General features: G+C 24.5%; 60 protein-coding genes, 1 long non-coding RNA gene and 1 other non-coding gene across 112 annotated transcripts; 32 read left to right on the top strand and 30 right to left on the bottom strand.

Annotated features, from left to right (window-relative positions):
- Positions 1-3,772: 3,772 nt before the first annotated feature.
- LOC122511334 lies at positions 3,773-4,312 on the bottom strand. The gene is made up of 2 exons (XR_006302504.1): positions 4,174-4,312; positions 3,773-3,901 (listed from the first exon to the last, which is right to left on the bottom strand). It is a non-coding gene; the product is annotated as an uncharacterized LOC122511334 (long non-coding RNA).
- A 258-nt stretch (positions 4,313-4,570) lies between these two features.
- On the top strand, positions 4,571-9,061 carry LOC122511332 (calcium release-activated calcium channel protein 1-like). The gene is made up of 2 exons (XM_043626491.1): positions 4,571-5,715; positions 8,491-9,061. The coding sequence occupies exons 1-2, from the start codon at positions 5,149-5,151 to the stop codon at positions 8,980-8,982; spliced, it is 1,059 nt and encodes a 352-aa protein (XP_043482426.1). The 5' UTR covers positions 4,571-5,148; the 3' UTR covers positions 8,983-9,061.
- A 2,099-nt stretch (positions 9,062-11,160) lies between these two features.
- On the bottom strand, positions 11,161-20,151 carry LOC122511336 (signal peptide peptidase-like 3). 3 transcript variants are annotated; one of them, XM_043626493.1, is made up of 7 exons: positions 19,760-20,151; positions 18,700-18,756; positions 18,099-18,241; positions 17,441-17,745; positions 16,757-17,100; positions 14,326-14,751; positions 11,161-12,042 (listed from the first exon to the last, which is right to left on the bottom strand). In XM_043626493.1, the coding sequence occupies exons 3-7, from the start codon at positions 18,125-18,127 to the stop codon at positions 11,974-11,976; spliced, it is 1,173 nt and encodes a 390-aa protein (XP_043482428.1). In that variant the 5' UTR covers positions 18,128-18,241; positions 18,700-18,756; positions 19,760-20,151; the 3' UTR covers positions 11,161-11,973. The 3 variants fall into 3 exon arrangements, with proteins under 3 accessions (XP_043482428.1, XP_043482429.1, XP_043482431.1); XM_043626494.1 differs by lacking the exon at positions 19,760-20,151 and adding an exon at positions 19,175-19,675; XM_043626496.1 differs by lacking the exon at positions 18,700-18,756.
- Positions 20,152-20,758: 607 nt separating this feature from the next.
- Trnak-cuu lies at positions 20,759-20,831 on the top strand. Its single transcript has one exon. It is a non-coding gene; the product is annotated as a tRNA-Lys (tRNA).
- A 429-nt stretch (positions 20,832-21,260) lies between these two features.
- LOC122511338 (14-3-3 protein epsilon) lies at positions 21,261-26,866 on the top strand. Of its 2 annotated transcripts, none has more exons than XM_043626498.1 (4): positions 21,261-21,450; positions 24,376-24,682; positions 24,763-25,106; positions 25,391-26,866. In XM_043626498.1, exons 1-4 carry the CDS (start codon positions 21,387-21,389, stop codon positions 25,471-25,473), a joined length of 798 nt encoding a protein of 265 aa, XP_043482433.1. In that variant the 5' UTR covers positions 21,261-21,386; the 3' UTR covers positions 25,474-26,866. The 2 variants fall into 2 exon arrangements, with proteins under 2 accessions (XP_043482433.1, XP_043482434.1); XM_043626499.1 differs by having other exon boundaries at positions 21,263-21,450; positions 25,418-26,866.
- A 1,256-nt stretch (positions 26,867-28,122) lies between these two features.
- On the bottom strand, positions 28,123-31,071 carry LOC122511335 (arp2/3 complex-activating protein rickA-like). The gene is made up of 5 exons (XM_043626492.1): positions 30,470-31,071; positions 30,067-30,335; positions 29,452-29,802; positions 28,837-29,289; positions 28,123-28,627 (listed from the first exon to the last, which is right to left on the bottom strand). Exons 1-5 carry the CDS (start codon positions 30,840-30,842, stop codon positions 28,355-28,357), a joined length of 1,719 nt encoding a protein of 572 aa, XP_043482427.1. The 5' UTR covers positions 30,843-31,071; the 3' UTR covers positions 28,123-28,354.
- A 275-nt stretch (positions 31,072-31,346) lies between these two features.
- LOC122511337 (malate dehydrogenase, mitochondrial) lies at positions 31,347-35,677 on the bottom strand. Its single transcript, XM_043626497.1, has 5 exons — positions 35,354-35,677; positions 34,616-34,831; positions 34,163-34,435; positions 31,774-32,103; positions 31,347-31,670 (listed from the first exon to the last, which is right to left on the bottom strand). The coding sequence occupies exons 1-5, from the start codon at positions 35,426-35,428 to the stop codon at positions 31,542-31,544; spliced, it is 1,023 nt and encodes a 340-aa protein (XP_043482432.1). The 5' UTR covers positions 35,429-35,677; the 3' UTR covers positions 31,347-31,541.
- A 266-nt stretch (positions 35,678-35,943) lies between these two features.
- On the top strand, positions 35,944-36,941 carry LOC122511339 (serine palmitoyltransferase small subunit A). Its single transcript, XM_043626500.1, has 2 exons — positions 35,944-36,200; positions 36,607-36,941. Exons 1-2 carry the CDS (start codon positions 36,092-36,094, stop codon positions 36,702-36,704), a joined length of 207 nt encoding a protein of 68 aa, XP_043482435.1. The 5' UTR covers positions 35,944-36,091; the 3' UTR covers positions 36,705-36,941.
- Positions 36,942-38,410: 1,469 nt separating this feature from the next.
- Positions 38,411-39,203, top strand: LOC122511292 (tubulin polymerization-promoting protein homolog). The gene is made up of 2 exons (XM_043626443.1): positions 38,411-38,444; positions 38,584-39,203. The coding sequence occupies exons 1-2, from the start codon at positions 38,435-38,437 to the stop codon at positions 38,889-38,891; spliced, it is 318 nt and encodes a 105-aa protein (XP_043482378.1). The 5' UTR covers positions 38,411-38,434; the 3' UTR covers positions 38,892-39,203.
- Positions 38,895-45,876, bottom strand: LOC122511291 (serine/threonine-protein kinase Pink1, mitochondrial). Its single transcript, XM_043626442.1, has 7 exons — positions 45,491-45,876; positions 43,682-43,956; positions 43,033-43,568; positions 40,698-40,820; positions 40,048-40,465; positions 39,856-39,954; positions 38,895-39,749 (listed from the first exon to the last, which is right to left on the bottom strand). The coding sequence occupies exons 1-7, from the start codon at positions 45,624-45,626 to the stop codon at positions 39,498-39,500; spliced, it is 1,839 nt and encodes a 612-aa protein (XP_043482377.1). The 5' UTR covers positions 45,627-45,876; the 3' UTR covers positions 38,895-39,497.
- A 2,684-nt stretch (positions 45,877-48,560) lies between these two features.
- LOC122511261 (ubiquitin thioesterase otubain-like) lies at positions 48,561-53,545 on the bottom strand. The gene is made up of 5 exons (XM_043626403.1): positions 53,410-53,545; positions 53,286-53,338; positions 52,692-52,991; positions 52,244-52,444; positions 48,561-49,123 (listed from the first exon to the last, which is right to left on the bottom strand). The coding sequence occupies exons 1-5, from the start codon at positions 53,450-53,452 to the stop codon at positions 48,926-48,928; spliced, it is 795 nt and encodes a 264-aa protein (XP_043482338.1). The 5' UTR covers positions 53,453-53,545; the 3' UTR covers positions 48,561-48,925.
- Positions 53,546-53,934: 389 nt separating this feature from the next.
- Positions 53,935-55,449, bottom strand: LOC122511264 (60S ribosomal protein L32). The gene is made up of 4 exons (XM_043626407.1): positions 55,317-55,449; positions 54,968-55,082; positions 54,481-54,633; positions 53,935-54,146 (listed from the first exon to the last, which is right to left on the bottom strand). Exons 2-4 carry the CDS (start codon positions 55,058-55,060, stop codon positions 53,988-53,990), a joined length of 405 nt encoding a protein of 134 aa, XP_043482342.1. The 5' UTR covers positions 55,061-55,082; positions 55,317-55,449; the 3' UTR covers positions 53,935-53,987.
- Positions 55,450-55,593: 144 nt separating this feature from the next.
- On the top strand, positions 55,594-58,520 carry LOC122511262 (tRNA pseudouridine(38/39) synthase). The gene is made up of 6 exons (XM_043626404.1): positions 55,594-55,779; positions 55,852-55,985; positions 56,051-56,616; positions 56,691-56,982; positions 58,122-58,249; positions 58,327-58,520. The coding sequence occupies exons 1-6, from the start codon at positions 55,705-55,707 to the stop codon at positions 58,395-58,397; spliced, it is 1,266 nt and encodes a 421-aa protein (XP_043482339.1). The 5' UTR covers positions 55,594-55,704; the 3' UTR covers positions 58,398-58,520.
- On the bottom strand, positions 58,370-59,273 carry LOC122511263 (nuclear receptor 2C2-associated protein). The gene is made up of 3 exons (XM_043626406.1): positions 59,088-59,273; positions 58,912-59,002; positions 58,370-58,790 (listed from the first exon to the last, which is right to left on the bottom strand). Exons 1-3 carry the CDS (start codon positions 59,120-59,122, stop codon positions 58,506-58,508), a joined length of 411 nt encoding a protein of 136 aa, XP_043482341.1. The 5' UTR covers positions 59,123-59,273; the 3' UTR covers positions 58,370-58,505.
- A 158-nt stretch (positions 59,274-59,431) lies between these two features.
- On the top strand, positions 59,432-63,196 carry LOC122511266 (TELO2-interacting protein 2-like). Of its 2 annotated transcripts, none has more exons than XM_043626412.1 (2): positions 59,432-59,493; positions 61,912-63,196. In XM_043626412.1, exon 2 carries the CDS (start codon positions 61,917-61,919, stop codon positions 63,165-63,167), a length of 1,251 nt encoding a protein of 416 aa, XP_043482347.1. In that variant the 5' UTR covers positions 59,432-59,493; positions 61,912-61,916; the 3' UTR covers positions 63,168-63,196. The 2 variants fall into 2 exon arrangements, with proteins under 2 accessions (XP_043482347.1, XP_043482346.1); XM_043626411.1 differs by having other exon boundaries at positions 59,483-59,588.
- A 2,681-nt stretch (positions 63,197-65,877) lies between these two features.
- Positions 65,878-74,978, bottom strand: LOC122511265 (TOM1-like protein 2). Of its 3 annotated transcripts, none has more exons than XM_043626410.1 (8): positions 74,701-74,978; positions 73,554-73,723; positions 73,113-73,394; positions 72,524-72,778; positions 70,166-70,536; positions 69,907-69,937; positions 67,562-67,612; positions 65,878-67,359 (listed from the first exon to the last, which is right to left on the bottom strand). In XM_043626410.1, the coding sequence occupies exons 1-8, from the start codon at positions 74,756-74,758 to the stop codon at positions 67,168-67,170; spliced, it is 1,410 nt and encodes a 469-aa protein (XP_043482345.1). In that variant the 5' UTR covers positions 74,759-74,978; the 3' UTR covers positions 65,878-67,167. The 3 variants fall into 3 exon arrangements, with proteins under 3 accessions (XP_043482345.1, XP_043482343.1, XP_043482344.1); XM_043626408.1 differs by having other exon boundaries at positions 69,793-69,937; positions 74,701-74,977; XM_043626409.1 differs by lacking the exon at positions 67,562-67,612 and having other exon boundaries at positions 69,793-69,937; positions 74,701-74,977.
- A 517-nt stretch (positions 74,979-75,495) lies between these two features.
- On the top strand, positions 75,496-77,481 carry LOC122511170 (ran-specific GTPase-activating protein-like). The gene is made up of 4 exons (XM_043626262.1): positions 75,496-75,638; positions 75,993-76,153; positions 76,238-76,524; positions 76,731-77,481. The coding sequence occupies exons 1-4, from the start codon at positions 75,624-75,626 to the stop codon at positions 77,039-77,041; spliced, it is 774 nt and encodes a 257-aa protein (XP_043482197.1). The 5' UTR covers positions 75,496-75,623; the 3' UTR covers positions 77,042-77,481.
- On the bottom strand, positions 77,304-80,024 carry LOC122511171 (endoplasmic reticulum resident protein 29). Its single transcript, XM_043626263.1, has 3 exons — positions 79,286-80,024; positions 78,216-78,614; positions 77,304-78,054 (listed from the first exon to the last, which is right to left on the bottom strand). The coding sequence occupies exons 1-3, from the start codon at positions 79,397-79,399 to the stop codon at positions 77,818-77,820; spliced, it is 750 nt and encodes a 249-aa protein (XP_043482198.1). The 5' UTR covers positions 79,400-80,024; the 3' UTR covers positions 77,304-77,817.
- A 1,081-nt stretch (positions 80,025-81,105) lies between these two features.
- Positions 81,106-99,012, bottom strand: LOC122511168 (alpha-tocopherol transfer protein-like). Of its 8 annotated transcripts, none has more exons than XM_043626256.1 (5): positions 98,936-99,012; positions 85,247-85,539; positions 84,245-84,608; positions 83,573-83,678; positions 81,106-81,607 (listed from the first exon to the last, which is right to left on the bottom strand). In XM_043626256.1, exons 2-5 carry the CDS (start codon positions 85,528-85,530, stop codon positions 81,423-81,425), a joined length of 939 nt encoding a protein of 312 aa, XP_043482191.1. In that variant the 5' UTR covers positions 85,531-85,539; positions 98,936-99,012; the 3' UTR covers positions 81,106-81,422. The 8 variants fall into 8 exon arrangements, with proteins under 8 accessions (XP_043482191.1, XP_043482195.1, XP_043482192.1 ...); XM_043626260.1 differs by lacking the exon at positions 98,936-99,012 and adding an exon at positions 98,756-98,873; XM_043626257.1 differs by lacking the exon at positions 98,936-99,012 and adding an exon at positions 97,908-98,042.
- LOC122511167 (RIMS-binding protein 2) lies at positions 84,480-146,056 on the top strand. Of its 8 annotated transcripts, XM_043626250.1 has the most exons (18): positions 84,489-84,610; positions 92,752-93,233; positions 97,591-97,663; positions 110,669-110,979; positions 112,152-112,335; positions 113,170-113,622; positions 116,091-116,391; positions 118,910-119,487; positions 119,588-119,714; positions 124,065-124,273; positions 126,689-127,093; positions 130,043-130,547; positions 133,447-133,647; positions 133,764-133,972; positions 136,344-136,595; positions 136,788-137,046; positions 141,665-141,909; positions 145,292-146,056. In XM_043626250.1, the coding sequence occupies exons 4-18, from the start codon at positions 110,672-110,674 to the stop codon at positions 145,805-145,807; spliced, it is 4,752 nt and encodes a 1,583-aa protein (XP_043482185.1). In that variant the 5' UTR covers positions 84,489-84,610; positions 92,752-93,233; positions 97,591-97,663; positions 110,669-110,671; the 3' UTR covers positions 145,808-146,056. The 8 variants fall into 8 exon arrangements, with proteins under 8 accessions (XP_043482186.1, XP_043482185.1, XP_043482181.1 ...); XM_043626251.1 differs by lacking the exon at positions 92,752-93,233 and having other exon boundaries at positions 84,480-84,610; XM_043626246.1 differs by lacking the exons at positions 84,489-84,610; positions 92,752-93,233; positions 97,591-97,663 and adding exons at positions 98,039-98,536; positions 105,925-106,067 and having other exon boundaries at positions 116,094-116,391.
- Positions 146,057-154,069: 8,013 nt separating this feature from the next.
- Positions 154,070-161,747, bottom strand: LOC122511150. The gene is made up of 6 exons (XM_043626216.1): positions 161,611-161,747; positions 160,483-160,790; positions 155,855-156,158; positions 155,498-155,659; positions 154,771-155,176; positions 154,070-154,342 (listed from the first exon to the last, which is right to left on the bottom strand). Exons 2-6 carry the CDS (start codon positions 160,596-160,598, stop codon positions 154,242-154,244), a joined length of 1,089 nt encoding a protein of 362 aa, XP_043482151.1. The 5' UTR covers positions 160,599-160,790; positions 161,611-161,747; the 3' UTR covers positions 154,070-154,241.
- Positions 161,748-162,328: 581 nt separating this feature from the next.
- Positions 162,329-171,859, top strand: LOC122511148 (short-chain specific acyl-CoA dehydrogenase, mitochondrial). The gene is made up of 5 exons (XM_043626215.1): positions 162,329-162,583; positions 162,672-162,762; positions 164,802-165,469; positions 170,042-170,265; positions 170,502-171,859. Exons 1-5 carry the CDS (start codon positions 162,562-162,564, stop codon positions 170,712-170,714), a joined length of 1,218 nt encoding a protein of 405 aa, XP_043482150.1. The 5' UTR covers positions 162,329-162,561; the 3' UTR covers positions 170,715-171,859.
- LOC122511151 (phosphatidylinositol transfer protein alpha isoform) lies at positions 171,535-177,519 on the bottom strand. The gene is made up of 6 exons (XM_043626217.1): positions 177,362-177,519; positions 176,876-176,906; positions 175,917-176,180; positions 175,475-175,552; positions 174,526-174,906; positions 171,535-172,572 (listed from the first exon to the last, which is right to left on the bottom strand). Exons 1-6 carry the CDS (start codon positions 177,376-177,378, stop codon positions 172,528-172,530), a joined length of 816 nt encoding a protein of 271 aa, XP_043482152.1. The 5' UTR covers positions 177,379-177,519; the 3' UTR covers positions 171,535-172,527.
- Positions 177,520-178,799: 1,280 nt separating this feature from the next.
- Positions 178,800-193,792, top strand: LOC122511152 (E3 ubiquitin-protein ligase SH3RF3). 2 transcript variants are annotated; one of them, XM_043626218.1, is made up of 13 exons: positions 178,800-179,254; positions 180,196-180,310; positions 182,113-182,211; positions 182,291-182,427; positions 182,698-182,824; positions 182,926-183,246; positions 183,460-183,743; positions 186,355-186,677; positions 187,212-187,372; positions 188,593-188,744; positions 189,658-189,819; positions 191,280-191,396; positions 192,951-193,792. In XM_043626218.1, the coding sequence occupies exons 1-13, from the start codon at positions 178,800-178,802 to the stop codon at positions 193,132-193,134; spliced, it is 2,637 nt and encodes an 878-aa protein (XP_043482153.1). In that variant the 3' UTR covers positions 193,135-193,792. The 2 variants fall into 2 exon arrangements, with proteins under 2 accessions (XP_043482153.1, XP_043482155.1); XM_043626220.1 differs by lacking the exon at positions 189,658-189,819.
- Positions 193,793-198,142: 4,350 nt separating this feature from the next.
- LOC122511272 (transmembrane protein 53) lies at positions 198,143-212,174 on the top strand. 4 transcript variants are annotated; one of them, XM_043626422.1, is made up of 8 exons: positions 203,052-203,205; positions 204,189-204,241; positions 204,442-204,457; positions 205,014-205,153; positions 205,277-205,552; positions 205,932-206,200; positions 208,746-208,923; positions 211,155-212,174. In XM_043626422.1, the coding sequence occupies exons 4-8, from the start codon at positions 205,064-205,066 to the stop codon at positions 211,293-211,295; spliced, it is 954 nt and encodes a 317-aa protein (XP_043482357.1). In that variant the 5' UTR covers positions 203,052-203,205; positions 204,189-204,241; positions 204,442-204,457; positions 205,014-205,063; the 3' UTR covers positions 211,296-212,174. The 4 variants fall into 4 exon arrangements, with proteins under 4 accessions (XP_043482356.1, XP_043482357.1, XP_043482354.1 ...); XM_043626419.1 differs by lacking the exon at positions 204,442-204,457; XM_043626421.1 differs by lacking the exons at positions 203,052-203,205; positions 204,189-204,241; positions 204,442-204,457 and adding an exon at positions 198,143-198,309.
- On the bottom strand, positions 201,626-202,538 carry LOC122511273 (bromodomain-containing protein 2-like). The gene is made up of 2 exons (XM_043626423.1): positions 202,427-202,538; positions 201,626-202,194 (listed from the first exon to the last, which is right to left on the bottom strand). The coding sequence occupies exon 2, from the start codon at positions 202,191-202,193 to the stop codon at positions 201,645-201,647; it is 549 nt and encodes a 182-aa protein (XP_043482358.1). The 5' UTR covers position 202,194; positions 202,427-202,538; the 3' UTR covers positions 201,626-201,644.
- A 19-nt stretch (positions 212,175-212,193) lies between the features above and the next one.
- LOC122511271 (probable ATP-dependent RNA helicase DDX49) lies at positions 212,194-217,018 on the bottom strand. The gene is made up of 5 exons (XM_043626418.1): positions 216,672-217,018; positions 215,826-216,170; positions 213,557-213,732; positions 213,081-213,436; positions 212,194-212,875 (listed from the first exon to the last, which is right to left on the bottom strand). The coding sequence occupies exons 1-5, from the start codon at positions 216,984-216,986 to the stop codon at positions 212,319-212,321; spliced, it is 1,749 nt and encodes a 582-aa protein (XP_043482353.1). The 5' UTR covers positions 216,987-217,018; the 3' UTR covers positions 212,194-212,318.
- A 327-nt stretch (positions 217,019-217,345) lies between these two features.
- LOC122511232 (serine/threonine-protein phosphatase 6 regulatory subunit 3) lies at positions 217,346-228,210 on the top strand. Of its 3 annotated transcripts, none has more exons than XM_043626363.1 (18): positions 217,346-217,476; positions 217,577-217,750; positions 218,250-218,329; positions 218,579-218,730; positions 221,572-221,693; positions 221,783-221,953; positions 222,097-222,275; positions 222,511-222,624; positions 222,749-222,881; positions 223,000-223,290; positions 223,561-223,625; positions 223,740-223,938; positions 224,138-224,221; positions 224,303-224,397; positions 224,491-224,575; positions 224,751-224,937; positions 225,057-225,462; positions 227,111-228,210. In XM_043626363.1, the coding sequence occupies exons 2-18, from the start codon at positions 217,691-217,693 to the stop codon at positions 227,244-227,246; spliced, it is 2,559 nt and encodes an 852-aa protein (XP_043482298.1). In that variant the 5' UTR covers positions 217,346-217,476; positions 217,577-217,690; the 3' UTR covers positions 227,247-228,210. The 3 variants fall into 3 exon arrangements, with proteins under 3 accessions (XP_043482298.1, XP_043482300.1, XP_043482299.1); XM_043626365.1 differs by having other exon boundaries at positions 224,321-224,397; XM_043626364.1 differs by having other exon boundaries at positions 217,368-217,476; positions 217,552-217,750.
- Positions 228,211-228,720: 510 nt separating this feature from the next.
- Positions 228,721-231,797, top strand: LOC122511233 (dynein regulatory complex subunit 3-like). The gene is made up of 9 exons (XM_043626366.1): positions 228,721-229,025; positions 229,112-229,395; positions 229,564-229,736; positions 229,837-229,994; positions 230,209-230,401; positions 230,507-230,711; positions 230,809-231,054; positions 231,203-231,279; positions 231,416-231,797. Exons 1-9 carry the CDS (start codon positions 228,845-228,847, stop codon positions 231,768-231,770), a joined length of 1,872 nt encoding a protein of 623 aa, XP_043482301.1. The 5' UTR covers positions 228,721-228,844; the 3' UTR covers positions 231,771-231,797.
- A 315-nt stretch (positions 231,798-232,112) lies between these two features.
- On the bottom strand, positions 232,113-234,852 carry LOC122511235 (enoyl-CoA delta isomerase 1, mitochondrial-like). The gene is made up of 6 exons (XM_043626367.1): positions 234,510-234,852; positions 233,742-233,882; positions 233,396-233,667; positions 232,759-232,937; positions 232,530-232,651; positions 232,113-232,346 (listed from the first exon to the last, which is right to left on the bottom strand). Exons 2-6 carry the CDS (start codon positions 233,842-233,844, stop codon positions 232,186-232,188), a joined length of 837 nt encoding a protein of 278 aa, XP_043482302.1. The 5' UTR covers positions 233,845-233,882; positions 234,510-234,852; the 3' UTR covers positions 232,113-232,185.
- Positions 234,853-235,014: 162 nt separating this feature from the next.
- Positions 235,015-240,495, top strand: LOC122511378 (methionine aminopeptidase 1). The gene is made up of 6 exons (XM_043626571.1): positions 235,015-235,217; positions 235,528-235,579; positions 235,666-235,901; positions 237,592-237,814; positions 239,188-239,463; positions 239,680-240,495. The coding sequence occupies exons 1-6, from the start codon at positions 235,107-235,109 to the stop codon at positions 239,913-239,915; spliced, it is 1,134 nt and encodes a 377-aa protein (XP_043482506.1). The 5' UTR covers positions 235,015-235,106; the 3' UTR covers positions 239,916-240,495.
- A 144-nt stretch (positions 240,496-240,639) lies between these two features.
- Positions 240,640-265,606, bottom strand: LOC122511373 (probable serine/threonine-protein kinase fhkB). Its single transcript, XM_043626563.1, has 6 exons — positions 265,404-265,606; positions 246,173-246,393; positions 245,609-245,970; positions 244,264-245,105; positions 243,136-243,477; positions 240,640-241,148 (listed from the first exon to the last, which is right to left on the bottom strand). The coding sequence occupies exons 1-6, from the start codon at positions 265,407-265,409 to the stop codon at positions 240,837-240,839; spliced, it is 2,085 nt and encodes a 694-aa protein (XP_043482498.1). The 5' UTR covers positions 265,410-265,606; the 3' UTR covers positions 240,640-240,836.
- Positions 243,571-443,463, top strand: LOC122511377 (RYamide receptor). 2 transcript variants are annotated; one of them, XM_043626570.1, is made up of 7 exons: positions 243,571-243,987; positions 416,400-416,817; positions 426,107-426,357; positions 429,484-429,643; positions 436,327-436,395; positions 441,902-442,139; positions 443,118-443,463. In XM_043626570.1, exons 2-7 carry the CDS (start codon positions 416,404-416,406, stop codon positions 443,318-443,320), a joined length of 1,335 nt encoding a protein of 444 aa, XP_043482505.1. In that variant the 5' UTR covers positions 243,571-243,987; positions 416,400-416,403; the 3' UTR covers positions 443,321-443,463. The 2 variants fall into 2 exon arrangements, with proteins under 2 accessions (XP_043482505.1, XP_043482503.1); XM_043626568.1 differs by lacking the exon at positions 243,571-243,987 and adding an exon at positions 369,702-369,939.
- Positions 273,527-296,549, bottom strand: LOC122511374. The gene is made up of 6 exons (XM_043626564.1): positions 296,290-296,549; positions 290,324-290,893; positions 286,948-287,230; positions 285,538-285,645; positions 280,638-281,534; positions 273,527-274,008 (listed from the first exon to the last, which is right to left on the bottom strand). The coding sequence occupies exons 1-5, from the start codon at positions 296,305-296,307 to the stop codon at positions 280,666-280,668; spliced, it is 1,848 nt and encodes a 615-aa protein (XP_043482499.1). The 5' UTR covers positions 296,308-296,549; the 3' UTR covers positions 273,527-274,008; positions 280,638-280,665.
- On the top strand, positions 314,458-330,487 carry LOC122511379 (protein spaetzle). 2 transcript variants are annotated; one of them, XM_043626572.1, is made up of 8 exons: positions 314,458-315,018; positions 321,268-321,430; positions 322,018-322,194; positions 324,061-324,266; positions 325,226-325,285; positions 325,378-325,481; positions 326,187-326,429; positions 329,319-330,487. In XM_043626572.1, the coding sequence occupies exons 1-8, from the start codon at positions 314,956-314,958 to the stop codon at positions 329,326-329,328; spliced, it is 1,026 nt and encodes a 341-aa protein (XP_043482507.1). In that variant the 5' UTR covers positions 314,458-314,955; the 3' UTR covers positions 329,329-330,487. The 2 variants fall into 2 exon arrangements, with proteins under 2 accessions (XP_043482507.1, XP_043482508.1); XM_043626573.1 differs by lacking the exon at positions 322,018-322,194.
- On the bottom strand, positions 384,662-441,965 carry LOC122511376 (arylsulfatase B). Of its 3 annotated transcripts, none has more exons than XM_043626566.1 (9): positions 441,879-441,965; positions 409,020-409,325; positions 408,158-408,331; positions 404,817-405,029; positions 397,359-397,611; positions 396,424-396,603; positions 390,060-390,341; positions 387,953-388,229; positions 384,662-384,911 (listed from the first exon to the last, which is right to left on the bottom strand). In XM_043626566.1, the coding sequence occupies exons 2-9, from the start codon at positions 409,116-409,118 to the stop codon at positions 384,758-384,760; spliced, it is 1,632 nt and encodes a 543-aa protein (XP_043482501.1). In that variant the 5' UTR covers positions 409,119-409,325; positions 441,879-441,965; the 3' UTR covers positions 384,662-384,757. The 3 variants fall into 3 exon arrangements, with proteins under 3 accessions (XP_043482501.1, XP_043482500.1, XP_043482502.1); XM_043626565.1 differs by lacking the exon at positions 441,879-441,965 and adding an exon at positions 410,439-410,637; XM_043626567.1 differs by lacking the exon at positions 441,879-441,965 and adding an exon at positions 410,500-410,518.
- A 5,020-nt stretch (positions 443,464-448,483) lies between the features above and the next one.
- On the bottom strand, positions 448,484-453,209 carry LOC122511215 (inositol polyphosphate 1-phosphatase). Its single transcript, XM_043626343.1, has 4 exons — positions 452,644-453,209; positions 452,187-452,460; positions 451,875-452,043; positions 448,484-449,071 (listed from the first exon to the last, which is right to left on the bottom strand). Exons 1-4 carry the CDS (start codon positions 452,854-452,856, stop codon positions 448,597-448,599), a joined length of 1,131 nt encoding a protein of 376 aa, XP_043482278.1. The 5' UTR covers positions 452,857-453,209; the 3' UTR covers positions 448,484-448,596.
- Positions 453,210-453,830: 621 nt separating this feature from the next.
- LOC122511290 (zinc finger protein 2 homolog) lies at positions 453,831-459,411 on the top strand. Its single transcript, XM_043626441.1, has 7 exons — positions 453,831-454,392; positions 454,476-454,723; positions 454,795-454,967; positions 455,073-455,231; positions 455,309-455,557; positions 457,676-458,878; positions 458,951-459,411. Exons 1-7 carry the CDS (start codon positions 454,154-454,156, stop codon positions 459,278-459,280), a joined length of 2,601 nt encoding a protein of 866 aa, XP_043482376.1. The 5' UTR covers positions 453,831-454,153; the 3' UTR covers positions 459,281-459,411.
- Positions 459,412-461,433: 2,022 nt separating this feature from the next.
- On the top strand, positions 461,434-466,432 carry LOC122511217 (cell division cycle-associated protein 3-like). Its single transcript, XM_043626345.1, has 5 exons — positions 461,434-461,594; positions 461,797-462,019; positions 462,105-462,278; positions 464,930-465,799; positions 465,879-466,432. Exons 2-5 carry the CDS (start codon positions 461,843-461,845, stop codon positions 466,080-466,082), a joined length of 1,425 nt encoding a protein of 474 aa, XP_043482280.1. The 5' UTR covers positions 461,434-461,594; positions 461,797-461,842; the 3' UTR covers positions 466,083-466,432.
- LOC122511218 (RNA-binding protein 48) lies at positions 466,203-469,743 on the bottom strand. 3 transcript variants are annotated; one of them, XM_043626347.1, is made up of 6 exons: positions 469,584-469,743; positions 469,147-469,294; positions 468,702-468,892; positions 466,971-467,159; positions 466,434-466,871; positions 466,203-466,351 (listed from the first exon to the last, which is right to left on the bottom strand). In XM_043626347.1, the coding sequence occupies exons 2-6, from the start codon at positions 469,249-469,251 to the stop codon at positions 466,258-466,260; spliced, it is 1,017 nt and encodes a 338-aa protein (XP_043482282.1). In that variant the 5' UTR covers positions 469,252-469,294; positions 469,584-469,743; the 3' UTR covers positions 466,203-466,257. The 3 variants fall into 3 exon arrangements, with proteins under 3 accessions (XP_043482282.1, XP_043482284.1, XP_043482283.1); XM_043626349.1 differs by having other exon boundaries at positions 469,459-469,596; XM_043626348.1 differs by lacking the exon at positions 469,584-469,743 and adding an exon at positions 469,392-469,533.
- Positions 469,744-469,950: 207 nt separating this feature from the next.
- On the top strand, positions 469,951-482,362 carry LOC122511216 (pre-mRNA 3' end processing protein WDR33). Its single transcript, XM_043626344.1, has 9 exons — positions 469,951-470,191; positions 470,493-470,969; positions 471,050-471,319; positions 473,476-473,627; positions 475,229-475,326; positions 475,630-475,990; positions 477,865-478,076; positions 478,154-478,489; positions 480,595-482,362. Exons 2-9 carry the CDS (start codon positions 470,646-470,648, stop codon positions 481,866-481,868), a joined length of 3,027 nt encoding a protein of 1,008 aa, XP_043482279.1. The 5' UTR covers positions 469,951-470,191; positions 470,493-470,645; the 3' UTR covers positions 481,869-482,362.
- A 1,025-nt stretch (positions 482,363-483,387) lies between these two features.
- LOC122511154 (FACT complex subunit Ssrp1) lies at positions 483,388-491,365 on the top strand. The gene is made up of 13 exons (XM_043626221.1): positions 483,388-483,572; positions 484,044-484,229; positions 484,306-484,521; positions 484,737-484,912; positions 485,033-485,168; positions 485,242-485,345; positions 485,466-485,594; positions 487,860-488,151; positions 488,344-488,637; positions 488,803-488,994; positions 489,141-489,386; positions 489,519-489,581; positions 491,083-491,365. The coding sequence occupies exons 1-13, from the start codon at positions 483,522-483,524 to the stop codon at positions 491,188-491,190; spliced, it is 2,193 nt and encodes a 730-aa protein (XP_043482156.1). The 5' UTR covers positions 483,388-483,521; the 3' UTR covers positions 491,191-491,365.
- Positions 491,366-491,597: 232 nt separating this feature from the next.
- On the top strand, positions 491,598-496,880 carry LOC122511155 (large subunit GTPase 1 homolog). The gene is made up of 4 exons (XM_043626222.1): positions 491,598-491,783; positions 491,972-493,325; positions 495,932-496,262; positions 496,479-496,880. Exons 1-4 carry the CDS (start codon positions 491,694-491,696, stop codon positions 496,591-496,593), a joined length of 1,890 nt encoding a protein of 629 aa, XP_043482157.1. The 5' UTR covers positions 491,598-491,693; the 3' UTR covers positions 496,594-496,880.
- Positions 496,881-497,344: 464 nt separating this feature from the next.
- LOC122511157 (RNA polymerase II subunit A C-terminal domain phosphatase SSU72) lies at positions 497,345-501,135 on the bottom strand. Its single transcript, XM_043626224.1, has 4 exons — positions 500,555-501,135; positions 500,266-500,409; positions 497,549-497,807; positions 497,345-497,467 (listed from the first exon to the last, which is right to left on the bottom strand). Exons 1-4 carry the CDS (start codon positions 500,635-500,637, stop codon positions 497,366-497,368), a joined length of 588 nt encoding a protein of 195 aa, XP_043482159.1. The 5' UTR covers positions 500,638-501,135; the 3' UTR covers positions 497,345-497,365.
- A 4,006-nt stretch (positions 501,136-505,141) lies between these two features.
- On the bottom strand, positions 505,142-507,041 carry LOC122511156. The gene has a single exon (XM_043626223.1). The coding sequence runs from the start codon at positions 506,741-506,743 to the stop codon at positions 505,148-505,150; it is 1,596 nt and encodes a 531-aa protein (XP_043482158.1). The 5' UTR covers positions 506,744-507,041; the 3' UTR covers positions 505,142-505,147.
- A 3,252-nt stretch (positions 507,042-510,293) lies between these two features.
- On the top strand, positions 510,294-576,102 carry LOC122511359. Of its 4 annotated transcripts, XM_043626543.1 has the most exons (5): positions 537,346-538,331; positions 564,892-565,141; positions 565,232-566,007; positions 569,531-569,925; positions 572,839-576,102. In XM_043626543.1, the coding sequence occupies exons 2-5, from the start codon at positions 564,904-564,906 to the stop codon at positions 573,170-573,172; spliced, it is 1,743 nt and encodes a 580-aa protein (XP_043482478.1). In that variant the 5' UTR covers positions 537,346-538,331; positions 564,892-564,903; the 3' UTR covers positions 573,173-576,102. The 4 variants fall into 4 exon arrangements, with proteins under 4 accessions (XP_043482476.1, XP_043482478.1, XP_043482475.1 ...); XM_043626541.1 differs by lacking the exon at positions 537,346-538,331 and adding an exon at positions 510,294-510,962 and having other exon boundaries at positions 564,892-566,007; XM_043626540.1 differs by having other exon boundaries at positions 537,348-538,331; positions 564,892-566,007.
- Positions 574,431-618,954, bottom strand: LOC122511360 (MAP kinase-interacting serine/threonine-protein kinase 1-like). Of its 3 annotated transcripts, XM_043626545.1 has the most exons (7): positions 618,788-618,954; positions 618,529-618,583; positions 598,769-598,847; positions 587,759-587,881; positions 583,539-583,895; positions 580,844-581,414; positions 574,431-578,111 (listed from the first exon to the last, which is right to left on the bottom strand). In XM_043626545.1, exons 2-7 carry the CDS (start codon positions 618,544-618,546, stop codon positions 577,652-577,654), a joined length of 1,608 nt encoding a protein of 535 aa, XP_043482480.1. In that variant the 5' UTR covers positions 618,547-618,583; positions 618,788-618,954; the 3' UTR covers positions 574,431-577,651. The 3 variants fall into 3 exon arrangements, with proteins under 3 accessions (XP_043482480.1, XP_043482479.1, XP_043482481.1); XM_043626544.1 differs by lacking the exons at positions 618,529-618,583; positions 618,788-618,954 and adding an exon at positions 615,838-615,879; XM_043626546.1 differs by lacking the exons at positions 598,769-598,847; positions 618,529-618,583; positions 618,788-618,954 and adding an exon at positions 594,962-595,873.
- A 427-nt stretch (positions 618,955-619,381) lies between these two features.
- Positions 619,382-621,988, top strand: LOC122511351 (programmed cell death protein 6). 2 transcript variants are annotated; one of them, XM_043626524.1, is made up of 4 exons: positions 619,382-619,674; positions 620,076-620,182; positions 621,368-621,717; positions 621,844-621,988. In XM_043626524.1, exons 1-4 carry the CDS (start codon positions 619,619-619,621, stop codon positions 621,943-621,945), a joined length of 615 nt encoding a protein of 204 aa, XP_043482459.1. In that variant the 5' UTR covers positions 619,382-619,618; the 3' UTR covers positions 621,946-621,988. The 2 variants fall into 2 exon arrangements, with proteins under 2 accessions (XP_043482459.1, XP_043482460.1); XM_043626525.1 differs by having other exon boundaries at positions 619,386-619,674; positions 621,449-621,717.
- A 2,027-nt stretch (positions 621,989-624,015) lies between these two features.
- Positions 624,016-641,559, top strand: LOC122511352. The gene is made up of 13 exons (XM_043626526.1): positions 624,016-624,312; positions 624,495-625,426; positions 625,539-625,649; positions 625,724-625,861; positions 628,957-629,232; positions 629,323-629,591; positions 629,717-629,866; positions 630,861-631,046; positions 633,998-634,927; positions 635,028-635,219; positions 637,120-637,400; positions 637,500-638,993; positions 641,014-641,559. Exons 1-13 carry the CDS (start codon positions 624,146-624,148, stop codon positions 641,045-641,047), a joined length of 5,160 nt encoding a protein of 1,719 aa, XP_043482461.1. The 5' UTR covers positions 624,016-624,145; the 3' UTR covers positions 641,048-641,559.
- Positions 641,560-644,538: 2,979 nt separating this feature from the next.
- LOC122511354 lies at positions 644,539-647,911 on the bottom strand. Of its 3 annotated transcripts, XM_043626528.1 has the most exons (6): positions 647,651-647,911; positions 647,432-647,479; positions 645,977-646,134; positions 645,700-645,896; positions 645,295-645,550; positions 644,539-645,097 (listed from the first exon to the last, which is right to left on the bottom strand). In XM_043626528.1, exons 1-6 carry the CDS (start codon positions 647,754-647,756, stop codon positions 644,960-644,962), a joined length of 903 nt encoding a protein of 300 aa, XP_043482463.1. In that variant the 5' UTR covers positions 647,757-647,911; the 3' UTR covers positions 644,539-644,959. The 3 variants fall into 3 exon arrangements, with proteins under 3 accessions (XP_043482463.1, XP_043482464.1, XP_043482465.1); XM_043626529.1 differs by lacking the exon at positions 647,651-647,911 and having other exon boundaries at positions 644,540-645,097; positions 645,977-646,129; positions 647,307-647,436; XM_043626530.1 differs by lacking the exons at positions 647,432-647,479; positions 647,651-647,911 and adding an exon at positions 647,225-647,254 and having other exon boundaries at positions 644,540-645,097; positions 645,977-646,129.
- A 555-nt stretch (positions 647,912-648,466) lies between these two features.
- On the top strand, positions 648,467-654,102 carry LOC122511353 (general transcription factor IIH subunit 1). Its single transcript, XM_043626527.1, has 8 exons — positions 648,467-648,618; positions 649,636-649,818; positions 650,032-650,233; positions 650,315-650,471; positions 650,549-651,091; positions 652,766-653,093; positions 653,265-653,440; positions 653,519-654,102. The coding sequence occupies exons 2-8, from the start codon at positions 649,665-649,667 to the stop codon at positions 653,639-653,641; spliced, it is 1,683 nt and encodes a 560-aa protein (XP_043482462.1). The 5' UTR covers positions 648,467-648,618; positions 649,636-649,664; the 3' UTR covers positions 653,642-654,102.
- A 527-nt stretch (positions 654,103-654,629) lies between these two features.
- LOC122511355 lies at positions 654,630-669,893 on the top strand. Of its 3 annotated transcripts, none has more exons than XM_043626531.1 (10): positions 654,630-654,937; positions 655,379-658,499; positions 660,456-660,865; positions 665,133-665,159; positions 665,301-665,438; positions 665,536-665,657; positions 665,771-665,895; positions 666,081-666,364; positions 666,496-666,678; positions 669,092-669,893. In XM_043626531.1, exons 2-10 carry the CDS (start codon positions 655,460-655,462, stop codon positions 669,314-669,316), a joined length of 4,554 nt encoding a protein of 1,517 aa, XP_043482466.1. In that variant the 5' UTR covers positions 654,630-654,937; positions 655,379-655,459; the 3' UTR covers positions 669,317-669,893. The 3 variants fall into 3 exon arrangements, with proteins under 3 accessions (XP_043482466.1, XP_043482467.1, XP_043482468.1); XM_043626532.1 differs by having other exon boundaries at positions 655,382-658,499; XM_043626533.1 differs by lacking the exon at positions 665,133-665,159.
- Positions 669,894-672,401: 2,508 nt separating this feature from the next.
- On the top strand, positions 672,402-676,930 carry LOC122511303 (uncharacterized protein C1orf198 homolog). Of its 2 annotated transcripts, none has more exons than XM_043626455.1 (3): positions 672,402-672,591; positions 672,655-672,993; positions 675,517-676,930. In XM_043626455.1, exons 2-3 carry the CDS (start codon positions 672,706-672,708, stop codon positions 676,144-676,146), a joined length of 918 nt encoding a protein of 305 aa, XP_043482390.1. In that variant the 5' UTR covers positions 672,402-672,591; positions 672,655-672,705; the 3' UTR covers positions 676,147-676,930. The 2 variants fall into 2 exon arrangements, with proteins under 2 accessions (XP_043482390.1, XP_043482389.1); XM_043626454.1 differs by having other exon boundaries at positions 672,678-672,993.
- Positions 676,931-679,247: 2,317 nt separating this feature from the next.
- LOC122511166 (cadherin-related tumor suppressor) lies at positions 679,248-831,798 on the bottom strand. Of its 2 annotated transcripts, none has more exons than XM_043626242.1 (20): positions 831,153-831,797; positions 825,187-831,066; positions 736,160-736,513; positions 725,547-725,783; positions 721,159-721,548; positions 718,276-718,689; positions 717,414-717,746; positions 715,387-715,564; positions 694,718-694,898; positions 694,367-694,620; positions 693,756-694,186; positions 693,259-693,603; positions 692,823-693,152; positions 690,448-692,679; positions 687,941-688,217; positions 687,049-687,635; positions 686,617-686,882; positions 683,696-684,506; positions 683,389-683,604; positions 679,248-682,080 (listed from the first exon to the last, which is right to left on the bottom strand). In XM_043626242.1, exons 2-20 carry the CDS (start codon positions 830,512-830,514, stop codon positions 680,056-680,058), a joined length of 15,189 nt encoding a protein of 5,062 aa, XP_043482177.1. In that variant the 5' UTR covers positions 830,515-831,066; positions 831,153-831,797; the 3' UTR covers positions 679,248-680,055. The 2 variants fall into 2 exon arrangements, with proteins under 2 accessions (XP_043482177.1, XP_043482178.1); XM_043626243.1 differs by having other exon boundaries at positions 680,165-680,419; positions 680,502-682,080; positions 825,187-831,798.
- Positions 831,799-843,008: 11,210 nt separating this feature from the next.
- On the bottom strand, positions 843,009-851,036 carry LOC122511289 (rRNA-processing protein FCF1 homolog). Its single transcript, XM_043626440.1, has 5 exons — positions 850,878-851,036; positions 850,630-850,712; positions 850,447-850,512; positions 850,061-850,370; positions 843,009-843,263 (listed from the first exon to the last, which is right to left on the bottom strand). The coding sequence occupies exons 1-5, from the start codon at positions 850,878-850,880 to the stop codon at positions 843,120-843,122; spliced, it is 606 nt and encodes a 201-aa protein (XP_043482375.1). The 5' UTR covers positions 850,881-851,036; the 3' UTR covers positions 843,009-843,119.
- Positions 851,037-851,327: 291 nt separating this feature from the next.
- Positions 851,328-856,632, top strand: LOC122511288 (N-acetylgalactosaminyltransferase 7). Its single transcript, XM_043626438.1, has 11 exons — positions 851,328-851,506; positions 851,962-852,130; positions 852,224-852,429; positions 852,505-852,671; positions 852,749-852,956; positions 853,038-853,214; positions 853,288-853,531; positions 855,154-855,375; positions 855,589-855,687; positions 855,769-855,894; positions 855,974-856,632. Exons 2-11 carry the CDS (start codon positions 851,981-851,983, stop codon positions 856,112-856,114), a joined length of 1,740 nt encoding a protein of 579 aa, XP_043482373.1. The 5' UTR covers positions 851,328-851,506; positions 851,962-851,980; the 3' UTR covers positions 856,115-856,632.
- A 1,794-nt stretch (positions 856,633-858,426) lies between these two features.
- On the bottom strand, positions 858,427-861,580 carry LOC122511297 (T-complex protein 1 subunit delta). The gene is made up of 9 exons (XM_043626447.1): positions 861,289-861,580; positions 860,658-860,710; positions 860,480-860,569; positions 860,121-860,372; positions 859,918-860,013; positions 859,648-859,809; positions 859,215-859,559; positions 858,882-859,133; positions 858,427-858,782 (listed from the first exon to the last, which is right to left on the bottom strand). Exons 1-9 carry the CDS (start codon positions 861,380-861,382, stop codon positions 858,537-858,539), a joined length of 1,590 nt encoding a protein of 529 aa, XP_043482382.1. The 5' UTR covers positions 861,383-861,580; the 3' UTR covers positions 858,427-858,536.
- Positions 861,581-861,885: 305 nt separating this feature from the next.
- On the top strand, positions 861,886-939,330 carry LOC122511205 (rhophilin-2). 4 transcript variants are annotated; one of them, XM_043626319.1, is made up of 14 exons: positions 861,886-862,199; positions 862,295-862,442; positions 862,861-863,627; positions 916,543-916,658; positions 916,835-916,966; positions 926,071-926,146; positions 932,371-932,448; positions 933,003-933,386; positions 935,595-935,693; positions 935,928-936,198; positions 936,509-936,703; positions 936,835-937,064; positions 937,524-937,676; positions 937,832-939,330. In XM_043626319.1, the coding sequence occupies exons 3-14, from the start codon at positions 863,565-863,567 to the stop codon at positions 938,030-938,032; spliced, it is 1,998 nt and encodes a 665-aa protein (XP_043482254.1). In that variant the 5' UTR covers positions 861,886-862,199; positions 862,295-862,442; positions 862,861-863,564; the 3' UTR covers positions 938,033-939,330. The 4 variants fall into 4 exon arrangements, with proteins under 4 accessions (XP_043482254.1, XP_043482255.1, XP_043482256.1 ...); XM_043626320.1 differs by having other exon boundaries at positions 861,886-862,442; XM_043626318.1 differs by lacking the exons at positions 861,886-862,199; positions 862,295-862,442; positions 862,861-863,627 and adding exons at positions 898,811-899,093; positions 909,476-909,775.
- LOC122511207 (protein tilB) lies at positions 928,399-932,001 on the bottom strand. Its single transcript, XM_043626322.1, has 4 exons — positions 931,568-932,001; positions 929,449-929,734; positions 929,098-929,369; positions 928,399-928,944 (listed from the first exon to the last, which is right to left on the bottom strand). The coding sequence occupies exons 1-4, from the start codon at positions 931,894-931,896 to the stop codon at positions 928,518-928,520; spliced, it is 1,314 nt and encodes a 437-aa protein (XP_043482257.1). The 5' UTR covers positions 931,897-932,001; the 3' UTR covers positions 928,399-928,517.
- A 1,948-nt stretch (positions 939,331-941,278) lies between the features above and the next one.
- Positions 941,279-954,415, top strand: LOC122511253 (clavesin-2). Of its 2 annotated transcripts, XM_043626388.1 has the most exons (5): positions 941,279-941,376; positions 951,291-951,686; positions 951,766-952,076; positions 953,444-953,537; positions 953,647-954,413. In XM_043626388.1, the coding sequence occupies exons 2-5, from the start codon at positions 951,296-951,298 to the stop codon at positions 953,796-953,798; spliced, it is 948 nt and encodes a 315-aa protein (XP_043482323.1). In that variant the 5' UTR covers positions 941,279-941,376; positions 951,291-951,295; the 3' UTR covers positions 953,799-954,413. The 2 variants fall into 2 exon arrangements, with proteins under 2 accessions (XP_043482323.1, XP_043482324.1); XM_043626389.1 differs by lacking the exon at positions 941,279-941,376 and having other exon boundaries at positions 951,293-951,686; positions 953,647-954,415.
- LOC122511251 (diphthine--ammonia ligase) lies at positions 946,710-955,815 on the bottom strand. 2 transcript variants are annotated; one of them, XM_043626385.1, is made up of 2 exons: positions 955,695-955,815; positions 946,710-948,971 (listed from the first exon to the last, which is right to left on the bottom strand). In XM_043626385.1, exon 2 carries the CDS (start codon positions 948,843-948,845, stop codon positions 946,821-946,823), a length of 2,025 nt encoding a protein of 674 aa, XP_043482320.1. In that variant the 5' UTR covers positions 948,846-948,971; positions 955,695-955,815; the 3' UTR covers positions 946,710-946,820. The 2 variants fall into 2 exon arrangements, with proteins under 2 accessions (XP_043482320.1, XP_043482321.1); XM_043626386.1 differs by lacking the exon at positions 955,695-955,815 and adding an exon at positions 954,610-954,785.
- A 2-nt stretch (positions 955,816-955,817) lies between these two features.
- LOC122511254 (cobalamin trafficking protein CblD) lies at positions 955,818-959,674 on the top strand. Of its 2 annotated transcripts, none has more exons than XM_043626390.1 (5): positions 955,818-955,941; positions 956,087-956,228; positions 956,381-956,790; positions 956,873-957,089; positions 959,230-959,674. In XM_043626390.1, exons 1-5 carry the CDS (start codon positions 955,939-955,941, stop codon positions 959,295-959,297), a joined length of 840 nt encoding a protein of 279 aa, XP_043482325.1. In that variant the 5' UTR covers positions 955,818-955,938; the 3' UTR covers positions 959,298-959,674. The 2 variants fall into 2 exon arrangements, with proteins under 2 accessions (XP_043482325.1, XP_043482326.1); XM_043626391.1 differs by having other exon boundaries at positions 955,854-955,989.
- Positions 959,675-963,391: the final 3,717 nt, after the last annotated feature.

Below are 963,391 nucleotides of genomic sequence, written 5' to 3' on the forward strand. Positions count from 1 at the left end.
ACATAAATAATTGCGACATTGGCAGTGAAAAAAAGAAACAAAGACATTTCAAATATTTCCAATTTCAAAAATTCTTCTTCTTCTTTTCCCATTGTTTTCCTAAATTGAAAAATGAAAATTTATTGTTTCTTTAAAAAAAAAAATTGTTAATTACCCAAAAGTCGAGTTTTAATTTGAGATTATGTTATTGACTATTATTTAGTACCTATTGTTCATTAAAAAAGTAGTATTTATTACCTCGCTCTTTCGTCGAGTAAAAACTATTAATTTATTAACTGTTATTTATTATACATATTATGTATATCTATATTTGATAAATAATTACTTATATTTATTATTTTGCTAGGAAGCTAGTGTTTTGTAAAAATAATAAAAATTGAAAAAATAAAAATGGAAAAATAATTTTAAAAAATGAAATAAAAATTAAAAAAAAGAAATTTCTTAAGCTTTTTGAGAAATAAATAGAGAAAAGAAGTTCCTGCGAATCTAGAAAAGAAATTTTATTCATTTATGCATAAAATAAATCAAAATAAATTGGACTTTAAAAGACAAACTGCATATAGAATCTTTTATAGTAAGAATTGCACAATATGTTATTCCAGCAATCACCTCGAGCACTCTACCATAAATAATTTTATTACGATTGTCTCATATAATTTTTTAACGCTCAAAAGTGTCGGAAACAATGTCAATTTAAAAAAAGACTAAAAATCAAAGGTTGAAACAATGGAAAAAGATAATCCATTATTCCTGTACTTTTACAAAATTACAACAATTGTGGATAATAGCCAAAAAAAACAATTTTTTTTTCAAGTTAATTATTAACCATAAATAATTAGTGAAAAATAATTAATTAAAATTATTTAACAATCAATAATCATTATAACTTATCATAATAATGAATAATAATTTTTTAAAATTATTTATCATTAATAATCATTTATCTATAATTTATTCGTAATCAATTATTTAGAATTTAATAATAATAATAATTTAATATAATAAATAATATAATAAATTTAATAATAAATAATAATAATTAACCAATAATAAATTAATTTATATTTATCTACATTTACTACTATAATTTTCAAGTAAAAAAAAAATATTCTTGGAATTAAATTTATTAGCTAGTGTCGCATTTTAAATAATTTTCTTAATGATAATAAATTTATTTTCTCGACTGGTTCGCTTATTGTGAGTTAATATGAAAGTCATATAGATTTTAAATTTGCAAATTTAACTGTGCGAATTTAATATTCCGATTATGAAACGTTATATGTTAATTACTTTGACATATTTTTAATGCTATGTCATCAAATTTTTTTCCGAATGTCTATAGCAATTTTTGAAAAAAAAATCTCTTCAAAATATTCGCATTTATCGCAAAACTGTCAAATATTTATGCATTTTAATATTTAATAAAATTTTAAGCAAAATCAAATAAAATTAAGTAAAATAATTAAATATAATAATTTTAAACATATGATAATTGAAAAAAATTATTATTTATCATAATATTTTCTTATAATTTTTTATTATATTATTTATTGAAAAATATAATAATTAGTTTTCCAAATGAACGAAATATTTTTCTGTGCTCCAATATTTTTTCAAAATTACTAGAGTTAATATAAATAATTGCAGAAATTCAATTATTTTCAAGAGTGATAAAATTCTTCTCATAAAATTCAATTATCTTTGAAATTGAAAAAAAATTCTCGTCAAAATCCCATAATTATCTTTATAAATACATACAAAAATTTTTCCCCATAGTTCAATTATTTTCAAATCAATTTCAAATTCATAAAAATAGTACGCAAACATTTAATTATTTTTATAAATAATAAAAATTTCTCAGGAATTTAATTATTTACAAATTTTTTATAAATTCCTTCGCAATAATTCAATTATTTTTATAAATAATAAACTTTTTTTAAGGAATTCAATTATTTTTATAAAAATAATTAAAAATTGTAGAAAATAATAATTGATTTGAAATGATGAAAATAATTTTGAAAAAGTTACTGTAATATTTTTAAATTCTTAATTCCTATGGAAAACTAATATTGATTAAATATTTATTTTAAAAAAAGTTATTGATGTTTTCGAATAATTTTACAATTAAAGAAATTCGTAAATAAATGTAACAGAACATTTTTTTGAGTAAAATTTTTTTCTTTATTTTCTAAAAATTTAAAAAGTTTCAATTTCATCAATTAAAATTTGTAATTTGTAATAAAAGAGAAGAATGAGTTTCTGAACAATATTGTTATTGAGAAATATAAATTATGCATAAAATGGGTATATTTCCTATTTCTTAATTATAATTTTTTAACAATTAACAATTTTCTCATATTTTTTATAAATAAAAGGGAAAAATTTTGCATAATTTGGATCAGTTAAACGAAATTGGTTATACAGGGTGGCCACATGCCAGTAAAGTCAGGGAAATGTCAGTGAAACAAAATTTTTGTCAGTAAAGTCAAGGAAATGTCAGCGAAAAAATTTTTTGTCAGTAAAGTCAGGGAAATTAAGAAAATTGAGAATTTTTTCAAATTATTTTTTAAAATTGTGACTTTTTCGACTTTTCTTCCAAACATTTCAAGTATTTATTTACAATTTTTAAAAATCAATTTTTGAAGAATTTTAATTGCTAATTTTGAAAATAATTGAAATATAAAAAATTTTAATATGAAAAATCTTTAAAGATAAATTTAAAAATGAAAATTAATGTACATTAGCTTCTAATTTTTTAAAATTCAATATTTTTAGTATTTTCAATTACATATTTCCAAAAATTCAAATACATACAAAAATAATAACATTTTAGTATTATTTTTAACATTTTGGAGCATACAATCAAGTTCAAAATTTTTAATTAAAATTGAAAAAAAATTAATTATTTTTTTTAAATTATACAAATTTTTTTTTAAGAAATCCAATTATTTTTGAAAAATTACATTAAAATATTTTTAAAAACTAATTGTTTTATAATAATTTTTTAAGATTCAATTATCTTCGAACAATGTAAATAAAAATTTATGAAAATTTACTTTTCGGACTTATTAAAATTTTTGAGAAATCATGGTCCTGTTTATAATTAAAATTCTTCAACAATTTGATCATTTTTATTTATATTTTTCAAAAATTCAATTATTTTTAAAAGATTTTACCAAATTTTATTATAATTGTTTGTAAATTATTCAAAATTGAAAAACTAAATTACCGTCAACTGCGGGGCTATTTTGTGCATCCGGGGGCTATTTTGTGCACGCGAGTTTTTTAATGAAAAAAATTATTAAAATGAATTATTTTAATCTGCTATTTTGTTAAATGAAAGTTGGATTACATGACAATAGAGAGCACTAAATGTTATTATTTAATTCTTTGTCAATTAAGAGAAAAAATTTCCTAAAAACGGAAAATTTGTTTAAAAAATTTTGAAAGTTCGGAAAAATTATACCATATCTTCTAGAGTTTTAATGTGTCTCATAAACTGAGTTAGATATTTGTTGTCAATTGTGTTGTGATGATACATACGTAATGCGCTAACTTTTTATTCATTATTTTAAGAGAAAAGTGGAAAAAATCAAATATTTTTCAGAAATGTTTTATTTAGTAAGTAAAGAAGATTCTGTATATCATTTTTATACATTTTTGTCTTACTTTTCTGCCAAACAATATTTTAAAAAAAAAAAAAACAAAAGCATACACAAAAACTAACTTCAAAGTGTGGACAGACAGAATAAAATAATGAAATACGAAGAAGTTCATTTCTTTTTCTTTTTCTATTTTTATTGTTATATTATAATTATCACATTAATAATTTTCACTTTTTGTTCTTAAATAATTGTTTTTTATAATCTAATCATTGATCAGTGTGTGCGGTACATTTTTTCTGCAAAATAACAAAGATAAATCACTATAAATTGTCATATTAAATTGAATTGAAATTTTTTTTTTTTTTTTAAATACCTAGTAACACTTTCTAACTGATAATGAGTAATTCTGAGATTGTTGAGGATGGGAACAAAAGATGATTAGATTAAGTCAGCATCAGGGCGCAATGATAGAGATAAAATTATACCTGTATATAATTTTTCTCTAGGACAACTTTCTGAGTGCATCATATGTATATACTAAAATATTATGCACATCTAATATACTTACACGTTTATTAACTTGTGTGCATATAGACAGTTATTATGTGGCCGATATGGCTTGAAGGCAATTAGTACTATTGTTATGATTCGAATAGGAATGGATACACTTTGCTTTAAAGTCTCAGTTACTATCAAGAGTTCAGAGTCACCAGTTGACTTTTCTACTTCACAAGTTTTGTGTATTTTTTTTCCCTTACTTTCGCATCCTGTAAATAAATTACATAAATAAATATTAATTTCAAATATCACTTCAAGTGTTTATTCGTATAATTTTTTTTTCTTTCTTCTTAAATATTTTGCGAAAAGACAACGTAATGTTTAAACAAATGGATTATTGTTGTGTGATATTTTCTTAAGTATCTGAAATTTCGAAAAAATGTTTTATTCTAAAGAAGGAAAATAATTTCTTTCAAATTTGAATTTTTATTAAATAAAAATTGAATTATTAAAAGAAGAAAAGTGAGTGATAATTATATTTAAATAATTGTACATTATTAATTTTTCATAATTGGAAAAATCAAGTGATGACGAAAAAATGAACCTTTCGGTTGAGAAAATAAAAATTTAGTGATAATTTTTCGCACGTTCGGTGAACAATGTAAAGGACCTGAATTCAAGAAAAAAAATTCTTTTTTCATTGAAAACGGATCAGTTGCATCATGTTTCAGCATTCTCAAGAGGAGTCATTAGCTAACGGAAGAAGAGTATTAGTCTTAAAAATGTCGAGGCAGTGAATCTGGATTGTGTAAAAAAAATATCTTACAAGAGGTGGAATGAAAAAATTGTGTTTTCTTATTGGAGAAAAATGCTTAAATATCTGCGTGTGAATAAAACTAAAGTCATTAAGAATTTAAATACTCACATACTGAAGTAAAAAACTATATTTTATATCTAATTTTCTATCGAGAAAAAAGAAGAAACAAAAAAAGAGGAGAAACAAACAAAGAAGAAAGAACAAGAATAAATATTAAAACAGAAAAAAATGATTAACGATAATTTAGAATTGGGCAAAACAAATTTATTATTTCTAAAAGAGGAAAAATCCTCAATTGAAAGAGATGAGACGAGAACTAATTTGAATTTAGGAGCCTCGGATGATCCACCAGGTAAATCGAGTAAGTCGACGCAAATAGATATTTCTCAATCGGGTTGGAAGACGAGTTATGGCCAGAGATCAAGACCATTGTCAATGGGTCATTTATCGAGACAAAGTCAATATGTTGAGTCAAATTATTCGGGAATGTCATCTGCTCAAAGTGAAGTGATAATATCGCCTAGAAATCGTTATCAAAATAGATATATCGCCGTTGATATGATGAAATTAATGCCAAATCAACAACAATCCGTTAATCATTTGCCGATGAATAATCAAAATTGCAATTGCTGTTGTATGTGCAATGGCTCACAACAAAAACCAAATGGATTGGGTCCCGATGCATTGGAGGATCAGAATGGACCGGAGGGTCTCTCATGGCGAAGACTGCATATGAGTAGAGCAAAACTTAAAGCCACTGCAACCACATCTGAACTTTTAAGTGGTTTTGCAATGGTGAGAATATTTTATCTGAAAAAAATAGAAATAATAGTTAATTTCTTGTGAGATTTAATTGAAAAATATTAGTTTCGAATTCATTCGATTCGTTGGGCAATTGATTCAATTCAAAATTAAATATAGATTTATCAGGTTTTTAGACCATTTTTTTCAAATACTAATAGAAATCTTATTTTGAGAAATTTTCTCTTTTTCTATAAAGAACTATAAAGAACGAATTTTACTACTTTTATAGCAAAAACTATAAACTGACAGAAATTTCCAACTAATTTTTACTTCGGGAAAGTAAATTCTACTTTTTCTAAAGTAAATTTTTGGGAAATTTAGTAAAATATACTTAGCAAAAATTACTCTAAATTAATTTACTCTTAATTTACACAAAATAGTTAAAGTTGACAAAAATACACAAAAGTTCCAGACAATTTAGAATTTAGGTTTTTAAATAGGAAAAGTTAATTATGTTCAATTTTTGAAAGCTGAAATGAACAAAATATTTTCATGATTTACTGATTTTAATAGAAATTAGAAAACTTTATTTTACAATAAGAAACTTCATAGCTAATTAATTTTTTTTTGATACGTAACGCAAAATTATTGTCACCATTTCTTCTAAGGATATCAAATTGAAACAAAAAACGAATCAAAACGTTGCTTCGTAATTCTTTTGATTCGTTTTTTGTCTGAATTTGATATCCTTAGAAAAATTGTGGTAATAATATTTGAACACAAATTTTATTACACAAAATATCCTAATTTTGTGTTAAAATTTTGATAAATAAAATTCAAATAAAATTTGAACAAAAATTTTAAACGTTGAAATGAACAACATATTTCTCATTAAAAATATTAATTTACTGATTGTAATAAAAATTAAAAATCTAAATTTTACATTTAGAAACTTTATTTATTATTATTATTTTTTTTTTATAAGTGACACAAAATGATTGTAATTAAATTTTTATTTGAAGAAGAAATAAATAAATTTTGTTCATTTGAACGTTCAGAACTTCTGATCCACAATTTTTGAACGTTGAAATAAAGAAAATATTTTCCAATAAAAATATTAATTTACTGATTGTAATAAAAATTAAAAACCTAAATTTTACAATTAGAAACTTTATAATTAATTTTTTTTTATACGTGACGCAAAATTATTGTAACAAAATTTTAATTAAAAGTAGAAATAAATAAATTTCGTAATTTGAACGTTCTAAATTTTTATCCACAATTTTTGAACGTTGAAACGAAATATTTTCATAAATAGTAATTTATGGAAATATTTCGTTCGTAATAAAATTTGAAAACCAAAATTTTACATTTATAAATTTTATAATTAATTTTTTTTGAATACGTGACGCAAAATTATTGTCATAAATTTTAATTGGAAGAAGAAATAAATAAAATTCGTTCATTTGAACTTTCAGGACTTTAGGAACATAAAAGTTAGTCTATTATTTTTTCTTGTTAAAAAAAATTTTGAAAACTGAAAATTTTCAATTTTTAGTTTTTATTTTTTAAATTAAAATTAAAATTATTTTTATTTTTTTTTAGTTTGGATCTTCATTTTTTGAATTTTTTATTCATGAAAAAAATATTTCCATCATTTTATTAAATATTTCAGTATTAAATTTAAATACTCTTTTTGCTTCGATTGATTCATATTTAAATTTATATTTACACTTTTTGCCGCACTTTATTTGCGTTTTAAAAAGAATTATTGAAAACTCATCATTCTCAAAAATTATTTTCACAAAGTAAATTTTGAAATAATTGATTTATTGACATTGCAATTTTTTTTTTTTTTTTAATTATTTTTGCTGCAAGCTCATCATCATTAAAGTCGGGATTTTTTTTTTCATTAAAATTTCTTATAATAAACAAGAATCGAAATATAATATAGTGATAATAAATAATTTATAGCAATATTTCGAAATGAATTATATCAGAAATAGTATTTCTTTTTTTTCAAAAGAAATTTCTTTGCGGAAATATTTTTTTCTGAATTTTCATTCATTCTTGAAAAGATTTATTTTTGAAAAAAAGAAATAAAAATATTTTCTGAAAATTTATGTAAGTTTCTTTAAAGAAAATTTAAATTTGATTTTTATAGAGGTTTAATATGTATATCTAAAAGTCTATTATAATCAATTGGCCATGTAGTCAACAAAAGGCAATTAAAAGATTATTACAATTTTCAGAAGTAGTTTTATGATTCAGTAAATAAACGGCGATAAGAAATGCGGTAATTCTATTTAAAAAAAGAGATTTCCTCAGATTTAAGTTCTTTAGTACTTCAAAAAAAATTTTTTGTTTAAAAAAGAGAGATTTTTAATCGTTTTCAATTTATAAAAGAAGGGAAAAATTGTCTTCTTGAGATTTTTTTGTGAATTTTTCTACATTGTAAAGAAAATTGTCGAATTAATACGTTGCTGAAGTTTACAACGTTTATAATCAACGATTTAGAAGAAATAATATTTTCTATTCAAATTTTTAGATATTTTTGCACAAAAACAGTTTTATAAATTTTCAATTGAAAATTGAAAATAGATATAAGTATTTCAAAATAAACTATTTGAACTAGAAAGACTATTTGAAAATAGTTTTTCTTTTTCTCACCATTTTCAATTGAAAATTAAAAATCAAAAATTAAAAATTGCAAATTGAAATAGAAAAATTTGTAAACAAAACTTTTTGTTTTCGTCAAGAAAAATATTTTTTTCTTGCAAAAAAAACTGAAATGAATTTTGATTTTCGTTATTAATTTTTGTTTAGGTGGCTATGGTTGAGTTGCAAATAAACGAGCCAACAGAAGTTCCTGAATGGCTATTCGTAATGTTTGCCGTTTGTACAACTGTACTAGTTTCTGTTCATATATTCGCCTTAATGATAAGCACATATCTTCTGCCAAATGTAGAGGCCATTAGTAAACTTCAAGTAGCCAGTCTCGTTACGGAATCACCACACGAACGAATGAGAGGTTTCATTGAATTGGCCTGGGCATTTTCAACAGTATTAGGACTCTTTCTTTTTTTAGTTGAAGTTGGAATTCTCTGTTGGGTGAAATTTTGGGATTATTCATTCACCGCTGCTACAGCAAGTACTGTCATTGTGATACCAGTGCTCATTGTTTTCGTTGCATTTGCCGTTCATTTCTATCATTCTCTGGTCGTTTATAAGTGCGAGACTTCTGTAACTGACATGAATGAATTAGAAAACATAAAAAGGAAGTTAGACAATGTGACGATCAATCAAAGTAGTGTATAAATAAATTCAATGTCAATTCTAATATTTCTCCTTTTGTTTCAATTTTAAGACTCAAAAAATAAAATAATGATAAAGACAACTTAAATTGTTTTTTATTGCATTTTTAGTTATAATTTTCAAACTATAAAACAAAATCAGAATATTCTATTCTAATTTTAATTTAAGTAAATTAAAATAAAGGTTGTCCTAAATGACTGTAAACTGTGATAAATTAATTTTTTTCTTTATTTGTATTTTTTAATTAAGCTTAAATAACACACACATACACACGAGATGAAAAAATGTTCGAAAGCCTTCACGCAGTCAATAAAAAAAAAGATAAGATAACATTCAGAAAAGAATTTTTTTGTGTTTGTATAAAAAATGAAACAATAGTTTTGCATATTAAAAATTCTTTTCAACAATAATATTAAGGGGAAGGTAATTTTTTTTTGTTGAGATTTATGTTCTATGATAAAAAAAGTCTACTAAATAAAATATGAAATTTACGCATCGTGAGGAATCATCGTTTATTGTACAATGTTTTTTTTCAGTTCTACTATATTTTAATCTGCAATCTAGATATAGATTTGTATTACAGAACTCTATGTTATTTCGTTAATTATAATGAAATGTCGGTTTTTATTTTTTGTTTGTAAGATACAAACTTCTTGTACAAAAGTTAAATTTCACTTCTAACTGTGAATGTACAAAAAAAAATGTTATTTGTATCGAACAGTCTTTTCCCAATAAATCTATTAAAAAAATAATAGTACAAAACAATATATCCTTTAACTAATATTGTAAAATTACTTTATAATAAATTATTATTAGTAATAGTTCAATTTTTTTTCACACATTAACTTATTGAATAGTTAAGAAAAAAAAATTTTTTTTTAGTGAAAATAAAACATTTTTTTTTTAATTACAATTTTTCAATTAAATTTAATTTAATTAAAAGAATTTAAATATTTTTCTCTTTTTTATAAGTTTTTTCTCTCTTTTTTTTTTAGAATAAGATAATTTTTCAATTCTTCGATAAAAATAAAAGAATAATTAAAATAGAGGGTGAGGGGAGAAATCGCTTGTGCTATGGACGGGTGAACAAGTATCGGGAAGAAACTTATCGAAAATCAGTAAATTATCTCTATACAATTAAGAGATATACTTAAAATCTAATCTTATATTTTAATATTGAAATATCTTTTTCACACAAACGTTTTGGATTTAAATGACATAATTTTTGTTCCTTTCTATTACGTATTTTTCTTTTACGTTCTTTTTAATAACAACAAAAATTCGCTTGCAAGTCTAGTGCAGACAATGATTACTCGTGAATAAATTTTTAAGTTTCCGGTACATTGGAAATGTTATCGATCATGTTTAATATATAAAGTGATTAAATTCGCTGATCGAACACTTATAACTTACTATTTATATAATTTGTCCGTGAAAATCGGTTTTTATTTTCAAAAAATTATTCGAAAAAGTTGAACATATTCAATATTCAAATAAATATGAGAGCAGTGAGAAAATTAAACTAAATATAATCATATTTAAATGAATCTTTCGTCCAACAAAAATATCTATCAAATTGGCATTTTTTTAAAAATATTTTCAGTCTTAGAATAATAAAAGCAATTACATAAATTAAATTGTCAAAAAAATATCCCATCCATAGCATGAAAGTTTCAATTTTTTTTTACTTTATGCAAAATGATTCCCCGATTTTTGTGACTATTTTTAAACCGCAAGAATTAAACTCTTTTTGAGTTTCATTCTTTCAAGATAGTAAAGACTTATTTTTTAACGTAGAGCTTAAATTCTTTATCTTTTAAGTTAAAAATTAACTCTACTTTGTAACTCTTTTTCTTTTTTTAATCGAGAAATAAAGAGAAGCTTGACCTTTAGTAACTCTGCCTGCAGAAAACTGCAACTCCAAAACCCAAAAAAATTTTTTTTCATATGTAGAAATTATAATGAATATATTTACACAAATATTACTTCGTATCAAACTAAAGCAACTTTAAAATACGATCACAACCTAAATTTGCATTTACTGGATTTATCGTGTATTCCTTCGAGTAACATTTTTACAATCTTTTTTTTTTTTGTTACTTGAAGAGTAACTCTACGTATTACGTACAATTGGGAGTGTGACAATTTGTTAATAATAAATTAAATAAAAAATCTCCTGTATTTATATCAATATATATAATATATAATATACTAATAACAACGTTTAGAGTGGAGTTTTTTTTGAAAATAAAAGGATTTCAAAAATTAAATACAGTTCATATTCACATATGGAAACATAATTTTTCAAATTGGTAATATATCCACAAAATTTCCTTCATGGTATTTAGTGAATCCATATTTAGTGAATACTTTTGTACACACTTAGTTCTTTTTTTTTGTTCTAAAAACTTTTTTTTCATGATCACATAAAACTGTAAATATTCAACAAGATTTTAAATCCGAAAATTGTTTTTTTTATCTTTTCTCTACAACTAGAATAAAAGGAATTAACAAGCATCAAAAATTTTCCACTAATCGTATATCATAAAATTCGTATTTAAGAACACGATATGACTCTCATATCGTATATATTTTAATATGAAATAATTCCTTATGTCTGATTACAATACCTATTAATAATAATTTCGTTCAATTTTTCTTTTTTCTTTTTGTTCGATTTTCTTATTTGTTCGCTTTTCTTTAAATGACAACACTTTCTTTTTTGTTACTCCACTCTCTTTTTTAACAGGCTATGTAAAATTAAATAAATCACTGAATAATAATAATATATATACCTATAGTTACATACAGTCCTTGTTCATTTTTTTCTGTTGATGTAAATTACGTTAACATCTTAATGACGAGAATAAAAAAATGTCTCATCTAGGATGAAACGAGAGGATTACTTACGTAGAAATGATACTGATGTAAAAAATGAATGAGATGCTTATAAGAACATGTCCAATAGAAATTGCGAGAATGCATAGAGAGCTGTCAAACCTCCATGTGTTTTGTTGGTACTTGAGATATGAAAGGTTCACTCCACATTCGACGTAAATCCCCCTGAAATTTATTTTTTTATTTTAATAATAATATCAGAGTAAATTGTGAATTTAATTTAATTAATGTAATTAAATTAACAGGGCTCGAACCAGTGAAAGTATTTAAAAAATACAGACTTTACGGAATTACTGAAAAAAAATATAACCAGTCAGAGTCAAATAAGAGAACATTTTACTTAAAACCATATAAATTAATTTTTTTCATAACCATAAAACATGAAGATATCGATCACTCCGAGTCTTCGACTCGGACTGATCGATTTCTTCATGTTTTATAATAATTGAAGATAACCGAGTAATAAAATCATTATTTTATATTATAAGAATATTGTACTTCTTCAAAATTATTTTCATCATTTCAATTCAATTATTATTTTCAAGAATTTTTAACTAAAATTCTTCTTTAAATCAATTAATTTTCGAAAAAAGTTGTCTGACAATTTTCAAATCCATTTGTTTACAATATTCAATTTTACGAATTTCAATTATTCGTAAATTCTTCAATTAAATATATAATTTAGAAAATAAAAACTTCTATTAATAAAAAAAAAATTCAATTAAACTTTTTTAACAAACTTAATTTCAAAATTTAATTTATTATTTAAAATTTTAAATAAAATTTTTAATAATAATTACATTTTCCGAGAAATTCGATTAAAATTGTTTTAAAAATAATTGAAATTCTGCGATGAGTTTTATGATCTATGAAAATAAGTCTCTTGAAAACAGTCGATTTTCTGCAATAATTTGTAAATTCTTCAAAATTAATTTTTTTTTTTTATTGTTTTAACTAAGAATTTTTTATAAATCCATTATTTTTAATAATTTTTAAAAAATTTTCTTGAGAATTTTCAAATTTATTTCCTTTTAACTGAAATTTATTTTTAAATTAATTTTTATCAGAAAATTATACTAGAATTCAATTATTTAAGTAGAAATAATATTGAAGATTTAATTTAATTCTTGAAGATAATTAAATTTTTGCGAAGAATTTTATTACATATAAAAATAATTGAATTTTTGTGAAGAATTTTATTAAAATTCTTGAAGATAATTCAATTTTTGCAAAGAATTTTATTATTTACAATAAAAATTGAATTTTTGTGAAGAATCTTATTCTTTATAGAAGTGATTACATTTTTTGTGAATAATTTTATTAAAAATCTTGAAAATAATTGAATTTTTGTGAAAATTTTGATTAAAAGTGTTGAAAGTAATTGAGTTCATAAAAAGAATTTTATTATGTTCGAAAATAATTAAATCCTTGTAAAAAATTTATTATTTTTGAAAATAATTGAATTATTTCGAAGAAATTTATAAAAAAAATTTGTAAATAATTGAATTCCTGTCAAAATTTATTTATTTTATGAAAATAATTAAATCTTTGCGCAGAATTTTATTAAATTTTTTATAAATAATTGAATTCTCTTGGAATATTTTATTAAAATAGAAGATATTAAAAATCATTGAATTGAGGAAAATTTTTGAAAATAATTGAAATTTTGCCAAGAATTTTATTAAAATTTTTGAAAATAATTGAATTTCGGAGAAGAATTTTATTATTTCTAAAGATAATTGAATTTTTGCGAAGAATTTTATTATTTATAAAAATAATTGAATTTTTGTGAAGAATTTTATTAAAATTCTTGAAAATAGTTGAATTTTTGCTAAAAATTTTATTTTTTATAAAAGTGATTAAATTTTTTGTGAATAATTTTATTTAAAATCTTGAAAATAATTGAATTTTTGTGAAAATTTTGATTAAAATTCTTGATAGTAATTGAGTTCATAAAAAGAATTTTATTATTTACAAAAATAATTGAATCCCCGTAAAAATTTTATTATTTATGAAAATAATTCCTGTGAAATTTTTATTATTTTATGAAAATACTTAAACGTTTGCGTAGAATTTTATCAAATTGAATTGAGGAAAATTTTTGAAAATAATTGAATTTTTTCCAAGAATGTTATTAAATTTTTTGAAAATAATTGAATTTCGGAGAAGAATTTTATGATTTCTAAAGATAATTGCAATTTTGACGAGAATTTAAATTTTTTATTTTAATTTATAAACATAATTAAATTTCCGCGAAGAATTTTTTTACTTTTAAAAATAATTGAATTTCTTCAATTATTTGTAATTTTTCTAAATTTCTCCAAATTATATCGTAGAATTTACGAACTTTTCGTCCTTTTCCATTCAAATTATGGACTTTACGGACTTAGTTCGAGCCCTGAATTAATTAAATATAATTAAAATATAAAATGATTGATAAAAAGTCACCTTTAAATATGCCATTGTGAGCAATGGCAATAATGTAAAGGGCACGAGGTACAATAAGGCAGGCTGTGCAGCTTTGAACACCTCGGAGCTGACTGTGGCAGTAAGTAGACCAAGAAAATAACCAATGAGAGAGCAATGGAAGTAGCTGATGCGACTGAGATGTCGAGGTGGAGGTACGCCCGCCTCACAACCACCGGGCATTAATTGAGTCTTTTTATATGCATCGTATCTTAATACAAAGCAAAGTAAAAGTCCTGGCATCACAACATCGCCAAGACCCAACATTGAAAAATGTCCCGACTGATGCATCGATGGGAATACTAATTTTCCAGGTAATGATAATTTTGGCGCTTCTCTTGCAACACTTCCCAAGTGAAATCTCCTAGCAACCAAACCCACTGGATTATCCGCAGGACGTGTAGCTACCTGTTAAAATCAAATTTACACTAGAGAGACCATTTTGAATTTCAAATAAGGAAGCGGATCTGATTTTCACGAATTTTAATGAAGCTTGCAATTTTAGACCAAGATTTAACTAAAGATTTAACTTTGTTATATTCAAATGAAAATATGGTTGGAAATTAAAATACTGTTTTTTTTTAATGTTAGGGATCACATTTAGTCCCACTTTTATCTAATTCGTTTCTTTTTCCACTTTTTTTATTCCCTTAAATTAGTAAAATCCCCTAAAACAACTAAAATCATACATTTTCTCCCCCTTTTTTTCCTTATTTTTCAGAAAAACATAAAAATTGTAATTTTTGTTTATTAGAATTATAGATACTATTTCCAGAATAAATTTTACTAAATTCAAAGTATATTTTACTAACAATTTCCAATAAAATTTACAACTGATATAAAATTTATTCTGGAAATGATTTTTAATAACATAATTTACTAGGTATTTACAATTTAATTTCCTCTTTCTTTAAAATTTACTCTCTTTTTGAAAATTGAACCCCTTCCTTAAATAATATTTCATAAAAAAATCACTGTGATTTCTATTTTCCTAAAGTTTCGAACGTTCATATGAACTTATTACTTTAATAATAATATAAGAAGTTTATCACTTTCAATTTGACGTTTATTTACAAAATACTGTTCTTATAATTAAAAACTTAATTTTTGACTAAATAATAGTTCAGTTAAAATATTATTATGCAAATTAACAAAAATTGTTATTTTCAAATATTAATTTCAATTTTCGAATAATTCCAGATTCCAAATTTTTAAAAAGTCAATTACTAACTAATTTACTAATTAATTATAATTATTTAATTGTTTTTAAAAAGTTTACTTATTTTCAATATTTTTCAATCTTATTCAATTATTTTTAGTACAATCTCTATAAAATTTCTCGAAAAAATTCAATTATTTTTAAAAATTTGATAAAATTCTTCGCAAAAATTCAATTATTTAAAAAAATTTTTAAATTCTTTATGAAAATTAATATTTTTAATGCAATTTTAATTAAATTTCTCGAAAAAATTCAGTTATTTTCGAGAATTTTAATAAAATTCTTAGCAAGATTTCAATTATTTTCATAATTCATAAATTTTTTCGTAGGAATTGATTTATTTTAAAGAATTTTAATAAAATTCTTCGCAGAAATGTTATTATTTTGAAAAAATTTTGGTAAAATTTTTTAGAAGAATTCACTTATTTTTAATTTAATTTTCATAAAATTCTTACCAAGATTTCAATTATTTTAATAATTAATAACATTTTTCGAAAGAATTCAATTATTTAAAAAAAAATTGTAAGTAATAACATTTCTTGAAAGAATTTAATTTTTTCAAAAAATTGTTAATTTAACATTTTCGCAGAAATTCAATTTTATTTTCTAAAATTTTGAAAAAACTCTTTATAAGAATTTAAATATTTTCAATGTTATTTGAAATATATTTCTCGTAAGAATTAACTTATTTTGAAAGATTTTAATTAAATTTTTCGTTGAAAATTTAGTTATTTTGAAAAATTTGGATAAATTTTTTCTTTATAAGAATACAATTATTTCGTATTTAAAATTATAAAATAGAAATAATCTAAATGAAATATGTTTAATTGAAAACAATTTGATTTAATTAGGTTTTGTTATTTTTTAATCTTCAAAGTATTAAATTAGAATTTCATTAATTTTAAAATTCAAATCATTAAAAAGAAAAATTATCAAAAATATTAGAAAAAGAAAACAACTAACTTCTAATTGCGAACAGTTTACTGGAATACAACAAAGATAAATATTGGAGGAAAAAAAAATTTATTTCGTTCAATTTAACGTTCAAAGCTTTAAGAAAATGTGATCCCTGAAATATCTATTAGTGAAGAAATATTGAATATTGAATAATAAATCAAATCCTTCCTCTAAGAGGAAGAAAAATAAATCTTTTTTATTTGAATATTAAAGAGGATGATGATGAGGATTCATTACCTTAACCATAACATTTGTGCTGAATATGTAAGATGAAAAAAAGACCCAAAAGACATCGTAGATTAAAAGTCCTGTGAGAAGCAACGTGGAAACCTTGAGACTAGGGAGTCGGACGAAAGCTATAAATGCAACGCACAGACCCATTCCCATAGCATCCATGAGTAACCAATGACCAGTCAGTACCCATATACAAACTATGCTGACACTCAATGAAAATGATAATAATTCTGCTCCCGTGAACCTTCCACAGACGCCAAATGATATTTTATTACCGTCTGAACAGGGACGAATTATATACTGACACATTGGTAACAGAAGAAATGCCAGTGCAACAGTGGCTATAACTGAAAAAAAATTCAATATTACTCTTTCTGCTTTCCATTTTCCCAAAGCTGGACAATTTTTTTTTAACTTTCAAATGAGCGAAATATTTTCTTTTTAATATTTTAATACATATTTTTCTTTTAACTATTTTTATTACATTCACATTTTTTATGTAATTTTTTGACTTTATCACTCGGTAGTCTTTTAATTATAAATAAAATTTAAATTCAACTTTCTAATTAATTTTTTTTCGACATGTGAGACATTATTCAAATAAAATTTTAATTTAAAGAAGAAATAAATATTTTGGATCATTTGAAGTTTCAGAATTTTAAACAATGAAATTGAAAAATAACTTACTCGCTGTGCAAATTGCAAACAGCATCTGCATACTGTCAAAAAAGAAAAACATGACGAGCAGCGATATGGAAGCACCAAGAGGTAGACAAAGAGCATGCATTGTATCTAATGTCTGCACACTTCCCCCTGAATTTTCTCCATTTCCAGTGTTTGGAATACCAGATAAAAGATTATTTCTCTCCTTCTCTTTTTCCCGTTCTCTTGCTTCTTGCTCCATATTCAGAGATCGAAAACTGCCATAAACAATCAGCAGTATCGATATTAAAAAAGTGGATACCCTGGACGAGTCCATTATAGAATAAGCCCTAAAAAGAAAGAAAAAAAAGAAATGTTTAATTATTAACTACTTTTCGTTTAATCAATCATAAAGTTTGCGATAAGAATATGAAAGGGAAATCGTTCAAAGGAAGTATTGGATTTCAAGTTATCTCATTATCGGTCAATGAAAGGAGTTCAATTAAAATTTCAATTAAATTTCGAATGTTCTTTCAAAAATATTTTTTAAATCAAAAGCATTAGTTTGAATAAAAAACATTTTCTTTTGAATCAAAACCATTTTCTTTTGAATCAAAAGCATTTTTGAAATTTGACCAAAAAAATTGAAATTTAATCAAAATTTTGAAAAGCTATTTAAAAATAATTTTTCGTATCTTTTTACCACTGGTAATCCACTTGATTGGTGGCCATGATTAGATAACTCCTGGCCGTTGCAGGTGATGCTATACTAGGATGCGGAGCGACATTTAGATGCCTTTTATTGCGCCCCTGATAACCAGCATTTGAGATCACCTGCAGTCACAACTGTAAATTAGAAAATAATTAATTCAATTAATTTTTTCCCTTTTTTTCATCATAATTAATGTTATTTTTATTTGTTAACCATTTTTTCTATGTTTAAAAATTGTAATATTTTAAAAGTGGAATTTACAGATTACATTATGTTTTGGTAAAAAAAAGTACTATATAAAATATTTGAATCACATCTCGCGATACTGGATACGTTACGTAAATCTATTTTCATATTGTGAGAAAATAACTTCTAACACGCCTTAATATAATAAACGATGAGAATTATTTGCATGCTGCAAACACTCGCCTCTTGCAATTTATTGGAAACATTTTTTAAAGTAAAAAAGAGAAATGATAAAAATTTCACACAGGAAAAATATTAAAATAATTTCTTAAAATATCGATAAATCTTAAATGATTAAATTTAAAAATTAGAAATTTACAGGAAAAAATTAAAATTTAGTAAATACCTTTTTGTAGTGAATAACATATCAATTGGAAGGTAATTGGACAACTTCGGTCACCATCTGAATTTAAGATAAAATTAACGATTAACGAGTGTTTAGAAATTTTCGTTCCTAGCACATTTACTTCTCGTTTCTTATTTGAGAATTGTGTTGGTATTTATTGTGTTAGTCATAATTGTATGCAAGTTTTAATTCTCTCTCTTTAAATACTATCTTTAACAATGCCTTGAGAAGTAAGAGTGCCTATGCAACTTGAACTGAAATGTCTAATTTTTTACATAACACTATTTTTAAAATCTCAAGAGCAACTTAATCAAATCCTGACCTGCACACTATATACGCAATATTCACACATTTTATTTCCCAAAGAGAGAAAAAAAAACAATTAGAAAGTGAACTAGACCACTTTCATTCACTGCACAATTAAGAATATTAACTTAATTTCATTTTTTTTGAAATTTTCTTCTTTTTTTATTACCTCAATTTCAAGTGAGATTTTTTTTCCATTCGTGTCAATATTATTAGGTCGTAATTTTTTTTCCCCACAAATTCTAGTCATATCCAAGCCTCGAATGTTTTTTTTTCTTCATTAGAAATAGAATCTTGAAATTGATTTGTATCCTGCGATGATAATAATCGGTCGTTGATGAAAAACAACTTTAACCGCACTGACGAACATCAATGAATTCCGCTTGTTTCATAATTTTTGACTTTTATAAGTATAAACAATGAGAAAAAGATAGGAAATCAAAGAGAAACAATGCAGATTACACTCTATAAGGAGAGATTCCAGAGTGCATTCATGCGTAACATTTGGCTTCTTTAAAATTATGGTTAAACCTATCAAATAAATTTTGAAATTTCACTGACGAAAATAAATTTTTTTAGTGCTGAAAATTTTACGGGAGGTGGCTAAATTAGTTAAAAATCGTTTGAAAAAGAGAGGATCACCATTTTGGTAAACAGAGAGGTCACGTGACTGGCCTCTAGCTCGAGAGACTGAAACTACCGTATTCTCTAATAATGAATTCTCTTTCAATTTTATTGTCGTTTAAGAACTTACCTGGTTCCTCCGAAGTTTATAATCCCTCTTAGTTCTCTCATTATCTCATGAATCCATTAACCTCCTTTGTAATGATGATAATATGACAGGAATAGCAGAAAAAAAGATGGATTATTTCTTAACGTGAGATCGGTCAACTAACTGGTCAGGTCGTGTGGTGCTTGACAGAAACTGCGTCTGCGAAGTCTCCCAGACAAAATTAATGTACTCGGTGTTCCATTAAAAATAATCCTATTAAGTAATTATATCCAAAAAAATCTACAAATTTGCTTATAACGTTGATTACTTTTAATTTGAAAAACTATTTTTTCTATTCTCAAACAGAGTGAAATGATTATTTTGTTTTGAGATATTGTCTGGAAACAATAGAGCTCAGGAGCGTAACTATCGAGAATAATTTCCCGGTCATTAAAATCAACAAAAGCATGGTGTAAAAAAAATTTTCCTTTCAAATAAATTTTAAATAGAATACATTTCTTTAAGGAATTTTTTGAAAGAATACTTTTCTGCATTTAGAAAAATAATTTTCTTTAAAAATATTTATTTAATTTTTTTTTTCTTTGTTCACTTTGTTCTTTCAAAATGGTTTTATTTTATAAACAGGGTTCTCTAGGTATAAATTGAGGGGTTCGGGACGAACGGGAGACTTGGAAGGGATACTACCGGTCAGGTAGCAGTGACAAGCCTTGGGTCGCCCACTGCTACCTGACTGGGATTATCCCTTTCAAGCACGCGTTCGTCCCTTTATTCTATGGAGCCCCTCAATTTTGAAAAGGTACGTACGGCATTGTTCTGGGACATTCATTCTACTACAGGGTGTGTTAAAACTAAATCAAGTACGGAAGTCTTTTTCTAGACTTTTTTTCGAGTTCAATAATGATTTTTAGTTCGTTTAGGGACATTTTTGATGAAAACTGTCCCAATTTATAAATTATTTATTTAAAAAAATAATTATAAAAATTTATGAATGTCTAAAAAATTTTAAAAATTGTCTTCCAAGCCCGGCTAGCTCAGTCGGTAGAGCATGAGACTCTTAATCTCAGGGTCGTGGGTTCGAGCCCCACGTTGGGCGTTTCTTTTTGAAATTTTAAGCAGAAAAAAAAAAAATTTTTTTTTAAAATTTTTTAATGAAAAATATTTTTTCATTTTCTTTTTTTTATTAATTCGAAAATAATAGAAGAAAAATTTATTATACATGTACAAGTTAATTAGTCCTGTAATAATTTTCTTATAATGAAAGTTTTTAATTATGTAAACTAAATAATTAGTAAACAATTTTTACAGAAGCAATTAATAACGTAAATGTTTATTATAAGAGAAATAATATTCATTTATTGTAAATTTTAACGGGTTGAAATTGAGAAAAAACAGTATTGATTATCCTTGTGGACAAAGATTGATTTTTATAAATTTGAAATTGCGCGCGCTTTATTTTCGTGACGTCACGCGCATTAATACGAAGAATGGAGCGTTTGCGCGAGGGACTGCTTTCGGCGGGCGCCGCCATCTTTGGCAGTTTGCTAGCGGCGATCTGACGAGGTGTCTGTGTTTCGGATATACGCGTAACTGGTGTGAATTCTCATATCTCATCCGTTTTTATCCTTAAAAAAATCCGTGTGCATCCAGGATGTCGGAACGGGACGACAATGTTTACAAAGCAAAACTTGCTGAACAGGCTGAACGCTACGATGGTGAGTTGATATTTTTTGGAAAAAGTTGGTTCCTATCGCTCCTTGAAAAATCTGAAGTCGGTGGGGTATTCACTTGGCTGTAAAAGTGTCTCATTGAACGCTTCATTCTAATCGTTGAGGTCAATTTTTTTTCCGCGTCACATTTCTTAAGTTTTTCTAATGATTGAATTGTGTTATCTGTCAAAAATTACAATGAAACGTCAAAATTGACTGATGAGATGCCGGTCGGTGTTTCGTCTTTGGAAGCGACCCTCCCTTTTTCCAAGCTTGCCCGGAGAATTTCCATTCATCCGGATATTTCTCACTTCTATCTTAAACATTCATCTTTTTGTCTTGCTTATTAATTGGATTCTTAATTTTTGAATGTTATAAGGATGGGCGCATCTTAAAATCAGTGTTGCTAAGCGTTTTGAACCGGATCCCAATGAACCTTTTAAGTCAGTCTTCGCATTGAAATGACGCATAGACACGACACCCACCGATCGCCAGCATACTACGTACCTACCTACGTAGTAACGTGCTCTCTTGCAGCCCCTGGCCTTGAATGCGTTAAAGAAATCGGCTTCATGAAAAAAAATCATCTTTCAGCAATTTTCGCTTCTTACTTTCTCGCTAAAAGGACGCGCATCCAAAAACCTACTTTTTCATCCAAATTAATCCATAAAGTTCATTTTTTTTTCTTATTTCAATGTACATTCCTAAATAGTAACACCGATTTCTAATGTATTTTACTGCGTCACGTGACTGACACATAATTTTTAAACGACTGTCATATTATCTACGCTGTAAGACACTGCAAAAAAAATTCACGCTCACATTCCTCTTTTACACTAGTTTCCACTCCTTTTCTTCTTTTGCGTCATCTGAATATCCAAATTGTTTTGCAATTTTACGTTTTAGAAAAAATTTTATTCAAAACACAAAGAAAAATTTTTCAAGCCATTAAAAATTTGTTACATGATTTTTCTAACTTTTTAAATAAATCAAAAATATTTTGAAATCTTTTTCTAATTTTTTTTGTACTTAAAATTTTTACTCGAAAAAAAAATTACCTTACATTTCAAGTTTTGTAGTTTAATGTAGAAAATATAAAAAATGATTTCCCAGGTAGGAGTTACTTTATTTAATATTGATAAATTAAATAAATGAATGTGAACGGATTGATAAAAGTGGTGATGTAAAAGAGAATTGATATTTCTAAAATTGTTTTACATCTCTTTTATGATTGGAAAGAATGAAAAATGATTTGATAGAAATGTCATAAATTGAGAAGAGTACATAAAAAATGATGATTTTTTTGAAGGGGGGTACTTATTAATAGAGAAAACAAGTGTATTTAGTCAGACAATTGTTACTATTTGTATAATTGTGGTGGTAGGTGTTAAAAGTAGGGGTTTAAATTTGAGGGTTGCAAAAGCAGGCGAAGGGTGAGCTCGGTTAGAGGGTGAGAGAAGGAAGGGAGGTCATAGCTGAAGGAAAGTATTGATCTGCGTCCGCTATCCTCTGTTCCTGTACACTTAAGCTTCTATACTCGATTTACACTAATTTTCAGTGACATTATTTAAATTTCATATATAAATTGTTGTTCACTCACTTTTTCGTTGTACAACAATTTTTACTTAAATTAAAGATGCAAAATGTCAATAAAGAAACTTTGGGTTGAAAAGTAAATTTCGTGTTGATTTTGTTTATTTATTATTATTATAGCAAATTTATTAATAGTATAATATAATTTTTACATTACAATTATTAATTTTTAATCATTATTTTAACTTCGTTTGTTTAATGATTAACGTATTCTGATATTGAACGTAAATAAATTTTACTGCAAAAGTCACTGAAGAAGTTAAATGAAAGAAGTCAAATTATTAACAGGAAGAAATTCATTTGTTTAATACGCTTGATAATTCAGTGAAATAATTTAACATTTTTATCTTGTATTCACTTTTATTAAATTTTAATTATGTAATTTTGCGACTGAATAAAGTTTAACTTTGAAAATTATCGTACATTTTCATCAGGACAAATTATTTTTTTTCTTTCTTTAAAACGCGATTTTCGCCCGAGTATTTTTCAAGAGGGATTTTAAAATTAAATATTAAATACAAGCGTTAATTAGCACAAGTAAATATGAATCTTGTCTAAACATGATAGCTATTGTTCACTGAAATTTTGTTTCACAAATAACAAAGAATACATTTTTTAATTTCTTTTATTAAAGTTTAAAAAAAAAATCCAATAGGAAAGATATTTTTCTGACTCAAAATTACCAAAAGTTTTAATTATTTTGGTTTGGATTATTATCAGCGAGGAAAATTATTTTAAATAATAATTAGAATGAAAAATATTAATATTTTATTTTCTTTAATTTAATTTAGAATATTATTAATTTCCCATGTTTTGGAATTATTTTCTAATTGAGAAAAATTGATTTGATAACTTCGTTTTTCAAACATTAAAAAAGTGAATGTAGGGAAATTAAAATGACGAGATTTATTGACTAATAATGGCAGGATTTTACTCCAAACATAACATTTTCATGGCTATTTTTATTCCCCGATGAGAGGGAGGGTTGCAAGATATTGTCACCACACTTTCGCCTTTGCACTTTCTAGTATGCAAATAATTTTTATATTCATTTAAGTGAAATAATTTAAAGGTGAGTAATTTCACATTAGAAATCAATAAAAGTCCCAAATAGACGATATAAATATGACAAAGATATTTTATCAAAAAAGTTAAGTAAATTTTTTAAATGCAAGCAAAATATTTTCATGTGAAAAAAGAGAAAAAAAATTTCAAAATAAAATATAGTAAAAATTTGGATAGTTTTTAAATATTTTTTCACATGAAAATAAGTGATTTTTTTTTTTTTTTTTTGAATTTATTGATTTGAAGAATTAAGTTTTTTTTCTTGTTTTTCAGAAATGGTGGAGGCGATGAAGAAAGTAGCATCACTAAATGTTGAGCTCACTGTTGAGGAGAGGAATTTATTATCAGTCGCGTACAAAAATGTAATTGGTGCGAGGAGAGCATCATGGCGAATAATTTCGAGTATCGAACAGAAAGAGGAGAACAAAGGTGCAGAGGAGAAATTGGAAATGATTCGGCAGTACCGATCCCAGGTAGAAAAGGAGCTTAGAGATATCTGTGCTGATATTCTTGGAGTTTTGGAGAAGCACTTAATTCCATGTGCGACAACGGGTGAATCCAAAGTTTTCTATTATAAAATGTAAGTATTTGTTCAAAATACGAGAGAAGGGAAAGAATATTTTCTTATTTCTTTTTTTTTTTTTTTTGTTTCTGTAACAGGAAGGGAGACTATCATCGTTATCTGGCTGAGTTTGCGATTGGCAACGATAGGAAGGACGCAGCGGAAAATTCTCTTGTAGCTTACAAGGCAGCAAGTGATATCGCGATGACGGATTTGCCACCGACTCATCCAATTCGTTTAGGACTAGCACTCAATTTCTCCGTGTTCTACTATGAAATCCTGAATAGTCCCGATAGAGCGTGTCGCTTAGCGAAGGCTGCTTTTGACGACGCGATCGCCGAACTCGACACCCTTTCCGAAGAGAGTTATAAAGATTCCACCCTTATCATGCAATTGCTCAGGGACAATCTTACCTTATGGACCTCGGATATGCAGTTGGATGGTTAGTTTCCTTGACTCTATCGATTTTACTTTTCCTTTAATCTTTTCAAATTCGCCAACTTTTTTCTTTAAAATATTTTTTTCGATTTAGAATCCTTACCTGAAGTTCCAACCACAGATGCAAATCATGGCGTTGCCGTGATTACTGTTGGCCTTTAAAAATTAGTAAGACTCCTCATCCTTAATCCTATCTATCCTTTGAAAAAATTCAAAAGTACCTAAGAACTTCTTTTTCACCACAAAAATATAATTTTTTTTTCTTCTTTTTTTTTGTTAACAATGTAGAGATTGACTTGAATGATTCATCAACAGGTGAAGGAGAACAGAAAGAACAGTTGCAGGACGTGGAAGATCCGGATGTATCGTAACTTTAGCTACAGTGAGTGTTATTTGCGTATACAAATGAAACACAAGAAAAACAAACTCTTAATAACGTTTAAGCAAAAGAAAACAATTGAGCAGGTGGGAGGTCGGGGTGGGGAGGGAAGGTTTTTAGCAATTGCGTGACCCTATGTACGCACGTACGGTTACTCCAAAAACAAAAAAAAAACAATTAAAAGTTAATAATAAATCATCCAATCACATGTTGAGTTATGGAGCACGCAACAAGAAAATAAAAATCAAGTAATAAAAAAAAACGACACGCACCCTGCGAAATAGTGAGATTGCAAGCATTTAGTGAGGCGATTTTTTATAATTGCCGATAAAAAAAAAACGCATCGGAGGATTTGCATCGCGTATGTCCGAATTAAAATTCTTGAACGGCTGCATTTCTTATTTATGAGACATAAAAAAAAAACTTCGGATAATTCTCTAATCTTAAAACTGAATCAGTGGGAGTTGTCGAACGTTAAATGACATCATCGATTCAACGTTTTTTTTCTCCTTAGGGTAAATTCCTTTTATGTATTTTTAGAACTTTTATGAGCTACATAAAAAAATTAGAGCAAGTATTTTGCTGCGGTGAAAACGATGTCATGTCGTCGAATTCGCATTCTCTTTTTTCTTTTTTTTATATATATACAATGTGCATAGATTGTCAGTACTTTATCACCACAGTATTTCTTAAGTCGCGAAATAAACAAATAAAAAAAAAAGAAGAAAAAAAATAAGCGTATCACATCTACGATCGATATCCTATATGTAATTTCTTTTCACTTAAATTAAACTGATCTTATGATTGGTTCAACGACACAGTTTTCAGAAAAAAAAACAAAAAAAATTTTCCCCCCCTTCGAAATAGTCTTCCTGCTGCTTGATTACAGGTTATTGTATTCTGCTTCACATATATATTTATATGTAAATGTTTTTCATTATCTTTCGAATTTTATCGGGTTTTTGCCGCTGACGCATGTTTGTACGAGACCAAGATAGAATGGGAAAAAAAATATAACTTTGACAGGACTGACTTTTAGATAATCGATTTATAGAAAAAATACCCTTTTTTTGATTTGTGAAAGATAGTACAGTAATCTGAGGAAAAATTTAGAAGCTAAAGGAAGATGATAAAAATGAAAATTGCTTCGTAAGATTTTTATGCTTCACAAAATTTTTTTTTGGAAGCGGTGATGTTCGAATCGATTTTAGATTGTCAAAGGAAATCCTTTCGTCGTTGAAAATCAACTTCTGTAGAATTGTATTGATACCAAAACTTAGCATGTTAGTTGACCTGTAACGAGAATGTACGTTTGCATACGTCTTTTATGTAAACTGTATCGGTAGTTGTGGTACGAGAAATGACAGAATAAATGGCTCTCTGTACTCTGCTTTGTTCTCTCTTCTATATAATCATTACTGAAATTTACGAATCCTCCTTTTTTTTCTAATTTTTCCGCAAACTTTTATTTTTCCGGTAACTATAAAAATTGAAAATGTAATAATTTTTCAATCGTAATTGAAAATAAATTCTTGACAATTTTGCCACATTGAGCGAGAGACTCGTATTTGAATTTTAACTCTGGTTTACGCGTGCAAAACTTTTATGAATTGCCTCCTGCGCATGCTCAATATTATTATGGAAAAAGTAATCAAATTACAAGAAATTTATACTTATTCAACATTTTTATTGATATTTGTTTTTTTGTTAATTAAAAACTTGAAAGAAAACCTATTTATTATTTATAGTGCTTAAAACTTGAACCTTAGTTAAATGAAAATGACAATCTGAAAATGATCATTTACTCGAATTTGTTAATAAGCTTTATTGAATCACTAAAATTTATTAACAAATTTCTACATTTTTGTAATTCTTCTTATAAATACATCATTCGTTATTAAATTATGAAAACCTAAATCGTCTTTATTTTATATTTGAAAATTTGAAATTTGAACTCCGAATCCTTTTTTACAAGAAAAAACTTGACCCTTCTCATCCAGATCGAACGCGTGATTTTCATCGGCAAATTTGAAAATTTTGAGACTGAGATCAAATGCGAGATAATAAGAAAAAAAAAAATAATCAGGCGAGTGCGAAGCGTGAAAAAAAAATTAAAAAGTGTCGCGTGCCCCTGCATTTAAGTATTATATCAGTAATATCGATAATTACATTTTAAAAAAAAGTATCTATTACAAAAAGATAAAATAATTGAAATAATAATATTATGAGTAAGAAAAATATTCATAATTTTAACTGCATAAGACGTCAAAGCGAGATTAATTAAGCTATATAAAAAAACAAATCTTTTGCATTAGGTGAAAAACTGATGATTGTACAATTACATAAAAAATGAAATTAATCGCGAATGTGGAGTGTATGGGCAATGAGAATATAAATTTCAACAAAAAACAAATTCATAGAGCGAGAGTGTGAGAAAACGCCGCAGATAGAACGAAAGATAGATATTCTCTTGATTATGTGTTTTAGCACAAAAAAAAAAAAAATGAAAATTTTTGCGAATCTCTTATAGTCGGAGACAAATCGTAATCGAAATTTGAGATATTAGGTTTGTATTAGAGTCAATACACCGAAAAAAAATTTATTGTAAAAGGCACACGTGGAGGAATAAAATGAATACAACTGTCTGTCAAATATTTTACTTTATTGAATGTGTTTATTTCACATTTTTTGAAGAAACAAAAAATTAGTCCTCGTGAAGATAAACGATTTTTAATCGTATTCTCAAGAGTGAAAATTTTTTTTGAAAAAACTATTTTTTAAATCGTCGATATTTTTTTAGAAATCTAGGTTTTTAACCAGAGTCAATAATACTGTGTGTGTGCGCGCTCTTTTTCTGTAAATTAAATCAATTTTTAACAAAGAAATGATTTTCTCCTCTGAGGTATGTTTAGATCAACATTCTTTAGTATTCTATTTAGAGGATTTTCTGATTTCGACGATGTGGGTGACATTTTTGGACTTGATTTTGATTGATTATTTAGAGCCACCGATCGATTGCGGGGAGAAGATTTCGTCTTTAAATCACTGGGTCTATTTCTAGATGATCGTAGTTTGACGTTTTGCAACATATCTAGGGAAACGAGTGGTCCCTTTTGAATCGGAAATGAATTTCTTCTTGTATTCTCCTGAAAATTAAATTTTATTTCGATTTTATTTTTTAATTTTAATTAAAAGTTTATTAATTAATATTTGAGTAAAATTTTACTTTTTTCAATTAAAGGAGAAATCTTTTGACTTTAAAAGTCAACAAGTGAAAGAAAAATATACTTTTCTTTGCATAAATTTTAAATTGTGATCTAAATATTTTTTTCTTTTTGCAGAAAAATAAACAAACCTTTGAGTTGTTTGGAGCTTTTTTCAAAGTGACTTTCAGTAAATCTTCGACTGTAATACTGGGTCTGGTTGAAGAAGTTGATGAGCTTTTCTTTGCAGGTGTTTTCTTTTTGTGTTTTTTGCTGCTTTTAGGAGTTGGCGTATTTTGTCGGGAAAAAGGAGATTTGGGAAGAGGAGGAGGTGGAGGAGGAATAAAGGGAATCGAAGAAGTTGGAAATGGAGGTGGTGGTGGTGGAGGAGGAGGTATCGAGGAAGAAACATTTTGAGTTAATGATGAAGGAGGCAGCGGTAAAGAAGACTTGAAAGTCATTTGCATATTTTTTAGAGTTTCGTGTAAATTTTTTAATTCTTCGACTAGAACTGAACTATTTTGTACTAGTTTTTCGTTGGCATCGCGAAGAATCGTTACTTCTTTCGTCAGAGTTTTTATCGAAATTTCACTGGATATTTGCACCTGAAAAGAAAAGACTTACAATTTACTGTTATTTAGAACAATTTCTTTTTGTAAACAATTTAATTTTGTTATTTAATTCAAATTTTTTTGAAGTTTTTTGCGATTATCAAAATAATTTTTTAAAAAATCAAACAAGCAGACGAAAAATTGAAACATTTATACCTGATTTAGTCTTTCGGAGAAATTTGTCACTGTCGCGGAAAAAACCATTAAATTTTTATCATTTTCACATTTAATGACAGAAAGAATTTGATTGAAATTTTTGTTCTCCACAGACGCTGTACAATTTGATTGCGAAACAATTCGAGAAATTAAATTCTTTGGTCCTTGTATGAAAATCTGCTTCAAGAAATCACAAAATTTGATTGAAATCCACGAACAAATCTCGGTTACCTTTGGGAAAGGTATTGTTAATTTTCTAATGATTAACATTGATTGTCTAAACAATATAAATCGTGAATTTTGTTCAAAGATATTGTAATAATATTTTTTCGGTGTCAGTGAGACGATTTTCTGAAATGAGAAAATTTTTTTTGAGGACTATTTTTTGATAGATAATTTTATATACTAATTAATAACAACTCACGGTTTAATGAATTAATTGTTAATTTTATAACAACTAATAGTTTAATTAATTAATTGTTTGTAGTTTAATAACAATTAATTGTTAATAATAGTTGGTTAAAAAAATTATTCAATAAGAAAATAATTTAATATTAACTAATTAATATTTTATATACTAATTAATATCAAGAAGTAATTTAATAAGATTAGCACCTCTGATAATTTTTCTCGGCAGTCTGGTACAATTAAAAAATCAGTCTGAGATTTAATTGCACATGAAATTCGATTCTCGTGATTGTTATTAACCTCTAGTTTTTGCACCATGGAAAACTTTTCTTCGTCAAAAAATGTAGATAAATTTTTATTTGTTGGAGAATTACTGTCGTAACCGCTCTCATATTCATTTATTTTAATTTTTGACTCTTCGTTCAATTCACTTGTTCTATTTTCAAGTCGAGTGGAGATCACATTATTACACTCTTCTAAAACAGAACGTAAATATCAAAATTCAACAACTAAAGCTTCAGTATTTATTATCAAAATAAATTCAACTAATAATTAAATTACTTAATTATCAACTGATAGCTTGTAACAAAAAACAAAAATTGCCTTTTACCTGATAATTGTTTCACAATAGGTTCACTAATTGTAGTTGCAAAATCCTCTTTATCAGAATCATTTTCTGGCATATCGAAATCTAATTTCAATTTTGGAATTTTTGGCACTGGTCTAGGACTAAAGAGATTATCGAGATCGTCCATTTTAAAAGGTGTGTGAAATAAATCATTTGATGGTGTTTGTTGATTTTTTCTCCTCGACTCGGAATAAAAACTATTTGGTGTTTTTACTGGAGTTCTTCCTGCGGAATTGAGAAGAAATTTTTGTCTTTCAGCGTCAGGCGAGAGTAAAGAAAAAGGTGATTGATCATTTTTCTTAGACCCATTATTTCTCTGTTGATGAAATCGTTTAGGATTTTTCTTTCGAGTCATTTTATTCTTTTTTTTTTATATTCCCCGGCAAGTTTCTCGTTTTCAACTTTCACTTTATTTATTCTTGTTATAAAAAATAGTTTTAAAAAAATTGCACACGTTCAAAAATCGACGATTTAATAGAAGATTTAATTTTAATTCATTTCCGATAGAAAACCAGTTTCCGCAGTCATAATCACTATACTATCATTTTATTTATTTACAATCTGTACTTTCAAATCGAAAGATACGTTATTATTGGAAAGAAAAAGATTTGAAGGTTGGATTTTATTCAAAGTTGTAATCTTTAATAATTGTAAACAGCCTATTTTGTTTTGAACTAAGGAATTTGTATAATTTAATTTACGATTAATTATAGTAATTAAAATATTTTCATTTTTAATTTAAAAACATTATTTTTTGATCTAAATTTGTACTTTTAGTTTATTAGTTAAATGTTTAATGTAAACAAAAAATTGAAAATTGTTTTTTGATTGTTGAGGGCTTGAAGTAAAAGCGAGTAAATTAATTAACGTATGTCTCCGGAGGAAACTTTAATCGTATTTTACAAGAAATTACATGATTGAGGTGCAGTATTGATATTAAATGCTGCGAATTATTGTTGACAGTCGACTGAGGGTTATCGGGAATACATTATTGGTATCTTTTTTTACAATTTTCGTGTATAACTTTTGTTTTACAATTCTTCTATTTTTTTGTTTACTTCTTGTTGATGAAATCTTCTCCTTTTTGGATATTTTTCTTCAACTCTGGAATAGCATTTTTCAAGAGTTGCTCTTCAAACGAGCTCAATTTTCCTAAACCGTGATTTTTCTCTACGCCATTTTTCTGAAAAAATTATTACTAATTATTGTAATATTGTGTATTTTTAAGCAGAATTTATAGAGAGAATTTGTGTTGAAAGTATACTGCTTGGAAATAATAGACTTACGCCTAAAAGAATTGGGGTTGAAAAGTATTTGGCATCTGTGACATTTGACCTGACGTATGAGCATTCGACGACATTTTTCTCGCCATTGAGTGCTCTGATGAGGGAGAATCCAAATCGAGCTCCAGCGTACGCCATTGAGAGGGTAGCGGAACCAGTTCCGGCTTTTGCTTTAACAACTTCCGTTCCTGCCTCCTGAATTCTCTCCGTGAGCGCTTTTAGTTGATCCGCAGGGAATGAAACTGATGGATTGCATTGAGAAATTAGGGGAATGATTGTGATTCCACTGTGACCTCCAATAACCGGAACATTCACCTTCTGGGGATTGTGACCCTGAAAAAAGATTTTTAGTTTTCATTTCAAAGAGAATTTTTTCTGCGAAAAATTAATTTTTCATATGAAATCATTTTTTTGTAATCATACAAAAAGTAAATTCACACTGGAAAAATGATTTTATTTAATTACAGGGTTGCTACACAACCTGGAAACCAGGAAAATCAAACATTTCATTATTTTCGCAAATAATGAAAATTTCACAAGAATTTAATTATTTACAAATTATTTCCATATATTATTTAATTATTTTCATACATAATAACATTTTTCACAGGGATTCAATTATTTTCGTAAAAAATAAAACTCAATGCTGAATTTCAATTATTTTTAATACAATTTTAATGGAATTCCTCGAAAAAAGTTATTATTCTTAAAAATTTTATTATTTATCAAAGAAGTTTAATTATTTTAATAACCTTTGCTACTATTTACTTATTAGAATTTAAGTATTATTTTCAATATATTTTTAATTAAATGTTTTTAAAAAATAAAATTATTTTCAAACATTTTAATGAAATTCTTTGCGTAACAATAAAATTCAATTTTTTTCAAAATAATTTTAATAAAATTCTTCGCAGAGATCCAATTATGTTTAAAAATTTACAAAAATTCTCATCAAACTTTCAATTATCTTTATAAATATAATAAAATTTTTTTCCGAAATTCAATTAAATTCAAAAATTTTAATGAAATTCTTCTCCGAAATTCAATTATTTAAAAAAGCTTTAGTAAAAATTTTAGCGAAATTTCAATCATTTTCAAAAAGTTTAACAAAATTCTCGGCATAATTTAAATTATCTTTATAAATAATAAAATTCTTCTCTAAATTTCAATTATTTTCAAAAAGTTTAACAAAATTCTTGTCAAAATTTTAATTACCTTTATAAATAATAAAATTATTCTAAAGTTCAATTATTTTCAAAAATTTTAATAAAATTCTTCTCCGAAATTCAGTTATTTTTAAAAAGTTTAATAAAATTATCGTTAAAATTTCAATTACCTTTATAAATAATAAAAAATTTTTCAATTCAATTATTTTCAATAAGTTTAATAAAATTCTCTTTAAAATTTCAATTAACTTTATAAATAATAAAATTACCATCCAAAATTCAAGTACTTTTAAAAATTTTAATAAAATTTTTGACTAAATTTCAATTATTTTAAAAAAGTTTTATAAAATTTTCATCAAAATTTCAATTAATTTTATAAATAATAAAATTCTCCGAAATTCAATTATTTTCAAAAAGTTTAATAAAATTCTCGTCAAAATTTCAATTTTCTTTATAAATAAATTCAAAAACTTGTTCATAAAATTCTTTATGAAAATTCAATTGTTTAATAAAATATTTATTTTTATAGTTAAATAATTGAATTCTCGTAGAATTTTCTAATAAATATTGATTTAAAAATGAATTTCAAATTAAAATATTTGAATATTTGAACTTTTCATACTTTTAATTAAGAATTCTATAGATTTAATTTTTCTCAATAAATTTAATCGAATTTTTTTTAATTATTTGAAGTTTTTAATTTCTCATATATTTAATTGAAGAATCTTAGATTAATAAAAATTTCGTAAAATTAAATTGTAAACAAAATAATTTGAAAATTCACAAAGAATTTTTTCAAAAATTATTTTAAAAAATTGACTTAAAGAAGAATTTTATTTGAAAATTCTAGAAATGAATAATCGTAATAATGGAAATAATTTTTGAAGAAGTTACAGTAACAAAGTAGCAAGTTTTAATTATTTTAAAACATGAAGATATCAATTACTCCGAGTCTTCGACTCGGAGTGATTGCTTTCTTCATGTTTTATAATAATATTCTTATATGTTACTGAATCTCAAATTTTTGAATATCTTAATTTCTATAAAAAAATTATTAAATATTCATTTAAAAATGAAGTTATTGATGTTTTCGAATAATTTTCGTTTTAAAAACCTGGAAAAATTCCGTTTTTTAACCTGTAAAAGTCAGGGAATGTTAAAAGAGCAAAAGCGTGGCAACCCTGATATTATTTGAAATTAATGAATTAATTTTAATAAATTAACACCTTGGCCTCTCCGATGAAGGTATTTGCTCTAACAATATCAAGAGTGGTTACTCCAAATATCCTATTTGGATCGTAGACTCCAGCTTTTTGCAAAACTTCGCTTGCAATTGGCACGGTGCTATTTACAGGATTGGAAATAATCGCCACGAATGCCTTGGGTGCCACTTCGGCCACCGCTTGGGCAAGATCGCGGACAATTGATGCATTGGTGTTGAAGAGGTCATCTCGGGTCATTCCTGGCTTGCGAGGTACTCCCGCAGGAATGATGACGACCTGGAAATATTTCGATGACGATATTTACATGACGATCTAAATATTTAAAATCCCTCGTGTGGAAAATAATTTCCAACGTATTTTTTCATTTTTATTTCTTTCATTATTATTTTTATTTTGTTATTTTTCTTTCTTTTATTATTATACCTATTTATTTTGTTATTTTTCTTTCACAATTACCTGTGCTCCCTTGAGAGAATCTCTCAGCTGATCGGGACCATTGTAGGCCTTGACTTTCGCCGCAGTGTTGATGTGAGACAAATCAGCAGCGACTCCAGGAGTATTGACAATGTCGTAGAGAGACAATTCCGTCACTAAGGGCGATTCCTTCAATAAAAGTGACAGTGGCTGGCCAATGCCTCCACTTGCTCCCATGACAGCAACCTTCGCATTGTGCTAAAATTTTTCACAATTTTTAACTTAAAAATATCCCTAAATCGTCACAAAAAGAAAAATTGATTGCAACGAACAAATTTAATTTTCTTTTCGAAAACAATTGAATGAATCGATTTATTTCTTGATCGTCAATTGTTTCCATCATTGTTTATAGTAAAGTCAGTAAAGTGTTTAAAAGTATTTAGTAAATTAGTAATTATATTTATTACAACTGCTAAATTTTATTTTGTGATACAAAAAAGGCATATTACAAAATTAAGCAACAGTTGCATAACATTTTCATTTGCACTCGAATCTATTAGTATCGTTTTTGAAAAGAGTTGGGAATTCCTGATTAATTAATAAATTAATCTTGAATCTATTTTCATAGTAACATTTTAGAATTTTCTATTAGGAAATTAAGAGAATTAATTGAAAAAAAACACGTGTTGGAAAGTAGAAATTGGAGCTACTTGACTGGGAAAATATTGGAGTTCGTAGTTTTTAAAAGAAAAATATTAAAATAGGCGTGATTTCACAAACCCTGGCACTGGTTGACAATTGTTGGGCTCCTTTTTGAGCAATCGAGATTGTAGGTTTTATAAAACGGGGCAACATTTTGTATAATTTTATCTATAAATTAAAATACTGTGAAACTCAAGTTTCAAGCAAAGTAAATTGTCGATAACCTCTCAATGACACCGTAAAATCCACAGCAACTCCACGTCCTTGCCAAGATAAAAGTCACTTTCAAAAGTGACTCGAGAAAATTCTCTAGATTCTCTACAATTCTCTAGTGCGAGAATTTTCCCAAAAAAGTTAATTTGAACTTGTTTTTTGAAAAGGGGATTTTTTATCTAGTATAAAAATATGATTAAAAGAAGAAAGTTTAGATTATTGAATTTTTCCTGTAATATACTTGCTGAAAGTAATAATAAAGTTAGATTGGACCTATTTTTAATTGAAGAAACTAAATCAATTGAATGCAGATAAGTTCACAAAGTGGTAATTTACATAATATAAAGGCGATTACATAAGTTTCTATTATTCTATTCTACGACCTACGTGATACGTCAATATTTTCGTAAAGAATCGTTCACTTTACTTTACTTGCTGTTCTAAAGACAACTTCAGACAGCTTTATATTTATTCATAGTTTGTTCATATTCCTCATTGTTTTTCAAGGTTTTCATTTTCAAGTGTCAAAAATTGTTAAACCTCTTAAAACAATTGAGATATTTAATAATTACTCATTGTTTCAAGTGTAAATAAAAAAAGAAAATGGTTCAAATAATCGACAAAATATCTACCTTTTTTCATTATTGGTACTTCAGATATTTACTTGTGACAGAATTGTACATGGTAGAAAAATGGGAAAGACACTTTATTAGTATCCTTTTGACATTATTTTACTTATTTATTATAATTACTATGAAAATTATTGAAAATTTGACAGGCAGACTTTAAAAAAAAAATTTTATTTAGTAATTTTAAAGTTGTAATAGAAGATAGTTGTGACTAATGGAATAGACATAACCTCAAAAATATTTGAATTCATTAAAGTAAATCGCAAGTAAATGAAGTAAATGAACTAAATCAAGTAAATTAATTACAATAATAAGAATTTAAGATATTCAATAGAAATCAATCTATTCTAAGAAAATATTTGACCTTGTAAAATGGAAACATTTTGAATTTTAAAATAAAAAGAGAAACGTTAACGATTGAATGAAAGTTAGTCAAATATTTTAATATTTTGAAAAGAACATTAACAATTTTCCTTAATATATTCGTAGACATCTTTCTAATATCAATGTTCTGTTTATTCTTCTTCTTCAACTACAAAGCAGTATTACCAACGACTTCTTATCTTCTTGCTATAAATGAATCATAATTATGCACGAAAAAAAATCAGTTTTTTAGGAATAAAATAATGCATTTAAAAACATTTTAATCATTGGCACAGAAGTTTCCAAATGAATGACACAAACCGTATTTATTTTTGTAAATAGACAAAAGACACGCCTCTATCTTTAACAGATTTGTTTATATTTAATGATGACGAGAATATTGTCTCAACCTTGTAAATATATATCCTGTTGAAAAATAAAAACTTGCATAAAAATGGAAATAAATTCTTATTGATTTGTTGGAGAAATTCAAAACAAAATTTTAGTTAGTAAAATAAAATCGAACGTTAGATAAATTTCAGGGTGTCTACTAACCGGGAAATTAATTTGACCGGGAATAAGCCAGGAATTTCTTCTTAAACAGGGAATTTTTTCACCGAATTAAAAAAAGTTTTATTATCTTAATTTGTTTTTAAAAAATCGCTTTTTATTTCAATTTTTACAGATAATTATACTGGTCTCTCTCTAAATCAGTCACTGATTCAAATATAGTTAGTAAATAAATTTTAAAAAAATTAACGAATTAATAGAAATTTTGTAAAATTCATCTGAAAATAATTAAATTTGTTAAAGAATTTCATTAAAAACGGAGATTAATAATTAAAATTTTTATTAATTAATTTAAAAAAAGATACACACAAAATTTTTTAATAAAATTGAATTTTCGACAAGTTTTTTTGAAAATTCTGAAAAATAAGATTTTTGAAATCTTTTAATTCTACTGTTTCCATATAATTGAATATTTATAAACAAATAATTGAAAATTTTTGAAATAATTGAAATTTGTTTCCATTCAATTAAAAATCATTAAATTCATTATCATTTAGAGAATTTTATTTTAATTTTTCGAAAATGATCAAGGGAAGTTTGTCACCGTAATTAAAACTTTATTTTTAAATATTTCATCGCAATATATTGAATTATTTTCATAAATAGTAAACTCATTCTAAGAAAAATTCAATTATTTTCAAAAGTAATAAAATTCTTCGCTGAAATTCAATTATGTTTAAAAATTTATTTAAATTCTTCTCAAAATTTTAATTATCTTTATAAATAATTAAATTGTTCTCCACAATTCAATTATTTTCAAAAATTTAAATAAAATTCTACGCAAACATTTAATTATTTTCATAAATAATAACATTCTTTAGAAGGATTGAATTACTTTTATAAATAGTAAAATTCTTTGCAGAAATTCAATTAGTTTCAATACATTTTAATAAAATTGAATTAATCAAATTTTTAATTAGAATTATAAACAGACAAAATTATTTTAAAAAATTTTAAAAATTCTTTGTTTTAAAGAATTTTTTAAAAATATTATTTTCAAAACATTTTAAAAAACTCGTCAAAAGAATTTAATTATTCATAAAAATTCTAATAAAAATTTTTGAAGCCATTTGTAGATTCATTTATGTTTGAAATCAAATAAATTTAGATTTGATGAGAAAAAAAACCGGGAAAAATTAGGATAAAGTCGGGAAAAAACCGGAAATTTTGTTGAACGAAAATAGTAGACACCCTGATAATTTATAAGAAAGACTCTTTCGTTTGAAACTGTAGGAAAACAATGAATTTTAAAGTACATGCGCAAACTTGGTATATCGAATTAACAAATGCTAATCCATACTGTCAATTATTTTCATATTTTGAAAAGAGTTATTAAAAAATGCAGAATATTTTGAAAAAAGATGAAATTATACCTTTGGACGAGATGTTTGAAGGTGATATTCAAGAAATTTTACAGAAAAGTATTAACAGTATTCTAGAAATATTTTGAATTTGAAATAATTTAGAATACAATTTTTTTTATTTTGTAATGAATGACAGAAATTTAAAATCAATTTTAAAATTAATCGCAAGCTTACTGTGAAATGGATCCTCTTTCAAATTCAATGGGAAAAAATCTACTGCCATTATCACAAAGTGACAAGTGGTTATCGAAAGCAAGAATTCTGGATATGAATAAATTAACCACAACTGACACTGGTTTGTGTTTCTTTAAATTTCGAAAAAGAGCATTAAATTTTGAAGAATATCTTTCATATTTAGAAGATTTGGCTAATACGAAAACTCTCGATTTAGAAGATATGAAATATAAGATGCAAACTGTCAGGGAACCATTAATACTTGAAAAGAGAAGAAAAGGCGAAAAGAATAAGGCAAACTAATAATTTTTAAATTCTATATACAATTTTATTTTCATTTTATTTTCAATAGAATAATTTTTAAAAGACACTCTTGAATTTTCTTTTTACAAATTTCACTTTCGTTTTTATCCCACTATCTTTAAATTTGTCGTGAATAAATAATTTAATAAACAATCACGATTTAATTTTTAAAAACAAATATTTAAATTTTTAAATATTGTTAGAAACAAAAACATCCAAATTAAATAACTATTGAAGTTTCATACAATGCTTATTTGATATCACGAAAATATTCGCGGGTAACAATAAATATACAATTATCACAAAAAAAAATTAATTTTCTCTTCTCGAAAATAAATATTTTCTTTAATTTTTTAAGGCTCTTGAATCACAAAAGAGCATAAATTTTAGTTTTCTTCTTTTGTGATTCTTTAAGTATCAAAAATAAAGCTGATAACAAAATTTATGAATAAATCACTTTCGATGAAGCGCAATAAATTTGATTAGATTTCTGGAAAAAGCTTCATTCTCGATGCACTATGAAAGTTAAAATATATTTCTTTCCCTTTATTTTGAAGTACTATTAATTTTCTCTTTAGTACTATTATTTTCTCGAATTCGTAGAAATTATACGTTCTTTTGTATCCACTTTAAACCATCTCTGACATTTCCAAGACTGACTCTACTGAGAAAACTTGCGATTAGTTGATATTCAGGCATTGTTCTACGACCACAAGATTGAGTCGAGAGACTTCTTTGAAAATTATTTCGTCTCTCGAAATAAAGTTCATTTTCATCTGAATTTTCTTGATTATCTTCCGACATTCTCCGACCTTCACAAAGTACTTTTGTCGTCAAGCACAAAAGCCACTGAAGAATCTGATTAAAATTAAATTTACATTTTTAAATGAATTTTGGAACTTTAAATAAAAATTAAAAACTACAAATGAAATTAGTAAAATATATTAGAATATAAATTCAATACCTCATTACTGGATGGAATTTTGCCTTCGTTTTGTAACCAAGCACTCGGTGACCAGAGGTACAATTGCATAATTGTTGCTGCCATCTCCGTACTCAGTCGCTAAAAAAAGAAAATTTATTAACAATCGGAAAAATGTGTGAAAAATCATAATATCATTTTTGTAATTTTTGTTTTTTTTATTTGTCAGCATACTTTGTATAGACTTCGTGACAGCATATTTTTCACCAAAGCAGAAATAATAACCGGAACATCTTCTGGAAGCGGTGGAAGAGCTTCTTCTTGATAATTGTAATTTCTCAAATTCTCCGTTTCATTTCTATCGAAATAGAAGGGATTTCGAGTACCAAAAATCTCATAGGCAATTGTCCCTGCAGTCCAAAGATCGGCTTTGGAATAATTTATATTTGTGAAAGGCCCTGGAACTGCATTGACAACTTCCGGTGCCATTAATGCAGCATTTCCTCCTTTATCAATATCGAGAGAATTATAAGGAAGATATAATCCATGAATTTTGTCAGCCAAACAACATCCAAAGTCTGTAATCACCAGTGATGGACAATTGTCCGATTCTTCCGATAAATCGAGTAAAATGTTATCACTCTTCAAATCTCTGCCAAGAAAAAAAATATTGACATTATAAATAATATTTATCTTTGTAAAAAATTGGAATTTATATTGTAAATAATATTTCTTATCTTTGTAAAAAATTGTAATTTATTTTGTAAATAATATTTATCTTTTTAAATAATTATAATCTATTTCGTAAAAAAAAATTCTTATCTTTTTAAAATCAATCAATTATGATTAATTACATTTTGGAAAAATGATTTAAAAAACAATACCTGTGTGCAATACCGTGAGCATTCATATGAGCAATCCCCTCCAATAACTGCGCGAATAATAAAATCGATTCTCTCGTTCGTATATTTCGATCGACGAAATATTCTTTCAATGTTGTATCGTATCTGGAATTTAATTAAATTAAAAAATTTCGATTAGTGGAAAAGTAATTTTATTATTAAATTAGATAAATATATTCCGGATTGACACAGATTAGGGAATTCAGGGAAAAGTCAGAAAAAGTAGAATTGTTCAGGGAAATCAGGGAAAAGTCAGGCATTTTTATTAAAAGTATATACTGAAAAAAATTAAATTTTTAGAATTCATAAGAAAATTTTGAATTTTTTGTTTGCCTCACAAATCTTTATAAGTAATAAAATTCTTCTCCAAAATTCAATTATTCTCGAAAATTTTAATTATTTTCAAAAATTTTCCTTAAGGTCATGTTATTCAGTGGTCACGTGCCCCATATACTTGACTATGGAAAAACTTTACACTGAATAACATGACCTTAAGTCAATAACTTTCAATATCTACTATTTTAATAAAGTTTTTAAAAAGAATTAAATTATTTAAAAACAAATTTTAATAAAATTCTACGCAAACATTTGATTATTTTCCTAAACAATCAAAATTTCATAGGAATTCAATTATTTTTATTAAATTCCTTTCAAGCATTTAATATTCAACAATTTCAATAAAATTCTTTACAAAAATTCAATTATTTTCATAAGCAATAAAATTCTGCACAGAAATTCAATTATTTTTAAAAGTTTTAATATAATTCTTTACAAGCATTCAATTATTTCCAAAAAGACTAAAATTCTTAGCATGATTCAATTATTTTCAAGATTTTAAATAGAATTCTTGGCAAAAATTCAATTATTTTCAAGAATTTTAATAAAGTTCTTCACAAAAATTTAATTATTTTTATAAAGAATTAAATTCTTGGCAAAAATTCAATTATTTTCAAGAATCTAAATAAAATTCTTGGCAAAAATTCAAATTCAATTATTTTCTAGAATTTAAATAAAATTTTTCGTAAAAATTCAATTATTTTCAAAATTTTAAATAAAATTCTTGGCAAAAATTCAATTATTTTCAACAATTTTCATAAAATTCTTTACAAGAATTCAATTATTTTCAAGAATATAAATAAAATTAATAACAAAAATTGAATTATTTTTATAAAGAATTAATTTCTTAGCAAAAATTCTATTATTTTTAAGAATTTAAATAAAATCCTTCGCAGAAATTCAATTATTTTTAAGATTTTAAATAAAATTCTTCGCAAAAATTCAATTATTTTCAATTTTAATAAAATTCTTCACAAAAATTTAATTATTTTTAAGAATTTTAATAAAGTTCTTCGTCGAAATTCAATTATATTCAAGAATTTTTATAAAATTCATTGCAGAATTCAATTATTATTTTTGTAAATAACTATAATCTATAGAAAAATTCAATTATTTTCCAAAATAATTGAATTCTTAGCAGAAATTCAATTATTTTTACAAATTTTAGTAAAAATCGTCGAAAGAATTCAATTATTTAAAAATTTGTTGATAAAATTCTTCATGAGAATTCAATTTTAAGAAACATTCAATTATTTAATAATTCATTGATTTTTGTACTCAACTAATTGAATTCCCATAGAATTTCCTAATAAAAATTGATTTAAAAATGAATTTCAGTTAAAATTTTAAAGTATAATTGAATATTAAATGAGTTATGGCATGAATTTTTAGAAATAATTAAAGTTTGAAAAGGTTTCAAATTAAATTTATTCTGTGAATTAATTTTTTTGAAAAGGTTTAATTTAATTTTTTTAAAATTATTAGAAGTTTTTATTTTCTAATATATATTTAATTGGAGAATTTCCGAATATAATCGAAATTTTGTTATAAATTTCGTAAAATTAAATTGTAAACAAATAGATTTACAAATTCTCAAGGAACTTTTTCAAAAATTATTAAAAATAATAATTGATCAGAATTTTAGTTAGAAATTGTAGAAAATAATAATTGAATTGAAATGATGAAAATAATTTTCAAGTAGTTACAGGAACAATATTCTTATAATATAAAATAATGATTTTATCACACGGTCATCTTTAATTATTATAGAACATAAAACATGAAGAAATTGATTACTCCGAGTCGAAGACTCGGAGTTATTGATTTCTTCATGTTTTATAATAATATTCTTAGAAATTGTTGAATTTCAAAATGGTTTCAATTTGAATCTTTTGGAGAATTTTAATTCCTATGGAAAATTAATAATGATCAGGGAAAAACACAATTAAATTTTTGTGACAACCCTGGTATAAACAAATACCTCTTCATGAGAAGAAAAAGACTCATATTTCTTCCTGAACCGTCCGGATGGATTCTCGAGGGCAAAGCGTCCGGGTACGCTTTCAAGGAACCTGGTAATTTAGGCACTCGGTCTGCAAATACTAAATACATTGCAACGATATTGGGATGAGGTGGAAGTACTCGTTTGTTGTCAATCATTAATTGCTCCCAATTAGCCAACTCTTCGTTTTGATAATGTTTTCTTGCGGGCACAGTTTCTCGATACATTGCCCTCAATATTGAAATTGCATTCGATTCGGCGTCGTAGTTGAACATCATTTTTAATGCGAAGGGAAAAAGGGAAATTTCACTGTTATTGTCAATGACAAGCTGTTTGTTCTCTTCTTTTTCGGCAACAGTTTGTAAACGTGCCGAATGAACAACAGCTGAACATCCTTTCGCAATCAACGGACCAATAACGAAATCCTGTAAATTTGTCGTCCTATCGTCAATTAATGTGGTTTCGTAATTCTTATCATTCTCAGGTTTATTCCATTGTAATTTTGATACGGCTTCCTGAAACAATATTAATTTCTACAATAATAATAGTTACATAATTATTTTCTATAATTCTACTTTTTTTTATTTTTTTTTCTTTCTATTTTTTTAAAGTGTAAAACGGAATTTACCCTAATTTCCCAACAGACACCTTCCAATTCATCTTCTTTTGTTAAAATCCCCGTTCCGGATGCTAGGGAAACACCGACTAGAGCGAAAAATGGTCTCGAATCACCAAAAAGTAATCGACTTGCTGCTCGACGACGTAAATTTGCGGCTAAACTATTTGTCACTCTCTTTAATATATTATCAACGAATAATTGTCGAGCTTGAGTCCCCAGAAAGCCGAGACGCCAACCAGTAGTTGGAGTACTGGTACCCGGAGGTACATGGCCCTGGGATTTTCCTAAAAAACAATTTTTCTTTTTAAATACAAAATACTTTGGACAAAATTCGTTATTTAACACTTTTATTTACTTTAGCTTCTTTAAGAGTGGCCTGTTGGACAGGGAAACCGCGAAATGACAGTGTCTTGACCGGGATTTTGAAATTTGTTTTAAAAACACTGATTATTTTGTGAGAAAAATAGAAATATTTATTTTAAGACTTATTAATTATATTTCATTAAAAAAGATTAAATTATCTTCTATAAAATCGTTTTATTTTGTCTGGGAATTTAAAAAAAAAGCCATATAAAAATATTCAATTTCTAGAATTTATAAGAAAATTATGAAAAAGAAAATATTAAATTTAATTTCAAATTCTTTCTATTTCTAACAATAATTAAACAAAATATAATTTTAATTAAATTCGTCGAAAAAATTTGAAAGAGAAAAAATTCCACATCCCATAAAATAATGAAAAATAAATCAATTTAAAAATTTTTTTTGCAATAATATTATAACTAAGCAAATTTGAATTGGTAAAAATTTAAACTAATTACAACAAAAATAATACGAAATTTATAAAAATTAATTTTTAAATAATAAATAAAGTAAATAAAAAATAAAAATAAATAAAATTTCGTTTCTTAGAAAATAAATTTTTAAAAAAACGTATTTTGCATTAATATATATCAATTCGTTTTTTTACAATTATTCATAAGCAAATTTTTCTATATTTTAGAATGTTAAATTAATATTAGCAATATTAATAGAGATTGAATTTTTAAAAGTTTCAAATTGAAGTTTTAGAAAAGTTGAATTGTAAAAGATTTTAATTAAAAATTCTGAATAAGTTAGTTTTTTGAAACTTTTGTATTCACATTTTTTTCAAATTAATTATATTTTTAAATATATAATATTTAATTGAAAAACTTTCAAATTATTCAAAATTTTATGAAATTCTCTTGTAAACAAGTTTTGAAATATTTTAGTTAAAATTTTAATTTTTTTTGAAATCTTAATACCTATGGAAAAATAATAGATAGTAATTAAATATTTATTTCAAAAAATCTATTTAACTTCCAAATGATTTTGCAGTTAAAGATACTCAAAAAAATGTATTATAAACATATTTTGGAGTTTTAATTATTTTTAGAGTAAACTAAAATATTTTTAGGGTTTGGCCAAAAATCAAGGTTTTGTCTAAATTCAGGGAATTCTTTTAATCTTTCATGGAATTATTTATTTTCAGAGTTATTCTTTATGACCGGGAAATGACCGTGAATTCTTTTTTATGAAAAAAGTGGCCACCCTGTTCTTTGTTATTCTATAATTCTAACCTCGTGTTGTACACTACTTTTAACAGTGTTAACGAAGTAAGAATTGTTTCGCAAATTTGACATTGAATTCGATCTACATATATTTATAATGATGATTTTTGACAATGTTTACAAAAAGACTACGTTGCAAAAATAAAACTCATGACCTTCGAAAATGGATAAAAATCAAAAAGGACAATATAAACTCAAAAGACAATAATAAGCTCCATAAACTCACCTATTTGTGAGACGTGTATCTTGTTAAGCTGTCCTCGATAGTAGCAGCTATTAACGCGGTGTTCCGGATTTCTAAGGGTTCGCAAAACAATCCGACCATTTTGTATAAAACGATATGCTGCAGCCCGCAAAGACATCTCCTCCTGGGCCGAGACGGCCCAACGGGCAAGTCCCGGACCCAAAAACCAGGCCTTCACTGCGGAAGGCAAATTTGCCAAAATCACCTCAATTTTTCAAAGATAATTCTCCCTTTAAATTTAATTGTTTAAATCTTTTTTTTACACTACGCGCATTAAAAATAAACCTATTACCAGCTATTACGACTGAATTTTTGACATGAAGACGAAACGAAACGAAGACGTTCTCGTGCCCTGCTATATGAAGTTAGCTCCTCCTCTCAAAGTAATAATTTTCCTTAAGTTGGTATACAAGTCGATTTTTTCAAATTTTCGCGCGAATAATCGGCCAATAAGCGCGTTTGAACTTTGGAAATGCGCCTTTAAGCTTGAACAGGGTTACCACGCAACCTGGAAAACTTGGAAATGTCAGGGAATTTTGATTGAAATCATCGAAATCCTGATTGTTGTATTCTAAAGTTATTGTGTTTATTCTTGAAATCTAATTGAAGCAATTACAAATGATTGCAGAAGAACAATTATTTTCAAAAGTATTAAAATTTTTCTCGAAAATTCAATTATTTTCAAAAATTTTAATAAAATTCTTGATAAAATTTTAATTATTTCCAAAAACTATCTCCAATTCAATTATTTTTAATATCTACTACTTTGATGAAATTTGCGAAATTTGCTAAAAGAATTCCAATAATTAAAAAAAAATTTAATAAAATTCTACGCAATCATTACATTATTTTCATAAATAATGAAACGCATCGCAAACTTTAAATTATTTTCAATACAATTTTAATGAAATTCCTCGAAAAATGTAATATTATTCTTAAAAATATTAATAAAATTTATCAAAGAAATTCAATTATTTTAAAAATCTTTGCCTATATTTTTAATACATTTGTAATTAAATTTATTGAAAGAATTAAATTATTTTCAAAACTTTTAATGAAATTCTTTGTAACAATTTCATTTCTTTCAAAATAATTTTAATAAAATTCTTCACAGAAATTCAATTATTTTCAAAAAGAATGAACTTCTTAGCAAAAATTTAATTATTTTTAAGAATTTTAATAAAATTCTTCTCAAAAACTTAATTATTTTTTATAAAGAATGAATTTCTTAGTAAAAATCCAATTATTTTCAAAGAATTTAAATAAAATTCTTCATAAAAATTTAATTATTTTTATAAATAATAAAATTCTTTACAAAATTACAATTATTTTTATAAATAATAAAATTCTTCACAAAATTTCAACTATTTTCAAGAATTTAAATAAAATTCTTCTTAAGAATTCAATTATTTTTAAGAATTTTAATAAAATTCTTTACATAAATTCAATTATTTTCATAAATATTCAAAATTTCATAGGAATCTAATTATTTTTATTAAATTCCTTCCAAGAATTTAATATTCAACAATTTGAAAAAAATTCTTCACAAAAATTCAATTATTTTCATAAGCAATAAAATGCTGCGCAGAAATTCAATATATTATTAAAAGTTTAATAAAATTCTTCACAGAAATTCAATTATTTTCAAAAAGAATGAACTTTTTTAGCGAAAATTCAATTATTTCTAGGAATTTTAATAAATTTCTCCACAAAAATTAAATTATTTTTATAAATAATAAAATTCTTTGCAAACATTCAATTATTTTCAAGAACTTAAATAAAATTCCATTATTTTCTTAAATAATACAATTATTTTTACAAATTTTAGTAAAATTCGTCGAAAATATTCAATTATTTGAAAATTTGTTGAGAAAATTATTAATGAGAATTCAATTTTAAGAAACATTCAATTATTTAATAAAATATTTATTTTTGTATTTAAATTATTGAATTCTAGTAGAATTTTCTAATAAATATTGATTTAAAAATGAATTTCAGTCAAAATTTTAGATAATAATTGAATATTAATAGCATTCTCGAATAAATGTTTAGAAATAATTAAATTTTGAAAAGGTTTCAAATTAAAATATTGAAAATTTTAACTTTTCATACATTTAATTAAGAATTCTGTAAAATGAATTTTTTTAAAGTTTAATTAATTTTTTTTTAATTATTTGAAGTTTTTAATTTCTAATATATTTAATTGAAAAATATCACAATAATCGAAATTTCATAAAATTAAATTGTTAACAAAAGGATTTGAAAATTCTCAAAGAACTTTTTTAAAAATTATTATAAAAGAATTGACTTACAGAAGAATTTTAGTTAAAAATTCTAGAAATGAGTAATAGAAATAATGAAAATAATTTTTGAAGAAGTTACGTTACAGTAACAGAGTAGCAAGTTTTAATTATTATAAAACATGAAGAAAGCGATTACTCCGAGTCAAAGATTCGGAGTAATCGATATCTTCATTTTTTATAATAAAAAAAATATTCTTAAATATATGTTATTGAAAATCTTAATTTAATAAAAAAAAGCGAATATTTTAACATGTTTTTATGTATTATTATCGTTTAGTTTAGAAGTATTTCTACCTTAAAAAAAAAAAAAAATTATTAAACCTAAGTTATGGAAGAAAATACGACAGAAGTAAAATTTGCAAATTTTATTTATAATTTGCTATTTATTGACGTTAGTTAATGCATTATTTATATTTCATTTACATGATGTGTTATTAATTTTTCAATTCTTAATTTAAAAAAGAATTCTAATAAAATATTTGTAATTAATTGAGAAATATTAATTAATATAAAACTTTAATTTCATTATATTTTAGTTGCAGAGAAAAATACTTTTTGAATTATCCGCGTGAGAAGTTAAATTTTTTTTCCATAATAAAAATTGACTTTTATATTTTGTTTTATTAAAAGAATTCTTTTTACTATTAAAGACAGTTTACGCTAATTTTATTTTATCACACGACACAATTTGTTTCAAAAATACCATTATTAAAATTATGAATTTAGAATTAAACTTCTCACAAGCGAAATACAAATGTAGTAAGTAATTTTTACTCTTAATTGTAACTGTAAGATTATATTTATGCAAAAATGGAGTCACAAGCAAAAAAAAAATTTTCCAAAAAAAAAAAAATAGTCTCGTGATTTCTTCATAATATGAAGAGAAAAAAAAAAGAAACTTCGAGCAATAGTAATATGCCGGAAGTACAGCACTTTGGGATCCATACACCTTTTCTATTCATTAAAATTTCAAAAATTCCTATATTCATTGAATTCATTACTCTTTACGTATCAGAAGTTGAAACACGTTTGAGGTATTTTTTTGTATATAATTAAAAACAGGAGATACACAATTTTTCAATTGATAATAAAATAATAAGTAGGCCATGAATCATCAGGGATAGAGAATATCGTAATGACCTGGACGATAAAGTAAATGAACTGATGGTGTGGCATTTTCGGGAAAATCATGAGCTATTACCTCCTTCTCTGCACCTCTGTCCATATATTTTACTCGCACACCCGTACCAAGTGCCGTACTCATTGCAATTATATGAATATGATCTGATTCTTTGAACATTGGTTCCACTTCCTGAAAATTTAATAATTCTCTTAATATTAATTATTCAAGGAAAAAACAAACATTGGGGTCATTCACAAACTACGTCACGCTTTTTCGGACTGATTTTTACCCCCTCCCCCTTCGTCACATTTTTTACACACAAAAAAAATTTTTTCCACAGTTAGTCACACACAGCTTGACACCCCCCCTCCCCCCACCCCTAGGAGTGTGACGTAGTTTATGAACTACCCCATTCGGCGTCAAAAACTATTTTTTTGGTTTCGCAAACAAAAAATAATTCTGACGCTAAATTCATTTGTAATAAAATAAAATTGAACTATTTTTCTCAGAGTTGCCACAAAAAATTAATTTTATTTTTCCCTGACTTTTCCCTGATTACCAGACAAGTAATACAATTTTTCACATTAGTTCAATTATTTTAAAAAATATAGTAAAATTCGTCGTAAAAATTAAATTATTTTCATAAATAATAAAATTTTTCATAGGATTTCAATTATTTTTAATATACCATTTTAAATGAATTCCTCGAAAAATGTAATTATCTTTAAAATTTTTTGCAATAATTCAATAATTACATTTTTAACAAATAATGAAAATCTTTGTTGAAATTAAAATATTTTCAAAATCTACTATTTTAAAAAATTTGTTCAAAAGAATTCAATTATTTAAAAAAAATGTAATAAAATGCGTTTCAAGAATTCAATTATTTTCATAAATAATAAAATTCGTCACAGGATGTCAATTATTTAAAAGAAATGTAATAAAATTCGTTGCAGGAATACAATTATTTTCATAAATAATAATATTCTACATTAGATTTCAATTATTTAAAAAAAAATGTTTTAAAAAATCGTTGCAAGACTAGAATTATTTTTCTAAATAATAAAATTCTTTACAGAATTTCAATTATTTTTAATACAATTTTAAGTAAATTCTCCGATAAATGCAATTAATTTGCAGAATGTTATTAAAATTCTTCCAAATAAATAAATTAACAATTATCAATTATTTATAATAATATTTGGAAAAGTTCCTAGAGAATTTTCAAATCTACTTGTTTACAATTTAATTTTACGAAATTTTGATTATTCGGAAATTCTTCAATTTAATATTTAGAAAATAAAAACTTGAAATAATAATTTCAAAAAAAAATTCAATTGAATAAATAAAAGTTTCTCAAAATTTAATTTTCATAAAGAATTTTTCCAACATTTTAAATAATTAAATTTTTTCGACTAATTTTAATAAAATTTTCAAGAATAATTACATTTTTTGAGGAATTCGGTTGAAATTGTATTAAATATATAATTGAAATTCTATTATGAGTTTTATTATTTATGAAAATAATTGAATCTCTGTAAAAATTGTTATTATTTATGAAAATAATTGAATTTTGGAAAAGAATTTTATTATTTTTAAAGATACATAAAATTGAAATTTTGATCAGAATTTAAAAAAATTTTTAACATAATTGAATTTTTGCAAAAATTTGTAACTTTTTTAAAATTTAATTGTTTGTGTTTTAACTAAAATTCTTCTATAAATCCATGATTTTTAATAATTAATTAAATATATATTACAAAAATTAAATAAAACTAATTTCAGAAGAATGTGGATTATTAAAATTCATATTTCAAAAATATAAGTTCTTTTAATTTGTTTTATTAAATTCATTCAAAATTGAAGTTTTATAAAATGTCAAATTAAAACCTTTTGAAGTTCATTTATTTATGAAAATTTAAAACGCAACTCTTTAAAAATTCAATTAATTTTGAAATATTTAAGTAAAATTATCTGTATTAATAATCGTTGCATTCGGGTAATCTGTTCGTAGTTTAAAGTTAGTTTATTGTTGTTTGCTTCTTTGTTTCCTAATTTTTTTTTCTTTTTTCTTTTTGAATATTTTCAATTTTAAAATTTATGTTTTAAAAATCATTGAATTCTTGCAAACAATTTTATCAAAAAATTTGATAATAATATAGAATTCTTTCGAAGAATTTTATTACTTCGAATAATAATTGAATTCTCACGAAGAATTTTGTTAAAATTTTTGAAAATTCTAATTAAATTTTTTTTGAAGAATTTCTTTTAATTTTTTTTTTTAATAATTGAATTTCATTAATAATTTTCATTAAAGATTTTGAAAATAATTGAATTTTACGAATAATTTCTTCGAAGTTTTTAAAATAATCGTGTTTATTAATAATTGAAGTTGAACATTTAAGTTTATTAAATTCATTCGTGACATTTTTTTGAAAATAATTGAATTTTTGCAATGAATTTTACTATTTATAAATATAATTGAATTGTTTCGAAGGATTTATTAAAATTTTAGAAAAAAATTATTAAAAATTAAAAAAAATTGAATTCTTTTATGAAATGTTATTGAAATTGTATTAAAAATAATTAATTTATTAAAATTTTAAAAAATAATTGAATTCTATTTAAATTTTTTATAACGAATTAAAAAAAATTGAATTCTTTTGTGAAATTTTTTTAAAATAATTGAATTTTTGCAAAGAAATTTTATTAACAATTTTAAATATAATTGAATGTCTGCGTAGAATTTTATTATTTGTGAAAATAATTTAATTTTTTTAAAGAATTATTTAAAATCTTTGATATAATTAATTTTCGCGAAGAATGTTATTGTTTATTTAAATATTTGAATTCTTGCAAAAACTTTATTAAAATTTTTGAAATTAATAAACAAGATAAATTTTTTAAAAGTTTGAATCTGAAATTATTCAAAAATTAATATTTGAAAATAAAAAATTTTGTAATTTGCATAATAATAATATATTGAATGTCACATTCTGCGTGTTAGCGCGCAAAACGTTTTCTAGTTCATTAAATAATTAACAAGTAATAATTTTATGATAGTTTTTCAAGAATTAAATTACTTAAAAATTAATTTTTGTCAGAAATAGAAAGAATTGAAGGTTTTGTATTAGAATTCGTGGTAATTTAATAATTTGAGGCAAACAAAAAAGACTAAAATTCAGAATTTTCTTATGAATCCTACAAATTTAATTTCTTCCAGTACTTTAATGAAAGTCCCTGACTTTTCCCTGATTTCCCTGATCTGTAGGAATCCTGTTTCTAGTATTTAGAATTAAAAATTGTCACCTGATGGCAAAAATCCTTGACAGTTCGATCGCCCTCGATGAAATTTTGAAAAAATTCACTCTCTCGTTGTAAATGACCAGATGTTATTAACCTAAGATAGACGACGACGTAATCTGAATAACCTTGTTCATTGAATAGTTTATGCAATTCCTCGTAACTTGCTTCTGTACCTCCTCCAACTCTGTCAATTACCTCCATAAACTGTAACAACATTTTTTATTTATTTTTTATTTTATTTATTTCATTAAAATTTTATTTATATTACTTTTATTTTCTTATTTTAAAAATAGTCGTTTTTTTTGTGGAATTAATGCTAAATTTGCATAATAGACGAGTTTTTTCTCACATGATAAGAAAGGTCAAACACGTAAAATTATGTATTTCCAGGAAAATAGATTTTAATTTCCCGTTACTTTCAAAGAAGAAAAAGAATAATAATTCTACTCACTGTATCGTGAAAATCTTCAACTGTAAATTGAGGAAATCCTAAAGATACTAAATTATCTTTACTGTTTAATGCGAGTTCTCTAAATTTTTCATACTCCTCTTTATTGCTGATCAACCTCTCAAGATAAGCGTAACTAAACGCCCGAAAGAAACAATTTCCATCTGGTCTCGTTCTTCGAAAATATGAATATTTTTCACCCAAAATCTTTGCTTTTGACAGATAAACTTCATCTTCAGCGTATTCGCTCTCAAGGGCCTTTAAAGATTCTTTCTCACCGACAAGCGCTATTGTTTCCGAAATCTATAAAAAAAAAAGAAATTTTCTTAAGTATAATCTATATATTCAAATTATACTAATAAAATAATACTTTTTTTCTACATACAAAATAAAAATTATTATACAAAATAATTTTAAAAAAAATCAAAAGATAGAAGTATTTCTAAACGATTAAAAATTCCTGACAAACAGAATAAATTTTAATCTATAATTTTTTTTTTTATTAACATATTTTATCTACGAAACATTTGTTTTGTGCGATTAAAAATTGTAGGAAAAAAACTATTAATTTTTTTTACCCAAAAAAAAGCCACTAACCTCTTTTTCGATACGTCTCTGTTGCTGCAAAATGAGTTCATCTTGATTGATTTCTGTAATAAAATAATGATTACTAATTGTCTTGAGAAAAATGTAAATTGCTATATTAAGAGACAATAGGAACCTGAATTTTCCGTTGATCGTTGATTAAGTGGTTTTTCATCCATATTTTTATTGAATTTTTAGTAAATTTTAAAGTCACGTCAAATAACCAACTGAACTGAAAACAAAAACTCCGAAAATCAGATTGACATTTGAGATTGGTAACTATGATTTCTGTCAGTTGGGTTGGTATCTCTGATCTTTAAAGAACAGAATCGGCGGGTAATTCAAATTATTGCAATTTTTTTTCAATAATTTATAATTAAATAAAAATATTTAGTACTATAAATGTTTTTTATAATAAAATAGTTAATATTTAATTTACTATAAATGTTTTTATAATAAAAAAAAAGTTTAAATGAAAAAATGTACGGACTGTGCAAAATGTTATAAAATGAAATACAAATGAAATTTTACTTCAAATTATTGATAATCGTAAACATATTTTAAATTAAATATTTAATTTTATACTTAACGTATTAAATAATTTACTGTTTTTTTTAAAGAAAATAAACAACGCACAATGTGAAGGTGTTTTTTTTATAAAAGAAAACATTGTATTTTTTTTTATTACAATTATATTTGTAAAATAGCAAATATTTATTCGTTCTCCTCGGAACGCAAACGTGCGTTGGGGTTCGTAACGCGAATTGAAAGTTGTTGAGCGCGTTCTACAATAATCTTTCGTTTCTTACTGCTAACTGCATGAGCGATTTCAGCGCAGAATTTTCTGTTCTGCATCATCAAAACTTCCAATTCCTTAAAAAAAGAAAAATGGTTAAAAACAATTAAAAGAATGATAAAATAATAAATTATCTCTTCTTCAAAAAATTTTTAACAATAATCCAAATATATTTATATCTAGAATATATATTTTATATCTAGAAAGAAAAATGGTTAAACCAAAATTAAAATAATGATAAAATAATAAATTATTTCCTTTTGAAAAAATATTTAACAATAATCTAAAAATATTTATTGTCTAGAAAAGATTCAATTTAATTCAATAGAAAAAATTCATACACAAAAGGTGGAAAATTGCAAATTTTGCAGAAAAGACAAAAGGAACTTTTAAGAATATTATTTCACTTACTTTGACGTTATGAACGAGAACTTTCTTGAATCCAGTGGGAAGCATATGACGGGTTTTCTTGTTGCTTCCATAACCGATATTGGGCATCAAATATTGTCCCTTGAAACGCCTTCTGACTCTGTTATCAATACCCTTAGGCTTACGCCAGTTCCTCTAAAAAAAAATATAAATCATTGGCATACATTCTTTAGTTTTACAAATTCGAATCATATTTTTAACATTTTTGACATGATGAAAAAAGTATGAATTTAATTAAACACAAGTATGAATAAAATTCTGTTTTCTCTAGTAAATTTAATTTTGATTCTAATAGATTGAAATCTAGATGTCAAACTATTCTTTCAGAAATTTTACTTTGCATACATTACGTATTCATTATTTCGCTTATATTTTAATGGAAAGAGAAATCTTTCTATTAAAATATAAGCGAAATAATGAATGTGTCGAAAAGTGAGGTTATGTGGTGTTAATGATAAAATGTTTTTACCTTCAATTTATCATAGCGATCACTTTGGTGGCGAATGAACTTTTTCGTTCGCTTTTTGACGATTTTCGGTCTGTATATCGGTCGGATGGACATGGTTCTTCGAATTTATAAGCAACTAAAACATAAACAGTAAAAAATATAAGTAACACTTGTCAGCACACGGTCATTGTTTTTCACTGAATCACAAGTGAAAGTTTTATTAAAGATTTCAAGTAAAATTGACTCAATTATCAATAACTATAACACTTAATCAATAAAGAGAGACATTTTTTTTAAGTAAATGTAAATAATTATTATAATTTATTTACGATTGTTATAAAAAATATGGATTTTCAAAAGTCATACGTACTTCGAAGAAAAATATATATCGGAAAAGGCTTCCTTTCAACCCAACCTTTTTGACGAGAAAGTTAGAAGGCGGATTCACAAACATCTTTTTAATTCTGTTTTAAACACAAGTATCTGATTGGTCAATCATTTGTCCACGTTTCCTCTCGACCAATCACAGTGAAATGTCAATGTGGACGATGTTATTTAAAAATATAACCTAGAAATTAGTGACAGATGTTATAACAATAACAAATAAATAAACAATAGTCACGATAGTAAAATAAAAATTAGTGAAACAATTGCTATGAATTGCTTTTTGTAAAAATACTTTATTTTTATGAAAAATTTTATGAATAAATCAAATAAATATACGAATTATTAAAAAAATTTCTTTTTAATAAATAAAAATGAACGTTGTTAAGATAAAAAGAAGTAAAATCTCTAATTCGACTCGTGAAGAATTGGAAATTCTTGATAAATCAGTAAGTGGAAAAAAATCCTTTGTTTTTGTTACGTAATTTAAATCTTGCCCTTCCTAATTTTTATTATTGCAGATTTTGATTGATAAAATCCTACAACTAGAAGCTCATAATTTTCAACTAAAATCTATAATCTCTAAAACTCTAAACAGTTCGGATAAAAAATCGACAAAAATAAATAATACGAAGAGAAAATTTGATTTTTCGAAGTAAGTGAAAAGATTAGAAATTATAAACAAGGAAAAAAAATGATATTTTAATCTTGTTTTTTCAGACATCAGAAAAGACATATTTTTTTGAAATTTTATTATCTCGGTTGGGACTATCATGGATTTATGGAACAAGAGAATACGATTGAAACGATTGAACACCATGTATTTGCAGCGTTGAAAAAAAGTTGTCTCATTGAAAGTAGAGAGACATCGAATTATCACAGATGTGGCCGAACTGACAAGGGTGTCAGTGCTTTTTCTCAAGTTATTTCCATAGACGTTCGCAGTCAACTTGATGGAGACAATCAAAATAATCTCGATCAAGAACTTCTTTACTGTAAAATGTTAAATAGACTTTTACCGAAAAATATTCGCTGTATCGCCTGGTGTCCCGTGTCAGAAAATATTTCCGCAAGATTCGATTGTAAACGAAGAACATACAAATACTTTTTTCCAAGGGGAAATTTGAATTTAGATCTTATGAATCAAGGGCTGGATTTCATGATTGGAAGTCACGATTTTAGAAATATTTGCAAAATGGATGTGGCAAATGGTGTTGTGAACTTTAATCGTACGATATTAAAGGCTTCGGTGCGTTGTATTGAAGAAAATCTTGAGACAATATCAGGTATTTTGTGTTATTTATAAAAGGAATGCTTCTCTAATTGTGAAATTTAAAATACCTGAATTTATTTTTATCAGGTTATGATATGTGCGAATTGACAATAATTAGTCAAGCTTTCTTGTGGCATCAGATTAGATGCATAATGGGAATTTTATTATTAGTTGGATGTGGAAATGAGAAACCTGAGGTAATTCAGGAATTATTGAATATTGAACAGTGTCCTAAGAAACCACAATATAATTTGGCTCACGAAGTGCCGCTGAATTTGTTTCATTGTGAATTTGAAACGAACGATTGGTTTATTGACAAAACGGAACTGGAGGAAGTTGTAAAAAATTTACAGGAAGAATGGACGTTTCATAGCATCAAGTAAGAGTCACTTTAAATATTCTTTCAGGGTGGCCACATGTCAGTAAAGTCAGGGAAATGTCAGGGAAAAAAATTTGTTGTCAGGAAAATTTAGAAAATTGAAATTTTTTTCGACTTATTTTCAAAAATTGCGATTTTTTTCCAAATATTGTAACAAAATATCATATTTTTTAGTATTAAATGTAACTCATTTCGATTTTTATAGTGCGAAACATAACTACAAACAAATCTTTCAAAAATTATTTTTGAACCATTTTTTCCATTTAAATTTACGGAAATATACATTTAAAAAGATTTTGAATTGTTAAAATTTTGTAAAATTTAATTGAAAATAATTAACTTTTTTTCAAGTATTTTGTTAGAATTTTTTAAAATCAACTTTTGAAGAATTTGAATTGCAAATTTTCAAAATAATTGAATTATCAAAAATTTTAATGAAAAATCTTTAAACGTAAAATATTTCATTAAAATTCATCAACAAATTAATTACTTTTTTTTAATAATACAAAAACTCTTTTAAGAATTTCAATTGTTTTCGAAAAATTACATTAAAATATTATTAAAAACTACTTAATTCATTAGAATTTTTTATCGTAATTTTTTCAAATTAAATTAGCTTCGAATAAACCAAATAAAAATTTACTTTTTTGGACTTGTTAAAATTTCGGAGAAATCATGGTCATATTTATAATTAAAATTCTTCAAAAATTTGATTATTTTTATTTTTTGAAAATATTAATAAACTTAAGAAAAAAACCTGGACAGTTACAATTTTTATAAAAAATTGAATTTTTGTATTTAAATAATTTAATTCTCAAAGAACTTTCGGAAAATTATTTTAAATAATTGATTTGGTTTATAGTTTATAGTTGAAAATTGTAGAAAATAATTGAATTCAGGAAGAGTTATAATTGTAATTTTTTATAAATTATTGAATTTCATAAATTTTACTCATTTTCCGTAAACTTTCATATTTTCCTGTGAAAAGAATTTTGTCAGGGAAAATAATTTTAATATCAGTAAATTGTCAGGGAAACTGATAAACTGAAACTTGTGACCCCCCTTTCCCCTGTCTTTGAATAAAATGGAAATTTAGAAAAAAATATTTGTTTAAAGAAGGAAAATTTTCAATTTTTCAGAACGACTATGATTAAAACAATGCTGTTAAATTTGCCACAAACAGAAAATACAAATTTTCAAAGCGATTGTCTACTTCGTGGGGTGGAATCGAAAATTTACACTCCATTAATGAAAAGATTGACTTGCGGTTAGTGGCACAATTTTCCTAATTTAATAATTATTGAAAATTGAAAATTATTTAACCAATTTCCATTTACTTTACAGAGAGTTTAGAGGAGAAAATAAAGCATTTCACAAAAAAACAAAAGATTGAAGTAAAAGTGACGAATCTTTAAGAAGATTTTTAAATTGGTGAATTAGGAATAAATTCATTTTTTATAAATAAAAAATGATATATTTTACATAGTGCGGTAAAAAAAATGGTTTTTTAACTAAATTTGTTATCAGGAATGAAATAAAAGTTTATAGACAACAATTCTTCCGAAAAAATCAGTACTACTGTGAAAAATTATTTTAAATACTTTAGATCTTGTACTCTTTGTTAAGGGAAATCGTTGCCTGGTATTTGTATCTTCAGGAAAAAAATCGTTGATAATTGATAAATCTTTAGAATCTTCTCCAGATTCAATGGAACATTTCTTACCGGCAAATCCACCTTGAAATTCTATTTCTATTTCCGATAAATCTACAGGTTCTTCGAAATTTACTAAAATCCACTGTGGAGTTCCCTAGAAGAAAAAGACAATCATTAATTTTTGTTTTAATGATAAATATTGTTTTTATAAAATTTTTGTATATAAGTATGTTTATTTTTTTTATTTGTTTCTATAAAAAAAATTTGACACTTACAGAATCAGAATTCCAACAAGTTTCATTTGACTCGTCAAACATATATTGTTTACCGAATTCTTTCACATTTTTGTTCAATACGGAACTAACCCTAAAAATTTCAAAAAAACAGGTTTTTAAATAAATGGAAAATTATTAACTAATTGAACTGAAATAATAATTAAAAGTCCACTTACCTGCAGGTAAACTTTTTCTCCTTTAATAAACTCATATTGTTTTATATAACAATATTGATAGAATAGATAGAAAACATAAAAGAATTTTAATAATCTTAATAATTTATGTTATTTTGACAGATAAACACATTTTTCCATACTTTTTTTTTATAGAAAGCGTGGTCACTCTTAAAAAATTTATGTCGAGTTCACATGTTTGCACGATTTTGTCCAGATTGAAATGTAAATACGCCTTAAGGTTTTCTGATTTGGATGCGCATCGCACTAATGCGCAGTTTGTGTTTGTCCTTCGTCAAAACAAAACATTTTTAAAAACGTGTTGAAAAGGAAGAATAAAGTGAATTATTTTTAGTATCCAAGGTTAAAAACTATGTTTATAAATGAAATTTTGACAAGAAAATCTTAGGTAATTATCATGGAAAGTTATTAAGTTGTAATTTAAATGTATATTGACAGTTTGTAGATCATAACCTCAAATTTTGCTCTATTGTTGTAAACACGGTAAACACTTTAAATATAACTTTTAATTATAGTGTTTTTTAATAGATAGAACATTTATATTTTTAATACTCACATTGTTTAGATTACGTTTATATATTTTTTTATTTACGTTTATGTATTATTTACATTTATAACTGAAGTTCATCGATTTTGTCTATTCATTTATTTTCGTGGTGGCCACATGTCAGGGAAATGTTAGGGAAACAAAATTTTTTGTCAGGGAAATTAAGAAAATTGACACTTTTTTCGACTTATTTTTAAAAATTGAGACTTTTAATTTTCTTTCCAAACATTGCAACAAAATACAACGACTTTTAGTAAAAAAAAAGTGCAACTTTTTTTGATTTTTATAATGCAAAAAATAACTATAAACAAATCTTTCAAAAATTGTTTTTGAATCATTTTTTAACATAATTATTAAATTTTTCAAATATTTCTATAATAAAAAACTTTTTTAATTGTTGAAATTTTGTAAAATTTAATTGAAAATAATTTATTTATTTAAAGTATTTTGTTAAAATTTTTCAAAATCAACTTTTGAAGAATTTTATTTGCAAATTTTGAAAATAATTGAATTAGGTATCAAAAATTTTAATGAAAAATCTTTAAAGGTAATTTTAAAAATGAAAATTATCTTCTAATTTTTTAAAATTCAATATTTCCAGTATTTTCAATAAAATTATTATTCTATTTTATAAGAACATTCTACTCTTCAAAATTATTTTTATCATTTCAATTCAATTATTATTTTTAAGAATTTTTAACTAAAATTCTTCTTTAAAGCAATAATTAATTTTCGAAAAAGTTCTTTGACAATTTTCAAATCCATTTATTTACAATATTCAATTTTACGAATTTCAATTATTCGTAAATTCTTCAATTAAATATACATTAGAAAATAAAAACTTCAAATAATATAAAAAAAATTCAATTAAACTTTTTCAAAAAAATTAATTTCAAAATTTAATTATTTCTAAAAATTCATGCTATGTTGCTTTTAATATTCAAATTATTATCTAAAATTTTAACTGAAATTCATTTTTAAATCAATTTTTATTAGAAAATTCTACTGGAATTCAATTATTTAAATATATAAAAATAAATAATTTAATAATTGAATGTTTCTTAAAATTGAATAAAAATAATTACATTTTTCAAGAAATTTGTTTAAAATTGTATTAAGAATAATTAAAATTCGGCGAAAAGTTTTATTATTTGTGAAAATAATTGAACCCCTAAGAAGAATTTTATTATTTTTGAACATAATTAAATTTCTGCAATAATTTGTAATACAAAAAAATATTTTTTCGAATAATTGAATGTTTCTTAAAATTCAAATCTCATAAATAATTTTATCAACATATTTTTAAATAATTGAATTTTTTCGACGAATTTTAATAAAATTTTTAAGAATAATTACATTTTTCGGGAAATTTGTTCAAAATTGTATATTAAAAATAATTGAAATTCTGCAATGAGTTTTATTATTCATGAAAATAATTGAATTCCTAAAAAGCATTTTATTATTTACGAAAATAATTGAATCTCTGTAAAAATTTTATTATTTATGAATTAGAAAATTTGTAAATAATTGAATTCCTGTGAAATTTTTATTATTTTAAATTATATAAACATTCTTTTAAGAAATTCAATCATTTTCGAAAAATTACATTAAAATATTTTTGAAAACTAATTATTAGAATTGTTTTATAATAATTTTTTAACATTCAACTATCTTCGAACAATGTAAATAACAATTTATGAAAATTTACTTCTTGGACTTATTAAAATTTTTGAGAAATCATTGTCATGTTTATAATTAAAATTCTTCAAAAATTTGATCATTTTTATTTAGATTTTTCAAAAATTCAAAATTATAAAGAATTTCTTTATAATTTTTTGAATATATTATACCTTAATAACTTAAGAAAAAAATATTGAGAGTTACAATTATTATAAAAAATTGAGTTTTTGTATTTAAATAATTAAATTCTAGAAGAACTTTTGGAAAATTATTTAAATTAATTGATTCAGCGATGAAATTTAGTTGAAAATTGTAGAAAATAATTGAATTCAGGAAGAGTTATAATTGTAATTTTTGATTATTAATTTTGATTACTTTGTGATTAAAATTAATAAGTTTTACTTATTTTCCGTAAACATTTATATTTTCCTGTAAAAATAATTTTGTCAGGGAAAGTAATTTTAATATCAGTAAATTGTCAGGGAAATTGATAAACTGAAACTTGTGACCACCTTGATTTTACAATCTATTGTCAAAAAAACTTTACGTTACTCATAAAATTAAACACTTTCTTTACAGTTAAAATGGATTTCGATTCAAATGATAGTTACTGGAGTAGTTGTATTCGTCTCATTGAAAAAACATTCGTCCCAAGAATACAGGAAGGAAAAAATCGTCCTTGCACTGAAGACGATTTCAAGAATCATCGTTCCACAGTCAATCAAAATTGTCAGGATATTTTGTCGATTCTACAGCACATTTTGGATGAGCGCAATGAAACAAGTATGTCATTAAATTCTTCAAAAGTTAAAATTTTTAAAAGTTACTGTATAATAATGATCGGTGAAAATAGTCAGAAAAATCTTTGGACTACAATTGAGTCTCAAGAAATTTGTAAACAAATCTCTGAAATTCTCTGTGATTTATATTCTTGTGAAAATCTCTCACAACTCATTGAACAAAATCAAGATGACGTTAGTCGAATTCTCACCACATTGAGGCCAAAATTATTAAAAGACACATGGAAAACTTATCCAGCTTCGATTATTTGCTACAAATGGTTCGTCACTCTATTGAAAAAGTCACAAGTCATTAATCATTTTAATGACATAATTCCCACGGCATTAATAATTCTCGATGACTTTGAAGTGGAGAATAAAGTTTTGGGTTTGGAATGTATTTCCGAAATAGTGCAACACTGTCACACGGAAAAGCAATTTGTTGAATCGGGATTCGCTGAAATGATACTCTTCAATCTGAAGAAATTTATTTATGAAAGAGAAATGAATTGTACATTAGTGTTGTACAATTGTATTGAGAAAATTTTAAAATCTCTAGAATTAGGAAAGGAAAATTTCAATAAATTCGAATGGAGTGAAAGGGATAAAATTCTTGAGGAACTATTAGACAAAATGGCATGTGAAGATAATGGAAAAATTCGTGAAAACTACATGAGTGTCTTGGTGGAATTGTTAAATTCATTGGGTAGTTTTAAATGGTGCGGTAGAGTGATAAGAATTATTGATCGTTACTGTGAACATTACGGTGATTTAAATAGTTTGAAAATTACTTTAGACAGTACGAAAATTATTCTGGGTCGATTTGAAAAGCGAATTTCGGCTCATAGCGAAAGTTTGTTTACAATTTTTCTGAAACTCTATATTAATTTGAATGAAATACAAGCGAGTGAAGAGATTTTTCAGAGTTTGGAAGATTGTCTGTATTTAGTGTGTCAATCGTCGCCGGAAATGATCAAAGAATTGATGCAAGACGATCGAATAGAATTGAAATTTCGAACTGACTTTGTTAAAAGAATATTTGAACTTGACAGTTGATTACAATATATAATTATCAATACTTTTAATTCGCTCTACATTTTTTGTTTATTGATTTTTGCAAAAAGTTCTTTTGCCACTGTTGGTAATTTTAAGAAAATCAAATTGCGACAAAAACAGGGTTGCCACAAAAATTTTATTTTTCCCTGATTTACAGACAGAACTTTGAGTTTTTCCCTGACACTAAAAAAAATTTTTGATTCACTTTAAAAATAATTAAATACTCAAAAAAAAATGTTTGTAATATAGGATTTATTTTTAAATATCTTTAATTAAGTAAAAAATTATTCGGAATATCAATAGATTATTCAAATTTCAAATCCCTTTGAAATTCAATAATTTATTTTTTCTAGAAATTTTAACTATAAAATTCTTCTCTAATTTAATTTATTTTTCATTTTTTTGAGAAATTTCCGTAAAAAATCAATTATTTAAAAAAAAATTAACCAAATGTCAGTAAAACAAAATTCAGTGAAACAAAATTTTTGTCAGTAAAGTCAGGGAAATGTCAGGGAAACAAATTTTTTGTCAGTAAAGTCAGGGAAATGTCAGGAAAAAATTGTTTGTCAGGGAAATTAAGAAAATTGAGAATTTTGTCGACTTATTTTCAAAAATTGCGACTTTTTCGAATTTTCTTCCACACATTTCAAGTATTTATTTACAATTTTTAAAAATCAATTTTTGAAGAATTTTAATTGCAAATTTTGAAAATAATTGAAATATCAAAAATTTTAATGAAAAATCTTTAAATGTAAATTTAAAATTGAAAATTAATGAAAATTAGCTTTTAATTTTTTAAAATTCAATGTTTTCAGTATTTTCAATTACATATTTCCAAAAATTCAAATACATACAAAAATAATAACATTTTAGAATTCTTTTTAACATTTTAGAGAATATAATCAAGTTCAAAATTTTTAAATAAAATTATAAAAAAATTAATTAGTTTTTTAAATTATACAATATTTTTTTATGAAATTCCATTATTTTCGAAAAATTTCATTAAAATATTTTTAAAAACTAATTGTTAGAATTGTTTTATAATAATTTTTTAAGATTCAATTATCTTCGAACAATGTAAATAAAAATTTATAAAAATTTGGTTTTTGGAGTTATTAAAATTTTTGAGAAATCATGGCCCTGTTTGTAATTAAAATTCTTCAAAAATTTGATCATTTTTATTTATATTTTTCAAAAATTAAATTATTTTTAAAAGATTTTACCAAATTTTAATTGTTTGAAAATTATTCAAAATTGAAAAACTACCTATTATCTTTAAAAAATTATTTAAAAATATTTTTAAAAAATGATTTATAAGAATTTCTTTTTTATAAGCTTTTGAAAATATTAATACCTTAATAACTTAAGAAAAAACTAGGGAGAGTTACAATTATTATAAATAATCGAGTTTTTGTATTGAAATAATTGAATTCTATAAGAACATATGGAAAATTATTTAAATTAATTGATTCATAAATGAAGTTTAGTTGAAATTTGTAAAAAACAATTGAATTCAAGAAGGGTTATAATTGTAATTTTTAGAAATTATTAAATTTCACAAATTTTACTCATTTTCCGTAAACATTCATATTTTCCTGTAAAAAGAATTTTGTCAGGGAAATGTCAGAGAAATTGATAAACTGAAACTTGTGGCCACCCTGAATATATTTAAATATATAATGAATTTCAAAAAAATGTGAATAAAAATATTTCAAATTTTTATAACTTTTTATAATTTTCAAATCTGAAATAATAAATTTAATTTTTGCGTAGAATTTTATTCAAATTTTTGAAAATAATTTAATTGTTTTGAAGAATTTGAATAGAAATTTTATGAAAATAATTAAATATTTTGAGGAATCGAATTAAAATTTTATTCAAAATAATTAAGTTCTTTTGAGAAATTTTATTAAAAGTATATTGAAAATAATTGAATTCCTACGAAGAATTTAATTATTTTCCATTATATTTGAATTGTTTCGAAGAATTTTATTTAAACTTTTAAAAAATAGTTAATTTTTTTCGCGGGAAATTTATTAAAAAGTTGAATTGAAAATGATAATTAAATTATTTCCAAGAATTTTATTAAAATTGTTTTGAAAATTATTTAATTTTAGCAACAAGTATTAAAATTTTGAATAACAATTCTGTTCTTTCGAGAAATTTTATTAAAATTGTATTGAAAATAATTAAATTCCTGTGGAGTTTTAAAAAATTTTTTTTTTTAGAAAATAATTGAATTGTCTTTGAAAAATTTTTTCAAAATTTTTGAAATTGGTAAATTAATTTGTTTTGAGGAATTTAATTAAAATTGTATTGAAAATAATTGAATCTCGTCCGAAGTATTTTATTAATGTTGAATTTTTTTAAATTTTGTATTTAAAATTATTTAAAAATTGAAGTTGATTTTCGAAAATAAAATATTTTGTAGGTATGTAATTTACATAATTATAATAAATTAAATATGTAGCTATATTTTTCCTAGTTATTCATATATTATTTATATAAATTAAAAACGCAACTTTTATTAAATTAAATTATTTTTTGAATTTTTAAATAAAAGTATTTGCAAAATTATTTAAATTCTAATTATATTCACATAGTGAATCGCATTTTAATTATATTTCACACGAAATTTTCGTAAAACAAACTTTTTCGAAATGTAAAAAGATTAGTTTAAAGGCAATGTGAAAGAAAAAGAGAATCGAAATTTGTAAACAAAATTGATTATTCAAAACAAAGAAATTCTACAATTGTGACAGGTAACTTGTATAGTGTGCCACTGACTTGAAACACTAAATGCACGTTTAGCGTTCGACGAACGTACTTATATTCGATTTAAAATCTAATAAAAATAGTCAATTGATTCATTATTTTTTGAACAACATTCTCATAGATTATTTTTGACTTGAAAATGTTTTTTTTCTCTTTTTTTTGGTACGTTCACTGTTATATTAATACTGTTCAGCGTAACGTAATACACATTTTTTTCTATAGATTAAAAGAATTATTCAAGTAGAACATTAAATACTCTTGGATCATAAAGTTAAAAAGAGCCTACTTTACAAGCCAGTGACTTTAAAAAGCAATCGAATGAATATCTACTGACCATTACCACAGGAATATTGCATGATATATAACATAATTCGAGTGCACAATAGACGATAAAAATATAAATACTATACAATTTATCCAAAGTAAAATATAATAATAGATCTTGTATCATACGTCTTATAAATAGTATTCGATATTATAGAATTCCACATATTAACGTAGATCAGGGTCTTTTTTTTTAATAATAGACATAAAATAAATTATAAAATGTCTATAAGTTATTATCTTATCACTTTGAATTGAATGCAAGGAAAACATGATTTTTTTTTTCATTTTATGTATATATATAAATATTTATATATTTTATCTTTTTTTTCGTAATGTGACTTTAACGTCAATCAAACGTGTATAATTAGCAACTTTTTTTTCTTTATATACAAATAACATAAACTAGTGTCTTAGATTGGTTGTAATTTTTTTTTTTTTTTTTTTTTTTTTTTTTGAAGAATAACTTTATATCTTCAATTTTTCATAAGACGTAATTTAAGAGAATAAATAACGACGATGAATTGCGACGTAATCGTAAGACTCGTTAATTTGCACATAAGTACATGAAAGCGAGAAGCAATTTTTATATTATATGTATATGTATGGGACAGATTTCTGTCTTTTACGTCTTTTTAAAATTTACACAACTTGATTTAGCATTCTCGCTAAATAATCTGCACTGTTAATTAACTGAAAGCAGAATTTACAATTAATACTTCTTTTGTCTAGAATGACAAACAGTTTTTAATTTCTGAACGTCGTGGTTTACTAAATTCTGAAAATCTTGAATGATATACTTGAATTTCTTCTTTTTTTTCTTCTTTTTGTATTACGAATGTCTTGAAATGACATGCTTCATTTTCGTTGGAAATAAATTCGACGTGTAGTTTGTTACATTTTACAGGGCGAACAAAGATTTATCTTCGTCCTTATTGATTTGTCTTTGAATGTTAGTACCACTTCCGGTGGTTGTACTGGTTGCAGTGGTCGTTGCCGGAACTGTTGGCAGAGCTTCGGCTGCTGCTGCTCGCTCTGCTAAAAATCTGTCAAACTCGGAAGATGTTAGTGACTGGTCCCCTTGAGCTCCAGGCTGTCGGAACAAAAAATTCGGTTAATACAAATTTTTTCTTGATCGTATTTTTAATATTTATATTTAAATATTTGTATTTAAATATTTGTATTTAAATATTTGTACTTAAATATTCGTACACATAATTTTTACATAATAATTTAAAACACATAAACATTGATAGGCGTTGAGAAAAAAAAAGTTGAAAATTAATTTCTCTTACCGTATGATCTAACCAAGCTGCCATCTCACTGAATTCAGACTCTTGATTGTGCTAAGCAACAAAGACAACAAAATAATAAAAACTAAGGACATTCATGACATAAACATTGAATTAACGGAACAATAGAAAAAAAATATTGTAACTTATTTTTTAAAAAAAAGGAAATATCACATTTTTTGTTACATACTTGTTGCTTTCCGTGTAATTTGAGAACTTGTGGTTTTTCATGAAAGCTGCTATATGAGTAGAAATATTAAACGTGCAACTTGATAGTAGAAAAAAAATAAAGCTACAAAGCGTTGCAATTCTAGTGAAAGAGCAATGTTACTCTACAGAAATTGCAAATTAATTTAAATGAAATTAAAACTTATCACAAGTTTAGGTGGTCACAAGTTTATCAACTTCCCTGACATTTATCTGACAATTTACTGACATTAAAATTATTTTCCCTGACAAAATTTCTTTTACGGGAAAATATGAAAGTTTACGAAAAATGAGTAAAATTTATGAAATTTAATAATTTCTAAAAATTACAACTATAACCCTTCCTGAATTTAATTACTTTCTATAATTTTCAACTAAACTTCATCTCTAAAGTAATTATTTTAAATAATTTTCGAAAAGTTCTTCTAGAATTCAATCCTTTAAATACAAAAACTCAATTTTTTAATAATTGTAACTCTCCATAGTTTTTTCTTAAGTTATTAAGGTATAATATTTTCAAAAAATAATCAAATTTTTAAAGAATTTTAATTGTAAATATGACCACGATTTCTACCAAATTTTAATAAGTCCCAAAAAGTAAATTTTTATTTGCTTTATTCGAAGATAATTAAATTTTAAAAAATTATAAAAATTAAGTAGTTCTTAAAAATATTTTAATGTAATTTTTCGAAAACAATTGAATTTCTTAAAAGAGATTTTGTATTATTAAAAAAAAACTAATTAATTTTTTGATGAATTTTAATGAAATATTTTATAGGTACCTACATGATTTTTTTCTTCAAAATGTTAAAAATAATTCTAAAATGTTATTTTTTGTATGTATTTGAATTTTTGGAAATATGTAATTGAAAGTACTGAAAATACTAAATTTAAAAAAATTAGAAGCTAATTTTCATTTTTAAATTTACGTAAAAAGAGTTTTCACTAAAATTTTTGATATGTATTTGGAAAATTTGCAATTAAAATTCTTCAAAAGTTGATTTTCAAAAATTTTAACAAAATACTTGAAAAAAATTCATTATTTTCAATTAAATTTTACAAAATTCCAATTATTCAAAATCTTTTTAATTGTATATTTTGAAAATTTAAACAGAAATATGATTCAAAAATAATTTTTAAAAATTTTGTTTAGTTATTTTTTGCACTATAAAAATCGAAATGAACTACATTTAATACTAAAAAATATATTTTGTCGCAATATGTGGATAAAAAGTCGAGAAAGTCGCAATTTTTGAAAATAAGTCGAAAAAAATCTCAATTTTCCAAATTTCCCTGACAACAAAATTTTTTCCTGACATTTCCCTGACTTTACTGACATGTGGCCACCCTGTTTATTATCTCTAAAAATTTGACGCTATTTTACTGATTTCGTGATTATTTTGCAAAATTTGTCAAAAGCGTGGAAAATAGAAATTAATTTCAATAGAAAAAATATAAAAATAAAATTTTGGAAAGAACAAAAAACGTGGTATTTGATTTTTAATGATCCACAAGTTTTGGTCGTTCAATGAACAGAATTTTTTTTCATTTACGAAATTTCATAAATTTAATACTTTTCATAATTTAAAAACAAAGTTTTCAAATTATAAACTGTAATAAAATATAAAAATTGAAATTCTACTTTTAGAAACAATGATTTTTTTTCTAGTTACGCAAAATTGTAATAAAAATTTCATTTCAAGAAGATAATTCGGTTCATTTGGACGAAATTCAAAACTTTAGGATCAAGTGATCTAAAAAGTTACTAAAGCTAAATTTTCAAAAAAAAAAAAAAAAACAAGCGAAAAAAAATAACAAAAGTGATAAATGCTAGTTTGCAAGCTGAAATTCTACTAAAGAGAAAGTTTCGTAGTGACGATTTTTGGATTACTATGAGACTATACAACAGAGTATGAAACAACGAGACAAAGGCAATTTCCATCTCTAGAAGGGAGATAAAATTCTTTTGACATTAAATTTACGATCCATACTCTACTGTTTGAAATGAAATCAAGCGAGTTACGCACAGTGGAACTAGATGTGGTAGTGGTAGCAGCATCAGGAACAGTAGAAGCAGTCTGTTGTGAATGTTTAGGGTTATTGCGATTCAAAATCGCCGTGCTTAATCCATCTCCGCTCACCTGCTCCAAATTGTCTTCATACTTGCTGCCACTGAAATAAATCATCAAATTTAGTACAATTTCTCAAATTTTCTCTCTTTTCTTTTCAACTCTCGTACTCAAATTTTCAGCACCAGAGAAAAATCTTTGGAAAGAATAATATTAGAGACGAGTAATTATGCAAGAGAGAAATTAATTAAAATTGAAATATTCACTTAAAAATGAAATATTAATTTTAAAATGAAAAAAATTTTGTTCCTGTGTGACAAGAATGATCAACCTGCTCTTAGACGTTTCGTAATTAGTGTTTCGCGACTGGGCAAACATATCGAACTCATCACTGTCGCCTTCCTTCTTCGGACAAATTTGAATAGCGTCGACTCGCTTTTCGAGTGGTTCCACTCCGTCTGATAAATCAATTAAAGAATCGCCCTCCTGTTTATTAGACTCGGCATTTGGTGGGCGACCTATCGCCTGCGCCAGTAAAGCACTCGGTGCCACTTTATTCTTTGTGTATCGAGAATAGCGTAGAAAAAGATTATTCAATTCATCATTGACGCGTAACAATTCCGCCGTCATTTCATCATTCGCCAATTTTCCAATTAGATCCACAACACGTTGTTGCATTGCTTTACAAGTGTTATAAAGTTCCTGTGTGAAAAAAACAATTTTTATCAGTTTGTATTCCCAATATTGCAAAATTTCAAAAAAATATTAATAATTCCTAATATTATTTAAAAAAAGAAATTAATTACTTATTAATATTATTAATTATTAATTACTAACAAATGATATGCGCGATACGCAGTACTGAATTTATTATCATTATTCAAATTTACAAACATTTTTTATTTTTGAATATCAACTTCAATTTTAGAATATTTGCAGATTCAAAATTGAAAAAATTATCATATTAACATAAATAACGCTAATTTACTATTTTCAAAAATATTAATTAAATTACATTTATAAATAGCAAAGTACTTCAGAGGAATTCAATTATTTTCAATACAATTTAAATAAAGAAAAAATTCAATTATTTTGAAAGAATTTAATAAAATTCCTCGAAGAAATTCAATTATTTTCAATATTCTTTTAAAGAATTTGATAATTTATTTAAAAAATTTAATACAATTCTTTAGAGAAATTCAATTAATTGCAAAACATGAAATAAAATTTCTTGAAAAAAATAAATTATTTTCATAAATTATAAAATTGTTCAAAATAATTCAATTATTTTCAATACAATTTTAATTAAATTCCTCAAATAAGTTTATATTTAATAAGAATCTTCCAATTAATTCAAATGATTTCAAAACATTACAATAAAAATTTATGCAAAGAATTCAATTATTTTTGTAAAAAAATAAAATTCATTCCAGGAATTAAATTATTGTCAACGATTTTAGAAAAATATTCGAAACAATTTAATTATTTTCATAAATAACAAAATTTTTTTCAGGAATCAAATTATATTTTTCAATGATAAAATTCTTCACTAAAATTTGATTACTTTTACAAAATAATAAAATTTCTCAAAAGAATTCAATTTTTCAATATAATTTCAGAATCAAAATAGAAAAGATACACTTGTTAACGAATTATATATATAGTTATTATATTAAAAAATGTTAATAAAATTCTTTGTAAAATTTCAATTATTTTTAAAAAAATTAAATATTCTTTGAAGAAATTCAATTATTTTCATCAATTTTGATAAAATTCTTTATAAAAATTTAATATTCTTTGAAGGAATTCAATTATTTTCATAAATTTTGATAAAATTTATTATAAAAATTAAAGTAATTTGAATACAATAATTTTAATTAAATTCATTGAAAGAATTCAATTGTTTTCTAAAAAAATTTATTAAAATTCTTAAAAATAGTTCAATTATTTTAATAATTTTAAAAAATAATAAAATTCTTCAAAATAATATACAATATAGGTATTTTGAGTACAATCTTAATTAGATTTTGGAAATGAATTTAATTATTTTTGAAAATTTTAATAAAATTCTTTTAAAGAATTCAGATAATTTGAATAATTATAATAAAATTTATCTTTAGAATTCAATTATTTTCGAAAAAAATAAAATTCTTCTTAGGAATCCAAATGTTGTCAAAAATTTTAGTACAAATCTTCAATATAATTCAATTATTTTCATTATAATAAAATTCTTTCTGGAAATTCAATTATTTTATAAAAATTTCAATAAAATTCTTCTAAAGAATTTAATTATTTTAAATTTTAATTAAATTCCTTGAAAGAATTGAATTAGTTTAAAAATCTTTTTATAAAATTCTTCAAATAATCCAATTAATTTGAAAAATTCTATGTAATTGTTTATTTTGAAAATTTTGCTTTTTGATATTAAAAAAAATTATGTTTAATTAATTGTTATTATTTAATGTTGAGAACAATAAATTAGCGTTTTGTTAATTTTAAAAGTCAAAACATTTAGAAAGAGAGATTATCAAAAAAATTAAGAAACATAAAAAGCAAACAATACAATTAACTTCAAATTGAGAGCAGATGATCGAAATACAACGATTATTTATATTCACAATTTCAAAATTTTCTGCTTTAAATAAATGGCTTAGAAATTTACTAAAATTGGTAAATTTTCAAGGCTCACTGTTAGAAGTTCAAGATCAGCGGCATCTGGCTGTTGATTTGCTGCTTGTTCGGGACTTGTGAGATAAGCGAGCATTTCCGAAAGGACACGCATATTTCCTTGAACAACGTCCAATTCACTTTGGAGTTTGACAAGTTGTTGATCGCTCAGCTGAATTAACTGATTGGCTGCTTGCATTTGTGGTGGGCCCGCTATTATTGAGGCTTGGTCCTCTGTTGGATTAGTGGTTAAATTTTGTTCTGATTCCGGAACACTCTGAAATTGTGAATATTGTTTTAGTTCTCTTCTTTTACTATCTTTATCAGAATATTTATTTATTTAACTACATCATCACTATCCAAGAAGGATCATAAATTTTTAACAAAATACAATAAAAATATAAAGCAAAATTTAAGCGAAAAAATTAAAAAAAAGGAAAAGTAGTAAAAAAAAATAAACAAAACCTAATCGAAAATGCAAAATTTAAGAGAAAAAATAAACAAAAGGAAAAGAAGTAAAAAAATGAAATGAAACATAATTGAAAGAAGAACAAAAAATGAAACGGAAATAAAAGAGAGTAAGAAAGTGGAAAGAGAAAAGTGTTGATTACCCTTTCAGGTGTTATTATAGGTGCCATTGCATCTAAATCAGTCATTGGAAATTGTATGCCTTTGGCTTTAAGCTCTTGATAAACTTGAATCACTCCTTGCGTGTGGGGCAGACTACGAAAAGTGTCTGCCCAAGTTTGAATAAGATTCAATACTTTCTCTTGAACGGCAGTAGGTGGTTCATTTTTTGGTCCAATTAACTTCACTAACTCTTGTACAAATTCTCGTGAGCATGACAGTGCGTGAAATCGTTTTCCACAGTTTTTCACACAAGTCTCTAAAACCTATAATTAAAAAAAAGAAATTCAATTATTTCCATTTGTTACAATTTTAATAAATAATATATACAATAATACAATAAATTTAAATCTACAGTGAATCAATATTGATATTTTTGTCTTATAGTCGACTTCTGTTATTAATATAAATATATATATACTAACAGTGAGGGTATACATGACGATGGTGTAATTTTTTCCAGCAGCCTGGTTGAGTCTGCGCTTTATGGCTTTAATTGCATCTCTTGGACCTTCTTCTGTCTCGTTAATTATATCGCAGATTTCCATATTCAGGGCCCAATTTTCACTGGAGAGACTGCCATCTGTGGCTTGCTCTGAAAAAAAGAAAATGTTGTTCAATTCAAAAAGAAAAAATTTTATATTCAAATGATTTTAATTTTTAAATTCAGATTATTATTTACTATATTTAGTTATTAGCTACTATAATTAAATCATAATCTCGACACAATTGTTTCAAGGACAAAACGAGAAAGCAGAATAAAAAAGACTACGTCACTGTAAGGTGATAACTTTTTAATATTATCCATAAAAATCAAAGACAAATGTTTATTTTTCTTCCTTGAAACAATTTTTTCTATCAATAAATAAAAAAAAATATCAAATATATACTTGTATCTAATATCTAAAAATTGATAAAACTGTCATTGTTCTTTATTCGTGGGCGGGAATTAATGAGGGAAGAATAAAATTATGACAATAATAAATGTTTAATGAAATGAATGAAATAAATAAATAATAAATTAAATCTAAAAAATATTTCTAAAAATTAAAACTTAAAAAATAAAAAAAAAAGTTTTCCAAAAAGTTTAAAAATAGATTATCTTAAAAATTTGATTGTACATATATTTCGCTGGCTATCTTTAAAATAAAGTCTTCAATTTGTTTTGATAACTCTAATGAATGACTCATAAAACATAATGCGTAGGTATATCTTGACTTATGCGGTATGCGGCGACTTATCTATATACCTGCATGTCAGAAATTTTCCATAGAGAATAATAAATGTATATTATTCTCTCCAATTATAATATTAAGAGTTATGTTTCGCATTAATTTCCATTCATACATTTTTTTTGAACATTAAAGAAAAAGATGAAAAAAATTATTTAAATCAATTATTTAATCAAACGGTTTAACGATTTTTAATGAAACAGAACTCAACTGTAACAATATGAACTCGTCTGTGTAAAAGTAGATCACAAACAATGTTGTCAATGCAAAAATAAGATGCAATTGAAGTTAAATTAATTTTAGTTTATCGGAAAAAGAGATAGTTTAGAATGAAACTTACCTATTCTTTGGCCTACTGGTGTGGAAAACGGATTAACATTAACACCGAAAAACGACATACTGAAAGTTGTGTTGTTACTGCGATTAACTTGCAGCAATTTTCTTATTCACTGTGTCATAGGTGAAATTTACAGTTATTCACAATAAACACTTGGTTATTGAAATAATTATTAAATTACAATCAATGCAAACAACTAAATCATATCAAATTATTGATGGGCTAGTGTCAGTAACTGTGACGTTCTTCTGTCAAAGCAGGTGACAGTTCTGACAGCTGTCAAAAGTTTGTTATTGTTCGATTGGTTGGTAATAGAACTCTCGACCAATTGGAATTTAGCGAACTTTTCACATCTGCAAGGCGCGAAACTTACGTAAAGTTTCTTGCGTTCGTTGCGTATTATACTTAACCAATTGTCAGTTTTGCCAACTTTGGATATTTAAAAGTAAATTAGTTTATAGAATTTCTTTTTTTTATTATTTTATTATTTTTAACTTTATTATTATAAGCATTAAGTAATATAATTAATGTACAGTTTAAGTGGTAATTAAATTGAAAAAGGTTTTATGAAATTTTGGCGGGAAAAAAAATTGTCCACTAATCACAACACTGCGATTTCTTGTATTAAAATAAATCAAATAAATTGAAAGAAAAATTGAAACTAAAGTATATTTATTGAGAATAATTTAATTCTGCATTATGATACAAAAGAATAAAAATGATTATATTTAAAAAATACTACTTTTTTTGAAAAGATATACAGCTTTCTGATTGGTTGCTAGCTGGCAAAAAATACAACCAATGAAATTAAACCTTCAACGCCCGTTTTCATTAGTTTTCTGACGCGGTTACAAAATTATACGACTTATCTTTGTTTTGTCCCTTATAAATTATTTATCTGTTTTTGTCGTTAAAATAATAGAAAAATGCCTGAAAACGTGGTAAGTATTGCTAATTGATAATAAAATTGCTTTTTAAATTCATGTTTTTCGGGTAAAATTTATTAACGAATGAAAGCATTTTTTTTGCAAGTGAAGAGGTTATGTCTACTTTAACAATTTGCAATTTTTCTTTTTTGAATAGTTTTCTTAAAGAAAAATTGCAAATTGAAACGTTTTCATAGAAAATTACTCTTTAATTTTAAGTAAAAATTTTCCTTCTCAGGTTTTAAGACATTGTTTATTTCAAAAAAGATTTATTTATCGATTCTTTACGGCGTCGAATTTATATTAGCAAATGAAGGAAATTATATTTTCTTGCTACTTTTCTAATAGTTCTTTTTTTCTATTTTTCAGCTAAATGCGGACAATGCAACTGAAGTAAATGGCGGTAGTGGTGAACCTCATGAAACTGACGAGGAACCTGGAGAAGATGATTTACACTTTGAACCAATAGTATCATTACCTTTGATTGAAGTGTCAAATAATGAGGAGGATGAAGTAGAAATGATTAAATTGTACTTGCTTTTAATTTCAGTTGACTTCAACTGTCAGTTTATTGTTTCAATAGTAAAATAAAATGTCAACTTTTATAATTTTAGGAGAGCGAAACTTTATCGTTACGATTCGTCGAATAATCCCGCAGAATGGAAAGAACGTGGAACTGGAGAAGTAAAACTTTTGAGGCATCAAACAAAAAATACAGTTCGAGTTGTAATGCGTCGTGATAAAACGCTGAAAATCTGTGCGAATCATTTTATAACACCTTGGATGGAATTAAAACCAAATTGTGGTAGCGATCGTGCATGGGTTTGGAGTGTCCTCGCAGATTTTGCCGATGAACAAATAAAACCGGAGCTTCTCGCCATAAGATTTGCGAATGCTGAGAGTGAGTCTTTTTTTATTTACTAATTTATAAACTTTGATTTACGAAATTCTGTTTTTTTTTCGATATTTGAAATAATTAAAAATTTGTGTTAATTAGAGTTAGAATTAGCTTTAGAGAAAAATAATTTTTATAATACAAACGCATTTGCGTTTTTGAAAAAAAAAAATTGGAAACACTTTGAAAATAATTTAAACCATCTTTTAAAGATGCAACTCTTTGGAAGGAAACTTTTGAAAAAGCAAAAAAAATAGTAGGCTCAGAATGTGAAATTTATTCTGGCAAATCGAATCCAGATGATTATAAAAGTGATGACGATGATAGCGATAGTGATAGCTGTAGCGAAGTAAGCTATGAAGAAAGTGACAATGATGAAGGAAAAGAAAAACTTACAATTACGGAGATTAATGACACCAGTAAGGAGGTAACGAAAGAAGAAACAAAATCCAAAGAAGACGATGTTAAAAAAACAGAGGAAGTGACTACGGAGCTGGATAAGCTCACGGTAAAAAGTGAATAGTAAAATTAATTTTGTAATAGTAAATTATGAAAAATTTATATTTGGAACAAGCATTCCATACTAGCACGCACAACAACAAACAAAAAAAATGTACGTCATACACACACTCTCATCCCCCCAAAAAAAATGACAAAACATTTTTTTTTTTTATACGAATAATTAGTAATAATCATTATGAATTAATGAAAAATCATAAGATTCGTACATTTCAATTTTATCATCAATGATATAAAGAAAGAAAATTGTTAATAACGACAGACAATTTTTAATAAATCTTCAATTTTTTTATTAATAAGATGATACTTATATACTGATATTATACATGGAATCTGTGATTTTTTTTACGAACAAGAAGCGACAAAGTATATTAGAACAAGTGAATATATTACTAGTGAGATCTGTCATTAAAGAAAAGTAATAAATAGGTTCTTAAGTAAAAATTTTCTCAGCTGTACAAAATTTCCAATATCTTCAATATTTTTAATATTTTCAATATTTTTAATATTTTTAGTATTTTTAGTATTTTCAAAAAACTTGAGAATCCTTTTTATAAAAATTGATATCACAAATGCTTCAGCCTTTTTTCCAAGACTAAAAAATCATATCACTATATTAAGTTTTATACTATATTAGGATAAATATAATTTTTTTTTTTTTTGTGCAAAAGTACTTTTTACTTTTGAATGGATTTTTTTAATTTTCGTACACTTAGAAAAAAATGTGAATGTTCTATATGTCGCAATAGTTGCATTTTTTTTCTCTTAATATAAAGTTGCTTATAATTCGTCTTTATGGGAAAATGATTGTAATATATTCTTTCTCTCCTCCATTGAACGTTTCTTTTCCTTGGATAGTTTTCCTTTTAAAAGTCCGTCAATTCTTGTTTGTTCAGTTTGTACAAATACATTACCGCGATCCATTATTCTTTCCATTGTTTTTATATAAACTTTTGCTGCCGTTCTTTGTGCCTCTGACAATGTCTCCTCGTAGATTTTCGCCTTACTCAAAATTTCCTGGACAAGAAAAATTTTCTTTATGGGAACATTTTCTTTTGGAAAAATTTTTAAAAAATTATTTTAAATTATTTAAAATAATTGAAATATTATTTGAAATATTATAAAATCGTCTAATTTTTGAATTTACATTTTGAGAAAAAGAAATTAAAAAATCAAACCTGTCTATTTTTCTCATTTGATGACTTGAACTCCTCTGCAAGTTTGTCCAATTTTTCTATACAACCTGGTAGGCCGATATAAACGCCGGATTTTGCTTTAATGAATCGTTTGATATTTTCCGATGTAAATTGATCGTCAGTTTCGGTGACGAATTTAAATGGTTCCTTTCTTCCATTTACGAATAGTAATATTGCTGGATATTCGTCTTTTTTTACATTAAAACGATCGGCAAGATCCGTATTGTCCTTATTGCCAAAATCTTTTATTCCTACCTCGGCTATTAAAATATCGGGCGAATTTCTCGTTGCTTCGGCAACTTTTCCATATTCCTCGTGTTTCTCTCCGTAGGGAAAGGCGACATCGAATTTAACAGCAGCAACTTTAAATTTTCCAATTATCTGAAAGAATTGTTAAATACATTTTTTTCCTTTATTAAAATTCTAGAATTATTTTAAAGTCGATTCTCAAGGGACATGGAAAAGAATCAAATTTTCGATTATTTTATTTATCGAATGTTTTGAGTATTTTTTTTCAAAGGACTAGGAAATAAATTCAATTTATTGAGAAATTTCATTTATCGAAAATTGATTTTATTTTATTAGAATTTTTACAAGTAAATCAATTTTTTGTGAATATTAAATAGAAATATAGGCTTTTTGATCTTTAACAATAGAAACATAATTTTTGAAATAGTAAAAATTAAAATTCGTTAATTTAAAAATAAAAATTTTCACCTAGAAAAATTTCTGTTATTTTATCTATAATTTCAAAAGAAAGAAATTAATTTTTAAGATTGATTTTAATTTAATTTTTTGGGCAAATATTTGTAATATAAAAGTGATGTATCGAATAAACGTCTCAAACATTATTGATCTGCTTTAATAGAACTTCAATTATTAAGTTATATATTTTTCTTTTTAGTCCTTTATTAATTTCTCAAGTATTAGAAATTGGAAATTAGAGATTAATAAAATTAACAATAATATTGTATTAGAATTTTTCTGTCAATTGTTTCAGTTTATTTGAAATATTCTTTCATTTAAATTACAAGCGGACAATTATAAATTACCTTATCGAATGAACTTGAATCTAATGGAACACATCCTTTACAGTCTTCAGCGGTCGTAAATTGTAAACCAACAACAATTAATATTGTAAAAATGGAATGTAATACATTTTGCATTTTGTGGAGTGAAAATAGAAATTTGAAAATATGAAAACTGCAAAATTTAATACTGAATTCTTTTTTTCGCAATGTGGAATGTTCACTTAGCACGTTTTTTTACTGGTCAACCTTCACACTTTTATGATAAGAAATCTTCTTTTTTTTTATCTCTGTGTACATAAATGTCCTTCCAAAAAACCAGTTTTTGTAATTTTTAAACTACAGTAATTTTTTTTTGATAATAGAATCTATTTTTGTTGGATTTGTTTAATTTTTCCAAAATCGTCTTCTTTTGTAATTCTTTTTTTTTATTTGTTTATTATTTATTATATTTGGAAATGTTTATTTTTTTATAACCTTCGGAACCCGGTTTAGCGAGAGTATCTAGTATACTCAATTTTTTTTTATTATTATGATTATATATTTTCTGGCGAATGCTCAGTCAACTTCCAGCTGCTGCGTCGAATCAGAATAAGCCACGAAACAGCAGCTGGAAGACGCGCGATTATTCAATGGTCACTATAATGTAACCATGGTATTTTTTCGGAGCAGATTTTCCCTTTTTCTTTTATTTTTATATCATTGAATGATGTATTTTTCAGAAATGTACGAATTTTATGTGAATTTTCCTAATTTACAATTTATTTTTATTTTGGAAAGTTAGAAATGTTTTTTTTAAAGAGAGTGAATTTTAATTCACTACTAAATGTATTTTATATATTTTCTATTGAAAACAAATTATTTTAATACAAATATAAAAAAAAATTTAAAAGAACAGAGTGTTTAGAGAAAAAGAAAAATTTAACAGAAAAAGAATATTTTTATAAAAAAAAAAATTAAAAAAAAATGTTGTATCTATTTTTCTTAGAAATGAAAATTTTTCTTTATTTCACGTATTATTTTATAATATAGTGATATTATTTTCAATAAAAAAATACAATTTATGTTCAAAATAGAATTTTTTTTCGTATGGAAGATTATTTTTTTTTATAAGAAAAATCCGAATGGAAAATATTTTCTTTTTTCAAAATCTTGATATTTTTCTATTACTAATATTATGGATCAATTATTTACTTCTATAGTCTATCAATAATTGTGCTTGACTGTTTAGAGAAAGTATGTCAATTGCCTTTGTTTATTTTCTATTTCTGTGATTTTAAATTATTTCTAATTTTCTATCTTCTATTTTTGTTTTTTTACAACTTTTTTATTCTTTTGCTATTTTTTTCTAGTCTTTTATGTACTTTTTCACAATTTTTTTTCGTTTACAAATTTTTTTCTAGTCTTTTAAAATTTTTCCCTATTCTTTTACTATTTTTTATTCGTTTACTACTTTCCCTATTCTTCTACTACTTTTTTCTTTTTTACATGGTCCTTAAGTTTAGAACGAAATTTATTTATTTGTTATTCAAATAAAATTTTTTATTATATAATAATTTTGAGTCAATTTCAAAGCTAATTTTTTTAATTATTTACATTAATTATTTTTAAAGTTTTTAAACGTAAAATTTAAGTTTTCAATATTTATTGCAATCAGTAATTAATGAAAATATTTTCATGAAAAAATATTTTGTTCACTTTTACGTTCAAAACTTGTGGATTATTCTTTTACCCCTTTTTCTATTCTTCTAGCTTTTTAAACTATTTTTAATAATATTTTCTTCTATTTTTGACTATATTTTTTTATTTGTTATTTTATTATTTATATGTAATTTTTTTATAATAATTTCTATTCTTCTATTATTATCTACAATTTCTATTATTTTTTCTCCATTTTCAATTTTTCTCAATTTCTTTTTCCATTTTTCCAAATAGATTTAAATAATTAATTATTTGAATTGATTGATTGGACTAAATTGTCTCCTATTCGATAATAAAATATTTTCCAATCACTCTATTGATCGTAGTAAAATTTGTAAATGCGAAATTAATTATAATTATAAATAAATTTGTTGTTTTAGATTCCTCGTTCCTCTTGAGCAAGTTCATGGATGATTTTATAATGGACACACACGAGATTTGCAAAGCAAGGTCGAGGACATCAAGTGCAGTCGATTTTTCCACTTTCAGTTTTCTGAATTGTGCTATCATCACCTTCCGCTTCTTGGCAATTAGATAAAGTGGAAGAAGAAAGCTTATCCCTTGGAGTATTACGCCATCCACGATAAAGATTCTCCTCATCCCGAAAGTAATCACGCAACTGATCGAGCTTTATACAGTGTGCTTCTATACATACAAGAGAGAGAGAGAGAGAGACAGAGAGAACAAAAGTTATACATATTGAAAATCTGAGAACATATAAGGTTTGACTTTGAACTTTAAAACTATCTTTTGACAAAGCAAAAATAGCACGCGACACTAACTTATTCTCATTTCCATTGTCTATTAAATTAAACAAAATAATTTCAAACACTATATTTAGAATATTAGTTTTTAAATTTTAATATTCTATTTAATATTCGTTTTTTGAAAGAAAATTATTTTTTATTTACTCTAGTCTCGTGAAAAGTCATCCACTAAATTAAATTAGTCAAATTTTCTACTAATTTTTACTTCTTCATTTAGTAGTTTCAATTTTTTGACTCAAATTTTGGTGAAAATTTACTAAGAATTAGTAGAAATATTTATTAAATTTAAACTAGTGGATTTTTCACTAATTTAAATTCTAAAAGTGATAATTTGAATTTATTGGGAAGTAATAACAAAGATTAAATTTTAATTATTTTGAAATCGGAGAAATCGAAATTTTGAAAAATTGCTTTCGCTTCGGATAATTTTTGACATTTAAAGTTATACAGGGTTGCCACAGGTCAGGGAAATCAGGGAAAAGTAAGAGATTTTTATTAAAAGTACTGGAAAAAATTAAATTTTTAGAATTTATTAGAAAATTCTGAATTTTTATGTTTTTTTTTGTCTCATAAACTATGAAATTACCACGAATTCTAATAAAAAAAACCTTCAATTTTTTCTATTTCTGACAATAGTTTATTTTGAATAACTTAATTCCATTGGAAAAATGCCATAAAGTTAGTACTTATAAATCATTTATTGAAGTATTTTTTTAAAAAATTTTAATTTCAGTTCTGTTGAAATTAGTTTTAATTTTGAACATTTTAACGCAATTTTTTTATAGAATTCAACTATCTTAACAAATATTAAAGTTCTTTCCAGAAATTCAACTATTTTAAAAAAAAATTTTTTAAATTCACGTAAACATTTCAATTATCTTTATAAATAGCAAAATTCTTCGCCGAATTTCAATTATTTTCAGGAATTTTAATAAAATTCATTTCAAAGTTAATTAATTTCAATAATTTTCAAAAATTTTTCTTAATTCAATGATTTTCAATATTTTAATATTTTACTATTTTTAATAAAGTTTTCCACAAGAATTCAATTATTAAACAAAAATTTTGATAAACTTGTATACGAACATTAAACTATTTAAAATAGTATTTGCATAAATTTTTTCGGAAAAATCAAACGTTTTAAAATTTGGCATTAAGTTCTTCGCAGCGATTGAATTATTTTCATAAATTTTAAAATTCCTTTCAAGGATTTAATTATTTTTATAAAAATAATAAAATCATTCGGAGGAAATCAATTCCTTTCATAAATATAAATATTCTTCACAAGAATTCAATTATTTTAAAAAATAATAATTTATTTTCAAAAATTTTAATAAAATTCATGGAAAAAGTTCAATTATTTTCAAAAAATTTTCTTAATTCAATAATTTGTATAATTATTTTTATAAAATTTACCAAAAGAATTCAATTATATAGAAACAATTTTGACAAAATTCTACACGGATATTCAATTATTTTCTAAAATAATGAAAATTTCACTGGAATTCAATTATTAAAAATAGAATTTGCATAAATTTTTTCGAAAAAAATCAATTGTTTGAAACTTTTCTATATTCATCGCAATAATTCAATTATTTTCATAAATAATAAAACTCATTGCAGAATTTCAATTATTTTAATACAATTTTAATTGAATTCCTGGAAAAATGTAATTATTCTTAAAATTTTTTATTAAAATTCACCGTAATAATTCATTTATTTAAAAATTTCAGTTAAAGTTTTAGAAAAAATTGTTTTCTATGTATATTGCAGTAAAATTGATATATACTCCTTTTTTTTGTATTAAAATTGATATAGATTATTATTCGATATTATACAATACCATGAAGAGTCTCCAGATTGTCGAGTTTTCCTCCAAAGTCCTCCGGTAGACATTCTGGAGGAATATATTCATAGATTTCCGAGACTTCTCCGGAATAAAGATGAAGCTGAAAAAGCGATACCAGATGCACGCATGACTTACTTGCTTTTATGAAAATATTGTTTATCCCTTCAAGCAAAAATACGATAGAACAATACAAAATTTATAACTTAAAGTAGTTCTGACATTTCTAATCTCAAAGAATAGTTTATTTTCTGCAAATATATAAAGTAGAAGAAATATCGATCATAAAGAGTAAATGTCAAAAAAAAAAAAAAAAATAGAAAAGTAACAAAAGTAAAAAAAGTAAAAAATAACAAAATAACAAAATAACAAAAGTAAAAAATAACAAAAGTGAAAAACTAAAACAGTAACAAAAGTAAAAAAAGTAAAAGAAAAGGAAAAATATTAGAAGAAAGTAAAAAAAAATTAAAGAATTAAATAAATAAAAAGGAAACATTAGTTTTTCAAAATAGATAAATATTGTCAAAAATAAACATTAAAAATGATCGTTTTAGAATATTAGTGTCAATGGTGAACCATTTAGAAGGAGGATTTTTCGTCTATTTTTTTAAAGCAAAAATTTTGTTTATTGTAGAGTATTTTTATAATATTGTGAAAAATTTCAGGTACCATTTCGAAGAGCTCCCGCTTCATGAAGGGCTTGAGGAGGGAAAGAATTTTATCCATGAACCAAACGGTATTCAGAACATGGATCCCTTGAAGTCGAATGGGCATTCCTTCCTGGAGATATTCAAAAAATTTGCGAATACTGTTGACTGACAATCGGGCCAAATGGGCTAATTTCACGCCACGCATATCGAAGAGAAATACATAGCCAGGAGTGCATCCCTCAAAATAAAGACTTGCATCAAGAGTCATTCCAAGCAGTTTGATACCATCATTGAACATGTATGCCGTTGGTGCTGTATTTGCCAGTCTGTGGAAAATTATTTTTCGCCCCTCTCTGTCTGGTAATGGCAAAGCGACGAATTGTCTGTAAGTGGAAATCATTTAATCTTTAAAAAAAGGCAATTAATTTTTCCAAATTTATAAATGAAATATAAATCGAGTTTTAATATCTTAGTCCCCTATATATAAAGTTCATAGAACTCGGGTAGTTCCGAAGTTGGACCAATAAATTGCCCCGATAAAATATATTGAATCTTTTCTGTACTAAGTACAAAATGTTATTGGCAGTTTTACAAATTGCACGAAAAAAAGAAGCTATTGTCCCGAGCAAATTATCTTAGGAAAATTCTTTAATTGTCTCTTCAAGACATTTTTTATGAAAATAATTGAATAGAAATGATATAGAACTAAAATAACAAAAAAGGAAAAAATTAAATAAAAATTCCGTCTATTCATTTCAAATTTTTTAGAATTAAAATCAATCGATTTTTTTTAAAAATAAATTTCTAGAAGTGGAAAATAAATTCCTAATGATTAATTGAAAAATAAATAAATTTAAAAAGAGAAAAATTATAAATAACACAAAACGAAAACAAATTTCTAATAATTAATTTAAGGTGAATAAATTTAGAAAGAGAAAAATTATAAATACACAAAACGAAAATAAATTTCTAATAATTAATTTAAAGTGAATAAATTTGAAGCTGGAGAAAAATAACGTACAATGCCTTTAGGGAATGTTGAAGAATTTCTGTTTTAGGATCTCGGTCTTTAAAAAATTCAGGTGTTGTTGCTCGCAGTCTGTAATAAACTTCCATACATCGAATACTGTCTTTTTTATTATAATAGCAACTATGTGCAAATAATGCAAGTTGTTCATCGGGAATGTTTGGCAGGCCATGATCCTCTCCCCATTCTCTTAATTCATCTAAAATTTCATTTGTTAATTCAGGATATTTGTCTCTCGACTCTTCTACATTGTGCCCCAGTTTCATTCTTTGGTCCATGTTTCTGTACTGGAAAAAATCAGAGAAAAGAAATTAGAAATTTTTTTAATATTTTGAAATAAGAAAAAATATCGAAATTCCAGTTTGAAAAACAAAGTAAATTAATAATAGGATTCATTTCTGAGAAAATAAATATTATTTCAATATAAGTATATAATTATATTAGATTGAATAATATTAATTAACTGAATTAATTCATACCATCAATATGATAAATTAATTATTAATTAACATTAATTAAAAACAATATTGTTAATTAGTAAATAGATAATAATACTAATTAAATTTAGAGGTCAATTTAGAAAATATTAATATATTTCTGTAAGAATTGTCAGACTTTAAAGTTTTTAATATATAATCGATGAGATCACTGATTTCCAATCAGTGAGTTTATAATGCCATGACTCGTGCAGTCAAAGACTTCCCTTGGGGTAATTGATTAGGTTTATCTGTTCGTTAACAGTCTACACAAACTAATCAACAGGCCACAAGAATAAACCATATTGTTCATCAATTTATATTTTCCCCTGATTTCAATATATTTATTTTAAATATTTCATCTTCTGACAATTATTTATCTTTTAATTTCTCCCTTATTTTTATTGACAATAAACTATTTATCTAGTTAAACTAATTTTAAACTAAATTTTAACTAATTTACTAATTTACTAATTTTTCTCAAATTTTCGTTCAAAAGAACGAGAAAATTTTTTTCTAGAATATTTTTAAGAATTATTTTTACTTTAATTAATATTTAACGTTAATTAATTTTCGATTAATTCTTCAGAAAAGACAATTAATTAAAATTAAACATTTACTTTGTTAAGAATTAATTTTTTAATGTGCAAAATAAATTTTTAGAATACAATTTACAAAATTAAAAGAAGTAAAAAATATCGTTTCTCTATAAAGTTTTCAACGTTTAAATGAAAGAAATTTTTCTTTTTAAATATTTTTAAAAATTACTATCGACAAAGGACAATTAATTAAAATTGAATATTTACTTTAGTTGGGAATTATTTTTTTTATTATAGAAAATAATTTTTTTTGCAAAAAAATACAAAGTGAGAGAAGTAAGAAAATTGTTTAAAACTTAAGGAACATGTTTCTGTACGAAAGTAAAAAAAGTAAACAAATGAAAGTAGACTTTAATATTTACCAATCTTGAAAATCAAACGCTATAGTTGCACCTTTTTGCTATTAATTATTTTTTATTTGTAAATAATATTTATTCATTATATTTATTTATATTTATTTAGATCTATTTGTTAATTATTTATACTTATTTGTTATTTATTTATATTTATTTCTTATTTATTTATACTTATTTGTTATTTATTAATATTTATTTGTTAATTATTTATTATTTGTTTTCTATTTATCTACTATTTTCGTACTATTTGTTTATTATTTTTACTATGTTTTTCCTATTTATTTACTATTTATTTATTTATTATATCTATTTACAATTTTTCAATTTATCGTTAAAGTATTCATCTCGTCCTTGTTCTCTTTATCTCTCTTTATATTAATTTATTTTCTATTTTTTATGGTTTAAAAATAAATTCAAAAAGTTTTGTGTATACACATACTGTCGTGTGCGATTATTATTTAGAATATGTCTTTTTGTTTCAGAAAGTTTTATCAATTGGAATAATTTCTACTTTGTATATATAGAAACATATTTTTTATTTCAGTTTTCAGTGGAAATAATTTTTATAAAATGAAAATTTTTCATTTCCATTAAAATTAAGTGATTATAAAGAGGGATGACACTTTTGAAAATTCGTTAAATTTTTTAACACACAAAAAATTCTGCATGCAAAATGTCACGATATAACCGGTGAAGCAGTTACGAAAGACTGACCTGAGGTTTCTTTCAAGAAAAAGCAAAACGTTCTTAAAGTGAATGTCGAGTGTTATATCTATATATACATATAGAAATGTATTTGTAGAACAAAGAATGCACTAACTTAATTCCTTTTTAGTTTACGAATTCTATTTTAATTAATTGTTTGTTTATTATTTTTTTTATTGTCTATTTATTTATCATTTACTTCATTCATTTATCATTTATTTCTTTTTTTATTATTTATTTTATTTCTTTTTCATTTATTTTCCATTATTTATTTATTATTATTGTCAGAAATTGAAAATTTTTTTGTTTGCGGAAAGAATATTTTAAATTGAATATTATTTTTCCTTATAATGACAAGTATATGCAAAAATTTATGTGAGTTGAAAATTTTTTTTAGTAAACTTTATTCTTTTCAAAGTAATTTATTTTTGATAAAAAAAACTTTATGAATGTGGTAATAGAAATACGGTAAATGAGCAATTTTTTTTTTTTGTTAATTTTTTGTAAACTTCTATTAATGCAAAGAGCATTGTTCGAAAATATTGTTTTGTCCGCACCAGTTTATTTTCATTTCTTTTAATTACCGAAATGTTTGTATTTTTCAACTTCCAGGAATGGAAATTTTTTAAAGATTCTATTTCGATTCATTATTTTATTTTCAGAAACTTAAAAAGTCGACTTAAAAATTTATTTATTTAAACTTTTACAAAAAAAAAAATATAAGTTGACAATTATAATAATTTTAAATAAAAATAAATGATAAATAATTAATAATTAATAATTAATCATTAATAATTAATAATTAACAATTAACATTTAATAATATTATTTTTTAATTCAACATAAAAGTAATAAATATTTTTTGCTTTTTCAACTTAAAACGAGACATATTATAATTGTAGAAAAATCGTTTACGTCACAGTCTGCTCATTTTGTGTCTATATTTGAATTGATAAAAATTGTCATTTGTTATGTCATCGACTTATGAATTTCCAATCGTCTACTAATAATAATAATAATAACAATTGCGGTCATACATGTATGTTAATGGTAAAATTAACAAAAAGGTTTAAAGTTCATATTTGTGCGACTATGAAATTTTCAAGAATTTTCAATATTTACCAGACTCGAAAAAGAACGTTTCTACAGTTCGCAGTGTGAAGAGATTTTTACGAGAAAAAAAGAATAAAGAAAAACTATAAAACGATAAAAGTTGCAGAATAGTGAAAACTTTTGATAAAAAGTTAGAATTTTAAAGCGAGGATTGAATAAAAAAGAGGAGAAAATAATTTTTATATTTTTTTTATCGAAAAAAATGATTTTTAAGAATAAAAATAGAAAAAAAAACAAAAAATGGAAAATTTAAAAATGACAATAGTAACAATAATATATTTTTTAATGACTTCGAAGGGGGAAAAAACTTTAACTGTAGGAACACGAAAAATTTGTTTTCTTGTGATTTAAATTTTTTGGAATGTTTACATTTTGTTGGGAAATGAATTTTTTTAAATAATAAGCAAAAAAGGAGAAAAAAAGATTATTTTCTGGAAATAATTGAGTTGCAATGTTTTTCATTGTCGTATGTTTCGCATATTTACATAATATATAGAAACTGAGAGTATAGATCAGGAAATGCAAAATGGAAAAAGTAAAGGGGAAAGTTTGTAAAGCTTCATTAGCGTTTGATCTTCATCTCGGAGAATGATACTTGGAATTTTATTTTAAAAACACTGTTGAGCAATAAATATGTCAATTTTTGATTAATGACAGCGAATACTACATGTGGATTCGATTTTTTTCAGTTTGACAAGTTCTTTTCTCTTGATATTAATTCGTCTAAAAATTATTTTGTATTTTAACTGTAAAACTAGAAAATAATTTTTTTTGTACTATTTTTTGTTGTAAATACTTAGAAAATAAATATTTACACAAAAATTAGTTTAAAATTTTGTTAAAATAATTAAAATATTGTGGAAATTAATTATTAATTAGTAGATAATAAAATTATCACTCAGTCGTCATTAAAAATAAAAATATTGTTAATGTTTTTAATTTTTATTTATTTTATTTATTTGTTAATTTTTTTTTAACGAGACAAACCCTTACGTAGAAATAGTATGAATTGTTTAAACAAACTTGTTTATTGTTTACAAAAAAATTTTTTATTTTATTTATATTTATTTATTGCATTTTAATTTCTTACGAGAATTAATCTTCTTTCTTTCTTTTCGCTTATTGTTAAATTTAGTTTTTTTGCCTACAAAATGTAGAAACTGTAAAATAAATAAATTATAAAAAATAATTTATTTGTTCACTTACATGGAAAAAACTAATTTTATTTTATTTAAAATTTTTATTTTTATTTAGTGAAAATAAACCGGAGGAATAAAGTAAATGGAAAAAAATGGAAAAATTTTTTTAAAGACTCCTTTGGTCTGTGAAATTAATTCCGTGTTTTTTTGCGGCAAATAATTACGTAATTATTACTTGAAACACGAAATTTGGAAATTTAAATAAATATTTTGTATAGACTTTGTATCTATAGCATCTCTCATGTTTACAACATTAACGAAAATGTCACGCAAATGTAAATTGCTTTCGTGTCCTTAAATTTCTGAAAACCCCCTCAAGCGATGTATTATCTTCAGTTGTCCTTGCCTATGTATTAGAGATTTATTGTTTACCTTCTTCTTGGAAAAATATTATTCCCTTATAGAAAAACTAATTTTTTTTTTTGAAGGAATCATTTCTTTATATTTTTATAATAAAATATTTAAATCAATTTTTCTCATCAAATATGACAAATGTTTGGCAATTTCCTTCGTGTATAATATAATTTTAAGTAGAAATAACAGTTATGGTCAGACGGAATGAATTTTTCTAAAGAGGAGAATATAAATTTTTTTTTGACAAGATTGCTTTAACTTTCTTAAAAATGAAAAACTGTTTTCTTCAAAAGGTTTTAATTTAAAAATTTTATAAAATTTCATTAGAAATTTTAAATTCAATCGTATTATTAATAACTATAGCAAATGATACACGCGCCAGCGCACGGAACGCGGTATTCCATTTCTTATTATTTTGTAAATTGAAACATTTCATATTTTCAAAAATAAACCTCAATTTTTGAATGATTACAGATTTAAAATTTTAAAAATTCACTCATTAAGTACATAATATTAAATATTCTTGTTTATTATTTTAATTTTAAATTTTAGTAAAATTTCTCGAAAGAATACAATTATTTTAAAAAATATTAATTAAATTCGACTCTTTTCAAGAATTTCAATATAAATTTAATTATTTTCAACAATTTTGGTGAAATTCTTTTAAAAAAATCATTATTTTCCAAATTTTTAATAAAATTTTTTCAAAAAATTCAACCTATTTTCAAAAATTCAGATAAAATCCTTTGAAACAATTCAATTATTTTAATGAATTGTAAAATCATTCCCAGGAATTTAATTATTTTCATAAATAATAAAATTTATAAGTGAATTTTTAAGAAGAATTTTCAGGGTTACCACAGGTTAGGGAAATCAGGGAATTCAGGGAAAAGTAAGGGAAAGTAGAATTGGTTAGAGATATCAGGGAAAAGTCATGAATTTTTATTAAAAGTACTGGAAAAAATTAAATTTGAAGAATTCATAAGAAATGAAAATTTTTTACTAATTCGGACCAGAATGAATTTTTTTAAATTAATTAATTTTTCAAAAGTCTTAATGCAATTATCTTGATAAATAACAAAATTCTTTACAAAAATTCAATTATTTTTAGGAATTTAAAAAAAATTCTTTGTAAAATTCAATTATTTTCATAAATAACAATATTCATTACAAGAATTCAATTATTTTCAAAAGTAATAAAATTCTTCGAAGAAATTCAATTATTTTAGAAAATTTGAACGAATATCTCGTGAAGAATTTAATTATCTTTATAAATAGCAAATTTTTTTGTCAAAAATTCAATTATTTTCAAAAGTTTTTTGCAGTTCAATGATTTTGAATATTTACTATTTCCACAAAATTGATCAAACATTCAATTATTTTCATAAATGATAAAATTTTATTTAGGAATTCAATTATTTTCATCGCAGAATTTCCAATATTTTTATTACATTTTTAAATAAATTTAAGATTTAAATTTAAGCAACATTTCATTACTCAATAAAATAATAAAATTCGTTGCAATAATTCAACTATTTTCATAAATAACTTTTCATTCGTCGCAGAAAATTAATTATTTTCAAAATTTTTTAAGTAATTCTTCAAAAGAATTCAATTATCTGGAAAAACAACAAAGTTTTCCTCATAAAATCAATTATTTTAAGGAATTTTAATAAAATTCTTTTCCAAAATTCAATTATTTCGATAAATATCAAAATTCATCATAAGAATTCAATTCATTTGAAAACTAATAAAATACTTTCCGAAAATTAAATTATTTTCAAAATTTTTCAAAAATTCCCGTTAAGAATTAAATTACCTTTTTTATAAATAGATAGCGAAAATCTTCTCAAGAATTAAATTATTGTCATAAATTTTAATAATATTTTTGGCGAAATTTCAATATTATTTAAACGAAATTCAATCAAAATTCTTCGCAAGAATTTAATTATTTTCATAAATTAATATTTAAATTTTTCTCAGGAATTCAATTATTTAAAAAAAATTTTACTAAAATTCTTCAAAAAGTTTTCAATTATTTTAAAAAATTCTTTAATATAATAAATTTCAGTAAAATTTTAATTAACTTCCTTAAAAGAAATTAATTATTTTCAAAAGTTGTTAATAAAATTCTTTGTAAAAATTAAATTCTAAGAAACATTCAATTATTTAATAAATTATTTATTTTTGTATTTAAATAATTGATTTCTGCGTAGAATTAATTTTATTTTATTATTAATTCACCGGATTATCTTTAATTATTATAAAAACTTGAAGAAATCGATTCGGAGTGATCGCTTTCTTCATGTCAGGGAAAAACGAAATTAAATTTTTGTGGCAACCATGATCTTATTAAAATTGTATTTAAAATAATTGAATTCCAGCGAACAATAATTTACTATTTATTGATATTATTGAATTCTTTTGATTTTTTGAAAATAATTGTATTCTTCATAAAATTCAATTATTTTCAAATTGTTTTATAAATACTTTACAATAGGTCAATGATTTTCAGTACATTAATTTCAAATTCTTAAAGATTTAAAAATAAACATTATTTAAAAAGTTAGGAAACAAAAAAGCGAACAGCAACTAACTTGAAACTGCGAACAGATAACCGGAATATACAACGATTATTAATATAGATTTTCTTATTATTTACAATTTTTCTTTATTTTTTAATTTTCTATTTGTAAGGAAAACTCACTTGAAATTGGCAAACTTGATCTTCGATAGTCGAAAGAAATTGAGTGGAGAAGAAGAAGAAGAAAAAGAAAAAGAAATTTGTACTTGAATGATCATAAAAAAGGAATAAAGGAAATTGTTAATCGGCTCATTGTCGTCTTGGGCCGAATTGAAAAGATGCACATCGAAATCGATTGCAGAGATGAGAAACAATCTTTTTCAGCCCTATTATGTGTGTGTATATATGAAACTGAAAAACGAAGGGTGTACTCCAATCAGCCTTGAGCAATGCCGGGACTGAGAGAGAGTGGGCGCGCAGGAGGGTGTTCTCCGTTGGAGAATAGATTCGCGCCAGAAGCGTCGTACGTTCATTGATAAGCGTACGACCTACGGCTAAAATACATGACGTCATCTCGTCCTCCAGAAACATTACAGCGACTGCGCTGCGCTATATTTTCGCACTCAATATACATGTATATAGGTATAGAACTTTGGTAAGTGTTACCCCCAAACGAAATATAATATCACACACGAGTTCAAATTTTTACCTTTGCAAAATTTTAAATACATATATTCCTCTACTTCACTTGCATTGGTGCTCTCTAGCTTTTGAGAATAATTTCACTATGCCCACTCATTTTCTAAATGTCAGAGGGAGTCTTGTTTTGTAGATTTTAAACGCCCCCGAAAACGTATGAAAATTATTATTAAATATCATTAGAGAGACTTTTTAATTATCGCTGATGATAAAACGTAAAAACGTATATGGGCAATTCTACGTGAGATTTCAGTCGACCTCTTAAAATCGGCCAAAAATATTTTTTTTCTATTCTGTATTGAAAAAAAACAGATACGTATTTTTTTTTTATTTTTTTGGAGGCCAAATTTTTGAGTTATGAATTTTCAAAATTTTCGCTTTTTAAATGTAGGTATATTTTTAATGTCAGATAACTAAAAAAATATTGCTTCTTTTCATTTTTTGACAAGAGAAAAAAAGTTTTGTTTTTCTCTCTACTTTTGAATAATCATAACAAAAAAATTTTTTTTTCATTTTTTATTAAAAAAATAAAAAAATTTTATAAACAAATTAATTTTTTTTAACTTTGGGTATGATAAATTTTTAATTTTCTTTTTTTAAAACATACCTGGAAATGATAAGAAGGTTTTGCAAAAAGTTTCAGAGTGGGCCTGACAAGTTTGATGGGTCCAAAAAAATAATTAAGCTCTCCGTGCAGGTCTCACGCACGTGGCACAATGGGATTTTTTTACAATTTATTATTAAAAATTGTTTAGAGCCTAAAAATTCAATAATAATCAAAATCCGATAAAATTTGTAGGCTCTAGACAATTTTTAATAATAAATTGTAAAAAAATCCCATTGTGCCACGTGCGTGCGACCTGCACGGACAGCTTAATTATTTTTTTGGACCCATCAAACTTGTCAGGCCCACTCTGAAACTTTTTGCAAAACCTTCTTATCATTTCCAGGTATGTTTTAAAAAAAGAAAATTAAAAATTTATCATACCCAAAGTTAAAAAAAATTAATTTGTTTATAAAATTATTTTATTTTTTTAATAAAAAATGAAAAAAAAAATTTTTGTTATGATTATTCAAAAGTAGAGAGAAAAACAAAACTTTTTTTTTCTTGTCAAAAAATGAAAAGAAGCAATATTTTTTGAGTTATCTGACATTAAAAATATACCTACATTTAAAAAGCGAAAATTTTGAAAATTCATAACTCAAAAATTTGGCCTCCAAAAAAATAATAAAAAAATACGTATCTGTTTTTTTTCAATACAGAATAGAAAAAAAATATTTTTGGCCGATTTTAAGAGGTCGACTGAAATCTCACGTGGAATTGCCCATATATTATAGTTTATTTTATCTACAAAATATAGAAGAAAAACATCAATTTATTTGATTCAAAGAACCGATTACTTGCGTCTATTATCAAATAAATATCTATTCTTGAATCAATAATTTTTATTTAAATCATATAAATTGTAATTGAACCAATAATTTCAGCATTTGAAGCAAATATCATTTAATTCACTTAAATAAAAATTATTAATTCAAATATAATTTAATTGGCTTAAATAAAAATTATTTTATGCAAATATAATTTAATTGACATAAATTAAATAAAAATTATATGAGGCAAATAATTGTTTATTTTAGGGGAGACTGGGGCGAAAAGTTAAATTTTGCATAAATGATTTTTATTATTAATCATGATTTTTTATGATTTTTTTTATTCTATTTTTAGCCTACTAAAACTATTTTCTGATAGGTGATAAGTAGTAGATAAGTTAAAGTATACGTAAACAAATAATTTAGTAAATAAAAGATCTTTGTTTATTTGACAAAAGCTTTAGAATAGTTGTAAAGTTAAAAAATTGAAATTTCAAAAAAAAAAAAATATTTAGTTTATTTCACGTTAACCGGCTTATTTTTTAACAGAGTACTTGCCCAATGTCAAATAAATAATGTTTAAACAAATAAACCCAAAAAAACGAAAAATAAAAAAAAATTTTTTAGCAACATGTAAAAATACATTTAACTTTTCGCCCCAGGGTGCGTTTTTGGCTTTAACAACAAATATAAAAAAATCTGACTAAAGATATTTAGCAAATACCTTTAGGTATCTCTTCAGGGGACCCAAATAAGGATCTAAAAAAATCGCGATGAGAATAAATTCAAAAAATATACTTAAAAGTTGATATATTCTTTTTCGGAAAAATTTTTAAAAGTAGGTTGAAAAAAAACTTTCAATATCGACACCACAAAAATAAACAGAATTGCGCACAACTCCGGACATTTATTTAGGGTGATAACACCCTTCTATAATTAAAATTGAAATGCTCTAACTATTTTCGTTCGAAAGATAATGAATTTTAACGGTTTTGTCAGTTTAACTTTTCGCCCCAGTCTCCCCTACAATAGAGAAATAAATATTTATTTCATAATAAACAAATAATTGTTTATTTGGCAATCGATAAATTAATAATAATAATCGTTGAATTCCGGTAAACTGTTCTCAGTTTGAAGTTAGTTCTTATTGGTTTTTCTGTTTCCTAACTTTTTTAATAAAGTTTTCTTTTAAAATGTTGCAGATTTTAAAATTAATGTATTGAAAATCATTGAATTCTTGCGAAGAATCAAAATTTTTGAAAAAAATTGAATTCTATCGAGAAATTTTATTAAAATTGCATTGAAAATAATTGTTGTCTCGCGAAAAATTTTATTTAAATTTTTTAAAATAATTACATAGTTTTAAAGAATTTCTTAAAAATTTTTTTACAAAAATAATGGAGTTTTTTTTTAATAATTTTAGTTGAAAAATTTGAAAGTAATTAAATTTTGTAAAGAATTTAATTCAAATTTTTAAAATAATCCTGAAGATTAAATTCCATTGAATCATGATATTAGAATTTTTGTAAATAATTAAATTCTTTTGAAGAATTTATTTAAGTTGTTGGAAAATAATAGTTTTTTTTAAAATAATTTTCAATGAATTTTTTGAAAATTTTTTGAAATAATTGAATTCTTTTTAGAATTTTATTTCAATTTTTGAAAATAATTGAATTCTTTGAAGAAATTAAAAAAAAAATTCTACTAAAAATAAATTGAATTCATACGAAGAAATTTATTGATTTATTTTATTTATGAAAATAATTGCGAAATCTTACAAAAAATTTTATTAACACTTTTGAGGATTGGTAATTGAATTCTTTAGAAAAATTGTATTACAAGTTTATAAAAATAATAATTGAATCCTTTCAAAAAATTTTATTAAAATTCTATTGAAAATAATTGAATTCCTGAGAAAAATTTCATTACTTTAAAAATATGTAATTTAATTGTTGCGAAGAATTTTATTGAAATAATAAATAAATAATAAATAAAATAATTGAATTCTGTCGGAAATTTTTTTTAACAATTTTTAACAAATTTGTTTAAAAATAATTGAATCCTTTCGTCAAATTTTATTAAAATTGCATTGAAAACAATTAAAAGCAATAAGTGAATTTTTTAAATTTTGAATCTGAAATTTTATTCAAAAATTAAGGTTGATATTTGAAAATAAGAAATTTTTTTCCACTGATTTGAACTACTTTGAATTAGGGAAAAGTTTACAACTTATTCAAATTAGTGAAATTTTCCACTAATTCTTAGTCAAATTTTATGTTTCTAAAGTTCTGAACGTTCAAATGAAGGAAATTGATTTATTTCATCAACAAAATTAATTGACAAGCTGATGAAAAATATTTCGTTCGTTTGCACGTTAAAAACTCGTGGATCATAAAATTATTATTACATTTAGGTAGTAGATTTTTAAATTTTTACTGAAAAGTTTTAGTCTAAAATTGCTAAGAATTAGAAATTTTTACTAATTTCAATTAGTGAACGACTTTTTACTAATTTGGATTTCGAGAGTAGAATTAAAAATGTACTAAATTAGAAGAAAATAAAAAAATTTTAAAAAATAAATTAAATTAAATTAAAATAGCAAACAAATAAATATATTAATTTGTGCAAGAGTTCCGAAAAAATTTTACTCGTAAGCAATGGACATTAAATACACATTTAATAGGTATTTAATAAACAATTTTTTTTTATTTTAAAAATTCAAACATTTCTGGCAGAAAATTGATTTGATTCTGACAAAATAAATTAATTTTCTTGACTTATTTAAAATTACATATACATCAATCTTGATATATTTGATTAATTTTCACATTGTCCACAAATATTGATCAATCAAAAATTTGCAGTTTATAAAAAATTTGTACTTTTTCAAATACTGGAAAATACTAAAAAATGGAAACTAATATTTATGATTATTTCAGGTCGAACGGAATGGATTTTTAAAGACAAGTGAAAATCAGAACAGTAAGATGGAGGCAGGATTAAAAAAAAAGGGTAACAATATTCATCAATATTTATTCTAAAATATTTTTTTACTTTACAAAAAAGTAACTTCAAACTACAAAGGGTAGGAAAAATAGACGGAAAGGAGCGTAAATTGTAAAAGGTTTTTACCAACCATAATTAGTAGCTGTAGACAGTTTTTTTCGTTAAAAATTTCAAGGACTGTGAAAGAAGAAGAAGAAGAAGAAGAAGAAGAAGAGAAAAAAATTGCTCCGCTTGCATCTTACACTCTCACCTAGATGATATCTGCCCTGCGGGTATTTCGGCCGCATTCCTTTCTAGTTTCTAGCAAGAGTTAAAAAGCGTCTAACACCCAGACTAGACTCGCAAATTATATATACGAAAAATGATAATGATAAGAGACACCCTGAGAGGAAAGTTAAAAGAATAAAAAAAAGGAGGAGGAAGAAGAAGAAGAAGAAGAAAAGTCCAGAATCAGCTTGGGGGCTTGGGTGCGAGATATCGGAGATTGCCTCCTCGCTTATTGATTGGTCTTTTGTGAGGGAGAGAGAGGAGAGAGCTACACCCCCGCGAGAAGCGAACCAAGCGTCATCGATCCAAGAGTGACCCATATCTGGCACCACGAAGGTAGCCCCACTTCTAGGCTTCTGCGCTTCGTGCAGGGTGGTTTTTATCCCCACCATTATCCTCGGGTCGACACCGCCACCAGAACCAGCGCCACCAACCCCTTGCAACCCCTCCCCGTGACACGAGAAGCAGCAGCAGCAGCAGCCTCGACTGTCCTCCACGTCCGAGCAGATCTCGGGGCGTTCGGGATGACAGCCCAGTGAAAATAATTTCAATTCGAGAAAAGTACCAGCAGTTGCAATCCTGGCCTGCCACAATCCCTTCGATTCGGCCATCGTAAGTCTATGGATTGATAAATAAAAAAGGATATACAGTTCTTTTTCAAAGTGTAATCACCGTTTCGCATCGACCGACTCTACTTCGCACTTTCTTCCACACTAACATTCGACTACTTTTACTTCTACTTCAACTACTTCAATTACTTCAAATACTTCAAATACTTCAAATACTTCAGTTACTGTTACTGCTACTGTATTACTGTATTACTTTAGTTACTGTTCAGTTACTGTTGCTTCAATTTTTGCTTGAGCTAAAAATGAGTAATAGAAGAGGAGACGAGGACGACGACGAGGACGAGGACGATTTTGGTGACTGAAAAAATTCCATTTCTTTCGAAAGTCGCGCGGGCAGAGGAAGTAAAGTTGCTCGGTGCAGTGGTGAAAAAGGCACACTCACAATAAGTCGGTACCAGTGACGATGACAGTGGCGGATGACACGAGTGTTGATTGTGCAGTGGTGGTGGTTACAATGCTACACGACTCGCGTAAAGTGGTGCTACGTCGGGGTGTATATGTATACTCACGTACCTTTGGTGGTGAGGATCAATAAGCAGTGCTGTACAAGTAAAATCCAAACTCCCTTTTTCAACCACTTTTTTTCGATGTCCTCCCCTAGGGCGGTCTTCAAAACTCTTCAATACCAAATTCTTCTAAAAATTCGCATTTTTCGATTTATAGAATCGATTTTCCACTTGATTTTCTACTGTATTCTCCACTGGATTTTCCTCTGGATTTTCTACTGTATTCTCCACTAGATTTTCTACTGAATTCTCCACTGGAATTTCTACTGTATTCTCCCCTGGAATTTCCACTGAATTTTCTCCTGGATTTTCCACTGGATTTTCAATTGCATTTTCTACAATAAGAGTATTTTCATTTAGAAAAAGAAGATGATGATCTTCTTTTTCATCTTCTTCGCCCACACAGTGTATGTGTTGGAGCGCACCAATTTTCGGATGGTTTTAACCCATTGAACAAACCCTATCGACTTTTCCAGAGTATTACCCTTTCGAAATAAATTGGCGAGCAGGTTTCAAATTGTCATTAAATCCCCCGATATTTTTTTTTTCTCTTCTTTATTCGGAAAAATGGTTGCTAATCTTTAAAACCCCTCCCACTGCCTGCCCGCCCCTCTCAATGAAAGATGAGAAATCAAATGAAAACTTTTTTGATATGAAATTCATTTCCTGATGTATGTAACTTTTCGCCTTTGATACATCAGTCCTTGGATTTTATAATTGAATTCTTATGATTTATAAAAAGATTATATATCAAACGTTTGAGCTTTTAATTCGAGAATCGAGACAGTCTTTCGTTTTTTTTTCGACTTTAATTATTTTGCGATTGCGAATTTTCCAATTGTGAACAATAAATTTATCGTCAATTTGATTAATTTTACAGTTGATTAGTTTTTGATTATTTTTCTATTTGATTATTTTCACACTTGATTATTTCTCTATTTGATTATTTTCACATTTGATAATTTCTCTATTTGACTATTTTCACATTTGATTATTTTTTCTAAATTGAATTATTATTGAATTTTAATTATTGTAAATATTTTAATTAGATTGCGATTTTAAATTATTTCAAAAAGTTCGGATTTTTGAATTGATACTGAAATTGAATTATTGTAAAAATTTTAATTAAATTGCGATTTTAAATTATTTTTAAAAATTCAGGTCTCTGAATTATTACTGAAAATTATTACCAAATAATTGTAAAAATTTTAATTAGATTGCGGTTTTAAATTGCATTTTTTTTTAAAGTTCGGGGTTTTAATTTAATAATTTATTTCTCTTCCTTTCTATTCTAGTAAAATGCGATAATTAAGGAAGTAAATTATTTTTAATCAACTGCATTAAATTTGCTTATTTTCTGCAATCAATTTTAATTTTCCTAAAGTTTTTGAAATAAGTTTTTTTTGGTGCTTAAATATTTTTTGAATTTACTACACGAAAGAAAAGAAAAATTTAAATCGTACATTTACTTTGTTAGAAATTAATTTTTTTGGTATAGAAAATAATTTTTTGTGTAACACAATACAAATTGAATGAAATGAAATTTTCCGCTTAGATATTTGTAAAAATTACTATTCGAATTCAAAAAGTTTGAACAAAGATAGAAAATCAATGCTTATTGCAAAAAAGTCTCTAAATTAATAAAATAAGAAAATGATTAAATTTACAAAAAATCAAATTGAAAATTACAATTTGAAACTGTTTTCAATTTTTTAAGTAATTGAGAGAAAATAAATAATTAAATTTGAAAATAACCGAATTACAAAATAATTAGTAATAATAATTGAATAATAATTGCATTTTACCATTTAAATAATATTTAAAATTCTGTTGAGTTTGATTTTCAATTTTAAAAATAATTTCATTTTATTATCACTAAATTTGTTGAATATTTAAATTTTAGAATTTTAGAAAACAAATATTCCAATATTTTTCAACGTTCGAATAAGTGAAATATTTACTTAATATTATAAATATTTTCAAAAACAACTGACTGCAATAAAAATCAAGAAATGTAATACAAAAAATAGACAAAAAAAACTATAAGTAAAAACGAAAAAAGTAAATTCAAAATTTTGAATTTTAATAAATTATTTTCTAATGGGCGATACAATTTATTAATAATTATTAATTATAAATATCAATAATATTAGTAAAAATAAAATTAGAATTTTAAAGAAAAATAAATTAATTTTGTTCATTTGAACGTTCAAAAAATTTTAGGAATGTGAGAAAAAATGATAAAATTCTAAAAATATGTTTTCAATTTAAATGAATAGAAAAATTATTTTCGATTTTTATTCCTTTAATTTACCTTAAGATGTGATTTGTTAAAGTGGAACGAAAAATACTCGAATTGGAAATAGCTTTTATAACGTTTACAGAACGGAAATGTATAAACGGATATTACGTTTAACCCGCATTATCTTCTTGTATTATTACTGAAAGAAAATCTACTAATATTACCAGTAAAATAGTGAAATACAAATATTACAAATAAAAATTAATTTCTTTAGAAAAATTTTAAATTAAATAAAATATTTTCATATTTTGAAGCTAAATTTATAACAATTGATTTAAAGTTTCAACATAAGAATAAATTTAACTTAAATCCAAAAAAAGACAGAAATACAATATTTATTTTTCGAATGAATAAATAAGTAAATTTGAACATTTCCGTGAATTTACTATTTTTCGTTTAAACTTGTCATGAATTGAAAATTTAGGTATTGAAAAAATTGCTTTTTTGTATACGGTTTTGATTTTTTAAAGTTAAAGCTAATTTTTTAACACAATCGAAAAAATAATTTTATGAAATTTGATTTTTTTGAAGTTAAAAATAATTTTTGATAATAAAATCGAAAAAACTAATTTTTCAAATAGTTTTTTATGTTTTTGAGGAAAAAGCTCATTTTTTATAACAAAATCTTCACTAATTTTTCGAATAGTTTTGATTTTTTTGAAGTAAAAGCTCATTTTTAATAATGAAATCGAGAGATAAATCTAGAATGAGGAAAAGTTTTATAATTTGAATTTTCCTTTCTTTTCTTTTTTAATTTAAACTTTTTTCACACATTACCCGTTAAGTTGTGTAATATATATGCCCCAAATTCGACAGTGAAATTATGTTACGGTCTTATAGGTATATATATTTTAAAAGCTTCCCGTCTAAAAATATCCCCTTCGATTATCGAGATTCATCCAAGAGTATTTTATCAGAAAATAATCTAGGAATATTATCAAAAATCATCTAGTTCACTGAGTAGAAAATTAATTCTCGTGCCCTTGTCAACGTAGAGAATTATTCTACGGGAATCAAAAAACATTTATTAAAAGTCAAACTGAGAATTATGTCTTTAATAATTAATAGAAAATCGTTTAAACATTAATATAAATAGAAAAAAAAATTGTAAAAAAAAAAAAATGAAAAAATGAGGACCTTTGAATTTTTTTGCTAAATTGAATGAAAATTGAAATAGGAAAAAAGAAAAAACTTAGGGAAAAGGATTAATTTTTTTGGAGAGGGAAAAGTTTTTTGTAAGTTGAAAAATTCTTTTTGTTGAGTTAAACAACCCGAACTTCGTGTTAAAATACGAGTCTTAAAAGTGGGATCAATGTTTGATATTTCTCAAGATTAGAACTAGAGCAAGATTTGCATGATGGTGCCTCAACTTCCCTTGGGTTCAGACATGTTAAGTGTCCAATTTCAAGTAAATCTATTTAAAATTATGATGGATTAGCATTTCTTTCTTATACATAGTAATTTTTATATCCATTTTAAATCTTTATTATATAATAATAATAATATAAAATTTGCAAAAAATTTCAAACGGTAAAAATAAGTTTTTATTCTTGAAATAAAAATCGTTATTTTATCTTGGATAATTTTATAAATTGTCGGTTCACTAACCGCAAGGAAGAGACTTATAATATTTTATTTCTACTGTTTTTTTTCTTTATTTCGATCAAAAGTTTTCAAAAATTAATTTTCTTTATTAATCAATAAAAATAAATTTTATTTATCAAGTTTCAATCAATTTAGTAATTTATTATTTATTAATTTAATAATTTTTACTAATTTATTAATTCTATTTTGAAAACGAAAATAACCTTAATTTCTTCTATTTAAATTTGACGAATTTTAATTTATTGTCTAAACAGATATTTTTTGATATTTTTCTCACTTTTTTTTTTTTTTTTTTTTTTTTTTGAAGACAAAAATTCGAGTGAAACATTTTGGTGAATCAAGAATAGGAAAACAAAAGGAAAATGAATTGACAAAGACGGGAAGATTAAATCCGCTTGTATTACTCTCTTGATAGTATAGATTCTTTGTGAAATCGCTTGAAATTGGAATTCATCCTCTTCCTCAATCTTTATACCTATATTGGTGGCAGTAACAATTGCAAAATAATCTCCAAACGTATAATTTGAAATTAAAAATAGTTTTTTTTCTCTAATGCTAAATAAACCACGATTTTGAAATACTTTCTTCCATTTTCGATTTTATTTGCTTAATTAAAAATTACAATTTCTTAGCTGTGATTAAACTCGAAAACGAGGGTTGGATTGAGTGAAAAATTCACGAAAAGGTCTTCATTGAAAAAATAAACAAAATTCGGAAATTTTGACCAAATTTTGCGTTGGAATAGAAAAAATTCCTTCGTAAATAATTTTTCTATTAAATTTCTTTTAAACTTCTGTTTTTTAAATTTACTGTAAATTTTTAGCAATTTTTAGAAATTTTCTCTATTCTTAGTCTTCAGCAAAATTTTGTTAAGATTTCTAGAATTCTCTATCTTTTTGTTTAGATATTTTTTATTATTGAAATTGTTTGCTGAGAACTTAATACAATTGTTTGTTGAATATTTAATACAATTAAAATTTGACGCCGAATTAATTTAATACAGAAATTTAATTTTAATAAAAAAAAAACTCAATTTATTGGAACATTTCTTGTTGGCACGAGAATTCTATTTGTCTCTCAAAACCGATGTTGAAAGTTGTATCTTTTTTCTCAAATCAAGATTGATTTTGTTGTTTTCGAAAGCCGACTTCTCACAATAAGGAATTCGATTTATTTTACCCCAAAAAACTATAATAAAAATTTTTTCGTTTCCTTCTAGAATCCACTTTAATTTTTTTACAATCATATAGGTCTCGATTATTACTAATTACGACGATATTCAAATTTCGTATGAAAAATTGTTAAATATGAAATTAATTAAATTTAATTTGAATTTATGTTTAACAAAGAAAAACATATTGTCTTCTATTTTCTTTTGGCAATTATACGAATTACTTTTTGTTTCTTTTCTTACAATTTGACGTTCTTTTCTAGATTTCTTATTTATTTTTTTAATTAAAGTAGTTGTAAATAGATAATATTAATTTTAATACATTTTGATAAAATGATCATATATTTTTATTGAAATAAGTCAAAGTTTAATAATTTACTATTTTAATTTAAATAATTAAATTTTCAATAATTTAATAAATAATTGTAATTAAAAATTTTTATATTTTTAAACATATTTAATATAATAATTAAAATAGTATTACAGAGAAGTAAAGCAGATAATATTATATATTTAAGAAGATAAATTATTCATCTAATAAAACCTCCATGATAAAATTGAACATTGACTTTTCTCAATGTCTACATTCAAAATTCTATACTTTATCGAAATTGCATTACGTTATTATTATTTTTTGAAATTTAAATAAAGCAAATTGTTTTAATAACGTCAAATTTTCAAAAAGAAGTAAAATTTTCTTGTTTATTATTCTTGGTTCTAAAATTGAATTTTTTTTTTCAGAATAAAAATTACTTTTTATTCGGAAAAAAATTCTAATAATCAATAACAATAGTTATGAATATTTTTTCAGAAAACATAAATATTAATTTTCTCTCTAAAGAAAAAAGAAGACAAAATCGATTGTAAAAAATTCAAATTCAACAATCAAAAAAATTTTTGTTTCGATTCAATTTTGAATTTAAAAAAATTGAAGTTAATAATCGATAAAAGCAGTTATTTTTAATATGCATAAATAATAAAATGTAAAAAGTATATAAAAAAAGCCTAGGGTATACATATACACACATAATGTAAAGAGCTCTTGTAAATTGTTACGTCACTACCGAAGAAATATTGCACCCACATCGTCACTGCGTCCGACTTTAGTTGCAATTTCAAATGGAGAAAGAGTTTTTTTCTACATAAATACGATTATAATATTTTTTTAATTTTTCGATAAGTCTATATTATTTGAATATAATTCGATATTATAATCGTATTTGTGTTAAATTCAATTAATTTACAAAGCTGAAAAATAAAAAAATGAGAAAGTAAAATTTTTTCTTTTACTTTGAAAAATTATTTTATTTTAAAAATTTGTAAATTAATTGAAATTAATTAAATAAATGAATAATTATTTTATTTTGCACTTCGACTGCTAATAAATAATTATCTTATTTATTTTAATTACTATTTTTAATATAAATAAGCAAATGTGATTTCTATTCGAAAAAGTGAATATAAACGAGAAAAAATCGATTGATCTTGAGGGGAAATTGCTTTTTTTCAATTATTTAATAGATTTTCAGTGGACAAGGTAAAATTTGGATAATTATTAAAAAGAAAAATTGTTTTAATAATTCTGCGCGGGAGAAGAAAGTCGACGATATTGTGTATATAGATATATAAAAGAGATCATCGAGTACAGTGTGGCCTCGACTCTCTCTCTCTCTCTCGCAACACGGCAAGCCCGTGGGAACCTCAAATTAATTAAGATAGCTCGTAGATATGAACTAGATCGATAGAATTGACGATAGCGATAACGAGAGGCGATACTCAGAACTCAGGGATGTTGCAGTGCTGTGGCGTTGGAGGTGGCGCTTCCACGGCACCTCAGGCTCGACTGCTGGGTACTGGTCTTGCTGTCGGAGCCACCACCTCCTCCAGGACCACTACTATGCAGGACCCCGTTCTCGAAAACATCCTCGAGGTGAGTTTTTTCCACTATTTTTTTTATTTTCAAAATACTATTTTCTTCTGTAAAATCAATTTTATTTCTCTCTTTTTTTTATTTATGTTACAAATATTAAATTTCGTATTGAACGAATTTTCAATAACGTACAATAAATAATAATTTGTTGATTAATTTTTCAAACCGTTTGGCAAATGTTGAGAGAAAAAAAAATTAATTTCACTATAGAAATTAATTTTCCGTTTGACAATAATTTTGCGATAATAATTGAAAAAACAATTGCTACAAAATATTTTTCGAAATAGAAAAAATAGAAAAAAAAGAGGGATTAGTAGAAATTAAAACTTACGTTCTGATCGAATTCGAAAATAATAATTGGCGCGTTTTATTACAAAGTATTTTTTGGGAAATATTTTTTTTTGTATTTTTGAAAAAAAATGCCTGAAACTTTATATAATATATTTTTTTTTTTTGCTCTTTTGTAATAGTATAGTTTTGCTTTTTATTGAAAGTTATGTCAGTGATTCAAACATCCTTGTAATTAAAATATCGACATAAAAGTTCCATATACTCGTATTTCTGAATTGCCAAGCGAATTAATTTCGCACACGTCAATATGGATTTTTTTTTTTAAATATGAATTTAAAATGTATTTTCTTAATTGAAATGATTTATGGGTCCAGGGCTCTCTATAAAATGCGCTCCCTCAGTCAGAGGATTAATATTCACAAAAAAAAAAATACAAAAATTCCATTTTATCTCTTTGCATGAAAAAAAAACTTTGTGTACATAAATCGTTCTTTTATTCGAAAACATTTCTATGTACAATTAAAATTAACAAAAAGTAAATATAAAAAAAAATTACAGAATTTTTTATATTATTATTTATTCTACATAGTTTTGAACGAGTTTAAATTATGTAATTAATTTTTTTTACATTTTAATACAATTAATAAATATTTGATTTAGGATTATCCGATTTCATGCCTTTGTATAAAATTAATTTTTATACTTTAATAATTTTATTAATAAACAATTAATCTTTGATTTAGGATAATCTGAGAATTAATTATTAACTAATGGTGCAATTAGTTGTGATTAATTGCAAAGAAAAACTAAATAAGAATTTGCAGATGGAATTTAATTTGGAAAAAAGAGAATATACATATTGTGAATGTTTTATTGCCGAGTTGCGGAAAAAGAAGAAAAATCAAAAAAAGAGTTGAAAATTTCCTCTAAAAAATGTAAAAAGCGTTGGGTCAAGGTCTTGGTCTACAGAATCACCATGCATCGATGAAGGTGAAAACTTCTCTTTGTATGAGCATTTATTGGCTCCAGCTACTGATGTACAGAGACTGTGTTTGAAGAGGACACGCAAGATTATTAGCATAACGATTACCATAATGCCCGCCAAGTACAGAGATAGAGAGAGCTAGAATTCTAGCTAAAAGAAAAGCTAAAAAAAAGAGCTGAAATATAAAGTAGACAAAAAACAATTCTAATAAAAAAACTTTTCACTCAAGAGAAAATTGTTACTTTTTCAAGGATTATTTACTGAGAATTGGCACAATTTCTTCCGGAAATTTTGGAAATATGAATATTTGTTAATATTCAGAAAATAAAAAATATGATTACCAAAGCCAACGAATCTCAATTTTCGATTTGAAGAATGTGGAGAAAAAACAGAAAATTGGAAACAGAAAATAATTTAGAGGAAGAAAAAATATTTAATTAAAGGAAAAATCTCTCGTTTCTTAAAAAGAATACAGGCTTTGCACTCATCTACTAAAACTACTATTTACCAATTTTTTAACGATTTGAATTTGATAATTTTTTTTAGATTTGTGACTCTAAAAGCTACTTTTTTCTTTTTTTTTGAAAATTTGCACTAATTAAAATCCGCTAATAGTTATAATATACAAATTATTCTGAACAAGAACCAAGAGTTCAATTATTTTCGTAAATATTCAAATTCTTCGCAAGAATTCAAATATTTCTTTAAAAAATGAAATTCTTGTCAATAATTCAATTACTTTCATAAATAATTAAACTCTTAGCAAGAGTTCAATTATTTTCGTAAATAATAAAATTCATTGCAAGAATTCAATTGTTTTTAAAAATAATGAAATTGTGCACAAGAATTCAATTATTTAACAAAATAATGAAATTGTGCACAAGAATTCAATTATTTTAGAAAATAATATAATTCTTCACAACAATTGAATTATTTTCAAAAATAATAAAGTTCTTTGGAGAAATTGAATTATTTTCAAATATTTTACTAAAACTATTCACAAAAATTCAATTATTTTTATAAATAATAAAATTCTTAGCAAAAGTTCAAATTATTTTCAAAAATATTAAAATTTTTAGCAAGAATTCAATTATTTTCAAGAATTTGAATAAATTTTTCCACAAAAATTTAATTAATTTCATAAATAATTAAATTCTTAGCAAAAATTAAATTATTTTCAAGTATATCAACAAAATTCTTCACAAAAATTCAATTATTTTCATAAATAATAAAATTATCCCCAGAAATTCAATTATTTTCAAAAATTTGAATAAAATTCTTCACAAGAATTCAATTATTTCTTAAAAAAATGAAATTTTTGGTAATAGTTCAACTACTTTCATAAATAATTAAACTCTTAGCAAAAGTTCAATTATTTTCAAGTATTATAACAAAATTCTTCACAAAAATCCATTTATTTTCATTAATAATAAAATTCTCCGCCAAAATTCAAATATTTAAAAAAGTTTGAATAAAATTCTTCAGAAGAATTCAATTATTTTCAAAAATAATGAAATTCTTAGCAAGAGTTCAATTATTTTCGTAAATAATAAAATTCATTGCAAGAATTCAATTGTTTTTAAAAATAATGAAATTCTTAGCTAGAATTAAATTATTTTAGAAAATAATAACATTCTTCACAAGAATTGAATTATTTTCAAAAATAATAAAGTTCTTAGCAAAAGTTTTAACTTTTAAATAATTTAATTTAGAAATTGTAGAAAAAATTAGTCTTTTAAAAAATTGTAATTAAAATTTTTTTTGCAAAATAGTTAAATTCTTGTAAATAATTTAAAAAGTTTAAATGAAATTTTTAATTAATTTGCAATTTTGTCAAATTTAATTGAAATAAATTTTATATTTGAAACAATTTTATTTTATAACTTACAAAAACTATTTATAAACATAATGGAATAAATTCTTCAAAACAATTTTATTAGTTTTTCGTAAATAATCAAATTGTTTTGAAGAATTTTCTTAAAACTTCTTGATTATAATGTAATTTCTTTTAATAATTTTATTTGAAAATTTTTGAAAATAATTGAAATTCACAAATAACTTTATAAAAAATGCAAGAATTTGTTATAAAGTTATTTGTGAATTTCAATTATTTTCAAGAAGTTTTAAGAAAATTCTTACTTGATAAAAAATTTTGAGAATAATTAAATTCTTCCAAAAAATGTTACTATTTACAAAAATAATTTAATTCTTCCGAAGAATTTTATAACTTATAAAAATAATCGAATTCTTGCTAAGAATTTAGTTATTTTTGAAAATAATTGAATTCTTGCAATGAATGTTAACAAAAAATTTGAAAATAATTAAATTTTATAAAAATTTAGAATTGAAGTTAATAACAGGATAAGAAAAAAAGTGAATAGTTTTTGGGAATCAGGAAAAAGTCAGAAAGTGGAGAATAAAATTTTTGTGATTTTTGTGAATCAACTAAAACGATTTTTTAGTCGTCGAATTTAATTTTTTGACAACTACTTTTTTTACTACTTTTTTCAGTCTTAAAGCTACTTTTTTCTACTGTTTAAAAAATTAATTATCGAGTGCGAAGCCTGAAATAATGTGAAGGAAGAAAAAAAAAATAATAAAGACATTATACGTATATTTCCATGTAATTTAATTATAAAGAGCTTAAATGTGTCTTTGACGTGACGCAAAAAATTTAAGTCGTTGAGAATTATAAGAGGATGATATAGTAACAAATCAATGTTAAACTGTTATATAGATTTTCAATGTCAGGTGATGAAAATATGCTAGAAAAAAAGGAAAAATAGGTGTTTAATTAAAAGAGTTCAAAAAATTTTCTAAGTGGAAAAAAAGCCTCTGGTCATGTTTCAGCCACAAGATTACATCGAAAATATATAAGTTCAGTCTCTCTGACTACCTTCCAGGCATCTATTCCACAAAGACTTCTTCTTCTTCTTCTCCTCTTTCATTATTAATAGTAGAGAAATGATTTCAGTCGCGATTTTCCGTTTCCCAGAAATATTCTCGCTTCAGGTTATTAAAGAAGGTTTTTCATACTTTATTTACAGTGAAAACCAAGGCAGACGTGCTGCTAGTGCCACGAAAAACATTTAAACGAACAAGAGTTTCACATCGGGAAGTTCTTCTTTCTTTTATTATTCATATATCGTATTTTTATTTCATGTTCATTCTCATTTCTCTAGTCTACTTTTTCTCTATAGATTATTTCTGTAAGAAATTAAAAATTAAAATAAGGAAGAATTCTGTAAACAAATTTTTGGTAAATTAACAATTATTATTAACAATAATTTTCTTTTCTAATAATGAATTTTTGATTTTAATGCAGCAAATGCGAGAGGCTGAAGCTCGCAGGGCCGATTTGGAGAGACAGCATGCGGAGGCACAAAATCAGTTGCGGGAAAAGCTAGCAGGACGTTATCAGGGCCCAGAATCAGTGGAGGCACTGCAGTCGAAAATTAGAGAACTAGAGAAAAAAACTGAATTGCAAATGGTGAAACATGAAGAATTATCTCTAGAATTAACAAGTCTGAGGCGAGCTCGAAGTAGAGGACCAACTGCTGGCCAGTCAATACCCACCTCGTGGCCACCTGCCGGATCCGAAATTGATAGAATCATGGCGAGAATAGAACAAGACAGGTGGAATAATTTTATTAATTTCGATTTGATTTCAAATTTTATTTACAATTTTTATTTACAGTTTTTATTTCTAACTTAATTTTCAATTTTTATTTCCAATTTTTATTTCTAATTTTATTTTCAATTTTATGTATCCAGTTTCGTTTCTAATTTCATTTCCAATTTTATATTTCCAGTTTCATTCCTAATTTCATTTCCAGTTTCATTTCTAATTTTAAATTTCTAATTTCATTTACAATTAAAATAAAACAACATAACATAAAATAAAAATTTAATTTATGTTTAGGCCTCGGATCGACTTTAAGGTGCAAAAAAAGTCGCTTTAGACGATTTAAAGTAGAAAAAAATTTGAAAAAGTCGTTTATTTAATTCAGTGTCATCACAAAAATTTTATTTTTTATTCCTCTGATCTCTCACTAATTTCTAAATTTAATTATTTAAAACTTGAATAATTTCGTTAAATAAATATTTAAATATAGGTACTTCTTGTTTGTTTTTATACGGGAATAAAATTTAAAAAATTTCTATTTAAAACCTTCTGAAATTTAATAACTTTTAAAAATTACAACTTTAATTCTCTTAAAATTCAATTATTATTTTCTACAATTTTTAATCAAACTTCTTCTTGAAATCAATTATTTTTAATAATTTTACAAAAGTTCTTAGAGAATTCAATTATTTAAATACATACATTAAATTAATTTTCAAAAAATTATAATAAAGAAATTCTTAAAATTAATTTTTCAAAAATATTTTAAAAATAATTTATGAAAGATAATAGTTTTTCAATTGTATAGAATTGAAAAATTTCCAAACAATTGAAATTTGATAAATTCTATTAAAAAAATAATTGAATCTTATTTAAAGAATTTTAATTACTAATATAAACGCGATTTCTCAAAAATTTTAATAAATCTAAAAAAGTCATATGTTGTTCAAATGTTAAAAATAATTGTAAAATATTTTAATGTTATTATTTTTTGTATGTTATATTATTTTGTTTCGGTAAAAAAATAACATAAAATGAAAATTTATTTGATGTTATTTTATTTTGTATTAAAATTATTATTTTTTAAATTATTTAAGGAATTATTTTACCTTGAATAATTCGATATCGAAAGTACCTTGATTTTGAATAATTAATAGTATCTGCTTTTCTATTTTCGATGCAGTAGTGGCAGAATTCTTCACGATCTCGATCATATGAGAGGCGTGACTACGCAACAACCATCGGTCTCTCAAAGTTTACTTCGATCCAGCGCAGAAAATCTTTCAAATCTCGGTCAACAACATCAACATCCACCTCATCCACATGCACTTAGTCTCGGTATTCCTTCTCATTCACAAGTTACTCACGTAAGTTCAATTTTATGCTAATTTGAATGAGAAAAAAAATTCAATTTTCGATATTGCAATTAGCAAAAAATTAATTAGCAGTAGACTGTAATTTTACTACTGTGGCGACAAAATTTTACAGACTAAAAACAAACTTGTGACAAATTTGTGACTACAATCATAAAGATTCACTTTTTTTTAAAACAAATAATCATATTTATTAATAATTGTAATTAATTATTTTTCTAATTAAATTCTATTAAAATTATTTGATGGAAAATTAAATTCTTTTAAACATTTTTGTTCGAGTTTTTGTAAATAATTTAATTCTCATGAAGAATTTCTTAAAATTTATTTTAAAAAATTGAATCAAAGAAAGAATATTTTTCAACTTTCTAAAATAATCGTGTCTGTTATTAATTATAAAAAAAATTGCATTTTGAATTTTATTAAAATTGTATTGAAAATAATTGAATTCTTGTGAAGAATTTCATTATTTTTTAAAATAATTGAATTCTTGCGAAGAATTTTATTAAAACTTTTTAATTAATTTAATTTTTGCGGAAAATTTTATTATTTTTGAAAATATATTCGAATTTTGTGAAGAATTTAATGAAAATTTATGAAAATAATTGAATGTTTCAAAGAATTTTATTAAAATTATTGGAAAATGATAATTAACTACTTAATAAGTGGATTTTTGTAAATTTTGCTAATACAATAAAAGTTTCATTTTTTATTAAATCAACTAATTGAGTAATTAAAACTTCAATTATAATTAAATTTGTTGAAAGAATAATTTTTGAAGAAAAAGCAGATATTTAATTTTGTAATTTTGTGATATTTGTTTTTCAGTACGCAGGTTCACCAATGCCATTAACCCCCATGATGCCCGGATGTCCGCCATTAACACCAAATGGACCTCCATATCATTATAGTGAACCAATTCCACCGGCACCATCATTATCGACAAGTCAATCGCAACCAGCCTTTCATCAAAAGATGACACAATATCAACAGCATCCGCAACATGTTGACATGCCAAGTTCTCATTCTCAAACAGCTCTGCCATCGCAAAAGCAACAACAAACGCACACACATTTTTCGAGTAATCAATATCAAGAGAGTTATCCCCATACGCAAACTTATCAACAGCCACATCAACAACAACAACAGCAGCAACAGCCTCAACAACATCAACTTCCGGCTTCGACGACTTATCTGTCGTCCGGCAGAGATACTGTCTTACCCCATTACACACAGCCTAGTCAAAGTACACAGAATTATCAATTAAACGGGACTCAACAGGTAAGTTTTCTTCCCTCCATTAGTTGGAAAAATAGATCGAGTCATTACAATTACTTGATCACCACAATGACTAATAATAGATCATTAAATATTGAAAACCAAGTTCGTTTCTGGGCCAATGGGTTGGAATAAAGATTAATATTAATTATTAATTAATATTAGAAGCATAAATGTAGTTGACATTTGATTTTGGTACATTTTTATGCCGGAGAGAATATTTTTGAGTCATTAGATATTTTCAATTTTTATCTATTATTTAAAGAATTTCCTCCTTACAGTTAATTTTCACATAGAAAAATGTATAAAAATGTAATAAAAATTTATTTTGGTACATTTTTATATTTTGATTGATTGACTGATTTTAATTACTAAAAAGTTGTCACTCTCAATTTAGATGAAATATTTTCCAAATTAAAAATTTGTAAGGAAGAAAAAGTTTTATTTTCAAAAGTTCATTTATAATTAAAGAGGAAGAAATATTTTTAATTCACAAAATACATACCTAATTGGAGAATTTTCACATAAATTATTGAAGATATTTGTAAAAATCCTTGTATATTTAAAAGAAATTTAAGAGATTAGATAATTAAATAAGTAGAAAAGATTAAAAATTTTTGAAATATATAATCAAAAATTTTTTAAATGATCGAAATGTTTGTGAAATTTTGTTGAAAATAATTTTTTTTTATGTGTTTCATTAAAATTTTAGGAAATCAAATTTTGAATAATTTTAATTTCAAATTTTGCAATTAATTAAATTCTCACAAAATTCAACATGTTTTCAATAATTTACATTAATAATTTTTTCCAAAAAAAAGTCCGGAAACAGTTTCAATAATTAGGTATTTTTTTCAATATTTCACTAAAATTTTTAAAATTCAAATTTTAAAGAATTGTAATTGCAAATTTTTTAAATAATTCAATTCTCACAAATTTTAATAAAAAAATCTTCAAATAAAAATTTCAAAATGAAAATTAAAGAAAATTAGCATTAAAAAATTATATTAAACTATTTTTGAGAAGAGTAATTCTTAGGAATTTAACATTATAATTACAATTTTTTTTTGAATTATTATTAAAACATTGAAGCAAAAAAAATTGCTTCAAAATTTTTAATTGAAATTCTTCAAAAAATTAATTAGTTTTATAAATTTAAACCATTCTTTTTAGAAATTCAGTTATTTTAAAAATATTTCATTACAAAATGTCTAAAAAGTTATTTTTTACAAATTTCTTATTATCATTTTTAAAATTCTATTATCTTCACAAAACGTTATTTAAACTTTTTAAAAATCTATTTTATTTAAAAATAAAAGCGCGAAGAGTTTCAATAATTAGGTATTTTTTCAGTATTTCACTAAAATTTTTAATTAAAATTCTTTCTAATTAAAATCTACTTTTGCATTAAAATTTTAGAAAAAACAATATGTTTTCAAATTTGTAATTAAAATTCTTTAAAAACTTGATTATTTATTTATTTATATTTTTGTGAACAATTTTATTTTTGTTTGTAAATAATTGAATTCTTGTGAAGAATTTTAATATTTACGAAAGAAATTGAACTCTTGCTAAGAATTAAATTATTTTCGAAAATAATTTAATTCTTGCTAAGAATTTTATTTTTTTTGGAAAATATTTGAATTTTTATGAAAAATTGTAATAAAATTCTTGAAAGTAATTGAATTATTGCTAAGAATTTTATTATTTTTGAAAAAAATTGAATTCTTGACAAGAATTTTATTATTTTCCAAAACAATTTAATTCTTGCGAAGAATTTAATTATTTTTTAAAGTAATTGAATTCTTGGGAAGAATTTTATTAAAACTTTTTTAAATAATTGAATTTTTGCGGAAAATTTTATTATTTTTGAAAATATGTATTCGAATTTTGTAAAGAATTTAATGAAAATTTATGAAAATAATTGAATGGTTCAAAGAATTTTATTAAAATTGTTGGACGAGTTACATTTGCAATTATTATAAAAAATTGAATTTTTGTATTTAAATAATTGAATTCGCAAAGAACTTTCAGAAAATTATTGGAAATAATAGATTTAGAAAGGAAGTTGAATTTAAAAGAGTAAAAAATAATTAAAGGGAAGACTCACAGTTGTAATTTTTTTGAAACAGTTAAATTTCAGAAGGTTTGAGATTGAAATTTTAATTTAAAAATCTTAATTCTTGTTGAAAAATAAATAACAGGCTTTTAAATATTTATTCAATTTATTATTTATTTATTTATTTTTGTTCAAGTTTTGAAGAATTGAATTTAAAAATCGATATGTAAAAGGTAAAGAAAGTACAAATATGAAATGTTTGTTTCTACGCGTTAAAATAGATCCGAGATCTGTAATTAAACAAGAATATTAAATTTCTAATATTCTCATATTTTGTGGAAAATTATCTAGTCTTATCCGAATTGGCTAATTTCCATTATAATTATAAAGATAATATGTGTAATATTTTCAGCAGACAACGACTTATCCGAATTTACCAATGGGAGCCCATCCAAATGGAACTTACAGTTCTGTTGCAACCAACTATGGAACTCAATTAGGACATCATAACTATTCAGTACCTCCTACGACGTTGCCATCTTTACAATCAACTTATCATCCTACAACATCTTATCACTCGACACTGGGTGTTCTCACTAGTGCTCCACAAACGGTACTTCCTTACACTACCGTTCAAAGCACCTATTCAATGACAGGATCCACATACTCCACTGTTGGGACCAACGCTTACGGTGCGTCAGGAGTTAGTTCAGGTTAATAGAAAACTTTCTTCCTCAATTGATTCATTAATTTACATTCATGTTGAATTAAACCCTATTGAAAATAGGACACCCAGGAAAAACTTTTTGTTAATGTAAAGAAATCTTTTTTTTCAACTTGATTCTTCGATTGAAAGTTAATTTAAAGAAGAGAAAAGAAAATGAAATCATTCAAAATAAGAAATAAAGAAAAAATAAAGAAAGAATAAACAAAGTAAAAAAATTTATTTGATTCAAGAAAATTTGATTCAAAAACTATTTGTTTCAGAGAATATTAGTTTTTCTAATTAAAGAATTATTTCTCTGACCCTATGTCAATGATAGTATTCCCTTTATTTAAAGAACAAATTTCTTAGTTTCAAACAAAATTTGTGTTTGAACCTAAGAAAATTTGCTTAAATCAATAAAATGTTTTCAAGATTAAATAATTTTGAAAATTTTTCGAAAATTAAAAAATAAACTTTTAAAAATCAAATCCTGAGAAGAATTTTATTTTTACGAAAATAACTGAATTCTATGCATACATTTTTATTATAATGTTTGAAATCATTTAAATTAATTGGAAGATTTTTTATATAATTTAAATTCATTCAACGAATTTTATTCAAATTTTATTCAAATTTTATTCAAAATAATTAAATTAGGTATTTTAAAGAATTTTACTATTTATTAAAATAATTTATTTGTTTCAAGAAATTTTGTTAACATTTTTGCAATTAATTGAATTTTTGAGAAGAATTTTATTAACATTTTTAAATATTGTCAAATTTTTTCAAAAAATGTTATTATTTATAAAAAGAATTGAATTTTTGTGAAGAATTTTATGAAATTCTTGAAAATAATTAAATTTTTACAAAGAAATTTAGTATTTATGAAAATAATTAAACTTTTGCTAAGAATTTAATTATTTATTGAAATAATTGAATTTTTGCAAAGAATTTCATTATTTTTTAGAATAATTGAATTCTTGTAAAGAATTATATTATTACAACTTTTTAAAATAATTTAATTTCTGAGCAGAATTTTATTACATCAAAAAATAATTGAATTATTGTTAAGAATTCTGAAAATAATTGAATTTTTGAAAATAATTAAACTTTAGCTAAGAACTTAATTGTTTATAAAAATAATTGAATTTTTTTGAAGAATTTAAAAAAAATTTTTGAAAATAATTGAATTGTTTCAATAAATATTTGTAATTATTATGAAAATAATTCAATTCTTGTGAACAATTTCATTAAAATTTTTGAAAATAATTGAATTGTTTCGAAGAATTTTGTTATTTTCGAAAATAATTGAATTTTTGCTAAGAATTTTATTATTTTTAAAAATAATTGAATTCTTGCTAAGAATTTAAATATTTTTGAAAATAATTAAGTTTTGAGAAGAATTAAATTATTTATTAAAATAATTGAATTGTTTTGAAGAATTTTATTTAATTTTCTTAAAAGTATTTGAATTCTTGCGAAGAATGTTATTATTTATGAAAATAATTGAATTCTTGCGAAGAATTTAATAAAATTTGTAAATAATTGAATTCTTGCTAAGAATTTAATTATTTATGAAAATAATTGAATTGTTTTAAAGAATTTCATTAAAATTCTTTAAAATATTGAATCCTTGCTAAGAATTAAATTATTTTTGAAAAAAATTTAATTATTGCTAAGAATTTCATTATTTTTAAAAATAAATTTAATTTCTATTAAGAATTTTATTATTTATGAAGATAATTAAGTTTTTGAGAAGAATTAAATTATTTATCAAAATAATTGTATTGTTTTGAAGAATTTTATTAAATTTCTTAAAAGTATTTGAATTCTTGGGAAGAATATTATTTATGAAAATAATTGAATTTTATTATAATTCTTTAAAATAATTAAATTCTTGATAAGAAATTCATTATGTTTAAAAATAATTGAATTCTTACGAAGAATTTTATTATTTACTAAAATTATTTAATTCTTTTGCTAAGAATTTCAATATTTTTAAAAATAATTGAATTCTTGTGAAGAAGTTTATTAAAACTTTTTTAAAATAATTTAATTTATGCAGAGAATTGTACTACTTATAAAAATATTTCAATTTTTGTAAAGTATTTTGTTGAAATTGTTAAAAATTAAATTTTTTCTAGAAATTTCATAAAAATAATTGTATTCTTGAGATGGAGTTTAATAATTTTTTTGAAAATGTTTGAATTTTTTCAAAGAATTTAATGAAAATTTTTGAAAATAGTAAATTAGAATTAATGAGTTAGTTAGTTTGTTAATACATACGTTAATTTTTTCAATTTTGAATCTTAAATTATTAAAAATGTGATGTTGATATTAAAGAATAAAAAAATTTTATGCTGGTAAGTCTAATAAACTGATTTCTTTACATTCAAACTGATTTCTTCTTTTCTTTTTCCAATTGAAAAATAATTAAATTAAATATTTCCAATATGAATTGAAAATTAATACAAATTATTATTTCCATTATCTGTTTAATACTTAATAGTAATTTCCTAATTTAGGATCATCATCCGGCGGCTTATTGCAAGCTATCGGCGATCCGCTTCACGCAATGCAACAACTTTCTGCTCAATCACAAGCAAATCAACTTCAACAGCAAGCAATAATTCATCAAATTAAACAGAGTTTACGATCAACATCACCGACAGTTGCTGGAACAGCGAGTCATCATTATCTTGGCCAAAGGCAAATGCCCAAAATTCCAACCAGCATTCTCACGAATCCTCTCGATAGATTGGCAAATGAGCCAATTGTAGCCGAGGGACAAGTCGATATGTTGGATATACCGGGAAAAGGGAGATGCTACGTTTACATTGCGAGGTTTACTTACGAGCCATTTCAGCATTCACCCAATGAAAATCCAGAAGCTGAACTTCCAGTTCAAGGTGGTGATTATCTTTTGGTTTGGAGTCAACCAGATGACGATGGTTTCCTCGACGCTGAAACTTTAGACGGCCGAAGGGGTCTTGTGCCGGCAAATTTTGTACAGAAACTTGTCGGCGATGATTTACTTGAATTTCATCAGGCTGTTCTTGGATTGAGGGACGTTGATGATTCAGTTTCCACTAATATTCCACAGGTATGGTTAATTTTTCAAATTAATCAATTTCAAGTTTTTTTAAGTTAATTTAAAAAATTTCCTGAGTGATTAAAAATTAATTATCGAATTTGTTTCTCAGTGTTATTTGCAGGATATTGATCTCGAATTAGCAGCTCTTGAGGAAGGCAACCGCAGTCGTCAAGCTGAACTATCGGCTTACGCTGAACTTGACAATATTGCCGAGGAAGATGAACAAGAACCTCCAGGTCAGTTGAATAATATGTCAAGTTTTTTTTCTAAGCTTTTACTTTACATGCCACAAGGTCTCCTATGGAATTTATATTTCTGCTTATTTAATCACAAAAAGAAAATATCAGATAAAAAATATCTTCTTTTAACACCAATTTCAATAATTGCATGATAAAGGAAAAGAAAAATCATCAATAATTTGCAGTTTCAAGTAGAATTCGCATGCTTCCCTTGTTCAAGAAAGCTTTCCTTTTGCAAATTCGCTTTCCTTTATTGGCTTCTCGGGAGGGAATAGAAATTGCTATTAGATGTTAAAAACTCCAAATTTAGTTTGAATTTAGTCCAAAAAGAATAGAAATTAAAAATTATTAAAGAATAGAAATCAAAAATTATTTTTATAGAAGAGACAAACTTTAGAATTTAGTGAGTTAGAAATTTGACATTTTTTTTTAAATAGAAATTTAGAATTTTCAGTTAAACAAATTTAGGAAAGAGAGAAGTAATGTGACAGGGTTGCCACGCAACCCAGAAACATGGAAAACCTGGAAATTTTTAGGGAATTTTATAAACCTTGAAAAAACCTGAAAATGTCGGGGAATTTTTATTGAAATCCTGGAAAATTGTTTTGTTGCAAAAATTCAATTATTTTCGAAAGAAGTAAAATTCTTCTCAGAAATTCAATTATTTTTAAAAATTTTAATAAAATTCTTGGCAAAATTTCAATTATTTCCAAAAATATTCCTCAATTCAATGATTTTCAATATCTACTATTTTAATAAAAATTTTTAGAAAAAAATTCAGTTATTTAAAATTTTTTTATAAATTTCTTCGCAATAATTAAGCTATTTTCATAAATAATAAAATTCTTTTTTTGGAATTCAATTTTTTCAAAATATTTTTAATCAAATTCTTCGTAGAAATTTAATTACTTTCAATGTTTACTATTTCAATAAAATTTCATAAGTTGTAATAAACAAGTTGTTCATTTCATGATCATTAAGCTTCCTCAATATAATATATACCAATTGTTTAATTTTTTATTTTAGAATAATTATTTTAAAGTGTTAAGATAAAATGTCAAAAAATACAAAATTTCAATTTTTTGTGAAAATTTAAAATATTTATTAATTCTATAAATTTTGATAAAATATATACTTTATATACATGAATCGATTCGTTTTTATGTCAGGAATGCAATTTTGACAAGAATTAATAAAAATTTTAATATAGAAAAAAGTTATTTCAAAAATTCCAAAAATAAATTTTTTCAAAAATTAAAAAATTGTTGAAAAAAAATTTTTTTTTTAGATATTTTTGAAAATCCTTTTGTCTGATTTTTGGTATTCGTGACCGTAATACACCTACAAAATTTTATCAAAATCCGTCAAGACGTGTAAGAGAAAATTTGTCCACAAGAATCGGTGACATACACACACACACACACACACACACACATACATCCGGACATTTGTTCCTCTCGACGAATTATATATACTACACTTGAAAATTTGTAAAAATAATTGGTTCTAAAAAATTCGGAAATCGACATCACTATAAGGCTTCCTTTATGAGGAAGCAAAATAATTGAATCTCTTTAAAAAATGTTATTATTTATTAATATAATTGAATTTCGGAATAGAAATAGAAATTTCGGAATAAAATTCATCTTAAGGATTCAATTATTGTCAAAAGTATTAAAATTCTTCGCAGAAATTCTATTATGTTCAACAATTTACAAAAATTCTCGTCAATATTTCAATTATCTCTTTATAAATAATAAAATTCTATTCCGAAATTCAATTATATTAATAAATAATAACATTTTTTGAAGAGATTCAATTATTTTTATTACAACTTTAAACAAATTCCTCGAAAAATGAAATTCTTAAAATTTTGTCAAGAGGATTCAATTATTTAAAACTTTTGTTGATAAAATTCTTTATGAGAATTTAATTTTATGAAACATTCAATTATGTAGTGAAATATTTATTTTTGTATTTAAATAATTAAATTTGCGTAGAATTTTCTAGTAAATATTCATTTAAAATTGAATTTCAGTTGAAATTTTAGATTATCATTGAATATTAAAAGCATTGTAAGATGAATTTTTAGAAATAATTGAAATTTGAAAAGGTTTCAAATTAAATATTTAAAAAATTTAAATTTTTTATACTTTACTAACAATTAGGTAGAATTAATTTTTTTGATAAAGTTTAAGTATAAATTTAATTGTAAAATGTCAAATAAACTCAAAATTTCGTAAAATTTATTTTATGATTTTATTAATAAAATTCTTGCCAAAATTTCAATTATTTTTGTAAATAATATAATTCTTCACAAAAATTGAATTCACTGGGTTACAAAAAAATGGTCATATCGTGTTTATTCAAAGTTTCCTGTGTTTATTCAAAGTTTAGGTGTCACTGAATAAGAATATACCAGTAAAACATTTTTTCATTCGGTCATTCCCTTAAAAAACGAGTTTAAATTGTCAAAAAACCGTATTTTAGCACTTTTTGAGGCAGCGTAACAAGAAAACGCAACATGATAAAAATCTCTACAAGAGCTTAAATAAAAGCTTAAACCTTCAACTTTAAGGCTCAGAACTGAAAAGTACTTAAATAATCAATGAAAACCTCCTTAATCAAGCAGTCGCTACCTGAAATTGTCAAAAAAGCTAGAACAGGAAGCAATTGGTAAAAATCGATTTCCCTAACCGGATTCGGTTGCAACTTGTTACTTGAGGTTTTTTGAGATTTCTAATGACGAATTGGAACTTAGATTTAAAAATTTCAAAATGGCGGACTAAAAATAATGAATTCACTCAATTTTTCAAAATTTGCGTTGATAATTTTAAAAAATTAAATCCGCCATTTTGAAATTTTTAAATCTAAGTTCCAATTCGTCATTAGAAACCTCAAAAAACCTAAAGTAACAATTTTCAACCGAATCCGGTTAGGGAAATCGATTTTTACCAAGTGCTACCTAACCCAGCTTTTTTGATAATTTCAGATAGTGACTGCAGGTTTTCAGTGCTTATTTAAGTACTTTTCAGTTCTGAGCCTTAAAGTTGAAGGTTTAAGCTTTTATTTAAGCTTTTGTAGAGATTTTTATCATGTTGCGTTTTCTTGTTACGCTGCCTCAAAAAGTGCTAAAAATACGGTTTTTTGAAACTTTAAACTCGTTTTTTAAGGGAATGACCGAATGAAAAAAAGTTTTTCTGGTATATTCTTATTCTGTGACACCTAAACTTTCAATAAACACAGTAAATTTTAAATAAACACGACATGACCATTTTTTTGTAACCCAGTGTTTTATTTATATAAATAATACAATTTTTGACAAGAATTCAATTATTTTTATAAATTTGAATGAATAATAAAATTATTCGCAGGAATTCAATTATTTAAAAAATATTGTTAAAATTCTTTACAAGAATTTAATTATTTTCGTAAATAATAGCACTTTTAACAAGAATTTCGTAAAATTGTATTGTAAACAAAAGAGTTTAAAAATTCTCGATGAACTTTTTCAAAAATTATTAAAAGAATTTGATTTAAAGAAGATTTTTAGTTAAAAATTCTTGAAATTAATAATTGAATCGAAATGATGAAAATAATTGTTAAAGAAGTTACACAGTAACAATAATTTTATAATATAAAATAATGATTTTATCAATTTTTTCATGTTTTATAATAATATTCTTCTAAATTGTTAAATTTAAAAAAGGATTGAATTGGAATCTTTTGAAGAATTTTAATTTCTATGGAAAATTAATAATGATTAAATATTTATTTAAAAATGTAATTATTAATGTTTTCGAATAATTTAACAGTTAAGGAAATTCGTAAACATAAATAAATGTACTAATAGAACATTTTATCTAATCATTTTGTGAGTAAATCAGAATATTCTTCAGGATTAAGATAAAAGTCGAAATTTTGTCTTGAAAATCAGGGAAAAGTCACGGAAAAACAAAATTCAATTTTTATGGCAACTCTGAGTAATAGATAAATTGCAGAATACAGTATATTATATATAAAAGTCGCATTTATTTGTAAAAATTGATTAGTTATTTAATTTGTGTAAAATATAAAGGTATTTTGAAAAACCTGGAAAAATTGCGTTTTTTAATATTTATTTAATAGTCAGGGAATTTGAAATGAGCAAAAGCGTGGCAACCCTGTGTGAAAAGTAAATTAATATTGGCAAATATCAGTAAGTATATCGTCGGGGCGTTTCGTGTCGGATAATAAAAGCGGAGAATTTTTTAATTCAATGGAATTAGGCTCGCTTTAGAGAGAAATAGATACCCTAGTGCAATTTTTAGCTACAGCTAGGCTTGTCTTGTCTTTTTCCTCCTGAAGAAGTCTACCTGTTTTCGGACCTAGTTCCGGCGCCTCAACATCTCACACTCGAGCGTCAACTAAACAAGAGTGTTCTAATTGGCTGGACGGCACCGGAAAATCCACATCAATTGGAATCGTACCATGTCTACGTGGATGGTGTACTCAAAGTCACGGTGAAGGCCACTGAGAGGACCAGGGCACTCGTTGAAGGAGTCGACTCAACCAGGGTTCGTAGATACGAACCATCACTTCTATTTCAAATACTCTATATATTTTTATTAAAAAAAAATTTTTTTTAAGAATTTATTTACCTAAATTCCTAAATTTGCACTTTATATGCAAAGTACACTTGAGTTTTCACTCACTTTGTAATTTCTTTTTAATTTCTCATTCTCCTAAATTTTCTGCATGAAAAAAGATCAAAATATCAGGCATCACAAATAATTAAAATATTATTATTAATAGTTTTTTCTAAAAAAACAAACAAAAATTCCAATACAAAACCTTCAATTTTTTCCATTTCTGACAATAATTTCTTTTTAAATAACTTAATTCTTGAAGAACTATCATAAAATTATAACTTAGAAATTATTTAATGAATAACAAATAAAATTTTATTTCTACATTTCAAAATTAATTGAATTTTAAAATAGTTGTGTTTACAATTTTCATAAATAAATGAACTTCAAAAGATTTTAATTTCAAAATTTAAAAAATTTGGAATTTGGAATGAATTTAATTAGAAATTCTAAAGAACTTGAATTTCTGCAAAAATTTAAAAATTTAAATTATTCTAAAATTAGTTACATTTTTTAATATAGATATATATTTATATAATTATTAAAAATAAAAAAATTAACGAGGAATTTTAGTTAAAAACACTAACTAACAAAAAATTTTAATTTTGGAGAAGTTTCAAATAATTGCAAAAATTCAATTATTTTCAAAAGTAATAAAATTCTTCGCAGAAATTCAATTATATTAAAAAATTTTTTTAAATTCTCGTCAAAATTTCAATTCTTTTTATAAACAATAAAATTCTTTTTCGAAATTCAATTATTTTCAAAAATTTTAATAAAATTCTTGGCAAAAATTCAATTATTTGCAAAAAATTTTCCTAAATTCAATAATATTCAATATCTACTATTTTAATAAAATTTTCCATAAGAATACAATTTTTAAAAAAAAATTTTATTAAATTTCTTCTCAAAAATTAAATTATATTAAAAAATTTAAAGAAATTCTCGTCAAAATTTCAATTCTCTTTATAAATAATAAAATTCTTTTTCGAAATTCAATTATTTTCAAAAATTTTAATAATTTGCAAAAAATTTTCCTAAATTCAATGATATGTAGTATCTACTATTTTAATTAAATTTTCCAAAAGAATTCAATTATTTAAAAAAATTTTTTATTAAATTTCTACGCAAACGTTCAATTATTTAAATAATTAATAAAATAATTTCACAGGAATTCTATTTACACATTTTTTAAAATTTCTTCGCAATAATTCAATTATTTTCATAAATAAAAAACTCATCGCAGAAACATTCAATTATTTATTCAATATAAATTATTTATTTTTATATTTAAATAATTGAATCCTCGTAGAATTTTCTAATAGAAATTTATTTAAATGAATTTCAGTTAAAATGTTACATAATAATTGAATATTAAATGCATTATAGCGTTGATTTTTAGAAATAATTGAATTTTGAAAAAGTTTCAAATTGAAATATTTGAAAATCTGAAATTTTCATATTTTTAACTAATAATTCTGTAGAATTAATTTTTTTCAAAAAGTTTAATTGAAATTATTCGAAGTTTTTGTTTTCAAATATATATTTAATTGAAGAATTTTTGAATAATCGATAAAATTTTGTAAAATTGAATTGTAAAAAAAATTGTCAGAATTTTTTTTTAATTAATGTAAATAATTGATTTAAAGAAGAATTTTAGTTAAAAATTCTAGAAAATAATAATTGAATTAAAATAGTGAAAATAATTTTGAAGAAGTTACAGTAAAAATATTTCTTATAGTAGAAAATAATGATCTTATCACTCGGTCATCTTTAATTATTATAAACTGTTGAATTTCGAAAAAGATTTGAATTTGAATGTTTTGAAAATCTTAATTTCTATGGAAAAATGATAATGATCAAATATTTAAAAAAAAATGAAGTTATAGCTGTTTTCATATAATTTTACAGTTAAAGAAATTCGTAAATAAATGTAATAGAACATTTTTTTGAGTATCTAATCATTTTTAGAGTGAATCGCAGAATATTCTTTAGGGAAAAAGTAAAAAATTTGTCTGGAAATCAGGAAAAAGTCAGGGAAAAACAATTAAATTTTTGTGGCAACTCTGATTAAAATCGAATCATTTTTAAAAAATTGTATAAACAAATAAATTTTTGTTCCCTTTTTGAGGAAAAAAATTCTCCAACTTTCTTGCGGAAAAAAGGTACTGTGATGCCTGAAATATTGTACAGAAAGAAAAGTTCAATAAAAAATTAATAAATTGCTTCCTGATAAAATTTTCTATATTTGTTAATATATTTTTGATTTATTAGGTTTTTATTGTACTCGATTTATTGTGAGTGAAATTAATAATTTTGATTTGAATTTATTTTGGTGAATAGCCTCATAGAATAAGTGTTCGCTCGGTGACACATTCACGAAGAACATCTAGGGATGCTGCGTGCACAATGGTGATTGGAAAGGATGTGGCAATGGGTCCGACTGCTGTGAAGGCATCGAATGTGACAGCAACGAGTGCTGTGATTTCATGGCTGCCGAGTAACAGTAATCATCAACATGTCGTTTGCGTTAATAATGTTGAGGTGAGAACCGTGAAACCGGGAGTTTATCGTCACACCATCACTGGTTTAGCGCCATCGACAATTTATCGAGTCACCGTCAAAGCAAAGAATCTCAGAGCCACACATTTTGAGGATCAAAACGCTCAGCATGCCAATAATCAGGCCTGCCACGTTCATTTTAAAACTTTGCCCAAAGGACTTCCGGATCCTCCGGTCGATATCCAGGTTAGAAGCAATGCTTGCATAATATAAATTTATATTTTTATTATCAATGCAAATTTCTATTAAATTACATTTAAATTATTTAAAGCACAAGAAATTTGGATTTGAGCAATTCTACGTAAACTTATTTAACATTCTTCACAAAAATTCAAATATTTTCAAAAATAATAAAATTCGTATCAAGAGTTCAATTATTTTCAAGCTATACTGACATTCTTAGCAAGAATTCAATTATTTTCAAGAATTTTAAGAAAATTCTTCAAAAAAAGTTAAAATATTTTTAAAAATTATTAAATTCTTCGCAAAAATTCAATTACTTTCAAAAATAATTAAATTCTCAGCAAAATTTCAATTATTTTAATAAATAATAAATTTTTTACAGGAATTCAATTATTTTCGTAAATAATAAAATTTATCACATAAATTCAATTATTTTTAAAAATAATTCAATTTTTCGCAACAGTTGAATCATTATCAAGTATTTTAACAAAATTGTTTATAAAGATTCAATTTTTTTTCAGATAATAAAATACTTTGCAAAAATTCTATTATTTTCATAAATAATTAAATTCTTTGCAAAAATTTTAATATTTTCAAAAAATTAATAAAATTCTTAGCAAGAATTCAATTATTTTCGAAAATTTTTTACAGGAATTCAATTATTTTCGTAAATAATAAAATTTATCACATAAATTCAATTATTTTTATAAATAATTCAATTTTTCGCAGCAGTTGAATCATTATCAAGTATTTTAACAAAATTGTTTATAAAGATTCAATTATTTTCTGAGATAATAAAATTCTTCACAAAAATTCAATTATTTTCATAAATAATTAAATTCTTCGCAAAAATATAATTATTTTTATGAATAATTCAAATAGTGAAAGTTGAATTATTTTTAAATATTTAAATATTTTAATTTATAAAAAATCAATCATTTTCTTAAATAATAAAATTATTTGCAAAAATTCAATTATTTTCATAAACAATAAAATTCTTTGCAAGAATTTAAATATTTTTGAAAATTTAATCAAATTCTGAGCAAGAATTCAATTATTTTCATATATAATAAAATTCTTTGCAAAAATTTAATTATTTTTATAAATAATTCAAATTTTAGTGGAAGTTGAATTATTTTCAAATATTTTATCAAAATTATTTTTAAAAATTCAATGATTTTCATAAACTCTTGGAAAGAATTTAATTATTTTTACATATAAATAATAAAGTTCTCCACAGAAATTCAATTATATTAAATTCTTCGCAAAAATGAAATTATCTTTATAAATAATTAAATTCTTTACAAGAATTAAATTTTTTAAAATAATTTTAATGAAGTTCTTCACAAAAATTCAATTATTGTTAATAATTTAAATGAAATTCTTATCAAGAATTCGATTATTTCCATAAATAAAATATTCTTCCAAACAATTCAATTATTTTCAATAATTTTTTAAAAATTCTTAGAAGAAATTTAATTATTTTCAAAAATTTTAATAAACTCTTTACAAGAATTCAATTAGTTTAATAAATAATTAAATTCTTAGCAAAAGTTCTATTATTTTCAAAAAAATTTCTTGTGTTCAATATTTTTCAAAGATATTTGTAGAATGTTAGCATGAGTTTAATTTTTTTTTAGTTTTAAGAATATTTTTATCAAGAATTCAATTTTTTCAAAAATAATGAAATTCTTTGCAGAAATTTATTGACATATTTTAAATAGAGTTTGATTTAAATTCCTGGAAAGAATTTAATTTTCAAATTTTCAAAAGTGTAAATTAAATGCTTTTAACATTTATTTTTATTTTTAATTTTTGTAAAATTTTTCAAAACATGTCAGTTATTTTCATAAATAATAAAATTCTCTGCAAGAGTTCAATTTTTTTTAAATAAATTTAATTTTATTTCAATAAATTTTTTTCAAAGTACCTAAATCTAAATTATAACATTTGCAAAAATTGTAATATTATTTTAATAAAAACGTTAGCTACCTTTTAAAGTTTTTTTTTAAGTTAACTTGTTGTTGCAAAATTATGGAAAATAAAATAATTTCCAAATACTGTTCTTGCAAAAGTAGCATCACAAAATTTCTTCTCTGGCTCCGAATTTGTAAAATTTTGAAGTAATTAAAACAAAACGTGATATCAAATTTTTAGAATTAGTTTTTTAACTCTAAGTAGAACAAAATATGAAAAGAAAGAAAATCCATTTTTTTCTTTTAAAATAAAATTTTAAAAAACCTGCTTATTTAACTTTAATAAAAATTAGTCACTTTAAAAGAACTTTGTAAATATGTAACTCTTTTTATGTTTTAAAAGGTAAACTTAATTTAGAAATTAATTTATGATTGTTAATTCAAAACAATTTCGTTTTATTAATTTTGGTTGTTATTCAATCTTAAAAAAAACGAGAATTTAATTAATTTTGAAATTCAAAACATTTAAAAAGAAAAAATACGAAAAATATTTAAAAAAGAAAAATAATTAACTTTTTATTGAGAGCAAACATCCGGAATAGAAAGACTATTGAATACAGATTGGAAAAAATTCTGCTTTCCAGTCAAAATGATAAAAAATTGAAAAAAGTAGTTTTTGCAAAAATTGAAAAATAAATCCTAACTGCAATCCGCATAATATTAGACAATTAATTTTTGAAAAGAGTTAATATTCTTGAATTTTATTACTTAAATAAATAACTACAATTTACCGGAATTTCAAGCCAATCCCGCAAATAATAAAAATTTTTACTAGATCGTTTCACTTGGAATTGCTCATTTATGATACATTTAGAAAATATCCCCACACGCACCTAAAAATATTGCACATTTTAGAAAAAAGTAATTAAAATCTAATTAAAAAGTAATTAAAAAGACAAATTATTTTGAACACATTTGAATTGCACTTGCACTGACTATCCGGTCTAATTAATTTATTGTTTATCACGTGTTGCAGGTGGAGGCTGGACCGCAGGACGGCACTTTGCTAGTGACCTGGCAGCCTGTTGCCCTAAACGGTTCGGCCGTCACCGGTTACGCGGTTTACGCCGACGGGAAGAAGGTCACTGATGTTGACAGTCCTACTGGTGACCACGCTCTCGTTGACATTCACAAATTAATGGGCTTAAATCCAAAACACATTACGGTCAGAACCAAAAGTCGAGAGAGCCAGTCGGGCGATAGTTGCGCAACTGCAATTCCATGCAGTGTATTGCGTGGTGGGCCTGCTCATCTTCAGCATGCACCTCATATGATGGATCAAACGCAACAGCAACCGGGAGTCACAATAGACGATCCGCATAGAATGGTGGGAATCGCTCAACGTTATCCAAATTCACAAATTCCACCCCACATGAGAAGGCACAACACGAGGGTGGACGCTCATGGACAGGTCATCATTGAAACTGATGAAAATCTCTCCGACAAGGAAATTTATCCTGGACAAAGTATTTCACAAATGGGTGAGAATTTATTGGTGTTTATTTCTTTTCTTTTTTTCTGTCAGGGTCCGATGCTGCGAAACGAAAACTAATTAGTTTCGTATCAATCCAAAACTGAATTTACTTTCGTGTCGATTCGTAAGAAAAGAAAATTATTTTTGACTCGTACGAAAATAAATATAGTTTTGCTTTTTCAAATTCACTTTTTTTTATTTAGTTTCCAAGTCGACACGAAACTAAAAATGTTGATTAAATTCATAAAAACTACTCAATTATTTTCTAAAAATAATTAAAAAAAAACTCCACAGGAATTTAATTACTTTCAATACAATTTTAAAAGAATTTTTCGATAGAATACAATTATTTTTAAAAATTTTATTAATTTTTCCTGATATTCAATTATTTTCAATACAATTTTTAATAAATTCCTGAAAAGAGTTTTACTATTTATGAAGAGTTCAAATAAAATTTTTGGAAACAATTCAAATATTTTGGAATTTAATTATTATCAATAGGTACAATTTTAATTGAGTTTCATCGAAAGAACATAATTTTTAAGTTTTCAAAACTTTAAATTAACTATTTTTAAATTAACTTTAAATTTCTATAAATCAATTCAATTTCTTTAAAAAATAATCAAATGCTTTCCAAGAATTCAATTATTTTCAAAAATATTTAAATTCTTAGCAAGAATTCAATTGTTTTTAAAAATAATGAAATTTTTATCAATAATTCAATTATTTTCTTAAATAATTAAACTCTTAGCAAAAGTTTAATTATTTTCAAGTATTTTAACAAAATTCAATTACTTTCACAAAAAATAATAAAATTAATCACAAAAATTCAATTATTTTAAATAATATTAAAATTGCTAGTATAAAAATTCAATTATTTTCAAGAAATTCAGCTAACATTACCCACAAAAATTCAATTATTTTCCAGAATTTTAAATAAAATTACCCACAAAAATACAATTATTTTCATAAATAATAATATTTTTTCTAAAAATTCAATTATTTTCAAATTTAATTAAATTCTTATCAAGAATTCAATTTTTTTAAAGAATTTAAAATAAAATTACCCACAAAAATACAATTATTTTCATAAATAATAATATTCTTTCCAAAAATTCAATTATTTTCAAAACTTTTCATTAAATTCTTCACAAAAATTCAAATATATGTAAAAAAAATTGATTAAAGTCCAGCTCAAGAATTTAATTATTTTTATTAAATTCCTGGAAAGAATTTATTATACAAAAAATTTCAAAAAAAATCTCATTATTTTCGTAATTAATACAATCCTCTGCAGAAATTCAATTATTTTCCAAACTTTTAATAAAATTCTTGGAAACAATTCAATTACCTACTTTAAAAATAATTTAATTTTTTACAAGAATTCAATTATTTTTTAAAACAATAAAATTGTTAACAAAAATTCCAATATTTTCGTAAATAATAAGATTCTCCGAATGAATTCAATTATTTTTTAAAATTATAATAAAATTCTTCACAAGAATACAATTATTTTCAAAAATAATGAAATTCTTCGCATTACATAGTTCAATAATTTTCGAAAATAATAAAATTCTTCACAAGAATTCAATTACATTTGAAAATAATGAAATTCTTAGCAAGAATTAAATTATTTTCGTAAAATATAAAATTCTTCGCAAGAATTCAATTATTTTAAAGAATTTGAATAAAATTCTTCACAATAATTCAATTATTTTAATAAATAGCAAAATTCTTCATAAAAATCCAATTATTTCTATAAATAATTAAATTCTCAGCAGAAGTTCAATTATTTTCGTAAATAATAAAATTCTTTGCAAGAATTCAATTATTTTCGTAAATAATAAAATTCTTTGCAAGAATTCAACTATTGTAATAAATAACAAAATTCTTTCCAAAAATTCAATAATTTTCAAAACTTTTCATTAAATTCTTCACAAAAATTCAAATATTTTTAAAAAAATTGATTAAAGTCTATCTCAAGAATTCAATTATTTTTATTAAATTTCTGGAAAAAATTTAATATAGATACAAAAATATTTCAAAAAAAATTCCATTATTTTTGTAATTAATACAATTCTCCGAAGAAAATATATTATTTTTTTAATTTTTAATAAAATTCTTGGAAACAATTCAATTACCTACTTTAAAAAATAATAAAATTTTTCACAAGAATTCAAATATTTTCAAAAATAATAAAATTGTTAACAAAAATTCCATTATTTTCGTAAATAATAATATTCTCTAAAGAAATTCAATTATTTTTTAAAATTATAATAAAATTCTTTACAGGAATACAATTATTTTCATACGTAATAAAATTCTTAGAAAAAATTTAATTATTTTCCGTAAATAAAAACATTTTTAGCAAGAATTCAATTATTTTCAAAATTTATTTAAAAAATTCATCACATTAATTCAGTTTATTTTTATAAATATAATAAAATTCTTTACAAGAATTCAAAGATTTTCTAAAATAATAAAAAATCCGTCGGAATTTAATTATTTTCATAATACAATTTCAATAATTATCTTCAATGCAATTTTAATTAAATTCCTCGAAAAAATTGTAATATTTTTGAAAATGGGATTATAATTCTTCGAAGCAATTAAATTATATTCATAAATTTTTAGGCAAGAATTATAATTACTTCTGATTCCAAATTTACGTTCAATTTAGTTTCGTATCGATCCGAAACTAAATTATTTTTGCTTTGAATCTTACTAACTAAAACGATCTAAACTTTCGTTTCGGTCCCTGTTTTGAATACTAAACAATTGTTTAAAGAAAGTAAAGCAAAAGAAAATAGGAGGAATGTAAATAGAGGAGAGAAAAGAAATAAAAAAAACATTATTTTAAAAAAATAATAAATTCGTTTTTTAAACATTTTTGCCGTGTTTTTTAGGAATTCCGGAAATTACAAAAGACTCGGCTAGTGAGAATTATAGTGAAGAGGACGATCCAACAAGAAGGGGTAGAGGAATGGTGCAAGGACAACGCTACGGTTATCGCGGCGATCCTTATGCACCGAGAACACCAGAAGTTCATCGATCAACTAAAACAGCTTCAACAATGAGATCGCAAGATCCATATTACGATCAGACAGGTAAATTATATTTCGCTACTTAAATTTTACTTCATTTCAAGATCAAACAGGTAAATTAGATTTCATTATTTAAAAGTCGATCGAGTTCGGTGTAACAGTGAAGAGATAATTTTCAGTTGCGAGTCAAAGGGGAAGAGGACAGATGCATCGGGGAAGAGGAGCACAAGCTCAAGGTGTGTCTCATCATCAACCTGGTGGCGCTCAACAAGCCAATATGAGGACAAGATGGTTTATTGCTCTCTACGATTATGATCCAACTACCATGTCACCCAATCCTGACGCTTGCGAAGAGGAATTGCGATTTAATGAGGGCGATAGTATTAAGGTTCGTCCATCAAAAATATTTTCCTATTTTTTTAATTTTTCCTTATTTCAGTCTTTTATTTTTTTTCTTTTCCTTTTTCTTTCCTTTTTCTCATTAGATTTTCATTTCCCTTTTTTGGTTTCCTTCTATTTTTTCCTCTACTCTTAATTAAGATTTTTGAAAATTTTTAGTTCAAACTTTTTTGAAATTAAGTAACTTTTAAGAATATTTCTTCATGTTTTATAATAATTTAAAGACCACCGTGTGATAAAATCATTATTTTATATTATAAGAATATTTTTACAGTAACTCCTTCAAAATTATTTTCATCATTTCAATTCAATTATTATTTTCTAGAAATGTTAACTAAAATTATTCTTTAAATCAATTATTTTTAATAAATCTATTTGTTTACAATTCAATTTTACAAAATATAATAAAATTCCGATTATAATCTAAAATTTTAACTGGTATTCAATTTTAAATCAATTTTTATTAGAAAATTCTACGAGAATTCAATTATTTAAATACAAAAATTGAATAATTTATTGAGTCAATAAATGTTTCTTAAAATAAAGAATAATTACATTTTTCAAGAGGAATTCAATTAAAATTATATTAAACATTTTTAAATAATTGAATTTTTGCAAAGAATTTTATTATTTTCAAATGTAATTGAATTCTTGTGAAAAATTTTATTATTTACGAAAATTATTGACCTGATGCTAAGAATTTCATTATTTTTTGAAATAATTGAATTCTTGGAAAGCATTTGATTATTTTTGAAAGAAATTGAATTGTTTAAAAGAAATTAATTAAAAGTTTAAAAAAATTTTAAACTATTAAAATTCTGCCATGAGTTTTATTAGTTTTGAAAATAATTGAATTTCTAAATAGAATTTTACTATTTATAAAAATAATTGAATTTCTGTGAAAAATTTGATTAAATAACATAATTGTTCTTTTGCTAAGAATTGAATTATTGCAAAAAATATTATTATTTATGAAAATAATTGAATTCTTGCGAAGAAATTTATTATTTTTGAAAAGAATGAAATTACTGTGAAGAATTTTGTTAAAACTTTTAAAAATAATTGAATTACTGCGCAGAATTCGATTACTAAGAATTTAATTAAATTTGAATTTTTGGAAAGAATATTATTATTTATGAAAATAATTGTATTTTTGTGGGTAATTTTATTTGAAATTCTGGAAAATAATTGAATTTTTGTGGGTAATGTTAGCTGAATTTCTTGAAAATAATTGAATTTTTATATTAGCAATTTTAATATTATTTAAAATAATGGAATTTTTGTGATTAATTTTATTATTTGAGAAAGTAATTGAATTTTTGTAAAGAATTTTTTTTTAAATACTTGAAAACAATTGAACTTTTGCTAAGAGTTTAATTATTTAAGAAAATAATTGAATTATTGATAAGAATTTTATTATTTTTAAAAATAATTGAATTCTTGCTAAGAATTTAAATATTTTTGAAAATAATTGAATTCTTGGGAAGCATTTGATTATTTTTCAATGAAATTAAGTTGTTTAAAAGAAATTAATTAATAGTTATGAAAATTTCAAAATTATTGAAATTCTGACATAAGTTTTATTATCCATGAAAATAATTGAATTTCTGTGAAAAATTTTATTAAATAACATAATTTTTCTTTTGCTAAGAATTTAATTATTTTTTTAAAAAATTGAATTTTTTGAGAAGAATTTTATTATTTATTAGAATAATTGAATTGTTGGTTAGAATTTGATTAAAATTCGTAAAAATGATTGAATTTTTGCTAAGAATTTCATTATTCTTGAAAATGATTGAATTCTTGCGAAGTAATTTATTATTTTTGAAAAGAATTAAATTGCTGTGAAGAATTTTGTTAAAACTTTCAAAAATAATTGAATTACTGCGCAGAATTTTGTTACTATTGAAAATATTTGCATTTTCTTAACCAATTCTGTTGAAATTGTCGAAAATTGATCACAATAATTGAATTCCTGTGATAATTTGATTATTTATGAGAATTATTTTTTAAAATAATGAAATGTTTACGTCGAGTTTTATCAAAATATCGTTGAAATAATTGAATTCTTTTGGAAAATTTTATTAAAACAGTAAATATTGAAAATCATTGAATTAAAGAGAATTTTTGAAAATAATTGCTAGATTTAATTTTTCCTTAATCTGTCGTTTTCTATTTCTTTCTCTACCTTTTCTTTTTTCTATTTTAATAAATTTAATTTAATTTATTACAATAATATTCTAACTAATTTATGAAAAGAAATTAAATTAAAATAAAATAAATTTGAGTGTATATTTAATTATTTAGGAATCCGTATAATAATTTTCGATTTACGAAGTAAAAATAGAAAAAATTGATAGGTTATTGGCGAGAAGGATCCAGACGGTTTCTACTGGGGCGAGTGTCGCGGAAGACGAGGATTTGTACCGCACAATATGGTCGAGGAAATGAAGGATCAAAATCAAGGTGGACAGGTTCAAGGTCAGCAAGGAAGAAGAGGACAAGTACCCGGCGACAGATGGGGCGACATTTATTCGAATGTGACGTCCAAGAGAATGATCGCTCTTTACGATTACGATCCTCAGGAGTTGTCGCCCAATGTCGACGCCGAAGTAAGTAAATTCTATTTTTTCAGTATATTATTAATTTTTCTCATATAAATATATATTTTCTTTTTTTTTTTTACTTTTTTTTTATTTCTCTTTAATAAATATAAATATATAATCTCATATAAAACATGTCTATATTTTTAATAAATGAAATGAAAAATAATAATAATAAATAATTGAAATGAAAAATTGCAGCAAGTAGAACTGTCATTTCAAACTGGAAATGAAATTATTGTTTATGGAGACATGGATCCCGATGGTTTTTACATGGGTGAATTGAATGGAGTTCGTGGTCTTGTACCAAGTAACTTTTTGACAGAGGCTTGTAATCAAACTCCAGGGCCGCAAGGCCAAGGGAGCAGAAGACCTCCAGGCCAAGGCCAAGGGCCTGGTGCAAGAGGTCCTCCTCCTCCCCCACGAGAACCCCCACCTCCAGGTCATCGACGTAATAAAGGTAGAGAATTTTTTTTTTCAATAATCCTCTTCAATTATTTCTGTCTCTTAACGCCGGATGCCGCGGCGTTGTTTTTAAAACTTTACTCGCACTGATATTTGCAAAAATCACAAAATAAACTAAAAAATACAAAATTTTAAATATTAAATTCAATAAATAATAAATTATTATTAATTAATAAATCAAAGATATATTAATATTTTTGATTTATAAATTACTATATTTTTTACTTATTATTAATTAATATGCTTTTAATTTATTAATTAGTTATTAAATTATCAGTGCGACTAAAGGTTATAAAAAGTAGACGGCAAGCAATACAAGACACGAGACTCGATGTGCCAGACGACAGGCAGATGGGTCACAGGAAAACGTACAAAAGTACTTGTATATTATAATCACGAATATTTACACAAAAATTTACATCACTTGAGTAAAAAAAGAAAGGAAAAATAAAAACCTTGCCAACATTATTGAATTCCCGGGACGAGACATTGCTTCGCGATTTTTTGCATTGCACTGTGTGTGTGTGTGACAAATTTTTTACTAGAGTGTCTGCACCTTTGATAAAAATTTTTTTACTACTTCAAATAATGACGAATTTCAAACAATTTTAAACAACGTTCTCAAATATGTTAAAATTTAAATGAATGATATAAAATGAACGATTTAAAATTAATTATTAAGTAGATAAAAGAATTATTTAAATAAACATTGTTGAGTGGATAACAAAATTATTAAATGTAAAGAAAATAAATTAAATAGCCAAAGAATGAAAGTAAACTAAAAATTTTCCCAACACAAAGAAATAATATTTACATGTACGCACGAGTTCGACTCATTAATAAAATTCAGTATAGGGATTTAGGTGAACAAAAAAAAATTGAAATGTTGGCAAAGGGCAAGAGCCTGGCATATAGGAACACACGACAAAATGCAATGAACACCAAGCTGCTTTCAATGTATTCTATTAAGTATATACATATATTTGTTCTCTCTCTCTCCGAGCACTTACTGGCTCCATTACTTCTCTACATCTGTCCTATTTTCTCTGTCTATATATATATATATATACATAAAAATTTATTTTATATAAATATATATAATATATATTATAAACATTAACGCTCGGAATTGTACGGAAACTCCTTTTTAATTCTCTGTCTTTTTCCAATTTCACTAAAATTAATTTTATATTTCAAAGAATTTTATTTTCTCACTTTAAAAAATTATTCTTAAATATTATTGTATTTTTTCAAGAATTGTAACTAAAAATTTGGTAAATAATTAAATTTTACAAAAATTTTTCTATTAACATAATTTAATTATCGTTGAATTCAAATGAGAATTAATTTAAAAAAGAATTAAAATTTTCGAAAATAATTCAATATTAGAAGCGTTATAACTGGATTTTTAAGAAATAATTGAATTTATTCGAATAACTAGCAAATGTTACGCGCGCTAGAGCGCGGGACGTGATATTCAATTTATTATTGTTATGCAAATTAAAAAAATTTTTATTTCCAAATATATATTTGAATTCAATTATTTTTATAATTAGCAAAACTATTTGCAGGAATTCAATTATTTTCAAAACAATTTTAATTGAAGTCCTCGTAAGAATTCAATTCATTAAAAAAAAATTTCAATACATTTCGAATAAATTCAATTATTTTCTAAAATCTTTAATAAATCTTTCGAAACAATTCAATTATTTTTATAAGTAGTACAATTCTTCGGAAGAATTCAATTATTTTTAATAGTAAAATTATTTGCAAGAATTCAATTATTTTCAAAACAATTCAAATAAAAAATATTTTTCTATAAAATTCAATTATTTTTAAAAATTTTAATAAATTCTTCGAAATAATTCAACTATTTTTAAAAATACTAAAATTCTTTGTAGGAATTAAATTATTTTTAATCTAATTTAAATAAAATTACACGAAAGAATTTAATTATTTAAAAAAATTTCTCTAAAATTTCTATGCAATTTTTAAATATATTCGTTTAAAAAATTGAAAGAATTCAATTATTTTAAAAAACGAATAAATTTCTTCTAATGAATTCAATTATTTTGAATATACTTAATTTTTATAAAATTCTTTACAGAAATTCAATTATTTTCGAAACAACTTCAATTGAATTTCGCGAAAGAATTTAATTATTTTCAAATATTTCTATAAAATTCTTCAAAACAATTCAATTATTTCCTAAAATTTTAATAAATTCTTCGAAACATTTTAATTATTTTTATAAATAGTAAAATTCTTCGCAAGAATTAAATTATTTTTATAAATAGTAAAATTATTTGCAGGAATTCAATTATTTTCTAAAATTGTAATAAATTCTTCGAAATAATTTAACTATTTTTAAAAATATTAAAATTCTTTGCAGAAATTCAATTGTTTTCAAAACAATTTTAATAGAATTCTTAGAAAGAATTTAATTATTTTCAAATATTTACATACAATTCATTTATTTCCTAAAATTTTAATACATTCTTTGAAACAAATTCAATTATTTTTAGAAATAGTAAAATTCTTTGCAAGAATTAAATAATTATTTTTATTAATATTAAAATTCTTCTCATTAATTCAATTATTTTCAATACAATTTTGATAAAATTCAATTGCTTTCAAAATTTTTAATTAAACTGATTAAAGAAACTTCATTATTTTGAAAAAATTTTAAGAAATTCTTCAAAAGAATTTAATTACGATTAGTAAAAATTTTAATAAAATTCTTCGCAAGAATTCAATTATTTTCGAAAAAAGTAAAATTCTTCGAAGAATTCAATTATTCTCTTCAAATTTTTTGATAAAATTCTTTGCAAGAATTCAATGATTTTCAATACACTAATTTTAAAATTGAAAATATTTCAAAACAAAAGTTTTTAAAAAGTTAAACACAAAAGCAAACAACTAACTTCAAACTGCGAACAGATTACCGGAATACAACGATTATTAATATAGATTTTATTAAATAATTTAAAAAAATAATAGAATTTCTGCGAGAAATTTCACTGCTTATAAAAACAATTAAATTCTTCCAAAGAATATTTAAGAATTTATTATTTATGTTTTGAATTTTTTTGAAGAATTTTATGAAATACTTGAAAATAATTAAAAATTTTGCGAACAATTTAATTATTTATGAAGCTAATTGAATTTTTGTTATGAATTTTATTTAAAATTCTTGCTAAATAATTTTAATATTTTTGAAAATAATTTAATTTTTGGGAAGAATATTATTATTTATGAAAATAATTGAATTTTTGTGGTGAATTTTATTTGAAATTCTTAAAAGTAATTGAATTCTTGTGTAGAATTTTATTAAAACTTTTTTAAATAATTGAATTTCAGAGGAGAATTTTATTATTTAAGAAAATAATTGAATTTTTGTGAAGAATTTTGTTAAAATACTGGAAAATAATTGAACTTTTGCTAAGAATTTAATTATTTAAAAAAATAATTGAATTATTGCTAAGAATTTCATTATTTTTAAAAATAATTGAATTTTTAATTACCTACTTGAAAAAGAGGAGTTTTGTATAATTTCCGACAATAATGTATTATACACTATATTATATCATATACAATATATATTATAAATTATACATACTCATTATATTTCTTTATCGACTGATTATATACTACGATCACGTTGCTGTATAATAATGACAATGTGTATATTCTCTCTCTTTCTCTTATTTCTATATATTCCGACAATATTTGTCTCTGTGTGCCTGAACTGGTCGATGGTCGTCGTGTCACATGATTGTCGTTCGTGTCGTGTTGTCATGCTGGCCATTTACAATAATAACAATGATAATAATAATTATTCACATTTTTATACTTTTTCAATCGTCAAAAATTTGCAAAACAAAAAAAAATTACACGCGATTCTTTTTTTAACAATAAGAATTTTTTCTAATGCGCAAATAGCTTCGACCGTACTGATTATAAATTCCTTCACAACCAATTTCTTTTTTTTTCAAAAATTGTTTGTTTTTTGCGAATTAAATTAAACGAAATGACTAAAAGTAAATTTAGTTTATTCAAAGAAATTGATTTCTGTTTTCGATAATTTCAATTTCAATTTCAATTTCAAATTCAAACTTAAATTCAAATTTAAATTCAAATTCAATTTTAATTCTAATTTTCAAATTGGATTTTCATAGTTTTTCTGAGGATATCAAATTGAGACAAGAAACGAATCAAAAATGTTGCTTCGCAACACTTTTGACACGTTTTTTGCCTCAATTTGATATCCCCAGGAAAACTGGGTTGATAAATTTTTTACTGAAATTGAAACAAGAAATTGATGATTAAAAATTGTGGAAACTTTTTTTCCGGAGAAATTAATTGATGATGATTAAAAATTTTCGGAAATTATTTTTTTGTGGGAGAAATTAATTAATGATGAGTAAAAAAAAAGAATTTTTCGGTAATTCTATTTTTCGGGGAGAAATTAATTGACGAAAATTAAAGAAAAAAATATTTTTGGAAATAATTTTGTTTTCGGGAGAAATTTTTCAAGTACGGTAGAAGCAAATTGCGCGGGAGAAAATGAGCCATGAATGACAACACGGTTCTGTTCTCTTCTCTGTTGCTAGATGCCTGCATTGTGCCTGTGTCTGTCCCTGTCTGTCACTTAGACTCTAGACAACTACAACAACAACCACTAATGAACAACCAACAACATCAACTACAATATCAACAAAACAATCCACCGCATCTAGCGTACCAACAAGCGAATCACCACAGCTACACGACTGTAACCACGTCAAATCAACATGGACCCATGGGTGTACATAATGCCCATCAGCAAGGTACCATGCCACCCCATCTTCAACAACAGGTGAGTGCACTTGTCCCAAAAAAGAAAAAAAGAAAGGAAAAAATATTAAACCAAACGGACCGACATACAGAAATTTGCATTTTTTTTATCATCGATTTTCCGGTCTTTCGAAAAAGAATTAAAGAATTTACCAAGTTTATTAATAGGGTGTAGATATTATTTTTATTATTTATAATAGAATTTTCACCACTTTTTTGTATTAATTATTTATTTATTTTTTTTTTTTTGGTAAAGTTGAAGATTTTTTTTAGATATTTGTCATTTTAGTATAGTACTGCTACTTTTTAGTTGATAAATTTTTGCTAATTATAGCTCTAGGGAATTTTTAACAAGTAACGAATTTATTAATAAAAAACAGTAAACCGAAGAACTCTTTCGTAGTCAAAATGATGTTTTAGGACCGCATGTTGCATAATCTCTGGCTGCTTTGTGACTTTTCGACGCTTTTTTTCAATGCCTACAATTTTTTTTTTCGCTACGCAATCATTTTGACTATCTAAGAGTTCATAGAAATTAGAAAGCATTCGTTCTATTCTAGACAAATTTAGTATTTTTGGTATTTAATTTTTTTATCAATTTTTTTTTGTATTTAATTTCTAAAAATCGTTTTTGTATTTTTTTAGTATTTATTTTCCTGTATTTTTTTAGTATTTACTTTCCGTATTTGTTTAGTATTTACTTTTTTCAATATAAATTTTCGGTACTGAATCGGATTATAATTTAATCGCAGGCGAAATTAGAATTTCCCAAAAATGATTGGAAATTAATTTTTGAACTTTGAAAAGTTTTTAAGGCTTCTCTTCACTTTTGTTACATTCTCACATATATTCGCTTTTCGCTTTGAAAATGTCTGTTTTTTTGTGGATAATCTCACTGCCGTATGTCACGCAAACACTAACATATTATTTTTGTAAAAATAGAAAAAATAATTATTAATGAAAAACTGTAGTTTCCGTAACTAGAAAATAAACCGATCGATAGGCGCAAAAAAAAGACTACATCGATATTAGTAAATAAGTTCCCGGAAAAAAATATTTCTGAAAAATAATTATTTTTCTTTATATGGAAAACAATTGGAAAATATTCCATTCGTTACTTTTTTTTCTTTAGTTTGTACAATAATAGGCAAATTGATAATTTGAAATATTTAGACGATAAACGCTATATTTTTGATTAATTTTTTTTCTCTGCATGTTGAGTCTGCATTTTCAAAAAAATGTTTATAAACTGGAGTTTCGAGTAACGACCGAAAAATTATTTTATTTTTATTTTTGAGAAAAAAGTACCTAACTTTCTCTTGCAAGAAGTAATTTTTTTTTGTAAACTTTCTTTTTAGATTCGCATCACACGAGAAAATGCAAATATTTTTGTTAATAAAAATTTCGAAAAGATATTTCTACATTTGCAAATGGAGAAAAATGTTTTTTCGACGAATAAAACGAATTTGTATATAAAAATTAGTCGAAAAATTTTTTTAAGTAGAAATTGAAAATAATAAGACTAATAAAAATCCCAATGGGTGAACATTAATTTAATTCGGAATAAAATTTTATTCGACGGGAAAATCGAAAGTAAAGAAATACGTATTTTAATTCTTAGTGGACAAATAAATATAAATATCAATAAATATTTAGATATTTATTCAACAAAAATTAATGAAATTTGAAAAATAATAAAATTTTACAAACAATTTTTTATTATGTAACAAGAATTGATTTAAAAAAGAATTTCAGTTAAAATTTTTAAAAATAATTGAATTTTTTCGAATAATTTTAATAAAATTTTTTTAAAATAACAGAATTCCTGCAAAGAATCTTACTAATTATAAGAATAATTAAATTCTTCCAAAGAATATTTAAGAATTTATTATTTATGAAAATAATTAAATTTTTGGGAACAATTTTATTTATTTATTTTAAGAAACATAACGGGACATATTTTGTTGAAATATTTCAAATAATTTGAATTGTTTCGAAGAATTTAATTATTTTTGAAAATAATTGGATTTTTGCCAAAAATTTTATTATTTATGAAAATAATTGAATTTTTGAAAATGAATTTTATTTGAAATATTTGAAATATTTATTCTGAAAAATAATTCAATTCTTGCTAGGAATTTTAATATTTTTAAAAATAATTGAATTTTTGCTAAGAATTTCATTATTCTTGAAAATAATTGAATTTTTGCTAAGAATTTCATTATTTTTGAAAATAATTGAATTCCTGTCAAGAATTTTGTTAAAACTTTTTAAAATAATTGAATTTTTGCAAAGCATTTTATTATTTTTGAAAAGTAATTGAATTTTTGTAATGAATTTTATTATTTGTCAAAAATAAGTGAATTTCGGTCAAGAATTTTGTTAAAACTTTTAAAAAAAATTTAATTTTTGCGAAGAATTTTATTATTAATGAAAATAATTAAATTTTTTTAATGAATTTTATTGGAAATTCTGGAAAATAATTGCATACTAGCTAGGAATTTTAATATTTTTGAAAATAATTGAACTTTTCCTAAGTACTTAATTGTTTTTGAAAATAATTAAATTCTTTCGAAGAATTTTATTATTTATAAAAATAATTGAATTTTGGTCAAGAATTTTATTATAATTCTTAAAAATAATTGAATTTTTTCTAAGAATTTCATTATTTTTGAAAAGTAATTGAATTTTATTATTTGTCAAAATAATTGAATTCCTGTCAAGAATTTTTGTTAAAACTTTTTAAAATAATTGAATTTTTGCAACAAATTTTATTATTTTTCGAAATAATTTAATTTTTGTAATGAATTTTATTTGAAATTCTGGAAAATTATTGAAATCTTGCTGGGAATTTTAATATTTTTGAAAATAATGGAATTTTTGGGAAGAATTTTATTTTATTTTATTATTTGTTTTTTTTCTCTGCATGTTGAGTCTGTATTTTCAAAAAAAATGTTTACAAACTAGAGTTTTGAGTAACGATCGAAAAAGTATTTTATTTTTGAGTAAAAATTAATTTTCTCTTGAGGAAATAATTTTTTTTCTAAACTGTCTTTTTAGATTCGCATCACATGAGAAAGTGCAAATATTTTTGTTAATAAAAATTTCGAAAAGATATTTCAACATTTGCAAATGGAGAAAAATTTATTTTTCGACGAGTAAAACGAATTTGTGGATAAAAATAAGTCGAAAAATTTATTTAAGTAGAAATTGAAAATAATAAGAATTAAATTGCAAATTGAATTAAAAATTAAGGAAGTTTAATAAAAATTAATTTAATCCGGAATAAAATTCGATTCATCGGGAAATTCGAAAGTAAATAAATGTAAACTATCGAACCTGACGAATGAATAAAAATGGTTTTTAATTAAAAGAAGAAACTAAGAGAACTTGATATTTTTCAGGGGAGGGGGAGAGGCGTGGGCAATCGGGTCGTTGGTAGTAACATGCCGGGTGGTCTTCAGGGTTCGCCGCATCTCCAGCAACAACAGGTTCAGCCGGGAAATCAACCCTATCAACAGCAAATGCAACAGAATCAACAGAATCAGGGCTATCAGCAACAGCAACCGCAAGGCTACCAGCAGCAAGGCTTTGGTCAACAGAATCCACAATTTCAACAACAGCAACAGCAGCAGCAACAAAAACAGCAACAATACCAACAAAATCAAGGCCCATCGTTACAGGGTCCTCAGGGTCAAAATAAACCAATTCGTGGAATTCCCGCTGTTATACCAACTGCGCAATCGACGCAACAATTGCCACAGCAACAACAATCGCAACAACAACAACAGCAACAACAACAAGCCGCCGGACCGAATCTCATGCAAAAATTCACCGAAATGGCAGGAGCAAGCGCTGGCGGTGATATTCTCTCGAAAGGAAAAGAACTCATCTTTATGAAATTCGGTTTAGGCAAGTGAGTCTTTGTCTGGATTTTATTTCCAAAAAATGTGTTGTCTCTCTGTTTCTTGAGTTTGGAGTAAGAGAAAAAAAAAATTATTACCAAAAAAAATAATCGTTTTCGAAGGTCCATCGGTATGTGACCGAAAAACGAATTTCACATATCTCGTTCCTGGACAATGTATAGACGAAGAGAGGAGACTGTATAGACTATAAAAAAATAAAATTATTATACATATATAAATATATATTATAAAAAAAGAAAATTATTCACAATGATGAATTTTTTTCCGCCACAATGTTGTTGCTGCTGCTGCTACTGCCGCCGACGCTGCTGTTTTGATAATAATGTATGTACAGGGTTGCCACTGGTCAGGGAGTTCAGAGAAAAGTCAGGAATTTTTATTAAAAGGAAGGGAAGAAATTTAATTTTTATAATTCATAAGAAAATTCTGAATTTTTTGTTTGACACATAAACTATGAAATTTCCACGAATTTTAATACAAAACCTTCAAATCTTTCTATTTCTGACAATAATTTCTTTTCAAATAATTTAATTCTTGAAGTCAAAAAAGTTATTACTTATAAATCATTTAATGAATAATTTTACTTAAATATTTCAAAATTAATTGAATTTTAAAAGAGTTGCGTTCACAATTTTCATAAATAGATGAACTTTAAAAGGTTTTAATTTAAAATTTTATAAAATTTCAATTTTCAATTTATTTAATTGGAAATTATAAAAAATTTAGATTTTTGAGAAATTTCAATAATTCAAATTCTTCTGAAATTATAGTTAAATTTTTTATTATATATTTGATTAATTATTAAAAATAATGGAATTATAAAAGAATTTTAGTTAAAGACACTAAAAAATTGAATTTTTGAAAACTTACAAATTGCTCGCAGAAATTCAATTATTTTCAAAAGTAATAAAATTATTCTTTACAGATATTCAAATATAATAAAAATTTTTTTTATAAAATTCTACACAAACATTTAATTACATATATTCATAAATAATCAAAATTACACAGAAATTAAATTATTTTTATTAAATTTATCGAAAGAATTTAATTTTTAACAATTTCAACAGAATTCTTTATAAAAATTCAATTATTTTCATAAGTAATAAAACTCTGCACAGAAATTCAATTCTTGTTAACAACTTCATTAAAATTTTTGAAAATAATTAAATTGTTTTGAAGAATTTAATTATTTTTTCAAAATAATTGAACTTTTGCTAAGAAATTAATTGTTTATAAAAATAATTGAATTTCTTCGAAGAATTTTTTTATTTATAAAAATAATAGAATTTTTGTAAAGAATTTTATTAAAATTCTTGAAAATAATTGAATTTTTGCTAAGAATTTCATTATTTTTGAAAATAATTTAATTTTTGCTAAGAAATTAATTGTTTATGAAAATAATTGAATTTTTTCGAAGGATTTTATAAAAATTCTTGAAAATAATTAAATTTTTGCAAAGAATTTTACTATTTACAAAAATAATTTAATTCTTCCGAAGAATTTTATAACTTATAAAAATAATCGAATTTTTGCGAAGAATTTTGTTATTTCTGAAAATAATTGAATTCTTGCTAAGAATTTTATTAAATTTTCGAAAATATTTAAATTCTTGCAAAGAATTTTATTATTCATGAAAATAATTGAATTTTTGAAAATAATTTTATTATTTACGAAAATAATTGAAATTTTGCTAAGAATTTAATTATTTATAGAAATAATTGAATTTTTGCGAAGAATTTCATTATTTTTTAGAATAATTGAATTCTTGTAAAGAATTATATTATTACAACTTTTTAAAATAATTTAATTTCTGAGCAGAATTTTATTACATCAAAAAATAATTGAATTATTGTTAAGAATTCTGAAAATAATTGAATTTTTAAAAATAATTAAACTTTAGCTAAGAACTTAATTGTTTATGAAAATAATTGAATTTTTTTTGAAGAATTTAAAAAAAAATTTTGAAAATAATTGTATTGTTTCAATAAATATTTGTAATTATTATGAAAATAATTCAATTCTTGTGAACAATTTTATTAAAATTTTTGAAAATAATTGAATTGTTTCGAAGAATTTTGTTATTTTCGAAAATAATTGAATTTTTACTAACAATTTCATTATTTTTGAAAATAATTGAATTTTTGCTAAGAATTTCATTATTTTTGAAAATACTTAAATTCCCATCATGAATTTTATTAAAACGTTTAAAAATAATGAATTTCTTTGCAACATTTTATTACTTATGATAATGTTTAAATGTTTGTAAAAAAATGCTGCTCAGAAATTAAATTATTTTTAAAAGTTGTAATATAATTATTTTCAGGAATTAAATTATTTTCAATAATTATGAAATTCTTAGTAAAAATCCAATTATTTTCATAAACAACTAAGTTCTTAGCAAAAGTTCAATCATTTTCAAAAATTTTAGTTAAAAATTGTAGAAAATAATAATTGAATTGAAATTATGAAAATAATTTTGAACAAGTTACAGTAAAAATTTTCTTATAATATAAAATAATGATTTTATCACACGGTCATTTATAATAATATTTTTATTAGTTATTGAATTTCAAAAAGGTTTAAAATTGAAATTTTTGGAAATCTTAATTCCTATGAAAGAATAATAATGATTAATTATTTATTTTAAACAGAAATTATTGACATTTTCGAATAATTTTACAATTAAAGAAATTCGTAAATAAAAGTAATAGAACATTTTTTTGAGTATTTAATCATTTTTAGAATGAATCAGAATATTTTTTAAGAATCAGGAATAAAGTCAAAATTTTGTCTGGAAATCAGGGAAATACAAAATTAAATTTTTGTGGCAACCCTGAATTATAAAAATATATACATATTATCCATTCGGCACGATGTTCATTCTGATAAAAATGATCATCTTCACGAACGAACGAACGAAATACGAAACAATTGTCGTCCTAAATGACTGACGTCGTCCGAGTCTGTCGATGATGCCCGTTAGTCCGCAGAGGTTTAAGAAAATGAAGAGTGAAAATGAAAGGCTTTTTTTTAAACAAAAAAAAAATATTAGGTCTACGCCTAATATAAATAATATTAATATACATAAATTAGTCCAAAATGAACAATAAGTATAGAACCTCGTTTTTTTCTTCCAAATCGATTCCTCGCATGAATGGAAAACACGTTTTGAAGGAACTTGTTAGAAAAAAAATTTCGTACTCGATGTCAAGAGAAAAAAAAACCCTCCCTTCTCTCTCGAAAAAAAATTTACCAAAAATAAGACTTTCAATTAAACAAGACTTCTATAAAATTATATATAAATCTAGACAGTTTAAACTCTCTTTCCTGCAAAATAGGCTTAATGTTGAGATTATTAATTCCTACGAAAAAAAAAATTTCTTATTGTACAAGCAAAAAAAAAATTGTTTTCATTTGGAAAATTGTGAAATTAGGAAACTGCGGACGTGATAGGATGAAAAATACCATCAAATGTAGTTATCGAATAGTACGATAGTATTAATGATAAAAAAAGAAGAAGAAAAAGAAGATGATGATGGTGATGATGATGAACAGGAAGCGGGCGTGCCTTGAGATGCCTCACCCTGACACAAACAATAATCATATCTATTAAAATTTAATGAAGCTAATTGTTAATTTGTCGAGTATGTTTCTGAATGAAGAATGATTGCCTAGTTCTCCTAGTTCGACAATTGAAACGATTATCAAAAATTTGTCGTTCTTCGAGGGAAAAAAAATTTTATTGAATACGGCGTTTTCTTTTTTTCCCCTCAAGCTTTTTTTGAATTTTACCAGCAAGTCTAAGGACCTTGAATCCTAATCAATTTGTCGGTAATCTTTCTCTCTCTTTGAAGAAAAAAAAAATTATGAGTCGTATTTACGCAAAGCTCTGAAAGTTAAGACAGATTGTTCATGTCCAAAGACAACTGTCAACCACCACGAAATTCAAATTTCTTTTAATCAAATTATTTGTACAGAAAACATTTATAAAAAATAAGATTTTTAAAAATTTATTAGAAAATTTCAATCTACTTTTTATTCACAATTCTTTCAGAATTAATGAAATTTCATTTTCCCTAGCAATATTGTTAAAGAAGAAAATATTTTATGCACGAGATGAAAGATTGATAAATAATTAAAGATAAAATATTGTCTTCTTAAAAAAAAAATTACCTTTTCTAAGTTCAATACGAGTGTAAATAAATATTTAATTTTTAAGTATAACAGCTGTTATTATCAATATTTGCAAAAAAAAATATTGATAAATACGAATTTATTATATACCTGTTATCATTAATAATATTAGCAATTTGATAGAAAATCTTCTTAAATTATAACCAATGATAAATATAATAGCTTTGAAAAAAACGAAATGATGAATGAAATTGTCATCAAAAAACGAATATTGTTGAGAACAGTTTTTAATTTAAATAGTTTAAAAAACAAAGAATATAATGTAATTAAAAAAAACTGTTAAATACGTTTCAATTTACAGAAATTCAAATTTTATTAGTAACAATTAAATGTTTTCAAATATATTGAAAACAAGAGGAAAATAAATTTTTTTTTGTTTTGATTATTTCGTGGTGGTGTACATATTGAAATATTATTCGCTAAAAACCTAAATAAAAATAAGGAAAAAAAAAATGTTAAGAAAATCCACTCGACTATCACTTTTCAGATTTTTGAAAATTGTAAGTTGCAAACTATTCTGTCGCATTTCAAACAAAACTAAATAAATAAGTAAACAAAAAAAAAGTCTTTAGCTTGCTATCGCATATACGTATATGACGATGCGCCGAAATACACCCGCCAAAATCTGTCGCAGCTGTTTACCATTAATCGTGTAAAATTTAGAAAAAAAAATTTATTATTAATAATATTGTTTAACACTATTATTAATAGTAAACAAAAAAATTAATATTTGATTATGAAAAATATATGCATTACCGTTAGAAATTATTTGAGAAATAACTTTCAACTTTTTTTATTTTTAAGAAAAAGAATATTTTTTTCAAATTCTAAATAGTTATAATTATAATTATTCTAAAACTAATTCGAAATTAATAAAATTAATGAAATTAATGAAATTCATAAAATCCATAAAATTCATGAAATTAATAAAATTCATGAACTTAATAAAATTTACAAAAGAATACAAATTCTAATCATAATTGTAATTATTAACCATAAATCTTTATAATTATTATTAATGACGAATTAAATTAGTTTTTAAAATTCATTTACAATGAAGAAAAAAAAATTGTAAAGTGTTAAGAGTAAATTTATAATAGTTTTAAAAAAAATCTAATAGAATTTATTACATTTTTTAACTCGTACTTGTAATTAGCTAAAAGTGAATTTAATTTTTAAAAAAGTTAATATTTCCGTTATTAGTTTGTATATTTTTTAAATATTATATATATAAATAAATATAAATAATCTAAGAATTTTTCATTATTGTGAGAAAGATCTTGTAAAAAGTCGTTATCCTATAATTTTTTTTGGTAATGAATATATAAATATATATAAAAAAAAAACATAGGAAGTATGTAAAGTCGATCGTCAATCACCGATAAATTTATACATATAATTTGTGAATAATATTTTACAATTTATATGTGTAGATAAATAAAAAAAAAATCAAGTCAAGTGACAGTTGGTGCAATATTTGCACACGTGTGTACGCATAATAGCATAATAATGATTTATAAATAATATACATATATAAATATTTGTATAAATAATAGAATATATAATATATTTAAATATTATAGTTTAAAAATAATTAAATATATTGTATAAATATTATATATACGGATATAAACATATACATACGTATACATATATTTAATTATTGCAAATCGTTGTTACATCGCTACTTATATCGTATTTTGTACAAAGTAATCTATATACCTTTAGTTTTATTTCGCCAGAGATTTACGAGAATAATAGGAGATAAGAAAACAAAAAAAAAAAATAATAAAGTTGGTACATTAATGCTGGAATGAAATTATATCTATGGCGTTTAATCAAGTTATGGGGAGAGATTTTAAGAGAATATTGAATTGAGTAAAGACAGGAGAGTGTAAGAAAAAAAAATTGTTGAGGAAAAATTCTTAAAGAATTTATTTATAATGAAGATGCGGATAAAAAGCTGATGCGCCGTTGCGCAAGAAAAAAAATTAATCGATACGATATTGCAGAGTTATGGAACATTGTACTATATCGATTTTTAGAAGATAATAAATAAATAGGTCCTCGATATTCGAAAGGCGAAACGTCGAATGAACTTGTGAAAAAATAAAAAAAAAAAAAATTAAAGGGAAAGAAAAATGAGGGTGGTGGGTCGGCGCCTCGTCAGTTTCATAAAGACGTTCGATCTTTGCTTTTCTTAAAAAAAAAAAATAAGTAAAAAGAAAATAAAAAATTCGGCTTTAAATAATCAGTGTGATTCGAAAACTCTTAGGATAAGTGCAAAGACTGCCGTATGATAATCGAGGAACTGCGAGGAATTTTTATTTCGATATTTACCTGACCGATGTACAAAGTTCAGTTTGTCTTTTAGTTTTACCTCCGATCCAATGTTCGACGGTTTTCTAGAGAATTGTAATGCGCCAAATAAATATACGTACACTCTTCAAACTCTTATTTTTTTTAGTCATTCGTTTACCTGCTTTTTTAGGAGTAGTGCATTTTTTTTTGCATTTTCGACTCTAGCACACTTTGGACTTTTTAGAATAATTTTCAAAAAAAAGCGATTTACTCGACTTATTTTAAAAAAAATGAGACTAAACTTTTTATTTTTATACACTTTCTATACTCAAAATAATTGAATTTAAAAGTGTTTCATTAAAATTTCTCGAGAATCAACTTTTGAAGAATCATAATTACAAATTTTGAAAATGATTCAATTTTCAAAGATTTTAATAAACCCTTTTCAAATGAAAATCTAAAAATAAAAAAATAATTAAAATTTGTTACTAGAAAATTAAAAAATTATATTAAAATTGTTTTAAAAAAAGATTAGAATTAATTTATAATAATTTTTTTAAAATTCAATTATTCGCAGTATTTTCAATCATAGGGTTTTCAAACATTCAAATATTTACGAAAAATAATCATAATTTTTAAAAAATCTAATTTTTTGAAATTTTTTTTAAAGTTTTAGAAGAAATAATCATTTTTATAATTTTCGATTGCAAAATTTAAAAGTACCTGCATTCTCCAAAATTTTCATAAAAAATCTTCAAATGAAAATAAAATAACTAAAATTAGCTTCCAAAAATTATATTAAAATATTTTTAAATAAAGCAATTCTCAGAATTATTTTATTATAATTTTTTAAAATTCAATTATTTTCAATATTTTCAATTCTATATTTCCGAAAATTTTAATTCATAATTTTTAAAATTTTTTTATTAAAATTATAAAGAAAACAATCGATTTAAAAATTTTTGACTGCAAATTTTGTAAGTAATCGATTTCTAAAAAATTATAGAAAAAATCTTCAAATAAAAGTTTGAAAATGAAAATTGATGGAAATTAACCTCAAGAAATTATTTTAAAATTAACTTTCAAAATTTAATTCTAAGAATATTTTTATTTTTAATTACAAATTTACAAAATTTAAATATTTACGAAAAATAATTAAAATTTCTTGAAAATACTATTTTTTAAGGATTGTTATTAAAATTTTAGAAAAAAGAATCATTTTTAAAATTTCGAAATGCAAATTTTGAAAGTAATTGAATTCTCAAAAATAATAAAAATTTATCAAACGAAAATTTGAAAATAAAAATATTGGAAATTTGCTTCACGAAATTATTAGCTTTTAAAAATTAATTCTTAGAATTCTGTCATTATAATTTTTTCAAATTCAAATTATTTTCAATATTTTCAATAAAAATTTTTTTAGAAAAATTTAAATATCTACAAAAAATTATGAAATATGTTTTTAAAGTCAAATTGTTTAGTTTAGAATTTGGTTTATTTACTTTAGAATTGTCATCAAAATTTTAGAAAAAACTATGATTGTTATCACATTTTTTTCAAATTTTGAAAAATAATTGAATTTTGAATAATTTTAAATAAACAATAATAAGTAAATAAATAAATACTTGTAATAGATTCATAAATCGCGAATAATCATTGATTCACAGAAAATCAGTAAATTTGTATTTTTCAAAAACTTCTAAAAAAAAAAAAAAAGAATTGCAGTTTTTTTAATAATGATAAAAAGATTGTTAATAATTCATTTAAAAAATCATTTTATTAATGAATTATAGTTAATAAAATGCGTATATATATAATTTTTCTTTTACCTTTTTACCGTGAGCAAACATTTTTAGTTTGTAATATATGGAAGTTTCACGGGCTACATCAAGAAGTTAAAAGTGATTAATAAATATTTTTCTTATAAATTTCATGAGTCTTCTTCCCAAACTGTTTCTGTGAGAATTGCTATATTATCCAAACCTCTCATTGGCGCGTATTCCAGATTCCACATTAAATTTGTGAAAATTACTAAAACAAAAAAAGGATTAATAGTAATATTAAAAAAATTGTCTATTATTAAAATCCTATTTTATTAGTAATCGCATATTATTATTAAAATAATCGTATCGATAATTATTTTTACAAAAAAATACAAAAAAATTACGAAACAAAATTGATTATTGTAAAATAATTTCATTATTTTTTAAAATTAATAATTTAATTACTGCAATTATTAATTTGATTTAATTTAAATAAATTGGAGCCTTATAAAATATAATTATTATAAAGTAATTTGAATACTATTTTATTGATTTATAATAATTTTACTAATAATAAAAAATTATTGATTAGGAAAAGGATTTATTTTTTAATTTTTTGAAATATAAACGTGTAAAATATTTTTTTGTTTATGAATGAGTAAAATTTTCTTTCTCTACTATAGAGGCAATACTTACACATTTCGCCTTGATGTAAATCGGCAATGAGTTCGGGACATGAACTATTACAGGGATTAATTGGCGTTAGCCTAAGCTGTGTTGCTCCTCTTAATTGAGCGAGGGCAATTAATCCCGAGTCAAGTTCAACTTTTTTGTAATTGGGACTATTGTAATCTGATGACATGAGGACCCAATTGAAGTGCGCTGGAGAGACGGTACTCGATAGAAAGTACGGTCGTTGATAATACTTCCGGAGAACTTTAACTGCATTTATGTCACAATTTTGCCAATGAACGAACCATTTTGCAACGCCTGGTGAATGAACTCTTCGTAGAAATGCTGCCAAATCTGATGAGCCTGTTCTCAGATTCGATGTCAATGAACATGGCACTGTCTCCATTAAACGTTCATTTTCCAGGTAGAGCTTCGGAAAATTTAAAGAATATAAACAATTAACATAAAAACAAAATGTAGAAAAAATTTTTCTTTTTTGGAATTTTAATTCTTTTCTCTTTTAGAATTTCAATGCTTTTCTTTTTTTTAGGATTTTAATTCTTTTCTTTTTTTAAGATTTTAATTTTTTTTATGCTTTGTTTTTATAAATTTTAATGATTTATTTCTGAATTTTCTCTTCGTAGAACGTTTGGAATAAATTTCAATAACTAAAAATTGATCATTAAAATTTAATTGTGAGATGGACTATTTTCAGAAATCGAATATTGTTTGAAATAAAATTTATAATTACGTTTGTAATATTGTCGAACCAAAAATAATCCGTATTCATGACATGCCAGGAACTCATGGCATCTGTTATGATTGCAGGTGCATCACGATTTAAATAATTGTCAACTAAATTACGATATCTCACGTCTGATAAACGATCAATGTTCTCCAATGCTTCGCAGGTCTAAAAAAAAAGAAAAATTATCTATTAACTAATTAATTAAATTATTTATTAAAATTCTATTAATAATATTTTAATATTAATTAAAAAAATATTTAACGAAATAAAATAATTACAAAGAAATAATAAATAGGAAGAATAAATTATACTATCAAGAAATTTTTAACTTAATTTAAAATAGAAAGAAACAATATTTACCACGCAATCTTCTTCAGTTACTGTATAATCGTTGTAAAATGGATTATTGATCATGCAATTTTCGTAATAAAGCGGCTGCCAATTCCAAATTGGTAAAACTTTGATTAAAAGGAGTCTGCTGACTGCGGTAAAATGCGTTCCAAGAAAATCCATTTGCGCAATTAAACAAGCCAGTGTACCAATAATAACTAAAAGTACAGTTGCCCGGAAAAATAATTGCAACCAAGATTTTCTCATTGCCGCCACCAATGGTTGACAAATAATGTCCATTTCATCTTCAGTGAAACCGGCCTGTTGACAATATCTGCAAATTTGAATAAAAAATCAAACAATTACATTTTCCCTCTAAAAGAAAAATTTTCCTTCAAATTTTACATTTCTATTAAAACTTATTTTTTTCTGCAATTAAAATTCTGGAGAAACTTCTGAAACTGATTACATTTCCTTCTTGAACAATTGACGTGACGAAAATCGAATTTTTAAAAATAAATATTACTAGTTGTTAAATGAATAAAATTACAATGATAAAGAACTAGCAAATTTTCACTTAGTGAATTAAATTATTTTCAGTAAAATTTTAATAAACTTTCAAGAAAGGATTAAATTATTTAAAAAAAATTTATTAGAAAACTTTTCGAAAGAATTTAATTATTTTCTAAAATTCTTCGTAACAATTCAATTACTTTCATAAATAGTAAAATTATTCTTCACAAAAATTAAATTCTTTTTTTAAATAAACTTCTTCTCAGAAATTCAATTATTTTCAATACAATTTTACAGGGTTGTCACAAAAAATTAATTTTCTTTTTCCCTGACTTTTCCCTGATTTCCAGACCAAATTTTGACTTTTTCCCTGACCCAAAAGAATATTCTGATTCTCTAATTGAAACCTTTTGAAATTCAATAACTTTTAAGAACAGGGCCGGCGGAACCTATATGGAGACTATGGAGCACTCCATACTCTGCCGTGGATAGAGTATGGAATTCCATAGACTAAAATCATGACACATTTTATTAATAAATATATTTTTCCAAGAAAAATTATTGAAAATAAGTTGTAGGATTCACAAATAAAGATAAATTGTTTTTGTAATGTAATATTGAATAAATTATATCAGTCAACTAAATAATTTAAGTTTTTAATTTTACCTTCCCCCCCCCCCCCGGTCATCAGTTATAAGAGCCATTGAACTCCATAGTCTAAAAAATTTAGTTCCGCCGGCCCTGTTTAAGAATCTCTATCTTCATGTTTTATAATAATTTAAATTTCTAAAAAAGTTTCAAAAAAAAGAATTAAATTATTTACAAAATTTTTAATAAAATCCTTCGTAAGAATTCAATTATTTTTATAAGTATAATACAATTTTTTACATCAATTCAATTATTTATAAAGATGTAATAAAATTCATTGTAAGAATTCAATTATTATCATAAATAATAAAATTTTTTATAGTATTTAAATTATTTTTATTACAATTTCAAATAAATTCCTCAAAAAATGGAATTATTTTCAAAAATTTTTTGCAAGAATTCAATTACATTTCACAAATAATGAAATTCTTCGCTGAAATTCAAATATTTTCAAAATCTACTATTTTAATAGAATTTCTCAAAAGAATTCAATTAATTTCATAAATAATAAAATTCTTCACTGGATTTCAATTATTTAAAAGAAATGTAATAAATATCGTTGCAAGAATTCAATTGTTTTCCTAAATAATAAAATTCTTCACAGGATTTCAATTATTTAAAAAAAATCTTATAAAATTCGTTGCAAGACTTCAATTCTTTTCCTAAATAATAAAATTCTTCTCAGGATTTCAATTAATTAATTTAATTAATTTAAAAAATTTTATTAAAATTCTTCGAAAAAAAGAAATGAACAATTATCAATTATTTTAAATTTTTTATCTGAAATTCATTTTTAAAAGAATTTCTATTAGAGAATTCAATTATTTAAATACAAAAATAAAAAAATTATGGAATAAATAAATTTTTTTCAAAATTGAATTCTCATAAAGAATTTTATCAACAAATTTTTAAATAATCGAATTTTTTCGACAATTTTTAATAAAATTTACCAGAAGAATTACATTTTTCGAGGAATTCGGTTAAAATTGTATTAAAAATAATTGAAATTTCTACTATGAGTTTTATTATTCAAAAAAATAATTGAATCTTTGTAAAATAGTTGAATTCCTGTGAAATGTTTATTATTTATAAAAATAATTAAATTTTGGAGAAGACTTTTATTATTTCTAAAGATAATTGAAATTTTGAAAAATTTTTGATCAAAATTGAATTTTTGCAAACATTTGTAACTTCTCTCAAATACAATTTTTTTAAAGTGTTTTTAACTAAAATTCTTCTATAAACCCATGATTTTTAATAATTAATTAAATATATATTAAAAAATAAAATAAAACTATTTATGAATCCTGCAAATTTAATTTTTTCCAGTACTTGAATAAAAATCCCTGACTTCTCCCTGATTTCCCTGACATGTGGCAACTCTGTTTTAGTAAAATTTCTCGAAAGGATGAAATTATTATTTTTATAAATAATAAATTTCTTCGTAAGAATTATTTTCATAAGAATTTTTATAAAATTTCTCCAAAGAATTTAATTTTTTTTAACTGTAATAAAATTCTGTAAAAAAAATCAATTATTTCCAAAAAATTTGCGTAAAATTCAATAATCAAATTTTTAATTACAATTATATTAACATACACGATTATTTAAAAAAGTTGAAAGAAATTCTTTGTAAAATTTATTGATTTTCATCATTTTTAATTTAAATTATTAAAAAGACTAGATTATTTTCAAAGAACTTGAAAGAAATTCTTCAACAGAATTTAATTATTGACGAAAAATCTATTAAAATAGTTTAAAAGAATTTAATTTTCTCTCAATAATTTTAATAAAATTTAATAATTAACCCCTTAACAGTCCATGGCCCATATATGGCCACGAAAAGTCGTGCCACCTTTGCGTCTGTGGCCATATATGGCCATCTCAAAAAAAAAATACTAAACATGATTTGATTTTAGTAGCGAAGTACATACTACTGTTTTTGGGGTCGCTGAATCCGAATCTGAAGTCAGATTTAAAAAATTCAAAATGGCGGACCCAAAATGTTGACTTCGAAAAATAAAAAAATTTCAAATTCGCTTTAAACTCGTTACTTGGGGGGTTTTCGGGGTCTCTGATTACAAATATGATGTCAGATTTTTAAAATTCAAAATGGCGGATCCAATATGGCGGATAATTTCAAGATTGATGCGATTCGATTAAAATTCGTTTCTCGGGGGTTTTTGGGGTCGCTGAATTTGAATTTGATGTTCGTTTTACAAAATTCAAAATGTTGGATCCAATATGGCGGATAATTTCAAAATTTATGCGTTTTGATCGAAATTCCGTTCCCGGGGTTTTTTGGGGTCGCTGAATTCGAATTTGATGTTCGTTTTTCTAAATGCTAAATTTTGGATTCAATATGTCGATCAAATTTTTTGAATGTTGACAAATTTGTCTAAAATGTTTACTCAGGGGTTTTTGAGGTAACTTCATATTTTTTTCGCATCAATCTTGAAATCATCCGCCATATTGGATCCGCCATTTTGAATTTTGAAAATCTGACATCATATTTGTAATTAGAGACCCCGAAAACCCCCGAGTAACGAGTTTTAAGGGAATCTGAAAAAAAATTTTTTTTTGAAGTCGACATTTTGGGTCCGCCATTTTGAATTTTTTAAATCTGACTTCAGATTTGGATTCAGCGACCTCGAAAACCCCCGAGAAATGAATTTCCCTTAAAACGCTTTAATTTTAAAATTATCCACCATATTTGGTCGCCATATTGGATCCGCCATTTTGAATTTTCAAAAATTAACCTCAAATTCGAATTCAGCGACCCCAAAAACCTTATATATGATTAAATCATATTTTTTTGTAAACTTTTTTTTCGGACCGTTTTTGGACCACAAGCGATTTTCAACTAGACTGCGAAGGGGTTAAATTATTAATTACAATTATTAAGCAACACGATTATTTTAAAAGCTTGAAAGAAATTTTTAATAAAATTCAATTACTTTCATCATTTTCAGTATTATAATTATTAAAAAAAATTCCATTATTTTCAAAAACTGCAAAGAAATTCTTGAAGCAAATTAAATTTTTTTCAAAGAGTAAATTTAAATTTAAAATAAAAGTCGTTGCAAGAATTCAATTATTTTTAATACAATTTTAATAAAATTTCTCGAAAGAATTTAATTATCTTCAATACAATTTTAATGAAATTTTTTGAAAGAATTCAATTATTTTCAATAAATTAATTTTAAAATTCAAAACATTTGAAAAGAAAAATTGTTTTAAAAATTAGGAAACAAAGAATTATTAAACAAAAAAAAAAGTAAAAAAGAAAATAAAAAAGAAATGAAAAATGCAATAAAAAATAATGAATAATAAAGGGAAAATAAAATAAAAAATAAATAAATAATTAAAAAAAAGTAAAAAATGATAGAATTGATTTATGAAAAAAAAAATGAATTGAGTTAAAGAAATGAAGAGAATTAAATTAAAAATTTCATTTGTTTTGGAAAATTTTAAGAGCTGGTAGAAAATAGAAATACCTATAAAAAGAATTAAGCTCATCATCAATAAGTTTCAACTTCTCCGAGTGAGTCATCTCGTGTGGTTCTTTCACATAGGCTTTCCGGGGGGGCTTGACACACTTATTTCCAGACATTCTGAAGGGGCTCTATTTCCCTTCTTGTAAATATTGTTGGATTTCAGTCAGATTTTTTTTATCAATCGCTCCTACAGACTAATAATGATACAAGTACTCCAACAGCTGCCTCGTTTATTTTTGTACATGCGTATATGGGGGTGGTTTTCTCCTGCGATATTGATTCATCTTCATCATCCCCATCCGCGGGACCTTTAAAATATAAAATATAAATATTTATATTAAATTTAATTATATTTATTTATATTTTTAAAATATAAATTCCATTTAATTATCGAACTAAAAAATCAATATTAATAGTAATAATAAAAATAATAATTTTAATAATAATAATAACAGCAATCTTGTTAATATTTTAATTAAAAGAAAATGAAATAAATAATACTAAAAAGAATAATAATATTAACAATAATAACCATGTAACAGTTGAGAAATCTAAAAATACAAAAAAATCGTTTCCAACAATAAAAAAAATTAAAGTAGTAACAATAATAACGATAATAATAATATTAAAAATAATAAATAATAAAATGGTAACAATGATAATAATAATAATAATAATAATAATAATAATAATAATAATAATAATAATAATAATAATAATAATAATAATAATAATAATAATAATAATAATAAATAAAAAATAGTAACGATAATTAATAGAAAGAAAAAAATTACTCATGTTCTATTTCAACACTTAATTGATAATAAAACAATTTTCGCGAATTTTAATTTCTTAATCTAACTTTTTGAAATTTTTAATAATAATTTTAAATAATAATATTTACTCTAATCTTTACTATTATTTTTTTGTTTGTTGTAATTTTTACTCGCAAGAGAAAATAAAGATAATAAATGAATGAAAAAAAAACAAGAAACAAATAAGAGAAATAAATAAAAAAAATATATTAATAAAGAATAATTTTTTTCAACGAAATAAATAATATTAAACACGGAAATTATGAGGAAATAATTTGATGACGTAAGATACTGGATTTTATTTTTTACTCACGTGTATATTAATATCTTTAAATACGTTTTCGTCATATTTGACCCAGTTTCTTTAAACACTTGCGGTAATTAATTCACACTTATAAATATCATTTAAGACGAGAAAGGGGTCCATTAATATTTTTCCATTAAATTCCAAACAGGGAACCTGCGAAAAGAAAAGAATAATAAATTAAAATTTACAAAGAGAAAAAATTTTCTGAAAAAAATATAGAAAAAAAATTTTCCTTTTATAATTTTTGCAAATATTTAAATAGAGTAAAAATTAAAAAATTTATTAGAAAAAAATATGTTGGGAAATATAATGTAGATGGAAAAAAATGGTTTAAACAGAATATACGTTCCCGCTTCTCGAAAGTGATACAAACCGGTTGAAAGTAAGTTCCCTATAGTTAAAGACTTTTTACAACAAGAGATTGGTCTTTCGTTTTTAGTCATCGACTTAAATTCCAATCCATTTTACTTTTCAGAATTATCTTGAACCAATTGTAAATTGTCAAAATCAGTTATACTGCTTACAATTGGTTGACTATTATTATTATCCCACGTACACTATAGTTAAATAAAAAAAAATATTTCAGGAAAATTTGTTTAAAAACTTATGCCAAAGTATTTTTGTTAATTTTATTTATTATGGAACACCTAATTAAAATTTTCCAAAAATTCAAATTTTCGAAAAGAAAAGAAAATTAGGAGAATTATTTTTTGTAAGGGAGAAAATAAGAAAAAAATGTTTTTACGATTTAATTCCGTCTACTGTACTTTAATGAAAGAGAAATTATACTACAGTTTGTGTGCAAGTGTTTTTATGTGTGAATGGTAGTAGTGTTGTAAAAAATAGATTATTCTCCTTATTTATTATTAAATCGGTCAAAGTCAATTAGGTCTTATCTTCCACATATTTTACTTTTACGTAAATTTCTATTAAAAAATAAGTTAAATAAAAATCATTATGCAGAGTTTAAAAGTATTGGGTAAACATATTTTTCGTTTTTTATCAATAAATAATATTATTTTAATAATAATATTATTTAAAAAAAATTTTTTTAAATTAATTTTTAGGAGTCTGTAAGGCGGCCCTTAAATTTCAACGTGGAATCGCTTCTATTAGTTCTCTACCAGAAACACATCAAATTCTTCAAAAAACATGCAGGTATTTTTATTGTACTTAATTTTTTTGAAAAACATTTTTTTATTCCATTTCTTCTTTCTGAGAGATTTAATTCACTACTTTAAATATATTATGTAATTAATATTGCCATGTATTTTTATGCAACTTTTTTTGGGTAATTTTTATGTTTTAATTTTACTTTTTTTTAACTATTTTTATTTTTTATTTTATATTTACTCTATTTTTTATTTTACCATTTTTATTTTTTATTCTATTCTATTTTATTTCATTTTATTTTGTTTTACTAGTAGGGTAGAGTGGGGTAAAAAAGCCATGGTGTAAAAAAGCCATTTGAGTTTTATTTAAAAACTATTAAGCCGATTTATCAGCTGTTTAGAATATAAATACTATTAGGTAATACGCAACTTTTGAATCTAATTTGAATGTTGTACTTAGATTAATATTGTTTTTATTGTAATTTTAATTTTTTGTTGCTTTTTTGAAAACATTTTGGTGAACTTTTAAAACATATTACAATCTGATTAAGTGAACGAATAATAAAAGTAAATGTTTGTACATAAGGAGAAAAGTATACCGAAAACGTATACAATGTTAATTTTTGGAAATTGAACTGAATTAACAATTTATTTTTGCTTTTTTTAATAACTGGTCTTGGGTGTAAAAAAGCCAGGGCAAAAAATCCATTGAATATTTTGTGAAATTCACTTGTTTTCTATTTAAACTAACCTTCTTATTTTACAAAATTTCTCGTGTTTATTTAATGAAATAAATTAAACACGGCAAAAAAGTAGTTCAAAGTGCATTTAAAAAAAAAACAACGAATAAACGGTTGCAACGAAATATGTTATCTGTGGTGAAACTTAAAGAGAACTTCTAAAAAAGGTACGAAAAATTGGCAGTGCAAATCGAAAACAGGTAAACATAATATAATTTTCAATTTTGCATGCCAAAAACTCTTTCATAATTATTAAAATATTTTTCAAATAAGAATATTTATCATATAAATAAAGGAAAACTATAAAAATACCTAAATTGATAACATGTTTTGCTAAAATCGTAGGGTGGCTTTTTCACCCCACCAGGTGGTGCAAAAAAGCCACTTACAGTGCTTTCGTAAAACTCTTATAACTTAGTCCTTTCATGAGATAAAAAATATTTCCGTCAAGAATTTTCAAGCTTAATAACTAAACTTTCAATAACAATTGGAAATTTGAGAAAAAAATTTTAAATACAGATTTTACAGCATCAAAAGTAAAAATGTGGCTTTTTTACCCCACTCTACCCTACTTCTTTTATTTATGAAAAATAAAAGAAACTTTTACTTTTTTTTATGAAAAATAGTAGAAATCGTAGAAATAGAAAATAGAAAATAATAAAATAGTAAAATACAAAATAATAATATGGTAAAATAATAAAAAATAAAATAAAAAATAGTAATTTATTTATTTATAAATTCCCAGGCTTGAATGAGAATTGGAAAAATTTAAATGACTATTTAGCTGAAAACTTTTTTGTGAATATCACTTTTCTTGTTCTTCGAAAAAATTACCTTTATTTCTTTTGAAGAATTTAAAATTAGCAGTCTGTGGTAGATTCAAAGGTTGAATATTTACATACTCGTCATTGATAATTTTAATAAAAGTTTATATTAAACACCTAGCGACGACCCTGTGTCCAAAAGAACTTTTCTCTGCGAAGGAAAAAAAATTGTTTTTCCAACTTTAATAAATATTTAATAATTTATTAGCAGAAGAGACTATATTCTTGCCAGCAACCTAAAAAAAGACACATATTTATTTAATTACCTAATTATTACTTTTCTGTACTCATTAGATAATAGAATTTATTCCGAATAGTAAATTTACTTATTACGATTAGTTTATTTTTCTCATCTAGTTTTTTTAAATATTTTTTTTTAGTTTTCTACTTATTTTTTATTTTTCGCTTTATTTTTTTCCTTAGTTTTTATTTTTCTCTGTAATTTTTTTTCTCTTGGTTTTTATTTTTTCCTTAGTTTTTATTTTTTTCTTTAATTTTTATTTTTCTCCCTTGATTTTCAGGAGTTTCGCGGAGGAAGAATTGAAGCCAATCGCGGCGAAAATCGACAAAGAGCACAAATTTCCAGCGGAGCAAATAAATCAAATGATAGATCTCGGCTTTATAGGAGTGAGTCAACCTGAATCACTCGGTGGAAGTGGATTGGATTATTTGGCTTATGCAATTGTTATGGAGGAAATAGCGAGAGGCTGTGCGAGTACAGCAGTTATAATGAGTGTAATGAATACACTTTTTATGGGACCAATAGAAAAATTTGGTACCAAAGAGCAAAAGGAAAAGTATATTGCCGGATTTTTGAAAGAGAAAAAACTCGGTTGCTTTGCATTGAGTGAACCGGGTAATGGTTCGGATGCTGGTGCAGCGTCAACTGTGGCGAAATTAGAGGGAAAAAATTATATTATCAATGGAACAAAGGCATGGATTACGAATGGTTATGAGGCGAATGGTGTTGTTCTATTTGCAACGACTGATAAAACAATGAAACACAAAGGTATCAGTGCATTTATTGCCGATAAGCCGACGAAGGGTTTGTCTCTAGGTAAAAAAGAAGATAAACTGGGAATTCGTGGAAGTAGTACGTGTTCGTTGATTTTTGAAGATTGTCCCGTTCCGGTTGAGAATATGCTCGGTGAACCTGGTATGGGATTCAAAATTGCGATGATGACTTTAGGTAAGAGAACCAAAACAAAAAAAAATTCTTCTTTTAACAAAAAAAAAAATTTTTATCAAAAAAATTCTTCTTTTAAAAAAATTCAATTTTTACCAAAGAAAAAAAATTCCTTTTTTGCCAAACAACAAAAATTCTCCTAAGAAATTCTTTTTTTACCAAACAACAAAAATTCTCCTAAAAAAATTCTTTCTTTACCAAACAAAAAAAATAGCTTTTTCTAAAAACCTTTTTTAAAATTATTTTACAATAAAAAAAGGTGGTAATTTGCTAACTATACAAAATATGAAACCAAATTAACAAAAATTAGGCTGTTTATCACAAAATCAGGCCTCCGAAGGACTTTAAGGTGCAAAAAAATGCGCTGTAGTCGATTAAAGATACAAAAAAGTTAAAAAAGTAAATTTTTATATTCAATTTTGTCACAAGAGTTAAATTTCATATTTCTCTGACGTTTTGATTTCTAAATTCAATTATTCAAAACTTGGATAATTTTCTTAAATACCAATTTTTATTATTTTCTCCTTTTTTTTAAAAAAAAACTTTTTTTCTAAATCAATTATTATTATTTTCAGTAATTTTCTAAATGTTCTTCGAGAATTTAATTATTTAAATACAAAAATTCGATTTTTTACAATAATTGTAACTAAAGATTTGCAATTCTTCACTTTTGTTTACAAAAAAGTTATGCAAGTGAATTATTGAAAATATATTGCGGAAAATATTGAAAATAATTGATTTTTAAAAAACTATAATATAAAGAAATGATTAAATTAATTTTTTAAAAATATTTGCAAATAATTTTGGAGAGAAAATAGATTTTTCAAAATTATATATATATGTTACGGTCAATGTCCGGAATCGGGCAATGTCGACAATGCCCGGGCATTGTCGACATTGCCCAAAATCACTGGGCATTGTCGACAATGCCCATACATTTTCAATAATATTCAGCAAAGTGTGTTAATGCCCGGGCAATGACGACAGTGCCCGGGCATTGTTGACATTGCCCATTCATTTTTGGGCAATGTTGTTTACATTAAGGATTAAATTAATTATACTATTAAAATCAGACTTTTAAAGTATTAAATCATTGGTAAAAATGGCCAGTGACAACGTGAGTGATATTTTTTTGTTAATAGAGCATTAATATTGGGGTTATTTATTAGTTCTAAGTTTTATAATTTATTTAAAAAAATTCAAAACATTACATTTTATAACCATATAGTTAATAATTTAACGATTTAAAATTTATAACATTAAATTATTGGAATAAATTAATAAATTGACTGAAATATTTGAAACTGCAATAATTGGTACATGTCTTTTCACAAAATGGGACAATTAGAGTAAGCGTTTACAAATTGGTACTCTAACATTTTTCCATAAAAACACAATATTTTACTATATTTTGACAATAAAACTTCATTTAAAGTTATATTTGCTTTAAAAATTGATAATGGTAATTATAAACAAATTATTGTAAACAAATAAAAACTATTCTCTATATTTATATTATTATTCGTGAGAGCAATTATTACAAAATGTGAGACTCAATCTATTGTAAACGAAATAATATTACAATTTACGAGACATTTTATTTATAACTAGTCGGTACATTTCGATTAAAATGAATTTAAATTAAATTAAAAAATTAATTATTGACATTGCCCAAACTGGACCGGGCATTGTCGACATTGCCCGAAAAAACTTCATAATATAAATTATTTCGGACATTGACCGAAATTGATGGTCATTGTCGACAATGCCCAGTGGTTGTGGGCAATGTCGATAATGCCCGGGCATTGTCAGACATTGCCCGATTCCGGACATTGACCGTAACAATTTTGTTAAATAAATATTCAAATGCTTCTTATTTATTTTTCTGCAGGAGTTAAAATTTTTTAAATTTCCAATTTAAACCTAAAATTTAATTCTTTTTTAAAAATTTTAATTGTAAACCTTCTAAAATTTAATTATTTTCAACATTTTTTTAACTAAATTTCTATTCTAAATAATTCTGTATAATAATAATAATTCTAAATAAATTATTTTTTATAATATTCTGAAAATTCTTCTAGAATTCAATTGTTTAAAAAACAAAAATCCAATATTTTATAATTGTAACTGTAACTCTTCACGATTTTGTTTTTGACAAAAATCGTTAAGTTGAATTATTGAAAATATGTTTAATTTTCTGAGAATTTAATTATTTGCTAAATTTGTATTAAAAATCGTCAAAATTTGATTTTCGAAAATTTTACTGAATCAGGGTGGCCACTTTTTTTGTAAAAAAAAATTCACGGTCATTTCCCGGTCCATTCCCGGTCATAAATTATTTTTCCCGGTCATAAATAATAACTCTGAAAATAAATTATTCAATGAAAGATTGAAAAAATTTCCTGATTTTTAGACAAAACTTTGACTTTTTCCTAAAACCTAAAAATATTTTAGTTTACTCTAAAAATAATTTTGAACTTAAATAGATTTTTTGAAATAAATATTTAATTATTATCCATTATTTTTCCATATAGTAGGTACTCAAATTTCAAAAAAAAATTCAAATTTCAAATCCTTTAAATTTGAATAATTTTTAAGAATTGCTACTGTAACTTATTAAAAATTATTTTCAAAATTTCAATTCAATTATATTCTAGAAATAACTAAAATATTTCTAAAATCCACTTGTTTACAAGACAATTTCATGAAATTTTGAATAATTTGAAAATTTTTCAATTAAATATTACATATTTTAAAAACATACACTACCGTCGGGAATTATCGGTACGGCTGCACACGCTCGGCCCAAAAACATACCAATCTTTAAGGCACGATTTTTTTGTAAATACAAATGTCAGAAAATTAAAAAATATACCATTCGAAAGATTATTAAATTCTACGATTAATGGTACATAACTGAAAATTTTAATAATTTATACAAAGATTGCAGCAATTGACAAATTTGACAAAAAAATTTTAAAAATACAATTTTTTTGGAAATTTTTTCAACCCCTGCACATTTTTCAAAAATTGCAGAAAAAATTTGAAACTTGTATAGGTGTGATCATTCAAGTCGCATCTTTAATTTAAGACCAAAAGAATTCAAAAATCTTAATCGGTTAGTGAGATATCATTATAAATGGACGAGCATTTTCAGCCAAAAACCGTTCAAAATCGACTAATTAAATTAAATCGTGATTTAAAGATTGGTATGTTTTTGGGCCGTGCGTGTGCAGCCGTACCGATAATTCCCGACGGTAGTGTAACTAATTTGAAAAAATGTGAATAAAAATATTTTAAAGACTAAATTATTCAGAATTATTAATTAAAATCTTTTAAAATTCAACTTTTCTAAAACTTCAATTTGAAATTTTTTAAAATTCAATCTATAATAATATTAGTAATATTAATTTAACATTCTAAAAAATCGAAAAATTTGCTTATGAATAATTGTAAAAAAACTAATTGATATTAATGAAAAATACGGGTTTTTAAAATTTATTTTCTAAGAAAAGAAATTTTATTTATTTTTATTTACTTTATTTATTATTCAAAAATTCTTTTTTATAAATTTCGTATCACTTTTGTTCTAATTAGTTCAAATTTTTAATAATTCTTATTTGTTTTGTTATAATATTAATTGCAAAAAAATTTTTAAATTGATTTATTTTTCATTATTTTATAGGATGTGAAATTTTTTCTCTTTGAATTTTTTTTGACAAATTTAATTAAAATTATATTATGTTTAATTATTGTTAGAAATAGAAAGAATTTAAAATTAAATTTAATATTTTCTTTTTCTAAGTCTGTTATGTTGGACAACAAAATTCATAATTTTCTTATAAATTCTAGAAATTGAATATTTTTATAGTACTTTTTATAAAATTCTCTGACAAAATATAAATAGATTTTATAGAAGATCATTCAATCTTTTTTAATGAATAAATATTTCTATTTTTTCTCACAAAGTAATGTGTGTTTTTAAAAAAAAATTCCAAAATCCCGGTCAAGATCAAAATTCACTGTCATTTCCCGGTTTTTCCCTGTCCAAAAAAATTCACTGTCATTTCCCGGTTTTCCCGGTTTCCCGGTCCAGCGGCCACCCTGTGAATACTTACAAATTTATTTATTATAAAAAAAATTATTCAACAATAATTTTTAAAAGATTTGACTAATTATTAAAATTAAAATAAAAAGTTAATATTAAAATCATTATAAAAATCGAAATAAGTTGCATTATCTATAAAGTGTCAATTTATTGCAATACTTAGAAGAAAATAAGAAAAAGTCGCATTTTTTGAAAATAAGCCGAAAAAGTCGGCTTTTTTTGAAAATAGTGGGAAAAAATCCCAAAAATTATCCGAGGCTTGCAAAATAATTAAAAGAAAAAAACTATTTTCATCGTTCTGATTTTTTTCTAATCTGTTGAAAATGAACTAAACTGATAATTAAATTACAGCCAATTTTTAGTTTCCAATTAAAAACAAAAATTGTTTAATTCTCCTCAAGTAAAAATAAAATAGAGAAAACATTACCGAAATTGAAAATTCTTTTTCCAAATTTTTTTTCTCTCAGACGCGGGAAGAATTGGAATTGCCGGCCAGGCATTGGGAGTAGCTCAAGCTTCTTTGGACTGTGCAATGGAATATGCATCAAAGCGAATGGCCTTTGGAAAACCAATTATGAAACTTCAAGTGATTCAACAGAAATTGGCGGACATGGCTTTGAAACTTGAGAGTGCGAGACTTCTTACATGGAGAGCGGCCTATCTGAAAGACAATAATCAATCATTCACCAAGGTTATTTCCAGAATTACATTTATAATTACCTTACATTGTTTTTAAAAAAAAATTTTTTCTTAATTTCTATCTTCTTCTTCTTCTACTTCTACTTCTAATTCTTCCAATTCTTCCAATTCTAATCTTCTTGCAAATTTTCGAATTCTTCACTACTTCTTCTAAATTTAATTCTAATTCAAAAAAATCTTCGAATTTCTTCTAAAATTGGAAAAAACTTCTTTTTCTTCATTCGACAGGAAGCGGCAATGGCTAAACTCGCAGCCTCCGAGGCAGCAACATTCTGCTCACATCAATGCATTCAAGTTCTTGGAGGAATGGGCTACGTGAGTGATATGCCCGCTGAACGTCACTATCGAGATGCGAGAATAACAGAAATCTATGAAGGAACTTCTGAAATACAGAGACTTGTTATCGCTGCAAACCTAATGAAAGAATACAATTTAAGTTAATTTTTTTAAATATAAATCAAAGATAAAGATAATTTTAATTCGTAAGATCGGAATATTTTAAAAATCTACTGAAAAGAATATTTTTCTACATTTAAATCGGACTATTTTTTATATATATAAAGAGACAAAGAAATAAATTTTATATGTTATTATCTTAGAGTTTTATTAGCTTCATCACCTCGAAAATCTTAATATATATGTATATCTATTATCATATATATACATATACAATTTTTTTTTACACATATATATATTTACATATATATATATACGTGAATATTGTGGGAAATTCACTATTCAGCCCTTTGGCAGCGCTACAGGATAGCGACATCATTTTTTAGCCATCCTGTTCAATATGAGGAACAACTAATCGTAATTTCTATTTTTTTTCCATAATTTTAAAACATAGTTTCATAGTTTGTTATACAATGAAATTCATTTGGCTAGTTTTTTTTTTAAATCTAAAAATTGTAGTTTAGGAAACTTTAAGAATTTTGAACTATATAAAGCAGATTTATTTTTTTTGAAATTTATGTAAAGAACGCGCACGTCTTCACTTTGTGCAATTGAAGAAGTTAATTAGACAAAAATGAATTTGAAAAATTGGATTTCATTGTATGACTCAATTATATACAGTAGTGCATTATTTTTAAGTCATTCACTCATTAAAAAAAAAAAAATTGAAATCGCATTCTTTTTACTTTACAACGAGTAATCAAAATCGTAAATCAGAATTTCAAGATTTTTTTAACTTTTTATTTATTAGAATAAGTAGATTGAAAATCTATGACAAGATTCTTTTGTTATTGAAAACACACTATTTAAGGTAACTTCAACTTCTATCTTTATTTGACAAGTTTCAAATGCAAAAGAAATTGTTTTTTTGGGCGAAATAAATTAAAATGTAAAAATAAGGCTGCGCTAAAAAAAACTGTTATAAGTTTTTCCTAGTAAACATATAATCACAAGGACCACAAGGATCGCAAGGGCACTGTATTTCTCTTAAAATTGATATTAATTAAACCCTCTAAATGTCTGTAAACACAATTGCACAAACGGTGTTTTTTTTATACTTCAAGCAGATAAATAATTTTTTTTTCCATTTTCTCCTATGAGATAAAAATAAGTGCATCATTGACTGCTTGGTTTTCATTAATTTTATAACCTACAATTATTATTTAATTATTATTATAATTACTATTATTATACCTTAAACACTTCCAGAATTGAAACAGTAGCTTGTTTTCATTAAATTTAAAATCACAACTATTTCATAAAACTTCTTTCTGAATTTGCCATTTGAAAACATTCATTCGTTTAAATCACTTATGCGTCTTGCAGCGCGAGCATGTTTCATCTGCTTGTTTAACAAACGTTAATAGATATATTATTATCATTCAACTACTAGACTATCAATAAATTATTAATAATCAAATATCTATACTGAATTTTTTTTTTTTAAAATGTCGAAGAGACTTTGCTTTATCGTTTAAGAGCTAAAGCCATTCGGCGCCTCATTATTTTTTTTTTTCATTTCGTGTTAATGTTTTGTTAACGTTACTATTTGACTTTTACGTACATTTATCTAAAAAACGTTTGACAAGGTAAATAAATTAAAATTGTAAGTAATACAGCAGATACTGAATCTAGACAGATATAGTCTGAAAAAATTTGTTTCCAATCGAAGTGGATTAGAAATAGCATTGAATTTATGTACGTGTGTATTATTATTATTTTCTTTTTTTATTATTTGTGTTTTTCTTTTTTTAGAACGAAATTGGTTTAACCTTATTAAGCAAGACCTATCAAAGGCTCAATCGTCGGCGCGCATACCTCGAACTTCCCCTTGATGTCGTTGCTGTAAATAAATTTCGAATAATTAGATATATTTTTCTCTTATTTTTACGACTTCAGACGACAGTCTCTGTTCTTTTCAATTTAATGCTTTCAATTTAAAAAAAAAGAATGATAAAAAAAGACGAATATATTGTTCCTTTTCTCGTAAAGAAAGTGTTGTATTTTATTGCCGATGGTCATGAGTGATAGACGATACTTTTTCTAAAGAAAACCATTTAAGATTACTTTTTTATTATTTGAGAAAATTTTCTAGGGCTCGTCTTCCAGGCGCGCTTTAGAATAGAATAATTTTTTAAACCAATAAAAAATTTTACTATGGACATAAATTTAGAAAAATTCAAAATTAAACAGAAAATTGAAATAATAAACTAATTTTATTATTTTTTCAAATTAATTAATAAATAATTAAACCAAAATTGTTTTCAATTAAAAATATTTCTTTTATAATTCTAAAATAATTAAATTCTTGTAAAGAAATTTATCCAAATTTTTAAAATTAATTAAATTACTTGCGAAAAATTTAATTAAAATCTTTAAAATCATGTTAATGTTTAAAAGAAATTAAATTAAAATGATATTACAAATAAGTCAATTCATATATTTTTTACCAAAATTTTTCAAAATAATTGAATTTCTGCGAAGAATTTGATTATTTAGAAAAAGAATTAAATTTTTACAAAATGAAATTTTTTTCTTATATATGAATTTTATTTAAATTCTTTAAAATAATAGAATTTTAGCAAAGAATTTTATTAAAATTCCTGCAAAGAATTACATTAATTATGAGAATAATTCAATTCTCATAAGTAATTTTATAAAAATTTTTCAAAATAATTGAATTTTTGCGAAGAATTTTATTAAAATGCTTTAAAAAAATTAAATTCCTGTGAAAAATTTTCTAATAAAATCTTGCTAAGAATTTTCGAGGAACTTAATTAAAATTGTATTGAAAATACTATAATTTTCATGAAGAAATAAATTATTTCAAAGTATTTAATTTAATTATTTTCTCAGAAAGAATTCTAATAAAACTTTTTGAAATAATAAAATTTTTGTAAAGAATTTTAATAAAATTCTTTCAAATAATTAAATTGCTGCAAAGAATTATATTAATCATGAAAATAATTCAATTCTCGTTAATAATTTTATCAAAATTTTTCAAGAAATAAGAAAAATTGCAATTAAATTTTGAAAAATGAAAATTTCCATAGCAATTTATTTTCTGCGAAGAATTTTATTAAAAATCCTGTAAAAAATTTTATAAATCTAGAAAATAATTAAAATCTTGCTAAGAATTTTATTAAAAATTTTCGAAAATAATTGAATTTTTTTGAGGAATTTAATTAAAATTGTATTAAAAATATTTCAAATTTTTTTAATTCTTTATGAAAATTGAAATATTTTTAATACAAAAAAACCGAGAGATAAAATCATTATTATATTATTATTTTTAATACTAATTTTAATTAAATTTCTTAAAAATATTTAATTACTTATTTTCAAAAATTTTAATAAAATTATATTGAAAATATTTCAATTTTCATGAAAAATTAAAAAAAATTTTCTGAAAAATAATTGAATTTTTGCTAAGAATTTTATCAAATTTCTTAAAAAATAATTGAATTCCTTAAAAAAATTAAAGTTTGTGGAAACAATAAATAATTACAATTAATCACTAAATTAGTTAATAATTGAATTTTAAAAATTTTTGAATCTGAAATTATTCAAAAATTGAAATTAATATTTGAAAGTGGATTTTTTTCAGATGTTTTTCAGAGACTGTCACTTGATTAAATTTTTTTCAAATAGCTTTTAATACGTAATAATTGTTTTAAATTCTCTTTGCTTCCTCGTAGAGGAAGAATTTTATTAATGTTTGTTTTAAATTCTTTAAAATATTCTTTTAAAATATAAAATTACGGAAAAAGTGAATATAATTAAAAAAAATGTTTACCCTGTCTAATTCCTCTTTAGTTTTATCTTCAATTGATCTAATATCCTCCATTGTGAGACCGTGCCAGCGATCTATCCAACAAAATACCTGCCTATGGAAATTGGTAAATAAGCGCCTTTCCGATTTTTGAATGAAATTTTCAACTCTCGTCTGAAAACCGAACCATTTAAATTCACACGTGACGAGTTTGTAACACGTCATCACTGGCGTTACATTATTTTTCCATTCCTTAGTATTAAGAGGCCCTCGTCCCGTTTTTTGTGATTTGAATTTCGTTGGATCCTCATCCTCCTTATAATCTGCACTGGCAACTGTGTCGTGCGCTATATCTATATACACTATTTCTCTAACCTTGAGTTTATCGGGAGGTAGTTCGTGTACCTGTTTTTTTACAACAAAAGAAAAGAGCATTTTAACATTAGAGAAAATATTTCGTCAATCTTTATTATCGACAAAATTCAATTATTATTTATTAATTTGAAAATAATGACAATTTATTGAAAATATTGAAAAATTGTGTAAAAATTCGTCTTGATTTATTTATTTATAAAAATGGAGTAAATATGAATTTATATTATCAAAACTTTTTCTTTGGGAAAATGGGAAATTTATTGGAAAGCATATAGAATACTGGAGGCATTGTAGCTTTTGTGTTCAGATGCAAATCGTTCAAGGTTGACTAACTTCAATGCCTTTAACTTTTTTTTTTCTAAATAAATCTAAACATTCAATAAAATTAAAATGATTCAATTTGCATTAAAAAACTGACTTTATTTTATTATCTTAATTATAACCAAAGTCAGACAAAAAAGTTTAAATATTAAATATTTGAAAGCGAATAATAACTTTTATTTAAATACGAAATGCAACAACTTTTACGAGATTAAGCGAAATTAAACATAATTTTCTCAATTGCTCCTAATTAATATTCTTTATATTTGTAACTTACATTTTGTTGGTTTCCAGTGTCGGCAATGTGGAATGATTCAATCATAATGACAAAATTATCTTTCATATAACCTGGATTCTGAAAAGAGAGACAGTTTCCTTCAGTTTAAATTTAATACATAATATAATAGAAATTTATTATTAATTTAAAATATACTAAATTAAAATTGAAGTAGAATTAAATGAAAATTGAAATGGAATTAAATAAAAATTGCAGTAGAATTAAACTATGAATAAATTAGAATTCAACAGTGATTAAATTAAAATTAGGTTATAATTAAATTAAAATTAAGTTAAAGTTAAATTATAATCAAGTTAAAATGTATTTTAATTAAAATTAAATGAAATAGTATTTTTGTATTTGTATTTCTATTCAATTTCAAAAATTAAGAAATAAGTTTACTTTGTCGATATTCTAAAAATAAATCTTACGAATTACTTACTGTAATAACAGTTTTACAATATGGATAGGCATTCCATGCTTCCTCGTGTATTTCGAAAGAATTTTTCGGAAGTAGGAGTCGAATAAAGGCAGGCACTTTGCTCGCTAAATGATAAATCTTGTAAGTATATTGACCTGATGAATATTTTCCCCCTAATAAAGGATAATCCGTAAATGGTTCATTTTTAAGGACTTCAATTCCTTCTCCACCGCCTGTATTATTTTTACTAGCTTCCGCTACAGAATATAACTGAGCAACTTGATACTGCAACATAAGGATAAAAATATTAACACACTATTGATTTTTATATATAATTACAAATTTCAAATCTAATTATATTCGAATCATCGAACAGAATTAAAATTGAAGAATCTTTCTCGAATTTGATTTCTTGCAAATTTTTACACTTTTTAAGGAAAATTTAAATTTCACATTGACCCTATTGATTTTAATTGGCATCGAAATGCAAGTCCTTTCATCCTGGAACATCAATTATTTGATACATCCATAAATAGAATCTCCAAACACTTCTAAAATTGAATTACAATTTTGAAAGGAGCTGCATTCAAAGCTACCTCTACTATTATCAATTGAAAATTGTCTTTATAATTTGTATTTGCGTCACGTGTTCCTTGACTTATTTGATATCAAACATGACTCATGCAGGCTATGCTAATTTTTGAAAAAAGACGAAAAGATTTTTTCTTGATAAGATACACAATGAAAATAGATTATATTTTTTTTTTGTCCAAGGAAATTATTTTCAAATGATGCATTTAAAGGAAACTAAAGTGACAATTAATAGACCAGAGTTTAGAGTTAACTTAGTATTTAGATGAATTGCATCTCCCAAGAATCGTGTGATATCAAATAAATTGTCAAGAATATTTTTTGCATGATAAGTCAATTCGAATGATGAGGAATTAAAAAATAATTATAATGCCATTTGGACAACTCACCTCTTCAACGGTAAGGGGCAGGGTGACACGGCTGAAACAGAGAATTGAGAAAAAAATAAGTGTGCCAAATAGTCAATAGGTAAAACATAATTTCAATAGGGTAATTGCGTGACCTTGAATCAGATTCCTTTTTTAATAAAATTGCACCAAAATTCAAAGTGTAAAGGAAATTTATGACAAACTCCAAGATAGTGTGTTAAAGAATGGGACACGTATACGCATTGATTGGAGGAAACTAACAAGGAAATTTAATCTTTTCTTTTTTTAGGGAAAAAGCAAAATTGAGTTTCTTTTAATGCTGAAATCCCCCTCTTTTTGTGATGGACGAGGGTTGAGGCCAACCCCCTCCCCTCACTACTAACACCACCCATCGTTAAAGATTAGTTATACTATACACTTCTTTGATTTAGCCTTAAAATTTCGACAAACTATCGTTTATTGACTAATTGAAAGGTGATTAATAATTGTGCTTAATGAATAACTTACAATTCTTTGATGAGCATCTTAATCAGAGGAGCACATGGACTGGCGTGTTTTAAGTTCGTTAGGGATATACCACCCTCACTTTCGCAAAACTCTTCACTATCTACACACTCTCGTCCGACACGAACTGTAGTGCCACGGCTGCTTGCTTTGCTGCTTCAAACGTACATCATCTCCCCTCTCTTTTTAGCGCATGACATTCTCCCTACTGAACAGGCTGAAAAGCTAAAAATCTCTAGGGATTTTGGAAATTCCATTGCCTACTACCTACTATATACTATTTTTGTACTTTTTTAAAAGAAAAACCAATTTTCTCAATTTTCTGTAGTTCTGAAAATTTATCAATAAATTTGAATTTAAATTAAAACTATACATAAGATCGATTTACCGATCGTAAATTCTTAGAGCAAAAAAAACAATCAATAATGATTTTATAGGTTAGATAACGTTATCCATAATTATGAATAATCGATTATTATTGACTTTCAAGATTCTTTAATTTGATTAAATATGCCTTTGTTTGTATCGTTTGTATCGTTTGTATTTCCTGCAATGATTAATTTTTTTAATTTCTACATTAAATAACAATCATAGATATATTTATATACTAAGATATTTATGGGGTATTTAAATAAACCGACGGCGACACTATTGCGCATGATCGATAATAATGCAGTTACAACCGATTGGTTAAAAATAGCGGGCTATTTGAAATCTATAAATATTTATTCACTTACATTGATTTGAATCTCTCCTCTCATATTTTTTTTACTATAGAGAATTAAAAATAATAGACTAAAATCTATATTATTTTTGTGATAGATGAAAAGAAAGAGGAAATAATTGTTAGAGTAATAAATTCCAAATGACGTAATCATATAGTTATATTTATGTTATTGCCCATCTATATGTTTAACTTGCTCGATGCTTTACCGACGTCGGACTTTTAAAAAACCGGAAATGGCGGAGAGTGATTGATTCCATAAATTTTTGTGTGTTTCTATATTCATGTGTCTAAATTAACAAGTGCAATAATGTGTTCAGTTCATAGGAGATTATCAATAAAAATAATTGAAAACTGCCATTATAAATGTTTAGTTGAACGAAAGAACTTTTTAAAAAATGCTTAAGAAAATGGCACTGATCGACGACGACAATCGCGTTGTCTACGACACGTTGAATCAAGGCGTTTTCCCATTGCATCAAATAATACTCGTGAAATTAATTACATTAATCAGAAACTCGAAGGAATTATATTCATTTTTAAAGAAGAGCACAGCTGATTGTGACTACCTAGATAACCAAGAGAAAAGGAAAGGAAAAAGCAGATAAATAAACTTCTATTGCAAGCAAAAAGTAAGAGGGAGTGAGACAAAAGTTTGCAGCTGACGAGGGAATATCGATAAAAACAAAAAAAAAAAAAAAGAGTATTCAAGGCACAATGGATGAGTGTATGCTGAATGACCTTTTAGAGTGTTCCGTATGTTTAGAACGTTTAGATACATCAAGTAAAGTGTTGCCATGCCAGCATACATTTTGTAAAAAATGTTTAGAAGAAATAGTCAGTACACATCGTGAATTACGATGTCCAGAATGTCGTGTTCTTGTTGATGCTAAAATAGATGACTTACCACCAAATGTTTTATTAATGAGAATTTTGGAGGGAATGCGTAATGCAACTCCAAAAGGAATTAAAACACCGTCAAAAAGTAATAATGGGCCCCAACGCCTATTTGGTGGTCATCAAGTCGCCCCTGCTTTAACAATTAATACCAATCAACCAGTTGTTCTTGCTGTTGATCCTTCTCGACATACTAATGTTGCTGCAAAGCAAGTTCATCTTCATAATCAACCTTACGGGCGTGCCATTTATGATTATGTATCAAAAGTCCCAGGGTACGTTCTTTTATTCATTAAAAAAATGACCCCGATGTACGAAAATTTCTGTTAATTACCAAATAATTATAAAACTTAATTACAACCTAAAAAATAAAGAATTCGCCAAATTTTTAAACTCAACTTTAGTTTCCTAACTTTCTTTGTAATTTGAAAATTTTTTATTAGTCTGATTCATGGACTTAAAAATATTAACAAAGAAACGTTTGAATGTAAACAATTTGTCTTAAATACTCTTCATACTAAATATTAGATTTCAATATTGAATAATATTTATTACCCCAAGTGTTATTTTTAGAAAAATTGCAATTTTAATCTTATTTCATAATATAAGAAAAGGAAATCTCTTTGAGGTTATAATTAAAATTAAAACTTTCAGTTCTCTAAGTTTTCTATGCAGTCGAATTGAAACGATTTTCATTTTCTAAACTAAAATTTGAGTTTCTTGATTTTGCTTTATCTACCTTTGACTTGGAAATTTTTCTACCTATTCCTTTTTGAAAAGGTATTTTAAAACTATTGAATGACTCGCCAAAATTAGTATACACATTCAAACTGTGAAAAATGATCTCTGTCTCAATATTACGGAGATCTGAATGATTACAAGTTATTAAATTTGATGTTTACGAATAATAAGCGAGTTGAAAAATTTACCGTATAATTTGAATGACATGTGAAATTTGTCAAATAATTCTTTATGTAACATTATTGTTTCAAGGCAATGCAGATTTTGAACAAAGAAATAATACAGTTAACTGTATAAATAATAACTGTTTATTTATAAAATATTAATAGGTATTACTTTTTAACAGAAAAGCTTAATATTACTTAATAATATTAATATTATTTTTTAATAAAAAGAAAAGATTAATATTGTTACAATATTAATATTAAAAGTCATTAACATATTAATATTGCTAATTTTTTTTTTTTCAATTTAGGGACTTGAGTTTCAAAAAAGGAGATATTGTTGTTTTGCGAAAGAAGATCGATAACAACTGGTATTTCGGTGAATGTGGAACTAATCATGGAGTTTTTCCGCTTTCTTACATACAGGTACTTTCTTTTTTCATATAATAATATAAATTAATGACATTTTAGATTTTATTATCTATTGTTTGTATAATAGAAATGAATGAATATTTATGATTCAATTTCTATTTTCTATTTATAAACATAAAATATGTAGAATTATAAAGTATAAATATGAAATTAAAACATATAATTAATTAGATGACTTGAAAAGTATTACTTTAAATAAATCACAGGTCAGGGAAATCAGAAAATTCAGGGAAATCAGGGAAAAGTCAGGGATTTTTATTAAAGTACTGAAAAAAATTGAATTTTGGAGAAATAACAAATGATTACAGAAATTCAATTATTTTCCAAAATTTTCCTCAGTTCAATGATTACCAATATCGACTATTTTAATAAAGTTTTTCAAAATAATTCAATTATTTAGAAAAAAAGGTTGATAAAATTATAACCAAACATTAAATTATTTTCATAAATAATAAAAATTTCACATGAATTCAACAATTAACAAATTTTTTATACATTTCTTCGCAATAATTCAATTATTTTCATTAATAATCAAATTTTTTTTAGGAATTGAATTATTTTTAATACAATGTTAATCGAATTCCTCGAAAAATGTAATTCTTTCTGAAAATTTTATTAAAATTCGTTGAAAAATGCAATTATGTTGATAAAATTCTTTATGAGAATTCAATTTTCACAAACATCTATTTATTCAATAAATTATTATTTTATTTTTGTATTTAAATAATTGAATAATTCTCGTAGAATTTTTTAATAAAAATTGATTTAAAAATGAATTTCAGTTAAAATTTTAGATAATAACAGAATATTAAAAGCATTATAGCATGAATTTTGAAAAATAATTGATAATTAAATTCTTTGGAAGAATTTTAATAAAATTTTTGAAATTAATAACATTTTTCGAAGAATTTACTTAAAATTATATTAAAAAAATTATTGAAATCCTGTGAAGAATTGTATTATTTATGAAAATAATTGAATTTCTACAACGAATTTTATTACATTTTTTTAAATAATTGAATTCTTTTGAGAAGTTTTATAAAATATAGCAGATTTTGAAAATATTTGAATTTCAGCGAAGAATATCATTATTTGTGAAATGTAATTGAATTCTTGCAAAAAATTCAAGAAAATAATTACATTTTTCGAGGAATTCATTTATAATCGTATTAAAAATAATTGAAATCCTGTGAAGAATTTTATTATTTATGATGAAAATAATTTAATTTTTACAACGAATTTTATTACATTTTTTTTAAATAATTGAATTCATGTAAAAAATGTTATTACTTGTAAAAATAATTAAATTCCTACAGTGAATTTTATTACATTTTTTTAAATTAAATTGAATTCTTAAATTCTTTAATTTCATTGAATTCTTTTGAGAAATTTTATTAAAATATAGTGTATTTTGAAAATATTTGAATTTCAGCGAAGAATTTCATTATTTTGTAAAATGTAATTGAATTCTTGCAAAAAATTCAAGAAAATAATTGTATATTAAAAATAATTAAAATTCTGTGAAGAATTTTTATTGATGTTTTCGAATAATTTTACAATAATTAAAGAAATTTTTAAGTAAATGTATAATAGAACATTTTTTTGAGTATCCAGTCATTTTTAGAGTGAATCAGAATATTCTTTAAGGTTAGGGAGAAAGTCAAAATTTTGTCTGGAAATCAGGAAAAAGTAAGGGAAAAATAAAATTAATTTTTTATCTCAACCCTGTAAATAAACTGAAACTTGTAGAAAAGTTTTCTAATTTATAAATTATGTTTATTTTCGAAAATTTCCAGGTGATGACACCTTTACCACCTCATGTTCCACAATGTAAGGCATTGTACGATTTTCGAATGTCGAATGACGATGAGGACGGTTGTTTAACATTTAATAAGGTAAAATTAAGAAAAATTTAATTGTAAAAAGAGGCGGAAAATTAAATTTTTTATTACTGTTACTTTTTTTCTTTTACAGGGAGAGGTGATAAGTGTGATTCGTAGAGTGGACGAAAATTGGGCAGAAGGCAAACTTTTAGACCGTATCGGCATATTTCCATTGGCTTTTGTCGAACTAAACAGCGTTGCTAGGGCTTTAATGAAATTATCCACAAAGTAAGTTATGCAACTGACAATTAGTTAAAGTTTCCCATTTGCATAGTTTTTATTGATTTGTTTCTCAGATATTATTATGAAAACCATATTAAAATCACAAATAAAAATTTAATTGAAAAAGTTCTAAAATTGACTGGTAAAAACCGTTAAAGATGATAAGGGCAATTAAATAAAAGAATCACAATTAGAATTTAACAATTACGATTACAATTTGCAATCATTTTTCATTTTGAGCGTAAAATTTTATTAATTATTAACGTACTTGAACAGTGTTCAACCAGGACCATCGAGAGTAGCACCTCCAACACCAACAAACGAAGAAACAACTCCATTAATTCCCACTGATCATTCACGAAATGTACAAACGACGAGTCAGCCAAGACCTCAAACTAATCCGGTAAAATAGAAAAATTTTATTTTAATTTTTGTTTTTATTTTTAATTTTTGTTTTCATTTTGTGAATATTATTGCAATTTTGGCTGACATGACGCTTTGCAGACTGCGGCACTGCCAGTATCTGATTCAAGTTCCACGGTCTCATCTGGCAGTTCAACAACAACCACGCCAAATACTCCAAATAGCTCAAGTACATCGAGTAGTTCTAGCACTGCACCTAGTAGTCCAAGTAGTCCTGCGATATCGCCTCCAGCTGTTGGCAGTAGACAAAATGTTAAACGGCACAGTTTCACTGCAATGAATACAGGTCATCATCCTCATCCACATCATAGACACAGTGCTGAGATTCTCAGTCCACCAATTGATTCGTCTAGTGGCAGCAATAATGGCGCAAGTGGCGATCTCACATTTTCTCCATCTCAAGTAATTTTCAATCAATTTTTCTTTTACCGAAAACCAATTTTTCTTTTACTTTTACCAAAAGTCAATTTTTCTTTTACTTGGAAAATTTAATGAGGAACATTCCGTTTTTTAATTGATACTTTCTAAAGTCAGGAAGCTTTTATGATTTATTTTACATTTGGTAAAATACGATTTTTGGAATTTATTTTGAATGACTAATGAAATGCTTTTCAGGTTGGAGGAAACGGAGATCTGAGACACAAACGTAGGGGAAGTAGTGATTTAATTCTCTCGCAGCCTACATCGAATCTTCCTGTGAATGCAATAAACACGGCGAATCTTCCAGCTGCGTATATTGCTTTATATCCGTATAAACCGCAAAAAGGCGATGAACTTGAATTGAGAAAAGGCGCCGTTTATATGGTGACTGAAAGATGTCAGGATGGCTGGTTCAAGGGCACATCGAATCGAACACAAAAGTGTGGCGTCTTTCCGGGAAATTACGTAGCTCCTGCCAAGTGAGTCTCGAAAAATTTAAATTTCAAAAATCCTTCTCGCTGGAGAAATCAAATTCAGGATTGCCACGCAACCTAGAAAACTTAGAAATGTCAGGGAATTTTGATCGGAATCCTGGAAAATTATATGTTTTCTAAAGTTATTATGCTTATTCGTGAAATCTAGTTTTTCCTAAATATTTCAAAATTAATTCATTTTTAAAAGAGTTGCGTTTACAATTTTCATAAATAGATAAACTTCAGAAGGTTTTAATTTTCAATTTTTAATGAATTAAATAAATAATAAAAATTTCACAGGAATTCTGTTATTTACAAATTCTTTAAAAATTTCTTCGTAAAAATTCAATTATTTTCATAAATAATCAAATTTTTTACAGAGACTCGATTATTTTCGTAAATAATAAAAAAAACTTTATAGGTTTACAATAATTTTCATAAATAATAAAACTCTTCGCAGAATTTCAATTATTGTTAATACAATTTTAATCGAATTTCTCGAAAAATGGAATTATTCTTCAAAATTTTATTAAAATTCATCAAAGAAATTCAATTATTTTAAAAAGCCTTCCTATAATTTATTTATTAGAATTTAAGAATTATTGTCAATACATTTTTAATTAAATTTCTTGAAAGAATTAAAATATTTTCAAAAATTTTAATGAAATTCTTTTTAACAATTCAATTTTTTTTCAAAATAATTTGAATAAAATTCTACGTAGAAATTTAATTAATTTCAATAATTTATGAAAATTCAATTATTTTCAATATCTACTATTTCAATAAAATTTCACAAGAGAATTTAATTCTTTAAAAATAAATATGAAAATTCGTCTCAATACGAATTCAATTATTTTCAAAAATAATAAAATTCTTCGTAGAAATTCAATTATGATCAAAAGTTTAAAAAAATTATCTTTAAAATTTCAATTATCTTTATAAATAATAAAATTTTTCTCCAAAATTCAATTATTTTCAAAAATTTTAATAAAATTCTTGGTAAAATTTCAATTATTTTCAAAAACTTTTCTCAATTCAATAAAATTTTTTACAGAGATTCAATTATTTTGAATACAATATTTATCTAATTTCTCGAAAAATTAAATTATTCTTAAAAATTTTATTAAAATTCGTCAAAAGAATTTTAATTACATACCTATTTAAAAATTTGTTGATAAAATTCTTTTAATGAGAGTTCAATTTTAAAAAACATTCAATTCAATTCTTCAATAAATTATTTATTTTTGTATTTAATTTAATTGAATTCTAGTAGAATTTTCTAATAAAAATTGATTTAAATATGAATTTCAGTAAAAATTTTAGATAATAATTGAATATTAAACTCCTTAAATTTGAATCAGTAAAAATGTTTTCTAATTTGAATTAGTGACTGACTTTTTGCTTTTAAATTAGCAGATTTTACTAATAAATAGTCGTTTCTACTAATTAATATTAAAATTTATTAATAAGCAAAAAGTCATAAACTAATTCCACTTAGTAAACGTTTTTACTAATTCAAATTTAGAGATAAAGTATTATAGCGTGAATTTTTAAAAATAATTGAATTTTGAAAAGGTTTCAAATTATAATCTTTGAATGTTTGAATTTTTCATACTTTTGACTGAAAATTGTGTCCATTTAATTTTTCTGAAAAAGTTTAATTAAATTTTTTTTAAGTTATTTGAAGTTTTTATTTTCTAATATATTCATTTGATTGAAGAATTTACGAACAATTGAAATATTGTAAAACTGAATTGTAAACAAATGAATTCAAAAATTCTCAAAGAACTTCTTCAAAAATTATTAAAAATAATGGATTTATAGAAGAATTTTAGTTAAAAACGCAACAAAAAATATAATTTTGGAAAAGTTACAAATTATTGCAGAAATTCAATTATTTTTAAGAGTAATAATATTCTTTGCAAAAATTAAATGTTGTTCAAAAATAATAAAATTCTTCTTAAGGATTCAATTATTTTCAGAAATAATAAAATTCATCGCAGAATTTCAATTATTTTTAATACAATTTTAATCGAATTTCTCGAAAAATGTAATTCTTAAAAATTTTATTAAAATTCGTTGATAGAATTCAATTTAATGAAATATTCAATTATTCAATAAATTATTTATTTTTGCATTTAAATAATAATTCTAGAAAACAATAATTGAATTGAAGTGATGAAAATAATTTTGAATAAGTTACAGTAACAATATTCTTATCTTATAATATAAAATAATGATTTTATCAGTCGGTAATTTTTAATTATTATAAAACATGAAGATATCGATTGCTCCGAGTCGAAGACTCAGAGTGATCGATTTCTTCATGTTTTATAACAATTTTTCATAAGTTGTTTAGGTTTAAATTTGTAATTTTTGAAAATCTTAATTCTTATGGAAAAATTATAATGACTAATTATTTAATTTTGTAAAATATAAATATGTAGTTTTAAAAATCTGGAAAAATTCCGTTTTTTAACTTGGAAAAGTCAGGGAATTTGAAATGAGCAAAAGCGTGACAACCCTGCAAATTCTATTTTATAATTTATAAATTTAAATAAGTTCGAAACTCCGATGGAAAATCGTTAACCATTTTTTTTTTTTTTTAATAATTCAGATGTCAGAGAACTGTTTGTCGAAGTTCACCGAGTGCAGTGCCTCAACAGAGCTCAACGACAATGACTTCTCAATCGAACAGCGAAGCGAGACCAACTGTGACTTACACGAAAAGCAAAAGTCCCGCTCCACAGCCATCTTATAATATACGATCACTGCCTCCGCCTGAATTGCCACCAAGAGCATTGAGTCCAATGCCAACTGTCTCCTCGTCCTGGCATGGACAGCGTCAAACACAAGGACAAAGTCCTCCACGACAGGGTGAGCAAACAACGATTACTCCCATTGGAAGAAGTCACAGTGCCGTAATGCCTGCTAATGTTGGTAAGAATACTTGAGAAATTTTATTCAATTCATTTCTATTCATTCAAACTTGACTTTTAATCGAACTTACGTCTAAATATATCTAATAAAAAATATATCTAAAAATTATTTACATCTAAAGAAATATTCAATGAATAGAAAATTAGTTAATTTTTAAATATATTTGCAAAAAGGCGCAAAGTTTGGAAAATTGGAAAATTTTATCAAAAGTACTAGAAAAATATCAAATTTATAGAATTACAACAAATATTCAAGTTTTTGGTGTTTAAAAATCGAATTTTTAAATAATTTTATTTCAACAATTGGTAAATTATTGAGTTTTACATTAAAGGGTCCTAATTGTGTAGAATTTAATTTTTTAAAGAATTATAATTAAAACTTTTGTTAATTATTTAATTTTAAAAATATTTAAATTTATAATTTTTTTGAAGAATTAAAATTTTGAAAAATATGCAAAATTCATAAAAATTAGGTTTTTAATTTAATTCTTTTTAATTATTCACAAGTAATTTGAACAATTTTTTTACCTCGCAGCGTCACCGGGTAAATTACCACCTCCAATAATAGCTGGTGCTTCCGCTTCACTTCCAAACACTGCAGTAAATAATGATTTAAATAGAAGTCCGAATAATACAGCTCATGCTGCAGCAACAGCTGCAAACGCAACCGCAACGCCTGTAAAAACTTCTGAAAAGGTAATTAGTTAATATTTATTTTACTTTTTGAAAAGAAATTCTATTTTATCCAAAGATTTCAATTAAAATTTGTCTAAAATTTAACAAAATTGAATACAAAAATTTTGTCCAAAAGTTAATAAAATTCAATTAAAATTTATCTAAAAACATTAACAAAATTCAATTTTAGTTGAAAAATTTAAAAAAAATCAATTTACATTTGTCTAAATAAGTCAAAATTAATAAATTCCAATTAAAATTGAATTTTTTGTCTAAAAATCTGTTAAATTTTTTAAAAAGGTAATTCATTAATATTAATTTTACTTTTTGAAAAGAAATTCAAAGATTTCAATTAAAATTTGTCTAAAATTTAACAAAATTCCAGAAAAATTTGTCTAAAAATTAATAATATTCAATTAAAATTTATCTAAAAATTAACAAAATTCAATTTACATTTGTCTAAAAATTAATAAATTGCAATTCAAATTTGTCTAAAATTTAACAAAGTTCAATTACAATTTATCTAAAAATTAACAAAATTCAATTTACATTTATCTAAAAATTAACAAGTTTTAATTTAAATTTGTCCAAAAATTTAAAAAAATTCGATTGACATTTGTCTAAACATAAAAATTAATAAATTCCTATTAAAATTTGTCTAAAAATCTGTAAAATTTTCCAAAAATGTAATTCATTAATATTTGTTTTACTTTTTAAAAAGAAATTCTATTTTATCCAAAGATTTCAATTCAAATTTGTCTAAAATTTAACAAAGTTCAATTAAAATTTATCCAAAAATTAATAAAATACAATTTAAATTTATCTAAAAATTAATAAATTCCAATCAAAAATTTGTCCAATAATCAATAAAATTAAATTAAAATTTATCTAAAAATGAACAAATTCCAATTTTAATTTGTCCAAAAATAATTAAATTCCAATTAAAATTTGTCCAAAAAATTAATAAAATTCAATTAAAATTTATCTAAAATTTAACAAAATTCCAGAAAAATTTGTCTAAAAATTAATAATATTCAATTAAAATTTATCTAAAAATTAACAAATTAATTTTAATTTGTCCAAAAATTAATAAAATTCAATTAACATTTATCTAAAAATTAAAAAATTTCAATTTTAATTTGTCCAAAAATTAACAGAATTCAATTTTAATTTATGTAAAAATTAATAAATTCCAATTAAAATTTGTCTAAAATTAATGAAAATTTCCTAATTAATTGCAGAAGGAGAAAAAAGAGAAAGGAGTCTCACTAATGCGTCGTTTAACAAATATAAAAAAATCTAAGTCACCTCCGCCGGCAACATATTCAATGGATAATCCCGTTTTCGATGATGGCAATACCAGCCAATCTTCAGTTAGTGCCGTACATGTTCGGTAAGAAAAAAAACTTTCATTACTTTCTTTCTTTTAAAAAAAAAAAACAAATAATAAACATTTGTTAACACGCGACATGTCACAGCTTTTTTACTCACACTTTTGTTTGTTGCATAAAATTTTTTTATATTTGCAATTTACGATTGGCATTGTGAACAAAAAAAATGTTTCTTGGACGTTTACATCCAGTTATGTGCATGTAATTAGTAATGAAAATGTTTTTAACTCACATAAACACAAAAAAACACACACACACACACAAAAAGTACATGCTTTCATCTGTGAATGTGCTTGTTTTCGTTGCAGTGCAGTGTTTGCTTTTTTTTAAATTCATATTCATTAAATTTTTCGTCTGGGATTTAAATTTTCTTTTGTTATATAATTTAAATTATTTTATACGTATACACTATTATTATTATTATTATTATTATTACATAAACAATTCAAATTTGAATTTATTCGTATTTTTAATTATTTAAATTATTTTACTCCCTAACATGAATTTAATTTATTTTTAATTAAATTAAAATAGAAAAAAGTAATCAATTGACGTAATTAAATTCATTCGTTTAATTATAATTACCATTATTCTATCGAAATGGATTCAATTTTTTATTTTATTAATTAATTAATTTTCATTTTGAATTAAAATAGAAATTTTTAATTTTAAAATAGAAAAAGTAATCAATGAACGTAATTCACAGTATTTTTTCAGTATTTTGAAATATGCACTGTTAATAGGAAACAAATATTAGGCTCGACAATGAAACAATATTACAAAAACCTTTTGTTCATTTAATTTTCTTTTTTTTTTTATTTAATTTCCTTTTTTCTTGGAAAAATATTTTTTTTTCTTGAAAATATTTGTTGCCTTTGCTTTAATATTACGAGGGATTGGGTGGGAAAAAATTAGCTCGGGTTCTTGCCCCAGCCAATTGCTACAGGTGGGACCCACGCAGGATATTAATCCAACAAACAGCCATCATCGTATGTGCCCAGGAACTGGACACACATCAACGTCTCAGAGATTAAAACATAAAGAGCGACCTTCCTTGCCTGTGACATCCCTTCAGAGGTTAGTCATCGTTTGAATCAACTTTAAAAAGAGGAAAAAAAAATTTTTTTTCTCTATAAATTAATTAATTGCCGCATATATCTACAAACGATTACACAAATGATTGTTTTATACGCTTTTCACACCCAACTATACATTTATCGCTTTTATTGCACCAATAATTTGCATCACACTTATTTTCATTCACATGATTGCTGATAGATTGTTTAATATTGTGATATTATTAGATATAGATTATTAAAAAAAATTATCCACTGGCTTCCAAGTGTAAAAACATTGTCTATTTATATTTTCTTGGTTTTTCTGAAAAAAATATGGATTTTTTATTTATTTATATTATCGTTCTTTTTCTATTTTAATATTTTGTTAAAATGTGGAAAATTAATTTTTATACAAAAATAAGTAAGGATTACTTTAATCGTTACTTTTATTAACTTAATCGTTATTTTAATATTTAAAAATATAATAAAATTTTAATATTAAAATACTAAAATATCAAAATTTATTAAAATACTTATTGAAATATTAAAATATTTTTAAACTTTTGGTGAAAATTTGAAAATGTTTTTATACAATGTTGATGAATTTACTGACAATTTTTGATAAGATAATTTAGATTTAATTAAAAAACTAGTACTAATTAACATTTAGTGTTGTATATTAACTGATATTGCTTTTAATTTGTCAATAACTTACACTTTGTATCAGTCGCTTATTAAGAAAATATTTTTAGATTTCATCAAGGTAAGATGTCTATTATAATTATCTATAAATAATATAATACAATCATTCATATTTAAGTAAATAAAAAAATATTAATTTTACTTTATATTCTTTTTTATCATCATCTGCGGATAAGAAATTAATTTAAAAAGAAAGTCAATATTTAAAATTAATCAACGAAGAAGACTAGTATGAATATAAATTATTTTTATTAATACAATTTTTACTAAATAAATAAGTAAATAAATAAATTAGTAAATGAATAAATAAGTAAGCAAATAAATTAGTAATGTTGAAAAATTAAAATAAGTAGAAATAGATAGCAAAATCATAGAATACTAAAAAATAGAAACATTAATTAATCTCCAATATTCTCTTTGTTTGTAAATAAGAAAAATATTTTATAGAAAAAAAACATAGAATACTAAAAAATTGAAAAATTAATTAATATCCAGTATTTGCTTTGTTTGTGAATAAGAAAAATTTCTATAGAGAAAAAATATTTTCTAGATAATTTAGAATTTCGTAAAAGAATAGTATAGGGTTTATAAAAAGTAGAAGTAAAAAGTACAGTAAAATAGTAATTAAGGAATAAATAGCAAAAAGTTTTAATATTGTAGTCATTTCTCTACAAATAGATGAAAAAGTCATTTTGTTCTTAGTTATAATTCAGATAATTAACATCTGCTTTTGTAGGCAAATTTATGTTGAAATAAATTTATGATTATTTTTAATAGATCGAACGAAGCTGGTGGTGCTGTGAGTAATTCACTCAGTAATCATCACCGCAAAAGTAATTCCTTGGATGCTGGAATGGGCAAACAAGTTAAACAACAATCTGCATCAAGAGAAAGGTAATTGTTATTTTTTTACAACAATTAACATTTTTTTCCACTTTTTTTTAGGGGGAAAATTAATGAAAATTTATTATTTAAAAAAAAAATATTTGTTTCAAAATATAATTCTTCCAAAGTACGATTAGGATTGCAAAACAATTTTTAAAAGTAGGTAATAAAATTAAATTCTTTCAAATATAAAATTTATTTCAATGAAATTGAAGAAAACTTTTAATTGTTTCTTTTTTTACATTCTCATCAAAAATGAGAAAGTCTTGGATTTGTGCGATTTTGAGCATTGTTTTTAATCATTTTCAGGAATTCAACTATTTTTAAAAAATTTTAATTACGATTTTTGAAAAAATCTAATTTTTTCAGAATTTCTAAATTCAATTTTTCAAATTCACAATTTTTTTTAAATAAAATTCTTTGAAAAAATTCAATTCTTTACAAAAATTCAAATATTTTCATACAATTTATTAAAATTCATCTAAACAATTTAATTATTATCGAAAGTAATTAAATTCTTCACAAGAATTCAATTCTTCGCAGAAATTTAATTATTTTTTTAAATTTTTAATAAAAGTATACGAAAGAATTCAATTATTTCTTAAAATTCTTGTTGTAACGCTTCAAATAAATTCAATTATTTTTGAAAATTTGAACTGAAATTCTTTTCTAAATCAATTCTTACTAAAATTCAACGATAATTGAATTTAAATATAAAACTGTTTATAAAATTTAATTATTTCCCAAATTTTTAGTTACAATTCTTCAAAAAATACAATAATATTTAAAAAATAATTTTTTAAAGAAAGAAAATAAAATTTTTTAAAATACAAAATTTATTTTATTGAAATTTGAGTAAATTCCTATTTTTTCAAGTCTTTAAAATTATTTTCGGGAATACAACTGTTTTGAAAAAATTTTAATTATACGATTTATTAAAAACCTCATTTTTTAGAATTTCTAAATGAAATTTATCAAATTTCATTAATTTTTTATTTAATTTCAATATAAAGTCTTTTGAAATTTAATTATTTCCAAAAATTAGAATTGCAATTCTTTCAAGTCTTGAAAATTTTTCTTAAAATAACTTAAATTTTAAATTAATATTTAATTTAAAATAACTTAAATTCTTTTTCAAATCAATTTGATTAATGTGATTAATTTTTCATTTAATTTTAATATAAAATCTTTTAAAATTTAATTATTTCCAAAAATTAAAATTGCAATTTCCAATTCTTGAAATATGGATTTTTTTTAATTTGAGAAAGAAAATTCATAGACTATTAAAGGTTTTGAATAATTTGATATTTTTTAATACTATTATTGTAAAAATTCTAGGGGAATTAATTTCACTAAAAAACTAATCACTCTATTTACAAATTAATTGTCAAATTTTTGACATGACAATTTGAGCTGTAAAACAATTTTGAATCAAAAACTCACAACTTCACGTGAGAAGAGAATATCTCGAATTATATAATTGTATTTTTTTCGAAAGCAAAAGGGATTAATTTGTCAATAAATATTTAATTTTAATATAATAATAATAAATTTTTTTTTCAGAGAACGTGTTTACAGATTTCGTTGTATTGTACCATATCCTCCGAATAGTGAATTTGAACTGGAACTGAAAGTAGGTGACATTATTTACGTTCATAAAAAGCGTGACGATGGTTGGTACAAAGGAACCCAACAACGCACAGGTCGCACTGGACTTTTTCCTGCAAGTTTTGTCGAAGCTTTCTGAGACACAACACGTAGCAGTCTCGTTCTCGAGACTTGTATATAATAAAATTCGTGTAATTGCGAATTTTTCATTAATATAAAAAATGATCACACAATTGATTTTGCGAATTATCTAATTTAAAGGCGCGCGCTATGAAAAAAAAAATCTCAGAAAGTAAACAAAATTACAGAATTTCTATTATGTGATATATACTTTGAATTCGGGGAAATGTCTGAAATTCATACATACTGCCATGAGTCAAATGAATATTGTGACGTATACGTTACAATTTTTCAATTTTGTGCAATTCTGGCACAAAAATTTTCAAATTATATTAAATACGTGCATTATTAATTATTGGAAGGAGAAAAGATTTATTAGTGAAAATGGAAAATTTTTTAGATTATCCTTTTTTTTAGTTTTTTAAAATTATTTTCAAAATACTTTGAAAAAATTATTGTTGCTGTTCTTTGAAGTGTTTAAATTTCGACAGGCGTCAAAAAATCCAATTTTTTTTATTTTGTATAAATTAGCAAAAGACATTAAAAGTCTCTTTGCCACTGGCTAATTATTGAATGCTAAGCAAATCGAAATTCAGCCAGATTTATAAATTTTAGGTACATTTTTAAAAATAGAATTTTGTAAATAGAAAAATAGAACGTTTTAAATCAATTGGGAAGTTGATTTGACTTTCTGAATTTTTTTTCTGAATTATTTTTTTTTAATGAGTAATGCCAAAGTTCGTCCACGTTAAACTTTTATGTAGTTTAACAAATATTCTCTTATATTCTGAGATTTGTTCTTTTTTTCCTTGGGAAATTGTGCACGAAAATCGTTAAGGTGCCATTCTTTTTATAGAAAAGCTTTTTTAACCATCTCTGTTAGTTATCAATATTTTTGTTTTGCATTTAACGCACACACGTTTTTTTTTAAATTTTTTACACCGTTTGTGTTCTTTTTAAGTGCTAAACATTTTTCACACTCAATAGTTTTTAATAATTTAAATATGCCGCTTTAGAGAATTATTTGTTTTATTAATTAATTTCAAGTATTTATTAATTAACGCCCAATTAAATAAGTGCTTCCAGTATTCTGGATCTGAGGCAATATATTTTGTTTCAAAAATTTATTTCTACGACGCATTTAATTTATAATAATATTGCTATCTCTAACACGCATTTATAAAATCAATTTCACAAGGATAAATATTGTAAATATAGATAGATAGTATAATTATAAATATTTAAATAATAATTTAAAAAAATAATTATAATACATATATATTTGTACACAAAAAATTTACTTTGCCATAAATGTACGGACAATTTTGTTTTTCTCAAAAAAAAGTACTGTATTAATGTGCACAAAAATTTTATCTCAAAAGTACCTAAAAATATCTTCAAATACAGGAAATGAAACTTAACGAACCAGTTAAGATACCGATTGATAGTTAAGAATTAATAGAATTTCAATATATCTAAGAAGAATAATTATGATAATAATAATAATTCAATAGTAAGTGCGAATATTAAACACTGATAATGCATAATGCGTAGAATAAATACTCCTTAATCATAATAAAACCGACCATGCTTTGTTAAATTAAACGAGAAAATATTTTACATAAAAATGTCGGGAAATGTATTTTATTCAACACAAGTCGAATCGAAAATTAACCGAATTCTATATCGAAATTTTGTTCGAATATTTCCGTTTATAAATAAAAATAATAAAGAAATAAAAGAGGAATAACAGAAATAATAAGATTAAGAAGAAATAAAAGAAAATAAAAAGAAATAAAAAAAGAAAAGTCGATTAAAAAATACAAAATTGTAAAATAGGTAAAATTAGATTCTCATAAAAAAACTGTTTTTAATTTGAATATTTAAAATATTTTCTCGTTGATTTTACATTCGATGAGTTGTAAAAAGTGTAATGTATGGTGTATACAATTGTAAATTTAATTTTAACTATTTAGATTTAAATTGTTTATATGATTTCTTTTTGTAAAGTGGCTAGACCAATGAATGAATATTAATTTTAACGAAAGGACTGAAAGTGAACAAATATTCTTAGAATATATTTTTTAATACAAATTTTTTTTTTATATTTAAGATTGAGATTAAAGTCTAAAAGAAAAAAATGTGAGACTAGTATTATTTATTCAGTATTTTTATAGTTGTGGCTCATTAGAATAAAAAAAATTCTTTTCAAGCGAATTGAAAAAAAAATTCAAATTGAATTTCAAATTCATTCGTTGGACAGGTCACTAAAAAAAAAAAAAATTTTGTATCGTAGAGAGAATTTTAAATAGCTACAAATGTTTAGTAAAATTTTTTCAATATTTTTCTGCATCTATATGTTTCAATTTTTTGTCTAATGTCACTATTTTGTAAATAATGTCGAATAGATCTAAGTGAGAGTACAAAAAAAAACTGTCTATCGACATTTGGATATTTTAATTTTGAAAAATACCAAGAGTGTTAATTTTTTTCATTCTTCTCTCTATACTTGTCTATATAAAATCAATTTTGCACATATCTTTGATGTTCGCACTTAGATCTCTTTCTTTTAATTATACATATTTATATATGATAATAATATAGAGAGGAAACAAAAATAAAATTGATTCATAATATCAAAAAAAATGATTGCAATTTTTATGAAAAAACTAAAAAATTAAATAAATAGTGAATTGTCTGATATTTAAATGTTAAAAATGTTTAAATTTAAATTTCTCAAATTGTGATTGGCTATTTTTTAAAGAAAGGGCAGAAAAAAGAGCTTGTTTATAATACCGAATATTATAGAAAAAAAATGTACGAGCGCTAGATTAATTAAACTGTATTAAGAGAATAGAAGTAAATCTAAATTCCGGATAAAGCGGAATTTTTTTTTTCTAATTTTCACTTAAACCGTAATTACACGTTTTACTTTTGTTTTTCGTTCTAACAACAATAATAATAGTGATAAATGAAATAATTGTAATAATAATAATTATTATAATAATATTATAAATAATAATAGTAATAACTATTAATAAATAACTTATAAATATATATAAGTAAATTATGAATAATAATTATTATTATTATAATAGTATTATACGACTATATTATTATATTATTCATTATAATTATTATATAATATATTATAATTATAACAGGAATAATATTATTATCATTATAAAAATAATAATAATGGTAATTATAATTTAAGTTTCAACTAGAAAAAAATGTAGCTAAAATTATATATAAAAAAATATTTATACACATATGATGCGTGTTTTGTATGACAATAGGATATAAGTGAAAGATACGATAATATTAATTAGTTTTGAAAAAAATGTAGTTAATATTGTGTAGAATTTACACGAAAAACACCATAGCAACTTATTATATTATGATATGACCAAATAGGTATTCACTTTGTAATATATTTAAGCAATCTGGTAACGCAACATTTAAAATAGTTTAATTACTTCCAAAAGTGACACGACTTTTTCTATAGTGACACGTGAAGAAAAAAAAAATGTAAACGAGCAACTCTTTATAATATATCGCACAAAAATTAGAGAAAAAACGAAATTTAATAATTTATTTCTTTAATTATAAAGTAAATTTTTTTCCTGCACAAATGTTTAATAAATTAAAAAAATAAAAATATAAAATAAACAGTGATGTGAAGTAACAGAAATCTGAAATTATTTTTAAATTATTTATTGAATTAAAGATGAATTGTTTCTTTATTATTTAGATTAAATCCAAGAAAATAAATTTTATTTTATTTTCATGAAATAAATTTTAGTGTTAACTTTTTTACATTAAATGAATTTTAAAGAAATGAATGTGATTTTTTTTTAATATGGACATTTTTCTATTCTGTAAATTCTTTTTTGGAATTTTTTTTACCTTTCGCCTAGCCAAAATCGTACAGTTCAGAGTGCTCAAAAAAAAAACAATCTTAGGTAGTATTAAATTGCCTCAAATGCCGTGTATACATTGCAATTGAAAAATGTTGCATATTGTAAATCACTCGTCTTTGTTGTGCCCATTGTAATATTCAGAAAATAGGTTTACATAATGTCCGAATCGTCGATAAACTATAATAAAGTACTGTAAACAATTAAAAAGTAATTCTCTTTGTTTTACAACTTTTCCAAGCAACAAAAAAGTATATCATTGCAAAAAAAAGGAGGATTCTCTGTTTGAAACAAAAATTTTTTTTTTTAACCAAAAATGTTTTAATTTGTTTTCCCACATTGGCAATGAAAGAATTTACTTCTATAATTTATGTGCAATGATAGACTATTTAAAATTACAAAAAAATTGCAATACTATTGTATTCGAAATTTTGAATTTCTGATGTTTTTTTGATTTATATAACAGTAAAAATCGATGTTTTTATAAGTGATTTTTAATATTTTCTAAAATTTACTATTCAAAAGTTCATATTGAAAATTTTATTTCATTTATCATAAACAATATCATACCGGAAAATCGTAATTTGATTACTTTGCCTATTAATTTTAATGAGCTTACGTAAACATTGTTAAAGAAAAAAGAAAACCCTATTTTCAAATTCGCGATTTGTGCAAAAAAAAAAACACTTTTTAAAATTTATACAGAAACGAGACAAAAATTTCCACTAAACTCTTCTCTTGTATAAATTCAATTTAAATTCATATTAATTTCATATTTATACATACTTTACAAATTAAAATTAATTATTTATATTAATTTATATTTATACATTTCTACATTAATTTTACAAATTCTACTAAATTACTTTTAATAAAATATAATTAGTTGTCAAAAAATATTTTTCCATTCTAGAGTTAATATATGAACTGTGATTGTTTATTTATTTACGTTTGAAAATTAAATTTGTATCTAATTAATGATTTCTTCCGGTTGCAGAAGAAGGGAGACAGGAGGAAAGAGAATAGGGGATCCTCATAAAAATTCATGAAAGAAAAAGAGAGGGGCTTCAGAATACATCTTCCGTTTGAGTTTTATCTCAGCCACTCAAACGACAGTAACGACAGTAATTGAAGTATATTGAATAGTGAGTGCTTTTTTTTAAACATACGTTCCTTCTTTTTTAATCATCACAATTTTTTTCACAGCAATAAATTAATTATAGTTCATTTTTTTCCATATCATGCTGATTTACATTTAGTTCCGCTTTTTATCGGTAAGTATTTAATAATTTAATAATATACAAAGTAATAATAAAAATAATAAAAATAATATTAATAAAATAAAATCAATAAAATAATAATAGTAATGATAATAACAATAATGTAATAATTAATAATTATTTTTTTTTACCAAAACCTTGACTCAAAGTGATCGTTAATTTCAACTTTTAATTAAATCAGTAAAAATAATTTTATTATTATTATTATTATATTATTATTGATTTTAAATTTAAAAATTGTTTCAAAAATTATTTTCTTTTCCTTTTTTTCCAAAGCGGATGCAATTCTAAGTTTTGATATTAAACCATTTTTTTTTTCTAAATTACTAATGAAGAAAATTATGCAATTAGAAATTGAATTTCCTTCATTATGCTTGATGGAAGCTTGCATAAATTATTACGCAATGAATAACTTCATTTCATGTGCAGTATTTAGAATTACTTCAAATTAATGATTTTATGAATCACAATTGAAATTAGAAAAAAATATATATAAATATATATATATTCTCATTGAAGAATATAATAAAAAGGAGGTCAAACCTCGCGTGACAGACGTTGTGGTAATTTATAATTTTTTATTTTCTAAAAAATTGTAACCTGTAATTTCTGGAACTCGAGAGAGAAAAATGTTTCTATCTATACTAATTTCTTGATTTTAAGTGTTTACTTTGGAAAAAAAATTGGTTAAGACAAAAAAAAAGTTGGCTACCTAATGAAATTAAAGATAGAAATAAAGAAAATAAAGTGAAACAAAAATTAAGACAAAAAAAAGTTGCCGGTAAAAAATAAAGAAAATAAAAAAAAATAAAGTGGAATATAAAAAAAATTGATTTAGACAAAAAAAAGTTGCCAGTAAAAATAAAGACGAAAATAAAGAAAATAAAGTGAATTTAAAGACAAATTACAAAAATTGTAATATTATTAATAATAATAATAATAATAATAATAATAATAATAATAATAATAATAATAATAGTAATAATAATAATAAATTACTGTAAGCGCGTTAATTGAGTTTAAAAAGTAAATATTGTCAAATTTATCACCACAAGTAAATTGAAGAATTATTTCGACACATTTACTAATTTTTTTTTTTTTTTTTATTGAATTCTGTCATTCGTGACCATACATGACACGCAGACGATCTACGATCAATTATTTGTCATTAGTGATTCTTTGCTGTTCTTCTGTCTGTTGCAGAATTATAAATGAATAGCCTACAACTTCACTTTGCTTACTTATGTCTAATTTCTACAGGGTTGCCACAAATATTTAATTTTATTTTTCCCTGACTTTTCCCTGATTTCCAGACAAAATTCTCACTTTTTCCCTGACCCTAAAAAATATTCTGATTCACTCTAAAAATTATTAGATACTCAAAAAAATGTTCTATTATTTTTCAATCAATTTTTATTAGAAAATTCTAGAAGAATTCAATAATTTATTGAATAATTGAATTCTCATAAAGAATTTTATCAACAAATTTTTAAATATGTAATTCAATTATTTTGACAAATTTTAATGAAATTTTTAAGAATAATTACATTTTTCGAGGAATTTAATTAAAATATTGTATCAAAAATTAATTAAAATCCTGCGATGAATTTTATGAATTATTATTTATGAAAATAATTAAAAAATTTCCCAAAAATGTTATTAAAATTTTTCTAAAATAATTGAATTTTGATGAAGAATTTTATTATGTATAAAAATAATTGAATTCCTGAAAAGAATTTTATAATAACTTTAATAATTGAATTCATGCGACGAATTTTATAAAAATCTTTTTAAATAATTGATTTTTTTATTTTTATTTTTTATATTTTATAACAATAATTGAAATTTTGACGAGAATTTTTAAAAAAATTTTAAAATAATTGAATATTGAAGAATTTTATTATTTATAAAGATAATTGAAATTTTGACAAGAATTTTTAAAAAATTTTTGAACATAATTGAATTTCTGCGAGGATTTTTATTACTTCTGAAAATAATTTAATTCTTCCAACGAATTTCATTTAAGTTTATAAAAATAATTGAATTTCGGTGAAGAATTTTACTATTTCTAAAAATAATTGAATTCTTGAAAAAAAACTTTGTTAAATTTTTTTTAAATAATTGAATTCTTGCGACGAATTTTATACAATTCTTTTTAAATAATTGATATTTTTCGAAAAAAATTTTGAATTTTTTTATATTGAATAATTGAATTTCTGTGAAAATTTTATTATTTATGAAAATAATTGATTTATTTCGAAGAAATTTATTAAAAATTTTGTAAATTATTGAATTCCTGTGAAATTTTGCCAAGAATTTTATTAAAGTTTTTAAAAATAATTGAATTTTGAAAAAGAATTGTATTATTCATAAAGATAATTGAAATTTTGACAAGAATTTTTAAAAAATTTTTGAACATAATTGAATTTTGTAAAAGAATTTTATTATTTTTAAAGATATAATTGAAGTGACCAGAATTTTTTTTTAAATTTTTGAATATAATTGAATTTCTGCGAAAAATTTTATTACTTTTAAAAATAATTGAATTTCTGGAATTATTTGTAACTTTTCCAAAATTCAATTTTTTAGTATTTTTAACTAAAATTTGTTTTATCAATCTAGTATTTATGAAAATTTTAAAAATTATTCATTAAATAATTTATAAGTCATAATTTTATGATAGTTCTTGTAAAGTTAAGTAATTTAAGAAGAAATTATTGTCTGAAATAGAAAAAATTCAAGGTTTTGTATTAAAATTCGTGGTAATTTCATAGTTTACGAGACAAACAAAAAAAACATCAAAATTCAGTTTTTTCATGAATTTTTAAAATTCAATTTTTTCCGAGTACTTTTACTAAAAATCCCTGACTTTTCCCTGAATTCCCTGACCTGTGCCAACCCTGTTCTGCATATCCACATTATTTTTAATTTCTTTAAAATAATTACTTTCTTTTCAAGCCGGATTAATTTATTCCCATATTTATTTAAAATATAAATTCTTTTTATTGTCTCGAAGAAAATTTCCAAGTAAGAAATTTTCAAATTTTTTAGCAAAGAAAAGTTTTCAAATTAATTTATAATGGTGAAAATCTTTTTTATTGAAACGCACGATAATTAAAAATTGTAATACACAAATTGAAAAATATATACTATTCGTTTTTGTTAATATGTACTATCATTGATAAAATATTTTCTTACTATACTTACATTAATGTAAAAATTATTTTTTTACAATTTAAGTAAAATTGTATTTTATTTTTAATTTAAACTTGTAAGTTTCGTTGTGGTTTCGTTGGTAAAAACTACAAAATTTTAAATTTAACAATTTATTAGTCAATTTCTAAATTTTCACATGAACTATCAGAATCTGAATCACTGTCAACTGATTTATTTTGAAATAAACAATTATCGCAACAAACTGTTGGTTCAAATTCATTCTCATTGAAAGAACAGGCAATAACTGCATTATTACTCATGACAATTAAATTGCCAATTTGTTGGGCCAACTTTCTACTTGATTCGTCAATTATATTTCTATACAAAGTCTCAAAAACTTGATGTAATTTTTTTGATATAACAACTAGTGACGGTAGAAATTCCATATTTGAACAATTTTTACACATTAAACGAACATCGGTGGCAAATTCATGAGCTACTTTATATTCATGATTATCCATTTTTGATTTTATAATTTGAAAATTCATTGGAGTTTCAATTGTACCTTGATTCTTGTGAATTATATCCGTGAGTTCTTTACTAAATTCTTGATAGAAAGGCCAGGCATAATCAACATGTTTCTCGGAAAGAAGTTCTTCTAGTATTTCTTTACAAGCCTTTAGAGCATTTGATTGCTCTCGTTGATTTAAATTCTGATTCATTCTATAAAAGAAATTTTATTTTTAAATTCATTTGTAAAAATTTTATGCGCAATTTTCCATATCGAAAAAACATAGATTTCGAAATTTAAATAATTTACAATTTTTAGGTTAGAATTACAGTTTGCAAATTTTTAATCAATTTTCCAAGATAAGTATACACAATGCTAATAGCTAATTTATTTTAATTAATACAAAGAAACGTAAATTTGATATTTATGCCTTAAAATAATTACCTTAACTAGTTATTTTCATAAAATATTATGAAAAATGTCAACAAATTGAAACACTTATTTTGACAGCTTTAAAAGTAAACATTAACCCAAGCGGGAAGAATTGGAACTAAATCTTAACGGCATTTAAATATTTAAAAACCACTAATCCAATTGGTTAATTGGTTATTTATTTCTTCAATTTCTGATTGGTGGATCAGAAATGTTTATAAAAAAAAGTTTTTTTTATAATTTAAACTCTTTCTTCAATAATTAATTTTTCATTCAGTAAATTTTTTTCGATTTTCTTAAAAATGGTTTAGTAGGAAAACGTTTATTTAAAAATTTAAATAATTATTTTTCTTTTAAAAAAACACTTTCTGAAGAATATTTATTGAAATTTAATATCTTTTTTTATGTTTATAAATATTCATAGTCGGTTTTTCACAAGTTATTTTAAAATTATCAAAATATTATTTGTAAATTCTTTTTATTTTTTCAGAATTTTTTATTTCCAATTATTTTAATTCTCAATTTTTAAATCAATTGAAAAAAATTTGTCTTGTAGCTTTGTACATGCTTTGTACATATATCTATATACATATGTTACATATACATTTTAATGCGTACTCATACATACATTTGTATGCATGGCGCTTAAGCGCCATGATCTGTCAATTCAGTCTTGAGTTTTGACTCGAGCCAACATAAACTCTTTATAGTGCAGAAATAATTTTTTGCTGACAAAGTATAATATAATTTTTTTTCAATTACAATTATCTGCATTCAGTTGCATATTAACGGTAAATATGAAAATTATCTCAATGCAATTATGTTGATTATCAAATTCTTTTGCAAGTTGATTTCAATGTCATTGTGTGTAGGTATTTATAAAAAAAGGAAAATATAGTTGTTTTCTGCATGTTTTATTGTTATGTTAAGCAGCAACATAAGTCAGTGATTTTACTTTCTAAATACTTAACAAAAGTGTATTTTCTTACATCACGGGTGAAATATTGTTATGAGTAAAAGTGTTTTTCTTTTATTTATTAGAAATATATGCATAAATGTATCATAGTTTATTGTTTACAAAATGAAATACCGTCGCTGCAAATCGAGAAAGTCGCAAAATATTCGTGTGATTAGAAAATAATTCATTGAATATTTAAATTGCTTTATAAACACTGCAAACTAATAATTTTCTTGGATTTTAATGATTTTTCTCACGCACAAAAAAACATAACCAAACTTTTATTATAATTGTTTATAATTTTGATATTTTTGTTTAAAACTTCAATTAATATTGTAATGAATGATAAAAGCATTTTTTGTTAACACTCTTGTTTTTTTCATGTTTAATATAAAATATTTAGAGAGGAAAAATTTTAATATATATTTAATAAATTAATTAGCATAGATAATAAATGTTCATGGATAATATTAAATTAAAAATTTGCAAAAATAAACATTTGAATATTTTAATTATCAATTGTTGGTTGAAAATAATTTCCAATAATATATAGTCTTAGAGTCGAAACGTTAATAAGGAGAAAACTTTAATTAAAACTAATAATTAAATTATTAATTAAATTAATTTCTTTTTGTTCAGACACAGAATGATCTTTGGAATTAAGATCACGTGATCAGTGAATGTTAGGACTTGAGGCTTCGGGACATGGAATATAATTTAATGAAGCTTCATTTTTCAATTTTGTTAAAATTGCAAATTAATTTTTTCTCATTTGAAAAAATAAACATTTCAATCGAAAATTTTTCATTTTTGTAGTTAGTGGGATTTTTATGGACTAAATGCCCTCGAGAAGCCACAAGAAATAAAAAGTAATAATTTAAAAATTATTTTAAATAAATTTAAATGTGACAATGAATTTTTGTAATTTGTATTATTTAATTTTTAATTTCAATTTTTAATTTTTAATTTTTAAGTTTTAATTTTAACTACTGTGTTACATTTTTTAACTTCATTGTGAATAGTACTTATTTTTTTTTACTCCTATTTTATATTTTTGTTATCATTTAAGATTACTTCAACAGCAGGTAATAATAAAAACTGATAAAATATTTCTAATTTAAAATGTTCCCGTTGAACCTGAAATATGAATATACGATATTTTAATTAATATCAAAATAAATATACTTTGTAATAAAATGAACTGAGTACAAAGTAAGCAAATATTTTGAGAAATTATTCCAAAAGAAAAGTCGTATAAAATATATTAATAAAAATATTTAATCACATTTTCTTTTAATTTTGGATTAGTAATTGAAGGGCTACATAAAATAAGGGGACGAACGCGTGGTTGAAAGGGATAATATCAGTCAGGTAGCAGTGAGCGGCTCAAGGCTTGTCACTGCTACCCGACTGGTAATATCCCTTCCAAGCCTCGCGTTCGTCCCCTTATTTTATGTAGCCCTTCAATTATCATTTATGACTGAGGAATATTTTTCTCTCTAAATTCGAATTATAGAAATAATTAATTTGTTTTCAAAATAAATATATTGATATTGAAAATTATTAAATATTATCAGAATATTAAAATTAGGATTTAATTGTAAGAATAAAATTATTTACTGAAAATTTACTCTTTTTCAGATTTTAGATCGTTTTGTGCCCAGAAGTAAAAGGAAAGCAAAATAGTAAAAATGGCACTGACCAGAATGGCTCTCTCTAGATTATCGACAAATAGGCTCTCTCAATATACAGTAGCAATTTCTAAGCATCAGCAAAATACGGTAATTATTTAATTTAATTTTTCCAACTTTTGTTAATTAATACTTTTATTAAAATTTTAGTGTAATTTTTATTGGAATTTTCAGAAAATTCGTATTAAAATTAATTACTTATATCACTTTTAGATGCTGAGACTAATGGCCTGTAGATTCGTGTCAACTCATCGAATTACAAAAAATATTGAACTTATAACTCAAGAAACTCCAATTCAAACTGACAAGTTCAATAGTCAAGGTTCTATTGTTTCCGAAGATCGACCACTTTTAGTTTTACTCTGTTGGCTTTTAGCTCAACGTAAACACGTTATGAAATATGCGGCTTTTTACATGGAACAAGGCTTTGACGTTGTCACTGTCACTGTCAGTCCTTGGCAACTAATGTGGCCTGCCAACGGAACAAGAGTAAAAAATTTTCCCCTATTTAATGATTTTTCTCAATTTTCCAACGCTCAATATCAATTGAACGAACTTCTTCTATTTAACAATTTTTCAAAATTACTACATAAGGATAACAATTAAAATTAAATATTTACTTAGTTGTGAATCAATTTTTTAATATAAAAAATACGTTTTTTATAAAAGAAATATTTCTTTTAGTTCTTTTACTATTTTTTATTTTGTTTCGTGTGATTAGTTGAAGTAAAAAAAATATCGAAAATTCTAATGTTTAGGAACATTTTTAATGGAAAAAAGATAATTAGTAATTCGAGAATTAGAAGAAATAATTGATTTTTTAATTTATAAAACAAAATAAATTCAAAAATGAAAAATCACTTTTCAGAAAGTAGCTGCTGAACTTTTGGAATTTATGGATCAGAATAAAAACTATCAACAAATAATGTTGCATGGCTTTTCAATTGGCGGTTATATGTGGGGTGAGGTGTGCGACTACATTCACAAAGATCGGAAACGATATAATCATATTATAGAAAAAATTGTAGGACAAGTTTGGGACAGTGCTGTAGATATTACTGAAATTACAATAGGAGTGCCGCCTGCAGTTTTTCCAAATAATGTCGTACTCCAAAATATGTTTAAAAAATACATGGAGTAAGTTTCTAATTACAGAAATTCTCTTTTAAATCGTACTTTCATAAATATAAAATTATCAACTCAATAATAACACAAGTCAACATGAAATTTGCGCCTGACATTTAAGATATTTTTTATGATAGATTTATCGACAGATATGAGGAAAAAAATTTTATTTTATAAAAAAGTTTGCTTTTGTAGATAGGAGAACGTTTTTACCATATTTTTGATAATTTAGGATTTTCTGAATGAAATGGTCAATCAAAAATCTGTAAAGTACGTAATAAAACGTACAGATTTTTGATTTACCATTTCATGAGTATTGCATGAGTATAGATGTGCAAAATAAATATATTTTGGGTAAAACCATTTTATTTCGCCTAATGTATTTTTGAACTTTATAAAAAATTTCAATACTCAGGGAAAATATTCTTACATGTTCTGGGATGACGAAATGAACAATGATTTGTAAAAAATAATTACATTTCGTATAAAAAAAGATGTTATAAATTGAGAGTACATGAAAAAAGGTTACATTGCCAGACATTACAAAATATTTAAAAAAGGAGTAATCACTTTAAGAAATATAAAAAAAAGCGATTGATATTTATTTTTAAAGACTGAATTTGTGTTTTGAACTTGATAAAAGTATCAAATAATTTATAATAAACTGTAAAATATGTTATTTAAGTTTCTGTATGAAATGTCAAATATCGATCATATTTAACAATTTTTTTTGGCAAAGTAATTTAATTTTAGTAAATCAGAATTATTTAAATAATAAGTATTTTAAATACACTTTAATATTATTTAAATACTTTTTTGATTATCAACTGAGAAATATAACAAAATTTACCTTAAAAATTAACCATTCTTCATTTTCTCGGGATTTTGAATGTTTGTAACTTCGTTGGAGAAAAACCGATTTATGTCAAATTTTTGGAGCATGTAGATTGAAGCAATATCTTCCTACTGCTAAAATTTCGCGATGGGTTTTGCACTAGTCTTCAAAAGAAATTGATTTAAAAAAATTGTTTACTTTGAAGGTTACAGACAAGTATTATAGCTGACTTGAAGTTGGTTTGTTTTAAACTGACTTTAAAAAAATCGTTTTATTTTGAATTTGACTTTTATCGCAAGTAGCAAACCAACTTCAAGTTAGTTATAATACTTGTCTGTAACCTTCAAAGTAAACAATTTTTTTAAATCAATTTCTTTTGAAGACTAGTGCAAAACCCATCGCGAAATTTTAGCAGTAGGAAGATATTGCTTCAATCTACATGCTCCAAAAATTTCACATAAATCGGTTTTTCTCCAACGAAGTTACAAACATTCAAAATCCCGAGAAAATGAAGAATAGTTAATTTTTAAGGTAAATTTTGTTATATTTCTCAGTTGATAATCAAAAAAGTATTTAAATAATATTAAAGTGTATTTAAAATACTTATTATTTAAATAATTCTGATTTACTAAAATTAAATTACTTTGCCAAAAAAAATTGTTAAACATGATCGATATTTGACATTTCATACAGAAACTTAAATAACATATTTTACAGTTTATTATAAATTATTTGATACTTTTATCAAGTTCAAAACACAAATTCAGTCTTTAAAAATAAATATCAATCGCTTTTTTTATATTTCTTAAAGTGATTCCTCCTTTTTTAAATATTTTGTAATGTCTGGCAATGTAACCTTTTTTCATGTACTCTCAATTTATAACATCTTTTTTTATACGAAATGTAATTATTTTTTACAAATCATTGTTCATTTCGTCATCCCAGAACATGTAAGAATATTTTCCCTGAGTATTGAAATTTTTTATAAAGGTCAAAAATACATTAGGCGAAATAAAATGGTTTTACCCATACATCAACAGCTATCGACACACGAAGGTTTTTTTATATTACTTACTTTTATTTTTATCAACAATTTTTAGAATTTCTTTTTTGAAAATTGTCATTTTTTTGTTCAATTACGCACCATTTTGTAAAAAATCAAAATATCGAAAAAATCCTACGTGTGTCGATAGCTGTTGATGTATAGAAAATTACAACATTTTGGTTTTTTTAAAATTAAAAAGTGAGGACGTTAGTTGTCCGGCCATGGAACCCTAAGATACAGACGCCTTCCAATAAAATGCTACATCGCAGCCATTTTGCAATGACATTTTTTTAAAAAAATATAGTTTGCATATCAATACTCATGGAATAAAACGTAATTTACAGATTTTTAATTGATCATTTTATTGAGCCAAAAAAAATTCCTAAAATATGCCTAATTTTCGTGATTTCCCCCCTTAACATGTCTGCAACTACTACAAAAGCAAACTTTAAAAAGAATACGTATATTTTTCCTTTATTTTAGTGAATAATAAATAGAAAAATCGTTATATAAACCCAGGCGCAAATTTTTTTCGTTTTTTTGTTGAGCTGTGTAATTGTATTGATACATTAATTATTTATAAAGTTTATAAATTTAAATTTGCAACAAAGTGTAATTGTAACATTAATATTCAAATATTTAAATTAATCTCAAGAGAAAAAAAAATTTCTTTGCAGATATCATTTAACTGCTTTTCATAAGCAAGCTACGCAATATTACATTCGATCTAGTCAACTTTTTCATACAAATATTGTACATTCGCCAGCTTTATTTCTTCTGAGTAAAACAGATACAATAGGAGCAGTTTCAAGTAATATGAGGGTGCGAGATAGTTGGGAATCTCTTGGAACAAAGGTTTGTTAATTCAATATTCACTTTTCGAATAAATAAATTATATGTAAATGTGTTACTTTCCAATAATTACTTTTTTAAATTACTAAAACAGGGCTCGAAGCAGTGAAAGAATTTAAAAATACGAACTTTACGGACCAAAAATTAAAAATTATGGACTAACTGACAAAAATAGAATCAGGCCGAATCAAATAAGAGAACATTTTTACTTAAAACTAGAAATTCAATTTTTCATAACTATAAAACATGAAGAAATCGATAACTCCGAGTCTTCGACTCCAAGTCATCGCTTTCTTCATGTTTTATAATAAATAATAATAATTATTAATAAAAATAATTTATAATAATTAAAATCATTATCAATTCAATTATTTTATTTTTTTTTTATTTATTTGGTTTATACACCCGTCTTAAGCTTATCTAGCTATACAAGTGTGTTTACATTTTCTCTTACATAATATTTCTTATATACAGTTTCCTAATACTAAGTTTTGCGCCTACAGAGCGACTTGAAAATTAGGAGTACTCGCATTTGCCTGGACCACCCACCCGTCTAATGGGTTTTCTCGCCGGACAATAATCGACGGTGCACATCATTATACCTCGACGTCAAACCTCCCGCTCAGATTGTCTCACGTCCGGAAAAATACCAAGCCAAATGGGCGCGGAACCAAGGGTACTATACCCTTGGTCCTTAAACGACCGCCAAGCGAGGCATCTATCCGACTGAGCCAATCTGTCGGTCAATTATTATATTTAAGAATTTTTATCTAAAATTCTTCTTTACATCGATTATTTTTCATAATTTTCGAAAAAGTTCTTGACAATTTTCAAATTCATTTCTTTACAATATTCAATTTTACGAAATTTCAATTATTCGTAAATTCTTTAATTCAATAAATACTAGAAAATAGAAACTAAAAATAGTATTAAAAAAACTCAATTAAACTTTAAAAAAAAAAAATTTTGTAAATTCCATTATTTCCAAAAATTTACGCTATATTGCTTTAAATATTCAATTATTATCTAAAATTTTAACTGAAATTCATTTTTAAATATATTTTTATTTGAAAATTCTACTAGAATTCAATTATTTAAATACAAATAAAATGCAAATAAATAATTTATTGAATAATTGAACTTTTCTTAAAATTCAATTCTTATAAGAAATCATTATCAACAAATTTTCCAACAATTGAATTCTATCAACGAATTTTAATAAAATTTTTAAGAATAATTACATTTTTCGAGAAATTCGATTAAAATTGTATTAAAAATAATTGAAATTCTGCATTGAATTTTATTATTTATGAAAATAATTAAATTCTTGCGAAGAATTTTATTAAAATTTTCAAAAATAATTAAATTCATTGTAAAAAATTAACAGGAATTCAATTATTTTTAAAAATTTTAATAAAATTCTTGGCATAAATTAAAAATAACAAAATTCTTAGCAGATCTTCAATTACTTTCAGAAATGTTAATAAAATTTTTCGCAAAAATTTAAATATTTTTGTAAAATAATAAAAATCTTTTCAGAGATTCAATTATTTTCAAAAGTCTTAATAAAATTTTTTGCAAGATTTCAATTATTTTCAAAAATATCAGAATTTTAGCAGAAATTTAAACATTTTAAAAAGTTGTGATAAAACTGTTTTTGGTAGAAATTCAATTATTTTTAAGACAATTTTAAAAAAATGTCTCGATAAAATTCAATTATTTTTAAAATTTTAATGAAATTCTTCGAAAGAATTCAATTATTATAATCTAATATATTTTAACTGAAATCTATTTTTAAATAGATTCTATTGAAAATAATTGAATTCCTAAAAAGGATTTTAATACTTTTGAAAATAATAAATTGAAATTTTGAAATGGATTTTATTAAAATTTTTGAAAATAATTGAATTTTGTCGAAGAATTTTGCTATTTATTTATAAAGATAATTGAGATGTTGACCATTTATTTTAGATTTTTTGAAAATAATTGAATTTCGGAGAAGAATTTTAATATTTCTAAAGATAATTGAAATTTTTACGAGAATTGTTAAAAAATTTTGAACATAATTGAATTCCAAAAAAGTTAAGGACTTTTTCAGGATCTAAGGACCTACTTCGAGCCCTGCTAAAATTATTAACAGTAATTTCTTTAATTACTAAAATTGTTAATAGTAATTTTCTTAATTACTAAAAATTATTAGTAATAAAACTAATGTAAATTTAATTCTTTTTTAGACGTACGTGAAAATATTCGAAAATTCACCACACGTCGGACATTTTCGTAAATATCCAAAAGAATACATTGCCGAATTGTACGCATTCATGAATATGCTGCAAATGATACAAGATGAAGAAAAAGTTAAAACGCGACTTTAATTTAAGAATCACGGTATAAAAATCAGTTATTTTTTTTTTTTTTTGTAAAATCATCATGAGACCATCCACCTTATATACATATATATACATTATACACTAGTACAAAATCTGTGACCTAAAAGCATCAAGATGAAATTTTACCAGTCAACTGTTTTAAAAAACGAATTTTGAAAAAAGATTTACAAAAAGCCTTAAAGTATCGAAAAAAAATTATCGAATTTGCCAAGAAAAATTTTTTGCTTTTAAGCCACAGAATTATCAGCCTATTGATTTTATATCACAAAAAAGGCTGCATATAAAAACAGCAATTTTATATTGCAATGTTCTCTCTAGTTAACCACTTTTTTTTTTGTTTTTTGAAAAATTGTGGAAAATTTGCCTTCATATTGTATATCGTCTCGAAGCCTTTAAAGTATTAGAAATTTGGAAAAATTTGGCATTTCTTAATTTTATACATTTAATAGTAAAGAAAAAATTTTATTACTGCCAATTTCAGTTGTCAATTTTGTCAATTAAATTAAATTGTTGATATTGAATTATATAATTGTTTTTCCAAATTTTCAAACTAAAATTCTTAATTAAATTAAGAAATTAATACTAAGATATAAAAGTGGTTTTTAACCTTTTAATTTGAATTGATTCCTTTTCACAAAATGTTGAGGTAAATTTTTATAATATATATGTATAAAATACATAGTGTTTATCGTAAATTTTTATACGCTAAAAAGAATAGTAAACTATTGAGTAGAAAAGTTATATATATATTAGTTTTTAAAAGAAATTTTTTAGAAATTGAATTAAAAAAACTTAAAATTTTATGTAAACATTGACGATAATATTGTCGAAAAGAGCAATAAAATAGAAACTGTTTTTTCTAAATTATTATTTATTAATTAAATTACACTAATTGATTTATAATCATATAAATCCTTATATTTATAAAAGTTTATCGTTATTTATTGTCGTTATTAAAGAAATTTTCAATTATTTTTTATATACAATAATTTAAGAATAGTTTCTTTTCTAACTAGACTTCTTCTTTCGTTTTTTAAGTAAATTTTTAATATCGGAATCTTTTTTGCCTTTACTTGATTTCTTCTTTAAAAGTATAGATTTACTTTCAATTTTTCTTAAATTGTTTTTTTTCTTCATTTCCCTCGGAATAACGGATTTGCCTTTGATTCGATTCTTTTCGGTTAAATTTGTTCCTAAGGTATTTTTTTTCGTTTTTATATTACTTTGTTGTTTCTTTTCTTCTTTTTCTTCCTCTTCTTCTTTTTCTTCAATTTTTCTATCTTTTACAAATTTTTCCCCTTCTTTATTGTCAGGAACAATTTTTTTAGCTTTTACAAATTTTTCCAATTCTTTATTGTCAGAATCAATTTTTTTCTTTTTAAATTTCTTGGGTTTGAATCGATTCTGAAGAAATTCTTCCACTTCATCTGGATCCATTCCGGCCATTATTAATTTTTTTCTCTTATTTATCATTTTCTTTTCAAAGAAATCGGTTTCGTCGAGTTTCATTTCCGCTTCTCGTTTAGTTACCGAAATCTGAGTGAAGATCGTTACGATTTCCTTATCTGTAATTAAAAAATAAAAATTCAAAATAAGAGGAATTATCTATAATTAAAAAATAAATTCGGAAATATTGTTCAGGAAGACAGTAAAAAAGGAAAACAGTTTCAAGTAAGAAAAGAAAGAATCAATAATAAGTAAAATTTAAAATTAAAATTAAAATTAAAATTAAAATAGTTAAAAAAAAGTATTAACTAGAAAAGAAGTTACCATCTATTTCGTATTCTGTTAATTTTGTTCCTATCGTTTCTTCAATTGCCTGAAGTAATTTCAAATCGTGAGGTGTTACTAAACTAATTGCCATTCCGTCGCGACCGGCTCTTGCCGTTCTACCAACTCGATGAACATATTCCTTGGGAACATTGGGAATCGTGTGATTTAAAACCAATTGCACGAGGGGAATGTCCAATCCTCTGGCTGCAACGTCAGTGGCTATTAAAATTTTCACTTGATCTGCTTTGAATTTATGCAGGGCCTCAAGTCGATCTTTCTGTTTTATCATTGCATGCAGAGCAACATTTTCGAATCCAACTTCGTTTAAAGTCATCGAGAGCAGCTGACAATTTCTTTAAGGAAATTAAATCGATTATTTACAAACAAAATTAGCCATTAATATTAATTAATATTAATATTTACTAAAATAATTAAAATTTCGTTTCCAAATTTGAAATAAAAAAAGCACCTACTTGCAAGTGTCGGCAAAAATCATGATGGATCCACTTTTACAAGTTTCTCTATAAGTTCTGATGGCTTCGACTAAAAATGCATCTCTCACGTTTACGGGACAAAGAACATAGTGTTGTTTTAGTTCCTTTACGGTTGCTATTTTACTATCATCGTCTTGAGACTCGAACAAAAAAACCTTAAGAGGAAAAAATATTTGAGTACAAAATTATTATTATTATTATTATTATTATCTTCTATATTAATAATCGTTGTATTCCGGTAATCTTAGGTAAATCTGTTCGCAGTTTGAAGTTAGGTGTTGTTTGCTTTTTTGTTTCTTAACTTTTTAAAATAATTTTTCTTTTTAAATAGGTACTTATTTTCAATTTTAAAATTAAAATATTAAAAATCATCAAATTGTTGCAAAGAATTTTATCAAAAAATTTGATAATAATAGAATTCCTCCGAAGAATTTTATTAGTTAGGATAATAATTGAACTCTCGTGAAGAATTTTTTTCAAATTTTTGAAAATTTCAATTAAATTCTTTTTGAAGAATTTTTTTGAATTTTTTTTTTAAATAATAGATTTTTTTTACAAATTTTAATTAAAAACTTTAAAAATAATTGACTTTTATGAACAATTTCTTTTAAGTCTTTAAAATAATCGTGTTTATTAATAATTGAAACTAAACATTTAATTATTGAATTTTATTAAAATTTTAGAAAATAATTGAATAAATTAATTTATTAAAAATTGATTTCTTTCATAAAATGTTATTAAAATTGTATTAAAAATAATTTCATTTTTGCAAAGACATATAATAATAAATATAATTAAATTTTTTTGAAGAATTTATTAAAAGTTTAGTAAAAAATTTAACTTTTTCGGAAAATATTATTAAAATTATTTAAAAAATTTAATTCTTTCGTAAAATGTTATTAAAATTGTATGAAAAATAATTTGATTTCTGCAAAGAATTTTACTATTTATAAATATACATAATGGAATTTTTTCGAAGAATTTATTAAAATTTCTAAAAATAATTGAATTTTTTTGAAAAATATTTTTAAAAATTAAAAAAAAAAATTAATTTCTTTCATGAAATGTTATTAAAATTCTATTAAAAATAATTTAATTTTTGCAAAGAATTTTACTATTCATAAATATAATTGAATTTTTTCGAAGAATTTTATTATTTAGGAAAATAATTGAATTTTCGTGAAGAATTATGTTAAAATTTTTTATAATTCTAATTCTTTTTGAAGAATTTCTTTAAATTTTTTTTAAAATAATGAAGCTTTTTTAAAAATTTTAATTAAAAATTTTTTAAATAATTTAATTTTATGAACAATTTCATTCAAGTTTTTAAAATAATCGTGTTTGTTAATAATTAAAAGTAAACATTTAATTATTGAATTTTATTAAAATTTTAGAAAATAATTGAATTCTTTTGAAATATTGTATAACGATGAATTAAGAAAAAGATTTAATTCTTTGGTGAAATTTTTTTGAAAATAATTGAATTTTTGCAAAGATTTTACTATTTAAAAAAATAATTGAATTGTTTCGAAGGATTTATTAAAATTTTTGAAAGAATTGTATTCGTTCGTAAAATGTTATTAAAATTTTGTTTAAAAATAATTGAATTTTTGCAAATAATTTTACTATTTATAAATAAAATTGAATTGTTTCGAAGAATTAATTAAAATTTTAGAAAATAATTGAATTCTTTTGTAATTTTTTAGAACGAATTAAGAAAACAATTAAATTCTTTCGTGAAATTGTTTTGAATATAATTGAATTTTTGCAAAGAATCGTACTATTTATAAATAAAATAATTTAATTATTTTGAAATATTGTATAACGATGAATTTAGAAAAAGATTGAATTCTTTAGAATTCTTATATTAGAAAAGAATTGTATTCGTTCATGAAATGTTATTAAAATTTTGTTTAAAAATAATTGAATTTTTGCAAAAATTTTTACTATTTATAAAAATAATTGAATGCTTACCAAGAATTATTATTTATGAAAATAATTGAATTCTCGCAAAGAATTTAATTAAAATTTTTGAAATTAATAAACAAGAATAGTTAATTAGTAAAGTAGTTAATAATTGAATTATTTTAAAGTTTGAATCTGAAATTATTCAAAAATTCATATTTGAAAATAAAAAATTTTGTAATTTGCATAATAATAATAAATTGACTATCAAGTTCCCCGCGCGTAACATTTGCTAGTAAAATAATAAACTAAGTAAGATATAAAATACTGAAATATAACTTACGTCGTTCGCTGTCATTTGCTTGACTTTCTCAAGACTATCAGTCATGGTGGCACTAAAAAGAAGATTCTGCCTCTTTTTTGGTAAGGCACTGAAAATTGTTTGCAGTTGCTCATCAAAGTGACCGCCGAGAAGTCTGTCAGCTTCATCGATAACGACAAATTTTACTTTCTGCAAGGAAAATGTATCACAACTTTCCAAATGATCGGCTAGACGTCCTGGCGTCGAAACGACAATATGAGGTCGTTTCGATAATTCCAGACCCTGAACAACCATATCCATTCCACCGACGATAACACATTTTCTCAAATTAATTGGCTTTCCAATCACTGCAAATTGATCCGCGATCTAAAATGATTTTTCACTCCAATTATAAAGAAGTGTCAAAATAATTCATCACTTGATTCTATTACCAAGTTGAAGTCCACAACGTTGATCAACGAAAAAAATTGTTCACTTAGTAAATTAGTTCAAAATGACGCAGCAATATTGATACAAAAATATTTAGAAATAAAAGATTAATATTTATATTTTGATAATAATTATTTTACAATTCAATATTAAATTAAAAATAATACTTGAATGCATTAAATAAATTTATTTCGTTGATAAACGTTGTGGACTTCAACTTCGTTTCTATTTATCATTTTGTATTTAAATAAAATTTATCTATACAAAAATTACTTAAGTTTCATAATTTGGAAAGAGGGTGATAATAATAATAATTCATAAAAAGGTACAGTAAAAAAAGATAAAAGGAGATACAGTAAAAAATATAAATAAAGACATAAACAGAATGGTTTGTACATAAATAACACTGTAAGTAATAAGTAAACTAAAAATAATTACCTGAAAAGCTAATTCTCTTGTAGGTGTTAAAATAAGCGCAAAAATTCCATAGGGATCTTCGCATAATTTTTGTAAAATTGGAAGTGCAAATGCAAGAGTTTTTCCACTGCCAGTTTTTGCACAACCTATACAATCCTTTCCGGATAATATTTCAGGAATGCAGTTTGCTTGAATAGGTGTAGGTTTCTTGACACCTATCGTTTTACACTGATCAGCTAGCCATTGATTTAGTTTTAAATCTTGAAATGTTACTTCAGTTTTATCCATCGTTAATTTATTTTTTAATTCCAAAAAAGCACGTGCACCACATGACATTTGAAACACTTTCGAAAATTGAGGTTATGTTCACTTCAACAATATGGCGTCGCAAAATCAGAATTGCCAAAATTGTAGAAATTCATTACCACCGGCCCGCCGATTTTCGAAAAGCAAAGAGCAAACATTGTACTTACACAATACATTTTTAATTTATTTGATTATTTATCCATATGTATTTACTGTAACTATATACAAACAGTTACGAACTGTTTGATAACTGTTACAGTAAACATATAAACAAGTATATCAACAGCTAAATAATTTTCTTCTCCAAAAAATTATATTTTCCCAAGATTCGCCATCTATTGAAACTGAAGAGTAAACATAAAATCGATTAAATTTTCAAATGTTGGTATCAAAATCGTCCTGAAGTTATTCAATTGGAACAAGCATCAGACCGTCAGAGGACGTTTTATTTTTTCTTGTCATATATATTATAACTTGTGTAAAAAAAGTGACGTTTTGGAGTGGAGAATTCATAAATGGAGTAAATATTTTTTTAATATTATTACTTTCGATAAATTGGAGTTATTGTTTTGCATAATTATTTATTAACTAACAGCTGTATTGTAACATTTTCATTATAGTGCGTTTCAAACTCCAATTCTGTGACCCTTTGAAGTGCAACTCACATCCTTGTTACAAAACAACAAAAGGTTTCAAACGTTAATGTAGTTATATTATAAATACACAAATTCAATATGTTTTGGGCGAGTGCATATGTGTCATCTCCTCAAGTTGAGGCTTTATTAAGTAAACAGGTAATTAAAAAAAAAAAAAAAATTTCCCATAACCCCACTTTCTCTTCCGGCGAAAAAAATTGTTATTATAGTTTCTTTCACATAATATATACGTAAGCTTTTGTTACTTATTCTAATGATAAAGATTATGAAACATAATTCTATTTTTTTTAATTTTTACTACTTTTTGTCTATTAGCAATTTTTTTTGCATAATTGTAAGCGTTGCAAACATTGCAATTTTACTGAAATATGATTGAAATTTAAGAATTATCCATTAACGCTTACGGATTTTAAAATCTTTTGTTTCTGTAAAAAAATTTTTTGTATATATTTATTTTTTTAAGAGATGGATGTAAAGTTATTTAAAAAAGAACTTGTGAATAGAAATGGTAAAACAATAACTATGTATTCTAGAAATTTAAAGTAAACTTTACAAATGTATTTGAAGTAGGTTAGGTACTTTTATTTACATGCATAATTAAAAAATGGATTATTATTCAATTTATTCTTCTCTTTAGGATTTTACCTTGTATGAATTAATGGATATCGACGATATTCTACAAGAATGCAAAAGTCAAAATAAGAAGCTAATTGAATTGTAAGTAATTTTTATTTACAGTACACAGACAACTTTTCTTTTATCTATTTTAACAAATTTGTCATTATATAAACAACTTTTTTTCTTATCTATTTCATCCAAATTGTTTCTTTATTTATTTTTATTAATTTTTTATATTATTATTATTATTATTATTATTATTATTATTATTACTATATTTTTTTATTTTATTTATTTTATTTTTTATTATTATTTATATTTATATTATTAATTTCTCTTTTTTTACAGTATAACGAGACCAGATATAATGAAAGAATTGGTTACGTTAACAACAAAGGAGCCTCCACTTGAATTAGAAGAACGTAGACGTTATAAATATCCAAACGTTGCGTGTGAACTTCTCACTTGTGATTTGCCAACAGTAAATGAGAAATTAGCAGGTAATTCTATTAATTTTTAAAATTTTTAACAAAATCCTATAACAGGGTTGCCACGCAACCTGTAAAACCTGGAAATGTCAGGGAATTTTATAAACCTTGAAAAAACCTGGAAAAGTCAGAGAATGTTGATCGAAATCCTGAAAAATTATTGTTTTCTAAAGTTATTGTGCTTATTCTTATAATATATTTTTTTTAAATATTTCAAAATTAATTCAATTTTAAGAGTTATGTTTACAATTATAATAAAAAAATAGATAAGCTTTAAAAGGTTTTAATTTGAAATTTTGAAACATTTTAATTTTGAATGAATTAATTAAATAATAAAAATTTCACAGGAATTCTATTATTTATAAATTCTTTATAAATTTCTTCGCAATAATTCAATTATTTTCATAAATAATATAAAACTCTATAGGTTTTCAATTATTTTCATAAATAATGAAACTCATCGCAGAATTTCAATTTATTATTTTTAATACAATTTTAATGGAATTTCTCAAAAAATGTAAATATTCCTAAAAATTTCATTAAAATGCATCAAAGAAATTGAATTATTTTAAAAAGACTTTCTATAATATATTTATTAGAATTTAAGTATTATTGTGAATACATTTTTAATTAAGTTTCTTAAAAGAATTAAATTATTTTCAAAAAATTTAATGAAATTCTTATTAAGAATTCAATTTTTTTTAAAAATAATTTTAGTAAAATTCTTTGTAGAAATTTAATTAATTTCAATAATTTGTCAAAATTCAATTATTTTCAATATCTATTATTTTAATAAGATTTTACAAAAGAATTCAATTATTTAAAAATAAATATAAAAATTCGTCTTAAGAATTCAATTATTTTCAAAAGTAATAAAATTCTTCGCAGAAATTCACTTATGGTCAAAAGTTTAAAAAAATTTTCTTTAAAATTTCAATTATCTTTATAAATAATAATTTTTTTTTCAAAATTCAATTATTTTCAAAAATAATAAAATTCTTCGCAAAAATTCAATTATTTTCAAGAATTTTAATAAAATTCGTTTTAGGAATTCAATTATTTTCATAAATAATAAAATGCTTTTTAAGAATTCAATTATATTCCAAAATAATTAAATTCTTCGCAAAAATTCAATTATTTTTAAAAATTTTAATAAAATTCATTTTATGGATTCAATTTATTTTCATAAATATTAAAACTCATCGCAGAAATTCAATTATTTTCATAAATAATAAAACTCATCACATTATTTTTAATTATTTTTAATACAATTTTAATCGAATTCCTCAAAAAATGTAATTATTCTTAAAAATATTATTAAAATTCGCGGAAAGAATTCAGTTAATTAAAAATTTGTTGATAAAATTCTTTATTTGAATTCAATTATAAGAAACATTTAATTCTTTGTAGAAATTTAATTAATTTCAATAATTTATCAAAATTCAATTATTTTCAATATCTACTATTTCAATAAGATTTCGCACAAAAGAATTCTATTATTTAAAAAGGAATATTAAAATTCGTCTCAAGAATGCAATTATTTTCAAAAGTAATAAAATTCTTCGCGCAGAAATTCAATTATGGTCGAAAGTTTAAAAAAATTCTCTTTAAAATTTCAATTATCTTTATAAATAATAAAATTTTTTTTCAAAATTCAATTATTTTAAAAAATTTAAATAAAATTCTTGTCAAAATTTCAATTATTTTCAAAAACTTTTCTCAATTCAATCAAATTTTTTACAGAGATTCAATTTTTTTTAATACAATATTTATCTAATTTCTCGAAAAATGAAATTATTCTTAAAAATTTTATTAAAATTCGTCAAAAGAATTTTAATTACATACCTATTTAGAAATTTGTTGATAAAATTCTTTATGAGAGTTCAATTTTAAAAAACATTCAATTTTTCAATAAATTATTTATTTTTAAAGTATTTAAAAAATTGAATGCTAGTAGAATTTTCTAACAAAAATTTATTTAAATATGAATTTCAGTTAAAATTTTAGATAATTGAATATTAAATTCTTTAAATTTATATTAGTAAAAATGTTTTCTAATTTTAATTAGTGACTGATATTTTGCTTTTGAATTTGCAGATTTTACTGATAAATAGTCATTTCTACTAATTTAATAGTAAAATTTATTAATTTAAAAGCAAAAAGTCATTAACTAATTCCACTTAGTAAACATTTTTACTAATTCAAATTTAGAGAGAAAGTATTATAGCGTGAATTTTTAGAAATAATTGAATTTTGAAAAGGTTTCAAATTATAATTTTTGAATGTTTGAATTTTTCATACTTTTAACTAAAAATTGTATCGATTTAATTTTTTTTAAAAAGTTTAATTGAATTTTTTTAAAATCTATTTCAAGTTTTTATTTTATATATATTTGATTGAAGAATTTCCGAATAATCGATAAAATTTCGTAAAATTGAATTGTAAACAAAAGGATTTAAAAATTTTCAAAGAAATTGAATTGATGTGATTAAAGTAATTTTGAATAAGTTACAGTAACAATATTCTTATAATAGAAAATAATGATTTTATCATAAGTTGTTTAGGTTTAAATTTGTAATTTTTGAAAATCTTAATTCTTATGGAAAAATTATAATGACTAATTATTTAATTTTGTAAAATATAAATGTAGTTTTAAAAACCTGGAAAAATTCCGTTTTTTAACCTGGAAAACCTGGAAAAGTCAGGGAATTTGAAATGAGCAAAAGTGTGGCAACCCTGTGTAATTTTTGGTTGGAAATATTAAAATTTGCAATTTTTTAACAAGAAAAAAATTATATAATAACATAAATTATTATTTTGAGTGATTTATTGATTGTATTTTCTTAATTACAGGTGATGAGGATCTTTTATCGAAACTGTATTCATTTATAGACACGGAAGAGCCTTTAAATCCTCTGCTAGCCTCATTTTTCAGTAGAACCATCGGTGTGTTAGTATCAAGAGCGACTGATCAGGTAGAAAATTATTAATTTTTCTTTTTTACAATCTCTCTTATTTTCAACTCTTATTAATCCTCTTTACGTCTCTCTCTCTCCTTTTTCAGAATTGGTATTCCTATCAGTTCACTTGCCTACAATTCTTAGAATTTTTGAAAAGTCGTCAACGTTGCGTAGAATTACTTTTACACCATTTAGAAACATCAGCAATTATGGACTTACTATTGAAACTCGTCACTCAAGTGGAAGGAAGTGACATGCGACAAAATATATTAACCGTAAGTTTCCCACTATTTTTTAAGACAAGTTTTTATATTTTTTTAATTTTATTTTATTATCACTTGTGGAAAAAAAAGTAAAGTTGTGAATAATTAATGGAGAGGGGAAGGAATAGAATATTAAGACATTTTTTTTGTTGCAGTGGTTGGATGGCCAACAATTGGTACAACGGTTGATTGGAATTCTCTCACCTGAATCAGGTTCAAAAAAGCATTCAAACGCATCTCAATTAATCTGTGATATGATTACAGAAGGACGGGAATACAAACATAATTTAACTGAACGCGCCGAACCAGATCCCATTCTTCAAAGATTAGAGTCGTAAGCATTTTTTATTTTTTTCCTAATATTTGAAAATATTAACATTAAAAATGCCCGAATTTTTAGTTTACTGTGAGCAAAAATGTTATATATTAAAATAATAAATATTCTTAACTATTGTAACTGAAAATTCGCACGTTTTTAAATAAATTCGTAGTTTTATAAAAAAAAAAATTAATTTAATTAAATAAATGAATTAAAATTTATTAAAAGTGTGTAATTTTTTATTTTACAGAGTAGAAACAGTTGAACTAATTTTGAAAACTATTTTAACTGGTGAAAAAGTGGAAAGCAGCATTATAGGCGGAATTCAAATACTTATGACTCTTTTGACACAGAAGACAAAATGGTATTTACAGAAATATTCTTCTGAACTTATTTTAAAATTAAATAGGAGTTTAAGATAATAGTTTTATTTATTTACAAAAATATTTATAATTTTGTAATTTAATTTTTGTCTTTTTTTCTAAAAGTAATTCTTCAGAAGCTGAACGTGGTGGAAATGGTTCTGATGATCTTGTTAGCAATGAACAGTGCCAAGCAATTATAAATGCCACAATACCGTTTCTAGAAGAGCTCAATAAACTTTTATTAGAACCTCCTTACGTGAGTAAAACAAATTTTTGCCAATAAAGATGTCTTTTTAACTATTTTTTTTAACGTAAAAGTATTTTACTCTAAAATAATATTAAAAGAATAATTAAATAAAATTTTCAAATTTTAGAAACCACCTGTAAACACAACTGTCGGAGTATTGGAAGTTCCATTAGGAAATACTCGTATTCATGTCATAAAATTATTTGTTGCTCTTTTATCAACGGAAAAATCAATTGACAAATCAATCAGCACATCGCCAACAATTGAAAGATTAATTGATCTTGGAACATTCCAAATACTTCTCGATCTTTTCTTTAAATATTCATTCAATAATTTTCTTCACACACAAGTACAACAATTTTATCAAGTTGCAATCGATTGGAATAGTCCCGATATTAATGAGCATATTTTGGAGAATGTAAGTAATTTTTTAATAATTATCAAGAAAAATATTAAACAAAAATTAGTTAAAATATCTTGTTTTGAATAGTAAAATGAACAGGAAAAATTATTTAAAACATCGTCTTTGAATAAGCAAATAAATACAAAAGTTATTTAAAATATTACCTTTGAATATTTATTTATTTTTAAATATTTATATATATATTTATTATAGTTTATTATGTTTTTATGTAACTGTATAATTATATATAATTTGTATGTAATTATTATTATTTTTATGTTTCAGATATTTATAAAATGTAAACTATTAGAACGAATAATGGAATGTTGTAAGAAAAATGAAGAGAAAAAGTGAGTTTCAAATTAGAAATAATAATTACAGTGGGGACTGAACTATTTAGATGATTTTAATTTAAAAAAATATAATTATTACAACTATTCTAATCTACGTATTTTTCATTTTAGAAGTGAAAAACCCAGTGTCAAAGAGGCGTACATGGGTCATTTAATTGAACTCGCAAATCATGTGGTGGAACAGTGTGAGAAAAATAGGGCTTTCAATGACTTTTTCTTGTACAAATTGCCCGAAGAAACGTTAGATCAATGGGTGAATTTTGTCGCTGAACATTTGGGCGAAATAAACAAAATTCAACAAATAATGTTGGTAAGTTGAATAAGTTTATTATTTTTCGTACTTTTTTCAATATTTTATTTTCTACATTTTGATTTTCTATTTACTATTAATTAATTATTGTATTTATAATTATTTATGTGTAATAAAAAAAAATAATAATAAAAACAATAATAATCAAATTGTAATAAAAATTATAAAATTGATTAAATTATTTATTTTTAATTTGCAGGGAGGTCCTGCTCAGGTATACATGTCGAAATCAGCAGAAAAATCTGACGTATACGCTTATTCGCAAGAAGTTTATGCACAACAGGTTAGTATTTTTATCTTCATTATTTTTTTCTCAAATTGTTAAATAATTTTTTCAAATGTAAGAGTATTTTTTACATCTCAGGTATATTCTAATTATCAGGAACAACTATTAGGATCTCACTATGTTTCATACGCCGTTCATGATGAGAAATTCATTGATGGCGACGAAGATTTACAGTAAGTTGATAATTTTTTGAAATTTGATGATTTTTCGGTAAAATTTGGATTTTTTGATTTATTATTATTATTATTATTATTATTATTTTACAGTAGTAATACGGTCGGTCAACTTGGTACAATAGATTTTATTCTCAATGATGATGACCTCAGCAAAGGAGAAGAAATGTTCAGCAAGGTAAGTGAAACTTGATAAAAATTGATAATAAACAAATTCAAAGAATTTTAAACTTTATTGTTGAAACTTAATGAAAAGTAATAAATCAATATGGAGAGTTTTAATTTTTAGATATTACTAGAATAAATTTAAAGAATTTTTATTTTTTGTAATTAAAAATATTTCTTGTTTACAGCTTTGCTTTGAGAAACGCATAAACTTTGGCGAAGATAATGAGGAAGTAAATTGGAGTTATGGAAACGATTTAACTTTTCAAACAGTATTAGACAAGGACGATGCAAGCTCTCCTAAGAAAAGTCATGACTCCAGTTCGTCAGAAGAAGATGAAGGTCCCTGTGACATGGAAATCGATTCAAATGATGGTAGGATAATTTTTAATTATAAGATGACTTCTTTTTAATTTTTATTTTCTTGGTATTTTTTTTAATATTACATAATTGTTTTAACTTTTGTAATTTAGAAGCTTGAAATTTAATTTTAGCTTCAGCTTTACCACCAGTCAACCCTTGGGACGTGCCATCATCCGAACCAGTCGAAGAGACAGGCTGGGCAAATTTTGATAATTTCGATTTGAAATTGAGTATTGATAGTGAAACAAATGCGGAGCCATTTGTGGCAACGTTTCCGGACATTGTTCCAACACCAATAACAAATTTAGAAGAGGAAACGGTTTATGTACAGAAAATTAGTTTAGAAGGAAATTTCAATGATTCCAATGCGAGTGGAGATGAAATGACAAATTCAACGGAAACTAATTTATTACAAAAGGAAAATCTCATTGAAAAGAAGGCACCAATCACAACAACAACAACAACAACTTGTCTTGATTCTGTAAATACTCCAGATAGTAATGCTAATCCGATCACCAATCCTGTCACAATCAACACGTAAGAAAATTTTATATACATTTTTAAAATTTAATTCTAAAAGAACATTTAAAAAATTATTACTTGTAAATTATTTAAATGAATAATTTTACTTAAAAATTTCAAAAACAATAGTTGCGTTTACAATGATCATTAATAATTGAATTTCATAAGGTTTCAATTTGATATTTTGGAAAATTAAAATTTTTAATCAATTTAATTAGAAATTTTGAAGAACTTAGTTTTCTGAAAAATTTCAATAATTCAAATTCTTCTGAAATTAAAATATTTTAATATATATAAATTTAATTAATCTTTTAAAACTAATTGATTTATAGAAGAATTTTAGTTAAAAACTCTTGTAAAAAATTGAATTTTTTTATAAATATAACAATAATCATCACAAGAATTTAATTATTTTCAAAAGTAATAAAATTCTTCGCATAAATTCAATAATTTTCAAAAACAATGAAATCCTAAATAAAAATTCCATTATTTTTGTAACTACCTAATAAAATTTTCCGCAGAAACTCAATTATTTTCAAAAATTTTAATAAAATTCTTCATAAGGACTCAATTATTTTAAAAAATAATGCAATTCTTAGCAAGAATTAAATTATTTTCCAAAACAATTTAATTATTTACAAAAAATTTTGATAAAATTATCAATTATCAATTATCTTTAAATACCTAAATAGCAAAATTCTTTGTCAAAATTTAATTAGTTTCAAAAATTTTATTAAAATTCTTGGCAAAATTTAGTTATTTTCAAAAATTTTTCTCAATTCAATGATTTTCAATATCAATGATTTTAATAAATTTTTCCAAAAGAAATTAATTATTTACAAAAAATTTTGATAAAATTCTACGCAAACATTCAATTATTTTCATCACAGAATTTCAATTATTTTGAAAAGTAAAAAAATTTTTCGCACAAATTCAATTATTTTCAAAAAATTAAAATCAGGATTTCAATTATCTTTAAATAAATAGCAAAATTCTTTGTCAAAATTCAATTGTTTCCAAAAATTTTATTAACATTCTTGACAAAATTCAATTGTTTCTAAAAATTTTATTAAAATTCTTGGAAAAATTTAGTTATTTTCAAAAATTTTTCTCAATTCAATGATTTTCAATATCTAAGATTTTAATAAATTTTTCCAAAATTAATTTAATTATTTACAAAAAATTTTGATAAAATTCTACGCAAAAATTCAATTATTTTTAATGCAATATTAATTGAATTCTTTGTAAAGTGCATTTATTCTTAAAAATTTGATTAACATTCGTCGAATAATTCAATTATTATTCAATGAATTATTTATTTCTATATTTAAATAATTTAATTCTTATAAGTTGTTTAGTTTCAAAATGGTTTGAATTGGAAATTTTTGAAAATCTTAAATTATTGATGTTTTTGAATAATTTTACAATTGAAGAAATTCGCAAATAAATGTATTAGAATATTTTTTTGAGTATCAAATAATTTTTAGAGTGAATCAGAATATTTTTTAGGATCAGGGAAAAAGTCAAAATTCTGTCTGGAAATTAGGGAAGAGTCAGGGAAATACAAAATTAAATTTTATGTGACAACCCTGGTTTATTTTCTTTTTATTATTATCATTTGTTAAACATTTTTCATTAAAAACATTATTAAAATAAATCGTAGGCTGTCCACAACTACGGATGTGAAGAAGGACACAAATGATGTTATACAAAATACAATAGAGAATGTAAAACCATTGGAGGAGCAAAGCACCACAGACGTTGTTGAAAACTCACCAGCTGATGATTTGGTTTTATAAAGAATAAGAAATGGGAGAAAGAATCAATTAAGTTTCAAGGAGAATCTTACAAGATTGAAGATAGCAAATAGGACAAATCATATCAGATCGGTCTTACTATTATCATAGCACTCTATTCTCCCAAATAATGGTGATGGCGCAATTGTATTCTAAATTTAAATAGTAGAGAGAATATCGAGTTGTTATTAGTTCATCGCGCTCAATTCTTTATAATCGTAAAATAATTTTATTCCTTTCCCTTCAAATTTTCTTTTTCTATCATAAATTTTTTTCTTCTTGTAAGTACAAATAATTTTTCTTTCTTTCTTTTAATTTTCTTCTTCTTCCAATTTTTTTTTAGTTCTTGTGTCACATTTTGATTGTTGAGATATATCTTAAAAATTTTTAACTTGTATGTAAGAATGTATGTAATTTTTGACATGAGAAATGAATTTTTTAAATAGAATGTTTTTTAAGGAGATAATTCCTCTCATATGTGGGAACATTAATTTTTTTATATATTTAGAGGGGTAAAATTGTAATGAACTTTCGTTAAATAAGCATTTATCAATAGGCAATGGTAAATAATTGCAAATTTTATATATTGAAATGTTCTTGCAATTAGGGAATGAAAGATTTTTTTTTTCAATTTTGTTCTAACATATGGGAGAGTTCTTCACAATTTGTACTAAGGTGCACCCAAAAAAATGATAGCTTTATTTCAAATTTGCCTCTATTTTTAATTGATTTATTAGTGAGAAAAAAATAATCGTTTATTCGACGAAATATATTTATATATGTAAACATATTTTAACTATATTTAAGAATTGTAAATTATAAATTGTGTGAGACGTTTGCGCTTCATTAGAAGTTTTTTTCTATTTACAAAGTATTTTATTTTTCTGTTAAATTGGGCTTTCAATGTTTGTTCTCGTTTTTATAGTATTTTCTACGCAAAAAGAAACTGTAAACAAATTTTTTTAGACTCCGGCTTTAATTTTATTTGGGTCGCCTTAAATTTGTACGTATTGAATATATGATGTGGCATTAGATCATTAAAGAGAAAAAAAAACTATAGCTAAAGTATAAGACATAAAAGTGAAGCTCAGAAAAAACATTGATCATCCCTAATCTGAATTTAAAACAATTGATGGTATTTAATTTTACACGATAAGAAAAAGGCGTTGTAAACAGCAACGAGAGATGGTAAAAAAAAATGAATGCGAGGCTATTTTAAAAATCATCACTATAGTCCGATATTTCACAATGAATTTAGTGCTTTTGCTTTTTCGAAAGATTAAACAGAAGTACTTAGGTACAGTGCCTACAAATCGCTTGAACATATTCCTATGCCAAGGCATGATTGTATAAAAAAAAACACGTATTTTTATTATGTTATAGATTAATGAGTTAAAATTGTCAAAGTACTTGTAAGCGAATCTATAAAATATGCCTTTTGTTTGCATTCCAATAAAAAGTGTAAAAAAAAAACTACAAATAATTATTTTACCCTGAATATAACTAAATGGTTGCTTGGCAACTGAAAGTGTTTCTTGAATTTGGTTAAGTAACAAACGATATGACAATAATTAAATTATTTTCTTTCAAAGTAAAAAAAAATGTCACATAAAACGGAAGAGACGCTAATTTTTCCAAATTCATCCGTATCTTCCGTAATAAATCACGATTTATTGGTTAATTTAGTCATCGATCAGGGTCCCAAGGAGGAGGCCGGTAAATTATTCGCTGAAGATGATATTAATTTGAGCGAAGTAAAGGAAATAAGAATTGAACATCTAAGTGAGTAAATTCACTTGTAATTTTTCCATTCTTGTTCTATTGAATTATTTCTGATTATAAAAAAAAAATTTTGGCTTTTGTTGCAGATATTTTGAACATCAGTCATCTTTGGATAATGAGCAATTTGGTGATTCTGAAATTATCCAGTAATATAATAGAAAAAATCGAAAATTTGGAGAATCTTGTTAAATTAAAGGAATTGGATTTATCTTTCAATCGAATAAAAATAATGGAGAATTTAAATCATCTTGTCGATTTGGAAATTTTGCTACTTTACAACAATAATATTGAAGTTGTCGATGGGATCGACAATTTAGAAAAACTTCAGATTATAAGTCTTGGGAGAAATGAAATTAAATGTCGAAATCATGTAAGTTATCACTGTCATTTAATTTACTACTTATTTTTATTTAATTTTTTTAAATTAAAATTTTAAATTTATAAATAAAATTACAAAAATTAAAATAAACAAATTTTAATGAATTGAAAGGAGAAAATTTTCAATAATTAAAATTGAATGGAAAATATTTCTTTTAAGGTGATGTATTTACGCAGATTCAACAATTTAAGAACTTTAAATATGGAGGGAAATCCATGTACAGAAGATGAGGAATATTTGGATTATTTAATTGCGTACATTCCTCAAATTGTTTATTTACAATACAAAATGATAACTGAAGAGCAGCGGAGAAAAGCCATTGATAAGCATTTGTAATTTTATTCAGAAATTTCAAATTTTTTTTGAGTATACAAATTAAAAATTTATAGATTTGTAATATTTTTTATGATAAAATTGTACTTTTTCTTTCAGTCGAGAAATATGTAATCTCCAGGAAAAAGAAGACGAGGAAAAGGAGGCAATGATTGCAAAGAAAAATTACGAAGATCACTTTATTCAAATTTCCGCCTGCTATGTTGAATATTTAGAAGATGATCATTTATTCAATCAAATGTTTAATAATGACAAAGGTGAGATTATTCAAAAATGTTAAACTGAATTTTTTGGTTGAAAAAACAACACAAATTTTTTTTTTTTTTTTTGATTAATTTTTTATTTTTATTTTTAATTATTGAATTAAAATTAAATTCTAATTCTTAATTATAGAATAAAAATTTAGTATTTTAATAATTTAATAAATAATTAGAATTAATAAAATTTTAAATATTCTTTTTCTTTGTTCAGAGGGAAAAGCATTGATGAAAATAAATCGCGAAACGGAAAGTGCACACGAGCAGTACAAAATAGCTTTCTCATCATTTTGTCACGAATTGTTTGATTATGGAATTAAAGAACAGAAACGAAGAATGGAAGAATTTGAACTTTTTCAAAAAACAGTCGATAATGGTAAAGATGATGCGCAACAAGAAGCACATCAGTAAGTACAACAATAATTTACAAAATTAATAAATAAATAATAATAAGTGGAAAATTTGTTTCACTTTTATGATCATTAAAAAATTAAGTAAATTTTATTTTCTAGATTAATAGAAGAAATTTTGGAAAATAAATCGAAAACTTTCTTTCAAGTCACTAATTTAATAAAAAGCATCAGTGGAGAAAATTTAGAGGAATCGAAGAAAAACATTTCCAAAGTGAAATTAATTTCTGAAGAATTTGATGATTTATTGCATAAAACATGGAAGAGTCTAATGAATAGGGAAATTATTTTACATGAACAATTGGAGGCAATTATTTTACTTAATTCAATTATTATAATTCTACTTAATTATTTTGATTAATTTAAAAAAAAAATTCGCCGTTTAAAAAAAAAATTTTTTACAGGATTTAAATGAAATTTTTAAAATAAACATGACGGATATGGTTGGCTCCTGCTTGGAAACTGCACAAGGATTTTTCACAATGATGAGAAATGCCGAAAGGGAATATGACGATAATTTAAAATCGCTTGTGACATTATTTATAAATAGTTTCGGTGATAATACATTGCCACTTGAATATCAAGAGATTTGTGGTTCCAAAGATATAATGATTAATAATTTTGGTGCCTCGCACGATATGCATTTACATGTAAGTATAAATTTAGTTTAAAAATTTTCAGAATATATAGAAAATTGTACACGAATTGACCGTTAATAGCTAATTTAAGAATAGTTCAATTTCGATTAATTAAAATAAAAAAAAACAACTAAAAGTTGTATTTCTTTCTAAAAACTAGGTGATCGATGATCGAGAGGACATTTTTGTGAATCGATTAAAAAACTGGTTGGATGAATTGACCGATAAACAAAGAGAGTAAGCGAAAAATATTTTTTACATAAATTACAGTAATTTTGAAAATTGAATATTTTTATTTAATTTAATCAAATATTTTCATCAAATTTTATTAAATATTTAAATTTAATTGAATTGGATATTTTTCTTTCATTAGAGAGGAAAAGAAAAGACATCGCAATCAAATTTTGGAAATTTCCCATTTCTTCGATTTTCAACGCGAGGAATTTCATAAACTTCAACAACGACAGGAATTAATTTTAACGAGACTTAATGAAGATGAGAATGAAGCTGACGAGGAAAATGATAAAACAATTCAGGACAGCACAAAAGATGTAAGCAGAGAGGAAATTAACGAAGACGAAGTTCAAGAATACGATTCTAGTGTAGATATTAAAAAATATTCCGACAATGAAAGTATCAAAGAAGATGTCGGTGAATTTGACAATGAGAATACTGCTTATATTTATCCAGATTCTATATCGAATGAATTAAATCTAACGGACCACTAAATGAAAAAAGTAAATATTTTATCATTTTACTTCAAATATTCAATTTTATTTTAAAAAATAATTCTATAACAATGTGTATAAAAATATTATATCAAAAATTGATTTTTAGATTTTTCCTAGGTATTTATATAATACTATATAAAAGTTTGTAAAAAAAATTAATTTCACTATTAAAATCAATTAGAAATTAATTTCTTTATAGAAAAATTCGTTCGATTAAAAATTTTTAAAAGTTTTATATCTCTCAATGGAGGTAACAATTAATATACTTATGTGAATCAGTCTTTTTTCTACTGTTTCAATATTCATTAAAGAAAAAATATAAAATTACTGAAAGAAAAATTTTGTAGAAAAGGAAAAAATCAGTTTATATTTTCAATATTTCTTTCTGGTAGAAATATATAGAGAATATAAATTATTTCTTTTTCAATGATTGAAGATACATTTCAAGACCTGCTTGAACTTTTGGAGATGTTACAAAATTAACAAAGATCTCCGTGTCTTTCTGGCGATTATTCTTTAGCCAGGATATCAAGTTATTTCTTAATTGAAGTTTCGTTACACCTACAGCTTCGGCTATAATATAAATATATTTAATTCGTATCAATAAATAAATAAATTATAAATGGTTTTGTATTTTTAATAAAGAAATAATTAAAGTAAAGAATTAAATAAAAATAAAGAAAGAAAAAACACTAGAAATAAAGAAAGAAATAAATAATTAAAAGAAAGATTTTTATATTCAGTATTTTTACTCACCGGGAATTTTATCGAAACTATTGATATACTTTTCGCATTTTGCGATAGCATCGTCTTTATTGGACGCTAATTCATCGACAAGATTTATGTTGAGTGCTTCCTCGGGTGTAAAGAGAGTTCCTCTAAAAATTTGTTTAGAAAATTATGTAACTTTAATGAAGAGCATAAAAAAATACAATATTTTGTTTAAGTAATAGTGATTTATTATTAATAATTTTAGTAAATTTACCTAAGAAGAGCAAGTTCTGCTTTTCGATAGCCAATGGTCGAAATATAATTCTCCTTAAACCATTGAGGAGCGACAATTCCTAATTTCGTCTCATTTAATCCAATCATATTTTTCCCACCGACTATGACTCGATATTCGCAAGCAATCGCTGTAAGACATCCACCAGCTGGACTTGCTCCCTTTTTTTAAATTCAAAAATATAAATAATTAGATTTCAAATCGAATTGTTAAAATGAAAAATTTTGTGACTGTAAAAGAAAATTGACAAAAGGAAACTACGAAGTAATTATTTTTACATTTATAGCGTCAGAAAAAAAGAAAACTACTAAGTAATTTATTTTACATTTATAGTGGCAGAAAAAAATAAAACTACCATGTAATTAATTTTTTTACATTTGTAGTAGCAGCAAAAAAAGAAACTACCGAGTAATTATTTTTTTTACATTTATGGCAGCAAAAAAAATGAAACTACGAAGTAAATAATACTTTTTACATTTATATAGCAGCAGCATAAAAGAAAACTGCCTACTAATTAATTTTTTTACGTTTATAGCAGCAAAAAAAAACTACCAATTAAGTTTCTTTTGCATTTATAGCAGTAAAAAAGAAAAATACCAAATAATTAATTTCTTTTTACATTTATAGCAGCGGCAGTTCGTATTTCCAAGCCATAAAGTGTCATCCAATAATCCTGCAAGGCATTCCAAAATTTCGTGCAACGATCCACGTTGGTTTTGTACATTTCCATAATATCGAGTCCTGCCGAAAAGACAGTCGCTAGAGACGAAGTTATAATAATTCCCTTGGCCTTTTGTTTCTTAACATCGTTCAAAGTTGTCGTCAATTCAGTCAAAAGCTCCAAATTTAAACTATTTACTGGAGCTCTATTCATAGACACCACTGCAATACCTGTGAAAAAAAACATTTCTCATAAATATTTCACTTTATTTTAAGAACTAATTCGTTTCTTAATTATAACACACCTGAATCTCTTTGCTCAACTTCCACAAGTTTCGTTTGTGACGATAGATTTCTCAAGTAGAAATTGACTTGAGGTCTTATCAATTTTCGCATAACAATAGCCATGTTAAAAGATTGTGTATTCCAAACTTTTAATAACGCCTCTGAAAAATAATATTAACATATATTAACGCTCGACAAGAATCATTACAATGATATTTAAAAAAAAGTTTATTTACATAATTTTATAAGAAAATATTGTTTCACTTTAATATTGTTAATATTGCATATTGTTTACTTTAATAATTTTATTCCACACACTTGAAGATTAATTGCTTTAAATGGAAAATTTACTAGTTCGAATTCAATTTGTTCTAAATAAAATATTTATTTATTATCACAAAGTTAATAATCATTAGTTTTTAATAGTTTTCTTATAATATAGTACAAATAAATATTTTATAAATAATAAAAATAGCAAAAGTAGTTTATAAATAATTCATTAAATAATTAATTAATTAATACGAATTATTTATTACGTCTTTTATTTTCGTTGTATATTTAAAAAAATATACACATTAACAGATTACCATAATAAAATATACAAAAACCATAAAAACTTTCACTCATCATGACTAGTCAAAATTTTTAAAAGTATAAAAATAAAACAAACTTTTATTTATATCAAATTAAATTGAATTACAACAAGTAAACCGAATCGTTTTCTTCGTTGATTTCCACTTGAATTAAATTAGTAGAAATAGAATAAATTATTGAAACTTTTTTCTTACCTTTCTACTGAAAGAAATTCAGTTTTTATTCAGTAATAGTCTGTGGGTATACTGTGCAACCCATGTAATAAGAAGACTAGAGACCTTCTTGCCATGTAATATAACAAACTGTTATAAACTTATGAACTTCTGTGGACTTTGGACCTTTCAAAGGTTACGTTTGCGCAGAATAGTTTATTTTTCTTTTGAGAAATTTATTTTTAATATAAATTATGATTTGACAGTATTTGAATATTAAATTGCTTCTGCATAAGTTTCTCTATAAGACAAGTTTCGTAATTATTAAAAAAACTATTCTGTATAAACAATAATACAACAATTACTACTGTATTTTTTACCGGTAGTTCCAAATTTCTCCGCTCGAAAATATGTCACTGGGTTAAATTTTTTTTTCAAAAATTATTGATTTTCATTGGCTTTTATTCCCGCGCAAACTTTAAGTGACCAATGAGAGCAATCGTTCGTTCACTATCGCCATCTTTACATTTCGACAATATGCCAACTTCATTCTACTAGACACTACTATAGAGAATTCTGTGAATTCTGTTTATAGAACATATATTGAAAAAAAAGTTTTTGTTTAAAATCGTTTAAATAATGGCACTCGCATTCGGACAGTGTAATTCAATAAACTGCACTCAAATTGGGACATTGCAATGTCCAACTTGTTTAAAAATTGGAATAAAGGATTCATATTTTTGTAGTCAGGTAAATATTGGAAAAATTTGAGGTTAGATAACATGTTTAAATTCTCTTTTTCAGGAAAGAAAAATATTTATTTAGTTCTTCTTTCTTCTTTCAAGTAATTTATTATATGACGTAATTATCAAAAAATCGACTATTATTAGATTTTTACTTTTTTTGATAAAAAAAAAATAGTTTTTCTATAATAGTTCCGAGCAGTAGTCATGTCTTGTACCTAAAAATATCTTTCTCGGAAGGATTCTATCATGATTAGAATTAAAAGAGAGAAAAAAAGATGAATCTAGAAAGATTAATCTTTTCCATTTTGTTGTAGGATTGTTTCAAGGGAAACTGGAAAGAACACAAAATATTGCATAAACTCGCAAGTAAGTTTGCAATGTAAATTATACTTTTTTTTATTTTGGAGAAGAAGATAGAATTTTGGTAATTTTTTTTTCGTTTGTCATTCCAGAGGGAGAAGGAACAAATAAGTCTGGCGAATACAATCCTTGGCCTCATTATCATTACAGTGGGAAATTACGCCCTTACAAAAAGGAATCACGTCGTTTAGTTCCCCCAGCTATAGCCCGTCCAGATTACGCCGTACATCCCGAAGGAATTCCCCTTGGAGAACAAGAAGTCAGAGGTTCATCTTTAATTAAAGTTCTAGATGATGAGGAAATTGAGGGGATGCGTGTTTCTTGCAAGGTATTTTAAAAGATAAATACTTCAGTTTTTTGAAAATTCTAGAAACTTATTGTTTTCTAAATTTAAATTTCTAAATCTAATTCTAATTTTAATTCTAAATAAATAATGTAGTCTAAAAAAATATTTCAACAACTGGCGATTTGATACTATTTGGATACTTTTTCTAAATTTGTGACACTATAAAAGCTACTTTATTCTTTTTTTAGAATTTACACTACTTTAAATTCGCTGATAATTGAAATAAAATAATTATACTGAACAATTTTAATAAAATTCTTAGAAACAATTCAAAAAAAAATTTAATAAAATTCTTAGAAATAATTAAAAAAATTTTTTTTTTAAATTCTTCGAAACGATTCAATTATTTTCAAAAATTGTAAGAAATTTTTTCTTCCCAAGAATTCAATTACTTTTAATATCTACTATGTATTTTAATAAAATTTTTCGCGAAAAAAGAATTATTTTAATAAATAATAAAATTTTCAGAGAAATTCAATTATTTGAAGTACTATTTTAAAAAAATGTATTGACAGAAATTAATTATTTGAAAAAATTTTTAATAAACAATTCTTCAAAAAAATTCAATTTTAAAAAAAAAAATGTTAATAAAATTCGTTGTAAGAATTCAATTATTTTCATGAATAATAAAATTCTTTGCAGGATTTCAATTAAATTAAATTTAACTTTAAATTCTTAATTTGAATATAATTTAAAATGAATTCTTTGGAAAAATGCAATTATTTCTTTAAAATTTTATTAAAATATTTGAAAAAGTTCAATTATTTAAAAAATTTTTGATAAAATACTTTGCAAGAATTCAATTTTAAAAAATAATCAATTATTTGCTTTTGTGTTTACCTAAATAATAGAATTCTCATGGATCTTTCAAACAAAAATTGATTTAAAAATAAATTTCAGATAATAATTGAAAATTATTAAATGTTAATAATAATTTTAATTCTCGTAAACACTTTCTAACAATAATTGAATTAAAAATAAATTTCAGATAAAATTTTAGATAATAATTCAACGTTTTAGAAGCGTTATAGTATGGATGTTTAGAATTAATTAAATTTCAAAAGATTTTAAATTCTCTGTCTTTGAAAGTTTTAATTGCGTTGTAAAACAGTAATAATATTTAAATACATTTAATTATAAAAATTCTTAATTTATTTTTTCCCTAAAAGATGATTAAAGTTTTGAATAATTTTATTTAAAAATTCAAAAAAAAAAACATTGAATTTTGAAAGAATTACAGATGTAATTTTTAGAAATAATTAAATTTCAAAAATGTTTTACATTGAAATTATTTAAGATATTAATTTTTGTGGAAAAAAAGTATTTAATTATTTGTTTGAAAGAGTTTATTCAAGTGTCGAAATTTGGAAATAATGAAAAAGAATTTGTCGTTTGAAAAATTTTAATTAAAATTTTTTGATATTGTTAAATTCTTGTAAATAAATTAAAAAGATTGAATTAAATTTCTAGTTAATTTTTTAGTCATCAAATTTAATTTTTCGATAGATACTTTTTACTACTTTGTGCAGTCTTAAAGCTACTTTTTGCTACTTTTTTTCGATTTATTATCGAGTGTGAATTCTGCAACAGTACAATTTTTTTAATGATGATAAATTTCTTTTTATTAATAAGAAATGATCTTTTAAATAATAAATCTTGAATTTTTATATAGCTTGGTCGGGAAGTTCTCGATGAAGCGGCTAAAGCTATTGAAGTTGGAGTGACAACGGCTGAGATTGATAGGATTGTACATGAAGCGTGCCTCGAAAGAGACTGCTACCCTTCGCCTCTAAATTATTATGAATTTCCAGCTAGTTGTTGCACTTCTGTAAACGAGGTGATTTGTCACGGAATTCCCGATAAGAGGCCATTACAAGATGGTGACATTTGCAATGGTATGTTTCTAATATTTCTTTCATTTAAAAAAATAATGCGAATGAAAAAGAATATTGTATAAGTGATTTTTTGTTTCCTAACTTTTTAAATAATTTTTCTTTTTAAATATTTTCAATTTTAAAATTAATGTATTGAAAATCATTGAATTCTTGAAAAGAATAATGTTTAAAAAAATTTGAAAATAATTGAATTCCTTCGAAGAATTTTATTAGTTATGAAAATAATTGAATTCTCGCGAAGAATATTATTAAAATTTTTAGAAAATAATTAAATTCTTCTCAGAATATTATTACAATTTTCTAAAATATTTTAATTCATTTAAGGAATTTTATTAAAATGTAAAAAATATTTTAATTAAATTCTTTCAAAAAATATTAGATAATTGAATTCTTTAAAAAAATTTCTTTAATTTATTTAATATACCTAATCGATTTTGTTTTTAATTGTAATTAATAATTTTACTATTAAAATTTTATTAAAATTATTAACTCTTTTAAACAATTTTATTATTTTATTATAGTTTTTGTAAATAATTAAATTATTTTGAATAATTTTAATTGGAAATTTTGAAAATAATTGAATTTAGCAAAGAATTTTTTCAATTTTTAAAAATAATAGTGTCTGTTAATAATTATACTTGAATATTTGATTATTGAAGTTATTAACATTGAAGAATTTTATTATTTATAAAAAAATAATTTAATTTTTGCGATGAATTTTACTACTCATAAAAAAATTGAATTGTTTTTTGAAATTTTATTAAAAATAATTGAATTTTTGCAAATTATTTAAAAAAATAATTAAATTGTTTCCATGGATTTATTAAAATTTTAGAAAATAATTGAATTTTTGCGAAAAATTTTACCATTTATAAAAATAATTGAATTGTTTCGAAGAATGTATAAAAAGTTTAGAAAATAATTGAATCTTTTTGAAAAATTTTATAACGAATTAAGAAATAATAATTGAATTCTTCCGAGGAATATTATTGTTTATGAAAATAATTGAATTCTTGCGAAGAATTTTAGTAAATTTTTTTGAAATAATTGAATTCCGGAGAAGAATTTTACAGTTTATAAAAAATAATTGAATTTTTCCAAAGAATATTATTTACGAAAATAATTGAATTCTTGCGAAGAATTACATTACAATCTTAGGAAAATGTAAATAATAATAATTAATTATGTACTTAATAAGTGAATTTTTCAAATTTTAATTATAAAATTATTCAAAAATTTGAATTTGAAAACAAAAAATTTTTTAATTTGTATAATAATAATAATAATAATAATAATAATAATAATAAATTGAACATCACGTTTCGCGCGTAAAATTAATATTTTATGTTAAGCAAAAATGTTTTCAATTTCAGTGGATGTGACAGTTTATCACAACGGGTTCCATGGCGATTTAAATGAAACCTTCTTCGTTGGCAACGTGAAGCCAGAGGTGAAAAAACTCGTCGAAGTCACACACGAGTGTCTGTCAAAAGCAATCGATATTGTTCGACCTGGTGAAAAATATAGAGAAATTGGCAATGTTATTCAAAAACATGCCCAGGCGCATGGATTTAGTGTAGTTAGAAGTTACTGCGGACATGGAATTCATCGTCTCTTTCACACTGCTCCAAATGTTCCTCATTACGCAAGTAAGTGAAAAAATTAATTAATTACGTAGAAATTAAATTATTATGGATGGGAAAAATTAAAATTAAGAGAAAAAAAGATTGAATCTAGAAAGATTAATGTTTTCCATTTCCAAGAAAGTAAGAAAGAACGAAAAAAAGAAAGAAAGAAAAAAAGACGTAGAATTTTCAAGTAAAAATCAAGTCTCAAAACGATAAAAAGGTGTCGTTTTATTTTAGAAAATAAGGCGGTTGGCGTAATGAAAGCGGGACATTGTTTCACGATTGAGCCGATGATTTCTCAAGGAACGTGGAAAAGTGATACGTGGCCTGATAATTGGACGGCTGTGACGACCGATGGATTGTGGTCAGCACAATTTGAGCAAACTTTATTGGTCACAGAAACAGGATGTGATATTCTGACAAAGCGACGAACCACCGATGGAAAACCATGGTTCATGGATAATAAAGCTTAATAATCGATTCAATTCAAAAACAAAAAAGTGATGAATTAAATTTTTAACAATTTCCTAATTAAATAATTGTCCCAGTAACAAGACTCGAATAGGAGTAAAATTATAAAAGAATACTTAATTTCATTAATTTCATTCAATTCCGGAAATTGAATTTTTTTAATTCCCTAAAATAAGTAGAAAATAAATTTAAACTTACATTACTAAAATTCTATTTTACAATTTAGAATTATTCTATACTATTCTAATATTATTCTATACTATAATAGAATACTCGCTTCTTGAAATAGAAAACAATTTTTCGTATTTCAATTTTCGAAAATAAGAGAATTTCCTGAATTAAACGAAATATCGTCGATTAAATATGATAATTCTTTTTTTCTTGAGAATAAGAAAATTTTAATTCTTTAAAATTCAAGTCTTCTTACCGGGTGGTCTTTGGATTTATTTATCCTTCAGAGGCACTAATTGTCGTGTAAATAAAAGCACAATATTATATATCGTTAACTGAAAAAAGGTTAACAAAATTGCGAGCAAAATTGTTAACAAAAGGTAACGTGAAATAAAAGAAAAAGAAAAAACATATTTTTTTTCAATGAAAACACTTCATTAGAAATACGTATCGAAAATAAATAAATTAAATCTAATATAGTTTAATAAATAAGTGGAATTATACCATTCTCTTTTTTTTAACAGTCTTTCGGTAATATACGAAAAATAAAAAATAATCGAATTCGATTATTATAAAAAAGAAGATAAATTCTGCTAAGTTTAAGAATATTTTGTTATAGAATTTTAGCGAAGATTAGGCGCTAATTTCTCTGATAATATAATATTTTTTATCTTATTAAATATATGCTTTAAATAGTAAAGTAACCTTATGAACTGTATTTACAATTAATGAATGTTGAGAATCTTAGGAAATTATTTGCCATTTTTCTTTAATCGTGAACCAAATTCAGATTTTCCGGTTTGACCATAGGAAACGTCGTCATTATTAGTTTGACTGGAATTATTTTCCGTACTCTCTGGTTCATCATTTTCGTATTCATATTCTTCGCTAAATGTCTCTTTTACCGAGTCCAATTGCTCCTTGTTTTCCTTTTGACTATCAGCATCGGGAACAAATATTCTCAGTGAATGTTTATTACTCTCATTTTCCTGTTGATTATTGTTTTGTCGTTGTTTTTTGTAACGCTGCTGCTGTCTGTATCTCTGTTCGTATTGCTCATTTTCCTAGTGGATTAAAAATTAAAAAATTTAATTAATTATAAAAAATTATTTTCAAAAAATATTTAAAATTTCACAGGAATTTCATTATTTATAAATTTCTTCGCAATCATTTAATTATTTTCATAAAAAATAAAATTTTTACAGGGATTCAATTATTTTCGTAAATAATAAAATTCTTTTTAGGAATTCAATTATTTTCGTTAATAATAAAACTCATTGCAGAATTTCAATTATTTTTAATACGATTTTAAATGAATTCCTCGAAAAATGTAATTATTTAAAAACATTTTTTGTAAGAATTCAATTATATTTTACAAATATAATGAAATTCATCCCTGAAATTCAAATATTTTTAAAATCTACTATATTTTAAAAAAAGTTCTCAAAAGAATTCAATTATTTAAAAAAATGTAATAAAATTTGTTGTAGGAATTCAATTATTTTCATAACTAATAAAATTTTTTACAGTATTTCAATTATTTAAAAAAAATTTAATAGAATTCATTGCAATAATTCAATTATATTTTCATAAATAATACAATTCTTCACAGGATTTCAATTATTTTTAATACAATTTCAAGTAAATTCTTCGAAAAATGTATTTAATTTCAAAAAATTTATTAAAATTCTTCGAAAGAATTTAATTATCAATTATTTTTCAAAATTCATGCTATAATGCTTTTAATATTCTGTTATTATCTAAAATCTTAACTGAAATTCATTTTTAAATCAATTTTAATTAGAAAATTCTACGAGAATTATTCAATTATTCAAATACAAAAATAAATAATTTATCGTATGAATGAATGTTTCTGAAAATTGAATTTTCATAAAGAATTTTATCAACATAATTGAATTTTTTCAACGAATTTTAATAAAATTTGCAAGAATAATTTCCTTTTTTCGAGGAATTCGATTAAAATTGTAATAAAAATAATTGGATTTCTAAAAAGAATTTTATTATTTTATGAAAATAATTGAATAATTACATCAAAATTCAATTATTTTCAATATCTATACTATTTCAATAAAATTTCACAAAAAAATTCAATTCTTTAAAAAAAATTAAAATTCGTGTCAATAAGAATTCAATTATTTTCAAAAGTAATAAAATTTCTCGCAGAAATTCAATTATTGTCAAAAGTTTAAAAAAATTGTCTTCAAAATTTCAATTATTTTCAAAAACTTTTCTCAATTCAATCAAATTTTTTTTTACACAGATTCAATTAATTTTAATACAATTTTAATTTAATTTCTCGAAAAATGAAATTATTCTTAAAAATTTTATTAAAATTCGTCAAAAAAATTCAATTATTTAAAAATTTGTTGATAAAGTCTTTATGGGAATTAAATTTTAAGAAACATTCAATTGTTTAGTAAATTATTTACTTATTTTAATTTATTAATTTAAATAATTGAATTCTCGTAGAATTTTCTAATAAAAATTGATTTAAAAATGAATTAGAGTTAAAATTTCAGATAATAAGTGAATATTAAAAGCAATATAGCGTGAATTTTTAAAAATAATTGAATTTTGAAATTAATTTTTTTGAAAAAGTTTAATTGAATTTTTTTTAATATTGTTTTAAGTTTTATTTTCTAATATTTATTTAATTGAAGAATTTACGAAAAATTGAAATTTTGTAAAATTTAATATTATAAACAAATGAATTTGAAAATTGTCAAAGAACTTTTTCGAAAATTATTAAAAATAATTGATTTAAAGAAGAATTTTTGTTAAAATTTTACTATTTTTATTAGTAGAATTCTACTAATTCAGATTTAGAGAGCAGGTTTTAATTAATTTTAATTTCGATTGTTAATTAAAATTATAGAAAAATTTTAGATTTATCGTGCATCGGAATTTTTTGTCTTGAGTTTACTCTCTAGGTTATGGTCGGTATGGCAGTTATCTGTACGAGAGCAGAAGCAATTTTTTGTTTTGTTGCAGAAGAAAATCGGGATGGATCGAAAGATAAAGAATAATTACCTTCTCCTTTTTTATTTGTTGTTCCCTAAACCTCTGCTGTTGGTAGATTTGCTTTCGTTTTTCACTGAAACGTTGTTTTTGATTAATCTCCTCTTCTACCTGTTGTTGCTGCTGTTGTTGTTGTTGTTGTTGTTGTTGTTGAATTGCTTTTTGAAAATCATCATCGTCTTTATGATTTTCGGGTAGAGCTTCGTCTTGTTGGATTTCTTGTTGCTTTTTTAATTGATCTATTAGATGACTATTGACATTGCCGGCTGCAGCGAGAGCGGCAAGTTTTTCTGCAGCCTCTCGATTAGGAAGTGTTGTGTAGAATTGAGTGGATAGACTGCCGGGACTTTTTACCTTTTAAAAAAAGAGAAAGTTGATTAATTTCGATCAAAACAAGAATAAACAATAAACGAATAAAAAAGAAAACAACGGCTTTTCTTCAATTCGAGAAAATATTCAGCGAATAGTGGCGACATCTGTGTGGAGAAATTTGTAACTGTTTGTAACAAATTGCAAATGGCGAACAATGGCGGATTTACACTGTTCTTGGCAGTTCCGTGTCGGTTTTTTTTTGCAGTTTAATTCGAGTGTCGCAAAGTGTCGGGGTGGTTTTACTTTCGTTATTTGTAAAGATTTCTCGCGACATGAAACGTGAATCGCAATACTTTTCTCTTCGGTGCACTAGTTTTTTCAATACAAGATGCCGAGGAAGAAGAAGAAAGAAAATGTGCGTCTCAATTTTTTCACCGTAGTGGAAGTTTCTGCAGATCGCTCAATTGTCAATTGGTAATTAGTAATTACACATCGCACAGTACTTCATACTTGTTCTTTCATCGAAAAAAACGGATTATCATCCAACGAAAGGTATTTTTGAACATTACGTTTTAATTACTTATGCTTTCCTATTTGAAGTTATATTATGTTTTCCGCCTTTTCGAACGACGCGATTTTTCTTACAAATAAAATAACGTCCTAGCCCCAAAAGTAACTACATTGTAGTTACAAATTTTACAATCGCATAAATTTAGCTAATATTGTCATAATATTTACCCTAATTTTGTAATATTGACGAGAATATTGCTGCAATTTTCGAACATAATTTTATTTTAATTTACAATATTTCTGATATATCTTAGTTACCTTTTGAAAATGCGTTGCCTGTCCCTTTTGATTAGTCGTCTGTTCAAATTCGATATTATTCTCCTGTTGCTCCGAGACTTCCGGTGGATAATTCAACTCCTCATTTGTTCTCAAACCATTATTCTCACCAGTACCAGCTGATTCCGGTTCTAAATTATAATCAGCTGTAACTTTTCCCGAACCATAATTTTGCCCAATGAGAATTTGTTGTTGTTGTTGTGAATTCTGCTGAAGATTTTTATTCGCCTGCTCGTCATAATTAAACGAATGCATTTGCGGTTGTTGGAAACGTGTCACGCCATTTGCGTCGGTTTGAAAGAATTGTCCCAATTGTTGTTGCAAAAGATGTTGTTGAAGTTGCGGTTGCTGGCCATTTGTATATTGTTCGGATATTTGTTGAGGCAGGGAATTCAATAAATCGTATAATTGCGGCGCTGACAATGGTGGACCAACTGGTGCCGGATGACCCACATGAAGATCAGGCAATTGACCACCAACGGATGTTGCTTGACTTGCTGTACCCGGGAAACCAACTGCAAGTGAACTGTGTAAATTCGTTTGCATTGGAATATTTGCTTGTTCAAAGGGGATATTATTCGTTCCAATGAGACCAGTGTTGGAAACTGGAGCATGACTCAGGTAAATTTCATTGGCTTGAACTTCAGGATTTATCACAGAGGGGGAAATTCTTGACGATTCAAATTCGGGTGTGAAATAATTCGGTGATATTGTGTGATAGTCTTTTATGTTAATATCGTTTGATTCTGTCACTTCGTATTGGTGCTGTTGTTGTTGCGTTGGTGTTGCACTTGTTGCTGTTCTCTGTGGTGTCACGCTCGTCCCTAAATTTAATTAAAATAATCAATTAGATTAGAGTCAAAATTATTATTAGCCAAATTTTTTAGGTTGTGTTTATCTTTTCACTTTGACTAGAGGATATTTTTCTAATTTTTAAAAATGAAAAATAATTTGTATTGAAATTGAATATTTTACAGATTTTACACAACTAACATAACCTATAAAATTTTGCTTTTTCGGTCTCTTCCTTCGACGCGTTACAGATAAATATTAATATTAAATAAATAAATAAATTACTATTAATATTATTAGTATTTTATTAATATTTATATTATTATTATTTTTAGTGAATTGTTAATTGTTAACTATTATTATTATTAGCATTATTAATAGATTATTGTTATTTTAAATTTATTTGTATTTCAATTTCATTTTTTTTTCGTTTCTTTTTTTAACTCTTCCTGGTGGAAAAAGTATTTTAATTGAAATTTTTGGGAAATTGAATATAAAAAAAGCGTTCGCGATGAATTTAAAAATAATTGTTTACCTGGAAAATTGATATTGTATTTAGTGTCAAAGTGATGTCGATGCATTGATTCATCATGTACTTTTTCAGCTGCCTTTGCTTTGATTAAATTGTAGGGTTTATCGGCGAGACTTAAATTTGGAGCGGGAATTGTGTGAATTGGTCCTTTATCATCGTCAATGGCACCACGATGGGCGGATGGAATTATAACATTTTCTGGCCGATATTCGGGACTGTATTCTGGTGCTTTATTCAATGAATGAAATTCTTTTATCGATGGTCGTTGTGGCAGTACTGCATGATTATTCAGAACGCTAATTACCGGAATCTGATGAGACTTCCATCCGTTTGGTACAACGTTGAAAACAGGAGGTCGTCTGATCCTGAGAGGTGATGAAAAAATATTTGGGATCATTTTTTTTTAATAATATAATAAAAATAGAAAAGTAATTTTTAAAAGTAATAAAAGTAGTAAAAATTAAAATTAAAATTAGAAAATAATGAAAGTAGTAAAAATACTAATAAAAATTAAAAAATAATAATAATACATAATTTAATTAATAATAATAATAACGTAAAACGTACCTGTAATTATTAGGTTTATATGGAGGCGGCGGTGGCGGTGATCTTTTAGGAGGGAAATTGGAATTTATGTGAATTGTGTTTCCCATTGAAATTCTCGATCCAATTGGCCATGATTTTTTGTAAATTTGAGGAGGCGGTTGCGGTAATGGTCTTCGAATTTTGTATCTCGCTTCCGACAGGCAAACGCACAGTGCAACTATACAGCCAATCCATCTAATTACCTATTGGGAAAAAATAATTTTCAAAAACCAATAATAAAGGGGAAAATAAGAAAGGAAAGGACAATTAAAAAGGAAAAATTAGAAAGGAAGACAATAAAAAAGATATGAAAGGAAAGGACAATAAGAATGGGAAAAATAAGAAAGGTAAGAAGAATAAGAAAGGTAAGAAGAATAAGAAAGGGAAAAATAATAAGAAAGGAAAGACAGGGTGTCTACTAACCGGGAAATAGCCGGGAAAAACCGGGAATAAGCCAGGAATTTTATGCCGAACTGGGAATTTATTCACCAAATTAAAAAAGTTTTATTATTAATAAAATATTTAAATATTTAAATAAATATTTTATTATAATAAAAATAATTAAATTTGTTGAACAATTTCATTAAAAACTTTTTAACAAATCAAATTTCCAAAGTATTTTAATTTACTAATTGATAAATAATTGAATTTTATAAAGAGTCACATTCTAATGTATTCATGATTCTTTGTGCAAAGATTAATAATTAAATTTTTTATTGGTTAATTTAAAAAAAGATACACACTTAAATTTTTGAAATAAAATTGAATTTTTGCAAAGTTTTTTTTTGAAAATTCTGAAAAATAAGATTTTTGAAAGTTTCCAATTCTTTTGTTTCAAGATAATATAATTTTTATAAACAAATAATTGAAAATTTTTGAAATAATTGAAATTTCTTTACATTCAACTATTAAAAATAATTAACTTCTTTTAAAGAATTTTATTTAAATTTTTCGAAAATAATCAAGGGAAGTTAGTCACCGTAATTATAATTTTATTTTTAAAAATTTCTTCGCAATATATTCAATTATTTTCATAAATAGTAAAGCTCATTGCAGAATTTCAATTATTTTTAATACAATTTTACAGGAATTATATTCAAAAAATGTAATTATTCTTAAAAGTTTTAATTCAATTTCTCGAAAGAATTTAATTATTTCTAGAAACTGTAAAAAAATTCTTCTCAAGAATTCAATTATTCCCATAAATAGCAAAATTCTCCAGATTTACTAAATTCTTTTGAATATTATTTTTAAAAAATATTCTTCACAAGAATTCAATTATTTTCATGAATTTCCATAAAATTCCAAAAAAACAATTAAATTATTTTCAAAAGTAATAAAATTCTTCGCAGAAATTTAATTATGTATAAAATTTTTTTTAAATTCTCCTCAAAATTTCAATTATCTTTATAAGTATTTAAATTGTTCTCCACAATTCAATTATTTTTAAAAATTTTAATAAAATTCTACTAATAAAATGGAATTAATCAAATTTTCAATTATAATTATGAACAGACAAGATTATTTTAAAAAATTGAAAAAATTCTATGTTTAATTCAATTATTTTCTAAATTTTTAATTAAAATTATTAAAAAAAAACCTTATTTTCAAAAAATTTAAAGAAACTTGTAAAAAGAATTTAATTGTTCATAAAAGCTCTAATAAAAAATTTGGAAGCCATTTGTAGATTTATGTTCGAAATCAAATAAATTTAAATTTGATAAGAAAAAAAAACCGGGAAAAATTAGGACAAAGCCGGGAAATAACCGGTAATTTGGTTGAACAAAAATAGTAGACAAGATAAGAAAAGGAAAATTAACATGGATTGGAAAAATAATAAGCAAGAAAAGAACAATAAAGGAAAAAATTTAATTGAGAAATGTATTTTAAAGTATATGTTTCAATATAATATACATGCCAAAAATTTAATTCTCGAAATGAGACTCTTGTAGTATAAATTTCCTATTTAGAGAGAAAGAAAATGATGATAAATGATGATAAAATTCAGGTCAATTTTACACTTTAAATTAAAAATCTCTTACAGCCGGCGTGTGCTCTCTTTATATTTATAATCCTTATTATTATAATATATATCCGTACGCATTATTATGTTGCGTTTCATTATTATGAACCAATGATTTCATAGAAAGTGGAACGAAATTAAAATTCCGTCGATCAAAATGCATATTTATTATCCATGACTGTCAAATTAGACGTTTCTCATGGTGACGTGGAAAAGTCAGAAATCTCATTGTGAAAGCAAATTGATTGTCTCCACATGTTTGATTGACTTTAGTTCAGAGATACAATAAAGTTTTCAGAAACTTGACAATAGAAATTTTCAAATATTTTTTTATTCACCGTTAAAAAGGTCAATAAATAATAAGATATCAATAGATACAATGGGAAATTATTAAATTTAACGGATATAATGAATAAAATTTACATTTGTACTATTTTGAAAATTAAAAATATTAATAATAACAATAAAAATAATAATAATAATAATAATAATAATATTAATAATAATAATAATAATAATAATAATTATTTGATTTTATCTCTCGGACGTATTAGTTATTTTATGAACATTGAGAAGAACGTTCACTCCGAGTAAAGTACTCAAAGCGACTGTTCATCTCAATTTTTATAAATTAATAATAATAGTGAAAATAATAGTAAGAAAAAAAAATAATAATAACAGTCAAAATAAATAGTAAAATAATACAAAAAAAAATAATACAAAAAATAATAATAATAGTATCTAATAATAATTATTAGTTAACAATTAGTTTTGATAAAAAATATTTTTCTTTTTAACACATTGATTATTTTTGGTAGGACCAATAAATTAAAGGATTGCCAATACCTGTTATACACATCAATAAAAATTCATAGTTGCAATAATACATAATTTACAAGAATACTATAGTCAGATTAATATTTGACGATGTACTATCATTGAATTATTCGCACTCAATATTTTGTTTACGGCCCGAAAGCAATTTAAATGAGATTCGACTAAAAATACGTTACCTCGTTTATCACTAGAACAGAGAAAAATATTGTCTTTTTCATTAGTCAAAGTGATAGAAAAGGGATGCACCGAAAAATAATGAAAACGACATAAAAAAAACTCTCAATTATTGAAAACCCCCTTGGGCAATAATTTCTCCATAACAAATGTAAATGAATTAAAGTTCACGCTTTTCTGAAGCAATACCTAATCAATATAAGCTACTACTACTAGTACAAGAATTTGATTTTTAAAATTGGTATCTTTGTCATTTGAAAATCAATTATCTACTGCTGTTACTGCCTACTGTGGTACTATTTTTTTTTCCTTTTTCATTCTTTCGATAATCGATATGTTGTTAAAAAATTGAGACCTAAATTCAAATTAAAAATTAAATTAAAATAAACAATAATAATATAAAATTAAATAATGAAGTTTTTGATAAATAAACTATATAGTATTTGTTAAAATTTATAATCATCTTTGTTTGGTTCAGAAAATAATGATAAGTATAAAAAGTTATCGAGAATATTTAACAGTTAATCCTATGCATTTATAGGAATCATTATTTTGAAATTATATAATAATAATTATTATTGTTATTGTAGTTGAACCGTCATTATTTAAATAATTAAACAATTATTATTATTATTGTTCAAGTATTATTATTTATATTATTATTATAAATTAGTGGAAAGAAATCCACAAGCATTATTATTATTATTATTATTATTTATTATTATTATTTTTTATAACAAAACCGATTAGGAATTAAATTTGGTATCAAAGATTTTAGCTAATCGAAAATGAATCTTTAAAAAGGTATAAATTTTGAATAAAAATAAAAAAAAAGTTCATTCATCTTCTCGACGACGATTTCTTTTTGCTCTTGATATCCTATTCATGTTTTATCTCTTTTGTCGCGCAAATCAACAATAAAGTGCGTTTTGAATGTTGAAACCGGTATTAAAACTTTTGAGATTTTTTCCTACTACAATTTTTTTCTTCTTTATTTTTATGTGAAAATAAAAACAAAAAAAATTTAAATGAACAAAAATTTCCTTAATTTGGAAATTTACTGAATGGGATTTTTTTGGTGACAAAGATTAAAAAAAAAAAATATTCTTTGGTAAAAATTTTTTTCAAAGTAAAGGATTTATTAATAATCTTATTATTGAATTAAAAAATATTAAGTCTTAATCTTAATAAAAATTAATTAATTATTTATTTATCGAATGAAAAATAATGTGAATTCAGTTAAAAATAGAAATTTTACATTTTTTATATTAAATAAGAAACAGGAATTTGTATATTATTTCCTGTTTTGTAAAAAAATAATTTCGTCTATTTATTATATGCTTGAAATATAAGCTTTTATTCAAAATGAAAAGAAAGACAAGAGATTATATAAACTTTTTTTTACCAAATAAAAGAAGAAACAAAATATTAAATTATAATATGCCGTCGGTACAATATTTCGTTACGGCTAATTTAATTTTTTAGAAATTTAATAACAAATCTTACGTGTATATATATAAATATACGAGTTTCTCTCAAAAATTGATAAATTCCCACGATTCTATAAATTTTCGAAAGTACAAATGAACGAAATTTTTCTTTTATTCTTTAAATTAAATTTTTATTGCGATAATTTTGCGTCACTATGAACAAAAATTAATTATAAAGTTTCTAAATGAGTAAAATTTAAGGTTTCTAAAGTTTTTTAACATTCAAGTGAAAGACGATATTTTTATTACTCTGTAAATTTGGATTAGTAAAAATGTTTAGTAATTTGAATCAGTGACTGATTTTTTGCTTTTGAATTAGTAAATTTTACTAATTAATAGTAATTTCTACTAAATTATTATTAAAATTCTATAAATAAATATAACTATAAATTTATTAGTATAAATAAGTAACTGCAAAGTTATTAGTAAAAATTATATTGGTAAAATTTTACTAATAAATAATGTATTTTACTATTTTATTAGTAAAATTCAGTAATTTACAAGCAAAAAGTCAGTTTTTAATTCAAAATACTCTCTAAATTTGAATTACTAAAAATGTTTACTAATTTGAATTATTCAGTGACATTTTGAATTTAAATTAGTAAATTTTACTAACAAATAGTATTTTTTTTACTAATTTATTTGCAAACTATTATTTTTTAAAATTAAAAAAATATAACTTATTTGTAGATAAATATTCAAATACAATATTTTTCATTTTAATCTAGTAATTTTTATAATGAAATTTTGGAGCAAAAAAATATATTTCGTTCACTTGAACGTCCAAAACAAAAATAGAAATTAATTTTTCGATTTTTATTAATTGTTATATGAATTATTTAAAATTAATCGGTAATTTATGAAAATATTAAAAAATTATATTTTGTTCATTTGAACGACCAAAACTTGAGGAAAATAAAATTTAACTTTTCGATTTTTATTAATTGGCATGAATTAATAAATTACTTTCTAAATAAATAAATTAATTTCTAAATAAATAATTTAAATTAATCAGCAATTTATGAAAATATTTTTACAATAAAAAATATTTCTCGTTTATTTGAACATTATATTCAAACATTGTGGATTATAAACTAGCAGGACGAGAATTTTTTTTTCTCCTTTTTCTTTTTTTTCCCCCATCAAAAGCATTAGTCAAATAAAATGTACCCTCCTGAATAATTGTTCACAAGTGAAATTAAATTTACACTATAACTTCATTAGGTTTTATTTAATTAAATTGCGTTAATTAGATTCATCAGAAACTTGACAGAGTGGAATACAGTGCGCATGAAAATGTAAATATAATAGAAGTTATTACGTAAGTTTGAATCAAAATTTTTAGGAAATTTAGGTTTAAATAATATATGAAAAGCAAATATACAGTAAACTTTCTCTGTAGAAAAGAAACAAAAGGGAAAAAAATTTTAGAGAGTGAAAATAAATATTTGTATTTAATGCACTGTTTTCGAGATTTTTTTTTTACTTTTCTTTAAAATAAAAAAATTTGTGTAGGTGGACATTACGGTATCGCATATTCTCACGTGTAGAATTTTTTTTCTCTTGAGCTCGTTTATCTTTACGGTTAAACACTTAGAGTATATATATATATTTTTTTTTATGGATGTGCATATGTATATATTTTTATGCGTATATTTTTCTATGTATATGTAGGGAATATATCGGTAGAATTGTAATGTGTTACAAGTTAACCACGTGGTAATGCCAAACAACTGGTCAAGTGTTGCTTGCAAAGAAGCATGTGGCTATTAAAGTGGGACATTGTGCCACATCGTCATGGGAAAAGCGAGAATAACCCGCCAATAGTGTATATGTATAGAAATGGGCATTATGCTCATAGGAAGTCCTAAGAAATTATCTCTCCTCATTAAAACGGATTAGAAAACCTTGACCGATCTTTAGAGGACGTGTGAGATCGAAATTAACGCATTAAACACGGCAACACGCCTTTTGTTAAACCTTTTTAACGTACACTATATAAATCATCAGTATTTACCCATTATATACCCTTTCTAAAATAAACCGTTCTTATTAATTACTGTATATATATGCAGGCCTCGGATATAATGAATTTTTCGATTTTTTTCGACTATTTTTAAAAAATGCGACTTTTTTCGACTTATTTTCAAAAATTACGACTTTTCCTCCAATAATGTCAATAATTTTTACTATAAAATGCAACTTATTTCGAATTTTATAAAGTGTGGAAAATAACTATAAACAAATTTTCAAAAATTATTTTTTAATAATTTTTCTAATTAAATTTTCAAAATTTACAATAAAACAGATTTTTAATAATTAAAATTTTGTAAAATTTAATTGATAATAATTGATTTTTTTAGTGTTTTATAAAATTTTTTTTAAATTAACTTTTGAAGAATTTAAATTGCAAATTTTCAAAACAATTTTAATAAAATTTTTGGAAAAATTAAAATATTTTCAAATATTTCCATAAAATTCAATTATTTCCTAAAGTTTTTAAAATTTCTTCGAAACTATTTAATTATTTTTATAAATAGGTACTAAATAAATTTTCAAAATTTACAATATAAAAAAGAGTTTCAATAATTTAAATTTTGTAAAATTTAATTGATAATAATTAATTTTTTTCGGAGTGTTTTATAAAAATTTTTGAAAATATCAACTTTTAAAGAATTTTCATTGCAAATTTTGAAAATAATTGATTTCTCAAAAATTATAATGAAAAATCTTCAAGTGTAAATTTAAAAATGGTAGGTAATTAATGAAAATTAGCTTCTAAAAATTCTATTAAAATATTTTTGAACAAAAAAGATTTTTAGAATTTTTTAAAATTCAAATATTTCCAAATATTTTCAAATACAAGTTTCCAAAAATTCAAATAAATACAAAAAATAATAACATTAAAATTTTTTACAATTATTTTTAACATTTTAACAGCATATTACAATCATGTTAAAAGTTTTTAATCAAAATTCTTCAAAATATTAGTTTTTTTTTAAATTATACAAAAATTCTTTTAAAAAATTCAATTCTGTTCGAAAAATTATATTACAATATTTAAAAAAAACTTTTTCTTGTCATTTAATTGTTTTAAAAATATTTTTAAAAAGTTAATTTTAAGAATTTCTTTATTATAATTTTTTTAAAAATTAATTAATAACTTGAAAAACATGGTCAGTTACAATTATTATAAAAAAACTGAATTTTTTCATTTAAATAATTGAATTCTCTAAGAATTTTCGGAAAATTATTAAAAATAATTGATTTTGAGAAGTTTGATTAAAAAATTGTAGAAAATAATTGAATTTTAAGAGAATTACAGTCGTAATTTTTAGAAGTTATTAAATTTTAGATTAAGGTTTTAAATAGAAGTTTTTTAAATTTTATTCCCGTATAAAAACAAGCAAGGAGTATTTAAATATTTATTTAACGAAATTATTAAAGTTTTGAATAATTGAATTTATAAATCAGTGAAAGATCAGAAAAATAGATTAATTTTCCATTTAATTATTTTATTTTATTTATTTTATTATTTTACTATTAAATGTTACGCTCGCTAGCGCCCAGAACGTGATATTAAATTTATTATATGTGACGCGACACGAGAAAAGGGACCTATCGTTAAAAAAATCGATTTTGAGATTATGGTGCTATTCGACAGATTATTCTTTGCTCTTTCACGTGAAAAAATCAAAAGTTGAAAAACTTAAATAGTGTTAATAATATAAAGCCCGAAAGTTAAGCATGTACTCGTAAATACACGGGTTTTCTGCGCATGGCGTCGCTTTAAACGCTCTCCCTGTAAGGGTCGTTCCAGAATGAGCTAAAACGCAACGAAGACGCGACGCGTCCCAATGCTAATCAAATGGAGACGCGTCGCGTCTTCGTTGCGTTTTGGCTCATTCTGGAACGACCCTAAAATTCTCTTTTGCGGCGATAGGTCCCTTTTCTCGTGTCGCGTCACATATTATGCAAATTACAAAATTTTCAAATTTAAATTTTTGAATAATTTCATAATCAAAATTGACAAAAATTACTTATTACATTCAATTTTGGAGAAATTGCAAATAATTATTGTAAAAATTCAATTATTTTCAAAGGAAATAAAATTCAATTATGTTCAAAATTTAAAAAAAATTCTCATCAAAATCCGAATTTTCTTTATAAATATATAACAAAATTCTTCCCCAAAGTACAATTATTTTCAAAAATGTGAATAAAATTCTTGTTTTAATTTCAATTATTTTCAAAAATTTTTCTCATTGCAATGATTTTCAGTATCTACTATTTAAATAAAATTTCTAAAAGAAAATTCGATTATTTAAAAAAAATTTTAATAAAATTGTAAGCAAACATTTAATTATTTTCATAAATAATTAAAATTTCACAGGAATTCAATTATTTACAAAATTTTTTCATAAATTCCTTCGCAATAATTGAATTATTTTCATAAAAAATGACAAAATTTTTTTTCAGGAATTCTTAATTCCTAAGGAAAAATAATAATAATTAAATATTTATTTAAAAAAGAATGTTATTGATGTTTTCGAATAATTTTGCAATTAAAGAAATTCGTAAATAAATGTAACAGAACATTTTTTTGAGTAAAATTTTTTCCGTTATTTTCTAAAAATTTAAAAAATTTAAATTTCATTTTCAATTAAAATTTGTAATTCACACATATAGAATTTATAAACATTTTTTCCCTTTATTTTTAAAAAACTTTACTATATTTTAATAAAATTTTCCAAAAAAATTAATTTTCAATTAAATTCTTTCCAACTTTTAATAAAATTTTTCGAAAGAATTCAATTATTTTCTAAACTTCTATAATAAATTCTTGTAGACAATTAAATTATTTTAAAAAATAGTAAAATTCTTCGCCAGAATTCAATCCTTTTCAAAAATTATATGAATAATGTTTTCAAAAGAATTCAATTATTTTTATAAATTGTGAAATTTTTCGCAAGAATTTAATGATTTTCATGACATTAATTTTAAAATTCAAAATATTTTATTATAAAAAATAAAACGTTACGTATTTTTTGTACAATCCCTGCAGTATTATTTTTTTATTGACATTCTTTTATTTATTTATTTATCCATGAACGGGCTTTGAAATATAAACAAAAATATATTTACCTAAATGATTTTTTTTCATTCGCAAAAGAGAAAATAATTTTTTTTTTGTAAAATATAAGGTAAAAGCACCAGTACCAATAGTTGGACATTATAAGAAAATACGCATGATATTTATTTACATACAATGTTTGAATTTGTATATTAATTAATATTGTCAGCTATTAAATTTATTAGTTAGTCATTTTATGTTAATTAATTCATTATTTAATTAGATTAAAGCCTGTTAAGTTTTTGTCCAACTACTGGTGCTGCTGGTTTTTGAGGTTATGAAGCAGAAGGTGAACTTGGACACTCATTTTGAGTAGTTCGAGACTTATAATTTTTTTTTTGATAAATTTTGAGCTTAGAAATTAAAAAATTGAATTATAACCAACAGAGATCCAAAAGCTAATATTAAAAAACGGCATATATTATTTTTTCATTTACATTGAAAGCAGTTTTAATTCTTTTTGTTACTGTCCATCTATTGGTTCCATTTTTTGCAATGTCCAGGTACTGGTGCTTTTACCTTATTTCTTTGTCTGTGAGTATAAATATTTCAGAGATAAAGAAAAAAATTAAATTTTTTTTGGTTTACTAAATTATGAGATCTCATAGAGGGATATAAAAAAATATAAAATTTCTGCAAAATACTTAACAACGTTTAATACAACTTTTTTTTTTTTTTAATTCAAAAATTTGTTCTTTCGGGATGAGGAATTTTTTAATTTTCTTTTTAAAGATTTAATTTCTTCTCTGCGGTGCAGAACATGAAAAAAGTATGCATTTATAATGGTGTCATTTTGGCGAATTTTTCAAGATGGCAAATTACACTCAATAAAAAAATCATTCCTGTTGCTTATCTGGCTTTAAACATTTTAATTAAAAAAAGGATAATTGTTTAAAATTTTATTTTATTATCTATTATATAGTTATTATTATAGGTAATTATTATTATAATTATTATTATTATTATTATTATTATTATTATTGTTATTATAATTATCGTTTTTTTTTAATTTGATGTTTTTTTGAAAAAGATTTTTATTTTTTTATATATAAAAGTCTAAATACCGTCTTTAGGCCTTTTTATTAATCAATAATATTTATTAACAATTGTATTATTAATTAGCAAAAAAAAATAAATTATAAAAATAATAAAATGAAGACATAATAGAATGAATTGTTCTTAAAAATAATAAAAATTAAAAAATGTTTTCAGCGAATGAAAAAATTATGGTATAATAATAAATACGCAGAGGCAAATATACCGTGTATAATATAAATTTATCTTCCTTAACAATGTATTCAGTGAAAATGAAAAACATTCTGTAATAAAAATTGAATAAATCGTCAAAAATATGAAAGCTCGCGGTTTGTCAATTTTAATGTCAGTAGGTCTTTATGTAAAAAAAAAGTTTTCTATGAATACATATACGAGAAAAAGTAATTTTCATAATAAGAGATTTACCCTTTAAAAAAAATATATTATTATGATGAGTGAACTTGTTTTTTTTTTGCTCAGTAATCTACTTTTCTGGTTTTATTATTCTCGATTTCCAACCAGTCATGAATAAATTTTGTTCTAAATTACACTTTGCAGAAAGTTTGATTTTAAACGACCATTTAGTTATTTATTACTATCATGCTCGAGATATAATGTATTTAAGTATAATGGCGGAACAATTTTTTTTTCTTCGAGAAGTAAAAACGAAATATTTTTTTTTAGTTCTTTAAACAAAAAGATGTACAAATTCATAGTTCTTTTTGTCTCAATTTGTTATCTTCAGGGAAATTGAGAATTAAAAAAGGCCTTATTATGAACTTTTTTAATTAAATTCATTGTTTTTATAATTTTTAAATTATTTTACTATTTTAGGGAAATTTTTAGTTGTTTCAATTAATACATTCAGATGGAATTTTTTTCTGTTATAGAATTCTACAAAAAAATGGTAAAATTTCACTACAATTGTTTTAGTAATTTTAATTATTTAAATTTTATATTTTTCTAAAGATTTCGACGTTCAAAAGAAAGAAATATTTTTTTGTGCTCCAATATTTTAAATTAAAAATTACTAGACTGAAATGAAAAATATTGAAATTGAATATTTATTTGCATAGCAAATAGTTTTACTAATAAATAGTAATTTTTACTAATTTATTACTAAAATTTACTAATTTAAATAGGAAAAAACTCAATCTCTAATTCAAATTAGTAAAAATTGTTACTAATTCAAATTTAGAGAGAATATTCTGTATGTCCACACTTTGAAGTTAGTTTTTGTGAATGCTTTAGATTTTTTTCTTTAAAGATACTGTTTGACAAATCGAAAGTACTTATGCAGGTTTTCTCATGATTTATTAATAAAATAAAAAGTATTTGAAATTAGAAAATTATTTTAAAAAATTTTAGAAAATAATTGAATTCTTTCGTGAAATTTTACTATAAATAAAAAAAATAATTAAATTGTTTCCAAGGAATTATTAAAATTTTACAAAATAATTGAATTTTTTTCAAAAATATTCTTAAAAATTAAAAAAACAATTGAATTATTTCATGAAATTTTATCCAAAATAATTGAATTCTTGTCATGATTTTACTATTTAAAAATTAATTGAATTGTTTCGAAAGATTTATTAAAATTTTAGAAAATAATTGAATTCTTTCGAAAAATTTTATTAAAAAGTAAAAATAATTGAATATTGTTTCCAAGGAATTATTAAAATTTTACAAAATAATTGAATTTTTTTTTAATATTCTTAAAAATTAAAAAAAAATTGAATTCTTTCATGAAACTTTATTCAAAATATGTAATTGAATTCTTGTCATGATTTTACTATTTAAAAAAATAATTGAATTTTTTCGAAGAATTTATTGAAATCTTAGAAAATAATTAGATTCTTTCGTTAAATTTTATTAAAATTTTGTTTTTAAAATGATTGAATTTTTGCAAAAAATTTTACTATTTATAAAAATAATTGAATTCTTCCGAAGAATGTTATTATTTATGAATATAATTGAAATTTTCCGAAGAATTTAATAGAAATTTTTTAATATAGTTTGAATTTTTTAAAGAAATTGTATTATAAAATTGTAAAAAATTACTTTTTTAAATTCTACAAAAAAAAAAAAAAAAATTTAATTTTTCAAGAATTTTATTAAAAAATTTTAACATAATAAAATTTTTATAAACAAATTGTATATCATTTTCTAATTTTTAAAGAATATAATATTTTAATATTTTACAAGAAATTTTCTTAAAAATTTTGAAATAATAATTGAATTTTTAAAATAAATTTTACAGACAATTTTAGAAATAATTGAAAATTTTTGAATTGTAATTGAAATTTCTTAAGTTTTAAAGAAGATATTTGAATATTTAAAAAAAAATTTCGTTTGACTGATCTAAATTATGAAAATTTTTCTTCTTTTTATTTATAAAAAAAATATTAAATAAAATTGTTAATTATTAAAAAATTATGATTATGATATAAGAAATATATCCATTCAATGCATAATTTTTATTTCTGAACAACAATATTGTTAACAAACTGATTCTTTTCTTTGTGGAAAAAAAACATTACATAGGTATTCTCGTTTCTTAATATTTTTTTTAGAAAATTCTCAATTTTCATAAGAAAATAATTTGCATCATTTCTATTTCTTAATTACAATTGGTTTAATAAAATTCAAAGTTTTTTAAAAATAAAGGAAAAAAATGTTTATAAATTCTATATGTCAATTACAAATTTTAATTGAAAATTAAATTGAAACTTTTTAAATTTTTAGAAAATAACGGAAAAAATGTTTTAAAAAAATGTTTTGTTTTATTTATTTACGAATTTTTTTAATTGCAAAATTATTCGAAAACATCAATAACTTCTTTTTAACCAAATATTTAATTATTATTATTATTTTTCCATAGGAATTAAGATATTAAAAAATTTCAAATTCAAACCTTTTTGAAATTAAACAACTTTATAAAAGTATTGTTATAAAACAGGAAGATATCGATTGCTCCGAGTCGAAGACTCGGAGTGATCGATTTCTTCATGTTTTATAATAATTAATAATTAACGAGTGATAAAATCATTATTGTTACTGTAAATTCTTCAAAATTATTTTCATCATTTCAATTCAATTATTATTTTCTAGAATTTTTAATGATTTTTTATGAAAATAATTGAATTTCTTAAAAAGAAGTTTGTTATTTAAGAAAATAATTGAATTTCTTAAAAAAAAGTTTGTTATTTACGAAAATAATTGAATTATTGCGAAGGAATTTGTAAAAAAATGTTTGTAAATAATTCAATTCATGAGCAATTTTTATTATTTATGAAAATAATTAAATGTTTGTGTAGGTACAATTTTATTAAAATTTTTATTAAGTAATTGAATTCTTTTTGCAAAATTTTATTTAAATACTGAAAATCATTGAAATGAGAAAAATTTTTGAAAATATAATTGAAATTAGGACAAGAATTTTTTTTGACATTTATGAAAATAATTGAATTTTTTTTCTCTTAAAAATAATTGAATTTCTGCAATTTGTAATTTCTCCAAAATTGAATGTTTTTATTGTTTTTCAACAAAAATTAGAATTACAAAATTGTAAATTATATTATTTTTAAAATTGCTAATTTTATTTTAAATAGTATAAGTAAGAAGTTAGCCGCGAACTTTAGCAAGCGAATTTTTGCTAGTAATAATAATAATATGAATAATAATAATAATAGTAATTTTTTTTTAATTTATTGAAGGAGACCAAGAAAAAATTTCACATAATAGGTAGTAATAATATAAAATATATTGAATATAAACTTTACACTATATATAAACTTTTTTACTTTCTTTATAAGTAAAAAAACTTTGATAAAATGCCCTCATTATAACGCGATAGGAAAATTCTGATTGAAATTGCCATTGAAAAGTAAGATTAAAAAATATATGTATATATATAGTAATGTTCTTTAGAAACTATATATACATATAAAGTGTGCGGAAAATCTTTTGAAGGAATATATAACTGAAAAGACAGGGAATGAAAAATAAGAGCCTAATGTAATTTGAAATATGAGGAAAGTATATATAAGTTTTTTGCAAAAAAAGAAGGAAAAAAAAGAGAAAAAAAAGAAGAAAAAAAGTCAGAAAAAAACTCTATAAAGACGACGATGTATATCTCGCGGACCAGTTCACCTAGATTTTCGAGAAAAGAAAACAGGATTCTCATCAAAACTGTTTATGTATAGAAATATATATGTATCCACCATAAGCAAAAATATACGTATGTATTTGCATTTATATATATATATATATACAGACACATGGGCAAAAGTACGCGATCGGTAATAATGATTATTCATGAATAACGAAAGCAGTATCCGTTTGTAGATTTATAATGAATTAGAAGTGTAAACATGTATATTAAATGCATCAACTAACTTTCTATGTATGTACATATGGTTCATTGCAAAAAAAAGATCGCAAATTGCAATCAGAAAGCAATTAAATTTCTTCTTTTTTTTCACTTGCGTTAATATTTATTAAAATTATTAATATATCGTTAAGAACTTTCCTACGATTTGAAAATTGAAAGCGAACCACTTGCATATTTTAATGGGCAATTGTGAATAAAAAACAACTTTGAAAGAAACTGGAACTATTTGGGGGAAAAGAAATTTATTAGTTATTGTTAAAAAAATTGAAAGTATTAAAAAAATTGAAATTTTCAAGGACTCGACTCTGAAGAAAGACACGCTCTGAAGAAAGGTACAGAAGAAAGAAGCATAACAAATTTTAGGTTATTTTTCTAATTTTTGAAGAAAAAATACAAAAAGAGAGTCAATTATTATTAAAAGTTATTCAACTGCCATTCCAAATAATTCAAATCCAATAATCAAAATCCTAATAATTCAATAAAATATTAAAATCAGGTTTCTAATTTACCTAAATAAAAATTAATTTTTAATCCAAATTTTAAGACAAACCTAACCTCTAATTCGTTTACTTCTTAGGTACCTTTCCTAGGAGCGCGTCACTTCAATTCTTTTTATTTTCTATTCTCTTTATTACAAATTTCCTTAAATTTTCAAAAAAGTTTAAATAAACTTTCAATTTTTTGTTATCCTTAAAAAAAAAAAAAATTTTAACTTACGTAGCTTTAAAGTGAAAATTTACTCTGTAGAAAAAAATTTTTTCTACAACAAAATTTATTTTACATTAAAAAAATTAATTCTTAACAAAGAAAATATTTAGTTTAGATTATTTTTCATTTCAATATAGTTTTCGAAAATATTTAAATAAAAGGAAAACAATTTCGTTGAATTCAATTTGATTTTCGTCAAAACTTTTAGGAAAATTAGAAATAATTTAATGATAATCTTCCTAAAGTTTTGAACGTGTAAATAAACGAAATATTTTTTTTGTGTATCAATATTTTATTAAAAAATACTAGATTAAAATGAAAAATATAGTAATTGAACACATTTATTTGTTTAAATATTATTTTTTTCAATTCTAGAAAACAGTATTTTAAAAAGACAGGTGAAAAAAATAATTTATTTGAATCAAATATAACCGATTAGTTGTCTATTATCAAATAAATATTTACTTGAATCAAATAATTTTTATTTAAATCAAATAAATTATATAATTGAGACAATAATTTTAGCATTTGAACCAATTATTTAAGCATTTGAGACAATAATTTTTTAGCATTTGAATCAATTAATTAAGCATTTGAACCAATAATTTAAGCTGCATTTGAATAAATAATTTAAGTACATTTGATTTTGAAAAAAATACCATTTAATTAACTTAATTAAAAAATTTTTCATAATCAAATAGAATTTAATTAAATGAAGTAATTTTTGTTATTTCAGAATTTTATTTTCATTTAGAAATAAAAAAATTGTAACTGGAAAATCGAATTTATAAATAAAAAATAAAATTGAAATTGAAAAATAGTCTTTACTAACAAAAAATAAAATAATAGAATTTCTCAAATTAATGTGATACAAAATGGCAAAATTAAAATTGGAAATTTTTTTTGGAAATGAATTAATAATATTGTACTAAGTGTTTTCGATAATTTGTCTATAATTACAAAAATACATGAGAGAAAATTAATTTTTAATAATAAAAGTTTTGCAATTTGTTATAGAGTGCCTTTCGTACGTACAACGATAATAAAAGAAAGTATAAATGAATTGTCTGACTAAAAAGAGTCATTTCTACTGTTTGTGAGAATTAACATAGACAAGAACTTTTCGAGGCTTTAAATAAGTTTTCTTATCAGTCGAGAGAGAAAAAAAAAGGATTCACTGCAAGTTTATTGAAAAAGAAACCTTGCATTCGAAAGGATCGAACTCTATAAGATATAATAAACTTGAAGTTCATGAGATAAGATGTCAAAGTAATTTACCGAATGGAAATTTTATTAACCTTTAAAGTGCTATGCCGGTCTGACAGACCGCTATTAAAATTTTCTTTGCTTGTAACTTTTTTTCAAAGTATAATAAGAACTTGAACTTTTTAGTAGCTTCATATTTTATGAAAATCTGTTAGGAGACAACTTTTTCAAAAATTTTTATTCGTTAAATTTTGTAATATAAATAAATATTTGAAGTATAGCGGTCTGTGAGACCGGGGTTAGCTTTAAGTGAAAGTATATTCCAGTATATTCCCATGAGTGACGTCTGCGCAACTTGACGCGCAGCTAGTTCTACTGACAGTTCTCATAGACTGCATTTATAAAATAAATAAAATAAATAAATGCATAATACAGAAATGACTTTTTTTGTTAAAAAGTAAAAAATATTTATAATAGTTGTCTTTTAAAAATTATAAATGACTAAAAAACTGTCAAAAGGGAATAGCGGTCTGACAGACCGGGGTTAGCACTGAGCGTGATTTTTCAACACTTAGCACTTGAAAGGTTAAGACGAATTCCACAATATCAATTTTTTTTTTGCTGCACGTTGTATTAAATATTTTATTTTATAATAAAATATTTTTTTTAATCGAATGTAATATAATATAATTTTATGTTTTTAATTTGTTTCTTATTTTTAAATTTTATTTTAAAAAGAATTTTTATTTTTTTCTTTTCATCACAATTTTTCTAAGGATAATAGAGTATTTTAAATTGAGACAAAATACGAATCAAAAGTGTTGCGAAGTGTCAAGTGTTTTTGTCTCAATTTGATATCCGCAGAGAAAAACTGTGAGAGTAAAGAAATTCATTTTCATACATAATTAGAGACAAATTATTTTTATTAAATTTATTTATTTATAGAGATCTAATCCAATTGACTTATAGACCGATACATTATTTAAATTAGAATAATTATTAACATTAAAATTTCTTTTTTAGTCGTAGATTATAATTTTTAATATAATATAATTTTGTTACTATATTATTTTCAATTTTTTATTTTCTATTTTGTTTAAAATTAATTAAATAATTTAATAATAGTTATATCATATTTAATAGTATCAAAGGGTTCATCATTCATTTTTGCTTCCAAATAAATAAATAAATAAAATAATATTTTATAGTAATAAAATACTAAATAATACAATAATTAATTTTATTTTTAAGTAAAAATTAAAATTTTTAATTAAAAAAATTCTATCAAGACTTTACTAAAACTGAATTATTTTTAACTTAATTCAAATAGAGAGAGTATAATATATCTATTAATTAAATTATTTTCAATTTTATTTTTATATATATTCAAAAAAATTAATTGTGCATAAATTATTCTTTGAATTTAAATACAAAAATATATTTTTAAATTTAGACTTTTTTTGGTGATTGTATAATATAATTTATTGAAATAAATTTTTTTTCTTTCTTTCAAAAAATCAATTTTTAGATTTCGAGTAATAAAATTAAAAATTATTTCCTTTATTTTTATTTATTCAAAAACAAATTTTTTCTATTTTCATACTTATATTTAAATATTCTTAATTGTGTATAAATTATTACTTGAATTAAAAGATAAAAATATATTTTTTAATTTAGAATAGTTTTTTTTGGGTAATATTTTTGGTGATTTTATATAATTTATTGAATTAAATTATTGTTTCAAATAATTATTTTCATGTTTTTGAACTTCTGAACTTTCAAATGAACGAGTTTTTTCGTTCCCTTTTCTAATATTTGCATTTTGGTACAAAATATTAATTTACACATTAAAAGAAGAATTATTTACTTAATAAATGCTAAATTAACTTTTTATTTCTCATTAAAATACAATAATTTTTGAAAATATGAAAAAAAGGGGAATAATTTTCGTTCATATGAACGTTCAAAACTTTAGGAACATTTATTTTTAAGTAGTAATTAAAAATTTATTGAATTAAATTTTTCTGTTTTTTGAGTTATTTTAAAGTTTAGAGTAACACAATGAACAAATTTATTTTTATATTTATTTATTTTAAAAAGAAATTAATTGGGGGGGGGTTTAGAGGGGGAGAGGGATTTTTTTGAATTTAAAAATTTATTTAAAAATTCTTTGAAATAATTTTGATATCTTGAAAGAATGAAAATAAACTTACCTTCATGATTCGGTGATAAAATTAGAAGTAATTTTTTGTTCTCTTTTGAAATTCGTTATCCGGATATGTTTTGGAATCTCGCACACTAATGGAAAAACCGGAAGACGGGCAAAAACGCGTTACTTGAATATATCTACTATATAGCCTATGAAGATTGACCGGTAAGGAAGCACTGACTGTTCTGCACGCAATTAGGTCATTGTCCTTCATTTATACTCTCGACTGGGGAATGTTGGTATGTATCTTTCAAGTCCGAAGCAATGCCTCCTACCTTGTATACATATAAACCATTTACCTATTCAATGGTTCCGAAAAAAATACACATACATATATACACAAAAAATGACAAACAGTTCATAGAGAAAGGTTTTTATTCACCATCTGTGGTTTTTTTTAATGTATTTACGTTTATACGTTTAATGAATATACAATGAGCATTTTATGTACATCCAGAGAAAAATATTATTTAAACCAAATATATTTTTATTTTCGAGTTAAATAAACTTATATTTGTCTCAGAACCAACTAGAATTTTTATTTGTTTTAAATAAAAATTTTATTCGACATAAATAAAACATATATTTGAGCCAAATAAAATTTATTTCAGCCAAATAAAATTTATTTGAAACAAATAAAAAGTCTAATTGGTTCTGAGACAAATATACCATTTCTTTGGTCTTTTTGGTGATTCCACAGAATTAAATTTTTATTTTAATAACAATAGAACAAAACAATTTTTTTGAGATTTTTTTTTGTCAAAAACGTTCACTGAGAAAACAATATATTTGAATCAAACATAATTATCTTTATTATACAGTCGACCAAAAATTATTTTTGAATTAAACATAATAATTTTGAATCAATACATCGAGAGAAAAATTTTATTTAAATAAAATATTAATATTATTTAATCAAATATAATTTCTTTGAGTTAATTAAAAGTATATTTGTTTCAGAGTCAACTAGGTTATTTATTTGTTTTAAATAAAAAAATTTTATTAGTCATAAATAAAACTTTTATTTTCGAACTAAGTAAAATTTTATTTAAAGTTAAACCGAATAAAATTTATTGGAAACAAATAAAATTTATTTGAAACAAATAAATAACCTAAAAATTGTTGAATTTTTTTTTTTTGGAGAGGGTCACATATGAACATTAATTCGCACAAAGAATCTTAAAAGCATAAGGAAATAATAATATCTTAATAAATTATTACTTTGTCTTAATGATTTCTCAAAAAAAAATAATAAAAATAAAAAATAATTCTCTGTCTAATGACAAAATAATCGCTTATAAAGACAGTGCCAAGGAAGTTGTTTAATCATTTATTATTCACATTATACTTTCTTTTATGTTTAGTCGCGCGATTTTCTTGAATTCATTTGCAGGTGCTCTCGTTTTTTTTCTTTATTTACTAATTATACATTTAACAATGTCTAACACTTCATTAAACTTTCCTTGCATATCATTAAAAATTTTTATCTTTATTCATTCATTCATTATTTTCACTTTCTGTAAAAATTTTTTTTTTCTTCATACTCTTGTCTCGCTGTTTTATGATAAATTGTTGTTATAAAAAATTGACCTTTCCAGGATATTAAGTTTTTTAATTTACTTATTCATTTTTGTTGTGCGAAAATTTTTTTTGTTGCCTTAATTGCTTTTATTATTATTATAATTATAATTATAATTATTATTATTATTTTTATTATTTTATTATTATTATTTTTTATTATTATTAGTATTAGTATTATAAAAATATTATTAACTGTTAGGAAATAAAGAAAAAAAATAACTGAAATCAACGAATTTTTTTGTTGAAATACTTTTTTGAATATTAATTGAAAATATGTATAAATTTAGCATTTACTTATAATATACTTCGGAATTAAATTTTTTTACAAGTTTTACAATTATTTCCCGCAGGATATTCAATAATTTTTATTCATTAATAATTTTGTTATTAATTCATTATTAATAAATGAATGAATGAATGAATGAATTTATTTAGTTATTTATTTATTTATTTATTTATAATAATAATAATAATAATAATAATAATAATAATAATAATAATAATAATAATAATATATTTTTTTTATTTGTCTTACGGACAAACGGAAATTTATTTATTACAAACAAATTTTATTTGCTACAATTAGAAATTATATTTCCGCCCAAAAATAATTGACTTGGGCCAAATAAAATTTTGATATTGAAAGTCGAGTTTAAAAAAATAAAAGGGTTAGTAGGCTGAGAGACAAATATACATTTATTTAACACAATTATATTATATTTGGTTCAAATGTAACATTTCTCTCCGCGAGAGTATATTTGTATAAAAAATACTTTCTTTTAATTTTAAAACAAATTCGAATTTTGAAATACTCTATTTATTTTATTTTTAAAAATTTATTTTCTATAAATAAAAAGTTAACAAAAGAATAAGTGAAGCAAGGAGGGAGGGATACTGCATGCATACACAAAAAATTTATTAATAATTAAATTCATTTAAAAAAAAAGTTGATTCGATAAAATTAAATTCAGAAGAAATTTCTTTTCGACCACCCATTAAAGGACAAAAAAAATTGGTTTGATAAATAATAATAATAATAATAATATATAAATGACGAAGAAGTGACTTATAAAAAATTGATATAAATCTTAGAGATAAAAATGACGAGACATTTCTTTTTTTCTCTCTTTCTTCATCATCAATATTTAACACGATGGCATGACAAAAAAGAATCATTGTATAGTTTGAAAGATTTATAATGAACAAGCACTTTAATCATCAAGTATATTAGGTGAATGGAAGGAAAGGAAGGAAAGAATACCCCAGAGTTTCAAGTTTTATATGAAAGCCTGATATCGACGCGCACTGTTCCTTTAAAGTCCGGTTGACCGACTTGACTTTTGTGAAACTTTCCGCTTAATCTCTGTAATTGATTTCATTTGCTCCAAGAAGGATCATTGATCCCAATAGTGATTTAATAGTACACATATTTTATATGGTTTCAATTCTTTTAACTTCAGTCATATGTAATTATTTTTATTATTTTATACCCTATATATCTCAATATCTAGACTATGTGGAAACATTTTTTATATTATTTGAGAAAATGTTCATATAGGATTATTACTTCTGTTTATAATGATTAGAAAATTACCTGAGTGTATTTTTATATTTTTTTTATTCTGTACTTTTTATATTTTTTATTCTGTGCTTTTTTATTTTTTTATTCTGTACTTTTTTTTATTTTTTTTTCATTTGTACCTTTTCAGGGTTGCCACAGGTCAGGGAAAGTAAAATTGGTCTGGGAAAAGTCAGGGATTTTTATAATTTAAGTAACTGGAAAAAATTTAATTTTGGAGAAGTTATACAAATGATTGCAGAAATTCAATTATTTTCAAAAGTAATAAAATTCTTCGCAAAAATTCAATTATCTTTAAAAATAATTAAATTCTTCTCCAAATTTCAATTATTTCCAAAAATTTTAATAAAATTCTCTGCAAAATTTCAATTATTTTCAAAAAATTTTTCTCAATTCAATGATTTTCAATATCTACGGTTTTAATAAAATTTTTCAAAAGAATTCAATTATTTAAAAAAAAAATTTTTGATAAAATTCTAAGCAAACCTTGCAATAATTCAATTACTTTCATAAATAATAACATTTTTTTTACAAAAATTCAATTATTTTCATGAATAATAAAATTCATCATGGAATTTCAATTATTTTTAATACAATTTTAATTGAATTACTCGAAAAATTTAATTATTCTTGAAAATTTTATTGGAATTTCTCGAAAAAAATTCAAATTTGTTGATAAAATTCTTTATGATAATTTAGTTTCGAAAAACATTCATTTATTCAATAAATTATTTATTTTTGTATTTAAATAATTGAATTCTTGTAGAATTTTCCAATAAAAATTGATTTAAAAATGAATATTATTTAAAATTTTTAGATAATAATTGAATATTAAAAGCATTATAGCATGAATTTTTAAAAATAATTGATAATTGAATTCTTTCGAAGAATTTGAATAAAATTGTTGAAAATAATTACATTTTTCGAAGAATTTACATAAAATTGTAGGTATTAAAAATAATTGAAATCCTGTGAAGAGAATTTTATTAATTTATGAAAGTAATTATTGAATTCTTGCAATGAATTTTTTCAAATTTTTTTTAAATAATTAAAATAATGTAAAGAATCTTATTATTTATGAAAATAATTGAATTCCTGCATCGAATTTTATTACATTTTTTTTTTAATAATTGAATTCTTTTGAGAACTTATATTAAAAAAGTAGATTGTGAAAATATTTGAATTTCAACGAAGAATTTAATTATATTCGTGAAATGTAATTAAATTCTTACGACAAATTTAAGAGATTAATTCTATTTTTCTAGGAATTCACTTTAAATTGTATTATAAATAATTGAAATCCTCGGAAAAATTTTATAATTTATGAAAATAATGGAATTCTTACAACGAATTTTATCAATTTTTTTTAAATAATTGAATTCATGTGAAAAATTTTATTACTTGTAAAAATAATTGAATTTATGCAACGAATTTTATTACATTTTATTTAAATAATTATATTCTTTTGAAAACTTGTATTATTATTTATTATTATTTCAGAAAAAATAATACTTCTAAATTCTATTAAACATTTCTTTCCTTCAATTATCAACATTTCAATGTATTCAATATATTTTTCGGATGAATACTAACAATTATTAGGGTAGGCGAACACTATTTTAAAAAAAAGTATTTTCTACACCTTTTTGTCTAAAAAGGCGATTTCTAATTAAATCTGTTTTCTGAAAAAAGTTTTTATAAAAATTTATAATTTCTAATATTTATTTTCCTAAAATTTCTAAAATTCCATAATTTTGATAAAAATTAGAAAATTGTTTAAAAATAAAGATTAAATTTTCTGTTTCTCAATTACAATTCTCTTTACAAAATTATAAGTTTCTTTTTGAAAATGAAGAAAAATTTTTATAAAATTACTATTTCTTATCACAATTTGTTAACAAAATTCTATTCTTCTTTGAAAAAAAATAATTTGCATCATTTTTACATTTAAATTTCCAAAGTTAATATATTTATAAAAAATTTTTTTAAAAAAATTTTAAATATCTTTAGGGAAAAAATCCCTATAATTTGTTAATTACGATTTTTAACTAGATTATTTAAAAATTTTGTTAAGTAATTTGCATAATTTCTATTTTTTATTATAATTTTTTAACGAAATATCAAGTATTTTTTTAAAGAATTAACAAATTTTCGTAAATTTTATTTTTTAATCATTTATGTACTTATTGATCGTGATTACAAAAATAGAATATTGTTAGAAAAAAGAAAAATTTTGAAAATTACCTTTATTAGAAAAATAAATTTTTAGAAAATTAGCTTTATTAGAAGACAGAAAATTTCAAAATCACCTTTATTAGAAAAAAGTTTTTTAGAAATTCACCTTTATTAGAAAAAAAAATTTTAGAAAATACGATTTAGAAAAACTGTACCCCAACCATTATTAGAAACATAAGAATGAAAATTAAAATATTTGCAGAAATTATAATTGAAATCTTTTGAGTTTGAATTTTATTACATTTATATGAGCTTAAAAAATGTTTGAGGGATTTCATGAGAAAATTACATGTATAAAAATTACATTTGAAACTTGAGTTGAGTAGAGGCATGTTTTTTCACTTGATAATTATATTTATTTTAATAACAGAAGCCATTAAAAAATCGCAAAAGAATCCAAGGCAAGAAAAGTAGTAATTTTGATTTTTCGAGGATTTTCTAAAAATCTCGGTATTTAAACTAAATTATAATTTCCACCCCTTGGAAGCAATTTTTTTCGTTTGCTAATTATTTATTTTAATGTTAGAAGTCATTAAAAAATTTTGCAAGAAGATCGAAGGCGGGGAAAGCAGTGATTTTAATTTATTTTATATTTTAGGATTTCTGAAAAATCCGTGACAAAAAATAAAAATCACTGCTTTCCCCGCCTTCGATCTTCTTGCAATTTTTTTAAATGGCTTCTGAGGCGTGAAAATGATAATATAGTTGAAATACCGAGATTTTTTAAAAAATCATAACTATTGTAAACATGCAAGAATATAAATTGAAATTATTAAATTTTTTCTGTGGAAAGCAGGTAGGCAGATTGCTACCGGGGCAATTCTTTAAATCATTAACGCGCGCGTAGGTCTTTGCTAGTAAAATTAAATATTTGTGGCAACCCTGCTTTTATATTTTTTTTATTTGTATCTTTCATATTTTTTTATTAGTACTTTTTATATTTTTTTGTTTTGTACTTTTCATATTTTTTTATTTTCCATTTTTACTGCATTTATTTTTACTTATACTGCGAAAAAAAGTCTATTTGATTCAAATAATCGATTACTTGCTCTGTTTTCAAATAAATATTTTACTTTTGAATCAAGTAATTTTATGTTCCCTGTGAATAAAATTAATTTATTCTTCAGTGAAATATTTTTATTATTTAAATTTTCTCATTTTTTTCTATCTTCTTCAAAATATTCTTAAGTTTTGAATTTTCATTTTATTACAATAATAAAAAATATTATATTCTTTAAAAATAAAACGGATAATAGTTTGGAAGGTTTGTTTCTCAAACAGAGGAAGGTTTGTTGAATGTTTTTTTATTATAAAATTCTGCTTGAGGCTTCATCTTCACTGGAATATATTGATAATTATTGGTTTTCTTTACATATAATAAAAATTTTAAATATTCTAGTAATAAAGAAAAGAAATTTTTTTAACTAAAAATATAATAATAATAATTGATAATAAACATGAATTATAATAATAAATAATTATAAATAGTAATAAATAGTAATAATAAATACAATAAAATATAAATGTTATTTTTATTGAAACATATTCAGAATAATTATTTATACAAGTTACTAATTGAAATAAAATTCTTTTAAATTTTTGTTGAAAACCAGTTACAATTACTTTACTGAAAAATTTTAACAATACACGAGATATAAACAAAAGAATGAGAAATTACAGAAAAGTAATGAATACATGTCAATTTGCAAAATTATTTAATCCAACGAATGTTATAGTATTTTATACAATATTTTTACAGTTCACTTTGAATTGGTAAAAAAAATACAAAAATATGGTATTGTGTAATATATATATAAAAGTTTCATGAAGTAGAAAGTAATTATCGACAAAATGCCACCTAATTAAAATTCGCAATTAACACACGTAAATTAATTAAATAAATCTTTGTACAGTGTAATTCGAAGCTCTTAATTTAATAATTATATTTATAACAGAAAATATTAAAAATAAATATCTTGAAAGTTTCAGAAATATAATATTAATAATTATTATTATTATAAACGTAACAAAAACGTAACGAAATTTAATACTTAGGTATAAAAAAATGAGAAGGTAATATTCTAAATTTACACGTTTTCACACTGGTGAATTATTATTCGAGTCTAATTAACCCTTTTCTATGCTGCATGAGAATTTAAATTTTTTGTACTTCGAAATTTTCATTATGTTTTTTTAAATTTATTTATTTAAAATAAAAAAAATTTATTTATTTATTAACAATATATACGAGCTGGATGCCCTTTGTATAGTAAATGAAAAATGAAACGAAAGAGAATTTTAAAAGAATTTTTTAAAAAATTTCATTGGAAACTAAATTCTTTTAAACATCTCAGTAAAAGTTTATAATTCTTATAATCAAAGATTGAAAGTGAAAAAATATTTTTCAATCTGGAAGTCCATTTTTTGTGTTTAAATTTTTTTTGTTAAAATTATTGATCTTAAAAAATTATCAAAGACAATTTTTGATTGAATGTTAAATTAAAATTACGTAAACTTAATTAATTAAATTTTTGAAGAGAAAAATTTGCCAAAAATTTTAATAGAAACATATTTTTTCATCTAAATCATTATTATTAAACATTGCAAACATCACTAACGATTTAAAATTTTTTTTTTAAATGATTCTTTAGATAAGAAACATTTCTTCAGTTGAATATTGATGAAAATTTTCTTCTTTGATTTAAAAAAATGCTGAAAGTATTTCTTACAAACAAATTAAAAATATGTCTTTTGATTTAAAAGCATTAAATATATAATTATGCTGCGAAAAAGGATTAATTAGAAACTTTTAACATTTTAATGAGTTTAACTTTATATAATTTCAAGTGTAGAGTGCTTGAATTTTTTCGCTTTTAATTGCAGTATATAAAAAAGAATTAGAAGAATATTGCTATTAACAAAAGTATATGGACTCATTTAAAATTTATAATTAAACTATTATCGTAGAATTAAACACTTGGTATACGCACACACAATTCACTATATAGAACTTTTTTTTAACACAGCAGAAATTGTCACAGAAATTAATCATTGTTATTATTTCTGTAAAAGACTGAAGATATTTTTAACATCTTGATTTGAATTTGTTTTTTTTTTTTTTTGGTGGTTCTTCATTTTTATGTTAAGTGATAACCTTATTTCTTTCCTATCCAAAACTTTGATCGGGTTGGATAAAAAGCGTAAGCGTAGACCACTGAAAAATTAAAAATTTTATTAGATATTAAATAAATTAATAATTGCGATATTAAAATTCACTTAAGTATAAAACATAATTACTGTACAACTAGCAAATGTTACGCGCGAAACGAAGAATTCGATTTCTGATTATTATGCAGATTGTAACATTATTATTTTACATTTTTGTTTTTATTTTTTATAAACAAATATTAACTTATTAACTAATTAATTATTGTTGTCTATTATTTTTAAAAATTTAAATAAAATTCTTCGCAAGAATTCGATTTTTTTTATAAAAAATAAAGTTCTTCACGAAAATTCAATTATTCAATTATCAATAATTCGATTTAATTAATAATTATTTTCAAAAATTGAAATAAAATTCTTCGTAGAAATTCAATTATTTTCTTTAAATATTAAATAATTTCGCATAAAAATTCAATTATTTAAAAGAATTTTAATAAAATTCTTCAAAAGAAATCAATTATTACTAAAATAAATAAAATTCTCGCAAGAATTCAATTATTTTTTATGAATAATAAAAATTCTTCCTCAGAATTCAATTATTTTCCATAAATAAAAAATTCATCCTCAGAATTCAATTATTTTCATAAATAATAAAATTCTTTCTCAGAATTCAAATTATTTTCATAAATAATAAAATTATTAATTCAATTATTTGCATAAATAATAACATTTGTCACAGGAATTTATTTGCTTTCAATAACATTTTAATAAAATTTTTCCAAAAAGTTTTATTAATTTTAATTTTAATTAAATTTAAAATTTAATTTTTGTAAATTTAATTGTGATTTTTCGAAAAAATTCAATTATTTTTCAAATTTTAATAAAATTGTTTGGAAGAATTTAATTATTTGCATAAATAATAACATTTTTTACAAAAAATAAGTTATTTAAAAACTTAAAATTAAAAAATTAAATTCTTGGCGAGATTTCAATTATTTTCAGAAATAAAAAAATTTTTCCCCAGAATTCAAATATTTTGATAAATAATAAAAGTTTTCATAGGAATTCCAGTATTGTCATAAAAAATAAAATTCGTCATAAGAATTTAATTATCTTCATAAATAATAAAGTTTGTCATAGGAATTTAATTGCTATCAATAACATTTTAGTAAAATTTTTCCAGAAAGTTTGATTATTTTCAATAATTTTAGTTTTAATTAAATTTAAAATTTAATTTTTGTAAATTTAATTGTGATTTTTTGAAAAAATTCAATTATTTTTCAAATTTTAATAAAATTGTTTGCAAGAATTTAATTATTTGCATAAATAATAACATTTTTTACAAAAAATAAGTTATTTAAAAACTTAAAATTAAAAAATTAAATTCTTGGCGAGATTTCAATTATTTTCAGAAATAAAAAAATTTTTCCCCAGAATTCAATTAGGTATTTTGATAAATAATAAAATTTGTCATAGGAATTCCAGTATTTTTTAATATTAATAAAATTTTCCGCAAGAATTTAATTATTTTCAGTAAAATTTTAACAAAATTTCTCAAAAGAATTTAATTATTTTTATAAATTTGAATAAAATTTTATTGAAAATAATTCAATTATTTTAAAAAATTTAATTAAAACTTTATTTAAGAATTGAATTATTTTATAGACCCAAAATTATAACATTTACGAAAATTGTAACATTTATTTTTACAAAAATGTTATTCTTTAAAATTAGGAAAAAAATATTAACTCATATTAATATAGAATTATAAAAATAAAATAATTTTCAAATATTTCTTGTAAAAATATTATCAAAAGATTTGTTCTTTAAATTTAAACTATAGTAAAAATTTCAACTAATTAGAACAATAAAAGTGATATAAAATTTCTAAAATTTAAATTTTTAATTCTACATAATTAAAATAAATAAAATGCAGTTTTTCGTATTAAAACGTATTACGATTTCTAATTCAAATCAACTTTGTTCAATTAATTTTTGTTATTATTCAATCTTTGAAACGTAAAATTGTAATTTCTTTAATTTTAAAATTCAAAACATCTAAGAGGAAACAATTATCAAGACAATTAGGAAACAAAAAAAATTAACAAAAACAACGAACTGCGAACAGAAAATTTGGAATACAATTATTATAATACCCATAGATTATTTATTACAAAATTGTAAATTACCATTATTATTTATTTACTTTTTAATTACCTATTGCATCTACAATTATTTAATTTATTGGTACACAATTATTTAATTAAATCTCTTTCCCTTCTTTTACATTATGCTCAATTTTCTTTTACTTATTGTAATTAAAAATATTTTACTTTTATATATAAAAACTCTCATAAAATTGAAATTATTAAATTATTTTTAATAACTATTTAATAACTTTTTAATAATTTTTCATAATTTTTTAATAGTTTTTTAATAATTTTTTAATAATTTTTCAATATCCTAATCAATTTGCGTTTATGGAATATTTATTTTATTATATTTTATGGAATACTTTCTCCAAAAGTAACGGATTAAATTAATTGCTCGCAATTAGAAAATATCATCTGGTTATTTAGTTTTATGTGCGTTTAATAAAAAACAAAAAAAAAAAATTGTTAATACAAGGAGGTTTCGTGAAAGTAATCTCTTCTAAATATGACGTCGCGAGTGTGAAATAATATTTACATGTAAATTAATTTATTATTACAGTTACTATGATATGGTATAATTTTGAGCAAAAAAAAAAAAAAATAAAAAATAAAATTGTTTTGATTACGAAACTCTCTCTCCATTTTGCGCTGAGAAAAATTTCTCACTTTCGCCTGCGATGGACCAAAGTGTTCTATAATAAGTTCTTTAACCGACTAATCCAATGGAGTGCGCTTGATTACTGTTTTTAAATTTTAAGACAGTTGGCAATGAAAAACGAAAGTTAAAATAAAATTACGTTCTACAACAGGTGTCACGGGCATCGAGACCGCTTTTGTTTCTATAAAGCGTCTACTTTTCGTTTTCTTTCATTTCCGTTGTCTAGGATTTTCTTTTAGAGGCGAATTTAATCTTTTTTTAATCTTTCTTCTTTGATTGTACCCAGAAAAAGCAGATTTTTCTACTATTTTTTACATTTATTTATTGTTATTTTCGATTTATTATTTAATTATTTATATATTTATTCATATGAAAATTATTAACATTCATATCAAGAATGTATTTTGCAAATTTTAAATAAAAATTTTTTTCTTTCAACTGATTGGTTTTGATTGGTTTGTAATCGAAAAGAGATTTTTTTGTGCTTGACTAAAGTTTTATTAAACTTTTTTCTCTTACTCTCTCTCTCTTTCTCTCTTTATTTACAATAAACCGGATCAATTAACAATTAAACTTTATCAAAATGTAATGTAAACTTCTTTGAGGAAAAGAATTCAATTTCTCAAATATCACAATTTACTCTGAAAAATGATGAATATTAAATTAAATGTATTAAATTTCAGATAACATCAAAAGGTTTCAATCAACAATTCAATGAAATTATGCAAATAAGTGAATTTTTAGTTTATTACTTTTTATATTTTTCTTTTAAAACTGCAAAACACTTTTAAGGATTTAAAAAATACTTTTCACTAAAATTTCCTAAAATTTCTATGCATTATGTTGCAGTTAAATGTATTTATAGTTTAACAATTGGAACAAGTAACGAAGTTACACGCTAAACTAGTTAAATAATTGAACCCTTTAAACTGTTGACTTCAATATAACTATTACCAACGTTTGCTTTCAACTCAATGCATACTTTATCGATAAAATTAGTTCTCTTTGATTAACTTTATTTCTCTGCTATTACAAAAATTAAACTTTTTTAAACGAATCGAATGAAACCAGATAATATATGTTTTACATTTAAAAAAAAATTCAAATCTTCTTTTTGCAAAAATCAATTATTACAATATGTAAAAATATATTTTTACATATTATTAATTTTTTAATTGAAAATTTTATATGGAAAAAAGTGGCAAAAAGCTGACTTATTGGCACATTTTTCTACGAATTATATAATAAAAAAAAAACAATTTTTATTTATTTATTTCATTTATAAATTTTTTCTTTTGACTTTTTTCGACTGTTTTCTAAAAATGCGACATTTTCAACTTTTTTTCTAAATATTGCATTATCATCATCATTAAAAGTATTTTTTCTTATAATTTTCGAAAATCAAATTATGAGAAATTTTAATTGTACTTAAATTTCGAAAATAATTTAATTCTCAAAAAGTTATAATGAACAATTTTCAAATGCAAACTTCGAAAATGAAAATTGTTGAAAATTAGCTTCTAAAAATTATATTAAAATATTTTTGAAAAAAGGTAATTAGAAGTTTTTTTATTATAATTTTTTAAAATTTAGTTCTTTTCAAAATATTTTTAATTACATATTTCCAAAAATACAAATATCTCTAAAAATTATCTAAAAAAAAAATTTTTATTATTATGCAAATTGCAAAATTTTTTTATTTTCATATATATAAATTTCTGAATAATTTCATAATCAAAATTCAAAAAATTCACTTATTAAGTTCATATAATCAATTATTATTGTTTACATTTTCAAAAATTTTATCATAATTCTTCGTAAGAATTCAATTATTTTTGTAAATAGTAAAATTTTGTGCAAAAACTCAATCATTTTCAAAACAAAAGTTTTATAAAAATTTCACGAAAGAATTCAATTATTTTCTGAAATTTTAATAAATCCTTCGAAACAATTCAATTATTTTTTTTATTTTTAGTACAATTTCACGAAAGAATTCAATTATTTTATAAAATTTTTAAAACTCCTTCGAAACAATTCAATTATTTTTTTTAAATAGGAAAATCTTTGCAAGAATTCAATTATTTTGGATAAAATTTCATGAAATAATTCAATTGTTTAAAAAAATTTAAGTATTTTCTAAAATGTTAATAAATTTTTGTAGGCAATTCAATTTCTTTTTTAATTTTTAATAAAATTCCACTAAAGAATTCAATTATTTTCTAAAATTTTAATAAATCCTTGGAAACAATTCAATTATTTTTTTAAATAGTAAAATTTTTGCAAGAATTCAATTATTTAGAATAAAATTTCATGAAAAAATTCAATTTTTTTTTTAATTTTAAAAAAAAATTTAAGTATTTTTTAAAATTTTAATAAATTTATGGAAACAATTCAATTATTTTTTTAAATAGTAAAATCCTTGCAAGAATTCAATTATTTGGAATAAAACTTCATGAAAAAATTCAATTTTTTTTTAAATTAAAAAAAAAAATTCAATTATTTTTTACTTTTTAATAAATTTTTTCGAAAGAATCCAATTATTTTCTAAAATTTTAATAAATCCTTGGAGACGATTCAATTAATTTTTATTTTTTAATAAAATTTTTCGAAAAAATTCAATTATTGTGAATAAAAATTCATAAAAGAATTTAATTTTTTTAAATTTTTCAAAAAAAATTTAATAAATTCTTGGAGACAATTCAATTATTTTTTACTTTTTAATAAAATTTTTCGAAAAAATGCAATTATTTTCTGAAATTTTAATAAATCCTTGAAAACAATACAAATATTTTTTAATTTTTAATAAAATTCTTTTCAGAAATTCAATTATTTTCAATACAATTAAAGAAAGTGAATTTATCATTAGGTAGTGGAATTATAATTGATAGCTTCTTTCACCTTTAATATTTTCAATACAATTTTAATAAACTTCAATAATCAAATATGTAATTATAATTATTAACTGACACGATTATTTTAAAAAGTTGAAACAAATTCTTTGTTTAATTCAATTATTTTCAAAAATTTCAATTAAAATTATATAAAACGTCCTTTTTTTGAATTTTTATTTAAATTTTAGATAAATAATAATTTTTAAAAAATTTAATTAATAGATATTTAATTTCAACTATTTTTCTTTTTTTATAGTAATAAATTATTTAGAAATTATTCAAACAGAAGAAAATTTTGATCATTTGATCGTTCAAATTTTTAGAAAAGTAGAAGAAGTCTGAAGTATACTTTGAAATTGTATAGAAAATAATTAAATTTTGGAAAGTTTACGGTTGTATTTAAATATTTATTTAACAATATTATTTAAATGTTTTTTTTCTGAATAATTAAAATTAGAAATCAGTGAAAGGAGAGAAGTCAGAGAAATAAAAAATGAAATTTTTGTTACTACAGTTAATAAAATAAAGAACTTTTTCCGATTTTTTTGGTATCTTTAATCGATTAAAACAAAACGACTTTTTTTGACGTCCTTACGCTGTAAAAAGATAAGTATAAATTTAGAACAGATTTTTGATAATAAATCTTTAATTTCTTCTATTTTAATTCCTGAAATCAGCTCTAATATTACACTTTTTTTACGGCGTCAAAGTTGATCCGAGGTCTGCATTAAATCGTTATAAAAATGAATTTTTCGTTAAACAGAATTTACATATGTTGAAAAAAGATTTTTTTCGGCATCTTCTTTCGGCATTAGGTCCAAAATTTAATATTCCGAAACCGACCCGATAATATTAAGACAATTTAAAACAATATTTCTCAAAAGAAAAGAATAAATATAATAAACAAATAAAAATAATTAACTGCTACATATAAACATTAAATCTATGTCAACGTCAAAGTCTAATCGTAAGTTACCTTAGTCTCAAATCATCAGTCTCAAATTCTATATCCTATGCAGTCCAGCGTCATTTAGAGAATATCCAACAGCCGGTTGTACCTCAAGACTCTGTGAAATTAATTTTCCCCCAAAAACATCATCGCCATATTGCTTTGTATTATCGAATGTCTCAAACATTTCCAACGGAAACGGTCCATTTCCAATATTTTGATATTCATGATAGCGCGGCTCTTTTGGCAATTCACCAAGAATCGGTATCTTCAATGATTCCTGATGACCAATTGAAATCGGTAAACCCGAAACAATTGGCTCCTTGATATCGTTCACAAACTGCTGATGAGGACCTTGATGATACTGTGGATGATCGAAGGAAAATCCACCGTCCTTCATAATTATTTGATTAAAAGTTGGTAACTTTAGAAAGTCCATTTCCGTAGTTCCAGGAAACTTATTTACACTTTTTAACTTTGCTGCCGATTGAAGGATACTTGCGAGATTAAAAATTTGTTTCTTCTTCTGTTGATTTGAGTCTTGAGCAATTGCAGCATTATTTGGTGGATAATCAATGTGAAGACTATTGCTGGGATTTGTTGGTGAAATTGGTAGGGGATCGATTTTTGGAACTTCGACATGAAACACGGAATTTTGAAGTGTCGATGATTGTTTTAGAGAATTCTTTTGATCCTTTGATACAAATGGCAAATGTGGTTTTGTTGTTGGTAGTTGTAGATCATGTTGGGGGAGGGAGTAGAAAATTTCTGGTTTGTTACTGCTGAGGATAGATGATGTTGGTGAACCTCCTCCGAAACTCTCCTCGAGTGCTTCGATATTTGGATGACGGGGATCCAGATCGGTTGAAAGGTCGTCTTGATGATGATTTGGGGACATGATCACCAGGCCAGCTTGCACATCGTCTGTAAATGTAACGTCTGTCAGGTCCTGTCGACTGTTTTTTGTTAGTAATGTATGGTAGTTGTTATTTTTTTTATTCTTCTTGTTCTTGTTGTTGTTATTTTTCGTTAATGTTACAAGTGGCGTGTAGTGAATCTTTTACTCATCAGGAACTTAATCACTTCAAAAGGAAGATTTGATACTAAATTCTCGAATTTGTGTTTTTAGCAGTTTTGGTTTTTTGTTTTTGGTACATTTAGATACTTTTAGGTATTTTTAAAAAATTATTCTTGATTGTAGTTAAAGAAAGAGTTTCATAATTAAAGAAAGAGTTTAAAGAAGTTAAAAGAAGTTTGAAGGAGTTTAAAGAAGTTAAAAGATGTTTCAAGAAGTTTAAAGAAATAGTTTCGTAAAAACTACAGATGGCGAATTTTCGGAAATTATGCAAATGAGAATTTGGCTCGTAATTTGATCCGATGTGCTAATTGTCGAGTAAATCGAATTTTGACAATCTGCATATCATTCTACAAGTAAAATTAATCTTCTCTAAATATTTTGTTTAAAAGCAAAATTATTTTCGGCATAAAGAAGAATACTCTACTAACAATAACTATCAACAAAATTTAAGAGATCTCTGCAATTAATTTGCTATTTTCGATTTTATTTCTAAAACAGAATTTATTTTTCGATGCTGCAAATTTTTTTGCTCAATTTTTTTCCCATTTTCTTCTATTTCTGTATTTCTTTTATTTCTTTTATTTAAAATTTTGAAATATTTGTAATAATTGTAATAATTTTGCAATAATTCCGTAATAATTTCTCTAAAATAGATTTTTAAATCGATTTCGATTTGATCCAGTTCATGTTTGAGTAATTTTCACTCTACCCAACCAACAATTATGGTAAATTTTTTTAAGTTTCTACAGTACATGTCCTGAAATATTAGAATATAGTTAGTTTTTGTTGTCAAGTGTTATATTATATTTAAAAAAAGTTTTGATAAAATACAAACACCATTAAAATTATTTAATTATTAATTTGGGTGGTTATTTTAAGTATCGTAAATATTAATCGGTTTATTAAAAAAAAATGAATTAGATTGACATTGGAAAAAGAGAAAAAAAAATTCAGTATCTAATTTATCATATCCGGTTGCTTGAAAGCAACAACCTCTTGGAAGAAAGGTATAGTGAACTAAATAGAAAGTTTAGTGAGGATTTCCATTCGATAGTACATTAAACGCTAAATTTAATAATGTTGAAATAGAAAAAGCACTGAATTTTGGTAAATTTGGAATAAAAAAAACGGAATATTATTTTCAATGTACAAATAAATACTGAATTCTCTGTTAAAATTTCTATTTATAATGTCTCTTCATTATAAAACGAAGCCAATAAATTGTTAACTTGTGTAAAAAGATATATAGAATTATTCGTTAGCGGAATATAAAAAAAAACAAAAAAAAACAAAAAAAACAAAAAAATTGTGATTTCAAAACTATAATAATTATTGCGAAAAATAATAAATTCGAAAAATAATAATCCCGAAAACATTAAATTCGACAAACTAGTAATTGCAAGAAAATAATAATTTTTCAAAAATAGATAGTAATTTCGAAAAAATAGTAATATTGTAAAAAAAATATTTCCGGAAAATAATAAATTTTGAAAAATAATAATTTCGATAAAAATAAATTCGACAAACAAATAAATTCGGAAAAAATAATAATTTTGAAAAATAGTGACTGTAAAAAAAATTAATATTTCTGGACAATAATAAATTCGAAAAAATGATAATTTCGAGTAAATACCTAATAATTTTGTAAAATAGTAAATTCGAAACAATAATAATTGCGAAAAATAGCATTTCCAGAAAATAATAAAGGAAAATAATAATATAAATTCGAAAAAAAATAATTTCGGAAACAATAAATTCGAAAAATAATAATATCGAAAGAATAATAATTTATTTATTATAATAATTTAAATAGAGTAAAAAAATTTGATTTAATTACATCGAATAAAAATAAAAAGGGGATTAAAAAACGACAATTAAAATAAAACATTGAGTGTAGAAAAATGTGAATACATGCAATTTATACTCTATTATCATATATTTATGCAATTTTATGACACCAATAAAGAAAGACAATAAAATATGTTTAAAGAATATAAGAGACGGAATGAAAAATATAAATAAAAAGAAAGTAATAAAAAAAATGTTAGTTCACGTCATCAGTAAATTAATGTGTGAACAAAATGAGGGACTATCATATATACATTCCTTTTATGACCTACCATATTTATCATCCCTGCTTTATATATAAGTATACTATTATGTAGAGGGAGGGTGGGTGTAAATATGAGACATGAAAATATTTTTACGGATCTAATTTTTATATTATACCTCAATTATATCACTATTATATTAACATAAATTTTATATTATTTTCACATTATTTTCAATAATTTTTTCTATTAAAAAACAATTTTCTATTATTTCCGAGAAAATTTTTATTTTTATCCCACTAATTTTTTTGTCTATTATTTGAAATTAAATAAGAGATTGTACAAAAAAATACTTTACACTATTAGGGGAGGGCGTGACGAAATTATGGAAAAAAATTTATTTTGTATTACAAAAAAATGGTGGGGGTTAAAAATTAGTCAACTAGCGTGACGTAAGTTCGAGAAACGAGACCCTTAGGCAAAATTAAAGAATTATAGTTTCTGTTTCATTTGTTTATATTGAATTTAGTGAGAAATGTAAAAATAAGTAATATAAAGTAAAATAACGATTCACTAGTTTTGAACGTTCAAATGAAGGAAATATTTTCATAAATTACTGATTGTAGTATTTAGAATTTAAATTTAAATAAATATTTGCTAATTCTATTATTAATTTATTTATTATTAATTATTTATTATACATAGTTCATGCCTGTTGGCTTTGAACGAGTTATTATTAAATTACTCAAGTAATTAATTTAATTTAATTTTATTAAATTAATTTTTAATAAAAATTAATTTAGTAAATAATAATTTAAATAAAATTAAATTAAATAAAAATATTGAAAAACTTTATAATTAATTTTCTTGCGATAATTACGCAAAATTATCGTAATAAAAAACGAATTTGTAGAAGAAATAAATAAAAATCGTTTATTTGAACATTCAGAACTAGGAATTGTGAAAATGAATAATAAATAAAGTAAATAATGAAGTAAAATAATAATAAAAATAAATAATAGTAATAAATAGTAAATACCTATAATTCTCAAAAATTTAACTTTAAAAGAATTAACATTTTAACTATAAAGAAAATTTTTTATATGAGATGAGAAACATTTAAATATAACAAAGCAAAATGGAATTATTTTATTTTAGATTGAACGAATGTCAAATTGTATTCTCTTTTGTTTCGGTATAAATAAATTTCTCTTATTTTACTTATAATTTTACCTAATTATTAAATTTAATTTATTCCGAAAATATCTGTTTGAATAAATTGAAATTTTCATACAATTTCAACAATAATGAAGAAATTTTTTTTTAATTTTTCTCAAAAATTCTGTTAGTGAATTTTGTGTAATTTGAATTATTATTAATGAATCTGAAACTGGCACCCAATTTTGGAAATTAAATTTTAAAGTTAAATATTTTTTTTTACGAAGCTGAAAATTACCCACGCACTTAATTTTTCAAAATTTAATGTTGGTTTTAAATAAAGAAATTTAAAAAATATTAAAAATTTAATTTCCATACGGAAAAAACGAATAATAAAGTAACTTTTACTATACTTTGAAAATAAAATAAAAACCTTTATTCGTTTTTTCTCGTGAAAATTAAGTGGGTGCCAGTTTCAACTTAATTACTATTATTGTTATTATTATTATTTTTTTCATTATACTATTAATTATTACTATTATTGTTATTATGATTTTTATTATTCCTATTATTACCATTAATATTTGTTTTGAATATAATTAACTAATTTTGAAAATTTCATAAGAAATAAAGTGCATACCATCGGATGCTGCTCCAAAATTATTTTGAGGATGATAACTGTCCTCGAATGCAGCAGATGAATAATCATGGGAGCTTGGGGGTGATCCCTCGTAAGATTCCTCGTGACCTGGTTTAAAAAAATACCATAGAAATATTAAAATTGCATTGAAAAAATATTTATCAACCTATTTTATACGTAAAATATACAATGCACGTGTTTTCATTCATCTCAATAATTTTTCATTTTTTCAACATAAAACATTTAATTTGCAGTTCAATTTTCAATATATATTATTCAATAAATTGCTTGTCAGTTTTTATATGTATATACGAAAATATAAATTATGAGAGTAAATTGTTTTCCCCTAGGATAAATATTTCATTCAATTATTAAAAATTCCATCATTGAAAATGAAGTGTAAGGATGAATATTTTACACATTTGCAGTTATTGAAAATTTTCCTTCCTCTATTGAAAAATTGAAGTTTAAAATAAACATAAATGCGTTCTGATAAATTATTTTATACAATCCTTCTTCTATGAGGAAGCAAAATTGAAAAAATTCTTTGTTTAATACAATTATTTTCCAAATGTTAAATTAAAATTATTAAAAAAAAACATTATTTTTAAAATATTTAAAGAAACTCGTCAAAAGAATTTAATTATTCATAAAAACTCTGATAACAATTTTTGAAGACATTTGTAGATTTATTTATGTTAGAAATCAAATAAATTTAAATTTGATGAGAAAAAAAAAAACGTGAAAAATTAGGAGAAAGCCGGGAAATAACCGCAGGAATTTTGTTGAACGAAAATAGTATAGACACTCCGATTTAAAACAAAAAGTTTTTGCAAAAAAAAAAAAAAAAATGCTGGAATATCAGAGTCGATGCGATTTTTACACAGAGCTTCAATGAAAAAATGATATCGATTTTGACATCCCCTTAAGAATATAGATTGGAACTAATAATACTTTGGAAAAAATGCCCTTTGGGAAAAAAGAACTTTTTGGAACTTTTGACTTCCTACAAAAATATAAAGACTCTGAAGTTAGCATCAACGCTGAGTGTCGAAAAGAATTTTTTCCTAAAATCGAAAGGAATAAAACAATTTTTTCCAAGTTTTTAAGTTAAAAAAGTAATTTTTGAACTTTGGCAAAGTTTTCAACTCCCTAGATGAATAAAAGAGGTGAAATCAGTAATATTTTGATCTTTGAAAAACCTCGAATAATATAATTTTTGACGCTAACTTCAGGGACATAAACTATAAATTATCAACATTAAAAATATGTAATTTTGTTTGTTAGTTTATTTTTACAATAAAAACAATTTTACGGAACATTTAAATTATTTTCTTGATATAATTATAAAAAAAAAATGTCGGTGTATCTTTTAAATTCTAATAAATAGCATAACAAAATGTGACTTACTGAAAGTTTGACCCGATGGCGGACTATAGGCGTATCCACTTTGGGTGTAAACTGGTTTCGGTGCAACCACATAAGTACTACTTGCAATGTTACGGCCTAAATTTGAAATCGCCTCTCCTGTACTGCTAATAAGACGACCCTTGGTCGATATAAGGAATCCACCGCCTTTGATTAATTGTCCCTTTAAAGCCAGTACACCACCTCCAATTGCTTTAATTGCTTGGAAAACTGTATTTAGAATGGCTTTCTTGAAGTCCCAGGCATTGAACGATTGGTGCTCGTACTTATTGCGGAAAATTAAAAACAATTGTTAGAAATTCGAAATGAAATTCATTTGTATCATTTTATGCATTTCATGAATTTTATTTCCTTTATTTTATATTTATTTCAGTTTTTTTAAGTTTATCAAATTGAGACAAAAAAAGTATCAAAATTGTTGCGAACAAAAAATTATCGCAACAATTTTGATACTTTTTTTGTCTCCATTTGATAAACTTAGAAAAACTGTGAATTATTAATATATATTATTACGTACTTCGTGCCTTTTGGCTTTGAACTATTTTATTTTTTCTCTCTAATAAATTGACAAATGTTTTTCAACGAGAATTATAAAAAAGCTTTCCTTCTTTTAATTGTGACTTGGTTTTTCCATTGCTAAAGCTGTAATTGTTATTTTGCAATTGTCTATTTGTAGAGTGAATCTGCTTGCAAGGTAAGCAAGCTGGAAAGGATAAAAAAAAACTTGCACGGATTTCCCTCCATAATCGCAAATGTTTCTACATAGATATATATATACAAACAGAGAATGTAGAGCATGATCTAAAAAAGGCAATAGTATATCTTTGCTTTGTATTTTTTCTGTCATGCAAAAAATGACAAGGTAAAAAAAATTCTTCTTTTTCAATCATCACTAATTCCAGTTTTGTTTACATGATCATAATGATAATTCTCAGCAGGAAATAATAATTATAAATTCTATGATCTTATTATGTGTGTCACTAAATTTACATCATGCTGATTGGCAAATAGTTTGCAAACATCAGCTTCCTGCAAATTTAAATAAGAAGTTGAATTGAAAATTTGGTTGGGGAAACAAAATCTTTGTTGCTGGAAACATTTTTTTTTATTCTTGATGAGATGAAGCGAAATTACCTGCTGTATATTATTAACAGAAAATTGTAAATTTGTAACGGATTAGAAAAACTAAATACTAAATGTTGACTTAATTGAATATCATCAATATTTGTTTTTATAGAAAAATGTCAAATAGCACCTTGTAATACAGTTACTAGTGTATCATAACGGTGGTGTTGTTGGACTGTTATTAAATAATGCGACAGTTTATTCTATAGGTGTGGAAGTATTTAATGGCAAAAAAATTCGGTTTTTTGATGTCAACCGAAAAATGATACCCAAAAAGACCGAAATTTTTAAAGAAAAAGAAAGAAGAACAGAAGAACAGAAACCAAAAAATAAATTTGCCTGTTACCGTAAACAAATACAGACTTTGCACTCGATAATTAGTTTTAAAAAAAGTAGCAAAAAGTAGCTATCGAAAAATTAAACTTGACGACCAAAAAAACTCGTTTTAGACACTTTACAAAACAGACAAAAATTTAATTCTATATTTTATTTTTTCCTGACTTTTTCCTAATTTTCATCAAAGTACTTCTTTCTTATCCTGATGCTAATAAATTGAATTCCTGCAACGAATTTTATATATTATTCGTGAAAGAATTTAAATATTTATAAAAATAATTTAATTCTTGCGAAGAATTTTACAAAAATTTTTCAATAATTGATTTCTTTCGACTAATTTTATGCAAATTCTAATTTAAGTAATTGAATTTCTATGAGAAATTTTTATTATTCATGAAAAGAATAATTGAATTCTTGGGAAAAATTTTATTAAAATCTAAAAGAATAATGGTGTTATTTCAAAAATATTTAATTAAAATTGTCTGTAAAAGAATTGATTTCTTTCGAACAATTTTATTAAAGTATTTGAAAATAATTGAATTTCTATGAAAAATTCTAATATTTTGGTAAATATTTGAATTCTTCCAGAGAATTAAAAAAAAATTTTTTTAATAATTGATTTTTTCGAGGAATTGAAATTATATTTTTTAAGAATAATAACATTTTTTGAGCAATTCCTGTAAAAATTGTATTACAAATAATTGAAATCCTGCGATGAATTTTATTATTTATGGGAATAATTAAATAGTTGCTAAGAATTTTATTAAAATTTTGAAAAATAATTGAATTCCTGAGAAGAATTTTATTATTTATGAAAATTTATTTATTTGTTTAGTATATAAACGGGAACTTTTTTGTTATTTATCTTTAATAATTGAATTCTTTCCAAGAATTATATATATGTAAATAATTGAATTGTTGGGAAAATTTTTATTAAAATCTAAAAGAATAATTTTGATTTACTTCAAAAAAATTTAATTAAAATTGTATTTAAAATAATTGATTTCTTTCGAACATTTGTATTAAAATATTTGTAAATAATTGAATTCTTGTGAGAAATTCTAATATTTTTGTAAAAAATTGAATTTTTCCAAAGAATTTTAAAAGAACATTTTTTTTAAATAATTGATTTTTTCGAGTAATTGAAATTAAATTTTTAAAAATAATTATACATTTTTTGAGCAATTCCTGTAAAATTGTATTAAAAATAATTGAAATCCTGCGATCCTGCTATTTCTAAAATAATTGAATTCCTGAGAAGAATTTTATTATTTTTGATAATAATTGAATTATTGCTAACAATTTTATTAAAATGTTTAAAAAGAATTGAATTTCTGTGAAAATTTTGTTATTTTTGAAAACAAACATCATACGAATTTTTTAAAATGGTTTAAAATTAAAAATTCTTGGATGAATTTTATTAATTATAAAATTATAATTGAATTCTTGCTTACAATTTTTATGAAAATTTTTTTAAAGAAATTGAATTTCCATGAAAAATATTATTAGTGAAAGTAATTGAATTATTGTGAAGAATAGTATAAAAATTTTGTTAAATAGTTGATTTTTTTCGAAATTTTTTTGAAAATGCTATACTCTAAATTAATTGAATTTTGGATGAATTTTATCAATTTTTTTTTAAATAATTGTATTCTTTTGCGAAATTTTATGATGATGAGTGCGAAGTCTGCAAATATTGAAATCAAAATAGCGGATAAGATTAGCATAGAGTAAAGTAACGAATCTGTTATACTTATGTTCTGTTTCTTTCTTTTTTCTCTTTTTCCGTTTTGTTTCCCTTTGTTTTCTCTTCGTTTGCTTTGATCCGTTGGGTTTACAATTGTAATGAATTCATGTCGAATCACTCTAACAGAAAATATGGAAATAATATACTCACCGAATAAACCGGTGGTCCATAAGCAGTCGTGCCATGGGTATGAGATGAATCAGACGAACTTGATGAACCCTTGGAAAGTCCGGAGGAAGCACCGGCAATGCCGCCAATAACTTTGGAAGCAATGCCGGAAATGAAACTTCCCGAATTTGATCCGGAACGTTTGATTCTTTCTTCTTGAAATAAATCGAAATTCGCATCTTGAAGGGAATTCGGATTTGCATCAAGTACAACATTTCGTTTATCAAGTTGAAATCCCGACGGTTCTTTCATTCCATTATTGTTATTATTATTATTATTGCTACCAAGTATCTGTAGTAGTTGAAGAGGAAATCGATATTCATCTAATTTTTCATTACTCCCTTTCTCTTTATCACGATTTCTCGTTTTATTGGAATGATAAAAAAAATTATTTCTAGATGCATCCAAATCGTTGGTTGAAAATTTTCTAGCATTTCGAAATGGTTGCAGTCTTTCCAATTGTGCTGCTGCCGATTCTAATAATTCTTCCTTCGTGTTCTTCTCATTTAATGACCTCGCACTCGTGCATGTCAGTGTCAACAGTAAAGCAATCTGCAATAATGAAACATTTGTTATTCTTTTCTGAAAATTTCAAATTAATTTTTCCATATTTTCAAAAATTATATTAATTGTATAATCAAAAACAAATGAAATATTGTTGAACTTTTTAACAAGTCAGGAAAAAAGTGAAAATCAGAGCAAACAAAATAAAATGTTTGTGGCAACTATGTTTAGGAACTAAAAAATATATGAAATTTATAATTGGAGGAAAAATGAACAACTATAAATTGTTGATAAAATATTGAGATTGGCAATTATGTTATAAGGTCATTTAATCATATGATGATCATTATATTGATATATGTCGGAAATAAACATATGATGAGTATGGATATAATTTCTTTAAAGTTGTAGCATAAACACTTAACTGCGTTTAAAACAAGTGGAGCAAAACTGGTGAAAGTTAAAGACAAAATAAAATAAAATCATACATAAGCTTCTATATTTTGCGACAAAGGACGATTCTAGTCTGCTCACATGGTTTCATACATTAAAGCATTTTTTTTTTCTTCATACATGAATGAACAAAAAGCGAGATTAAAAATCAGAAATGCAGAAAGTCTTTCAGAGGAAAAAATAAACTTTATGTAATTTTATAAAAGCTTTGAATCAACATTTTCATTTATACACTCTTTTTTATACGTTTAAAATTATTAAATTGCATTAAAAAATTTTTAAATTATCAAAAATACTTCAAAAATTATCAAATTACTTCAAAAATGATCAAAATAAATAAAAAATGAATAAATTAGATTAAAAAATACCAAAGTACGTTAAAAATTATACTTGAAAGAAAGGAATAGTAATTATCTAATTATAAAGCAAAATTAAAAAATAGAAACAAATTAATGAAAGTTTAATATTACGACAGTCATGATTAATTTCCATTTCATTCGTTAATTAAGGTGTAATTTTTTCCCTACACACTATATAAATATTATGTTAATTAATCTGATTATAATTCATGTACAAACATGAATATAAATATTGTAATTATTATTTTATTGATAGATTGGTGAATAATGTAGAAAAAAAAAGAAAATTTTAATGAGAATTTAATTCATCGATAAAATTCTGTTTCCTTTAACTTTCATTTATAAAAGAGGAAAGGTTCATAGCTCATGAAACGAAAGTCATTGCTCAAAGCGTCCTTGATCTTGTACCTCGAGTTCGAGACACGTGACCCAAATCCTTTCTCAAGGCTCTAAAGAGAAATTTTTATTATACACTTTTCTCAAAATTACAAAATCGAATAATATATTTAACGTCGCCAAATATGTACAATGGAAAGTGAAACTATTTATTTTTTTTATTAGTGAAACAGTTAGTTTATATTTGTATTCAAAGCGGGTAAATATTTTTCTAAGGCAACAATGGCGATAACGGTCTTGTAACGATAATATTTAATTTTAACTTAAAATCTGAAGATTCTTCTAAATGTAAAATATTTTTACGTCAAAAAAATCCACTTCCCTAAATATGAATTTTACTTTATATATTTTTAATTATTTGGTTTTTATATTAATTCTTTTTATTATTTATATATAATAATCTTGAATCTATCAATATAGGAAAAAAACATTTCACCTGGAATAGATATAAGTTTTTCTAGAATAGCGAAAGTATTAAAAAATGAACTAAAAAATTCGCTAATAAATAAAAAATTTTTTAGATTTTTCAGATCAAATTCAAAGGAAAAAAGGAAAAATTTGAGTCAAAAAAATGTTCTGTTACATTTATTTACAAATTTCTTTCGAATTTTTCGAAAACATCAATAACTTTTTTTTAAATAAATATTTAATTATTATTTTTTCATATAGGAATTAAATTTCTTCAAAAGATTCAAATTCAAACCTTTTTGAAATTAAACAAGTTATAAAAAAATTGTTATGAAACATAAAGTCTTCATGTTTTATAATAATTAAAGATGACTGAGTGATAAAATCATTATTTTATATTATAAGATTTTATAAAAAAAAAAAATTTTAATTATTTTTTATGAAAATAATTGAATTATTGGGAACAAATTTATAAAACATTAGTAAGTAATTGAATTTTGCAGAAGAATGTACGAAGTTGAAGTCCACAACGTTTATCAACGAAAAAAAATTTATTTAATGCATTCAAGTATTATTTTTAATTTAATTTTTAAATGTAAAATAATTATTATCAAAATATAAACATCAATCATTTTTTTCTAAATATTTTTGTGTCAATATTTATGCGTCATTTTTAATTAATTTATTAAAAGTGAACAATTTTTTTTCGTTGATCAACGTTGTCGACTTCAACTGGGTATAAAAGTTGATATTTACAAAGAGAATTTAAAAAAAAATTTTGAAAATAATTGAATTTCTGAGAAGAATTTTCTTACTTTTGAAGATAATTGAATTTTGCAAAAAATTTTATCAGAACTTTTAAAAATAATTAAATTTCCAGGATGAATTTTATTATTTATGAAGATAATAAAAATTTTAATGAGAAAATTAAAAAAAATTTTGAAAATTATTTAATTTCTGCGAAGAATTTTATTACTTTTGAAAATAATTGAATTTCTAGGATAAATTTTATTATTTATAAAGATAATTGAAAATTTGACAAGAATTTTATTAAAATTCTTTGCAAATAATTGAATTTCAGAGAAGAATTTTATTACTTTTGAAAATAATTGAATTCCTGTGAATAATTTTATTCATTTTGGCAAAAATAATTAAATTTCTGTGGAGAATTTTATTGAAAGTTATGAAAGTAATTGAATTCTTGCAAAAATTTTGATTAATATTTGAAAAAAAATTTATTTACCGTAAAAAATTCAATTGAATTTTGAAAATAATTGAATTTTTGCGAAGAATTTTATTAAAATTCCTTAATAAAATAATTCTACTTCCGCGAAGAAAACTTTGTATTGAAAACAATTCAATTCTTATCATTAATTTAATCAAAATTTTTCAAAATAATTGAATTTCTTGAGAAGAATTTTAGTAATAATTGAAAATAATTGAATTCTTACGATAAATTTGAAGAATTTTCGAATTCCTGTGAAGAATTTTATTAATTTATAAAAAAAAAATTACTGTCAAGAATTTTAAAGTTTTTAAAAATAATTGAATTCTTGTAAACAATTTTATTAATTTTAAAAAATAATTTAATTCCTGTGAATAATTTTATTAATTTTGGCAGATAATTGAATTTCTGCATAAAATTTTTTTAAACATTTTGAAAATAATTGAATTATTACAAATATTTTTATTTATATTTGAAAATAATTGAATTCATAAGAATTTTATTTAAAATTTGTGAAAATAATTGAATTTTTTGCGAAGAATTTTATTACTTTTGAAGATAATTGAATTTCTGCGAAGAATTTTCATTACTTTTGAAAATAATTGAATTTCAGAGAAGAATTTTATAATTCATAAAGATAATTGAAATTTTGACAAGAATTTTATTAAAATTTTTGTTAAATAATTGAATTTCGGAGAAGAATTTTATTATTCAAAAAAATAATTGACATTTTAAAGAGAATTTTTTTAAAAAAATGTTAAAAATACCTAATTAAAATTTTGCTATGAATTTTATTTAATTTTTTAATTAATAATTAATAAATTAATAATTTATGAAAATAATTGAACTTTGGAGAAGAATTTTGTTATTTATAAAGATAATTGGGATTTTTACGAGAATTTTTTTCAAATTTTAAACATATAGTTAAATTTTATACAAATTTTATTTTTTTTGAAAATAATTGAATTTCTGCAATTATTTGTAATTTCTTCAAAATTGAATTTTTTTATAGTGTTTTCAACAAAAATTTAAATTAGAAAATTTTGAAATTCTATTATTTTTAAAATTGCTAATTTTATTTAAAAAAAGTGCAGTAAGTAGTTAGCCGCGCGAATTGTTGCTAATAATATTTATAATTAATCATATTTTTTTATAAAATAATTTTTTTTCTGTATAAATATTTTCAAAAATTACTATTTATTGAGCTGAAAAATAATGAAGGAAAATAAAAGTACTAAATAAATAAACTAATTTTTAGTAAAATGTTAATTTCACTAAAAATATAATTAATTTTACTAGTAAAAAAAAAAAATAATTACCTATAAATAAAATAAAGAAAAAAATAAAAATACTAAATAAATAAACTAATGAATTATTTTTAAGTAAAATATTAATTTTAAACAAAATTAGTGAATATTCGTACTATTGTGAATTAGTTTAATTAGTGACCCAGTTTTCACTATATATAATTCAAAATTGGAAATTACATATTATTGTTACAAATATTGAGAAATGGGAAAATTTCACAATTCTCGCAATTACGAGATCCAAACTAAACAATGGTTCAATTTTCGTTTTCAAATTTAAAAAAGAGAATTTTTTGGAAAATTTTAATTTACGATGTAGTAAAGAATTTTTTTCGATTTTAGAGAAACTTTCTTCTTTTTGGGCGAAAGTGGACTAATCATCGATATATGTAAATGACAAAAGAAGTGATGCAACGTTTGAAAGACTTCCGGATCTACATCTCTCTCTCTCTCTTTCTTCGTTTTTTTATTTTTATATTATTAAATATAATAGCAGAGAAGATTGTTTGTTAAAAATGAAAAAAAAAATGAATAGACTAATTTTTTTCCTTCCCATTGTCATTATCAATATAATGAAGAAACAGAGTAAATTTGCGGTGTCGAGTGTAATTAAAGTAATAATTCTTTATTCAATGTGTGAGAAATTTGCACAAAAAATCACAGTCATAGCAATAAGGAAGAAAGGTTACGGGCAGATGAATGTATAACTTTCACGTACAAAAGGCGATCATGTTGACGCATTTTGCTCTTGAATGTCGTTTATAAATGTATTAAAATATAACATTCATTTTGAAAATAAATAAAAGAAAATTGATTTTGCGGTTAAAAAGTTGTATATTTTCAATTTCACGCACGTTAGTTAATCAACTAGTTTTTTGATAGGGTAAAAGAAATAAAAATATACGAAAAATTCTCTCTACAATTTCTCCACGTAATTTTCATATATCGAAAGTTGTTGCAAAACAGGTTGTGAATTAATTAGTTTATAAATTTATATTCAATTAGTATTCCAAAAGACTTTGTCTTCTTAATTAATTCACGAAATTTCTATTTTATCGTAATTTATTGCAAAATTTGGTAAAATTTTAATCATTTTTTTTTTCATTGTAGTTTCATGATTTTTTCTCCAGTTTATAAATTTTCAGGTTTTTGTTTACCAAAAATTTAATTTTTAGTGAAATTTTCCCATTCTTTTGTGTAAATTTATAAATTATTTACTTTTTGTTTTTACTTTATGTTTCAATTTTATTTATTTTTAATAAAAATAATTTCTTTTGGAAAAAAAATAAATTTTGCCTTGAATTTTTTCTCCATTTCCGCAGCGAAGATGGAAAAAGTGTTAAAAAAGTGACAACAGCGGAAGGAAAAGTATAATTTTCTCCAAAATGTTGTTTTTTTTGTTGTGGGGTGTTGTTTTAATCCTCAAGTTTTTTTTTTTGAAACACTTCACTCACGATTTAAAATGCACATTTGTCGATGATTAAACGTGTGTTCATGAAACATCATGGTAAACTTTCGCAGATCAGTTGAAACCTCTGAGCACTCTCACTGAACTCACTGACTGTCGCTAAAGACTATTTCCTCTCACTATATACCGGTTCCCACTCTTTGAAAATATAAAATCACGTGCGGCTTTAAATGATTTAATCGAAAAAGATTTTTTTTTTTTTTCACCGAAAAATGGGATAAAATCCGAAGATGAAATTGAAATTAACGCGTGTAATTTTTCATTAAAGTTGCGACTAAAGGGGATAATTACAATAGCTAATCGAAATAATTAGTTTGTAATACAATTTATTCTTAAACCAACTTTCAGGATGATAATCTTGAAAGTTGGTTTAAATGGATTTGTTTTAAATTTGAAAATTTTTTATTGTAAAAAGTTTTATGTTTGAAAATTTTTTTATGCAGAAAAGAAGAATTAGGCTGTTTTTTTACTATTTTTACTACTAAAAAACTTAATTGTCAGGAATTTTTATGCCTTTTTGGTAAATTTTACTATTTTCGGAGTGAAAGTTGTGTTCAAAGTACTTTTTTTTGTAAAAATTAGTAAAATTAGTATATTTTTTTTTTTCGTTATTTTACTTATAGGTATTTTGTCCTATTGTTTTACTGGTAAAATTAATTATATTTTTAGTGAAATTAACATTTTACTAAAAATTAGTTTATTCGTTTATTTATTTAGTATTTTTATTTTCCTTCATTATTTTTCAGTTCAATGAATAGTAATTTTTGAAAATATTTAAATACAGAAAAAAAATTATTTTATAAAAAAATATAATTTTAAATATTATTAGGTACTATTTTAATTAAAAAAATAATTCTTAACCAAGTAAATGTTTACATTACTTTGCAATTCAATAAAATAGTAATTTTTGAAAATATTTATACAGAAGATAAAATTCTGTTCATTTAAAAGTTCAAAATTGTAGTGTACACATTAATTTCTATTTAATTTTTTTGTCTTTTATTTCTCATTACTTTTTTCATTTACTTATTACTTTTTTTACGTATAGTAAAATTATAAATTTTTTTTACTAGGGATTGTAAATATAATTTCTTTTTTTACTAATTTTAATATTGACGATTATTATAATTATTAAATTATAATTATATTGATAGATTCAGGATTGTTAAATATTACTAAATAAACAATAATAAACAACATTCAAAGTTAAAAAAAAATAATAAGTTAAAAAAAACATTCGTTAATTCTATTTGTCAATTACAAATTTTAATCGAAAATGAAACTGAAAATTTTTGAATTGTTAAAAAATAAATTATTAATCCTTTTAAATAAATATTCAATCATTATTATTTTTCCATGGGAAGAAAATTAACATTTACAAAAAGTACAGAGTAAAAAAAACATATTTTTTTTTATTATAAAATATGATGATTCAATCATATAAAATATTATTGAAAATGGCTCATTTTTTACTAAATTTAATATTGACGATTATTATAATTATTAAATTACAATTTTATTGACAGATTTGCGGTATTATTAGAGATTACTAAATAAAGAATAAAAATAGTAAATAAAATTATTATAATTTATTTATTATTATTAATGCATAATATTCTGTTCTCCTTTTGCTTCATTTCGTTTGTGAGAGAATTTTCATGACATCTAGGCGGCAATTTCATGAACTAATTTGGCGCGAAGTTCAAAAAAAGAAAATTTAATTATATTAATATTGGTAAAATATAATTAATTAGTATTTGTATAAAAAACAATTATATATAAATTTTTACCTAATATTTAATAGAATTAGTGCAGAAATTCTATTTTGTTTTAGAAAAATTTTTCTAGAATTTATTTGATTGGGATAGTCAATAGCTTAATTTTTACTAATTATAATAGTGATGTTTATGATTACATAATAAATTTTAAAAATAATAGAATTTAAAAATTTGTATTTCAAATTTTTGTTGAAAACACTAAAAAAACTCCAATTTTGAAAAAATTACAAATAATTGCTGAAAATCAATTATTTTCAAGAGTGATAAAATTCTTCTCATAAAATTCAATTATCTTTCAAATTTAAAAAAAATTCTAGTCAAAATCACAATTATCTTTATAAATAACAAAATTCTTCACCAAAGTTCAATTATTTTCAAATAAGGTTCAAATTCCCAAAAATAGTACGCAAACATTTAATTATTTTCATAAATAATAAAAATTTGACAGGAATTCAATTATTTAAATATTTTTTTATAAATTCCTTCGCAATAATTCAATTATTTTTATAAATAGGTAATAAAATTTTTTTAAGGAATTCAATTATTTTCATAAAAAATAATTAAAAATTGTAGAAAATAATAATTGATTTGAAAAAATAATTTTGAAAAAGTTACTGTAGGAATAATATTCTTATAATATAAAAAAAAAATAATTTTATCACTCGGTCATCTTTAAATATTATAAAACATGAAGAAATCGTTCACTCCGAGGTCCGAGTCTTCGACTCGGAGCAATCGCCATCTTCATGTTTTATAAAAATATTCTTATGAGTTATTGAATTTAAAAAGATTTGAATTTCAAATTTTTTAAATTCTTAATTCCTATGGAAAAATAATATTAATTAAATATTTATTTAAAAAAAAAGTTACTGGTGTTTTCGAATAATTTTATAATTAAAGAAATTCGTAAATGAATGTAACAGAACATTTTTTTGAGTAAAATTTTTTCCTTTATTTTCTAAAAATTAAAAAAGTTTGAATTTCATTTTCAATTAAAATTTGTAATTGACAAATAGAATAGAATATGTAATGTTTCTTCTCCAAAAGAAAAGAATGAGTTTCTGAACAATATTGTTATTGAGAAATATAAATTATGCATAAAATATTTCCTATTTGTTAATTATATTTTTTTAACAATTAACAATTTTCTTATATTTTTTATAAATGAAAAGGAGAAAAATTTGCATAATTTAGATCAGTCAAACAAAATTTGTTATAGAAAAAAGCATATAATAAACAAAATTTATTTGTTAATCATAATATTTTTTTATATTTTCTAATTTCAAATATTGTTTTATTATAAATCATGAAAAAATAACTGCATATTTCGATCTGTCAAACAATATTTTTTAAAGAAAAAAAAACAAAAACATACACAAAAACTAACTAACTAATTAATATTTTTTTAGAGAATTTCCACTACTTTTAATTCGCTAATTTTCAAAAAAAATTCGAAAAAATCAATTATTTAACAAAATTTTTTGCTATTTATTTTTCATAATAATTCAATTACTTTCACTAATAATAAAATTTTTCATGAAAATTCAATTTTTAAAAAAAATTTTTGATTAAATTCTAATCATGAATTTAATTATTTTCATAAACAATAAAACTCATCGAAGAATTTTAATTATTTTTAATACTATTTTAAATTATAATAATAAAAAAATTCAGTTATTTTCACAAATAAAGTTTTCCACAAGAATTCAATTATTAAACTAATAAAATTTTCATAATATTCATATATTATATTTCCAAATAATTAATTATTTAAAACAATGTTTATGAAATTCTTATGAAGAATTCAATTATTTTCAAAAATAAACAAGATTTTCGACAGAAATTCAATTCTTTTTAAACATTTTAATAAACTTTTCCGCAATAATAAATTCAATTATTTTCAAAAATAATAAAAATTCTCTGTAATTCAATTATTTTTGAGAATTATAATAAAATTCCTGGCAACTATTCAATTATTTTCAATATTTTGATAAATATATAATATTCATCACAATAATTCAATTATTCTTAAAAGTAATAAATTTCTTCTTGAAAATTCCATTATTTTAAAAAATTCTAATAAATCGTTCGCAAGAATTCAATTATTTTAAAAAAAAATGTAATAAAATTTCCCACAGACATTCAATTATTGACAAATTTCTTAATAGAATTCTTTGTAAAATTTAATTATCTTTAAAAACTTTTCGCAATTCGATGATTTTCAATATACTATTTTCATAAAATTTCCAAACAGAATTCAATTTATTTCAAAAATTTGTTGTAAAAATCTTTATAAGAATTCAATTCTTTTCATGAATAATAAAAATTTTCATCAATTCAATTATTTAAATTAGAATTTGCATAACATTATTCGAAAGGAATTAATTATTTAAAAATTTTTATAAAATTCTTCGCAAGAATTAAATTATTTTATTAAATATTTAAATTCTTTCATGAATAATATAAAATTCGTTGCAGGAATTCAATTTATTATCAGGATAAGAAAAATGTAAATATTTTTGATAAAAATTAGGAAAAAGTAAGGAAAATAAAAAATATGGAATGAAATTTTTGTCAATTTTGTGAAGTAAATAAAACGAGTTTTTTTTGGGGTTTTTTTTGACATTAAAAAAAATGACAATAACCCACAAAAATTAATTTTCAAAACAAACAAATGATTGCAGAAAATTTGCTAACGTAAAGGAAACTTACGATTATTATAAAGTATTTATTGTTAAAATATTTATTTTTAATAAAAAGTCGTCAGTCTTTTGACTTAAAATAAATATTTTAAAAATTCGAATTTATACGGATTTTTGCACATCCGCATCGGATGTGGTGCCAATCATTCTGGATAATTGGAATTCTACAGCAAAAAGAAAATCTTCCTGAAAAGCAAGTATCGATGCTTGATAGAGATATACTCGAGCAAAACTCATTAGACGCTATTAAATGCTCTTGATAATCGCGTCTTTTGTGGCATATGACAAGAATATAAATTGCTTTTGAAATTCTTAATGCAAAGCATTGTTTGAAGCTTAAAATGAAAGTGCGCGGGTGAAATGTCGCTCATATGTATTCGGTAAAAGAAATTCTCTTTTTCATTTTATCTTCTTTATTAAATCTCATTCGTAGGCCAAGTAAATTTTCTCTTTTATTTTTATATACAACAGACAAAAAAATGAACTTACACAAAATTTTTATATTCTCATTATTCGCATTTTCTTTTAACCATTTTTTGTGCTTCGAGAATTTTTATCAAACATTTCTATTTTATTATTCATATGAACAGGTATGACAAAAAATAGAATATGAAAATTAAAAAATGTTTGAATATTGAAAACACGATATTTTTACTACACACAAAATTCAAATAAAAAATTCAAAAATATTTGAAAGAAATTCAAATAGTAATTTTTTAAATTTTTTGTCAGGAAATGAAAAGAAAATTATGAACGATGATTTACGTTTTGAAAATATTGTAAGAGATTTATAATATTGTATATAAAATTGAAGGGCGTTCTTTTTTATTCAATTTAATTATTGTTTTTTCAATAATACTTATAATAATGTATATTTTTTCTGTTGTTAATTCGATTTCACGATATTTTTTTTCGCCTAGTAAAGAATTCCGTAATTTATTTGAAATCTGATTATACACACCTATCATTAGCTCTCCTTTTAGAAACGTTGTGGATGCGACCTCGTCACGGGCACATTCATCGATATATTTTTACAATGAAATCTCCACTTTCAAACATTTCTGAATTCTTTGAAAGTTTTCAACTGATCTTATTAACTTCCTGATACTTTCAATTATACTTTAATTATACTTTTTGTCAGCGGAAGCTTTCTTTATATATAGTTATGATAATGATAATAGGCGAAGTTTTAAATCTATTTTAAATTATTGATTACATTTTCAGTTAACAATGTCAAAGAGAATTAATAGCCGCATGCATGAACAACAAATTGTAAATGAATGGGAATAGAATTTATAAAATTCAGGCTTCGCACTCATCTACCAAAACCTATTATTATTTACTTGTACTTTTTTACGTTATGGTACTATTTTGGTACTTTTTTTAGATTTCAGTCACTATAGCTACTATATCTGTTTTTTTAGAATTTCCACTACTTTAAATTCGCTAATACTAGAAATCAAAAAACTATTCTCAAAAATTATAATCAAATTTCTTTAAAACGATTCAATTATTTTCAAAAAATATTCGAAATTCAATTCTTTTTAATATCTATAGTATTTTCATACAATTTCGCAAAAGAATTCAATTATTTAAAAAAAAAAATTAATAAAATTCATCCAAAATTACATTGTTTTCATAAACAATAAAATTTCCACAGAAATTCAATTCATTTGGAATAGCATTTTCAAAATATGTCGAAAAAATCAATTATTTAACAAAACTTTTATACAATTCTTCATAAATAATTCAATTACTCTCACTAATAATATTTTTCATGGAAATTAAATTTTTTAAAAACAATTTTCATAAAATTCTAAGCAAGAATTCAATTATAATTTCATAATTAATAAAACTCATCCAAGAATTTTAAATTTTAAACCATTTTAAAAAATTATTATAAAGAATTCAATTATTTTCTAAAAAATAACAAAATTTTTACAGGAATTCAATTCTTTTTAAAAATTTTAATAAAATTGTTACTTGTTAGCAATAATTCAATTATTATCAAAAATAATAAAATTCTTCTCAAGAATTCAATTACTTTTGAAAATTTTAATAAATTTACAGGAATTGCTCAAAAAATGTAATTATTCATAAAAATTTAATTTCAATTATTTAAAACAATAATTTTTTTAAATTCTTTGGAAGAATTCAATTATTTACAAAAATATTAGAATTTTTCACAGAAATTCAATTATTTTCCTAATATATAATTCTTTTAGATTTTAATAAAATCCTTTTCAAGAATTCAATTATTTACATAAGTAATTCTTCGAAAGAATTCAATTATGTCGATAAATAACAAAAGAGTTCCCGAAAATTCAATTATTTTGAGGTATTTCAATAAAATTCTTCGCAAAATTCAATAATTTTCATAAATAACAACATTCATAACAAGAATTCAATTATTTTTAAAAGTAATAAATTTCTTATTGAAAATTCAATTATTTTAAAAAATAACAAAATTTTCCACAGAAATTCAATTCTTTTTAAACATTTTAATAAAATTCTTCGGAGTAATTCAATTATTTTGCATGTCCTGTTTATATACTAAATGAATAAATAAATAAAATAAATAAATTTTCATAAATAATAAAATTTTCCTCAGGATTTCAATTATTTTTGGAAATTTTAATAAAATTCTTAGCAACTATTCAATTATTTTCAAAACTAATAAAATTCATCGCTGGATTTCAATTTTTTTAATACAATTTTACAGCAATTACTTTAATACAATTTGCTCAAAAAATGTAATTATTCTTAAAAATTTAATTTCAATTACCTACTCGAAAAAATCAATTATTTAAAAAAATGTTTTTTTTTAAATTCTTTGGATGAATTCAATTATTTACAAAAATATTAGAATTTTTTTCAGGAATTCAATTATTTTCAAATATTTTAATAAAATTGTTTGAAAGAAATCAATTATTTTAAATACAATTTTAATTAAATTTTTTTTTGAAATAATTCAATTATTCTTTTAGAGTTTAATAAATTTCTTCCCCAAGAATTGTATTATTTACATAAATAATTCTTCGAAAGAATTCAATTATTAAAGATAAATAAAAAAATTATTCCCGAAAATTCAATTATTATTTTGAGGCATTTTAATAATATTCTTTGCAAATTTTAATTATTTTCATAAATAACAATATTCATCACAAGAATTCAATATTAATTTTAAAAGAAATAAATTTTTTCTTGGAAATTGAATTATTTAAAAAATTCTAATAAAATCCTTCGCAAGAATTCAATTATTTTCATAAATAATAAAATGCTTTTTAGGAATTTAATTATTTTCAATAAAAATGTATTAAAATACCACACAGACATTTTTTAATTATTGTCAAAAATTTTAATAGAATTCTTTGGAAAATTTAATTATTTTTCAAACTTTTCGCAATTCCATGATTTTCAATATCTATACTATTTTTATAAAATTTCCAAACAGAATGCAATTATTAAAAAATTTTTTTGTAAAAATCTTCGTAAGAATTCAATTTGTTTCATAAAAGATAATAAAAATTTCTCATAGGAATTCAATTATATATTTAAATTAGAATTTGCATAAAATTAGTCGAAAAAAATCAATTATTTAACAATTCTTATAAAATTTATTAGCAGGATAAGAAAAAAGTAAATATTTTTGATGAAAATTAGGAAAAATTGAGGAAAATAAAATATGGAATGAAATTTTTGTCAGTTTTGTGAAGTGTCTAAAACGAGTTTTTTTTTTTTTTTGTCGTCAAGTTTATTTTTTCGATAGATGTCCCTAAAGTTCTGAACGTTCAAATGAACGAATTTTTTTTGTTACTTTTTTTTAAATTTGAATATTGGTAGAAAATATTAATTTACAAATTGGAAAATTAATTATTTTCTTAATGTATGTTAAATTTATCTTTTATTTCTCATTAAAAGATAATAATATTGGAAAATATTGAAAGGGATAAAATTTTCTTTCATTTGAACTTTCGAAACTTTAGAGACATTTCGATAGCTACTTTTTTACTACTTTTTTTAGTTTGAATGCTAATTTTTTAAAATGAATTATCAAGTGCGAAGTCTGAAAATTATTTACAAACTAGTATTCAAAATCGTTTTGGCAAAAGTATTTTTCTTTCTAATATATGAAATTCTTTTAAAAATATTTAAACATACAATTATAATATAATAATAATAATAATAATAATAATAATATTTTAGTATACTATTAATAGGTACTAATAATAATAAATACTAAAATAAAAAATTTGATACTGAATAATATGGTAATTTGCTTGTACTGTCAAATTATTCATTTACATTCAATGTTATGTACATCATTGTACATGATTGTATTTTCCGAAATGCGAATTTTCAAGTACATGTTTTAAAGCACTGTGTGGTAAAATAGATTGAATAATATGCTGTTAGTTTGATAGACATATAAAACAAAATATATGTTAGGGTTTTCAAGTAATTCGAATATAAATCAGTCTCTCTCAATATCAAATTTACAACGTATTTCAAACACAATCACTATATATGTGACAGTTTTTCCATCATGTGAAATTTGATTTTCATTTATATACCAGACACAAATTCTTTGATGTTCGAATAATCAACCCTTATATATTATCATATAAATTCAAAAAGAAAATGTACGAAATAAAGATAAGAACGATTTTTTTAAAGGATATACAATATATATTGACATAAACAAAAAACTACATTTCTTTACACCATCATTCTGTTATAGATTTTTAGATAAATAAGTCAAAAAAAAATTTTTTAATGAAAAATAATAATGCAACTTGATTTAAACCATTTTTCTATTCAAAAATATATAAAAATTTAAATAGAAAAATAATTTTTTCTAAATAGTTGATTATAAATATTTTTTACTTGACCAAGATGAATTTTTGCTGCATCTTTTTGGTTGTATTTTAAAATACTTAAATTTTGATATTCAAAAATGTCTGAAGTTGTAATTCATAAATTTATAAATTATTAATTTAGATTTATATTATTTATTTATAATATTTTTAATATTATATCACTAGGAAATATAAATTTTTATAAATTATTATTTAATATTTATTAATAGAAATAATTTATTTCAATTATTTAATGAAAATTATTATTTGTTTTTATTTTGTATTTGATATAATAATTCTCATATTAAAAATTAATTTCTTTTTTTTGTTTCAGGTGAGTTAAACAATGTTTTCTACTCGAGACTATTTCGTAAGTAAATTGTATATTGAAATATACAATATAATATTTTATATTATAAATAAAAAATGAAATAATTTATTAAAATTATTAATTATTAAAAATAACCAAAGACGTAATTTAAAAATTCCGATTTTTTTTTTTTATTTTAACGAAAAATATATTTTTATGAAATTGATAATCAAATTGAAATAAAAATATATTCGTTTTGCAAAATTTCTTTTAAAATATTTATAAGCGATGTCTACTATTTTCGTCCAACAAAATTCCCGGCTTTGTCTTAATTTTTCTCCCGGTTCTTTTTCTCATTAAATTTCAATTTATTTGATTTCGAATATAAATAAATCTACAAAAATGGCGTTCAAAATTTTTATTAGAAATGTTAAGAATAATTAAATTCTTTGGACACGTTTTTTTAAATTTTTTGAAAATAATGTTTTTTTTAATAATTTCAATTAAAAATTTGGAAAATAATTGAATTAAACAAAGAATTTTTTTAATTTTTTAAAATAATTTTGTCTGTTCATAATTATAATTGAAAATTTGATTAATTCAAATTTATTAAAATGCATTGATACTAATTAAATTTCTGCAAAGAATTTTATTATTTATAAAAGTAATTGAATCCTTCCAAAGAATGTTATTACATATTTATGAAAATAATTAAATGTTTGGGTAGAATTTTATTAAAATTTTTGAAAATAATTGAATTGTGGAGAACAGTTTAATTATTTATGAGAATAATTGAAATTTTAAGGAGAATTTAAAAAAATTTGTAAACATAATTGAATTTTAGCGAAGAATTTTATTACTTTTACTTTTACAAATAATAGAATTGCTTTTTTAGAATTTTATGGAAATTTATGATTATAATTGAATTCTTGTAAAGAATATTTTTTAAAAATAATATTCAAAAGAATTTAGTAAATCTGAAGAATTTTGTTATTTATGGAAATAATTGAATTGTTATAATTGAGAAGAATTTTTTTAGTTTCTAGAAATAATTGAATTCTTTTAACAAATTTAAATAAAATTTTTAACTCGATTTTTAAGGAGGAATTTTTTTTGAGGATTTCTATTAAAATTGTATGAAATTGAAATTCTACAATGAGTTTTATGAAAAATAATTGAATATATTGCAAAGAAATTTTTAAAAATAAAATTATAATAACGATGACTAACTTCTCTTGATTATTTTCGAAAATTTAAATAAAATTTTTTAAAAGTTTAATTATTTTTAATAGAAGGTAAGGAATTTTCAATTATATCAAAAATTTTCAATTATTTGTTTATAAAAATTTAATTATCTTGAAACAACAGAATTTTAAAAATTTCAAAAATATTACTTTTCAGTATTTTTAAAAAAACTTTGCGAAAATTCTATTTTATTAAAAAGTTTTAAGTGTTTATCTTTTTTTTTAAACTAATTAATAATAATTTTAATTATTAATCTTCGCACTAAGAAACTTGAATACAATCATTAGAATGTGACTCTTTATAAATTTTAATTATATTTATCAATTGTTAAATTAAAATACTTTGAAAATTCGATTTGTTAAAAAATTTTTAATGAAATTCTTCTATAAATTTAATTATTTTTAGTTGAATTTAACAAAATTTCTATTAATTCGATATTTTTTTAAAAATTTATTTACATACTATATTTGAATGAGTGACTGATTTTTTACTATCATATTAATTATTTTAAACTAATTCAAATTTAGAAAACATTATAAATATCTATAAAAATTGAAATAAAAAGCGATTATTTTAAAAACAAATTAAAATAATAAAACTTTTTTTAATTTGGTGACAAAATTCCTGACTTATTCCCGGGTTTTCCCGGTTAGTAGACACCCTGGATGCAGACGAATTTAAATTGTCATTGATTTTTTAATAATTCATGACTACGTGCACGCTATTGTACAATAATTTTTTACTTAACTAGAAAAATCGCCTTTCTGTAAAACAGTAGCATAATCTAAACGAACGCCGTTAACGAGAAAATCTTGAACTATTTGCATCTATTTGTTTAGTCGATAATATTTTCTTAAATGTTTCATTTAATTTTTTATTCAAAAATAAATACCAAAAAACAAAATTTATACAATCCATTAAAAAATAATTCCTTATTATTTTAAAATATAAATTCTTTTTTATATTCATAAAAAGCATTGAAAGTTTCGTTTTTTTAAAGCATCTTTGGTTGTATTTTTCAAATTTTGTATAGGTATTTTGTAAAATGTTAGGAATTGAAAAAAAAGAGGAAAAAGGTTGATTGAAATTTCAAGAATTGCGCATGTAATTTAATTGTTAACATTATTTGAATAATAGTGCTTAATTTTCGGCAATTTGAACTAAAAGCATGTAAATCAGGTTTCGGTCTATTAAGTGTTATGTAGTCTATATGCTATTAATAACGCATTGTTCTTGAATATTGCATAATAAGAAACTTCCAAGTCTTCGAGAGAGAGAGACTAGTTTCTCAAACAGTTCAAGTTTTTGATTGTCTCAAACTTTGTATGCAATTAGCGGTAATTTAAAGCATATTGTAACTATTTTAGATTAAAGTTTAAATTCAATGCACATTTTCTCCTGTTTGCACAAAAAAAAGACAATCGAATATAAATATAATTGAAAATTTGCTATTTGCAAAGGTATTTTTTTATTATCTTAGTATACACTGCTTACGAGATATTTTTTTTTATTGTTGCGATAAAATAAATGTTTTGTTTAAAAACAAAAAAGTAATTTTAAGTTAGAGGTGAATTATTATAATTATTGACAGACACGACACGTATTGTACTGCGCAGAATTATGGAAAATACAAATGAGACAAAAGAAGGCGAGCGGATGGGAATACACTTCTGGTTATATAAGATTATTTATCTCTGATTATTCTCTACAATAGGAATGATGACTATTTCTCAATTTTTACTATATCTTAGCAGCAAATTTAACTTTATGAATTAAATTAATAATTTTATGAATGAGTGAAAATTTATTTCCTATCACTCGTACTTCATTTTTTCATCTTTATAATGTTTATTTATTTTTCATTTTATTATTTTATTTATTTTTTCTTATTTATTATTTTTATTATCATTTTTGAACTAGGTAACAACCCTGGAAATATAAATATATTTAAATTAAAATAACAATATTTAATTAATAAAAATTTAATCATTTTCAATAAAATTGAATATGATTGTAAATAATGAAAATATTATTAAAACTAATAAAATTTTAACGAATGTAAAACTTGAAATATTTTATATTAAAAAATATGAAAATATTATTAAAAATAATATAATAAAATTTGAAATGTAAATTTAAAAACATGAAAATTTATCCATTGAAGAATAGAAGCTATTGTGAAATTTAATTTATAATAAAATCGAAACAAACATTTTTTTTAGTTTTAACAAACCAATTATAAGTTCTAATTAAATTTTTTTTTTCCATAGAACTAGATGAAAACCGTATCACTCTTGGATGAATATTGTTAATTAACTTTTATTTTTATTTATTTTATACCCTTTAGCCAATTTATTAAATTAAATTTTTTTTTAATATTTTGAAATCAAATTTTTTTATGGTTTTTTCTTAATTTACTGTGAGTTTTTGAAAGTATTAAACCAAAACAAAAAAAATTTCTAGGTCATAAAAGCTTTATCATTCCGCACTGACAACAACTATTTCCGTGAGATTTAGTCGCGTGGGTTGAAAGCGGGATTATTTTCATTTCTTTAGAGCAAATATTTTGTGTGAAAATTGATTTGAAGTTCATCTTTTACTTCCTCGTGAGATTTGTATTTGTTGAACACATTTTTTTTTTTTTTTTTGTATTTCGTGCACACTTTTTGTTGATGTTCACTTTCAGGGATGACATAATATTTTATTTATTATTTTTATATTTTTTTTAAAGGTTTTTTTTTATAATTTTTTGAAATGAAAATATACATTAATTATTATAAATAAAGAAAAAAATACGAGAAAGCTAAAAATTTGTTTGCAATGATTGTTTCTATATTTTTTCATCTGTGGGAAATATTATATTTTACAGAATTGTTTTATTTTTTTTAATTTCGTTAGTGTTATTAAATTGGAATAAATTTGAGATATTGAACACATTTTCGTGCTGATGAAGTCAAATTTATTTTTAGCAATACACATCTGGAAGATGATTAATGTTTGGTGGATAAATTTAATCACTGTGTTGTACTTGAATATACCAATGATAATAATTTGTAAATCACAACAGAAACCAAATGAAAACAACTTTTTGTTTTTTAATGTTCCACTATAAAAAAGATATATTTGACTCAGAACCAACCAAACTTTTTATTTGGTTCAAATAAATTTTATTTGGTCTTAATAAATTTTATTTTCTTCAAATAAATTTTATTTAATTTAAATCAATTTTATTTGCTTCAAATAAATTTGATTTGCTTCAAATAAATTATATTCGGGCTGAATAAATTTTATTTGCGTCGATGAAAATTTTTATTTAAGACAAATAATCAATTTTTATAATAATAAATAACAGAATAAAAAATTAGGCTCTGAGACAAATATACTTTTACTGAGCTCAAATAAATTATATTTGCTTTAAATAAAATTTTTCTCTGCGTATGAATCCATCTAGCGATTTTTATTTTAATCGTTACAAAAAATGTAGAAAATTAATTATTATAATTTAAGCACAATTGTCTTTTTAAAAAGTCGAATCTTTGATTCGCCTTAATTAATATTTCATAAATAATCTAGTTATTTTTTAATATGAATTACTAATTTATTTATTTACTTATAAATATTATATTATTATTTTACACACTATTTGTTAAATAATTATTACATTATCATTTTATACCTATTATTTATTTAATAATATTGTATTATTTTTTTATTAATATTATATTATTATTTTATTTATTTATTAATATTGCATTATTATTTTACTCGTGAGTGCATTGCAAATTTATTTTATATGCAGTGCGCGTAAAGGAAAATGTTCAGCACTTGAGTTATAACAGAGAATAGTTTCTGAAATGTGTGACATTTGAGTGTTAAACCTGATTTTCAACGTGGATTCAGAAAATCTCTTTTTGAGAGAAAGAGACAATATTACAAGTAAGTGTGAATAATTAAATTTTAATAGTTTAAATAATTAAATATGTAAATCTTCCTTTGTTAGAGAGAAAGACAATATTTCAAGTAAGAATAAATAATTTAATTTCTTTGTGAAAAAGAATTTTTATTAAAAGTACTTTTCAATTTTTTCAATTTCTGACAAAAATTATTTAATGAATAATTTTACATAAATATTTCAAAATTAATTGGGATTTAAAAGGGTTGCCTTTACAATTTTTATATAAATAAATGAACTTCAAACGGTTTCAATTTGAAATTTTATAAAATTTCAATGTTGAATGAGATTAATTAGAAATTTTAATGAACTTAGATTTATTAAAAAAATTTAATAATTCAAAAGCTTTTAAAATTAGTTAAATTTTTCAATACATATTTAATTATTTATTAAAAATAATGAATTTATAGAAGAATTTTAGTTAAAAACACTACAAAATTTGAATTTTAAAGAAGTTACAAATGATTGCAGAAATTCAATTATTTTCAAAATTAATAAAATTCTTATCACAAAACTCAATTATATTCTAAATTTACAAAAATATCTCGACAAAATACCCATTATTATCTTTATAAATTAAAAAATTCTTCTTTAAAATTCAATTACTTTCAAAAATTTTAATAAAATTCGTGTCAAAATTTCAATTATTTTCAAAAATTTTCCTCATTTCAATGATTTTCAATATCTACTATTTTAATAAAAATACCCAAAGGAATTCGATTATTTATAAACAATTTTAATAAAATTGTACGCAAATATTTAATTTTTTTCATAAATAATAAAAAATTTACTGAAATTCCATTATTTTCATAAATAATAAAATTCTTAATTTTAAGAAACATTCAATTGTTCAATAAATTATTTATTTTTGTATTTAAATAGGTAATTGAATCTTGTGGAATTTTCTAGTATAACTTGATTTTAAAATAAATTTGTATTACTTTTTTAAATTAATAATCGAAAAATTCAGTTATTTTCACAAATAAAGTTTTCCACAAGAATTCAATTATTTAAACTAATAAAATTTTCATAATTTTGATTATATTTCGAAAAAATTAAGTATTTAAAACAACGTTCATAAAATTCTTATGAAGAATTTAATTACTTTCAAAAATAACAAAATTTTTCACAGAAATTTAATTCTTTTTAAACATTTTAATAAACTTTTCAGCAAAAATTAAATTATTTTCAAAAATAATAAAATTCTTCTCTGTAATTCAATTATTTTTGAGAATTATAATAAAATTCCTAGCAACTATTCAATTTTTTTAATAAATAATAAATTTCATAGCAGGATTTCAATTATTTTTAATACAATTTTACAGGAATTGCTCAAAAAATGTAATTATTCTTAAAAATTTTAATTTCAATTCCTCGAAAAAATGAATTATTTAAAAAAATATTTTTTGGAAGGATTGAATAATTATTTTCAAAAATTTAATGAAATTGTTCTAAAGAAATTAATTGTTTTAAATACAATTTTAATTAAATTTTTTTGAAATAATTCAATTATTTTTTTAAATTTTAATTAAATTTTATCTAAGAATTCAATTATTTACACAAATAATTTTTCGAAAGAATTCAATTATGTCAATAGATAAGAAAATTACTCCTGAAAATTCAATTATTTTGAGGTATGTATTTTAATAAAATTCTTTTCAAAATTCAATTATTTTCATAAATAAAAATATTCATCACAATAATTCAATTAATTTTAAAAGTAATAAATTTCTTCTTGGAAATTCCATTATTTTAAAAAATTCCAATAAATCGTTCGCAAGAATTCAATTATTTTGATAAATAATAAAATGCTTTTTAGGAATTCACCTATTTTCAAAAAAATTGAATAAAAAGCCACACAGACATTCAATTATTGTCAAAAATTTTAATAGAATTCTTTGTAAAATTTAATTATTTTTAAAAACTTTTCGCAATTCAATGATTTTTAATATCTACTATTTTCATAAAATTTCCAAACAGAATTCAATTATTTAAAAAATGGATTGTAAAAATTTTTGTAAGAATTCAATTCTTTTCATGGATAATAAAAATTTTCATCAATTCAGTTATTTAAATTAGAATTTGCATAAAATTATTCGAAAGAAATGAATTATTTAAAAATTTTTATAAAATTCTTCGCAAGAATTAAATTATTTTTTACAAATATATTTCAAATTCTTTCATCTTTTAATTGAATTGCGAAAAGTTTTTAAAGATAATTAAATTTTACAAAGAATTCTATTAAAAAATTTGGCAATAATTAAATGTCTTTGGGAAATTTTATTAAATTTTGTTGAAAATAATTGAATTCCTAAAAAGCATTTTATTGTATTTAAAACAATTAATTTCTTTCGAACAATTTTTATTAAATTTTTGAAAATAATTATTTAATCCTTCCAAAAAATATTTTAAAAAAACATTTTTTTAAATAATTGATTTTTTCGAGGAATTAAAATTAAGTTTTTAAGAATATTTAATATTATTACATTTTTTGAGCAATTCCTGTAAAATTGTATTAAAAATAATTGAAATCCTGCTATGAATTAAATTATTTTTTATAAATATATTTTAAATTCTTTCATGAATAATAAAATTTGTAGCAGGAATTCAATTTATTGTCAGGATAAGAAAAAAGTAAATATTTTTGATAAAATTTAGGAAAAAGTTAGGAAAATAAAAAATATGGAATTAAATTTTTGTCAATTTTGTGAAGTGAATAAAACGAGTTTTTTTGGGGGGTTTTTTTGACATTAAAAAAAATGACAATAACCCAGAAAAATTAATTTTCAAAACAAACAAATGAATGCAGAGAATTTGCTAACGGAAAGGGAAACTTACGATTATTATAATGTATAATGTATGTATATGTATATATCGCGAGTGGAGTTTGAAAAAAAACCGTTTCCTTAAAAAACGAAAATACTCTCCGAAAAGCGAGTATCAATAAAGCAATGGAAATAAGTTAAAATTTGAATCACTATCTTCCTGTATAATATTATAATTATAATATATATATATTATGTTTACCTATAATCGAAAATATTTATTTGAATATTCAACTACCTGGTATTCCCCACTTGAACTTCAAAGTATAAAGCAAGTGTCCCCACTCTTAAAAGACAATTTATACTCTTAACCCATCAAGATGAATGCTCTGTGCTCAGTTGGGACCGCAGGTACAATCAGGTACGATCTGCCGTACGTTTAAGATCGTTTAAATATTTTTCTCACTTGTTTTTCATTTTATATTTTTCATATAATAACAAATAATAATAATAATTTTAACCGGTAAAATGAAAACCGCTAGATAGCCGGTTTAAAAACGGGATAAAATTTTTATATATAAATATATATATATACACATATGAAAAGTAAGTCATTGATTGAGAAGTGCGTCAGTGAATGTATATATTAAAGCATCCGGCTGATGTGTGTGTAGTTGCTATAAAGTGATAAGGACTATTATATTATCTATGGTGCGTGGGTACCATTCAGTTGGTGACCGCGGTTGCTAATCTTAAGTTCAAATTCATGGATCTTGTAGTTTTTTGCAATTTAAAAAATTTTATTTTACAAACAAATTGAAAAAATTTGAATTTTTGCATTAAAAAAGAGGAATAATTAGAAACATTTTGTGTCCAAACAAAAATGTGTGGAGAATTATTTTGTTTTCTGAGGATACAATTGTTTACGACGTTATTTATTTTAGTTGTGAGTATTTTTTTCCATTGTTAATTAATTATTTGACAAAGAAAAAAAATTATTTTTATACTTATTATTCACTTATTCAATTTTCTATTTTGGAATATTGTAAATATTTTTTTTCCTACTCTACAATTTTCCATTTTGGGAAATTTTTATTTAGCGAAATTTGAATATTTATTGTTGAAAGGTCAAAGTGGAACTTGATTTAAAAGACAATTCATAAATATGGGTAGCAAAAATACTTTTGTTTCAAAATTCATTCGATGGCAATTAGTTTATTAATAAAAATTACTAGCATAACGGAAAAAGGGATAATAAAAGCGAGAATAATAATTTTTAATAATTAATAATAATGTCAGTAGTGCAAGTATTTTTATATAAAACAGTTTGAATAAATTTTGTAATTAATTATTTTAGAATAGTTATATAGTTATTTTATCATAATAATAATTATAATTATTCTATAACTAATTATTTTCTTACAATAATAATTACCATTATTTTACAGTTGATTATTTTATAATGATAATTACATTTATTTTGTTGTTAATTATTTTATCACAAATAATAATTTACAATTATTTTATAATTTATTTACTTACAAATATAGTACAGGTCCCTTCGTACAATTAGTGCGAATAATAATTAATTTTCAAGTCAGAAAATTATTTTAATAATTAATTTTTATTTTATAAATAAATATAAAAAATTTGTTGCATTTAAATTTTCCCTATTCGCGTTAATTTTGTGATTTTACTGCGCGAAGAGAGTGGAAATAATTAAAAATAAAATTGCAATTATTTTATAATTTGCATTTTATAAATAAAATTTTAAAAAAAATTGTTGTATATTTAAATTTCCTTGGTTTCTTTAGTTTTGTGATTTTATTCTTGGGCAAAGAACGAGTGGAAATAATTGAAAAAGTTTGTAAATCTTTGTTTGAAAGAAGTGAAATAAAATGAGAGAATATTGAAGGAAGGTAAAGTTTACCCAAATTGCAGAACTGTTGTTGTGAATAGCATTTAAAGACAAAAATTATCCCTTCTTCTCAGGTAGCAATTACAGTTACAGGAGGTATTAAGAGTTTAAATTTCACAGGTGCACATTTATTGCAACCCCAAGAAAAAGGTGTATTGTACATAAAAGAAAATTGTTTTCTATAGTTTGCAAAAACCTTTTCAGAACACTATTTTCTTATTTTATGCACTTTACATTTATATTTTTGAAATAGAAAAACGAATTTTTAATTATTTCTGCGAATTTGAAAATATTATTTTTATATTTCTTCGAATATTGTTCTTTTTTAATTCGAATTTTGTTTTTGTATTCGAAAATTGTTTTTTATTTGAATTTTTTTATTTGAGTTTTGTTTTTGTATTCGAAATTTGGTTCTTTATTCAAAAAATATTTGAATTTTGTTTTTGTATTTGAAATTTGGTTCTTCATTCAAAAAATATTTGAATTTTGTTTTTGTATTAGAAATGTGGTTCTTTATTCAAAAAATATTTGAATTTTGTTTTTGTATTCGCATATTGTTTTTGTATTCGAATTTTGTTTCTTTATTCGAAAAATATTCGAATTTTGTTTTTGTATTCAAATATTGTTTTTTATTCGATTTTTTTTATTTGCGTTTCGTTTTTGTATTCAAACTTTGTTTCTTTATTCGAAAAATATTTGAAAAATGTTTTTGTATTCGAATTTTGTTTCTTTATTCGAAAAATATTTGAATTTTGTTTTTGTATTCGAATATTATTGTTTTATTTGAATTTGATTTTTAATTCGATTTTTTTATTTGAGTTTTGTTTTTGTGTTCAAATTTTATTTTTATTTGAATTTTGTATTCCAATATTGTTGTTTTATTCAAATTTTATTTTAATTTAATTTTTTTTATTTGCATTTTGTTTTTGTATTAAAAAATTGTTTTTTATTCGAATTTTTTTATTTGAGTTTTGTTTTTGTATTCGAATTTTGTTTCTTTATCCGAAAAATATTTAAATTTTGTTTTTGTATTTGAATATTGTTGTTTTATTCGAATTGGATTTTTTAATTCGATTTTTATTCTTTGGATTTTGTTTTTGTATTCGAATATTGTTTTTTTATTTGGATTATATATTATTTGAGTTTTATCTTTGGATTCGAATTTTGTTTCTTTATTCGAAAAATATTCGAATTTTGTTTTTGTATTCGAATATTGCTGTTTTCTTTAAATTTGATTTTTTAATTCGATTTTTTTTAGTTTTCTTTTTTTATTCAAATTTTATTTTTATTTGAATTTATAATTTGAATTTTTTATTTGAATATTGTTGTTTTTTAAATTTCTATTTAGCTTTTTTAATTCGAATATTTTTATTCGAAGTTTTTTTATCTGAATTTGATTTTTTCATAATTCGAATTTTCTTTTATTCGAATATTGTTTTTTCAATTCAAATTTTGTTTTTTATGCAAACATTGTTTTTTGTTTGAATTCTTTTTTTATTTGAATTTTTTCTATTCGAAATTTGCTATTATTCGAATTTTTTCTTCCTTTTATTCGAACATTTTCCTTTTTGCTATTTTTGAAAATGACAAAAGTTCCTCTTTATAAAAATCTCATTAAATTTTTATTAATAAAGAACGAAATATAATTGGAAGTTGGATGAATTAAATTTAAAGTCGATTAAAATACAATGAAACGCGAAAGAAAAAAATTTTTTCATTATCGCACAGAAGCAAAAAAAGAAAATAAAAAAAGAAATAACGGAACTTGAATTACTTGCAAACGATATCATCTCACTCGATTGACTGGAATGCAAAATTTTTATTACTGCAGCAAATTATTACTGCGAAATTGCACAGTTAAATAATTTACAATTATCGCGTATAAATTTTTTTTGTTTTCAAACTGTATTTTCATTGACACTAAATTTAATTTTACTGCATTGTCCTTTCATATATAATTGATATAAAATCGTTCTACATTTCACTGAAAACTTAATTTTCAATTAAAAAAAAGAAACAATTTGTTTTTGAATTAATATGAATGATATAATTTTTTATTATTTTGAATCATTTGGAATTATTTTGGATTAGAAAATATTTAAAATAATAAAAACAACGATACAACTACAATAGAACAAAAAATGTTATTTTCGACAATTATTTTGTATAAATAGATAATAATTGATACCATAGTAAGCGCGTATTTTAAATATATTTTTTTATATAAACGAGGAAATGACAAATGAAAATTATAAAATTTCCCATTTTGAATTATTCATATATTGTGCATTAAATATACATTGAAAATAATCGATCTTTAATGTCATTATAATAAGTGCGTTTAAAAATAAATTTTCTTTTAAATATAATTAAAAAAAACAAATTTTTATTAATTAAATTATTAATTGTATTAATAAAACTTTTATTAATTTTATTAATAAAAATTTTATTTGAAATTTTTAATCAAATAAAATTTATTTTAAAGAAATAAATAATTCAGTAGACAAATATAACGGTTTTCTATATGTTTAATGTTTATTAATAATTTTTAATGTTGAGTTGAAGTTTTATTTTAATAATATATTATGTTTGTTAAATAATTATTATTATAAAGTTATTTTAAATTATTGTACAGTAAATGTAGAAAATAAATAAATAAATTAAATAACGTGATGATATTAAAATGAAAAGAAATAATTTGAAAAAAATAAATAATATTAATATTAATGAAATAAATAATAAAATAATGTAAACTCCATATATTATATAAATATATAAATTTCTCGTATAAAAGTAAATGGATTTTTATATACATTTTCCTGTATAAATTTTTTTTTTATCATTTTGAAAACTAACAAAAATATCTCTAGATTTATAAAATGCAAATTATTTAATGAAACCGGATTTTTGACCGGTATTCAACCATCTTGACCTTCCTTTATATATGTGAGAGAAACAAGTTTGTCAGTCAAGTATAAATTATTCTTCTAGACAGATATATAATGCATTTTAATGTGAATTGGAGTATATAAAGAAATATATTAATTAATGATAAAGTCATCATTCAAAACATCATTTTTTTTTTTTTTTTTTTTTTTTTTTTTTTTCTAATGAATATTGGAAATTGAAATATTGAAATGTATTTCTTTTCCTCAAATTATCATTTTTCTTGCTATTAATGACATTTTCAATGATGTACTATTCGTAATTTTTAAACTGCAATGCATTTTGATTGATTTGCGTGAGTTTGCATGTTATGAATATAACGGAAAATTTTTATTCTCTCTTTTGTTCTCGTAAATGATTGAAGGGAAAAAATTTGAAAATATCTTTTTTTTTGACCTTTTACTATTATTGATATTCCATTTTCAAAATAGTCGGATGTAGGAAAAAATTTTTTTTTTAAATTCTAATTCGAAACACTTTGGAATTTAAATTTAAAAAATACGAAAAATTGAAGATAAATTTTTTCTTTTAAGTGGAACTTAAATTTGGAATTTTAATTTCTAGTCTATAAAAATGATTAGTTATGGAATAAAAATGATTAGTTATGGAAAATGTTGAAATTAGGAAATTTTAATGAAAATGTGTATATATCATTCATATTGAGATACGATGACTTCATTCGGGGAATATTTTTAAATTTCCTAAGCAGCAGTTAAATGACATTTTTAAACATATGATGGAACTTTTGTTTGTCTATTCATCTAATATTCAAATTTTTCATTAGCATAGATGAAAAAAAAATTTTTTTTTCCTTTCTTTGTACAAATTCTATTTTTCTTTATACACTATGAAAATATGAGAAAATTGATTTTTATTTTAGAACCAAATTTTTATTTAAATTTTTTTATAGATAAATTTAGAAAAAATTAGAATTTTTTTTTGTAAACAGTTGTGACATGTGTGTATACAATACTTATTAAATTCCGATAGAATTATACAGAGAAGATTTTGACAGAATGAGAATAACTATTTTGAAACACGCAAATGATATTTCGAATGTGTTCATGTGTTTAATAAGATTCACTTGAAACATTGTGACCTCAATGAAAAGTGAATAAAATTTGTAGTAAATTATAAATTTAGTAAATTTGTAATAATTTTTTTAATAATTATTCTTTTTTTCTTTATTTATTTTTGAAAATACGGGGGTTTAAAAAAAGAAAAAATTTTCTGTGCAATGTTCCGAATTTTACAAGGAAATATTAAATAAATATTTCTGAAATACGTAAAAATGATATTAAAATTAAATTAATAGTAATACAATGAATGAAAATTAATAATAAAATAGATTAAAATTAATAACAAAATAAAGTACATTTAAAGGTATTCCACAATAATTATATGAAAAAGTGAAATTAAAACTAAAAAAAAACATCAAACTATTTAATTAAAAAAATTTTAGTACACTTCTTCGTTTTTTGTTCATTTAAAAGTTATTTGCACTCTATAAGCGTAAAATCAATTGAGACTACAGAGAATTATTATTCTTATGGGATAAGTGAAAAAGTTGTTCATAATTCATAAAAGTTTCCAGTTGAAAAGTGAATTCTTTTGAAAATCAAACTATTAATTAATTTGTCAATAAGTTTCTCATCTCTTCAATTAAAATTAAAAATTAATTATCTTCTTACCATATACAGTACGAAAACCTAGCACGTCAGTCATATCCCATGAGTGGGAGTGAGACAGACTTATGCGATTCCCATACTTTCCTATGACTGACGGATAGCTTTTCTTACTGTATATATAAATTTCAATAATTAAATTTTTACTATTTTATGGATAAAAAAATAAATTAATAAATTAACCAATTAATTCAAATTACTTAATTTTTAATTATTCAATTTTATTTTTTAAAAGTAATTGAAAATAATTGAAAATATTTGAAAATATTGTTAAAAATAATTGAAAATATTGTTACTGCCAATAATTGCAAATATTATTAAAAATGATTGAAAATATTATTGAAAATAGTTGAGATTATTATAATAATTGAAAATATTGCTAAAAGTAATTTAAAATATTTGAGATTATTATTGTTGGAAATAATTGAAAATATTAAAAATAATTGAAAATATTATTGGAAATAATTCAAAATATTAAAAATAATTGAAAATATTACTGGAAATATTAAAAATAATTGAAAATATTAAAAATAATTAAAAATATTTGAGATTATTATTGTTGGAAATAATTGAAAATATTAAATTGAAAATAATATAAATTTTAACAAAATAATGTAAAATTTGAATGTTTTCTAATTTATTTTAGATGATTCAAAGGGTCACGAATTTCCCTCAAAAGACTGACTACATGTATCAATCAAATAATTATAGAAGAATGAATCCACAATTTCAACAAAGAACACAAAATTTCTCATTCAATGAAAATGACTCCAGTCAGGGGAGAATGACAAGTGACGATACGCACCGTGGTAATTATTTTTTTTTCCATTCAAATTACATTGAAATTAAATTAAATTAACCAACATTTACATTTACATTTACTAACAAAAATGCATGAAAATCAATTTTTCAGTAAAATAATAATTGTGCTTACAAAAGAAAAATTCAATTATTGCAGAGATTTTTTTTTTTTTTTTTTTTACATAAAAAGCTAAATATTGCCTTAATAATAAAATACTAAATTTGCAATAAATTTTAAGTGAATAAATTTGAAAAGAATCTTAAATTAATAAATTTGAAAGGAAGTTTAATTTGAAAATTTTTTAATAAATTTTACAAAAAAAATTGATATGAAAATTTTACATAAATTTAGTTACAGAAAAGATAATTTATTGATAGTAATACTGAAAGTAATAATTAATTATTTGAAAGCAATTTTATTTTCAGCAGTTTTTAGATTAATAATAATTATTAACACTTAAAATATTTACAATAAGCTTCGTGTTTAATATTTTTCAAGTTTATTTATTTTTTTTTTTTAATTAATAATTAATATTAACGCTTAATTTTTATAATAAGCTTCGTCTTTTTTTTTGTTTCTGGTTTTCATCATCAGGTGATAATAGGTACAACATGATTAAATTTGAGGAAACAATTGCCTCTCCCTTGAGCATTTATTTTAATTCTCGTTTTGATTTCCCGGGTAAGGAAATGTCCTCGACAACTCAAAGGCCAAGATTTAATTGGGGCGTTAACAATCGTCAAAAAGTAACAAATCAAAAAACAATTCCTGGTAATATTGAATAATCAAATAATTTTTTTAGCATTAAAAAAACAAAAATTATAAAAACAAATATTATAAAAAATATTATAGAGCCGAAATAAGTGAAACTGTGGCCACTTGAAAAATTTTTCCCCCTACAATATTTTACAAAAAAAAAAATATTTATTTTTGAAGTAATCAGGCCTGATTACTTCAAAAATAAAATTTTTTTTTGTAAAATATTGTAGGGGGAAAAATTGTACTCATATATCTACCAAAAATCATAGATAACTTGAAAATTGAAGACAAAAATTTTTTAAGTTGACGGTTTCACTTATTTTGGCTCTATAATAAATAGAATAAATAATATTTATAACTTTTTCTAAATCATTAGAAATCAAATTATGGCATTGATTTAGAAAAATGTATTTATTTTTTAAATTCACAAATTATATTATTTATATAAATATTGTATATACTTGAGTATTATGTAGGTTTTTTTATTGATAGGTGACTTTTAAATATGTGCCTATTGCCAACCTGAACGCTTTCTTTCATTCTACAGACACTATTCATCTGTTTCAATATTAATAATATTATTAATAATAACAAAAATAGTAATAATAATAAAATAAAAAATTAATAAATTAATAATTGTAATTATATTTATTTATAATTTATTATTATATTTAGTTCATGCCTTTCAGCTTTGAACTTTCTGAATAATAATAATAATGATAATAATAATAATAATGATAATAATAATAATAATAATAATAACAATAATAATTATATTAATTTATTTATTGCTTATTATACATTGTTTATGTCTTTGGGCTTTGATCGTAAATAATAATAGTAATAATGATATAGTAGGGGAACATAGTCTAGGTCGGCCACCTTTTTGACTTTTGTTTATAACTTTTTTTTAAAAATGAATTTGGACAATTGAAGTATATGGTTGGAAAGTCCTGTTTAATAGGAACATTTTTTCTGTACAAAGTAAATTGACAGGTTTAAAAATGAAAAAGTTATAAAGATTTAAAAAAAAAAAAATTTGTAGTCCAGGTTGGCCATTACAGTCAAGGTCGGCCATGTTTAAAATTCAAAGGGCATTAATCGTTAAAAAATAAAATAACATGTTTGGAGTTACGGAAAATTGATTCTTTATTGTTTACAGTTTGTAACTTAATGAAATAACAAAATAATAACAATAAACAATATAAAAAAATAAATATAAATAAAAAAAAGTTTTGCACTAAAATATTAATAAAATTAAATAAAAATATTAATAAGATGATCAATTATATTATGAGTTATACAGAATTGCAGTTTTTGCAAATGAAGTAGCTCGTCCTCAACTTTGCGCATTTTAAACACATAGTGGCCGACCTTGACAGTAAGTAACATTACCGAATTGTTGTAACCATAAAGAAATACGTTTCGGGATTCGATTTTTTACTTTGTTTTCCTTTCAACCATGAGTCCCACAAATTTTCTGCATACTTGCCTTGACGATTCAATTTGTTTTTTATCTTTTATTAATGGTTTTTCACATTATGCACAAAACTTTTTTTGAGCTTTTTTTGTACCGACGTCACAGAAAACACAATTTTCGATTTTCCGAAAATGTAATTGAACAAAAAGTTAGGTTTCACTAAGACAAGCTTCGACAAAAATGCGCGTAGGTGGCGCTAGTGAACTTGACAAAAAAACGCGAGTGGCCTACCTAGACAGTAGGCCAACCTTGACTACATTCCCCTAATAATAATATTAATAAAAATAATAAATTAATAATAATAATAATAATAATAATAATAATAATAATAATTTATAAATATGCATTAACAAAATAAAATTTGACAAAAATTGTTCTCTTTTTCGATATATTGACAGCAACTAAAGACACGTATGATGATATAAGTTCGAGGATAATATTTCCTGGTCAGGAGAATGTTCCAGTGCGAACAGCAACAAATAATCTCGTTCCAGTTTGTAAGGAGAAAACATTTTGTGAAAATGTCACAAATTATCCGGAAGATTTACTTAATAATATCATTAAAAAATCTGGGGACTTGAAAATTTTTACAGGATCTGATGTTGTGAGTAAATCTTTATAGTCAATTATAGGATTTAAATCGATCCAATAATTAAATTTAATTGGACTAAATAAAATTTTTTTGGTTCAAAAAAAATTCATTTGGATCAAATTACATTCATCTGGACACAAGAAAAATTATTTGATTCAAATTAAATTTATTTGAACCAAATAAACTTTATTTGAATAAAATTATATTTTTTGTAACAAAATGAACATTAATTTAACCAAATAAAATTTATTTCAACCAAATAAACTTTTTTTGAATAAAATTATATTTATTTGAACAAAATGAACATTATTTTAACCAAATAAAATTCATTTGAATCAAATTAAATTTATTTGAACCAAATAAACTTTTTTGGATAAAATAAACTTTATTTGAATAAAATTATATTTATTTGAACAAAATGAACATAAATTTAACTAAATAAAATTTATTTGAACTAAATAAACTTTTTTTGAATAAAATAAACTTTATTTGAATAAAATTATATTTATTTGAACAAAATGAACATTAATTTAACCAAATAAAATTAATTTGAATCAAATTAAATTCATTTGAATCAAAATAAACTTTATTTGAATCAAATTACATATATTTATTTGAACAAAATGAACATTATTTTAACCAAATTAAATTTATTTAAATCAAATTAAATTTATTTGGACACAATAAGATTTATTTGAACCAAATTAAATTTATTTGGACAAAATAAACTTTATTTGGATAAAATAAACTTTATTTGAACCAAATTTTAGGAACATTATCAACAGTAGTTTTGAATCAATAGAGAATTAAGAATTAATTAAATTAAAAATATATAATTAAGAAATTTAAATTTCCGACAATTTAAATCAATAACGATATAAATAATTTATAAATATAAAAATAAATTGTAATTTTTTTCCCTTTATTACTTCAATTCTTTCTCTCATATTTTCGCATTTTTTCGAATTCAGGAATTGGATATAGCGCAGAGATTGGACTTTGATGCTGACTATTCACTTTGCAATTCAAACGTAAGTATTTTCATTTATTTTATATAAATCAGAATATTCAATTTACTCTTCTATTTTTCATAAACAATTGAAATTCCTTCTTTTTTTTTAAGGAACGAATTATTTATCCCAAAGCAGCGGAAGCACAAAATGATAAGTGGTATTTTATAATAAATATGAAGAATTTTACTCAAGGAGTAAGAGTAGAAACTTGCAGGTAATTATTTCAAATTGTATATTTTATAGAAATGAAAAATTAAAGTCAAGAAAAGTGTCTTTGATTTAAAGAAATTATTTCTGATTTTTTTTTTTTTTTTTTGTTGCATAAAGAATTTTCTTTGATCAACAAAAAAAGTTGTTATATTGAAAAGACTTTTATTCGAATTAAAGAAATGAATTTTTATTTAAATATGCAGAATTGTTTTGTTCCAGTCAAAAAAAAAAATTTTTTAAAAAGAAGCTTTTTAAGGAGAAAACAATTTTTTTGATTTAAGCAAATTTTCCTTAAATCCCAGAAATTTGTTCTTTGAATGAAAGAAATTTTATCAATGGCATAGGGTCAAAGAAATAATTCTTTACTTTAAATAGTGAAACTTTCTTTAAAACAAATAAATTATTTTTGAAAGAAATAAATTATTCTTGAATCAAATAAATTATTTTTGAATGAAATAAATTATTCTTGAATCGAATAATTATTTTTGAATGAAATAAATTATTCTGTAATCAAATAATTATTTTTGAATGAAATAAATTATTCTTGAATCAAATAAATTATTTTTGAACCGAAGAAATTTTCTTTAAATGAAAGAAAAATTAATTTTCAATCCAAGAAACAAGTGAAAGCAAATGATTTCTTAAAATCAAGAAAAAACTTTTTTCTGTACGTATATATAAAAATAACAATAATTATTATTTTTTTCAGTGACGAGGGTGGTGAATGTAACTTAATTGGATCGAGTTTTATAGAAGGTTATAAAACATTTTGCAAACAAAATTACATTGTTCAAAAATTAGCAGTTGTCGCACACGATGGAATGTCAATCACAGAGGAATTATTTCGATTTCCAACGAGTTGCTGCTGTCACAGTCAGTTTTTGGGACATACACTTGATCGTATGGGATTTCCTTTAGCAAAGTCAAATGTCACGCCAGTGCCGAAAAAAACGTGAGGAAAAAAATTAATTTTTTTTTTACATAACATTATGACAAATTGCAAAAGAAAAATTGTTCCTAAAAAAAACCAGCTGTGAATTTCCTAGAAATTCCAAATTATTACATTTTATTTTTTTTAATGACACTTTTACGAGCACAAATTAAAGGCAGTAAAAGATATGTATATAAGAAAAAAATTGTATATACGTACATATATATATGTATTTAATAATTAAGATGAGTTTAGTTTTTTTTTAAGAGAAAAAGTTTGTCTTCTCATGAGATGCACATTCATATTACAGTGGGACATATAATGTTTTTACGTTCCATTTAAAAAAAAAAATATTTTAATATATTTATATAAGTGATAATCTTGAGATTTTGTATTTAATTACTCATAAACAAGAAATTGAATCTGGTTTTATATATACATATATATATATATATATATATATATATATATATATATATATATATATACCGGATAGTACTGAATTTATGGGTGATATTTATCTGAGAAGCAGAGTGAAATTTCAGGCTTTATATAGAAAATTTATGTGTATTTTCATGGAAACTCAAAAGATTGAATTTTGTTTATTGCTCTGTTTTTTAATTGAAACTGTGATTGAAATTTTTTAATTGATCCCTGTGTACTAACTTTCAAAAGATATACGCATATATAGATAATTTTATATCGATAAGAAAAACATTCAAGATGACTGGAATCAATGTTGTTTAATTTTTAATGATAAAATTTCCTTTTCTTTTCTTTAATAATAATAAAAAAAAGAAATTGGCATTTTGATTATAAAATTAAATACATTTTTGATATTGTCAGGCCTCGGACTCAAGTGAATATTTTTTTTATCAATTTATTCAGTAAGAAAATTAATTCTCTAGGAATAAAGATAAACCTAAAAAAAGAATAAAATTAGCAAATTAAAATGAATTCGAAATTTAAATCCATTTATATTAATTTTCAAAGACAGGGCTCGGATCGTCTTTAAGACTCAAAAAAAAGTCGCTTTAGTCGCATAAATTTACAACAAAAGTTACGAAAAGTCGCATAAAATTTTCGAAAAAGTCGAAAAAAAAGTCGCATGAAATCTTATAAAAAAAACGACAAAAAGAAAACACAAAATTGGAAAAAAATCACATTTCTCGACAACAGATACATTAATATCAAACAATCCGGAATAAAATTTTAAAAAATTAAATAAAATTCATAGCAAAATTTTAATTAGGTATTTATAACATTTTTTTTTTTAAATTCTCTTTCAAATGTCAATTATTTTTATAAATAATAAAATTCTTCTCCAAAATTAAATTATTATTATTATTATTTTCAAAATTTCTGATAAAATTCTTTGTAAAATTCAATTATCTTCAAAAGTAAGAAAATTCTTGGCAAAAATTAAATTATTTTCAAAAATGTTTTTTAAATTCTTCTCAAAATTCCAATTATGTTTATAAATATTAAAATTCTTCTGCAAAATTCAATTACTTTTAAACATTAAAAAAAATCTAAACTTTTAATCAATTTTAAAAAAATCTGTTCAATATTTCAATTATCTTTATAAATAATAAAATTCTTCTCTGAAATTCAATTATTTGCAAAGAATTTTAATAAAATTCTTGTCAAAATTTCAATTAACTTTATAAATAATAAAATTCAACCTAGAAATTCAATTATTTTCAAAATTAATAAAATTCTTCGCAGAAATTCAATTATTTTCAAAATTTTTTTTTTAATTTTTATTTAAAATTTTCATTTTTTTCATAAATAATAAAATTCATCTTGGAAATTTAATTATTTTCAAAAGTTCTGATACAATTTTTTGCAAAATTCAATTATTTTCAAAAATTTTTTTCAATTCTCCCCAAAATTTCAATTATCTTTGTAAATATCAACATTCTTCTGCAAAATTAAATTACTTACTAATGTTTTATAAATTTGTTCCCAGTAATTCAATTATTTGCATAAAAAATAATTTAAAAAATTTTTTTTTATGTCTTATAATATAAAATAATGATTTTATCACTCGGTCATCTTTAATTGTTATAAAACATGAAGACATCGATTGCTCCGAGTCGAAGACTCGGAGTGATCGATTTCTTCATGTTTTATAACAATTTTTTATAAGTTGTCTAATTTCAAAAAGGTTTTAGTTTGAATCTTTTGAAGAATTTTAATTTCTATGGAAAAATAATAATTAAATATTTATTTAAAAAAGAAGTTATTGATGTTTTTGAAAAATATGCAAGAAATTTGTAAATAAATGTAACAGAACATTTTTTTGACTCAAACTTTTCCCTATTTAAAAAAAAAATTTTTTAATTTCATTCGCATTTTACTAAAAAAAATCTCGAAAAAGTCGATTAGTCGCATTTTTTCACAAAAAAGTCGCACAATCCGAGCCCTGCAAAGAGAATCAAAATGGACGTGATATTCTCCACCTGCGAACGCCAAGGTCACCGCTAGATGGTAGTTGAGTTTTTTCTTGGAATTTTTACTGACACCTGGTGGTGACCTTGGCGTTCTCAAGTGAACAAATTAAACCATTTTCTAAATTAAGTCCGAGGCGTGTATTTTACAATTAAATAAAATTTTTATCATTGCAATTAAATAAATTTTTACTATTACAATTAAATAAGTTTTTAACTTTTTTAAAATTAAATAAATTTTTCTATTAAAATTATATGCATTTTTACCTTTTTTAAAATAAAAACTTTACTAAAAGTTTACCTGTTTGAAAATTAAATAATTTTTTAATACCATTTCAATGAAATAAATTATTGTAATATTAAAAATTTCTTTTCGAAATTTGAATTATTAATGCAAAAATAAATTTTCCTTTTGCACTGAAAATTTTTTGAATACTGGCATGCTATATATTTATAGGGAAACATAAGCATGTAGCTAAAAACATATGCGCAGAAAACTCTTGAATCTCTTTCTTGGAAACTCTCTTTTATCGAAATAGGGAAAAATATTGTATCAAAATGAGATAAGACGAATTCAATCCATGAAACGTAAGTAGAGCGTTAAAGGATATCATTTTCATATATTTCCTATTTGTACAATATTCTGTGTAAAAAAAAAAGATAAAGAAAGTCATAGAAAAATTTTATGCAAAAATTTCTTTGCTTGAAAAATAAATTTTCAATTTTTTTTTTTTTTTTTTGTTGATTTATTTAAAATGAAGCTTTGAAATTTGAATTTTTGTTGGAATTTCCCGTTTGAAATATTTGAATGATATAAATGGTTATACTGCATTTATATACAGTAAGAAAAGCTATCCGTCAGTCATAGGAAAGTATGGGAATCGCATAAGTCTGTCTCACTCCCACTCATGGGATATGACTGACGTGCTAGGTTTTCGTACTGTATATAAATATTACGATTTTGTTTTTGTAAATTGAAAGAAAAAGAATCAAATAATGTAAATGTATAGATTAAATTTCTCTTTATGTGATATTACAACTAATTAGTTTGAATCAGAATATTATTATTTACTGTGAAAATATTTTATGTTCATAGAGTTCTGAATGTTCAAATGAAGGAAATTTTAAAAAATTGAAAAAAAAGAATTGTCTAAAATTCAAATTTTAATATCATAAAACTGCGAAAATAATTTTAAAAACAGTTTCAAAATTATTTTTTTCTAAATATTTTTCTTTAGTATTTACTCTCAAACTAGAAATTAATCACAAAAATTAAATGTGACTCGTTGGAAAGGTAAACATTTTATGTTATGTTTATAATTTTTGGTGAATAAAAGTGAAGAAATCAAAGTGTAATTAATTTTTAATGTTAAAATTTGTAGACAAAACATTTCGGTTTATTTGAACATTCAAAACTTGTGGTTCATTTTTGAAATAAATTAAATGATTGTATTTCTTATACACTTATTCTTAAAGTCTATATTATGTTAATAAATAATAATTAATTAGATGTAATAAAGTATATGATTAAATGTTTATAAATATCGTCGAAGAAAATGTGTATGTTTTCTTAATTCTTATTTTCTTTTTGGTGTCATAATATAAATATAATTGCATTCCATCTGATTTGATGCTTATTTAATTAATTATGTATATACATTTGAATCGTGAACGTTAAGGACCTCAAAGGAGTAACATCCCGAGGATCGATGTTTGACGTTTCAACGCTTTAATCACAAAATTTTGCATTTGCGATGAAACACTTTGGTAAATACAGTGGAAATCGATGAGAAAGTCTATTTTACAACGAAATGGTTTGCTTTTAATCAATTTTCAAATGAAGGACTTTTCATGTTATCGGCTTTTAACTTTTAATCAAAAAGGAAGAAAAAAAAATGTTTCAACTAGAAATAACCAGAATTCTAGGCATGCTTAATATTTCATTCAGGCGTGTGCTTCTTTTGCAAAAATATTTTGAATTATTCTTTTTTTTCAATTCTTCATTTTTTTGGCGAAGTGATAAATTTTTAGAGAAATGATTTCTTTTTTCAGGAACCTTTTTCAAGATTTTGACATAATTTGTGAATTAGATATATATTTTTATTATATAATTTCTTATTAATATACGAATTCAAATTTTCGTTTTTTGAATTTCGCGCCAATAGTTCTTCAAATTGCCGCCTAGATGGCATGAAAGTTCTCTCACAAACGAAATGGGTATGTTTTCGTTGCCTGCACTAAGTGTAACTTTTACACCACCTCAAGAGTAGGTGCAGAAAGTGTAGCGAAATGTATGGTAAAATTACGTCACATCCGGCAAAGAGAATAGCAATAATAATAAATAAATAAATTTTTGTTAATGGATGCATTGAGAGCAAATGGAAAAAAATTATTCTATTTATTTTAATCTATTAAACTTTTATTCCATACTATTTTTCGAAAATGAAATTTATTTCCTTTAACTTTTTACGTCATAATTTTTTGTTTATATATTTTTTTTTAAATCATTCGCTTGACTGTCATAAAAGTAAATAATTATTTTGCAAAAAAAAAAGTAAAGTACACTCTAGAGTAGAAAAATCACTTTGAAATAAAAACTCTCTTCTTTGGAAAATATAACAATTAATAAAATTTACAATGATAATTATTGTTTTACGCACTTGTACGATTCATAAATTGAAATTTACGTCATATTCAGATGTGACGCCTATACTTCAGTATTTTAACTAATTAGACGAACTAATCAATCAATAGTATAAACACGTTAACTCGATATAATTAAACATTTAATTAATTAATCATTTTGCAATTAAAACAAAATTAATATTTCATTATTGAAAAGCGGGGGGATTTTTCTTTTTTGGTTAAATGAAATTTGAATAATATAAGAAAAAAAAATAGAGATAAAAATTGAGATATAAATTTTCAATGTAAGAATATTTTTGAAATTATATGTAGTGTGTGGAATTTTAAGGAAATAACCCAAGACAACCCTCGCGTATGAATTTCATGTTCTTAATTAGCTTCCGTTTAATTTATTCTGAAATTCGAAGCTCTTGATCGATAGTAATTACATAGAATGTTGTAAACTTTCGACAAAATTTCAGAAATAGGTTTTGCATTACCTACTTGCTTTTCATTATAAATATCTTTTGCAATTTTCTATAAAATAGAAATTCTTTATAGATTTAAAAAAAAGAAATAAAAATAAGAAGAGAAATTCTTCAGAGAAATTCAATTATTTTTAAAAACTTCCAACAAAACATTTCTCAAGTTTTAATTATTTTCATAAATAATAAAATATTTCACTAAAATTCAATTATATTTAAAAAATTTCATAAAATTCTTCGCTGGAATTGAATTTATTTCCGATAAAATTATAATTCAATTCTTCGACAGAATTCAATTTTCAAGCAATTTAAAATTTCTCGAAACAATTCAATTATTTAAAAATTTTTTTTTTCATTTTCCCCCTAAAATTCAATTATTTTCCTTAAAAAATAAAAAAATCTTTGAAAATATTCAATTATTTCCTTAAAAAATATAAAAATCAATTATTCTCATAAAATTGAGTAAAATTTTTCACAAGAAATTAATTACTTTCATAAATAATTAAATTCTTCTCAAGAATTCAATTATTTTCATAAATAATAAAATATTTCAAAGAAATTCAATTATATTTAAACAATTCCATAAAATTCTTTACAAAAATCCAATTACATTTATAAATATGTAATAAAATTCTTCGCTGGAATTGAATTTATTTCCAATACAATTTTAATTCAATTCTTCGAAAAAATTTAAGTTTCAAACAATTTAAAATTTTTTGAAACAATTCAATTATTTTTAAAAATTTTAATAAAACTTTTCATCCAAAAATTCAATTATTTCCTTAAAAAATATAAAAATCTTTAAAAATATTTAATTATTCTCCATAAAATTTAGTAAAATTTTTCACAAGAAATCAATGACTTTCATAAATAATTAAATTCTTCTCAAAAATTCAATTATTTAAAAAAAAATTAATTAAATTTTTTGCGAGAATTAAATTATTTTCATAAATAATAAAATATTTCACAGCAATTCAATTAAATTTAAAAAATTTCATAAAATTCTTTACGAGAATTCAATTACTTTTATAAATAATAAAATTCTTCGCTGGAATTGAATTTATTTCCAATACAATATTTTAATTCGATTCTTTCGAAAGAATATAATTTTCAAATAATCTAAAATTATTCAAAACAATTCAATTATTTTTAAAAATTTAAACAAAACTTTCCCCAAAAAATTCAATTATTTCCTAACAAAATATAAAAATCTTTAAAAATATTTAATTATTCTCAAAAAATTTAATAAAATTTTTCACAAGAATTCAAAATTACTTTCATAAATAATTAAATAATTCTTTTCAATTATGTTTAAAAACTTTCATAAAATTCTTTACGAGAATTCAATTACTTTTATAAATAATAAATTTCTTCGCTGGAATTGAATTTATTTATTTATTTAGTATTTATTTATAATAATAATAATAATCACAAGTGGTACAAAATATGAGAATAGAAAAAAAAAATTTACAATATTATAATAAATACAATTACGCATGTTCTTTGACTTATTATAAGTGCTAACAGGCGGAGATTTGCTAATGAGCTTTACGGGCTTATAAATATTGAATAAAGAATAACAATAAAATTTGTAAAATCTAGCTATAAAATAAGAAAAGGGGATAAAAAAGCAATAAGTAAAACCACCAGAATACCCTGCTCATACAACCACATTCAATCGTTCCAATAAAATGGATGACAGTAATATAACAAATTTTTTCACAGTTTTTGTATTTTGCGAGGATAAAACATTCAACCAGGCAGTCATCTTATCATTTTCCCGTACAATTTCCGGAAAAGCTCTCTCGCATAAATGTGCACACGCAGGACAGTCAATTAATATATGAAACAGGCTCTCTTCCTCCCGCCTGCATGAGGGGCAAATTTGTACTGAGTTAAACTCATATTTTGAGCGACCCAAAAATACTCTACAATTGTATTTGTTTAAAAGTCTAATTTGTGCAAATATTTTTTTGAAGTGTAACGAGAGCCTTGAAAAGAGGTATTGTTGGGTCTTATTTTGAAGCAAGAGATGAGGGTATACCAATAAGCTACTCGATTCCATATATTGCTGTCTATCACGAAAACGGAGAAACCTTTCGTAGTCCCGCAGAATAGCCTCCCGGTTTGCACATACAGTGTCCAGAGATAGGGTTCGCCATACATCAGGCTGATCCCCCCCCTCGAAAAACGCGCTTAATTGCGAAAACCAGTTGGGCCTTGCACCGTGTCTCCCCAAAGCTAATTCTCTGAGTTTTTCAAAACACTGTCTGGGGAACCTAGATTCAGCCATTGAAGAAATTTTGCAGATCCAGTTCAGTGTGATGGTTAAAACTCTATGAGAAAGATGAAGTGACCCAGTTTCAAGCCTGACCGCGTAGTTCGGCGTATTAATAGGAAGCGATAAAAGGTTTTTAATGAAAGATAGTTGAACTTTTTCCAGAGATTCAAGAAAGTTAATACCCCATGTTTGGACACCATACAAGAGTATGCTCACAGCGAGGCTCTGAAACAGTTTATCATAGGAACTCCAGGTGTCCATTCCGAGGGAATAAATTGTCCCCAGAATAGCCCCGGCCGCTGATTTTGCCGCACTAACAGATTTATTTGCCGCCGGAAGGAAGGAACCCATGTCATCAAAAATTACCCCCAAGTACGAGTACTCCCTTACTACTTCAATTCTCTCCTTGCCGTAAGCAAATGATTTAAATCTCCTGGCCGAGGAGTTTCCCGATCTGGTAAAAATGACAATTTTCGTTTTATTAGTGTTAACTTTTAGATCATTTTCCTCGCAATAATCGCACAGCGCAGACAGTTTTTTGTTTAGTTCCAGAGGAGAGTCCGCCAGGATGACGTAATCGTCAGCATAACCCAACATAACTATTTTTTGTAATCTATTGATAGACAGACCTCTGCAATCCCTTTCCACAAAATACTGTTCAAAATCACTGAAGAAAAGCAAAAATAAAAGCGGACTTAATACTTCACCCTGTAGGACTCCCCTGGTGATTTCAACGAAGTCTGTACAACCATTTTGTGTTTTTATACAGGTAGAAGCGTTCATGTAGAACCGAGATAGGATGTTAATCATTTTTGTGCTCAATCCCAACTCTCCAAGTTTTCTCCATAAAAGCTTATGTGAAATGGATGGAAAGGCACCTTTAAAATCAACGAACGCGGCATAAACAACCGAACCCTTATTGGACAAATGAATTTGAATTATAGACATCAAAGCAAAGAGATTGTCCTGACAACTTCTTCCCTTTCTGAATCCGGATTGTGACTCCGGAATCAGATCGCGATCCGTAGCCCAGGTCACAAGTCGATCATAGATAAGATGTGTAAAAGCTTTTGGCAAACAGTTAACTAGTGCGATCGGCCGGTGATTTTCGGGGTTGTCAGTTGCGCCCTTTTTATGCAGCATAATTGTAAAAATTTTTCCCCACTCGTCGGGAATAGTTTCGGTGCTTAAGATCAAATTGAAAAAACGTTCCATAAAGAATATCCAATTTTGAGGTAGACTTTTATAAAAACCATAACTTATTCCGTCAGTGCCCGGTGCCCCTCCAACCTTACAACGTTGAAGACATTTAGTAATTTCATCTGTAGTAATTGGTTTATCAAGGATTTCATTTGTTATTGTGAAATTAGAGTGAAATCTCTTGGACGGGGTGATTAGGGGATAACTATCTTTTAGAAATTTGAACCAAGTAGGAATATCTATATCGGAAAATGGTGAGGATCTTGACTTTACTGAATTTACTATTTTCCAAAAGAGTGGGGATTGATTACAATTTGATAAAGCTTCCACAATTTTCTTTCGATGATTTGATTTTTTAGTTGAGACAATTCTATTAAAATTACGTTTTTCGTTTAGGTAAGCGCGTTTAGAGTCTGAAGAAAAGTTATCACATTTAGCTCGACTTAAGGCCTTAGTGACACGCAATTTACTTTGTTTACATTCACCGTCGAACCAGGGCCTCTCTATAGTTGGAAAAAAATTTGTGCGGGTGCGAGACATGCCAAGTTCCTTTGCCACAATACCAATCGTAGAAGTAAGTGTATGATTTAACGCATTCACGTCATGATCCAAATGGGCGACCTCGTCCCTCCAGGCCATGTTCGAGTGAAAATGCTCAGCCTTTTCCGAGTCAAAATACAACTTATTCGTTGTGTACACTGCTTTTATCGTCCTACGTTGGTGGGGGAAAGACATACAAAGCAATACCGGTAAGTGATCGGAGAGGGATGTCAACGGAAGTACCAATAGATCGTTGAGCATCGGTAGAGCATCAAGCGAACACCAAATCAAATCAACAACACTAAAGCCTTGTGGTCCCATGAAAGTATAGCTAGCAGGAAAATCGCTTGGTGAACGTCCATTTAACAAGACAAAACCATTGGCTTCCATATTCTCCAACAAGGCCCTGCCCCTTACATTAATTGTCGAATCTAAAGATTGTCTTTCCGAGTTAAAATTAGAATGTTTAAAAATGTCAGAACTCAGTCGATTTAGGTTGGCTACGCGACAGTTGAAATCCCCTCCCAATACTATCGGAAGATATGGAAATTCTTTTAAGAAAGAAGACAGTAACACATTCAGATTGTCCAAATACTGGACAATATCAGCGTCAGGCGAAATATAAATTACACCCAAAATAAAACAGTCAAATCGTGAATTAACTCTAACAAAAATATGTGAAGGAGAGATATCAAGCACAGAAACATTATATATTAATTTGTTAAAAAATAATAATAGACCTCCCTTCGCTCTGCCGAATTTACATGTTTTGATCGCTGGAGAAACAATCGTATCTGTAGAAAATGGAGTGACAATTCTTAGACTTACTTTTGTCGACCAGGTTTCCGAGACGCACACAATATCATGCTCTTGAAGAGAGCTAGAAATATCTTGTAAGTTTTTCAAACCATGTACGTTCCAGAAGATCACTCGCAGTTGTTGAACAATGGTCACATTTGGCGGTGTGGAGAATTCAAGGTGATTCCTTTCTGGTTGCTATTTAGCATTCGGAGGCGCAGATCCATTGAAGTCTTGAGCCATAGAATTATCCCTGGTGTCTGAAGTGTGAGATGAAGTATTCACAAAATGGTCCAGAAGTTTTGTGCCAGATAAATTTTCATCCCCTAAGCGTTCATAGTTTGATTTCCTGCCTCTCTTTCTAGGAGTGTTGTCAGAAGAGAGTTGACGTTTCGAAGTCGAAGAATTTGATTCCTTTAAACGATTCCCGGTAGATTCAGGTTTCTCTAACTCTGCTGAGCGTAGTAAGGAGTCAACTCTCTCAATAGGAACGACTGAACCGTCCACTATTATTTTATCACCTTTCAACCTGGCATCATGTCCAAAACCCTTTAGCTTGTGAACCTGATTTAACAGATTGCGACGAAATATTCTCTCTTCTTTACTCCTGTCATTGGCGATGGCAAACCCTGCTTTTGAGATGTCATTCACTTTTCCAAAAATTAGTCTAACCCATTTGGCCGAGATAAACTTTATGAGAATAGGTCGTGAACCCTTATTTTTACCCAGCCGGAAAAAATCGTCCACGGCCAGCTCTGGTATTTGAAGACCCACATCCTTGAAGAGATTCAAAATAACATTTAGCAAGTTGTTGTTGATTTTATCCGTATCCTCCACTTTGAAAAGGACCAGATTCCTTGCTCTAATTTGGTTATTTAAGAAGGTAAGAGTTCCTTCGATGTCAGAAATTCTATTGTCATGAGCTGTCGTTTTCGAGTTCAATGACTCAATTGCCTTCGTAGAAGCTTGAATTTCAGAACGAAGACCATCATGTGACAGAGTGAGTCTGTCTATGGACAATAGAAGTGTATTCCATCTCTCTTCATCGACTGATACACTCATAGTTAATTGAACACTATAGAATAAACACTTCGTAAAAGCAGGCAATTAGCACTCGACAAAGACACCAAACAATAGCCAACGGGTAGAAACAAAACAATCCATATAGTCACTGAGTGAAACTTTAGCACGTCAAGAAATAAAATTGTTAAAAACAGGTAAAAATTCACATGAACAAGAGGTCGGAAACCAAAAAAAAAAAAAAAGTAACGGTTCGTATTCTAAGAACCATAAATTTCGTTGCACAGACACTTGCACGACAATAAATAATTCACAAAATTCAAAATTGTATGCCGAAAATAGACGGACAATATTTACGTCTGTACACCACGACAGCTCAATCAGCACTCCGCTGGAATTGAATTTATTTTCAATACAATTTTAATTCAATTCTTCGAAAGAATTTAATTTTTCAAGTTTTAAAAACTTTTCCCACTAAAATTCAATTATTCTCATAAATAATAATATTCTTCACCAAAATTCAATTATTTTCATAAATAATCAAATTCTTCGATGGATAATTGTTGAATTATTTACAAATATACAATTTTAATTTCAATTCTTCGAAAGAATTTAATTTTTAACAATTTAACTAAAATTTTCCCAAACAAATTATTTATTTAAAAAAAAATGTTATAGAATTTTTCCCAATAATTCAATTATTTACATAAAAAACATAAAATTCTTCGAAAATATTAATTTATTCTCAAAAATTTTTTTTAAATTTTTCACAAGAATTCAATTTTTTTTTTTTAAATTAATAAAATTTTTCACAAAAAATTCAATTCTTTCTAAAAAATTTAATAAAATTCTTCACAAGAATTCAATTATTTTTATAAATAATAAAATTCTTGAGAGAAATTCAATTGTTTTAAAAAATCTCAATAAAACTTTTCTCAAGAGTTCAATTATTTTTAAAACTTTCAATAATAAAACATTTCTCAAGGTTTAATTATTTTCATAAATAATAAAATATTTCACAGAAATTCAATTATATTTTAAAAATTTCATAAAATTCTTTACAAGAATTCAATTACTTTTATAAGAAATAAAATTCTTCGCTGTAATTGAATTTATTTCCAATACAATTTTAATTCAATTCTTCGAAAGAATTTAATTTTTAAAGAATCTAAAATTTTTCGAAAGAATTCAATTATTTTTAAAAAATTTGTATTTAATTTTTTCCAATAATTCAATTATTTCCATTAAAAAAATAGGTATAAAATTCGTTGAAAATATTAAATTATTTTTAAAAAAATTAATAAAATTTGTCACAAGAATTCAATTAATTTCAGAAATATGAATTTCTTATTAATATTCAGATTTCGAAAATAAGTTTTGTGAGACAATTTTTGCAAGAAAAATTCAGAAATTATTTTATTTACCTTCAAAATAAAATTTTGTTAAACATTTATTTATTTATTTAACATTCTAATCTTTTGATAAAAAAAAATGTCATAATTTGTTAATTATTCTAATTAATATTTAAAATTTAATTTGAATTTTGATTAATTTTGAATATGATATTACAAAAATACTGAATAAGCTAAAGAAATAATGAATAATTGAATATAATATTGAAAAGTAGGTATTGAAAAAATTGGAATTAATATTTAAAAAATTAATAACACACAGATTTTGTAAAATTTGCATAAACAATAATAAACAGAATACTGGCGTTTCATGTGTAATAAAACAAAAACAGTAACCAAAGTTTAAATAGAAATGGAAATGATATAGTGATATGTAATAGACGTTAACATAAAATTCTCCAAACCACATAAAGAAGGATATAAATGTTGAAAAGCTAAAAGTTAAACGAAAAGTATGCATAATATTTTTCCGTGCGCACTTTTATAATACAGAGAGAAGACCACCTCTCTTTTTCTCAACTTTTTTTTTTCTTTTTTTTTTTGTCCAAAGTCATTCTATTAAATCGAGTTTAGATTGATTAATGGATTTCGTGACTGGAATTAAACTTCCTATAGTCTTCCACTGCATTGTAACAATGTAAACATTTCAACGACTTCTTCTTTCCTAACACAGCAGAACGGTACGAACATTGAATAATGAAGAACAACCCTTATTTTTAGGGTGCTTATTGGTTTATATTCATTTTTCAATCCCGATTTAACGACGTGATTCATTATATACAACAATTCGCATTTCCTATACTTTTATTTCAACCAATTTCAAATAAACAAACAGACAAAAATTATTTTACCGATGAATATTTTGAAAAATCATCTCTAAGTATATACATATAGGGTCGAAGATCGATTGATGCTTTTAATTTTTTTGTCAGAATGTCAATATCAACAGAAGGACACCCCCCGAATCTTGGTGAGAAGATGTTGAGAGGAAGATGAAGGGTTTGACAATGATTAGAAACATTATATTTTTGAAAGGAACTGTATATAGACTTCATTAATTTACTCTCGACAATATTATGCTAATCGTATATCTTTTAGTAAATCAAAATTGTTTGTCTGAATTTTTTATTTACAAGAAAAAAATATAAAGTGACTTTGATAAAAAAAAATCCAGAAAACAAATTTTCTTTGACTTTGGAATTTTTGGCATATTTACTAAATATGTCCTACAAAAATTTATTTATTTTATTATTTTTATCATTTCAATTCAATTATTATTTTCTAGAAATTTCAACTAAAATTATTCTTTAAATCAATTATTTTTAATAATTTTTGAAAAAGTTCTTTGAGAATTTAACAATCCATTTGTTTCCAATTCAATTTTACGAAGTTTTGATTATTCAGAAGTTGTTCCATTAAATATATATATAGAAAATGAAAACTAAAAATAATTAAAAGAACCATTAAACTTTTTTAAAACAATTAATTCTACAGAATTGTTATAGGTATATTAGAAAATGAAAACTACAAATAATTAAAAAAAAAACAATTAAACTTTTTTAAAAAAATTAATTCTACAGAATTGTTAGTTAATTGTATAAAAATTCAAATTTTCAAATATTTTAATTTGAAAACTTTTTAAAATTCAATTATTTCTAGAAATAATAATTTGTAACTTCTCCAAAATTAAATTTTTTTTAGTGTTTTTAACTAAAATTCTTCTATAAATCCAATATTTTTAATAATTTTTGGAAAGGTTTTTTAATAATTTTTAAATTCATTTGTTTACATTTTAATTTTACGAAATTTTGTTTATTCAGAAGTTGTTGAATTAAATATCTTTATTTTTAAAAATTCACGCTATAAATGCCTTTAATATTCAATTATAATCTAAAATTTTAACTGAAATTCATTTTTAAATTAATTTTTAATTGTCAATAAATTTGTAAATAATTAAATTCCTTTGACGAATTTAAAAAAAATTTTTAAGAAAGATTACATTTTTCGTGGAATTCGGTAAAAATTGTATTAAAAATAATAAATTGAAATTTTACGATCAAATTTATTATTTGTGAAAATAATTGACTCTAGAAAAAAATTTATATTTATGCCAAAAATGGAATTATTACGAAGAAATTTATAAAAAATTTGTAAATAATTGAATTCCTGTGCAAGTTCCAATTACTTTTATGAAAATAATTAAATGTCCGCGTAGAATTTCATTACATTTTTTTTTAAATCATTGAATTGTTTTGGAATATTTTATTAAAACAGTAGATATTGAAAATCATTTTATTGAAGAAAATTTTTTAAAATAATTGAATTTCGATGAAGAATTCTATTATTTATGAAAATAATTGAATTACTGCGAAGAAATTTTGAAAAAATTTATTAGGTAATAATTGAATTCCTGTGGAATTTTTATTATTTTTGAAAATAATTAAGTGTTTTCGTAGAATTTTATTCAGAAGTTGTTAAATTAAATATATATTAGAAAATAAAGACTTCAAATAATTTCCAAAAAACCTTCTTAAAAAAAGTTAATTCCACAGAATTGTTAGTTAAAAATATGATAAATTCTGATTTTCAAAGATTTTAATTTGAAACCTTTTCAAAATTCAGTTATTTCTAAAAATTCATTCTATATTGCTTTTAATATTCAATTATCTAAAATTTAAACTAAAATTTATTTTTAAATCAATGTTTACGAGAAAATTCTATCAGAATTCAATTATTTAAATACAAATATAAATAATTTATTGAATAATTGGAAGTTTCTTAAAATTCAATTCTCATAAAGAATTTTATCAACAAATTTTTAAATAATTCAATTCCTTCGACGAATTTTAATAAAATTTTTAAAAATACTTGCATTTTGAAGAAGAATTTTATTATTTATAAAGATAATTGAAATTTTGACAAGAATTTAAAAAAATTATTGAACATAATTGAATTTATGCGAAGAATTTTTTATAACTTTTGAAAATAATTAAATTTCTGCAATAAATTGTATCTTATCCAAAATTAAATTTTTTTTAGTGTTTTTAACTAAAATTCTTCTATAAATCCAATATTTATAATAATTTTTGGAAAGGTTTTTTGAGAATTTTTTAATTCATTTGTTCATTTTAATTTTTTTATTTTACTATTCAATTATAATCTAAAATTATAAAATGATGTTAATTTTTTAATCAATTTTTAATAGAAAATTCTACGGGAATACAATTATTTAAATACAAAATTAAATAATTGATTGTTTCTTAAAATTGAATTCTCATAAAGAATTTTGTCAATAAAATTTTAAATAATTGAATTCTTTTGACGAATTTTAATAAAATTTTTAAGAATGATTATGTTATTCGAGGAATCCGACTAAAATGATGTAATATTACATAAAAATAATTGAATTCCTAAAATGAATTTAATTATTTATAAAAATAATTGAGTTTCGAAAAAGAATTGTATTATTTACGAAAATAATTGAATCCCTGTAAAATTTTTTATTATTTATAAAAATAATTGAATTTTTGCGAAGAATTTTAATATTTTTGAAAATAATTGAATTTCTGCAATCGTTTGTAATTTCTTTAAAATTGAATGGTATATACAATAATTTACGAATTTTTCGTCCTTTTTCAATTAAATTACTGACTTTACGGACCTTTTGTTTAAAGAAAAAACTGATTTTTACGGACTTCAAGCAAATTTAAGAACCTAGTCTGAGCCTTGTGGTCACGATATCTTCTGATTTTTTTTTCTAAAATTAAAAAAAAGAAAATATTTCCTTTCAAATGAGTGTATAATGTTTGGATAAATAAACAATAAAATTTATAATTAAATAATTAAAATCTACTTTAAAGTAGATTTTTCATACGAACAATAAATTTTACACGATGAAAGCTCAGCTTACCATGAAAGAGGAGATAAGATTTTACCCCAATTATTCTTAACTATACACTAAGTGAGACAATCGATCGAGTTGACTCAGCGACAAATCCAAATCTCTCGAAATTACTGAATTCCACTAATTCCATGCTTGGTTTCAAATAAAAAAAAAGTTCATTTTATTCTCTTACAACAAGTAGTTTGCGCAAAAAAGGTACTTTTTCTAATTAAATAATTGAAAGGAAGGGAACAAAAATTACCAAAAATTCTTAAAGAATTAGAAGTAAATTAATTTAAATGAAATAAATTAAAGAATTAAAGTATTTAATATTAAGTATTTAAAAAATAAAAAAAACTTTTAAAGAGACATTTTCTCATGAATATGATAATGACAGTGTGGTATAAAGAAAAAAATTTTTTTCAATTAGTATCATTTTCACGTGGAAGACAATATTTTTTTGTTGTGCGAGGTAAAAGAGAACGTATAAACGCGAGCGGCAAAAGAACTAGTGGATTATGGAACCTCGTTTTTACTCTTTGATGATAAATAGGTACCTGGTCTAGAAGCGTTGGAAACAAATTTTCTTCTCTTCTTTTGCACGAAAGCATCTTTCAAATATAGGTTGAAAGCGGTTTCTTTTAAAAACACACTTCCTCTATTTAACAAGAATTAATATCATAAACAAATATTTATTATAATATTATTTTAATAAATTAACAATAATATAATTATAATTATATTTGATAATTATTATTTATATTTTATATTTTTATGTGCATTTAGTGAACTTGTGGTTTTAATTCCCAATTTTCTTCGATTCAAGAAATAAATGTTTAAATTGTAATTTAAACAAATTTTTTAAAAAAAGTTTCTTTTCGTTTTCACTTTTTTGTAGTTTTCTTTATAGTGTTTTTATAGAGTTTTTCTTAGTGTTTTTTATAGTGTTTTTTTATAAAGTTTTTCTCATACAGTCTTTTTTTATAAAGTATTCTTTTTTTTGTTATAAAGTGACGATATTTTAGTATTCCGAAGAAAGGACTTTAAGTTCCTATAAAAGTTTGCTTCAAACATAAAATTCCTTTCATGTTTGTCAGTGGCATGTAAAGAATCAATAAAAATCGACGCAAAACGAGAGATGAAATGTGGTATGTCTCAGAATAAAAATGATTATTCTAAAATTTCATTCTTTAAATGTTTCATATATATCACTGGATTTATTTTATTTTTTAATTTGATATATTTACATAAATGATCGAGGAAGAAAACTAAATAAAAATTATCGAAGAAAGAAAGTAAATAAAAAAGGAAACGAGATAAATGAACGAAGAAGAAAATTTAAAAAAAATTAAGATTAAAACTAGAAAAATAAATGAAGAAGACAATTTAAAAAAAAAAGAATCAAAAAGAAAATTAAAAACATGAATAAAGAAGAAAACTACAAAAAAAACATAAAAATGATGAAAAAAAAACTAAAAAATGAATGAAGGAGAAAACCAAAATAGTAAATAGAGAAAAAAAAACGAAAATTAAAATAAATTATTCAAATTTCCTAAACACATAATCTCAGTCAAATGAATACAAATTTCAATCGCATATAATGTATCATTATGGAAACTATGATAATTTTCACTATATTCTGATTTCTCGATCATCCTAAGCGAGAGCGCAAAACTTTACATGATTTAACCTACTGGTATTTTCTATAAATAATATTTTAAACAAACATTAATATTTAATAAAAAAAAAATTGAGAGATTTGCAAAAAAGTATAAATATAAATTGAAAAATTCTAAAGGAATATAAAAAGTCTTATATAATATGTCAATCAAGATTTTACTCTTTCTATCTCTTAACTTATTGATTTTATTCTTTCACCAGCAATCTAAATTATTTTCGAATCGCTAGTTTGATGAAAAGATTTCTTTCTTAACTGAATACAAGTAAGAGAAAATTTTCTGAGGCATTAATAACGAAAATCCGCTTCTAACAGTCAAATAATTCCGTGGAATTTCAAGATTTCATTATAAGCTTTCAAATATGTTACACACTGAATTGAACAGAAGTTTGTTCTCGTTTCTGAAACATTACTTGAATATAATATTGTATCTTTGTATGCAGTAAAATATACGAGCAATATGATTCATTAATGCTACTATTTTCTTAAAATGAATATTTAATCCAACTTTGTTAGTCAGATTATCCTTTTTAGTTTTATTATTATTATTATTATTATTATTATTATTATTATTATTATTATTATTATTATTATTATTATTATTATTATTATTATTATTCTCTTGCTTATCATTATTTTTACATTAGTCAAAAATATTAAATAAAAATTTAATATTAATAAAAATAATAATAATAATATATAATTATACTTTTTACAATAATAATCGTAAGTTTCCTTTCCGTTAGCAAATCCTCTGCATTCATTTGTTTGTTTTGAAAATTAATTTTTGTGGGTTATTGACATTTTTTTTAATGTCAAAAAAAAGAAACCAAAAAACTCGTTTTATTCACTTCACAAAATTGACAAAAATACCATTCCATATTTTTTATTTTCCTGACTTTTTCCTAATTTTCATCAAAAATATTTACTTTTTCTTATCCTGACAATAAATTGAATTCCTGCTACGAATTTTATTATTCATGAAAGAATTTAAAATATATTTTTTATAAGAAATAATTTAATTCTTGCGAAGAATTTTATAAAAATTCTAAAATAATTCATTTTTTTCGAATAATTTTATGCAAATTCTAATTTAAGTAATTGAATTGATGAAAATTTTTATTATTCATGAAAAGAATTGAATTCTTACGAAAATTTTTACAACAAATTTTTGAAATAAATTGAATTCTGTTTGGAAATTTTGTAAAAATAGTAGATATTTGATAATCATTGAATTGCGAAAAGTTTTTAAAGATAATTAAATTTTACAAAGAATTCTATTAAAAAATTTGTCAATAATTGAATGTCTGTGGAAAATTTTATTAGATTTTTTTTTTGAAAATAATTGAATTATTAAAAAGCATTTTATTATTTATGAAAATAACTGAATTCTTGCAAACGATTTATTGGAATTTTTTAAAATAATGGAATTTCCAAGAAGAAATTTATTACTTTTAAAAATAATTGAATTATTGTGATGAATATTTTTATTTATGAAAATAATTGAATTTTGAAAAGAATTTTATTAAAATACATACCTCAAAATAATTGACATAATTGATTTCTTTCGAAAAATAATTTCTGTAAATAATTTAATTTTTAGATAAAATTTTATTAAAATTGAAAAAAATAATTGAATTATTAAAAAAAAAAATTAATTTAAAATTGTTTTTAAAACAATTAATTTCTTTCGAACAGTTTTATTAAATTTTTAAAAATAATTATTCAATCCATCCAAAAAATATTAAAAAACATTATTTTAAGTAATAGATTTTTTCAAGGAATTGAAATTAAGTTTTTAAGAATAATTTACTTTTTTATCTATTGTAGTATAATATGTATTATTAAGATTAAGTATTATGTTGGAATACGGCTGCGAAAGATGTAAAACAAAATTGTAACATCAATGAAATAAAATTCTATTCTATTCTAATTTTTTTTTTTTTTTTTTTTTTTTTTTTTGTTTTACGAAGGAAGTTGGAAATCTGTTCATCAGATCCCTCGTGGCCCGGACCACGAGTTTTGCAGGGTTGAACATTGAGCCGCATGTAGCATAGGCTAAACTAAGTTTAGCTTAGGCTCTATCGACCTACTAAAACCAACTCCCTATTTCCAGGACTCTATTTCCACTTGCGGAACTACCTTATGGCTTTACTTCGCAAGTGGAAGTCCTCTCTCTTACTCCTCTCTGTCCATTGTTAAAAAACAATCTTTCCATTAACCACCGGGGGGGAGTCGCGGGAGTGGGAGGAGGAACGAGAATTAGTTCCTCCTCCCCCTCCCGCGAATCGTCCCCAGTGATTACTCCAGGTTTAACCTCTTCTTCCGTCCACATCTTTTGTCTTCATTACCGAGGTAATGAAGAACTCGATGTGGCGCCAAGAGTCCGCGCTTTGAAGCATAGTTGAGACCATGTCATCAGCGGTGAATTGAGTTTTCACCGCGTCAAACATGGCCCGTCTTAGCTCACTCCATTGCCCGCAGGAGAAGAGAGTGTGTTCCGCGTCGTCTATTTCAGCGCCGCAATACACACATTCCGCCTCCTGTCTGATCTTAAATCTATGAAGGTACTGACCGAAGCAGCCGTGACCAGTCATCGCCTGCGTAAGGTAATAGCCAACCTCGCCGTGCTTTCTTTCTAACCAGGTGGCGAGGTGGGGAATCAGGCGGTATGTCCACCTTCCTTTGGATTCCCCATCCCATCTTGCCTGCCAACTATCGACTAGTCTGATTCTTGCCGATTTGCGGATAGCCATCTTTAGGCTACCGCTGCTCTGTTGTTTCTGCGAGACAACTCGTTCTTTATTGAGCTGAAAGACTTCCTGTCTTTCTTTTGCCAACAAATCTGTTGGCGGTGTACTCGCAAGAACTAGAGCAGCGCAATCAGACACCGTCCTGTAGGCTGAGATTACTCTCCGTGCGCTCCCTGTCTGCACAGAGAGCAATCTGTCCAAGATGCCGTGGGTCTTAAGGGCATCAGCCCATACAGGGGCAGCATAAAGCTGCTTTGCTAGACCCACGGTCGCCACCAAGCGCCGCTTCTTTTCCCTGGGACCACCGATGTTGGGCATTAACCTAGATAGGTTACCCATACATTCGGCGGCCTTGAGTGTTGTGATGTTCACGTGAGGACCGAAGCTTAACCTTCGGTCCAACGTCACTCCCAGGTACTTAAGTTGATTTCCCCATGAGACTTCAGTTCCTCCTATTTTCACCTTTGGGGCTTCAAAAACTCGCCGGACTGTGACAAGCAGAGCCTCGGTCTTCTCTAAGGCCATTTGCAGGCCATGACGAGACAACCAACGCTCTACTCGCCGCAGTCCTTCATCGAGTTTTATCTCGAGGAATTTGGTTTCCTGCGCTCTACACACCAGAAGTACGTCATCCGCAAAGGCTTTCAGGATCGTGTCTTCGGGCAGCTCCATTCTCAGGAGATCGTCGTACATGACGTTCCATATGAATGGACCCACCTTAGACCCCTGTGGTGCCCCGCAGGTCATCTCTTCCTTGAGATGGAACACATTGCCTTCGTACACGACCCATCTGTCACTGAGATAGTTGTCTATCATTCGCAACAGATAAGTCGGCACTCCTTTGCGTCTCATTGACTCAATGCAGATGTCCCATCTCGCGGAATTGAACGCATTCCGGATGTCGATGGAAACAAGAGCACAGAAACCCTTCCTCTTCCCCTGATTGACTTCCTTTGCCAGTTTCACAACAGAGAGTATTGCATCAACTGTTGACCGGCCTTTCCGGAAGCCAAACTGGTCCTCTGATAGGCTATTTTCGCCTACCAGGATTCCCTGAAGTCTTTCTAGAACCATCCCCTCTAGAAGTTTGCCCATCGTGTCCAATAAACAAATTGGTCTGAACGATGAGACTTTATCCAGAGGTTTATCGCCTTTCCTAATGAGGACCAACTTTTGCACTTTCCAGTCACTGAGGAACTCTCCGGCTTTTAAACACGCATTAAAGACGTTGAGAAGCAACTCTGGGTATACCGCGACGACCTCTTTTAGGATCTCGCTTGGTATTCCATCCCTGCCTGGCGCCTTGCCATTTTTCAACGCCCTTGCCGCCTTTTTTAATTCTTCAAGCGTGAAGAGCTCCTCCATCTGTACTACGCAGGTATAGTCCTCCCTGGGGCTCGGTTCCACATGGGGAAACAGCGTTCTTATGATTTTTTGGACCCAAATCGGATTGCCCAGACCCGGGGTTTTTTGTCTTGAAACTAATTTCTTAGTAACAATTTTAAACGCCAAACCCCATGGATCATTCTCGGTCTTCCCGATTAGGTCCTTCCAGCACTTTTGTTGGCTACTCCTTATAGCCCGCTTGAAGATTCGCCTGGCTTTATGCCAATCTTCTTGCAGCGTGAGGTCTCCCTTCGAGTGGGTATATTTCCTCCTCGCTGCATTGCATTCTCTCCTTAAGCGGGCTAATTCATCGCTCCACCAGTACAGAGCACCCTTCCTAGCTTTTGTTTGGTGCCGGCGAGGCATAGAGTGGTTGCAAGCATCCACTATTATTTGCCTCGCCTCTCGCACTATGCCCTTTACAGAAGTTGGCTGCCTATGCCAGTTGAGTCTCCTAATAAGGCGAGCCTCAACTAAGGACTTTGCCAACTTCTCCCTATCGAGTCTCCTAAGGTTCCAGGAGGGTTTCTTTTTGTCCATTTGTGGGCAATTGTACCCTCCCATATTCTCCTCGGAGACTGAAAACTCAATGTACTGGTGGTCGCTCATGGTCACCTGATCCAATACCTTCCAATTTCTGATTCTACGGGCCAGATGGGGAGATGCAATTGTCAGGTCAAGAATTGACCCTGACGCTCCCCGCCTAAAAGTGAGCTCTTTTCCCCGGTTCATCACCACTAGGTCATTCGCAGAGACCATATCGGTGACCAAGATTCCCCTCCTGTCCTGACGGGTCTCCCCCCACTCGGGGGACTTACTATTGAAATCCCCCGCAATGAGGACATCCCCGCCGAAAGCTCTTATGCTTTCTTCAAGAGAGCGAATCTCGGCATCGAACTTTTTAAGGGGGTCGTTTGGGGAGAAGTAGCAGCTGTAGATACGAACACCCGCCACCTCTACCCAAACAAAGCCCTTATCTGTCTCCAGGAAATCACCAATAGCGATGTCCGGGTTACACACTTGTATTCCGGACCTTCCCGATGCGTCCTGGAACCAGACAGAGAATTCTGGCTTTCTACACTGCTCACTGAAGATCAGTATATCAGCCTTCCTCTGTCTAGCAGTCTGCATCAGAAGGTCCAGCGCGGCTCTTCCCCTTCCGAGGTTAACCTGGAGAACCCCGTATTTTGTCTTTTAGACTTGAGAGGATTCCCCAATAGACTGGGCAAGCCCTGCTTCCCGGAAGGTGGTTTGTCTCTTTTGACCCCTTATCGGAGCAAGTCATGCAACGAGCAGAACCCTTACATGACCTGCTTTTGTGGTCCAGACCACCACACTTCCAACAAGCATCTCTTCTGTCTGGGCCACCGCAGCCCCGTGCCAAGTGGTCGTAGCACAGGCATCTGAAACACCTGTCTACTTCCACCCTGATTCGGACTCTGCAATTGACCCAGCCGATTCTGACCTTTCCGGTCTTTAATAGCAACTCCGCGTCCGCATCTGGCAGACGCAGACCTCTGCTTTTCCATCCAGGGCAGTGGTCAGCGCACTGCTGAATCCAGTGAGATCCTGCCCCTTCCTAAGAACCAGGAGGATTTCTTTCTTCCTGGATCTTCGGACCGACAGGATCTCGACTTTGTTTTCATCAGGGCTGACCTTTGAGAACATATTGTCCAATATCCCATCATAATCTTTTCCTTCCCCTACGCTTATTCTAATTGCGTCTGTCTCCCTTTTCTTTCTCTTTCGGGAGGGTTTTCTTGTTCCCCCCTTAGGGTCATCCCCAGTCTTTTCTTTTACTTTTTTCTTTTTCCCCTGGACTTTTTTCCAGGGCCCGCCATCAGCTTGAGTGGCTGTCCGAGCCTCCTCAGCGTTGGCTTCCTCAGCGTTGGCTTCTTCAGCTGTCTGATGGGGAGACCCGGACGCCTTCCCTTTCTTCGACTTTCTTTCTTTGGGCGTAGTTGAGGCCCCCCTCTTCTTTCTTTCAGAGGTGGGGGTTCCCCCGGGAGTTTCTCCTACGCGTCTGACTTGTCGTCTCGCTATGAGAGGAGGAGGATAATTTTCTAATTTTTTAGAAAATTCTCTCCCCTCTTCCATTAGGTCCCTGGCGATGCCAACGAGGCTCTCACCATAGTGGAAAGCCTCCACTGCACTATCCTTGACCGGCTTCGGATTGTTCCTTAAAATCCCTTCTTTTACGATTCGAAGAGACTTAAACAATTCCTCCGACACTTCGGACTGCCTCTCCATGAGTCGAAGCATGGTCTTCCATCCCTCAACCCATAGGGATGCTGGAACCGTTTTACTACTGAGGGCAGAGGCTTCTGCAACCTCCGTCTCCATTTTCTCTCCGCTGTTTCGATCCAAAAGATCTGTGTTTTGTTGGCCACCCCCAAAATCCGTGGGCCTTACGTCGACCACCGGGGCTTTCACCCGATCGGAATCGACGGCAGGATTACCCTCTATCGAGGTACCTGCTTGGGGTATAATGTTATTCACATCACACATTTCCATTTTTAACTTGAAAAAAAAAAAAATTGATTTATATGGGTGTGATTAGTGTATCGTGTGTATTGTGTTGTGATTAGTGTGTAGGTGTTGTAATTGTGTGTAACCCATATATGTGTTAGAATGGTGTGCATTTGTTGTGTACTGTGTCTGACGGACCAGAACGACCATGCACACCCCCCGTCTCTCATGCGTATCTCACATTCACGGGGGTCGCGCGTTTATAGCACCCCCCCACATACAGAAAAAAAAGGAAGAAAGGAAGAAACCTCCGCAAAGTGTTCCTCTTTCATTCCACATACACTTTCATACATCAGTCTCAATTCCATTGAGACAAACCGGATACCGCCAAGGCTGGCCTATTGGACAGACTTACCGGATCCATAGTGTCATCAATAGAAGAGAGACTGCCCAATCGTGGAAGCGGCCGTCTATAGGCTACTCTGGTTCCGCATTTAGGGCAGGGGCCGTTTATAGGCTACTCTCCTGCCCACATGTACTCCTTCATACACATTCGTGGAAGCGGCCGTTCATAGGCTACTCTGCTTCCCATTCATGGAAGGGGCCGTTTATAGGCTACTCTCCTTCCCATTCATGCTCCGAACATACCGAACACTTTGGTTCGGATTCTCCTTCGCCCAAACAAAGGGATAAACGCGTTTATAGCGTACCCTACGTTCATACTGTACCATTCACACAGACGAGGAGTATACACGAACGCACCAGTCCGACAAACTACCCTCCTCCTCCTCCAAACTACTTCACCCATGTACACGCATATACGTAAAAAAAATAATACATAAATGAGTATAAATGCGTATAGAAGATGGAGTCCCGGGCTTGGGACACGGTTCTAAGCGGAGTTTTTCTATTCTATTCTAATTGAATTTTTGCTAAAAAGTTTATTAAAATGTTTTAAAAAAATTGAATTTCTGTGAAAATTTTTTATTACTTTTGAAAGTAATTGAATTCTTCATAAGAATTCTATGAACATTGTTTTAAATAATTAATTTTTTCGTAATATAATAAATATTATGAAAATTTTATTAGTTTAAATAATTGAAATCTTGTGGAAAACTTTATTTGTGAAAATAACTGAATTTTTCGATTATTAATTTAAAATAGTAATAAAAATAATTGAAATTCTTCGATGCGAGTTTCATTATTTATTAAAATAATTTAAATTCATGCTTAGAATTTAATCAAAAATTTTTTTTAAAAAATTGAATTTTCATGAAAAATTTTATTATTACAGTGAAAGTAATTGAATTATTGTGAAAAATAAATTGCATAGAATTTTGTTAAATAATTGATTTTCCGAAATTTTTTTGAAAATTAACGAATTAAAAGTAGTGGAAATATTACACAGGCACACAAAAAAAAAAAGTTTCGTGGCCGAGACACTACAGTAGTATATTCCCATGTATTTTTGGCCGCTGAATCCGAATCTGAAGTCCTAATGCTCAAATTGGTTCTTTTTTTTGAGTTATACTCAAAAAACGACTCAAAACACGAATTTGAACCAAAAAAATTAAAAATTTTTTTTGTGAGACATGACAATAGCATATTTCCATGTATTTTTTCCCGCTAAATCCGGATTCGAAGTCAGAATTGACAGATGTGCTCAAAATTTTGAGCTAAACTCAAAAAATGACTCAAAAAACCGAATTAAAATGACGAAAATGAAAAATTTTTTCTGTGACACTGCAAAAGTATATTCCTATGTATTTTTTCATGCTGAATCCGAATTCGAAGTCAAAATTGACAGATTTGCTCAAAATTTTGAGATAAACTCAAAAAACCACTCAAAAAAAGACTCAAAAATCTGAATTAAGATGAAAAAATTTTTTTATGACACTACACTACTATATTCCCATGTACTTTTTCCCGCTGAATCCGTATTCGCAGTCAGAATTGACAGATTTGTTCAAAATTTTGAGATAAGCTCAAAGAACTGATAAAAAAAGCGATTTAAAATAAAGAAATGGCAATTTTTTGCTATGACACTACATTACAGTATTTCCATATATTTTTACACTCGGATCGCGCATTTGAAGTCAGAATTATTCTAATAGCTCAAAATTTTGAGACACACAAGAAAATCTGTTAAGTTACAAAAATTAAAGTCAAGAAACTCTACTTTTCTTGCTAGTACACTACATTAGTATATTCTCATGTTTTTACATCTGCTTCTAAATTCAAAGTTAAAATTATTAAATTGGCTCAAAATTTTAAGTTAAATCCAAAAATGCTCAAAATTTAATTTAATGCAAAAGAGTTTATTTTTTTGGTATTCGGTAGTGTATTCTCATGAATTTTATATACGCTGAATACAAATTCGAAGTTAGAATTATCAGAATGACATAAAATTTTTTAGAACTCAAACCCTGGTTACAGGTACAAGCATGCATGTTTTTGAGCACTTTTAATGAAATCCAAAATTTTGAGCCACTTTGAAAATTCTGACTTTGGAATCACAGTGAAAAAATACATGGGAATACACTAGTGTAGTGTCATAGCAAAAAATTTCCTTTATTCATATTAAATTACATTTTTATCAGTTTTTTGAGTATATCTCAAAATTTTGAGCAAATCAGTCAGAAATCTGTCAATTCTGACTTTAAATGCGAGATCCGATATGGAAATACTGTAATGTAGTGTCATAGCAAAAAATTTCCATTTCTTTATTTTAAATCGCTTTTTTTATCAGTTCTTTGAGCTTATCTCAAAATTTTGAGCAAATCTGTCAATTCTGACTGCGAATTCGGATTCAGCGGGAAAAAGTACATGGGAATATAGTAGTGTAGTGTCATAAAAAATTTTTTTCATCTTAATTCGGTTTTTTGAATCTTTTTTTGAGTGGTTTTTTGAGTTTATCTTAAAGTTTTAAGCAAATCTGTCAATTTTAACTTCGAATTCGGATTCAGCATGCAAAAATACATAGGAATATACTTTTGCAATGTCACAGAAAAAATTTTTCATTTTCGTCATTTTAATTCGGTTTTTTGAGTCGTTTTTTGAGTTTAGCTCATAATTTTGAGCACATCTGTCAATTCTGACTTCGAATCCGGATTCATCGGCAAAAAATACATGGAAATATGCTATTGTCATGTCACAAAAAAAAATTTTAATTTTTTTGGTTCAAATTCGTGTTTTGAGTCGTTTTTTTAAGTATAACTCAAAAAAAAGAACCAATTTGAGCATTCGGACTTCAGATTCGGATTCAGCGGCCAAAAATACATGGGAATATACTACTGTAGTGTCTCGGCCACGATACTTTTTTTTTTGTGTGCCTGTGTTATTTATATTCTTTGTTCAAAAAGTTGAATATATAATAATTTTCTTACCTTCTCTACTCTTCAGAATAATTAAAATTTTCGTAATGAAGATTATTTTTAATATAGGTATCAAATAAAAATTTTTGCGAAATTCAATTTTCCTCGTACAAGAAAGTTGAATTATTTTCAATTTTGAAAATCTGATGTCAAATTTGAAATTAGTATCATAATTTGTTAAAGTTTTAAAATAATATAAATTGAAAATTTAATTCTAATTAGTTTTTCAGTTATGTGTCATAATAAGTATTTCTTTAAAAATTACTTAAATAACAAATAATAAAATAATAATTAAATATAAATAATAAAAATAATTGTAATGATCCATATTTCAGAGAGTTGAATTTAATGAAATTGTAAAAAGTATAATTTATCACTTAAATAAAAATAAATCTTTATTTAAGAATGACAGTCAAAGAGCAATAGATTCATAATGTGTTTACGATCAACATTTAAAAGAAACAAACATTTTTTTCTAAGCTTGAAACAATAAAATTTTTGTTTAAAATTTTATTTTATTTCTTCAGTGTTAAATATATATAATATTTCAATGAAATCAGTAGCAAAATTTCTTCACACTATCCTCGGTGAAATTCTATTAAAAATTAAATGATAGTGTGAGCAGATAGCAATTTAAATTTTCCGATAACATGAAATAATGCTGTAAAGTTTATAATAATATATAGAAGTTAATTTACGTCACGTATGGACATGAGAAACTTAAGTTATAGGAAAATTTCAAACACACTAAATTATATAATAAACTTTGTTAATGAGTTTTTTACTCTTTTGAGAATAATTTAAATTTTCATCTATTTCCGAATTCTGAGCATTTATTTAAGTATTTTATTATTGTTTATTATATATTATAATATTTATAATTTATTGTTATTATGTATTGTTTATTATTTATTATTATTTATTGTTATTATATAATGTTTATTAAATATTAATTATTTATTGTTTAGTAACAAAAGATTCACTTCAACATTTTCTTAATTAATAATATAATAGTGTGAACTTATTGAGAGCAAGTATTTCTATACTCATCAATCTATTTTCAGTATATACTAAATGTAGTACTTAATTTAATAATTAAAATCCATTAGAGTCTTTTTGCATAAGAAAAGTTGTATTCAGTTTAGAAGTTCTTTATAGTTTTTCTCCTCTTCTCTGATCAGACAAATGCGAGTATATGTACTGTATAATAAAAGTCTGCTACTGACCGCAATTTAGGATTTATGATTTATAGGTATCAGAAATTGAGAGGGGCTTTTTGAAATAAGGAAAAAAGAGAGAGGAGTATAAAAATATAATAATAATAAATAATGACATTACTTTTAAATTTAAAAAAAAATAATAGCAATAATAGTAATATTAAGAATAAAAATAAAAAAAATAAAACAAAGTAGTAATAATAATAGTAAAAGTAAATAATAGTAATAATATATTATCCTTATCTTAATAATAAGGAAGAAAGGAAAATTTGATTTTCAAATAAGTGCGCAGAGGACAAAGTTTTATTATTGAGTAACATTAATATTAATAGGTATTAATATTATTATTAATAAAAATAAAAGTTTGTCCTCTACATTTATTTGAAAATGAAATTCTCCTTCAGCTTTTTGCAAACTTAATGAAAAGGTATTTTAATATATAGAAAAGCCTTTTCCATATAGTGAAGAATATCTCGATAGAATATAGTCTATATCATCGGACTCGTTTGATCCCTTAATCCCTTGTGAACGGATTTCTACTTCTCACTCTGCCTACACATTTTTGTCATGATGCGTATGATTAAATGAATCTGTTTCCTTTCGTTTTTTTTAACCCTGAATGCGAAAGAGCTTGATACAATATTAATCATTTTGAAAATTGATTCCTCCCTTCTTCTTCTTCTTCTTCTTTTTATATTTATTTTCCCCTCAAATTTTCAACTTTTAAGTAAACAAAACTTAAATATTTCTTGAAAATTTACTATTATTTTATAACTAACAATTTTAAATTATCATCATACTTCATGTCCTCTATTCTGTTCATTTCGTTTGTGAGAGAATTTTCATGCCATCTAGGCGGCAATTTAATTAACTATATTGGCGCGAAATTCAAAAAAAGAAAATTTGAATTAATATATTAAAATACTAATAATATATAATTAATTAACATTTATTAAAGATTGTGTAAATTTCAGTTTAATATTTAATAGAATTTATATAGAAATTCTAACAATAATTATATTTATTAAAAATTGCAAACTTTAAAAAATAAAAGGAAAAAATTTTTTACCTCAAAAAAATGTTCTGTTAAATTTATTTACGAATTTCTTTAATTGTAAAATTATTCGAAAACAAATTCAAATTCAAAAATTTCAAATTAAAACCTTTTTGAAATTAAACAACTTTTAAAAATATTTATCATAAAACATGAAGATATCGATTGCTCCGAGTCGAAGACTCGGAGTGATCAATCTCTTCATGTTTTATATAATATAATTACAGTTGACCGAGTGACAAAATCAGTATTTTATATTATAAAAATTCTGTTACTATAATTTCTTCAAAATTATTTTCTTCATTTCAATTCAATTATTATTTTCTAGAATTTTTAATTATTGTTTATATGAAAATAATTGAATTCCTGTGAAATTTCAATTATTTATGAAAATAATATAAATGTTTGCGCGTACAATTTTATTAAAATTTTTTAAAATAATTAAATTCTTTTTGGAAAATTTTATTAAAATAGTAGATATTGAAAATCATAGAAATAAAAAATTTTTTGAAAATAATTGAATTATTGGGAGCGATTTATTAGAATTTTTTTAAAAAATGTAATTTCCAAGAAGAAATTTATTACTATTAAAAACAATTGAATTATTATGATGAATATTGTTATTTATGAAAATAATTGAATTTGAAAAAGAATTTTATTAAAATACCTCAAAATAATTGAATTTTCGGGAGTAATTTTCTTATTTATTTTTAATAATTGAATTCTTTCAGAAAATTATTTGTGTAAATAATTGAATTCTTAGAAAAATTTTTTTAAAAATTAAAAAAGTAATTGAATTATTTCAAAAAAAAAAATTAATTAAAATTGTATCTATTTAAAACAATTAATTTCTTTCCAACAATTTCATTAAATTTTTGAAAATAATTATTCAATCCTTCCAAAAAATATTTTTAAAAAACATTTATTTAAATAATTGATTTTTTCGAGGAATTGAAATTAAATTTTTTGGAATAATTCCTTTTTTTGAGTAATTTTAAGCAAAAAAATAAAACATCAGTTCTATTTTTTAATTACAATTGTTTAATAAAATTCAAACTTTTTTAAAAATAAATAAAAAAATGTTAGAAATTCTATTTGTCAATTACAAATTTTAATTAAAAATGGAAATTTTTGAATTTTTAGAAAATAAGGGAAAAAATTTTACTCAAGAAATATTCTGTTACATTTATTTACGAATTTTTTTAATTGCAAAATTATTCAAAAAAAAAACATTAATAACTTCTTTTTTAAATAAATATTTAATTATTATTTTTTTTTTTTCATAGAAATTAAGATTCTCAAAAATTTCAAATTCAAACCTTTTTGAAATTAAATAACTTTAAACATGTTTTATAATAATTATAGTTGACCGAGTTATAAAATCAGTATTTTATATTATAAAAATTCTGTTACTGTAATTTCTTCAAAATTATTTTCTTCATTTCAATTCAATTATTATTTTCTAGAATTTTTAATTACTTTTTAAGAAAATAATAATTGAATTATTGAGAAGAAATTTTAAAAAAAATTTTGTAAATAATTAAATTCCTGTGAAATTTTAATTATTTATGATAATAATTAAATGTTTACGTACAATTTTATTAAAAAAATTTTAAAATAATTAAATTCTTTTTAGAAAATTTTCTTAAAATAGTAGATATTGAAAATCATTGAAATGAAAAAAATTTTTGAAAATAATTGAAATTAGGACAAGAATTTTATTAAATGCTTGGAAAATAATTGAAATTTGGGGGAAAATTTTGTTATTTATAAAGATAATTGGGATTTTAACGAGAATTTTTTTTAAATTTTGAATATAATTGAATTTTATGAGAAGAATTTTATTACTTTTGAAAATAATTGAATTTCTGCAATTGTTTGTAATTTCTCCAAAATTGAATTTTTTTAGTTTTTTTAATAAAAATTTTGAAATAAAAATTTTGAAATTCGATTATTTTTAAAATTTTGATACTTTTTTATAAAAAAAGTAAGCAAGAAGTTGCTATTAGTACTTAATAATATTTAAATAGAATTTATGTAGAAATTCTATGGAATTGTTCTAGAGAAATTCTTTTTTACTGGGCATCATAATTTACATAAATAAATTAAAGAATATTAGATTAAATTATTATTATTAAATAATTTTTTTTTTTTAATTTGTACACTAAATTTTAAGCACATTAGAGCATAATTTTCCTTTTTGTATTTTATTTTTTATGCACTACCTGTGTATGAAAGAATGTTTTATCCTAGAAATGGAACTTTCAGGACAATAGTTTCATTATAGTAAAATATAATATCTATATATTTTCCCTATATTCATATACAGTATTTCTACAATTTTTTTTTTTTTTTTTTTTTTGTAACAAAAGAAAGTGATGGATAGTGAGCCAAAGGTGAGCGAGAAAATAAATTAATGGTCCACTTCATTTTTACCTCAACTTTTCATTCTAATTTCATTTATCGCCGGCCGACTCATTATATAGATTTTTCTCATAATTATTTTATTGTTACTTGTAGAGTTTAAAATAATAAAAAAAATTTCCAATTAATTATTTATCACATAATAGTCATAATTTCTGACATAAATAATTTCACAAAAAAAAATGATATTAACAAACATTTTCCTTTCCACTTTATAAATATTATTGTATAAAGGACTTTTTTTCTCAAAAAAAAAAAAAAATCTTTGACGATAAATGTGAAAGAAGAAAAAATTCAATGCGGAAATGAATTTTATTTCCAGTTATTGAGGGAAAAAATATTTCTGTATTGAATAATCCACTTTAAATCGTTTTTATAAACAGTTTGAATATGTAAAACGAAAAATAGAAATAAAAAGAGAAAGAGAAGGAAATTATATTTAGAATCTCGATAAATAAAAAATAAAAAAATCTCAATTTAATTTTATAATTTCAGTTTTTTTTATAGATACCCATTTTTTTAGACAAAAGTTTTTTAATTAAACATTTTTTTTAGACAAAAAGTTTGTTTTTAATAAAATATAAAATAGAGAAAAAAATAGAATTGTAAAAAATTTGTACAGATCATTATAAAGTTCTCTTTTCACCAATATTTATTATCGGTGAAATTATTCTTATTCTTCTTCTTCTTCTTATTATTATAATTTACAATTAAAAATATTCTCTGCAATTAATTATAGAGAAAAAAAATTAGGTAACGAAAAAAAATCATCTTATTTTCTCAATCTTTGTCATTATTATATTAACTCTCTCCTACAGCTGTGTATCTCGAAGATGTTCTATAAAGAAATTACGAGCGACTTTGGATTTATGTCACAGATAAACGGAACTTGTGAACTTAAAACATTTTATGTTGGGTACATTGAATCTATTACTATATGACTTAAAAGGATAGAAAATAAATTAAATAAATGTCACTCGTTTTTTAAAAAAAAATACTAATATTTTTCAAACTAACGTGCAAATAAAAAAAAAGGAATCCAGGAAATTTTTTTTTCAAAAAAGAAAGAAAAAACTAATAATATTTTTCAAACAAAAAAATATAAATTTAGTTAAAAATATTTCTCTCTCAAAAAAAAAAAAAAAGAAATAAAAAATACTAATATAATTTTTTTCAAACAAAAAAATAGAAATTCAGAAAAATATTTCTCTCTCAAAAAAAATAAAGAAAAAATACTAATAATATTTTTCAAACTAAAGAAAAGAAATTCTGCAAAAATTTTTTTTCAAAAAAAAATAAAAAAAATATTGACAGTATTTTTCAAACTGAAGTGCAAATAAAAAAAAAGAAATTCGAAAAAATTCAAATTATGATTGTCTCAGACATAATGAAAATTTCCAAAGGAAAACAAATTGCTTCATAACAGCTGCAAATTCAATTAAATTCCATGCGTTTGACAAAAAAAAAAAGAAAAATCTTTTGCTTCTCGGGAAATTAAAATTGTGTTTCTGTATAATAAATTGTACATTATTTTTACAAGAAGCTTAAGCTCCAGAAGGACAATGTGATTAAGAACAATCGTACATTAAATCTGATTTTAGTCGAGTCATTCAGGGGGAAAAAGGAACTCTTGCATTTTTTTTACTTCTCAATTAACTTGTAGAGTATTTTTTTTATTATTATTAGTATTTTTGTTTATTTATTTTCTTTTTGTTTTTTTATTATTCTTTTATTTTTATTATTCTTATCAGCAAACTATTATAGTTATTGTTATTCAGTTCACAATTAACTATTATTGTTGATTATTTTCAAACATTTTAATAAAATTCTTTACAAAAATTCAATTATTTTCATAAATAATAAAATTCTTTGCAGGAATTTAATTAATTTCATAAATAATAAAATTCTTCGCCGGAATTAAATTATTTTCAATAGAATTTTAATTCAATTCTTCGAAAGAATTTAATTTTCAAACAATCTAAAATTTTTCGCAACAATTCAATTATTTTTAAAAATTTTAATAAAACTTTCCCCCCAAGAATTCAATTATTTCCTTAAAAAATATAAAACTCTTCGAAAATATACAATTATTCTCAAAATAAATAATGTAATACAATTTTTCACAAGAATTCAATTAATTTCATAAATAATAAAATTCTTTTTAAGAATTGATTCATTTTCAAATAAATTAAAAAAATTCTTCGCTGGAATTCAATTATTTTCAAAAAAATTAATAAAATTCTTCGCAAGAATTCAATTATTTTTATAAATAATAACATTTTTTACCGAAATTCCATTATAATTAAAAAAAAAACTTAATAATATTCTTTACAAGAATTCAATTACTTTCATAAATAATAAAATTTTTCTCAAGAATTCAATTAATTTCAAAAATAATAAAATTATTCGCTGGAATTACATTATTTTCAATTAGAATTTTAATTTAAATTTTCGAAAGAATTGAATTTTCAATAATTTAACAAAATTTCTTCAAAACAATTCAACTATTTCTAAAAATTTTAATAAAACTTTTCCCATGAATTCAATTATTTTTAAAAATAATAAATTTTTTTACCGAAATTCCATTATATTTAAAAAAAACTTAATAATATTTTTTTACAAGAATTCAATTACTTTCATAAATAATAAAATTTTTCTCCAGAATTCAATTAATTTCAAAAAAAATAAAATTCTTTTCAAGAATTGAATTATTTTCAAATAATTTAATAAAATATCTTAAATAAATAAATAAAATTCTTCGCTGGAATTCAATTATTTTCAAAAAAGAATTAATAAAATTCTTCGCAAGAATTCAACTATTTTTTAAAATTTTAATAAAATTCTAGAACAACTCAATTATTTCCATAAAATTTTCATAAAATTTAATAATCAAAATTTTAATCTAAATTGTTTAAAAACACGATTATATTTTAAAAACTTGAAAGAAATTATTTTCAAAATTTCTAATTAAAATTTTTAAAAAACTCCATTATTTTCAAAAAAATTCAAAGACATTATTGAACCGAAAAGAATTCAATTTTTTATCATAGTAATTGTAACAAAATTCTGAGAATAATTTAATTATTTTGATATATTCGAAAAATTTGAATAGAATTCAATAATCCAGTGATTAATTCAAATTATTAAGAAACACGTTTATTTTACAAACTTGAAAGAAATCCTTGATAAGTTTCAATTACTTTCAAAATTTTCAATTATAATTATTATAGAAACTTCATAATAAAAAAAATTTTTGAAAGAATTTCTATAAAAGAATTTAATTAGGATTTTGGAAAATTTTAATAAAATTCTTCGCAAGAATACAATTATTTTTGCATAAATAATACAAATCTTCGAAAGAATTCAATTATTTTCAAATCTTTTGATAAAATTCTTTGCATGAATTCAATGATTTTCAATATATTAATTTAAAAAGAAAAATTATTATTAATAAAGTTGGGAAACAAAAAAAGCAAACAACAACTGACTACAAATTGCGAAAATATTACTGGAATACAACGATTATTAATAATGTATTATTATTATTATTTTAAAATAATTATTATTTGAATAGAATTTATTTCTAGATTTTGCAATTATTTTACAAATTTTGCTACAGATCTTATTAATTATTATTATTTTTACTATTTTTATTTATTTTATATTTTTTTGTTTATTATTATTATATTAATTATTATTTCATTATCCACGCAGCTGCGTTCGTAATATCCGGAAGGTCTACATCGAGTGCGAAAAAAAATTGCGACCCAAATAAATAAGCTGATTAAAATAATTATATAATTAAAAGACATTGGGGTCTTTGGGGGATTCCTTTAACATAAATACTCATTATTTATATACATATACAATATATAGGATAATGTGATGCTGAATAATCAATTGAGATGAGAAAGTGCTGATTAAATTCGACAATAAATGAGTCGAGACGGAAGAATCGATAAAAACCTTTTTATTTATTCTCTCGAATAGTGACATTTTTTTTTAAAGAAAAGAGGAGGGAGAGTTGCTGCACTGGTAGATCTAAGCAATGACATAAAAGATTTATCTATGATCGTTATTTTGAAATTGCACCTGTTCAACAACCCTTCAATTTCAATAGTCGTTACATTGGACTCAACGGAATAAATCATCTCACTTTAAGGTTGTCAGTAACATGGTTTCAAATAAATGTGGTGAACGGTATAATTTTATCGACATTCACTGACCGAACAAATAAGAATCATTTAATAATTTTCCTTAATATTGTAATAACCTGAGACGTTGATTTTTTAAAAACTGGATAGAAAACTTTCAGTGTCATCAAGAGTGAAATATTGAAATTTACTTTTGACATTTTCTTTTTACTTAGTTAAAAATTTAATAACTTAGTCTCCAGAGTTTTTATACAGAAACTGAAAATATACTTTTTAAAATTTGGTTTAAAAAATTTATGCAAATTTATACAAATTATACAATTTACCACAAAAATGAGTTTTTTTTTATTAATTATTTTTATACAGGGCTTGAACCAGTGAAAGTATTTAAAAATACGGATTTTGCGTACCAAAAATGAAAAATTACGGACTATTTACGAATCAATTACTGACAAAAATATAGCCAGTCCGAATCAAATATGAAAACATTTTACTTAAAACTAATAATTAAATTTTTCATAACTATAAAACAAGAAAAAATCGATGACTCGGAGTGATCGATTTCTTCATGTTTTATTATAATTAAAGATGACCGAGTGATAAAATCATTTACAATTCAATTATTATTTCCAAGAATATTAAACTAAAATTTTTCTTTAAATCGATTATTTTTAATAATTTTCGAAAAAGTTCTTTGACAATTTTCTAATACATTTGTTCACAGTATTTAATTTTTCGAAAACTTTTTCAAAAAAATTAATTTCAAAATTCAATTATTTCTCAAAATTCACGCTTTAATGCTTTTAATATTCAATTATTAGCTGAAATTTAAACTAAAATTAATTTTTAAATCAATTTTTATTAGACAATTCTACTAGAATTCAATTATTCAAATAAAAAAAAAATAATTTATTGAATAATAATTGAATGTTTCTTAAAATTCAATTATGGAAAAGAATTATATCAACAAATTTTTAAATAATTGAATTCTATCGACGAGTTTTAATAAAATTTTTAAGAATAATGACATTTTTCGAGAACTTTAATTAAAATTGTATTAAAAATAATTGAAATTCTGTGATGTGTTTTATTATTTTTAAAAATAATTGAATCATTAAGAAGAATTTCATTATTTTTTAACAATATTTAATTTATGCGAAGAATATTATTACTCTTGAAAATAATTGAATTTCTGCAATAATTTGTAACTTTTCCAAAATTAAATTTTTTTTCGTGTTTAACTAAAATTCTTCTATAAATCCATTATTTTTAATACCTATATTTTTAGAAAAAGATCATTGAGAATTTTCAAATTCATTTGTTTACAATTCAATTTTACAAAATTTCAATTATTCGTAAATTCTTCAATTAAATATAATATTAGAAAATAAAAACTTCAAAAACAATCCGCAATTAAACTTTCTCAAAAAAAAAATTAATTCTACAGAATTGTTAGTTAGAAATATGAAAATATATTCAATTTTTCAAAGATTTTAATCTGAAACCTTTTCAAAATTTAATTATTTCTAAAAAATCAAGCTCCAATGCTTTTAATATGCAATTCTAATCTAAAATTTTTAATTGAAATCTATTTTTAAATCAATTTTTATGAGAAAATTCTACTAGTATTTAATTGTTTAAATACAAAAAAAAACAATTTATTGAATAATTGCATGTTTCTTAAAATTGAATTCTCATAAAGAATTTTATTAATAAATTTTTAAGAATAATTACATTTTTCGAGGAATTCGATTAAAATTGTATTAAAAATAATTAAAATTCTGCAATGAGTTTTATTATAATTATGAAAATAATTGAATTTGCCTAAAAAGAATTTTATTATTTACGAAAATAATCGAATCTCTGTAAAAAATTTTATTATTTATGAAAATAATTGAAGTTAAATTAAAAATTAAAGTAAATTATAAATAGAAATTAAATTAAAAATGAAATAAAAGAAACATTTAGTTTAATAAAATTTGGATAAAACGCACAATATACTTTGGTGTGAAACAGAAAACATTTTTATTTATTTATTATATTATATTATTTTATTATTTTATTATATTACTGAATAGAATTACTCATAACGTCACAATGAATGTTGATTCAAGTTGACAATATGTACATGTAATATGCTTAATTATAAATCATATTAATTTTAAACAATCACAATCAAGATTATTTGCTAAATTACGATATTTCAATTAGCAATTAACAAAATATTTGGGTTTACTATACAAATGTCAATTTTACAAATTACTACAAATCATTGTAGTTATTAATTAAAAAAAAATATTTTTTATGCATTTTGTTGATAGCCGTCAAATAATATTTCGATAGAAAATTTTTTTATCACACGGGGAGATAATAAATATATTAAATATTTTGTAAAAAGGAAAAAATTCGACAAAGAGAAATTTATATATAAAAAATACTAAAATTTTAAAAAACTTATATAAATTTTAGTATAGTTATAATAAAAATTTAATTAATATTCTTTATATTTGATATAACTATACTTAATTTCACATAAGTTTTCTTAAAGTTCAGTATTTTTTATAAGAAAAATTCGCTTTGTCGCATTTTTTCCCCCATTTTGTAAAATACTTTTATAAGGTTTAATTAGTTTAATATTTACGAGCAACAAACTTTATTAACTTTTTAGGCTAACTTTTTAGGTTGAAATTAGCAATTTTGAAAATAATAGAATTTAAATATTTGTAATTCAAATTTTTGTTGAAAACCCTAAAAAAATCTAATTTTTGAAAAATTACAAATAATTGCAGAAATTCAATTATTTTTAGGAGTGAAAAAATTCTTCTCATAAAATTCAATTATCTTTCAAATTTAAAAAAAATTCTTGTTAAAATCCCAATCTTTATAAATAACAAAATTCTTTCCAAAAAAAAATCAATTTCAAATTCCCAAAAATAGTACGCAAACATTTATTTATTTTCATAAATAATAAATAATAATATTAAATTTGTATAATTTATTTATTTAGATTAGACAATATTTCAGATTAAGCGCGTAGTTTTACAAAAAAAGAGAATATAATAGGAGAATTTTATAATAAAATAAAATAAAAAATAAAAAATTAAATGTTTGATTTGTACTAAAATTGTTTATTTTAGTTGTGGTTTTCAGTTAATATTCTACAGTACTGTACATAATATCAAAATTGATAGGACAGTTAAACTATCAGACTGTCATGTCGTGGTATTCAAACTAGTGCACAATTTGAACTCAAGATTATAATTAATGCACAGAGCAGAAATGCTTACTCTATTCAAAATATTTATGATGCCATTCTAATGTTTTGTTGAAATTTGAAAATATTGACAAATACTTAACGTAACGTAGTTAATAAAGTTGAATAGCTTTACTTATTACTGGAAAATAATTTTTTGCTCTTTTTCTTTGCAGTATGTACTATTTTCTTAGATTAATAATAATAATTTCAGTAGTTTTTAATAATCAAAACTTTTATGGTAGAATTTTCGATTTTTGAAATTTACTTCTATGTCAAATTTATTTATCCGGAAATAGTAAAAAAAACTAAAAAAAAATAGTAAAAGTTTTTATTTACAAATATATTTATAATAAATAAGTTTAATAAATTTATAAATTTCCTATTACTATACTGAAACAAATTTTATTTCCTTTAAGCTTCAAATAACCTGTTACGTGATTGTAAATTTTGTTCTCAATTTTACAAATCGCAAAATGAAATAAATTTACAGATTTAAAGTGTAATTATTGTAAAATATTTCAAAATTATGATATTATCATCTCTGTATAATTTATAATTTAATATCATTATTAGCAAAAATTTATTGTTCCGTAAATATGTAATTATTGAATTTGCAGATGTAAAATTGAAATTATGTTGACTCTGAAAGTTGCGATTAAATTATGACGACGCGACATATCATATTTGTTAGACAAGTATTTTGGGGGAAAAATGGTGTGGAAAGTATTTAAAATAGGGTCTCAGGGTTAAATTCTTCACGACTGATAAAAATTGAGTGACAAGGGTCTCAAAAATTTTGTTAAAAAAAAGTTCTCTTTTTCTAAACAAAAATATGAGAAATTCCTGTCTGAGTTTTTTGATATTCAAAAATGTTTATTAAAATCGTTTCTCGAAGAAGTTTATAATAAAAAATTTATTGTTTCTTCTTCTATATAAAACATTTTTACATAAAAAATTGTAAAGAAGAGGAAAATTTATAATTTATAATTTATAAATAAATAAATAAATAAATGTATTTAAATATATAAAAATATAAATACTTATATTTATAGATTTATAATTTTTTTTAAATACTTTTATTCTCCATACTTTTTTTTCTTGAAAAAGCATTTTCTTTTACTTAATTTGAAAAATTTTTGATTTTCAAACGATTTTTAAAAAATTACTTCTTTGTAAGAATAAAGGTTAAAAAATCGTAAAAGTTTAAATGACAAACATTAAAAATGTTTAATTAAAATTAAAAAAAATTATTGAAAAAAAAGTAATTTCTCCTTATAAAAATAATTTATTTTCCTTGTAAAAATAATTTCTTCTCTTGTAAAAAAAAATTTTATGGATAAAGTGAAAGAAATTAATAAAATTGAAACTTTTTCCTAATTTTCTTCAAAACTGTTTTTTCTAAAAAATCTTTTTCTTGTATGGAAGAAAAATGACGAAAAGTCACTTAAATGACATATGGAAAACTCAAAATAGTTTATCAGAAAAAATATCTTCTCCTATAAAAAGAAAACTATTTATGCGAACAGTAAAATAAAAGAAAACAAAATTAAAGAATTCCAAACATTTTTACAATTTTTTTTTCAATACTTCAATTTATTTTTTCAATTTTTTTCTAAAAACAATTTTCTTGTATGAAAGAAAAATGTTTGAAAAATCATAAAAAAGTTTAAATTACCTATTGGAAAACTGGAAAATGTTTATGAAAATATTTTTTCAAAAATGTTTATTAGAAAAAAAATAATATCTTCTCCTATAAAAAAAAAAATTTTTTTATAGCTAAAGCAAAAGTAAAGAAAAGTAAGAAAATCAAAACTCTGTTATACTTTTATTTACATTTTTCTGAAAAATCATAAAACTTGAAATTAGTTATTTAAAACTAAAAGTTCTTGAAACAAATTTTCTTTTAATAAAATTGAAAAATGAATTAAAAACTTTTATGAGTTATAATATTGCCTTTAGATATATATGTAATTCTTAAAAAACTTTTCTTTCAAGACTTTTTTTTCGCGTTAAATGAAGAAAACCAATGTTCAAAGGTATAAAATTTGTATGCCTGTTTATATATTTTATTGAATATATATATATATATATTATAAAAAAAAGGAAAATTATTTTACGGGGGGAATATAAAAAAAAGTTTATGTCAATAAAGTTAGCAAGTTTATCTTCTGAAATTTTATTATTCTCCAATAAACTTATTAAAATTTACATATATTATATATCTATATATATTCTTTGAAATATGTATTCATTTTGAATATAAAAGAGTTTTTCTTCATAAAAGCAATTAAGTAGACGCAAAAGAATTTTTGTAATTATATTTATATTAAATAGAAAAAAAAAATTTTTCTAGAGGAAAAAAATTTACATATTTTCTCTCTCTATATATATAATGTGACTTGGTATACTACTGGTGTTAATAAAATAGAGAAAAAACCCCTTGAAATTCTGAAAACAGACTTGCCTGATAGTTTAACGTCTCACGCGCATTCCAAGGGAGCTTTACATATATAGGAAAAAGCCCGCAAGCTCCATTCAGTTTGCGATGAGCCGCAGCCGTTGATACTTCGTCTTTTTTTTTGGAAACTTTTTAGAAAATAGTTATACTAACTTTTTTTTATATATTAGAAAAACAAATTTTTTTAATTTCCCTTTTTTGTCGAATTTATTTAAAAAAAAAAAAAAATTAAAAAGAGTATTAAATTCAATAATAAATATGAATTGAATGTTTTCGAAAAATTTGCAATAAATGATTTTAAGAAAAATTGAAAGAAAAATTAAAATAAAAATTAAATGGTTTAAAAATTAATGGTTTGAAAAGTTTTTCATTTTTTTACAAATATGTCTTTGGCTATTTTAAATATTTGTTTTGTGCGTGAAGAAATTTTTTCTAGTGAAAATGTGTTTTTTCAAAAATTAAGACAATCACGTGAGTGGATTTGTATTACAAAAGTGAAATTAACGGATTTAGAGGAAAGTACTTGCAGAGCTTAGGAAAAGAAAAATGTAAAATTTATTTCGTTTTTTGAAAAAAGAGGATATGCAGGAAATTGTCACTGGAAGAACCAGGTAAAGAGGAATTAGAAATAAATTTAACAAATTCACTCGGAACAATAAAAGTAATAGGAAATTTTTTTTCAAAGAAAAATATTATAATTCATAATTATTTTTTACTTAAAGAGTCTAAATGTAGGATTTTTATTAAAAAATAATTCTAAGAAAAAGTTTTCAACAAAAAAAAAAAAAAAAAATGTTAATCTTAAACATCCGAGATTTTTGATAAAACAAATATTAATTTTTTTTGGGTAAAAATATTTAATAATCAACAAGGAAAATCTTTAAATAATAATTAAATTAAATCAAAGTTAATAATAATATTGCAATAATAATTAATAAATAAATTTCAACAAATATTACATTTTTAATTAATTTTAATGAATTATCAGTAAATCTTTGAATTTTCATACTGAATTCATTTTCACTGGAAATAAAAATAATAAAAATAATAAAAATAATAGTAATAACAGTAAATATAATATAATATAATAAAATAAAATAAAATAAAATAAAATAAAATAAATAAATATTTACTGTTTTTTAAAATATTTTTGTAAAAAATAATAATAAAAATGATCTTAATAATAATAATAATAACAATAAATTTATAATAATTAAACATTAAACTTTATGACATATTTTGATGTTTTAATTGATCCTTAATATATATTTTTTATTAATAAAGTTTATGTTTTAATAAATAAATAATAATGACAATTTTAATAATAATAATAATAATAAAAATAATAAAAGTAATAATAATATTAATAATAATAATAATAATTTTCATATTTTTTATTAAATATATATAAATGAAGAATAATAATTTAGAATTAATTTTTATAATTAAAAAAACACTTTACAGATTCATTTAGTAATAAATTTTTGGAAAAAGTGAAAATACAAATTAAATATATTAAAATATGTAAATTTTCGTGATTGTAAATTATGGGTTAGTTTTCCTTAAGAAAAAGAGGGTAGGAAGAGGGGGAAGGGGGAAAATAAATTAGATGATTATTATTTGAATAAGTAATATAATGCGTGCCTTCTAAATTTTGAATGCGGAGAAAACTATATATATTATAATTGCTAATAGAAGGAAATTAATTTTCTTGCAAAACAAAAGGCAAACCCGTATATATTATATAAAGATTGATTATTGTTAATCGAGATAAAATTTTTCTCTTTCTCCTGTTGAAAATTATTTATCGTTTCCTACTTATATATATATAGTATAAGGGTTGTTTAGCTCTGATATACTGCAGATAATTTTTACTATATCCCAATAACTTTGTATAGATGAGAGAGAAAGAGAGTATAAAGAAAAAACGTTTAACAAAGTCATTAATATAACATAATAATGATTTACCGTTCGCAGATGAAAAAAGGTTTATCTCAAGCTTTTCTCTTTAAAAAAAAAAAAGAAGAGGAAAATAATATTTATAACATAAATGTTTTATACGTCAAATTCGTTTTTTAATATCTTTTTCTATAGAGCTTCTTTTTACATTGTGCTTTTAAATCTTTAATTTCGTTTAATTCAAAAAATATAAATAATTTGTATACTTAATAAATAAAAATTAAAATTAAAATTAAATAATATTTACAGTACAAAATAAAGTATTTTTAAATAATATATTTATACAAAAGTGCAGAATTTTCGTAATCTTTCTTTAAATTCCACTGTTTAATATTTAAATAATTCTTAACAGTTTGCGCTTTTTAATCAAATAACTACATTTTATTCACAAAATAAATTATCATGTTCAATAACGAATAAAAATAAAATATTTTAATATAAATAATATATTTATAAAAATTTGCAGAATTTTATCCAAAATAGTCTCTCTTTAAATTCTAGTGTTTAATATTTAAATAATTCTTTTGAGAAGATAATAAAGTCTTTCAGCCCAAAGAAAAGAAAACAGAAAAATTTGCTGAATTTTGTGTATATGTAAAAACTATAAATAAAATGTGTCGAATGGTTTATGTTAATAATTATAATTTAATTTCAAGAAATATGAATATAGTAATATTTACAACTTTTGTATATTCAAATATATAAATTATAAAAATAAAATTAGTTCATTTTTATTATAATATGCGCGCACGGAAACGTGGAATTTTATAAAGTTGAATGCGCGGATAAAAAGGGGGTTGTAAACAAAGAGAATTATATAACAAAAAAATGCCGTTTCATTCTCCGGAAACAAATGAAAAAAAAAGCGTGAGAAAAGAAATTAAAAAGTTTAAAAAAATAAAATGAAAATAACGAAACTAATCCAATGTGAAAAAACCTTTGAGCAAACAGTCGAAAGATAATTATTTTCTCAAAGTTAAAAGTTCATTGAGTTACAATTATTGTGTGTATGAATTGTTATACTGGAAATGGAAATCAAACTCATTTTTGTACTCTTCTTCTTTTTATGAACCTATTTATTTATTTATTTCGAAATAAAGAAGAAAAATAATTTTTTTTAAATATTATTTTTTTTAATTATTTTATAAGAAAAAAGCTTTTCCTTACAAAATTAACTATAATAATCTTCGTATTTCATTCTTTCATTCTGTCTGTCCACACTTTAAAGTTAGTTTTTGTGTATGCTTATGTTTTTTTGTTTTTTCTTTTTCTTTAAAAAATATTGTTTGACAGATCAAAAAAATAAAGGTACTTTTTCATGATTTATAATAAAACAATATTTTGAAATTAGAAGATTAAAAAAAATTGTGATTAACAAATCAATTTTTATTATTATATTATGCTTTTTTTCTATAACTAATTTCGTTTGACTAATATAAATTATGCAAATTTTTCTCTATTTTATTTATTAAAAAATATGAGAAAATTGTTGATTGTTAAAAAATTATTATTTAGAAAAAGAAAATAAAAATCCATTTTATGCATAATTTATATTTCTCAATAACAATATTGTTCAGAAATTCATTCTTTTCTTTTGGAAAAGAAACATTACATATTCTATTCTATTTATCAATTGCAAATTTTAATTGAAAATGAAATTGAAACTTTTTAAATTTTTAGAAAATAAAGGAGAAAATTTTACTCAAAAAAATAATAAGAATATTATTACAGTAATTTTTTCAAAATTATTTTCATCATTTCAAATCAATTTAAAATCAATTTAATTTAATTTTCTAGAATTTTTAATTATTTTTTATGAAAATAATTGAATTCCTTAAAAAAAAATGAATTATTTATAAAAATAATTGAATTATTGCGAAGGAATTAATAAAAAATTTGTAAATAATTGAATTGCTGAGAAATTTGTATTATTTTTAAAAATAATTAAATGTTTGCGTACTATTTTTGGGAATTTGAAATTGATTTGAAAATAATTGAACTTTGGGGAAGAATTTTGTTATTTATAAAAATAATTGGGATTTTTACGAGAATTTTTTTTTTAATTCGAAAGATAATTGGATTTTATGAGAAGAATTTTATCACTCTTGAAAATAATTGAATTTCTGTAATTATTTGTAAATTTTCCAAAATTCGATTTTTTTTTTAGTGTTTTGAAGAAAAATGTAAATTACAAATTTTTAAATTCTATTTTTAAAATTGCTAATTTTATCCTAAAAAGTTAGCCGCGCGTTTTAACGCACGAATTCTTGTTAGTAATAATAATAATTATAATAATAAATAAAAAAAATTTTTAATAATAGAAAATAGAAATAATTTTCCATGATAATAGAAAAGAAAAATAATTCTTCATTATAATAAAAAATGAAAATAAATTTGTAATAAAAATAAAAATATAATAATAATAATAATAAAATAGAATAAAATATGTAAAAATTATTAAGATTTTAAAAAAATGTACGAAATTTATTTTTAAAGGGAGCGAAAGATTATAGAATATCCATTTTCTCGAGCGGTGTGAATACTGCGTAGGTATCAATAAAATAAAAAAACCTCTTATATTATTTTAAATGTAATGACTATAAAAGGAATATCCGAAATTTCATTAAAATAAATTTGTTAAATAAATCGATTTATATATATATATATATATATATATATATATATATATATATATATATATATAAAATTGACCTTTTCTCGTTTTGCATAAAAAATCTTTTGTTCCATAACATGAAATGTAAGTATCAAAAAAAGAGTGGAACATTATACGATAAAAGCTTTTTTCAAAAACTATTGTTAAAAACACCTGCAAATTTTTTTTTACCTTTATTATACACTGAAAAATTGACACAGCAATTTTAAGTTGAAATATTTATATTTATTTTTTAACAAATAATTTTGTTACTAATATTTTATTTTTAATTAACAATTAGTTATTTTCTACTTAAATTTATTTTTTATTAACAATTAGTTATTTTTTTACTAATATTGGTTATTTATTTTCGACTAATATTTTTTAACTAACAATTAGTTCATTTTGACCAACAATTGTAGTTATTTTTGGTCTAATAATATTTAGTTATACTTTTTTAACAGCAATTATTTATTTTCTACTAATATTTATTTTTTCTAACAATTCGTTCATTTTGACTAATATTTAATTATTCTTTTACTAGCAAATATTTAATATTTAGTTATATTTTTAATAACTATTTATTTTCTACTGATATTTATTTTTTAACTAACAATATTAGTTAATTTTGACCAAAAAATAAATAATTATTAGTTAAAAAAAGTTAATCTTTTACTAAATGTAATCAAGGGTATAACCCGTTAAAGTTGTAAATAAATAATAATTATTTCTTTTCTACTAATTTTTTTTCTAATAAATTTAATTCATGCTGACTAAAAATTAGTTATTTTCTACTAATATTAGTTATTTATTTACAAAAAATTAGTTATTTTATACTAATAATTAATTATTATCTACTAATAATTAATTATCATCTACTAATAACTATAGTTATTTTATTTATTTTAAAATTTATTTAGTTTAGGTATATTTATTTATTTTATTTTGATTAATTGCTGAAGGAAAAAGTCAGTCAAAATTTTAATAATAATAATTAGTTATTTTTAACTAATTCTGATTTATGAGAGCATTATAATTTATTTAACGTTTACTAAAATGATATTATATTAAAGAGTTTGAGGAAAAACTAAAAAAAATATTTTTTTCTTATAAAATATGCAATTTTGTTGCAGAGAGTTTCCGGCAAATACATAGTCTTTACTTATTTAGAATATAAAAGAACGCAGCAATAAACAATTTATAATATAATAAGCATGTGGTTTTGAAAATTCTTTGAAAATGGGTTTATTAAATTCTCATCTTGCAAAAAAGATTCTCTTAAGAATTTTAAATCAACTTCTTATAATATATATTCGCGAAGGTAGATGAAATAGAGGACCTCTGACTTAATTCATTCTGCAATCTCTATTGTTAAAAAGTATTTGATAAAAAGAAATTGTATAAAAGGATTTTTCCTTGTTCATTGATTCTTTTCATATCATTTTTTTAAAATATAATAATAATACCAATAATAAGAAAAGTAAATTTTAAATGCCGATAGAATATAAAATTAGTTCTTTTATTCAAATATAAATAAAAAAAGAAAAAAGATCTCTTATCGAGAGAGAGAGAGAGAGAGAGAGAGAGAGAGAGAGAGAGAGAGAGAGAGAGAGAGAGAGAGAGAGAGAGAGAGAGAGAGAGAGAGAGAGAGAGAGAGAGAGAGAGAGAGAATAAGCGAACATTAAGAAAGCATTTGTGAAGAACATTTTCTAAAATGTCGATTATAAAAATATATTGATCGTTAAAAAATATATATGTGAAGACAATTGAAGATTTACATATATACGCGCAGCTGGTTTCTTTCTCTTTATTCACTTTTGCATTTTGAGCCGCGAGTGATTATTTAAGATAGACGCTCTTTGCTATTTTTCCCCCAAAATATATATACGTTATATACGTTCTCCAATGTTTAACACTGTTTATTTATTCGCGAGGAAATTATAATAGAAATATTTAAATAACTTTGTTTGGGAAATAGAATCATTGTTGAAATTTTGTAATTCAATTTTCGCGAGAGAAGAAGTTTTCCAAGAAATTTCTCAACTTTAAAATATCGCCTAAAAATTATATTTATTTAAATATAATTTAAAATATTAATTAATTAATAATTCGCTCTAAATATTTTTAGAAATTACCGATTGTATTAAAAATAGAAAAAAATTTTTAATGGAGGGAAATAAATAAATTTTATTCATTCAAACGTTCAGAAAAAAAAAATTTTTTTATTCTTAATTTTAGGAAATTTGGAGAGTATTTAGAGAGAAAGGAAAACTAAAATTTTTTTAATTTTGGCAGAAATGAATTATTTTGAGTTTCGAAATTAATATGGAAAAGAAAAAAATTTGTATAAAAAATTGACGTACTCGAAAAAAATTTTAATATTGATGAATAAAAAAGAGTAAATTTATATTTGGAGAGTAAAATCTTATATAAAAGTAAGAAGCATAAAATTCTCTTGAACCGATGCTATTGATATGCAATAAGTAACTTTTGCTATCAAACAGAAATACACCTTCAAGTACACTTTCAATCTGGATTTCCATTTTCTTCCCTATTTTCCATTAAATATTTGCCGACTGAAGAATATTTTTGTCAATAATATATATATTCGCCCATCGGCGAAACGCAATTTTCAAATACCTATAAAGCTCTCTCGCCAAGACTTTTGCATATATTTAGAAAGCGAAAATAAATCTCTCGACACTGAATTAATTATTATTTATAAGTGTTATTAGAAAAAATTGTCATATCTTACTGGAGAAAAATAATTTAATTTCTTTTCAATTAACTCTATATAAATTGGGTCGCTAATTTGAATTTTCTTTTAATTTTAATTACTATCAGTTATTTTCTTATTTTTAATTTTAATTAAAAAAGTAAACTGTTTTAAGGGCATTTGAACCATTATGACGTCACAATTTTAAAACTCATGCTTTGCACACATTGTGACGTCATAATGGTTCAAATGCCCTTAATTTTCATTATAAAAATAAACATTAAATTTAATTAAAAAAAAAACATTTTTAATTTATTAATTAAAAAACATTTTTTTCTAATAGAAAAATTATTTTTAAAAATGAAAAGAAAAAGAAATCCATAGACGGAAGAGTAATACAAATAACAAAATGAAATAAAAAAAAAAACATGCACCTAACATCTCGCACTTTGTACCGGAAGTGAAAGTCTCTTGGGAAATTTTTGAAGAATGGGAAAATAAAAATATTCAACTTTTCGAAGATTTCGAAATATTTTCTCTTGTGTTTTATATCTACATGTATATTGCAAAAAAAAATTCAATTACATGTTATCAAAATATTTTTTTCTCCTCCTTTATATTTTATAAGATATAAAGTTACTTTTATTGTTGATAAAAAAATTTTATTGTAACATTTTAAATTTATTAGAAAAAAATATTCAAGCACGTTATCAAAACAATTTTTTCTTCTCCTTTATATTTTAAGATATTGAGTTACTTTTATTGTTCATCTATTTTTACACGTCTTTTCATTTTGTAGGTAATATGCTTTCCATTATATATATTAGAAAAAAAAGTGAACTGTCGCTTTTATATTTACGATATTTATAAAACAGAAACAAATATAGACTTCCACTTGAAAAAAATTTAAAAATATAAATAATTTAATAACGATATTTAAATAATAATTGGTATTCTTATTCTTATTGTTACTATTATTAATATTATAAATATTATTATTATTAAAAATAATTTATTTATAAATAATTTATTTTTTAATATTATATTTTTATATTATTATTGTATTATGTTCATATTTTTATTATTTATTTATTTATTTATTTATAGGAAAATTAACGGGACAGGATTATTATAATTTATTTAATACTTCCTTATACCTACTTATATACTTATTTTTTATTCACTAGTTTATAAATTATAATCTATAATCAATTTTCATAAAATAGAAAATAAGTCCAGCTTTTAAGCTCTGAACCCCTGAAGATTTTTTTTTTCATTCAAAATACAAAATTTTCTGCTGGTCATCAATTATTTACTGCTAAACTGTTTGCATGTAACGATTAATCTTGTATACATATAGTATACATCAGGGAATTTCAATCACGAAGCATTAACATTTTGTATAACATAGAATAAATTAAAAATATATCCAATGAATCTTATTTATTTTATAAATTTTTAATGCTAATTTTTCAATTTGTATTTTATAAACTTTTAATTTAAATTTTATAAATTTTTTATTTGAATTTTATTTTAATAAATTTCCAATTTAAATTTGTTTATAAATTTATAATTTAAATTTGTTTATAAATTTATAATTTAAATTTGTTTATATATTTATAATTTAAATTTGTTTATACATTTATAATTTAAATTTGTTTATAAATTTATAATTTAAATTTGTTTATATATTTATAATTTAAATTTGTTTATAAATTTTAAATTTATGTTCCTGAAGTTAGCGTTGACGCTAAGCGTCGAAGAGAATTTTTTTTTACAAAAACCGAAAAAAGTAGAACAATTTTTTCGAAGGTTTTAGATTAAACGAGTATTCTGGAAAATTTTTTTTAACTCCCTAGGTGAAAAAAAAGGTAAATTTAGTTACATTTTCGTCTCCAAAAGTCAAAAGTCACAGTTTTCGAAGCTAAGTGTCAACGCTAATTTCAGAAACATTTTTAGTTTAAATTTTGTAAATTTTTATAATTTTTTAATTCAAATTTCATTTAATGCAAATTTTCTTTAAATTCTATCGAATGTAAATTGTACACAAAAGAATTTTTCTTAAAAACATAATGACAGAGAGAGATATTATATAGAAAAATAAGTAACTTGAAATTCTATATAAGAAAGTACAAAAGAAAATCTGTTAATGCTTTTTTTCCATCATCCAATTACCGAATATAAATCATGAATAAAGTTAAGGGTTGGGTGGGAAAAAAAAATTAATTTGAATATCAAATTAAGTATTCTTCAGTTTTTCTTAAGATGCACGAAACTAGTACATAATCGATCCTTTCAACATTACTTCGCTATAGTAACTTGACACCAATTTCTTTCTGCCTTTTTAAAAAATTGATTAAAGGGTTAAGCCACCCTGAGGGCATGAAAAATGCTGGGAATTTTTTTTCCTTTCCTCTTCTACGCAACTTGTGCGCTTATAAAAATTTTTTTATGATTTAAAACGATTAGTGAAATTCTAGATAATCTACTGATGAAAAATGGGGTAATTAATTTTTATTAATTATGCTTTTATTTTTCCGCAACTAAAACGCGGTTTTAAAATATAAATAATCTGTCTTTTCGTTGTTTTTTTAGACTTTTCGAAAAATTTCAGAGTTTTGTTTAATATTTTACGTCTCTTCTTAAAATTCTCTTTCCCTATTTAAGAGCGATAAAATTATCATTCTACGAGTAAAATAAAATTCTTTTAATGGACGGGGCTTAGAGGATTGTTTATTTTCCTAAAAAGCTTATTGACACGAGGATATATTTTTCAATTAGTATACGAATTCTTTATTTAAATTTTGAATTTAACTTGAATGGAAAAGAAACAAAACAAAGACTTTATACTTATAACCAGGGTTCTTTTCTTCTGCTATATATCACATGTTTAGACCTCGTTAATGACACAAAAAGCTGTAAAGCTTCAGGAGCATCTTGAGCAAATGCCACGATAAAACCTTTAATTGAAAAAACCTTGTAAAAAGAATCTTAAAGATGATAAATTTTTCTGGCTCTGATCTTGATGTTTTAGAATTATATGTTATTTATAAGTATAAGTATAAATATTTATACTTATTTATTATTTGAAAAAAAACTTTTACTCTATAAATATTTATATAAATGAAAATATTATAAATATATAAATATAAATACAGGGCTCGAACTAGGTCCGTAAATCCCGTAAAGGTCCATAAATTTGCTTCCAGTCCGTAGAAGTCAGTTTTTTTTTTAAAAATGGTCCGTAAAGTCCGTAATTTGATTGAAGAATGACGAAAAGTTCATAAATTGTTCGATATAATTTAAAGAATTTTAGAGAAATTACAGATGAGTGCAGAAAATTTCAATTATTTTCAAAAGTTTTCTAAAATTCAATAATTTTCAATATCTATACTATTTTAATAAAATTTTTCAAAAGAATTTCATTATTAAAAAACATTTAAATACAATTCTACGTAAACATTCAATTATTTATATAAATAATAAAAATTTTTACAGGAATTCAATTTTTTATAAATTTTTTCTCAAGAATTCAATATTATTTTCATAAATATAATAAAATTTTTACAGGGATTCTCGAATAAGGTATTGCAAACGGCCGAACATGGCGTGATGGTCTTATAGGAGCAGAAAAGTTGACTGATGCTAAGATAATAGCTGGGAACAATCGATTATACTAATTTTAAATAAGACAAGCAAGTCATTATATAGAAATCTGGATGATATTAAAGGAATTTTGAAATGAGATCAAAGGTTATCATAGTCATGTGAATAAGGTTCATATCTAACAACCATCTGTTTTGCTGCGAATCTCAAAAATTTATTTTGTACTCTCTCGAGCTTGATCAAATACACCTGGTTATACGGTGACCAAACAATTGATAAGAATTCAATAGTAAATGTTTTTAGGGCTGTTATGTTATGAAAACAAGACGCGTTTCTTGTTATAAAACCAAGCATATACGCAATGCTTTGTTTACCGTCTCAGTCTTCGTCTAAAAAATTTAATTATTTAAAAACATTTGTTGAAAAAATTTTTTATGAGAATTTAATTTTAAGAAACTTTAAATTAATAAATTATTTATCTTTGTATTCAAATAATTGAATTTACGTAGAATTTACTAATAAAAATTGTTTCATAAATCAATTTCAGTTAAAATTTTTGATTATAATGTAGAAATTAATATTTATGACAATTCGGTCACATAAAATTCTACAAATGAAATTCATAGCATTTGAACATTCAGAAAAATGAAAATTCCACTAAACAAAGATTCCGTTCATTGAATTTCTATTAGACAACGAATCTGAAACATAAAAAATCGATTAAATTAACTTTCCGTGAAATAATATTTGAATGAAATAATAAGTACGTTAAGAAGGAATTAATTATAGAATTTTTTGTTTATTGAAAATTCGTTGAAATGAACATTTCGTTTAATAGATATTCCAGCAAATAAAAATGTCGATAAATTAAAATTCGATCTAATGTAAACTCCGTCACATAACATTTAAATTATTTAAAAAATTTGTAATATGAAAATTCGTTTATATATTAATTAAAAAATTATAGAATTTGTCTAAATAAACAATCAACTGAATTTAATATCTATTTAATAACTATAACATGAAAGAAAATTTTGTTGTAATAAAATATTAACATATTTAATAATTCATTTTACTAAACATTTAGTCAATTATAAATTTTTCTGTTTAATAATTTGCATTCAATGAAAGCTGCTTAAACATAAATTCTGAAAAATGACATTTTGTTGCAATTTAAGTTTTGAAATATGCAAGTTTTAATAAATGTAAACTTTCCATTATAAACTATTTATTACCTAAAATATTTGTTAAACTATAATTCTATTTAACAAAAATTTATCAAAACAAAAGTTTCTTTTCAAAATTATTTCGGTTCAATAAAAATTTATATATTATGAAATCAAGTTTTTAAACATTCTCTTATTTCCATCTTCATATTAATTATTATTTTCATTCATTAGCATTAATTAAAAAAACATTGTGTTTATAAACAATTTGGAACACATTCTTATTCTTATAAAAGAAAATTACATGAAAAAGAAATTTTGACAAATGAAATAAGGTCTATCGAATATTATACAGGATTTTTGTCGGGAATCGTCATGCGTCCCATTTAAAATACAAAATTTCATAAAATTTTTCGAAAAAAAACAATTATTTAAAAAGATTTTTATAAAATTCGTCGCATGAATTCAATTATTTAAAAAAAAATTAATAAAGATCTTTTTGAGAATTCAATTATTTTGATAAATAATAAAATTCTTCACACACGGAGAGAAATATCTGGGCTTTTTAGCATGAAAGTTCTTCATACTACGATTGCAAGAGACCTATGCGATTTCGGTAAAAGTTTTCTGCAATGTGATTGGTCGGCCCAGGCTCTGGGCGTGGCCTAATAGCCAGTTGCAAGAGTCTAATACCGAAAAAGCATAGGATTCTTGCAATCGCAGTATACTGTTTTGCAGTTATAGTATACTAACATTTCATACTTTTAAAATACAAAGCATTCATGCTATAAACGATTGATTTTTCTCTCCGTGCAGAAATGTAATTATTTTTATAAACTTGAATAAAATTCGTTGCAAGAATTCAATTATTTTTAAAAGTTCCAAAAGAATTCAATTACTTAAAAAAAATATTAATAAAGTTCAACTAAAACATTTAATTATTTTCATAAATAATAAAAAATTTCATAGTTATTTAATTGAATATTTACAATTTTTTATAAATTTCTTCTCAATAATAATTCAATTATTTTAGTTAAAAATTTTTGAAAATAATAATTGAATTGAAATGATGAATGTAATTTTGAAGAAGTAGAATATTCTTATAAATTATTAAAATATTATTTATTAATAATAAATTAAATATTGTTTGAAAATAATAAAATTCTTCGTTAGGGATTCAATTATTTTCACAATTAATAAAACTCATCGCAGAATTTCAATTATTTTTAATACTATTTTAATCGAATTTCTCGAAAAATGTAATTATTCTTAAAGATTTTATTAAAATTCGTCAATAGAATTCATTTATTTAAAAATTTGTTAATAAAATTCTTTACCAGAATTGAATTTTAAGAAACATGAAATTATTCAATAAATTGTTTTTTTGTATTAAAACAATTGAATTCTAGTAGAATTTTCTCATAAAAATTGATTTAAAAATAGATTTCAGTTAAAATTTTAGATTATAACTGTATATTAAAAGCATTAGAGCTTGAATTTTTTGAAATAATTAAATTTTGAAAAGGTTTCAGATTAAAATTTTTGAATTATTTTCCTATTTTTAACTAAAAATTCTGTAGAATTAATTTTTTGAGAAAGTTTAATTGCGGATTGTTTTTGAAATTATTTGAAGTTTTTATTTTCTAATATATGAAGAATTTCCGAATAATTTAAATTATGTAAAATTGAATTGTAAACAAATGAATTTGAAAATTCTCGATGACCTTTTTCAAAAAACTATTAAAAATAATGGATTTATAGAAGAATTTTAGTTAAAAACACTAAAGAAAAATTTAATTTTGAAAAAGTTACAAATTATTCCAGAAATTAAATTATTTTCAATGAGTAATAATATTCTTCGCATAAATTAAATATTGTTTGAAAATAATAAAATTCTTCGTTAGGGATTCAATTATTTTCACAATTAATAAAACTCATCACAGAATTTCAATTATTTTTAATACAATTTTAATTAAAGTTCTCGAAAAATGTCATTATTCTTAAAAATTTTATTAAAATTCGTCGATAGAATTCAATTATTTAAAAATTTGTTGATATAATTCTTTTCCAGAATTGAATTTTAAGAAACATTCAATTATTCAATAAATTATTTTTTTTATTTGAATAATTGAATTCTAGTAGAATTTTCTAATAAAAATTGATTTAAAAATTAATTTTAGTTTAAATTTCAACTAATAATTGAATATTAAAAGCATTAAAGCGTGAATTTTTAGAAATAATTGAATTTTGAAATTAATTTTTTTGAAGAAGTTTTGGAAAAATTAAATACTGGAAACAAATGAATTAGAAAATTGTCAAAGAACTTTTTCGAAAATTATTAAAAATAATCGATTTAAAGAAGAATTTTAGTTAAAAATTCTTGTAAATAATAATTGAATCGAAAATGCTTTTATCACTCGTTCATGTTAAATTTTATTTATAGTTTTATATAAAATATTCTTTTATTTGACTCGGACTGGTCATATTTTTGTCAGTAATTTTTCATTTTTGGTCCGTAAAGTCCGTATTTTTAAATAATTTTACTGATTCGAGCCCTGAATTAAAAAATTATAAATATTTATAAATAAATATAAATACAAATAAAAATACAAATAATATTCAATGTTTTCGAGTTTTAAATGAAAATTTCGAAAAATATAAGAAAAACGATGGTGGAAATTTGAACAAGCAAAAAGAGCATTCGTACAGGTATATGTATAGTGGGCAATAAGAGCAAAAGCCCATAGTACTTCCGCTCGATGAAATTTATATGAAACATTAATTTCTTTTCATACTCTCCATATACATATACCATTCTCCTGATGGGCTCAAATGATAAAAGTGGACCTTCAAAATCTGATTTTATACACCTCTATTTTTCAGCTTGTCTAGATTTACACTAAGCCGTATAAATCTATAAATAAATTTAAAAAGGTAATTTTTGCTCTCTATTGCGAGTAAAAAATAGTCTTTTCAAACGATATAAGGTGTATAACATGCACATGCAAAAAAGAACAACTGCTCTATTTATATTTGTATAGTGACATTTATCAGATAAATTTTAACATACAAACTTTAATTTAGAAATTCCAATTTAAAAGTTTTAATTTATTAATTTCAATTTAGAAATTATATCAATTCAGTGATTCTAATTTCGTAATTTCAATTTAGAAATATCAATTTAGAAATTTTAATTCAGAAATTTTAATTTAGAAATTTCAATTCAGACAAAATTGTTCTCGTACAGCAAATTATAAAATTTATTACTTAACTTTTCTATAGTCGTACAATTAATTAAAATACATTTCTTGAAATTGGTGTTTTTTTTTCTACAATGGCATTTGGTAATCTCCAAAATTGGTCCATGTATGATCCCATAAATTTGGATCAGCTTTTTTGTCTAGAGGAAGATTTCCTGGCGGTAATGCTGATGCTCGGTATTTCTCCAGCTCTTCCGTAAGCTCTTTTAAGACTTCAGGATGCCTGGAGATCAGGAGAAAAATATTTTCTAAAACCTCTATAAGCAGTGATCTTGTGCTTTTTGTCCTATTTGTCTAAAGCTTGCTATACATACAAGTATAATAGTGATTCTTAAAAGGATTTTTACAATTTTATGTTATTCGTTGACGTTTCTATTGAAGCAAATGCGAGGATAAGTGAACAAAAAAAAAAAAAAAACAAGAATCACAAACATACTGCAAAAGGTAAACGTATAACAAAAATGTTTTTCCTTCAAAGAGGATATAGATAAATAAACAAATAAATGTTGATAATAATAAAAGATCAAATAAATGATGAAAATAAATAATAGTAGTAAAATAAATTATAATAGAAAATAAATAATAATTTCTTCAATGAATAACTTTTTGTTTTTTAACTGATATGAGTAATTTATTTGGTGTCATTATTAAACAGGATTGCCACAAATATTTAATTTTATTTTTCCCTGATTTCCAGACAAAACTTTCACTTTTTCCCTGAACCTAAAGAATATTATGATTCACTCTAAAAATTATTAGATACTCAAAAAAATTTTCCATTACATTTATTTACAAATTTCTTTAATTGTAAAATTATTCGAAAACATCAATAACTTCTTTTTTAAATTATTATTTTTCAGTAGGAATTAAAATTCTTCAAAATATTCAAATCCAAACCATTTTGAAATTCAACAACTTATAATCAGTGGCGGATCCAGGGGGGGTCATGACCCCCCCCCCTGGGGCGAAAAATTTACATAAAAAAAAAATTGTTAGAAAATATGAAGATATTGATCACTATTTACAAAAATCCTAATAAAATCCTTCGCATTAAAATGCGATTATAAATAACATTAATAATGTTATTTATGAAAATAATTGAATTTTGCAAAGAATTTTATTAAAAATAATTGAAATTCTGAGATGAGTTTTATTATTTATGAAAATAATTGAATTATTATTGAGAAGAAATTTATAAAAATTGTAAATATTCAATTGAATTACTATGAAATTTATTATTATATTTATAAAAATAATTAAATGTTTGAGTAGAATTTTATTAAGATTTTTTTTAAATAATCAAATTCTTTTGGAAAATGTTATTAAAATAATAAATATTGAAAATCATTATTGAATTTAGGAAAATTTTTGAAAATAATTAAAATTTTCCCAAGAATATTATATTAAAATTTTTGAAAATAATTAAAAAATTCGGAGAAGAATTTTATTATTTATAAAGATAATTGAAATTCTGACGAGAATATTTAAAAAAATTTTGAACATTCTTGCAACGAATTTTATTCAAGTTTATAAAAATAATTGAATTCTTGAAAAGAATTTTGTTAAATTTTTTTTTAAATAATTGAATTCTTGCGACGAATTTTATAAAAATCTTTTTAAATAATTGATATTTTTCGAAAAATTTTATGAAATTTTGTATTTTAAATTTTTAAATAATTGAATTTATGTGAAAATTTTATTATTTATGAAAATAATTTAAATTTTGACGAAAATTTAAAAAAAATTTTGAACATAATTGAATTTCTTTGAAGAATTTTTTATAACTTTTGAAAATAATTGAATTTCTGCAATAATTTTAAATTTCTCCAAAATTAAATTTTTTTTCTAGTGTTTCTAACTAAAATTCTTCTGGAAATCCGTTATTTTTAATAATTTTTGAAAAAGTTCTTTGAGATTTTTCAAATTCATTTGTTTACAATTACATTTTACATAATTTCAATTATTCGGAAATTCTTCAATTAAAATATTTAAAAATAAAAACTTGAAATAATTAAAAATATAGTCAATTAAACTTTTTCAAAAGAATTAATTCTACAGAATTGTTTATTGTTAAAAATATGAAAAATTAAGAATTTCAATGATTTTAATTTCAAAACCTTTACAAAATTCAATTATTTCTAAAAAAAATCCACGTTATAATGCTTTTATAATATTTATAATAATAATCTAAAACTTTAACTAAAATTCATTTTTAAAACAATTTTTATTAGTAAATTCTACGAGAATTCAATTATTTAAATACAAAAATAAATAATTTATTAATTTAAAGTTTCTTAAAATTAAATTCTCATAAAAAATTTTTTCAACAAATTTTTTTAAATAATTAAATTCTTCAGATGAATTTTTATAAAATTTTTAAGAAAAATTTTTTCGAGGAATTCTATTAAAATTGCATTAAAAATAGTTGAAATTCTACAATGAGTTTTATTATTTATGAAAATAATTGAATTATTTGGAAGAAATTTATTAAAAATTCTGTAAATAATTGAATTCCTGTGGAATTTTGACAAGAATTTTATTAAAAATTTTTAAAAATAATTGAATTTTAAAGAAGAATTTCCTTATTTATAAAAATAATTGAAATTTTGACGAGAATTTAAAAAAATTTTTGAACATAATTGAATTTCTGCAATCATTTGAAACTTTTCCAAAATTCATTTTTTTTTAGTATTTTGAACTAAAATTCTTCTATTCTTATGAATTTTAAAAATTCTATTTTTCCAGTACTTTTACTAAAAATCCCTGACTTTTCCCTGATTTTCCTGACCAATTCTATTTTCCCTGACTTTTCTCTGAATTCCCTGACCTATGACAACCCTGTTGAAGACAACAGTGAAAAGTCTTTTCTAATAAATGACTTATTAAATGAAAAGAATTTAGACCATTGTCTTTAACAATCATACCAAACATAATATTTCTGCTTGATAAATTAGAATCAAAATTAATTTGCAAATACCGCCTTTGAGACAGTTAGAATTAATTAAATAAGGCAATCTAATTTTGAATCCCATGTGTAGAATTTGTCGCATGATATAATTGTATTATTTATTGAATTAAAATTTATCCTCTATGGAAATTTACTGAGAAGCATTCCTTTTGAGAAATAATTTTCATAAAATAATAACTTTTCTCGCGCTTACTAATTTTTTCTGCTGCGTACAAAATATTAATAGAAGAAGAAGAAGAAAAGACGTTAATATAGAAAAATAATGGAACGAATTATTAAAATTTGAAAATACTCACGTAGTTGAGAGATCGTTTTGTTCGCAATAATCTTCAGAGATATTGACGAGACATAATTTTTTAATGGGATTACATGGTGGAAGATTGTTATTTTTATCTGGACATTGCTTTAAAGTGGCTTTTTCTCGCAGACTTAATATTCCCTTGGCTGAAAGAATCATTCCAATATTGCGAAGATAATTACTCGTTGGATGCTTTAGAATTAGTTGTTCATTGTAGCGGATTTTTCTCCCATCTGGACCATAATGACCGTCATAAGTTCCATTGTACGTTGATCCTGATAAATTTATTAAAAGAGAAAGTTAATTTTCTATTTTTGAAAAAATATTTTTAATTAAGCTCAAAGTGCACCCACTTAATTTTCGTATTTCTTTCTATTGAATAGAGATAGTTATTGAAAAGAGATTCAATAACTAGTTAAAATTGCTTTCGTACTCTTTCCAAAATAAATAACATAAGAATGTCTTCCCATACCTAATACGCATATCTTCTCTTAAGCATTAATTAAATTAATAAACTATTAATTTCAGTGTTCTTAGATTATTGTCAGGTTCTCAGATTCATTTCAATTATCAATAGAGAATAAATTGTCAGTATTTAGTGACATATACTATATGCATTCATAGAGGTCGACCTTATTCATTTAGTGTACTTGACCCGATTTTCGTAAATCTCTCCCTTTATTTGCTTTGTCAGTCCAAAGTTAAATTCTATGATGATGGAATTTATATGCCCTTATCTCTGGGTCTGATTTAGAATTAGAACAGAAAATACAGAACAGGAAACAGGGAGGGAGAAAATTAGTATATACTTTTGTTATACATCCGGTATTGTTTTTGATATCTGGAGAACGAAAATTAATTGGATAGTTTGTGGAGTGTGTGAAAGAAGGGAAGAAAAGCGAGAAGATGTCAACGGCAGTAAGTTTAGCTGCTTCAAGAATTACTGTAGAACAAACACAATTCATGCTAGGAGCATTCTTCTCTTTGCTTCCTCAGAAACGCTGATTCAAAACCAACATCATAAACGATAATCTTACGAATCCTTTTGAAAATTCCGATCCACAATTAGTAATGTTAGACCGAGTTTAAATTTAAATGAAACCAACAAAAATTGTTTTGTCTGTAGTTACAGATTTGGCAACTTTTTGTTTTTAGAGTTTCAACAAGTTTGCAATAATGGAACCTCTTTGTTCAGATCTAAAGCATCTGTTCCTTCCTGTCTCTCCTATACGATAATATCTCTCTTGCTAATTTGCATATTTACTTGTTGCATTATAGATTATAAGATCATTGTACCAACAGTTGCATAATCAAGATTACAGAAAAGAGGGAAAGTGAATGACGTTTGTTATCCAGATTATTGGTTCGTTTGGAATAAGAGGGGAAGAGTTTAAAATGCAGGAAGCAGAGAAGAGATAGGGTGAAATTGTGGGAAAAATGATGAGTCAAGTTGTGGAGATAGGGGAAAGGAGATTAAAGATGAGGAAGAAAGTTTGTTTCTTTGATCTGCTGGCATGTACTGTGATGAATTATGCAGTGGAACGGACACAAAGTGAAATAGAAAAACAAGAGAATATTTGATTTCCTGTTTCTAGATAAACGATTGGAAAGGATTAGAATTGTGACGTTAATGTGGGAATTATTGATCGAATTGTGCATCGAATTTTGTGCATCATTAATATTGATTATACTCTGCTTGATGTTTGCTTACAACTAAATCAGAATTTTCGCTATTGTTCATTAATTCTTTTCTTAAAGTCCGTTTAGATTCACTAATATTGCAGGACAATTTCCATTGAACTTGTAAACAATACTAGTTCTACTCCATTCTTTTTTTTGTCAAGTCTCTTATAGCAGAAACTAAACTTTTTTGAGCAGGAAGGTCAGGAAAGAAAAGGACTATACGAAACGACATAAAATATAACAGAATAGTGGACGTTCAAATGCATCGAAATTTTTGAAGCAGACAAACAAATTCAGGAGGTAGAGTATACATATTGTGTACAGGAACGGTTCAAAAGAACAGAATCCACAAGCTTTGTCGATACCAACCAAAAAATTTAGTAACATGTGTCAAAAAAATATGTACCGAGTATAGCATATACCTTTGAGAAGTTTAAAATTTCCCATTGTTATGGCAGCATTGCCATAAATATCATCGATATTGTGAAGTATGGATTTTCTTGGCGATTCCTGATCGTTTTTCAACGCATCCCACAAATTAATTCCATCAATATTGAAATTAGTCGTGGTATTGCTAGCAGCAGCAGCAGCGGCGGCAGCTAAAAATGTAGGCAGCCAATCACTGATGTGCATCAGTTGCTTAGTCACACGTCCTGTTCTAGTTAACAATGGAGACCAAAGGATTCCCGTACCACGAACACCTCCTTGACAACACAATAATAGATTAATTGAACAATTCGCCATCGTATTCCAATTTCGCCTTATTCCCCTTAATGATTGCGAAATTAACTCTACAATTTAGTGTCGAATTAAGGACAAATTGTGTATTATTCTTTCATTTAAATGTACAGTATACATTGTATGTATTTATGAGTTGTACATTTTTATAGATTATACACATTATGTTCATAAATATTTAATGGAGAAAATGAACGTCAAATTGAAAAGTAATGTTTCTTGTAATGGTGAAATTTATTTTGGTAATTATTTATTTTACCTTCCTTCCTATAATAGTTAATAATCTTCAATCTCTAATGTTGGAGATATAATGGTTGTAATAACAATAACGACAATAATAACTGTAGAAGGAATATGACTACGTTATGACATTTATAATTTAATTAAGGTCGTAAAGCTCGACATCTTAGAAGAGGGTATCTATTCTACTACATATATAACTGTCTTAATAATTAAACTCGTATTCATAAATTATAAATATATTTATATTAAATTCCTTTTAATTCTTTTCTTTTTTTTTTTTTTTCTTTTTTTTTCACACTCAGGGTTCGAACCAGTGAAAGTATTTAAAAATACGGACTTTACGGACTAAAAATGAAAAATTACGGACCAATTACTGATAAAAATATAACCAGTCCAAGTCAAAAAAGAGAAAATTTTACTTAAAACCATAAATTAAATTTTTTCTTAACTATAAAACATGAAGATATCGATAACTCCGAGTCTATCGACAAATTTTAAAGAATAAAAAAAAAATAAAAAAAAAATAAATAAATAAATAAATAAATAAATAAAAAAAAAAAAAAATTAATAAAAAATAAAAAAATAAAAAAAAAAAAAATAATAAAAATAAAAAATAAAAAAATAAAAAAAAAAAATTATTATTATTATTATTATAAAATAATATTAAATTATAATATTTATATATATATATAAATATTATATATATATATATTATTATTATTATTATTATTATTATTATTTTTTATTATTATTATTATTATTTTATATATTTATATTATATATTTTATATATTTATATTTATATTTTTATTTTTATTTTATTTTTTTTTATATTTATTTTTTAATATTATTATTATTATTATTAGGGGAGAGTCTCCAGTTGTGAGACGGGTTTCATTTTTGACCCGTAAATTGTAAACGGGCAAACGAAATTGTAAATAAAATACACCGTTCGAAAGGTAACAGAAATACGCAACTTTTATTAAAAGAAAGTATAGTGTTTCGATGAACTCAAAAAATTTTACGATACATTTTCCGAGCACATCGATTTTTTCAAAAAAAAAAAATGTCTCCAGTTGTGAGACACTCATTAAAAATTGCTAAAATTTAATAAGTTTGACATAAAACGTTATGTTTAGTAGAAATAATTAAATATATTAATAATATATATTATTATATACTAAATAATAATATTTATTCGCCAAAATATGACTATCAAATAAACACAATTTAATAGCTTCAACAAGAGCATTAAAATTGATTTCTTCTGAATCAATTGACTTTTTTCCACTTGACATGCCCAAAAATACTAGAAAAAAGAATCAAAACAACATTTAAATAGTATGCCTGCAAAGTAGTATTTTTTATGCTGCCCAGATGGGTGTTGACACCGTCTCACAACTGGTGATATGCTGTGTCTCACACCCAGAAATTGGCGCTATTTTGAAAAAGGAAAATTAAATTATTTTCAACCGTAGATTGGAACAATGCAATGTTGCATCACAAAATATAAGGAAAACACTAAAAGAAAATGCATTACATTTACCTTTTTCAATTAATTAAATTGAGGGGACGGCTTCTAAAAGGGGATACGCGTGGATTCTCGCGTTTAAGTTTTGTCCACTTGGTCAATTTTTGAAAGTATTACAAATTGCAATTTGAATTACCGAAGTTTGTGGAAAATGGAAAGGCGCATCTTTTTTCTTTAAGAAATAAATTTATATCTTTTTTAGTTTATAAAATAATGAGAAAAAACTAAATTTTTAAAAACCAAAAAATTTAAATGTTTTACGTCTTTAACTCGTGCTGGTGTTTTTGATTTTTCATATTTTGTAATCAAACAAAAACAAACTCACAGATTAAGGTTTCCTGAAACCAACTATATTTTTAAAACTTCAAAATCTTAATTAATAAAAAGTTTATTAATTTTTTCGAAATACATTGCAAAAAATGTTTTTTTTAACTTTCAACGCTTCGTTTATCTAGGAAATTTCAAGGTACAAAAAACTTCCAGTGAGAAAGTTTTTTATTACGATACGGACAAGTTTTCTCTAAAATTTTATTAAAATGATATGGATATTTACAAAGTTATTAATGTTTAAAGCGTATGGTGCGTCAGATTTCTTGCGCCTGGAACGCATTGAGTACCGAATTGTTCGTTTGCATGGAACATATTAAGACTATTTTAGTTTATTCATTTGTTTACTTAAAATAAATACAATTTTTATTAAAGTCACTGATAAATTTTTGCAATATTATTATTATTAAGAAGTAACCAATAATAATTAGCCAAAATCGTCTGGAAATAGTTAAAATTTACTGACATACAAATAATTAGTACACAGTTATTTTGACATAAATGTAATGTTAATTTAACTAATAAAAGTTTATTAAGAATAGTAAAAATATTATTATTTTAATTTTTGACTGGTTTTTTAATATCAAAGTAATTATTTTTAAATAATATTTAACTATGGATTATGACGATTCATCTAACTTTATATAACAGTAGCATCAGTTTATTTATTCTAACATGTATTGTACGTAAAGATATATGAAATTATTTTTAAAAAAATATTGCAGAATTATTCGCAAAATAAATTGTACAATAATTCCATATTGTATTTAATACTTGAAGTTAAAACAAATTTTATTTATATCTGTATTTTGGCAAACATTTTCATACAATAGATTTTTTTTGTTATCATGTGCACTTCAAGGAAGTAACCCTTTTTTATATGCTATTTTTCTCAAAGTTGTCATTTGTTTTCACTCTACGGAAAAATATGGTGTCCAGATGAGTCGCGGTTGCCGCGACCGTTGACTGCAAAAAAAGGGTTCGGTAAAACCCAATACAATTTTCCCAGGATTTCGAGATTTTTTTATCACAATTAAGGAAATCGATATCTTTCTCCAAACGAACAGGAGTTTTTTAATAATTATTTTAAAAACATTAAATGTAGTAAACGAGATCATTTTGACGAAGAGTGGAAACCTTGAACTAAATGAAACAAGAAACTTAAAAATAAGAAATATTATTTTAGTTGACTTTTGTACATATAACAAAATAAAATATTTAGGTTAAAAATAAATTTCAATAAATTTTATTATATATATTGACAAACACATTTTTAACGCGTTGCAAACTAACAATTTGGGACTCAATGCGTTCCAGGCGCGAGAAATCTGACGTACCATACGCTTTAAACATTAACAACTTTGTAAATATCCATATCATTTTAATAAAATTTTAGAGAAAACTTGTCCGTATCGTAATAAAAAACTTTCTCACTGAAAGTTTTTCGTACCTTGAAATTTCCTAGATAAACGAAGCGTTGAAAGTTGAAAAAAAACATTTTTTGCAATGTCTTTCGAAAAAATTAATAAACTTTTTATTAATTAAGATTTTGAAGTTTTAAAAATATAGTTGGTTTCAGGAAACCTTAATCTGTGAGTTTGTTTTTGTTTGATTACAAAATATGAAAAATCAAAAACACCAGCACGAGTTAAAGACGTAAAACATTTAAATTTTTTGTTTTTCAAAAATTTAGTTTTTTCTCATTATTTCATAAACTAAAAAAGATATAAATTTATTTCTTAAAAAAAAAAGATGCGCATTTTCATTGTGTATAAATTTATTTCATTGAATTTGAAAATTGAAAATGTTTTAAAATCACACTATTCGTCAATACTTATACGTGAGAATCCACGCGTATCCCCTTTTAGAAGCCGTCCCCTCAATTGCAAAAAAAGTACTTTGCATTTATTGAAAAAACGCTTTTTAGTCGATTATCACACACAGTGTTGGTATTTAACAAAAACAGTTTATATATCCGCCTCGGTGTACACGAAATAGTTGGCTCATATAAAAAGAAATGTTTTTATATAAACCAATCGGCTTTTTAATATTGCATGTTAAAAAAAATTGACTGTCTCACAACTGGAGGTGTCTCACAACTGGAGACTCTCCCCTATTATAAAATAATATTTTTATAATAATAAAATTTTTAAGAATAATGACATTTTTCGAGAAATTTAATTAAAATTGTATTAAAAATAATTAAAATTCTGTGATGAGTTTTATTATTTGTGAAAATAATTGAATCTTTAAAAAGAATTTTATTATTTTTGATTTTTTGAACAATATTTAATTTATGCGAAGAATATTATTACTTTTAAAGAAAATAATTGAATTTCTGCAATAATTTGCAATTTTTCCAAAATTAAATTTTTCTTTAGTGTTTTTAACTAAAATTCTTCTACAAATCCATTATTTTTAATAGTTTTTTGAAAATAGTCATCGAGAATTTTCAAATTCATTTGTTTACAATTCAATTTTACAAAATTTCGATTATTCGGAAATTCTTCAATTAAATTTATTGTAGAAAATAAAAAATTCAAATAAATTTTAAAAAAATTTAATTTAATTTAAATTTTCCAAAAATTTTAATTTACAAACCTTTTCAAAATTTAATTATTGGTAAAAATTCACACTATAATGCTTTTAATATTCAATTATTATCTCAAATTTTAACTGAAATTCATTTTTAAATCAATTTTTATGTATTGAATAATTGAATGTTTTTTCAAATATTGAATTCTCATAAATAAATACATATATCTATAAATTTGTAAATAATTGAATTCTATCGACGAATTTTAATAAAATTTTGATAAAAAAATACTTTTTTCAAGGGATTTGATTAATTTATAAAAAAGTTTATAACATATTTGTAAATAATTGAATTCCTGTGAAATTTTTATTATTTATGACAATAATTAAATTCTATAAAAAAATTTAATTAAAAATACAATTTTTTAAAATAATAGCATTTTTCCAGGAATTGATTAAAAATTGTATAAATAATATTTAAAATTTTTATTATTTATCAAAATTCGCAGGAATTTGTTAAAAATTAAATTAAAAATAATTTAAATCCTTTGATGAGTTTTATTTTTATTATAATTTTTGAAAATCATTGAATTCTTGCGAAGAATTTTATAAAAATCTTTCTAAATAGGTAATTGATTTTTTTCGAAAAAATTTTATGAAAATTATGTTTTAAATAATTGAATTTTTTCTGCGAAGAATTTTATGAAAAGTTTAGAAAATAATTAAATTCCTCCGAAGAGTTTAATTGAAATTTCTAAAAATAATTGAATTCTTTCGGAGAATTTTATTAAAATTCTTGAAAATAATTGAAGTTCTGCGAAGAATTTTAATAATTTTTGGAAAAGAATTGAATTTTTGCTAAAAATTTTCATATTTTTGAAAATGTAATTGAAATTCTGCGTAGAATTTTATAAAAAATATTCATAAAATTCTTCTGCGAAGAACTTTGTTCTTTATGATAATAATAATAATTGAATTCTTCTGAATAATTTTGTTATTTATCAAGATTTTTGTTATTTATTAGTTATTAAAGTAATGGAGTTATTAGTAGGAAATTAAAAAAAAAATTTATAAATAATTGAATTCCTGTGAAATTTTTATTGTTTATGAAAATAGTTAAATGTTTAAGTAGACTTTTATTAAAAAATTTTTTGAATAATTGAATTCTTTTGGAATATTTTATTAAAATAGTAGTTATTGAATTCAGGGAAAATTTTGAAAATAATTTAAATTTTGCCAAGAATTTTATTAAAAATTTTGAAAATAATTGAATTTTGGGGAAAAATTTTATTATTTATATAAAAATAATTGGAATTTTGACGAGAATTTTTAAAAACTCTTGCAGTGCATTCTTAAAATTTCCGTTCACAAATATTTTTTTGAAAACGGTTAATCATCATTAGGAGAACTGACCTTCGAATAGAGTATTTTTGACACCTCTCAACGGCCAATTGGAGGCATGATTTAAATTAAAACCAGCAGCTGGCCCACCATTGTCAGTTGAAAAAACTATGATACTATTATTTAGCATATTTTTCTCGTACAGAGCTTTAATCACTAGACCAATTGTTGTATCCATTTCTTGTGCCATGGCTATGAAAATAGAGGGAAAAAAAATTCAATTTGTTGGAGAGAAAATGTAATCATTTTTTAATTGCAGATATTTTTTCCCATTTTGTAAAAAGAGGTATTATTTAATTACACGCAATTATTTACTATAAAAACCAACGATAAAAAAATAAAAAACATTTTTTATTAAACTTTCAAAAAAAATATTTTCAATTTTCTCGTTGAAAATAATTTAAGAAGGGCGCAATTTAAATGAAAGCTAATTGAAAGATATATTTTTTCATAGGTGAAACACAAAATTAAATTGAGGATAAATTGCAAGAATTTTTTAATAGTACTTGATTATGAACCAAAATAATTTTGTTACTAAACATTTATTTGAAAATGAATAAAAAAGGAAGGAAAAATTGTATTTTTTATTAAAGTTTTTAAATTAATTTTCATTGAAAAGAGAAATTAATTTTGCAAAAAATTTTGTTTTTGGCTATAAGTGGAAACGATTTAAGCGTCGGTGAAGTTCATAACGTTTGTAATCAACGATTATTGAGAACAAAATTATTTTTTACACGGAAAGGCGTAAAGTTTTTCTTTTTATAAATTTTACTTTTTGCAAATTTTTTTTTCACAAATTCTTTTTAAAATAATTGATAAAAATTGGTAAAGAGAAAATCTATGAAATATTTGCAAAAAAAAAAAAGTTTTTTAAGAGAAAATCTAAAAATTTGAATTAGAAAACTATTTTTAAAAAAAAATAATAAAATAAAAGTGTAAAATGTTACCGGCAAAGTTGCAACGTTGACTAACAGTATCGCAGGCGAGATTTTTCGAAAGTGTTTCCATAGGCGCTGGCAATGGGTTATAGGGATTTGCGGAATGCGTAGCTGCATGAGCGATGTACAAAAACAAGGGTTGACTTGTAGTATGATTTTTTATTATTTTTACAGCCTCAGATCCAAATACTCGAGTCGAATATTTCCCATGAAGATCCCACGCCGGATCTAATCCACGTCTCATATCGAAGCCCCATTGTTCCTATAATTTATTGCCAATATCAATTCTTTTAATATATTGTCAATAAAAAATTAAAAAATATGTCATTTTTTTAAAAATAATTCATATTAATACTAAGAATTTTTCTTTGTCTAATAAAATTTTAATAGTAAATCCGTATTTATTAGAATAATAATAATATTAATTGTATGTGGCGTAGGTTAGTGGTTAGCGTTCAGGTCTAGAGAGTGTTCGGTTGCGAGTTCGATTCCCGCGAGCGGCAAATATTTTTATATTAATATTAAAAATATAATCGAGAATAATAATTGTTCTTAATAACAATCAATGTACAATAAAAACGTAAATATAACGAAGTAAAAAAAACAATATACAATACAAAAAATATATAAAGTAAACAATATACAATAAAATCGTAAATAACAAAATAAGAAAACAATATACAATAAAAAGGTAAATAAAGAAATAAAAAGGGTCATAAAACACAAAAAAAACAACAATAACAAAATAAAAAAACAGAAAAGAAAAATACAATACGAAAAGAAGCAAAAAAATGCAAATATTGTATACAAAATTGTATGTGACACAATATTACAAATATTATATATATACAATAATAAGAGATAAAAGTGTTACATATATATTGTATAATAAAAAAATAAAAAGACAATATTCTAAATTAAGAAAAATGTATTTCATAAAAATGAATACTTTGCAGTTTCATTATCATAAATATATAAATATATATAAAAAAACCCCTAAAAGAATATTTCTTACTTTAAGGATTATTGTTTGAAAATGAAAAAAAATATTTGTTTGTTAAAAAATTATTTGTTTATTTGTTTCTGGTAATGAATGAAAAATATATTTTTCATAAACGTGGAGCATATTTTATTTACCATTTATTTAGAAAATTTATCTCGATTAATAATTTTCAGGACTAGAATTGTGAGTTGAATTATTTATCATCCATGGAAAAACCTTTATTTACAGATTCCCCGGGAGGAGCCTTTAGGGCTTAGATATGAAGGACAAAGTGATAAAATGAAAGTCGTTTCAAAAAACTACGAGAATTATTAGTTTCATTATATATATATATATATATATATATATATATATATATATATATATATATATATATATATATATATATATATATATATATATATATATATATATATATATATATATATATAGATACTCTTCTTTATACCTTGACAAAGAAAACAAAAAAAAATAATTCGAAAAGGCAATCTAATTAATTAGGGACTGTAATTAATTAATTATGACTTTAACAATAAACTTGATTATTTAACGAAAAAGATTTATAATTATACCATTACGATATGGGATAAAAAAATAATCTTTTCTAATTATTATTCTATTTATTTATTCAAAAGTAGAGAAAGGCAAATTTGTTTCATTATTTATTTATTTTAGGTACTAAGTAAACTTAATTTATTTACTTCTTGGTGGATTCCACGTCAGTTCAACACACTTATTTTCATGACTTGTTGGGATTTGGCTGTACTTTTGTAAATTTATTACTTTTATAGTGATAAACAACTCCACTAAATATTTTTTCAAAATTTTAAAAATTACCAAAAATATGGCATTTTCAAAATTTTTGTCTTTTTTTGAAAGTGCTATAACTTTAGTTCTTATTAACCGATTTTGGATTTTAAAAAAAGGATTTCTTTGGTTTTAAGTATATTTTAAGTTACAATTAATATAAAAAAGAAAAATTCAAAAAAAAATTTTTTTTGAAATTTTGAAAAATTAAAAATCCGTTTTTGAAAAAACATCATCTTTGATTTTTTTCAAAATTTTACTAAATGTTAGGGCAAATGTGCTTTACATGTCCTGTAAGTTTTATCTTGGGATCTCAAAGGGATTCGGAGTAAAAAAATAAAACGTAACCACAAATTACGAACATATGGGGCAAAATTCCTCACCTGCCCAGGTAAAAAAATGAATTTTCTCTAAACTTTGCTAAAATGTTACTATTATTAGTAGAAGTGTAAATATTAATTTTTTTTGAATTTGATAAAATATTTTGTGCAACACCTGTAAGAAAAGTAATACTTTGCATGCCTGTAAAGTAGGCGCAAAACAGTACTTTGCTGCACTAGTGCGGCAAAGTGCTTACTTTGCTGCACTAGTGCGGCAAAGTTCTTAAACTTTTGGGTTTTTTTGGTGATATACATAGGTATTTGTTTTCTATTTGTAGAATACCTGTTCTTTACAGTAATATACGAGTAGAAAACCACGTATATTACGTGCGGTAACACGTTCTAAACCCTGCTAAACAGTACGTATGTTGGCGTCAACTAGCGTTTCCAAACAGCTTTTTTTATCAAAACCAAAAGGTGTTGCACAAAGTACTGTGTGCAACACGTACGAAAGAAGATTTTCCAACTTCGTGCAAATTGCTGCCCTCGCTTCGCTCGGGACAGCAAACTTTGCACTCGTCGGAAAACAGCTTCTTTCTGTACTTGTTGCACAATATACTATTTTGAGTTATGGAGTTTCAAAATTTTGATTTTTTTGAAAATATCTTTTTTTCGATTTAATATATTGATAAGTAAAATTAATCAAATTTAAAGTATGAATAGTGATTTTTGAAGGGGTTTTCACGGGCTATAAGCTGGTGATGAAAAAAAAGTTGTTTTCTGTCAATTTGACCTTGAAATTCAAGGTCAAATTCTTAATTTCAATATAAAGTAGAACCCGGTTAATACGATCCCGTTTAATACGATTTGCCGCTTAACTCTTTGCCGTACATTAGTTTTCCCCACCTCAGAAACAAGCAGTTTGACAGTTGAATCACGTGGAAAATATCAGGGCCGAATGTTAGTTTGATTTTGAGGTTATGTTTACATAGGATATTTATGTTTGATAAAAGTCTTTAACAATCAAATTTACCATTTTTAAATTGTAATAAATTGCAAATATACATTTACACTTTACACAAAAAATCGTATTTTTAGTGATCAATTAGTATAATTAAATATAATTTATTGTAAAATATAAATGGGTTCCAATTTTGAGAAGGTACGATACTGCAAGTTTAGACACTTACATACTCACACATAACTAACTTATCAACACAAGCATAAACGCCTCTTCTCATTGGCTGTTCCCCCAAAAAGGACTCTAGACGACATTTCGTAACATATGAACGGCAAAGAGTTAAGACACTCATTTATGGTGGTCCCTGCAATTAAAGACATACATTTTATATCCCACCTAATACGTTTTCCCGCATAAGATGCATTCTTAGTGCGGTCCCTACAGAATCGTATTAAATAAGTTCTACTGTATCTCAAAATCGGTGTTTTTTATTTTTTTCTAACTTATCCCAATCGAAAGCTTACGTTTTTCTATATGAGCCATGTAAAAATCAGAGTGGGACCATGGAACTTTTTGAAGAAATTAATTATAAATCATCATTTTCTATGTAAAATAATGATAAATTATTATTTTCCTCAAAAATTCTCATGGTCCCACTCTGATTTTTACATGGCTCATAGAAAAAAGGTCACCAGCTTAAAGCCCGTGAAAACCTCTTTAAAAATCTCTATTCATAACTTTGAATTTGATTAATTTTACTTATCAATATATTAAATCGAAAAAAAGATATTTTCAAAAAAATCAAAATTTTGAAACTCCATAACTCAAAAAATATTTTATCAAATTCAAAAAAAAAATAATATTTACACTTCTACTAATAATAGTAACGTTTTAGCAAAGTTTAGAGAAAATTCATTTTTTTACCTGGGCAGTTGCGGAATTTTGCCCCATATGTTCGTAATGTGTGGTTACGTTTTATTTTTTTACTCCGAATCCCTTTGAGATCCCAAGATGAAATTTACAGGACATGTAAAGCACATTTGCCCTAACATTTGGTAAAATTTTGAAAAAAATCGAAGATTATGTTTTTTCAAAAACGGATTTTTAATTTTTCATATTTTCAAAAAAAAAATTTTTTTGAATTTTTCTTTTTTATATTAATTGTAACTTAAAATATACTTAAAACCAAAGAAATCCTTTTTTTAAAATCCAAAATCGGTTAATAAGAACCAAAGTTATAGCACTTTCAAAAAAAGACAAAAATTTTGAAAATGACATATTTTTGGTAATTTTCAAAATTTTGAAAAAATATTTAGTGGAGTTGTTTATCACTATAAAAGTAATAAATTTACAAAAGTACAGCCAAATCCCAACAAGTCATGAAAATAAGTGTGTTGATCTGATGTGGAATCCACCTCTTATTTTATTTTTTTTTATTTATTTTTTTTATTCTTTTGCTTCCTCATGAGGAAGCTTTGCATTGGTGACGATTTTCAATTTTTCAAAACAAGGTTATATGGACTCATTTTCATCTAGAACATATGTATATTCAATTATGAGCAAATGTCCAGATGTATGTGTGTGTGTATGTATGTGTGTATGTGTGTGTGTATGTGTGTATGTGTGTGTGTGTGTATGTCACAAAAATTGTGTACAAATTATCTCAGACAAATTTTGATGGATTGTCCTGAAATTTTGCAGGTTTATTGCAGTCATTAATACCTGAAATCTGACACAAGGATTTTCAAAAATATGTACAAAATTTTTTTTTATACAATTTTTTTAAAATTCAGAAAATTTTTTTTTTGTATTTTCTGAAATAATTTTTTTATTTGTTAATATTTTTATTAATTATTCTCAAAATTACATTCCTGGCAAGAAAACGAATCGATTGATGTATACAAAGTATATATTTTATCAAAATTTATAAAATTAATAAATATTTTTCTTTTTCACAAAAAATTCAAATTTGGTATTTTTTTCATAATTAATTTAATATTAATATTAATATTTTGAAATGATTATTCTATCATAAAATAGAAGCAATTGGCAAATGAAAGTGTAAATTTCACCAAATATTTATACAACAACTTATAAATGATTTATATAATTTTATTTTTAACCAATCTTCTGGACGAACCCTTTTGTACATAATTTTTCAAAAGTTTGCAATACCGCAATTTTTATATATTGAGGAAGCTTAATGGTCATAAAATGAACAACTTGTTTTTAATTGTTTTTTTTATTTATAATAAATTGAAATTTATTTGTAAATCAACAAATACATGAATATAGAAAAAAAATGGTTCTATATTGTCGTGTGGGATATTCTAAAAAATTGTAGACAAACATTTAGTATTGTCCATTTAAATATTAAAAAATAAAAATTAGTTAAATTGCAAAATTCCAAAATCATAAAATTTAAAAAAGAAAAAATCCTATAGAAAATTATATTTAAATAATTGAATTTTACTCGTATGAAGAAAATGGAAGGAAATAATAAATTTTCTTTTCTTTAAGAAAAAGGCTATAAATATAATATACTTCATTTGCTATATCAGTTTCAGTTCAATGAATATTAAATCGATTTTCCGTTCACAATATAATGTAGATAGTAAAATTTCCTCCTGTTTTTGTTACGCACGTTAAAAATACATGTTAATTTCAACATGCAAATCACGAGAAAAAATCATTAAGTATTATTCTAAAAGAAAAAATATGAATCAACTTACGATTCAATATGAATCGACTTACTTTTTTTCTATATATAGGTTTCATTATTATTAAACAATTCCCGAAAGTTAATTTTTATTTTATGAAAAAAATAACGAATTTTTTTATGGAAAAAAATATTTCAATTTTGAAAATGTAGAATCGTTTGTAATTATTCTTTTCTAACGAACACAATTTATTTGATTAATTATTTAATTAATTTATTTAATTAAACTACGCTATGATTTTGAATTAGTAAAAAATGTTTACTAATTTAAATTAGTGACTGATTTTCTGCTTTTGAATTAGTAAATTTTTCTAATGAATTTTATTTTCTACTTTTTAATTAGTAAATTTTACTAATAAATAGTATTTTCTATTCAAGTAGTAAATTTTACTATTGTTCTTCATGTATATTCTTTTTGGTTTTTACTCTCTAAATCTGAATTAGCGAAATTCCACTAATTTCCCAGCGATAAGTATATCACTGATTCAATTAGCGTATATGTATACGCTAATTAATCAGTGAAATTTCACTAATTCACAGCGTATATACGCTAATTGAATCAGTGATATACTTATCGCTGGGAAATTAGTGAAATCTCGCTAATTCAGATTTAGAGAGTACTTATATCTGATAACCCCTTGTTTATTATAGTAAATTTTACTAATAAATATTACTTCATACTTTATTCAATTAGTAAATTTTACTAATAAACAGTAATTTCTACTAATTTTAAATTAGTAAATTTTCCTAATAACAATTTGTTTGTATTTTATTTATTTAATTACTTAAGAACTAGCTAAAATGTTTCTTTTCTTATGGTACATAAACATACTTAAAAACATTTTTCATTTTCATATTAAATTATATTTTGAAAATAAAAATAAAAATTATTATAAGCAAAAAAAGGTTAAATGCATACATATATGAGAAATATTGAAAACAATTGAAAAAACAAAAGCATATACACAAAAGTCTAAGTTCTGGTATAATAATTTTACTAATAGTTTAAAATTAATTAAATTTTCAAAAAGTTGCGTTTACAATTTTCATAAATACATATGAATATTGAAATTTTATAAAATTTCAATTTTCAATGAGTTTCATTAGAAAATTTAAAGATTACTGAGGTTTTTAAAAATTTTAATAATTCAAATTCTTCTGAAATTTGTTAAATTTTTAATATATAATTAAGTAATTATTAAAAATAGTGGATTTATAGACGCATTTTACTCAAAAACACTAAAAAAAAAATTGAATTTTTGGTTAATTATCCGCTTTAATAATATTTAATTAAATATTGATTAATTATTTAATTAATATTTTATTTTAATTCTTTTTATTAAAAATAATTGAATTATATTTCGTTTCAATGGATTCGAATACAAATTGTTTGAAATAATTCGTTAAGTAACTAATTAAGAAGATTTTAATAATTATTGAAATAATTATTGATTTGACTAATTATTTAATTAATTAAAATTATTTGATTAATTATTAAAATTTATACCATATTGAGTTGTTCTCTATATTCATTAAGTAGAAAAAAAATTTAATGATTTAAAAAATTAGTTTTTTTTCTATAGTAAATAAAATATAAGAAGAAAATTTTAAATTCTTTTTTAATTTTAATTAAAAGTTTGTTTTTTTTGTATTTTACCTCCTCAACAGCAGTGTGATCAAAATAATCATGATGACCGGTCCAAAATCCAAGATGAGAATCAAAACCCCTATACAATGGTGTATATTCTTTTTTATAATGTCCCAAGTGCCATTTTCCCACAATGTGGGTACTATAGCCAAGTTGTTTCAAATATTGTGGTAGTAACTTTTCATTAAGTGGTAGTCCTCTGGGTTCAGCGGCTTTAAGAACCTGTGAGCGATATTTTATAAGGGCCATGAAAAAGGGAAAACAAATTCAGATTAAAAAAAAACATTTTTTTTTCCAAACTTTTTTGTACAGTATACTTAAATTTTTTTTATGTCACTAAATTTTTTAAATGTAATTCAAAAGTTTTTCTAACTATAACCGAAACGGATTTTTCATTAAAAATATATTTTCATTAATCAAAGGAAGAAGGAAAAAAAAAGAATTGTGAACAATATTTCGTGCGAGGAATATAGAAGAATGCGTGTTATCTCTTTCCTTTACTCTCTCCTTGGGAAAAGGAGAAAATGAGGGAATGAAATGCGGGTAAGACAAATGCTTGGGGATGTCTGATCTTGCAAACACTTTACTACTGATGTTCTATAAAGTACGTGACATTTAGGAAAATATTAATCATTCTTTTTAATATTATTAACAAATAATAATATAATACAATTTTCCCTTACAATTATTTATTACTCTCTTGATTAATGTTTCAACTGTCTATATTTTTTTTTATAAATTATTGAATTTTTTATTTACATTTATAGAAATTATTTATTTTATTTTAAAATATTTTTTTTCTTTCATACATTTATGAATAATAAATTTTTTTTGAATAAAAATAAATCGATTCAAATCGAACCGAAAAAATCAAAATAAAACGATTCGAATAAATCGAAAAATAAATACGAATATAAATTTAATTAAAGTAAATCAAATTGAATAAATCGATTCAAATAAATTGACTCAAATTAAATCGATCCGAATAAATCAAAATAAATCGTGTAATGAAACGATTCGAATAAATCGATTCGAAATAAATCGATTCGAATAAATAAAAAAAATAAAACGATAAATAATTCGATTCGAATAAAATGAAATAAATCGACTCGAATAAATTCAATCAAAATAAATCGATTTGATTAAATAGAAGTAAATTCGAGAAATAAATTGACTCGAATAAATCGATTTAAATAAACTGAATCGAAATAAATAGAGAAATAAATCGAATAGAATAAATCGTAGCGATATAAATTGAATGGAATAAAAAATTATTATTTAACACTTATGAATATTTATTTTATCATATGCGCAAGTGATGATTATTATTTGAAATAAAATTGACTATCTGTAAAATATGCAAAAATAAAAATTTCATCTATGGCCATACTTATGAATATAAATGTAATAAAGAATAAAACAAATGATTATGAATATAAATAATAAAAAATAAAATAAATGTTTATGAATAATATATAACGGTGCATATAGAAAAAAAATATTGCATTTCAACAGAATTCATAAAATGAAAATAATTCTTTGTTCTTTATTATTTAATTAAAATACGCACTGCGCGAGAATATCGTATTTTTTGTTAAAAATTTTTCCTGTACAAATTTACTAATAAACATTTAATATTATTTTTTTTTGTTAAATAAACTTTTATTTATTGCATATATACGAAGCGAGTGTTGAAGATTTTTTCAATTTAAAATATGACACAGATGGTTGAAATTTCATATAAAAGCAGACGGTGAAATTTGTCAAATATCTATTTTGCTCTAGTTTTCCTGAATTTAGAGAGCTCTCATATATAATAAAACAAAAAGATTTCTATTACTGATCTGCAATAATAAATTCACACACTGTTACTATTTTGTATATTCAAATTATCTTTATAAGCAAAATTTTTTATTTTTTACCATAAAAATTATTTCTTTTGTACAAGAATTTTTTTTCTTGGGTCAAAAATTATTTTAATTCTTCGTTTTGTAGAGAATTTATAAAAATTAAATTTTTTAGGTAAAAATTGTAATTTTTTATGAATAAAAATTCTTCTTTCTATTTATTTCAATTTTAGATACAAATTATAATTTTTCTATGTTTTTATGAATACAAAATTTTTTTTCTTTTTATTTAAATTTTTTAGGTATAGAAAATACAAATACAATAAAAAATACAAAAATAAATGTAAAAATAAATAAATAAATAATAAATAAAATAATAATAATAATAATAATAAATAAATGTACAAAATACAATACAAAATACAAATATATATATACAAATTATACGTTTTCTAACAAAAATTTTTTTTTTTTTTAATAAAAATTCTTTTTTCTATTTATTTAAAATATCTAGTGAATAGTGTCGTGTTAAGAATAATTTTGTTTGTGAAAACTAACGTGCGTAATTTTTTAAATAAATACATTTTCCCTATCTGTTCGAAAAAAGTCTGTGTCGTTGAGTACATTATTCACTTCAACACTTATACGATTAAAAACAGAGTTTTTTTTCGAAATTTGTACAATGAAAAATTGTACACGAAAAAACTTTTTATATAAAAATTCGTCTTTTTATATAAAAATTATTTTCTTGAAATTACTTGTTTTTAAGATAAAAATTATTTCTTTCTTCCAAAATTGATTCTTTTTATACAAAAATTCATTTTCTATATTAAAATTATTTTTTTATACAAGAATAATTACTCTTTTTAGGGTGAAAATTATTTCTTTTACATGAAAATTCTACTTTTTATACAAAACGTTTTTCTTTTTTTTTAAGTCAAAAGTATTTCTTTCGGACAAAAAATTCATTTTTTTATATAGAAATTCACTTTCTATATTAAAATGATTTTTTTATACAATAAGAATTACTTTTTTAGGTGGAAATTATTCCTTTCATAATAAATTCTTCTTTTTATATAAACATTTTTTTTTTAATTGAAAAATTTTTCCCTTGTATGAAAATTCCTCTCTTTATATAAAAATAATTTTGTTTACACAAGAATTATTTTTTTAAGTGAAAATTATTTTTTTTATAAATAAAATCTTCCTTTTATTTAAAACTTACTTTTTTTACACAAAAATAATTTTTTAAAATTGAAAAATATGTGTTTTGTATGAAAATTCCTCTTTTTATATAAAAAATATTTTTTATACAAGAATTAGTTTTCTAGGCGGAAATTTATTTCCTTTAGTTACATAAAAATTCTTCTTCTTTTAATGAAAATAATTTTTTTTAATAAAAAAGTATTTTTTTTCTTTTTTGATAAAATAATTTTTTTTTATTTAAAAATTATTTTTTTATGTAAATTCTTTTTAGTATTTGTAAAGTGAAGGATAACTTACACTGTGTTGCATACCAGTGTGAATTGGATATTTTCCTGTCATTAGGGCACTTCTTGAAGGCGTACAAATTGGCGTAACATAATAATTATGCAACATAAGTCCAGTGTACGCAAGAGCATCAATGTTGGGCGTTAAAATTTGCCCCGAACCATGAAATCCAACGTCATTCCATCCCTTTTAATTAAAAAATACATGTAAACTATTTACTTTACTAAAATTTTCATTATTTCTAAATTGTTACTATATTTTCGTAACAAATTTTTTACTATTATTTTTACCATACCAAACTAGTAAAATTTATTTACAGGTACTTTTTCAGAATATTAGAAATTAAATATTAAAATGTTTTTAAAATAATAAAAAATATCGAGAGAGAAAGAAATAAGTAAATTTAAATGAAAAGGAAACTAAAGTAAATAAAAGATATTCAATTTATTGAAACAAAAAATATCGAAAATGAAAGAAAAAAAATAAGTAAATTTAAATGAAAAGGAAATTAAAGTAAATAAAAGATATTGAATTTATTGAAACAAAAAATATCGAAAATGAAAGAAAAAAAATAAGTAAATTTAAATGAAAAGGAAATTAAAGTAAATAAAGATATTCAATTTGTTGAAACAAAAAATATCGAAAATGAAAGAAAAAAAATAAGTAAATTCAAATGAAAAGGAAATAAAAATTAATTTAACTTTTGCAAGAATTTATTTAAGATTCATTTAATTTTTCTTTTGTATGATAGGAATATCTTTGAGTAAAAAATTAGTAACATTTTCTCCTTTTAATTCTACATCAAAAGATATAATTTTTCATTTGTTGTTTGAAGAAAAAGAAAAAAAAAAAAGAAATAAGTATATAAACTTACCAAGTCGTCCGCAAGAATAAAAATGATATGCGGTTTACTGTCTGCCAAGACTCCAAATGGAGTAAGAATAAGAAACAAAATAGTGAGACTGTGTATCATCTTGCCGCGGCAAAAGTAAAGACAAACTCCTGGGTAATGTAAGAAAACTTTTTTCAAAAGCGAAAACTGAACTGCGTTGTGTGTGTATGCACCTCTTCAAAGAAAGACAGATAATAAATTTTTCTGCCAAAAGATTTATTATTTCACTTCACTATGTTATAAACAAATACCAAATTTTCATTTCATATTTCATTTATGTGTTTTATCCTAAAAAAAAAATCAAAATCAAAATTTCCATCAAAAAATAGTGCGTTCAAACCAGTTTTACTTTAAATAAATAACTAATTTTTTTAGCTGTATAATCTCTTAAATTATTTTACTATTAAAATCAATTTTTTATTAAGAAGATAATTATTTTTCTATTTTATTACTATTTTTTACAAATTTTTGTTGACTTTATAACAATAAATTAAAAAAATGTTGAATATCAAATAATTAATTTTATTTTAATTAAATTTAAGTAGAAATTAATTTTATTTCTTTTTATTTATAACTTAATTTGAGTATAGAAATTAAATTTGTTTTTTAATTTAATTCAATTCAAGTAGAAATTAAATTTGTTTTTTTATTTAATTCAATTCAATGTTGAAATTAAACTTGTTTTTTTATTTAATTCAATCCAAGTAGAAATTAAATTTGTTTTTTCATTTAATTTCATTTAAGTAGAAATTAAATTTGCATTTCTATTTAATTCAATTTGAGTAGAAATTTAATTTGTTTTTTATACTATTTCAATAGTTACTAATTTTACTTTTTTTATTTAATTCAATTTAAGTAAAAATTAATGTAGTGTTTTCAATTAATATTTAGGTAATTTAAGTAGAAATTCGTTGAAACAGAAAATTAATTTTACTTTTTTTATTTCATTATTAATTTGAATAGAAATTAATTTTATGTTTTTATTTCATTCAATTCAAGTAGAAAATTAAATTAGTTTTTTATTTAATTAAATTCAAGTAGAAATTGAATTTTGTTTTCTTATTTCATTCTTAATTTAAATACCTAGAAAATTTTAGTTTTTTATTTAATTTAACTTGAGTGGAAATTAATTTTTTTTGTTTAATTCAATTCAAGTAGAAATTAAATTAGTTCGTTTTTAAGTAGAAATTAAAATTTATTGTTTAATTTAATTAAATTTTAAGTAGAAATTAAATTCTATTTTTTTACTTAATTTAAATTGAGTAGAAATTAAATTTTATTTTTTTTTAATTAATTCAATTTGAGTAGAAATTAATTTTATTTTTTTATGTTTATTTTAATTGAAGTAGAAATTAGATTAGTTCCTTTTTTTTAGTAGAAATTAAATTTTATTTTTTTTACTTAATTTCATTTAAGTAGAAAGTAATTTTCACTAAATATTGAAAAATATTTTTAATTAAACTTTTGCTTTTTCTTATTTTCTGTTTATTTCCTGTCGCTTTAAAGTATTCTTAAGAATTTATTTAGTCGCCTTGAATAGTAATTTCACTTTTAAGTGTAAAATTTGTTTTAAGTATAAGCAAAGTCTTCGAAAGGTACTGTCGACTTTAGTCAAGAGGCGAGAAAATTGTGTCTCAGTTTGTCAGTTTGGCGCGGAGAGGGGGGTATTCATTCATTTATTCTTATCACACTAACACTATATATATATATATATACATACATATATATATATATACATGCCCAAATCATTATTTAATATCGCAAAGTCAACGCAATGTCGACGCATTTTTACTTCAATTAAAATCAGAAATTACTTGCAAAGAATTTTTTCGTCAAACATTTTTTATCGAAAATATAATTTGTATAATATTTTTTTTTATTTTTAAATTTTATTTAACTAAATAATTAAATAATTAAATAGTTAAATAATTAAATTGTTAAATCATTAAATTATTAAATTGTTAAATCATTAAATATAAGAAAAAATACTAAATTAAACAAATTTGTTTAGTAAAACAAATTTACCTTTTATTGATTTTGGTCTAAATTATTTTTTTTTATTATTTTTTTTATTTATTACAATTTATGATAATTTACCATTTATTATAATTTATAATAATAACCCTGGACTAAATAGTCAGACAAATTGTAAAAATTATTATCAAATGAGCAAAAAAAAAATAATAAAAATTCTAAATAATATAATAAAAAAAATTATTTATAATAAAATATAATATAATGAAAATATTAAACATATATAATATACAATATTTTAGGCTTAAAATATACTTTTTATTACGCAATAAATATTTTTCAAATTAATTTATATTTTATTTTATTTATTCTATTTTATTCTATTTTTTTTCGATTTTGTTTATTTATTTTGTATTGCAACACCAAATAAGTTTTGTAAATTAATCCCAAAGTCCATTAGAAATTCATTGCACTATTTAGTTTCTACTTGAATATTCCAGTGCCAAGAGCAAGTGAATATATATTATATTCTGAGTAAATTTAGTGTAAGATGCTGTGTTTTCTCCGCATGCGATTCTGAAAATTGTGATCTCAAGTGAAAAAAGCTTATTTCCTTAATGAAATCTACTAATAGTGCGATAATATAATTCCATTAGACATATCAGAAATTAACTGTTCACTGCGCTTTTTTCTTTTTTTGTTTGTTTGAAATAGAAATTTTATTGGAAAAAGGAGCAAAAAATAAAGAAAAATAAAATAAAAATTAAATTAAATATACAAAGTTTATAGACACTGTACGAGAAAATTTTAATTAAAATATAAATATCGAAGACTAGAGTCAAAAACATTGATTGCTTTTCACTCTGTACGTCCTTTCAAGCACAAACTCATATACACTCACTCAGAAAGTAGAGATGAGAAGCGAATATAAAAAAGAAAATGAATCCTGAAAATTTTAAAAGGAAGAGAAAATATTTAAATTCTTATTTAAAAGTTTACCAGAGAAAAATTATATTTTTAATTTTTTGAATTTTTGAAATAACAATTTTTTTCCACTCTTTTTTCTACGTTATTTCAAAGGACAGAAAAATTATTTTTACCTTTAAAAAGCAAAATTTGTTGAACGAGGGAATAAATTAATTTTTTTCTTTTTCTTTTTTATGTTTGCAAAAAAAAGATTTCATTTTTTTTTTACTTCTTTCTTTTCTCCAACAAATTAATAAAAATATTTATTTCGTCTTCAGGGAAATTTTTTATTACGATAATAATTTTTCGTCACTGAAATAAGAAAATAAGTTTAGTTTCTAATTTGTAAAACTTGAGTTTTAATTTTTTGTGTTGCCTAATTTATGACGAAAAAAAAATTCATTTGATTCAAATAATAAATAATATTTAATTAAAAAAGAATGAAAAATATTTGTCTATTATCAAATAAATATTTACTTGAGTCAAATAATTTTGAATTAATTGAACAGTATTTGATTCAAATATTTAAATTATTGATTCAAATACAATTTAATTGACTTCAATAAAAATGATTGATTCAAAAACAATTTAAATTGATAACGTAAATAAAAATTAATTTTCAAGTAAATATTTATTTAATAAAAGTACTAATCGATTATTTGAATGAAGTAAATTTTTTTTCTTAGTGCGACATTTTTTAGTTAACATATTTCCTTTTTTTAAATTTTAAACTTTTGGATAAAGAAAAAACGACAATAATTTTTCTGAAAGTAAATTTTATCGATTTTTTATTTTTCATCTAAAAAAAAAGTTTCAAAGGCAATATATTCTGCGTTTACTTTTTTTTATTTGCTTTAGTGAAAAATTGAAACAAACTAGGAAAATATAAAAAGTTGATTTTTCTGTCTTGTTTCAAAAACGAGGAGGCAAGAAGTTGGGAGAAAATTAAATGCATATATTTATTTTTTACTTTTCGTCTCATCCATTTACGCTGATTGCCAATTACAAAAATGAATTTTAGATACTAATTTACATTTATTTTGAAATTTTTCGCGAAACTAATATGAAAAATCGCACATAATATGATGTGAGAAAAAAAAGAGGGAGAGAGATAATCTGTATATTTTTAATTAAAAATTTTTAACGATCCACTTTTCGATATTACTGATGCGAGGAAATATGTTCTTCTTTTTCTTTTTTTTGTTTGCTATTTATACACGCGCCAGTCTTTGGCTCAATTATGCAAAGAAAAGTCTATAGTAATTTGATAAAAGTTGACTTTTTTCACTTCTCTTTTTTTTCTTGTTTGCCAATATAAAGTCCTTTTTTACACAACCAAAGTCAAAGCTCTAGAAAAAACAGTTCCACCCTTAACTTTCAAATGGCTTCTTTTTTTTAAATTATTGTGCATCGTAAAAATCGATTTGCCAATTATTAACAATTACTTTCGCTTACATATGACTTCTGCAAAAAAAAAATTCTGCACGAGAATGCTCGCTAAATATTTTTTTCATTTTTTTAATTATTTTTGTATGCTTTGTAATGAAAGAATTATTTTTATTTCTTTATGGAAGAAAATTATATTTTATTTTTGTTTTATTTTTATTAAATATTTATTTAATTTAAAAAAAATTTTTTTTTAGAAAAAGAAAAAGAAAAAAATTTAGGAAAAGAAAATTATATTTTTTTAGAAAATTTAGAAAAAGAAAATTATATTTTCTTTTTCTAAATATTTTTTTTTCTTTTCCTAAAGTTTTCTTCTTTAATAATATATTATTATATATTATAATCGTACTATAAATAAACGAATAAAATAAATATTTAATTTAGAGATAGCAAAAAGTATTTAATTACAAAAAAATTATCGGTACTTAAAAAAATTCCGTGATGAAATTTGTGGCCTAAAGATGACGATAATAAATCTTCTGTCGCATCCTTCATCCTTTTTTTGTCAATTGATAAATTATTAATCGATAAACGAATGAGAGTGTGTGTGATAGAAAAAATTGTAAAGATTTGTGTATCATTTTGTTTGGTAATTACAAATTTTATGCAATTTTTCATTTACAAAATAAAAATAAAATGTACTGTCAGAATTTTGTGTATTTTATTAATTAATTTATTTTAAATATAAAATTTATTTAAAAAATTAAAAAAATTTTCAATTGAAAGAAAAATAAACAAAAATATTTTTATTCGTTTATTAATTTTAAATATATAACAATTTATGTACACAATTAAAGAATATTTCCATTTTTTGTCTTTTGAAAAATAGAAGAAAAATACTTTGAATTTAGAGATGGACTTACTTTAACTGAACTTTATATTCACGCAAAAATAAATAAAAATATATTGACAATTATAAATATATAAATATTTCGCAATGAAAAAAATTTTCCAATTTAAAAAAAAATCTAAAATACTCTCCTTTATGTAAAAAAAATTATTTTAATTAAAAAAGCAATTTTTACAGTTTAGATATAACCAAATTACAGAAGAATATTTATTCTGTTTCTAATAAAAAATACAGTTTCAATTACAATTCCCAAACCTTTTAGTTTGAAAAAAGAAACTAATCTACAATATTTTAATCTTCCGCGGGACAGAAAATTTTATGACTCATTTGATTTCTTCTTCTCATTGCCAACTTTCTTCCTTATTTTCTGCTGCATTGCGGAATTTCAGACATAATTACAAACAATCTAAGTAAGTGCTTTACTGAAATATTCAACTAACAAAGTTTCGTCCAATTTTCCAAGAAAAAATTAATTTTTTTATCTGTTTTTTTCTTATTTTTTTTTTATTAGAAAAAATGAAAAAATTATCTCTAGATAAAAAAAATTTAATATTTCAAAAAAACTATTCGCATTTGAATTATTTATTCATAAGCTCTCAAGAGCAGCGAATACTTGGACTCAGTTCGTGTGATGTTTATGTAATATTTGAGAAAAAAGAAAACTTAGGGAAAATTTAATTTTATGAATAAAGTTTTTATTATTTTTTTTTGGACTAGATTTTTTTTATTAATTTTTTTTTCGAGATTTTTTAAAAATTTATTTTGCACTAGTTTATTTATTTTATTAATTGTTTTCTGTACTAATTTATTTTTTTTTTATTCATTTTTTTGCAGTCGATTCTTTTCTTTTATTAATTTTTCTCAATAATTTATTTCTTTAATTTGTAGAGTAATGAGTTATTTCTTTATTCATTTTTTTGCAATTGTTTATTTTTCTTTATTCATTTTTATCCACTCGATTTTTTTTATTCATTTTTTGAACTATATATTAATTTTTTTGCTCTAATTTATTTTTCTTTATTAATTTCTTTTCGCTTGGTTATAATTTTTTTTATTAATTTTTTGCACCAGTTTATTTTTTTTCTGCATATTATTATCTGATAAAATACACTTAAAAGGGAAATTAATTTAAAAATTGAGTTTTCAATAATTTAAAACACTCAATGAAGAAGTAATGTACTCGAAACAATTGAAGAAGAGTTGTTTCGCGAAAATTGAAGTATTTTCCAATTTTCGTGGGGAAAACGACAAGTAGTTGAAAAGGAGTTTGAAAAGATCTATTGAAAGTTGAGAATATAAAAATTTTCTTTCGCCCAAGGTTTCAATGAAACGAATAAATGAAATTCTATTTTAAACAAAAGAAAGAATTTTTTTTCTAGTAAAATAAAAAAATTTTGTTATTTTATGTTTATTTATTTTTTTTTAACTAACACAAAAACTAAATGATTATTTTAAATAAATTATTTTTGGCAAATAATAATTTTAAGAAAATTATTTATTTATTTACTTATTTCTTTATTTATTGAGATACATTCTCGCAGTCCAAGAAGGTTCCATGAATGATTAACAAAATGAAATAAAAATACAAATGAATTTTAAAGAAATTATTTTAAGGGAAAAATAATTTGTAATAAATTATTTTAAGGTAAAAAATAAAACTGGAAATAAATGAAAAATAAATTGAAATAAATTATTTTAAGTTAAAAAATAATTATCTTTAAGTAAAAAATAATTTGAAATAGAGAATTGATAGTAAATAATAATTTCAAGTAAATTTGACGCGCTCCCTACAAAGATGCCTAAGAAGCAAAAATTTTTAGGTTATGTTTAACATTTTTGGTGTAAAAATTCAGAAAGAGAATCAATTTCTATTGTCAATTATTGACGTTTAAGTTTTTATTGAATCCAAAATATTCAGTGAAAACTGTTTTCGAATATAAATAATTAAAAAGAAACTGTAAATTAAAATAAAAATATGAAAAACATAACCTTAAAGTATAGAAAAAAATGAAATAGAAAAATAAATATAAAAGTTGAATAATTTGGAAGTAATATAATAAAATCAGGAATTAAATGAAATGAAAGCAGTAAAAATAGAATTTAATTTGAATTACTTTGAATTACAGATGAATGCGGTGTGTAGATGTAATGGAGGACATAATGTTAACGACCACTGAGGCAAACTTCACGGAATACGATTTTCATAAAATAGCCACAAATGTTTATCAAAATTGGAGTAATATTTCATGCGAGGAACTCTTCTCAAACAGCAAAACTGTACTCTCAGTCACATGGTTTCAGATGACAATTTACTTTTTGTACACGACCGTATTTGTAGTTGCATTAGTTGGTAATGGACTGGTGTGTTATGTTGTAATCAGTAGTCCCCGAATGAAAACGGTGACAAATTATTTTATCGTTAATTTGGCCGTCGGCGATATACTCATGGATCTTTTTTGTGTGCCAACAACTTTCTTCAGTACATTGGTACTTCAATATTGGCCGTTTGGTTCGAAACTTTGTCCCGGCGTCAATTATTCTCAGGTAAATTTTATTATTTTGCATTTCAACTGCATTAAAAGAATTCAAATAATACCTAATTCTTAAAAAATAAAAAATTTTTTTTTAAATTAAAAAAAATATATTATTAATAATAATACCCCGTCTGCTCTTCTTCGCTTGTGGGAGACGAATTTTATTTCCACCTGTCGGACAGTTATGGAATTAAAATAGCGCGAAATAATAAATTTTCATTAAAAGAAAATTTTTATAACTAACTAAATCAATAAATATTAATTTAGTAATTAATAAATAAGCAACTAAAAAATTTTCTTTTCAAATATTAAAAATTTTAAATTTTAAAATTAACTATTATAATAATTTGAATGTTCTTTCATTCATTCACTTTTTCTGTTCCTCACACTCTAAAGTTGTCTTTTGTTTATACTTTTGTTTTTTGTTAACTTTAGATAGATTGTATACTATATTATTATATATGATTATTTTTATTTTATAATTAATTCAAAATTGCAATAACAAATAGAAATCATCAGAATTTTTTTCACTTCTTTTCATTAAAAGACTAAAATTTTGTTAAATATTATGTTTTGTCAAATTGAAATTATGCAGATTTTTGTTCTTTACTTCTAAACAAAATTAGAAAATTGTTAAACAACTGTGATTAAGAAATAGAAAATTTATTTATTTTGCATTATTTTTCTTTATGAATCACAATTTTTTTAACATAATTATTATTTTCTTTTAGAAAAAGAAGAAAAATATTTGCACTATTTCTATTTTTAATTTTATTTTTGGAACAGGATTTTCCACATAGTGATTAAGACATTCAAAAATTTCAAATTCAAACCTTTTTTAAATTTTTTAAACAATCTATGAAAATATTTATTAGAAAACATGAAGATATCGATTGCTGTATAACTTCATCAAAATTATGTTCATCATTTTAAGTGAATTATTATTTTTTAGAATTTAAAATTATTTTTTATGTAAATAATTGAATTCCTTAAAAAAAATTTATTATTTATGAAAATAATAATTGAATTACTGGGAAATTTTTATTATTTTTGAAAATAATTGAATGTTTGCTAAAAATTTTATTAAAATTTTGTTTAAATAATTGAATTCTTTTTGGGAAATTTTATTAAAATAGTAGATATTGAAAATCATTGAAATTAAAAAAATTTTTGAAAATATAATTGAAATTAGGACAAGAATTTTTTTTAACATTTATGAAAATAATTGAACTTTGGAGAAGAATTTTGTTATTTATAAAGATAATTGGGATTTTAACGAGAATTTTTTTCAAATTTTGAACATAGTTGAATTTTATTTATTTATTTTTTTTTTTTTGAAAATAATTGAATTTCTGCAATTATTTGTAATTTCTCAAAAATTGAATTTTTGTACTGTTTTCAACAGAAATATAAATCAGAAAACTTTTAAAAATCCTATTTTTAAATTGTTTTGAAGAATTTCTTTGAATTTTTTTAAAAATAATGGATTTTCTTTAATAATTTGAATTGGAATTTTTTTAAGTAATTGAATTTTATAAAGAATTTCTTTCAAGTTTTTTAAAATAATCGTGTTTCTTAATATAATTGAAATTAAACATTTAATTATTCAATTTTATTTCAATTTTTAGAATATAATTAAATTCTTTTTAGAATTTTATAAGAATTTTCTAAAATAATTTAATTCATTCAAGGAATTTTATTAAAATAAGTATAGAAAATAATTAAATTCTTTCAAAAAATTTCTTTTATTTATTGAATATAATCGATTTTCTTAATAATTGTAATTAATAATTTTTACTTAGTATTAAAATTTTATTACAGTTTTTGTAAATATAATTAAATTCTTTTGAAGAAATTTCTTTGTGTATTTTTTTTAAATAATGTAGCTTATTGAATAATTTTGACTGAAAACTTTGAATATAATTTAATTAAACAAAGAATTTTTTCAACTTATTTTTAACTAATCGTGCCTGTCAATAATTATAAGTAAATATTTGATTTTTAAAGTTTATTAAAATTGTATTGAAAATAATTGAATTCCTCAGGAGAATTTTATTATTTATAAAAAATAATTTAATTTTTGCGATGAATTTTAACTTTGAAAGAATTTCTAGACAAGAATTTGTTTCAAATTTTTGAAAATACTTGAAATTCTATAAAGAATTAAATTATTTATGAAAAAAATTGAATTCTCGACAAGAATTTTTTTAAAAATTTTTGGAAATATTTTAAATCCTTCGAAGAATTTGATTATTAATAAAAATAATTGAAATCTGCCAAAGAATTTTATTAAAATTTTTGAAAATAATTGAAATCTTTGAAAGAATTTTATACTTTTTATGAAGATAATTGAATTTTTAGGAAGAATATTATTAAATTTTTTGAAAATATTTGAAATCCTTTAAGAAATTTTATTATTTTTATTAAACTAATTGAAATATAATTCTTTTCGATGAAAATTTACATTCTTTGGAGGATTTTAATTAGGATTGTATTGAAAATAATTGAATTTTCAGGAAGAAGTTTATTAAGATTTTAGAAAATAATTGAATTCTTGATGCGCTCGGACGCACTCTCTAATACCAGTCGGGTGGCAGTGAGTGGCGCAGAGGCGCTCACTGCTCCCCGACTGGTACTAGAGAGTGCGTCCGAGCGCAGATCGAATCATTGCACGCGGTAGCTCAATTGCATTCTTCCAAAGAATGTTATAATTTATGAAAATAATTGAATAAGAATTATATTAAAATTTTTGAAAATATAAACAATAATAATTACTTATATACTTCATAAGTGAATTCTACTAAAAAATAATGAATAAAATAAAAAATAAAAGAAAGTAAAAATAAAACTGAGAATGAGATGAGAATTAAAAGAATATTGTCCCTAAAGTTTTGAACGTTTTCAATTTAAATATTTTCAGAAATTTCAACACTAAAATGAAAAATAAAGGAAAAAAAAATATTCTTTTAGTTAAAATTATAATTTCTTTAATATAAAAAATAATTTTTATAATAAAATAAAAATTAAAAGAAGTAACAAAAATATCGTCGTCTATTCAAACCTTTTATAAAGCTTTAGAAACTTAATAGAATAATTTAATAAGAAACTAAAACGTCTCTTTACAAATATTACACAAAAATCTTTTACATACCTTTTTTAAAATCAGAGAATTCTGTTTGACATTTAAAATACAATTCACATGAAGAGTTTTATAATAAAAAAAAAAATAAAGAAGATATTTATATGTCCATTTAAAGAAGAGTTTTCTTTTTGAACTTATTTCCTTTCTTTTTGATATGTATCATATAAAAGACCGACAACAAATCTTTTATCCTTTCTGACTGTAATTTTTTTTTCATTTATTATTCTCTGAAGAATATTCTGAAGTGTATTTTTTCCCTCTGTGATTCAATTCAACACGGTTTCTGTTTGAATTTATAATTCTCCACTAGAAAATAAACAGAAATATTTTCATTTTCTCTGTTGTAACTTATTTTTATATCTATGTAGTTTTCATATTCTTCATATACATTTAGTAGCTTTATTTTTAAACTCTTTATAAATGCTAAGAGGAGATTAAAAGATTCATAAGTGAAAGCTAATCTTTTGAGAGAGGAAAAAATTAATAACGGATCATATATTTTTACTGGATTCAGTTCAGTAAAAATTATACTTTTGTCTTTGAAAAAAATTACTGGTATATCAAAAGGTATTAAAAAGTTATATTGAAACAATTTTGATACGCTTTGTATTAATTTAATAAAATTAGAAAAACTGTGTAATTGAATCCCAGACTTCATTATTCAACAAAATTAATTATTTAACAAAATTTTTAATTAATAATTCTTTACAATAATTCAAATACTTTCACTAATAATGACATTTTTCTGTTTTCATGGAAATTCAATTTTTTAAAAAAATGTTTAATAAAATTCTAAGCAAGAATTCAATTATTTTCATGAATAATAAAACTCGTCGAAGAATTTCAATTATTTTTAATACTATTTTAAATTAATTAATCGAAAAATTCAATTATTTAAAATAAAATTTTCCTAATATTTATTATATTTCGAAAAAATTAATAATTTAAAACAATGTTTATAAAATTTCTTATGAAGAATTGAATTATTATTTTCAAAAATAACAAAATTTTTCACAAAAATTCAATTCTTTTTAAACATTTTAATAAAATTTTTCGCAAGAATTCAATTATTTTCTAAAATTTTAATAAATCCTTGGAAACAATTCAATTTTATTTATAAATAGTAAAATTCATTAGAAAAATTCAATTATTTTCAAAAAAATTTCACGAAAGAATTCAATTTTTTTCTTAATTCGTTATAAAAAAATGTCAATAGAATTCAATTATTTTCTAAAATTTTAACAAATTTAAAAAAAAATCAATTATATTTATAAATAGTAAAATTCATTTCAAAAATTTAATTAGTTTAAAAAATTTCAATAAAATTTTTAGCAATTTATTTTTAATACAATTTTTACAGGAACTGCTCGAAAAATATAATTATTCTTAAAAATTTAATTTCAATTCCTCGAAAAAATCAATTATTTAAAAAAAGGTTTATTTTAAAATTCTTTGGAAGAATTTAATTATTTACAAAAATATTAGAATTTTTTTACAGGAATTCAATTATTTTCGAATATTTTATTAATAAAATTTTGCGAAAGAAATCATTTGTTTTAAATACAATTTGAGTTAAATTTTTTTTGAAATAATTTAATAATTTCTTTTAGATTTTAATAAAATTCTTTCCAAGAATTTAATTATTTACATTAATAATTCTTCGAAAGAATTCAATTATTAAAGATAAATACCAAAATTATTCCCGAAAATTTAATTATTTTGAGGCATTTTAAAAAAAATTCTTTGCAAAATTCAATTATTTTCATAAATAACAATTATCATCACAATTTAATTATTTTTTTTAAAAGTAATAAATTTCTACTTGTAAATTCAATTATTTTAAAAAATTCTTATAACATCGTTCGTAAGAATTCAATTATTTTCATAAATTATAAACTGCTTTTTAGGATTCAATTCTTTTTAAAAACATTTAAGAAAATACCACACAGACATTTATTTATTCTCAAAAATTTTAATAGAATTCTTTGTAAAATTTAATTAGTTTTAAAAACTTTTCACAATTCAATGATTTACAATATCTATTATTTTCAAAAAATTTCCAAATAGAATTAAATTATTTAAAAATGTTTTTTAAAAATCTTTCTAAGGATTCAATTCTTTTCATGATAAATAAAAAAAATTTCTCAGGAATTCATTTATTTAAATTAGAATTTTTGTCAGTTTTGTGAAGTGTCTAAAACCCATTTTTTTGGTCGTCAAATTTAATTTTTCGATAGCTACTTTTTTACTACTTTTTGCTAATTTTTAAAATTAATTATCTAGTGCGAAGTCTGTAATCCAAACAAAAATTCGGACGATTTTGTTTGACTTTGAATATTATAGAATTTATTTTCTTTATATTTATAAATATATATTTAGTTAGTGGAAAGAAATTCTGTTTAACGAATATGGCCTTTTTACTATACGAATTCTTAGATAAATTATTGTTTATTTTGATACTGATTGAAAGTACAAAAAGTTCATAAAACTTTGATTTAATCTTTCTTTAATAATTGACGAGAAGAAATTGTAGTCAGCCAAAGTATTTTGTAACTTTTTTTGATTGAAAACTTTCTTTACTATAGTTGATAAAGAAAGGCACATTCTGTCTGACTAGAACTGTCTTTTACTACTATTTTTAATTATAAGTAGGAAAAATTAAAATAAAATTTTTCTTCACTAAAAATTTACTTTCACTAGGAAGCAGGGCTCGAACCAGCGAAAGTATTTAAAAATACGGACTTTACGGACCAAAAATAAAAAATTACGGACCATTTAAGGACCAATTGCTAACAAAAATATAACCAGCCCGAGTCAAATCAATTCAATTATTATTTTCAACAATATTTTTAACTAAAATTCTTCTTAAAATCGATTATATTTAATAATAATTTTCGAAAAAAATTTCTTTGACAATTTTGCAAATTCATTTTGTTTACAATATTCAATTTTATGAAATTTCAATTATTCGTAAAATCTTCAATTAAATATATATTTGAAAATAAAAACTTCAAATATTATAAAAAAAATCCACAATAATTAAACTTTCTCAAAAAAATTAATTCCACAGAATTGTTAGTTAAAAATATGAAAAATTCAAATTTTCAAAGATTTTAATCTGAAACCTTTTCGAAATTCAATTATTTCTAAAAAAAATTCAAGCTCTAATGCTTTTAATATTCAATTATTATCTAAAATTTCAAAAAAAAATTAATTTTCAAATCAATTTTTATGAGACAATTCTACTAGAATTCAATTATTTCAATGCAAAAAGAACAAATTATTGAATAATTTGCATATATTTTAAAATTGAATTCTCATAAAGAATTATATTATTTATGAAAATAATTGAATGATTGCGAAGAAATTTATAAAAAAAAATTGTAAATAATGAAATTCCTGTGAAATTAGTATTATTTTTTGAAAATAATTAAAGGTTTGTGTAGAATTTTATAAAATTATTTTTTAAATAATTGAATTTTTTTGGAAAATTTTATTAGAATAGTAGATGACTATTAAAAATCATTGAATTGAGGGAAATTTTTAAAAATAATTGAAATTTTGCTAAGAATTTCATTAAAATTTTTGAAAATAATTGAATTTCGTAGAAGAATTGAATTATTTTTAAAAATAATTGAAATTTTGACAAGAATTTCATTAAAATTTTTGAAACCAATAATTGAATAATTTCTTAGAAGAACTTTATTATTTTTAAAAGATAATAATTGAAATTTTGACAAGAATTTTATTAAAAAAAAAATTAATTCCACAGAATTGTTAGTTACCCAATGGGAAGTAAACGATTGGTTAAATAATGGGCCATGCTTGGCGAACTCCGTTCCATTATTGGAACATTAATGGCAACCATCATTGGACCACCAATGGTTTAAACTTGGGATGATCACGCTACTGCCAATGATCGGTAGCCAAGCATCGGGCCAATATTAGTTGCCAAGGAATTGCCAAGGAAACAAAATCGATTTTCAAAAGCTTGATTTTTTATTGGCAGCCAACAAAAAACCAAGGTTTTGAAAATTGATTTTTCTTAATTATTAATTAAAATTTATTTTTAAAAAATATATTTTTCAAAAATTTATTTTTTAAAAATATATATTTTTTTAAATTAATAGAACATATTAATTTAATTTGTCACCTCTGGTAAAACAAAGATGAAAGACTGATAAATTCCCTCACTTTATATTTTACAGTGGAGGGATAACTGTGAATGTCTTTGCGAGAGAGGAGCAGGTACTTATATAGAGCCAGTGAAACAGGTCACAAGCGAGAAGAAATCACTAGCATGCACTCTGGCGGCGCTTGTCGGAACTGTTTTCTGGCGCGCATGCATATCCTGACGTTATCGACACAGCGCTTGGCAACCAACGTTGCGCCACTTCCGACAAGCGCCGCCAGAGTGCATGCTAGTGATTTGTTCTCGCTTGTGACCTTTCTCACTGGCTCTATATAAGTACCTGCTTCTCTCTCGCAAAGACATTCACAGTCATCCCTCCACTGTAAAATATAAAGTGAGGGAATTTATCAGTCTTTCATCTTTGTTTTACCAGAGGTGACAAATTAAATTAATATGTTCTATTAATTTAAAAAAATATATATTTTTAAAAAATATATTTTTTTTAAATAAATTTTTGAAAAATATATTTTTTAAAAATAAATTTTAATTAATAATTTAAAAAAATCAATTTTCAAAACCTTGGTTTTTTGTTGGCTGCCAATAAAAAATCAAGCTTTTAAAAATCGATTTTGTTTCCTTGGCAATTCCTTGGCAACTAATATTGGCCCGATGCTTGGCTACCGATCATTGGCAGTAGCGTGATCATCCCAAGTTTAAACCATTGGTGGTCCAATGATGGTTGCCAATTGTTTTGCCAAGAAAAAACCATTGGGTACCAAGCATGGCCCATTATTGAACCAATCGTTAACATTGGCAACTTCCCGTTGGGTAAAAATATGAGAAATTCAAATTTTCCAAGATTTTAATTTGAAAACTTTTTAAAATTCAATTTTTTCTAAAAATTCATGCTCCAATGCTGTTAATATTCATTAGCTAAAACTTCAAAAAAAAATTAATTTTCAAATCAGTTTTGATTAGAAAATTCTACGAGAATTCAATTATTTGAATACAAAAGATAAAGAATTTATTGAATATTTGATTACTTCTTAAAATTAATTCTCATAAAGAATTTGATCAACAAATTTTTAAATAATTGAATTCTTTTGATGAATGTTAATAGAATTTTTATGAATAATTACATTTTTCGAGGAATTCGAATAAAATTGTATTTAAAAATAATCAAAATTCTGTCATAAATTTTATTATTTAAAAAAATAATTGAATTTCTCAAAAGAATTTTATTATTTACGAAAATAATTGAATCCCTGTAATAATTTTATTATTTATGAAAATAATTGAATTAGGTATGGCTAAGAAATTTATATAAAATTTGTAAATAATTGAATTTCTGTGAAATTTTTATTATTTTTGTGAAAATAATTAATGGTTTGTGTAGAATATTATTAAATTTGTTTTTTGAATAATTGAATTCTTTTGGAAAATTTTATTAGAATAGTAGATATCTATTAAAAATCGTTGAATTGAGGAAAATTTGTTGAAAATAATTTAAATTTTAACAGGAATTTTATTAAAATCTTTGAAAATAATTGAATTTCGGAGAGGAATTGAATTATTTCTAAAGATAATTGAAATTTTGACTAGAATTTTAAAAAGTTTTTTGAACATAATTGAATTTTTGCGAAGAATTTTATTACTTTTAAAAATAATTGAATTTCTACAATCATTTGTAATTTCTCTAAAAGGACTTCAAGTAAAGTTACGGACTTTTACGGGATTTACGGACCTAGTTCGATATTTGAAAAGTTTACCATATTTTTTTTTATTTTTTTATTTTTAAAAATTTTTTTTCTATATATAAAAATGATAGAAAATAATGAATGAAATTGATACCTAAAATTTGGATCTAAAATTTGTGTTATTAGATTTGACTTTGGTATCAATTCGTTGCAATTCGATAGTTTTAAGTAAAAATTGATAAAGTCATGTATAGTTTTTAACTTTTTAATAATTGATGAAATGAATAAAATTTTGTAATGTAATTGTTGATAATTTTTTGTTCCGCAGGCAGTGTCAGTTTTAGTGAGTGCCTACACATTGGTGGCCATAAGTATAGATCGTTATATTGCGATTATGTGGCCATTGAGGCCACGAATGTCGAAAACACATGCTAAGCTACTTATCCTTGCAGTGTGGTTGCTTGCCCTAATTGTTTCTTTTCCAATCGCTGTTGTTTCTAAGCTGGATCAACCGGCTGATCGATATGTTGCATGTGATCGATACATGTGTGAGGAAATGTGGCCCTCGCCACAACAAAGGTCAGAATATACACAAATTCATCCATTATTTCTTACTAATCACTATATATATATATTACTATTAAAAATCAATTAATTCATAAATTAGAAATATTTGCTCAAAAACGAAAAAAAAAAATCTTAACTTAATATTAATATTGCTGTCCAAAGTAAAAACCTAGTAAGTCGCTTTGTAAGCGACTTTCAAACTTATAGCAAATGCGATTATATTAATTAATTAATAATTAATAGTCAATAATAAAATTAAAAAAAAAGAAGTTTCTTTAAAAATAAAGGAAAAAAATGTTTATAACTTTTATTTATCAATTACAAATTTTCGCATTGAAAATGAAATTGAAACTTTTTAAAATATTTAGAAAATAAAGAAAAAAAATTTTACTCAATACAAATATTCTGTTACATTTATTTAGGAATTTCTTTAATTGTAAAATTATTCAAAAACATCAATAATTTCTTTTTTAAATAAATATTTAATTATTATTATTTTTTCACAGGAATTAAGACATTCAAAAATTCCAAATTCAAACCTTTTTGAAATTAAACAACTTATAAAAGTATTTTGCTATAAAACATGAAGATATTGATTGCTCCGAGTCGAAAGACTCGGAGTGATCGATTTCTTTATGTTTTATAATAATTTATAATAATTAAAAATTTATGAAAATAATTGAATTATTGCGAAGAAATTTATAAAAAAATTGTAAATAATTGAATTCCTGTGGAATTTTTAATATTTTTGACAATAATTAAATGTTTGTGTACGATTTTATTAAATTTTTTTTAAAATAATAGATATTGAAAATAATTGAAATTAGGACAAGAATTTTATTACTTTTGAAAATAATTGAATTTCTGCAATAAAATTTTTGCAATTTCTCCAAAATTGAATTATTTTAGTGTTTTCAACAAAAATTTGAATTAAAATTTTTAAATTCTATTATTTTTAAAATTGATAATTTTATTTAAAAAATGAAGTAAAAAATTAGAATTGTTGCTAGTATTATAATAATCGACATAATCTGTTTGTTTCTTGAAAAAATGCAATTAAAATTTTTTTTAAATAATTGTATTTTCAAAAATAATTTTAAAAAATTGTTGAAAAATTAAAAAATTTTGTCAAATTTCAGTGAAATAAATTTTATATTATAATGAATTTTATTTGTTTACTTTTCAAAATTATTTTGAAATATAATCGTATTTTTGAAAAATTCTCATTGAAAATTTGGAAAATAATTGAACTTTAAAAAAATTTAGATGTAAACTTGTTCCCAGGATTGTTCCACTCGTACCCGAAAGTTCAATTATTTTATAAAAAATATCTTGCGTTCAAGTTGTTGTTAGAAATATATTTGTAAATTTCTATAGGAAGAGTTGTTCAGAAAATTAAATTTCAAAAAAAAACTGTTAGAAAAATCATATTTTTTAAAAAATGAAGAATTTTCATTAAATTTCGAAAATAAAATATTGTAAAATAAAAAGGGGAATGAAAATTTCACGCGCGTATAGTTTTGCTAGTTTTTAATAATTTTTGAAAAAGTTCTTTGAGAATTCAATTATTAAACATTATGTATATTAAAAAATGAAAACTTCAAATCATTTTCGAAAAAATTCAATTAAACTTTTTCAAAAAAATTAATTCTAGAGAAATTGTCAATTAAATGTATAAAAATTTTCAAATTTTCAAAAGATTTTAATTTATAACCTTTTCAAAATTCAATTATTTCTACAAATTTACGCTATAATGCCTTTTATATTCAATTATTATCTAAAATTTAAACTAAAATTTATTTTTAAATCAATTTTTATTAGAATATTTTATGAGAATTCAATTATTTAAATATAAAAATAATTAATTTATTGAATGTTTCTTAAAATTTAATTCATATAAAGAATTTTATCAACAAATTTTTAAATAATTGAATTCTTTTGACAAATTTTATTAAAAATTTAATAATATATATAGTAGATATTAAAAATCATTGAATTGAGGAAAATTTTGGAAAATAATTGAAATTTTGCCAAAGAATTATATTAAAATTTTTGAAAATAATTAAATTTCGGAGAAGAATTTGATTATATTTATAAAGATAAGGGATTTTGAAGAGAATATTTTTTAAATTTTGAACATAATTGATTTTGTGAGAAGAATTTTATTACTTTTGAAAGTATAATTGAATTTCTGCAATTATTATTGTAACTTCCCTATAATTAAATTTTTTTTAATGTTTCTAACTAAAATTTCTTCTATAAATCCATTATTTTTAATAATTAATTAATTATATATATTAAACAATTTAACTAATTTCAGAAAAATTTGAATTATTTAAATTTTTGAAAAATCTGAGTTTATTAAAATTTCTAACTGAATTCATTAAAAATTGAAATTTTATAAAATTTTAAATTGAAACCTTTTGAAGTTCATTTATTTGTGAAAGAATTAAGTTATTTGATAAGAAATTATTGTCAGGAATAGAAAAATTTGAAGGTTTCATATTAGAATTCGTGGTAAATTCATGGTTTATGAAGCAAACAAAAAATACACCTAGAATTTTGTTATGAATTCTAAAAATTTAATTATTTCCAGTACTTTTAATAATAAAAACCCATGACTTTTGCCTGAATTCCCTGTCTCGGAATATATGATTATTATAGTTAGAATAGTATTAAAACTATATTCCAATTCATATTTTATTTTTATCAAAAAAAATTTAAATTAGAATTTTCTATTTTAAAAAAAGTAAGTAAGAAGTTAGCGAATTTTTTCAGGTTGATAAATATTTTTCGAAATTAATATAAATTACTATTAACAATTTAATTACACTATTTTTTTAGTTATGGCAATTAACAGTAATAAATTTAAAGATCTTAATGTTAATTTTAAAATTCCCACAAAGCACAGTATTTTTCTGCAAGTTTGCTGCAAGTTTTCCATGCAAACTTGCGAAATTTGCATGGAAAACTTGCAGCAAACTTGCAGAAAATATCTGTGCTTTGTGGGTTAAAAAATTGAAATGAAATGATTGTGATGTTAATTTTATTAATTTGAAAATAAAAAAAATAAATAAAAAATTTGAAACTAAAAAATATTTTTTTAAATTATGAATATTTTTTTTTTTGTCAATTTAGGTATTATTATTCAATTTCTTTACTGGTCCTGCAATATCTGGTGCCTCTTTTAGTAATGATGTTTACGTATACCAGTATCGCGATAATGGTGTGGGGTAAACGACCTCCAGGTGAGGCGGAAAACACTAGAGATCAAAGGATGGCTAAATCAAAGAGGAAGGTGAGAAAAATCTGTAAATTTTGTTAATAATAAATACTCTATTAAATAATGTTTACTTAATTTACGTTTTATTAGCAATTTATATGCTAATCTTTCTTATTTAATCAACAATATAATTCTCCCCCAAAATTTTCAATCTCACTCTTATTTTCATTTTTTTCAAATTGTAAATATTTATCCACTTTTGACTACTAAAAATATATTTTTTCAAAAATACAAATAATTATTATAATTACATTAGTTAAATAATCTTTAACGTCCGAGATCTTTTATAAAATAATAGGCGAATAAAACGAAAACATTCGGACAATGTTGGAGTAAATAAATATTTATATTCATTGTCCGAATGTTTTCGTCTTATTTGCCTTTTATTATAATTACAAATAATTATTAATAAATGGATAATTAATAAATATAATAAGTATAAATAAAATAAATATTTTTTTAATGCCAATTACTAAACTATTATATCATATATAATTAATATAAAATTATAAATATAATACAATTAATATTAATTAATAATAATCTAGCTTGATTATAACTAGTGTGAAATTTCGACGGTCGTTGGCAGTTTAAAAAACTTTACTTATGCAAAAAAAATATTTTTAAACTTATAATCAATAATATTTTAATTACAATTTTTGTAAAGAACCTACACGGTAAAAAACAACTAAAAATTTTGCTAATAAAGTGAAATTTGTAGCTATTCCAGATAAAAATTTTTTCCATGTAATTTCTTTAGTATTTCTAAATTAAATTATTCAAAAATTCAATATTTTTGTCTGAATTAATATTTAAATCCTACTTTCATTATTATTTTTCTTTCCTCACAGGTATTAATTTATTAAAATTTCAAATTATTTAGAAATTCTCAATATTTTTGTCTGAATTAATATTTAAATTCTACTTTCATTGTTATTTATTTTTTTCCACAGGTATTAAAATTTCAAATTATTTAAAAAAAAACTAGTCAAAAAAACGATATATAAAAAAAATTTGCGAATAGAGATGAAATAGAATAGAGATGACAATAATTCCATATAAACTCAAGAACTTCTCTCTCGACCCTTTAATTCAAATTTTTTGAGAATAACTCCCTCTCGCTCTTTCAGTATAGTTGCGACATTGGTTATCCTCAAGAATTGAGGTCGAGAATATTTTTTTTTTTTTTTTGCAGGAATAAAGAATATATTATAATAATTTTTTTATCAATATTTTTCTATTATATGTATATTGTAGAGTCTTATTGTAAATTATCTTTGTTTATCGTTTTCTTTTCTATACCTACATCATTAAAAAAAATTTTTATTTTTTCTTGCATGTGAATTGAAACAAAAATGGTAGAGAAAAAATGAAAAAAAAAATTGTTTCTGTAAAATTGTAAATTTTCTGCTATTTTCATAATTGAAATATAAAGTGAATTCTTTTTTCTTTCTTGCATAAAATGCAGTCTTTCATTTTTCTCTAGGGAAATAATTTTTTTTAATTTGTTTATAACACAATATTCAACTGTGTATAAGAATAAAGATAAATGACTTAAGCTTGCTTTTTTCAATGTTCTGAAAAATAGTCTTTTTCACATTTCATGACGTAATGATAACTGAAAGTTCTCTTTTTTTATTATTGTTTTTATTATTATTATTATTATTATTATTTTTATTTTTATTAGTAATGAAGATATTAATAATGATAATAATTAAGATTGTTAATATTTATATTGCTTATTGTTATTATTATTATTTTTAACGAATATATTTGTTAATTTCATTTTTTGTCTGACTATAATTGACTTGAACTACAGAAAAATGATACTGTTAAATTTTTTCTAATTCAAATTTATTTGATAAAATTGAAAATAATTTAATTTTTGTTATGACAATAATTGGTCTTTTACTACTGAATCAAAAATTTACAGTTGTATTTTCTCATACTACTTACTTCTTTTACAAATATGTAAAATTATAAATAAATTTAATTTTATGTCTGACTAGAATTGACTTTAACTACTGAAAACCTTTTTCTGTTAAATTTTTTTAATAGGAATTAAGGTTATTTTATTCAGTGGTCACGTGACTCATAGTAAAGTATATGGGGCACGTGACCACTGAATAACATGCCCTTAATCTGATAATTAAAAATAATTTCATTTTTATTGAGTAAAAAAAAAATAAATAAGTAAATTTTTGGTCTGACTATAATTGACTTCTACTACTGAAAAAACGTTAAAATTTTTCTTGTACCAATTTATTTGATAATAGTGGATAATAATATTAATTGATAGTAATTAATTTTTATTTAATAAATAAACAAATAAATAAGTAAATTCTTTGTTATGAAAATTCATCTGATAATAATTACTTAATAATTATTAATTTGTATTAAATAAATAAATACCTAAATTTTTTGCCTGTCTGAAATATTAATTTATCTGATAATAATTAGTTGATAATAATTTTAATATATAATAATTAATTTGTAGTGAATAAATAAATAATTTTTTGGTCTGAAGATAATTAAAAATTAAAAAATATTGTTTGAGAAATTGAAAATAAGTATGCATTGATATTTTTTCATGTTTTATAATAAAATAATATTAGAAATTAAAAAATTTAAAAATTTAAAAAAAAATATGATAAATAAATTTAAAATAGGTATACCCATTTTGTTTATTTTTCTCTTTTTTCTAAAACAAACTTCGTTTGACTGATCTAAATTATGCTTCTCGTTTTTATTTATAAAAAATAGAAAATTGTTAATTTTTATAAAAAATTATGATTAAGAAATAGGAAATATATATCCATTTTATGCATAATTTTTATTTCTTAATAACAATATTGTTTACTAACTCATTTTTTTCTTTTGGGAAGAAAAACATTTTAATTTCTTAATATTTTTTCTTTTCTTTCGTTGCTTAATATTTTTGTAGAAAATTCTCAATTTTCATGAGGAAATAATTTGCATCAATTCTATTTCTTAATTTCAATTGTTTTAATAAAATTCAAAGTTTTTTTTTAAAGATAAAGGGAAAAAATGTTTATGAATTCTATTTGTCAATTGCAAATTTTAATTGAAAATGAAATTAAAAATTTTTTAATTTTTAGAAAATATAGGAAAAGATTCTACTCAAAAAAATGTTCTGTTGCATTTATTTACGAATTTCTTTAATTGTGAAACTAATCGAAAAACACCAATAACTTCTTTTTTAAATAAATATTTAATTATTATTGTTTTTCAACAGGAATTAATAAATTCAAAAATAAAACTAATATAAATAAAAACTATAAATAATCTATAAATCTATAAATAAAACTAATAAAAAATTTTTATAAAACATGAAGAAATCGATCGATTTCTTCATGTTTTCTAATTATTAAAAATTTATGAAAATAATTAAATTATTGCGAAGAAATTTATAAAAAATTGTAACTAATTGAATTACTGTGGAATCTTTATTATTCATGAAAATAATTAAATGTTTATGTAGAATTTTATTTAATTCTTTTTAAATAATTGAATTTTTTTCGTAAAATTTTATTAAAATAGTAGGATATATTGAAAATAATTAAAATTAGGACAAGAATTTTATTGTCAAGTTTGAAAATAATTGAATTTTGGGGAAAAATTTTGTTATTTATTACAAAGATAATTGGGATTTTGACGAGAATTTTTTTTTAATTTTGAACATAATTGAATTTTATGTGAAAAATTTTATAACTTTTGAAAATAATTGAATTTTTGCAATTATTTGTAATTTTCTTCAAAATTCAATTTGTTTTAGTGTTTTGAACAAAAATTTTAATTACAAATTTTTAAATTCTATTATTTTTAAAATTTCTAATTTTACTTAAAAAATGGAGTAAAAAGTTTGCCGCGCAAACGAATTTCTTCGTCTGACCAGAATTTTCTTTATCTACTGAAATAAAAAATCTAATATTTTTTCTGTATTCATTAATTTCTTTCTATTTTTAATTAATTTCAAATTTTCATTTTTTCCTGTCCGACTTCGATATTGTCTTTTACTACTTAAAACATACAAAGGAACTGAAAATGAAATGCGCATTTTGTAAAATATTATTTCTAAAATAAAATTAATTAAGAAACTTTAATTGAATACTGAAAACTGTATAATATGCGTTTTAATCGCTACGAAGTAACGAATTCCAGAGATTTATAAATATATAAATGCATTAAAACTTCTGTACTTGTGCGATAACTCAAAATGGAAAATGTTTTCAAATGGCATATTATCCTTCTACTTCGTGAGTTAACAAACAAAAATCAAACACTTATATCCAGTGTGTTTTCTCATTTTATTTCCCGAGAGAATTTTATTCATCAAAAAATAATTTCTCATATTTGAGAACAATCATTTTATTATCATTATTATTATTTGCCATGAATATACAGTAAGAAAAGCTATCCGTCAGTCATAGGAAAGTATGGGAATCGCATAAGTCTGTCTCACTCCCACTCATGGGATATGACTGACGTGCTAGGTTTTCGTACTGTATATATAAGCGACTATTCAAGTAACGTTTTAATTTGAAAAATTTTTTCCACTATTTATATATAACTTTCAAGTTTTTCAAAATTACATTTTTCGTTACGATTTCATTTTTTTAATTCACTTTTAAAATATACGATTGCCCACAAATAATATGGGAATTTACTGCTATTTTTCAAATAGCACACACACACACACACACACACATACATTATGTGCGGTTGGTGAAGAAAAAGTACTTAAACATCTTTGTTTTTTTTTTTATTAGTTCTCAAACAATTTTCCAAGAGAAAAAAATTTATTATCTCTTTTACATTAGAAAATAAAAAAAATTCTCCTTTAATCTCATTCTCTTCGATTTGAGACGTTTAATTACAATGCTTTTAAACACTTTAATTTAATTTAATACCTAATAATCGTTATTTTAATTTTTTTTAGACTAAAACAATGAGTTGAGTTAATTCGTAAAATTTATCAATAATAAATGGTAGAATTTAAGAAAGAAAAAATTAAATGAAAAATAATATTTAACGCAAAGGAAAAAAGTAGAAACTTTTTAGTAGTACAAGTCAATTGTAGTCAGAGCAGAAATTTATTTATGTATTTAGTTGCAAATTAAATTATCAGATATAAATTCGTAAAACAAAAAGTTTAACATTAACGGTTTTTACTAATAATTAATATTATTATATCAATAATAATTGTTATCAGATAATTTCGTATAACAGGGAATTTAGCATTATCAGTTTTCCAGTAGTACAAGTCAATTACAGTCAGACAAAAAATTTACTCATTTATTTATTTGTATTTTTATTCTATACTTCTATACAAATAAATTATTATTTATTATTATTATTATTATCAGATAAATTTTTATAACTAAAAATTTAGCATTACAGATTTTTTCAGTAGTACAAGTCAATTATAGTCAGACAAAAAATTTAATTATTTATTAATTAAATTATTAATTAATATTATTATTATATATTATATAAATTATATATTATTATAAATTTACCATCAGATAAATTTGTATAACAATGAATTTAACTTTAAAGTTTTCAGTAGTACAAGTCAATTATAGTCAGACCGAAAATGTTCTTATTTATTTGTTTATTCATTTAATACAAATATTATTATTAATATTAATATTATTATCAACTAATTGTTATCAGATAAATTCGTATAATAAAAAATTTAACATTAACGATTTTTCAATAGTACATAAGTCAATTATATAGTCAAACCACAAATTTACTTATTTTTTTATTTTTTATTTACACAAAAAAATTAAATTATTTTAAATTATCAGATTAATTGCCATTAGAAAAAATTTACCTTGAAAAGGTTTTCAGTAGTAAAAGACCACTTTAGTCGGACTTTTTCGATATTTCTCCTATTGCAGTAGTAAGTAAACAATTATAGCCAGACACGAGAAGTCTAATTTTAATTTTAAAGTTTAAATTTAAATTTTCAATTCACTTCGAAGTATGGAAACTATTTTTAATTGATAAATTACTAAATTTTTCACGATATAATTATAAATCGACGATTTCATTATAATCTTCGCTAATTGATCTTACGTAACATTTAATTAACGCCCCCTCCCTCCCTCCTCTCACCCTCTGACCTTATCAAAAAATTCACCAGCAAATCAGTAATTCCAACTACTTCCATGTAATATTTAAACAGGAATTTATTTATAGCCTTTTTTTATAACAATATTTAAATTTTTATTTTATAAATTTTAACGTAATTGGTTTTTTCCCTTACTTTTTAAAATTCAGAAAATAATTTAATCGATTATAAATTAATTACTAAGTGCAATGTAATGAATTAAAAATTTTTTAATATAATCAAATTTAAAAAAAAAATTTTTTAATCAATTTCAAATATTAAATTAATTAACTATTACAATTAATATTATTATTTTTAAATTATGTAATTAGAAATAATTATTATTTATTACACGCATGCAAAAAATATATTATTATTAAAATAAAACTACAGAAAAAAATTATTATCATTGCTATAAATCGTCAAAATTTTTTATTAATTATTATATAGGAGTTAAATAAGTTAATTTAAATAGAGAAAAAGGTAAAATTAATAAATTAAATTTTTTTTTTTGAAACTTGAAGAAAATTCACAACTGAGAGAAATTTTTCTTTTGCAGATGGTGAAAATGATGATGACTGTCGTGACAGTCTTTACAATTTGCTGGTTGCCCTTCAATGTTTTGATAGTAAGTCGATATTACAATATTATTTGAAATTTCACAGTTATTGTACAAAGGAAATTAGAATCTGTCTGCAGCATAAGTTTAAATTGTTGAGAAACTCTTAACTTTAAACTAAATTTGAGTGACAGTTGAATGTTATGTTTTGTACTTATGTTTCCCAAAAAGCATTTTGAAATTTGACGTAATTATTACAATGTAATATCTTTCTAAATATTTTCATTTTAACATAAAAAATGTTTAACATTTTTTTACTCCAAAAAGTACTTTTTTAATTTTTATATATTTACTCATTTTTTAAAATTTATTTTATTAATTTTATCCATAACATTATTGATATTTATTTATATTTATTTGTTTATTTATTTATTTATTTATTTATTTACGGGACAAGCCCATTCGTTCAAATAACAAATTTATAAATAATATCTTTATAACTGTTAAATACTTTTAGTACTTTATGTACGAATGGGACTCAATGCCCGTAAATAAATAAATAAAAGTAAAAATAAGAGATAAAAAAAATAACTAAATAGAAAAAAGGTTTTAAATTAAAATAAAAATTCATAAATTGATGAAAATTAAAATATAATTTGAAATTAAAAGGATGAAAGTTTTTTTATAAAAGAAATTTATTAAAACTAGCCTATAAGTCTAAAAAGTTTAGAAAATATTTTACGCATCGAAAAAAAATTCAGTTTAATTGATAATAAAGAAATATCAAATTATTTAATGTGGATAAAAATTTTTCATATAAAAATAAACTGATCGTTAAGGGAAAAAAATTTTTTTGATTACAAGAACTTTTATTAATAAATTCTTTTTTCCTCCCATAAAATTTTAAAAAATCGCAAAACAACCATGAATTTTTAGAGCCAACCTTTTATTCACAAATATAATAAATTTTTTTATTTTAAAATTAATATTTATAATTATTTTTTTATCTCGTAAAATGTCAAAATATGGAGAAATAACCATTTTAGCATAACACTTTTGTTCATAAATAATACATTTTTTTTTAAACAATTATTAATTTAGTAATTTATAATTTATAATTTATGAATATAAAATATATAAATATAAATATATAAATATAAATTTAAATTTATAGTTTTTGAAAAATTACTACTATTATTTATTATTTCTTTTTTCTTCATGATTATTAAACTTATTTTATATTCATACAATCTACATTATGAAAAAGTGATTTTGTTTTTTATTTGTTTTTTAAAACTCTTCTTTTCAATTAACTCGAATTAATTAACAGAAATGGATATGAATTAAATTTTGCAAAAATTGGACTAAGATGACATATATTCTTAAATATTTATCGCACGCATATTAAATATTTAAATATCATTTTGATATGCGCAGTGCAATGGTCTGGTTTAATATGGCTTTTGAATCTGTACTTTTCAAAGTCGTTACTTTTTTTTATTTGAGGATGAAATGTATATTATATATAAGTTCTTTATGCCGCTCGGATGATCAATATATCGATAGAGAATTTTTTTCAAAATTATAAGCACCCTTCTGCACTTCATATAAGAGGCGAATTGTGTACAAGAGTTTACAGTTTAATGAAATACTCGATTTTAAGAGGGAAAAAAATAAAAGTCATTTCAATAAAAGTCTTTAATGAAAATTTTCTCAAGAATAGAAATGTCATTTATATAATATATCGTTGCAAAGATGAAATTAATTATTGTAAATCAATTTTTGATAGTGACCCAATGGGAAATAGTCATTAGTCTACCATTGGTGCATTAATGGCCCAATATTGGGAGCCATTGGTTTTCTCTAGGTTTATTATTGGCTCCCAATAATGGACCACTAATGGTAAAATCGTGGGATGTCCACGCCGATGCCAATAATTGGCAACCATTATTGGCACATTATTGGCTGCCATTAAAAAACCAATAATAAAAAAAAAATTTTATTAAATAATAAATTTATTTATTTAATAATTATTTTATTTATTATTAAAAATATTAATTTTTTTAATTATTTATTTTATAGAAATGGTTATTATTTCCTATCACATTGAAATGTGAATAACCCTTTCGTTCAGAGTCTAAAAATTATTTTTTGTTTGTTTTTATTTTGTATATAATTTGACTCGAAGTGATTGTTAATCTTAATATTTCGTTTAAATGTTTTAAACTATATTTAAAAATATTTTGTCAATTATTTTCAAAAATATTTGTTAACATTTTTTAAATAATTTCTAAAATATTTGTAAAATTTTTTCTAATATTTTTAAAAGAATATTTTTTTGATTCTAAATATTTGTGAATGAAATTTTTATTTATTTCTCCTTCAAATTAAATTTTTATTAACAACAATAATTTTGTCTCAATCTAAAAAACAATTATTAACAGTTTTAAAAGTAAAATTTCAGTTTTTAATTTTTATCGCAATCAGTAATTTATGAAAATATTTTCAATAAAAAATTTAAGTTTAAATGTTTTATTGCAATTAATAATTTTTAATAAAAGAATTTTTTTTTATTTTTTCAGAATCTTTTTAATTTTTTTGAATATTTTTTTATTTTTCAAAAAAACTTTCTATTTTTTCAAATATTTTTTTTTTCACAATTGTTTCAATAAAAATACAAAAATACTTTTTTATATTATATAAACTAAAAAAAATGTTTTTATATAATTGTTGTTATTATAAATACATAAAGTGAAACGGAAGACGCTAACTGGAATAATAACAGCACAGTAGAAAACGGAAACAATAGAAAAAATGTTTATCCACATAATCATGAAGGATGTTATTTAAAAAACAAAATTTCCATGTAAATGACTTAGAAAATTGAAAAAAAAATATTTTTAATTCAGAAAAATAGAGAAATATTATAATTCTGATATTTATAATTATTTCAATGATAATAATTTTATAAAAATTTTATAATTTTATAATTATGATAACTTATAATAGTTTTTTGATTATGATAATTTATAATAATTTTATTATTTATAGAAAGAAAATATATATAATATATGGAACGGAAGTGAAATAAGTCAATATATCGTCAATTAATTTCGATAAATAATTTGTGTCTGATGGGTCATCTATAAATGAAATTTACAAGAGATGCGGAAAAGTTCCCCCCTAAAAGTTTTTCTCGCATCATATTATATCTAGATATGAAAGACATTCCTCACACTCTCTCTAAAAATTTTTTTTCAGGAAATAAACTAGATGACAGTATGAAAAATATGACTAAAAGTCGAATATAAACGAGATATATAAAATATACATAAAATTTTTAATATGTTGAGTGCCTGCATTTTTATCAACAAGTATTTCTTGAATTTTTATTATAAATATTTATTCAAATTCCTTCAAAACAATTCAATTTTATTTATAATTAGTAAAATTATTTGTAAGAATTCAATTTTATTTTTAATAAAATTTTAATAAAATTTCATGAAAAAATTCATTTTTTTAAAATTTTTAATATAATATTTTTCAAAAAAATTTAATGACCCTTATAAAATTTTAATAAAATCGTTCGAAACAATTTAATTATTTTTTAATTTTTAATAAAATTTCTCGAAAGAATACAATTATTTTCTAAAATTTAAATAAATCCTTCAAAATATTTCAATTATTTTTTTAATAGTAAAATTCATCGCAAGAATTTAATTATTTACAATTATTGTCAAAACCTTTAATAGTATCTATTCTTCGAAAGAATATAATTATTTTCTATATTTTAGTAAAATTTCTTGAATAAATTAAATTATTTTTGAAAATTGTAATAGAATTCTGAGAAGAATTTAATTATTTTCAAAAAATTTTATAATAAAATTCAATAATTAAATGTTTTATTTCAATATTATTAACAAACATGATTATTTTAAAAACATGAAAGAAATTGTTCATGAAATTCAATTATTATCAAAATTTTTAATTAAAATTATTAAAGAAACTTCATTATTTAAAAAAAAATTCAAAGAAATTCTTCAAAAAGAATTTAATTAGAATTTTTAAAAATTTTAACAAAATTCTTCCCGAGAATTTAATTATTTTCATACATAATAAAGTTCTTGAAAGGAATTCAATTATTATCAAATTTTTTGATAAAATTCTTTGTAACAATTCGATGATTTTCAATACATTAATTTTAAAATTGAAAATATTTAAAAAGAAAAATTATTGAAAAAGTTAAGAAACAAAAAAGCAAACAACATTTTTATAGTCAGATAAAAAATTACTTTTTTGGAACTAATAAGTTAATAGTAAAAAATTGTAAAAAAAATAGTAATAAATAGTAAAAATAACTAAAAATATAGTTAAAATATTAAAAAATAGTCAAATACTGTAAAAAAAAAGTAAAAATAATTTAAAATAGTTAAAATATTTAAAAATAGTCAAATATAGTAAAAAACAGTAATAAATAGTAAAAATAATTAAAAATAAATTTATCGTTATTTTCTCAGTAGAAAAATTCATTTGTAGTCAGAAAAAAATGTACCTTTTTGAGCTAATACGTTAATAGTAAAAAATTGTAAAAAATAGTAATAAATAGTAAAAATAATTAAAAATAGTTAAAATATTAAAAAATAGTCAAATACAGTAAAAAGAATAGTAAAAATAGTAAAAATAGTTAAAATATTTAAAAATAGTCAAATATAGTAACAAATAGTAAAAGTAATTAAAAATAAATTTATCGTTATTTTCTCAGTAGAAAAATTTATTTATAGTCAGACAAAAAATTACTTTTTTTGAGCTAATACATTAATAGTAAAAAATTGTAAAAAATTGTAAAAAATTGTAATAAATAGTAAAAATAATTAAAAATAGTTAAAATTTTAAAAATAGTAATAAATAATAAAAATAATTAAAAATAAATTTATCGTTACTTTCTCAGTAGTAAAGTTCATTTATAGTCAGACAAAAATTTACTTTTTCGAGCTAATACGTTAATAGTACAAAATTGTAAAAAAATAGTAATAAATAGTAAAGAATAGTAAAAAAATTTGTAAAAATAGTAAAAAAATAGTAAAATAAAAAAAGTAAATTAGTAATTAGTGATAGAATTGCACATATTATTTTTTTTATTTTTAAACTATTATGTTACTCGAAGTAGTAACTGACAATATTATAGTCTGACAAAATATACATTTGAGGAAAATTAATAACAAAATAACTGCTAATGACTGAAAATCAAAAAAAAATCGCCGTAGAAAATTTGCAATAAAAACAGACATTAGCAATTATTTTAATTTCAATGCCTCAGTTTTAGTAGTAAACGACAATCACAGTAAGACAAACAAAATAATTTTTTTTTCTAAAAATTATCAAATTAATAAATTGTTAAAAAAAAAAATTTGTTCACGTCACAAAGAAATTTGATTTTTTTTTGCGCCTAAAATACATTATGACAAACATTTATTGAATGTAATAATATTGAAAAATGTGAAAAAAAAGAAAAATAGTGAATAATGAAATGAACAATGAAAATAAATAAATACCTATGTTTTTGTTATTGCGATAGTTGGCAGTGGAGAGGAACGAATATCTGCCCAGATGGCAAGGTTTTCCATTCCTGTTCACGGCACTTCATTGGCTCGCAATGTCACATTCTTGTTACAATCCTGTAATATATTGTTGGATGAACGCCAGATTTCGAGCAGGTTTTCTGACCGCTCTCAGCAGATTTCCAGGCGCTGGACTTTGCATTCCAGACGCTGAGCAAAGAATGTTTACCAGCACAGCTGGTATTCCATTAACAGGTGAGTCTTTTTTTTTAATTTATTCCTCAAAATTATTATCAATCAAAAATGAAAAAAATTCTAAAATATAGAAAGGGTAAATAAAAAAATTTTTTTACCTTTTCTATATTTTCGAATTTTTAAAATTAAAAAATTAATTAAAGTTAAAACTGAAAAAAATTCTAAAATATAGAAAAAGTAAAAGAAATTTTTTTTTTAACTTTTCCATATTTTAAAATTTTTTTCATTTTTTTTTAAATTCAAAATAATAGTTTCTTTAAAAAAATTTCAACTGAAACAAAAAAATTAAAACACGTTTTGTAACTTAATTGATCATAAAGAGTGTCTCGTGAATATCGAATGATTTCTAAAGTAATTTATAGTCAATATGCCACAAATTTCAGTCGATTTTGTACACACAATATGCAAATATTAATTAAGGTAACATTATTAACATACAGATATTTACAGTGTGGAATAATTTTCATTTTATTCGATGTACAATAAATATCATTGCTTTTTTTATAGAAAAAAAATTTTTTTAAATAAAAATTGTATTAAAAAAAATAAAATTTTCTTTAAAAAAAAAGAAATTTCGATCGTTCTTTATTTTAAATCTTAATTAATTAAAGTATTTGAAAATAAATTCAATTTCATATTCTGTAAAGTTCAATCATTTTCAGAATTAAAAATACTATTTTTTAACTGGAAAATAAAAATAAAAGAAAATAAACATAGAAAATTATTAAGTCTCAGTGTATAATTAAATAAAAAAAAAATACAATACAAAAAATTGGCAAAATATTTAAAAAACGATTGCTTTAAATTTGAATTTGCTTCAAATTAAATTTAAATTTAAATAAAATTGACTAAGAAATAAATTAAAAGTTTAATAAAATTGACAAAGAAATAAATTAAAATTTAAATAAAATTGACTAAGAAATAAATAAAAATTAGAGGAGAATTTTGAAATGCTAAAAATGCCCTCTCACATTTCAGGCGTTGATGGACAATATTATCCGGGTTTAAGAAGAATGAACACATGTACCACCTACGTTAGCATGCGGCGAAAGATAAATGGAAGTGAAACACCTGTCGCTAGAAGCGCCAGTTTTCGCTACAACGATTCCCTACAAACAACCTATCAACAACCTCATCGTCGTTTTTTGAATATGACATCGCAGCCCGAAGAACAAATATAAAATGCAACATAATATTTTGTATCATCATCATCAGCATCATCATCATCATCATTATCATCAACGTCATCTTTACTCTACACTGGAAAAAAAAAATTTATTTCATTCAAATAACCAATTGTCTATTATCAAATAAATATTTACTTAAGTCAAATAATTTTTATTTTAGTCAAGAAATTTGCTTCAAATACTGAAATTATTGGTTCAATGAAATTATTGGTTCAACAAATTATTGCTTCAATGAAATTGTTGATTTAATGAAATTATTAGTTCATTGAAATTATTGTTTCAATAAAATTATTGGTTCAATGAAGTTATTGTTTTAATGAAATTATTAGTTCATTGAAATTATTGTTTCAATAAAATTATTGGTTCAATAAAGTTATTGTTTTAATGAAATTATTAGTTCATTGAAATTATCAAATATAAATTTATTAAATAATTTCATAATCAAAATTTTAAAAATTCACTTATTAAGTATACAAAATTAATTATTACTGTTCATATTTTCAAAAATGTTAATAAAATTTCACGAAAGAATTCAATTATTTTTTTAAATATAGTAAAATCTTTACAAAAATTCAATTATTATTAAAACAATTTTAATTGAATTCCTCAAAAGAATTCAATTTTTTAATAAATTTTTAACACACATTTCGAAAAAAATTCAATTAAATATTTATAAATAGTAAAATTCCTCGCAAGAATTCAATTAATTTTATAAATATAGTAAAATTCTTTGCAGGAATTCAATGATTTTCAAAACAATTTTAATTGAATTCCTCGGATAAATTCAAATAATTTTAAATATAGGTATTTCCATAAATTTCAATTATTTCCTAAAATTTTAATAAATTCTTCGAAATAATTCAACTATTTTTATAAATACTAATATTCTTTGCAGGAATTAAATTATTTTTAATCCAATTTAAATAAAATTAGACGAAAGAATTTAATTATTTTCAAAAATTTCAATAAAATTCAATTTCAACAAGAATTTAAAATTCTCTAAAAATAATTCAATTATTCTCAAAATTTTTTTTAAAAAATTCTACATGTGACGCTCCACGAGAAAAGGGACCTTATTTACTCTTGTCATAAGGTCCCTTTTCTCGTGGAGCGTCACATATATAAATTAAATTGCTCTCAATTCAATTTTTAAATATATTCATCAAAAGAATTGAAAGAATTCAATTATTTTGAATATACTTAATTTTAATAAAATTCTTTAAAGAACTTCAATAATTTTCGAAACCAATCTTTAATTGAATTTTTCGAAAAAGTTTCATTATTTTGAAATATTTCTGTAAAATTCTTCATAACAATTTAATTATTTTTTAAAATTTTAATAAATTCTTCGAAAAATGTCAATTATTTTTTTTATAAATAGTACAATTCTTCGCAATAATTCAATTATTTTTATAAATAGTAAAATCCTTTGCAGAAATTCAATTCTTTTTAAAACAATTTTAATAGAATTCCTCGAAAAGATTAAAATTTTCAAATATTAACATAAAATTCATTTATTTTCTAAAGTTTTAATAAATTCTTCGAAACAATTCAATTATTTTTATAAATAGTAAAATTCTTCGCAAGAATTCAATTATTTTCAATACAATTTTAATAAAATTCATCTTCATAAAATTCAATTGCTTTCAAAATTTTCAATTAAAATTATTAAAGAAACTCCATATTAGTTTAAAAAAAATTCAAAGAAATTCTTCAAAAGAATTTAATTGGGATTTTTAGAAATTTTTATAAAATTCTTCGCGAGAATTCAGTTGTTTTCCTAAATAATAAAACTATTTGAAGAAATTCTATTATTATCAAATTTTTTGATAAAATTCTTTGCAACAATTCGATGACTTTCAATACATTAATTTTAAAAATGAAAATATTTGAAAAGAAAAATTATAAAAAAGTTAAGAAACAAAAAAGCAAACAACAATTAACTTCAAACTGTGAATAGATTACCGGAACATGTACTTTATTATTATTAATTATTATTTCAATTAGTTTCAACAAAATTATTGGTTCAATGAAATTATTAGTTCAATGAAATTATTGATTCAAAGAAAACTAATTCGAGTCAAGTAAAACATTATTTGAAGTAAATATTTATTTCACAGATATCAAATAATTGGTTATTTCAATCAAATAATTATTTGAAAGAAATTTCTTTTCCAGTATACGATACCAAAAATACTCTCAGTAAGTTTATTTTAATTTTTCTTATTATTTTTATTCTCCCAAATTTTGTGCAATATGACAATATTACCTTAATATTTTCTTGCAAATTTCGAAATATTGCAGTGCAATATTCAGGCAATGTATTGTGCTGTTTGGGTGATTATTAAGCTTGTAAATATAAATATGTGATATATAAATATATATTATGAATAATATATTATGTATAACAATAATTGTGAATGAAAATCGTTTAAAAGTGAATGTAATTGAAAGTATATAAAAACTTAGAAGAATATAAATTCTATAAGAATAATAATAGTAATAATAATAATAATAATAATAATAATAATAATAATAAAGGAAAAAGACATTGAACGGTGAATATAGAAAATGAAAATTTTGAAAATTAATAATAAATTATAACTGTTGTGAGTATTCGTATTTTGAAAGTTTGAATGTATTATGTTATATATTTAAGTATATTGTATAAAATTATAAGCGAATTATTATTCGATTAAATGCATTTTATGTAATCATCTGATTTATTTAATTAACTTTTATTCTATTTCTTTATTTATTTATTTATTTTTTTTTATTCTTCTCTTTTTGTATTTTTCTATTTAAACACTTTTTCCTTTTTATATTTTCTCTAATTCTCTAATTAATTTTCTTTCATTTCTTCCAATCTTTTTATTTCGATTTCTCCAGTTTAACCGAATTTTGAACGTTATTAATTTTTTTAATTTTACTGATTTCTTTTTTTTCATTTTATTATTGAAATTATTTTAGTCTAATTATTTTAACCTTTAATTTTGTAATTATGAAAATTAATTTATCAATTTTTATTAATAGGTATCTTTATTAATTTTTTGGAATATCATTATTTTCTTCTTTTTACTTTCATTATTGGAACAATTTTAGATTCATTATTTGACATCTTAAGGGCATTTGAACCATTATGACGTCACGGCTTTAGAACAAATGCTTTGCACAAACTATGACGTCATAATGGTTCAAATGCCCTTAATGTAATCATTTCTAATTATGAAATTTAATTTAACAATTTTTATTGGTTTTTTGTAATATCATTAGTTTCTTTTTTTTACTTATTTCATTATTGGGATAAGATTAGACTAATTATTTTTGAATTTTTTAATTTAATTTTCAATTTTGAAATTAAATTGATTAATTTTTATTAATAATTTTATTAACTTTTTTAATTTTGTTTTTTTCTTATTAATTTCAGTATTGTATCATTTTTAGACTAATTATTTGAATTATAAGAAAATTAAAAGAAAAGATTTTAAGATTTTATATAAATATTATTATAAATTGCATTGTATTTGATATTTTAGAAAATAATTGGTAAATTAATTAATAATATTAATATTAATTAATATTATTAATATTATTAATAACAATATTAATTAATAACATGGTAAATAATTTTGAAAAAATGAAACGTCTTGTAAACTGTATTTTTAAAATAAAAAAAAGCCAATAATGTTATTACTTAAGTAAAAGTGTTATATAAATATTTAAACCTGTTTAATATTAATCACAAAGTTAGAAGCTGACTTTAAAGTATTTTGCTTTTAAAAATCGCTTTCCTGAAAATTAAGATTATCCGCGAAGTTAATTTATAAATTGAACATTTAATAGAGGACTACTTATAAAGTAATTAAGACGTTACGTCATAATTAATATATTTCTATAATCTCTCCATGAACTTAAATTTGAATTTTAAATTAGAAAATACTGAAAGTATACTAATAATCTAATATTAATTGACTTATTATTTATTTGGTATTTTATACTTCCTAAATTACATATTTTAATTTTCAGTATTATTTTTCATTTATTATTTTATTTTTTTATTTTCTATTATTATTATCTAAATATTATTATTAATAATATTATCTAAATTTTCGACTCTTAATTTAATTATACGTTGCACAGAAGAAAAAATAACAAGATTTTTTTCTCAACGATAAATACCATTTTTATTCAGACATTTGATCCGAAAAAAAACATTTGAACAAAAAATAAATTGTAAATCTAAAAAATAAATATTTTTCATAAACGAAAATTACCATTATTTTTCAATCTATCGAAAGTTTATACCTTATACATAGGAAACGGGAAGCACAGCCAATATTATGGCGGTTTAACATTCATTGCACATTAATTCTACTTTCTCTAAAATTTACAATTACAATAAACTGAAAAATTCGCTTCATAATTTAATTAACATAAAAATATAATAATTAACATTATACTCAAAATGTTAATAAATAATTAAAAATAATATTAATTGTTAACTAAAAATAATAATAAAACCACAGTATTTTATATCACATATATAGGAGAAAATTATACATATATATAAATATAAGTACTTTCATATGTTAATTATAAACATATATCGCAGGAAGTTTATCATAACTTTATTAAATATATAGAAAAATATATTTTCAAAATTCTCTTTCAACGTTTTCTCAATGACGACAAAACGCTCTTTGAAAAATTGACACGATTCAAATATTGGTTTTCAATAATATTATCGAGGTAGAATTATTCTTTCACAAAATAAAATATTAAATTATGTCAACTATTTTTTTTCTCCATAAACTATGGGCGTCTAACATCACATATAGTATACTTATAGATTAATTAATAATCTTTTAAAAAAGAAATCCTAAAAGAATATCACACAGAAGATAAAAAAAAAATCACAAAAATAAAAATAGTTCTATACTTTTATAGCTGAATTACAATTTAAGAAATACTCAACTATTTAAAAATCTTTTATAATAAAATGAAAAAAACTAAAAAAAATATCACACAGAAGATAAAAATAATTCTATACTTTTGTAGCTGAATTAAAATTTTTAAAATTTATTCTATTTTAATTCAAAAATCTTTTATAATAAAAATCAGCTGAATTTAAAATTACAAAAAATAGTTTATAGTATAGAATTATTGAAATTAATTAATTGAAATTAAAAAACTAAAATTAAATTTAAAAAAAAGTTGAATAAAAATATAAATAAAATATTTTTAATTACGAAATAAATTTTCTTTTTTATCTACTGGAATAATGCTGCACATAGATTGCTCAATGTTTTCGAATCCCTGTAAGCTATTAAACCGCCTTTGTTACTTATTTCAGAATTTGCATAATTAATATCCACAAGTATTGAATTTGGCTTAGCTTGACAATTTTGAAAATCAATAATACCACCGCCTAGAGAACGTAATATCGCCTGTGGACCACAAGTGTCCCAACGATATGTTGTGCCTTTCGTTAAAATATACGCATCCACTTGTCCAGTAGCAACGCTCAATATTTTATAGCCAGCACCAGCAGCTTCTATTGGTGTGAAACCTTTTTCAATGAGTCTCGTTTTCATTTCATGACTCTCAAAACGACTCAATAAAACTTTACATTTTGAATTTTCCTCGAGATTATTATCTTCATTGTCATCGTCATCATCTTCTTTTTTAATTGAACAATTTTTAATACCATTGTCGAATAATCCCCAATAACAAGATCCCTTCCATCTGGAAAAAAAAAAAAAAATTTGATGATTTTTTATGTGAATTATTCCCTGGAAAAGTTATCTAGGTAATAAATTCTGTTTTGTTGTAATTTACATCCTTTCATGATTTGATTTACGCGTTAACAATAAAATGAACTTGAAATGGTGAATTGAATAAAAATTTACAACTTCTATCTAGAAGAATTTACAATTTCTCTTCTTGAAATTCGAAATACGACACTTTGTTTTTTATTGGCGATTAAAATACTTTTCGAATACTCGCTACTAGTGATTTAAATCGTGGATTTAAATCATCGATTTGAATTTGCAATTTTCTTTCTGTCGAAAAAATATTTTCCTAGTTTTGTCAAATGAACAAAATTTTCTTTATATTTTGTATTATCTTTTACCGAATGATAAATTCTACTACTGATTGATTTTCTATTTTAATACTTTTCTAAATTACTGTACACAAAAGAAATACAATTAAAATTAAATATTTAGTTAAGAATCAATTCTTTAATGTACAAAATAATACTTTTAATAAAAAAAAAATACAAACAGGCTTCGTACTCGTTAATTAATTTTTAAAAATTAGTAAAAATTAGCTATTAAAAAATTGTTTCTTTTTAGATAAATACTTTAATACCTATTTCTTTTTCCACAGTAATTTAAATAATAAATATATTTCAAATGATTTCAATGTAAAGCGTTTTTGAAATTTAATTCTATTTCCAAAAATTACAATTCTTCTGAAATTCATTCAATTTTTTGTTGCAAATTTTTAAATAAAATTATTCAAAACTTTAATCATTTTATTTCAAAATAAAAATTTTAATATTATTACACTTTTACAATAATTAAAGTTTTCAAAGATTTGAATTAAAAAATTTTTTGAAATTCAATTATTTCTAAAAATTTATACTTTAACGCTTCTAATATTCAATTACTATCTAAAAAAATTTTACAGAAATTCAATTTTAAATCAATTCTTATTAAAAAGATCTATGAGAATTCAATTATTGAAATACAAAATTAAATAATTTATTGAATAATTGAATTTTTCTTTTAAAATATTGACTTCTTATAAAGAACTTTATCAAAATTTTTAAGAATAATTGCATTCTTTTGACGAATTTTATAACTTATGAAAATAATTGAATTTTTGCGACGCATTTTATTAAAATTTTTTTTAAATAATTGAATTCTTTCGTAAAACTTTATTAAAATAATCGATTTATTGACAATCACTGAATTGAGGAAAATTTTCAAAAATTGAAATTTTAGCAAGAATTTAATTAAAATTTTTGAAAATAATTGAATTTCAGAGAAGAATTTTATTATTTTTAAAAATAATTGAAATATTCAAGAGAATTTTGATAAAAAAAATTGAATTTCGGAGAATTTTATTATTTTTAAAAATAATTGAAATTTTGATGGGAATTTAAAAAAATTTTTGAAAATTATTAAATTTCTTGCGAAGAATTTTATTACTTTGAAAATAATTGAATTTTGCAAAGAATTTTATTAAAATATCTGTAATTAATTGAATTTCGGCGAAGAATTTTGCTATTTATAAAGATAATTGAAATTTTGACGAGAATTTTTAAAAATAATTGAATTTCGAAGAATTTTATTATTTTTAAAGATAATTGAAATTTTGACGAAAATTTAAAACTTTTTTTAAAATAATTGAATTTTGGAGAAGGATTTACTATTTTTTAAGATAATTGAAATTTTCACGAGAATTTTTAAAAAACTTGGAAAATAATTGAATTTTTGCGACGAATTTTATTAACATTTTTTTTTTTTTTAAATAATTGAATTCTTTTGGGATATTTTATTATAATATTAAATATTGAAAATAATTGAATTTCGACAAATTTTTGAAATTAATAAAATTTTTACGAAGAATTTTATTAAAATTATTTCGAAAAAAATTGAATTTCAGTTACATTTTTGTTACAAAAATTTGAAAATAATTAAATTCTTTTAAAAAATTTCATTAAACATGTATTGAAAATAATTGTTAAATTGTCATAAACAAATTATATGAACATTTTTTTAAATAACTGAATTCTTTTGAATTGAATTTCAATGAAATTTTTAAGAATAATTGCATTTTTCGAGAAATTATTATTACCTAGTTATGCAAAATAATTGAATTTTTTAAAACGAATTTTCTTAAAATTTTAAAAAAATAATTAAATTCCTGCGAAGAATTCTCATATTTGAAAAAATAATAATTGAATTCTTACGAAGAATTTTGTAAAAATCTTTTTAAATAATTGATTTTTTTCGAAAAATTTCATTCGAAAATTGTGTTTTAAATAATTGTATTCTTGAAAAGAATTTTCTTATTTATGAAAATAATTGAATTCTTACGAAAAATTTTCTAAAAATCTTTTTAAATAATTGACTTTTTTCGAAAAATTTGATTCGAAAATTGTGTTTTAAATAATTGAATTCCTCAGAAGAATTTTCTTATTTATAGAAATAATTGAATTCTTACGAAAAATTTTCTAAAAAACTTTTTAAATAATTGACTTTTTCGAAAAATTTGATTCGAAAATTGTGTTTTAAATAATTGAATTCATAAGAATAATTTTCTTATTTATAAAAATAATTGAATTCTTACGAAAAATTTTTTAAAAATCTTTTTAAATAATTGACTTTTTTAAAAAAAATTTCATTCGAAGATTGTGTTTTAAATAATTGAATTCCTACGAAGAATTTTGTAAAAATATTTTTAAATAATTGATTTTTTTGCAATATACGAAAGTAATGGTAAATTACTAAATTATAAATGAAACGTCAATACTCACAGTAAATCTCGCTTTTCATAGAATGGTTGATTGACAACACCCATAACGGGTAAACCTGTGCTTTGTAAATAAGCTCCAATCAAAACGGTAACGCAGTGTAAACCAGTTAAATGCAAACCTGACTCTTGATCTATAGATTCATTTCCATTAATGTAATCAGCAGTGTTGTCTGAAATGATGGCAAATATTAAATTAAACAGATCCTTTTTTTAAACAATTTTTTACAAAATTAAAATTCCTACAAAACTAAAAAAATGTCTCTTTCAAAATTCTAAAGAAAATATAGATAAAATGTTCCTTTTTTCTTTTTACCAATTGGATCCACCCATATGCTGAGATCGTCGATAGCAATTTCAAAATCAGTTGGTACATCGATTATATTAATAGGTACATCAGTTAAAACAACATCACGATGAACTTCTGTCGATAATAAATGAGCCGTTCTATCATCGTTATCTAATACTTTTGCTAATAATTCCGTTGTTTCTGCTAAAGTAGGACAAACTTCAACTGTTATTGTTTCGCCCAAAGTATTGCTGAATGTATTATTCTCCTCGCCTTTTATCATCTTTGCAAGTTCTGGAAACTAATTTTCACTGTACAGGTTTTCAATTAAAAAAACTAAATATTGCAACACATTTTTTTTTAAATAAATAAACCAACTATATTTTTTAAAATACTGTCTAAAAATGCAAAATAGTAGATAGAATAAAAGTAGATACTAAATTTCCAAAAAAATGTTTTCTCTTGTCAAAAAAAAATTACATACCTCAATGCCAATATCATGTCTTATTGTTTCCTGAATGAGAACATCGGCAAGTGTTTTAAAATCTTGAAAAAAACGAGGATTCTTTTCCTGACTTGTTTTCTCTTGAATTAATAATTCAAAAAGTGATTCATTCTGTCTACATGCTCGGGCAATATTCGCCGCTTTCTCCGATACTTTTAATAATGATCTTAACAATCTGCTACCATTCTTCATAATTATAATTTTTTTTTAACTGCGATTATAATCACTCGCGAGATAATATTATAGTCGAAATTATTCCTTTTTCTTCACAATATTCTATAGATTTAACAACGAAGCCCTAGGAACGATATATTGCACAACAAAATTTATCTCTCGGTATTGATTTTTCTCCTTGGGGTTTTATGCAGAATTCACATTTGCGCTTTTTATTGTAGACGACTTGACCTATCTAATAATAGTTTAATCGCGTTAAATTATTTAAAGCAATTATTATTTATTTACATTCACTCTATTATACTCAGTTCCAGGATAATAATACTGACAGCTGACAGCCGCTGTTTATAGTGTTTTTCCCCGAATTTAAGCCCTAATTCACATTTTCACAATGCTTGAATTTCTAAATTCAAAGAAAATAGAAAGAGAAATAAGATTAAAATAGAAAGAGACGGAAAAAGATAGATTATTAAGAAAATATGATAATTGTTTAGCGACTTCTGTTATTTAATTAAAATAATTATAATTAACTATCAAGGCAAAAAAACAAACGAAACAAACATTTCATATAATTTTTGAGGTTAGCTTGTGAACACGACTTTAGGTTTATCTATTTTTTTCTTTTTCTATTTTTCTTAATCTAACTAAAATTCTAACCTAGAATCGAAGATTAAATAATTAATTAATACTAATTAGCAATTAGTAATAGAATAATTAATTTTCTTTCGTACTCGTGAGATTTGTCAAATAATTTCCCGCTTTTTTTTCAAAAGAAACCTGGATTTACACGTAAGCAACGTAAATCCGCACGTAAAAATCGTTAGGACCGTAAGGACGTAATAAAACATCGACATCTTTAAAATTTATCATGACGTCACAATTTTTTTAATAAAAAATTTTAATTCGTTGATTCTCATACCCTGTGGAGCTGATTGGCTGGTTTGGAAAGAATCGAAAGAATTTACAATACTAACCTAACTTTAGGGCAATTATGTTGCTGTCAAAATGTCGAGATGAAAATATCAACTGTCATTACAGTACTTGCAAATACTTTTTATGGCCCTGGTACTTATTATCAATTACTGGAAAGCTAATTGTTTAGCTTTTATAATAATCACAAATGATACAGTAGTGTTTTAAAAGTTTAGTTTGCAAAATAAAACATTATTAATTGTTTGTAATTGAAAGAGCATCGTACAATTCGTATACATGAACACGGACATGACAAAGTAGTTGAATAGTCTTTGCGATTATGACTTTATTTTATTGAAGAAAAAAAATTTATTATCAAGTGCAAAAAATAATTTTTTTTGAAATGGAAGTTGTTGATACTCGCAAAACAACCGCAAACAAAACGCAACAAGGTAATTTAAAGTTGTTTGCCTGTCCTATATGTGTCGAACGTTTTACAAGCGAAAAACAATATTATGGTCACCTGAGGATTCATACGGAGGAAGTTTTATTGTCTTGTGATCAATGTCCAGAATCTTCAATTAAATTTGATTCTCTGGGTAAATTGCAAATGCACGAAAATTTATGTCATAATATTGTCAGGTAAATATTGAAATAATATTAAATAATTATATACTTGAATTTAGATTATAACAAATTGTTCTTAATGGCATTGTTTTCATTAGACCTTTTAAATGTCATGAATGTGGATTATTGTTCGATCGAGCCTCTCAATTAGAATATCATCAACGAAGTGTTCATCTTGGTGAAAAATCTCATATATGTCAAATATGCGAGAAAGGATTTTTTCGTAAGACTGATTTACGAACTCATTTAAATATACACCTTGGTACGAATGTTAGTATGTGTGAAATTTGCGGAAGAAAATTTAACCATGTGTCGAATTTAATTAGACACAGCAGGACTCATGCTGGTAAAAACATTTAGATATTATTTTTTTTCAAGTTCGTTTATCACAGTAATAATTAAATGTGTTTTTTTTAGGCATTAAACCATATCCTTGCACTGTTTGTGGTAAGCGATTCACTCAAATAAGTTCTTTGGCGAGACACAAAAGAATTCATGAACGTGTACCAAAAGGAAAAAGTGTTAATTCACAAAAAGTTATTAACAGCAATGATTATAATATAAATCATCACGAAGTCGAAGTAAACGAGGTAATTAAAAAATTTTTAAACTATTAATCAATAATTATTAATTAAGAATTGAATTTTTAGATATTTATATTTTCATTTAAATTTACAATAATCGAAATATTTTAGATTACTAAAGACGTTGGAACTAGCGAACGAAAAGTGATAAAACGTCGTCACTATTGTAAAATTTGCGGAGAAAGTTTTCAGTTTGCGGTTCTTTTGAGAAAACACGAGAAGGAACATCTCAATAGCGCCAATATTTTTGAATGCAAAAATTGTCACAAGGTAATATTTACTTTGAAAATTATTAATTATTTATCAAGTTAATTACTTATCAACTTTTCTATTATTTTCTTTTGTAGAAATTTCAAAATCCGGAGGACATCAAAGAGCATAGTTGTAGACAGGAGGCTTTTACTTGGACACCTGAGGACAATACTTCTACATCTGCGAATATATCGAAAAAAATTATTTTTGAAGAAAAAAATGATTCTCAATACATTGATAATGTAGATATCCAGTGTCATTCAATATTCTCCAAAGATTTAATACCGGAAGTTAACGCAAATGAACAGAATGCAGAAACTGTTCTTTATTTTAAAGCAAAACAAGTAAGACTATTTTTAAGTATTATTATTTTTAATTATCTTCTATATTAGTAATCGTTGTATTCTGGTAATCTGTTTGCAGTTTGAAGTTAGTTGTTTGCTTTATTGTTTCCTAACTTTTTTAAAATAATTTTTATATTCAAATATTTTTAATTTAAAAATTAATATATTAAGAATCATTGAATTCTTGCAAAGAATGTTGTCCAAAAATTGGAGAATAATTGAATTCCTTCGCAGAATTTTATTATTTATGAAAATAATCGAATTCTCGCGAAAAATTTTAAAAAATCGTAATTTTAAATTTTTTTGAAGAATTTCTTTGAATTTTTTTAAAAATAATGGAGTTTCTTTAATAATTTTAATTTTAAATTTTAAAAGTAATTAAATTTTATGAAGAATTTCTTTCAAGTTTTTAAAATAATCGTGTTTCCTAATAATTGAAATTAAACATTTAATTATTTAATTTTATTAAAATTTTTAGAATATAATTAAGTTCTTCTCAGAATTTTATTACAATTTTCTAAAATAATTTAATTCATTCAAGGAATTTTATTAGCTTTTGTAAATAATTGAATTCTTTTGAAGACTTTTCATTATGCATTTTTGAAAATAATGTAGTATTTTGAATAATTTTAATTGAAAATTTTAAAAATAATTGAAATTCTGTAAAGAATTCAATCATATATGAAAAAAATTGAATTCTCGACAAGAATTTGTTTCAAATTTTTGAAAATAATTGAAATTCTCTGAAGAATTTTATTATTAATGAAAATAATTGAAATCTTTAAAAGAATTTTACTTTTTATGAAGATAATTGAATTTTTAGGAAGAATTTTATTAAAATTTTTGAAAATAATTGAAATTGTTTGGAAATTTTTATTATTTATGAAAATAATTGAATTATTGCGAAGAATTTTATTAAAATGTTTAAAAAGAATTGAATTTCTGCGAAGAATTTATTAAAATTTTAGAAAATAATTGAATTCTATTGAAATTTTTTATAACGAATTAAGAAAAAATTGAATTCTTTCGTGAAATTTTTTTAAAAATAATTAAATTTTTGCAATGAATTTTACTATTTATAAATAAAATTGAATTGTTTTGAAGGATTTATTAAAATTTTAGAAAATAATTGAATTCTTTCGAAAAATATTATTAAAAATTAAAGAAAATTAAATTCTTTCGTGAAATTTTTTTGAAAGTAATTGAATTTTTGCAAAGATTTCATAACGAATTAAGAAAAAAATTGAATCTTATTCTTTATAAAAACAATAATTGAATTTTTGCAAAGGAATTTTATTACTATTTTTAAATATAATTGAATGTCTGCGTAGAATATTTTATTATTTGTGAAAATAATTCAATTTTTTCCAAGAATTATTTTAAATCTTTGATATAATTAATTTACGCAAAGAATGTTATTATTTCTTAAAATATTTAAATTCTTACAAAGAATTTTATTCTTTATCAAGATATTTGAATTCTTGCGGAGAATTTTATTAAAATTTTTGAAAATGATTGAAATATTCCGACGAATTTTATTGTTTAAGAAAATAATTTAAATCTTCAAAAGAATTTTATTTTTTATGAAGATAATTGAATTTTTAGGAAGAATTTTATTAAAATTTTTGAAAATAATTTAAATTCTTTGCAAAATTTGATTATTTACGGAAATAATTGAAATCTTGTAAAGATTTTTATTCAAATTTTTGAAAAATAATATAATTGTTTCGATGAAAATATAAATTCTTTGGAGGAATTTAATTAAGATTGTATTGAAAATAATTGAATTTTTAGGAAGAATTTTATTAAAATTTTAGAAAATGATTGAATTCTTTTGAAAAATTTTATAACGAATTAAGAAAAAAAATTGAATTCTTTCGTGAAATTTTATTGATAATAATTGAATTTTTGCAAAATATTTTACTTTTTATTAAAATAATTGAATTCTTCCAAAGAATGTTATTATTTATGAAAATAATTGAATTTTTTCAAAGAATTATATTAAAATTTAATTGAAAATGTAAACAATAAAATTAAATAATAATAATTAGAATTATAAAAATAATTATTAATAATAATAATTTTTTTTTTAATTCATAATTTTTTTTGTATTTTCAGATGACAAATATTAATCTGGATGAATTTGAAGAAGCATCTTCTCACTTCTTTAGAGATAATGTCATGGAGTTGGCTAATATTTCCGATTTACTTGGTATTTGCAACAATGAAAATGACGATTTAGAAAAGGATGTCGATACTCTAAACACTTACACCGGGGTAAATGATATATTACCCGATGTTCCGAGACTTTTAGAAACTGAAATTTCACCGGAAGATCAAATTGACATGAGAAATTATGTCTCAAGAAAGCAATTATCCAAAGAAAATATAAAATATAGACAAATTGAGGAAAATAAATTTACCTTTAAGCCCGACAATAATTTCAAAGATAATTTATTAGAATTTGAGGAAAATAATACAATTCAATATTTTTTAAATACAGAATCACAAGATTCGACCACTGATCTTGAATTGGAGTCCGTTGATCCTAAGGAAATTCTAACAGAAAATGAACCAACACTTCGTCTCGTGCAAATTGAAACTGGGGAACAATTCTATGAATTGGTAATGGATAATATCACCGATAAGACACAATTCCAAGATCTCGGGACATTGGAAAATGTTGAAGAGACAACGGCAAACGAGTCTGTGGAAAATTTACAAAATTTCGAATTTTTCCGAACAGAAACACAAACAAATTTTGAAGTTTACACCGAGGGGGGTGTATTCGAGGATTTTGAGAGAAGAAATTACGAAACGTGCGCCAAAGAATTCTTGGAATTAGTACAACCCGACAAGCAAAAGGAAGGAGAAATATGTCACGCTGAGAATGGTGATCAATTTTTGGAATTAATCGAGGATCAACATTTTTCGGAAATTAAAGATAAAGTCACTGACACTTTAAGAGAAGTGTCGACTTCATCTTCATTTGTCGAAGAATTTGAGAATTACCCAATTTCTCAAGCAACAGTTTCAGAGATAAAAACTACAAATAAAAATGACAGCTCACCGAAGGAAAAAAATAAAGAATTTCATTGTTATGTGTGTCAAAAAACTTTATCTTCTAAATACAATTTTACACAGCACATGGGAATTCATTACGTAAATCATCAACGTTTTCACTGCAAAGAATGTGACATATCCTTCGCATGGAAATCAACTTTAAATAAACACAATGAAAGTACTCATAGACCAGAAGGACGTCAATCATATGTCTGTAATATATGTCCAAAAGTTTATAACAATCTTTCACAAGTTAATGTGAGTAATAATAGCCATTTTTGAAACATTTGGTTATTAAATTCTTTATAAACACTTTAATTTTGTACACAGGAACACATCAAACGAGATCATTTGAAGGAAAGGAAACACGTTTGTCCTCTATGTGGAAAATCATTTTTTAAGAAGTTTGATTTGAAATCACACTTCCGAACGCATACTAATGAAAAACCCTATCAATGTTCATTTTGTGAGAAGAGATTTCATTATCAGAGTCATGTTATACGTCATGAGCGTATTCACTCGGGAGAAAAGCCTTATATTTGCGACGTATGCCAAAGAAGTTTTTGTCAACGTAGTTCATTGAAAGCCCATAAAGCAAAACATCGTCTCAATAAACAAGATGCGAAGAAACAACAAAAAGACAAAAACGAACTAGAATAATTTTTTTATACTTAAGTTTCTATTATATTATTATTAAAAAATGGGTGATAAGGGAATAGTTATTGTAAAATATAGAGTATTTTTGATCAGATCAAAATTCTTAAAGAATAAAAATATATTTTCATTTTTTATTGTTTCGTTTTATTAAAAACTAGCAAATGTTTTGCGCACTAGCGCGCGGAACGTGATATTCAATTTATTATTATTCTGCAAATTACAAAATTTTTTATTTTCAAATAAATGAATTTTTGAATAATTTCAGATTCAAAACTTTAAAAAATTCACTTATTAAGTACATAATTAATTATTATTGTTTATATTTTCAAAAATTTTAATATAATTCAATTCAATTATTTTCATAAATAATAACATTGTTTGGAAGAATTCAATTATTTTTATAAATAGTAAAATATTTTGCAAAAATTCAATTATTATCAATAAAATTTCATGAAAGAATTCAATTTTTTTCTTAATTCGTTATAAAATTTTTCAAAATAATTCAATTATTTTCTAAAATTTTAATAAAATTCTTCATAAACATTCAATTATCTTTATAAAAAGTAAAATTCTTTTGAAGATTTCAATTATTTTCTTAAATAATAAAATTCCTCGGAATATTTCAATCATTTTCAAAAATTTTAATAAAATTTTCCGCAAGAATTCAAATATCTTCATAAAGAATAAAATTCTTTGTAAGAATTCAAATATTTTAATAAATAATAACATTCTTTGCGAAAATTAATTATATCAAAGATTTAAAATAATTCTTGGAAAAAAATTGAATTATTTTCACAAATAATAAAATTCTACGCAGACATTCAATTATATTTGAAAATGTTAATAAAATTTCTTTGCATAAATTCAATTCTTGTTTTTATAAAAAATAAAATTCAATTTTTTTTTCTTAATTCGTTATAAAATCTTTTAAAGAATTAAATTTTCTTTAATTTTTAATAATATTTTTCGAAAGAATTCAATTATTTTCTAAAGTTTTAATAAATTCTTCAAAACAATTCAATTTTATTTATAAATAGTAAAAATCATTAAAAAATTCAATTATTTTCAGAAAAATTCAAGGAAAGAATTCAATTTTTATCTTAATTCGTTATAAAAAATTTGAATAGAATTCAATTATTTTCTAAAATTTTAATAAATTCTTCAAAAAAATTCAATTACATATATTTACAAATAGTAAAATTCATTGCAAAGATTCAATTATTTTTAATACAATCTTAATAACATTTCATGAATGAATTCAATTTTTTTTAAATTTTTAATAATTTTTTTGAAAAAATTCAATTGTTTTCTAAAATTTTAATATATTCTTGAAAAAAATTTAATTATATTTATAAAGAGTAAAATTCATTGCAAAAATTCAATTATGTTCAAAAAGAATTTCACGAAAGAATTCAATTTTTTTCTTAATTCGTTATAAAAAATTTCAATAATTCAATTATTTTCTGAAATTTTAATAAATTCTTCCAAAAAATTCAATTATGTTCAAAAAAATTTCACAAAAGAATTCAATAAATTTAAATGTTTTATTTCAATTATTAACAAACATGATTATTTTAAAAACTTAAAAGAAATTGTTCATAAAATTCAATTATTTAAAAAAATTTTATTGTAAATTATTAATGAAACTCCATTATTGAAAAAAAAATTCAAAGAACTTCTTCAAAAAAAATTTAATTAGAATTTTCAAAAATTTTAACAAAATTCTTCGTGAGAATTCAATTATTTTTCGAAATTTAATAAAATTCTTCGAAAGAATTCTATTATTATCAAATTTTTTGATAAAATTCTTTGCAAAATTCAATGATTTTTAAAACGTTAATTTTAAAATTGAAAATATTCAAGAAATATATTATATATATATTATTATTATAAAAAAAAAATTTATTTATTTATTTTTTAATTTTTTTTATTATTATTATATATTATATATTATATTATATATATTTTCAAGAAGAAAAAATATTTAAAAAGTTATAAACAAAAAAACTGTTTGAAATATCGCGCTTTGAATTTAAAGGGCGGGAATAAACGAATCAAAAGAGTCGGTATAGAAGAAATTAAGCTCTTTCTCCTAGAACGGAATTTGTCAGAGCCAATCAAATTTACATGCGACCGTGACAGTTCCGAGATCCGACATCCGAGATCCGAGTAGTCTCTCATTCGGATATACGATATAGTATATTTATAAGCACCTTAACGTACACTTGTGTTGTTTTTAAAAAAAGTAATTTTCTATCTGACATTAACGTGCAAAATATTAATCAACATTAAATTGTTGTTATTCTTTTTGACAATTGTAAGTGAAAACATATTTGGTAATTTTACTTTATGTTTAAAGAAAACTCTCTCGAACGTGAATTCACTCAACGGTCTTAAGTCTAACGGTTAAAATTTTCAAACATGGCTTTGTGTTTACAAAGTTTAAAAGTCTCGTTCGAAACCTACCTATTGTATTATTTTCGATATTCTCTATTTTGAAAACAGATTTTTATTTACAGATTTTAAGAAAGTTTTATTCAGACCAAATTCAGACGTGTTCCAAAAATGGGAGGCTATATTAGTAAATTATTTTACCACGAAGAACATGATAAAACTTATGAATACAATACATCGTCTTTAGTTTTGGAAAATCGTGACACTTGCACTCCACAACCACAAAAGAAGAAGTCTCTCATTGACCCCAGATCGGCGACTCTAGGCATAACTAGAACTCCAATAGAGGTAAATTAAAAATTTCTATTTTCTATTATAACTAAATTTAACTTTTTAACAAATCAAATGAGTTTATCGCTATTTTTTTCTTTAGATATTAAATACACCACAGAAAGAGTCTTCTAATGTGATTAGTTCTGTGCCGAAATATTTAAAACGCAAACCCTACTTAGAAACGAATTTCGATGTAACGCCACCGTCGAGGACTCTAGACAGATGTTTAGATCCTCGATCACCAAGTGTAGATGTACCACGGACTCCAATAACTGTAAGTTTAATATTCTGGGTTTACCACAGGTCAGGGATTTTTATTAAAAGTACTGGTAAAAATTTTTAGAATTCATATAAGAAATTCTGAATTTTTGTGTCTTTTTTGTTTGCCTTATAAACTGAAATTACCACGAATTCAAATACAAAACCTTCAATTTTTTCCATTTTTGACAATAATGAATTTTTAAATAACTTAATTCTTGAAGAACTAACGTAAAATTATTATTTATAATTTATTTAATGAATAATTTTACTTCAATATTTTAAAAGTAATTGCATTTTATAAGAGTTGCATTTCAATTTTTCATTCATAAGTAGATGAACTTCAAAAGCTTTTAATTTGAAATTTTAGAAAATTTCAATTTTCAATAAATTTAATTAGAAAGAACTTACATAGATTTTTGCAAAAAATTTTAATAATTCAAATTCTTCTGAAATGAGTTAAATTTTTTAATATATATTTAATTAATTTTTTGAAATAATAGATTTATAGAAGAATTTTAGTTAAAAACACTAAAATAAATTATATTTTGGAAAAGTTACAAATGATTGCGGAAATTTAATTATTTTCAAAAGTAATAAAATTCTTCTCACAAAATCAATTTTGTTCAAAGATTTTTTTTTTGAATTCTCATCAAAATTTCAATTGTCCTTAAAAATAATATAATCCTTCTCCAAAATTCAATTATTTTCAAAAAATTTTTTAATTCTTGTCAAAATTCCAATTATCTTTAAAAATAATAAAATTCTTCTTCAAAATTCAATTATTTTTAAAAATTCTCGTCAAAATTTCAAATATCTTTATAAATAGCAAAATTCTTATCAGAAATTCAATTAATTACAGGAATTTTAAAAAAATTCTTTGCGAAATTTAATTATTTTCAAAGTAATACAATTCTTCTGCAAAATTCAATTATTTTCAAAATTTTTTAAAAATTCTCGTCAAAATTTCAATTATCTTTTTAAAATAATAAAATTCTCAGACATTCAATTATTCTATAAAAATTCAATTTAAAGCTAATAAAATTCTTCTGCGAAAGTTATTTTTGAAAATTCTCGTCAAAATTTCAATTGTCTTTATAAATAGCAAAATTCTTCTTTGAAATTCAATTAATTACAGAAATTTTAATTAAACTCTTTGCGAAATTCAATTATTTTCAAATTAATAAAATTCTTCTGCGAAATTCAGTTATTTTCAAAAATTTTAATAAAATTTTACTCAAACATTAATTTTATTATTTTCATAAATCAACAAATTTTTTACAGGGATTCAATTACCTATTTACAAATTTTTTTTTATAAATTTCGCAATAATTTAATTATTTTCATAAATAATAAAATTTTTTACAGGAATTCAATTATTTTCATAAATAAAATTTAATTTTCACAGGAATTCAATTATGTAAAAGAATTTTTTTAAATATCTTTGCAAAAATTCATTTATTTTCATTTTTAATAAAATTTTTTGAAATTATTTTCAAAATTTTTAATAAAATTCTATGTCGGAATTAAATTATTTTCAATAAAATTTTAATAAAATTCTTCGAAAAAATTTATATGAATTCAATTATTCTTATGGATAATAAAATTCTTCGTGAAAATTCAATTATTTTCATAAATAATAAAGTTCATCATAGGATGTCAATTATTTTTTAATTCAATTTAAAATAAATTTCTCGAAAAATGCAATTATTCTAAAAAATTGTATTAATATTCTTCGAAGGAAATCAATTATTTAAAAATTTGTTGATAAAATTCTTTATGAGAATTCAATTTTAAGAAATATTCAATTATTCAATAAATTAATTTGTGTAATTAAATAATTGAATTCTCGTGAAATTTTCTACTAAAAATTAATTTAAAAATGAATTTTACTTAAAATTTTGAATAATAATTGAATATTAAAAGCATTATAGCGTTAATTTTTAGAAATAATTGATTTTTGAAAAAGATTCATATTATAACCTTTGCAAATCTAAATTTTTCATACTTTTAACTAATACCATAATTCTGAAGAATTATTTCTTTTGAAATAAGTTTAATAGAATTTTTTTTTAAATTATTTGAAGTTTTTATTTTCTAAGATATATTTAATTGAATAATTTCTGAATAATCGAAATTTCGTTATATTTCGTAAAATTGAATTGTAAACAAATGGATTTGAAAATTTTCAAAGAACTTTTTTTGAAAAATTATTAAAAATAATTGATTTAAAGAAGAATTTTAGTTAAAAATTCTAAAAAATAATAATTGAATTGAAATGATGAAAATAATTTTGTAAAAGTTACAGCAACAATATTTTTATAATATAAAATAATGATTTTATCACTCGGTCATCTGTAATTATTATAAAACATGAAGAAATCGATGACTCCGAGTCGAAGACAAGGAGTTATCGATTTTTTTATGTTTTATTATATTCTTTTAAATAAATAGATAAATTCCTTTCCTTTAATTTAATATTCTTTTAAGTTATATTGAATTTCCAAAAGTTTGAATTTGAAATTTTTGAAATCCTTAATTCCTTATGTCGCAACCCTATATATTTTTATTTCTTGTATTTATTTATTTATTATTTTGTCTATTTATTTTAGTTTATATTTTTGTTATTTTATATTTTCGTTTTCTGTATTTTGATTAAATTTACAGGTTGAAACATTCCCCGATAACGACACTCCAAAACACGCTAATCCAACGAAATACAATAAAACCAATTTACTTAGTGAAATGCATCAGAAAATGTTAGGACTCGATCCCAGATCACCGGCAGTGGACTTTGATAGAACGCCTATTCTAAAACCAAAAACTCTCGAAATGGAAAAACTCTGTTCCCAGGAAAATTTGAATACAAACGAAAATGAAATTAAACTGCAACCCTCAAGATTATCATACTGTGAGACTGTAAATTCGTCCGATATTATCGAAATTAATGCCCTACCAGATGTTACTTTGAATAATTCTCAAAAATCAGCAAATGAAATTGCCGAGACAAGTTGTACGTCCAATAGTGGTGCTTTATCGAACAACAGTATTGTTACTGTTTTAAGAAAGAGAATCGAATCTTCATTGGAAGATTCAAGCTCGTCATCAGACTGCGCTCTTGATTTGAAAAAAATTGAAAATTTCGAAGACAAATTAATAGCTAATAATTCTGACAATTTAATTAACAATGTATTAGACATTGCGGAGAAAATTTACGAGAATAAAACGAATGAGGTGGAGAATAAAATTAAAATTTGGAGAGATAATCAGAGTCCAGTAGCAGAGGAAGATTCGGAATATGACAGTGAAAGTGAATCGGATCATTTAGAGAATAAAAGTCCTAAAAATGATCTTGTCATTGAATATGATGACGATGTTAGTGTGGTAGGAACTTTAAAGAGAACTGAGTACAACAGAAGGAAGAGTATCTCAGTGGAGAAGAAGAAGAGGAATTTCAGAAAAGAAGTCGAAACTAAGAAACCTTTCAGTCCCGCTAAGAAACAAATCAGTGAAATCAAAAAACCCGAAGTACTGAATGTAAGTTTTAATTTTAATAATTACTTTTATATTTTAATAATTGCTTTCTATATTTATAAATTATTATTTTTTTTCACAGAATCGTACACCGTTAAGAAACAGATCAAACACGAACAGCCAACAACAACAAGGATTTGATTTAAAATCGCCACATTTGCTCCGTAAAGTTCTTCTCCCTTCTGCAAAATTCCAGGAAAATACTCCACCAAGAACCAAAAAATCAGCATTGAAATCTAAATTCAACAATACTCAGTGGGATGGAGACTCGACAATTATTATTTAAATTATAACTTAATTTTCTATAAGTAATTAATTTTTAACAGAAAAATACTTGCATTTTTACCTATCTGACCGAAGAAATGCAATTTTCAAATTATGTTTTGCAAAATAGAAAAGAAACTAGAATTTTTTAGAAATTTATAAACTTTTTACTTAGCGAATATTTATAAATATACATTTTACGCATTTTTTTGCATTGCTTGTCGTATTTGATTTTTGGCAAGTTCAATCGATGATTTAAGATTCTCACTAGGTCGTATTAATTGCGTCACGCTGAAAATAGAAATTTTGAATTTAATACGATGTAATATTTGTTCTTTTTTACGACAAAAATAAAAATAGACTGATTTTTAACCTTGGATTTTGAATTACAATTCGTTTTGTTTCCTCCTTCTTGGGTAGGATTTTTATTTTAATTCCGCTATCGACCTTTTTTGCGTTACTAAAAACATTTTTTTCAGGCTCCTTTTTTGCTATATTTCTAGTGTCTAATAATTGATATCGAAATTTTTTCACTCTGGGAGTTTCTTTCATTGATTGTCCTTTGTAATTTTTCCGTTTTAGAATAGAATGTTTTATGATTGTTTCAAATGGTTGATAGGGTGCTTGCAATAATTCTGGTGATGGTTTAATTACGTTGTATGATTTGTTCTCAGACGGAATTGTTGGAAATTCTTTAGATGAATGTGGTTCTGGTATCGAATTGTTTGAAATTTCTTGAGGATATTGCAGTTCAAGACGTTCTTGCGTCAAAGGCAAGGCGGGATTCTTTTTCTTTCTGTGATATTGTTCTCTAAAAAAAGAAAAGTTAAAATTAGTGAAAGTTTAAAAAGTATAAAGTTAAATTATTAAAAGTTTAAAAAGTATAAAGTTTAAATATTAAGTTTCTTACTGTGGGACAAATTCGTCAATTTCTGGATTCGTTGGATCTTCCTTGTGTCTTTTAATTCTAACCGTGACATCCTTGTGTCGCTGAATTAGTTTTGCTCTCGTCTCCGATATACTTTCAAGTTCGGGTGCGTAAAATACGTGTAGAAGACCGCCATAAAAATTTTTACAGTCGTTGAAACGTTTCGCTATTCTATCAATTTTTGATAAACAATTCATTACTATTTTTCATGATAAAAATAAATTTAAGTTTTTGCAGGCCTTGGATCGACTTTAACGAGCAAAAAATGTCGCTTTAGTCGATTAAAAATAGAAAAAAGTCGAAAAAGTCGTTTATTTAATTTAGACTTATCACAAAAATTTTATTTTGTATTTTCCTGATTCTTCACTGATTTCTAAATTCAATTAATCAAAACTTGTATAATTTTGATAAATAAATATTTAAATACCTCTTATCTATTTTTTCAAAGAAAATAAAATTTTAAAAATTTCAACTTTTGAAATTTGATCATTTTTAAAAATTAAAACTACATATAACCCTTCGAAAAATTCAATTATTTTCTACAATTCTTTACTAAACTTCATCTCTAAATCAATTATCTATATTAATTTTTAATAATTTTCCGAAAGTTCTTCGAGATTTCAATTATTTAAATACAAAAATTCAATTTTTATAATAATTGAAACCATCCGTTTTTCTTTTTAAAGATATTAAGGTGGAATATTTTCAAAAATTTTAATAAAGAAATTTGTAAAATTAACTTTTTAAAAATATTTCTAAATAATTTTTAAGAGACAATAGTTTTACAATTATCTACATACAATTAAAAAATGTCCAAAAAATTCAAATTTGGTAAAATCATTTAAAAAATAATTTAAATTTAGTAAAATCGTTGAAAAATAATTGAAAATTTGATAAAATCTTTTAAAAATATTTTTTTTTTTAAATAATCAAATTTTTGAAGAATTTTAATTATAATTGTTTTTTATAAATATTGTAATGTAATTTGTCGGAAATAATTGAAGAATTTCTGTATAATTAAAAAAAAATAATTTTTTGAAGAATTTTAATTTAAACAATTTTGAATATGATTATTTTCTCCAAAATGCTAAGAATAATTAATTCTAAAAAATTTTAATGTTATTATTTTGTGTATGTATTTGAATTTTCGAAAATATGGAAAATAATTGAATTTTAAAAAATTAGAACAAAATAATTCAGAGAATTACTTTTTTCAAAACTATTTTAACATTATTTTTATAACCTAATTTTCATTTCTATTGAATTAACACTTGAAGATTATTCATTAAAATTTTTGAGAATTCAGTTATTTCAAAAATTTTTAATTAAATATCTTTAAAAGTTAATTTTCAAAAATTGTAATAAAATACTTGAAAAAATGATTTGTTTTCAATTAAATTTTACAAAATTCCAATGTATTCAAAATCTTTTTAATTCTATATTTCAAAAATTTAATTAGAAAAATTATTGAAAAATAAATTTCCAAAGATTTGTCTATAGTTATGCTTTTCACACTATTAAAATCCAAATAAGTTGCATTTTTATACTAAAAATATTGTCGCAAAATTTGGAAGAAAAGTAAAAAAAAGTCGTAATTTTTTAATGTAAGTCGATAAAAGTCGCATTATTTGAAAATACTCGAAAAAAGTCATAATGTCCGTGGCCTGTTTTTTTAATAATGAAATTGTAGTTTGAAAATACAATTATACAAACCTGGCACTTTGTATTCGGGCATAATGCACGTGAAATGTTTCGGTGAACTCCTCCGATGGATATTCAGGAATTAAGCAAAACTTCTTAATTTCTCCATAGGGAAAGAAAAGTTTCTTCACCTCCTTATTTAGATCTAATTTTGGTACTCCACAAACAACTATATGAGGTGATTCACTATTGATTGTGTAAACCTATTGCAGAGAGCTAAAGTGTCAAGGAAATCTCGTAACATAACAAAACTCAAATTCAAAAATTAATTTACGAAGAATTTTGCAAAATTATCAAAAAAAAATATATATCAACTTTCAAATAAACATAAAAATAAAAAAGAATATCCTTGTCATGTTAATAAGAAATATTAAATAATATTTAAGAATTAAATTATATTAAATAATATTTAACAATTAAATTAATTTTAGGGCAGGATACGTATTCTCCACTCTACCTTTACAGCTGTCAATTTTTTCCCTTGTCTGTAAGGAGCTCTTGTTGTACATAATTCTTTTTGCTCATGATGAGGAAGTTTCTCGATTTGTTTCTTTTCTGTCATTTTTAAATAAGTATCGCTGAAAAGCTGAAAAACTACGTAAAACCTGCAAAATAAAACGAATTTAAAATCTTTAAAATTATATAGTCAATGTTGAGGTTAACCTACAAAAACACAAAAATGTTCATTATAAATTTAATTACCCATAGTTACTCAGAGAAGAAAATTTCCAAATATTTAATTGTATCGAATTATTTTTTAATTACTTACAAAAATATTAAAGGTATTGAAGGTACATTTAATAACTAAAGCAATTTTTTCTTCTGAATTTTCTCATTTCTGATAGACTTTTGGGGAGAAATGAATAAAAATTCCCAAACAATAATTATGCATACCTTTATAAATTATATTGTAATTGTTTTCTATTCCAAATGTAAACCTTTTTGTAATTATATACAATTTTTACATTTACACGATTTACACCATTTACACAAATTTAAATTAATGACAATAGGCATTGAAAAACACTTAAAAAGTAAATTTGTTAATTGTTTACTGACAGATGGCGCTTACTGTCTATTCCAGTAGTTTAGAAAAAACCTTTAATTTTAACAATAATATTAAAAATATTTAATAGTTCCCCTATTAAATAAGAAATTCGGAGAAATAAATACAAAATTACATTAAAATCCCTATTTTTTGAATAATAAACATTAAAAAACTGATTTCCACTGAAAACGGAAGTGGTGGAACACGCCGGAAACCATACTACTCGTCTGTAATGGCGGCGATCACATCATTCGTGAATCGTGAAAGTTTTGCATATTACGTTTGTCAATTGATCGATGGTGAAAACGCGACGGAATTATTTCACTTTAACATTTTGCACACTAATGAAAAACTGTTGATCCAAAATGATCAATAGTTTTTGATTTATTTTTTGGTGCTAAAACCAGATCACTTTGGAAAAGTTTATAACACGCCAAGGGAGTGTATTTCCACAGTAAGTATACATATAATACAATAACTACATATTATAATAATGCTTATTATTTTCAGTTCTACTCCAAGTTCGTTTTTTTAAGCAAAATAATTAAATTTCTATAGAATTCCTGCTTGAAATAGAAAATTCTTTTACAAGTCGTAGTGTTAAAAGAAAATATTTCTTTTTGTAATCAGTTAATAATTTTGTCAGCAAATAGTTTAAATTTGGATAAGATAAATATTGCTTAAGGATAGTTAAAGTATTTTTCTAAATTCAAAACTTTGTGATTGAAAAATTAATAAATTACTTTTATTTTCAGCGATCCAGATTAACTCTTATAACAATGGGAGAATTTTCACTTTTAATTTAGACTTTCAGGAAAATGCAGGTACAACGAGAGCTGCATTTCTCAAAGAAATTTTAATTTAATTTTTTGGTTACTATTTTGTGAAATAACCAAAATACAAAAAAAATGGCAACAAACGCTCAGTTTCTAACCCCCCCACCCCCGATTAATCTTCCCAATATGTCAGTTCCTCCACCTTCGACACCAAATTTATCCGCACCGCCACCAACACTAACGACAATCAACACTTCGGCAAATTATCAACATCGTTACAACAATCATCGAGAAGCAAATAGGGGCTTCTTTAAACCCTTCAGACCCTATCATGCACCCAAAGTAATATCCGGTGGTCAGGATGCATTACAAGACGAATTCGATGGCAAGAGACTTCGTAAATCTGTTATGAGAAAAACGGTCGATTACAATTCGGCGATTATCAAATGTCTTGAGGTAATTATTTTGAAAAGTGTAAATTTTTGGATTTTTTTTTTTTTTTGAAATAAAATGGAAATAATTTATTTTTTCCGTAGAATCGAGTTTGGCAGAGGGATTATCGGGATAGACGGGCAGTTCAACCGGATGTTATTTATTATCCGGATTTGCTTCCACCTCCGAGTTATGTTGATAATCCTATTAATGCGGTTACAACGAGATTCGTGAAAACGGCGACGAATAAAATGCGTTGTCCTATTTTCTGTATGGCTTGGACACCGGAGGGAAGACGTCTCGTCACTGGTGCTTCCAGTGGTGAATTCACTTTATGGAACGGTCTCACTTTTAATTTTGAAACTATTCTACAGGTATGATATCGAAATAATGATATCAGGCATCACAGAGTTCCCTTTTTTCGAATTCGGCACTTTTTTTACCTTTTTTTTATGATTTGTCACATTTTTCCTTTTTTCACAGATTTTCCTCTTTTTTTTATTTTTTGGTGATTTGTCCCTTTTTTCAATTTTGGCGCTTTTTTTTATCTTTTTTGTTGATTTGTCACCTTCTTCACTTTTTTTTGTCGATTTCTCCCCTTTCTCACCTTTTTCTAAACAAAAATAAAGAAATTTTTCTTCTTTTTTTTATACGCAAATAATTTTATAAATATTAAGGTGGTTCATCTAATAGAATGCAGACTACTAGGAAAATTATTAATTAACTTTCAAATAATTAAAATAATTATTATTAATAGTATTTTCTTGAAAAACGAAAAATATCATTTTTCGAGAAAAAAATTGATAATCAAAATATTTATCTATTTTTATACAATTTACACATTTTTTCATTTTTTTCAAAATAACCCATATTATATTCAAATAGAATAATTTTTCATTTCAAAAAAATGTTATAAAAGCGATCTTGTATAGAATTTTTGAAAAAAATTTATTTATTTGAATAATAAATTTTGTCTTTGTTTAAACAAACAAACATATTTTTAAAATTTTGATTTTATAAATAAATCTTTAGAACTGAATAAATATTTTGATATTAAATTTTTAAATAATTGAAAACAAATAAACATATTTTAAAAATTTTTTAAATTCAAAATTAAGCATTTTCTAAAGAAAATAAACTTTAAAATCTTAAAAATCTTAAAATAAACCTTAAAAAATTGTTGTATTTTTTTCCAAATGATGATCAACAAGTTTTTAAACGTTGAATAGAACGAAATAATTTTTTCTAAAAGCATTTTCATAAATTACTGTTTGCAATAAAAATTAAAAGTACATATTTTAAATTCAGAAACTTCAGTATTAATTTTCTTTTTAGTGATGCAAAATTATTACAATAAAAATTTGATTTTAAGAAGAAATAAATGAATTTCGTTCATTTAAACGTTCAAAACTTTAGGATCATTTCAAGTGAGAGTTTTTCTCTTTTTTACATTATTCTGGTTAATTAATTTATAATTTCAGTTCAGAAATGATTTTCTAAAAATATCTCTCGTCAATGGGCGAAAGCTGAAAATAATTAAAAACTTTTTCAATTTAAAAAATTGATATATCATGGATTTTTAGAAATACATAAAAATATAAATCGCATCATTTTTAAAAAAAATTCTATAATAAATTTGAATTTTACATTCAGTGAAACCAGTTGGAATGCAACTCGATTTCTTAAATTTTATTACAGTAAACAATCCTCAAAAAAAGTGTTGTATAATTTAATATGGTAATAATTTCTATTCTAGAATTAAGTGAAAATAATTCTTGTTCAACATTTTTGAATAGAAAAAAATTTTTTTAGAGTTGCATTCCGACAGGTTCGATTCTATAAAGAAATAAATTTTTATTTTCAATATTTTTTCTGGAAAATTGATATTTATTTTTTCAGAAAATTTTATTAATAATAAAATTTCAATTTTTTAAATATTGATTATTTTTTTAAAACTGCATTTCTTAGCAAAAAGTAATAATAATAATAATAAATTTTAAATACAAAAGTTCAAAGTATTAATACATTGTTAATACTAACACATTTTAGTTTAAAATAAATTTTAAACTATGTAAAAATGGGGGACTAACTCTGTTTCATATAAAATTCAAAACATTTTAATTTGTTCTTTGGTTTATTTCCTGAAAAAGGGAATTTTCACCTTTTTTCGAGAATAAAAAGTACTGTGATGCCTGCTGATATTTTTAATCATTAATTTAATGACACTCGACAATTTTCTCCCTAAATGATTATTATCGAGAGAGAAAATTGTCGATTTAGACATTTTTTGTGTTTTCAAATTTAAATTTTGTCACTCGGCAAAATTTTGCCGAGTGACAAAATTTAAATTTGAAAACACAAAAAATGTATAAATTAGGGATAATTCCTAGAAAAAGTATTTTTAGTCAGGAATTATTAAATTCGGAATGTGTAAAATATTTTACTATTTTTATATTTAAAATTTTTTGATGCTATGAAATTATTTGTTTTTTTTTGGACAAGCAAAAAATTTGTAATTTATTTTGTTTAGGCTCACGACAGCCCAGTGAGGACGATGGTATGGTCACATAACGAGAGCTGGATGGTGACGGGAGATCATGCAGGCTATGTCAAGTACTGGCAGAGTAACATGAACAACGTCAAGATGTTTCAGGCTCACAAAGAAGCGATTAGAGGACTCAGGTATAGCATCAACCACACTAGTCCTTACGTCTCTTGCGGCACTTTAAACGACAATACGTCCATTCTTATTGTAGCTAAGTTATATAACGCGACTTTCATTCTCTTCTGTTTTTGGGTTTTCTCTATTCAATTCGCGGTAGTTTCAATTTTCGTCTGGGTACATAGGTGAAAGACTCTTATCATTCTCCAAGAAAAAGCATGCATTGAATTTTTATATATATTCTGAGAAGGTATTATTTTTACAGTAAAGAAGGTTTTTTTTTAATTTCAACTCTCGTTCATTTCAATGAACAACGAATTTGAATGAACAAATTCGAATTTACTTCTTGACGTAAAACAAAATTCTAATCATTCTGTGATTGAAGACTTGAACTCATTTTTCTAATTCGCCAAGTTGAAAGGGTAAACATGGTCATTGCATAAATTTTGTGAATGATAGAAAAAAGAAAATTTGCACAAAAATAAATAAATATTTCTTTATTTGCGTCTGATTTTTAATTTAGAGCAGTGTGTACGGTGAATTTTCCAATTAGTCCTTAGACCCAAGAAAAAAAAAAACTTGTAATTATAATAAATACAGCAACACACCCAAATCGTGATTTCCCAAATGAATAAATAATAAAAATGAAATCCTGTCTCCTTTCACCCAGTTGACAAATAAAAAAAATAAAAATACATTTTCAATACATTTTCAATGTGATGATTCAAATTTGGATGAATAAATAAAGGATTTTTTTTATTTCACTCACTGCATAGTGAGCAGATGTACACCTTTAATAATAATTGTGCAATAAAATGCTAAATTTGCAAAAAAAAGAAATAAAGTTGGAGCATCATCCGGTGGTCATGTGGCATCAAAAAATTACATATAAATTGAATGCATGACTCTCGCTGATGTAAAAATTGATATTCGCTAAAATAAAATTTTTTTGTTTGAGTGCCAGATATGACTATCGGAGATGATTTTTGTTTATTTACATTTTAGACGCTCCTCTTTTTTCGGTTTTACTCCTTAGTATATTTTGTTTTTAGAAGAGAAAAAAATTTCACGAGATTTTTTTTATTCATTCAAGCATAATTTGCTTCTTGAAAGGAAATCTCTAAAAAAAATCTAAAATGCATGTGAGACTTTCTGCTTCTCGAAGAATTTTCCATTTCGAATTTTTTAGCATGCAAATATATATTTGTTTAAAACTGTTTTTGCATTGAAGAAATTAAATATGAAAATTTTATCCCCTTCGGAAGTTAAAATTCCCCTTTTGCATATAATTATAAAATTCTGTTAAGTGTATAAAAATTTTCGTGAAAATTGGATTTTTTTTCATCAACTTTTGGATAATTAACGATTCTTCACCATTTAAAAATCATGGAAATTATTGAAATTCATGAATTATTGGTAAAATACTGAATAGCAATGATCGAAATAAAGAGATTTTGAAAAATAAATAAATGGCGTATGAAATATATTTAATATTTGTGCACTGTTGACATTTTTTTGAACTGAAAAGAGAAAATATTAGTGAAGGCTTTTTAACTAAATTTTCTGTGATGATTATTTAACAGTGCTCTCTAGCTTATAACTTGTTTTTTTGACCGGGTAGTTTCAGTCCGACGGATCACAAGTTGGCTACATGCAGTGACGACGGAACAGTCAGAATCTGGGATTTTCTACGCTGCCACGAAGAACGAATTCTCAGGGGTATACATTATTTTTTTCTCCTTAATAGAATTTATTGAAGTCGCGATTTTATTTTCAAATCCGTTTTTGAATTATTGAAAAGAAATTCCTGACACAATTTATTTATTTTTTTTTTTATGAATATTTTTCCAGAAAAGAGATTCAAAAACGTAGTGTAAACTTGTGTTCGTTTAGATATTTTGTATGAAAAAATGATAAAGGTTTTTTTATTTCGAGAAATTAGAAATTCGTTTAGAAAAAATGAAAATAGAACATATATATGTAAAAATGTAGATATTGTTGTTAAATGAAATATTTGTGCAGGTCATGGAGCGGATGTAAAATGCGTCCACTGGCATCCGCAAAAAAGTCTCGTCGTCTCTGGGAGTAAGGACAATCAGCAACCGGTGAAATTGTGGGATCCAAAGACGGGACAATCGTTGGCCACGTTACACGCTCACAAATCGACTGTGATGGATGTTAAATGGAATGAAAATGGAAATTGGTTAGTAACGGCTTCTCGGGATCATTTATTAAAATTATTTGACATCAGAAATTTGAATCAAGAAGTTCAAACATTTCGTGGCCACAAGAAAGAAGCTTCAAGTGTTGCTTGGCATCCAAGTCATGAAGGCCTTTTCTGCAGTGGCGGAAGTGATGGTGCAATTCTATTTTGGCACGTTGGGTAAGAGAAATTTATTTTCTGGACTATGAAAAAATTTCAATCGAATTGTTGTCTATTTTTTATTTCAAAAATAATTCTATAATTTAAGATCCAGTACTTCAATAATTTAATATGCAGTAATTAAATAATTTAATATTCACAGGGTTGCCACAATTCAGGAAAATCAGGGATTTCAGGGAAAAGTCAGAGAAAGTAGAATTGGTCAGGAAAATCAGGGAAAAGTCAGGAAATTTTATTTTTTAAAAAAAGCTGGAAAATATTTAGAATTCATAAAATAATTCTGAATTCCAATGTTTAGAAAATTTTGAAAATTACTAAAAAGAATTTATTATTTTTAAATTTCTTTTTGTTTGTTTTACAAACTTTGAATTTATAAAAAGGAAATTAAAATTTTTTTATTTCTGACAATATTTGAACCTTACAGAATATGAAATTGAATTTATTAAAAAACAATTGAATTCTTGAAGAACTATTTTAAAATTGTTATCTACTTATAAATTATTTAAAGAATAATTTCACGTAAATTAATTCACATAATTTCCAAAATAATTGAATTTTACAGAGTTGCATTTTCAATTTTCACAAATAATTAAATTTTAAAAGTTTTCAAATGTAAATTTTCGAAATTTCCAAAAATAATTGAATTCTATAAGGTTTCAAATTGAAATTTTAGAGAATTTCAAAAATAATTGAATTTTATAATATTTGCATTTACAATTTTCGTAAATAATTGAAAATTTCAAACGGTTTCGAATTGAAATTCTAGAAAATTTGAATTTTGAATGAATTTAATTGGAAATTTTGTAAAAAAAATTTTTTTTAATTTTAATTCAAATTCTTTTGAAATTAGTAGAATTTTTTAATATATACTTAATTATTAAAACTAATTGTTGTAGAAACGAATTCTCTAAATATTATTAAAAATAATTAATTTAGAGATGAATTTTTTGATAATTGTTAAAAAAAATTGATTTAGAGAAGAAGTTTAGTTAAAAACTATAAAAAATAATGGAATTTTGGAGAAGTTTCAAATAATAGCACTTTTTAGAAATAATTGAATTTTGAAAACGTTTCAAATTAAAATCTCCATTTTTAATACTTTTAATTAACAATTCTGTATAACTAATTTTTTTGGAAAATTTTAATCCAATTTTTTTGTAAATTATTTGAATTTTTTATTTATTTATTAATATATAGTTAATTTAATTCTTTGAATAATTGGATTCTCAAACAACTCGTCAAAAATTATTAATAATTAGAGAATTTTGTGAATTTAGAGAATATAAAAATTTTTTATTTAATTAGAGAATTAATTTAATTTAATTTAAATTTTCTAAATTTTTAGAGATAAATAAATAATGAAAAGCATTGCAGATTTTCAAAATTTGTTGATAAAATTCTTCACCAGAATTGAATTTTACGAAACATTCAATTATTCAATAGATTATTTATTATTGTATTTAAATAATTGAATTCTCGTAGAATATATCTAATAAAAAATTGATTTAAAAATGAATTTTAATTAAAAATTCTAGAAAATAATAATTTTTTTAAGTTATTGAATTTCAAAAGGTTCGAATTTGAAATTTTTGAAAATCTTAATTCCTATGGAAAAATAATTATGATTAAATATTTATTTAAAAAAAAAGTTATTAGTGTTTTCGAATAATTTTAAAATTAAAGTTTTAGAATATTTTTTTTGAGTATCTAGTGATTTTTAGAGCGAATCAGAATATTTTTTAGAGTCAAGGAAAAAGTAAAAATTTTATCTGGGAATCGGGAAAAAGTCTGGGAAAAAGCAAAATAAAATTTTTGTGGCAACCCTGATTAAATAATTCAAATAATTCAATAATTTAAACTGAATTTAATTTCAGAGCTGACAAGGAAGTTGGAGCAATTGAACAAGCACACGACAGTATTGTTTGGACACTTGCCTGGCATCCACTCGGACATATTCTCTGCTCAGGAAGTAATGATCACACGTCGAAATTCTGGACCAGAAACAGGCCCGGCGATCTTATGAGAGATAAATATAATTTAAATACTCTACCTGCTGGTGCAGTTGGTATTGATGATCACGAAATAGGTAAAAAAAAAACGAAGCATAAAACAAAATAAACATTTTTCAATTTTCTTTTTTTTTACATTAATTTTCATTTTTAGCTGATGAATATTCCGTAATACCGGGAATGGGACCAGAGGACAGAATTAACGCAGAAGGGGAAGCAGAGGACAAAAATGGTGGTATACCCGGTCTCGATTTGGATCACGCAATAGACGAAGGAAAGAAGTTCACTAATAAAAAAGTTCCTTACAGTAAACCAATTCCAAGAAACTTCCAAGCTCAATGGAATGAGATGGAAGGCGAAGATCAGGAGCAGGTTGAAGCTCTTAACGCTTTTGTTAATCAATTAATTGAAACAACGCCTGGAGCATTGCCATTGAATGAGGTTCAACCTAATGCCATTATACTTTATGGAAAAATGATTTCTGTCGAAAGTGGGTATTTTTAAAATTTTTTATTTCACTCTATTTAATTACAGGGTTGACACGCAACCTGGAAACCTGGAAATGTCAGGGAATTTTTATCGAAATCCTCTAAAATTGTTGTTTTCTAAAGTTATTGTGTTTATTCTTGAAATCTAATTTCAAAATTAATTCAATTTTAAAAGAATTGTGCTTATAGTTTTCATAAGTAGATGAACTTCAAAAGATTTTAATTTAAAATTTTGTAAAATTTTAATTTTAAATGAATTTAATTAAAAATTTTAAAAAACTTAGATTAAAAAAAAATTTTTTAAACTAAAGTTCTTCTGAAATTAGTTAAATTTTTTAATATATATTTCATTGATTATTAAAAATAATGGATTTATAGAAGAATTTTAGTTAAAAACACTAAAACAAATTAAATTTTCAAGCAATTAAAAATTATTGCAGAAATTTAATTATTTTCAAAAGTAGTAAAATTCTTCTCAGAAATTCAATTATTATCAAAAATTTTTATAAAATTCTTGGCAAAATTTTAATTATTTTCAAAAACTATATCCTCAATTCATTGATTTTTAATATCTACTATTTTACTGAAAATTCCTAAAAGAATTCAATTATTTAAAAAAAATTTTAATAAAATTCTACGCAAACATTTCATTTATTTTATAAATAATGAAAATTTCACAGCAATTCTTTTTTTTTCAAAATTATTTTCATAAATAATAACATTTTTTACAGGGATACAATTATTTTCATAAATAATGAAACTCAATGCTGAATTTCAATTATTTTTAATACAATTTTAATGGAATTCCTCGAAAAATGTAATTATTCTTAAAAATGTTATGAAAATTTATCAAAGAAATTCAATTATTTTAAAAACTTTTGCTACAATTTATTTTCTAGAATTTAAGTATTATTTTCAATACATTTTTAATTAAATTTCTTTAAAGAATTAAATTATTTTCAAAAATTTTAATGAAATTCTTTGAGTAACAATTCAATATTTTTCAAAATAATTTTAATAAAATTTTTCGCAGAAATTCAATTATGTTTAAAAATTTACAAAAATTCCTGTCAAAATTTCAATTATCTTTATAAATAATAAAATTTTCCTGCAAAATTCAATTATTTTTAAAAATTTCAATAAAATTCTTGGCAGAATTTTAATTATTTTCAAAAGTATTAAAATTTTTCAGAAGAATTCAATTATTTTCAAAAATATTTGAATTTTTCACAAGAATTCAATTATTTTCAACAATATTTGAATTCTTCACAATAATTCAATTATTTCCAAATATTTTAATAAAATTGTTCAAAAGAAATCAATTATTTTAAATACAATTTTAATTAAACTTTTAATTTTAATTATCAAAATTTTTCCAAGAATTAAATTATTTACATAATTCTTCGGAAGAATTCAATTATGTCGATAAATAACAAAATTATTCCCAAAAATTCAATTATTTAATAAAATATTTATTTTTGTAGTTAGATAATAATTGAATTCTCGTATAGAATTTTTTTAATAAATATTTATTAAAAAATGAATTTCATGAATTAAAATCTTTGAAAATTCGAACTTTTCATAATTTTGAATTAAGAATTCTGTAGAATTAATTTTTCTCAAAAAGTTTAATGGAATTTTTTTTTTTTTTTTAATTATTTGAATTTTTAATTTCTAATATTATTTAATTGAAGAATTTCCGAATAATCGAAATTTCGTAAAATGAAATTGTAAACAATTTGAAAATTCACAGAGAACTTTTTCAAAAATTATTTTTAAAAAATTGACTGAATGAAGAATTTTAGTTGAAATTTCTAGAAATGAATAATCGTAATGATGAAAATAATTTTTGAAGAAGTTACAAAGTAACAAAGTAGCAAGTTTTTTTGAATATCTTAATTTTTTATAAAAAAAATAATGATTAAATATTTATTTAAAAATGAAGTTATTGACGTTTTCGAATAATTTTCGTGTTAAAAACCTAGAATTCCGTTTTTTAACTTGGAAAAGTCAGGGAATTTGAAAAGAGAAAAAGCGTGGCAACCCTGAATTAGAATCTATTTATTTAATGCAATCATTTGTGCTACAAGTGTTAATTTTTTTACAGCTGGTAGCAAACTTGCGGAAGCGATATCCAAAGGTACGGACGCAATAAACAAGTTGGTGGTTTCTGGGGAAATTGAGGAATTAAAAGAAATAATGAATCAACAAGAGAATACGGAGGAAGACGAGGACTATCTTAACGACGAAGGGGAGATTGATTTTTCAAAAACACCAGATGTCGAACTTCCGCCACCCCTGCCAAGTTCTAAATTTGCACAGAATCCAGAATTATTGAAAGCTCTGAATCGTGGAGGAAAGAGAAAGTTCGATCAATTGATTGGATGGAGTGACGCTGGTGCAAGTGACAGAACGTCGAAAGTTCATCAACCAGTTTTCGGTGGTTCGATGAATGATGATTCTCAATCGAGTGAAAATTACTTGAAAGACGGATACAATGAGGAGGAGGAAGACGACGAGGAGGATTACAGGAGATTTATGGACGACGATGACTATAGATTTAATTCATCAGGACTCGGTAGATCTGATCTTGATGTGAGAAATAAATTTATGGATAAAGATTTCAGATTGGGAATGAACAGGCATTTCATGGACGATAGGGATTCGTTTGGTGAGAGGGATTCGTTTAGTGAACGGGATAGAGATGGGAATAGAGATTCGGACAGGGAGAGTAGATCTCGTTGGGAAAGTGATAAGGAAATTGGGGAGAGTAGCAAGTTTGGGAGTATGTTCGAAAAACCGCCGAACATGTCAACGATGCCTCCTCACTTGGGCAGTATGTCCAATCATCATAATATGCAGAACATCAATCCGAATATGCCGCCCCCAATGTCGAATATGGGACCGCATTCTAATATGCCGCCACATTCGAATAAGAGTATGGGAATGGATGGACCACTGCCGCCTCACATGATGCATCCACCGCCTCCTTTTGGACCCAACGGACCACCGCCGCCACCCTTTGGACCCAACTTCCGACCGAATGGTCCGAATTTCGGTCCGAACTTTCGTCCAATGGGTCCTTTCGGTAGTCAGGGCCCACCGTTCAATAGTTTTGGTCCACCCAATTTTCGAGGTCTTAATGGCCCTCCAAACTTTGAGCGACCTGGATACGGACCAAATTTCAGAGGCCCACCGCCAAGGCCCGGCGGTCCGAATTTTAATCCAGGTTTCGGAAGTTTTGGTCCGAATAAAAACGGTCCAAACATGGGCATAAGAGGACCGAACGACAGTGGAATGGGTATTAGAAACAACTTTAACGGTCGGGGCCGAGGTCGCGATGGTGATGGGTCTAGAGGAATGGGAAGGGATAATTACTGAAAAAAATAAACATTAAAAAAATGTGTACAAAGATTATCGTTTTAGTGTAAGTTTGTAAAATTTGTGTCATCTTCAAATAGAGGAAACTAACAATCAAATTATCATTTGAAGATGTAAGACTGTAATTCGTTGATAGATTTTTTTTAATGTTACAAGAAGTCATTTGAAGTCATTTCTTGGTCAAAATGCCGAAAATAAGAGAAAGAAAGAAAGGTAAAATTACGAATTCAAAAGTAAAACGTGAAAGCTGTAATATATTATTACTATTACTAATTTAAATATTAAATGTCCAGCTCCAAAATGAGAAGAGCCTTTCTCACAAAGTTGCCTTTGAGAAAGAATTTGAACTTAATTGTATTTCTGAGATAAGGCACTAAAAAAAAAAATATAGAAAGGAACTGTGGGTCATCATGTCAGGCACAAATTCTTGTGTTTGAGTCAAAAAGCAGTTTACTTATTCATTATTAAGAAAAAATAAATTTAATTAAATGCAAGCAACAAAAATTTCCTCCTAACCACTTGTGTCCTAATTTTTAACAGCGGGAAATATTTTTAAATAATTAGGACTTTTTTTTCAAAACCGTCATGATCGATAAATTGAATAAAAATTTATTTATTCTATTGGCCAATGGCAACATTGAAAAAAAGACGTAAATCGTAATATTTACATGAGAGAGAAAAGGATAGGTTTATCTTTTGTCCTCAACATTACGTTTACAATTTTCCTTATTATTAGCTATAGTTTTTGAAAATTGAAACTAGGAAATAAATCACTTATTGCTTCCTCTCAAAGGAAGCTTTATATACTGATGTCGATTTTCGACTTTCTTAGAATCAATTATTTTTACAAATTTTAAAGTGTAGAATATATATTTCGTCCAGAAGAACAAATGTCCGGATGTAATTCTTGTGGACAAATTTTCTCTTACACGTTTTGACGGATTTTGATAAAATTTTTTACGTGTATTACGGTCACAAATATCTAAAATCAGACAAAAGGATTTTCAAAAATAACTCAAAAAAATTATTTTAAGCAATTTTTTATTTTTTAAAAAAATTAATTTTTGTATTTTTTGAAATAACTTTTTTCATTAATTCTTATGAAAATTGTATTCCTGGCATGAATACGAATCGATTCATGTATGTGTAAAGTATAGTATATTTTATCAATATTTATAAAATTAATCGATATTTTTATTTTCCACAAAAAATTGAAATTTTATCTTAACACTTTAAAATATTTATTCTATAATAAAAAATTAGGCAGTTTATTATATATTATATTGAGGAAGCTAAATGGTCATAAAATGAATAACTTGTTTTTAGTTTGAGTTGACTTACTTTTACTTGAGCTTTTAAATTGTTTCAAAATGAAAATATTTTAAAAATCTTTCGCAAAACTTTTCTTTGACTTCTTCTTGTCCAGAAATTGTATTTCTGGTTCGTTATTTGGTCTGCAGATGGCCAAGAACGTAAATTCCAATTAAAAATTTCGTTAAAGTTTGCTAATCTACGTTTTTTTATATAGTTTTGAATAACGCGTTTTAACTCGTTTTCTTTGTGAATGTGTTTGTGAAAATTGCTTTAATTTTCTCATAGTTTATTTATGCAAAATTGAACAAAAACCGAACTAGAATAGTATAGAAGTTAAAAATGGACTTCCTGGAGTATGCTGATATTACGTCGGAGGTTAATGGAGCAATGGTAAATAGTATTTTTTAAAACAATTTTTCACGTTTCGAATTTCGATATTAGCCGCAATCATAACCTATAAATTTTCCTTTTTTCAAACAATAATTTATAATGAAAACAATGGTTTTGTATTCAAAAAGAAATATTTTGAAAAAAAAGTAGTTAAACTATTTTTATTTACATTATGTTTTTAATTAATCTTTAATCTGTCGAATCTGTTGTTGACAATAAATTTTGGTCAAATATAAGCCTGGCGTCCAAAATGTTAAAATGCCGCCAAATTTTTTGATTATTTTATTCTGTATTTTAATTAATTTTCGTCCAGTTCCTTGTAAGTTTTTGTTTAAAAAAATGCTTTTTAGTTGTAAAATTATTTCTTGATTTTATCATTTGTTAGTCTTTATTTTATTTACATCGTTTTTTGGTGTGTAATTAATTAAATTTTCAATTTAATTTTAATTATTTTATGGTTTTTTTTTGCAGACTCCTGGAAAATTAAAATTAACAGATCAGCATCTGATTTTTAAGAATCAGAAGACTGGGAAAGTTGAACAAATACCTTCCGGTGATATGGACATGGTCAGTTACTTAAAATTTGTAAATACTTGGGGTCTGCGAATTTTCTTGAAAAATGGAACTCTTTACAGATTTAGAGGTTTTAAGGAAGGCGTAAGTTTCTTGTTTTCTTTACATTCTTTTTGGAGTTTTTCAAAAGATATTGTTTAAAATTAATCTGATATTTCAGGATCAAGAAAAAATGGCAAAATTCTTTAAGAGCAATTACAATAAAGATATGCTTGAAAAGCAGCTCAGTTTAAAAGGATGGAATTGGGGAACAGCTAGATTTGAAGGATCAGTATTAAGTTTCGATGTTGGTCAACACACGGCTTTTGAAATTCCCTTATGCAACGTTTCCCAGTGTACGACTGGCAAAAATGAAGTTACTCTAGAATTCCATCAGGTGATTAAAACTTTATTTATTCTAAATCCACCGAAGAAAAATAATCCACCCGTTTATTTTATTTTTATAATTATTAATCGCTTGACAAGATCTTTCGACTTTGATGTATAATTAATAAAATAAAAATAAATATTTAGATATACCTAATAATGAAATTATAAATAAAATTTTATAATATAATTAATAAAATGAAAATAAATATTTCCATTTTACAGAATGATGACGCTCCGGTAAATTTAATGGAAATGAGATATTATATTCCAACTAGTGACAGTGTTGAGGCAGATCCTGTCGATGCTTTCCATCAACAAGTCATGGATAAAGCTTCAGTCATCAGTGTCAGTGGCGATGCGATTGCCATATTTAGAGAAATTCAATGTCTCACTCCTAGGTAACTTTACTAGAATTCATAATTGATTAATTTAATAATAATTTAGAAGAAAAAATATCAAACGTTCTGAACTTCGTCACAATTATTTAGAACAGATATTGAATTGTGATTTTTTTACAGGGGTCGCTATGACATTAAAATTTTCCAATCTTTCTTTCAACTTCACGGAAAGACTTTTGATTACAAAATACCAATGTCTACGGTACTCAGATTATTCCTCCTTCCACACAAGGACAGCAGGCAAATGTTCTTCGTGGTAAGTTTCCTTTTTTTTGAGCCGTTTGAAAATTTTTCCCACTTGTATTAAAATTTAAATAAAAATATTACAGGTGAGTTTAGATCCACCGATTAAACAAGGACAAACTCGTTACCATTATTTAGTTCTCTTATTTAATCAAGACGAAGAAACATCGATAGATTTACCATTCTCCGAGTAAGAAGTTTTTCTTATATTTTTATCGATAAATTATATCTGGAATTTTTTTAAAAATTTATTTTAAAAATTTAAAATTTTTTAAATATTAAATAAACTATTTAAAATTGTCAATTTCAGGGAGGAATTAAAAGAAAAGTACGAAGACAAACTAACAAAGGAATTAAGTGGACCAACATATGAAATTCTTGGGAGAGTGATGAAAGTTATTATTAATAGAAAGCTCACAGGTCCTGGAAATTTCAAAGGGTAAGAGTACAAAAAATTGATTTAATTAATTAAATTTAACAGGGTTCGAACTAGGTCCGTAAATCCCGTAAAGGTCCGTAAATTTGCTTCAAGTCCGTAAAAGTCAGTTTTTGTGAAAAATGGTCCATAAAGTTCGTAATTTGATTGAAAAAAGAAGAAAAGTTAGTGAATAGTTCGAAATAATTTAAAGAATTTTCCAGAAAAATTCAATTATTTTCAAAAGTAATAAAATTCTTCGCAGAAATTCAATTATTTTCTAAAATTTTAATCAAATTTTTGGCAAAATTTCAATTATTTTCAAAAGTTTTCTCAAATTCATGATTTTCAATATCTACTATTTTAATAAAATTTTCCAAAAGAATTTCATAATAAAAAAAATTTGAATAAAATTCTACGCAAACATTCAACTATTTTCATTAATAATAAAAATTTTTTCAGAAATTCAATTATTTACAAATTTTTTATAAATTTCTTCGCAATAATTCAATTATTTTCATAAATAATAAAATTTTTACAGGACTTTAATTAATTTCGTAAATAATAAAATTCTTTTCGGAATTCAATTATTTTCATAAATAATAAAACTCATTGCAGAATTTCAATTATTTTTAATGCAATTTTAATCGAATGACTCGAAAATGTAATTATTCTTAAAAATTTTATTAAAATTCGTCCAAAGAATTTGATTATTTAAAAATTTGTTGATAAAGTTTTTTATAACAATTTAATTTGAAGATACATTAAATTAATAAATTATTTATTTTTCTATTTAAATAAATGAATTCTCGTAGAATTTACTAATAAAAATTGTTTTAAAAATGAATTTCAGTTAAAATTTTAGATTATTAAGGTCTACAAATAAAAAATTTTAGATTATAATTAAATATTAAAAGGATTATAGCGTGAATTTTTTGAAATAATTGAATTTTGAAAAGGTTTCAAAATAAAATCATTGAAATTCTGAATTTTTCATATTTTTAACAAACAATTCTGTAGAAAATTCTTTTGAAAAAGTTTAATTAAATTTTTTTAAAAATTATTTCAAGTTTTTATTTTCTAATATATATTTAATTGAAGAATTTATGAATAATTGAAATTTTGTAAAATTGAATTGTAAACAAATGAATTTGAAAATTATCAACGAACTTTCTTAAAAATTATTAAAAATTTTGGATTTATAGAAGAATTTTAGTTAAAAATACTAAAAAAAAATTTTTATTTTGGAGAAGTTACAAATTATTGCTGAAATTTAATTATGCTGAAAAATATAAAATTCTGTTTACGAATTCAATTATTTTCATAAATAATAAAACTCATCGCAGAATTTCAATTATTTTTAATACAATTTTAATTGAATTCTTCAAAAATTTTAATAAAATTTAATTATGTTCAAAAATATATAATTGTTTTTTGGAATTCAATTATTTTTAATACAATTTTAATTAAATTTCTCTAAAAATGTAATTATTCTTAAAAATTTTATTAAAATTCGTCCAAAGAATTTAATTATTTAAAAATTTGTTGATAAAATTCTTTATGAGAATTCAATTTTAAGAAACATTCAATTATTCAATAAATTATTTATTTTTGTATTTAAATAATTGAATTCTAGTAGAAGTTTCTAATAAAAATTTATTTAAAGATGAATCTTAATTAAAATTTTAGATAATAATTATAAATATTAAAAGTAATATAGCTTGAATTTTTAGAAATAATTGAATTTTGAAATTAATTTTTTTTTAAAAGTTCAATATTGATTTTCTTTTATATTATTTGAAGTTTTTATTTTTTAATATGCATTTAATTGAAGAATTTATGAATAATTGAAATTTCGTGAAATTGAATATTGTAAATAAATGGATTTGAAAATTGCCAAAGAACTTTTTCGAAAATTATTAAAAGTAATTGATCTAAAGTAGAATTTTATTTAAAAATTTTTGAAAATAATAATTCAATTGAAATGATGAAAATAATTTTGAAAAAGTTACAATAACAATATTCTTATAATACAAAATAATGATTTTATCACTGGGCCATCTTTAATTATTGTATTATGAAAAAATTTAATTTATAATTAAGTAAAATGTTCTTTTATTTAACTCGGACTGGTTACATTTTTGTCAGTAATTGATCCGTAATTTTTCATTTTTGGTCCGTAAAGTTCGTATTTTTAAATACTTTTACTGGTTCGAGCTCTGATTTAATTATAATAAAAGTGGAAAAAAAACTTAGAATAGTTTTGTTTTATTCGGTTTTTTATTTCAGACATTCAGGTACTCCGGCAATCGGCTGTTCCTTCAAGGCAGCAGCTGGATATTTATATCCTCTCGAAAGGGGATTTATGTATGTACATAAGCCACCTATTCACATTCGTTTCGATGAAATTTCTTCGGTAAACTTTGCTCGAGGTGGCGGATCGACAAGATCTTTCGACTTTGAAATAGAATTAACGAGTGGAATCAATCACACGTTTAGCAGCATTGAAAAAGGAGAGTACGGAAAGCTGTTTGATTTTATTACTTCTAAGAAACTTCGAGTGAAGAATAGAGGAAAGGGGGTATGTAATTTTCGCCTATAATTAATCTGAATTGTTCGATTTTTGATTTTATTTAATTGGTCGATTTTATTTAATTCCTCAATTTTATTCAATTCGTCGGTTTTATTTACTTTAATTAATAATACAATTATTATTAATATTAAATTTTAATTACTTGGTCGATTTTATTTCATTGTTCTGATTTTGTTTCAGGATAAAGTCAACTACGACGATGACTTTGGTGGCAGTGATCAAGAAGCTGAACCAGACGCATATTTGGCTCGAGTTAAGGCCGAAGCACAAGAAAGAGACGATGATAATCAAGATTCAGACAGTGAATCGACAGACGAAGATTTCAATCCAAATCAAGCCGAAAGTGATGTGGCGGAGGAGTATGACAGCAATCCTGCTACCACGGACAGCGATGAAGGATCTGATGCTTCTGGAGATAGTGGCAAGGAAAAGAAAAAGAAGAAGGAGAAAAAGTCGAAATCCGCAAAAACAATTGTAAGTATATTACTAAAATTAAATATAATATTTAATTAGATTAACACATTTAATTAACTCATTAACTCATATTCTTAATTAAGAAATAGACAGTAATTTTTGCAAATAGGGGGAAATAAAATAGCAAATGAATTTTCTTATTAAATGAATTTATTTTCCAAATAGTCCGAGAAGCCGAGAAAAGCACGAAAGCCGAAAAAGGAGAAAGATTCCAATAAACCAAAAAGACCAGCCACTGCTTTCATGATGTGGTTGAATGCTACTAGAGAAAAAATAAAGTCTGATAATCCTGGAATCAGTGTTACTGAAATTGCGAAGAAAGGCGGTGAAATGTGGAAGGAGCTGAAAGATAAATCGGTAAAGTCTTTGTGTACTTACATTTTTTTGTACTCTTCTTTGGAAGAAAAAGATTTTTTTTTATTTTGTATAATTTATTGCTTCTTTTATATAATATTCTTCTTGTATATATAATATATTTATTTTTAATTATAAATTATTAACAGGAATGGGAAGAGAAGGCAAACAAGGCCAAAAAGGAATACGCTGAAGCTATGAAAGATTATGTTCCAGCTGAAGGGGACAGTACATCTAAAACTAAAAAAGAAAAAAATCCCAAGAAGGATAAAGACGATAAAAAGAAGAAAGATACCAAGAAAGACTCATCTCCTTCTAAAGCCGCTTCTGGTTCATTTAAGAGCAAGGAATACATCAGCGACGATGAAAGTAGCAGCGATGAAGATAAGAAGAAGGTACTTATACTTTGAAACTAGTTTCCAATAGAATAAATTTTATAATTATTAAATTAACTATTTTAACCAAGTTTACAATTATTATAATTAATAATATAATAAATAAATAACCACTTGCTATTGAATTTTCAGGCCAAGTCTTCTGATAAGAGAAAACATTCCGATAGCGAAGAAGAGAAGAAGCCGAAAAAGAAAGTAAGTACACTATTATAAATGTACATTCTATTTCTAATTATTAAAATTTGCTTTTTTGTTACGTAAGAATTTTGGGAATAATTGAATTTCAACGAAGATCTTTAGTAAAATTATAAAATCCTAATTCAATTCTTTTTATGAATTTCTTTGAATTTTTTTAAAATAATAGTTTCATTGATAATTTTAATTGGAAATTTTTAAAGTAATTAAATTTTATGAAGAATTTTTATTAAACTTTTAAAGTAATTGTGTTTCTTAATAATTGAAATTAAACATTTAATTATTGAATTTTATTAAAATTTTCAAAAAATAATTAAATTCTTCTGAGAATGTTATTACAATTTTTTAAAATAATTTAATTCATTCAAAAATGTTATTAAAATATAAAAAATAATTAATTTGATTACTAAATTTTATTAAAATTGTATTGAAAATAATTAAATTTCTTAGAAGAATTTTATTCCTAATAAAAATAATTGAATATTGTTTCAAAGGATTTATTAAAATTTTCAAAAAATAATTGGATTCTTTCGAAACCTTTTTTTAAAAATTAAAAAAAATTGAATTGCTTCGAAGAATTTATTAAAATTTTAGGAAATACCTACCTATTTGAATTTTTTTGAAAAATATTGAAAATTAAAAAAAAAATGAATTCTTTCATCAAATTTGATTAAAATTGTATTTAAAATATTATATTATAATATATATTATATTATAATTTTAGAAAATAATTGAATTCTATCGTGAAATTTTATTCAAAACAATTAAATTGTTTTGAAGGGTTTATAAAAATTTTAGAAAATAATTGAATTCTTTCGTGAAATTTTATCAAAATTTTGTTAAATATAATTGAATTTTTGCAAAAAATTTTACTATTTATAAAAATAATTGAATTGTTTTGAAGGATTTATTATAATTTTAGAAAATAATTGAATTCTTATTTGTAAATTTTAAAAGCGAATTAAAAAAAATGAATTCTTTTGGAAATTTTAAAAGTGAATTAAGAAAAAAATTGAATTCTTTCGTGAAATTTTATTGAAAATAATGAATCTTTGCGAAGATTTTACTATTAAAATAATTTGAATTGATTCGAAGAATTTATTAATTTTTGCAAAAAATTTTACTATTTATAAAAATAATTGAATTCTTTCGAAGATTGTTATTATTTATGAAAATAAATGAATTCTTGAGAAGAAATTAAATTTTTTGAAGATATAAACAATAATAATTAATTGTGTACTTAATGAATGAATTTTTTAAATTCTGATTATGAAATTATTCAAAAATTTTGTATTTAAAAAAAAAATTTTGTTATTCTCATAATAATAATAATAAATTGAACATCACGTTCGTAAGATTTGCTAGTTAAATATTAAAATTAAATAAAAAGTAGTAAGTAGTAAAATTAAATATTAATTTAAATACTTAATATTAAATTTTTTAATATTAAAATTACGGTTTAATTATTAACCGGTAATAATAATTAATATTTTTATTCCAGCCGGAAAAGAAGAGTAAAAAGGAAGAATCTGAAGACGAGGCTAGCTTAGATGAACCTGAAGAAAGTACTCCACCAACTAGTGACGACGATTCCAAGGGAAGCGATTAAATCACCTTCTTTATTCACAATTTTCACAAATACACGTTCAACATTCACAAAAATAGTAGTTTCATAATTATGTAATTAAGTATCGTTTTGTATTTAAAAAGAAGCCCTTTAAGAATAAGTCAGGGAATAGAAAAATGTGTCCCTTTTTTATTGTCATTAAATATTATATAGAATATTTTATTAATTTTTTTTTAAACAAACATTTTCAGACTGGATATTTTAATAAATAATATAATAATTAAGAAAAAATTCTTTTTTTAATTCTCCCGCGAAAAATTTGAATCTTCCTTAAGGTGTCTTCATATTGTTGGTCTCTTATTTTCAGCCAATCGCAAGCCTTCTTTATACAAGAATGTTAATGTCGGTTCATAATTGGTAAACGAACCACGTTGTTTTTAAATGTTTTTAAGGTTATGTTAGATGTCAATTCGTCAATTGAAACTTTATAAACGAAAGTAATCGAAATCTTTTAAAGAGGTATTTGAAATATAAAACTATATATAATGGGTAAAAAGAATAAGGGAACAAATCTGGGTCGATCTTTGATAAAAGATCGTTTCGCACCTGCGAAAAGAAGAGATGTTGACTCATTTGTAAGTAAATCTAGATTTTTTTACAAAAGTTGTTATTTCACATTCTTTGTATGTTTTGCTTGATAGGAGGACAACTCTTAGTTAAAAATAAAGTATTATAAATTTAGTTTCCAAAAAATAATTTTTTTATGTTTTATAAAAAAGATTGATTTAAAATTTCAATTAAAATTTATTATATGTAAATTTAGTTGCACACTGCGGATATAAATGACGGATACGATTGGGGCCGGCTAAATCTTCAATCAGTAACCGAAGAAAGTTCATTTCAAGAGTTTCTCTCAACAGCCGAGCTTGCGGGAACCGAATTTCAAGCTGAGAAACTAAACATTAAATTTGTAAATCCAAAAAGTGGGATTGGACTTCTCTCCAAGGAGGAGAAAACAAAGGTCTTGGAGTCACACAAGAAGAATCGAACTTTATTGAAAATTCCAAGAAGACCAAAGTGGGATAAATCGACAACAGCTCAGGAATTACAAGAGAAGGAGAAAGAAGAATTTCTCGAATGGAGACGTGGTTTGGTTAGTCTACAGGAAAACGAAGAATTAATACTCACACCGTATGAGAAAAATCTTGAATTCTGGAGACAACTTTGGCGCGTTATCGAGAGAAGTGATGTTGTCGTTCAAATAGTCGATGCCCGGAATCCTCTTCTCTTTCGATGTGAAGATCTTGAGAAATATGTGCACGAAGTTGATGCCGAGAAGAAGAATATTATTTTAATTAACAAAGCTGATTTTCTCACTGAGGAACAACGGCAAATTTGGGCGGATTATTTTTTTCAATGTGGTATTCAAGTGGCTTTTTTCTCAGCTACGCTTGCAGCGGAAAAATTGTCAATTAAAGAGGAAGAGGAAGAAGAAGAAGAAGATGATGAAGACCTTGATGATGATGATGAGAGTGGAAGCGAAGAAGGAAACGAAACAGAAGTTGAATCCGAATACTTGTCAGATTTCGCCTCAGAATCAAATTACGAAAGTGCTGATGATGGTTTAAAAGCAGAAATTTCCGAACAAACAGAAGCGACAACTTCACAATCTCCAGAAATTAATCTTGAAAAAGATGAGAATTTTCAAAATTCGGCCGCATTGTTAAACAGAGACGAACTCGTGGATTTTTTCAAAACAATATACAAAGGAAAACAACATACGGAAGGTGTGACGACAATCGGTTTAGTTGGTTATCCAAATGTTGGCAAAAGTTCAACAATCAATGCTCTGCTAATGAATAAAAAAGTGTCCGTTTCAGCAACTCCGGGTAAAACGAAACATTATCAGACACTTTTCTTGGATAAAGATTTACTGCTCTGCGATTGTCCCGGACTTGTGATGCCCAGTTTTGTTTGCACTAAAGCGGAGATGATTTTAAATGGTATTTTGCCAATAGACCAAATGAGAGATCACGTACCTTCTGTCACTTTATTGGGAACTTTAATTCCAAGACATATTATTGAGGACACTTATGGAATTATGATTCCTTTGCCTATTGAGGGGGAAGATTCCGATCGATCACCAACTTCGGAGGAAATTCTTAATTCTTATGGTTGTAAGTATTATTCTTATTTTTAATTCTAAAAAATAATTCTGTGCATTATCAGGGTTGCCACGCTTTTGCTCTTTTCAAATTCCCTGACTTTTCCAGGTTTTCCAGGTTAAAAAACAATTTAAAAACGGAATTCCAGGTTTTTAAAACGAAAATTATTCGAAAACATCAAAAACTTCATTTTTAAATAAATATTTTTTTTTTATAGAAATTAAGATTTTAAAAAATGTTCAATTCAATAACATATAAGAATAATTATTATAAAACATGAAGATATTACTGTAACTTCTTCAAAAATTATTTTCATCATTACGATTATTCATTTCTAGAATTTTCAACTAAAATTCTTCTTTAAGTCAATTTTTATTTTAATAATTTTTGAAAAAATTCTTTGTAAATTTTCAAATTCTTTTGTTTACAATTTAATTTTACGAAATTTCGAATATTCTGACATTCTTCAATTAAAAATATCCATTAAACTTTTTGATAAAAATTAGTCCCACAGAATTCTTAAATAAAAGTATGAAAAGTTCAAATTTTCAAAGATTTTAATTTTTGAAATTCATTTTTAAATCAATATTTATTAGAAAATTCTATGAGAATTCAATTATTTAACTACAAAAAATAAATAAATTTTATTAAACAATTGAATGTTTCGTAAAATGAAATTTTCATAAAGAATTTTATCAATAAATTTTTAAATAATTGAATTCTCTTGACAAATTTCAATAAAAATTTTTAAGAGTAATTTTATTTTTCAAGAAATTTTATGAAAATTGTATTAAAAATAATTGAAATTCTGCCAAGAATTTTATTAAAATTTATTTAAATTATTTAATTTCGGAGAAAAATTTTATTATTTATAAAGATAATTGAAATTTTGACGAGAATTTTTGTAAATTTTTAATCATATTTGGATTTCTGGGAAGAATTTTATTAAAATTATTTTGAAAAAAATTGAATTGTTATGCATAGAATTTCATTAAAAATTTTTGAAAATAATTTAATTCTTTAAAGAAATTTAATTAAAAATATATTGAAAATAATACTTAAATTCTAATAAGTAAATTGTAACAAAACGTTTTTAAAATAATTGAATTTCTTTGATAAATTTTAATAAAATTTTTAAGAGTAATTTCATTTTTCGAGAAATTTGATAAAAATTGTATTAAAAATAATTAAAATTCTGCCAAGAATTTTAATAAAATTTTTGAAAATAATTGAATTTCTGAGAAAAATTTTATTATTTATTAATATAATTGAAATTTTGTAAATTTTTATTGTAATTGGATTTCTGCAAAGAATTTTATATAAATTATATTGAAAATAATTGAATTTTGGAGAAAAATGTTATTATTTATAAAGATAATTGAAATTTTGACGAGAGTTTTTAAACAGAATTGGATTTCTGCAAAAAATTTTTTTAAAATTATTTGAAAAAATTAATTTGTTACGCAAAGAATTTCATTAAAATTTTTTAAAATAATTTAATTGTTTAAAGAAATTTAATTAAAAGTATATTGAAAATAATACTTAAATTCTAATAAATAAATTGTAACAAAGCAGGTTTTTAAAATAATTAAATTTCTTTGATTGATTTTAATAAAATTTTTAAGAATAATGACATTTTTCGAGGAATTACATTAAAATTGTATTAAAAATAATTGAAATTCAGCATTGAGTTTTATTATTTATGAAAGTATTTGAATTCCTGTATAAAATGTTATTATTTATGAAAATAATTGAATAATAATAATTTATGAAAATAATTTGTAAATAATTTATTGAATTCCTGTGAAATTTTCATTATTTACGAAATTAATGAAATGTTTGCGTAGAATTTTATTACAATTTTTTTTTAACTAATTGAATTCTTTTAGGAATTTTTATTGAAGTAATAGATATTAAAAATCATTGAATTGAGGAAAGTTTTTGAAAATAATTTAAATTTTGTCAAGAATTTTATTAAAATTTTTGAAAATAATTGAATTTCTGAGAAGAATTTTACTATGCTTTTGAAAATAATTGAATTTCTGCACTCATTTGTAATTGCTTCAAAATTTAATTTGTTTTAGTGTTTTTAACTAAAATTCTTCTATAAATCCATTATTTTTAATAACAAATTAAATATATATTTTCAAAAATTTTACTAATTTCAGAAGAATTTTAGTTTAAAAATTTTTTTTATATCTAAGTTTTTTTAAATTTCTAATGAAATACATTTAAATTGGAAATTTTACAAAATTTCAAATCAAAATCTTTTGAAGTTCATCTACTTATAAAAATTGTAAACGCAATTCTTTTAAAATTGTATGAATTTTGAATTATTTAAGTAAAATTATAGATTTCAGTAATAAACACAATAACTTTAGAAAACAACAATTTTCCAGGATTTCGATCAAAATTCCCTGATTTTTCTAGGTTTTTTCAAGGTTTATAAAATTTCCTGATATTTTCAGGTTTCCAGGTTGCGTGGCCACCCTGATTATACTTTCAAAAATATTGTTTACTGATTGTGAGAATTGAAAATTAAAACTATGAAACGCAGGTTTATTATTATTTACTAATTATTTGACTAAAATTTACTAAATTTTACATGTTTTTTTTAGACAATCGTGGTTTTATGACACAAAATGGCCAACCAGATAATCCACGATCGGCACGCTACGTCCTCAAAGATTTTGTAAACGGAAAACTATTATACTGTGTTACTCCTCCGACTCAAACTCAAGACGAATTTCACCAATTTCCAGAGAGAAAACGAACATTTCCCACAAATAAACAATTGCCACAAGCGACAATTCGTGCGACAAGAGGAATCAAAACCACCACCGAAGACATAGATAAAGTATTTTTCCAAAATAAAGCACAAGGTGTTCACATTCGAGGAGTACAAAAAATAAGAAACATAAATTTAATCGCAGGTGCATCTTCAATAAGGTAATAATTCTTTTTTTTCTTCAAAATGTATAATCTTCTTTTTATTATGAAATAACGGTCAATTCTGCGCATTTACATCTTTTTTTTTGAAATTTTTATAAACCGTTTGTAGTTGTTTTTTCAATAATATATTTACAAACGTATTTTGCATTTTTCATTTTTCAATATTACACAATTTCATTTAACAATTATTATGAAAATAATTTTGTATTTCAGCGATCTAGGATCTGTTCAAAGTCTGGAGAAACCTTGGAAGAAAATTAATAAACATTCTAATAAGAAGAAACGAGAAAAGGCAAGAAGATTGTACTCACATCTTGATCAACATTAAGGCGACAAAATGTCAACAAAAAAAAAATTTTATTTTTATTTTTAATAGATCGCAGTAATCGGAAAAAAAAGTTAAAAAGTTTTCTACACATAGAATTGTTAAAAGTTTTCGGCAAAGAGATTTTTAATTTTCTTCTTTTTATTATAATTCTTTAAAATGGGATTTTCTCTATACTGCACAACAGTAAAGTTTCTATACATACATATATATAATTATTTATAAATATGTCACAATACCTATATATATGTACATATTGTAATTATTAAAATTTGTATATTACAATTGGATGACATTTTTTTTATTACGGGGTTTCAATATTTACTTTTTTTACGAGAACTCTCATTGAAAAAAAAATCAAGATAGTTAATATTTTGCGCAAAATTACATTTATATCTGAGGTAATATAGTTTTAAACAAAAATCTCCTACTCATCTCTCAATTATTTCACTATTTCTATACAAAATTTGAATATTAAAATTCGAATTTTATTAATTAAAATTAAAATTCCAATAATAATGATTTTCCTAAGAAAATTATATTGTTAATTTTATCCATTTTATCTAAATTTAAAAATTATAAATATAATAATATAAAGAGATGAGTGAGAAAGAAAAATGTATTCCAGTCGTTGACTTATTTTTATATAATTATATACTTAATTAGGAAGCACAGACTAAACTGTAATTTTGAAGTATTATTTTCCATGATTAAAAATCGAGCAACTCTTTTGCTCTAGAATAAAAAAACGAAATTCAATTTCAAGACTAAATTTTTAATAAAAAAGTACGGTGTGCAATATTTTTCGCGCGAATTTCGATTCGAATTCATGAAGAAATTCATCTATATCATTGTCCAAGTCGTCACTGCTCGCCAACTGGAATAGAGAAAATTAATTATTAATTAATTAAATAATTTAGATAGACAAAGTAAAATTTAGGAAATTTGAATACAATACCACAGTAACGAGTTCACAGATGAGAAAAGATCCCACGGTGGCTTCCTCATGATTATCCTGAATATCAATATTAATCAAGTGAACTGGTTGATTATCTTCGGGCGTTCTTGATTCCATGCACTCAATAACTTGATCGTAAACTCTTTCCTCGCAGGTTATAAGAATATCGAATTTATCTTTGGAAGCTTGAAACCTCTCTGGTCTTGGTTTTATCCGACGATTTCTATCTAGCATGTGCAGCAGACCATTTTGTGTATAACTATTTTTTTAATTTGTTAAGGATTTTCGAAAAAAAATTTTCCTGAGAGCATAAAAATATAGAAACATGGAAATTTAACATATATATTTTTGGAAATTGTAAATTAATTTTTGCATCTAGAATATGCATTTAGAAAATATAATTTAAAATTTTCTGATTTACAAAAACTAAAAAAAAAATTTAATTTTCCCCAAAAAATATTCAAAAGATTTATTAATTTATACAGTTTTTTTATCGTTAATTTTTTTAATTGTAATATTATTTATTATTTTGTAATTTTAATTTTGACTATTGAAATACCATTTCAACTTCCTTTAAAAACTTGTAGATAAGAAATTTATCTAAAATACGTAAGTACTTTAAATTAACTACCAATTAATAAAAACAATATTTTCGTTTTTGATATTTGTTAACATATAACCACAATCTCCAATAAATTATACTTAACCGACTGATTGAAAATATTACAAAAATAAAACATTAATATTAATTACTAATTATTAATATTAATAATTAAAATTTTTTTAAAAATGTAAAAAAAATGTTTAAAAAAAAGAAATGTATTAAAATGTATATTTTATTGGTTGTAATAATGAAAAAATAAGAAATTAATAAAATTTATTATTCTCGAAATTTAATTGTGTTCTATTGTAAAAAAACGAATTTTTCTCTTAGAAAACTTTGATAATAAAGTGCTAGAATGTTTAACAAATTTTTTTAAAATAAAAAAAATATTATATATTTTAATATTTAATAAAAGTTTTTTTTAAGTAAAAACAATAAAATACTAAAATAAAATACTGTAACTTTGAAATATTATTACTATAGATAAACAGCTGTATTTCTACATAAAAAATACTAAAAACAGAAAATTTGATTATGTTTCTTTGCCTCTTACAATTTACTTGAAATTTAATTCTGTTAAAAAAAAGAATTGAAAAAAACGAAAAAAAAAATTGGAAAAAAATCTGTCAAATAGATTTGATTTATTTTTTTGTAAAATACAACAAAATACACAAAAATGGCAGAAATATATTTTTCAAAAATTTTGCATTTTACGAATTTTAATTTAATTTATCAGAAAAAAAGGAACAAGCAAACTCAGTGTACCAACAAGAATTTATAATTTAATTCATAAAACCTGTTTTTATATCTACTTCCTGATTAAAATTTTTTAAAGATCGTAGGTCCTAAAAAATTCCTACTTAAAATATTGAAGACAAAATTTCAAATTTAAACGAAATGAAAATTTTAGAATAATTTTAGCAAAATATTCAATTCAGATATTAAAATAATTTAATACCTAATTATATTTATAATTAAATTAAGATAAATTTTATTAAAAAAATGTGGACGAAACAAAATATAATAAATAAAAATTATTAGTTTACTTTTTAGAAAGATTTTATAATCAATAATATTTTAGACTCTATTATTAAATTAAGGTAGTTAAAAAATTAAATTTAGTTTGTTAAAAAAAATCTACGAAACAAAATATAATCAAAAAAATATTAATTTACTCTTTAGAAAGACGACTAGAAACTTGTCATAATTAGAATATTTTCGAAAATATTTATAAGCTGATATTAATTTGTTTTCTTAAGGGGAGGGTAAACCTTTATTTTCAACTATATGAAGAAAATATTTTAAATATTTAATAAAATTATTTTCATAGTAATTTTTTGAGAGGAATTCAATGATCATAAAAAAATTGGTCAGAAAATATTTTGACCCTTTTTGAATTTTTATTTTTTATAAAAATTGATAGATTTTGAAATCCATACGTAATTTTGTAGAAAATATATTTTTGTATCCATAAAAAAATTGCTGAATGAAAAAATTAATATTTACAAAAGTTTTAGCATTTAAAAAAAATATTTTTTAGGTTAAGAATTTAAAAAATATGATTATTATTAAATTTTATTATACGAAAACTCATTTGTTTTTTTCTAACTAATTTTAGAACATAAACTTTTTAAAAAAAAATGTTTTATCAAATAAATTTTTAATAATTTTTTGAAAATTCAAAAAAGGTCAAAATATTTTCTGACCAATTTTTTTACGACCATTGAATTCCTCTCAAAAAATTACTATAAAATAATTCTATTAAATATTTAAAATATTTTCTTCATACAGTTGAAAATATAGGTTTACCCTCCCTTTAAATAAAACAATATCATGCGAGAAAGGTGTAATTTTCATTTTCATTAATAAATTAATTTTTACGAAAAAAAGTTGAAAATAAAAAAAGGAAAAAAAGAACATAGAAATTCTCTAGATTTTGATTTAAACTTTTAGTCAAAATATTGGGAGGAAAAGGATAACGAGAGAGATCAATGAAGCGAATAAGAAAAAAAGGAGGAAAAGAGAGAAAGAGATCAATGAAAAGAATGGGAACAGAAAGAAGGAATTTGGCGATAAATGTAGGTTTTTTTTAGTCTTCAGTCAAATAGGATACTATTGCTTGTCTTTCGTGAGTAAGTCATTGTAAATTTCTTCGTAAGAAGTTCCAAAATCGTAAACATTTGGACGATCCGGAGCATTCCCTGGAAGTTTGACTTTATCTCCAGTTCCAAAAGATTGAACGTTGAAACCTTTTTTACTAAACAAGAAATTTATATGTATTAAAAGAAATATTATTTCAATTATTAAAAAACACTATTATTAAAACTATTTCAATGGAATAAGTTTAGTATTATTAAATTCACCAAGTTTAAATAAGTTCGAAATTTCTATTTTATAATTACCTGAGAAAAGCATGCGCTTCCATACTTCTGTTCATATTACTTGAACAAATAACTGCAATGTTGATTGAATTAGATGCAGGCATTATTTTCAACTTTCTTTTTGGTCAAAAATAATAATAAAAAACTTTCGCGCTTTCAAAATTGAGAAATCTTTATTAATGTTAAAACTATTCTACTCGTCGACCTAAATAATATCGAAGATTTTCTGAAAACTATATGTAATTCATTTACGTTAATTCAACTATGTATGAAAAGAATATCTAGTCACGAACCGTCCTATAAAATTTATATATTCTTTCTCTAATCTTCGAGAGTAACAGGTGAGGGGAAAAAATGTTCTCTCTGCTGCCGTAATCTTTAAAAGGGGAAAAAAATAGATTTCCACACTCTACTACCGTTGCAAATATTTTCTTTAAATGTCAGAGCGGTTAAAATAATTAACGGTGCCCACCACTGTCCAGGATAAGATGCCTGACAGAGACCAACAAAAACCAAACCTGACGAACCTGACCAAACGCAGACAAAAAAATGACCAGGAAGGAACATGGAAATTCAATTTCAATTTCAATGTTCAGCGTTGGCACTTATACTTGCGTTACGCTGCGTATATACGGCCATGACCTGGTGACTAGTGAATACGGCTTAAGCCTGTGAACAGAGTAAAGTTTGGCGGCGCGAACGCCGACCGACCACGGTGTGCACGGCAACACAGTCGGAGAGCAAATAATAGCACTCCGTCTACGTTCCCGTGAACCAATGTAATTCGAGTAGATAATTATGTTTAAATTATAAAATATAAAAGCATGAGATTAAAGGAAGAAAGTAAATAATTATATTTTAATATTAGCGCGTTTTAAGAATCTAAAAACATGAGAGACGACTCTTGGGTTAGGGTTAGAGAGAAATTGTACACTGCAAAATGGAGGGGGACACTTTAAAGCTCTTGAAAGGGCTTTAATTAAGTCTGGACGAAATGTGTCGAATCTGGGACAAGACCAAAGAATGTGATCGAGATCTTCATCAATATTTGGACAGTGTGGGCAATCGCCAGACTGAATGTAATTTTTTCTAGCGAGACTAGCACCAAGGTTATAGTGATTACTTCTTGCACGACATATAGAAGTGATCCAGAGTCTGCGAGCCACGAAGTTCGCAAACCATGGTTTTCTTCTGGGTTGGTAAAAACATTGTGTGTATTTAGCACCTTTATTTTTGCCTACATCCAGAAAGTATGAGTTGCAGCTATCAGATAGCTGTTTTCGAGCAAGACAAAAGAAGTCAGAATAAGATAGAGGTATGTTTAGTTGTTGAGGATTGGTGGATGCGTCTTTCGCCGCCCTGTCCACTTCCTCGTTTCCATCAATACCTGAGTGACCAGGGATCCAAACGAGGGTAGATGGACGATTTAAATTAGAAAGGATTTTTAAGCGGTTTCTGATAGCAAAAATTATATAAGATTTAATTTTGTAGATGTTTTTAGAAGCTAGGTTTTTAAGAACACTAAGAGAATCTGAGAAAATGACCGTATTAGAAAGATTAGAATTTATAATGTAATCTAAAGTAAATAAAATTGCAAAGGCTTCAAGAGAAAAAATTGAAGCATGTTTTGAAATTTTGAATTTAGAGGTTAAATTTAAAGAAGGACAAACAAAGGCGCATCCAGCCAAGTGTTCCTTTTCTGATTTGGAACCGTCAGTAAAAAAGAAAGTGTGATTTGGAAAGTTAATGTTGGATAGATCCTTAAATAATATTGAAGGTTTAGGAGAGTTTTGAAGTGATTTGCCCCAATTAAGAATAATTTGGGGAGTAAATAAATGATCCTCAAAGAGGAATTCGAAGTAAGGGTCAAGGTCCTTGCTTCTGATTAATTCGCTGTAGGTTTTCGATTTTTCGAAGGCAATTAAAAGAGGAAAATTAAATTTGGTATTAGAATCAATAGTGAGTCGAGAGAGTTCTGCAAGCTTAGCTGGAAGAGGATGAGTGGAATTTGAATAAACTCTGTAGAGATATGTTTTAGCAAGGTAATTAAATCTACTTCTTAAAGGGGGTTCACAACATTCTGCAAGCATTACGTTAATTGGGGTGCTCTGTCTGTAGCCTATGGCTAGTCGCAGAGCTTGGTTACGAATCTTTTCTAAACGCGAAAAATTTTTATGAGACTTAAAGTTAGAGCCTTGTGAACCATAATCAATAGGGCTTCTAATTAGTGAGTCAAAAATGCGAAGTAAAAGTTGAGGATCTGCTCCCCACCAAGTACCTCGAAGCACCTTTAGTACATTTAAAATCTTTCTACTTTTATCACACAAATAGTTAAAATGAGTATCAGAGGAGGAAGATTGATGAAAGTGTATGCCGAGATATTTAACTGAAGGACATGGTTTAATAATATGATTATTTAAAGATAATGTAAGGGTTGGATCATTTAGATCAAGTTTTTTATTACTAAAGATAACAAATTTGGTTTTGACTGGACAAACTTCCAGACCTCTCTCAGACAAGTGATCCGAAAGGGAGTTAAGGCTATTTTGAAGGGAGTTAATTACTTGATTTAAATTTGGGGAACGACATGAAACTGATAAGTCATCAGCAAACTCGTAAATTTCACAATCCGCGGGAATAATAGTATTCAGATTCCTAGTGTATATTGCGAAATTAATTGGACTAAGAATGCTACCTTGTGGAAGGCCAACAGTGCTAGTTCTTGGACCAATAACCACGCCATTAATCTTGACATATATGTTTTTACATTTTATTGAATTGTATATAAAGCGAGATATTGATTCCGGAATGCCAATTGATTTAAGATCATTTACTAAAATATTTGGAACTACGCTAGGGAAAGCACCCTTTATGTCTAAAAAGAGAGCACCGACAAATTCGCGTTGAGCTAAGCCTGACCAAATTTCTGTCGAGATTAAGGCAAGATTATCCGTACAAGATTTGCCCTTCCGAAAACCGAATTGGTAAGGACTAAGGATTTTATCGCGTTCTATAAGCCAAGTGAGTCTATTATAAATAAGTTTTTCTGCGACTTTAAAGAGACAAGAGGCCAAAGAAATAGGTCGAAATTTACCAGGTGAAGATGAGGATTTTGGAAGGAAAAAGATAAGAAAATTGTTCCAAGAAGGAGGAAAAGTTCCGCTGGAAATTATTCTATTAAAGATTGATAAGAGGGGTGATAGGGACTCTTCTGGAAAATGTTGAATAATATTAAAATCAATTTTGTCAAGGCCTGGGGAGGATTTAGTTTTACAAGATTTAATTACTATTAATAGTTCTGATAAAGAAAAGGCTGATTCTAGAAATGGGTTATTATCGAAATTATTGGGAAAATTGTCGTGGAATACCGTAGGGGGATAGAGTTCATCCACAAGGGAGTGGAGTTTATCTATCGTTTCTCTATCTGCTGAGCATGAAGCTGTTGCAGGTTGAGTAAATCGGTTTTTAAAAGATTTTATTATGGCCCATATTTTTGTTAAAGGAGTATGTCTGTCCAGGGAATCGCAGAAGTTTTTAAATGATTGACGTCTAGCCTCACTAAGCGTGCGCTTAGCTATGGCTTCCGCTTTTTTATAATTAAGAAAATTTGAGTAATTAGCTAACTTTTTATAATTTTTAAAAGCTACTTTTCTATTATTAATGGCTTCATCGCATTTATTGTCCCACCAAGGTGCAGGAACAAAAGGTTTTCTGGAAGAGGTAGCATTCTTATTCGCGGGAGCGTTTTTCCGTTGAGGACATGCTGTTTTAATTGACAAGTCAACGAGTTCTACAAAATTATTATAATCAGAGATAGGATTATCAGTGTATAAAATATCAGAATTTGACTCCACGGATGAACGCAGTGTGGTGGAGAATAGGGTCCAATTTATATTTCTTAAATTATATTTGTGAGAGGAAAAAGATGCCATTGGTATTGAAATGCCCAATGACGAAAGAATAGGAAGATGATCACTACCCAGCGGATCGTCAAGGACATTCCAAGATGAGGATGTGAAAAGGTTTGAAGAGACGAGAGTAAGATCCAATGCAGAACCGGGATTAGGTGGCCGACCTACCATGGTAGGTGAGCCATCATTTAAGAGGATGAGGTCCATCTCATCCAGTTCTTCACATAAGTTACGCGCATTGGGACAGACATAAGAGCCTCCCCAAAGAGTGCTATGACAATTAAAATCTCCTCCGATAAAAACGGAGTTGAATCCAGAATTTTTGATTGAATTAAAGAAGCGTTTCCAATAATTAAGGGGGGTTTGTCTACCAGGGACTCTATAAACAGAAACTATTAATAATTCACCCAAAGAAGAGTCAATTGAGACAGCGAGTGTTTCAAGTTCGTCTTCCTGAGTAAAAATTGTTGAAATTTTTGAAAATATCAAGCTTTTGCGAATGGCGATAATGAGACCACCACCCTTATTTACTATTCTGTCGCTTCTAATAATATTAAATTGTTTTAAAATTTTTAAATTATGGTTTTTATCGGGTTTTAAAAAGGTTTCGGAAAGAAGGAGGACGTCGAATTTATTAGAGAGACTTTGAATTTCGGGTGCCTTTTTAGAGACACCTCGGCAATTCCATTGCAGGATATTTATTTTAGACAATTGATCCATTAATGTTGTTGTTTACGGAGTTGAACAATAAGAGAATGCTTTCTATAATAGTATTAAGTAGACTTTCGTTGTGTTTTGTTTTTTCTGGTGAAGAACTGGATGAAAGTTGTGTGACATGATCTTTGATCATGGAGATTAGGAATGAAGGGAAGGATTCATGGTTGGAAGTTTGATCAATAGTGTTAGATGTTGAAGGATTAGACATGGAACGAGAAGCAGAGAGGGCAAAACCATTAGGAAGATCGCTACCGTCTCTACCATTGTTCCATTGTGTTGCGTAGAAGGAGTTAGTTCTTTTCCGTGACTGGGGCGTGCCAATTTTTTGGGTGGCAGGTCCAATCATGGGACTTCTCCGTTTTTGAGATGAGAGATTTGTGATGTCTGAAAAAAGTTGAGAAGAGTTTTGATTTGTCGAAGAAGGAGCTGGGATTTCTCCAAGCTGTGGAAAATTTGAGAAGTTGAAAGAGTTCGGGGTTGCACCTGTGTTTCTAGGTCGAAGGATAGCTTTTGCTTCAATGAAGGAGAGTCTGTGTATGGTAGCGTAAGTACGGATTTCCTTTTGAAAGGTGAATTCCGGACAATCCTTGGATGTAGCCAGATGAGGACCAGAGCAGTTTACACATTTTGGTGTCTTTGAAGTGTTTGGACAAGGGTTGGCTGTGTCATGGGTGGTGTTTTCCCCGCAGGACTTGCATCGTGGTTGAGAGCGACAGTGTTTGGCGATGTGACCAAACCTAAAGCATTTCATACATATACGAGGGTTCGGAAAGTAAGGACGAATGGGACTTGACCCTTTGTAGACCGCTACTCTTTGAGGAAGGACCGTACCCTGAAAGGTCAGTAGGACGGTTTTCGACGGAACGAACTTAAACTCCTTGGTTTTTTCGTCGTAAACTTTGCGATTAAAACGCCGCGCTTGGATAATTTTGATTTTATTTACGTGTGGGCCCATAACCTCACCATACTCAATAATTTCCTCAACTGTGATATCCGTGTCGACATCGTTCATAATTCCCTGACAAGAAACGAAACTTGTAGGGATAATGCCTATCAGACCGTGAGATGACAGCTGGGGGTGATTGAGCAGTTGATTCGCCACTTGACCCGATTTTACGGTAACTCTAACTTTACCCCGTCCACTTTGATTAATTTCGACGATTTTGTTTGGGAATAACGGATGAAGGATACGACCGACGGACATAGGGCCGAGGTCCTTTTTAAAATCAGCTGATTTGGGATCTCGTTGGATAAAAATTGCACAGTTGCTTTTTAGAGAATTATCATAGCTGGGTGTCTGATTAGTGTTTGTGTTAGTTTTGTCGGATGTGTCTGAGTTTGTTTGTTTTGTGCGCTGAGTTGGTGAAGGATTTTCCTTAGATGCGTCAGAGTCGTGAGTTTGAGATGGTTTAATAATATGCGAATCATTGTTGCAGTGTTTTTTCGCGGTGAGATTCGATAAATCGTCGCGATTTTCGTTTAAACCCTTTAAAAGAACTAAACTGTTCGCGGCGTTTTCGACATCCATTTGGGTTTGAGGGGAGAGGGGAGGACCATAGTCATCCCCAAAGCCGTCCATCATGTTTGAAGAACCGGAGGAAAACCCTCCGGTTAATATACTTTTATGCCAAGACAGAGCTTTAATGGAAACTACTCGAATTCAAAATGGCCGGTCGGTTGACACGCGGTCCGCGCGGTAGAGAAACGCTGACTTGGTCGTGCTAAGCAGCACGAAAACCTGAAAGCTTTCTCCACACTACACTACATAAATTCGACTACGCTTCGGTAGGAAAATCACGATTCACAAAAGACGGCAATATGCACAAATAGCGTAAACTTTCATTACGAATGTAACACACGATGCGCTCGGTATCACCGCTCGCGAGGAACTCCAGGAACATGGAAAGAAGCGCATATGCGTTATGCGTCTGCGCAGCATTTAGTTGTCAAGTTTATCGTTGGCGGCACTGCAGTAGCCGAAATTAAGCGCGAAATTTGAAATTAATAATTTTCAATTTTTATTTTTTCTCGTAATACATTGAAAAAAGACACTAAACAAAAATCGGTATAAAGTACAAACCAGGTACAAACTAACTTTTTCTATTATAAAACATATTTTTCCAATTTATTTTCTAGAATCATTTTACCTTTTGCTTTACTACTATCTGCTTTATTGTATTCCCCATAAACTAGCTCCCTCTGGAAATATACAGATTCCTACTTTATCAGCAGAAAATAACTTGAAAATGTAATTTCATATCGAAACAAAAGTCCCCAAACGGCAGATTTTTTAAATTTTATTTGTTAAACAAAATAATTGAAAAAAGAATATTTTTTCTTGTAAAAGCGTGTTTTTCTTTAGAACAAAATTATTCCGAAGTGCAAATAATACGAAAATTTTATATGGACTCGTATTCAGTCAGTTGTAAACATTGTTTTTTGCTTTGTTTTTTATAAACTACGTTAATAACCATTTCGCACGCAAGTGTGATATACAAGTAATGAAATATAAAATTACAACTTCAATATAATAAACAATAATTTTATTTAAACTTTTACAAAAATACCCTAAATTAAAAAAGGCAATACGAATATAATTAATAATAAAAATAATAAAAAGTAATAATATTAAAATCACTAAAAATAAATAAATAAATAACAATAATAATAAATAAGTTAATATTTATTGGTTTCGTCAATAATCGAAATAAATAATAAATAAATAATCGAATGTCTTCAAAATATAAATAATTAAAAAATTTTTTTATTTTAAAAATATAAATATTAAAATTGAACAGTGAAAAAAAAGGTATCGACCGTACTGATCAAGTGACATCTGTCGAAATGTCAATTTTATTGGCATTGATTTGCAAAAAATATGCACCAGACAAATTTAAAAATCGCATATATTTAAAATAAAATTAATACAAGTGGAGAGTTTATAATTTCATATCCGCCACGAAATGAAATAGGAAAAAAGTTGTATTTCGTAGGCTTTGCAGTCACGAAACGAAAGTTTCGTAAAGTTTCTTGCGGAAAGTCAATAATATATTAAATAACAAGAATTTTATTTATACTTATATACAAATAATATACTTATTATTAAAAGAACGTTTTCGAAAAATTTTAAAATTGTCGAATCAATAAAATTAACTATATTTTAAACTGCGTATATAAATTTATATGATTATAATTATATTTATTCTTATTATTTATTCAGTATGTGCCGCAATTCACACATTATCACACATTATCAGTAATATTATATTTTTAATATATTTCTATTTTTAACAGTTCAATAATTTATGTTCTAAATAATACAATTATGTAATAAGAGATTTTTACATATACAATTATTCAGTCAAATTTTTTGCTTTTTTGTGTTTTCTTTTTATAATTTAAATATAATAGGTGTTATATTTCGAAAAGTGTTGATATTATTATAAAAGTTATGGCGCAATAATAGGAGGATCACAAAATTACCTAATTATTAATAAGACAGTAGTGTATTTCTCTCCATTGCTAAATCTTTGGTAAATGACAATTTTCTTGATACACCGAGTAAAATTATATGTCTCGCTCCAATGTCCGCACGTTTCATTTCTATAATAATTATTTTAATAAAAAAGGCGCGTAAAACTGCTTTTAATTCTGAAAAAATTTTTAAGTATTAAGTGGGAAAATAAAATAAATAATAATAATAACAATAATAATAACAACAACAATAATAATAATAATAATAATAATAATAAAAAAATGTAACACGCTCCAAAGAAGGGTCCCTGAGAAGCAAATAATTTTAAGGTTATGTTTGCCTTTCTTTTTTACCTTAATTCCAACTTTCTGTGTTTATAATTTCAAACTAAAGTCAGTGTTTATCAATTATTTAAGATGTAATGAAGACTTAAATATCATTGGTTTATATGGAGGGTAAATTCCTTTTGTGTATTTTCATTCAAAAAATTGCAAACATAACCTCACATTTTTTGCTTCTACGGTTTCTTTCTTCCCTTTCTTCAAAGGTTTCGGAGTGCGTCACAAATAATAATAAAAATAGTACATAAAAGCAATAATAGCAATAATAATAGTAACAGTAATAATAATTACTAATAATAGAGTAATATGAAGTCAGAATTGCTCCATCACCATCTGTTTTTTTTAATCGAAAAATCTACCCTTAAATGTACAAATTCAAAGTTTACTTTAATAAGTAATAAAAAATGTAATAACAGATTGTTTTTTAAAACAGAACAATAAATTTATGTACTTCTCTTACAACTCAAAAACATCCTAATTTTTTGTTTAAATTAAAGAAACTACCCTTAAGAGGATAAACTCAGACTTGACAGGTAAACAATAGAAAAAGATTAAGTTTCTAAACGGAAGCATACGTTTCTGTATTTTTATTTTAACAGCTCAAGAAAGGATCAGAATTGCTTTTCATTTTTTCAATTGCCCTCTAATTTTTTTATATATAAAAAGTACCCTTAAAATGATAAACTCAGAGTTTACTATAGAAAAAAATGAAAAAAATTCATTTTTTAGACAGAAGCATACGTTTCTGTATTTTTGTTCTCACAAATAGAAAGCATAGAGACAGAATTAAATTTTTTTTTAATTTCTGTATGAAAAATCTGAATTTCACCACATTAAGGGTAGTTTTTCAAATTTTAACAAAAACTGATGGTGATGTTTTAATTCTGACGCTGATTTTGAGTTTTTAAAACAAAAATACAGAAATGTGTTCTTCCTTTAAAAATTTAATCGATTTTCTAATTTTTTTCCTGTTAAGGATAGTTTTTTTAAATTTTAACAAAAACAAGGGGTGATAATTTAATTCTGACCTTGTTTTTGAGTTGTTGAAAAAAATATATATAAATTTATTGTTCTGGTTAAAAAAAATCTATTATCCATTTTTTTTTTATTTTAAAGTTTGGATTTGCATATTTAAGGGTAGTTTTTTCGATTTAAAAAAAAGATGGTGATGTTTTTATTCTGACATTGTTTCTGAGTTGTTGAAAGAGAAGTACATAAATTTATTGTTCTGTTTTAAAAAAACTATCTTTTATTATACATATTATACATTTTTTATTATACATTGAACTTTGAATTTGTACATTTAAGGGTAGTTTTTTCGATTTAAAAAAACAGAGGGTGTTAGAGGAATTCTGATTTCATATTCGTTTTCAGCGGGCAAAAATACTATAAGATATGTAGGTCTGGTTCAATAAACAGACCACTTTTATTTTTTTGTGTGCCTGTGTAATAAAAATAAAAATATAGGTAACTTAGAAGCTTAGAATTTAAAAACTATAAAAACATAGTAAAACGTATTTAAATGACAGATTCGTGTGTTCGGTTTATCTTCATCGTATTACAAATATTGACGTTTACATCAAATTCACCAGATGTCGAATAAAGTAAATTTCGACATTGCTTCTTCTTATCGAATTCACTCTAGAATTAACGTCATACGCTATAATGCTACTATAGAATTTAGCTTGTTGATTATAACACACCCATAATGATCAATAGTAAAACCATCCTCAATTCTAAATTCTAATTTCCACAAGTGAGTGTTACGTTTATAAGTGCGATTAAATTATCGGTAGTGTCGTAAATTTTGAAACCGCGATTTTGTCATAATTATAAGAATGTTGTCCTTTTCCCGCATGATTCGGGCGTGCTGTAAATTTCCATTTAATCGCAAGTGATTGCTTCTTTGTGCCCAAAAGATGAAGAAATATGAGTGTATCCCCGCAGGATAGAGGTCAGATATACAGGCTGCAACTCTCCTCTCTGTAAGTTATTTACAATATTTAAATTAAACATTTTTTTGTTAAATAAGTGCAATTTAAAAATTTGTGGAATATTTTGAAGGTAAAAAGAAGGAAAGTAAGATAATAACTTATGCGAACATTTATTTTATGAGAATCTGGTAGAAAAGATGAAAATGTTTTAATATTAAGGACTTAAAATCATATTCTCAGGGCTAAAATTCAGTCAAAAACGTTTCTAGTACAAACGGTTTTAGTCCAAAGTGGATTGAAAGTGAGATTTATGTTTCAGTCTTTCAAAAATTATAAACATAATCTAAGATTTTTTGCTTACCTTTCTTCACTGAAAAAACAAAATATTTGAATCAAACATATCTTCAATTGTTATACAATGACAATTATAAATAAAAACTGATTTTTGTTTTAATTAAACAGAAGTAATTAATTCAATAGAAATTTTTATAATTATGGTAAAAAATAACCTTAAAAGGTTAATATACTCCTTATATTACCTTTCTTCAGTGAGCGCGAAACATATCGAACGATTTTTACAAATATTACGCGATTGAATTGATGATGTAAAACGAAATTCATTAAAGTTTTGGACGTTGCACAATTTCGTCGAACTGTATATTTCTTGGACATGTACGTATGTACGTGTGTTTGATTGTCACCTGCGTACCGTGATCGCGGTCAAGATTAAAAACAACGCAACTGCGACAGCGGAAAAAGGATGTCTAGGACGCGGAGATTATCTGCAGGCGCAGCATGAACGATTACACTTCATAGCTCGTTACTTCTGCACGTCTTACTCTATTAAAGAATGGTATTTTCAACGAGGAAGAAAACATGTTCTATGCGTCTACTGCACCATTGACCGCCAATGAATTATATTTTTTACGTAACATCCATTACTTCCTTTTCGCAATTTTTGCATTGTTCCATTAACGCTTATTACTTATTTTATTTTATTATTATTATCTGCTCTTCTATATTCGATATCAAATTATTTTCTTCTTTCTTCAGTTGACCGTTATCGACATGTCGATAACGGTCAACTGAAGAAAGAAGAAAATAATTAGGATAAAAAATTGAGATAAAAAGCGAATCAAAATTGTTGCATCGCAACTGAAGAAAGAAGAAAATAATTAAACCATAGAGTCGCATAGTTAGAATTAGAGTCGCCACTGTTTTCTTGACAGTATCAAATTGATACTAAAGTATGGATCAAATTAATATAAAAAATTTAAATAAATTTTTGATTTGATCCACATTTATGGTATCAATTCGTTGCAATTTGATATTATGAAGTTAACAGCTATATGGACACACTGTTAACTTAATAATTAAACTGCAACGAATTGATAACAAAAATGTTAATCAAATCAAATAAATTGATACAAATTGTTGGCATCAATTTGATCCACTTTAATATCAATTTGATACTTTGAAGAAAACTGTACGGAGGTTAAAATAAAAAGTTTGCATATAAAAATACGAACTAACAAGAAAAGTGTTGCAGGATAATTTTTCTAACAGTTATTTTCTTTATTGAGAAAGTATTCAAGTCATTCGTTTTAAATAAATTTGTTCTCGCTTCTCATTAATCGATTTATTCGAATTAGTCGCATCATCTTATTTTCTTGAATAAACTTTCATTATAATTATATGCACTAGAAAGGTAAAAGTTAAAATCTGTAATTATCTTTTTCAAAAATGCAATATAAAAAATTTTGAAAAGAAAAATCTTTTTTTGTTGGCATTCATATAAATTTGAAGTTAGTATATCATTAATTATACGTTGTATAACAAATCCAAATGTTGCGTTTCTTTTTTACGCATAAATACACGCCAATTATTAAACGTATGTTTTTCTAGAAATGTAAGTGCTTGGAATATAAAAAGTATATTTGTATTTAGAAATGTAGTTATAAAATAATGAGCAAACACCTTTTTAAAAAGAATCTAAGATATACATACATATGAAAAGAATACTCTCTGGAATCGAAACGGCGTGTATTTTTTAATGAAGTTACGCGACATATAGAAATAAATTTTATATAAATTTTATCATCTTGAAATCTATCCTTGCCTTTGAATGACAATATTCCTTTTTATTTCTCTATAATTAATTAACGTGTGACTCGAGATGATCTTAATTAGCCTTTATAAAATAAAGAAAATCCAATTAGAAAAAAATTTGACAGATTTAGAATTTTTTTTTTTATAAAAATGAGAATCAGAAACTCGAGGACGCAGTGTAAGAAAATAAATGCTTTCCATTATTCGCGACAAATGACACAAATTTCTTAGCATGGACAGTGTGAAATCGAACTGTCGTGAATAAAAATCTTGAGAGAAAGCGAGAAACGATGAGATGCAAACTGCATTACAATTTACAAGAAGGCAAACTAGAAATGTTAACATTTCTACATTGAAGCTGCATCATTTAAAAAAAACCTGTCTCTCGATAATCCTCGTGTGTATAAACGCTATATGGAAAATTAATTATAAAAATATACTCGCTAACAATTATTATATATTTCAGGCAAGCTAATAACAAAAAAATAAGTTTATAACTTCACTGAATTATACCTATATATATGGCTCATAAAGAAGAAAGTACTTCCTACATAGGGTTCATTTCATGCAATATAAAATATTTTCTGTCAGTGGCATTTACTTTCTTTCCAGTTAATCCTAAAATTAATTTCTTCTCTTATATTTTATCTTCAATTTCTTTTTCCGTAATCGCATCCTTATCCATTTGTTGTAAAATACTGGAAAATAAATTAATAATACCAAAACATTTTTCAAATTGTGTTTCGAAACTGATCTGTAAAAAATGACGCACTGAAGAAAGAAGCAAAAAATAAAATTCAGTCGAAAATGACGCATTGAAGAAAGAAGCAAAAAATAAAATTCAGTCGAAAATGGTTCAAATGGGTTTCAGTGAAAAAGGGAATGAAAGTAAGATTTAGTGTCCGCTTCGTTGAAACAATGAATGAGAAACGGATATATACATAATATAAGGGCTCGATTATGAAATGTAATAAGTTCTTTGTATTCTGAAACCAAATTATACTCCTTATGACATCTCTCACTTCATATATGCAACTATGAAAGTTACCTTGTCACAAATACTCTCACTTACATTTTACTGTAAATCATTCTTCAACATTATTATTTTCTTAAGCAAATCATAAACGCTGTTTTCATTAAATAGAATTTATAATCAAAAGGCTCAAGGTTGACAAGAGACCTTCACAAATAAGCCTCAAACGTCAACTATGAAAAGTTTATTGTAGTTGTTAAACAAATTTCTTAATTATATTAACCTATTGACTCCGCGCCATACACTTAATTGTTTTCCTTCAATTTTCACATTAAAGAATTTTTAATGATAATTCACGTTTCAATAAAGAGAGTAATATATTTCCATACTTACATCTAATCTACAAATACCATTTTCATAATTTGCGATAGAAATGAATTTTTTAAAAATTTATTTCCATCATGATGGAAAAAATAAAGAAGTGAAGAAAGGATTTTTCAGTGAAGAAAGATTGCAATTTTGAATATATTTGAAAAGTTGCTGAAAATTGCAGAAGAAACAGAAATCGAGAATTTTTTTTATTGAGATAAACTCCCTTCACCTCATGACGCAAAGAATTCCAAAGATGACCTCACAAGTTCTCAAGACACTGAACTTGAAATCTTATATATAAAAGGAGTCAAGTCATGATTGAAATTTGAAAAGCAAAATGTGAAATTTCGTAATATTGCTACCGGATAATTAAAATTGTAACATTTAGAGATTTTAAAGGGAAGTAGAAGAGTGCAGGTTTTCTCATATATACACAGTTTTGCTACCAGTCTGCCTCAAGATGTCGGATCAATGTACTTGCAAGGTCGTCTCAACACGCAAAGTCGAAGTAAATACCTCCAGAGAATTTTCTTTTAACTTTTGATGTTTATATATACCTATATAGAAAAATAAAAAAAAGAAAGCATGTTTGATGTACTGCAACTGGAGATTTGCAGCAATATTACTCAATGGGCAAATTACCATCATATATGCTGTCCACGTGACATATTATCAGAGACCATTAGACTGACGATGAATAAGGTGAATTATAAACCTGCCTCACAACTTAAATATGGCGAATATCTATCCATACCTGCTAATAACTTTAAATGGCGATCTTTCCATTTTTACTTTAAATAATCACGTCCTGTACTTCGAGATGTTTTCAATGTTTTCAAATATAAGGAGAGAATTTAGCTGGGGAGAATTTTATTCTTAAAATAGCTATATAGGAAATATACAGTTACAACGATTCCTTCGATAATTATATGTATAGTTTATTGTCGTATATAATGAAGTGTTTTCCTGCTAAAATATACAATTATAGAAAAAAGAAGAATACGGAGAGTACCGTTATGAATAAATCAGGGAATGATTTTTCTTCTTTTTTTGAATTCATCTCTTCAAATATAATTTTCACTGTGTTGCTGAACTTAGCTGCACTCAGGCAATTTTTCTTGTTGATTAAATTAAATAAATGTTAAAATCTGACGATTTTTGATGATAATGGTCGTCAGCATCAGTAAACAGACTTCGCACTCGATAAGTAATTTTAAAAAAGTAGCAAAAAGGAGCTTTCAAACTAAAAAAAATAGTAAAGAAAAGTGGCTATCGAAAAATTAAACCTGAAGACCAAAAATACCTACTCGTTTTAGACACTTCACAAAACTGCCAAAAATTCCATATTCTATATTTTATAGATTTTCATAAAAATATTTACTTTTTTCTTATCCAGCTAATAAATTAAATTCCTACAACGAATTTTATTATTCATGAAAGAATTTAAATATTTATTAAAATAATTTAATTCTTGTGAAGAATTTTATGAAAATTTTTAAATAATTCATTCCTTTCGAATAATTTTATGCAAATTCTAATATAAATAATTGAATTCCTGAAAAAATTTTTTTTATTCATGAAAAGAATTGAATTTTTATAAAGATTTTAATAAAAATTTTTTAAATAATTGAATTCTGTTTGGAAATTTTATGAAAATAGTAGATATTAAAAATCATTGAATTGCGAAAAGTTTTTAAAAATAATTAAATTTTACAAAGACTTCTATTACAATTTTTGAAAATAATTGAATGTCTGTATGGTATTTTATTAAATTTTTTTTGAAAATAATTGAATTCCTAAAAAGCATTTTATTATTTATGAAAATAATTCAATTCTTGCGAACGATTTTATTAGCATTTTTTAAAATAATTGAATTTCCAAGAAGAAATTTATTACTTTTAAAAATAATTGAATTCTTGTGATGAATATTGTTATTTATGAATATAATTAAATTCTGCAAAGAATTTTATTAAAATAAAATTTGAAAATAATTTAATTCCTGTGAAAAATTCTAATATTTTTGAAAATAATTGAATAGTGGCTAAGAATTTTTATTAAAATTTTCAAAAATTAATTGAATTCCTGTGAAGAATTTTATTAAAATCTAAAAGAAAATTTGAAAATTTGAAAATACAATTGAAATCCTGTGAAAAATTCTACAATTTTTGTAAATAATTCAATTCTTCCAAAGAATTTTAAAAAAACATTTTTTTGAATAATTGATTTTTTCGAGCAATTGAAATTAAATTTTTAAGAATAATTATACATTTTTTGAGCAATTCCTGTAAAATTGTATTAATAATAATTGAAATCCTGCGATGAATTTTATTATTTATGAAAATAATTAAAATTGTCAAAAATAATTGAATTCCTGAGAAAAATTTTATTATCTATAAAAATAATTGAATTATTGGAAAAAATTTTATTAAAATGTTTAAAAAGAATTGAATTTCCAAGAAAAAATGTATTACTTTTAAAAACAATTGAATTCTTGTTATGAATATTGTTATTTACTGAAAATAATTGAATTTGGGATGAATTTTATCAATTTTTTTTAAATAATTGAATTCTTTTGCAAAATTTTATGAAATTATTAGATATTGAAAATAATTGAATTTCGAAAACTTTTTGAAAATATTTGAATCGTTTTAGTTTTAAAGGATTTGATTATAATTTTTGAGAATAGTTTTTTGATTTCTAGTATTTGCGAATTTAAAATAATGGAAATTCTAAAAAATAACAGAAATAGTAGCTTTTAGTGACTGAAATCTAAAAAAAGTACCCAAATAGTAGCATAACGTAAAAAAAGTAGTAAATAGTAGATTTTAGTAGATGAGTGCGAAGCCTGCAGATGACGCGGTAAAAATTTGTGCAAATGTGTGACAATACAGCAGTAGTAGTTTAAGATCAATTGGATAATGAAAATTCTTATATAAATCAACCAAGATCGTAACCGATGATTTCTGGATTTTCATAGAATTCACTATCGCTGCAGCATAACAATCTTAATAGAATACCCATTGTCTTTTATTTTCATAAACAAAAACTTTTTAATTTGCTGTAATTTGTGCGAGTAAATTTCTGTTGGAATGCTTCAAATTAATTGACTACAGCGAATTAAGAAGTAATTCCAGTTAAAGAATCGCTTCTTTATTATAAAATATAGCAACAAAAGAAGATATAGCAACAAAAAAAGAGCAAGTAATTTTTAAAAATGTATTTATAAAATTCAAAGTACTTATTTCTTTTCAAATTTAGAATGATTACCAAACCAATTTTTTTTCCGCATTAAAAATATTTTAAAATCAACAACTCTCTATTATGTAGTTTCTAATTGGGCTTTTAAAATTGGATGGGGAAAAGATTTTGCAACATTGTCTACGCAATTAATTTTTTTCCCCATCTCTCTCTCTGCTATTTAAAAATGCAGATTTTCAAGAGCCTGAAATTTCAATCATTAAATCTAGTTTTGTAATTACACTTTACAATCTTTCAAGTGGATTTTAATTTCGTGATATACCTTTCGAGATGTTGTGCGACCTTTAAAATTCACTTTCGCACACTTTCAATGTCGATCTACCCATAGGATATTCTCTCGTCGCAGGGGCTTTAAGCATTCCAACCGAGGACAAATCGTGTCACGAATCACAAACGATTTAACCTTTAATTTTAAACTACATAAAATTATCATTTTCCGAGACTGATAATAATGTGCATAGTGTATATAAGTGCAAAATGCATAATATATATACGCGAGCTGAATCTTATAAAATTTAAATTAGTAATTCTTAATGACAAACGCGTGAGCCTTCATTTTCACATCCTTCTATAAATCGAAGATATCATCACATCTTGATGATGAAGGATTTACCGAGGAATCTTTGTGCTTGTGACTCTGATGACGCTGATGATGACATAAATGTTTTTAATAAGTGACTATACGCATGCGGTTATAAAAAATATATTGTATATTGTTTTATAAATCGTGCGTATACAGACTTTATAACACGTACTCTTAACTCTTAATGTTGTTATGTTTGTACGTGTTACGAGCAACAAATTTTAGATTATGTTTGAACTTTTGGAATAAATTCTTGTTCCAAAAGTTCAAACATAATCTAAAATTTGTTGCTTCTTAATTAGCAGCACTGATGTTTTATTCTTCATTTATTCATTATACTAGAATTTAAATTTCGAGAGTAAGAATCAGAAGAAATTAATTTCTTTATTTTTATCAGATTTTTGTTTTGATTTGTAAAAAATATTAAGGTGGTAAAAAAAAGTTCGCTAATCGAGGTTCGACTGTACATAGAAGAATTAAATATTTCAAGTACTGACATCATGCAAAGAATATGTCGATTGTAAAAATTGCCTTCTTCTATCCTTTAATAGCATATAAAACAGCGTGATAATTTGTCAAAATGATTATGTTCAATTTCCACGGCATAATAATTATATTCGTCATTGAATGTGTTAGGAGAATTACTCTGCAGACGCTATCGCATCGAGCAAAAGGACATTGACCTTGCATCTGGATAGAGCTATATTAGCTTATGTGTATATACATACTTTTATGACATGTAAACGTCAAGAAAGACAGATGATAACGCGATTGGAGACACATCATGTGACATAAGAGGAACGAGAGATTCATATTTAATGGAGAGTGTGATAGAGAAATTCCATCGCATTTCCTATACATGGTACACGTATGTACACCGCATATTCGATTCTATGGATATCACGTCATTAGAGGACAATAGAACTCTGCAGATCATTGTTGCTTGACTCAAGTGTTGAGTTAAGCGAAAGCAAATATCCGTTCAGATAATAATTATCCACACTGAACTGAAAATTGTCTATTCACCTATTCACCTCTGAATTTCCAAGAAATCAATTTTTTTCTATAATTTTAATTTCAAAGGTTGCCACAAAAATTTAATTTTCTTTCACTGAATTAAAATTTTTTAAATAATTCTAAACCAAAAAATAGAAGTTTAATTATTTTTCTCTCATTCGAATAATTTCTCAATTTTGTACACACGTGCATCAAAGTCACTTGGTATATTATTTCAATCAAACTATGCGGTTGCGGATTAATTTCACAATTAAACAAATGAACTTTTTAGTTACGACTAAATATTGAAAAAGTTGAAATTTTCTATCAAAAGATATTATTTCATTTGAAAAATAACCGTTGAAGAAATAAGGAAACTCTTCTTCTCGAAATAGTTTTCACGAACAATCGATTGAAAATGCGGTGATTTGAAGTTTTGTTTTATTTATTTTCGAAAATAAGATGAGCGAGATGGAGAAAGTATGAGAATATAGTGTGAAAGAGAAAGGCAATGAAGAAAAGTCACTTATACTGCCATCATCTCTGCCTCCTAACCTTTTGTATTGCTGCGAAGGAAATAAAAAAATTCCAAACGTCCAAGTACCATGTTATTTGTGGAATTTGCATCCTGATATTTCTCTCATTACAAATTCAAATTAGAATTTTCTGCGACATTAATAGAAATGCTGGGGAATTGTTCAAAACGATGATAATTAAATATAAATATATAAATGCTGTGTAAATATGGAAAAACGAATAAAATAACTTTTTTTATTATTTTTTAAAATAAAACTTACACAGACAGAAACTTTTCCCCTATTTTTTTTTGTAAAAGTTGCTACGATCGAAGTACATTAATTAGATCGAAGAATAAATTATTTGTTTCACTCTATTTGAATCAATACAATATCAACAAAGCAGGAATACAAGAAAATGAAGAAAGAGAGAAAATAAATAATAATGTATGTTAATTTGAAAAGTATTCAGGAAGAATGAAGATGTTACAAAGAATAAGTAAGAGTTTTATGTTATTTATCGTGTTTAACAAAGAAGCATCGTGCTTAAGGTGGTGATTATCTCAGTACATTTGACGACATCGGATTTGCCAAATGCCAAAGATCTTGGAACGAATGCAATGATTTACAGATTTATGCAATGCTAAAGTATTGCTACCGTCTTCCTTTCCCTCATTGGCGTCTTATTGAGTATATTTCAAATGCATTTTTAACGATCACTTTTCATTACTGTCTTTATTGTTAGCAATAATACTCTTTACGAATCGTACAACAAAATAATATTATGCAAAAATATTAATTTTCCTATAAAATTAAATCCTTAACAAACCTTTTTTAAATTCTTTTAATGCTTCTAATGATTTTAATGCTTCTAATACTTTTAATGTTTCTAATATTTTTAATTCTTTTAATGCTTCTAATGTTTCTAATGCTTTTAATGCTTCTTATGCCTTTAATTCTTCTAATGCTTTTAATTCTTCTAATGCTATTAATGCTTTTTATGCTTTTAATTCTTCTAATGTTTCTAATGCTTTTAATTCTTCTAATGTTTCTAATGGTTCTTATGCTTCTTATGCTTTTAATTCTTGTAATGTTTCTAATGCTTTTAATACTTTTAAGTCTTGTAATGTTTCTTATGCTTTTAATGCTTCTAATGCTTCCAATGTTTCTAATGCTTTTAATGTTTCTAATGCTTTTAATGCTTCTAATGTTTCTAATGCTTCTGACGCTTTTAATACTTTTAATGCTTCAAAGCAAGAAATAAATAAACAAACAATTCAATTTAGAAAAAAAACATTCTGTTTATGATGAAATGCGAATGACGACACAATAAATTCATTAGTTCAGGGGAAATACACATATTTATCATTAGCAATTAGTGCGAAGAAAATTATTTACACAATGTTCGAATTGACAAAAGGTGCATGATGTTAACAAATACCAAATGTTCAATAGTCCGTGATTTTAAGAACGTTTGATTTCACTAGTAACTTGAAAGTATCAAAATTGATCCTAAAGTTTTGAAACATTAAATCAATGAAAATTTTCTATTTAAATATTTTCAAAAACTACAACCACTGTTAACTTAAAAGCATCGAATTGCAACTAATTGATACCAACAATGTGGATCAAATCAAAAATTTATCTAAATTTTTTGCATAAATTTAATCCACTCTTTAGTAACAATTTGATACTTTCAAGAAAGTGTAAAAAATAAAAAAAAATAGTAAACTATTATCTACTTTAAAATCAAGATACGAATAAATCACAATTTGCAGAAAAAAACGACAACCGTATTTTAAAATCTGATTATGTGAAATTAATATCTGTCGCAAGTACAACACGATTATAAGAACATTAATTTTTTTTAATTCATTTTTCAACCAATATATGAATATGTATAATAATTAAGTGTTGAAACGTAAATTTCTACAATCATTCAAATTTTTTTTCTCACTGAACAAAATTAATACATACAAGTGAGAATGAAATAATTCTCTAATTAAAGCGCAGAAATAACTTGAAATGTAATTAGAAATTCAGAGGATTAAAGCTGAAACACATCATCTCTTAATTAAAGATTTATTTCCACTAATTCCAAGTATTGATTTCTTTCTGTTTAATATATGATAAAACAATAGCATTATAAAAGTGTTTAAAAAATTTTCAATAAAAATATTACATAATAAAAAATATCAAAATATAATCATACATGCGTATGTATGAACAAAGAATAAAAAACTAAAAACTAATCATACGGTGTATGCGAAAGAGAAAATAGTATTAAAAAGTAAAAACTCATATATAATAGTAAAGTATAGCGAAACAAATAAAAATGTGCGAAAACTGGTTTCATGGTCAAGTTTTATACACCAGGATATAATTATAACTATCGGTCAAGGTATGGGAGTAAAAATATAAAATGTTATATACAAAATTTTGTTTGTAAACTAAGTGAAAAATTTGATTTCTCATTTAAAAATGTATATTTTAGTATTTTCTGTTATTTAATGATTGTAACGCAATTTTTTTAATTTAATCTCATAAACGTTCGAATTGCATAAATTCTGTAATGAAAAGTTTTTGTTTCAAGATATCAAAATTCTGTAATCAAAACAGGCCTCAGACTGAAATACACGCAGTTTTTCTAAGGATTTTCAAATAAAAAAAAAAAAAAAAAAAAAAAAAAAAAAAAAAAAATTTTAATTAAATTTTTAAATTTAATTTATTTTATTTTTTTTTTAAAATAAATAACCCTTAGAAAAAATGTATTTTTTAGAAAATAAATAGTAATACATTTCTGTTATTAACCCCTTAACTGTTTGAGGAAAATACAACATGATTGTCCCAAAATGCCCAGCGGAATCTGAAACTTTTTCAAATAGTATAATATATTTAAATTATAACTAATTATTCAATTATTTTCTAAAATATCATTAATAACCCTTATAATTTCTTATAATATTGATATAAAGAAAAATATCTATCAATTTATATACAAATTATATATTTATCTTGAGTGATAGTGAACACGACCCACGGGTGGGTCGGAAACAGTTATGGCCATACTTTTTCACGACCCACCCGTGGGTCGGAAACAGGCAACGGGTTAAAAAGTGTTTGAGGGATAAAATGGTTTAATTTCTCCTCGCACTGAATTTATTTATTAGAAAATAAATAAATAATGAATTTTTAATTATAAAAAAGTGTTTTGTGGGGTAAAATGGTGGTTTAATTTTCTCCACTTGAGAACGTCAAGGTCACCTTCAGGTGGTAAGGGGAATTCCAAGAAAAAACTCAACTACCATCTAGCGGTGACCTTGGCGTTCGCAGGTGGAGAATAGCAACTCCATATTGAATCTCAAAATGTTCGACAATATTCGTAATTCTATAGAATTACATTACGAATATTGAGAGTTAATCAATTAATACAAATGAATTTCAAATTTTAATTTAGTTTCATTTACCATGAAAGTTTTCATGGTCTATTTTTTTAAAAGTTTTTTTTAATGAATAAATCTCGTTAGTTACTTACTTTTAAAAATAGTAGCTGAATATAGTTTCTGGTGAAAATAGTTTCAAGAAGTATGAATAGTCATCTGAGTCCGAGGCCTGCCGAAAGTGAATAGATCTGAAAAATCGAAACAATTTTTTATTAAAAGTAAAAAATAAATCTTATTAATCTCCACTTTTGACTAAAAACCGTTTACATAAACATTTTCGACTGAATTTCAGCCTTGATAGTATTATTTTAAAATTTTAAATTATTTTAAGTCCTAAAGTTATGACTTAAGTCATTTTTAAATTCAAAAATATTGTTTTAAGATACAGACTATGTTTTTTCTATGTGAGGATTAAAATTTCAAATTCAGGTTCAATCCCTACTGTTAAAGGCAATTGTAAACAATAATCAATCATTATCACACAATTAAAGTCAATTATCTAAAAAAAAGGGCATAATAATTTGCAATCAACAACATTTAAGGCGGTAATTTTTCAAGGATCTTTCTCTACTTTAGCTGATGCGCCTAATGATCTTAAACGTCTTTCTGACTCACTTATGGTTTATACATGATTGTGTAATTCCTCACAATTTTTTTGAAATCTTTATGCATAGAGTTACATTGTGAAGTTGTTAGTTAGTATTATTATTAGAGAAAGAAAGTTATACATGATCATAAGTTGGAGGAGATGAATTGCAATTATATCATTGCAATTGTCGACTATTAAAACACATATGCGTTTACTAACGAGAGAAATAAAAAAAATTAAATTTCAAAATTTCTATAGAAAAGAATAATTTCTAAAAATATTTTTTTTACATTACTTACTATATATAGAAGAGTTTAAACTTGAAAAAAATGCAGCCATGTATAAATAATCTTACGTAAATTTGAGTGAGGCCTATTTGAAGGTGTCGTAAATTTCATGTTATTTTTACCTTCTCTTATAATTTTTAATTGCCGGAAATACTTTTCTGTATAACAGTGTGGTGAATGAGTAAATTGTTATAAGAAACGAAACAATAAGACGATTGATTACAAGGAAAACATTTTATTGTAATTATATATTTAGTTGAAAAATTGAAGAATTATTCGAAAAGATAACAAGGATTTGGTACTTATCTGATACTTATACTGAAAACGCGTGTGATAATTATAAATTATAATTTTATGCCTATGTTACTTTTCTGACAAATAGTTTATATTTTATTGACACAAATAAATATTTATTTGATAATTGACAAGTAATCTTTTTTATTTGAGGTACATTTTTTTAAGTGTATTAATATATATGTTTTTCATTTGTCTATATGCAGATATTTAAAGAAATGAGTGCTTGCAGACGATTTAGAAAAAAATTAAATTAAATATGAATTCTATTTTTTATGCTCTAAACAAGTATTCGTGGAGATTCTCTGAAATCCGTTTCATGACTTATTCCAATAAACTTTATGATAAAGCAGGAAATAGTAAAAACTCCAATAGTACTCCCGCATAACTTTAATTACACGGACGTAATCATGGCTGGATCCGCGTCTATAGAAAGTAATTTGGTAACGAGGAAATCTTTAATTTTTTACAGTCGAAAAGTGAACTGCTTCTGTAAATCAACAGCAAATGTCACTAAAATAACTAAAAGCAAAATAATTAAAAAGTACTAATTGATATTATCTTCTATCTGTAAAATTTTAAAAGGTAAAGAAATATTTGTTTAAATACAAAATTATACATTTATGACAATATTGTATCGGAAATTTTGAATTTACATCTCTAAAATAAGAGATGGAATATTTATAATTTATAAGATATGGAATTTTTATAATAGAATCTTTATTCTTATGTAGTGAAATTTAAAAATTACCCAATATTATTAATTGAAATTTCGTCAGAAAAAGTTTCTCGGTGTAAAAATATTTCAGCATCTTTCGCTATATGTGTCTGTATATTTATAGGTTCACACATAATGCCCTTTGATCTTTAATACGCTATTATGAATTTTTTATATTTTGTATTCTAGATCTGTCCATCAAAAGAGTGAAAGGCATGTGTATATGTATATACGTGTATATCTTAGACAGCAGCAAAACTATTATTATTTTCTGTGAACAATAATTTTATCCCACATTTGTCACTGTACACATGTACTATATGTGCTGTATTTAAAAAAAATATTTTTTTAAATTAAGCATATTATACACAAATATAATAGCCGTTTAGAGAAATTTTTTTTACATTTAAAATTAATCATTAATATTCAAAATGATTGATATAATATTCTAGGCTCAACAATTTTCGTTTTTATTTTCTATAAAAAATAAAAATATTTGAGATTATAAAAAAGTTTTTCGATCTATATATTATGTGACCATCGGTGAAAGGTATATGTACATCTTTTAGGAGGAAAAATGTTAGGTTGTGATTGTTAATTTGAAAGTGAAAATCGAATTAACTCTCATTTTTATAGAGACTAAAAGTTACTCTTTTCTAATTTTGAAAAAATTCACTAATAGTAGCTGAATAGAAAAATTATTCTCAAAAATTTAAATAAAATTCTTGGAAACAATTCAAAAAATGGTAATAAAATTCTTTCAAACACTGTAAAAAAAATTTATTTTATTCAAATAACCGATTACTTCTTATTTGACAACAGACGCAAGCAATCGGTTATTTTAATCAAATCAATTTTTTTACAATAAGCGATTCAATTATTTTCAAAAATGTTTCAAAATTCAATTATTTTCAATAACTATTTTAATAAAAAATTCCACAAAAGAATTCAATTATTTAAAAAACTTTTATAAAATTCTATACGAAAACATTTAATTATTTTTTATAAATTATAAAATTTTCAAAGGCATTCAATTCAATTATTTAAAATGGTCGATTTATTTTTTACCCATTTAAAACATAATTTTCATATATAACATTTTTCGAAAAAATCAATTTAAATTGATTTCTATCAAATTTTTTATGCAATAATTATACATTATTTTCATAAATAATACAATTTTTTAAAGGAATTCAATTATTTTCCTCATTAATGAAACTCATCACAAGATTTCAATTATTTTTATTATAATTCTTATAAAACTCCTCGGAGAAATGCAATTATTCTAAAATTTTTATTAGAATTCTTTAAAAGAATTCAATTATTAAAAAATATTTTGATATTATTTATTTATTAGAATTGAAAAGAATTATTTTCAAAACTTTTCATAAAATTAATGAATTTTATTAAAATATTTTTTTTTAACAATTCAATTATTTTCGAAAAATTTTAATAAATTTCTACGTAGAAATTTTATTAATTTAAGAAATTTGTTGTAATTCAATTATTTGATTACAGGACAAAAAAATCCAGACTGAAAAATCCAAGAAAAAAAGTCAAAAGTACAAAAAATCCAAAATAAAAATGTCGAGATTCAAAAAATCAAAGACAAAAAATAAACATGTGTAAAATAATAAATGAAACATGTGAAAAAGCCACGTTTTTACACAAAAATTAAATTATTTTCATAAATTAAAAAAATTAAATTATTCTCGTAAATTAAAAAAATTAAATTATTTCCATAAATAAAAAAATTTCTAGAAAAATTCAAATTATTCTAATTTAAGATTTTTAAAACAAGTATTACAAGAAATACAATTATTTTCAACAAATTTTGATAAGATTCTTTTCAAAAATTCAATTATTTTTTTTAACATAATTCCAATTAAATTACCTACTCGAATAATTTAATTGTTTTCAGAAATTTAAAATGTTAAGTTTACCTACTTTCAATTCACGCAGTCATCGAAATGAGCAATTGAGAAAAAGGATAATTTTATTCAAGGCAACCATTTAAATTTTTATATCTCAATTTTTTTCATTGAATTTTTAATTTCTTTGGACTTTTTTTGACCAGAACAAAAAAAATCCAAAAAAATAAGTCCAAAGTGAAAGCTCGATCCGTTTTATCCGAGTTATTCCGCATTATCCGAGCATGTTTAGTGCCTCGGATAATCGAGGCTCGGACAACTGAGATTCTACTGTACTTTGGACTTTTTGTTTTGGACTTCTTGTCCGGATACCAATTATTTTCAATATCTATTGTTTCAATAAAAAATTCCCCAAAAGAGTTGAATTATTTAAAAAAAATGTATAAAATTGTTTGCAAACATTCAGTCATTTTCATAAATAATAAAATTTCCACTCGATTTAAATTATTTAAATTACACAATTTATTAATTTTTTCGAAAAAATCAATTATTTGAAAAGATTTCTTTAAAAATTTTTCGCTAGAATTCAATTATTGTTATAAATAAGAAAATTCTCAGAAATTTAATTATTTTTAAAAATTATGATAAACTCTTTAGAAGAATTCAATTTACAATTATAATTAAATTCCTTTTACGAACTTAAATTTTCTTCGATACAATTGAATTTGTATTTTTACAAATTTTATTTTTATTTATTATTATTTTTATCTCAATAAGGCTTAGAATTCAGTAAAAAATTATGTTAATTCAAACAATTTTGTCAAAATTGGACTGAAAGTAAGATTTATTTTTTACAATATGTACATAAAAATATCAAAAAATTATTATTTTGAAATAATTTCAAAATAATATTTTTTTTTATTGTCCAAAAATTTGCAGTTATTTTCTAAAAATTACACATTTTACACCACATAAAATTATTCTGAATAATTCTATTAAATATGTAGTTAATGAAAATAAGAATATATACCCATTAGTAATGAATAATTCAAATCAACAATGATTATAAAACAGATGTAAAAGATATATATTTGAACAACCAAAACTAACGGACGTTTCTGATTTACTCTATGAAGTAAAAAAAATTGCACATCCTCTATTTAATTAGTTATCTATATATGTATAAACTCGTGTATAAACTGCATTAATGCACGCGTTTGATGCGCAGAAGAATAGCAAGTAGCGTTAAATATATATATATAAATGCCATGCGAATTATTCTTCTAATATACAATATCTGTTTTTATATTATAAATAAATTTTTTTCTATATGAATCACTTTACAATTCTTAATAAAATCAAGAAGCTCATGAAAATGTTTATAAGTTTTTTGTTCCCTTTCAATACAACAATTATTATTATATTTTATTTTTACAGTAGGAAAAAACAAGTTTTTCTTTATATGTTCTACATTATCAACTAGCTACTGTCACCTGACCTCTATTGTTTTTATAGTTACGAGAATGGTAAAAATTATTTACGTTTATTTATAATATGAGAAAATATGCGCGTATAGTGGAAATAAGATACTGAATTTATAAGTTCATTAGTTATTACTTATTATATGTTTTCGTATTTATATTTTTCTTTAAAAAATATTGTTTGTCAAATCGAAAATATGCAGGTATTTTTTCATGATTCTTAATAAAATAATATTAGAAATTAGAAAATTTAAAAAAATGTTGATTAACAAATGAAAAATATATACCCATTTTGTATATTATACCTATGCTTTCTTCTATAACAAATTTCGTTTGACTGATCTAAATTATGCAAATTTTTCTTCTTTTTATTTATAAAAAAAAGAAAATTGTAAAATAATTATGATTAAGAAATAGTAAATAAATATCCATTTTATGCATAATTTCTAATTCGCAATAACAATATTGTTCATAAACTCATTCTTTTATTTTGTGAAAAAAAAACATTACATATTCCCTGTTTCTTAATATTTTTGTAGAAAATTTTCAATTTTCATAAGGAAATAATTTACATCATTTCTAAATCTTAATTACAATTGTTTTAATAAAATTCAAAGTTTTTTAAAAATAAAGGAAAAAAACTGTTTATAAATTCTATCTCTCAATTACAAATTTTAATTGAAAATGAAAATTTTTGAATTTTTATAAAATAAAGGAAAAAATTTTACTTCAAAAAATGTTCTGTTACATTTATTTACGATTTTCTTTAATTGCAAAATTATTCGAAAACATCAATAACTTCTTTTTTAAACACATATTTAATTATTATTATTTTTCTATAGGAATAAAGATTTTAAAAAATTTCAAATTCAAACTTTTTGGAAATTAAACAACATTAAAAATATTGTTATAAAAAATGAAGTTCTTCATTTTTTATAATAATTAAAGACGTTCGAGAGATAAAATAATTATTTTATATAATATTATAAGAATATTGTTACTGTAACTTCTTCAAAATTATTTTCATATTCAATTAAAATCTAAAATGTTAACTAAAATTCATTTTTAAATTGATTTTTGTTAGAAAATTCTACGAGAATTTAATTATTGAAATACAAAAGTAAATTATTTATTGAATAATGGAATGTTTCTTAAAATTTAATTCTTATAAAAAATTTTATTACCAAATTTTTAAATAATTGAATTCTGTAATTAAATATATATTAGAAAATAAAAGAATTCAAATAATTTAAAAATTTAAAAGAAATTTTTCAAAAATATATTAATTCTATAAATTTTTTATAGTTAAAAAATGAAAACTTCAAACTTTCAAAGATTTTAATTTGAAGCCTTTCTAAAAAATCAATTCTAAAAATACACGCTATGATGCTTCTAAAATTCAATTATAATTTAAAATTTGAACTAAAATTCATTTATAAATCAATTTTTATTAGAAAATTCTACGAGAATCCAATTATCAACTAATTTATTGAATAATTGTATGTTTTTTAAAATTGAATTTTCATAGAGATTTTTATCAACAAATTAAAATTGCATTAAAAATAATTGAAATTCTGCAATGAGTTTTATTATTTATGAAAATAATTAAAATCCTAAAAAGAATTTTATTATTTATAAAAATAATTGAATCCCTGTAGAATTTTTTATTATTTTGTGAATATAATGAAATTATTGCGAAATTTTTTTTTTAATTTGTAAATAATTGAATTCCTATGAAATTTTTATTATTTATGAAAATATTTAAATTCGCATTTAAGAAATTTATAATTAAAAATGTATTGAAAATAATTATTTTAAATTCTAACAAACGAATAATACAAAAATTTATGTAAATAATTGAATTATTTTGAAGAATTCGAATAACTTTTTTTTATGAATAATTGCATTTTTTGAGGAATTTAATTAAAATTGAATTAAAAATAATTGAAATCCTGAGATGAGTTTTATTAGTTATGAAAATAATTGAATTTTTTCAAACGAATTTTATTATAGTTTTTAAAAATAATTGAATTTTAGCTACGAATTTTATTAAAATTGTAGTAAAAAAATTGAATTCTTGAGAAGAATTTTATAAAAATCTTTTTAAATAATATTGATTTTTTCGAAAAATTTTATTTAAAATTAGGATGCTTTAAATAATTGAATTTCTGTGAAATTTTTATTATTTATGAAAATAATTAAATGTTTGCGTAGAATTTTATGAAATGAGAAAAATGTTTGAAAATAATTGAATTTTAAAGATGAATTTTATTATTTATAAAGACAATTGGGATTTTGACGTAATTTTTTCTTCAATTTTGAACAGAATTGAATTTTGCAATAAGAATTTTATTACTTTTGAAAGTACTTAGTAGAATTTCTGCAAATATTTGTAACTATAAATCCATTATTTTTAATAATTAATTAAATATTATATTGACAAATTTAACAAATTTTAAAAGATTTTGAATTATTAAAATTTTTCAAAAATTTAAGTTCTTTAAAATTTCTAATTAAATTCATTCAAAATTGAAATTTTATAAAATTTTAAATTGAAACCTTTTAAACTTCATATATTTATATAAAAATTTTAGACGCAACTCTTTTGTAAATCCAATTAATTTTGAAATATTTAAGTAAAATTATTCATTAAATAATTTATAAGTATAATAATTTTATGGTAGTTCTTACAAGAATTAAGTTATTTAAAAAGAAATTATTGTCAGAAATTAAAAAAATTGAAGGTTTTGTATTATAATTTGTGGTCATTTCATAGTTTATGAGGCAAACAAAAAAGAAACAAAAATTCAGAATTTTCTTATGAATTCTAAAAATTAAATTTTTTTCAGTACTTTTAATAAAAATTCCCGACATTTCCCACTGAATTCCCTATATCAGAATATTTATGATTATTATAATTATAATAATATTAAAACTATATTTATTCCAAATCATATTTAATTTTTATATAAAAAAAAAAATTTGAATTAAAAATTTTGACGTTCTATTATTTTTAAAATTGTTAGTTTTATTATAAATTTTATTTAAAAACGTGAGTAAAAACTTATCCGCGCGCGAATTGTTGCTAGTTTTTATTAAGATGAAAGCAATTATCAATTTTTATTGTATTATATTGTATTAAATTTTATTATAGTGTATATTATATATTTTCGTTAAGGCTGTAAGAGATGTAAAACATTATTTGTAGCATCAAGAAATAAATTCTATTCTATTCTAGGGGAGAGTCTCCAGTTGTGAGACGGGTTTCATTTTTGACCCGTAAATTGTAAACGGGTAAACGAAATTGTAAATAAAATACACAGTTCGAAAGGTAACAGAAATACGCAACTTTTATTAAAAGAAAGTATAGTGTTTCGATGAAGTCAAAAAATTTTACGATACATTTTCCGAGCACAGCGCTTTTTTCAAAAAAAAAAAATGTCTCCAGTTGTGAGACACTCATTAAAAATTGCTAAAATTTAGTAAGTTTGACATAAAACGTTATATTTAGTATAAATAATGAAATATATTAATAATATATATTATTATATACTAAATAATAATATTTATTCGCCAAAATATGACTATCAAATAAACACAATTTAATAGCTTCAACAAGAGCATTAAAATTGATTTCTTCTGAATCAATTGACTTTTTTCCACTTGACATGCCCAAAAATACTAGAAAAAAAATCAAAACAACATTTAAATAGTATGCCTGCAAAGTCGTATTTTTTATGCTGCCCAGATGGGTGTTGACACCGTCTCACAACTGGTGATATGCTGTGTCTCACACCCAGAAATTGGCGCTATTTTGAAAAAGGAAAATTAAATTATTTTCAACCGTAGATTGGAACAATGGAATGTTGCATCACAAAATATAAGGAAAACACTAAAAGAAAATGCATTACATTTACCTTTTCCAATTAATTAACTTGGAAGAAAGTACTTTGCATTTATTGAAAAAACGCTTTTTAGTCGATTATCACACACAGTGTTGGTATTTAACAAAAACAGTTTATATATCCGCTTCGGCGTACACGAAATAGTTGGCTCATATAAAAAGAAATGTTTTTATATAAACCAATCGGCTTTTTAATATTGCATGTTAAAAAAAATTGACTGTCTCACAACTGGAGGTGTCTCACAACTGGAGACTCTCCCCTATATATTTTCGTATTTTATATTTTTTCAAAATGAAATATTTATATTAAAAAAAATTAAAAATAATACTATATACAAGCAAGCATCATGACATTGCTGCTGCAATTACAGATAAAAACATGCGAAGTCTGTCCGATTAAAATTTTTTTTCTTCCTCTCTTTATATATATAGAGGTCTTAGAGCTTCTTTGCACGTACATCCTTGCGTGTGCATCCTGCACTGTAATGTTATATAGAGACCCTCTCGTAAAGTCTTTGAATAAATGGCAGACATTCTTTTTAAAACTAGGGGAGAAGAAAGGAAAAGAAATAATAAAATGAGAAGATGAAAAAGAAATCAGTTGATACTTAGGAGAAAACAAGAAGAGCATAGAGACTGCGGATAGTTTTTTGTGCGAAATACTTTTCAGATTTAACCCGTATACCTACTATAATGCTTTTGCGAAACGGTATGATTCCATAAAAAAAAAAAAATAAAACTTTTCAACTCTTATCGTTTCAATTGAAAAGTGCAAAATTGTGTTCGTATATATACCGACCTTTAATCTGAGAGAATTTTTGAAACTTTCTATTTAAAATGTACTTAAAATTAAATTAAATTTTAAATTTATTTAATTTATTTAATTAAATTTTCTCTATTTTCACGTTTTGCTACAACTTTTTTTTCTCTATTTTCGCCTCAATTCGACTTTAAGGCGAAAATAGAGGAAAAAAGTAGTAGCAAAACGTGAAAAAATATAGTAAATATAGTAGATTTTAGTTGATGAGTACGAAGCCTGTGGATGGGATCTATTTAATGATTTTTATGTGCCCCTAAAGGTTTTTTTTACCGCATTCATGAATAATATATGACTAACCTTTACCACTCATGATTTTAAATGACATATTCATATGATAAAAAGGGCTGCAAAATTTAGAGTCAGAATAACCGGTTTTTCCAGTACTGAAACTTAAATTTGGTGAGTATTTAACTAGTGCAACTTTGTAGTTCTTATCTAACCATTACACGCGCAGTAGTAAACAGGTACACGTAGTTTAAGGAAAAAAACAGTCTGTAAACTTCATTTTATTCATTATAATATATAATTGTACTTTTACATTTAATTAGATATTTTTAAGGTATATAAACATCACTCAGACCAATTAAAGAGAATTAAAAAAAATGTCTCTGACTTGCTCCGAAAAAATCTACTTTAGCAAAAAATTTCATAGGTTATTCGATTATTCGGAAATTCTTCAATTATAAATATATATTAGAAAATAAAAAATTCAAATAATTTTGAAAATTCTCAATTAAAATTTCTCAAAAATATTAATTCTATAAAATTGTTATATAGCTAAAAAATGAAAACTTCAAACTTTCAAAGATTTTAATTTGAAACCTTTTAAAAAATCAATTCTAAAAATTCACGCTACAATACTTCTAAAATTCAATTATTATAATATCTAAAATTCAGTTATAAATCAATTTTTATTCGAAAATTCTACAAGAATCCAATTATTAACTAATTTAATGAATAATTGAATGTTTCTTAAAATTGAATTTTCATAGAGAATTTTATCAACCAATTTTTAAATAATTGAATTGTTTTGACGAATTTAAAATTTCAGAATAATTACACTTTTCGAGAAATTCAATTAAAATTATATTAAAAATAATTGAAATTCTGACAATGGGTTTTATTATTTATGAAAATAATTAAAATCCTAAAAAGAATTTTATTATTTATGAAAATAATTTAATACCTGTAAAATTTTTTATTATTTTATTATGAAAATAATGAAATTATTGCGAAATTTTTTTTTAAATTTATAAATAATTGAATTCCTGTGAAATTTTTATTATTTATGAAAATATTTAAATTCATTTAAAATATTTATAGTATTGAAAATAATTATTTTAAACTCTAATAAACGAATTATACCAAAATTTATTTAAATAATTGAATTCTTTTGAAGAATTCGAATAACTTTTTTTTAAGAATAATTCCATTTTTCGAGGAATTTAATTAAAATTATTGTATTAAAAATAATTGAAATCCTGAGATGAGTTATATTAGTTATGAAAATAATTGAATTTTTCAAACGAATTTTATTACTAGTTTTAAAAAATAATTGAATTCTTGCTACGAATTTTATTAAAATTGGAGTAAAAAAATTGAATTCTTGAGAAGAATTTTATAAAAATCTTTTTAAATAATTGATTTTTTCGAAAATTTTTATTTAAAATTATGTTTTAAATAATTGGATACTTGTGAAAATTTTATTATTTCTGAATCTGATAATTGAATGTTTGAAAAGAATTATATACATTTTTTTTTAAATAATTGAATTTTTTTGGGAACATTTTTATTGAAATTTAGTAAATGTGTAAAATAATGTAATTTCGACAAATTCATTTTAAAATTAATACAATTTCTATAGCGAAAGAGTTTAATGAAAATTTTTGAAAATAACTATTTTAAATTCTAACAAACAAATTCAATTATTCTTTTAAATAATTCAATTCCCTTAAAGAATTACAATAAAGTTTTTAACAATAATTGCATTTTTCGAGGAATTTTTTAAATATTGTAATAAAAATTATTTAAATCTTGTGATGACTTTATTAATTATGAAAATAATTGAATTCTTTTAGGAAATTTAATTAAAAATGTATTAAAAATAATAATTAAAAATTTTAATAAACAAATCATAGCAAAATTTATTTAAGTAATTGAATTCTTTTAAAGGATTCTAATAAAATTACATTTTCCCACGATTTAATTAAAAATTTTATTAAAAATAATTGAATCCATGTGATGAGTTTTTTTATTTACGAAAATAATTGAATTTCTGCGATGAGATTAATTATATTTATGAAAATAATTGAATCCCTAAAGAGAATTTGATTAATAAAATTCTTAAAAATAATTAAATTTTTGCGAGGAATTTTATTATTTATAAAAATAATTGAATTTTGATGCAGAATTTTATTTAAATATTTGGAAATAATTGTATTTATGCTAAAAATTTCATTATTTTTGAAAATAATTGAATTCCTGTGAAGAAATTTATCAAAACTTTTTAAAAATAATTGAATTTTTAATTGAAATTGAATTTATCTAAAGTAATTTAATATTTATGAAAATTAATTAATAATAATTTTATTATTAATCATAATTAATCATAATTTTATGATAGCTGTTCAAGAATTAAGTTATTTAAAATAAATTATTGTTATAGAAATGGAAAAAATTGAATGTTTTGTATTAGAATTCGTGGTAATTTCATATAGTAAATGAGGCTAACAAAAAGGACATCAAAATTCATAATTTTCTTATGAATTTTAAAATTTTCATTTTTTTCCAGTATTTTTAATAAAAATTCCTGATTTTTCCCTGATTTACCTGACCAATGATACTGTCCCTGACTTTTTCCTGATTTCCCTGATCTGTGGGAACACTTTTTTTTATCAAAGATGAATGTTTGCGTAGAATTTTATTAAAATTTTTGTTAAAGAATTGAATTCTTTTGGAAAATTTTATTAGAATATACTAAATATTGAAAATTATTTGAAATGAGGAAAATTTTTCGAAAATAATTGAAATTTTGCCAAAATTTTTTTTAAAATTTTTGAAAATAATTTAATTTTGGAAAAGAATTTTATTATTTATATACCTATTAATTGAAATTTCGACGAGGATTTAAAAAAATTTTTAAACATAATTAAATTTCTGCGAAGAATTTTATTATATGTACTTTTGAAAATAATTGAATTTCTGCAATCATTTATATAACTTATCCAAAATTCAATTTTTTCTTTTGATGGTGTTCTTAATTGGAATTCTTCAATAAATCCATTATTCTTAATTATTAATGAAATATATATTAAAAAATTTAACTAATTTCAGAAGAATTTGAATTATTGAAATTTTTCAAAAAATCTTAGTTAACTTATATTTTTTTTCAAATTTTCAAAATTTTTTCAAAATTGAAATTTTCTAAAATATCAAATTTGAAAATAAAGTTGTGAAGTTTTGAAGTTGATCTTTTTATAAAAATTGTAAACGAAACTCTTTTAAAATTCAGTTAATTTTAAAATACTGTAAAATTATTCATTAAATAATTTCTAATTAATAATTTTTTGATACAGTTCTTTAAGAATTAAGTTTTTCAAAAAGAAATGATTGTCTAGAAATAGAAAAAATTGGTGGTTTTGTATTAGAATCATTCCTAAACCTAAAAACGTGTTTTTTCTAAAAATTCAACTCATTTTTGGGCTTAAAATAAAAATATAAGAATGTTTTAGGTCTTAAAATCAGTTTCTACTGGAAAATTTATTCAATATTGGGGTTTAAACCTGATTTTGGCTAAAACAACCTATATTAATGTAATTTAATTTATCAAAAGGGTTGTTTTACTTTCTTTTTCCCAAAGTTTTTCACTTTTAATATTTTTCCCGAGTATAGACGAAGGGTATTCGAGTTCCAATAGGTAAAAAGTAATATAACATAAGGTAAAGTGTTTAACACATTGTCGTTTTGTTAAATGGCCACTTGAATTGCAAGTTATATCGTGACTGCATTTCTCTCCTCTCTTTCTCTCTTTGTCCCACCTTCGGCAACAGCATATAAACTCTCTCATCTTTTTCTGCTTTCAAAGTCTCATCCTCTCGGCATAGGTCGATCATGAGTTCGATGAAGACAGAAAACCTGACCGGCCACTCTGCTGGAACCCTCCTTTCGCTCGAGACTCGACGAACGACGAAAGACTTCGTCCGGCACGGCGTCTGCCATGGTTTGCCGGTAGTTTGTGGCTAGACGCCGCAAGATCAGGAGGTTTATGTTACACTCGCTCTTCTCCAAAGTATCCATTATTTCTTACCCTAATCTCATTGAGTGTGATATCATTATTTTTTTTTCCTTCAAATTCAGTGCCGTGACCTTCTTGATCTGTGATAAGGCAAATTAAACATTTTCCCCTTTTTGACAATTACAAAAATAGTTTTTAATCTTTTCGAAAAATTTAATAAATCGGGTCTTTATTCAAGAGAATTTGAACCGGATAAGAAACTCGACCTTCACTTTCCTTGAGAATTTCAAAAAGAAAAATACTCAAGTTTTTTTTTTTTTTTAATTTGAAAAAAGTTTCGGTTTTCAAATGCTAGAAGCGTGGCAGCAGACTGTGGGAAGAAAAAGTGATAAAATTCCTAATCTGGGAAGCTAGCTGAGAAGTCATCTGTGTGTCACGTGAGACACAACCCTTGTGAGTTTATTTATCTTCTCGAAGCAGTGAAAAATCAGATTAGCTTCTATAGAGGTTTAGAGAATAAATAAGAAGAAGGAATTTTTTAAAAAAGGGGATTTTTCATTTATTGGCAAATGAAATTGATGATAGGCTGATGACGCCCACTTGGATGAACGTCGTCGCCGTCAGAGAAGGAGAAGAAGAAAGTTCTCTCGGGATTCTTAGAGCCATATCCGGCTGATCCCAAAGCCAGCTGGTTTGCCATTTTTGTCCCGATCGGGTTCGATCAGGTCGACTATTTGTGTGTATACAACCGATCGTCCTCCTTGTGAACTCTTATCTTCTCAGAACTTGTGCCGGAATCGAAAACATTGAGGATATAGCGCACAACAAATATTTCACGATGAAGAAATAACAACTTGAAAGGGTAAAAAATGAAAAATAAGTCACAGAGGGCCAGAAGCCGGCAGGATGTCTTTGGCGAGTGAATGGAGCAACTGTCCAAGGACTTCAAATTTTTAATCACCTACAATTTTCGGTGAGTCCATTGTTTTTTCATTTATTTCAATGCTTATTCATTTGCCAATCAATTTTTGTATCTTCATTTTCTTCTATTTTTACTTTTGGAAAATTTCAACTCTTAAGGATTTGAAGAAGTCTGTAGACTTCTTCAAATCCTCAAGAGTTGAAATTTTCCAAAAGTAAAAATAGACGAAAATGAAGAGAAAGCATTATAGACATAAGATGAGCGTAATTAGAGATCGATTTCTAAGTTTTGCTTTTCGAAAACATTTTCCTGTTTGGTAAATATTTTGTACTGTCAGCAAAAAATATTTGTTAACCTGCTACTCTAGTTATGTAAAATTTTAGGAATCATCTAAATGATATGACGTACAACAGTTATCGACTAACCTGAAGTTGTAATAAAATTTTAAAGACAAAAAATAAAAGATTACGGCACACTTTTTCATTTCAACAAACCTTATATGCTTTTTAAAATATGTCAGAACTTTTCGAAAATGTCGCTAAACGAAAGTAAATAGAAAATTAAGAGACAATTTCGTTCGACTAGAAACCGATAATAACTTGGAACCAACTTCATTAACTGATAAGTAAGTCGATATGTGTAACATTTCCTTTCTTTTGATTTTTTTGACTTGAGCACAAATGTTTTTCAAAACATACATTCTTTTTGAAAGTGCAATCTATTTCCCAGAAGTAATTTCTTAAAAGTAATTTTTTTACGAAAAGTTAGATTCTTGGCCAAAAGTAATTTCTATCCTAAAAGTAATTTCTTTATACAAAAAGTGAATGAACTTTTATTTTCAATTTGATTAATAATTGTGACTCGCATTATTTTATACTCAAATTGATGCATCTATATCCTAAACACAGCAGGGCATAAAACTACTGTTTCATTTTAATTGATATAATAGGGTCACAGTTATTTCCATTCCCCAAACTAATTGACACGTTAAGATAGATTTCATTATTCTGTCATCTTGTCACATCTCCTTTCACAAAAGAAAATACGATATATGAAATATTCAATTGTTTTTTTCAATGAAATGTGTTCAATTTTACGATGACGATAATTTGTCAATAATTTGTCGATTGATAATAGCCTGATATGCATAATCGTGAATACGTATGTTCGTCGATGATGTAAAAATCACCAAACAATATTTAAATATAGAATAATTTCTTTCAAAAAAATGTATGCAACCAAAATTTAATATTCTTATATTTTATTAATAAAATCATTTTCAAATTTCTGATTACCAAACAGGATGTAGCTATATGCATTCAAATTTCTAGATACATCAATAATTGTTTGTAATTATTATTGGGAAATTTGATGTCGTAGTTTATGGATGCTTGTTAAATTTATATGATCAAAATACAAAACCTCGATTATCCGAACTGTAAAAATCAGAACCGAACTTTTTTACGATCTTCAAAAATTTGTTTGTTAACCCAAAAAAATACTTAAATCTCAAATATGAAGAAATTTTATTGACCATCTACTGATTTTTAATGTAAATACAAATCTCTGAAGTTATAACGACACTGACGGGAAAAACAATTTTTTTTTTACTCACCAAATCGACAAAAACAGGGTTGCCACAAATATTTAATTTTATTTTTCCCTGCGACTTTTCCCTGATTTCCAGACAAAATTCTCACTTTTTCCCTGACCCTAAAAAATATTCTGATTCACTCTAAAAATTATTAGATACTTAAAAAAATGTTCTATTACATTTACTTACAAATTTCTCTAAAAGTAAAATTATTCGAAAACATCAATAATTTCTTTTTGAAATAAATATTTAATCATTATTATTTTTCCGTAGAAATTAAAATTCTTCAAAACATTCAAATTCAAACCTTTTTGAAATTCAACAATTTATAAGAATATTATTACAAAACATAAATTTTTCAAAAAAAATTTAATTAGGTATTTACAAAAATCCTAATAAAATCCTTCGCAAGAATTCAATTTATAAAAAGTAAATTTATAAAAGTAGTAAATTTTCTCAAAAAAATTCAATTATTATTTGAAAAAATTTTACATAATAAAATTCGTTGCAATAATTCAATTATTTTCATAAATAATAAATCAATTATTAGGTAATTCATTTTTTAATCAATTCTTATTAGAAAATTCTAGAAGAATTCAATTATTTAAATAGAAAAATAAATAATTTATTAAATAAAAAAATAAATAATTTATTGAATAATTGAATGTTTGTTAAAATTGAATTCTCATAAAGAATTTTAACAACAAATTTTTAAAAAATTCAATTCTTTTGACAAATTTTAATAAAATTTTTAAGAATAATAATTGCATTTTTCGAGGAATTTGATTAAAATATTGTATCAAAAATTAATTAAAATCCTGCGATGAGTTTTATTGTTTATGAAAATAATTAGAAATTTTCCCAAAAATGTTAATAAAATTTTTCTAAAATAATTGAATTTCGGTGAAGAATTTAATTATTTATAAAAATAATTGAATTCTTGAAAAAAACTTTGTTAAATTTTTTTTAAATAATTAAATTCATGCGACGAATTTTATAAAAATTCTTTTAAATAATTGATATTTTTCGAAAAATTTTATGAAATTTCGTATATTAAATAATATTGAACTCATGTGAAAATTTTATTATTTATGAAAATAATTGAATTATTTCAAAGAAATTTATTAAAAGTTTTATAAATTATTGAATTCCTGTGAAATTTTAACAAGAATTTTATTATATATAACAATAATTGAAATTTTGACAAGAATTTTTAAAAAAAAATTTTAAAAAATTGAATATTGAAGAATTGTATTACAATTTATAAAGATAATTGAAATTTTGACGAGGATTTAAAAAAAAATTTTAAACATAATTGAATTTTTGCAAAGAATTTTATTACTTTTGAAAATAATTTAATTCTTCCAAAACGAATTACATTCAAGTTTATAAAAATAATTGAATTTTGGTGAAGAATTTTACTATTTCTAAAAATAATTGAATTCTTGAAAAGAACTTTGTTAAATTTTTTTTTAAATAATTGAATTTTTGCGACGAATTTTATAAAAATTCTTTTGAAATAATTGTTTTTTTTTCGAAAAATTAAAAAAAAAAAAATTTATATTAAATAATTGAATTCCTGTGAAAATTTTATTATCTTTGAAAATAATTGAATTATTTCGACGAAATTTATTTCAAATTTTGTAAATGATTGAATTCCTGTTAAATTTTGCCACAAATTTTGTTAAAGTTTTTAAAAATAATTGAATCTCGAAGAAGAATTGTATTATTTATAAAGATAATTGAAATTTTGACGAGAATTTTTGTAAAATTTTTGATCATAATTGAATTTTGGAGAAGAATTTTATTATTTTTAAAGATAATTGAAATGACCAGAATTTTTTTTAATTTTTGAATATAATTGAATTTCTGCGAAAAATTTTATTACTTTTAAAAATAATTGAATTTCTGGAATTATTTGTAACTTTTCCAAAATTCAATTTTTTTTTTAGCATTTTTAACTAAAATTCTTTTATCAATCTAGTATTTATGAAAATTGTAAAAATTATTCATTAAATAATTTATAAGTCATAATTTTATGATAGTTCTTGTAAAATTAAGTTATTTAAAAAGAAATTATTGTCTGAAATAGAAAAAATTGAAGGTTTTGTATTATAATAATTTGTGGTAATTTTATAGTTTACGAGGCGAACAAAAAAAACATCAAAATTCAGAGTTTTGTCATGAATTTTTAAAATTCAATTTTTTCCAGTACTTTTACTATAAAAGTCGGCGACGTTTTTAAAAAGCGACACAATATTTATTATTTAAAGAATTCTTTATTTTTAGTTTTTAAAAAAGTTGCGCACTTCAACTTTGAAGTCTTTAGTTTTAGAAAGATTTCTTCTTTAAAAGCAATTTTTAAAAAAACGACAATATCCTTACTATGTAGTAATAAACTACTGTAATAAAATTCAATAACAGTCTTTAAACCACAGAAGAATTAAATTTCATCAGCAAAAAAATTAAGTGATATCTCATAATTCTCAAGCAACTGTAAAGTTTTCTATAATTAATGATATTGAAGAAAAAAGTTCCAGCCATGTTAAAAATTGTCGAAAAGGAAAAAGCAAGCACAGAATTAGAAATTCGAAACACATAATTAGAATCTATACCCTGTGAGAATATATTTAAATAGATGAAGAACTTACGGCCCCAAAATTACTATATACACAACACAAAAACTATAAAATAATAATACAAATGTTATTAGAAACTGATGAGATTTTTTCAACGATTTTTTCCGAGGATTGTTTCTATATAAAAAATGTGTGTATAGATAAAAATGAAGGAGCTAATAATTAGTGCATGTATTCAGTGTCAATAACTCTGTATGTAATTCTCTCCTCGTTTGCATAATAATGAGAGGAAGCGCGTTTCTGAGATGCATGAGCATGAGCTTCGCACGACACGTCAATATAAGCATTCCATTCAAACTATAAATGACATATAGTATAACAATATCGAATTTGTATTAGACATACTATTTACATATTCAATAATATATGTAAAAATATCGAATATAAATACTTTATTGCACATTAACTCGGTGAGAAGTGCAACATAAAATAATATTCACTATCAATAGATGTGTACTTATGTAGAAAAGTACATACTAATATCTGCCTCATAGCTGAAAATTAATTGAAATGCCTTCCTGCATTAAAGGTGTATATATGCAGTAAGATATCGTTTTTTCGATAAAAGACATTCCCGAACGCTTAAAAAGTAATTTTAAAGACGATTAGGTTGAAAGGCTTTCTCTATATCAGACATATTTTTATTGATTTTGATCCACAAGGTTTGAAACGCTCTTGAAACTTTGAATATTTATAAAAAAAGAAAATTTAACATTTACAATGTCTGTAATTTTTTTTTAAACACCAGACGCAATAAAAACGAAATCAATTTTTGACAATAAAATTTAAACTTGAAGAAGAAATAAAGGTTCGGAAGTTTAGGGTTGCCAATCTATTCAAGTTCAAGTTTATAACAACAAGGAAATATTAAATTATTGTTATAAAGTAATGCTTGGATTAAAATACTCTTCAATTAAATTTGTTCTTATCAGTGTTTGTTTTCTCATTATATCTCATCACAGGAGATAGAAATCGCGAGATTAATTAAAATCTTAAATTAAGTTTATTTTGTTGAATTGTGTTTATATATTACGGATTAACATTTATTTTTTAATTCCAAGTTTTCTGTATTTGTTAGCTTTTCTTTTTTCTTTCTTTTTTTCCTTCTTTACACAGTTTTCTTGAAAGCATCAAATTAATAACAAAGTGGATCAAATTAATATAAAAAATTTCGTTCAAATTATAATATGAAGCTGAAAAAGTGCAACTTTTTTTCAAAAAAGAAAAGTCAAAAAGAATTTTTTTTCAAGTTAAATTCTTCTCTAATTTAAATATACGTAAGTTTTTGAGAAATTATTATACTTAAAAGACAATTGAAAAAAAAAAAAATGAATTTGAAGTTAAAAGAAAATTAATCATCGTATCATTTTTGCTTTTTCGTTTTCAAAAAAGTCATTATAATATTTGATTCACATTTTTCGTTTCAATTTGACACTTTTAAGTTAACACTGTATATAAAACTGAAGTTGCCAACGTTTTTTTACGCAAAGGAGTAATTTTTAATTTACCTGAAGATCCGAACGTTCAATGCAAGAAAAAGCTCGCATAAAAAATAAAAAAAGCCCTGATAAAAATAATGTATTAATCAATTGTTCATTTACTAATACAAAATAGAAAAATAGTAAGAATCTTCTTAACCCCCCACAAAAAAAAAATTCCATCTATTTTCAAAAAACGGACCACAACTGGGAAATCGGCTATTTTTTGGCAAAATTCAAAGCCAAAAAGCTTCATAAAGACCACGCTAAATTTCAAAAAAAATGTATTAATGAATCGTTTATTTAGTGATGCAGAATATAAAAGAAAAAGTTTGATTCGTCGGAAACGCTAATAATTTGATTAGTAATTTGATAGTAAAAAATCAGTCACTGATTCAAATATAGTGTGTAAACAAATTTTAAAAAAATTATCGAATTAATAGAAATTTTGTGAAATTCAACTTAAAATAATTAGGTAAATTCGTTAAAGAATTTCATTAAAAACTTTTTAACAAATCGAATTTTCAAAGTATTTTAATTTAATAATTGATAAATAATTGAATTTTATAAAGAGTCACATTCTAATGTATTCATCTTTCTTAGTGCAAAGGTTAATAATCAAAATTTCTATTAGTTAATTTAAAAAAAGATACATCCTTACAATTTTTTAATAAAATTGAGTTTTCGTAAAAATTTTTTTGAAAATTTTGAAAAATAAGATTTTTGAAATTTTTCAATTCTATTATTTCAAGATAATTGAATTTTTATAAACAAATAATTGAAAATTTTTGAAACAATTGAAATTTCTTTACATTCTATTAAAAATACTTAAATTCTTTTAAAGAATTTTATTTAAATTTTTCGAAAATAATTAAGGGAAGTTAGTCACCGTAATTATAATTTTATTTTAAAAAATTTCTTCTCAATATATTCAATTATTTTCATAAATAGAATAATTCATTGCAGAATTTCAATTATTTTTAATACAATTTTAATCAAATTCCTCGAAAAATGTAATTATTCTTAAAAATTTTATTAAAAATTCGTCGAAAGAATTGAATTATTTCTAGAAACTGTTAAAAAATTCCTCTTAACAATTCTTTTTTTACTAAATTCTTTTAAATATTATTTTTTTTTAAAATTCTTCACAAGAATTCAATTATTTTCATAAATTTTTATAAAATTCTTCACAAGAATTCAATTATTTTCAAAAGTAATAAAATTCTTCGCAGAAATTCAATTATGTTTACAAATTCTTTTAAATATTATTTTTTTTAAATTCTTCACAAGAATTCAATTATTTTCATAAATTTTTATAAAATTCTTCACAAGAATTCAATTATTATCAAAAGTAATAAAATTCTTCGCAGAAATTCAATTATGTTTACAAATTTTTTTAAATTCTCCTCAAAAGTTCAATTATTTTTAAAAATTTTTAATAAAATTCTACGCAAACATTTAATTATTTTCATAAATATTAACATTCTTTGAAAGGATTCAATTACTTTTATAAATAGTAAAATTCTTTGCAGACATAAAATTGAATTAAACAAATTTTCAATTATAAACTAATTATTATAAACAGACAAGATTATTTTTAAAAATTGAAAAAATTTTTCGTTTAATTTAATTATTTTCCAAATTTCTCATGAAAATTATTAAGAAAAAACATTATTTTTAAAAAAATTTAAAGAAACCCGTCAAAAGAATTTAATTATTCATAAAAACTCCAATAAAATTTTTTAAAGCCATTTGTAGATTTTTTTATATTTGAAATCAAATAAATTTAAATTTAATGAGAAAAAAAAACCGGGAAAAATTAGGACAAAGCCGGGAAAAAACTGGGAATTTTGTTGAACGAAAATAGTAGACACTCTGAATACTTTTTAAAATTTTTTATAGTTTTAGGTTTTACTATCACAGTTTTTCTGCAGATATCAAATTGCGACAAAAAACAAATCAAAAGTGTTGCATCGCAACACTTTTGATTTGTTTTTTGTCTCAATTTGATATCTACAGAAAAACTGTGTTAAATTTATAGAATCAGGATAATTTTGAATGATAAATAAATGGTACAAAAAACAAAGTAGTTTTTTGTGATGCGAATATGATAACTGCAATATAGTGCGGATCGAGTGTGCCTTGACGCATTCGTTTATTAAAATACAGTGCTGAAATTGGCGCGGCACAATCTATAATACGAAGCAGGATGAAGACTTATGAGGTGCATTTGAGAGCGCAACTACGTTATTCAACGGTAACGGTTCCGAGGATCTCCCGTAGGTCACTGGGTTACTATAATTCCTAGCGATGTGTGATAAGATTCATACTGCCTACAATATATATATGTACTTTCATATAGATAAAATATTGAGTTTAAAACATGCATTATAAATTTTAAACAAAAACGTAAAATTTATTTTCATTATGCTGAAACAGGCACTGAGCATCCATTTTGAAAATTAAATTTTAATATTTTTTTTGTTCAAAACCAACATAAATGTAGGTCCTGATAACGAGGTGCATCTCCATAAAAAATAAACTTTAAATTTGGTTTTCTTAAATAACTGCTACTGATAAAACTTTCAGTGTTAACTTCATTATCATAAATACTATTTATTTTAAAAAATACACGTAAATAACTATATTTGGAAAAAGAAAATACACTATTTGTTCAAAGAAAATTCCTTTGAAAGGAATCTTCAAGTCTGGAAGACAAATGAAACCTCATTAAATACATATTGTTATGCTCCGTAATGTGTTTTTAATGGCACAATATGAAAGCGATAGAAAAAGATATTAATAATTGAAGAGATAAAAATTGCATTAAGAGTGTGGATTACAGGAATACAAAAAGTTGAATTTGAACAGGAAACTTGAAACTGTAATAACATATAGATTCATTTATATATCTATATACAAAGTCAAGGGAAACTGGAATGACATTTTTCTCTCATTCCTCATAATGGAAATGAAGATAAAATAATCATTTTTGTTCACAGCTTCCCTTTGCATTAACGGTTATCCGACATATTTCTCAAGCATACAATTTCCTATGAGAAGAGATCACAGTAAATGTCTGATTGTAAAATAAGCGCAAAATACTTTATCTTTTTATGACATAATTCTGAAGATGAATATATTTAAAGCGGATATTATTCATAGCAGACGATTGCATTGCATTCACAACTATTAAATTATAGTTATTGAATATTGATATTTCAAAGGCACATTATCATAACAACTTGCGGCTCTCTCAATACAGAATCAATGAACAGTGAAATTGTAAACTGATTTAAACTTTGAAAACTTCAACTTTTCTAGAGTATATAATTTATAAATAATGGAATTGCTTATAGGGTTGCTTTTTCGCATTAGTGGAAAAAATGGGAAAAATAAAAGAGGAAGAAAATTATTTTTCGCCCGAAGGAAAAAATCAGTGCATGAGAAATGCAGTACTGTAAATATAAATACAACAAAGAAGAAGAAGAAGAAGATCCTAATTGATTACTACAAACTCATGAAAATTAATAAACTCGCTTTTATTCTGCTATGGAACTAATTCTTAAATATCAAGTATAATCGTACTGTGTATTTTATTTATAATTTCAGATTTTAAATTGCAATTCTATTCAATGATGATGATATTAGATAATTTCGTAACAGTAAATTTTCAGTTATAATTTCTATTATCCACAATAGACTAGTTTTGATGATAAACGATTCTTCTGGGTCTGGAAATCATATTTTATCATAATATATAAAGTAACAGAAAATCAAGAAATAGAAATTTATTTTCTACATTTCTTTGATAAAACAGGCTTTCCACAGATCAGGGAAAGTATCATTGGTCACGTTAATCAGGGAAAAGTCAGGAATCTTTTTAAAAATACTGAATTTTTAGAATTCATATGAAAATTCTGAATTTTGTTGTCCTTTTTGTTAGCCTCATTTACTATGAAATTAACACGAATTCTAATACAAAACATTCAATTTTTTTCATTTCTATAACAATAATTTATTTTAAATCACTTAATTCTTGAACACATATCATAAAATTATAACTCATAAATTATTTAATGCATCATTTTATTTCAATTATGTTCAAAAATTCAAAAAAATTCTCGTCAAAAATTTAAACATCATTATAAATAACAAAATTCTTCTCTGAAATTCAATTATTTTAGAAAAATTCTTGGCAAAATTTCAATTATTAAAAATATTCCCCAATTCAATGATTTTTAATAATATGTGCTATTTTAATAAAATTATTTTCTAAAAGAATTCAATTATTTAAAAAAAACTTGAATAAAATTCTACGCCAACATTGAATTATTTTCAGAAATAATAAAATTTACACAGGAATTCAATTATTTAAAAAATTACAATTTTAAACCAAATTTTTTGAAAAAATCAATTATTTAAAAAGATTTCTATAAAATTCTTCGCGAGAATTCAATTTTTTTTATAAACAATAAAATTTTTCCCAGGAATTCAATTATTTTTAAAAATTTTAATAAAATTCTTTGCAAAAATTCAATTATTTTCATAAATATTACATTACTTTAGATAAATTCAATTATTTTGAATAGAATTTTAATAAAATTCATCGCAAAAATTCCATTTTTATTAAATTCCTCAACAGAATATTATTTATAACAATTTCAACAGAATTCTTTAAAAAAATCCAATTATTTTCATAATTAATAAAATTTTGGGCAGAAATCCAATTATTTTTAAAAAGTTTTAATAAATTTCTTCACGAGAATTCAATTATTTTCAAAAATAATAAAATTTTTAGCATAAATTTAATTATTTCCAAGTATTTAAATAAAATTCTGCACAAAAATTCAATTATTTTTATAAATAATGAAATTCATCGCAAAAATTTAATTATTTTTAAGAATTTTAATAAAATTCTCTTTAGGGATTCAATTATTTTCATAAATAATAAAACTGATCGCAGAAATTCAACTATTTTTAATAAAATTTTTATTTTTTAATGAATTCGTGGGAAATTTTAATTATTATTGTATTAGAATTCTTCAAAATAATTAAATTACTTAAATAAATTTTGGTATGATTTATTTATTAAAATTTTTAAATTATTATTTTAAATACATTTTTAATTAAATTTTCTAAAAGAATTCAATTATTTTCATAAGTAATAAAATTTTTCTCCGAAATTCAATTATTTTAAAAAGTTTTTTTAATATTAAGGTCCTGAAAACATTCTACGTTTTAAAAGTTTTAATAAAATTCTTCATAGGAATTCAATTATTTTCAAGATAATAAAATTCTTCACAGAAATTTAATTATCTTCAAAAATAATAAAATTTTTTTTACAAAAATTCAATTATTTTTATAAATAATAAAATAATTTTTAAATACCTAATACAAAAACTCTTTTAAGAAATTTAATTGTTTTTGAAAAAATACATTAAAATATTTTTAAAAACTACTTAATTCTTATAGAATTTTTTAAGATTCAATTATCTTCGAATATTAAGCAAATAAAAATTTACTTTTTTGGATTTATTAAAATTTCGAAGAAATAATGGTCATATTTACAATTAAAATTCTTCAAAAATTTGATTATTTTTATTTTTTGAAAATATTTAAACCTTAATAAACTATGGAGAAAAAAACATGGCCAGTTCAATTATTATTATAAAAAATTAAATTTTCGATAATTTAATTCTCGAAGAACTGTAGAAAAATTATTTAAAATAATTGATTTAGTGATGAAGATAGTTGAAAATTATAAAAAATAATTGAATTAAGGAAGGGTTATAGTTGTAATTTTTTAAAATTATTAAATTTCATAAATTTTACTCATTTTCTGTAAACTTTCTTTTTTTCCTGTAAAAAAATTATGTCAGGGAAAATAATTTTAATTGTCAGTAAATTGTCAGGGAAATGCCAGAGAAATTGATAAACTAAAACTTGTGACCACCCTGATTTTAGTGAAAAATTCTAGAAAATAATAATTGAATTGAAATGATGAAAATAATTTTGAAGAAGTTATATAGGATCAATATTATAATATAAAAATAATGATTTTATCACTCTGTCATCTTTAATTATTACAAAACATAAAGTTTTGTAATAATATTGTAAATTATTAAATTTCAAAAGGTTTGAATTTGAAATTTTTGAAAATCTTAATTTTTGAGGAAAAATAATAATGATTAAATATTTATTTAAAAAAGAAGTTATTGACTGTTTCGAATAATTTTACAATTAAAGAATTTCGGAAAAGTATTAGAAATTTGTTTTGAGTACCTAATAATTTTTAGAGTGAATGAGAATATTCTTTAGGGTCAGAGAAGAAGTAAAAATTTTTTCTGAAAATCAGGAGAAAGTGTGAGGGAAAAACAAAGTTAAATTTTTGTGGCAACCCTGTAAAGAATGTTTACTTAACAGAATATAAATTCTTGGAGAAGCTTCTTCAGATTTCGTGCGTCGAGGGGAAAATATTGCTAAAAAGGGGAGATTATAGACTTTTAATTATGACTATAGAAGAAGCACCTGTATGACTTCCTTAAGTTGGTCTTATACGTAACTGGGTCGTCATATGGGATCTGTTCTTCGTGCTATCCTTCCTGTCCCATGAACTGCATCAGCAAGTCACTTATTTAGAACCCTACACCAATTACCCACCACACGTTCTACTCGGCGGGAAGCTAAACTGTTATAATTTGCATCCCGTTCGCGGCAGCAGCATTATTATATTATTCTGGTTCAATTGCTTCCATAGTTGTTCGATAACTATCATTAAAAAACAAAGGAAACTGTAACTTCTTATGTAATTAGAAAAAAATGATGAGATGCTAACTTATACGGATCCCATTATGTATCTATACACACATTAGAAGAGTGAGATAAGAATTTATTAGAGAACATCAGCTTCATAATTTATCATAAATGAAAATTGAATGATAACATGTAAAAAGGAATAATTAGCAATAACAGTCTTCTTAGACCTGTTTTTACAGTTATACAATATCTTAATTATTATTTGATTCAAATAACTGATTAATTGGCTATTATCAATTAAATGTTTAATTGAATCAAATAATATTTATTGGAGTATGAATATGAATTGAACCATTTGGTTCAATTCATATTTGCTTCAAATACTGAAATTATTGTTTCAAATATCATTTAATTGACTCCAATAAATATTATTTGATTCAATTAAATATTTAAGAATCAAATAAATTTTTTTTCAGTGTAGTCTATTATTTTTATTAGTTCTAATAACTCTCTAACCTATTGAATGACAAGTGCTAAATATAAGAATAAGAACTTAATAATGAACTTAATAAAGAACTTTTTTTTTCTTTATAAAAAGTGTTTGTGGACAATTTTTTGTGGCAAAGAAATGAGTAAAAGTTCCGTATCCATGTATAGATTTACCAGAAGAAAAGACGACGATAAGACACATGATGAGTAAAATACAGAGAAATCGTACTCTACTAATTAGCACGCATTCGCAATTGGAGCAGAGAGCAACATCTCTCGCTTATTTACAGCTTTCCACGATCAAAGAGAACTGGGAATTTAAACTCTTAAAGACGACCAGAATATTTCTTTAATGTATCAGTCAACTTTCGTCGTTAACATTTCATATCATGAAAAGTATATATGTATGTGCGTGACAAATGCCAAATACAACTGAAAGTGGCAACCAGTTATTTGAAAACTAAATTTTAACCGCATAATTCTTTTTGTTTAAAACCAAAGTGGATTTTTGAAAAATTAACTGGGTAGTATCACTTTCAGGTGCATTAATGATAATAGATCTGCTGGATCAAGAAAGGGGACGTAACCCATTTTTGAATTGCAGTGGTCCAAATCTAAAAAAAACTACTATATTAGGATCAAAAACATCAATATAACTTTATTTTTAAATAAACATTAATTATTATTTTTCTATAGGAATTAAGATTTTCGATAAGAATTTCAAATTCAATAACTTATAAAAATACACTGAGAAAACGATTTATTTGTTTCAAACTTACATATTTTGTTTAAATCAAACTTAAAATATCTTTGCTATATAGTCAAACATATTTATTAAGTTTAATTGAAACATATTTTTTAGTTCATTTAAAGAAATAATATATTTAATTCAAACATAACTTATGGTTGATTTAAAATTATTTATAATCAACTTTTAAGTTTGAATTAAAGATAAAATTTTTAAACATAATTTAGGTTTAAATCAAAATAGAAAATATATTTAAATTAAACATAATTATTCAAACAAATAATATTTTTTAATCAAAGCAGTAGAAATTTTCTATATATTTTGGAATTAAGTTTACAAACTAATTTCAATTAAAAATTATTTTTCTATTTGAATTAAGTATAATGTTTTCTCAGTTTATTATTATAAAACGTGAAGAAGTCGATCACTCCGAGTCGAAGACTCGGAGTAATTGACGCTTCTTCACGTATTTTATAATAATTAAAGATCATTTCAATTCGCTGATTTATTTCTGCTATTTTTAACTTAAGATTCTTCTTCAAATAAAACATTTTTAATAATTTTTGAGAAAGTTCTTTTGAGGATTTTCAAATTCATTTGTTTACAATTCAATTTTACGAAATGTCATCGATTATTCAGAAATTCTTCAATTAAATATACATTAGAAAATAAAAACTTAAAATAATTTTTAAAAATTTCGATTAAGTTTTTTTAAAAAAATTAGTTTCATAGAATTTTTAATTAAAAGTATGAAAAATTCAGATTTTCAAAGATTTTAATTTGAATCCTTTATAAAATTCAATTATTATCTAAAACTTAAACTGAAATAAATTTTTAAATTACTTTTTATTAGAAAATTCTAGAACGATTCAATTATTTAAATACAAATATAGAGAATTTTTGATTTTCTTAAAATTGAAATCTTTTACACACTGTTATCAACAAATTTATAAATAATTGAATTCTTTCGGTGAATTTGAATAAAATTTTGAAGAATAATTGATAAAAATAATTGAATTTCTGCGATAAGTTTTAATATATATGAAAATAATTGAATTTCCAAAAACCATTTTATTATTTAGGTATGAAAATAATTCAATCCCTAAAATAAGTTTTATTAAAATTCTTGAAAAGAATTGAATTTTTGCGAAGAATTTTAATATTTATAAATATAATTAAATTTTTGTAAAGAATTTTATTAAAATTTTTGAAAATAATTTATTTATAAATATAGATGAACTTCAAAGGTTTCAATTTGAAATTTTAGAAAATGTCTATTTTTAATGAATTTAAATAGAAATTTATGAATGACAGAAATTCAATTATTTTCAAAAAATTTAATAAAATTCTTGGTAAAATTTCAATAATTTTCAAAAATTTTCCTCATTTCAATTATTTTTAATATCTACTATTTTAATAAAATTTCCCAAAAGAATTCAATTATTTTAACAAAAATTTAATAAAAATTTCACAGGAATTCAATTACTTTCTAATTTTTTAAAAATTATTTTCATAAATAATAAAATGCTTTTAAAGAATTCAATTATTTTCAAAAATAATTAAATTCTTCGCAAAAATTCAATTTTTTTAAAGAATTTTAATAAAATTTATTTTATGGATTCAATTATTTTCATAAATAATAAAATTTTTTTCGACAAATTCAATTATTTAAAAATTTTTTTTTTAAATGCTTTATAAATTTGAAAAATTATAATAAAATTGATAATAGAATACAATTATTGTCAAAAATATTTGTAAAAATCTTTGAAACAATTCAATTATTTTCGTAAAAAATAAAATGCTTCGAAGTAATTCAATTATTTAAGAAATTTTAATAAAATTCTTCCCAAGAATTCATTTCTTTTCAAAAATATTCACATGAATTGAATTATTTAAAAAGAAATTAATAAAATTCTTCGTTAGATTTCAATTTTTTAATGAAATTTCTCGATAAAATTTAATTATTTTCGAAAAGTTTAAGAAAATTTTCTAATAAAAATTGATTGAAAAATGAATTTCACTTAAAATTTTAAATTATAATTGATTATTAAAAGCATCTATAGCGTGAATTTTTAGAAATAATTGAATTTTGAAAAGAGTTTAAATTAAGATCTTTGAAATGTGAATTTATAGTTACAATATTCTTATGATAAGAAATAATGATTTTATCACCAGGGTAGCCACATGTCAGTAAAGTCAGGGAAATATTAGGATAAAATTTTTGTAAGGGAAATTAAGAAAATTGAGACTTTTTTCGACTTATTTTCAAAAATTGCGACTTTTTCGACTTTTTTTAACAAACATTGTAACAAAATACATACAACAATTTTTAATAAAAAAGTGCAATTTATTTTAATTTTTATAATGTGAAAAATAACTATAAAGAAATAAAGAAATCTTTCAAAAATTGTTTTTGAATTATTTTTTAACATAATTAATTTTTTCAAATATATCTATAATAAAAATCTTTTTGAATGGTTGAAATTTGAAAATGAAAATTAATGAAAATATTAGCTTCCAATTTTTTAAAACATTCATATTTTTCTAAAAAAAAATTTTGTCAGGGAAAATAATTTTTATGTCAGTAAATTGGCAGGGAAATTGATAAACTGAAACTTGTGACCACCCTGATCACTCTGTCATTTTAAATTTCTTCGTGTTTTATAATAATATTCTCATACGTTATTGAATTTCAGAAGGTTTGAATTTGAGAATCTTAATTCCTATTTATTAAATAAATATTAATTAATATTTATTTAAAAAAGAAGTTATTGATGCTTTCGAATAATTTTACAATTAAAGAAATTCGTAAATAAATGTAATAGAATATTTTTTTGAGTATATAATAATTTTTGGAGTGAATCAAATTATTCTTGAAGGTCAGGGAAAAAGTCAAAATTTGTTCTGGAAATCAGGGAAAAAGAAAATTAAATTTTTGTGTTAACCCTGAATGGTTCGAATAGAAGAATTTCGAAAGAAGAAGAAAAAGGAGAAGAAGACCTTTTGCAAATGAAACGTATCGATACTAAAGTTTCAATAGACTCGTACTTGAAGGAGGACGGACAAGTACGGATTATACATAAACTACATTCTAACGGTATAAAGAGAAATATCGTCAATATTCAGTTGGACAAAGGGAAAATTGATAACAAATTACCGAAGAACAACGACTGCTTTTTTATGATGAGTACAAAAGAAGTGAGTGATTTGAAAAAGAAATCCACCGCACAATGACTGCAATATGGTACATTGAGAAGAGAGGATAATTGAAGATACAGCATGGAGAAGAGGAGGTTAAGGTAGCCTTCCTCGTTGTCGCGGGTTGATAGCATGCTGGAATGAAGGCAAGGGAGGTGCAAAAGGTGAAAAACGGTATGCGATCAGCATAACCGGTTTCCATTCGTATATACACTCTCGCACCGAGAGTCTCCACTGATGCGAGATCCGACCCAAACAACGGGGTTCCCGCTGACAGGGTCGCTCGCTTTCCCGATGTTAATTTAGTATACAGTTGCTGATATGCAATGACAAATGTATAAGTACCATTCATTCCTCAAAAGAAAAGAAAATGAAAAAAGAAAGAAAGAAAGAAAGAAACAAGAAGGGAAACAATCTAGAGGGGGAGGAAATCTCCAGAAATAGAAACTTGCTCGATAGGGACTCACTTAATTCAACACCCATAGCAATAACTGCATCCTACGTACAAAGTATAACAATACGTAATAACATTTCTCGATAAGCAAATTTTTTTCTTTTCTTCAATTTTTATTTTCCTCTAAAGTCAAATTTCGATCACATTACCCGGATTTCCACAGGTCAGGGAAGTCAGTAAATTTATAGGAAAAATAAGTCAGGAAAAGTATAATTCGTCAAGAAAATTTGGGAAAAGTCAAGGATTTTTAATAAAAAAAACTAGAAAAAATTTCATTTTTAGAACTCACGAGAAAATTCTGAATTTTTGTGTCTCTTTGGTTTGTCTTATAAACTATGGAATTATACCACGAATTCTAATACAAAACTTTCAATTTTTTCTATTTCTGACAATAACTTCTTTTTAAATAACTTATAATTACTGAAGAACTATATCATAAAATTATTATTTATAAATTATTATTTAATGAATAATTTTTCTTAAATATTTCGAAATTTAATGAATTTTAAAAGAGTTGCGTTTACAATTTTCATAAATAGATGAACTTCAAAAAGGTTTCAATTTGAAACTTTATAAAATTTCAATTTTCAATGAATTTAAATCGAATCTTTCCAAGAACTTAGATTTTTTGAAAAATGTTAATAATTAAAATTCTACCGAAATTAGTTAAATTTTTTAAATCATTATTTAATTAATCATTAAAAATAATGGATCTATAGAAGAATTTTAGTTAAAAACACAAAAAAAAATTGAATTTTGGAGAAGTTACAAATGATTGCAGAAATTCAATTATTTTCAAACAAAAATTTTCGTCAAAATTTTTAATTATTATTTTAATAAAAATTCACAGGAATTCAATTATTCAAAATTTTCTATAAATTTCTTTGCAGTAATTCAATTATTTTCATAAATATTAAAACTCATTGCAGAATTTAAAAAACTTCTCGTCAAAATTTCAATTATATCTTTATATTTAAATAAGAAAATTCTTCACCAAAATTCAATTATTTACAATTTTTCTATAAATTTCTTCTCAGAAATTTAATTATTTTCGTAAATAATAAATTATTCACAGGAAATCAATTATTTAAAATACAATTTTCATAATTTTTTCAAAAAATACTTTATTTAAACGGATTATTATAAAATTCGAAGAAAAAAAATTTTTGTAGAAATTTAATTATTCTCATGAATACTTTTTTTGCTGGGAATTCAATTATTTTCGTAAATAACAAACTTTAAATAAATTCAATTATTTTGAATATAATTTTAATAAAATTCTTGTCAGGAATTCAATTATTTTCTATGAATAATAAATATTTTTTTTTTTTGAATTCAATTATTTGAAATACAATTTTAATAAAATTCTTCGCAGAAATTCAATTATTTTCATAAATAAAATTAAATTTTCACAGGAATTCCCGCGAAGAATTTTATTATCCATGAGAGTAGAATAAAATTTTATAAAAAAAATTGGTTTCAAAATGAATTTCAGTTGAAGTTTTAAATAATATTTTTGAAAAATTATTAAAAATAATTGATTTAAAGTAGAATTTTAGTTAAAAATTCTGGAAAATAATAATTCAATTGAAATGATGAAAATAATTTAATTATTAATTATATTCTTATAAGATTGTTGAATTATAAAAAGGTTTGAATTTGAATTAAATATTTATTTAAAAATTAAGCGTTATTGATGTTTTCGAATAATTTCCCAATTAAGAAATTCGTAAATAAATGTAATAGAGTATTCGAGTATTTTGTTGAGTATCTAATAATTTTTAGAGTGAATCAGAATGTTCTTTTATAGAGTCAGGAAAAAAGTCAAAATTTATTCTCTGTAAATCAGGGAAAAAGGGAAAAACAAAATTAAATTTTTGTGGCAATCCTGCTTACAGAACCGTTATTAATTTTTGAAAGCAATATGCAAATTGAAACTTCTCCAAATAAAAGTTAAATATAATTAGACGGCAACTTTCTTTTATAAGTATTTTACTAGTGATCATTTCATTTCAATAAAATTTGTCAAACTCGATTCACTCGATGGTAGCAAGGAGAAATTCATTATGATGAAATAGATAAATCTTAAAGAGGACAAAAATCTCATGTGACCAGAAAAAAGAATTTATTAATAGAGAAACATTCGAAATATTTAATTTTTTTTCATTCCTCTCTTCTCTTTTTTTCTTTTCTTTTTTCCCTTTCTTCTGTTTAGTGAATAAAAATTCATGAATCTAGAAAAAATTCTATTCCTTTAAGTCGGAGATTACGATAATTGTCTTCAAAATTAATAATCCTGATGCTTCTATTATTAAAATTCCCTGAAAAAAATTTTTTTTTTTTAAACCTGGAAATGTCAGGGAATTTCGATCGAAATCCTGGAAAATTATTGTTTTCTAAAGTTATTCTGCTTATTCTTGAAATCCAGTTTTTCTTAAATATTTCAAAATTAATTCAATTTTAAAAGAGTTGCGTTTACAATTTTCATAAAAAATAGATAAACTTAAAAAGGTTTTAATTTGAAATTTTGTAAAATTTTAATTTTGAATCAATGAATTAAATAATAAAAATTTCACAGAAATTCTATAATTTACAAATTTTTATAAATTTCTTCGCAATAATTCAATTATTTTCATAAATAATCAAATTTTTCACAGAGATTCAATTATTTTCATAAATAATAAAACTCATCGCAGAATTTCGATTATTTTTAATATACAATTTTAATGAAATTTCTCGAAAAATGTAATTATTCCTAAAAATTTTATTAAAATGCATCAAAGAAATTTAATTATTTTAAAAGCCTTCCTATAAGTTATTTATTAGAATTTAAGTATTATTGTCAATATACATATTTAATAAAATTTCTTGAAAAGAATTAAATTATTTTCAAAAAATTTAATGAAATTCTTTTTAAGAACTCAATTTTTTCTAAAAATAATTTTAATAAAATTCTTCGTAGAAATTTAATTAATTTCAATAATTTATCAAAATTCAATTATTTTCAATATCTACTATTTCAATAGAATTTCACAAAAAAATTCAGTTTTTAAAAAGAAATATTAAAATACGTCTCAAGAATTCAATTCTTTTCAAAAGTAATAAAATTCTTCGCAGAAATTTAATTATGGTTGAAAATTTAAAAAAATTCTCTTCAAAATTTCAATTATGTTTATAAATTATAAAATTTTTTTTCGAAATTCAATTATTTTCAAAAAATTTTAATAAAATTCATTTCAGGGATTCAATTATTTTCATAAATAATAAAATGCTTTTAAAGAATTCAATTATTTTCAAAAATAATTAAATTCTTCGCAAAAATTCAATTTTTTTAAAGAATTTTAATAAAATTTATTTTATGGATTCAATTATTTTCATAAATATTAAAACTCATCGCAGAAATTCAATTATTTTCATAAATAATAAAACTCATCACAGGATTTCAATTATTTTTAATACAATTTTAATTGAATTTCTCAAAAAATGTAATTATTCTTAAAAATTTTATTATAATTCGCGGAAAGAATTCAATTATTTAAAAATTTGTTGATTAAATTCTTTATTTGAATTCAATTGTAAGAAACGTTCAATTCTTTGTAGAAATTTAATTAATTTCAATAATTTATCAAAATTCAATTATTTTCAATATCTACTAATTCAATTAAAATTTCACAAAAGAATTATATTATTTAAAAAGAAATATTAAAATTCGTCTTAAGAATTCAATTATTTTCAAAAGTAATAAAATTCTTCGCGCAGAAATTCAATTATGGTCGAAAGTTTAAAAAATTCTCTCCAAAACTTCAATTATCTTTATAAATAATAAAATCTTTTTTTAAAAATTTTAATAAAATTCTTGTCAAAATTTCAATTATTTTCAAAAACTTTTCTCAACTCAATCAAATTTTTACAGAGATTCAATTATTTTGAATACAATTATTTTAATCTACTTTCTCGAAAAGTGAAATTATTCTTAAAAATTTTTATTAAAATTCGTCAATTTATTTTTGTATTTAAATAATTGAATTCTCGTAGAATTTTCTAATAAAAATTGATTTAAATATGAATTTCAGTTAAAATTTTAGATAATTGAATATTAAACTCTTTAAATTTGAATAAGTAAAAATTTTTTCTAATTTGAATTAGTTACTGACTTTTTGCTTTTGAATTAGCAGATTGTACTAATAAATAATCATTTCCACTAATTTAATAGTAAAATTTACTAATTCAGAAGCAAAAAGTTAGTCACTAATTTCAATTAGTAAACATGTTTACTAATTTAAATTTAGAGAGAAAGTATTATAGCGTGAATTTTTAGAAATTGAATTTTGAAACGGTTTCAAATTATAATTTTGCAATGTTTAAACTTTTTATACTTTTAACTAAAATTGTGTATATTTAATTTTTTTTGAATAAGTTTAATTGAATTTTTTAAAATTTATTTGAAGTTTTAATTTTCTAATATAGAAATATTCAATAAAAATTCTCCAATTAAATATACCTATAATTTAATTAAAGAATTTCCGAATAATCGATGAAATTTCGTAAAATTGAATTTTAAACAAAAGGATTTGAAAATTTTCAAAGAAATATTTCAAAAATTATTAAAAATAATTAATTTAAAGAATAATTAGTTAAAAATTCTGGAAAACAATAATTGAATTGAAGTGATGAAAGTAATTTTGAATAAATTAGAGTAACAATCTTGTTATAATATAAAATAATGATTTTATCACTGGGCCATCTTTAATTATTATAAAACATGAAGAAATCGATTGCTTCTATAGTCGAAGACTCGGAGTGATCGATTTCTTCATGTTTTATAACAATTTTTTATAAGTTGTTTAATTTCAAAAAGGTTTGAATTTGAATGTTTTGAAGAATTTTAATTCTTATGAAAAAATTAATAATGACTAATTATTTAATTTTGTAAAATATAAATTAATGTAGTTTTAAAAACCTGGAAAAATTCCGTTTTTTCACCTGGAAAAGTCAGGGAATTTGAAATGAGCAAAAGCGTGGCAGCCCTGAATTCAGTTAAAAATTTAAAATACTTATATAAAATTGTGTCATTTAATTAATTGAAAAAAGTTACTATTTCTATTTTAGTTTTTGCACTAGTCTTGTAATCAGTTAGTTTATTCGACCTAGATTTCTTTATGAAGGGACCTTTTTTTAATAGAAATATATTACTCTCATCATTTAACCTTCATTCGAAACTGTAAGGAATGGAGCACTATAAGTTTAAAGTGTAAATTCATAATGCAAACTTTAATGTAAATTTAATGCAAAAAAACTCGAAATGTATCCACTTCTTCACCAATATAAGTGATCTAATTACGAAAAATTCGATCTTAAAAAAAATATTGCGGTAATAGTTCAGAATTAAGATAAAATGGATAAAATTACGATATATTTTTGAGATACTATAAAATACATTTTTTTTCATTTTTTCATTATGCAAAAGCATGCTAAGTGAGTGTCATTTTATGAATGGCAAAAACGATATAGTTAAGTATCTATACAATAAGAAATAATATTTTGTTTGTGTTTCGAAATAAAGTTAAACGGCTTTCATTGGAAAGTTAAATTGAACCTTGGCTTAGAATTAGTGAGTCAATTTAAATATCCAACTTGATCTATATATTTAAGCAGTATTGATACGCAGAAGAAGTAGCAACCAATTTTATTGATAAGAAATCATTTTTTATCTCTAAATTTTCAACATTTATCTAATGTCTACAAAATTCTTTCCAAAAAAACTTTATCATTTTTTCTTCTTCTTTGCTATATTGAAGATAATAATCCTAATAGTGATTTTTAAGCAATGGTTTTAGTATATAGCCGTAGACCACATCAACAATCTAAACGGCTGCTCCAGACTTAAAAAGTTTTTATGCAGTGTATCAAAGTTAAAAATATAATTAAATGTCAGACTGCTGACGTTTGTATTTGTATAGTAAACTTAATCAACTGCCGAATGAATCATACTAGATTTCCGCCAATAAATTATGTATCAATATACAAAACTTGAAAATATGGTTTGTGGTTTAACTGAATAATACAAAAAAATTGGTACTTTTTTGAAGAAATAAATAAATTTGCAAATAAATTGAATATTTATAAAGTTGATAAATAATTGGAAAAGAGAAGAAAGAATAAAATTCAGAAGGGGTGACGTGAAGGCTAACTGGTAGTAAGTAAAAGAGATGATAAAAGTAAATGAAATATAAAGCAATGAGAACAAATCAAATGCGGCTAAAAAATCTGGTTCTGCAAGGTTAAAATTAACCTGTTTGATACGGAAGTGGGAAAAAAAGTAATACGAAGAATAGCAAAAAAAGGTTGCGAGAATAAAATGAATAAAATTTAATATAACGTATATATAAGAGAATAAATTTTAAAAAAGAAACGTTTCTAATAATTACTTTACTTTATAGTAAAGATAATATTCTAAATTGTATAGTAAATAATGTCAATTTCTGTATAGTTAATAACTCAGTGGAACCTCTGTTATTCGATTTCAAGCTATAAATCAGTTTTTACACAAGATTTCAATTTTCACATCTATCTCGGTGAAAAAATCCCAAAAATAAAAAAATATAAAATTTATTTCAATTAAATTTGCCAAAATTTCCAAATAATTGGAAATCTTTTAAAATTATTTACAAGAATTTAACTATGTCTTCAAAATAAATTAATAAGAATTTTTCAAGAATATAATTTTTTTTTTCATAATTTCCATTTAACTAAATTACATTCAAAACTTAAATAATTTTTTGTTAAATACATATTTAAATATTTATTTATTCTTCCACAGGAATTAAAATCTTTTAAATGATTACCATATAAAATCTTTTCTAAACTTTACAATTTCTAAAAATTACAACTGATGTAATTCTTACAAAATTCTGTAACTTTTTTTGTTGCAACTTTTTAAGAAAATATTAAATTAATAATTTTTTCAAATTCAAATAAAAATAATATTTCTTAAAATTGAAATATTATAAAGAATTCTATCAAAATTTTTTAGAATAGTTGTATTCCTTTGAAGAATTTTAATAAAATTTTAAGAATATAGTTAAATTTTTTTGGAAGAATTTTATGAAAATCGTATTTTAAACAATTTAATTCTTATTCAAATTTTATTATTTATGAAAATAATTGAATTTCTGCAAAGAATTTTATTAAAATTATATTCAAAATAATTAAATTTATCTAAAATCTTTTATAATTTATAAAAATAATTGAATTCTGGTGAAAAATTTTACTATTCCTGAGAATAATTTAATTTTTACAAATTTTACCAAATAGAATTAAAAAAAAATTTTTTTTAAATAATCCAATTCCTCTATAGATTTTTATTAAAAATTTTCAGAATAATTGAATTCTTTTAAGAAATTTTTATTAAAATTTCATTGAAAATAATAGAATTATCGCTAAGAATTTAATAAAAATTCATTTAAATAATTGAATTCCTGTGAAAATTTAATTAAATTTATTAAAAATAATTAAATTTCTGCGAAGAATATTCTTAAAATTATATTTAAAATCATTGAATTTCCGCGAAGAATTTCATAAAAACTCTTTTAAATAATTGATTTCTACTGAAAAATTTTAGGGAAATCGTATTTTAAAAAATTCAATTCCTGTGAAAAATTTATTATTTATTAAAATAATTGAATTTATTTAAAATATTTTAATATTTATAAAAATAATTAAATACTTGTAAAGAATTTTATTAAAATTTTATTCAAACTAATTCAATGCCTAATAGAATTTTATTATAGAATAATAGAATTAGAATTAGAATCTAATAGAATTTAATTAAAAATGTATTAAAAATAATAATTTTAAATTCTAATAAATAAATCATACTAAAATTTAATTAAGTAATTGAATTCTTTTGAAGAATTCTAAAAAAATATTAATTAAATTTTCCCATCAATTCATTAAAAAATTTATTAATTTATAAAAATAATTGAATTTTTGCGTTGAGTTCTATATTATTTGAAAGTAAGTGAATTCCTGAAAAGCATTTTAATATTTATGAAAATAATTGAATAAAGAAAATTTTATTAAAATTCTTGAAAATAATTTAATTTTTGCGAAGAAGTTTATTATTTATAAAAATAATTGAATTTTTGAGCAGAATTTTATTGAAATACTTGGAAATAATTGGATTCCTGTGCAGAAATTTATTTTAAAACTTTTAAAAATAATTGAATTTCTGCCCAAAAGTTTATTAATTATAAAAATAATTGAATTTTTGTAAAGAATTCTGTTGAAATTGTTGAAAATTATATTCTGTTGAGGAATTGAATAAAAATAATAAATTGAATTCCTGTTAAATTTTGATTATTTATGTAAATAGTAAATAAATAATTACGTACAATTTTATTAAAATTTGTTTAAAATAATTTAATTCTTTTTGCAAATTTTATTAAAATATTAGATATTGAGAACCATTGAAATTTTTACAAGAATTTTATTATTTATAAATATAATTGAAATTTTGACGAGAATTTAAAAAAATTTTTGAACATAATTGAATTTCTGCGAAGAATTTTATTAAAATTATATTTAAAGTAATTGAATTTACCTAAAGTATTTTATTATTTATGAAAATAATTGAGTTCCCGTGAAGAATTTTTTGAAAATTCTTTTAAATAATTGAATTTATTTAAAGTATCTTATTATTTATGAAAATAATTAAATACTTGTGAAGAATTTTATTAAAATTTTATTCAAACTAATTCAATGCCTAATAGAATTTTATTATGATTTTTAAAAATAATTTAATTTCCTTGAAGAATTTTATAAAAATTCTTTTAAATAATTCATTCTTTTAGAGAAATTTTATGAAAATCATATTTTAAATAATTGAATTCTTATAAAAATTTTATTAAAAAAAATAATTGAATGTTTGTGAAGAATTTTATTAAAATTATTTCAAAGAATTGAATTCTTTTGGGATATTTTATTAAAATAGTGGACACCTATATTGAAAATAATTGAGTTTCGAAAAATTTTTTTAAATAATTAAATTGTTTCTAAAAAATGTATTAAAATTGTTGATAATAATTTTTTTTATTTCAACTATTAGCGAATTTAATTAAAGTTGTGCAAATAATAAAAAAAATAATGTTCAAGATTCTTTACAACTTGAAGTTACCATTTTTAACACTTAATAATGAAAACGTATAATTACTACTATAAAAAAATGAATTGAAGCATAAAATTCTGTTACAGGTGGTTAAGCAAATGATTCAGCGTGTCTGGACGGAAGTAACAAGACTGACATTGAGGATGCTACAAAGTTGCATCAGCGGAAGATCATCAAGATGTGTCCGCAGAGCTTTGGTCTTTGCCTTTGCATGGGGCCTCGTTATGATAGCCACTCTGCAATTCCGTTACGCTGAAAACAGTATTTTACACGTGAACAATGTCATTGACAGCGAGGGCGTGACTGTTAATAATTTTAAACAAGAACAACAATCAGGTCAGAATCCAAAAGTATCAAATTTTTTCCTAAAACTCTTCTCAGTTATGAAATTCGGCAATTATCGAGATAATTCCACATCTGGCTCAGGCTACACACTCCTCAATCAGGAACGAACTTTGGTCACGAAAATGCCATTCAATTTGGATCCACTTCTCGACAAACGACCATTAAAATCCGAAGACGAACTCATTCAAGACATCGAGGATCGTTTGCCTAGCCTCCCGGTGGCCTACTGGAATAAAAATAGTAAATTTCTAACCAGTCAGAGTAGCAGTAAAGCGGCGAAGACAACGAATAAAAGTGCTTGTGTTGCCAAGTATCCTAGTATTTATGACTTAGAATTTAATAACATTTACTGGCAATCACTGAGGACTAGTAATGGGACTTTTCAATTGTTTGGCGCCTATTACGATGTGAGGAAGTTGTCGAAAATCGGACCCGCCATCAGGATGGTTGGGATGATTGATAGAATTGCGCCTACAATCAAGACTTATTGTCAGTTGTGGTATGACGGCGAGCGAGAACCTAAGGTTGTTGAAATTCTAGAGTATAAGTATATCTGGTTTCCCAAGTGGGGTAATTATAAGCAGGGTATCTATCAGCCTTACGTGATCGCTTGTAGGATACCGCAGACTCACTGGCAAAAAGGTCCGCCAGCTTCCGTGTCTTTGGTGGAGAAGGTCTGCGATACTGCTTCCAATAATCTTAGGGTGATTTATAATAAGCCAGAAAAGAAGAAAGATTTTGCTGTTTGCGTTAAGGGACTGGACTTTCTTCATGAAGATTTATCTGTTCGACTCGTTGAGTGGATCGAACTCATTGGACTTCTCGGAGCGGATAAAATCTTCTTCTACGAACTGCAAGTGAGTTCCGATGATAATAATATGACTATGCTTTCCTCTTTTTTTTCGTTTTTCTTTTTTCTTCTTCTTCTCCGCAAGACACCCAAACATCACAATTTGTTATTTCTTCTTTTCCTGATGTAGATACATTTTCCAATCATCAAACTTGTATATTTCTTGTTGCGACTCTTTAATCACTTCCTCATTCAAGCATGCTCTTCTTGCTCCAGTAAATTTACTCATCTATCAATAATAATTATCTTCTTCTTGTTTTCTTATCTTTTTTTTTACAACTTCCGCATTCATTTGCTTAATAATTGGTAAAATTAAAAAACATATTTCTTTATCTAACGAATATCAATTCATTAGATTAACAGGGTTGCCACAGGTCAGAAAATTCGGGAAAAAGGCAGGGATTTTCATTAAAAGTTACCAGAAAAATTAAATTTTTAAAATTCATAAAAAATTCTGAATTTTTTGTGTCTTTTTTGTTTTCCTCATAAACTATCAAATTACCACGAATTCTAATACAAAACCTTCAATTTTCTCTATTTCAGTCAATAATCTCTTTTTAAATAACTTAATTCCTATCAAATTATTGCTAAATAAATTATTTAATGCATAATTTTACTCAAATATTTCAAAACTGCACTTTCAAAGAGTTGCGTTTAAAATTTTCATAAATAGATGCACTTTAAAAGGTTTCAATTTAAAATTTCCGAAAATTTCATTTTTCAATGAATTTAATTATAATTTTTAAAGAACTACAATGAAAAATTTTAATAATTCAAATTCTTCTGAAATTTGTTAAATTTCAAAAATATATATATTTAATTAATTACGAAAAATAATGGATTTATAGAAGAATATTTGTTGAAAACACTAAAAAAAAATTGAATTTTGCAGAAATTGAATTATTTTTAAAAGTAATAAAATTCTTCTCAAAAATTCAAATATATTTTTAGAAATAATAAAATTCATGGCAAAAATTCAATTATTTTCATAAATATTAAATTTAGATAAATTCAATTATTATTTAAATATAATTTTAATAAACTTCATCGCAGAAATTCAATTATCAAAAAAAAATTTTAATTCTCGTCAAAATTTCAATTATCCTTATAAATAATAAAATTCTTGGCAAAATTTCAATAGTTTTTAATACCTATCTAATATTTTGATAAAATTTTCCAAAAGAATTAAATTATTTCAAAAAAATTTTAATAACGTTGTACGTAAACATTTATTTATTATTTTCATAAATAATCAAAATTTCACAGGAATTCAATTATTTTTATTAAATTCCTCAACAAAATATAATTTTCAACAATTTCAACAGAATTCTTTACAAAAATTCAATTATTTTCATAATTAATTAAATTTTGGGCAGAAATTCAATTATTTTTAAAAAGTTGTAAGAAATTTCTTCACAGGAATTCAATTATTTTCAAAAAAAAAAATGAAATTCTTATCATAAATTCAATTATTTCCAAATATTTAAATCAAATTCTGCACAAAAATTTAATTATTTTTATAAATAATAAAATTCATCGCAAAAATTTAATTATTTTCAAGAATTTTAATAAAATTCTACTTATTCAATTATTTTCATAAATAATAAAATGCTTTTTAGGAATTCAATTACTTTCAAATAATAGAATGCAGAAATTCAATTATTTTCATAAATAAAAAAAATTCATCACATGGTTTCAATTATTTTTAATAAAATTTTTAATGAATTCGTGGAAAAATTTAATTATTATTTTATTAGAATTCTGCAAAAGATTTCAATTACTTTAATAAATTTTGGTATGATTTGTTTATTAGAATTTTAAATTATTATTTTTAAATTTTTAATACATTTTTAATTAATTTTCCTAAAAGAATTCAATTATACTTTCAAAAATAATTAAATTCTAATAAAAAAATTCAATAATTTTCATGAATTTTAACAAATTTCTTCACAAAAATTCAATTTTTTCAAGAATTTTAATAAAATTCTTTTTAGGGATTCAATTATTTTCATAAATAATAAAATGCTTTTTAGGAATTCAATTATTTTCATAAATATTAAAACTCATCGCAGAAATTCAATTATTTTCATAAATTAATAAAACTCATTATAGGATTTCAATTATACTTAATAAAAGTTTTAATTAATTCGTGGAAAAATGCAATTGAATCGTGAATTTCGAAAAGGGCTCAACTCTAAAAGCCATATAAGTGTCATTTTTACATAACAAATGACAGTGAAAATGACTCTTATGATTTTTAGAGTTATGAGCCCTTTATAAAAATTCTTCAAAAGAATTTAATTATTAAAAAAAATGTTAATATAATTTGTTTATTAGAATTTAAAATAATTATTTTAAATACATTTTCAATTAAATTTCTTAAAAGAATTTAATTATTTCGATAATTAATTAAAATTTCACAGGAATTCAATTATTATTTACAAATCTTTTAGAAATTTCTTCGCAATAATTGCATTATTTTCATAATTATTAATCATTGTAAATCATGAAGAACTTGATCTATTTCTTCATGTTTTATAATAATATTTTGTATAATAATAATGATTAAATGTTTATTGAAATTATAAGTTATTCATAATTAAGGAAGATTTCGACTAGTTATTCATGTTATTCATGTTTTTGAATAATTTTTTTCAATTTAAAGAAATTCGTATAGATAAATATAATGAATTAGAATATTCTTTAGGATCAAGGAAAAAGTATAAATTAAATTTTTGTGTCAATCGACTGATTACAATTCTTTTTCGTACGTTTCTAATGGATTTTAATATTTTAATCATCCCTTTATCTCGCGATATAAATCGTTTTTTGCTGAGAAAACAATAGTTTTCATTGTTCAACTTTCCTTCTTTCCTAAAAGGAGTTTCCATTCATTCACATAGTCTTTAGAATTCATTCTAGAATCGTAAAATACTCTTCATCTCTCTATTTCATCTTCGCTTTAAATCTACTTGTTAAAGACTGAAGAATTCCCTTTCGTTCTTAGAATGAATGTTTCCATTTCTTCCATTTCAATTTGCCTCATCTCTTGTAAATTGCCTCAATTAGAATCGTTACCACGTACTGAATTTTTCTTTTCATTTTTCTACACTCCGAATGTATGCAGTAATACAGCGCTCTAATTTTTCTAATGCAATTTCTTTTTGAATATTCAAGTGAAATAATATTTCCAAATACTATATTTTTCTAAATAATGTAACGTATTCTTCGGCGAAAGGAACTATTTTTGACAAAAGTTTGAAATTAAAGTAAATGTGACTTGTTTTCGGTATATAAACTATTAGTATTTAATTCTTTATTATATACAAATCATTATTATACCTATACATTCAGTAAATAATGATTTTGGTGTCAAATAATCAAAAATAAATCGAAAAATACTAAATACCATAAACATAACCTAAAATTTTGGGCAAATGTTATCCTTTCACCGTAGAACTTTACTTAATTTCCAAAAAAATATTACCGACAGAAAAAATGGCTACAAATTTATTTTCATTTGCTTGCAGGTTCATCCAAACGTCACAAAAGTTCTCAATCACTATCAAAAATTAGGAAAAGTGCACGTGACGCCTATAACACTTCCTGGCGGTCAGCCGAATATGCCAATTTTCCAACACATGTACTTGACTAAGAAGACTAATCATAAACGGCAAAACGAACTAATTCCTTACAATGATTGTCTATATAAACACATGTATGAGTATGAATACATTGTTCTCTTGGATGTTGATGAAGTGATAATGCCACTTCAGGATGCAACGTGGCAAGATTTGATGAAAAATCGTGTTCTACCGAAAGCATTCAAATTAAAGAACGAAACGCGAGCTTCCTATAATGTTCGAAATGTTTACTTCCTAGACGATCTTCTTCATTCACATGGTTCATTTAAGGACATTCCAAAGTAAGTTTGCTTTCAATTTTAACTTCAATAGACACTCATGTTATTATTATTATTATTATTATTATTATTATTATTATTATTATTATTATTATTATTGTTACCAATATATTAATAATCACACACTAGTTTTCAAATATTCAAAACGATTTCCTAATTTTTAGAATATTAATGAAAAGAAGAAGTGTCTAAAAATGTAGCAATTACAATTTACCTTATTTGCCTTGATGGATTGTTGCTTCTATTTTCGTATCGAAAATGTAATATTTTCTATTAATAATAGTAACGTTATCCAATAGAATTCAACTTTTGAAACTGAAAATACCTCTTGTTTTAAATTTAATTGTGTAAATATACATAATCCCTTTAGAAAACCGGTTAGTGTTTACATTCTTTGCCCGCGTGTGCCCGCGCGATTGACTAAATTCTAAATTTAAAGACCCTAACCTAACCTCCTTTACGACTGGTGCATGCGCATACAAAAATAGCGGGAATTTTTTAAATTACTTTCCTTGCGGAGAGAAAAGAGTTATAGAAAAATCCAAAAAATACTTTCCTTTCATCCTTTGTATAGATAAAATTAATATTTATGTTTCTAAACATTAAAATTCTCTCATTTATTATGTACATTAGAAAATAAAATTTTATAGAATGATCTTTCCCCCCCCCTCTGCCCTAAGGAGCGTGACGAAGTTTGTGAACGACCCTTAAGGCCCTTTAAAAAAAACAATTAAAAAATCCATTATAAGAGCATGGGGGGAGTGTTAAAAGTAAACATAATATTACAGTAATTGCAAGTCATTAAAATAATGACAATTGGAAATAGAAATGAAAACGAAACAGTGTCTACTAATATCGGCGCATATAATCTTTGCTCTAAATCGGCAATCGTAAACGTTAAATTTAAATAACAGTATAATCAAAATAATAGTATTCCATATTGCAATTTGCTTACTGATACGGGCACTTAAACATTCTTTTCCACCTTAAAGAATGAAAGTACAAGTATCTGAGTGAGAGGAAAACTCTTCCTTATATGTAGGAGGAAGATTTTTGCTCTGACGTTCATGATAGACGATGCATATTGTTCTTTTTATGTCTACAATTACAAAATAGATACCGCATGTACATACTTTCTAAGCAAATATTATTTGCCTTTCTAAAATAAAATGACAAAGTTCAATTAATTGTTTATCAAAGATATAAAAAAAATAGTTCCTACATCAATTTTCTACTCTTCATCATTGTTAGGTATGTCTCTGTAAAATTATGTAATTGTTAAAAAATGTGACGCGTCCCAAAGAAATATAATTATTTTAAGGTTATGTTTGTGTTATTTTTACCCGATTTAAAAGTTTATGCTTGATTGTACAAAACTAAAAGCAGTTTTTAATGATTATTTTTTATGTTAAGAGGGTTAAGCATTCTTATTTTATATTGAGGATTGATTTCCTTTTTTTATTGTCACTTTCGGAAATATAAACATAACCTAAAATTTTTACTTCTTATCGTTTTTTCGGAGCGTGGCAATTATTAAATAATTTGTATGGTAATAGTAATAATAATAATAATAATAATAATAATAATAATAATAGTAATAATAATAATAATAATAGCAATAATAACAATAATAATAAATGAATAATTAACAGGGTTGCCACGCAACCTGGAAAACCTGGAAATGTTAGGAAATTTTATAAACCATGAAAAAACCTGGAAAAGTCAGGGAATTTTAATCAAAATCCTGGTTGTTTTATAAAGTTATTGTGTTTATTCTTGAAATCAATAATTTTAATAACTAAAATTCTTTAATATATATATTTAATTGATTATTAAAAATAATGGATTTATAGAAGAATTTTAGTTAAAAACACTAAAACAAATTGAATTTTGAAGAAATTACAAATAATTGCAGAAATTATTATTATTATTATTATTCAATTATTTTCATAAATAATAACATTTTTATACAGATTTAATTATTTTCATAAATAATAAAACTCATCGCAGACTTTCAATTACTTTTTAAAAAATTGGATAAATTCTTTCTTTAATTCTTATCACAATAATTGTGGAAAGAATTGAATAATTATTATTCAATTATTTTCCTTTGCTACATTTTTTTTATTATAATTTAAGTATTATTTATTTATTTTCAATACATTTTAAATTAAATTTCTTCAAAGAATTAAATTATTATTTTCAAAAATTTTAATGAAATTCTTTGAAACAATTCAATTTTTTTTAAAATAATTTTTATAAAATTCTTCGTATAAATTTAATTAATTTCAAAAATTTGTCAAAATTCAATTAATTTCAATAAAATTTCACAAAAGAATTCAATTATTTAAAAAGAAATTTTAATAAAATTCATCTCAATTATTTTCAAAAATTTTAATAAAATTCTTGGCAGAATTTCAATTATTTTTAATACAATTTTCATCAAATTCCTCGAAAAATGCAATTATTCTTAAAAATTTTATTAAAATTTGCCAAGAGAATTCATATTATTTAAAAATTTGTTGATAAAATTTTTTATGAAAAATTGAAAATTCAATTTTAAGAAACATTCAATATAATAAAATATGTATTTTTGTTTTGAAAAAATGGAATTCTCGTAGAATTTTCTAATAAATATTGATTTAAAAATGAATTTTAGTTAAAATTTTAGATTATAATTATTGTCATTTTAAAAACCTGGAAAAATTCCGTTTTTAACCTGGAAAACCTTAAAAAGTTCGGGAATTTGAAAAGAGCAAAAGCGTTGCAATCCTGATTAACAAAAATATAATTTACTAATTATATAAAATTTCTTGAATTATTATTATTTTTGTTTAAAAAATAGTTAAATAGTTAAAGTAAAATAAAAATATTTCTCTTGATATAAATATTAATATTGTATAATTATAATTTCAGGTACATGCACATGTTGCAACATGTTTACAGGTCCAAGAACTTCACAAAGCCTAATCAATACATCAAGTGTTTTCATAATCCAGAAAGAGTGGTTACGCTTCATAATCATTTTCCTCTGGCCTGCTTAGGGGCTGGATGTACTAGTTATCCAATTGAGACTGAAGATGCTCAGTTGCAGCATTACAGAGCAGACTGTGTTAAGTCGTTGAAGAAATCGTGTGTCGAATATAGAGAAAATAGTGTAATGGACACAACAATTTGGATGTACAAGGACAAGTTAATTTCAAGAATGACCAATACCTTGAAAACTTTAGGCTTTTTTGGACTCAGTTAAATTATAATCGATTTCTTTTTTCTTCTTTTAATGCCAATTGTATAAAAACTTGTCGCTATTATAATTAAACAAATTTTGCTCATTTTTTTAATTTTTTTTTTCGAGAATAAAAATGAAACACTTAAGTCCGCAATGTTTTTAATAACAAAATTTTATTTTTTAAATTTATCTCTATTTTCAATTAATTCAATTAATTAAAATTCAATTAATGTAATTAATAAAAAAATTTCAATTAATTCTATTAATTGAATTAATTATTACTCAAAAGACAATGCTCAAAAAGAACGTAAATTTGTAGCGCAAATAAAATCGTTGCATTATTTTATAGTTTTTAGAAACATTGCGGACTTGGTCCTCAGGAAGAAAAGTTCTTTCTCATTCGAAGAATGTAGTTAAGTTAAAGAAAAAGGAAAAGAGAAGAAAAAATCTCTTACATTTGTATACAATACGTAATAATGTTTCTACGAATTCTAAAACCTTTTTCTTTCCAACTGTTGTACTCGTGCATAATTTTGTTAATCGCCAAAGGGTGATGTGCTCAATAATTGTTTTCATAATTGAATACGAAACAAAACGGTATATCAATTCAATTAATTATTAAAAATGTATTATTTTTTTAAATCTGTATATATTTCTCCGAGCGTAAAAATGTTGCGCTCACTATTTATAATGAAAATTTAAACTTAATGGAAAAACTTTTTTATATTACAAGAAAAATAGTTTATAAAAAGTTTAAATATTGTTCTTACGTTATAAAATTGGAATTTTTAAATTAGAAGAAGCTGAATGACGTATAAAATAAATTTATGTAAGAACTTATTTAATTATAAACTTTATACTCTGTATAAACTATATAAGACTCACTTTTTATTCTTTATGGAAAGTCTCTTTCATTTTTTTTTTTTTAAGGAACAATTTTCTGTCTCCTCGATTTTCTGTTATGTTCATGGTGAAACTTGATCGCTTTTGTGTGTGATTTATTATTATTGTATCCGATATTAATTTTTAAGTTTAATAAGCGAACATTGTTACACCATGAATTCCCTGTACGCTTTCATCGACTTTATTGTCATTTTCATTATAAAAATTAAGTTTGTTGCTTTTATGTTTATGTAAATAAATACGTAATTAATTAAAAAGAACTCTTTAATTTTCATTCCTTAAAATCAGAAAACGAAACTAAAAACAACTCTTACTTTTTTAATTTTCTAAATGAAATGGAAAAAATTGTTTGGATTCGCAAAAATAAAACACATAATTAAAAGATGATTCGTATGACTTTATTTTTATTTTTTTTTTGTCATTTTTTTCGTCTTTATCACCTTCTCTTTTATCAATTCTCTTCTCCTCTCTCGCTCTTTAAAAAAGTAACGAAAATCTCGCTCTTCTCTCTTAGTGTATAACTTTTACAGACGCCAATAATTCATTCGCTTTTTTTTCTTTTGTAATTCTGAATCCCTTTTCAAACACGCAATGCTCTCGCATACTCTGAAAAAATAATGCACGAAGTAAAGAGAAAAAGAATTATATATGTGTACGTGTATAATTTACCGCTCTCTGTCTAGTCGGAAAATTCATTGTAAAAACTATCGATGACAATGACAATTTAGAATCGATCATGACAAAAATATTGTATAAAGAAGAATATAAATATTTTTAAATGTAATCAAAAAGGAACAAAAATACTTATTTTTAGAGATGAGAGTGAAATATATTTAATTATTATTTAACTATTAGATAAAACGGAAATTTTTCATGATCGATTTCTTACAATTGAGACACCGAGGGAAATGTTTCTCACGTTGTTATTGCACCCGGTGTCTATTTTTTTTTTAATAATTTAGCGAGCGGTAGCTTAATCTATAAAAAAGGACTTTTTTTCTTCTTTCTCTTAGAAGCTAATAGTTAATTTTTTAGTACTCTTCTATCATCTTACACACGATTCACAAACATTCTTCCATAACTCTCGCACCAATCACTCGCGGATAAACCGCTAACAAGGTGATAATTATGGCCATTTTTATATTCTGCCTTATTTTCATTTCATATTTCATACTTCGTTCATAATCTCACACTTCATTCATTAAAAAAAAATAAACGATCGTTTATTGAAAGTGGTACACTCTCGATAATATTATCGTAAAATTTTTTTTTTTGTATTTTCGAGCCTGCGAATGTGGAGGAAAACAAGTAACGATTCTTTCAAGAGTGTACATTTTTTTTTTAAATCGATTTGTCGCTGAAAAAACGATCGTTAAAAACGGATTTTTAAAATTTCGAGAAGCGCTAAATATGGCTTTGTTTTGTAACTTCTCATTCTTTCAACTTTAGACATTGCTTTTCTCGTTTTAATATATGTCGTAAGGATTTGTTTTTATATACACGAAGTTTACAAGTGTAGCTTTATTCAGTCGTTGAATTGTCGAAAAAAATGCACTTATCGTCTCTGAATTACTGTCTGGATTTGTTTTTTTTCAATAACTCTATTTTTTTTTTTTAGTCTTTTCTATACTTTTCTTTCACATGTAAAAACATCTTATTAAAACTCAGGAGAAAAAAAACAATATCCAGACAAAAATTCGAGTTATTCTAATTCATAAAATGCGTTACTGACATTCCACTACGTTCGAATGTTTATCAATTATATATTATGAGAAAAGCCTAATCTCAACTCAACGACTGACTCAAGCTACGTTTTGGACGCCTATCGCCTACAAATTCGTTAAGATTCCTCGTGTTTATTTTTCTCCAAGGGAAGAAAGATCTCAAAGAATATTAAACACGAGAGTCTCACGTAAAAAGTTTTGTTTCCTGTTCTTTGACTCTTTGAACAGAACAAAAGCAGGTTAAGAATTGGCGCATTTTAATTCTTTCTGCCCTGAGTGAAACAACTCCCAAGGTCGCGACAACTGTTTATAAGCGGACCCAAATAAAAAAAAAACAACGATAGACAGCAATGCTAATGCCATCTTTTTAAAGGAAATACCAAGAAAATTGGGCTTTTACCAAGGAAGTGTATAACGTGAAAGTTTCGATGAAAATCACGCGCCAATCTCTCATTATTTCGGTCAAATTTTTTCAAGGAACATGAACAAAGTAATTGAAAAAATTAATTATAGAAAACAGAAGAAGAAAAATTAATTTTATAACAATTGAAATTTTTAATTCGATTTTCAAAATTCTTCAAAATTGGATTTACTTTGCCCCTTTGTTCCTTCTAAATATATAAATCTAATCTAATGTTGTTTCTCTTCTCGCTTAACGCTTGCTTTTGATACAGGTACAAATTTAATGTTAAAGGATTTCACGCTATGCGAATGTTTTCTTTAAATCACTATAGTTTTTTTTTAAAAACAGTTGTTAAGACAACTATATAAATCATTAATCGTTCGTCCCTTTCCCCTTCTATTTTTAAAAAATATTTTTTTGCTTCTCCAAGCGATTGTTAAATTATTACAAAGTTCTTAAACACTTACTGAGCAAACTATGCACCGCACAAGGGGTTTATTCACAAATATTCTATCACAATTTGTTTCCTCAATGTCTTTTTAAAAACCTTGGGACGAACGAATTATACAATAATTCAAATCGAGTTTTTCGATGTTTGCAGATAAGTATGCGCATCATCGAGAAAATTCTTTAATATTTTTCAAATTTTCAGCAACTTCACCAAATTGAAAATATTCTTTGTGTGTAAATACTACGCACAATATTACCATGAGAGGGAGGGAAACTCCTTCTCAAAACAAAAATCGAGTTACGTGTACTATACATGTATGTTATATCTTGGTTCAAGCTGTCAAAAAAGAAAAGTTAGTAACTTTACTGTCAACGTTAACGTTTTTATAATCAAGAAAATACGTTTACTTTTTTTTATTCCTGTGCGTGTCTGATTAAACAGAATTTACGGGAATCATCTCTGCATACTTTTCCAAATTCTCACAAATTCTACAAAACTGAATTATTAAAATTATAAAAAAAAAAATATATGAAAGTTGAGACTTGTATTACTTTCTATTATGATTATGATGATTAATATTATTATTAGTATTATTACTACCAGTCAGTGGAAAAGCGCAGAGACATCATCGCGTATTGTCTTAAAAGAAACGTTTAAAAGATGAAAAAACACTGTTTGAAAAAATTAATCGGAATAAGAAGCTAATTTTTACGGTAAACATAACTGTCTAAATTGAAACTGAATATAGTAACTATTGATAGTGATCGACATTACTAATCAGTGAATGTCATCGGTAACGTCGTTTTCGTTGCAGTCAAAATATCGGAGACATGAAACAAATTCACGTCCCGATTAGAAATCACAAAAATTGAATTAGAAATTCACAAAATTGTTTTTCTTTTTGTCGATGGTGTGTGGCTGTTTTTTTTTAAAGTTGTGGATATAAAGACGAATTACTGCAGCGAGAAAGGGAAATGTTTTTTTTTTTCAAGAAAAAATATATGTGTATGTTCGCATTTTTAGCCACTTGGTGATGCGACAATCGGCGTATTTTGACGTTCAAGAAGAGTCGAACGAGCTTTTAAACGTCTCTGCATTAGCAGACTTTCGCTGGGTGGTGATAGACCAAACAAATTTTTTATTGGATCCTTGTCGATCAATCGATTCTTACCGATGATCTTGGAATCACTTAGATCGATACTAGAACGCACCGAAGAAGATCTGTGGCGCGAGCCAGGTTCAAATTCGCAAGACGAATGTGTCGCGCCATTCTTATTACTGTGTTCTGACAATTCACTGCTTGAGTCAGACATATGACCGTATGGATGATTATCGTCGTCAGTTGATGATGTCGACAATCTTGGCTCTCTGTTCTCTAAGAGCTCCTCCAAATTCACGGAGAAATGCTGGAAAACCACGCGATTCACCGCCATGGCTGATTCGGCAAAGGCAGACAATTCACGAGCTGAGTTGTTCCTCCTAATAAGAAAAATTGAATTAATTAAATTTTTGAAAATATTTTCTAAGTAATAGAAATTTTATTTACAGGGTTGCCACACTTTTTACTCATTTGAAATTCCCTGACATTTCCAGATTAAAAAAAAAATTTTTCCAGGTTTTTAAAACTATATTTACATTTTTTATCAAATTAAATAACTAATAAATTTTTATAACTAAACGGAACATTGACATAATACTGTATTATTATAATATTTATTTATTACTCAATCAGAGTTGTCACAAAAATTTAATTTTCCTTTTCACAGACTTTTCCCTGAATTCCGGACAAAATTTTGACTTTTTCTCTGACTTTAAAGAAATGATTAGAAAAATGAAATTAGAAAATGATTAGATACTCAAAAAATGTTCTATTAGATTTATTTACGAATTTCTTTAATTGAAAAAATATTCAAAAACATCAATAACTTCTTTTTTAAATAAATATAATAATAATAATAATTTATTAAAATAATGACAGAATCATTATTTTATATTATAATAATATTATTACTGTAACTTATTCAACATTATTTTCATCATTTTAATTTAATTACTATTTTCTAGAATTTCCAACTAAAATTCCTCTTTAAATCAATTATTTTTAATAAATTTTTGAAAAAGTTCTTTTTGAGAATTTTTAAATCGATTTGTTTACACTTCAATTTTACCAAAAATTTCGATTATTAGGAAATTTTTCAATTAAATATACATTAGAAAATAAAAACTTCAAATAGTTTCAAAAAAATTCAATTAAACTTTTCCAAAAAATTAGCTCTATAAAATTTATAATTAAAATTATGAATCCTTTTCAAAATTCAATTATTTCTAAAAATTCACGCTATAATCACGCTATAAGGCTTTTAATATTCAATTATCTAAAATTTTAACTAAAATTCATTTTTAAATACATTTTTATTCGAGAATTCAATTATTTAAATAGGTACGAAAATAAATAATTTATTGAATAATTGAATGTTTCTCAAAAAATTGAATTTTAATAAAATTTTAATATTATTTTCTTAAACATTTGAATTATTGCAAAGAAATTTATAAAACAATTTGTAAAGAATTGAATTTCTGTGATATTTATATTATTTATGACAGTTTTGAAAATAATTGAATTTTTGCAATCATTTATAACTTCTCCAAAATTCAATTTTTTTTCGTATTTTTAACTAAAATTCTACTATAAATCTTTTTTTTTTTAATAACTAGTTAAATATACATTAAAATATTTAACTAATTTCTACAGAATTTAAATTAAAATTCTTTAAAAAAGTTAGTTCTATAAAATTAACAATTAAAATTATGAAAAATTCAAATTTTCAAAGATTTCAATTTGAAAACTTTTCAAAATTCACGCTAAAATGCTTTTAATATTCAATTATTATTATCTAAAAAAATTTAGCTGAAATTTGTTTTTAAATTAATTTTTATTAGAAAATTTTACGAGAATTCAATAATTTAAATTTAAATAAATAATTTATTGAATGTTTCTCAGAATCGAATTCTAATAAAGAATTTTATTGAACAAATTTTTAAACAATTGAATTCCTTTGACAAATTTCAATAAAATTTTTAAGAATAATTATAAATTTTTTCGAATATTCTTAGAGAATTAAATTTTTTAAATACGAAAATTCAATTTTTTATAATAATTGAACTGGCCATGTTTTTTTCTTCAGTTTATTAAGATTTAAATATTTTCAAAAAATAAAAATAATCAAATTTTTGAAGAATTTTAATTGTAAATATGACCATTATTTCTCCGAAATTTTAATAAATCCAAAAAAGTAAATTTTTATTTGCTTAATATTCGAAGATAATTGAATCTTAAAAAATTCTATAAGAATTAAGTAGTTTTTAAAAATATTTTAATGTAATTTTTCAAAAACAATAGAAATTCTTAAAGGAGTTTTTGTATTATTTAAAAAAACTAATTAATTTTTTGATGAATTTTAATGAAATATTTTGAACATGAATATTTCTCCAAAATGTTAAAAATAATTCTAAAATGTTATTATTTTTTGTATGTATTTAAATTTTCGAAAATATGTAATTAAAAGTACTGAAAATACTAAATTTAAAAAAATTAGCAGCTAATTTTCATTAATTTTCAGTTTTAAATTTTCGTTTAAAGATTTTTCATTAAAATTTTTGACAATTCAATTATTTTTAAAATTTGCAATTAAAATTCTTCAATAGTTGATTTTTAAAAATTCTAACAAAATACTTGAAAAAAATTAATTATTTTCAATTAAATTTTACAGAAATTTCAATTACTCAAAATCTTTTTAATTGTATATTTTAAAAAATTTAAATAGAAAAATTATTCAAAAATAATTTCTGAAAGATTTGTTTATAGTTGTTATTCGCACTATAAAATTCGAATTGAATTGCATTTCATACTAAAAAATATGATATTTTCTTGCAATGTTTGGAAAAAAGTTGAAAGTCGCAATTTTTGAAAATAAGTCGAAAAAAATCTCAATTTTCTTAATTTCCCTGACAAAAAAATTTTTTTTCTGACATTTCCCTGACTTTGCTGACATGTGGCCACCCTGATCAATGATTTTTCCAGGTTCTTTCAAGGTTAAAAAATTCCCTGACATTTTTAGGTTTTCCAGGTGGCGTGGCAACTTTGTATTATTAGTTGATGAGTGGAAAAAACCACATTTATTGTAAAATTAACAGTTTTTCATCAGCAATACCTTATGATGTGCGGAGTGACCAAGGACCTGTTTCCACACTCAACACGACTGGGTCCAGGCGTGATCCAAGGATGTTCGAGGACACACTCCGCACTGAGTCTTTGATGGGCGTTTTTAACGAGCAAACCTCTAATGAGGTCCTTGGCGTCTTCGGAAATAGTTGTCCATTCACTGTCGGGAAATTCATAGTTGCCTTCCTGGATACTGGTGAAGAGCATTTGCTGGCAGGCTCTGCAATTCTCACCCCTTTCCCAGCCACAGTCAGTGCCGCAATTTCCATAAAACGGAGGATAGCCGCACAGTAGAATGTACATAATAACGCCCAGACTCCAAAGATCACATCTCTTATCGTAGTAATTTGCCTCTCCGATAAAAGCCTCCACTACTTCTGGTGCCATAAACTCTGCACTGCCAACTGGTGTTAAGAGTTGAGGAGTTGCTACTGGACTTGACAGGGAGTTGTTGAATTTTATTCCCGATCCAAGATCAAAATCGCACACTTTTATTGGTGTCAGTTTGTCAGGATGAACACACAATATGTTCTCTGGCTTCAGATCCCTGTGAGCAATTCCTGAAAATTTTTTCAACAAATTAATAATCAATCAATTCAAAGCAATTCAATTAATATTCGAAATTTATTTATTACAGACAAAAATTATCAACGTTGCCACAAACATTTAATTTTGTTTTTTTCTTAATATTCAGATAAAATTGACTTTTTCCCTGACTTTCTTTTTCCCAGAATATTCTGATTCACTCTAAAAATTATTTGTTACTCAAATAAATGTTTTACAAAAACATATTTTACAAAATAAATTTACAAATTTCTTCGAAAGTAATATTATTCGAAAACATTTTTGAAATTCAACAACTTTATAAGAATAATATAAAACATAAAGATATCGATAAAGATATCGATATCATGTTTTATAATAATAAATAATTTTTGAAAAAGTTCTTTGAAAATTTTCATATTTTTTTATTTGTTTATAATTCAATTTTATAACATTTCTATTAATCGAAAATTCTTCAATTAATTATAAATAAAAAACAATAAAAACTTCAAATAATTTCAACAAAAAATTCAATTAAACTTTTGCAATAAAATGAATTCTATAAAATTGTTACTTAAAAGTGTGAAAAATTCAAAATTTCAAAGATTTTAATATGAAAACCTTTTTAAAATTCAATTATTTCTAAAAATTCACTTTATAATTCTTATAATTTTCAATTATCAAAAATTTAAACTGAAATTCATTTTTAAATCAATTTTCATTAGAAAATTCTACAAGAATTTAATTATATAATTGAATGCTTTTTTAAATTGAATTCTCATAGAAAAAATATATCTATAAATTTGTAAATAATTGAATTCTATCGACGAATTTTAATAAAATTTTGATGAAAAATGACATTTTTCAAGGGATTCGAATAATTTAAAAAAAAGAAATTTATAACAAATTTGTAAATAATTAAATTCCTGTGAAAATTTTATTATTTATGAAAATAATTAAATTCTTTTAAAAATTTAATTAAAAATGTATTCAAAAAATTATTTTAATTTCTAATAAAATTTTTAAAAATAATAGCATTTTTCCAGGAATTCATTAAAAATTATATTCAAATTCAAAATAATTGAAATTTTTATTATTTATGAAAATTTCCAGGAATTCATTAAAAAATTGATTTAAAAATAATTGAAATCCTATGATGAGTTTTATTAGTTATGAAAATAATTTAATTTTTACAACGAATTTTATTACAATTTTTAAAAATAATTGAATTTTTGTGAAGAATTTTTTAAAAATCTTTTTAAATAATTAATAATTTCGAAAATTTTATGGAAATTGTGTTTTAAATAATTGAATTCCTGTGAAAATTTTTCTATTTATAAATAAAATTAAATATTTGCATAGAATTTTATAAAATTTTTTTTTTTAATTATTGCGAAGTCTTTTGGAAAATTTTATTAAAATTTTTGAAAATAATTGAATTTTGGAGAAGAATTACATTATTTATAAAGATAATTGAAATTTTGACGAGAATTTAAAAAAAATTTTGAACAAAATTGAATCTTTGCGAAGAATTTTATTAAAATTATATTCATAATAATTGAATTTATCGAAAGTAATTTATTATTTATGAAAATAATTGAATTTTTGCGAAGAATTTTATTATATTTATAAAAATAATTGAATTTTTGTGAAGAGTTTTATTAAAATTCTTGAGAACAATTGAATTTTTGCTAAGAATTATTTTATTTTTGAAAATAATTTCTAAATTAATTTCTAAATTTTATAAAATTTCAAATTAAAACCTTTGGAAGTTGATCTATTTAATTGCAAACGCAATTCTTTTAAAATTGAATAAATTTTGAAACATTTGATTTGAATAGTAGTTAAAAATTACACAAATACATTCGGACAAGTGGTTTTTTAATAAAAAAAAAATTACTCCAACGTTTCGAAATCAATACTATTTCTTCTTCAGGGAGTCAATAAATCAAAAGTTTTACATTACATGTCAAAAGAATAAAAAATTTAGCCAAAAATTGGAATTTAACATTTGCAGTTAGTAACAACGGAAAATATAATTCATTACTAATAGATTATAAAATTAAAATTTTTCCCAGTACTTTTATAAAAAAATTCCCTGACCTGTGGCAACTCCGATTATTGAAATCTGTTGTAATTACCTTTTTTATGAAGGAAATTGAGTGCACTGGCAATTTCTTTGATGATTTGGCTTGCCTCCCTCTCGCTGAAGTGATTTTTCTCTTGAATTCTGCGCAATAGCTGGCCACCATTCACCTTTTCAAAGACGAGGTAGAATTTGTCGTCATCTTCGAAAAATTCAATGAGCTGAATAATGTTGGGATGTCCTTGGCAGTGGTGGAAAGTCTCCACTTCCTTGAACACCCTAGTTCGAGCATGGCCTGGAATCTTGTCGATGATTTTAACAGCATATTCCAGATCAGTGTATAATGAGGTGCAAGCTTGTACTGAAGCGTAGGCGCCTTCACCAAGAACTTCCCCAGTGAGTTTGTAGAGTTCTGCAATAAAAATCCACTTCTTGTATAAACACATCGGATTTATCATTTTATTTACTAACTACTCATTATTTTATTTATTTAAAGACTTTCACCTTCATTTCAAAGAGAAAAATCATCGTCTGACGATCTTTCTTGCCAAAAGTTTGGCACACAAAACAAAAAGCCAAAAAAACAAAACTTAAGGCTAAATTATCAATTTATATCAAATTTTTAATTTAAATACGTATTTAAAATACGTGACTGACTATATAACTGACTTATAAGAGATCATTTCTGGACTTCTGGTGGTATTTTTTTGTTATATTTTGGATTTGAATTTAGTAGATTTAGTGGAAGAATATGAATTTAAGTGATTAAAGTTTAATAAAGGATTACATAGCAGGCGTTAAGTTGCACGTATTTGGTGTGTATTTCCGTGCATACATGCGATTGTATAAGTGTGAGGCAATGTCAAGGTCAAAGGGAGAGAACTTGGTTGAACCACACGGCGCAACTACGTTCCCCTCTGTCTCTATCACTCTTCAGCCATTAGCTATAGTTCATATAAATTCTCCTCCAGTTTCCCCTCTTCGACCAACCCTCGACAAAGATCTGCAGCACTGTAGAGTTGAAACGTACTGTACTCGAAAAAGTACACTCAAAACAAAAATATTAGCACACTCAAAAATTATCGAGTACTCAGGCCTTTGCTCAGGATACAAACAAAATAGTAGGTACAAAATAGCGATCCAACACCGACAGAAACGCAAAATACAAAATGTGTATTACAAACAAATTTACATATCTTATTATTCTGAACTATTCTTCATTTTATTATGGCCTTAACGAAGATACGAAAATAACCCTAAATAACGCTAGAAAAAGTGATAAAAAAGTGATTTTAAAAAAGAGTCCAAATTATTTATTTTTTCTTGTAGAAATTTCAATAATTCGTTCCTACTTTCTATAGAAACGAAAGGCTGGCAACACTGCCGGCATGAAATATAGCTGAAATCCAATAACGTTTTCCACTTCTCTGGAAGAATGCTTAAAAATGCAAAGATCTCATGAGAGTAATAACCAGTGAACGTAATATATGATTTCATCATCCAAAAAAAAGCGCTTCCTACTTTAAATTTTCAAAGAATCGAAATTTTTTCGGAACCTCGTGACTTTTATATACCCTTAAGGTGCAATACAGTCGACTTAGTCCATTAAAAGTACAAAAAAAAGTCGAAAAACTCGTTTATTTTACATCAGATTTGTCACAAAAACTTGATTTTCTATTTCTGGAAGTTTTAACTAAATTTATTCAAGATTTGAATAATTATTTTCAAAAATATGTATTTAAATACGAAACCTTCGGAAATTTGATTATTTTGAAAAATTGCTACTATAGTTCTTCAAAAATTCAATAATTTTATAGAATTTTTAACTAAACTTCTAATTCTCTAATTTTAATGTCTGCTGTCCAAAGCAATTATTTTTTGTAGATTAAAAATATTAAAAATAGTTCAATTTTAAAAAATTATAAAGAAAAAAATTCTAAAAATTACTTTTTAGACGTTTTATCTTCATAGGTACAATTTTTTTAAGACTAATTTGTAATTCAAATTCTTCAAAATTTGACTTAAGAAGTTTTAATAAAATACTTTTGTAAAAATCAATTATTTTCAATAAAATCTTACAAAATTTCAATTATTTAAAAACTTTTCAATTATGAATTGAAAATATTGAAAATTTGAAAATAATTATTGAATAATTTTAAATATTTAATTGAAAAAATTCTACAACTTATACTTTTTTAAAAATTGTTTCAGTATACAATTGTTTAAAAATAATTTTGATTAATTTTCACTATCAAATATTTTCATTAAAATTTTTAAAAATTCAAACATTTTCAAAATTTGAATTTAAAATTCTTCTAAATTTGACATTTAAGGAATTTTAATTAAATAGTTTTAAAAAATCAATTTTCAATAAAATTTTACAAAATTTCAATTATTTAAAAACTTTCCAATTATGTAGTAATTAAAAATATTAAAAATTTGAAAATAATTGAAATTTTGTAAAATTTTATTGAAAAATATTCTAAAAATTATTTTCAGGGTGGCCGCAAAATTGACTTTATCAATTTCCCTGACATTTTACTGACATAACAACGAATTTCCCTGACAAAAATTTTTTTGTTTAGAGCAAAAAATGTATTGCATGACCGTCTTAATTTCTTTAATTGACCTGACAAAAGAATTTTTCCTGACATTTCCCTGACTTTACTGACAAAATATTTTTTTTCCCTGACATTTCCCTGACTTTAGTGACTTTACTGACATGTGGCCACCCTGATTTTCAATATTGTTAGATGATAATTTTGATTAATTTTCATTATCAAATTTTGAAGATTTTGCATTAAAATTTTTAAGAATACAAATTATTTTCAAAATTTGAATTTTTAAGAATTCAATTATTTTCCAAATTTAAATTTACAAGAGTTCTCTTGTTTTCAAAACTTAAATTTGTAAAATTAATAAAAATTTAACTTTCAAGAATTTTAATGAAATAAATTTTTAAAAAAATCAATTATTTTCAATGAAATTTTACAAAATTGCAATTATTTAAAAACTTGACATATTTCGAAAAAATAATTACTTTGAATAAATAATTATTGAAATATTTGAGTACAAAAATCAGAATAAAGTATAATCTTTTTATAGAATAGAAAATCTAAGATAAACTTATGAAGTTTATAATGATAATATTCACACTTTAATAACAACCGGAATAATGATTTCTTTCGATATATTTTAAAATTATTCCAGTCTTGAATGAATACAATGGAACTTAATGGCGACGTGCGTCCTTCAGAGTGAAGGTCCTTTAGCACTTTTTGCAGTTAATTTCCATGTTATTCATTGTTGACAGGGTTACTATGACTGATTTCTTCAATAAGCTATATATTCAGTTACATACCGGCGTGCGTAAATTCACCCGAGTTCATTAAAAGTCAATTTAACTCGATTTCACTTTATTAAACCCTTTGACCACTTTTATTAAATTAAAACTCAAGTCTTAAAAAAACAATCACTCATTCTATATACTCTCTGATACTTTTCGAAAAATACCCGAAAGTTTTTGCACCGACTAACTCTGAACATACTTTTACTATTCATTTTTTTTATAAAGAATTTAGAAGAAAGAATTTTTTAAGAAAGAAATGAACTTCTTAGAAAATAAATTCTTTTTTGGATAATAAAGTTTGAAACCTATGAAAGAAATAGTTCACACACTTTCTGTCAATGACAATAAATGCAAGCTCATTTATCTAAATTGTAGTAAAAAAAATACGCATGTACGGAAAAGTTTTTAAAATTATGCCTACATTACTGTATATTTACATTATACAGTAAAGAGAAACGATATAAACACTTTGTGCTTAATGACTGTTTATTAAAGGCAAGACCAGTGTTTGTAAATGCGGAAGTAACAAAGGTCTACAACCTAGTCGAGGATAAGAAAAACGCACGTCGACAGTGTTCTGTTCATTAACAAAAATCGTTTATTATTCACTTCTTTTATATTCTTTCTCGAAAATTAAGGTGAAAGCCGTAAAAACTAACAACCAAAAAGGAAATATTCTTGAAAAAGTATAATCAAAAATGAACAAAGAACTAAAAATTCTAATACTGATAATAACGACTCAAACAATTCTAGTTTTTATTATTATTCGAAGTCCCTGAATTTAGCTTCGTAAACAATCATTTCTCCACAAATAAATAATAAAAAACGATTTCTTTAGGTAAGCAAAGGTTTCTTTTAAATAAAAATACCGAATATCTCAATTGAACGAGTAAAAGAAAGTAAAAATAAACGAATTGTCAATTTACCTTGAAAGCAAGAAGACACCAAGGATGAACCAGATCTCTTCTTCCTGCGTCTTTTGCGTCTGGCTTCTTCCTGGCGAGCTTGCACCGAACTCATTGACTCTCCAGTTGAAGATACACCATCACCTGAAAAACAGAACGAAAACACAAATTAATTCACTAAAAAATTGCATTTTATTAAGTTCTACCTTCCCAAAAAAGGTAACTAAGAAGCAAACGAATTGTAAGTTATGTTTGGGTTAAATTTATCTCGATTAAAAGTATCCTTTTCGAAGTTTTTTTTTTTAATTCTTTTCGAAAACTTTTCTGTAATAGAATTTTCTTTCTGTATTTTTACTCAAAAATTATAAACCAAACCTACAAATTTTTGCTTCTTAGGCCTCAAGTAATATCTTGTCAGCCGATTGAGGGCACATTGCAAAAAAAAAAACTGATGACTGCAGAAAGTTAATTGCAAATGAGAAATAACAAGTTTGTGAAAGTAATTCTTGTTTTAATTTTTGTTTTTTCCAAATTATAAAAAAGACCTATTTTGAAAATTTCTAATCTTCAGGCAGTGATGCTATAACTACCAATTTACTGACAATTTGCTTTAAAAATCTACTAATTTCTCAAGTCTTTTAAGTTCCCTTCTTATGTAATTCAATCGATTTTTAAAAAAAGTTTTAAAAATCTACTAATTTCCCAAGTCTTTAAGTTCTTTTTTATGTAATTCCATCGATTTTTTAAAAAATCGATGGAATTACATAAAAAAGAACTTAAAAACTCAAGAAATTAGTGAACACGCTTTTTTGCTCGGAAAAATTCCTTAAAAAATCGAAAGTCCACAAAAGATTAAAAGAAAAAACGCAATTTACTTGAAAAGGAAAAAAAGTTACACAATATGTTTTGTTTAGAGAATATTTTCTTTACATTGTACAGCAGGAACACGTGACTCGTGCTTTCGCTATCAACCACTAAAGCCGGTGATGTAACATATTGTTCACAAAGTTATCGATAGATATGGCTAGGTATTAAAGAGGGAAGATTAGTCACTGCTTTTATTGCTATTTAACCTTTTTTTTATTTCTTCATTGATCCCTATCAACGTTATTTTCTGTTTTTATAAAAGTAATCATCTTTTAAATAAAGCACAACAGGCCAATGTACGATTTTATCTCTTTCTTCAATTAAAATTCAAATATATAATCCACAATTGACAACGTCTGTAAATTCAAAATCCTAATTTCCAAGTGAGTAAATTTTTAAGAAGACTTCTGCGTATTTTTTTAAAACAATTTTGAATTTTTACTATTTTTGGAGAAAAAATTGCTATGATCGAAGTAAATTTTTGTAAAATGAAACTTTGAATTTGAAAACAACTTTTATTCTGACTTTTATGAATATGCGATGCACCATGAAAAATATAAGGGAAAAGAAAAATAATCAGCGTCAAAGTTGAGAGAGCAAAACAAAGAAAGTTAATGGTTGCCAAAGAGGATCAAAGCCATCTAATTGGTATTTGTGTCGACGTTGGTTGGCAACTCGCATGTACCTCTCAGATATATACTCATTGCAGACCTTACACAAGTGCATTGTCAGTGTATAAATGCATGTGAGGCGGGGTTGAAAATCGAAGAGGTCGTATTATCCAAGGTCTCTTCAACCCGCCAAATGGCACGTACGCACAAAACCAGGAATTCAAAACTCTTTCCATAAAAATAATATTAATACGATTAAATTATCTAAATTTAGGATCAAGACTTTTCTAAAAACAAACATTTTCTCGAAATCTAAGAATCTTTTCGAAAAAAATAGACTTTTGAACTGAGACTACATACCAAATTCTTCAGACATGAAATTTTGTATACATAGCAAAGAAATCAAAAAAATATTCTTTAGAGGCACAAATTTTTCAACATCTTAAACCCAAAATATCCGTCTTTACCCACAGTTTATCAAGGATATCAAAGTGCGACAAAAAAAGTATCAAAAACGTCGCATCTTAAACCCAAAATATCATTTTTTACACATAGTTTATCTAAGCATATCAAAGTGCGACAAAAAACCCATATCAAAACATTGCATCTTATAACAATTTTGATATGTTGTCACAATTTCGTATAAAATTAAAAAAGACAGCATTTATCGATACGAAAACAAAAGTAAAGAAATTTTATTGACTACCTTTTGATTTTTAATGTAAATACCTAAAAAAAAGGACAAATACCGCATTCAGTAGTGTACATTAACTTTTTGTTTAAATGACATCAATAAGTTTTTTTCAGCCTCCATATAATTCAATAAAATTAAGAGTAATCTAACAATTAAAAAAAACCTGCACTTTAATGCACTTTACAAAAAAATTGTCAATATTTTCAACTAAAAAACCAAATACGAAAAGCAAAGTGTGTGATGTAATTCAAAGAGTAGATGATGTTTGAGTGAATATTTGTTTTCTTGAAAGGCAAAGCATCTGTTTTACATATTGTAAAGCCAGATGGGACCGGTCTTACGAAACCGGTTTATTCAAGAGGACTTTTAAAAAAAAACATCACTTCGAGATGTGAAAATACAATACTTGGAGAAAAAAATTAAACAATTAGGGACTTTCTTTAATGAAATTAAAAAGAACAGATAAACTTTTCCCTTTCTCGTTCAATTTTCAACTATTCAAAAATTACAGTTTTGGAATCACTCAAAAACCGGTATAACAAAATTAGAGTAAAAAAACTATATAGTAACAATATTTGTAGAAAAGAAATCGTAGCAAAAAATTGTAATATAAAAAACAGAAAAGTTTGTAAAATTTAGCGTGATTGAGTCGGTAAGAAATTATATTTTTCCTCATAAAAGGAAGTAATTGCGTCGTCGCTTTATTGGAATCGATACTTTAATTCTTAAAAATCGATGAATAAACTCAGTTTTATGACCTAGAATATACATGTATATCGTGGAACTAGGCATTAATGGAGAAAATTAACCGGAATTTGAAAAAAGAAATGTTTCCTTTGAGTAAGTTTCATACTTTCACATCTCTAGTTTTGTGATAAATATGTAAATTTCAATGCGATTCGGAAATAGAGATATTTAAAACGTAAATATCCATTAATTTTCAGTTTCTATCGAAATTAAAAGTCTAGACCAATGACTAATTTTATAAGTAAATATAAACATATATATTTTATAATAACTAATTTTTATATTGTCTCTTAACAAGTCAACTGACTTTACTTAATTCTTTCATATACACCTCGGAAGTGAAATATATCCGGACACTAAAACCTAAAAAAAATTGTTTCATTCTTTTGCGAAAAAAATGCTTTTTATCGCTCTTCAACTTCGTGAAATTTTAGGCTAAGTTTCTAATTTTTTGAATGAAAATAAACATAAATTTCGGCTTTAAGCAGAAACATTCAATTAAGCTAAAAATAGGTTCTTGAAATTAGCAATTTGCTCCTTAGGTTAATTAGCCATTGATAAATTTAAGATAAAAGATAAACAATTATTTAACTTTATCTTCAATGTCGATAAACTATCTGATGAAGATTGCGCACATGTAATTGATAATTTCTCATTTTCTTCAAAAACTTATCAAAGGACAAAAATATTATTTGATAATTTCGTGCGCGGAATTATCCGAAAATTAACAAAATTTTACAAACGTATTTCTTATTGAAAATATCTTTTGTTTCAGGATTCCTTTGTTATGGGGTTTTGCAGTAGCAGTTGAGAAAGAGCGGTTAATTTTAACGTGTGGGGAGTGAAATTACCCCAAACAGTCGTTCTTTGTTAGCTACCCCAATAATCAAAATGCTAGGGGGGAAAAATCCAAGGGCAAATATATCCAACAAGTATCGGACAGATGATGATTCTAGTAATTCCGTTAATGCTTCCTCATAAAATATCCATATTTGTTGCATTTCGAGAAAAAAAAACGGTCGACGCCAACTTCATGGACTTGAAAAATATCGATATTTTTAAATATAATTACGGTTTAGTTACAATTTACGATGTTTTGTTTTATTTCTTTTTTCCTAAAATAAATTATAAGTTTTTCTGCGGATATCAAAATTGAGACAAAAAACGAATCAAAACGTTGCTTGTCTCAATTTTGATATCCTTAAAAAAAGTAATGCATAAAACAATATTGCAAGTTGAGGCGAAAGTTAGCAGCCCGATGCGGCTCACGGAAGAAATTGGAATGTCAAGTGACGGGGTCATGGCACGACAATGCACAAGAAACGCTTCTTGGTGACAGTAAGTTGTACATCGAAATTTTTATAACGATTTCGCTGTATGCATACATATATATGTACACCTAGTTATATACAGTTGGTGGGCGTTTATAATAGCGTGGGTTAAAGAGAAATCATTTGAAACTTTGCTATTTGCTCGCTTAGCTGTATGTACAGGACGACGTTCATGCATAATGGCAAGGATCAGTTCATTGTCTTAGAACTCCCTGATCTCACATCTCGATATTTTAACTTTACAGATCGATCGTAAATCTTTCGAACGAGAATATATTTTCTATTCAATAAATTGTTCCCACGATCTAACTCTATATATGCACTATGCAGGAACTCTAATTTTTCAGAAACTGTGGTTTAATTGAAAGATTTATCACATTGATATACATTAAATTTCCTTTTAGATCATGAATTATTTTATGTTGCTTTTTAATTGTGGTTTTTTTTTGCAATGTTTGAACTTAACCCTCTGTTGATGCTAACTTATTCCCACTCTATCGTCATAGAAAGTAACTATGGACCACACCAGTAACTATGGACAAAAAGTATAACTACGATTTTTGATGATAATGGTCGTTGGCAACAGCAGAGACACTTGGGTCGCTGAAATTAGCGTCGAAACGCTATTTTCCCTAAAATGAAAAGAACAAAACTTTTTAAGGTTTTAGATTAACCCTCTGCTGATGCTAATTTATGCCCACCCTATCGCCATGAACATTCGTCCAAACTGACGATTTTTGCCGATAACGGTCGTTAGCAACAGCAGTTAAAACAATAGTCCGAACTTATTTGTGACTCCCCAGGTGAATGAAAGAAGTGAAATTAGTAACATTTTCATCTCTAACAACCCTGAGAAAAATTTTTTGATGCTAGCGTCGATGCTAACATTAGGAACATACCTAAGAAGCAAATGATCTTAAGCTTAACAGTTGGATTTCATAGTTATATTAAACCATCTAAAGTGGAAAACTTTTTCCGAAAAAATGCATTTGAATCAAGAATACAATATACAAAGGTTTTAACCCGAAGCAGGTATACAGATTTTTCCCAGAAGGCCACAAAAACTACATCTCTTTAGAAAGCACCTACAGGATCTAAAAAAAGGTATCTTCACAATAGATCCTATTTTTTGAATATTCAGTTTCAAAACTACAAATAATTGTTCGATTTTGGATTTTCTACATCAAAAAAATGTGTCTTTATCTATACCCAAGGGAAATTTTGCAATAAAGCATTGCCAGAAAGATGCGTATACTGTTGTTTTGAAGTGGGTTAGTAGTAGTCGAAGGGGGAATAAAAGGGAGGAATATTGCTAGAGTAGGGCAGGAAGAACAAAGGACAAAAGGAACGCGTCTCTGCGCATGCTTCTAAATAAGCTATATGTAGCATCTATGGGGAAATACACACATCCCCCCATAGATTCACGGGGTACATCTGCTTTAAAAAGGACAAAGAGTCACGAGCCAACTTGCGGAAGTTAAACTTTCCCCTCGAATTTCGTTTTGAAAGACCTTCAAAGCCAACTGATTATTATTTTTCTTATGCCCTAACTTTGACCTCAGTGAATAATTAAACTAAAGATTTGATTCCACTTCCAATTTTCCCTGACTTTATGCAAAATTATTAAACTTTTTTTCTTGAGAAGAAGAATATTAATAACAATCAGAAAAAATGCAAAGCAACACTTTTGATTCGTTTTTTTTTGTCTCAATATTCTTGAGAAAAACTGTGAAACGAGATGATAGATAATTTGAGAAATGTAATTAATAACAAAAAGGTCAAGTTTGAAATGATAAAAATGATTCAAGGTTCAATGAGAACTAGTCAGTCGTTAAATAGATAAAAATGATTAAGAAAATGTGTTAATTGTTAATTGAAATGTGCCAATAGCCAATAAGAATAAATTTCTTTTAGCCACATTACGAAAAGTCGGATTTTAAATTGAATTTGCAGTTTGAAATGACAATAAATTATCACGTATGCATATCTGGCAAGATGGTCGTGTTCCTTTTCTGTGCCAGTCATTGAACTCTTGTTTGGCCTCCGTTGGTGCCTGCCGGCGAGAATTACACAAAAATACTTCTGCTCTATGCAAAATCTACTGCTGAGATGAATTTTAGGAAAATACCATCTAAATTTAACTATTTAAAATTTATCAAAATTCCACGATTCTTGAATTTATTTAAACGTATTCGTTTGTATTCATTTGAAAAAAGGAGAAAAAAAGTTCTTTAGGAAAGAAATATTTTTTCTTTTTTTCTTTATTTGTAGTTCATATATGCAATAAGTTATAGCGGATATGCAGTCTGATCTGACTTCATTCACAATGAGAATGTTAAATGGAAATATCTATTATCTCTTGAGGAGAATCATCATGGTCGTCTGTCATGTTCATTGCTATAGATAAATTGCAATTTATTATTCGCATGAATTTATGGGGAATAGAACTGCAAGATTGCTTCAGCTAAAAATTTGCCTTTGATACCCATTTTTAGAAAAATTTAATAGTATTCCAATCGTTTGTTCATTGAACTCGTTTTAATTCATAAATATACTAATGAATATCGCAGTTGAAAATGAGAAAGTCTTTTCATCATTCTTGATTCAAAATTATATTTTTATCGGCTAACAGAAAACTTTAATACGAGGATAAGAAAAAAGTGATGAAAAAGTACTTGTTATAACAACTGATTCACCTATATGTATACAAAATGACTAACTTATTCACGACATTGCATCATTTTGTAAACAAATTTGGAAATAAATACAGATCACGACCTTGGAGAGACAGCAAATTTTTGACGATTCTACATGGCTGAAAGTGGACAAAATGTTTATAAATACTGTTTTGGAAATTAGCCGGTAAGAGACCAATGGCGGCTGACAAATCCTGTTGATCCTTTGCAAAGAATCATAAAGTTTACATCATCAAGTGAAAGACATCGTAGAAAATAAAACAAAAAAAGAAACTCACCTCGACCACTTTCTTGTCGCGAATCCTCGCGTTCTTCCAGAATCTTCTCCACCATTTTTGTTGAAATTTAACACACGTCACGCGCTCAACAATGAATCAACCGTTCCGAAGTGTTTTCCACTCGTTTATCGTGAGGGATCGTTCTTCGACACTAATGCAATCGCACTGATATCAATAATTATAAAAAAGTTTCAGTCGTATATACAAAAAAACGCTTAAACTCTAAAGTTACTGATACAATCTTCAACCCACTACGAAAAAATTGCAGAAAATCTCTTTGATGTCGATTAACTCCTCTTCCTTTGTACGATGGGATCAGATCGATGTATATCAGTGGTAGGTATCACAGATATAAATAAATATACAAAGCCTATTTACACTCTGTATGTTCTCTCTTGATCGTCGTTTAAACGATACACATATCTTCATCCAATATTGGACTCTTCGACGACAACTATAATGTCGGCTTTTTATACTTTAATATTTCTCGAATAAATACTATCACAGACTTTAAAAACTGCACTCCTCTATGACTCAAAAAAAATTCTCCTCTTACTCCAAATATTGTGAAGGAACTGCAAAAAACCAAGACAGAATCTTCCTCCTCTTGCTAATTTTTGGAGCCTCCTGGCAAGATCTCAAAGAAGGTGAAAAATGGAGCTCCTCTCTGCATCCAACTGCTGCTCAACCTCGTTTCTTCTCTTTTAGGCTCACCGCGTAGACTATTTAACGGATAGTTTTGATATTTTCCGATGAGGAAAATCTCTCTGGATAGTCGCTTTTCCGTTACTATCTCACAGCCTCTCGCTCGCAGCGGAAATTGGGCTCGGAAGCACATTAAAAATCCTTCGGCTAATACATCTGTCCTGCTTTACGTTCACCGTCCTTCACTGCTCGGCAGCTGGTTTCCGACTGACTTAACAAAATGGCCGACAGTCTAGTTACCATCACATCATCCCCACCACTCATCCCCCACCTACTATACTACCACTACTGTGTAACTGTGCAAAAACCGAATATGCCGGCTTCGCAACAGTGTTGCCAACTCAATACCGCTAAAGGATTACGTGCAAAACTGAACGGACACACATTTTCTAAGCTCGCATTATTAAAAAAAAACTTTCCATGACTTCTTCTCTATGACATAATTTCCCGTAGAAATTCAGCTAACACAACGTGTCCAAAAATTTTCCACTCGAATCCAAAATTTTAACTAAAATTAATTTCGATTAAGCGAACAGATCAAATTAAGATTGCATAAAACTAGTTTTTCTGCGGATAGCAAATTGAGACAAAAGACGAATCGAAATGTTGCGAAGCAACGTTTTGATTCGTCTTTTGTCTCAATTTGCTACCCGCAAAAAACTTATATTTACTTTTAAAAAAATATTCTCATTTTGTAGACTGAAAATTAATTTATACTTTAATTAACAAAGTTGAAATAATTTATAATTTACGTTTCAATAACGTTGATGATAATAATAATAATAAGGTTTAATATTAAAAAATAGTAAAAATACAAACAAAAAAAGAGGTGTACAGTTGTCTTTGAAATCGTTAGAAATTGTTGGCAACGTTGATCTCTCTCCCCTCTTCAATTTGTTAACGCCTTCTGATGCTACCCACAAAACGACACGTATTACATATCTGCCTCTATATTCACACATCGACATTCGACATTCGTTGTTGTGTTGCTTTTGTTTTTTATCCTAGTAAGTTTGCATAGATATGCGTCGTGACAATGATGCAAATTTCTAAACTGCTGATTTAATACTAAAATGATGCAAACATCTAAAATATTGTTGCTCTATTTCATAATGAATTCCCTCGGATAGAAATTTATTATATTAGTTTAATTCTCAAGAAGTAAATAAGCCCATTGTTGTATGAATCATACTTTTTGAAATTTAAAACGCAAAAGAAATTTAACTTTGTATGCGATATTTTTATCTACTTTTTTATCAATTATATCTATTATTGAAAGATTTATCTATTTTTATTAATTTTATTCTTTTCATTTACTTTATTCATTTTATTTACTTTACTTATTTATTTTATTTATCTACTTTTATTATGTCTATTTTTATCAATTATATCTAACTTTTCAATTTAACCTATTATTGACAGTGAAACGTTCTCATACTTTTAATTATTTACGGATTGTCACCGGAAGGAGGAAATGTAACCTCATAAGGAAATGAGAGAAAATTGTAAAATATTCACAGTTTATTCTTCATGTCAATTTAGCAACATATGTGATGGTCTTCGAAGAAAAATTTTGATGTTGTTTGTAATTTTTTAAAAATTACCTGAAAAAAAGTATCTTAAAAGTGACTGAAAAGTTACTTAAAACATCTTATTTCATGTTATTTCTGGCCTAAACATCCTAATATAAAATGTTTTAAGTAACTTTGTAGTTACTTACTTCAATTTACTTAAAACATCTTACAGCATGATGTTTCTAGCTTAAAAATCTTAATATAAGATGTTTTAAGTAACTTTGTAGTCACTATTAAGATACTTAATTTTTACAGTAATATCCCTGAAGTTAGGGTCGAAAAATATTTTCTAAGGTTATTAAATTAAAAATTAAAAAAAAATTTTAAAAAAATTAAATTAAAAATATTTTCTAAGGATCAGAATTGTCAATTTTAAGTGAGAAAATTTTCAAGAGAGACTTTAATAATGTTCTTATATACCAGTTGGAATCCATACTGATAAATAGTGCCAACGTCTGCGCTTGAAGATTTTCTGCCAACTATACAGATTGAATAAATAGAATTTCTGTAAATCTGCCATGTGCGTCAATGGACTATTTCTTATAAATAAATTCGAATATTGTATCAAAGGAAGAGTATTATATAGTTGTCAAATTATTCTCAGCAGAGGAAATGATATTTTTCAACTATTAACCGGAAAATAAAATGTGAAATACTTGGAAAAATTAGATATAATTAAAGTGAACTAAAAAAAAGCGTATATCTTGATAACTTCATTGTCAACTATATTAAACACACTTCGCATTATTTTATTCCGAGTGAACACAATTTGTTGGTTGCTTTTTGCATGTGACTATAAAGATAACAAAATAAATGCGTGTACAGAACGATAAATAATAATCATTCTTGCAAAATTATTTATCTTAAATGTTCATCCTAATTATCATTTAGCTTCACTTTTTTGTCTCCTCCCGAAACTCTTACCAATTTTATTTAAATTTTTGTACTGTATTTTTCATTTTCTATATGTTGTACTTTTATTTCCATACTTTATTTTTTACTTTCTATACCTTTATTTTTACTGTATTTTTTACTTTCTATATTTTTATTTTTACTGTATTTTTCACTTCCTATACTTTACTTTTATTTTTACTTTTTACGCTTGACTTTTTCTATTTTGAATTAACATTTTTATAATTATCTTTATCGAAAGACCTGAATCTTGTTTAATACCTCAGTGGTCTCATCTCTAAAATTATACTTCAATTGTTTTTGCCAAGTATAGAACGATATGTATTCTGTAATTCGCTTGTTGTAGTGTATTATTGAAGAAAGGGTCAATGCTCTTAATAATAATAATAATTTATTTCGTCGGTATAAATTGTATTCTATATGTATTATGATTTCAGTCAACTTTGAAGTAGTCTTGCATAAGAGACTTTTAAGATAACTGTACTTGACGTGAATTGTTCGAAATTAAACTGGAAATCTTAAAACTACTATTAAGAAATCTTGATCTTTGACATAGAGGAGAGAGAGAGAGAGAGTTTGTAAAACAAAATATTAAAAATTATTTAATTGGACTCACCAGGTGATGTGTTGTTTGACTCCCCACTTTCACATTCGTTAATTACCGATTCAGCACTCACAAACCCATCGCAGCCCTCCTGCAAAAAAATTAATTTTTCTCAGTATAACAATGAAACTAAAGATATACTATTGTTATTGAATCAAATCACAGTTTTTCTACGGATATCAAATTGAGACCAAAAAAGAATCAAGATTGTTGCGATGCAACAATTCGCAACAATTTTGATTCTTTTTTGATCTCAATTTGATATCCTTAGAAAAACTATGCATTCAATTTTATTGCTATAAGAAATAAATCTACAATTACTTGATAAATATTAATTAATTCATTCATATTGCGAAAATAATTGTAAAAATCTAATTTAGAGGAAGTGGAAAAAAATCAAACTTCTCGTTATAACATAAAAACAAAAAATGATGAGATTGTTTCGAAATTGTTTAATCAAAGTGACGTTTTGATTACGGGTCGTTGAGTTCGTTTGGATTTGTTCTACATAGTATTATGTAAATCAAAATGTGGAGGTTTATTTATAAGTAAAAGACCTTCACACCAAAATATATAGTTTGTACGTACAATTGGCGTACAAATTGCACATAATGATGTCTCACATCATGAACACATTGATACATAAAATTTATAGATATCTAAGGACATTGGTAAAATAAAACTGACCTTCATAACGTTAAGCAAATTAATTCTGTCACCTAGACTAAATTAAACTGTTTGTTATCGCGTACGAAAAATTTTACAGCACTTCTCTATAACTTATTTTTAATTTTCTATATTTTTATAAATTCTTTATTCTCTTTTTTTCTCTTCTAATGTAAACGATTGATGACTGAAGGTGAGATTTGTTTTTTACACACGTAATTATTTTATTTCAATAATATGTTTTTATACCGAACGAAATTTACGATTTAAATCGGTCTAGACAAATAAGAGATTAATATTATGATATTGTGACAAGAAAATATTTTTTTGAAAACTGATAAATAAAATTTCTAATCAGTAATACATCGACCTATTTATTAAGATCTGGAACAAAATTTCTGATATTTGACTTTTTTATTAGTTGGACGAAAGTAGATTCTCTTACGTTATTAGAGCACGTTGCACTAACAATTCTAATCACATCATTGCTGATAAAACACAGATTACAGCCGAAACATGTATCAACTTTACTGTAAATAATTAAATAAAAAAGGATATTTAATTTATAACGCAGTTTCGATATTTTTGAAAAGTGCCTTCTGCAGCATTTCTTTCAAAATTTCAAGAAAAAAATATTACATTTATAGTGTTCTATAATAATTATGCCACTTTCTTTAGGAAAATATTCTCAAAAAAATTGCTGCGCACTTCATGTGATTCATCATAGTAAAAAGCCGCTAAACATAATATCAATATTCATTGATTACAGATAGAAACGAATTGAATAAATAAAATTAACTTTTTTTAGTATAAAAATATAAAACATTTGCTTAAATATTTAAACGTTGAAGATTAGAAGCTTTTGAAAAAACGAGTAGCTTAAGTTTACTCATACTTACATATTCTAAAACATGACTCAGAAATACGTGTTTAAAACCAGAATTCAAAACAATGTCTATAGTTTTACATATTTCAGTGTCGCGCCACTTTTTTAAATTATCACTTTCAAGTCCATAAATAGTGCTTTTTCAATATTAGTGTTTTCACATACTTCAACAATTTTATGCTGTGTACACTTTACAATAATAAGCAATTAAAATATTCTTTGCAAAACACATTCGCATATTTACAATATTTTATTTTGAAAATTTTATGTCCTTAAGTATATCATCCTCTTCTAAAAAGGAAAAAACTATTAATTTTGGAAATTTAATTTCCAAATTTGGCGCTGATAACTTCCTCTCAGCTGTAAATGAAGAAAATTATATTATTGGGAGAACAAAACAAATTTGTTTTCATAAATTAATAATACAATTAATTTCACTACAGCAATTACTCATTATATCAATAGGCGTTAGAAAATAAAAGAATAGAAATTTTTTCGTGTGAAGGAATATCAATATATTATGATTAGCAACTTCAATGCATCTTCATCGTAAATTCTTATCACACTTAACTATATATATGAAATCCATCTTTTTTCTTCTACTATAAAACATATATATCTTTTGTCAAACAATCGTTTCTATATAAATGATGTTAATAATAAACATCATGACATACACATCGATTGTAAATTGCAAAGTTTTTTAAAATGAATTCTAGAGATTTATGACCTTGTTTTCATATTTCATTTTTCACTAACAAATTATACATACAAAGATATGCGTATACAGTAGCATTTATGATTGCCACTGTAATCGATAAACTCATTACTTTTACATCAAAATCATACAATAATAATAAAATTCATATTTTATTATTATTTCACGCAGTACGATTTTACTTATTACATTATACAGATATTATACATTTTTAAAATGAAATTTCCCAATTTTGAAAAGAACGCAAAAATCTAGCCTTTTTGAAATTAAACAACTTATAAAAAATTGTTATAAAACATGAAGAAATCGATCACTCCGAGTCTTCGACTCGGAGCAATCGATATCTTCATGTTTTATAAGAATTTTCAAATCCTTTTGTTTACAATTCAATTTCCAGTTAAAAGTATAAAAAATTTAAAATTTCAAAGATTATAATTTGAAGCCGTTTCAAAATTCAATTTCTAAAAATTCACGTTATTTTCTCTCTAAATTTGAATTAGTAAAAATATTTACCAATTGGAATTAGTGAATTTTACTATTAAATTAGTAAAAACTACTATTTATTAGTAAAATCTGCTTATTTGAAAGCAAAAAGTCAGTCACTATTTCAAATAAGAAAACATTTTTATAAATTCAAAAGAGAGTTTAATATTCGCAATTATTACCTAAAATTTTAACTGCAATTCATATTTAAATCAATTTTTACTAGAAAATTCTATGAGAATTTAATTATTTAATAATACAAAAATAAATAATTTATTGAAGACTATTGAATGTTTTTTAAGATTGAACTATCATTTTAAAGAATTTTATCAACAAATTTTTAAATAGATAATTAAAATTTTTTTGACGAATTTTAATAAAATTTTTAAGAATAATTTTATTTTTCAAGAAACTAGATTAAAATTGTATTAAAAATAATTGAAACGCTGTAAAAAATTTCATTGAATTGAGAAAAGTTTTTCAAAATAATTAAAATTTTGCCAAGAAATTTATAAAATTTTTTTTAAATACTTCAATTGTTAAAAAGAATTAAATTATAATTTTTTCAAAAAACTTAATTAAAAATGTATTAACAAAAACACTTAAATTGTAATAAATAAATTATAGGAAGGCTTTTTAAAATAATTGAATTTCTTTGATGAATTTTAATACAATTTTTAAGAATAATTTCATTCTTCGAGAAATTTAATGAAAATTATTGTATTAAAAATAATTGAAAATCAGTGATGATTTCATTTTTTAAAAAAATAATTAAATCCCTGTAAAATTTGTTATTATTTATGAAAATAATGAAATGTTTGAGCAGAATTTTATTTAAATTTTTTTTTAACTATAATTGAATTATTTTGGGAATTTTTATTAAAGTAGTGGATATTAAAAAATATTGAATTGATGAAAGTTTTTGAAAATAATTGAAATTTTACCAAGAATTTTATTAAAAGTTTTGAAAATAATTGAATTTTGGAGAAGAATTTTACTATACTTTTGAAAATAATTGAATTTCTGCAATAATTTGTAATTGCTTTAAAATTGAATTTGTTTTAGTGTTTTCAGGGTTGCGTGGCAACAATGTGTCGAGGCTAAGAAATATTTTCTCACAAAGCAAAAAAGAATTTTGAAATTTATAGATTAAAAAATCTCCGAAACAATTGACTTCCTATATGAATAAAAGAAGTAAAATTAAAAGAATTTTTACTCCTGAACCCCAAATAGCAATAAATTTCGTCGCTAACTTCAGGCACATGGAAAAAAATAAAAATTATTAGCCTCTGAGTCAAATATATATTTTCTCCTCTGAGTGTAAAATAATAAAATTATTTTCCATATTTTTTTACATTATGCGCAGCAATTTTCAGTATATTCAAGAAACTTTAAAGTTCCTTATACTTTGGAATATTAAATTAAAAATTCTTTTGCAGAAAAAATTTCTTTTCCATAAGAGCTGTATATACGTATACAGATTGGGGCTTCTTTTGTGAACTAGAGCATTTCCAATAATAAAATCAACCGACCTTCAATAAATTATATCGCGCGAGTATACACGTACACATATATTTCGAAGGTAACACAAGGTGTTTGACCGAGTCACCGAGAAATGAACTAGAAAACTACTGCAACGCGTATATATACAACAAAATCTTTACTTCGATTTTTCGCAAGTCCTAATTTAATATTAACACCTAACAATAAGCGTTGTACGTTTTAATAATTTATTAAATAATGCAAAACTGTTATTATTTTGACAAAGTTATGTATGTAAGTATATAAACTTAATTTATTATAAATATCAAAGTTTATTAAATAATTAACTGCTGCTATTTAAAATAAAAACCTAGTAAGTTGCATTTGCCATAAGGTTGAAATTCGCTTACTTTCTGAGCGACTTTCGCATTAACCGCTTGGACAGCAGAATTTTTAAATCAAACAAATTGCGGAAGAACATAATAATTATATTATGAATTTTTTTATTTTCTTTCTTAATTTCTTAGTCCAAGATCTTTATTATTTATACCTATTAATTTTTTTATTGACTTGTTTTAATTACTTTTTTTCACTATAAATTAACACTACTTTTAATTATATTTATTGGTTTTTCGTCGTGGAGTCCCCACAATTATTAAAATCCCTCCCCGCAAACGTACTTCTACTCTCACACTTCAGATAGGCAGGTAAACAGTTGACCAATCCAACTGCAGTACCTGCCTGGTTTTGGTTTAATTCTTCTGTCATCATTCTCTTTTCAGTGTTTAAATAAACTTTTTGTGTGTGTAATTTTTGAGTTGAACTTCTTTAGAGTATTGTGATTTATTTCTTAAAATGACATTTTGTTAAGCAAAAAATGTGTACAATACCCTCCTCATTTTTTATATTACTCATTGAATTTTTTAATATTCTTACAGTTTCTAGAACGTTCTAAACATCTTATTTCATTCAGAATTTTTGATTTTATTTTTTTATGTAATTTTTACCAATTGCTTAAAATTAATTCGGATAGAGATACAAATTTATCATTTATTAATGTTATTTAATATTAATAGTAATTTTATTAGTAATTTTTACTAATTGTTTAAGATTAATTCGGATAGAGATACAAATTTATCATTTATTAATATTATTTTGATATTCTTCTATTAAACTGTAAGATTCACTACAATAACTAATTTTCTAATGGACTCAGTGGAGAAAAAAAAATCTAATTATATTACTTTATTTTTATTATTACACTACAACGGTATTTACATCTATACCGAACTTAAACTTTTAAAGCGCCAACCTTCATAATGTATCTGTTTTTATATGTTACAAATGTAACTCTTAGAATTAGGGAGTACTTAATGTACGAAAGGGCATGTCCCGTTATGTTATTAAATAAATAAATAAATAAATATTTGCATAGAAATTAATAATATTCAATATGAAATCATCGGGAAGTAATGCAGAACATTTATTATTCATGTTTCTATAGACGATTTAAAAGGATTAGGGAAGCTTTACTGATTCGTATCATTATTGGAAAAATCATTACTTTACTTGACCTACCCCAGTATTTAGTTATGTCAGACAAGAAACGTCATAATATGAATGACTCATGGATATCACGAGTGGAAAGGATGCATTAAAAAATTTTCCTGACACAAAAAAAACGATATAAATTTATTAGCACTCTAAAAATTAATAATAATTGATTCAATTTTAATAACTGATTAATTTCTTCACTTTTAATTAAATTATTTTAATTTTTGCTTAAAAAAGTCATTTTGTTATAGGAAACAATTTTTAATAAAAATTAAACGAAGTCAATTAATTCGTTTAATTTTTAAAATTTATTATTAACATCTTTTAAATTCATTTAATTTTTAAACTTTATTATTAAAATCTTTCAACTATAAGGTTTTATTAATAGCGTCGACATCAAATAGTTTTATTTAAAATAAATCTTTAATGATTATTATTTTTTTATAATGAATGTTTTAATATTCAACTATTATCGAAAATTTTAACTAAAATTCATTTTTAAAATAATTTTTATTAAAAAATTCTACCAGAGTTTAATTATTTAAATACAGAAATAAATAAATTATTGAATAATATTGAATTCTTTTCACGACTTTTAACAAAATTTTTAAGAATAATTACATTTTTTGAGGAATTTGATTAAAAATGGAATTAAAAATTATTAAAATTCTGCGATGAGTTTAATTATTTATAAAAATAATTGAATCTCTATAAAAATTTTTATTATTTATGAAAATAATTGAATATTTATGTAGAATTTTATCAAAATTGTTTTTTAATAATTGAATTGTTATGAAAGTTTTTAGCAAAATTTTTTTAAAATAATTAAATTCTTTCAAGAAATTTAATAATAATGGTATTTGAAATAATTATTAAATATTCTAATAAACTAATGATATAAACTTTTTTTTAAATAATTCAATTCTTTTAAATAATTTAAATAAATTTTTTAAGAATATTTGAATTTTTTGAAGAATTTATTTAAAATTGTTAATAATTGAATTTTTGCAACGAATTTTATTGAAATTTTTTAAAATAATTAAATTCCTGAGAAGATTTCTATTGTTTATAAAAATAATTGAAGTGTCGGAATGATTTTTATTAAAATATTTTAAAATAATTGAATTCCTGACAAGAATTCACGAAAGAACTTTATATTTATTCCCTGTAAAAAAATTTGATTTTTTATGAAAATAATTGAATTATTGCGAAGAAATTTATAAAAAATTTGTAAATAAATTGAATTCCAGTGAAATTTTTATTATTTATAAATTGAAAATTATTAAATATGTTTGGGTAGAATTTTATTAAAATTTTTTTTAAATAATTGAATTCTTTTGAAAAATTGTATTAAAATAGTTGAAATTTGGACAAGAATTTTAGTAAACTTGTCAAAAATAAAAATTAATTTTTGGTTATAAAACATAAAGAGGATAAAGTGTTAAAATCATTATTTTATATTATAAGAATATTGTTACTGTAACTTCTTCAAAATTTTTTTTATATTCTATTATTATCTAAAATTTAAACTGAAATTCATTTTCAAATCAATTTTTATTAAAAAATTCTAGGAGAATTCAATTATTTCTGAAAATAATTGAATTATTGAGAAGAAACTTATAAAAAATTTGTAAATATTTGAATTCCTGTGAAATCTTTATTATTTATGAAAATAATTAAATCTTTACGTACAATTTTTTTAAATTGTTTTTAAATAATTCAATTCTTTTGGGTAATTTTATTAAACTAATAAATATTAAAAATAATTGAAATCATTCATAAAGATAATAACTGATTTTGTCGAGATTTATTTGTAAATTTTTAACATAATTTAATTTTGTGATAAGAATTTTATTATATACTTTTGAAAATAATTGAATTTCTGCAAGTTTTTGTAACTTTTCCAGAATTTAATTTTTTTTAGTATTTTAAACTAAAATTCTTCTGTAAATCCAATTATTTCTAATAATTAAATATATATTGACAAATTGAACTAATTTCGGAAGAATTTGAATGATTAAAATTGTTAAAAAAATCTAAGTTCTTTAAAATTTCTAATTATAAATTGATTCAAAATTTAAACATTCTAAAATTTCAAATTGAAACCTTTGGAAATTGCTAAGTCGACGCTAACTTCAGGGACCTACGAAAGAAATAATAAATAAAATCCCAGTATAGGCAAAAAACTATGTTCGTTCCAAAAACGTTTTTAGAACGTTTCACGTCAGCTAAAAAATATTCCAGAACATTATTTAAACGTTTCTGAAACGATCATTGTTTTATGCCCACAGCGATTTATTAATAAGATATTATTCACTTTTAATAAGATATTATTAGATTTAAAAAAAATTTTAAAAAAATATTGACTTATCGTTTATTGATTGCATACTGTGCTTGAACTGTAAATAGCACAAAGTTGATTTATATACAACAAATATTTGAAAAGATCCGTTAGGTAGCTAAACGAAAAGTTTGTTACCAATAATTTCTGCTTTGCAACAATGTGAGAGGTGCAATAAGTAGAGGCCAGTGACCCCCTTGCAATGTATAATTGAGGAAAAGTATAAAGTTTACCAGTAACATAGAAATAATCTCCTCCTGATTTTATACATACATATACATATTACTAATCTATCATATAATCTATATGATGTGGACATTCGCCTATGAAAAAGAGCCAATGAACTTGAGTGACCTGAAATAAAGAGGAGTGTAGAAAAAAATAAAAATATAAAATTGAGAAACGCACGTGGAACCTGGAACTATAAATGAGAATTTTTTTAAATTCAATATAGCAGCAGCATATAAGTATTTATAGAAAAATATTTTTCTCTTTCAAAATACGCCATTATTTTAAAAATTACTTTCTAAAAAGATTGTAAACAAGAATAAGATTAAAAAAGACTTGACACGCACGAGAAAAAAAGATCACCTCAAGCATCTAAATCATTTTAATCGAAAATAATAATTATTGTATACAAGTTTTCTTAATTCTTTGTAACGAAACTTATGAAAGAAATTTTTTTAGTATTTCTAATATTTAAAATTTTTTAATTTAAATTTAAAATATTTAAAATAATTTAGTTTTCTTTTTTTCTTTAATTAATATAAAAACATTTAATACTCAACAAGTACAATAAACTCGCAATGTAAAGCATACATATATGAGTGAAGAAAAAACCTTGACTTTATTGTGGTGCGATGCCGCACTATTCCGCCATTCCTTTCCCTTTCCCGAATGCTACTCATATCAGTTATATAATTATTTAAAAAATACTATTCAATATACGCAAATATTCTCTATCAATTTTTTCATAGAGTACACTTGGAATAAAGTACAATAATTAATAAAGTAATTAATAAAGTACAATTTCCATAAAGCTTGAAAAAATTCGATAAGTGATTGATTATATTATAATAATCTGCAACATTCTCTATTGCATTCTCGAATATTATTATTATGAAAAAAAATTATTATTATTTACATAATTAAATGGATGATTCTTCTGAAAGTGATATTTTTGATGCCTTGATTAATTTTATAAAGTACTCTCCAATAATTATTAATCATTTTCATAGTAAAAATTTACTTATCATTACAAAAAAAAATTTATTGTGCAAGCTCACGTTTTTTTTTGCAAACAGAGTTAAAACTATGTAAAACGTAAGTTTATCCTAATATGAAATTTTACTCATTTTATTTAATTGCAGACATTTACCCTATGCATGACTACCCCTTAGTTTTTTAAAAGCGGTATACAATTAAATGAGAATCACGTTTACAAACATGTTTGAGCATGCTTGAACTTGTAAAATTTTGGATCACATTATATACGCAGGAAGTGAAACACGTGTATGTCTATATCTAAAAAAAGAACTCTTCATCTTTAGGCCCTGAGTGAAACTTTTTCGACCGTGATATAATATAAGATTCGTCTAGCATTTCGATAAAAAAAATTCGCTACTTCACAAAAATTAGACAAAAGAAAGGAATATTTGTGACACAAATCATTGTGTGTTAAACTAAATATATAATTGAAAAAGTATTAAAAAGTGATGACTGGAGAGGCAACTATACTAACATAAAATGTGTTTATAAAACACTGAAAATTTAAATTATAATTGCAGTTTTCTAAAATATGTCTGAAGAGGTCTGTCGTCGATGGACGAAAAGCTTAACATTTGAAATTAAGTAAATGTGGATTCTCAACAAAAACAACCTTTAAAATCTTTATTAAATTTAAATTAAATTTTCGTTAAATTTTAGTCATGAAAATTCCCCAAATATTTAAATTAAATATTTTTAAATGTTCATCATAAAAAATTAACTAAATATTTAAATTAAATTTTCGTTAAATTTTCGTCGTAAAAATGCACTGAATATTTAAATTAAATTTTCTTCAAATTTTCGAGGTAAAAGTTGACCGAACATTGTTCATCACTCATCAGTAATAATTGCATAAAATCAATTTTTTTTTAAATTTCTACTAATTTTGGAAAAAATATTTCATTAATATTCAGTTTCAATGTTCGGTCAACTTTTGCCTCGAAAATTTAAAGAAAATTTAAATTTAAATATTCAATGCATTTTTACGTGTCAAAAATTTAACGAAAATTTAATTTAAATATTTACCTAGTTAATTTTTAGAATGAACATTTAAAAAAATTTAATTTAAATATTTGGGGAATTTTCATGACGAAAATTTAACGAAAATTTAATTTAAAATTTCCGTCAATTTTGAGTGACGAAAATTTCCTGAAAATTTAATTTAAATGTTGAGGAAAGTTTCGCGCTAAACATTTATTTAAGTGGTACATTCAAATCTTTACACAATTTTCTCTAAACTTTTTCAGTAAATACTTCGAAGTTTGCAAGTAAATATTTACTAAATATTTAGGAAAATTTCGTTGCTGTGTGGGATTACAATAAAATAATATTTGAAATTAGAAAATTTAATATACATATTCCTGTTTCTTAATATTTTTGTAGAAAATTCTCAAATAAGGAAATAATTTGCATCAATTCTATTTCTTAATTTCAATTTGTTGTAATAAAATTCAAAGTTTTTTAAAAATAAAGGAAAAAATTGTTTTTAAATTATGTTTGTCAATTAGAAAATTGAATTGAAAATAAAACTGAAAATTTTTGAATTTTTAGAAAATAAAGAAAAAAATTTTATTGAAAAAAATGTTCTGTTAAATTTATTTACGAATATCTTTAAATGTAAAATTATTTGAAAACAATAATTTCTTTTTTAAATATTTAAAATATTTAATTATTATTATTTTTCCAAAAAGTTTAAGATTTTATTATTACATTATAAGAATATTGTTACTGTAACTTCTTGAAAATTATTTTAATATTCAATTATTATATCTAAAATTTAAACTAAAATTTATTTTTAAATCAATTTTTATTAGAAAATTCTTTGAGAATTCGATTATTTAAATACAAGAGTAAATTATGTAATTGAATGTTTTTTAAAATTTAATTCTTATAAATAATTTTATTAACAAACTTTTAAATAATTGAATTCCTTTGATGAATTTAAATACAATTTTTTAGATTAGTTACATTTTTCAAGAAATTCGATCATTGAAATGAGGAAAATTTTTGAAAATAATTGAAATTTTGACAAGAATTTTATTAAAATTTTTGAAAATAATTGGATTTTGAAAAAGAATTTTTTTATTTATAAAGATAATAATTGGGATTTTGTCGAGATTTTTTTTGTAAATTTTGAAAATAATTGAATTTTGTAATAAGAATTGTATTACCTTTGAAAATAATTGAATTTCTGCAATTATTTGTAACTTCTCCAAAATTCAATTTTCCAGAATTTTTAACTAAATTTCTTCTATAAATCCATTATTTTTAATAATTAATTAAATATGTATTGACAAATTTAACTAATTTTAGAAGATTTTGAATTATTAAAATTTTTCAAAAATCTAAGTTTATCAAAATTTCTAATTAAATTTATTCAAAATTGAAATTTTCTAAAATTTCAAATTGAAACCATTTGAAGTTCATTTATTTATGAAAATTGTAAACGCAACTCTTTTAAAATTAAATTAATTTTGAAATATTGAAGTGAAATTATTCATTAAATAATTTATTTATTTTATGATAGTTGTTCAAGATTTAAGTTATTTAAAAAGAATTTTTTGTCACAAATTGAAAAAATTCAAGGTTTTGTATTAGAATTCGTGGTATATTTATAGTTTATGAATCAAACAAAAAAGACACAAAAATCCAGAATTTTCTCTTATGAATTCTAAAATTTAAATTTTTTTCAGAACATTTAATAAAAATTCCCGACTTTTCCCTGAATTCCCTATATCAGAATATTTATGATTACTATAATTATAATAATATTAAAACTATATTTATTCCAAATCATATTTAATTTTTATATAAAAAAAAAATTTGAATTAAAAATTTTGACGTTCTATTATTTTTAAAATTGATAATTTCATTTAAAAAAGTGAGTGAGAAGGCAGAATAAATAAATCTTGATTATGATGCCAATAAACTATGTATAACAAGGGAAAAATATATGTTTTTATAAAGACTTTTCACTCCAGGAGATGAGTTTATTCTTAAGTCACGAGGCCGATTTTCGGATTCTTTATTTCCCGAAAAAAACACCCAAGTTTATTGTGCATTTACAAAAGTTAAAATTGTGCAAACGACGCTGGGGGTTTTCCTAAGTTGTATACTGTATATACGTGCAGTTTTCAACGTTGGGTTATAGACCAAAATAACTTTGGGCGACAAAGTAGCAAGAAAAGACTAACCTCAGATTTCCGAACTATATTTATAATTTTCCGAATTCACCTGGATAGTTCGAAATATTTACTGAAATAGAATAGAATAAATTCTATGCTGGAAAATTAACAAAACTATACGAACAATGTTGTGTACTCATTAGTGGTAAAAAAAACCGTTCGTTCCAAAAAACATTCTTAAAAGTCAAAACGTTTTTAGAATATGTTTCATGTCAGCCGAAAACTGTTCTAGAACATTCACAGTTTTCTTAAGGATATAAAATTGAGACAAAAAACGAATCAAAAGTTTTCAACTTTTGATTCGTTTTTTGTCTCAATTTGATATCCTCAGGAAAACTGTGATTATTTCAACATCCATGTACTTAAAATGTTTTGAAACATTATTTTACTTATAATTCAAATTTAGAGATGAGTAGACTGTAAATTCGAATTTAGAGAGCAGACTGTATATGAGAAACAATTATGCCATTGGTCACAAAAAATACAGAGTACTGTTTTCCGACATCGGCCGATAAATCCACTTATTGCGAAACCGTTACGAAGAACACTTAATTCAATTAGAACATGTCTTTGAAAAAATAGTCAAAAATTATGGTATCACAATTTTGATAATTATTGTTTAGGTTCATTATGAAAATTCATGTGATTTAAATATTAAATTATACATATCGAATTACTATAATATTGTAATTTTTTGTTACAAACAAAAACCAAAATTCCTTCTCTTATACCTATACTTAAGCGTATTTATATTTTTTGAAAATTATTGCAATTTAAATATGCAAAATTTTTCAGCATAAATATTTAAAGTCGGAATTTGAAATTTAAAAATGTATAACATTGATGTTCTGTTATCTAAAAGTCAATATACCATCGAGTACAAAACCGGCTTGACATATACTTTAAATCATCAGTTTATTAACAGTATATATCGCGAATATAATAGCGTAGGACAGGTTTCAAGACATTTTTATTGTCTTTACTTTAAAATTTTAAATATAACAATATATAAACAAGAAATTATAATAAGCTTGCGATTATACTGTATATTTCGGGAAATATCAATTTTTCTTTTTCTTTAGGTTTTTGTAATTTTTAAAAAAATTATCAGGTTCCCTGAAATAATTTTCCAAAAGTATTAATTTAAAAATTAATTGTAAGAATTTCTTTATAATTTTTTAAAAATATTATACCTTAATAACTTAAGAAAAAAATATGGAGTGTTACAATTATTATAAAGTTATTAAGATATAATATTTTCAAAAAATTATAAAGAAATTCTGACAATTAATTTTTCAAAAATATTTTTAAATAATTTTTGAAAGATAATAGTTTTTCAATTTTGAAAAATTTCCAAACAATTAAAATTTGGTAAAATCTTTCTAAAAATAATTGAATTTATGAAAAGTATATAAGAAATGATCAAATTTTTAAAGAATTTTAATTATTAACAGGACCATGATTTCTCAAAAATTTTAATAACTCAAGAAAGTAAATTTTCATAAATTTTCATTTACATTGTTCGAAGATAATTGAATCTTAAAATTTATTACAAAACAATTCTAATAATTAGTTTTTAAAAATATTTTAATGTTATTTTTCGAAAATAATTGAATTTCTTAAAAAAAAAAGAATTTTTGTATAATTACAATTTAAAGAAACTAATTAATTTTTAGATGAATTTTATAATTAAAAATTTTGAATATTATTGTTTTCTCCAAAATGTTAAAACTAATTCTAAAATGTTATTATTTTTGGAAATATGTAATTGAAAATATTGAATTTTAAAAAATTAGAAGCTAAGTTTCATTTTTAAATTTACCTTTAAAGATTTTTTATTAAAATTTTTGATAATTCAATTATTTTCAAAATTTGCAATTAAAATTCTTCAAAAGTTAATTTAAAAAAATTGTAACAAATTTCAACTATTCAAAAACAATTTTTGAAAGATTTGATTATAGTTATTTAATTATTTTTCGCATTATAAAAATCAAAATAAGTCGTATTTTTTTTTTACTAAAAATTGTGGTATTTTATTGCAATGTTTGGAAAAAAAGTCGAAAAAGTCGCAATTTTTGAAAATAAGTTGAAAAAAGTCTCAATTTTCTTAATTACCCTGAAAAAAAACTTTTTTCCTGACATTTCCCTGACTTTACTGACTTTACTGACATGTGGCCACCCTGAATTTTTTTTCGCGAAATCGAAAAGAAACAATTATTGTTTCAAAGGTGTTAATGTTAAAACAAACAATTTTTTTACACTCTATAGGCGAATCAATAAAAAATGGAACTTAGTGACATTTTCGTCTCCAAAAACTCTAAAAAATGTGTTTTCGAAGTTGACGCTGAAATTTTTTTTCTTGTAATCGAGAAAAAAAAAATTTATTGTTATAATGGTTTCAGATTAAAAAAGTGTCAGGAACGTGTTTTTAACTTTCGAAGTGATCGAAAAAATTAAATTAGTGACATTTTTATCTCTAAAAACCCAAAATATGTAATAGTTTTCGACGCTAACTTCATACATAAATTGTTCACTATTTTATAAAACAAGGATTTTTTGGCAATTTCTTTGAAACTAATCGTAATTAGTTCATACTTTATAAGTGACTCATGAATACATTATATGCATACTAATTATAAAATAGTTATTCTATTAAAAGTAAATTATATTCTCAAACAATATAGAAGCCATTATAAAGATTAAAAGTTTAAAAATCAATTCATTACAAATATTATCATGATGAAATAGTTTTGAAAATTAAAAATGAAAATCTCAATAAGAAGAAAAAAACATTGTATATATAGCCTTCGGTTTAATAAGTGCTATTATTTTTAATTTAAATAGAGAAACATGAAAAGTGTTTGTGTAAACTTATGGTTTTTTTTCAACTGTATACTTAGATCAAGAAATTAGAAAATAGATTAAACATTTAGTTTCTTGATATGGAATAAAAAACGAGATCTCTTATCTAACGTAGTATCAAGATCACTTATTATAAAAATAAATCGCGCAGGAAAAGTCGCGTACGATCAATAAATAAATATTTAAAGAACAGTAATTTCTAAATGGTAAATTATTGATGATAATTATAAATTAATTTACTGTTAAATTTTTGTCATCAATATGATCTAACTTTAGTATCAATTTACTATTTTCAAGAAAACTGTGCTATGATTATTATTTTTTGATATTTTGTATTATTCATCTTTAAATATTAATAACTTTTGTCCAAACAATAATTATTTACAGTCGTCACGTCTAGAAAATGACTTTTGGCTTGGGTTCAATGTTCAAAAGGACGAAAATTTCATAAATTCGCAATGAAAATGCTATTGGCATGGTTCTGCAATTATTTGACCCTCCACAATGTTTCTCTAGTTAACATGCACTGCTTATATTACGTTTTTCAAAAGTGGAAAACAATCTTTTTTTTTTTGCATTGAAAATAAGTATAGTTAACTGCACTTTGCAACCTCGATTGCCTTGATTTTTCTCTCTACACTTATTTACAGTTCGCATTTAAGCCTTTACTTACATATATATATATGCACTCGTGACTTCTCCTTTTGTATCTATATTTTTTAAGAGTTGTTTTTCTTTCAATTTGCGCGAATTTTAATCAACTTTTTTATTCAATTAGAAGCACTTTGAATCACAAGTTCTTTATACTTAAAATAGAAGTAATATTATAAAAGCAAACCTTAATAAACGAACACATTTATCAATGGATTTTTTTTCTAAATATTAACATTTCTATAATATGTACATTATGAACAATTCATTATGATTCCATAATCATTTGACATAAAATCACTAAAAAAAAACGTGCTTTAAATTCGAAATATTTGTATACATGATGAGGTTATTTGGAAATGATTTACGAAGAGACTATTTGCAAATTGAAAATTAAAAGGTGATTTTTTTAATCTGATAAGTTCTATTCACGTGATTCAGATAACAAAAACATGCTAGATTTATGTCTAAAGCGAGATAATGTTGATGTCAGGTTAAAAACTAAAAACAGTATTATCTAAACGTGCAAAAACAAAATTAATTTTTATAGTGGTGGAAGTCTTTGAAATTGATAAAAATAACCTTATTGTTGTTAAACTATTTAAAGTAGAATATTATCTAATGCAATAGAAGTAAATCGTTACTTCCTATTATTTTAATTATAATAATAATAATAATAAAAATAATAATTATTATTATTTACTATTGTTTTTATTATTATTACTTTTCTTACTTTAAGATTAAAAGATTTGAAAAATTTATATTTATTAAAATAATATCATTATTATTATTATTATTATTATTATTATTATTATTATTATTATTATTATTATTATTATTATTTTCCTTATTTTAAATAAGCTTGAAAGATTGAAGTTACGAAATTCGAAAAATAAAGAAACGTTTCGACTTCCAACAATATTTAACTTGACATAAAAATAAGTCTGCATACACAAGTTCCTTTTAAAGTGAGAATTCTTTGCTTACATGACATCTTAAATGCTTCAAGCACATTTTTTGTCGACTCTTGCAAAAAAACGAGAATTAATGAAAACTGAGAAGCTCCGGTTTCGCGTTGCAGAATTTTATGAACACTGCTCGGCAGCAAAGGGTTTTTCTGCATTAGGAGCATGCGTGGAGCAGTTCACAAAATAGCTACGTGTTAGCTTGCACGACTCATGTTGACTTTATCACTCTGCTTTGTCCTAATTATAAGTTATTTACCTATTTTTGTTATTTATCAATAACATACATATATTTCAGATGGCCGAATTGATAATTAATTAAGAAATCAACGAATTTATGATTAGAGTCAACAGCGCATACATGATGCAACGCAAGCATATATATTATTTTTTATTGAATAGAGAAACTGTCATCAGTCGAAGGTGAAATCCCTTTATATTTATTCGATAGCTGTTCTACAGAAATAAGAGGATTTTTTCTTAAAAAAAGAAACTACGACATATCCGTAAATTCCGAGTTTTAGTTTAGAAAGCAATTTTCACACGTGTGTTATTATTTTCTGATTTTGGAGAAATAATAAATAAACATGAGTTTGGAGTTATTAGAAATATTTTTTAACAATGTTTTTACGAATTAAGAAAGAATCTGACGGACAGTCAAAACAATAAAAGTTAGTCTAATGTCCTAATTTCGTATTTTAATTTTAACGCAGAAAGATACAAATTAAATTTTTAATTTGGTAGAAAGGGCAAGAATTTAATTTTCAACATTTTAGACAATTTGAATAAAAATTATAATTTTCTGTCAAATAAAAATTATTTGGTAAAATATTAAATTTTAGGTTATGTTAACTAAATCGTTTCTTATGAGTAAAAGCAGAAAAAAATAAATTCAATTTTAAATTAGTTTTAGTGGAAGAGTAGAGAATTTAATTTTCAACTTTCCAAATTTGAACTAGTAAAAATATTTACTAAGAATTGGTGACTAATTTTTACGTTTTTAATTATTAAATTTTATTAATAAATAGTAATTTCTATTATTAATCAAATTTACTAAATTAAAACCAAAGAATCAGTCACTAATTCAAATTAGTACATATTTTTACTAATTGTAATTTTTATTAAAAACACAACTTTAAAATGTTCTCTCTAAATTTAAATTAGTAAAAATGTTTACTAATTTGAATTAGATAATTTTTTTGGTTTTAAATTAGTAAAGTTTACTAATAAATAGTTGAAATTAGTAAAAATGTTTAATAATTTGCATTAGTGACTAATTTTTTAGTTTTAAATTAGTAAATTTTACTAATAAATAGTTTTTAAATAGTTTGACTAATAGTGAAAATAGTGAAAATAAAAAATAAAAGTATCCTTTTAGACTCATTCGATAATAAAAGAAAAAATACAACAATAAATGATTGTTAGAAATTTTGGAAAATATTTATATTCCACGGGGTATTTTCTCGTATAATTTTTTAACAAAACCCTCTGGAAAAAATTTTAATTATACAAAAGAAAATTTATAATTTGTTTTTCGAAAAATATTTCATGAAAAATTGCAAAGTCAGTATCAGGAAGAATCGAATTAGTCGTTCATCGGCGACGTAATAGTAAATTATCGTTAATTGGAGGACAGTATCTGAATACTATAATGACAAAAGTTATACATTTATGCTCCCCACATTTTTCGGTTATTAATTAAATATTTGGTTTCTATTATATACTTAATTATTTGTTATAATAAAGAAGGGTTACGGGTTTTAGTGGGCCGGGCTGGCAGTAGGTCGCCAGTTTATTAAATTTACTATTTTATATATTTATTTTTCTTTTTTTTTATATTTCCTTTTGTTTTATCATACCAACCCCACATAACCTTGGAGTGCGGAATCCAAGGTATCTGTAGGCAGATTTTCCAAAAGTCTCTACGCAAAAAAAAGTTTTTAAAATTATAGATACCTAATACTTGGAAAATATTTTCAAGTTATGTATTTCTGGAATGTCTTATCAAACTATAATATACTTTGGTAAGAAAAAGTATTTGAAAAATGTTGATAATTCATAATTATAAAACTATTTTTAAACGTGACTTAGAAAAATGATAAAAATATATAGATAAATTGCGGATGAAATTTTTAACTATGTTACATAAATCAAAATAAATATTTATTTGAATATAAACTATTCAAGCACAATTGGTTTTAATTGGAATTAATAAAGAAAAAAGATTTCATAAGTTCATTACATTCAAATTTTAAAAAAATGTTTTCTATCTAAAAGAATATAAAAATGTAAATAAACCTTAGTTGATAAATTAAAAAAAAATATTTAAAAAATTTTATTCTGTCGCAATTTTTAAAATATGGGCTGAATATTTCTTTTTTTAATATTTAAACAATGACACACATTTTTCATAAATAAGTGTCAACAATGATGTTAATATCTTTACCGGCTTTAGATGAACGAAAATATAAAATATTATCCTTAAAAAACTGCGTGTTATGTAAATAAAAACATAAATATAGGAGCATGTTATTAAAACAAAATGGCTACCACTGATGCAATCAACCTCGTGGTTTTCACAAGTAACAAAAAATTATCAACTTTTAAGGAAGTGTGCCAACCAAACTCAAGTTCATTGAAAAGAATAATTTTTTCCACACCTTTCAAATGCATCCAGGGATAAATCATGAATTAAATATCATTAAAAACTTACATTTTGAATCCCGGCCATTCTGCGGCATGCTACATCTCACAAGTTCAGCCCATTACTAAAAACATGTTGAACAAATTATTGGTAACTGGTTACGTTATACAAGTGAATTCTTTTCACAATGGTAATTGTAACAAATTGCATTATTTAAGGTACAGGCTTAAATTGCTATACTTTTATTACCAACTCATTTTGAAAAGAATTATTCTAACTGCGAACCGATATTCATAACAATGGAAAATTAATAAACAAGAATACTAACCGCCATTTCAAAATATCGCCACTTGTCACTTTATGTATATTTAATATTACATTTGAGATAATGAAAACATTTGCATTGCGACGCGTATTTATTTGTTTATAAATTAAATAACTTTTATTAACGTTTGCATATTTCCGGTAATGAAATACCGGTTTTAAACAAAATAAAAATCTCTTCCATTAAAAGTTATTTAAAGCGACATCTCGCGGTGTTCTTGAAAATTAAATATTGCTTGAAACTGGACAGCTGGACAAGTTTCTTGGCGGTAAAATTTGAATTCCGTCATTTTCTACTAGGAAAATTCGAATCAGAATTCAAATAATTAATGTTCTACAATCTCTACAATTTTCAATCTCTTATAATTTTATAACCAAATATAAATTTTAATAAATTTAATAATTTAATCGCTGATATTAATAGAAATAGGTACGGACCGATATAAAACATAAGAACTTATTTGATTGGTTAATACGTATTACACCATCCAATCAAATTCGTGTATTTTGTAATTCTTCCAGATCCAGGAGGAACATAACCTACTTTTGCATAAAATGCATAAAATGATCTTGAATGTACGTCACTTCCGTCGTCATCAAATAGAACCAATCGCATCATACTGTGTCATATGTCATCAGATGATGATCAGATATTCAGATCTGTCATATGTGCGACAAAGCGGTGGATTTATCAGTGAATAAAGAACGAACTTTTAACTCTTCGAAATAAATTTACAAATTAAGTATATTGCAATAATAGTACTATTTTGCTATTATTGATATAATTCACTGATTGTGTTTATATTCATAGTGTTTATTGTTTAACTAACAAAAAATGTCTTTCGCTTCACAAATGCCAAATCGTGATTTCTTGTGGGACGTTTTTCAAAGGTATTTCCAATAAAAATTTCAAAAATACAGTTGTTTTGATGACTCATCATCATTAACTAATTAGATTGCACAACCATCGCCTTGAATTGCAATTTGTATGATAAATTACCGGATCCCATACTTTTGAAAATTTCATATACGGATCCGTTTTATATTTCACAATTTATCTGGATCATTTTTGTAATAATAAGGAAACGTCAGATTTGCTTTAAATTTGCTATCAGATTTACCGATCTGTTCTGAAATCTTCCTATGTAATTAAAATTAGAAAGGAAGGAATTATCAAAAAAGATTTAATCTTATCTTTAAAACAATGATATATTTTTTAAAATTGAATATAAAAATAATTGTTTGATAACGATTAAATAAGTAAATAAAGAATAATGGGATTATAATTGCAGAGTCGATAGAGATCATTCGGGTGCTATTACTTCTGATGAACTTCAACAAGCTCTTTCTAATGGAACATGGACACCTTTCAATCCCGAGACAGTTCGATTAATGATTGGTAAAGCATGAAAATAATAACTGTTTATTCTTTATAAAGAAAACTTAATCGCATGAAGACCACTGCTTGCTTGACCACCATTATCTCTCGCTACATTTAACACTTTGAGCCCTATTATTTTAACTCATAGTTTAATTTTTTTAAAAATTATTTTATTAATTTAATAATTTTATTAGTCTCCCAAACGCAAATTTGTTTTTTAAGATTAAGTTTTCTTTGGCATTTCGTCTATAAACTTACTGTGTGCAAAAACTGTACCAAGTTTCATTTTTAAATGATTTTTTCAAAATCTTTTAACTCCTTAAAAAATTTATGTTTTTTTTAAATTAGAGTACAATAGACACTGGCAAAACAATTTTCTAATCAAAGGCTCAAAGTTGTTTACTGGGTAAAATTTTGATGAAACGTAGTTTTTTATTTTAGTTTGCACGATGAAAATTTTCGAGATAAATTTTCTTTAATTACACACGCAAATTTTCTACACAATTTGCAATAATTGATTGACACTTTTCACTAATATCATATTTCTCAATCTTGTTAAGGGACAATCTGACGTACAGTCGAAACAAATGGTCTGTCATAATTTCGTATTTTAACAGAAAAAGACAAATTTTAAATTGGTGTTAAAGGGATGGTAAAGAATTTAATTTTTCCTATTTTAAACTCAATTAAAACTGCAATTTTCTGTCAATGAGAAACGATTTAAATAACTTAACACAATTCAAACATAACCTTAAATTTCTCAAATATTTCTTATTGCCAAAAAATTGTATATTTTTTATTCAAACGCAAATTGTAATTGTTTAAAATTGAATTGAAATCTTAATTGAATTAAAATCTAATAATGAAAATAAGATTCTTTAATACGAATTTAAAATTTAATTTGTCTTTTTCTGTCAAAATCAAAATCTAAATATTACGAAATTACGACATTGGAATAACTTTTGTTTTCGACTGTCCGTCAGTCTTTCAAACAATAAAATTTCTTTACAATCAAAGTTTCCAATTGTTTTCTTATTTCGTAATTCAAATTTTCATTTGTATTATAAAAGATAAACTGTAATTTAAATGGGAGAAGAGAAAGCCTTTAGTAAATCATCTTATTAGCTAGAATTTCTTGAAAATACATATAATTATATTGAGGGGTTAAAATGGTTTTGTTCGCACTTGGTTCTGCTTACACAGGTATGTTTCAATATGATAAATCTCATCAAAAATCTTCTGAAAAATCCACCGATGACAATCCAAATGATGGTGATTCTTCAGGTATGTTCGACAGACGACAAAGTGGAACTGTCAATTTTGAAGAGTTCGGAGCTCTTTGGAAATACGTGACCGATTGGCAGAATTGTTTCCGATCATTCGATAAGGACGGAAGTGGAAATATTGATCGTCATGAGCTCAAAACTGCTTTGACGAACTTTGGCTACCGATTAAATGACGATGTCATTAATATGTTAATTCGAAAATATGATCGCGCCGGCAAGGGAACAATTTACTTCGATGACTTTATTCAGTGTTGTGTTGTCCTTTATGTAAGATTATTAATTCATTTTTTATTTAATTATTAATTCTTTATTTATTTTATTATATAATATTTATTGATTTTCTTAACTCATTAATTTAAATTTACAATAATAAGTGTCAATAATGTTTTTCAGACGCTGACTTCTGCATTTAGGCAGTTTGATACTGATCAAGATGGAGTAATTACAATTCAGTACGAACAGTTTTTGTCGATGGTGTTCAATCTTAAAATATAATGCGCTTTGAAATGCGTATTTAAAGTCAATATAAAAATTCAATTCCGATTCTTGTGTAACTATAAGTGACGTGCCTTCAGGAAAGGTACCTAAAAAAATACCGGGAGTACTTTAAACCGATTTTTCTTGATATTCTTGATTAAAAGTTAATTTTTAATCATGTAAATTCACAACCAGTGTTTATTGAATATTTTCAATGTTAGTAAAGACTTGAAGATCAATAATTTGTACTCCAATTATAAATATAACTTAAAATTTTTTCTCAGGTGCCTTTTTCGAAAACACGTCTTAGGATACTTTATGCAAAGCAGATTAATCAAATGGAACAGTAGAGTGGTTAGATTGCCAAAAGTTTGCCAAATATTGACTCGAGTACTTTTTTCATTTCACTAATTTTACTTTCTAAAGTAAAGTGTAGATTATTTTTATAAAAAAAAATCTTAAGCACAAGAAAGCTAATTATATTTTTATACAGTAGTTAATATTTTAAGTACTGTAAGTATTTGTTGAAAAATGGTTGTTTGAACAAAATGAATTTGAAATTTTCCAAATTCTCACAAATTAAAAAGTGTTTTAAATAGTAAATAATGTAAGTAATTAAAAGTTCAGTTTTTATACTTCCATTAAAAACGTTAAAAATAAAGTTTTTAATTCTCGTATTTGCGTTTGGTCGGCATACATTTTTATTTTTAATTTTTTTTCTTCAGTGCTAATATATTTTTTTCAGCGCATAATAAAAATATACATCACAGATTTATATTATTTTAATACTCTCATTCACGCTTACATTCAGCGATTAATATTTAATTTTCCAAGATTGTAAATATTTCTGTAAATCGATGAAAAGTTATATGTGTCAAAGGATAAAGAATGTCTTACAATATAATATTTTAAATAATAATCTTATAGAAAAAAAGTCAAGAGTAATTATTTAATTCCAAATTCTATTAATTTAAACTAAATATTTTTTTAAAAACTTTATTTCAATAACTAGCATTAGTAATAATAACTTATTATTTTGTTAATTAAAAAATGTTATATTTTCAAAAATTCAGTTAAAATCCTTCCAAACAATCTAATTATTTTTATGAATTGTAAAATCCTCCGCAAGAATTTAATTATTTTCATAAATAAGTAAATTCTTTGCAAGAATTAAAATATTTTCATAAATGGACAATTTTCTACAAAGGAATTCAATAATTATTTTTATAATAAAATGTTTTGGAGGAATTCAATTATTTTCAATACAATTTTAATAAAATTTCTCAAATGAATACAATTATTTTAAAAAATATTATTTAAATTCAATTATTTTCAAGAGTTTTCATAAAAATTCAATTATTTTCAACAATTTTGATAAAAAATTCTTTGAAACAATTCAATTCTTTTTGTAAAATTGTAAAATTCTTGTCAAGAATTCAATTATTTTCATAAATAAAAAAATGTTTTGGAGAAATTCAATTATTTTTAATACAATTTTAATAACATTTCTAGAAAAAAATTCAAATATATATATTTCAATATTTTCAGTAAAAATTATTTTAAAAAACTCCTTTATTTCCAAGAAAATTAAAATAAATTCTTTAAAACAATTCAAATATTTAAAAAAAAATTTAAATAAATTTTGCCAAGAATTAAATTATTTTTAATATAATTTTAATTACATTTTCTCGAAAGAATTCAATTATTGAAAACCAAATTGATAAAATTCTTGAAATGAATTCAGTTATTTTCAAATTTTTTTCATTGACAGTTTAATTATTTCTGAAAATAAATAAATTCTTGAATAGAATTTTATTAAAACTTTTTCAAATAATTGAATCCCTGCGAAAATTATTTTTTATTTCTACAAATAATTGAAATTTTGCAAAATTTTTAAAAAAGAATTCATTTATTTTTACTTAATTAATTTAAAAATTTTTAACATTTGAAAAGAAAAATTGTTAAATTTTCCCGCTGAAAGAATTGAACGATACTGATTGGCCGGAAAGAAGAATTAAAAAGTGGACAAGTTTTCTTTTTAGAAACTCGTCTATCCCTTGTTGTTTTGTTTTCTTTCGTGTAAATCAGCCTTAAATGGCGTACTGGAAAACTTTTACTTTGCTGATTGTTGTCAAAATATATTTTATCTTCAATGTAAACAAAAGTCAATGACTGATGGGCAAATTACTTTTTGTGTGTTTATTTTTTTTTGTTTTAAATGGATTCAAAGGTGAACAATTATCGTTCTTTACCTCCTTTTGTCGAGGGTAAAATACATGGATACTTAAATCTTGTTATTGACGAAGTCATTTGGACCAATATAAACCCTGGGGATGTGATTGTATTCGTTTCCTGGTGGGGTGAAGAAAATGAAATACAGTTCAGGTAAAATATTTACATTTTCCAATTTCATTCAATTGTAAATTAAACTAAACTCTAATTCAACTGTAGAGGTTAACTCATTTGTCAGAAATCTCAGAACTACACCAATTTTTTTAATGCGTATAAATTATTTTTTTTTTTCAATAAAAAAAATTTTTCTTTCAATGTTAAAATTTTTCTTTCAGGCCATTAGATGTTACGAAAATTTCACAAAAATTTGAGGATACAGAAAAAACGTATACGATAAAAACGAATTTTTATCTCTTTGAAGATTATATTAAAAATTGTGAATCTTTAGAACTTATAATCAAATCGGAGAAAACAAAGAAAGTTTTAGGGACAGCTCATGTAGTCGATCTGTTAGATATTTTTAAAACAAAGCCTTTTACTCGCTATTTTCCAATAGTAAATAAAACTCAAAGTAGAATAGGCAATGTACATGTTTCAATAAAGTTAACAAATACCGAAAATATGCCGTCAAAAGTGGAAAATAATCAAAATAATAATGAGATCAGTAAGTCAGTAAATTTTGATATGAGAAGTTTAAATAAACAAGCTGATGGTATTTTTAGTCATAAAATTGACTATTTGTCCTCATTGAAAAATGCAAAACAGGAGGAAACAATTTATAGATCTATTTTAAAAGATAAGAGAATAGAATTCATAGAGCCTATTAATAAAAGATTTAACTTTGAAGTTCCTGAAAAGCTTGTCGATAAACCAAATGCAAAGTCAGCAAAATTGAAAAGTGCTTTATTAAAAGAAGCTTTAATGGATGATTCATATGTATACGATGCTGACAAATTTTTGTATGATAACTATCATCCCGACGTTTGTCCTGAGAGAGAAGCAGATTTATATCAATATTTTCTTGGAAGTGATATGAATTATTTCGATGAACATGCAGCACTAGAAACTTTAAGATCAACTTCTCCAACGCCAAGTTTAATAGAATTTGCAACACAATCAATTCATTGCTGTCAGCGTAATAAGTTTCCCGCTTCTGAGACAAGTAAAAATACTTTTATGAAGCATAACTTGGAAAATAATATCAAAGACGATATTCAAGAAGTTAAAGTTATCAAGGAAAATGTTCCTTCTGAAATTAAGTCAAAAGGTTTGTAAACTTTTATTTAATACATTGAAGATTTAACTCAATGATTTAATTTAAAAATACTCTATTTATTAAATCTCATTTAATTTCAAAATACACTTTTTTTTATTAACAGAAATCGTACCGCTTGACTATGTGGATTGTCTACAAATAATTGTGAGATCATTCACTTTGTCTCCGGCTGGTTACAGAAGAGTGAAATCGTCTTGTCTTTCTCGTGAGAAAGGTATTATTTAAATCATATATTTATATTCATATTTTGCACATTTTCAATATACTAATAATATTTTATTAATTTAGCTGATAGCGGTGTTCCAGCTTCTGCTACATTTTTTGTTCATTACGATGATATTATTTCGAGTGCAAATCAATTGAAGAAGAAATCAATGAATGAAAGGAAACCTGTGAAAATGACTTCTCGAAAGCAAGTTGATCAAGGTAAAGTTATTAATTTATATTAAACAAGAACTTTTTCAGGGTTGCCACAAAAATTTAATTTTGCATTCCCCTGATTTCTAAGCAGAATTTTAACTTTTTTTCTAACTCTAAAAAATATTCTGATTCATTTTAAAAATGATTACATACTCAAAAAAAATGTTCCAATAGGTACTTTTATTTGCGAATTTCTTTAATTTAAAAATTATTCAAAAATATTAATAACTTCTTTTTAATCATTTTTATTTTTCCACAGGAATTAAAATTCTTCATAACATTCAAATTCAAAAACTTCAAAGAATATTATTACAAAACATGAAGATACCAATCACTTCGAGTCTTCGACTCGGAATGATCGATTTCTTCATGTTTTATAATAAATAAAAATTACTGAATCATTATTTTCTTATTATAAGATTATTCTTACTGTAACTTCTTCAAAATTACTTTCATCAGTTCAATTCAGTTATTATTATTTTCTACAATTTTTAACTAAAATTCTTCCAGGCCTCGCACTCACCTACTTAAACCTACTATTTACTACTTTTTTTTACGATTTGCTACTATTTGGATACTTTTTTTTATTTGTTACACTAAAAGCTACTTTTTTCCAGGTTTGAGAATTTACTTTCAATTTGTTAACAGTTGAAATAAAAAAATTATTTTAACCAATTTTAATAAAGTTACTGGAAAAATTCAAAAAATTTTAATAAAATACTTTACAACGAATCAATTATTTTCACAAATTTTTCGTAATTCAATGATTTTGAATATTCTATTATTTTAATAAAAGTTTTTCCAAAATAATTTCAATTATCTTTATAAATAATAAAATTCTTCTCCAAAATTCAATTATTTACCAAAATTTTAATAAAATTTTTGTTGAAATTTCAATTGGTTTCAAAAAAATTTTCCTCCTCTTCGAAAGAATTCAATTATCTTGCTAAATAAAGAAATTCTTTTCAGAAATTCAATTATTTTCAGGAATTTTAATAAAATTCAATTATATTCATGAATAACATTATTTATCACAAGAATTCAATTATTTTCAAAAGTAATAAAATTCTTCAGAGAAATTCAATTATATTCAAAAAATTTTTAAAAATCTTCGTCAAAATTTCAATTATTTTTATAAATAGCAAAATTCTTCTCCACAATTCAATTGTTTTCAAAATTTTTAATAGAATTCTTAGCTGAATTTCTTAAAAGTTTTATTAAAATTCATGGGAAAAATTCAATTATCTTGATAAATATGAAAATTCTTTTCAGAAATTCAATTATTTTCAGAAAATATAATAAAATTCTTTGAAAAATTCAATTATTTTCATAAATGACCAAAATTCATTCCAAAAATTCAATTATTTTCGAAAATAATAAAATTCTTCAGAAAAATTCAATTATTTAAAAAAATTGTTGGAAAATTTTCGTTAAGATTTCAATTATATATTTATAAATGAGAAAATTCTTCGCCGAAATTCAATTATTTTCAAAAAAATTTTCAAATTCAAAGATTTGAAAATCTACTATCTACTATTATAATATAATTTACTAAAGGCAAAAATTTTGATAAATTTCTTTACAAACATTCCATTAGTTTCGAAAATAATGAAAATTTCATAAGAATTCAATTATTTAAAAAACTTTATTAAAGTTCGGCGACAAAAATTCAATTATTTTCATAAATAATAAAACTCATCCTAGGATTTCAATTATTTTTAATATAATTTTAAATTAATTCCGCTAAAAACGCAATTATTCTTAAAAATTTGAATAAAATTCTTCGAAACAATTCAATTATTTAAAAAAAGTTTATATAATTTATTCAATACATTATTTATTTTTGTATTTAAATATTTGAATTCTCGTAGAACTATCTAATAATAATTGATTTAGAATTGAATAAAATAAAATGATCAAAGTTTTGAATAATCTTATTTAAAATTTGCAAGAAAAAAATGATTTCATTTTAAAAAATTATTTTATTTTTGAATGTAATTATAATTATATTATAAAAAAATTGAGTCGTCGAGTTTAATTTTTCGATAGCTACTTTTTGCTACTTTTTTAAAATTAATTATGGAGTACGAAGCCTTTTCTTCTTTAAATAAATTATTTTTGATAATTTTTGAAAAAGTTTTTTGAGAATTTTTAAAATTTTGATTATTTGGAAATTCTTCAATTAAACATAAATTAGAAAATAAACACTTCAAATAATTATACAAAGAAATTTCAATTAAATTTTTTCAAAAAAATTAATTCTACATAATTTTTAATTACATGTATGAAAAATTCAGATTTTCAAAGATTTTAATTAGAAAACTTTGCAAAATTCAATTATTTAAATACAAAAATAAATAATTTATTGAATAATTAAATTTTTCGAGGAATTTGATTAAAATTGTATTAAAAATAATTAAAATTATGCGATGAGTTTTTTGTTGTTTATGAAAATAATTGAATTTCTTAAAAGAATTTTATTATATTTATAAATATAATTAAATCCACGTAAAAATTTTATTATTTATAAAAATAATTGAATTATTGCAAAGAAATTTTAAAAAATTTATTAATTAAATTCTTTAAAAATTTAAATTTTCCAAAATTTCAAATTAAAACTTTTTAAAATTTAATTCTTTTTGAAATTATGTGAATTAATTTATGTAAAATTACTTATTAAACAATTTATAAGTAATAATTTTATAAATACCTCTTCAGAAATTTAATTGTTTGAAATAAATTAAATTTCATATTCTGTATAGTTAAAACATTGACAAAAATAAAAAAAATGTAAGTTTTTTTTGTTGTAGATTTAAAGTTTATTAAGTAAACAAAAATAAATTTAAGAAGAATTAATTTTTAATATTTTCAAAGGTTTCTAGACCAAAATTCAGAATTTTCTAATGAATTTTAAAGATTTAATTTTTTCCAGTACATTTAATAAAATTCTCTGACTTATCTCTGATTTTTCTGACCTGTGGAAACCCTGTTTTTATTTTTTATAAGAGTATAAAAATGTACTAAATTAAAAAAAAAATTTAGTTTTGAATAAACAATTACGAGAAATTGATTTTATGTTAATTTTTGTTCTTGTTTTACAGAAATTCTATTTTATCACCAAGGTGTGTACAATATATCAAAAAACTTCGCCTATACTAATAGTCCACTAAAATTCAAAGTCTTTCATAGACACTTGAATCAAAGATCTCCAACTTTATTGGGAATTGGTACAATGCATGTGAATGATGTGTTTGCGACAAAAAATTTAAGCATGACACAACGAGTTGCTATTATTAATAAAGGAATTAAAGTTGGCGAATTAGAAGTTGCTGTTGCATTAGGCTGTGATGGCATTCATTTTGGCAAAGAATTTATCGGTGAGTTTCTCTTTTTTCTTTCTCTGTAAACTTCGCGAAGTGCAATATTTACTTTTTTGTGAAACTAATTTTTCTGTATTTTTTAATCAGATGCCGTGACATCTGGAAAAGAGAATATTCCTGTGAGGGAATCCTTCTCTCCCCTTTCGACAAAGAACCCGAATTTCAAGACTGTGACTGGAACTCATTCAAATTCAAACAGTGGAGTTTCTTCTGCATCATCCAGAAGAATTGATACCATCAGCAATGGAAGTAATTCACTAACGAATAATGAAAGAAGTTTATCTGGAGAAAGGCAGAAAAATGGAGAAGACAGAAACATGGAAATCTTGATTCCGAATAGTAAATATGATGAAAAGGTAAATTCGTTTTTATTTATTTTAATTTGTTTTTATTAATAAGAATAGTTCAAATTAAAGCGATTTTTGAATAAGTATAGTTAAAATTGAAGTAATTTTCTAATTAATCTTCGGGACTTATTTAGGTTCTTTTACATGGCTTAATATACATATCGGAGGGTAGAGGTTTATCTGAATTAAACTCATATATTATTTGTCGAGCTTTTTGGAAAGAAGACAGAGCCATGAGTCGCATTTGCACAAATACGAAAAATCCTCTATATAATTTTCATCAAGTGAGTATAAACTTAAAATCAGGGATGGCAACCGAAACCGATAACCGAAACCGTTAACCGAAAAAACAGAAATTTTTAAAAAACCGAAAACTAGAAACCGTAACCGAAAAAAAAATTATCTGAAACAGAAAACCGTAAACCGAAACCCGTATTATAAAAATGTAAAACCCTTTATTTCAAAACCTAAATTTATTTTTTTCGGTTTTTAATATAAAAGTAAAACTGAATAGAACTAAAAATTGAACAAGTGTGGTGTTGCATTCACATTGAAATAACGGGTTCCGTACACCAATATTAAAATCTTTTGATACAAAAAAATAAATTAAAAAGAAATGTTTAAGTATGGTATGTCTAATATTGTAAATAATAGGTAGACGAACCAAATTTGCAAATTACAAATAATTAATTTTTTTTTTTTTTTTTTTGAAAATAAATTAGAAAAAAATTTTGTTCAATTAATTATTTGTGATCAGCCTGTAAAAATACACTAGTGTACCAATTTTTAGCGAATTAGGTCAAATAATGTAGAAGTTAGGGAGAAAAACGTTCTTTCAAAAAAATTTTAGTTTTTCCTTGACAACGCTATGGCCATCTTATAAAATATAAAACAACTTTATAAATAAATTATGAGTAATTAATACTCATATTTCATTCTAAGTAATTAAAATGCACACAAATATTTTTCTTTATTTATTGTCCGGGGAAAGCAAACGAAAAACCGAAACCTTTAATTCAAAAAACCTAAATTTTTAAGAAACCGAAAACAAGAAACCGTAACCGTAATTATTCACTTTAAAAACCGAAACCCAAATACAGAAACCCTAATTCTTTGAAAAAAAAACCGTAACCGAAATACCGAAACCGAATTTTTTTTAGAAGAATACCCAAAAGAGGAAACCGAAACCGATAAAATTTTGGTTGCCATCCCTGCTTAAAATTTATCTTAAAATAAATTATTTAAACTGTGACTTATTAATTCCCTGTATATTTACAGCTGGTACCTCTTATTCACGGTTCGGATTTACTTGAAAGGACGAAAGATAATTTCATTGTCACGGAGGTGTACAGCAAAACTTCTACGGGGGAGGATAATCTGATAGGAATTGCCAAATTTCCTATACATCAATTATACGTTGCTTATCGAGACTCTCACGTTTTGCCGTATTTACTATTATCAAAGGTAGGCACTTTCGAAATTTACAACGCTCCGCACTCATCTACTAAAACCTACTATTTAATTACTTTTTTTACGTTATGCTACTATTTGGGTACTTTTTTTTAGATTTCAGCCACTAAATCTACTATTTCTGTTTTTTTTAGAGAATTTCCACTACTTTAAATTTGCTAATACTAGAAATCGAAAACTATTCTCAAAAATTATAATCAAATTCTGTAAAACGATTCAATTATTCTAAAAAAATATTCGAAACTCAATGATTTTCAATATCGAGTATTTTCATAAAATTTCGCAAAAGAATTCAATTAATTAAAAAAAATTGATAAAATTCATTCAAAATTCAATTATGTTCATAAATAATAAAATTTCCACAGGAATTGAATTAATTTAGAATAGCATTTTCAAACAAATTTCGAAAAAATCAATTATTTAACAAAATTTATATAGAATTTCTTCACATTAATTCAATTACTTTCACTAATAATAACATTATTCATGGAAATTCAATTTTTTGAAAAAATTTTGATAAAATTCTAAGCAAGAATTCAAATATTTTCCTAAATAATAAAACTCATCGAAGAATTTCAATTATTTTAAATTAATTAATCGAAAAATTCAATTATTTTCAGAAATAAATTTTTCCACAAGAATTTAATTCTTTAAATTAAAATTTTCATAATCAGGGTGGCCACATGTCAGTAAAGTCAGGGAAATGTCAGGAAAAAAAAATTTTTTGTCAGTAAAGTCGGGGAAATGTCAGGAAAATTTTTTTGTCAGGGCAATTAAAGAAATTAAAATGGTCATGCAATACTTTTTTTGCTCTAAACAAAAAAATTTTTGTCATGGAAATTCGTTGTTATGTCAGGGAAATTTATAAAGTCAATCTTGCGGCTACCCTGATAATATTTATTATATTTCGAAAAAATAAATGATTTAAAACAATGTTCATAGAATTCTTATTAAGAATTTAATTATTTTCGAAAATAACAAAATTTTTTACAGAAATTCAATTCTTTTTAAACATTTTAATACAATTTTTCGCAATGATTCAATTATTTTCATAAATAACAAAATTCTTCTCAGGAATTCATTTGTTTTTGAAAATTTTAATAAAATTCTTAGCAACAATTCAATAATTTTCATAAATAATAAAATTCATCGTAGGATTTCAATTATTTCTAATAAAATTTTATAGGAATTGCCCAAAAAATATAAGTATTCTTAAAAATTTAATTATTTAAAAAAATGTTTTTTTTAATTCTTTGGAAGAATTCAATTATTTACAAAAATATTAGAATTTTTCACAGAAATCCAATACATTTTTTTTTAAATAATTTAATTAGGATTCTTTTAGATTTTAATAAAATTCTTCCCAAGAATTCAATTATTTACATAAATAATTCTTAGAAAGAATTCAATTATTTCGATAAATAACAAAATTATTCCCAAAAATTTTATTATTTTAAGGCATTTTAATAAAATTCTTTGCAAAATTCAAATATTTTTTTAAATAACAATATTCATCACAAGAATTTAATTATTTTTAAAAGTAATAAATTTTTTCTTGAAAATTCAATTATTTAAAAAAATTCTAATAAAATCGTTCGCAAAAATTCAATTATTGTCATAAATAACAAGCTTTTTAGGAATTCAATTATTTAAAAAAAAAATTAATAAAATACCACACAGACATTTAATTATTGTAAAAAATTTTAATAGAATTCTTTGTAAAATTTAATTATTTTTAAAAACTTTTCGCAATTTAATGATTTTCAATATCTACTATTTTCATAAAATTTCTAAACAGAAAATAAATAAATAATAAATAACAAAATTATTCCCGAAAATTCAATTATTTTGAGTAGAGCTGTGCAAAATTCGAACCGAACCGAGATTAGTTCGGTTTTGGGGCGCTGAAATGTCGAATGTCGAATATTCGACATCCGAACTGGGCTAGTTCAAATGTCGAAAAACCGACATTCGAACTTGGCGAAAAAATTCGAACAGTTCAGTTCGAATTATTTTGCACAGCTCTAATTTTGAGGCAATTTAATAAAACTGAAATTTATAAAGAATTCAATTATTTTCATAAATACATAACAATATTTATCTCAAGAATTGAATTATTTTTAAAAGTAATATTTTTTCTTGAAAATTCAATTATTTTAAAAAATTCTAATAAAATCGTTCGCAGAAATTTTATAGGAATTCAATTATTTTCAAAAAAAATTTAATAAAATGCCACACGGACATTCAATTATTCTCAAAAATTTTAATACAATTATTCATTGTGAAATTTAATTATTTTTAAAAACTTTTCGCAATTTAATGATTTTCAATATCTACAATTTTTTTTATAAGTAATTTCCAAACAGAATTCAATTACTTATTTAAAAAATTTTTGTAAAAATCTTCGTAAGAATTTAATTATTTTCAAGAATAATAAAAAATTTCTCACGAATTAAATTCTTATTTAAATAATCATAACTTGCATTAAATTAGTCGAAAGAAATCAATATTTAAAAAAATTTTATAAAATTCTTGGCAAGAATTAAATTATTTTTATAAATATTGGAATTCCTTCATGAATAATAAAATTCGTTGCAGGAATTCAATTTATTAGCAGGATAAGAAAAAAAATGACAAAAGAGTAAGGAAAATAAAATTTAGAATGGAATTTTTGTTAGTTTTTTGAAGTGTCTAAAATGAGTTTTTTGGTCGTCAAGTTTAATTGTTCGATAGCTAGTTTTTTATTACTTTTTTTTTAATTTGAAAACTACTTTTTGCTACTTTTTTAAAATTAATTATCGAGTGCGAAGTTTGAATTTAGAATATTACTCTTAAATTATGAAAAGTTAAAGAGAAGTTTAAACTTTTATGGTTCATTTTATGTCACAAATTATCAAAAGTCAAGAAATGTTTGTTTATTGCAGTTTATTATTATTGTTTTTCAGTATCCAGTGATCAGTGTGGATGGTTGGATTTTGATTAAAGATCCCGTGACCGGTCAAAATAAGGGTCAGCTACTAGGCCTTGTGGCCCTTGGCACAGCCGATCAAATTGCCCTCTTAGAAATGACAAGAGGTATTCGCGATTCCATCAGTAATCCATCACGAAACGAAGAAACTATTCCTAGACCTCTTGAAAATTCTCCAGTAATTCGAGAGAGCTCCGAAGTTGAAGTGCAAGTAACACCCTGCATTTCCTCTCGAAATGAAGAATGCCAAACGGAATTTTCAACTCGTGAACACGTAATAAATGTCGAATCTTCCAACGATTCGTTAAAAAATCAAAGCAAAGTTTTACATTCAATTGTCGATTGTCTCGCACAAGCCCTCCATGTTTCAAGAACAAATACAAATCAAGCTTCGCAAACGGAGAAATTCAGCGGCCCTAGTCAAGAAGAAGAACAAAGAATTGAAGTTGAACCCACAACTTTAGATCCGATATCAATTATTTTATCCGATGACAGCAGTAATCGAAGTTCGAAGACAAATTTCAATATTTCAACCGATATGTACAGAAGCGTTGGAGTTGGGGCTGAATTCGATGATTATTCCACTCAAGGTTTAAGTAATAATTTCAGTGAAACAACAACTGAAATTTCGGGAATTTTGAATCCTTCGAGCAACGAACAAATGGAATCTGACGAGGAATTATCTTTCCGAGCTGTGGTGGAGATTGAATGTGCTTTGCATTTGCCAAAGGTAGAGAAGGCCAATGCAACCGTGGAGCCAAGTACTTACGTTACTTTCCAAGGAGTTTCGAGTCCAAACGAAAGACAATACAATTCTTATACGAAAACAAATGTTTCTCCCCGGACCTGCAATCCTAGATGGGAGTGGAGATGTGATACGAAATTAGCAGTTGATCTTTTGACTAACGTAAGTCCTTTACCAGTAAAATAAGTAATCAATAAAATAAGCAATAAAATAATCAATATAATAAATATTTTATTAGTAATAATAAATTTTTCTACTTTAGGATGAGAAGAAGTTGATATTTAAAGTTTGGCGACTGTTAGAACCAGATACTTGCAGCGCTATTGATTTAGACAGAGATGTAGTTATCGGTTTTGCTGCGATTGATCTTTCTGTTTTGCTTGCTGGATTTCCTCTTGTAACTGGATGGTTTCATATTATAGATTTTACGGGAAAATGCAATGGGCAAATAAAGGTAAATATAACAAAGTAAAACTTTATAATTTAAATTAAATTTATAATCTTCCAACTATCTTCAATATTAATAATCGTTGTATTCCGGTAATCTGTTTGCAGTTTCAAGTTAGTTGATGTTTGCTTTTTTGTTTCTTACCTTTTTTAATAATTTTTCTTTTTAAATAGGTATTTTCAATTTTAAAATTAATGTCTAATGAAAATCATTGAATTCCTGTAGAGTATTTTTTAAAAAAATTTTAAATAATTCAATTCTATTCAAGAATTTTATCAACTGTTTTTTCATAATTGAATTCTTTCAAAAAGATGTAATTAAAATTGTTTTGAAGAAACAATTTATTTCAGTAGTCTTGAAAATAGTGAAGTTTTTTTAAAATAATTTTTACTGAAAATTTTTAATGTAATTGAATTTTATCAGGAATTCAATTATTTTCAATAATTGTTATAAAATTCTTTGCAAAAAGCCAATTTATAAATAATAAAAATTTTCTTAAAAAATTCAATTATTTTTATATAAATAATAAAATACTTATCAGGATTCACTTATTTTCAATACAATTTCAATTAATTTCTTCGAAAAATTCAATCATTTTAAAAAATAATTGAATTTTTCACTGGAGTTTAATTATTTGAAAATTTTAATATAAAATTCAATTTAAGAATTCAATTATTTTAAATACAATTTTAATGAAATTCTTCTCAAAAATTCACTTATTTTTTTAAATTTTGCAAAAATTCAATTATTTGTAGAAATAATAAATTTTTTCACAGGGATTCAATTATTTAAAAAAGTTATAAAATTCTATTCAAGAATTCAATTATTTTTAGTAATAATTAAATTGTCGATGCACTGAAAATCATTGAATTCTTGTAAAGTATTTATATATAAAAAAATTTGAAAATAATTGAATTCATTTCAAGAATTTTATCAACATTTTTTTCAATAATTGAATTCTTTCGAGAAAATGCAATTAAAACTGTATTGAAAATAATTTAATTCTTGGAAAGATTTTTATTAAAATTCTTTAAAATAATTGAATTATTTTGAAAAATTTATTTCAATATTCTTGAAAATAATGAAGTTTTTTTAAAATAATTTTTACTGAAAATTCTGAAAATAATTAAATTTTAAGAAGCATTTCTTTTAAGTTTTTAAAATAATCGTGTTTATTATTAATTGTAATTAACGATTTTCCTATTAAATTATATTAAAATTATTTACAGAAAATTAAATTCTTTTAAACAATTTTATTACAGTTTTTGTAAATAATTAAATTATTTTTAAGAATTTCATTAAATTTCGTTAAAATAATGTAATTTTTTAAAGTATTATTTTAATTGAAAATTTTGAAAATAATTGAAATTTACAAAGAATTTTATTAAAAACTTTTGAGAACAATAATTGCATTGTTTAGAAAAATTTTATTACAATTTTTAAAAATAATTGAACCTGTTAGAGAAATTTTATTAAAATTATCTTGAATATAATTGAATTTTTTCCTAGAAATTTAATTATAATTGTATTAAAAATAATTGAATTTTTCAAAAGAATTTTGTTTTTTAAAAAAATAATTGAATTGTTTGGAAGAATTTTTTATCAGAATTGTTAAAAATAGGATTTTTATTAAAACTCTTAAAAATAATCGAATTTAATTAATATTTAAAAAAATAATTGTATTCTTTGGAGGAATTTTATTATTTATGAGAATAATGAAATTCTTCTTTAAAATTTTATTAAAATTTATGAATAATAATAAACAAGAATATTTAATATTATGTACTTAATAAGTGAATTCTTTAAATTTAAAATCTGTAATCATGGCGCGCGTATTATTTGCTAGTAATAATATAATTAATAAATCGATTGCTAATGAACGTTACTAACTAATATTAATTATTAGGTGAGCATAACTCCTTTGGAAAGTATATCTTCTTTTGGAAAATCTACTTCGTCGTCAAGTCAAATAAAGTTGCCGTCCGAACCTTGCCAATCAAACAATTCAAATGAATCTTCGCCTCGTCCAAAAACAATGCGTTTATTTAATAACGATTTTAATAGAATTGACGACTCTAAACTTCCAAATGCAGTGAATTTCAACTATCCGCCTTTTGAAGAAACTATGCCTGACATTGGAATTGGATTTGGAGACGCGTCACTCTCTCTTCTCTCTTCTTCTTTAAAGTAAGTAAATTAAAATCTAGTATTTTATTCTATCAGTAACGATTTAAAGAAAAAGAATGAAAATGAATTGTTTTATGTAAAAAAATTGTTTGCTTACAGACAAAAATTGACGGAATTGGATGAAATTACCAAACGACTTCAATCACGTTTACATGATGTGACAGAAAATGCTTTTGAAGATGATTTCGAAAACGATTTCGAAATGAATGATCAAATCGACGAACCAGAGTCTAATGGAGCATTAGTGGAGAACTTTCGTTCTCCTTCCAAATCTGTCAACCCAAAAGAAATATCCACTTCTGTTCTTCCTCCAACTTCAAATACAATTCTCTCCATGGGCGTAACTACAAATCTTTCCATGGACGTAAATACAACATCTTATCAAGACAAAAATCCGTCTTCTTCCAGTGAATCTCGAAATCTCTGTTCGTCAAGTGCAACAAATACAATGGCAGTGGATTCAAATTTCTCCGATACTGGATATTCGACTTGCTACAATAATCAATCGACAAATTATTTTTTAGATTGCTCGAATCCGTACAGCGCAAATTCCTCTGATCGCGAGGAGGAACATCCTATAAAAGGCACTAAAATGCACGTGAATCATCTTCTTGATAAACTTGCCTCACAACTCAATGTTCCACCACCGATTCCAATGGATACGCTTCCAATGAAAATTAACATTATGGACCTATTAAGCAATTTACAGTGCAATAACAATAATTATTTTCAAAACGGCAGGAGCAATCACTTCAATAGAAGTCAAGAAGCAAGAAGAATTCAAGATAACGGAGTGGGACATTCTCAAGAACCACACTTTTTGAGTGATGAGCAAATACCTAATAAAACAACCGAAGAAAGTTCCGATGAAAAAACAGAATCAGTGACAAATTGTACTAAACAAACAACAACAAACTCAGAGAACAAAAATAAAGTGTCAAACGTAATCAGACAGGAATTATCCCAAGAGGAAGAGGAAGGAAACGATTCTGTTGAATTTGACGAACTCTCTGCTCATTTAATGGCGACAAACGTACGCCACAAGGATACGGAAAACGTTTTTAATCCTCTTTTATATCAGCATTTACTCCCAGACGTTCAACTGAGTCCCAATTCGTTTAGTTGTTCCGTCACTCAAGACGTTCAGAACAGAAATACAACTCCCGATGGCGAGGCAGTTCAACAGCTGGACAATAGATACACCGAGACTTTTAATGCGGCAATCAATAGTGGATTAAGTAGATTAAGAAAAATGATGGAGAAGAACGCCTTCAGTGACAATAATAGTCAAAAGCAAAAGTGTTTATTCGAGAGTGAAAATTCGGAAGTATTTCGATCGATACCAACAAGCGTCTCTGAGGATGTGGATGGAAATATTGATATTACTGTGATTCATAGACCCTGCATTGACGACCTCATGGCGAGTAATAGTTCAGAATCTGTCATCAGTTCTGTGTCCATGGAAAAATTCACTGAGAAACAATCGGAAACAGACGATGAAGAAAATACATTGACCAGTTCAGAAACATCAACATCGACTATTTCACGACAAGCACCCGATGGCGGGAATCCTATCGAAGAGTCTGACAAAAGGTTGAGTAAGAAACACAAACTTTCAAATTTTTAATTTTTTAGATTTAAGAAATACTTTCATATTTTTATAAATTGTGTATTTTATTTATTTAATTTCTTTTAAATTCAAAAACATTGAAGATAAAGAATAATTGACGCGATCTAGAAGCAAATGAATTTGTTATATTTATTTTAAAGTTCCGATTTATGTAATTACATTAAATCGAAAACAGTTTTTATTGAATATTTCCGATGTACTGTGAAATAATCATTAATATTATTGATCCTTTTTCTGTATTGTCACTACAAACAACAATCTTTTTGCTCCTGATCGCGTCATAATTTAAATATCACGTTGGTGATGTTTACAAACTTTTATAATCAACTAAAAGAAAAAATCATTTTCTACGGAAATTTTTCTTTACATATTGATCTACTAAAAGAAAAATTTGTAAACGTAAAAAATATTTTACGAAATTTTACGTCTAAGTAAAAAATATTTTTTCTTTCAATCGTTGATAGTAAACTTTGTAAACTTCGCACTCATGTTTGTGAATTAAATTGTCACAAATTGTCTAATTTAAGTGCAACATTTTCTAAGTCAACTTTTCTAATTTGATTATGAGGATTATGAGTAGAGAAATATTGATGCTGTAATAATTTTTATCTTTAATGATAATGAAATTTTATAATATTCGTTTTTTTATCATATTTAGATTTAAAAAAAGTCAATTTCAGATCGTTAATTAATATTATTTATACTAAATTATTCTAGAATTATAATTTTTTAATACGATTTTTGTCTATAAAAATTAAACATACGAATATGACATTAATTCAGAATATTCAGACTTCAGAGCCTAAAGAATGCAACTATATTTGTTTTTTTAGCTACATTTTTTTAATTATATGATAATAACGTAAACTAGTAGTTTAATAATGAAAAAATTCTTAAAGACTATAATAGTGAAAATAATTGTTAAATTTGATTCATGTCAAATTTATATATATATATATTCATCAAAAGAGCATTTTTCATTATTTTCGACAAGAGATAAATAATCCTATTAAAGTACAAAACGTCATTATGCTTTTGAATTTAAAAATCGATCATAATTTAACAATTTCATTCTGCACTGTGCGTGATATTGATATTAAAGAAATTTTTTAAACTTCCTGATAATATTTACATATTTACATTAATCGTCCATATGAAGTTATTTTTCATCGTTAACTATATCATTACACATTTTTTTTACTTAATTTAAGTTTCATGACACATTTGAAAAATATGTATATAATAACTGGAAAAAAATATTATGTTCTTACCGTATTATTATTATTTTATAAAATTTCTAGTTTTTAGAATTTTAAACTTAAATTCACTTGTCGAAATAGTATGGAATCAGATTTTTTTTTCCAGTTAATTCATACTAAGTAATATTAAGGAAGAATCCGAAGAAATTTTCAACATTAATCAACAATTAAAAGTTGCGTTTAAATAAATTACAGTGTTGACAATAAGGGACATTTTTAGTAACATAACGTAAAATTTAACAAATATTTCTTATTGACAAAAAATTGTAAATTTATTCAAATGCAACTTTTATTTGTTCGAAGCGTTGGAAATTAAATTTCACACCCTTTCTGTAACAAGAATTTAAAATTTTTTCTTTTCTGTAAAAAAATACGAAGTTCATGCTTTTGTGTCACTCTGTCACTTTTGTCAACTTTAGTAAACTTTTGTTTTGACGGTTTTGATATGTCAGTTGCGGATTCTTCCTTAAACTTTTAATTTTTAAAGCTAGAAGAAATGTTAAGCCTTTTTAATATAGCTATAAAAATTATTTTTTTTATTGTAAAATATTAAGAAGACAGTGTTACTTAAAGAAGATTGTTTTATATTCGTCAACTAAAGCAGCAAGAATTAAAATTACATTACAGAATATATGCAAAATTGCGTATATAGGTTATTGAAAAAACTTGTTTAATATTTTTTATGACGTTACAAAGTTACAATGACTTTTTTTTTTTTTTTTAGAGAAAAGTGTCAAATGGTGAAATTTTATCCGTGAAAATATTAAATTTCACAACCACAAAAAAATGTATACGAAAACATTAATAAAAATATTTAGGGAAAAGTTTCAGAAATAAGCATTTTGATGGTAAAAATATTAGACTTTACAATTTTTCACGCCGCAAATCAAATGCAAAAGAGAAAATTGACATTATGGCCTTTATTGTAAAGTTTAATTTCTTTACTATATAACTATAAAAATGCTTTTTCAATTGTATATCCTATTTTAAAAGTGAATTTCTCAAATTGCGTGCGAGTTTTGTAGAAAAACTTGCAAATTTTTACAAAATTCTATCTCTAAAAAAGTGTTCTTTCTTAATAACGACTGATATACCATGTATACGTAAAAAATATCAGATGAGTAATCTATTTGTCGTTTTCAAATTACGTTATAAAATATAATTAATAATTATGTATACACTTCTACGTGTAACATGTCGATATTTTTATACAATATATGTATTTAAATATACGCTCAAAATATAACGAATAAAGGTATCTATAAAGTGGCTTATTGTAATATTAGTTGAATATAAATAATTACATGTTATGAGCAATATGTCGTTTGTATAATTACCAGAATGTGAATTAAAAGAATAATTGTTCTAATTTTGTTTCCTCTCGAGGAAGCTTTGTATTTATGACGCGCTCATTTTAAGGTTTTCAGGCTTCGCACTCATCTACTAAAACTTACTATTTATTACTTTTTTTACGTTATATGCTACTATTTGGTTCCCTTTTTAGATTTCAGCCACTAAAAGCTACTATTTCTGTTCTTTTTTTGAAAATTTACACTACTTTAATTTCGTTAATACTAGAAATAAAAAAACTATTCTAAAAAATTATAATCAAATTCTTTAAAACGATTCAATTATTTTCATAAAATTTCGAAAAACATTTCAATTATTTACAAAGAAAATTGATCAAATTCATCCAAAATTCAATTTTCATAAATAATTCTTTTTCTATTTTTAGGACCTTAATTTTTATATATAAACTTTTTAAGATTTTGTGGCCTTTGGTCCGTAAAAGTAAGGTGTTGATTTTTAAGAAATAATTTAATTGAAAATAATTTTATTTCTATCTAATGCATTTTCGCTGTCAAACACAGCTCATCAGGAAATTCCACAGAAATTCAATTAATTTGGAATAGCATTTTCAAAAAAATCAATTATTTCACAAAATTTTAATACTGTTCTTCACAACAATTCAATTACTTTCACTAATAACATTTTTCATGGAAATTCAATTTTTTAAAAAAATGTTTGATAAAATTCTAAGGAAGAATTCAATTATTTTTATAAATAATAAAACTCATCGAAGACTTTCAATTATTTGTAATACTATGTTGAATTAATTAATCGAAAAATTCAATTATTTTCACAAATAAAGTTTTCCACAAGAATTCAACTATTTTTAAAAATAACCAAATTTTTCACAGAAATTCAATTCTTTTTAAACATTTAATAAATTTTTTCGCAATAATTCAATTATTTTCATAAATAGGGGAGAGTCTCCAGTTGTGAGACGGGTTTCATTTTTGACCTGTAAATTGTAAACGGGTAAACGAAATTGTAAATAAAATACACCGTTCGAAAGGTGACAGAAATACGCAACTTTTATTAAAAGAAAGTATAGTGTTTCGATGAACTCAAAAAATTTTACGATACATTTTCCGAGCACATCGCTTTTTTCAAAAAAAAAAAAAATGTCTCCAGTTGTGAGACACTCATTAAAAATTGCTAAAATTGAATCAGTTTGACATAAAACGTTATGTGTAGTAGAAATAATTAAATATATTAATAATATATATTATTATATACTAAATAATAATATTTATTCGCCAAAATATGACTATCAAATAAGCACAGTTTAATAGCTTCAACAAGAACATTAAAATTGATTTCTTCTGAATCAATTGTTTTTTTCCACTTGACATGCCCAAAAATACTAGAAAAAAAATCAAAACAACATTTAAATAGTATGCCTGCAAAGTCGTATTTTTTATGCTGCCCAGATGGGTGTTGACACCGTCTCACAACTGGTGATATGCTGTGTCTCACACCCAGAAATTGGCGCTATTTTGAAAAAGGAAAATTAAATTATTTTCAACCGTAGATTGGAACAATGCAATATTGCATCACAAAATATAAGGAAAACACTAAAAGAAAATGCATTACATTTACCTTTTCCAATTAATTAACTTGGAAAAAAAGTACTTTGCATTTATTGAAAAAACGCTTTTTAGTCAATTATCACACACAGTGTTGGTTATTTAACAAAAACAGTTTATATATCCGCTTCGGCGTACACGAAAAAGTTGGATCATATAAAAAGAAATGTTTTTATATAAACCAATCGTCTTTTTAATATTGCATGTTAAAAAAAATTGACTGTCTCACAACTGGAGCTGTCTCACAACTGGAGACTCTCCCCTAATAAAATTCTTCTCAGGAATTCACTCATTTTTGAAAATTTTAATAAAATTCTTTACAACTATGCAATTATTTTCATAAATAATAAAATTTATCGCAGGATTTAAATTATTTTTAATATGTACAATTTTACAGGAATTGCTCAAAAAAATGTAATTATCCTTAAAAATTTAATTTCGATTCCATTAAAAAAGAATTTATTTAAAATAATGTTTTTTTTAAAATTCTTTAGAAGAATTCAATTATTTACAAAAATATTAGAATTTTTCACAGGAATTAAATTTATTATTTTCAAATATTTTAATAAAATTGTTCGAAAGAAATCAATTATTTTAAACACAATTTTAATTAAATTTTTTTAAAATTCAATTATTCTTTTCGATTTTAATAAAGTTCTTCCCACGAATTCAATTATAAATAATTCTTCGAAAGAATTCAATTATGTCGATAAATAAGAGAATTATTCCCGAAAATTCAATTATTTTGAGGGATTTTAATAAAATTGTTTGGAAAATTCAATTACTTTTATAAATAACAATATATTCATCACAAGAATTCAATTATTTTTAAAAGTAATACATTTTTTCTTGAAAATTCAATTATTTTAAAAAAATTTAATAAAATCGTTCGCAGGAATTTTATAGGAATTAAATTATTTTCAAAAAAATGTAATAAAATGCCACAAGGACATTCAATTATTCTTAAAATTTTTAATACAATTCTTTGTGAAATTTAATTATTTTTAAAAACTTTTCGCAATTTATTGATTTTCAATATCTACTATTTTCATATAATTTCCAAACAGAATTCAATTATTTATTTAAAAAAATTTTTCTAAAAATCTTCGTAAGAATTTAATTATTTTCATAAAATAATAAAAATTTCTCAAGAATTTAATTATTTAAATTAGAATTTGCATAAAATTAGTCGAAAGAAATCAATTATTTAAAAAATTGTATAAAATTCTTCGCAAGAATTAAATTATTTTTATGCTTAAATACCTATTTAAATTCTTTATCATGAATAATAAAACTATTTTTGGTCATCAAGTTTAATTTTTCAATGGATACTTTTTTACTACTTTTTTAAGTTTGAAAGTTACTTTTTGCTACTTTTTTAAAATTAATTATCGAGTGCGAAGTCTGGGTTATGTTTGTGTCATTTTCACCTTATAATTAAAAATTAAAACCTTCTGTGTTTAATAAAATTTAAAACTAAAATCAGTTTTTATCGAATATTTTGGATTTAATGAAGACTTGGAACAATGGTTTATATTGACAGTCTTGACAGTTGATCCTATTGTTCACAATAAAAAATACAATCATCTACAATTCATTTCTCTGGAGAGCGTCACGTATTATAAAAGTATAAAAGTAGGTTTCATTAATATTTATAACTTTTATTAATGAAAAGTGGAAAACTGGATAAATATATAGTAAATTCTTTTAAATGTACGTTACCAAGACAACCAAGATTTATCGAAAATTAGATTCGAAAAAGCACGAGAGGTAAGCCTCTTTACGAACAGACTTTATAATTTGTTTTGGATGGACCAACCAAATTTTTGCAGTGGTTCCTTCGTGTAAATGTATTCCAGAGCAGTCCCGCAGTTTCTAGAATTAAATTTTCTATTTAATTTCTATTTCATTTGTTTTTTATTTCTTATTTATTTCATTTTATTTATTTATTTTTATTACTTTATTCTATATTTTTTTAAATTTTATTTATTTCTCTTTTAATTTTATTTAATTTCTATTTAATTTTCTTCTAACTTGTTAAATTCTTAATGGAATTGAAAAAGGAAAATTACGGAAAATTGAGAAAGTTCCTTCCTTGTGAATTTCGAATGATTCTTCTGCTCTTCCAACATGCACTGTCTGCAGAGGAAAACTTTATTTTTTCGATGCCAGTAATCTCCTAAAGGTTTTTCCTCGCAGATTTTACAAGTGTCATTATTTTGGCTACAACATTTTATTTCAACTGGAAATTGGATTTTCTTTCGTCCACCGAAACTGTGATTGAAGGCTATACTTCGTTCTTTCTCATAAGGATTATACAAACCAGGTCTGTTAAAAAAAAATTTTTTATTTTCTTATTTTAGCTTCAATAGAAACAAATACTTAATGGAAACTAATTTTTAATAGAAATAATATTTTAATCGAAATGTATATTTCTATTTTAGAAATTGTCAACTGAAAAAAAAGTATATTCTTACCCTGGATTTTTATTCATCAAAAAGGATTTTCTCCTCGATGAACTGGAAAATGGAGCTTTTGATTCTATCTTGTCAGATGAAAATTTAATTGTTGGACTGTAATCACAAGGAGCTGGTGATTTCTCACAAGATTTGGAATTAATCGCAAATCTCGCTGGACCACTGAAACCTCTTTTACTTATGGCACCTAAACATGGCTAAATTTATTCTTCCAATTAGATTACAATAATTTATCTAATTTGCAATAATCTATTGTTTTTTTCTTGATAAATCATACCTTAGTATGAATACTTTTATACGATTCAAGAACATTATAACTGCATGGTGAAATATTTGGATATTCGTCTTTGGAATAGTATTTCATGAAAGAATTCATCCCTTTTCTGGTGAACATATCTCGAGGACATTTGGATCCAAAACATACTGCTTCCTGCTCTTGACAATTTTTTTAAACATCTTTTTTAATTCTCAATCAAATTTAAATTATTTAAATAAAACTTTGAGGGTAACAATCACTCCGAGTCAATTTTGACTTGGAGTGATAAAAGTTTTATTTATAATTAAGACTACCGAGTGATAAAGTCAGAAAATTTAATCTAATTTAAATTAATTTAATTTTAGATTATTTTCATAAATATTAAAATTTCCACAGGAATTCAATTAATTTAGAATAACATTTTCAAAAAAATTCCCAAAAAAAATCAATTATTTAACAAAATTGTTATACAATTCTTCACAATAATTCAATTACTTTCACTAATAATAAAATTTTTCATGGAAATTCGATTTTTAAAATAAATTTTTGATAAAATTCTATAAGCAAGAATTCAATTATTTTCATAAATTATAAAACTCATCGAAGAATTTCAATTATTTGTAATACTATGTTGAATTAATTAATCGAAAAATTCAGTTATTTTCAAAAATAAAGTTTTCGACAAGAGTTCAATTATTTAAAATAAAATTGTTATAATATTTATGTATTATATTTCGAAAAAATTAATTATTTGAAACAATGTTTATAAAATTCTTATGAAAAATCCAATTATTTTAAAAAATAACAAACTTTTTCGCAGAAATTCAATTCTTTTTAAAAATTTTAATAAAATCTTCGTAAGAATTTAATTTTTTTATTAATAATAAAAATTTCTCAGGAATTCGATTGAAATTAGAATTAGCATAAAATATTTTTGATGAAAATTAGGAAAAAGTCAGGGAAATAAAATATAGAATGGAATTTTTGTCAGTTTTGTGAAATTTCTAAGACGATTTTTTTGGTCATCAAGTTTAATTTTTCATAAGCTACCTTTTTACTACTATTTTTAGTTTGAAAACTACTTTTTGCTACTTTTTTAAAATTAATTATCGAGTGCGAAGTCTGGGTAATTAATCTTCTGATAAATTAAAAGTTGATGTAATAATAATAATGAAAATCGGGGGGAGCGGCTAAAAAGTTTGGTCTGAATTGATAAAAAGACGTTAGGATTGTATACGCAATTGAGTGAAAAACTATATCTATATTTACAATAGGTGCGTGCATGCAAAAGTTTTACACATTTCACATCAACATTATGTCTTAACTATAGTTATATTTCATTTAACTTTACATTCTCGCGTGATAAACTCATTCTGTCCTCAAACGAACACGACTATTACTATGGCAACAATATATATGCCTCCTCTATCTCGCCAGACGTCAATCAAAGATTATTAAGTATTGACTTTAGCTTACTGTTCAGTAATGTTTTCCTTGCAAGTGAATCAATGTCGTTAAGAAACTCTGCAGAAAAATTTTATTTTTATATTAACGATTATTTTTATAAATTTCATTTTAATTTTTTGTCTATGTCTATGAAACAATTTCCACAGAGCACCGAAAGCGTAGAAATAATATTAGGCAAAATTATTCATTATTAAAAAATAAGTATATTGAATAATGAAATATTTACACCTTCAGAGGGAGATAAAAACGTTCTTGAAATCATTTTCGTTTTTCTATTCGGATAATTAATAGAGAATATTAGTTTGATTGCGTTTTCTGACTGAAAATTTGTCATTCATGATTTCGAAAATTTTGAGGTTATAAAACGAGTGAAAACGAGTCGACGATAATTTAATTAAAAAAAAGAATTTCAATTTGATTTTCTCTTTTGTTTTTGTTTACAATAGGCTGCGACATAAATATATATAAATTTTTAATTATTTAGAAAATGAGTTTCTAAAATAGCCAATAATATCCTAATTATTATATTATATATAATATATATAAAAAATTTTATTTGAGTTCCAAATTTACTTATTCCACCTGGTTTATATCGTTTATTAAATATAATTTAAAATAAAGAATTATATTTTATCCTGCTCTTTATAGCTTAGTAATATACATAAGAATGACATGACACTGTTTTCCTTCTCTTGAATTGTTAATTAACTATTATAATATTTTTGTTTAATTAATAAATAAGTACTGATTGCAGTGCCCTCTCGTTTTAACCTATAAACTTTGAACCGGAAGTGAAAGCGCGCTTTCAATCAAAAATAAACTTGTATTCAAATATTATGTTCCATTTCACATAAATAGATATTAAATATAAATGACAAAAATCATCCAAATGGAGAAAATTGATAATGTTTTGAAATGAAGACAAAATAAGATAAAATTTTACAAAGAAACATTAAATAATTACCTGACTTGAATTGTCAACTTACAGGAAGTTTGAGAATTGCTGATTTGACTAGCAGTGTTTTTTTTTTTAGTCAGACAGGTCGATGTTGTTTCTGGTTGCCGACAACGTCGGTAGTCGTGGTAGTCGTCGACAATTCGAGATGCGTCCATCCGACACGACACGATGTGTTCTGCATATGGTGGCCGAGTCGAGCGACGAATGTCCTTCTATAATTTTCTCCACTTTTCTACTGGTAAATAACAATTTTTCATCATTAATTTAGTTCAAATTCAATAAGAATACTGCGATTAGCCGTTAAATAAAGAAAACTGAGCCGGCAATCGCAGGAAAATAATGAAAAACGATTAAAAATTAATGTAGACTAACTATAATAACCATTTCAGTGTCGGATTACCGATTTATGAGACCTATTACCTATGAGAATGTGTATATTGTTTTTTTTAACAATTCTTTCCTCAAATTTCTGTATTGTAAATATTATTTGCTAATTTTATTTAACCATTTAAAAAATAGTTTTTTTATATTCAAGGACACTGAAAAATAAAAAGTGCTTATAATATTATTTTATACTAAAATACTGAAATAATTTTTTCTTAACTTTAATCAGTGTATTTCTGTATGAAAAATTTGAATTTTTTCGTTTGAAATATTTATTTTAAAGGTAGTGGCGTGTGTTTTTTTTTGTAGAAACGTCTTATTTCTTAATATATATTTAGTGTGCTTTTTTCAAAATATCTGTCATTGTAAAATACTCTCAATGTTAATTAATGTGGGGGGCATATTTTCCTGCTGGAATATTTTTCTTTTGTAATGGAAACTGATTATTTTTTAAATTCAAAAATTCATTTTTTTAAGGTACAATGAACATTGAGATTATACCTATTTATGACGAACAAAGAAAGTTTGAAAGCATTGCTTGCATTGCGTAATTAAAAGTAATATTACAAAATCGACTCAATGTACAAAGTTAACTCTACCTGAGAAACTAGTTTTTTAACGCCTAATTTATTGACTATACACTAGTTAGCCGAAAGCTTTGAATTGAAACATTTTTCAATCTGCAAAAAAATGAAAATTAAATGAGTTCGTATTCTTCGTATAAAAGTTGAAATTTTTTTGAAAAAACGAAAATTGACAGGTATATTGGAGAAATGCAATTTTTCAGACAAACTGTATATTAATTCTTTCTTCGTAAAACTTTTAAATAGTTTCAAATTGATTATACAAATTGGATGATTTTTATTTGTAGATAAATCTTGTTAAAAAAACTCGTCCACCATGACCACATCATCGGAAGATGTTCTTATGCAAGTAGGACAGGTCCGTTATAAAAAAGGAGATGGCACTTTATATGTGATGAACGAAAGAATAGCTTTTATGCTAGAAAAAAGCAACAAAGTATCTGTCAGTCATAAATATGGTGACATTAAACGTAAGTTTATTTATTTATATATTTCTATGTTTCTTATTCTAATTTTAATTTGTAATTGTATTTATTTTTTACTGAATTTATTTTTCATTGTATTTATTTTTTACTGAATTTATTTTTTACTGTATTTATTTTTTATTGCATATTTCTTTTCAAATATTTAAAATTTAAACTTATATTCAAAATTTGTTTTATAAATAATTTATTCATGTTCAGTGCAAAAAATCTCTCCCGAGGGGAAATCGAAAATTCAACTGCAAGTAGTTTTACATGACGGACAATCATCGACTTTTCATTTTGTAAATAAAAATGGCCAAGAAGCACAAATCAAAGATCGTGACGATGTGAAGGAATTGCTGCAACAATTACTACCGAAATTCAAAAAGAAAGTCAATAAAGAACTAGAAGAAAAGAATAGGTAAATAGGATTTTCATTGCACATAAAAAATCAATTAAAAAAGATTGATACACTTTATAATTATCACTCGACTATTTTTAGGTTACTTCAAGAAAATCCATCTTTATTACAATTATATCGCGATTTAGTAATCACTCAAGTAGTTTCGTCTGAAGAATTTTGGGCACAGCATGCCGTCGAATACATGCAGGCAAAAAAGGTCCAACAACAAGAAATTGGTGTAAATGGCGCCTTTCTTGTGAGTTGAAACCAATTTTGAAAATGTTTGATAAAAGAAATATATAATTAATATAACTAATTTTAATAAAATTTCAGGCCGATATCAAACCACAAGCTGACGGATGCAATGGATTCAAATATAATTTAACCACCGATATAATAGAGTGTATATTTAAAACCTATCCAGCTGTTAAAAGAAAGCACCAGGAAAATGTGCCTAATAAAATGAAGGAATCAGAATTTTGGATGAAATTTTTTCAATCGCATTATTTTCATCGAGATCGTATCAATGCAGGGACCAAGGATCTATTCACCGAGTGTGCCAAAATAGATGATCAAGAAATGAAGAAAGACATTCAAACGGGAATCAATGATCCCTTGCTGGATATCACCTCTTTTGAGGATAAAAATTTAGATGAAAATTACGGTAGTGAAGTGGGAAAGGCAGACAAGCCTTCTGGTAATATTGTACATCAAAATATGATCAAAAGATTTAATCAACACAGCATTATGGTCATGAAAGCTAGCACTGCCAAATCTTCAACAAATTCAAACGAACCACAATTAAATGGATCCGCTTCTTCGGCGAGTAAACATCCCACTACAAATGATAATCTAGACGAACCAAAGACTAAAAAGGTTTGTTTTTTAATAATTCTGTTTATATTCAGTCACAGGTTGTCACAGAATGAATTTTTTAATATTATTTAATTATTTCAAAAGTTTTAACGCAATTATGTTGATAAATAACAAAATCCTTCACAAAAATTCATTTATTTTTAGGAATTTTAGAAAAATTCTTTGCTAAATTCAATTATTTTTAAAAAATAATAATATTCATCACAAGAATTCAATTATTTTCAAAAGTAATAAAATTCTTCGAAGAAATTCAATTATAAAAATGTTAACGTTTTTTTTCAATGATTTTCAATATTTTACTATTTTTATGAAATTGATCAAATAATTTAATTATTGAAAAAAATGTTTGATACAATTAATTCTACAAAAACATTCAATAATTTTTATAAATAATAAAATATCATTTAGGAATTCAATTATTTTCATCTCCGAATTTCAAATATTTTTCATACAGTTTTAAATAAATTCCTCGATAAATGCAATTATTCTTAAAAATTGTATTAAAACTTGCCGAAAGAGTTCAATTTTAAGAAACATTCAATTATTCAATAAAATAATAAAATTCGTTGCAATAATTCAATTATTTTCATAAATAACTTTTAATTCGTCGCAGGAAATCAATTATTTCCACAAATTTTTAAGTAATTCAATTAACTAGATAAACAACAAAATTCTCCCAATAAAATCAATTATTTTAAGGAATTTTAATAAAATTCTTTTCCAAAGGTCAATTATTTTGATAAATATCAAAATTCGTCACAAGTATTCATTTCTTCTGAAAAGTAATAAAATACTATAAATGAAGAGATTAAATTATTTTCAAAATTTTTTAAAATTTTCTTTACAAATGGGTAGCGAAATTCTTCTCAAGAATTCAATTATTGTCAAAAATTTTAATAAAATTCTTGGCAAAATTTCAATTATTTAAACAAAATTTAATAAATTTAAATTCGGAAAAATTGTTAACTTCTTTCAACTTTAAAATTTAATAAAATTCTTCGCATGAATTCAATTATTTTCATAAATTATTATTTAAAATCTTCTCAGGAATTCAAGTATTTTTAAAAAATTTAATAAAATTCTTGAAAAAGTTTTCAGTTTATTATTTTCAAAAATTGTTATAAAATTCTTTAATTCAATAAATTTCAGTAAATTTTAATTAAATTTCTTAAAAGAAATTAATTATTTTCAAAAGTTGTTAATAAAATTCTTCGTAAAAATTAAATTTTAAGAAACATTTAATTATTCAATAAATTATTTAATTTTGTATTTAAAGAATTGAATTCTTGTAAAATTTTTCAAGAAAAATTAATGTAAAAATGAATTTCGGTTAAAATTTTAGATAATAATTTAATAGGTATCAAGAGCATTATTATAAAAAAAAAAGGTTTGAATTTAAAATTTAATTATTGTTATTGATATTTTCGAATAATTTTCCAATGAAAGAAATTTTTCTCAGTATCTAATAATTTTTAGAGCGAATCAGAATATTCTTTAGGGTGAGGGAAAAAGTCAAAATTCTGTCTGGAAATCAGGGAAAAGTCGGGGAAAAACAAAGTTAAATTTTTGTGGCAACCCTGAGTCAAAAGTATTACTGAAAAGTAAAATTTTCTTTTCATTTGTTCTTAATTTATTCCTTATTTATTTTTAATTTGTCCTTTATTTGTCCTACAGCTCAGGATACAGGAGAAATTATTATACGATGATTTGGATACGAGCTGTGACGTACAGACAAACAATGTAATGCCTCTTAAATTAACGCAAATCGATAGATATTTGCATGGACCAGTGCCGGGAAGTGAAAAATTTGGAGTTCATCAAAAAGAAATACCAATAATATTAAATCAAATGAGGATAGAAACAACAAAATGGGGAAATAATACCAATTTACCGCGACAAGACTCGAAAACTTTAGTTAGTCCAGGAGCAGCAGTGTTGGCTCTTGGAGAACTGACTCCCGGAGGAGCTTTAATGAAAGGTTTTAGAGAAGAAAGTCTCGGACGTAAGTTTCATTAATTTTCACTTTGCATATTTACTTTGAATGACAAGCAATTTTCAAGAATCATTTTTTGCAAATTGTAACTTTATTTCTAAATAGAATTTGATTTATGATAATTATTTATTATTTACAATAATTATTTTCTTCTAAAAGAATGAAATTCCTTTTTCATAGAACTAATACCAAAAGACTTAGAAAAAGAATTGCGCAACGTCTACGTTTGCCTTTGCGAACTTCTTAAGCATTTTTGGAGAAGTTTCCCACCAACAACACCTCAATTGGAAGATAAAGCCGTTCGTATGCACGAGGCACTTCAAAGGTTTCATTCTGCAAAACTCAAACCATTTGAGGTAAATTCCATAATCCATATCAAATATTTTTTTTATCAATAAAATTGATTAGTGCCAAAAAAGAATCAATTTTTATAGGATCGTATGCAGAGAGAATTCTCAGCAGTTAGTCAACATTTAACGAGTCATTTAAATCAACTTTTGAATGCAGCCTACAAGAAATTTGCTGTTTGGCAACAACGAAAAATGCATATGAGGTAGCCGTCATTGAATACATTTCAAATTTAATTTTTTTAAAAATTTAAAATGAAAACAAAATAAATATGAATGAATGTATATTAAGTTTTACAAAAAATGTTACCGTAATTGAAGAATGTAAATTTAGGGCGCAAATATCATTAAAAAAAACCAAAGTGAGATACATAGATAGTACGCATGTTATAAGAAAATCCCTTCCCTTCAGGTAGAAATTGCTTATTTATTATTTGATATTACTCTCCTATTTTAAAGAACCACAATGCAAATAAATCGGGAATCTCGGTTTTCGTGATATGTTAATTTAATTATTTCGCAATTTTTGAATATTAAAGAAGGATGTTATGTATATATAAATTCGATATGTAAATCGTTTAGAAAACTTCAAAATAGAAAAATTGTTATCACTTGTAATACAAAAAAATTGTTACGTTAAAATTTCTCAATATTAAAAAAAAATCAAAGTGTGTGTAATGTTTTATAATTATTTAAATTAATAAAATAAAATAAAATGCAATTACAGAAAACTATTTTTTAATTTTCTTTTTATATATTCACTTTATCCGTATAGAAAAAAAGGAAAGAATATTTTACTGTATGTCTGTAATATCTACAATGTAATTTACTGTGAATGTGTATTCAAATAATTGTAATATTTTCTTACGTGAATGGAATTTGTGACTTATCATACAATTACAGTTTAGAATTCAAGTCTGTCTTCATAGTTTGTTAATATCACCGCTTTTAATATAATTTTAATTATCATTCTATTTATAATTACAATTTGTGTTAGAAGTAATTAGTATTACGTATTTTTAAATTTATTAAAAACATGTTTTTACATCATTATTTCAATAAAAATTATATTTATAAATATACTAAAATTATTGTTAATTTTTTTTCTATATTAAAAATGTTTTCTTTAAAAATTAGCGCCATTTTAGTTTAACAATCAACAGGTGGCGCTTTTCTATTGTTGATTTAATTCAAAATGGCGGCCTATAATGGACAGTGGTGGTGCATATTATATTTGTTAGCAAATTTTCTCGAATAAGAGATTTGTATAAATTTAATTTAACGTAGTTGAAAGATTCTTCAATACATATAATATGATTCGTGAGAAAACTGGAGAGTTTTAAAAGACTTGCGGTTTTGATTTTTTTTTATCTTTGTTCCGAGTGTAAAGTGTCGATTCGCCGATCTGTGGCCATATTTCTCTGATATATTCGATAAAAAGTTGATCCATGTTTCTTAATATTCACATTAAATGAGCCACAACAGCGCCTACAGTCAAAAATTAAGGTAAACATTTAGTTTAATTTTATATTATATACTTCTTTCAGTTCGTCATGTCTCAATCACCAGGAGGCAAGATCTCGAAAGACGCTGACCTTCCTGATCGCGAATCTTCTAATACATGGTTTGGTGCCGAAACTTGTTTCTCAATTCTCACATACATGACATTAATTTTATAATTCTGTTATTCGGTTCGGTATGTATCAAAAGTTGAGCTAATGGGAGATTCTTTTCAATTTTGAATGATCGAATAGTTCAGTTTTTAATTGCGAATTGCAATTAAACATATAAAATAAATTTTGCAATTCAGTTTTGTTATATTTTCTATTTTCGGTATAACAATGAGATGTGGAAATTGATTAATTTTTCCGAGTCCACGTCGCATTGTTAAACTTTTATTTAGTGAATTTTTGTGTTTGCTATTCTTTAATGAAACTTTTTTTTCAGAAGAAACTGGATGAATAGTTGGCTGTCAGATGCGAAAAGCAGACCATCCGGATTAGGCACCTTAAGTGCCAAAATTAGGTGATGGATTCCAGTGGTCCATGGTACACATCGTATAACCGCCTAAGTACAGGAAGTGCTGCCGGTACTTTTCAAGCAACAAGTGCAAATAGTGAATTTGCTAATCAAAATTTAGTGAATAGTCAGGCAGCTCCTCCTGCAACGACTTCTCAACTAATTTTACAAGCGGCTCATACAACTGCAACTCTGGCGGGACAACCATCACCTTTTAATCCAGGGGGATTTCTTTCTCCACCCCCTGCGAGTTACGATGTCTTCTCACCTTTATTCCACCACAGCAATTCGAAACAAGCCCACTATGCCACTCAACACAGACAAGTACTTGCTCAAAATCAAACCGTCATTGGTATTAAACAAACTTCTCCCGAAAGTGATATTTCAAATCTCAGAGAAAATTACAGTGCCGCACATCAATCAAACTTTTTCGAACATCAAACATCCTCTACATCGCCAACTGCTTCCACTTTGGCATGGACTCATCAAAATAATTCACAACTACCCAGTCCTTTTGGCATTCTGCCACACGAAAGCGTTTCCTCATCTCCAGGACCACCCTCCACAAAGTCTGTCTCAACCTACGATAATTCCTTCAATACTCATTTTGTAAGTGGACAACCAATTAATAATCTAAATTCCCCCATTGTCTCCGGGACAAATTACGACAAGAAAGGCACCAGGTCCCCCTCCCCCGTCTCTTCCATTAAATCCACAGTCACTTCTGCACAAACATTTTTCCATCAATTACCAACCAATTACAGTTCCGATACACTTTCGAATAATTATTCAACCAACAACAATCAGCCTTCTGCCAAAGTTCAAACACCTTTGCCCCATCAGTCTTGCATTGTCTCAACTTCGCGAACAGCACCGTCAACTATTTTTATCAACTCTGCGGCAAGATCAGCTAATGAAAAACAGAGAACCAATTTCTCTCTGCAAAACAAAACTACATCTCAGCAGGCAAATCAAACGAAAGGAAAAATTTATAGTGAGGTTACCAATCGCAATGAGCAACATGAAAATAGTCAATCGTCGCCGATCAGTTTCTCCATTATGGATTCGAGAAACATTAACTATACGAACTCTGGTTGTAATAATGGGAGTAACAAGATTCCCCAGAGGACAGGAAATCTTCATAATCAACAATTTCACGTTTTGAATCAACAAGTTCATTTCGAATCGACAACTCCCTACAGACACTACTCGGCGGGTTCGACGAGCGATTCGGAGTACCACCATCCTGGAAGATCAAAATCCACGGCCTCTACCGACAGCGCCTACTCGTCCAACACCTCCACTCAAAATGGACCAGACTGCGGAGTTGTCGTCCCCAGGAGACCGAGTCCCCTTCAAGCGCACTCACAGGCTAGTCCCTTGGGTCACGTGCCAAGTCCCGCTTATCCAATGTACAACAGTCCGATGGCAACCATTTCCTCTCCGTCGCCCCTTCAGCAGCACAACGACAGCAACAGCGGAGCTCCGCCCTACAAAACCGGACTACAACAACAAATAACTCCGCCATCGCCCTTGGATGTCACCGTCCCGAGACCGTCCCCCCAGAGTCAAGTGGCCTACTCTTCAGTCATCACTCGAGCCCTAGGCGCCAACGAAATCAAAACTTACAACGCGGAAAAAACCTTCGAGAGACAAACCTTAGAGCGACAGGACTCTGTCTTCCAAAAGCAACAGATCTGCAACTGGGAGAGTGAAAATCGTGCTCCTAGAAAATACGATTCCTACGAAACCAGCTCGAACCAACTCCCTGGTCTGCACGAGACCCACCGAGTCACTACTCTACCAGAACGACAGCAAAATTACTTCGACGCCTCTCAACTCCCCCTGCAGGACTTAAGCAGCTGCCGAGGAGATCCCATGAGCATTGTCAAAAATCTCCAAACTGTCTGTCAACAAGCTTCTCCGTCTGTTGTCACCGCTTCGAGCATTGATCAAGTAAAACAAATCGACGAGCGACGAAAAACAGAATCACCGACAAAGAAAAAGAAAGAAAAGAACGAAAGTCCCTCCGGCGCCGTGGTCACAGAGTACTTAAACCGAATCCCACCTCCAGCCCATCTTAACACTAATAATCAGCAACAAAACGGTTATTTCGAATTCGAACGATGGAATTTACCACCCCCACACTCGAAAATGTTCCCCTCAAGTTCCTTTCCCACCCAAGCACCATTACACTCGACGAATTTCGTCCCCAATCCACCCCATCAATCACTGATCACCCATCATACTCCCCCTCTCACCTATTTTCCCACTTTTCACATCTCTCCCAATCATCATCCCCACGAATTTGTCGAAAATCTCCCGCCACTCGCTCTCGGAGAACCACAAACCACCCACTATCCCGAACTTCGTGATGATAAACCAAAAGTAATAGTTCCCGACATTGAGGAAGAACTCGGATTTTTACAACAGGACGAAATGATGACAAATAATCAAAATGTCAACGATCCGAAAAGGGGAAAAGAACCCAACACGGGTTTTATGACGAGTTACCTCAAGTTTCTACAGGGAGACAGGGATCCATCGCCGGAGAATTCGTTGAAAAGTGGGAGAAAAGCGTCTTGGAATAGATCGAAACCGTATATTCCTCCGGAACCGGTGATAAGAACGAGTGAGGGAGGAATGAATGGGGATGGTTACAAGAGTCAGAGTCAGAAAATGAAGGAGATACCGCAGATTGACTATGCGAATGATCCTAGGTATTTTCCGCTACCAAAGGAGAGGAAGAATAAGAATTTCGATTCTAGTGATGGGGGATTTAGTAGTGATGATGATTTTCCGTTTAGTATGAAGAAAAGTGAGAAGAAGAATAATAATATTGCTGCTACTGCTGCTGCTACGAATGCAAGTGCTGGTGGTGCTACTGCTACTGGTGGAGGTTCGAATGTTCCGAAAAGTGAGGTCAAGGCGAAGAAAGGAAGACCTATTAAACCTGGAGGTCCGACTGATAGGAAGAGAAAAGCGGCTGCCGCTGCTGCTGCGGCTGCTGCAGCTGGAATTCCGATAGTGACGAAAACGAAAAAAACTGGTACACTTAACTTCTTTTATTATTTTCTAAGGCCTTTCGACTTTTTTCGATTATTTTCAAAAAAAAAGAGAATTTTTTCGACTATTTTCAAATCAGACGATTTTTTCGACTGTTTTAAAAAAAGTCTATTTTTTCTGTTTATTTACGAAAAATGCGACTATTTCGCATTTTTTTCGATACATTGTAGCAAAATACTAGTTTTGTCGTATAAAATGCAACTTATCTCTCTCTGGACACGGAAACGTCTTTGTTCTAGAAACGTTCCTAAAACGTTTCATGTCCGCTACATAACGGCTTCAGAACATCCAATATTCTAAAAACGTTTTTAAGACGTTATGTGGAGGACATAAACGTTTCCGTGTCCAAAGGGTCTTGATTTTCAAAAGTGCGAAAAATTATTACAGTCAAATCTTTTTTTCTAAAGAATTATAAATTTTTCTGAATTTTTCTTGAAGTTATTTGAATTATCAAACTTTTGTTAAATTAAATTTCGAATTTAAAATAATTCAATATTAAACTGTATTATTTCTTGTCAACTTGTGTTTTTTTTAATAATTCAATTATCAAAAGAATTTCTGAAAATTAGTAAATTTATTTAATTTATTATTATTAGTCAAATTTCAAACACTTATTTTCAAAAATCAAGTTCAATTTTTGAATAATTAAAAAATTTTTTTTTTTATTTTATTAGAAAGTATTTAAAAATTGTATTAATATTCTTTACAACATTTCAATTATTTTCATAAATAATATAATTCTTCGCGGAAATTTAATATTATCCAATGCAATTTAAATTAAAATCATCGAAATAATTTAATCTATTTACAAAAGTTTTGATACAATTCTTTATAAAAATTCAATGTACTCATTTTAAAAACAATTTTAATTAAATTAATCTAATGATTTTTAATTTTCTTTGAAATAAATTACAAATTTTAGTGCAATTCTAGTCAAGAATTCAATTATTTTTATAAGTAATAAAATTTTTGGGAGAAATTCAATTATTTTAAAGAATTTTGATAAAATTGTTTAGAATTCAATTACTTTCAATAAAATTTTAATTAAATTCTTTAAAAGAATTTAAATTTTCTTTGAAACAATTCAATTTGTATTTTTACAAATTTTATTATTTTCATAAAAATAATAAATTGCTTCGCAAAAATTAAATTATTCTCATTATAAATTTAATAAAATTTCTCGAATGAATTTAATTATTATCGAAAATTTTGATATTTAATTCTTGGCAAGAATTCAATTATATTTGTAAGTAATAAAGTTTTTTGGGGAGAATTCAATTATTTTCAAAAATTTTTATATTAAAATTACACGAAAGAATTTTAATTTTCTTCGAAACAATTGAATTTGTATTTTTACAAATTTTATTATTTTTTTATTTTCGTAAATAATAAAGAAGTGCATCGCGAAAATTCAATTATTTTCTGTATGAATTTAAGTAAAATTTCTCGAATAAATTAAATTATTATCCAAAATTTTAATGAAATTCTTGTCAATAATTGAATTATTTATTTAATTCAAATAGAAATTGAATTTTTTTTAAATAATTAAATTAGTATTTCCACAAATTTTAAATAAATTTTTTTTTGGCGAGAAATCTATTATTGTCATAAATAATAAAATTCTTCGTTAGAATTAATATTATAATATACCTATTAATAATATAATTTTTTGAAAACTCTGAATTACAATTCTTGTTTTTTGAATTCCCGAAATTAAAACAATTGTAAATTTCGTCCAATTTTATTGAAATTATATTTTATTTAGTTTTGTTACAATTTTTCGAAAATAATCGTGTTTTTATTATCAAATATGTAACAGAATTAAAAAAAAAATTTTGAAAATAATTGAAATTTACAAAAACTTAGAATTAACGTTATTATCAGAATATAGAGGAGGGATTGTATTTTATTAATATTTTCTGGATTTTTTCCCTTTCAGCGAATTCCTTGGCATTACCACCAAGACGGGAAACAACGCGACGAAAAGCGAAGGAAAAGTCGTCTGTGAAAAAACTACTGGATCAACAGCAAGGCATTGATTACTATGATAATGATGAGGAATTGGGTGATTCAGACTCTGATCCGGCCTGGACTCCGGCCGCGAAACTTGCTGGCGATGAGGAGGACAAGCGGAAAAAACGAGGCAGACCTGTAATTAGTAAAAGATCGCGAAAAGTTATGGATGAGGATGGATATTCATCTGGTGATTTGTCCGTTCCCAAGAAGAGCGGAAGGAAGAAACACGATGTACACTCACGACATTCGAATAGCCATAAAAATTCTTCCAGAAGTGATGAAAAATCACTAGCTGCTGTCAGTGATGAAGATATAGATATTTCACCATTTAAGGTTTGTGTCAATTATACTTCATTTATTATTGTTAATTCACACACGGGAAATTAACACTGGTGACGTTCACAACGTTTATATAATCAACATTTAGAAAAAATACTTTTTTATTTAAACTTTCAATTATATATTAATATTATATATTAATTATATATTAATCTCCGTATTCTTTCATTCATTCTGTCCGCAGTTTGAAGTTAGTTTTTGTGTATGCTTTTGTTATTTTTTTTTTTTTTTTCTTTAAAAAATATTGTTTGACAAATCGAAAATATGTAGGTATTTTTTCATGTTTTAGGTATAATAAAATTATTATTTTTCCATAGAAATTAAGATTTTCAAAAATTTTAAATTCAAACCTTTTTGAAATTAATCAATTTTTAAAATATTGTTATAAAACATGAAGATAGCGATTGCTCCGAGTTGAAGACTCGGAGTGATCGATTTCTTCATGTTTTATAATAATTAAAGAGGACCAAGTGCTAAAATCATTATTTTACATTATAAGAATATTGTTACCAGTTGTTACTGTAACTTCTTCAAAATTATTTTCATATTCAATTATTATCTAAAATTTAAACTAAAATTCATTTTCAAATCAAGCTTTATTAGAAAATTTACGAGAATTCAATTATTTCAATACAAAAGTAAATTATTTATTGAATAATTGAATGTTTCGTAAAATTTAATTCATATAAAAAATTTTATTAACAAATTTTTAAATAATTAAATTCTTTTAACGAATTTTAATATAATTTTTCAGAATAGTTACATTTTTCAAGGAATTCGATTAAAATTGTATTAAAAATAATTGAAATTCTGCGATGAGTTTTATTATATCTGAAAATAATTTGTAAATAATTTAATTCCTGTGAAATTTTTATTATTTATGAAAATAATGAAATGTTTGCGTACAATTTTATTAAAATTGTTTTTAATTAAGTGAATTCTTTTGGGTAATTTTATTAAAATAGTAAATACCTATTGAAAATCATTGAAATTTAGGAAAATTTTTGAAAATAATTGAAATTTTTACAAGAATTTTATTAATTTTTTTAAAAATAATTGAATTTTGAAGAAGAATTTTTTTATTTATAAAGATAATAATTGGGATTTTGTCGAGATTTTTTTGTAAATTTTGAACATAATTGAATTTTGTAATTAGAATTTTATTACTTTTGAAAATAATTGAATTTCTGCAATCATTTGTAACTTCTTCAAAATTCAATTTTTTTTAATGTTTTCAACTAAAATTCTTCTACAAATCCATTATTTTTAATAATCAATTAAATATATGTTGACTAATTTAACTAATTTTAAAAGATTTTGAATTATTAACATTTTTTAAAAATCTAAGTTCATAAAAATTTCTAATTAAAGTCATTCAACATTAAAATTTTATAAAATCACAAATTGAAACCGTTATAAGTTCATTTATTTATGAAAATTATAAACGCAACTCTTTTGAAATTGAATTAATTTTGAAATATTTAAGTAAAATTAACCCGTTTAAATGAAATAAATAAATCAATTTTATTTATTTTATGATAGTTGTTCAAGATTTAAGTTACACAGTGCAACATTTTTGAGGTCATCGAATGTGCACTAAGTTTTGACTTCAGTTTCTGAAAGTACTTATCAAAACTAGCAAAAACCTATTTCAGTTTTGCTAGATTAGCTCGGATTTGAATTTTATCGACATTTGAATTTTTTTTTAATTTTCACATTTTTCAGTTTTCTGATACGGGCTGATGGGAACACTGGCTATAAAAAGTTTATTAAAAAAATTCGCAATGGTCAAAATTTGAAAAGCCATAATCCCGCTTTAATTACAGAGAAAGAAAAAAAATTTGGTCGAAAATTGTTCCAGTTACGAATTTTTTTTTGGCTTTTTTACATTTTTTGGTTTTATGAAAAGGGCGGGTGAGAAAGCTGGCTATTAAAAGATTATTAAAAAAGATTTCGCAGTGGTCACCATTTGAAGAGCAATAATTCCTCTTTAATTTCTGACATTGAAAAAAAATTTGGTCGAAAATTATTTGAGTTATGAATTTTTTTTTGTAATTTTTCAAATTTTTCGGTTTTTCTAATACGAGAGGGTGGGAACGCTATCTATTAAAAGTTTATTACACAAAATTCCCAATTGTCATAATTTAAAAAGCAATAATCGCTCTTTAAATTCTGATAAAGAAAAAAAAATTTGGTCAAAAATTGTTCGAGTTATGAATTTTCTTTTGACTTTTTCACATTTTTCGGTTTTTTGATAAAGCGGGTGGAAACGCTGGCTATTAGAAGTTTATAAAAAAAATTCGCAATGGTCACCATTTGAAGAGCAGTAATTCCAACCTAATTTCTGACATTGAAAAAAAAATTTGGTCGAAAATTGTTCGAGTTATGAATTTTTTTTTGACTTTTTCACATTTTTCAATTTTTTGATCAGGCGGGTGGGAACGCAGGCTATTAAAAATTTATAAAAAAATTTCGAATGATCACAATTTAAAGAGCATTAATCCGTCTTTAATTTCTGCCCAAGAAAAAAAATTTGGTCAAAAATTGTTCAAGTTATTAATTTTTTTTACTTTTTTTTTAATTTTCGGTTTTCTGATAACGGAAGTGGGAATACTGAATATTATAAATTTATAAAAAGAATTCGTAATGGGCACAATTTAAAGAGCAATAATCCCTATTTAATTTCTGCTCAAGATAAAATATTTGATTCGAAATATTTGGTTTCGAAAAAATTTAAAAAAAATCAAAACCCTCGGTTGCACAGGACTGCGGGTATACAAATGTACAGAAATGAATAAATAACACGAATAATTTTCTACCAATTTTTTTTCTTTTATCAGAAATTAAAGAAGGATTATTACATTTTAAAATTTGACCGTTGTGAATTTTTTAAATTTATTTTTAATAGCCAGCGTTCCCACCCGCCCGTATCAAAAATCGAAAAATGTGAAAAAGTAAAAAAAAAAGCATAATTAGAACAATTTTTGACCAAATTTTTTTTCTTTGAAAGAAATTAAAGAAGAATTATTGCTCTGCAAAATGTGACCATTGCGTTTTTAAAAAAGAAAAATTTAATAACCAGCGTTCTCACCCGCCCAGATCAAAAATAAAAAAAATTTGAAAAAGTACGAAAAAAATTCATAACTCGAACAATTTTTGACCAAATTTTTTTTTCAATGACAGAAACTATAGGGAGGAATTACTGCTCTTCAAATGGTGACCATTGCAAATTTTTTTTATAAACTTTTAATAGCCAGCGTTTCCACCCGCTTTATCAAAAAACCAAAAAATGTGAAAAAGTCAAAAAAAATTCATAACTCGAACAATTTTTGACCAAATTTTTTTTTTAAAGTCAGAAATTAAAGACGAATTATTGCTCTTCAAATGATTACCACTACGAATTTTTTTTATAATCTTTTAATAGCCAGCTTTCTCACCCGCCCGTTTCATAAAACCAAAAAATGTAAACAAGCCAAAAAAAATTCGTAACTGGAACAATTTTCGACCAAATTTTGTTTTCTTTCTTTCTAATTAAAGAGGGATTATTGCTTTTCAAATTTTGACCATTGCGAATTTTTTTAATAAACTTTTTATAGCCAGTGTTCCCATCAGCCCGTATCAGAAAACTGAAAAATGTGAAAATTCAAATGTCGATAAAATTTAAATCCGAGCTAATCTAGCAAAACTGAAATAGGTTTTTGCTAGTTTCGATAAGTACTTTCAGAAACTGAAGTCAAAACTTAGTGCACATTTTATGTGTTGCACTGTGTTATTTAAAAAGAAATTTTTGTCAGAAATTAAAAAAATTGAAGGTTTTGTATTAGAATTTGTGGTAATTTTATAGTTTATGAGTCAAACAAAAAAGACACAAAATTCAGAATTTTATATTAAAATTATATATTCCAATTCATATTTTATTTTTATAAAAAAAAATTTGAATTAAAAATTTTTACGTTCTATTTTTAAAATTGCTAATTTTTATTAAAAAAGTTAGTGAGAAGTCAGCCGCGCGCGAATTGTTGATAGTAATCGATTAATAATAAATAATTAATCAATATTAAAAAGAGAAATTTGTAAACAAAACAAAACAAAACGTTTTATTGTTTTTGTCAAGAAAAATATTTTCTTTCATTTCAATTGTTGATCATAAACGTTATGAACTTCATGGACGAAAACTTAAAACTAATAAATTTAAATTTGATTCTAATTGAAAACATATTTAATTTCAATTAAAAATAACGATATTTATTATTGGATGCAGCGTTCGATGAATGATGCAGATGATTGGGTAACAATTTATTTAAAATAAGCTAATAAAATTTTTTAGTTTCGTCTTTTTTATAGACTGTTTGAAAGACTTTAAAGGCCATTTTTCGATTTCATTAATTTCTAATTTATTTTTTTACTTATTTCTGACTATAACTTTCAGTCTGGAGAATTTGTTGTCATGAAAGCTGATTTAGATGAAGAATTTCCACCACTTTGGAGAATTGACGGAAAAACGCTACTTCAGAAATACGAGCCATTCAAATCCAATGGAAAGACTTTCTATCGAAATATATCTACTGTAAGTTTAATTTTAGTTTAATAATGATAATGATTTAATCATTTAATTTAATTAATACTTTAGTGTTATTTTCAACTAATGAACTTATTAATAATAGTACTCTGGATGGTCACCGCAAAATCGTAATACTTATCAGCAAGTTCCAGTTAAATTTTGGCAGCAAGATAAACTCGAAACTGTAGTCGAATTTCTGAGAGAAGAAATGATTGTTGAGGATAGGTAATTGTTAATTACTATTTGAATTATTTATCAAGAATTCGAGAAACAGTAATCAGTTCGAATTTTCTATTAAACCGAATATAAAAAATAGTAATCTATTAATATTTTTACAGCGAATTCATTGATAAGTGTATGAAAGAAACTGAAAAGTATCAAGATAATTTTGAAGTTTACATTCAAACTTTAATATCTCAGGCATTGGATTCGAATTTCCTGACAGAAATATTCCAAGAACAAGGTTAGTTACGAATTTGAATAAAGATTTTAAATATGCGGAATATTCTTTTCACGCGAATTTTTTATTTATTTTTTTATTCATTCTTTATTTTTTTCTTCTTTCTTTATTGTTTTCTTCTTATCTTTACTTTTTTCTTTATTCTATCTTTATTCTTATTTTTATCTCCTTTCTTTCTTTTTATATAGATGATTACTTCTTGTCGAATGTAAAAACTGTTGATGACGTAACGGAGGAAAGAAAGCAGCGTTTATTGTCAACCACTAAGTGGCGTTCAAATGTCATAACGGCCGTTTCAACGTGGCCATGCTTAAATATTCTTAAAGATTTGCCGCAGTCTGAATATAAAGGAAAACTTTGCGCTGGTTGCGAAAATGATAAAGTAAACACCAGAGTTTTACTCTATGGACAACCATATAATGGAACTACTTTGGAAGGTTCACCACTTGATCCAAAAGTTATTCAAGAAAAGGTAATTACTTTTTCTTTACATTTAATTATTTTGTATTTTATATAATTACATTCATTTATACCACTAATAATTAACAATCACTCGAATTTTACTAAATTCTGCTTGTTTCTAATTTTCATTGTCAATTTTAGGATTTCTTGTTCTGTCGAACCTGTCAAACGAAAATCGCACTTTTTAATAAGGTAGCGCATCAGAAATATATTATGTTTTTGGAATGTGCAAGAAGAGTGGGCGACAAGAGAGTTGCAGATCCGCACAAAGATACAACCATAATACTTAATGAACTTCTGGCCGACGAATCGTGGTTAAATCAGGTATTTTTTTAAATATCTTAAAATAATATTTAAACTTAATAACATTTTCGTTCTACTTTGAGGGATATGTATTTTTACGCCCAGAGAAAAATTTTATTTGAACGAAATATATTTTATTTGCGTTCAATTTTGTAAAATTTCAATTTTTAATGAATTTAATTACAAATTTTAAAGAACTTAGACTTTTGAAAAATTTTACTAATTCAAATTCTTCAGAAATTAGTTCAATTTTTTATTATTAGGTATATTTAATTAATTATTAAATATAATAGATTCATAGAAGAATTTTAGTTAAAAACACTAAAAGAATTGAATTTTGTAGAAGTTACGAATGATTGCAAAAATTAAATTATTTTCAATATTTATTACTTTTGAAAATAATTGAATTTTTTAAAAATTTTATTAAATTCTTCTCAAAAATTTAATTATGTTCAAAAATTTTTTTAAAATCATCTTCAAGATTTCAAAGTAGCATAATTTCTCGCCATAATTCAATTATTTTCAAAGATTTTAATAAAATCATTGACAAAGTTTCGATTATTATCAAAAATTTTCCTCAATTTAATGACTTTCAATATCTACTATTACATATAATAAAATTTATCAAAGCAATTGAGGCTCCGAATCTTGAAAGGGCACTTTCCGCATAGACTTTACATGGTGAAAGTGCCCTTTTAAGATCCGGAGCCTCAATTCAACTATTTCAAAAAAATGTTAAACATATTCTACACAAATATTTAATTATTTTCATAAATATTACAAATTTTAAAGGAATTCAATTATTTTTATTAAATTCATAAAAAGAATTTAATTTTCAACAATTTCAATAAAATTCTTTACAAAAATTCAACTATTTTCATAAGTAATTAAATTTTGCACAGAAATTTAATTAGTTTTAAAAGTTTTAATAAAATTCTTCACAGGAATTCAATTCTTTTTCAAAAATAATGAAATTCTTAGCATAAATTCAATTATTTTCGATAATTTTGATAAAATTCTACACAAAAATTCAATTATTTTTATAATTTTATAAATAATAAAATTCTTTGCAAACATTCAATTATTTTAAAGAATTTCAATAAAATTCTTTACAATAATTCAATTATTTTGATAAATAATAGAATTCTTTATAGGAATTCAATTATTTTCGAAAATAATGAAATTCAATTATTTTTATAAATAATAAAATTCTTTACAGGAATTCATTTATTTTAAAAAATAATGAAACTCAATTATTTTTATAAATAATAATAATTCTTCGCAAACATTTAATTATTTTCAAGAATTTCAATAAAATTGTTTACAGCAAAACATTAATTATTTTCAAAAACTTTAATAAAATTTTTCACAATAATTCAATTATTTTCAATAATAAAATTCTTTTCAAAAATTCAATTATTTTCATAAGTAATAAAATTTTGCCCAGAAATTCAATTATTTTTGAAAATTTTAATAATATTCTAGACAAATATTAACTTATTTTTATAAAGAATAAAAATTTCAAAGAAATTCAATTCTTTTTAAACATTTTAATAAAATTTTTCGCAATAATTCAATTATTTTCATAAGTAATAAAATTTTGCCCAGAAATTCAATTATTTTTGAAAATTTTAATAATAGGTATTCTAGACAAATATTAACTTATTTTTATAAATAATAAAAATTTCAAAGAAATTCAATTATTTCTATAAAATTCCTCGAAAGAATTTAATTATCAACAATTTCAATAAAATTCATTACAAAAATTCAATTATTTTCATAAGTATTAAAATTTTGCGCTGAAATTCAATTATTTTTTAAAATGTTTAATAAAATTCTTCACAAAAATTCAATTATTTTTATAAATAAAAATAAATCATTTAAAAAAAAATTTAATGACATTCCACGCAAACCTTTCATTATTTTCGTAAATAATAAAAATTTGCCAGGAATTTAATTATTTACAAATTTTTTATAAATATTTATTTTCAATAATTTAATTCTTTTCATAAATAACAACATTTTTGTACAGTGATTCAATTATTCAATGATTTATTTCGTTTTGTATTTAAATAATTAAACTCTCGTAGAATTTTCTAAAAAAAATTGATTTAAAACTGAATTTCAGTTAAAATTTTGGACAATAATTGAATTATAATAAAACATGAAGAAATGGATTACTCCGAGTCTTCGACTCGGAGTGATCGATTTCTTTATGTTTTATAATAAAATATTCTTCTAACTTATTGAATTTTAAAAGGTTTGAATTTGAATGTTTTGAAGAATTTTAATTCCTATGGAAAAATAGTAACGATTAAATATTTATTCAAAAATGAAGTTATTGATGTTTTCGATTAATTTGACAATTAAAGAAATTCGTAAATAATAAATATTTTTATTGGGTGTAGTGTTTCTAATAAAATATTATTTTCAGTTATTTAAAGAAGTGAGAAGAATCTGGGCCGAAATCGACGGAATTCATTATCACTTTATGAAAATAAAAAATATAGTATCTGGTAGTAATGTTAACTCCTCAAATTCTGTTTTTGAAGCAGTTGAAGGATTAAATGCAACTTCCAATTTACAGTTACCTGCTCAAAATGTGAACTGTATTCCACAAAGCTTTACTCAAATTTTAAATGAAACAGAAATGTCATAGTGGTGCTAAACTAGATTGAACAATTCAGTCATTAAACATTTTTTTTTATTGAACGCTCTCAATGTGCACTTAAAAAGGGCAAAAAAAAAAACTGTGAATAAACATTTTTGGTAATGAAGCATAATCGAGAATGAAAATTATAGACTATAAGTTGTAAAGAAAAAGAAAAAAAAAGCATAAAGGCACACCGAACATATGTAATATACGCACTACTTCGTAATAATTAAACTTATGCCCAAGTTTCGCCATTACAATAGTTTATTTTCTGCGAAGAATTTCGCAAAATATAGTGTGTGAATATAGAAATAAAATTCAGTAGATATTTGTATTGCTTCAAAGCAAAAAAAAATTGTGAATTCAAAAATTCTCTGGAAAGTTTACATAAGCGTTTAAGGTTTCAAGTGATATAGACTAAAGTTATGATAATTTCTGTTCAACATGAACTGCAGATTTCTTTTCACATTTCTTTTATTTGATTAACTAATTTTTGTTGTCAACAATAATTTATTTTTTTAATTTTCGTTTAATTTCATATGAGAGATTAAAATTTTCCTCGATAAGAAATACCTGTTTATTTTAAAATTAAAAAGAAGAATTGTAATTTCTTAAAGCAGGGACAACACTAAAGAAATTCAAATTTCTTGAATAATTTTCATTTTCTCCTTTTATTTGTTTTTAAATGTACATATTTTGTTTGTGAAATTAAAACACAATTTTATTTTGAAAAATTATCGAATTTTTAATTTTAATTTTAAAAAATATTGAAAAATATTAAAAAACATTTTTTACTAAAATAGAAGAAAGCTCACATTTTATAGAACGGACGGTTGTCTCTGATTGAGAAAAGTTTTATATGGTAGATCAAATATGTTTGTACATAATTTATGAATGTTATGTTAAGATTTTTAATGTAGAAATTACATTTTATTTTAGTTATATCTGGACTAAGTTCCGTTTTGATCTTCCTATAAATTTGCGGCGAAATCAAACAAATATTTTCCAGTAGATGATAATTTGAATATCAGCTTATAAGTATGAAAAATTATTATTATTATTATTATTATTATTATTCAAATTGTTTAAAACCTACGATAAAGTTGAAGTTTTCACTTATTGAAAAGAAAAATAAAATTGTCTAGAGATTGCGTGTTTGGCGCGAATGTATTTTTGAAAGTTGTAAATCAAATTATATTTGTAAATTGTAAAAATGCGTTTAGTGAAAATATAATATAGGTACAATTTTTTGTAGCTATAGTATTTCTTATGTAAGTAAGAAAAGCATAAATATTAAAATATATATTAACATCAGAAAAAGAAAATTTGCTATAAAATAGAAAAGAAAGACACTTTTTGATAATAAGAGTGTTTTGTTCAATAATTTTTCTTTCTTTTATAAATGTGCCATGCCATTGAATCTAAATCATTCTTTATAATAGTATTTATCGACTGGATTTTTTAAATATTCTTTCGATAAACTGTATAATATACCAAAAGAAAAATTGTTCTATAAGTCAAGAATATCATCATAGCGGTTTTTACTTCTAAGCAATGACAATTTTACCAGAGAACGTTATTAAAAAACGATACAATTGTTTTCTTTATGAAATTAAACATTTTTTCATAATCGCATATAAACATTTTTTTTGTAAACTTCAAATTGTTTTAATGAGAAATTTTTTATTTTGTAAATTAAAAGTTTTTTCTACGAAAAAAGATTAAAATAAATATATATAACGATGAAACATCACTGGCATAATTTATGTTTTTATTAAATATTTCTAAATAAAATAATTTAAAATTGAGAATATTTATTATTAATTGCAGGCTTCGCACTCATACTAAAACCTAATATTTACTACTTTTTTTACGTTATGCTACTATTTGGGTACTTTTTTTAGATTTCACCCACTAAAAGCTACTACTTCTGTTTTTTTTAGAATTTCCAATACTTTAAAGTCGCTAATACTAGAAATCAAAAAACTATTCTCAAAAATTATAATCAAATTCTTTAAAACGATTCAATTACTTTCAAAAAATATTCGAAATTCAATTATTTTTAATATCTAGTATTTTCATAAAATTTCGCAAAACAATTCAATTATTTTTAAAAAAATTAATAAAATAATTGAATTTTGGATGAATTTTATCAATTTTTTTTAAAAATAATTGAATTAATTAATTCAATTAATTTAGAATAGCATTTTCAAAAAAATCAATTATTTAACAACATTTTTATACCGTTCTTCACAATAATTCAATTATTTTCACTAATAACATTTTTCATGGAAATTCAATTTTTTAAAAAAGTTTTTGATAAAATTCTAAGCAAGAATTCAATTATTTTTATAAATAATAAAACTCATCGAAGAATTTAAATTATTTTTAAAACTATTTTAAATTAGTTAATCGAAAAATTCAATTATTTTCACAAATAATGTTTTCCACAAGAATGCAACTATTTTTAAAAGTAACAAAATTTTTCACAGAAATTCAATTCTTTTTTAACATTTTAATAAAATTCTTTGCAAAATTCAAATATTTTCTTAAATAACAATATTCATCCCAAGAATTTAATTATTTTTAAACGTAATAAATTTTTTCTTGAAAATTCAATTATTTTTAAAAATTCTAATAAAATTGTTCGCAAAAATTCAATTATTGTCATAAATAACTAGCTTTTTAGGAATTCAATTATTTAAAAAAAAATTATCAAAATACCACACAGACATTTAATTATTATAAAAAATTTTAATAGAATTTTTTTGTAAAATTTAATTATTTTAAAAAACTTTTCGCAATTCAATGATTTTCAATATCTACTAATATTTTCATATAATTTCCAAACAAAATTCAATTATACTTATTTAAACAAATTTTTGAAAAAATCTTTGTAAGAATTTAATTATTTTCATGAATAATAAAAATTTCTGAAGAATTCAATTATTTAAATTAGAATTTGCATAAATTTAATTGATCTTGTTTTTATTTATTTTCAATTGATATTTTTTTTTTTTAATTTTTGAATTAAAATTGAGGAATGCATAAATTAAGGGGCGTGACGTATCTCAACGTGCGCATGCGTTAATTCTGATAAACATAAGCAGAAGCAAGCAGAAGTATAGTTAGAATATGAGTGTCACGTTTAATTAATTCAATAAAGAGTAATTTGCAACAATGCAAGTTGATAATGTTGACACGATAATATTCAACATTAAGACTGATTATAAACAGTTATTAATTTGGAATACTCTTCGGTGCAAAAAATAGAGTAAAAGGTTAGAATGACTCATTCTATATGTTAAATTTACTATATACATATTTTAATTCTTAGTAAATAGTGTTTATTTTTGTTTTATAATAGTTTTGCTTACCTATTTTGATGAAGAAAAATGGGTACTAAGGGTCTTAGTTCAATAGCCGAGGAATATTTTTATACTATTAATCCTCTGGCTCAACGAATTGGTGAGGATGTTGCTGCCACAAAAGATGCTTATGAGGGTCTTTGGAGTACTTTAAGTTTATCGGAACAAAATCAGGCGATTGATGAGACTATAATTACACCAGAAGTTGCTCTTAAGTATGCTGCAAAAAAAATCGATTCCAAGGAATTGCCAAAATCATATCCAAAATTGTGCATACAAACTGGGATGAAATTTATGGTTGATGAAACGGGTTCGGTGAGTATACGAATTTTAACATTTCTTTTATCTTTTTAATATAATCAGGGTTGTCACGAAACCTGGAAACTTGGAAAACCTGGATATGTCAGGGAATTTTATAAACCTTGAAAAAACCTTGAAAAATCAGGAAATTTTGATCTAAATCCTGGAAAATTGTTGTTTTCTAAAGTTACTCATTATGTTTATTCTTGAAATCTAATTTTACTTCAATATTTCAAAATTAATTCAATTTTAAAAGAGTTGCGTTTACAATTTTCATAACTAGATAAACTTCAAAAGATTTTAATATGAAATTTTGTATAATTTCAATTTTAAATAAATTTAATTGAAAATTTTAAAAAATTTTAATAACTAAAATTCTTCTGAAATTAGTTAAATTTGTTAATATATATTTAATTGATTATTAAAAATAATGAATTTATAGAAGAATTGAAGTTAAAAACACTAATTGAACTTTGAAGCAATTACAAATGATTGCAGAAATTCAATTATTTCAAAAAATTTAATAAAATTCTTGTCAAAATTGTAATCAAAAACTTTTCTTAATTCAATGATTTTTAATATCTACTACTCTAATAAAAATTCCCAAAAGAATTCAATTAGTTAAGAAAAAACTTTTATTAAAATTCTACGCAAACATTTCATTATTTTCATAAATAATAAAAATTTCACAGAGATTAAATTATTTACGAATTATTTTCATATGTTATTATTCAATTATTATCATAAATAATAACATTTTTGAAAGGGATTCACAAATAATAAAACTCATCGCAGACTTTCAATTATTTTTAATACAATTTTAATTGAATTCCTCGAAAATTGTAATTATTCTTAAAAATATTATTAAAATTTATCAAAGAAATTCAATTTTTTTTAAAAACCTTTGCTACAATTCATTTATTAGAATTTAAGTATTATTTTCAATGTATTTTAATTTAATTTTTTCAAAAAATTAAATTATTTTCACAAATTCTTTGTATCAATTCAATTTTTTAAAACTAATTTTAATAAAATTCTTCGTAGAAATTTAATTAATTTCAAAAATTTGTCAAAATTCAGTTATTTTCAATGTCTACTATTTCAATAAAATTTTACAAAAGAATTCAATTATTTAAAAAGAAATTTCAATAAAATTCGTCTCAAGAATTCAATTATTTTCAAAAGTATAATTCTTCGCAGAAATTCATTTATGTTCAAAAATTTGCAAAAATTCTTGTTAAAATTTCAATTATATTTAAAAAATAATAGGTAAAATTTTTCTCCAAAATTCAATTATTTTCAAAAATTTTAATAAAATCTTGGCAGAATTTCAATTATTTTTTTAAATTTGTTGATAAAATTCTTAATGAAAATTCAATTTTAAAAAACATTCAATTATTTAATGAAATATTTATTTTTGTATTTAAATAATTGAATTCTTGTAGAATTTTATAATAATTATTGATTTAAAAATGAATTTCAGTTAATTTTAGATTATAATTGAATATTGAAAGCACTAGCAAATGTTATGCGCGCTAGCACGCGGAACGAGATGTTCATTTTATTATTATTTTATTATGCAAATAACAAAATTTTTTATTTTCAAATATGAATTTTTGAATAATTTTAGATTCAAACTTTAAAAAAATTCAATTATTAACCAATTTACATTTACATTTATAATAACATTTTATTGATTCTTCGAAAAAATTCAATTATATTTATAAATAGTAAAATTCTTTGCAAAAATTTAATTATTTTTAATACAATTTTAATAAAATTGCAGGAAAGAATTTTTAAAAATAATTGAATTTTCAAAACTTTCAATTTAAAATCTTTGAAAATTTGAACTTTTCATACTTTTAATGAAGAATTCTGTAGAATTAATTTTTTTCAAAAAGTTTAATGGAATTTTTTTTTAATTACTTGAAGTTTTTAATTTGTAATATATTTAATTAAAGAATGTCAGAATAATCGAAATTTCGTAAAATTAAATTGTTAACAAAAGGATTTGAAAATTGTAGAAATGAATAATCGAAATGATAAAAATAATTTTTGAAGAAGTTGCAGTAACAAAGTAGCAAGTTTTAATTATTATAATATATATTGAATTTGAAATTTTTGAAAATCTTAATTCTTGTGGAAAAATAATAATTATTAAATATTTATTTATTTAAAAATGAAGTTATTGATGTTTTTTTGAATAATTTAATAATTCAAGAAATTCGTAAATAAATGTAATAGATCATTTTTTTGTGTATCCAATAATTTTGCGAGTGAATCGGAATATTCTTTAGAATCGGGAAAAAAGTCAAAGTTCTGTTTGGAAATCAGGGAGTTATTTAATTTGGTAAAATGTAAATTTAGTTTTAAAAACCTGGAAAAATTCCGTTTTTAACCTGGGAAACCTGGAAAAGTCAGGGAATTTGAAAAGAGCAAAAGCGTGGCAACCCGGATAATAAAGTATATAATAGATATAGAAAAATGTTTTTATTTTATTCTTAATTATTCAGAAAGTGAAAGTCTATTTTCTTTTAGACATTGCGTTGGCGTGATGAACACTCAGCACCATTTTCTTTTATGACACAATCACAAATGAATCTCAGTTTATCGGATTCGGCCGAAGAGATGAAATCTTATTCCTACGGGAATTATATTATGGGATCACCCCACTATTCCAGTCCAATGAAAAATTCCAATGACAATGAAGTTTTACTCAGTGGTGATTATAATAACCTGTCTTCAAATAAACTCTGTTTCTACAAATCGGATAATTATTCGGATACAATCTATTCCACGAACGAATGCAGCAATCTTCTCAATAGTCTGACTGACAGTGATAATTCGGAAAATATTTTCTCCAAAATAATGAACAAGACTTCTTTACTTCAGATACAATCTAATTATGACGATGAAGACGACGACGACAACGTCGATGATGATGATCTCGAAAGTTTGGTGCCAATGAGAAATGCACAAAAAACATCAATTAGTGATAAGTCTCAAATGAATATTAGTTTAACTAATGCAAGAAAACAATCTAGCGACACTACTGAATCCACTGCATTGCTAGATACTCCAAGTTCTTACAATAGTTATCAATCCTCACATTTGAATCAAGATGATTCCATTCCAAAGACTGGATTTGAATTTTTGGATAATTGGTAAATTTTATATTTTGCTAATAGAAATTAATAATTACTCCTTTATATCAACACTTATATCAGTATAATATAGAATCTGTTACTCCAAATATAGTAAGATATGTAATATCGTAAGAGAAAACGAAAAAGTTTCTTCTTTTTTAAATAAGAGAGACATGTGCATTGAATTTATAAAGACTGTTTCCGAACAAAATATTTTAAACTACTAATATTGGTTAGATGTAATATTTTTACAATAATTTATATTTACAACGTGTTTACAATTATCATTCGCTCCGAAAAAAGATATAAGAAGCAAACAAAGTGTAAGTTCACGTTTACGTCAGAAAACAGTTTCTATTGACTTTTTCCAGTAGAAATTGATTCTTTCTCTGAATTTCACGCCAGCAAAAATTACAAACAATCAACAAATATTTGCTTCTTGTAAACTTTTCTAAAGGAGAGTGTTACAAAAACTCCTATACTCATATTAGGTTTATCACTGTTTTAAAGATTGCTAGTCACCAGTGGTTAATAAATGATAATCTAATTATAACCAATTTATACTTTTAGTACTAGTTAAAAAATACTTCCTTTTAAATAATGTTAAAATAGATGCGTGTGCGTATGTATTTAAGAAAATATTTAAAATACAAGAAAAACATAATATTAAAATGTAAGAAATATGTCATTTGGAAAAAAGTTTACATTTTGTAAAACTAATGTAATTGTTAAGTATTTTTTAAAATTTTCTACCATTTTAGAAGCAGTCAAAAATGTAATCAAAATAAATATTTCTATTTATAAAATATTTTTGGTGTTTATATTACTATAAATATTCTGAATATTTGTTTCTTAAAATTCTTGGCAACATTCAATTCCATTCAATATTTTTCAAAAATAAAATTCTTCACAGAAATTCAATTATCTTAACAATTTTTTGTTAAAATTATCTTCAAGATTTCAATAATTTTTATAAATAGCAAATTTTTTTTTCGCAAAAATTCAATTATTTTCAAAGATTTTAATAAAATCTTTGGTAAAATTTCAATTATATTCCTCAATTCAATGATTTTCAATATCTACTATTTTAATAAAATTTTCCAAAAGAATTCAATTATTTAAAAAAAAATGTTAATGAAATTCTAGGCAAACATTTAATTATTCTCATAAAAAATAAATATTTCACAGGAATTCAATTACTTTTATTAAATTCCTCGAAAGCATTTATTTTTCAACAATTTCAACAGAATGCTTTAGAAAAATTCAATTATTTTCATAATCAATAAAATTCTGTGGAGAAATTTAATTATTTTTTAAAAAGTTTTTAATTAAGTTCTTCACAGGAATTCATTTATAAATTTAATTTATTTTTAAAATTTATTATTTTATATTTTAAAAATTTTGAAATTTAATTATTTTTTAATAAAATTCTTCTCAGGAATTCATTTATATTTTCAAAACTAACGAAATTCGTAGCAAAATTTAAATTATTTTCAAGAATTTTAATAAAATTCTTCACAATAATTCAATTATTTCCAATAATAAAATTATTTTCAAACATTCAATTATTTTCAAACATTTAATTATTTTCATAAGTAATAAAATTTTGCGCAGAAATTCAATTACTTTTAAAAATTTCAATGGAATTCAATTATTTTTATTAAATTCCTCGAAAGAATTTAATTTTCAACAATTTCAATAAAATTCTTTACAAAAATTCAAATATTTTCATAAGCAATAAAATTCTGTGGATAAATTTAATTATTTTTAAAAAAAATTTTCACAGGAATTCATTTATAATTTTAATTTATTTTTTAAAATTTATTATTTTATTTTTTTTTTATATTTTAAAAATGTGTAATTTAATTATTTTTTGAAAATTTTTAATAAAATTCTTCACAGGAATTCATTTATATTTTCAAAATTAACGAAATTCGTAGAAAAATTTCAATTATTTTCTAGAATTTTAATATAATTCTTCACAATAATTCAAAAATTTTTATGAATAATAACATTCTTTTCAAAAATTTAATTATTTTCAAGAATTTTAATAAAATTCATTACAAAAATTCAATTAATTTTAAAAGTAAAAAAATTTTGCGCTGAAGTTCAATTATTTTTAAAAGTTTTAATAAAATTCTTTACAGGAATTCATTTATAAATTTAATTTATTTTTCAAAATTTATTATTTATTTTATTTTTTTATATTTTTAAAATTTTGAAATTCAATTTTTATAAATAATAAAATTCTTTTCAAAAAGTTCAATTATTTTCAAAAATTTTAATAAAACTTTTCACAGGAATTCATTTATATTTTCAAAACTAACGAAATTCGTAGCAAAATTTCAATTATTTTTAAAAATTTAAATAAAATTCTTCACAAAAATTCAATTATTTTTATAATAAAATTCTGCGAAAAATGGAATTATTTTTAAGAATTTTAATAAGATTCTTAGCAAAAGTTCAATTCTTTTCAAAAATGTTAATAACATTTTTGACTAGTTTTCAATTATTGTCAAAAATTCGAAAAAAAGAATTGAATTATTTAAAAATTTGTTGATAAAATGTTTTATGAGAATTCAATTTTAGATGATAAGAATATTATAAGCACTATAGCGTGAATTTTTAGAAACAATTGAATTTTCAAAAATTTTCAAATTAAAATCTTTGAAAATTTGAATTTTTCATACTTTTAACTTACAATTCTGTATAATTAATTTTTTTGATAAAGTTTAACTAAATTGTTTTTAAAATTGTTTGTATTTAAAGTTTTTATTTTCTTATATAATTATATTTAGTTGAAGAATTTTCGAATAATCAAAATTTTGTAAAATTGAATCGTAAACAAATGGATTTGAATATTCTTAAAAAACTTTTTTAAAAATTATTAACAAATAATCTTGTAATATAAAATAATGATTTTATCCTTAATTATTATGAAAACATGAAGAAATCAATCACTCCGAGTCTTTGACTCGTAGTGATCGATATCTTCATGTTTTATATAATATTCTTTGTAAGTTGTTCAATTTAAAAAAGGTTGAGATATTTGAATTTAAAATTTTTGAAAATCTTAATTTCTATGGAAAAATAATCTATTTTTAGGGTAAAACAACACAAAGATTTTTTTTTAATATTTATTACAAATATTGTAAATTAACACACGTATACATTCAATACATTTTCTCTTGATTCAGACTTTTTCTTTGTACAGGTCAATTGCATACAATATTTACAAACAAATCTATTTTACACAGTACTTGACGATTTATATAGGCAATGAAAAAGAATTCATGGCATATCGTAAAGACTACGTAGTCAGTCTAGCGATGTTGAGGTTTATTTTTATCGATAACAATTATGGCTAGAAATGTAAAGTAGAATTTTTTTTTTTAAACATTTCTTAGTAATTTAAATAATATTAAGAATATAATAATATACAAAAATATTACACTGCAATTGGGAATATACAAAAAAAAATTGTTGTCTACAATTTTTGAGTACAGTTACAAAAAAGTAATTGAACTATTAGAAAAACCTAGCTTGTACATTCTAGAAAATTATTTCGAGAAATAATAAAAAAAATTACAAGACATTGCACCATAATTTAATTTTTTTTATAGTAATTACAGTCTATATATAATTAGGTAATTTTTCACTATTAACTGTACAAACTCGCTGACATCCTGATACAAGATGTCAGGATACTTTAAAAAAATAGCTTTTTAAGCTCTAATTTTCGATTCTCTTTTTCTGCAATAATTTTTACATATTTAGAGAACATTGTATGGCAAGAACAATTTTTTTAAATAATCTCAGTCATGTCTTGGCTTGAAAATAATAATTTTCATTCTCTTAAATGAGCAATTAAATAAAAATATTTTTGTGTTTTTAACAAACCTTTTGAATAATTTAAATAAGAGTATATTTTTCAAACGTACTCTTCCGATGGTTTGGGAATATTTGCTGGTAGTCTGAGAGTGCTCTGCACCCGGTTGGCACTGTCAGGCAATTCGGCAATGTCTATGAATACTCCGACCAAACTCTCGAAATTTGGCCCCCAATTTAAGAGATAGTCCCAACTGAGAGCCGTGTTGGTGGATGGTGAACCGTTTGTCGTCGGCCTATAAAGTCCTCCCATGTGTGTCGAAAGATCATCGTCGGAAGCAACCAGAGTGCTCAGCGAACCCCGAAACGAGCTGTCGAATCCGTCGTAGTTGATATTCGGCGGAAGGGGAGGTTTCGTGGAGGGTGACGACTCAGTTGTTCTGACGGGAACCTCATCTTCGGGTTTACTAAATAAGTCATCAGATCGTTTATCTTCAACTAAAGAATTATTATCGTACTCAATTTCCGAACATGTGAAGCTATCGTTACCACTCTCATCCGTAGTCGAGGAGTTCCTTCTTTTCAGTCTTTCGGGCGGTGGAGTGTGCCTCCTGTGTAGATGAAGAGGTCCATGCGTCGGAGGTCCTCTTGCTTCGCTCGAAGAACTCACAGCGTCCAAAGTGGAGACCAAACTCGATGTTCTTGGCCTGGAGTTTAGTCTCTCGATTTCTTCAGCAGTGAGGCCCATTGGTCCCGAGGAAACGTTGTTCACCGTTTCATTTGACTGAGGAACCTTTCGGCTTGCAGTTGAACCGGAGAGTTGACTCATAATTGGCGAGTTGAGACTTCTCTCACTGTTGGAGTTCAGGACATCTTTTCCAACTCCTCCAGACGATGAAGTTGTCGCCAACAATGCAGTCTGGAGAGGTTTTCCGCTGATGTCATGTAGAGTCAAAATCCTCGGTTGTTGGGCGGAGAGTTCACTGCTGGGAGAGAGTCTCGCCAGTGGTGTGCTCTGATGGAGTTTCTGCACCGATCCTGGAGGTTGACCAACCGCTGGAGGTGGCATTGCTCTGGGTGGGAACGGGGCCGTATGTCGATGCTGTTGCCCGGTGTGCTTGTGATGATTGGCATAGCTTCCAATTGGAGGCGACGTTGCTTTGTACTTTCTCATTCCCGCTCTGTATCCTTGATAATGATAGACAATGTCAATATCACTCGGAGCTATGGAACTCGCGTTTTCGAGATCATAATGCTCTGGCATGTCAGGTTCTGGGTTATGTTCATGGGAGTGGAGAGAATTTTTAGTCGGTGGGGGGAGTGGTGGGTGTTCGTCACGAATTGGTGGAGACTTGGTGACTTCCCTCTCGATGATGTCGGGTCGCTGAGGACGGTGCTCGGTGCCATTTATCTCTCGTTCCTTGTATTTTTTAGATATAAGTTCCGGACCTAGGTGACCAACGCAACGTAAATCGGAATTATCGGATATATAAGTGTTTTCGTGTCTTGACAGGAGGTTGTCACCTGGAGAACCAACTAGGGAATTACCAGTTATAATTGCGTTTGTACTCTTATTTACAACCGTAGTTGCAGATTTTTCCTTACTTTGTCGTCTGAGTCTAAAGACAACAAAACTGACCATGATCGCAATAAGGAGTGTTATAAAGAAAACGATTACTAGAGTTATTCCAATACTGAGAGGATCTGCAGCAGCGGCCGCTGAGATTCCGATGGGTCCTCTGCAGCCAAGTCCAACTTTTCCATGATAGATGACGTCGGTTAGAATAGAACCGGAACCATTGAATGGCTGAAGTTCTCCGTTGATTGTGAAATTTGCCAAACAACCTTCAAAACTATTGGGTCCTTGATTGTTGTGAACGTAATAAAGATCTCTTCTGATTCCTCCAATGGTGAGAATTGACAAATATGGATCCAAAAAGTCGTGGACTCCTGCTGAATCCAATTCATCACCTGCCAGGTTTCCATCGATGAAGAGCTTCAAACCTCTCGAATGAGCGTGAAGTGTCAAATTGTGCCATCGCCCGTCCGCCAGACTGCCTTCAATGCTTCCTGTCATATTCACAGGGGATCCGATCATGGAGGCGTATATTATATGTCCGTTACTCAACTGTAAGGAAATAAAGATTTGTAAATATTTTTAAAAATAAAGTAAATTATAATTTTAAATAATTTTAGTTATTACAATTACATGATTGCCACAAAAAATTAATTTTGTTTTTCCCTGACTTTTCCCTGATTTCCAGACTTTTTCCAAACTGATTTTGCTCTTTCCCTGACACTAAAGAATATTCTGATTCACTCTACAAATTATTAGATACTCAAAAAAATGTTCTAATACATTTATAAGAATATTATTAAAAAACATGAAGATATCGATCACTCCGAGTCTTCGACTCGGAGCAATCGGTGTCTTCATGTTTTTTAATAATTAAAGCTGACCGAGTGATATCATTATTTTATATTATAAAAATATTGCAACTGCAACTTCTTCAAAATTATTTATTATTATTATTACAATTATTATTTTCTAAAATTTTTAACTAAAATTCTTCTTCAAATAAATAATTTTTCATAATTTTTGAAAAAGTACTTTCAATTCTATTTGTTTACAATTCAATTTTACGAAATTACGATTATTCTGAAAATCTTTAATTAAATATAACATAGAAAATAAAAACTTCAAATAATTTCAATAGAATTGAAATTAAAATTTTTCAAGAAAATTAATTCTACAGAATTGTTAGTGAAAAGTATGAAAAGTTCCGATTAATATTTTCAAAGATTTTAATTTAAAACCTTTTCAAAATGCATTCATGCTATAATGCTTTTAATATTTAATTATTATCTAAAATTTTAACTGAAATTCATTTTTAAATCAATTTTTATTATAAAACTCTATGAGAATTCAATTATTTAAATACAAGAATAATTACATTTTCGAGGAATTCAATTAAAATAGTATTAAAAATAATTTAAATTTTTATTATTTATAAAAATAATTTAATATTTTTTAATAATTTAATTAACACTTTTTTTTAATTAATTGAATTCTTTTGAAAAATTTTATTAAAATAGTAAATATTGAAAATATGAATTGAGAAAAATTTTTGAAAATAATTGAAATTTCGCCAAGAATTTTATTAAGATTTTTGAAAATAATTGAATTTTAGAGAAGAATTTTATTAATTTTAAAGATAATTGAAACTTTGACGCGAACTTTTTAAAAAGTTTTTAAAAATAATTGAATTTCTACAATCATTTGTAACTTCTCCAAAATTCAATTTTTTCTAGTACATTAATAAAAATCCCTGACCAATTCTACTTTCCCTGACTTTTCCCTGAATTCCCTGGGAATTCTACCTTTGGCAACCCTGAATTAAATGTTAATAAAGTTAATAATTAATGACAATATTACCTCTACAGAAGTGAAGTGTTTATTAGTAGCCGCATAAATTAGAACTCCGTCTGGCTTCACTGTCCTAAACATTAAACTTATCATTTTTGCGGGAGCTGGATTAGAGATGAAAAAGGAATCTCCACTTGTAGATCTTGCAGTACGATGATTGTGCCATAATGTAGAGCCACCGTACAAATATTCAAGTAATTGCATTCTACGATGTCTTTCCGAAATCTGAAAAAAATCATATTCATTAGAAATGTAAGTTCCTTACAGAAATAAAAACTAAAAAAAGAAGTAAAAACTTTTGTTGCCTGATACGTACTTTAAATTCAACATATCCTCCTTCGCTCAAGTTGACTGGTTCCAAAGCCCCATGACAATTAGGAGCCGTTACGCTTCCACACTGACAAGAAACTTGGTTCCATTTATCGTAACATTTCCCGGAGCCACATACAGTATTAAAGTCCTGCTTGTTTGCAGCGCAAGGACTTCCCTCAGATCTTCCACAAGTTGACTTCACCCCTCGAGACGATAACGGATTCGTAAGATTCAACGCTCTTCCATTTATCGATACAGAATGTATACAACCAACTAAATCATCCGAATGCACTTGTCCTGGTCTTTCCAAAAGAGGATCGATACTCGCCAATCCACCAAGCATCAAAGGATTGTTGTTGAAATTTAATGTTCCTGTTGGTCCAATGTCATCTGTATAGCACATTCCATCGCCAGGTTTACAATCATCACAAACATCACCATGTTCCTTGCATTTGGAGACACTCAGAGAGACAACTCTTCCATTTCTCGTTGCCGTAATTTTACGCCATCCTCCATCGGCTAAGGATTTTCCATTTTTGATTGAAATGGAGGTAATTGCACTTCTCGCTCCTCCGTAGGAAAAGACCACTCTACCATTAATCAACTCCAGAACAACAAAATCTGAGCGTCCTGCACTTTGCGGTCCGTAGTTGTACAACAAGAGAGCGTCAGGTTTGGTTGTTGCAAAAACAATCGTTATATCATTTGTATTCGAGTCCAGTGCTGGGAAAGACATATAGGACAGTTCTTCAAATCCAAAGGTTGACTTTTCACAATGTCTTCCATAACGACCGTCAGGGCAACTGCACCGATATCTGAATATACAGAAATTTTAATAGTTAAAAAAAATGTAATAATAATAATCTATCTTCTATATTAAAAATCGTTGTATTTCGGTAATCTGTTCGTAGTTTAAAGTTAGTTGCTGTTTACTTTTTTGTTTTCTAATTTTTAAAATAATTTTTCTTTTTAAATGTTTAAAATTTTTAAATTAATGTACTGAAAATCATTGAATTCTTGAAAAATATTTATGAAAAAATTTGAAAATAATTGAATTTTATGAAAAATTCAATTACTTTCAATAATTGCAATAAAATTCTTTAGTCAATTTATAAATAATAAAAATCTTTGTAAAAAATTCAATTATTTTTAAATAAATAATAAAATTCTTATCAGGATTTCACTTATATTCAATACAATTTTAATTAATTTCTTCGAAAATTTTAATTATTTTTAAAAATCTTGTAAAAATTCTTCGAGATAATTCCATTATTTAAAAAAATAATTGAATTTTTCACAGGAGTTCAATTATTTAAAAAACTTTTAATAAAATCCAATTCAAGAATTCAATTATTTTTAAAAACAAATGAAATTTTCGCTGGAATTAAATTATTTTAAATACAATTTTAATTGAATTCCAGGGAAAATTAAATTATTTTTAAACATTTTTTTTTTAAATGCATCGAAAGAATTCAATAATATCAATAAATAGTCAATTTTTCACAGGAATTCAATTATTTTAAATACAATTTTAATAAAATTTTTCTCAAATATTCACTTATTTTTTTAAATTCTGCAAAAATTCAATTATTTGTAGAAATAATAATTTTTTTTTGCAAATATCAATTATTTATAAAAGTTTTTATAAAATTCTATTCAAGAATTCAGTTATTTTCAGAAATAATCAAATTGTCGATGTACTGAAAATCACTGCATTCCTGTAAAGTATTTATAAAAAAATTTGAAAATAATTTAATTCATTTTAAGAATTTTATCAACATTTTTTTCAATTATTGAATTCTTTCGAGAAAATGTAATTAAAATTGTATTGAAAATAATTTAATTCTTGGCTAAATTTTTATTAAAATTCTTTAAAATAATTGAAATTTGCAAAGAATTTTATTAAAAACTTTTGAGAAGAAAAATTTTATTACAATTTTTAAAAATATTTTAATCTGTTAGAAAAATTATCTTGATTATAATTGAATTTTTTTCCTAGAAATTGTATTAAAATTGTATTGAAAATAATTGAATTTTTTTTTAAACATTTTATTATTTATGAAAATAATTGAATTCTTGACAAGAATTTTACAATTATAAAAAGTATTGAATTGTTTCGAAGAATTTTTTTATCAGCATTGTTGAAAATAATTGAATTTAAATAATATTTAAAAAAATAATTGTATTCTATTGAGAAATTTTATTAAAATTGTATTGAAAATAATTGAATTTCTCTGAAACATTTTATTATTTATAAAAGTATTTTTATTCCTGGGAAGAATTTTATTATTTATGAAAATATTTTAATTCTTGCGAAGAATTTTATTATTTATGAAAATATTTTAATTCTTACGAAGAATTTTTTTATTTATGAAAGTAATCAAATTCTTGCGGAGGTTTTTACAATTGATAAAAATAATTGATTTGTTTCGAAGGATTTTGTCTGAATTTTTAAAAATAGTTGAATTTTTAGAAGGAATTTTATTAAAAATTTTGATGATAAAGATTTTTTAAAAAGAATTTCATCAAAGTTGTTGAAAATAATTGAATTTATATTAAAATTCTTGAAAATAATGGAATTTAATTAATATTTTTTAAAATAATTGTATTCTTTCGAGAAATTTTATTAAAATGAAAATATTGAATTGTTCTAAAGAATTTTATTCCTATTTGTGAGAATAATGAAATTCTTGCGACAAATTTGATTAAAATTTAGAATTAAAATAATAAACAAGAATATTTAATATCATGTACTTAATAAGTGCATTCTTTAAATTTTAAATCTGTAATCATTCAAAAATTGATGTTTATTCTTGAAAATATAAAATTTTTTAATTTAAAAAATAAAAAGAAATTGAATACCGCGTTCCGCGCGTATCATTTGCTAGTAATAATAATAATAATAATAATAATAATAATAAATACCCTGGTTTCTCTCCAACGCAAAGACCTCCATGCAAACAAGGATTTGGTCTACAAGAATCAGCGATGGATTCGCAATGGTTCCCCCTGTATCCGGCCCTACAGAGACAGAAGAAACTTGAACCGTCGGGACTTTCTTTGCAAGAGCCACCATTCCTGCAAGGATTACTGGCACAGAAATCTCCTCTCTCCAATTCACAGAACTTTCCTTCTCGATCAAGAGGACACGTGCAGTGAAAATCGTATCCCAATCTACGACATTGACCACCCTGAAACAGATTCGTGTTAAAATTTAAAAATAAATTCAAGAATCATTAATAAACACTTTTCAAATTGAAACAGGATATTAATTAAAAGTTCATCAGTACATAAATTAATCTTTCGAGTTATTTTCCATACGCCTTAATTTATGTCTTGTAAACATACGATACTTACCAACTGACATGGATTTGGAGAGCAGGGATCTTGTTTCTTTTCGCATCTTTCACCAGTGAAACCGTCGCGGCATTGGCAAACCATTTCTTGTATTATTTTTGGCGATGTTAAAATTAAAGTTTGACTATCAGTGATTCGTGCGTCTTCATAGACAACAATTCGATCACTGCATATTCCGCCATTGTCGCATGATGAGAATTTACAAGGTGAATATCCAATAGTAATTGAATTATTTTCCAGTAGACTTTGAATTTGATTGTGCTTGCGGGTCAACAATTCAATTACTTCATATTTTCGAAGATAACCTTGAGGAGTTGCGATTGCCAAATAAATATCGAGATTGCCTTTGTTTTCGTTAATGCTGTAAATTGATATAGTGTCGCCAACATTCACATTCTCCTGGAGGGTGTCTCTGAAGGCTCGATAGTGTTTACTCAAAAATTCACTTGCAGACATTTTCGAAATTTGCAACGCAACGCTATTTTCGACAGTGTCGTTTGTGAACGTTGTAAAATCCACTGTCACTTTTGATATTACATCGGGATGTCGGCCATCGTTTCCAGAAATACTTAAAGAATATCCGAAACCTGAATCGAGAAACAAAATTATTTTACTATTAATTATTAGAATGATTCATATTGAAAGATTATATAGCAGATTCAGATAGTAGAGAAAAAGTGTTAAAGTTTTTAAGAGACAAGAATGATTATTAAATGTAATTAATTAATTTTATGTTAAAGCTCAAGATTGTCGATATTATTTCTTCAGTTGATTCATATGATAATATTACTCTTTACAACTGATGCAGACTTTCTTCATAAATTCTATGAATTATTAATGGCGTAGTATGCATGTAATTTTCAGACTAATTTATGAACTTTCGAACACGAACCTGGCGTAATTTTGCTGGTATGCAAATCACAACCGACCGGTATATTGAGCACACCGGAGCTGGAACCGTGCAATATTTTGCAAGAGTAGTCGCCAGTGGTATCGGGATCATTTGGATGGACGTCGGCGATTTTTCCCAATGGACTCAAACCATTGTAGGAATGAACTATCACATGAACAGATCGTGGAGTTGAAGGGCAATCATTTTGATCTTGAACAATTATCGATATTGTGTGCTCATTTTTCATTCTTGGCAAACCGGAATCTTCCACTTCAACCTAAAGAAAATATTTTTTTTTATTAATATACAAAATATACACAATAAATACATATAATATACATTAATATACATTCTCAGGGTTGCCAAAGAAATTTAATTTTGATTTTCCCTGATTTTTCCTTGACTTCCAGACAAAATTTTGACTATTTCCCTGACACTAAAATTCTTCTTTAAATAAATCGTTTTTCCTAATTTTTGAAGAAATTCTTTGAGTCTTTTCAATTATTTTTTTACAATTTAACGAAATTTCGATTATTCTTAAATTCTTCAATTAAATATATATAATAGAAAATAAAAACTTTAAATAATTTCAAAAGAATTGAAATTAAAATTTTTCAAAAAAATTAATTCTACAGAATTGTTAGTGAAAAGTATGAAAAGTTACGAGTTTTAAAGATTTTAATTTGAAACATTTTCAAAATTCAATTATTTCTAAAAATTCTTGCTGTAATTCAATTATTATTTAAAATTTCAACTGAAATTCATTTTTAAATCAATTTTCATTAGAAAATTCTACAAGAATTCAATTATTTATAAAAAAAATTAATTATTTATTGAATAATTGGATTTTTGTCAAATATGAATTCTCATAAATAATGTTATCAACAAATTTTTAAATTATTCAATTATTTATCAAAATAATTGAATTTTAAGAAGAATTTCATTATTATTATTTTTTAAAATAATTGAATTTCTGCGCTGAATTTTATTACTTATGAAAATAATTGAATTTTTTTTTTAAATTCTATTAACATTGTTGAAAATTAAATTTTTTCGAGAAATTTAATAAAAATAATTGAATTTGTGTGAAATTTTTAATATTTATGAAAATAATTTAATGTTTCCGTATATTTTTATTTAATTGTTTTTAAAATAATTGTATTCTTTTGGAAATTTATTTTTAAAATAGTAGATATTGAAAATCATTTAACTGAGGAGAATTTTTGAAATTAATTGAAATTTTATCAGAAGAATTCAGAAGAATTTTATTAATACTCTTGAAAAAAATTGAAATTTTGCTAAGAATTTCATTATTTTTAAAAATAATTGAATTCTAGTAAAGAATTTTATTAAAACATTGAAAAATAATTTAATTTCTAAGCATCATTTTGTTACTTGTGAAAATAAGTGATTTTTGTAAAGAATTCTTTTAAAATTTTTGAAAATTAAATTCGTTCAATTTTGATTATTTATGAAAATAATTAAAATTTTGCGTAGAATTTCATTAACATTTTTTATTATAATTGAATTCTTTTCGACAATTTTATTAAAATAGTAGATATTGAAAGTCATTGACATGAGGAGAATTTTTGAAAATAATTGAAATTTTATCAAAAGAATTTAGAAGAATTTTATTAAAATTTTTGAAAATAATTGAATTTCAGAGAAGATTTTTATTATTCATAAAGATAATTGAAATTTGGACGAGAATTTTTTAAAATTGTGAAGAATATTGTTATTTATGAAAATAATTGAATTTTGCAAAGAATTTTATTAAAATTATTAAAAATAATTGATTTTCTGGGAAGAATTTTGATATTTATCAAGATAATTGAATTCTTTCGAAGATTTGCTTTATAAATTTTGAAATAATATTAAATATGTGTTACAAAATTCAACTAATTTCAACAGACCTGAAATTAAAATTTTCAAAATAATTAGTTCTACACACAATTATTATATAAAATTAAGAAAAATTCAGATTTTGCAAAGATTTGAATTTGAAACCTGTTCAATTCAATTTTTTTAAGAGTTTTTAACTAAAATTCTTTTATAAATCCATTATTTTTAATAATTAGTTAAATATAGGTATTTTTTAAAAATTTAATTAATTTCAGAAGAATTTGAATTATTACAATTTTTAAAAAATCTAAGTTCTTTGAAAGATTCTAATAAAATTCATTTAAAATTGAAATTTTCTAAAATTTTAAATTAAAATCTTTTGAAATTCATCTATTTATGAAAATTGTAAATGAAACTCTTTTAAAGTTCAATTAATTTTAAGATATTTAAGTAGAATTATTCATTAAATAATGTATAAGTAATAATTTTATGATAGTTGTTCAAGAATTAAGTTATTCACAATGAAATTATTGTCAGAAATAGAAAAAATTGAAGGTCCCTGAATTCTCTGACTTCCCTTGCCTGTGGCAACCCTGATTCTGTACATCATTAATATACAGAAAAAAAGGAATAAATGCATTTTTTAAAAATCTGAAATATCTCACCACGAGATCAAGTTGTTGGGTTGTTTCTCTATCGAGACTCTTGGTTGTTCGAAGGACACCGGAATGTTTATCCAAGCTGACCAAATCGTTTTGTCTGCCTCCAATCAATCTGTAAGAGAATGGAGCGCCATTCGGTGGCAAATCAGGGTCCGTGGCTGTTAGAGTCATGATAATCGTGCCAGCCGGTTCATTCTCACTAACGTAACCGACCACTTCGCTGGAAGCGAAATCCGGTCCGTTATCATTAATATCCAAGAGCTCGATTCGAACTGTCGCAGTGCCGGTTTGTGGCGGCGATCCCGTGTCTATGGCGCCGATTATCAGCTCGTACGTGGGCACAGTTTCACGGTCTAGTTGTTTCGCAGTCTCGATGTCGCCAGTTTGCGGATCGACCTTGAATGCTTGGCCCACGTTGCCACCGATGATTGAGTAGGAAAACTGATTATTCTGCGGCCTGACGTCCTTGTCGACCGCTCGAACTGTCAATACTCTCATTCCCAATGCGGCACCCTCGGAAACATTTGCGTCATAAACACTCTGTAGAAATTCCGGTGGATCGTTACCGTCCTGAATAGAAATAACAACTTGAGCTTCATCGGTATCATTCCCTCGGATTCCACCACTATTCTTTGCCATCACAGTCAACACCACTCGATTCTGCGTCTCCCTATCCAATCTTCTCGAAACACTGATCATTCCCGTCTCTGATCCGATCGTAAATCCTTTATCATTCGACGATCCCACAAAAAGGTAATAAACCCGTCCATCGTTACCAGCGTCTTGATCAGTCGCTTGAACGAGTCCCACCGAAGTTCCCACTTGTGCACTTTCCGAGACATCCATATGAAAAACTGGTTGAACGAACTTGGGATAAAATTCATTAACACCCGTGATGTAAATCATGACAGTTGTCACTCCCACCATTTGTGGACTCGTGTCAGGATTAGCGGCAACTATATCCAGAGTATATTCATTAGCTTCTTCATAATCAAAACTGACTTTCGCGGTAATTGTTCCTGTGTCTTGTTGAATTTGAAAATAATCTTTACCACTGCCACCGAGAATCTTGTACTGAATCACTGAATACTTTGGAGAGTCAATATCTTTGGCGGCAACTTTATAGACAAAATTATTTGGCGGTGAATTTTCTGGAAGATAAGCTTTGTAGACACTTTGATTGAATGTTGGGTGATTGTCGTTAATATCAGAGACGTTAATGGTTAGGGTTGCAATTGCTCGTTTTGATTCGAAAGCTAAATCTGTTGCCGTGATGTTCAGACGATATTCTTGAATAGTATCGTAGTCTAATGGTTCCAAAAGGGTCACCACTCCAGTGACGGGATGAATAGAAAATTCTTGTCGTTCATTTCCAGCTGATATCTTATAACGAACCATTCCATTAGGTCCAGCGTCACCATCGACAGCACTCACGGTCAAAATTGTAGTATTCACTGGTTCATTCTCAGGCACTCGAACTTGATAACTAACGGCTTCGAAGGTGGGAGCGTGACGATTTTCCCCAGTTATCACCAAGGTCAGTGGCACTTGATCTTTCTGAGGAGGAACACCTCTGTCCACAGCTTGGGCTTGTAAAACGAAAGTGGTGCCCGGTTTTAGATTACTCAAAGGCTTTCGGACATAAATCCAACCTGATTTCTCGTCTATTTCGAAATATTCACTACCGTTTCCAGTTGCGATTGAGTATTCAATTTCTGCATTAACTCCAAAGTCGGTTTCGTCAGTAGCTATCAACTGCATGAGCTGTTTACCCATGGAGAAATTTTCTGGCACTGGAGTCAAGTAAGATCTATGTTCAAACTTTGGTGGATTATTGTTTGCATCGACAATATTGATGTAGACTAGTGTTTTCGAGGACATGGGAGGTTTTCCATTGTCTGTAGCGATGACAGTTAGGGAGAAAAGATTTTCTGGCGATGACGGTCTGTGAGTATGTTTATATTTCAAGGTTCGTTTACTGAAAATGTCTCCGGTTGCAGGATCTACTGTGAAAAGATCGGACGGTTGGAGAAGACTGTATGATATGACGGAATTGGGACCTTGTTTATCTCTGTCGGTGGCTGTCACCTCTCCAACGTGGGCCATTCGTTGTTGGAGTTCTGGGAAGTGAAAGTGGTACGATTCTTCAACAAATTCTGGCGCATTATCATTCTGGTCTTGAATAGTAATTGTTAATGGTGTTTCCGCACCCCAAGCACCGTCTGCTGCAGCGACCTAGCGATCAGAAAAGAATTATCATTAATGAACGGAATATGAGATAATATTCAATGAGATTGTTTCGATGAGAGAACAATATTTTGAATGATAACCAAAGATATTCAAAAAACATTTACTAAAATGTACAAAAAAAAACTTACCTTGAGAAGATACTCGTCCTGTTCCTCCCTATCCAAGTGTCCAATTACTGTAACGTTTCCACTCAACGGATCAATCGCAAATTTTTCACCAGGATTCTCCGTGAAACTATAAGTGACATTTGCATTTTGATCAATGTCCTGATCACTGCTTGTAATTTTAATTACAAATGCTCCGATTTCGGCATTTTCAGTGACATTGACGCTGAATAATCTCGTGAAACGGGGAGGGTTGTCATTTTTATCAAGGACAGTAATAAGAACTGTAGCTGTACCGGTCAATCTAGGTTGACCCTGATCCTTAGCCTCCACAATTAGTTCATAAGACGATATCTAGAAAAATTATATCATTAGTTTTATAAATTCAATTCACAATTCATAAAGATTAAATTTTACTTCTATTTTTTCTATTTCAATTTCTCTCTTTTATCACACTTACCTCTTCTCGATCCAATTTAGTGTCAGTGGTAATTTCTCCAGAATTCTCATCGATAACAAACGCTCCATCAAAATCATTAACTAGATGATAAGTGATCTGTCCATTTTCTCCAGAGTCTGAGTCCTTGGCTGAGATTTTAGTTACAAATTGCGGCGGGTAGTCATCTTCAGGTACTGTCGCGTTATAAAGCATAGAATCAATTACTGGCGCATTATCATTGGCATCTGTCACATTTACTAATAATTGAACCACACTCCGCAGCGGTGGATTTCCAGAATCGCGAACTTCAACCCAAGCCTCATAATATGGAGCAGTTTCGTAATCAAAACCAGAAGCAACCAGAACCTAAATATAACAAATTCAATGTTTAGACATAATTCTTCAATTATGCAATTTTTAGAAATAATTCTTCACATTAAATTCTTAGAAATAATTCTTCAAATTCGTTAATTTGGAGAAAAATAATTTTTATCATGGTTTCAACAAAAAAGACTCACTTCTCCAGTGTGAGGCTCAATTTTAAGAGCGTCACCAACATTTCCTCCAGCCATTCCGAAAATTAAATTGCTCCCAGCACCGGAAGTTGGAGTTGTCGCGCTGAGTGTTGTGATGATTCTACCCTCGGGGACATCTTCTGGCAAAGTGAATCTCGTGTTAATTGAAGGTCGAAAACTGGGAAACAGCTTTTTGTCCCACAAGTGAATCATCAAGTCCGCTGTAACCGTTTGTGGTTCAACGCCACAATCGGAAGCCTGAATTTGCAGCTGGTATGTCCCTTCGCTTCTCGATAATTCTTGCGATGCTCTAATAACTCCATTATTTGGATCGATTATAAAACGTTTTGCATCTTCACCCTGAAGGCGATAAACAATTCTAGAATTTTCACCATCGTCGTCGTCAATTGCTTTCGATCCAAAGACAAAGTCTCCTAAAATAAATGAGTAAATAAATAAGTAAATACCAACTTGTTTCTGTGAACACTTTTTTCTTATTGATAAATAAAAATGAATTTGAAATAAAAAGGAAATAATTTTCCGATTGAATCGAAGTAAAATGTAAGTAAATAAATAAGAATTATTACCAATTAGTTGGTAGGATAATTTCTTACCATGCTTGGTGCCTTCCGGTACATAGGCAGTGTATCTCGGGCTAGAAAATCGAGGAGCATTATCGTTCAAGTCCGTAACAGAAATTGTCAGATTGACAGCAGATGCACTTGGCTCCGTTGGACTGGAGTCCTGAGCCACCAACGTCAAGTGGTAAACGGCTGTCTGTTCTCTGTCGAGAGGTTCCACTGTTACTATCTCTCCTGTGCCGGGATTCACTGAAAATTTTTCTGCCTTGTCTCCTAACAAACTGTACCTAGAAATCAAAAAAATAATATCAAAATATCAAACTTTAAAACTGTCAAAACTAAGGTATTTTTTTCGTTTTAATTTTTCAATGATCTTTTGATTACCTTATTTTAGCATTGAGTCCTTCGTCCTTATCGGTGGCGACAGGATTCGCGACCCAGGTACCAATCGGCGAATTCTCAGTGACGGAAGCTTTATATTCCTGTCGAGTGAATTCCGGACTGTGATCATTAACATCAAGAACGACGATTCTAACAATTCCTGTGCCAGTCAAAGGAGGCGAACCTAGAGAAACAGAAAAAAAGAAAAAACATGAATTTTTTTATTATACCAAATCATAGCCAATAAAGTTTTTAAAACAGTTTTTGAAATAATGAATTTAAAAACATGTCAATTAATTTATTCAAAATTTTATTGACTGTTTCATGAGAAAATATGTATTTAATACCGACTCTACAAGTTGTATTTAATAGAAATTCTTGGCGAATTACATAAAGAATCATTGGCGATGTCTGGGGGGCGTTCTGTTCACTCTGTTGGATGAGTAAGTGAGAATAGCGAGTAAGAAGAGGAGAGATGAGATTGATGAATACATAAGGAAAAGAGATGACCGGACTAGGTTCTACACCAAGTGAACGTATCGTGACCATAGCGTTCAGATCTCAGCGGGAAGCTTCTATAAATTCCTATAGAAGGCCTGCGGTGTTCAATGTTACCTAATCCAGCGACTTTAATAGTCCAAATTCATTATCGAGTTATTACAGCGCGGTCCATATAATTCAAAATCAAAAAGTATATTTTCTGCGAGAAAGATGGGTATTTATACTTCTTCATATAAAATTTATAAATTTATACACTAGCAATGAGAATTACATAATAAAAGATGTCTTTTTTTCAAATATAAAATTACAACTTTAAAGAGACATAAATCTCGCGCGTACGTTGCTATGCAGTTTGATAACGATAATATCAACATATTTCTATTTGGGTTCATTTACTATTCAATTTATTCCCTTTCATCGTTTGTGTCTTTATAAATAGACGATTGCGTCATGAAAACTGTTGTAAATTAATTTATTTATACGAATTTGCTTAGGCGTTACGCGATCATTATGCAAAACGTCGGTCAAGTGCTCAGTTTGTATGGTTCGGCACTTCACAGCTAAGCGAAATCGCGATAGAACGCTTATTACATTTCACGCCCTGGGGATTTCTGTGACCGTCAAACCATGTCCGTTTTTCTTTAAAATACCAATCGTTCCATCTTTATAAAGCAATTCTTCTCTTCTGATAATAAATCAATGATTATTTTTTTTTTAATTTTAAACTGTGATTAATTACCGTCATTTGGACTAAAACGCGAATTTTCTCATTGCCACAGAAATTCAATTTTTTCAAAGGAATTAAGATTTTGTATTAACAAATTTTTAAATAATTGTATTCTTTGGACGAATTTTAATATAATTTTAAAGAATAATTACAATTTTCGAGGAATTCGATTAAAATTGCATTAAAATTCTGCGATGAGTTTTTCTATTATTTATGAAAATAATTGAATTCTTTAAAAACAATTTTAATATTTATAAAAGTAATTGAATTTTTGCAAACGATTATATTATTTCTGAAAAGAATTGAATTTTTGTAAAGAATTTTGTTGAAATTGTTGAAAATTCAATTCTTTCGAGAAATTTAATAAAAATAATTAAATTCCTGTGAAATTTTATTATTTGTGAAAATAATTAAATATTTGGGTATAGAATTTTATTTAACTTTTTTTTAAATAATTAAATTCTTTTTGAAAATTTTATTAAAATAGTAAATATTGTAAATCATTGAATTCAGGAAAATTTTTGAAAGTAATTGAAATTTTATAATCGTTTTTGAAAATAATTTAACTTTTGCTAAGAAATTAATAAAATAATTAAATTTTTGTAAAGAATTTTGTTATTTATTAAAATAATTGAATTGTTGTGAAGAATTTTATTAAAATTCTTAAAAATAATCGAATTTTTGAAAATAATTTTATTATTGAAAATAATTGAATTATTGTGAAGAATTTTATTAAAATTATTAAAAATAATCGAATTTTTGAAAATAATTGAATTATTGTGAAGAATTTTATTAAAATTCTTGAAAATAATTGAATTTTTGAAAAGAATTCTATTATTGAAAATAATTGAATTATTGTTAAAAATTTTATTAAAATTCTTAAAAAATAATTGAATTTTTACTGAGAATTTTATTATTTATAAAAATAATTGAATTTTTGTGCAAAATTTTATTAAAATTATTGAAAATAATTGAATGTATGCTAAGAATTTCATTATTTTTAAAAATAATTGAATTCCTGTGAAGAATTTTATTAAAACTTTTAAAAATAATTGAATTTCAGAGCAAAATTTTATTACTTACAAAAATAATTGAATTTTTGTAATGAATTTTATTATTGAAAATAATTGAATTATTGTGAAAAATTTTATTTAAATTCTTGAAAATAATTGAATTTTTGAGAAGAATTTTATTATTTATAAAAATAATTGGATTATTGTGAAAAATTTTATTAAAATTCTTAAGAATTAATTGAATTTTTGTTAAGAATTTCATTATTTTTTAAAATAACTGAATTGCTGTGAAGAATTTTTTTAAAACTTTTTAATATAAGTAAATTTCTGAGCAGAAATTTATTAATTATAAAAATAATTGATTTTTTATAAAGAATATTGGTGAAATTGTTGAAAATTAAATTCTTTCGAGGAATTTAATAAAAATAATTGAATTCTTGTGAAATTTTGATTATTTATAAAAATAAATTTTTGCGTAGAATTTAAAAAAAATTTTTATTAAATAATTGAGTTCTTTTAAAAATTTTTATTAAGTATATATTGAAAATAGAAGATATTAAAAATCATTGAATTGAAGAGAATTTTTGAAAATAATTCAAATTTTTTCAAGAATTTTAGTGAAATTTTTGAAAAAAATATAATTTTGGAGAAGTATTTTATTATTTATAAAGATACTTGAAATTTTGACGAGAATTTTTGGAAATTTTTGAACATTTGAATTTTTGCGAAGAATTTTATTATTTTGAAAAATATTTGAATTATTTTGATGAATATTGTTATTTATGAAAATAATTAAATTTTGCAAAGAATTTTATTAAAATTACTAAAAATAATTGAATTATTATTTTGATATTTATCAAGATAATTGAATTCATTTGAAGAATTTCTTAAAAAATTTTGAATCAAAATTAAATATCTAATATAAATATTAAAAAATTCAACTAATTTCAATAGAATTGAAATTAGAATTCTTCAAAACATTAGTTCTACAGAATTATTACTTATAGAGATAATTGAAATTTTGACGAGAATTTTTTTTTTAATTTTTGAACGTAATTGAATTTCTGCGGAGAATTTTATTAGTTTTGAAAAAATTGAATTTTCTGCAATTACTTGTGCGTAATTCTTATTTAAGATCTGATACATGGATCTGTCACTTAAGGCTTGCTGGAGGCATTGACTGATCTCAGCTATTCTATAATTCCGTAGATCAAGTAAATTCCATTTATAGCGAGTCTTGCACATTAATTGGTTCATATCTTCTTTCAATCGGCACCCAGCTTCTGCGATAAATAGGCATTATTCTCGCGTCGAATGCCAGAGCTGCTTTTCTCGTGATTCAATTTTAACCTTAGAGAATCTGTAAATCTTTCTTTTTTCTCTCGGAAAATTTTATTTTACTTTTATCTTTTTCTTACTAGCAAAAAAGTCTGAAGAAAGGTAATTGTGAAAAAGAATTGAAAAATGAAATTCGAATTGAAAGAAATAGTGTCGCGACATGTGGGAAAGAATTTTCAATATCTGCCCTGGATCAATTTGGAAATTCTCGTGTCTGGTTGTTATTTTTTAAAAATCTACCCCGAAGGTTCAATGGCTGTGACCAACCAGTTTGAGGTATAAAAGCCGATATTATGGCTCCACACACAGCATCTAGATACGGCACTCGAACTTGCACTTAACAGGTTTCGACATCTTCTGATTTAACGCACTACTATATGGGGTTCAGAATTCCCATGAAATCCATTATATGCGAATAACATTCAGCTTTGAGCGCATATCACTGATGTTTCTAATTTAACTTCTTTTATATTATTCTTATTTTCATAATTGGAAAATATTTTTAATTCCACTTTCAAAAATACAAGACCTTCTCATTTTTTATGAGAATGTAAAAATTTCACACTGTTATAATCTTAATAACAAACAAATTTCCTGCTAGTAACTGGTAAAAATACAGCAGTGAAAGATTTCAGTTCTCTAGGTCAAGATTGTCAAGAAATTGAAGAAAATTATACGTGACGCGCTCCGAAGACTTAAGTCTTCATTAGATTCAAAATATTCGATAAAAACTGATTTTAAATTAAACCAGGGTTACCACAAAAAATTAATTTTGTTTTTCCCTGATTTCCAGACAAAATTTTTTATCTTCCCTTGACTCTAGAGAATATTCTGATTCTCTCTAAAAATAATTAGATACTCAAAAAACTGTTCTATTACATTTCCATAAAATTTTTCAAATTAATTCAATTATTTAAAAAAATGTAATAAAATTCGTTGTAAAAATTCAATTATTTTCATAAATAATAAAATTTTTCATAGGATATCAATTATTTTTAATACAATTTAATAAAATTCCTCGAAAAATGTCATTATTTTCAAAAATTTTTTGCAAGAATTCAATTGCATTTCACAAATAATGAAATTCTTCGCTGAAATACAAATATTTTCAAAATCTACTATATTATTAAAATTTCTCAAAAGAATTCAATTAATTAAACAAAAATGTAATAAAATTCGTTGCAAGAATTCAATTATTTTCATAAATAATAAAATTCTTCAAATGATTTCAATTTCATTTATTTAAAAAAAATGTAATAAAAATTCTTTGCAAGAGTTCAATTATTCTCCTAAATAATAAAACTCTTCACATGATTTTAATTATTTTTAATACAATTTTAAATAAATTCCTCGAAAAATGTAATTATTTTCAAAAATATTATTAAAATTCCTCGAAAGAATTCAATTATCAATTATTTTTAAAACTTTTTACAAAAGTTCATTGAGAATTTTTAAATCCATTTGCTTAAAATCCAATTTTACAAACTTTCGATTATTCGGAAATTCTTCAATTAAATATTTATAAAATAAAAATTTGAAATAATTCTAACAAAAATTCAATTACACTTTTTAAAAAAAAAATAATTCTACAGAATTGCCAGTGAAAAGTAGGTTAAAAATTTATATTTTCAAAGATTTTAATTTAAAACCTTTTTTAAATTCAATTATTTTTGAAAATTCATGCTATAATGCTTTTAATATTCAATTATTATCTAAACTTTTAACTGAAATTCATTTTTAAATCAATTTTTATTTGAAAATTCTATGAGAATTCAATTATTTTAATACAAAAATAAATAATTTACTGAAGAATTGAATGTTTTTGAAAATTGAATTCTCATAAAGAATTTTATCAACAAATTATTAAATAATTGAATTTTTTCGACGAATTTTAATAAAATGTTAAAGAATAAATACATTTTTCGAGGAATTCGATTAAAATTGTATTAAAAATAATTGAAATCCTATGATGAGTTTTATTATTCATGAAAATAATTGAATCTTTGTAAAAAAATTTATTATTTATGCAAATAATTGAATTATTGTGAATAAATTTATAAAAAAATTTAAATAGTTGAATTCCTGTAATATATATAAATATTATTCATTAATTTCTGTCAAAGAATTTTAATAAAATTTTTGAAATTAATTACATTTTTCGAAGAATTTACATAAAGTTGTATTAAAAACAATTGAAATCCTGTGAAAAATATTATTATTTATGAAAATAATTGAATTCTTGCAAAGAATTTTATTTCATTTCTTTTAAATAATTGAAATCCTGTGAAGAATATTATTATTTATGAAAATAATTGAATTCTTGTAACAAATTTTATTACATTTTTTAATATAATTGAATCCTTTTGAAAAATTTTATTAAAATAGTAGATTTTGAAAATATTTGAATTTCAGCGAAAAATTTCATTATTTGTTAAATTGTAATTGATGTTTGCTTGAAATTTTATTAAAATTCGACGAAAAAATTCAATTATTTGAAAATTCATTGATACAATTTTTCATGAGAATTCAATTTTAAGAAATCTAATCTAATCTTGAAAATTCATTGATACAATTTTTCATGAGAATTCAATTTTAAGAAATCTAATAAAAATTGTTTTTAAAATGAATTTCAATTAATATTTTAGATAATAATTGAATTTTTTTTGGAATTATTTCAAATTTTTATTTTATAAATATTTAATTGAAAAAAGTGTAATTGAATTTTTATTGGAATTATTTCAAATTTTCATTTTATAAATATTTAATTGAAAAATTTCTGAATAATCAGAATTTCGTAAAATTGAATTGTAAACAAATGGATTTGAAAATTCTCTTGAAACTTTTGCAATAATTAGTAAAAATAATTGATAATTGTTCATTTATTTCTATTGAAGGATTTTAATAAAATTTTTGAAATTAATTACATTTTTCAAAAAATTTACATAAAATTGTATTAAAAATAATTGAAATCCTTTGGAGAATATTATTATTTATGAAAATAATTGAATTCTTGCTTAGAATTTTATCAAAAATTTTTTTAAAAAATTGAATTTCCATGAAAAATGTTATTATTAGTGAAAGTAATTGAATTATTGTGAAATTGTGTAAAAATTTGTAAATAGTCAAATTCCTGTGAAATTTTTATTATTTATGAAAATAAGTTAATGTTTGCTCATAATTTTATTAACACGTTTTTTAAATAATTGAATTTTTTTTTGAAAAATTTTATTAAAACAGTAAATATTGAAATTCATTGACCTGAGGAAAATTTTTGAAAGTAATTGAATTTTTGCCAAGAATTTTATTATTTTTGAAAATAATCGAATTTCTGCAATCATTTGTAACTTCTCAAAAATTCAATTTTTTCCAATACTTCAATAACAATCTCTGACTTTTCCCTGAATTTCCATATTTCCCTGACCTGTGCGGCAATCCTGTAAAGACAATATTAAGGAATAGGAAAATGAATGTAAATCTATAAATCTTGGAATAAATTGAGAAAAAGCATTCTCAGCTATTGAATATAAATTCCAAGATAGGAATTGCGTGTGTGGCCGCGACACGAAGGATTAATCGCAAGCGAATTTGTCATACGAGTACAAAGAAACGTGTATACCCTTTGGGGTTACGCAGCTTTTCTCGGACTAGGTTGATTGTTGATGTGGCTGATATTACGATTATAGCTCGTTTCGCCTGATACCCTGGACTGATATGTGTGCCCAAGCTTTCGCATGAGTAATATTGTAATCATTTTTACCAGAGAAAAAAAACACCAGAATATCAATATTTGTATATTGATATAATGTAAACGTGTACCAAACCCGGTAAACCAGTTACGTTACCAATTCAATACCTCCTTATAGTCCTTTCTTGAAAAATTCTTCACTGTTGACTCAATAATTATATTGAAACATGTTTAGAAACCACTTACATCATATATAATAAAGTCGGAAAATTGCATTAATATTAATTACTCAAAGATTGTGTTTTAAATATTTTCAGATTAATTAAAAACTACTTATTCTTTATGGAATATAACTATAGAAAATTGGTTCTTTAGAATCGTGAACGTTGTTTATTGACTTTGGTTTATTGGTTCTTTAACGGATTAACTGTTTTCCTGCGCATATAATATACAAAAGTAGAACGCAAGTCCCTAATGATTATTTGAGAAATAATAACTGCTATTGCCTTGGAACTAAATTAAAATACAGTACACCTATAAGTACACGAACGGTAATCTCGTTAACGTGTAAATACTTTACTGCAGTGCAGAATATGGTGGGACCAGTGCGCGAAATGAGACAAAAACTGGAAGAAGTTGATAAAAACTGACATACAAGCGTAATTTGTCAATTAAATTGCCAATCATGTGCTTACTAAATGTGACAATATGTTATTAAGTCGCTTACTGTAAATGTTATTCAATCGACGATTTTTAATATTTAACAATGTATTGTTTACCGAAAGACCAGTCATTATTCCATTCAAGTCAGTTACTAATTTTATTTCGGTTCGCACAGTTCGGCACTCGACAGTCATGCGAATGTCAGGCGAATTCAATAACTTTTAAGAATATTATTATAAAACATGAAGACAGCGATCACTCCGAGTCTCCGACTCGAAGCAATCGATTTCTTCATGTTTTTTAATAATTTTAACTTCCATAAAATTTTTCAAAAAAAAATTAAACTATTCACAAAAAATGTAATAAAATCATTCGAAAGAATTCAATTTTTTATGAGCAATACAATTTTTCACATCAATTCAATTATTTAATAAAATGTAATAACATTCGTTGTAAGAATTCAATTATCATAAATAATAAAATTTTTCCTAGAATCTAAATTATTTTTAATACAATTTTAAATGAATTTCTCAAAACATTTAATTATTTTCAAAAATTTTTTGTAATAATTCAATTACATTTAACAAATAATGAAATTCTTCGATGACATTCAATTATGTTCAAAAATTTAAAAAAAAATTCTCGTCAAAATTTCAATTATCTTTAAAACTTATAAAATTCTTCTCTAACATTCAATTACTTTCAAAAATCTTAACAACATTCTTGGCAAAATTTCAATCATTTTCAAAAAATTTCCTCAATTCAATGATTTTCAATTCAAAAGAATTCAATTATTTGAAAAATGTTTTAATAAAATTCTCAGCAAATATTAAATTATTTTCATAAATAATAAAAATTTCCCAGGAATTTAACTACCTATTTACAAATTTTTTATAAATTTCTTCGCAATAATTCAATTGTTTGCATAAATAATAAAATTTTTTACAAAGATTCAATTATTTTCATGAATAATAAAACTCATCCAAGAATTTTAATTATTTTTAACACAATTTTATGTAAATTCTTCGAAAAATGTAATTACTCTCTTTAAAATTTTATTAAAATTCGTCTAAAAAATTTGATTATTTAAAAATTTGTTGAAAAAATTCTTTATGAGAATTCAATTTTGAAAAAAATTCATGTATTTAATAATTTTTTCATTTTTGTATTTAAATAATTGAATTCTCATAGAATTTTCTAATAAAAATTGATTTAAAAATGAATTTCAGTTAAAATTTTCGATAATAATTGAATTTTTAAAAGGTTTTAAATTAAAATCCTTGAAAATATGAATTTTTAATACTTTTCACTGACAATTCTGTAGAATTATTTTTTTTTTTAAAGTTTAATTGCATTTTTCGAAATTATTTCAAGTTTTTATTTTCTAAATAAAATTTCAATTATTTAAAAGAAATGTAATAAAATTCTCTGCATGAATTCAATTATTTTCATAAATAATAAAATTCTTCAAAGTATTTCAATTATTTTTAATACAATTTTATGTAAATTCTTCGAAAAATGTAACTAATTTCAAATATTTTATTAAAATTCTTCAATAGAAATTAATGAACAATTATAAATTATTTTTAATAATTTTTGCAAAAGTTTCTAGAGAATTTTCAAATCCATTTGTTTACAATTCAATTTTACGAAATTCTGATTATTCAGAAATTTTTCAATTAAATATTTATAAAATAAAAACTTGAAATAATTCCAAAAAAATTCAATTAAAGGTTTTCAAAATACAATTCTATTAATTATAAAAATCAATTATGATCTAAAATTTTAACTGAAATTCATTTTTAAAACAATTTTTATTAGATTTCTCAAAATTGAATTCTCATAAAGAAGTTTATCAATAAATTTTCAAATAATTGAATTTTTTTAATTACATTTTTCGAGAAATTCCGTTAAAATTGTTTTAATTTTTGTAAAGAATTTTATTGAAATTGTTGAAAAATAAATTCTTTCGAGACAATTAATGAAAATAATTGAAGTTCTGCGAAATTTCATTATTTGTGAAAATAATTAAATATTTGGGTAGAATTTTATTTAACTTCTTTTTTAATTAATTAAATTCTTTTTGAAAATTTTATTAAAATATAGTAAAGATTGTAAATCATTGAATTGAGGATTTGAAAGTATTTGAAATTTTATCAACAATTTTATTATCATTTTTGAAAATAATTTAACTTTTGCTAAGAATTTAATAAAATAATTTAATTTTTGTGAAAAATTTTATTTTTTATTAAAATAATTGAACTGTTGTGAAGAATTTTATTAAAAATCTTAAAAATAATTGAATTCTTGCGAAGAACTTTATTAGAATTCTTGAGAATTAATTAAATTTTTGCTAAGAATAGAATAATAATAAGAAGAATAATAATATAGAATAGAATATATATATTATAATAATATATAATAGAATAATAATAAGAATAGAAATAATTGATTTTTTATAAAGAATTTTGTTGAAATTGTTGAAAATTAAATTCTTTTGGCGAATTTAATAAAAATAGTTGAATTCCTGTGAAATTTTTATTATTTATGAAAATAATTTAATTTTGGAGTAGAATTTTATAAGTTTTAAAGATAATTGAAATTTTTTTTAATTTTTGAACATAATTGAATTTCTGCAAACATTTGTAAACTTATTCTCTAAAATTCAATTTTTTTTTAGTGTTTTTGACTAAAATTCTTCCATAAATCCATGATTATAATAATTAATTGAATATATATTAAAAAATTAAATAAAACTAATTATGAATCTTACACATTAAATTTTTTTCAGCACTTTTAATAAAATTCCCTGATTTTTCCCTGATCAATTCTATTTTTCCTGACTGTTTGCTGAATTCTCTGATTTCCCAGACCTGTGGCAATCCTGTGAAATGATATACATAATATCTAATATAAAAATATGTTCCATTCCAACTAGGAAGTGAAGAAACAATGTCCTCCATATCTTCAATGATTGTGGGTTTAATGTGTGATGTTTACAGCACCAGAATGAAAATAATAGAATGCCTACTTCTTTTCGAGACAGAGGTTGGCTTTGAGGAAGTGTGGAGTTCTTCCTGAACGCCCTCGAAACGTTTTCTGGATTTTACATGCCGGACACAAGAAATAGACCAACGTCTGGAACTCTGAATAATGGAATAACATGCCACAGAGAAGCAGAACTCTTGGGAGAACACGAGAAGTGCTCGTAAGGAAAATCAGAGTACAGATAAAATGGATATAATGTAAAGTATTGTACGGGGTTTCTGTCTTTTTTCCTTCTTTTTCTTTTATGAAGAATGTCGAAAGTATACATTATACACGAAAGCTTATAATTTTTCGTTGGCGACTTGAGTTACGTGGCCACCGCACCGCCATGCCACCGAGAGAATATCGAAAACGTATCCATATCAACAGTTATTAGTCCCTTGGCAGGGTGGAAGAGTTATGACGCGCGATTATGATAATCGGTCCCCTTCTGGTATTTGGGGGGATTTTTATCTTCCGCTTTTACCCGCTCGGGGTCCGTCACACTCCCTTATTCTCTTATTAAAGTGCGTCATTCTCCATTGAAATATTATGATTATTATATACATCGCTCGTGAATAAATGGGTCCTCTTCTCTCTTCTCTCTTGAGCCTCGAGACTTGTGCCTTATACCTCCAATCACAGAAATAGTTTTTGGCAGCGCCGTATCGGTGAACATAATTATATGTATGTATGTATGTAACCATTGTAATCGTCCTCTCTCCTTTGCTTCAAAGCCCATTAGTCGCTCCTTATATGTAAATTTCACCGAGAATAATAATGCGGCTTTCATTACTCTTGCCAAATCAATAATGCGTACGAGAAAATTTATATTTACATATGCTCGACTCTTTTTAGTATTCCGTATAATCTTTAAATTGGAGTGAATAATGTTTGATGGCGCACTTGTCAATCACAACAAGTATAGTTTTTTAATAACAAGAAGAAGAAGAAGAAGAAGAAGAAGTCATGATTAAAACCGAACAATTCAGATTAATATAATATAGATCCTCGTGTGGAGACTTCAATGCCCGCACTGCTGTAAAAGCTTTGTTTCGTATAGCTTTGCTTCTTACAGGGCTCGAATCAGTGAAAGTATTGAAAACTACAGACTTTACGGACAAAAAATTAAAAAATACGGACCAAATACTGACAAAAATATAACCAGTCCGAGGCAAATAACAGAAAAGTTTACTTAAAACTATAAATTCAATTTTTTATAATAATTAAAGATGACCGAGTGATAAAATCATTTTTAATATTCACAAGAATTTTTAACTAAAACTCTTCTTTAAATCCATTATTTTTAATAATTTTCGAAAAAGTTCTTTGACAATTTTCAAATCCATTTGTTTACAATATTCAATTTTACGAAATTTACATTATTCGCAAATTCTTCAATTAAATAAATATTAGAAAATAGAAACTTAAAATAATATTAAAAAAATTCAATTCAACTTTTCCAAAAAAAACTTATTTCAAAATTCAATTATTTTTAAAAATTCACGCTATTTTGCATTTAATATTAAATTATTATCTAAAATTTTAACTGAAATTCATTTTTATGAAATGAAAATCAATTTTTATTAGAAAATTCTACTAGAATTCAATTATGTAAATACAAATACAAACAAATAATTTATTGAATAATTGAATAAATGTTTCTTAAAATTCAATTCCCATAAACAATCGTTATCAACAAATTGGCAAATAATTTAATTCTATCAACGAATTTTAATAAAATTTTTATGAATAATTACATTTTTCGAAAAATTCGATTAAAATTGTATTAAAAATAATTAAAATTCTATAATGAGTTTTATTATTTATGAAAATAATTAAATCTTTGTAAAAAAAATTTATTATTTTTGCAAATAATTGAATGATTGCGAAGAAATTTATGAAAAATTTGTAAATATAGTCAAATTCCTGTGAAATTTTTAGTATTTATGAAAATAATTAAATAAAATTCGACGAAAGAATTCAGTTATTTGAAAATTCATGGATAAAATTCTTTATAAGAATTCAATTTTGAGAAATCTAATAAAAATTGTTTTAAAAATAAATTTCAGTTAAAATTTTAGATAATAATTGAATTTTTATAAATAATATAATTGTATTTTGAAAAAGTTTAATTGAATTTTTTGAAATTATTTCAAGTTTTTATTTTCTAAATATTTAATTGAAGAATTTGGGAATAATCAAAATTTCGTAAAATTGAATTTAAATTCTGCGATAAGTTTTGATATATATGAAAATTATTGAATTCTTGTAACGAATTTTATTCAAATTTTTTTAAATAATTGAATTTCTCAGAATTTTTTAAAACTTTTTGAAAATAATAAAATTTTATCGAGAAATTTTATTAAAAAATTAAATATAATTGAAATTCTGCAATGAGTTTTATTATATGTGAAAATAATTGAATTTTTGCAATATTTTGTAACCTTTACAAAATAGAATTTTTTTTCGTGTTTTTAACTAAGTAAACATCTTCTATAAATCCATTATTTTTAATAATTTTTGAAAAAGTTCCTTAAGAATTTTCAAATTTATTTGTTTACAATTCAAGGATTTTAATCTGAAACCTTTTCAAAATTCAATTATTTCTAAAAATTTACGCTCTAATACTTTTAAAATAATTCAATTGTAATCTAAAATTTTAACTGAAATCCAATTTTAAATCAATGTTGATGAAAAAATTCTGCTAGAATTCAATTATTTAAATACAAAAATATCAATTTATTGAATAATTGCATGTTTCTTAAAACTGAATTCTCATAAAGAATTTTATCTATAAATTTTTAAATAACTGAATTCTTTTGACGAATTTTAATAAATTTTTTAAGAACTTTTTCAAGTAATTCGATTAAAATTGTATTAAAAATAATTATTGAAATTCTGCAATGAGTTTTATTACTTATGAAAATAATTGAATCTTTGTAAAAAAATTTTATTATTTATGCAAATAATTTAATTATTGCGAAGAAATTTATAAGAAATTTGTAAATAGTTAAATTCCAGTGAAATTTGGATTATTTATGAAAATAATGAAATGTTTACGTAGAATTTTATGAAAATGTTTTTTATAAAAATTGGATTCTCTTACAAAATTTTATTAAAATAGTAGATATTGAAAATCATTAAATTGAGGAAAATTTATGAAAATAATTGAAATTTTGCCAAGAATTTTATTATCATTTTTGGAAAATAATTGAATTTCGAAAAAGAATTTTATTATTTATAAAAATAATTGAAATTTTGACAAGAGTTTTTAAATTTTCGAAAATAATTGAATTCCTAAAAAGAATTTTATTATTTACGAAAATAATTGAATGATTGCGAAGAAATTTATAAAAAAAATTTATAAATAATGAAATTTCTGTGAAATTTTTATTATTTTTTGAAAATAAATAAAAGTTTGTGTAGAATTTGATTAGGTTTTTCTTTGAAATAATTGAATTCTTTTGGAAAATTTTAGTAAAATTGTAAGTAGATATTGAAAATCATTGATTTGAGGAAAATTTTTGAAAATAATTGAATTTTGGGAGAAGAATTTAATTATTTCTAAAAATAATTGAAATTTTGATGAGAATATAAAAAAGTTGATGATAATTGAATTTCTGCAATGATTTGTAATTTCTCGAAAATTATCCAAATTATATCGTACAATTTATGAACTTTTCATCCTTTTACGGACTTGAAGCAAAGTTACGGACTCTTACGGGATTGGCGGACCTAGTTCGAGCCCTGTTCTCACCAAAAAGTCAATTCTTTCGACTTCTATTATTCTGTCAAGTAATTATACCGGAAATTCGTGGCATTTGTCCAATTATATATATGAAGCAGGCAAGCAGGCAGGCAAGCAGGCGTTGTACCGTCGTCGCGTCGACAAGCGAAGGCTAATCATGACATTTTATTCTTGCGCAAGAGCGACTCAATTGAGCATAAAACTTGGGCTCGACTCACAAATTCCAAAGAATCGCTTTACCGTGTTATTCGGATAAGAAGTCTCGTTCTCTCGTTTTCGAAGCTAGATCTTGAGAAGCATAACAAGGAAAAAGTCTCTCTTCGGCCGAAGGGCAAACGCTTTACCAGTCTTGGCTCGTTTTGCGGCCCCGTTGGAAACGCTGGTAAACTCTGGCAAACGCTGGCAAACGCGACAGCGTAGAGAATGTGCAGAGGGACAGACGAGTGGTAAGATTTTAAACTCACAGATGGAGGCGTTCAGCATCGGTGGACAATGGCGACGAGCCTGACAGGACAAGGTCGCACATCAGACTGCTTCGACTCACTTCGACTCGCTCGCTTACCACAACGGTTTTCACTGCTCTTTACCAGCTAGTAAGCCAAGCCACTGCCTCTGCCTCTGCCTCTACTGCATAATGCGTAACTATCTTCTTTTTATTCGCATTTTGTTTACCTCGCAGGCCAACGTGTGAACATGCACGAGTCCCTTTTTATATTAGTCATCCTTCCCCTTATCGCATTCTTTATTTCTTTCATGCTCGCCTTGCGCTGTCTTGCGCTGCGTGTGTTATCACTCTATAAATTGAGAGAGCGCCGAACAATGAAATTTCAAACACACAATGCGTGTTGTGTTCTAGCATTTGTACTGAGCTAGGCTAGAAAGTGCATAGAGTTAATAGTAACACAGCCATATAATATGCTCGGTACAAGTTTGTAGGCGCACAGTGTGTACGGGGGTAATCTTACACCGCCTTTGGCGACCCTAATAGGCCAGCCGTGCGACAAACCCTTTGCTCTCTTATTATCCTATTGCCAGCCCGTCTCTCAGTATTCTTCGCATTCTGCGTCGTGCCTTCTTCTTCTTCTTCTCCTTCTTCACACGTAGAACGAGCCGAGACCACAAGTAAGTCACACGCAAGATGCGAAGGGAAATGAGATTCAATGACCTATCGCGCTTGCAAATCTGTATTGTTCGCTTCGGGGCCGACGAGCGCCTCAAGAAAGAAAAAAGAGAAGAGAGCACAGGGCCGAAAAAAGAAAAAAATATCGCCTCTGGGAACACAGACGTAAAACCGTGTAGTGTATTGAAATATCTCATTCACTCATTTTTTTCCAAAACATTCATCACTTTTTCCAACTCGTTAAGACTTATTTTCCTCGGGTCCAAAACTCGCAATATTATTCTCAAGGTCTGCGTATAGTCCTTAACGAAATCCTTCAACTATCACCGGCGTTGACACAAAAATTTTATTTCCTTCTCCCTTGACTCTAAAGAATATTCGGATTTACTCTAAAACACAAGAAAATAGTATTTAAATACAAACTCGAAAAATATTTCTATTATAAACAAAACTTTCCGATTACCGATCACTCCGATTCATATTTCACTCGGAGTGCTCTCAAAATTTGTATACAATTATATAAAATATTTCTAATACTTATGAATATGTATTTTCAAACGAAAATTATACGCAGCTATCAATAGATTTATTCTGATAAAAATTCCCTGACCTGTGACTAATTTGAAAAAATATTTTTAATAAAATTTTCCAAAATAATTCAATTGTATAAAATTTTTTTTAGAAAATTCCACCCAAACATTTAATTATTTTTTAATAATAAAAATTTCGCAAGAATTCAATTATTTTCATAAATGATACAATTTTTTTTTACAAAGATTCAATTATTTTCAACTAAGTAATAAAATTCTTCGCAAAAATTCATATTTACATATTTTCGAAAATTTTTAAAAATTCTTGTCAAAATTTCAATTATTTTTATAAATATTAAAATTCTTCTTCGAAATTCAATTATTTTTCACAAATATTTAAAAAAATTCTTGGCAAAATTTCAATTCTTTTTATAAATTTTCCTCAATTTAATGATTTTCAATATCTACTATTTTAATAAAATTTTCTAAAAGAATTCAAATATTTTAAAAAACATTTTGATAAAATTCTACATAAACATTTAATTATTTTCATAAACAATTAAAATTTCACAGTAATTCAATTATTTTCATAAATAATCAAAATTGTTTACAGGGATTCAATTACTTTCATGTATAATAAAATTCTTTTTAGAAATTTAATTATTTTCATAAATAATAATATTCTTTGCAGGTTTTTTTGCTTTGTTACAATTTATTTATTAGAATTAAAGTATTATTTTCAATACAGTTTTAATTAAATTTCTTCAAAAAATTAAATTATTTTCAAAAAATTTAATGAAATTCTTTGTAACAATTCAATTTTTTTCAAAATAAATTTAATAAAATTCTTCATAGAAATTTAATTAATTTCAAAAATTTTCAATATTCAATTATTTTCAATGTCTACTATTTAATAAAATTCGTCTCAATAATTCAATTATTTTTAATAATAATATAATTATATTATTCTTCGCAAAAATTCAATTATGTTCAAAAATTTACAAAATTTCAAATAACTGTATAAATAATAAAATTTTTCTCCGAAATTCAATTATTTTCAAAAATTTTAATAAAATTTAAAAAAAAACTATTTTTAATACAATTTTTATCAAATTTTTCGAGAAATGAAATTATTCTTAAAAATTTTATTAAAATTTGTCAAGAGAATTCAATTATTTAAAAATTTGTTGATAAAAGTCTTTATGAAAATTCAGGTTTGAAACATTCAATATAATAAAATATTTATTTTTGTCTTGAAATAGTTTGAATTCTCGTAGAATTTTCTAATAAATATTGATTTAAAAATGTATTTTATTTAGAATTTTAGATTTCAATTAAATATTGAAAGCGTGGATTTTTAGAAATAATTGTATTTTGAAAGAAAAGATTTCTAATTAAAATCTTTGAAAATTTGAATTTTTATACTTTTAACTAACAATTCTGTAGAATTAATTTTTTTTAAAAAGTTTAATTATCTTTTTTTTTAATTATATTTTGTAGTTTTTATTTTTTAATATATATTTAGTTGAAGAAATTTTGCGAATAATCGATATTTTTGGTAAAATTGAACTGTATATAAATGTATTTAAAAATTCTCAAACAACTTTTTCAAAAATTATTAAAAATAATTGATTTATAGAAGAATTTTTTGAAAAGTTTTCAAAAAATAATAATTTAATTGAAATGATTGTAAATAATTTTGAAGAAATAGTAATAATATTGTTGTAATATAAACATAATCGATATCATGTTTTATAATAAAAATATGTCTTGAAATTGTTAATTTCAAAAGGTTTGGATTTAAAAGTTTTATAAATCTTAATTTCTATGGAAAAATAATAATGATTAAATATTTATTTTAAACAAAACAATTAATGTTTTCGAATAATTTTACAAATTAAAGAATTTTTTCGTAAAGAAATTCGTAAATAAATGTATTAGAAAATTTTTTTGAGAAAATTAAATTTTGCTGGCAAAACTCATTTCGATAAAGAACTCATAATGAAAAGCACCAAAAATAAGTTCAGGATGATTTTTCTTTGAATTTTTAAATACAGTTCAACAAAAAATACAGAAGTCTATTACTATATAGTATTCAGTATTCGTGAGAGAATCTCAAGAGAAATTGTCATAAATTTCTCACGTCTAAGATAGATATATTATTCTTGCATCCATGGGTATTACATAAAATGCGTGTAGAGTGAAAGAGTTTATGTGATTGACTTCAAGACAAGTGGAAGATAAGAAGCGCTGATAATTTTGAGTAATATAATGAGAATAGGTCGTTATATGGCAGTTTCTGCGCTACCGTAATATATGCTCAAGAAAAGGTCTAATCCTCACGAGAACATGAGGTACTTTAAATATCATTTCGTGGGCTTTAGTGTCAAGGAAAAAATGAAGCGACTTTATCTCATTTACAGTGACACGAAACTTAAATATTTCAAACAAATAAATAAAAAATTTTAAAAACAAAATTTCGAATCAATACAAAATCTCCCTAGTGCCTAAAGTATATTATTTATTAATTAAACAACTCTCTGAATATTTACACTAAATTTTCAACTCCACTACGATGGTTGCTTGCAATGAAGAATAATATGAGAACTCGTATTGGTCGCCGCGAGGTTTGATGTACAGATAATTCCAGCTCGGACCAATGGTCCCTTATTTCCCTTGCGTTATACACACCTTATACGCAGTTGTGATACTCGACGTTTCGCGTATATAATATATTTAACACGCGAGAATGGTACACCCGTAGAAACGAAAAATGTCTGGAATTAATAGGTGTGCGTCTCTATTATCAGGACACAGGTGCTAGCTAATGGACGGAAATTCCACTCAAATAAAAACAGTTACAACTTCAGTAAATATTTCTTGCAGTTGAAACGTGCAATTTCAGTACTATATTCATCCAAAGACTTGGTAAATATTTGCCCTATCATTTTAACAATTTGCAACTCTTAAATTCTTAGACAAATTCCTATTTATTTATTTACAATATAAACGCAAGTTTATCAGATCGATCAAGTGTAAAGAATTTCCCCATACATACTTTTATTCAACGTATGGGAAAATTAAATACAAAAATTATAATTACTGATTACAGAATTTAGACTTTTTTTTTGAAGATCATTCTAAGAATTAAGAAATAAATAGAGAAATGATGAAGCTGGTTCAAGTTCAAAGGCGGGAGAGTATTAATTCTAATGCATCACTGCAGTGATGTGACAATCGAATAGTCTGGCGTGACTACTTGTGATGCTTGTGATTTAGTGAATCAAGATTTCATCATACTCGTTTTCCGTCTCGGTCGCTCCCCTCACTGTGAGAGAAGGTGGAATTTAAGTAGTGTCAGTAGAGCCTTTCCCAGCGAGACTCCGTTACTCTCTTGTCATTTATCCAATCCTCATTTGATACATACAGTGTAATTCGTCATTCTCTAGACTAGGTATAAACATTCCTCTGTTCGTAGGAAGTCGAAAAAAGTGTCATTACCCTTGTAAATGTGCCTCAAAGTATTCCACTTTATATGCAAGTTATCCATCTTAATCTCATATAATTTTCTTTATAAATAACCCAACCCAGCAATTTCAGAGTCATTGATTAATAGGAATGTATAACAGAAAAACTAGTCGAGACTACTACTCGGTGGTCTCGCTTCTCATTTCTATTCGTTTTCCCCGATTTCATTCATTTTTCTCGCGAAAAAAAGTTCTTGCCTTTATTTCGCCGCTGAAAAAATTAAAATCCCAAAGCAAAAAGAAAAGAAAAGAGAATTAAAACAGAAAAAAGAATTGGATCAGTTTAATGACAAAGATTCGATCGAGATAAAGTGAATTGAGGCAACGTGTGAAGGGAACCTAAATCTCAGGTTTAGAAATTCTGCATTCCTATTTCCTCTAATGGTTTATTTTCTCCAAGCTGCGTGTGTCTATCTCCCATCTATATCTAGGTACCTACCCGAAGAGGAGGCCACTCTCCTCATGTTTATACCTGCACGCACCTATCGTGCACGCATCGCGACACGCACTTAAAGTGCAACCTTAAAAGCACGCCTGGACAAACGCATTAGTGAATCTGATGTGCCTATCATTATTGACTCATCGCCACGAGATCAAAGTCATCTATTTTCTTCGTCATAAACTCAATAACAATTAGCTGCGTGATTAATTATTTTCAATTAAATAATAATATTTTCAAGAATTAAGAAACTCTCGTCACATATTCGATTTCGCAAATCGTAGATAGAATTATACCGCTTTTTTTTAAATGCCTTTTTCTCAGAATTTTATATGAATCAATTTTACTTACCGGTATCCATAGCGACGAGGGTCAAGGTATATTCTGACACTAATTCCCGGTCCAATGGTCGAAGTAGAAAAATATCTCCAGTACTGGCATTGATTCTGAAAAGATCAGTGTCACCTTCTTTCAGGAAATAGCGGACCTGATCATTGTATGGCGGAGTATCGGCGTCGTACGCTTGAACCTGAAATAATAAATTGAAAATAAATTTACTGTATAGGATTAAAGTTTTCGTATCTCTACAAATTGCGTCAAACATTTTTGTTTTTTCACGACTAAAACGAATTAAAACATTTTATTTCAAATCTAGAAATAGGACTTTGATTCTTCAACATTGAAGTTCTATACGCGTAAAATTATTATTTGTATTTGCTTAAAACTATTTATTATTATTTTAAAATCGTTTGTTTCTTTAGAAAATTAAACTGTCACCGTTTTTGCTTTATTAACGATTCGATTCAGATTTTCCCAAGTGAGAAACGCTTTTTATTGAATATTTTGCCTGTAAAGAGTAATAAATATTAATGAGAACAATAAAAGAGAGTAATAAATATAAATAAAAGAGTAATAAATATTAATAATGAGAACATTAACAGACCTCGGATCTACAATAAGTCTAAAAAAAAGTCGCTTCAGTCGATTAAAAATACAAAACGAGTCGAAAAAGTCGTTTATTTACATCAATGTTATCACAAAAATTTAATTTTGTGTCACTGATTTCAAAATTCAATTATTTAAAATTTTCATAATTTTGTTAAACAAATATTTAAATACTTCTAGTTTCCCCACTGTAAATAAAATCTTTAAAAAATTTCAATTCAAAACCTTCTGAAATTAAATAATTTCTAAAAATTACAACTATAATACTTCTAAAATTCAATTATTTTCTACAATTTTGTTAACTAAACTTCATCTCTAAATCAATTATTTTTAATAATTTGCCGAAAGTTCTTCGAGAATCCGCAATTATTTAAATAGAAAAATTCAATTTTTTACAATAATTGTAATTGTAACTCTACATATTTTTTAAAAACGGTTATTAATGTATAATATTTTTAAAAATTTATAAAAAAATCTTAAAATTTATTTTTTAAAAATAGTTTTAAATAATTTTTGATTGATAATAGTTTTTCAAATTATACAAAATTCAAAAATTGATGAACAATTAAAATAAAAAATCTTTTAAAAATAATTGAATTTTTGAAAAACATTAAAAAATAATCAAATTTTTCTCAACAATTTTAATTATAAACATGAACATAAAATTTCTCTGAAAGTTTAAAAAGTCTAAAAAAAGTAAATTTTTAAAAATGTTAATTTACTTTGTTCGAAGATAATTGAATCTTAAACAAATTATGATAAAACAATAATCCAAGAATTAGTTTTTTAAAAATGTTATGTAATTTTTCGAAAATAATATAATTTCTTGAAAAATTTTTGTATAGTCTAAAAAAATTAATTTTTTAATTAATTTTTTTTAATAATTTTAATTTAATATTTGTAACACGATTGTTCCCTCTAGAATGTTAAAAATAATTGTAAAAAATTTTAATAATATTTTTGTATTTTCGGAAAGTAATTGAAAATATTGAAAATAATTGAGTTTTAAAAAACTAGAATGAAAAATTTCTAAGAAAAAATAAATTATTGTCAATAAAATTTTATCAGATTTCAATTATTCAGAAAAAATTTTAATTATTGGAATATTTTAAAAATATTATTTAAAAACAATTTTTGAAAGATTTGTCTTAATTTTCATACTATAAAAATCGAAATAAGTTGCATTTTATACTAAAAATGTAGTATTTTGTGGCAATTTTTTGAAGAAAAATCCAAAAATTTGCACTTTTTTGAAAATAGTCGAGAAAAGTCGAGAAAGTCATGATATCCGAGGCCTGTATTAACATAACAAAAAGTTTTGGAGTGTAAATAAGGTTAAAAAAGACAAAGGTTTGAAGTGGAAATGAAAATTTTTACTCCAAACTTTTGTCCTTTTTGAACCATTTGAACATTTAAAATAAATAAAAGTATACCTGGATAACAAATCCTCCGCCGGGCGGCACCAAATTCTCCATAACATGAGCCAAATAGGGAGAGTCGAGGAAAACGGGCGCATTGTCATTAATATCCAAGACAGTGATGATTACTTCTGATGTATCGTCCCTTGAGATTCCTCCAATTTCCGGTGAACAATCTTCAGCTCGAACTGTAAGACGATATCTCGACTTTCGTTCGAAATTTAAATTCTTCGCCACACGAATCACTCCACCATCTTCTGAGATTGTAAAATCACGGTTGTCATCACCAAGCACAATACTGTAGCGAACTCTGCCATTTGCACCTTCATCTCGATCTGTTGCTGAAACCTAATACCAATTTTCTACTTTTACTATCTCCGCAAAGAATGTTTACATACGCAATTAAATACGTATTTTTATTTTGTTAATACTAGAAAATACAATTTTGACTTCAACTGTTGTAATAATAAATAAAGGAACATAAATAAAACATTGAAATTAATTAAAGTTCGGACATAAAAGGAAATAGTTGCTTTCTGTCTATTTCAGATCCGTTTATCTTTCAATATTTGACCCTATTTCTTGAGAATGAATAATCGATGTATTTTGCAATTTTTTGACTTGAGAAAAGTGTAATAACAATTAGATATTGTTTCATCGTTTCTCTAGTGGCGCTATTGATTTAATATTTCTCAGGCGTGCAAATATCGAACGCTTATTTGTTAACAGATTAGAAATACTTTTATTTCAAGTATAGTTTAGATTATCTCAACCACACCTTTCACCCGAGTCTATAATTATCCTTCATAATAGTTATTAGCGGAATTCAAAAAATGTTGAGGAATAAATAAATAAATAAATGGATTTTTCAAATTACCTGAAGGACGCTGGCACCAATACTCGCATTTTCAGCCACAGTAGCGGAATATTGTCTGGGATCGAAAATCGGAGAATTATCATTTTCGTCGAGAACGACTACTGTGACTTTTGTCGAGGACGATTTTGGAGGATCTCCTCGATCTCGAGCCGAGACTTGAAGGGTGTAATTCGGTTTGTGTTCCCGATCCAAGGGACCCGAGACTCGCAGTAGTCCGTCAACTGTTCCCAAAGTGAATGGAAATCCATTTTCTTCCAGGGAATATTCAACATAACCGTTTCGACCTTCGTCACGATCGACGGCCTTAATGGCCATCACCACCGTATTCGAGGGTGCATTCTCGATTATTGTTGTCTGATTCGGTGAGATGAATTCCGGTGCGAGGTCGTTTACATCGAGAAGAACGATTGTTACCTGCAAAAAGTAAACAATATTTCTGTAAATTACGCATTTAACTACTTCTTACAAATTGCGAAAAAAATACTTTGGTAAAAAGTGACAAACTCAGAAAATCAGGGTTGCTAAAAATATTTAATTTTCTTTTTCCCTGATTTCCAGACAAAATTTTGACTTTTTCCCTGACCCTAAAGAATATTCTGATTCACTTTCAAAATGATTAGATACTCAACAAAATATTCTATTACATTTATTTACGAATTTCTTTAATTGTAAAATTATTCAAAAACATCAATAACTTCTTTTTTCAATAAATATTTAATCATTATTATTTTTCTATAGAAATTATGATTTTCAAATTCAAACCTTCTGAAATTCAATAATTTATAATAAATTTAAGAAGACGAAGTGATAAAACCATTATTTTATATCATAAGAATATTGTATAAATTCAAATTTTCAAAGATTTTAGTTTGAACCCTTTAAAATTCAATTATTTCTAAAAATTCAAGCTATAATGCTTTTAGTATTCAATTAAAATTTGAAATTTTAAGTGAAATTTTTTTTCTAATCAATTTTTATAAGAAAATTTTTCAAGAATTCAATAATATGATACAAAAATAAATAATTTATTAAATAATTGAATATTTTTTAAAATTGGATTTTTATGAAGGATTTTATCAAAATTTTTAAAAATAATTAAATCTTTCGGCGAATTTAAAAAAAAAATTTTAGAATAACAGGATGTCTAACAAGGATTGAGAAAAAAATTCTCTGACTTTTCCGACTTTTCCCTGACGTTTCTTGACTTTTTCCTTGACTTTTTACTGATTTTATTTCTGCTTTTTTGGGACAAAAATATGGAAACTTACATATTTAACAATAAATTAATATCTAATGATAGAAACAAACGGTAATAAAAATCTTTTAAGTTTTGTTAAATTAAAAAAATTGCTAATTAACAAAAAATTTTAATTTTTATAGAAATTTATAGAAATTTCCCTGACTTTGAATGAAATTCTCTGACATTCCCTGAGTTTTCCATGACTTTTCCTTGACAAAAAAATTCCCTGACCGTTAGACACCTTGAAATAAGTGCAATTTTCTATCATTTCATTTAAAATTGTATAAAAAATAATTTAACTTCTGCGATAATTTTTTATATATGTAGGTATATGAAAATAATTGAATTCTTGTAACGAATTTTATTCAAATTTTTTTAAATAATTGAATTTCTCAGAATTGTTTTAAACTTTTTGGAAATAATTCAATTCTATGGAGAAATTTCATTAAAAAATTGAAAATAATAAAAATCTAACGAAAAATTTTATTAAATTTGTTTTAAATAATTGAATTCCTGTGGAAAATTTTATAATTTATGAAAATAATTAAATATTTGCGCAGAGTTAAAAAATATTTTAAATAATTAAATTGCTTCGAAGAATTTTATTTGTGAAAATAATTGAATTCCGGAGAAAAACATTATTATTTATAAAAATAATTCATTTCTTATGAATAATTTTATTTAAATTTTTTTAAATAATAATTGAATTTCACAGAATTTTTTAAAACTTTTTGAAAATAATTAAATTCTATGGAGAAATTTCCTTAAAAAATTGAAAATAATTGAAATCTGACGAAGAATTTTATTAAATTTTTTTAAAAATAATTTTATTTTTTACGAAAATAATTGAATTGTTTTGAAGATTTTTAACTAACATTTTTGAAAATAATTGTATTTTTAGAAAGAATGTTAAATTTTACGAAAATAATTTAATTCTATTATGAATTTCATTATAATTTTTCAAATTTATAAAGCATTTTATTGAAATTTAAAAAAAAATTGGATTCCGGAGAAAAATTTTATTATTTATTAAGATAATTGATTTCTTGAGAAGAATTTTATTCAAATTTTTTTAAATACTTGAATTCCCATAAAAAATTTGTTATTCGTGAAAATAATAGACTTTTTAAGAAGAATTATTGTTTTGAAAATAATTGAATTATATCGGGAAATTTTATTAAAATAGTAGATATTAAAAGTAAATTAAAATGAGGAAATTTTTTGAAAATAATTGAAATTTTGACAAGAATTTTATTCAATTTTTCGAAAATAATTGAATTTCAGAGAAGAATTTTATTATTTATAAAGATAATTGGAATTTTAAGGAGAATTTTTTTAACATATTTGAATTTCTGTAAAGAAGTTTATCACTTTTGAAAATAATTGGATTTCTGTAATCAGTTCTTAAAATTTCTAATTAAGTTAATTAAAAATTGAAATTTCCTAAAATTTCAAATTGAAACCTTTTAAAGTTCATTTATTTATAAAAGTTTTAAACGCAACTCTTTTGAAATCCAATTAATTTTGAAATATTTAAGTAAAATTATTCATTAAATAATTTATAAGTATAATAATTTTATGGTAGTTCGTCAAGAATTGAGTTATTTATAAGTATAATAATTTTATAAAAAGGAAATATTTACCTGCACAGTTGACGACAGGGCTCGAGCAGGAGACGGTGGACTATCGCTGGCCCTCAGTATCAAACTATAAAGAGATTTTCTCTCTCGATCTAATAATTTCCTCGTGTAAACAGTTCCATTTGGTGCAATTTCAAAGTCATTGTCCTCGTCGCCACTCACAATTGAATAGACAACTTTTCCATTGTCCGATGAATCCAAATCTTGAGCAGTCGCCGATAACACCGCGGTACCAATGGTGGCGTTCTCCAAAACTTCAGTGGCATAGGGACCTGGTTCAAAAATTGGTGCATTGTCGTTGAGGTCCACCACGTTACAGTAGACCGTGACTGTGGATGACAGAGCAGGAATTCCACCATCAGTTGCTTGGACAACGAGAATGTAATGCTGAACCTGCGGCAACAGATCAAGAATCTTTTTCAGAATGGTGATCCAACAAGAATCAAGAACAAAGATTTAGAAAACGTCATGCTCGCGATCCTTCATTGATGTCCAATTAAAATTAATATTCGATTTTATCAAAACCTTACCTTGTTAGTAGTTTTTTTTATTCATTACAGAATTTTAGATAAAAAAAATCTACAAAAATACGATTTTCAAAGTCATTTTCTTTTTATTATTTACTGAAAATTATTTATTTGATAATCTTCTCAAGAAAGAAAAATGGTTTTTAAAATCTAATTTGCAATTCTGTCAAGAGTTGAACAACTTCATTACATGAGTAAAATCGGTAAAATTGTAAAATTCTAACAAGCAGAATAATAAATAATGTTTCTTGTGAAATTTCTCGAAACGTATAATAATCTTTGTTAAGAAAAGATTTTATTTATTGGGTATTAAAAAGCAATTTTATTCGAGCGATCTTGATTTTAACTGGCTGCGCGTTGTCAATTATTCAGTGTCGATAAGTTCCAATAAATTAGAGTATGCTTCGCGTATGCCTATCGGGAGTAAAGCGTGTCAGACGTTGAGAGCGTGGGTTTATTGGTATTTTACTGGCAACAAATCTAAGCACAGTGGCGCTAGGAGAAATAAAAACTCTATTTTGTTGCGTGCTTTGCTTTTCTGCTGTAAAGATATTGCTCTCTGTCTCTCCTACGTTGAAATTCTTTCTTTTAACGCCACTCTGAGTAACGGTCATTGTAAAGACATGAATTGGCACTGCCGATCCTCGTCTCGCAAACTAAACTTGGTCTTTTAGAAAAATAATGTTTCCTAATAATTATATACAATTCAAACGACTGCATCGCACAATTTCCGTGTATCACTATTCACTTTGTAAAAATTTCTTTATAATTATTTCGTTCTTTTTAAAAAAAATTTTCAGTAACCTTACTATCTTTTTTTGAGTCTCTTATAACATTTTCGTAAAATGTGTTCTTTCTCAATTTCTTTTTCTTTGTTTTTTCTGTTTCTTTTTTCTTTAAGTTTGTTGCTTCTAAATGAAGACAGCTGAGTTGAGTTTGAAAATATTTCATCAAAAGTCTTTTCATGGCGACAAAATTGTGACGCGTCGCGAAGAAGCCGAAGAACCCGAAGAAGAAGCAAAATTTAGAGGTTATGTTTGTTTCAAGGTTTCAGTTTTAAACGTTTTAAATTTCATATAATTATGTGGAAATACTCAACAAACTTTTTTTAAAATTTATAACACAGCAATTAGGTATAATAATTTTTCCTTCGAATTATATTTTAAATATTTCAAAGCTTTCTTTGCTAAAAGGCGCCCACGAAGGCGCCCGAAATGCCTGAAATGTTTGTTTATTACGAAACGCTTTCTGGTGACAATTTTGGTAACTACTTAATAATAATATGTAAAATTATCCAACTTCCACCAATCAGACTTTCTTTTCTCCCAAGGTAAAAAGGTAAAAAAGAAATTTCCCAAAAGGTAACAAACGAACATAACCTATAAAATTTTGCTTCCTATGTTTTGTTCGCGACGCGTCACAATCATTCTAAATAAAACTCCTTTCCCCGGTACACTTTGTTCATGTCAATCGGAAACAAAATAAATGAAACAGTTCCTGAATCCTGTTTGGTGACTCATAAGGAAAATGTAAAGCCGGTGAAATCGCGGCGAGTGCGCGCATATGAAAAATGTCACCGACAATAAGTTGCTTTCTCGACGCAGTCGGATAAAAATTTGATAAATTTAAATAGCGTTCTTCATAATATAGAATGAGCGTTGTTTTTAAGTTGAGATTCGATCTATGATGTGTGTGTGTCGGGCAATGGGCGCGCACAATGAAAGAAAATGATATTATGGCAAATCGCGATATTTGACATATCGCAATAATGAACGGCGCTGTCGCTGTCTTTATTCTTCTTTGTCCTCTCGCGTATACACATTATATACACTTCTAAAAGATATTTTATCTATCAAATACTTTTAAGGAGATACCAAACCCAGTTTAACTTCTTTTACATTCTCCTGATGAAATATTATTGAACTTTTTTTTTCTCCTTGTCAATTTGATACATCAACTTGGAATGATTGATCAACTAAGAGGCTTTAGATAAAGTTTCAAAAGTCCGCATTGCGACTGTAAATTTATAGTTTTTAAATATAGAGTATATAAAAAAATATGATTTTATCAGGGTTGACAAAAAAAATTTATTTTGTTTTTCCCTGATTTCCAGACAAAATTTTGTCTGTGGTAACCCTGTTTATAATCTATATTTATAATCGTTGTATTAATTATATAGGACAAAAAAGGAATTGAACTAGAGTTTTGAAAAATGTTTTCATTAAAGGTTTGAAACCTGTAATAATTGTATATTGAAAATCCCTTTTTAAAACTGTAACATTATCTTCAACAAGTGAAAGAGAGTCTTTCATTAAGATCAGTTCGGTTGGATGTTGGAATGCATTTTTCGTTGGGTCTTAAAAACTGATTTAAAGTCACGTGACTTAAATGCAAGGTTAAAAAAGTATCTGCATCCATATTTATTTACGAGAGACCTGTCGTTTTGTGAAGAGCGGAACTTGTCTTCGTTCGATAATCGACCATTTGAACTCTATACTTAACGATTTTACAAGGACCGATTTTGGGAGAGCAGCACCTTATTATTTCTGTGTTTCCATTTGATTTTGTCGACGCTTTTGCGAACACATAGACAATAGTTCTCTCTCGGAGAACTGAGTAATAATCTTGGCGTGTATCTCTCGAAGGGCATTTAGTTTGATGAAGGGTTCTATAAACGGCCTTCTGCCCCTGTTGCCTTATACCATCGCCACTTGCCGGTTAGACTTGTTTGCACCCACTTTTTTTCTTTTTTTTTACCTCATTTCTTTTTTAAGCCTGTTACACGATTCAGGGATTAAGAAATCAGAAATGGGATTATCGAGTAGTTAGTCTTGAATATTGTATGTCTTTTGGACACCTCAAAACATTCTAGTGTCAAAAAAGATTTAACCCTTCATTTTCAGGTATATTTATTTATTTATTTTAATCCAGTGTCGTCTTGAAAAATAGTTTGAGTAATGATTGAGCAAACAAGAGTCTTTTTCTTTTTTTCTCCATTTTGAAGAAAAGGGTTGAATTAAAAAGAAATCAATCACTCTCGGAGGAAATAATTTCTCTGGCGAGAGTATAACGATAATAAACACTCAGAGAAGAGATTCAAAGACTCTAAAGTTTGGATATTCTTTTACAACTGTTCATTAGACGCGTGTAGGTGAATCTATAGTGAAAGGTGGAAGTGCTGTGGAAGTGTGCGTGAGAATTTGGACCTCAGCATTGAACTGGCATTAGAAACGTCTGTCGAGCTGCCATGCCGTCGATCAGAGTTAAACCCTAAATTCTAGACCCGTGTTATTTAAACCAAAGAGGTGGTTTAATAGGTGAGCGCCCAGACTTTATACTTGCACTTTTATGCGCTTCTCCGCACGATCGTAAACCTGCATCGCTTCGCAGTTCGCCAAAGACTATCTTCTGGTAATTTATGCAGCTTCGATTTATACTGATTCCTTTCAGTTTCCTTTCCTTTTTATTATTGGAATTAATTTTCATTTTATACTCTTTCAGATGAATAACTCCACGCAGGCAACAATGATTTTAAAAACTCAACAAAAACACTGAAAAACCCAAAAATTTCAATGCAGCTTGTTAAAAATATTCTCTATAAAAAAGTTTCACCAAAATTACCATATTTCCATGAAAAAAGAAGGACAAAAAAAATGGTGTAAGAATCTTTTAATTTTATACTTGAATTCCACTGCTTCTTTTTTTTTTCTTCACTTGGCGTGAAATGCGCCAAGTTTGATTTAAATAAATAAATATTTATACAGCAGTCGCAGGACTCAATTCCGGTCGACGGTCAACAAGGGTTTTACGCAGGTCTGGACCAATTAAACGACAAAATTAATCATTAAGAAAAGAAGGACCAACCTGTTCGTAGTCGAGACTTGCTGTAAGCGTGAATACTCCGGTGTTTGGATTCAGGGAGAACACGTCGTTAGCCCAATCGGAAATCAAGGCGTAACTTAATTGACTGTTCAAACCTTCGGCATCTGCATCCGTTGCAATGACCTGACCAACACGACTTCCTCTTGGCACATTTTCCGGAACATCGAAGGAATAGGCCATCGCTTGAAATACCGGCGCATTGTCATTTGTGTCAGTAACCTGCAAACAAAAAGTGAATACAAATTTTATAATAAATTCCTAGTTGAGTACTTTGTATACTCTATAATTAATTTTAAAAAAGTATAGCAAAAAGTGGCTATCGAAAAATTAAACTAGACGACCAAAAAAATCGTTTTAGACACTTTAGAAAAATTCAATTCCTGCAACGAATTTTATTAATCATGAAAGAATTTAAATTTTTATAAAAATAATTTAATTCTTGCGAAGAATTTTATACTTAAATAATTGATTTCTTTCGACTAATTTTATGCAAATTCTAATATAAATATGTAATTGAATTCCTGAAAAGTTTCTCTTATTCTAAAAGAATTGAATTCTTACGAAGATTATTACAAACAATTTTTTAAATAATTGAATCCTGTTTGGAAATTTTATGAAAATAGTAGATATTAAAAATCATTGAATTGCGTACTTTATTACAATTTTTTGACAATAATTGAATTCCTAAAAAGCATTAAATTATTTACGAAGATAATTGCATTCTTTGAGAACGATTTTATTAGAATTTTTTTAAATAATTGAATTTGAAAGAAGAAATTTATTACTTTTAAAAATAATCGAATTTTCTTGAAGAATTGTATTAGAATTTTTTAAAATAACAGAATTTATACGAAGAGTTTTGTTATTTATAGAGATAATAGTATTTTTTTAGAGGAATTTTATTGAAATTTTTCAAAAGAATTGAAATTTTGCAAAGAATTCTATTGAAATTTTTTTAAATAATTGAATTCCTGTGAAAATTTTATCATTTATGAAAATAATTGAATGTTTGCAAAGAATTTGATTATTTATGAAAAGAATTGATTTTTATCGAAGAATTGTTTTCAAATTTCTGAAAATAATTGAAAATATTATACGAAGAATTTTGTTATTAATAAAAATAATGAAATTTTTAGAAGATTTTTATTTAATTTTAAAAATAATTAAAGTTTTGCAAAGAATTTTATTATTTATAAAAATAATTGGTTTTTCGAGAAGAATTTAATTGAAATTTTGGAAAATAATTAAATGTATATGTGGTATTTTATTAAATTTTTTGGAAAATAATTGAATTTCTAAAAAGCATTTCATTATTTATGAAAATAATAAATTGAATTCTTGTGAACGATTGTATTAGAATTTTTTAAAATCATTCAATTTCCAAGAAGAAATTTATTACTTTAAAAAATATTAAATTCTTGAGATAAATATTGTTAGTTATGAAAATAATTGATATTGAAAAGAATTTTAATAAAATACCTCGAAATAATTGAATTTTAGGGAATAATTTTATTATTTATCTGCATAATTGAATTTTTCGAAGAATTATTTTATGTAAATAATTGAATTCTTGGAAATAATTTTATTATAAAATCTAAAAGAATAATTGAATTATTTCATAAAAATTCAATTCAAATTGTATTTAAAATAATTGATTTTTTTCGAACAATTTTATTAAAATATTTAAAAATAATTGAATTCCTGTGAAAAATTCTAATATTTTTGTAAAGAATTGAATTCTTCCAAAGAATTTAAAAAAAACATTTTTTAAATAATTGATTTTTTTGAGGAATTGAAATTAAATTTTTAAAAATAATTACATTTATTGAGCAATTTCTGTCAAATTGTATTAAAAATAATTAAAATCCTGAAATTAATTTTATTATTTATGAAAATAATTAAATAGTTGCAAAGAATTTTATTAAAATTTCCAAAATAATTGAATTCCTGAGAAGAATTTTTTTATTTATGAAAATAATTGAGTTATTGCGAAAAATTTTAATGAATTGAGCGTCCGGATCGTAGAAGGGCACGTAAATTTTTCTCGAGCGAAATCTAAGTCCCCTGAACACTCAAAATTCAACTTCTGAATTTAAATATTTTAAATACACATCCTTATAGAAAATTGCATTCCGCATCTTTTTTTTGAAATTTTTTTCTATCTATTACCGTTTTCGAAATATTTTCGAAAAACTGTTTTTTTGAAAACTGTAAATTTAATGACATTTTTCACTTCAACTCGCGATATTTCAGACAATTTTAATAATTTTTCAATGAAACAAAAAAGAAAATGCGTCTTAAGGTATTCTACGAATGATAAAAAAAGAAAAAAGTGGTTTTCTTTATAAACAAAATTGTTATTAATTTTTTTTCTTTATTAATGTAAAAATTACAAACTACAATCTTCACGGCTCTCGTTTAACGGACGAATTTTAAGTAACAGAGAACTTTCAGTGAGAAAGTTGTTCACTATGATCCAAAAAAGTTTTCTGGAAAATAATAAGGTTAATAATTAATTAGTGTCGAAATGGTAAATGTTTAAAGTTGCTAGCGACCAAACGCATAGCACGCGTCACTCGCCATAGTTGCTTGGGAGTGTTGTTTCATAGGTTATGGCCAGTGGCGTGTGCTATGCGTTTGGTCGCTAGCAACTTTAAACATTTACCATTTCGACACTAATTAATTATTAACCTTATTATTTTCCAGAAAACTTTTTTGGATCATAATGAACAATTTTCTCACTGAAAGTTCTCTGTTACTCAAAATTCGCCCGTTAAACGAGAGCCGTGAAGATTGTAGTACGTGATTTTTACATTAATAAAGAAAAAAATTAATAACAATTTTGTTTATAAGGAAAACCACTTTTTTCTTTTTTTATCATTCGTAGAATACCTTAAGACGCATTTTCTTTTTTGTTTCATTGAAAAATTTTTAAAATTGTCTGAAATATCGCGAGTTGAAGTGAAAAATGTCATTAAATTTACAGTTTTCAAAAAAACAGTTTTTCCAAAATATTTCGAAAATGGTAATAGATAGAAAAAAATTTCATAAGGAAAAAAGATGCGGAATGCAATTTTCTATAAGGATGTGTATTTAAAATATTTAAATTCAGAAGTTGAATTTTGAGTGTTCAGGGGACTCAGATTTCGCTCGAGAAAAATTTACGTGCCCTTCTACGATCCGGCCGCTCAATTGTTTAAAAAGAATTGGATTTTTTCCTTAAAAAATTTGTTATTTTTAAAAATAATTGAATTCTTCATAAAAATTTTATAAACATTGTGTTAAATAATTAATTTTTTCGATATATAATAAATATTCTGGAAATTTAATTTAAAATAATTGAATTCTTCTGTAAAACTTTGTTTGTGAAAATAATTGAATTTTTCGATTAATTAATTAAAAATAGTATTAAAAATAATTGAAATTCTTTTATGAGTTTTATTATTTATGAAAATAATTCAATTCTTGCTTAGAATTTCAGTAAATTTTTTTAAATAATTGAATTTCTGTGAATAATTTTTTTTATTTATGAAAATAATTGAATTATTGTGAAGAATTGTATAAAAATTTTGTTGAATAATTTATTTTTTCGAATTTTTGTTGTAAATGCTATTCTAAATTAATTGAATTCTTGTGGGTATTTTATTATTTATGCGAAAATAATTGAATTTTGGATGAATTTTACCAATTTTTTTTTAAATAATTGAATTCTTTTGCGAAATTTTATGAAAATACAAGATATTGAAAATAGTTGAATTTCGAATATGTTTTGAAAATAATTGAATCGTTTTAAAGAATTTGATTATATTTTTTGAAAATAGTTTTTTGATTTTTAGTATTAGCGAATTTAAAGTAGTGGAAATTCTCAAAAATTCTTTTAGTGGCTGAAATATAAAAAAAATTCTACTACAAATAAGGTGAAAAAAGTAGTAAATAGTAGGTTTTAGTAGATGAGTGCGAAGCCTTGTGATATACAATATAATTTTTTGTTGTTATTACAGGGGTTTTTCTCCTTTCCTTAAACACATTCCCATGTGAATTTGATTCTAAATTCGAATATTCTGGTATGCTTTCTAGAAAAAGGGACAAAAAGGCCGTGTGACACACCGACTTGGAGGAAACGAAAACGAAAACGATGGGTCCAGTTTGATTGAGGTCTTTGGTAGACGCTGTCAAAAAGGGAGACTAAGAGGGAAGTTTTGTGATAAAAAGTGCCGTAGATTTTGTGACGAAGGGAAAGGAAGGGAAAGACGACATAAGAAAGAGATTGGGAAAGAAGTTGAGAGGATGATGATGATGATGATGATGATGAAAAAGAAGGAGAAGGAGAAGGAAGAAGCAGCAGCAGCAGCAAAAGTGAGGAAGAAAGGGTTGATGGGGGGAGATTCCGCAACTGTCGGCAAAGGTCCTCTTTCATGGACCCAAAGAGCAAACTATGATCGGACTGACATTCCTTTTGCCTTTAAGAGACCCGGACAGATCGGCGGACAATGCTGGAATGGATCTTAAAAGAATTCCAACCATTAAATGTCATAAAGACAATTTTTGCGATTGTACTCCTTGCCGCACTGAATCCGCTCGTTAAACCTCTCGAGTATTAGTTTTTACATCGTCAAAATTTTACGGATGTTTCTAATGAATTATTAGCTCACAAGATTCTGAATCTGTTGAGCAGAAAATAATAGACTGGACATTATTGTTTCTCTTTTTGAGGATGAGTGAGAAGTTCAAAATTCAAATAGATCGTGTGCATAATAACTTGCACAAGAATTATACTTCAAAATTGAAAATCTATTCAATACTAGAAATTACGGTTGTAATTTCTAGAAATAGTTAAATTTCAAAAAGACTTTACTTCCAAAATTCAGTTATGATATTGCTCAAATATTTAAATAAAATTATTCAAATTTTAAATAATTTTATTTAAAAAAAAACTTTAAATATTATTGCAGTCGTAAAAGAAACAAAATTTTCAAAGACTTCAATTCAAAACATGTTGAAATTCAATTATTTCTAAAAATTTACACTATAACACTTCTAATATTTAATTATTATTTAAAATTTTAACTGAAATTCAATTTTAAATCAATTCTATAATTAAAAAGTTCTAAAAAAATTAATATTTCAATTATTGAAATACAAAAATAAATAATTTATTGCATAATTGAATTTTTCTCAAAATTGAATTCTTATAAAGAACTTTATCAACATTTCTTAAAATAATTGAGTTCTTTCGAAGAATTTTAATAAAATTTTTAAGAATAAGTGCATTTTTTGAAGAATTCAGTTGAAATTTAATTAAAATTTTTTAAATAATTAAAATTCAATTAAATAATTGAATTCCTTAGAAAATATTATTATTTATAAAAATAATATACAAAAATAAAATTTGTGAAATTGCAAATTCAATTGTTTCGAAGAAAATAGTACGAAGAATTTAATAAAAATTGTTCTGAAAATAAGTGAATTCTATCCACAAATTTTGTTAAAAACTTTTTAAAAATATTTAAAGTCCAAAACATTTCATTCAAATTTTATTAAAAATATTTGAATTTTTGCGATGAATTTTATTATTTCTGAAAATAATTAAATTCCTGCGAAGAATTTTATTAAAATTGTTAAAAATCCTATAATTAAATAAATTAAGATGAAGAATTTTATTGAATATTCTTAAGGAATTGTTTTAAAATTTTTTTAAATAACAGAATAATTCGAAGTGTTTTGTTATTTATGAAGATAATGGAATTTTTTAGAAGAATTTTATTAAAATTTTTGACAATAATTAAATTTATACCAAGATTTTTATTGTTTATAAAGATAATTGAATTTCTGACAAGAATCTTATTACAAATTTTAAAAATATTTGAATTTTTGCTCAGAACATTATTACATTTTTTTAAATAATTGCATTCTTCAAAGAATTTATTTTAAATTGTATTAAAAATAATTGAAATTAATGAAATTAAATTAATCAAATAATTGAATTTTATCGAGAAACTTTATTAAATTTTTTTTAATTGTTGAATTATTTTTTCTTGCGAAGAATTTTATTATGCGAAAAGAATTGAATTTTTTAAATAATTGAATTCTGTTTGGAAATTTTATGAAAATAGTAGATATGGAAAATTATGGAAATGCGAAAAGTTTTTAAAAATAATTAAATTTTACTTAGAATTTTATTAAAATTTTTGACAATATTGAATGTCTGTGTGGCATTTTATTAAATTTTTTTTGAAAATAATTGAATTCCTAAAAAGCATTTCATTATTTATGAAAATAATTTAATTCTTGCGAACGATTGTATTAGAATTTTTTAAAATAATTAAATTTCCAAGAAGAAATTTATTACTTTTAAAAATAATTAAATTCTTGTGATGACTATTGATGTTAGTTATGAAAATAATTGATTTTGCAAAGAATTTTATTATTTATGAAAAGAATTAAATTTACTCGAAGAATTATTTAAAAATTTTTGAAAATAATTGCAAAGAATTTTATTAGATATTTATAAAAATAATTATTTTTTCAAGAATAATTTAATTGAAATTTTTGAAAATAATTGAATTTATACAAAGAATTTTGTTATTTATTAAGATAATTGAATTTCTGACAAGAGTTTTATTAATAATTTTTAAAATAATTGAATATTTGTAATGAATTTTATTATTTATGAAATTAATTGAATCTTGCACAGAACTTTATTACATTTTTTAAAATAATTGCTTTCTTCGAAGAAATTATTCAAAAATTGTACTAAAAATAATAATTGAAATTAATTAAATTAAATTAATCAAATAATTAAATTTTTGGAAGAATTGTATTAAAATTTTTGAAAATAATTGAATTTATAAGAAGTGTTTTGCTATTTATGGAGTTAATTGAATTTTTTAGAAAAATCTTAATTTTGTTAAAATTTTAAAAAATAATTGAAGTTCTGCGAATAATTTTATGAGAATCTTTGAAAATAATTGGATTTCTGAAAAGAATTTTATTAAAATTCTTGACAGTAATTTTTTTATTTCAACTAATACAAATAGATCTAGAAGTAGTACGCAAATAGTAGCAAATCGTAAAAAAAGTAGCAAATAGTTTATGTAACTAAGTATTATTTTATTTCAAGGATATGGTTTATCAACTTTTGTCAGGGACGGAAATGTAGTTTGAAACTACACTCTTGAAGTATAAATAGAAAAAAAATGAAGACAACCCAACCTAGCTGCATATAACTTAGTTGAAAATGCCTTTGAGCATGAATTTCTTTGAGTCGGAGTTATTTTCTCCCTTGAGCTGCTCATGATTAAAGGAATATTCGCAGAGTAGAGGGAAGGGAAGGGAAGGGGGCTAGATAAAAGGGCTGATTGTTCTTGCGATGGTGATACTGGGAGTTTGCGACGAGTTCAATCGACCCACGCGGGATCAACAGTGCCCTCGGGACTGAAAGGTCATCCGCGACTTCCTGCTCTACCCATTGCCTATTACTCAATGCGATTTTCATGGTGTAGTTTCGCGTTTAGCACGAAAAGCTCCGGGTCACGACTTAGCGACGTCCTGAGATAGATATGGCAGACTCATTCCTCGTGCCCAACCGATTTGATCGATAGGTTCATTTTATTATGAATTATTATTTCCATTAGTCAACACTCTCCGTCAAAGATTTATTTCAATACTTTTGCATATAACATTCCACTTGTTCAGAATATAAATTACTTTAACGCTTTTCAATTTATTAACACGGACTCACAAACAGTGCTTTATAATTAAAATTATAAATTTGTCCAAATAAAATGAACACTTATTGGCATAACGTGTCGATTTCGAATACAAGTAAATAAAAGCATTTCGCAGGTATTAATTTTACCTACACTCGCCTACACTTAAAAAAGAACTCGAGGATGATTGAAATCTCTCATAAGTTTTTATCAAAATTGAAACTTAAGTACAACATTAAATTAATGATGTTTAATGATGGCTGTGAAATTTGTTTGGTATAAAGCTTTTGGTGTACAGAAGCGGATTAGCGAAAGGTTAAGGTCAGATTCTCTCTCTCTCTCTCTCTCTCTCTCTCTCTTTTTCCAAAGAGCGAGCGAGAGAGAGAGAGGGAGGGAGGGAGGGAGAAAGAAAGAGACTGGTTTAACATATATTATTATACTCATGCAATACGATTCGTTTAAGTAGGTCTTGTACTTGATCTCACATCGATTCGAATATAGAAAATAACGTTGATCACTAATGCTAAAGATATCTCAAGCTGATAAGCGAAACCAATCATAAATCAGACTTAGTGTTTCCGTTGCTAAAATCGACTTCAATAGAAACTGTGACATCAAAGAGATAACAAATTGTCCCCAATCAATGATGCTGAATAAAGAGATCTCTTTTAAGAAGTCAAAACAATTTTACATTCTATGTGCCTATCGGAACTTCAAATCTTTGTGTAAAGGGTCAGATTTTATCGCTGTCTCTCTGAATAAATTCCTCTCTATAAATATTATGTGTATCAGGCACTCGCACTCATCTACTAAAACCTACTATTTTTACTATACTTTATTTGCGTTATGCTACTATTTGGGTACTTTTTTTTAGATTTTAGCCACTAAAACCTAAAGGAGATTGGGGTATTGTAGGCCACACTTTTTTTAGCTCAATATCTTACATAAAATTTTTTTTCTTCAAATTGTGCAATTAAATCGCCAAAAACAAGCAACAAATACTTCCCCAAAAAAAGTGTCCCACGATTCCCCAAATGCTTCATTTTACAAAAAGCTTTGTATTATTTATTTATTTTAATTTGATGCAAAATTTCTTTTTGGAGTCAAAGTACCAATGCCACACAAATAATTAAAAAAATATTTTCCATAATTAATTCTTGAAAATCGTTGTAAAAACAATAAAAATATGAACGCCCAAAATAAATATTTGAATGCAATTTTTTAGGTGATTCTTATAGAAAATTCAATTATTTTTTAAAAATAACAACTTTTTCACAGAAATTCAAATCTTTTTAAACATTTTAATAAAATTCTAAGCAAGAATTTAATTATTTTCATAAATAATTAAATTCATCGTAAGATTTCAATTATTTTTAATACAATTTTACAGGAATGGCACAAAAAAGGAATTATTCTTAAAATTTTAATTTCAATTTCTTGAAAAAATCAATTATTTAAAAAAATGTTTTTTTTAAAATTCTTTGGAAGAATTCAATTATTTACAAAAATATTAGAATTTTTTTTACAGGAATTCAATTATTTTCAAATATTTTAATAAAATTGTTCGAAAGAAATCAATTATTTTATGTAAATACAATTTGAATGAAATTTTTATGAAATAATTCAATTATTCTTTTACATTTTAATGAAATTATTCTCAAGAATTCAATTATTTACATAAATAATTCTTCGAAAAAATTCAATTATGTAGATAAATAATAAAATTAGCCCTTAAAATTCAATTATTTCGAGGCATTTTATTAAAATTCTTTTCAAAATCAATTATTTTCATAACTAACATCAATATTTATCATAAGAATTAAATTATTTTTAAAAGTAATAAATTTCTTCTTGGAAATTCAATTATTTTAAAAAATTCTAAAACAATCGTTCACAAGAATTCAATTATTTTCATAAATAATAAAATGCTTTTTAGGAATTCAATTATTTTCAAAAAAATTTAATAAAATGCCACACAGACATTCAATTATTGTCAAAAATTTTAATAAAATTCTTGGCAAAATTTCAAAAATTTTTCAAAAATCTCCTCAATTCTTTTCGCATATATAGCAAAATTCTTCGCAAGAATTCAACAATTAAAAAAAATTAATAAAGTTCCTCGCTAGAATTCAATTATTTGATTAATTTAATTTATATAATTTAAATTATTTTTAATAAAATATTATATAAAATATATATTATTATATAAAATATATATTATATAAAATATTTAATGATATTAATTTAATGAGTTTCAATTATTATTTTTAATTCAATTTTAAATGAATTTCTGAAAAAATGGAAGAATTCTTAAAAATTTCATTACAATTCCTCAAAAGAAATCAATTATTTAAAAAAATGTTAATATAATATTTTTATCAAAATTTACTAATTATTTTCAATACATTTTAAATTAAATTTCTTGAAGGAGTTTAATTCTTTTCAAAAATTGTAATTTGGAATTCTTCGTACGAATTTAAATATTTTTCAAAACAGTTGAATTTGTATTTTTACTAATTTTTTTTTTTTATTATGTTTGTCTATTATTTTCATAATATTTAATTTAATTATTTAATTGATTTAAGTGAATTTAAATTATTTTTAATATGAAAAATGTAATTATTCTTGAAAATTTTATGAAAATTCTTGGAAAAAATTCAATGCTTTAAAAAATTATTTGTAAAAATCTTCGTAAGAATTGAATTATTAAAATTAGTCGAAAGAAATGAATTATTTAAAATTTTTGATGGTGTATTGATATATTTATGCTTATATTTTTTGTGTTTATAGTTGTTGGTTGATATTTATAGAAAACAAATAAAGCACAAAAGGGGAAACAATGCTTAAAATTTACGCTTTTCGTGTATATAATAAATTGAGACTTACCACAATGGTTAAGGTGATATCCGTGTGTTGCACTCCATCGTCAGCACGAGCCCGAAGAATATATTTATCTTTTGTCTCTCGGTCGAGCGCTTCCGCCAAACGAAGTTGACCAGTCGTTGGATCGAGTTTAAAGGGACTGTCGACTTTGTTTTGCAGTAAATTGTTATTTTCTACATTATCGGTTTTTCTATTTGGTACCAGAGTGTAGGTGAGGGTGCCAATTGTGTCGGGGTCGTGCGCTTTCAATACCGTGACAATTGTATTTGGCGGTGCTTCTTCGGAAACTTCGAATCTCCAAGGCTCTGCTCCCCAGGTGGGCGCCACATCGTTCTTGTCCAGTACTGTCACACGCACCTGCGAAAAACAAAATTAAACCCAATTAAACTTCTGCCAAACCCAAATACCAAGATTTACCAAACTACAAAAATCGTAAAACAAAGACAAAACTCAAATCGTAAAACAATGTCAAAACTCAAATCGTAAAACAATGTCAAAACCAAATCGTAAAACAAAGTCGAAACTAAAATCGTAAAGCAAAGTCGAAACCAAATCGTAAACAATTTTCAACAATATTTTTAAAAAGTTCCTAAAGTCCGAGATCCGCAGTCTAAAACTTGTATCAGGCTAAGCGTTGTTAAGATATTTTTAATCTATAAAATCGTTGACAATTTATTTCGTAACACGTGTATATAGTTAACTTCTGAATTTTTTACATACAAGATCGATGAAGAAAAAAAATCTCCCGACGTTATATCATTGAAAAAAAAATATAATAAAAAAAACATGGAGAATTTAGAACGAAAAGATTAAAGATTGATCGAGGAACCAAGAAAAGACGGACGAGGATGTCAAGCTTATATGTAGGTATCCAACTTTTATCGCGCCAAAAGATCGATGAAATATTGTTATAACATTCGTTATGCTATTTCAGTCATTGGCTGTCACCGCAGGATTCAAAGAAACGAAACGGGAAAAATGCGAAATAGTTGTAAATCTCATCGCTATGTGGTCAGAGGGGTCTAAGAACCTGAAATAGTCGGACATTTTTCGTTTACAATATTCTTCTCCTCTGCGATCCAAAGCCAAGATTAGAAACTCTTTTCCTTGTTCATATTTTCAACCCCAAGTCGTATTTTAATCACGTTAACTATACGAACACTTGCCACGTTTAGTCTTATCATAATTGTTTCTCAGATAGAATTCAGTCTCTCAAGTTCTCTTTTTCAATTTTCACAGAAGAGACCGAAGAAACCTTTTCTTCGCTTCCTTTATTTATACAAAGAAATCCCATTAGAAAAAACTGGTATCTTTTCTTTATTTCCTTCCCAAAAGATATTGTTCACCATCAAGTTGGAAAAATGGGAAATTGTGGTGACATAAAGTATCGAATTTATGTATTTCCCCGTAATTTCTACTTTTTAGAGGTACAAACATAATTTAACTACAAGATGGGTTGCGACAAAAATTTTTTTTTTTCCTTGTTGTTTCCTGATTACCATGACAAAATTTTGACGTTTTTCCTGACCCTAAAGAGTATTCTGATTCACTCTAAAAATGATTAGATACTTAAAGACATTTTCTATCACATTTTTACAAATTTCTTCAAAAGTAAAATTATTCGAAAACATCAATAACATCTTTTTTCAATAAATTATTAATTATTATTATTTTTCTATAGGAATTAAAATTCTTCAAAAGATTCAAATTCAAACCTTTTTGAAATTCATTAACTAATAAAAATATTATAAAACAAGAAGATATCGATCACTCAATTTCTTCATGTTTTATAATAATTAAAGATGAACGAGTGATAAAATCGTTATTTTATGTTTTAAGAAAATTGTAACTGCAAATTCTTCAAAATTATTTTCATTATTTCAATTCAATTATTATTTTCTACAATTTTTAACTAAAATTCTTCTTTAAATAAATTTTTTTCAATAATTTAAAAAGAAATTAAAAACAATTAATTCTACAGAACTGTTAGTTAAAAGTATAAAAAATTCAGATTTTCAAAGATTATAATTTTAAACCTTTTCAAAATTCAATTATTTCTACAAATTCACGCTATAATGCTTGTAATATTCAATTATTATCTAAAATTTTAACAAAAATTCATTTTGAAATCAAGTTTTATTAGAAAATTTTAGGAAAATTCAATTATTTAAATACAATAAATAATTTATTTAATAATTAAATGTTTTTTAAAATTTAATTCTCGTAAAGAATTTTATCAACAGCTTTTTAAATATTTGACTTTTGTCGAAAAATTATTAATATAAAATTTTCAAGAATAATTCCATTTAATGAAGAATTCATTTAAAATTGTATTAAAAATAATTGAAATTGAATTAAATTAATTAAATTTTTGAAATAATTGAATTTATATCAGAAATTTTGTTATTTATGAAGATAATGGAATTTTTTAAAACAATTTTTTTGATATTTTTATAAAAATAATTTAAATTCTGCGAAGAATTTTATTAAAAGTTTTGAGAATAATTGACTTTCTCCGAAGAATTTTATTTTGTATGAAAAGATTTGAATTTTTTCGAAGATTGTATTTAAATTTTCGAAAATAATTGAATTTCTACTATGAATTTTGGTATTTATGCAGGTAAATAATTGAATTTTTGACAAGAATTTTATTAAAATTTTTAAAAATAATTGAATATCTGCAAAGAATTTTATAAAAATTTATGTTTAAATAATTGAATTCTTTTGATTAATTGTATGGAAATAGTAAATATTGAAAATAATTGAATTAATAAGAAGAAATTTATAAAAAAAACATTAATTGAAAATAATTGAATTTCGGAACAGAATTATATTATTTATAAAGATAATTGAAATTTTGACGAGAAATTAAAAAAATTTTTGAAAATAATTGAATTTTGGCAAAGAATTTTATTATTTTTTATTTATTTATTCAAAAGCATACGCCGGGCAAAAGCCCAATCGTAATTTGAAAATTGATATTAAATAATAATTTTATTTTTGAAAATAATTTTATTTATATCAGGAATTTTGTTATTTATGAAGATAATTGATTTTTTTAAAACAATTTTTTTGATATTTTTAAAAATAATTTAAATTTTGCGAAGAATTTTATTAAAAGTTTTGAGAATAATTGAAAGAATTGAATTTTTTTTTTTAAGATTGTACTTAAATTTTCGAAAATAATTGAATTTTTACTATGAATTTTGGTATTTATAAAGATAATTGAGTTTTTGACAAAAATATTATTAAAAGTTTTAAAAATAATTGAATATCATCAAAGTATTTTATAAAAATTTGTTTTTAAAGAATTAATAAGAAGAAATTTATAAAAATAAAATTATTTGAAAATAATTGAATTTCGGAACACAATTATATTATTTATAAAGGTAATTGAAATTTTGACGAGAAATTTAAACGAGTTTTGAAAATAATTGAATTTTGACAAAGAATTTTATTATACATACTTTTGAAATTAATTGAATTTCTGCAATCATTTCCCTGACTAATTCTACTTTCCCTGATTTTTCAATGAAATTCCTGACCTGTGGCAACCCTGATTATTAAATTTATATATTCCTCCGTAATTCCTATACTTTTTAGAAAGGTACAAACATAATTTAACTACAATTTATTTAATTTTCTTGAAGACAAAGAGTTTTTTCCCTTCGCTTGGTTTTAAAAAAAGATAATGTCAATTTCAATTATTCCGAAACTATTTCCTTTTCAATAAGAAAAGTTGATAACAGTTACATGAACTTGTCGCTTATAAGTGACCGCAGGAAAAACATTTTCAGGCAGTTAATTTATGTTAACGAAGAAGTGTATATATGTCTATATTATACACACTATCAGACAGTTCAACATGTTCCTTACAAGAAATTATTTCAAGGTTCCTCTCTTAACATATTTAGAAACTGTTATAATTATAAGCCGTTTTATTTATTGCTCTAGTGCAAATCTAATTTTTCATAGTGCTTCCACATTTCTCTCCTGACCTTTTCGAGAGGGTCATTCAAGAGCAATAAAACATGTCGAGAAGCACTATATAATTTTTTACAGTGAATATAATTATTTACACAAATATTTGTAGGAAATTAAATATTGAGAGGTATTGCGCATAGTTGTATTATTACATAAGTTTTAGGTTAGGAAATAAAATATTTAAAAATAGCATATTGTCTGGAAATTTTCGATTGTTTGAAAATATAAAGGTTTTTCGAGTCAAGACTATATAGACAATAAAAATGATTTAATATGTGATAAATTTTTTGCGGTATGACAATTTGTATGACAAGCTCAACCAATCTTTTTTTATGACAGGACACAAAACCAGTTATCCAACCGGTAGGAGCAATTTTTTTTCGCGTACTGAAGGAGCTGCTCCTTTAACGCTCATTACGATGATCATAGAAGAAATTAGTACTATTAGAAGAGTTTTTATCATCCGTTACGAGAAATTAATTCTTTACCGTTTAAAATTAAAAAAGGGACTACAAATTCAAAATATTTGGTCTTTATTTATAATTTGTATTTAAAAACTCTTATATTGAATAATGAAAAATATGTTCTGTTTTTATGAAAGAAGTATATAGGGGATTTATAGAAAGAAATATAAGATTGGTAGTTTTATATTGAATCCAGTTCGGCACAGCATGCTAAGAATTCGTTCGAAACGAAAGGAAAGAAGCCAACCTTCCCGTGTCTACCTTTTTCAGATATACCCTAGCGAAACATTCCAATACTTGCCCACGTAATCCTAATAGACAGGCTTATTTCAAAATGGCACACTTGAAAACTAATTTTCAAAATCGTTCTCATCAAAAATACTAAAAGCATTAATAGTATTTGCCTCATACCTTCCGTAACCGAAATTAGAACTACTTATAGCTTTAATATCATAAGAACGTGAATTAAAAGCAGAAAATGTAATGCTACTAAACAAGTTTTTAATACATTGTTTTTATTAATATCGACATTTTCCCAACACATAATTTTCTGATGTATTAATTTCAGAATGAAATCTGAAAAGGAGGATTCATCGACCTGGGTCGTTTCTAAGTTTATCGTATGAAGAAGATCAAACAACAGGTATAACCCACAAACTGTCAGAGAAAGTCCTACCATCTCGATTCACGATCCTCCTCACAGGCACTCACAGGCACTCACAGGTGGAACGTATAGTATGCACATTCTAAACCTGAAAAAGGAAGATGGCCGATCTTATTCATTCTGTCTGGTGCCTGCCTGATTTCCTATTCGAATTATCAAACCAATATAGTGACTGTGCCAGCCGCGCCTGACTAAAACTGGCACAAAAAAGAATCAAAACGACCACCGGGTTGGATAAAGATGGCGCTATGCTGTTCCACACACACACACACACTCACACGATTGTATTTTCTTCCAACAGTCACAATGACATGCCACTTTCAAAATGTATCGATATGCTGAAGCAAAAAAAAAATTATATCTTATGCTCTGATCATTTTTTTTATATACAAGATTACCCTTATCTTCAAGAGAGAAAGAAAAATTCATGCTACAATATTGAGTATATTTGTATACATATACTCAATACTCACTAGATTCGTTATTGTCAATGATTAATATCCATAGGCTTTGTAGTCATCTACTAATACCTATACTATTTACTATAATTTTTTTTACGATTTCCTACTATTTTGATAGGGTAAGGGGCCCCAAGGTGGCCACCCATCTTTTGAACGACTGTAATTCCTAAACAGTATTATATAACATAATTAATAATATATGCCCTGAAACTGTATCACTTTATAGCTAACTTTTTAGCAAAAAATATTTCTTATTTTACTAAGGAAAATAAAACTTAGGCGACTTTGGAAAAACAGCTGAAATTTTGCTTTAAAAAAAAGTGGCCCCAAGGTGGCCACCATTCAAAAATTCACTGAAACATTAAAAAAATAGTTGTAAAAATCAATTTAAGGTAATTTTATTTGAAATGTATCGTTTTTGGCTTATAATCACATAATCAATAGTTGCAAACTCTGTTTTTTGCTTATAAAGAAGCAATTTTAAAATATTGTTAATTATTTATCCTATTTCATATACATTAAAAACTAAATTATTTTATTAATCATAAAATTTTCCAAATCGATAGAATTTACGATTTCCATAATATATTTTGATAAATATTACATTGTAAAAAAATCCAAAAGTGATTTTACATAAAAATCATAGTACCACTTTACAAACAATGCTTTCAAAATTTGTTTATCGAAAATTAACGATGTCTCTGTTAGAAACAAACCTGGCCACCTTGGGGTCCTCTACCCTACTTTTTCTGGATTTGTAACACTAAAAGCAACTTTTTTCTATGTTTGACAAAAACAGTGTAATAATTTTCCTTAATTCAATTATTTCCAATATTTACTATTTTCATACAATTTACCACAAAAGAATTCAATTATTTAAAAACAAATTTTTAAAAGAATTTTTGGAAACATTCAATTATTTTTAAAAATTCCAATAAAATTCTTGTTTGAAATTCAATTATTTTCAAAAATTTTATAAAGTTCTACGTAAGACATCACACAGGAAAAAAGAAGTGTTATTATAATACTAAAAGTAGTGTTAAAACTACACGCAACATTTTTAACCGACACTGTGTGATTTTAACACTACATTGGTGTTAAAATAACAATCGAGTGTGTTAAATGAACACTGGAGGGAATTAACTTAATATACATTTTAAATGGGGTTAAAATAACACCAAAATTGTGTTAAAACAACACCATCTGAAAACTACACGCAACATATTTAACACTTATTTTTTGCAATTGTTTTTATAAATAATAAAATCCTTTGCATTTTAATACAAGTCTTCTATATATATAGAACATTCAATTCTTTTCATGGATAATGAAATATTCTTCGCAGGAATTCTATTATATTCAAAAATTTTCTTAAAATTATTCTCGAAAAATCAATTATTTTCATAAATAATAAAATTCTTCGCAGAATTTCAATTATTTTTAAAAATTCCAATCAAATTCTTTGAAAAAATTCAATTATCTTGACAAATAAAAAAATTCATTATTTAAATTCAATTATTTTCAAAAAATTTAATACAATAAATTCTGCCAGAAAATTCTATTCTTTTCGTATATAATAAAATTCTTCGCCAGAATTAAACAATTAAAATAAATTTGAATAAAGTTCCTCGCAAGAATTTAATTCTTTTTATAAATATTAAAATTCTACTCCGAAATTCGCAATTATTTGATTAATTTAATTTAATAAGTTTCAATTATTTATAATACAATAATTTTAAATGAATGTCTGGAAAAATGGAAGTTTTCTTAAGAATTTCATAACAATTCTTCGAAAGAAATCAATTTATTATTTAAAAAAATTTTAATATAATTTCTTTATCAGAATTTAATAATTATTTTCAATACAATTTTCATTAAATTTCTGGAAAGAAATTAATTATTTTCAAATATTTTAATGAAATTCTTCGTACGAACTTAAATTTTTTTCGAAACAGTTGAATTGAGCTGTTAAAATAAAAATACAGAAACGTATGCTTCTGTTTAAAAAGTTAATCTTTTTTTTTTGTTTTCCTGTCAAGTCTGAGTTTATCCTCTTAATTAAGGGTAGTTTTCTTTAATTTAAACAAAAAATTGGGGTGTTTTTGAGTTGCTGTAAGAGAAGTACATACATAAATTTATTGTTGTTTTAAAAAACAATCTGTTATTACATTTTACATTACTTTAAACTTTGAATTTGTACATTTAAGTGTAGTTTTTTCGATTTAAAAAAAACAGAAGGTGATGGAGCAATTCTGACTTCATATTCGTTTTCAGCGGGCAAAAATGCTATATACAAGACATGTAGGTCTGGTTTAATAAACAGACCACTTTTATTTTTTTTGTGTGCCTGTGTAATTATCGAGTACGAAGCCTGTTAATCTAATCAACAAGTGGGCTTTAAAAAACAGTACACTTTAAGTGTGTTTATTAATAAAACCCTTCTTTTAATTTCACAGTGTTTCTAAGGATATCAAATTGAGACAGAAAACAAATGAAAAGTGTTTAGAAAAACTGTGTTCAAGAATAATACAATTAGTTTTTAGTGTTGCAAAGAATTGAAAAGAATTCAGCGTATAAAATTAGCATTCCAAGTATAAGAGTAATTTATCCCAAAGCGAATTTCTCCAGACACACGACACCTGTTCAAAGAAATTATTATTCCTCTCTAACAGTGTTGTCAATGCGTCTGTCACTTGAATCTGCGAAGGCAGACAATATATGCTTAGCACGCGTTTTCCAAGTATTTTCCACTTCTCAAGTGAGCACAATTGTATTGACACATAATTCACTCCTCATTCTTTCACAGAATGGAATCGATGTTGAATCTAATCACTATGCGACGATACCGTGTTTAACCTTCACTTTCGTGATAATGGACTTTCAGCGATGGTCACATGTATACGTATATTCCGTACGTGACTGCGAATTCAATAAAGTGCACAACGCATGGAGAGGAGAGTTACATCGAAAAATGAACTTTCTCACGATTCATTCCAAGTCAATGTCCAGCATTAAGCTACTACACCAACCACGTGAACTCGTTGAACCGATCTATCATGCCGTCCCAAGGCCACATTATTCTCCGAGAGATTATGCCAGGAATGAAATGTATATAAAATTCCTTGCAGTAACTATTTGTATCATCTAAAATGCTCAAACAGAATTTCCAATGGATTCTTCGAGAAAAGAAGTTTTTTTTATAAAAAAGTGTAAAATGATGAATAAAAGTAAACAGTGACCGAAGAACTGTTATATCCTCTGGGGGGATAATTTTCTCAATAACCTAATCAATCAATATACCTATACATATATATTTATTCGAAAAATGCCAATAATTACCAAAGAACTGTTGTACATGCAAAAATTTATGAATGCCCCACAGAAGTGTAAAAAATTGAAGAAAAAAAATTCTCTTTCCAAGTGATGGTGTATAGGTTATTATGTATGAAATTTGTGTTGGTGGATATACTCAACGAACGAGTTTCACACACTGACGAGGGTCGCACGGTGTCTTCGACAACAACTTATGATTCCCGTCTGCTCATAACTTAAAAATCTAAGGAGCCACCGTTCACCAATTAATGGTACCAAGACATACCAAGTTGACAATTTTTTTTCCCCATTTCTCCAAGCGGGCAATCGTTTTTAAAACCCCAACATTATTTGGTTATTATACTCAACTTGGTTTAATAATCCCAAGAGTCTCTTTCTATATATCCTGTTTTTAGAGAGAGGAACATTAAATTGCAACATGCAACTTTGTATAACGATTATATGCTTTCTCTTACTGTACCAATTAAGTCTTATATTTTCAATAATAAAAAAAGGATTTTATTAAAAATTTCTAAAAGTTAATCCCCATTTGTCATATTGTTGCAACACTGAATTAAAAGGCGATAAATAATAAAATTTAAAGACGAAACCTTGGCATATTTTTGGTGGGACTGTCGGAGGAGATGGAGACGGTACAAATTGACAAATCTCGATCCTTTCATGGCTATTATCCCTGACATCCTTCCTATATTGGACATTTGACCCGACTTTGTGGTCACAATGCATTTCGCACGAACGACCCGTTCTTTATAATCCAATACTCTCGTATCCTGTCGTACCAGAAAAACCATATAGTGTATGGTACCGCTGCGTATGTGACCACGATGAGAACTTAAGGGGCTTCTTTCATTTTTTTCAAATTACACATATAGGAGGGAAAAAAATCATCATATATCGTTACATCTTCGATTTCTTAAATATTGTAAACAATATTTTAATTTTTCCTCCCTCTTCACTTCCTCTTTATGCATCTTGTTTTGGAAGCAGTATATATGAAAATATGACACTATTAATATAAATAATTACTCAGCTACTGTGCACTGCCCTGTACTTAATATTCTAACGGAATGAACGTAAAAATTGATGTCTAAATGCGCACAAACGTTAAACTTCATGCTTATCAATTTTATAACTCAACTAAAATTATATTATGAGCGTTTTTTTCTTGCCTTTGGAGATTAAGATTCCAAACAACTGTACCACTTTTCCTGAACGTTATCATTAAACAGCAATTCCTTTGAGGATTATTACTCGCCTCGGGGTGTTACTCTCTAAGTAAAAAGATCCACACATTTTATCATTTGAGTTGCAATTTTCCGCTTTAACTATTTCTCGATAGAATCACTCAAATACCTAAAAATTAAAATGATACTAATTTCGCTATAAAAACAAAATTTCCGATTGTGCGCCTTTTTCTTTTTAAATCAAATTCAATCAAAACAAACTATATAATAACCGATTAACTGCATAAAGATGATTATTTTCATCATTTACTTTTACCTAAAATTCTTCTTTAATTCAATTATTTTTATTAATTTTTGAAAAAGTACAGAAAACCTCTTCAAAATTCAATTATTTCTAAAAATTGTATAATACTTTTAATATTCAATTAATATCTAAAATTTTAACCCAAATTCTAATAAATAATTTTATCAACAAATTTTTTAATAATTGAATTCTTTTAACAAATTTTAATAAAATTTTTAAGAATAATTACATTTTTCAAAGAAATTTAATTAAAATAATTGAATTATTGCGAAGAATTTTATTAAAATTTTCAAACCTAAGTAAATTCATGTGAAAAATTCGTAGAAATAATTCAATTATTTTCAAAAATTTTTATAAAATAATTATTCGCAAAAGTTCAATTATTTTTATAAATATCAAAATTTTCGAAGAAATTAAATTAATTTTTATACAAATTAAAAAAAAATTTCTCTTTTTTTAAAAAATATATTTTAAATTTCTCGATTATTTTTAAAATTTTAATGAAATCCTGCGAAACAATTCAATCATTCTTAACAATTTTGATACAATTCTTTATAAGAATTGTAAATTATTTTCAATACAATTTTAATTAATTAAATTTTTTTCGGGATGAATATTATAAAAATAATTGAATTCCTGTGAAATTTTTATTACTTATAAAAATATTTAAATGTTTGCGTAGAATTTTATTAAATTGTGCTTTAAGGGAGCGTTCACAAATGATGTCACGCTTTGGAGGGTAGGGGGGGGGGGTCTTACTAAACGTGACACAATGTATTTTTCTCATATAAAATTGCAAAAATTGCGTGACAGGGGGGAGGGGGGGGGTTGAAAATCTCCAAAAATTGCGTGACATCATTTGTGAACGCTCCCTAAACAATAAATGAATTCTTTTGGAAAATTTTATTAGAATAGTAGATGCCAATTAAAAATCATGGATTTGAGGAGATTATAATAATAATTTAACTTAACCTTCTTGAACAAAAATATCTATTTTATTTTTTATTATAAAAAGTGTTAAAAATCTATAAATTGTAGATACCAATTTCTTTAATCAAAGAAATTATTTTTTTAAATTTGAGTAACATTTTGAAATTATTGAATATTTAAAAGAAAAATATGGGAAATTCAAAGTCAAAAGTTCAAAATGCAGGACATTTAAGGACATTTAAGGCCATTTTTTCAAATTCCAGGACATTTCATTTTTTTCATTTTCATTTTTTCAGGACTTTAAGGACCAGTAGACACCCTATTTTTGTATTGGAACTTGTGATAATTTCATAGTTTATAAGGCAAACAAAATAGACACAAAAATACAGAATTCTCTTATGAATTCTAAAAATTAAATTTTTTTCAGTACTTTTAATAAAAATCCCTAACTTTTCCCTGACCAGTGACAATCCTGTTTAATTTTTTAAACATTTTTCGTAAAGTATATTTTTTTCAAGTGAACGATTAGAGATGAGAAGCAGGTATTAATTATAATTGTTAGAGCAATTTTTCCACGTCATGTATGGTTCAAAAGTCGCATCTACATATAGGCACATATAAACGAAAAAAGCAAGTGTTACGTAATTTATGAGAAACTCTTAAGAAGATTTCGGTGGAAAAAAATGAATATAACTGAAGGGAGAGCAGTCATGTATGTAAGTGTGTGTGTGTATGTGTGTGGAGTAAAGTTAAAAGCGAGCTATTAGTCTCTGAGGCGGTCGTCCGGACCGAAGGTGGCCTATGGAGGCACCGAAGGCGACCCCTCATAGAGAAAAAGGGGGATCCCCGTTAGGGGAGTGAGAGGAGACAGGTCGAAGGAATGGAGTATATATGAAAGAATGGGACTCTCCTCCATGACCCACAGAAACCCCCGCTGGGCGACGCGATCCGATCCGCTGATCCCCGACCGAGCACTCGAAACGGTCTCCGCGGCCCCAGCGTCCTCGCCGCGAACACAAGCGCTGTGCGGCCATACCTATTTGTCCTATTATATCATTTTTTATTGTCATTATTGTTCCCTTTGTTCTTTTGTCGCTTGAGTCGCTTGAGTCGCTCTTCTCTTTTGTTGGCAAACAAAAAATAATAATCGACTAAATTCCGCCCCACCTCAAGCGCTCACAATTTTCGACCATTTATCCACTAATAATCTACTTTTTTCAATTATTAAAAATGCAAAAAACACATTTTTTCTTATTCATCTTTTCGCCGTACTTTGCCTATAATAGTTTGAAAATATGAAATGAACCGTTTTTTCTTCTTCCCATAGTTCACCATTATTCTTTGCCCAAACTTTAAAAATGTTAAAAAGTATTTTTCACTTCACTTCCACTTCCACGTGAGAATGAAATCATTTGCAACATTGAATAAAAATGATTGCAATAACAGATGGGGAAAAATCCGAGACTTGTATAGATTTTGAAGCAAAATTGTTTGAGAGTCGATTGGCAAGTTCGTATGGTACGTATAGTTGTTATAAACGAGCGGTGTAGGAAAGAGAAAACGAAGAGAAATAAGAAAAAGGCGAGTCAGTTGAGAAGGAGTGAAAGGGGGTTAAGGAGAAGCGATGGCAAAGGCGGTAGGGGGAGGGCTTGTCTGACGAAGATACCAACAACCTATGATCACGTTATTAATTGAAAGAGGGCCGCCAATGCTACCGGCTACGCCACAATTTTTCAGAACTCCACGCAATAATATGTGAACTTGATTTTTTTCTTTTTCTAACACTCATGTCACAAGGTCATAATAATGTTATTACCAAAAACTCTCTCAACATAAAATAATAATTAATCCCAACACTTAATTGTACATTATTTTCCACATGCAACACTTGGATGACTTTTTAAATACTATTAAACACGTAAACAAAGTATCACGGAATTTTAAAGAAAACACGCGAGCTACGTGTATTTAAATTTTAAAAAGGTAAAAAAAAAAAGAAATTGTGCCCATCACTTAAAAAATTAAAAGCGTATAACTTTCTTGAAAAATTTTAATTCCAATTCCGTTGAAATTAATTTTTATTTTAAAAATTGTAATGCAATTATTTCAAAAAATTCTTACTATCCTAATAAATATCAAAGTTCTTTTCAGAAATTCAATTATTTTCAACAAAAAAAAAAATTCTTGTCAACATTTCAATTATCTTTATAAATAGGAAAATTCTTCGTCGACATTTAATTATATTCAGGAATTATTATAAAATTCATTGCAAAATTCAATTGTTTTCATAAGTTCATCACAAGAATTCAATTATTTTCAAAATTAATAAAAGAGTCTCCTACAGAAATTCAATTATTTTCAGGAATTTCAATAAAATTATTTCCAAAAATTCTATTATTTTCAAAAAAAAAATTTTCGTCAACATTTCAATTATTTTTATAAATAAAAAAATTCTTCGTCCAAATTCAATTATATTCAGAAATTTTTATAAAATTCATTGCAGAATTCAATTATTTTCGTAAATAACTATAATCTTTAGAAAAATTCAATTATTTTCAAAATTAATAAAATTCTTCGCAAAAATTCAATTATTTTTATAAATTTTAAAATTCTTTTTCAGGGATTTAATTATTTCCATAAATAATAAAATCATTCAGAGGAAGTCAATTATTTTCATAAATAACAATGTTCATAATAAGAATTCAATTACTTTCAAAATTAATAAAATTCATTGCAAAATTTCAATTATTTTTCAAAAATTTTTCTAATATTTTATTAAAAATTTTCCAAAAAAAATTCAATTATTTAAAAAAAATTTTGACAAAATTCTACATGAATTCATAATATTAAATTATTTTCTAAAATAATGAAAATTACACAAGAATTCAATTATTAAAAATAGAATTAACATACATTTTTTCGAAAGAAATCAATTGTTTGCAACTTTTCTATAAAATTCTTCGCAATAATTCAATTATTTTCATAAATAATAAAACTTACTGTATAGAATTTCAATTAATTTTTAATACAATTTTAATCGAACTCCTCAAAATATGGTAATTACACTGTAAAAAATTTAGGGAGTTAACGGACTCGGGAGTTGGGAGTGAAATTTTTCGAGTTAAAAATCAACTCCAAAAGAGAGTTAATTTCTAACTCCCTTCATTCAACACCCGCGCGAGTTATTTTTTCCTTGGGGAGTTAGCATTTGGGTGTGAAGTTTTAACTCTCTTTATTTAACTCCCCTGGCATTAACTCCCCAATGGGTGCGACTTTTATAGACCCCCGGGGGAGTTCAAATTTAACTCCCTTTTTTTACAGTGTACCTATTCTTAAAAATTTTATTAAAATTTGTCTAAAGAATTCAATTATTTTAAAATTTGTTGTAAAATTTATGTATAAGAATTCAATTTCTAAGAAACATTCAATTATTCAATAAATTACCAATGTTTGTGTATTTAAGTAATTGATTTCTCGTATCGAATTTTCTAATAAAAATTTATTTAAAAATTAATTTCAGTTAAAGTTTTAGATAATAATTGAATTTTGTAAAGGTTTCAAATTAAAATCTTTAAAAATCTGAATTTTTGATACTTTTCATTAAAAATTCTATGGAACTAATTTTCTTCAAAAAGCTTAATCGAAATTTTTTAAAATTATTTCAAGTTTTCATTTTCTAATGTATATTTAATTATTGAAGAATAATTTATGAATAATCGAAATTTAACGTAAAATTGAATTGTAAACAAATGGATTTGAAAATTCTCCAGAAGAACTTTTTAAAAAAAATTTTTTTAAACAATTAATTTAAAGAAGAATTTTATTTAAAAATTGTAGAAAATATTAATTGGATTGAAATGATGAACATAATTTTGAAGGAGTTACGCAGTAATAATATTCTTATAATATAAAATCATGATTTTATTACTCGGTCATCTTTTGGAACACTCCGAAACTTCGACTCGGAGTGCTGGATTTCTTCATATTTTATAATAATTTTCTTATGAGTTATTGAATTTCAAAAGGGTTTGATTTTGAATGTGTTTAAAGAATTTTAATTCCTATGAAAAAATAATAATGATTAAATGTTTATTTAAAAATGAAATGATTGGTGTTTTTGAACAATTTTACAATTAAGGAAATTCGTAAATAAATGTAATAGAAGATTTTTTTTGAGTATTTAATAACTTTTAGAGTGAATCAGAATATTTTTTAGGCTCAGGGAAAAAGCCAAAATCGACCAGAAATTCAGGAAAAAGTCTGGAAATCAGGGAAAAAGAAAATTAATTTTTTGTGGAAACCCTGAATTAATTCCTACGCTTGTGCGATTAATGAATCGTTCGTTAATTAATAATAAAATAAAATTCGCACATCGCTTAAAATGCAAGTTATATGCTAAGTGTACGTGTTAAATTAATAAACGACAACTTTTTAAAGATATTAGATACGAGTATAAGAGAAATTTCACTTAGCAAAATCGATAAATCGAGAGGATATATCAATGTTTGGTTTGGTTCATCCGCAGCAATATAAAACGATTTCTTTTTGTTCGATTGAAGCAGGTGTCAATCACCGAACAGCTTATGCTATGCTACGCATAATAAACGAGATGCTTCGAGTGCTTTTGACTCTTGTGTTTTATTTTCACAGACGGTCCCAAAAAGAAAAAAAAAGAAAAGAAAGAAAAAAAGAAAAAGCCAAACTCGGAGAGTTTGTGTCACGCAATTCCCGCATATGCTCGCCAGTGCCTTCAATATTTCAATTCTTACATATTCGATGTCTATAGTGCTAATATTAAAATAATATATAAACCCACATTCCCATTTTTTACTCTTTCACAACTCAAACAATTTCAGATAAATGTAAAGTCCTTATGTCGTAATGATAAAGAGAATGCGTGAATTTTACCACAGATTATTTTTATTTTTAAAATGAATTGTGAAAATAAAAAGATATATCTAAAATCGCGGGAGTATAAAGTATAAACTAGTTGTTGGACGCGATCGCGTGGTATACGGAATGTAATAAATATCAGGCTCTGGTCAGTCAGGAAGGCAAAAGTATGCAAGCAACGAACCACCATTCGTATGGACCTCGATGCAATCGAGTTCCGAGCTTCCGAGAGAAAGTTGCGTCAGTTATACGATACGCGCGTTACAGCCTTATGGCAACGCATGGCAACGTACGGCAAGGGTCATTAATGCTCCTTCGTTTGTAAACTGTCGCTTTTTACCGGGGCCTCTCAAAGTGTACTCCGGTTAACTAAAGAAAAAAACCCGCCAAATCTCATTCTAATTTACACACAGTGAAATATGGCCGACTACAAATCTGTCTAACTACACTAACTACGATTTAACTGGCATTTTAAATACGGAGAAACTCTATAAATTAACTCCACAAAAACATTGTCCAAACTTTAATTATCCTTTTGGAAATATAAAATCGATCTCAAATCTCCTCTCATTCGGCATTAAATTCGATATAATACTTTCATGAGTTGAGAATGAATTTTTATTGTTGAGAGAATTAAAGTTCCAGGTTGATATGGAGATTTCTAATAAAGTTTCTTGTACGCTATCATTCTCTGACATAAAATTGTGTTGCTGCCTTCAGACGAGTATTGTACGTCTATAATTTTATTCCATTCGCTCGAATCTCAGTTAGATTTTCTAAATCTACATTCTATTCACCATGCAGGAATTTTCCTACTTCACCCCACTTAAAATGGGGTATTTTTGTCCTCTGAATACGATTCTGAGTTTCAAAATTGCGAAGCATGTCAGGATTTTGAAAAAAGTGGTAGTAAAGACCCAAAAACTCCACTTTTTTCAAAAACCTCACGCATTATGCAATTTTGGAATGCAAAACTGTGCTCAGAGAACAAAAATACATTGAAAACCACTCCGAAGTCGAAAATACCAAAAAAATTATTTTTTGAGTCTTTACCCCCCACTTTTTTCAAAATTCTCTATTTTTTTTAGTCTTGCGTAAATGGGACTTAACGTTTTTAATCGGTACACGATTCAAGGTTTAACTTAATACCTCTTGGAAATCCCTAGCGTCAGATTAATCAGAAAAAATATTTTGAAAGAACACGTTCTTTTGGAACTTTACCCCACTTTTCTCAAAATCTAAACGTGTTAGACAATTTCGGGACTTTGAATCGTGTTTATCGGGCAAAGTACATTGAAAACCATACTCCATGGTCAAAAATACCAAGAAAAACATTTTCTGAGATCCTTACCCCCACTTTTCTCAAAAACCTATTTTTTGGCGCATTTGCGTCTTAAAGTGCACTTAAGACCTTTTGGAAGTTTCTAGCGTCAGGTTATTGAGAGAAAATACCCAATGGGAAATGCCAGTGTAGTGCCGATGTTCACCACTGGCTTAGTACTCAGACGATTGTTCGGCGTATTCTAGCCGAGCCTCGACACTTAGTGCTGGCGCAGTACAGAATTTTTGTTTCGCCAAAGCTTGGACAAGCCACGGCGGCAAGTGCTGGCTGGGTATAGAAAAATTGTTCACAACGCTCTTTGCCAACATTGCTTTTTTGACATAAACTTGAAAAAAATTATAAGAAAAGTTTATGAATGTTTATAAATATAAATTTATTGAAAACATTAATATTTTACTTTTCAGTTGTTCATTTTTTATTCTTATTAAATTTAATAATAACAATTTAACACAATTGTCTAATTTTGTAAATAATAAATTATTAAACAAATTAAAATTATAAACAAAATTTAAACTTAAATCTCAATAATAATTTGGTTCCTATTAAAATACTATTATACTTCTTACTATAAATAAAAAATTATTAAAAAATTACCACGTAATTTAAGAATTACGTAAAATGTTAAATGCAATAAGTAAAGTAATTTAATTTAATTATTAAAAATTTAGTTTAATTTATTTTATTTCAATTTATTATTTCTAACGTATCCCTATTTTTTTCTCATCTTTGACTCAATAATTGTATGTCTGAATGATACTGAGATGTTAATACTTTACTGTACACATGTGTCGTTAGCATAGTGGTTAGAGCGTGTTAGTGGTTAGTCTGTTAGTCCGTAGGTCGTAGGTTCGATTCCCCTCGTCAGCAATTTTGTTTATTTTCATAGGTTTGCGATATTTCTAGATTCCAATCGTTAGGTACTAAAATATGAAAATCTAATGCACACTTACTGTAATTGTTTATTGTTTAATTTTTAAATGTTATAAACAATTTTTTTCTACTTCAGTTACTATATCCATTGTTAGTCTCCTTCTTTAATACAATTTCTTTAAGAAGAGAAATATTTTATGAATAATAACTATTTATTAATATTATTTACCATTTTGTTGTTAAATTATTTATAATTATGAATTTACGACTAATTAATAACAATACGGCATTTATTGTGGCAATATTCTCAGACAGCACTGGTCCAGTGCTGCGCCAGCGCTGTCTGTCAGCACTGACAGACAGTACTTCGGCAGCGCCGGACGGCGTTATCATCCCAGTGCTATGCCAGTGCTGGCTCTCAGCCTTGCCGCCAGTGCTGGCGCAGTACTACGCCAGTTGTAAATTTCCCATTGAGTATCATGAAAATGCCTAAAAACACGTTTTTTCTAAACTTTATCCCCACTTTTCTCAAAATCCTGCAATGACAATCAATTTTGAGATTCAAGATCGTGTACAACGGACAAAAATACATTGAAAACCACTCCGAGGTCAAAAAAACAAACCAAAAAGAATTTGTCTGGTGTCCTTACTCCATTTTTCTCTAAAAACCTCTTTTTTTGGTCTTGCGCATATAGGTTTAAACGTACACGTTTTAAGGTTTACCTTAAGACCTTATTGAAGACTCTAGTGTCAGAAAAATTAAAAATTCTATCTTGAAAATCCTTATCAACGCGTTTTTTTAGAATTTTACTTCACTTTTCTCAAAGTCCTTCGGCGCAAGAACAAAAAAAGAGGTTTTTGAAAAAAGTGGGGGGTAAAGACTCAAAAAATAATTTTTTTGGTATTTTCGACTTCGGAGTGGTTTTCAATGTATTTTTGGTCTCTGAACACGATACCAAGTCCTAAAATTGCCTAGCACGTCAGGTTTTTGAGAAAAGTGGGGCAAAGTTTTAAAAGAACGTGTTTTTCGGTGTTTATTCCCACTTTTCTCAAAATTCTGACGTGCTAGGCAATTCTGGGCCACAGAATCGTGTTCAACAGACAAAAATTACATTGCAAATTACTCTGTGGAACAGTAGAAAAACTTTGAAAATTATTCTAAAAATAAGAGTAACAATAAGAGTTAAAATCAATCATATAACCAACAAGCGAATATGTGCGACATTTGCGCAGAATTTACAGTTTATGTATTCTTGATTTCAACAAGGTGAGCTCTGCGTATATAGTGGTTTGTGCAATAATGGTATACATTCTTCGATTTCTGCGACTCTAATAACGTGGGCAGGGACAACTCTTATCGGAAGTCGCCCCATGGAGCTCCAGAGGAGTCCCCCGGATCTTACCACGCAAATACAAGTCCTGGTGCTCACTAACTTGAAACCTTCGATTGCACATATACATCGTAAACAATGCCTCTCAAATCATTTTCTGCTAGTCATATTTTCCCACCCGCTAACTTCCGGGTCTTTAAAGAATGAGTGATCATTTATTTCTTACTTAAACAAAACATAACTGAAAATTTCATTTAATTGACGAAATTTTAACCCTTCGCCTACTCATCTGATTGTTATCATATTTAAAATCGTCGATTTGCACTTCTGGTTAAAAATTAGATTTAAAAACACTAGAGTGGCGATAGGTCAGAGTACCTAGGTGAAGGGTTAAATAGGGGATGTACCTATACACCTAGAAAAGTAATTCTTCCTTTGAAGAAACTGTTTTTGTTTTTCTTTGAAATACCTATCTCCAAGAAGGACACAATCAAAGCGCATGATTTTAGAATTCAATGCTCTCGTGTGGACTTTGTTGTTCTTTCCTCCTCTCTTCATCTTTCTGTTTTTTCTATCCGCTCTTTATTATAAAAGATTGCGGACCTGGTGGTCCGTAGAATTCTTTTGGATATGCGAAACACTTTGCCAACTCATTGTACTGGATTTGTAATGTACAATAATAAAAGCGAATCTCATCGTTAATTGAAGAGTAAAATTAACAATAAGATGACAAGCCAAGAGGCAGGATTATTTTTAGAGGAACGAGAGTTACTTTTATTCTTAATTTAATTTTTGTACTTTTTTTTTTAATATTTATACCCTTTTTTAATTTATTTTTATTTTACATTTATTCTATTTTTATTTTCCTTATTTTTATTGAAATAATGAAATAAATTTTTCAACATTTCTACGTGGAATTAAAGAATAGAATTCTAGATACAAAAGATGAGTGACTGACTATTATGTCTTCTCGTTGGGAGAGTCCTTCGGTCATTTGGAATTTAATTATCCCTAAGTGAATATAAATATTAATGTTGCATTCCTCAGGAATGTGCTGGGATGCGTGGTTATAATTCCCATTACGGTATTTCGTTGGGGGGAAATAAAGATCATGTCATTTTTAACTGCTAGTTAAAGTGAATACGATTATTGAAAAATCGAAGCTGTCATAAACTTATGAATTATGAAATTCAAAGAATAGAGTTAAATGGTATTTTCGAATTTTTCTCTATCATTCTGGTCTAAACCAAAGTTCACTGATTTATTCGACAATTATTTTTTTTTTTAACGAAACTATATTTTTAGTAAATCTAACAATATGCTTGTTAGAGAGATAAAAATCACGCGCATGGTAAAATAAAGAGAACCGGGTTTGCTAAAATGATTGGAAATAAAAATTTGCTTTTAAAATAGATGAAAAGATTTTTAAAAATAATTTCTCAACCCTTTTTTTAAATGCATATCTTCAAACTTTACATGCAAAACACCTGTTACAAAAATTTCGAGTTATTTTTGTAGCACTATTAAACGATATTTCCGTGTAGTATTTAAGGATAAGTATAACCCGCGACGATTGCGTGGGAAAGTTAAGAAAGAGCCAATAATTGTGGATTTGCGTAGTTTTGCAAAACAGGCCCCTAGGAGATGTTCTCGTCAGTTTTGTGCGCCAACCACGACGCGAGAGAGTCAGACAAAATCATGAAGGATTTACATATTTTGTCCAAGTATCTCTTTCTCTTTCCCTTCCCTTCCCTTCTCTTCTTCTTCTTCTCCTTCATGTCGCCATCATTCTCCTTCGTCCTTCTATGAATCCTTCTCTCCTCTCTTCTACCACCCCTATTCTAGACTTTTTTACAGACAGAGTTGACTAAAGGTTTAAAGCCGCTAGTGGTTACTGCGTCGTATGTTATCCGTATACCTTTCCTCGGTTATGGCTGAGTCATAGCAGTTACATATAATTGTTAACGAAATGTCAGTGTTACTGCCACGGCACAGTAGGGAATTATGGAAGTTGACCATTCCAGCAGAGGTCTTTGCCCTTTTTACGCCCGGCTTCGTCTTTAAACGCAGGTATTTTTAGCCTTCTCCCAATATTCTAGCTAATCGAATTTTAATGCTGCTCAAGAACAAAAAGAAGAATATCCCTCATGAGAAACATTCGGACCTAAATTTAGTCAAAATTTTCCGCTGTTATTTTAAGAGCGGAAAATTTGTTTCGGATCTGAAACTTAAATTACCCACTTCCAAATTATTTTAAAACAGTATTCAAAACATAGTTTAAAGAATGTTTTGAAGACTGTTCTGAAGTCTGCGGTTTAGAAGTGGTGCAGTTTTTAGCGGATAGAAATGGAGTTCTCTAATATCCAGCACGACAGCAGCAAGTTAGGGCCAAATGTTTAGCCATGGCCAATCACGATTAACAATGGCTAAGCTTCGCGGTGAATTTTCAACTGTTGCGTTCGAGATAAAATGAGGGATAGAACTTATGGAACGGGTAGAATTCTTGGCTTTCGATCTTGGAAGTCAAGTTGAGGCGAGCCACGAAGGTCTAACTCGGGACTGAATAGTAATAAAAAATAATAAAGATTTTCATCAATAAAACCGTTAAATGCTTTCTCTTTGAAATGATATTTTTTAAATCCTGGAGCGAAAGAAGCAAAGAAACAATAATGAAGAAAGAGATAATAATAAAAAAGAAACGATGGAAATATTTATTAAATAAGATACGATACGTTTATAATAATAAAGAAAAAAGGGGTCATCCCCAATTGTTTCACAAACGAGGCTTGTAAACATCTAATTAATATCGCAACAAATCTAAAATGCATGTCAGATTTTATCGTTCAAGACATCCTACTGGAATTTACTCGAGCACTTCCGTCAAAAATCCCCCTGATGGTTATACGATTCCAGGAACATTTGTCTATTATTCAAATGAAGGAGGCGCAGGTGTAATTTAAAGAATGTTGGTCTGAACGAATTATCCTCGATTCGTATGCCACCCTAAAGATGTAACAGCTTTTAGTAAACTATACGTCTTGGCAAAGTATAAGTTTTGTGAAAATTGCCAAGGGCAAAAAAAAAAAAGAAACAACAACAATATATAAAGCTAGAATAAAAATCGTTTATTCAGTTTGCGAAATTACGTCAAAATAATTGCGAGTATAAAAGACCATTAGGATTCGTGACACAGAAACAAGCCAACGAACATGATAGACTAATGTGTAGTGAATAATGACAACAGGGCGCGTGTATTGCATTCATAATGAGCCATTAATTAGCCACGGGGAGTCGTAAAAACTGACGAGCGGATCAATACTTTTTGAGAGAAGACTCTATTAACACTAAAACGACTGGAAAATAATGAACAACTGTGTCAAATTATGGAATAATGATATTATACTACTTTCATCATCAGCTTTTTTTCATATAATGAAATCTATTATAAACTGGATTGTATTGGTTATTCAGTTATAAAAATTAGAAAGTGACTAGTTCAGTTATGAAAACAAACGGCAATTTGTTGATAATAGGAAATCATCATAGTCCAGAAGTCCAGCAACGAAACAATTAATAAGTTGTAAGCATACACGGTTAGCCACGCCTAATAATCTATATTTCTCTCTCCTATTTTCTAGAGAGGAGAGAGAGAATAACACACAATAACTTGAGATTAATAAGAACGTAAAAAATAGTTTTTAGATTGAAGAAAACGATAAACGAAAACAAGTTCTAATCATTATAATAAAATATCCAAACAAGCTGGCCAGGAGAAAATATGGTTCAATTTTTGAAATAGGTGAAGTGGAGAACAGGGGAGAGGGACCAGGGATTAACATACCTATCATTTACATATTATAAGATCCTAGAAAAGTACAACGACCTCCATGGCAAGTGTCACTTTTGCTGAAAAAAGTGACAGATAATCATTTTTTTCTCCCTCTCTCTCTTTTTCAAGTTTGGACGAATTTCAAGATGAAAGATTTCTTTTGGACAATTGTAATGCAAATAAAAGAAGAACGAGTTTGAAGGATTGAAAAGGTGTACGATGCTAAATTAATTACTTTCGAAGAGTTGGCCGACAGGTATGGAGGTAACAGAATGTTATGTATGTTCAGCAGATTTTTTTTGTCAGGGAAAGAAATTCTTGAAAAAAATAAATGATTTATGTTGGTAGTGGTAAAAGAACTTACAGTGCAGTACAAATCAGAATATATATATATGCTCTGGAAGAGCAAGAGAAATGTTTCAGAGCATAAATCATGCGACTGATCATACTTACTGTGATCAACATGAAGTGCAAGGAAATCTGCATTTACATAAAATTAGAATGTTCTAAGCGTCAAAAGGTGTTTAAAAATTAACAAAAGATGAAATGAAGATATTTACTAAATATTCTATTTTGCAATTAAAATGTTTCCAAGAATCCCAAAGATGTCGTTGATCTCTAAAGAGAACTCAACAAGTGGGAAAGGGTTTACCGTTTTCCGATAAGTACGTGTGCCTTTTTATATTATGTGAAATACCTTATTTCGCGCGGGCGGAGCTCGGATATTAGAAAGGACGATAGTCGAAGGTCAAGAACCCTCTGCTTGTGGTACGAGGCTTTTAGTTTTGCCAAGAGAAGAAGACTAGTCAAGTGCCCAGTCAGTTTGCCTTGGTTTGCCTCGGACGGATCTGCGGTCAAGACCCGACTATCTGCACCTTCTTCGTCATCGTTACTCTCAAACGTTAATTAAAATCTCATAACTGACGTTTTGATACACTTTGCGTGACATCAAAACAAGGATTGATTGATAGCTTTGAAATTACTCTCCAATGCTACACTCGATTAAGATGTCCATTGTAGTAATTAAGCGCAAATTGTCTTCAAATTATAAGAAACTTCATGCTGCCTCGCGATTTCTTTCATTTTAAATTGATTCTTTTAAAAGAGGTTAATTTCAGTGCAGGCGAAAATAACATGAAACTTTTCTTTCCCCTTCAAGTAAAGATGTTATACATAAAAACAAAAATAATTGGGGAAAACTTTTAAAAATACAAAGATTTTTAGTGATCTTTCTATAAATTGTACTTTATGTATTCTTAAATTAGCTTTGGTTTTTTTAAAGCAATCGTAAAAACCAGTTCGACAACTATGGACTTACTACTATTTGTACTAATTTTCCCAACAGTTCCCATAACAGTTTTTTAATCACAATTTGCCGTTTTGAAGAGAGTTCCACATCTGTTACCCTCACAGTTTTTTTTTAAGGATATCAAATGGATACAAAAAACGAATGAAAAATGTTGCGAAGAAAACGATCCAAATTTTCAGCATCAGTTTGATTCACTTTAGTATCAACTTGATACTATCAAGAAAACTGTGACGAAAAGAGTCGATTTTAATTAAAACATCAACATTTGATTAAAACGAAAAGAAAATGACATTAATTAAACCAGTTATAGTAAAAAATGAAATTAAATTGAAAGAATGTTGTTAAATCGATCGAGTTTATTCTTTATTCATCAAAACACAGCAACTTTCTCAATCAACGGAATTTAAATTCAAAAAGCAAATACGCAACACAATGTTTCTTTTTTATATTATTTCGACTTTTGTGTATAAGAGACATTAAATCAAACAAGTTAACGAACTGTTATTGTCAACGGACAGATCTCGGACACTCATTTTATATTTAGTTAACACTAACAACTTTCATTCCCAATTATAGGGGCTCCGCAAGTCACATATACGGCGCGATTTAATTCAGTTTACAAATGAGTTAATTTTCCAAAAAAGGTAGACGTGACTTAGACCACTTTCTCTATCAATTGACCAGAGAGAAGCATCAATCTAAAAGTCTATTTAAATGAATGCATACTGTATGCGCGTAAAAGAAGCAGCAGAAAGGAAGCAATTATTTCCTGCTTCGATTCTAATGCAGCACTCTAAGGAGTAAGGAAGACATTTTTCAACTGCATTTACGCGTTATTTCACACCTTCTTTGACGAGAAAAGAGAAAGAGAGAGAGAGAGAGATATTCGTCCCGTTTTCACCGAGGAACATATACATAGGTAATCTGCTGAACTATCACGTTGATAGGTAATTGTAGAGCGTCTTTGCGCTTATAGCCTTGGCAAAGGCTCACACGCAGAATATACATACCTCGTTGGAGATTGATATCCGAGTGTATGTGCGGAAATGAAGCCACGATTAAGACAGACGAGGTTTGCGATTACGCAAACATTTTCTTTCACACACACTCATATTTAAGTGTTGGAATAATGTACAAGTAGATGTTATATTTACATATGAAGGAATAACCCATATAAACTGCATATACATAAAAAGTGAACCTGAACTCTGCAAACCTATGAATAATGCAATTTATCATCAATTTCGTAATTCGTAACAATAATAATATTACAAAAAAATTCTAGTAGATTCTACTTTTCTACTATACTCGCAACAATTCAATAAGTCCTCAACAGAATTCAAAAAGTTGTATTGACTATACCAAAAAGCAGTTAAAAATCTAGCCAACTGAACTAATTTTTCTAATAGATCAAAAATAGTAAAGTCAACTCTACACAAATGTTAGCATAACTAAAAAAGTAATTAATTTAACTACATACTTTCCACTCAACTAATATAATGGTGGTCGAATTTTTTTCAGTGAGCAAAAACATAAGCACTGTATAGTCACTTTCGAAAAAGTTTAAAACATCTTATTTTTTCATCTTCTATCTTAGAAACCGCAATGCATTTTAAGATGCCTTTGATATAAATTTTTTAAAACAATTTAAGTCTCTATACCAAAATATCTTAAAACAAGATGCATCATTTTACAGTGTATCCGAAAATAATTCATTCAATCTCCGTATAATGAAATTTTGAAAATAAATATTTATTACCTCTGTTAGAAAAATACTCTAGGGCAAGTATTAAATATCGGAATATGTAAATGATTGACACCTGTATTTTACGTCTATAATTGATTAGTTATAAATTGCTCAAGTGGGCTTTAGATAATTATATAGTTCTCCACGATACATATAACAACTTTGAACTAGACGAATGGTTCGACTCCGTCAATTAAGTAATAATTATGTAAATTTTTATTTTCTGCATTTATATGAAAGCCATAATTGTCTTATTTTGAGATACATTTTTGTTACCTCTCGCACAACAAACATTGTTTTCTGAAGAAAATATTCTTTTTCGCGCAACAGTTTTTTTTTTTTTTTGAAAATATCAAATTGATACTAAAATGGATCAAATTGATGCAAAAAATTTAGATTAACTTTTGATTTGATCCACATTTTTGGTATCAATTCGTTGCAATTTTATACTTCAGGGTTGTCACAAAAATGTAATTATTTTTTTTCTTCAAAATTATTTTCACCATTTCAATTCAATTATTATTTTCTAGAATTTTGAACTAAAATTAATTGTTTTTTAAATTAACTGTTCTTAATAATTTTTGACAAAGTTCTTTGAGAATTTTCAAATCCATTTATTTATAATTCAATTTTACAAAACTTCAATTATTCGCAAATTCTTCAATTAAATATATATTATAAAATAAAAAATTCAAATAATTGAAAAAAAATTGGATTAAAAAAAATTAGTTTTACAGGATTGTAAATTAAAAGTAATAAAAATAAAAATTTTCAAAGACATGAATTTGAAATCTTTTCAAAATTTATTTATTTATACAATTTTACGCTGTGATACTTTTAATATTCAATTTTTATCTAAAATTTTAACCAAAATTCATTTTTAATCAATTTTTTTATTAAAAAATAATAGAAATTCTGCAAAGAAATTTATCAAAAGTTTTTAAAACGATTGAATTATAATTTTTATTAAAATTGTATTGAAAATAATTGAATTCTTGCAAAGAATTTAAAATAATTGAAATTCTGCAAAGAAATTTATCAGAAGTTTTAAAAATAATTGAATTTTGATATTTTATTAAAATTGTATTGAAAATAATTGAATTCTTGCAAGGAATTTAAAATAATTGAAATTCTGCAAAGAAATTTATCAGCATTTTTAAACATAATTGAATTTTGATATTTTATTGAAATTGCATTGAAAATAATTGAATTCTTATAAAGAATTGGAAATAATTAAAATTCTGCAAAGAAATTTATCAGAAGTTTTAAAAATAATTGAATTTTGATATTTTATTAAAATTGTATATTGAATATAATTAAATTCTTGCAAAGAATTTAAGATAATTGAAATTCTGACAAATTTATAAAAATTTCCAAGAGTAATTGAGTTGTAGTTCTTGAAGAATTAAGGTTTTTGAAAAAACATTATTGTCAGAAATAGAAAAAATTGAAGGTTTTTTATAAGAATTCGTGGTAAATGAGTCAAACAAAAAATACACTAAAATATTTAGAAATTACTTATGAATTCTAAAAATTGAATTTTTTTCCATTACTTCTGATAAAAATCCCTGACTTTTTCCTGAGTTCCCTGACCTGTGACAACCCTTTACTTTTAAGTTAAGTGTGTAAAAAATAAAAACCTAACCAGCAAATTATTTTCTAATCGAAATTCTTGTAAGTACTCTCCACAGAAACAATTAATTTATCTAAATAGAAAAAATTTCTTTTTATAAAACTAATTAGATATATATCAAGTCACTAACTCACAATTATATAGATTTAACTTTTATTACAAAATTCCTAGACATTTCTTTCGTATGGAAAAAATATTTATGACAGGAATGTCTGCTTGTTTATAACTACACATTCCTATTATCGTTAGAAATTCAGACAGGACAGAGCTTTCTAGAAACCTAATTTCATTCGATCCTTTTTACTCTAATATTTTTAACTTTTTTTTCAAATTAACTTTCTTATGATTTTGATCCACAATTATAGAACAAGGTTTTCCCTTCTAAATTGGCCACGAATTAAAATTCACTTCTTCTAATTCTTATACAGCAACTATCAAGTTCTGACAGAAAAATAAGATTTTAATGGTAGAAAAATATTGGGAGATCAAAACAAGAAAATGATTTGGTATAAAAACTGATAAAAAGAAAGTTTGCTAATTCTTACATCAACTATAAAATTCTGACAGAAAAATAAGATTTTAATGATAGAAAAACATTGGGAGATCAAATCAGAAAATAATTTGGTTTAAAAATTGATAAAAAGAAGCAATTTTTATAGCAACTATCAAATTCTGACAGAAAAATAAGATTTTAATAGTATCTAAAAAAATATTGGAGATCAAAACATCAGAATGATTTGATATAGAAATTGATGAAATTAAAAAGTGTGTTTAAAAGTGTGTTTATATTGAAAATAAGAATTTAAGAGTCGTAATCGATAACAATTTAGGCATCAAAACAGTGGCGTGACTATAAAACATTCATACTTATAGTTATTTTATCAAGTGCTGTAATTTTCTATAATGAAGCTTACGCTGGTAGAGACGATGCAGATTGCAAAGGAATTTATTAAATATACTCGTGCCCGCTTTCTGCCACTGGTTCATACCATGATGGGTTCGTTGCATTAAAGTTTTTAGCGTTGAGAAAATAATGCAGAAGAGGGAATCTAAAGCCCCGTTATCTATCCCTTCTTCTTCTTCCCACAATTCTGCAATATCGCATCAGCACGAATGTACCTACTCTGTGCCGACTTAGAAAGAATATCTCTCCCTCTCTCTTTGAGGCGAAATTAGTTATAGCAAACACCTAATTTTCACATATTATAACCATCAACATTAATAAGCTCAATTCTACAAACCAAAAAAATACAGAAAATTTTCTCTATAATAATCCAATTGACGTCAATATTTCTGAGATCATAGTTTCTACTCTCATGCGGTTAAATGACAATTACTGCTTCCCGATATCGAGAATCAAGATCTAGTTCTTATAAACTCTCAGCAATTAGTATATAAATATAAACGTGCAATTAGTAAGTATAAATTACGATCAGTATTTGTCTTGTTATAAAGGTTATTCGTGATTTGAAAGCTGTTAACAGAATATAACTTTCTTTGGGAATTTTTTTATGTCTCTTTTATGTGAAAATGAAACTTGCGCAAAGTGCCCGCGAGTATTTTTATGAAACGTGCTCAATATTATATAAAATCGATGACTAACGCTTCAATAACTAGATCATTTATAATCGTCTTCCTGCAACAACATATTTGTTTACATTTCATAAATCATGGATATATTAATCTTTTACTCTAACTTAGCTTTCAATGAACTTTGAAACATTATTCAATTTCGCTGAAAGAAGTAGTCATTTTTAAAACACAAGAGTTTAATTACATTTCGTTTCCTTTAACTGGAACTATTTACAGTTGTTATTAATGCATTTCTAATTGGCATGGAAACTGGAATATTTAAATATATACGCAGAGCTGTCTGTTTCGAACACTATTTGACTAAACAGTTTTAGAGTATACACTCCATTTTTGATTCTCCTTTAATTTTTTGAAAATAATTAACTATATAATAATCTTCGTATTTCATTCTTTCATTCTGTCTGTCCGCACTTTGAAGTTAGTTTTTGTGTATGCTTTTCTTTTTTTTTAAAAATATTGTTTGATAACTCGAAAATAGGTATTTTTTCATGATTTATAATAAAATAATATTTGAAATTAGAAAATTTAAAAAAGATTATGATATTGTTTAATTTTTGGAATTTTTTCTAGGACAATGTATATAACATTTAATTATAGCGTTTCGAAACCAGTACCGGTTTCCTCATCAGAATTTATTTAATCTATAAAATAATAATACACTTATTCTTAATTTATTAATTTCTATACTTGTTCTTAATTTGTTAACTTTAAGTTTTTTTTAAAAAAAATTACAATTTTTATTTTAAATGTTTACATAGGTATCATCTATTCTGACAATTTTAATTCAAAACGTTAATTAAATGTTATATAATATACATTTTCCTGTCCTAAAGAAAATGCACAAATTAAACAATATCAAATTTATTATATGAGACAAATCATCAATAAAAAAACTTTTAAAAAATTATGATTAACAAATCAATTTTCTTTAACATATGCTTTTTTTATAACAGATTTTGTTTGACTGATCTAAATTATGAAAATTTTACTCCTTTTTATTTATAAAAATATAAAAATATTAAAATATTAATCTTTTAAGACTTGGTCTTCGAGACTGTAGGATTTATTTCAATAAATAAATAAATAAAATTGTTAATTGTTGAAAAATTATGATTAAGAAATAGTAAATTCATTTTATGCATAATTTCTATTACTAAATATCAATATTGTTCACAAACTCATTCTTTTATTTTGGAAAAGAAACATTACATATTCCCGTTTCTTAATATTTTCATAGAAAATGTTTTTTAAAAATAAAAAAAAAAAAAAATGTTTACAAATTCTATTTGTCAATTACAAATTTAAATTGAAAATAAAAATTGAAACTTTTTAAATTTTTAGAAAATAAAGGAAAAAAATGTGCAGTTACATTGGGGCGCATGATTATTCCCCAAATGTCATTTTTCCGAAATGTCATTTTACCGAACTGCACTTTTGCGAATACTCATTTTTGCGAAAAGCCAATTTTGCGAAATGTCACTTTTGCGAATTGTCATTTTTTCGAAAAGCTATTTTTGCGAATTGTCATTTTTGCGAATGGCCATTTTTACGAATTGTCAATTTTCCGAAAAGTCATTTTTGCGAATCGACATTTTTACGAATTGTCAATTTTCCGAAAAGTCATTTTTACGAATTGTCATTTTTGCGAATAGTCATTTTTGCGAAAAGTTATTTTTACGAATTGTCATTTTTGCGAAAAGCTATTTTTGCGAACTGTCATTTTTGCGAATCGACATTTTTACGAATTGTCATTTTTGCGAATAGTCATTTTTGCGAAAAGTTATTTTTACGAATTGTCATTTTTGCGAAAAGTCATTTTAGCGAATTGTCATTTTTGCGAAAAATACAATAGTGAATTTATAGACCTACAAGTTTTCTATTGTATTTTTCGCAAAAATGACTTTTCGGAAATTTGACAATTCGTAAAAATGGCGATTCGCAAAAATGACAATTCGTAAAAATGGCAATTCGCAAAAATGACTATTCGCAAAAATGACAATTCGTAAAAATGGCGATTCGTAAAAATAGCGATTCGCAAAAGTGACAATTCGCAAAAATGACATTTCACAAAAATGTCTTTTCGTAAAAATGACAATTCGCAAAAATGAGTTTTCGAAAAATTGACAAATCGTAAAAATGGCGATTCGCAAAAATGACAATTCGTAAAAATGGCCATTCGCAAAAATGACAATTCGCAAAAATGACAATTCGCAAAAGTGCAGTTCGGAAAAATGACATTTGGGAAATAATCATGCGTCCCAGTTACATTTGTTTAAGAATTTCTTTAATTGTAACATTATTCGACAACATCAATAACTTCTTTTTTAAATAAATATTTACTTAATTACTATTATTTTTGGTTAGGAATTAGAATTTTCAAAAATTTTTAATTCAAACCTTTCTGAAATTAAACTTATAAAAAATTTTTATAAAACAATGTTTTATAATAATTAAAGATGACCGAGTAATAAAATCATTATTTTATATTACATCGAAAGAAAATTGTAATAAATTTTGTAAAAGTATTTTACAATTTGGGGAAAAAATGCAAAATTTTGATATAAAAAATACTAAACATTGAAAGGAATAATATGAAATTTAGTATAATTAAATTTAAGGACAAGAATTTTATTGACATTTTTGAAAATAATTGAATTTTGGGGAACAATCTTGTTATTTATAAAGATAATTGGGATTTTGACAAGAATTTTTTTTTTAAATTTTGAACATAATTGAATTTTTTGAGAAGAATTTTATTACTTTTGAAAATAATTGAATTTCTGCAATCATTTGTAACTTCTCCAAAATTGGATTTTTAGTGTTTTCAACAAAAATTTGAATTAAAAATTTTCAAATTCTATTATTTTTAAAATTGCTAATTTTATTTAAAAAAAAGTAAGTATAAGAAGAATTGAAATTTTTGCTAGTTAAGTATATTAAACTAAAACTATTTTTTGCGAGTACGAGAGGAATACATACAAAAATTTGTAAGTATTAAGGCTTACTTGTACCTGACGAATTTAAAGATCTCTCTATGTGCACCACAATACATTAGAATCAATTTCCACAGTAATACAATTACACCCAATTTTCTCTGATTTTTATTGACGATCTACATACATTTTGTGTTCTCGTAAACAATATCCTATATAAGCCATTCGTAATAAAAAGTTGTAAAATATTCAAGAAACGTGAAATTTGCGAAGGAGAACATTTCAATAAATTGAACAGGATTCTTTCGTTGTTTACCCGTATCGTGGATACGTGTGTGCATGGCTGAAGAGAGAAGAAGCAGAAGGAACACACGAGAGGCAACAAAAGAAACCAAAGAAAAGTAGGCATCACGAGATGCCGAGAGAAGCGAACGAGCAAAAGAGTGCCAGTGGGTAAGAGACGCGTTCAAGGATGAAAAAAAAGAAACCTCAGCAGAAAAAAAACAGAGGAGTTGAAAGAAAAAGGGGGGAGCGTAGAAAATCGACTCATTAATAGAGGCGGTCGGTGGCTAAGGTCATATCTTAAAGCATTGCGCGGCATCGCTCAGATGTGCTCTCTGTGAAATGGTGTTAAAATTTTCGGCACATACAAATTGGCATGTCTCATTTATACCAATAACTTTTCTCCCTTTCAATTTTTCCTTCAAATACAAAAAGATTTTATTCGAATAAAAGAGAATTTTCTTTCTTTATGCTACTTGCTATTTTTGCTTTTCTTACATTCTTTACTTTCTACTGATTCTACAATAAAGTTCTACAAGTTCCAATAAATTTCCGTCTAATAAAGTAGGTATTGTAAATAAATTCTAAATAAATTCTAAATAACGTCTAGTTAAAATGGAAAAGTCTCAGCCAACAAAAATTATTAATAGCATAAAAAAAGTTTATGAAAAAAAAATGAAGGGAAAGACTTTTATTGGCATTATGGTAGCTTCCTTTATTCACCTTCTATGCGACTATGTAACATACACACGCATACATTAAGGCTCACGCCTACGGGAAACAAACCTATTGGTTCTGACAAAGCGGTGGTTTTCGAAAAAAAAAATATAAACCACTTCCTACGCATATCCTCCAAATTTGACGTCGCAAAAAGAGAAGATACGGAAAAGAATTGCCACCGAATAGAGGCAAAATCGATTAAACGTTGTAAAAAATAGAGCCGAGAGAATTCGCGCAGACATCTCTCAATTTTTAATATCGAAAAATTTTCAAATTTTGAAGTAGAATAAAAACTTACGTATTTTGTCGAAAACTAATTCCGGTTAACGTGAAGAACAAATTGCTCACCTGAAACAGAAAAATTTTTTTATTAATTACTGTTGAATAACTGTTTTCTAATGGATTAAAAAATTTGGCATCGCTACTGTACTTTTTGATTATTCTTAAAAATTAATTATTTAGTACGAAGCCTTTATACCTGTAGGATAACATCTACTTTTATGTAGATAAAAAAAATAAAAATCTTACTAAGAAAAATTTGTTTGTTAAAATTCAACTATACTGTGTTTTCTTAGTCCACTACTAATAAAAGTAGCCACAGTAAAACGTGAAGTGTTAAAATAACACCAGAATGGATTAAAATAATCTGCAACAGTTTAATCCCTCTAGGATTAAATTAACTAACTAGGAACTAGGATTAAATTTTGGTGTTATTTTTAACTATGAATGAAATTTTACTTTAAATAAAACACCAAAGTCAACGATTTGTAAAAATTCAACGAATTCAGCTTCTCCAGGGAGAATAGTAAGTTAGTTACTAACTTAGTTACTAACTTACTAACTAACTTAGTAACATAGTTACTAAATTCAATTGTGTTCAAAAATTTTAAAAAAATTCTCGTCAAAATTTCAATTCTCTTTATAAATAATAAAATTCTTCTCTGATATTCAATTATTTTACACAATTTTAATCAAATTCTTGTCAAAATTTCAATTATTTTCAAAAGTTTTCTAAAATTCAATGATTTTCAATACCTACTATTTCAATCAAATTTTACAAAAGAATTACATTATTAAAAAAAATTTGAATAAAATTCTACGCAAACATTCAATTATTTTCATAAATAATAAAAATTTTTACAGAAATTCAATTATTTACAAATTTTTTTATAAATTTCTTCGCAATTATTCAATTATTTTCATAAATAATAAAATTTTTACACGGATTCAATTATTTTTATAAATAATAAAATTTTTTTAGGAATTCAATTATTTTCATAAATAATAAAACTCATTGCAATTATTATTATTAATAATTATTTTTAATGCAATTTTAATCGAATTCCTCGAAAAATGTAATTATTCTTCAAAATTTTATTAAAATTCGTCCAAAGAATTTAATGATTTAAAAAATTTGTTGATAACATTTTTTATGAGAATTTAATTTCATGAAACATGAAATTAATAAATTATTTATTTTTCTATTTAAATAATTGAATTCTCGTAGAATTTACTAATAAAAATGGTTTTAAAAATGAATTTCAGTTAAAATTTTAGATTATAATTAAATATTAAAAGCAATATAACGTGGATTTTTATAGAAATAATTAAATTTTGAAAAAATTTCAAACTAAAATCATTGAAATTCTTAATTTTTCATATTTTTGACAAAAAATTCTGTAGAATTAATTCTTTTTAAAAGTTTAATAGGATTTTTATGGAAATTATTTTAAGTTTTTATTTTTCAATATAATATTTAATTGCAGAATTTCCGAATAATTGAAATTTTGTAAATTTGAATTGTAAACAAATGAATTTGAAAATTCTCATAAAACTCATCGCAGCGTTTCAATTATTTTTCATACAATTTTAATTGAATTCCTTGAAAAAAGTAATTATGTTCATGCAAATTTTAATAAAATTCGACAAAAAGAATTCAATTATTTAAAAATTTGTTGATAAAATTCTTTATGAGAATTGAATTTTGAGAAACATTCAATTATTCAATAAATTATTTACTTTTGCATTTAAATAATTAAATTCTTGTAGAATTTTCTAATAAAAATTGATTTTCATTTCATAAAAATGAATTTCAGTTAAAATTTTAGATTATAAAATTGAATATTAAAAGCAATATAGCGTGAATTTTTAAAAATAATTGAATTTTGAAATTAATTTTTTGGAAAAAGGTTAATTGAATTTTCTTTTATATTTGAAGTTTTTATTTTCTAATATGCGTTTAATTAAAGAATTTAGGAATAATTGAAATTTCGTGAAATTGAAAATTGTGAACAAATGGATTTGAAAATTGCCAAAGAATTTTTTCGAAAATTATTAAAAATAATAGATATAAAGTAAAATTGTAGTTTTCAATTTTTGAAAATAATAATTGAATTGAAATAATAAAAATAATTTTGAAGAAGTATAATATTCTTATAATATAAAATAATGATTTTATTACTTGGTCATCTTTAATTATTATAAAATATGAAGAAATCGATGACTTTGAGTCGAAGACTCGGAGTTATCGATATCTTCATGTTTTATAGTTATAAAAAAATTTAATAAACTAAAATTTCATTTATTGTAAAAAATAACACCAAAATTGATTATTTTAATCTTGTTTTGTGTTAATTTAATCTGCAAGAAGCAACACTTTTTAATACCTCACGATTTACTGTGAGTTAAACTATACAAAATCTGATTGCAACAACTACATTCTTAATTCTTTTAACTACTTTTTGATGATTAATACAAGTTTTTGAATTTGGTTGAGGATCACATGCACATTGTACACATGTGTAGTACCATATGCGCAAGAAAGTAGTTTAGCACGAATGAGTTTTGAAATAGCGAATATTGTTTTGAAAAAACCCTTTCACACCCAGTAGACGTGAGAATGAGGAGTGTTAAAAGGAAGGAGAGGTCTCGAGGAAGACGACAACGACGTCGAGCAACCTTCTTGCCCATGGCACATCGCTATTGTTGTAGGACCCTTTCAGACTTCAAAGCAGGGACCATCAGAACCAGACGATAGAGGTCTCGCTCCAACGAAGCTCACCTGACGCGTTCTCCATTCTCCCCTTCTCAAATAAATATCCACTTTTTCTTTCTTTTCGCCAAAACAGTATCCTACTCTCGTCCCACAACTTTTTTTATTCTTCGAAAATCATTTTCTTCTCTCTATCCAAAAACTTTTCGAATTCCGTTAGCCTTAAAAAGAAGACTATCAAACTGACACCAAAGTGGATGAAATTGATACATATTTTCAGTTAAGTTTACCTTGCCATTCGATCTAATCCGAGAATCTCATTGGTATCTCAATGAGGGTCTCAATCTTGGTAGCAATGTTGAAATTGGACTAATTCTGAACAAGTCCTCTTTTGAGATGCTTGATAATTAGTCTCAAAGGATCACGAAAAACCCAATTAGGTTGTACATCCATCAGTCTTTAATCGTGATGCCGCAGTAACGAATGATCTACTCTCCCAATGTGGAATTGAGAAGCAGCTGTGGAAAGTTTTCTGAATAAATACTAGTTCAAATTGTTGTTGATTGACGGTTGGAGGATATTTTGTATCTACATTCTACAGCGTACCTTTTTCCTTTAAGATGACACCCGCTTTCACAAATGGCACACTACACGTTGATCGATAATAATTTCCCGTTATGGATCTTGAGGGCGGATCGGGAATGGTCATACCTTTCAAGTCATATTCTCAATTCAAAAGCTTCTTATGCACAATATAATGGAATCTTTTGTGATTTAATAATAACTCAAAGTAAAAAACCATAAAGACGAAATTTTTCAAAGAATTTTGTAGCTGTTTTTGTAATTTATCTATACTTTTCTTAATTGTAGACTAAGAAAACACAGTATTTGAATTGTTAGACTCAATTTTTTCATAATTTCTAAATTAAATTGAACTATTTCTAAAAATTACAACTGTAATTCTTAATATTTGATATAACAAGGTTGCCACAAAAATTTAACTTTGTTTTTCGCTGACTTTTCCCTAATTTCTAGACAGAACTTTGGCTTTTTTCCCTGACCCTAAAGAATATTCTGATTAACTCTAAAAATAATTAGATAAAAAAATGTTCTATTGGATTCTCGTTAATTGTGAAATTATTCGAAAACATCAATAACTTCTTTTTTAAATAAATATTTAATCATTATTATTTTTCCATTGGAATTAAGATTTTCAAAACTTCTAATTGAAACCTTTTGAAATTCAATAATTTATATGAACAAGAATTATAAAACATGAAGATATCGATCACTCCGAGTCTTCGACTTGGAGCAATCGATATCCTCATGATTTAAAATTTCTACAATTTTTAAATAAAATTCTTCTGTAAATCAATTTTAAATAATTTCAAAAAAAATAATTAAACTTTTTCAAAAAAATTAATTCTACAGAATTGTTAGTTAAAATTACGAAAAATAATAATTGAATTCTACGAGAATTCAATTATTTAAATACAAAAATAAATAATTTATTCAATAATTGAATGTTTCTTAAAATTTCATTTTTCCCGAAAAATTTTATTAACAACTTTTGAAAATATTTAATTTATTTTAAGGAATTTAATAAAAATTTTAATGAAATTTATTATATTATAGAATTTTATAACAATTTTTGAAAGTTATAATTGAAAACTTTTTGAAGAATTTTATTAAAATTTTTAAAAATAATTGAATTCCTGAGAAGAATTTAAATAATAATTTTCAAAAACAATTGAATTCATGCGAGGAATTTTATTAAAATTTTTTACAATGATTTAATTCTTGATAGAAATTTCGATACCTATTTATAAAGACAATTTAATTCTTGGGGAGAATTTTTAAAAAATTTAGAAAATAATTTAATTTTTGCAAAGAATTTTATTACTTTTCAAAAGAATTTAATTCTTTTGATGAATTTTGATACTTAATCAAAATAATTTAATTTTGGAAAAGAATTGTATTAAAATTCCTTAAAATAATTGATTTTATGGGAAGAATTTTGTTGTTTATCAAAATAATTGAATTCCTGCGACGATTTTTCGAGGAATTTATTTAAAATTGTATTAAAAATATTTGAAGATCTGAGATGAAAATAATTGAATTTCTAAATGAAATTTTATTATTTATGAAAATAATTGAATGTTTTCGTAGAATTGTATCAAAAATTTTTTTCAATAATTAAATCTTTTGATAAATTTTATGAAAATAGTAAATATTGAAAATTATTGAATTGCGAAAAACTTTTGAAAATAATTGAAATTTTGCAAAGAATTTTATTAAAATTTTTGAAAATAATTGAATTTTTGAGAAGAATTTCACTAAAATTTTTGAAAATATTTGAAATTACTTGACGAATTTTATTAAAATTGTAAAAATAATTGAATTTCTTCGAATAATCTTATTACTTTTGAAATAATTAAATAATATTAAAAAAATTCATTCTTGTCAGAAAAAGATAAAATTTTTGAAGGTTTTGTATTAGAATTCGTAGTAAATTCATAGTTTATATAAGTCAAACAAAAAAGACACCAAAAATTCAGAATTTTCTTATGAATTCTAAAAATTTAATTTTCTCCAGTACTTTTAATAAAAATCCCTTACTTTTCCCTGAATTCCCTGACCTGTGGCAAATCTGTATAATCTAGATAGCTTTCTGTATATTTGTAGCATTACAGATGGTACCCCGTATACAATTATTATGTTATCCTGTAACATATTTTTCTCTCAGTGTTTGGATGATATTCTCACGTATTTCCAATGATTCCTCATGAAATGATGAAATCCAAATATTACGATCGATTTATCATTATCCTGAACAACCAAACAGACAATAAACCCATTGGGCAATCAAGTATAAAATAAAATGTGGGGTACCACTTAGTCGCAGTTTGTATGAAATAAAATTATAATTTACATATTATATGTTACGAGAATCATGCATTTTCAATCCCGAACAACTACATAGAACGTAATTTAATAAACACTTTCTAAACTAAAGTCGTCTCATGAAACAGTTAACATTACCATTCAATTGGGATTATTCAAATTGATATCGCCAATTTGCAGCAAACGAAATTAGTCTTTACCTCTGTATGCAATCAGGGAAACATATTGAATTCAACAAAACTGTAATCTATTTTTATAGTCTTTCTCAAATGTCAATCACCGCCATCACCGCAAAGCACATGACATGTATTCACTTATTTTCATTTTCCTTTGTATTCCCCTCAATAATAATAATAAAAAGTACCTATGAATGACAATCAACTTTTTCCTGAGTAAATACTTGAATTCCCCGTTGATTAAACCTGATGATGGTGAATAAGAACAAAAAGACAACTATTAATGATCGAAGCTGTAAAAATGTGAAACTCATCACTTTGTGTTGACACTTACTACTGGTGAGGTCCAGCACACCATGTTTACATACGAGATTCTCTGACTTCTATCTCTTCGAGTACTATATATGCTCTTCACTCACCTTGCACACTCATGCCTCAACGAACGCATTAAGCACACGATATCAAGATGTTTGTGTGGTGAGGCAAAATCTCGACCTCCAAGGACCAAAGTGAAAAAAAGGACCCTCGTCTAATAACTACAGACAGCTCCACAATGCAATCCCCGAAACTTTTAGCACTATCTGTATCCTATTTCTCTCTTTGTCCCTCCTTCAAAAATCATTATCGTTATTTTTCAACATATTCTACTTGATATTCTTATTATAATAATTCTTCTCCTTATTCATTCCCGCTGTGGTAATTCTGCAACTATTCGATATTAAATTAATCTTGCAAGTAATCTTAATTTAAACTTGTGTGAAAATCGAGAAGAATGCGCTTCTACAGAAAAAATTGATGAAAGAAGAGGATTTTCCTTTCAATATAAGTAAGATATAATTTTTTTCTTTGTGTAATTTGTGTATATTTATAAAATATATAGCGAAGTATATGAAGCCTAATACATTAAGTATAATGTGCATAAAGTATGAAATACAGAACAGTTACTCGATCGTATATAATAAAACAGATTTGAGATTTGATCTTCGGCTCTTAAGAAAATGGGACCTATCGGAAATTGCAATCTCCATTTGCGATATAAACAAAAGACTTTTAATAATAGTAAACACGCGATTATGAAATGGAGAATTGTCAAGTCCAATATATATAAATTTAATGTGGGACAACGAAGAATCTAATTGGATTATGAAAAGATCATCAAGCTGATTATTATTATACTTGGAAAACTTTTAACACAAGTTAAAAATTCTTCAATTTTCAACTTATGGAAGTTGAAAACAGGGTTGCCACAAAAATTTAATTTTGTTTTTCCCTTTCTTTTCCCTGATTTCCAGAAAAAAACTTGACTTTTTCCCTGACCCTAAAAAATGTTCTGATTCAAAACATTCAAATTCAAACCTTTTGGAAATTCAATAACTGAGAAGAATATTATCCTGTTTTAAATTAATTAAAGATGAGCGAGTGATAAAATCATTATTTTATATTACAAGAATATTGTTATTGTAACTTCTTCAAAATTATTTTCATAATTTCAATTCAATTATTATTTTCTAAAATTATTAACTAAAATCTTCCTTTAAATCAATTATTTTTAATTTGAAACCATTTCAAAATTCAATTAATTTCTAAAAATTCATGCTATAATGCTTTAAATACTCAATTATTATCTAAAATTTTAACTAAAATCCATTTTTAAATCAATTTTTATTAGATAATATTCTACAAGAACTCATCAATTATTTAAATACAAAAATAAATAATTTATTGAATAATTAAATGTTTCTTAAAATTGACTTCTCATAAGGAATTCTCAACATATTTTTAAATAATTGAATTTTTTTGACAAAATTTAATAAAAATTTAAAGAATAATTAAATTTTTCGAGGAATTCGATTAAAATTGTATTAAACATAATTGAAATACTGAGAGGAGTCTTATTATTTATGAAAATAATTGAATTCCTAAAAAGAATTTTGAAAATTTAATAAATATAAAAAGTTTGTAATTAATTGAAGTCTTGTTAAATTTTTATTATTTATGCAAATAATTAAATGTTTGCGCAGAATTTTATTTCAAATTTTTAAAAAAATTGAATTTATTTGGAAAATTGTATTAAATGTAATAAATGATTCAATTCAATTTAAAGATAAATAATTTATTGAATAATTGAATATTTCTTAAAATTGAATTCTTATATAAAGAACATTATCAAAATTCTTTAAAATAATAGAATTCTTTTGAGGAAATCTAATAATTTTCCTGGGAATTCATTTAAAATTGTATTTAAAAATAATTAAAATCCTGCCATGAGTTATATTATTTATGAAAATAATTGAATTTTTGAGAAGAAGTTTATTAAAATTTTTGAAAATAACTAACATTATTCGACGTATTTTCTTAAAATTTTTGAAAATAATTGAATTTTCTATTAAAATTTGTAATTGAATTCCTTCCAGAAATTTAATTAAAATATTGTATATTGAAAGTAATTGATTTTCTGCGAAGAATTTTAATATTTATAAAAATAATTGAGTGAGTTCTTGAGAAGAATTTCACTAAAGTTTTTGAAAATATTCGAAATTATTTGACGAATTTTATTAAAATTTGCAAAAATAATTTATTTCCATCGAAATATTTTATTAAAATTTTATTTAAAAATAATTGAATTCCTGAGATGATTTTATGTTTTCTTATTATTTATGAAAATAATTAAATTGTTGCAACGAATTTTATTAAATTTTTTAAAAATAATTGAATTATTTCGAAAAATTTTATTAGTTTTGAAAATAATTGAATTTTTGAAACAAATTTCATTAAAATTTTTAAAAGTAATTGAATTATTTTGAAGAATTTTCTTAGTTATGAAAATATCTGAATTTTTGCAATGAATTTTATTTAATACTTAAAAAGAATTATATTATTTATAAAAATAATTAAATTTTTGACACGAATTTTATTAAAAATTTTAAAAATAATTGAATTTTTGAAAACAATTTTAATAAAATTTATGAAAGTAATTTATTGAATTTCAGAGGAGAATTTTGTTTTATTATTTGTAAAAATAATTGAATTCTTGCAAACAATTTTAATAAAATTTATGAAAATAATTGAATCTCGGGGAGAAGAATTTTATTATTTATAATAAAATAATAATAATAATTGAAATTTTGACGAGAATTTTTTTTTATTTATGTGCGACAGCAAGAGTTAATAATTTTTCACTTGCATTAAAAAAATTAAAATTCTTCCCACTGTTAAAATAATATAAATTTTCGCCAATTGCTTTAAATTTTTTTTTATATAAAATACTCGATTGCGTACTGTAATATCAGTAGATTGTTAATCGACAGAAGTACATGTGTCGATCACTGATCCCTGTTATACGGTTGACCAGAAAATTACTCAGTGATATTTGAGAGCACGTCAAAGGTGTAACTGTCAACAGCTGTCACTTGCTCATGTTAGAAGCTCGAGCAGTTGAGAAAAATGGCTTCAGTACACATTTCCGGATCGAGAGGTGCCTCTATTGGGGTTTTATTTACTCAAGAAAGGCTGAAAAAAGGGATTAGTTCCTTTAAAGAATAATGGCCTCGAATTTGTCAGCACACAATTTTTTCACAATTTTTCGCTCAACACCTTTATAAATTCTTTATAAAAGCCCTGTAGCAAAATATTTCTATTTCACTCAATTTCTCTACATTTATATATAGATTTCTTTTCTAGATTATTTTCTTCTTCATTTTTTGTTACTTTTTTAAGACTATTTTTTTACTTTTTGTTAGATTTTTTATTATTTGATAGAATTTGTATTATTTTTTATTAGATTATTTATTTTTTGTTAGGTTTTTTAGATTATTTCTTTATTTTTTTAGATTATTTGTTACTCAATTATGTAACGATTTTAACGTATAGTCTTCTAGAGGCAAACATTCTTTAGAACATAAAAAAAACGCTTTCGACGTCGATTAATTTACTTACTTAAACTCAAAATTTCGGAAAGCATTTTATTTGGTCACTTCACACTGAATGGCAGATAGTCGAACCCGAGACAAGATGATTAATTGGATTATGCGTCATGGAATCTACTTTTATATCAGTAACAGGAATTCATGTCAGTGGTAAATTAAAAATTTGTTTTAGACCTCGTCCAATAACAAATGAGCCATTAGCGAACTACAACACACGTCAGCTCTTAAAAACAGGACGTTGTATACATTTTTAATTCGCAGTTTATCTTATTTAGCAAGTACCCACTAAGTTCACTATTCTTACACTCAAATCAGACAAACTTAAATTTTCTCGAAACTGAGTGAAACTGAGTGTAAGAATAGATTAAAGTATTTACTCTCTAGAGCTATTTAATGTGAAACTGATTTTAGTTTCACGCCTAAAGCACCTGTAAATTGACGACCTTCCCTTTCATTGTATTCCAAGATTTTAAGATTGTCAATGTTCCCATAAAATGTCAAAAATTTGCTACTCCGTTGTTGCCATTCCAATCCTTCTATAATAATCTACCTGGCAAATCCCAAATTCCCAATATCTAGGATCTACAATCTTTTTCGAATGAGAAAAAAAAATGTTGTTTTAGGTATTTTTGACGAGAAAGCAAACTACAACACAGCTTTTCCAGATTTAGAAATAAATCGATTCTTTAAAGATCGTAAATCTTTTTCCCTTATGTTTCTTATAATAAATTCAATAGTTAAAAAAAATTTCACAAAAGAATATTGAAAAGAAGGGATTCTTTTCAATATTTTATTGTTTCATAAAAAGCCTACTGAAAAAATGATATAAAAGTTTATTGCTGTCAATTCTTCGTTCCAATTACAAATTTAACATTCCAACTATAACAACGTTGTCATAAATCCTCTAAAACGGGATTTTTTCATAGAAGGAAACCCGAAATACTTTTGTGTTTTCTTTCGGAAAAGTTTTCTCTATAATGTTAGTTAGAATGTTGCTTTAGAATTTAAAATTATTTTCATAAAATTTAGTTTCCTTTTACATCACGAGTATGTCGAATCGGTTGAAAATAAGTATTCGATTGATCGTTTATTACGAGGGAATTGCGGGAAGAATATTGTTGTAAAAACTTGTGCATTTATAAATTTTTGTCTATTTATGACAGGTTGTGTAATCGTAATTCGATGGCAAGAACATTTTATGACTATTTCTCCTTTTGGAAATTTTCATTTTGGAATTTCAGTTTTTTGATGATATTATTTTCTCTAATTTCACAGCGTTGCTCGAATTACTTTTCATTTCGTTTTATTTGCTCTTCGCTCCTTCACTTTTACGGAAAGAACTATTAAGCGTGCGGAATCGCGCTTCGCAAGAGAGAATTTCATAGAAAGGATACATTTCACACATGTAGTCACTTAGACGTGTGATCGTTGCGCATGAGGTGCAAGTTGGCATGTTAGTACAAGGGGAACGTAAGTCATTAAAAGACTGTAATTTTGTTAAATTTTGCGTGGCAGACTTTTACTCGCACATATAAAGAAAGAGTTGTTTTTTTAAACAGTTAATTGTCCCTATTTTCCGTTTGAATTTCAAATTCTTTTAGTTTCGTGACTAATTTTTAACCGAAACATCTATTACCAACTTCCATTCGGATGCGACTATACACTTTTTGTATGGATCACAAATTATTTAAAACTGAATTTTTTTTTAAATTTCAAGTAGAAACCTTTAGAAAATAATTTTGTAAAGTTTATAAGGGGAAAAAAATTAAAGAAGAATTGAATCTTCATATTTTTTATGGGTAACACAATTTTTAAAATTTTGACTTATCGAGCTAAGCAGAGTAGTTAAAAAGCAGTCAAATTCACTCTAAAAATTATTAGGTACTCAAGAAACTGTTCTATTACATTTATTTACGATTTTTTTTAATTGTAAAATTATTCAAAAACATCAATAAATTCTTTTTTAAATAAATATTTAATCATTATTATTATTCCATAGGAATTAAGATTTTTAAAAAATTTCAAATTTAAACCTTTGTGAAATTTAACAACTTATAGGTAATAATTTAAATTTCCATAACATTATTAAAAAAAAGAACATTTAATTATTTACAAAAATGTTAATAAAATCCTTCGCAAGAATTCAATTATTTGTACAAGTAATAAAATTTTTCATAGAATTTCAATTATTTTTAATACTGTAATTATTATTTCCAGAAATTTTTTGCAAGAATTCAATTACATTTTACAAATAATGAAATTCTTCGCTGAAATTCCTTGAGAATTTTGAAATTCATTTGTTTACAATTCAATTTTACAAAATTTCGATTATTCAGAAATTCTTGAATTAAATATTTAGAAAATTAAAACTTGTAATAATTTTTAAAAAAATTCAATTAAACTTTTTCAAAAAAACAATTCTACAGAATTGTCAGTCGAAAAATGTTTGAAAATAATTGAAAGTTTGCCAAGAATTTTATTAAAATTTTTGAAAATAATTGAATTTTAAAGAAGAATTTTATTATTTTTATTTTGAAATTAATTTTTTGAAAATAATTGAATTTCTGCAATCATTTGTAACTTTTCCAAAATGCAATATTTTTTCCAGCACATAAATAAAAATAATCCCTGATTTTTCCCTGAATTCTCTGACCTGTGGCAACCCTGTAATTGTTAGTAAAATTTTACTATAACAATTAGTTCACTGATAGTAAAATTATTCTTCAATTATTTGGTGCACAACTTTTCGCAGCATTTAATTAGGAAATTTATACTAATTCAGATTTAAAGAGTGAAGAAATGGGCATTATAACATTGATAATAGGATTTATTGTCGTATAGCAAATGTTTCGCTTTTGTATTCTTACTATATACCTACATTATATATTTAAGAAGCTAAAATGAAAAATTGTTTCCGAAAATTGATAATTTTGTATATGAATGAATGTTGTATAGAATAAAAAATTACAGTTAATATCTCATGACTGATATTCTCACTGAAATTGAAAATTATACAGACTTAATTATCTTCATTAAATTAATTAGTGAATCCACTTAGTACAACATGAATTCATTCATTAAAAAATTGTCCATTAACATAAATTATAATTGAATGAAAAAGAATGTTGATGGCAAACTTTTAACCAGAATAATAAGTTTTGCATTTTGTTCAAATAAATTTTTTCAACTAATGGAGAGTTACTTCTTTTTCTTTTTTTGCATTTTACTCCGATTTTTGAATAGTTTTTACCCACTCTCAATAATTCCACAGTCAGGGCTCGAACCAGTGAAAGAATTTAAAATTACGGACTTTCCGAACCAAAAATGAAAAATTACGGACTATTTCGGACCATTTTAATTCAATTATTATTTTCAAGAATTTTTGACTAAAATTCTTCTTTAAATCAATTATTTTTAATAGTTTTTGAAAAAGATCTTTGAGAAAATTGAAATCCATTAGTTAAAAATACAATATTTTACAAAATTTCAATTATTCGTAAACTCTTCAATTAAATATAAATTAGAAAATAAAAACTTCAAATACCTAATATAAAAAAAAATTCAATTAAACTTTTTCAAAAAAAAAATAATTTTAAAATTCAAATATTTCTAAAAATTAACGCTATATTGTTTTTCATATTCAATGATCTAAAATTTTAACTGAAATTAATTTTAAATCTACTAGAATTCAATTATTGAAATACAAAAATAAATAATTTTTTGAATGTACCGAGGAATGTACCTATTGAAATATTTCAGAATAATTATACACTTTTCGAGAAATTCGATTAGAATTCCATTTCTTTTGTAATTTCCTTTAGATTATATAAGATTTCTCTTGTTAAGGACATTTTTTGGCCGTCCAAATTTAAATAAACAAATAAATAAAAATTATATTAAAAAAATTGAAATTTTGCGATGAGTTTTATTATTTGTGAAAATAATTGATTCTCTAAGAATTAGAAAATTTTTTATTGAATTTCTGCAAAAAATTTTATTACTTACTTTTGAAAAAAATTAAATTTCTGTAATAATTTGTAACTTCTCCAAAATTTAATTTCTTTTTTAGTGTTTTTAACTAAAATTCTTTTATAAATCCATTATTTTTTAATAATTTTTAAAAAGTTCTTTGAGAATTTTCAAATTCATTTGCTTATTAATTCAATTTTACAAAATTTCAATTATTCGATTAAAATTGTATTAAAAATAATTGAAATTCTGCAACGAGTTTTTTATTATTTCTAATAAAAATAATTGAATTCCTAAAGAGAATTTTATATTATTTGCGAAAATAATTGAATACATGTAAAAATTTTATTATTTATGAAAATAATTGAATTATTGCAAAGAAATTTATAAAAAATTTGTAAATATAATTGAATTCATGTGAAATTTTCATTATTTTATAAAAATAATTACATAAATGTTTGCGTTGAATTTTATTAAAATTTTTGAAAATAATTGAAATTTTGCTAAGAATAATTGTATTAAAATTTGTGAAAATCATTGAATTTCGGAGAAGAATTTTATTATTTATAAAGATAATTGAAATTTTGAAGAGAATTTTTGCGATGAATTCTATTAACTTTTGAAAATAATTGAATTTCTGGATTCATTTCTAATTTTTCTAAAATTCTCGGCAAATTTAGTACAATTTACGAACTTTTCGTCCTTTTTCAATCAAATTAAGGACTTTACGGACCTTTTTTTAAAACATTGACTTTTACGGACTTGAAGCAAATTTACGGATCTTTACGGAATTTACGGACTTAGTTCAGGCCCTGCACAGTTTATCTAAGGATATCAAATTGAGACAAAAACGGATCAACATTGTTGCATCGCAACAATTTTGATCCGTTTTTGTCTCAATTTGATATTCTTAAAAAAACTGTGTCAATACACTGAAAAACAAATTTATTTGATTTCAGTATTTGAAGCAAATACCATTTAATTGACTCTAATAAATATTATATTTGATTCAATTAAATATTTAATTGATAATAGTCAATTAATCGGTTATTTGAATCAATTATTTTTTCAATGTCTTCAACTGCTACTAAAAAGTAGTTTTTTGTCTCAATTTGATATCCTTAGAAAATACGTGTCAATAGGTCCTCAACTAATACCAAAAAGTAATTAATAGAACTAAGAATGTAGTTGGTACTAAAAAAGTAATTAATTTACCTACTAATAGTTGAATGTTTGGACTAAATTTTTCTCAGTGCAGTAAATACCTAACGAAAAGATTGAAATCAAAGAAGTGGAATACTTTCGTGTTCGGAGGTTTCTACTGCATACAGCAGTGGAAGCTTTATTGTATTGACAGAAATGATAAGGCTGGGAACGTTATATTGTTTGGTGAAGGTGCAGGTGGATCGGGCAAGGCAACGGCAGTGCCTGGGACCGTCACGTTGTGTCACAGATATGTAGGATACACAGTTAAAGTGTATTTCTACAAATCAATACGACTTGGGTATATAAAGTATAAAGGATTGCGCGTTCGTTCCCGTTACTTTAGGTCGCATTGCACGTTTAGTTAGGAAAAGAGGAATACCGGTAGTCAGACAAGAGAGAGACAGAGAGCTACTGGGATGTTGTAAATAATCTGCACGCCAGTGTGTTCATGTGTGTGTTCACCATACGCATTCATGATGAAATAGTTCCGTTTAAGATACAATTTAAAGTTAAAGGACGAAAGCCTTCTCGAAGAGTTGCGAGAAAAAGGGGGTGTGAGGGACGAAGAAGGTCGGACCGGTCGTCGTCGTCGTCGAGTGCTCAGCTCCACCCAGTCATGTAAAAACTTGGACAACCATACCTACTATTCCAAAGTATTTTAATTATGCTTAACTGCACCACCTGCTTTTTGCCTTCCTCAAAAATCACCAATTACGCACTCGTGTATTAATAAAAATTCGTTGTAAATGTTTATAGAATTCCGCAACTTATATGAAGATATCTGATAACAGTGTCATGTCCGAGGAATGCATTTTTATTGCCTTTTTCTTTCTGCTTTCAACAAGGAAGTATCATCTGGTATCCTCCTTGACATTTCTTTAGATTTAGAATCATCTCTTCTTGAAAAGTTGAAATTTACTAAATGGATAATTATATCACAAGTGTTTACTTGAGCAAACACAGAAGCCATAAAATAAAATGGCGATCAGTTAATGAACTTGAAAAATTGTGCAGGTGTACAGAATAAGTCCTCAAGTACTCTTAAAAAAGTCTCATATACACTAGATGTGTATGAGACTTTGGTTCTTCACTGGTCCTGAGGCTTTGATCTGCTTTGGGCCTGGGCATGCCAAGAATACTTCTCTTTGGAAATCTCCGCTCTGTGATCGGTTTATGCTAATTTATTTGCATCCTTCTTTTTAAAACTTTCATAGCAATAAATAGACATATATAAAATATCTTGTTGCTCATTACACATATACACTTGTAGATAGAGCTGCAAGGTGTACACACAAGTATATGGCGAAAAAAAGAGAAAGAGAGAGATGATATTTATGCGAAAGTATTTGTGCACTCTTATATTCAAGCGAATCGTGTGTAATACGTAGGCTAAAGTTCCCGCGGGGCCCAATCGTTATCGTCGGGCCCTTATCTCTTCTTAAGACTTCTTTGCAAGGGCAAAGCGAGAGACCGTTCTGCAATTATCCCCACTTGTGCAAAGTGGACGCGCACACATATATGCATTTCTCCGTATATCTCATTCCCCTCCCCCCCCCTCATCCTCTCTATTCAATAAGTGTCCACCCCAACAACCACCCTAAGGGTGATAGCATTCATCTTTAGTATATATCATAGAGCCTCCTATTTGTCCATAGCATTCGATAGTTTGCGTGACTTCCCAAAAACTTTTCGGCAGATTATCGAGACTGGCGCCGATGTTTTTAAAATTTACCTTTTAGCCAAAGCGATATAATACATATGAAGATTAAAATAAAACGAGAAAAAGACTATACGAAAATACAATCAACGATTAACATAAAAGGAGGTCCGAACAATTTGCTCGTTAAATGAATAATTGTTTCAAACTATTTTATCGAGTCTACCAAGAAAAAGGAATGACTCAAATTATTTCAGAATTATAAACCAGATTTATATACTACTTCTTTATAAATTTATAAATTATATAAAGTTGAAGTCAATATTTTTCCGATAAAGGAACAAAGATATTGAATATTGATTAATAATAATTAACAACCATGTGTTCATTACTTTAATTATTAATTAAAACGATTAAAATACCCACTGTGCTTTCATTGCAATATTTAATCAATATATTTTAATTGAGACACTTGCTAAATTAGATAAGAATGTGCTGATAAGAATACGCAATCTAAACACTATGAAAAAAGTCCATTACTTACATATTGAGAAATTGCATTCGGAGAAAATTATTGCCTCTAAAGTACGACTCACCTGAAACAAAAAGAATACAACAACGTTATTCAAAGTCCACATTTTTGGAATCGTACATATATCAAGTGGACAGTTTTGGGGTCAGTTCGTCAAAAATTCACAATTGGGGGTGTCAAAGCAAATGTCCACTCTATTATTATCTAAAATTTAAACTGAAATTCAATTTTAAATCAAATTCTAATTTAAAAATTCTACGAGAATTCAATGATTTAAATACAAAAATAAACAATTTATTGAATAATTGAATTCTCATAAAGAATTTTAACAAGAAATTTTTTAAATAATTGAATTCTTTCGATGAATTTTACTAAAATTTGTAAAAATAATTGCATTTTTTTTGAGAAATTTATTTAAAATTGTATTAAAAAATAATTGATATTCTCCGATGCGAGTTTTATTATTTATGAAAATAATTGAATTTCTATAAAAAAATTTATTATTTATGCAAATAATTGAATTATTGTGAAGAAATTTATAAAAAAAATTTTAATAATTAAATTCCTGTGAAATTTTTATTATTTATGAAAATAATAAAATGTTTTTTAATATAATTTTATTTAATTAATTAATTTCAATTTTAAATTTTAAATTGAATTTGATCAAAAAATTTTTTAAATAATTGAATTCTTTTGGAAAATTTGATTAAAGTACATATATAATAAGATATTGAAAATCATTAAATTAAGGAAAATTTTTGAAACGAATTTAAATTTTGCCAAGAACTTTATTAAAATTTTTGAAAATAATTGAATATCTGCGAAGCATTTTATTATTCTTGAAAACAATTGAATTCTTTTGATAAATATTGTTATTTATGAAAATAATTGAATTTCGGGAAAGAATTTTATTGAAATTCCTGGAAATAATTGAATTCCTGGAAAAAAATTTTTTATTTTTGAAAATAATTGAATTCTTATAATGAATTTTGTTATTTTCAAAAAATAATTGAATTTTGCAAAGAATATCATTAAAATTCCTGAAAATAATTAAATTCTTTTAATGAATATTGTTATTTATAAAAATAATCGAATTTTGCAATATAAAAATGCAATTTTTGAGAGTAATTGCATTTTTCGAAAAATTAATTTAAAAATAATTCAAATTTTTTAAAATAAGTAAATTCCATTAACAAATTCGGTTAATCTTTTAGAAAAACCTAATTAAATTCTTTTGAAGAATTTTTTTTATAAATAATGGATTTTTTTAAATATTTTTAATTTAAAATTTTGAAAGTAATTGAATTGTAATAAAAATTTATTTAAAGTTTTTGAAATAATAGTGTGTTTGTTAATAATTGAACATAAATATTTAGTTATTGAATTTTATTAATTTTTTTTAAATAATTAAATTCTTCTGAGAATTTAAAAAAAATTTTTTTAAATAATTTATTCAAGAAATTTTATTCAAATTTTTTGAAATTGATTGATTTGTTTGAAGAATTGTAATAAAATTTTTAAGAATAATTCAATTTTTTCAGGACTTAATTTAAATTTGTATTTAAAATAATTATTGAAAACCTGCGATGAGTTTTATTAATTTAAAAAATAATTTATTTTTTGCAACGAATTTTATTAAATTTTTTGAAAATAATTAAATTTCTGAGAAGAATTTTATTATTTTTACAAATAATTGAATTCTTGCGAAGAATTTTATACAAATCTTTTTTGTGTGTTTTAAATATAATATTAAATTCATGTAAAAATTTTATTATTTATAAAAATAATTGAACGTTTGCAAAGAATTTTATAAAAAATTTTTTTTAAATAAAATTGAATTCTTTTTGGAAATTTTTATTAAAATTGTTTGAATTGTGTTCGTCTTATTTAAATTTTTGAAAATAATTTTTGAATTCCAATACTATTATATGCGAACGACACCTTATTGCAATAAATTTGTGAAAATTTCAAAGACACCATTATTCAAATATTAATAACCCGCATTGTTAGAGAAATATGAGGGCAACATTCACCATAATTTCTAAAGGTTCCTCTTTTAAATCGACCTCATCTTTATTTAATCTCATTGATTGTATCAGTAATATAAAAAGCGAGGAGTGAAAAAAGGCGAGGATTAGTGTCAAAAAATTTCCTAGGAAACGGACTTTTACCACATCGCATATAGCACAAAAGTGAATTTCCCGTTGAAATGTAAAACATTAAAAGCATAAAGGAAGTGTTTTCATACATAAAGTGAAAACCACCAAGAGCGAGAATGGTTCAAGTGTCATATATGGTAGTCACAAAGAAATTTAAATAAAAGTTTCGCTCAGGTAACCAATTTGACAGAATCTCTCTCTCTCTCTCTGTGGGACACACAAACATCAGCAGAGAACGAGCGCACAAATATCTTTTCCGTGTCGCAAAGATAAAGGTGCAACAGTGTAAAGGCTCGGTCATTGTATTATTTTTCATAAGAGTAGAAATACGACTCTCCCACAATATTTCAAGCGGCGATATATAGCGAGATGGTTATATAGTTGTGCGCGCACGCTGTGCCAAAAAAAAGAGAAAGAGAAAGAAAAAGAAACTTAGAAAATGCCAAAATCACGCGTATGAAAAATTCGTCGATCCTGCAACCTGTGCCCGTAAGCTGTAAATGTGTGCACGCACGTACGTGTTGTCGTAAATTTTGCGAATGCATCGAAGCGAGAGTCATAAAAAGGGAAAAAGAAGAACAAGTAAAAGCGAAGGAAAGACGAGGAGTAGAAGAGGAGCAACAAGTTGACTGGCCATAGAGCCGAAGGAATTTCAAAATTTAAGATTCGAGACATCACACCCCCCTTGGTCATATATGCTCTCTCGGACCTGTTGTCAAAAATGCCACGGGGCAACTGTGAGATTATTAACTACAGTGTCAAAAAACGAATTTCGTTTATAAATTATTATAAATGGGTTAAATAATTACCAGCAGGTTAATTAATTTTCCCGCAGTTCTAGTATCTACTATTTAGAAATCAATATTTCTAATTACGAGAACAATCTCTATTATAAAATATAGATAATAAAAATCATTTATTGTTCGTAAAAGAGATTTTTCTCGCTTATAACAACATTCTAGTGAGTTTTGTGTTTCATAATTAAAACTTATGAAAGTAGAAAATCTATAAATTAAGTGGATAGGTGATTTCTAAAGATAGATTAGTTAATTTTGTTATGCACTTTTATGGCTGTGAGCCAACAACTAAAACATCATTGCTTAAATATAGCGAACCAGCAATGGCAAAAATAGTTAAAAATCTTAAAATTGTTATATTTTGACAATGGTCAAAATCCAGTGAATCATGTTCAACGAAAAAAATATTTTAAACTCTCAAAATATCCCTATTTTGACCATGTCCGAAAATCTAGACTATAGTTTAAATCTGAAAATTTCTATATTTTGACTATATGGCAGGGTTGCTATAAAAATTTAATTTTCTATTTCCCTGACTTTTCCCTGATCCTAAAGAATATTCTGATTCCCTCTAAAAATGATTAGATAATGAGAAAAATGTTCTAATACATATTTATTTAAGAATTTCTTTTATTGTAAAATTATTCGAAAACATCAATAGCTTCATTTTTAAAAAATATTTAATTATTATTTTTCCGTATGAATTAAAATTTTTAAAAAAATTGAAATTCAAACCTTTTTAAAATTCAACAATAAATTATAAGAATATTATTACAAAAGTCAATCACGATTTCCTGATGATCTTGATGATCGATTTCTTCATGTTTTTATAATAATTAAAGATAACCAAGTGATAAAATTATTATTATTTTATAATAATGCTCTAAATATTAAATTATTATCTAAAATTTTAATCGAAATTCTATCCAAATTCAAATATTTAAATACAAAAATAAATTATTTATTGAATTATTGAATGTATCTTAAAATTTAATTTTTACGAAGAATTTTTATTAACAACTTTTCAAAATAATTAATTTCTTTGAAGGAATTTAATTAAAATTTACTGATATTTATTATATCAAAGAATTTTATAACAATTTTTTAAAGTAATTGAAAACTTTTTGAAGAATTTTCTTAAAATTTTTTTGAATATTTAAATTCCTGAGAAAAATTTATATATAATAATTTTTGAAAATAATTTAATTCATGCGAAGAATTTTATTAAATTTTATTTAAATAATTGAAATTTTGCCAAGAATTTTATTAAAATTTTTGACAATAATTGAATTCTTGAGAAGAATTTAGCTACCTATTTATAAAGATAATTTAATTCTTGACGAGAATTTAAAAAAAATTTTTTAAATAATTTAATTTCTGTAAAGTATTTTATTACCTTTCAAAAGAATTAAATACTTGTGATGAATTTTTATATTTATCAAAATAATTGAATTTTGGAAAAGAACTTAATTAAAATTCTTTAAAATAATTGATTTTATAGGGAGAATTTTGTTGTTTATCAAGATAATTGAATTCTTTTGCAGAATTCCTCAAAAAAATTTTAAATAATTGATTTCCTGTGACGAGTTAAAAGTTATTTATGAAAATAATTGAATTATTGCATTGAATTTTATTATTGTATTTGAATAATTGAATGTTTCTTAAAATTGAATTTTTTCGTCAAGTTCTAATCAATTTTTTAAAAATAATAATATTTTTCGAAGAATTTATTTAAAATTGTATGAAAAATATTTGAAATTCTGCCATAAAAATAATTGTATGTTTTCGTAGAATTGTTTCAAAAATATATTTTTCAATAATTAAATCTTTTGATAAATTTTATGAAAACAGTAAATATTGAAATACATTGAATTGCGAAAAACTTTTGAAAATAATTGAATTCTTATGATGAATATTGTTATTTTTGAAAATAATTGAATTTAGGAGAGATATTTTTTTTAAATTCCAAAAAAATAATTGAATTTTAGTGAAGAATTTAAAAACCTGAAAATTTATATATTTTAATAATTAACTGTGGTTAAAATGTTGCGAACCGTGGGCAATGACAAAAATATTTAAAACCCTCAAAATTGAGAGAGAAATATTTTGAAGAATAAATTTTTGAAAATAATAACTTGACACGGGTATAATATTTTAGTTGCAGGATGTGAATGATTTTTCCAAGGCATACACATTTTCGTATCACCTTGTATAAAACGACGTGCATAAAAGAGGGGTGCGGCGACTCTGGTTTGGTCGGCGGAGAGCCTGGCAGTCACTCAATAAATTATTGGCCATAATAGCAGTGGCAGCAAGGTTGGTTGCATCTCTCGAACCCACAGAGATCGACTAGCATGGCCACATGCATCCAAGAGAAAAGAAGGCTTGCATTGTTGTTATACACTCTTGTGCACTCTTAGTAGGCCAATTTTTGCACTTTCTTTTTCTCATTTTCTTCTTATTTCCAATGAGAGAGCTCTCTTATTATTATACAAGTTTCCTTGTGTGATGCGATAATCATTCTTCAGCTTTACACACTGTTTTTCTTTTACATTCAAAATTATAATTAACTATTGTGCATTTCATTATAATTTATCATTGTGTGCATTGTAAATTATAGTTTACAGCCGGAGAAAATTTTTTGATTTATTTAATCTAAATTTGACGTTTTTCTAAGGATATCAAATTGAGACAAAGAACATATCAAAATTGTTGCGATGCAACAATTTTGATATGTTCTTTGTCTCAATTTGATATCCTCAAAAAAACTGTGTAATAAATTAACTCAAAAAAGTTATGTGATTGTAAAATAAAAATTTCAATTTTGTTATTATAAAGTTCGAAATTTCCAAAAAGTGGGAAAGAAGCTGTACAGTAAGTACCATCTAGGGAGGCAGTCATTGAATCAGAAACTCCTCGATAAGATATAAAACTAGTTTAATTAACTTGTCCTTGATGTATAATCAACGAGTGTTAACCAGTTTAAACTTTTTAACTAGACCAAAGAATTCGCCGATAAGAAATTGTTGTGCTGGATCCATCAATTTAAAAAGTTGATCAATGTCCTCTGATAATAACCAACTATTAACTTTAAAATACTGCGAGTTGTCTAAAATAATCAGAAAGATAAGATAATAAGGGAAATGTTTTATTTGTTTTGTTTAAACCTCTTCAATGCCTTTTTTGTCAATTTAAGAACGATTTGCAAAAAATTATTGCTTCTCAATATGAGTCAAGATCAAATTATAATTCTGTACCGCAAGTATAAATTTTAATATGTATATCATTTCATATTCGAATAGAATTTAATATCGAATTCATTCCTTAAGGCTTTGTTTTTTGTTCAGCAGGAACGAAATATATACGAGTTCTGAAATAAGGATAAAAAAGAGTCACTCTTTATTAAATTCAGTCGATTCTTTAACAATTTCGATTGCTGACCTGAAAGATTTGCAAAAAATGAGAAGCAACAAATCTGAATCTGTTAAAATGTTTTTTGAGTTACTTTCACAAATATTTTCTAAATATGGTATGTATACACTTATTGTACACTTTTTGATCATAAGCAAAAATTTGCGATTTGCAGAGAGCGAGAAATTAATTATCCCCAGAAAAAGCTGAAGAAGGGCATACTCTCTCATAGAGTTAATCTCATGAATTTGTGTGAGAAACACTGGCATGCATTTGCGATAAAGTACACCGTCACTTTTGATAACTTATCGAATCGGTCGGACCCTTTCGTTTTTCTTTGATTCAAGTTATTCACTTGTGTTACAATGTAAGATGCAAAGCATCTTTAACATATATTCAGAGAAATAAGAACCTGTTGGTTCAATGGCGTAACTATAAAATGCCTCGGATACCAAAGCGTACGTTTTTTAAATTTCGTGAAACTTGATTCCCTTTATTCCTGACACCAAATCTAAATCTCAAATTCTATGTGTATAATTTGAAATTTTATTTGACAATAAAGAGCGTAGGTTTGGGGTATGTATAATATAAAGAAATCCAAGGAAATGGTCCTTCTATTAATATATCATATCACAGATCCGCAAATCGAATTACTGGGAGCTAAAGTCGCGGTGTGCGGGAAGGAGCGAAAAAACATGATGATCTTCATGTCGGCTCGTCTGAGCATTGAATATCGCTTAGGGGGTTTCCTTCCTTTATTATTACCGTTATTGTTATTATTATTATATTATCATTATGAACTGGTACCCTCGAGTATATCTGAGAAAGATGATGGAAGGAGGTAAAATTGCGAGAGTGCGGTAGTGATGGTGGTGGCATGGCGCTGATCAGGATGCTTGTGAAGGAAGAAGGAGGAGGAGGAGGAGGAGAGTGGGTACCTACGCACTGTAGCAGACATTATGCTAATCTGCGAGTGAGGATGTACCCCCGATAAGCCGCCTGGGCCTCAGTCCCCTTCTGCCAGCAGTGAGGCCCAAGGGCCCCACGCCTTTCCCTCTGTGTGAGTGTTGTGTCTGTATATGCACTTGCACGCTACACGCGCTAACGTATTACATTAGTTTGCGCTACACTTTGTCCCCTCAGACTCAACTCTCGCGAATAAAAAAAAAAGACAGGAATTTTATAATAATCTAGAGCGGAATTTTTTCCAAACTCACCGGAACGAGCTTGACGATGTTATTATCGTTATTGTCGATATCGAGCGAGATTTTATCAGCGAGAGTACCGCAATTCAAACTTGAATATGTTTCGCCCAGACTGACCATAGTTTCTTATCAGAAACAATTGAGAGGAATTGCTCAAAAATTTGATTGAAATTCCAGAAAATTGAACAATTTTCAACCATTTCCATGAAAGTAAAGGCATAAAGTAAAGTTGTTGGAAGCACCAGAAAAGTACAAAAAGTGATTATAATCTACAAAAGCGGGAAGGGGGGAACGTCTTTTTAAGTTAAAACGTGAAGGAGTAGCCAGCCCCCTCTCGAATCGGTGCTCTCTTATGTGAAACCCTCCGTTTGACGACACAATACCCGGCTATATAGTTAGCGGTGTGATTCAGGATTGCTGATTTAGGGTGATTTGTCCAGCAGAGTAGATATACGATCAACGTGCAAGAAATGTCTGCGGCGAGGAAGTCGCAGGACCTATAATACATTTTTACTTTCAATGAATATACATACACGAAAGGGCGAACACTGGCGAACACTGGCGAACACCTTCGTTAAATTGTCAAAGTAATATTGTTCACATAAAAAGAGCGATGTGTCGATAAACATTGTTTTTCATGGTCAGAGCTCGTTAAAATTTGCATTATCATTTAAATGAGTTTTACAGTTTAGTATTTTAATAACACGCCCGGATCCCATCGCTGCGTGAAATAATCACCTTATCGGAAAATACAGCATCACACTTATTCCAGGCAACATTCAATATACATTATTACAAATGTTACAGTTATTGTCCATAAAATACACCAATTAATCAGGATTTATTCAAAGAAGTTTTTGGATGAACGCCTACGTTGGATTTTTATTTACAAGTAGCAATTTGCAAATAAAAGTCATCCTATACGGTACGTGGTGTACTTTGGATCCTGCTAAGTTGCTAACTTTAAAGTGATTCTATAAATGTCCAACATTTAAGCTAACACGGTGCTGTATTTAAAAAAAAATTGATGACATTCATCCAAAATTCAATTATTTTCACAAATAATAAAATTCCCACAGGAATTCAATCAAATTAGAATAGCATTTTCAAAAAAATTACGAAAAAATCAATTACTTAACAAAATTTTTATACAATTCTTCACAATAATTCAATTACTTTCAGTAATAAAAGCTTTTTTTGTGAAAACTCAATTTTTTAAAAAATTTTTTATAAAATTCTAAGCAAGAATTAAATTCGATACCTCCATGTATTACAATCCTATCTTACGGTGAAGGTTAATACAGTCCTATCTTGCGGTAACGTTCTATACAGTTCTATCTTGAAGTAACGCTTTATACCATTCTATCTCAAATTTTCCAATTTTGCGTAAGAGCCAAATTAAAAGTAAATTCCATATTAAAAATATTAATGACAGTTTGATATTCATAAGATAATTTTTATGTAATTCTTTAAAGATTTTTCTATCATAATATACATAAATAAAACACAATTATATAAAATCAAGCCAAGAAAATGCATTCTTAATACTTCTACAAAGGTTAATTAACCTAATTTTATGACAGGTTAATATTTCACGGGATAGTGGAATGATAAAAATAATGTTGTTAGTTTTCTTGTTTAATTTTAATTATCAATTATTATTAGTTAAAATAAACGTATCATTTTTATGAGTTTTAAGTATAGATACAAATATTTAAATAAGTAAGTAAACGAGGTTTTGATTGTAGAAAATTTTTACACAAGTGAGAATACAAATAGAATAATAATAAAATAATTTTAAAATCTACATTATTTTACTGTAATAAACGTTGAAAACGTCACTCCAATATAGAATTTATAAGTATGTTTCAAGGATTATATTATACTAGTATTTTATTATATATTTCACAAACGATAACAAGATTATAAATTACAATATAATTATAATAATAAAAGTATCTGTAATATTAGTCAAAATAGTCAATCCGAGTCTGAATTCGAATGATCTCAATTTCTACGTCAGAACAAGTCTCTCCTGGTGTAAGAAAAGTTAAAATAAAGCAAAATTAACAGATAAAATAATCACTTTATAAATTTATATATTTTTATTATTATTCAGTAAAGAATTTTTTCCTGATGGCATACTTAAATCCAAAGGGATATCCATTTTCTACCTTTTGTTCTTTTTTGCTTTTCTAACACGATTATACGAATCACATGTGTATATTTTTTTTGACAGATACAAAAACAAAAGAAAGATAGAACACTTTTACTTGGAAGATAAAACTTGTTATTATTTCTAATTACTGTTTTTTATAAATATCCTAATTAATATAACTATTTTAGGTGTTACCATCTAATACAGAATATTTTCTTCTATAATTTTAGCAAAAAACTGAAAAATTGAAAATTTTGAGATAGAATGGTATAAACCGTCACTTCAAGATAGAACTGTATAAAACGTTACCGCAAGATAGGACTGTATTAACCTTCACCGTAAGATAGGATTGTAATACATGGAGGTATCGAATTATTTTCATAAATAATAAAACTCATCGAAGAATATTCAATTATTTTTAATACTATTTTAAATTATTTAATTGAAAAAATCAATTATTTTTACAAATAAAGTTTGCAAAAGAATTCAATTATTTTAAATAAAATTTCTAGAATATTTATTATATTTCGAAAAAAATAATTATTTAAAACAATGTTTATAAAATTCTTATGGAGAATTTAATTATTTTTAAAAATAACAAATTTTTCACAGAAATTCAGTTCTTTTTAAACATTTTGATAAAATTTTCACAATAATTCAAATATTTTTATAAATAATAAAATTCTTGTCAGGAATTCAATTATTTTTGAAAATTTTAATAAAATTCTTAGCAACTATTCAATTACCTATCTTCATAAAGAATAAAATTCTTTTGAAGATTTCAATTCTTTCCTTAAATATTAAAATTCTTCGGAGGATTTCAATTCTTTCCTTAAATATTAAAATTCTTCGGAGGATTTCAATTATTTTCAAAAATTTTAATAAAATTCTTAGCAACTACTCAATTATTTTCATTAATAATAAAATTCATAGCAAAATTTCAATTATTTTTAATACAATTTTTAATCGAATTCCTCGAAAAATTGAATTATTCTTAAAAATTTAATTTCAATTTCTCGAAAAAATCAATTATTAAAAAAAAAAGGTTTTTTTTAAATTCTTTAAAAGAATTCAATTATCTACAAAAACATTAGAATTTTTCACAGAAATTCAATTATTTCCAAATATTTTAATAAAATTGTTCAAAAGAAATCAATTATTTTAAATACAATTTTAATTAAATTTTTTTGAAATAATTCAATTATTCTTTTAGGTTTTAATAAAATTCTTCCCAAGAATTCAATTATTTACATAAATATAATGAATTGAAAGAATTCAGTTATGTCGATAAATGAAAAAATTGTTCCCTAAAATTCAATTATTTTGGGGCATTTTAATAAAAATCTTTGCAAAATTAAATTATTTTCATAAATATCAATATTCATCAGAAGAATTCAATTATTTTTTAAAATATTAAATTTCTTCTTCAAAATTCAATTATTTAAAAAAATTCTATTAAAATCGTTCGCAAGAATTCAATTATTTTCATAAATAATAAAATGCTTTTTAGGAATTTAAATATACTTCAAAAAAACTTTAAAAAATACCACACAGACATTAAATTATTCTAAACAATTTAAATAGAATTCTTAGTAAAATTTAATCATTTTCAATATCTACACTATTTTCATAAAATTTCGAAACACAATTCAATTATTTACAAAAAATTTTTGTAAAAAATCTTCGTAAGAATTCAATGCTTTTCATAAATAATAAACATTTCTCAGGAATTCAATTAGAATTTGCACAAAATTGTCGAAAGAAATCAATTATTTAAAAATTTTTATAAATAGAATTTTTGTCAGTTTTTAGAAGTGTATTTTTCGATAGCTACGTTTTTACTACTTTTTTTAGTTTGAAAGCTATTTTTTGATACATTTTTAAAATGAATTATCGAGTGCGAAGTCTGCTAATTAACTGATTCGATAATCAATTAGGGAGGAGATCTTCTACCTTAATTTAGTCCGAAGAGCAACGTCAGAATAAAAAAAGGAAATCCCTTTGTCTTAAATAAAAAAGATTTTTTCATAATTCTAATTACTTAATTCAATCGCAGAAAACGTTAAATACCGTTTTGCAAACGTAACTAATGGTGTGAAATGAGGCTTTTAAATACCGATTTAAACATTAAAATGACTGAGAGAGAGAGAGAGAGAGGATGGGATTTATCTCCTGCACTCAATTTTCTATGCAAGGATAAACCGTAACAAAATTCCTACTCTGGGAACTTTTCAGACTACACCTAGAGAAATGATTTATTTGAATTAAATAAAATTTATTTCAAACAAATAAAAAAGGATATTTGTCACAGAACCAACTAAACTTTTATTTAGCTCAAATAATATTTTTTATTTGAATTAATATATTTCGTTTAAATATCCATTTTTATTTAAATGAAAAAAATTTTATATTTTCTTTAAATATATTTTATATTTAGAACAAATAAAAAACACTTTTCATTTTAATAAATCCTGTAAGCATTCTAAAATATTAAAATTCACTTATAACCTTCAAATAAATTTAACAATCACAATCACTAATGGAACTTTTAATATTCATTAAAATAAATGTTTATTTTTATAAGAATATTTGTTAAATAAAGTCAGGTTTTTTTATTGTTAGTCATTTTACTTTACTTTTTCACTTCATATGTAAAAGTCCACTGTCACATTTTTCTCACAAAATCTCAAATAAGACACTAAAATGTAAATGAAATCACATACAAATCTGTTACTTTGTACTAATTAAAATTTTCACTTAAAAAGAAAAATTCTGTACTTAAATCAATTAAATTTGTTAACTATTCATGATGAATAAACCTCTTATAATTGTACGCGTTAAACTGTTAAAAGCAAAACATCTTATTGTTTTACTATAGCAATGCAATATGCGCAGGCGTCTACTTATAAGTCAAACAAACATTTATTTGAATCAAATATATTTTTTATTTGCTACAAATATACTATTTCATAAATTGCAAATATATTTCTTTATTTTAGATTAATTAGTGCATTTATTTGAAATAAATATTAGTTTATTTATTTTAAATAAAATATTTATTTGCAACAAATAAATTTTTCTTAAATATACACTTTTAGTTAAAATAAATAACTTTTTTCTCTGGGTGTAGAATGAAATTACTTGAAGATTCTGTGGCACGTTGTAATTGACTTAGGAACGAAGCTACTCATTTTCGAGGATCTCGTGAAAGAAACTGAGTGGTTTTGCTGTAAGGCTTCTTCTTAGATTTGTTTTCTATAGTTACGTCACAATGGCAATTTCGTCTCTTAACTTGGAAAACCATTAAGTTTGCAAAAGTTGACGGAAGCCCGTTACCTTAATTATTACAAAACCATCATTTACACTTCCCACGAATGCTGCTCTAACCGACATAATTACTACTATAAAATCGAATATGATTCTGGTATGATAAAAATTCCATTAATTAAGACTTTTCTCGGAAATATACGCGCTATTTTCAACAATTTTATTGCTTAAAATAAAAAAAGAAAAATTTTGCAGTAGAAAAAAAATACTGTAGAAAGAATTCTACAGTATTTGAGCATTAATCACAAATATATGAACCGTTCGCTCGAATAATGGCTTAAGTTGATTTAAGCCGTTTTTCAAAAGACGCTTACCATCCTGTTAATTAACATCTAAATTATAATGTTTGATTGGAATTGTTTAAAACAAAACCTATTAAATTAAATAGTAATGCTTTAAATTACTTATAATTTAAAAATTAGTGTTAGTTTTAAGATGTTCCAAAATGCCTCAAAAACACTTAAGCCGTTATTCGAGCGAACGGTTCATATGTAGGTAATTATAATTTCAAATTTTCGTAAAAGAAGATATGAAATAAATATTCAGAAACATTCTAAAATATATTTGCACAATAAGAAACAAAATCCCCAATCAGCAGGGGAACGATCATAATAAATATAGGAATATCATAACCAAAAGAAAAAGAATAACGCTCAGCGTCGTTGATTGCACAACCTTCTCAGGATTCAACCGGGGTAAACCAGTTGATTAACCGAAAAATATTTGACCGTTCGAATAAACAGCTCTGCGAGTTGGCATAACTCCGAAACTCGATCTACTTTATGGAAGTCGTGGGTCTGTCTCTCATGGGGTGGGGAATTCGGTGCGGGGAATGAATAAAAGGAAATTATGGAAGTTGAGTTTGTAATAAAAAAAAGAAAAAGGATTCTCCACTCTTTCCTCTTGCCGTTGAAAAAGAAAGAACTTGAAAGAGAGCGGGGGTGGTGGCTAAGATGAGGAATAAAATAGTGTTACTAGGTCGTTAGTTGCATCAACAATAAGGGACCAGTTATCTCGAGGAGAGTACCCTGTAAACCCAGAACACGTCACTCATCTACCACAAGATTTATATTGTAGACTTGAGGCCTCCATGGTTCATGACATTAACTCTAAAACCGGATTAAGTAATTTATGTTTCAATAACCAGAGGGTAATGAGCTGTTTGCAAAAATGTTAAAAATGCAATTTTACAATTTTCCACTTTAAAGTAATTAGAGTCAATGAGTCATTTAGAATTTAACTTCCATCATCATTCTATACACTCTCTCAATACAGACGTGCGTGTAAAATATGATTGCGTGTTATGAACATTTATTGTATACTAAAATCTGATAACTGCTAGAGAAAAAATAGAACTTTACCAATAGGAGAGAATTTTTTTTCAATTGTTCCTGGTGTTATAAATTATTGTGCAATATCAGATCTCATGATACGGACATATATTGTCACTGGGACAGTTTAAGGCAGCGATCAAAAGCGAGGGGACTTTAGAGCTATTTTAATGACCGGTAACAAACTTAAATAGATAAGACCGCTAATGAAAGGTCACGTGTGCGTGCATGCAGGCATACCTGTAGGTGCGTGCACAAACACGCGGTCGAGACACACCCTTGGGAGAGTGAGGGGACCCACTGCGGGAGGGGGTCCAAATAATATTTTAAAATTAATGTCATGCGGGGTCTTCCAAAGAGCACCTCTGGCCACCGAACAAGAAGGAGCAAGCAAGACGAGAAGAGATACAGTGAAAGGGGGAGAGACAGACAACTTGGAAAGTCATGGAACGAAGATAGAAAAGTGAAGAAAGGAGAAAGAATCATTCAGGGACGAATCAATTCCGATTAAATTTCGGCTGGATCTCAAAAAATTCTCCATTACAAAAAAAATCTCAAAGTTAGTTCGTTTAATCATCCCTGCTTCTTATCCCAACAATTAAGTTTTCAAGTTTAAATCCTAAGAAACTAAAGAAAATATTGATTTTGACAAAATAGATGACTTTTTCTTCAGTGAAAATACTTAAAAATTGATATCTGAATCAAAGGAATATTTAGAAACCTTTAAACGCCCATCCGCCCCTGTGGAGATTGTGCGAAAGACTTGAAAGGGAAAGAGAACATTGTGAGAGAGCAGCAGAAGAGTGAGAAAGAAGTTTCGGGATATCGCGAAAGACGAAAGAAAAGGGTCCGGCATTCCTGCGCAGACGCAAACAAAGGGCGGATCGTGTTCCTCTTTCTTCTTCTACCCTTCCTAACACTAATTTCAGTTGACAACTCTGTGCGAGAAATAGACAAAGAGAGGTATACAAACAAATGTAGGCCCCAATTTGCTAATTTTTCAATTTGTCATTCCAGGGGAATATTCATTTAATTGTCGTATATATCTAAATGGAATTAAAACTATATGCGCTTCAATTTCAAATTAACCCCATGAATTAAAATATTTTTAAAAAATCTTTTTTTTTTAAATAAACTTTATTCGTTATCAAACGAAAATTATCAAACTATAAAATAACAGGCCTCGGATTGACTTTAATGACCAAAAAGAATAATTGATTTAGTTGATTCAAATAGTCAGGTTTGACATAGAATTTGATTTTATTTTCCCCTCAATTCCAGACAGATTTTTGACTTTTCCCTTGTCGCTGAAGAATATTCTGATTCAGTAGGTGCCTGAAGTTGGCGTCGACCATCATTGAAAACTATTTTTTCGTATTTTTAGTGATAAAATTTTGACTAATTTCACTTCTTTCATTCATCCAAGAATTAAAAAACTTTGAAGAGTACTTTTTGAACCTTAAACCTTGGAAAAAATTGGGTTATTTTTTTCAGTTTCATAAAAAAAATATTTTTCGATGCTCAGCATCGACGCCATACTTTTAGGGAACTGAATCATTTTAAAAATGAATAGGAATACCTATTCATTTATTTAAATTTAAATTTGATTATTTTTTGAAACTTTTAACTAAAATTCTTTTGCATATTAATTATTTATAGTAATTTTTGCAAAAGTTTTTTTAGAATTCAATTATTTAAAAAAAAAAAGTAAAAAACTTACAAAATCTAATTGTTTTCTAGAATTTTTAACTGAAATTCTTCACTAAATTAATTATTTTTAATCCTTTTCAGAAATTTTTTTGTAAATTCAATTATTTTAATACAAAAACTCAATTTTTTGTCAAAATTACGGACTTTAACTTTTTATCATTTTTTAAAAATATTAACGTGAAAAATAAAATTCAAGGATAGTTTAAAGTATAAAATATTTTCAAAACTTCACAAAAACCCAGAATTTTTCTATCATTTCTAGAAATTTAATATTTTTTTTCTATTTTGGTTAAAATTCCCTGAAGTAAAAAGTAACTTTGTTATTGTCAAATTTCATGAAAATGTAAATAATAAGTCCAATTCAAAAATGAGTTTTAAAAAATATTAGAAAGCAAACTTTTAAAAATTTATTGTTTTCTTCTTTTTAATTTACTTTGGAGAAAAAGATTTGATTATAGTTATTTTTCACACTTTGAAAATTTAAGTAAGTAGCATTTTATACTAAAAAAGTTGTATTTTCTTGCAATACACTGTAAAAAATTTAGGGAGTTAACGGTCTCGGGAGTTGGGAGTGAAATTTTTCGAGTTAAAAATCAACTCCAAAAGAGAGTTAATTTCTAACTCCCTTCATTCAACACCCGCGCGAGTTATTTTTTCCTTGGGGAGTTAGCATTTGGGTGAGAACTTTTAACTCTCTTTATTTAACTCCCCTGGCATTAACTCCCCAATGGGTGCGACTTTTATAGACCCCCCGGGGGAGTTAAAATTTAACTCCCTTTTTTTACAGTGTATGTATGTGGAAAAAAAGTCACATTTTATCAAAATAGGTCGTTAAAAGACGCATTTTTTAAATAGTTTAAAAATTCATATATAACCCGACGCCTGGTAGAACTAAGAAAACTAAAAAATACACTCAAAAAAAATTGGTTTGAAAAAACCATAAATTTTTATTGAATCAATCAAATATTTATTAAACTGAACCAAATGTTTATGTAAATCAAATAAACATTTAATTAGATTAAACATACTTTACTTACAATAACTTAAAAATAAGATTTCTGCAACAAATTAAAGTTTTTATCAGGTTTTTCTGAGTATAATAATTTTTTTCTGAGTGTATAAACAATAAAACTGGTACAATTACTCACGTGTATTAAACAAGAACTTGCAATTAATCACTCACCTGAAACAGAAAAAAACATTAATTAATAAAAAGGTCATAAATTAAAGCATTGTAGCTAAATATAGGCCAATATGCTAACTATATGCTAATATGCCAACATGATAGTTTAACTACAGCTGTAAAAAATAAATCTTACTTTCAGTTCATTTTTGACTAAAACCATTTACATTAGAAACATTTTTAACTGAATCTTATAGCCTTGTCACAGTTTTTCTAAGCATATTAAATTGAGACAAAAAACGTATCAAAATAGTTGCGAAGCAACGGTTTGATACGTTTTTTTGTCTCAATTTGATATCCTTAGAAAAACTGTGTGAGAGTAATATGATTTTAAGTCCTAAAGTTATGACTTAACCCAAAGTTTTAAAAAATAGGCTAGTTTTCAATCATTTTGGTTTTAATTAAAACGAAAGACCTAACAGGTTTCAAAACTTATAGTATTTCTTTCTAAATGGAATAAGTGCATTAATAAAATACTATATTAAAATTAATCGTCCAACCTCACAAAAATGATTATTTTCTTTCCTATCTGAAAATATTTGCTAATTCTCATTGACATGTATAATTTTCCAAGGCCAAACATTAAAGGAGTGGAAGGGTTTTGGCAGCGGAAGGAATGCGTGTTCGAAGGACGTTGGTCCTTCGTTTTTAATAAATCAAGCCGAAGCAGTCATGAGACGATAGTTCCAAGAAGGAGCAGAGTGTGAGAGCGCAGCGGGCCCAAAAAAGGGAGAATGATTTAGTTGTAGTGGTGGGGTTAAAGGTATGAGAGAGAAAAAGAGAGGTGAAGGCGGAACTCGTGTTTGCTTAGATCCTAAATAAATCTAAAGCAAGCGGAATAATCGTCGGGAAATCAGAACGTTTTAGAGCCGCGCCGTGCCACTTTGTCTCGGGACCAAGTTTCGAGCACCCCCCGCGTCGTTTAATTTATTTCCCTTTGCGCCGTCTCACCGCATGTACAGTAGCATCCTTTTTACCCTTTTTCATTAAACTCTTTAAAAGTCTCTCAAAAATAATTATACATCAAACATGTTTCTATTTATAAATTTATTCACTTTACTGCTGTGAATTATCACTATGACATTAAGAATATATTCGCAAAAGTTTATCAACAAACAAACAATTTACTTTTTTCTTTTCTGAAGAATAAATTATCTAGACAAATGGGCAAAGCTGACATGAAAATTGTTTAGAACCTCAACTATAAATACGAGCTGTTTTTCAAAGCCTTAAAATTTTTGCTTTTACCTTCGTGCAACTGAATTTAATTTTCATTAAATATTTTAGTAATATAGAACATTTTTACAGAAGAGTCTATATTATACAGAATGAAGAAAAGCACGTCAATTATTTTCTTTTGTTTAATAGCATTATTTCTGTTATTGAATATTTTCAATTCTGCTACTGCAAGATATAGTAAGTAATAATAAAAAATGGTTCATGTTGTAAATGAACGACCCTTAAAGCTTAACATTGTTATAATCGGTTAATTTTTTTGTTTTACAATTAGTTAAACGTCGAGGAAATAATAATCGTTGTATATGGGGTTGCTACATTTACGAACTGACATGTAAAGAAACTTGGGATGATTGCTAAAAGGTACAAAATAGCTTTTCAAAAATTTACATCCTAATCAACAACACATAAAAAGAAAGTCTCATTTTAAGACAACATGGCAACTTTAAATGAAAAATCATTTAACACACAGAAAATAAAACAAGAATACAATTAAATAATCCGAGAAATAATCAACTTCTTTTGACGAAAGCAAAGAATACAGATACGAAATTTACCAAAACTATATTTTCAGAAACAAATATAAAAGCTTGTAACAATAAACATTAATTTGCAAAGAATATATTTTTGTGTTATTTTCCAAGCGAATAATAGAAAAAAAAGACTAATGCCCATAAATATGTATATGCGCGCTTGATATATGTAAAAATAGTTTTGAAAGATTCGCTAATCACTTGATTATATTAAAAATATAAAGGTTGGTTTTAAAACATCTCATTCCTGAACATTTGGCGATATGTGAAAATTGGCTGCAAATAAGTATAGTATCTGGCAGTCATTAGCGAGCGCAGGCTTTGGAATTCACGAGATAAAAACCCGAACTGACTATAAGCATTTTATACTTCCCATAAGAATGGTCACAATGCGAAGGTCAGCTGATTATGAGTGAATCGCTTTTGCGAAAAAGATCAACTGCACATACAAGTATAAAAGGAATGTTGCGCATCAACCAAAACTTTTACTTTTTAGACGCACCAACCAACTCATCGTATCTTATTTTTAATTCTAAAAAATTATTTTCCTTTATACAGAAAAACAAGACGCACGTAAACACGTGAATAAAACAAAGACAATTTCAAATTTAATTACTAAAAATTAAAAACTAAATACTTGACAAAGAAATTAATTTTAAAACCCTCCGAGATGACTAGCGATAAGTTTGCATCAGCAGAGGGTTAAAATTCTTCAGTTCTAAACTAAATAAATTTTTTGAAAAGTTAGTAGTATGTGAATTGAAATTTATATATAGATCACTTAAGAAGCTTTCGCTTATGCCACTCGAGATCATGACTTGAAGGAAACTGAAACATAATATTTGAAATAATGGCAAATGCGATTGAAATCATTGGCAAGCAGTGTTATTGCATCGATTGGCGTGAAAATCCCGTGAAATATATGGTCTGCACTTATATACAGATAGAGAAAGTTTTAAGGTTCAATCCATAATGCTTTCTTTAATCCTCTACTTGTTACATGGCGAAAGTAACTTCAGGACTTATACATACAATTTTCATACATAACAAAGGTGTGTGGGCGAAATACGCTAAGGGACTCCTCTATTGTTCTCGGACAAGATAAAAAAAGTCGCGTTATTAATAGTTCATGTAGAACACCGGAAGTGATACACAACCCACATGTAACAAATATTAAAGGATAACACACAAATCCTAAGGATATTCTAATATCAACCCTACGGGATATGTGATATGTACTCACAGTTTTTCTGCAGATATCAAATTGAGACAGAAAAACGAATTAAAAGTTTTCAACTTTTGATTCGTTTTTCTGTTTCAATTTGATATCCTTAAAAGAATATTTTTAAGACTATTAATTGAAATCTTTAAAATTTAATTCTCTTTTGATCCTTTTGATCCTCTTTTGATTTAAGAAAGTATTAATAAAAACCAAATATAGATGTATTAAAACATAATGTGGAACGTGTCAATTATGGTATAATTTATATATACGCAGAAGTGATGATTGTTTCTTAGGCGACATGATAATATTATCTGGAATAAATGCGCAAGATATATTGCAATATAAAGGTAACCTCGGGGGAAAGAAGGTTATATGTGCCGGTAAGCAAAATAGATAAAATAGCCGGGTATTATGAAAGCATGTCTTTTTTGGACCCCCGCTGAACGGACGGCGAAGTACCTCCGTTATTATAAATATCTTTACCTAAAGGCTAAAGCCGTGGGATCGTGTACTCGACATACTGTCCGCAGACAGTATCCTGACATGTCTGAACATGTACAAAATCAACATGACGTTTCCCTGTAAATCTTTTACCTATATTCAATCATTTCGAATTTCTCGGCACTAAAAAGAGAAAAGAGTCACAAAAACCCCCGAATAGCAAATTTCATTGGATCTGATCATCGGTTTTTCTTTAAATTCAAAACAAATTTCAACGCTCGAGGATAGAACAATTTTTAGGATACAGAATTAAAAATGTTTTCAACTTCAGATACATTTAAAATTTAGGAAAAAAAATGGAAAGATAAGGTTTTCAGAAAAGATTTTTAATGTTGAACTCTAAAAATGCTAATCTTGTATGTTTATCGTGGTGTGACTGCTTTGTGTGAATTGTTGAAGGGAGTTTGTAATGTACCTGACTACTTCTTTCGTGAAAGCAATTCGTTGCTTGGGATATATACTAATCGAGAGCGAGAGACGTCCACCTCTTAGATTTCCATTTTATCTCTTTCTGATGTCACCACTCAACTTTTTCACAGAATTGATTGGTCATAGATTTGATCAAAATCTGACAATTAGTACTCATTTAAAATTTTTCATTCAAAGAAAAAAAGAAATATTCCCTCCTTTTAAATAAGTGTTTAGTAAATTTACAATAAAAAGCATTAAAAAAAATTTTACAAATCCTTAATTTTAAGAGAAGTTGTGAAATGGTAGCTACTTATAATCATTTTTTTTATTTTTTGCAAAAAAAAGAAGTCCCGTAATAATAAACCTTCACGAAAGTGTTAAAATCATTTTTGAGATTCATAGCACGATGCTAAAGTGTTGTGCAAACATCGTTTGCAGTAGAGTTTCGCTGGTTTCACACAGGTAGACATTTCTGCAAATTATGTCCTAAAAAGTAATACCCTCGCTAAATACGCTTTTAATACTGTGTAACAGTGAAAAAATCGCAATGTGAAGCAAAACTATCATCGAATTAAAATTTTTAAACTTAAATTTTTGAAATGGTAAAAAATTCCATCGAAAATACCATAACCATCATGTTCAAAAAATATAATTATTGACTAAAATTTATGGATTTGAATTAATTTTAACAATATATAATTAAAATCCAAATTAATGTAGAAAGGGAATTTCTTTTTACCTAATTTCAGCACTTTAAGTGTGAAAAGGACGAATTTACTGTTCTTTTTGTATGGCCGACTTACGACAGATAAATCAATATTTTACAGTGTAGTACTAGACAAGAATAGACTTTTCTACAAATCCCATATCGCTCATTATTTCTCTGGATAAGTTATGGACTCTCGTAAAAAATGACAGAAAGGTCGTAAAGATGTATAAGCGTGCATGCTTCCACAATTTTTTTTTCCTTCCAACACAATGTATTATTTTAGCCGAACAGAAATTGGTACCGCTAGCAATAATTTCTATGTTGACTATCGACTCGACATTTTCATTATTATCCATATAAAAACTAATTGTTGATTAATTTTATAGGTTTTAAAGTGTTACTTTCACTGTGTACATGAAACTCTTTCAATTCGAGACGAATCAAACAGGTAGTCTTTAAAACTCAATTTTCATCAAAAACGATTCAAAGTTTAACCGTTCCAAATGATTTACTTAGTATTTAGTAATTACAAATTTTAGTAAAATCTACAAATTACTGAATTTTTATTATTAAAATAAATGTCAATACAGACCGAGGTTTATAGTCATTAAGAGAAAACTTATGTGAACCTCAATAAATGACAATCGAATAATAATTTAAATAATGATGGGTTTGTAAAAAAAATGTCCTCATCATTAGTGATTCTCGGGAAAATGTTACTTTCGAGTAATTGAAAAGCCGTCGATATATTAATAGGTCTTTGAGAATTGAAAATAATAATTTAGGAGTGTATTTTAGTATACCTACATCTTTGATTAACAGACACATTTCAACTCGTTTAACAAGCGAATGAAACGTCATTACGATTTGTATAACCTGTAGACTCGAATCAAACGGGAATTTCCAACTCGTTTCAATATGACGAGCAATTAATCTAATTACGAATACATTGACCCTGACAAAATGTGAACCTGCCTGTGAATCGCATCAGTGATCATAGTCAAATTCTATATAGGACATGCATGCGGTTGCTCTTCTTTTTTCTCATCATCGTCTTTGCCCTCGTCAGAAACGTCGCTTCAATCGTGATAATGATCATCATCATCATGCTCATTTTTCAACGTCTTCTTCAGGACTCGTGGCAAGAAGGAGAGAGAGGGGAAGAGAGAAATCAAACTGGTGGGGCAAGAGAGGAGTGAATACTGGTAACACCGGACGCGATTGAGTTCGAGCGATAGGTTGGACTGAACAAATACTCAAACGGTTGCAGTCAAACTGTATTTACTTTTGAATTACATATACAAACTTCTTTTCCTCCGTGAACAAACTCTTTTCGTTTAGCCGCAAATTTCTAAAACTAAACTACCGCACCCTTCCTTTTTTTTCCTGACTGATTTTGTTTTTTTTCCCTGACCCTAAAGAATATTCTGATTCACTCTAAAAATTATTAGATACTTAAAAAAATGTTCTATTAAATTTGCGAATTTTTTCAATTCTAAATTATTCGAAAACATCAGCAACTTCATTTGTGAATAAATATATAATCATTATTATTTTTCCATACGAATTGAAAATTTCCAAAACATTCGAATTCAAACCTTTTTTAAATTCAATAACTCCTTCAAAATTCTTTTCATCATTTCAACTCATTTAATATTTTCTGCAATTTTTAAATATTCTATTTATCTATCTTCTATTTAAATAAAATATTTTCAATAATTTTTTTAAAAGTTCTTCTTGAGAATTTTCAAATCCATTTGTTTACAATTCAATTAATTTTTAATTTTCATTAATTTTTAAATCAATTTTTATTTGAAAATTCTACGAGAATTCAATTATTTAAATACAAACATTGATAATATTTTTTTGAACAATTGAATGTTTCTTAAAATTGAATTCTTATACATAATTTTATCAACAAATTTTTAAATAATTGAATTCTTTTACGAATTACATGTTTTAAGGAATTTGATTACAATTGTATTTGGGATAATTGAAATTCTGCTTGAATTTTATTAAAATTTTTGAAAATAATAATTGAATACTTTTGTTGAATACTATTATTTATGACAAAAGTTGAATTTTGTAATGAATTTTATTATAAATTATTCCTGAAAATAATCGAATTTTGTCGAAGGATTTTTGCTATTCATTTACATATAAAGATAATTGAAATATTGAAAATTTTTTAAATAATTGAATTTCTTCGAAGAATTTTATTAATTTTCAAAGAAATTGATTTCTTCTAATGAATATTGATATTTATAAAAATAAATTTTGCCAAGAATTTTGTAAAAATTTCTGAATATAATTAAATTTCGGAGAAGAGTTTTACTATTTATAAAGGTAATTGAAATAATGACAAGAATTTTTAAAAAAAATTTTGGAAATATTTCAATTACTGTGAAGAATTTAATGACAAGTTTGAAAAAATTTATGCAAATTATATTGTAAACAATTGAATTCCTACGAAATTTTTATTTTTTTGGGAAATAATTTAATGTTCGTGTAAAATATTACCAAATTTTTGAAAAAATTGAAATTTTACCATAAATTTTATTAAAATTTTTGAAATTAAATGAATTCTTCTGATGAGTACCATTATTTATGAAACTAATAATTGAATTTTGCAATGAATTTTACAAAAATTTCTGAATATAATTGAATTTCGACGAAGAATTTAGCTATTTATAAAGATGATTGAAATGTTGACAACAATTTTTTTTAGATTTTTTGAAAATAATTGAATTTCTGCGAAGAATTTTATTAATTTTGAAAATAATTGAATTCTTGTGATGAATATTTCTGGAAAGAATTTTAATATTTATTAAGATAGAATTGGATTTTTTTAAAAAATTGCGTTAAAATTTTAAAAATTGAAACTAATTTCAACAGAATTGAAATTAAAAAAAAATACTTTATTGAATGATTTATAAGTAATAACTTTATGGGAATTCTTTAATATAATTAAGTTATTTAAAATAAATTATTGTCAGAAGTAGAAAAAATTGAAGGTTTTTTTTAGAATTTGTGGTAATTTCATATTTTATGAGGTAAACAAAGACACAAAAATTCAAAACTTTCTTAGGAATTTTAAAAATTTAATTCTTTTTTAGTATTTTTATTAAAATACTCTGACTTTTCCCTGAATTCCCTGACCTGTGGCAACCCTGCAATTTCTAAAACTAAACTACCATATCCTTCTTTTTCATATCGAATGATATTGTTTTGATTATAATGTTTCGTGGAATATTTCCCATTGTATAAGCGGATTTTTGATGTTTTCGTAATGACATTATTGATGATGTCAGTAAATAAGTTGATTGATGATATAGACTAATTTATTAAGGAGCATATACATTTAGAGAGAGAAAGAGGGAGAGAGAAAGAGAGAGAGAGAGAGGGAGAAATGTATATGGTTATAAAAGAAGATGCAGAATAATTGTTTGCGACAGGATTAAAGAGAACTTTTTTCTGGGTGGCTGGAGGAGGAGCGGTTGGACAGTTTGTATTTCTTAACGTATGGGATCACATGACTGATCAGAGTCAGGGTGATTCTCGGGCAAAAAACTAAGCGCATCTCGGTGAATAAGAAGGGCTTAAGCTGCGTCCTCTCGCGCGCGCGGTATGTCCTAACGACGCATGAGCGATGCGACCCGAGATGAGATGGCATTTTCAGGCGAAAGCCGAACACAATTGTCGTTTCGGATATCCCCACTCGCCGAAAGGGACGAGAAATAATTCACCGGGGGACCACGATGCACTTTTTAGCTGATATCGCAAGTCTGACGCTCGAAATCTTAAATAATGGCTGTCTCTTCCCAGAGACCATTTCAACCAATCCATGAGTAGAAACAGTGTAGCAGTGTAACGTACACCAACTTTTAAGTAATCACGCGAAAAACTTCTTCTCTTCTCTTCTCTTCTCTTCTCCTTGCTTCAACATTCTTATCGTCCTCCACTTTTAGCCTTTCCTTTATTTCTTCCACTGTCAAACTTTATGTAATATTTCAAAGTCATTTTTTCCTTGCATATGTGATAAAATTTTTCATTCGAATATTGATCAAATTCAAAAGGGATAATTGAATATTTGATGGGAAAAAATGTGTGCATGGTATAATGTTTATTGATTAAAATCTCAATATGTCGAAATAAGAAACTAGGATCGGTTGTATTATTGAAATCAGGATGATGATTTGGTCCCACAAGAACGACGACGACGACGACGACGACCCACCCTCACGATTAACGAGGTCCTTTTTCATATTTTCGTATAGTCAGGCAAAGTGTCCTCGTAGAATGTCTCGCAGCGGGAACACGAACCACTCTTAAGTCTCATTGAATTCAGGAACCGCACAAAACGAATGGAATTCCTGGACGGCATACCGTTTCTCCGTTGCTTGATTGCTCGAGGGATATCTTCGAGATCCTTTTTCAGGTCTTTTTTCCCCTTGCCCACACTGAGCCCACCTTGGCACGGTTTCAAAAACCTGCCCCCCGTCCTCGCAATCCAGCCGTCCCCCTCCATTCCTTCTGTATCTTATATGTATACCGACGACAACCGACGAAGCTCGAGGAGTCACCGCATGGGCATGGTTATGTGATGCCATTCACCAGTGTACCAATATGCTGCGAGAAATCTTTACCAAATAAACTACTATTTACTAAAAGATACTTTTTTCCATCTTTCACAATTTGCACTATTCTTTAAATTCCCTAAGAATTCGATTCAAAAAATATTCTCAAAAATTTTAATAAAACCTTCAGAAACAATTCAAAAAAATTTAATAAAATTCTTTAAAACACAGTTTTTTAAGGATATTAAATTGAGACAAAAAATGTATCAAAATAGTTGCGAAGCAACGTTTTGATACGTTTTTTTGTATTTTTAGGTACCATTTTCTCAGCTTCAAATAATTATTATTTTTCATCAAACCTTTTTTCTGCGTTGATTTTATATACAAAGGACTAAAATCTGACAGTTCGATAAAGCAAAATTTTTATTTTCGAATTTTCTGTGCCATTTTGAAAAAATAATTACAGCTCTTCTGAAAATTCACATTTTTCCACACTTAGGTACCATTTTCTCGATAACAACTTAACGGATATGGTTCTCTTTTTTAAAAAATACTTGTACATTAATGGACTATAATCTGATCGTTCGGTTTTACAAATAAATTAGTTAATTTAAAGTTATCTGATTATTTAACAAAAAAAAAAACCAAGAAAACGAGTAATTATTTTTTCAAAATGGCACAGAAAATTCAAAAATAAAAATTTGGTTTCATCGAACGATCAGATTTTAGTCCTTTGTATATAAAATTAGCAGAAAAAAAGTTTGATGAAAAATAATCATTTGGAGCTGAGAAAATGGTACCAAAAATAGGCACATTTTAATAGAATTTTACAACGGCTCTTTCCCCCTTAAATTATTTTAATAAAGTTCCTTCAAACGGTTCAATTAATTTTAAAAATTTGTCGAATTTTAATTATTTAAAAAAAATGTTTATAAAATTCTTTCCAAACATTCAAGTATTTTCAAAAATAATATACTTTTCACAGGAATTCAATTATTTAAAACACAATATTCATAAAATTTTTCGAAAAAATTCAATTCAATTATTCAATTATTTTTAAATTGAATATTTTAATAGAATTCCTTTTAAAAATTCAGATATTTTTATAACTAACAAAATTCTTCAAAATATAATTCAAATACTTTCAAAAATTTTAATGAAATTCGTTGCAAAAATTCAATTATTTTTATACCTAATAAAATTCTTCGAAATAATTCAATTACTTTTAAAAATTTTAATTAAATTTGTTGCAAAAATACAATTATTATTAAAAATTTTATTAAAATTCTTCCAATGAATTCAATTACTTTAAAAAATTTTGATATAATATATTTAATTAGAATTTAATAATTAGTTTCAATAAATTTTTAATTTAATTTCTTGAAGGACTTTAATTATTTTTAAAAATTTTAACTACATTCAACGTAACAATTCAATTATTTTCAAAAAGAGTTTAATAAAATTCTGCGTAGAAATTTTATTAATTTCAAAAATTTGTCGAAATTTAATTATTTTTAATATCTACTATTTCAATAAATTTTCCCAAAATAATTCAATTATTTTTAAAAAAATGTAATTAAATCCGTCGCAAAAATGTAATTATTTTCATCAATTATAAAATTCTTCAGAAAAATTCAATTATTTTCAATACAATTTGAATAAAATTTTTTTTTTGAAGTAAATTATTTTTAAAAAGTTTAACAAAAGTTGTTTCATATAATTCACTTATTTTTAATAATTGTGATAAAGTCTTTAAAAGAATACAATTATTTTCAGTGCAATTTTAATTAATATCCTCGTAAGAATTTAAATTTTCTTCGAAACAATAGAATTTGTATTTTTTCAAATTTTACTAATTTTCTTATTATTTTTATCTAGAATTTTCATGAATAATAAAATTTTTACAAGATTTATTCAATTATTAAAATTAATTTCATTCCAATTATTTCTAATACAATTTTAAATTGAATTCTTCGAAAAATTCTTTTATTATTGAAAATTTGATTAAAATTCTTCAAAAGAATTCAATTATTATTTATAACAATTTTGATAACATTCTTTATAAGAATTTAATTTTAAGAAATAATCAATTATTGTATTCATTCAATTATTTATTTTTCTATTTAAATAATTTGAATTCTCGTAGAACTTTCTAATAAGAATTGATTTAAAATTGAATTTCATTAAAAACCTTAGATCGTATAATTGAGGGGCTGGATCTTAAAACAAACACATAAAATTTCTACAGCGGTATTCGTTGGCTTGTTTTTCGTTTGAAAAAATAATTTTTTTAATAAAGTTTTTAGATCAATTGAATATTAAAAGCGTTAAAGTATGAAATTTTTAAGATTTCAATCTTTGAAAATTTTAAGTGTTGTTAAATTGTATTAATAATTAAATTTTTATTTTGAAATAAAATTATTAAAGTTTTGAATAATTTTATTTAAAAACGTCAACAAAAAACAATGATAGAATTTTGGAAAAATTAAAGTTGTGATTTTTAGAAATATAATTAAATTTGAAAAAGGCTTCCTACCCAATGGGAAATTTACAACTGGCGTAGTACTGCGCCAGCACTGGCAGCACTGGCGGCAAGGCTGAGAGCCAGCACTGGCATGGCACTGGGATGATAACGCCGTCTGGCGCTGCCGAAGTACTGTCTGTCAGTGCTGCCAGACAGCGCTGGCGCAGCACTGGACCAGTGCTGGCTGAGAATATTGCCGCAATAAATGCCGTATTGTTATTAATTAGTCGTAAATTCATAATTATAAATAATTTAACAACAAAATGGTAAATAATATTAATAAATAGTTATTATTCATAAAATATTTCTCTTCTTAAAGAAATTGTATTAAAGATGGAGACTAACAATGGATATAGTAAATGAAGTAGAAAAAAATTGTTTATAACATTTAAAAATTAAATAATAAACAATTACAGTAAGTGTGCATTAGATTTTCATATTTTAGTACCTAACGATTGGAATCTAGAAATATCGCAAACCTATGAAAATAAACAAAATTGCTGATGAGGGGAATCGAACCTACGACCTACGGACTAACAGACTAACGCTCTAACCACTATGCTAACGACACATGTGTACAGTAAAGTATTAATATCTCAGTATCATTCAGACATTCAACTATTGAGTCAAAGATGAGAAAAAAATTGGGACACGTTGGAAATAATAAATTGAAATAAAATAAATTAAACTAAATTTTTAATAATTAAATTAAATTACTTTACTTATTGCATTTAACATTTTACGTAATTCTTAAATTACGTGGTAATTTTTTAATAATTTTTTATTCATAGTAAGAAGTATAATAGTATTTTAATAAGGAACCAAATTATTATTGAGATTAAAGTTTAAATTTTGTTTATAATTTTAATTTGTTTAAATAATTTATTATTTACAAAATTAGACAATTGTGTTAAATTGTTATTATTAAATTTAATAAGAATAAAAAATGAACAACTGAAAAGTAAAATATTAATTTTTTTCAATAAATTTATATTTATAAACATTCATAAACTTTTTTTTATAATTTTTTTCAAGTTTATGTCAAAAAAGCAATGTTGGCAAAGAGCGTTGTGAACAATTTTTCTATACTCAGCCAGCACTTGCCGCCGTGGCTTGTCCAAGCTTTGGCGAAACAAAAATTCTGTACTGCGCCAGCACTAATTGTCGAGGCTCGGCTAGACTACGCCGAACAATCGTCTGAGTACTAAGCCAGTGGTGAACATCGGCACTACACTGGCATTTCCCATTGGGTACATTGAAATGATTTAAAATATTTGAATGCCTTTCGAAAAATAGTTATTTAAATATTTAGTAAAAAAATATTCTATTTTTAAATGTAATTTAATTTAAGAAATTATGGAAAATTTAAGTCGTCAATTTTAATTTTCCAATAAAGCTAATTTTTTCAGTGTCTTATACTTTTTAATATTAATTATCGGAGTACGGAGCCTGTTTTAGAATGAAATTACTCTTGAAAGGACTTTTTACGTCAGCGGATCAAACGTCCAATTCGGAGGTACGTTAAAAATTTCTGATCACCAAGGGACCAAATTACAAGTGCATTGTTAATGCAGTAAAGATTAATTGCAACTGGAATTATTAACGCAACGACGTCATTCTTTCTTTCTTCTCGACTTGTGTTTTTTTGTCGCGCAGGCAGGGGAGATGCGAGTACAAAGATTTAGAAGACGAGATTAACTGTAACTTGTGGAAGCAGTTTTTCGTAGTTTTCGCGATATTAAAAGAATCCGACGAGGAGAATAAGAAGAGACCGGTCGTCGTCGGCGTCGTCGTCGTGGTCGTCGTTGCAAAGACAATTTTTAAAGCTTAAGAGACTTGAAAGAAATCATCCCTCGAATATTTCACTGTCTGTCCCGCTGTTGCGAATGCATAACAAAAAACCCACTCACGAAAGGATTCGGCGATACGAAGTCAAAGTTCTCGTCCGTGCGCCGCACCGACGAGAGAGAGCACACGGATCGAGGCAAAAACACCCAAAGTGCAGTTGATTCCCGAGGAGTCACAGATCCCACAGGGAGTGTGTTGAGAGAGAGAGAAGAGAGAAAAGTGGGAGTTATCGAGAGCGAAGAGAAAAATTTGAGAGGAACGAGGACAAAAGGGAAAGAAGAAGGCGAAGAAGGATTAAAGGAGAAATGAGAGAGAGAGAGAGAGAGAGAAAAGAAATGCGAATCATTGGAGATGGAGGAGCAGTGAAGTTGGTATAGAGAAAGAATTTGAGAGAGAGTTGTGTATTTGTATGCGTGTAACTTCGAGTTCGTTCGAGATCAAGTTTTTCTCGAGTTCTGAACCTCCGAGAGCGAGTCGGCGAGTTGACTTCCTGGCACGCGGTTTATTTCTCCTTCCATACACTCTCAACTCCACGATGTCTCTTGATCCCCTTCCACCGCAGAATCCTCTCTTTATCTCGCTTTGCTTGCCTACACGCCCCCTTATTCTTCCCTCGTGAATTCTCCGAGGATCATTACTTTCTGTCATTGCCTTTAATTACATCTGATTATTGTTATGCAACACGCTTGTTTCCCACTAACGGACATGTCGCTGCGGACCCAATGGCGAGGACAGCCCCAAGGCGAGATGCAAACTTCTTTATTTCGACGAGAAATACGTATGGACCCACTATTCAATACGTGTTATTTCACGGTTGTTAGCTTCAAATAAGAATTGCACGATTCTCCGAATTCTCTATAGTTGATGTTTTCTAATTTTAAACTCAACTTCCAGACTCAAAATTCTCTTCCTATAAGCTGGGTTTCTGTTTTGCTTTTGCTCATTGCAAAATCCCTCACTTTTCCTGGTACGAAAAGCAGAATTTTTCCAGGTTTAAAACCACATCTATTTTTTACCAAATTAAATGACTCCATAAAAATTTAATTTTCTTTTTCCCTGAAATTCCCTTCACTGAGAAAACGATTTATTTGATCCAAACAAATTTTTTTTCAATCAAACTTAAAATATCTTTGCTATATACAGTCAAACATATTTAAGTTTAATTCAAACATATTTTTTGGTTCATTTAAAGGAATAATATATTTAATTCAAACATAAGTTACAGATGATTTTAAATTATTCATAATGAACTTTTAATTCCGAATCAAACATAACATTTTTAAACATATTTTTTGTTACAAAAAATAAATTTGAATTAAATATAATTATTCAAACAAATAATACTTTTGAATCAAAGCAGTAAATATTTTTTATATATTGGGATTAATCTTTCAAACTAAATATTCAATGAAACAAAATCAATCTAACATTATTTTTGTATTTGAATTAAGTATAATTTTCTCAGTGTTGATTTCTAGACATAATTTCTACTTTTTCCTGACTAAAGAATATTCTGATTTAGTCCAAAAATTATTACTTACAAAAATGTTCTTCTACTTCTTTTTTAAATAAGTACACTGAAAAAAAATTATTTGATTCAAATAACCGATTAATTGATTGATCAATTAAATATTTACTTGAATCCAATAATATTTATTAAAGTCGCAATTAGATGGTATTTGAACCAATAATTTCAGAGGATTTGAAGCAAATATGAATTGAACCATTTAATTAACTCCAATAAATATTATTTGATTCAATTAAATATTTAATTGATAATAGTCAATTAATCGGTTATTTGAATAAAATAAATTTTTTTCAGTGTATTTAATCATTATTATTTTTCCAAAAGAATAAAAATTTTCAAAAATTTTAAATTTAAATATTTCAACCTTTCTGAAATTAAACAACTTCTAAGACTTATTTTATTGTAAAACATGAAGATATCGATCACTCCGAGTCTTCGACTCGGAGTAATCGATATCTTCATGTTTTATAATAATTAAAGATGACCAAGTAATAAAATCATTATTTAATATTTAAAGAATATTGTTATTGTAACTCCATAAAAATTATTTTCATTCTTTCAATGCAATTATTATTTTCTAGTATTTTTAACTAAAATTCTTGGGTGTAAATCTTAAATCTTTAAAAAAAATAAATTATGAATTTGAATGTTTCTTAAAATTCAATTCTGATAAAGAATTTTATCATCAAATTTTTAAACAATTAAAATTCTTTTGACGAATTTTAATAAAATGTTTAAGAATAATTTCATTTTTTGAGGAATTTTATTAAAATAAATTGTATATTAAGGGGAGGTTCTCATTGCAAAGGCCAAAATAAACACAAACTTTGACAATTTTTTGCAAAGAACGGCTATGACTTAGCGATGTAGTTCTTTTTTCTAAATAAAGATACATTCTTGAACTTTCAAAACATATATTTCATTTTTAAAAAAATGCAAAATGGCGGCCAATATGGCGCATCTAGAAAATAATGTTTTTTTAAATATGGAAAACGGTGGGCATTCTACACTGCGCAATTTTTAGTCTAAAACAACAACTCAAAATTTTTTATAAAGATGACATCCTAAAGAATAGGTTATACCTATAAAATAGTTAAAAAGTTAACAAAATGACAAAATGGCGGACACTTTTAAAAAAAAACTGCGTTTTTGCATTATTTTTCTATATTTGACCTCATGTAAAAATCTCTATTGTTAACAATTTTACCATATTATAGGTATAACCCCAGTAGAATTTAGTTACCTTTAATTAGCCGCAAACCCGAAGTTGATTGACTAAATAGTTTAGACGCTACGATGCCCACCAGTTTGAAAAATCTTGTTTCGAGAAAAACGCGTTTAAAGTTTGAGAAACATTTTTGTGCAATAATTAAATTCTTTCCAATTCTTTGTTCAATTTGCGTATTTGATAAATATCTATAGGTATTTAGGGTCACTCTTTACGATTCTGAGGTCAGATTTGCAAAATTTTTAAAAATCGATTCGATTTGCCTGACATTTGTTATTCAGTGCTCGGGACGCCGGTGAGTTCAAGACTCCATAAGAACGAAAATATTCTTCGGATCAAAAAATCGCTATACACACATATTCTACATATATATAGCTTTCAAAAAATACAATAAAAAAGAAATAAATTTTTTTGATTCCCGCAATGAGAACCTCCCCTTAAAAAGAATTGAAATTCAGCGATGAGTTTTATTATTTATGAAAATACAGAATTATTGCCAAGAAATTTATAAAAAATTTGTAAACAATTGAATTCCTATGAAATTTTTATTATTTATGAAAAATGAAAATAATTAAATATTTGCGTAGAATTATATTAAAATTGTTTTTAAATAATTAAATTCTTTTGAGAAATATTCCTACGGTAGTAAATATTAAAAATCATTGAATTGAGAAGTTTTTGAAAATAATTGAAATTTTGCTAACAATTTTATTATTTATAAAGACAATTGAAATTTTCACGAGAATTTTTTAAAATTTTTTACCATAAATGAATTTCTGCAAAGAATTTTATTACTTTTAAAAATAATTAAATTCTTGAGACAAATTTTATTAATATTTCTTTTTAAATAATTGAATTCTTTGCAGAAATTTTATTGAAATAGTATAGATATTGAAAATATTTCAATTTTGACAAAATATTGAAATTAATTAATTTTCTACGAAGAATATTATTAAAATTATTTCGAAAAAATTGAATTGTTACAAAGAATTTCATTAAAATTTTTGAAAATAATTTAATTCTTTCAAGAAATTTAATTAAAAAATGTATTGAAAATAATTATTAAATTCTAATAAACAAGTTACAGCAAAGCTTTTTAAAATAATTGAATTTCTTTGATGAATTTTAATAAATTTTTTAAGAACAATTAAAATCTTCGAGGAATTTCATTAAAATTGTATTAAAAATATTTGAAATTCTGCGAGTTTATTATTTATACCTATTATACCTATAAAGAATTTTATTATTTATAAAAATAATTGAATTCTTTTGGGAAATTTTATTAAAATAGTAGATATTGAAAATCATTGAGAAAAATATTTGACATTAATTGAAGTTTTGACAAGAATATTAAAATAATTTTGAAATAATTTAATTTGAAAATAATTTGAAAATAATTTTATTATTTACAAAGATAATTGAAATTTTTTTGATAATTCTTTTAAATTTTTGAACCAAAATTCAGAATTTTCTTATGAATTCTAGAAATTGAATATTTTTCCAGTTAATTGCTATACAATTCGTGCATAGAAGGTGAATATTTTTATCCTATGCAAAAGTAGATGATTAAGTACCAGATAAAATGTTTACTTATTCAGATGTATATAAACATTAAATATTCTAGCCTCGAGAAAAGATTAAATTGATCAATTCAACAAAAGAGTATAGAACATTTATTCTTCATACTACATATAAAGTATAAACGAATACCTTGTTAACTGAAGGGCATTATTTCATTTTGATTCTTTCATTTGTAAAATACGGAAAAAGATGTCTTCATTCCCGACACTCGCAAGTAATTTCATTTATTATGATGAGAAATACACTTCCTCCATCAAAATTTATGATGCAGAACAAAGTGCGAGTAAAGTTCCATACGAATAAAAAGAACTGATGAAGGAATGATATATTTTTGTTAGCAATTCCAATGATTGTAAAAAGACTAATTAGTTTAAAAACTTCCTCCCCTAAGCACAACTGACACGTTTCAAACTACAAAATTAGAGAGACTTTTTTACATTATACAAACAAGAAGACTTTTTTTCTTTAATAAAATACACTACTGTGATGATATATTTTCCCTAACAGCTGCCTACATCATATCATGGAGATTAAATCAACAGATTACAGTACACTTTTTCTACTGATGAAACTGAAATTTCTCAAGAAAACGGATATTTCACACGAAAAATTATTGCGTAATGTATAAACTTTACCGAGAGGATTACTATAAGATTTCGTGCACCAGAATAACCTAAATTCGTGCAGATTTAATACAACTTTCTTTATACACATATTTCACATTGATCTATGAACATTAAAGACGGAAACAGTTTCATAACAAATTTTCCGTGACAATTCAAAACAATGCAATGATTTTAAACAGTATCATATTTAAAAAATCTTTTTTTTAATGATTGTCAACCATGTAAAAGATAAATTTTTTTTTAAATTCTTATTGGTTGCCACGGAAATTTAATTTTGTTTTTCCCTCCCCTTTTTCCCGATTTCTAGACAAAAATTTGACATTTTCCCTGACCCTAAAGAGTATTCTGATTCACTTAATAAAATAAATATTTAATCATTATTATTTTTTTATTAGAACTTCTTCAAAATTATTTTCATCATTTCAATTCAATTATTATTTTCTGCAGTTTTTAAATAAATTCTTCTTTAAATCAATTAATTTTAACAATTTTCGACAAAGTTCTTTCAGAATTTTTAAAACCATTTGTTTCCAATTCAATTTTACATGAAATTTTGAATATTCAAAAAATTTTGATTTCAGAACCTACAAAAACCTTTACAAAATTCAATTATTTCTAAAAATTGCAATTATTAATTACTTCTCCAAAATTCATTTATTAACAAAAACTTTAACTGAAATTAATTTTTAATTAACTCAATTTTTATTAGAAAATTCTACTAGCATTCAATTATTTAAATACAAACATAGATAATTTTTCTTAAAATTGAATATTCTTATAGCATAATTTTATCAACAAATTTTTAAATAATTGAATTTTTCGGCCAATTTTAATAAAATTTTTAAGAATAAATAATTAAATTTTCCGAGGAATTCTATTAAAATTGTATTAAAAATAATTGAAATTTTATGATGAATATTATTACTTATGAAAATAATTGAATTATTGCATAAAGCATTTTATTAACAAATTTTTAAACAATTGATTTTTTTCGAAAAAATTTATGTAAATTCTATTTTTAATAATTGAATTCCTGTGAAATTTTCAATATTTTAGAAAATAATTGAATATTCGATACAACTTTGTCAAAATTATTTTTAAATAATTGAAATCTTTTAGGAAATTTAATTATTAAAATAATAGATATAGGTACAAATTATTGAATTAAGAAAATTTTTTTTAAATAATTGAATTTTATTACTTTTGAAAATGATTAAATTTTATTGAAAATTTTTGCTATTCATTTATAAAAATAATTGCAATGTTAACAATTTTTTCTTTTGATTTTTTGAAAATAATTGAATTTCTGCGAAGAATTTTATTATTTTTGAAAATAATTGAATTTTTGTGATGAGTGTTGTTATTTATCAAAATAATTGAATTCTGCAATGAATTTTATACAAATTCCTGAATATAATTGAATTTCGATGAATAATTTTGCTATTTATTAACATAATTAAAATGATGAGAATTTTGTTTCAATTTTTGAAAATAATTTAATTTCTGGAAAGAATTTTAATATTTATTAAGATAGAAAAATTCTTTCAAAGAATTGTGTTAAAATTTTTAAAATTGAAACTAATTTCAAGAGAATTTAAATTAAAATTTTTCACAAAAAATACTTCATTAAATGATTTATAAGTATAATAACTATATGCCAGTTCTTCAATAGAATTATGTTATTTTCAAAATAAATTATTTTCAGAAATAGAAAAAATTAAATGTTTTTTTAGAATTCGCGGTCGTTCGTGGTAATAATTTCATAGTTTATGAGTCAAACAAAAAGACACAAAAATTGAGAATTTTCTTATAAATTTTAAACATTTAATTTTTTCCAGTGCTTTAAATAAAAATCCCTGACTTTTCCCTGACCTGTGGCAACTCTGAAATTATTGTAGAAAATGTTTTCCAAAACCAAGAAAATAATTTTTTTGGGAAACATTTCTAAATATATTGTCTATTGTGAAAAAAGCGTCTATAACGGGATGTTGGAGGTATAAACAGTAGACTGAAGAGAGAAAGGAGAGCGTGTTGTGAAAATATAATAATCTTACCTTAGTTGAAGCGATGTTGGGTCTGCTGCCTCCTATGACGATGGCGTACACTTCGACCTCGTACCACTGGACTCCAGCCTCCCTGTCAAGCACCGCTGCCGTTGATAGAACACCTGTTTTCGTGTCCACGTCGAACAATCTTTCTACCTGAGGTCCACCACTGCCGGCAGTCACATTCGTCACGTAATACTCTAATTCGACATTCGATCTTCTGGTTCGCGCACTCACTCGTAAAATACTCGCACCCGCCGCTTCATTCTCGTAAACACTACCCTCCATTTGACTGTTGTGCTCCCACACCGGTGGGTCGTCATTCTCACCCGGCAGGATCAAAGTTATGTACGTTTCGGAAGATCTCCTCTCGGCCTGCACTGATTCATCAGTGGCGCGCACTCCCACCTGATACCTCGAAGCCCGCTCAAAGCCCTTCAAGGAACTCGGCAATTTCATTGTCAGCAAACCGGAACTCCTGTGAATTCTGAACATATCCGAGTAATTAACACCCTGCCTCAGCAATTCATACGTCACCAATCCATTTGTGCTCGAGTCCAAATCCTTCGCATGCAAATGCGCCACGGCAATTTCTTTTCCGGGTTTATAATTCAAACCACCTTTCAAAGGCAACAATGCAGCTGACATACTCACAAATATCGGGGCATTATCATTCACATCGAGAACAATAACAATGACCAATTTCTCCGCTGAAAGTCTCGCGGAAGGCGGTTGCGCTCTATCGGTCGCAACAACTGTCAATTTGAACGTATCAATTTCCTCTCTGTCGATTGGCAACAGTGTGTGAATCACGCCAGTCGAGGGGTTTATTCCAAAGCGACGCTTTTGATCCTCGGGCTCTTGATAGGCGATTGCGTAACTAACGATACCGTTCTCCCCGGAATCGGGGTCCTCGGCCGTCACTGTATGTATTGGACCGTGAACCGCAACTCCTTCGTGTATTTGACGGACAATTGCGGTATTTGGAAATGCCGGTGGATTGTCATTTGTATCGATGACATTCACTCGCAGTGTCGTCACACTACTCAATCTCGGATGTCCCGCATCACTACACGTAATATTCAATGTATAACTCACCAGATCCTCATAGTCCAATGGCTTTCTCAAGTACAAAGCTCCCGTTAAGGGGTCAATCTGAAAAGTGTCCTTCCTATTTCCCGCAGTTATGGCAAAGGTCAATTCACTATTCGGTCCTAAATCACTGTCAGTCGCTTTAAATCGGAGAAACTCGGTATTTATTGGTGTGGTTTCTGGAACGGAAATCTCGGATTTATTGTCCACGAAGATGGGGGTATTGTCATTTTCGTCGAGAACCTCGACCTGCACTAAAGCACTGGAAGAAAGTCTCATTTCCATACTCGCATCGTGAGCCACTACTGTAAGATGGTAAACGTCTAGTGTCTCCCGATCAAGTGTCTTGGCTAAGGAAATTTGTCCTGTCGCTTCGTCGATCATAAAACGACCCTGTTGATTACCGTCTTCCAGGGAGTAGAAAACGTCTCCGTTCAAACTCTCGTCCGCATCCGAAGTGTAGACTCGTAATAGTTGCATTCCTACGGCCGCACCTTCGCTCACTTGAACCCGGTAGGGCAATCTCAGAAACTTGGGAGTATTGTCATTAACGTCGGTAATGTATACGGTGACCTTAACCCTGTCTCTTAGTCGGTTTAGTCCATTGTCGGTAACAGTAGCCTCGAGGGTGATGTAACTTCCCCCAGTGTTGGCAACCAATTGCTCACGATCGAAAACATGGAGGGACTTAATAAAACCATTTCTTGGGTCAACAGTAAAGTCCTGTTGAGTGGATGGAAGGGAAAATGTTAAATCTGCATTTCGACCAACGTCACGATCTGTTGCCTGCAATTTTCCTACGAACGTATCAGGTGGTTCATTTTCTCGAAGTTGAAACGTGAAATTAGAATTTACAAATTGTGGAGCATTGTCGTTCTCATCGATAATGTGGACAACAACCGGGACAATGGAACTTCTACTCGGATTACCTTGGTCGCTGGCTGTTACCTCGAGAGCGTAGTAATCTTGTTCCTCTCTGTCCAAAGCGTTCTTCACATAGAGTTTGCCATCGGGAAATATTCCAAAGCGACCTTCCGTGTTGCCATCAGTCACACTGTAGAGCACTCTTCCATTAGCACCAATATCAACATCCGATGCGACGAGGGCAAAAAATCGCTCGTTGACGGGAGTGGATTCGGGCAAGGAGGTTTCGTAACTCGTCAACTTGAAAACCGGTGTATGATCATTAACATCCTCGATAGTCACTCGCACCTGCTGCTGGGCAGAAAGGGGTGGATTTCCAGAATCCATTGCTGTTACTTCTAACTGTAATACCGTACCCGGAGGAGATCTCACGGGTCTGTCCAAATAAATTATTCCAGTATTTTCTGCAACTCGAAATTGGTCTCCCGGATTGTATGTCAATGAATATGTGACTCGTGCATTGGCTCCTGCATCTCGATCCTTGGCTCGTGCTAAACAAATTTCTTGACCCACCGCGGCATTTTCTTTTAAGAAAACTTCATCTCTGTCGCCCTTCGGAAATTTCGGGGAATTATCGTTGATATCAAGAACAGTTATATTTACAGCTGTTATACCATGTGCTAATCCCGCTCGAGCAGCAACTTGCAAACTATAATAAGCCACTTGTTCACGATCGAGACAACCAGCTGTTGTAATTAAACCCGAATTTTCATCAATTTTAAAATTTCCCTTCGAATCACCAAAAATAATAGAATACGACACTTTCGAATTGCTGTACTGTGCTATTTGTATACTTCCTACTTCTCTGCCGAAACCCGACGATATTTCGTTGCACTCACCTCTGTCCTCTGTTATACGAAACTCATAGCCGTTGTAAGTATCAAATTCCAAATGCTCGAGATCTTCTTCCCTTAAGATTTCGACAACCGCATTTTTGACTGCGGTTTTGTCTCCAGAATCACTTGCCGATATTGTTAATTCGTAGAGAATTTTGTGAGCGGCTCTCAATGATCCCTGCAAAATAATTTCACCAGTTCTTTCATCGACAACAAAAAGACCTTCGCCTCCGGATTCCAGCGTGTACTTTATTTGAGCATTTTCTCTGGTATCTGCATCGGTCGCCATTACTTTTCCAATAGAAGTTCCTGGTAAAGCGTCTTCTGGCACTGGCATCAGATAAGTTCGTGGATAGAAAACGGGTGCATTGTCATTGACGTCATCTAAAGTTAGAAGCACTGTTGCAGTCGATGACTGCGGTGGATTACCCTGATCTTTTGCAATTACTAAAATTTTATAACTCCCCGTTGTTTCACGATCTAAATTTGTTTTTGTTGTCAACTGACCTGTTAAAGCGTCCAGGGCAAAAGTCTTCGGATGTTCTATTAATATACTGGGATGAAGACTGTAAGCTACACTTCCGTTAGTTCCTTGATCGTTATCGACTGCTGATAAAGTAGCGACTAAACTGTGAGATGGTATATTTTCCGAGAGGTGTACTTCGACGACGCTTTGCGAGAATTTTGGTGCCTCGTCATTCTCGTCTAAAATGGTGACTCGCAAATGAGTTGAAACATATTTTGGATTTGGACCACCATCCCGAGCGGAAACGCGTGATTCCACACTACCTTGTATTTCTCTATCTAAAGTCGCGATCGTAGTGACTAAACCAGTATCTTGATCAATGGCAAACCAGCCTTGTTCGTTACCTGAGTCGAAGTCGTAATAGATTCTTGCATTGAGCCCGGAATCTGCATCGGTTGCGGAAATACTTGCCACAAAACTGCCAATGGGAGATAGTTCTGATAAAACAGCTGAATATTCACTTTGCTGGAATACCGGTTCGTGATCGTTGACGTCGTTAACGTGGATCACGAGATAAGCTGTTGCCGATCGCGGTGGTGTACCTTTATCAGTGGCGACAATGGTCAAGTTATACTTTGGAATTTCCTCTCTATCCAATCGTCCGTTTACCCGAACAATATGAAAGTTTTGTGCATTATGACCGAGTCGAAAATGACCCAATTCATTGCCCGCTCGAATTTCGACGATAGTTTCACCATTGAGTCCCTCGTCATTGTCAATTACGGTAACAGCAGCCACTATTGAATCTTTAATAGCATTTTCATCGACAGTTGCGAAACCCGCGATGGCGGGAAAATAACTGAATCTTATCTCCGGATCGTGATCGTTTGCATCTAATAGGTTCACTGTGACGTAAGTTCGTCCGTCCTGCCTCGGTGAACCATGATCTCGGGCGAAAACCGTTATAACACAACTTTTAGGACAAGTGCTACCCGGTCGAGCAATCGTGCAACTCTGCTGAGGACAATCCAAGGCTTCGGCTGTTGTAATTGTACCCGTTTCAGGGTCTATCGTAAATTGCCTCTCCATATCTGGAAGATAGTACGTCAGCTTCGAATTATCATCGGAATCTTTGTCGGTGGCGTGCACGGTGAGCACCTTGGTTCCAACCGGAGCACTTTCGTTCAGCGCGACAACATAATCGCTTTGTTGAAATACCGGTGGATTGTCATTGACGTCCAATACTGTCACGTTCACTAAAAGGTAACCCAATCGCGGCGGACGTCCTCTGTCCCGGGCACAAACATTTAAAGAATAAAACTCGACCTGCTCTCTATCTAATTTTCCTGTGGTTTCCAAGTGAAGATAGGTCGTCTCCCCGGTTGGATTACCCGTGACAGAAAGCCGAAACTTCCCGTCTGTGTTACCGTCAACGATAAAATAATCGTCAACGACACCATTCTCAGGGGTATCTTTGTCCGAGGCAGCATCCAACAAAAGCTTTGTCCCAGCGGCTGCAGATTCCGAGAAGCTTACAGCGATACTCGACTCGGGAAATTCGGGATTGTTGTCATTGATGTCAAGTACAAGGATCCGCACTTCTATGGGGTAAGTCGGCTGACTCGAGAGCACGACGAGGTCGAATCTGTCACTACCTAGAGATTCCCGATCTAGTACTATCGCTGTTTTAATTTTACCCGTTACTGGATCCAAGGTGAACTCTTGCGGTGGTTCATTAAAACGGTACGTGAAACCGGGCTTCACTGGTATCGTGCCCACCAAAGTCCCTTTTGGTTCTCCCTCCTTCACCTCCAACTGAACCCTCGTATCCACCGCTCTGCTCTGCATAACCAAACCCATATTAGCACCATCCTGGGGCAGCATTGGCGACCTTCGAGGCACCAATCTTGCGACCTTTTGAGGTAGGTTATTCTCCACACTGTCCGCTCGTCCGCCATTTTGGTCCGTCGAGAGTAGGCCCAGGACCAGGGCCAAAATTGCAAATTTACTCAAGGGCATCTCTTGAAACCCTTCGCCCCCCTTTTTTGTCTACAATTCACTATCCCTCCTCCTCCTTCACTCGCGTGTGTAGCATAAGCGTATGCTACCTGTTGCAATTTTTCCTCATTTTCGATTGATCCCTCATTTCACTTTTTTCATTCACGTTAAAAGCACCATTTCATTCCAATTATTTAACGCGAATAAACATTGTATGTTTCCTCGCGTCGAAGCATCTTGAAAATTTTTCTCCACTCTTGTTGCACTTCGTATATGACCAGATCGAATTCGCGATAATCGGCAGAGACCAGACTCTTTATCGCTCTTAAAATTCAAGTAAACACGGCACGAGAATTCTCGGGTAGAGAGGGGGCACTGACCGAGAGCCGCGCCTCGCGAGAAGCGTCTTCAATCCTTCGCTCAAGATGTTGTTCAAGTCTCTTTTCGAACTTCTCAACAGTAGAGCTATTGTTCTCACATGATTCGCCCACCAGTATAAAGAAAGATAAGAATTTTCCAGGTAGGGATATCGCTTCTTCCGCCCTCTGTGTTTTCACAAGCTACCACACGTTACTAAAGGGAGAAAAAAATATACCTCAATATTTAGACTCTCACATCTCAAATTCAATACCAATTCACAATGAAGATAAACTTCATACCGTATGTCATTCCTCTCCGTGTATTCTATCCAATCACATTCGTCGATGATGCACGTCAGGATCAATGTCCCTTCGCCACCTTGCGATGTTGCTAGTCCTTGGGTACCACTTCTATTCCACTTGGACAACTTGTCGAGTGCACAACACAATTTTCAAAGAACACTAATTCACCAAAGTTACAAACAACTGTAACAAGAAAAGAGAAAATAATCTTTATCACAAGATGTGGCACTTGTATCCAATATATAAGGCACAGGGATTATGGTCCAGGACTACAACAAGGTATATTAAAAGAGAAGAAACCGAAAATACCGCACACACAAATAACACACGGCTATATCGATACTCGATTAAAATAATTTCAGGAAAGGTATTCGCGCGTAATATTAAAACAATTATTGTCACGTGAGTCAATTACCAAAAGCATTTAATAGTTGGGCAATTTTTTCTCTCTCTCTCTCTCTCTCTCTCTCTCTCTCTCGCGACACGTGAAAAACGTGGGCTTGTTAAAAAGAGGTGCCTCAACAAAAATCACCTTTCCTGAGGAACGATCCGACTCAACTAACTGTCGGACCAAGCAGCACCAGGTAAGTTGCCAGAGAACATTCTTCCAAGCTGACGCCGTCCCTCTCCAATCCATCGGGCCCAAGGGGCTCTCCTTTCTCACTCTCTCGCCACAACCTGTCTCCCCTCATCTCCCCTTTTGCCCTCGAGGAGCGAGCAATGCGGAATTCAAGATGGCCGTCGTTCAGTTCTGGGCCTGAGAAAGAGAAAGAGAGGGGTCGAGAGAAGGAGGGAGGAGGAAGGTGCCTAGGCCAGAACTCTCTGGTCCAGGCCTGGCGCTGCATCCATCTTTGCTTAGACTATTACCGAGATCAAATCTTCTTCTCTCTCGGTGCTCTTTACTTTTAGTCCGGTTTATCAACCCAACACAGATGATTTCATCAAAAACTATTTTTTCAACACTGCGGGAAAATAGAATTTTTATTTCTTTCTGTTTTCAATCACTATTTCCCGGACGAAAAGAATATTTTGATTCACTCTAGAAAGAATTAGATATACTGACAAAAATGTTCTAATATCTTTATTTGCGAATTTCTTCAATTGTAAAATTATTCGAAAACATCAATTATTTTTTTTTGTATAAGAATATTCTTTCTGTAACTTATTCAAAAAATTTTATGAATAATTGTATTTTTCGAGGAGTTCAATTAAAATTGTATTATAAAAATAATTGAATATGAATAATTTTATTATTTATGAAAATAATTGAAAACCTAAAAGAATTTTAATATTTATAAAAACAATTAAACTATTCCTGTGAATTTATAATACTTATTTATAAAAATAATTGAATGTTTGCACAAAAATTTATCAAACATTTTTTTTTAATTAATTGAATTCATTTGGGAAATTTTATTACAAGAACAGTAGATTTTGAAAACCATTGAATTGAGAAAATTGTTAAAAAATAATTTAATTTCGACGAAGAATTTTGCTATATTTATGAAGATAATTGAAATCTTGAAAGAATTTTTTTTTTAATTTTGAAAATAATTGAATTCTTATATGATGAATATTGTTATTTATGAAAATAATTGAATTTTGTAAAGGTTTTTATTAAAATTCTAGAAAATAATTGAATTCTTATGATGAATATGTTATTATGAATATTGTTATTTATGAAAATAATTTAATTTTGTAAAGAATTTTATTAAAATTCCTGAAAATAATTGAATTTCTGGAAAGTATTTAATTATTTTTAAAAACAATTGAATTTTGTAACGATTTTTATTAAAATTCCTGAAAATAATTGAATTTCTGGGAAGAATTTGATTATTTTTGCAAATAATTGATTTCTTATGACGAAAATTGTTATTTATAAAAATAATTGAATTTTCCTAATTCCAGTTTCATAGTTTATGAGGCGAACAAAAAAGACACAAAAATACAGAATTTTCTTGAGAATTATAAAAATTATTTCTAAAAAATAATTGAATTCTTATGATGAATATTGTTATTTATAAAGATAATTGAATTTCTTGGAAGTATTTTATTATTTTAGATAATAATTGAATTTTGTAAAGATTTTTATTAAAATTCTAGAAAATAATTGAATTTCCACGAAGAATTTTATTATTTTTGAAAATAATAAATTGAATTCTTATGATGAATATTATTGTTATTTATGAAAATAACTGAATTTTTAAAATATTTTTATTTAAATTCTTGAAATTAATTAAATTTCTGGGAATAATTTCGATATTCATTAAAATAATTAAATTCTTTCGTAGATTTGCGTTATAATTTTTGAAATAATATTAAATATATATATTAAAAAATTTATCTAATTTCAAAAAAATTGAAATTAAAATTTTTCTATATTATTAGTTTCACAGAATTATTAATTAAAAATATGAAAAATTCAGATTTTCCAAAGATTTCAATTTGAAAGATTTCCAAAAGTTCAAAATTCCTCTGTAATTCCATTATTTTTAATAATGAATTAAATATATATATATTAAAAAATTAAAATAATTTCAGAAGAATTGGAATTATTAAAATTTTTCAAAAAAACTAAGTTCTTTATCATTTTTAATTAAATTCATTAAAAATTTAAATTTTCTTAAATTTTAAATTGAATTTTTTTGAAATTCATTTATTTATGAAAATTTTAAATCCAACTCTTGTAAAATTCAATTATTTTTACAATTTTCAAGTAAAATTATTCATTAAATAATTTATAAGTAATAATTTTATGAAAGTTAGAATTAGAATTTCTTTATTTTATTCTTTATTCTATGAATTTAATTTTTTTCCAGCACTTTTAATAAAATTCCCTAATTTTTCCCTTACCTGTGACAACCCTGTAAATATTTTTTCAAATTCTAATAATCGACTAAGTTCTTTGCTTAAATTTCAAGGCAAATATATAATTTTTTCTACTTTTAAAAAAGCACTAAAAACATTAATTTTATCAAAATGTTGCGAATATAAACCTCATTTTGCAAAATCGTTTCTATTTTACTGCCTTGAATTATATTTCAATATGCAGTAAACTGAAGTACCTGAAAATAAAATGATAATCAAAATAATGTATCTAGAGAGGTAATTATTAAAAAGAAACTGTCAACTGTTGCGGTGGAATGAAGACATTATCTAATTATCAACGTAAACATTTCTCGAAGAAATTTGCAAGAAAATGTGACTGTTTATGATAAAATCTCTGCTTCCTTTAAAATGACATTAATGAGCAGAAATAAAGTGATGCTTGATTTTAAAGTGAAAAGCCAGTTTGATAATAATTTCCCAAGGAGCGATATAGTTATCCTTATCTCTCAATTCAAGAGTTACAACTCCACTTTCTAAGCGTTTATTAAAAGCAACCAAGTGAGCAATGAAAGAATAATTAATAGATTATCTAATGGTTATAAATATCTCTTCATCCACTAACAATAGAGCGTAATTATTAAATTGGAAATTTATATGTAAAAATAAATGGTAAAAAATGGTAATAAATGATAATAAATAATCAATAAATAATAATAATAATAAACTGTAAACTTTTATCCATAAACTGTAATAAATGAAGAGTTGCAGATAACTCAAAATTTAAATTACACCTCAAGTGTAAATCATATGAATCTCTCTGAAAATCATCTCACATATACAATATAATACAAATGGAATGGAGAATCACATCTAAATAAATGTCGTAAAATTCTTTTTATTGACTTACTAGAGTTGCTGTGATGACAGAAAATTTATATTGTCCATGCTGTTGGTTAAAGATCATTTTCATAAAGCCTGTCATAAGAAGAATAAAGCACAGAGTTCAACATCCTTAATGCACGGAAGAAATAAGAATTGCTATTGCTTGCTCGCACCCTCACATGATTAATATCCATCGTTTCACTGCTTATAGTGTACGTCTTGCATGCGTATGCCATTTATTCCCGATATTAGAAAGAGCACACGACTCAATGTCTTCGGCTCTGACATTTATTTTAACAATAGATTAAAAATATTCCATTCGTCCTTTATAATATATATTATCAATTCAATTGTGAAATTCAAGTTTCTATAAGCCAGCAATTAGACATCCATTGATGCCGCGCCGCGCCGTGTCAAATAGACATTTCACTTTGACAATAACATTTTCATTTAAATGCATTAAGCATTCATGTTGTACTGAGAATTTTAGAATTAATAATAGGCTTCGCACTCGTTCATTTCAAAAAGTATCTAAATAAAGAAGTTAATCAAATAAAAATATAGGAAAACATAACATAAAAGAATAAATATATTAGAAAAATAAAATTAAAATAAATAAGTTAATAAAAAGAATATTATTATTATAAAACATCAAGATATCGATAACTCGGAGTGATTCCTTTTTTCATATTTTATAATAATTAAAGATATTTTTATCATTTCATAATTCAATTATTCTTTTCTACAATTCTTAACTAGAATTCTTCTTAAAATCAATTATTTTTAATAACAATTTTTGAAAAAGTTCTTTGAGAATTTTCAAATCCATTTATTTACAATTATTCAATTTAACGAAAAATTTAGATTATACGGAAATTCTTCAGTTAAATATATAACAAAAACTCCAAATAATTTTTAAAAAAAATTTAATAAACTTTTTCACAAAAATTTAATTCTACAGAATTATTCATAAACAATGTGAAAAATTCAGATTTTCAAATATTTTAATTTGAAACCTTTTTTTGATTAAATTATTTTAGAAATTCATCCCATACCTAATGCTTTTAATATTCAATTATTATATCTGAAATATTAACTGAAATTCATTTTTAAATAAATTTTTATTAGACAATATTCTTCGAGAATTCAATTATTTAAGAACAAAAATAAATAATTTATTGAATAAATAATTGAACGTTTCTTAAAATTCAATTCTTATACATAATTTTATCAACAAATATTTAAATAACTGAATTTTTTCGACAAATTTTAATAACATTTTAAAGAATAATTCAAATCTATTTGTTTACAATTCAATTTTACGAAATTTCGACTATTCAAATTCAAATAATTTCAACAAAAAATTTAATTAAACTTTTTCAAAACAATTAATTTTACAAAATTGTTAATTAAAAGGAAGTACAACAGTTCAGATTTTCAAAGATTTTACTTTGGAACCTTTTGAAAATTCAAATATTTCTAAAAATTCTCTCTATAATGCTTTTAAATTTAATAAGCAATTATTATCTAAAATTTTCACTGAAAATCATTTTTAAATCAATTTAATCAATTTTTATTAGAAAATTTTACGAGAATTCAATTACATATTTAAATACTTTAATAATTTATTAATTAATTGAATTTTTCTTAAAATTCAATTCTCATAAAGAATTTTAATAACAAATTTTTCAATAACTGAATTCTTTCAAAGAATTTTACTAAAATTTGTAAAAATAATTGTATTTTTCGAGGAATTCTATTAAAATTGTATTAAAAATAATTGAAATTCAGCTATGACTTTTATTATTTATCAAAATAATTGAATTGAAAATAATTAATAAATGTTTGTGTAGAATAGTATCCAAATTTTTTTTAAATAATTGAATTCTTTTGGAAAATTTTATTAGTAGATATTAAAAATCCTTGAATTGAGGAAAATTTTTGAAAATAATTGAAATTTTGCCAAGAATGTTATTAAAATCTTTGAAAATAATTGAATTTCTGCGAAGTATTTTGTTATTTATAAAGATAATTGAAATTGTATATTGAATTGTATTCAAGTTACTGAAAATAATTGAATTTTGTAAAGAATTTTATTAAAATTTCTGAAAATAATTAAGCTTCTGGAAAGAATGTTATTATTTTTGAAAATAATTGAATTCTTTTAATGAATATTGTTATTTATGAAAATAACTGAATTTTACAAAAGAATTTTATTAAAATTTCTGAAAATAATTGAGTTTCTGGGAAGAATTTTATTGTTTTTGAAAATAATTGAATTCTTATGATGAATATTGTTATTTATGAAAATAATTGAATTTTGTAAAGAATTTTATTAAAATTTCTGAAAATAATTGAGTTTCTGGGAAGAATTTTATTGTTTTTTAAAATAATTGAATTCTTTTAATGAATATTGTTATTTATGAAAATAATTAAATTTTGTAAAGAATTTTATTAAAATTCCTGAAAATAATTGAATTTCTGAGAAGAATATTATTATTTTTGCAAATAATTGATTTCTTATGACGAAAATTGTTGTTTATGAAAATAATTGAATTTTCCTAATTCCAATTTCATAGTTTATGAGGCGAACAAAAAAGACACCAAAATTTACAATTATTTTTTGAATTCTAAAATTGTAATTTGTTTTTAATAAAAATAGATGAGTGCGAAGCCTAATTATTAAAAATCAAATACATGTCTCGAATTTTTCACAAGTAACGCACAATTCATTCTTAAAGTATAATATTATATAATACATTAATACAACTTAATAATAATAATTCTTAAAACTAAAAATTCTTCTTAAATATAATCAAAACAAATAATACATTTGGAGAAGATTATTAAATTATAAATATTTTATAATATAAATTTTTTGTTTCATTTCTCAGAAGTTTGGAAATATTAAACGAAAAATAAAATATAAATTTAAATTATAATCTTGAAACTTGTTCGAACTTGTAAGGGAAAGGTCAGTGAATCAAAGTGTGTCGAACAGTAAAATTCTGCAACCAAAACGTGGATTCTGAGAATCGTACAGTCTACATCTGTTACACCTATCTTTTTCTCCGGAGTAGGGTTAGCATATATATGTCTATATATTCTCTATTTCTTTCACGCAAACTATCATGCGGTCAGACTCGCAAAAATCTGTTAACCAAATTTCTTGCGCTGTATTTTTTTTCTCTTTTTTATACTTCTTGCCACTAAAGCTCAAATTAGTTGCAATATTTTTCGTTTTCTTTTCTCGTCAAACGTTATTCAAAGTTTAAATAAATGTTTCAAAGAACTTTTAAGTCTAATAGAGTTTCATATTTTTTTTTTTCTTTAAAAGTGTTAAAAGGACTTCGTTGCTTTAGATATATTAAAAAATTCTATGCCTAAATTCAACTCGGAAATTTTATTATTTATGAAAATAATTTAATGTTTGCAAAGAATTTTATAAACAATTGAAAATTTTTTTAATTTTAAATAATTGAATTCTTTACAATGAAAAAAAAATTATTTAATTCAAATAACCGATTAATTGACTATTATCAGGTAAATATTTACTTGAATCAAATAATATTTATTGGAGTCAATTAAATGATATTTGCAGGGCTCGAACCAGTGAAAGTATTTAAAAATACGATTATGTCAAAAAATGACAATCCAAAATTTTGCTAATACAAAGCTTCCTTTATGAAAAAGCAAAATATAAAATTGAACTTTATTTAAATTTTTGAAAACAATTGAATTTCTTAGAAGAATTTTATTATTTGAAAGGATAATAATAATTAAAATTTTGACGAGAACTTTTTAAAAAAAATTAATTCTACAGAATTGTTAGCTGAAAAGTATGAAAAATTCACATTTTCCAAGATTTTAATTTCAAACATTTTCAAAATCCAATTTTTTCTAAAAAATTCATACTCCAATGCTTTTAATATTGAATTATTATCTAAATTTTCAAAAAAAAATTAATTTTCAAATCAGTTTTGATTAGAAAATTCTACGAGAATTCAATTATTTAAATATAAAAATAAATAATTTATTGAATATATGTAGTAATGATGTTTTATCACTCGGTCGATAAATTAATAAAAACGATGAGATAGTCGATCACTCCGAGTCAGGATTATCCTGACTCGGAGTGATCGACTATCTCATCGTTTTTATTAATTTATTGAATAATTGATTACTTCTTAAAAATAAATTCTCATAAAGAATTTTATCAACAAATTTTTAAATAATTGAATGAGTTTTATTATTTATTAAAATAATTGAATTCCTAATAAGAATTTTATAATTTACCAAAATAATTGAATTATGGCTAACAAATTAATAAAACAATTTGTAAATACATGAATTTCTGTGAAATTTTTATTATTTTGTGAAAATAATTAAAGGTTTGTGTAGAATTTTATTACATTTTTTTTTAATTATAATTGAATTCTTTTAAAAAATTTTATTAACGTAGAGTGTTTTCAGGACCTTAATTTTTGTCAAATAAAATTGTTTATATTGTGGCCTTGGGTCCAAAAAAAAAGAAGAAGAAAATTTTATTAGAATAGTAGATACCTATTAAAAATCATTGTATTGAGGAAATTTTTTGAAAATAATTGAAATTTTGACAAGAATTTTATTAAAATTTTTGAAAATAATTGAATTTCAGAGAGGAATTTAATTATTTCTAAAGATAATTGAAATTTTGACGAGAATTTTTAAAAAATTTTGAACATAATAATTGAATTTTTGCGAAGAATTTTATCACTTTTAAAAATAATTGAATTTCTACAATCATTTGTAATTTCTTTAAAATTATCCAAATTATGTCCTACAATTTACAGACTTTACGGACCTTTTTTTTAAAAAAAACCGACTTTTACGGACTTCAAGCAAAGTTACGGACTTTTACGGGATTTACGGGCCTAGTAAATTGAAAAGTTTTGAAAAACAAAAATTAAAGTTTCCAAATTTTAACAAAAGAAAAAATTTTCTTATCTCTAATTATACTTGAAATATTTTGTGTCTAATAATTTATTTTGATAATGTATTGTTAACCTTCGTGTAAAACTATGTTTAGTTAATTTTAAACCCCGAGCAATTTAACGTTTCGTTACTCAAAGTGTTGCATACTTTTATGAAAATTTTTTAAAACAGCACGAAATGTCGAAAATAATAAAATTTATATTAATTTATTTATTCACAATCGTGATGCTTTTGAGTGGAATTAAACTGACGTTGGCAACAAAAGGTAATTTTAAAAATTTGACATTTTATCAAGACCTAATTAATATTAAAATATTTTAATAATAGGAATTCTTTTTTCTTTTTGGAAAGTTACTGTGCGCAGCGGTGAAGATTGTTATCATGTTTGCTCTGGTATAAAGGAAGCAATATTTGGTTGCTCTATTGGATGGAAAAAATGTCAAAAATTTAAAAATTAATTTCACTTTTAATATTGTGAGAAAGAAGAAATGAAAAGATTCTGATGATAATTTGAAAATAAAGAACAATTGAAAAGCATTAAACATTTTCTCGATAAGCCCCCGGTACTTCGTCCTTTTAACTTTGAATAAGTGCTTGACTTTCGGCTATAAAAAAATGCGATGTCGCCTCAAGAAAGAAAGAAAATAATGCTAAGCTTTCTTGGGTCATACTAGCTGCTCGCCTATATTGGAACTATAATTAAACTGGGGCTAAAGAAGAACAAAACCGGATAGGAATCTTCTTACTCCCTAGTTATAATTTTTCACCCACGCTCAATACCTTATTATTAACTCATCGACACAAGGACGTTATTCGCAAGTTATTCAACATTATATTCTAACGGTAAATGTATTTAACTGTTTAAGAAATGAATATCCTGCACTTAACTATTTCATTATTATATGTATATACTTTAAGCATTAATTCAACTATCGTATTTCAGGCTCTTAAGTTTTTCAATTAAACTTCAATATGCGCTATGAAAACAGATTGAAATTTTAGATTCCCATCCTGAGAGTAGTTCACGCAGTATTATATAAAAAGAATTTATTTCAATTTATTTCAATTTATTTCAATGTAGGAATCTCATTTTTATTCACAATATTTTAAGACGAGAATTTCTATATAAATTTTGTCTTTCAAATTTGTGCGCAAATTCAAAACTAGTCTTGAATTAAGGTTCGAGAAATAGAATCTTCTTTTTGCAAACCACTCTTTAAATTTGAATTAATAATAATAAAAATTTTAAATACTAATATTAAACCACTTTTCTACTAATTAGAGAACATGAATTTGTTTACCAATTAAATGGTAAATATTTTACTAATATTTTGTAGTAAATGGTACTTTTTCCATTAATTATTGATAGTTTAGTAGTTTTCAGCACTAAAAAAATTATTACAGGGTTGTCACAACAATATAATTTTGTTTTTCCCTGATTTACATATTTTATTTTGTTGTATTATCATAACTTCTTCAAATTATTATCATTATTTCCATTCAATTATCATTTTCTAGAATTTTCAACTAAAATTCTTCTTTAAATCAACCATTTAATAATTTTTGAAAAAATTCTCTGAGAACTTTCAAATCCATTTGTTAACAATTCAATTTTACGAAATTTCAATAATTATTCGGAAATTCTTCAATGAAATATTATATTAGAAAATAAAAACTTCATGTAATTTCAAAAGAAATTCAATTAAACTTTTTCAAAAAAAATAAATCTACAGAATTATTAGTTGAAAGTATGAAAAATACAAATTTTAAAGCTTTGAATTTGAAACCTTTTCAAAATTCAATTATTATTTCTAATATTTAATTATTATCTAAAATTTTAATTGAAAATTATTTTTAAATCAATTTTTATTAGAAAATTCTATGAGAATTAAATTATTGAATTACGAAAATAAATATTTCATTGAATAATTGAATGTTTCTTAAAATTGAATTTTCATAAAGAATTTTAACAACAAATGTTTAAATAATATTGAATCCTTCTGACGAATTTTAACAAAATTTTTAAGAATAATTGCATTTTTCGAGGAATTTAATTAAAATTTTATTAAAAAATAATTAAAATACTGGGTTGAATTTCATTATATATATATAGGAAAATAATTTAATTCCTAAAATGAGTTTTACTATTTACGAAAATAGTTGCATCAATAAAAAGAATGTTAATATTTATAAAAATAATTGAATTATTGAGAGGAGTTTTATAAAAAATTGTAAATAAATAATTAACATTTTTTTCGAAAAAAATGTAAGCAAATTCTATTTTAAAGAATTGAATTCCTGTGAAATTTTTGTTATTTATAAATATAATTGAAAGTTTGCGTACAATTCTTTCAATATTTTTTTTTAAATAATTGAATTCGTTTGGGAAATATTATTAAAACAGTAGATATTGAAAATCATTGAATAGAGAAAAATTTTTTTAAATAATTAATTTCGGCTAAGAATTTTGCTATATTTATAAAAATAATTGAAATCTTGAAAATAATTAAAAAAAATTTTTTTTTTAATAATTGAATTCTTATGATGAATATTGTTATATTTATGAAAATAATTCAATTTTGTAAAGAATTTTATTAAAATTCCTGAAAATAATTGAATTTCTAGGAAGAATTTTGTTATTTTTGAAAATAATTGAAATTTTGCCACGAATTGTAATAAAATTTTTTTAAATAATTAAATTTTAGCAAAGAATTTTGCTATTTATAAAGATAATTGAAATTTTGACAAGAATTTTTTTTATTCTTGAAAATAATTGAATTCCTGCGAAGAATTTTATTAATTTTGAAAATAATTGAATTCTTCTGATGAATATTGTTATTTATAAAAATATAATTTGTCTTCTTTCGTCAAAATACGAAATTACAACTTTTGTTCCGATTGTTCGTAGGATACTTCCTCAATTAGTAAAAAACCACAAATTTAGATTTAAAGAGCAGTGTAAATTCTAATTTAACAAATTTTCAAGACTTTAAAATATTCTTTTCAGTATGTTTTAGATTAAAGAATGAAATCTTACTCTTAATCATTAAATCACTTTACGTCATAAATTACGACTTTCTTTCGTTTTATTAAAAAGAAAAATATGACAAATAAAAAAATATGTTTTAGGAAATAGGAGATATTTAGGATCAGAATTAATAACTGTAATTCTGTAAAGTAGTATATTGCTATAAAATATATCCTAGTAACTATAATGCTATAGTAAAATATTTCAATATTTTTTACAATTAAAAAATAAGTTAATTAAAAAAACGTACTTTAAGTTTTAGGGGCGCCATATGCATCGGGCATTCTTTCGATCGTATAACGATGTTGAGCGACGTACATTATTGGTACTCCTGGAATTTTGCGAATTCTCCTCTTTAGGTCCTTGTCATTGGTGGCAACAATGTAGCATTTGTGCTGAAAAAGATATTAAATTATTAAATCTCGTAACTAGCAGAATTATATATACTAACGTTTCACGTTTTTTCAAAAGCAAAGAGAATATTGAGGTTAACTTCAAAGGACGAAACGCGGAATTGATAGGGATCAATAGTTTTTGGATTAGATAATTAGGAAAAGTATGTTTAAATTGAATCAATAAGCTTTAGAACTAAGAAGAACTTTGGAATAAATACTTAACCGTCTTTTTACTCTTTTATTTACTCGATTTACTCAAATGTGCTCAAATGACCGTTAAAGTAGTTAACAGTCATTTAAAGTAAAAACTAAAATTCTAATCTAAAAATTTTAAATTGGACACCTATTGAGAACTATGACAATTAAATTTCAAAGCGCTTGAGAAAGTATCAATTAATATAGACAGAGGGCACTTTTTAATTAATTTACCGACCGTAGCATATTTTTTTTTCAACAAACAGTTTGTTTTAAACATACAAAGAAGCAGTTTAAATATTTCAAAATATTCTCTTATAATTCTCAAGCAAAAAAAAAATTCAATTATGTTCAAAAATTTTTTTAAATTCTTGTCAAAATTTCAATTATCTTTAGAAATATTAAAATTCTTCTCCGAAATTAAATTATTTTCAAAAAATCTAAAAAAACATTGTCAACATTTCAATTATCTTTATAAATAAATAGCAAAATTCTTCGACAAAACTCAATTATTTTCAAAAATTTTATTAAAATTCATTAAAAAATTTCAATTATTTTCATAATTAACAATATTTATCACACGAATTCAATTATTTTCTAAAGTAATAAAATTCCATTATTTTCAAAAATTTTAATAAAATCCATTGCAAAATTTCAATTATTTTCAAAAGTAATAATATTCTTCGCAAAAATTAAATATTGTTCAATATCTACTATTTTCATAAAATTTACCAAAAAAATTTAATAAAATTCTATACAAAAACTATGTATTAATTATTTTCAAAAAATAATAAAAATTTCACAAGAATTTCATTAATAACAATTTTTTTTTTATAAATTTCTTCGCAATCATTCAACTATTTTCATATTTAATAAAATTTTTACCGGGATTCAATTATTTTCGTAAATAATAAAATTCTTTTTAGGAATTCAATTATTTTCAATAGAATTTTAATCGAATTCCTGGAAAAAATTCTTAAAATTTTTATTAAAATTCGTCCAAAGAATTTAATTATTTAAAAATTATATATAATAATCGTCGTGATTCCAGATTTCCGGATCTCTGTCCACACTTGAAGTTAGTTATGGTTATTCTTTTGTTTTTTATACGTTTGTTTTGAAAATTAATTTTTGTGGGTTAAGCATTAGCATTTTTTATATTTTTAAATGTCAAATTTTTCAATGTTTATGTTATTATTGTACAGTGCTGCCAAATTGGAAGAAATATAGTAAAAACTTGAAGATTGTTTGAAAATGTTGTGAAGGCTGTGTATATATCAAGTAATTATGAAAATATTTATAAACATTTAAATAATATAAATAAACCATTTTTTAAAGATAAATTATAATTTTTGTTCTTTACGTTTTTATGATTATAATAATAAATGTAATAATTATTAATTACTAAAGTAATTGTTACTGTTACATTTATTATTTTGCAAATCAAAAAATGTTATATTTTCAAATATAAACATTAATTTTTTAATTTCAGATTAACTACATAATTAACTATTCTTGTTTATTATTTTCAAAAATGTTAATAAGAGTTTTCGAAAGAATTTAATTATTTAAAAAAAAATTTTTATAAAAATCAAATGACTAATTATTTCCAAATTTTTCAATAAAAACTTTGCAAGATTTTAGTCATTTTCAGTGCATTAATTTTTAAAATTAAAAACATTGAAAACTTTTACTTTCAAATTGCGAACAGATTCAAACACAGCAATATTAATTTATTTCTTTATAATTCTTTGTGAAATTTATTTTCTTTTATCATATTCTAGAAAAAATTATAACCAAAATCTGAAGAAAGTTTTTTGATTAATTTAAAGATTTCTGAAGATAAATAAGAAAATTCTGAAGATTTGTCGTTTCAATCATCTGACAGTACTGTTATAGTGTTTGATTCAATTTTTAGCTTTACAACTATCATTTACTCTAAAGGTAAATACTTTTCTATAATTTAATGTTAACATTATTTCAATATATTGAAAAAAGTTATTTGATATAATTTACATTCAATTGAATTTTATTTTTATAAATTTCTTAATGCAGAATATTTAGTTTTTTAACTTTTTAATAAATTTTTAACTTGCAAAACTCTAAATAATGTAATTGTTAAAAATATAATATTTATTTTTCATAATTTAAAATTATTAATTATTTTCATAATAATTTAAAATAATTACTATAGGGTAGAGTGGGGTAAAAAAGCCACATTTTTACTTTTGATGTTGTAAAATCTGTATTTAAAATTTTTTTCTCAAATTTCCAATTGTTATTGAAAGTTTAGTTATTAAGCTTGAAAATTCTTGACGGAAATATTTTTTATCTCATGAAAGGACTAAGTTATAAGAGTTTTACGAAAGCACTGTAAGTGGCTTTTTTGCACCACCTGGTGGGGTGAAAAAGCCACCCTACGATTTTAGCAAAACATGTTATCAATTTAGGTATTTTTATAGTTTCCCTTTATTTATATGACAAATAGTCTTATTTGAAAAATATTCTAATAATTATGAAAGAGTTTTTAGCAAGCAAAATTGAAAATTATATTAAGTTTACCTGTTTTCCATTTGCACTGCCACTTTTTCGTACCTTTTTTAGAAGTTCTCTTTAAGTTTTACCAAAGATAACATATTTCGTTGCGACCGTTTATTCATTGTTTATTTTTTAAATGCACTTTGAACTACTTTTTCGTCGTGTTTAATTTATTTTATTAAATAAACACGAGAAATTTTGTAAAATAAGAAGGTTAGTTTAAATAGAAAACAAGTGAATTTCACAAAATATTCAATGGATTTTTTGCCCTGGCTTTTTTACACCCAAGACCAGTTATTAAAAAAAGCAAAAATAAATTGTTAATTCAGTTCAATTTCCAAAAATCAACATTGTATACGTTTTCGGTATACTTTTCTCCTTATGTACAAACATTTACTTTTATTATTCGTTCACTTAATCAAATTGTAATATGTTTGAAAAGTTCACCAAAATGTTTTCAAAAAAGCAACAAAAAATTAAAATTACAATAAAAACAATATTAATCTAGGTACAACATTCAAACTAGATTCAAAAGTTGCGTATTACCTAATAGTATTTATATTCTAAACAGCTGATAAATCGGCTTAATAGTTTTTAAATAAAACTCAAATGGCTTTTTTACACCATGGCTTTTTTACCCCACTCTACCCTACTATTAAAGACTACAACATAAATTTAAATTATCAAAGTATATTTTATAAAATAGTAATTTAATACAAGTTTTATATTTATATTTTTTATTACATAAAAATATTGTCTAATGTCATGTTTATTTTATGAACTTTCAACGTGTCTTAATTTTCATATGTTTTTAATTAATACGTGATTTATAGAATATTCAACAAATCAATGAAAATATATTGTCAATTTTTTCAATTAAAAATATATTACATCAAATATCTATTCCCAATATTTAAATAATGTTAACATTAAATTATGGACACATACCTGCCGAGTAAATAATAATTATAAAGTTAAAAATTCAATTAAACAACCAATATATAGAATTAAAATGTAGGGGCTATCATACGCCTAAAATTTATCTGAAATTTTTTTTTCTTTGTTTCTAAAAACGAATTTAGAATATTTTTTTTATGCTTCATTATAATATTATATTACATCTTGTAATTAAATAATTAATGCAAGTTATAGTTTGTATTTATACTATAGATATTTTGTTTTCCAAAGAAATTAGAATTAAAAGTTGTTAACTTTATTATTTTTCAATTAATTTAATTTTTTGCAGTTATGGTAGTTTCAAAAGATACGGAATTTTTTGTTTAAAAAGCTAAATGAATAATTATTTCTTTAATTTTTGGAATAATTAAAATTTTCGTAATCAAAATTATTTTGAAAATAAAAGTATAAAATATGTAACAATTTTTGCGAGATTCAATTTTCTTCGTACAACATGAAAGTTTAACAGCAGTAATAGTATTTTAACAAAATTTATAGGATTCACTTAAAATTCGTTTCTAATACGTTAAATTTGACATTAAAATTTAGAAATTCAAAATAGAACTTCCATTTGTCTGACTTTCTTCTAATTTATCGGACTCAGTGATTTCTGGGGTGAATTTGGTAAAGTTCTAAAATGATTAATTTCTATGTTGAATTCGTTATTTTGAATTTAGAAAATCTGATGTTAATTTAATTATTTTTTCGTTATGCACGACAAAAAACATTTACCTGGATAAACTACAGATTTCACTTTATTAGCGAAATTTTTCAGTGCTTCAATTAATACTTTAAAAAGTATATTTAAATTAAAATAATCTAAATAAGAAATATATCTCTCAAATTATTATTAATAACTACTATTCATTTCAAACAGTTGAGAAGGATGTTTTAAGGATTTTTGAATCAATTTGTAGAAGTAGATAAAATTCTTTATTTTTAAAATTAAATCTTTAATCTTAAAGTAGCTGAGACTGCGGCTAAAACTTAAATTTTGAAAAGATGTTTTTTAGTCAATAAATCCGTTTAGATGCAAAAATATATAAATAGATCAATCTTGTATAGGCCAATTGTCCTCACCAACATTTAATAAAAAAGCTTCTAATATTTTAGCGTAAAATAAATGTTTTGCTCTTTTTTCAAAACTTTGATTTTGTAACATTTAACAATTATAAATTTAATAAACTAAAATTTATTTATAAATAAAAAACAAAATTAAATCTCCCTTATATAATTTTTTTTTCTTTTTATAATCTTTACAATTTCCCTGACTAATTAAAAAATTCCCTGACTTTTCCCTGACCAGTGGCCACCATGTCTAGCCATACTTCAGGTCCAGTAATGTAAATTCTATTTAAATTGAGACCATTAAGTGAAAGTATTTGAATTTAAAAAAAATTAGAAGTTCGAAGTCCTTAAATCTTTTTTGTAAACTTTAAAGTTTCAAAATTATATAAAATGAAAATTTAATTCTCTATAATTGTTAACATTTTTCCACTTTTAATTATTTCAAACTTTTTGTTAGGTAATAATAATTATTTCTTTAAACATTTTTTAAAATAAAATGGAGTTTAAATTGTTTAAAATAAGCAGCTTGACACAACATTCCCGCGCGCTTGCGCGCGGATAGTTTAGCTAGTTTGTTATTAAAATTTTTAATAGGAATTGAACTCCAAGAAACATTTAATTATTCAATAAATTATTTATTTTTGTATTTAAATAATCGAATTCTGGTAGAATTTTCTCATAAACATTGATTTAAAAATAGATTTCAGTTAAAATCTTAAATTATAATAATTGAATTCTATCGAAGAATTTCATTACAATTTTAAAAATAATTGAATTTTATTGAGACATTTTTTTAAAAATTGTCTTAAAAATAATTGAATTTCTACCAAAAAAAGTTTTATGAAAACTTTTTAAAATGTTTGAATTTCTGCTAAAATTCTGATATTTTTGAAAATAATTGAATTCTTGCGAAGAATTTTATTAAGACTTTTGAAAAATAATTGAATCTCTGCGCAAAGATTTTTATTATTTTACGAAAATATTTAAATTCTTGCGAAAAATTTTATTAAAATTTCTGAAAGTAATTGAAGATCTGCTAAGAATTTTGTTATTTTTAATTTATGCCAAGAATTTCATTAAAATTTTTAAAAATAATTGAGTTCCTGTTAATTTTTTTGCAAGAATTTAATTATTTTTGAAAATTTTAATAAAATTCTTCGCAAGAATTCAATTATTTTCATAAATAATAAAATTCAATGCAGAATTTTAATTATTTTTAATACAATTTTAATCAATTATTTTCGAAAATTTGTTGATAACGATTTTTTATGGGAATTGAATTTTAAGAAACGTTCAATTATTCAATAAATTATTTATTTGCATTTAATTTGTATTTAAATAATTGAATTCTAGTAGAATTTTCTAATAAAAATTGATTTTCATTTTATAAAAATGAATTTCAGTTAAAATTTTAGATAATAATTTAATATTAAAAGAAAATAATATAACGTGAATTTTAAAAAATAATTAAATTTTGTAATTAATTTTTTTGAAAAAGTTTAATTGAGTTTTTTTAATATTATTTTTAGTTTCTATTTTCTAATACTTATTTAATTAAAGAATTTACGAATAATTGAAATTTCGTAAAATTGAATATTGTAAAGAAATGAATTTGAAAATTGTCAAAGAACTTTTTTGAAAATTATTAAAAATAATCGATATAAAGATGAATTTGAGATAAAAATTCTTAAAAATAATAATTGAATTGATAATGATTTTAATTATTATAAATTATTATTTTTATTAATGATTATTATTAATATTATAAAAAATGAAGAAATCGATGACTTCGAGTCGAAGACTTGGAGTTATCGATTTCTTCATATTTTATAGTTATAAAAAATTGAATTTCTAGTTTTAAGTAAAATGTTCTCTTATTTGATTCGGCCAGATTCTATTTTTGTCAGTTGGTCCGTAATTTTTAATTTTTGGTCCGTAAAGTCCGTATTTTTAAATACTTTCACTACTTCGAGCCCTGCATTTGAGAATTATAAAAGAATCCTTTATGTCAAGAAACTTATTTTCCTACATTAACTCACCTGCATTACTCTGTTGACTAAACAATCATCTGCATACGTGCCTCTATGATTGCATGGTAATCTTTCAAATCGAGGATCTTTTATAATCTTCAAAGCAATTTTATATTTTGGTCCCAGTTTCTCTAATTCGCCTAAAACGCAATCTGTTACGTAAGGTATACATTTGGCATACAAACATTCTTCCATGTTTTGTATGACATCGAGTTTGTTTTTAATTGAAAAGTTAACGAAATTTGTGTCGATTATAATGTGATAGGGTGGTCCTAATTGTGTGTTATATTCAAAGAAAAGAGCCGACGATTGTTTAGGTCTGAAAAAAATAGATACATATTTGTAAATAAATCAGAATTCGTAAAATAATGTTTTTTCTTTAATTTTAAACTTACAAATCTTTAATTTTCTCTTTCGTATCATCTGGCTTTTTGTTCTTCGAAACACGCTTTTCCGGTTTACTGCAACATTTACAAAAAATATTAATTTAAATTATTAGGAAAGAATTTAAAATACTAGACGATAAATAAAATGAATCAGTGTTATTAATCTTATTTGTTCATAACATGCATACTTACATTCGTGGGTCATTAGGATTAATCATTTTTTTCATTTGAGCAAATTTTTGCATCACCACCCTTCGAGTCTTTTTATTCTTTCCCTAAAATAAATAATAATGCACATAAAAAATAAGAAAATAATGTTAAATAGTTTGTATTTCGAGTCAATGTGTACGAATCATAACCTCACTTTCAACACGTGTTTCAATAAAAAGTTTCCGATTCGAACACTGCAAATATTTTTGCATAAAACATTGAATGCTTACCATCTTGAACAATAACCAAACTACTTTATTGTTATTTATGTCTCAAGTTTTATCAATTTTATGAGATTTTTATGAAAACGATGACAAAAACGACAAAAACTCTTTGGTTTGACACTACAGGTACCACAGGTTGACAGGTATTTAAACGCAAAAACATTGTGAACGGAGACTAAGGGAATGCTCTAAGAGCTGATTGGCTGAAAATTTCCTTACAAGCAATTTCATTGGAGAAATGAAATTTCAGTTTCCCGCTTCTGTCTTCAAATGTGAAATAATTGAAATTAATTAAATTGTAAAAAAAAAATTACAACTAGACAAGAAATTTTTAGAAAATTATCAAAAGAATAATATTTATCAACTAAAATTCAAATTAGCATTTTTATAAATTTAAATATGATATATTTTATAAAGGTAGTCTGCACTGCTGAGAGTGTGTGTACAGTGATGAGATGAGGGCTTGGAAAGTGAACACAAGACACGTTGGCTTGCATATGTCGTGATTGTCAATAAATAACGGGTGTTTTTTAGCTTTAAATATTTGTTATTCACTTAAAATAGATAATAAATACGACAATAAATAGACATTAGTTTTGTACTTTTAAGTCATTCCGTTTACTTCTACATGCAAAGTGAGTGAAATTTTTCTTTTCTTATTATTAAATAGCAACAAGTCATAACAAATAGGTTAAGAAGTTAATGACCACAGTGACATTTTCAAAACTATTTGACCGAAATTCTCTTATTAATAAATTCTGGAAATCTGAAAAGAATTTTAAAAAAATGATGACACAATGAGTGTTTGCTGAATCTGTTTTTTTTAACTCGCAACAAATGTTTCGATTCTACTTTTGTTTGATTTAATCACGATTTCATATAGATAAATATTTATTAAAAATGTTAATATTTTGAATGCCTTTGTATTTACTTAACAATAATAATAATAATAACATAATAATCAGTAAGAACAATTTAAATGTTTGGAAAGATTTAGAAGTAAACTTGATTGTATTTGTACTTGAGATAAACGTGTTTGTTTAGGGTTATCTTAAAAAATGCATAATATGTTCTTTAAATTCTTTTACAGTTTATAAAATTATTCAAACATGCGAATTGTGCAGATAAGAAGAAACCGCTTATTTCAATTATGTGCTTGGCTTTGCTTGGCCACTTTAATAATTTATGCATTTCTGTCTTTTGCTTCGAAAGATCATGTTAACTCCATTAAAGGATATCTAATAAAAAATATCGTGCAGGTAACTTTTTTAATACTAAAAAAATATTCTTTTAATATTTACTTTTAGATGAAATATAGTAAACAAATAGTAATTAAATCTCAAAATTTTTAGAAACCTGTTGCGGTGGATGGTTTGGGTAATTTTGAACCTACGAATGTAAAGCCAAGAACTGGACCAGGAGAAGATGGAAAGCCACATATTTTAAGAGAAGATCAACAAAATGACGTTCAACAATCGGAAGCAGAATATGGAATGAATATGGTGTGCTCAGACGAAATTTCTCCGGATAGATCAATTCCTGACTCAAGACCTGATGAGTAATGTCACTTTTAAATTCTAAAGTAATTAATTTACTGTCATAGTTAATTATTTTTTCTGCTTTCTTTCTCTAGATGCAAACACTGGGATTATCCTAAAAATTTGCCACGTACGAGTGTTATTATTGTTTTTCACAATGAAGGTTTCTCGGTGTTAATGAGAACGGTGCACACCGTGATAAATAGAACGCCACCTGAATTTTTAGAAGAAGTTCTTCTTGTAGACGATTTTTCGGATAAAGGTTCGTTAATAATAATGTTAAAAGAAATCAGTACCGAAGATAATGAAATAATTTCCGTTAATTTGAATTTTTTTCAGAAAATTTGAGAGGAGAATTGGAGTCCTACATAGAGAAATGGGATGGTAAAGTGAAACTAATAAGAAATCATGAGAGACAAGGTTTGATTCGAACCAGATCACGTGGAGCTCGAGAAGCAAAGGGAGAAGTTATTGTCTTCTTAGATGCCCATTGTGAAGTTAATACCAATTGGCTGCCGCCTTTATTAGCTCCGATTGCTCTCAACAGGTTTGAAATTCATTTCATAAATTTTATACTGATTTTAAAAATTGAGTTTGATTATTGAAAATAATTTTTGATTCTCAATAGTAACGTGATGACTGTTCCCGTAATCGATGGAATCGATCACAAGACTTTTGAATATCGACAAGTTTATCACGAAGGCCGTCTGTACAGGGGAATTTTCGAATGGGGAATGTTGTATAAAGAAAATGAATTGCCAAATCGAGAGTCGAAAACTCGAGAACACAGTAGTATGCCATACAGGTGAATAAAAATTATTATTATAATTATTATAATAAAATATAATATCGTAATTTATATTTCTCTTTTAAATTAGGTCACCAACACATGCAGGTGGACTATTTGCAATAAATCGAAAATACTTTATATCATTGGGTGGCTACGATGAAGGACTACTCGTCTGGGGAGGAGAGAATTTTGAATTGTCTTTCAAAATCTGGCAGTGTGGAGGCAGCATACTGTGGGTTCCTTGCTCACACGTTGGTCATGTTTATCGAGGTTTTATGCCTTACAATTTTGGCAAACTCGCGCAAAAAAAGAAAGGACCGCTCATTACAATCGTAAGCAACAAATTTCAATAAATATTTCATTGAATTGGTCAAGGAAATTTGAATTTTTCATACTATTAATTAATAATTCTGTGGAACTAATAATTTAGAAAAATTGTGATTACAATTCTTTTGAAATTAGATACATTTTTAAATATATTTAATACTATTTTAAAAATTGTAACGCAATCTTGGAAAGAATTTAATTATATTGATAAATGTCAAAATTCTTCTAAGAAATTCAATTATTTTCAGGAATTTTAATGAAATTCTTTGCAAAATTTAATTATTTTCATAAATAACAATATTCATCATAAGAATTCAATTATTTCAAAAATAAAAAAAATCTTTCCAGAAATTCAATTATTTTCAGGTATTTTAATAAAATTCTTTACAAAATTCAATTATTTTCATAAATAACAATATTCATCATAAGAATTCAATTATTTTGAAAAATAATAAAAATTTTCCCAGAAATTAAATTATTTTCAAAAATTTTAATAAAATTCTTGTTATAATTTCAATTATCTTTATAAATAATAAAATACTTCACATAAATATTCAATTATTTACATGAATTTTAATAAAATTCCTTGCAGAATTCAATTATTTTCATAAATAACAATCTTCATCATAAGAATTAAATTATTTTCAAAAATAATAAAATTCTTCTTAGAAATATTCAATTATTTTCAGGAATTTCAATAAAATTCTTTGCAAAATTCAATTATCTTTATAAATAACAAAATACTTCGCTAAAATTTAATTATTTTCAAAGATTTTAATAACATTCTTTGCAAAGTTTTAATATTATTTTCAAAAATTTTTCTCAGTTCAGTGATTTTTAATATTTACTATTTTAATAAGATTTTGCACAATAATTTAATTTATATTTAATTAATTATTAAAAATAATGGATTTATAAAAGAATTTTAATTAAAAATACACAAAAAAAATGGAATTTTGGATATGTTACAAATGATTGCAGACATTTTTAATTATTTTTAAAAGTAATAAAATACTTAGCAGAAATTAAATTATGTTCAAAAATTAAAAAAAAATTCTGGTCAAAATTTTAATTTTTTTTATAAATAATAAAATTCTTCTCCGAAATTCAATTATGTTTAGGAATTTTAATAAAATTCTTTGCAAAATTAAATTATTTTCATAAAAAACAATATTTATCAGAAGAATTTTCATTGTTTTAAAAAATAATAAAAGTCTCACTCGGTTATCTTTAATTATTATAAAACATGAAGAAATCGATATCTTCATGTTTTATAATAATAATAATAATATTAATATTCTTAAAAGTTATTGAATTTCAAAAGGTTTGAATTTAAAATTTTTCAAAATCTTAATTTTAATGAAAAAATAATAATGATTAAATATTTTATAAATAAAATCATTGATGTTTTCGAATAATTTTACATTTTAGAGAAATTTGTCAATAAATGTAATAGAACATTTTTTTGAATATCTAATCATTTTTAGAGTGATTCAGAATATTTTTTAGGGTCAGCGAAAAAGTTAAAATTTCATCTGGAAATTAACTTGTGCAATCTATTAAAAAATTTATTAGTATGTTAATGATATTAATTTGTGTTATTTGTGATTCTTTCATTCCATTGTAGAATTATAAAAGGGTTATTGAAACTTGGTTCGACGATAAGCATAAAGAATTCTTTTACACAAGAGAACCATTAGCGAGATTATTGGATCATGGCGATATTACTGAGCAGCTTCTTTTCAAGAAACGAAAACAGTGCAAAAGTTTCCAATGGTACATGGATAATGTAGCTTATGACGTTCTTGACAAGTTTCCAGAATTACCGCCAAATATTCACTGGGGCGAGGTATTTCATTGTTAACAATTATTTTATTTTAATTTTATTAGAGAAAATGAACCTAAGAAACAAGTTATTTTAATTATGTTGGTATTACATTTACCTTGTTAATTAAAAGTTTCTGTGTTTAAACTAAAAAAATTGCTTCTTAGCGCGTCACATTTAAAATCGTTAAATTCATCCTGGAGAAAAGTTACCTAATTTAAGAAACAATATTTTTAGTTAGTAAGCGTGGCAACTTCAGCGTGTTTGGACACCATGGCACATTCACCCCCTAGTCTAATGGCTACATCCTATTGCCATGGATTTGGAAACAACCAAGTAAGCAAATTTTTAGCATTCATATATTTGTTAAGTATTAGATTATAATTATCATCGTACTATATTATAATTATTTCTTAGCTTATGAGACTGAATGCAAAGGGACAATTGGGAGTCGGTGAGCGTTGCGTGGAAGCAGATGGACAAGGTGTAAAATTAGTATTTTGTCGACAAGGAACTGTTGACGGTCCTTGGCAGTATGATGAGGTATTTCATTTATAAACCTAATAAAGAATTCATCCTTTAGTGTGAATTTATAATTCACCCTTTTTGAATTTATTTACAGAAAACAAAAACTCTTCTACATAGAGTACATAAAAAATGTGTAGCTCTTCATCCACAAACTCATCAATTATCGTTAATGCCCTGTGATATTTACAATACATACCAGCAATGGAGTTTCCATCAAATTCATCCCAAGTGGTGAAAATAACGTATTTTCAAAGAAAATACATGCTCAGAAAATCATCAAATTCCTAAGGTTACTAAACTGATGAAAAACTAATCAAGTTACTTGTAGATTATTTGTTGACATTAGGTTCTTAAGTCAAATTTTGTACAAATGCGCAATCGACCAATTACATTTTTTTAGCAACTTTTTTCAATATCCAATATAGGTGTATAAAATATAATTGATTTATTTTTTTATACAATTTTAGATTTTCACTGATAGTTTCAGATAATGTTTTTTAAAATTGAAACGCACAAAATTGGAATTAGTTTGTATTTTCATAACTTTTTCTATAAGTTTTCGCATTTAAATGAATGAAGGAATTTTTGACTGAATTGAAAGAACACTTTCTACTAACAATGTAGAGTACTTAAAGAGAAGAAGATTAATGTTTATTAGGTAGATAAATGACTATGATTCCAATTTAGATTAGAATTTACAAGATAGTATAGTAGTCTCTGTATTTGTTAAATAATTTTAAATCATGACAATAACGATGAATATAAATTATATATTCAAATAGTTATTCAATATATCGCTTTCAACCAGTTGAAACTTTTATATATATTATAATATTTATATAATAGGCATTCAATGCATTAATTTTGTGATTGAAAGAAAATAGCTCTTCCTTTTTTTTTTAATTTAGAATAAATATTTTAATCAAATGGTTTATGTATTTTACGTATTATATAGTTTTATAGCAAGTTATTATTGTGAATTCTTCGACGGTTATATAATTATAACATACTGTTTTTCTTTAATTTCTTCTTTCCATAGACTAAAATAAAATTTTGTTATTAAATCAAGTATTATTGAGTACATACAGTAAACGTAAGATTTATTGAAATTAATATTTTAATAAAAATAAAAACATTTTACACAAAGTTCTACTTTTTTCTTCAAATGCAGGCTTCGCACTCATCTACTAAAACCTACTACTACTAAACCCACTACTTTAAATTCGTTAATACTAAAAATCAAAAAACTATTCTCAAAAAGTATAATCAAATTCTTTAAAAAGATTCATTTCTTTTCAAAAAATATTCGAAATTCAATTATTTACAATATCTAGTAATTTCATAAAATTTCGCAAACAAATTCAATTATTTAAAAAAAAATAATAAAATTCATCCAAAATTCAATTATTTAAAAAAAATTTGATAAAATTTCCACAGGAATTCAATTAATTAAATTAATTAGAAATTAATTATTAAGAAGAATTAAGAAATTACTAATTAAGAAATTAATTATTTAACAAAATTTTTATACAATTCTTCACAATAATTCAATTACTATCACTAATAAAAACATTCATTTTTTACGGAAACTCAATTTTTTAAAAATGTTAATAAAATTCTTATGGAGAATTCAATTATTTTCAAAAATAATAAAATTCTTCTCAGGAATTCAATCATTTTTGAAAATTTTAAAAAAAATCTTAGCAACTATTCAATTGTTTTTATAAATTAATCAAATTCATCGCTAGATTTCAATTATTTTTAATAAAATTTTACAGGAATTCAATTATTTAAAAAAATTCTAATAAAATCGTTTGCAAACGATTTTATCTTTTTAGGAATTCAATTATTTTCAAAAAAATTTAATAAAATACCACATAGACATTCAATCATTGTTCAAAATTATAATAGAATTCTTTGTAAAGTTTAATTATTTTCAAAAATTATTCTCAATTCAATGATTTTCAATATCTACTATTTTCATAAAATTTCCGAACAAAATTCATGATTTAAAAAATTTTTTGCAACAAATTTCTTAAGAATTCAATTCTTTTAATGAATAATAAATATTTCTCACTAAATCAATTATTTAAATTAGAATTTGCATAAAATTAGGCGAAAGAAATGAATTATTTAAAAAGTTGTATAAAATTCTTCGCAAGAATTAAATTATTTTTATAAATATTTAAATTCTTGCATGAATAATAAAATTCGTTGCAGGAAATTAATTTATTGACAAGATAAGAAAGAAGTAAATATTTTTGAAGAAAATTTGGAAAAAGTCAGGAAAATAAAATATAGAATGGAATTTTTGTCAGTTTTGTGAAGTGTCTAAAACGAGGTTTTTTGGTCGTCAAGTTTAATTCTACTTTTTTTTAGTTTGAAAACTACTTTTTGCTAATTTTTTAAAATTAATTATCGATTACGAAGTCTGGAATTGATTCATCAATTACCTTTAAAACTTAACAATTACTTTTCTCAACAATCTAAAAGGTCAAGTTTCCTCTTCGAATCGAAATTTTTTTTAAGAAATCATAACAAAAGATCTATTTTTTAAATAACTTTATTGTGTACTGTTTATTATAAAAAAAAACAAAACTTTGTCAGTGAAAATGTGATGAAATAATATCCGAAAAAAGCTGAATGTGGAAATATAATTATTGCATGGTATTAATGATGTCATCAATTTTTAATATACTGCGAACGGTTTCGGAAGCAAGCGTTATTAAACTGGTGGACACTAAAAGTGGTTGAAAGACTTTCTCCTCGAACATGTTGGTAATGGCTCCTTTTCGCACGTTTATTCCTGTTAAGATTTCCCCTTGAGAGTGACGATTTCTAAGCTCCGTCACGGTGGCAATTGGATTCAAACCTGCGTTTTCGGCCAATGTACTTGGAATAACCTGTAATGAGTTTTTTTTAGTAAAAAAACAAATTTTAGCTCTTGTTGAAAAAACTATTTTTTAATATTTTTTAAAACATATATTTTGATAGAAACAAACCTCCAGAGCGTTTGCGTAAGCACGAACGCAATAGCCGTCTACGCCTCCAAGAGTTTGTGCATAAGCTGCGAGTTTCAGAGCTAATTCAATTTCCGGTGCACCTCCTCCAGCAATCAATGCCTTTTGCTTAACTAAGCAACGGATGACACAAAGAGCATCATGCAGAGACCTGTCAGCTTCGTCCAAAACTAATTTGTTACTTCCACGAACCACGATTGTAATCGTACGTCCTGGATTCTGGATTCCAGTGATCTGTAGAATAAAATTTTAATACACTTGTAATAAAAACCATAAAATTCATATTATTGCAATCATTCTAGGAATAAATCTCACCTTAACGAATTTCGAATTTCCAGTTGCGACTTCTTCGCACAATTCAGCACTTGAGAGATTCTCAGCTGTAAAGTGATCCAAGGAGGCAATCGGTCTGCATCCAAGAGTTTTGCAAACGTATGAAATGTCCTCACGTTCGATATCCTTGATGACCATGACCTTGATTTTGTCCAAAAAGTGAATCGCAAGGTCACTTAGGGCATCACGAAGAATTGATTTCTGAATTAGGAGAACATTACAACCAGCCTTTTTGATCTGTTTCACAATGTTGAGAATGTAGGCTCTTTCTTCTTTCAAGACACGATCCATCGCTGAATAATCGGAGACAACGACATTGTGATCCATCTGTAAACGAAAACAAAATTATTTCATATCTCTCAAATTGCTGGAAAAGTATAAATCTAGTTATTAATGTCAAATCTTCAGCACTTACGTCAGTTTTAGGTGGAGATAAACAGAACTGGATGAGACCGATTTTAGCCTTCTCAATGCGTCTTGGTCCATTGACGTTCGAGCTCTTCTGGGTGAACACGAGACCATCGATCAGTTCCGTATCTTCAATGGTTCCACCAAGTTTCTTAATCACTTTGATGTCCTAAAAAATTCATTCTTTCATTTTCTTGCCCATCTTTTTATCTTGAGTTATAATTTTTATAATTTTTCAACTATTTTCAATTATCAGATAAAGAAAGTTATTGTTTACCTTCAAGTCAACGGAATTCTCTCTTCCGGGTTCGGTAACTTTAAGCACAGCATCCACTGCCAAAGGAGCCAAAATACCTGAGTGCTGAGAAACAACCTGCAAACAAGGAAAAGTTTAAATATTACATTTTTAATTAATTAAATTAAAAAATTCTCAAAAAATGTAAAAAAATCAAAAACCCTGTATAGAAAGTAGAAAATTACTTTAGAATTTAAGGAGGTAGCAGCTGTTTCGACAAGTGATGCTTTATCGGACAAATTGACAGTTACACGTAAATCCATTAAAATTTCAACAGCTTTCGTGGCTGCAATTTGGAAAGCCTCACTGATCGAAGTTGGATGGATTCCTTTATGCAGCAAATTATCTGCAGCTTCTAAAAGTGCACCAGCTACAATAACGACACTAGTTGTTCCGTCACCGGCTTCAGAGTCCTGAGCTTTTGACAATTCAACCAACTGGAAATAAAGAAAATTTGTAAATTTATAACTTGTAAATTATAAATAAAAAATAAATTATAAATATTCTTTATTTAATTTGGAAATTAATAGTTATTGTATTGTACCATTTTTGCTGCAGGATGGACAACATTCATTTCTTTCAAAATAGTTGCTCCATCATTTGTTATAGTAACTTCGCCATTTGCTGCTTGAATCTAAAAAAGGAATCGATTAAATAAAATCTTCAATTAACTATATAAAAATATATAAGATAATATATATAAAATAATTTTAGCAAATTACCATTTTGTCCATTCCTCGAGGACCCAAACTGGTGCGAATTGCATCACTGACAGCTGAAAATTGACAAATTATTTATTAACCTGTATACAATTAAATAATATAAAAAAAGAAAAATTTGATTAAAAAATTTTAACGATTTCAACAAAAAGATAGACATAACCTCAAAGTTACTAACGAAAATAAAAAGCAATCAATTTAAATTGAATTAAACAGAGCCATTTGTATTCAAAATCTAATTTTATATTACGAAGTCCTTTATATTACTTATACTATAATTATTTATAATTTTTCATAAATATAATTATGAATGTAATTATGGTAATTATTAAATATAATAAATTAAAGAGTAAGAGATTAAAATTTTTCAGTATATTCTTGTTATAATAACATTAATTGCATGTAAAATAAATAATTCACTTAAAAAATGCTTATTACTTTATTTTACTTTATAGATCGGAGTAATTTATGAAAATGTGGGTAAATCACAACCGGTCCAAGACATGACCATAAATGGAGAACTTCAAACCGAGAATGACAGACATTTTTATTAAGCACCAAAAAATATTACCGCATGAAAATGTGGTGAAAAATAAATTATTATTATTATTATTATTTTTAAATGATAAATTACCTTTTGCAGCATTAATATTACTGCTACGAATGTCTGTAGGTTTAGTTTTATCTTTATAAGCTTGGGAGTGGGTGGCTGTAGATAATTGAGTCATTTTTGATTTACTTCCTGCGCTTTGTCGATCGAGCTTTGTGTAAATTTTCTGCAAAGCAGGATTTGTATAATTCCGAGGTGCGCTTTCGCGAGACACTTTTGCAAACTTTTTTATAAAAAGATTTTAAACAAGAAACAAAAGCTATTCGACCGCGTGCAGAAACAATTTCAACGACATGAAGTATATGAACAATATAGAGGGGGAATAATGTAGTAAAATATAGCATGCGGCAGGAAAGAAAACTAAAAAAAATACTTGGAGAAAAATAAATAAAATTTATAAAGGGAGTCAGAGGATATACTTTTTTGTTTTATATTTGAATTTTTAATTACTCTTTTAATCAAAAGGTGTTGAGAAAATTTACAAAATTTGGGTGTGGAAACTGTGAATTTGAATTATTTCGTTGCGCTGCCGCCAGGTGGCAGTGTTAAATTATCCAGACATTTGATTGGTCGTAATGTTGTCCTTTAAATTTTTTGAACTATGCTCATTTGTAGGTTATGTTGATCATTTGTGGCGCGATTCGGCGGTTAAGCTATTGTTGTTATCGGTGTTGTTTTAGTTTTTTTATTTATTAAATTAATATCTAAACTTTGTAAATACTCCAACTTTATAGTTTCGAAAATTTAATAGTGAAACGTGTGAATAGTGTTTATTGTCGCATTTTACGTGTGACAAAATCTACCCTTATTATTTGCTCTTCTCAATGAAGAACTGATTCTGATTAGTTTTACTCTTTCCATCAAAACAATTTGATTTCTACAAGAACAAAGTTTGGAAGAAAGTTAATAAACGGAATTTTTCTCTTTTAATAGAGGTATCAAACTTTTCTGCAATAATAATAATTTTTCTCTATAGTAATATAATAACACTTTTGTTAATAGAAAAATTATATCTTTTCTTTTGGCGCAGTATTTGGCAACAGAACTCGCGTCATGAAGTGCTGTCAATAAAATGATGTTTAACTACAAAGAGCATCGTAAACCATGCAATTAAAAGTTCTTTGTATTGTTAAAAACTGCTCTTTTGGAACATGGTTGAAACTTGCATAAAGAACAAGGTATCTAGATTTTTTTGCCTTTTATTATTCTCGTTATATTGTTATTACTATAAAAAACCAAAGTTCATAAAAGTTTTAAAGTTAATTAACAACTGAAAATTCTGCAAACAAACGATTTTCTCGCGTCATTGACATTAGCAAATAATATTAATATCGAGAGAAAGCATTCGTTTTTCTGCATTTTTATTATAAATTTTCTATTTTGTAAATTATTTAAAATAATGAAAAAAATTTGTAAACAGTGCAAATAGTACTTTTTTCGTATTTTATAAAATATATTCGGTTTCTTTTTATTTTTGCAATACTGATTCGATTATAATTTTTCATCTCGCAAGAAAAGAGCGAGATGCTAAAATATAATATTTCACACGAGAACTCGTCCAGTCGTCCTCTAATTCTTTTTTTCATCATCCCGCAGGTAATCATCAGCAAGGCACTTAAAAAATTTCACCTTGGAGGCGAATGAGAGAAATTCTACGCCAGTGTAAATTTAGGCTCGGCGCACAACGGTTAACTGTCGGCGCGCGGTTGCGATCAAAACCAACAACCAGCCGATCATCGGTCGATTTTAACATCGAATGTTTAAAATTTTAACTCGTTTAAAAGTTACACGAAGAAAGGAAAATCAAAACTAAATTCAATCAAAACGAGATGAGAAATTAACTTCCGAGCAAGAAGCAGCATTAATTTGAACGACCTTTAAATAATTCCCGATGTGTCAGGTATGTAAGCTCAATTCGTTACGGATGACGTACGCTGCAACATCACCTGAGCACCTGTTTGTTGTGCGAGTTAATCGCGACGTGTCGCAGTAACGCTTTTCCAGTATATTTTTCGCTTTTAAAATAAACAGCGCCGAGAGTTTAATCGGAAAATTGAATTTTTCACGATCTTCAGTCGAGAACAGTCTTCGTTTTCAAATGGTTCGTTCGGGACGCGCGTCTCACCTGAATAGAATATAGTTACAGTGTTGACAAGTGTTTCGTGTGTGAATAATAATAATACAGTAAATTCCATAATGCTGATTTTGTGATTGTGTCGACAATTATTTTTGCAATTTTTCTACTGGAAAAGTGTCAGAACAATTAATGGAGAATTTAATGAAAGTATAATGACATTATCATGAACGTCCCTATAATTTCTGGAGATATCGACGATGAGGATTATAAGCCGCGTTTCGTTAGGGTGAGTACTTTCTGGAAATTATTTTAATTCTTTTAATCTGTCTTCGCATTCTTGCGATATATTCTTATTTCACAATTTCATGGGAATATAATTCCGTGTCGCAATATATTCAAAATAGAATCACAAATTCTTTCACCTATTAATTTTAAGTGTATGAAAATTAGAAAGATCTTTGAATTAAAGAGACTAGAATTTATGACTAGATATTTATATTCGATAAAATATCCCCGATTTTTTGAAAATTAAATCTAATCGATAAAATGTTATAAAATAACTTTCCTTTTCGGGAAGGAATTTATATCTAAATAATTCATATTCGAAAAAGAAAAAATATAATCTTATCGAGATTATAAATTTAAACCTTAAATTAAAAAATTCAAATTCCTAAAATTCGGGAATTTTTTTTTAAAAAAGAAATAAAATTTTTTATTTATTTAAAAAGTACACAAATGGAAAATAAATGTGCTAATAATTAGTTATATCAACGTTCAAATAGCAAATACCAAATTATTTAATTAAACTTGACTGAATATGGGTAAAATATGACTCAAACAATATGCAAACAAAATACGTAATTAAAACAGTGATTAATCCTCGTGGTAATTATTTTTTAATAGAATTTTCGTTTTTAAAAATAGATTTTATCATTTGTTCTTCAAAATTGTTTTTTACCTCTTAATTACTATCTGATATAGTCATAATTAAGGAATCCGTTGAAAAATTCATAATTTCCAGACTAACTACGTCATTTGCTAAAAGAATTGTTGTTATCGAAGGATTCACTTATATGTGTATAATTTTCTGACATAATCAACATTCGTTTTTAATTTGGTATTTCATTTTCTAAGAAATTTTCACTCATATGAATATTTTTAATGAGTTTCAAAGAAATTTTGTTTTATCACTTTTTTATATTTTCGAAAGAGTATTTTTTATACCCACAAGTTTTAAACGTTCAAATAATTTTTAATTATTTTTATTTTTATATATAATTATTTTTAATTTGTATTTTATTAAATTTAATTATTTTTATATTAAAGAAATTAATTCTTAACTACGTAAATAGTAAACAATTTTTAATTTGCAATATTTTTTATTTTACTCAGTAAATTTTTAAATTCAAAAATTTCAATTGATCGAATTATTTCTTCGTTAAAAATATTTTCAAAATTTACCGATTCCATTAAAAATAAAAAAAATAAAAATATTTTGAATGTTCCTTAAGTTCTGAACGTTCAAATAAATAAAATTTATTTCTTTTTCAGATTAAAATTTTATTACTATAATAATTTTGTGTCAAGTATAAAAGAAACTAATTTTAAAGTTTCTAAATGTAAAATTTAAGTTTTTAATTTGTATTCAAATTAGTAATTTATGGGAATATTTTTAATAAAAAGTACTTCGATTAATTATAACTTTCAGAAATTAAGGGACATTTTTTCAAACTATTTAAGCAAAACCAATTTCGTACGATATTTCTCAGAACCTTGGGAATTTTTTTTTAAAATTAAAAGTTGGTAATTAAATCAAAATAGAATTATTTAAAATTTTTTAAACAAAGTAAAATTTTTAAACAAAACTATTTGTAGAGACAAATTTTAGAAAATTGTCAACAATTGCGGTTGTGAATATTTCTCTCTACATAGTTATCTGAAAATGTCCTAAATACATACATAAATTATTTCACAATTAACTAGTTATTCTCTATTGTAAACCATTCTTTATACGTTTAAATTTACATAAATCTTAATAATCGAGACTTGCCACTCACGTATATTTAAGTGGGTAATAATAATTTAATATTTTTCTCAAATCCCATCTTTCTTTTTTCAATAATTAATGCTTTTTAAAATGCGCGCACGTTCCTTTATTTATTTTTTCCAGTGGGTTTAAATTCTGTTCCAATTCTATAACAAATTATTTTCTGTAGAAATGCAGAATAATGATAATAATTATTAAATATTTCGAAACAAAGGGAATAAGTTATTGAGTAAACATTCTTTAAAGTCATTACCTCATTTAAGTCATATTTTATAAAGCGACGATTATTAATAAATGATTCTTGGTACGTGTGCTTTAAAGTATATAAATCTTTTATCGAAAAGATAAAAGGCGTATCATTTCCGAATAAAGGGTTAAATCATTTTTGTTTATGGTTTTAATAAAAGAAATCAAAATATAAAATTATTAATATTCTTTCTTCACGCGATGATTTTACACATATAGTGGAGGCTAAGAAACTAGAAAATTTCTGATTATGATTGATCGATTTGTCTGTATATCTAATACGTTGATCAGTTACTTTATTTTTCTCTCTTCTTTAATTAAAGTGTCTATTTTGACATTTTGTACAAACCTTCAATTCATCAACATTTTTTTCAATTCCATTGGTTTTGAAAAAATATTCTTTTCTGTTTTTAAAAGTCGTATTTACTATTTTATCAAAACAGGTTTACTATTTTATTAAAATATGTTTACTATTTTATTAAAACATGTATACTATTTTATTAAAACATGTATACTATTTAACTAAAACATGTTTTCTATTTTATTAAAATATATTTACTGTTCTACTAAAATATTTCGAATACTGTGAAATAAATTCTGTTAAGATCTCTTTAAGTTTCATATCGATATGCATAATATGTGTTAATTGTTTTGAAAAATGTTTTAATCACTATAATTAAAAAGGAAAACTAGATTAGGCCTAAAGTTTTATTTACACAGTGATTAAGTGATTGGAATTTTACAGGACTTTCCTTTTTAAACTATGATTAAATGTCAAACTAAATGTCCCATAAAACTGCAATATTTAACTTTCTAAAGCTAAAGTTTAAATTTCTTTTTCGAAAACCGCTTATTAAGGATTGGAAATCATTATAAATGTATCATAGTTTCTCGAAGTTTCTTGTATTTTTGAAAATTGTTCCATTTTAATGCATATATTAATTTCTTCGCATTTTATATCAATAATCGACGAACGCATCTTAATATTCATAAAGTTTTTCATATATAGTTATTTTTTTGTCGTTCTTTACCTGAAAACGAATTAATTTCTTAAAAATTTGTTGGCAATCTCTCTAAATTTGAATTAGTTACTGACTTTTTGCTTTTGAATAAGTAAATAGTATCACTATTGAATAGTAATTTATATACTAATTTTTGAGTCAAATTTACTAATTTAAAAGCAAAAAGTCAGTCACTGATTCAAATTATTAAACATTTTTAATTTTTCACTAATTCAAATTTAGAGAGATGTTGACATAAAAAATTAAATAAGAAAACATTAATTAGAAGAAATAATTCTTTTTATACGTAAATTTTTTCGTTTTTAAAAACATTGTTGAACTTCAGGCTCATATCTAAAGTTTGAAAAATACAAAAAATTGATAGTAATTTGAATTTTAAGCAAGCCGTTCCACTTTTGTACTTTTATCACGAAACGTAATTAAACATCTGTGTTTACTTAGAATGAGTAATGTTTGTTCAATTTTGTCTTTTTGATGAAAATATGTTATACTTTGTTATCCTCATTCTTGCGTTTTATATATATGATAAAAATATATATACATAAATATGAAAATTTATTAAATTTTTATAAAATTCATTCTGTTAATTCAATTTCTTTTTTTAAATCTAGAATTATTATATTGAATGAAGAAAATTTTAATTAAACTAAATTAAATTAAAAATTTTTAATCTAAAATTCGTATAGAATGAAGTGTTTGAAATGTTCATAAAGTTCTAAATGTTCAAATGAACAAAATTTATTTACTTTCGATGCTGAGCGTTGACGTTAATTTTATGGAAATTTTTTTTTTTTTGCAAATAAGATCATGAACTTTTGATCAATTCATCTTCGAATATCAACTCGAAATTTTAAATAATTTTAGATTCAAAATTAAAAAAAGTCCACCAATTAACAAAAATAATAATTATTATTATTTATTTTCAAAAATTCTAATAAACTTTTTTGAAACAATTAACTAGTTTAAACAGTAAAATTCTACGTAAGAATTATATTATTTTAAATAATCATAATAATATTCGTTGTAGGAATTATTTTAATTTGAATATTTTCACTAATTTTAATAGCATTTTGCAAGAATTAAATTATTTTCGTGAATAATAAAATTTTTCATACAAATTCAATTATTTTCGTAAATATAACAAATTTCGTTTGACTGATCTAAAGGGGCGGTATCAATTGCCCTCAATTCAACTGTATACAGGAAAACTGCCCACAATAAACTGCATACTGGAAAACTGCATACAAGCAAATTTTAATAATAAAATTATTAAATTTAATTTGAAAACTGTATAAATCTAAACTGCATACCGTTAAACTGCACATAGGTAAACTGCACACAAGTCTAATTTTCTATTAAATTTATAAATAATTAATATTAAAAACCTGTATACAGTTAAAGTGTACATTGGTAAACTGCATACAAACTAAATTTAAAAAATTAAATTAAAAATTTATTTATTGTTTAATTGCACACCGTTAAACTGAACATTGCTCAACTGCATACTCTCTAAATCTGAATATGTGAAATTTCACTTATTGTACGTTATAAGTCGTCCTCTCGATCAATAAGTGCATATACACTTATAAATAAGTGAATTTTTCACTTATTGTGAGTGAAATTTCACTTATTATAAGTGTATATGCACTTATTGATCGAGAAGACGACTTATAACGTACAAATATGTGAATTTTCACATATTCAGATTTAGAGAGTACAAAATAAATAAATAAATTAAAAAAATTTAATGTATCGTCAAATTGCACATCGGTAAACTGCATACATATCAACTGTATACAGCTAAGTTCTCTTCTATGAAGTTGACAGTTGCGAATATATTCATAGAAGAGAACTTAGCTGTATACAGTTGATATGTATGCAGTTTACCGATGTGCAATTTGACGATACATTAAATTTTTTTAATTTATTTATTTATTTTGTATGCAGTTGAGCAATGTTCAGTTTAACGGTGTGCAATTAAACAATAAATAAATTTTTAATTTAATTTTTTAAATTTAGTTTGTATGCAGTTTACCAATGTACACTTTAACTGTATACAGGTTTTTAATATTAATTATTTATAAATTTAATAGAAAATTAGACTTGTGTGCAGTTTACCTATGTGCAGTTTAACGGTATGCAGTTTAGATTTATACAGTTTTCAAATTAAATTTAATAATTTTATTATTAAAATTTGCTTGTATGCAGTTTTCCAGTATGCAGTTTATTGTGGGCAGTTTTCCTGTATACAGTTGAATTGAGGGCAATTGATACCGCCCCGATCTAAATTATGCAAATTTTTCTCTTGCTTATTTATAAAAAATAGAAAATTTGTTAAAAAATTATAATTAAGAAATAGTAAATAAATACCCATTATTTTATGCATAATTTTTATTTCTCAATAACATTATTGTTCACAAACTCATTTTTTTATTTTGGGAAAAAACATTACATATTCCCGTTTCTTAATATTTTTGTAGAAAATTTTCAATTTTCATAAGGGAATAATTTATATTATTTCAATTTTTTAATTACAATTGTTTTAATAAAATTCAAAGTTTTTTTTTAAATAAACGAAACAAATGTTTATAAATTCTATTTGTCAATTACAAATATTCATTGAAAATGAAAGTTTTTGAATTTTTCGAAAATAAAGGAAAAAATTTTACTCAAAAAAAATGTTCCTTTACATTTTTACGAATTTCTTTAATTGTAAAATTATTCGAAAACATCAATAAATTCTTTTTTAATTAAATATTTAATTATTATTATTTTTTCACAGGAATTAAGACATTCAACAATTTTAAATTCAAACCTTTTTGAAATTAAACAACTTATAAAAGTATTTTGCTATAAAACATTAAGATATTGATTGCTCATTTCTTCATGTTTTATAATAATTTATAATAATTAAAAATTTATGAAAATAATTGGATTATTGAGAAGAAATTTATAAAAAATTGTAAATAATTGAATTCCTGTGTAATTTTGATTATTTTTGACAATAATTAAATGTTTGTGTACGATTTTATTAAATTTTTTTTTTATAATTGAATTTTTCTTGGAAAATTTTATTAAAATAGTAGATATTGAAAATAATTGAAATTAGGACTAGAATTTTATTGGCATTTTTGAAAATAATTGAACTTTGGTGAAAAATTTTGTTATTTACAAAGATAATTGGGATTTTGACGAGAATTTTTTTTTAATTTTGAACATAATTGAATTTTATGAGAAGAATTTTATTACTTTTGAAAATAATTGAGTTTCTGCAATAAATTATTTGCACTTTCTTCAAAATTGAATTATTTTAGTGTTTTCAACAAAAATTTAAATTTAAAATTTATAAATTCTATTATTTTTAAAATTGCTACTTTTATTTTAAAAATGAAGTAAAAAGTTAGCCGCGCGCTTTAGCGCGTGAATTGTTGCTAGTTTTTAAATAATGTATTAGTGAATTGTTTATTTAGTTATGTAGAATAGGAAAAAATAGTTCGATTTCTCGGAAACGTCCACAATTTTCATCTTTTTTCAAAAAACTGGACAAAACTGAAATAGGCAGTTTTGGTCAAACTTCAAAGTTAAAATCATCATGAAGACCCACGCTAAATTTAAAAATAATTAATTAAATTAAGACACAGAATAGGAAGAAAATAATTTGATTTTTCGGAAACGCCCACAATTTACATATTTTTCCAAAAAACGACCCAAAACTGTGAAATAGTCAGTTTTTGTACAATTTCAAAAAAATTAGAACTTTAGGATCATTTATAAATTACAGTAATTTATTAGAAGCGTAAAGATGTCGAATATTTTGAATAAAAATATTTTATTAATGCCACAGCTTCAAAACTTGCAAGGATAATAATTCACAAGTTTGAATAATTTTTCAATAATAAATAATTTTTCTTCAATTGAAATAAAGTATATGTGCTCGGTCCAAATGTGCGCTGCATGGCTGTTTATAAATGTTTTAGTGAACGACGACTGAAATAAATCTTGAAACATTTTACGACAGGGAGTGTTGTTTCATTGTTTTCTTTTATCAAGAACAGTTCTCAACACTTTCTATTGAGCAAAGGGATATTCTTGTTTATTTCTCACCACTTTCTGAGATGAACTCTTTTTGAAGACAAGTTTCTGTTTTAACATCACAGAGAGTAAGAGAGAGATATAGAGAGAATAAAACATTGCTCTGCCAATGCGTATACGCGTATATATATATGATCCTCTTTCTCGCGACTATCATTTTACAACTTTTGCGACCTTCATTATATACGATTTGTATTATGTTCATATGCATTAAACGAGTCCGTTCCCCATTACACATGTTTCTCAAGCAAACTGTCTTCAAGTTTCCCTTTGAATTTCCCCTTCTTTATTTTTTCACATTCATTCATCATATAGTGCTGCTTCTCTTGTGTTATATAATATTCTGCGTTGTGCAAATATTCAAAGACGAACAATAATTTATTAAAATAAATGACCTATTTTTAATTCAGTTTGTCTCAATACTTCGAAAAACTGTGTTGTTATTGAAGGTGCGCTACTGTCTTTTAACCACTCTGTTTTTTTTAACAAATATAATAGTGGATAATTTTCTAAATCCTGTTTCTCTGGTAGCATTTATAGTTGACAGTTGTTTTCCGTTGTTATACAATAATATTTATTGATATTTTGTTCTTTGAAGTAGTTTTCTTATATTGTATTTTTTATTTATTAACATTTTTGCTTCCTCGTAGAAGAAGTTTCGGACTTGCCTCATCTGCTTTTTTTGAAATTCATTAATTACAGGCATCACAGTTGGTCCCCTTTTCTCCTCTTATTTCAATTTTATCACCTTCTTCACCTTTTTTGTCGATTTGTCACCTTTTTCCCCTTTTTTTGGTGATTCGTTCCTTTTTTCACCTTTTTCTAATCTAAAATAAACAAGTTTAATTCTTTTTTTGAAATCTTTTTCAAAGTGTAATCATAAAATTTAGACTCAATCTTATAGAAATCAGAGCTTTTTATTTTTGATTTAGATTATTAACACCACACATAATATAAATATGGTTTTTTATGTTAATAATAAATTTAAATAATATAGATAACGTAAAGAATTTTATAATTATAAAATGGTTCATCCAACAAAATGCAGACCTCAAGAAAAATAATTAATTAACATTCAAATAATTAAAATATTATTATTAATAGTTTTTTCTAGAAAAACAAAAATGCTAATACAAAACCTTCAATTTTTTCCATACTTCTGTCAATAATTTCTTTTTGAATATCTTAATTCTTGAAAAACTATCATACAATTATTACTTAGAAATTATTTAATGAATAATTTTATTATTCATTTAATAATTAATTAGATTTTAATTTATTGAAAATAATGAATTTGGCAAGGAATTTTAGTTAAAAAGACTAAAAAAATTTGAATTTTGGAGAAGTTTCAAATGATTGCAAAAATTCAATTATTATTTTCAAAAGTAATAAACTTATTCGCAGAAATTCAATTATATTTAAAAATTTTAAGAAATTCTCATCCAAATTTCAATTCTCTTTATAAATAATAAAATTCTTCTTCAAAATTCAATTATTTTCAAAAATTTTTCTAAAATTCATGGCAAAATTTCATTAATTTGCAAAAATTTTCCTAAATTCAATGATTTTCAATATCTACTATTTTAATAAAATAAAATTTTCCAAAAGAATTCAAATAATTAAAAAAAATGTTATTAAAATTCTACGCAAACGTTTAATTATTTTCATAAATAATAAAATAATTTCACAGGAATTCTATTATTTACAAATTTTTTATAAATTTCTTCGCAATAATTTAATTATTTTCATAAATAATAACATTTAATAATAAAATTTAATAATTTAATAATAAAATTCTTTACGAGAATTCAATATTAAGGAACATTCAATTATTCAATATAAATTATTCATTTTTGTATTTAAATAATTGAATTCTCGTAGGTAGAATTTTTTAATAAAAATTGATTTAGATATGAACTTGAGTTAAAATTTTACATAATAATTGAATATTAATAGCATTATAGCATCAAGTTTTAGAAATAATTGAATTTTTCAAAAAGTTTCAAATTGAAATCTTTGGAAATTTGAATTTTTCTTATTTTTAACTAACAAATTTTTTTCAAAAAATTTAATGGAAATTATTCGAAGTTTTTATTTTTAATATATATATATATATATATATTTAATTGAAGAATTTACCAATAGTCGAAATTTTGTAAAATTGAATTGTAAATTTGAATATTTTGAAAATCTTAATTCCTATGAAAAAATAATAATGATTAAATATTTTTTAAAAAAGAAGTTATTGCTGTTTTTAAATAATGTTACAATTAAAGAAATTCGTAAATAAATGAAATAGAACATTTTTTTGAGTATCTAATTATTTTTAAAGTGAATCAGAATATTGTTTAAGATCAGGGAAAAAGTCGAAATTTTGTCTGGAAATCAGGGAATTGTCAGGAAAAATCAAAATTAAATTTTTGTGGCAACTCTAATTAAAATCGAATTTAATAGGAAAATTTCCTCTGCTATATAGAGTACAAGAAGTTTATAGGTTTTTAATTGTGTCAAATCCTTTTTACAAAAATACCACTCACCTTGATCATAGTTATATAAATAATGCACCTATATATGTAAATCGATCGTCGATTATGCAAGTTGTTACATAAATTGCGAATGACTTGTGAATGTCCATTCATAATACGCCTTCGCGGGTTCATACGATTTCATCTGCCCATTGTTATGAAGATATAATTATTCTTTTTTTGCAATTTTTCATAAAAATATTAAAAATTGATAAAGATTTCTGGCCTTTTTGAACGAAATTTGTGATAATTCTTCGAAATTGTACCTTTATTTACCCTTATTTATTGTATCTATATTTAAAAATAATCCTCTTTGTCGATCCGTTTTTGTATGGATAAAAATACCTTTTAGTTCATTTTCGTTGAAAGTTTAATCTTACATAAAAAAAAGAATGAAAATTACAAGGAAACATGGAGTTAATTAAGAAGTGTAATAGAAGACTATATAGGAAATACAATCCTACTGGTTATTGAACGGTAAACGGGACGTGACGTCATAGCAGGTGTTATACAGACTAGTGACTTCCGGTGGTCATGCTTCAATGAATGACAGTAGTAAAGACTTCATAAAACTGACATTGAACGTATACAGCCTATTTGTTTCGCTTCAATTACACCTATCCTCAATATTTATTGATGATCCATCAAAAATATTACTTTCAAATTGTGCTTCTCGTGCGGTTGTTGTTTGTATTTTGCGAGACATTTTTTTAATTTATGCTTTTTCAATGGGTATTCGTTTTTGCTATTCTTTTTCTATTCATTGAATAGCTCAAGTTTAATAATCTGTTCGTTAAATTTGGAATAAAATTTTCTTCTGTAAAGTGTCTTCATAGGCTCTTCTTAAGTCCTTATGTTGAACCATAAAAATTCAAATTCTTTGTATTCTTATGCTATATGTTAAACATAAGGATATAAAAAGAGCCTATTGTGGACTTACAGTTTTTCTACGGATATCAAATAGAGACAAAAGAAGTATCAAAATTGTACAGCAACGTTTTGAATAGGTTTTTTGTGTCTCAATTTGATAACTGAGATAGCGAACACAAATAGCAAGTTTTTATCTTTTCTGTGCTGTATAAAATGAAAATTAACGGTGGTCCCCTTGATATTTCAATTGATTCTTATCAAGAAATCAAAATAAATCCGAAAACTAGAAATTATGATCTGTGACCACGAAAATCTATATATACCTATCTACATTTATAGATATATAGGTATATTTATTATCTTCATTTATAAGATCGAAACAAATAATTATGAGAATTTTGAACTTTAGTTTAATTTTGATACGTGGTGGAACATAAATTTTTTTCTTTATCTCTTTAAAAACATTTACACTGTTTGTCCATTGAACGTGCTAGAGAGACAACCATCGCATCGCCGCGTATACTCTAAAAACAAGCATCCTTATAGTGAACGGTTACAAAGACGGAAATGCTTATCATTATCTCTTGGGCTGGGAGTCTTTAATGCTTGGTTTAGCACCAGGTTCAAGGGACTTCTACCGGTTATATATATACACTTCTTCTTTTGTTTCCTCGAAGCCAGACAAAACTAAACTCGATGCACGTAGGCCTTCTTCCAAATATTCCTTTGACAATATTCTCTCCTTTCTCGAGACAGCCTTTGTTATAATAGGCTTTGTTTCCGGTGACGCGAGGTAAATTCAATTTATAAAATAGCCATTCAACAGCAAACGTGAACATGACTTTGAAATTTTCAAGATGAAGATATTTAATGTGATTGTACATTGTCTGATTTTATTCGATTTTATGTATAATTTTAGAGACATTGGTTGGTATTCTAGTAATTGATTTCCATATCTTAATTTATTGTGGTTTAATTTGATGTATTTGGGGCATTCCACGCCAAGTCGGACACCTTTTGACTTTTGCATCTCCGATTTTTTTCAAATATTTTTTTTCTTTTAGTGCTGGTTGAAAGGAACTTCCATGATTTTTTTCAAATTTTTTCATGAAGTAATTTAAGAGATCTGGGTTTTTGAAAAATCACGTTTTTTACATAAATTTTTTTTTTAAATGCATATAACTCGGACAAAAATTGATCAAATTGGACGTTCGATATATGAAAATTTTTGTTTTTACACGTAGTTTTTGATAAAAATATTTAAAAAAAATTTTTTTTTAATTTACCAAAAAAATTTTAAATTTTAAAAATAAAATTTAATTTTTAAGAATGTATGTATCGATCGATTTTTTTCAAAATTTTTTGTAAGAAACTGGTACTAAATTAAGAATTTTTAATCCTTGTCTGATTGTGGGCAAACGATGGGATCTATTTATTTTGTAATTTTTAATTTTTGTATACGCAGTGAAAACGGTAGGTAGCCAAATGCGTAACTTGACATTTGACCAAATCACGCAAATTTTTCAAACCAAAACTGTTTTCAGACTGAGTCTCTCCGAACTTAACCTTCTTACTGTTTAAAAAAGTGATTTGATCAAATTGCAAGTTAGGCATTTGGCTACCTACCGTTTTACAAAAATTAAAAATTTCAAAATAAATAGATCCCATCGTTTGCCCACAATCAGACAAGGATTAAAAATTCTTAATTTAGTACCAGTTTCTTACAAAAAATTTTGAAAAAAATCGATCGATACATACATTCTTAAAAATTAAATTTTATTTTTAAAATTTAAAATTTTTTTGGTAAATTAAAAAAAATTTTTTTTTAAATATTTTTATCAAAAACTACGTGTAAAAACAAAAATTTTCATATATCGAACGTCCAATTTGATCAATTTTTGTCCGAGTTATAAGCATTTAAAAAAAAAATTTATGTAAAAAACGTGATTTTTCAAAAACCCAGATCTCTTAAATTACTTCATGAAAAAATTTGAAAAAAATCATGGAAGTTCCTTTCAACCAGCACTAAAAGAAAAAAAATATTTGAAAAAAATCGGAGATGCAAAAGTCAAAAGGTGTCCGACTTGGCGTGGAATGCCCCATTTATATATTCAAATTTTTCGTATAGCTGTCGTACTCGTATTTTCGAAGAATTTTTAGTTTGTTTTTTGTGTATTAAATTATTCTCTGATAAGTTTATTCAGGGCTCGAACTAGGTCCGTAACTTTGCTTCAAGTACGTAAAAGTCCGTTTTTTGAAAAAAGTTCCGTAAAATCTGTAAATTGTACGATATAATTTGGATAATTTTAGAGAAATTTCAAATGATTGTAGGAATTCAATTATTTTCAAAAGTAATAAAATTATTCGCAAAAATTCAATTATGTTCAAAAATTTTTAAAAATTCTCGTCAAAATTTCAACTATTTTTAGAAATAATTAAATTCTCCTCCGAAATTCAATTATTTTCAGAAATTTTAATAAAATTCTTGGCAAAATTTCAATTATTTTCAAAAATTTTCCTCAATTCAATGATTTTTAATAGGTATCTACTATTCTAATAAAATTTTCCAAAAGAATTTAATTATTTAAAAAAAAATTTAATAAAATTCTACACTAAACTTTAATTATTTTCAAAAAATAATAAAAATTTCACAGAAATTTAATTATTTACAAATTTTATATAAATTTGTTAGCCATAATTCAATTATTTTCATAGATAATAAAATTTATGGCAGAATTTTTATTATTTGTAATACAATTTTATTCGAATTCCTCGAAAAATGTAATTATTCATAAAAATTTTATTAACATTCATCAAAAGAATTGAATTATTTAAAAATTTGTTGATAAAATTGATTCTTTATGAGAATTTATTTTTAAGAAGTAATCAAATATTCAATAAATTCTTTATCTTTTGTATTCAAATAATTGAATTCTCGTAGAATTTTCTAATCAAAACTGATTTGAAAATTAATTTTTTTTTTAAATTTTAGCTAATGAATATTAACAGCATTGGAGCATGAATTTTTAGAAAAAATTGAATTTTGACAAGGTTTCAAATTAAAATCTTGGAAAATCTAAATTTTTTATATTTTTCAACTAACAATTCTATAGAATTAATTTTTTTTAGAAAGTTCTCGTCAAAATTTCAATTATTATCTTTTCAAATAATAAAATTCTTCTAAGAAATTCAATAATTGTTTTCAAAAATTTTAATAAAATTCTTGTCAAAATTTCAATTATCTTTAGAAATAATTAAATTCTTCTCCGAAATTCAATTATTACAAATTTTCAATTATTTTAAAAAATTTTAATGAAATTCTTTGCAAAATTTCAATTATTTTCAAAATTTTTCCTCAATTCAATGATTTTTAATAAATATCTATTATTCTAATAAAATTTTCCAAAAGAATTTAATTGTTTAAAAAAACATTAATAAAATTCTACACTAGGTAAACTTTAATTATTTTCAAAAAAGAATACAAATTTTACAGGAATTTCATTATTTACAAATTTTTTTATATAAAGTTCTTCGCAATCATTCAATTATTTTCATAAATAATAAAATTTTTACAGGGATTCAATTATTTTGGTAAATAATAAAATTCTTATTAGGAATTGAATTATTTTGATAAATAATAAAACTCATTGCAGAATTTCAATTATTTTTAATACAATTTTAATCGAATTCCTCGAAAAAATGTAATTATTCTTAAAAATTTTATTACAATTCGTCAAAAGAATTCAATTATTATTCATAAATTTATTGATAAAAATTTATTTTATTTATTCATAAAAATTGATTTAAAAATGTATTTCAGTTAAAATTTTAGATTATAATTGAATTTTAAATGCATTAGAGCGTAAATTTTTAGAAATAATTGAATTTTGAAAAGGTTTCAGATTAAAATCTTTGAAAATTTGAATTTTTCATATTTTTAACTAACAATTCTGTGGAATTATTGTTTATTGAGAAAGTTTAATTCTGGATTTTTTTAATATTATTTGAAGTTTTTATTTTCTAATATATATTTAATTGAAGAATTTACGAATAATTGAAATTTCGTAAAATTGAATATTGTACAGAGAGAATATTTATTAAATTTTGTAAAAGCATTTTACAAACTGGGGAAAAAGTGCGACAAAGCGAAATTTTGACATAAAAAAATACTAAATTTAAAAATAACTTATGTGAAATTTAGTATAATTATATCAAATATTCAGAATATTAATTAAATTCTAATATAACTTCACTAAATTTCACATCACTTTTTTTAAAGTTTAGTATTTTTTATATCAAAATTTCGCTTTGTCGCACTTTTTCCCCTATTTGGAAAATACTTTTACAAAATTTAATATATATTCTCTCTCCGTGTAAACAAATTAATTTGAAAATTGTCAAAGAACTTTTCCGAAAATTATTAAAAATAATCGATTTTAAGAAGAATTTTAGTTAGAAATTCTTGAAAATAATAATTTTGTCACTGGGTCATCTTGAATTACTATAAAACATGAAGAAATCGATCACTCCGAGTCGAAGACTTATATAGTTATGAAAAATTTATAATATATAGTTTTAAGTAAATTGTCTGCTTTATTTGACTCGTCCTGATTAAATTTTTGTCAGTTGGTCCGTAATTTTTCATTTTTGATCCGTAAAGTCCGTATTTTTAAATACTTTCACTGGTTCGAGCCCTGATTCATTCGAATTATTATTAGTCAAATTATCTCCAAATCTTCATGGACGTTATATTTTAAAGAAATGTATTAATTACTTTATTTAGAGATACAGAAAAAGAAAAAATTGGTTAAGTTTTTCTGAAATGGCCACAATTTTCATCTTTTCCAAAAAGTTGACCAAAACTGTACTTAATTTATTTTATGGGGGTAATTTTAATTTTTAAAGAAAGCATTTTTTTATAGTTGATTTTATGTTTTTTACAATGTTTGCAGAATAGTGGTATTTTTGTTTCAAGTTTTTAAGTGCCATAAGCAGTGGTGTACTCGAAAGATCCATTGATATCCCTATTGCCAAGTTCCCCCAAAGGAGGGTATAATGAAGTTCGAATTACCATATTTTGTAAATCGCGTGCTGCATTTTAATTGAAAAAACTTACCGCCTGAAACTTTTTAAGAGGGTTAGATAATATACCCCAACACTTATATCCGATGCGTCATTTGTTATTTTTTATATATTTTACTATACTCAAAGGAAAATTTATCCTACATCATAAATTTATATATTCTAATCATATTTTTAAAAAGTGGAAATCGAAATTATTTTTTTAAAATGAGATAATTAGAATATTGCATCTAATCTTCTTTATATTCAAGAAGTGCAATTTTAGTTTATTTAATGCTTCACCTGAAGGACAGTATATAGTTTTATATTTTTATTTTCAAAAGCCATAATCACTTTCGAGAAATATTCGAGAGAAATCTGATTTGTGATAAAGATTTTGAGATAAAATATCTTAGAATGACCTTATTTATAAAATTTGTAGAAAATTAAGTGATTCTTCGTCAAAAAGGAGGAAAAAATAATATTAGAGGAATGCAGGAGGAGTGGCGACAATATTATTTTTTTCTCGATACTGGTGAAAGGTATAACTGCAGTGGCGTAGAAATGACGTATTTAATATAGGACGTGAATTCCGTGCGTGGCTCAAATTATTTGTTTTTTAAAATTAGAAAAAAGTTCGGTATTTAGGAAATCTTAATTGGTCACTTTTGACATTATAATCAGTATTGACAATTTGTGTGTTCCTGAAGTTAGCGTCGACTCTCAGTGTCGAAAACTACTTTTTGGGCGGGTTTTTTAGAGACGAAATTGTCACTAATTTCACTTCTTTCATTGACTTTTGTAATTAAAAATAAAAATGTACTTTTTTAATCTAAGACCGTAAAAAAAGTAGTTTTTTTTATTTTTGCAACAAAAATATTTTTCAACGCTAACTTCAGGAACCTCAATTTTTTTATTGCTTAATAAATTGAAAATTGCAAGAACCCAAAAAATGGTTAATTAGTGAAAGAAAATATACTCTCTAAATTTGAATTAGTAAAAATGTTTACTAATTTGAATTAGTGACTGACTTTTTGCTTTTGAAATAGTAAACTTCACTAATAAACAGTAACTTTTACTAATTTATTAGTAAAATTTACTAATTCAAAAGCAAAAAGTCAGTCACTAATTCAAATTAGTAAACATTTTTACTAATTCGCATTTAAAGAGTACAATATAGTCATTTTTTACTATAATAATTTTAGACTCAAAAGTTACCAATATTTTTTTACGATTTATAACGAATCGAAATTGAGGGTTATTCGCAGATCAAAGTGCAAAATCTATATGATTATTTTGACATTTTTAATAGTGACGCAACATGAACTTGAAAAACAGAATAATATAAATACGATTTCTTAACATTAAATTGATATGTTTTCCTCCTTATTTAATTGAGGATGTTGATCACACAACATGATGAATAGAATTATCGATTTAAGAAGGACGTTTAACAAGCAGAAATATTGGGAAATACGCATATTTTGGATTTTTACCATTTTTATTATAATCGAGAGATAAATTTTTGTCCTTGAAATTGTGTCGAAAGTTGTCAAACTTGTGGTGGTTCGAAACGCAATTTTTAAGAAAATAAGACATCAATCTTTCAAAAAAAAATCTTATAAGAAAACAAAGTTTGAAATTCAATATTTTTTTAATTGTTTGGGGAGAATTGGAATTTTTCTGTAACATCATTGTGTTCTTGTTTCTTCTTTTTTTTTAATTGTTTGAAGTTTAAAAACAAAAGAAGTTGCCTAGCACTCTGTCAGGTTATGTGGTTTGTGCCATCCCCAACCTCATCCTATCCCCATACCACTTCAATACCACTTCCTCTCCCCACTTGCAAGTAAAACTCTTTCTTCTTCTGCTCCGTTCGGTAACCTGTAGTATGCCATCGTAAGTCAGTTGAATCCCAGTGTAATCCGATAAGAATAATTAGAAACATACAGAACTTTGTATTTCAAGACATAAAAATTTAGCGCATTTTTGAGTAAAATTTTCACCCATTTTTCCAGACTTGACTCTCTTCATTATTGTGCAAAAATATCTCTATTCGTTAGCAACTTCTTATCTTCATTTTCTTTATTATTGTAACTGAAAATTGAACCCTTTGAACGTGAAGTATATCAGAAAATTAAATTATTAATTTTATTCATTTCTTAATTTAAAAATGAGAATAAGAAACCAAATGGGAGTAATGAAAAATAATCTGCTGCGGATAATGATCTAATTTTGTTATTAAAATTTTAATCAATGTTCCGCAATTAGAAAAAGCACGCATTTATAAATTATGGTTCTAGTGAGTGAATTTCAGTGAATCAGGTTGAAAATGATAAAAATTAGTGTCAGTGAGACTCTGCTGAAGAATCAGTACAGTAAACTTGAAATTCTTTGCAAACAAAGACATTTTTTTTTTGTCGAAAACGAACAACGGTGATTTAGACTAATTTCAAACCCTAATAGTGTAAAAAGTGTAAAGAAAAAGAGAAAATTGTTTTTCAAATTAACAGTACGGCAAAAATATCAAAAGACAAAGTGCACCAAAGAGGAAAATTGCTTACAAGAGAATAGTTAAAAAGTGTGGAAAACAGTGATTGTTACGGTTCCAAGATTCTTTTAATAAAAACAAAAAAACTGAAATTAATGAAACTGTTTTACATATACCTTTCTTACAATTAGTTGAGAATTGAAAGAAAAAACTGTTTCAAGAAAATTTCGAGAATATTAGGAGAATGTTTCAATAGGATAAAAAGTGAATTCCTTAGCCGCAGCAAGGATAAGAAGCTTCTTGTCTGTATGTACTTATTTCCTGTTGTGTATTGGAAAGTGCATGCAAGGTGCATTTGTGGCGATCACTATAGGGTTCTTGACTGACCAAAGGACAGGCATTATAACTTTGAATATAGCAAAAGTATTGGAGATCGTGAAGCATGTTGATTCTTCGACTTCAGGTAATGAGTAGCTTAACGCTCTTCACAAAAATAATAATATGTTGTAATTAAAACCGCGTCATTATTCCCCGTTAACATTTTGTTTTGTTTGCTCTCCCTTCATTGCAGAGCAGGAAAATGCTCCCATTATAGTTTGTTAGGAAAAAAGAATTCTATTCGTTATGGAATAATTTCACGTGGAATATTCTTTTGTTGAGCAGGGCGCAACGGTACGTGAGAGGTGAAACGTGAGATTTTTTTTTCCTTTTAAACAATAACTTCGCCAATCGGATTTCAAATTTTTTATTTCTAATCTTTTTCTCACTTTAGCATCTTGCAACTTTAATAAATCTCTATAACTGAACTAAAACTAATAAAAATATATAAAGAAATTTGGTTAAGAACAGATCATTAAAGTCTTAAGACTTTAATGATCTGTTCTTAACCAAATTTCTTTTTAAGTCAAAATATCTTTATTCGTTACGTTTTCTATTTGTTACATCGTTTATTCGTTACGTTTTTTATTAGTTACGTTGTTTATTCGTTACGTTTTTTATTCCTTACGTCTTATATTTTTACGCCTATTTTTTTCGTTTAAATTTTCCATCCAGTACTTATTCCTTAAGGTAAATTTTATTTATTTTTATTTCATTTGGTGAAAGGTTTTCATAGTTTCTTTGAAAAAAACAATCAATTCGATTTAATAAAAGAAGAAAATAGAAATTGGGTTGATGTGGCTCTGGATAAAAGTAACACACAATATAAATAATTGATTTTAATGGGTAGAATGTAGTAGAGAATGAAAATTAATACAAAAGAGCACATTGCACTCACTCTCTCTTTTTTACTTTAACAGAAATTAATAGCAATATTCTATATAGTTTATGCAACATGTGTCTATCGTGTACATCACATAAACAATGTTTTTAATACTTCAAAGCGTCTAATTTCAAGTGTTTCATAATAAAAATGCATACCACGAATTTGTTTACATAAAAATTCTCCAATCTTTTATTTTTGAGCATCTGACATTTTTTTATTCAAACAATTTCATACCACAGTGAACAAACAATTTTTTTTCTTCAAATAACCGATTATTTGTCTACTACCAAATAAATAATAATATTATAAAGTTATTTATTACATAAAGTGTTCAGTATTGATTGAAAATAGTATTTAATTGCAAAATAAAAATTATTTCATACAAATGAACAAATGATGAAAATGAACCGTTTGATAATGATTTGATAATAGATTTGTTCATATGAATCGAATAAATTTTTTTTAAAATTCTAATCCAGTTCCGCCCAAGTTTTCATACCTGTTAAAGGCACACTCTACAATAGTCCCGCACCGTGAATTGAATCATGAATCATTCAAAATGCATAAAATTCAAATAAAACTCTTCAGCTCTAATAAGATCTCTATTCTTAGTTCTGATGATGATGATGATGATGATGATGATGATGATGATGATGATGATGATGATGATGATGAATTTTTTACACTCGCCCAAGTTCGTACCTACATATATGTATGATATTAAACTTCCGTCAGACGATAATAGGTCTTATTGCATTTAATGCAATAACTCGAGAGTTTAATTAGAGAGGTGAGCGAGCGCGCACATATCAGAGTTCTTTAGGATGCTATAGTGATATACATGTATCCTTATTGGAGTGATATTTCTCTCCTTCGTATTAACGCACGAAAAATATATATAATCGAAATGAATACGTGTATATAATAAATATGTGTCAACGATAAATATGTAAACCCTCTGCATGCGTATATATAATAAACAAACGTAACAAATAAAACAAATGCATGGATTGCGGATGGAAGTCCTCTTTTTCTGCACGAGAGAGAAAAATTTGTCATTACTTATACTGACCGTTGAGAAAGTTACAGAATTTTTTTTCTTCATTCTCGCTCTTATTTCTATATACTGTATACACTTTTCCGTCAGATGTCATTCAACCTATTTTGCTGTTATCTAATTCAATTCACATAATTGAATTCGATCTTGTCTTTTTCTTCTCAAATGAACAAATTTAATTAGACGACTTTTTTATTTCCAAGTCTTAATTAAATCATTTAGAATTTATTAATTCAGATAAATTTATTATATAAATTTATTAAAGCTGATAATATTATGTAAATATTACATAATTATATATTATAATATAATATTATATTGTTTTATAAATATTATCATATATGAGTTCATTCTTTTTCAAATTTTGAATGAATTTCATTAGAAATTTTAACAAACTTGGATTTTTGGAAGATTTTAATAATTAAAATTCTTCTGAAATTAGTTACATTTTTTAATATATATTTAATTAATTATTAAAAATAAAATTGTTCGAAATTCAATTATTTTCAATATCTACTATTTTAATAAAAAATTTACCAGAAGCAATCAATAATTTTAAAAAGTTTTATAAAATTTTTGCAAACTTTCAATTACTTTCATAAATAATAAAATTTTCACAAGAATATAAATTTATATTTTGCAATTTTATCATAAAATTTTTCGGAACAAATCAATTATTTAAAAAGATTTTTTATAAAATTCGTCACCAGAATTCAATTATTTATTTATTTATTTATTTATTTAAGAATCAATGAGCTTACAAAAATAAAATCGCCCTTTCGTACAAAGTACTATAATATTAAAAAAACAGTAATCAAATAATTAATTATAGTTATGCTGTGTTATTATTATTTAAAAAAGATTAATAAAGTTCTTTCAATTATTTTATTTTTATGAAATTATTTTATTATTTATTTTTTATTTTTTTATTTTTTATTTTTTTTTTATTATTTTATTTTATTTTTTTTATTTTTTATTCAATTATTTACAAAAAATATTAGAATTTTTCAGAGGAATTCCATTATTTTCAAATATTTTAATAAAATTTTAATAAAGTTCTTTGCAAGAATTCAATTATTTTTATAAATAATAAAATTCTTTCCGAAAATTTAATTATTTTAAAAATATAATAAACTTCTTCGCAAGAACTTAATTATTTTTGTAAATAATAAAATTCTTTCCAGAAATTCAATTATTTTTAAAAATTGCAATAAAATTCTTGTCAAAAATTCAATTATCTTCATAAATAACAAATTTCTTCTCTAAAATTCAATTATTTTCAAAAATTTTAATACAAATCTATGAGAAAATTCAATTCTTTTCATACATAATAAAATTTCAATTTCAAAAATTTCAAATAAATTCTCTTCGAAAAATAAATTATTTTCATAAATAATAAAATTCATAGCAGTATTTCAATTATTTTTAATACAATTTTAAAGAAATTGCTCAAAAAATGTAATTTCTTAAAAATTTAATTTCAATTCCTCAAAAAAATTAATTGCTTAAAAAAATTTAAAAAAAAATAAAATTCATAGCAGTATTTCAATTATTTTTAATACAATTTTAAAGAAATTGTTCAAAAAATGTAATTTCTTAAAAATTTAATTTCAATTTCTCAAAAAAATTAATTGCTTAAAAAAATGTTTTTTTTTAATTCTTTTGGAAGAATTCAATTATTTACAAAAAATATTAGAATTTTTCAGAGGAATTCCATTATTTTCAAATATTTTAATAAAATTTTAAAAAAAGTTCTTTGCAAGAATTCAATTATTTTTATAAATAATAAAATTCTTTCCAAAAATTTAATTATTTTAAAAATATAATAATAAACTTCTTCGCAAGAACTTAATTATTTTTGTAAATAATAAAATTCTTTCCAGAAATTCAATTATTTTTAAAAATTCCAATAAAATTCTTGTGAAAAATTCAATTATCTTCATAAATAACAAATTTCTTCTCTGAAATTCAAATTTTAAAAAATTGTAATACAATTGTATGAGAAAATTCAATTCTTTTCATTCGCAATAAAATTCTTCTCAGAAATTCAATTATTTTCAAAAATTTCAAATAAATTCTCTTCGTAAAATCAATTATTTTCATAAAATAATAAATTTATTCGCTAAACTTCAGTAATTTAAAAAAAATTTTAATAGAATTTGTTCCAAAATTTCAATTATTTTCATAAATAATAAAACTCATTGTAGGATTTCAATTATTTTTAATACAAAATTTTAGTCAAATTCCTCGAAAAATGTAATAATTCTTAAAAATTTTATTAAAATTCGTCAAAAGAATTTAATTATTTAAAAATTTGTTAATGCAACTATTCTTTATGAGAATTCAATTTTAAGAAACATTCAATTATTCAATAAATTATTTATTTTTGTATTTAAATAATTGGAGTCTCATAGAAATTTCTAATAAAATTTTTTAATAATTTTCTAATTCAAATTTAGAGTCAGATAAATTTATTATAAAAAATTTCTTTTCTTAAATAAATGAAAACAGTTTATACAAAATTTAAAATTTGATAATTCTTTATTTAACTTCTGGTATCATTTTTTAAACCAACGTTTTTTATGGTTTAGAAAAAATTAAAGAAACAAAAAATTTCGTTTTTTTTTATCAACGAATGCAGTTTCCGTAAAACTTAGTTCTAAACCGTGACTGAAAACTATAAAGATAAAAAATTGAATTAAGAAAATTGAAAGATTATTAATTATCATGCTATTGAAGTTGTACTTGAAGTTAACTGATATAAGTATAGATTTATCAGTGTAACGAATCAATGCTTTATAGATTTCCTCAGAATTTCTCCACTAAATGATCTCTTAAGTTTTCTTATTTATATGTTTTTTTGTAAATTGTATACTTTGTATTATTCATAATCTTACACGTCAATGCATAACTGGAGCACAGTCTCTTTTTAATTTGACTAATTGGATTGATTAGCATCCTTGACTTAGAAATCTAATTATTAGAAATATTTCTCTAAAGTACATGCATAATTGAAAGATAATTTGATAATTATTTCACTAAAATTTTCAAAGTTCAAATGAATGGAATTTTTTCTGTTTAAATATTTTTAAAAATTACTCTGTTTACATATTGGATAACAATAAAAATTCCGGTTTTGGGTAATATTACTTTCGTCTTTCCTACATATTGCAACACAAAATGCAACTTTTTTGGTATAAAATGTAACTTTTTCGATTTTCATATATAACTATAGCCAAATATTTCTAGAATATTTGGCTATTAGCGACATTGAAAAACGAAGTCTGAGTTTTAAAAATCGGTAGAAAATATATTTTGTATTATTTTTGATCCCTTTGATACGGAATTGATTCTATTTACAAACCTTACGTTTATACGCATGAAAGAATAATAATATGCCTAACGAAGCATTATGGGTATGAAATGAATAATTTGAGATACTATTGAGTGGGTGGAAATTGTCAGTGATCGATATATATATTATATTAAAGAACAGGAAACCGGAAATTTCCGGCTGACCATTCACTGAATCTAATCGACCAATGACAGTCGTGGTGCTGTATAGTGAAATCGGAATGTTTCTTTTCTGTTCGCCGCGATGCAATTGCGGAAGCCACGCAGCAAGAGATTGCTGTTCGGTTCACATAAATCGTTCGCCAATGCTTCGATAACATTTCTACCGGGATTCTCATTAGACATCTAAATCCTTTTTTTACATTCCACATCGTGTGTTTTATTTTCCCTATAGCTTCGATGTGAACTCGTTCTTTTTAGAATTATGCTGCCTAGTTTCAAGCGTTTCAAGTACACATAATCATCCCTTTAGCTTTATCTTTCTCGGAAGAGCATTTTTCTCTTTTACGCAATAATACGTCAATTGCCTTTGAGATGTGGACAAAAGAGTATTAAGTAACTTGTGACGGATCTAAATGCCGGAAAATTACCAATAGAAACCCGATTTCCTAATCAAATGCAGAACTCACCTACTAAAACCTACTGTTTACTATTTACTATTTGGATACTTCTTTTTAGATTTTAGACACTAAAAGCTACTTTTGTTTTTTTTCCTGAGAATTTTCACTACTTTAAGGACATTTCAAGCATTATGACGTCACTGTTTTAGAATATATGCTTCTGCACAAATTGCAGATTTCGCACTCGATATTTAATTTTAAAAGAGTAGCAAATAGTATATTTTAAACTAAAAAAAGTAGCTATCAAAATATTAAACTTGACGACTAAAAAAACTCGATTTTTGGCACTTCACAAAACTGACAAAAATTCGATCCCATTTTTTTTATTTTGATGACTTTTTCCTAATTTTCATTAGAAATATTTATACTTCTTTCTTATCCTGATAATAAATTGAATTCCTGCAACGAATCTTATTTTTCATGCAAAGAATTTTATAAAATTTTTTAAATATGTAATTCATTTCTTTCGACCAATTTTATGCAAATTCTAATATAAATAATATAGAAGATGGAGATATTTATTGTTAATCAGAGTCAAATTATTGACTAATTATAAATAATTGAATTCCTGAGAAATTTTTATTATTCATGAAAAAAATGAATGTCTGTGTAGCATTTTATTTAATTTTTTTTAAATAATTGAATTCCTAAAAAATATTTTATGATTTATATGAAAATAATTGAATTCTTGCCAACGATTATATAAGAATTTTGAAAAATAATTGAATTTCCAAGAAAAAATGTATTACTTTTAAAATTAATAGAATTCTTGTGATGAATATTGTTATTTATGAAAATAATTGAATTTTGACAAGGATTTTATTAAAATGCCTCAAAATAATTGAATTTACGGAAACAATTTTGTTATTTATCGACATAATTCAATTTTTCGAATAATTGCACTCTCTAAATCTGAATTAGTAGTTTTCTACTAATGAAATAGTGCGGATTCGTTTACCAATTGAATTAGTAACTGTTTTTACTAATTTCTAGTAGTTCTTTACTAATTATTAGTAGAAAATTTACTAATTTGAAATAGTAAAAAATACGTTCTACTAATTGCATTAGTAATTTTCTACTAGCAATTAGTAAAAAACTACTAAAAATTAGTAAAAAATGTTACTAATTCAAATTGATAAACGAATCCGCACTAATTCAAATTTAGAGAGCAGGGTTGCCACAAAAAATTAATTTTGTTTTTTCTTGACTTTTCCGTGATTTCCAGACAGAATTTTGACTTTTTCCCTGACCCAAAAGAATATTTTAATTCTCAAATTTAAACCTTTTCAAATTCAATAACTTTTAAGAAATTCGTTGTAAGAATTCAATTATTATCATAAATATTAAAATTTTTCCTATATAGAATTTAAATTATTTTTAATACAATTTTAAATGAATTCCTCGAAAAATTGAATTATTTTCAAACATTTTTTGCCAAAATTCAATTACACTTCACAAATAATAAAAATTCTTTGCTGAAATTCAAATATTTTCAAAATCTATACTATTTTAAATTTTAATAAAATTCCTCAAAAGAATTCAATTATTTTTCTAAATAATAAAATTTTTCACAGGATTTCAATTATTTTTATTAGAAAATTCTAAGAGAATTCAATTATTTAAATACAAAAATGAACAAATTATTGAATAAATGAATTTTTTTCAAAATTGAATTCTCATAAAGAATTTTATCAACAAAATTTTTTAAAAATCGAATTTTTTAGACGAATTTTAATAAAATTTTCAAGAAGAATTACATTTTTCGAGGAATTCGGTTAAAATTTTGTTAAAAAGAATTGAATTTTATGATGAGTTTTATTATTCATAAAAATAATTGAATCTTTATAAAAAAATTTATTATTTATGAAAATAATTGAATTATTGCGAAAAAATTTATAAAAAATTTTGTAAATAGTTGAGTTTCTGTGAAATGTTTATTATTTATAAAAATAATTGAATTTTGGAGAAGAATTTTATTATTTTTAAAAACAATTGGAAATTACACTAGAATTTTTTAAAAATTTTTAAACAAAATTGAATTTTTGCAAACATTTCTAACTTCTCTAAAATACAATTTTTTGTAGTGTTTGTAACTAAAATTCTTTTATAAATCCATGATTTTTAATAATTAATTAAATATATATTAAAATTAATTAAATATACATATATTAAAATATAAAATAAAACTAATTATGAATCCTGCAAATTTAATTTTTTCCAGTACTGTAATAAAAATTCCTGACTTTTCCCTGACCTGTGGCAACCCTGCATTATTTATAAAAATAATTGATTTCTTTTAAACAATTTTATTAAAATATTTGAGAATAATTGAATTCCTCCAAAAAATTCTAATATTTTTTGTAAATAATTTAATTCTTTCAAAGAATTAAAAAAAAATATTTTTTTGAGCAATTAATTTTGCGAGGAATTGAAATTAAATTTTTAAGAAATTACATTTTTTGAGCAATTTCTGTAAAATTGTATTAAAAATAATTGAAATCCTGCGATGAATTTTATTATTTATTCGAAAATAATTGAATAGTTGCAAAGAATTTTATTAAAATTTTCCAAAATAACTAAATTCCTGAGAAGAATTTAATTATTAATGAATATAATTGAATTCTTGCTTAGAATTTTATCGAAATATTTTTTTTTTAAATTTGAATTTCCATGGAAAAATGTTATTATTAGAGAAAATAATTGAATTATTGTGAAGAATTGTATAAAGATTTTGTTAAATTATTGATTTTTTTAGAAATTTTTTGAAAATGCTATTCTAAATTAATTGAATTACTGTGGGATTTTATTATTTATGAAAATAATTGAATTTTGGATGAATTTTATCAATTTTTTTTTAAATAATTGATTTCTTTTGCGAAATTTTATGAAAATACTAGATATTGAAAATAATTTAATTTCGATTATTTTTTGAAAATAACTGAATCATTTTAAAGAATTTGATTATAATTTTTGAAAATAGTTTTATGATTTCTAGTATTAGGGAATTTAAAGTAGTGGGAATACTAAAATCTGAAAAAGCTGAAATCTAAAAAAATACCCAAATAGTAGCATAACGTAAAAATAAGTAGTAAATAGTAGGTTTTAGTAGATGAGTGCGAAGCCTGAAATTATCACTTTTATAATGGTTCAAATGCCCTTAAATTTTTTTATATCAAATTGAGACCAAAAATGTATCAAAAACGTTGTTTCTCAACTATTTTGATAGATTTTTTGTCTCAACTGGATATCCTTAGAAAAACTGTGTATATACATAATAGAAGAATTAGTTTATGTTCCTTTCTGAAACTTTGAGGCTTACCTAAAATAACATGCACTGTGGAAAATTAAAGTCTAATTAAATACATTTTAAGATTGTCGTTTTATGTTCGTAACGCTTGGAAAGCGCTGAAAATGGCGTTTATTTCCCGTCACACCATTACGAGCCACATTACATGATGCGTCGACCATGCAAAGGACGTAAAGACTTATATTCTTTGCTGTAAAATGTGCCTGACCTATGGGACTCTATACAACTTGAATATCAACTAAATAAAGTTTACCTTCTAGGGACATGACACGAAAGTAAATTAAAAATCGACTTACGTATATAGAAAGACAGGCTTTTGTTGCACAATAATTCTTAACGAATTGTTACTCAATCAATTTCTTTTGACAAAATTCCAATTTTCTTAAGCAAGTTCTTTTAATTACTTATTTGTAATTTTCCTATCGATAAACACGAATTTGGAAACTAGATACGAATTTGAAAATTTAAATACGAATTCTTTTCAATTTCTCCTAAGTAAAAAATTTAAAAATATAGTAATTTTCATTTTGAAATATAATTTTATAACGATGCAAAAAACGGTTTTAGTGTACATGAAACAAATTGAAACTGTAGAAAGTAGCTTGAATCTTTAAAACTCCGTTAATTCGAATTTTATAAGACAAATTTAATGAAGTAGAATTAATACTGGGCCGAACTTTCACACCGCAGAATTTTTATTTAGCATAGTAGAATTTCTATTCAACCGGTTTTTTCTGTCCTATTCTTTAGAACCTTGAAGTTTTATTAAGATTAATAAAGAAATGATTAATAATTAACATGAAGTTATTGTGTTTATTCTTGAAACCTAATTTCACTTAAATATTTCAAAATTAATTCAATTTTAAAAGAATTGCGTTTACAATTTTCATAAGTAGATGAACTTCAAAATTATTTTTAAAAACTTTCCTCAATTCAGTACCTAATATTTAATATCTACTACTTTAATAAAAATTCCTCAAAGAATTCAATTAGTTAAACTAAATTTTAATAAAATTCTACGCAAACATTTAATTATTTTCAAAAATAGTAAAAATTTCACAGGAATGCAATTATTTAGAAAAATATAATAAAATTCGTTGTAAGAATTCAATTATTATCAATGATCCCCAAATTTTGAACGTTCAAATGAACGAAAGATTTTTTATTGAAGATATTTTTAAAAAATAACTAATCACAAAAAATTTAAAAACTGAAATATTTACGGTTAGAAACTCAGTTATTAATTTTTGGATAGTGACGCAAAATAATTGCAATAAAAATTTAATTTGTAGAAGAAATAAATAAATTTCGTTCATTTGAACGTTCAGAACTTTAGGATCTTTATTATCATAAATAATAAAATTTTTCCTAAGTTTTAAATTATTTTTAATCCAATTTTAAATGAATTCCTCGAAAAATTTAATTATTTTTAAACATTTTTTGCAAGAATTCAATTACATTTCACAAATAATAAAAATTCTTCGCTGAAATTCAAATAATTTCAAAATCTACAATTATAATAAAATTTCTTAGAAGAATTCAATTATTTTTCTAAATATTAAAATTCTTCACAGGATTTCAATTATTTAAAAAAAATCGTATTTGTAATTAGCGACCTCAAAAACCCCCGAGTAAAAAGTTTCAAGCGAATCCGATCAATTTTTTATTTTGACATACGCCATATTGGATCCGCCATTTTGAATTTTGAAAATCCGACATCGGTTTTCTAATCAACAATCCCAAAATATTAAGAATTAGATGCTTAAGTTAAAGTACTTTCCAATTATTCTTTTCTTCCTTTTTTCAGTTTTTAGGTCGTGTAACCTAAACTTTAAATTGTTGTATCTTAGTAAAAAAAAGTCGGATCGGATCGGGTGTAGAATATTTTGAAAGGTGAATAATTGTACTTTCCTTTAAAATTTGTTCGAATGATGAAAAAAAATTTTTGTAGATTTTATTGAGAGTCGAATGTTGCCAAAAAAATGGGCTTTTTTACTCTTTTAGGTTAGAATATCTCAGAATCCTGACGTGATATAGCAATTTCGCTGCCAGTTTTGGATTCAGGGTGACAAATTACATCGGAAATGACTTATCCCGTTTGTGGGTCTGACAAAATTCTAAATTTTGTAGGCCTGTGCTATTTTTAAAAAATTGACTTAAAGAAGAATTTTAGTTGAAAATTCTAGAAATGAATAATCGTAATGATAAAAATAATTTTTGAAGAAGTTACAGTAACAAAGTAGCAAGTTTTAATTATTATAAAACATAAAGAAAGCGATCACTCCGAGTCGAAGACTCGGAGTGATCGATATCTTTATGTTTTATTATAAAATTCTTATATGTTATTGAATTTCAAATTTTTGAATATCTTAATTTCTATAAAAATAAATGATTAAATATTTATTTAAAAATGAAGTTATTGATGTTTTCGAATAATTTTCGTTTTAAAAACCTGGAAATCCTGGAAAAGTCAGGGAATTTGAAAAGAGCAAAAGCGTAGCAACCCTGGTTACTTAATTTTTACAGTGAAATTAACAAAATTTTCATTCAATTCTTCAAAGTAAAACTTAGAAAACGATCTTAAAAAAAAATTTCGAATATCGCGTGTTTGAAAATTGTATTTTCACTTCATGAAGAAGAAACAGCTGATATGTCACGTGAACGATGACCTAGTACTTGCGTACATATATGAGATTGTGATATGCCACACGTTTTACAAGTTGGCGAGAGTCTTTTTGTCCTTTCTGCTTTTCTTTCACATGATGGTCACATCCTGGCACACATGCTTGCATGCAAACTTTTCATAATAAACATTGACATTTCATTGAATCTTTTACGAATAACAAAACTTCTAAGGTCACTTAGAATATACACAACTTTTTATATTCTTATAATGAAGAAATAAAAAAAATTCCTTTATTATATTTTTTTTTGCATATTTATAAAATGTCTTATTTCAATCTCTTATTGTACTTAAAGAATAAATTGTGTACACAAAATTCTTTTCTTCTTAAATGAACTTATTTACATACACAACAGGTGAAAAAGATATCATTTGGGAATCTTCTTTATTTTTACACACAGTGTCAACTTTCTTTTTTTTATACATCTTCATTATATTTCTGATGCTAAAATTTACATTTTTTCCTGAAAATCTATAAAATGTATGAGTTCAAATTTCTCTCAAAAAATTGAGTGCAAGAAAGTAATTTCTACATAAATTATTACTTAAACAATTTCGAAAATCGCAACGAAAAAAGAAAGTTCCGTTTGTCATATATATATTTAAACGTTTAGGTTTTTTTTTTTAATGTGAATGCTAATTAATGTGTGTATACATGTTATAATGACTTGAAACTAAAATACCAGATATCGATGTTTAATTAACAATTCACACAATGATAGGGGAATTTTTATCTACTTTTATCTAATTTTAAACCTTTATGAATGTTTTTCTTTGTAATGTTTTCTTTTCCTTCTTCTGGTCTTAAAAAAAAGTAATAATCACTGATCTGTAAAAATTGGATAAAAACGTGGAACTATTTTAAAAATTTATTTTTCTAGTTAAGTTTGCGATTACATATAAAGTGGAGGATATTCAACTTTTTAAATCTGGTTCAAGGTATTAAGGGGCTTTTTTTCTTTTCTTATCAGGGTTGCCACAGAAATTTATTTTTATTTTTCCCTGATTTCCAGACAGAACAAAAAAGTTCTATTTCATTTATTTATACATCAATATAACTTCATTTTTAAATATAATAAAATCATAATAAAATAAAATAGAATAATAAAATCATTATTTTATATTATAAGAAAAATATTATTGTTACTGTAACTTCTTCAAAATTATTTTTATAAAAAATTCAGATTTTTAAAGATTTTATTTTGAAACCTTTTCAAAATTCAATTATTTCTAAAAATTCTAATGCTTTTAATATTTAATTACTACTTAAAATTTTAACTGAAATTCAATATTAAATAAATTTTTCTTAAAAAACTTTATAAGAGTTTAATTATTCAAATATGCAAAAATTAATAATTTATTGAATAATTGAATGTTTCTTAAAATTGAATTCTCGTAAAAAATTTTATCCAGAACTTTTTAAATAATTGAATTTTTTTGACGAATTTCCATAAAATTGTTAGGAATAATTACATTTTTCAAGGAATTTGATTAAAATTTGATTAAAATTAATTGAAATTCTGCGATGCGTTTTATTATTTATCAAAATAATTGAATTTTTGAGAAACATTTTATTATTTATCAAAATAATTTAATTGTTGGGAAGAAATTTCTAAAAATTGATAAATAATTGAATTTCTACGTGAAATTTTTATTATTTTTGAAAATAATTGAAATTTTAACGAGGATTGAAAAAAAATTTAAACGTAATTGAAGTTTTGCGAAGAACTTTATTATTTTTGAAAATAATTAATTTTTTGAAAAAAATTTATTGAAACTTTTGAAAATAATTGAATTCCTGCGAATAATTTTATTATCTATGAAAAAAATTTAATTTTTACGTATAATTGTATTAAAATTTTTGAAAATAATTGAATTTATACCATGACTTTTCTTATTTATATGAAGATAATTGAATTTTTAACAAGAATTTTATTATTTTTTAAAATAATTTATGAATATAATTTAAATTATACCATGAATTTTGTTATTTATGAAGATAATTGAATTTTTGACAAGAATTTTATTGAAATTTTAAAAAATAATTAAATATTTGCGTAAAATTTTAAATTAAAATTTTTTTCAAGTAATTGAATTCTATTGGCGAATCTAAATAAAATTTTTTAAAATAATTGAATATTTTTTGAAGAGTTCATTTAAAAATTGTATTAAAAATAATTGAAATTCTGCAGTGAGTTTTACTATTGATGAAAATAATTGAAATATTGTGAAGAAATTTGTAAATAATTGAATTCCTGTGAAATTTTTTAATATTTATGAAAAGAATTAAGGGAGCGCGTTCACAAATGATGTCACGTTTTTGGGGGAGGGGGGGGGGTCTCTACTAAACGTGACACAATGTATTTTTACATGTGAAATTGCATGAAATTGCACGACAGGGGGAGGGGGGGGGTGTCTAAAATCCCGAAAAATTTACGTGACATCATTTATGAACGCTCCCTAAATGTTGGTGAAGAATTTTATCAAAATGTTTTTTAAGTAATTGAATTCATATGGAAAATTTTATTTAAATAGTAAATATATTGAAAATCATTGAATTGAGGAAAGTTTTTGAAAATAATTGAAAGACCAACAATTTTTATTCAAATTTTTAAAAATAATTCAATTTCGGAGAATAATTTTGTTAGTTATAAAGATAATTGGATTTTTGATAAGAACGTTTAAAAACTTATTGAAAATAATATTGAAATTCTGCTAATTCTAAAAATTTAAATTTTGTTCAGTACTTTTAATAAAAATCCCTAATTTTTCCATGACATCTCGAATCAATTCTACTTTCCCTGACTTTTCCTTGAATTCCCTGACCTGTGGTAACCCTACTTATGCTTGATTTACTAAGATCTCGATAAATTTGCAAGTTGTTCTATTGTTAAAAGTTATCATCGCAAGGACGATAATTAACAAAAATCTTTTCCTAATTACATGATTGATACTTAATTACAAGATGGATACTTAATTACAAGATTGATACTTAATTACATGATTGATACATTTTCCATTATTCTTTATCAGTCAGATAACCTTCGCTAAATCTCTCCATTTCCGCTATTTTATATTTTTCTTTACACATCCGATTCTGATGGTTGATCGACCAAGTGTAAAGCGGAATATATACATGATATAGCTTCAAATTTAAGTGTCCTCGCATCTCAGGCTAACCTTGCATCGCTTTCCAATCTTAATTAGAGCTCCGACGAGACTATAACCTTCGAATGTTATATATTTTAATACCTGCAAACACCCGCCAAGCAAAGGTGGACGATAAAGTTTTGTTTCTCTTCAATACTGGTTTTTCAAACTTGCTCGATGGCACTGTTTTATCACTGCAGATGTAAATGCGGATAGTCTTTTTCTTCTTTTGGCTTTTTGTAATTTTTTTCTTTCAAAATTGCTAAAAGTGCAGACCATCTTTATGAGTCCAGTATTAACATTTTGTTTATTTTCCGTTGTTTCAATTGTTCAAACTTATTATTGCTAAAGACTTATGTCATTCTTTTCAGAAAATTTGTAAATATTATGAAAGATATGATCTGCAACTATTTTTCCTTTACGTCAGGTTTGTGTTCTAACTGTTAATTCAGGTCATGATGGTGGGCAAAGACCATGATTAGAAATTGTAATTTTTTGAAAAGTGAAACAAAATTGAATTCTAAGAAATTTGGAAATGTTCTGATAGTTTCTGAGAACAACTATCACAATACATCTGAAATTGTCTGGTTTAATTCAATAGTTATATTCATGGATATGAATATGTAGTATGTGATCACTATCATGTGGCTTGTCAGTATTTCTAGTTCTGCCTCCACAAAACTTATCCCCTTTGCAAATAAATTATCATAAGAGATCTAATTATAATCTAACTTTAGTTGTGTATCCTTGGACCCTAATGCTCACTGGCATAAAAAAATGGACAGACCGATTATTCAGTTGTGCAATATTTCCTTTTCTCTAGCAGCATTTTTTTTTTTGAACCACATCTTTAATAGTTATCTAACAAGTTAAAATTGAAGTTGGCGAGGAAATGTTGTATAAAGAGGAATACCGTTATTGGCCCCCTTCTCTTAGAACTTCTTCAAAAGAAGTCTTCTCTTTCCCTGCTCTTCTTAACTCGGCGATCATCAAACGGTCCACTAGCGCTCTGCTTGTATACATTTATTTATAATAATTTGCAAATGTATCGCTGATAGTAATCTATCTGTTCCAATTGTTGGGTCTGATTAAACTTCGCCACGAAAGTAGTTCAACTGAAATGAAGCTTGTCTTCTGCTGAAATTACGTTGGATCGAATGTGTTGATATGGACTGTTAGTCACATAATGGACATTACGATTCACTGTTAGAAATTGATGACTAGCATTATCGTAACGATTGGGTAAATAAAAAAAGCTAAAACTAGATCTGGTGCTTCAACAGTCAGTAGATTCTAAAAGTGTTTTCTTTCAGATTTTCCGAAAACCTGATAACGACAGGAAAAATTTGCCCATGTTGTTGTATCGCCATTGAGAAAATTAAGATTGGAATATTCCTGGAGCAATATTCAGGAGAGGATGAAAATTTTTGGTGTATAAATTATGGATGCTATATTCTTATGCACTCATCCCAAAATTGTAGTAATCAGTGTGTCATGTCCCTTGATGATGCTTGATGAATATGATCTGCATAGACTCAGCGGTCTGGTAATGATCAGAAGGAACCGTCTTGCACCGTGTTTTTCTCCCCACCACTTCCTTACAAGATCGTTTCCTTTCACCAATGTTCAACAACAAGGCCCATGGTCCGCATGGGCATCACACTGACCACTGCCATCCAGTTACGTTCAGACGGTTGGTTGCAAACGCGGTCCAGCCATCGACCGATCTCTTTACATTGATCCTTGATCATAAACACGCCGACCACACACTTTTACACAAACATTATTCATCGACACTCCATGTATGTACCATCACCCCTAAAATTACTCTTCGAGTATCACTCTTCTAAGCAAAATTTTCAACTTAACAAAAAAGCAACACAGTGACGTTCAAGTGACGATTGTGATCCTCATTTTAAGTCCATAATCCCATCAAAGTAATAGTGCGATTTCACTCGGAAAAGAGGTTTGATTGAAACATGAATTTTGTTTCTGAATAAATGAACGAATGAATGAATGAGCCTTTTGTTGGACACAGCTTATTATCTCAGTTATTAACCTATCTCGCATTTATCTAGAGCAGTCTGGAGAATAAATAGTGTCCTGAAAACAGGTTTAAATTGCCATGGGCACAAGTTTCCTTTTTGTCGCGAAATACTCCCCGCGGTGTATGCGCCTACTCGGATCTACTCGTCATCGAGTTCTCGAGATTTTAACAAAATGCTGCCCATTTCATTGGAATGACAGGAGATGACTGTCGGCCAATTCCCGAGAGTATTGTCTTCACTTTTTTTGTCTATATTTTTCTTGCAAACGGAAGTTTCTCTTCAACTGTCAACCGGCTCATAGGAATGTGGATTCCTTAATAGTAGTTGACACGCTAAAAACAGTTAGATTTTATACCGGGAATTACCACTCTAGTTTTTTGCTGGTAGCGTCGAAAAATTATGGGAACATAACTTAATAATAAAGAAAGAAAGAAAAAGTAATTGTTGCAATTTGACATTTCATTATTATTGGATTCATCGTGATGCAAATTAAATTCATTTGCATCTTGAAAATATTTGCATCGTGATGAAAAAGATATTCTCGGTTGATGTATAGGGGTTTTTGCAGATTATTTGTTCCTTGAGGGACTTGATCTTCCTGTTCGAGCTGCGTGGTGATTTATCTTCAACCTTGTGGCGTTTATAGAAGTGTTGGGAGTATCACACCATCAAATTTCAGATTTGATTTTTCTTTTTTTTACACGTTTTCGTTTAATAACTGTTTTTGTTGCTTTAAACTGATTTAAACGTTAGGAAATACATTAAGAGAATTATGTCAGATTAGTACTGATATTTGTTATTACATACGGTAAAACGTTCTCGATACATATTTTAAATATATCTCAGCCTGCGCATCATGTTGCGTGACGTTTGTGGTGAGATGGTTTTACCGCGATGGTTACATGGAGATTACCCGTTACCATAATATTATTCTAGGAGTATTGCACCGCGAGAAATATTTGATTGACGAACTACTTTATTTTGTATCCACAGGTGATAGAATTTGTCATACTATTCAGTTTGGTCATTTTTAAATTGCAGGCTTCGTACTCATCTACTGAAACCTACTATTTACTACTTTTTTTACAATTTGCTATTATTTGGATCACAGTTTTTTAAAGATTTATGACAATAAAAGCTACTTTTTTTTCTATGTTTGAGAATTTGCACTACTTTAAATTCGCTAATAGTTACAGAATAAACAAATAATTCTCAAAAATTTTAATAAACCTCTTAGAAATAATTCAAAATTTTAATAAAATTCTTTTAAAAGATTCAATTATTTTAAAAAAATTTTTATAAAGTTCTTTGTAAACATTCAAATATGTTCATAAATAACAAAATTTTCACAGGAATTCAATTATTTAAAACACAATTTTCATAAAATTTTTCTTAAAAAAATCAATTATTCAAAAAAAATGTTATCAAATTCTTCGCAAGAATTCAATTACCTATTTTCAAATATTTAAAAAAAATCTTGTCATAAATTCAATTATCTATATAAATAACAAAATTCTTTTCCGAAATTCAATTATTTTTAACAATTTAAATAAAATTCTTGGCAAAATTTCAATTACTTTTAAAAATTTTCCTCAATTTAATCATTTTCAATATCTACTATGTATTTTAATAAAATTTTCCAAACGAATTCAATTAAAAAAAATGTTATAAAATTTTCAAAGGCATTCAATTGTTTAAAAAACAATTTTCATAACATTTTTTTTAAAAATCAATTATTTAAAATAAGTTTTATAAAATTCTTCGCAAAAATTCAATTATTTAAAAAAAATTTAATATAAATTGTTACCAAAATTCATTTATTTTCAAAACTAAGGGGCCGTCCATAAACTACGTCACACTATTTTGCATAATTTTTCCACCCCCCTCTACCCACGTCACAGATTTTACATGCTTTAGCGCCATTTTTTCTACAGAACGTCACAAAAAATTAATTCCACCCCCCCCCCCCCCCTCTAAGGCGTGACGTAGTTTATGAACGGCCCCTAATTATACTCATCGCAGAATTTCAATTATTTTTAATTCAATTATTTTAAATCAAGTTTTCGAGAAATGCAAAATTATTCTAAAAAATTTTATTAAAATTCTTTTTAAAAGAATTCAATTATTTAAAAAAAAATTAAATATAATTTGTTACCAAAATTCAATTATTTTCAAAACTAATAATTATACTCCTCGCAGAATTTCAATTATTTTTAATTCAATTATTTTAAATCAAGTTTTCGAGAAATGCAAAATTATTCTTAAAAATTTTATTAAAATTCTTTAAAAGAATTCAATTATTTAAAAAAATTTAATATAATTCTTTATTAAAATCTAATAATTTAGTTGCTTACATGAGTTATAAAAATATTTATAAACTTTAATTATTTTCAAAAAGTTTAACAAAAATTATTTATAGAATTTACTTAAGAATTCAATTATTTAAAAAAATTTAATATAATTATAAATTGTGACCAATTCTTTACAATTTTAATTAAATTCCTCCTACGAACTTAATTTTTCTTCAAAACAGCTGTTAAATTTGTATTTTTACAAATTTAATTTTTTAAATTTTTTGTTATCTATTATTTTTATAAATAATAATATTTTCACAGAAATTAAATTATTTATTTGATTTTTATTATTTTCAATACTATTTTAAATGTATTCTTGGAAAAATTCAATTAATCTAGAAAATATTAAAATTCTTCGAAAGAATTTAATTATTTAAAAAATTTTTGATAAAGTTCTTTATAAGAATTCAATTTTAAGAAAAATTCATTTATTCAATTAATTAATTTTTTTTCTTATTGTATTTAAATAATTGAATTCTCGTAAAACTTTCTAATAAGAATTGATTTATAATTGAATTTCAGTTTAAATTTAAGATAAAACTTAAATATTAGTAGCATTATAGTTTATAGTGTGAATTTTTAGAAATAATTGAATTTCGAAAGATTTTTAAATCGAAATCTTCGAAAATTTTTATTGTTCTAAAACTGTAATAATATCAAAATTTTTATTTTGAAATAAAGTGATTAAAGTTTTGAATAATTTTATTTAAAAATTTCAACAAAAAAGTGATTGAATTTTGGAAGACGAATTACTGTTATAATTTTTAGAAATGGAAGAATACGAAGAAGTTGATAAAAACACAAATTGTAAATATTAAATTATCATATATAAACAATGCAGTAAAAGTATTGCAATTTTATGTAACAGATTTTTGAGATTAATATACGTAATCTCTTTTACATATTTCAAAGAGAATTTTTTTTCTCCCGTTGCAATGCTAACGAATATCATTTAAATGCGCTCTTTTCCTTTGTAAAAGATTCATTAATATTCGCAAGCGTAATTTCAGTTTCTAGTTACGAGACAAAAAAAAAGTATTAGTGATTCATCAACTAACAAAAGAACTTCATTGGTAACAAGAATCTTTTGAATCGATGCTTTGTTTTGCATTTTTGATTTCCACATACCTTTGATAACATAAAGCTTTCTTCTATTGTACTTTTCTACTTATTCTCTTTTTTAAATTTAGAAAATCGTAATTTATTTTTACCTACTAAAAAAAAGCAGTTTTCAAGCAAAGGGATAATAATTTAGTATACCGATCGAGAGATAAAAAATTCATGAATGAGAAATAAGTAAACGACAATTTGTAAAAAGAAAATGAAAGTTTCGTGTAAACTTGCAAAAAAGCAAAGAAAAAAAGAATAGGAGAACTACATCTCTCTTTCTCGCATAATCTCAGAAGGACGTGACCGATTATATTGAAAGACGTGAGTGGACTCTTGAGGATGCTCCTTTGGAGTCTGATGATGATTAATCTAGATTCATATTTGTCCTATCTGTGTGAGATCATCTAAATTTTTCCTACATTAATCAAAACACTTTGATATCTTTTCACACATTTTTTAGCTAGGCTGCGATTTTCAAGATGAAACGTTTCAATATTGATGAATTATTAATTAATCTAAAGACAAGATCTTCTGGATTAAAAATTATTTAATTGAATCTTCCTTCTTGATATGGCAAATAATAATAATCATTATCGTTAATCAAATCTATTTACACTCGCATCAGATTTTTCTCAGTGGCTAATTAAATAATTAACTTGGAGAAAACTTGCAATGTTCTAGTTTTTGGAGTTGCGGTCTTTTTGTAATTAGTTTTATTAATTCTGGAAAAATGTGTAATTTTTATATTTATGGTTGTAGTGGAAAAAAGATCATCTCGTGTTACTCCTGGAAAGTGCGTAGGCATAAAGAAAGAAATATATAGGGAGTTTTTTTTCCATTGCGATTGCAAATGTAATTTGAATCGGACAACATACGCATATGAGCGTGATGAATAAAAAACGGAAGTCGGCCTCGAGGGCGGCGGAAATGGGCGAGAAACAGAGTCGAACGGTCATCATTTTATGGCAGAGTCATGAAAACGTATGAGAATTCCTTTATTCTAGAATCGCTTATGATTAACATCGATACTCAATTTTAAAAGTGGAATTAAAAAGACTGCTACTTTAAAGTTTAAATTGAACAATGTTTCTGAAAAATATTCAAAATTTTTGTAATTCAAATTAACATTTCAAACATATGTTCAGGGCTCGAACAATTTGGAGAATTTTTGAGAAGTTACAAATAACTGCAAAAATTCAATTATTTTCAAAAAATTTTTTAAATTCTCGTCAAAATTTCAATTATTTTTATGAAAAATAAAATTCTTTTCTAAAATTCAATTAAGTTAAAAAAATTTAAAAAATTTCTTGTCAAAATTTCAATTCTCTTTATAAAAAATAAAATTCTTCTCTAAAATTCAATTATGTTCAAAAATTTTTAAAAAATTCTTGTCAAAATTTCAATTATCTTTAAAAAAAAATAAAATTCTTCTCTGAAATTCAATTATTTTCAAAAATTCTTTTTAATCTCGTCAAAATTTCAATTATCTTTATAAATAATACCATTCTTCTCCGAATTCAATTATTTTTAATACCTACTGTTTTCATCAAATTTTCCAAAAGAATTCAATTATTTAATCAAATTCTTTTTAAGAATTCAATTATTTTCATAAGTAGTAAAACTCATCACAGAACTTAACTTATTTTTAATACAATTTTAATCATATTTCTCGAAAACTGCAATTATTTTTAAAAACTTTATGATAAAATTCTTCAAAAGATTTCAATTATTAAAATAAAGTTTGATATAATTTGTTCATTAGAACTTAATAATTATTTTCAATACATTTTTAAATAAATTTCTTGAAAGAATTTAATTATTTTTAAAAATTGTAATGAAATACTTTGCAAGAATTTAATTATTTAAAAAAAAAAGTTAATACAATTCTTCGTAGAAATTTAATTAATTACAATAATTTGTCGAAATTTAATTATTTTAAATAAAATTTTCCAAAAGAATTCAATTATTTTCAAAAAATTTTTAAAAAATTCTTTACGGGAATTTTATTATTATAATTACAAAAATTGATTAAAATTCAATTATTTTCAATATCTACTATTTTAATAAAATTTTCCTAAAGAATTCAATTATTTAAAAAAAGTTTTATGAAATTATTCGGGAAAATTCCATTATTTTTATAAATAATAAAATTCTTCTCAGGAATTCAATTATTTCTTTATAATGTTCAATATTTACAATTTATTTTAATAAACTTTTTTAAAAAATTCAATTATTTAAAAAACTTTAATAAAATTCGACGTAAACATTCAATTATTTTCATATAAATAATAAAAATTTCAGAGAAATTGAATTATTTACAAATTTTTTATAAATTTATACATTCAACTATTTTCATAAATAATAAATTTCGTTTTAGGAATTCAATTATTTTTTTATAATTAATAATAAAATAAAACTCATCACAAAATTTCAATTATTTTTAATAATTTCAAAAAAATTCTGATCAAAAGTTCAATTATTTTCATAAATAACAAAATTCATCATATAAATTCTAAATTCAATTATTTTCAAAAATTTTAATACAATTCTACAAGAAAATTCAATTCTTTTCACACATAATAAAATTCTCTGCAGACATTCAACTAAAAAAAAAAAAAAATTCAATGAAATTTTTCTCGAAAAATTAATTATTTTTATAAATAATAAAGTTCTTGTCAGAGTTTCAAGGGGCCGTTCATAAACTACGTCACACAATTTTTGCATAATTTTTCCACCCCCCCCCTTACCCGCGTCACAAATTTTACATGCTTTAGCGCCATTTTTTCTACAGAACGTCACAAAAAATGAATTCCACCCCCCCTCCCTCTAAGGCGTGACGTAGTTTATGGACGGCTCCCAATTATTTTTAAAAATTTTCATAGAATTTGTTCCAAACATTCATTTTCTAACAAAAATTGATTTCAAAATGTTTCAATTAAAATTTTAGATATGAATTGAATTTTAAAAAGGTTTCAAAATAAAATCTTATAAAATCTAAATTTTTTATACTTTTCATAAACAATTCTGCAGAATAAATTTTTTTGAATGCTTTTAATTCCATTTCTATTAAAGTTATTTTAATTTTTTATCTTCTAACATATATGTATATTTAAATGAAGAATTTTAGAAGAATTGAAATTTCATAAAATTAAATTGCAAACCAACGGATTTGAAAATTCTCAAAGAACTTTTTCAAAAATTATTAAAAATAATTTATTTAAAGAAGAATTTTAGTTAAAAATTGTAGAAAATAATAATTGTATTGAAATGATAAAAATAATTTTGAAGATTGGTTATATTTTTGTCAGTAATTGGTCCTTAATTTTTCATTTCTGAAAATCCGTAAAGTTCGCATTTTTAATACTTTTACTGTTTCGAGCCCTGTATGTTTCTAAAGTTCTAAATGATAAAATGAATACCTGAATTTTATTTATTTCCTCTTCAAATTGAGAAATTGGAAATATTAGGTTTGAAATTAAATTAAATAGTAGTTAATTGGTTAGTCATTATTTAGTAGTAAAATTAAAATAAAGTGTCTGCACTAACATACTCACTTATTGACATGAAGCCAATTCATCTGAATGTAAAGCGAGGTACAGAAAACCGACTATTTTCTCATCGTCATTATACACAAATTGATGCTAAGGAAAAAGGACGTATTTTCGCATGCTGATAATACGTTTGTCATTATATTTGTATGAATTTTACAGTATATACGCTATATATAGCGATACATGAGAATTTTGATATTAAGTATACAACGCAGTATTATCAATTATTATATTTTAAAATCACGTGCTGCGGTTTTATTTTTGTTTTGCTTAAAATTTAATAGTTGAGAATTATATTTACAGCGTGACACAGATCAATGTTAAGCTACAGTAGAAAATCGCTCTCTAACAACTTTTTCCATACTGGGGTGTGTCATTTCAACTTTCGACTTTCAATTACTGCCCACTGAAAGATCAGAGGCACCACTCAAATTACAATTAAGTCCTGCAATGGGAATAGGTATGAATTCGTTAACCGATCTTTTACACAGAACATTTTTTTTCTCAATTCATCCATTGTACCGTGACACGACGGGAACGGATTTTACAGGGAAAAAAAAGAATTGTCAATAATGTATATGTGAATCATTAGCAGACATTCTATACGCTTTCTATAAATTCACCGGAGGCCGTGCCTCCGTTCCCATCATTTTATTACGATCGTCAGCTTTTTGTCATCTTTTTGTCGAAAATCAATAGTCTTTTTTCAAGGTATAGAATGTATAGATACATGAAAAAGCAGTCATCCCAATGATTTTCTATTAAATTTCGCATTAAACTTGAAATCGTTGGAAAAAGGGTTTAACCATTCTATTTATCTTTTGCAAGTTGTGTATTCAATTAACTGCTTTATATCTTCTGTTCCGCTAATCTGTTCCGGAAAAGCAGTTTATATATTGTATACAATGAAAAATAATACCCGAAGCATTAGCGAATATTTATCATAGGCTCTGCTTATCTTGTTTTCATAGAAACAGTATACTGAATTTCAATGTGTCACGATCAGAATTTCATAAAGGAAAAAAAAATTTTCTTACATTTCCACATACATATTTTATCGATTGAACCAGACAAACTTAAACCATCTTATCGACCAAGATAGAAAGATAGATTAGAGAAATATTTGCAGTAAGAATGTGGCTACTACCGGCTTGGTTAAATGTTGGCTAATTGTACGGCCAATGTGCGTCTTGTGTGAGAAGATAAACATTTAAACACGTATTTACAGAACACTGATGAAAATTAATTATAATGTAGAAAATTCGTTATTTTCAAAATTTGAAAATTTAATTAAAAAACTTCTACAGAGTGATAAAATTTGATTGAAATTTTAATTTAACATTTTAGTTTTCTATTTGAAATATTAAAATTTTGAAATGAAAATTAAAAATTTGGTTAATTAAAATTTTAATCTACACGGAAAAAAGGAATAAAGTATCTCTTACTATTTCAGGGTTGCCACAAGTCAGGGATTTTTATTAAAAGAACTGGAAATAATTTAATTTTTAGAATTCATAAGAAAATTCTAAATTTTGGTAACTTTTCTCTTTGCCTCATAAAATATAAAATTATACCTCGAATTCTAATACAAAACATTCAATTCTTCCTATTTCTGACAATAATTTCTTTTCAAAAATTAATTCTTGATGAACTATCATAAAATTATTACTTATCAAATATTTCATTAATAATTTTACTTAAATATTTCAAAATTAATTGAATTTTCAAAGAGTTGCGTATACAATTTTCTTAAATAGATCAAGATCAGAAGATTTTCATTTGAAATTTTAGAAAATTTCAATTTTAAATTATTAATTAATACTAATTATTAAAAATAATGCATTTATAGAAGAATTTTAGTTTAAAACACTAAAAAAATTGAATTTTGAAAAAGTTACAAACGATTGCATAAATTCAATTATTTAAAAATTTCTTTAAATTCTCGTCAAAAATTCAATTATTTTTTCAAAATAACAAAATTCTTCTCCGAAATTTCAATTATTTTTAATAATTTTCTTTAATTCAATTATTTTCATATAAATAATAAAAATTTCAGAGAAATTGAATTATATACAAAATTTTTTATAAACTTATTCGCAACAATTCAACTATTTTCATAAATAATAAATTTCCTTTTAGGAATTAAATTATTTTTTTATAAATAATAAAATTGATCGCAGAATTTCAATTATTTTTAATATTTTAAAAAAATTCTGGTCAAAAATTCAATTATTTTCATAAATAACAAAATTCATCATATAAATTCAATTATTTTCAAAAATTATAAATTATAATACAATTCTGCAAGAAAATTAAATTCTTTTCACACATAATAAAATTCTCTGCAGATATTCAACTATTTTCCCAAATTTCAATAAAATTTTTTCGAAGAATTAACTATTTTCATAAATAATAAAATTCTTCATAGAGCCTGAATTATTTTAAAAAAAATTTTATAGAATTTGTTGCAAACATTCAATTATTTTCATAAATAGTAAAACTCAACGCAGAATTTCAATAATTTTTAATGCAATTTATTATTTATTTATTTTTCTATTTAAATAATTGAATTTTCGTAGAATTTTCTAATAAAAATTGATTTAAAAATGAAATTTTAGTTAAAATTTCAGATAATAATTGAATATTAAAAGCATTAGATTATTTTTAGAAATAATTGAATTTTGAATATGTTTTAAATTAAAATCTTTGAAAATCTGAATTTTTCATACTTTTAACTAAGAATTTTGTATAGAATTAATTTTTTGAAAAAGTTTAATAGAATTTTTTTTTGAAATTGCAAACAAATGGATTTGAAAATTCTCAAAGAAATTTTTCAAAAAATATTAAAAATAATCTAATAATTTTTAGTGTGAATCAGAATATTTTTTAGGCTCAGGAAAAAAGTTTAAACTTTTGTCTGGAAATCTGGGAAAAGTCAGGAAAAAAGAAAATTAAATTTTTTTGGCAACCCTGTGTATTTTCTATTTTATAGTAAAACTTACACTGACGGAAACTTGTGATCATTTTTGTCAATTTTTACTATTTTTGCGGAGTAAAAGTTGATACGATTGAAGTAAATTTTTGTAAACATTAGTTAAAAAAATAAAAATTAATAGTAGCAAAATTCACTTTGGAAAATAGTAAAATTTGACAGAAATTTTGCAGAAGTTTTTTGGTTTTACCTTGTAAATATATAGTAAAAGATAGATTTATTTTTCTCCGTGTAGCAAATTTCTTATAAAGTTTAAAAACAAGAATCCTTATTAATATAAAATTCTTATGCAGTTCCAATGTGATAATAAGTAAGTGGGCGTAATTGCGTGAATAAAAATTGAGACACTATAATTGACACCTGTTTGCGAGGAACGGGCGATATTTTAATTATGTAGCCGATACACGGCCATGTTGAAGTGGGTCCATCATTCTCCGCCTCCGAAGAATCATGCTCATGTGAAATCCTCGGAAGCGTTGTTTAACAAAGACAAAGAAAACGAAAGACAATGTGAAAACAATCGTCAGGAGAAAGAGAATGAGAAGGCGAAAGAGGAAAAGGAAATCCTGGAAGCCTTAAGGAGACATATCGGGGTAAGAAGAGATTGTGGAGTGAAAAAAACAGTTCATTAAACTTTTTATACATAAACAATAAATTCTTATTTACAGTTTAACGATTTTGTAAATCAAAATCAATTCTTCTTTAGAAACTAATTTTCCTGAAGTCTCGAACGTTCAAATGAGTGTCAATTGACAATATTTTATTACTTCTTTTGTATTTTTTTGGCAAACGAAAATTATTTTGAATACTAAAAAGAACAATAATTCTCAGCTGATAACTTCTTTGAAAAGATGAAGTATTTATTTTTAAACAAAAAATTGTAATTAAAATTTTAATTTTATTGTAAATTAACTATGATAATTTGAATGTTTTTTCATTCATTCACTTTTTCTGTCCCTCACACTCTGAAGTTGTCTTTTGTTTATACTTTTGTTTTTTGTTAACTTTAGATAGATTGTATATTTTATTATTATGTTATAATTATTTTTATTTTATAATTAATTCAAAATTGTAATAATGACAAATTTTGTTAAATATTATGTTTTGTCAAATTGAAATTATGCAAATTTTTGTTCTTTACTTCTAGTCAAAATTAGAAAATTGTTAAACAACTGTGATTAAGAAATAGACAATTTATTTATTTTGCATTATTTTTGTTTATGAATCACAATTTTTTTAACAAAATTATTATTTTGTTTTAGAAAAAGAAGAAAAATATTTGCACAATTTCTATTTTTAATCTTATTTCTGAAACAGGATTTTCCACAGGAATTAAGACATTCAAAAATTTCAAATTCAAACCTTTTTTAAATTTTTAAAACAATTTATAAAATTATTATTTTATATTACAAGAATATTGTTACTGTAACTTCATTAAAATTATTTTCATCATTTTAATTAAATTATTATTTTCTAGAATTTTAAATTATTTTTTATGAAAATAATTGAATTCCTTAAAAAAAATGTATTATTTATGAAAATAATTGAATTCCTGTGAAATTTTTATTATTTATGAAAATAATTTAATGTTTGCATAAAATTTTATTAAATTTTTTTTTTAATAATTGAATTCTTTTTGAGAAATTTTATTAAAATAGTAGCTATTGAAAATCATTGAAATTAGAAAAATTTTTGAAAATAATTGAACTTTGAAGAAGAATTTTGTTATTTATAAAGATAATTGGGATTTTTACGAGAATTTTTTAAAAATTTTGAACATATAGTTGAATTTTATAAGAATTTTATTTTTTTTAAAAAATAATTTAATTTCTGCAATTATTTGTAATTTCTCCAAAATTGAATTTTTTTTAGTGTTTTCAACAAAAATTTAAATTAGAAGTTTTTTAAATTCTATTATTTTTAAAAAATTGCTAATTTTATTTAAAAAGGTAGTAGAAGTTTAGCCATTGTTGCTAGTATTTGAATTAAAAAAAAATTAATTGTAAATATTTAATTAAAAAAAATTTAATTGCGGGTGTGAAAATAAAAATTATAATGTGTGAAAATGGAATTAGAGCAAGTGCAATAATAGAAAGGCAACTAATTTGTCACTTTCACCTAGTGCACGACCTTTAAACTCTTTTAAAGTTGAATAAGAGTAGGTATTAATTCAAATGAATGTGGAGAAAAAAAAATTTGCTTTCTCTGGAATTAAATTTATTTTTTTAGTTTGATTACTCAATTATTGCGAATTTACAACATGCTGTATACATGCACATAACACACTTGCATGAAAACCTACAATAGGATAATGATATATCATTTGTAGAACTTGTTGCTCTTGTCAAGATCGTAATTGAGAAGCTGAAATCAGTAATTTAATTTTGTAAATTGTTTATCGAATTTCTTACTGTTTTTTTTAATAATATATTCTTTTTGTTTTTACGGTTTTCAGAAATCATAAAAAAGGTGATTTAATTTAAAGTAGACCCAGAAAATAGTTTTTGATGATTTGAAGAAATAATTCGCTTTGACTTGTTTCTTAAATTAATAGTTCAATTTTCTTTGAATTAAAATAAAATTAGGTATTTGATTCAAAGACAGTCTATAAAAAAAACCTTTTGATTAAAAAATCTTTATTGCTTGAAAGAACAATTTTTTTTTAATCAATCAGAACAAATTTAAGAAACTGATGTCTTTACATTAGGAAAATTTTTTTTTTTTTTGAATGTGAAGTACTTTGAGGAATTTTTTCTTGGTTTAAAGTATAATAAAGAAAAATAATTTGCAAAACAAAATTATTGATGTCGATGTTTTTAATTAAAACCATTTCGATGGCAAGAATAAACAGCAAAACTGCAATAAATTGTGTGTTTAAAATGTAGAAACTACAAGCGCCATTCATAAAAATCGCATTTTCAAAAAGTAGTCACATTTCTGTGATTGAATGCGTTAAATTAGTACATATATTTAAGACGTTACCATACACTATCGAAAGTCTAACATTATATTTTGAAATTGTACCTTGAAAAACTAGTTTTTTTTTTGTTTTTTTGTTTTTTTTTTTTGCTGAATGCTGTTATCGTCATTTCCCTTTCACTTATTCTAGTGCAATAAAATTCATGCACCTGTGAATGGTATCTTGTTTACATTCACGTTTTCTTACACTATATTTGTCCCCAGAGTACTTTTTTTTGCACATTTGTTTTATTATCAGTGATCTCAATGCCACTTGGATTATTAAGAAATATATTTGGATTTATTCTGAAATAACATTCAATAAATAATCGTTCTGCTTACTTTGCTTTCTCAAAGTAATTGTATATGCATTTGTGAGCAAAAAAAAAATTGAAAAAAGAAATGAATAAACAACATTTAATAGACAGAGGGTTGTTATGATTTAAATCAACTTGATTTAAATCAGGATTTAAATCAAAGACATGTTTTCATTTTAATCATGATTTAAATCATATTTTTACGATTTTTACTTAAAAATAGGTTTTTTAATCAACTTTAACTTAATAAGGAAGAATCGAATAAAGAATCAGAAAAATCAGAATAAAAAATTAAATCTTTAATTTTAACTATGGCAGAAATTCAATTATTTTCAAAAATTTGAATAAAATTCTGAGCAAAATTTCAATTATCTTTACAAATAATAGAATTCTTCTTTAAAATTCAATTATTTTCAAAAATTTCAATAAAATTCTTAAGAAAATTTCAAGTATTTTCAGAAATATTCCTCAAGTCACAATAACTCAATTGTTTTCATAAATAATAAATTTTTTTTCAGGGATTCAATTTCTTTCAATAATAATAAAATATTTTTTAGAAATTAAATTATTTTCATCAAAAATGAAACTCATCGCAGAATACAATTTTAATCAAAGTCCTCGAAAAAAGTAATTATTCTTAAAGTTTTATTAAAATTCGCCAAAAGAATTCAATTATTTAAAAAAAGTTTTATTAAAATTCTTCTCTGAAATTCAATAATTTTTAAAAAAATTACAATAAAATTCTTGTCAGAAGTTCAATTATCTTCATAAATAACAAAATTTATCGCATAAATTCAATAATTTTCAAAAATTTTAATACAATTCGACGAGAAAATTCAATACGTTTTATACCTAATAAAATTCTTTGCATGAATTGAATTATATTTTCAAAAATTTCAAAAAAATTCTTCTCAAAAAACTAATTTTTATTATAAATAATAAATCTCATCTCTAAATTTCAATTATTTTTAATACAATATAAATCAAATTCCTCGAAAAATGTTATTATTCTTAAAAATTTCATTAAAATTCTTCGAAAGAATTTAATTATTTAAAAATTTCTTGATAAATAATTTTTAATAGAATTCAATTTTATAAGAATCATAATATAATTATTTAATAAATTATTTATTTTTATTTAAAATCTTTGTAATCTGAATTTTTCAAAGTTTTAACTAACAATTCTGTCGTAGAATTATTTTTTTTTAAAAAGGTTTAACTGAATTTTTTTGAAAATTATTTGAAGTTATGTATATTTTCCAATATATATATTTAATTGAAAAATTTTTATGAATACTGTAAATTTTTGGTAAAATTAATTTGGAAAGAAATGGATTTAAAAATTCTCAATAGAAATTTTTGAAAAATTATTAAAAATAATTGATTTAAAGAAGAATTTTAGTTAAAAATTGTAGAAAATAATAATTGAAATGAAATAATGAAAATAATTTTGAATAAGATAATACAGTAACATAATATTCTTATAGTATAAAATAATGATTTTATTATTCGGTCATCTTTAATTATTATGAAGAAAGGGATTTTTTCATGATTTACAATAACATTCTTGTCATTTATTAAATTTCAAAAAGGTTTGAAGTTGAAATTTTTGAAAATCTTAATTCCTATGGAAAAATAATAATGATTATAAATATTAAAAAACCATGATTTTTAACAGCTCTGTTAATAATTTATAATTGGTTTGGAAAACTGCAGTTAATATTTCAATTATTGTCTTTCCATAAAAGTTGCTATGATACAAACTTATTTTTCATTGTAGCAATAAAAATAAAGGAAATAATTATTTTATTTCTCATTATTCCAGAAATAATAAAACACAATCTGGAAATATAGCAAAAAACAAACTATCACTAAAAATAAATTGATCGTGTCACAATTAATGGCAATAAAAATCTATTCATTTTAAAGTGAAAAAAAATTGTATTTCTAATTTAATATTTGATTTGTATTTTGTCTCGATTAAGAATCAGAGGGAAATTATTTCTTTATTAAAGAGTATAAAATTTAATTTAGTTATGGGATTTTCAAGACGTGTTCCCTTCCTACAGAGTATCATTATCGTTAAAGCAATATCTGACATAAATTCAATACTTTGAGCGGTTTAGATCTGGATATATGGAGAATATTCCTTGACAAATATTAACGCAATATAAGTACCCATTATTCGTGCAATGAACCCCCTTATGATTATTACGCTCGAATAGTTACAACAGCGGTCCGGCACTATAAACTTTCACTACTAAAATAAATTGGTCGAATCAAAAAATTCTTGACAGTGTCGAACTGCAAAAGTTCCGGTACAAAATAATGCAGTCATGTGGAAAAAATTGCAAATATTATGCCTTTGGACATTATACGCGTCCAATGTCTTTAAGTAAACTGTAATTCACTTTCAATAGATAAATAAATTCCGTTTAAGTGATTCTGTAACATCGCTTTTGTTAATAAAGTTTCCAGTAATTATTCCAATTATAAAAATTATTAATCTTTGTTTATTTTTTTTTCTGTATAACAGATTTTACAGTAATATTTTTCTTCCTTATTTTGAGAAAATGTAAATTTAAAATGAAACAAAAGATGAATTTGGTTTTGGATTTTATTTAGTTTTATGTCTTATTCTACTAAAAAAAATTATTATTAGCTAATACGTGAATTTTCTTTTAAATTTTGAGACTGAAATTATTCGAGAATTGAAGTTGATATTTGAAAATAAATTTTGTAATTTGCATAATAATAATAATAATAAATGAATCATGAAACTTCATACGATATTCAACGTGTTTATAATTAATTTCTGAATCGATACAAAGAAATAAAAATTCTGCCTAGTGAATATAAAATTGTACTATGTAGGCCGGAAGTTCACCTTTTACAAAATATTATCAGCAAAAGAAGAAATTAGTGCAAATCATTAACAACCAGCTTTTAAATGTCCGTTATACTGAACTCGACAACTCTTATCCGTATTAAGAACTTCGGACCTGTTTCAAAGTCTGTGACATTTTGCTGTCCTTCTTAGATCAACTTTTGATCTCCTTTTTTACAGAATCTTGTCAGCTAATACGGGTCAAATGTTGTATTTATTTTTGCAAAACAGAGACAATACAATCTTCTTTCTTTATACCTGACTTTCAAATTTTAAATATTTCATTTATTTAATTTATTTAAATTTAAAATTTAAAAAAGCATTTGAAATCTTCTTTCATTTCATCGTGCTGACTTGTGTTTAATATTCAAGAGTAAGAAATATTAAAATTCAATCATGTTTTAATTTCTATTAATTAAAAAAACAAAATTAAAAACGTATTGTAATTTTTCTATAAAATATTTTTTCAATAAACACGATAATAATTACTATATTGATGAATTGATTTGAAATAGTTTCTTCAATTCTCATTAAAGCATTTCTTTTATTTCACATATTCGAGAAAAGATTTGAAAAATTTCTTACTTAAAAAACATTTACTTCAAAAGTAGTAAAATATATTCTGGAAATAATATTTAGTCAGAAAATTTTTGTAAGTTTCAAAAACTAATTTTTTCCAAAATTTGCAGAAAGTAGAAGTTTTCCTCTTATGAACATAATTAAAAAATTTCTATCTTACAAAAAGATTAAAAATTTAAAAAATTTATATTTAAAAAGTGAATACTTTATATTTAAATTGAAAAAATTAAAGTTTTACTAAATTTTTGTTAGTTTTAAAAATTAAAATTTTAGAAAAAAATTTTAATTTTTTCAATTTTACTGTCTTTTGACATTTTTATTTCTCGTCAATATTTTATGTGTGAAAAAATGTTTTACAAATAATGGACAAAATCAATAGGACTTTCTACTGTCCCACTGCTTTCTAAAATCCCCCTGTAAAAGTAAAAGTTATCCCATATAATTTATGTGAAATGTGTATATATAATTAAATTTTTTTTTCACATATAGGTATATAATAATATATGAATCAAAGGAAAAAATTTGGAAAGATAAAAATCTTATGTGCAGGGAAATACATGTAAATTGAATCAGTGATGATAAATAATTGAGAATTTTTTTCTTTTTTCCGATTTTACAGGGCTCGGACCCGAGAGTCGCCACTTGTAGAGGAAAGTTACAAAATAAGAGGAGTAAACTTAATCAGGAAATCAACAAAGAGCTTCGTCTTCGTGCCGGAGCGGAGAATCTTTTTAAGTTAGTATAGAATTATATTATTCACTGAAAAAAAAATTGAATTTTAGTTTTTAATATTTTTTTAGTCTTTAACATTTTTTTAAATATTTAATAACTTTTTTTTGTTTTTATGTTTTTAATATTCTTTTTGATTTTATTTCCGAAACAAAAAATAAGAAAAAAACATTTTTTTTTAGGGCTACAACTAACAGGAAATTGAAGGAAACAGTTGCCTTGGAATTGAGTTTTGTCAATTCGAATTTGCAGTTACTCAAAGAACAACTAGCGGAACTAAATAGTTCAGTTGAATTGTACCAAAATGGCGAGGGGTGAGTTTCAATATTTATTTTATATAACCCAACAAAATTAGTTACATAATTTTATTCTGTATTTTATTTTTTTACTATAATTGAATTAATTGAATTAATATTTAATTCCGGTCGGTTTGATATAGAAAATCAAATTTTAGTTACAACTCTGAATAAAATAAACGACTTTTCTTGCGCTTTAAAGTCGATCCGAGGGCAGATGACCTATTTTTTCATTTTCTGCTTTTAATTACTTTGTTAAGCGTGAAAAGACAGATTTTTGTGTGAATAACGCTAAGCGTTATACGAGCGGTAAATCATTACTTGGTCCCGTATGAGCCTGGCTTCCCGTTACTGAATATGGCGCTTTCTTCAGTTATACATTCGCATTTGTATTTACAAAGTAGTCATAAACAAAAATAATAAACTGAAAAAAGTCGTTAAAGAAATTATTGTTTTGCATATTAATACTGCAAAGTACATAGGAAATGTTTTTCCGTTTAAAATCCTCTCAAATTCTGCGATATTTATCAGTTATTTTTACAGTTTTCAAAACTTGAACTATTTTCAGTACTTAGAAGCAAATAAAATAAAAATACATGGTCTTTATGACATTTTTCCAAATTTAATTCGTCATAAATTATCTCTCAGGGTTGTCAAAGGTCAAGGAAATTCAGGGTAAAGTCAGGGATTTTTATTTAAAAAAAAAGGAAAAAAAAATTAAATTTGGTGTCATTTTTGTTTGCCTCATAAACTATTAACTGAATTTTAAACAAGTTGCGTTGGCAATTTTTATAAAAAGATGAACTTCAAAAGCTTTAATTTGAAATTTTACAAAATTTCAATTTTGAATGGATCTAATTAGAAATTTTATAGCACTTTTTTAATTTCTATTTAAAAAATTATCAAAAATAATGGATTTATAGAAGAATTTTAGTTAAAAACACTTAAAGAAAATGAATTTTAAAGAAGCTACAAATGATTGCAGAAATTCAATTATTTACAATTATTTTTTTTATGAATTTCTTCGCTGTAATTCAATATTATTTTCATAAGTAATAAAATTCCTTTCAGAAATTCAATTATTTTTTTTATAAATAAATAAATAATACAACTCATCGCAGAATTTCAATTTAGTTTTAATACGATTTTAATCGAATTCCTCGAAAAAAGTAATTATTCTTAAAAATTTTGTTACATTTCGCCAAAAAATTCAATTATTTAAAAAAAAAAATGATATTAAAATTTTACGCAAATATTCAATTATTTTTAAAAATGTCAATAAAATTCTTGTCAAAAATTCAATTATCTTCATAAATAACCAAATTCATCGTTTAAATTCAATTATTTTCAAAAATTTTAATACAATTCTTCGACAAAATTCAATTCTTCTCATACCTAAAAAAATTCTTTGCAAAAATTCAATTATTTTCAATAATTTCAATAAAATTCTTCTCGAAAAATTAATTATTTTTATAAATAGTAAAGTTCTTCGCAGAGCTGCAATTATTTTTAAAAATTTGAATAGAATTTGTTGGAAACATTCAATTATTTTCATAAATAATAAAACTCATCGCAGAATTTCAATTATTTTTAATACAATTTAAATAAAATTACTTGAAAAGTCGACAAAAAAAATTTAATTATTTTCAAAAATTTTAATACAATTCGAGAAGAAAATTCAATTTTTCTCATACCTAAGAAATTCTTTGCAGAAATTCAATTATTTTCAAAAATTTCAATAAAATTCTTCTCGAAATATTAATTATTTTTATAAATAATAAAGTTCTTGGCAGAGCTGCAATTATTTTTCAAAATTTGAATAGAATTTGTTGCAAACATTCAATTATTTTTATAAATAATAAAGTTCTTGGCAGAGCTGCAATTATTTTTAATACAATTTAAATCAAATTCCTTGAAAAGTCGACAAAAAATTCAATTATTTAAAAATTTGTTGTTTAATTCTTGGTGAGAATGCAATTTTAAGAAATATTCAATTATTCGATGAATTATTGATTTTTGTATTTAAATAATTGAATTCTTGTAGAATTTTCTAATAAAAATTAATTTAAAAATGAATTTCAGTTAAAATTTCAGATAATAATTATTGAATATGTATTAAAATCATTATAGTGTGGATTTCTAGAAATAATTGAATTTTGAAAAGATTTCGAATTCGATTGTATAGATCGAGAAAGAGAAATAATAATTAATAAGTGAAATAATAATGAATTGATCCCTGTAATTTATAGAGAATTTAAGCATTCTTTCTAGTTTATTTGTTGTAACTTGTAAAATTTCAACAATTTCTATTTTATGGAGAATTTTGGAAATTTCTATAAACAAAAACATGCAGAGCAAATTGATGTTATAAAATAAATTAAAATTAATTGAGAGAAATATTATAAAAGTCACTGTCGTTTTCGAGCCGCGAATCCAGAAAAGTCCGCAGTCGTTGTTTTGTCATTAGAAAGGACAAATTATTTTCTTAGAATGAACGTCAGCGAATTGTCAAGTTATGCCACAGCAGCATCAGCAGCTCATGGACCAGCTACTGCGAGGAATAACTTTCTTGCTTCTTGCACGACTAAAGACTGGAGAGAAATAAGGCAAATACTGCAATGATTTCAGCTAAATGGGACTTTTTTGTCTTCGGCACGACCATTACCTGAGTCAATACGACTGAGGCCAAAAAATAAGATTCATGCCTCTCTCTCTCTCTCTCTCTCACTCTTTCTTTTTGCTCTCGAGTTTTCATAAGATGAATTACTGATGGTAATTTCACGTTTTTTTCCTTGTCATTTTTGTTTTATTTAATGAAATTTTCTCGGTTTAATAGAAATTATTATGCTTTGCCGCTTTAGTCAGAGATTATGGAAAAATTGTAAATTTCTTCTTCAAAATTGAATATCGAAATCATTATATCTATTATGCAATGATAATTGAGATATAATGTTTATGGTAATTTAATTCTGTGAGAATCCCCCTGAGAACTAAATTAAATTATCGAATTTTTCGAGACTATTTATTAATAATAGATATTTAGCCGGGCAATTTCATTTCTAATTTCCCCAGCCTACCAGAACCGTTATTTTCCGTTTAAAATCACTGGTTTGAAACTCGAAGTACAATGTTGCATTGAGGCGAGTTTGCAATTTGTAAAAGAATTTTTCTCGTTTCATTTTTCTTGCCTTGGCAATTGTAGGTGATGATTTTCAACACGCGCTTTGTGCTTGAGGCTTCGGAAAGTGTCGGAAAGTGTCGGAAAGCACGCATTAGGATGAAACACGTATGAGTGAAGTGAAGTTTCGCGATATGGAAGAAGTGTTCTCATCCATAAAGCGCATAGCATTTAAAGCGGTTTTGTGCCTACTTAAAGAGCGGCATTATGGGCATAGTATTCACATAGTGGGCGGACACTGACCCAGGAACCGAAGCATAGCGGATGGACCGGCAAACCGTGCACCTCGACGTGTAAGAAGGGCAACACTCGACTCTGAACTTGTATAATAGCACCCATAGATAAAGCATAGGGCATTTTTAATTCCAGTTCCTCTTCTTCGAATGAGAAATTCAGCAATTGTAGCGCAAAATTATTATTATTATTATTATTATTATTACATTCAGGGACAACAAATTTTAAAAAATTCATTTTTTATTAGTGCGTCTACTATTTTTGTTCCACAAAATTTCCGACTTTGTCCTAATTTTTCCCGTTTTTTTTTTGTTTTTTCACATATCAAATTTAAATTTATTTCATTTCGAACATAAATAAATCTACAAATGACTTCCAAATTTTTATGAATAATTAAATTCTTTTGACAAGTTTCTTTAAATTTTTTGAAAATAATGTTTTTTTTAATAATTTTAATTGAAAATTTGAAAAATAATTGAATTAAACAAAGAATTTTTTCAATTTTTTAAAATAATCTTGTCTTTTCATAATAATAATTGAAAATTTGATTAATTCAATTTTATTAAAATGTATTGATACTAATTGAATGTCTGCAAAGAATTTTACTATATTTATAAAAGTAATTGAATCCTTCCAAAGAATGTTATTACATATTTATTTAAATGTTTGCGTAGAATTTTATATTAAAATTTTTGAAATAATTGAATTGTGGAGAACAGTTTAATTATTTATAAAGATAATTGAAATTTTGAGGAGAATTTTAAAAAATTTGTAAACATAATTGAATTTTTAATAAATTTTTTTAAAATAATTACATTATTCGAGGAATTTGATGAAAATTGTATTAAAAATAATTAAAATTCTGCAATGAGTTTTACTATTTATGAAAATAATTGAATATATTTTGCGAAGGAATTATTAAAAATAAAATTATAATTACGGTGAGACTAACTTCCCTTAATTGTTATCGAAAAATTAAAATAAAATTGTTTAAAAGAAGTTAATTATTTTTAATAGAATGTAAAGAAATTTCAATTATTTCAAAAATTTTCAATTATTTATTTATGAAAATTCAATTATCTTGAAACAACAGAATTCAAAAATGTCAAAAATCTTATTTTTCAGAATTTTCAAAAAACTTTGCGAAAATTCCATTTTATTAAAAAAATTTAAGTGTGTATCTCTTTATAAAATTCAATTATTTATTAATTATTAAATTAAAATACTATTTGAAAATTCGATTTGTTAAAAAGTTTGTAATGAAATTCTTAAATAATTTTATTATTTTCAGTTGAATTTCACATAACTTCTATTAATTAATTTTTCGAGAAGAATTGCATTGAAATTTTTGAAAATAATTGAAATTCTTGAAAGAATTTTTTAGGTATGAAAAGAATTGAATTTTCTCGTAGAATTGTATTAAAATTTTTGAAAATAATTTAATTTTGGAGAAGAATTTTATTATGTATAAAAATAACTGTCATTTTGACGAGAATTTAAAAATGTTTTTTACATTTAATTGAATTTTTGCGAAGAGTTTTATTACTTATGAAAATAATCGCATTTCTGCAATCGTTTGTAACTTTTCCAAAATTCTTTTTTTTAGTGTTTTCAACTAAAATTCTTCTATAAATTCATTATTTTAAATAATTATTTAAATATATATATATTACAAAATTAAAGTAATTTGAGAAGAATTTGAATTTAATTAAGAAATAGAAAATTTATTTATTTTGCATTATTTTTCTTTATGAATCACAATTTTTTTAACAAAATTATTATTTTGTTTTAGAAAAAGAAGAAAAATATTTGCACAATTCCTATTTTTAATCTTATTTTTGGAACTGGATTTTCCACACGAATTAAGACATTCAAAAATTTCAAATTCAAACTTTTTTTAAAATTTTTAAAACGACTTATAGAAGTATTGTTATAAAACATGAAGATATCGATTGCTCCGAGTCTTCGACTCGGAGTGATCGATTTCTTCATGTTTTCTAATAATTAAAAATGACGAAGTGATAAAATCATTATTTTATATTATAAGAATATAAGAATATTGTTACTGTAACCTCATCAAAATTATTTTCATCATTTTAATTCAATTATTATTTTCTAGAATTTTAAATTATTTTTTATGAAAATAATTGAATTCCTTAAAAAAAATGTATTATTTATGAAAATAATTGAATTCCTTAAAAAATTTTATTATTTATGAAAATAATTGAATTCCTGTGAAATTCGTATTATTTATGAAAATAATTAAATGTTTACATAAAATTTTATTAAAAAAATTTTTAAATAATTGAATTCGTTTTGAGAAATTTTATTAAAATCTTAGATATTGAAAATGGGACGCATGATTATTTCCCAAATGTCATTTTTCCGAAATGTCATTTTACCGAACTGCACTTTTGCGAATAGTCATTTTTGCGAAAAGCCAATTTTGCGAAATGTCACTTTTGCGAATTGTCATTTTTACGAAAATCTATTTTTGCGAAGGGGCCATCCATAAACCACGTAGCCTCTTGAGGGGGAGGAGGGGGTCAAGCAATTGACTACGACAAGAGGAAAAAATGGCGCTAATACATGTAATAGCGTACTACATGGGGGGAGGGGGGGGGGTCAAAATTCCCAAAAAATGGGGCTACGTGGTTTATGGACGGCCCCGAATTGTCATTTTTGCGAATCGCAATTTTTACGAATTGTCAATTTTCAGAAAAGTCATTTTTGCGAATCGCCATTTTTACGAATTGTCAATTTTCAGAAAAGTCATTTTTGCGAATCGCCATTTTTACGATTTGTCAATTTTCCGAAAAGTCATTTTTGCGAATCGCCATTTTTACGATTTGTCAATTTTTCGAAAACTCATTTTTTCGAATTGTCATTTTTACGAAAAGACATTTTTGTGAAATGTCATTTTTGCGAAAAGCCATTTTTGCGAAAAGTCATTTTTGCGAAAAATACAATAGTGAATTTATAGATACCTACAAGTTTCTATTGTATTTTTCGCAAAAATGATAATTCGCAAAAATGACTTTTCGGAAATTTGACAATTCGTAAAAATGGCGATTCGCAAAAATGACAATTCGGAAAATTGACAATTCGCAAAAATGGTAATTCGTAAAAATGACTATTCGCAAAAATGACATTTTACAAAAATGTCTTTTCGTAAAAATGACAATTCGCAAAAATGAGTTTTCGAAAAATTGACAAATCGCAAAAGTGACAAAGCGCAATAATGACATTTCTCAAAAATGACAATTCGCAAAAATGTCAATTCGCAAAAATGACTAATCGTAAAAATGACATTTCAGAAAAATCTCTTTTCGCAAAAATGACATTTCACAAAAATGTCTTTTCGTAAAAATGACAATTCGCAAAAATGACTTTTCGGAAAATTGACAATTCGTAAAAATGGCGATTCGCAAAAATAAATTTTCGGAAAATTGACAATTCGTAAAAATTGGCTTTTCGCAAAAATGAGTATTCGCAAAAGTGCAGTTCGGTAAAATGACATTTCGGAAAAATGACATTTGGGGAATAATCATGCGCCCCATTGAAAATCATTGAAATTAGAAAATTTTTTGAAAATAATTGAAATTAGGACAAGAATTTTTTTGACATTTATGAAAATAATTAAACTTTGAAGAAGAATTTTGTTATTTATTAAGATAATTGGGATTTTTTCAAATTTTGAACATAGTTGAATTTTATAAGAAGAATTTTATTTTTTTTTTTGAAAATAATTGAACTATTTGTAATTTCTCCAAAATTGAATTTTTTTTAGTGTTTCCAACAAAAATTTAAATTAGAAAATTTATAAATTCTATTATTTTTAAAATTGGTAATTTTATTTAAAAAAGTTAGTAAGAAGTTAGTTTGAATTGTTGCTAGTTAATAATAATAATATTGAATTGACGACTATTCAATTATATAATACGAGTACTCAAAATATAATTTCTAAACGTCTATGATAGTGTCAGAAAATGATACGAAAGAATTAATTACCAAAGGATGAGACAAAGAGACAGGTGAAATGTGACAAATGAAATGTGACTCTCAGGGGGTGCAGACAATAAAAAAAAGTGAATTTGAGACAATATCGATAGGAATATGGCACTCGTATAATAGGGACGAGCAACAATCATCAGTTGCTTGCACTATCGAGCATTGTACATTCACACAAAAAACAAAATGCATTCCGAGGTATAATAATTTACAACAAGCTCCATATCGATTTAGAATATCAATGAGAGGCTGAACCGCATATATCTTGCGGATGTATCTAACCGTGTATTTAAAAGCCCAGCAATAATAAATACATATAATAATACATTATTCCCCGATATTATTTTCTCCGCACAATATTTTCCGATTGTCTATTCATTTGTAAAATCTCCAATTGAATTATACGAACAAAAAAAAAACAAAATGTTAGCGGGAAAATTTCACTTGAGAAATTAGCACAAATTGTAAAATAATTATGTGCTGAAGTTTATTTATGAAATTAATTGCGACTTGAAGTGCATTCAAGCGCAGAAATATATAGCAGTTCGCTCCGAATTGTGTAAAATATTTAATACACATGTCTGGAATAATTAGCTACTTATATAATTTATGAAGTTTCAAATATTTTGTGTTTAGAAACTACTGCGCCGTAATTTAAATATTAATGCTAAGTGCACACTGGAAAAAAATTTATTTGCTATTATCAAAAAAATATTTACTTGAATATCAAATAATTTTTTAATTAAATATTTGTTTCAATAAATACTCTGAAAGTATTAGTTAGAAAATTTTTAAATATGCAAGGAAAAAAAGCTTCAATTGAAACAACTATATAAATTTCATTGTCAATTTTATGCGAAACGTAATTATTGTATCTGAAATTCTGAAAAGTTTTCCCAGTTCTTTAAAATATATAACTTTTCTACAAATATAAATTTCAAAGGTGAATTTTTACATTTAAAAATATGCAGAACCCTCAGAGCTTTACGCCTTGAAGGATAAACGTTCTCGAAGGTACAATTACACGAACTCTGTAATCAAGATTCCAAAGTGAAAGGGCTGCAAAATAATTATGCCACGTGAAGATTCATAAATATTGAAACGGTACATTTACTATTATTTTACAAATTATTCTGGAATTATTATTTATATTATATCGTAAAGTCGAGCCTTTTTTCGTATAAATAATTTATTATAGGTATGGACAGAAGGGTTAAGAAAAAAAATTTTAATTTGTTTTTCCCTAATTTCCAGATAGAATTTTGACTGGTCTCTACTCTCAAAATCTAAATTAGTAGAAAACCGTGAACGAATCGAACCTATTTCAATGGGAAAAAATAACTAATTATTAGTAAAATTAGGTAATTCAACAATGATACAAATATTTAGAATTATATTTTTTTAAAAATATTTTAATTTGAAATGCCTGTTCCTAAATCAAGATATAAATATCGGTGTAAAATAAAACACTTTAGGGCATTCTTAAAATTCTTGCCGCACTAGGTCGAAATTCTGCGGTCTAAAGTGTCAAAAATAATGTTTATTGGGAGCAAGTGAAAGTTGAAGTGGCTGATATAGACTCATTTGAAGTAATAATCACATAACTTGAAATACTAGTTTGTAATGTAAAATTAAGTATTTATTTCAAAAATGTAATCTACACTGATACTAATACTTTTTTAATATTTTCATGTTTTAGTGAAGATTCTATCATGCCCATGATACCGTTGGGACTGAAAGAGACCAAAGATATCGACTTCCGAGATCCTTTTAAAGTGAGTAGATAATCGTTTTTTCTTAAGAATTAATCGTACAATATTAAAACAATATCTTATTAAAATATTACTAAATATTCAAATTCAATTAAAATTTAATTTGATTGGATTTAATTGAAATTCAATTTAATTTGATTCAATTTAATTAAAATTCAATTCAGTTTGATTGAAATTCAGTTCAATTCAATTGAAATTCAATTACATTGAATAAAAATTTAATTCAATTTTATTGGAATTCAGTTCAAATTCATTGAATTAATTAAAATTTAATTGAAATTCAATTCAATTTGATTAAAATTCAATTCAATTTGATTGGAATTCAGTTGAATTTAATTGAATGCAATTGAAATTTAATTCAGTCCAATTTAACTGAAATTCAATTAAGTTCGATTGAAATTCAATTCATTTTGATTGGGATTTAGTTCAATTTAATGGAATGTAATTGAAATTCAATTCAATTTCAATTACATTCCATTAAATTGAATTGAATTGAATTTTAATTGCATTCAATTAAATTGAACTGAATTGAATTTCAATTACATTCAATTAAATTGAACTAAATTCCAATCAAAATGAATTAAATTTCAATCAAACTTAATTGAATGTAATTGAAATTCAATTAAGTTTAATTGAAATTCAATTCATTTTGATTGGAATTTAGTTCAATTTAATTGAATGTAATTGAAATTCAATTAAGTTTAATTGAAATTCAATTCATTTTGATTGGAATTTAGTTCAATTTAATTGAATGTAGGGGAGAGTGGGGCAAAATGGGGTAGGCGGGTCAAATGGGGTACCTCTGTTTTTCCATGATAGGTACTTTTAATTTTTTTATCCTCGACATATATCATTCATGTTGATAAGAAACTGTTATTAATTATGAAGACACTCCAAAGAAAATTTTTTTTTGAAAGTTATACAACTTTTAAGTTTTAAGCGAAAAAAATATGAATTTTTTTCAAAATTAAAGTGCTCTCCAAACTTTTTGGGATAATGCATTTAATTTGGCAAGTGTGGGATCTTTTTCAGTACTTATTCTAGAGTAATTTCCAATAGAATAGATTGTTTAATTGTTTACAATAACTTGTAAACATTGCATTTTGTTTTAATATGCAGTGTGGGGCAGAATGGGGTACCTAAGTGTGGGGCATGCCGGAAGCTACGCCGTTTCATTACAACTATTTAAAAACATTATATTATGCATATTTAAAGGTTTCCTGCAGAAGAATCGATATTTTTGCTTCGAGGCATTTATACTATCGATGTTTCATTATCGATATATCGATATTTTGCAATATCCATGTTTTTTTTGTTAAATTCTAATAAATATTACTTGTTTTTTCATAGTAATAAAGAATCCTACTTTTTGTTTGTATTTATAATCTCATACAACAAGAATTTAATAAATTTTGAAAAAATATTCCATGTTTTGTATAGTTATTTGATGACACCCCATTTTTCCCCACGGGTGGGGCAAAATGGGATTTTAGCACTTTCTCAGAAAATACGATATAAGTTCTTTCAAAAATTTTTTTCTCCGCTATTATCATAATTTCCTCAAAGCTAAGTGTACAAAGAAGAATTCTGAAGTTTAGCTGAATCGATTTATTCGTTTGGTTCTCTGTAAACAGCCAATTTCAAAAAGGTACCCCATTTTGCCCCACTCTCCCCTAATTGAAATTCAATTCAGTTTAATTTAATTTAATGTACTTAAAATTCAATTCAACTCAACTCAATTCAATTCAATTCAATTTAATGGAATGTAATTGAAATTCAATTTAATTTAATTGAATGTAATTAAATTGAAGATTGAAGTTCAATTCATTTTGATTGGAATTCAGTTCAATTTCATTGAATTAATTTAAATTCAATTTAATTTGATTGGTTTTCAGTTTAATTTATTTGACATTCAATTCAATTTGATTGGAATTCAGTTTAATTAAATTGAAATTCAATTCAATTTCATTGAAATTCAGTTCATTTTAATTGAAATTGAATTAAATTTGATTGAATTTCATTTCATTTTGATTGGAATTCAGTTCAATTTCATTGAATTAATTGAAATTCAATTTAATTTGATTGGTTTTCAGTGGAATTTAATTAATATTCAATTCAATTTGATTGGTTTTTAGTTGAATTTAATTGACATTCAATTCAATTTGAATAAATTTAATGGAAATTCAATTCAGATTAATTGAAATTGAAAGGTTTTCAGTTGAAATGAATTGAATTGCAATGCAATTCAATTTGATTGGTTTTCAGTTGTACTTAATGCCCATTGAATCCGATTTAAATGGTTTTTAGTTGAATTTCATTGAAATTTAGTTCAATTTAATTGAATTAAATTTCAATTAAATTTCATTGAATCCTTTTATTCCAATGGTGGAACTTGAGGATTGTCGATAAAGTTGAAAGATGAATTTTGAAGTTTTGGTAAATAGGTCGGACATTTTTTATTTTTTGAATTATTGGCAATTTTCGAAAAATCCAAATCGTCCCTTGGAGGGCCAATTTCTAAGAGTTCTCGTTTCGTAATTACTGGTCCAATTTTTTTGATCACTTTAGGAACTTCCTTGCTACTGCTATTTGCATTAGTTGACTTTTTTCCAGAAATTATATTTGAGGGATTTAATCGAGGCATTGTTATCGTCAAATGTCCTGTGGTCGTGTTTCTTTGAACGAGACTTTTTTCTGTCAACACCTCAGAGGAGAGGGTCAGTTGCAAAATTTTACCTTTTACAGTAACACGCACGTACAGAGGTTGAACGTCTACTTCCAAATAAGATGTGTCCAAGTATCTGAAAATATTGTTTTTATTTTATAAATATATTTTATTTATAAATATTGGAACAATTGTTTTTACTCTTTAAATTTGAATTAGTAAAATACTAATTTTTTCCTTTTGTCACATTAATATTAAATAAAAAAATATTGGGTTAAAAATTGTTTACTTGTAGACTTGGAGAGTAAGAATAATATTTTCTGGATCATCGTCATTAATTGTAAAAGGCACTTTTGCTTGATTGATATTGTACGGTTTCCCTTTTAGATTGAATAGTTTAGGAACGTATTTTGGTTTTTCTTCTTCCTTTCTGGAACTGTTCTTTTTTTCTTCGATTTTTTGCACACGCTCTGCAATTGCAATTCGATCTTCTGGTGTGTGATGGCTTGCTGAGTTCCAAAATTTTTCATTTTCTTCTTCTTCTTCATCTACCTCATCAACCTATTAAATCAAAAATTGTAGAACAGAAAATATTAAAAAATTAGAAATAAATTTAAAAATTAAAAACAAAATATCTTACATTCTCAGAATCATCGGAATTGATTTCGGTAATTTTGAGACTCTGCTTTTCTTCATGTTGTCTCTTTTGTTGCTCTCGAATTTTCACGTATTTCTTGTAACCCCTAATAATATCGCCTTGAGCTTCAGCATACTTTTGTAGAGCTTTTATTCTTTCTGATCTTTCAATAGCAACCATGTCCAATTCTTTGATTTGAGGGAGAGTCGCTATCACGTATTCTCTATAGCCCATGTAATCAGTGCAGGGATTTCCGGTCAAGATCAATTGTTCCAAATTTTCATTGCATCTAGAAACATGCGATTTAATTTTGCGCTAATAACTGGATTTCTTTTTAATTTAGAAAAAATTTTATCTTTGAAAAAAAGGTTTTTCTTTTTTTGTTTTTAAAATTTAAATTTAAAAAGAAAAAGAACTTCGAACTGTAATAATTTAATTCTTGGATAGAATTGTATTAATAGTTTTTGAAAAGAATTGAATTTTGAAGAAGAATTTTATTGAAAACGTTTAGTGTAATTAAATTCTTTCAAGAAATTAGATATATTAAAATTTTTTTAATTGAAATTTTTTAATTGAATTCTATCAAGAAATTTTAGTAAAATTCTATTACAGTAAATTAAACTGCTTTGAAGAATTTTATATATTATGAAAATAATTCAATTCTTGTGACTAATTTCTTTAAAATTTTTGAAAATAATTAGATTCTGTTCAGAAAAGGTTAAAAATGTACTGAAAATAATTAAATTCTAATAATAATGAAATTTCATTAAAATTTTTGATAATTGAATTCTAATGGGAAATTTTATTAAAATCGTATTGAAAGAAATCGAATTCCTTAGAAGAATTTTATAAGTTATGATAAAAATTCAATTCCTGCGACAAATCGTATTAAAATTTTTAGAAAATCCTCATTAAATTCTTTTAAAAATTTTTATTTGAATTAAAATATTTGAAAATAATTAAATTTTTTCAAAGAATTTATTGAAAAAAAATTAAATTCCTCGAAAGAATTTTTTTATTTATGAAAATAATTTGATATTCTAGATAAGAATTTTAATCAGTAAATAATTGAAAAATAAATTTAAAACAATGAAAAAATGAATTGACAATTGTTTCGTCAAAAATTCTTTCGTCAAAAATTAATCAGATTTTTGGAAATAATTTACTTGTTTCGAAGAGAATTTATTATAATTCTTTAGAGAAATTAAGTTAAAATTGTATTTAAAATAATTGAATTTTTATACAGAATTGTATCAAATTTTTTAAAAATAATTAAAAATAATTGAATTCCTGTGATAAATAATTGTAATATTTATAAAAATAATTTAATTCCTGTGATGAATTGTATTATTTATGAAAATAATTTGATTCTCGCATATAATTTTATTAAAATTTTTGGAAATAATTTACTTATTTCGAAGAAAATTAAATATTTTTAGAGAAATTTAGTTTAAAAAAATTGTATTGTAAATAATTGAATTTTTTCGACGAATTTTATAAAGTTTTTTAAAAATAATGAATTTTGTCTAGGAATTTAATTTAAATCGTATTAAAAATAATTGAATTCCTGCGATGAATAATTATATTATTTCTGAAAATAATTCAATTCTTGCGGCGAATTTAATTACAGTTTTTAAAATACTAATTGAATTTGTAATATGAATTTAATTAAAATTTTTTAAAATATTTAAATTCTTTTAAGAAATTTTATTAATAATTTTAAATATAATTGATTTCCTTCGAGAAAGTTTATTAAAATTGGATTGTAAATCATTAAATTATTTAAAGTTTTTATTTTCCAATGTATATATTTAATTGATGAATTTCCGAATAATCGAAATTTCGTTATATTTCGTAAAATTGAATTGTAAAAAAATGTATTTGAAAATTCTCAAAGAACTTTTGCCAAAATTATTAAAAATAATTGATTCAAAGAAGAATTTTAGTTAAAAATTCTTGAAAATATTAATGAAGTTAGGGAAAAACAAAATTAAAATTGAAATATTAATATTTAAAAGAATAATAAAGAATAATTAGTTAATTAGTGTTAATTAATTATTAATAAGCAGTAGTTAATAAGTCAATTTGTTTTTATCGTAGGGAATATAATAAAAGTAATAACCTCAGATTTTTGACTCCTTGCAAATTTCCTATGAAATTCACCATAAGATCAAGTTTCTTCAAACTCTCCAGTCCTTCTAAATTTTCAATAACTTCAATATTATTTAAAGCTAAATTCAAATACTCCAATTTTTTCAGTTTATTAAGATTTTCTATTTTCGATATCAAATTATACTGTAGCAGAAGAATCTTCAAATCTCGACAAAGATGATTAAGCATTTCAATTTTTTCTATATTTTCCTGATGCAGAGAGATTTCCTCCAAAGTTGATATTTCTCCTTCATTATGCTCGGCACGTTTTCGAATCAATTCCACAGTAATTCTTACCATTTTACTCTTTTTACGCTAATTAATTAATCACTTAATAATAAGATTAAAAATATTCTGTGTCACTTTGGTAGGGTTAAAGTTTCGAAATATTTAATTAAAAAATTTTCTCGAATAGACAAGATTCTTTTTTATTCATAATTAAGAATTGCTTTTTTTCAAATTAGAACAAGTTTTCTTAAAACTGGTTTTTGTAATTTAGGTTCTAGAAAGAGATCATTTTAATTTCCCGCATTAAGAACCGTTATATTGATAATAAACATATTAAACAAGATAATATTGCGAATTGCGAACTGTGACAGTGGTAAGAAAGTATCGATTAAACGATACTTGGAAACCTGACTCTGACTTTAAACTTCACGTTAGTTACCCAAAATGATTTTTTTATTTATTTTTTTTTAAAATGTTTAAGTTTTAAATACTTGGTAGGTAGGAATTATTATTTTTATTTAATTAAAATTATTTTTCATGTTTCAGGATTTTATCTTGGAGCATTACAGTGAAGATGGAGGGAATTATGAAGAAGCCATTGCTGAACTCATGGAAACCAGACAAGTAAAATTATTTTTTAAATTACTTGAAGAAAATTTTGTCAATTTCTAAGAAATGTTATTCTTCTGTTGTTTATTGTATGCAATGTTTGTTATTTATTTTACGAGTCTAATGCTATTTATTATTAGAAATATTAATTGTTGTGTGTACTCGAGAATATATTTCTGGAGCAAATGTAGTAAATTAAAGTCTTGATAAGATATTATATCTTAATTATAACACACAATCAGTGCAGATTTGAAAAAATTCACGATAAAATCTACTACGTAATAATTTTTCGTCTGATATTAAAAGTATGTCATTTATAAATGTTCAAATACGTGTTTTTATTATCAAAATAAAGAAAATTGCTATGAACGATAAAATAAAATAAATATTAAAATGATTAAAATAAAAATAGTACCAAGTAAATTTCGAAATAAAAAATTCTTTCTAGAATAAAGAAATTTTTATTTTAAAAATAAAGTAATAAAAATAAAATAAGATTATTAATTTGTTTATTTAAGAATAATGGAATAAATAAGAAATTTATTTTTAATTTGATTTTTTGTTTTTAGGCGACGAGAACACCAACGAGGGACGCTGCGGGAATCGCATTACTTCTTCGATACTATAATCAATTGTACTTCATCGAAAGGCGTTTCTTTCCACCGGATAGAAGTTTGGGAATTTACTTCGAGTGGTTCGATTCATTGACAGGAGTGCCAAGTTGTCAGAGAACAGTTGCATTCGAAAAGGCGTCAGTTCTCTTCAATGCTGGAGCACTTTACACGCAATTAGGTGCTAAACAAGACAGACGAACATCTCGCGGTTTAGATCAGGCTGTTGATGCATTTTTGAGAGCAGCAGGAACATTTCGATACATTCATGAAAATTTCACAAATGCACCGAGCATGGACCTGGGACCAGATATGCTGGACATGCTGGTTCAATTAATGCTGGTACGATCATCGACGTTTACGATGACATATTTGTTCAAAAAATTATTTTTTCATAATTTTTATAACTTTTATAAAACTTCGAAGTTCGAACTCTGTAATTTAATTCTTGCATAGAATTTTATTGACATTTTTTAAAAGAATTGAAGTCTTTCGAAAATTTTTTTAAAATTGTAATCAGAATAATTGAATTCTTCCGCAGAATTTTTTTATTCATGAAAATAATTGAATTCCTTAAAAAGAATTTTTGAATTTATGAAAAAAATTCAATTCTTGCGACGAATTTTATTAAAATTTTTAAAATAATAGACTTATTTCGAAGAATTTTATTTAAATTGTATTGAGAATAATTAAATTTCTTAGCAGAAATTTTATATTATTTATGAAAATAATTGAATTCCTTAGAATAATTTTCTAATATTTATGGTTAAAAATTTTATTCCTGCGACGAATTTTATTAAAATTAAAAAAACAATAAAATTATTTCGAAGAAGTTAATTTTAATTAAAATATATGAAAATAATTAAATTTTTTCAAAGAATTTACCAAAAATAAATAATTGAATATTCTTGACGACAATTTTAATCAAATTTTTGAAAATAACTTACTTGTTTCGAAGAGAATTAAAATTCTTTAGAGAAATTCAGTTAAAATTATATTGGAAATAATTGAATTTTCATACAGAATTTTATAACAAATTTTTTAAATAATTGAATTGCTATGAGGAATTATATATTATTATTTATGAAAATAATTCAATTCTTAAATAGATTTTTTTTTTAATTTTGTAAAGAATCGAATTTTTTCGAAGAATTTTATTTGAATTTTATTGAGAATAATTGAATTCCTCCGCAGTATTTTTTTACTTATGAAAATAATTGAATTCTTGCAAAGAATTTTAATGCAATTTTTAAAAATAATTTCTTGTATAAATTCTTTAAAATAATTTAGTTAAAATTGTATTAAAAACAATTGAATTTTTATAAAGAATTGACTCAAAATTTTAAAAAATAATTGTATTCTTAAAAAAGAAATTTATTAAAATTTTTCAATGTAGACGAATTTTTTCGAAGAATTCTCTTGAATGTTTTGAAAATCATTAAAATCTTTCAAAAAGTTTAATTATTAACATTGTATTGAAAATAATTGAATCTTTCAAAAAATGTTAGTATTTATGAAAAAATTGTATTCCTATGGAAAAAATTTTTAAAAATTTTTGAAAATAATCAATTTTTTTGGAAGAATTAAACATTATATTATATCGAGAAATTGAAAAAAATTGTATTGAAAGTAACTGAATTCCTGCGAAGAATTTTAATATTTATAAAAATAATTGGATTCTTGAGAAGAATTTTATTAAAATTTTTAAATTACCTAATTGAAATCATTTGACGAATTTTATTAAAATTTTTGAAAATAATCCAATTCCTTCAAAATATTTTATTGAAATTGAATTGAAAAAACTTGAATTCCTGCAAAGAATTTTAAAATGCATATTATAAATAATTGAATTCTTCTAAAGAGATTTATCAAAATTATTTTAAATAATTGAATTCTTTCAAATTTTATTGGCATTTTCTTGAAAATAAGTAAATTCTTCAAAAAAATTTATTATTTATGAAAATACATAATTGTATTATTGTAAAAATTGCATACAAATTTTTTAAAATAATTGAATTCCTTCGAGAAATTTTATGTAAATTGTATTGTAAATAATTAAATTCCTGCGAAGAATTTTAATATTTATAAAAATAATTGGATTCTTGGGAATAATTCTATTAAAATTTTTGAAAGTAATTAAAATTATCTGCTGAATTTTATTGAAATTTTTAAAAATAATCCAATTGCTTCGAGAAATTTTAATAAAATTGAATTAAAAAGAATTGAAATAAAATATATAATCCTAAAAATAAAAAAATAAAAATCCTAAAAATAATTGGATTCTTCAGAAAAAATTTTAAAGTATCTAATTGAAATCATTTGACGAATTTTATTAAAATATTTGAAAATAATCCAATTTCTTCGGGAGTTTTTATTAAAACTGAATTGAAAAGAATTGAATTCCTGCGAAGAATTTTAAAATGCATAAAAATAATCGAATTCTTGACAAGAATTTTATATTTAAATTTTTGAAAATAGTTGAAATTATTTCACCAATTTTATAAAAAATTTTGAAAAATCAACATAAAATTGTTCATCATTTACTTTCAGGCTCAAGCGAGGGAGTGTCTTTTTGAAAAATTGGAACTTCAATCAAGAGATTCTCGAAATATTGACGTATCTTTAGATCTTGCTCAAGAAGCTGCTCAGGTGAGAAAAAATACAATTTTTAATAATCTGTATAAATTGCTATCAATAATACTTTTAAATATTGAATCAATTATTTAAATTAAATATCGAATAGATAACGAGTTTGAAGAAATATTATTTTAGTTTTTAAATATACAAATTATTTAAAAAATAAATTTAAATTATAAATAATTGAATATTGAATTATTTATTAATAAGAGTCTTAGTGTATTGAATATTCTTTTCTCATTGCAGGTATCTGCAGTTTATAACGATGTTCATGGACTAATAATTCGCGAGCCGGTTCGAGATTACGTCCCGGAATCATGGGTTTCATTAATTTTAGTGAAACGAGAACATCATTTGGCTTTGGCACACAAACATTGTGCTGTTGGTCTCTTAGATATTCCATTATCGGAATTTTGCACAGAAGCAAAATTAATTCTCGAGCGCATTCAGGAAAGCGATGGGAAGACCCAAATTGATGTAATCGTCCCTAAGGACGATAACGACAGAAAGGCTCTCGGTATGCATGATAATTTCTAATTATTAAGAAAATGAGATTTTAAAAATCTTTTTAAACTTTAATAGAAACAATAATTTTACGTTTTATTATTTTGATGACCGAGTGATAAAGTCATTATTATATTTATTTATTTTTAATTCTTCGTGTACACCCTTTTTGGGTTTTTACAAAGCTTAATCCAAATTAAGACCCAAAAACTAAAATCATTAGTATATATATTTTTATTTATGTTTATGTATTTTATTAGACAGAATTCTCGCTGGAGAATAATTTGGATTTATTACTGAATGGAAATTTTTTTAATTTAAAGGACGAGCACATTTGAGGGAAGCTTTGGTGTTGCATGAAGAGAGCCAGAGGTTACAGAGAATGTGTAGGGAGCTGAAGGGTAAGCCAACTTTGGGAAGGGTCTTGAAGAAGGGTCAAGATTGTACCCTTGAAATTTATAATCGCTCCGGAGATGAGGACGATTTTCGAGACTTGCTGGATCCTCCCCACATAATAGGTTCGTTGATCTACATTACACATATAAATATGTTTATATTTATGACAAAATAAATTTTATTCTATTCTATTCTATATTTTATAGAAGATTGAATTTTAAAAAAGAAGTTAATGTGAAATTTTAATTTTCAGCCTCGACGAAATTTCAATTGAGTCTCACACATCCAGACTTTGGTCAGCATGGTGTTGACGACCTTTTCAGATCCTTGGGTCCAGTGGCGATTTTTTCTGCAAAAAGACATTGGACAGCGCCGAGACTTATTCAACTTCAAAGGGGTCCAGGAGGCGAGGGATTTGGATTTAGTGTAAGAGGCGATGCTCCCGTTATCATTGCCGCCGTGGACCATAATTCGCTTGCTGACGTAAGTTTTCAGAATTACGTAATTAATTAATATATTATAAAAAATTAAATAATTAACTATTATATTTTATTTAGTTTTCTTCAAATAATTATTCGATTAAATTAACTTTGGTGAAGTTCACAACGTTTATAATCAACGCTGAGAGAAGAAAAAATAATTTTTCTTTTCAAATTCTGTCTTAAAAAAATTGTTTACAATTTTTCGTCATCAGCAACTTAAGAAAGAAAAATTTGCAAACGTAAAACATTATTCTTTCGACTTAATTCCTAAATATTCTCTTAACTGTAAAATATTGTTTTATGAGTGAGAAATGTTTGTTTTTCTCCAATCACCGATGATAAACGTTGTGAATTTCAACCACGTTTAAATCACTTATTTATTTGACAATATCTACTCTTTTCATATAAGAAAATTATTGTATAATTTTTAAAAAATATTGAAAATAAAATTTAATTTCAGTTGGGTGGAATGAAAGAAGGGGATTTCATCGTCAGTATTAGCGATAAAGATGTCAAGTGGGCCTCTCACGATCAAGTTGTACGACTCATTAAACAATGCGGAGATTCAATTAGTTTAAAACTCGTTACCCCCATGGACAGAAATTATTTAAAGGTTTGAAATAATATTTTATCTTTTTGATGAATTAATTTAATTCTTAATTATTCTTTATCAATTTATTGTATTTATTATATATAAATTAATTTAATGCTTTTAATCACTTTGATAGAAATAATAAATAATATTTGAATTATTTTAATTTATTAAAGAAACCGGCTAAAACAAGTCACCACGATAAGGGAAGTGTGTCAGCAAGTAGTTCTTCAGGCATATCCTCCGGACAGCCGAGTCCTGCAGGATCTGTAACAACAGGTCATGTAGCAAAAAGGCATCCTTGGAATCCATTCAAAAAGTCTAATGGTCAACGAGACAGTAGGGACCTAACATTTGATAATGTTATCCTTAGATGATTTATAAATCTGAAAATCATTTCCAAAGTGCTTTTGGCACTATAAATGTTTTGAAATTATTATTTTCCATTATTAATTCTTTAAAATAAATGGTGAAAAATTATTATTCCCATATTTTTTGAATGCGATATTCGAAAAAGGAGGTAATACTGGGAAAAAAATGAAAACAATTTGTTAATATTATTAAAAAAAACGGCGACTTGTTTAAATCGTTTGAAAATGACTTGGTCAATATGTAAATATAAAAGAAAAGTATAAAGAATTTGACACTGTCATCAAATTGTTGCCAAATTGTAAGTAAATTCGAGTGCGTGAATAAGAATATTGTACATCTATTCATTTTTGATACTGTATTATTTACTATTTTTTTTTCTTTTTTTCTTGTATTTTAGATTGTTTAGATGTACTAACTGGAAATCCTTTCGGATGATTGCCATATTAATTTCTTATATGCTCTACTTTTCTATAATTTAATTCTTCCGTCTCTATTTACTTGATGCCACAGATTAAATATCATTGCAAATCGAAAAAATATGTATCGAAATATTTGTCTTTTTGTTCTGGCTAATTTAATCATTTTTTTGTATTTAAAAGGAAAAATCTTTGAAAAACTTTGCAGCGCAATTAAAGTAGATATTGTTTCTTTTTTTCTTTTATACAAAAAGAAAGCGTTTGCGTATGTGTGCAATACTTTTTAAAATGTGTCGAATTAGAATATAATTTTAAGTGCCAATACTTGTGTAGAATGTCAATTTATTTCATATATACAAGTTTAAGTTTTAGTGTCCGCAAGATTTCGAAATAGGTTCAGAGTAATTTTGAAAGAAAAATTACAAAATGAAATTCATCAGTACGAACAATGTTTTAGAAATATGTAAATAAAGTCATATTGTTACAATCATAAAATGCGTTTATATAAAATAAAAAATGTGTAGTATTTTTTTAGAATTTTCATAATAATTATTTTTTATATCATCAGAGATTCGTTTGTCAACAGTGAAAAAATTAATCGCGCTTGTAAATATTTATTTTTAAAACCAATTTTTGTAATATTTAAGAAATTGTACTATTAAAATAGATACAATATACATATGTCAATTTTTTGAAAATTTCCAAATTGGTGATTGATTTTAGAAAGCGAATACAAGTAATTTATTTTGTACATTTTCCTTTGTATATTTCGGCATAAAGAAAACTTTGTATTTTTCAATTTTCGTTTATAAATAATATGTCTTATATTGTATATGTTTATAAGTTAATTGTTAAACATTGTATTGAATAAAAAAAGAAATACTAAATTTTTTGCTAAACTGTTTTCTTTAATTTCAAACAAAATTTTAATTTCATTTAAATTATTATAGACAAATAATTTTTTTTTACTAGAAGGATTTTTTTTCAGGAAAAATAATTATTTTTAAATAAGAACAATTTGATAATGCACTTGGATAATATTGTGCAATCAAGTTGAATTTCTTTTAACAGTGAAAGTTTCGCACTCTCAATACTTTTTTTTTTGTATCTGCTTCATTCACTTTCTTCTAGAGTGAATATTTTTGACAGTATTCGTTTTTTTTATATTTTTTTTACATTCAATTTTCCTTTTTGAGTAAAAAAATGTAAACATATTATTACTTTCATTTTGCTTGAACATTAGACCTCGTAATATAATGGCCTCGCCATTGTTGACTAATCATTCTCACATGTAGAAAAAAAAGATGAGAAATCTTCAGCCAATTATCTTATTCAATATATTATAAATAATTTCATTTTAAAAGATACATTTCTTTGTTCATAAGAATATATTTCATAATTCTTTTTTTGAAATTTCAATTTATCATATTATTTGAAATTATATTCTATTTAAAAGTAACTAGCAGGCAATTTATTTAATAGAAATTTTCAATAACATAATTTTAACAAAAATAATAATTTATTCAAAAAATAATGTTTAAAAACAAAAATCATAATTGAAGAGAATAATGAAGTCTATTAAAGTTTAAAAACGAAAAATGGATTTGAATGTGAATAAGATTATTTCAAGGTATTACAAATACGAATTAATTCTTTTGGTAAATACATGACACTTTTCTGAAACACCGAGACTGATATTATCCCAAGCTCATTATCATTAAAAGAGGAAATGGTTACTCATGAATTTTACACTTCTAAATTATGCAAATATTCTTAATCTCAATAGATAAAATTACTAAAAAAATTTTTTTAAATTAGTCAGACGCTTGAAGACAATTTGGTGATGTTTTATCATGATTATTCATTTATGATAGTAATAAAAATAATTAATAAAAATAAACAATAATAATAAAAAAAATATTAATCAAAATAGAAATAGTAATTTTAATAAATATAATAATTCATGTTTCATTTTAATAGTTGTAAATAAACTACAATTGAAATAAATTTTTTTTAAATTATTAAAAATGTATTTTAACAGATTTTATATATTTTAACAGGATTTAAATTTCCCTTTTTTAATTTTGTTCAATATTCAGAAAAGTAATGCAATTTTCCAAAAAAAATCGTTAATTTAATTAGTTGTTTCTATTGCATTAACTATTTTTCTTGAAATCTCAACTAATTATACCGATTGACTTTCTATATTTTGAAATGGATCAATTAAACTTTTACAATTTCTTAAGCGAAATGGAAAAGATGCAACACTACTTGAATTAACAAATAAAATTTTGTTTCCTCGAGTTTCATGGAAAGAAAGATTTAAAAAAATGTTTATAAAACCGATTCTCTTGATTAACGAAGCGATGGAGGATTCGATCCTTTGGAGAAAGCAAAGTAGAATGCCTCAAAAAGAAAGTGAATCCGCGAGGACTTAACGATCTTACAAACGGAAATTGTTCTTGTATATATATGTATTTAATTTCCTTGTAGAAATTTTATTAACATATAAAATTCAAATAATTATTCAAAAAAATTTACAAAATCGTAAGACTTCGTTTTTTTTGTATTACTCTAAATTTTTTTTCTCCTTTTGAATTTTTTTCCAGATTTTTTTTCTTCTCTTTTTTTCTGATGAATTCTTCTTTTCTGTATCGAAACAGATGCTGAAAGAGAATTTTTTATTTTTCTATTATCCTCTTTGATTTTTAAAGAAAATCTAACAAAACATTTGTAAACCTTGAAAGTTACGTTTTTATGTCATAATTAAAGACCAGAATTCCATAACTCTTATCGTATCGAAATCCCCTCTTTCTTTTGGCCGGATCATTCGAAAGTATTCGGGTTACTTCTTTGACTTTAACTAAGCGAAGCAGTCGCCAAAAGACTCTTGCCCGTCACTTTACTCTCGCCGGAGAAACCTGATATCACAGGTGTGTGAAGAATATTTCAATTTACAAAAGTGAAAAATTCAATCTCTTTAAAAATTACACTAAAATAAAAATTTTAATAAAATCCCAAATAATGATTAGATAAAACTTTTCATTTTTTTTTTCAAAATTTCTTAGTGAATAATTTTATTTTATTTAATATTCCTCCAAAAGAAAAGTGAGAGTGATTAATTATTTTTTTCAGTTTAGTGACTTATTTGAAAATTAAATTTTTGAAAAATTACAAACAAAAAAAGATTTTACTTGTGTTGTTACAAAATAAAAAGGCAATATTGGCAAAGACTCATAGGTAGACGATAAATTACTTCATAATCGGTGAATTGAATGAGAAACTGAAAATGGTACTCTGATGAAATAGGACACGAATATAATTATTTATCTATGAAAGAAAATTAAAACTGTACATAAAAATATTATTTTAAGTGGACATTTTTTAATACTCATAAATAATAATAATAATAATAATAATAATAATAATAATAATAATAATAACAATAATAATTTTTTTCACCTTTTACATATTTTACTAAAAATCGAAAAAAAGAATTTAGTAAATAATATTAATTTCTTTCAACTTTTATGTATTTTTCCAAAAATCTAAAAAAAGAATTTACTAAATAATAACAATTTCTTATAAAAATAATAATAATAATAATAATAATAATAATAATAATAATAATAATAATAATAATAATAATAATAATAATAATAATAATAATAATAGTAATAATAATATTTAATAAATAATTATAATAAATTATAAACAGTTTAATAACAACGAATATAATAATTTTACAAAATATGTCCTAATAATTAAAAAAAAGAAAATTCTCGTAATAAAATTAAAATTTCTTTCTTAAATTTATTGAACATTTTTGATTTTTTAAAGTTCTGCCTCAATTGAAAGCTCTTGTTTCATTTAAAATTCGTTTCACTTGAACTTAATATAGGTTTGTTACTTTCACTGAATGGCACTGTATATACTTCAAGTCTAAGGAACTTTCTTCTTCTTAAAGATATTGAAAGAAAGAGTCGATTGCTTTCGAGTTTTTCTCTAAAAAAAAATTGACTGTAGCAAAACTACTCATACAAAAAAAGCAATATTTTTACCAAAAATTTAATTGTCTTAAAATAGAAAATTATTTTTAAAAAAATAATTGAAGAAAATTAAAAAAAAATTAGAGAAAATAAAAAAATTGTAGAAAATAAAAAAAATTAAAGAAAATTAAAAAAAAAATAATGAATGATTTCACTAAAATTAAAATTCAATTAAAAGAATAAATTCTAACTATACACTAAAATTAAAAAAAGGAATAATATGTAATTAAAGAAAATTCTTATAAAATTCCTTAGAATATCCAAAGGAATTATTTCACAAGAGACGAATTATTGTGAAAGAAATAGGTACTTTAGGAAATCCCAGCGTGACTAAATAACCGTTTTTCGAATAAAATATGCCTATTTCGTAAAAATCTCTATTTCACATTCGACTAATGTTAAATTCAAGTGTTATGTTGTTATTAAATAGTTCATATAGTTGAGTTTATTTAAAAATAACAAAAACTAGAAAGTTGTGAATCAAATATACAGCGGAAGTGCAGATTTACTTCCTTATGTTTGTTGATTACTTTCATTTTCATATACGCACGCTCATGAATTTTTCACGAGTTATAGAGTGTTGCTCTAAAAATAATTACCAATAATATGATTATTGTCACTTTAACTCTAACCATGAGAAAACTATTTATTTCTGAACATTACTATTTCTGCTCTTTCTTCTTTTCTGTTTTAAATATTTTTTTAACTCGAATTCAATTTTTTTCATTTAATTTAATTTGTCTTCTTTTCTAGAGAAAAGAAAATAAAAATAGATTTTTATTTTCTCTTTTCATTTCTCTATTTATTTTTATTGTTCAAGTATTTAAGTTTTTTTCGTTTACTAAATAATTTCAAATTGTTAATATTTTCCAACGAAAAAATGATTATGAAAATAGTTTAATTTTTCAATATTTAAAAACGTAAAATCATAACTAAATTTTAAGTCTTTTAATTTTATTCTTCTCAGAAGAAAGTAATAAATATGAGTTGTTTTTTAAAGTTTGTACATAATTTTTAATTTACTATGAACACAGTGTAACGAATAAAAGAGGCATTTTAAATAGAAGCCTTGAAACATACATGGTCATCAGTATTCTGCATAAATTTTAATTCACTATTCAGAAAGAATATGAATACTTTGTCATCTTTTTCAAAATGTTTTATGTATCAAAGCAAATTAAAGTTTCCCAACGCCCCTTTCGAATTCAACAAGATTTTGAATATTGTTTGCAAAATAATATTAATAAACAGGGTTGCCACGCTTTTGCTCATTTCAAATTCCCTGACTTTTCCAGGTTTTCCAGGTTAAAAAACGGAATTTTTCCAGATTTTTAAAATTACATTTTTTGCCAACAAACATTTAATTTTGCTTTTCCCCGACAAAATTAAATTTCAGACAAAATTCTTACTTCTTGACTCTAAAGAATATTCTCAATCAGTTTAAAAATTATTACTCACAAAAATGTTCCATTGCTTCTTTTTTCAATAAATATTAAATCATTATTGGTATTTTTCCATAAGAATTAAGATTTTCAAAAAATTTCAAATTCAAACCTTTTTGAAATTAAACAATTTTCAAAAAATTGTTATAAAACATGAAGATATCGATCACTCCGAGTCTTCGACTTGGAGCAATCGATATCTTCATGTTTTATAATAAATAATAAAAGATGACCGACTGATAAAATCATTATTTTATATTTTATAAGAATATTGTTACTGTAACTTCATCAAAATTATTCTCATTTCAATTCAATTATTTTCTAAAATTTTTAACTAAAATTCTTCTTTAAATTAATTATTCATTCTTTTTTAATAATTTTTGAAAAATTTCTTTGAACATTTTCAAATCCTTTTGTTTACAATTCAATTTTACGAAATTTCATCGATTTTTTTTCTTCGAAATTCTTCAATTAAATATATATTAGAAAATAAAAACTTGAAATAGTTTCAAAAAAGTTCCATTAAACTTTAAAAAACAATTAAATCTACACAATTTTCAGTTAAAAATATGAAAAATTCAAACTTTCAAAGATTATAATTTAAAACCTTTTCAAAATTCAATTATTTCTAAAAATTCACGCTATAATACTTTCTCATTAAATTTGAATTAGTAAAAATGTTTACTATTTTGGAATAAGCGACTGACTTTTTGTTTTTGAATTTATCAACAAATTTTTAAATAATTAAAATTCTTTTGAAGAATTTTAATAAAACTTTTAAGAATAATATCCATTTTCGAGAAATTAGATTAAAATTGCATTAAAAATAATTGAATCTCTGTGAAAAAAATTTGATTGAATTGTGAAAAGTTTTTGAAAATAATTGAAATTTTGCCAAGAGAATTTTATTAAATTTTTTTGAAAATAATTGTCCAAAAAATTGAAAGAAAAAAATACTATAAATAGAAATTCACAAATTTTTTTTAAAATTTTGATTTATAAACATAAAACATGAAAATATAATAGCTTTTTTGTCGATATTTTACATTAGAAAGTTTTATTTACATAATAAAATGTAATTGTTAATAATACTTAAATGAGAACTTTCATAAGAATTTGTTTTTTAATAACAGGCTCATAATTTTGAGAAGTTAAATTGACACCTTCTTTCTCCTTATTATTTTTTAAAAAACTATCAATAACTTTTTATCAGCCATCTAATTTTTAAAAATGAAACGTAAATATTTTTTAGTAATTTACTAATAACAACTATCAAAATGAAAAAAATGGATTGTTTTTAGTCATATAAATTTTTTAAATTTTAGAATCCACATAGCCATAATTTTGTACAATAATAAATTTTGAGCAATTTAATTCCAATAAAAAAAATTATAATTTTTCTTCTAGATAGATCTTAAATCTTTATAAATGATTTTTTTATTATTGAACAACCGACTTAAAACACTGTATTATTGAAATTACAATTAATATTTTTAAATTTGACATAAAGTTTGTAAACATAATATAATAAATAATCACGTTAAATAAATATTATTTTGGATTTTTAATCAAACAATTTATATAACCAAAAGAATTAAGTTTTCATTCTTAATTGATTTTTTCTATACTTGATGAAACTTTTATAAAGTCAAAAAAGGTATTACTATTAAATTATATAGTGAAAAATGAAAAATTTAGTTTTTAATTTTTTTAAGAAGCTTAAAGAATAATAAAATTAGATACGAAAAATTCGAAACGTTAAAAAGTTGTAATTTAATAAACATCCACTATTAGTAATTATTATAATATATTATAATCACGCGTCCAATAATAAATTTAATTCACTTGGCGGGTTTTTTTAAAAACTACGAAATTCACCAAAAAAACTAAAATTCTTGAATTCTGTAAATTTTTTTTACCTTTTTTGGAAAAAAGTATCATTTAGTAGCTTTTTGACAAAATAAGTAGCAAAAAGTAGGCTTGACTAAAAAAAGTGTCAAAAAAGTGGAAAAGTGTGTCACTTCGAAGCCTGGAATTATAATAAAATTTTTAAGAATAATTACATTTTTCGAGAAATTCCATTAAAATTGTATTAAAAATAATTGAAATTTTGCGATGATTTTTATTATTTATGAAAATAATTGAAAACCTATATATGAAAAATAATTGAATTCCTGGTAAAAAATATTATTCTTCATAAAAATAATTGAATTGAGCTCCCGCGGGCAATAACTCGATCTGCGCTCGGACGCAAGCGCTAGTACCAGTCGGGGAGCAGTGAGCGCCTCTGCGCCACTCACTGCCACCCGACTGGTATTAGAGAGTGCGTCCGAGCGCAGATCGAGTTATTGCCCGCGGGAGCTCAATTATTGCGAAGAAATTTAAAAAAAAAAATTTGTAAATAATAGAATTCCTGTGAAATTTTTAGTATTTAATTCATTCATTGAAAATTGAAATTTTCTAAAATTTCAAATTAAAACCTTTTGAAGTTCACCTATTTATGAAAATTGCAAACGCAACTCTTTTAAAATTGAATTAATTTTGAAATATTTAAGTAAAATTAGATTTCAAGAATAAGCACAATAACTTTAGAAAAGAATAATTTTCCAGGATTCCGATCAAAATTCCCTGACATTTCCAGGTTTTCAGGTTGCGTGGCAACCCTGATAAATTAATATTATAATTAATATAAAATAATTAGAATTAATATTACTTTAGTTTAGTAAAATTATATTATCATCTCGATTGTAATAATAGTAATAACAACAACAGATATAAATATTAATATATAATAGTAATAATGAATTATTATTATTACTATATATTATTAATGGTATTATTTCTGTAAAATATTTCATGGTACAAATCCGATTTTTTATTTGAATGTTATTCGTGTCGAATACCACACACGGAAAGATAAGTGTCGGCATTATGCAAATATAATGCAGGAACACTGGTTATAACTAAATTTTGATTTGAAAAAGGCACTAAAAGATTTTTGATATACTCTGAAGAGAAGCGACTTGCTTTGTAAAAAATTCGTAGAGTACACGCAGGATTTTCGGTTACTGATCCCTTCTTCAAATTAGTGAGAAGATATTCAAGACACTGTGCTAATTCTTCTTGTGTAAAATTCGTTGGCGAGTCTGTCAAAGATGGTAAATCAAAAGACAAATATCCGACAATAGCAGAAATATTATCATAATTCCATCTTCTTCTCAGTAAAATTTTAATGTTGCCCATATTTTTTCTAGTCTCCTCATATTCAAATCGACTGTTATCTCTGTGAGCCCAAACACTCCATTCGATTCTTGCATTCCGAGGGAGATTCGGCAGAATAATATAATCGTCAATTGTATTCTTGGTTAATTTCTCCCATTCGTTTCTCGCCTCTGTTATGTAATTGAAATCTGTTAGAAAACAAATTCCCTGGACAATGTCTCTTAATTGTGTTTTATTATCAACAGACTTTAGAAGTCGTTCGATGTGTCTCAAAGTTAGACGACATTCTTGTCTTATATTTGAACTCAACATGGCCATACTGCCGGGAATTAGGGGAATTTGACCAGCGACCAGGAAAATATCTCCTATGCGAACAACCTGCGAGTAGGGACCCACATTCGCAGGTGCCCAGTGACTTATACTCTGAACATGTAGGGTATGCTTCTGATGAACCGAACCGTCCTTTGTACTACTTCCGTCCTTATAGGCCGTTGCTTCGAGTGCAACGTGAACTTTCAAAGAGCATTCCACACAGACTCGAACCGGAGGATTGAGTTGAGCAAATCTCGAGATATAAATTTCGTTTATCAACGAATAGTTCGCCATGTCTTTAACGAAAAGAGTAACTGACACAATGTCCGAAAATTGTAGACTTTTGCTGATTAGAAGATCTTGGAGTTTATTTAAAGTATCCTCCATGGCTTCTGCTGGATCTGAGTTCTCACTGGTCAAACCTCCGAACCAAAGCCAACCACTTTCGTTCTCATTCACACTCGGATTGTCAAAATATTCCCGAGGACAAACCTCGACTGCCGTAGCAGATTTCTCCTCATCCGGAGACAAGTTACCCTCATCCTCCTTCAAACACAATATTTCTGAAACGTAATCAAGCGGATTTTTAATAATAATATTCTGTAATCTCTCCTTCAGGGATAAATTCTCCATTCCTTTGTCTTTCACCAACAATTGCACTTTCTTGAAATTGAGATACCCAACAGGCGCAATATCACTGTTAGAATGGACAATACTCTCATACTCGTTTATCACGATACTCTTAACAAACAACGGACAATCAAGCGTAAACGTTTCATATTCACCCCCCTCGCCACAAACATTCAATCCAAACTTCTCCTTCATCTTCAACAAATGTGGCTGCATTTCCATCAACGATTTCCCCAAGTGCTTCAAATCCAAACCCAAACATGCCACTTTGATCAAAATCGCATTAACCGAGCACTGTATCATTTCATTAAGTAATTCCTCCTGATCTCTCTGCCACAGGTACGAGAGGGAAACGAGTCCCAATCGTTTACAAACATTCTCCACTCGTAATCGTTGATAATCACTAGCGATCGCTCCACTTGACACCGCTTCTATATTCTCACTATCCTTAACTTTCTTCAACAGCCTATAGAGATCCTCGACTTCATCATCGTCAGTTGGTACATAATTTTTGTCCTGCATCTTCGATCTTCCGAATGTGGGTTCTCTGTAGAGGGGTAAGCCAATGGCGTCGGCAATAAATTCTATTCCCTGATGACCAACAGTCTGGAACATGAATGAATCGAGATCGTCCTTTCCAACGGGATGTAAATTAGCCAGGGCAATTATATCGTGTCCGGCAGCTACGCACTGCATCATGCTGAAACAGGAATCCTTTCCTCCACTTATAAGAGCTACGACCCTCATATTGTTGAGAAAGTAATTTGACTTTTAGATTGATAAAAGTTAGGTCTACTTAATTTGGTAATTTAGAATCTTCACTCAACTGGTGTTTTTGAACCAGAAACTACGGCAGACCATGCGTTGTCCTATCTGAAAACAGTTCGAGAAACTTTAGTATTGTACTTGATTATTTCGACGCTTGGGGGCAAAATTATTTCAAAATACGGACTTTACGGAACAAAAATGAAAAATTACGGACCAATTATTACTGACAAAAATATAACCAGTCCGAGTCAAATAAGAGAACATTTTACTTAAAACTATAAAATTAAAATTTTTCATGTTTTATAGATAATAATTCTTCCTTAAATCGATTATTTTTTTAAATTTTCGAAAACGTTCTTTGCCAATTTTCAAATCCATTTGTTTACAATATTCAATTTTACGAAATTTCAAAAATTGGTAAATTCTTCAATTAAACTTTTTCAAAAAATTAATTTCAAAATTCAAATATTTCTAAAAATTCACGCTATATATTGTTTTTAATATATGTGACAGAGACAGTTAAAAGAGACCTATGCGGTTCGAAAAAATCAATTTTTTATTTTAATTGATTTTTTCGAACCGTAGGTCTCTTTTAACAGTCCCTGTCACAAATACAAAAATAAATAATTTATTGAATAATTGAATGTTCCTTAAAATTAAATTTTCATAAAGAAATTTATCAACAAATTTTTAAATAATTGAATTTTTTCGATAAAATATAATAAAATTTTTAAAAATAATTACATTTCTCAAGAAATTTGATTAAAATAGTATTAAAAATAATTAAAATTTTGCGATTAGTTTTTTTAGTTATGAAAATAATTGAATTTTTGCAACGATTTTTATTAAAATTTTTAAAAATAATTGCATTCTTGTGAAAATTTTTTTATTTCTCAAAATAATTGAAATTTAATAAGTTTTTGAAATTTCTAAAATTTCCAATAAATTAGAATTTTAATAACATTTTTATGATTAATTACATTTTTGGAGGAATTTGATTAAAACTGCATTAAAAATAATTGAAATTCTTCTATCAGTTTCTTTATTTATGAAAATAATTGAATTCCTGAAAAGAATTTTATTATTTATGAAACGAATTGAATTATTGCCAAGAAAGATTATAAAAAACTTGTAAATAATTGAATTCTTGTGAAATTTTTATTAATTATGAAAGTAATTGAATTATTGCAAAAAAATTTATAAAAAATTTGTAAATGATTAAATTCTTTTGGAAAATTTTATTAAAATAGTAGGTAGATATTAAAAAACATTCAATTGAAAAAATTTTGGAAAATAATTAATATTCGGAGAAGAATTTTATTTGCTTATAAAGATAATTGAAATTTGGACGAGAATTCTTATAAATTACTTTTAAAAATAATTGAATTTCTGCAATAATTTGTAATCTCTCCAAAATCTAATTTCTTTTTTTAGTGTTTTTAACTGAAATTCTTTTATAAATCCCTTATTTTTAATAATATTTAAAAAGTTCTTTAGGAATTTTCCATTTCATTTGTTTATAATTTAATTTTACAAAATTTCAAATATTTGGAAATTCTTCAATTAAATATATATATATAATATCAGAAAATAAAAACTTCAAATAATTTTAAAAAAAGTCCGCAATTAATAGAAAATTATACGAGAATTCAATTATTTAAATACAAAATTAAATAATTCATTGAATGAATGAATGTTTCTTAAAATTTAATTCTCATAAACAAATTTATCAATTTAAATTTTAAATAACTAAATTATTTTGACGAATTTTAATAAATTCCTAAAAAGAATTTGGTTATTGTTGAAAATAATTGAATCCCCATAAGAATTTTATTATATTTATAGATTATTGAAATTTTTACGAAAATTTTAAAAAAATTTTGCAGATAATTTTACTATTTATAAAAATAATTGAATCCCTATAAAAAATGGTATTATTTATGAAAATAATTGAATTCCTGTGAAATTTTTATTATTTTATGAAAATACTTAAATAATTTAATTTCGGAGAAAATTTTTATTATTTATAAAGAATATTGAAGTTTTGACGAGAATTTTTTTTCAAATTTTGAAATTTTGCGAAGAATTTTATTACCTCTGAAAATAATTGATTTTCTGCAATCATTTTCATTTATGTAATTTCTTTTCGTTTTTTTTCAATCAAATTACGGACCTTTTTTTTAAAAAAAACTGACTTTTACGGATCTTTACGGAATTTATGGACTTAGTTCGAGCCCTGGATCAGGGAAAAGTCAGGAAATTTTATTAAAAGTACTGAAAAAAAATTAATTTTGTAAAAATTAATTAATTATTAATTAATTTTGTAGACTTTTTCGTTTGTCTTATAAACTTATAAACAAATTAACACGATTTTTAATAAAAAAAATTCCATTTATTCATAGCTAAAAATAAAAACTTTTTCAGAAAAAATGGGTATGGGAACAGAAGAGAATTTGGACTACAAATGTGGCCTGAGCACCGATTCGCAAGTGATTGCACGAATGGAATTAAGAGAAGACATAAACACGCGTGAGCAAGCTCTAGAAAAATTTCGAGAATGGATTCAAAAACACCCGGCAATTAAAAGTTGTCGCACCGATGCCGTTTTTCTACTCAGGTTTCTAAGGACAAAAAAATTCAGCCTCCCATTAGCCGAGGAAATGCTAGAACGTTATCTCACAATGCGACAACTTTATCCTGATTGGTTTCAAAATTTAGACATTAATGATCCCGATATTGAAGCTATAATCGATAGTGGATATCTGGTTCCACTTTTGGAAAGGGACGAGCATGGACGAAAAGTCATTCTCTCGTGTGCTGGTACGTATATTTCAAATTCAAAAAATCATATTTAAATTGAAAAATAGTTTTCCAGGAAGAAAATTTTTCAAATTTTCAGGACGCTTCGATCCTTATAAATACACATCGGCTCAAATGGCCAGAACACACAGCATTGTGGTCGAAGCTCTCATGGACGAGGAGGAAAATCAAGTTAAAGGATACACCCACTTGAATGATGAATCTGGCCTCACTATGGGTCATATTAGTGCCTGGTCATTAACAGACATTCGAAATATGTTGAGATGTATTCAAAATACAACTCCTATGCGACACAAGGAGACGCATTTAATGAACATTCCCACTTGCGCAACGAAAGTCGTCGAATTTGCCGTCTCTCTCCTCAATGAAAAACTCAAAAGTCGCATACACGTAAGTCTACTAACAAACAAAAGAGTTTTTCAAAATTTAATTAATAATACAGTTCTTTTAAAAAAATTTAAACATAATACAGGGTGGACACTTTTCTCATAAAAAAAATCCACGGTCATTTCCTGGTCATAAAGAATAACTCTGAAAATCAATTATTCCATGAAAGATTGAAAGAATTCCCTGATTTTTAGACAAAACAAAAAAATAATTGAAACTCCAAAATATGTTTATTGTAATACATTTTTTTGAATATCTTTAATAGACCTTTTCATTTCAATTCGGAAGTCGCGAATGCGTCTGCGGAGCAACCATGACAGTTCACCAATTTTAAAAGTTTCGGCCCTGTTCTATTAACATGTGTTAAAACTTTACTTTTGCTCATGTTTTTTTAGAGAAAAGAAAAAGTGTCCGGTGCAAAATTGGTATCGAATTTAAACATAAAAACACGCAGTTAAATTTGCAATTAAAAATATCACTGCAAGTGCAGAAAACAGTCAACTAAAAGAAGAAAAAAGAGTTGGTTCCAGAGTGAGGTTATGTTTACATATTGATATATTGTTATTCGCTGATGAAATGTGAAAAACACAATAGTTACCTCTTTCAATTTTATTTATTGTTTTTATTAACGTTGCATGTAGAAATGCAAAAAAAAACTAAAATAAATTATTGATATTTAAAAAATAACTTATTGATAAAATAATTAGTATATGCTCCGTCCTTAATTTTTTCATTAAATTTATTCCAGTATTTGTTATAATTATTATACTCCATTTTTATGCAACATATAATAATTTAGAACACTTTTTATAATTTTTTTCATGTCTGAATAATGCAATAGCTGTAAACAGGGCCGAAACTTGAAACGGAATTTCAATTCCATATAACGCATGCGCAAAGAAAATAATTGAAATGAAAAGGTCTATTGAATTTAGATATTTTACTAAAATTGTATTGAAAATAAAATTTTTTTAAAATAATTGAATCTTTTTAAGAAATTTAATTGAAATTACTTGAAATTCTGCAAAGAAAATTATCAACATCTTTTAGAATAATTGAATAAATTATGAAATTTTACTTATATTTTGAATTTAATGTTTTGAAAATAATTGAATTCTCCCAAAGAATTTAAATTACCTAATTGAAATTCTGCAAGTAAATTTATCAAACATTTTAAGAATAATTGAATTCTTTCGAGAAATTTTATTGAAAATAATTTAATTTATGCGAAAAATTTAACTTTTAAGAATAATTGAAATTTTGACAAGAAATTAAAAATAAAATTAAGAGCAATTGAATTCTTTCCAGAAATTTTATTTAAAATAAATAATAAAATAAATTAGGTAATTAAATATGCCAATTTTTTACAGATTCATAAAAATCTAGACGATCTCCAAAAGGCTGTTAATCCACAAATTTTGCCAAAAGAATATGGAGGAAAAATTCCTCTTTCTGAAATGATCGGTAAGATATGATAATTTTGAGATTTTAATTTTTATTTGAGGCTCCATATATTATAAAATTGCACTAATTTGGAAACTATTTTAATTTTATGAATTTTCTCCACTCTTAGATTCATTCAAGAAGGTCTTACGAGCAAAATGTCAAGAGCTAAAGGCCCTTGATGACATGTACATCGAATTGGCACCAAAAGAAAATTGTTCTGCACCAAGTGAAGGTTTGGGAGGTATTCCGGGCTCATTTCGTAAATTAGAAGTAGATTAAATTCATCAATCTGTTAGAATTATAATTTAGTTTACCAAGTTAGCATTTAGTTTACCGATCAATGAAAATTGATTGCGTCGCTAGATTTAATTTTACAATAATTGAATTTTTAATTTGATTTGAAAATATTCTCTTAATTACATTTAGACAAGAACTTTGCCTAGAGAAATCGAAAATCGAAAGCACTTCATTTTCTATAGAAAAGAATCGGATATAAAAATTAAAAACTTGAGGCCTTTTTTTATAGATACATAAATATATATATATTTTTTAGACCCTCAAATAATTTTTGGAAATGATATATTTTTTATAAGTGTGATAATGTGAAAATAGTTTAAGATTTACTGTATGTACTTATTTACCAATAATCAGAAATGATTCTGCTGGTGGTATAAGTTACCAATAGCATTAAGTCCTTAAAAGTGCTTTATACAATAAATTGTATAAAGCACTGCATTGATATAATCCGATTTTAATAATCGACAATAGAATTATTAATTTACTCTGTACATATAATTCTCGATTTTCAGTTAACGAAAATTGAAAAGTTCACTTTTTCAAGATTTCAATTTCAATATTTTCCATATAAATTATAATAAGACTTAAGTAAGATTATATACTACATAATTTTGACGATTAGTTTTAAAAAGTTATTTTCTTTTACATAATTTTTATGACGAATAATAAATTTACAATTATAAGAAAAAATAAATTTAGTTTAATATTACGGGTCATTTTATTGAAACAATAATAATAAAATTACATAACAAATTTAATAAAAATTCTTTCAAAAACTATTTATTATATTTACCTTCCAAAATTCTCTTATATCCAAATAGATTTTTAAAAACAGTATTTCTTGCTTGCTTTTCAAAACATGAATGACGAATTGTAATTATGAAAGGAAACTTCTATTTATGACGTTTATTTAGTTTTATAATTTAAGATTTTTATGTTAACATATTACTTCTCTTTTGAACAATCTGTTGTTCCTTATCAAGGGGTCATTCACAAAGCATGTGATACTTCGGGGGGAGAGAGGGTACCAGCAAAATATCACGCTACAAAAAAATCATCACGATAAGAGAAGAAAATAATAGCGAGAGAAGGGGGTTATTATAAAATTTTAAAACATATACGATTTCCAAGGACTTACAGGATTATTCTAAACTGATTTCTAGAGTCGAATTTTTGCAAAGTCTATATAAATGATTAAATCGATTAAATTAAACGAATTAAAAAATATAGTGAAATTATAATTTTCTAATTTTTAGGTTATGTTTGAATATGCTAAAGAAAACCGCAAATAAAATATGTATATTTCAATATTTACTATAAACGAATTCGTTCACTAAACGATAATTATTACGCAATGGTATTAATTTACAGTAAAAAAAATTACATTTACAGAATTTAAACTCTAAAACTACTCTTTTAGAATTTAAGTAATTTGAACAAAATTTTAACACGTTAATTCAAGCAGTTTTCAGAACTTGATAATGATTTTTCATAATTAAATTCGTATCGTATAATAAAACCGTTTTTAACCATGAATTTTGGAGTAATTCAAATAGAATGCTTTTTTTAGAACCAAAAACGTCAAGTTGCGGTGTAATTAGAGGTTATGTTACAAAGAACACATGTAATTATTTCCCTCTTTAGAATAAAAATACTCCTCTGACAATAATTAATGGAAAAAATATTTTGAACCAGTCTGGATTTGCTAATATTTCTAGTCGTAAGACTTATGAATATAATTTTACATATGTAGAAAAAAATATGAGAGAAAAAAGTATATTTAAATTCCCCCGACGGCAAATTAACATATTGTGTCACACACACACATGTATTTACACAATAAATCATTGTTATAATTTCCAATTTTCATTTACTCACGTATTATTAAAATTTCCGCATCAACAATAAACATTGTTTTTATTAACAACAAGCAACAACAACTACAATTATGGACAAGTGCACTCTGCACTGCAAGCAAGTGTCAAAAAGTATCGAAGGAAAATTTCAATATAAATCGAATGTCTCTTATCGAATCTCAGTCGATAAAATTATTATTTACGTCAGTCAGAAAGTTAAAACATATAAATCTAAATCTATATCTAGCATGTAAAGTGGAAGTTTGATGGTAATAAACAGTGATTATCTGCGTTTAGTAAATAAATAATTAGGACAAGTATTAAAAATATAAATTTAACAATTATATATTTTTTTATGGTGAAAAGAGATTAACATAACCTAACTTTGTAGTGACTTATGATTTATTTTTCTAGATGCTTTGTATTCGTAATTTTGGGAAAAATTGCATCTCACGGCCTGTCAGATTGATTTTGAAGGCTAGTTATTCGCGACGCAGTAACGAAAATACAAGTACTTTTGAAATAATAAAATCTAATAATGGAGAATCTGTTGACGGTATGTATTTGCGAATAAATTCATTATTTTGAGAGTTTACGTCACTTATTTTTTGTTATGATTAAAACTACTAAATTTATTTTACAATTTTGCAAATTGACAATTTACAAATTTTTTTTATTAAATTATCATTTTTTTTTATTATTTGTCAGATTTCGATAACACTGTTTTCGGGGCGAATCCAAACTGGGAATTGCTCGCACCTCGGGGATTTAGGTTTTATTTACCGGGAAGTATTGGCCCTGGTTGGCTAGATGCTTCAACCATAGCACAAGTAGAAACACATTCGGAAATTTTGCCCGCTGATGATGCATTTTTGAATGAAATGGCATCGAATAGTAAAAGAAATGCAAGACGACGAAGAAAAAAGAGTGATCATCCTATTTTACATTTTGTCGCCCAACAATGTCCTATACTTTTGAGAAAAGAAATATCAGAATTGTTTCCAGGATGTCCGGAAGTGCATTCGCCGCAACTCACCATAATAAGTCTTAGTCAAAAGATGCATGAAAAAACAGCGAGATGGAGTAAGGAAGAGGAAACTGAGAAGGTTGCCAAATATGTGAGTACCATTCGACTGTTTTCAATAACAAGCTCACTGAACCTTGAACTTTGCTTTAATAATTATAAATTCATGCCAACAGTTTGTACTGGCAGCATCTGATATTTGTTTGAAACTCAAAATGATAGGATATTGGTCGGATTTCATTAATCCATTCAGTGGACAACCGTATAATAATATTCTGAAAATTAGCCCCTTTTACAAATCAAATCCACGTAAACGATGTTTGGATTTTAAAATTGATCAAAAAGATAATTGTAAATTAATTTCTTATGATAAAAAAGCCAACAACTTTATCGGTAAGTTTTGTGTTTATATTTTATATCTTATAAATTATAAAAATAGAATAGAGTGCAATTTTTTTAATAGAATCAATCCACTATATTTGGACGAAGCTGCTTGAATTCAATTTTGACATTGTATCTATTTCTAGTAATTGAAATGAAAACAAATCAGTTTAAATAGTAAATATTTTTTTAACACTTGAAAATTCGTTTCAAATATAATGAATTGAACTATTTTTTTATTCTTATGCTCAAAAAATTTTGAACATTCAAATAAACGATATTTTTTCGATATCAATTTTTTTTATAAATTACTCACTAAAATAAGTGAACGCAAATGGGAAATTTTTAAACTTCATAAACTCTTTAAAAAATTCACTTATTAAGTACATAATTAATTATTGTTTCTTTTCAAAAAATTTTCGCAAGAAATCGTTTATTTTCATAAATAATAACATTCTTCGTAAGAATTCAATTATTTTTGTAAATTGAAAAATTATCTGCAAAAATTCAATTATTTTCAATACAATTCTAATAACATTTTTCGAAACAATTCAATTATTTTCTGAAATTTTAATAGATTCTTGGAAACAATTCAATTATTTTTAAATAAATAGTAAAATTCTTCGCGAGAATTAAATTATTTTTATAAATAATAAAATTTTTCTCAATAATATAATTATTTTCAACACAATTTTAATAGAATTTTTCAATGAAATTTTTAACTATAATTATTAACAGACACAATTATTTTAAAAAGTTAAAAAAAATTTTTTGTTAAATTCAATTATTTTCATAATTTTCAATTAAAATTATTAAGGAAACTCAATTATTTTTTAAAAATTCAAAGAAATTGTTCAAAAGAATTTAAGTAGGATTTTCAAAAATTTTAGTAAAATTCTTCGCAAGAATTCAATTATTTTCATATGAAATAATAAAATTTTGCTCAGTAATTCAATTATTTTCAACACAATTTTAATAAAATTCAATAATCAAATTTTTAATTATAATTATTGAGACACAATTATTTTAAAAAGTTAAAAAAAATTCTTTGTTTAGTTCAGTTATATTAAAAATTTCCAATTTGAATTATTAATAAGAATACATTATTTTAAAAAAATTAAAGAAATTCTTCAAAAGAATTTAAATATTTACAAAAACTAATAAAATTGTTTAAAATAATTTAATTTTTTATTAATAATTTTAATAAAATTTAAAAGTAAATTTATTAATTACAATTATTAACAAAATCGATTATAATAAATTAAAGAAATTTTGTGAAAGCATCCAATTATTTAACAAACTTGTTATACAATTTTCAGAAAAATTCAATTATTTTCTAAAAATTTTAATAAAGTTCAAGAATCTAGTGTTTAATTTTATAATTATTAGCGAACACGATTATTTTTAAAAGTAAAAAAAATTTTGTGTTTAATTTAATTATTTTCAAAAATTTTAATTTAAAATTATTAAAGATCCAGAGAAATTCTTCAAAACATTTTAATTAGGATTTTCAAAAATTCTTCGCAAGAATTCAATTATTTTCATAAATAATAAAATTCTTCGTAGGAATTTAATTATTATTTTCAGTAGAATTTTAATAAAATTCAATTCAATAATCAAATTTTTAATTATAATTATTAACAGACACGATTATTCTAAAAAGTTGAAAATAAATTCTTTATTTAATTCAATTACTTTCAAAATTTTCAATTAAAATTATTAAAGAAGCTCCATTATTTTTTAAAAATTAAAAGAAATTCTTCAAAAGAATTTAATTAGTATATTTTCAAAAATTTTAATAAAATTCTTTACAAGAATTCAGTTATTTTCATAAATAACAAAATTTTTCTCAGCAATTCATTTATTTGCAAATATTTTGATAACATTCTTTGTAAAAATTCAATGATTTTCAATATATTAATTAAAAAATTTTAAATATTTAAAAAGAAAAATGATTGAAAAAATTAGGAAACAAAAAAGCAATTAACAACTGACATCAAACTGCGAACGATTATTAAAAAGATTTGAAAAAGAAATAAATAAATTTCATTTATTTGAACGTTCAGAACTTCAGTGACACTTATTTTTTTATGAATCAATAATACATTTCTAAAAAATATGCAGTAAAAAATTAATAAATTTGTTTATTTAGGTAACCTGTACACAACAGCGCCCTCATCATTTCTAAAAGATATAATATATGAAAAAAATGTTGAATAATTTTTAGCATGCCCGAAAATAAATACTTTGTTAATAGTTTCAATGTTTAATATTATAAAATAAATTAAAATTTGGTCCAAGATCAATGAACATATGTACGTGACTGAAAATTGAAACTTGTATAAATGTATTCATTTTAGTGAAGATAATCTGACAACAAAATAATTAAATAGTTAAAACGTTATTAAATTAAATAATTGAGAAAGATGATTATTGTGATTTAGTTGTTTTCCAATAATCAATAAAGTTCAATTATTAAATTTAATTAAATTCAACTGTAAGATAAAATAAAACTTACGCTTCAAAATACACTATTTTTGTGTAAAATATTTATTTATTATAATTTATCGTTTAATAAATAAATCGATATCAAATAACACCAATTTTTTACTCGATAATTTTTACCAAACTCTTTAGTAAATTCGAAAATAAATTTGAAAATGAATTTGAAAATTTAATATTTGTTTGTTAATTTTGTTATTGTATGCAAAGTTTGATTAAATTTAAATTTACGTGACCTTTATGTTTCACAAAAGATGTAATCCACACTTTGCTAATTAAGTTGACAATAATTTTCTCTCTTCTTTTTTATTTACCACACTTTTAATTAAGTTACGATGTTTGAAATTTTTTGTAATTACATTTTATTTTCGTTATATATAGTGAACGCCTTTAAAAGTAAACTTCACGTACTGCGTTAAAATTTACTTTATTTTTTATTGAATTGTGGTTTGCAGAAGCTATAGTGCATTTTAGAAATAAAAAATGTTATTTAATTTTCAAATTATTGTAATTTTTGTCTAAATTTATTAAAGTGTAATATTTGCAAAGGGAAGATTATTAAAAATTGTCTTTATATTTACAAAATGATTGCAATTTCTTAAAAAATGTTTTAGTTTATTTTTAAAATCGATGATAAAAGTAATCTCCAGATTGACAAATATTTTTGTTCTTGCAGTATTCTATTTCATAATATTTACTGGGAAAATATTGTTCCTTAAACGTCATTTCAGCTTGGAAAGTAAGTTTAATAAATTCTGCTTGAAAGACTTGAGTAAAGATATCTTTGCCGCTTTTCAGATTTCACGGTATATAAGTTTTTTAATCAATTTTACAAAAAAAAATCAAAGTCAATAGTTTTTTCAATATTACAGAATTTGAAAAAAATAATTTTTATTCATTTTTGAAGAAACAAGAAAATATTATTAGTTATTTTTCTTTTTTCATTTTGAAAAGAAATTAAAAATCTTTTTGATTTTGAAGAGAAAAATTTTTCAAAGGCCTAGAATTACTTTAAAATTGAATATTCTCGTCAAGTTAAAATCAAATTACGTTCTTTCATATGATGTCAAATGAACTTGAGCAGAAAAAATATGGCATTTACACGTGAATTCATTTACACGTGTGCGCGTGTTAGAATCACAAAAATTCATCACGTTTTTCTTCTCTATTTCAAATAGAAAATTTTTCCTTCAACTTTGTCATTATTATTATTCATATTTCTGCAACAAATTGACGTAAAAAAATGTAAACTAAAAGGAAAGTGAAAGAAAGGTTATATTTATAATTTATTTAAAAATAGTTCTTTAGGAATAAAAAAACATTTTTTGTTTTGTAACCATTTATTATTATTTATATACAATATCGTACGTATTCTGACACTTGACACACTTTTGAAGTATGTCTCAAATCCATTTCAGTTTGAAAAAATATCAATTGACTCGAAACCCATTTTTTGCTCTCTTTCTCTCTCTCTCTTTCTCGCGCTCGCACTCTCTTTCACTCTTTCTTTTAAACTTATAATTCATTTTTCGACCGAACTCTTAATTTTCCTCTTCTATTGCACCTGTCATATTTCGTGAACTTAATATTTAAAAATTATTATAAAAATCTCGGAAGTCATTACATGTTTCTAATGGTGATATTGGAAAATAAAATGTATTTAAAAATTCTTCTGAATAAAGTGTTAGACACAATATTCTTTTTTACAGATATTAGTAAAAATTTAGTAAAAACAGTAGTAAAAAAAAATAATTATTATGGAAAATAAGTGAGGGATTTTGGAACGAATTTTTTTTTCTCGAATTTAGTTCGATCGAAAAAATCAAGCAATAAAGTCTTGAATGAATATATTCTACTTGTTCCACTCACCATTTTTTTTATATGTATGTATGTAATTCAGTTGATTCACTTAATTCGTTAAGATCATAATACCGACACTATTTTGCTAATAACATTTTTATTAAGTATTTCATCGTTTCACTATCGAACGCATTTTTGCGTTACGATATGTTTTGCGATTTTCTGTCTCATGATAAACAAATCCAAACGCTTTTACCCCATTCTATCAATTATTTATAGAAAATGAATTTTTAATTAAACGAAAAAATTTGATATGAATGTATTTTTTTAAAGAGAGGAAAGCGTTTGCTACTGTCATCATATACGAACCATTTTGACATTTTAAAACTCGAATATTTTAATTGAAATCAATATTATTCGAATGTTGATTTTTTTTACAAATCTTCAAGGACAACAATTTTTATCCAAATATAATTAATTTCAGTTTCAAATTTCAGTCTTTTTGAAAATTGAATTCACTGCATTTCTTTCTTTTTTTTCTGAAATAAATAATTGCCTTGAAAAAACGATTGATTTGTATTTTTTTTTTCAGCGGCGAAGACGAAATTTTGAGAAATCGTAAAATATTTCTTTTGTTTTGTAACTTCATTCGATAAAGCTTCGCAAAAAATTGTTGGCTTTGTACACATTTGCTTTTTATGCAATTAGGAACACAAAACGGGCTGTAGCCTGGCAAAATATTTAAAGATTGTAAAAAAGGCCAAGCCCGCAAAAAACTATTCTATCGTCTATCGGACTAATTTTACATTTTATTTTGATTATAAAATTTTTCCGCATTTTTCTTCACAGCTATAATTTTAAGTGTTTTAAATTTCTTTTCACTAAGGTCCATATTGAAAACGAAAGAAAGATGATTGAATTAAAATTCTTATGAATAAATAATTCTTACATATAAATAAATAAAGAAATAAATTATAAAAAGTATTCAGTAAAGTATTTTTTTTAATTTAAAATTTTTTTTTATTTTTAATATATTTTTAATTTTGAAAAGTTTAATTTTAGATTTTAATAAGAATGGACCTTAGTTTTACATAAAAGCTAGACTCGCTCATCACAAATTCTTGGAATTTGCAGAATTTCTTTTACGTGTTTTTTTTTCTTATTTTGCGCGCTGTACAAGCTAAATTACAAGTAGCTATAAATTTTCAGACCTTTCTGGAGAATTTTTCCAGATTTTAAATATGGTCGTTCTTTTTAGGAACGTGAAATGCAAAATGATTGGCGGCTTAGAAATTGGATGTTGTTCAGTTTGGAAATACAAACAGAAAAGGCAAGAAGAAAGCATTTCCTTTGACTGCTTGTCTACAACATGTACATTTTTTTTGTAATCTTTGTAAAATTTCTTCAATTCTCTTTTCATCATTTCTTTCCAATTTTATCACCCTCCATCGTTTTCAAATAAAATCTACAAAATTTGAAGAATTCTGTCAGCAATATGACATTTTTGATTTTTTTTTTTTTAATAAAAACTGGCGTTTTCATTAAAATTTTTAATTTCCATTTTGAATTGTAACTATGAATTTCTTTAATTTTGAATCTTTTTGATTTATTTTTGAATGAATCAATTTTAAAATTTTTTTAAAATAATTACTATCTTTAATAATTCTAACTGAAAATTTTAATTATTGAATTTTATTAAAATTGCATTGAAAACAATTTAATTTCTGTAAAGAATTTTATTATTTATGAAAATAATTGAATTCTTGCGAAAAATTTTATTATTTACAAGTATAATTGAATAGGTACTTGCGAAGAATTTTTTAAAAAATTTTTGAAAATCCTTAATTAAATTCTTTTGAAAAATTTCTTTGACTTTTTTTTTTAAATAATGGAGTTTCTTCAATAATTTTAATTGAAAATTTAGAAAATAATTGAATTCATTTGGCAAATTTTATTAAAAGTTTTGAATAATTACTGAATTTTTTTGTAAAATTTGATTCAATTTTTTTTAA

This window comes from Leptopilina heterotoma, unplaced genomic scaffold (genome assembly GCF_015476425.1).
Source record: "Leptopilina heterotoma isolate Lh14 unplaced genomic scaffold, ASM1547642v1 Lhet_81, whole genome shotgun sequence".
Lineage (NCBI taxonomy): Eukaryota > Metazoa > Arthropoda > Insecta > Hymenoptera > Figitidae > Leptopilina > Leptopilina heterotoma.

Bases quoted from the DNA above. Each gene is read 5' to 3' on its own strand.
- LOC122511154 (XM_043626221.1), top strand. From the start codon at position 483,522: ATGGACTTCCTGGAGTATGCTGATATTACGTCGGAGGTTAATGGAGCA. The intron at 484,522-484,736 runs GTGATTAAAACT...TCCATTTTACAG, and splicing joins TTACTCTAGAATTCCATCAG to AATGATGACGCTCCGGTAAA. The intron at 485,346-485,465 runs GTAAGAAGTTTT...TGTCAATTTCAG, and splicing joins ATAGATTTACCATTCTCCGA to GGAGGAATTAAAAGAAAAGT.
- LOC122511233 (XM_043626366.1), top strand. From the start codon at position 228,845: ATGTCACATAAAACGGAAGAGACGCTAATTTTTCCAAATTCATCCGTA. The intron at 229,737-229,836 runs GTAATTTTATTC...TTTTTCTTTCAG, and splicing joins AAAGCCATTGATAAGCATTT to TCGAGAAATATGTAATCTCC. The intron at 231,280-231,415 runs GTAAGCGAAAAA...TTCTTTCATTAG, and splicing joins TTGACCGATAAACAAAGAGA to AGAGGAAAAGAAAAGACATC.
- LOC122511217 (XM_043626345.1), top strand. From the start codon at position 461,843: ATGGGAGGCTATATTAGTAAATTATTTTACCACGAAGAACATGATAAA. The intron at 462,020-462,104 runs GTAAATTAAAAA...TTTTTTCTTTAG, and splicing joins TAACTAGAACTCCAATAGAG to ATATTAAATACACCACAGAA. The intron at 465,800-465,878 runs GTAAGTTTTAAT...TTTTTTTCACAG, and splicing joins AAAAACCCGAAGTACTGAAT to AATCGTACACCGTTAAGAAA.
- LOC122511235 (XM_043626367.1), bottom strand. From the start codon at position 233,844: ATGGCTATTGTTATGCGAAAATTGATAAGACCTCAAGTCAATTTCTAC. The intron at 232,938-233,395 runs GTAAAAAGAAAT...ATTTAAAAAAAG, and splicing joins GAACTGCCGCTGCTATAAAT to GGAGCAAGTCCAGCTGGTGG. The intron at 232,347-232,529 runs GTGAGTAAAAAT...TTTATATTATAG, and splicing joins TAGTTTCGATAAAATTCCCG to CCGAAGCTGTAGGTGTAACG.
- LOC122511378 (XM_043626571.1), top strand. From the start codon at position 235,107: ATGGCACTCGCATTCGGACAGTGTAATTCAATAAACTGCACTCAAATT. The intron at 235,218-235,527 runs GTAAATATTGGA...ATTTTGTTGTAG, and splicing joins ATTCATATTTTTGTAGTCAG to GATTGTTTCAAGGGAAACTG. The intron at 239,464-239,679 runs GTAAGTGAAAAA...GTTTTATTTTAG, and splicing joins AAATGTTCCTCATTACGCAA to AAAATAAGGCGGTTGGCGTA.
- LOC122511338 (XM_043626498.1), top strand. From the start codon at position 21,387: ATGTCGGAACGGGACGACAATGTTTACAAAGCAAAACTTGCTGAACAG. The intron at 21,451-24,375 runs GTGAGTTGATAT...CTTGTTTTTCAG, and splicing joins ACAGGCTGAACGCTACGATG to AAATGGTGGAGGCGATGAAG. The intron at 24,683-24,762 runs GTAAGTATTTGT...TTTCTGTAACAG, and splicing joins AAAGTTTTCTATTATAAAAT to GAAGGGAGACTATCATCGTT.
- LOC122511291 (XM_043626442.1), bottom strand. From the start codon at position 45,626: ATGTCTTTGCGGGCTGCAGCATATCGTTTTATACAAAATGGTCGGATT. The intron at 43,957-45,490 runs GTGAGTTTATGG...ATTGTTTTTTAG, and splicing joins GATACACGTCTCACAAATAG to GAAAATCCCAGGGCCATGTA. The intron at 39,750-39,855 runs GTATTGAATTTA...AATTTTAATCAG, and splicing joins AAATTCCATCCAGTAATGAG to ATTCTTCAGTGGCTTTTGTG.
- LOC122511148 (XM_043626215.1), top strand. From the start codon at position 162,562: ATGCAGAGTTTAAAAGTATTGG. The intron at 165,470-170,041 runs GTAAGAGAACCA...TTTTTCTCTCAG, and splicing joins AATTGCGATGATGACTTTAG to ACGCGGGAAGAATTGGAATT. The intron at 170,266-170,501 runs GTTATTTCCAGA...TTCATTCGACAG, and splicing joins ATAATCAATCATTCACCAAG to GAAGCGGCAATGGCTAAACT.
- LOC122511376 (XM_043626566.1), bottom strand. From the start codon at position 409,118: ATGATACACAGTCTCACTATTTTGTTTCTTATTCTTACTCCATTTGGA. The intron at 396,604-397,358 runs GTAACATTTTAC...CTATTTTCATAG, and splicing joins TCAACGTTGCAACTTTGCCG to CCATGGCACAAGAAATGGAT. The intron at 384,912-387,952 runs GTGAGTATTTTC...CCTGATCTCCAG, and splicing joins CAAAACGATCTCTCAACTAC to GCATCCTGAAGTCTTAAAAG.
- LOC122511303 (XM_043626455.1), top strand. From the start codon at position 672,706: ATGGGTACTAAGGGTCTTAGTTCAATAGCCGAGGAATATTTTTATACT. The intron at 672,994-675,516 runs GTGAGTATACGA...ATTTTCTTTTAG, and splicing joins TGGTTGATGAAACGGGTTCG to ACATTGCGTTGGCGTGATGA.
- LOC122511289 (XM_043626440.1), bottom strand. The intron at 850,513-850,629 runs GTAAGTATGCAT...TAAATGTTGCAG, and splicing joins AATCCTAATGACCCACGAAT to TAAACCGGAAAAGCGTGTTT. The intron at 850,371-850,446 runs GTAAGTTTAAAA...TATTTTTTTCAG, and splicing joins AAAGAGAAAATTAAAGATTT to ACCTAAACAATCGTCGGCTC.
- LOC122511261 (XM_043626403.1), bottom strand. From the start codon at position 53,452: ATGGATGAAAAACCACTTAATCAACGATCAACGGAAAATTCAG. The intron at 52,445-52,691 runs GTGAGTAGAATT...ATGTTGTTACAG, and splicing joins TTGAAGATTTTCACGATACA to TTTATGGAGGTAATTGACAG. The intron at 49,124-52,243 runs GTGACAATTTTT...TTAAATTTTCAG, and splicing joins TCAAGGATTTTTGCCATCAG to GAAGTGGAACCAATGTTCAA.
- LOC122511254 (XM_043626390.1), top strand. The intron at 956,229-956,380 runs GTATGTATTTGC...ATTATTTGTCAG, and splicing joins TAATGGAGAATCTGTTGACG to ATTTCGATAACACTGTTTTC. The intron at 956,791-956,872 runs GTGAGTACCATT...TCATGCCAACAG, and splicing joins CTGAGAAGGTTGCCAAATAT to TTTGTACTGGCAGCATCTGA.
- LOC122511264 (XM_043626407.1), bottom strand. From the start codon at position 55,060: ATGTCCATCCGACCGATATACAGACCGAAAATCGTCAAAAAGCGAACG. The intron at 54,634-54,967 runs GTAAAAACATTT...ATTTTTTTTTAG, and splicing joins ATCGCTATGATAAATTGAAG to AGGAACTGGCGTAAGCCTAA. The intron at 54,147-54,480 runs GTAAGTGAAATA...TCTTTTTTTAAG, and splicing joins TTCTCGTTCATAACGTCAAA to GAATTGGAAGTTTTGATGAT.
- LOC122511167 (XM_043626244.1), top strand. From the start codon at position 105,927: ATGTTGCAGTGCTGTGGCGTTGGAGGTGGCGCTTCCACGGCACCTCAG. The intron at 113,623-116,090 runs GTAAGTTTTCTT...TAATATTTTCAG, and splicing joins AATTAAACGGGACTCAACAG to CAGACAACGACTTATCCGAA. The intron at 141,910-145,291 runs GTGAGTGCACTT...GATATTTTTCAG, and splicing joins CACCCCATCTTCAACAACAG to GGGAGGGGGAGAGGCGTGGG.
- LOC122511265 (XM_043626408.1), bottom strand. From the start codon at position 74,758: ATGTCGTTTTTCGGTGTTAATGTTAATCCGTTTTCCACACCAGTAGGC. The intron at 67,613-69,792 runs GTGCGTAACTCG...TTTGTTGCTTAG, and splicing joins CTACCACATCTAGTTCCACT to CACAATCAAGAGTCTGAATT. The intron at 67,360-67,561 runs GTAAGAGAAATT...TTGTTCCGACAG, and splicing joins CAGCTTGGTTAGATCATACG to CCTGGAGCTCAAGGGGACCA.
- LOC122511339 (XM_043626500.1), top strand. From the start codon at position 36,092: ATGGTTCAAATAATCGACAAAATATCTACCTTTTTTCATTATTGGTAC. The intron at 36,201-36,606 runs GTATCCTTTTGA...ATATATTCGTAG, and splicing joins ATGGGAAAGACACTTTATTA to ACATCTTTCTAATATCAATG.
- LOC122511216 (XM_043626344.1), top strand. From the start codon at position 470,646: ATGGCAACAAACGCTCAGTTTCTAACCCCCCCACCCCCGATTAATCTT. The intron at 470,970-471,049 runs GTAATTATTTTG...TTTTTTCCGTAG, and splicing joins CGATTATCAAATGTCTTGAG to AATCGAGTTTGGCAGAGGGA. The intron at 471,320-473,475 runs GTATGATATCGA...TATTTTGTTTAG, and splicing joins ATTTTGAAACTATTCTACAG to GCTCACGACAGCCCAGTGAG.
- LOC122511290 (XM_043626441.1), top strand. From the start codon at position 454,154: ATGGAAGTTGTTGATACTCGCAAAACAACCGCAAACAAAACGCAACAA. The intron at 454,393-454,475 runs GTAAATATTGAA...TGTTTTCATTAG, and splicing joins TTATGTCATAATATTGTCAG to ACCTTTTAAATGTCATGAAT. The intron at 454,968-455,072 runs GTAATTAAAAAA...GAAATATTTTAG, and splicing joins ACGAAGTCGAAGTAAACGAG to ATTACTAAAGACGTTGGAAC.
- LOC122511354 (XM_043626528.1), bottom strand. From the start codon at position 647,756: ATGACAAATTTTCAGTCAGAAAACGCAATCAAACTAATATTCTCTATT. The intron at 646,135-647,431 runs GTAAGCTAAAGT...AAAATTGTCAAG, and splicing joins AAGGAAAACATTACTGAACA to AGCAGGAAGCAGTATGTTTT. The intron at 645,098-645,294 runs GTAATTTTCCTT...ATTTAATTCTAG, and splicing joins AGGAACTTTCTCAATTTTCC to AAACTGCGGGACTGCTCTGG.
- LOC122511232 (XM_043626363.1), top strand. From the start codon at position 217,691: ATGTTTTGGGCGAGTGCATATGTGTCATCTCCTCAAGTTGAGGCTTTA. The intron at 217,751-218,249 runs GTAATTAAAAAA...TCTTCTCTTTAG, and splicing joins AGGCTTTATTAAGTAAACAG to GATTTTACCTTGTATGAATT. The intron at 222,625-222,748 runs GTATTTACAGAA...TTTTTCTAAAAG, and splicing joins TTGACACAGAAGACAAAATG to TAATTCTTCAGAAGCTGAAC.
- LOC122511352 (XM_043626526.1), top strand. From the start codon at position 624,146: ATGGATTCAAAGGTGAACAATTATCGTTCTTTACCTCCTTTTGTCGAG. The intron at 629,592-629,716 runs GTAAATTCGTTT...GGACTTATTTAG, and splicing joins ATAGTAAATATGATGAAAAG to GTTCTTTTACATGGCTTAAT. The intron at 635,220-637,119 runs GTAAATATAACA...ATTAATTATTAG, and splicing joins AATGCAATGGGCAAATAAAG to GTGAGCATAACTCCTTTGGA.
- LOC122511377 (XM_043626570.1), top strand. From the start codon at position 416,404: ATGCGGTGTGTAGATGTAATGGAGGACATAATGTTAACGACCACTGAG. The intron at 426,358-429,483 runs GTCAGAATATAC...TTGTCAATTTAG, and splicing joins TGGCCCTCGCCACAACAAAG to GTATTATTATTCAATTTCTT. The intron at 442,140-443,117 runs GTGAGTCTTTTT...CTCACATTTCAG, and splicing joins AGCTGGTATTCCATTAACAG to GCGTTGATGGACAATATTAT.
- LOC122511262 (XM_043626404.1), top strand. From the start codon at position 55,705: ATGAACGTTGTTAAGATAAAAAGAAGTAAAATCTCTAATTCGACTCGT. The intron at 55,986-56,050 runs GTAAGTGAAAAG...TTGTTTTTTCAG, and splicing joins AGAAAATTTGATTTTTCGAA to ACATCAGAAAAGACATATTT. The intron at 58,250-58,326 runs GTTAGTGGCACA...TTTACTTTACAG, and splicing joins AATGAAAAGATTGACTTGCG to AGAGTTTAGAGGAGAAAATA.
- LOC122511353 (XM_043626527.1), top strand. From the start codon at position 649,665: ATGACCACATCATCGGAAGATGTTCTTATGCAAGTAGGACAGGTCCGT. The intron at 650,234-650,314 runs GTAAATAGGATT...GACTATTTTTAG, and splicing joins GAACTAGAAGAAAAGAATAG to GTTACTTCAAGAAAATCCAT. The intron at 653,441-653,518 runs GTAAATTCCATA...CAATTTTTATAG, and splicing joins CAAAACTCAAACCATTTGAG to GATCGTATGCAGAGAGAATT.
- LOC122511152 (XM_043626218.1), top strand. From the start codon at position 178,800: ATGGATGAGTGTATGCTGAATGACCTTTTAGAGTGTTCCGTATGTTTA. The intron at 179,255-180,195 runs GTACGTTCTTTT...TTTTCAATTTAG, and splicing joins TATGTATCAAAAGTCCCAGG to GGACTTGAGTTTCAAAAAAG. The intron at 182,825-182,925 runs GTAAAATAGAAA...GACGCTTTGCAG, and splicing joins CAAGACCTCAAACTAATCCG to ACTGCGGCACTGCCAGTATC.
- LOC122511253 (XM_043626388.1), top strand. From the start codon at position 951,296: ATGGGTATGGGAACAGAAGAGAATTTGGACTACAAATGTGGCCTGAGC. The intron at 952,077-953,443 runs GTAAGTCTACTA...AATTTTTTACAG, and splicing joins AACTCAAAAGTCGCATACAC to ATTCATAAAAATCTAGACGA. The intron at 953,538-953,646 runs GTAAGATATGAT...CTCCACTCTTAG, and splicing joins TCCTCTTTCTGAAATGATCG to ATTCATTCAAGAAGGTCTTA.
- LOC122511157 (XM_043626224.1), bottom strand. From the start codon at position 500,637: ATGCCTGCATCTAATTCAATCAACATTGCAGTTATTTGTTCAAGTAAT. The intron at 500,410-500,554 runs GTAATTATAAAA...TTTCTTGTTTAG, and splicing joins GAAGCGCATGCTTTTCTCAG to TAAAAAAGGTTTCAACGTTC. The intron at 497,468-497,548 runs GTATTGTATTCA...TCTCTATTCCAG, and splicing joins TCTGTGAACTCGTTACTGTG to TTGGCGAGCAGTGACGACTT.
- LOC122511297 (XM_043626447.1), bottom strand. From the start codon at position 861,382: ATGACTCAATTATCTACAGCCACCCACTCCCAAGCTTATAAAGATAAA. The intron at 860,711-861,288 runs GTAATTTATCAT...GTCAATTTTCAG, and splicing joins TAATATTAATGCTGCAAAAG to CTGTCAGTGATGCAATTCGC. The intron at 858,783-858,881 runs GTTTGTTTCTAT...AACTCATTACAG, and splicing joins CTTACGCAAACGCTCTGGAG to GTTATTCCAAGTACATTGGC.
- LOC122511171 (XM_043626263.1), bottom strand. From the start codon at position 79,399: ATGCAAAATGTATTACATTCCATTTTTACAATATTAATTGTTGTTGGT. The intron at 78,615-79,285 runs GTAATTTATAAT...CAATTCTTTCAG, and splicing joins ATTCAAGTTCATTCGATAAG to ATAATTGGAAAATTTAAAGT. The intron at 78,055-78,215 runs GTTTGATTTTTT...TTTCTTGTCCAG, and splicing joins CAAATGAGAAAAATAGACAG to GAAATTTTGAGTAAGGCGAA.
- LOC122511332 (XM_043626491.1), top strand. From the start codon at position 5,149: ATGATTAACGATAATTTAGAATTGGGCAAAACAAATTTATTATTTCTA. The intron at 5,716-8,490 runs GTGAGAATATTT...ATTTTTGTTTAG, and splicing joins TTTTAAGTGGTTTTGCAATG to GTGGCTATGGTTGAGTTGCA.
- LOC122511156 (XM_043626223.1), bottom strand. From the start codon at position 506,743: ATGATGGACGGCTTTGGGGATGACTATGGTCCTCCCCTCTCCCCTCAA.
- LOC122511170 (XM_043626262.1), top strand. The intron at 76,154-76,237 runs GTACTTGCTTTT...TTATAATTTTAG, and splicing joins GAAGTAGAAATGATTAAATT to GAGAGCGAAACTTTATCGTT. The intron at 76,525-76,730 runs GTGAGTCTTTTT...CATCTTTTAAAG, and splicing joins AAGATTTGCGAATGCTGAGA to ATGCAACTCTTTGGAAGGAA.
- LOC122511168 (XM_043626253.1), bottom strand. The intron at 84,609-85,246 runs GTACGTTATTTT...TTCCACTTACAG, and splicing joins CAACATTCCCTAAAGGCATT to ACAATTCGTCGCTTTGCCAT. The intron at 83,679-84,244 runs GTACCTGAAATT...TCGCTTTTTCAG, and splicing joins AGCGGGAGCTCTTCGAAATG to CTTCATCTTTATTCCGGAGA.
- LOC122511263 (XM_043626406.1), bottom strand. From the start codon at position 59,122: ATGAGTTTATTAAAGGAGAAAAAGTTTACCTGCAG. The intron at 59,003-59,087 runs GTAAGTGGACTT...TGAAATTTTTAG, and splicing joins GAGAAAAAGTTTACCTGCAG to GGTTAGTTCCGTATTGAACA. The intron at 58,791-58,911 runs GTAAGTGTCAAA...TTTTTCTTCTAG, and splicing joins CTTGTTGGAATTCTGATTCT to GGAACTCCACAGTGGATTTT.
- LOC122511205 (XM_043626318.1), top strand. From the start codon at position 909,593: ATGTTGAAGTGGGTCCATCATTCTCCGCCTCCGAAGAATCATGCTCAT. The intron at 933,387-935,594 runs GTACGATCATCG...ATTTACTTTCAG, and splicing joins TGCTGGTTCAATTAATGCTG to GCTCAAGCGAGGGAGTGTCT. The intron at 936,199-936,508 runs GTATGCATGATA...TTTAATTTAAAG, and splicing joins TAACGACAGAAAGGCTCTCG to GACGAGCACATTTGAGGGAA.
- LOC122511207 (XM_043626322.1), bottom strand. From the start codon at position 931,896: ATGGTAAGAATTACTGTGGAATTGATTCGAAAACGTGCCGAGCATAAT. The intron at 929,370-929,448 runs GTAAGATATTTT...TTGATTTAATAG, and splicing joins ATTCCGATGATTCTGAGAAT to GTTGATGAGGTAGATGAAGA. The intron at 928,945-929,097 runs GTAAACAATTTT...CAATATTTTCAG, and splicing joins CTTACTCTCCAAGTCTACAA to ATACTTGGACACATCTTATT.
- LOC122511337 (XM_043626497.1), bottom strand. From the start codon at position 35,428: ATGTTGCCCCGTTTTATAAAACCTACAATCTCGATTGCTCAAAAAGGA. The intron at 34,832-35,353 runs GTTTGTGAAATC...GAAAAATTTTAG, and splicing joins AATTGTCAACCAGTGCCAGG to CACAATGCGAAGGTTGCTGT. The intron at 32,104-34,162 runs GTGTTAATTTAT...ATCTTTTTTCAG, and splicing joins CCTTCATCGGAGAGGCCAAG to GGTCACAATCCCCAGAAGGT.
- LOC122511151 (XM_043626217.1), bottom strand. The intron at 176,181-176,875 runs GTGAGTTGTCCA...CTTATGTTGCAG, and splicing joins TGCCCCTTACCGTTGAAGAG to TATCAAGTTGCTCAGTTATA. The intron at 175,553-175,916 runs GTAAGTAATTCG...CTCTCTTTTCAG, and splicing joins ATTGTAAAACTGTTATTACA to AATCCAGGTTATATGAAAGA.
- LOC122511355 (XM_043626531.1), top strand. From the start codon at position 655,460: ATGGATTCCAGTGGTCCATGGTACACATCGTATAACCGCCTAAGTACA. The intron at 665,160-665,300 runs GTAACAATTTAT...TATAACTTTCAG, and splicing joins TGAATGATGCAGATGATTGG to TCTGGAGAATTTGTTGTCAT. The intron at 665,896-666,080 runs GTTAGTTACGAA...CTTTTTATATAG, and splicing joins AGAAATATTCCAAGAACAAG to ATGATTACTTCTTGTCGAAT.
- LOC122511273 (XM_043626423.1), bottom strand. From the start codon at position 202,193: ATGAATCAGAATTTAAATCAACGAGAGCAATCAAATGCTCTAAAGGCT.
- LOC122511359 (XM_043626541.1), top strand. From the start codon at position 564,904: ATGATTCAGCGTGTCTGGACGGAAGTAACAAGACTGACATTGAGGATG. The intron at 566,008-569,530 runs GTGAGTTCCGAT...ATTTGCTTGCAG, and splicing joins TCTTCTTCTACGAACTGCAA to GTTCATCCAAACGTCACAAA. The intron at 569,926-572,838 runs GTAAGTTTGCTT...TTATAATTTCAG, and splicing joins TCATTTAAGGACATTCCAAA to GTACATGCACATGTTGCAAC.
- LOC122511336 (XM_043626496.1), bottom strand. From the start codon at position 18,127: ATGGCCACCAATCAAGTGGATTACCAGTG. The intron at 14,752-16,756 runs GTAATGAATCCT...TGATTTTAACAG, and splicing joins GCACAAATGTTATGGTTAAG to GTAGCTACACGTCCTGCGGA. The intron at 12,043-14,325 runs GTGACTTTTTAT...AATAAATTTCAG, and splicing joins TCACAATGGCATATTTAAAG to GGGGATTTACGTCGAATGTG.
- LOC122511271 (XM_043626418.1), bottom strand. From the start codon at position 216,986: ATGTCATGTGGTGCACGTGCTTTTTTGGAATTAAAAAATAAATTAACG. The intron at 216,171-216,671 runs GTAATTATTTTT...AAATCATTTTAG, and splicing joins CAAGAGAATTAGCTTTTCAG to ATCGCGGATCAATTTGCAGT. The intron at 213,437-213,556 runs GTAGGTGCTTTT...ATTTCCTTAAAG, and splicing joins ATTTTTGCCGACACTTGCAA to AAATTGTCAGCTGCTCTCGA.
- LOC122511215 (XM_043626343.1), bottom strand. From the start codon at position 452,856: ATGAAGAATGGTAGCAGATTGTTAAGATCATTATTAAAAGTATCGGAG. The intron at 452,461-452,643 runs GTATGTAATTTT...AGTGAAAATTAG, and splicing joins GACATGATATTGGCATTGAG to TTTCCAGAACTTGCAAAGAT. The intron at 452,044-452,186 runs GTAAAAAGAAAA...CCATCATTTCAG, and splicing joins CATATGGGTGGATCCAATTG to ACAACACTGCTGATTACATT.
- LOC122511155 (XM_043626222.1), top strand. From the start codon at position 491,694: ATGGGTAAAAAGAATAAGGGAACAAATCTGGGTCGATCTTTGATAAAA. The intron at 491,784-491,971 runs GTAAGTAAATCT...ATGTAAATTTAG, and splicing joins GAAGAGATGTTGACTCATTT to TTGCACACTGCGGATATAAA. The intron at 496,263-496,478 runs GTAATAATTCTT...TTTGTATTTCAG, and splicing joins GCAGGTGCATCTTCAATAAG to CGATCTAGGATCTGTTCAAA.
- LOC122511251 (XM_043626385.1), bottom strand. From the start codon at position 948,845: ATGAGGGTCGTAGCTCTTATAAGTGGAGGAAAGGATTCCTGTTTCAGC.
- LOC122511379 (XM_043626572.1), top strand. From the start codon at position 314,956: ATGTGTGGAGAATTATTTTGTTTTCTGAGGATACAATTGTTTACGACG. The intron at 325,286-325,377 runs GTAAGTATTTTC...TTTTTTTTTAAG, and splicing joins ATTCACTTTGCAATTCAAAC to GAACGAATTATTTATCCCAA. The intron at 325,482-326,186 runs GTAATTATTTCA...TATTTTTTTCAG, and splicing joins GTAAGAGTAGAAACTTGCAG to TGACGAGGGTGGTGAATGTA.
- LOC122511166 (XM_043626242.1), bottom strand. From the start codon at position 830,514: ATGCCCTTGAGTAAATTTGCAATTTTGGCCCTGGTCCTGGGCCTACTC. The intron at 718,690-721,158 runs GTAAATATTTCC...TACTTTTTGCAG, and splicing joins CCCTGTCGTCAACTGTGCAG to GTAACAATCGTTCTTCTCGA. The intron at 693,153-693,258 runs GTAAGTGTGATA...TAATTTTTCTAG, and splicing joins CTAAATTGGATCGAGAAGAG to ATATCGTCTTATGAACTAAT.
- LOC122511288 (XM_043626438.1), top strand. From the start codon at position 851,981: ATGCGAATTGTGCAGATAAGAAGAAACCGCTTATTTCAATTATGTGCT. The intron at 853,215-853,287 runs GTGAATAAAAAT...CTTTTAAATTAG, and splicing joins CACAGTAGTATGCCATACAG to GTCACCAACACATGCAGGTG. The intron at 855,895-855,973 runs GTATTTCATTTA...ATTTATTTACAG, and splicing joins GTCCTTGGCAGTATGATGAG to AAAACAAAAACTCTTCTACA.
- LOC122511373 (XM_043626563.1), bottom strand. The intron at 245,106-245,608 runs GTAAACAATTAT...AATTAAATTTAG, and splicing joins ATACAATATCAATTTTCCAG to GGACGAGCGTGACACCACAG. The intron at 241,149-243,135 runs GTAATTATTCTT...TTAATCCACTAG, and splicing joins AACAAATAAAAAAGGAGAAG to GAAAATGAGCAATACGAACA.
- LOC122511266 (XM_043626412.1), top strand. From the start codon at position 61,917: ATGGATTTCGATTCAAATGATAGTTACTGGAGTAGTTGTATTCGTCTC.
- LOC122511272 (XM_043626421.1), top strand. From the start codon at position 205,064: ATGGCACTGACCAGAATGGCTCTCTCTAGATTATCGACAAATAGGCTC. The intron at 205,154-205,276 runs GTAATTATTTAA...TATCACTTTTAG, and splicing joins CTAAGCATCAGCAAAATACG to ATGCTGAGACTAATGGCCTG. The intron at 208,924-211,154 runs GTTTGTTAATTC...ATTCTTTTTTAG, and splicing joins GGGAATCTCTTGGAACAAAG to ACGTACGTGAAAATATTCGA.
- LOC122511351 (XM_043626524.1), top strand. From the start codon at position 619,619: ATGTCTTTCGCTTCACAAATGCCAAATCGTGATTTCTTGTGGGACGTT. The intron at 619,675-620,075 runs GTATTTCCAATA...TTATAATTGCAG, and splicing joins TTGTGGGACGTTTTTCAAAG to AGTCGATAGAGATCATTCGG. The intron at 621,718-621,843 runs GTAAGATTATTA...AATGTTTTTCAG, and splicing joins AGTGTTGTGTTGTCCTTTAT to ACGCTGACTTCTGCATTTAG.
- LOC122511360 (XM_043626544.1), bottom strand. From the start codon at position 615,864: ATGTGCTTGAAGCATTTAAGATGTCAT. The intron at 587,882-598,768 runs GTGAGTCCAATT...TCTGTTTTTCAG, and splicing joins GTCAAACAACACATCACCTG to GTGATGGTGTATCTTCAACT. The intron at 583,896-587,758 runs GTAAATTGACAA...TTTTTATTGCAG, and splicing joins GGTGTCTTCTTGCTTTCAAG to AACTCTACAAACTCACTGGG.
- LOC122511218 (XM_043626347.1), bottom strand. From the start codon at position 469,251: ATGACAGAAAAGAAACAAATCGAGAAACTTCCTCATCATGAGCAAAAA. The intron at 468,893-469,146 runs GTAGAGTGGAGA...TCTCTGCAATAG, and splicing joins AAAAATTGACAGCTGTAAAG to GTTTACACAATCAATAGTGA. The intron at 466,352-466,433 runs GTTAAAAATCAG...TTCTATTTTCAG, and splicing joins ATTGTAATTCAAAATCCAAG to CGTGACGCAATTAATACGAC.
- LOC122511374 (XM_043626564.1), bottom strand. The intron at 285,646-286,947 runs GTAAGTCACATT...TTTTTAAACCAG, and splicing joins GCCATCGGGTCAAACTTTCA to GTCACGAGGAATCTTACGAG. The intron at 281,535-285,537 runs GTATGCACTTTA...TTACATTTACAG, and splicing joins TTTTGGAGCAGCATCCGATG to ACGATGTGCAAGCTGGCCTG.
- LOC122511150 (XM_043626216.1), bottom strand. From the start codon at position 160,598: ATGTCTGGAAATAAGTGTGTCAAGCCCCCCCGGAAAGCCTATGTGAAA. The intron at 156,159-160,482 runs GTATTTCTATTT...TCAAATTTGCAG, and splicing joins GAGCTTAATTCTTTTTATAG to ATATTGTCAACAGGCCGGTT. The intron at 155,177-155,497 runs GTAATTATAAAT...AATTTTCCGAAG, and splicing joins GGTTCGACAATATTACAAAC to CTCTACCTGGAAAATGAACG.
- LOC122511335 (XM_043626492.1), bottom strand. From the start codon at position 30,842: ATGACTCGAAAGAAAAATCCTAAACGATTTCATCAACAGAGAAATAAT. The intron at 29,803-30,066 runs GTGCTAATCTTA...TTCTCATTTCAG, and splicing joins GCCGAGAAAAATTATCAGAG to AAAATCGTCTCACTGACACC. The intron at 28,628-28,836 runs GTTTGTTTATTT...TTTAATTTTCAG, and splicing joins AAGCTCCAAACAACTCAAAG to GAGAATACAAGAAGAAATTC.